The 1,006,373-nt window shown below is 33.2% G+C and overlaps 8 protein-coding genes and 1 long non-coding RNA gene across 23 annotated transcripts; 6 read left to right on the forward strand and 3 right to left on the reverse strand.

Moving 5' to 3' along the window:
- Positions 1 to 2,729: 2,729 nt before the first annotated feature.
- On the forward strand, positions 2,730 to 3,239 carry LOC126890265 (uncharacterized). Its single transcript, XM_050659123.1, has one exon. The coding sequence runs from the start codon at positions 2,730 to 2,732 to the stop codon at positions 3,237 to 3,239; it is 510 nt and encodes a 169-aa protein (XP_050515080.1).
- A 1,987-nt stretch (positions 3,240 to 5,226) lies between these two features.
- LOC126890266 (uncharacterized) lies at positions 5,227 to 6,358 on the forward strand. The gene is made up of 2 exons (XM_050659124.1): positions 5,227 to 6,286; positions 6,342 to 6,358. The coding sequence occupies exons 1-2, from the start codon at positions 5,227 to 5,229 to the stop codon at positions 6,356 to 6,358; spliced, it is 1,077 nt and encodes a 358-aa protein (XP_050515081.1).
- A 4,450-nt stretch (positions 6,359 to 10,808) lies between these two features.
- Positions 10,809 to 90,521, forward strand: LOC126889478 (15-hydroxyprostaglandin dehydrogenase [NAD(+)]-like). Of its 4 annotated transcripts, none has more exons than XM_050657801.1 (7): positions 10,809 to 10,975; positions 46,779 to 46,898; positions 75,786 to 75,912; positions 77,169 to 77,275; positions 78,553 to 78,709; positions 87,195 to 87,369; positions 90,363 to 90,521. In XM_050657801.1, the coding sequence occupies exons 2-7, from the start codon at positions 46,800 to 46,802 to the stop codon at positions 90,490 to 90,492; spliced, it is 795 nt and encodes a 264-aa protein (XP_050513758.1). In that variant the 5' UTR covers positions 10,809 to 10,975; positions 46,779 to 46,799; the 3' UTR covers positions 90,493 to 90,521. The 4 variants fall into 4 exon arrangements, with proteins under 4 accessions (XP_050513758.1, XP_050513760.1, XP_050513761.1 ...); XM_050657803.1 differs by lacking the exon at positions 10,809 to 10,975 and adding an exon at positions 25,559 to 25,692; XM_050657804.1 differs by lacking the exon at positions 10,809 to 10,975 and adding an exon at positions 33,639 to 33,714.
- A 4,143-nt stretch (positions 90,522 to 94,664) lies between these two features.
- LOC126889476 (probable 3',5'-cyclic phosphodiesterase pde-5) lies at positions 94,665 to 518,084 on the reverse strand. 5 transcript variants are annotated; one of them, XM_050657797.1, is made up of 12 exons: positions 517,939 to 518,058; positions 379,895 to 380,017; positions 212,440 to 212,508; positions 195,709 to 196,015; positions 189,811 to 190,009; positions 171,321 to 171,553; positions 160,629 to 160,966; positions 139,434 to 139,636; positions 131,652 to 131,990; positions 128,443 to 128,601; positions 112,843 to 113,097; positions 94,665 to 95,082 (listed from the first exon to the last, which is right to left on the reverse strand). In XM_050657797.1, the coding sequence occupies exons 3-12, from the start codon at positions 212,447 to 212,449 to the stop codon at positions 94,831 to 94,833; spliced, it is 2,295 nt and encodes a 764-aa protein (XP_050513754.1). In that variant the 5' UTR covers positions 212,450 to 212,508; positions 379,895 to 380,017; positions 517,939 to 518,058; the 3' UTR covers positions 94,665 to 94,830. The 5 variants fall into 5 exon arrangements, with proteins under 5 accessions (XP_050513754.1, XP_050513753.1, XP_050513756.1 ...); XM_050657796.1 differs by lacking the exon at positions 379,895 to 380,017 and having other exon boundaries at positions 517,939 to 518,084; XM_050657799.1 differs by lacking the exons at positions 379,895 to 380,017; positions 517,939 to 518,058 and adding an exon at positions 442,718 to 442,811.
- Positions 461,565 to 820,856, forward strand: LOC126889477 (alpha-1,3-mannosyl-glycoprotein 4-beta-N-acetylglucosaminyltransferase B). Its single transcript, XM_050657800.1, has 12 exons — positions 461,565 to 461,888; positions 555,999 to 556,241; positions 594,938 to 595,176; positions 609,316 to 609,362; positions 622,821 to 622,993; positions 687,844 to 687,981; positions 700,370 to 700,497; positions 707,009 to 707,116; positions 726,111 to 726,304; positions 748,920 to 749,053; positions 810,042 to 810,157; positions 816,888 to 820,856. Exons 1-12 carry the CDS (start codon positions 461,750 to 461,752, stop codon positions 816,918 to 816,920), a joined length of 1,692 nt encoding a protein of 563 aa, XP_050513757.1. The 5' UTR covers positions 461,565 to 461,749; the 3' UTR covers positions 816,921 to 820,856.
- Positions 763,668 to 773,663, reverse strand: LOC126889479 (uncharacterized). Its single transcript, XM_050657805.1, has 2 exons — positions 773,304 to 773,663; positions 763,668 to 763,883 (listed from the first exon to the last, which is right to left on the reverse strand). The coding sequence occupies exons 1-2, from the start codon at positions 773,524 to 773,526 to the stop codon at positions 763,690 to 763,692; spliced, it is 417 nt and encodes a 138-aa protein (XP_050513762.1). The 5' UTR covers positions 773,527 to 773,663; the 3' UTR covers positions 763,668 to 763,689.
- Positions 820,857 to 880,057: 59,201 nt separating the features above from the next.
- On the forward strand, positions 880,058 to 955,330 carry LOC126889482 (zinc finger protein 665-like). Of its 7 annotated transcripts, XM_050657818.1 has the most exons (4): positions 880,058 to 880,388; positions 935,886 to 936,149; positions 939,133 to 939,483; positions 953,769 to 955,330. In XM_050657818.1, the coding sequence occupies exons 1-4, from the start codon at positions 880,154 to 880,156 to the stop codon at positions 954,080 to 954,082; spliced, it is 1,164 nt and encodes a 387-aa protein (XP_050513775.1). In that variant the 5' UTR covers positions 880,058 to 880,153; the 3' UTR covers positions 954,083 to 955,330. The 7 variants fall into 7 exon arrangements, with proteins under 7 accessions (XP_050513775.1, XP_050513770.1, XP_050513773.1 ...); XM_050657813.1 differs by lacking the exons at positions 935,886 to 936,149; positions 939,133 to 939,483; positions 953,769 to 955,330 and adding exons at positions 932,704 to 934,390; positions 940,140 to 940,542; XM_050657816.1 differs by lacking the exons at positions 935,886 to 936,149; positions 939,133 to 939,483; positions 953,769 to 955,330 and adding exons at positions 932,704 to 933,732; positions 939,484 to 940,542.
- On the forward strand, positions 882,303 to 888,966 carry LOC126889484 (uncharacterized). Of its 2 annotated transcripts, XM_050657821.1 has the most exons (2): positions 882,303 to 885,066; positions 887,769 to 888,966. In XM_050657821.1, exons 1-2 carry the CDS (start codon positions 884,976 to 884,978, stop codon positions 888,353 to 888,355), a joined length of 678 nt encoding a protein of 225 aa, XP_050513778.1. In that variant the 5' UTR covers positions 882,303 to 884,975; the 3' UTR covers positions 888,356 to 888,966. The 2 variants fall into 2 exon arrangements, with proteins under 2 accessions (XP_050513778.1, XP_050513779.1); XM_050657822.1 differs by lacking the exon at positions 882,303 to 885,066 and having other exon boundaries at positions 887,668 to 888,966.
- On the reverse strand, positions 933,358 to 939,856 carry LOC126889488 (uncharacterized). Its single transcript, XR_007700044.1, has 3 exons — positions 939,779 to 939,856; positions 934,027 to 934,194; positions 933,358 to 933,432 (listed from the first exon to the last, which is right to left on the reverse strand). It is a non-coding gene; the product is annotated as an uncharacterized LOC126889488 (long non-coding RNA).
- Positions 955,331 to 1,006,373: the final 51,043 nt, after the last annotated feature.

The following is a 1,006,373-nucleotide window of genomic DNA, read 5'->3' on the forward strand; positions in this document are numbered from 1 at the left end:
GTGAGTTATCTTTTAGATTTCTTTAAGATGTCTTTGTGCTATCTGGGTATAGTCGAAATTCGTCGATTTAGAGTGCTGGTTTGCGCTCTATGTACTAAGTGAAAAATAAGACATTTTTATTTTTTAATAATAATTCTTTTTCACGAGAGGTTCTGCTTATACTAAAACAATACCTGACTTTGTAATGTTACTCCAAGTTATTGAATCCAAGAGTTGATAATAACTACAATTTATTTACATTTTTTGTGCGATACTTCTATTTAATTATTGATTTACAGAATTTAAATATTGATATACAGAAATCTAATCAAGCCCGTCCTTACTTAATAGTCCATTCTTTCACGGTTTTTGCTCTAAATTTTAAAGAACCGCTTGGATTGACATGAAATTTGGCATACGTATAGCTTACATGTCAAAGAAAAAAAGTGATATTGTGCCGATGTGTGCTTTTGCCCTGGGGGTGACTTTCACCCCCTCTCGGGGGTGAAAACATATATGTCCAAAATAAGTCCAGAAATGGGTAAACTGACTAATTTTAAGTAACTTTTGTTCTATAGAGCTTTTTCGCCAAGTCAACACTTTTCGAGTTATTTGCGAGTGAATATGTTCATTTTTCAACAAAATAACCACATTTTTAGACGGTTTTTCGCAAATAACTCAAAAAGTAAGTATTTTGTCGAAAAAAACAATCTTAGCAAAAATATAGCCTATAAAAAAGTAAAAAAAAATGGTGTACGTATTAGGTCTCTATATCTCGTAGAACCAGAGTTATAGCCAATGAAAAATAGATTCATAATCACCAAATTTCAAATATAATATTTCGACGTGAAATATCCAAAAAATTAAGCACTTTTTGGGAAAAACCCATTATAACTTTTTTAAAGTGTTTAAAAAAAGCTTTATTTTTGTTTTTATAAAAAGTTTCTAGCATTAAATTTAAGCAAGTTACGCTCAAAATAAAGTTGGTCCCTTTTGTTTTTGCAAAAAAAAATCGGGAAAACCACCCCCTAATTAGCAACTTAAATGAAATTAATCGTTACCGCTCCACAAATTATTTAACTTATGTTGTGTTTATATGATCTGTAAGTTTCATCGATTCAAAGTGCTTATTTTTAAAAAAAGTTGGTTTCAAAATAAAATTTTTAAAAATTTAAATTTTGAAAAATATGATTTTTTTCAAAATTACTTAAAAATTGTTAGAGATACCAAAAATCTCGAAAAACAAAAAAAGTCAGATTTGCTTTCCTGAATATCATGTATTTTTTTGTTTTTCTGTATGACAAAAATTGATTAAGCTTTGGTGTTTCTAAATTTGCAGACATTCGTGATCAGTGACTCGTTCAATCCCTTGTAACTACAGCCCTTTCAATAATAAGGACTTTGAACCGATGAAACGTACAGATTATATAAACAATATATACACGAGTCAAGAAACTTGTGAAGTCGTAACGATTAAGTTCATTTAAGATACTAATTAGGGGGTGATTTTCTCGATTTTTTTACCAAAACCAAAAGGAACTTTATTTTGGGCGTAACTTGTTTAATTTTGATGCTAGAAATTTTTTTTATAAAACAAAAATGGAGCTTTTTTTAAACACTTTAAATAAGTTGTAATGAGTTTTTCCCGAAATGTGCTTCATTTTTGGTAATTTCACGTTAAAGTATTCCATTTGGAATTTGACAAATATGAACCTATCTTTCATTAGCTATAACGCTTCTTCTACTAGGTGTAGAGACGTGATATATACACCATTTGTTTTGGCCTCATTAAATTTATTTCATTCGAAGTACCTGGCCTATTTTCTTGCCCAGATATTGTACTAAATTTTTTGTTTTCTCTTTAATTACCTTTCGTTAGTACTAACTAGTCGTGGTGGTCAGTAAGTAAGAACAAATTGAATTGTTAAGTCGTTTCCTGTAGTTACCAAGTGTCGCCAAAAAAACGCCGGTTTCAGTTATAGTAAAAAATAAATTAACCCTTTCTCCCTCCTTCCTTCACCTTACTAATAACTGAAGACTTCTCGACCTACCAGTTAAAATAAGGTAAGAATTTTTTTGTTATTATTTCCATACAGTCCGCTTTAAATTCGATTGCGTAATAGACCAGCATAGCCCAATCGCCACCCCATAAGTTTGGTCCTTCGAGCCGGATCGTCTTGAATCAATTTCGTTGTTGCTTTGCCGGTTCAAGATCTGATCTATCGTATTTTTCGCATTGGATAAATTTATTTAAAATTATAATTGTAATCGGTATAGTATATTTGTCGTGTTAAAATCTAATTAAATCGTAGTGTACCCTTTTTTTGTCGTGTATCGAAAAACCTTGTTCTTCGGTCGACTATAGTTGGAACATTGAATTCGTGTTTTTGCTTCTGAACCCATCGCTTAGTGAAATCGATTTTGATTAAGTAAATATATTTGATTTGGATATTTTGCAAACCTAAAAATAATTTGTTTGGATTTAGTTTAATAAAATTTTAGTAATTGTTGAAAAAATATATACACCTAACTACTATTCTTGACATATTTTGGGTTTTGTTCCATTTTATTTCTTCATCATTGATAATTTTTTGAAAGAATTTCAATATTTATTATTAAACATGCCTAAAAGTCAAAACGAACTAAAATTGTAGCGATTATGCTCTAAACGTGAAACTATCTTTCGTAGGGCTCAATTATGTTACGATGCCGGGTCGGCCTTAGAAAAAGATCCAGAAAATGCCTCAAAAATGCGTAACTTTGCAGTTAGATATAGTACTTTCGAAAAAACTCTATCAGAATATGAGGAAATTGTTCAAGATATCGTTATATTAAAACAAGAGATGGAGCCAGATGCTGGCGTTGCATACCATACGCATTTAGATGAATTTTATGATCTCTACTCCAATATTGAATATTTAGCTTCATTATTAATAAATAAACCTGCTGTTTTGAGTAATAATCCCAATAGTACTAATAATTCTACTATTAAAATGCCCAAATTTGAATTAGTTAAGTTTGATGGTGAAGATATATCTCTGTGGCCTGTTTTCTATGAAAATTTCAAACAATTTGTTCATAACAAAATAGAATATCCCAAGTCCGATAAGCTACAGTATTTGTTGAGTTGTATTTCCGGGAAAGCCTTGAAAAGCTGTAGCTCAATAGAACCCATTCCTAATAATTATGACATTATTTGGAATATGCTTGTTGAAAGATATAATGATAAAAAATATTTGTTTAATCTCTATATGGATTGAATTGTTAATTTTCGCGGTTTGCAATCTAATAATCCATCATATTTGGAAATATTTTTGGAAAAGTTTGATACTAATGTTTCTGCACTAAAACGATTAAATCTCGATAATTTAGATGATCATATTTTAACTTATTTAGCTATGTTAAAATTACCACAAGATACCATAGATTCATTTGATTTAATAAGAAATAATAATGATTTACCCGCTTATGATGATTTATTGAAATTTTTACGCCAACGTAGTAAATCTCTTATTAAAAATGATAGATCAAGGAATTCCAAAAATAATTTTTCGTTTCAAAAACCGAACAAATCGTTTCATTTGCAAGAACAGAATACGTATTCCTCCATAGATTGTGTTGTTTGTAAAAAAGGCCCACATTTAATTAAAGACTGTAAGCACTTTTTAGGGCTACCATTTGAATCCAGATTTAAATTAGTGAAGGAAAATAATTTATGTTTAAATTGTTTTTCTTCAAAGCATCGAGTATCCAATTGTCCGTCAAAATTTTCTTGTGTTGTGTGCAAAGCTAGGCACCATTCCAAGTTGCATAAGCCAAATACTACTCGGCCTAATGAGAATGTTCCATTTCCCTCCACTAGTACTGAGCCTACCTCTGGTTCTTCTGATAATCCTTCTAGTTTACATGTCCGCCATTCTAAAAATAATCCCAAATGAATCAGAATCGAGTTCTGTTAGTCTGTTTGGGACAATAATGGTTAAAGTTGTTGATAAATGGGGTAGTGCTCACAAGGTTAGATTTTTGTTAGATAGTGGTTCTTCTGCTAATTTTCTTACTTTTGATTGTTCCCGAAAATTAGGCCTAAGTTATTCGAAATTAAATTTGACAGTTTCTGGTATAGGAGGATCAACCACCCCGATAGTAGGTAAAACCAACATTGTTATCTTTTCCCATTTTGATAAAAAAATACAATATCCTATAGAAGTGTTGCTTATAGACACAATCTCTAATAAGTTGCCAGATCAACCAGTTGACAAAGACTGTATTAACAGTATAGAACACTTGAAATTAGCTGACCCGAATTTCTTTTTTCCTGGCAAGATAGATGGCATTTTAGGCTTATCTGTCTTTTCAAATATCATTGGTTGTAATAGAGTGTCATGCGAAGATTCTCTATCAGCTATTGAGACTAGTTTAGGTTATGTAGTCATGGGCTCAGCTGCACCAAATTTTGAAAAAATCCACACATATTTGTCTTTCGTCTGTAACCCTTTGTTGAATTTAGATTCCTTGGTCGAAAGAATGTATGAATTAGAGGATTTGCCCACTGTTACTAATAGTTCATCAGAAGATGAAATTTGTGAAAATTTATTTTTAGAAAATGTATGTAGAGATGCAGATGGTAGATACACAGTTTCGTTGCCGTTCCAAAATGATCCTAATGTACTGGGTGATTCTTTTGTTCTTGCTAAAAATAGATTGTTGTCCTTAGAAAATCGCCTAGCACCAAACCCAGAACTTAGAAAACTTTACTGTGATATCTTTCAAGACTATTTAGACCAAAAGCACATGAGTTTAGTTCCCATTCAAACCATTGATTCGTTGTCGTATTATATTCCCCATCATTGTGTTTTTAAATCAGATAGCCCTTCCACTCCTTGTAGAATAGTCTTTGATGCCTCTATGAAAACTAGTAAAGGACCGTCATTAAATGAAATTCTTTATAAAGGTCCAAAATTACAAAATAATCCTACCACAATATTGTTGAATTTTCGTCTTTTTCCAATCGCAATTGTCGCTGATTTGAAACAAATGTATAGGCAGGTTAAAGTGGTTGAATCTCATTGTTCGTTTCAAAGAGTTTTGTGGAGATTTGATACCAATGATCCTATTTCTATTTTCCAATTAAATACTTTAACTTTTGGAGTAAAAGCCTCACCATATCTTAGTCTCAGGGTAATAAAACAATTATGTAATGACGAATCTAAAAGTTTTCCTGATGCTATCATCCCAATTTTAAGAGATATGTATGTAGACGATTTTATTAGCAGTTTTCCAAATGTTTCTGAAGCTATAGTTACACACACTCAGTTAGTGAATTTGTTTCAAAAAGGTGGTTTTAAATTAACCAAATGGATGTCGAACTCGAACGATCTACTATCGACAATCCCCGAACCCCTTCAATTGGTCAAAACCAAACAATTTGTTAAGTCAGTCTCCAAAGTGTTAGGATTGCAATGGGAAGAAAAATGTGACAATTTTAGTTTTGGGTTAGAAATACCCTCATCGACCCGTTGTACAAAAAGAAACATGCTCTCACTTGTTGCTCGTATGTTTGATCCCTTGGGATTCCTATCTCCTATAACCCTCTTGCTTAAAATTTGGATAAAGAAACTTTGGACTCTAAAGGTAGATTGGGATAGTACCGTACCAAAAGAAATCGAAATAGCATGGGAAAAGTTTCAAAATGAATTTCATGTCCTATACAAAATACAAATTCCACGCCATATAGCAGTTACACCTAATTCGTCGTTGTCTTTTGTAGGATTTTCAGACGCAAGTGCTGCTGGATACGCAGCCATTGTTTATTCCAGGGTTGTTAATTGTACAGGTCAAGTTAAAGTTACTTTACTGTACTCTCAATCTAAAGTATCTCCAATGTCTAAAATAACTCTTCCTCGATTAGAGCTTTGTGGAGCGCTTCTTCTCTCAAAGCTTCTTTCACATGCTATTGAAACTTATTCTCCTAGACATAATATTGATAAAATTTTTGCCTTAAGTGATTCCATGATTGTATTAAATTGGATAAAGTCCTCAGAGAAAAATCTCAAAATATTTGTTCAAAATAGAGTTGTTACAATTCATAAGATGGTTCCGTCAGAGTATTGGTTTTTTGTTCCTGGAAAGGAAAATGTTGTTGATTGCGCCTCTCGAGGTTTGTTTCCTTCTTCGTTAGTCAACCATTCCACATGGTTTACTGGTCCAAATTGGTTACTGTTGGAGCCAGAATATTGGCCTATTCAGTCTGTCAACGGACAGGAAATTATGATTTGTGATTCTGAATATAGATCACAAACCTTCTTTGGTAATTTCACTCGTGTAATTTCTCCGCTGTATACTCTTATTGAATATTTTTCCAGTTGGTCGAAACTTTTAAATTCCACAGTATACGTATTGAGATTTCTTAGAAAATTGTCTTTAAATAAACGGATATCTCTATTTGATTTAAAAATTGCAGAAATTGAATTAATTCGAGCTGTCCAGCAAAAGCATTTTTCTGAAGAATATAAAGCCCTTTCTCAAAATCTCGTTGTAAAATCTTCCATACGTCGTTTGAATTCATTTATTGAAAATGGAATAATTAGAGTAGGTGGACGTTTGTCCAACTCCCAATGTAGTTTTGAACAAAAACATCCGATTTTGTTGCCCAAAGCCGATCCTTTAACCATTTTGTTAATAGATTATTTCCATAAATTGCATTTACATGCTGGAGCGTATTTGTTGCAAAATCTTCTGAGAACAAATTATTGGATACTATCTAGTCGTCAGGCCATCAGAAATAGAATTTGGAGATGTAATCGTTGTTTTCGTCTTAATCCTAAACCTACCTATCCTATGATGGCTGACTTACCCGCCGTAAGAGTCAATCCGGCAAAAGCCTTTTTACACACTGGTGTAGATTATACTGGTGCGTTTTCCATTACTATAGGAAAATATCGTGGCGTAAAAACTCAAAAGGCTTACGTATGTTTGTTTGTTTGTCTAAGTACGAAAGCCATACATCTTGAATTAGCCTCCTCGCTCTCTACAGATTGTTTCTTAGCCACTTTCAAAAGATTTTTATCTCGTCGTGGAAATTGTAAGGTTTTATATTCAGATAATGGCACAAATTTTGTGGGTGCCAAGAGAGTCCTCGATGAAATATATCAATTAACTACTTCAAAAACTTATAAAGATGCATTCCAACAGGAACTTAATAATACCAAAATTTCTTGGAAAATGAACGTACCTTATGGCAGTCACTTCGGTGGTATTTGGGAAAGCAATATAAAAAGTGTAAAACTTCATTTAAATAGAGTTGTGGGGAATCAAATCCTTACTTACGAAGAATTTTTAACTGTTCTGACACAAATCGAGTGTCTTTTGAATTCGCGTCCTCTTTGTGTTCAAAGTAACGACCCTGAAAATCCAGTCGCGCTGACTCCATCGCATTTTTTATGTACAGAACCTTTAGTGTCATTACCCTCGATGGATATTGATCTTGATAAAAATATGAGTACTTTGAAAAGATATAAATTATTAGATTGCATTGTTCAACATTATTGGAAAAGATGGCATTCAGAATATTTGTCTTCTATGCAGTCTCGTTTAAAATGGAACACTAACTCGAACCCTCCCAAAGAGGGAATGGTAGTTATAATAAAAAATGAAACTATCCCACCTTTACAGTGGCCTCTGGCAGTCATAGAGACTTTGTATCCTGGAAAAGATGGGATTGTTCGAATCGTAAAAGTGCGAACCAAGCACGGTAGTTACATGCGCCCAGTCGTTAAACTGTGTCCTCTACCCAGTCAATAAACTAGAGAGGATTTTTTTATTTTATTTGATAGTTAAAATTTTAGTTTAGGGTGATGGGTTCATGTGCAGACTTAGCATATTAAAATTAAATTAGTTTTCGTTGATTTTTCGTTTATTTTAAAAATAAACTCGGGGGGGCAGGATGTTTTGGCCTCATTAAATTTATTTCATTCGAAGTACCTGGCCTATTTTCTTGCCCAGATATTGTACTAAATTTTTTGTTTTCTCTTTAATTACCTTTCGTTAGTACTAACTAGTCGTGGTGGTCAGTAAGTAAGAACAAATTGAATTGTTAAGTCGTTTCCTGTAGTTATCAAGTGTCGCCAAAAAAACGCCGGTTTCAGTTATAGTAAAAAATAAATTAACCCTTTCTCCCTCCTTCCTTCACCTTACTAATAACTGAAGACTTCTCGACCTACCAGTTAAAATAAGGTAAGAATTTTTTTGTTATTATTTCCATACAGTCCGCTTTAAATTCGATTGCGTAATAGACCAGCATAGCCCAATCGCCACCCCACCATTTTTTAAAAATGTTTACAGACTATATTTTTGCTACGAATGTTTTTTCGACAAAATTGTTACTATTTGAGTTATTTGCGAAAAACCGTCTAAAAGCGTGGTTATTTTGTTGAAAAAATGAACATATTCACTGCCAAATAACTCGAAAAGTATTGACTTAGTGAAAAAACTCTATAGAACAAAAGTTACTTAAAATTATCCATTTTATCCATTTCCTGACTTTCTTTGGACAAATATTTTTTCACCCCCAAGAGGGGGTGAAAACCACCCCCAGGGCAAAAGCACATATCGGCACAATATCACTTTTTTTCTTTGACTTGTTAGCTATGTGTATGCCAAATTTCATGTGAATCCAAGCGGTTCTTTAAAATTTAGAGGTTTTGCAATATTTTACCGTTAAAGAACGGACTATAAGCGTCAGAAACGTGTACGATAACAAAAAGTGATGAAGCACGGTTAGGGTAAGAACAGAACAAGTGGGTCGCGGTGGAAGTGGAGGTGTAGGTCGCGGTCGATATCGATGTCCATGTAAAACAAACACATTGTAGTGAATGGAAGAGAACAGAGCAGGTAAGTCGCGGTGGAGGTTTAGCGCGATGCCATTCAGGAGGTTTACATCGATGCTTTTGAAAATAAAATAAGTATGTTTTACATGGATGTATACTGCGCGGCCTACAAGGATGCTTCCCTGTGATTGGTCCGTTCGAAGCCAAGTTGTCATTACCTGCGCTATCTGAGTTTTTGAAATATGAAAGTGGATCTGATTATTTACAGCTGACATTTCGTCACTACCATCACTTGACTTACACAAAATCGCTAAAGAACAGTCTTTTTGTCATTCAAATTTCATTAAACTACTTCACTTGATAGTGGTTCTAGCTCGACTGACAGCGCAGGTGACCTCCTTGCTATGTGCTGTCGACGTCGACCGCGACTTAACTAGTGGCATCCACCGCGACCTACACCTCCACCTTTACCCACTTGTTCTGTTCTTATCCTAAGGGTAAGTACACCTGCGCTGTCAGTCGAGCTAGAACCACTATCAAGTGAATTAGTTTAATAAAATTTGAATGAAAAAAAGACTATGCTTTTGCGATGTTGGGTCAGTGAAGTGATGATAGTGATGAAATTTCAGTTCAGTAATGACAACTTGGCTTCGAACGGACCAATCACAGGGAAGCATCCTTGTAGGCCGCGCAGTAGACATCCGTGTAAAACAAACTCATTTTATTTTCAAAAGCATCGATGTAAACCTCCTGGATGGCATTGCGCTAAACCTCCACCGCGACTTACCTGCTCTGTTCTCTTTCATTAAGTACAATGTGTTTGTTTTACATGGATGTCGACATCGACCGCGACCTCCACCTCGACCTACACCGAAACCTACTTGTTCTGTTGTTACTCTTAGGCTGTTTTGAACGTAAAGTCCTCAGGTATATTTTATAAAGTCGTGCAGGAATACGGATTATGGAGCAGACGCTATAATTTTAAGCTTGACCGCCTTTATAGTGAGCCTGCTGTTGGTAGATCTATCAAAATAAACAGGGTGTGGTGGATAGGCCACTTAGAGAGCATAAATGAGATATAGCCGTCGAAATACATTTATAGCCAAAGACAGGATTGAGTGAGGGGACGAGGCAGGCCCAGAGTACGATTTAAGGACCAGGTGGAAAACGACTTACGAGTGTTAGGAGTGTGAAACTGAAAAAACCAAGGCGAAGGCTAGGAAGGAATGAAAGCTGATTCTGGAACAGGCCAAGAACCACCATGTGTTGTAGAGCCAATGATGATGAGTTCTATTCAATGACCAAGGGTTAAAAGGCTTAATACAAGGAGTATATGATATAATGGACGCACTGACTAATTTTAGTTAATGAAACACTGACGACTGAAAGAGATTGTGACAGGGTTATCATAATAGTTCCACTTGCTGCTACCATAGGTTTGTTTTATCCATGAAATTACACGAAACACGTTTGGGCGCAAATGTTAAGACATTTAATTCGACTTCTACTGCCACCTCAAACAATTTGAGAAAAAATACACCAAAGTTGTATTTATAATGTAATAATGACATTCCCAAACAATGTAACAGCATTAAGAAGAGAGAGTACCTACAATATAATTAAGTGTTAATAAACGTGACAAAATTAAAAAAGAATTATTATGACTTTCCTGGAATTTTTCAAGGATTTTATATTATTTATTTATTTACTTGAAAAGTATTTTTTTTTATTTCTTTTCACTGCCAAGCATGGTCTAGGAATAAAGTATGTGTTTAACATATTTGACTTTTATTTATTTCGAACTTTGAAACACGTAATATTTTTCTAATATACACTTTAATTATTGTTGAGCAGTGTAGTTGTTGAAATTTACATAATATGTAAAACCAATTTGTTATATGATAATATTAACTTATGTATGTTATAAGAGAGCAGTTTCAAAACACTGTCAAAAACTGGTTTTTGTGAGACCCTGAAGAAAAAATTGATCAACATTTTATAAAAATAGAATAAGCCGAATTATTAATACTAACCATTAGATCGCACACATCCATCGTAATTTCTATGATAAAAGTTTATAACAAAGTGACATTAAGGGCGTGATTTACCAACTACCTGGTACAAAAGATTGAGCTGATTTCAATTTTGCAAATTAAATACTCTTTCCAAAGGTAAGTCCAAAAGCATAATTTATTATGCCAGTACAGTGGAACACCGATAAGTCGGCCCCCAATAACCCGGAAGTCCGGCTAACCTGGACCGAATTTCATCAGACAAACATTTCAACAATAAAAATGTACTATCCGTTGCAAGATTATTCGGATGGAATTCTCCAGATTATTTTGTGCTTGATATCGGCTCAGTCTCTTAATCTGGGGAATTCCATCCGAATTAGCTTGCAAGGGATAGTAGGTAATATAATATTTGAGAGATAATGTGTATTTGTGTAATTTGAACTATGTATACGATAGTAAAAATGACTCATGGCACACGGCGGCGGCGGCAGAGCGACGGTCATTGTCTCGGATTTATCGGAGAAAACAGGCACTTCGTATTCCTTATTCCTTATTATTTATTTCAAACTGTCTTAGCATTGATTAAAAAAGACTAAAAGACTATTTAAAAATCCTTTTTTAAACAATGGTCTTAGTTTTCACTGTTCATAACATCGTTCCGATTGTGACTGTATTGTGTGTAGTACAGTCTTGTATTGTTTGCTTCCGTTTGCTTAGGTTTGTGTTTGCGTGTTTTTAATAATTTAGATGTGTAGGTACTGTGCATGTATTTATATTTCATGTTATTTCAATTATAACGGAGTTTATCTGTAAATATACCGTATTTTATTAATTTTTACCATATTCTCCGGCTAACTCGGATTTTAGATAACCCGGATCGGCCGCGGTCCCGATTAATCCGAGTTATCGAGGTTCCACTGTACAAGTATAATAATTTCTTCGTTAACGTTATTGTTAGAGATATACATTTCCTCGATTGTGATATTGAGTTAGTCCACGCTGTATGCTCGCCCCCGTTAAGTAAGTTATTCCGATATATTTTTTTTTTGCATAAACTTACTTAAAAAGAGGTCCTTATAACAAATCCTCAAGGTGCCAGACGGTACCGCGGTCGGAAAATTGTTTTTTTTTAAACAAATTCAAGAAATAATTCTGAGCAAAAAGGGTCTCTTGTGATTTTTCTATAAAATGTATTGTGGTCGAATCATCCGCGATTTAACATTTAAAAAAAGACAAAAATCGCCATTTTCAAGGCTTAATAACTCGATTAAAAATTATTATTATTGGAAGGTGAAGAAATAACAAGAACAACAGAAATGGTACAGAAAGCTATCTCACAATTAAAAAATGGTAGTGCACCTGGCCCTGCCAATGTTCCTGCAGAACTAATAATATCAGGTTCGAAGAAATTAATCCGAATGATCACAGAATTCCTTAACAGAATTATTAACGGAGAACAAGTTCCGAAAACATCGAAATAGGGCTGGATCTCTTAAATACACAAAAAGGATAGTAAAAGTGATGTCAACAGTTATAGGGGAATAACTGTAATAAGCACAATGAGCCGTTTATATGGCAAAATACTGAAAACCATTGCGAAGAATATCAACCCTATAAATCCGAAACACAGTGTGGTTTCAGGGCCGGTCGATCTACTACTGATAATATATTCTATCTAACACAGCTTATGGAAATTAGACTAAAACGTGGACAACACGCACATATATTTTTGTCGACCTAACGAAGGCATATGACACAGTGCCCTTGAAAAAATTGTGGGAGGTTTTGAACAATACACACATATCTGCAACTGTCATCAAAGCGATACAATACCTCTATAAAGATTCTATGTCAAGGGTAAAGAGAGGTAACCATCTGTCAACTAGCTTCCAAGTAACAAGAGGCCTTAAACAAGGGCGCTGTTTATCTCCCATTCTTTTCAATATATATACCGACGGTGCTCTCAGACTTTGGAAGCAGAAATGCAGTGGTATTTTTCATAACATTATACACTTTGAACTACGCAGACGACCAGGTGGTAGTTGCCCAAGATAAGGAAAACTTAGAATATATGACGAGAAAATTGATGGAAGAATATACGAAATGGGGTTTAGAGGTAAACATAAAGAAAACACAATATCTACACATCGGTAACGAAATCCAACAGGAAGACCTAGATCTTGACGATAGTGACTACATCAGGGGTTGTACAGAGTATACAGGGTGAGGCAAATAAAGGGCCTATTAGAAATATCTCGAGAACTAAAGGCAACAGAATCATGAAAATTGGAATAAAGGGGTTTTGAAGGATGATCTATTAAATGAAAATATTTTCATCTCTTTGCAACTTCCGGTTATACTGGAAGTTGCTTATAACTTCGTTTTTTTAAATGGGACACCCTGTATATTTTTACATTTTTGGATTCGCTTCGATGTCTTCTTTCTTAAAATATGAGGTTTTGTAATATTATACAGGGTATTTTAAAAGATAATTACCTTTTTTTTATTAATTTCGTAGCAACATTCACACCCTGTAGAATTGTAGTAGTTTGACATCTAAAACTCTACTTACGTTCAAATGATTTCTAATATACTCTACTATTGTTCAGAATCATTAGTATAGCTAAATTTTTAATTTTAGTATACAGGGTTGGTCGAAACTCGGAATGCGTATTTCTGAGTTTTCTTAAATGGAACACCCTGTATTTTAGTATTGTAATGAAATGATATTTTACGGTACTTTTTTATTTCTTAAGCATTCCCTATACCTAAATGCTTTAATTTGTGCTTATTTGTTAATCGCACCAACAATCTTAACTACGTAGGTATTTTGATAGCTAAACCATTATTGGTATTTTTAAGGATCAGTCTGGATTAATATGTATTTATTTCTGAAACATTATTTGGTATTGAGTATTTTCACGGCCAACCTAATAAAATTTTACGAATTTTTTGGTGCAATTAATGTTTAGCTTGAATCACCAATAACTCACAAATTAAAGCAGTTAGGTATAGGGAATGCTTAAAAAAATAAAAAAGTACTATAAAATATCATTTCATTACAATACAAAAATACAGGGTGTTCCATTTAAGAAACCCCAGAAAATACTCATTCCGAGTTTCGACCAACCCTGTTTACTAAAATTTAAAATTTACTATACTAATGATTCTTAACAATAGTAGACTATATTAAAAATCATTTGAACGTAAGTAGAGTTTTAGATGTCAAACTACTACAATTCTACAGGGTGTGAATATTGCTACGAAATTAATAAAAAGACGTAATTATCTTTTAAAATGCCCTGTATAATATTACAAAACCTCATATTTTAAGAAAGAAGACATCGAAGAGAATTCAAAAATTTAAAAATATACAGGGTGTCCCATTTAAAAAAACGAAGTTATATGAATGATGAAGATGAAAATTCTTTCATTTAATATATCATCCGTCAAAACCCTTTTATTCCAATTTTCATGATTCTGTTGCCTTTAGTTCTCGAGATATTTCTAATAGGCCAGTTATCTGCCTCACCATATATATATATATATATATATATATATATATATATATATATATATATATATATATATATATATATATATCTAGGGATTAAATTAACAAATAGTGGAAAAACGGAACCGAGTAAAGATGCGTATGGCTCCGAAGTGTGGCAAATGATAAAAAAATCCGAAAGTAAGCTGCTTACTACTGAAATGGATTTTTTTATAAGAGCTGCCAGAATATCAAGATGTGACCATGTTCGAAATGAACAGATCAGAGAAAAAGTAGGTAAGCAGAAAACAATAGTGGAAAAGGTACAACGAAACCAACTTACTTGGTATGGACACGTTCAACGAATGGGAAATGAAAGATTATCAAAAATTACAATGAAATGGATACCGCCAGAAAAACCGAAAAGAGGAAAGCCACCGACCTCCTGGAAAAAAGGAATTACAAAAGCCATGTCAGAAAGAAATCTTCAAGATTGGCTAGATCGACAGCCTTGGCAATTGGGTACCGGAAGGCGTAGAACGCTATAGAACGGGTTATATACAGTATGGTGCAAATGAAAGGAATAAATTCGTTATTTCGTAAACGGGCGACTTTAAAGAACAATTTCGAAACATGTTAATTTTTAATTTTAAATTATTAGCCCAATAAATGACCGTTTTGGAGTGTAATTTCCAGGGGCAACTCCGAATTGCATGAACATTTGGATTTAGGTTCTACTTACCCTCCACTTCAAAGTTGAATTTGTGCCGTTGGTTGCTTTTACTTGGGGTGTGACATTTACTCCTTCTCGGGGGTGAAAAACGCGTGTTTAGAATAAGTCCGGAAATGGATAAATTGACTTATTCTAAGCACCTTTTGTACTATAAGTTTTTTACGTAAGTCAATACTTTTCGAGTTATTCGCGATTAAAAATGTTGATTTTTCGACAAAAAATCTACGTTTTCCGACCGTTTTTCCCAAATCACTTAAAAAGTAAATATTTTATCGAAAAAAATATTTTTAGCAAAAGTGTAGCCCATAAAAAAAACGAAAACAATGGTGTACCAGTAAAGTCTACAAATTGAGTAGAAGTAAAGTTATAGCTCATGAAAAATACGTTCTTATTCGTCTAATTCCAAATCGAATAATTCAACGCGAAATCACCGAAGAAAGAAGCATTTTTCAGGAAAGCCTTATTAACATTTTTAAAGTATCGAAAAAAAGCTTATTATTATTTTGTTTTCTACAAAAGTTTACAACATCAAAAATAAACGAGTTACACTGAAAATAAAAAGTTGGCCCTTTTTTTTTTTGGTAAAAAAAAATCGTGAAAACCTCCCTCTATTTAGCACCCTAAATGAAATTAATCGTTTGACTTTACCATCTATTTTAACTGTATGTATATTGTTTATATGATCTGTAAGTTTGATTGGTTTGAAGTGCTTATTTTTGAAAACATTTGGTTTTATATTAAAAAAGATTTTCTAAAAATTTTTGAAAAATTTAATTGTTTCAAAATAACTTAAAAAGTATTAGTGATAAGAAAAATCTTAAAGAGTAAAAAAATGTAGGTTGTGCTCTTATAAATATGCTAGTTTCATTTTGTTTCTACGTAAGACAAAAATTGATTAAGATATTGCTGTTCAAAATTTGCATACACTCGTGATTAGTGACCCATTCAAGCTTTCTCAATAATTATAACCCTTTCAAAAATAAACACTTTAAACCGGTGAGACTGACAGATCGTATAAAAAATAGATAGGTGAGTAAATTGTTTGTAAAGCGGTAGCGATTAATTTCATTTGGGGAGCTAAAGACGGCGAGATTTTCATGATTTTTTACAAAAAAAAGGGGGCCAACTTTATTTTGATCGTAACTCGCTTATTTTTAATGCTAAAACTTTTGTTAACAATTAAAACAAAGCTTTTTATAAACACTTTAAAAAAATTTAAATGGATTTTTCCCAAAAAGTGCTTAATTTTTCGGTGATTTCACCTTGAAATATTCGAGTTGGAATTAGACGAATAAGAACGTATTTTTCATGAGCTACAACTTTGTTTTTATTTGATTGATAGACTTTACTGATACACCACTTTTTTGGGTTTTTTATAAGCTACACTTTTGATAAGGGTATTTTTTTCGATAAAATATTTACTTTTTGAGTTATTTGGCATTTTCAATGGCAAATAACTCAAAAAGTATTGACTTACGTAAAAAACTCTATAGGACAAAAGTTGCTTAAAATCAGCCAATTTATCCATTTACGGTCTTATCTTGAACGTATGTTTTTTCACCCCCGAGAAGGGGTGACTGTCACCCCCCAAGTAAAAGCAACCAACGGCACAATTTCAACTTTGAAGTGGAGGGTAAGTAGAACCTAAATCCAAATTTTCATGCAATTCGGAGTTGCCCCTGAAAATTACACGGTCGCCGAATTTCCCGTTCATTTACTGGACTATATGATTTTTTGTCATATATATCATACTAGTGATGTCATCCATCTGGGCGTGATGACGTAATCGATGATTTTTTAAATGAAAATTGGGGTCGTCTGCTAGCTCGTTTGAAACGCTATTCAATTCTCTATTTAGTAATATAAACATTTAATATAACTACTTCTACAGGATGCCCAAAAAAATTTTTTTTAATTAAATTTATTGACAAAAAAAGAAAAATGTGTGTAATTTATTTCATTCAAAATACATTTGAGTGTTGCCAGAAAATAGAAAAAAATGTTTATTTCAATCCTGCTCCCGCCAGCCAGCTACCTCTTGGAAGTTTGAACATTTAATTTAAGCAAAATAGGTCTGGATAACCCGTATAAAAAAAAAGTTGATTAATAGCAAGCTGAAAATTTGTTAATAGCTTAAGGGTGTCTAGTCCGACAAACTTTGATATATGGGAACACTAGAACAGGGGAAGTTTTAATTGTGGAACAGGTTAAAAATTTGGAACGGTCAGACCACGAAAACGGCACATGTATTTTGTCCGACAGAACAGACTTAAACTCTCCGAACAGAGATTAAACTCTCATGCAAAAATCAGACTGCTATTTATCACCAAATTGGCGTTTTAATGAGTGGAACATGTAGAATATGTCAAATGACAGGAATTATGTCAGGTGATAAATAACAGTCTGATTTTTACATGAGAGTTTAATCTCTGATCGGAGAGTTTAAGTCTATTCTGTCGGACAAAATAAATGTGCCGTTTTCGTGGTCTGAACGTTCCAGATTTTTAACCTGTTCCACAATTAAAACTGCCCCTGTTCCAGTGTTCCCATATATCAAAGTTTATCCGACTAGACACCCTTAACCTATTAACAAATTTTCAGCTTGCTACTAATCAACTTTTTTTTCATACCCGGGATCCAGACCTAAAAAGCAATGTTTACTTATGACATAAACATTTTTTTATGTTTTCTGACAGCAGTAAAATGCATTTTGAATTAAATACATTACATACATTGTTCTTTTTTGTCAATTAATTTAATTTAAAAAATATTTTTTGGACATCCTGTATACCTAATTATGACAATGTTTATACTACTGAATATAGAATTAAATAACCTTTCAAATGAGCTGGCACACGACCCCTATTCTTATTTAAAAAATCATAGATTACTTCATCACGCCCAGATGGATGACGTCACTAGTATGATATATATGCCAAAATATCTTAATTTAAAATTAAAATCGACCTGTTTTGGGATTTTTACCTAAAATCGTCAGTTTACGAAATAACGAATTTATTTCTTTCATTTGCACCATACTGTACACCTACTTATAATGAAAATCAGAAAGTGACAAAATCAAATATTTAATCTCTCTCTACAAGATCCTGAAGAAATTTTTGTCATAATTTAATTAAAAAGCTGTTATTTTTAATTATTAACAATGAGCGTTAAGCGCATATTGAGATGGCTGTCCAATGGAGCATCTCTCTCGCACTCACGCGTATGTGATAAATTACTTTACCTGATAAATTAATTTCTGGTGCTTGATGTTGTTAATGGCAAGTATATTGTTTATTAATTTGTTTTCGAATGTTATTCATTTTTTCATCAACTACTACTACTTTTAATAGGCCGCCGTTCAGTTCAATCCTGTAAATTAAAAATAAAACAAATCAAGGGAACTTAAGTTATTAGGAGTTAGTGAGCTGTAAATATTTTAGATGTATGTAGCAGCTAAAGTTTTTTGGAAGTATATTACCATAGAACCGCAGTTCTCGTCAGTGGCGCACAACCCCAACAACAATACCCCTACAAGCGACACTGTATATACACGAAATTTTCGATTTTCTAAATCTGACTGAATTGAAAATTGGACCAAATCCCATCTTAAAGTTTAGGAAAAGACTCATCCATCCAAATGTCAACTCTCCATTTTGGTCCAAGGGTGTGGATTTTACGGCCCTTCCCATTTAGGGTCTTTTTTTCGTTCTCGTCCCCAAAACTCCCAAAAATTTCAAAAATGTAAGTCCGACCTTAACGGCTTCTGGTAGTACTGATCATTACCTTTCCAACGGATGTCTAATTTTGAAAATCCGTTATACCATTCAAAAGTGACCGAGCTCAGAAATATGACTCAATTTTTATTTAAAAAGGGGAAAATGTTTGTGGATATGTTTGTATGTATGTATGTGTGTAGAAAAGTTACACCGATCTGAATTTTTTTCCTGTGTTTCAAGAGGGTGTGAGTGAGGGCCGATTCAGAACCGGTGTAATTTTTGACTTCTGTCTGCCCGTAAGCCAGCTAGGGGGCTAAGGAGATACAAAATAGCATCTTTTTGGGCGTGTATATCTTAGGTTAAATGAGAGACAGGAAAACCGCAAATACCCACAATCAATAGGGTTGAGTTAAACTTTCAAATGGTGTCCAAGCTATCAAGCTGAGACATATACATTGCTCACCATAGCCGAAAAACTGAAAAATTAAACTTTGAAAATTTTGGTTTTCGACAATTACTCAAAATTTCAAAATTTCAACCTACGAATTGCGCCAATAACTGAACGTTTGTAGGAGGTCTCTAGTCGCGTCTAACGGTATATACCTTATATCTGGGAAAATTCTAATTTTTAAGTTGTAGGCTTCATAAATATGATCAAATATATTTCTTATAAGAAAAACGGTTTTTCAAGCTCAATAATTCCTATAATACATTTAGTTATCATACTTGATCTTAGATGCATCAGATACTACTTGTCAATACGTTTCAAACTTATGTTTATTGATCAAAATCAGTTAAGCCGTTCAGAAGTTATAGAGCTCCAAAAGTATAATTAGTCCAGGAACTGAAACTTTTCACTTCGAAATTTTTACAGAATGGATCAATTTGCTTGAAAATTTGACAATAAGTAGTGGATAGTCCAAGGATCAAAATATATATGATGCCGAAGGACGCTTTTACCATGGGGTGGTTACCCTTTACCCCATCTCGGGGGTGGAAATTTTTTATTACATTTTGACCGCAAATGTTGGTAAAAACATTAATTGTAAGCAAAAAATGTTTTATACATTTTTTTGATAAAATTAATAGTTTTCGATTTATTGGTTGTCGAAAGGGTTAGTTTTATATCGAAAAAATCAATGTTATTAATCAAAAATTTTTGTTTATCAAAACAATTTTACTTAACGAATATATACCTTTTAAAAAAGAAACAGTGTTTTTTTTAAATCTTCTTTAAGATCAATAGTAATCGAGCTGTACTTTATTATAGTTAGCTTTTCTTCGTCAAATACTAAATATTATAGTTTCAAAGTCAAAAGACGGAAAAACTATTCATTTTTCGAGGATAACTTATAGAAACTAATTTTAAATCTTTAAAAAGATCTATCTTCAAAAATGAAAAATAAAGTCTGTAGCTTAAAAATTAAGTGACAATGAAAAGAATGTCAGTCCCTATTTTTCAGTCAAAAAGTTATCGGAAACAACCCCCTAATTACCACCCTAATTAAAATTAGTCATCGACCTTATTCCGCATGTTTTATTTATGTATTTTTAATAGATTACAGAAGTTTGACCGGCTTAAAAAAATTAGTTTTAAAAAAACTGGAGTTAAAAGCGAATAACGAATTTTTGTAGTTTGGTAAAACATGCCCTTTTCTTCAGAATAAAAAGATTAGCATCAGAGATACGAAAAACTATTTACATCTGAAAATGTAGCTTGTTTAATTCTTAAGAACTACGTTTACGAAAATTTTTTCTACGACAAAAATTGAGTGAGCTACAGACAATAATTAGAACTTGTAATAAAATGCAATAACCACCTTTACCAACCCTTTCAAAGTCACCTCTTTTTGCGAATGAGGATTTTAAAAGGATTTAATATTAATAGTCTTATAGATCTTATAAAAACGTACAAAAAAACTTTTAACAAACTTTCTAATATAAAAAATAAAAAAGTTAAGGTTAAAAAACCAATAAATTAAAAAAAATGGAAAAATTTGATTGGAAGCATAATAATGTAAGTTAGCGGTGTTTTTTTGTATGGTGTACATTAAAAACTTATTACCAGTGGCGCATATATCCCTACAGGCGACACTATTTATAAAGCTCAACGTGTATTCGATAAACATTGCATTCAACTTCATATATTTAATGTGTAAATAACTTTGAGAATCTCCTGATACAAGAGTAAAAAACCGCTGTACGCCGTAAAAATGAGTGGCGCACATAATATTCCAGATACAAAAGAGCTGATATGAATATTACGTGGCGCGATAATGTATTTTCATTTTGATGGAAAATAAAATTCTAGTTTTATTTTAAAACCTTTTTCCATAATATTTGCTAAATTTGACGTAAAACGCGCCACAAAATAACTTCAAATGCAAATTGTGTCAAAGTTTTGCAACGAAATTGAAAATGGTTATTCATTTTTGATTTACATTTACTCTGTGTGGAGTATGAAGGGAACCATTCTCGTTTTAATTACCGCGCTGAGCAGATGGGACGTGAATTGTAAATTGTAGAATTCCCTCATCTTCCTTAGTCTCAGCATCCGTATGGCTAGCAAATTGTAGAAGCCTCGGAGGTGTAACCAGAGAAGGTTCCCATTGTTTTCATTCTGGTGGGATGTAGAATAGCATTATGTTGTTTTATATGTCATTAGAGTGAAAACTTAGTCTTTTTGGTAGCAGTTGCCGCTAGGGCATCTATGCCATTTCGTTCGTTGCAATCCGGGACTGCACGCTGAGGTTTGTTTTGGTTGGATCAGGGAGAGCAGCATATGTGCCTCCTGATGAGAGACTAATAAGTTTCGAAACCGGTAGAGGTGCTTGCAGCACTCTCTCATTGGACTAGAATATGGTTCGGCTATATTTTCGTTTTGCAACGAAATTGAAAATGGTTATTCATTTTTGATTTACATTTACTCTGTGTGGAGTATGAAGGGAACCATTCTCGTTGGAACTTTACCACGCTGAGCAGATGGGACGTGAATTGTAAATTGTAGAATTCCCTCAGCTTCTTTAGTCTCAGAATTCGTATGGCTTGCAAATTGTAGAAGCCTCGGAGGTGTAACCAGAGAAGGTTCCCATTGTTTTAATTCTGGTGGGATGTAGAATAGCCTTATGTTGTTTTTTATGCCATTAGAGTGAAAACTTAGTCTTTTTTTTTATACACATAATAATATATATACGTACTAAATTTAGTTCGGCAAAGTGATGATGGTCGCAAACTTAATACTTTTTCCTCATTTAAAAAGTGCACAACATCCCTAAAGAAGTTTTCACTTCAAAAATGATTTCGTCGAAGCAATGACGGTCGCGATGACGTTCCCTAATTCAATACTTTTTCCCCATCTAAAAAGGGCACAACGTCCCTAAAGAAGTTTTCACTTCAAAAATTATTTCGTCGAAGCAATGACGGTCGCAAATTCAATACTTTTTCCCCATTTAATAAGGGCACAACGTCCCCAAAGATCTTTTCACTTCAAAAATTTATTTTTGTCGAAGCAATGACGGTCGCGATGACGGTCGCTAATTCAATCCTTTTTCCCCATCCAAAAATAAGTTTTACATTTATTTTAAATTTAAATACTTCTATGCAATTTATGTATACATACACATAATATAGATACGTACAAAATTTAATTCGCCGAAGAGATGACGGTCGCGAAATGAATCCTTTTTCCCATCCTAAAATAGCTTTTACATTTATTTTAAATTTAAATACTTCTATACAATTTATGTATACATACACATAATATACCTATATATGTACAAAATTTATTTCGCCGAAGCGATGACGGTCGCGATGACGGTCGCGATGATGGTAAAAAAGTCGCGAAGTCAATCCTTTTTCCCCATCCTAAAATAGGTTTTACATTTTTAAATTTAAATACCTCTAAACAATTTCTATATATATACACATAATATATAGTATAAGCGATGACGGTCGCGAGGACGGTCGCGAATTCAATGATTTTTCCCCTATCCAAAAATCGCACAACGTTTCTAAAGAAGTTTTCACTTTAAAAATATCAGACGATTATATATAAGTTTGTTTGAGTGTATGACGTAGGTATAATAAACTAATGATAAATTCAATACATGTGAATTTTTTTCAAACAACAAAAATGCAATTCCAAATATTTCGCAAGCTTTAACCTTCGTCGCTTTACGACAGCTTCGGTTGAGAAGGTATTATTAGTAAATTCCATAAATTCCAGACGAAGACCGTGCAAGTGACAAATTGAAAAATAAAGCTCAAATAGAACAGGAAACTTTGTAGACTAAAGGAATTTAAAACCTAAATGAAATGCATCATTAAGTACATATAAAAAAATTGAGATAATAGGAACAGCTCACTAAGGTGACTGAAATAAAAATGCTTACATACATAAATGGAGTGAGAAAAAGATACTATTAAGAATGAAATTTGTATAGCACAATATTTTAACCCCAATTTTTTTTTCTAAAATGCCAGTCATAAAAAAATCTCTAACTCCTGCAGCAAAATAAACAGATGTCTTGTCGAGCTTAAACAACATGTATAAACTAACATTTGATGGAAAAAATATTCAGACACTTAACAATATCTCATCCACACATTTACTGAAAATTTATGTTGGCATTCTTTTACGATCAGAGCATGGATTTTCTGCATCCCAAAAGCGACTTTTTCAGTAGTTAAGTTATTATCTAGTAAATTTGAGCTCCACACAATATATTTATTCCATTATGTATAATATCGGCTCAGTTCTAGGATCTGTCTACCTTAGTGAAACACTAGATTAAAGATGATACTTTATTTCTCTAACTACACTCTCTAGTTGGGAGTCCTTAAATGTCTACTTAATGACGCTGTTTTACTGCCCAATTCGTTTGACAGTTGAATTGATAATCATTATGAGATTACATGTTGACTGTTTGAGTTGACTCGAAAGAATGTATGTAAAGACACATCTTTACTTTTCGAACTGACTCGAAGGAATGATTTTAAAGCCACATCTGGACTGTTTCCATTCATAACTCGAATAAATGATTTTAATGTATACTCTTTCTTAGTGGCAAGATGAATTGGGTCAACCCACGCGTCTGACAAACAAAGGATTTTTTTTAGTCAGCAAACTTGATATGCAATTGCCCGAATTATTGTTTACGATTTGCAATTAGTTAACGAAGTAGTAGCCCGGACATGTGTAAATATAATAACAAATTTGCTACTAGCAAATAAAGTCGACTTTATGCAGTAACCAGCCATTTATTCATCACATATATGATAACAATAAAAATTTAGATAATAACCTTGTACATCCAATATATTAATAAATAAGGCTAGCTGTACAGGGTGAGGCGGATAACTGGCCTATTAGAAATATTTCGAGAACTAAATTCAACAGAATCATGAAAATTGGAATACAGGGGTTTTGAAGGATGATCTATTAAATGAAAATATTTTAATCCCTTTGAAATTTCCGGTTATACCGGAAGTTGCTTATAACTTCATTTTTTTTAAATGGGACACCCTGTATATTTTTACATTTTTGGATTCTCTTCGTTTTCTTCTTTCTTAGAATATCAGGATTTGTAATGTTATACAGGGTATTTTAAAAGATAATTACGTTCTTTTATTAATTTCGTAGCAATATTCACACCCTGTAGAATTGTAACAGTTTAAAAACTAAAACTCTACTTACGTTCAAATGATTTTTAATATAGTCTACTATTGTTAAGAATCATTAGTATAGCTCAATTTTTAATTTTAGTATACAGGGTTGGTCGAAACTCGGAATAAGTATTTTCTGAGTTTTCTTAAATGGAACACCCTGTATTTTAGTATTGTAATGAAATGATATTTTACGGTACTTTTTTATTTCTTAAGCATTTTCTATACCTAACTGCTTTAAATTGTGCTTAATTGTTAGTCGCACCAACAATCTTAACTACGTAGGTATTTTGATAGCTAAACCATTATTGGTAATTTTAAGGATCAGTCTGGATTAATATGTATTTATTTCTGAAAAATTATTTGTGATTGAATATTTTCAAGGCCAACCTAATAAAATTTTACGTATTTTTTGTTACAATTAATGTTTAGCTTGAATCACCAATAACTCACAAATTAAAGCAGTTAGGTATAGGGAATACTTATAAAATAAAAAAGTACTATGAAATATCATTTCATTACAATACTAAAATACAGGGTGTTCTATTTAAGAAAACTCAGAAAATATTCATTTTGCGTTTCGACCAACCCTGTATACTAAAATTTCAAAATTAGCTATACTAATGTTTCTTAACAATAATAGACTATATTAAAAATCACTTGAACGTAAGTAGAGTTTTTAATGTCAAACTATTACAATTCTACAGGGTGTGAATATTACTACGAAATTAATAAAGAAACGTAAATATCTTTTAAAATACCCTGTATAATATTACAAAATCTCATATTTTAAGAAAGAAGATATTGAGGAGAATCCAAAAATGTAAAAAATATAGGGTGTCCCATTAAAAAAAACCAAGTTATAAGCCACTTCCGGTATAACCGGAAGTTGCAAAGAGATGAAAATATTTTCATTTAATAGATCATCCCTCAAAACCCCTTTATTCCAATTTTCATGATTCTGTTGGCTTTATTTCCCGAAATAATTCTAATAGGCCAGTTATCTGCCTCACCCTATATAGTCACCGTGTAATATTTTAAAATGCAGTTATATCACATACGTAAACCTATTAAAAAATTTACACGTGCATACCACATTAGAATATAAAAATCTTTAGTACCTACAATTAATTATGGTATAATTTTTAATGATAATTTTTTTCTAGTTTTTTGATAGTGAATAAGTGTAGATCTATTGCCCGTCTTTAACCCAATATGGGGTGCATTACGAGGCATACAACGTTGTATATATGTAACGATTGAGGTCATGTAAGCTATTATAACATTAGTTCAATCATTGTGGAGGAAAACATGTCAATACCTCTAAATTTTTTATAACTGAATCCATTTTGCTAAAAATCTGGAATAGATCACATGCCATAAGTCAGTTAAAAAAATATCCGTAAGGGGCGCTTACATCGAGGTTTGGTATTAAATCACAACCTCATATTATCCAGATATACATTTCAGTACATTTTTAGTCAATTAGTCAGTTACCTATTTTGCTGTGCTTTGTCAATAAATAACTATTTTTTTTATTTTCTCTCTGATAGTTAACCAATGTCATAACACAAATTAAATCTTGTTTAAGACTTATATTTTCCATTTTTCCGAATCGAAAACAAGCAAAAACCATCTGTTACTTTTATATTTTCCAAGTTTAAAACAAATTATAGTCGATAAATAGTAAGAAGTCCCAAAATATTATAATATGTGAAACTAATAAAAAATAAATGCAGTTCCGCCAGGAATTCAATTGATCAATAAATATGTAGATCAATAAATAGCAAAATAATTTTCACAAAGTGTTACCTACTTTAAATTATAAATCATAAAACAGTTATAAATTATTTCATTCATATATGGGAATAATTTAGAAGAAATTCTATCTTTTATTATTTTATTTTATTTTATTAACAACATCAGAATATGCAGACGACACCGCGATTATGGCTGAAAGTATCGAAGATCTTCAATTCCTTATATAGATCGAGTCATTAGAGAATGCTCCAATAACGGACTTAGCATACTTAGCAAACAAGACGTCGGCCCTATGCAACTAATTGTCAGTAATGAACCGATAACAAAAGTTAACCATTTTAAATACCTAGGATGTTGGATAAACGGGACACTAAATACGGATGAAGAAATTAAAACTCGTATAGAAATTGCAAGAGGAGCATTTATGAAACGTAGATCTATTCTGAGCAACTCTCAGCTCAGATGAATTTACAACTAAGAATCAAGTTCCGAAAATGAATCCTGTATTACTATATGGATGTGAAACCTGGATCATGAAGGTTAACATGATCAACAAATTAGAAGCCTTCGAGATGTGGTCATATCGTAGAATGCTCAGAATATCTTGGGTTCAACGCATTTCAAACAGAGAAGTCTTAAACAGAGTAGGTCAAGGCGAAGGTGACTTAATCAAGATGATAAAAAAGATAAAACTTGAATATCTCGGGCATATAATGTGAGGTAGCAGATACAGGATGCTGCAGTTAATAATCAATAGAAAGATCGACGGAAAAAGTGGAATTGGTAGGAAGAAATATTCATGGCTCCGAAACCTTCGTCAATGTACTGGCTTATCAGCAGATCAACTATTATATGCCGTGCAAGATCGAGAAGGATATCGGCAAATTGTCATGGAAGCTACCCACGCCTAAAATTTGGGCACTGTACTTAAAGAAGATGAAGAAGAAGTATTTTATGTTTTTTTTTTTGTCAATCCTATCATATTTTCAACAGTGATTCTATGATTGGCAATGGCTTCTTCTTCTGTTAACTCAGCTATTTTTTTAAATGGAAGTATATTTAAATGTATTCCTTTTTCCTCTAAAATATCTGATATATTATTATCAAAACCCCTGTCCGCTAAAACATCTCCTTCTTCAATAAGTCCTAAAATTCCGCATTCCACTGTAATTTTTCTATCTGAAATTCTGCCTCCATAAACATCAGATACCTACATAGGTATATTATTTTACCTTTTTCAGAGCATGTTATGTTATCAGTATTTTAAAGGTATTGGTTCCATAATAATATGTAGAATATGTTGCCTGTTGCATAATAGGGTCATTGCTTTGGTCTATTGGAATTTCGGTAGGGTCCATAATAATTTTGTACTGGTCTTCTGAAGACACAAAATTGTAAGACAACTAGGAAACGAGTACCAAAAAATGTAAATAAATGGCAGAATAAAATAAGGTTATGTTTTAATACCAAACACTGACGCCAGTGCCACCTACATGCATGTGATCTATTGGTCTTATTTCACCCGCGTCTTCAAAACCTACGGATGCGCTAGGTGAGCTTTTTATTTTTAAGTGGTGAAAACCAACCATTATTGAAAAAACTGAATATTATAGCATTTTTTGGATTTAAATCATGTTAATTTATCATAAAGGTACAGAAAAATAGTAGGAGGAGAAAGCAAACATGAAATAACGAATAATAATTTACTCTAATTTACTCTCGTTTAACGTAGATAAAACAGTAGCATTATCTTATAAAGGAGCTCTCCAACCCTTACCTCTTAATAACAGTCAGATAAGTACTGCTGATTCTGTAAAATTTCTTGGTATTTTTTTAGACAGCAACCTTAAATGGTCCCTCCATATTAATTTGTTAAGGAAGAAACTATCTTCAGCTTGCTATGCTATAAGATCTGTTTCGAATGAACTCAATTTAGCATCTTCCAAAATAACATATTTTTCTTTGTTCGAGTCACATCTTCGTTATCGTCTTCCTTTTTTGGGGTTCTGGTACAGCTGCCCAATTCGATGTTATTTTCAAATTACAAAAAAGAGCAATAAGATATCTGTTTGGCCTCAGAAGAACAACACATTGTAGAAGTTACTTCAAAGATCACAGAATTTTAACCTTTCCATCTTTATATATTTTAGAAACTGTTTGCTTAATTCGTAAACATCTATACTCCCTCTAATTTACTCACCGTTGCACGTCATCCGCGTCATAGCCCGAGGCGTCACATGATACCAACACGAAATATTTAGGCGGTAGGTGTGTTCTTTTTTAGAATCACTTTGACGAGTACACTGGCGTTACAACCACTAGGCATATTTTATTATATACGCGTAGAAATAATATTTAAAGATCTCTATTAATGTTAACTTAAAGAAATACACAATAATATGTTTCATTTAATATGTATAAATGGATTATAAAGCGCTTTTATGAAGCACATTTGTTCGGAATACACTGTAACTATAATCGAACAAAGGTGATATTTTGGCATAAATTGGTAACATTTATTTGACAGTTGCGGTGATAACACTTCATATTTGTTTATATTCTTTACTATTAATATTTGTTTCATTATATTTACTGTTTTTATTATGTACTTTAGCGTAAGATTATAACTTAATTCTAGTTTTCTATTTCTAAAGTTTTCATTTATTTACATTGAATATTAATTTGTTTTCCTATATAATCCACTTCCGCAAAAATTTTGTGATGTAGTTGATTTAAAATGAATTCAAGAATTTTTTGTAATTGGGCAACAATATCGACTTAGATCTCTAACGTAAATAATGACGTGCAACGGTAAGTAAATTAGACGTAAGTAAATACATGTCTTTTCACCAAGACCTAATCATGACTACTTCACGAGAAATTCTACCTTTGACGTCTATTTACCGACCCCGTCATCTGAGTTAGTAAAGAAATCTATATTATATTCCGCAAAAAAACTTTACAACCACCTCCCTCTATAACTTAAATCTGCAGCATCTTTCCCCAAATTCCGTAAACTGACAAAAGCCTACCTATCCGAAAGACCATAATATTATGCAGTAGATTTTCTTAATCAATAACTAAGAAATTACAGTACCCTTTGCACAAGTAGTATTTTAATTGTTATTTTTCATCTGTATTTGGGTGTCATATGAAGCAGCTTAACTTTTAAACTTAATTACTAGGTAGACTATGCAATTTGCAATTTATTTAAATTTTTAAATTTTGCAATTGATTAACTGTTTAACTTCATTATTATTATTTTTTTTATTTATACTGACGATTTATGTAATTTTAGTAAATTGAATTGTTATTGTTTTGTTTTCTTGACTTTTTGTAAGCTTTGTCGATAAAATTGTACAATTTTTCATGACAATAAAGCATATTTCTATTCTATTCTATTCTAATGGAAGGGGAGTAATTGAGTTCGCGGAAGAACGGAACATGGAAGTGATGAGCACACGTTTCAAGCGCAAGGATGTCTATAAAGGAACTTGGATGGCACCAAATGGGGAATACACAAACTAAATCGATCATGTAGTTATAGATAAGGCACATTATACAGCAATAAAGAATGCAAGATCATGTAGAGGGGCAGATATGGACTCAGATCACTTTCTAGTCAAAATAAATGTCAAGATAAAAGAAAGAGAAAAGGGAAACAATAAAAAGAAAGAAACCAGAATTAAAAGATTTGATGTAGGAAAGCTGATGGAATCAAAAGTGCAATAAGGTTATGAGAAAGAATTGCAACGAATATGCCAAGAAAAAGAACAGGATAAGGTAGAGGGTATAAACGATCAATGGAAACAATTAGAGGACATAATGAAGAAAGCTACCGAGCAAACATTATAATATAAAAACCGCAGAAAAACGAAGCATGGTGGGATGAGGAATGCCGTGCAGACAGAAAAAAGAAATAAACTAAGAATGTTAGCATTACAAACACAGCAACCTGATGCAAAAGTAGCATATAAGGAGCAGCGAGCAAAAGTGAAAAAGATAAACAGACAAAAGGAAAGAGCAATTAATGAACAAAGAGTAAAAAAATAGAAAGCTACTATAAAAGAAAAAAAATTAGAAACTTTTACAGAGAAACTAAGAAAGGGAAAAAAGATATAATAACAATGTGTATATAAAGGACAAGGAGGGAAATTTATTAGGCGACGAAGAAAAAATGAAAGAGAGATGGAGTGAATATTTCTGTGAATTGCTGAACGAAAACCCAGGGGAAGAAGAATGGCAGACAATAGAAGAAGACAGTACAGGAACAAACAGAAGAAGAGGTAGAAAAAATCTTAAGTAACACGAAAAACAATAAGAGCGCCGGACAGTATGGAATAGCAATTAAAAATATTAGATATGCTGACAGAGAGATAAAACGTAACCTGTATGAACTAATTGTGGACAGATGGAGAGAGAAGCAGATGCCGAAGGATTGGGAAAAAGCAACAATAATACCGATTTTAAAGGATGGTGATGAGGCAGAGGGTCAAAACTATCGGGGAATAACACTGTTGGATGTGGCCTACAAAATCATAATGAGGCTGGAGGTACTAGTTGAACCACAGATAGGGCAATATCAAGCAGGATTTAGGAAAGGCAGAGGAACAACCGATCAGATATTCATAATGAAAGAGGTACTGACCAGCTGCTATGAATACAAAATCCCGGCAATAGTATTATTCATAGATTTTAAAAAGGCGTACGACTCTGTCAAGAGAGAAAAAATTGCGGAAGTTGACATTGAAGCATACGACCTGCAACGTAAGAGTAAAAGAGGGAACTTCAGAAAATTTTGCAGTCAGATAAGGACTTAGGTAAGGAGACCCGCTGTCAACACTAATATTTAAGATGATACTAGAAAAACTCATTAGAAACAGCATCTTAAATAGAAATGGACACATATTGTACAAGAGTAATCAATTAGTGGGATTTGCAGATGATGTGGCAATTGTAGCGACCAGCGAAAAGATATTGAAAGAGATAACAGAAAGATTAGTAAATAAAGCGTATAAGCTGGGTCTCCAAATAAATTAAAAAAGCAAGGTTATGAAAGTAGGAAGAGAAAGGCGAGATGGGACAAAGTTCAGTGTAAGCACACAGTTAGGAGAGTTCAAGTTTGACGAAATAGACGAATTTGTATATTTAGGAGCAAGGATAACAAACAGGTGTGAAGAAATGAAAGAAATTGATGCCAGATTAAGTAAAGCCAATCGATCTGCGGGAGCCATGAATTATTTACTAAAATCAAAACAGCTGTCATGGAATACTAAATTCAGGATTTACAAGACTATAATAAGACCAACAGCGACATACGGATGTAAGACATGGATACTCAACCAAACAACAAACGAAACAGTAAGAAGATGGGAAAAGAAAATATTCAGAAGAATATTAGGAGGGAAGATAACAGAGGAAGGATATATAAGAAGGACAAATGAGGAAGTTTATAATATTTACAAAGAACCACAAATAGATAGAGTAATAAAATCAAGAAGGTTGCAGTGGCTGGGGCATATAAAAAGAATGAACGATGACAGAGTCGTCAAGAAAATAGCATGGAGAGTACCAGATTATAAAAGAAAGAGAGGAAGACCACGAAAGCGATGGAGAGAGGCTGTAGTAGAAGACCTAAAGGAAAAGGGAATAACAGACTGGAAGAAGTTGACAAATAACAGAAAGCTATAGAGAGAACAATAAAGCTCTGGACCTAAAAGGCCTGTAAAAAAGCTACATATATAATTTATCATTAAGCTGATGGTGACCATGTTAGTGATGGTGATCGTGGACCATGGCGTGGACACTACAAGGTAGAGGGAAAAGAGGAAGGCCGAGAAGAAGCTGGAGAGAGGGAATTGAAAAAGAACAAGAGGAAAAAGAGATTCCTTCAGGTCTATGGTTAAACAGAGAAGAATGTAGTAAATTATCATTATCAATCTTTGAACAATCTTAAAAACCACCCCTTTTAATAAAAATAATTATAAAAAATTGTTCAACCCTTAAGAACTACATATGTCAAAAATATATAGAAAAAATCTCTTTCAACAGCTTCAAAAGCTTTAAATGTTCGGTTATATTCAAAAATCCTTTCTTGTCAATAAAATATTTTTTGATTGGTTGCTTATTTTCAACCCTTAAAAACAACCCCTTGTGTCAAAACCTCATAAAAAAATTGTAAAAATTTCATAGTATATAATCAATTTATAGTTTAGAAAAAAATTCATTTGCTGCTCATAAAATTTTCACGAATTTTCACCACGATGTTCGAAATTTTCACGAAAAACCACCTATGCTCACGAATCAAACTCCTATTTTATGATTTTTTTTATTGAAAAAAATTATGCATGAAAATACTTTACACAAATGGTAGGTATAAAAAATATATTTACCAAAAAAAAAATATTTACAATATAGGGAATAATTCATTGTGTGAAACGTCATTCTCGCATACAGTGTGATGAAAATAAAAGGAATAAATTCGATATTTCGTAAGCCGACAACTCTGAGGAAAATTCTAGAAACAGGTCAATTTTTATTTTTAAATTATGATTTTTTGGCATATATTATATGTATATTACTAGTGACGTTATCCATCTGAGCGGGACGACGTAATCGATGATTTTTGTAAATAATATTAGTGGTCGTGTGCTAGCTCATTTGAAAGGTTATTCAATTATTTATTTAGTAATATGAATATAATCATAATCATTTATACAAGGTGTCCAAAAACATTTCTTTTAATTAAATTAATTGATGTAAAAAGAGGAATGTACCTATGTAATTTATTTAATTCAAAATACATTTTACTATTGTCAGAAAACAAAAAAAAAAGGTTTATTTAACAAGTAAACACTGATATTTGCTTATATTAAATGCTCAAACTGGAAAACAGGTGGGTGGTAGCTTGAATATTGAATTTAAGCGAAAAGGAATGTTTATTTATGAAATAAACATTTTTTTCTCACAGCAGTAAAATATATTTTGAATTAAATAAATTACATACATTCTTCTTTTTTTGTCAATTTATTTAATTAAAAAAAATATTTAAAAAATATTTGTCATAGGTGTTGAATTTTTTTTACCATCAATGTACCTAAATTTACTTTTAAAGGATTCAGTATTAATTTCTAAAGAAAAGTTCTGTTACTTTGTTAGTTGTACATATTCAATTCAGGCTAAAGAAGACGCCTAGAGCACTCGGCCAAATATTAGTTTAGGTCAGTGCTATTTTATAAAAGAAATTATTGTTCATTAAATTTAAATAAAACGAGATAACAATAACGACAAAATTTAATGACGAATTTCTCACAAAATATTTCAGCTTATTTTGGAAACGTTATAACTCAAAACTCAACCCGTATTGGTCTTGTCTCAGACTATAACGCCCTTTGTTTAATTTCCTTCTGTCCTTTGAAAGCAATTTGAAGATGCCGTATCAGTTTTGGCATTGCCGCTATACGAGTCATGTCAATGATTTGAGTGGTAGTTAGTTTAAGGTGTATTGAATAAAATTGATTATTAGGTGAGTTTATCGACATTTTGCGGTACATATTATAATATTATGTAAGTCTCTCTCTATGGTGTACGAATCTACTAATAACCGCGATATATACAAGCTTTTATGTGATAGGTGTAAATTGTTTTGCAGCTTTTTTGTTCAGATTGCACTTGTTCTATTTTATTGTTTCTTATATTATTTTAAATCTTTAATGAATATAGTACTAAGCACTTGCACAGTTTTCACTGTATTCCTCCACTCCAGCCGTTTTCTCCAGTTCTTTCTATTTTGTCAGTAACCTTCCTGTAGATTTCTTCTTTCCATTGCTTCCACTTCATATATCTGAAAGATTTTCGGGGTCTGCCTCTCTTCCTTCTGACTATCGGGCGCCACTCTGTTATTCTGATTATCCAACGTTTTTTGTCAGCTATTTTGACATGTCCATACTATTAGTCATGTTGATTGTACGCTGTGAGCTCGTACGTAGAGGGGATATTTATAAATTCATGAGCGCCAGTAGTGACAAGTCTGTAAACGTTTACCGGAAATTTGACATAAATGTCAAAGTGATTAATTTTAAATTAAAATTAAAAACATTAATTATAAAAAATATTAGTTGATCAAAGCTGTGGTTTATATTTTTACCTTAAATATACTTACGTTTTAAATACTGAATTTGCGTTTTTTAATGTTCTGTAATATGTAATTATAAATTAATCGTGGCACCATCTACATGATAATTGTGAAAGTATCCGAAGTAAGAAATTAATATTTCATCAATAGAACGTCAAAATGATTAGCAAAATCTTAAAAAAATCTATTACAATTTAATTACTTTTTAGCGTTGTAAATATTAAGCGATAACAATTAAATAATAAATTTAAAAATTACCGGTGAAAGATAATTCCAGTAATCCGCTAGGAGCGCCACCAGCGAAGCTCAGAGCGTATAGTTACTTTCGAGTATTCGTTACAAATCGTTACTTTTGTATAAAGTAATGATTTACAGTATTCGTTACTTTGATTACCATGATTACTTTTGTTACTTTTGTATTTGAGTGCCGGTAATCATATCGAGAATCGTATTTCTCAGTAGGTAGGTATTTTGTATAGGTATTCCGATATAATAACGACCTTCACCCATCTGTTTAAAGGATAAATCGTTACTTTTGTATAAAGTAATCATTTACAGTACCTATTCGTTACTTTGATTACTATGATGTCTTTAGTTACTTTTGTATTTTAGTACCGGTAATCATATCGAGAATGGTATTTCTAAGTAGGTAGGTATTTTGTATAGGTATTCCGATATAACAACGACCTTCACTGATCTGTTTAAGGGATAAATCGTTACTTTTGTATAAAGTAATCATTTATTCGTTACTTTGATTACTTTTGCTACTTTTGTATTTAAGTACCGGTAATCATATCGAGAATCGTATTTCTCAGTAGGTAGGTATTTTGTATAGGTATTCCGATATAACAACGACCTTCACCGATCTGTTTAAAGGGTAAATCGTTACTTTTGTATAAAGTAATCATTTACAGTATTCGTTACTTTGATTACTATGATTACTTTAGTTACTTTTGTATTTGAGTACCGGTAATCATATCGAGAATGGTATTTCTCAGTAGGTAGGTATTTTGTATAGGTATTCCGATATAACAACTACCTTCACTGATCTGTTTAAGGGATAAATCGTTACTTTTGTATAAAGTAATCATTTTAATCATTTATTCGTTACTTTGATTACTTTTGCTACTGTTGTATTTGAGTGCCGGTAATCATATCGAGAATCGTATTTCTCAGTAGGTAGGTATTTTGTATAGGTATTCCGATATAATAACGACCTTCACCGATCTGTTTAAGGGATAAAAATGATTTGGTTACTATGGTTACTTTTGTATTTGAGTACCGGTAATCATATAGAGAGTCGTATTTCTCAGTAGGTAGGTATTTTGTATAGGTATTCCGTCACACCCTTAAAACGCTTCATAACGATAACGATATTCGATAACACTCGTAAAATACCGGTCCCGTCCGTTACTCGCTGGGATACCATTGGTATTTTTTTATAGAAAGTAATCCAGTGTACTGGTTGTAGATACAATAGTCGTTACTCGCTCTGATACGATTGGTACGAAGTAACGAAGTAATCAGAGTAATCAAAGTAATCAAAGTAGATACAATAGTCGTTACTCGTTCTGACACGATTGGTACGAAGTAATCAGAGTAATCAAAGTAATCAGAGTAACGATTTGCCTCTCTGTATAGTAATCGTTACTTTCGGTATTCGTAAGTAACGAGTACTTTGTAACGAATAGTTACTTTTTCAACATCACTAGTCCATAGCAGATTAATACTTCTGTTCTATGTAGTCCTATTATAATTGAGTGCATTCCCATTCCTTTCTTAATCTCTATGTTATTGATTCCATCTCTTCTTGTTACTCTGCAGATGTTGTCCTTAGGAATTCTATCTCTGTTGCTCAGTTTGTTTTTGGTTTTCTTATTTATTATCCAATTTTCACACCCATAAGTGAGGATACTTCTTGTCATGGTATTATATATTCTTCTTTTTGTTTTTATGCTGATGTTCTTATCCCACAGTATCGGGTTCAATTTTCGTATGCAGTCTCTTGTTTGTCCCAGTCTATTTTTTATATCTTCTTCAGTTTTTACTTTGTTTTATATTAGGAAACTTGTATTATTATAATATTTTTGTACTTGTCTGCTCCTTTGATTTGTGTACCTTTGTCTTTTCCAGCTTTTTAATTTCTGTATTCTCTGTTAGGTATTCAGTTTTCTTTAGGTTTATTCCATTGCATTGTTTGTATATTCCTGTTCCAGTTTTCAGATCATAAAACTGAAGTGGTCTTCGTTGTTTCGACGCATCCCAGTAAGCACAAGCACGTACATAAGACAAACTAAGTACGTACTGATGGGACATAAAGTATGTACAATGTACGTACTTTGCTGTACGAAGTACGTACTTAATACATACATAAGTACATTTTACAAATTATGGTACATACCTAGTACGTACTGAAGGTACGTACCTAGTACGTACTGAAGGCACGTACATAGTACGTACTGAAGGTATGTACCCAGTAGGTACATATTGAAGGTATGTACATAGTACATACCTTCAATATATACATAGTATGTACATACTATACACACTTATGATGATTTATGTAAATAAAAGTAAATATGGGTGAATATATCTTTATTATTTTTTAAAAAAATAAATTCAATTTTTATTCTGATTCCTTTTCCTTGAAAGTTTTTAAGCGATCCCCGGCTCTCCTCAACCATCGTCAAATTTCTTGCTCCGCCACCTTTTTATCACTACATTTTTGACTTTTTTTGCCGCTTCTATAAAGAAAGAATGTCAAATTATAAAACTGGATACTTTTGATAAAGAATATTTTATCACAACCATCATCAACTGAAGCACTAATTAACCCATGGAAATACATCCATATAAATAAATAATACTGCTAAATGTGTGTCTGCCTTGTGTATCTCCGAAAATTAATTCATTTTTTCAACTGCTCTAAATATTTAGAAATTTAGAAGTGGGTTGTTTTTTACAATAATTTAAAAAATCTGTTTTAAGACTGATGTCCCTCTAGTACCCTTAAATGGTTTATTTTAAGCCCAATAAATTATAGTTAAATGTATAGTACATACAATATCTTCGTTACATATTGCATTTAATTACAGTCAAATGTACAGTCAAATGTTAAATACAGTCAAATTTATGCAGTCCGCAAATGAAAATTCTTTGTATCAGGAAAACAAATCCTATCAGTGTAAACCCCTTCAATGTCACATTTATTGTCAGACATGTAACCAGAATGACCTTTAATACATGCAATGTATGCTTTAGCAGGAGCACCACAAATAAAACTTAAATTTTAAGTAAAATAAGTAAAATAAGCTCTACTTTCATAGTTCATACCATTATTAATTATTTCTATGGCATCTTTTACAAATTTTTCTAAAAATAAATTACAATCTTTGGGTTTCTCATATACCATCTATATCAACTGGCCCCTGTTTCGGATATAAACTGCATAAAATTGGATACACTTGACTGGATGAACTTTTGAAAGTGAAAGACCATCTATATTAAATAAAATTTCTACAGTATCAAGAGATTCTTTTCCAGAATACTGAGACAGTAGTTTTTGCAAACCAAATAGTTTGTAGTAGTTTCTCAATCCAAAGTGAACATAGTGATCGGAATTTATTGGTTGCAGAATAGTTTTCCTTGGAGTGTGTAACAGAGTTCTAGCATCTCAGGGTAATTCAGGATGATATGGATTTAAAATATTTAACAGGTCATTAATAGCCACATGTGTAATATTATGTTTACAGCATCATCCTGATAAGCTACTGGTAAGACTTTTAATATATGTAGTATCCTGGGTAGTAACACTAATACATTTTTCATCTTCTAATAATATATTTTCATATTCAAAACAGAGTGTGTCTGAAAGAGAGTGTGGTAATGGAGATTTTAAATTTTCAAAAACATCCATTGAATTATCATTAGTCTGTCATATCCATAGTTTTATTATCTAAACTAGTATTATCACTTTTCTCTGAAATATTAAAACTAGATATTTTTTGCACATCCATTTCCTTAAATCGTTTCAATTGCTTTGTAGCATTTTTGTAATGTTTACTATTTGATGACATTTCTAAAATTTAAAATAGATACCTAAATGAATTAATTGTTAAAATTACCTTTTTATTCACCAATATCAAAAAAATTCATATTTGAAGTACAAAAACAAGCAAAACTTATGAATCTTAAAGTTTACCAAATGGTTTTGTTTTAAATATACTTACTTTTTATTTAATAATTTATTTATCTAACTTCGTCACCCACAAAATACATTTTTCAGTATGAGTATGTCTATATAAGTTAAAAAACACTCATCTCAATAAGATAACAGGAAACCACACTATATAAGCACCAACACTGACCAAACTGTCTTGCAATGAATTATCACATCAAAACTGTACTCGAGGTAGAAAATTCCTAACCAAATAAATTAGGTTAGCACATTTAGCTCTTCTATCTCATGGTACATACTTAAGACGTAATAGTACGTACTCTTCTGTACGTACTGGTATGTACCCCAGTTTACGTACTTAAAACGTACATTTTACATCATGTACGTACAGTACCGAAATTGTACGTACTCAAAACGTACTGTGCTGTTTGGGATTATTTGGTCATCAGCAAAACTTAGAATATATAGGCATTCGCTTTTTACTGGTGTACCAATTCCTTCGCACTTTCTTTTCCATGGTTTTAGGGTTTTTTCAGGAATATTTTGAAACAACCCTGTAGCAGTCCCTTTGTTGTCTTAAATGGACTGCATATTCTATTGCCCGTTTTGATGGCTACTTTGTTATTCTTGTAAAGTACTTTTACTGCTTTTATTATTATTCGTGGAACTACGATGTCTTCGCTTCTCATAGTTCTAATAGCCATAATGACGGATCGTAGCTACATAAGCCATATGGACGAATCAATTTTTTGGATCATCCTTTTTTCTCGCCCCTGTTCCACCGTTTGTATAAAAGAAAAACATAAATAATTAAAACTACAATTAACCTTTATTGTTTTTTCATTTGAAAGTTATATATGTATAATTTACTTAAAATAAAAAAATAAAATAGTTTTCTCTTTAAACCGATTCTGTATTTGATTCGTCACTTATCTACGTTTAAAACTAGTTAACAAACACAAAATGATTATTTGCTGTAAGTATAATGACTTTATTTTTATTCCAGTTAATTTAAATTTATTGTACATTCACGTGTGAGTGTTCATCGAGTACAGGTCTTAGTAGCAAGTTAATACGAGCTTTTATCAACTTTAAAAATTTGATAGCAATAATTACAATACATTTGCTGTTAATATAATTGCCGCACAACTACAAATTAGGTGAATATAATTTGGATTTGCTTATTTGTTTTGAAAATTTAATGATCAGCCTGTCACTGAATTGCAGAATATGCTCTGAGCTGAGATTTATTTTTATTTAACCTGTTCTTAGTTTAACTAATTTTTTGTGATTTTGGTAACCAGGATTACAATAGCATGTCAAGTCCAACTTAATACTCATTTCACACAAAAATTTCAATGTCAGCCACTTCCGATAAACGAACCTATATAAAAAATACAAAACAGATAACACTTCTGCTCCGAGGTCTTATGCAGCTGCTACCTCTGCAAAATTATCTTTCCTCATTACCAAAAAGTAGTATTGTTGCTCCCAAAAACCTACACTTTGCTTCTAGAATCTCAAATGTTCGTATGTCTATTTACTTGTCTTCTTCATCGTTGACAAGGCAACAATCTTCTTAGAACTTATCAAAACATTACTAATAATTCAAAGTTTATTTCAATACGCAGCAGTGGCGGCTCGTATAACTTTAGGAAGGTAGTGCCAGAATCCGGGCAGCTGCCTAAATTTTTTGTGGCGGTTTTACGATATGGTCAAAAAGGATATAAAATATAAATAAAAAAAAATATCGATTCTTATCTACCTGTTCATTATGTTTAATTAAAGTATCACGATAAGCTGAATTTAATTGGGTTTTTATATTTAACTTACCAAGCATTGAAAAGCTAAAAACGTTATTCATGTGCACTTTAGATTTTTCATGGGATTTCAATTTCTCCCATATATGTACAAGATCATCGGTGCCTTTGTTTGACCAAGTCTCGTCACCTCCAAACAAAACGCATACAAAACAGAAGAGTTTATTAGTTTGTTCGCAACCACACAACCAGCTATTTTTATCATAAATAATTTTATTAAACTTACGACAGCGAAGTTTTTGTCCATTTCCACTTTGTTTTTCAATTTTTAAATCGGGTAAAGGCCGACCGAGTTCTTTAATTTGTAGTTTTTTTTCTAACGAAAAACCACCAAAAGAGTTTTTTAATATACTAATTTGATTCATTGTCAATAAATAAATTAAACGTAGAAAATAATCAAAATATTATTTTTATACCTACGACACCCACGATCACAACGCACTAACTAATAATTACAAATTAAAAAATATAGTAGAGTATAAACACAAATATACAATACAGTAGTAGACAATAAACACAATACCGTCAAGCGAACGCGTAAAGAAACTAGAAATATGTAGATCTAAAACATTGTATCTTAAGATCCACTAACTTCCTTTTCGAGATTTCGAGCCTGGCACGGAGACTCCAATTTAAACGTACGTTAAAAGTGCAATACCGCTCTCTCTCTCTGTCACTTACACAGGATGCTCATACAATCTTTCTCTTTTCTCACGAGCCACTATGCCGTTCGGCACTGGGATTTTTATGATTTTCATCCTTTATCCGGTCAGCTGTGGGTGGCCAGAGTCGGTAGATTTGCATTGCGCTACACAGTTGCCAGATTTGATATAATTTATAAAAATAAAGAGAAATATTCACAAAAAAAATAAACAGGCATTAAAATGTTTTTAAGATAAAAAATATGTTTCTGCATAGTTAGCATGGTAGTGCCATGGCTCTATGGCACTACCTCACGGGCCGCCACTGATACGCAGGCTTATTTAACCTACCAAAAGAATATTAATTTCTAATGAAAGCCCATCTATTCCTCACCCATAATTGAATCGGTCAGGAGAGGAAGCGGACCTGTCCATAAATAGGCATTTTTGAGATTTTGATAGAAATCCATTATAAGTACGAAGACATTTTGTAGAGAAACTGGACATATAGACCTGACTGTATCGTCGCCCCCGCTAGCAAAATTATTCCGATTCGACTTTTTTTTGCACAAACTTACTCAAAAATAGGTCCTTATAACATATCCACATGGTGCCAGGTGGTGCCGTGGTCGGAAAATTGTTTAAACAATTTTTTTTAACAAATGTACAAAAATAATTTTTTTATTTCGAACAATATTTATTTATATAATTTGGATCATTCTGAGCAAAAAAAGTCTCTTGTCATTTTTCTCTAAAATTGATTGTTGTCGAGTTATATGCGATAAAAATTTTGAAAAATGCGAAAATGGCCATTTTTAAGGCTTAATAACTCGATTAAAAATTATTATTATTTATCGTGAGTGATGTCCGACGATCCAATTAAATGGTCGTTATGTTATCACGAAACCAGAAACCAAAAGTCGATTAATAAGTAAGTTTTTACTTTCATTTTTATTAAAAATAAAGGAACAATTATTATTTTAAAATGTTTCCTAATCAGACGCCAACTGAGGCAATATTAGTCCAGAAAAAGAACGTTTTATTTTCAGAAAATGCACAGCGTTCGCAAAATGAACAAGCATTATATAATGCATGGGTTCAATCAGAAAATAATGTTCAAAAACTTAATATAGATAATCAGCGCCTAAATCAAATAATTATCACAATGGAGCAAAGATTAGCAAAGCTTGAGAATACCCAACAAGATATAGGGTCAACAGCAAGCGCCGATAAAACAAAAACCAAAACAGACAAATCTGAATATTTTACCGATGAAGAAGATTTAGCCAACGAAACGGAGTGGATAAGACAAGAGAACAGGAGGACCAAAAAACGCAAAATGGATACTTCATTATCTCCTCCCTCTCCAGAGAAAGCAACAGCTGTAAAGAAAATTCAAAAGCCAAAACTGCCACCTCCGGTTGTAGTAGAAGGTTTCGAAGATGCTGCCAACTTAAGTAAGACTCTAGGCGATGCTAGTATTAAATTCACCATGAAAATAATAAACAGTGAAGTCATAAAAATCAATACACCCGACAGTAATGAGTATAGAAAACTAACAAACAGTTTAAACACGAGTAAACTTTCCTATCACATATATGAAAATAAACAAGAAAGATCAATCAGAGTAATGGTTAAGAAACTACATCATTCCTATCAGCCTAATGACATAGTAAAGGAGCTACAAAGAAGAGTATATAAAGCTATACAAGCTGATAAGAAATTGAAGTGGAGAACTAAAAAACCTCTTGATATGTTCATCCTGACGTTCAGACAAGATGAAGATATAAACAAAATATTTGGAATAACTGACATTTTGAGCATGAGAGTAGAAATTGAACCACTAAGGAGCTTGAAGCTGGTACCACAGTGCAAAAGATGCCAGGCCTATGGTCATACCTGGAAATATTGTAATAAGGAACCAAGATATGTTAACATTGTGGTGAAAATCATCCTGCAAGCTACCGAGGATGTTATGTAGCCAAAAAAATACAAAATCTGAGAAATCAGAGAACAAATAAGGCCAGTCTACCAAAACCACCACAAAGGGTCAATGAGAAGGAAAAGCCAAAAGCACAAAACGTCACTGCAAATAGAAAATACAGTGATGTAGTTAATAATGTAAAACGAACGGACCAAGAATTGGAAACCGAGAATACATCGAAAATAATATTAGAAAAACTCATCAAGATAGATGACAAAATAACACAAATAGATATACGCGTTACTAGATTGGAACATAGCGCTAAAGGAGCTATACCGAAAATTCGAAATGGCTAAGCAACTACGAATCATGGAATGGAATGCCAATGGGCTTCTACAACATAAAAATGAACTGCAAACTATCCTAGATGCAGAAGAAGTTGATTTATGTCTCATAGCTGAAACACATTTCACGAAACAATCTTTTATAAAGCTTAGAGGATACAGGGTATACCACACTATACATCCTGACAATGCAGCCAAAGGAGGAAGCGCACTAATAATAAAAGATAACATTGAACATCATGGGGAGCTAAAATATGAAACAGAACACATACAAGCAACTACGGTATGTGTCAAACTCAAAACTAATTGCGAAGTTAATGTAAGCTCAATTTATAGCCCCCTAGGCATTCCATTAAAAAAGAACAGTATGTAGAATACTTGAAAAGTTTGCGAAAAAGATATATCATTGGAGGTGACTTTAATGCAAAGCACACCCAATGGGGATCAAGATTAACAACAACTAAAGGAAAAGAGTTACTGGCAGCCATAAAAGAACAGAAATGTGAAGTAATATCAACAGGTAGACCGACTTATTGGCCAACAGATACAAACAAAATACCGGACTTAATTGATTTCTTTGTTATTAAAAATATTTCATCCAACTATGTAGATATTAATGAAGGTTGGGATATGAATTCAGATCATTCACCCATAATACTCACTGTGAGTGACACGATTATCAGAAAGGATTGTAACCCAATACTAACAAATAAACTAACAGACTGGGAAAGTTTTAGATCAATCCTTGAAGATAGAATTGAACTAGCAGTACCATTAAAAAAACCTGAACAAGTAGATGAGGAAGTTGAGTTGCTTGTACAAAATATACAAAAATCAGCATGGGAAAGTACTCCTATTATAAGATCAAACGTCAAAGGAAACAACTATCCGAAAGAAATTAAAAAGTTAATTAAAGAGAAAAGAAAACTCAGAAGGAAGTGGCAACAAACCAGAGCACCCCAAGATAAAACAAATTTAAACAATGCTAGTCAAAAACTTAAAAGAGAGATTCAAAATATAAAAAATGAGTCAATCAGTTATTACCTGAGAGAGTTGACGGATAATAGTAGCACAGAGTACTTTCTATGGAAAGCTACAAAAAGGCTAAAAAGACCAGTAACCCATTCTCCACCCATTAAACTAGAAGATGGTAGCTGGGCTAGAAGTAATGAGCAAAAGGCAGAGAGATTTGCCACATATTTAGAAAATACATTTAAACCGCATGATGACCAAAATAATGATCAAATATCGATAGAGCCTAATCAGACAGAGGAGAGAATCAGACCAACATCCCCGAAGGAAGTAGCTGATGAAATAAAAGACAATATAAATCCTAAGAAGGCACCAGAATATGATCTAATTACTGGAGAATTCTAAAAAACCTGCCTCGTAAAGCCATAGTCAAATTGACCAACATCATCAATGCTGCATTTAGATTGAGATATGTTCCAAATTTATGGAAAATAGCTGAGGTTATAATGATACCAAAACCAGGAAAATCACCAAATATAGACCAGGTCTTCATATAGACCATTATCACTTTTACCAGTGATGTCGAAGCTTTTTGAGAAACTTCTGCTAAAAAGAATAAAACCAATAATAGAAGAGAAAAAAATGATTCCAAACCACCAATTTGGCTTCAGAAATAAACATTCTACGATTGATCAGGTACACAGAATGACTAACATAATTGAGAAATCATTAGAAGAAAAGAAAGTCTGCTCTACAATCTTTTTAGACATAGCTAAGGCCTTCGACAAAGTTTGGCATGAAGGTTTAGTCTACAAACTCAAAATTCTTATGCCTAAACAATATTCAGAAATTTTACAATCATATATATCTGACAGATATTTCAGAATTAAGCAAGAAGACGTGTACACTGATCTAAAAGAAATCAGAGCAGGAGTCCCTCAAGGAAGCGTATTAGGTCCTGTTCTCTACCTGTTATACACATACGATATACCTGAAATGGAAAATAATACTATAGCCACATTTGCAGATGACACCGCTATCTTAGCAATAGGTGATACCAGCGAAGAAGCAGCAGAAAAATTACAGTTGGCAATCAATAAAATACACAACTGGACTAAAAAATGGAAAATCAAATTAAATGAATCTAAATCTATTCATGTCAATTTTACAAATAAAAAAATCGAAAACATTCCAATTAGAATAAATGATGCCCAAATACCATATGCATCTTCTGCAAAGTATTTAGGTATCACACTTGATGCAAGGCTTCGCTGGAAAGTCCACATTAAAAAGAAAAGGGAAGAATTTGGTATCCGTTACAAAAAAATGTATTGGCTGATGGGAAGAAACTCTGCATTGTCCACATATAACAAAATACTTTTATACAAACAAATACTTAGACCAGTATGGATGTATGGTTGCCAACTCTGGGATTGTGCCAATTCAAGTAATATTCAGATTATCCAGAGATTCCAGAATAAAGTATTACGGAACATCGTTGATGCTCCTTGGTATATCCGAAATGTCGACCTCCACAAGGATCTTGAGATGGAAGATGTAGACAAAGTTATCAAGAAGATGACAGGTAGTCACGAACAACGGCTCCATAGTCATGTAAACATCGAGGCCATCCAGCTCCTCGATAACACTGGGCTAGAAAGAAGACTCAAACGAAGAAAACCATTTGAGTTAGTGTAAAGTGTTAGTGTAAGAGCAGAGCAGAGTGTTGTATTGTGTGTTAGTTTTAGTTTTAAAATTTCATACTTGTTAAAAAAAATAAGAGGACACCATAGGGTTAAGATCTTAGATTATGTATCATTTAGTAATATAAGTTAAAGAAGAACTGATAATTGGTCAACTGATGACCAGATTTCAGTAGTCTAAACACAGCTTGTGTTTAATAAAAAAAAAATAATTTTTAATCGAGTAATTAAGCCTTGAAATGGCCATTTTCTCTTTGCATCCCTTTCGCACTCACCATTGACGGCCGTCTAATACGTGCATAACGCTAACTGTTAATTATTAAAAATAACAGCTTAGTAATAAAATAATGACAAAAAATTTCTTCAGGATCTCGTAGGGGGGCTTTAAATTTTGATTTAGTTTCTTTCTGAGTTTCCTACTAATTATTTTTAACCCAGTTATTAAGCCTTGAAAATGGCTATTTTCGCATTTTTCAAATTTTTAATCGCATATAACTCGACAACAATCAATTTTGGAGAAAAATTACAAGAGACCTTTTTTGCTCAGAATGTCCCAATTTATTTAAAAAAATTGTTCGAAATCAAAAAATTTTTTTTGTGAATTTAACAATTTTTCGACCACGGCACCGCCCGACACCCTGTGGATATGTTATAAGGACCTCTTTTTAAGTAAGTTTGTGCAAAAAAATCGAATCGGAATAATTTCGCTAGCGGGGGCGACGATACAACTCGGTCAAATAATATCTTCGTACTAACAAAGCATTGTTATAAGTGTAGTACGAAATTAATACACAATAATTGACGGTTTGAATTTAATATTAATTTCCTTTTAAACTAACACTTTAGTGATAATTATTTTTATTCTATTTTTCAGTAATAATTTCTACTAACAAGAATGGTTTTTAAAATTCAAGGCAAGGTTGCCCTTGTCACAGGAGGAGCTTCTGGACTAGGATTAAATTTTGCAAAATCATTACTTCTAAGCGGAGCAAAGGTAAACATACATTGTATTTATGTGTATTTATTTATGTATTTATATCCATTTGTGCATTTATTTATATTTATTTGTGCAACATATGTGTATTTATTTCTAAATATGCATCCACATACGCACGTAAAATATTTACAAACTATACATGTCAAAACCATCTTCAGTCGTATAAAAATCAGTCAAATCTTTATTAAATAAAGCTTTACAAATTTTTTTATACAACCATGTTAAAAATGTTACTTTAAGGCACTAGTGCTTTAAAATTTTTGTGGCACTGCAGTTCGTATTGACCGTATAGGCAATTTTGATGTAATGTCAGTCAAGTTCAAGTAAAAGTTTTTGTAGATATTGTCCTGTAATTACGTTTGTAGAAAAAATATTGTGTGATATGCGTGTAAAAAAGTACATTTTTAAGGCACTCATGTGAATTGCCTGAATAAACGTGAACTTTTGTGAATAAACGTGTACTTCTAACACTTATATCATAAATAACTATTAAATACGCGAAACGCAATATGTTTAAAACCGGTGCCGCCCAAAATCCCGACAGCCAAAATCCCGACGGCCAAAATCCCGACACGCCAGAATCCCGACAGGCCAGAATCCCGACAGACCAGAATCCCGAGGCCAGAATCCCGACAAATAAAAATCCTGTCAGAATTTCAAAACTATAATACATAGTATCCATCTATTTTTGTTACGTTACAGTATTATTTCAAACATGAAATTTATTTATATTTTAGCTAGTACTAATATCTACTTTCAAATAAATTAAGGATCTGACAGAATTTTTAATTTGTCGGGATTCTGGCCTGTCGGGATTTTGGCGTGTCGGGATTCTGGCCTGTCGGGATTCTGGCCTGTCGGGATTCTGGCGTGTTGGGATTTTGGCCGTCGGGATTTTGGCTATCGGGATTTTGGGGTAGACCCGTTTAAAACGAGGTATTTTAATTTCATAATATCACCAAAATTTTATAACCTAGCCCTGGAAGACGTCTTCAAAACAACAAATTGATCAATAACTATTATGGCAACAAATTAAACCACCTCAGGTTCGCTGGCGACATCGTGATTATTGCCAGCACATTAAAGGGACTACAAATAATTATGACGGAGGAACTTGCAGACAGCCTCCAATACGTCGACTTAAAAATGAATATGACAAAAACAAAAAAAGTGACAGACAAAGATGGCCCCATACGTATAACTATAAATAGCAGGACGAAAGCACAACTCCATGAATTTACCTAGGCCAACCATGAACTCTACCTAGACCAAATTTTGAACATTGACAAAGAAAGCGAAAGTGTGAAGATCACTAGAAGAGTAAGACTGGCATGGACAGGATTTGGTACACTTTTTTGGATGCTTAAGAATCACAAAATACCTCAAGGCTTGAGGTATTCAAGTGCCGAGTGTTCAACCAGTGCATCGTTCCTATCATTACATATGGGTGTCAAACATGGACCGTAACCAAGGCCAATATGAATAATCTAGCCACAACAGAAAGAGCAATGTTAGGTATACGACTGTCATATAAAAAGAGAAACGACTGGGTAAGATCAAAAACAAAAGTCGAGGACATAACAAGAAAAGTTGCCAAACTTAAATGGAGCTTCGCAAGCCACACTGCTAGACAAAAAGACCAAAGTTGGAATGCAGCAATACAACATTGGAGACCTTACCAAAGTAAACCACCGAGAGGAAGACCACAGATGAGATGGGTTGATGATATTAAAAGAGTAGTCGGAACAAATTGGAAATACGTTGCTCAGGATAGAGATCGATGGAAGGAGTTGGGAGTGGCCTATTTCCAAACTTGGACGATAGAAGGCTAAGAAGAAGAAAGAAGAAGATCAACAGGTTTACTGATGGATTTGTATAAATAATGAAAACTTGTATGGAATTGTTCTTCTTCTTCTTAAGGTGCCGTGCGTTTCTGCTTAGGAGTCCACCGTACATTGTCTTCTGAGGTAAGTGTTAGATAGTCAGGATTAAATTATTCTGTGTTTAGCAGCATTGCGAAGCATAGCTGTCGATTCCTGTCCATTCCCGAAAATTACGCAGCCATGACATATTTTACGTCCTAGACCTCTCTTACCCTCTATCTTCCCTTCGAGTACCACTTGCTGAAAATTGCATCGTTCTCCTCGTACTATGTACCTACCTCAAGTATGCACTCTTCTTACTTTTTACATAATCACAAAATTTTCTATCCTGGAAGCCCTCTATTCTTAAAACTTCCTCATTTATGACTCTGTCCGTCCATAATACTCTAAGCATTCGGTGCAGGCACTGCAACTTCATGGTAAAGTATTTGGAAAGCGAGGAATTGGGAGAAGAAAAATATCGGGGTTAAATAACCTGAGGAAATGGATCTCCACAACAACTAATCTATTGAAAGCATCAGTTAATAAAATAATTATAACCAGAATGATCGCCAATATTCGAAACGAATAGGCACTAAAAGAAGAAGACCGCAACTTCAAGTTTATTCATAGAATTCCATACAAGAGGACAGGTAAAACGAAACAATTTAACATCTTATAGCTCAGATTGAAATCCAATTTACGATCGATCAGAAATTTATGAAGCCTCAAAAAAGCATTTCTGGCTTGTTCTACTCTGCTCTTTATTTCAGTTTCTGGGTCTCAACTCTAATTTAGCAGGACATTTCAAGTATTTAAACTGCATGACTTGTTCAATTTCTTCTCCAGCTAGACGTATCTTTGCGTTTGGGTAACTATTTCTACCTATAATCATTGTTTTGTCTTCTTGATATTTAGTTTCAAGCACAGAGCTTTACTTGCAACAGTTGGATCATTTAAGAGGCATTGGGGATCTTTGATGTTATCTGCCAGTTTCGTTGTGTCATCGGCTTACCTGATATGATTAATAAATATGCCGTTTACTTTATTACCCTTATTAGAGTTTGCCACTGTTTTTATGAAATATTTTTCTACGTAACAGTTAAACAACTGTGGAGAACGAAATTGTTTCATTCACAGGGTATTTTATAGATACAGTTCTCTGATATTTCTTGTGTGTTGTGGTTTGTTTTAAACAGGATAGAACATGGAGTGTTCTAGGTTTAGTTTAGATTTCATTTCTCCATAAAATCTCTTGTCATACCAATATCAATCCCCTTTGTCAACATGTCCTGCCCAAGTGTCCCCACATAGGACTTTTTGAGACCTACTCCTTCCAGGAACCCGCAAATCCTCAATTCTTTGTATTGGACGATTAACATCTCGACGTTGAACATGACGAAACCATCTCGACCTATGCTTCTCTCATTTCGCCATCAATGGGTGCCACCCCTAGATTTCCCTTAATATATATATATATATATATATATATATATATATATATATATATATATATATATATATATATATATATACAGATATATTCTGTCAATTTGGCACCATTTTTAAGCAAAACATGTCAATGTCGCACCCAATTTGACGACAGCGTGTATATTTTCGTCCTAGGAGAGTACAAGTGTTCCTAATGCAGAATATGTAAAAAACGTAATGGTGCCAGATTGACACTTTTTCCAAACGGACATATTGATTTGTTCAGGCATTTTTCGATAGAGGGCGCTCTAGTATATACAACTGTATGTAGCTATATAATTTTAGTCAATTTGGCACCAATAAAAAAAGTGTCATAGTGGCACCATAAATCTGACAACCCCGCCTTTCCCTAATATAACTGCGATCAATGCAGATATATCTCCGGTTCTATGTAATAAAGTATTTTCAAAGGTGCTCTTTGTGTGCAGTAAATCAAAGTGAGTGCAATAAACAATAAATTGGATGTTAACATGAGAGACAGAACGAAAAGAATACTTAAATTATTAGACGACAAAGTACAAGATAATTAACCTAACCTAATTATAATAATAGTAATAAAGTATTAACCCTTTAACGTTTAGTTTTGGTATAGTGTTTAGTGTATATATTCGAAGCCACTAGAGAATACTCTAAAAGCATTAATTTTTTTCTTGTAAGGACTTAGTCATTCTATTGTAGAATGAAATGGAGAAACTAACGAGGTTTTTTTAATGAAATTTTTTATTTATTTGATGAAATAGAATCGCTAAGATATATAGTACAGATTTAAAATTTATATAAAGAGATATTCTAAATTATGGAATAAATTCATTTTATGGCCACTTTGGAGAAAAATCCCGAGACAGGTCGATTTTTAGTTTTAAAGTATGATTTTTTGACATACACTCCCCGGCATAAAATTCCGCCACCCAAAATTTTTGATGAAGTTTGACAATTTATAACTTTATTATTTGTGCTCCGATTTTTAAGATTCTTGCACCAGTTGATAGGTACATTTATTGATATCATTTGGTATTATTCCGCTAACAAAAAATTTTGCTTGCATGGCATTATACAAGGGTTAATTGAAGCGTTGTATTTTCTCCTTAACCCTGCTGTCCTGTTCGGGTCTATTTGACCCAAAAAATAATTTATTTCTTATTTTACAAATTATTACGCGGCGTAACGATTTGGTGTTTCGTGACTTTATTACCTAATATGAGGTCTTTCAATTGCATATGAGATAAACAATCAACTTCCTGATTTTTTTGATAAAAATGAAATTACCTATGGTACGTTCGGGTCAATGTGACCCGAGTATTTAAACCGTTAAAAATTACTTGTGTATGTGTGTTTAGTTGGCAGTATTCTATATTAGCAGTACCTGTGTGTTTGTCAGCCGCATACGTCTGTAAATAAAAACAGGTTACTGCAAGCTAAAACTTGTAAAATCAACTGTAGTGTAGCTGGACGATGTTGCAAACCAAATTATAAATATGACCAACATGGACAGACAGCATGTATTTGGAACCAACTGGAAAGACATAAATAAAGTTGGTTTCCAAGCATACATTGGTTTTTTATTTTTAGCTCGAGTTTATAAGTCCCATGGTGAATCAACTAAAAGTTTATGGAATGAAGAAACGGGTCGTACTATATTTAGATCAACAATGTCGCTTGATCTATTTACAGAAAGTTTGCCAGTAATACGTTTTGATAACAAAACTACTAGACAGGATAGAAGACGTTTTGATAAACTTGCGGCAATACGTGAAATTTATGAAACATGGGTAGAAAATGTAAACAGAACTTTTAACCCTGATAAAAATGTTACCGTCGATAAGCAACTAGTTGCCTTTAGAGGCAACCGCTCTCCCTTCAAATGGTATATTCCAGCAAGCCAGCGAAATATGGCACAAAACTTTAGAGTTTATGTAATTATGAACAGTAAAACTTCTTATGCTCTAAAATTGAAGATCTATACAGAAATGCGTGTGATGTGTGACTTGAGTAGTGATTTGAAATGCCACAATATTACGTGTATAATAATTTTTTTTCATCGTAAAATTTGGGAAAATTTCTTCTAAAACAAAGTAGATACAACGCCTGGGATTATAAGTAAAATAAACCGGAGCTTTCAGCAAAAATCGCGAATAGAGAAGTTCATAGCTCGTCTTTTTTGCTTCATGCAAGATTTGACAATATTCCCAAAAACAATAAAAATGTTGTTCTTATGAGTACTTTGCATCATGAATCGAGGCATCATGCATCATTTTCATCAAATGAAAAAGCCCCAAATTATTTTAGATTACAATTCCAATAAGGGAGCAATGGATACTCTAGATTAGCTTGTTGGCACCTATATATGTGAGAAGAGATAAATCGCTGGCCAATGATTGTTTTTTATAATCTACTGGACATTTCTGCCTACAACGCGTTCGTATTATGGGCATCAATAAATATCCAATGGAATACCAATCAATTGGGAAAACGGCGAATTTTTCTTGAGGAATTGGGAAAAAACTAATGAATCTAGTCATCATTTCCAGAAAAAATATACCAATAACTAAAGGCTCTTACGAACTGGCAAAAAGGACACGAGAATGAACAAGTAGACAAGATGGAAATGCTAGTGAACCGTCTATTAAATCTAACTCCGCCTGCTAAACGAACACGCTGTAAACTTGCCGTAAAAACGATGACAAGACAAATTGTTGTATTGGATTACATCACAAACATATTTGTAAAATCCATTCTTTTTATTAATGTCCCAGTTGTAAACTGAATTAAATTTTTGTAGATATTTGTTACTAGGCTTTTTTGAAAGAAAAAATGTCTTTTGTTTTTGTTAAGAAGGTTTAAGTTACATTAATAACATAATTTTTGTTTAGTTAACCATAATTTATTGTTAGTAAAGTTTTATTTATCACCATTAGCTTATTTTATTTCGATTAAGGAGCGTAAACCATAGTTGGGTCATATTGACCCGAACAGTACATTTGTGTAGTTGACTCGAACGGGACAGCAGGGTTAAACTTTAAAAAATTCTGTGGAAAAATGGAATAGCTGATTTTGTTTCATAGTCCTGTCATATTATCCCGGAGACATCACTAATTTTTTTTGTATTATCCGATTATCTCTTTTCTTGTAAGAGCTGTACAATTTTTTGTAAATAAAAACACTGAATTGACTTATAAAATAGAGGTTGGATTGATAAGATTAGAATGGTCCGCATGCAGTCCAGATCTCAATCCTATTGAGCATTTATGGGATTAATTAAAAAAAGCTATTCGCCGTCATCCTAGGGGTTCAGAAAATTTGGTACGGTAACGGCCCTGGTAGAGGAATATCGGGCTATTCCCCAAGCAAAGATAACACTATTAGATGCTAAACAGATTGGGAGCAGTCGTTTCTACAAAAGGTGGACATACCCGCTATTGAATTGTTTTTTTGTTGGTAATTTTATTTTGTTTTGTGAATTTTATTGCGTTTGATATTTTTAGCTAAATAAACCTTCAAATCAGTGTTTTTATTTACAGCTATTACAAGAAAAGAGATATTCGGATAATTCACAAAACTTTAGTGATACTTCCAGGATAATACAAACGGAGTATGAAACAAAATCAGCCCTCCAATTTTTCCACAGAATTGTTTAAACTTAGAGAAAAAACAACACTTCAATTCACCTCCATATAATGCCATCTAAGCAAACAATTTTTGTTACTGTATTAATACCAAACGAGGTCAATACATGTACCTACAAATTGATGCAAGAATCTTGAAAATCGGAGTACAAATAATAAAGTTTAGATTGTCAAACTTAATAAAAAATTTTGGGTGGTGGAATTTTGTGCCGGTGAGTGTATAGGTATGCCATAATAGTAACGTCATCCATTAGGGCGTGATGACGCAATCAATAATTTTTTTAATGGGAATAGGGGTCGTGTAGTAGCTCATTTTAAAGGTTATTTAATTCTCTAGTCGGTAATAAAAATAAACGTTATAATCCTTATTTATAAAGGGAGGTCAACAAAATTATTTTTGAATTAAATTGTTTGCTGCAAAAAGAAGAATGTATGCATTTTTTTAATTCAAAATACATTCTACTACTGTCAGAAAAGAGAAAAAAAAATGTTTATTTGATAAACAAGCATTATTTTTCGCTTAAATTAAATGTTCAAACTGCCAACAAGTAGGTGAGTTGTTGTTTGACATTTAATTTATGAGAAAAGCAATGTTTATGTATGAAATAAACATTTTTTTTTATATTTTCTTACATAAGTAAAATGTATTTTGAGTTAAATAAATTACATGTCTAATTATATTCTTCTTTTTGAGTTAATTAATTTGTTTCAAAAAATATTTTTTAGCCATCCTGTATAAATAATAATGTTATTGATTAAATTACTGACTATAGAATTGAATAACCTTTCAAATGAGCTACCACACGACCCCCGTTTCCATTTAAAAAAATCATCGATTACATCATAACGCCCAAATGAATGAATCACTATTATAGTATCAGGGGTGGCCAAACTGCGGCTCACGAGCCACATGCGACTCTTTGAATGATTACTTGTGGCTCTTGATTGTACTCTCGAGTTATTTTTCAATTTTGTATTAAGTAGATATGATTTAAAAAAATTGTTATCGTTCTATATGTGTTTCAAAATGTCTTTTAAATCACTGACAACAAACATGAAAGACTTTGTAACAAATTCCATTTCCATCCAAGATAAAAATGATATATTATTATGACACATTGAAAACTGCGCTAACGAACATTACATAAGAGTGGCTCAATGTAAAAGTCAGTAATCAACCGAATCCAGACCGATTTTTGATTTTTGTATAACTCTTGCTACGGATATAATTTGTAATTTGGATTAGGTACACATTTTACATTTTAGTCATTTTACTCGACTTAAAATTTTTTTTGCAACATTAAACTAGAAAAACTTAATGAGTAGGTATATAAAAAAGCCGGAAAGTATATTGACCGAACTTCAAAATAGATTTGAAGACTTAAAATATGTTAAATCGTCTCTTAATTTTTTTTCTAAATTCATTTGAAATGAACATAGTTCATAAGGTGAATTTTTTACCATTACCAATATATAACCCAAACAACATCTGTGGAATTAAAATTAATAGAGACGCAAGAAGACCAAGCTCAAAAATAAAACTATAAGTCGACGCCGAATACCGAATTTTGGAAATTTGTATCAGAATCCAAGTAGGTACCCTACAAAAGGATGCTTGTCGAATTATTTCCAAATTAGGAACAACGTATAGTACTTGTGTGGACCATTTTATAATGCGTGAAATCCTAACACCTATCAATATTAACTAACCAGCAACTAAAAGAATTACTTAGAAGTACTGTCATATAGGTATTAATCACCCAATTGTAAAGAATTATATCAAAAGAAGAAAAACAAAAATGTAAATAAGTTTCAATATTTCGTAATTTTATTTCGGTTTCAGTAAGTAAAAGTTCTGTTAAAAACCATTGTAAATACCTTCTTTGATTGCGGCTCGCGAAAAACTTCAACTTGTGAAAAGTGGCTCGGACTATTAAGGAGCTTGGCCACCCCTGAATAATATGTCAAAAAATCATAATTTAAAAATAAAAATCGACCTGTCTCGGGATTTTTCTCCAAAGTGAACTGTTTTCGATAAATTGAATTTATTCCATTATTTTAAACATCTCTATATGTACAGTGATGAGCGCGCTAATAACCGGCAAAATCACGTAAAATATGGAAAACATATTAGGTTGTGAGATAAAAGAAATGAAACTAGTAGATGTGGAAAGTTTAGCGATAAAAACCTATAAATTTACATTCTAATTACTGTTTCCCACCTTTAGACGTATCGCACGAGTTTGGCAACTGCCACTGTGAGAGTGACTGTTTTAGTTGACATACTCCTCTGATACATCTAAAGGTGGAAAACAATCAATAGAATTTAAATTTATACGTTTTTATCGCTAAATTTTCCAACTCTGCTAGTTTCATTTCATTCTATCTCACAACTTAATATGATTTCCATCTTTTGCGTTATTGTGCCGATTATTAGCGCGCTCATCACTGTATACAAAAGTGACTACATATTAGTATATTAGTATATGTATACATAGGTACAGTTATTATTGTTGGGGTGGAAATTATAGTTTTTTTCTCTAGCTTTGAAATCTACAAGACCTGAAAGAATTGTCCAGTGGATAAGATCAGTATATCAAAAAAATATAGTTTTTATATACTTGGAAAGCAAAAGTTTTATAGAAAATCATATTAAAAAAATAAAATTTCTTTCTTCAAAGAAAAACAAACACCAGCGCAATAAGAAACAACAAACCATGGTTTTGTCAATAAGTCAAAGAACTCGCAGAACAAATGAGAAAATACTATGTGCGTTATAAAAGCACCGGAACGCAGGAACAACGTGCCATCTATATAGAAAAAACAAACAGAATAAATTCGCTAATAAGAACAATAAAAAGAGAGTATTGGATCAAGTTCACAAGTAACATGGATCACTACATGGAACCCTACAAAGGTGAAGAAGCCAATGGCGAACACGATTACAAAACAGAAGACAGGTATATCACTAAAGAAACTGAAGAAGAAGCGAGAATGAAGATCTTAAAGAATAGATGATCGCCAGGTACTGATGAACGAACTGCTGAAATATAGCGGTTAGAAAGTCACTAATGGTCTCACAACATTGTCTAACAAAATCTTAGACAGAGCAGAGATACCACAAGATTGGCAAAACAGTATCACAATACCGATTTTTAAGAAAGGACAAAGATCATATCCGGACAGCAACACAGGAATAACTCTCTTAAATACGACAATGAAGTTATTCACAGGCATACTCAATCAAGGATAAATTGGAATCACAGACAAAGAACAGAGAAGAACAGCAAGGATTCAGAAAACACAGGTCGATGGCAGACGCAATATTTGTCATGAAACAAGTGAAAGAGAAATCGATAGAATATAACAAACCCGAATATATTTGTTTCGTAGACCTAGAAATTATAAAGTCCGAATTGAAACTGCAAGGCAAGCATTTATAAAAATGAAGACACTGCTTACAAACAAAGACCTTCAGTTGCCTCTCACATTGAGGGCTCTAAGATGCTACATATTTTCCGTATTGCTATACGGAATGGAAGCTTGGACATTGAAGAGACAACACATAAAAAGAATAGAAGCGTTCGAAATGTGGTGTTACAGAAGAATATTGAAAATTCAGTGGGTTTAAAGGATTACCAATGTTGAAGTGCTACGACGTTTAAATAAGGAGTTAGAAATTATAGAAGTTTATAAAAACTACAAAAAATTGGAATATTTGGGTTACATTACCAGAGGAGAAAAATTTGAGTTGCTGAGAATTATTATGCAAGGAAGGATCCAAGGAAGAAGAAGCATAGGAAGAAGACGCATCTCCTGGCTGAGGAACCTTAGAGAATGGTTTAACTGTAGTTCATTACAACTGTTCAGAGCAGCAGCCAACAAAGTGACCATAGCCATTATGATATCCAACCTCCGATAGGAGATGGAACTTTAAGAAGAAGAAGACCTAACGAAAGCATTTGACAGAGTCAGACTTGGCAATATGTTACAGAAAATGAAGCAAAAAGGATACTGGCAAACATTGTTGAAGTCATAAAATAAATGAACAATAACAACTCGATAAAAATTAAAACAAACGACACCACTACGGCAAACATACCAACACCAGGAAAAATTAGGCAGGAAGACAGCCTGAGTCCATTTCTATTCAATATTCTAATGGATAAAATAATAGAAGATGTGGAATCGCTACAACTAGGATACAGACTCGGTCACAGTTGAATCAGTGTAGTGCGCTATGCGGATGATGCAGCCCTGATTGCAGAGGATGAGGATGACCTACAAAGACAACTTTACCGATTCTACCAAGCATGTCGTCGACTCACATGAACATATCCACGCAAAAAACAAAATGCATTTCCATTGCGAAAGATTAAATTAGATGCAAGCTCGTGGTAGAGGGAAAACCCATACAACAGCTACACCAGTTCAAATATCTAGGTGTAGACTTATCAAATTGTGACCCAACCAGAGACCTAAGAGGACAAATTAACAAGGCCGCTGTCTTGTCCGGATGTTGGAGAGATGTGGTCTGGAATAACCCATATATGAGAATAGATAGCAAAGTTAGAATTTATAAAACTTGCATCAGACCTGTTATGACGTATGACATTGAATCAAGAGAAGACACCAATAAAACCAAAAGCATGCTATGAACAGCCGAAATGATGACACTAAGAGCAATAGCAGGGAAGCCAAGAAGATATACGAAACAACATCATCAGGGAACAATGTGGTGTGCAAGATGTAGTCAGATGGGGTAGGCAAAGATGAAGAGAATGGTTCAGTCATGTAAAAAGAATGGAGGAGTACAGACTATCAATAATTGCGCTAGAAGGAAAACCAGCAGCCAAGCGTCCACCAGGAAGACCACCAAAAAGATGGAGGGATAGCTGGCAGTCTACCTCTCAAGAAATACTTCAATGTCGGAATTAACAAATCGACAGATCTACAACAAGTATAAGAAGAAGATGTTCCGTAGTTTATTATTTATTTTGTTTGTAGTGCATATTTTGTTAGGTCAGCAAGTATGTCTCCTTCTATTATGCAGTTTATTTTTGATGGACATATACGCAGTTAAAAATTTAAAATAAAATAAAATTTAATACGTTTGAGGTCTTTATTCACTCGAATAAAATTGCATATTTTTTTATTACGATAATTAGTGGCACCCACTTTTACATACATATTTTATGAACATGTAAAATCAGTGTCAACTTTAAATAACTAATATACACTTTAACCAGAAAAACAGTCAATGTGACCCCCATAAATGTGACAATGCTGCGTGGTGCTTGTTTGTAATATATTATCAAAATCTTATACAACTTGGATGCCTAATTAACAAATAGTTTCTGGGTGCCTAAATATCAATATTTACTATATACAATATACACCGGGAGCTACATTGACGTCGGTTTACTGGGTGCCTGTAGCTACAGTTAATATCTATATATATATATATATATATATATATATATATATATATATATATATATATATATATATATATAATCAAACAGATGAAATAGAGAATGTGGAAAAATATATATATATATATATATATATATATATATATATATATATATATATATATATATATATATATATATATATATTTATGCACAGATATCAAAGTGAGGTCCTGACATTACGCGCACTTAGTGAGGACCGGTAGAAAACGTAGACATAATCGTTTCAACTCTTCATAGTGACCTTGAAAAGTAAATAGCAATTAAAAAATGACGAGTATACACAAAAAAAATTACGTATATGTGCCCCGTATTGTTCAAGTATATTGCCACCCAAGTGAGGCCATTATACGCAGCTATTAAAGTGAGACTGTATATACTTTTTCGTTATGCGCACAAAGTGAGGACAACTTTACGTGTATATTTCCTTACAGCTCATCAAGTGAGGACCATACAGTGTTGTCGATAAATATGAGATTAATCGTTTCTACTGCCTTTTTCTGTATAACACAGTAAGAATTATTATTGTTTCGATGTTTCAGTCACTTGTAGTTATAAGAAGATGTGGACTCTTTGTTCTTGCTCGTACTGTTTGTTAATTTTATAACATTTTAGTACCTCAGCATTAAATCACGGTAGCCTTATCGGAGACTAGCGTTATTAAAGAAATAGTTTTATATTTTTTAATAATTTACGTTAAAGATGGATAGGAAAGCAAGAATTTTGAAAATAGCGTTAGTTGAGAACAATAATAATCAAAATGGAGGACACAGTGATAGTTCAGTTATGTGAAATTTATATTGAACTTAACATATAAATATAAAAGCCCGACTTTTGATCTAAGGGGAACACAGTTTTTACGGTACATACATATCTGTCATTTGTCAACCCCCTCCCTTCCATTTCCCCCACCCCTTATTTTTAAATAGGGAAGAGGGGCGTGTGCTAGCTCATTTGAAAGGATATTCAATTCTCTATCCAGTATTATTAACATTGACATAATTATCTATACAGAGTGTATTTTAGTATAGGTACTGTTGCCCCTGTCGATTTTCATTTTGAAATGAAAATTTTAGAACCTTAATTTTAGTATACAAGATGATTTACTTAATTTAATTAAACTTAATGTACCTTTTTTACTGACTTAATTTTACAGTTATTCCACTAGATGGCAAATACAGTGAATATTTGCATATGTTTTATTTCGAATAATCATTTTAAAATAGTTTTAGTTTTCTATTTTCTCTGAAAATTGTTGCAAGCTTCTTGTTCTTATACTTAAAATCATGTCACTACAAATTTATACGAGACTACATATTAAGAGTATAGAAAGTATTATAATATATGACATACATGCTTTTTTCCATTTATTGAAGATATTTCACCTTATCCTGAAACAATGCAATGTGACCAAGTGTCCTCAACTAAAAAAATATATCCCACTATTTTGATATTAAATGTATATTTTGTACTATAAACCGTATTGAAATAGATTGCAACATGTGTGCGTGGTTGGGATATTGACTGCGAAACCTAAGGCTTCATTCGCCTAATCATATTTACCTTTGATTCTTATAACAATAAATAAAATTGATTAACATTTTATATCAATATTATTAGTGTTTTTAAACAATATCAGTATGATATATCAGTATGATAAAGTCAAGATAAACAATACTATAACAGAAAGCTTTGAGGTCAAACAAGGACTGCGACAGGGTGATCCATTATCGCCTATAATGTTTAGCATATTACTAGAAAAGGTTATACAGGAATCAAACATTAATAGAACAGGTCTGATCTACCACAAAAAACATCAGTGCTTGGCATTCGCAGACGATTTGGTAATCTTGGCTAGGAGCAAAATAGAACTTATAGAAACAGTCATGAAACTCGAGGAGAGGGCAGCAACCAAAGGATTGTATATAAATGAAGCAAAAACAAAGTATATGGAATGGACAAATAAGCAATTCGTTCGGGGGCAATACATAACAATGACAAGAGCGAAGGGAACACAGTATAAATTCGAAGAAGTTGAGAGATTTGAGTACTTAAGAACTGTCTTCACAAGAGATCCTAACTGTGAAGAAAAAATACAAAAGAGAATTATGTCGGACAACCGCGCTATATTTGCTTTTAATGGGTTGTTAAGAAGTAAACATATATCACGAAGAGCAAAACTAAGAACTTACAAGACCGTAATAAGGCCGATAGTAACGTATGCTTCTGAAACATGGGTCACAACAAAAAACATCAAGAGTTGTTATTAGTTTGGGAGAGGAAAATACTGCGCAAAATCTTCGGTGGGAAAAACTTAAATGGACAATGGGTAAGAAGAACAAATAAGGAGCTAACTGAGCTCTATCAAGATCCTAACATACTAGCAGTAATTAAGGCGCAAAGACTTAGATGGTTGGGCCATGTGCAGAGGATGATTCCATCTAGAATTCCCAGAATGGTACTATCTAGTGCATTGGCAGGGAAAAGACGAAGAGGAAGACCGAGGTCACGATGGAGTAATGGAGTTAGAGAAGATATGAGAAGAATTAACTTAAGGAACTGGGAAACAAAAGCGACTGACAAAAGGGAGTGGAAAAGAATAGTACATCAAGCCATGGGCCTACTAGGCTCGTAGTGCTTACATATTATAATATCAGTTTTCTAATATTATCCAGTTCCATATCCAGTTCCGAATCCAGTGGTTATACTTCTTCCGTATTGTTTAGTTTCGCTTCCAGTGATTGTATTTTTTTTCTTGTTTTTTTTTTTGAAATATTTATTTATTATTTTATTACTATATTTTTTTATTGTGCTCATAATAGATTGCAACATTGTCTACAGACATGAATGCAGTAACAATAAATAAAAAAATCGGAGATCCACACCCCGGATTTGAAATCGAAACCTCTGCTTTACGAATCCGAGATCCGAGGTCTACCCACTAGGTCACTAGGCTATCGCTCTTAGACAATATTTTTTCCTGAAACGGGGAACTTTTAAAGCCGGGTCTAGACTATGTAACAAAACATGCTAATAACAAAGTTGTACAACAAATTTGTTGTACAACTTTGTTATGTAACTTGTTAATAGCATGAGTATCCAGACTATATAACAAAAAACAAAACAACAACATGAGCATAAAGTTTGCAGCATTTTAGATGGATAGCTGGTGGGTTAGGTAGTATATAAAATTGCGTCATATAAGTATGGAGGATCTCTTCATAGCAACAGCAGCTTGTGTAATATTGTGGAGGCGACACCGGCGTGTTAAATTAATATTTTGGATGTGTCCTTCATTAGCAGCTCGAGCAAAATATAGGTAGTGGTACAGCTCTTTTAGCTGATCTGGAAAGAGATAACATAGACCCATCGACAAGAGACATTAAATGTGATGGCAGTTTTAAAAACTTCTTAAGAATAGAAAGTTCTGATTTTGAATTTCTTATAAATGAAATCGGCCATAAAATAGGCAGGAAAGACATTTCGAGATGCAATTCCAGTAAGAGAAAGATTAACAGTTATATTATTAGCAAAGTATATGAGGCGTTCTTTGCAAAAACCCCAGTTGTCCTTTTTTTTCGGAAATGGACTTATGGCTTCTATGGATTGAAGGACTAATTACCTACGTTCCTTGCGTAAGAAACTTGCATTAAAATTACAGTAGTTCAAAATATAAGCGACAAAAATATAGGCGATTCCGCCTAAACCCCATATGTCAAGCGCAATGCCCTTCAAAACCATAGTTGTTATTGATGTTTTTGCGGGAAACTTTATCGCTTGGCTGTCAGAACCGTGGGCTGTCAGTAGGTTTTTATAGGTTAAATATCCTTCGAATAGTTGTGTTGCGTGATATTATAAGTAAACACCATTTTTCGTTCATTTTTTATTTTGGTTTATTACTATAAATATCGTTTTTCCTATAAATTAATGAAAAATTCCTGCAAAAACCCCATATGTCAAATGAATAAATGTCCTTCATAAATAAACAAAAGGAAAAAATAATGTTATTTATATTGTAAACTGTGTGTAATCATCAAAATAATAAATCACTAATTTGAGAATTTCCGTAAACTTAATAGGGTTCAATTAAATAACTTTTTTTTAAATATCTCCGATGTTGTAAAAAGTGACATATGGGGTTTTTGCAAAGAACGCCTCATATTTTTTAAACTTTTTACTCATTGTTTCAGAGAGGAAGTATAACATTTCTGTAGAATTTAATTCCTCAGTATTATCGTCTTCACCTGTTCATGATTGAGTGTCACTGTCTGTTTGAATTGGTGTAGCTGGAGAAGTAGCGGATGTAGGTGTAGTGAACGGAATAGAAAGGCTCAGATATATTGTATGATTGAGTGCCTGTTTGAGTAGCTGATGAAGCAGTCTGCATCTGTGTAGCGAATGAAGTGAATGTTACAGGTTTTATGTCTGAACACTCTGCTCTGTAGAGAATAGTATTTATGTCAAATTTAGAGTTGATTTGCACCGATTTGCTGTTAAGGTTCCGCGTACTGCTTTTCTTTTGTTGGCTTGAGTTATAGGCGTACGTGCATTGCATTAGTTTTAACTACAGTTTCTGTATCTATTTTCACTTCTATTTCAGTCTATTCATCGTGTTTTTTATTTGTTTTTTAAATCAATAAATGTAGCTCATCCCATAGCAATCCCATAATACTCGTTACTTACGAAATAGCTCAATTAAATGAGTAGTCAGTTCTTTCGACAATTTCATCGCGTAAATAACCCTACGTGAACAGAGCAAAGAAAAATCTAGCACAATCACTCCAGAATGAACAAGGCGATATGACTCCAACGGTTGCTGCTCGCGTAGGTACTATGCCAGAGAAATGTTTCAATAACATGTTTTTAGGTGTAGATCAGTCGCGGTGCGGTTTTATAACTTTCTTTGGTGTTTACCGACATCTGTTGGATAACATAAAACATGCTATATAACCAGAAAGATGTTATACAACACTGTGTTTTAAAACTTGTTTATTTAAAATTTTGTAACAAGTTACAAAACTTTGTTATTTAACATGTTTTGTTACATAGTCTGGACCCGGCTTAACGGTAACTTCTTATAGGTAATACACTATAATTTCTGAATATTTTTTCTGAAATCTATCGAATGGTACCAAACACGACCCCACGGAGGTGGGGGGGGGGGGTTACTTTAAAATCTTAAATAGGAACTCCTTTTTTTTATTTCAGATTTGGATTCTTTGCGTAAAAATAAGCAACTTTTATTCGAAACGTTTTTTCTAATTACGGATAGGTGGCGCTATAATCGGAGAAAACGGGTGTTGGAAATGGAAAATTAAATTAAAATATGGAAAGTCCCCACTAAAATGGAAAATTTTACTTAACTTTTTTGGTTTTAGAACCTAATAATCACAACCCAATAGGTCCCCAAAGCGCTCGAGTGACTGCACATTTAGCATACTTTGCTCCCCTACTATATATGTATTATAAATAATATGCGAAGTAATTATTAACCCAAACAACCATAATTCAACTTTTATTTACTAATAAAGAACTGGACGAAAGTGTCACATCAGCTTTTATGAAACACATGAATATTTACATAAAAAGGTAAGTGATCTGCTTGAAATCGATATTCCCAAAATCATCTAAAAATTGTTTATACTTGAGTACTTTGAGACTCTTGTATGAAATGTGAATACCGAAATACGATTAGGAATCTCCATTATGTAATTTTTAAATAATACATAATTCTTAGGAAATGAAAGGTATTATACAAATGTGTTAAAAAATACTACCTACTGAAATTTTTTGATGGCAATAAATGATGAATTGGTTTATCGAATTTATTTTTAAGGTGATACAGTAGCGATCAACAGGTAGCCAAAACGCGTTCCAAGATTGAGGCTGTAATTTTGAATATTTTTTCGAGATATTTGGCACACGTATTTGTAATATAATAAAGAATGGCGGTACAGAGCCCAATTTGAAAAATATATTAATATGTGGAAATTACTCTGTAAATAAATACAATATTAAAAAAAACGAGTCTGTACCGCCATTAAGAAGAACAAAAAAATACACTTTCTTCAAATAAACTTTTTTATCAGATGCCTAGATTTTGTGTCATTTTGGAACTACTAATGAAATAAAAAATTTTAGTAGTTCCAAAATGACACAAAATCTAGGCATCGGATAAAAAAGTTTATTTGAAGAAAATGTATTTTTTTGTTCTTCTTAGTGGCGGTACAGGCTCGTTTTTTTAATATTGTATTTAATTACAGAGTAATTTCCACATATTAATATATTTTTTAAATTGGGCTCTGTACCGCCATTCTTTATTATATTACGAATACGTGTGCCACATATCTCGAAAAAATATTCAAAATTACAGCCGCAATCTTGGAACGCGTTTTCGCTACCTGTTGATCGCTACTGTTTCCTCTTAAGTAAAATATGTCATTTGGATATTTTTTTAAACTCGATAGATCCTAGGGACATGTCGGTAGATCGGTAGGATCATCACTTTTGGGAGTTTTGGGAATATCCCAATTGACAACGCAATATATACCGACGCCGTCTACAACGAGCGACGAATCAGAGATGCCAGATTGGGGTACTTTCGCCCATTTTTAGGGTAATTTGAAAGCACATGGGAAAATTTTTATAGGTTGAATTGGTTGGGGAATTTTTCGGGAGGAAAATTGAGCAAACTGAATTGCATTATAAATGTATTGTTATGATCTGCTTTTTATTAATTATATATTAATTATTATTTATCTGATTAATTATTTAATTGTCGCAAATCATACATAAAAATGAATAAAAAATCTCAGGGTGCCTTTTTATACTATAAAAAAAATCTAAATTATCTCACGTTATACTTATCTTCTCTCGTGGGTTCAGTATCTCTTAGTTGATCCTAATCGGGATAAAATACGGAAAAGAAATAAAGCAAAATATTAAAATAAACATACAGAATTGTCTTTTATTTGTCAAAATCAATACTCTAAACTCTATCAAATCTAAAACCTGTGGACACAGATGTCTGAATGAAATCTTTACCACTTAAATTTATTATAGTTAAAAAAAAACAATTTATCGGTTTGTTCCCGATGACTTTGGTAAAACAAACTAAACAAAACAAATTTATGTATTCGCAAGATTAGCTATACTTCCTATTTACTTTTAGAAATATTGGAATTTTAATTCATATGCCTTTTACTCAAAATTTTAGTTTCCGAACATAAAAATATCTTTCACATAAGTTGACTGACCTTTTGCTTCACTCACTCTGATGTTTTCTCGTGACCCAAAACAGCTCTCCCTCGTTGACTATGTTAAAGGCTACTCATCAAAGCCCTCTCCGTTCTCCAGCTTCAAAACTATCAGCATACCAGCACCAATTCTCCAACAAGCCGGGCCTCTTTTGACACGTACTCGATTCAAACAAAACTCCAAAAATTCTCTGCTCTCCTTCTCACAATAATACAGAATCAAAGAGGTATTTCGTCTCAATTTGATCTGTCTCTCGTTCCACTTTTCAACACTATTCTCCACTATCAAACAGCCACTGGTATCTGCTAACTATCTATCCACTAAAACGTCGAACCGGTCCTCAGCGATGCCAAAAACATAATGACTTCCCCTTCAAACTCTCTTAATCATTCAAACTACTTTTCCCCTTCCACGTTGCCAAGAATCTGAAACATCGACTTTTCCATTCGACAAACAAAACAGTCACCCTCAAAACCATTCCGACCATCCTAATTACCTTCTGAGAACTATACAACATTTACTCGTGTTGAAACAAAGATACTAAAATTCCAAACTTTCTCCTAAAACCACTTTTCTAGAAATTGATAATTACCTCTACCCTAAACAATCTTTTTCCATTTTAAATCAAAATACATCGTTATTTTCACTTTAATTATTCACAAAAGTCTTTAATGGTTAATCGGAAAGCTCATTAAAAAAAGAAATCCACTTACATCCAAACTAAATTCTAATAAATATTTACAGATCAATATACAGGGTGTATCAAATTTATGTGCCCGCGTTATTAAAAAAAAATTAATTTAATTTTTATTTTGCCTTTGATTGATAAAATTGAAAACACAATATTATGTAACACATAACATTATATTAACATTATAACCTATCGAGTACCTATTTGCTTCTGATTAAAAAAACCGAAAAATGGTTTTTGGAACAACCGCTTTTTTTGACCAGTTATAACCGCCAGGTTAAACCGTAAGTAAAAAACCGGTATAACCGAAAACCGGTTTTTTGTTCAACAACCGCCATCCCTACCTTGGTTGTTACAAATACAGTTCGCTGGAATAAGTTTTACCCCCCTTATTAACTTATTTATTTTTAGCACATAAGAAAAACGCTCGGATAGGTCGATTTTTAAAATAATCATAGTATATTATAGAGTAAATGTTTCGAACTTTACGCGATCCCTCTTCTTCAGGTGACAGGCACAACTTTGATTTTTTTAAATAGGAAAGTAAGTACATCATGTGACACCTCATTTAAAGGCATTTTTCTACAACCGTGTTAAAAATGCAATTTTTAGAACTCCATACGTGCGTTAAAAATGCTACTTTAAGGCAGGGCCGGTTTTAGGGTTCTGAGCGCCCCTGGCAAAATAAAATTTGGCGCCCCTTCATATAAGAATATACAAATTTACTGCAAATATAAAAAAAATAGGAAAAAATCAAAATTTTACCATAAAGAACTATGTAAAAATATATTTATTTAAAAAATAGTAGGATAGTTATTACTTACAACTTATCCAACATAGGGCATAGCATAGCGAGCACATTTTAAGTTCAAGCGACGAAGAAGCGAGGTAAAAGATAAATGCACATTATCAACAACCAGTAAAAAATGTGTATAAATAACTATTTAGATGGAAAATAAGCCACAATTAAATTGAAAAAAATAATTTTATTATCGTTTCGACGCCCAAATCGGGTGTCGTTGTCAAAATACTACTAAATTAAACAAAAATGTTGTTGCTTAGTAAAAAATTCGTCTAATAATTTATTTAATCTGACTCATTTATATCATTTAGTGTGTATAAATCTTCTACAAGACCAAAAAACATGTTGATTGTGCGCACGATATAGCTGCATCCCCAATAACTAAATTGAGGGAGTGGCATCCACTTAGCATAAAATAACATGCGGATATTCTTTGCAAACGCGAGCTTGTACATCTTTATTTTTTCTCTTCCTTTTAGAGCCGTTGTGATATCCTTGGCCTTACAATCATCTATGCAAATTCAAATAAAATCATTCATTATTTTTTTTTATTATCTCATGAGCTTTTTATTATCTCTATGACTCGATACCTATAGAACCAAGCTATGGTTTTAGGTATCGAGTTACTAGGACAAACAATATGCTGCATACTAAAATTAAACCCGGTACTGTGGGATAAGAACATCAGTATAAAAACAAAAAGAAGGATATAACACCATGACAAAAAGTATTCTGAATAATGGGTGTGAAAATTGAATAAAAAATACGAAAACCAAATGCAAAATAAGAGCAACAGAGATCGAATACCTAAGTAGAAGCTGTAGAAGGGATATAATAAATAACATAGAGATTAAGAAAATAATGGTAATGAATTCAAGGGATAATAGACAACATATAACAAAAGAGATTAACCTGGTACGGACATGGCAGAAGAGCAGACCAAAATCGTTGATAAACAGAATAACAGATTGGAGCCCGATAGGAAGAAGGAAGAGAGACAGACCCCGAAAATCTTTTAGAGATAAAATGGACGAAGCAATATTAGAAAAGAAACCTGCTGGACTGGAAAAACAGAAAGAACTGAAAATAACGGTCAAGTGAAATAATACAGGAAAAACTATGGAAATCCAGGGTGGTCAAGAAAAAACAGGATGTTTCTAAATAAATGCAACAAACTTTAAAGGGTAATTCTATATGAAAAAATAATGACAGTTTGCTCTATAAGCGTATGTCAGCAAATACTTCGTTTCCGAGATATGGGGTGTTGACATTTTTCTTACAAACTGACGATTTCTTTATTGTTCTAAAACCGGTTCAGATATGCAAATGAAATTTGATGTCTTTTAGGAGGTAATTATTGCGTATTTTTTGACATAAAATTAATAATTTTATATCTACTGTTGAAATGGTGTGAATTTTTTTAAAGAAAAACATAGTACGCCACTGAGATATTTCAAATAACAAATCATTTTGCAATTACTCGTTCAATTTATGATATATACAAAAATCTATTATTCCTTTTTTTCATACGTCGTTCGTGCCGTTTTTATGCAAAAAGTGAAACATCTTAACGCGTACAAAGTATTCGAAATAAATTTCTATATATTCATATTATGAAAAAGAACTTGTCAATTCTAATTCATATAGATATACCTGGTTTGTTTTCTTTTTATTTCAAATTACACACCCACGGACACACGACAATGTTGATAAAGCAAAGTTTACAGAACAGGAAGACAAAACTATCTAACCATTGAGGCTATAATGACAAGTAGCAGTATAATAATATCACTGACTATTCATAAATTTGTTGATACTTCGTAAATCTGATCTTCGTGTATTTTAAGTATGTATGTATAACATTGTAATACCATAAAAGTGATAGGTATTACCTGACAAAAATGACCTTTAAAAGCCATAACAGTTTTTAGGTTGCATTATTTTTATTAGAGAATTTTTGTGAGCTAGAAATAGTTTTCTTATTGTTACAATTATTTAATATTAATTATTGTCTTAGGAGTAATCTTAGCCCAAAGATAATCTATAAAGTCCAAAAAAATAGTGAATGTAAAAAATATTATATTTTTTTTTTGTTTAGCTAATGCCTCGACAACTAATGGCCATTGGCATGGTAGGTACGGTAATTTTGAACAGTTAGGTACCTAGTGTCATGTGTAAGTAGTGTGGGTGTTGAGTAAGTGGCTTGTTACTTTGCAATGTCGACGTCATTGTCTTTGCAAAGAGACGCTAATTGTATCCGAACGTCTGCGGTCCCTCCGGTGAGAACCGATCCCACGAGGACAGAAACTATATTCATTTATTAATTTATAATAAATGAAAAATTTCCGACCCTGGTGAGATTCGAACCCACAACCTTTCGGATTTTTTCGATCCAAAGGCAGGCGCTCTTACCACTGAGCCACGGAGGGGGGTAAATATTATATTTATATATCAGCGTCTCTCAAAATTTGGCGCCCCCAAATTCTGGCGCCCCGGGCGGTCGCCCGGCTCGCCCGCCCCTTTATCCGGCGCTGCTTTAAGGCACTAGTGCTTTAAAATTTTTATGGCACTGCAATTCGTATTGATCGTATAGGCAATTTTGATGTAATGTCAAAAAAATATAAAAATGGAATGTCAGTCAAGTTCAAGTAAAAGTTTTTGTAGATATTGTCCTGTAATTACGTTTGTAGAAAAAATATTGCATGATATGCGTGTTAAAAAGTGCATTTTTAAGGCACTCATGTGAATTGCAGAACTCGCTGTCGCTCATTCTGCAAACTTTCACATGCGTGCCTTAAACGTGTACTTTTAACACTTATATCATAAATAACTATTGAAATACTGATTACAAAAATTTATAGTATTTTAAGCCTTTCTGAGAGCATATGCGCAAAAATTTCGCTCGAATTATTTTTAAATGCGTTCATTTTTTTCGAATACTGAGAAAACCTTAAGTATTTTTAAAAAATTTAAACGCAGAAAGAAATATTACTGTATTAGCCATGGTCGAAAGTCCTTGAGAACTTCTATAATATTTATTTTAATAAGTCACAGGGTTGAAAAAAAAATAGTCTGATTTTTAATTTTAAATATATATTACAAAAGAAACTTTTTGTTCATTATAAGGGACTTTCTGCCCTCGGGAATAATGTAGTCTTCTATTTTGCGTTTAAATATTTTAAAAATACCTATTAGTTATCTCAGGATTCGAAAAAAATAAATGCGTTTAAAAAGAACTCGACCGAAATTTTGCGCCTACGCTCTCAAAAAGGATTAAAGTATTAAACATTTTTGTACTGTTTGAATTTATGCGACGATTGACGATCCACTGTTTTAAAGATTGGTTGAACAGATGTTGCCAGTTGTATGGTTCTCACTATGTGTATCGTAAGTTATTCAACAGGGCATAGAATATACATGGTTAGAAAATATACGCCAAAGTCAGCGCCTCTATGCGGAAAATCTCTGAACTAAAAATTGATGTGGACCATACAAAGTGAGGTCCCACTTTTTTTTGTAACAAAACAGTGTTTGCTATCAGTACATGTCTACGAAAAAGTCTTACATTGATTGACTAAGTGAGGTCCGTATACTGGACCTCACTTTGTACAGGACCTCACTTCAACCGCAGTTTCTTTTGATATGTGGCTCACTTCATACGCTGGGAGTAAATATATATATATATATATATATATATATATATATATATATATATGTATATATATATATATATATATATATATATATATATATATATATATATGTATATATATATATATATATATATATATATATTTGTACAAATATTTTCGACCGTACTGTGTTAAATAGTGATTTTTTGAATAACGGCAATTCGGTCAGATGAAATAAAACTCTATTTGTTCTAGGTCTCAATATTTCGTCACTATTTGGTGACTTCTTCAGGAGAAAACTGTAAATTTATTAAGATTAGATATGGACAAAAATCAATATATCACTCTTATAGTTGTAAGTAATGAAATGTTTTGATTTTTGTCCATATCTAATCTTAATAAATTTACAGTTTTCTCCTGAAGAAGTCACCAAATAGTGACGAAATATTGAGACCTAGAACAAATAGAGTTTTATTTCATCTGACCGAATTGCCGTTATTCAAAAAATCACTATATATATATATATATATATATATATATATATATATATATATATATATATATATATATATATATATATATTTGTACAAATATTTTCGACCGTACTGTGTTATAGTGGTTTGAAGTTTCAGCAATTCGGTCATGTGAAATAAAAGTCTATTTGTTATTTCTCAATATTTCGTCACACTTTTGTGACTTCTTCAGGAGAAAACTGTAAATTTATTAAGATTAGAAATTAACAAAAGCTAAATATTTAATTACTTACAACTATAAGAGTATTAATTTAGATTTTTTTATATAGGTCAAAGTAAACAGTGGCTTAAGCAACGTGTCACTCAACATAAAAGTGACTGTAATATCAGAAAAAACTGTTGTGCCTTGGTAGAACACCATTTAAAGACGGGACATAAATTTGACTTTAACAATGTAAAAATCTTGGAACAAGTTGACAATTATAAAAAACGACTCTTCCTTGAGATGGTACATATTATCAAAACTCCAGAATCTATTAATTATAAGACTGATACTAACCATTTGAGTAATATCTACTGTAACATTCTAAATAATAAATAACCTTTAAAATATTTTCAAAAAATGTAAAAATTCAAACAAATTACTCAATTATTCACCTAATAATTAATCCATCTTAATTTTTATTTAATTTCGAAAATTATCAGCCTTATACTAACTCACTATGTACCATCACTTACATTTTATAGATCAATTTAATATACTCTAGTCTCTTTCTAAAATTTTTCTACTATTAATCATACCTTTCCACCTTAAAATTCCGTTAATATTTCTTTGGTTTACTTTGACCTATTTATTATTAAAAAAAGAATTTTAAATATCAGACAATATTCTATGAATATAAAATTTATTGCAGTTACCATAACTCCGAAATAATAAATGTCAAAATCAAAATTAAGTCAATGTCCCTTACGATATGTTAAAAAAATCTAAATTAATACTCTTATAGTTGTAAGTAATTAAATATTTAGCTTTTGTTAATTTCTAATCTTAATAAATTTACAGTTTTCTCCTGAAGAAGTCACAAAAGTGTGACGAAATATTGAGAAATAACAAATAGACTTTTATTTCACATGACCGAATTGCTGAAACTTCAAACCACTATATATATATATATATATATATATATATATATATATATATATATATATATATATATATATATATATATATATATACATATATACACCGTTCTTAGGCGTCAATGCCCTTCGGTAGGGATCTATGGAAGAGTATCACCAAGCCGCAAGCCCTTATCTCTTGCCGTACGGCTCCTCCATAGGCCGATCTGACGCCAGTTTATCCAGACCAAGCCGTAGACTCTATTGAGTTTTATACTACGGCGTTGGCCTTTTATAAATTCCATGACCTAGCTGAGGCTCGAACCAGCGACCGCAAATCGCAAATCCACTAAACTTGTCGATCGACTACGCCCCAGCTAACTGGACTGTCAAGACCGACGATTTCCCTTAATATACTCATTCTTAATTTTATCCTCTTTTGTTACTCCACTCATCCATCTAAGCATTTTCATTTCCGCCACAGGCATCCTTTGTTCCTCTTTCTTTTTAATTGACCAACATTCAGTTCTGTACAACAAAACTGTAAATTACCATAACTGTCTTATGGCTGTTTTATAGTATTTTCCCTTTGGTTTCATTAAATTTGTTCACAACAATGTAACACAACACACCACTTGCTTCTTTTCACTTCATCCATCCAACCCTAATTATATTGCATTTATCTCCATCGATTTCCCCATTACTCGGGACTCCGATTCTAGATACTTAAAATTATTACTTTTCAAAATCATTTAACCATCCAAGATATCATTTTATTTGTAGTAACTCCATCTTTAACTCGGCACATTCCAATTACTCTTGTTTTCTTCCTACTAAGTTTTAAATCTTTTTCCTTAAAAGTGTAATACCCTGCTTGTATTAAGCACCTGGGAATGTTACCATGTAGTTTCGCTGTTATCTAATCCAACACTAATAAAAATAAATAAAGACTAAGCACCAAGCCATCATGCAGTCCTACTTTCACATAAAATTATCAGTCCCTTCCACAGCTGTACTGACACTAGTTGTTACTTCCTTATACATGTCTCTCAATGTCTTTATGTACCTATTCACCGGGGACTCCTTTCTTATTGAGTTCGAGTTCACATTACAGAATCTCTCGAGGAATACAATCACATGCTTTTTCGAGATCAATGAATACTTTATCAACGTTTGTTTCTTTATTCTTACATTTTCCATTAACTGTCTTATAATGAAAATTGCATCTGTTGTTGATCTGGCGTTCATTGTACTTTCATTCGTACAGACGTTCATCGTTTTGTTAGTCGCCTTTTTCAATGATTTGGCAATAGCGAGCGCTTCGTCTAAAAACTTTCGGTCTTGTTAGTCATAATGATTTCTCTAGTTTTCTGTCTTCCCACCCATTTATGAATGTATCTACATCAATTTCTTCCAAAATACTATCTGGTTCCTCCAGATAAGCTAACCGTATTATACGATCAAGATCTGCTTTAAATTCTTGTAAATTCTCAGTTGTTCATTGAATTCTACTTATTCTTAGTTGTGATTTGTAGACTTGTTGTAGATGTGCATCTCCATAACATTTTTTTAGTGGAGTGAACAATGTATTGTAAAAATTTACTTGGCACTTAGAAATCGATCTTAGGATATCCGTAACATCACCTCGTAAATTTAAGGTATATGGACCAAGAAGACTCAAGCGGAGGCTATTTTAATCTCATGTATCGTTTCATCTCCAGGTGATTCGTCTTTCACTAACGGATCTAAAACAACTGCATTAATTGGTGGTAGCATTTTCGAATTGGTTACCATGCTCTTTAACTGTTTGATCTTCTCTTCTACATCGTCTACATTTGTCTCTATGTTATCGAATGTTCTAGAAACGTCTTCAAATTTCTAATGGTTCTGTCTACATTATTTCTTTAATTACTTATTTGAAAAGGCTCGTCGAATAATTTGAAAACATTTCGAAGAATGTTATCATTATTTCTGACAGTTCGACGAGCCGCATATTTGGTCAGGCATACACGTACTTTTAAAATTTTGTTTTTACAAAAATTATCACCGAACAACGCGGATATTACCGACGAACAATACTTTTCAAAAGTTCAAAAGTCTTTTCGAAAGCCATTGTTTAATTTAGTTTTAAATTAATAAACTATCCCACACATGTGACACCAGTGTATCAATTTTAAATAAAACGAGCTGTTCTAATTTATATAAACTATCTATTTTCAAAACGATAAAACTAAAACCAAAGTAATAACAGAGCTCATTTTATAAATAAATACATTATTCTAGAATCATCTCCATTAGTCCATCTCTAGGTGACTACGCCGTATGTTCTAGAATGCCAAAGTTACTACTTCAAACGTCGCGAAGACTCTCGTATATGAGCCAACTTTCTTGCGACTCCTTCATTATATGGGATACGTCGAAGATATGCTATTTCGTTACAGTATATTATATTTATTTTAGGGAGTCACATTGGCAGACATCAATGAAAGTGAAGGCAAAATTGTAACTGAACAACTTAACAAACAATTTGGGAAAAACCAAGCTATTTTTGTAAAGACTAATATAACAGACTATTCAAATTTTGAAGGTTAGCCTTTTATTTACTAATATTAATTTTTTTTATAATAATCCTTTAGGTATCATGATCTGTTTTCATTTACAAACACGAAAGGAGTGATGACATTAGAAGGCGAGGTAACGTAGACTGTATAAATGAATGGACACTAAATAGAAAAAGGAATGGAATAAGCACATAAGCAGAATGGGGGAGACACGTGTGGTCAAAATAGCAAGAGATAAATCACCAATCGGTAGAAGAAGTATCGGTCGATCACGCAAAAGATGGAGGGACAACCTTCCATCGAGGTATCAATCCGCCAATCAACAAGCAGAATTGCTTATAAAGAGGAACAAGAAGAAGAAGAAGAAAAACGAAATATGTTTGGGAAATAATATTTTATGGCGTTAAAATGTGTTATAGTTAGTGTGACCAACTAGCCCGAAAAATCCGGGACATGGCCCGAATTACGAAGTCGTGTCCCGGCGTCCCGGACAAGGTTTCCGGGCCATCCGAATTTTCAACGTTTTGGTAAAATTCCATATTGAAATTTTTAATACATCATTCTTCTAATGTAAGAATTCACATCAAATTGAATTGGTGGGACGAAAAAATGTCGACAATTTCTAGACTGTTATACTAATACCACATCCAAAACGCATGCATTTTATATCGTCGTATATAGTTCTACGAAAATCCTAACTCTGGACTTTTTCCGGTTTCTGTATTTTAATTATCGTCTTCTGAAAAGACGATTTAAAAACATGAATATCAAAATAATGATAATTGTATTTTAACCCAAGGTTCAATTTACATGTAAATCCAACATTAGTTGATTTTCTAATTTTTAGTCATAAACAAAATGTCAAAAAAATGTTTGTCAACATAAAAATGTTAAATAATCAATAAAATGATGATATTAAAGTTTTATATTAAACAAATGGGCCGATTTTCATTGAAAAGTCCCGGATTTTAGGTAGTTTTTTCAGTCTTGTCCCGAATTCGACTAAATTGGAGTTGGTCACACTAGTTATACTTAGTAGAAGGTCGTAACACCAAAAACGTTAGGTTACGTTTTCCATTTTAGTAGGGTATTTCTAATTGTTATTTTAATTCTCCATTTCCAAAAATTGTTTTTTCCGATTATTGTGCCATTTATCCTTAATTAAAAAAAATGTCTCGAATAAAAGCTACTTTTTTTACGCACAGAATCTAAATCTGCATTAAAAAATGGAAATTCTTAGTTAAGATTTTATATAAATAATATCTGAGAATTTATTTTTTAGATGCGTTTAAAATAACGGTGGAGAATTTTGGAAATATTGACATTCTTATGAATAATGCTGGTGTAGCAATTGATGGGGCTTTTAAAAAGTCAGTAGAAGTTAATGTTGTAAGTATATAAGAAATAAATACTGATTTATCAAAAACTTAATATATATTTTACGGATGTCCTATTTGATAAAATTTTTTTTTAATCGGCTGAAAACTATATTTTACATAATACACTCACCGGCAAAAAATCCGCCATTAAAAATTTTTGATTAAGTTTGATAATTTATAACTTTATATTTGTACTCCGATTTTCAAGATTCTTACATCAGTTTGTAGGTATATACATGTATTAATATCGTTTGTTATTATTCCGGTAAAAAAACTTTTGCTTGGATGGTATTATAGGGGGGTGCATGGTGAATGAGAGCGTTGCATTTTCTCCTAATTTTAAAAAATTCTGTGGAAAAATTAAAGGGCTGATTTTGTTTCATACTTCTTTCGTATTATCGCGGAGGCATCCCTAAGATTTTGTTTTTTGGATTATCCGAATATATTTTTCTTGTAAAAGCTGTAAATAAAAACACTGCCTTGAACGTTAGTTTATTTAACACGTTGACGGATAGTGCGTCAAATGTATAAGCAAGTGTTGTGACACTATATGTATTTTGCAAAGTAGAATATGGAAAAATGCAACGTCTATAGACGTTGTGTCTGTGTCACATTACATCAATCGAAATTAGACGTCTATATGTCAACGTGTTAATTAAAAATATCAAACGCACTAAAATTAACAACACAAAATAAAATTAACAACAAAACAAAACAATTTAATAGCGGGTATGTTCACCTCTCGCAGCAACGAGTGCTCCCAATCCATGTTTGTTATAGTATCATGCTCCCAATCTGTTTGACATCGAATAAATAAGATGTGTTATCCTTGCTTGAAATATAGGCCGATATTCCTCTACAGGGGCATAACTGTACCAAATTTTTGGAGGCCTAGGATGACGGCGAATAACTATTTTCAATTCATGCCATAAATGATCGATAGGATTGAGATATCGGCTGCATGCAGACCATTTTAATTTTATCAATCCAACCTCTATTTAAGATATTTATGTTTATGAATCAATCAGTGTCTTTATTTAAAAAAACTGTGCAGCAATTTTCTTGCAGGTGGCGTCTGTGAGAGTCCACGACTCAACTCCGTACAACAGTATAGGAAAGATATAACATCGTAGTAATCTGACTTTTATGGGTATCGACAAATCATGACATTTGAACAACTTTGACATTTTTTGAAATGCAGATCTTGCTTTCTCTATCCTACATTTGATTTCTATAGATTTCTTCGCCATATATTGGATATTTATACAAAACTTTTTTATTTTCTAGCTTGGAACTATAAATGGTATGATTTTGGGCATAGAGCATTATTTAAGCAAATATATGTCAGGTGATGAAGCTGTCATTGCTCTCACTTCATCTGTTTGCGGCTTGGAAGGTTATCCTCAATGGCCCGTTTATGCTGCTACGAAATTTGCAGGAATAGGTAAAAACTTATTTTCAGTTTACTTAGTATCTTGTAATCCATATATAATCCATATATATAAAAAAATCGTTCACCTATTCTACAGAATATTTTTTAGTGCAATAAAAATCGTTCCATAGACGTCTATCCAAGTCTATAATGTTTTTTAATAGTAGGTACTAGTGTTCTTTTAACCCGAGATCGTTCGCGCTGTTAGATAAAATCTAACGTTTTATCCTTTTCCGTGATAACTTGACGAAAAATTTCGCAATATGGCTTTCCACTCGTAAGTGCCTCGAGGAAGAGTATAGTAATGCACGTGTCCAAGGGTACCGGACAGAATAACTAAATATGGTAGTCCAGAGAAATAAGATTTTTCTCGTGACACATCCCCCTCCAGGCCAAAACCAAATTTTTTGAGTAATATGGACATCTATATTAATAACCAATATGTTTCCTGCAGCCGATTTTGATGATATACATAGTTATAAACAAATGAAAATCAAAAAACGGTAAATTTTCGCTTTTTTCATCTATTACTAAAAAGTGAAACATCATAAACTTTGAGAATAAGAAACTCATAAATCATATAAAAAACTTCAATATGGCGTTCTCTGAATATGTCTATCCTTATTTGTTGCTTAAAAAATTGCAAAATAAGTCATAAATTTTGAGACTTTAAAAATGTTCCTAACTTAGGTAAAAATTAAGTTAGAAACTTCTTATTACACGGAATGCTGAGACTTCTTGAGCTTAAAGTATATTTTAAATTTCAAAGCAATTGGTCAAATAGTTTAAAAGTTATTTAATTTGTTTATCCCAAATTCATTTTTTTGCAACACTGTAAGTCAAAAAATTATGAGGTTACAGTAATACTTCAGATAGTTTATGGAAGAAAAATATTTATACTATTAACTTAATTAAAAAAAATGAGAAAAGTAATTTTAAATAGTGTATAATTAAATTGCAAAAACATGTCGATTTTTTGCTTAGTTATAAACAATTAGAATAACTTTTTAACCGTTACCCGTAGAAAAATTATTTTTCCATGTTTAGAAAGACTGAATTTTTATACACATTTAGAAATAAAAAAAATTGTCCTAGAACAATTATAGACCAAGTTAGCCCCCCACTTTTTTGATGTTGATAGGCTCTTGCAAAATAATTTTGCAATATTTAGAATTATTTTTCGTTTTTTTTTTAATTAAATTAATAGTGTAAATCTTCTTTTTTCATAAACTATCTAAAGTATTACTGTAACTTCATCATTTTCTGACTTATAGTGATGCAAAAAAATTAATTTGGGATATACAAATTAAATAACTTTTAAACTATTTGACTAATTGCTTTGAAAGTTAGGGTATGATTTAAGCACCAGAAGTCTCAGCATTCCGTGAAATAAGAAGGTCCTAAGTTAATTTTTACATAAGTTATAAATATTTATAAAAACTCAAAATTTATGATTTATTTTGCAATTTTCTAAGCAACCAATTAGTATAGACATATTCAGCGAATGCCATATTGAAGTTTTTTATACGATGTATGAGTTTATTACTCTCAAATTTGTTTAAAATGCTTAACCTTTTGGTAATCGACGAAAAAAGAGAAAATTTACCGCTTTTTGATCTTCATTTGATTATAACTATGTATATCATCAAAATCGATTGCAGGAAACATATAGGTTATTATTATAGATCATACTACTCAAACAATTTGGTTTTGGCCTGGAGGGGGTTGTGTCACCAACAGGATATATTTTTTCATTTTTTCCTTATTTCTATGAACTATGAGTAGAATTGAGTTTTGTTACAGCCCGTTCACACTTGTCGTGTGTCGGATTCGTATTTTAATCGGAGGTTTCAGTGGAAATGTATTTTACATAGAGCTATTCACATTTAATAAATATTTTTGAAAAATTTAAAGGCTGATTGAAAGATTACATTATTACCGAGAGCCGAAAGTCCCTTAGAATAAGCAAAAGGTTCCTTTTTCTCAAATTTCTCGCCTACTCACTTAAGGCAACATCCTTGATGTATCTAATAATTCATTCCATATAATAACTTATTCCCTCTTTTGACTTTTGTAGACGTCAAATACAGTCATCTAAAAAACAGCTCCTGAAAATTACTATTTAAATAGCGAAATAACATATTTTGGGCTTGTAAAACTCGATCTATTACATCCTTAATAGTTTTTTATTGCCAGTGACCAAGAAAAACCTAGAAGTTAATTGTATTTGAATCTATTTTACCCCATTTGGGGTTTCCGTTTGGAGACGTCAATTAGAAGCGACAAAGTGTTCAATTATTAAAAACTTTAAAATTTAATATGGACTATGCAGGGAGACCTCCAGATAAACCTCCAGATATTAACAGGATGGATCAAGATGATAATATAGAGAAAAGTGACATCAATATAAATAACACATGGGACGGTAAATCAAAAAATAAAGGAGAAACTGTAAGTAATAAATCTGATAATTCTACAGACAATATAAGAGAACATTTCCTATATCAGAGCAGTGACGTGGGACCTTTCCATGCATATATAGAAAATAATACTCCAAACTTTAAAGATCAGCTTAATGCTATCAAAATTGGCGACATTATACTCTCTAATTTTTCGAATTTAGATAACAAAATTACTAGTATTGATTCAATAGGCAAGAATAGAATTAGAATTAAATTTAAAGATTACCAATCAGCCAATTTTTTAATCAATCAAAAAGCTTGCTCATTGTTTACAAACAACAATTTAGATGTTTACGTTCCGAAGTTTATACTCCATAGACAGGGTATAATTAGGGACATAGATATAGAATTTTCAGAAGAATATATCAAAAATAAAATTAAACAATATGATATGCACTGTAAGTTCGAAGTAGTTTCGGTTAGAAGAATAAATAGAAAGGTAGAGAAACATATCGAAGATAAAACAATAATAGACAAAGTTCCAACAAAATCATGTATTGTTAATTTTAAAGCACAAACTCTTCCTAAATATATCACAATTAATAAAGTGATCAAAGACGTTGAACCTTATGTTCAAAAAGTTCTATTATGTTTCTCTTGTCTCCGTTTTGGACACCTTGGATTTAATTGTAAAGCACGTCCCAGGTGCAACAAATGTCATGATTTCCATAATACAAAAGATTGTACAGTAAATGAATATACTCCAACTTGTTTCAGCTGTCAAGGTAATCATTTGACTACACACCTAAGTTCATGTCCTGAATTTTCTAGACAGAAACAAATTAAGAATACGATGTCATCATTAAATCTAAATTTCTTTGATGCATGTAAACAAATTCCGAAAGTTTCATATGCCAATATTGCTGCCAGAAATAGCAGTTCTTCCTTACCAACCAATTCTAATCAGAATGAGCAATCTTATCGAGTAATTCCAAATCAATCAGCTTCATCATCAAAGAAATTCTCCTCACAAATGTTCTTCAGCAGTAATAACCCAGAAAAAATAAATTTTAAGCGACACCGGCCAAGTTCTCCCAATCCTTTGGAATCAGCTAGAAAAGAAATACTTTCTCAAGAAAATATTCCTAGACAAAAAGGTGGTATTTATAATACGTCTAAATATACAGAGCATACAAATACAACAAACTTGCAAACACAAGGAGTACCATCACAATTAAATAATGTAATTTTAGAATTGGTTCTTAATATAATTAGTTCATTAAAAATCACTGAAAATTTAGACAAATCAAAAACAGAGATTACACAACATATTAATAAATACTTAAGTACGGCAGCGATCTCACAAGAAGACTTACTATTTCAAACATCATGTCAGACACAACTAAACCTATAAACTTTTTACAATGGAACTGTCGCTCAGCAGTTTCTAATAAACCAAATTTAGAAGCCTTACTTATTCAAAAAAATGTATATGTGGCCATGTTATCAGAAACATGGTTTAAACCAGAAAAATTTTATAACTTCTCAGGATATAATTGTTTTAGATCTGATCGCCCTGATGGGTACGGAGGCACAGCAATTTTAATTAAAAATAAAATAATTACAGAAGAGATAAATTTATTGGATAATTATAATTTTACTTATAATTGCATAGCTGTTAAACTTTCGTGTATCACGAAACCTATACATATAATATCCGTATATAAAGAACCAGGTATTAGAGTAACGGTTGAAGAATGGGTCAATTTTTTTCAACACATTCCTTCTCCATTCATCATTGGTGGAGACTTCAACGCTCACAACATGGCATGGGGTTGTGAAAATAATGATACTCATGGTAAAGTTTTATTAGAGGCGATAGAACAATGTAATCTATTATACTTAAATGATGGTTCTCCAACTCTTGCACTAACTTCCAGCCCATCAGCAATCGATATAACAATATGTACCCAGGACATTGTATCTAAATTAACTTGGTCTGTTATTCAAGATCCACATGGTTCTGATCATCTACCCTTGATCATCGCCTTGGAAAACTCAAAACAAGCAATACAACCTGGTGACAATACACACAAAAGATGGAATTTGCATAAAGCAGATTGGAATTTGTATTCATCGAACTTTTATTCGGGAAAACAACCACAAACTTATGAAGAATTAGTTGCCGAAATAAACCGATGCGCAACCATTTCAATTCCAAAATCATACAACAATAACAAATATCCTACAAACAAGCTACCAAAACCATGGTGGGATAATAACTGCGAATCAGCTGCAAATAACCGCAAAACAGCATATAGACGTTATAAAACAAATCCTAATCTTCACAATCTAATTGAATACAAAAAATTAGATGCCTTAGCAAAGAAAACTTTTAAAATTAGAAAAAAACAAACTTGGATAAATTACTGCGAAAGCTTAAACTCCAACACTCCAATCAGCGACGTCTGGAAGAAAGTAAATCGCTACAAAAACCGAAAGCAGTCCAATCAACTTCCGATAAACACCGAAGCTGCATGGATAGAAGATTTCCATTTCAAGATTTCACCTCCTTGGGTTCCAAGTCAAATAAATGAAGCTACAGTTACCGTACCCAGAGAAAACTTCAATCTAGAGAAACCATTTGAATTATGGGAATTAAATCATGGACTCAAGCAAAATAATAGTTCATCTCCAGGGATGGACTGTATATCATATTCTATGCTATATTTTCTACCTACAGAATACAAACTATCATTACTACAAATTTTTAACACTATATGGCAAAACAAAAATTTAATTCCCAAAGCATGGAAGGACTATATTGTATTACCTATAAAAAAACCAGGAAAGCCAGATAACAAAGTTGAATCTTACAGACCTATATCTTTAAGTTCCTGTATACTAAAAACTCTAGAGAGATTAATCAAAAATCGGCTTGAATACTGGCTTGAGTCCGAAGATATCCTTCCCAAATCTCAGTACGGCTTTCGAAAATCCAGATCTACACAAGATGCTCTCACTTCCCTAGTCTCTTCTTTACAGGTCAATTTTACAAATCAGGCGTCGACAGCTGCAGCATTTATAGATGTAACTTCAGCGTTTGATAACATCAATTTAGACATTCTTTATAAAAAATTAGTAGATCTTGGAATGCCAGTTAAAATTTCAAATTTCATTGTATCCTTGTACAAGAATAGATGGACTTACTTAAAAATAAACGAGAACCTTTTACCACCAAGGTTAACGAGTATAGGTATACCACAGGGTAGTATTTTAAGTCCACTTCTTTTTTCATTGTACAATATAGATTTAGAACACATAGTACCTCCACACTCTAATATTTTACAATTTGCAGATGATGTTGTGTTGTACACCTCCCATTCTTCTCTAGACATTTGTAGACGTCAACTTGAATTTACATTAGATTGTGTAAAAAATGATTACCATTCTCTAGGTTTATCCATATCAACGACAAAGACTGAAATTTGTTTTTTCTCCAAAAAACGCCAAATTCCTCAAGGCACCTTCAAATTAGGTAGAATAGAATTCCGATAAAAAATTGTGTTAAATATCTTGGGACGTATTTGGATCGTAAATTGTTATGGAAGGATCAAATTCATTATATTATAAAGAAATCAGAAAATTCTATAAATATCCTTAGAGCTTTTTGTAGAACCGGTTGGGGAGCTGACCCGAATATTGCATTGCTATTCTATCGCTCAATGATTCGACCAATTTTCGACTATAGTTGTCATTTATATGGGTCTGCGTCAACAGGATATCTTAATAAAGTTGAAATCCAAAGGAATAAATGTTTGAGACTCTGTCTCGGTTACTTAAAATCTACTCCTATTACTATTATTGAGATTGAAGCTAAGGAACCACCACTTACTCTACGTAGACAGTTTTGTACAGATAAGTTTGTAGCTAGAGCTATTTCAAAAAACGTCAGCTACTTAAGGACTATTCGTAACTTGAATATATTAGATTTAAGCCACAAATATTGGTGTACTAAAAAAACCCCATATACGTTGAAAGCTATAGAAAATTGACAATGTATGAACACCAAATATACAAAAATAAAATACCTCCAATTTACACTAAACCTCCTGAAACTCTCTTTTCCAAGATAATACAAACAAATTACATGGATTCAAACCTTCCAGGCAGTATTATCAACAAAATAATTAAAGACAAGTGGCCTATGTTTCAATATATTTTTACTGACGGCTCCAAAATTCAAAATAGAACCGGAAGTGCAATATATCACTGGAATTCTGAATACAAAGAATCATGCCGATTGCCTAATGAAGCTTCAATATATACTGCCGAATTATCAGCTTTATTACTTTCGCTAAAATATATAGCCTCTGTTGGTATGGACAATTATATCATTTTCACCTATTGTAAAAGTATTGTGGACAAACTCACTTCTATCCAATCGACAAAAAGTCTAAACCACATTGAGATAGAAATTAAGAGTCTATATTATGATATTACTTCCTCGGGCAGTTCAATTATTATTTGTTGGGTTAAAGGACATTCTGGAATATTTGGAAATGAAGAAGTCGACAAATTAGCTAAATCTGCAGCTTTAACCAAACGAAACATAAACAACATACTTCTACCAGTAACCGATATAGATAATATCAGTAAAAACCACTGCAAACAAAATTGGCAACGTGTATATAACCAAAGTACAACGGGAATAAATTTTAGAAATTGCCAACCACTAATTCCCAATGAGAGATGGTTTAAACAAGAATCAAATAGGCTATTTATAAAAACAATAAACAGAATGAGGTCAAATCACGCACTCACCCCAGCATACAAACACAGCATAGGTATCAGTGATAACCCATATTGCGCCTGTGGTGGAATGGGAGATCTACAGCACCTAATATTGGAGTGTGGACAGTACAGACAAAATATTAAAGTGATGTATGAAAAGTTAATTCGTCGCCTTAATACTATAACTTGATAACTCGAAATTAGTAGTTTTGAGATAAACGAGTTTAAAGATTTTAAAGATATTTGTGCTGCTCCCATGATGTTGGTAAATACGGAATTCACTCTGCGGCTCTAAAATACTGTTCCTTAACTTTTTGGCAACTGATCTATTTAGGAATATGGTGTAAATTTGTTTTCCAATATGGAAAAAAACATGAAAAATTAAAGTTATCAACTTTTAGCACTACCATAATGTTAACATTTGGTAATGCCGCATGTTGTGCTAAGTCGCATATAAGTGAACTTTTAGCACAACTAATATTTTAAACATTATTTTGTTGAAAATTAGCCCTCTGCCATGGGGGTTGCCAGATCTGCTAACAATTCTCGAATTCTTGCATTAAAATGAACCGAATTAACAGATAGCAATTATGTGGTAAGTTCAATGGTTTCAGAGAAACACGTGCTAAAACTAGATAACTCGAGTTATCTAGTTATAGCATTCAGTGTATGTCGTATTCACGATTATTTCTATTAAAAAATAGCTTGATAAATTATCTTGTCAAGTTTTAGCACTGAATATTAGCGGCATTTGAGTTTTATCAACTTTCGTCAATCGTAAATAAATACTTAACCGGTTTAAAGCTAGTTATCAAGTTTTTACACAATATAGAGGCAAATAAAATACATCTTGTGAACTAGTTATCTCAAAAACGTCAATTTTGGAGTTATCAAGTTATAGTACTAAGGCGACGAATTGATCTAAATTGTCCTTTACCTGTCAATTTAAACGAAATTCTTTTTCCAAAAAATAAGCAGACGTTAAAATGTCTTTACGAATATGTAACGTCCTGTAAATTTAAATTTTAAATAGGCTTAGATAATAAAATTAAAAATTGTAAAAATATCACACAAAATTGAAAAATGTATTCATTAATATATTATAACACCCTGTAAATTTAGATAATAAGTAGGCTTAGATATTAACTTAAAATTGTTATTGTAATACCATACAAAAAAAAAACAAATAGTCTGGCTAATTGACTATGTCAAAGCCATTAATAAAAAAAAAAAAAACTTATTCCCTAATAACTAAGCTCATTTAGGTATACGAAGTATGTAAATGCTATGTAACATTATAGGGATGGTTTTGTCATGGGGCACCCAATTTCACTATGATAGGACAAAAATAAGAGTATTCGCTCTTTGTCCTGGTCCTACGCATACCAATTTGTTAGCTGGAAGCAATAAATGTTTGGATCCTGGATATGAAAAGGCTATCGAATTGCTCAAGGAGGAAATAGAAAATACACAGACGTGAGTACAAAATATAATTTTACAATGGGAGATGCCATCTTTATTACTGATCTAAATCAGTTATTATTTCTTGACTTTAATTTGTTTTAATTTAATCTTTATTGCCCACATAACAATGATTTTCGTATCATATTCTAAGCATATACTACCAACATTCGTCGGAGTATATTCTTTTTAGTACAAGCATAGCATGTACCTTAAAAGACATTCTAAATTTCATGTTGTTTGCATATATACTTTAACCTTTAACTACCCGCGCATCAATTTATAACATAACTACACGCGTGGCGTACTTTATACGCCACAAGAAAATACACTTCAAAACAGCGGATTTGTTAACTATTTTTTTGAAAAAATACATTTAGTTGTTTGTTATAAACCTTATTCGGCATCAGTGAATATTTGGAATTCCTTCTCAGTAAGCCCATTGGGATTTATAACTGGAATCATGGGATAACTGGATTCCATGATAAATAAAATTACTAATAAAAAATTTTTTGAAATGTGATTTTTTACAGGAGAAAAAGTATTGTTTATAAAGAAAAATATATTTTGTGCCATAATGACTAAAAAAAAAATTGAAATATGTACTCATATTTTGACTTATATCAATATAATCGTGGCGTATATTGTCCATCACCGGAAACAACAAATAATAAACTAAAAAAAAAAAAAAAAAAAAAATACCAAGTTTCTTGTAAAAGGTATATATTAAAATACCCTAAATAAGGGTCACAATACAAAACGTTTTCGGATTAAGGAGTTGGCCATTGAAATCCAATATGTGAGGTTTTCTCCAAAAAAAGTTCCAACCACGTGGAGAGAGTCCTGTGTTGCCCTGGGTAACATCCAGGTTTATCTATACCATCCAATGAATTTTATATAAATATGTAAAACATCCTTATTATTTACATTTAAAGGGTTTTTACCCGATACATTTTGGTGGCTCAGGCATGCAAATTTTGGCTTTTAAACACTGATGATGGATTCCTTAATCCGAAAACGTTTTGTATTGTGACCCTTATTTAGGGTATTTTAATATATACCTTTTACAAGAAACTTGGTATTTTTGTGATTTATGGTATACAGCCAGCTACAGGAAGTTTATTTTCCTCCTGGATTTAAATAATAAACTGTAAATTACGATCTTCCCAGAACCCCGAATATAATGAAACTAAAACCAAATTGTAAAGCACATTCCAGTGATAGGTTGGAGAGATAAACAAGGTCAAAAATTAAATTTTTAAATATATTTGCAGTAGAATTCTTATATCTGGCGTACAAAATACGCCAGCGCGTGTAGTTAAAGGTTAAAGTATATTCTCGTACCGAATATACTGAGTACATTCGTGTACGTAGTAACTCGGAATATTCGTAAAAGTTTATTCTTAGAATATTTATCAAATATTCTTATCACATACTTATAAGTACATTCTTAACACATACTTATAAGTAGATACTTTTAAAATATCTTAAAAATAATATGTACCTATGTATAGGAAGTATAATATTAGCCTTATAGGTTATCAACTTCGTTATATTTTAGAATAATTAATAAAATTTATGTATGTAGGTAGTATTGGACGAATTTCATTTCAAAATTGTTGTATGGTAAAAAAGTTTAAACATTAATTGTATTAACGTTTAATATTAAAAATTCGTTTTCATAATTGAAATAACTTTACCTTTTCGAGTTTATCACGAGTATTTTTACATCGTTGGAATTTGAATTTAGGTACATTCAATTCAATATGGGAGGCTGTGATACGGGCCATTCCAGAACCAAAGCATGCCAAAACCCACAACCAAAGGCTTTGGTGTGGCCAACCATCGAGTAAGCTTTTTCCGTCAACCTTAAAAATTCCCACTTTTATAAAAAAATTCCCTCCTGTTTACAAAATCTGAGAAGATATGTTTAATTATTTTCAAATATTTTGATTTTTTTTAGTATTTAATAATTTGGACTGGAACAAAAATTCCCTTTTGAGTTAACTTTTCCCTTTATCACCTTTTATATTAAAAATTCCCGCAAAAAGTGAAATTTCCCTCCGTTTGGCAACACTCACCGGTGCACCGATGTTGTTATTCCACTTCCATAATACATATCCCCTTAACCCCGTCTTGTCTTATTATGACCATTTCTTACCTGAATGGATCAGGGTAGGAAACAACGGTAAAATATGAAATCGAAAATATGTATCTATGCAGTGTGGCAGTGTTAAGGATGAAGACGAATGATAATAAAGTACTAGTATAATTTATTTTGGTAACTCAATATTATTTAATAAATACATATAAGTAAGTACATATAAGTATATAAATTTTAGTTACCCATACATAGTTTAGTTTAGCTAAATATTATAATATAGTAGTTTACATAGATAACTAAAATTTATAAATATGTACTTACTTTTTAAGTAATATTGCAGAATGTAGGTACTAACTACATTCTCATTTGCCATTAAAATATGTAAATATAATAGGTATTTGGTAGAACCAGTAGAACCTAAGATGAGATTAGGTGATGATGAAAACATACTTCTGAGCAATATAGCACTTGATAGCACTTTCTTAGAATATCTTTAAAAATATATTCTTCTAATACAAAGATGTGCAGTAGTACGTTCTAAGTATATAAATAGAAGGTTTATAGCACTTCCTTGGAATATTCTAAAAAGTATGTTCTTAGTATAAACTAAAAAGATGTGCGGTAGTACGTTCTAAGTATATAAATAGAAGTTTTATAGCACATCGTTGGAATGTTCTAAAAAGTATGTTCTTAGTATATACTGAAAAGAAGTGCGGTAGTACATTCTAAGTATATACATAGAACGTTTAAGTACTGTAATGTAGTATATACTCAGTATGTGCTCTGCACATTCGCAATGGTAATTACGCATATTCTTAGTATATACTTTTTCTGAAAAGTATGTTCTATGAATCTACTAAGAACATGAAATTGTTATGTGGGTGATAATTGTGTTATATTTTAGGCCAGAGCATGTTTCCACAGAAGTCATGAAACTCTTGGAAGATTCAAAGACAGGATCGATTTGGGTAATTGAAAGTGGAAAACCTGCATACGAATTCACTTTGCGGACACGTCAAGATGTATTGAAGTAGTTTAATGAAATAAAGTAAATTTGCAAAAACTTATTTGTTTATAAACATTTTAAAGAGCAAGTCGCACCCCGACTTTGTTAGTGCCATTACCCCAAAATCGTAAACTTTTCAGGAGAGCAAAAACAAGATTTTTGTGAACTCTTCATTTTTTTCTCTGCAACCTCACTATCTAATGTTGTTCTGAAGCTATTTTCTTGTGGCATTTTTGTAATGAACTCTCTTTAATGGGAAATAAGCCACAATTTTACTAAAAAAATGAAATAACTTTCAGTAAAGTCGTCCCAGGAACGCAACTCATAAATATTGGCAATATCATTTTAAAGTCTTCTACTTTAAAATGTATAATATATGTCTAAATTTCCCATATAAATGAGTCAGATTAAATAAATTATTAGAAGAATTTTTTACAAAGCAACAGCATTTTTGTTTATTTCATTATTATTTTTTGTATTTTGACAACGGCATCCGATTTGGACTGTGGCTTATTTCCCAATAAAATTAGTTTGTTCGCTATCTAAGTTAACCAAATTCTGTGCACTCATGTTCTAATTCTAGTATGTATTCATTTTTAGTTATTGATATTGCTTTACCATGAAATTCACCCTTCAAATATAATAAGACGCTCTTGCTAAGGCACCCATATTCAAAATTTGAGGATTAGAGCGTATCAACCCGTCATACCACAGGTTATGACACTAGCACAAGTTTTGTTTGAGTAATTTTTCTTGGCAAACAAATGCATTATCACATGTTGAGGCTCTTCTTCTTCTTCTTAAAGTACCTATCTGTTCCGGATATTGGCGATCTTCATGGCTATCTTGACTTTATTTACCGCAGCGCGGAACAGTTCAGTGGTAGTCGTGTTATACCACTTTCGTAAATTTTGAAGCCAGGAAATGCGTCTTCTTCCCGGTCCTCTTTTACCATTTACCGTCCCTTGGAGAATCAGTTGGAGAAGGCCGTAACGTTCTTGATTTCTCATTACATGTCCTAGATATTCTAATTTTTTTGTTTTGATGGTAATGAGAATTTCACACTCTTTCCCCATTCTACGCAGGACTTCCACCTTAGTAATTCGGTCAACCCAAGATATACGTTGGATGCGCCTATAACACCACATTTCGAAAGCTTCGGGCCGATTCATAGATGCAACAGTTAGTGTCCACGCTTCCATTCCGTAGAGCAGGACTGTGAATATGTAGCATTTCAACAGACGGTATTTTGTTTTTAATGATATGTATCGACTGTTGTAAATGGGTCTCATTCTAACGTATGCTGCTTTCGCTTTTATTATTCGCTGTTTAATTTCTGTTGAGTGGTCCCATTGGCTATTTAGATTCATACCCAGATATGTATATTGCTCAACTCTTTCGATATTCTGTTGGTTGATTGTAAATTGAGCGTTTAGTATTGGTTTTTTACTAATTGTCATAAATTTGGTCTTCTTTATGTTAAGAGCTAGTCCGTATCTGTTGCTGACTTCTGTTATACGATTTGTTAATATCTGCAAATCATTCAGATTATCGACAAAAACTATGGTGTCATCTGCATATCTAATGTTATTCAACCATTCACCATTTATTAATACTCGTTTCGCACTACCGTCTTAAAGCTTGCTTAAATACCCATTCAGAGTAAATATTGAATAGTAGTGGAGACAAAATACAGCCCTGTCGTACTCTTCGTTCTATTGCAATTTTATCAGTTAACTGGTCTTCTATTTTGATTTTGGCCGTTTGATTGTAATAAATGTTTCTGATAATTCTTAGATCTTTATTGTCAATTCCAATTTCTTGCATTAGAGTTATTAATTTGTTATGCTTTACTCTGTCAAATGCTTTCTGGTAATCTATAAAGCATACGTACATATCACAATTTACATCCCTGCATCTCTGAAATAGCACTTGTACAGCAAAAAGGGCCTCCTGTGTTCCCAGAGCACCACGAAATCCGAATTGTGTTCTTGTTAGTTGTTCCTCGCACTTTTTGTATATTCGTTTGTGAATGACCTTTAGAAATGTTTGAAGTAAATGGCTCATAAGGCTTATAATTCTATAGTCTTTGCACTTTCTCGCATTGGGTTTTTTTTGGAAGATTTATACAAATTTAATTCTAACCATATTTGGGGAATTACGCCTGTGTCATATATATTGTTAAATATATTTGTCAACCATTTTATGCCGTCGTAGTCCATAAGTTTTAAGAATTCGGAATGAAAATGATCAGGGCCTACTGCTTTTTCATCTTTGGTAGGGCAATGTACATGTTAGGGCAATATTCTAAAATGAACGGTACTTACCACACATCCACTCTCGACCCCAGCGTGACGCAAAATGATTTGTGGCGGGCTGGCTAATGCTGGGATTACTGGGAGAGCCAAAACCGGAAAAGGTAATAACGACACAGGCTCAGTATCTAGATGTTAAGATAACTAAATTATATGACATTCCACAATGAGGACAAAGCCCAAATGAACGTGTTAGCAAAAAAAACGATTTTCCATTTTTTAGGGTTATGGCACTAACGAAGTCGGAGTATTTTTAAGAAAGTCACCTGTTGAACGTTTTCATCTATAATGCGTAGTTTTTTCATACTGAAGAGTGAAAAAAGTCGAATATTTTGCTAAAATGTCAATAAAAACTGTGACGCAATAAAAATGTCGATACTCACGAGATGGTACCTAAGCTTTTCTATTAACTTAAGCCATAATATATTCTAGTTGAAACATAGAGCCCCGTAACTTTTATAATTTTAATTGTATCGTTTCCTGGGGATACCCCAAATTTCAGTTAAAAGTTTGTATTGCGATAATATTAAGACTAATTTGGCGTTATATAAAGGCACTTCCCAATTACAGGTAGGCAGAAACAAAAACTGGAAAAAAGGAAAGGTAGGAAGCTACTATAACTTTGTCACTAATTGCTACCTATTATTTGCTTCGTATTTTACATTTTACGAGTATATGTTAATTTTTTTATGATGACTAGAGCCCCTTCATCATCTACCGATAAATATTATTATGTATTTGTTTTTTTTAAACTCCACTATGATATTCTCATAATCCTATATTTCATGTGCTCTTGTCATCAATTCTATCTTCCTAAATAGCTTTGCAAGTTTTTAATGTTTGTCTTGTCCATAAATGTACATCTTTATTTACATTCACACAACAGAGTCTCCGGTTTCATTTTAACTTGCACCGTATGGACCAATTATTTTTTAATTGTCTTTTAAGATTGAAAAAGATCTCGATGTAACCTACAATCAGAAAACCGAATACTATTGTATTAATTTATATCTTTAGTTGTAATAAATTCATAGACCGATCATAAATTACTGATTTTACTAAAATACTCTACACTAGTGTTGAAATAACTAATAAAGTAAGAAATAAAAAAGAATCCCAAATGGAAGAAAAACAACTTAAAAAATCTGCTAATTGCTAATCAGGCAGAGGATGCAGTACAAATATTACAAAATAAATATAATTTACAACTATGCTGCACCAAATAACCGCCAGAAAATTGAACATGTTAATTTCCCCAAAAAATATGTATCGTTAAAACAGGTAATCTACTTAGATGTAAATTACAGCTGGAGATGCAGATAATAGAACAAGTGATGTTTAAATATCTGGCATCACACTATCCAGCTACGGAAAGCTCTAAGCAGAAGTGGAAATCAAGTAAATAGAGCAAACAGAACCGCAGGATACCGGCATAAAATAATATGGAGAAAAAAAATTTCGGGAAAAAAATTAAGGGCAGAATTTAGAAAACAATCATCAGGTCAATAATAACATACGAGGCGGAAATATGACCTATCACAGAGAGGACAAAAAGAATGTTAGAAACAGCAGAGATGAAAACCCTTCAAAAATCGACGGTAATATACTATGAGACGGAGCTCGAAGTACAGATATACGACAGAGTTGCAAGGTTAGTAATTTGATAAGAAACAGAATATTAGAATGGAATGCCCACATAGGACGAGTGCCAACAAATAAAGTAGAGGCGGCGAGAGACGGTTCTCCAATAAGAAGACGACCAGTGAGGAGACCAAGAAAACGATGGAACAACAACTTACTGGAGCCACATTCAAAAACAGACAGAGTCATGTCGACATAAAAAAAAGAAGAAAAAGTCTAAAGTACCCCATATATTAAAAGTAAGATTGGAATTCAACAGATGTGTATTATAAAAGTAACTTCATTTTTTTTAAAATGTGTACTGTGACAGTTTAACAACAAAAAATGTGAAACATTTCAAAATAAAAAAACACCTATTCAATCTGTTATCTTTCGTAGGAAAGGTTAAAAATAACCCATTTATTGAAACGTCATTGTTTATGTGTCACGTCAGCGTCAATCATCTTCCAATGATCTAGATTTTGCAAACACATATCCAGTAAAGACTTTGTTTCAGGAATGATCGTAGAGAGAAGTGTATAACATGGTATACAAATACCCGTTATAAATCCAACTTGACTTGTTGGTTGTTGATCTGGTTGGTATCTATCCATCATTGGAATGGGAGGTCTACCTGCCTTTCGTTCTTCGTCTCCTTGGTCATAAAATTCCTCAAATATTACCTAAAATAAAGAAAAAAGAAAAGATTAGAAAAGCAACATCACAGCTTTAACATATCCACGAAAACTAAAGACACGGCTAGCAGTGGCGGCTCGTGGCTTTAGGGACAGGGTCGGCAAGGTTTTTGTCTCCTCAGATAGGTATACGCTATGAGCTCGTAGGTTGAGGGGATAATTAAAAATTCGCGAGCGCCAGTAGTGACAAGTCTGTAAGCTTTTACTGAAAATTTGACATAAATGTCAAAGTGAAGAATTTAAAACATTGAAATTAAAAACATTAATAGGAAATAATATTAGTTGGTCAAAGCTGTGGGCATTGGTGCATATTTTTACCTTAAATATACTTACGTTTTAAATATTGAATTTAAGTTTTTTTAATATTTCGTAATTTGTAATTACAAATTAATCTAAGCGCCATCTACACGATAATTGTGAAAGTATCCGAAGTAAGAAATTAATATTTCATTAATAGAACGTTAAAATGATTAGCAAAATCTTTAAAAAATCGATTACAATTTAATTACTTTTTGCGTTGTAAATATTAAGCGATAACAATTAAATAACAAATTTAAAAATTACCGGTGAAAGTTGCATTAGTAATCCGCTAGGAGCGACACCAGCGAAGCTCAGAGCGTATACCATCTAATAATTAAAAGGCTTCAATCATCATAGAAGATTTTTGGTTTTTGTTTTTTTTTTTGTTTTTTCACATAGATTTAGAACCAAAACATATTTATAAATTAACTTTAATCTATGTTGTTTGGACGTAGCAAAATGGGTTATAAGATCATCGTAAAATTCATTAATGTGTTGGAGAGATTTTAATAGTTTTTTTTTTCTATTGACATTTGAGAAAAGCTTGAAATTCTCTTTTGTTTCATGGTGTTTCGACAAGACGTTTGAGACAAGAGAAATCCCGTTCATTTAAGGCAAAAATTTGTAGCAATGAGAGAATTCATGATAATAATTTATTAATTTTGGGAACAGTTTGTTGCAATGAATTGCAGTACATATATAAAATTATACATATTTTGTAACTTATCCCATCTTCCGAAAATATTTAGAACAGCATATAAAACTTTTAATTAATTTCCGTAGTTTATTCGATGAAAGAATGATGGATAGTTTTAATATGTATACCTGTCTAATAGTTATTCTCAAAATTCTTTGGCGTAACTTTTAAATTTTTGCAAATCTTCAAAAATTTGCAAATCTTCAAAGTTTGAAAAAATGAGTATCTATTTGCACAAGTAATAATAGTATCAAAAATTTCAAAATATAGTTGTTTTTCGAGATCTGTGTCATACTTTTGTATTTTTTTAAGGGTGTTCGGAAATATCAAGCGAATCCAAAACGTCACTGCGTATATATTGAAAATTACTATCTCTGAGATTTTTTACCAGCTTCGTTATTCTATTTTTGGAATAAATAATGTCAGTTGACTGATTTTGAACAACATTGAATATCACATCAGTTTGGGTAAACACTTTCTTAAAAATATGTACTTAAACAAATATTAAAAGAATAATCATTTAGTAAAGTTTTCAAACCGATTGCTTCACGGATCGAGATATCATCACTTGCAAAATTGTCGCCTTTATTAATAAAATTAAAAACTTCCAAAAGATGTTTACGAAAATCTGCTACAATGAAAACTAACCGAGATTTAAAATTCCAAAAGCTACTTTATGTCATAATTAATTTCATCCCGAGCGCACTATTAGCAGGGTATCATACGTGGCTCGGTACATGCCTCACCGCTCGGCAGATTGTTTATCTGCCGAACTCTGCCATTCAAATACGGGTGAAATTGTGGTGAAATGTATAATTGGTTGCCTGTCGGCTAATATTCCACAGCGCTTCTTACAAGTAAATCGTAAATCTAGGGACGGCTTGCCGTCCCTGTCGAAGCAGATCTTATAAAAAAGAATGGCTGAGATTATTAATTTGAAAAGTTTCTTACGCGTAGGGATCACTTAACGTATCGGATTGATCGAATGCTTTTAAAAACAATGAATAAAATTTAGTCTGTATTATCTCACAGATTTTTTTTTATTTTACAGAAACAAATATGATCAACTCTGATTAAATTAAATATTTAGAAAATCTACAATGTGTCCATAAATGTGTGGGTCGGCACTGCCGACCCTGCCGACCCTGACCGGCCGCCACTAACGGCTAGCATACATATACAAAAAAGAGGTACCTATTGAAAACGCAATGGACAAAAACAACAAAATAATAACCGCAAGTGCAGAGAAAATAAAAAGATGAACAGAATATATGAAAGAACTGTTTGAAGACGACGGAAGAATGGAGACAATAGAATCAAGATGTAGGAATGGACCTATAATTTTACCACCGGGAAATTTGAAAAGTACTAAAATGTATAAAACATGATAAATCTATGGGACCGTAAGAAATCTTGACTTCTAACAGAGAAACACATTGATATACTATTGATATGATATACTATACTAAAATCACAATAAAGATGCACTCGAATTAAACAAACCAAGACATGTTGAATGTTACAAGGAGCACTCCCAAACCGTGATTTACAATGTATAATATTGTAAATCCCAAATCCTGATTTAGAATGTTTATACAGTGTAAATAATGATTCGGGAGTGCTCCTCGTGACATTCAACGTGTCTTGGTTTGTTTATTTCTAGTGCATCTTTATTGTGATTTTAGTATAGTAGAATAATTACTATTCAACGAAATTTACTATAACGGTGTAATTTCAAAGGAATGGCTAATATAGTTGCTCCATTTTTAGCCCGATCAGGGAACACAAAATTTTACGAAAACCTCCAAAAAAATAAAGCAAGGATGAAAATTTGGGAATAGGTAGTTGAAATTGTCTATTATTATATAAGAAAAAGTTTACAATTCTACATACGGGGTGAAAAATATTTTCTCGGGGGTGAAAAAATATACGTTCAAAATAAGTCAAAAATTGTATAAAATTACTAATTCTAAGTAACTTTTCTTCTATTGGGACCGTGCAAGTTCGGAAAAGCGACACCTGGTTTCTAGGCTCTGCAATTTTATTCGCACTTTTAATTATATTGGCCAATCATATGGTCCTGGTCACTGGATAATTGTCAAGGCCATAGTCCAAAAAAAATAATAAGAACCAAAAATAAGGTTTAGGTTATGTTATAAAACGTAAATAATTGTATGTAGTAAATAAAATTAGTTATTAAAATGCAGTACTGCAAGCAAAATACAATTAATTAAATTTACCTTTATATAATAATTGCATATTATCATATCAATATTGAGGAGCAATATATAATTTTTTTTCTTAAATGACAATAGGTATGAAATGTAGGTCAATTTGACAATTTCAATTGACAATATGAATTATTTAAGAAAGTTGCAATATTTCTCCGCTAATCGCGTACGATCGTTTCGCGTATCCCTTCCAAGTACTTGCACACCGCGAATAGAGTTTTTTCACTAAGTTAATACTTTTCGAGTTATTTGCGAGTGAACATGTTCATTTTTGACAAAAAAAAAAAACATGTTTTTGGACGGTTTTTCGCAGATTACTCAAAAAGTAAGTATTTTAGCGAAAAGAATATTCTTAGCAAAAATATATCTAATAAAAAAACTAAAACAAATGGTGTATGTATGAGGTCTGTAGACCCAGCAGAAGCAGAGTTGTAGCTAATGAAAAGTAGGTTTAGACCAGGGTGACTCAAATTTTTTTGCAGAAATTGCTTGAAAATAACTCAAATAATAATATTTGAGTTATCCTCCCTCTCAAAAACGTCCGGAACATTGTTTAAATAATCAAAATGTCAAAAAATGAAGGAAAAATTCGATTTTTTTCTTGGTTTTTTGATTATAACTTTAAAAGTATTCATTTCCAAGAAAAGCTGTATCAACATAAAAGTTGCGTAATTATATTTCCTACAATATAAAATTGGTTAAAATTTAAAAAAATACTTAGTTTTGTTGCAAAATAGCAATAATTACGGAAAAACCATACAAAAACAAGTATTAGAATTTTACGTTTTTCCACCATTTATGCTACACTTAGGACCTTCATATTTCACCCAGAAAAACTTTATGATACAGTAAAAAAATACTGTAAATTTCATTATGATCGATTCAATAGATTTTGCAAAATAAATTTTGCAATCCAGCTTTCGCAAAAAAAATTCATTTTTTCAAATTGTTACAGGACTGAAAATAAAGCAGATAGCAAGTTGAAATTTTTTTGCATATAGAAGTTTACTGTACCTTTCATTTACAATTCGCAAAATTAAAATCGATTAACTATTACGGCGTGAGGAAATTTTTAAATAAACATTAATTATTGGTGCTACGCGCAGGACAGCGGATAGTTTGCTCTGATTGGACATTCCAATGACCTTTGATAATGATTGATGCATTTAAATTTTTATTACATTTCGATATAAATAAATAAATTTGTTTATTGCAAAATAAAAACACAAACTCTCTCCTTTGAAATAACACTTTTTTTAGCAAAAACTTTCTTTGTTCATATATTTTAACTTAGAGAATAAAAGTTTATTATTTTTAAACATACGCAATAGTCTAAACAATATTTCAAAAACAATAATAAAATTAGTTTCATTTTTGTGGAATTAAAATATTAAAATACAACAAAATATAGAGTAAGAAAATAATATATTAGATAAAGATTGGAAGAAATTTTGGTGGAAATCAACTTGTGTGAATCCAACACCGCTGTCCTGCGCGTAGCACCAAAAATTTTTGTTTATTTAAAAAATTTCCTGACGCTGTGGTAATTAATCGATTTTAATTTTGCTAATTGCAAATGAAAGGTACAGTACACTTCTATAAGCAAAAAAAAATTCAACTTGCTCTCTGCTTTATTTTCAGTCCTGCAACATTTAAAAAAAAATGATTTTTTTTTGAAAAAGCTGGATTGCAAAATTTATTTTGCAAAATCTGTTAAACCGATCTTAATGAAATTTACAGTGTTATTTTACCATATCATATAGTTTTTCTGGGTAAAACATGAAGGTCCTAAGTGTAGCATAAATGGTTGAAAAACGTAAAATGCGAATACTTGTTTTTGTATGTTTTTTTTTTCGCAATTATTGATATTTTCCAACAAGCGTAACTATTTTGTAAATTTTTAACCAACTCAATATTGTAGGAAATTTAATTACGCAACTTTTATGTCAGTACAACTTTTCTCAGAAATGTATAGTTTTAAAGTTATAATCAAAAAACCAATAAAAAAATCGAATTTTTCCTTCATATTTTGACATTTTAATTATTTAAACAATGTTCCGGACCATTTTGAGTGGGAGGATAACTCAAATATTATTATTTGAGTTATTTTCAAGCAATTTCTGCAAAAAAAAATTGAGTCACCTCTAAACGTCCATCTCAAAACAGATGCGCCCTGGACTAGTTGTTTTTCGTCAAATTCCAAATTGAATATTTCAATTTGAACTAACCCAAAAACGGAGCTCTTTTCGGGGAAAATTCATTACAAATTTTTTAGAGTGTTTAAAAAAAGGTTTATTTTTGTTTTTTAAAAAACTTCTAACATTAAAAGTAAGTGAGTTACGCTCAAAATATTTCTGGTCTTTTTTATTTTTTGCTAAAAAATCGCGAAAATCACCCACTAATTAGCTTTCCAAATAAAATTAATCGTTACCGCTTCACAAGTTACTTTACTTATACAGTACTTAAATCGTTCAGCTGGACATAGGGAACATACATTGCATATATTTAGATACATAAATACATATGTATTGTATAATATTGAGATAATTGTGGCAATTGAGCTCCCTCGATGAAAATATGATTGACCATTTTATTTCGACTGACACAAATAGACGTCAAAATATGACAATATAGTAGCTAAATATTTTTGGCCTAAAGGAATGGGAAAACTGTTTAGTTTTTAAATTAGTTTTTAAATAAAAAATATTTGAAAAATTAAAATAAAATTATTAACTCATTAATCATAAACTTTATTTTGATTTATTTTTGGACAGCCTTGCTTCAAAACTCACTCATTCTATTCGTTCTAACAGCTCTATTGCACCAAAAACTCGTACTCGAACAGAAGCTTCAACTAACACAGGTTAGCGCAGTTGCCACAATTCTCTCAATGTATATTCCCTATATCCAGCTGAACGATTTACGTACTGTATATTGTTTATATTATCTATAAGTTTCATTGGTTCAAAGTGCTCATTTTTGAAAAATATTGGGGTTAAAATAAAACATTTTTTTTAATTTTGAAAAAAATGTAATTTTTTATGGAATTAACTTAAAAATTATTAATAATACCAAAAATCTCAAAGAGTAATAAAATGTTCGTTTTGCTTTTCTGAATATTTTTGATTTTTTGTTTTCTTGTTAGAGAAAAATAAGTTATGCTATGGCTGTTCAAAATTTGCATAAACTCGTGATTAGTTACTCGTTCAAGCCATTTTAACTGAAGCTTTGTCAAAAATAAGCACTTTGCACCGATGACACTTACAGATCATATAAATAATACATAAGCAAAGTAACTTGTCAAGTGGTAATGATAAAATTTATTTTTAATGCTAAGTAGAGGGTGATTTTCGCGATTTTTTTATCAAAAAATAAAAGGGCCCAACAATATTTTGAGCGTAACTCACTTACTTTTAATGTTAGATGTTTTTTAAAAAAAGAAAAATAAACCCTTTTTTAAACACTTTAAAAAAGTCAAAATGAACTTTCCCCGAAAGGTGCTCCGTTTTTGAGTTATTTCACATTGAAATATTCGATTTGGAATTTGACGAAGAAGAACCTACTTTTCATTAGCTACAACTCTGCTTCTTCTGGGTCTACAGACTTCATGCCATACACTATTTTTTTCAAATTTTTATAAGCTATATTTTTGCTAAGAATATTTTTTCAATAAAATACTTACTTTTTGAGTTATCTCCGAAAAACCGTCCAAAAACATGTTTTTTTTGTTAAAAATGAACATATTCACTCGCAAATAACTCCAAAAATTTTTAGTTAGCGAAAAAACTTTATCGAACAAAAGTTGTTTAGAATAAGTCAAATAATCAAATTCCGGTTTTATTTTGAATGTACATTTTTCACTTCCGAGAAGGCGTTATCCCCTCCATTTTTGTAAAATGGAGGGGATGTAGAATTGTAAACTTTTTTTATTTAATAATAGACAATTTTAACTAGCTATTCCCAAAGGTTTATCCTTCCTTCATTTTTTTTGGGGTCAGATTGTCCTTTGATCGGGCTATTTATACTTGCCCATACGTCACGATTCAGTTTCAAACAAATTATGTCAAAATATAAAGTGAAACGTACGTCGATGTTAATATACATTGTGTATACTGTATACTATACACATCGACGTACGTTTCACTTTATATTTTGATTTAATTTGTTTGAAAATGAATCATGACGCATGGGCAAAGATAAAATGAAACAACTATATTTGAGTTCATTAAAATAGGTACCCAAAAAACCCAACCCAATGAAATGTGAAGACTATAGAACGATCAGCTTGATAAACTATGTTTTAAAAGAACTTCTTGCGAATAATATGAAAGTGCCTACAAGAAACTGGACGATAGCATAATAGACCTGGATCCCGCGTACCAAAAAAAGTTGATTAATAGCAAGCTGAAAATTTGTTAATAGCTTAACGCTATCTAGTCAGACAAACTTTGATGTATGGGAACACTGGAAGAGGAGAATTTTTTAATTGTGGAACAGGTTAAAAATTTGGAACGTCAGACTACGAAAATGTTCCATGTATTTTGTCGGACAGAACTTCCAATTGATTTGTTACCATTTCAGTAAACTCTCATGCAAAAATCAGACTGGAGTTTATCACGAAATGGGCATTTTAATGAGTGGAACACGAAGAACATGTCAAATGACAGGAATCATGTTGGTTAGTAATAGCAGTCTGATTTTTGCATGAGAGTTTAATGAAAGGGTAACAAATTAATTGGATGTTCTGTCCGACAAAATACATGGAACGTTTTCGTAATCTGACGTTCCAAATTTTTAAACTGTTCCACAATTAAAACTTCCCCTGTTCCAGTGTTCCCGTGCATTATAGTTGGTCTGACTAGACACCGTTAAGCTATTAACATATTTTCAGCTTGCTATTAATCAAATTTTTTTGGTACGCGGGATACAGGTCTATAAGAGGATACCAACTGGGATTTAAAAAATTATTTGGTACTAGAGAGGTTTTATTTATTATACGAAAAGTCATACGGGGTAGATATATCAACTATGACGTATTCATAATTCTAGCGAACTTTCAGAATGCCTTCAATAAACTACAACACAAAAGGTTTGCAAACATATTACGGAACACAAAAATAGATCACTCAAAAAACATCAAGATGTGAGAATCATTACAAATTTATATCGACATCAGAAAGCCATAATACTATTTAGTACACCAAAAAAATCTAAAAAGATACTATACGAGTAGGAGTACGAATACAATGCGTAGTATCTCTCTACTTTTTAATATGTGCTGAGAAGAGGCGTTTAAAGAGGCCGTAGAAGACATCAATGAAGGCATGTCAATCAACGGAACACGTGAATAATCTCAGATATGTAGATGATACACTACTTGCGGACAGAAGGGGACAGCAAATTTTGGTTGATCGCACTAGGCAATACTGCGAGACGTATGGAATGACTCCTGAAATACTCTTGAGTGAAAGGAAAATAAGACTTGGTTCATATGCTAAGAAATAAAAAGTATGGGTTGATGCGATTGGTTATAAAAGAGAAAGTGAATACAGTCGAATCCGCTTATTAGAATACCGCTTATAGGAATATCCCGCTTTAAGGAATAGAAATTTGAGGTCCAGAAACGTTTCTACAAGCCACCAATGATCGGCTATTAGAATATCCCGGTTATACGAATACTTTTGCTTGACTTGAAGGCTATTCCAATAAGCGGGTTCGACTGTATTCGAAACTATTCTTCTATAGTCAACCCTTCTCACAACCTCTGAGGACAGAGTAAAAAGCCGAATAAAATGCTGAGTAAAATGCAACCTCTGAGGCCGCGATGATCACCAATTTCCTCCTTAAAGGATGAGGCAGAAGAAGAAGAGAAAAAAAAATACATGAAAAATACATGATATATTATTTTCATACTTTAATATTTTTTATGTAACTATTTAGTCAGAACTAGTAATCAGTGATTATAGAGGAAGTAATGCTTTCAAGGACCATAAAAGAATATTGTTTGAACTATGATGTCACTGAAATGATTTTTATACAGTAAACTCTCTCTTAACGGACACCTCTCTTCGCCGGACACCTCCTCTATACGGACGATTTATAAAACAAAAATTATTCGGCCATATATGAACGTGTACCCTTTAACTCCCTTCGACGGACACTCTCAACAACGGACGCGGACAGTAAATGATGTGTAAATGCGGACAGTAAATAAAAAAAATTAACATTTTTTTCCAAATATTTGACAATATAAAACTATATGTATATAATACATTTATTATTTCAAATCAATACAGATGTCCACGACATAATATTTGATACTGTTCATGTTATCAACACTACATAAGTGCATATCCAATAGACCAGTGGCGGCTCGTGACATCTGCTATAGGGTGTGCTGCATGAACCACGGCCAATATAAAATAATAGAAATAGAATAACATACGAAAACAAAAACAATAAAATTAGCTTTAATACTAATTAATAGTAACTAATAACGACATGCTATAAAAATCTGATTAACTTACATTTATTGCATTTTTCTAAATTGGAAATTAATACGCCGGTCCTTTTTTGTCGCAAACTTTTCGATTACTTTATCGTTAAAGTTCGGTATTGAAGCGATGAACTTTTTTTCTATCGAGAGTGTGGAAAGGGCTGTTAATCTGTCTTCGCGCATTGAATTTCTTAAAAATGTTTTGATCCGTTTTAAAGTTGAAAAACTACGTTCAGCTTCTGCTGTGGTCATTGGCGTAGTCACCAGAATTTGTATCAACTTTTTGGTTTCTGTTAATGTGTCCTCTAAATTATTAGAAATTATAAATTTTAGTAAAGGCACTGCACCTTTTAATGTTCTACACTCGATATTGGAATACAAAACTGACAGTTCTGTTCGCAAACGGTTTTTATCAAAGAAGTTATAAGCTGTACAAGTTAAATCCAATTCATTTTCAGGAAACTTATTATTATATTTTTCGAAATGTTCTGAAGATAAAAGTGTTGCGGCAACTAGATGATTTGTATATGCAAACCGTTCTTTTGCATTGTTTATAATAACATCACAAACTTCTAGACAGGCAATACGGTGATCTTGTTGGCTGTTATTTGGGCGTTTCCTTTTTTGGACACTAGGCGCCGCATTTAAATTTGAAGCTTGATGTATGATAGGGTCTATTTTATTTCGGACATTGTTAATACTTTGCTCAAAAACATGTATAGCTTTCTGTGCTTCGGTTGGGTCCATGTTCTTTTTTTGAAGATTATTGTACAAAACGTCAACATGTGGCATAATATAATGAAAAACAGTCAGCCAGAAAGTAAAATTTTGATCTTCCAGAATACGTCTAAGTCCTCTTGCTTCCTTGGAAGTAATAGCATTTGACTCTTCTTCTAGTTGCTCCATACACTCAATAATAAAGTCTCTATATTCGTAAACGACATTTACTGTACGAATATTGAAATTCCAGCGTGTAGGGATTGAACGAGGAATATTTTTTCCAACTATTTGATTTAAGACAGCTATTCTTTGAGGTGAATGACTAAAAAATCCAGGTATATCATGTAAATCTCCAAAAAATACGCGTACTTGGGAATTAATAGAACATGCTCTTGACATTATTAGATTCAATTGATGGGCGTAACAGTGCACAAAATGAGCAGTTTCATATTTTCTCTTAATTATTGTTTGCACTCCGCCATGTATCCCACTCATAACAGCTGCTCCGTCATAACTTTGTGCAATGAGCTTATTTTTGTTATTCTTTAATATTGGGTCTAAAACATTCAAAATTGTGTTAGCTAAGGTTTCAGCATCATGTTTTTCTGGAAGCAAAAAAGTCCAAAACCTTTCAACTGGAGCACCGTTTTTTACATAACGAAAAACAATGACCATTTGAAATTTCATAGAAACATCCGTTGTCTCATCAGCTATCACTGCTAAAAATGGGGCTTCATTGATTTCGTTTAAAATCTCCTCAGCGTATACTTCTAGCATGCAATCCAAAATATCATTTTGTATTGTTTTTGAGGTACCTTTGAAAATTGTCGCATTTGTAAGGTGTTCACTAAGTGTTTTATCAAGTTCAGCAGAAAAATTCACTAAACCACGAAAAATTCCAGGGTTATCTGATGTTTCAGATTCATCGTGTCCTCGTAAGGCGAGCTCAAAAGCCCCACAGAATTTTATACAGTCAATTATTTTTGACAAAACATACCTGTTTTTCGTCACCTCTTCATTGTGTTTTTGTATATTTATCCAATAAGCAGAGTCAAGTTGGGCCTGTATATTAAGTTTCCCAAATAATGCAAATCGCATTTCATTGTTCATATGAGTTTGCGTGTTTTCATGCTTCTTTATTTTTTCACTTAAATGCACTAGATCCCGCACTCCTGTCTCGCGCCACAATTTTTCCTCTTTATCTGCGCCGAATAATGCACACGGAAAACAGAAAAAAGCATTTTTTTCGGAACATCCACAAATCCACTGATTTCGTAGATACATGTCTTTATTAAATTTACGCGTATATGTTTTTCCACGGCTTTTACCGGACACTTCAATATTAAGATCAGGCATAGGACGGCCACGTTCTTTTATAATCAACTGTTGTTGATAGTGAAGTTTTTGAAATTTATTTACATCTAATTTAAATTGAAACTCCATTGTTTTAAACACGCTCGAACAAAACAAATTAAACAAAATTGTAACCTAAGAATTTCTAAACACGGCACAGATGCAATGGTCACGAATAACTGTCGTGAATTGCAGCTCGCAAACACATTTCCGAGGCCGTTAATCAGCCGATTGCCGAAGCACATCGGCTAAGATCGCCGTTTGCCTAATAAATGCATTTTACCGCTGCCAGTGTTTCGGTTGTTATCGACGCGGCTTCACTGGAGCAGCAAATACGTAAAAAGATTGCTTCACTGGAGCACCAAATACGTAAAAAAATTATACGGTTTCACTAGAGGAGTAAATACGTAAAAAAAATAATATTAATCATCGTTGTTGGTGAATTATTATTAACAGTTGATGTTTAATATGATAATATGGCAGATTTGAAATAAAACTATATTAATTATTCTTTAATAATTAAGATTTGCTATGGTTGTTTGGTAGTTCTGCAGCTCAGCAGCACATAAAGAAAAGCCGCCACTGCAATAGACGTCGTTGTATTTTTATAAGTGTTTTCTTAAAAATCTTATTTTTTAATTAAACTTCATAATAAATTTTGTGTCTAGTTTTAGATTTTTTTAAGTTTGAAAGAAAAAGTTGATGTGGTTCAATATATGGAGAGAAGCATAAGTTAAGTGTTAAATAGACAGTTAGCTGAAAAATTTGGAATTGGAAAACCTCAAGCCAGTGAAATTTTGAAACATAAAAATGATTTAATCAATCAGTTTTCTGAAAACGGAAACCTGGAAACGAAAAGAAATTTTTTGTAAACCGATGGTACTACATTAGACCTGTAAATAATTGTTTTCGATTGATTTTGTGAAGTGCGGTCTAAAAATATTCTTGTTTCTGGTAAAATTATTCAAGAAAAGCCATTATAAGTTGCATGGGAACTAAGCGTTGATATGAAAGCTTCTGGTGGATGGCTCGAAAAATTTTGTAAGCGACACAATATTTTCTTCAAATCTGTATGTGACGAAGCAGCTGCTGTAGATTTATTAGTAGTTTTTGACTTCAAGGAAAAACTGCTCATTTTAATGACAGTATAGGTAGGTACTCTCCGAGAGACATTATTAACGCAGATGAGACGTGTTTATTTTTTAGAGTTTAGAGCAGTGATACTCAACCTGCGGCCCGCGGGCCGCATGCGGCCCTCTAGCGTTTTTCATGCGGCCCGAAGGCTCACTAAAAGGCCCTGTAAACGATCAAATTATTTGTAAAATTTCACGTGTTTGTCAAATTATTTGATAGTGTGCCGCTGTGTTTAAGGCGTGATTGGGAAATTATATTGAAATTTTTAAGAATTCTGGGATTAAAAAGCAGGTATTATTAACTTTTAGATAATAATACATTATTAAAGTTAATGAACAAATACACATTTTAAAAATAATCAACACTTATTTACTAGATACAGTGGAACAATCCATTTAGTAATCACAAGAAAAATCCAAGTTCGGATTACCAAAAAAATATAAAGTAATTGTGGCCTTTAAACAATACCCTGTATATTTAAATTTTTAAGATTTATTTGCACATTTGAAAAGAGCATAAAAACTGAGTTTACAGGTTCGGTTTAATTTTGGGCACAGGAAGTTTAATGACTTTAATTTTGACATTAAATATACTAAAATTTTTAAGAACTCTAAGATTAAAAAGCAGGTCTTTAAAGCACTTTGAATAATAAATTACTAAATTTAATAAATAAATATTCATCTTAAAAATAATCCATAATTATATACTACATTGGAACGGCACTTCCTTATCACAAGAAAAACCCAGGTTTGAATTAACAAAAAAATATAAAATAATTGTGACCTTGAAACAACACCCTGTATATGTTTCAATTTTTTGTGCAGACAATTTAATGACATTAATTTCGAAATTAAATCGAAATTTTTGTGGTGAGTTCTCAGAGTTCTTAAAAATTTCGACATAATTTCAAAATTAATTGAAGTCATTAAATTATCTGCGAAAAAAATGAAGGTGAACCATTTAACTTAGTTTTTTGCGTTTTTTTTTTTAAATTTTCAAACGGGTTTTGAAAATTTCAATATACAGAGTGTTGTTTCAAGGTCACAATCACTTTATATTTTTTGTTAATCTGGACCTGTATTTGTGATTAGTAGTAAGTGGGTCGTTCCAATGTAGTAACTAAGTATTGATTAGTATTAAAATGAGAATGTATTCATTAAATTCAATAATTTATTATTAAAACTGGTTTAAAAACCTGCTTTGTAATCTCAAAGTTCTTAAAAATTTTAATAAACATTTCATTTCAAAATTAACATGATTAAATTTTCTGCGAAAAACATTAAAACGAACCTATAAACTCAGTTCTTTGTGCTCTTTTCAAATGTGCAAATGGGTTTTGAAAATTTCAATAGAGGATGTGGTTTCAAGGTCACAATGAATTTAAGTATAATTTTTAAAACCGGACTGGATTTTTCTTCTGATTAGTAGTTCTATGGTTTGGGTTCTAAATAAGAAATACTTATATCAAATGTCAAAAAATATACAAGGTGATTATAAAGTTATGGTCTAGACAAAAATGGGCAAAGTCGATAAAAACACCCTGTAACTCGGTTATAAAAATCGGTAGGGCAATAAATGTAGAATATCTAAGAACCGCCTCAGTGACCTCTATTCGCCATTTAAGTATTTCCGTTTCTTAATAAAACACCCTGTATACTATTCCACCTATGCGGCCCGCAAGCTGTGGCAATAGCTAGTATGTGGCCCAGGGAAAAAAAGGTTGAGTATCGCTGGTTTAGAGCATTACCCAAGTAACCCGGGTAAACTTATACCCCGAAAAGGAGAAAAGTGCATTGGAGGCAAGGCTTCTAAAGATAGGATCATAATTCTATTTTGTACCAATATGATATTTTGATAGAAGAATGCAGAGAGAAAATCGAAAAGTTGAATAGTCAATGTTCATAGACAATGCTGCGTGGCCATCCACAACTTGTGTTGTGGATGGTGGTATTTTTATATATACATACATACATGCACTTATTTGTAAAAAAACTTAAGTTAACATATTTGTTTCTCTTCAACGGACACTTTATGCGGAACGACTACTGTCCGTTCAAGGGCGAGTTCACTATATTTGATAGCTGCTATTATTTCTGTTGGCTGACTTTCGACAGCAAGCTTTAACACAAGGAATGAGGAACTACAAAACGGCAATGTATTAGTGAAATATATAATAGGTTTAGGTTATCAGCGGTAAAAAAAAAACTGGGAGGAATATAACTGGTAATAATTGGTCTTCTCAACCAGTGCCGCGCCAGCAGGTTGTAGCGCCTATGTGCAAAAGATTTAATGGCGCCCAAAAAACTCACGCAATTTTTTAAAAATCGTCTCGTTAAAAACATTATGAATAAAAATGAACAATGATTTATTGTAACTAACCAAAAATAACTAAAAATTCTTACACATGCAACAGAAAAATTCAGTAAGTTAAAATAATTAAGTAAAAATAAATATTTGACGTAACAACATAAAAACTAAAGTTATAGGTAAACATGAAATAGCTATTTTATAAAAAATAGACTTTTCGCGCTTTCACTTCAGAAAATCTGTTTATAATAATGGTGAATATCAATAATTTTATCTAGTCCCTACTAACGGCTCTTATAGAGATGATACATAAATTTGTCAAACCGCTCTTGACTGATGGTGATGGTCGATCTTACACAATTGTTTATAAGTTTCAGTTTAGAAAAAGATCCTTCAGCAGTGGTAGATAACAGATATGGGAAGAGTAAGCAGAGTGCGAAGAGCTATTTTTTTATGTTAAATTTGAGTAAACTGCAGGTAATTCGTTTAAAAGTATAAATTTTAAAATTTTACAAACATCATTATTGAATTCTTTTAACAATGGCTAAATCTGTAAAATTTATTCAAACAAATCGCCTCCCTCTATATCTAGATAATCATTAAATCTCATTTTTTTCCAAATTTCTACACAAAAGCTTTACCTAATTGTAAGTTTTCTGTACTGTCGTTCAAATTATATAAAAATTTGATGATTTTCCGATAGGAAGATTACTGAAATTAACGCTTGGTCAAGACCACAATAAAAGAAATTAACTTTATATGACATTTAGGATCCAAAATCGGTTCGTTTTTATGTTCGTAATCGAACTGTCTGCTTTTATTCCTACGAGCGACGCAGTAACTGTGTGGCTGGTTGAAAAATGGGCTCCACATCCAGTTTCTCTGCAGTTTCGTTTGCTATAGTAATAACATCATTAAATTTACTATCTGTCCGAAACTCCAGCAAGAATAATTGTTATAACTATCGTAAAGCATTTAAGTCCAGCTGCATATACACTGCTTGCGTTTGATTATAAAATTTTGCTAACGCTAACGAAGGTAACTTTCATCAGAAATTCATATCATATTCAGACCACATATTAATCTAAGCATATGGATGTAAATGTTGATATTTTCACTCCTAAAGTTCTAGATTGATATTTTAAATCAAGATCAAATTTATCCGAATGTGTTATATCACATAAAGCATCATGAATTTCTGGAAAATTTTTGTATACTGGCTTTAAAGCACCAATTCTGCGTGTATCAAATAAATGCTTTAAAGTCAGACTTGCGAAGTGTTGTTTTATGATATCCCAATGTTTGATAGAAGCTGAAAAATATTTGTATAATTCTTTGATTTTAAACTAAAAAAGCAGATTGTTTAGTGATTGTTATTCACAGCATCATTAACTACTAGATAAATTTAACGTGTGAGTAGCACATGGCATATAATAGGCTCGTGGATTCAGATCTAAAACAATATTTTGCAAAACCGTTATTTTTGCCACGTATTATAGAGCCATTATCATAGCCTTGACCCCTCAAGTTATTGATATCTAAATCAAACTTTTTTTAATTTCTATAATATAAAAAGCTCAAACTCACACCTGTTGTCTCGAAAATTGGACAGAAAGTTTAATATTTATTTGTTCCATATGTGCAATATCGGGATCTGGAGTGCATTCCAATATGATTGAAAAGTACTTACTTATTCTTCTTGCAGAGCTGCAAAATTGAATTTTGTATTTCTTAGCCAAAACGCATATAATTTTGTTTTGGATTTTATCACAAAATTAAAAGGGAATTCTTCTACCTTATAAACTTTGTGTGATACTTTGCAACTGTGTTGCCCACTAAAAGCTAAACTTTGAGTACCGTTGTTTTTTAATTCCGAGAAGTTTTTGATGAGCGCTATCAATTGTAGTCTTATTTTTAAATGTTTGAGACAGCTCTATCTATTTTTTATAGTTACTAAAGTGAAAGGAACTTTGTTCTCTAGAGGCGCCCCTTAATTGCTGGCGCCTGTGTGCGCCGCACACATTGCACACGTGGACGGCGCGGCGCTGTTCTCAACCTTCATGGGAACTGTATATAAACACAAAAATTACGTTATACTGTATATCATTACAAATAAAAGATGTGCATCTCATTCATTTATAATTATGTTATCAAAAATAATGTTTTTTTTTTCTGTAAAGAAACAAAATCAGTATGTACCTACTTCTTCTGCCCTTTATGCATTATGACAAGATAGACAACTATTTTAAGACATTATGCTTTTTACAATGTTGGGTACTGAATTAGGAGTTCATATTCTGGATCAAAATACTTTATTTACCAATTAATACTAATCGGAGAAAAATAAAGTGATCATATGTGATGATCTGGTACTGACAATAATAATAACGGGGCATACATAAATATATAAACCTTTAAGTTAATTCTTTTTTATGTGCTTAAATAAAATGGATCAAAATTGACCCGATGATAAATGATACCAGTATCTCTATTAAATATTGCAAATTTACCTCAACAGTCTTAACCTGAATATCCCACGGTTTTGCACTTGCACTTAAGTCACTACCCGTCATAGCTATGGCCTGTATAAGACGTCTGTGTTCTGTGATATTCCAGGAAAATGATCCTTTCTCAACGATCTCACCAAGTCTTGATCTATTTGGGAAAAATAAGGCTAAATCTGTTGCCAGAATGCAATGTTTCAAATGATCTAATACTTGTTTGTAGTCAGTGTGTGATAGTTTGCTGAATATGTTATGCCCTTCCTGAAACCAAAAATGTTTTAAAAACATTAAAAATAAATTTAAGTAATTTTTTAAGTTAATTTTTAAGTAAGTTTTCTTTTGAAATGATTTAATCGTATTTATTTTTTCGCAGGAAGTTCCAAAGATACATTCCTGAATATAAATTAAAATGCTGATTGGATCAAAATTATCTAAAACGTTTCTAACGTTTATCTAATTTGTTTTGTTTAATGTTTATTTTGCAATCTGTTACATCATACAATAATAATAAGCATAGGTACATGTTGGTACAATTGATACAATGTCGTGAAAGAGAGTTTGTCCAATGATGCACTCTCTGTATACATTGTTACATTCTTACATTTACCTATATGTATCTGTATAAATCTGCCCGTATAGTGTCATTTATTTTACGTGGCCCGTATTCAAAATTTTAACGCAGCAGTGGCTAGCGTACTGCTGATCATTTTAAATGATGGTCAATCGTCGTTTATTTATTTGAATAAATATATGTTTAGCTTGTTTGTTTGTTTTAAGCTCATATTGACTGGATGGAAATGTATAATTCTATAATTAAACATTTATTATTTATTTATTTATTATATATTTATATATTATACATATATTTATTATTTATTTATATTTATTTTATAATTATTACAAATTTTGTTTTGTGTTTAAATTAAGCCATATCTTTGCAGTGGTGCGTTTTCGAACCACTTACTTTACATTTTTTTCTTAAAATAGTATGTATTTCGAAATATCACATTTTGACTGCATATTTGAATTCTTGGTATCGTCTTTTAACAACAAAAAAAATTACAGCCTCATTAGTAGAGCCTTAATGAAAATGAAAAAAAAAATCATAATTTCATGGCTATTTCAAAACGAGCAGAGGAATGAGTCTTTATTATTTTGTGACAATTATAATCTAAAATAATGACATATTTTATACCGGTATATAATGCTTTTTAAATAACTTTTGGGTTTCTCTAATTACAATTTCAATTTACTGGTGGCTTTTTGCATCGCTGGGAAAAACCAGTTAGGTATTTGATACGGGATACGGGTTTACACGATATATGTAATCTCTTTATTTTTCGAAACAATAATCTTAATTTGATTTTTATTCTATTATAGACTTCTTATTTCTGGAATTTTGGGTACCTAGATATTTTCCTGAAATTTACAATTCATTATTTTAAAATGTAATTTTTTTTTTTCGAATCCTGAGAGAACTAATAAGTATTTTTGAAACATTTAAACGCAGAATGAAAGATTACTTTATTACTGAGGCCGAAAGTCCCTTAAAATTAATAAAAAGTTCCTTTTGAATGAGATATTTGAAATTAAATATCACACTAAATTTTCTCTTAGTTTTTTCACCCCTGTAACATATTAAAATAAACATTATAGAAGTTTTCAGGGACTTCCGGCCCTCGGTAATAACGTAATCTTTCATTATGCGTTTAAATTTTTCAAAAATACTTATTAGTTTTCTCAGGATTCGAAAAAAATTAATCCCATTTAAATAGCATTGAAGCCGAAAGTTCGTACCCATCCCCTTAACTTTTTGATTCGCTTTCACATTTCATGTAAATACAGTTCAATGCTAATAATCCTCTGAGGTTGAAGCAAATTCTAAATAAAAAAAATTATCAAAAAAAAGGAGATTTCATTATAGCGGCTTATTATATCGGCTGTATTTATAATATATTTAATAAATATTTGATTTATGAGAAACATGACCTTTAAGTGCATAAAAAGAAATAAATATTTTTTTGTTATAATTACTATAAATATTTGTATTTAATTATAAAATCAAATCTATAAATAATAATTATATGAACTTAAAATAGTTCTTAGATAAGTTTTATTATTATCTATACTGAAAGAATAAAGAAATCAAAATATAGTTACTATGTGTTCATAAAAACGAACGTAATAATAAAGTCTGTAAATAACCTTGGATATGTGCGCATATCCGAATTCCAATCTCAAACTCACCAGCTACCAGTAAATAAAGATCAACACCAAATTTACCTGAATACGGTTCAGGTAAATTCAATCTCGTACCTAAAAAACTGATAGCGCCATCTATTTCTAAAACCAATGATGTCGTACATAAACGCCCGTTTAGTTTCGTATCTTCCAGTATATTCATCAATCAACGCCTATATTAAAAAGAATAAAAATTTCTACTATACTGCGCAGGACTTTTGACTGGAATCTCTCAATGAGAGCAATGTTCGATTTAGATGCTTTTCCCCATAACTGGATTCCACAGGTCCACACTGGTTTGAGAACGGTATTGTACGCTAGTAATTTGTTCCGTAACGATAATTGTGATTTTTGCCAAGGAGCCAGTACAGCTTTTTTTCCATATATGGGTATCAGGTTAGAAGTTTGTCCAGAGGTGTATTCCCAAATATTTTCAGCTGTCTCTTTTAGGTATTCGTTTAATGCCATGCGTGCCGATTTACTTTCATTTATTGTAATTCACCATTTTTTGCCACCGCTGCTATATTGTTGAGACTGGTTTGTAGTATTGTCCCTGCTATTTCTGGATTTATGTTTATTGCTAATATAGCTGTGTCATCCGCAAACGTGGAGGTGACTGTATCATCAGTACATGGCAGATCAGCCGTAAAGAGTAGGTATAAGATTGGGCCTAAGAGACTCTCTTCTGTGACTCCTGATTTCATGATGCGTAGTTAGTGACTTCGTCTTCATATCTGACTCTGAAGAATCGTTCTTCAAAATAGGATTTTAAAATCAAATATATTGTTGGTAGCTGCTGTTTTAATTTGTAAAGGAGTGCGTCATGCCACACATTGTCAAGTAATTTGCTCACATACAAGAAAGCTGGCTCACAGTAACTTTTATGTTTACTTGAAGATGAAATTACTATTACAAATAAGATAACTTTTAATAATAGAATGGTTTTAAAAATTAATAATTTTAGATACTTATCTAGAAAAAATATTAAAAAGTTTTTTGTGTTTTTTTTATTTATTAATGAAACAATGCACCTAATTCTATGCTTAATCAGCAATTTATATTACTTAACCTAATCTGGTACTTTACTGTCGTAGATATTCCCAATGATTTACCTTAGACTATAAAAGTTATTGATGCAGACTTTCCTGTTGTGGCTAGGTTCATTATAGGCGAGACAATGAAGCAATAAATCTTCCAATTGTTTGCAGTTGGATGGATCTCAATGAAACTTTTTGCATATGAATCTTAAGAGCGAAAATTTGTGAACTAAAGTGATGATGTCGAAATTAAAATTGCATTATTGAACGAGGAACATTCATTTGCTAAAATGCATTTCGAAGCGATGAATTATAATGAACTTGTAATTGGGAATTAATTGACGAGAATGATTTCAATATTACTACTTGAGGGGTTTTTGAGGTCGCTGAATACGAATATTATGACGACTATCGTCTCCGAGACACCTAGTGTCCAGGATGGGCCTCGTCTGGACTTTTATCGAAATTTGATACAAAATCAGTGCAAACTCATTACTTGGGAATTTTTGGGGTCGGTAGTCACGACTATCATGACGGCGATGGTCTCCGAGGTACGTGGTACCCAGAACAGGCCTTGTCTCCCGGAGTTTTATTCGACACAAAATCAGTTCAAACTCGTTACTAGGTTTTTGGGGTCGCTGAATACGAATATCATATCGTCGATGGTCTCCCAGGTACCTAGCGCCCAGGACAGCCTTGTGTTCTGGAGTTTTGTGAAGATTCGATACAAAAGGAGTGCAAGGTCGTTACTCGGGGAGATTTTGAGCTTGCTGAACACGAATATCAGGTACCGAGGCTCGTCTCCTGGAAGGGCTCGTCTCCTGGAGTTTCATAAAGATTCGATATAAAATCAGTTCGAACTGGGCACCAGGTGCCTCGGAGACGATCGGCACAAATATTATTGGTGTTCAGCGATGCCAAAAACCCCCCAGTAAAGAGATTGCACTGATTTTGCATTACATTTCTACAAAACTCCACGAGACTGTTATTAATTTTTATACTTTATATTTAATATTTTTATGATTTTTTTATTAAATCTTTTCTGCTTTTTATGCATTACCTATTTTAGTATTTGTAGCGTGTTTTATGTTAAATTGAGGTAATTTTCTACTACTTATTGTGACTCGTTACAGGCTATTTGAGCAGTTCTATTTGGTGAATCTTTCTTGGTTGGTTTTCTATAGGTACGCTGCCTTATTTTGCAGTGTGGTTGTAGGTCTCTATTTGTTCCATAACTTTTGAAGATCTATAGCAGTGGTGCAACCTCTGGAATAAGCTGGGTCGGTACCACCACAGTGATAAATTTAGGTTCTTTAATGTGTAGCTTTTCATATTTAACTAACATAATTTTGTTAAATATTTTCCGTTGAAATTTACGCATCTCAGGTCTCTTCTACAATAATTTTATGTAAGTCGTTAGGTACTCTTGACATCATTTGCATTATGGGATCAATTTCGGTTTTCTAAAAGCTTCTATGGTCGCTTTTATGTGTAAAATTGCGGTAATTTCATACACTTTTTTGTATTTTCAGCTTTACTAAAAGTAAGTGCAAAAAGTGGCATTGGTGATTTGTCCTTTCCCTTAGTAATTGAGTTACGTTTTGTATTTTATATTCTTTATATTTTAAATCGTCCCTTCTGTCATTTGCTTGACAAGTTTGATGCAGCTTTCTTGCAAATACTTTAAGATGCCTATTTGGTTTGGGACCTGTGTCATTTAGCGTCTTTATTTAATATATTTATTTTGCTGTTGGTTTTCTTCCTCTATTTTGTTTTGTAGTACATTTATTGCACAGTCATTGCTGTCTGCTCAAAAGACTGCTATGTGATTCTCGAATAAAACTCGAAATTCGACTAAGTTTATCGAAATGCTACGTCTGGTCGACTGTTTTCTAAGCAGTTGAGACGTGAACCCTTAAAACATCAACTGTAAATAAATTTGAAACCTTTAAAATGTGGATTTACTGGAGAATCCTCAAAATTTCGTTGTACATTGCATACTTCAAACGAAGAAGTGCTGCATAGAGTAAGCAAGGAACGAGAACACTTTAACACAGTGAAAGTTGGAAAAACTTCATACCTAGCCCACATACTGAGAAATAATAAGTATCAATATGCTCATATAATCGTGAAAGTCATGACCGAAGGAAAAACAAGACTAGGAAGGAAAAGACTATCGTGGCTAAGAAATATCCGACAATGGATAGGACTAAATTTTAAACAGCTTATAAGAACAGCTGAAGACAGAGAAGAGTTTGCAATTATAGTAGCTAACCTGCATTAAGGAGAGAGTTCTTTAAGAAGAAGTATATCTATTTGAGTTTTCATTTGTTGTATGATGATATTTAGATTTTCTTTTTCTTGTTTCTCCTGTACGCAGGTCGCAGGGGTTTTATAATTGCTCATTTTGGCTTAAAAAAAGTCCTTTTCATGAGCATTTTTCAATGCGTCACAATTTTTCGATTTCTTTCTAACGCATTAAATTGTATGTGACAGAAAAAAAGGCACGTCTGTAATTACAGACATTTATAACATTTATTCTAGTTATTCTAGGTGTCCATAGATGGCGCTAGAATCGCAAAAAATTTTTTTACGAATTATATAATACACTAACCGGCACGAAAAACGGGCACCCCAAAAATGGGTCATTTTTAATGGCTCTTATTTCCTAAACCTGTTGTCCGATTTAAGTGATTTTTTTAATATGTTATAGCCTTATTCTTTAGCAATATCTCTGTAATAATATTGTTGCCAGACAGGAAATTGTCATTGTATACCGGGTGCACCAATCAAACTGTGTTTTTTTCTAAGAGTTCGGAACACCCTGTGGAATATTCTAGCATTTATAAATACTGAAATTCAAACCCAACTATAGCCTCAGGTTTTCTTAACATTCTGTTTTTTGATTCATTCGCTTATGTGGGATAATAAAAAAGTTAGTTACTTTAACAACTAGCCCTGTACTTCATTAATTCAGGGTGTTTCTAAATAAGTGCGACAAACTTTAAGGGGTAATCCTTCATGAAAAATAATGATCGTTTGCTTTATAAACATAAGTACGCAAATGCTTCGTTGCCGAGATACGGGATTTTGAATTTTTTCTTACAAATTGACGATTTATTTATTGCTCTAAAACCGGTTGAGGTATGCAAATGATATTTGGTAGGTTTTAAGAGAAAGTTATTGCGCATTTTTTGACGTACAATTAAAAATTGTATATTCACCATTGGCGTGCATTGGCCGGGTAATACTACCCGGTCATGTTACCCATATGCACGCCAATGATGAATCTAAAATTTTTAGTAGAACGTCAAAAAATGCGCAATAACTACCTCTTAAAACATACCAAATATCATTTGCATATCTCAACCGGTTTTAGAGCAATAAATAAATCATCAGTTTGTAAGAAAAAATTCAACAACTCGTATCTCGGAAACGAAGCATTTGAGGACATAATGTTTACAAAGCAAACGGTCATTATTTTTTCATGTAGAATTACCCCTTAAAGTTTGTCGCACTTATTTAGAAACAACCTGTATTGATGAAGAACATGGCTAGTTGTTAAGTACCTAACTTTTTTATCATCCCACATAAGCGAATGAAACAAAAAGCAGAATGTGAAGAAAACCTGAGGCCATAGTTGGGTTTTAATTTCAGAATTTTATAAATGCTATAATATTCCACAGGGTGTCCCGAACTTTTAGAAAAAAAAACACAGTTTGATTGGTACACCTGGTATATAATGAAAATTTACCTGTCTAGCAACAATATTATTACAGCAATATTGTTAAAGAACAAGGCTATAAAATGTTAAAAAATCAGTCAGATTTAACTAAAATGTCATGTAAGAATAAAAAATGTCATAAATAAATGTGTATTATCACGGACTTGCCTTTTTTGAAGTTATACTTCTTTACCGGCGATAGAGGGTGATTTTTTTATATGTTAAAACCTATCAGCCCGGCGCATGCGCATTATAACTTTGTTCTGATTGGATGTTCAAATGACATGTCAAAAATTATCCGATATGGCAGCTGTGGTTTGGAGGTAAAGGTAAAGGTAAACAAATGTATAATATATTAGTTTTATTGTTGTGAGGACAGAAACAAAAAAGTTTATAATATTGTAGTGACTTTTAAATAGTTTTTAAAAGCAACAGGTACGTAATAATTGTTAATGTATCATGGGTATAAACCTACCTATTTGATCTGCCAAAATACATAGTATGTAATACTTTTATTTATATAATTTGATTACCATCAAAATTTCTATCAATATTCACCTAATATATTGTTTTTTTACTCTATGTTTTGTTGCATTTTTTCAATTCTAAATCATTTCAATTCAAAATTAAAATAATTTGATCAATTTTCAAAATATCAAAATATCACAGGTTTAATCCGTTTAGTTAGTCGATCTTCGTAAATAATGACACATAGTGTCCGTGGCTAAGCGGAGAAGGCGAATAAATTCCAATACCAACCGCTCTTATCAGCGCTGGTTCGAGTCCCAATAGAAACTTTCTTTTTTGTTTTTTTTTTAATACATTTTATGATTGTAAGTATTTAGTTAAAAAAATTTTCGACAATTAATGTTCAGACATCATTTGTGGCTTGTTTAATGTGTTTGTGTGTGTTTTATTCTTTTATTATTTTAATTTTTGGCACTGTTCTAATAAAAATGTTTGAGAAGTAGTAAGTATAAATTAATTTAATATTTAAACAAAATATAAATAAAATGTATATTAATTTCGTTTAAATCATATAATAGAAGTATAACTTCTTACGTGCGTACAAAGTACACACACATTCTTTTTTTCTATCATTTGTGACGCACTGAAAAATGTTCATGAAAACAACTCTAGCTTGATTCTCGTTACAGAGCACTTGATTTTGTTGAGAAAACAATGCCCCACGCCCCACTTAATGTTTCGGTTAGGAAAATTGTTTTTTCCTATATATTTGCACACATGTCTCGCAAATATACAAATTATACAAATGAGCAAACATCAAGGAGTAATGAGGAAATATATATGAGAATGCGTGTAGTAGATATAATAGGCGGCACACATAGTGGAAGCGGTTTCCGCTTACGGGAAAACCGCGCGGTTCTCGCGCGCGGGTATGGTAACACAGTGAAGACGGGTAAAAGCGAGAGAGATCGTTCAAAGTTGTCAGTTCCGTCTAGCAAAATGTCGTCTTCCGATGACGATATAATTGCTTTAGATTCTGTTTTGACTAAACTGAAAAGAAAGAGAGTTGGTGTACATCCTATTAATCGAGAAAGATTAATTGAAGACCTTGGGACCAGAAGGAAACAAGCCACAATTTCGTCAAAAATAAGTTAAAGTAGAAATCACACACTTTAAGACCATATTAATGTCTCAAACAGAAAATTTCAGCAGTTTTCTCATAGATGGAGCCGCTGTAGTTAAGTCCCGTTAAGGCCACAGTTTTTTTGCTTATACGAATCAGTTAGTTCACTCTAGTTTTTATGCGGTTCCTGCGCGTGCAGAAACTCCTAGCAGACTGCGTAGTAGACTAGGAGGAAAATGTTGCTGTTGCAAGATTTAAAATATTCCGATAAAGATTATTCCAAAATTATAATAAAATAATTATGATTATCGATTTTTTTCAAAAATCCGAAAATTAAATTCATAAATGGTAAAATCCTTTACGTACACACTTGTATAAAATTTGAAAAATAATATTTTCTAATTATTGATTGAATGTATTCAAACAATTAATCACAAGTAACTATCTAAATTGGTGATATTTGGCAACAGTGAGTAGATCTGGTTTATTTATGTATGTGTATTCCAAACATAACCTTATAAACAAACAGTTGTTTATTTAGAGTTATTTATTATTGTTTTCTCATATTTTGCAATTGTTAAGTTGGTTTACTTCGAATTTAATATGCATTACTGTGGTATTTCTCCAGTTTTCTAAGAAGGTTGGTGATTTTGAATTGGGATTATGATGAATTTAACCCAAAGGCAATGTGTGTTTATTTATGTGGCAAAAATCCAGGCACCATAAAAATTTGAGTTTCTTCCTGTTGCCCATGGATGAAAATCGGTAAGAACGTAAATTCTATTTAATATCATTGACATCATTTTTGACGTGCTGTCGTTTTAGGTTTGCAGAATGAAAAGAAATTGTTCAATGTGATAAACTTTCTATGAACAGTCCTCAATATTGTTACATTAACTTTTATAAATATGCACTTTACATCTTGAGGAGCAGGCCTTTGCAGAAATACTGAAAAGCGGGTTGCAAAACAACGCAAAATAAAATAAACGAAATATGTCTTGAGATTAAACATTCAAGTTGAAGGTGTGTTCTTCCTTAAACTGGAATGATAATTTTGTAATTCTGTAGGCACATCTATTGAGAAGTTACAACCAGTGGCAAAGTGCCTTAAGGGAATCTATGACATATATAATTGAAGGTATGAGTATATGTTTCAAATTAATTGTTGAATGATTCTGAGAAAGTGTAAATGTTTTTCATGAATTTGGTACATAACTGTCTTTATCTAAACTCTAAAAACCATTGACATCTGTTTTGAGAAACCATGTTCCTAGAAACCATTGATAACAAATATAGACAGTTACCTCTGCATTTGTTGTATCATCTTACTACCCTATCCATAGCGAGTCTAATTTTTAAACCTATAATAATTGTTTACGTGCTGGTTTCATAAAGATGCTTCAAAAATATATATGGGTCTTACTAGGCAGCACAGCCATGCCTTTAATAGCTTTTCCAATTATATTTTCAATATGCTTATTCTAGTTAATTAAGATTGCGGGATAAAAAGACCACTAAATATTTGAGTTCATTTTTAGGTATCAGCATTGACTCTACAGCCCATGGTGGGTCTTGGCCTGTTCCAGAATCAGCTTCCACTCTTTCCTATCCTTTGCTTGGCTTTCCAATTTCTCACTTGAGCATGAATTTTTGGTATATATGGGATTATATTGTGATAACGACCAGATCTATGAGAATAGTATGTTGTTAAAGAAGATTGTGGTGACACTATTCATGAATATCTGATAATATTGGTTAATGTGAATGGAGTCCAAAATGGGGTTTAGGCTGTTATATAAAAAAACTAGGTCATTAGCATATGGAAGTAGGGCGACATTATCTGGTATTAAATTATGCGAATGAGGAGAATTAAGCCTAAAAACTCTATTTATTCTGCTAATCAATATGATTTTGATATATTTTAATATAAAACATATGTTATTCTTTCTAGGGACATCTCCTCTGAAGGAATTACAATTATTTGCCAGTATGTCAAATGAATTTTCAACATCAGTCATACTTTCATTAATTTATTGATGAAAATAAAACTAGGTACATGATTTATTTACTTCCAAGGGATTCTAAGATACTATGTGTAAAAAGTCCAATATGCAGTGATGAGCATGCTAATAACTGGCAAAATATGGGATATAACGCCAAAGATGGGAAACATGGGATGCATTCTGAAGTAAAAAGAGATGAAAGTGAGAGAAATTATCGATATAAACATATAAATTAACATTACATTACATAGTTTCCCACCTTTAGACGTATCAGATGAGTATGAGAACTGTCACTGTGACAGGAGAATTTTATAAAATACTCCTGTCACAAAGGTGGGAAACTATGTAATGTTATTGTCGGCTAAGGGTGTTAACCTGCTAACTCCATTTTTCACTGTGAGTGATATTGGGGTAGTTTCTAGGTCTGTGTACCTTCATACCATGTCCCACAAGCCCGCTGGTTCCACCGTAGTTTAGAGATAGCTATTTCTAAACTACATTGGTGTCGGCGGGTTTGTGGGGTGGTGTATGAAAATACACGGACCCAGAAACTAGCCCAATATCACTCAAAGTGAAAAATGGAGTTAGCAGGTTAAAACTCTTATCCAAGGTTATGTTAATTTATTCGTTTATAACGATAAGTTCCACTTCTACCAGTTTCATCTCTTTTTATCTCACAAGTTAATATGTTTTCCATCTTTTGCGTTATTTTGCCGGTTATTAGTGTGAGTGCTCATTACTGTATATTTACGATTCTGTGATTTCTCAATATGATGCTGAGTAGGTATAGATCTGAGTAGGTATATAGTAGGTATCTACAACCCTTTCAAAATAGAAATTTATAAGTTCATTTTATGTACCTATTAAACTTTATTTTAAGGATGAATTTGAAATGCTTGTAGGGAATATATCTGTAAACAATAAAATTGGTATTGTAAAATTGAAATTCTCAAAATATAATTTATAATTCGAATGTATTATTATTTTTTTCCTCTATAGAAAAGTCCTCTTATTAGTTTTCTCATTAGCCCTTTTGACAAGACATCAGTACTTCGTTTTTTAGATTTCTCACAAGGATTCAGATCCGGAAGATCCTGCGTAGACGCCAGTACTTACTTAATTACTTATTCCTCTTCACTCCATGCGGAGCATAGGGCGTCAACTGTCTGCCTCCATTCTGTCTTATCCTTTGCACTGATCTTTATTTCTGTCCAGGTTTTCCCAATAGGGCTTTTCATTCACAGTCATTTGTTTCGAGCTTCTGTCATATGCCATATAATCCGTGTATATTCATAGATATAACAGAATAGATTGGGCGAGTTCGAAAAATAGCGTAACGCGGAACAGTTTGGGTCGGTGGTCTATCTTTCTCTCTCTACTGGCGCTCAGCTTTCTCTCTCTAGCATATGATGGCTGCCGCCTCTGTGTAACTGTCGTTCCATTACTCCCACCTCTTGGTAGATACGCTCACACTCGCACGACAGACAAAGATAGCTAGACCACCGTACTTGATATCAGCGTTACACCCCGATGCATTGAGTGGCATATGACTAGCCTGATCTATTGTTGACATATCTCTGTGTATATTAGTATTATACACAGATTATACAACATATGACAGCAGCTCGAAGCAAATGACAATCAATGGAAAGCCCTATAGCATTAATTTCTTTTTCAACACTTCTTTTCCACATTTCTACGGGTCTACCTGGTCTTCTCTTTCCATGTGGTGTATATTCTAGGGCTTGCCTCGCTATGTCTGTGTCAGGTCTCCTTAGTGTGTGCTCCATCGAACTCCATTTCCTTTTGCATATTATCTTAGATATACATAGGTTTCTGGTTAGTTCTTGTCCATAGCTCTTGGTTTGATATACGGTTTCGCCAGTAAATGTTAAGAATCTTCCTTAGGCATTTATTTATGGATACCTGCATCTGTCTAATACATTTTCTTGACACTTTCCAAGTTTCTGCTCCATATAGTAATACAGTCTTCACGTTGCTGTTGAATAGTCTTTCGGTTTTAATTGTCATCTGATGTGAAGACCACATTTTCCTTAGCATATTGAATGCGTTTGTAGCGTAGACGCCAGTATTGTACTATTTATTTCTGTACTAAGACAAATCACAGAAAAGGCCATCGAGTACAATAAACCAGCATATCTATATTTTACCTGACAAAGGCTTTCGATCGCAGACTCCCAAGTCGAAGACGTCTTACACTTACTGTATAGAAGAGACATGCCAATCAATATTATACGAACCATCGAAAACATCTATTTCCATAATCGAATACAGGCAAAGATAAATGGCAAACTAACACAGTTTATACCAGTACAAAGCCGAGTCAGACAAGGGAACCCGTTAAGCCCACTGCTCTTTAATGTATCTAATAATGGACGAAATAATAGAAGCAGTATATAAAGATCATGGTTACAGAATGGGGAAAAAAAAACTCCAAATATTAGGTTATGCAAACGACGCCGCATTAATCGCCAAGACAGAAGACAATCTCCAAAGATTAACACACATCTTCAATAAAACAGCCAAGAAATACAATATCAATATGATAATATCAGCAGAAAAAACACATGTATGACATCTAAATACCCACTACGAGGTAAAATCGAAATTGATGGGAAAATATTAAAGCAGGAAGCAAGGTTTAGATATCTAGGAATAGATATACCCAGTTACGGAGATGTTGAAGAGGAAGTACGACAACAAAGCTTAAAAGCAAGTAAAGCGGTGGGATCTCTTAATGACACAATCTGGAAGAACGAACACCTAAGACAAGACAAAAGCAAGAATCTATAAGCTTGGATTATAAGCTTTCATCCGACACCTCATTTGCCATTCTATCTGGTTTAATGACTGAGGAGTTGTGTTTACGGACAGACGGACGTATATAATTCAACGCTTTCACATTTTTTTCAAAACAGTGAAAACAATATTTCTTTAGAAATCCATAAATATATTCGCTAATAATGAAACTAATTTGCAGTGGTTATAGCCAACCTTCATTAATGGAGTAGGCATTAGAAGAAGAAGACCAATGAAGATAAAGTAGAGCCCATTGTTAGACCAAAATTTTGTTTATATAGAAAAAATTATTTAGTTGAAAATAGTAGGTACATAATCTCAATGAATCCATTAAAGCTGATATATTTAGGCCCGTATTCATAGTCGGTACTCAAGTCTGAGTCGATGCTTAAGGTCGACCTTGAACAAATTCTTATACAAATTTGTATACAAATTTTTTCAAGGTCGACCTTAAGCATCGACTCATACTTGAGTACCGACTATGAATAGGGGGCTTAGTCTTCAGAACAACAATAATAATTATTATTTATGAAACCATCGATAAATTGTCAAGAGCTTCGTAAACGTTAATTGTAGAAAAGTATTCCTTATTTCGAAAAATCTATTTCAAATTTGTCCTATTTATTTTCGAGCAGTGTATCAAAAATAATGTTGAGCAGTATAACACATGCTGTTATGCGCTTGCGTCCGGCTGCAAGGTCTCGATGCGCAGTGGGAAAAATGGAACATTTTTTCATAACGTACTTCACGGCAAGTGACTATACTGATTGTTGTATAAACCTATATACTGTGTTAAGGCTATACAGTATCTGGAAGTAGCAGTGATTGGGAGAATATAAACTCAGGAACAGTAAGTTTATTTACTGTGTGGCTTGTCCCCTTATTTTATATTTTTCGAACCTAAAATTATTAGGATTGTTCTAAAGGTTTTTTGTGGCTTATACCTTTTTAGTAAAATACCTACTTCATTGTAGGAAAATGAATAGGTTCGTACCCCACAGACTTCTCAGAAAAGAAGGCGCCTTCTAGATGGAGACACAAGGATACCCAGCGACATAAAAAATTAAGCGCAAGTCCAAAAAAATCTAGTTTACGAATATGTATATAAATACAAAAGGGAAGAAAATAGATCCAAAAAATTAGGTGCACCTTGCGGTTGAAAAAATCAGTGTAGGCAGAAATTGGTGCTTGCCAACAGATTCTACCAGATACTGAGAATAATGAACCACTGGAAGACATTGATCATTTGGACGACTTTTCAGATATTGAAAATATTGACAACTGAATTATTTTATTGTTGCATTTTATGTTCATATTTTAGAATATAATTTTTTATACAAAATGGGATAAGCCTCATATTTTTTCAAAAAATGTTCAAAAACTCAAAAACCGTTAAATAAACATTTGTGTTACTTTTATTTTGTATTTAATATCATATTTCCAAACGATTATTGGCCTTACTACCAAGAAAAATTTAAAAATTTGATTTCAGGATTTGAAAATAAGTTTAAAATGATGTTTTCTCCAAAATATTGTTTGGTGGCATGCCTCCTTCTGGTCCCAAGGTCTTCAATTTATGGAGAATATCATCATCTAGTTCAAAAATTAAAAGAAGATAATGAAAGATTCTTCCAGTATATGAGAATGACTCAAGAGACTTTTAGTTATATTTTGGAGAAAGTGGAGTATCGTTTAACTAAAAACTGGTGTAATTTACATAAATACATATTTACATATTCATTGTAAAATCACTGAACTCGCGCGACAAAAAGAGGGATTAAACTAAATTTTCATTCGAGTAAACATTAAAACCGCGCAAAAAAAACTAAATTCTCATTCTAGTAAAAGCGGTCAGGAGGGTTAAAGCGGTTGGCCCGCGCGAACCTGCTTTGACTATGATGTTTGTGTACATTTAAAGACGTGCATTCATTTTGAAAACGTTTAAAAGCGGGTCCGCGCGGTTTAACCGTAAGCGGAAACCGCCTCCACTGTGTTCGCCGACTAAGACTATTAGCAGGAATGCCAACATATTTGCCAATACCTAGGTACATATATTTTATTCTAACTTGAGCTGATGTAATATTTGTAATAAAATATATATTGAAAACAACAAAATAACGTGTCTGAAAAATTAAACTGCTGATTCTGACTTTTACTAAAACATAGCTTTTGGAAATGAGTTTGACTTACTTGTTGAAGTATCGTAACAGTTTGATTAAAATGATGGTGTTCCATTGTAGAGGTTGAATAGATCGCTGCCAGAGGTGATTCGGTATCCAACATAAACTTGTTATTCTTCCCCCTGTGGTCTAAGTCGTGACATAATGCACCAACGAATAAGGCTAAGCACTGGTAAATATTCACAAAAATATATTAGTAAATAATCATAATTTTTGTAAGGATAGAAAAATAGTTTGGCGCAAATTAATAGAAAATATAAAGTTATTTATTAAGATATGCACAACAAGGAGTAAAAAAACTGAATGTAGGATATAGAAAAATGCTTCGTAGTAAAAAATAATAAATAAAAGTTCCTACACCGCGATGCAAAAAAAATCGAGCCACTAAAAATTTGGTCATTTTTGAAGTTTCGAAATTCCTAAACCTGTTGTTCGATTTAAGCGACTTTTTTTACCACATTATAGCCTGCCTTATTCATTGACAATATTGCTCTAATAATATTGCTGCTAGACAGTCAAACTGTCATTGTATACTGAGTGTACGAATCAAACTGTGTTTTTTTCTCAAAGTTCGCATCACCTTGTTGGCTATACTAGCACTTATAAAATACTGAAATTAAAACTTAACTATAGCCTCAGGTTTTCTTAACATTTTGTCTTTCGATTCATTCGCTTATTTTGGATAATAAAAAAGTTAGGTACTTTAACAACTGGCCATGTTCGTCATCAGTACAGGGCTTTTTTGAAATAAGTGCGGCAAACTTTAAGGGGTAATTTTACATATGAAAATAATGACAGTTTGCTTAATAATCATATGTCCGCAAACGCTTCGTTTCCGAGATACGGGATGTTCAATATTTTTTTACAAACTGACAATTTATTTATTGCTTTAAAACCAGTTGAGATATGCAAATCAAATTTGGTGAGTTTTAAGACGTAGTTATTGTACATTTTTTGACATACAATTAAGAATTTTATATTCACCATTGGCGTGCGTACAGGTAATATTATGGGTCATAATACCCGTTTGCGCGTCAATTGTGAATATAAAATTCTTCATTATATGTCAAAAAATGTGCAATAACTACGTCTTAAAACCCACCAAACTTGATTTGCATATCTCAACTGGCTTTAAAGCAATAAATAAATCGTCAGTTTGTAAAAAAAATATTGAACATCCCGTATCTCGAAATCGAAGCGTTTGCGCACATTATGATTATAAAGTAAATTGTGATTATTTTCGCATGTAAAATTAACCCATAAAATTTGTCACACTTATTTAGAAACACCCTGTACTGATGACGAACTTGGCCAGTTGTTAAAGTACCTAACTTTTTCATTATCCAATATAAGCGAATGAATCGAAAGACAAAATGTTAAGAAAACCTGGGGCTATGGTTAGGTTTAATTTCAGTATTTTATAAATGCTAGAATAGTCCACAGGGTGACGCGAACTTTGAGAAAAAGGCACAGTTTGATTCGTAAACCCGGTATACAATGCCAGTTTGACTGTCTATAGCAGTGATTCCCAAAGTGGTCCAGGTGGACCCCCAGGGGTCCACGAAGGACTCAAAGGGGGTCTACGTTGGCGTGAAATAAAAATGGAGGTTCACAAGTTGCAAGTGGGGGTACACGAAAATTTTATAACGATTTGGTATTTATTTAAGCAAGTTTGCATTTTTTTATTGTAAAATATCAATGGAAAAAATAATATTTTAATAGTAGTGACTCAAAAATGTTATTATGATGCATCATAACAAGTTATTTTGATTAAAAACAAGTCTTTGATCAAATTTTAGTGTAGAAAACGTTAAAATACCGTTTTTTACATTTTCCTCCATTCCCAAAACACGTGTCTTTCGATTTGACTGAAAATTTGCACACAGATAGCCAAAACACAGGACTTTAAGTGGTTAAAAGAATTTGTATCGTGTTACAATACAAAAAAATACGTGGAATAATATTAGAGTGAAAAATATAGGCGTCTACTGTAAGTACAAATAATTCGGAAAATATCGACCATACGAAAAAAATGGTTAAGAAAATTATAATAATTATTGAAACACAATTTATTTGGATCAATTTCAGTTCCTACCATTCTTGTCGAAAAGTTGAGAATTGCGGAGATATTGAACAAAAACCACTGCTATCAAATCAATCAGGGCTTATGCTCGCGCCTTTACCGCATACGTACTACCTGAAATATTTATTTTAGCAAAAACATGAAAGAGATCAAAATTGTATAAAATTTAATTCTCTCCGTTTTTGTATAGGTACATTTTTGTTATAAAACTAATAATTAACGAGATAATTCAATAATTATGCTGTAACTGTCACTCTTTCCCCCATAACTCGGATAATATCGACGGCACAAAAAAAAATAATAATAAAATAAATTATATGAAATCATATTTTCCGCAACTTCAGTCCTTACACTTGTTGTCGAAAAGTTAAATATGGCGGAGATATTGAGCAAAAACGGTTCTCCTTTGTTCGCGATTTTAAATTTACACTACTATTGACCCCCTTAAGATTAGAAAAATAGAATCTTGCTTGGGTAGCACGGCATGCAAGATCAAATGCTAACCCGACTGTACTATATAATTTTGACTCTATAGTGCATGTAACTTTTCTTGTATTGAAAAACTATACAAATTCTTTTAACCATTAAAGTCCTGTGTGAAAAAACAGTATTTTAACGTTTTCTACGCTAAAGTTTAATCAACAACTTGTTTTAAAAAAAAACTTGTTATAATGCCTAATAATCACATTTTGGACAACCCTTCTATTAAAACATTATTTTTTCAATTGATAATTTACGATAAAAAAATGCAAATTTGTTTAAATAGATTCCAAATCACTGTAAAATCGCTTATGATATTTTAAGAAAAGAAAAGAAGACGAAAAAGACCTTCCATGTCTTATTTCCCCCCCCCCCATGTTTTTCATTGGAAGTATGGTAAAAATGTAGCAGCAGGGGTTCCACGGAAACCAGTATATTTTTTAAAGTGGTCTACGAGATAAAATAGTTTGGGGACCTCTGGTCTATAGCAACAATATTATTACAGCGATATTGTCAATGAATAAGGCTATAACGTGGTAAAAAAATCACTTAAATCCAACAACAGCTTTAGGAAATTCGAAACTTCAAAAATGACCAAATTTTTAGTGGATCGATTTTTTTGCACCGCAGTGTATACATATAGATATATTTCTTACCTCATTCCTGGTAAATATTTTCTTAGAGTGCTTTAAGATGCAGTATATGGTATTAGCAACTGAGAATCCATGAGTCCAATTATGGTAAGGTACTCTTCGATAATTTTTCTTCACCGTAAGAGCAAATCGTAAAAGACAAGTCTGGTCAAATAGACTAGCATCAAATAAGTCATTAAACATATGAATCGCTTGATTGGTTTTTTCCAAGTCTTGGATATCGAATGAATTAAAGTAGTAGTTATCGATGCCAACCATTTTGCCGTGCTGTTTGGTTTTAAGTGCAGCATTATATTCTTCTTCCGTGCAAGTATTGTGGTAGCTTAGAACATCTAATGCTACCTGAAACATACAATTTTAATTGAAAATAATGTAATTAACAACATTCATGAACAACATTCAACAACAAATTGGAAAGTTGGATGTAAGAAGTCTTTTGCAAGCTGGTAAATTATATAATTTAGAAATAGCAATGGCCAGATATTCTTATAGATTTTAAACAGGCATTTGATAGAGTATGCAGGGTTAGATTGTGGATAGAGGAAGAGGAACTTGACTTCCCAAAAAAACTAGTCAATTTGATATATTGACTAGTTTTTAGTAAAATACGGATGTGTATGGAACGGTTACGATGTAAGGTGGGAGTTGGACAACAATAGTTGGAGACATTTGAAATAAACAATGGACTAAAAACAGGTAGATGCACTTTCACCACAACTCTTCAACTTAGCTCGGGAAGACATGTTGAGAAGTGCAAGAATCAAAAAAGCGACTACAGTATTTAATCGAGATGGACGAAACTTACTGTTGACGATCAAACGTCAGATTAAGGATGAATGAGACTTTCGTCAGGCTCGAGAAGGAAGCAGAGAAGATGGGGCTCCTAATCAACGAAAGTAAAACTAAATATTTGTATATGAGCCGCAATAATCAAAACAGACAGGATCAGTCAGAATCATTGGCGTAACCAGGGGGGGTTTTGGGGGTTATAACCCCCCCATTGGAATGGACTTTGAGCTCTATAAGCTTAACACCATACCCCTCACAGACCTTCCAGTAGTTGTAACCCCCCCCCCTTTCCAGTAGTTGTAACCCCCCCTTAGGATCATCCTGGTTACGACTATGGTCTGAATATTACCATCGATGATTTTAAGTTTGAGAGCGTTAGAGAATTTAAGGATCTTAGAATAAAAATAACTGAAGACAATAACGGATTACAAGAAATAAACAAGAGGGTACAAACGTATATAAAACAATCATACTTCCCGCAGTGGTGTATGGCAGCGAAACGTGGACGATAACAAAGGCAAACGAAGAGAGAACGTTTTTGGGAAAGAAAAATCCTAAGGACTCTGATGAACTACCAGGACAATATAGGCTAAGAACTAACAAAGATCGAAGTACCATACCCAGACGCCAGCTTTATACAAGAAATAAAGTCCGGAAGACTCCAATGGGCAGGACACCTCAGAAGACATTCTGACGAAAGAGCAGTAAGGCTGGTATGGGAAGAAGTATGAAAACAAACATTTAAGACATACCAACCATATGGAATAAGCACTATAAAGAAAAATTCGAGACATGCACCCAACAAAACGAGGAGAGAGGGCAGCAGTAAAGAGAAGAGGATAGGGACAATCGAGTAGACGAATTCCATATCAAAGATATTGAAGAAGGACTGTCAAGAATAAAAATTGGAAAAGCGAAAGGTGCCGATGACATAGATCAGGAGATGATGAAGTACGTGGGAGAACGAGACAAACTTTGGCTACTGGAAATAACAATGGAAGCATGGAGAACACAAACGATACCGAAAGACTGGGAAGAAAATTTATTGATACCAATACACAAGAAAGGAGAAGAAGCGGAATGTGATAACTATAGGGTTATATGCTTATCATCAGTGGCATATAAAGTCTACACTGGGATAATAGAACGGAAGCTCAGGAAAGAACTGGAAGGAAAACTAGAAGAAGAACAAGTGACTTTTAGGAAGAAAAGAGGAACAATAGATAATTATACATACTGAGAAATATAATTGAAAAAAAAAACGAAATAGGAGAAGACATATATATTACGTTTATAGATATTAAAGCTGCTTTTGATTCTATAAATAGAGAAGCAATATGGTCAGTAATGGAAGACCTGCAAATCCCGCAAAAAAAGTAAGCGTGGTAAAAAAATTAAAGGCACTCGTGTGAGTGCCGACAGAAGTGAAAACTTCTTATAGTGTGTATATAAATTACGAGCTCAATACTTTTACCCCATCCTAAAAGAAGTGCTATACCTATATCATATACGATATACGCGATGCGTATGTCCTATGCTATTTATGTATACCTACACATAATTTATATATGTACAAAATGTATTTCAGCGAAGTGATGACGGTCGCAAATTCAATATTTTTCCCAATCCAAGGAGTGCACAACGTCCCTAAAGAAATTTTCAATTCAAAAATTTATTTCGTCGAAGCGATAACGGTCGCTAATTTACTACTTTTTTCCCATCCAAAAAGTGCACAACGTCCCTCAAGAAGTTTTCACTTCAAATATTTATTTCGTCGAAGCGATGATGGTCGCTAATTTAATACTTTTTTACATCGAAAAAGTGCACAACATCCCTAAATAAGTTCCACTTCAAATATTTATTTCGTCGAAACGACTACGGCCCCAATTCAATACTTTTCTTCCATACAAAAAGTGCACAACGTCCCTGCAAAAGTTTTCACTTAAAAAATTTATTTCGTCGAAGCGATGACGGTCGCTAATTTAATAATTTTCTCCATCCAAAAAGTGCACAACGTCCCTCAAGAAGTTTCCACTTCAAAAACTGATTTCATCAAAGCGATGACGGTCGCTAATTTAATACTTTTTTACATCGAAAAAGTGCACAACGTCCCTAAATAAGTTTCACTTCAAATATTTATTTCGTCGAAGCGATGACGGTCCCTAATTAAATACTTTTCAACCATCCAAAAAGTGCACAACGTTTCTAAAGAAGTTTTCACTTCAAAAATGTATTTCGTCGAAGCGATGACGGTCGCCAATTTAATAATTTTTCCCCATCCAAAAAGTGCACAACGTCCCTAAAGAAGTTTTCACTTCAAAAACTGATTTCATCAAAGCGATGACGGTCGCTAATTTAATACTTTTTTACATCGAAAAAGTGCACAACGTCCCTAAATAAGTTTCACTTCAAATATTTATTTCGTCGAAGCGATGACGGTCCCCAATTCAATACTTTTCCCCACCCAAAAAGTGCACAACGTTTCTAAAGTAGTTTTCACTTCAAAAATGTATTTCGTCGAAGCGATGACGGTCGCCAATTTAATAATTTTTCCCCATCCAAAAAGTGCACAACGTCCCTAAAGAAGTTTTCACTTCAAAAATTTATTTCGCCGAAGAGATGAAGGTCACTAATTTATATTTTTCCCCATCCAAAAAGTACACAACGTTCCTTAAGAAGTTTCCACATCAAAAATTGATTTCATCGAAGCGATGAAGGTCGCTAATGTAATGCTTTTTTTCCATCGAAAAAGTGCACAACGTCCCTAAATAAGTTTCACTTCAAATATTTATTTCGTCGAAGCGATGACGGTCCATAATTCAATACTTTTCTCCCATCCAAAAAGTGCACAACGTCCCTCAAGAAGTTTTCACTTCACGAATTTATTTCATCGAAGCGATGAAGGTCGGGATGACGGTCGATAACTTAATACTTTTTTCCATCCAAAAAGAGCACAACGTCCCTAAAGAAGTTTTTACTTCAAATGTTTATTTCGTCAAAGCGATGACGGTCGCTTATTTATTAAGTTTTCACTTAAAAAATTTATTTTGCCGAAGCGATGATGGTCGCGATGACGTTCGCTAATTCAATACTTTTTCCCTATCTATTTAAAAAGTGCACAACGTCCCTAAAGAAATTTTCACTTCAAAAATTTATGTCGCCGAAACGATGACTGTCCCGAATTTAATAATTTTCCCCATCCAAAAAGTGCACAACGACCGTCAAGAAGTTTCCACTTCAAAAATGTATTTCTTCGAAGCGATGACGGTCGCAATGACGGTCGCCAATTTAATACTTTTCCCATCCAAAAAGTGCACAATGTCCCTAAAGAAGTTTTCACTTCAATACATATACGTACAAAGTTAATTTCGCCGAAGAGATGACGGTCGCAATGAAGGTCGCGAAATAAATTCTTTTTCCATATCGAAAAATAGGTTTTACATTTATTTTAAATTTAAATACTTCTATACAATTTATGTATAGATACACATAATATAGATACGTACAAAATTTATTTAGTCGAAGAGATGACGGTCACTATGACGGTCGCGAAATAAATTATTTTTCCATATCGAAAAATAGGTTTTTCATTTATTTTAAATTTAAATACTTCTATACAATTTATGTATAGATACACATAATATAGATACGTACAAAATTTATTTCGTCGAAGAGATGACGGTCGCTATGACGGTCGCGAAATAAATCTTTTTCCCCATCATAAAATAGGTTTTACATTTATTTTAAATTTAAGTACTTCTATACAATTTATATATACATACAAATAATATATAGCATAAGCGATGACGGTCGCAATGACGGTCGCAATGACGGTCGCGAATTCAATGCTTTTTCCCCTATCCAAAAATCGCACAACGTCCCTAAAGAAGTTTTCACTTCAAAAATACATATAGAAACGTACTCGCTAAAGTACAAATAAACTGAAACAGATCGCCAATAATAAAGCTAAGGAGAGGAATAAAATAAGGGGACAGTCTCAGCCCAGTTTTATTTATATTAGTAATGGATAGATTAACGAAGAGCGCTAAAAGAAGGTCAAGGCAATTACAATCAACAATAGGGTATAGAAATTTAGTACCAGTGAGAATGGAGGGATTACTAGATGCACATGACCCAGTAATAATAGCAGAATATAAAGAGAAAATGCAAAAATTAATCGATATCTGGGTGGAAGAAATAGAAAATTTGAAAATGGAGGTATACAATGCAATATCTGTACCAACTTTAATATATGCAAGTGAGACATGGGTAAACAATGCAAAACTAGATAGTACAATAAACGCAGGAAGATGAAGCAGCTGAGAAAAATAGCAGGAAAAACGAAAATGGACAGAATAAGAAATGAAGATATCAGACAAAGACTGAAAGAGGAATCGATAATTTCCCAGATCCAAAAAAAGAAAATTAAAATGGAATGGACACATTAACAGAATGGACCAGGAAAGACTACCAAAACAGGTGATGGAATCAAAAATATGGTAAAAGATGGAAACGGAGGCCATGGAAAAGATGGATCGATCAGATTATAGAAATTGGATAGGAAAAAGGAAAAACACATCAACAAATGAAAGAGTTAGCAAAGGACCGCAACAAATGGAAGATATGGAAAGAGGATTAATAAAACCTCCGACGCCCCTGAGGGGCATGGGAGTTTCGAGAAAGAAGAAGAAGAAGAACAACAATAACTGAAGACAATAACGGATCACAAGAAATAAACAAGAGAGTACAAGCTGGCAACAACGCAATAAAATCCAAACAACTAACAAGATGTACAAAGAGACAACTATATAAAACAATCATTCCTCCCGTAGTGGTGTATGACAGCGAAACGTAGACGATAACAAACGCAAACGAAGAGAGACTACGTTTTTGGGAAGGAAAAATCCTAAGGACTCTGATGAAGCAGGAATACATTATAGGATAAGAACTAACAAAGGGCTCGAAGAGCTACACCCAGACGCCAACTTTATACAAGAAATAAAGTCCAGAAGACTCCAATGGGCAGGACACCTCAGAAGACATTCTGGCAAAAGAACAGTAAGGCTGGTATGGAAAGAAGTCCCAACTGGAAGAAGACCACGTGGACGCCCTCGACTCCGGTGGCGAGATAATATAGCGGGAGACCTGAAAGCTATGGGCGTGGAGAACTGGATGGAGATTGCTTAAGACAGATAACAGTGGAGGCATGTTGTTGAGCCGGCCAAAATCCACGGAGTGGAATTAAGTAATGGCAAGACTGAAAATCAATATTCTCGGACTTAGTGAGATCACATGGCCGGGTCATAGTAAATGCTCCACAAGAAATGGGATATACTATTATACCATTTTGGAAGTTACAATCAGCACACGCATCCAAACGGAGTCGGAATTTTGATGTACAGAATTACCAATAGATGAATCACTGGCTTACGTTAAAATTATTGTAGTACGAGTCTATGCATCTACAGCTCAGAGTGAAGACAAAGATATCGAAAAATTTTACAGTCATATTGAATAAGTATTAAAATATGTTAAAAAATGAAATACTTTCTCTTATGTGTGATCTCAATGCCAAAGTAGGTATGTTATTGAAAATGTTACTGGAATTTGTCCAAGAAAAAGAAATGGTAATATCAAACACGTTATACCCGGTTCCACTAAGAAGATTATGATGATAGGAAGAAAATACAGAAATTCTATCAAATTCGAAAAGAATATCCAGATGCTGATATAGTCTCTCATCACAAACCACTTACTGATTAATTCAGGTTAAATCTAAAACAATCTAAACTGAGTCCAAAAAATAGACACATCATCGATCTATCCAGACTAAGAAACAGTGAAACAAAAATCTTACGTTGAAAAATGAATAAAGCGAGAACTACTGCCAGCTAAAATTAGGGACAACAGAAAAGGTCAGAATGTAAACATCAAACGGAAGAACTTAAAAGACACTATATTTCTCATAAGTAAAGACGAACTCAATAAAAGTTATCCGAAAAATAGAGAGAGAGAGAGAGAGAGAGAGAGAGAGAGAGAGAGAGAGAGAGAGAGAGAGAGAGAGAGAGACGGGATGACCGCCGAAATACTTAAAGTAGGGGAGCCTTGGATGCTAAGTTTGCAGTGATTAAAGCGTCATGGGGACCTATTGTATTGTGAAGATTAGGTCCTAAAATCAAAAAAAGTTAAATGAAGTTTTCTAATTAAGTGGGAGTTTTCCATTTTTTTATTTAATTTTCCATTTCCAAAAATCGGTTTTTCCTATTATATCCATAATTCGAAAAAATGTCTCTAATAAAATTTATTTATTGTTATAAATCGATAGATTTTTGAAAAATATTAAACATGTCTTTTTCAGTTTTTAGATCTGATGTTCATTTCACGAAATATTGCGGGGTTCCTATTTAAAATTTTAAAGTTACCCCCATCTCCTCCGTGCGGGGGGGGGGGGTCGTGTTTAGTATCATTCGATAAATTTTTGGAAAATATTGTACACGTATTTTTCAGTTTTTCGATGTGATGTTCATTTCGCGAAATTTCGCATTTTTTTTAAAACTTTGTGACTCATCCATTTCCTTACGCCCCGCTCAACTCGTCAGATTTTTTAACTATAAAAAGTTTTTCATGTACTTAACTTACCTTTTCTTAATCTCACACCCCCACTGACTGACTGCCCTCAACACACGCCTCTGTATTAAGAGTCCTTATATGGTATGGGTACACTAACAGGGTGGAAGGCTTCTCCCAATGTGATTTTCTGAGGCGCTCGAGTAACGCGAAAACTCCCCACTTGGGCTCCCCTACCATTCATTTAATGGAAAACATAATCATTACGGACCAAGATTCACAGAGAAATACAAAATAAAATAAGGGAACCAAAGGATACAGCATCTTTCTTGAATAAGAAATTCTGTTTCAATTTCAATTTAAAGAATAATCATGAAATAAATTAAACGTTGACAAAAAATGGTATAACAACTAAAAAAAAATGTATACCTTATATTTTTGTTGTGATTTTCTAATTTTGTCGTACAACTTTGCATGATGGAGTGCTAAACCACAGTATACGGCAAACGTTTCAAACGCTTCTTCGTCTTTCTTTGTAAAATTGCCTTTGTGTTTATTAACCATTTGAACAACACCAATAATATGGCCTTGAATATAAATAGGCATACAAAGGATGGTTTGTGTCCGATATCCTGAAAACATATAATTTTGTTAGTTAAAACATATTTAAACAGATAAACTCCTCAAAAGAAAGATAGAGTATACTAGGGATGCCGGTTGTTGATAAAAAAACCGGTTTTCGTTTATACCGGTTTTTTTACTTACGGTTTAACTTTGCGGTTATAACCGGTCAAAAAACGGGTTAGTCCAAAAACCGGTTTTCGGTTTTTTTAACCAATAGCGAATAGGTACTTAATAGCATGATACCATAAATAACAAGATAATATATTACACATCCGGAAGTCGTGACGTAACTGGAGACCAGCAAGTTCGTAATGGTTCGTAATCATTCGTAATGTCCGATTAGTTTGAATTGTTCGCTGTTGTAAGCTAAGTGTATTTTATATTTTATCGCCAACCGTCACTAAAGTCATTCATTATTGTACTCATTTGCCGCCATTTGCGCCAGTAAAGTAACACTTTATTGTACTGAAAGAAGAATTTTACTTTACCTGCCGCGATTAATCAAATTAACTGAGATTGAATGTAAGTGGTCGATGGCAGTAATCGATTATTTATTTGAGTGACCTTAAAATTTATTTACTTTAATTATTAAAAATATTGTACAAAATTTACGTTATTATTAATTAAATTTATGTCAGAAAATGAAATTCTGTAGTATTTTGCAATTATATTTATAAAACATAAATCAAAACTTTGCAGATTTAGTAATTAGGGATTCAATATTGATACCTAACAACTATCGATTAAACATCGAAATCGGCCGTCATGATAGCAAGAGCCTTATGTCATTACTGTCATACGAAATTTTTATTTTGTGTAAAAGTAAAAGAATTCTTAAATCTTTTAAGTTTCGTATTAATGCGAATATAGCATGAAATAGTGTTTTCGTTAATTCGATTATATATAGGGTGAGGCAGATAACTGGCCTATTAGAAATAGCTCGAGAACTAAAGGCAACAGAATCATGAAAATTGGAATAAAGGGGTTTTGAGGGATGGTCTATTAAATGAAATTATTTTCATCTCTTTACAACTTCCGGTTATACCGAAAGTTGCTTATAACTTGGTTTTTTTAAATGGGACACCCTATATATTTTTACATTTTTAGATTCTCCTCGATATCTCCTTTCTTAAATATGAGATTTTGTAATATTATACAGGGTATTTTAAAAGATATTTACGTTCTTTTATTAATTTCGTAGCAACATTCACACCCTGTAGAATTGTAACAGTTTGACATCAAAAACTCTGCTTACGTTCAAGTGATTTTTAATATAGACTATTATTGTTAAGAATCATTAGTATAGCTAATTTTGAAATTTTAGTATACAGGGTTGGTCGAAACTCAAAATGAATATTTTCTGAGTTTTCTTAAATAGAACACCCTGTATTTTAGTATTGCAATGAAATTATATTTCATAGTACTTTTTTATTTTATAAGTATTCCCTATACCTAACTGCTTTAATTTGTGAGTTATTGGTGATTCAAGCTAAACATTAGTTGCAACAAAAAATACGTAAAATTTTATTAGGTTGGCCGTGAAAATATTCGATCACAAATAATTTTTCAGAAATAGATACATATTAATCCAGACTGATCCTTAAAATTACCAATAATGGTTTAGCTATCAAAATACCTACGTAGTTAAGATTGTTGGTGCGACTAACAATTAAGCACAAATTAAAGCAGTTAGGTATAGGGAATGCTTAAGAAATAAAAAAGTACCATAAAATATCATTTCATTACAATACTAAAATACAGGGTGTTCTATTTAAGAAAACTCAGAAAATACTCATTCCGAGTTTCGACCAACCCTGTATACTAAAATAAAAAAATTAGCTATACTAATGATTTTTAACAATAGTAGACTATACTAAAAATCATTTGAACGTAAGTAGAGTTTTAGTTATCAAACTATTACAATTCTACAGGGTGTGAAAATTTGCTACGAAATTAATAAAAAAACGTAATTATCTTTTAAAATACCCTGTTGTATAACATTACAAATCTTCATATTTTAAGAAAGAAGACATTGAAGAGAATCCAAAAATGTAATAATATACGTAAATGTAAATATATAATTATTTAAAAAAACGAATTTGTAAGCAACTTCCGGTTATACCGAAAAGAGATGGAAATATTTTCATTTAATAGATCATCCTTCAAAACCCCTGTATTCCAATGTTCATTATTCTGTTGCCTTTAGTTCTCGAGATATTTCTAATAGGCCAGTTATCTGCCTCACCCTGTATAGGGCGGTCATAGATATGTAGGTACTGATAATTTGTTAGCAAATATATGTATTTATTTAGATTTTCTACTATTCATCACGGCAAATCAACTTCGCTGCGGCAGGCTACACGCTACACTTCATAAACAATGACGTACCTATTAACGGTATTTTTAATTTTTGGTATTTTACTTTAAGTGTTAAAATTAGTATATTGTTTAAATATAAATACGATAAAACTGTTTAAAATATATTTATTTCGTTGAAATCATGATAATAGAAGTATAACTTCTGTGCGTACAAAGTACACACACTCTTTTTTCATTAGAAGGATGTAATTAAGTAAGTGTTAAGTAAATGTTAATGAGTTTTATGATTGGCGATAAAATTTTGTATGCACCACGTCAGTAAAGACTCTTGATCGAACTCGTCTGTTATTCGCCTTGCTCGCTACGCTCGCTCGGCTCATAATATCAGACTCGTTCGATAAAGAGTCACTTTACTGACTTGGTACATAAATAACTATTATTTTTGACAGTTATTTTGACAGGAATCTCGACACTAAATTTTTTTCGAATACATTGAAGTTTAATGTTATTTAGCTAATTGAATAATTTCATCACAGAACGCCTCCAAATCCCATTTAACTTTAACAAGAATTCAAATTCAACTTCCGGTCTCCAGTTACGTAATCATGCGCGAACTCGGACGTATTTGAGCAAACGGGAAGATACTACCTCTTATTTATAGTATCATGCTTAATAGGTTAAAATGTTACATTTATATTGCTCTTTACTTTGCTCAATTTTCCTCCCGAAAAATCTCCAACTATTTCAATTTATAAAATTTTCCCAGGCGCTTTCAAACTAGGTACCCTAAAATTGGGCGAAAGTAGGTACCCCAATCTGGCAACTCTGTTTCGTCGCTCGTTATAGACGGCGTACGGCGTCGGCGTGATTGAGTTGTCAATTGGGATATTCCCAAAAGTGATGATCCTACCGATCTACCGAAATGTTTCTTGGATCTACCGAGTTTAAAAAAATATCGAAATGCACTAATATTTTATTTAAAAATAAATTCGACAACCCAATTCATCTTTTATTTCTATTACCATCAAAAATAATTCAGTGGTATTTTAATACGTTTGTATAATATCCTTTAATTCCTAAGAATATTGTACCTATTGATTAAAAATTACATAATGGAGATTCCTTATCATATTTCGGTATTCACAATCATAACAAGTCATACAAGAGTCTCAAGTACTCATAAACAATTATGATGTTGGTTGCAATATCGATTTCAAGCAGATCACTTACAGTTTTATGTAAATATTATCATCAAATAACTACAGTGGAACCTCTATAACTCGGATTAATCGGGACCGCGGTCGATCCGGGTTATCTAAAATCCGGGTTAGCCGGAGAATATAGTAAACATTCATAAAATACGGTATACTTACAGATAAACTCCGTTATAATTGAAATAACATGAAATATATACATGCACAGTACACATCTGTGTGTGTGTTTATGTTTTATTGGCACTGGTTTAAGCAACCAACTGGCCAGTCAATGTGTTTTGAATTCTCTCTTTTACAAAATATATGCTTAGTATCTAAATTTAAAACTATTAGTACTACTGTTTTTTTTTTACTCTGTTTTTTTTATTATTTTTTTTATTATATTTTTTAACATTTTTTTTATTACATTTTTTATTTTTTTTTTATTTTTTTTTTTTTATTTTTTTTTTAGTTTTTTTTTTTTTTTTTTTTTTTTTTTTTTTTTTTTTTGTATATTTTTTTATCGCGCTAAGACCTAAACCCGATTCAACCTCGCGGAGGTTTAGATCTTAGTAACTTTTTATTTTATTTAATTATTTTTTTTTTTTTTATTTTTTTTTCTTTTTTTCTCAGAGCTTTAATTTTAAACAATTAACATGGTTGTACAAAATTTTATAAACATCTAGATTGTTTGATTGTAAAAGGTATATAAGATTAAAAGGAAATTGTACATTAATTTGAACTAGATTGGCAAAAAAGTTTGATATTTCAATAAAATGTAAAGGACATTCTAATAGCATATGTTGTAGATCAGCTAGCTCTCCACATAAACATTCATCATTATCTACAAGTCCTATTTCTCTTTTGTAGACTGGAGTCAGACAGTGATTACTTCTTATTCGACAAATAGTTTTGATAAAGCCTTTGTTGGAAACTTGATTAAACCATGTCTTGATGGGAAGTGTAGGCTGGATTTTTTTGTAATAATTTCCTTTGTCTGAATTATTGTATTGTTCCTGCCATTTCGTCCGTTTAATAGATCTTATAATAGAAATTATGTCTCCCATAGGAAGTTGATAAGTATGCAGAGTGGATTCCTTCGTTGTTGCTTTTTTAGCCAGATCATCTACTATTTCGTTGTTTTTTATACCAATGTGTGCTTTTATCCAACACAATATTATATTTTTGCCCGATTTCAAAGCTTCACTGTTCATTGCTATGATGTCACTGATGATATAATTTTCTGCAAAATTATGTACATTGTATTTCAATGTCTTTACAATGCTTTGGCAGTCTGTAAATATAACATAATTGAGTTCTTTTTGATTAATACATATTTTGTATGCTTCTTTGATTGCAATGAGTTCAGCTGTGAAAATTGTCATTTTATCAGGTAATCTGTTGTTTATTTTTATACTTTTTTGTGGGTAATATATAGCATATCCAACTTTTCCTTCCATTTTTGAACCATCCGTATATAATTTCTGATAACTCCCCCAGTTTTTTTGTACACACTGAAGGTGGTCTATTTTAGTAAGGAAGTCTGTCGCACGAATATTACTTAAATGACAGTTAACTGGAGATAAATAATCTTCATAATTTAGCTTTCGAGACGAGCTTTGTTCAATTTGGTGTATGTCGCCAATGGAATTAGAAACGTTGAGGAAGCTTTCCACAACTAAAAGCAGTTTCTTTTTTTCCCAGTAATAATGAGTTAGGTATGAGGTGGTTAAATGAACAATTTTATTTAATAGCAGTTTATCGTTAACCGCTGTTTTAACTATAAATTTCTCACTTAGGTATTCCCTGCGTAATGAAAGTGGAGGTTCATTAAGCTCACATTCCATGACCAATATAGGTGTGCTACGAAGATAACCAGTGCATAACCTAAGTGCCTTATTTTTGATCCTCTCGATTTTTTGGAGTACAGAGTTTGATGCTGAGCCATAAAAAATAGATCCATAGTCTAAGATTGATCTTATCAAATTTCTGTATAGTAATATTGATATGTTTGGATCAGCTCCCCAGTTACTGACACTTACAGTCTTCATGATATTCATTGCATTTTCCATTCTTCGTAATATGTAATTTGTGTGTTCTTTCCAATTTAATTTGGAGTCTAAAAATACGCCAAGAAATTTTATTGAAGTTTTATAAGGAATACTAGTATTATCAAATTGTAGATGGCTTTGAGGAACATATCGTTTTTTAGTGAAGGTAACAATGGTTGATTTACTCTCTGATATTGTTAAGTTATTATCGGTAGCCCATTTTTTTATAATATTCAATGTCGATTTAAGGTAGTTATTACATCTATCTATTGACTTATTTTCTGCATATATCGCAACATCATCAGCGTACTGTAGGATTTTTATGTGTTGAGGAAGTTTAGTTTCTAAGTCAGCAGTATACAGTATATATAATATAGGACTTAGGATGCTACCCTGAGGTAGTCCCAAAGATGTGTATCGGGAGTTAGATTGATCTCCATTTAATCTAACGTGAACTGCTCGATTAATGTATAAGTTAATGATGTTCCATGTTACTATCTCGGGTATTCCTATTTCCAACATTTTCGCGTATAGTATGTGAAGATTAACGTTGTCGTAAGCCCCTTTTATATCTAAGAACAAAGCACTAACTGCTTTCTTATAAGTAAAGGAACTATAAATGTCTATTAAAAAGTGGCAGAGGCTATCTTGTGTGGATTTACCTTTTCTAAAACCAAACTGACTTCTTGGTAATAGGTCGTTCTTTTCTAGCCAAAATTCCAGACGGTTTTTAATAAGTCTCTCATATGTTTTTAGTATACAGGAAGCCAGACCGATTGGACGGTAAGAATCCCAATTCTTTGATGATTTTCCTGGTTTTAAAACCGGGATAATAGTGTAAACGTGCCAATCGTCAGGAATCTTTATGCGGCGCATCCAAATTTCATTATATATATTTAGTAGTGCAGCCTTACCAATTCTTGAAAGATTTGATAGCATCGAGTAATGGATATTATCGGCACCTGGTGCTGAATTTGAGTTTTTCTTCAACGCAAAGTTTAGTTCAGTGGCAGAAAATGGTTTGACTAGGAAACGGATTGGTTCTGGATAGTCGTACAGAGCATTTAGTTGTAAATCAGGAATTACTAATTCTGCAGACGGCGGTGTGATATTTTGATGGAACTCTTCTATCCACGAAGCTTCCGACAGAATAACAGGGACTTTGTTCTTTGTTTTTCTATTTTTTATTCGGTTAACTTTTGACCATACATCTTTAATAGGGACTGACCTATTTAGGGATCCGACATAATCTCTCCAGCTATTTCTTTTAGTTTGTTTAGTGATCTTCTTGACATGTGCATCATCTTTTTTATACTTAAGTAGGTTTTCATGGTTTGGATTTTCTTTGAATATACAAAAACTTTCCTGTCTTCTTCTGACTGCTTCTTCACATTCTAAATCCCACCAGTATTTTCCTCTGGAAGTCGGTTTTTTTATTTTAAATTTGGGGATGCAGTAGGATGCAGTTGTATTTATATTGTGCAAAATTTGTTCATAAGAATTTATATCTTTAAATTGAGAGAATACATCTTCCGAATACTGTTCATATAATTTCCAGTCGACATTCTTTAAATTCCACTTTTGTGAATATGGATTATATGTATGAGTTGGTTGATCCTCTAACTCTACTCTTATAGGTGTATGGTCTGAACCAAATAGGTCTTGAAGTGTTTTCCAAGTGATCAGGTGGTTTAAGTCAGGAGTACAAATGGTCAGGTCTATTGCCGATTTCGAGAAGTTCCTAAAGAAAGTAGGAGAGCCATCATTTTTGAATATTAAATTATTATCGTCTATACAGTCCATCAAGATTTTACCTTTCATATCTGTTTGGTTGTCTAGGCCCCAGGCAATGTGGTGAGCATTAAGGTCACCTCCTATTATAAATGGTCTTTCTATAGATGTTATGAAATTGTTCCATTGTTGTAACAATAACTTGGTTCCTGGGGGAACATACATAGATATAAATGTGACAGTATATGACTTAAACTTTATTTTTATTGCTACTTTATTGACGTTTATTAAATCTACTTTCATGGTGACTTCCTCGTAATATAGGTTTGAATTTATTAAAATTGCTGAGCCACCGCCAACAGTTACTGAAAAGCGGTCGTCTCTGACAATATTGTACCCGTGAAAGTTATAATACTTTTCTGGTTTAAATCTAGTTTCTGATAATAATGCGATATCAACTTTCTGGTCTTCTAATAGGTGGATAAGGTTTTCTCTATTAGAGTTAGCCGATCTACAATTCCATTGACAAATTACCAATCTATTCATTATTATATAAGAGAGAACTTAAAACTGATTGAATTGAATTTACTAGAACTGATTTTTCTGGAATTTCAAAATTTTTGTGATTTATATTAGAGATAATACTTGTAACTATATTTGATATTAATTCTGTTAATTCTTTTGATGGTTCATGTATTTTAGATCCTTGTTCTGGATTAAATGTAGATTGATACGAAGAAGAGGTGATAATACCACCAGGTCTGTTGGACATGGGGTTTAACTTTATTATTTTTTGATGTTCCATTGTTACTTGGTCTGGTGAGGAAGAGATAGGTCGTTTGTATTTTGGTGGTTTTATTATTGTATATCTATTTGAAACTGAAGGTAGAGCGAACTGATTGGAAGATGTTTGAGACGTGGACAATTGAGTAAAGGAATATGAAGAGGATGGTGCATTCATATTTGGAGTTTGATGAGAATTTATTGAGGAATTATTGGCTGCTATAGATGCATAAGTTATCTTAGGAAAGAGTTTAATTGTTTCCTTAAAAGATAAGCTGTTTTCAGACATATAATGTTTTATTTTCTTTTGGCGATCAAATTCTGGGCATATCTCCCATTCATTAGTGAAGTGTTCACCTTCACAGGATAGACATTTTTTGTTAAACGATGATAAAGGACAAGAATCGGAAAGGTGAGATTCATGACACTTAAAACAGCGAGGATTACTTTTACACTGCTTACTCATGTGCCCATACCTATAGCAGTGGTAACAGATAATTACCTTTTGCTGGTATTTTTCAACAGTGTGTAAGACATGATTAATTACTACATACTTTGGTATATTCTGACATTTAAAAGACACAATAACTGATTTTGTTGGATTAAATATTACTTTGTCATCTGCTACTATTTTTCTTGTTATTCGTTTCACATACTCAACCGAGAATTTGCAATGGTGATCAAATTCCTTTATTCTATTTTTAAGATATTCTTCCGATATATCTGAATCTATATCCCTTACTACACCTAGTTTAAACAATTGAAATTTTGGAATGTATGCGGTCAGATTTTTTTGAATAAGGAATTTGGAAGTAACTAAAGCATTTGCGCTACTATAATTTTTAAATGAGACCCTAACTCGGTTGCGTCCGATTGAGTCAATTTTTTTTATATAATTGTCAATTTCTGGATGTAACGTAAATAGGATCTCGCCTATTTTAACAGCGTTTAATTTTCCTGTAAAATTTAAACTGGAGTTTTCAATGAAAATGTAAAAAGGTCCTAAATCAATTTTTTCGTATAAATAAACAGGCCTGGTTTTTTCTGGTTGATCTGAGTTTACTAAAGTATTTTGTTTTTCATTAATATTGTTAAGATTAATACTACTACTTATCTTATTTTGAGGCTGGTTGGGTAGAAATCCATTTAAATCTTGTAAATCACAGCTACTATCCATCGAATTCTCAATATCAGGCGGTTCGCCTCCACTAGATGACTCCATAGAGGAGTTTTCAAGTAACGTTTAACTTATGAACACTTTCAAAATGTAAACTAAATAAGGAAAAGTTTAACAAAACTAAACAAACTAAATTAGAACGGTATAAATCAAATAATCCGCCAAAAATTAATATTTTTCGGAGAGATCTCCAAATTTAAATTAACTTTGACAATTATTTTGACGTATATGACAGTACACATCTAAATTACTAAAAACACGCAAACACAAATAGGTACCCTAAAAAAAATAGATCCCGCGTATGAAAAAAAAATTGATTAATAGCAAGCTGAAAATTTGATAATAGCTTAAGGGTGTCTAGTCGGATAAACTTTGATATATGGGAACACTGGAACAGGGGCAGTTTTAATTGTGGAATTGGTTAAAAATTTGGAACAGTCAGACCACGAAAACGGCACATTTATTTTGTCCGACAGAACAGACTTAAACTCTCCGAACAGAGATTAAACTCTCATGCAAAAATCAGACTGCTATTTTATCACCTGTCACAATTCCTGTCATTTGGCATATTCTACATGTTCCACTCATTAAAACGCCCATTTGGTGCTAAATAGCAGTCTGATTTTTGCATGAGAGTTTAATCTCTGTTCGGAGAGTTTAAGTCTGTGATGTCGGACAAAATACATGTGCCGTTTTCTTGGTCTGACCGTTCGAAATATTTAACCTGTTCCACAATTAAAACTTCCCCTGTTCCAGTTTTCGCATATATCAAAATTTGTCCGACTAGACACCCTTAAGCTATTAACAAATTTTCAGCTTGCTATTAATCAACTTTTTTTTCATACGCGGGATCCAGACCTAAAACCTAAGCAAACGAAATAGAAGAATACAAGACTGTACTACACAATATAGTCACAATGGGAACGATATTATGTTATTTAAGAACAGTGGACACTAAGACCCTTGTTTAAAAAAGAATTTTTTTAATAGTCTTTTAGTCTTTTTTAAACAATGCTAAGACAGTTTGAAATAAATACTTTAAGGAAACAGGTGCTTGTTGTTTCCGATAATCCGAGATAATGAAAGTCGCTCTGCCGCCGTGTGCCGTGAGTCATTTTTACTATCGCATAGTTCAAATTACACAAATACACATTATCTCTCAAATATTATATTACATACATACATTTTTATTGTTGAAATGTTTGTCTGATGAAAATCGGTTCGGGTTAGCCGGACTTACGGGTTATCGGGGGCCGACTTATCAGGGTTCCACTGTATTCCCAAACTATAATAAAACTTAATTGTTTCATAAAAGCTGTTGTGGCACTTTCGTCCAGTTCTTTATTAGTAAATAACATTTGAATTATGGTTGTTTGGGTTATTTACTTCGCATATTTTTTTTATAATACATAATATGATTGGGATCGAAACTAGATAGAAATCTCTGAAATTTTTTCTCTGAATCATTTATTTTTTCGAAAAGATAACTTATTCGGTTTTTCACCGGTTATTGCTTTTGGTAAAACCGGTTGTTGCGAATTAAAAAAACCGGTAAGTTATAACCGGTAGGTTTTTCCCATCCCTACGGTTCACTCTCTCTATAACTAACACGGGTATTACGAAGTTTACAAACGAGTTCAATTAGGTATCCCAAAAAATTTGTATTGAACTATAACACTTCTATAACGATGCATATTTGGTTATACCGAGGGAAAATGAGATCGAAGAACTTGTTTCTTTACTGGTTTTTGGCGGGGTGATGGTATCCCAGCTGCCTGTATAAATAAAAGACTAAAATCTGTGTGCTTATCGAGGCCAGTGATATAATAGACTCCACTGCCTGTCAACTTCTTCCTGTTTATCCACCTACTCATTTTCATAAGCTGCATTCAAACAATATACAGGGTGTTTGGTAAAGAATGGGTCACAGGGATTTAAGCTAACTTACCTTAGTGCAAAAGTTGATAATAACCGAGATACAGGGTGTTAAAAATAAACTTTTATTTTATTTATTCTTGAATATTTCCTAACAGGCACGGGATAATAACACGAAATTTGGTAACCGGGGGTTTTTTGGGACGAGAAATCTAAATTCACCACCAAAAATGATGTATTGCCCAGAGAGCGCCACATACGCCTTTCATCGCTCATTAAATAGGTTCAATTTTTTTTATTACCCACTCAACATACTTCTTGAATCAAAACTTTTATTCTCTTAATATGTTCACTTAAAAATGGTAAACTACATTCATCTCGTTAAACTCAACCGTTTTTGAGATAAGCTCATTTTAAATCTGCGGGACAACATAACTTTTTGCATATGATAATTGTAGTTACACCCGAAAAATAACTTAAAACTATAAAAATTTCCAAACATGTACAGTAGAACGTCGATAATCTGGACGTCAAAAATCCGGACCGTCAATAATCCGGATTTGTATCTAACAAAAATATCTCATTCTTTTAAAACAATTTAAGAACTTCGCTGCGAAAAACGAACCTCTACCGCAGTTCAAAAATATTTTACACATTTTTTTAAAGCCCAAATAGTGTCTGATGTTTTTACTGTACACATGGTGCTATTATAAATTAATTACAATACAGTGTTTAATCATAAAAAAATGTTTTGATTAATTTCACCTCTAGGCACTTTACTGTACAAGAGAAAACATAAAATTTTAAAACGTTTGTTGTACAATAATGTGTATACTGGCCTTTTTTGAGGTAATTTCGATAATCCGGATAATTTGATAATCCGGATGGGGTCCGGTCCCAATTAATCCGGATTATTGACGTTCTACTGTATTGCAAATTTCTTCAAATGGAATTTGCGATGCAATGACATAAATATGAGAACTGGCACAATTAGTATGGTTTCAAGTTTATTTTTCGGGTCTAACTACAATGATATTATGCACAATGATATTATTGGTATGTTGTATCTCAGATTTAAAATGGGTTTATCTCGAAAACAGTTGAGTTTAGCAATATGAATGTAGTATACCTGTTTTAAGTAAAAATATTAAGAGAATAAAAATTTTGATTTAAAAAATATGTAGAGTGGGGGATAAAAAAAAACTGAACGTATTAAATGAGCACTGAAAAACGTATGTGGCGACCTCTGGGTAATACATCATTTTTGGCCGCGAATTTAGATTTCTTATCCCAAAAAACCCCAGCTTACCCAATTTCGTGTTGTTATCCCATATCCCATGCCTGTCAGGAAATATTCAAGAATAAATAAAATAAAAGTTTAATTTTGACACCCTGTATTTCGGTTATTATCAACTGTTGTAAGTTAGCTTAAATCGACCTACTTTAATCTCAGGAATCTAAGGTTAAGCTATGGCCCATTCTTTACCAAACACCCTGTATAGCATCTTATATTGCTCGGAATGGCTTCACTATAAAGTGGAACCTCGTTAACTCGGATTAATCGGGACAGCGCCGATCCTGGTTATCGAAAATCCGGGTGAGCCGGAGAAAATGGTAAAAATTAATAAAATACGGTACACTTACAGATAAACTCCGTTATAATTGAAATAACATGAAATATATATCGTCGGCTTACTGCCAAAACCAACCAACTCCATTTTAAAAGTTTTGGGAAATCTACCTTTTAAACTTTAATTTGAAATTGAAAATCGACTGAATTTAAAAAAATTATTTAATAACTGAAAAATTTTTTGTCATATTTTTCAATTATTAAATCATTATTTAAATTCAGACGATTTTTCATTTCAAGTTAAAGTTTAAAGTTGGGTTTCTCAAAACTTTTAAAAATGGAGTTGGTTGGTTTTGGCAGTAAGCCGACGATATGCACAGTACACATCTAAATTACATATCAATTACGCATTTATTAATTCTACCTAAGGGTAAAAACATGTCGAAGATACATGGATGAGCGCGGTGTAGGTCGCTACATCGATATCAAAACAGACCCTTATTTTCTTATGAGATCGCACATACCAAGGATGTGTCACCCGTTCACTCTCGCGACCTTGCATCGCGGTTTACAGCGATGTCGATACCAAAACAGGATACGGAAAGTATCTTCGGTATGTTCTGGCCGTCATCGATGTAAACCTCGACCGCGATCGCGACCTACGCTGCGCTGATCCATGTATCTTCGGCATCTTTTTACCCTTATGCTTCTAGTTTCTTTTCCATTGTCACTACAACATTTTTACGTTTTGTTACCATTACGTAGACAAAAAACACGCAAACACAAAATCTGAATAGATTTACGAACGATTGCAGAACGAAAGCCAACAATACGACTGTACTATACACAATACGGTCTCAATCGCAACGATGTTATGTTATTTAATAACAGTGAAGACTAAGACAATTGTTTAAAAAATAATTTTTTAATAGTCTTTTAGTCTTTTTTAAACAATGCTAAGACAGTTTGATATAAATAAAGGATACTACAGGTACCTGTTATTTCCGATAACACGACAATGAACGTCGTGTGTCATGAGTCATTTTTACTATGGTATATATGTACTTAGTTCAAATTACACAAATACCCATTATCTCTCAAATATTATATTACATACATTTTTATTGATGAAATGTTTGTCTGATAAAAATCGGTCCGGGTTAGCCGGACTTCCGGGTTATCGGGGGCCGACTTATCGGAGTTCCACTGTACCTCTCATATCAGGCATATCCGTAACCGTACCGTGTACGTGAACCGGACGTGATTCCATCGGGGACGTAAAAATATTCTTCTTGGAAAATAAATGGCCCAATTAGCACACGCCCAGCACAATGGTTAGACAGTGATGACTGTATTGTAGACGTGAGCGTACCGTAAAGACAGATTTCTCGCCGACGATATTTTTATTTTAACTGACGGACCACGGCTGCATTCTTCAAAATAAATTACGAGATGTTAGGCCGTCCGCACAAGGGGCGACGCTCGAAGTAGTCGACTCGATTCCAGTCGCGTAGATCTCTTCCCGCCACTCAAGTTCCTTCGTTGTTGTATTGAGCTCCGTAGACGGGGCGTTTAGGATTGCAAATGTCCTCGTCTTGTACGACTTTCGTTTCTTGCGATCTGGGGTCCTATCTTCGAATTCATTCGAGCATATTTCGCATACGAAATTAGAAGAATTTCGCTTTAAATCCGGTGTCTTGTATTTTCGAATACTTCGTGTACGAATTTTTTCGTATACGGCGACTCGAATGGGTATGAACCATTCGAATCGTGGTGCTCGTATACGATTTATTGTTTCATTTCAAGGTCATTTCAGCTGTCATGATAGTTTTAGCTGATAGTATTAATTGTGTTGTTGTCTACAATATTTTTACCTTGAAATTTATTTTCAATGGCTGGTTTAAATAATTTTTTAATAGAAAGAAAGGACATGTTGTACGATTATGCCTTGAAAATATAACCTAACCTAACTTTATGTACGCATTTTAGCATTGGATCTAAGCTCCAAACTTGACATATGACACCGTTACCATATCCTCAATTTTTTCATACTATCACATTACATAAAGGTGCATTTAAAAAATCGCTTTGAAGTAAAGTTTTGAAAAGTAAATACTAAAGTATCAGTGTAAATACTGGATATAAAAATAATATTAAACAAAATGGCACACTTTCTGCGGACTTTGCAAATTGATATTACTAATATACCAATGCAATCTTAAGATTTGTTCCAACACGACCGAGAACCGTCACGAAACGGTAACGCTCCTGCGCGGTAAACAAAATCCGTTCTAACAAAAATATGATCGTCATCGGATCGTCCTTCCCACTGTTTCAACAAGAATTGTGATCTTTCAGTGACGGTTTCGTGATGATCATTTCAGTAATCGGGCAAATGCATAATGTGCTGGTTGGACTGACTTGAGCACTAGGATTTAATTCTTTAAATTTTTTGAGCCTTTGATCGACTAAAACCACACAAGCTGTCACCAACAAAAATGACAAATATTTAATAATGATAGATAAATCAGTTATCAGTCAGATAACCGTTCCAACATCGGTTTTCAAATTACCGTCATGGGACGATAACTGGGCGATACAATTACGAACATGCGCACAACAAACGGTACAAGTAGTTTCGTGACGGTTTCTAGACCGTCCAAAAGTTCATGTTGGAACAAACCTTTAATATTCGATTACACTTAAAATAACTTCTAAACAACTTTTCTCCCAAAAATGGCCCTTTTTATAATTTGTTCAGACTATAAGTCGTTATATTTATACATTAAACGTTCTTATACAATCTTATTCTTATACATTATACCCCAGTTAAGACAGTCTTGTACATTATACAAGAAATAGACCAAACAAATATGGCAACATTGTGACTCTTCAGATGACAAACAAGTTCAATGTTATGCGAATTTGCAGTGTTGCCGGTGCAAATTCTGCTCGTATACGTATAACATTTCGAAGGACGTTCAAAAATACACATTCACGTTCGTATACGAAATTTTTCATTCGAGTTAACACGTATGCGAAAATATTCGATTGAATTCGAAAATACGACCCCTGTAGCGCACGAGAAAGTTCGAGTGAGACGCACGTTTCCAAGCTTATTTTATTTGTTTTCTGTTGATTTTTGGGCTATATTAAATTTTACATAGTTTCTTTTAAAGATCGGTGAATGTTATGTTCCTTGATTGTAGTATTAGTAGCTTTGTGAAAATATATTGTGTGTAATATAAAATTCTGAAAATATTAAACATCTGTTTCTAGGTGTTTATTATAAAATTCGTTGGGGAAGTAGAGAAATATCCTTAATTGTATAATGCTCATTGTATACAAATTATATGTACTAAAAATGTAACAATACCGTATTTTTCACAGATCGAAATAGTGGTTTTGTTTGATATATAAAAATGCGTTCTTCCTGGTTGATAGATGTGAGCAAACTGAATCGACTTATAGTGTGCGGAGAGCAATCGCTTGTGCCGCAATCGTGTGTGACTTGTCTTCAATCGACCCATGTGCGGACGGCCTTAATCGAATTGGTGTGTAAAAATTCGCTTCTTTTTGATTTGACGAATCCTAAAGGGCCCTATTCACATGCGTATTTGTCCGGCGGATATGTACGGCGGACAGATCCGTTGTTAGCTATATACAGGCAGATGTGTCTCCAGACAAATTCGTTGGTGCTACACATTCACGGACAAATCTCTCAGTTGTACTTGTTCCCGCGTTGTGTCTTTATCTGTTTTCCACAGTGCTATGAATAATAAAAAAACAACTAACAATAATTGGAGGATATATGGTTTTATTTTTTGATAGAAAAAAGAAAAGACTATGGCCAAACGATGGTTATTGGAAAGAAGAAAGTACATACTCACATATGAATTTAATTAGAGAACTCGAAACAGGCGAACCCGAAGATTTACTCAATTCTCTGCGAATGGATAATGAAGCATTTGAAACTTTATTATAATATGTTGGTCCTAGAATCGAAAGAAATAACACACACATGAGAGAATCAGTATGTAGCAGCGAGCGATTAATCGCCACGCTACGATACTTAACAACTGGACGAAGTGGTGAAGATTTAAAGTTCAGTTGTGCAATCTCCCCACAGCTTCTTGGACAAATAATATCTGAAACTTGTTGGGAAATATTTATGGCATAAATACTGTCTGTAGATGACCCAGTTCTCTTACTCTTCCTCGTTTCTCTTAACTCACGTCGAAATCCAGCACGCAAGGAATCTATTTTCTTTCTTACGTACTTTATATCTGCATCTGGACAAATTTCTTGGCATTTTTCCACTAATTCTTCATATGTGTTGTTTCGCAGTTGCCTGTTAGAATATTCTTTACTTTTTACATTCCACAAGCATGACTTCAACTTATATAACGAAATAAAATTTTCCCAAAATACTTTATTATCCGAAAATGCCATTTTAATGTAATATAAATACACGCCTACTACCGTGGTTAGAATGAAAATTGACACAAATTTAACTCATCCGGCGAACAAATACTTGAAACGTTCACACACATGCGTATATATGTCTGGCTCGTCTGTGGTCGTCGTCTTGAACAACAGACGGCGAGCAAGACACATACGGCGTACGTTCGGACACACACATGAGGATCTGTCCGGAGTATCTGTCCGCCGTACATATCCGCCGAACAAATACGCATGTGAATAGGGCCCTTAAGTATACGGACACGGTATATTAAAATGGGATATAACGAAACCGGCATAGAAATTCTTTTGTGTTATGTTAATTTTAGATATTGTTTCTATTTTTTTTTTAAATTGCGTTTTTTATATTTCTTTTTGTATATGATGGTAACTATTAGTATATACGCCTGGATCCTGCGTATCAAAAAAAAGTTTATTAATAGCAAGCTGAAAATTTGTTAATAGCTTAACGGTGTCCAGTCGGACAAACTTTGATGTATGGGTACAATGTAACAGGGGAAGTTTTAATTGTGGAACGTGATTTTAATTGTGGAACGTGTCTCCTGACAAGTTTATGATTGGGAAAACTAGCAGGTTGTTTTTAAGTTTATTCAATAACAAACTTTATATAATATATGAAAAAATGTTTGTCCGACAAATATGTTGGATATCAACATTTTAATAAGTCTGAGACGTAGAACTTGTCAAATTACAGAAATTACTTACTTACTTAGTCCTAAGCCTTTCTACCTTTAGGTGTAAGGCTGGTGGAGTTGAGTTTGGCATTGTAGTCTCCATGCTTTCCGATCTTGCGTTAGGTTTCTTGCACTTTCCAATGTCAATCCCTTCTTCTCGATTTCTTTCCTGATTTCATCTACCCACATAACTCTTGGTCTCCTTTTTTTGTTTTTCCCCTGCACTCTCGTTTCGAACACTCGTTTTGTTAGCCTCTCGTTCGACATTCTACACACGTGCCTGAACCATCTAAGTTGTCCTTCTACTATTTTTTCATTGATTGGGTCTAGTTTTTTGTCTAATTGTTTCGTTTCGTATTTTGACTGTCCTCTTTCTGTTTGCTATTTTCCTCAGGAACCTCATTTCCATAGCATTGACTCTGGATTTTTGTCTCCCCGTCAATGTCCATGTCTCGCTGCTCTACATGATTGTTGGTCTAACTACTGATTTAACGACTGCCGTTTTACTTTTTCCGGTATCTCTTTTTTCCCAAAAAATGTTGTTTTCATAGTGTTAAATAAGCTTCCTGTTCGTCCCATTCTCTCGTTTATTTCCATGTCTTGTTTACCATTTGATTCGATTATTACTCCTAGGTATTTAAAATATTCCACTTGCTCTAGTTGTTTCCCGTCTAATTCTATTGCGTGTGTCTTCCTCGTATTTGAAATTATCATTGTTTTTGTTTTCTCTGTATTAATTTTCATATTTATGTTTGATAGTTCTTCTTCTAGGATTTCAAGATTGTTCCGTAAGTCTTCTCTGTTTTCTGCTATCAATACCATGTCGTATGCAAATAGTAGCTCCGATAGTTGAGTCTGTTTCATTTGCCAGTATCCTAATGTTAGTTTTCCATTCTTCTCTTGGCTTTCTTTATCGCTTCATCTACAGGAATTATATTGGTGGTAAATAGCAGTCTGATTTTTTGCATGAGAGTCGAATGAAAGGGTAACAAATCAATTAGAAGTTATGTCCGACAAAATACATGGGACGTTTTCGTATTCTGACGTTCGAAACCTGTAACCTGTTCCACAATTAAAACTTCCCCTGTTCCAGTGTTCCCATATATCAAAGTTAGTCCGACTAGCTACCGTTAAGCTATTAACAAATTTTCAGCTTGCTATTAATAAACTTTTTTTTGGTACGCGGGATCCAGGCGTAAGGTATATAAAAAAATTGTCATTACTCTACTTAATTCGTTTATCAAAACACCTCAAACAAGTGGCAAGCCGTTCTATTGATGTGATAGCCTTTCTCCAGCGTGTATGTATTTTAGTTAATATACTTCTAGTTTCCTCAGCAACAACATAAACGAATTCCCCTTCCGTTGCTCTCTTTTTTCTAGCTTGATTGACCAACAAGAAGCGTTTATTTATAGTACCTGTTACATCAACATCAACAGTTTTTGAAGAATCGGAAAGAATCGGAAAAATGAATATTTAGATTCTTAAGCAGAAGAACAAGGACGATTTCATACAGGTCGATCAACTATTGACAACCCAAATAACAAAAAAAGATGGCACAGAATCCAAAAAATTATATGTTTTCGTCGATCTATAGAAAGGCTAAGATGGAAGGCAACAAAAAGATCTCATATTAGACGACACAACCACGATAAAGCACTGCTACGTCTACAAATATCTAGGTAAAGTTTGTTTAGCAGTAAATGGTTGACTTCAAATAGTACCGACTATAAACATCCTGGGTTAACCGATAATAGTATAAAAAGTCCGGTTTCAGGTAAAATTGAAATATGTTTGAATGTTTGTTTTTGTATAATCTTAGCAATTAAAATAGATTTAACATATTTTTAAACTACTTTAAAACATATTAGGCAAAGCAATATATTTTACATCGGTTTTTTCTGTCGTCGTTATTATTGTAAATTTTGTGGATCCTTTGCTTTATTATAGGAGTACCGTCTAGTCAGTGTTAATTTTCAAAAGACCAACCCTGTCTACCTCGTTTGCTTATCGCTCCGGACCGGTCGTAACAATGGGCCAAGTCAGATAAATTTAATAATATTTACGACCGCACTAATTGAAGTCAATCATTTACTGCTAAACAAACTATATCAATATTTCGCACGATGAAATATTAGACAAAGCCATAAGAAAGAAAGTCGATCGGATAGCTCAGTGCGACTAGCGGCTGACCCGCACTTCACTTCGCCGTGAGGTACGAGAGTTCAAGCCCAAGCCAGGCCATCGAAAAAACAAAAAGGCTAACGCGTCAGTATAAAATTCTAAATATGAATCTGGCGCTTAGACTGGAATATGCGGGCATCTGATCGACCTATGAGGGAGCAGTACGGCAAGGGATAAGGGCTTGCGGCTCGGTGATACTCCCCCATAGATCCCTACCGAAGGGCGTTGACGCCTAAGAACGGTGTATATACATAAGAAAGAAAAACGACAGGTAAAAAAACCGTTAAAATGTTTAAAACAGTAAAATAAACTATGCGACCGATCCATCAACGAAAAAAAGCTGAAATGAGGGTATAGTGAAAAGCATCATTTTATATAGCTGTGAGGTATAGAAACTGACATAAATAACAATGGCAACGCTTAAAGCAATGGGAATGGATTTTGAAGATGAGCAGCAGGAAGATCTAGAAAAGAAAGGACTAACACCGAACGCATTAGAGAAATAATGAGAATCAGACGAAAAACTGGTTCGGATATATACAAAGAATGGATGAACAACCAATACCAAAATAAATACTAAAATGGCAACCAGAAGGCAAGAGAAACCGAGGAAGATCGAGAACATGTTGGAGAGAAGGAGCAGACAAAGAGGTGAGAGAAAGGAAGACATAGAAGGAAACCTCTGGGTCGACTGTACGAAGTGGCGATTATAAGTCGGAAAACGGCGGAAACGTTTAGAAATTGACATGTACGACGACAAAACAAAAAATATGAGAAGCCTTCAAAAGAGATGGGTAGATGACGTGATAGCAGTGACAGGCAAACAGTGGATTAGATTAGCGCAAGATAGAGAAAGATGGAATCAATTGGAAGATACCTACATTTAGGAGTGAATGGAAAATGGTTGAAGAAGAAGAAAAATGTACTGTTCAATTCTGTAGAAGTTAAATACTTGACCTACCTGTTAGCTGATCTACAGCTCTATTGAATCGTGGATCTGCATAAGCATCTTTGATGTTAAGTACTTCACCAGTCAATGCCACTTGTCCGGCAATTCCCGTTCCTAGTGGAAAACGAATTTCCTTGGTTGGTTTAACTGGCATGTCATCCTCACCTAATGTTAAAGGATCGTGATCTGGCTCGTCTCCTATTCCTACATCAAAGATGGTAGCGTATAATTCTTTACGTTTTGAGTCAACAAGAAATAAGGAAGCCCGATCTGCATCTACCAGTCGATGGGCAAAATTCATTATTTTGATTACTAAACTATCTATGCTTACCATATCTTGAAAAATCGATCTGTAACATGTAAACAATGTATATTTTATATTTTTCATATTTTTTTGTTTTTTTTTTAAATTCGAAATTCAAACTATTGAAAGCCTGAAATTAAAATTGCCGGCATTATAATTGTTTGTTAGCATTTTACGCCTTAAGGTGATACAGTAGCGATCAACAGGTAGTCAAAACGCGTTCCAAGATTGCGGCTGTAATTTTGAATATTTTTTCGAGATATTTGACACACGTATTCGTAATATAATAAAGAATGGCGGTACAGAGCCCAATTTGAAAAATATATTAATATGTGGAAATTACTCTGTAATTAAATACAATATTAAAAAAACGAGCCTGTACCGCCATTAAGGAGAACAAGAAAATACACTTTCTTCAAATAAACTTTTTTATCCGATGCCTAGATTTTGTGTCATTTTGGAACTACTAATGAAATAAAAATTTTTAGTAGTTCCAAAATGACACAAAATCTAGGCATCGGATAAAAAAGTTTATTTGAAGAAAGTGTATTTTTTTGTTCTTCTTAATGGCGGTACAGGCTCGTTTTTTTAATATTATATTTAATTACAGAGTAATTTCCACATATTAATATATTTTTCAAATTGGCTCTGTACCGCCATTCTTTATTATATTACGAATACGTGTGCCAAATATCTCGAAAAAATATTCAAAATTACAGCCGCAATCTTGGAACGCGTTTTGGCTACCTGTTGATCGCTACTGTTTCCTCTTAAGTAAGCATTTTTGGCCAATTGGTTCACACCAAGGTCATATATATAAACACACACTAGGTACCTTAGTATCCAATTTCTTAAAAATGTGATTTCGAAGCGAAAAAAAGGAATTTTTATGATTTGTTTAATAATTTTGTTCAGTTTCTTTGGGTACCAACTTTAACAAGTTTTCACAATGTTAATTATGCCTATATTTGATTTGATTAAATTTTCAATAAAAAACTGAAATTTTATTGATAAACTGCTTAAATTTCATCTCTTTATTGTTATAAATAGGGAGCGGATTTATATGTGATCAATTTTTAGGAAATATGCGCATATATATGCAGTAAAAAATTACGAAATATGCGCAAGATATGCACAAAAATTCAAGAAATGCGCATTACGAGAAACCACAAATTTTCTAGATAAGAAAATCTACGGTTTCGTTTTGATTAAAATCTGTCTTCCTCCATCCCCCGATAGTACTATTTCTAGGTCTACCTGTTGTCAAGGAGGCTCTAAGGAAGACAGATTTTTACCATTCCGACCGTAGATTGTCGATATAGATTAAAATAATTTATATCGCAGTATGGATAGAACGCCCTCTAACGGGGAATAAGCGAAATTAATTTCGACTTAATTCAAGCTTTCTTCTTAACCCAGGTATAACATACCAAAAGGCACCGCCAAGAAAACATTCCACTTTGCGGTTCAGAGAGCCCATATGAAACGAGTCTTTGTACTCTATGCAGAGTATAGCATTAACAAAATAAGAAAATCTACGGTTTCGTTTTGATTAAAATCTGTCTTCCTCCATCCCCCGATAGTACTATTTCTAGGTCTACCTGTTGTCAAGGAGGCTCTAAGAAAGACAGATTTTTACCATTCCGACCGTAGATTGTCGATATAAATTAAAATAATTTATATCGCAGTATGGATAGAACGCCCTCTAACGGGGAATAAGCGAAATTAATTTCGACTCAATTCAAGCTTTCTGCTTAACCCAGGTGTAACATACCAAAAGGCACCGCCACGAAAACATTCCACTTTGCGGTTCAGAGAGCCCATATGAAACGAGTCTTTGTACTCTATGCAGAGTATGGCATTAACAAAATAAGAAAATCTACGGTTTCGTTTTGATTAAAATCTGTCTTCCTCCATCCCCCGATAGTACTATTTCTAGGTCTACCTGTTGTCAAGGAGGCTCTAAGGAAGACAGATTTTTACCATTCCGACCGTAGATTGTCGATATAAATTAAAATAATTTATATCGCAGTATGGATAGAACGCCCTCTAACGGGGAAAAAGCGAAATTAATTTCGACTCAATTCAAGCTTTCTGCTTAACCCAGGTATAACATACCAAAAGGCACCGCCAAGAAAACATTCCACTTTGCGGTTCAGAGAGCCCATATGAAACGAGTCTTTGTACTCTATGCAAAGTATAGCATTAACAAAATAAGAAAATCTACGGTTTCGTTTTGATTAAAACGAAACCTTTTACCTGCATAGAGTACAAAGACTAGTTTCATATGGGCTCTCTGAACCGCAAAGTGAAATGTTTTCTTGGCGGTGCCTTTTGGTATGTTATACCTGGGTTAAGCAGAAAGCTTGAATTGAGTCGAAATTAATTTCGCTTATTCCCCGTTAGAGGGCGTTCTATCCATACTGCGATATAAATTATTTTAATTTATATCGACAATCTACGGTCGGAATGGTAAAAATCTGTCTTCCTTAGAGCCTCCTTGACAACAGGTAGACCTAGAAATAGTACTATCGGGGGATGGAGGAAGACAGATTTTAATCAAAACGAAACCGTAGATTTTCTTATTTTGTTAATGCCATACTCTGCATAGAGTACAAAGACTCGTTTCATATGGGCTCTCTGAACCGCAAAGTGGAATGTTTTCTTGGCGGTACCTTTTGGTATGTTATACCTGGGTTAAGCAGAAAGCTTGAATTGAGTCGAAATTAATTTCGCTTATTCCCCGTTAGAGGGCGTTCTATCCATACTGCGATATAAATTATTTTAATTTGTATCGACAATCTACGGTCGGAATGATAAAAATCTGTCTTCCTTAGAGCCTCCTTGACAACAGGTAGACCTAGAAATAGTACTATCGGGGGATGGAGGAAGGCAGATTTTAATCAAAACGAAACCGTAGATTTTCTTATTTTGTTAATGCCATACTCTGCATAGAGTACAAAGACTCGTTTCATATGGGCTCTCTGAACCGCAAAGTGGAATGTTTTCTTGGCGGTGCCTTTTGGTATGTTATACCTGGGTTAAGAAGAAAGCTTGAATTGAGTCGAAATTAATTTCACAAATTTTCTGTCCTATTCTATTCTAGGGGGTTCTTTTATAGGGGGGGGGGGGGGGAAGGCGGCAATCTTATTTATTATCTTTCAAATAAAATCATTATTTTTTATATATGCAATTTATTCACATGTTTTACAAAAACTGATTCCAATAGTTACCTATTTAAAATAAAACAATATGACTATACATAGGTATCTTCGATTATAATTCACTACAATGTGTTTTTCCAAATTTTTTACGAGGAAACATTTTCTTTGATCAGATAAAATATTTTTATAACTTGAAAAAATCCTTTCAACATTAAAAGAAGTAATTGGGGTGTATTTAAAATAACTTGTTAAAGCCGAAAATTCTGCACCAAATCAATTTTAAAATTTCCATTAAAAATTTCGCATATGTCCTCCAAAGTTTTAAAGACGGGATCTGATCTAAAGCATGAATATTTCAATTTCCATTAGAAAATCGTAAAACTATGGTTAGAGGTGTAAATTCTCTTAACAATAGGGGATTTAAAGAATCACCAGAGTTATAGGATGAATACCTACTAAATATAATAAAAGTAAATAAAATTCGGATTTCCCGGTAAACCATCCTTCATCATTTCATACAATCATTTTATAACAGCAGCACTATAAGTACTTTGTGTAAAGATCGGGTATTTTCTAAGAAAAAATGAAAAGGCACTGAAGGAGCCGTCTCTCTTCAGGTAGTTCTCGAATTAATAGATACGACAGCCTGTACGGGGAAATATTTTGTGTCGAATTAAAAAATAAATCTTTTTTTGATTTAAATGTTTTTAAATAGGCACAAAATATGCATTTTTCTTTAAAAATCTGCAAAATTTAGTAAAGTTCTCAAATATGCGAAATATGCATGCAATATGCATTTAGCATAAAATCCGCTCCCTAGTTATAAACAATTGCGCTTTGTTATATGCCTATAGATCGTACTCTATAGGTTTTATAGGTCGTAACTCTTTTTTAGATGATGTGTTTTTTCATAGACTTTCAGATGATTATTTTGCTCTTTTTGCATTGGTTAAAACTGGGCAAAAAATTTGTTTATAAGGCGAAAAATGGTACTTTATTCTGCATTAATTATTTCTAAGTAAACCGTTAAAAATGAATAAACTACTTTTTTAAAAACATAAAATGTTTAAATATTACGCAAATGGGATAAACAAATCGAATTGTTTAAAAATTACTTACTTGACCGATCGAGCCCATCTTTCTCACTTTATAGTATGTAATTAACTACATAAAATCTCATATTGTGAAATACGTTTTAAATATTTTATTATTTATTTTATTAATTTCCTACAATTGAAAAAATGTTTACTATCGGGTCTACTTTGCAATAACTTTTTCGTATAAAAACATTTTTTAAATTAGAACATCTTATTTCAAAAAGATCTATTTTTAAGAAAGTCGTCTGTTGAACTTTCTTGTAGTTTTTTTCACAATATTGAAAAGAATGAAAAAATTCATATTTTTTATGTGACTGCATAGCTTCACTGAAGATGCATGGGATGCTGAAATAGCTATACGGAGATGGTGGTCAAACTCTGAATCGAATAAAAACAAAAACTGCCTTTATTATTTTTCATCTTTACTCAGATTTGAGAATTTAGAAACTGTCTTTCGGTCCTTTTCCTAGACGAAGAGAAGGTAAATGCATGGCCAAGTATCCTCTATTTGCTTTCTCCTATTTCCGTCGTCTCTTGTGCTTATATATTTACTCCAGGGAAATAAGGTTTTTGTCGGGACACTTGAGCAGCCAGGTTGCAAATGGATTTTTTGGGTACTATATACCTAATACATTATACATATAACAATGCCCGTCACAGTTCGGACGAGAATTTTAGTTATTAACAAATAATGGTCAAAAATAGCAGTTTTTTCGTTTACATCGCTACAGGTAAAAATAGGATAATTAAATATCTTATTTATAGTATTCTTCTTTTAGTAGATGAGCCAATGTTTAAAACGGCAGTTTTTTAATTTTGGTCAGATCATTCGTTGCTTCGAAAATTGCAAAATAAAACTAAAATTTCGAAAATAAAAAATTTGCTATAACTTTCGCGAAAGTGACCTTACGACTTTTATATTTCACAAACAGTTGAGTCAAAGGTCCATATACTGCACAAAAAATTATAAGACGATTCGGTAATTAGTTTAAATTTTATTCAATTTGTTTATCCCAAAGAGCTTTTTTTGTAATGTTATTGTTCAGAAAATAATAATTATTTAGAAATTCTGTGAAAACCACATGAAAGAACAATAGTCTTGTTTTCAACTTATTGAAGAAAATCATTAAATAGCAATTTTTGTTACTACGAAAACATTTTACTAAAGTAGAGTCATTTTTGGCTTGAAAACAATTTGAATAGATTTGTTAATATTGACTGTAGAGTAAATTTACCTTGGAATTTGAAAAGCTGGTATTTTTACACACAATTTAAAAAAACTTTTTGCCTATGTTAATTACGGTCAAAGTTAGCCACTTTTATTATTTAATTCACAGTTACTTCAATATACATAAAATTCTCCTGTAACGGTGTTAGTTACCATACTACTCCGAAACGGCTTGGCCAATTTTTATAAAATTTTACAAGTGTATCCTATGGGACTGAGAATAGGTTTTAATCTATTTTTCATATCCATAAGTTATAAGAGGGGTTGCCCCCCTGACATTTTTTTTTATTTTTTTGGACAAAATTGTCTATCTTAATTTTATATGATGTATGATTAAAAAATACATACAACCATTAATTTACACTTTTCCATCACCAACCCCTATTTGTTAATACCCATCTATATATTTACATCTATAAAATTCTCCTGTCACAGTGTTGGTTGTCATACTCCTCCGAGACCGCTTGACCGATTTTTATGAAATTATATATGTATATTCGGTAGGCCTTAGAATCGGTCGTAATCTATTTTTCATATCCCTGAGTGATAAGGGGAACTTACCCTAACATTTTGAAATGTTACGTGGGGTTTTACGTACATAACGTACTCTACAAGACTACGAGTACATACAATTTAAAAAAGTTATGATCAAAATCCATCAACAAGCTCTGGATATATTAATCGCAGCATATGTTTAAAGAATCGATTTCATTTTTTGAGTGTACGGATTTTAATAATTCATTTCCACCGACCACAATTCGATTTCGTTAGAGCGTTATTTTAAAGCTTTATTAACAACTCTGTTGAAGTTTAAAGTTTACTCACACTTTTAAACATAAACTATATACCTTTAACTTCGAAATGGCGCTAGTTTGGTTGTTTAATTGTTATAAACAAAGTAGCTGTGAATTAAATAAAAAAAGTGGCTAACTTTGACTATAATTAACTTAGGCAAAAAGTGTTTTTTTGAAAATTCGTATAAAAATACCAATAGTTTTTCGTCACCTTCCAGTATAGGAACTATCACAGTTCTGTGGTATTATATACATTGAAACTTCTCTATAAGCGGACTATTCGAATTTTTCGAAAAAAATTCGTTTTATAATCATAGCTCCATTATTTTTGGCGGTAAAAAGTGTTTTCAAAAACGATTTTGTAGGAATTTTAAAGAGCTATAAGACTACGTAAATTAAATTCCGTAAGATCTCTTAGTTTTTAATTGGGGTGGGTTTAAAGGGCTCGATAAGGGGGTGTTTGCTCGTAAATAGAAATTTTAAACAGCTATATCTCGCTATCTATTCACTGTAATGAAAATCTATGCACAAGAAAATTTTAGCTATGAAAAAAGCTACAATTTACTAGTCTATCATTTTTTTCATATCTCTAGTATTTTCGGAGAAATTTTGAAGAAAATGGTGAAAAATACGAAATTGCAAAAATCAATTTTCCTTTAAACTCAAATTTTTCTAAAATTAGGCCTTTTAAATGGGTCAAACTTCTTAGGTGTACTGATAATACTAAAATAAAAGAAATTACAGAAAGGTGAGGACAGATTTTTAATGCGGGGCGTAGCTAGGGGGTTGTCTTCACTGATTTTTTCATAAAGAAAAGCAGGTACCGACCTTTTTTTTGATCATAAGTCACTCAATTTTTATGCTCGAAACTTTTTGTTTTTTTTTTCTTTTGAAAGGTCTAATTGTATCTTTGAAAAAAGATTATTTAAGTTTTCCTCGAAAAATGCAAAGTTTTCCCGTTATTTGGCTTTGAATATTTAAAATTATACATTTGACGCTAACCTTTAACATGCTGTATCTCCGTTTGTATATGTTGGAAAAATATTATAGAAAAAGAATTTGGTTTGTATTACTAAAAGACACAATTTCGATAGCTACAGTTTTTTAGATTAAATGCATATTTTTCGAGTTATTCTCAAAAAACTCTCTAAAAAAGTGGATTTTTTCGTCGAAAAACTGTTACTTTCAACCACGAATAACTCTAAAAATATTAGTTTTACGAAAAAAATGTACAACACATTTTTGCTTAGAATTACGTTTTACACCGATTTATATGGTTAAAATTTAATAAAAATTCCCACCCACGAGATGGGGTGGCAACCACTCCCAAGGTTTTAGCATACAGTGGCATGATATAGGAAATGATCCTTGGACTATTGCCTACTTTCTGTGAAAATTTCATGTAAATCCATTAGCCTAATAAAATAAAAAAAAAAGGCAAAATGTAAATTCGTACAGGTTGAAACAAATTTTATATCAAAGTTTAAGTGTATACAAAAGATATTTTCAAAAAAGCATCCAAATCATACAAGGGGAACATTGTTTAAATAATTAAAAAGGGGTCATTTTTGCAAAAAATTACTTTTTTAACTGCTGAGGTCATTCAATTACTAATCAAAGTCAATAGGATTATTTTCTGTAAAGTTGAAGGGTGAATCTTTCACATAAGACTTACTTAATTAAATTTGACCCCCTCTTTATTTAAATAATTGTATATAAAACTTTAAAAACACATTTGCCAAAAATTATTTTTAGCGTTTTAAATAAACACTACAAAATATCTGTTCTTACAGAAAAAGTTGTGCTACATTACCAGTATTAAGCAAAAAAAAAATTGGTCAAAAAATATTTAATGTTTTTTGAGATATTGAATTTGTTTATTAAATGTTACTATATTTTCAATTGCAAAAACGCGGTTGTTGCCAAAGAAATATTCACCTGAATAAGATCTCGTTATTTTGATTTTTATCGATAATTTCGATAAATGCATTTATAAATTCAAATGTCAACGAAACTCCCCCCTAAAATGGCATTTGAAAATTATTCAAATTTGTTTATATTTTGTTTTGTTAATAACGTCGGGGGGATTAAGTATTTTGAAATACCGTTTCGATAATTGGGTTCCTGGGAATTTTTTACTAATTAACAAAATTTTTTTGTCGTTTTTTCTTCTTCTTGTTTTTTTCTTGGAGTTATATTACTACGGGCCCTTTTAGGGTTAAATTTCATTAAGAATATTGAATCTGAGTTGTAGATTCTAGACCTAAAAATATTAAGATTTAACTAAAATCTCTCAAATAAAATGTGGCTACTTACTGAGTTACAGGGTGTTTTATTTAAAAATTTAAAAATTATTGTTACCAAGTAATTTAAAACTATTTGACGTATCCTTATCATACTTGGCAGAAAGTGTGGCTATTATACACCCTACTAAATTGTGATTAATAATCGTTTTGAGCTAGTACCAGAGGCGTACGACAGGGGATAGTGAATGATTAACTCTTCCCAAATTCTACGCCACTGAGTGAATTACTATTTTAGCGAATTTTTTAGATTCTCCAATACTTTGTATGTAAATAACTTTATTGGTATCGCTAAAGTCATCAGTTTGCGAGATATTGGAAGTTTAAAATGAATGAATTATTAATGAATCAAAATGTTTCATTTTAAACGTCCAATATCTCGAAAACTAATGACTTAATCGTTACCAGTAAAGAGTATATTATTTACACAAAAAGGATTGGAGAATCAGAAAATTTCGCTAAAATAGTATTTCCCTCAGTGGCGTAGAATTTGGGAAGGGTTAACCATTAACTATTCCCTGTCGTACGCCTCTGGTAGTAGATTGAAACTTTTATTTATCACAATTTAGTAGACTGTAGAGTACTCACACTTTCTGCCAAGTATGATAAAGATACGTCAAATAGTTTGAAAGTACTTGGTAAAAAAAATTTTTAAATTTTTAAATAAAACACCCTGTAACTCAGTAAGTAGCCACATTTTATTAAAGTGATTTTAGACCAATCCTAATATTTTTAGGTCTAGAATCTACAACTTGAGATTCAACATTCTTAATGAAACTTAACCCTAAAAGGGCCCGAAGTAGTATAACTTCAAGAAAAAAAAAGAAGAGGAAAAAAAGACAAAAAAATTTGGTAATTAGTGAAAAATTCCCAGGAACCCAATTATGGAAACGGCATTTCAAAATATTTAATCCCCGCGACGTTATTAAAAAAACAAGTTATAAACAAATTTGAATAATTTTCAAATGTCATTTTAGGGGGAAGTTTAATTGAAATTTGAATGTATCTATACATTTGTCGAAAATATACATAAAAATAAAAATAATAAGGTTTAATACAGGTGAATATTTCTTTGGCAACAACCACGTTTTTGCAATTGAAAATAGAGTAACATTTAATAAACAAACTCAATATCTCAAAAAATATTAAATATTTTTGGACCATTTTTTTTTCAATTAATACTGATAACATAGCGCAACTTCTCCAGTAAAATAATATATTTTATAGTGCTTATTTAAAACGCTAAAAATATTTTTTTGCAAATTTGTTTTTAAAGTTTTATGTTTAATTATTTAAATAAATAGGGGGTCAAATTTAATTTAGTAAGTCTTATGTGAAATAATGTGAAATAATTACCCTTCAACTTTGCAGAAAATAATTGTGTAGACCTTCATTAGTAATTGAATGACTTCAGCAGTTAAAAAAGTAATTTTTTTGCAAAAATGACCCCTTTTTAATTATATAAACAATGATCCCCTTTTATGATTTGGATACTTTTTTGAAAGTATCTTTTGTACCCACCTAAACTTTGATATAAAATTTGTTTCAACCTGTACGAATTTACATTTTGATTTACATGTAGTGTAATTTTATTTTACTAGACTACATGCTGGACGAAAAAATTGCGAGCAAAAATGCTTCATTTCCTCGACTGTCACCTTTATCATCTATTGTAAATTCATTACTTAGTTGTATCTTAACGTAACTTGTGGCTAATAGTAATAAATAACCATTAATAGTTGATGCGACTGATATTTAAAAAAATATTTTAAATAAATATCTAGATAATATTGAAAAAAGGATGTTTTGCTTACTTGACAACAGCCAGAAGAAACTCATTTAATTTTTTTTGTTGATTCATATTCAAGTACAGTTGAGCGTAATGAAGAGCAATTCCTCCCCAAACTAAATAACTATTAGCGATCTCTTCATCTTCTTCATAGAAGGGGTTATTGGAATCGATTCGCCACATTTCAATAACTCCTACCATTTTTCCATCCGATTGCGTTATTGGCTGACATTGAATATGTGCTATATTATTCTGTAACTAAACCCATAAAAATTTATTACAAGATTGGAATAAATACAGACTGGGCCAAAGAAAACAGTCCACCTCGATATTTGGCAGTATTGATTAGATTTTAAGGAAATGACGAAACAGGTCGATTTTGACATGACAAACATCTGTCATTTGTCAACTCCCTCCGTTCCACTTCCCCCACCACTTATTTTTAAATAGGGAATAGGGGTCGTGTGATAGCTCATTTGAAAGTTTATTCAATTCTCTATTCAGTAATATCAACATTTACATAATTATTTATACGTCCAAGAAAAAAAATTTTAAGTTACATTAATTGACACAAATAGAAGAATGTATGTAATTTATTTAATTCAAAATACATTCTACTGCTACCAGAAAACAGAAAAAAATGTTTTTTGATTAATAAACAATGCTTTTTTGCTTAATTTCAATGTTCAAGCTGCCACCCATCTGCCTCTTGGTAGGTTGAATATTGAATTTAAGCAACAAACAATGTTTATTTATCAGAAACTTTTTTTTCTCTTTTCTGACAGCAGTGGAGTGTATTTTGAGTTAAATAAATTACATACTTTTTTTGTGTCAATTCATTTAATTCAAAATAATTTTTCTTGGACACCCTGTATAAATAATTTTGTCAATGTTAATATTACTGAATAGAGAATTGAATAACCTTTTACATGAGCTAGCTCACGACCCCTATTCCCTATTTAAAAATAAGGGGTGGGGGATGTGGACCGGAGGGAGTTGACAAATGACCGATGTGTGTACCGTAAAAATGTGTCTCCCTTAGATCAAAAATCGACTTGTTTCGTCATTTCCTTAAAATCTAATAAATACTGCCAAATATCGAGGTATACTGTTTTCTTTGGCCCACTCAAAACGATATAGTTCCATATAATAACGATGGTATAATGACAAGGTATAAAAACGACAATCATTTTTGAAATTGAATAAAAAAAATCAGTTAGTAAAGAATTTTTAAATTACTGAAGAAGTGAACGAACTCCAGGGTAAATGGCATTTTTATATACTCTCGGTTTACAACGTTCTCCGTCTTCCGATACCCGTTCGCCATTGCTCTCTGTCCGCACATTGATCTACTTGCAGACCTCTTTCATCCATGGCTTCGCTTTTTCCTGCCTGTCAACTTTTCCTCGGTCTACCTCTTCTTCTTCTACCTTGTGGTTTCCAGTTTTGTACTTGTTTTGGGATTCTGCCCTCATGCATTCTTTGTACGTGACCAAACCTTCTTAGTTGTATTTCGTTGATTTCGTCATTTATTGTATGTGTGACCTTCAATATTTCTCGGATCCATTCATTGGTGACATGTTCTCTTTTCGATCTTCCTGCAGCTCTTCTCCAGAAATCCATTTCGGTGACCTCTAACATTTGTTGTGATTTTTCCTTCATAGGCCATACTCCGCAACTGTATGTTATGATGCTGTCCTCAATATTTCGTTCTTTAATGGCTCCGTCCAGTGTTCCGTCATTCGTGATTTTTATACCTAGGTATTTATATGCTCTCACCGATATTCATATATTTGGTTTTTCCTATGTTGATCTCTAGTCCCCATTTCCTGTATTCCTCTATTAGCTTTCTTGCCATGTAACAGATATCATCGTAACCTTGTGCTATTAGTAGTTGGTCGTCTGCGAAACAAAGAGTAAGTATATAGTGTATGGTTATTGGTCATTCAATGGGAGTCCCATGTTCTTGCATTTCCGTTTCCAATTTTTCAGAGCTTGTTTCAAATATATTTTAAAAAGTGTTGGAGAGAGGCAGCATCCTTGTCTAAGACCTTTATTTGTCAAAAACCCTTCTGTGGTTGGAAAAAATTTTTGTATTATTTTTATGATTTCTATGTTTTTATTTGTATTCTCCATTGCCTCTCATAACTTTACCAAAGGCACACTGTCGTATCGTATGCCTTTTTTAAATCAATATACACGAAATGAATATCTTGGTTGACCGCTGTTTTCTTTTCTATGACATGTGTGATTGCAAATATATGGTCAATTGAAGACCTTGGGACCAGAAGGGAGTATGCCACCAAACAATATTTTGGAGTAAACATCATTTTAAACTTACTTTCAAATCCTGAAATCCAATTTTTAAATTTTTCTTGGTAGTAAGGCCCATAATCGTTTGGAAATATGATATTAAATGCACAATAAAAGTAACACAAATGTTTATTTAACGGTTTTTGATTGAACATTTTTTGAAAAAATATGAGGCTTATCCCCTTTTGTATAAAAAATTATATTCTAAAATATGAACATAAAATGCAACAATAAAATAATTCAGTTGTCAAAATTTTCAATATCTGTTAAGTCGTCCAAATGTTCAATGTCTTCCAGTGGTTCATTATTCTCAATATCTGGTAGAATCTGTTGGCAAGCACAAATTTCTGCCTACACTGTTTTTTTTGCAACCGCAAGGTGCACCTAATTTTTTTGGTTCTATTTCCTTCCCTTTTTTATTTATATACATATTCGTAAACTAGATTTGTTTTAGTCATGCGCTTAATTTTTTATGTGGTTGGGTATCCCTGTGTCTCCATCTAGAAGGCGCCTTCTTTTCTGGAGTTGGCAAGAGAACTCGAGAAGTCTGTGGGGCATAAACCTATTCATTTTCCTACAATAAAGTAGGTATTTTACTAAAAAAGAATAAGCCACAAAAAATCTTTAGAACAATCCTAATATTTTTAGGTTCGAGATATATATCATAAGGGGACAAGCCACACATTTAATAAACTTACTGTTCCTGAGTTTATATTTTTCCAATCGCTGCTACTTCCGGATACTGTATAGTCTTTGTCATCTTCGCTTTTATTTAAAAACGGATCTTGGTCACTGTGTTCAGAATCAAACTCAGAAAAGTCTATTTTGCGTTTACATGCACGAGAATGTTCCGCCGCCATGTTGAGTACTGCTGTGGCTTCTCTCCTTCTGTTGCAATATTAAGTAATGGTGACACAACGGGACTTAACTACAGCGGCGCCATCTATGAGAAAACTGCTGAAATTTTCTGTTTGGGACATTAATATGGTCTTAAAGTGTGCGATTTCTACTTTAACTCATTTTTGACGAAATTGTGGCTTGTCCCCTTCTGGTCCCAAGGTCTTCAATTATAGATCTTCCGGCTCTAAATCCTGCTTGTTCTTCTGCTTCCATTTCCATGTATTCGTCTTCTATTCGATTTTTTAAGATCTTTCCGTATATTTTGCTGATTGTTGGTGTAACGGAAATATATCCCTGTAGTTGTCACATCGTTTTCGATCTCCTTTTTTGTATATTGCTGACATATACGATAATTTTCATTCTTGTGGAACTTCTTTGTTGTAAATGGTATTTAAATTTTATTATTATTTTTTTAATTATCCAAATTGGATTCGAAAGAACATCACAAAAACTGATAGACCAACAATTATTGGTCTTCGCTTCTCAACAAAATCAGCACATGTAGTTCGAGCAGGGATAAGTATATCTCCTTGTTAATTGTATTCCATTAACATCGACTTATTGTCGCATTTTTCTTAAATTTAAATGATTTTATTAAATAATTTAACGGTCATTTGACCAATTTCTGTGGCTAGTTTTAACTACGATGACTTAAAGGTTTACACTGATTTTTTTTTATTTATTAAATACCAATAAGATGCTTAAGGACATTACAATCTGATCAAATAATGTGATCAATGAGCAACTTATTTCTAACCTAAAGTACTACTAAAAAACTTAAGACTAAGGACAAACTCGATAGTACCCCCTAGGTTCTGTTAATATATTGCACAAATTTTAACTTGTACCATCACTTGCACCGTGCAATATTTTTCACTTAACTAACTCGAAGGGTTTCTTCCTCTTGAGTCTTCTAGCTAGATCCGTGTTGTCGAGGAGCTGGATGGCCTCAACACTGACGTGTTGAAGAAGTCGTTGTTCGTGACTCTTGGCAAATTTTTCAATGGTCTTGTTAACAGTATCCATGTCTAGGTCCCTATGGAGATCACTGTTCCTATAGTACCATGGAGCGTTGACAATGCTCCTTAGCACTTTGTTTTGGAATCGTTGAATGATAATTAAATTTGTATTACTAGCGCAGCCCCATAGTTGGATGCCATATGTCCATATAGGTTTTATAATCTGTTTATACAAGAGTATTTTATTGTAGATCGAGAGAGTGGATTGTCTTCCCAATAGCCAATACATTTTTTTATACTTCATGTTAAGCTGTTCTCGTTTCTTTTTAACATGGGCCTTCCAGCGTAGCCTAGCGTCTAGTGTAATACCCAAATACTTTGCGGTGTCGGCATATGGTATCTGAGTATTATTTAAGTTAACAGGAATGTATTGATTTTTCTTGTTTGTAAAATTTATATGCACTGACTTCATTTCGTTTAATTTAATTCGCCAGCGTTTAGTCCACTCGTTAAATCTGTTAAGAGATATTTGTAATTTTCTTGCTGCTTCTGCATGGTCTTCACCTACGGCTAAGACGGCAGTGTCATCAGCAAAGGTAGCTATTGTATTATGTTGTACTTCAGGAATATCACTAGTGTATAATAGGTATAGGACCGGTCCTATCACACTACCTTGTGGTACCCCTGCATTGGTTTCCTTTAGTTCCGAGTAGGCTTCTTCTTGCTTAACCCTAAAAACTCTCTCTGATATATAAGATTCCAATAATTCTGTGTATTGTCTTGGCAAAATCCTGCTTAATTTGTACATAAGTCCTTCGTGCCATACCTTATCAAATGCTTGCGCCACGTCGAGGAAGACAGCGGAGCAAACTTTCTGTCCTTCTAGCGACCTCTCTATTATATCCGTTATTCTATGGACTTGGTCGATAGTTTAATGACTTTCTCGAAACCCAAACTGGTGTGATGGCATTAGAGCCTTAGCATCTATGAGAGGTTTCAACCTTTTCAGCAAAAGCTTCTCGTACAGCTTTTAAATTACGGGTAGCAATGAAATCGGTCTGTACGATGATACTGTATTGGTTGTTTTCCAGGTTTAAGGATCATTATGACCTCAGCCACTTTCCATATCTTGGGAATATATCTTAATCTGAACGAGGCATTTATGAGATATGTCAGTTTTACTATGGCTTTTCTAGGAAGTTGTTTTAAGATTTCCCCAGTAATTAAGTCAAACCCAGTTGCTTTCCTGGGATTGATGTTTGATTTAATTTCGTCGGCCACTTCTTTTGGGGTGACTAGTTTAATTTCACCTTCTTCCTGTGTGGCATTTTCCCATTGCAGTGTGTTATCACCTTCATTTGGCTGGAATGTTACCTCGAGATATTCAGCAAATTTATTAGCCTTCTCTAAATTGCTTTTTGCCCAGCTTCCATCTGTATTTCTTAGTGGGTAATTTTGCATTATCGGTCGTTTTAATTTCTTAGTGGCTCTCCAGAGGGAATAATCAGTTGTGCTATCATTTGTCAATTCTCTTAGATAGTTGCTAATTGATTCGTTTTTATTTTTTTAATTTCTCTTTTAAGCTGTTGTGTAGCATTATTTAGTTTTGTTTTATCAGATGGAGTTCTAGAGCGTTGCCAGATCCTTCTGAGTTGTCTTTTCTCTTCGATTAGCTTTCTAATTTCTTTAGGGTAATTATTACCTTTAACTCTATGAAGCAGTTCAGGTGAGTTATTCCAAGCGGCTTGTTGAACTTGTTTAACAAAACATTCCGTTTCTTCCTCAAGTTCATATCTAGTTTTTAGTGAAACTTTGAGATTGATTGTTTCTTCTAAGTGAAGCTGAAAACTCCGCCAATCTGTTAGCCTATTAGTCAGTTTAGGAGGTGGCTGGCTTTGAATAACAGTATCACTAACTGTGAGAAAGATGGGTGAATGATCGGAGTTCATGTCCCAAGCTTCTTCAATATGTAAATAATTAACAGAAATATTTCTAGTTATAAAAAAATCAATCAGGTCTGGAATTTTGTTGGAATCAGTAGGCCAATAAGTCGGTTTACCTGTTGAAAGTGTTTCACATTTTAATTGCTTAACTGCCTGCAAGAGTTCTTTCCCCTTTGTTGTTATTAACCTAGAATCCCAATGGGTGTCCTTGGCATTAAAATCACCACCAATTATAAATATTTTGCCATGTCTATTCAAAAATTCTAGATATTGATCTTTTTTGAGGTTATGTTTTGGTGGAGAGTAGACAGCGGTAACGATAAGCTCAAAAGATTTTGTTTTAACTTTAACACATACTGAAGTAGCTTGGAACATTTCTGTTTTGTAGCATATTTCTTGATGATGTCTAATTGTTTATTTTATTATGATAGCACTACCACCTCTGGCTGTATTATCCGGATGTAAGGTATGGTATACTTTAAATCCTTTAAAATGAATTTTAAAAGTTTTATTTGTAAAGTGTGTTTCAGAAATGAGACAAATGTCTATTTTTTCAATGTCTAGGACAGTCTGCGGTTCTTGTTGATGCTGCAGTAGTCCATTTGCATTCCATTCCATTATCCTCAGACTATCTGGCATTAAAATTCTTAGGAATAGCTCCTTTGGTGCTATATTCTAATCTAGCAATGCGCTCATCCATTTTGGTCAATGTTTCCAGTATTTGTTGGAGAGTGCTCTCAATGTTAGAGCTGTGTTTTGGGTTAGTACTTTCAATTTCTATATTACCTCTAGCAGCTTGGCTGTAGGTTTTTTTGTTTTCGTTGGTTTTGTATATCGGATTCTGCTGCTGTACCCTTTGCGGTTGTTTAAGTAGTTCTCTTATTTCGATTGTCTTTTAACTTCTGCATTTCTTTTGCTACCATGCATCCTCTGTAGTTTGCAGGATGACTTTCTCCACAGTGGACACATTTTGGTTGGGCATTTTTAGGTTTATCACAATCGATAGTCAGGTGCTTTCCGGTACATCTAACACATCGTGGTTGCTTTGCGCAATATTTTTGCGTATGACCAAAAGCTTGGCAGTTTTTGCATTGAGGCACGAGTCTGGATTTTCTTAACGGCAAAATCTGAACTCTAACTTGTAATATATCAGAAATTCCGAATATTTTATCGATATTTTCATCCTGTCTGAATGATAACATGAACATATTAAGAGGTTGTTTAGTATTATACTTTAGCTTGGGTGTAGCTTCGATGAGCTTATAGCCACGTCTCCTCATTTCTTGGACAATATTATTAGGCTTTACAGAATGATGTAATCCAGTGGCCATTGCTTTAATGGGCCTATTTTGCTTGTTTTCATAGGAATTTCATGAATATTTCTTATCACTTAATGCTGCGGTAAGCAGTTTAAAATCTTCCCCTTTTTGTACATTAATTTTTATAGTTTTGTCGTTGATGACTTTTATTTGAGCATTTTGATAGCTAAGTACCATAGCATGAAGATCGTTAAAGTTGTTCTCCCCTTCTACTATAATCGGTGGGGGTTTCTCAATTATTTTAGGTTTTTCAGGACTTTTTGTGTTGTTATATTCTTCTCGTGGTGGTGTTAGGGAAGTGTCCATTTTTCTCTTTTTCCTGACTTCCCGTTTACACTGATGATGGTCTAATACGACCGATAACGTTCTGTGATGTCCATACTAATCTAATTTGAATAATTTAAAAATTAATTAATAACTGGAAGTCTTTTATTTCTTGAGTAAGTTTTTAATTATGCTCACGGGCGCCCATATGAAAAAATTTAGGGGAGGGGCCAAACGTGAAGCTGTTGCACATTATATATTGTATACTTTGGATAACCATATATAGTTAGCAGTATTTTAGTAGTAGTACTAGTTCGGTGCCGGTCACCGACGGAAGCAGACGTTCAGCAGAGAGAGCAGTAAGCTTGTAGAGTAAGAGTAAGTTTGGTAAGCAGGTCTTTTCAGACCAAACTGTGAATGTAAGCACAGTAGCGAGCCAAACCCTCAAATTCTAAAAGCAAAAACCGAGGCAAAAGCTAGTTTAGTTGATGCAGTGAACTTAGCGAGTTGTTTTTTTAAATCAGCTCCTGAGACGCTGTAGCGATTAGCTAGAAAACAGAAAATCCAAAAACGGGCTCTCGGTGAGCCTGTTCGGGACACCTACTGTGCTCCGTAAGGGTAGACACTGCAGGGTGTAGCTTTTTTAGAATCTACACGGCTGCAGACACGGCCCCTTGGCGAGTAGGTTAAGAACATCAAGAGGATCCCCGTACCCAGTTCTGTCTGGGTACGTGAACAACCGCGGACTGTCTAGGGCTGCCTACCCTAAAACCGTGCTGGCAACGGGCCAGACGGCGGCAAAAAAGGTTCATTTAAGCGACGATTCCCTCCCTGACGACATGTCTAACAGTGCAAAATCACTGTCTGTCCCTTTCCACCCTTATGCAGATTCACGTAAAGTGAATCTGAACCTTTTCCAGAGGTTGGAGTCAGAAAATGAAGGCAGAAACAAGAAAACAACAGGAGGATTGGTGACTCTGAGTGACGGCGGAGGAAAATTCAGGGAACCGGAGAGACCAAAAAAGAAAAAACTGAAGAAGAAAATAGAAAAACCCGAAAATGACGACCTCACAACAGACGATGAGACAATAAACAAACGAGACGAAGAAATGGACCACGAAACGGCCAAAAAACCTGCCTCAAAAAGGCAAAGAACGACACCACTCAACGTGAGTGAAGATGAAAAGAACGAGGAGATAGAGACTTTGAAAAAAGTAATACAGCAACAAGCGGACGACCTAAAAGCAAGAGACGAGGAAATCAAAAGTCTTAAGGCACAAATAGAAGACTTAAAAAACACCATGGTTCAGACAAATAAAACCTTATTGGAACGCATGGACGCCAGATTCGACGAACTCACCGAAAAACAGAGTACAAAGGCCACGCCTACCATAACCGACAAAGATGCCATGCCCAACAAACAGGTACAACCCACCAAAGAAAATAAGGGGGCAAAATCTAAGGGAGCAATACCGAAAATAAAGGAAAAAGAAGACTTTCCAGCGCTGAAAACGACTGAAAAACCAAAGAAAAATGAAAAAGACGATTGGGAATCAAAAGCAAAAGACGCTATGAGACCACATTCACCACAAAATGACGACTACACCTTACCAAAAGGACCAATAATAGAGCCTATCCACCAGGCTAAAAAAGCAAAAAAAGACGAAACAAACAACAAAGAAGAAAACAACGAAGCAGAAAACAACGAAAACACAATGGATATAGACGAGGAACAGAAAGATGAACCGGAAAAAACCAATAAATACAGGAAACCGCCGATAATAAAACTCCAAACGGTGAGTGAAACACACACCGAGAGAACAATTTCTTTTCTCCTAAAACACCGATTTCTTTGAGCAATATTTCTTAAAAGTTAACATATCCTATTAAGTTAAACATACCGGTTCACATATGAAGAAACGAGTTTTTTAAACACAACTCAATAATTTCTTACAGATAATTTCTTCAATACTAAGAAATGCATTAATGGTTACATTTAATTTTCTTATCCTAAAGATTTTATTTCTTAAATTGAAAACTACAAATATTTTCCAGTATAAGAAATATAATGTTAAGTTAATCCATATTTATATTTGTGAACAAGAAATTTTCTTGCAATCAAATAAATATTTTAAACCACAAGAAATAATCCTTCAGAAAGACCCTCTGTAGTAACTGTGGTTATAAAATAAAAACTTTGTCATTAATGCCGAAATGTTACTTGCAAAGAGATTTTCTTCCACAAAAGAATTGCGCAGATTAATTATTTATGATTTAGTCGTCAGTGTTTGTCAAGATGGCGTGATATGTTCATGTTCATATAGATAGATTTTGGAGTTATTGGTGTTCTTTAAAAATTTACGGATATTTTGAAGGTACGTACATATTATAGGTATTAAATAAAAGTAAATTGAGTAATTTAAGATGTAATAATAATATTATTGCGTATCCGAATGGTTAAAAAAGAAACATAATAGTATCTTTATATGCTTTGTAGGTATAATGATGGACGACTCTGAAATAAAGGAGCTTATTATTCTAACTGGGAAATATGCCACAATTTAAAGCTGGGACAGAATGATATAATATATAGCTTCAGAACAATACTAAGAAAGGAGTTATTAGTTATTAACCAACTGCGGGGCCTTCCAGAAATGGTAGAAATTCATACATGTAAGTACCTTTTTAAAAATGTGTATACTTATGTATCAACTATAATAGGTTTCTTGAATGTATCGTCTTCTATAAAAATATACAATACAACGCTATATTAAACATGGCGGGTGCAACGCTGAGGATGTTTTCTATTAATTGATTTGAGATAAAGAAATCAGTTAGTCTAAAAGAAATATATGTTTATGATTAAGAAATGTTATTGCCGAAAACCGTGAATTAGTTAATATGTATTAAATTACTTAGATGTAAACTAATAATACTTTCCCGTAATAAAATTTCTTAATGATTAGGTATGCTGTCTCTTTTAGATTATAAGAAAATTACATATTATTATGTCTGCTTCAATGTTTTACATTGGTTGTATTTTCCGTCTTGTTTTAGCTAAACAATGTTTATTGTGTGACTTAATATTATACAGATAAATAATTAATATTTCATTAACAAAAAGAAAAAAATAAACAAAGATGTGTAGGTTAAATAATGCCATGTTTGAACTAAATATGATTGATTATTATTAGTATTAATAGTTCTTATGTGGGGCCGTGTATTTCTTTTTTTTTTGTATTTCCCAAATTTGTCAAAATAAATATCTATATCTTTATAAAAAAAAATTTATTAAAGTAAGTTTACTCTTTATACATAACGATTTTGTTTTAGTGAATTGCTGATATACAAAGTGCTATTAACAAAAGAAGGAAAATTTGAGGAAGTTGGATTTGCCTCTCCATCCTTTTATTGTTGTGTAGAAGCCAGTGGTTTAAGAGTGGAGAAAATATTTGTGTGTAATAATAACGTTTTATATCTTGTTTTATTAATAAATAATGATTTTACCTTAACACAATGATTTATTTCGCCGTATGTAATATCATTTTATTTTCAAGAAATACTAACTTAACTCTAAATATACGTTTATCTCTGCCAAATATATTTCTTAACATTAAATATATTAATTATTAATAGTAAAATAATAATATTCCTTACTAAGAAATATTATTGCTCAGAAAGAATAGTTTTGTAATGTGTAGAAAATATATTTTTATGATTAATAAAATTAATTAACATAAAGTGTAATTTCTTTCTGATAAATGGGTTTGAAGTTTGCCAGAAAGTGATAGTTCAATCATGTTTAAGATATATTTCTTTGGCTATAGTAGAATTTATTTGAAATATTTTAGAAAATTATATCTTACATACAAAGATATATTTCTTAGGCAATATGCCAAGTCGATCTTTCTTAAATATTAATAAAGTTTCTTTATGTCAAGAATTTTTTTCTCTCGGTGCACAAGCAAACTGTGCCAAAGACCAAGAAAAGAGAAGGCAACATGCGCTAATTGCCAAGGAGAGCATCCAACCAACTTCAGAGGATGTCCACGATTCCCAACTTGGCAACAAAGGCCACAACAGAGACAGCAGAACACAAATGTACCACAAAGGAATGAGAGAACAAATGGTACCACATACGCACAAGCGACGAAGAAGAACGCAGAAAACCCAATGATGACAGCAATACTACAACAAACAGATCTAAAAGAAATGCTGAAAGACGTAGTAACGTCATTAGTATACAACGCGATCAGTGAAATGAGGTTAGCACTGAACTAACCAGAAGTAATAGGGGATACTTGAGGATAGGTTCCTGGAACTCTGGAGGAATAAGGACCAACCAGAACATCTTGGACGAACTGGTCAACAGGTATGACATGGACGTAGTAGCCCTACAAGAAACAAAAATTACTAACAACATCAACTTGAAGTTTCCAGGCTACGACGTTTACAGAAACGACAATACAGGAAGATCTGGTGGCACAGCTATCCTAGTAAAAAGAGGTATAAAGCATACTAGGATACCAACACCACAACTAGTTAACATGGAAGCCACTACAGTGAGGATACAAATGGAACAGGGAGAAATCAGAATTACCTCTGCATACGTAACACCACTAGACCCACTGTCAAACGACGACCTGAACGCGTTTCTCGACATAGACGAACCTGCAATAATAATAGGAGACCTAAACGCAAGATCCCCAAATTGGAACGACAGAGCTACGAACAGAAACGGAAGAATACTTAATCAATACACAGAAAACAGAGATGACATAGAGGCAATGGGACCAATTGAACCAACCAATTATCCACCTAACGGACTTCCTACACACATAGACATAGTAGTAGCAAGAAACATCGATATGCAAACAGAACTACAAACAATAAATGAAGGTACAGTAGGCCACAACCCGATACTACTAGAACTAGGAACGTGGGAAGAAGAAACCGTCACAAAAAGAACAAAAAAGAGGACAAAATGGACAAACTTCAAACGACTAGTTAGCCAAGGGATAAACACCGTTCCTGTAATAAATAGTCCGAGAGACATCGACGAAAAAGTCCTAGAGTTGGAAAGGATAATTCAAGAGGCGCTAAGAAATAGCACAACAGAAGAAGAAATCGAAATACAGACAGGAAGGTTCAAAAATATCACTCAAGAAATAAAAGACATGATTCGGGAAAAGAATAGAGCCAGACAAAGAGCCAGAAGAACAGGACGACAAGCCGATAAAGACAGAGCAAACAGATTAATAAGAGAAGTCAAAACCGCACTAAACGAACACCGAAGTGAAACGTGGAATAATTACATACAAGAGATGGACGAAGGTGCACCAAATATGCAAAACATTTGGAAACTACAGAGAATACTACGAAATGACAGAAAACCCATCCCACCACTACACGGACAAAACGGTATAGTGTATACTATAGACGAAAAATTAGAAGTAATGAAGTCCACCCTAGAAACAGAATGTACGCTAAACTACAGACAAGAAGAGGACGTGGACTTCATAGAAGAGGTAGAAAACCAAAGAAATAGGCCAGATGAGCCAGAAGAAGACATCCCTCCAACTTCACCAGCAGAGATAAATGTACACATCAAAAAATGTTCACCAAAAAAAGCTCCAGGCCCAGATAACATCACGAACAGAGCTTTAAAATATCTACCTGCGAGGGCTATAGTATACCTAACAAATATAATAAATGGCATATTAAGATTCAAAAAATTCCCGAATCAATGGAAAGAAGCCCATGTCATAATGATACCTAAACCTGGCAAAGACAGCACATTTCCGCAAAACTACAGGCCGATAAGCTTACTTCCAGCAATCAGTAAGATAACAGAAAGAATAATCCTAAGCCGCTTACAAGCCGAAACGAACAGGCTAGAAATCATCCCTGAAGCTCAGTTCGGTTTCAGAGCAGAACACTCCAGCGAGCTACAGGTACTCAGAGTAACAGAGTACATAGCAGCTGGACTAAATGATAAGCAATACATAGGGACAGCATTCCTGGATGTAAGCAAAGCATTCGATAGAGTCTGGCATAGAGGACTAATATACAAAATGCGTGAATATGGATACGGCGAGGCAATGACAAAGCTGATCTCTTCGTACCTGAGCGGCAGGAGATTCAGGGTTCGGATAGGACAAGTCCTGTCGGAACTCGGAACTCCAGAAGCAGGGGTACCACAGGGAGCAGTACTGTCACCCTTGTTGTATTCAATATACACTGCAGACATACCTAGATCACATGGTACTATGCTAGGCCTTTATGCTGACGACACAGCAATAGCGGCCAAACATAGAAACATCGATACAACAGTAGAGAATCTACAATCCGCACTAGAAGATGTAGAAGAATGGTGTAGAAAATGGAAAATAGCCATAAATGCGGATAAAACACAAGCGGTAATGTTTAAAAAGAGAAGAGAACAGCCAGGTGAACAGCTAAGACTACTAGACAATCCAATCGAGTGGAAAGATGAGGCAAAATACCTAGGAGTCACATTAGACAAAGGCCTTACCTTCAACAAACACGCAGAAAAAACAATAAACAAAGTCAACGCTGCAAGAGCATCGGTAAGAGGACTCATAGGTAGAAAAAGTAAACTAAAAGTAAAAACGAAGATACGACTAATAAACAGCCTAATTATACCGATAATAACTTACGCATCTCTCGCATGGGGGCAAGTATGCACGACAACGAAAAAGAAAATCCAAGCGGCACACAACAGAAGCCTAAGGGAAGCAGTAGACGTACCTAGATACGTAGCAGAAAGGTTCATATTTAGAGAACTACAACAAATTAGAGTAATCGCCACCATGAAAGAAAGAGCGAGGATAATATTCCCTGAACTAGAGAACCATCCAAGTCCAATACTGCGAGAGATGCTAAGGTACGACGCTTTCCACCGATGGAAACACAGAAGACCGAAACAACAGATAGCTGAATAAAGGTACAAAAACAACAAAACAGACGGTTCGTAGCTCAACAAAACTCAAGAGATAAATCAAAGGTAACAAATTAAGTCATATTTAATTAAATTAAATAATAACAATGGGACCAGACCTTAAGTCTGGGACCCAAGCAAGCAAAAACAGTACCGCGGACAAATCATTAGCAGATAAAGGCTTAAAGCGCTTCACGCTGGCCTAGTTTTCAAACCGATTAGGACACCACATTAGAATCTTATTACCCAGGATTTTAATGTGAAGAGCATTTGGCTGATAGTTGTGCCCCCATCGCGCATCAGCGTGCTATGGGGGGGAAAGGGATGGCCTGGAGCATTGGAGCGAGGTGGGGTGACTCCTGTCAGTGACACGAGTTAAAACAACTCGCTCCAATGAATTGTTACACCCGAACGTAATTAATAAATGGTGAACAAGTCTCACGGGTCGGGTTTAATCATAATGCTTGCTTGCTTGCCATATATAGTTTAATGCACCCGAAAAGCTATGGAGGAGACAAGCTTCCTCCCCACTGCCCATGGGTGTGGGCGCCCATGATTATGGTATACAACCAGCTACAGAGATTTACCTTTTAAAAAACTCTAACAAGAAGTAAAACCACTTCTATGTAAATTGGTATATTTATTAAAACTTAAAAAATCCCAATGGATTGAATAAAATATGTCCAATTCAGAACGTTTTCAGACCTATCGGTCCATCATCAGTGAATCTACAATAAAATAAGTAATCCCACTATTAGAATTGAAAGATGGTTGAAATTTTTAAAAGCTAAAAAAGTGTGGTTAGATTACTTACGTGCATACTTGCTAAATAGCCCCAGAACCAAACAATGGTTGAATTTAAAATTCAATTTACATTATTTAAAAATAATATTAAACAGGCTAAACGCCGATGTTAAAGGATATATCCTATGGGAACATGGTGAAACCCTACCAAAACCTCAATCAACCATCTTAGGCCAACTTTGACTATAAAGTGTCAAAAGTGTGTAAGGAACTGTTTGAAGTGACATTGACAGTAGAGAAAAAGGTAGTCGATTTTCAAAGTTAATTAACCAAAAGGTCATGACCCACAACAAATGATAAAGATTTTAATATCTGAAAATTTCTAACATTTTTAAATCTATTGGTTTTTGAAAAGAAATTGTGATATACAAAATTAATTTAGAATATAAGATTATTTATGTTGACTGTATACCATAACATTAGATTGATCAAATTGATAGAAAGAAAGTTAAGCTGCTGTCAATAATGATAAAAAGATAAAAATAGATGAAGGTGAGAGAAGAGAAAGAATAAGTATTAGTTGGAATGTTATTGTACAAAATGAATAAATTGGTAGGCAAGTTAACCAAGTCTATATTGTATTGGTGGTTGTATATGTAAAAGGAAAATATTGTTATTTAAAAATAAATGCAAATTTTTGTAAATCCCATCTATGTCTCTCCCATCTATGCCTCCTTACCATTCAATAACTCCAAATTATCTGAAAGAGTCAAACATATCATTTCCAATTCTTGTGACAACATAAAAATATTTTTCAAAGTTAATAACACTCTCAGCAAAAGTTTAACTAATACTAAAGATCCTATCCGTTATATGAACCGGAGTGGGGTATACAGACTCTCTTGTTCAGATTGTGATGCCACCTACATCGGCAGAACTTATAGATCCCTTTCTACCCGATCTGCAGAACACAGCAAGAGAGATACCACTTCTGCCTTTTCACACCATTTAAAAGTCAATAAACATGAACTTAAGATTCCTGAAGGTGTCCAGTTGATACACAATATTCAACAAAACAATACACTCCGTTTAGACTTATACGAAGATTTGGAGATTGTCAAGGACCTGAAGAAGAGTCCCAACTGTGTCAATAGACAAACATTCCTTAACCGCAATTTTGTCCCCATTCACCGCCAATTATTCTCATAATTCCTATTTTTTCAACTTCCTCTTTTTATCCTATTCTTTCTCTTTTAACTTACTCTCCCTTCTTTTTTCAAATTTTCCTCTTTCCTTCACTGCTTCCAAACTCCTTTACCCAACTAACATTATTAACCACTGAACCCTATTAACCAGCACCTCATTAATTCACCCTACTATCTTTTCACTTCTTTTTCATTTCATTACTTCATTCAGTTTAATTCCACACCTCATCTTTTCATTATCCCTCTCTTTCCCTTAAAATTCTTGTCTTTATACCTTAAACCACAGCCCTCTACGTTTTGTCTTTGACTTTTTCCAAGTAATTTTTTACCTCTCCAACTAACATCCCATCACTTAATTTCAGTTCTCACATTCAGATCCATTATCATTACAATTAAATTATATCAATATTCTTTTTCTTACTTTGGTTTTATTTTATTCAGTATACTTTCAATATTATTTTCATTTTAATTTCATTCTTGTATCAACTGGACTCAGCTATAATCATACATTTCTTTATCTCTAACTTCACATACCCTCACTTTGTCACAAGAATTCTCTCAAAACTTTTAAAATAAAATTAAAATATAAAACATCTCATAATAATTACAATCCTTTTCATTTACATATTTCACACTTTTAATTATTTGACTGTATCCTAACTCAAATCCATATTTACAAAAATTTGCATTTATTTTTAAATAACAATATTTTCCTTTTACATATACAACCACCAATACAATATAGACTTAATTAACTTGCCTACCAATTTATTCATTTTGTACAATAACATTCCAACTAATACTTATTCTTTCTCTTCTCTCACCTTCATCTATTTTTATTTTTTTATCATTATTGACAGCAGCTGAACTTTCTTTCTATCAATTTGATCAATCTAATGTTATAGTATACAGTCAACATAAATAATCTTATATTCTAAATTAATTTTGTATATCACAATTTCTTTTCAAAAACCAATAGATTTAAAAATGTTAGACATTTTCAGATATTAAAATCTTTATCATTTGTTGTGGGTCATGACCTTTTGGTTAATTAACTTTGAAAATAGACTACCTTTTTCTCTACTGTCAATGTCACTTCAAACAGTTCCTTACACACTTTTGACACTTTATAGTCAAAGTTGGCCTAAGATGGTTTATTGAGGTTTTGGTAGGGTTTCACCATGTTCCCATAGGCTATATCCTTTAACATCGGCGTTTAGCCTGTTTAGTATTATTTTTAAATAATGTAAATTGAATTTTAAATTCAACCATTTTTTGGTTCTGGGGCTATTTAGCAAGTATGCACGTAAGTAATCTAACCACACTTTTTTAGCTTTTAAAAATTTCAACCATCTTTCAATTCTAATAGTGGGATTACTTATTTTATTGTAGATTCACTGATGATGGACCGATAGGCCTGAAAACGTTCTGAATTGGACATATTTTATTCAATCCGTTGGGATTTTTTAAGTTTTAATAAATATACCAATTTACATAGAAGTGGTTTTACTTCTTGTTAGAGTTTTTTTAACTATATGGTATACAGCCAAACTAGGGAACTTCCCTTTTAGTTTATTTACCTTTTAGTTAGTAAAGAATGGTAACCAGAAATCAACAGAAATCCTAAAACACTCGATTAAAGGAATAAATAAATACTATGACCATCGGTGATAATATTATATGGTCAGACAATGTGAGGTTTATTAAGAATTCTGTTTATATGTAACCTAATAAAAAGGTTTCGACAAAATTGACGCAACCTGTATATCGTTCTTGTAATTCTTCTTCGATTTAAATGACCGTTATGAACCGTTTGGATGTCATGAATAATAAGGGCGCACGTCATTTCACAATGTAAAAACCCAATTCGATGGCCCGTATATCACTAAATGAAAATTATTATTTACCTCTTTGACAACCGTGTCTGGAAATCTGGAATCAGATTTTCCTCTAGAAAATCTTACGGCTTCGTGGGTTTTTGCCACATAGGCCGGAATAGATACATTGTTTTTAATAACTCTTAGTTTTGGAGAATGATTTGCATCTTCTTCGGTGGCTAGGTACAGAAGTAACTGTGAAGGGTTTTCCTTATCGATAACGTATAATCTGAAACACATAAAACAAATAATAAGTGTAATTAATTGACATGATTAAATTTTCTTTGAAAATAATATAAGATCTTTATTTAAGCCCCGTTATACATATACATCGCACCCTCAGTAAAATAGAGGCACAATTCAAAAAAGTAGATTTTTGGGAAATCGCGTTTAAAGATTTTGGTTTCCAAAATTATAGCTAATTTTTCAAATAACATGCTTATTATTTAAGTTATAAATGTGAAATTTTGCAGATTTGTTATTTGATAATTGCACTATAAATAGCGATGAGAAAAAAATTAATATAAATAAATTCCATTAATTACATGTAATTGAAAAAAATACTTTCAAGTTAGTTCCATATTTATAGTACAAAAAAATAACAGAAATAAGGAGCTGTTTAAGTTTGATCCCTGATTATATATTATTAATGCCCTGTCACTGTTTATGCAAAATAACGATAAATTATGAATTAGACCCATTTATTTATTATATTTTGCATAATATAACGACTCAACTAAAAACTATTCTACATAATACAAAATGTTAAAACACAAACTAACCAGGATTTTCGTCATAGAAAGACATGCTACTGATTATTCCTCCCTTGTAGCAGTAAAAACCAGAGGTGGCCGGGGAGAGTGAGAGAGAGGCATACATATATTTACCGAACCATTCATGTTCTTTTTCTCCCTCTGTCAATGCTAACCGGTAGAGAATTCTGTGCCCATATCATTCAAAATCAAAATTAACACAAATTTTGAGTTGAGCCCTTATATTACTGAGGGTGCGACAGGCTCCAAATAATCAATGAGAGACTAAAAACATTCCTTCAAAGAGAAATTCTACAAGAGCAAACTGGATTACCAAAGGTAGAGGTACTCGAGAACACCTGTTGAATATAAGACAGATACTCGAAAAATCGCTAGGGTCAAGTGGAGACACTTACGGCGAATACTAAAACAAGTAGGTGTACTACAACACTTTATTTCGCTTATAACTGAACTATACGAACGCACTACTGGATCAGTTAAAGTGCTTGACACACTTTCAAACGAATTTCATCCAGAACGGGGTGTCAGGCAGGTTTGTATAGGTACCATCTTCACAATTATTCAATATATATGGGGAGCATAATATTATGAGAAGAGCACTTGCAGGATGGGAAAAAGGCATCTCAATAAATGGTCATAAAATAAACAACCTACGTTTTGCAGATGGCACAGCTCTTCTTGCAAGTAGTCAAGCAGATCTGATTGATCTTATACGACTGGTTGAAAACGAAAGTCAAATATTTGGTCTGCAATTAAACATATCAAAGACAAAGATCATGATAGTAGATATACTACATAACAATCATCTACACATAATGACAATTGATCGGTTTGAGGTTGTGAGCCCATACTTATATCTGGGATCATTAATCACAAACACAGGGTCACTACAGGAAGAAATAAAACGTAGATGTGATCTAGCAAAAGTCGCCACAGCAAAAATGACCACAATATGGAAGGACTGTCAAATTTCAAGAGCGTTAAAGATGAGGTTGATCAACTGCTTAATATTCCCAATACTGAATGTGAATCTTGGACCCTGAGAAATTCGTAAAGACGAAAGATAGACGCCACTGCAATATTCTGTTGGAGACGAATTTTGCGTATTCCTAATTCTGACCATGGGACAAATTATTCAATTTTAAGAGAGTTAAAGTTGACCAACGACTCTCCAGTAAAGTCCATCTACAACAATTAAAATACTTTGGACATGTTATGAGAGCAAACACGGATAACATGGAAAGACTCATTATACAAGGAAAGGTGGAAGGCCGAAGATCACGAGGAAGATCCCCAACAAGATGGGTCGATCAAATTACAGGAATATGCAAAGGACCCATGCATGACCAGAGGCAGAGATCTTTTGGAGACGGACAATACACGACATCACGTCGACCACTACACTCCCTCTGGGGGCAGGATTGCCTCTGAAATTGTGACCAATTGCAGAGGCGCAGAACAGAAGAAGATGGAAATATCTGGAGGAGGCCTATGTTCAAGAATGGATAAATCAGGGCTGATTGATGATGATGATGATGATATCCATTAGTTAGCAGCTTCTTTTGTATATTACGAACGGTATTTCGAAATAACTCTTAACAATTGTTTATAAAAAATATGCGTTAAAGTGTATGTACTTCTTGTGGATTATCCTTGACAGAACACCGATGCGAAAACAAGATAGGCTACAAATGTTTGCTGCAGAAAAGAAACACCAGAGAACGTCTATAGCTGGAAACAATACTTAACATCAACGTCGGCTGCTGTAAGCAACAAAATTTGAGTATTATTATCAGCAGTAACATTACCAGAAATGTTTGCAAGATTATGTTCCAAAAATTATTTAACGCTGTGGTAAAGCATGTATTCCAAATATTAATATGGGATACTAGAGGTTTAAAAGTCGATATAAAACAGCTCAATCCTCTCCGGTTTTTAGACGGCTCAATTTTATAACTGACGAACTTAAAAAATCTCAGAAAATGCTGCAAGAAGTAGCTCAAAAAGATTTAAAACACAAGTTTGCCAAAACTAAAAATGACGAATTCGCTTTAGAATGACCCACTGAAATAGCAAACAGAAATAAAAACGGTAGTGTACAAATGGGATGTAATGGGATAATGTTGCCCAACACATAAGATCCCTTATTCAAATAGCAAAGTTCCAGTAGGTTCAATCTACTATCTACTGACCAATGGCTTCGGGCGGATGAGCTGGTAAGTGGAAGGGTACTATGTTGTTCTGAGACCAAGTCTTGAAGTCGGAAGAACCAAGAAAGTGGTCAACGGCATCACAATATAGAAGGCAACGAGAAACCACTACGTTAAAGGTCCATGACATCTCTAGTAAAGCCATCAAGGCAAATACAACTAACGTAGATACATTTACTAATCATGGAATACGAAAGTCAAGATGCGGCAGGAGAGCTGATCCAACTTTACCCAACGAAACCCCTGCGAAAGAACTAGAAAAGTGTCTCTAAGAACTTCAGAGTTGATTAATACAATATGTATCTGGAATGTGAAATCAAACGGCAACCGTATGGTATACCATGTAGGCAAAGGTGACGGTCGACAGTATGTATGGAGTTGGAGTAATCGTATCTGCTCCATTCCGCCAGTATGTTACAAATATTGTACATGTTTCTAAAAGGTTATTAATAATCCAACTGAATACTACGGTCAAATTAAATGTTTTACAAATGTATTACCACACCAGCCATAAACCAGAAGAAAAAGTAGACCAATTCTATGTTGTTGATAAATTCACTTAATCGACTTAAAAGGAAGATATAACTACCAATGACGTGAATGCAAAAATTGGTAAAGAAAAAAGCGGTGAATTCATTGGTGCTTCTGGTCTAGAGAAGAAAACTGAAACGGAAGAACGATTAAAACTGTAGAGGAAGAAGAATTTACAATACTAAATACATTCTTATTTCAATACGAAGTATCGGTCGATCGCGTAAAATAGGGAGTGACAACCTCCCATAAAGGTATCAATCCGCAAATGAGCAAGCAAAATTGCTCATAAATAGGAGGAACAAGACGAAGAAGAAGAAGGAGAAGAAGGAGAAGGAGAAGGAGAAGGAGAAGGAAAAGGAAAAGGAAAAGGAAAAGGAAAAGGAAAAGGAAAAGGAAAAGGAAAAGGAAAAGGAAAAAGAAAAGGAAAAGGAAAAGGAAAAGTAAAAGGAAAAGGAAAAGGAAAAGGAAAAAAAAGGAAAAGAAAAAGAAAAAGGAAAATTAAAAGGAAAAGGAAAAGGAAAAGAAAAAAAAAAGGAAAAGGAAAAGGAAAAGGAAAAGGAAAAGGAAAAGGAAAAGAAAAATTAAAAGGAAAAGGAAAAGGAAAAGGAAAAGGAAAAGGAAAAGAAAAAAGGAAAAGGAAAAGGAAAAGGGAAAGAAAAAGGAGAAGGAGAAGGGGAAGGAGAAGGAAAAGAAGGAGAAGGAGAGGAGAAGGAGGAGAGGAGAAGGTGAAGGAGAAGGAGAAGGAGAAGGAGAAGGAAAAGAAGAAGTAGAAGGAGAAGGAGAAGGAGAAGGGGAAGGAGAAGGAGAAGGAGAAGGAGAAGGAGAAGGAGAAGGAGAAGGAGAAGGAGAAGGAGAAGGAGAAGGAGAAGGAGAAGGAGAAGGAGAAGGAGAAGGAGAAGGAGAAGGAGAAGGAGAAGGAGAATGAGAAGGAGAAGGAGAAGGAGGAGAAGGAGAAGGAGAAGGAGAATGAGAATGAGAAGGAGAAGGAGAAGGAGAAGGAGAAGGAGGAGAAGGAGAAGGAGAAGGAGAAGGAGAAGGAGAAGGAGAAGGAGAAGGAGAAGGAGAAGGAGAAGGAGAAGGAGATGCATACTATTACCCCGGCTGTTCAAGGAGAAGGATAAGGAGAATGAGAAGGAGAAGGAGAAGGAGAAGGAGAAGGAGAAGGAGAAGGAGAAGGAGAAGGAGAAGGAGAAGGAGAAGGAGAAGTAGAAGGAGAAGGAGAAGGAGAAGGAGGAGAAGGAGAAGGAGAAGGAGAAGGAGAAGGAGAAGGAGAAGGAGAAGGAGAAGGAGAAGGAGAAGGAGAAGGAGAAGGAGAAGGAGAAGGAGAAGGAGAAGGAGAAGGAGAAGGAGATGCATACTATTACCCCGGCTGTTCAACATACACTTTGAGCAATCTTTCTTCATATCTTTTCCACCTCCACTCCGAATTCATCCTGTCATCAAAAACAGAAGATACTGAGTCGTTTCGCTGGTTGTGTCACTTAATACCTGAACTTTATTTATTATGACTACTGCACATAAACGACCAATTTGCCGGATTTTAATATAATTGCACATCAAATTCTAATATTTACGACTTTTTCGATTGTTCCAGTTGTTATTGCCCTTCCCTACAGTTGCTGTAATTATAATATAGTACGGGAGGAAAGTATGCTAAATTTGCAGTTACTCGAGCGTTTTGGAAACATATTTGGTTGTGAAGAGTAGGTACTAAAACAAAAAAAAAGTTAAGTTAAGTTTTTCATAAAGTGGAGGACTTTTCATTTTTTAACTAAATTTTTCATTTCCAACAATCATATTCTCCGATTATAGCGCCATCTATCGATAATTCGAAAAAATGTATCGAATAAAAGATACTTATTTTTACGTAGGGAATCCAAATCTGCAATAAAAAATGAGGACTCCTATTTAAGATTTTCACGTAAAACTCCACCCCACCCCCATGGGGGGGGTCGGGTTTGGTGTCATTCGATAGAATTTTTAAAAATATTGAATACGTGTATTTTTCAGTTTTTCTATCCGCTGTTTGTTTCGCTAAATATCGCGGGGTTCGTATTTAAAAATTTATTCCCCACCCCCTTTTTTTACGCCCCGCTTAAATCGTCATATTTTTAAAATATACACTGTTTTGCATGTTTTTAACTTATGTTATCTTAATCTGACGATTTCGTGTTTTTCTAAGGATATATTTGTTTTTTCGGAAGCCCTTAACGAACGCCCCTGTATTAACAGCCAACATATGGCAGAGGTACATTTACAGGGTACAAGGTTTCTTCCCATGTGATAATCTGGCGCGCTCGAGTAACTGCAAAAATCCCCGCTTGGGCTCCCCTACCATAAATAAAATTTAATGATAGCTTTATAGTTCTTAGCCTTATAGTATTTATAAAATTAAAGTGAAAATGAAATACCTAAATCCATCTGCCTTGACTGCGGAAGATATACAAGTGGCTAACTCCCATAATACGTGACCTTGGGTAGGCTTAGCTTGAAGACTTTGAGTTAAGTTTTTTAACATTTGACGCTTATCAGCATGTACACAAAATTTCCATTTAGATAAACTTGTCTTTCGAGTTTGTACTGTTGTGCCTGGTGTTTTATCAGATATTTTAGATTTTCGAATAATCCACCGTTCAATCTGTTCTATTTCGATTTTATTCATAATATAATCTTCCAGAAATTTGGAGTTTTCGGCAAGAAATGCCGACACCTGTTCTTCTAAAATCATAAAATTAATAGAGAATATAATACGCATTATAAAAGTATAAGTAAATAGAAAATAAAACAACAATATCACTATCACCAATCTTTGTAAAATATGTCAGACTAAAAATGCTGAATTTCAATTTTTGTCGTAAATACATAACTTCAGCTACAAATTTCACCTAGCATTGTCCATGATGTGAGATCATTTTTAATGTGAAAGTTTAAATTCAGCGTTTTTTTTGCCAAAATTCAAAAAATTATGTTTAGGATTTGAAGATAAGGCTCTACCAATGGAAAAGACCCCGCAACACTCCTTATGGAAAAGCGGCCCCGGTTAAATTTAACGAAAGTTCGGTCAATGATAATTCTCAGTGCGTATATTAAAAAAGTCCTTGGGACCTCTAGGTCTGAAAAGCTATTAGTCTGAAGCTACAGACTTCTAAAGTTATTGTATTCAGGTTCTCGGTCACGCTAAGTGCATTAATTCGATCAAGTGAACGAAAATATTAATTATTGAAAGAAGAGAGGCTCATTTTCTTCATTAATATTTGCTTGTTGCATATGAATTCGTGGGCAAAAATAGACCCACAGTCTTTTAGTCTTCAGAAAACCTACGAAAAGTCCTCAGAAAACTGATGAAGTGCGATAAAAAATGTGCTGCTAGAACGATATAAGCATTATCATGTTTTCATGAATGCTTATCCAATACCAGCATAGCTGCAGTTCCTCCATATCTTTAGAAAACCACTGAACAGTGGCGGATCTACAGTGGGCGAACAGTGAGGGATAGGGGAATTCCCCCCGTTAGACGGTTCAGAATTAAAGAAAAAAAATTGTTGAAACATAAAAATACATTAGCTGACATGAAATTTAAACTACAGACAGACAAATTCAACCCAATAGGAGAATTAGGAGAACTTATTGCATATAAGTTACATATAAGTTTATCTATTTTATGTCTTTTGGTTGGTGTTTTATTATAAGTTCCTCCCCCCCCCCCCCCCAAGGCAAATGTTTCGCCACTGCTACTGAAGCACAAGACATCTCACGTTTTCACGCATTCAAAGTGCGTCTAAAAAATATTAGATATGTCGACGAAGCGTGACCCGTTAAAATGTCCCGGTCAAAACAGCCTCGTCAAAAAAGCCCCGTCAAAATAGCCCGGATACAAAATAGCCCGTAAACAAAATAGCCTCGACAAAATAAATCGCACACAAAATAGCCCCGGCCAATACAGCCCCGGCGAAAACACGCCCAATAAAAGTTTTACCTTTTAACGGAGTATTTACCATTTATTTTATCATAACATCAAAAAATTAGTAAAACAATACAAAATAATAATTAGATAATGTTTCAATATAAAAATTAAAAGGTTCAGTATATTAATTCGAATATGATAAAAATAATTATAAAACAAGATAATAATGAATTGACGTTCATATTTCGAGATTGGAAGAAATCCTTCCAAACTATAGTCGCATTTAGCTTAAGCCTAAATTGTTTGTCAAATCCTTTAGAAAAAAGAACGCATTGTAAGAACTGGACCTAACAAAGGTACAGGGTTCGAGTTCTCTGAAAAGACCATTTTAATAATGTGGTTAAGATAAACACCTGAATAGAGGATAATTACCATTTCCTTAAAAGTTTATTTTAAGGGATTATTGCATGATGCTTTCTGAAGGCAGCTTTTTTGTCAGGACTATTTTGTCGGGGCTATTTTGTGGGCGAGCTATTGTTCCGCGTCTATTTTGTCTGCAGACTATTTTGTCGGAGCTGTTTTGTGTGCGGAAAATTATGTCTGTGCTATTTTGTCGGAACTTTTTCGACGGGGCTATTTTGACGGGGTACCCCGACGAAGCAGTAGTTTTTTCAAATAGAGAATAATGTCTTGCATATCAGATATAAGTAGAGAACATGGACTTGATCTCAATACGAAAGAAACAAAGTTGATGGTAGTCAGTAACAGCGAAATATTAATTAAGTATAATCGTTTATGGAAAAATCGGGTTTAAGTCATCTTCGATTATCTGTATGTTAAGATTTTGGTGATTTCGCTTAGATGCATCATATATCGTGTTAACTAACGACCTATCAGGATACTAAACATTGGGTTAATGTCTTGCAAAGCCTAAAACCGTAACACACTGGTTATAGGAGCACTTCTATATTGACCATTTCTTCTAATCAGATTGTCCGTCTAACTCTAGCTTGTACAACTACAACATTAGCAATTAATAACCTGGGCGGAGGTAAATTCCTCACCAACCAGTAAAAACATATAATCCGACAGGTATTTTCCTCACCAAATTTAAAGGTTCCTATTAATCCGGTAGGTATTTTCCTCACCAACTCACTCAGGTAATAAAATAAAAATATAGATTTAAAAAAGATAAAGGGAGTAAAAATATAGATTTAATTTAAGAATTTCTATTATGAAAGCATCCGAAATCCAAATACAAGACATTAATTCCCTTACATTATAATAATAGTTTATAATATAGATAATATGCAAGACGTATAAATTATTATTTAATATTTACTATAATAAGACAGACACTTTACAAAATCCATTCTAGTCATTTGATTAGACTGATATCTTATTAATAAATTTACTAAGTACATTTTTCAATTTCAGTTTAACTTGTTTATCTTTGATAGGTTTTGCAATATGCAAACTTTAAATTTTAACATACGTATCTACCTGAAATTCTTTAATTTTTTCAAAGAAAATATATATGGATGGATGCGTATTACAAAACGATAAATTAAAATGCGAATGAAAAGATTCGCAAGCAATCGTAATACGAATAACAGAAGAATTTGCCTCTGTCCACAAATATGGGGAGAAGGCATTTTCGTCTATACAGTGCGTCCATAAAGTAACGCATAAATTCATTATTTCGTAAACCGGCGACTTTAAGGAAAATCCCGACACAGGTCGATTTTTATTTTTAATTTCCGATTTTTTGGCATATATATCATACTAGTGACGCCATCCATCTGGGCGTGATGACGTAATCGATGATTTTTTTAAATGAGAATAGGGGTCATGTGATAGCTCATTTGAAAGGGTGTTCAATTCTCTATTCCATAATATAAACATTAACATAATTATTTGTACAAGGTGTTCAAAAAAACATTTTTTTAATTAAAATAATTGAGAAAAAAAGAAGAATGTATGTAATATATCTAATTCAAAATACGTTTTAGTGTTATCAGAAAACAGAAAAAAATGTTTATTTGACAAATAAATATTGTTTTTCGCTTAAATTCAATGTTAGAGCTGCCACCCACCTCTCTCTTGCCAGTTTGAACATTTCGTTTAAGCGAAAATCAATGTTTATTTGTCAAATAAAATTTTTTTCTGTTTTCTGACAGTAGTAAAACGCATTTTGAATTAAATAAACTACATACATTCTTCTTTTTGTCTCAATTATTTTAATTAAAAAATATTTTTTGAACACCCTGTATAAATAATTATGTTAATATTTACATTGATGAATAGATAATTCAATGCCCTTTCAAATAAGCTATCACATGATCCCTATTCTCATTTAAAAAAATCATCGATTACGTCATCACGCGTAGACCGATGACGTCACTAGTATGATATATATTCCAAAAAATCGTAATTTAAAAATTAAAATCGACCTTTTTCGGGATTTTTCCTTAAAGTCGTCGGTTTACGAAATATCGAATTTATGCTTTACTTTATGGACGCACTGTATAAGTTTCAACTAAATGATCAACATATCTATCTTAAATTTCATTTCCTGGTGTGCATGACATTAAATCAAACACAAAACAATCTGAGACGTCTTCTGGTTTTATATATAAGGCCAAAAGTATGTTTGAGCCACTTGCCTCTTTCAGAATCATTTTTATATTCTGATTTTAAATCAAGAGACCAAGACATTTCTATACCAAGGTTGGTGTAGGTGAAATTTACAACCATGTATTTCAGTGTTCGGACATATTTCAATGATTGCATTCTTTTTCAAAATCTTCAAAAATTTTACTAGCATTAAACTCAATTTTGAGAGCTTTAAAAATTTCTGATAACAAATAAAAAATATTGTTGTAAATTTCTGTTTTTTTTTTGTTTGGCAGTAAACAGTATAATAAAGAAATATAATGCCCATTAATTAGCCCATGAATAATGAATAATTGCAAATAATATGTGGTACGATAAGAAAATGTACCATCCATATAATAAAATTCAATGTGGCTAAAAGTCTTATATTTGTTTCACCACTAAATACAATTATCTTACTTTTGACACAGTTTATAAAGAGAAAATTTTCCCTCTTGGTTGTTTTTTGAGCACACCTCTTCACAAATTCTTGAACCTCATCAATATTGGAAAGAAGTCGACCAGGCATCATTTTTCGTCGATAATTATATATTTTTTCTTATGTAACTGACAACAATCGTAGTAATTGTTTCAGACAAATTAGCTGCAAGTGCTTGCCGTATAATTTTTGCTGGTTTTTCAATTCTCTTCGGCTTTACGTTTACAATAGTTAGAAACAATTTTTCGATCTAACTTCTGACAATCTGATTCATGATTATGTTGTCGGCTACTTCTAGATATTGTAAAAGTTGCACTAATAGTAAAAAATTTCGCACTACAAGTTGTTTTATCCTCCAGAACACTTCTTCACTTTTTAAAACTTTCACTTTATAAAAAATAAAATTTTCAAATACCAATACCGCGTAAGGTTACCGCGATCACTTTCTGTTAAACAGACCATTTTTGTCAAAATTCCAATTGTGACTAAAAATAAAATACTATAATTAAATTCATTATTATACTTATAGGTACCTACTGTAATTTAATAGTAGATAAATAATTCAATGAATGCCTTTTAGATCTACCTGAAATAACTGAAATAACCATTTTGGTCTTGGTGAGGAAAATACCTGTGGGATTATGGCATACCCTTACAAACGCAGGCAAAAGATTATTTTGGTGAGGAAATTACATCCGCCGAATAACCTCTGTAATAATTGTTGAGTAGCTTCAGCCGTAGCACCTTTCATGTGGATCGGTGGGTAATACTTATTTAATAGTGCACCAGCAATACGGTAGAAATCATTTTTAGTTTTTTTGCATGTTGTATGTTTATAGGATTGGCAAAGAATTTAAAGATAGTGCGTAAATGACCATTTCTTCCTTCTAAAATTCATCGATTTTTCGTAATAATGCATTGAACTTCGTGAATTATTAGCATTTTCACTCAATACTAAAAAATGCCAAAAATTTTTAAAAATTTTTTAAAATTAAAAATGTGGCCTTTTTAGTGACACGCAATGCATGTATGTGTTTAGAAATTCTTTTTTTATCAGAAACGATTAGAGAAATACTAATAAAAAACAAGCAATTGGACTTCGTAAGTTCTAGATTTTCACCCAATGTGACCGGAAGTAGAACCGGAAGTCGATATTTGAATCTTTCGTGTAACTTTGCGTCGATTGATATACGATTTAACTAATTTTGAGTCACTTATGCTGCAAACTGCCGGTCATAACTTTTTAACCGGAAATGATATCAAAACCGGAACTAAATTTTCGAGCTCGACTTTTCAATACCGGCGGGTGTATTTTCCTCACCAAAATAATTTTTTACCTGCGTTTGGAAGGGTATGTCATAATCCCACAGGTATTTTCCTCACCAAAACCGAAATGGTTCTTTCAGGTAGATACTAAAAGGCATTCAGGGAATTGTTTATCTACTATAAAATTACAGTAGGTACCTATAATAATAATAATTAGTTAATTGATTATATTATTTTATTTTTAGTGGAATTTTGACAAAAATGGCATGTTTAATAGAAAGTAATTGCGGAAAACCTTTACTGGTATTTGAAAATTTTATTTTTTATATAATGAAAATTTTAAGAAGTGAAGAAGTGTTCTGGAGGTGTAATAAAACAACTTGTAGTGCGAAATTGTTTACTATTGGTGCAAATTTTACTCGAATAATATCTCGAAGTAGCCTACACCATAATCATGAACCAGATCGTCAGAAGATATATCTAAAAATTGTTTCTAACTCTTGTAAACGTAAATCCGAAGAGAATCTAACTGAAAAACCAGCAAAAATTATACGCCAAGAGCTTGCAGGGGTAATTTGACTGAAACAACTACTACGATTGATATCAGTTACATAAGAAAATATATTTATATATTTATCGACGAAAAATGATGCCTGGTCAACCTCCTTCCAATATTGATGAGGTTCAAGAATTTGTGAAGAGCTGTGCTCAAAAAACAACCAAGGGGGAAAATTTTCTCTTTATAAACTGTGTCAAAAGTAAGAAAATTGTATTTAGTTGTGAAACAAATATAAGACTTTTAGCCACATTGAATTTTATACAGAGAGGGCAAAAATTATGGAATAAATTCATTTTCTCTAAAATGGACGATTTTGGAAAAAAATTCCGAAACAGGTTGGTTTTTATTTTTAAATTAAAATTTTGTGGCATATATTTCATACTAGTCACGTTTGACAGCTCATTTGAAAGGTAAAATAATTCTCTATTTAATAATATAAACATTAACATCATTATTTATACAGGGTGACCAAAAAAATAATTTTTGAATTGAATTAATTGACGCAGAAAGAAGAATGTAGGTATGTAGTTTATTTAACTCAAAATGCATTGTACTGCTGTCAGAGTAGCAAGTAGAAAAAAATGTTTATTTTACAAATAAACATTTCTTTTCACTTAAATTAAATCTCAAACAACCTCTCACCTGCCTCTTGGCAATTCGAACATTTAATTTAAGAGAAAAGCAATGTTCATTTGCCAAATAAACATTTTTTTCTATTCTCTGGCAGCAATATAATGTATTTTGAGTCAAATAAATTGAATGCATTCTTCTTTTTGTGTCAATTAATTTAATCCAAAAATAATTTTTTTGGCCACCCTGTACAACTAAATATGTTATTGTTTATATTACTGAATAGAGAATTAAACACCCTTTCAAATGAGCTACCACACGACCCCTATTCCCTTTTAAAAAAATTATCGACTACGTGATTACGTTCAGATGGATGACGTCACTAGTTTGAAATATAGGCCAAAAAATTTTAATTTAAAAATAAAAATCGACCTGTTTCGGAATTTTTCTCCAAAATCGTCCATTTTAGAGAAAATGAATTTATTTTATAATTTTGCCCCTCTCGTATGTATGGTACATTTCTTGCTGTACCACATATTATTTGCAATTATTCACTAGTCTTGGGTTAAGTAATGGGCATTATGTATATTAGTGCGTTTAACGGTAAAATATTGTAAAACCTCTAAATTTTAAAGAACCGCTTGTATTGACATAAAATTTGGCATACACATAGATAACAAGTCAAAGAAAAAAGTGATATTGTGCCGATATGTGGTTTTGCCCTGGGGGTGGTTTTCACCCCCTCTTGGGGGTGAAAAAATATTCGTCCAAAGAAAGTCAGGAAATGGATAAACTGGCTAATTTTAAGTAACTTTTCCTCTATAGAGTTTTTTCACTAAGTCAATACTTTTCGAGTTATTTGACAGTGAATATATTCATTTTTTCAACAAAATAACCACGCTTTTAGACGGTTTTTCGTAAATAACTCAAATAGTAAGTATTTTGTCGAAAAAACATTTCTAGCAGAAATATAACCTGTAAAAAATTTTAAAAAATGGTGTATATATCATGTCTCTACACCTAGTAGAAGCAGAGTTATAGCTAATGAAAAATAGGTTCATATTCGTCAAATTCCAAATGGAATACTTTAACGTGAAATAACCAAAAATTAAGCACATTTTGGGGAAAATGCATTACAACTTATTTAAAGTGTTTAAAAAAAGCTTCATTTTTGTTTTATAAAAAAATTTCTAACATCAAAATTAAACAAGTTACGCTCAAAATAAAGTTAGTCCCTTTTGGTTTTGGTAAAAAAATCGAGAAAATTACCCCCTAATTATTATCTTAAATGAACTTAATCGTTACGACTTCACAAGTTTCTTGACTCGTGTATATATTGTTTATACGATCTGTAAGTTTCATCGGTTCAAAGTCCTTATTATTGAAAGGGCTGTAGTTAAAAGGGGTTGAACGAGTCACTGATCACGAATGTATGCAAATTTAGAAACACCAAACCTTAATCAATTTTTGTCTAACAAAAAACAAAAAAATACATGTTATTCAGAAAAGCAAATCTGACTTCCTTTGTTTTTCGAGATTTTTGGTATCTCTAACAATTTTTAAGTTATTTTGAAAAAAGCATATTTTTCAAAATTTAAATTTTAAAAAATTTTACTTTGAAACCAAATTGTTTCAAAAATAAGCACTTTGACTCGATCAAGCTTACAGATCATATAAACACAACATAAGTAAAATAATTTGTGGAGCGGTAATGATTAATTTCATTTAAGTTGCTAATTAGGGGGTGGTCTTCCCGATTTTTTTTTTTGCAAAAACAAAAGGGACCAACTTTATTTTGAGCGTAACTTGCTTAAATTTAATGCTAGAAACTTTTTGTAAAAACAGAAATAAAGCTTTTTTTAAACGCTTTAAAAAAGTTATAATAGGTTTTCCCAAAAAATTGCTTAATTTTTTGGATATTTCACGTCGAAATATTCTATTTGAAATTTGGTGAACATTAATCTATTTTTCATTGGCTATAACTCTGGTTCTACGAGATCCAGAGACCTAACACGTACACCATTTTTTTTTTACTTTTTTATGTGCTATATTTTTGCTGAGAACGTTTTTTTCGACAAAATACTTACTTTTTGAGTTATTTGCGAAAAACCGTCCAAAAATGTGGTTGTTTTGTTGAAAAATGAACATATTCACTCGCAAATAACTCGAAAAGTGTTGACTTGGCGAAAAAGCTCTATAGAACAAAAGTTACTTAAAATTAGTCAGTTTACCCATTTCCGGACTTATTTTGGATAAATATTTTTTCACCCCCAAAAGGGGGTGAAAGTCACCCTCAGGGCAAAAGCACACGTCGGCACAATATCACTTTTTTTCTTTGACATGTAAGCTATACGTATGGCAAATTTCATGTCAAACCAAGCGGTTCTTTAAAATTTAGAGCAAAAACCGTGAAAGAATGGACTATATGAGCATTATATCTTTATTAAATATACTGTTTACTGCCAAACAAAAAACAGAAACTTACAACAATTTTTTATTTATTAAAATCAGAAATTTTTAAAGCTCTCAAAATTGAGTTTGGGGGCGTTCAAGTATTACGTAACGCAATTTTTGAAGATTTTTGACCTTGCCTTCCCCCCTATGTAACGCACCGTAATGGGGCGTTCACGTATTACGTAACGCAATTTTTGAAGATTTTTGATCGCCCCTCCCCCCAATCAATCCTAGTAAAGTTTTTGTAGATTTTGAAAAGGCTATACATAATGCAATCATTCAAATGTGTCCGAACACTGAAATACATGGTTCTAGATTTCATCTACACCAAGCTTGGTATAGAAAAATTCAGTCTCTTGATTTAACATCAGAATATACAAGTACAAGTTCTGGAGTAGGTAAGTGACTCAAACAGACTTTTGGCCTTACATATATAAAACCAGAAGACGTATCAGATTGTTTTGTCTTTGATTTAATGTCATGCAAACCAGAAAATGAAATTTTAGATAATATGTTGATTATTTAGTTGAAACTTATGTAGACGAAAATACCATATTCTCCCCATATTTGTGAGCAGAGGCAAATTCTTCTGTTATTCTTACTACGAATGCTTGCGAATCTTTTCAGTCGCATTTTAGTTCATCGTTTTATAATACGCATCCATCCATATATATCTTCTTAGAATAAATTAAAGAATTTCAGATATATACGTAGATATGTTAAAATTTAAAGTTTGCATATTGCTAAACCTATCAAAGATAAAGAAGTTAAACTGAAATTTAAAAATAACTGTAGAACATTTATTAATATCAGTCTAATCAAATGAATTTTGTATGGATTTTGTGAAGTGTGTCTCTTAGTATAATAGTAAATATTAAATAATAATTTATACATTTTCCTTATTATCTATATTATAAACTATTATTATAATGTAAGGAATTTAATGTCTTTTATTCCGATTTTGGATGCTTTCATAATAATCGTTCTTAAATTACATCTATATTTTTATTTTATTACCTGAGTGAGTTGGTGAGGAAAATACCTACCGGATTAATAGGAACCCTTAAATTTGGTGAGGAAATTTATATGTTTTTACTGGTTTGTGAGGAATTTACCTCCGCCCTTCAATACGCGATGATTGTACTATTTCTGCGACTATAATGTGGTACTTCTGGCTACACCTTTTAACCGAAAATGATATAAAAGCTGGAAGTATCATATTATTTATTCTCGTCTTACTAAGGCTCGTCGAGTGATTATCGTTTGAACTATTTCTAAGACTGAAAAATAGTACTTCAGGTTGCAACTTTTGAACCGGAAGTTCGAGGTTAAATTTCTCACCTTTAGTACCATCCTCGAGATATAAGCTCTCCTTCAACGACTATTTAGATGAAACCAATTTTATTGGTTTCTATTGGTTCTATTCTATTAGTTTTATCAGAGAGACGTACGGACAGACAAGCATAAAACCGGAAGTATACATACAGTCGAACCCGCTTATTGGAATAGCCTTCGTGCCAATCAAAAGTATTCCTATAACCGGGGTATTCTAATAACCGATCATGGGTCGCTAGTAGAAACGTTTCGAGACCTCAAATTTCTATTCCTTAAACCGGGATATTCCTTTAAGAGTTATTCTAATAAGCGGGTTTGACTGTATATTATTTGATTTCGTCTTGCTAAGGAAAATCGAATAATATACCGTACTACTTTCGGGGATTTTAAAACAGTACTTCCGGTTGAAACTCTAAAACCGGAAGTCCGAGGTCAAAGGGTACCCCCCGTTAAGATAGGCAAAATGCCCTCACTCTCAGAATTCAATTTTTTTAATTTTTTTACGTTCTATGCAATTAAAAAATGAGATAACGCGGATTTTTAGCTCGCCACCCCCCTTACCCCTCCCCCACAGCCAAAAAGGTTGATTTTTAGATTTAATTTTTTTTCATTATCAATGAAAAATTCATTCATGTATCTAAGACTTTTACAAAACATGTCCATTTTTTATGTACCCGTAGGTCGAGTGTACATAACCTCAAAAATTTTTTTAATTTTTTTAAAGCTTATAACTTTTTCTTGGAGGGGGCTGCAGGTCCAATTTTTTTGCATTTCGTGTATTTTATCAAAAGAAATCTCCATGATTTTTTTAGATTTTTCCGTCACCTGCGCCATCTTGAAAAATCCGGAAAACTGTTTTTTTAGGGGGTTTTTGGGGATTTTCTCCATTTTATAGACTGGAACATAAATCAACTCAAGGTTTTGTTAATAGATTATGTATAATTTGAAATAACTGAGTATTTTAGGATTATCAAAAATTGGGCAAAACACGATTAAACCCCGCAGAAACCATGTTTTTTTTAAGTTATATAAGGGTTTTTGCCGGCTTAATGATATTTTTTGAGATCGATGCAGCCTAAATATTTTTTTTTTCATTTTTTTACTTTATATGTGATTAAAAAATAAGACTCATCGCATTTTTAGCCCACCACCCTCTCCCCCTCCTGCACAAAAACGTCAATTCTTCTATTTTTTTATTTAGTTAAGTTGCAATTAATTTAAAAATTTTATGAGGCTTCTACAAAACAAATCTATTTTTTATAGACTCGTAGGTCAAGTGTACACATAATACCTCAAAATTCCTTTTTTATTTTTTTAAAACGTATTTTTGACTTCGATCGATACTTGTTTTATCGATATTTTTTTAAAACGTCCAATGAATTGTACATCTCTCTCGCGGACGATCGCCTCAATACGTGCTTAGCGCTCATTTTTAATTATTAAAATTAATAGTTAGTAATAAAATAATGACTAAAATTTCTTCAGGCTCTTGTAGGGGAGCTTTAAACTTTGATTTGGTCACTTTCTGACTTTCCTAATAATAATTTTTAATCGTGTTATTAAGCCATAAAAATGGCCATTTTCGTGTTTTTCAAATTTTAAATCGCGTGTAACTCGACAACAGTCAATTTTAGAGCAAGATCACAAGATACCTTTTTTGATCAGGTTGATCCAAAGAATCTAAAACAGATTTGTCCGAAGTGAAAAAAATTGATTTTTTGAATTCGTTTAAAAAATTATTTAAACAATTTTCCGACCGCGGTACAGCGGCACCTTGTGAATTTGTTTAAAGGACCTGTTTTTGAGTAAGCTTGTGCAAAAAAAACGAATCGGAATAATTTACCTAACGGGGACAAGCATACATCGTGGACTATTTGCATTATGAGCCAAATGTAGATGGTTTGGAAAACATTAAACAATATATATCTATGTCTTGTATATATCTTGTAGATGCGAGTTGCGCAAACGGCAACATAACCATAGGCTGTTCTGTTATTGGCATGTAGCTGCCATAATATAATATTTATGGCACGGAAGATATTCTACAAAAATCATCAAGCCAGCAGAATATCTTGCAAAACTCTTTGACAATACAGATGTTACACCTGTAATAGACGAAGACAGCGAAGAAGACTTTAGAACTGTTAAGTGTAATACCAACGAATATAACTCTCCGAATACTCTATGAATATACATATACGGAGCTATATATTCTTTGGTAATATTTTCCTCATTCTTTTTATGGTGTTTTATGTGGCAGTAAACGTGAAGCAAAATGACATTATAGGCAGAGATACATATAGGTTATGTAGATGGTACACGCACATGTTTGAATAATTAGAATATGTATAATGTAAGGTAATATTAGGGTACCTACTAAACACAAACTAATGAACAAAGAACAAAATGTTTTGATTCACAAAACTACAAGTATGATATATTAAAATGTACATTTTGTAATTTACAATTTAATAATTATTAACTATTCTAAATGGGAAATAAGCCACAATTTAACTAAAAAATGATTTTATTAACGTGTCGACGTTCACCACGGACGTGTCTTTGACTTTGTCAAAATACAAAATATTAATAAATTAAACAAAAATGTTGCTTGGTAAAAAAATCTTATCTTAAAAATATCTAATAATTTAATTTAATCTGACTTATTTATATAGATCGCCCCAAACACTTTTTTCAGTGCGTCACAGATTATCGAATTCTCTCTAGCACATTACAGATGGAAAATAAAATCATTTTTAGTTAAATTGTGGCTTATTTCTTAGAATAGTTAATTACAAAAATGCCACAAAGAAATAGCTTTAGAGCAACATTTGCGATTTAATTGCAAAGCCAACTTAAAAAAAAAATAAAATCGAAAAATTTACGTTTTTGGCTGTGGGGGAGGGGTAATAGGGGAGTGGGCTAAAATTGCGGTGAGTCCTAATTTTTTAATCACATAGAACGTAAAAAATTAAAAAAAATGTTCAGGCTGTATCGACCTCAAAAAATATGATTAGACCCGCAAAAACCCTTACAAAACTTTAACTAAATAAAAAAATAAAAGAATTGACGTTTTTGTGGTGGCAGTGAGAGGAAGTGGTGGGCTAAAAATGCGATGAGTCTTATTTTTTAATCACATATAACGTAAAAAAATGAAAAAAAATATTAAGGTTGTATCGATCTCAAAAAATATCATTAAGCCCGCAAAAACCCTTATATAACTTAAAAAAACATGGTTTTTGGGGGGTTTAAAAGTGTTTCGCCCAATTTTTGATAGTCCTAAAATACTCAGTTATTTCAAATTATGCATAATCTATTAACAAAATTTTGAGCTGATCTATATTGCAGTCTATAAAATGGAGAAAATCCCCAAAAACCCCCTAAATAAACAGTTTTCCGTATTTTTCAAGATGGCGCAGGTGACAGAAAAATCTAAAAAAACCGTGGAGATAGCTTTTGATAAAATACATAAAATGCAAAAAAAATTGGACCTGCAGCCCCCTCCAAGAAAAAGTTATAAGCTTTAAAAAAGTTAAAAAAAAATTTGAGGTTATGTACACTCGACCTACAGGTCCATAAAAAATGGACATATTTTGTAGATGCCTCAGATATATGTGTGAATTTTTTGAAATTTTTAAATCAATTGCAACCCAACTAGAAAAAATTAAATCTAAAAATCTACTTTTTTGGCTGTGGGGGGAGGGGTAAGGGGAGTGGCGAGCTAAAAATCCGCGTTATCTCATTTTTTAATTGCATAGAACGTAAAAAAATTAAAAAATTGAATTCTGGGTGTGAGGGCATTTTGCCTATCTTAACGGGGGGTACCCTTTCTCCCCTTTAATACCATCCTTGGGTTACAGGCTTTCATTAACCCTGCTGTCCCGTTCGAGTCAACTACACAAATGTACTGTTCGGGTCAATATGACCCAACTATGCTTTACGCTCCTTAATCGAAATAAAATAAGCTAATGTTGATAAACAAAACTTTATTAACAAGAAATTATGGTTAGTTAAACAAAAATTATGTTGTTAATATAATTTAAACCTTATTAACAAAAAACAAAGGTATCTTTTTCTTCCAAAAAACCTAGTAACAAATATCTACAAAAATTAAATTCAGTTTACGACTGGGACAGTAATAAAAAGAATGGATTTTACAAATATGTTTATGATATATACAACATAATAGTTAGTCTTGTTATCGTTTTTAGGGCAAGTTTACAGCGTGCTCGTTTAGCAGGCGGAGTTTGATTGTCCATAGACGGTTCACTAGCATTTCCATCTTGTCTACTTGTTTCTGTTCGTGTCCTTTTTACCAGTTCGTGAAACCATTTAGTTATTGGTATATTTTTTCGGGAAATGATGACTGGTTTAATTAGTTTTTTCCCCAATTCCTCAAGAAAAATTCGCCGTTTTGTCAGTTTATTGGTATTCCATTGGATATTTATTGATGCCCATAACACGAACGCGTTGTAGGCAGAAATGTACAGCAGATTATAAAAAAACAATCATTGGCCAGTGATTTACCTCTTCTCACACGTATACGTGCCAACAAGCTAATCTAGAATATCAACTGCTCCCTTATTGGAATTGTAATCTAAAATAATTTGGGGCTTTTTCATTTGATAAAAGTGATGCATGATGCATCGATTTATGATGCAAAGTACTCATAAGAACAACATTTTTATTATTTTTAGGAATATTGTCAACAACAGTGGTATCTTGCGTGAAACAAAAAAGACGAGCTATGAACTTATTTATTCGCGATTTTTGCTGAAAGCTCCGGTTTATTTTACTGATAGTCCCCGGAATTGTATCTACTGTGTTTTAGAATGAATTGTCCTTAATTTTACGATGTAAAAAAGTTATTACACGTAATATTGTGGCCTTCCAAGTCACTACTCAAGTCACACATCACACGCATTACTGTATAGATCTGCAATTTTAGAGCATAAGAAGTTTTGCTGTTCATAATTACATAAAAATCAAACTTGTGTGCCATATTTCGCTGGTTTGCTTGAAATGTACCATTTGAAGGGAGAGCGGCCTCTAAAGGCAACTAGTTGCTTATCGACTGTAACATTTTCATCAGGGTTAAAAAATTTTGGTACATTTTCAACTTATGTTTCCTAAATTTCACATATTGCAGCAAGTTTACCAAAACGTCTCCTATCCTTTCTAGTAGTTTTGTTATCAAAACGTATTACTTGCAAACTTTTTGTAAATATATCAAGCGACATTTTTGATTGAAATATATTACGACCCGTTTCTTCATTCTACAAACTTTTAGTGTATTCGCCATGGGCCTTATAAACTCGAGCTAAAACTAAACGACCAAGGTATTCTTGGAAACCAACTTTATTCATGTCTTTCCAGTTGGTTCCAAAGACTTGCTGTCCGTCCATATTGGTCATATTTATAATTTGGTTTGCAACATCGTCCAGCTATACTACAGTTTATTTTACAAGTTCTAGCTTGCAGAAACCTGTTTTTATTTAGAGACATATCCGGCTGACAGACACACAGGTACTGCCAATATAGAATACTTCCAACTAAACACACATACACAGGTAATTTTTAACGGTTTAAATATGCGGGTCATATTGACCCGAACGTACCCTAGGTAACAATTTCATTTTTATCAAAAAAATCAGGAAGTTGATTGTTTATCTCATATGCAATAGAAAGACCTCATATTAGTGAATAAAGTCACGAAACACCAAATCGTTACTGTGCGTAATAATTTGTAAAATAAGAAATGAATTATTTTTTGGGTCAAATAGACCCGAACAGGACAGCAAGGTTAAACACCTCATTTGTCTTTTTATCTAGTCTAATGACGGAGGAGGTGTGTTTGCAGACGGACAGATAGACATGGATAATTAAATGTTTTCACATTTTTTTCAAAATCGGTGAAAACATTATTTTACTAAAGTAAATAACAAAAAACAGAAACTTACCTGTAACCATAGTTTTTGTTTGAAAGTCGGATGTAGAATTATATTTTTCGACTGTGCATTTATTTAAACCTGTAACAAAAAATCTTTTAATGGTTAAATATTTGGTTTAGTGTTACTTAATATTGATAGCTTTATTAAAATCTCTTGGTACTTATAGTCTAAAACACGATATAAAGCCGACATGTACCGATCTGTTTAATGCTTAAAAATTGTTTGATATGTAATTTAGTATGTTCTTCTTCTTATTGATGTGCCTATCCGTGATGAATATCGGCGATCATCATGGTAATTATTATTTTACCTGCTGCAGTCCGGAAAAGCTGCACAGATGATATTTTAACCAAGTTCTGAGGTTCTTTAACCAGGATGTTCTTCTTCTTCCTGAACCTCGCTTTTCAAATATTTTTCCTGTCAGAATGGCTTTAACTAGAGGGCATATCTGGATTCATTTCGCATAATGTGTAGAAAGTATTCTAACTTTCGAAGTTTGATGGTTGTTAGTACCTCTCACATCTTCTTCATTCTTCTGAGAACCTCCTCATTTATGACACGGTCAATCCACGGGATTTTAAGAATTGTGCGATATCACGCCACATCTCAAATGCTCCCAATTTTCTCGACATATCTTCGTTCAAGGTCCACGATTTAACACCATAAAAAAGGACAGAGAAGACGTAGCATCGCATCATTCTTACGTTTTTACCACGAGAAAAGTTGTGGCTCTTGAAAAAGGTTCCAATAATAGACGGAGAGCTAGAGGCGAGAAATCATCGTCATAAGTAATATGGAGTTTGGCATGTGAAATGTCTATTGTATATTGATAACTATGACCCCTTTCAGGCTGACACCTCAGTGGATACAGGAAGTAGCAATAAGGGATGAAAAGGGAAAGTTGGTGCAGTCATTAAATGTTTTCACCTTCTATTTTGTTAAACCTCCATCGATTTGCATGAAAATTGGTGAGTAGTTAGAGCATAACTCAAGAAATAAAACTGATATGGTGCTAACGTGCGCTTTTACCCTGGGGGTGGATGCCACCCCTTCTCGGGGGTGAAAACTATTTTATTAAAAATAACCCCACTAATCGATAGAGGGACAAATTTTAAGCAAAATTTGTTACTTCTAATTATTAAAATAAATCAATACTTTTTGAGTTATTAAAGATCAAAGATTTGAATTTTTCGTGAAATAAATGCATGATGTAAAGCGGTTTTTCGTGAATAATTCAAAAACTGTAAGTCTTATCAAAATAGTTATGATTACCAAAATTGAAGATAATAAAAAATAAAAGAGATTTATTTTTCAACAAACCTTTGAGAATTAATAAAAAGTGAGTTATAGGTGATGGAATGTATATTTTTTTCGGCTATTACCCAAATCTAAGTATTCAAGCTCAAATAACGGGAAAACGGTGCATTTTATAAAATATATTTACTGAACACTTGTCAACGTACTCAAGAATACCTATCAAGTGAGCTCCAGATGAAGTTTATAACATTAAAGCTAAGCAAGTGATGATGAAAATACCCTTTCGAGTTTTTAGGAAAAAGTGAAAAAATTAAATTTATATATTTTGAAATTTGTTAACAGAATAGTTTTTAAAGGAATTTCGGGAATGAAGTTAGGATTATAATTTATTAGTTCGTTTTATTATAATTTAAATATAACAAGTTAAAAATGCGAGCATTATTATAACGAAAACTTTGTTTTTTATGTATTTAAATTCCTAATATGGAAAATTGCTATTATGAAAAGTTGTTTAAAATTAAAAATTATGTTTAATGTGCAATTATATCCTACTATTTAAATATTGTGAGCTGTAAAGGCACTTTACTGAGCGAATTTCTTGAGCGAAATTTATATTTTTTACACATGCATACACTACTAAAATCGATACAATTTTATATAATCTGATGTTTATGATTGCATCTTGGATTTTAGACCGTGCAGATCTTTTTATGAAGAATAATTTTTGTTCGTAAAATTAATAATAAAAGAGTTATAAATGAAAATGGTGATTGGTAGGTATCTCTAATTTGAGAAAAAAATTAAATATTTTCTTTTTATTAGAAGAATGTAGATAATAGTTAAATTATTATAATAATTATTAATTATTTAATTATAATAATAACAACTATTGCATATATTAGAACACAGTTTTTAATTCCAAACAATTTTTCGTAGTAACAATAATTTACAAGAGTGTGAAAAAAAGGTACTTTAATCTTGAGCGAAATTCATATTTTTTAAAATACCTCTTATAATATAGATACAATTTGCTATCTGATGATTGAATCGTAGGTTTTAGACGATGCAGAACTTTTTATGAATTATAACTTTATTTTGTAAAATTAAAAATAAAAAAGTGTCCCGTAATATATGTGTCCAACTTAAGTAGACACACTGTATATTATACAATATAATATACCTAATACATAAATCATTGGGTAGACAGCACCAAAAATTTGTAACCTGCCATTTAACATTACTTACATTAAAATTAATAAGTAATATTTATTTATTTGATATTTCAATTATTTCACAGTTTATATGAAGTAAGATATTTCTGAAATAATATGAAATTTTCATTAACATTTTTACGTACAATGTCTCCATTGTAGAATTAACTCGCTATCTAAAATTGCTAAAAAATCATAAATTGCTGTCCCGAGATGCAACTTGTCTTTGAGGTCGGTTATCTCGAAGATGGTTTGAGATATCGAAATGTCGTTTTCAGATTTGGATTCAGGAGACAAAACTACATTGATATCGGTACATAAGCTCCAGATATTGCAGGGGTGGCAACGCAGGAACGAACGAACGGACTTTGCGAATTTATAAACGAAATCAAAATTTTCGTTGAAAATACTTTTTATTTTTCACTTTCGCTGTCACATTCACTAAAATCGCGATCATAATTATTTTCATCACTTTCGCTATTATGAATATTGCTCATCATCCATCTCGTCGTCTGTTTCATTCTCAAAAATAGTATCTCTAACAATCTCTGCCATTTGAGGTCCTTCAAACCATTTGAATTTATATGTGTTATCTTCAGCAAGTTCCCAACCATTTTGTTCAATAACCAGATCTGTTGGGATTTTTTTTATAGGCGTACAACCAAATACTTGTAATGTATCGTGCTCGTAAAAGATGTTGATATAGCTCAGATTGAGATGGTGGTAAAGTTGATGCATCAAAATTTTTCAGATATTTTTTAAGAAATGGTTCATTTACGTCTTTTAGCTTATATCAACGATTAAATATTGTAAGCCGTATGTCATTGACTTTTCTTTGGAGAATTATTTTTGTAATCCCTGTACCGTATATGTGACAAATATATGTTTCTAGAATCTCAAAAACCGTCTCTTCGTCAAAATCGATATCTCCAAGAGCATAAAATGCTTCCTTATATTGCTCAAATGATTTCATAATATTGAATGGCCTCTTTTTTCCCTTTCTATGAAAACATGGATTATAGTCACAGCCAGTTAGAGCGTGGAAACCAGCTAAAGCTTTGCATATTGAATCTACAAAATGTTCGTAAATTTTACAGATATCAATATAATGTTTTTTTCCTGCGGTTCCAGACTGTATCCAAATGTGTAAATTACTGTTCAAGTGATGCATATTACTTAACATAATAACCAGAATATCTGTATCTGAGCACTTTATGATTACATTGGCATCTTTATGTAGTTGACATACGTGGTATATTATTTTAGTGTCTGCCTCCTCATGAGCTGGACAACTAAAATGTGGAGCTTCGTCTTTCTGCACTTCTCCATTTTTACTAACGAAAAACTTGTGACACTCAACAAAATTAACATATATTATTTTACCTTGCAGAAAAGGTGCTATTTCGTTATCAGCCCAATAAGTCAAAAAAAAATCGAACCAAGGCCTCTTTGAATTTGTTATTTCTTAACTCTTTAATAAAATCGACTGGTCTCTTTTGATTGGGTCCTGATATACAGAAAACGCGATCGGCTTCTTTGTTACCTCTTGTAGATCTTTCATAGTCTTTAATTGACGGTTGGAAATATTGATCAAATATCATCAATCCGTCAATTTAAGAGCACATGCGTGAAGTTACGAATGATAAAAAGAACATATTATTATTAATTAAATGTATGTTACTAAAATATTATTTTTATATTATTTCGATATTTAATTGAATTTTTTCTATCGATATAAACTTAGTGGCGGTTCTAGCCAGGGACAGGGGGGCAGCTGCCCCCCTTCAGTTTTTACAGTACTTTTGTACTATAATTTTCGTTAAAAAGGCACGTTATCTTGTTTATTCACCGGTTGTGTTCCCTTGCCCCCCACTTTTTTTGGTCTAGAACCGCCCCTGTATAAACTGAACATGTACAGAAACTGAGGGTGTCCAATAATGGGCACATTTGACATAATATTCAAATACATTTTTGCTATATTTTATATAAATGTCTTAAAACAACTTTAAAAACTTATAATATAATAATTAAGCTCCAAATTTTTGGAGTTTAAACTTTGAAAAATGTTTGTAGCATAATGTGTAATGGTATCAACTTTTCCGGGAGCTCATTTGATACATATTTCCAAGTACTTTGACAAGTGTCAGTAAATATATTTTATAAAATGCACCGTTTTCCCGTTATTTGAGCTTGAATACATAGATTTGGGTACTAGCCGAAAAAAAATATACATTCCATCACCTATAACTCACTTTTTATTAATTCTCAAAGGTTTTTCGAATAAGGAATCTCTTTTGTTTTTTATTATCTTCAATTTTGGTAATCATAACTATTTTGATAAAACTTACAGTTTTGATCTTTAATAACTCAAAAAGTATTGATTTATTTTAATAATTAGAGGTAATAAATTTTGCTTAAAATTTGTCCCTCTATCGATTAGTGGGGTTATTTTTAATAAAATAGTTTTCACCCCCAGGGGAAAAGCGCACGTTAGCACCATATCAGTTTTATTTCTTGAGGTATGCTCTAACTACTCACCAATTTTCATGTAAATCGATGGAGGTTTAACAAAATAGGAGGTGAAAACCTTTAATGACTGCGTTAACTTTCCCCTTTCATCCCTTATTGCTACTCCCTGTATCCACTGAGGTGTCAGCCTGAAAGGGGTCATAATTATCAACATACAATAGATACATTTCACATGCCAAACTCCATATTACTTATGACGATGATTTCTCGCCTCTAGCTCTTAGACTATACGGTTGAAGGTGGATGTAGCTTTTTCGATGCGCGCTCTTATCTCTTGGTTGTTGGTCTACAATACTTCATTTATTATTATTATGTATGTTAACAATTATAAAAAAACAAGTGGTAGCCGATATAGTTTTGTTCTGACTATAATTAATTATGGTAGGGGAGACCAAGCGGAGATTTTTGCAGTTACTCGAGCACGTCAGATTATTACATGGGGAGAAACCTTGTATAGTCGGTTCGCTAAACTCAGACATAACTTGCTAGTGATTTTAGTATTAAGTATTTAGTTATTTAGTATTATTATTATATAATTACTAACTATTTAGCAATTATTAACTATTTAGTAATAATTTTTTTGCCAATTTTAGCAAATTGGCTAAATTACTTACTAAAATCACTAGAAAGTTGTGTCTGAGTTTAGCGAACCGACTACCTGTAAATGTACCTCTACCATATACTGGCTGTTAATACAGGGGAGTTCCGTTAAATGGGGCCCGAAAAAAAATCTATCCTTACAAAAACTCGAAATCGTCAGAATATAATAATAATAATATCATATGGCATTTTTGCCGGGGAGATCCTTTCGGACAGGTTCCGGCGCTATTTACATCTTTAACCCTGTTTCAAGTAACTAGTGTCGATGTTAACACTAGCCCAGGGGAACCGACGGCTTGACGTACTCTCCGAGGCACGGTGAACAGCTCGTATCATTTTTAGAAATGAAAAATGGATTGTCTGTGCTGGGGCTCGAACCCAGGCGCTGTGGCTTATGATACCAGTTGTCATGCTGTTGCGCTACGGCTGTTCACATCGTCAGATTAAGATAAGGTAAGTTAAGTACATGCAAAACAGTGTACATTTAAAAAATCTGACGATATGAGCGTAGCGTAACGAAATGGGTGAGTCAGAAAATTTCACAAAAAAAAGCGTTCGCGAAATGAACGTCAGATCAATAAACTAAAAAATACGTGTTCAATATTTTTCAAAAATCTATCGAATGATACCAAACACTATCCCCCACGTAGAGGGGTGGCTGGATAAATTTACCCCCCACCCCTCTACGGGGGGTAAATTTTAAATTTTAAATACGAAACCAGCGATATTTCGCGAAATGAACATCAGATCGTAAAACTGCAAAATGCACGTATTCAATATTTTTGAAAAATCTATCGAATGGCACCAAACTCGACCAACCACGGAGGTGGGGTAGGGGTTACTTTAAAATCTTAAATAGGAGCCCCCGAGCCCCAATTTTTATTAAAGATTTCGATTCTTTTCGTAAAAATAGCAACTTTTATTCGAGGCATTTTTTCGAATTATGGATAGATGGCGCTATTATCGGGAAAACGATTGTTGGAAATGGAAAATTAAATAGAAAGTGTCAAACTTTATGGAAAACTTAACTTAACTTTTTTTGGTTTTAGGACCTACTCTTCACAACCCAATATGTCTCCATAACGCTCGACTAACTGCAAATTTAGCATACTTTCCTCCCGTACTCTGGTGTATAATAGGCACACTTTCTACCTAGTATGTGATAAGGATACGCCAAATAGTTTTAAAGTACTGGGTAAAAATAGTTTTTAAAGAAAACACCCTGAACTCAGTAAGGAGCCATATTTTATTTAAGTGGTTTTAGACCGTAAGGATCTGCGAAGAAACGTCTATTTTTGGATGTGAGAGGTGGCATTCGGTGACACCTTCAGTAATAATAATTGACTTATGCTCCTTCTCAAATATGCTCGGAAGCATATTTACAGATGCTAGCGTGTGTAGACACCAGAGTGTTGAAATCAGTTAGGGTTTGGAAAAACAGTACATTTACAGACGCTAGCGCGTGTTGACACCACGGTGTGCCACGGTGTTGAAATCAGTTAGGGTTTGGAAAACAGTACGTTTACAGATGCTAGCGTGTGTTGACACTATGGTGTTGAAATCAGTTAGGGTTTGGAAAAACAGTACATTTACAAATACTAACAGATTTGGACACCAGAGTATTGAAACCAGCTAGCTTTTTTAGTGGTTATACATGCATAGATGCTAACGGCTATTGACATTGAATTTATATACCTACTGCTGTGGAAAATAGTTAAGTGATTTAGGTATTAATAAATAATTAAACGTTGTTGGGATATAAGCAATAATACACGGTGTAACAAAGATACAGGTCATAAATTAAATCACATATTCTGGGACCAAAAATAGTTCGAATGAACCTAACTTACCTCAGTACAAATAATATGAACATAAAAAAGTTACAGCCCTTTAAATTTACAAAATGAAAATCGATTTTTCAAATATATCGGAAACTATTGGAGATTTTGTATTGAAAATGGACATGTGGCATTCTTATTACAGGAAGATCTTAACACATTCGCGACCAACCGTCACACATGAGTGACGGTGAAGTTTTCGTAAGAACTGCTGACACATATGTGTGACACCAAACTTACGTGATAAAATGTAAAATAATTTCACCACGGTTTATCACAGTGGGTCTGAATTTGGCCACAGTCCACCTAAACAATCCTTCTTTCACACGCTATGGCTGGGTTGTGATCTGGACGTTTAAAAAAATAAGAAATAAGCTATAAATTTATAGAAAATATGAAGGTCGAATGCGAAAGTATCGTTATTGTGTATAATTTAGAAAGGTAATATAACAATGTAACTTATTTATACACGGTGTAATACCTTATTATTTGTTCTAGTACAATGTCAAAACGACATCCAAGTACATGAGACCTTCAATTAGAGGCCGAGATAGCTAGTAAGTAGTAGGGAAGTTAGTGAGTACAGAAATGCCGAAAATATTGAATATAAATTCGACGAGGACCATAATGATGAAATATTTTATTCTAGTGGAAGTGAATATTCTTTTTCTCATTCTGGAAGAGAGACTGAGGATACTAGCAATGATGGGGGAGAGTCGAGCAATAATGGCGGTGAGTTGAGTAATGATGAGGGCGAAGCGAATGATGCAAATGAAAATGTGGTACAAGAAAATGATGAGGCGGACTGGCTTGATGTAGAGGAAGATATTGAGATCCATCAGTTTACTGAACAAGAAAATATAAAAGTATAAATTTCTGTTGATGCAACACGTATACAATATTTTTCATTACTATTTGATGAAGAGCATTTGATAAAAATCGTAGTGGACAAATCACAGAGCTGCTTCACGTGAAGAAAACCCTAATTTAAAAAAATATTCCTTTTTAAGACGCTGGATAGATATAAATATTGACGACTCAAAAAATTTTTGGGTCGCTGCATATTAATGAGAAACATTAAACTTCCTTACTTACGTTTATACTGGAGCACAGATCCACTATATCACTTTTCAATATTTGGAAAAACTATGCCCAGATTATAGTTTGAAGCTATTCTTCAAAATATTTGTTTTTACAAGCCGGAAGACGTAGAAGTTCAAGATCGACTTCACAAAATTAAAAACGTTACGAGTAATATTATAAATAATATCTCTAACGTTTACTATCCAGGAGAGAACTTAAGTCTTGACGAAGCCCTCTTACTGTGGAGAGGGCGGTTAATATTCCGACCGTATATGCCGAACAAAACTAGTAAATATCGAATAAAAATTTATGAGATATTACTAGCTCTGATGGATTTTTACTATATGTATTTCCTAATCTACAGCGGCAAGGGGACAGTAGTAAATGAAAATGGGCATGAGTTTGAAGTAGTTCACAGGCTTGTTACTGAATATTTAGAGAAATGGCACACTATCTACATGGACAAATATTACAACAGTTATGAGCTTGCCAAGTTTTTACATATTAGAAGACCTACGTTTGTGGAACACTAAGAAAAATAGAAAAAGTAACCCAAAGAGTTTTATTACAAAAAAATTAAAGAAAGGAGAAGTCGTATGGCAAAGAAGAAGTCCAATCACAGTCGCAGTATTAAAATGGAAAGATAAGAGAAATGTAATAATGATTTCATCCAAGCATGGTTCCGAAATGGTTGAAGTTGAAAATCGTAGAGGCCAGAAAAAGTTGAAGCCAGTAATGATACTTGACTACAATTCCTTTATGTCGGGAATTGACAGAATTGACCAGATGACTTCATATTATGGCACACCACGAAAAACTTTGAGATGATGCATGAAAGTTTTCTTTCACTTACTAGATATTTGCATGTGGAATGGCAACTGGTTTTTGAATAAAAATAGGAACACGTCAAAGAAAACAATAATGCCGTACCTTCAGTTTAGAGAGGAACTTTTCAAACATTTATTGGGACAAACAGAACAGCCAAGCAGAAAAAAATTGTTGCGGCACACAACTTGAAAAAAGAAAATAAGCGGAAAATATGTCGACAGTGCAGTGCAACCAAGAAAAGGGCTGTCGCCTGGTACACATGCCAGGAATGTAAGGGGAGTGATAGATTGGGTTATGTGTTACAATCTGTTTTGCTGAGTGGCACAGAAAAGACAATTAAACTTATATGTTTTATTTTTTATTGGAAGTAATTTTTAGTTTTGTTAATGTTAAATAATAAATGATTTTTTATAAGTAGTAGCTAAAAATGTTTATGTCACATATGTGTGACACTTGGGTTATGTTCAAATTTTTATTACTATAAACCAGTGTCACATATGTGTGACGTTATCCAAAACAATTTTTTTTATAATCCTTGTTCAATCATAATACGCCTCCCCAAAAATGGTGGATTTGGCATGTTTCTTTCATGTAAAACCAAAATCAGTTTGACTGGACAGACCTAAAAATATGTTGGTCGCGAATATATTAAAGAAAAATTATAGTGAAATTTGTGCACCCCATAAAAATTTTATGGGGGTTTTGTTCCCTTAAACCCCCCAAACTTTTGTGTACGTCTCAATTAAACTATTATTGTGGTACCATTAGTTAAATTCAATATTCTTAAAACTTTTTTGCCTTTTATTATTTTTTCAATAAGGCAGTATTTATCGAATGGAGGCTTAACTTTAGTATGTTTACATAAAAATTTTATGGGGGTTATGTTCTTTGAAACCCCCCAAATGTTTGTGTACGTTCCAATTAAAATATTACTGCGGTACCATTAGTTAAACACAGTGTTTTTAAAACTTTTTTGCCTCTTTGTATTTTTCGAGAAGGCACCTTTTATCAAGATGTGGCTTCTTTTTTAATATGGTTCAAAATATACCTAAAAATTTAAATCATAAATAAATTTTCATATTATTACCAAGTCTCCATAATCGTACTTAACATATACAAATATGCGGTGGATTTGACAAATAGGTATTCAAAATATCTCGATAAAAACTGACTTTCCGAAAAAGTACTAAGAGGCAAAAAAGTCTTAGAAACAATGTGCTTAACTAATGGTACTACAATAATAATTTAATTGGAACGAACAAAAAAGTTTGGGGGGGGGGCTTAAAGGAATAACATCCCCATAAAATTTTTATGTGGTGTCCAAATTTCACTGTAATTTTTTCTTAAGATGCTACTGCCATAAGAATGTCACATGTCCATTTTCAATAAAAAATCTCTAGTAGTTTTCGATACATTGGAAAAAATCAATTTTCATTTTATAACTTCAAAGAGCTGTAACTTTTTTAATGTGCACATTTGTACTACGGTAAGTTAGGTTCAACCGAACTATTTTTTGTCCCAGAATATGTGATTAAATTTATGACCTTTATTTTTGTTACACCCTGTATAGGGTGTACACAAAAGAAGCTGTGCTGTTACACAAAAGAACATCATAAAAAATAATGTTGTTCTGAAGCTGTTTCCTTGTGGCATTTTTATAATTAACTATTTAGATGGGAAATAAGCCACAATTAAATTGAAAAAAATAATTTTTGTTAACGTTTCGACGCCCAAATCGGGTGTCGTTGTCAAAAAACAAAATACTACTAAATTAATATTTGACGGTTGAAAGTCATCACTTTTATAATTTTTAAAACATTAATTGTCATTAATATCACTGAATGTATTTTTTCATAGCAACGAAGGTCATATTTTCATATACTTGACTATGGAAAATTATCAAAAATTATCAGTTTAATTTTTATTTCTGTAGCTTCCTATTGGTCAGAATCTCCTATGAATGAAATAATCAACATTATATGTAAATCAATGCTTATAATAGCAATATAAATAAAACCAAATAACACAAACAATATTTTCATGATAAAAGTAGAGGAATAAAAACTTTAACTGCCCATATCTCAAATGGTAGGCTATGTAACATATCTTCTTCTTCCACTTAGGTCTTTAATTAATAATAACAAAATTAAGTAATATCGATAAAATTCTAAATATTTTATCTAGCTTATTGATTAATGTAATTAATTTTGTTTATTAACTAATTCTTTATACTAATTTATGTAAACTGTTATATTAACCCAATATTTTTTGCAAACCAGCAACGCAATAACTGCCATGCCAGTTGCATTTAAAAGCAGTGTCAATAGAAGTTAGCATTTATGCATGTATGTCAACACATATCTATGCATGTGTGCCTAGTGTCAACACACGCTAGCATCTGTAAACGTATTGTTTTTCCAAAACCGAGTCAACAAAAGGAAAAAAGAAGCATAAAACTGATGAGAAACATCACAGAGAACCAACCTAACCCTAAAGGGCATGGATCTGCTCATTAACCTAATATTTTTTTATGTTGTTCTTTTATGTTAATATATTATTGTTTATATCCCAACAACGTTTAATTTTATTTGTTCATACCTAAATCTCTTCAATATTTTTCCACAGCAGTAGATATTTAAATTCAATCAATAGCCGTTAGCATCTATGCATGTATAACCACTAAAAAAGCTAGCTGCTTTCAACACTTTGGTATCCAAATCTGTTAGTATTTGTAAATGTACTGTTTTTTCAAACCCTAACTGATTTCAACACCCTAGTGTGAACACACGCTAGCATCTGTAAACGTACTGTTTTTCCAAAACCGAGGCAACAAAAGGGAAAAAAAGAAGCAGAAACCTGATGAGAAACATCACAGAGAACCCCCTTGCGCTAAAGGGCATGGATCTGCTCAAGAATCTAATATTATTTTTTAAAATTAACTATTTAGATGAGAAATAAGCCACAATAAAATTGAAAAAAATAGTTTTATTAACGTTTCGACGCCCAAATCGGGTGTCGTTGTCAAAATACAAAATCCTACTAAAATAAACATGTTAAATGTTGTTGCTTAGTAAAAAATACTTTAAAATGTATAATATATGTCTGAATTGCCAATATAAATGAGTCAGATTAAATAAATTATTACAAGAATTTTTTGTTAAGCAACAACATTTTCGTTTAATTTAGTAGTATTTTGTATTTTGACAACGACACCCGATTTGGGCATAGAAACGTTAATAAAATTATTTTTTTCAATTTACTTGTGGCTTATTTCCGATCTAAATAGTTAATTATAAAAATGCCTCAAGGAAAATAGCCTCAGAACAACATTATTTTTTATGTTGTTCTTTTGTGTTAATATATTATTGTTTATATCCCAACAACGTTTAATTATTTATTAATACCTAAATCACTTAAATATTTTTCCACAGCAGTAGGCATATAAAATCAGTGTCAATAGCCGTTAGCATCTATGCATGTATAACCACTAAAAAAGCCTAGCTGCTTTCAACAGTCTGGTGTCCAAATCTGTTAGTATCTGTAAATGTACTGTTTTTCCAAACCCTAACTGATTTCAACACCCTAGTGCCAACACACGCTAGCATCTGTAAACGTACTGTTTTTCCAAACCCTAACTGATTTCAACACCCTGGTGTCTACACACGCTAGCATCTGTAAATATGCTGCCCGGAACATTAATAAAAAAATTAAAATATTTAAAATTTTCGAAAAACATCGATTTTTTTCTGCTTTCTTTGCTTATACCTTTAAAACGATTCGTTTTGGAACAAAGTCGTAGAGAAATAAAATAAAGATAATTGAATTTTGTATGATATACAACTGGTAAAAAATGTCTTACGGTATTACCTTTTCTGTAATAAATACAAAATAAGGGGGCAAAATAAGTCTGTTGTTATTCAATAATTTTTAACCACTTTGGTGGCACTTAGAACCTTAGTAATTTGCTTAGGAAATTCTTTGTAACATACTTAAATCGTGTACCAAATTTCATTAAAATCGACCTAATAAATTTTGCATAATAAATTTGCAATCTAAATGTTTTTAACCTTTCCGTGGCCGTGCGGGGCAACTTGGTTACCCCAGATGCGGTTTTGTCTTTATAACTTTTCAAAATATTTTTATTTTTTTATCCCTCCAGGAAACCTTAGAAAATATATTACTAAATCGTTTTTTTATAAAAATTATCAAATATAATTTAAATTTTATACTAAAATTGAAATTAACTCCTCGGGGCACACAGTGCCAGAAACCCCTGCCAGAGACATTCAACAATATACAAGTCGAAGATGCAGCTTTTGTGCCAGGGCACGTGATAGAAAGACTCAAATATCATGTAGTACATGCAGAAAACCAATTTGTACCATACATCGAGAAGAAAGTAAAACATTTTTATGCCCTGACTGTAAAATCAGGAATAAAATCAAATTGTAATTACAGGTAAAAATAAAAAAAATGTAAATCTTTTTAATAATAAAAACAAATTATTTCAGTTACTAGTGCCTTATTATATAACTTTCCAAACAATAATGTAAAATTTAGATAAATTATTAAAGTACTTTAGTGGGGTAACATAGTTGCCCTGCACGGCCTACAGCGTTAGTTTTTATAGCACGGTTCCGGAAAGGTTAAAAGAGTTCAAATTTTTTAAAATCTTTCTGAACAAAAAGTAGACCATTTAGAAGTTGGCTAAGTTTTTTACATATAAAGAGGTGCTCTACCTATCTAATACACTTTACAGAATTAAAATCGGATTATTTAAGGGGCCCCAGCAATGTTTTAAATTTATAAACAATTTTTTGGCTTATAAACAAACAGCTTTGTTTAATAATAAAAAAATTAGTTTTTAGCAATGCAATAGATATTTTTCTACAACCACTATTCAAAGTGCACTTTTCTGCACGGTTTTATGTTAGCAAACTTGATATTTTCTCACAGTATAAGATATTTGACATTAGTGTGCAGAAAAGTGACGTTTCTGTGCCGCAAAGTGACGTTTCTGTGCCGCAAAGTTCTTTTCTGCACAGTTGACTACCTCATTCTAAGTAACGTTATATTCTGTTTACATTCGTGGACTACCGCATTCTGAGTAACGTTATATTCTGTTTACATCCGTGGTTAAACTTTAGACAAATATAAGTATAACCTATAAGACAATTATTATATTTAACTATAGCATAGAAACTAAATTATGGATGTTACAACTGTTTTATTTTACAATTTTGTTCTTATTAAACATTTTATAATTATCAAATAACCAATAAGGATTTAGCAACCTGTGCAAGAGACGTCGAATGAAGTAGGTTTTGTGTAAATCCGTGACTACATAAATATAATGTCAATAATGTGTAATAATTGTTTAAATTTAAACAAATTAAGGCAGTGCATTAATTTTTTAACTGATTTCTGTGCAATTTATTTAGGTATAAGGAATTTAAATTGATTAGTAAGTATTAATTAAATACAGTTTAAAATTTATCACATAGGTACCTATTATAATTAATCGTCGTTTGGAAATTGTGATTTTTATTTTTAGGAAAAACTGTGCTTGTAGAAAAAGTATAGTGTGAAACACGTGCAGAAAGGTAATTTCTCACTCGTTTGAATTGCGGCACTCGCTTGCGCTCGTACCGCAACTTTTCAAACTCGTGAGAAATTAGTACCTTTCTGCACTTGTTGCACAATATACTATTTCCTAACTAGTGCCGAAAGTGATACTTTGCCGCACGAGACTGCCGTTGACCCGAACGACGCGATATCGGAGTTCGGTCAAGCAGTCGAGTGCGGTGAAGACACGTGCGGTGAAGAGTTAGGAACAATTTTTTTTCTAGGGCCGTACGTTTGGAGAAAAGCCACCAAAAATAGAGTCATATCAATTTTTATTTAGGAGTGAAAATACACAAATTAATTCTTTGACAAGTTTATCAAAACCAACTTTCAATATAATGGGTTACCACGACGACCAAATTCGTTTCCATGACGACGATTCAAAACCATTGTAATTGTCTACTGATTTGACTTTTAAATATTATGTCAAAATAATTTTATTTCATCGAATTATTGCGTTAATTTCATTAAAACATGAACACAATAAGATACATTTGAAATAAAATAGTATATAATATCTAAATATTAGTTTATTGCATATATTATTATAGTATAATATAATGTCATATTTAGAAGGTATTCTACTTTCCCGCACGCCGTGCGGGAATATTTACTTTCCCGCACGCCGTGCGGAAAAGTGCACCTTTCGGAAACGAAATGCGTGCGTGAAAGTGGCCGTTTTAGCACGGCCGTAGAAAAAGAATTAAAACCGGTATAATTTGACTTAAACTTTGAAATGCTCTCAGCAGAATTGCTATTTTATTTTTTAATCAAACTTTATTCGCGTTCAAAAATTGCATTTCTCGATTTTTTGAAAGTTCCACCGCGTTTATCTCGAAAACTATGCATCCTACGAAAAAACTTGTAAGAACATTTTTTGCTTAGAATTACCCAAGATATATAAAAAAATGTTTTATTTTGCGAAAAATCGATTTTATGTAATTCCTCAAGTTCTTTGTTTATAACAATCTTATCGACATCCGGATCAACTGTTACCCAAAAAATTCGTGTTCTACGGGTCAAAATACATAAAAAAAACTTGGGTAAGTCCATCTAAATAAAGGAGCCCGTAGCACCCCTCCTGGCCACAGCACTAATTTGTTTATAAGCCAAAAAATTGTTTATAACTTTAAAACATTGCTGAGGCTGCTTAAATAATCCGATTTCAATTCTTTAAAGTGAATTAGGTAGGTGGAGTAATTCTTTATATGTAAAAAAATTTAAAAATCTTTATAATATGTTCTAGTTTTTGTTGTGAAAGATTTTTAAAAAATTTAATTTTTTAAAAAAAGTTTGGTTTGCAAAATTATTATGCAAAATCTAGTAAGTCAATTTTAATGAAATTTGGTGTACGGTTTTAGCACATTACAAAAATTTTCTAAGCGAATCAGGAAGGTTCCAAGTTTAACCTAAGTGATGGAAAATCATTGAATAAAGACAGGCTTGTTTTGCCCCCTTATTTTATATTTATTGCTATTTTGAAGAAAGGGTGATAAATTAAGACGATTTTAACCAATCGCATCTGATATAAAATTTAATTATCTTTGTTTTATTCCTATAGAACTTTGTTCTAAAATGAATAGTTTTTAAGTTATAAGCAAAAAAACGTAGAAAAAAAACGAAATTTTTTGAAATTTTTAAATATTTTATTTTTTTTTATTAATGTTCTAGGCATATTTGAGAAGGAGCATAAATCGATTATTATTAACGAAGTTATCACCTAACTTTATCCGCAAAAATCTGAATGCCACCTCTCACATCCACCTAAAAACAGATCCTTACTCTTCTATTTGGGTTAAATCGAGTTAATCTTAATATTTTGAAGTGTAGAATCTACAACTCAGAGATTGGATATTCTTAATGATACACCCTGTAGATGTGTGGGATAACAGGCGCAGGCGTGCCAAAATTTTAGTCGAGAGATAGTAACAATATGGTATCTTGAAAAATCTAAATTTTTATGCCAATATTCTGTCGGGATTTTCGTATGTAAAAGAGTGTATTGTCGAAGCGAAGATCGGTGGAATATGCGCATTTTATCAATGAAATTCGATATTTTTACGATATTCCAGAAGCCGCTAGAGATAAAATGTTTTAACGACCTATTAATCATTCATAAATACTCAACGGATATTAGTACAGTTAAAATAATTAAGACGATAACCGGACAACATTGATTTAATGAGTAAATTTTAGTTTTTTTTAATTTAATGACAAAAAAAGCAAGCCCATTAGCAGAACCCAATTAAAAATTATTTTGCACATCATATTTGAAACATTATTTGGTTGAAAAATCTCATTTTTGTTGGCAAAAAAATATATTAATTTGTTTGGACTAAATTACAGTTGTGCTTATCTTAAAAAGGATATGTTACTATCAACATTCGCACAGTGTTGCCAAACTGAATTTTGTTATTTTGGGTGTAAATTTTTTCCACGGATCTCCGAGGGTACTATACCTTGTCGGACAATTTATACAGTATTGATTCCATTGAAGTTTCAAGTTTAGTTATCATGTAGCCTGGATTTATTTATGGTTATACATTTTTGAAGTCCAATATCATTCAATGCTTCCTCGCCACGGAAAACTGATCTACTTTTTCATTATTTTCAAGATCACTATGAGCTTTTATCCACGCAAATACTATATTACACGGCCTAGCATAGTTGTTAGATTAGATAATAGTATTTTTAATTCTTTGACATAGGGATTTACGTTAACCAAATTTCGTACCATAAGGGTACGAATTGGCTCCCGCATGAATGCGGGTAGGCTCTCATATAATCGCGGAAACATTAGACATTGTTGCCAAATCGTGTAATATTTATACTGCTTAGGAAATTTACATAGTGATATAGACTTTTTATAGGAAAATTATACTTTTAGACAAATACTTTTAGAGTTTCTTTTAGTTCAACATTGGCATATGTGGCAATTTTAACACAAATTATCGGTGTCGGCCGGTATGCGCTCGACCGTTTTGCGCTCTTACCTGAAATTGGCCGGTTTGCGCTCTACACTCTAATACCCGAAAGTTAAGTTAGGACCGAAGGGTTGGGTCTTCCTCCTTTCACATAGATATTTCTAGGAAGGTTTGCGCTCTACACTCTAATACCCGAAAGTTAAGTTAGGACCGAAGGGTTGGGTCTTCCTCCTTTCCCATAGATATTTCTAGGAAGGTTTGCGCTCTACACTCTAATACCCGAATGTTAAGTTAGGACCGAAGGGTTGGGTCTTCCTCCTTTCCCATAGATATTTCTAGGAAGGTACCTGTTTCTAACAAAAAGAGAAAATTTGAAAGAAGTGACAACGCTGGGTGATATTTTCGACATGTTTAGGTAAAATAAATTTTGTCTATGGGAGCCAATTCGGACTCTATATTTTTTAGTTCAGGTAAAATTCTTACCATTGGGAGCGAACTCGACCCCGTCCGCTTTTATGATAGCTATAGTTTCTGCTGAAAATATTGATGTGTTGGTGGAATTAAGTTTAAATTTTTCTTTAACATCTAATGATGATATATAAAAGGCACAGCCCACACCAACACTTTGTTTTGAAGCATCGGTATATATTTGTAGGTAATTAGGGTATTTTGAAGTATAATCATTAAGGGTAGTTTTGCTAAGTGTGTGAAGTTCAGAATATAAGGGAATTAGCATTATTGATGTTTATTAAGCCTGAAAGAAATCCGCTTGAGGTGGTTTTTTAGTATTTTGGCTAATATTGCAAGTATTATAAAAAGCTGAACGTAAGGTGGGGGAGGTTTATTTAGGCCAATACGTTATTATTAAATCAAAGTAGTTTAATGCAGAAATTTTCTTACTTAATATTGGATCTTTTATATAGGATTTTAGAATAAACTTTTCAAATAAAAATTGTCTTCCGAGTTCTAAGCGAGGTTCTAGAGATTCCACATGCATAGGTTCACAGGGGGAATATATATTTATACTTCCCCAACTTACGAAATAATAGACGGACAATTGGCTTCTTCGGGTTTTTTAATTATTTATTTGCATTTTACGCTTAAACTAAGTATTTAACGGAAAAATCAATAACAAGAATAACTTCGTGTTAAAATAACCGAGGTTATAGCCAGATCAAGGAACACAAAACTTTACAAAAACCTCAAAAAAATTAAAGGAAGGATGAAAATTTGGGAATAGGTAGTTGAAATTGTCTATTATTATATAAGAAAAAGTTTACAATTTTAAACCGTCTCCATTTTACAAAAATAGGGAAATAAGGGTTGGTTTTTCATTAAAAGTGCTGTATTTTAAAAATAATGAAATAGTAAAAAAAATGTAACAGTGAAAAATAAAATATTCATCAGAGTGATTTAACCTTAAAGATTGGTCTTAAAATTTTTTTTAGATCTCGATTATTTTATGAGATATAGCCTATTTTTAATAAGGGTTGAAAACCAAAAATTTTCAAAACGGTCTTATTCGGTTAGTTTTGTGTCAATTAATCTGAAAATTTTTTGCTCAATTAGAAATCCAATGAAATCAATTAATTTGTGGTCATCTGATTGAATACAACCAATAAAACCAACATTATACTGAAAACAGATCCCATGGGCACGGTTATTAGACTTTATTACGGTTGTCTTGTCCGACGGTGGTGGGGAGACTTATATTTTTGACTTTACGTCACAAGAGTTTACATTCCCATATTTTTAAATTATTTTCGATCATTGAATGTGTGTTATTGTGTATATATGTGTATTATTTGTGTTATTATGAAATAATTAGACAAATAGTACACATTTTATCTTATACCGGGTGGTGAATCGTAAAAAGGGCCATAGGAAACTCAATGTAAAATTCTGAATTGTTGAATTCCTGCTTCCCTAATTATTTTACATTAAAAGTCATGAGAGAATACTTGTAGAGAATTAAAATCTGTATTAAAATCAAAAGTTAAAATTGTTCTACGATTTAAATGCATTCCAAAATTTTAAAAAATATGATACATTTGCCACAATAGGTATGCGTGTAAAAGTAAGGCCACACGTTACTATTTAACTGACAGTGCTCACACCATTGACTGAATAAAAAAATCTTTATTATTAATCCTTTCTCCGCAACTGAGGGTATCTTATCAACTGTATTGTTTTTAAACAATAGATGATAAAATAAAAATATTGACAGTTCAAAAATGTGAACATTATTGCATTGTGTGTGGCCTATGTTTGGGCTGAAAACTAAAATGTATTATATTTTTACAAAATTTTGGAATATGTTTAATTACGTAGACCAATTTTAACAGTTATTTCCAATACAGATTTCAATCCTCTACAAATAGTTTCTAATGTCTTTTGATGTACAATAATTATTAGGGAAGCTGTAATTCAACAGTTCAGAATTTTACATTGCAATGCAAAATTTTGACGCATGTCAAAATTCTCAATGTGTTTTAATTGTATTCATTTTTTTCGAATCCTGAGAAAACTAATAAATATTTTTGAAAAATTCTAACTCAGAATGAAAGACTACATTATTACCGAGGGCTGAAAGTCCCTGAAAACTTCTATAATGTTTATTTTAATAAGATACAGGGCTGAAAATAAAAGAGAAGTGTGATATTTAATTTCAAATATTTCATTCAATAGAATCTGCTTGTTTACTCTAAGGGGCTTTCCGCCCTCGGTAATAATCTAATCTTGCATCCTGCGTTTAAATTTTTCTAAAATACTTGGTTTTCTCAGGATTCGAAAAAATCATATTACGACTCAAATGACAGTAAACTCTCGTGACGTAATCTCACCCTTAATGTTCATTGGTTAGTCGATTTAGGCAACCGTAGTAATGTCTAAGAACCGTGTCCCATGGGCTGTTTTCACTCAATCATGTAGCTATGGATACCTACATTTCGTTTCATTTCGATTTTGACATTTCAAATATTCAATATTTCAAAATGTCACGATTTGGTTGTAATACTGATGAGAATATTAATGAAATTATCGAATCAAATATACCAGAGAATACTGTTTACAGTAAAAAATTTTCTATCCGAATAACCCTCGAACATTGATAGTCCTGTCGCCAGGGGGGGTACAACGGCCTCGTTAATTCAGATGGACTTACCCAAATTTTTTTTATGTATTTTGACCCGTAGAACACGAATTTTTTGGGTAACAGTTGATCCGGATGTCGATAAGATTGTTATAGACCAAGAACTTGAGGAATCAAATAACAGCGATTTTTGGCAAAACAAAACAATATTTTGTATTTTTTGGGTCATTTTAAGCAAAAAATATTTCTACAAGTTTTTTAGTAGGATGCACAGTTTTCGAGATAAACGCGGTTGAACTTTCAAAAAATCGAAAAACTGCAATTTTTAAACCCGAATAACTTTTGATTAAAAAATAAAATAGCAATTCTGCTTAGCGCCTTTGAAAGTTCAAGTCAAATTATGTCGGTTTTGATTATTTGCATTGCTAAAAATTTATTGTGTTATTGCTAAACAAAGCTACAAACAACTAGTGCGTGAGTGATGTTTCTATGATTTCTCATTTAAAATCGAACGAGTAGGTAGAATAGGTACTAGTGCAATCAAGACTATTTCTACGTTACATGCGTTAAAACGCATGTAAAAGCACGGGAGACCCTACGTGTTTATAGCTTTGTTAAACAATAAAAAAATAAATTTTTACCAATGCAAATAATCAAAACCGATATAATTTGACTTAAACTTTCAAATGCGGTAAGCAGACTTGCTATTTTATTTTTTAATCAAAAGTTATTCGGGTTCAAAAATTGCAATTTTTCGATTTTTTTAAAGTTCAACCGCGTTTATCTCGAAAACTGTGCATCCTACGAAAAAACTTGTAGAAATATTTTTTACTTAAAATGGCCCAAAAAATACAAAATATTGTTTTGTTTTGCCAAAAATCGCTGTTATTTGATTCCTCAAGTTCTTGGTCTATAACAATCTTATCGACATCCGGATCAACTGTTACCCAAAAAATTCGTGTTCTACGGGTCAAAATACATAAAAAAAACTTGAGTAAGTCCATCTGAATTAACGAGGCCGTTGTACCCCCCCTGGCGACAGGACTATGATAAATGCTCAAAAATTTTTTAACAACTTTCTCAAGCTTGTTGCTTACAGGCAACAGACCTCCGCCTACGGCGTCGGTCTGTTTCCAAGCAACAAGCTTTCGAAATCTGTTATAAAATTTTTTCGAACAATTATCAATGTCCTTGGGTTATTACTACTGAAAATTGGTGAGCACACTCTTTACAGATCTATTAAGGGCTTGAGATTAAGATTTTCCAAAAATTTTCAAAAAAAATTTACGCCCAGTGGAAAAATTTTGGAATTTTTTTTAATTTTTGGAAAAAGAACTAAAAACTTTGGTTTCTCTTGTAAGTATGTACTTACCTGAACGAATTACATGCGCGTGCACGTATCCTATATTATTTTCTTTTTAAATTATGTTAATGATTTGAAAAACTATAATTTTAAAGTACATACTTGTATTTTTAAATTAATTATTTCAATATAAACATATAAACTGAAAATATATCAAAATTTCTCAAAAAAATATTTCTTTTACTAAATATTTATTAGGTTTTCTTAAGTTCATTTAAAAATAAATTAATTTAATTAAAAATAAATGTACTCTATTAAGAGGCTACATCAGCGCGTCAATATTTTTTTTTCGATAGTTCTCCGAACTTTCAACAGTGCGGCAACAGTGTGTCGGCAGTACTACAGTGTCAGTGACACTATACACTATACACTATACTATCAGAAACAAAGGCACATTAATGTGATAACAATAATTATTATACTCATAGGCGCGCTAAATGTTGCCATGTCAGTCAAGTTCGATTTCTTGTTATAGATAATCGTTTTTTAGTAATTCCATTGTGACACAAAATCTAGACATGGGATAAAAAGTTTATTTGAAGAAACTGTACTTTTTTGTTCTTCTTAAAGCGGCACAGACTCGTTTTTTATATTTAATTTAATTTTAGATCAATTTCTACATACTAACATGTTTCTTAAATTGGGCTCTGTACCACAATTCTTTACTATATTGCGAATATGTGTGCCAGATATCTCGACAGAATATTCAAAATTAAAGTTGCAATCTTGGAACGCGTTTTTCGCGAGCTGATGTTGCCTCCTAAGTTATAAAGGATCAAATGAGTATGAAATACTAAAATGATAAAAGGTGCAATGAAAAATCGTTTATTGTATATCGAACTAGATCGTCACTGTTTACATTTAATTAATTAATCTAAATTATTCAAAGTTCATTTTCATCTTCGTGTGATGTAAAATTTGTGTCTGAATCAACTTAACTTATAATACAATCAACTGTAGAATCATAATTTTGGGTCTCTTGGCAGCTACCATCTAAACTATTATCATCTTAATCATCAGAAACTATAATGTCTTCCTTTTTATGATTTGTACAATTACCAGTTTGAAAACTTCCGCATGCAGCATGAAAACGTTTCTCCTTTTTTAATACATATTTTTGTCTACATTCTAATTTCATCACAGTCCAAAAGCATTTTGTGTCTATCATCTTTTCTTTCTAAACTTACACTTTTTAATGTTTCAATTCCACACTTTTGACAATTACAGTTTTTTCGTTATCACATTCTAAATGTTTTTCACAAATAAAAAAGAATTATTATTATTTGTTTCACTGTTCGCACTCATTGTAAATATTTACACAATTATTTTATAACAAACAGATCACTTTTATTGATAATAAGTTATAAATTCAAAAACTTTGACAGCCGAAAACGATAACAAAACATTGCAGCGTGAACATTGCTCCAATTTTTTAGGTTATGTTCCTCTACTCTGTTTAGGAAGCGGGCCGTTTTCTCTTTTAAGCAACTTTTTCACCCGTGTTTACGTGCCCCATATATTTTTACCTTTGCAATAGGCCTGTTGTATATATATGTAATATGTTATTCAAGCCTTTTTTAATATGTTCCCATATCTTCATTAAAAAAAAGGCTTTCAGAAAAGAATAGCATCGATTTTATTAAAACATGACATTTTTTTGTAGTTGTTTATAATAAGTGAGCCTTACTTAAAAAGTATTCTATGCACGAGAAAAATAGATACCGTTTTCGAAAGAGTACATTTTCAAGTACCTACAAGCCTATTTTTAAAGTTTTTTATGAATTTTCAACAAAGATATTATTGATTGAAATCTTGAAAATTGACTTAAAATAAAAATTAAAAAAATTTCCAATTTTTATCGCCATACAAATTTTTATCCTTTAAAGTAACGTTGTGCAATTTTAAATCAAAATGTTAATTAGCCATCTTAAAACGTAAATCTAAAAGGAATTTTAATTTAAATGATTATGTAAATTTTTGTGACAAAAAATATGTGTTGCTCTCAAAACTTGTATTAGTATATTTTAAAACATATTTTTCTAAATTAAATAATTTGTAATTCACAATGAAAATATATTCACGTTAAAATTGATATTTTTTTAAAGGTATTGTGTTTTTTTTGTACATTTTGATGTTTGATAAATGCCCCAAATTATCGATTTAAAAGTTAATTTTAAAATGTGACATTTTTGTTGCGCGCGCAATTCAAATAAGCGCCCATGTTAAGTACTATAAAAAGGGCTATAGGTTAGAAACGAATCAAGATGCAAACAAAGTTTTTAGTCAAAATGTTAGGATAAAAGTACCTTGATGACTTTTAAATAAAATTTTTTGTTATTACTATCTTATTTTCCGAAATACAGCACTTTTAATGAAAAACCAACCCTTATTTCCCTATTTTTGTAAAATGGAGGGGGTGTAGAATTGTAAATTTTTTTTTATAAAATAATAGACAAATTCAACTACCTGTTCCCAAATTTTCATCCTTCCTTTATTTTTTTTGAGGTCGGATTGTTTTTTGATCGGGCTATTATTCAAAAAAGTGATTTTGAAGCGAAAAAATGATTTTTTTATAATTTGTTTAAAAATTGTTCAGTTTCTTTTGGTTTACCAACTGCAACAGGTTTTTACAATGCTAGTTATGCATATTATTTTAAGCTTGACTGTAGCCCCAGCATAAGGCTGGGGCCACACTAGCGTCTAATGCCGTTAATTATCGCATTATTCGACATAATGCAAATAATGCGATAATTAACTGCATTAGACGCTAATGTGGCCACAGCATAAGGCGAAAATAGTACATCGATCTGCATCAATTATTTGAAAGTAAACAATTAAAAATAAGCACACTTTTTTAATCGCATGAAAATTTGAGATCTTACGAAGAGAATGAGAAAAAATTCCTAAATATGGGCAAGCCAACTATATAACAACTCGTACCAATGTGGTACATATATATTTTCTATTAACTTCCCCGAGATATTCCAGTTGAAAAATTGCAGCCGGTAATTTTTAGATTTTCAAGTATTGTTAAAATTTTGGCTTTGTTTCCGGGGGTATAAGGAAACACACACTATGGAGTAACGGGATATACAAACAATTAAATTTCCAAAGTAGCTATGCAACCAGTTTTACTTTTTTATTTTAAATAATAATTTATTCTGCCAAATTGCTTACCTTCAAAATCTCAAATGTTACAACCAGTCAGGAGAAAGCACTCAACAAATATGCACTGATTGCGTGTAGGCAAAATTTTAATCTCTACGTATGCGGTTCCAGTAGCGTAAGGTAAATAGGTTACAAGGTCTGCTATCCACCAACAAAATACACACAAACATGATAAGGGTTGTAAACATAATATTTTTATTAAAATAATAGTGAGAAAACAAAGGTTTGTTTACAGGGTCCGGAGAACTCTGTCAGTTCTATTACTCTTATTACTAGACCAGGGCATTTAGAACAAAAAACACCGAAATAAATCGATTTTAAAATACAGCACCTGTCGACGTATTACAACTTTTTGCATTATGTTCGGGATGACGTCAGTAAAAAAGTCTACAATAAAAAAATGGGTGGAAATGCATAATTGAATTTACAGTGTATAATTTTTTGAACTGAAAACTTCTTTAGGGACGTTGTGCGATTTTTGGATAGGGGAAAAAGCATTGAATTCGCGACCGTCATCGCGACCGTTATTGCGACCGTCATCGCTTATGCTATATATCATGTGTAGGTATATATAAATTGTGTAGATTTATTTAAATTTAAAATAAATGTAAAACCTATTTTAGCATGGGGACAAGGGATTGATTTCGCGACCATCATCGCGACCGTCATCGCTTCGGCCAAATAAATTTTGTACGTATAAGTATAGGTATATTATGTGTGTATGTATATGTAAATTGTATAGAAGTATTTAAATTTAAAATAAATGTAAAACCTATTTTAAGATGGGGAAAACGATTTATTTTGCGACCGTCATCGCAACCGTCATCTCTTCGGAGAAATAAATTTTGTACGTATCTATATTATGTGAATGTATACATAAAATGTATAAGTATTTAAATTTAAAATAAATGTAAAACCTACTTTTGGATAGGGAAAAAGGATTTATTTCGTGACCGTCATCGCGACCGTCATTTCTTTCGGCGAAATAAATTTTGTACGTATATTTGTTATGTGTATGTACGTGTGTATATTACTATAATGTACATATAATAATAGTAATATTATTGAAGTGGAAACTTCTTTAGGGAAGTTATGCACTTTTTAGATGAAGAAAAAGTATTGAATTAGCCACTCTCATCGAGACCGTCATCGCTTCGGCGAAATAAATTTGTTAAGTGAAAAATCTTTAGGGACGTTGTGAACTTTTAGATGAGGAAAAAGTATTGAATTAGCGACCGTCATCGCGACCGTCATTGCTTCGACGAAATAAATTTTTAAAGAGAACACTTCCTTAAGGGCGCTGTGCACTTCATAGATAGGGATAAAGTATTGAATTAACCACCATCATCGCGACCGTCGCCGTCGTCGCTTCGAAGCGAAATAAATTTTTGAAGTGAAAAGTTCTTTAGGGATGTTGCGCATTTTTTGATGGGGAAAAAGTATTAAATTAGCGACCGTCATTGATTCGACGAAATAAATTTTTGAAGTGAAAATTTCTTTAGGAACGTTGTGCACTTTTTAGATGGGGAAAAAGTTGAATTAGCGACCGTCATCGCTTCGGCGAAATAAATTTTTGAAGTGAAAACTTCTGTAGAAACGTTGTACCCTTTTTAGATGGGGAAAAATTATTGAATAGCGACCGTCATCCCGACCGTCATTGCTTCGCCAAAATAAATTTTTTAAGTTAAAACTTCTGTAGAAACGTTGTACCCTTTTTAGATGGGGAAAAAGTATTGAATAGTGACCGTCATCCCGACCATCATTGCTTCGTCGAAATAAATTTTTGAATTGAAAACTTCTTTAAGGACGTTGTGCACTTTTAGATGGGGAAAAAGTATTGAATTAGCGACCGTCATTGCTTCGACGAAATAATGTTTTGAAGTGAAAACTTCTTTAGAGACGTTTTGGCCTTATTTTAGATGGGGAAAAAGTATTGACTTAGTGACCGTCATCGCGAACGTCATGGCTTCGACGAAATAATTTTTGAAGTGAAAACTTCTTTGGGTACGTTGCGCCCTTTTTAAATGGGGAAAAATATTGAATTAGCGACCGCGATCGCTTCGGAAAAATAAATTTTTGAAGTGAAAACTTCCTTGGAGACGTTTTGTACTTTTTCGATGGGGAAAAAGTATTAAATTAGCGACCGTCATTGCTTCAACGAAATAAATTGTTGAAGTGAAAACTTCTTTAGGGACGTTGTGCCCTTTTTAGATGGGGAAAAAGTGTTGAATTAGCGACTGTCATCGCTTCGGCAAAATAAATTTTTGAAATGAAATCTTCTTTAGAGACGTTGTGCACTTTTTGGATGGGGAAGAATTATTTAATTAGCGACCTTTATCGTGACCGTCATTGCTTCGACGAAATAAATTTTTTAAGTGAAAACTTCTTTAGGGACGTTGTGCGTTTTTTAGATGGGGAAAAAGTATTAAACTAGCGACCGTCGTTGCTTCGATAAAATAAATTTTTGAAGTGAAAACTTCTTTACGGGCGTGGTGAACTGTTTAGATGGGAAAAAAGTATTGAGTTTGCGACCGTCATCACTTTGCCGAACTAAATTTCGTACGTATATATATTATGTGTATGTATACATAAATAGCATAGAACGTACACAACGCGTATAAAATATAGGTATAGAACTTCTTTTTGGATGGGGAAAAAGCATTGAGCTCGTAATTTATATACTATAAGAAGTTTTCACTTCTGTCGGCACTCCAATGAGTGCTTTAAATTTTTTTCCTTCTGAATTTTTATTTACAATCAACTTCGATATAAGAATTTTAAGTAAATGTGAATGAATTTGTAAGCAAGGTAAGAGGAGTATCCAATGATTCTTCGCCTTATAGGCTTATTTCATTGTTGTAATAAATCTTGTGGTCACGTTCGCTGGAGTCTTCTGATTATTTGTCCATTCTGGTAGAGATGTTCAATCAATTCGTTATCATGGTTTCTTGTTCGACTTTCATGGTTGGTCGCTGCCTGCTGTATTTCATCTCTTACAAAGGGAATATTCAGATCATTGTGAATCGTGACATACCCGGGTGCACCAGTAATAGGGATGTTCACTAATTTTTAAATATAGTTAAATTCAATAGAATATAAAGTATATAAAAACGTAGCAACCACAAAACTGTTTGAAAATGTATATTTTTTAAGATAGATGAGTTCATAATGTTGATTTTCTTGGAGGCTATAAAAACGGCTCCTTGCGGCGAGGCTAGTGTGTGACGTCAGCAGTCGTATCGGCTTTGATCGACGACTAGTTTGGTATACTTATTTACGAAGAGTATTTGAATGTGTGCAGTTCTTTACGTCTTTAATTAGTAAAAATGAAGCTAAATAAGTGGTGTTTTTTTCCTGGGTGTGTAAATACCTCTAAAAACAATTCTGACAAGATTTTTATTACAGTTCCCACCAATTTGAAACGTAAAAAAATGGTTTGTTGCAGCTAGAAGGGACATCAAGGAGGTATCAATAAACACTTTTTTCTGTTGTGAAGATCACTTTATTGTAAGTTATGGATCTTTTCCTAAATAAATGAGTTTTTAAATTACTAATTTTTACATAATTCTATGATATTTTTCAGATTTAAGGTAGCTTGGTTATAAAAAGATAAATTTAAAAAATTTAGAATATAGTTGAAAACTTCGTATTTTGGACTTCTAAATATCTGTTTTAAAAATCCAGGCAACGAAATGGGTTAGCAATAAAAATTTTTACGAAAATAAAAAGTACCTAATAGTTTACGATCTGTCAGTTTGTCGGGAGGCTTAAAAGACTTAGTGTCCATAACATAGTAATTTATATACAAGTATTTATTACTATAATAAAAAGTTTTTGGTTTAATTGAAAAATATTTTATTAACCGGTACTATTTTACTATAACGTATTCCTATACCTAAGCAGATAAATTTATTAAGGGGGTAGGCGCAAAATCTTTGTCAAATGCTATTTAAACGCATTCATTTTTTTTCGAATCCTGAGAAACCTAACGAATATTTTTGAAAGAATTAAACGCAGAATGAAAGATTACATTATTACTGAGGGCTGAAAGTCCGTTAGAATAAACAAAACGTTTTTGTAAGTACGTATTTTTTATGGGAAATAAGCCACAATTTTAATAAAAAATGAATTTATTAACGTTTCGAAGCCCAAATCGGGTTTCGTTGTCAAAATACAAAATACTATTAAAATAAAACAAACATGTTGTTGCTAAGTAAAAAAATTCTTCTAATAATTTATTTAATCTGACTCATTTATATTGGCAATTCAGACGTATATTATACATTTTAAAGTAGAAGACTTTAAAATGATATTAAATAAATTATTAGAAAAATTTTTTTACTTAGCAACAACATGTTTGTTTTATTTTAATAGTATTTTGTATTTTGACAACCAAACCCGATTTGGGCTTCGAAACCTTAATAAATTCATTTTTTAGTAAAATTGTGGCTTATTTCCCATACAAAATAGGTAATTATAAAAATGCCACAAGGAAATAGCTTCAGAACAACAAATAGTTTTTACTGAAATATTTGAAATTAAAAGTCATACTAAATTTTCTAAAAAATGACAAGAAATCAGACACCATTGTTACCTCTACAGTAGGTAGGTGATGCTTAGGTAGCTTATGCGAATAAGCTTTTTTAAAACCTTCCATTTTATTTATTTAAGTATTTGTACCACCCAAAATATGCCCTTAGAAACAGTCTATCCACTTTAAACTAAATAAATTCACAATAAAGCTCCACTTTAGCCCTGATAAAATAAGAAGAGAACAAAACAAAATGACTTGAACTAACGTCAAATCGGTACTGTGGAAATGGCGCGCGCTGGAGTATACGACTAGTGAAGTCAGAAGCATGTTTTTAGCATTTAAAAAAATGCTACATTTCTAATGAAATTTTTTTAAAGACAGGCTTTTTAATTTTCTTTATATTTTAGACAACTATTCCTAGGGTGCTTCTTAATCGTTTTACATATTTAAAATGACTGTTTAATTTTTTGTAAACACCCTATTGATCTAAGGACTTTCGATTGAAATCGCTGTATGGTTGTGATGAGCGGTAATTTAGCGCATCCCAGAGATTGACAAAATGTAAAAGTGCATAAAATTTATCCAAAAATGCATAACCATCTCAAAATCAATATATTAAGGGCAACATTTTGATACTCCGAGTTTTGGGGTTGCTGAACATGAACACGCCACCAGAATCGACCTACTGGAGCACCAACTGCCCAGAGTTACTGCTGAGGCAAGTAATTTTGAGTTTCAAGGGGTTTCGGCATTAAGTTAACATGAATATGAAGGGTCACTTCAAATGCACGTCATCTTCTGGAGTTTCGAGTGTTTCCGTCACTAAATTGAAGCAAACAGATTACTTGGAGGGTTTTGGGGTTACTGAATACGAATACGCTTTCAGAACAGACCACATGAGTACCTGATGCCCAGGTTTACAGCTAAAGTACGTCATCTTCTTGAGCTTCGAGGGGTTTCGGCACTAAATTGATATAAACATATACGAGTGCTCTGTTTGCACCAATTTAGTGTCAGAAAGCCTAGAATTGTAGAAGATGACATACAAGCAATTACCCAGGGCACTGGGTCCTTCGACGGTCGGTTCTGATGTCATATTTGTGTTTAGCAACTCCAAAAAACCCGAGTAATCTGTTTACATCAATTTAGTGCCGAAAACCCCGATACGCCAGACGAAGACGTGCCTTATTAATCACCGTGGGCACCAGACGCTCCAGGGATCAATTCTAATGGCGCATTCGTTTTCAGCGACCCCAAAAACCCCCGAGTAACAAAATCTAGGTCTTAATATTCGCGGTGTGCAAGTACTTGGAAGGGTTACGTGAAACGATCGTGTGCGAATAGCGGAGAAATATTGCAACTTTCTTAAATAATTCATATTTTCAATTGAAATTGTCAAATTGACGTACATTTATTATCTACTCTCATTTAAGAAGAAAAATTATATGTTGCTCCACAATATTGATATGATATGCAATTATTATATAAAGGTAAATTTAATTCATTGTATTTTGCTTGCAGTACTGCATTTTAATAACTAATTTTATTTACTACATACAATTGTTTACTTTTTAATAACATAACCTGAATATTATTTTTTCTTCTTATTATTTTTTGGGCTATGGCCTTTACAATTATCCAGTAACCAGGACTAATATAATTTGCCAATATAATTAAAAGTGCGAATACAGTTGCAGGGCGTAGAAATAGGTGTCGCTTTGCGGAACTAGCACGGTCCCAATAGTGATTTTTGATTTTGACATGTTTATGCACTTTTGGATGTATTTTATGCAGTGTAAACGCAATTATACATTTTCACTTATTCTTCTATTGTACAATGTTCTCCTGATGTCATCCCAAACAGAAAGCAACAAGTTGCAAGTCGATAGGTGCTGTATTTAAAAATCGATTTTATTTTTTTCCAAATGCCCTGGTCTATACACAAAACTCATACAGTATATTTTATTTGATAGTTATTTAGTAGATTATATTAGTGGTCAAAATAAAATGTAAAATTATTTTCATGTATATAAATATATAGGGCAGCCCAAAATTTAATTTAACAAACGACTATTTTTCTAACAAATTGAAGAGTCTCAGATGCAGAATCCCCCATTAAAATGGTAAATAGTAATTTAAATCTGAGACTTTTCATGTTGAAAGTTCTTTCTGGTACATCTTTAATCTGCGACTTTAACAATTTATAAGACCGCAGACGACGAATGTAGAAAACAAAAAGGATTCCTTGCAATCACGTTCCGTTTTCATTCGTCTCGGAAAAGGACAGAAGAGGAAGTTTCTAGTACTCAAATCTGAGTAAAGGTAGAAAAGCAAATGATGGTTTTGCTTGTTTTTGATTCAGAGAGATGCACAATCGCCGGACAACTGTTTCCACCGTTTCAGGATTTTTCAACAGCGCTAACGTGCACTCTCAGATTTAAATTACTATTTACAATTTTAATGGTGGGTTCTGCATCTGAGACTCTTCAATTTGTTAAGAGATGTCGCTGGATCGCGTCTCAATGTGAATTTGAATGATCTTTCAAATTCCCCTTAAATTGATGGTTGAGCTGTTTTTCGATTCAGAGGAGTGCACGCTAGCGCTGTTGAAAAAGCCTGAAACGGTGGAAACAGCTGTCCGGCGATTGTGCATCCCTCTGAATCAAAAACAAGCAAAACCATCATTTACTTTTCTATCTTTACTCAGATATGTGTACTAGAAAGTTCCTCTTCTGTCCTTTTCCGAGACGAATGAAAACGGAATGTGATTGCAAGGAATCCTTTTTGTTTTCTATATTCTATATTCTAAGTCGCAGATTAAGGATGCACCATAAAGAACTATCAACATGAAAAGTCTCAGATTTAAATCACTATTTACCATTTTAACCCGGCACCTGCCACGTGGCTTTGCAAGGCGCCAACTGCCACGTGGGGTGCTCACAGCATCCCTTAAAAATTTTCTGTGATCTACTGGTTTAAAAAACAAAATAATGTATTGAGTAACACAAGAATATAAAAAACATGTTTTATTAACTTATTAGCCACTAATATGTTATAAAATTTAAAAAATAAAATGAAAAAATAAAAATAAAATAAAAATAAAATAAAAATTCAAGAAATTCAAGAAAGGTTTCGAATTCATTCTTTATAAGACCGATTGGTAAATCTGAACTGATCCAAACAATCAAGAGTATCAAAAGCAAATCTTCCTGTAATACCGATGGACTATCCATAAAAATTTTCTCAAATCTCCCAGACAATGTGTTGGGAGTCCTCATCTCTCTAATAAATGATTCTTTTGAGAAAGGTAAATTTCCAGAGTGCCTAAAGACGGCCATCATTATTCCTCTTCATAAGGGTGGTGAAAAATCTATTGCCTGCAATTATAGACCTATTGCATTACTACCGGTACTCTCCAAAATTATTGAAAGACTCATAAAAGCCCAACTTATGTTCTTTCTCGTTGATAACAAGATTTTATCACAAAATCAGTTCGGCTTTTTAAATAATAAATGTACCACCGATGCCATGTTTTCTGTACAACATGAGGTTTATCAAGCACTAAACAATAATCTCCACACTTCCACTGTTTTTTGTGATTATGCCAAAGCTTTTGATTGTGTAAATCACAACATTTTGATAAAAAAACTAGATTTCTATGGAATTCGAGGTATTTCTTTGAACTGGTTTCAATCTTACTTGGAAAATAGGAAACAACTGGTTAGAGCAAATGATACAGACTCTAGTCTCAGAAATGTTGTATGTGGGGTACCACAAGGTTCAGTATTGGGTCCTTTACTTTTCCTTATCTTTATTAATGACATCACTAGTTTAAAAATCGATGGAAAAGTTTTTCTTTTTGCTGACGATACCAGTATCACTTGGAGCAACTCAAATATCGCAACTCTTCATGCTACTATAACTTCTGATCTACTCACAATAAAATCCTGGTCAGATTCTAATTTACTCTCTTTTAACGTAGATAAAACAGTCGCATTACCCTATAAAGGAACTCTTCAACCCTTACCTCTTCAAAATAGCCAGATCAGTATCGTTGATTCTGTAAAGTTTCTTGGTATTTTTTTAGATAGCAACCTTAAATGGTCCCTTCATATCGATGTGTTAAGCAAGAAACTATCCTCAGCTTGCTTTGCAATAAGATCTGTCTCGAAGGAAATGGATTTAGCCTCTTCCAAAATAACATACTTTTCATTGTTCGAGTCCCATCTTCGATATGGTCTGCCTTTTTGGGGTTTTGGTACAGCTGCCCAACCCGATGTTATTTTTAAATTGCAAAAAAGAGCAATCAGATATCTGTTTGGCCTCAGAAGAACAACACATTGCAGAAGCTACTTTAAAGATCAGAGAATTCTAACATTACCTTCTTTATATATTTTAGAAACTGTTTGCTTAATTCGTAAACATCTACATTTCTTTCCAGAAAGACCTAGACATGACTATTCCACCAGAAATTCTACTTTTGACATATATTTACCGATCCCGTCCAGTGAGTTAGTAAAGAAATCTATATTATATTCTGCAAAAAAACTATACAACCATCTCCCTCTACAACTTAAATCTGCAACATCTTTCCCCAAGTTCCGTAAAATGACAAAAGCCTATATATCTGAAAGACCATATTATTCAATAGCAGAGTTTTTTAACCAATAACTAAGAAATTACAGTATTCTTATGTATAAGTAGAATCTTAATCTATATTTGAGTGTCATATGCAGCAGCATAACTTATTAAATCACTTATTAAATTTCTTAAGGTAGATTACGCAATTTGCATTTTTTTTTAAATTTTGCAATAGATTGTTACTGATTTTTATTTGACTTTATTATGTTTTATTTATATTGACGATTTGTATAATTTTAGTAAATTGTATTTGTTATTGTTTTTATTTATGATTCTTGTAAGCTTTGTCTATAAAACTGTTAAATTTTTCATGACAATAAAGCATATTTCTATTCTATTCTATAAAAAGGTGTTATAAGCAAATTAGCAAGTACCAAGCCATAATAAATGAAGTCAAGTAAAATATCTAAAAAAATTAAGATTTAGTGAGTACAGAGTCTGTATTAATAATTTAAATCAGTTTTTTCAATAAAAAATGTAAATTTGACCTGTTTATCAAAAATACAAAAAAAAATTAAAATTTAAAATGCTAGATGATGACACCCCAATGCGATTTTAGAGCTATAAGTTCAGAATGACACTAAGTAATCACTCCAAACATTAACACATCTATGCTATATAATATTATTGAAAGCTACTATGACGCACAGCTCCGTTACCAAACTTGAAATACCAAATATTTGATAAAAATGTGTTATGGGGTGCTGGTAGCACCCCACGTGGTAGGTGGCGGGTTAATGGTGGATTCTGCATCTGAGACTCTTTAATTTCTTAAGAGATGTCGCTGGATCGCGTCCCAATGAGAATTTGAATGATCTTTCAAATTCCCCTTAAATTGATGTTTGAGCTGTTTTTCGATTCAGAGGAGTGCACGCTAGCGCTGTTGAAAAAGCCTGAAAAGGTGGAAACAGCTGTCCGGCGATTGTGGATCCCTCTGAATCAAAAACAAGCAAAACCATCCTTAACTTGACTATTTTTCTATTTTTCAAATTAATAAAATAACCATTATTTTTGCGGTCACTCAGAACTCTTCGGTGTTTTATTCTGTCGCCCTTCTTTTACATATTTTTTTTATAATTAATACATATTCATACTGGTAGGAGAGCAAAGTATGCTAAATGTGCAGTCACTCGAGCGTTATGGGGACCTATTAGGTTGTGAAGAGTAGATCCTAAAACCAAAAAAAGTTAAGTAAAGTTTTTCATTTTAGTGGGAGCTTTCCATTTTTAATTTAATTTTCAATTCCCAACAATCGTTTTTTTAGAATATAGCGCCATCTATCCATAATTCTAAAAAATGTCTTGAATAAAAGTTACGTATTTTTACGTAAGGAATCCAACTCTGCAATAAAAAAAATGGGGGCTTCGATTTAATATTTTAAAGTAACCCCCCACCCCACCTCCGTGGGGGGTCGTGTTTGGTGCCATTCGATAGATTTTTCAAATATATTGAATAAGTGTGTTTTTCAGTTTTTCGATCTGATGTTAATTTCGCGAGATATTGCGGAATTCGTATTTAAAACTTTAAATTTACCCCCGACCACTCCCCGTGGGAAGTCGTGTTTGGTATCATTCGATAGATTTTTGAAAAATATTGAGCACATATTTTTTAGTTTTTCGATCTGTCATTCATTTCGCGAAATATTCGTTTTGTGGTTGTGAAACTTTGGGACTCTTTGGTCAGATTTTTGAAATATACACTGTTTTGCATATACTGAACTTATCTTAATCTGACGATTTCGAGTTTTTCTAAGGATATGTTTTTTTAGCCCCCCCCCCTTAACGAACTCCCCTGAATTAAGAGCCAATATATGGTAGAGGTACCTTTAAGGGTACAAGGTTTCTCCCCAAGTAATAATCTGACGCGCTCGAGTAACTGCAAAAATCCCCGCTTAGGCTCCCCTAACATACGTAACATGTGCATACATAAATACTCGAGCATGTACTTTTTATAGCAAATAAAATTTCTCTAAGAAGGACCTACCCGTTTCGTTTTTTGTTTGTACCGGGTGTCCCAATAAGAATGGCTCTTGGCCATATCTCACGAACCGTTTATAGTACAGCTTTGAGAAAAAAATATTTATAACAAAAGGTGCCTTGGGAAAAGCCTGGAAATTATTTTCATAATTGTAGGTTCACCACTAGAGGGCGTAATTGAATATCAAAAATTAAAAAATTAAAATTTTACGAAATTTGCCTAATGAAAGGGCACTGGAGATCCGTTCATCGTATTCTTCATAAAATTCTGCGCATATTTGATTTCACAAGTTTAAGTCTACCTTTACAAATTAGAGGTGGGGGTGAGTGGGAACCTTGTTATGAAAAAATAGCTGTAAGTCAGGTTCTGCTAAATCGAATTTTGCAAACTTGGTCTTGCTGAAAACAGCTTTTTTTCGTCAATGTAAGAGTTATAATTTAGAAACAGCCTATTAAGTAATATGCCAGCTAGGAGGCGTTATTTAATTATTTTCAGAAATATAGTTTTCTTTGGAAAATATTAAATACAAGTATGCATTTTTAATCCTGTATTACAAAATTAGATCAAATTAGCAACAGAATAGCGAAAACCGCATGTCGATACCTTTTTCTGTCTCGAGATACACCCCTTCATCTCTTTTTCTCCAATACTTCTACAATATTAAAAATAAATATCCATCCTGTCAACTAGTGTACACCGATGCATCAAAAACCCCCGAATTTGAAACAGTGGGATCTGCCATTGTCACAGATGATTCTGTGCGCAAATTTCCACTACCTAAGGACTACTCAATATATTCCGCCGAACTTTTTGCAATATCCAAGGCAGTGCAACAAACTCTTAATCGACCTGAAGACATGGCAGTAATATTCACCGATTCCTTAAGTGCAGTTCAGGGCATTCAGAAAATATATCCGAATCATCCGTTCCTAGAACAAATTAAAAAAGACCTTGTGGCTCTACAAAATAACCATAAACAAGTACATATTGTGTGGATACCATCTCATGTGGGGATACCAGGAAATGAAATTGCAGATAAAATGGCTAAAGAAGCTTGTAAAATGAAGAGATCCGAATATAGAACTAACCAAATTCCTCACTCTGATATGAAAAAATGCATCAATGAGTACACAAAGAACTTATGGTTACAAAGATGGCAACTCTTACCAAACAATAAATTGCGGCAAGTAAACCCAGATCTAACTGCGAAAACACCAAATTTAGTAAAACGAAGGGACCAGGTTGTACTACATCGTATCAGAATAGGGCATACCAGACTGACGCACGAACACCTACTAAGGAAGGAACCTCCTAGAATGTGCTACGCCTGTGACACCAATATAACTGTAAGTCACATTGTTATAGACTGTCCATTATATCATCTGGAAAGACAAACTTCTGGACTACCAAGTGACATAAAGTGTGCGTTAGACAGTGCGGAGTGTCAAAACAAAATCATTAGGTTTTTAAAGGAAACTAAATTGTATAACCAAATATGAGTGCTACGTTATGAACAATTTAAAACCAACTTTGTAAAATCTCTATAGTTCATAGTTTATATCAATTTAATATGTATCGTAATTGTACCACCGCTAATAACCTTTTATGGTTGATGCGGGTTATTTCTAATAAAAAAAAAAAAAAGTGAAAATTTTAAACCTAACCGTTACTGTCATAGTTAACGATAAATGAAGTTAAGGAAAGGTAGCGTGCTGTGGAAAAAATAAAGAAACATTTTCCAGATCTCAACATATTAATTAAAACAATCAATTACTTAAAACAACAATAAGACAAACAACACTATAAAATATAACAAAGAAATAAAAACTATTACTTAGTGACGACTTAAATGTTCAAATTATTGCCCATCATTTTTGATTCAAGCATTTACTCTTTCAAGAGCAGTCTTGATGCTCTCGAAATGCTTTGAATAGGGTTTCGTATGCTCTGGATAATTTTTTCTCGAGTAGGCCTAGCTGCAAAAACAAGGTCTTTAATCCGTCCCCATACCTATATAAAAGCGAAATGACAAACCGTCCACACACCAAACAGTTAAATTTGGTGATAGTCAGATAATTGGATCCTTTCTTTTCGATAATGCTATTATTGGTAAACGCTATCTAATTTTTTTAAGGAATGATTTGCCTCTTCTTCTGGAAGATGTACCGCTGGCAGTTCCTAGGTTCATGTTGTTTCAGAACGTTGGTTGTCCAGCGCCTTTTTCCAGAGTAGTAATAGATTTTTTAGATGAGTCATTCGCTGATAGATGGATAGGACGTTGAAGCCTATTTTTTGGCTAGCCAGATCTCCAGATTTAACTGTTTTAGATTTTTTTTTTAGGGGGGCGGATTAAATACCTTGTTTTTGCCGCTAGACCCACTACTCGAGAAAACATGATCCAAAGAGTAGGAAACGCCATGCAAAGCATTGCGAGAGCAGAAATTGAGACTGCTGTTCAATATACATAGGTACTCTTAAAGAGTAAATACTTGCTTCGAAAATTATGGGCCATAATTTGAACATTTAAGTCGTCCCTAAGTATTTTGTTTTTATTTCTTTGGTATATTTTATAGTGTTGTTTGTCCTTATGTTGTAATACACGTTAACACGTTGATATTTAAAAAATGTTTCTTTGTTTTTTCCACAGTACACTACCTTTCCTTAACTTCGTTTATCCGTGACAGTAACAGTTATGTTTCAAATTGACACATTTGTTAAGATATCTCGAGATAGAAAAAAGGTATCGACATGCGGTTTTCGCTATTCTGTTGCTAAGTTGATCTTATTTTGTAATACAGGATTAAAAATGCATACTTGTATTTAATATTTTCCAAAGAAAACTAGATTTCTGAAAATAATTAAATAACGCCTCCTAGCTGGCTTATTACTTAATAGGCTGTTTCTAAATTAAAACTCTTACATTAACGGAAAAGAGCTGTTTTCAACAAGATCAAGTTTGCAAAATTCGATTTAGCAGAACCGGACTTACAGCCATTTTTTCATAACAAGGTGTTTTTCATAATTTGTAAAATCAAATACGCGCAGAATTTTATGAAAAATACGATGATTGGATTTCCAGTGCCCTTTCGTTAGGCAATATTTGTAAAATTTTGATTTTTTAATTTTTGATATTCAATCATGCCTTCTAGCGGTGAACCTAAAGTTATGAAAATAATTTTCAGGCTTTTCCCGAAGCAACTTTTGTTATAAATATTTTTTTCTCAAAGTTGTAGTATAAACTGTTCCTGAGATATGGCTGAGAGCCATTCTTATTGGGACACCCGGTACACGTTATCATGCACTCATCGTTTCCGGCACGTAGGGTAGTCTCCGAAAAACCTGATTTTACAAAGAGGTGTCTGATACGATACGTTCCGGACAGTATGAATTGTTCATATTTAAAACCATTAAAATCAATATTTTTCGTAAACTAAACGCTACGTGCCGGAAACGATGAGTGCATGATAATATGTAGAAACCTTAAAACTGAATAAAGTAATTTTATTATTTGAAAACTGACTTTTTTGAAAATGATTATAAAAGTCTTAAAAATGGTTTTAACTGCTTCGTTTGAGCGAGTCAGTACCACTCGCGAGTCAGTAAACATGTAAATCAAAAATGAATAACCATTTTCAATTTCGTTGCAAAACGAAAATACGGCATCATATTCTAGTTCAATCATAGAGTGCAGCAAGCAGCTCTACCGGTTTCAAAATGTATTAGTCTCTCATCAGGAGGCACATATGCTGCTCTCTCTGATCCAACCAAAACAGACCCCGGCGTGCAGTCAAGGATTGTAACGAACGAAATGGCATAGATGCCCTAGCGGCAACTGCTAGCAAAAGACTAAGTTTTTAATCCAATGGCATCTAAAACAACATAATGTTATTCTACATCCCACCAGACTGAAAACAATGGGAACCTTCTCTGGTTACACCTCCGAGGCTTTTACAATTTGCAAGCCATAACGGATGCTGAGACTCAGGAAGATGAGGGAATTTTAGAATTTATAATTCACGTCCCATTTGCTCAGCGCGGTAAAGTTCCAACGAGAAGTTGCCATTGGATTGAAAACTTAGTCTTTTGCTAGCAGTTGCCGCTAGGGCATCTATGCCATTTTGTTCGTTGCAATCCGTGACTGCACGCCGGGGGTTTTTTTTTTGTTGGATCAGAGAGAGCAGGATATGTGCCTCCTGATAAAAGACTTATAAATTTCGAAACCGGTAGAGCTGCTTGCTGCACTCTATGATTGTACTAGAATATGATGCGGCTGTATTTTCGTTTTGAAACGAAATTGAAAATGGTTATTCATTTTTGATTTACATGTTTACTCTGATTGGAGTACGAAGGGAACCATTCTTGTTGGAACTTTACCGCGCTGAGCAGATGGGACGTGAATTATAAATTGTAAAATTCCCTTATCTTCCTTAGTCTCAGGATCCGTTATGGCTTGCAAATTGTAGAAGCCTCGGAGGTGTAACCAGAGAAGGTTCCCTTTGTTTTCAGTCTGGTGGGATGTAGAATAACACTATGTGGTTTTATGTGCCATTGGATTGAAAACTTAGTCTTCTGCTAGCAGTTACCGCTAGGGCATCTATGCCATTTCGTTCGTTGCAATCCGTGACTGCACGCCGGGGTTTCTTTTGGTTGGATCAGAGAGGGCAGCATATGTGCCTCCTGATGAGAGACTAATAAGTTTCGAAACCGGTAGAGCTGCTTGCTGCACTCTATGATTGGACTAGAATATGATGCAGAGGTATTTTCGTTTTGCAACGAAATTGAAAATGTTTATTCATTTTTTATTTACATGTTTACTCTGATTGGAATACAAAGGGAACCATTCTCGTTGGCACTTTACCGCGCTGAGCAGATGGGACGTGAATTGTAAATTGTAAAATTCTCTAATATTCCTTAGTCTCAGCATCCGTTATGGCTTGCAAATTGTAGAAGCCTCGGAGGTGTAACCAGAAAGATTCCCATTGTTTTCAGTCTGGTGGGATGTAGAATAACATTATGTTGTTTTATACATATGCCATTGCGCATTGGATTGAAAACTTAGTCTTTTGCTAGCAGTTGCCGCTAGGGCATCTATGCCATTTCGTTCGTTGCAATCCGTGACTGCACGCCGGGGTTTGTCCTAGTTGGATCAGAGAGAGCAGCATAAGATGTGCCTCCTGATAAGAGACTAATAAATTTCGAAACCAGTAGATCTGAACCAGTTATTAATTTTTGAGTTTTGTAATAACAAAACTGTACCGCGCTAGAGTAACATCTTGCGGGTGTCGGACTCGACGATCGCCCCCTCTTTTTTGTTCGACAAAAATGATTTATTTTATTTTAACGTATAATGTTTTGATTAAACCTAAAAATTATAGTTTTGCAATAATAAAACATGGTGTACCGTCAAAAGGACGCGGAAAAAAGGACGCGCGACAAAAGGACGCGGACAAAAGGACGCGTGACAAAAAGACGCCTAGGAAATAAGGATGCGCGACAAAAGGACGCGTAACAAAAATGGACCTGTGGTCAAATACCTCTCTCACTCTAATACCCGAAAGTTAAGTTAAGACCGAGGGGTTAGGTCTTCCTCCTTTCCCTGACCGCTCTATTACATAAGTACATAAATATCCATGCTACATTTACATTTTTGATACGCGTCCTTTTTTCCGCGTCCTTTTGTCGCGCGTCCTTTTTTCCGCGTCCTTTTGACGTAGATTCAATAAAACATAACCGCGTTAGAGCTACAAATTTAGGTGTTGTGCGTGTGGAAACTCGCCAAACGTGCACTCGGAAAAGACTCGTTCAAACGAAGCAATTAAAACCACTTTTTAAGACTTTTGTAATCATTTTCAAAAAAGGAGAGTGTGTTGGGGACTATTATTTTTATAAATTTTTTATAGATCTTTATAAAATTGGAAATTTTTACATGTTGTATAAAGTACTCCTCTCATCGCGTAAATGCCGAGAGTTAAAATTTGCCGAGCTGAAAGCTCCTGGAAAAAGTAGAACAGAAAGGCCAAAGAAGACTTGGTGGGAGACGTTTATGCATGGCATGTTTGTGAAAGGGATTGAAGGTGACACAAGATAGTAACTTATGAACAAATACACACAACGCAAAAGTCTAGGGATATTTTTATAAATAGACGTACATATTTTGTTTATCTGTAATCAACTTAAAAAAAGTAATACAAAATTGGTAGCTTAAATTGTAGTTTAATATGTCAAAAACCATAAATTGCAAAAAAACAGAAAATTGGAGAAAAAAAATATATTGCAAATCACCCATGTTTCACATACCACCATAAAATGTCAAAAATACGAAATATAAATTTAAAATAAAGTATGGTCACCACGTTGGTTTATCACAGCTCTACATCCTACTGTTCATGCTCCGAATCACATTGTTAATGTCTGCTTGAGGTAGTTGTGTCCACTGTTGTCTCAGAAGCTCTTTTAATTGAAACTCATTGTAGATATTGCCCATATGTGGAGTAATTCTTCGTTGGAGCATGTCCCATATATCCTCAATGGGATTCAAGTCCGGTGATTGTGCTGGCCACGGCAATACATCAATACCCTCGTTATCCAACCAGTTTGTTACAATATGCGTAACATGTGGTCGAGCGTTATCATGCCTAAAGTAAAAATTTTTTCCAACAGCAGCAGCAAACGGGCGCACAACAGGTTCAAGAATAGTGTCCAAATATTGCTGACTTCTGAGAAAAACACGTGGGAAAATGAGATCAGTTCTTCCGTCAATCATGATTCCGCCCCATACCATTAATGTACCACCTCTGTATGCATACAATTCTTGAAGATGTCGTAATCGTTCTCCATTTCCGGGTCGTCTCCAAACTCTTGTCCGACGAGAATCTGGATGAAATCCATATCTAGACTCGTCACTAAACAAAACTGTGGTCCAGTCATTGTCAGTCCAATTCTGAAACTCTTGACACCAGGTTAATCTTGCAGCGCGATTGCCTCTAGATAGAGGTGAACATCTCAGTGGTCGCCGAATACGAAGTTTGGCTTCATGGAGACGATTCCTCACAGTACTGCGGCTAATTGTTACATTATGTGCAGGCTGTAATTTATTAACCAGCTCGGGTGCTGTGACTGTTGACAGCCTTCTGGCATTTAAAATTAAATATCGGTCTTGAGCGACAGTTGTAGAGCGACCGCGTCCTGGATGTTGCTCGGCTGGACTCCCAGTGTCTCTAAACCGACGCCACAAACGACTTACGACGCTTTGGGAGACACCCAGCTGGTCAGCAACTTGAGTTTGTCGCATACCAGCTTGAAGGAGGCTAACGGCTCTATTCATCTCGTCCAACGTTAAATATTGTTGCATGATAAAAAGACAATATCTTTAACTCACCTAAAGCAAGAATGGTATAAAGTGACTAAAATTAAAAATAAACAAAACATAAAAATGTCGATTTTTTTATCCCTTATAAAACAAACATTCTAAAACACGTATTGCTATCAGTTTTACAATTTTTTTTTTTTGATAAGAAGTGAGTGTCTGTATCAACAATTATAGTACAAGCAAATTTATATGGTCATGAAATTTCTGTCATTGGTATTGTCAAATTATTAAAATATCCTTAGACTTTTGCGTTGTGTGTATATTTAGAGAAGCCGACGCGACCCCGAATAGAGATAAAGTCAAAGATAATGATGATCATAAAATGGGATTTTTATAAATAAAACATAATTAACTTGTGGAAGATTCAGAATTTAATATGTTACTTTTATTGATGCGATAAAATTATAATTATTCACACTGATCGTTTAAGCTTTGTTAATAAATAGTCCAAAAATTGTCACTACCGTTATCGTAAGGTAAACAATAAATATATTAAATACATACACTAATAGCTATGACGAGATAGGATTTTGTCTGTGGTTTTTATGCGTGCAAACTAAAAACACGTAACTGTATAGGTACATAATTAAAATATAGTCACCTAATAATATACCGGGTGTCCACTTATATTTTCCCCCATTTTAACTGCCTATAACTTCTTAACGGCTCAAGATAGAAATATGCGGTTTTCGCTGAAATGTTTTATTTTAGCAAAAGTTTTGTCTGAATGGATTAAATTTTTTATATCGCTTTCAAATACGAAAAAAAAGGCGGATTTTTGAAAAAAACGTTGTTGACTTTTTTTTAATGGAACACCCAGTATATTTTTCTGTAAATTGAAAGAAAGGTCATTCAACTATCCAGCGATATAAAGTTTTTCTAAATCGGTTGTCAACTCACTGAGTAATTAATTTTTAAAATGAAAGATGCAACGTGGATATCACATACCTAAATAACATGACTAAGCAAATTGATATTATGTTATGTGATTTCCACATTGCATCTCTCATTTTAAAAATTAATTGCTCAGTCATTTGACAACCGATTTTAAAAATTTTTATATCGCTGGATAGGTAAATGACCATTTTTTCAACTTACAAAAAAGGATACTGGGTGTTTTAATAAAAAAGTCAACAACGTTTTTTTTTAAATCCGCCATTTTTTATTTAAAAGCGCTATAAGAAATGGTCATTTACCTAAAAATTTCAAAAAACGTTTATTTACCTATCCAACGATATAAAAATTTTTAAAATCGGTTGTCAAATGACTGAGCAATTAATTTTTAAAATGAGAGATGCAATGCGGAAATCACATAAATTGATATTATGTTATGTGATATCCATGTTGCACCTCTCATTTTAAAAATTAATTACTCAGTGATTTGACAAACGATTTTGAAAAACTTTATATCGCTGGATAGGTGAAGGACCTTTCTTTCAATTTACAAAAAAATATACTGGTAATTTATTCCATTAAAAAAAATCAACAAAGTTTTTTAAAAAATCCGCCATTTTTGATTTCGTATTTGAAAGCGATATAAAAAGTTCAATCCATTCAGACAAAACTTTTACTAAATTAAAACATTTTAGCGAAAACCGCATATTTCTCTCTTGAGCCGTTTAGAAGTTATAGGCTGTTAAAATGAGAGAAAATATAAGTGGACACCCGGTATATTAGTTACCTAATAATATATTACAGTTTATTCGCATAAGTTATGCACTAATAGATGTAAACATTAGTTGACTGCGATGTCGTCGTCAGCAACGAACGAGGTGGCTATTTGGTTCAGGTTTTGAATATTTTTGGATAACATATACTTATAATCGCGTAAATTATTCATTTATTTAATTATGTAATAGGATTATTTTTCACTATCTATTTATTCAGTGATTAACAAAACCAAGATGAAGAAATAATTCACCACACAGCAGAACAACTAGTTGAGCAACCAACACTGAAAGAAACTATAAACGTCATAAAGCATCTAAAACATAACAAAGCACCTGGCACATATGGAATAACTGAAGAGCTGATGAAGAATCGTGGACATCCCAATTAGCACCGAACGGGTTTATTAAGTCTTTCAAGGATGCTTTAAAACTGTAGAATAAAACTAAAATTAAAACCATTTGGTTTTTAAGTAAACCTTAAGGTTGCAATAAAACCGCTTTCAGCATAAAAGGGCCCACTCTGAAAGAGGTCAATAAAAGCAAAAATAAAAACCTTCTTAAAACTTTGTTTTCTTAAGCAACTGGTTTTAAAGCTGCTGTGAAGGTGCTAAAACCATGTTAAAAGATACTTTAAGTGCAGGCAGTTTTATAGCAAACTTAAAAAGGTTTCTTAAATAGAGGCTTTTAAAGACAATTTACCATATTAAATGATTCTTTAAAAGCGTACACTCCATATAGGCCAACAAATTTTTACATGTGTTATGAGAGGTAGGTATTGGTAACTATAAAATAATAAAAAGTACTTGGTTATGTCGGACTGTCAAGGTAGAAAAACACTTGCGCACCTAACGTTATTGATAATGTTAACAAAAATAGGTCTAAATAACTCACGCGCCCTAAAATTTCTGACTTTTGGCAATTAAAAAATAAAAATATTAAAAAAATTTAAATCCGAAAAATATTCATTTGAACTAAAAATAATTTTATCTACAATTTTAATGCTTTAATGTTAAAATAAATCGACTTTATGTCTTTAGGATGCTTATTTATAGTTTTTGTGTAAGCCTTATATTGTAATCTATCATGGCTTTCAGCATCTCCAGAAAGCAATATGGCCGAAACCCAAATAACACTATTTGGTCTATCGACAGAGAATTGTTAAGATCAAATGGTTTTATTTTATACCTTTCCAAGAGCATATATCCTACATAAAAGCAAGGTTGCCTTGGAATTAAAACCATTTAGTTTTATTGCTGCTATCAATAATGCCACTCGGTTTTAATGTGAATCTAACCTAAAATCGAGGCGTCGTAGTGCTGTGTGTGTTGTATTTTTCTTTTAAAATGACCAGTTCGTTTAAATTGTAAGTACTTGCTACTTATTTCTTCCATACTAACTGTACTTCCACTTTTACAACACACTACACCACTGTTTCGCTCTAAAACAAATGGCCGACCATTTTGGACATGAAAAAAGACAGGATGAGTTTAGTTTTATTGTTTCTAACAAGAAGAATAGTTTAGTCTTTACGATATCCAAATTTATTCAGTTAAGAGCGTTTGGTTTTAATATAGCCTACTAATTGCTTTTAAGAAAGCAACTTAAAAAAAAACTAAAATTTCAACTAAAAAATAGTTTTAAGGCATATGTTTTACTGACATAATAGTCTTGAGATCAAGTAGTTTTAATAATAGGTTTTATTAGTGATATTAGGAGAATCTTTAAAACTGCAATAATACTAAAAGGTAACAAACTAGAATCTAATAAAACCAAACAGTCCGGAAGTTCTTCATAAAACTGATTAGTTTTAAAGTGAACTGAGAATAAACCATTTTAAAACTACAATAAGACAAATTATCTATTAAGATTAATTAGTCTTATTTGATACCCTTATTAGATACTTTAAAACTAGTGACAAATGCTTAACAGTTTTAAAGTTCTGGCAGTATATCAACAAGGTAACTTTAAAACCATTATCTTCTTATTTACCACAATAAAACCTTTATAAACCTTAAATAAAACTAAAATGTTTTTATTGTGCTACTTGGGATGTGCTATGGAAGCGTATCCATAAACTAATGGACCGCATATGGACACTAGAATTTATCTGGAAAGTAGAAATCATACTTCCTATATACAAATGGGTAGACAAAAGAACCTGCAAAAATTATAGTAGGGCATAACAGTTTTAAATGTCGTAAATAAACTTAGAATGTCCATATTTCGGGTATGGAAAACTAATCGCGTTTGGAAAAACGCGAAAAAATATTACTTAGAAAGTATTTAATTGATTCTTTTATTATACATAATATTTTTGAGTATTTTTTGGATATTCTGTTAATCCTTATTTTTTACTGAAAAATAACGGCAAAAGTGATAACGAATATTTGACAAAGTTTTAACAGGAGAGGAAAAAAACTACAGTTTGTATACTGCAGTAAATATTCTGGAAGTTTCGATTGTGTTCATGTTTTAAAGTTCTTATTTAGTTAGTACATTGAAAATATTGTTTTTTATCATGGAATGACGTCATTTAACTTTGGATGAGATGAACAGTGTTGTATGAGTCTCACAAAGTGTTACAAGTCAATTGTGGCGCGTTTTTATCTCACTGGAAGTCCAGCAGAACGTCATGTAGGGTCTGAGTGTGCTGCAAGTGCATCTTAAGACCAATTTTTAGTGGTAACCTCTAGAAAAGACAATGAACAATTACAGCACCTGTATTGGTTAGCGACTTGCAGTGGGCAAGCCAGGTAACCATACGCACCATGATACTGTAAGGAATCATCTGCATGAAGCAGGGCCTATTTTACCACTAGGCCCGTGAGGCACCTGCCTCGGGCCCGTATTTTAATGGGGCCCGGAAAGATAACACCAAAAAAACATTTTTATTACAATAACAAAATAAATTTTCAAAATTCTTTCATTTTACCAACAGGAAATGATAAATGATAACAAAAATGTCGCCTGTCAAAATGCTCAATGTGTTTTAAATGTATTCATTTTTTTCGAATCATGAAAAAACTAATTTTTGAAAAATTTAATCGCAGAATGAAAGACTACATTATGGCCGAGGGTAGAAGTCTATTAGAATAATAAGCAAAAAGTTTTTTCACACTAAATTTTCTTTTTTTTTCACCCCAGTAACTTATTAAAATAAACATAGAAGTTTTCAGGGACTTTCTACCCTCCATAACATTTTATTCTGCGTTTAAATTTTTCAAAAATATTTATTAGTTTTCTCAGAATTCGAGAAAAATCAATACATTTAAAAAACACTGAACATTTTGATAGGCAACATTTTGCGCCTATGCCCTTAAATATAAATTTTATTTATCGTTAATAAAAACTAAAATTTCTGGTGCAACTAACTATATTTCTAGTAATTATGTTTTTTTTATTTACATAAAGCACCTCGACAACTATGGCCATTGGTACAAGAACACTAACATTAAATACATAATTAAATAACAAAAACATAATAATTATATGTCTTATTTAAAAAAAGTTATTGTTATTAAATTATATTTAATAAACATAATAATAAAAACATAATATAAACATAATAATTATAAAATTTATTTAAAAAAGTTATTGTTATAAATTATATTTAGGGGCCCGAAAATTGTGTAGTGCCTCGGGCCTGATTTGAAATAAAATAGGCTCTGGCATGAAGGCAGTCATCACAGTCGAAGGCCATTGAGATGTCCATCTATTTCCAGAGGCAATCGCGCTGCAAGATTACAGTGGTGCCAGGAATATCAAAACTGGGATGCAATTGATTGGGCTATAGTTTTATTCTACGACGAATCTAGATTTGTATTACATCCAGATTCTCTACGAGTAAGAGGGTAGAGCCGATCTGGAAATGTAGAACGCTTAAAACATGTCCAGGACATTTACACATACAGAGGTGGTAGAGTAATGGTATGAAGTGAAATAATAATCGGTGGAAGAACGTACATCGTTTTTCCAGACGGCATCCTTACAGCTCAGCAGTACCTCGACACCATTCTACAACCTATCGCTCGCCCGTTTGCTAGTGCAGCTAGTCAAAACTTCCACCTCATGTATGATAATGCTCGTTCACATATCTTACACGCAATGACAGACTAGGTTATCAACAACGGTAATGATGTGTTGCCTTGGCCAGCACAATCACCCGGCCTGAATCCCACCGACCATGTGTAGGACTTGCTTCAGCGAAGAATTATTAATCAACATATGGGTAACCAACACATGCCGTTTTCTTTCCGAGTGCGTCTGATAGAAGAATGAGCAAACGTACCTTAACAGGCTATCGACAAACGCATTTTGTCTATGAACGATGATAGATGTAGAGCCGTAATAAATCAGGGTGGAAGCAATAAATTTTTGTTTTTATTACAACCATATTAGACCAGGGCGGATCTGTGAAAAAAGGTCTATTTTTGGATGTGCGAGGTGGCATTCGGATTTTTGCAGATAAAGTTAGGTAACAACTTCAACAATAATAATTGACTTATGCTCCTTTTCAAATATTCCCGGAACATTAATAAAAAATTAAAGTATTTAAAACCGAAAATGTCGATTTTTTTTTCTGTTTTCTTTGCTTATAACTTTAAAACGATTCATTTTGGAAAAAAGTCGTAGGGAAATAAAATAAAGATAGTTGAATTTTGTATGATAAACGACTGGTTAAAAATGTCTTAAATTATTACCCTTTCTGCAAAATAGCAATAAATACACAATAAGGGGGCAAAATAAGCCTGTTTTTATTCAATGTTTTTCAACCACTTTGGTTCCACATGGAACTTTAATAATTCGCTTAAAAAATTCTTACAACATATTTAAATCGTTCACCAAATTTCATTAAAATCGACCTGATAGATTTTGCAGAATAATTTTGCAATCTAATTTTTTTTTAAATTCAAATTTTCTAAAAACTTTCTAAAGAAAAAGTAGACCATTTAGAAGTTTGCTAATTTTATTACATATAAAGAAGTTACCTATGTAATACACTTTACAGAATTGAAATCGGATTATTTAAGCGGCCTCAGCACTGTTTTAAAGTTGTAATCGATGATTTTTTTAATGAGAATAGGTGCCGTCTGATAGTTCAATAGAAAGGCTATTCAATTTTGTATTCACTAATATAAACATTAACATACCTATTTATACAGGGTTTGAATTAAAAAAAAAATTGAATTAAATTAGTTCCAATATTTAGATTACGTCATCACCAGGGGCGGTTTCTCCATTGGTTCATTTGTGCAGTGAACACCCAATCAAATTTCATTAAAATACATATTTTTAAAAATCTCATAAATATCATTAAAATATTTTTTCTTAAATCTCATAAATATCATAGTATCATTAAAATGTAACTGTATTTATTAATCACATAATTTGTTTGCACAACACCGCTACGCTAGATGCACGTGGTAAGTGCAGAAGTCAAATTGAACCCAGCCACTATACAGTAACCCTATAGAAGAACGAGAGCTCTTAAATCCGTGAATCAGGGATTCTCCTATCTTAAAACATTGACCATTTGTGCACTGCACACCGAGACCGGGGCGAAGCGTTTCGATTCACAGTTTGGCATTTTCTGTTGTGGGATTTTATTAAATACAATCTTGGTAGGTAGTTTTTTAGGATGGTGTAGCCTTATTCAGTAAAGTTTATAAAAGAAAATGCAAATAGTTTTGAAAATCGACTTCTTATAAAAAGAATGGACTAACTTGGCCGGAGATAAACTTAGTACAAGAATGTGCAATAAGAAACAAAAAGTTTAAACATTGTTTTAAAGTTGAACAATATAGAAAAACTTAGTGATTATGTGGGTGTGATAAACTATATTCTTTATTTTGTTTTCCATGTTTAGTATTTTCAAAGAATAAAACTATAATTTCATTCTCGGTCTTTGGATGCCGTTAAAATAAACGGATTTTTAAACAGTTTTGACAAAGCCATTTCATTATTCGTAACTTCTGCCTCCACCTTCACCACCGAAGAAGCGCCATCATTCAGTAGGTATCATATTCTGCACAAAACAAAAAAAGTGTGTGACATCCTGACTAATCGGGTCAAAGATAGGTTTCATTTTACAGAACATCTTTTGGCGAGGCCCCAAAAATTTTTCGCCTGCGGCGCGTATTCACCGTTCGTATAATTACATTCTTTAATTGAACACCCTCCTTAAATTACCACGAGCCCCCACTGGTCATCACACCCAGAACGATGACGTCACTAGTATGATATTTATGCAAAAAAATTATAATTTAAAAATAAAAATCGATCTGTTTCGGGATTTATCTCCAGAGACTCCCATTCTCAAGAAAATGAATTTATTCCAACTCAAACATTCTCACTGTATTTGTTTATATAATCCAGAAAGCCACTGCGCATCCGCTAGGAAAAATATTCTAATTCGGAATTCTTGCACAATCTTACTCAAAAAGGACTCCTTTTAACAAATTTCTATGTTGCCAGGACCAAAAGGTGGTCAAAAATTTTTTAAACGTTTTTTTTGGTTTTTTTCCTAAAATTATTTTTATTGCATGGAAAAAAGTTTTTTTAGGTTTTTTGGATCATTCCAAACAGAAAAGGTTTTTAGTGACTTTTTTCTAAAAATTATAGTTTTTGACACATAAGCGATTAAAAATTGAAAAATTGCGAAATCGGCCACTTTTAACCCTCAAAGACTATGTGAAAAACTGAAAATTTGAATGTTGCCAAGGTAGGTAGATATTCTTTAAACATCGCTTGATGAAATCCCCGAAGAGTTTTTTGCAATACAATATTCAAAACTCCTTTGTTTTTTAATTGCGGATCAAGCGTGCGCGACACTATTTTCCACCGACAGTATGGTGCAAATGAAAGGAATAAATTCGTTATTTCGAAAATCGGCGACTTTAAGGAAAAATCCCGAAACAGGTCGATTTTTATTTTTAAGTTATGATATTGTGGCAGATATGGTATACTAGTGACGTCATCCGTCTGGGCGTGATGACGTAATCGATGATTTTTTTAAATGAGAATAGGGGTCGTTTGGTAGCTCGTTTGAAAGGTTCTTCAATTCTCTATCAAGTAATGTACACATTTACATAATTTTTTATACAGGGTGTCCTTCTACTTCTTTTTTTGTCAAATAATTTAATTTAATAAAAATTTTTTGGACACCCTGTATAAATAATTATGTAAATGTTTATATTACTGAATAGAGAATTGAAGAACCTTTCAAATGAGCTAGCACACGACCCCTATTCTCATTGAAAAAAAAACAACGATTACGTCATCACGTCCAGATGATGACGTCACTAGTATACCATACATGCCACAGTATCATAACTTAAAAATAAAAATCGACCTGTTTCGGGATTTTTCCTTAAAGTCGCCGGTTTACGAAATAACGAATTTATTCCTTTCATTTGCACCATATATATGTCGGTGGAAAATAGTGTCGTGCACGCTTGATTAGCAATTAAAAAACAAAGGAGTTTTAAATATTGTATTGCAAAAAACTCTTCGGGATTTCATCAATCGATGTTTAAGGAATATCTACCTACCTTGGCAACATTCAAATTTTCAGCTTTTCACATAGTTTTTGAGGGTTGAAAATGGCCGATTTCGCAGTTTTTCAATTTTTAATCGCTTATATGTCAAAAACTATCATTTTTAGAGAAAAGTCACTAAAGACCTTTTTTCTTTGGAATGATCCAAAAAACCTAAGAAAACTTTTTTCCGTGCAAAAAAAATAATTTTAGGAAAAAAACAAAAAAAAAACGTTTAAAAAAATTTTGACCACTTTTTGGTCCTGGCAACATGCAAATTTGTTAAAAGGAGTCCTTTTTGAGTAAGATTGTGCAAAGAATCCGAATTAGAATATTTTTCCTAGCGGATGCGCAGTGGCTTTCTGGACTAATAAGCCAAAATATTGTTTATAACTTTAAAACAGTGCTGAGGCCGCTTAAATAATCCGATTTTAATTCTGTAAAGTGTATTAGATAGACAGAGAACCTCTCTATATGTAAAAATAATTAGCAAACTTCCAAATGGTCTACTTTTTGTTCAAAAAGTTTTAAACATTTAAACTTTTTTAAAAAAATTTAGATTGCAAAATTATTATGCAAAATCTATTAGGTCGATTTTAATGAAATTTGGTGGACGGTTTAGGTATGATGTAAGAATTTTCTAAGTCAATTATGAAGGTTCTAAGTGCAACAAAAGTGGTTGAAAAACATTGAACAAAAACACTCTTTTTTGTTCCCTTATTTTCTATTTATTGCTATTTTGCAGAAAGGATAATAATTTAAGACATTTTAAACCAGTCGTATATTATACAAAATTCAATTATCTTTATTTTCTTTCCCTACGACTTTGTTCCAAAATGAATCGTTTTAAAGTTATATGCAATGAAAATAGCCTTTACCGATGTGTGTAGGTATATATTTACTTTACAGTAAAGTCCAGTATTTCCTTTAATATTATTCTTAAAATAATTATTAGAAAACCGAAGTCCAAAACAAAACAAAAAATGACCATTTGAACACATTAAATATCTTTTACACTTACTAGTGTCTGATCTTCTACCAGAAAAAATAATCCTTTGGAGAAAAACACTACACATTTCACATCAGTTGAGTGATAAACGTTCATGCCCAACAAAATCTCAAAGCTTCTATTGATAAAAATATAGATAAGGAACCTGTCCGCGTGCCACCGTTTACTTAGCATTTGGTAAATGAGATAGCAACGTTAATTAATTAAAGGCATACCTAATTATATAGATTGAGTCAATAAAATCAACTTTATTAAAGTTGTATCTTTCATTTCCTGATTACATAAAGCCCCGTGATTGTCCAAACTTTTAATATAACTAGTTATTATTTCGGGTATTTAACTTAATTGAAAACCCTGATTTATGCTCATTTTGCACGATTCACTTTATAAGAGGAATAAAATACAGAATGTGATGACGTTCGTACAGGTGAACCAGAATAGGAATAGACGTGTGAGCGCTAGCAAATTTCAAATGTTTAAATATGTATACGCCAGTCAATGAGAGAAAAAACAGGTTATTTCCTCCCAATTCTATCCCACTAGGTGGATTTTAATGAAATTTTGGGAATAGCCTCTACTTATCTCCTAATTCAAAGTCTATCCTATACCGATGTGCGCTTTTATCTTGGTGGTTAGAATAATAATAATAATAATGTTTATTTAGGAATAACAATAAAGATTTACAAAAAATTTAAAAGCATAATGAGTACTACCTAAATAAACATAAATAACTCACTGAAGTTGAGCTACCCTGTATATATATATATATATATATATATATATATATATATATAAAACAAGGCTGAAATATTGGGGTAGCAGCAATCTCAAAGAAAACTCTTTATAATAGTTCCAAGCTTTCGAAAATGTTTATTTTCATCATCAGGGAAACTACAATCATAAATAAACAGTATTTAACAAATAGGCTAACTGAAATCAATAATAATTGCTATCCTTGTGTTACCAAAAATCCAGAACACCATAGTTTCCTCTCACTAAACCAGGTGTCGAGGATTCCCAAAAACACAAAAACAACAAAAAATTGTTCTGAGAAATGCAGAGTCAATACTTTCACTAAAAACACTGCACATCAAAAAACAATCTTACTAAAGAGTTACTTATATGTTTGTATTTACATTATTTGAGGATGTTGAGCCTAGTTGTTAAACACTGCCATATAAAACGAAATTTTGTCCTGGTACAAATCGTAAATAAAAATTAAAATTAAAAACTATATATAAAAAAATTGTTCTAAAAATCGAGTATAAATTGAAAAATGGTAAAATATTTTAAAAAATGATGTATGTCAAATGGCATTTTTGAAAATGTCTAACAATTGTTATATCGATTTTTATTAAATTTTGTTTGAATTCATACGGAAACGTCACCACAACTAAACCAATTATAATTATTTAATAAATGTTTTTTAAATTTTGAAATAGGAAAATTCCGAAATGAGAATAAAACAGTTTTAATCAATGCAAAGTTTTTTTAATAGTAGATGTCTTTTTTATTATGTGATTTATATTGAAAAAATCTATAAATTATATATTAAATGAAAGAAGAATTTGAATTATTAAATTTAAATTGGTTATTTTTATCTAAAGTGAGTAAATAAGAATAAATTTCACTGAGATGTCTTACATCTGATTTTTTGTTTATTGAATTTTCTTCTTGAAAGATAAAAGCCATTTCCAAAAAGAGTCTTTTGTTATATGAGTTCTCAGAAGCTAGTACTTTAGTATATTGATAATCCATTGTATGACCCTCTTTGGAAACGTGTTCTGCTAAAGCACAACGTTCAGGATGTAGTCTAGAATCACTTTTATGTGATATTATTCGAGATGATAAAGTTCTCTGTTTAGTGAGAGGAAACTATGGTGTTCTGGATTTTTGGTAACACAAGGATAGCAATTATTATTGATTTCAGTTAGCCTATTTGTTAAATACTGTCTATTTATGATTGTAGTTTCCCTGATGATGAAAATAAACATTTTCGAAAGCTTGGAACTATTATAAAGAGTTTTCTTTGAGATTGCTGCTACCCCAATATTTCAGCCTTGTTTCCTAACTGTTCAGCAAATATTATATACCTGTTATATATATATATATATATATATATATACATATATATATAATATATATATATATATTATTGTGATCTTGATTATAGATATGAGATAATATTTTTATATGTCATTTAATTTAATCAATGCATTAATAATAATCTAATTAATTTACCAGATCACATATCAATATGTTTTCAATCTCAGGGCTTTTTATAAAATTAATTACTTACATACGTGGCTTCTAAGTATTTCTTAATGGTTCCTAATCGGGATAGGAAAGAAAAGAGTAAAATAATAACACATATGGGTTACAATTGTAATCAAAATATTGTTTATTTTATTTAAATGGCAATCACTGCTTAATATTTGCTATATCTTATTTTTCTTAAACATAACATTTACACATGGGAATCTTATTTTCTTTTGATTTCCAATTGAAAGTTTTTATTAACATTTAACTATTATGATTTATTAGCAACAATTCTATTTAATTTTGATGAAGCTTTTCTGATATTATTGATTATGTTTCTTCAATTTTAAATGTGGTATTTACTACGAAAAACCCATACATTCATGTCCAAACAAATGAGACTGACCTTTTTCTGGTGCACTGAGAATGTCTTCACACAAGACCCGTTTCCTGCTATCCTTGGCTGCAATCAAAACCTCGTCCTGGCTTCCAGTAATGTTCTCCTCCGAAACTAGCTCGTATAGCTCTCGTTTCCTGCTTCTGTCGTGATGCTGTGTTCTACCTTTTTCGAAACTGCAATCAGCTACCGGGAACTCTTGGCTCAAGGAGGTTCTTTTACTCTCAACTTGGCCTACCTCTCGTTCTACGATAGATACTCCACACTCACGGAACTACACTGGCTTTCTCACTCTCCGTACACTACCGTCTACTACTCGACTTCACTTCTCGACAGCTCAAAACATTCTGCTCTCTATTTGTCATTCATTCCCCTACTTTCTAAATATCCCTTCCAGATTCACAAATCAAAATTCCACCACCAACTCTCATTCGCAGTATTCCTCAAAACCAATTTTTAAACTTTCTAAATATGCTTAATGGATTTCCAAAAAAAATAGTTAATTCCCATTCTAAAATTACTTTCTACTAATTACAAAATTTAATGATCTATTATCTACTTTCACTAAGTCTTCTTTAGCATCGGCTAATGATTGAACCTTCCGCGAACAACGATAATGACCTATTATCGATTTCACTTTAGTTTTATTTTAAGCGCATTGTTCCGAGTATCGTTTAATCACTTCTTAAAATTAAATATAACAATTTGTTGTATACAGGTTGTTCTAAATTTATATGCCCGTGGTTGAGAAAATTGAAAACATTTTATATTAAATTGAATTCTGTTTATAATTATCTAATTTTAATTTTCATATCAAATAGAAATATAACAAATCCCCGCCTTGTATTCGATAAAATTTATCTGCATTTTTAAATAAATTTTCTCGAGGGCAAAACCAACTCCCTGTATATTTCCTTACTTTAATCTACGTCTTATACCCCTTCTTCTTGTATTACTCTAATTAGTCCCACCTGTAGAGTAATTGTTTCCTTATTTTCAGTTTCCTCATCCTGTGTTAGAGTGTCGGCTATTATGTTGTCTTTCCCTTTTTCCCATATCAATCTTCTGTCTTTTTCCTCAGATTTTTCACATACTTTTACCGTGTATTCTGCATCCTCGTTTTCATATGCCTCCTCTTCAAATGTCACTGTTTCGATCATATCTTTTTCGCTTTCATTTGTTAGCTTTATTTCTTCTTCTCCTGAGCTCATCTCTTCTTTTGAGGAATCCCAGTTTTCTTTTGCTTTTGATACTCTCAATTTTTCTTCTTCTGGGCTCAACTCTTCTTTTGAGGAGCCACAGGTTTCATTTTCTTTTGTCTTTTTCTGACTTTTTCTCCCTTTTCTTCTTTGTCCTTGCTTCGTTGCCAGATTCATTTCCACTGTTTGTTCTTTACCTGATTCGTCCGTATTTTGTTTCTCCTGTTCCTTGTTCTGTTCTTCTTCTTTTTCTTCTGTTAGATTCATCGTATTATTTTTAAAATCTATCACTACATGTTTTTCTGCCAATTCGTCAACTCCTACTATCATGTCATGTGACATGTTTGGCATTATTACACATTGTAGTGCATACATATTCTTGCCCAGTCGTACCATTACTCGTATGCCTTCATTTATAGTTGCCAATGTCCGTTTGTTTGCGCCCACTAAATTTACCCTAGGTATTTTATAAATTAAATTTGTTAAGTTAACTTCTTCTATTAGTTTTCTGTTGACCAATGTTATTTCAGATCCAGTGTCTATCATAATTTTAATTGGTTTCTCGTTGATAAATCCATCCACAAATTTTAAATTAATTCCATTTTTCTTTTCGTTGTTTCTTGCCAATTTAATAAACTCCTTGGGGTTACAAAAGATTCCTGTTTGATTTTTGGTTTTTAGTGAGCGCCGTCGTGAAAAAACGCCGGTTGCTCATCGTAGTTTATATTTTCGTCATAATGTCTCTCTCCGTCATATTCATCTGTCTGGGTATTATTTACTTCTCTTCTATTTTCTCTTGGTCTGTCGGATCTGTTTCGGTTTTCTCGATATCCCTGTTCATTTTGTCTACCATTATTTCTGTTTTCTTGATTTGAGCGTGTGGTGTTTCTATTCTGGTATTCTCGATTTCTGTCCTCATTCCATTGCCTATTTCTTTGTTCATAATTTCCTCTTCCGTTGTCTCTATTTTCGTTTTCCCTTCTGGGATTAAATTCTCGTCTTGTATAGTCCCTCCTATTTTGATTTCTATCTCTGTAATCCTGTGTTTCTCGGAACCTGTAATCTTCTCGCGACCTTCTTGATTTTCTTTCTCTTAAACGTGATTCTCTTATTTGTAGGAATTGGCATAAACTATCTATGTCTTTGTAGTTGTGCAATGTGATATGGTCTTCCAGCGTTTCTTCGAAATGTCTTGCAATCAGTTCGACTAATTGTTCCGATGAGTAATTATATTGTAGATGTTTTGCGTTATAGTAAATTTGTAATGCATATGTCCTTTCTGATATACCCATCCTATCATTGTATTTCCCATTTTGCAATTCCTTGTTAATTTCCAATTGTTGGACTTTTCCCCAGAAATAATTCAAAAATTTTTGTTCAAATTGTTGCCAACTGTCAAATTCTTCTTCTTTGCAATCGAACCATAGGCTTGCTTCATATTTTAGATGGTTTCTGATAGTTTCTTTTGCTGTTTCGAAATTTCCGATGTGCTGTATTTTCTTTTTCAGGCTATTTATGAACGGCACTGGGTGTAATTTTCTTACGTCCCCGCCAAACCTTATCTTCACGTCATCTGTGCTATGTATAACCATTTCTCTTCTTTCTCCGACATTTTGTTGAGTATTGATTTCCGCAATCTTTCTTTCCACTTCTTCTATGTCTGCTTGAATAGCGTTTTGCAACTTGTTTTCCAAACTTTCCATTTCTTTTTTCTGGCAATTCGTTATCTCCTTTATTTTATTTTGGATTTTCATTTCTTGTTCTTTCATCTCGTTTTTCATTGTTGTCAAACATCCTTTTACTTCCTTTTCATACTTTCCTATGCGTTCCTCCATTTTCTTGTTGTTCTCTTCTATTGCTTGTTTTGTTTCCTTCTGATTTTCTTGCATTATTCTTTTTGTTTCATCTATTGCTTGTTTTGTTTCCTCCTGATTTTTATCCATTGTCCTTTTTGCTTCATCCATTGCTTGTTTTGTTTCTCTTTGATTGTCATCCAGCTTTTGTGACTGGAGTTGCATCAGTTGTAATAGTTTATCTATTCCTGATAATTCTTGCTGTTCTGATGCCATGATTGTCGTGTCTAAAATATCTTCTTGGTCTGAATGTTCTTTTTGTTTTTTGTTGTCCTTGCTTTGGCTTCTTGTCACAGACATTTGTTTTCAAGAAGTATTATCCCCGCCAAATATGAAATTTTACTAGTATGTTACCAAGACGACTTTTTTTTACCCAAATATTATAAATTGTCAATAAATATATCAAATGTAAATATCGTAAAAATAAAATATTAAATCAGTTATGTAAAATTTGTACCTAAAGAGATCTAAAATTTTATGTTATCAAATGTAAGTATCTCACTTTTTACCACAGGCATATAAATTTTCAAATACCGGCTTTACTCTTTCTATCCATCAAATTTGCCACTAGAAATACTTTACAATGCCCTCCACGTTGGACGACAGTTATTGTGATCTTGATTATAGATATGAGATAATATTTTTATATGTCATTTAATTTAATCAATGCATTAATAATAATCTAATTAATTTACCAGATCACATATCAATATGTTTTCAATCTCAGGGCTTTTTATAAAATTAATTACTTACATACGTGGCTTCTAAGTATTTCTTAATGGTTCCTAATCGGGATAGGAAAGAAAAGAGTAAAATAATAACACATATGGGTTACAATTGTAATCAAAATATTGTTTATTTTATTTAAATGGCAATCACTGCTTAATATTTGCTATATCTTATTTTTCTTAAACATAACATTTACACATGGGAATCTTATTTTCTTTTGATTTCCAATTGAAAGTTTTTATTAACATTTAACTATTATGATTTATTAGCAACAATTCTATTTAATTTTGATGAAGCTTTTCTGATATTATTGATTATGTTTCTTCAATTTTAAATGTGGTATTTACTACGAAAAACCCATACATTCATGTCCAAACAAATGAGACTGACCTTTTTCTGGTGCACTGAGAATGTCTTCACACAAGACCCGTTTCCTGCTATCCTTGGCTGCAATCAAAACCTCGTCCTGGCTTCCAGTAATGTTCTCCTCCGAAACTAGCTCGTATAGCTCTCGTTTCCTGCTTCTGTCGTGATGCTGTGTTCTACCTTTTTCGAAACTGCAATCAGCTACCGGGAACTCTTGGCTCAAGGAGGTTCTTTTACTCTCAACTTGGCCTACCTCTCGTTCTACGATAGATACTCCACACTCACGGAACTACACCGGCTTTCTCACTCTCCGTACACTACCGTCTACTACTCGACTTCACTTCTCGACAGCTCAAAACATTCTGCTCTCTATTTGTCATTCATTCCCCTACTTTCTAAATATCCCTTCCAGATTCACAAATCAAAATTCCACCACCAACTCTCATTCGCAGTATTCCTCAAAACCAATTTTTAAACTTTCTAAATATGCTTAATGGATTTCCAAAAAAAATAGTTAATTCCCATTCTAAAATTACTTTCTACTAATTACAAAATTTAATGATCTATTATCTACTTTCACTAAGTCTTCTTTAGCATCGGCTAATGATTGAACCTTCCGCGAACAACGATAATGACCTATTATCGATTTCACTTTAGTTTTATTTTAAGCGCATTGTTCCGAGTATCGTTTAATCACTTCTTAAAATTAAATATAACAATTTGTTGTATACAGGTTGTTCTAAATTTATATGCCCGTGGTTGAGAAAATTGAAAACATTTTATATTAAATTGAATTCTGTTTATAATTATCTAATTTTAATTTTCATATCAAATAGAAATATAACAATATATATATATATATATCGAGAAAAGGAGTACGATATATATACGATATATATACGAGTATATATATATATATATATATATATATATATATATATATATATTTGTACAAATATTATCGACCGTACTGTGTTAAATAGTAATGTTTGAATAACGGGTTAATATATATATATATATGTATATATATATATATATATATATATATATATATATATATATATATATATATATATATATATATATAAACAAATGAAATAGAGAATGTGGAAAAATCCCCTTACGAACAACTCACACATCCACTATTTCTGGCTGGGAAAAATTTTTGGAATAGAATCAAAGATCCAAACACCAGTTCTTAGAAATGTGTTTCGCCCTCTTCAACCTCCGTGGGCTCATCGGTAAAGATGAGAGGTTGAATATCTTTAGACACATTCCATCAAAAAACAACATCCGAGACATAGACATAACAGGAGCGTAAATCTACGCCCAACCTGAAAATGACAGTCTCAAGTTTTAATTCCCTAATTACTTTAGAGTAAGTAAGATAATGTTTATGAAAAAACAAAAGATGTAGATCTTTGAAACACACTCAGTGATCAAAAGATCCACAGGTACTGGTTTGACGACCACTCGTACGAAATCAAACAAATGAAATAGAGAATGTGGAAAAATCCCCTTACGAACAACTCACACATCCACTATTTCTGGCTGGGAAAAATTTTTCGAATAGAATCAAAGATCCAAACACCAGTTCTTAGAAATGTGTTTCGCCCTCTTCAACCTCCGTGGGCTCATCGGTAAAGATGAGAGGTTGAATATCTTTAGACACATTCCATCAAAAAACAACATCCGAGACATAGACATAACAGGAGCGTAAATCTACGCCCAACCTGAAAATGACAGTCTCAAGTTTTAATTCCCTAATTACTTTAGAGTAAGTAAGATAATGTTTATGAAAAAACAAAAGATGTAGATCTTTGAAACACACTCAGTGATCAAAAGATCCACAGGTACTGGTTTGACGACCACTCGTACGAAATCAAACAAATGAAATAGAGAATGTGGAAAAATCCCCTTACGAACAACTCACACATCCACTATTTCTGGCTGGGAAAAATTTTTCGAATAGAATCAAAGATCCAAACACCAGTTCTTAGAAATGTGTCTCGCCCTCTTCAACCTCCGTGGGCTCATCGGTAAAGATGAGAGGTTGAATATCTTTAGACACATTCCATCAAAAAACAACATCCGAGACATAGACATAACAGGAGCGTAAATCTACGCCCAACCTGAAAATGACTAATGATGATAAATGAATATATATATATATATATATATATATATATATATATATATATATATATATATATATATATATATATATATATTGTTATATTTCTATTTGATATGAAAATTAAATTTTGATAATTATAAACAAAATTCAATTTAATATAAAATATTTTAAATTTTCTCAACCTCGGGCATATAAATTTAGAACAACCTGTATACAACAAATTGTTATATTTAATTTTAAGAAGTGATTAGAATAAGCGTACGAAACTCGGAACAATGTGCTTAGATAAATAAAGTGAATGACGCGTACCATTATCGTTCTTCTCGGAAGGTCGATCATTAGCCTATGCTAAATAAGACTTATTTGAAAGAGAGAATAGGTCATTAAAATTTGTAAATAGTTAGAAAGTATTTTAGAATGGGAATTAAATATTTTCTTTTGAAATCCATTAAGCATATTTAGAAAGATTAAAAATTGGTTTTGAGGAATATTACGAATGAGAGTTGGTGGTGGAAGATTGATTTGTGAATCTGGAAGGGATATTTAGAAAGTAGGGGAATGGATGACAAAGTGAGATCAGAATGTTTTGAGCTGTCGAGAAGTGAAGTCGAGTAGTAGACGGTAGTGTACGGAGAGTGAGAAATCCGGTAGTTCCGTGAGTGTGGAGTATCTATCGTGGAACGAGAAGTAGGCCAGGTCGAGAGTAAAAGAACCTCCTTGAGCCAAGAGTGTCCCGGTAGCTGATAGCAGTTTCGAAAAAGGTAGAACACAGCATCACGACAAAAGCAGGAACGAGAGCTATTCGAGCTAGTTTTTCAAAGGAGAACATTACTGGAAGCCAGGACGAGGTTTGATCGCAGCCAAGGATAGCAGGAAACGGGTCTTGTGTGAGGACATTTTCAGTTCACCAGGAAAAGGTCAGTCTCATTTGTTTGGACATGAATGTATGGGTTTTTCGTATTAAATTCCACATAAAAAATTGAATAACATAATCAATAATATCAGAAAAGCTTCATCAAAGTTAAATAGAGTTGTTCCTAATAACTCCTAATAGTTAAATGTTAATAAAAACTTTCAATTGAAAACCAAAAGGAAATAAGATTCCCATTTGTAAATGTTATGTTTAAGAATATTAAGAAATAGCAAATATTAAGCATTGATTGCATTTTAAATAAAATAAAAAATATTTTGATTATAATTGTAACCCATATGTGTATTTTTTTTACTCTTTTCTTTTCTATCCCGATTAGGAACCATTAAGAAATATTTGAAGCCACGAAAGTAAGTAATTAATTTATAATTCGCCCTGAGATTGAAAACATATTGATATGTGATCTGGTTAATTAATTAGATTAGTATTAATACATTGATTAAATTAAGTGACATATAAGAATATTATCTCATATCAAAAATCAAGATCACATCAACTGTCGTCCAACGTGGAAAGCATTGAAAATATTTCTAGTGGCAAATTTGAAGGATAGAAAGAGTAAAGCCGGTATTTGAAAATTTATATGCCTGTGGTAAAAAGTGAGATACTTACATTTGATAACATAAAATTTTAGATCTCTTTAGGTACAAGTTCTACATAACTGATTTAATATTTTATTTTTACGATATTTACATTTGATATATTTATTGACAATTTATAATATTTGGGTGAGAAAAAGTCGTCTTGGTAACATACTAGTAAAATTTCATATTTGGCGGGGACAGTACTTCTTGAAAACAAATGTCTGTGACAAGAAGCCAAAGCAAGGACAACAAAAAACAAAAAGAACATTCAGACCAAGAAGATATTTTAGACACGACAATCATGGCATCAGAACAGCAAGAATTATCAGGAATAGATAAACTATTACAACTTATGCAACTCCAGTCACAAAAAATGGATGAAGCAAAACGAACAATGGATAAAAATCAGGAAGAAACATCAAAAAAAATGGATAAAGTGGATCAAAAAATGGATGAAACACAACAAAAAATGGATGAAACACAACAAAAAATGGATGAAACACAACAAAAATTGGATCAAAAAATGGATGAGACACAACAAAAAATGAAACAAGCAATAGAAGAGAACAACAAGAAAATGGAGGAACGCATAGAAAAGTATGAAGTGAAAATTAAAGATCACATGCAACAACAAGAGACAGAGATTAAAGAAATCAAAAGCAAAATAAAGGAGATAACGAATTGCCAGAAAAAAGAAATGGAAAGTTTGGAAAACAAGTTGCAAAACGCTATTCAAGCAATCAGAGAAGAAATGGAAAGAAAGATTGCGGAAATCAATATTCAACAAAATGGAGGAGAAAGAAGAGAAATGGTTATACATAGCACAGATGACGTGAAGATAAGGTTTGGCGGGGATGTAAGAAGATTACACCCAGTGCCGTTCATAAATAGCCTGAAAAAGAAAATACAGCACATCGGAAATTTCGAAACAGCAAAAGAAACTATCAGAAACCATCTCAAAAATGAAGCAAGCCTATGGTTCGATTGCAAAGAAGAAGAATTTGACAGTTGGCAAGAATTTGAACAAAAATTTTTGAATTATTTCTGAGGAAAAGTCCAACAATTGGAAATTAACAAGGAATTGCAAAATGGGAAATACAATGATAGGATGGGTATATCAGAAAGGACATATGCATTACAAATTTACTATAACGCAAAACATTTACAATATAATTACTCATCGGAACAATTAGTCGAACTGATTGCAAGACATTTCGAAGAAACGCTGGAAGACCATATCACATTGCAAAACTACAAAGACATAGATAGTTTATGCCAATTCCTACAAATAAGAGAATTGCGTTTAAGAGAAAGAAAATCAAGAAGGTCGCGAGAAGATTACAGGCCCCGAGAAACACAGGAGTACAGAGATAGAAATGAAAATAGGAGGGACGATACAAGACGAGATTTTAATCCCAGAAGGGAAAACGAAAATAGAGACAACGGAAGAGGAAATTATGAACAAAGAAATAGGCAATGGAATGAGGACAGAAATCGAGAATACCAGAATAGAAACACCACACGCTCAAATCAAGAAAACAGAAATAATGGTAGACAAAATGAACAGGGATATCGAGAAAACCGAAACAGATCCGACAGACCAAGAGAAAATAGAAGAGAAGTAAATAATACCCAGACAGATGAATATGACGGAGAGAGACATTATGACGAAAATATAAACAACGATGAGCAACCGGCGTTTTTTCACGACGGCGCTCACTAAAAACCAAAAATCAAACAGGAATTTTTTGTAACCCCAAGGAGTTTATTAAATTGGCAAGAAACAACGAAAAGAAAAATGGAGTTAATTTAAAATTTGTGGATGGATTTATCAACGAGAAACCAATTAAAATTATGATAGACACTGGATCTGAAATAACATTGGTCAACAGAAAACTAATAGAAGAAGTTAACTTAACAAATTTAATTTACAAAATACCTAGGGTAAATTTAGTGGGCGCAAACAAACGGACATTGGCAACTATAAATGAAGGCATACGAGTAATGGTACGACTGGGTAAAAAGATGTATGCACTACAATGTGTAATAATGCCAAACATGTCACATGACATGATAGTAGGAGTTGACGAATTGGCAGAAAAACATGTAGTGATAGATTTTAAAAATAATACGATGAATCTAACAGAAGAAAAAGAAGAAGAACAGGACAAGGAACAGGAGAAACAAAATACGGACGAATCAGGTAAAGAACAAACAGTGGAAATGAATTTGGCAACGAAGCAAGGACAAAGAAGAAAAGGGAGAAAAAGTCAGAAAAAGACAAAAGAAAATGAAACCTGTGGCTCCTCAAAAGAAGAGTTGAGCCCAGAAGAAGAAAATTTGAGAGTATCAGAAACAAAGGAAACCTGGGATTCCTCAAAAGAAGAGACGAGCTCAGGAGAAGAAGAAATAAAGCAAAAAAAATGAAAGCGAAAAAGATATGATCGAAACAGTGGCATTTGAAGAGGAGGCATATGAAAACGTGGATGCAGAATACACGGTAAAAGTATGTGAAAAATCTGAGGAAAAAGACAGAAGATTAATATGGGAAAAAGGGAAAGACAACATAATAGCCGACACTCTAACACAGGATGAGGACACTGAAAATAAGGAAACAATTACTCTACAGGTGGGACTAATTAGAGTAATACAAGAAGAAGGGGTATAAGACGTAGATTAAAGTAAGGAAATATACAGGGAGTTGGTTTTGCCTCGAGAAAATTTATTTAAAAATGCAGATAAATTTTATCGAATACAAGGCGGGGATTTGTTATATTTCTATTTGATATGAAAATTAAATTTTGATAATTATAAACAAAATTCAATTTAATATAAAATATTTTAAATTTTCTCAACCTCGGGCATATAAATTTAGAACAACCTGTATACAACAAATTGTTATATTTAATTTTAAGAAGTGATTAGAATAAGCGTACGAAACTCGGAACAATGTGCTTAGATAAACAAAGTGAATGACGCGTACCATTATCGTTCTTCTCGGAAGGTCGATCATTAGCCTATGCTAAATAAGACTCATTTGAAAGAGAGAATAGGTCATTAAAATTTGTAAATAGTTAGAAAGTATTTTAGAATGGGAATTAAATATTTTCTTTTGAAATCCATTAAGCATATTTAGAAAGATTAAAAATTGGTTTTGAGGAATATTACGAATGAGAGTTGGTGGTGAAAGATTGATTTGTGAATCTGGAAGGGATATTTAGAAAGTAGGGGAATGGATGACAAAGTGAGATCAGAATGTTTTGAGCTGTCGAGAAGTGAAGTCGAGTAGTAGACGGTAGTGTACGGAGAGTGAGAAAGCCGGTAGTTCCGTGAGTGTGGAGTATCTATCGTGGAACGAGAAGTAGGCCAGGTCGAGAGTAAAAGAACCTCCTTGAGCCAAGAGTGTCCCGGTAGCTGATAGCAGTTTCGAAAAAGGTAGAACACAGCATCACGACAAAAGCAGGAACGAGAGCTATTCGAGCTAGTTTTTCAAAGGAGAACATTACTGGAAGCCAGGACGAGGTTTGATCGCAGCCAAGGATAGCAGGAAACGGGTCTTGTGTGAGGACATTTTCAGTTCACCAGGAAAAGGTCAGTCTCATTTGTTTGGACATGAATGTATGGGTTTTTCGTATTAAATTCCACATAAAAAATTGAATAACATAATCAATAATATCAGAAAAGCTTCATCAAAGTTAAATAGAGTTGTTCCTAATAACTCCTAATAGTTAAATGTTAATAAAAACTTTCAATTGAAAACCAAAAGGAAATAAGATTCCCATTTGTAAATGTTATGTTTAAGAATAATAAGAAATAGCAAATATTAAGCATTGATTGCCTTTTAAATAAAATAAAAAATATTTTGATTATAATTGTAACCCATATGTGTATTTTTTTTTACTCTTTTCTTTTCTATCCCGATTAGGAACCATTAAGAAATATTTGAAGCCACGAAAGTAAGTAATTAATTTATAATTCGCCCTGAGATTGAAAACATATTGATATGTGATCTGGTTAATTAATTAGATTAGTATTAATACATTGATTAAATTAAGTGACATATAAGAATATTATCTCATATCAATAATCAAGATCACATCAATATATATATATATATATATATATATATATATATATATATATATATATATATATATATATATATATATATATACATCCCGCTATCATTATGTCATCTTTTCATGTTGCAGTCATTTGGCATCACCAAGAAATACTATCATTTTCGAATTTTAATTCGTGTATGTTTGTTGAGCGCATTTTTTAACGCCCTGTATCGTTCTCAGTTTTCTAAAATTTTAATTTTAAAAATTTAAATTATATACAAAAATTTTTACACTTCATAACCATTTTGACTTCCACCACATAAAAATGTGTATTTCCCATCATTTTGCCGCTTTTCGACGTTGCCACGAGTTAAAAATACCGATCTTTTGAGGACAGGTAGAAAAGGTCTATTGTAAACTTAAAGGATGGAATATTTTGGTAAAATATTCCATCCTCTCAGATTATAAACTACATAAAAGGTAGGTTCTTTACCTTTTGAGCTGGATTACCAAGCAAGGGTCTAAATATTTTACGAGTTGAATTGTGTTTATTTGATTTCATCTGTTAAATTAAAATTTCTCATACCGACTTAAAATATTTGTTTGAAAAATCCATTTTATATTTTCGTTTAATTTACTTAGGGTTTTTGGTCAGAATTTTGAAGAAACGCTTGGTTTGACATAAAATTTGGGACACGTACCTATAGCTAATATGTTAAAGAAAAAAAGTGATATTGTGCCGGTATGTGCTTTTGATCTGGAGGTGAGTTTCGTCGGTTATAGGGTATGAAAACAAATACGTTCAAATAAGTCCGGAATTGGATAAACTGACTAATTCTAAGCAACTTCTATTTTATAGCGTTTTTCACTAAGTCAATACTTTTAGAGATATTTGCGAGTGAATATGTTCATTTTTCAACAAAAAAAAAAACGTTTTTATACGGTTTTTCGCAAATAACTCAAAAAGTAGGTACTTTATTGAAAAAAAATTAGCAAATAGTAAATATAGCTTATAAAAAAGTGAAAAAATGGTATATGTGTCAGGTCTGTAGACCCAGTAGAAGCAGAGTTATTGCTAAGCTTTGTTTTAAAACCAAGAGGAGTAGGTAAACTAAATGGCAGATTCACACCCAAGAAAGTCACTAGAAATATCATCAGATAAATCTTCTTTTTTGGTTGATCATATCGGCCTTTGACGGTAATCTTGACTAAAAATCTAAAAATAAAAGGAAGAACGCAGAAAATACAAAAATTGCTGATAAAATAAATAAACTAACCTATGAAATGCCAATAGTGTCAAAATTTGATATGAGTAAAATTGCCTGAGGTTGTACCAATTACAAACAAAGTGTACGGCGCGGGAAATTTGAATGACTCCTCTTGTTTAAAAACAGACTATAGTGAAAAATAAGCTCTTATATCTCAAATTCCAAATCGAATATTTTAACGTGAAATAAAAAAAATGAAACACTTTTCTGGGAAAACTTATTACAACTTTCTTAAAGTGTTTAAGAAAACGTTTATTTTTATTTTTTTTTAAGTTTCCAGCAGCAAGAGTAAGCAGGTTACGCTCAAAATACAGTTGTTCCTTTTTTTTTGGTTAAAAATATTCAAAAACTCCCTCTAATTAACAGCCCAAATGGAATTAATCGTTACCACTTCACAAGTAACTTTATGTATTGTTTGTGTTTGTAAGTTTCATCAGTTCAAAGTGCTTATTTGTGGAAAAATTTGGTTTTAAAGTAAATTTTTTTAAATCTTTAATTTTGAAAAAAAGACTTTTGTCAAAATAACTTAAAAATTATTAGTGATACCAAATATCTTAAAGAGTAAAAAATGTAGGTGTTGCTTTTTTAAATATTTGGAATTTTTTGATTTTCTGGAAGACAAAAATTGGTTAAGATATGGCTGTTCAAAATTTGCATATACATACTCGTGACTAGTGATTCGTTCGAGGCCTTTCAACAAAACCCCTTTCAAAAATAAGCATTTTGAACCAATGCAACTTACAGATCATATACAGGGTTTCCCCGAAAATAGTGCGTTCCTTAAAGGTATAGATAGAAAGCACAATGTAGAGCAAAAAAGTCTTATAACATTTTATTCTAAATTCAGCCGTTTGACCAAAAAACGAAAATACATTTTGATATGCAAATTGATACTCAATTAGTAAATAAACAAGGGGTCCCATTAGATTAAATTTCACAGTCACAGGTTCTTCTACGCCATGTTGCCAGGTCATATAAATTTATGAAAATAAAAATTTACTCTTATGGAGAACAACGTAATTTTTGTTGAAACGGTTAACTTTAGGAAAAAATGTTACAACACCTTTTTGTTCTAAATTGTGTATTATATCCACACCTTAAAGGGACGCACTATTTTCGGAGACACCCTGTATAAACAATACATTTATCTAAAGTAACGTGTGAAGCGGTAACAATTAATTTTCATGACTTTCTTTTGCCAAAAAAAAGGGAACGATTTTATTTTCAGCGTAACTTGCTTACTTTTCACGCTAGAAACTGTTTTAAAAACACCAAAAAAAATTTTTTTTAAACACTTTAAAAGAGTTATGATGAGTGTTTCCCGAAAAGTGCTTTATTTTTTTGGTTATTTTACGTTGAAATATTCGATTTGGTATTTGACGAATAAGAACCTATTTTTCATTAGCTGCAACCCTGCTTCTACTGGGTCTACAGACCTTATACTGACACCTCTTTTTCATAAGCTATATTATTGCTAGGAATATTTTCTTCGATAAAATATGTACATACTTACTTTTTGAGTTATTTGCGAAAATCCGTCCAAAACGTGTTTTTCTATGAAAAATAAACATATTCACTCGCACATACCTCGAAAAGTATTGACCTAAAACTTTTATAGAACAAAATTTGCTTAGAATTAGAATTAGTCAGTTTATCCACTTCCGGACTTATTTTGCACGTATGTTTTTTCACCTCCAAGAAGGGGTGAAAGTCACATCCAGGACAAGAGAACATATCGGCATAATCTCACTTTTTTCTTTGGCATTTTAGCTACGTGTGTGCCAAATTTTATGTCAATCCAAGCGGTTCTTTAAAATCTGGAGGTTTTGCGATATTTTATCGTGAGTGAATGGAATAATAATTATTACAACGGCAATTATTGCCGTTGTCACTTTTAGATAAGAAGTCATTATCACAATGATATAGTCAGGTTAACTGAATTGTATAATTATTGTTTTTATCATTAAATGTGAAAACCTAGAATTATCCATGTCTGTCCGTCAATAAACACAACTCGTCTATTAGTAGGACAGAAAGAATGACAAATAAGGTGTCAAATGAAAGCCTATAACCAAAATATGATATTACATGTGAGAAGTTTGACCTCGGACTGCCTGTTCCAGAGTTGCAACCGAAAGTACTGTTTTAAATTCGTCGAAATAGTACAAACTATTGGTCAACACGACTAAGAAAGACCAGAACAAATACATACTTCCGGTTTCATGCCTGTCTGTTCGTCCATATCTGTAGGTGAACAAAATTCATCCGTCATATCAGCTGACAAAAAGTTACACGAAGGGTTCAAATATCGACTGCCGGTTCAACTTCCGGTCACTTTTTGTGAAAAATTAGAACTTACGATGTCCAATTGCTTGTTACAATTTTTTTTATAAGTGTTCTACTCTATCTATTCTGACTTTTCATTAACTTACTTAGATCACATATAATTTAATACAGTTTTGATGTCAGGGTCTTCAAAATTTATGTGGTGAGTTCCGGTATGTGATGAATGAAAAACGACTCCATAAGCAGAAGAAAAAAGTGTTCTCAAGACCTAAGACAATACATCGACTCACAAGAGCGTTGTGACAGTAGCAAAAATTCGAGTTGGGGTTCTAATTACTTTCTCATGCGGCTTACTCTCCTGACTTGGCCCCCTCCGATTATTAAGTGTTCCCAAATCTGAAGAAATGATGGGCGAGTCACAAAGTTTCACAAAAAAGCGAATATTTCGCGAAATGAACGTCAGATCGAAAAACTAAAAAATGCGTGTTCAATATTTTTCAAAAGTCTATCGAATGATACCAAAAACGAACCCCCACGGAAAGGGGTGAGGAGTAAATTAAAAATTTTAAATACGAACCCTGCGATATTTCGCGAAATGAACATCAGAGTGCCAGTGTGTGCTTTTTTTCTGGGGATGAGTACCACCCCCTTCTCGAGTGTGAAAAAATATAGGTCCAAATAAGTCCGTAAGTGGATAAACTAATTAAATTCCTTGTAACTTTTGTTTTTAGATGGTTTTTCGCAAATAAATCAAAAAGTAAGTATTTGATCGAAAAACTATTCCTAGCAAATATAAAGCTTATAAAACAGTAAAAAAAATGATGTATGTATGAAGTCTGGACACACAATAAAAACAGAGTTGGAGCTAATCAAAAGTTGGTTCTTATTCGTCAAATTCCAAATCGACTAGTTCAACGTAAAATGTCCAAAAAATAACGCACTTTTCGGGGAAAACCCGCCACAAATTTTTTAGAGTTTAAAAAAAGTTTTATTTTTGTTATATAAAAAGTATCTATTCTATCACCATCAGCATCAAAAGTAGACCGGGCAGTATCGTCGCCCCCGCTAGCGAAATTATACCGATTCGATTTTTTTGCACAAACTTACTCAAAAAGAGGTCCTTATAACATATCCAAAGGGTGCCGGGCGGTGCATTGGTCGAAAAATTGTTTAAAAAATTTTTTGAAACAAATTCACAAAAACAATTTTTCCATTTCGAACAATTTTTTTTAGATAACTTGTGTCATTCTGGGCAAAAAGGTGTCTTGCCATTTTTGTTTAAAATTGATTGTTGTCGAGTTATATGCGATTAAAAATTTGAAAAATGCGAAAATGGCCATTTTTAAGTCTTAATAACTCGATTAAAAGTTATTATTATGAAATTAAAAAGTGAGCAGATCAAGTTTCAAACCCTTGCTTCAAGGTCCTTAAGAGATTTTTGTCATTATTTTATTACAAAGCTGTTATTTTTAATTATTAATAATTAGCGCTATAGTCCCGGATTTATCGTCGCCCCTGTTAGTGAAATTATTCCGATTCGATTTTTTTGCACAAACTTACTCAAAAAGAGGTCCTTATAACATATTCACAAGGTGCCGTGGTCGAAAAATTGTTTTTTAAACAATTTTTTAAACAAATCCACAAAAATAATTTTTTCACTTTGAACAATTTTTTTTTAGATAATTTTGGACATTCTGAACAAAAAAGGTCTCTTGTCAATTTTCTCTAAAATTGATTGTTGTCGAGTTATACGCGATTTAAAACCTGAAAAATGCGAAAATGGCCATATAACTCGACAAAAATCAATTTTAGAGAAAAATCTCAAGATACCTTTTTTGCTCAGAATAACCCAACTTATCTAAAAAATCGTTCGTAATGAAAAAATTATTTTTGTGAATTTATTTAAAAAATTGTTTAAGGTGATACAGTAGCGATCAACAGGTAGCCAAAACGCGTTCCAAGATTGCGGCTGTAATTTTGAATATTTTTTCAAGATATTTGGCACACGTATCCGTAATATAATAAAGAATGGCGGTACAGAGCCCAATTTGAAAAATATATTAGGTAATATTTGAAAATTATTCTGTAATTAAATACAATATTAAAAAAACGAGCCTGTACCGCCATTAAGAAGAACAAAAAAATACACTTTCTTCAAATAAACTTTTTTATCCGATGCCTAGATTTTGTGTCATTTTGGAACTACTAAAATGTTTTATTTCATTAGTCCAAAACAAAATTTAAATTTTTTAATTCGACAAAATATTTCCACGCACAGGCTGTGGTCTGTATTAATTCGAGAACCAAGAGAGACAGCTCATTAACCGCCTTTCATTTTTTCTTAGAAAATAAACGATCTCTACACAAAGTACTTATAGGATAATACGCCGCCGTTATGAAATGATTGTAGGATGTTAAAATGACGAAGGATGTTTTACCCGGAAATCCGAATTTTATATACTTTTGTTATATTTAATACCCTAATAGCACACGACGTCCTTTGGACGTCCAAAATAGGTCAATTTTTGGTCCTAACGTCCATGGACCATAAACGGACGTCCTTTGGACGTCCGACGCTGGACGTACTTCGGGTGTACTAAATATGTACGTCCTTTGGACGTCCGGCGTTGGACGTCCTTCAGGTGGACTAAATATGTACGTCCTTTGGACGTCCGGCGTTGGACGTCCTTCGGGTGGACTAAATATGTACGTCCTTCGGACGTCCGGTGTTGGACGTCCTTCGGGTGGAATAAATATGAACGTCCTTTGGACGTCCGTACTCGGACGAAATACGGACCTTTTCCAATCGTCCATATTGGACATATTCTACCAATAAGGGGATTAAACAGCAAAATTATTTAATAAAATATTAACTTAATTATGTTAATAAAATAGTTTAAATGGAAAAGATTATAAATCATATTTAATTCAAAACTGTATATGTAGTTTAATATCTAATACATGTTTTTGTTTTTATGTAAAGTGTGAAAATCTGATCGGTAAATTATTCGTTATGTCCACTCTACATCAACAATAAATTGAACAAGAAATTGACTAAGTTATTCAAGGCCAAATTTGACGAGTACAAAATGTATGATTTGTAAAAGAAAATGAAGGAATTTGATGAAATAGAACAATTGGATATGTTTTATTTTGTCAAATTTCTTTATTTTCTGTTTATTCACGGCAAAATTGGAAGTAGAATTGTGTTTTGTATAAGCCAAATTTGACCTTGAATAACTTGTCGTCAATTTCTTGTTCAATTATTGTTGATGTAAAGTGGACTTTATAATGTTTTATTATTCCCGTTACCAAGATGATAGAAGTTTGGTGGTTAATTCTAATAAGCAAAAATATAATTTTTATCAATGTATCCTTACTACAGATGAATATTGAGAGCATCTTTTTGAAGTTGAGCGTACGTGTGCCCAAAATAGGTCCAGTTTTAGTCCTAATGCGGATGGACTATAAATGAACGTCCTTCGGACGTCCGACGTTGGACGTACTTACGTGTTGAATAAATATGAACGTCCTTTGGACGTCCATTGGACGTCCGTGCTCGGACGTCCGTTGGACATTGACATCGATCCGTGAGCGTCATCTGCAAAGAAGAAAATCACAAGCCAGGACAACCAATCCAAATAGTGAGTGTTTCAAACTTTTGTGTTGTGTTGTCAAAAGTTTATTTAATTATTTATGTTTTTCCTTACATACTTACATATTTTTTCAAGCTTTTTGGTATATTTTTCATATTTTTTACTATATTTCGATAAAAAAATTCTTCGCAGTTTTATCCTAATCAACATCATCATCATTCTATCCAAAAAGGCAAATCGCCAAAATCGCAATTTTATCATAATATGATATGTATATTTGCATTTTACCACATTTTTTCGATGTTTTGAAACATTTTTGTATATCTTTTGTGTATCTATCTATATTTTGTATATCACCCCTCCTCGGGGTGAAACTCACCCCCCAAATTCACATACTAATTTGTTAGTACACATACTTTGTAAGTATGGAATAAAGGTTGCTTAATATTAATCAGTTTATCGAAGTCCGGACTTATTTTGAACGTTTTTCACCCCAGAGAAAGAGTGAAACTCACCCCAGGGCAATAGCACACATTGGCACAATATCACTTTTTTTCTTTGGCATGTTAGCTATGCGTATGCCAAATTTCATGTCAATCCTTTAAAATTTACAGCAAAAACCATCAAAGAATGTAGTAATACTTGTTTTCATGAAGTCGGTGATAGAGTTTGACAAATCTTTATGGTTGTTAAATATCTTTTAATTTGTGTATTCGATTTTTAAAGGTAGGTACTATATACGTCCATTTGGCACAATAAAAAATAACCTTCGACCGGTACATATTGCTTGTATCGATGCTCGGTGCATTGTTCAGTCATAAATTTTACCTGTCCCTATAGCGTCGGCCGTCGGGTCCTATTGTAAATTATTATAATAATAGTCCGTCTCGGTATTTTATTATTTCTGTCATAAGTATCTCTGTGGAAATGCAAATGCTGCTTGTAACATCCCAAAAACCAGCTCTACTATTATTTGTACTCGTATAAATAAGTGTATAATATGTACCTACCTACTTATTTATTGTATTCATTTATAGACCTGGATCCCGCGTAATAAAAAAAGTTGATTAACAGCAAGCTGAAAATTTGTTAATAGCTTCACGGTGTCTAGTCGGACAAACTTTGATGTACGGGAATACTGGAACCGGGGAAGTTTTAATTGTGGAACAGGTTAAAAACTTGGAACATCAGACTACCGAAAACGTTCCATGTATTTTGTCGGACAGAACTTCCAATTGATTTGTTACCATTTCATTAAACTCTTATGCAAAAATCAGACTGCGTACCAGTCTACTTTTATTCTCTTAATATTTTTACTTAAAAAAAGTGTACTACAATCATCTCGCTAAACTTAATATAACTGTTTTCGAGATAAACCCATTTTAAATCTGCGATATAACATAATTTTTTGCATAATATTGTAGTTAAATCCGAAAAATCAACTTAAAACCATAATAATAATTGTGCCAATTCTCATTTATGTCATTTATATTTTTGGAGATTTTTATGGTTTATAAGTTATTTTTCGAGTTTAGCGAGACGAATGTAGTATATATTTTTTAAGTAATAATATTAAGAGAATAAAAGTTTTGATTCGAAAAGTATATGTAATGTAGAGTTCCCTCAGCGATGTGATATAATATTATTACAGTATAGCTCCCCGTGCATGACAAGCTTATGGAGGTAGCCCATATAGCCTAGGCTATAATATTATTAAAAAAATCACTTAGATAGGACAATGGCTTTAGGAAATTCGAGACATCAAAAATGGCCCATTTTTAAGGTGGTGCGTTAATTTCTTGGAGAAATGTAATTATAATTTAATGTAAATAATCTAATATCCAATAATTGTAAATTAATATAAGATGTAATATAAGTTCCTTAAAAAATATATTTTTTATTTCCCACAATACATTCTCCACAGGTATAAATATCGTCTCTAGACGTCCACCGAACGTCCTCCCAGGACGTTAGATGGATGATCGGCAGCAATACATTGGACCAAACTGGGACGTCCTATGAAGGCCCAATTGACGTCCACCGAACGTCCCTTCGGACGTTAGGTGGACCTCCATTGGGCGTTTGGCAACGTGGAATTTGGACCAAAATTGGACGTCCTGTTAAGGTCCAATTCACGTCCCCTAAGACGTCCGATTAAGATCCAATTTACTCCGATTAAGGTCCAATTTACGTCCAATTAAGGTCCCATTTACGTCCGATTAAGGTCCAATTTACGTCCGATAAAAGTCCAATTTACGTCCGATTAAGGTTCAATTTACGTCCGATTAAGGTCCAATTTACGTCCGATTAAGGTTCAATTTACGTCCGATTAAGGTACAATTTACGTATGATTAGGGTCCAATTTACGTCCCCTAGGACGTCCGATTAAGGTCCAATTTACGTCCGATTAAGATCCAATATATGTCCCCTCGGACATTAGATGGACGTCCAATGGACGTTCGGTAGCGCGACATTTGGACCAAAATAGGACGTATAAAGGACGTTCCTCGGACGAAAACGGACGTCCAATGGACGTCCCTAAAGTCCGTGAAGGACGTCCATTGGACGTCCTTGTGCTATTAGGGTAGGTACCTACCTATAATTCTGGTGATTTTTTAAATCCTCTATTGTTAAGAGAATTTACACCTTTAGCCAAAGTTTTACGATTTTCTGACGGAAATTAACAAGTTATTTTAAATACGCACCAATTATCGATGTTGAAAGAAGTTTTTCAAGTTATAAAAATATTTTGTCTGATCAAAGAATATGTTTCCTCGTAAAGAATTTGGAAAAACACATTGTAGTGAATTATAATCGAAGATATATTTATAGTGATATTGTTGTTTTATTTTAAATAGGTAACTATTGGTAGCAGTTTTTGTAAAAACTGTGAATAAATTGCATATATAAAAAATGATTTTATTTGAAAAATAATAAATAAGATTACTAAATAAGACAGAAAATTTGTGGTTTCCCGAAATGCGCATTTTTTGAATTTTTGTGCATATCTTGCGCATATTTCGTAATTTTTTACCGCATATATATGCGAATATTTCATCAAAATTGATCGCATATAAATCCGCTCCCTAGTCATTGTATTCTGTTGGCTGATTCCAATGATTTGAGCCGCCGTACGACACGTTGGGACCAATGGGAGTGAAGATACGTAACTAATACCTATCAAGAGGTTTACTCAAACTTCTTTTCTGTACTTATACCTACCACTCGGTATAAGTACAAAAAAGAAGTTTGTGTAAACCTTTGCACAACTGTGTAAATACTAAAGAAAAATCTAAAATATTAAAAAAAAATAGTGGAATCCGTTAATCTGTTCTCGAAAAAATTAGCTATGAAAATGAGCATAATTTTCTATATCCCTAACTTTTGACGAGCAGTTTAGCTTAAATGGGGAAAAGCGGTAAGCTTAGACCAAACACCAGTAGGAGGCATTCAATTAATTGAGGAAAAAAATTAAATGGATAACAATATTCATTTCAGTTATAGAAAAGGCATTGCCCCGCTAGAATGGTTGAAATCACAAGTAACAATTAATAGTCCTACAAAAAAGACAGGCGCTTGAAAGTGATAAGACCATTGAACAATAAGCCCGCGAACTGCCTTTTAAACACATTCTTAAAAATAATCCATAACACAATTAAAAAAAGGTTTGTTAAGAAATTCTTTTATAGACTTCAGAAATTCAACAACTTCTCCTGATTATGTTTAAAAAACGTACGGAATGCACTAAATGAAAAAAAGAAGAAAAAGATTTATCATACCGTTATACTCTAATATATTCTTACGTTGAATATTTGATGCTTCCCTGTAGAGTATAAAACGGACAGTTGTGTTTTTCCCGTGAGCTGCCTTGTTTAGTCTTCTTTGTCGTTCTATTCGTTAAATCCTATCCTCTCAAGTCACAGCGTCAGAAAGCAGTGGGTATATGCAGTGAACGGGAGGCCTATGTCGAGCAGTGAACGTTAAGGCCCTTTCGCGTTTATCATATGTAGAGAAGTCGCTTGTCAAAACCTGGACGTATGTAATCGTATTCTATTTGTTAAATACTCTCACCTAATATGTCATACCATGTGTGTTAATCCATTTTATTTCTACAATTTTAAAGTGTTATTACATGCCGTCATTTTCATTTGTCTACACCATCTTATTCTGCCAGTTAAATCCCATCATTTCAGACGCTGTACGTCACGATTGAACCAATAGAACCGTAGATACAAGACTAAGGCCCTTTTGACATGATGCTGTAATTGATTTTCATACGTCATTGTATTATATTAGTCAAATCCAGTTATTTTAGGTGCTGTACGCCACGATTGGACCAATAGGAGCGAAGATACGTAAATAAGGCCCTTTTGACATATTGCTGTATTTGATTTTTCTGTGTCATTGTATTCTGTTCATTAAACCCTACCATTTGAGCTGCTGTACGTCACAATTGGACCAATAGGACTAGATATACATAACTAGGGCCCTTTTGACTTGTTGCTGTATTTGATTTTTCTGTGTCATTGTATTTTATTTGTCAAGTCCTATTATTTGAGATGCCGTACGTCACGATTGGTCTTATAGGACCGAAGATACGCGACTAAGGCCCTTTTGACATGAGGTTGTATTTGATTTTTCTCTCATTGTATTCTGTTTGTCAAATCCTATCATTTGAGGTGCTATACATCACGATTGGACCAACAGGACCGAAGATACATAACTAAGGCCCTTTTGACATATTGCTTGTTTGATTTTTCTGTGTCATTGTCTTCTATGATGTCTAAGGCATATCTCTGATATGCCCTATTTTTAAATTGGACTTCGTAAGTCCTAGGTTTTCACCCACAAGCTTTTATTTGACACCTCATTTGTCATTCTACCCGGTATAATGGCGGAGGAGTTATATTGGCGGTCGTACGGACCGACAGAAAGAGTACCCAGCTCAAATATCTCACCTTTAGTACCATCCTTGGATTATAAGCTTTCATTTGACACCTCATTTATTATTATAGCTGGTATAATGATAGAGGAGTTACATTCGCGGTCGGACGGACCCACCGACAGACCGCCTAGGTCAAATATCTCACCTTTAGTACCATCCTTGTATTACCAGCTTACATTTGACACCTTATTTGTCATTCTACCTGGTATAATGACGGAGAAGTTATATTCGCGGTCGTACGGACCGACAGAAAGATTGTCTAGGCCAAATATCTCACTTTTAGTACCATCCTTGGATTATAAGCTTTCATTTGACACCTTATTTATCATTCTACTTGGTATAAAGACGCAGAAGTTATAGTCGCGGTCGTACGGACCGGCGGAAAGACAGCTTAGGTCAAATCGCTCACCTGTAGTACCATCATTGGATTATCAGCTTTCATTTGACACCTCATTTGTCATTCTACTTGGTATAAAGACGCAGAAGTTATAGTCGCGGTCGTACGGACCGGCGGAAAGACAGCCTAGGTCAAATCGCTCACCTGTAGTACTATCATTGGATTATCAGCTTTCATTTGACACCTCATTTGTCATTCTACCTGGTATAACGACGGAGGGGTTATATGCGCGGTCGTACGGACCGACGGAAAGACAGCCTGGGTCAAATATCTCACCTTTAGTACCATCCTTGGAATATAAGCTTTCATTTGACACCTCATTTGTCATTCTACCTGGTATAATGACGGAGAAGTTATATTCGCGGTCGTACGGACCGACAGAAAGATTGCCTAGGCCAAATATCTCACCTTTAGTACCATCCTTGGATTATAAGCTTTCATTTGACACCTCATTTATCATTCTACCTGGTATAATGATTGAGGAGTTATACTCGCGGTCGGACGGACCGACGGACAGACCATGTAGGTCAAATATCTCACCTTTAGTACCATCCTTGGAATATCAGCCTTCATTTGACACCTCATTTCTCATTCTACATGGTATAATGACGGAGGAGTTATATTCCCGGTCGTACGGACCGTCGGAAAGACAGCCTAGGTCAAATATCTCACCTTTATTACCATCCTTGGAATATAAGCTTTCATTTGACACCTCATTTGTCATTCTACCTGGTATAATGATGGAGGAGTTATATTGGCGGTCGGAGGGACCGGCGCACAGATCGCCTAAGTTAAATATCTCACCTTTAGTACCATCCTTGTATTATAAGCTTTCTTTTGACACCTCATTTGTCATTCTACCTGGTATAATGACGGAGGAGTTATATTCGAGGTCGGAGGGACCGACGGAAAGACAGCCTAGGTCAAATATCTCACCTTTAGTACCATCCTAGGATTATCAGCTTTCATTTGACACCTCATTTGTCATTATACCTGGTATAATGACCGATAAGTTATATTCGCGGTCGGAGGGACCGAGTCACAGACCGCCTAAGTCAAATATCTCACCTTTAGTACCATCCTTGTATTATAAGCTTTCTTTTGACACCTCATTTGTCATTCTACCTGGTATAATGACGGAGGAGTTATATTTGCGGTCGGAGGGACCGACGGAAAGACAGCCTAGGTCAAATATCTCACCGTTAGTACCATCCTTGGATTATATGCTTTCATTTGACACCTCATTTGTCATTCTACCTGGTATAATGATGGAGGAGTTATAGTCGCGGTCGTAAAGACCGACGGACAGACCGCTAAGGTCAAATATCTCACCTTTAGTACCATCCTTGGATTATCAGCTTTCATTTGATACCTCATTTGTCATTCTAGCTGGTATATTGACGGAGGAGTTGTGGTTACAGACAGACGGACAGACGGACGTGGATAATACAAAGTTTTCACATTTTTTCAAAATTGGGTGAAAACAATAAAACATGATGCCAGACTGATTTCTTTATGAAAATAATATATACATTCTCAAATTGTCTATTTTTCGTTGTGAATAATATTGTATTCAACAGTGATGCCAAATTTCTGATGCCAAAATGATTGATAATGAAAGTGGGATATACGTTTTCATGTATATAACGGCAGCGACAAAACGGTAAAACACTGAACTAAATGTATATAATATTTTCACTGTACGATCATTTTGGACTCAAACATTTTATGGAATAAACTTATATAACTTAGTAAGAGGTAAACAAGGAAAGCTGATATATTAAAGTAACATCAAGGAATCAAATCTCTAACTACCGAGCTGATTAGACTTCTGGTAGCAAGTACAGGAATAAAGTTATTAAGGTAGTGTAAAGTGGCATCGATATACAGATGCCACTTTGCAAGACGATGCCAAATCGATGGTAAATGCATAATGCATCGATGCCAAATTGATAGTAGGATGTATATATATATATATATATATATATATATATATATTGATGCACGTTAAGTTGTGACTTCCGGTATACAGAAGAGGCTGTCCGACTTCCACCTTTTCTACTAGGAATTATTTTTTATAAATTGTGTATTTGGCAAAAGGGGGGCTTATAAAATGGGTCTACCTATTGAGGGGAAAGGATTTACCAAAATAAATTTTGTATATATATATGTATATACCGAAGCGTACAGCATACGTTATGGCTTCCATATATAGGGTAGTTCAAGGTGCGTTGTCACTTCCAGCGGTGTTGTCATATTTTGGAAGTCACAACGACTCGTCTGCTGATTTACCTCTTACTTTAAGCGTAATGTGTGATATTTTGAAACTTTTACTGTGAATACAGTTGTGAATGCAGTTCTATGTTTTACAGTTGTCTATTTAATTTAAAAGATTGATATTCTTTTGATTAAACAGGTTTACAAAAAAATACATTTCGGAATATTTGACGAAACCATGTGACTAGGGGGTTTTTGGGTTCGCTGGTCACGAATCCGGGGTCCGCTGACCTCTATCACGTCAGGTAATGGTCATCTCAAGGTCAAATCAAGATAAACCGACAGTCGCTCTGAAAAAGTATATTAGGGGGTTTTTGTGGTCGCTGATGACGAATTTTGTGTCCGCTGACCTCTATCACGTCTAGCTCAAGGTCATTTCGAGGTCAAATCAAGATAAATCGACACGATCGCTCTGAAAAAGTATATTAGGGGGTTTTTGGGGTCGCTGATCACAAAACTGGGGTCCGTTGAGCTCTACCACGTAAGGTAAAGGTCATTTCAAGGTCAAATCAGTTTTGTGGACTTGTCCTGATTTGGCCTTGAAATGACCTTTACCTTACGTGGTAGAGCTCAACGGACCGCAGTTTTCATGATCAGTGACTCCAAAACCCCTATATTTTCAGAGCGATTGTGTCGATTTATGTTGATTTGACCTTAAACTAGACGTGATAGAGGTCAGCGGACTCCTGATTCGTATTCAGCGACACCAAAAACGCCCTAATATACTTTCTCAGAGCGACTGTCGATTTATCTTGATTTGACCTTGAAATGACCTTTACCTGGCGTGAAAGGGGTGAGCGGACCCCGGATTCGTGATCAGCCACCCCAAAAACCCCCTTGTAATATGGTTTCTTCAAATAGTCCGAAATTTAGTTTTTTTTTTGTAAACCTGTGTTATTTATGATATGATTGATATTTATTTTACAAATACTAATATTTTATTATTGTTGCAAAATGGATTTTTTTTAATTAATTAAAAAAGTGTTATTAGTAAGTAATTTATTTATGAAAATTATATCAAAAATTTTAATAAATAAATTTGAACTTATAGGAAATTTTAATATTTATTATTTTTCTTGATTAAATTTTGAATTTTAGATTTTATTACAGGCACCGTCCTTTTAATTTTTGATGGACCAATAATAATGTGTAATAAGAAAATTAAATGGCTAAATACACCAGGTGGGGTTGAGCCGCTAAAAAGCTATCTAGATCCATCTTTTTAGAGCAGATTAGTCCCAGTCTGCTACTCGATACTATTGACTGTGCTTCTCCATTTCTTTCTATCCTCTGTCTTTTTCTGCTAGTCTCTAATTCCTGCCCTATATAAATTTTCCTTTACTTCCTGTAACCATTTATTCTAGTTCCTCCGCGTCTCCTTCTAACTCCGGGTTTCCATTGTAAAATTGAGTTTATAGTTGTTACGCTACCTGCTCTCCATATATGCCCCAACCATCTAACACTGTGCTGAAATCTGAAAATCTGGAATAATATCTACCCGGGTCGAAACATTTTTTTTAATATATGAAAATAGTTATTTATGAAACAGTTCGTGAAGTATGCTTTTTATGAATGCACGTGATGTTTAGAGCACGAGCGACAACGGAGCGAGTGCTATACGGAGCGAGTGCTATACATCGCGTAAGTTCGCAAAAAGTACTTCACGCACAGTTTCATACAATATTTTATCTACGATAAACAAATAAAATAACTGTAACTCTCCATCACTGGAATTCATTCCTATTCTACAATTTTTAGAACTTATTTAAACATTCTAATTTCTTTCAAACCACAAAACTGTCAAATTTTTTTTTGTAATTTATTGCTCATTATGTCATCACCATGACAACGCTAAAGTTAAGGATATTTGATTATATGAAAGTGTGTCAAAAACAGTGCGAAAAAGTAAATCCCGTTTAAAATACATTGTTACTTCACGCACACGTTATCCAATAAATAGATCGATGCAGATCGGCCTTATATCGGATCCTCTACTATTAGTCCGTTCGCTGACGGTAAAATATTGCTAAACCCATAAATTTTAAGAAACCGCTTAGATTGACATGAAATTTGGCATACACATAGGTAACATGTCAAAGAAGCACATTGATATTGTGCCGATGTGTGCTTTTGCCATGGGGGTGACTTTTACCTCGTCTCGGGATGAAAAAATATACGTTCAAAATAAGTCCGGAAATGGATTAACTGACTAATTCTAGGCAACTTTTGTTCTATAGCATTTTTTCACTTAGTTACTTTTCGAGTTATTTGCGAGTAAATATGTTTATTTTTCAACAAAAAAAACATTTTTTAACGCTTTTTTTGGCAATTAACTCAAAAAGTAAGTATTTTATCGAAAAAACCATTCTTAGGAAAAATATAGCCCATAAAAAAGTAAAAAAAAATGGTGTGCTTATGAATGAGATCCCTAGACCCAGTAAGAGAAGAGTTGTAACTAATGAAAAATAGGTTCATACACGCCAAATTCCAAATTGAATATTTCAACGTGAACTGTCAAAAACTAAAGCACTTTTTGGGGAACACTCATTACAACTTTTTTGTAGTGTTTAAAAAAAGGTTAAAACAGTTTTAGCATTAAATTAAGGAAGTTACGCTCAAAATGAAGATCCTTTTTTTTTGTAAAAAATTATAAAATTCACCCCCTAATTAGCATCCGAAATGAAATGAATAGTCACCACTTCAGAAGTTGATTTACTCGTGTATGTATTGTTTATAAATATGATCTGTAAGCTTCATCGGTTCAAAATGCTTATTTTAAGGGGATGTAATTGAAAGGGATTGAACTAGTCACTAACCAACTGTGTAAGATAATTTTGAACAGCCATATCTTAACCAATATTTGTCTCAAAGAAAAACACATAATCCTAAATATTTAGAAAAGCAAAACCTACATTTTTTACTATTCGTAATTTTTAGTGTCACTAATAAATTTTATGTCATTTTGAAACAGCATTTTTTTCTGCAAAAAATTTTACTTTAAAACCAATTTTTTTCAAAAATTAGCCCTTTGAGCCGATCATATAAGATATACAGATCATATAAATATTATATAAGTTAAGTAACTTGTGAAGCGGTAAGTATTAATTTCATATGAGATTCCAATTAAGGGGTGCTGTTTCGAATTTTTTTAACAAAAATAGGACCTACTTTAACTAAAAGTTGTAATAAGTTGTCTCAGAACAGTGCATCATTTTTTGGTTGCTATCATTTTTTGGTTATTTCACGTGAAATTATTCGTTTTTAAATTTGACGAATATGAACCTGTTTCCTGTTTTACATTAGCTACAACTTTGCTTCTACTGATTCTAAAAAGTTCATACGTACATCAATTTTGTTACTTTATAAGCTATATTTTTAATGTTTTTCCCGATAACATACTTACTTTTTGAGTTATTGGCAAAAAAACCGTATAAAAGTGTTTTTTTGATGATAAATTGCCATATTGACTCGCAAATAACTCTATATAACAAAAATTCTATATAACAAAAGTTGCTTAGAATTAGTCAGTTTATCCATTTCCGAACTTATTTTGAACGTATATTTTTCACCTCCGAGAAGAGGAGAAACTCGCCCCCCAGGGCAAAGTTTTCTTTTCACTTTTTTCTTTGACATGTTACCTATGTGTATGCTAAATTTCACGTCAATCCGTTCTTTAAAATTTGGAGCAAAAACCGTTAATGAACTATACTGCAGTTAAACCCGCTTATTAGAATACCTCTTAAAGGAATATCCCGGTTTAAGGAATAGAAATTTGCGGTCCGGAAACGTTTCTACTAGCGACCAATGATCGGTTATTAAAATATCCCGGTTATAGGAATACTTTTGATTGGCACGAAGTCTATTCCAATAAGATAAGCGGGTTCGAATGTATTTCGGTAAGATCGTAAAAAACGAATCAGAATATTTTTCCTATCGACTAAGATACAACCTGGACTAGGTAAAATAAAATACCTACTTTCAATACACCAATAATCATTGCGTTTTTTATAAATGTATAAAAGCATAATATTTTAGTGCATATTTCAATTATTCAACTGTTTTTTTGTATAATTTAAGGTCTTTTTAAGTATTTGATGTATTTCTCCACGAGTTTACAGCAAAAATCTTGATAATTACAAGTTTTGTTTGTATATTTATTGTTTTATCATACAGTCAAGTCGCCCTTTAATCCCAAACATTTTTAAAAGAAAATAAAATTTTTATTGGATATGTTCAAGCAGACATTTCCGTTCAAGCAGAATTTTTAGTCACAACATATGAATGTTACGGTGTCACGTTTCTTTTAATGACCGACACACATATTATATTTTAATTACGGATCCCACATTTTGCTAAACAGTTGAGAATGTAGTAGAAACATCAATGCTGATAAATTAAACAGTATCAAATATCACTCGTTGACATCTCTGTATTAATTTTAAATAATAAAATATATGTAGTTTTGTATTCTAAAATATTTGGAAAAAATACCTATGTATTTTTTTTCATTTACACATCATTTTAAGGGAGTGTCCGTTGAAGAGTACAGGTTCAATATTATCGGCAAATGAGTTTTGTCTTAAATACCGTCCGTATAGAGGAGGTGTCCGTTAAGGAGATAGGCGCAAAATCTTGGTAAAATGCTAATTAAATGCACTAATTTTTTTTGAATTCTGAGAAAACTAATAAGTATTTTTGAAAAATTTAAACGCAGAATGGAATATTACATTATTACCGAGGGCCGAAAGTCCCTGAAAACTTATATAATGTTTATTTTAATAAGATAACGGGATAAAAAAACAAGAGAAAAGTTAGTGTGATTTTTAATTTCGAATATTTCATTATCAAGAAACTTTTTGTTTATTCTAAGGGACTTTCGGTCCTCCGGAATAATAATCTTTCATTCTGGGTGTAAGTTTTAAAAAGTATTTATTAGTTTTCTCAGAATTCGTAAAAAATGAATGCATTTAAATAGCATTGGACCGAGATTTTGCGCCTACCCCCTTAAGAGAGAGTTTACTGTATTTCATATTATTACTAGAATTTATTACTTTAAACTTTTTATCGCTCTTTTTTCGTGTATTTAATTCCATTATATTGTAATTGTACATTCAATTTTTTTGTATATTTTTACACGTTTTATTACTTTCGAAATAACAATAACTATAAAATCGATTTTTCAGCCTACTTGGGTCAAAAAAATACGCAATTTTCGGAAATTTCGTTAAATGAGAACATTTACCTACATTTCTTGTATTTAAGCTTTTAATAAGATTTTTAAAAATAATTTAGATTATTTAATAGATACATTCACCGGCACGAAAAACGGGCACCCCAAAAAATGGGTCATTTTTGATGGCTCGTATCTCCTAAACCTATTCTCCGATTTAAGTATTTCTTTAATATGTTATAGCCTTATTCTTTAACTATATCGCTGTAATAATATTGTTTCTAGACAGGTAAATTATCATTGTATACTGGGCGTACCAATCAAACTGGTTTTTTTTAAATTTTCACAACACCCTGTGGAATATTCTAGCCTTTATACAATATTGACATTAAAACCCAACTATAGCCCCAGGTTTTCTTAACGTTCTGTTTGTTATTCATTCGCTTATGTTGGATAATAAAAAAGTTAGGGACTTTAACAACTAAACATGTTCTTTATCTGTTCTTTATCAATACATGGTGTTTCTAAATAAGTGCGACAAACTTTATGGGGTAATTCTGTATGAAAAAATAATGATCGTTTACTTGATAAAGCTATGTCCGCAAATGCTTGCAAATATAAAATTATTTTGCCAAACGATCATTATTTTTTCATGCAGAAATTACCCCTTAAAGTTTGTCGAACTTATATTTAGAAACACCTATATCGATAAAGAACATGGCTAGTTGTTAAAGTCCTTAACTTTTTTATTATCCAACGTAAGGGAATGAATAAAAAAACAGAATGTTAATAAAACCTGGAGCTATAGTTAGGCTTTAATTTAAATATTTTATAAAGGCTAGAATATTCCACAGGGTGTTGTGAAAATTGAGAAAAAACCCCAGTTTGATTGGTACACCCGGTATACAATGAAAATTTACCTGTCTATCAACAATATTATCATAGCTATATTGTTAAAGGATAAGGCTATAACATATTAAAAAAATTACTTAAATCGGACAACAGGTTTGGGAGATACGAGCCATCAAAAATTACCCATTTTTTTGGGGTGCCCGTTTTTCGTGCCGGTGAGTGTAGATTAAATTAGAAGTTCATTGTAAAAATGGAAGTAAACAAAAACACGAGAAAAATGAATTTATATAAGTAAATAGGTAAGTAAATATTATAGATTAAAATAAGTACAGAAAATATATAATTATAGAGATATATAATCACTTATTGTACCTTCATTTAAGGCTAACTTTAAAAGTAAAGCAGATCTGCTATTATTCATGTTTAAAAACAAAAGGCGATTAGGACCGCGAATCTACAACAGATAAATGTCTGGAAACCGTTACACAGAGTTGCCAAAAAACGGAAGTCACACCGAGCGGTGTGGTATACGGAAGACGCTACGCGTTGTGTACATAACCTGTATAGTAGCACGGGAGCGAAACTAGCGCTGGTGATATACCGTCGAACTAAAATCTGATCTTATGAGTATGTTAGATACGATATGACTTCCAGCGAAATTTTTAATATAAGCCTTCTGATACCATCTAGTAGCCAAATTCGTAAAAATATAGGCAAAACGTTGTGACTTCCGAAATCGGAAGTCATAACGGTATATATGAAGTAACAACGTATTACGAGAATCTACTTTGGAAGTCACATGGATACATGTATCAATATATATATATATGTATATATATATATATATATATATATATATATATATATATATATATATAAAACAGATGAAACAGAGAATGTGGAAAAATCCCCTTACGAACAATTCACACATCCACCATTTCGGGCTGGGAAAAATTTTTCGAATAGAATCAAAGAGCCAAACACCAGTTCTTCGAAATGTGTTTCGCCCTCTTCAACCTCTCTGGGCTCATCGGTAAAGATGGGAGGTTGAATATCTTTAGACACATTCCAATCAAAAAACAACATTCGAAACCTAGACATAGAAGGTGCGTAAATCTATGGCAAATCCGACAATGACAGTCTCAAGTTTTAATTCCCTAATTACTTAGTAAGTAAAATATATGTTTAAAAACATAAGATGTAGATCTTTGAAACACACTCAGTGATCAAAAGATCCAAGGCTAATGGTTTAACGACCACTCGTACGAAATCAAACAGATGAAACAGAGAATGTGGAAAAATCCCCTTATATATATATATATATATATATATATATATATATATATATATATATATATATATATATATATTTATGCACAGATATCAAAGTGAGGTCCTGACATTACGCGCACTTAGTGAAGACCGGTAGAAAACGTAGACATAATCGTTTCAACTCTTCATAGTGACCTTGACAAGTAAATAGCAATTAAAAAATGATAGTATAAGAGCTGTGAGACATTTTTGAGTAGGTATTTTAGGCAACCTGAAAATTTTTCAGGTGACTCTTCCATGATAGCCTAATACAAAAATGCCGGTCTGGCTGGAGGGTAGCGGTTATTTTCCCCAAAAATCCCCCCCAAAGTTAAAAAAAGGGTAAAAATTGTTATTACAAAAAATATCATTAACGTGACTTTAAAGTAAATTTAAATATTCAAATATAAAGAAAATAAACAGGCCAGGCGATTTGAGGGCGATTTTAACTCTGCAAGATACTTGCATGGGCGCCCCAGGATTATTTTCAGGGGATGCATCTGAACTTCAGAAGATTTCATCTGAATCTGTACATACTATTAACGAGTATAAAATATACAACTATACATGCAAAGCTATGTACATTCCTTCAGGACAGGGAAGTACAATTATTATTTTGACAGGGTATTTTTTAATATTAAAAATAAATATTCTTCAAAGACAGGTTTTTTTTGGTGAAATTTTCCAACTGCCATGTGATCGAACAAATTACGCGTGCATATAAATGAAAAGCGCTATAGGTAAACAGGAGTGTGAGAAAGAGCGTATACCGATAGCTGTTTGCGTCCTCTGTTGTACCTGAGCGAGTCCGTTCGCTCGAGAAAAATCACGTGACCTGGCGATCCCATGTTGTTGTGCTTCGAAACGTCAGAGTAATTATTATATATTATAGTTTTTTAAGTAAAGTCGGGTCCATAGATATTTCGCCCGTCGGCAAATTCAAACAGATAACATTTGTATTGTTATGAAATTCGAGTAAATCAATGTCCCTTTGATTAAGCACACGCCGGTATTTTTACAACCGGGTTACTCATTGTAAATCAATCAAGTTTAACACTTGAAAATGTATACTTGGGCATTAGTACAGTTAAAATTGTTAGACGATTATATTTAGATGAAATATTAAGCAATAGAATTGAAACTTTTTTCTACTTTTAAGGACAAAAAAGCAAGTTCATTAGCGGAACGTGATTCAAAATTATTCTGCAGATTATATTTGAAGCAATATTTGATTAAAACATCTCATTTTTGGTGGTAAAAATATATTAAATACATATATTAATTGGTCTGGACTAAAGGTGGTCAAAGATGGTCTGGAGTTATATTTTTGTTTGAATTTGCCGACGGGCGATAGATAGATGGTGTTTACTTTAACTTTTTCTTAATTAAAGGAAAATAATACGTACTATACAATAGATTTTGCAAATATAATAGAAAAAGACAGATTTATTATTATAAAGATATAGGTAGAAAAGTATAAAAGTATAAACTAAATTGATTCTGTGTCCGAATCTTGTACTTCTTCTTCAAACTCCTCATCTGAGCTTAAATATTCACTGTCTTCTTCTTCGTCAGACTCCCCTTGAGACTCAGATTCCTCTTCTACATGATCTGCAAATAGTTGTAATATGTATTTAGAATTAATTAAAAATTAATTAGTGATTGATTAATTGAGTTGCTACGTATTCTCTGTCCTTTTATACGGAGTCGAAGCCTGGAGAATCACGGGCGCATCTGAAAAAAGACTTGCCATTGTTGAGATGTGGTGTTATCGAATAATGTAAAAAATATCATGGACGCAAAACGTAACAAACACGGAAACATTAATAAGGATAAAAAGTCAAAAAAATACTCAACACTATGAAGGAAGGAAAAATGAGCTACTTTGGTCATATACTAAGAAATAAAAAACATGATGTAATTTATAATATAAGGAAAAGTATTAAGTATTAGTTATACATTAATTTTTAATTAATTCTAAATACATATTTACAACTATTTACAGATCAGGTAGAAGAGGAATCTGAGTCTCGAGGGGAGTCTGACGAAGAAGAAGAGAATGAATATTTATTTTGGCTCATCTTTCTTTCCTTTATAGTGTTGAGTATTTCTTTTGCCTTTTTCATCTTTCTTAATGTTTCCGTGTTTGTTACGTGTTGTGTTCATGATATTTTTTACATTATTCAATAACAGCACATCTCAACAATGGCAAGTCTTTCTTCAGATGCGCCCGTGATTGTCCAGGCTTCGACTCCGTATAAAAGGACAGAGAATACGTAGTAATTCAATTAAATTATCGCTAATTAATTTTTAATTAATTCTAAATACATATTACAACTATTTGCAGATCATGTAGAAGAGGAATCTGAGTCTCGAGGGGAGTCTGACGAAGAAGAAGACAGTGAATATTTAAGCACAGATGAGGAATTTGAAGAAGAAGTACAAGATTCGGACACAGAATTAATTTAGTTTATACTTTTATACTTTTCTACCTATATATTTATAATAATAAATCTGTTTTTTCTATCATATTTGCAAAATCTATTGTATAGTACGTATTATTTTCCTTTAATTAAGAAAAAGTTACTTAAAAAACTATAATATATAATAATTACTCTAACGTTTCGAGACACAACAACATGGGATCGCCAGGTCGCGTGATTTTTCTAGAGCGAACGGACTCGCTCAGGTACAACAGAGAACGCAAACAGCTATCGGTATACGCCCTTTCTCACACTGCTGCTTACCTATAGCGCTTTTCATTTATATGTACGCGTAATTTGTTTGATCACATGGCAGTTGGAAAATTTCACCAAAAAAAATTCTGTCTTTTTAGAATATTTATTTTTGATATTAAAAAAATACCCTGTCAAAATAATAATTGTACTTCCCTGTCCGGAAGGAATGTGCATAGCTTTGCATGTATAGTTGTATATTTTATACTCGTTAATAGTATGTACAGATTCAGATGAAATCTTCTGAAGTTCAGATGCATCCCCTGAAAATAATCCTGGGGCGCCCATGCAAGTATCTTGCAGAGTTAAAATCGCCCTCAAATCGCCTGGCCTGTTTATTTTCTTTATATTTGAATATTTAAATTTACTTTAAAGTCACGTCAATGATATTTTTTGTAATAACAATTTTTACCCTTTTTTTTAACTTTGGGGGGGATTTTTGGGGAAAATAACCGCTACCCTCCAGCCAGACCGGCATTTTTGTATTAGGCTATCATGGAAGAGTCACCTGAAAAATTTTCAGGTTGCCTAAAATACCTACTCAAAAATGTCTCACAGCTCTTGGACCATGACGAGTATACACAAAAAAAATTACGTATATGTGCCCCGTATTGTTCAAGTATATTGCCACCCAAGTGAGGCCATTATACGCAGCTATTAAAGTGAGACTGTATATACTTTTTCGTTATGCGCACAAAGTGAGAACAACTTTACGTGTATATTTCCTTACAGCTCATCAAGTGAGGACCATACAGTGTTGTCGATAAATATGAGATTAATCGTTTCTACTGCCTTTTTCTGTATAACACAGTAAGAATTATTATTGTTTCGATGTTTCAGTCACTTGTAGTTATAAGAAGGATGTGGACTCTTTGTTCTTGCTCGTACTGTTTGTTAATTTTATAACATTTTAGTACCTCAGCATTAAATCACGGTAGCCTTATCGGAGACTAGCGTTAATAAAGAAATAGTTTTATATTTTTTAATAATTTACGTTAAAGATGGATAGGAAAGCAAGAATTTTGAAAATAGCGTTAGTTGAGAACAATAATAATCAAAATGGAGGATACAGTGATAGTTCAGTTATGTGAAATTTATATTGAACTTAACATATAAATATAAAAGCCCGACTTTTGATCTAAGGGGAACACAGTTTTTACGGTACATACATATCTGTCATTTGTCAACCCCCTCCCTTCCATTTCCCCCACCCCTTATTTTTAAATAGGGAAGAGGGGCGTGTGCTAGCTCATTTGAAAAGATATTCAATTCTCTATCCAGTATTATTAACATTGACATAATTATCTATACAGAGTGTATTTTAGTATAGGTACTGTTGCCCCTGTCGATTTTCATTTTGAAACGACAATTTTCCAACCTTAATTTTAGTATACAAGATGATTTACTTAATTTAATTAAACTTAATGTACCGTTTTTACTGACTTAATTTTACAGTTATTCCACTAGATGGCAAATACAGTGAATATGTGCATATGTTTTATTTCGAATAATCATTTTAAAATAGTTTTAGTTTTCTATTTTCTCTGAAAATTGTTGCAAGCTTCTTGTTGTTATACTTAAAATCATGTCACTACAAATTTATACGAGACTACATATTAAGAGTATAGAAAGTATTATAATATATGACATACATGCTTTTTTCCATTTATTGAAGATATTTCACCTTATCCTGAAACAATGCAATGTGACCAAGTGTCCTCAACTAAAAAAATATATCCCACTATTTTGATATTAAATGTATAGTTTATAGTATAAACCGTATTGAAATAGATTGCAACATGTGTGTGTGGTTGGGACATTGACTGCGAAACCTAAGGCTTCATTCGCCTAATCATATTTACCGTTGATTCTTATAACAATAAATAAAATGATTAACATTTTATATCAATATTATAAGTGTTTTTAAACAATATCAGTATGATATATCAGTATGATAAAGTCAAGATAAACAATACTATAACAGAAAGCTTTGAGGTCAAACAAGGACTGCGACAGGGTGATCCATTATCGTCTATAATGTTTAGCATATTACTAGAAAAGGTTATACAGGAAGCAAACATTAATAGAACAGGTCTGATCTACCACAAAAAACATCAGTGCTTGGCATTCGCAGACGATTTGGTAATCTTGGCTAGGAGCAAAATATAACTTATAGAAACACTCATGAAACTCGAGGAGAGGGCAGCAACCAAAGGATTGTATATAAATGAAGTAAAAACAAAGTATATGGAATGGACAAATAAGCAATTCGTTCGGGGGCAATACATAACAATGACAACAGCGAAGGGAACACAGTATAAAATCGAAGAAGTTGAGAGATTTGAGTACTTAGGAACTGTCTTCACAAGAGATCCTAACTGTGAAGAAAAAATACAAAAGAGAATTATGTCGGGCAACCGCGCTATATTTGCTTTTAATGGGTTGTTAAGAAGTAAACATATATCACTAAGGGCAAAACTAAGAACTTACAAGACCGTAATAAGGCCGATAGTAACGTATGCTTCTGAAACATGGGTCACAACAAAAAAACATCAAGAGTTGTTATTAGTTTGGGAGAGGAAAATACTGCGCAAAATCTTCGGTGGGAAAAACTTAAATGGACAATGGGTAAGAAGAACAAATAAGGAACTAACTGAGCTCTATCAAGATCCTAACATACTAGCAGTAATTAAGGCGCAAAGACTTAGATGGTTGGGCCATGTGCAGAGGATGATTCCATCTAGAATTCGCAGAATTGGTACTATCTAGTGCATTGGCAGGGAAAAGACGAAGAGGAAGACCGAGGTCACGATGGAGTAATGGAGTTAGAGAAGATATGAGAAGAATTAACTTAAGGAACTGGGAAACAAAAGCGACTGACAAAAGGGAGTGGAAAAGAATAGTACATCAAGCCATGGGCCTACTAGGCTCGTAGTGCTTACATATTATAATATCAGTTTTCTAATATTATCCAGTTCCATATCCAGTTCCGAATCCAGTGGTTATATTTCTTCCGTATTGTTTAGTTTCGCTTCCAGTGATTGTATTTTTTTTCTTGTTTTTTTTTTGAAATATTTATTTATTATTTTATTACTATATTTTTTTATTGTGCTCATAATAGATTGCAACATTGTCTACAGACATGAATGCAGTAACAATAAATAAAAAAATCGGAGATCCACACCCCGGATTTGAAATCGAAACCTCTGCTTTACGAATCCGAGATCCGAGGTCTACCCACTAGGTCACTAGGCTATCGCTCTTAGACAATATTTTTTCCTGAAACGGGGAACTTTTAAAGCCGGGTCTAGACTATGTAACAAAACATGCTAATAACAAAGTTGTACAACAAATTTGTTGTACAACTTTGTTATGTAACTTGTTATAATATAGCATGAGTATCCAGACTATATAACAAAAAACAAAACAACAACATGCGCATAAATTTTGCAGCATTTTAGATGGATAGCTGGTAGGTTAGGTAGTATATAAAATTGCGTCATATAATTATGGAGGATCTCTTCATAGCAACAGCAGCTTGTGTAATATTGTGGAGGCGACACCGGCGTGTTAAATTAATATTTTAGATGTGTCCTTCATTAGCAGCTCGAGCAAAATATAGGTAGTGGTACAGCTCTTTTAGCTGATCTGGAAAGAGATAACATAGACCCATCGACAGGAGACATTAAATGTATGGCAGTTTTAAAAACTTCTTAAGAATAGAAAGTTCTGATTTTGAATTTCTTATAAATGAAATCGGCCATAAAATAGGCAGGAAAGACATTTCGAGATGCAATTCCAGTAAGAGAAAGATTAACAGTTATATTATTAGCAAAGTATATTTTTTAAACTTTTTACTCATTGTTTCAGAGAGGAAGTATAACATTTCTGTAAAATTTAATTCCTCAGTATTATCGTCTTCACCTGTTCATGATTGAGTGTCACTGTCTGTTTGAATTGGTGTAGCTGGAGAAGTAGCGGATGTAGGTGTAGTGGACGGAATAGAAAGGCTCAGATATATTGTATGATTGAGTGCCTGTTTGAGTAGCTGATGAAGCAGTCTGCATCTGTGTAGCGAATGAAGTGAATGTTACAGGTTTTATGTCTGAACACTCTGCTCTGTAGAGAATAGTATTTATGTCAAATTTAGAGTTGATTTGCACCGATTTGCTGTTAAGGTTCCTCGTACTGCTTTTCTTTTGTTGGCTTGAGTTATAGGCGTACGTGCATTAGTTTTAACTATAGTTTCTGTATCTATTTTCACTTCTATTTCAGTCTATTCATCGTGTTTTTTATTTGTTTTTTAAATCAATAAATGTAGCTCATCCCATAGCAATCCCATAATACTCGTTACTTACGAAATAGCTCAATTAAATGAGTAGTCAGTTCTTTCAAAAATTTCATCGCGTAAATAACCCTACGTGAGCAGAGCAAAGAAAAATCTAGCACAATCACTCCAAAATGAACAAGGCGATATGACTCCAACGGTTGTTGCTCGCGTAGGTACTATGCCAGAGAAATGTTTCAATAACATGTTTTTAGGTGTAGATCAGTCGCGGTGCGGTTTTATAACTTTCTTTGATGTTTACCGACATCTGTTGGATAACATAAAACATGCTATATAACCAGAAAAATGTTATACAACACTGTGTTTTAAAACTTGTTTATTTAAAATTTTGTAACAAGTTACAAAACTTTGTTATTTAACATGTTTTGTTACATAGTGTGGACCCGGCTTAACGGTAACTTCTTATAGGTAATACACTACAATTTCTGAATATTTTTTCTGAAATCTATCGAATGGTACCAAACACGACCCCCACGGAGGCGGGGGGGAGGGGGAGGTTACTTTAAAATCTTAAATAGGAACTCCTTTTTTTTATTTCAGATTTGGATTCTTTGCGTAAAAATAAGCAACTTTTATTCGAAACGTTTTTTCTAATTACGGATAGGTGGCGCTATAATCGGAGAAAACGGGTGTTGGAAATGGAAAATTAAATTAAAATATGGAAAGTCCCCACTAAAATGGAAAATTTTACTCAACTTTTTTGGTTTTAGAACCTAATAATCACAACCCAATAGGTCCCCAAAGCGCTCGAGTGACTGCACATTTAGCATACTTTGCTCCCCTACTATATGTATTATAAATAATATGCGAAGTAATTATTAACCCAAACAACCATAATTCAACTTTTATTTACTAATAAAGAACTGGACGAAAGTGTCACATCAGCTTTTATGAAACACATGAATATTTACATAAAAAGGTAAGTGATCTGCTTGAAATCGATATTCCCAAAATCATCTAAAAATTGTTTATACTTGAGTACTTTGAGACTCTTGTATGAAATGTGAATACCGAAATACGATTAGGAATCTCCATTATGTAATTTTTAAATAATACATAATTCTTAGGAAATGAAAGGTATTATACAAACGTGTTAAAAAATACTACCTACTGAAATTTTTTGATGGCAATAAATGATGAATTGGTTAATCGAATTTATTTTTAAGGTGATACAGTAGCGATCAACAGGTAGCCAAAACGCGTTCTAAGATTGAGGCTGTATTTTTGAATATTTTTTCGAGATATTTGGCACACGTATTTGTAATATAATAAAGAATGGCGGTACAGAGCCCAATTTGAAAAATATATTAATATGTGGAAATTACTCTGTAAATAAATACAATATTAAAAAAACGAGTGTGTACCGCCATTAAGAAGAACAAAAAAATAAGTACACTTTCTTCAAATAACCTTTTTTATCAGATGCCTAGATTTTGTGTCATTTTGGAACTACTAATGAAATAAAAAATTTTAGTAGTTCCAAAATGACACAAAATCTAGGCATCGGATAAAAAAGTTTATTTGAAGAAAGTGTATTTTTTTGTTCTTCTTAGTGGCGGTACAGGCTCGTTTTTTTAATATTGTATTTAATTACAGAGTAATTTCCACATATTAATATATTTTTTAAATTGGGCTCTGTACCGCCATTCTTTATTATATTACGAATACGTGTGCCACATATCTCGAAAAAATATTCAAAATTACAGCCGCAATCTTGGAATGCGTTTTCGCTACCTGTTGATCGCTACTGTTTCCTCTTAAGTAAAATATGTCATTGGGATATTTTTTTAAACTCGATAGATCCTAGGGACATGTCGGTAGGATCATCACTTTTGGGAGTTTTGGGAATATCCCAATTGACAACGCAATATACACCGACGCCGTCTACAACGGGCGACGAATCAGAGATGCCAGATTGGGGTACTTTCGCCCATTTTTAGGGTAATTTGAAAGCACATGGGAAAATTTTTATAGGTTGAATTGGTTGGGGAATTTTTCGGGAGGAATATTGAGCAAACTGAATTGCAATATAAATGTATGTAACATATAACATTATATTAACATTATAACCTATCGAGTATTTGCTTCTGATTAAAAAAACCGAAAAATGGTTTTTGGAACAACCGCTTTTTTTGACCAGTTATAACCGCCAGGTTAAACCGTAAGTAAAAAACCGGTATAACCGAAAACCGGTTTTTTGTTCAACAACCGCCATCCCTACCTTGGTTGTTACAAATACAGTTCGCTGGAATAAGTTTTACCCCCCTTATTAACTTATTTATTTTTAGCACATAAGAAAAACGCTCGGATAGGTCGATTTTTAAAATAATCATAGTATATTATAGCGTCAATGTTTCGAACTTTACGCGATCCCTCTTCTTCAGGTGACAGGCACAACTTTGATTTTTTTAAATAGGAAAGTAAGTACATCATGTGACACCTCATTTAAAGGCTTTTTTCTACAACCGTGTTAAAAATGCAATTTTTAGAACTCCATACGTGCGTTAAAAATGCTACTTTAAGGCAGGGCCGGTTTTAGGGTTCTGAGCGCCCCTGGCAAAATAAAATTTGGTGCCCCTTCATATAAGAATATACAAATTTACTGCAAATATAGAAAAATAGGAAAAAATCAAAATTTTACCAAAAAGAACTATGTAAAAATATATTTATTTAAAAAATAGTAGGATAGTTATTACTTATAACTTATCCAACATAGGGCATAGTATAGCGAGCACATTTTAAGTTCAAGCGACGAAGAAGCGAGGTAAAAGATAAATGCACATTATCAACAACCAGTAAAAAATGTGTATAAATAACTATTTAGATGGAAAATAAGCCACAATTAAATTGAAAAAAATAATTTTATTATCGTTTCGACGCCCAAATCGGGTGTCGTTTTCAAAATACAAAATACTACTAAATTAAACAAAAATGTTGTTGCTTAGTAAAAAATTCGTCTAATAATTTATTTAATCTGACTCATTTATAACATTTAATGTGTATAAATCTTCTACAAGACCAAAAAACATGTTGATTGTGCGCAAGATATAGCTGCATCCCCAATAACTAAATTGAGGGAGTGGCATCCACTTAGCATAAAATAGCATGCGGATATTCTTTGCAAACGCGAGCTTGTACATCTTTATTTTTTCTCTTCCTTTTAGAGCCGTTGTGATATCTTTGGCCTTACAATCATCTATGCAAATTCAAATAAAATCATTCATTATTTTTTTTATTATCTCATGAGCTTTTTATTATCTCTATGACTCGATACCTATAAAACCAAGCTATGGTTTTAGGTATCGAGTTACTAGGACAAACAATATGCTGCATACTAAAATTAAACCCGGTACTGTGGGATAAGAACATCAGTATAAAAACAAAAAGAAGAATATAATATAACACCATGACAAAAAGTATTCTGAATAATGGGTGTGAAAATTGAATAAAAAGTACGAAAACCAAATGCAAAATAAGAGCAACAGAGATCGAATACCTAAGTAGAAGCTGTAGAAGGGATAGAATAAATAACATAGAGATTAAGAAAATAATGGTAATGAATTCAAGGGATAATAGACAACATAGAACAAAAGAGATTAACCTGGTATGGACATGGCAGAAGAGCAGACCAAAATCGTTGATAAACAGAATAACAGATTGGAGCCCGATAGGAAGAAGGAAGAGAGACAGACCCCGAAAATCTTTTAGAGATAAAATGGACGAAGCAATATTAGAAAAGAAACCTGCAGGACTGGAAAAACAGAAAGAACTGAAAATAACGGTCAAGTGAAATAATACAGGAAAAACTACGGAAATCCAGGGTGGTCAAGAAAAAACAGGATGATTCTAAATAAATGCGACAAACTTTAAAGGGTAATTCTATATGAAAAAATAATGACAGTTTGCTCTATAAGCGTATGTCAGCAAATACTTCGTTTCCGAGATATGGGGTGTTGACATTTTTCTTACAAACTGACGATTTCTTTATTGTTCTAAAACCGGTTCAGATATGCAAATGAAATTTGATGTGTTTTAAGAGGTAATTATTGCGCATTTTTTGACATAAAATTAATAATTTTATATCTACTGTTGAAATGGTGTTAATTTTGTTAAAGAAAAACATAGTACGCCACTGAGATATTTCAAATAACAAATCATTTTGGAATTACTCGTTCAATTTATGATATATACAAAAATCTATTATTCCTTTTTTTCATACGTCGTTCGTGCCGTTTTTATGCAAAAAGTGAAACATCTTAAGTATTCGAAATAAATTTCTATATATTCATATTATGAAAAAGAACTTGTCAATTCTAATTCATATAGATATACCTGGTTTGTTTTTTTTTTATTTCAAATTACACACCCACGGACACATGACAATGTTGATAAAGCAAAGTTTACAGAAGAGGAAGACAAAACTATTTAACCATTGAGGCTATAATGACAAGCAGCAGTATAATAATATCACTGACTATTCATAAATTTGTTGATACTTCGTAAATCTGATCTTCGTGTATTTTAAGTATGTATGTATAACATTGTAATACCATAAAAGTGATAGGTATTACCTGACAAATGACCTTTAAAAGCCATAACAATTTTTAGGTTGCATTATTTTTATTAGAGAATTTTTGTGAGCTAGAAATAGTTTTCTTATTGTCACAATTATTTAATATTAATTGCCTTAGGAGTAATCTTAGCCCAAAGATAATCTATAAAGTCCAAAAAATAGTGAATGTAAAAAATATTATATTTTTTTTTGTTTAGCTAATGCCTCGACAAATAATGGCCATTGGCATGGTAGGTACGGTAATTTTGAACAGTTAGGTACCTAGTGTCATGTGTAAGTAGTGTGTGTGTTGAGTAAGTGGCTTGTTACTTTGCAATGTCGACGTCTTTGTCTTTGCAAAGAGAAGCTAATTGTATCCGAACGTCTGCGGTCCCTCCGGTGAGAACCGATCCCACGAGGACAGAAACTATATTCATTTATTAATTTATAATAAATGAAAAATTTCCGACCCTGGTGAGATTCGAACCCACAACCTTTCGGATTTTTTCGATCCAAAGGCACGCGCTCTTACCACTGAGCCACGGAGGGGGGTAAATATTATATTTATATATCAGCGTCTGTCAAAATTTGGCGCCCCCAAATTCTGGCGCCCCGGGCGGTCGCCCGGCTCGCCCGTCCCTTTATCCGGCTCTGCTTTAAGGCACTAGTGCTTTAAAAATTTTATGGCACTGCAATTCGTATTGATCGTATAGGCAATTTTGATGTAATGTCAAAAAAATATAAAAATGGAATGTCAGTCAAGTTCAAGCAAAAGTTTTTGTAGATATTGTCCTGTAATTACGTTTGTAGAAAAAATATTGCATGATATGCGTGTTAAAAAGTGCATTTTTAAGGCACTCATGTGAATTGCAGAACTCGCTGTCGCTCATTCTGCAAACTTTCACATGCGTGCCTTAAACGTGTACTTTTAACACTTATATCATAAATAACTATTTAAATACTGATTACAAAAATTTATAGTATTTTAAGCCTTTCTGAGAGCATATGCGCAAAAATTTCGCTCGAATTATTTTTAAATGCGTTCATTTTTTTCGAAAACTGAGAAAACCTTAAGTATTTTTAAAAAATTTAAACGCAGAAAGAAATATTACTGTATTATCCATGGTCGAAAGTCCTTGAGAACGTCTATAATATTTATTTTAATAATTAACAGGGGTGAAAAAAATAGTATGATTTTTAATTTTAAATATATATTACAAAAGAAACTTTTTGTTCATTATAAGGGACTTTCTGCCCTCGGGAATAATGTAGTCTTCTATTTTGCGTTTAAATTTTTTAAAAATACCTATTAGTTATCTCAGGATTCGAAAAAAAATAAATGCGTTTAAAAAGAACTCGACCGAAATTTTGCGCCTACGCTCTCAAAAAGGATTAAAGTATTAAACATTTTTGTACTGTTTGAATTTATGCGACGATTGACGATCCACTGTTTTAAAGATTGGTTGAACAGATGTTGCCAGTTGTATGGTCCTCACTATGTGTATCGTAAGTTATTCAACAGGGCATAGAATATACATGATTAGAAAATATACGCCAAAGTCAGCGCCTCTATGCGGAAAATCTCTGAACTAAAAATTGATGTGGACCATACAAAGTGAGGTCCCACTTTTTTTTGTAAAAAAACAGTGTTTGCTATCAGTACATGTCTACGAAAAAGTCTTACATTGATTGACAAAGTGAGGTCCGTATACTGGACCTCACTTTGTATAGGACCTCACTTCAACCGCAGTTTCTTTTGATATGTGGCTCACTTCATACGCTGGGAGTAAATATATATTGTTATATTTCTATTTGATATGAAAATTAAATTTTGATAATTATAGACAAAATTCAATTTAATATAAAATATTTTCAATTTTCTCAACCACGGGCATATAAATTTAGAACAACCTGTATAAAACAAATTGTTATATTTAATTTTAAGAAGTGATTAAATAAGACTCAAGTGAAATCGATAATAGGCCATTATCGTTGTTCGCGGAAGGATCGGTCATTAGCCGATGCTAAATAAGACTAAGTGGAAATAGAGAATAGGTCATTAAAATTTGTATATAGTAGAAAGTAATTTTAGAATGGGAATTAACTATTTTCTTTGAAATCCATTAAGCATATTTAGAAAGTTTAAAATTTGGTTTTGAGGAATACTGCGAATGAGAGTTGGTGGTGGAAGTTTGATTTGTGAATCTGGAAGGGATATTTAGAAAGTAGGGGAATGAATGACAAATAGAGATCAGAATGTTTTGAGCTGTCGAGAAGTGAAGTCGAGTAGTAGACGGTATTGTACGGAGAGTGAGAAAGCCGGTGTAGTTCCGTGAGTGTGGAGTATCTATCGTAGAACGAGAGGTAGGCCAGGTTGAGAGTAAAAGAACCTCCTTGAGCCAAGAGTTCCCGGTAGCTGATTGCAGTTTCGAAAAAGGTAGAACACAGCATCACGACAGAAGCAGGAAACGAGAGCTATACGAGCTAGTTTCAGAGGAGAACATTACTGGAAGCCAGGACGAGGTTTTGATTGCAGCCAAGGATAGCAGGAAACGGGTCTTGTGTGAAGACATTCTCAGTGCACCAGAAAAAGGTCAGTCTCATTTGTTTGGACATGAATGTATGGGTTTTTCGTAGTAAATACCACATTTAAAATTGAAGAAACATAATCAATAATATCAGAAAAGCTTCATCAAACTTAAATAGAATTGTTGCTGATAAATCATAATAGTTAAATGTTAATAAAAACTTTCAATTGGAAATCAAAAGGAAATAAGATTCCCATGAGTAAATGTTATTTTTAAGAATAATAAGATATAGCAAATATTAAGCAGTGATTGCCATTTAAATAAAATAAACAATATTTTGATTACAATTGTAACCCATATGTGTTATTATTTTACTCTTTTCTTTCCTATCCCGATTAGGAACCATTGAGAAATACTTAGAAGCCACGTATGTAAGTAATTAATTTTATAAAAAGCCCTGAGATTGAAAACATATTGATATGTGATCTGGTAAGTTAATTAGATTGTTATTAATGCATTGATTAAATTAAATGACATATAAAAATATTATCTCATATCAATAATCAAGATCACATCAATATATATATATATATAAAATTTATACTAAATAAAATATAATATAATATAATACTATAAATTTATATATTTCCAGATCGATTTACTATATTCTAATAGGACAATGTTATTATGCGTTGGCGTCATTATTGATCATCGTAATCCCTAGGTACTTCAGAATCCTTCATCTAAGTCATACTCGTGTTCAACAATCCCAAAAACCAAAAAGTAATTTGTTTGCATTAATTTGGTACCGAAAACTCACGCAACCTTAGAAGATAACGTGCCTTAAGCACCAGGTGCTAAAGTGTGTATTCTAACGGCGTATAGCAACCCCAAAAAGCCATGAGTAATCCGTTTGAATTAATTTAGTGCCGAAAATTTTCGAAACTCCAGAAGATGTCGTGCCCTAGGCACCTGCTGGTCCGGTGTCTCTTCTGATGACATATTCGTATTCAGCAACCTCAAAAACCCATAAGTAATCGGTTTGCGTCAATATAGTACCGAAAAACCTCGCCCAGAGGATGACGTCCCTTGCAGTGACCACGGACACCAGGTGCTACGATGGTCTGTTTTGATCGCATGTTCGTGTTTAACGACTTTAAAAACCCCCGAGTAATCCACTTTCATCAATTTAATGAAGAAATCCCTTAAAACTTCAGAAAAATGACCTGTCTTGCAGTTACCTTGGGCACCAGGTGCACAGGGTGTCAATTCTGATGTCATATTCGTGTTTAGCGACCTTAAAAACCCTCCAGTAATCCATTTGCATCAATTAAATACCGAAAACTCTCGAAACCCCAGAAGATGACGTGCCCTAGTAGCGACCCTGGGCACCAGGTACTCCGGAGTTTAGTTCTGATGGCATATTCGTGTTTACCGACCCAAATAACCCGTGAGTATTCCGTTTACATCAATTTAATGCAGAGAACACTCGAAACTCCAGAAAATTACGTGTCTAAGTAGCGATCCTGAGCACCAGGTATTCTGGAGTTCAATTCTGATGGCATATTCGTGTTTAGTGACCCCAAAAACTCGTAAGTAATCCGTTTGCATCAATTTTATACCGAAAGCACTCGAAACTCCAGAAGATGACGTCCCTTGCAGTGACCTTGGCACCAGGTAATCTGGTGGTCTATTCTGATGGCATATTCGTGTTTGGAGACCTCAAAAACCCCCGAGTAATCCGATTGCACCAATTTAAAACCCCAAACCCCTTGAAAGTCCAGAAGATGACGTCCATTTCAGTGATCTTGAGCACCAGGTGATCCAGAGGTCTGTTCTGATGGCATATAGTCGAATGGTCCAGTAGTGGAATAGTCGATGGCGAATAGTCCAGTTGCATCAATTTAGTGCCGAAATCCCTCGAAATTTCAGAAGATGACGTGCCTAAGTAGCGGTTCTGGGCACCAGGTACTCCGGAGGTCAGTTCTGATGGCATATGAGTACTTAGAGACCCCTAAAACCCTTGAGTAATCCCTTTGCATCGATTTAATGCCGAAAACCATCAAAACTCCAAAAGATGAAGTCTCTTGAACTGACCTTGGAACCAGGTGATCCGGGGGCCAGTTCTGATGGCGTAATCGTATTCAGTGACCCCAAGAACCCCTAAAGTAATAAATTGTGTTCCTTGGTATACTGATTTTGGATTTATTTTTATATTTATGCAGTTTTGGATGCATTTTATGCAGTTTACAGTGCAATTATGCATTTCCACCCATTTTTTAATAGTAGACTTTTTTCCTGACGTCATCCTGAATATAATGCAAAAAACTGCAAGTCTCTAGGTGCTGTATTTAAAAAATTATTTATTTTGTGCTAAATGCCCTCGTATAATTGTAATAATAATTATTACTATAATAATTTTATATAGAATAATAGAGTATTACGTCGATATTGTAATGTAAGTTGCCTATACGAGGGAAAAGTATTCCGCTGTTCACATTAAAACAATACCGAGTTTTCTAAAAATTATAAGACTTATTAGGTCAACAGTAACTATATAACTTTCTACAAAAAAATTGATTTATAACAAAATTTTATTAAAAAAAATGTTTCTACATCAGATTTTTTTAAAAGTTTTATTCTATAAAAATTGAGGTGGTAAACAGACTTACCTTTCGCCTCAACTTCATCGAGATGGTACCATGAACAAATCTTTTTAAATGATTTTTTGTCAAGTCCCTAATGTGCTGTTTTATAAACTTTATATACAGGGTGTCCCAAAAGTAGCGCAACCGTAGAATATTTCGCGAAATGAACATCGGATCGAAAAACTGAAAAACATGGGTTCAATAATTTTCAAAAATCTATCGAATACGACCCCACCCCCACTCCACCCCTACTAAACCTCCTGGTGGTGGGGTGGGGGTAACCTTAAAATCTTAAAATGGAAACCCCCACTATTTATTGCAGGTTTGGATTCCCTTCGTAAAAGTATAAGTAACTTTTATTCGAGACATTTTTTCGAATTGGACAGATGGCGCTATAATCGGAAAAAAGGATTTATCGTGATACCATAGGTAAATTATTTTTTTACCAAAAATAATTACTCAGACGAGAAGAAATATAGTCCCAGAAAACATTATACATGAAGATGACATTGAAACGGTTGAAAAGTTTACATACCTGGAAGTAGAAATATATGCCGACGGATCAGAAGATGGAGAAATAAGGAAGAGAATAACGCAGGCAAACAGAGCTTATTTTGCCCTCTCCCATATATTTCGGTCAAAAAGTGTCCACCGAAATACAAAGATGAGAATCTATAAAACCTTAATTCGACCAATAACATGCTATGGCAGTGAAGTCTGGGTGCTGAAAGAAACATCCAAAAACAAACTCGACACATTCGAAAGGAAAGTACTTAGGAGAATACTAGGACCTGTGAGGGAAAACGGAATCTTCAGAAGTCGATACAACAACGAGCTTTATCAACTTTATAAGGAAACGCCCCTGTCAGACTTCATTAGATTACAAAGATTGCAATGGGCCGGACATGTGATAAGAATGGGAGAGGATAGGCTACCAAAACGAGCACTGAATGCTAGAATGCAAGGAAAGAGACCGGTTGGGAAGCCACGAAAGCGCTGGGAAGACACAGTAAACAGCGACGCACAAGCCCTTTTAGGAGTCCATGTATGGAGAAGAGCAGCCACAGACAGGCAAGGGTGGAGGCAAAAAATAAAGGAGGCCAAGGCTCAATTTGGGCTGTAGTGCCGTAGAAGAAGAAGAAGGTAAATTATAGAAACAGTCTAATATCTCAACAAATACACTTCCAAATGAAAAACCAAAAACACGTACCTATTTAATATTCAAAAACCTATCCAATGACACCAAACACGGACCCCACTCCCAACAGTGGTGGTGGGGTGGGGGGTAACTTTAAAAGCTTAAATAGGAACCCCCATTTTTTATTGCAGATTTGGATTTCTCATGAAAAATCAGTAACATTTATTTCAAATATTTTTAGAATTCTTTAGATATTCTTCCATGTTCATGAGGAATCCAAAACTGCGGACTACTTTGGACTACTACCTTGGACTACTTTGGTAGTCCAGGGTTTACGATGTTTTGGCTTAATTTTGGAAGGAAATTGCCAGGGCCGCCGCTAAAATGTTGGCCGCCCGTGTGCAACTTAATATTTGCCGCCCCCCTTCCAACACTTTAATCGTTTTAACATAAGTACTGGTATCTAAAGAAATGTACAGGGACCGTAACGCTTATATTAAAAATAATAATTGCTCTGATCTCGACGTTACCTTTAAACCTGGATCCCGCCTACCAAAAAAAGTAATTATTATGTCAATAATAATATACAGAAATGCAATATTGTACTAATACCTACATGTGTAAGTTTTGTTTACAAGACTACTTACAACATTCGGCATGCTTAATTGTTTACTATTGTTTGTTTTTTAACCAAGAGGAGTGATTCAAATTTACCGCGCCGCGTAATGCTTGTTTCTAATTGGTCCAACCGCAGGCAAGTTTACTCCACTGTTATTAAATTTTGACACTAATGACGTTTATGAAATTTTAGCACTTCTGCCATTTTATAGGCTACTTGAGTATATCGGCGATTTTTTGTGTTTTCTGCATTTTTCCTTGAATTTTTAGATTTTTAGTCTACTTTTATATAAAAACAGTTGTTTTTAGAACTCTTTAGCGATGTGTTAGTATAATATAATATGTATGGATTATCATCAAAAGCTGATATGATCAACGAAAAAAGAAGATGAAGTTGGTGACTTTTCTAGTAACTTTTTTTTTTTTTTTTTTTTTTATTGAGAAATTCGCATCAACCCGAAGGTTATTAGCGAGGAGCAGATTTACAATATTAAATATTATATATTTACAAAATTAATAGCTTTTAAATAGTTTAACATATTTGTGAACGAACAATTTGCACCAAGTGCTTTCTCTAAGTTTGTTGGAATACCGTAAATTCTTCTTGCTGTGGAGAAAACTGGACAGTCTACAATTATATGTTTTACCGAGAGTTTAACGTTACACTGATCACATTTCGGTTCAGGTTCTTTTGTTATTAAGAACTTGTGTGTGGCACTGGTATGACCTAACCTAAGGCGGGTTATTGTCACTTGATCCCTTCTTTTGGTGGGGAAACATGTCCATGGTTTAATGTTTGGTTTAATATTCCAAAGATTGGACACTGAAAATTGCCACCGGTTTTGCCACTCACTTAGGATACGCGATTTGATAACACTTGAAACATCACTAGTTGTCACATATTGCACGATAGTAGAGTCAGCTGAGTTGACGGCTTCACGCGCACACTTATCTGCTTCTTCATTGCCTCTTATACCAATATGTGACGGGATCCAGATGAAGATTACCTCCTTATTACGATTTTGTATCTCGATCAGATTTTGTTTTATTTTTCCCAGAATGTAATTCTCTGGGTATATTTTTCCTATGGATTGTAGTGAGCTTAGTGAATCAGTCAAAATGATGTATTTCTGATTTGGTGAGGATATAATATATGTCAGTGCCCCGTATATGGCATATAATTCTGCATTAAAAGTACTGCAGTGTATTGGCAACTTATATTTTTGGCACATATTCGAGGATATAACTGCTGCTCCCACGCCATCTGTTGATTTTGAAGCATCTGTATATATTTGAGAGAAGTTTGTATACTTTGATAATAAGTTTTGCAGATTTTGATGTATTATACTATGGTTAGTAGTATGTTTGTCCAATGAAGTTAAGGTGGTAACTATTTTTGGTACTCCCAAATTCCATGGCGTAGCAGGTTCAAAACTAACAGGATAGCAAGGAGGTAAGGTGGTGTTAAGAGATGAGAGATCCATTTTGATTCGGTGGTAGAAAGGTTTGTGTAGACGTGGTTTATTGGAGAAAAATGTTGATAATCGGTTAAGGTAATCATATTTGAAGGTGTGGTTATTAGGATTTGCATTTGATTTAATTGCATAGGTTAACTTTAAGTACATTCTTCTGTAATACAGTGATGGTTCAGCTGCTTCACAATACAGGCTTTCTATTGGTGTGGTTCTGAAAGCTCCCAAGACAATGCGGAGTGCAGTATTGTGGATTGAATCTAAAATTTTAAGAGAAGACTCAGTAGCCGATGAATATGCTATCGCGCCATAGTCTAATTTAGATCTGATTAGAGTTCTGTAGAGAGAGAGCATAGTTTGTCTATCTGCTCCCCAGTCTTTTTTTGACAATGATTTAATGATATTAAGTCTTCCTTGGCATTCGATTGCCAGTTTCTTAATATGTTCTTTCCAATTTAGATGTTGGTCGAATGTCATTCCTAAAAATTTTACAGTATTTTTCCGAACTAACGAATTGTTATATAGTGAGAGTGAAGGGTGATTAGGGCAGCTTTTCTTTGAGAATAATATAAATTGTGTTTTTTCTGTAGAAAATTGAAACCCACAACTTTGCGACCATTTCTCTAGTTGATGTAAGAACGTTTGTAGCATATTCGTGATGTTTTCCATATTTTGACTTCTCGCATAGATAACAAGGTCGTCTGCGTATAAGAGACCTTTCAGTGGTAAGTTCATATTGGTTAGGACATCATTTATTGCTACTAAAAAAAGTGTAGGGCTTAACACTGATCCTTGTGGAATACCATTCTCTAGTTTTGTTTTTGGTGATAGCATACCATTAGTTTTAAGTTGGAATGATCTATTGGTAAGGAAATTGTTAATGAACGCTAGGCAGTGTCCCCTGATATTTAAATTATGTAGTTTCTTGACTATTAGGTGTTTCCAAGTGACATCATAGGCTCCCCTGATGTCAAAAAATATAGCGACGCATTTTTGATTGACAGCAAAAGCTTCAAGTATGTCATTTTCTAATGCTAAAATATTGTCTATTGTTGATCGATTTCTACGAAAACCACTTTGATTTGGAATGATTAGGTTTCGATTCTCAAGAGTCCATAAAAGCCTTTTATTTACAATTTTTTCCATTAATTTACCCATAGCACATGTCAAAGATATTGGTCTATATGCATTTGGATTACTTTTTGGATTGTTTGGTTTTAAAATTGGTATAATAATAGATTCTGACCATTTTGGTGGAAATTTATGTTGAGTCCAGATTAAATTAAATAACCTTAGTAAGTACTGGTGAGCGTTCGAAGGTAAATTTTTTATAAATTTTACCGGAATATCATCAGGTCCCGCTGCCGAATCTTTAAATGAGTTAAGGGCTTCGTTGTATTCTTCCATTAAAAAAGGAGAGTTTATAGGACTTTTATCTATCTCATCGAAGTTAATTAGATTACGTTCTTCATGTTGCTTAAGTGTAATAAAGCTCTGGTTATACTGGGTATTACTAGATCTGTGTTTATAAGTGTTAGCCATTTCTTCTGCGATTTCGTTGTCGGAGGTAATAACCTTATCTTGAATATTTAGTGAGTTGATTTTTAAATTTAAACTTTTTCCCGATATTCGTTTTATCTTCTTCCATATGTCACTCATAGGAGTAGAGCTGTTTATTTTAGAAACATAATCAATCCAGGATTGACGTTTAGCTGTCTTTATTGTCAATCTAGTTATGGCTCGAGTTCTCTTATATTCTAGTTGGTTTTCAAGTGATTTATTTCTTTTATATTTATTAAAGGCAGTTTTACTTTCTCTAATGACCTTTTTACAAGACTCGTTCCACCATGGAACTGGTGTTGAATGTTTCGTTGGAGCTGTTTTACCGATTGAGTTTTCAGCTACCTTAATAATTATTTGGGTCAAATTGTCTAGACATTCTTCGACATTAATTATTGTTGTCGAGCACTTGTTTATATATGATTCTATCTGTTGGGCGAAATGCTTCCAATCGGCTTTATCTATTTTCCATTTGGGAGAGAAATGGGTTGTGCGTTTATGTTGATTGTTTTCTATAATTAATGGATAATGGTCACTGTTGTATGTGTACTGCATTGGATACCAAGACAAATGTGGGTAAAGATCACTGTCACATATTGTTAGATCAAGTGGTGTAGCTTCTCCAGTTCTTATATTAAATCTAGTCGGGCTTCCGTCATTTAAGAGAGACAAATTAAGATGATCTATAATTTCTTCAATGGCGGTACCCCGTTGATCTTTATATGTGGATCCCCAGATGTGATTATATGCGTTTAGGTCACCCAAAATGATTCGAGGAGTAGGAATTTGTTTAAAAATATCCTCTAGTTCGTTTCTGGAAATTACTGCTCCAGGAGGTAGATATATGTTGCAAATGTTTATATTAGTTTTCCCAATAACGGTGACAGCAATGGCCTCTAAGTTAGTATTTAGAGGTATTCTTATCGAGTCATATGAATTATTAATTAAAATTGATACACCGCCACTAGCAATGTTTTGGTTAAGTCTTATTTGATTATGACAAACATAGTTTCTTAAGATTATATTTTGATTTGGTTTAAAATTGGTCTCTTGTAAACATACAAAATCTGGATTTTGTTCTGAAAGAATGATCTGTAGCATGGGTAAATTATTGAAATAGCCATTTATATTCCACTGTATTAATTTATTAAATTCCATTTTAATTTATTAAATTTATTTATTGATTTGTTTGTGAGGAGTCACTTTCTGTATCGGATACTAGGTCCTGTGGGATTTGCATCTGTAAGTGTTTTAGAAGAATTTTCCTTAATTTGGTATTTCGGGTCTTTGTAGATCTGTCTTGAGTATAGGGATATATTTTGTTTAACATATCGATGAGAGCTGTAAAGTTATCTGTATAATTTTCAACGGTAATAAGTGGATCGGGTGAACTCTTTATGTTTTCGAATAGGTCTGTTATCTGAACATAGCTTAGAACAAATGGTGGCGACTGCTGGTTTATGAATGCTTCTAGAGATTTTCCTTTATTTTGTTTTTTCTTTTTCTTGGGATTAAGTGTTATTTCTGCTGGATTGGTAAACATCGGTTTATCAGTGGTATCATTAGGGGGCGGGGGAGGACTTAAGGTATCGTCAATCGTTCTTTTTGAACTATTTTGTGAAGACTCAATATTCATATGTAAGGTAGTTGATTCGCTCTCAGTTTCTTTGGGGTTCAGTTGATTGTTTGTAGTTGGGGTAGCTGATTGAATTGAAACAGATGCTGGTGTGATGGTTGATATTTCTGGAGGATTTAATATTGGGTTTTTTTCTGCTGTGGTTGGAGCAATAGGATTTGGTTTTGGATTGATAGGTTCTGGTATGCTGGTTGATATTTCTGGAGGAGTGAATGTTGGGATGTTTTCTACCGAGGTCGAAGCGATAGGATTTGAGTTTGGATTGATAGGGTTTTTGCAGTTAGTTGCCGTATGACCATTTTGTTTACAGTTGTAACATGTCAAGTTGCCACTCGATAAGAATATTCTGTATGAAGTATTATCGTAGTTGATTAAAAACGGTTCTGGAATTGTGAGGTCTGTTGGGCTGATAAAGATTTGCCTTCTGAAGCTCATTATATGACTAAATTCAGGTAACGGTGCACCAATTTTTAAAAAGGACATTGTAGATTGAATAACAAGTCCCATGGACTCGAGTTCTTTAATTAATACATCATGAGGAATTGATGGACAAACATTAGAGAGAATAATTCTTTCGGAAGGAGTTATATACCTTCGAGCTTGTATAATCTGATTATTAACCACAATGTTGCCGTTATTTTCAGTCATGAATTTTTCTACGATATTTTCAGATGATAAATACAAACATATTCTATTGTTTGATAATCTAGAGCAGAATAGTATATTTTTTGGATGAATGATTTTTCCCAGCGGGAGGAGGTAATCTTGTATTTTCGCATCTTCAATGGAATTAAAAATGATTGCCTGGCGCTTAGAGGGATGTTTTTGTTGAATAAGGGCGGTAGAGTAACTTCTTGGTGTAGAATTATCCATTTGAGAATTTCCTGGTAAATTTATTTCACCGCTTTGTGACATCTTGATCGATTTTTAAACATTTCTAAGTACGGACCTGTCCCCGGCTGGGAAAAAAGCCGAGTGGACACACAGGTCGATGGTAATTAAAGTTTTTGTTTAACGTCAAGCAGATTTCGATATAAAAATTTACAATAATATTAAATACTAATTAGATGTTTTCTGTGGAAATTACAGTAAAACTGTACTTACAAATTTGGAAAGTTGAGATTCAATTGATCACTAATAATTTCACCAAGTTTGGTTAAATTTTGAAAACTTATTCTCACTTCTCTAGTAACTTTCTTGGGTGTGAATCTGTCTTTTTAGTTTACTCCTCTTGGTTAAAAAATCAACTATAATATATTTAAATATAGGGGCCTGGATCCCGCGTACCAAAAAAAGTTGATTAATAGCAAGCTGAAAATTTGTTAATAGCTTAACGGTGTCTAGTCGGACAAACTTTGATGTATGGGAATACTGGAACAGGGGAAGTTTAAACTGTGGAACAGGTTAAAAATTTGGGACATCAGACTACGAAATCGTTCCATGTATTTTGTCGGACATATCTTCCAATGATTTGTTACCATTTCATTAAACTCTCATGCAAAAATGAGACTGGTGTTTATCACCAAATGGGTATTTTAATGAGTAGAACACGAAGAATGTTAAATGACAGGAATCAAGTTGGTTAGTAATAGCAGTCTGATTTTTGCACGAGAGTTTAATGAAAGGGTAACAAATCAATTGGATGTTCTGTCCGACAAAATGTGTGGGCCGTTTTCGTAATCTGACGTTCCAAATTTTTAAATTGTTCCACAATTAAATCTTCACCTGTTCCAGTGTTCCCATACATCAAAGTTTGCCAGACTAAATATCGTTAAGCTATTAACAAATTTTCAGCTTGCTATTAATCAACTTTTTTTGGTAAGCGGGATCCAGGCCTATTTGAAATACAGTAGTGTGCAAAAGAAACGGTCACACTACTATATATTACAAACAAAATCGTTTATCAAAAGCGTGTCTAAAATCATCAAATTCTCAACTTAGACTGAACTATAACCCATTTATAACCATACAGACATAAGCATAAAGGAACAATAATATAGCTCGAGTAGTAAAAAATATTTTTTTTAAACCATCGAGTAATAAAAACGACTTTTTTATTACTCAATGAGAGCAACTTAACAAGCACTTATCTAAATTCTCGGAAAGTATCCTATTGTCGTATCGTACTCTCTTAACAAATCATAAATGTTCAGAATTTGAAAGAACCACATAAGGACCAAGTAGATAAAAATATAAGTCCGAAAGCCGCCAGCCACTTTGAATTAAAAAGCAATCCCGGAACTACTTTATGACTACAGCTGCAAAAGGGCAGTTCATATAATAAATAACATTTTCTGGCATTTTTGTTTAGATCGTTTGAAATATTAGAGTTTATAGAAATATCTGAATTATTACTATTTAATTTTTTGAATTTATTTTCATTTGAAAAAAAGTATTATCATCAGTGACCTGCTTTTGGCTGCCCCTATAATCGGCCGCCCGTGTGCGATGCACACATTGCACACATGGTAGCGGCGGCCCTGGAAATTGCCATTCAAATGTTATACATAAATTTTGGAATTTACGAAAGTTCCGGGTGGAAAAAATCCTGCCTAAACGTCGGGTTTTCGGGGAGGCTTTGCTGAAGATATTAAACTTCGTATAAATTGCTTCATGATCAGATACTCCAGCATTAATAATTGTCGAGCGAACATCAAGGGTGAGAAATGAGAAATCTGAGACAACATAATCAATTATGGTAGATGAAGTTTGTGTAATCCTTGTAGGCGAATCAACGTGCATTGTTAAATCATACGATTCAAATATGTTGACCAAGGATATTTGTGTAGAAGCAGCAGCATAATCAATGTTGAAGTCCCCGCATATTTTTTTTCTGCTATTATGGAGCCAGTCATCTAACAAATTTAGCAGGTTCTGAAAAAATAGTTCCACTGAAGAGTCAGGTGATCTATGAATGCAAATAATATAAAGATTAAGTTTCTTATTGTAAACTAAGGAAAACTCAAAGTAGGCTTCACTTAACAGAAAGTCATATTTTGTTACCAAAGAAAAATCATTATTTGTAGAAAGAATTAGGGTGCGCTACGAGCTGTTCTTGGACGATCATACCTAGCAATTGTGATGTATTTTTCTACAAAAAAGGCTCATTGACTTCAAGCCAGTGCTCTGTAACCGCAACTACCGGGGGAAATCCTAATTCCACTAGAAACAAAAACAATTCATCAGTTTTGTATCTTATAGAACGAATATTAATCAGAACCATGCTGAAGTTGTTATCGCTGAAATAATTTGAGGATTACAGTAAGGTCTCTTTTTATATTGATTTTTTTAATGCAATTTTGAGGTTGTGCGGTTTGTATTTCATAAAAAAATTTCTATTATTAACAACTAGTATAATTAATATTAACTATTCCCATCCAGATGTCAGTAATCTGAGGATTTGAAATTCGGGCATTCCCCTTGTTACATGATGTAGCATGTAGCTATTACATCAATCAGTATGAGTTTCGCATTGAAAGCTGAAAGGTATAGGGGAAGGGGGGGTATGATGGGGTAGCTAAGGAAAATAACAAAAATACAGCATAATTACTACGTTTATTACTATTACTAATTGATGGCACGTTACGTCATTAATCTAACCATGATTTGGTACAACCTTTGGAAAATCAACCTATCACATTTTTCAACAATTAGTCATTAATAAGAACATTATGAAAAACCATCTTGCCCCATACTATGGGGTATGATGGGGGTAATGGAATTTTGGCATGATGGTGATGCTAATTAATTCTCACAAAACAAACAAAAATGTGTATTTGCTCCAGATCTTCATTGTCCACCCTAGCACAAGCATTGTGAGCTCAACATCCACAGATCTGGCAGCCTACCCAGGGTTCTGACGATGTCACTTTATCTATGGCTGTTTTCATAGCATCTCTCGACCACTCTCCTTTTTTTGTTTTTTTCTTGTAAGTACGTACTATGGTATTATCTAAAATAATAATCCAATGTTATTTATTAAGAAATTTAAATTACCCCAGACTTACCACCAATGTCCCATCATACCCCGCACCCAATACCCCATCTTGCCTCAAAAGGTAACTTTGAACAAAAAAAAAATCACTAATTAAATATTTAACGTATTCACACAAACAATATGCCATTATCAAAATAAGAATACTAGTAAACAACGATAAAAAAGACATTAATGAGGTGATCATAATTACCTCAAAATAACGATGGTTGTCCTTGCACAAAATTAGATCAACGGATCGCTAAAACAGTTTTTCGTTTGTAAACTAAAAACGCGTGCACTCTCATTCATGGTTTCTCTTGCAGGGACCGTCTTCCTATTGAGTTACTGCATGATATTCACCAACGTGTAGTTTCTTGTTTGTGTGCGGTACCCCGTCTTACCTCGAGACCCCGTCATGCCCCCCATTCCCATAACCTGTAATAATTGTTTTTAAATTAAATTTAAATGTTTAAGTCTTTAAGAAGTTTAAATGATTGAAACATTTAATTAAGTGTCGTAAAGTTTTACGTTCCATAATAAGAGGTTTTTGCAATCTCAATATCGCTAGTCTGCGTTTTTAATTTCTTATTTAAGATTTTATTTGGCCTAATGGAGAAAAAACATCAAACACATACAATTTTTGGTGGACAAACGTCCACCATTTTATGTGATTTTAGAAAACCACGGAACGTATCCCTACTTTTTCAATGCAAGTAAAATCTTTTTTATGCGATTTTTTTATATGCGCTTTTCTGAAGAACGTATCCACCGCATAAAACGAGACCTTACTGCCTTATAGTCGGAGAGATAGAAGCGGATTTTGTGCGTGATAAGTAATATGGAAAAACTATACGGGGATATGTTGAATTAGTTGTGTACATGACTTTCACCAACGGCCGGAAACCAGAGTTGGGGCCGAGAGTAGTTATAAGGGGCCAAAGTCGCGGATTTTATTATTTTTTTTATGACGCTCATGATCGAGATGGTGCACCAAAATTTGGGAATAAGTAGGTCATGACGTAACTAAGTAAAATCTCTAGGGGCGGAACGCTGCGTGGCCGACAAAGGGGTGGGGGTAGGGGTGAATATCAAAAATATAAAGGGTTTTTTGCGACGTTCGTGATTGACATAGTGGACCAAAATTTGGGAATAAGTAGATCATGACATTACTAAGTAAAATCCCCAGAGCCGGAAACCAGAGTTGGGGATGAGGGTAGTTATAAGGGGTCAAAGTTCCGTTTTTTATTATTTTTTTTGTGACGCTCATGATCGAGAGAGTGCACCAAAATTTGGGAATAAGTAGGTCATGACGTAACTAAGTAAAATCTCCAGGAGTGGCACTCTGCCTGGCCGACAAAGAGGTGGGGCGGGGGTGAATACAAAAAATATAAGGGGTTTTTTTGCGACGTTCGTGATTGACAGAGTGATTGACAGAGTGGGAATAAGTATACCATGACATAACTAAGTAAAATCCTCAGAACCGGAAACCAGAGTTGGGCATGAGGGTAGTTATAAGGGGTCAAAATCGCCATTTTTATTATTTTTTTTGTGACGCTCATGATCGAGATAGTGCACCAAAATTTGGGAATAAGTAGGTCATGAGGTAACTAAGTACAATCTCCAGGGGTGGAACGCTGTGTGGCCAATAAAGGGGTGGGGGTAGGTGTGAATATAAAAAATATAAGGGGTTTTTTGCGACGTGCTAGATTGAGATAGTAGACCATGACTTAGCTAGGTAAAATCCCCAGAGCCGGAAACCAGAGTTGGGAATGAGGATAGTTTTAAGGGGTCAAAGTCGCAGTGTGTATTATTTTTTTTGTGACCTGGCACAACATTTGTCCCCCACGCAGCGTTCCGCCCCTGGAGATTTTACTTAGTAATGTCATGATCTAATTATTCCCAAATTTTGGTGCACTATCTCGATCACGACCGTCAAAAAAAACCCCATATATTTTTATACTCACCCCTGCCTACCACCCCTTTGTACCCCAAGCAGCGTTCCGCCCCTGAAGATTTTACTTAGTTACGTCATAACCTACTTACTCCCAAATCTTGGTGCACTATCTCCATCATGAACGCCACAAAAAAAAAATAAAAACCGCGAATTTTACCCCTTATAACTACCCTCGTCCGCCACTCTGGTTTCCGCCTCTGGGGATATTACTTAGTTATGTCATGGTCTACTTATTTCCAAATTTTGGTGCACTATCTCAATCAGGAACGTCGCACGACCCCTTACATTTTTTTATATTCACCCCTGCCCCACCCCTTTGTCGACCACGCAGCGTTCCACTCCTGGAGATTTTACTTAGTTACGTCATGACCTACTTATTCCCAAATTTTGGTGCGCTATCTCGATCATGAGCGTCACAAAAAAAATAATAAAAAACGGAACTTTGACCCCTTATAACTACCTTCCTTCCCCACTCTGGTTTCCGGCTCTGGGGATTTTAATTATTTATGTCATGTTCTACTTATACCCAAATTTTGGTGCACTGTCTCAATCACGAACGTCGCAAAAACCCGTTATATTTTTTATATTCACCCCTACCCCCACCCCTTTGTCGGCCACACAGCGTTGAGCCCCCAGAGATTTTACTTAGGTACGTCATGACCTACTTATTCCCAAATTTTGGTGCACTATCTCGATCATGAGCGTCATAAAAAAAATAATAAAATCCGCGACTTTGACCCCTTATAACTACCCTCGGCCTTAACTCTAGTTTCCGGCCGTTGGTGAAAGTCATGTACACAACTAATTCAACATATCCCCGTATAGTTTTTCCATATTACTTATCACGCTCAAAATCCGCTCCCAGCTCTTAGACTATTACTGTATAGTCCCTCAGAACACGTCGTGATGTTTAAAAATTTCGCTTAGGAGAAACAACGGAATAGTAATTTAAATGACTTTCCCTTGATTTTTGTAAATGGATAATTCTTTTAGAAGTGAGAGTTTATACAGTGATGAGCGCGCTAATAACGCAAAACGGCAGAATAACGCAAAAGATGGAAAACATATTAAGTTGTGAGATAAAAAGAAATTGGACAACTTTGATAGAATGGACTGTAAAATATTAAAGACTTCTTGTATTTAGCTAAAAAAATTAATTACAATTGCTAAAATTAAAATTATAATATTTACAATCAATCTGACAAATATATTGAGTATTTTTCTATGCTTGTTTTTTTTTGGTCATTAAGTGCGGAATTGTCTATTCAGTAATAAATAATACTCTTCTTCCATACTTTCATACTCCCCGTCTTGAACTGCTCCAAGACCGTTCAAACACAAATCATCTAAGTTAATGAGGAACACTACAAACAAGTCTCAGCTAATGGTAATGGACAAATTTTAGTTATTCCTCGTTTATAAAGTCCATGAGCGGTTTTAACAGTTACCACTCGAATTTCACCATCATCACCAGGGTGAACAGACACTATTCTCCCTAACTGCCATACATACTTCCGAAACATCTTCTCATTTTTCCTTAAAATATGTTAGTCATCAATTTTTTTGCACCATAATCGGCGGGCTGAAAAGTTCGTAGGCTGACATGTTAGTTTAAAAAAATCGGTAAAAAGGAATTTCGTACCTTAATAATTGATTGCTTTTTGGCGAAAAAAATACTTTTGTAGCCAAAGCTTGGCTTGATAAACAATATTCAGAGTCTGCACCAGGAAAATCAACCGTTGAGAAATGGTTTGCTAAGTTTAAACGAGGCGAAATAAGCACCGAAGACGATGCATGCAGTAGACGCCCCAAAAGGCTGTTACCGATGAAAACATCAAAAAAGTCCACAAAATAATTTTGGATGACCATAAAGTGAAGTTGTTCGAAAAAGCTGATACTGTAAACATATGAAAGGAACGTGATGGATATATTGTGCATGATTATTTGGGTATGTGAAAGCTCTGTGCAAAGTGGGTGCCGCGAGAGCTCACAATCGATCAAAAACAACAACGAATTGGTGTTTCTGAGAAGTGTTTGAAGCTATTCAATCGTAATAAAACCGAATTTTTGCCTCGATATATTACAAAGGAAGACACATGGCTCCATCATTTCACACCGGAGTCTAATCGACAGTCTGCCGGGTCGACTGCATGTGATGAACCGACTCCAAAGCATGGAAAGACGCAACAGTCGGCTAACAAGGTTATGGCATTAGTATTTTTAGATGCGCATGGTATAATATTCATCGACTATATTGAAAAGGAAAAAAGTATTAATAGCGACTATTACATTGCGTTATTGGAGCGTTTGAAGAACGAAATCGCGTAAAAATAGCCCCATTTGAAGAAAAATAAAGTGCTGTTTCATCAAGACAACGCACCGTGTAACAAATCAATGAAAATGTTGGCAAAATTTCATGAATTTTGCTTCGAATTGCCTCCGCAGCCACCGTATTCACCAGAATGGCTCCCGGCGACTACTACCTGTTAGCTGACCTCACTAGAATGCTCGCTGGAAAGAAATTGAGCATCAATGAAGAGTAAATAGCCGAAACTGAGGCTTATTTTGAGGCTAAAGACAAATTGTATTATAAAAATGGTATTGAAAAGTTATATGACCGCCATAATCATTGTGTGACCCTCAAAGGTAACACATATATTGAATAATAAAATCAAATTTTATCAAAAAAACTGTCTTTCTATATTAGCCTACTGTTATCTCGCATGGTTTGAATATAATCGACATTTAGAGTACTCATTTTTCAAGGCCTTTTCAACCACCACAAAAGGTATTTGTAGCATTCTATCTAATCAGTCCTAAACATCCATCCTTGGATATAGGCCTCATCTTCCTTCTTCAATGCCTCTCTATCTTGAGCAATTTGCATCTATTTTGACCCAGTGTGTTTCTTCAGGTCATCTGACAATCGCATCTGTGGCCTTCCCCTTTTTCGTTTGTGGTTCCACGGTCTCCAATGTATAATCATCTTAGTCCATCTTTCATCCTTCTGTCGTAGGGTGTGTCCGGCGAACTTCCATTTAAGCTTTGCTACTTGGGTAGAGACGTCTTTCACTTTTGTTTTGTTACGGATCCATTCGTTTCTTTTCCTGTCTGATAGTTTAATGTTCAGCATTTGTCTTTCCATGGCTCTTTCTGTCTTTGCTATTTTATCCATATTCTCTTTTGTAAACGTCCATGTCTGAGAGCTATATATTAAAACAGGAAGTATACATTGGTTGAAGACTCTTGTTTTTAGGTATTGCGGGTATTTTCTGTTCTTTAGAATATAAGACAGTTTTCCGAATGAAGCCCAGGCCAATCTTATTCTTCTCTTTATTTCTTCGGTCTGATTTTCTTTACTTAATCTAGTAATTTGTCCTAGATATATTTACTTATTTTTCTTTTTTTTTCTTTCTTTTATTTTTCTTTTACTTCTATTCTTGTTTGTGCCACTGTAATTACTAGTTTTTCTTGTTGATTGGTCATGGTTTTTGTTTTACTGTAATTCATCTTCAGTCCTATCTTTCTCGATTCTCTATCTAGTTCTTCCATCATTCTTTGTAATTCTTCACTTCTTTCTGCTATTAATACAATATCATCAGCATATCGTAAGTGATTTAGATATTGCCCGTTTATGTTTATACCCAAGCCATCCCAATGCAGTTGTTTGAACCCATCTTCTAGCGCTTGGTTGAATAGCTTGGGTGAGATGGTATCTCCTCGTCTTACTCATCGGTTTATTTTAATAGGCTCCGTTTGTCTCATTAGCTTAATAGTTGTTGTTGCCTTATTATATATATTTGTAATTAAGTCGGTATATCTGTAGTCTATTCTGCTGTTTTGTAGGGAATTCTTTACTGCCCAGTATTCCACACTATCAAATGCTTTTTCGAAGTCAATAAATGCCATGTATAGCGGAATATGATATTCGTTAGCTTTTTCGATTAATATCTTCATCGTTAAAAGGTGGTCACTTGTACTGAAGCTCTTCCTAATTCCGGCTTGTTCTCTTGCCTGGTATCCATCTAATTTAGTTGTTAATCTGTTTGTTAATATCTTGGTTAATAGTTTGTACATCACATTTAGTAAAGTTATGGGTCTGTAATTCTTTAGATCCTTTTTATCTCCTTTCTTAAATAGTAACAATGTTACTGCTTCGTTCCAAGTGTTGGGTATTTGTTTTGTCATTAATATTTTATTCATAAGTGTGTACAAAGCTTTTCCTGGCGATTTATTATTCTTCATCTCCTTGAGTGCTCTTTTTATCTCGTTCTTAATGATTTCTGGTTGTAAGTCGGAATTGACATTTTTTATTTTTATTTGTAGTTGCTTAAGGATTTCTTGTGTTGGTTTCTGTTTTGTATTGTAGAGGTTTTTATGATACTCTTGTATTATTTGTATAATTTCTTCTATATTATTGGTCTCTATGCCTTCTTTGTTCTTTATACTATTAATCTGTATGCTTCCAAGCTGTGGTTTTAAGCACTTCATATTTTTAATTTGTTCAATGGTTTCTTCTATTTTTTCTTCCTGTACTCTCCTTTGACTTTCCTTGATGTTCCTTCTGATAGCTTTATTTACCTCTTTGCAATCTACTGTGTTTCTCTTATCTTGTTCTATTAATGTTTTTCTTTTGCTCATGAGATTTTCCGTTTCCTGGGATATATAGTTTTCCTTTTTTATTCTTCTTTGTGCTACCTCTTTTTCCGCCTTTGCTACTGTATCGGTTAATAGCTGATTTATTTCATCGATATTTTTGTTTTCCAAATCTCTAGTGGCCGGTATACTTTCCCTTATTTTTTGTTTATATTCCTCTTTTGCTTTCTTAAGTTTTCCCATATCTAGTTTCGATCTATTTTCCATTTTCTTTTTTGTTTCGAATTGGCTATTAATGCTGAGTTTGGCTCTGACAAGTCTATGGTCACTACCGGTTGAGAAACGATTCAGTACTGTAACATCTTTGATGGTGGCTTTTTGTGTTGTAACGATGTAATCTATTTCGTTTTTAGTATTGCCGTTGGGACTTATCCATGTCCACTTTATTTGCGGTTTTTTGTTAAAAAACGAGTTCATAGCAAAAAGTTGTCTCTCCTCCAAGTAGTTCATTAGTGTATGCCCTCTATTATTTCTTTCGCCGTATCCATATTGTCCCATTCTGTGTTCGTCTTCGTCTATTCTTCCCCCTAATTTGGCATTGAAGTCTCCAATTATTAGCGTCAATTTAGTTTTCTTTTCTTCCACAGCGAGTGTTATTTCTTCGTAGAAATTTTCAATATCTTCATCTGTATATGTGCTTGTTGGTGCGTATACATGTATAATTTTCAACGGCGTTCTTTTTAATTTAAGCATAATGTAGGCTACTCTGTCTGATATACCCTTGGTGGATTGTATGTATCTAACGATTCTCTTGTTTATTATAAAACCAACTCCGTTGTTGGTGTTATCTTTATTACCTTTGTAGTACAGCATGTTTCCCGAGTTTAATAGTATTTTTTGTTCTCTTTGTCACCCCCACCCTTCAAGTTACTTACAAGTAGAAGGGGGGACATAGGGGTATGTCCGGCTAGCTGAACCCTGTCAGGCAGCGGAGTGGGTCGGAGTTCTTTATAGACCTAAATATGATGTAATAAGGGGCGCCAGTCCGTTCCAACGGACTACCCCTCGGCTATGAATGTTTTATTTTAGGAACAGACAAGAAATAAAACGAGCCTTAAAGTAAACCAAACATGTATTGACTCTTCTAATACGTAAAACAAATGAATAAATGAATGAAAGTAATAACGGAATCGGTAAGTCCTAACAAACAAAATAATAAATAAATACCAATCGAACAAATGCACCTCTTTTTCAAAAAAAGATAAATAAAAAAGAAACTTTAATAAAATTTAACAATAACATGTACCTAAGTTCCTCATTTTAAAAATATAAATTAAACACCCTGTAAAGCATAACATATTTTCAGCACTATTAAAATATATAAATTAAACAACCTGTAAAACATAAGTAAGTTTTGTAATAATAAATATTATATAATATTATTCTCCGCTGTAACAATAAAATTAAAGAAGAGGTGTAGATGTACGCAATACCAAGCCCTGCGTATCTGATCAGATATGGGACCGTCAGGATAAATATTTGATGTCATATATATGTAGGGTTAAATATACTATCAATTACACAAATTACAATTAATTAATTTAAAATAGTTGTCAATACCTGGCCTAATATTAAATAATGATAGTAGATATTGCTTGAAACCAGGCAAGTAAATAAAAATTTTTATAAGAACTTACCGTCCGACCATACAACTAAACTTATCTGAATTTAATAACATAGCATTTCTTCCTCCGCCGTCGATATGGCCTTTACGGAAAGCCGGTAGGATTTCCACATGTCCACGTAAGATATGTTCAGTAGGAAATATCAACGTACACGAAATCAAAAGTCCATTTATAGAGAGGAAAAGTCCCTATACCATGAAAGACAATTCTGCTTACAAGTTCCTCTACCAGCAAAAATAGGTAGAAAATGCTCTGCATACCAGGAAATAGAATTAATTCTTTATACCAGGAAATAAAAATGATTCTTCATACCCAACACAAAAATAATTCTTCAAACCCGGATCAAAAAAAAAACCCAGCAAATTACACCAATGATTGAACTGGGGTTTTTATACAATTCACAATATCTTCGAAAACTTCCAAATTCCCATATAGTCCAGGAGTCCAATATAGTCAACGGGACATCAGACCGGCAGGAGATGACAAATAACTTTATCCCTTGAGGATAGGCTGACCTAGGAACACTCAACACAATAGGTAGCCCTTATAGAGGGGTGTGCAATAATATCCCTCAGCACGAGGTAGGATTCATCCAGAATATTTGCTATCACGCCCTTTTCAAACTTTGCCTTCCACCATGTCTCACTAACACATTCCAAAAAAATGTCCCCCGGACCTCCTCTACGGAAGGAAATTCTTAAGCTTCCACAACAGTGTCGCCAATGCTTAGATCAATTAGCCCTAATGTATAAGCGGCCCATTTAAAAATCTTATAAATAAATATATAAAACAATGTGTGTTGCCTACAGGTAGGGCCAAAATACACGTAAATAATTAGTTACTAATTACTATTTAATACCACCAGAAATGTATTTGGCAATACTGATAAAATTATACCTTTACGACCAATAACACAAAAGATGATAGGCCAGTACAGTCAACATTTAGTTTATATTTATGACAAATTATATTTGTGCTTTTGCACAAAATTTAAACGTAACAATTCCCCCTTAACTTCGGAGAAATTTTCGTAGAAAATTTCTTGCCAGCCTAGTACTTCCTCAATTCGCTCAAAATTAGTCTTACCCCTCTCAGCTAGGCCTCAGCGCGAAAGTATCCCAGATCACCTCTCTTGCTGCATCTGTGCTTCTAGGGTCAATGCACCTCAAGGAATTCATGGCTAACAAGAAGAACCAACATTATAATTACTCTAATTCCGGACCTGGTTTCAGGTCTTTTACATGCCAAACCCCCTTATAGAGACCACGTTCATCACACAACTCATATGTCCAAGGAGACAACTTCTTCTTTATAGAAAACGGACCTAGAAACTTAGGTGCCAGCTTGTGTGAGAAATTCCTAGTGGCATCCGAGAGGGCATAATTTTTCCGCCACACCAGTTGGTGGGGAAAATATTCTACATGACGACGTCGCAAGTTATACCTATCACAAGCCTTCTTTCCAGCAATTTCCAGACGAGATCGAACATCAGTGAACATCTGTTTAAAAGACGAATTACGACTAGCATTAACTGTTTGAGTACCATCTTCAGGAACCGAAACATTAGAATAGTCTTGTCCAGATAACTTCATATCTCTTCCGAAATTAATGAAATATGGAGTCAATTTAGTGGTTTCGTGCACAGAAGTCCTAAGGGCACAAGCAATTTTGTGAAGATTTACATCCCACGTTTGATGATTATCAGAGACATACATGGCCAACATTGTCTTCATAGTGCGGTTCATCCTCTCAGTGGGGTTAGCCCTAGGATGATAATTTGCACTAAACTTGATCTTACAACTATAAGCATCGGCAAGCTTTTTAAATTGTGTACAACGGAATTGTGGCCCGTTGTCGCTTATTATTACCTTAGGAACACCAAACAACAAAAATACGTCATTCTCCAATTTCTTAACAACTGCATCACCAGTGGCTTTTCGAAGAGGGAACAAAAGAACAAATTTACTCAAATAATCGGTTACATTCAAAATGAAAGTATGACCTTGCTTTGACCTCGGTAAAGGTCCTACTAAATCTATAGAGATTAACTCCCACGGACGATCTACCTTGGGATGAGAAACCATTTTGTCCGTAGGGCGTTCTTGAGAAACTTTATACTCAGCACAAATGTTACAACGACGAATGAAATTAGCGACGTCACTCTTCATCTTTGGCCAATAAAAACGTTCTGCAATCTTCGAGTATGTTTTGAACACTCCAACGTGTCCTGCAGTGGGTGGCTCATGACAATTCGAAATAATCCGAGGCCTATCCTTTTTAGGTACGACCAGCTTCCAACAATCCGAAGATGGAGACAAAGAAGGATATGGCGAAGCTACATATTTCCAGAGCTTGCCATCTGACTCCCTCCAACTACAAAAATGTAAGGGCTTATCTCGAACCCTCAACAACATTTTCTGATACCACTTATCAGAATCCAAACCGACAAAATCCGAAACATCTTCAGCTTCCAAAGCATCAACAACAGGAACAGACCTAGATAACATGTCAGGAACGACATTGTCCTTACCCTTACGATGGATAATCTTAAAATTAAACTGTTGAAGACGAACAGCCCAACGTGCCAAACGACCATTTAAATCCTTCAGATTCTGAAGCCACAATAAACTGTAATGATCAGTTATGACACTAAATGCCACACCTTCAAGATAAGGGCGCAGTTTTTCAACGGCCCATAAAACTGCGAGACATTCCCGCTCAGTTGTAGAATAATTGCGTTCCTGACGAGTTAAAGAACGACTCAAGTAAGCTATCACACAATCACCCTCTTCATGTGTCTGAGTAAGAACAGCACCAATTCCGTACCCCGAGGCATCTGTTTGAACTACAAACGGCTTTGTGTAATCGGGACATCGCAAAACAGGGGCAGCAATCAGACATTCTTTCAAACGTTTAAAGGATCTATCACACTCATCTGTCCATTCAAATTTAACCTTTTTCTTAAGTAAAGCAGTAATCGGAGCAATAATAGAAGAAAAATCAGGCACAAATCTTCTATACCAAGAAAAGGTTCCAACAACACGTCTAACTTCAGTCACGTTAGTAGGAGCAGAAATCTCTAACATTGCCTTTACCTTATCAGGATCAACATGTAAACCATTACGATCTACAACATAACCTAAATATTTCAATTCGGGACGACAAAATTGACATTTATCCATGCTAACAGTAATGTTAGCATCCCTAAGGCGTCGAAAAACTTCTTCTAAGGTAGCTAAATGCTGTTCAAAACTCTGACTTACAATGACAATATCATCCAAATATACAAAAACGTAAGGTTCCAAATCATGACCTATAACATTGTCGATTAGCCTTTGCCAAGTTGCAGGAGCATTATGAAGTCCAAAGGGCATCCGCTTGAACTGAAAGAGTCCACGGTTGGGAACGGTGAAAGCTGTATACTGTCTGGAAGATTCGGCCACCGGCACTTGCCAATAAGCAGATTTAACATCAAGACTAGACAAAAACCTTGCATCACGAAGCTTATCGAGAGTGTCGGACACCTGGGGTAAAGGATAGCTATCTCTAACAGTGACAGAATTCAACCTCCTAAAATCCACACAAAATCTATAAGTCCCGTCTTTCTTTTTAACAAGCAGGATTGGGGAAGCCCAAGCACTATTAGAAGACTCTATCACACCTAGACTAAGCATCTCATCAAGTTCCTTATCAATTTGAGCTTGGACTACTGGATTAACCCTATAATATCGTTGTTTAATCGGTGGGCTATTTGTAACAATAACATGTTCTGTTTTGTCCGTACAACCCAAGGTTGTACCCATTAATTTCACATTACGGTCAATAACAGCTTGTAACCTATCTTTCTCTAAAGATGCCAACTTAGTTCTACCGAGCATCTGTTCAACAGTATTTATTAACACTGGTTCATCAGAAAAATGTCACTCATTTCTTCGAAGATCGGGCACAACACCCATACTACGCCAAAAATCGGTACCTAAAATTAATAAATGTGGTAATTCTAGGATCACCAATACGTCAATTAACCGAAAGTTACCCCTCAATACTACAGGTAACTCAACGGTTCCAACACTGCTTACTCGTTGTCCATTGGCAACTGTACAAGTGACAGTACGGCTTGCATTCATATGCAGTCCTACCTCCTGAATAAAAGCTAGTCCCTTCGTACCCATAATAGTTCTGGAAGCACCAGAATCCATCAATCCTAGTATCTTCTTACCCAAAACTTCAATACTTAAATAGGGTCTTTCATCCCCTACTACATTTTCTAACACATAATCCAATATCACCTTAAATTTATCGATCGAATTACTCACATCATCACGCCCTATCCGATCACTCAGGTGTGATGGTTCTAGTTTTCCTTCTTATTGCAGACAGGACAGGTTTTCACTGTGAACCCTTCCTTTTTACATCTATAACAAAACATTTTACCCTTCGGTTCAGAACAACCAGCAGCCCTATGGCCAGGTTGATTACATCTAAAACAAATAATGGGTTTTGGAGTAGACAGAATATTCGAACGTCTACTACTAGATGTTGTGTGACTAGTATCCCCGCTACTTGTTGAGCATACTTCAACATAGGCGAGGTCGGGCTCCATAAAATTCATAGAGGCGTTTCTTCTTCCAACAGGAGAACTGAAACTTTCCATTGCCTCTTTTTTAACCTCTAACTTTCTACCATACTCCCGCAGTTCAGCTAAGGAGTTTATTTCCACCAAGGCCAGCTGGTCTTGATAGAAAGGGGCTATGTTTCTTAAAATAATCTTTAATTTCGCATCCTCAGAGACTGGGCAAGTAAGCCTATTAAAATACCCGGATATCACTGCCAAATAAATTCCCATTGATTCGTCAGGACCCTGGGTCCTTCGGCGAATCTCATCAAACAAATGCTCATTATAGTTAGGGGAGAGAAATTCTTCCCTTAACAATACCAGAAAATCATCCCAACTGTTCACTAGACTCCTATATGCTAAATAAAACTGGTAAGCTCGTCCACTAAACAAATCAATACCACATTCCAGTAAGGTTTCTTTCGAAACATGCCTAGCCACTCTCAGCTCTTCAACTCGGGAGATAAAAGCACTCAACGACATACCCTTCTTATCGCCAGAAAACTTAAGATTCCATTTACTAGGAGGAACAGGCTTAATAAAAGAAGAAGTAGCAGAAGTTTGAGGAGCAGTGGGGGTAACAGGACTCGAAGTTTGAGCTATAGCTGCCGCAAACTGTTGCGTTTGATTAGGACCCAGGAAGTCAACTTGGGTAGGCACTGAAGCCAACCTTTCGTCTCCTTCTGCTTGACGATGCAAAGAGTCCAGCAGGCGAAAAGCCGTAGCCAAAAATTCAGGCCTTTCTTCTTGAGTCTCAGGAATGTTCTCGATGCTACTCAAGATATGAGACAATTTTGACTGATATTTAAAATAATCGTTGCTAGTTTTAGAGCCACGAAACGCTTCTACCAAAGGTCCCAAAACTTGTAACTTATCACGAACAGCCTTAACATCTTCTTCAGGTTTAAAAGGATAAGCAGGATATTTTATACTATCACCACTACTTTCAAGTCGAAGGGCAGTGGATAGCTCACTACGCATACTATCCACCGTACCAGTGGCAATTCCACGAATTTTGAGTTCATAAGTCAGCTCACCCTGACTCAATCGCTTAACTTGGAGCTTTCTTGACATTGCTAAGAAAATGGGCAACAAGAAATCAATCAGAAAACTTGGACAAACAAGTAAAGATGTATGTCTATAAGATCTAACAAATCATTCAGCACTTAAATCTATCCACAACACACAAATCACACACAAAAATATTGGCACAATGGATTACTCAAGTGAAGTATCATTACTACATTCGAGTACTATAATGAATATTATACTTATACATAGAAGAGTCAAGATAACTAACAACGACATGCGACAAGCTGTATGGCCCCACGTTGGGCGCCAAAAATGTCACCCCCCCTTCAAGTTACTTACAAGTAGAAGGGGGGACATAGGGGTATGTCCGGCTAGCTGAACCCTGTCAGGCAGCGGAGTGGGTCGGAGTTCTTTATAGACCTAAATATGATGTAATAAGGGGCGCCAGTCCGTTCCAACGGACTACCCCTCGGCTATGAATGTTTTATTTTAGGAACAGACAAGAAATAAAACGAGCCTTAAAGTAAACCAAACATGTATTGACTCTTCTAATACGTAAAACAAATGAATAAATGAATGAAAGGAATAACGGAATCGGTAAGTCCTAACAAACAAAATAATAAATAAATACCAATCAAACAAATGCACCTCTTTTTCAAAAAAAGATAAATAAAAAAGAAACTTTAATAAAATTTAACAATAACATGTACCTAAGTTCCTCATTTTAAAAATATAAATTAAACACCCTGTAAAGCATAACATATTTTCAGCACTATTAAAATATATAAATTAAACAACCTGTAAAACATAAGTAAGTTTTGTAATAATAAATATTATATAATATTATTCTCCGCTGTAACAATAAAATTAAAGAAGAGGTGTAGATGTACGCAATACCAAGCCCTGCGTATCTGATCAGATATGGGACCGTCAGGATAAATATTTGATGTCATATATATGTAGGGTTAAATATACTATCAATTACACAAATTACAATTAATTAATTTAAAATAGTTGTCAATACCTGGCCTAATATTAAATAATGATAGTAGATATTGCTTGAAACCAGGCAAGTAAATAAAAATTTTTATAAGAACTTACCGTCCGACCATACAACTAAACTTATCTGAATTTAATAACATAGCATTTCTTCCTCCGCCATCGATATGGCCTTTACGGAAAGCCGGTAGGATTTCCACATGTCCACGTAAGATATGTTCAGTAGGAAATATCAACGTACACGAAATCAAAAGTCCATTTATAGAGAGGAAAAGTCCCTATACCATGAAAGACAATTCTGCTTACAAGTTCCTCTACCAGCAAAAATAGGTAGAAAATGCTCTGCATACCAGGAAATAGAATTAATTCTTTATACCAGGAAATAAAAATGATTCTTCATACCCAACACAAAAATAATTCTTCAAACCCGGATCAAAAAAAAACCCAGCAAATTACACCAATGATTGAACTGGGGTTTTTATACAATTCACAATATCTTCGAAAACTTCCAAATTCCCATATAGTCCAGGAGTCCAATATAGTCAACGGGACATCAGACCGGCAGGAGATGACAAATAACTTTATCCCTTGAGGATAGGCTGACCTAGGAACACTCAACACAATAGGTAGCCCTTATAGAGGGGTGTGCAATAATATCCCTCAGCACGAGGTAGGATTCATCCAGAATATTTGCTATCACGCCCTTTTCAAACTTTGCCTTCCACCATGTCTCACTAACACATTCCAAAAAAATGTCCCCCGGACCTCCTCTACGGAAGGAAATTCTTAAGCTTCCACAACAGTGTCGCCAATGCTTAGATCAATTAGCCCTAATGTATAAGCGGCCCATTTAAAAATCTTATAAATAAATATATAAAACAATGTGTGTTGCCTACAGGTAGGGCCAAAATACACGTAAATAATTAGTTACTAATTACTACAGTCGGAAAAATGAAAGAATACCCATGAACGAACATATAAAACACGCTGTATTTTCCTGTCACCGTGTCACAAAGAAAATTGCCCAGCGCAAGTACATGTAATAATAATTATTACGTGTACTTGCGCTGGCCAATTTTTTGTATGACACGGTGACAGAAAAATACAGTGTGTTTTATATGTTCGTTCATGGGTATTCTTTCATTTTTCCTACTGTATTTAATACCACCAGAAATGTATTTGGCAATACTGATAAAATTATACCTTTAAGACCAATAACACAAAAGATGATAGGCCAGTACAGTCAACATTTAGTTTATATTTATGACAAATTATATTTGTGCTTTTGCACAAAATTTAAACGTAACATCTTTTTCTTCTTATCTCTGACAGACCGATGACATCCCATCGTATATGAGTTAGTTCTTCTTCTAACTCGTGGAGTTTAGTGTCTTCATTCATGGATCTGATCATGGTTATATATACCTACGTTTAGTTTAGTCGAATGTTTGCCTCCCCCAGAATCCTTGAGACGGACCAGTTTGTCGGTGTGGGGCTGTGAGTTGTTATCTCTACCTCTACCCACCTGGGGTAATATTCCGTTTGTTTTGTGATTCGACATGTTTTTCTTTGAAGAGGGTTTTTTGACATTAAAACGGCACGCTTGTCAGGCATGGCTGCCGTTGTGGACTTGATCCGTAACCCTGGACAAGGGATCCTAAACAGGTACTAGTTTCCCGGCTCAGGAAACCCCTGGAATCTACAGAGGGCAGGGATTGATTCATTTTCCCTGGTAGGACTATCCAAAGGAGTTCCTATCCGCTACCCATATTTGTATCATTATACCTCTAAAATCGACCATTTCTTTGTTACTTTAATTGAACACACCGAATGCACCAAAAAAATATATTTGCACCTACCATAGCACTTTTTGTGTTATAATTAGAAGATTTATAAAGAAACGAATTTGTTTTATTTTTCATAAGCTATAAAAATGTTTTATATACTTAGTTTTCTTCGTTAAATGCAGGAATTTAATTTTTAAGGAATTCGCAAAAAACCGTGCTAAAAGGTAACATTTTTCAATGAAAATGACAAATTTTCAACCACAAATAACTTAAAAAGTATTAAGTTTTCAAAAAAAATTGTAGAACAGTTTTTACTTAAAATTAGGTTCTCTATATATTAAAAATTGGAACTATTAAACCACTATTCAAATCTGGCGAAGAAACATAATATGTTTGAAAGAAACACAATATTATTGTCAAAATTATAGGCCTATAACCCTAATCTCAAATATAGGCAAAATATTCGAAAAAATAATTAAAATAAGACTCACACATTTTTTAAAAAAATTTAATATAATATCTGAATGTCTTTATGGGTTTCAAGAGGGAAAATCAACCGAAGATGCAATCTGTGCTCTAACAGCTAACATCTACAAAGCTCTTGATAATGCAAAACCATCTCTTTGTATATTTGTAGATTTAGCAAAGGCATTTGATACAGTTTCACATAAAATACTGCTAAATAAACTTCAAAAATATGGTATAAGAGGACTTGCATATAACATCCTAGAAAGTTATCTGCTAAATAGACAACAACATGTTTCCATAGATGGAGAAATCAGTAAAGGAAGAGTTATATCTTACGGAGTACCACAGGGAACAGTCTTGGGATCAATTCTCTTCAATATTTATATCAATGATCTATTCAGACTGAATGTAACAGGTAAGATAATAAGTTTTGCAGATGACACAGCTATTTTCTATGATGCAAATACATGGAATAATTTAAAACAAAAAGCTGAAACAGATTTTGCTACAATTCAGAAATGGTTTCAGTTTAATAAACTTACCTTAAATATAGAAAAACCAAATATATACCATTTACATCATATGTTAATAACCTCCCAAATCTTGGCTCATTAAAAATTGATGCAAAAAATGAAATTCCACATACATACGAGATTAAATATCTAGGTATAATAATTGATAAACATTTACGATGGAACACCCAAGCAAATAATATAGTAAATAAATTAAGAGGACTCTTATCAAGATTTAAATTTTTAAAACAGTTTTTAGGAATAACTCATTTCCGAATTCTTTATTATGCACTTATACAATCTCAACTTACATATGGCGTTTTAGGATGGGGTGGAATACGCAAGAATTACTTACATTCTATAAATATTATTCAGAAATGGCTAATTAGAATTATATACGGGAAAAATTTAAGATATTCTAGTGAGCTGTTATATAACGAAAGTAAATTTTTAAATGTACGTAAATTATTCTATTATAAAGCCCTTATACATATACATGAAAAAAAGATAATATTAAATTTTAAGAGTCATGCCCACCAAACTAGATATATAAAACATAATACAATTCTACCAAAATATAATAAATCCATCCTTCAAAGATATGTTGGTTACATAGGGCCCAAATTGTACAATTTACTACCGGATAATTTAAAACAATTTAAAAATTATAAAAAACATAGATATAAATATGAAATTAAACAATCGATTGGGAACAAATCAACAAAATTCTGCGAAGAACTTATCAATGGACAATAATTGTAATAAATAAACTTAAATAAGGAATAAAAAATTGTATCGAAAATAAAAATTGTATCTAAATAGATTTTTATTATCAACTACGGCATTTCTTGAATTATTGATTGCCACATTTATATCACAAATTATACTAAAATTATTATATTTTTATTTTTTCTTGATTAATGTTAGAGTTTTTAGTATTTTTATAAATTTTCATATAACTGTATACATTTATACATTTGTTAAATATTTTTTGTGTTTGTTTATATTTGTAAATTAGTATATTATATTTTTAAGTCTCACGCACCAGGGGTGCTACTTTTGTATGTATATTAGTAATATACAGGGTGCGCCAAACCCCTGGTCTTCTTTGATTACGGCTAAACTATGAGATATACAAAAAAATATTTATAACAAAACTAATGTGTATCAAAGAGGTCTATAATTTAAAATTATTTTAAATTATACAGGGTGAGTCAGAACGACGGTATGAACCAAAGTTGTATTTTTTTAAATGGAACACCCTGTATATTAAATCATTCTTGAATATATTATTTAAAAATATGAAAAATTTGTATAAGGTCTTATAGGCCTAAATTTAATAATTTTCGAAATATTTACATTTTTATTGAGAAAAATGGTAATATTTATAGGGTTGTGGATTATGTTTCCAAGGAAATAAAAATTTAGGTGATAGGTCAAAGTTTTTAAAATATAGTGTTATTTTTAAATAGTTTAATATTTTTTACTTTTAGCCATAAAATATACAGTATGATCGCTATTTGCAAATACAAAATTTTCTCATTTTTTTAAATGGGACACCCTGTATATTTGTTTTGCGTTTTGTAGTAAATATTACAACCTTTCTTTTGGTATAAGGTTGTATGACCTAGCATGTTTCGTTTTGTAGATATTAAAAAAAAAACTATAGATTTTACGTGTTTGCGGATTTTTTATTTAAAAATTTTTTTGCAAAAAAAAATAATTATAATCTGGTTTTAGAAACATACACTAAAATATAAAATATGAAAATAAAAACGTAATTAAAGATTAAAATAAATCGTATGCTAGTATAATTCAATTGAACTTAATAACTTTAAATTATTTTACAAAAAATATTTTACCATATTAATGAACGCATAAATTAGTTACTAAATTAAATAAACAACCAAATTTTAAATCAACCGTAGTAATTTTTCTACTACAGCAACTTTCCTGTACCAAATTAATTGTTAGTTAAATTGTATTTAGTTAAACTTTTAATTTACCTTTTAAATTTACTTACATACATCTTGAGAATATAAAAATTATTATAAAGTATGCTTTGAAACAAATGAATGTTAAATGTATCATCCAAATTATTTATTAATATAAATAGTATTTACTGGTGTCACAAAAACTGGTAATACTTTTGTAGTTGAAATTTTTGTAACAATTTTTTATATTTTAAATTTTAATTTTTTAACCGAAAATTTTTTGGATATGACATTTGTTTTGGGCGAAACCATTAGAAATTATTACCAGCTTTTGTGACATGAGTAGGTACATAGATACTACTTACTTCTTAATATACTTCCATAACGTTCATTTGTTTCAAAGCATACTTTATACGTTCTCTAGATGTAGGTAAATTAAAAAGTTATTAACTGATCTTACTCGTAAATACAATATAACTAACAATTAATTTGGTACAGGAAAGTTGCTGCGGTAGAAGAATTACTACGATTGATTTAAAATTTGGTTGTTTATTTAATTTAGTAACTAATTTATGTATTCATTAATATGGTAAAATATTTTTTGTAAAATAATTTAAAGTTATTAAATTCAATTGAATTGTACTAGCATACGATTTATTTTAATCTTTAATTACGTTTTTATTTTCATATTTTATATTTTAGTGTATGTTTCTAAAACAAGATTATAATTATTTTTTTTGCAAAAAAATTTTTAAATAAAAAATCCGCAAAAACGTAAAATCTATAGTTTTTTTAAAATATTTACAAAACGAAACATACTAGGTACATACAACCTTATACCAAAAGAAAGGTTGTAATATTTACTACCAAACGCAAAACTAATATACAGGGTGTCCCATTTAAAAAAAATGAGAAAATTTTGTATTTGCAAATAGTGATCACACTGTATATTTTATGGCTAAAAGTGAAAAATATTAAATTATTTAAAAATAACACTATATTTTAAAATCTTTGACCTATTACCTAAATTTTTATTTCCTTGGAAACATAATCCACAACCCTATAAATATTACCATTTTTCTCAATAAAAATGTAAATATTCCGAAAATTATTAACTTTAGACCTATAAGACCTTATACAAATTTTTCATATTTTTAAATAATATATTCAAAAATGATTTAATATACAGGGTGTTCCATTTAAAAAAATAAAACTTTGGTTCATACCGTCGTTCTGACTCACCCTGTATAATTGAAAATAATTTTTAATTATAGACCTCTTTGATACACATTAGTTTTGTTATAAACATTTTTTTGTATATCTCATAGTTTAGCCGTAATCAAAGAAGACCAGAGGTTTGGCGCACCCTGTATATATATATATGTATATATATATATATATATATATATATATATATATATATATATATATATATATATATATATATATATATATAAGCAAGACATTTGAATAGCACAGTGACGTCCCTTGCAGTGACCATGGTCACCAGTTACTCCGTGGGTCTGTTCTAATGACCTATTCGTGTTTGGTGACCTCAAAAACCCCCCGAGTAATTCATTTGCATCCATTTTATGCCGAGAACCCTCGAAGCTCCAGAAGATGACGTGCCTTAGTAGCGATCCTGGGCAACAGGTGCTCCGGAATTAAATTCTGATGACATTTTCGTGATTAGCGACCCCAGAAACCCGCAAGTAATCCGTTTGAATCAATTTAATACCGAAAGCTCTCGAAACTCCAGAAGATAACGTCCCTTGCAGTGACCTTGGGCACCAGGTAATCCGGTGGTCTGTTCTGATGGCATATTCGTGTTTAATGACTCAAAAATCCCCGAGTAATCCATTTTCATCAATTTAATGCCGAAATATCTCAAACTCCAGCAGAATACGCCCTTGCACTGAGCTTGGGCTCCATGTGTACAGGGTGTCGGTTTTGATGGCATATTTGTGTTTAGCAACCTCAAAAACCCGTAAATAATTCATTTGCATCAATTTGGTACCGAAGGCTTCCGAAACTCCAGAAGATGGCGTCCCTTACATTGGCCTTGGGCACCAGGCGAACCTATAAGGTCTGTGTTTAACTACCTCAAAAATCCCCCGAGTAGTCCAGATACATCAATTTAGTGCCGAAATACCTCGAAACTCCAGAAGATGACGTCCCTTTGTAACGACCCAGGGCACCAGGTACTCCGGAGGTCAATTCTGATGACATATTCGTTATTAGCGACCGCAAAACCCGAAAGTAATCCATTTGCAGCAGTTTAATACCGAAAGCCCCCTAAACTCCAGAAGATGACGTCCTTGCAGTGGTGACGCTTGGGCGCCAGGTGATCCGGTAGTCTTTTCAGATAGCATATTCGTGTTTATCGACTCAAAAACCCCCCGAGTAATCCATTTTGATTAATTTAATGCCGAAATCTCTCAAACTCCAGAAGAGGACGCCCCTTGCAGTGAGCTTGGGCTCCAGGTGCACAGAGAGTATGTTTTGATGGTATATTCGTGTTTAGCGACCTCAAAAACCCGTAAGTAATCCGTTTGCGTCAATTTGATACCGAAAGCCCTCGAAACTCCAGAAGATGACGTCCCTTACAGTGGCCTTGGGCACCAGGTGATCCCAAGGTATGTCCTGATGGCATCTTCTTGTTTAACCACCTCAAAAATACCCTGAGTAGTCCAGTTACATTAATTTAGTGCCGAAATCCCTCGAAACTCCAGAAGATGACGTGCCTTAGTAGCGACCCTGGGCACCAGGTACTCCGGAGGTCAATTCTGATGGCATATTCGTATTTAGCGACCCCTAAAATCCGTGAGTAATCCGTTTGCATCGATTTAATGGCGAAAACCATCGAAACTCCAGAAGATGACGTCTCTTGCCGTGACCTTGGGCACCAGGTGATCCGTGGGTCAGTTTTGATGGCGTAATCGTATTCAGTTACCCCAAAAACCCCCAAATAATAAATTTTGTTCCATAGTATAGTGATTTTGACTTTATTTTTATATTTATGCAATTTTGGATGCATTTTATGCACTTTACAGTGCAATTATACATTTCCACCCATTTTTGAATAGTAGACTTTTTTCCTGACGTCATTCTGAACATAATGCAAAAAACTGCAGGTCTCCAGGTGCTGTATTTAAAAATTTATTTATTTGGGTATTTTTAGTGCTAAATGCACTGGTCTAAATGTAATCGGAGCGTAATCGGGTATTTCGGTGCTGATGTTTGAATTTTGTGTTTTCCCTACCTTTTCGGCTATGTTGCCTAGTATCGAATTGTCAATCTCAATTCTTTCTCTAATAATTTCATTTCTCACATAGCCCAGTAAAGTTAAACTGTAATATCTTGTCCAATACATCATTTCATTTAAAAGAATTTTTCGGATGGTAAAATGTTATATCCACTCTATTCTTCTTTATGGTGCCAAAGATTCGACTGTTTTTCTTAACTTAATGAAAAAGCTGAAAGCTTTTGAGATGTGGCTTTGTAGGAGAATTTTGAAAAAACCATGGACCGATCATATTACGAACAAAATTGTATTGCACAGAATGGGAAGAGACAGAGGAATTTGACCACCATTAATAGGAGAGAGACAACATATTTGGGGCACATACATAGAAAAATGATAAGTACGAGTTGTTGCAACCAGTGGCGGCTCGTATAACTTTAGGAAGGTAGTGCCAGAATCCGGGCAGCTGCCTAAATTTTTTGTGGCGGTTTTACGATATGGTCAAAAAGGATATAAAATATAAATAGAGTATCACGATAAGCTGAATTTAATTGGGTTTTTATATTTAACTTACCAAGCATTGAAAAGCTAAAAACGTTATTCATGTGCACTTTAGATTTTTCATGGGATTTCAATTTCTCCCATATATGTATAAGATCATCGGTGCCTTTGTTTGACCAAGTCTCGTCACCTCCAAACAAAACGCATACAAAACAGAAGAGTTTATTAGTTTGTTCGCAACCACACAACCAGCTATTTTTATCATAAATAATTTTATTAAACTTACGACAGCGAAGTTTTTGTCCATTTCCACTTTGTTTTTCAATTTTTAAATCGGGTAAAGGCCGATCGAGTTCTTTAATTTGTAGTTTTTTTTCTAACGAAAAACCACCAAAAGAGTTTTTTAATATACTAATTTGATTCATTGTCAATAAATAAATTAAACGTAGAAAATAATCAAAATATTATTTTTATACCTACGACACCCACGATCACAACGCACTAACTAATAATTACAAATTAAAAAATATAGTAGAGTATAAACACAAATATACAATACAGTAGTAGACAATAAACACAATAGCGTCAAGCGAACGCGTAAAGAAACTAGAAATATGTAGATCTAAAACATTGTATCTTAAGATCCACTAACTTCCTTTTCGAGATTTCGAGCCTGGCACGGAGACTCCAATTTAAACGTATGTTAAAAGTGCAATACCGCTCTCTCTCTGTCACTTACACAGGATGCTCATACAATCTTTCTCTTTTCTCACGAGCCACTATGCCGTTCGGCACTGGGATTTTTATGATTTTCATCCTTTATCCGGTCAGCTGTGGGTGGCCAGAGTCGGTAGATTTGCATTGCGCTACACAGTTGCCAGATTTGATATAATTTATAAAAATAAAGAGAAATATTCACAAAACAAATAAACAGGCATTAAAATGTTTTTAAGATAAAAAATATGTTTCTGCATAGTTAGCAAGGTAGTGCCATGGCTCTATGGCACTACCTCACGGGCCGCCACTGGTTGCAACTCATTATGACGGGTAAAATCGAAGAAAAAAGGGGTCCTGGTAGACGACAAATAAATATCCTGGTTAAAAAACATTCGCGACTGGGCCGACCGGGTTAAATACACAGACGCTTTTAAGAAAAGCAGAAGATAGAGACAAATCTGCCTAATAGAAGAGTGAAAGAAGTGCACGTTATGTAGTCAGTCGACCTCGCTTTATAAAAGCATGTTGCATGCTTCACATGTAGAGATATGGTTACGGCTGTTCGAAATTATAATACTCTCTATTATTAATGTATTTCATTTATTTATATGAAGCTCATTAATACTGCTGATTTCAACAAAATGGAATAAAAGACATTAAAAAAATGCTTGCGGGATTCTTCAACAGGTCGGATAAACAAAGGAAAAGGCCGGATTCGTCCCCCTGACCAGCTTTGGCCACCCCCCACCCCTGCTCTAGATCCTAACTATATCTAGATAGTACCCAAACAAGAGAGGAGGATGAAGTATGAGCATGCCAAACACCTTCCAAAAATACGTTAACGGAAAAGAACAGCAGTACTGAAGAAGGTAAAGACCCGACTTGGGCTGTAGTGCCATTGGATGTATGTAAGCGAGGTAACAAAGCATTAAGTCTAGGAATTTTTTGCAGTAAGATGAATCGCCATACAACTTTTTGCCAACTCCGAGGTAGCTGGTGCCCAGGGTGGAACTCGTCGCCTGGAGGTTTATGTTATAATAATTCAAAATCAGTCAATTCGGTGGGTTTGGGGGTCGCTGAGCACGAATTTCATGACGTCGATGGTCTCCAAAGTACCTTGTGCCCAGGGTGGAACTCGTCTGTAGGGGTTTTAAGATATATTCATTCAAAATCAGTCAATAACCAGTTCTCTAATTAATGACTGATGTTGGTTATGAGTTCTAAAGCTTTCATTTTCCATCTCCTGGAGATCAATTTTCACAAATTTCACAGATTTTAGTTCACAAAATTTCTTAATACTCTCTCGAATCGAATGCAAAAAGTTGCATGACGATTCATCTTACTATACAAAATTCTTACGTTTTGGGCTTTTTACTGCTTCGTTGCCTCGCCTAATGTCGAAATTTGTCGAGGTGGTCATATTATTTTTATAAATTCTTGTACAAAACTGAGAAAATAAGGAAGACTTATGTATAGACAGTGCCGGTTTATCCACTGGGCACTTGGGGCTGGCGCCAAGGGGACCGGGCCCCGGAGGGGCCCGTTCCTTTTAGTTATAAAAAAATATTGTTGCTAAATACTCTACATATTTTCCGAAAATAATCTCATACGCAGACACGCTAACGCCTCCACAGGGCATGTTTATGGCGCCGTATTTATGGCGGGGCCCTTTTCCAAAAACTACAGAAAGTTGTCAGATTCAGCCATGTCTCGAACAATTGTTTCCCTAACTGCTGTAACTTCCAAGTAAACTAATAATTTCATTTTAAATTGTGGGGGTTAGGGTTAACTAATAATTTATGTCACTTTTTTGCTTTAAAATAAGTTCTTTTAAAATAGGATTATAATTTATTATTTGACGAACGACAAAAATAGACATCTAATTTATAGATAAAGAATATATTATACTCGAAAATGCCAATTCCCAAACAATAGGTATCTGTTTCGAACATTCAAAAGTAAAGCGATTACAAAAATTGCAATTTCGCATTGTACCGGGTGTCCCAATAAGAATGGCTCTCGGCCATATCTCAGGAACCGTTTATAGTAGAGCTTTGAAATAAAAAATTTTATAACAAAAGTTGCCTCAGGAAAAGCCTGGAAATTATTTTCATAATTGTGGGTCCACCGCTAGAGGGCGTAATTGAATATCAAAAATAAAAAAATCAAAATTTTACAAAATTTTCCTAATGAAGGGGCACTGGAAATCCGATGATTGTATTCTTCATCAAATTCTGCGCATATTTAATTTAACAAGTTTAACTCTACCTTTGCAAATAAGAGGTGGGGATGAGTGGGAACCTTGTTATGAAAAAATGGCTGTAAGTCAGGTTCTGTTAAATCAAATTTTGAAAACTGGGTCTTGTTGAAGACAGATCTTTTTCTTCAATGTAAGCGTGATAATTTTGAACCATCCTAATAAGTAATAAGCCAGCTGGGAGGCGTTATTTAATTTTTTTCAGAAATCTAGTTTTCTTTGGAAAATATTAAATACAAGTATGCATTTTTAATCATACTTTATAAAATTAGATTAAATTAGCAATAGAATAGCGAAAACCGCATGTCGATATCTTTTTTCTATCTCAAGATATCTCGAGAAACGTGTAAATTTTATACATAACTGTTACTATCACCGGTAAGCTAAATTAATGAAAGTAGTGTGTTGTGGAAAAAAACAAAATAACATTTTCCAGATGTCAACGTATAAAAATATAATTAATTAAAACAAGAATATAAAGAGAGACAATACTATTAAAATTAAATATAACACAGAACAAAAAGAACTACTTCGTGACGACCTAAATATTTAAATTGTTGCCCATCATACACTACTCTAGGATACATTATCCAGAGAATACTAAACGCCATTCAAAGCATATCGAAAGCAGAAATTGAGACTGCTGTTCAATCTACTCTTGAAAGAGTAAATGTTTGCAACGAAAATGATGGGCAAAAATTTGAACGTTTATGTCATCACTAAATAGTTGTTTTTATTTCTTTGTAATAGGGCTTTTCAACGCTTCTCATTTGTTTCGAGCCTCTGTCATATGCCGTATAATCCGTGTATAATATTAATATACGAGATATGAACGAGGCTCGAAACAAATGAGAAGCGTTGAAAAGACCTAATATACGTTGACAGCTGGAAAATGTTTCTTTGTTGTTTCCATAGCACACTACTTTCAATTAATTTCGTTTACCGGTGACAGTAACAGTTATGTTTTTAAATTTACACGTTTTGTAAGATATCTCGAGATAGAAAAAAGGTATTAACATGCGGTTTTCGCTATTCTGTTGCTAATTTTGTCTAATTTTGTAATATGGTATTAAAAATGCATGTTTGTATTTAATATTTTCCAAGGAACACTAGATTTCTGAAAAAAATTAAATAACGCCTTCTAGCTGGCATATTACTCAGTAAGTTGGTTGGAAATCATAACTTTTACATTGAAGAAAAAGATCTGTCTTCAACAAGAACAAGTTTGCAAAATTTGATTAAGCAGAACTGGACTCACAGCCAGTTTTTCATAACAAGGTTCCCGCTCACCCCCACCTCTTATTTCCAAAGGTAGACCTAAACTTGTCAAATCAAATATGCGTAGAATTTTATGAAGAATACGACGATCGGATTTCCAGTGCCCCTTCATTAGGAAAATTTTGTAAAATTTAGATTTTTTAATTTTTGATCTTCAATTACGCCCTCTAGCGGTGGTCCCACAATTATGAAAATAATTTCCAGGCTTTTCCTGAGGCAACTTTTGTTATAAAATTTTTTATTTCAAAGCTCTACTATAAACGGTTCCTGAGATATGGCCGAGAGCCATTCTTATTGGGACACCCGGTACAGTGGCCACACACAGCTAACGATATATGGACAATGAAAATTAACTTAACAAAGAAACTCTTATAACAGGCAGATAGATATTATACCTACATAATATAAATATCATTTATAATATAGGTTTCGATAAAGAATACATTACACGAAAATGCCAACACCGTAACAATACAAACTACTGTTTCAAAACGACCTAATAGTGAAATTGTAGAATAAGTATTTCGTTCAATTTTTTTAAATGGATTTTTGTCAGACACGGAAGAACACACTAATACACAAATATTCGTACAGATAGGACGAGTCAGGTGATTTTCTCGGTCGATATTTTATGTATGGTCGATATGTTTTAAGTTATTGTATATGTATATTCTGTGTTATAGTTTACAAGAATAATTATTATTAGGATCGATATAATAGGGCGTCAAGCCTTATTGCGAAAGTACCTATATTAATTGATGAACAAATTGAGAGGTAAGAAATAATATTTTATTTTATTTTATTTTATTTTATTTTTTACACGTTGATACCCTTACCGATTTCTTTCTTACTACCCATTCTTTTCTTTCTTTCTTCATTTATTACATTGTCTTCCTTTACTACTTCGGTACCAGATTTTTTCTCATAATATTTTTTCCATATTTGTTGTATAAATATATTTGAATTTGCATTGATGTATCTCTTACCGCATTTATTTCCTTTCGCTCTTCCCCCTTCACTTGTCGTATTGTCGTCCAAAAATTTCTGTTATTTGTTACATATTCTTCTTGTAGTTCTTCTCCAAATTCTTTCCATGAAAGCAACTTTTATAGAGTTAAACCCAATGGATGCAAAAAAAAGAGAAATTGGCTAATATACGACGCAAGTGTTAAAGCTGTTTATTGTTGCCCATGCAAATTATTTTCAATTGAAAAAAATAGTTTAAGTGATTTTGGATGTACCGACTGGAAACATTTGAATAGTGAGCTCAAATCCCACGAAGAGAGTAAATTTCATCTGAACTCTATGGTCACGTTAATAACAAGATCAACATTAATTGGAGTTATAGACGCTGGCTTGAAAGAGCAAGTGTAACGCGAAGCTGACTATTGGGTAAAAGTCCTAAGAAGAGTTGTTGCTACCATTAAATTACTTGCTTTTCAAGGACTTGCTTTCCGTGGATCCAATAAGGATTTAAAAAGTCGTCATAGAGGCAATTATTTAAGTTTTCTTGTATACTTGGCTAAATTTGACAACTTCTTAGCTGAACATTTACAGCGGTATGCGAATACAGGAAAAGGTTCAGTTAGCTATCTGTCTCACCAAATTTGCAATGAATTCCTGGAAGTGATGAAAGCAAAACTTGTAGAAACTTTTATACAGGAAATTAAAGAAGCCAAATTCTTCTCTATAATTGTAGACTCTACTCCAGACATCAGCCATCAAGACCAGCTTACTTTTATCCTCAGGTATGTAAAGGACAATGCGGTAGTTGAGAGATTCTTTGGTTTTATTCAGTTGGAGAGACACACCGCACAGTATTTAACAGATGTCGTTATAAACAAATTAGAAAAGTTAGGCTTAGATATTGAAAATTGTCGAGGACAGACCTATGATAATGCCGCAAATATGTCGGGTCGTTACACAGGGCTTCAAGCAAGAATACGAGCGTTATCACCAACTGCTATTTATGTCCCATGTGCGAATCATTCTCTAAATCTAGCAGTGAATTCTGCGTGTGAATCCAGCTTGGAAGCGAGTGTTTATTTCAGTAGTATCTACACGTATCTACACATTTTTTTCGGCTTCTCCTCAAAGGTGGAATTTGCTGAAAGAAAGCGGTAAATGTTGTGTAAAAAGATTAATTGAGCCCAGATGGTCCGCCCGATTTGACGATGTAAATGCATTACTTAAAAACTACGTAGCCATCAAACATATTTTTTTTTTTCAGTTAAGCAATAATAGAGATGAAAAATCAGCAGTTAGAAATGAAGCCAAGGCACTGCACAATAAACTGGATACCTTTGAGACAGCTCTATTGACACTGATTTGGGCAAGAATTTTGGAACGAGTGAATGCAACAAGCAAAACGTTAGAAACTGTGGACTTAAACGTGTCAATTGGAGTAGAATTAATGACATCTCTTTTGAGCTTTGTTGGAGACGTAAGAAATAAGTTTAGCGAAATTGAACAAGAAGCGAAAATTTTCTTTTACGGAGGCAAGGATATTTCAAACATCTACTATACAGCTGACCTTCAAAGAACAAAGAAAAGAAAAACATTTTTCGACGAAGCAGGTGAAAGTGAAACGATTTTAAATTGGCAAGAGAGATTCAGAATTGAAGTATTTAATGTTATATGCGACAATATTACTCAAGATCTTTTAAAGAGAATTGAATGCTACAAGGGTGTTACATCAGCTTTTAGATGTTTTTTTTACGCTAGATATAGAAGAAATCAAGACGTCAATTATTACTTTATGTGAGAAATATAAAAAAGATGTTGATGAAACTGAAGAGAACTTGCATAATGAAATTACCCATTTTGTAACGTTATGCCAAAATTTGAATAAACATACAATTTATGAAAAATTTGATGTCATCCAGGGTGTAAAGGCAACTTTTCCCAATATTTTAACTTTACTGCAAATTTATTTAACCATACCAATTTCTAATGCGTCAGGCGAGCGGTCTTTTTCGGCTTTAAAAAGAATAAAAACATATTTAAGGCCAAATTTGGGTCAAGAAACCCTAGACGCATTATCACTATTGTATATAGAGAATGAAAAACTGAAGAAACTGAATTGTGATAATATTATATTCGAGTTTGCGAACGCCAAGTCAAGAAAAAAAGTGATCTAAATTTTGTCTTTATGTATTTTTTAGAATATGTTTTTTTGTTTGTCATGTGTGGTTTTGTGGAACTTTGTGTTTTATTTATGTTTTTAAATGTATTTTTTGGATTATTTTTTACGTTTGTTATTCTCCTTGCTGGTTAAAAAAAATTATTTTATAAAATAAACCTTTATAGTTCGTGCATGTGTTTTCTTGTTAAAAAACTGACAACGAATAGCAATGAAGGGGGCCCCTAAACCTCCAGCGCCCAGGGCCCGAAGTTAGGTTAAACCGGCACTTTGTATAGAGAATGCTCTACTCCTTTGTTTTTAATTTTGGAAAAAATGACCAAGGCTGTTTAAGATATTTTGAAAAAAAAAAATTCAAAATAACTTAAAAAGTATTAGTGCTACAAAGAATCTCAAACAGTTAAAGAAAGTATGTTTTGCTGTTGTAAATATTTTGGTTTAATTTGGTTTTTATGTAAGACAAAAATTGATTGAGATATGGCGGTTTAAAGTTTGCATACACTCGTGATTAGTAACTCGTTCAAACCCTTTCAAATAGAACCCTTTCAAAAATAAACACTTCGAACCGATGAAACTTACAGGTCATATAAAAAATACATAATTTAATTTACTTAAAGGGGTAATGCTTAATTTCATTTGGGATGCCAAGTAGGAAGAGATTTTCACAAATTATTTTAACAAAAAAAAGGGCCAACTTTATTTTGAGCGTAGCTTGCTTAGTTTTGGCGCTAAAAATTTTTACAAAAAATAAAAACAAAGCTTTATTAAACAATTTAAAAAGTTTTAATGAGCTTTCCTCACAAGAGGAGGCAAGCTTTCCTCATAATGAGGGGCAGGCAAAGACGAAGAGAATGGTTCAGTCATGTAAAAAGAATGGAGGAGCACAGACTACCAAGAATTGCTCTAGAAGGAAAACCAGCAGGCAAGCGTCCACCGTGGAGACCACTAAAGAGATGAAGATATAGCTGGCAATCTACCTCTCAAGAAATACTTCAACGTCGCAATTAACAGATCGACAGATCTACAACAAGTATAAGAAGAAGAAGATTTTACCAAAAAAAAGGGCCAACTTTATTTTGAAAGTAACTTGCTTAGTTTTGGCGCTACAAACTTTTATAAAAAATAAAAACAAAGCTTTATTAAACAATTCAAAAAATTTTAATGAGCTTTCCTCGAAAAGTGGTTCAATTCTTCGTTATTTCACGTTGAAATATTAGATTTGGAATTTGGCAAATAAGAAAATTTTTTCATGAGCTCCAACTTTGCTTTTACTGGATAGATAGAATTCATAAATACACAATTTTTTTCGTTTTTTTCATAAGCTACCTTTTTTCTAAGAACATTGTTTTACATAAAATAATTAGTTTTTGAGATATTTGTGAAAAAATGCCTGAAAACATGGTTTTGTTGTTGAAAAATAAACATTTTCACTCGCATATAACTCGAAAAGTATTGACTTCGTTAAAAAACTCTATACACCAGATTGCTGTATAGAGTTGCATAGAATAAGTCAATTCATTTATTTCCAGACTTAATTTAAACGTATGTTTGTTCCTCCAAGAGAAAACGTATGTTTTTGAAAAGTATGTTTTTTCACCCCCCAAGTAAAAGCAACCAACGAAAGTGGAGGGTCAGTAGAACCTAAATCCAAACTTTCATGCAATTCGGTGGTGACACTGAAAATTACACGGTATTAACACGGCATTTCACGTTCATTTACTGGGCTAAAAATAATCATAAAAAAATTATTCAAAAGAATTGTGTAAAGTCTATAAATAAGTACAGAGCGTTCAAATGAGAATATTTTTTGTATTGAGACCATAACAAGCTGAAAATGCGAGCATTATCATAACGAAAACTTTGTTTATTTACGTATTTTAATTCGTAATATGGAAAATTTGCTATTGGCTGTGAGCTCGTCGGTAGAAGGGATAATTACAAATTCGCGTGCGCCAGTAGTGACAAGTTTGTAAACCTTTACTGGAAATTTGCTTTTTGACGTTCTGCATTAAGTGTTGCATATTATAGCTTTTAAATGTCTCACGAAAATTGTTGTATTAAAGAGTGTTGAAATACTGGTTACAATAGTAACTGTGTATTCTACAACTTTCCTGTCGCTAAGCATAAGGTAAAATGGATTGATGCAATTAGAAAAAAATAAGTAAACACAATTTTAATTTTAAAACGGTAGAAAAATTTGAGCTAAAGGATCAGTTAGCACACTCTCGAATTTTGACGGTTTCAATTTTACAATCCAATCCTGAAACAAAATTTGAATGTGTGAAGATAACGACCAATTACAGCAAACGTAGGATGCCGTTAACTGTCATTAATAAGTTAATATTTAAGAAGTATTATACTATAATTATATTAAATTATTATACTTTTTTGCAGAATAAATTTTTTCTAATATTATTTGTCAATATAAACGTCAAAACGATAAGCAAAATCTTAAAAATATTCATAATGAATAATAAATTCTGTACTTACTGCTATTAATTATCGATTACAATCCAATTACTTCTTTACGTTGTAAATATTACACGATAAGAATTAAATAATAAATTTGAAACAACTATTATTTGCTTTTCTACTGTCCTCTTTAAAATTCCGGCCGAAATAGGAACACTAGTCAACCGTTAGATGGCGATAGCAGCCATACCAGCGAAACTCACAGAGTATAGGCAACACTTTTTTCTTTCCAAAAAATTTCCGGTAAAAGTTATACTAGTAATCCTGTAGGTAGGTGGCGATACCAGCGAGGCTCGGAGCGGATATACGAAAAGTTGTTCAGAATTAAAAATTATGTTTTAATGTGTAATTATATCATTCTAATTTAAATGTTGTGAATTAAAAAGGTAGGGGAACAAGGGGCTTGTTGTAACAGGGGTAAATAGTAACACGGCTTTTTCATAGGTTATTTTAACATTTTTAACTAATTTAGCTGGCTCACTCTTATTCTCTTATCGCCCTGCAAATGACACCGTCTAGCCAGTCATCCTCCCATAGTTGCAAATAGTAGTTTTGTGCACGAGCTTCAATTGGATGTGTTAATTTAAAATTTGACACTCCTAAAATTTTGGTTATCGCTATTGTTTTAAACGGAAATGAAACTTTCGGTGTTCATTTCTTTTCTAAATTTAGTTATTCTTTGATGTTGCTTAACAATTTTACGATTAGGAAGATATTTTTACAGTTATTTTAATAAATATACAAAAGTGTGCTACGGGGTATGTTGTAACAAAACGTTGGGGCTTGTTGTAACATGTTGTAATATGGCTTCGTATATTCGGAAGTGAGCTGAAATATATTTTGGATTAATTCCCATGAAGATGCGAAAACTGTCTTACCAATGTGCCGTGAAACTCACTGCTAAGCAACTTCCTTCTTATTGGTATCAAAATTATTGAGTTGGTCCAAATTGGGTTCAAAATGTTATGCGTAGAAATCTACAGTTATATTTAAGAACACCGGAAGCCACGTTATTAAGTCGAGCAACATTTTTCAAAAGGAGCAACGTTCTTATTTTCTTCGAAATATACCAAAAAATTCAAATTATCGTACTGTTACAACCTGCCCCAATAGATGTTACAACTAGCCCCAAGCGCGGGGTAAGTTGTAACAATGCACTTTTTTTGGTAAAATGCTAGTTGATTAAAAAATATCAGTCTTTTTAACTTTTTTCAGTTAAGTTTGATTCAGAAAGAGTTAAACTAGCGTTGAGTGTTTAATTAGTGATAATTGGGAAAATCGCTGTCAAGATATATTTGATTTTATAAAAATTGTTACAACTAGCCCCCTCCTCCCCTCCTTTACTTTTGATCGAAATTCATATTTTTTATATACTTAGTATAAAATTAATAAAATTTGATATATGCTGGTTGCATCATAAATCTTAGACCATGAAGAGCTTTTTATGAAGAATAACTTTTCTTCGTCAAATTAAAAATAAAAGAGTTATAAATGAAAATGTTGTTGGTATCCACAATTTGAGAAAAATCTTCAAATATTTTTTTCCATTAGAAGGATATAATTGCACACATAAGACCGTAATTTTTTATTCCAAACAACATTTCATATATTCGGTTCGCTAAACTCAGACACAACTGGCTAGTGATTTTAGTCAGTAATTTTGACAATTCGACAAAAAAATAATTACTAAATAGTTAATAATTACTAAATAATTAGTAATTTTGCCAATTTCGGCAAAATTGGCAAAAAACCAAAAAATTACCTCCTAAAATCACTAGCCAGTTGTGTCTGAGTTTAGCGAACCGACTATAATAACAAGTTTCATTTCATAACAAATGGAATAGTCCATTTATCATTATCTAGTCCCATTAAAGGGAAGGCCGTATACTCGTATAAACCTTTTTAAAGTTAATAAATTATTGCTTTCAAAATATATTCAAATTGTATTTTTAAACATCTTATTTATTTTATACAGTGAGTACGTAAAGGTTGGAATAAATTCATTTTCTTGAGAATGGACAATTCTGGAAAAAAATCCCGAAACAAGTCAATTTTTATTTTTAAATTACGACTTTTTGGCATATTAATATTATATACTACTGACGTCACCCATGTGGGCGTGATGACGTCATCGATGATTCTTTTAAACGAGAATAGGGGAGGTGTCATAGCTTATTTGAAAGGTAATTCAATTCCCTATTCAGTAGTGCAAAAATTAATATAATTATTTATACAGGGTGTCCAACAAAATTTTTTTGAATTAAATTTATTAACATAAAAATAAGAATCTGTGAAATTTATTTAATTCAAAATACATTTTACTGCTATCAGAAAACAGGAAAAAATGTTTATTTCACAAATAAATATTGTTTTTTACAAATTCAATATTAAAGCAGCCTCTTGCCAATTTGAGCATTTACTTTAAGCGAAAAGCAATGCTTCTTTTTCAAATAAACATTTTTTTCTGTTTTTTGAGAGCAGTAAAATTTATTTTGAATTAAATAAATTACACATATTCTTCTTTTTATGTCAATAAATTTAATACAAAAAAAATTTTTTTCGTCACCCTGTAAAAATATTTATGATAATGTTTATATTGCTGAATAGAGAATTGAATTACCTTTCAAATGAGCTATCACACGATCCTTATTCTCATTTAAAAAAATCATCGATGACGTCATCACGCCCAAATGGGTGCCGTCACTAGTATGATATATATGCCAAAAAGTCGTAATTTAAAAATAAAAATTGACCTGTTTCGGGATTTTTTTCCAAAATCGTCCACTCTCGAGAAAATTAATTTATTCCAACCTTTATGTGCTCACTGTATAATAATTAAATTAACTATCAAATGTCATTGATATTTTATTAGTACTTAATTTAATACTTTAATATAATACGACCTCTCACATCCGCCAAAAAACTGATCCGCCCTAGTTTACTACTACCATAATTCTTCAAACCTTCAAACAGCCAGTGCTCTCGGATAGAGCGTTTTCGGCCGAACATAGAAATATCCTGTATAAAACTGTCAAGCCGGATTTTTTTTGGAATAATAAGAATGAATATTAATGAAATAATATAATAATGTTAATTATTGAAACAATAATTATTCTTCTTGATTTGGAATGTTTTATTCACAGAAACATTAAAATATCTTATTACGTTTCATAGCTTTTGTAAAGCAACACAAAATAGGTTAAATGAGCGGATATAAATGTTCCATGCAGTTTTAAATATACACCAAAACATAAAAGTACTCCACCAACCTATACCATGTAATCACCATCCTAGTGTTTGAATGGAGGCAGTTGTCTAAATCTCGATTTCACACTGTAGGTACAAGGTAGAAGAAAGTATTGATTACTTCTCATATGTCACGTGAGTATTTATTGTATTTAAATCATTGTACCTACTAATAGTCTGTGAATGATTTTATTACAATGAAAATGAAAAATCCTTTAGGGTTGAGAACATCACGTTTGAAGGGATGAAAATTGTATAACAAATCAATACGGACTTCCAGAAGAAGGCGTGGCATTGTCGGTGTTCTTTTTATGTGCTGCGTTGCCAATATTATTTTAACAAAATAAGTACATCTTAAAGGGATGATTGAGTCTTTTGAGGGTGTAACTTGATACTTTAATTGTGTTTTAATCATTTAGATTATATCTTATTACAAATCACCCAAATATATTTTTTCATTTGTAAAAGGAATATGGTCATCAAGGACAACAACAATGAGAATGAAGCTTTATTTTATTATTATTTTATTCATTATTAATATTAGTAGAGGAGGAATATATCCTGAGTTTATAGTCCACACTGGTACAAAAACAAGACAATGGCTCAAAGAATTCTTTAGCGACATTGTGACTACAGCTATGCTACCCCCAGAATTCAAAAGAACAAAAATTATCGCAGTCCAGAAGCCTGGCAAAGACAACAAGCTGTCTGAAAGTTACCGGCCTATCGCCTTACTCAGTTGCTGTTATAAATTACTAGAACGACTCTTATATAATAGAATATGTAACACCATTGAGGACGCTGTACCAATTGAGCAAGCTGGATTTAGAAAAGGACGAAGCTGTTGTGACCAAGTGTTGTCCTTAACTACATTCATCGAAGCTGGCTTTGAAAGACGTGAAAAATCTGCCATAACATTTATAGACCTTACGGCTGCCTATGACACTGTGTGGAGAGAGGGCCTTATTTATAAGTTGATGAAAATCATACCCTGTCTCAAAACTTGTCAGCTGATAAACAATCTCCTAACTAACAGACTGTTTCACGTATATATAAATAATGCACGAAGTAGCGTTAGAAAACTTAACAACGGATTACCTCAAGGCTCAGTGCTAGCTCCTTTATTATTTAACCTTTATACGGCGGATATACCTGAAACAAAATCGAGAAAATTCGCTTATGCAGACGACCTGGCCATTGGCTTCCAAGATAATAGTAAGGAAGCTGGAGAACGAGCTCTAAACGAGGACCTAACTACACTTAGTAACTACTTTAAGAACTGGCGCTTACGTCCTAACACAAGCAAAGCTGAAACCTGTCTCTTTCACCTGTCGAATCAACTTGCGGGCGATACCCTCAATGTAACTCTAAATGATGCAGCTATCAAACATAACAACCCCAAATATCTAGTAGTCACACTTGATAGAACACTCACCTTCAAAAGCCATCTTACAAACGCAGCCGGTAAACTGAGAACAAGAAACAATATAATAACAAAACTTGCTGGAACTACTTGGGGTGCTTCTGCAGATACTCTTCGGACCTCTGCTCTAGCTTTGGTTTTTTTAGTGGCAGAATATTGTGCACCAGTATGGTTAAATAGTGCACATACAAACAAAATCGATGTCCAACTTAATCAAACCATGAGAATAATCACTGAAACAATAAAATCAATCCCAGTGAGATGGCTGCCTACTTTGAGCAATATTGCTCCACCAGATCTACGCCGTACATCAGCATTAGTGAGAGAGTATCAGAAACTTGTAGCCAACATACAATTACCAATCCATCAAGACATACCAGACATCTCGAAAGAGCACCAGCGACTGAGGTCTAGAAATCCTCCAATCAGAACTGCCCGAAAAAATGGTGATTCCTATGATATACAAAGGCAATGGTCCACAAGATGGATGCCAACAATAGCAGCAGACTATATTCAGATATCCACCCCAACCCAAGGTTTCATCGGATCGGGTCTGCCCCGGCCCACATGGGCGAGGCTTAATCGCATACGTACCGGACATGGTAAATGTGCTGATTCTCTGTTCAAATGGGGTCGTGCAGAAAGTCCACAGTGCGATTGTGGATCGCCTAGACAGACCATAAGTCATTGTGTTTCAGATTGCCTAAAGCGTGCCTACCGTGGAAACCTCCAGGACTTTGTGGAATGCTCCCCAGATGCAATTGAATGGCTATGTAAATTGGACATTAATATTTAGATTCATTCATTATGTTTTAGTGTTTGAATAATATATATATATATATATATATATATATATATATATATATATATATATATATATATATATATATATATTATATTTGTGTATTTATCGTACTAAGAAAGTCCATACGCTAAATAAAAATAAAATAAAGTAAAGGAGGAAAGTATGCTAATTTTCCAGTTACTCGAGCGTTGGCTGAGAAACTTGAGAGAACGGTTTCAAATACCAGAAGCTGCGAACATAATAAATGCGGCACAAAACAGAGAAACCTATCGTTTGATGGTCGTCAACCTTCGGTAGAAGACGGCACATAAAGAAGAAGACTCGATCGTTACGGGGACCTAAGGGTTGTGAAGAGTAGGTCCTAAAACCAGAAGAAGTTAAGTATAGTTTTCCACAAAGTGGGGGACTTTCCATTTTTTAATTTAATTTTCCATTTCCAACAATCGTTTTTTCCGATTAAAGCGCCATCTGTCCATAATTCGAAAAAATGTCTCGAATAAAAGTTGCTTATTTTTACGTAAAATTGGGTGCTCCCATTTAAGATTTTAAAGTAACCCCCCCTCCCCGGGGGGGTAGTGTTTGATGCCATTCGATAGATTTTTCAAAAACATTGAGTACATGTATTTTACAGTTTTCAATCTGATGTTCATTTTGCGAAATATCGCGGGGTTCCTTATTAAAATTTTAAATTTACCCCCACCCCTCTACGGGGGGGGGGGGTCGCGTTGGGTATCGTGGGAAAAATATTGAATACGTATATTTTAGTTTTTCGATCTGACATTCATTTCGCGAAATATGTATTAGCTTTTTTTGTGAAATTTTGTGACTCGCCCATTTCCTTATGCCCCGCTCAAATCTTCAGATTTTTGAAATATACACTGTTCAGCATGTACTTAACTTACCTTATCTTAATCGGACGATTTCGAGTTTTTCTAAGGATAGATTTTTTTTCGGAACCCCCTTAACGAACTCCCCTGTATTAAGAGCCAATATATGGTAGAGGTACATTTACAGGGTACAAGGTTTCTCACCATGTGATAATGTGACGCGCTCGAGGAACTGCAAAAATCCCCGCTCGGGCTCCCCTACCATATTTAATAGCTACTATTGTTTATCCTCCGACATAATGAGATACCTTTTTAAAATGTCGAACAATAAAAAAATATTAAAGTTATTTGCTGACACATAGTATTCGTACAGAAATGAAACCATATTAAAAGACTTAAGATGGAGAAATTAGTATACATTAAGAGTAACTGGCACGATGCCACAAATGGAGGGATCATGTCGAACGGACACAGGAATAATCGCGAAATGAAAAAAAAAATACATATACCAAATACAAAAAAGAAAAAAGACCACTAGGAAGACCCCCAGGGATGGTATGATAGGCTGGACATCAACATTGCAAGAGCTGGGATGATAGAATAAACAAGATCATGTCCTACAAGAAAAAGAACATGATGACGAAGAAGAAGAAAAAGAATAAGAAGAACAACAAAAACAAGAAGAAGAAAAAGAAGAAGAAGAAGATGGTATTATCAAAATAATTTAATGAAGATAATAAATACTCTGATAGCAAACCATAAAGCAGAAACAAAAATTGTGTATATAGTCCAGGGCTCATCTGTTTTGAGATGGACGTTGAGAGGTGACTCAAATTTTTTTGCAGAAATTGCTTGAAAATAACTTAAATAATAATATGTGAGTTATCCTCCCACTCAAAATGGTCCGCAACATTGTTTAAATAATCAAAATGTCAAAATATGAAGGAAAAATTCGATTTTTTATTGGTTTTTTGATTATAACTTTAAAACTGTTCATTTCTGAAAAAAGTTTTACTAACATAAAAGTTGCGTAATTAAATTTCCTACAATATAGAATTGGTTAACAATTCAAAAAATAGTCACCCTTGTTGCAAAATAGCAATACTTGCGAAAAAAACCATACAAAAACAAGTATTTGCATTTTACGTTTTTCAACCATTTATTCTACACTTAGGACCCTCATATTTTACCCAGAAAAACTTTATGATATAGTAAAACAACACTGTAAATTTCATTAAGATCGGTTTAATAGATTTTGCACAATAAATTTTGCAATCCAGCTTTCGCAAAAAAATTCATTTTTTAAAAATGTTGCAGGACTGAAAATACAGCAGATAGTAAGTTGATTTTTTTTTGCTTATAGAAGTGTACTGTACCTTTCATTTGCAATTTGCAAAATTAAAATCGAATAATTACCACGGCGTCAGGAAAAATTTTTTAAATAAACATTAATTTTTGGTGCTACGCGCAGGACAGCGGTGTTCGATTCACACAAGTTGATTTCCACCAAAATTTCTTCTAACCTTTATCTAATATATTATTTTCTTACTCTATATTTTGTTGTATTTTAATATTTTAATTCCACAAAAATCAAACTAATTTTATTATTGTTTGTGAAATATTGTTTACACAATTGCATATGTTTAACAATAATAAACTTTTATTCTCTAAGTTAAAATATATGAACAAAGAAAGTTTTTGCTAAAAAAAGTGTTATTTTAAAGGATAAAGTATGTGTTTTTATTTTGCAATAAACAAATTTATTTATTTATATCGAAATGTAATAAAAATTAAAATGTATCAATCATTATTAAAGGTCATTGAAATGCCCAATCAGAGCAAACTATCCGCTGTCCTGCGCGTAGCACCAATAATTAATGTTTATTTAAAAAAATTCCTGACGCCGTGACAGTTAATCGATTTTAATTTTGCAAATTGCAAATAAAAGGTACAGTACACTTCTATACGCAAAAAAAATCAACTTGCTATCTGCTTTATTTTCAGTCCTGTAACATTTTGAAAAAACGAATTTTTTTTGCGAAAGCTGGATTGCAAAATATATTTTGCAAAATCTATTGAACCGATCTTAATGAAATTTATAGTATCGTTTTACTGTATCATAAAGTTTTTCTAAGTGAAATATGAAGGTCCTAAGTGTAGCACAAATGGTTGAAAAACGTAAAATGCGAATACTTGTTTTTGTATAGTTTTTTCGCAATTATTGCTATTTTGCAACAAGGGTGACTATTTTTTAAATTAATAACCAATTCTATATTGTAGCAAATTTAATTATGCAACTTTTATGTCAGTACAAATTTTCTCGGAAATGAATACTTTTAAAGTTATAATCAAAAAACGAAGAAAAAAATCGAATTTTTCCATCATTTTTTGACATTTTGATTATTTAAACAATGTTCCAGACCTTTTTGAGCGGGAGGATAACTCAAATATTACTATTTGAGTTATTTTCAAGCAATTTCTGCAAAAAAAATTGAGTCGAAAAATTGAGTTGAAATTTACATTGAGTAAATAGACAATATTACCCGAAAAGTGAGAATACTAACACTAGCAGGATTCAAACTAATATAAGCAAAACACAAAATGGAGAAGGATTAATGTAATAATTAAATAATAAGATGAATTAAGCTAGTTCTAGAAAGTTCTTACGTCGTCAAAATAAACATTGATAACATTACAAGATGTATGTTAAAAAAATGGCACCATTTGGAGTTAAAAATTTTCTCAGCGCTCCTGGAGCTTTATGGTGGAAGCTCCTGATGGGAAAATGGAAAACCAAATTGACCATGTTCTTATTGAAAGAAAACTGCTCAAAAAGGAAACAACGCAAAAAATACTTGGTAGAGCAGTTCCAAGATAAAGAGGTAGCAAAAATATCAGAGGAAGAAATAAACAAGAGATTGGGAAGAATTACGGGTAACCTACAGGAGAAATAGCAACTAATACAAACAATCATGATATAAGCGGCAGATCCTAGGATTGGGAAAGCAGAAAAAGAAAAGAAAGATCACTTGTTTTATGAGGACTGCAAGGTAATCCTAGCACAGAAGAACAACGCAAAAATGGAAAATATTAGGAGCAATACAAAAAAAGTAAAGGGCACTGAAAAGCTAAAAGGAGAGAAGCTAAACGATTATGCAGAAAAAATGGAAAATTACTGGAAAAACAACAAAATAACGCAAAAGATGGAAAACATACTACAACGTGAAATAAAAAGAGATGAAACTAGTAGAGGTGGAAATTATCGATATAAACGTATCTATTAATTAACATTGCATCACATAGTTTCCCACCTTTAGACGTCTGTGACAGGAGTGTTTTATAAAATTCTCCTGCCACAGTGACAGTTGTCATACTCCTCCGATACATCTAAAGTTGGAAAACTATATAATGTAATGTTAATTTATAAGTTTATTTCGATAATTTCCACCTCTACTACATAGTTACATCTCTTTTTACTTCACAGTGTATTATGTTTTTCATCTTTTTCGTTATGTTGCCGGTTATTAGCGCGCTCATTACTGTACATAATATGGCGTGAATATAAATCAAGAAAATCTAAGTATACGGAAATAAGAGGGGGGAATGCAGAAGAAAATAAATGGATCACTCTAAGGATGAATGAGAGAACGTATACATTTAAGAAGGTAACTGAATTTGAGTACCTTGGAACAATAGGTACAAATAGAGGAGGCGAAGAGAAAGAAATAGATAAACGGTTCTTAAAAAGTAGCAAAGTAGTAGGATCAGTAAACGCACTGTTGAAGGCCAAAACATTTCCAAGGCAGCGAAGATTCGATCATGTGAAACAATAGTTAAACCAACAGTGTTGAATGCATGTGAAACTTGAATCGGAAAAAATAATGATGAATGAGAGATGAATTAGAAAGAAGAAGAAAAGTTAGAGATTTGGAACAGAAAAATCTTGAGAAAACTTTTTGGTGGTATAAAGAAGGCTGACGAGGAATGGCGCAGATGAACAAACCAGTAGTTAATCGAGGTGTATAAGAAACCCACAATAACATATAAAATCAGAGCACAGAGAGTTAGATGGTTGGGATGTGTTTTCCGAATTCCAAAAGAAAGAGAAAAAAAATTCCTAAGAGTTTTGCAAGTAGAATCTTCTTCTTTAAGTGTCGTATTCGTATTCAGACGTTGGTCATCATCATGTTTACAGTTTCCTGCAACCTTTCTCTATCGGCTGCTGCGCGAAATAATTCTTCTTCTGTGGAACCACACCATTGTCTAAGCAATTACAGTTATCAAAGTTTCTTCCGACCAATCCATCTCTTTCCTTCCATTTTACCTTGTACTATAACGCGAAGTAGATGGTATTTAGGTCCTCTAATGGGGTGTTGTGGTGTTTTATAGAGGTAGTACCTTTTATGAGAACGGCCACATCGAGCGTAATATACGGGAGATGGTTCGAAGTAACTGGTCCTCATAAGACATCCAACTGTCACTTATGGCTTCACGTGCCACACCCTGGGCAACTGCATTGGTCTGTAGGCTAAACTAAGTGAGGGTAACCACCGAGCGATTGCCGGTATAAGCAATCTCCACTTGCTAGCCAACAGCTTCGGGTGGATGAGCTAGTAAATGTTAGGGCACTCTTTTGTCCTGAGACTGAGAAATCGGTCTCGAAGGCGGATGAACCCTACAGAATGGTCAACGGCATAAGGATGCAGAAGGCAACGGGGAACCACTGCATTAAGGACTCATAGAGTACCCCTAGTAGTAATCATCATGGTGGACATGCAAAGGAGAAGTACTGATCATGGACATCGGACACCAAGATCCGGCAGAGGAAGACAAATAGATAAGTACAAGGCTTCCTCGGTCGTAAACCTGCGAAACCTTGTAATAAGAAAAAGACAACCATAAAAATTGCTACATGGAATGTGAGGAGCTTATTCTCTTCGGGAAAATTAGATAACGCCGTGTTGGAAATGGATCGTTTGGGTATAGACATATTAGGCATAAGCGATACACAATGGCCAGGAAATGGCAAATGCCCCACAACTAATCATGGTATGTTTTATTATGCCGGAAGTGACACCACAACCCATCGATACGGAGTTGGAGTCATCATCTCAAAAAAATGGAAAGATGCTGTAGCAAATTTTACTCCATTCTCAGAGCGCGTGATGTTAATACAACTGAAAGATAAGAAGAACATAATAAACATCATACAAGTATACGCTCCTACAGCAGACAAAGACGAAGAGGAAATAGAACAATTCTTTAATAACTTAGAAGACGTGATGAGAACAACAAAGAGACAACACATTAACATAGTAATGGGCGATCTGAACGCCAAGGTAGGTCAGGGTAAAGTTGGAGAAAATGTCGGTGAATACGGCTTAGGTAATAGAAATGGAAGGGGTGATCGTTTAGTTCAGTTTTGTCAAAGCGAAAATTTAATAATAACTAATACATTCTTTAAATTACCCCCAAGGAGACTGTGTACGTGGACGTCACCTCAACACACACAAGAAAAAGTAATCAGAAACCAAATAGATTACATAATGGTGACAAAAAGATACCGTAATGCCGTGAAATCTACTAAAACTTACCCTGGAAGTGATATCGGTTCGGATCATAATCCAGTAGTATATGTGTTAGAAGCTAGACCAAAGAAAATGAGAAAAACCATCATCCCAGCGTTAGACTTAAGTCAGCTTAAAAGTGAACACCGACGACAAACAGTGCGCGAATAAATCAACACCGGCCTCAGTGTAGCAGAAAACCAAATCCGCAGAACAGACAACATAGATGAAAAACTGAAGTATATAAACACTATAATAAGAACTACGGGAAAGAAACACCTAACCAAATCTCCAAAGAAACATAAGGTGTGGATGACACCAGACATACTAGAACTAATGGATGAAAGACGCAAATTGAAGAATAATTCAGAAAAATACAGAGAGGTTGATAAGAACACAAAGCAATTAATAAAAAAGGCCAAAGAATCATGGATTAAAGAACAATGTGTAGAAATGGAAGACTATGAAAAAAGTATGACACATTCAATATACATAAAAAAGTCAAAGAACTTACAGGAACCCAAAGAAGACATCAAATAAGTTTGCTTAAGGACAAAGACGGAAATATTAGTATAGACTTAACAGAAAAAATTAATAGATGGAGTGAATACATAAGAGAATTGTTTGAAGACAACAGAAATAACATTGACAAGGTAAATGGTGAAACGGGACCTGAAATCCTAAAATGTGAAGTAGAAATGGCACTTAGAAATTCCAAAACTGGAAAGGCAAATGGACCCGATGAGGTTCCTACTAAATTACTAAAGCTCTTGAATGATGAATCAATAGGTATAATATTGCACTTATTTAACACAGTATACAATACTGGTATTATACCTCAAGAGTGGCTGCTGTCTAGATTCGTTACACTGCCAAAGAAATCCAATGCAAAAGAATGTTCAGAACATCGAACAATATCTTTAATGAGCCATCTACTAAAGATATTTCTAAAAATCATCCACAACCGAGTTTATCAAAAGTTGGAGTCAGATATTAGTAATACACAGATGGGGTTCAGAAAAGGACTAGGTACTCGAGAAGCTCTCTTCGGTTTGAATGTTCTTACACAAAGATCCCTAGACGTTAATCAAGAAGTACATGCATGTTTTATCGATTTTGAAAAAAGCTTTTGACAGAGTACGCCACGATAGGCTAAGAGACATTCTTGAAAGAAAAGACATGGATAATAAAGATCTGCAAATAATTCTCAACTTATATTGGAATCAGAAAGCTAACATCAAAATAGAAAACGAGATATCAAAAGCAATAGAAATACGTAGAGGAGTAAGACAGGGATGCATTTTGTCACCACTGCTATTTAATGTATATAGTGAAAGCATCTGTCAGGAAGCCCTTTTGCAAGCAAATGAAGGAATCGTAATCAATGGAGAGGTTGTAAATAATATTCGATACGCAGACGACACTGTACTAGTTGCAAGAACAGTAGAAGAATTACAACGATTACTTACAAACATAAATATTGCTTGCAACAATTATGGCATAAACATTAATATCAAAAAAAAAACAAGTATTTGGTTTTCAGTAAAATCATGACACAACCAGCACATATTAGTATAAACGGCATTCAAATTGAAAAAGTATCAAATTATAAATACTTGGGAACTTTAATAGACGAAACTGGAGACCAAAACTATGAAATAAAGAGACGTATCGAAATTGCCAGGACCTTCATAAAGATGAGAAAATTCTTCTGCAACAGAGGTATAAGCATCCCTCTACGATTAAGAATGCTAGGAGGCTACGTATTTAACACGCTATTATACGGTGTAGAGGCCTGGACTTTCAAACAGATCAACATAAAAAATATTGAAAGTTTCGAGATGTGGTGCTACCGTCGAATGCTTAAGATAAGTTGGGTTGAAAGAATCACAAATCTTGAAGTAATACGAAGGATAGGAAGAGACCCGGAAATTTTGTTAACGATAAAACGAAGAGAACTCGAGTATTTGGGTCACCTGATGAGAGGTCATAAATACGCATTACTTCAAAATATAATGCAAGGAAAAATAGAAGGAAAACGGAATCCAGGTCGTAGAAGAATGTCGTGGATGCGGAATTTGAGAGAGTGGTTTGGGTGCACCACTAATGAACTTTTTAGGTCAGCTGTAAACAAAGTCAGGGTAGCCTTGATGATTTTCAATCTCCGATAGGAGTGGCACAAGAAGAAGAAGAAGGTCCTCTAATGATATGGAAATACTCTGTTCTTCTCCTGTTTATGATGTTTATGAGCAGACGTTCTGAATTCATCATTGGAAGTGTGCGAAACCCACGATATCTATAGGATTCGTCGATAGCACCACAATTCAAACGCTTCTAATTTGTTTAGAATTGAGGTTTTTAACATCCATATCTCACAACCATACAATATAATGGGCTACACATAACATTTCAGGACCTTCTTGCGAATATTCATCGACAGGTTTCTGTTACATAAAACTAGTTTCCAGATCATAAAAGCCTTACTTGATATTTCGATCGATTATCTCGTCATCAGTCACAATTTACATTTAAACAGCTATCAAGGTATTTAAAATGCTTTACCTGTTCTATCTCCTTTTCATTAGGAAAAAGCAGACCTTGGTCTATATTAATCAAGCAAAATAACAAGGGATAAAAAGAAGAGGGAGACCAAAAAGGAAGTGGTTTTTTGTCGTTCTGATTGACATAGAAGAAATGGAAATAATGGACTGGAGTGAATTATCCGAATAAGAAATATTAGTCAAGACTATCGAAGCCAAGGGCTTATGTAATACATATTTTATTTTAATTCTCTGTCCTACTCACCTAAAAAATCACCAACACCACAAAAGAAGGTTGGAAAACTCTGCCCTATCGTATAAATAGTTATTTATGTATTAAGAGCGAAATGTGATACATTCCCAGGCAACCAAATAACGTTTACAAAACGTTAAAAAGACGTCATAATTATCAGCAAACCACCGTTTGTCACGTTTTTTCTACGTCGAAAGTCACGTGAATATGTCCCACCATAACTGACGTAATTTTAATCACGTTTTAAATAGGTAATATAAAAAAGGTAGTTTTTATGTCGTTTTTTTTAGATTATTTTTCATTTTATGGTTTTAAAAATACACGATAATAAATTATTCGTATGGGTATTGTTGGTGTTGCAATTTTTCATTTAACTGTTTTAAATTTAGTTTATAGGCTAAGGTATACTTACTGCGTCACAACTGAAACAACATATAAACTAATAAATAATTTATTAACAAATTAATTTAATTAAATTCGATAACACATAATTAGCTCATTAACAGAAAATATTCACCAAAATAAACACATAACCTCAAACCGTTTTCAAGAAGAACTATCACAAGAACTATTGCATTAAACTAACTCACAACTGACTTGAGAAAAACGAATAAAAATATCTTAATTAACACCTTTCTTCAACTAAATATCTAAATGAAAAGCCCTTTTTTACCACACAAAGCATGTAAACAATAAATGAAAAATTTCTTATGACCATTTAAGGCTTATAAAGGTCAATATACAAAATTAACATTATAAGCATTAACCCGTTAAGCTCCTCCCATTTTTGTTACGACAGACTTGGGTTGTCTGAAATACTCTGAAATGAAAACGTATTTTTAAACGTATTCTAACGTCATTAATCTTACGTATTTAAAATCACCTGCAAAAGACGTTTATACGACGTAATATTCAAACACGTGTATATATTCAACCAAAAGCTGACGTTTCCTCGGCGTTATTGACGTCACTTGGTTGCCTGGGTTATTGCTTGAGAGTAAGAGTTGCCGCTCGACGCGTAGCGGAGCGGAGAGCGGTAATTACTCAAAAGCAATAATGTCACTTTGCGCCTGTAATACATACAACATTTTTTCTACAATCACTTAATAAAATGAAACTATTTTTGAATCATTAACTTTATTATAACTATTTCATATCTGCCATTATAATGTCATAACATGAACTTTTATATCTTTCAGTTTGAATGTTCAATATGTTTTTATTTTATGGTTGTACGGTTGCTACGGACAACGCGCGTAAAATCAAACTTTACGCGCTACAGCGATAAAGTGACGATACGCAGTAAACGTCAACTTTCATTGCCATCGACAAGCGAAAAAGTCTTCTTTATCAAGTGATTGTAAAAAAAATAAAATTTTGTAGTAGGTATAGAATAAACAATAAAAGTTGATTGGTGTTTAAGTGTGTACAATCCAAATTATCGATGAAATACTGTTAAAAATATAGGAAAGATACTATATACAGCATATGAATAATAATTTTTACTGAAATAAAAATTTACTTACATTATAACGTTCAGTTACAGTACAATACACCTAATTCCCACAGTATCATGTTTTCATTAACTCAAAATAAATCCACGTACATATCACTCTTGACTACGAAAATTTTGGTAAAAATTGTATCGCCTAAAAGCATGAGTATATTTATAACGCGGATATGTCTGCCAATCAACTACTAACTAAATCCTTAAGTAAAGATAGTAAGTGTATCTACAATAAACCTTCATTAAAATTTTAAAAATTCTCAACATGTTTTATTTAATGGTGCAATACCGGTAATAGATGAAATACTAAAAGTCAAGGAAAATAGGTTTAGTACCTAAAAAGGTACAATGACTACTCTAATAAAAAAGTCAAACCAACAAACATTACCGTTTATAGAATGGAGTAGAATAGAATAGCAGTAAAAATATCCATCAGATTTTGAACTGATACATAAGCAAAGGCCTATTATAAATACATTTGTATAATATAGCGTGTTTCAAAAAAAGGTAACACTGTCTCCAGGATAGGTCTAAAATACACAGTATCGAATTTTACTAAGAGTAGCGTTTTGGAGTAAAATTGTATGATGTTTAAGTTCACTTGGAATTTTTATTAATAATTTTTCCCTTAAAAAAGGTATGTTGAGTAATACATAGTACAAACAGTGCCGTATTAACCATTAGTCAAAGCAAACAGTTGCCTAGGGGCGTCGGCCCCATAGACGGCCTCGCCGGGCCCAAAACGAAAAAAATAATAACTAGAATTAACGCAATATATACAGTGATGAGCGCACTAATAACCGGCAAAATAGCGCAAAAGATGGATAATGTATTAAATTCTGAGATAAAATGAGATGAACCTAGTAGAGGTGTTAAATTTAGCGATAGTAACTTATAGACTGCCATTATTTTAATTGTTTCCCACCTTTAGCCGTATCAGACGGGTTTGAGAAATGCCACTGTCACAGTGACAGTTTTAGTTGACATACTTCGCTGATACGTCTAAAGGTGGGAAACAATCAATATAATGGCAATCTATAAGTTACTATCACTAAATTTAACACCTCCACTAGGTTCATTTCATTTTATCTCAGAATTTAATACATTTTCCATCTTTTGAGCTATTTTGCCGGTATTAGCACGCTCATCACTGTATAATCATATCCCTTCCACCATACAATGGTGTAGTGTCCCCTGTAAATGTACCCCTACCATGTATGGACTATTAACAGGGGGCGTGCGTTGGGGGCTGCCCGTAAAAAAGTCTATCGTTATAAAAACTCGAAAACGTCAGATTAAGACAAGGTAAGTTAAGTACTTAAAGAGCAGGGTGTATTTCAAAAATGTGACGATTTGAGCGGAGCCGTAAGGAAATGGGCGAGTCACAGTTTCACATAAAAAATTAAGTATTTGGCGAAATGAACATCAGAACGAAAAACTAAAAATACGTGTTCAGTATTTTCAAAAATCTATCGAATGATACCAAACGTGACTCACCCACGGAGGTGGAGTGGGGATAACTTTAAGACTTATAGGGCCCCCGCAATATTTCGCGAAATGAACATCAGATCGAAAAACTGAAAAATACGTATTCAATTTTTTTCAAAAATCTATTGAATGACACCAAACACGACACCCCACGGAGTTGGGGTGGTGGTTGCTTTAAAATCTTAAATAGGAACCCCCATTTAGGGGTACATTTACAGGGGACAAGGTCCCCTGTAAATTTTCCTCATGTGATTTTTTGACGCGCTCGCGTAACGCACAAAATCGCCGCTTGGGCTCCCGTACCATTAGTATTGTAATGTCTATTGTCCTGACCATCAAGGAGCTTGGCCACCCCTGTTATAGACATCATACTATAAATTATCAAATAGTCTTGGTTTTTATATGGTATAATTAATTTCCGTATGTACACTGACTAAACAGTTACCAGCTATGTACGATAATGTCTTTGATAAGGGCTAGCGCAGCCGCAAAATCACTTAAAATAATAAACCACGGTATATAAGCCGGACATGAAATGACCACATCTTATGAATTAATGTAATTTTAATCACTTTGTTTACTGTAAGATAAGGTGTAAATAAAATAAATTAATCGCTATAATTATTCTCAATAGGTATATGTATAACTATTTATACATATATCTATACAATGCAGTGAGGACGTTTAGATTGGAATAAAATTATTTTCCTGAGAATGGCTGACTCTGGAGATAAATACCGAAACAGGTCAATTTTTAGCATACTAGTGACGTCATCCATCTAGGCGAAATGACGTAATCGATGATTTTTTTTTAATGAGAATAGGGGTCGTGTGATAGCTCATTCGAATGATTATTCAATGCTCTATTTACTAAAATAAACATTAACATAATTATTTATACAGTGTGCAAAATTTTTTTTATTAAATTAATTAAGACAAAAAGAAGAATATATATATAATTTAAATATATAATTTAATTCGAAATACATTTTACTGTTGTCCGAAAACAGGAAAAATGTTTATCTGAGAAATAAATATTGCTTTTCGCTTAAACTCAATTAGTCCAGGGTAATAAGGTTTTTTCCATGACACTTCAACTACCAGGGTACTGAAGCGTTTTTTCGATAGCTAATACCTATAAGAACAAATTGTAACTATTTCCTGCGTAGGATCTGACGGCCATTTTTATTTATAAACAATTTAGTGCCAAAAGACGGTATTTTTTCCTCTTTATTCTAATTAATGGAAAACAGTAAGAGTAATGGTTTTCTTAGTACAAATATCTTCGAGAGAATGGAAAAATCTTTAAGATGGCTTATTACAAAATTTAATACAGGGTGTCCAGAAACTCTACCGACAAACGAAGACAGGAGGTTCCTCAGATAAATTTAAGACATTTTAACCCAATTCTTCTAGTCCGAAAATTCTTCCTGAGGGAGCTAGAGCTCTTTGAAGATGGCGTCTTGTAATTAGTTTTTCTTAAATAACTCCAGAACGCTTTTATTTAGAAAAATGAAAATTGGTAAGCATATTTATCTTCCAGAGATAAATCGACGACATTTATTGTGAATTTTTAGTACCGTTCATAGGCGTCCGTTTTGGGTAGGAAAACGGTTATTTTATCGCATAACTTTTAAGTCTTTAACTTTTAAGCATCTTTAATACTGAATTATTAAATTATGAGGCATGCTAGTACTTAAAGGTACTGTTGCTTTAAGTTGGTAAAACACACCGTTTTCTAGAAAAATCGATTTGAAAATTTTTCGTTTTTTTTAATTTCCAAAAAAAATTTCAAAAACAAACCATTTAGAAAAACGAAAACTGGTACGTTTATTTATATTCCAGAGACGAATCGATTTCATTAATTGCGAATTTCTAGTACCGGTCATATGCGTCCGTTTTGGGTAGGTCAAAAGTTATTTTATCACATAACTTTTTTGTACTTAATTTTTAAGGATTTTTGACTCTAGATTATTAAATTGTGAGGTATTCTAGTACTAAAAGTTACTCCTGCTATAAGTTGGTAAAATACACTGATCTTTTTTTTGAAAATTCTTTTTAATTTTTTTTCAAATTTAAAAAACGAAAATGTTCAAATCGATTTTTCCAGAAAACGGTGTGTCCTACCGACTTAAATCAAGAGTACCTTTTAGTACTAGAATATCTCAGTATATAATAATCCAGTATCAAAAATGCCTATAAGTTCAAAACAAAAAAGTTATGAGATAAAATAACCGTTGCCCTACCCAAAACGGACGCCTATGACCGGTACTAGAAATTCGCAATGAATGAAAATCGATTTATCTCTGGAAGATAAATAAGTGTAACAATTTTTGTTCTTCTAAATAGAAGCGTTCTGGAGGTATTTAAGAAAAACTAATTACAAGACGCCATGTTCAAAGAGCTCTAGCTCCCTTAGGAATCATTTTCGGACTGGATGAATTGGGTTAAAATGTCTTAAAATTATATGAGGAATCTCCTGTCTTCGTTTGTCGGTAGAGTCTCTGGACACCCTGTATATTCATTTATTGTTAATACAATTGCGAAAAAAGGTTGAAATTTCAAAAAAATTAATTTAGCAATAACTATTGTAAAAATTAGAATAGCGCTTTGAAATTTTTGTCAAATGAGGGTTCTTTGGTGCTTAATGTGAGACAAAAATTTCAAAGCAATTCTTTAAATTGTTTAAATTTTATTCAAATTGTTTATCCCAGAGAGCTTTATTTTGCAATAACATAAGTCAGAAAAAAATATTGTTAGAACCATTCTACAGGTGTCAAATGAAAGAGCATAAGCTAAACTTTCAAATTGGTTTAAAAAAGTTAATAAAAAATGTAATGTTAATGTAATGTTAATAAATAATAGTAATAAATAATTATGCAAAAGTATGTTCAATTTTTCCTTATAAACTTTATATTTTTTTATGTAATAAATTATATATATGTATTACAGTTTTTCATTAATTATCATATAAATAACAGTACTTGGTAGTTATACACCCAAAAAAAAAACGGTAAAAAATAGATTTTTTTGGAAAAGTTATTCAAAAAGTTAAAAGAATTCACAAAAAGAAAAATTGACGATACTTTTTCATAATTATTTATTACTAATAAATGCATTTTTTTATTCACTTTTTTTAAACCAATTTGAAAGTCTAGTTCATGCTCTTTCATTTGACACCTGTAGAATGGTTCTAACATTATTTTTTTCTGACTTATGTTATTGCAAAAAAAGCTCTCTGGGATAAATAATTTGCATAAAATTTAAGTAATTGAATGAATCATTTTGAAATTTTTGTCACATTTTAAGCACTAAAGAACCCTCATTTGACAAAAATTTCAAAGCTCTATACTTATTGGTACAATAGTTATTGAGAAATTTTTTTTTTAATTTCGACGTTTTTTCGCATTTATATTAACAATAAATGAGTGTATTAAACTTTGTAATACGCCATTTTAAAGCTTTTTCCATTCTCTCGAAGATGTCTGTTCTAAAAAAACCATAAGGTTTACCGCATTCCATTAATTTGAAAAAAAAAAGGGAAAAAGGCCATTTTTTGACATTAAATTGTTTATAAATAAAAATACCAGCCAGATCCTACGCAGGAAATAGTTACAATTTGTTCTTATAGGTATTACCTGTCGAAAAAACGCTTCAGTACCCTGGCTGTTAAAGTGTCACGAACATGGTATATTTTTGTCTTATTACCCCGGCCTAAATGTTTAATCTGCCTCTTAGCAGTTTAAACATTTAATTTAAGTGAAGAGCAATGTTTATTTTTTAAATTAACATTTTCAGCAGTAAAATGTATTTTGCATTGAATATATTACATACATTCTTGTTTTTGTCTCAATTAATTTAATTAAATAAAACTTTGGGCGCACTGTATAAAATAATTATGTTAATGTTTATTTTAGCGAATAGAGCATTAAATAACCTTTCGAAAGAGCTATCACACAACCTCTATTCATAACCCTAGGATAACACACTTGCCGTCACTGTTTCGAGCGACCTCCGTAGTCTTCTCAACCTGGTGTTAGACTAGGTGCCGGTATAGTTGAAATTTTCTAATCATTTTAAGCACAATAAGACCCTATAACTTAAATTAAATAGTAGAACCTAAAAGAAAACTTACGAACACTGTGCCGTCACTTTTTAGTCGCACATGCGTAGACAGTGGCGCATCAAACTTTCCACTTATGAACGGGATAAATAAATTAAAAGGTACCCTCCCTCACTCACAGAATTCAATTTTTTTCATTTTTTTTTAAGTTCTATGTGATTAAAAAATAAGACTCAGGGCAATTTTAACCCACCACCCCCTTGCCCCATCCCTCATCATCAAAAACTTCATTTTTTGTTTTTAGGTGGGATGCGTTTTTAGGTACGTAACCTCAAAAAAAATTTAATTTTTTTTTTTGGAAAAAAGCGTATAACTTTTTTTTGAGGTAGCTGAATGTTTAGTTTTTTTTCTATTTTGTGTATTTAAATCAAACGCTACGTTTTTTATTTTTTTCAGATATTTTCGTAAGGTTCGCCACCTTCAAAAATTCACAAAACTGTTTTTTATGGGGTTTTTGGGAGATTGAACGTATTTCTCCCATTTCTAAATGTTCTAAAAGACTCATTTACATAAAATCTATAAAAAAAACATAGACTTGATCTATTTTGAAGTCTATAAACTAGAGAAAATCCCCAAAAACCCTCCAAAAAATAGTTTGTAGATTCTTTAAGGTGGCTAACGTTACAGAAAAATCTAAAACGTTAAGATCATAATATTTGATAAAATACACAAAATAGAAAAAAAAATTAGACCTCCAGCCGTCTCCAAAAAAAGTTATACGCTTTTTCAAAAAAAAAAAAATTAAAACGTTTTTTTGAGGTTATGTACACAGGTTATGTACGGAACTATAAAAAATAGACATGTTTTGTAAAAGCGTGAACTACGCCTGAATTTTTTTAAATTTTAAAATTGATGGCTTTCCACCTAAAAAAAATAAAAACGAAAAATGAAGTTTTTGATGGTGGGGAAAGGGGGAAGGAGGTGGTGGGTTAAAATTGCGCTGAGTCTTATTTTTTAATCCCATAGAACTGAAAAAAATGAAAAAAATTAAATTCTGGGAGTGAGGGAGGGTACCTTTTAATTTATTTATCCCGTCCATAAGTGGAAAGATGCGCCACTGTCGAAGCATTTGCCACTAAAAAGTGACGGCACAGTGTTCATACATTTTCTTTTAGGTTCTATTATTTAAGTTATAGGGTCTTATCGTGCCTAAAATGATTAGCAAATTTCACCTATAGCGGCTATTAGTCTATGTGTCTCTATCTGTATGTCTGTCTCTATCCTGTTTTCAAAATTTCGGAAAAGTGATTTGGCAATGATTGTCTTGGCTCTAGAGGAAGAAAATGAAGAGAAAACTTAGAGGGGCGAAGAAAGAGGATTTGAGTGGACAGTGCATGGAAATCAAGACCCACTGAGAGAGAATTTAATACCCTGTTTCCCCTTCTCATGGATAATGAAATCAAGTTCTGCGGATATTTTCGAATGACACAAAATACCTTCCATTTCCTTCTTAATAATTTGCAAGAAATGCTAAAGAAGAACGACGCTTTCTGGAGGATATGTATTCCACCAAGAGAACGTCTGGTTGTGTACTTAAGGTTAGTGCTCACACTTTTTAATTACATACACATTTTCAAAATGAGATTATCACTTTTACGTAGATTTCTCATTCACAAGCTTTATGACCTATTAATAAAACTCATAATCCCAAAAAAAATGTATTTATTGTTAGTCCTGGATCCAGCGTACCAGAGAAAATTATTAATAGCAAGCTAGAAATTTGTTCATAGCTTATAGTCCAGGAACCAAAGCTTTTCACTTCGCAATTTTTACAGAATGGATCAATTTGCTTGAAAATTTGAGAATAAGTAGTAGATAGTCCATGTATCAAAATATATATGATGCCGACAGGCGCTTTTACCATGCGGGTGGTTGCCACCCCATCTCGGGGGTGGAAATTTTTTATTATATTTTGACCGCAAAAGTTAATAAAAACATTCATTCTAAGCAAAAAATGTTCTATACTTTTTTTGATAAAATTAATAGTTTTGATTTATTCGCCATCGAAAGTGTTAGTTTTATATCTAAAAAATCAATGTTTTTCGATGGTATACTCATTTACGATTCACTCAATTTTTGCCGTAGAACAAATTTAATCAAACCGATTTCTTGGAAATTAAATTACCTACAATTTCATATTTAAACAGTTTGTCGTACCTCTGATGCTAATCTTTATATTCTGAAGAAAATGGCATTTTTTACCAAATTGCAAACATTCGTTATTCGCTTTAAACTTCAATTTTTTAAAAACTAATTATTCTAAGCCAGTCGAACTTCTAGAATGTATTAATAATAGATAACTAAAGAAAAATGAATAAGTCCAATGACTAAAAACACCTCTAACTTACATTATTATGCTTCCAATTGGATTTCTCCTTTTTTTTTTTCAAAAAAGTATACCTATTGATTTTTTAACCGTAACTTTTTTATGTTTTATCCTAGAAAGTTCGTTAAAAAAGAATTTTGTAGGTTTTTACAAGATCTATAACGATAATAATATTAAATCCTTTTAAAATTCTCAGTTACAAAAAGAAGTGGAATTGAAAGGGATGGTAAAGGTGGTTTTTGCATGATATTACAAGTTTTAATTGTCAATAGCTCACTCAGTTTTTGCCGTAAAAACATTTTTGCAAATCACGTTCTTGGGAATTAAATAAGCTACAATTTAATATTTAAATATTTTTTCGTATATCTGATGCTAATCTTTCTATTCTGAAGAAAAGGGCATTTTTTACCAAACAACAAAAACTCGTTATTGGCTTTTAACTACATTTTTTTAAAAACTAATCATTTTAAGCCGATCAAACTTCTAGAACCTATTAACAATACATAAATCAAGAAAACCTAATCAGGTCAATGACAAATTTTAATAAGGGTGGTGATTGGGGGGTTGTTTACTATCAATTTTTTGCTGAAAAAAATAGGGATTGACATTCTTAATTTTTTTCATAATAAGTCACTTAATTTTTTTAGCTTGAGTTTCTTTTGTTTTTGGAGATACATATTTGTAAATACTTTAAATTAGTTTCAACAAGTTATTCTCGAAAAATGCATAGTTTTCCCGTACTTTGACTTTGAAACTCTAATATTTAGCATTTGATGAAGAAGAGCCGACATATAATAAAGTATAGCTCGATTAATATTGGTCTTAAAGAAAATAAAAAAACAGGTTTTGTTTATTTTTTCAAAAGGTACATTTTTGTTAAGTAAGGTTGTTTTGATAAAACGAAAACTTTTTGAGTTATTAGTAGAAAACTGATTAAAAACATTGATTTTTTCGATATAAAACTAACACTTTCGATAGCGAATAAATCGAAAACTATTAATTTTATCAAAAAAATGTATAGAACATTTTTTGCTTATAATGAATGTTTTTACCAACTCTTGCCATCAAAATATAATAAAAATTTCTACCCCCGAGATGGGGTGGCAACCACCCCATGGTAAAAGCGCCTTTTGGCATGATATAGATTTTGATCCTTGGACTATCCACTACTTATTCTCAAATTTTCAAGCAAATCTATCCATTCTGTAAAAATTGCGATGTTTTCTCCTATTTTAAGCTCCGTTACTTGGACTATTAACGGTGTCAAGTCGGACAAACTTTTATGTATGGAAACACTGGAGCAGGGGAAGTTTTAATTGTGTAACATGATTAACTTGTCGTCCTGACAAATTTATGATTGTGAAAAATGGCAATTTTAAGTTTATTCAATAGCAAACGTTATAGTATTTATAATATATGAAAAAATGTTTGTCCGAAAAAATGTTGGGAAGTTTAACGAGTCCGACACGTAGAACATGTCACATAACAGGAATTAGGTTGGTGATAAATAGCAGTCTGATTTTTGCTTGATAGTTTAATAAAAGGTTAAAAAATCAATTGAAAAGTATGTCCGACAAAATTAATGGGAAACATTCGTAGTCAGACGTTCTAAACCTGCAAGATTAGATAAAAATGCTGGTAGTAAATACCTTTCCGACAAAATCACCATTTAATTAAGTAAACTATTCCTCACACAGAATGACTGTTGTACGAAAAAAATAAGGGGTAGATTTCGTAGTTGGACAATTAAAAAAAATTTAATAACGGGTGATAATTCTATGTCAAAAGTACCTACAATCGATATCTTTCAATTTATCTCAAAATCATTTAGGTACCTCACTGTAATACATTGTTATTTAAGTTTATTATAGTTCAAGCTATAGAGACTAAAAACTGTCACTTTTTACAATAATTAATAAATTGCAATCGTAATTTCAAATATAAAATAATCGATTTATTTTGGCAGCAAATTATTTCTAGTCATGTGACATAATATTATGGGTGGCCAAGCTCCTTGATAGTCCGAGCCATTTTTCAAAATTTGAAATTTTTCGCGAGCCGCAATTAAACAATTATTTAAAAAGTGTAAAAAAAGGTATTAAATGTTTCTCTCACCGTTTGGATTTCACGAATTTTAAAGTGAAATAAAACAGTTCACAACGTTTCAAATATGCAAATAATTCTACAAGCAGCATTTACTAATTCAGGATGCTTCGATTCTTCATCATCCTTCCATCTTTTTTCGTGACGGCCTACTGATCTTCTACCGTCTCTCAAAAAACACTCCCTTTAACACTTTGTCTTTCTCTTATCTTGCCACATGACCTGTCCATCTTATCTTAGCTTTTATGTCTGACGATGTTTTCAGTACCATACACAGTCACCAATTCAGCTTTGAGGCGCCTTCTCCACTCTCCTGTCAATTCATCTCTTTGATGGTCAATTATCATTCTGAGAACTTTCCTTTCAAATACCAGCAGTTTATTTATTTCCTGCTGATGTAGAGCCCATGTTTAACTATCACATGTAGCAATTGGGCGAATATTTGGCATGTACAGTATTAATTTAGATTGTCGTTTTAGCAACTTAGATCTTAATAAATAAGAACTATAACGCTCTATTGTACGCAGCTATCCTTACTGAGACCTCTTTTCATATGTGGCTGTCATCTGTGATTAACGCCCCTAGATATTTAAACTCTTTTACTACTTCGAAGTTGTGGTCATTAATAGTTATGTTCTGCCTAGCTCTTGGCCTTAGATTTGCATGTTCTGCCTAACTCTTGCCTTGGATTTTTAGTTACTAGCATGTATTTCATCTTCTTTCTCTTCATTTGTTTGAAGGCCTAGACTGCCTGTTTCTTCCTCGAGTTGTGAAAACACCTCTCTCACATCTCTTGTAGAATGAGCGACTGCACCTAGATCATGAGCAAAGGCCACAAATAGTTTTGATCCTCGATTCGCAAATCCCCTTGTCAGCTCTGATGATATTTTATGTAGGTACTTATTACATATTCTAATTCCAAATTGAATGGCAACAGTGATAAGGGGTCTCCTTTTGTAAGTCCTGATGTTAAACTAAGGGTCGGTTGTTCGAACGCTAATCAACATTGATCACTATCAAATACTTAATTACTGTCACAACTGTCAATGTCAACTTTGGTTGGGTTGCCGAAAACATAATTATTGATGACAATTATGAGATTAGTTCATCAATTATGTTAATAATTGTTATGTTAATTGACAAACTAATCTCATAATTATAATTAACTATGTTTTCAGCAACCCAACCAAAGTTGACATTGACAGTTGTGACAGTAATTAAATATTTGATAGTGATCAATGTTGATTAGCGTTCGAACAACCTTAGTCTTTTATGATTGTTGTCAATAATTTAAGACATTTTGAAACACTTCTTTCTTCTTTTTCATAATCCTTAGTGCCCTTCAGGGCGTCGGATCATTTTGAAACACAAACATTAAAAGTAATTCAGCTACATTTATTGAGAGCCACAAATAATCCTTCAAAGAGCCGCATGTGGCTCGCGAGCCATAATTTGGCCACCCCGGTTATAATATTTCATTTGTAGAAATTTAAGAAAAAGTACGAAATACAATTTACCCTTCTTCAATCCAGCCCTTTTTAACTCAAAAAGCCTTATAGCACGAAGAATGATATCCAATAAAATTTTCACAATTATCTGTCAACTGAACCTCACTGAATTGATGACCAAGTATTTTACGAATTTTGTAAAATTAAGACAGTCAATGAGGTTATTTGGCTCCGAATTCCATCCTACTACATCTATTTACTTGATATTTTCAATGTAAGTAGAAAACAGCTCAATAAAAAAAGTCTACTCTCTGCCGATGTGTGCTTTTATCTAGGGGGTGGTTTCCACCCCTTCTTGGAGGGTGTCAATTTTTTGGTTAAAATAACCACAGAGGTGGCTAGAGAACCCAGTTCTAAGTAAAAACTGTTATATAATGTTTTTTTGAAAACTCAATCCTTTTTGAGTTATTCGTGGTTGAAAATTGGCCGTTTTCATTGAAAAATGACACCTTTTCGGACGGTCTTTTGCGAATACCTCAAAAACTGTGCATCTACCGAAAGAAACTACATATATAAAATATTTTTGTAGCTTATAAAAGCCAAAGAGATTCGTTCCCTCATAAATCTTCGAGTTATAATACAAAAAGAGATATGGTATGTGAGAAGAGTTTGTTTGTTTGGTGCATGCTCAAATCGGTGTATTCAACTTAAAATAAAAGAGAAACGGTCGATTTTAGGTGTATAATGCTACCAATATCTACCTTTTGTAGTGCTTAAAAGGACCTTTAAAAGGGGCGACATTAAATGTCGATTACATTCAAACTAAGCGAGATTAGCTGCAAAAAAAATGATGACTAATGTATTTTAAGAAAAATCAGAAGTATATTTAACCCCTCATCCATCAGAATTTAAATGCATCGTTTTCCTTCTACAATACTTTTTAATGTAGTGTTATTTCTATGTTCATAAAGTTGAACGGGCTTAAAATGAATGGTTTTTGAGAAAAATAAAGTCAAATTATAGAGCGCATTTTTAAATTTTCTTAAAAATCTTCCTTTTTCTCCATGTAACTTGAGAATGATAAAAGATACGAAAAAAAGATAACATACAAAAATGTAGGGTTTTGTTTGACAAACATTCTGTTTTTATTTTCATTATTCTATCTCTTATCATTTTCAAGTTACATGTAGAAAAAATAAGATTTAAAAAAAAATAAAAATGCGCTCTATAAACTGATCTGATTTTTAAAACCATTCATTTTAAACCCGTCCAAATTTTTGAACATATAAATAACATTATAATAAAATGTATTATAGAAGTAAAATGATGCATTAAAATTCTGGAGGATGAAGGGTTAAATACACTTCTCATTTTTTCTTAAAATACATTAGTCATCAATTTTTTTGCAGCATCTCTCGCTTAGTTTATATGTAATATACCTTTAATATTGCTCAATTTAAAGGTCTTTTCAAGCACTACAAAAGGTATTGGTAGCCTCATACACCTAAAATCGACCGTTTCTCTGTTATTTCAAGTTGAATAAACCGATTTGAGCATGCACCAAAAAACAAATTATTTTTACCTATCATATCTCTTTTTGTATTAGAACTAGAACATTTATGAAATAACTAATTTCTTTGTTTTTCTATAAGCTACAAAAATATTTTATATAGATTTTATCGTTAGATCTATAGTTTTTAAGGTATTCGCAAAAAACCGTTCGAAAAAGTTCCGTTGAAAACCGTGTTTCAATGAAAATGGCCAATTCTCAACCACGAATAACTCAAAAAGAATGAGTGTCTACTTTGTACGCACGTAAGAAGTTATACTTCTATTATATGATTTCAACGAAATTAAAATACAGTAAAACCTGTGTTAACGGCCACCTGCCAACATCGGTCACCTGTTCCAACGGCCAGTTTAAAAATTTGCCAAACCAATTATATGTAGACTACAAAAACTGGCAATAGCGGCCACCTTTCTATATCGGCCAATAGTTCTTTCATTTTTAGTGGCCTTTACTGACAGGTTTTACTGTACTTTAAACAGTTTATTTATATTTTATTTAAATATTAAACTAATTTTAATACTTACTACTTCTCAAAAATTTTTATTAAAACAGTGCCAAAAATTAAAATAATAAAAGAATAAAACACACACAAACAAACACATTGAAAAATGCCACAAATGATTTCTGAACAATGTAGGAAAAATTTTTAACTAAATACGTATTTTCTGAAAAAAATTATATAATAAATAAACTTACAATGATAAAATGTATAAAAGAAATAAAAAAATAAAAGTTTCCATTGGGGTTCGAACCCGCTTATCAGCGCAGTTAGTATTGAAATTCATTCACCTTAAACTTTTACCCACGGAGACCATGTGCCATCATGTGCGAAGATCAACTAACTAAACGGATTAAACTTTTGACGGTTCTGAATATAACCAAATTATTTTGATTTTGAATTGAAATTATTTAGAATTGAAAGAAATATTAAAATACAATGAAACATAGAGTAAGAAAACAATATATTAGGTGAATATTGATAGAAATTTTGATGGTGATCAAATTATGTAAATCAAAGCATTACATATTATTTTGGTAGGTTCTTTTTAAATTTTCCAAATAGGTTTTCCAAAAAACCTATGAAATTTTTTATTAGGCTACTGAAACATTTACAATTATTATGTACCTGTCGCTTTTAAAAACTATTTAAAAAGTCACTACAATATTATAAACTTTTTTTCTCTGCCATCACAACAATAAAAACTAATATACACAACATTAATTATTTGTTTATCCAAAATCTCCATATTGAACAATTATTGACAGATGATTTTAACACCCAATCAGATCCTGTATAACGTTTATACCATACTGTCTGTGTGCGCATGCGCGCAATATTATGAAATTTTACTCTTAATCGCGCCTAAAGAAGTATAACTTCAACAAGTACTGAGTTTTCAAAAAAACATTATAGAACAGTTTTTACACATCCTGTGTTGCCCGGCGTATCTATCAACACTGTGCTCTGAACAATATCATAGAGCCTCAACAGAAAGGATGCGCTAAGGGTTCCATGGGTTGCAAAGAACAACTCATCATCGACTCAGTCATTTCTAACCAGGCATATTCCAAAATGAGGAATCGTTTTACTGCCTTCATTGATTACAAGAAGACCTTTGATTCAGTTCCGCATGAATGGCTTATAGATATATTGAGAATATATAAAGTCGATGATAATATAGTACCTTTTTAGAGCATATAATGACAGAGTGGAAGCTTCAAATACCTGGTGAAAATAACATCGAAATTGAAAATATCGCAATCAGCCGGGGCCTGTCTCAAGGAGATTCGTTGAGTCCTCTGTGGTTCTGTCTAGCTATGAACCCACTATCTCAGCTATTGAACTCCACAGACGCAGGTTTTAGCATTAAAAATGACAACAATGTTGTGGCGGAGCTTAATCATTTATTGTATATGGATGATTTGAAATTAATGGCTTCCACTCGAAACCAACTCGATGAGATGCTAAAAACTGTAGAAACTTTTTCTAATGATATTAGTATGCACTTCGGACTAGACAAGTGCCGTATTTTAAATATAGTCAGAGGAAAAGAAGGATCCGATATGCAAAATGGCCAGAACATCGAGCATGGGTGAAAACGATATGTATAAATATCTTGGAGTAAAGCAAGCGCGGAAAATTGACCATAAACAAATGAAAACAGAGATAACTACTGAGTTTATACGAAGGTTAAAACTGCTGCTTCGCTCACATCTTAACAGTAGAAATTTGTTTAAGGCACTAAACACTTACGCATGTTCCGCGCTTAGCTATTCATTTGGCATTGTTAGGTGGACTAAAGCGGACATAGAAAATCTTCAGCGAAAAGTAAGAACGCACCTCACAAAGGCACAAAAACACCATCCCAAAAGTGCAGTAGAAAGAACGACAGTACCACGGAATTTAGGAGGAAGAGGACTTATGGATATAGGTGAGCAATCAGACACACAAATTTCTAATTTAAGAACTTATTTTTAGATGCAGGCTGAGACATCTACTCTACATCCTATATGCGCAGTAGATGACACAACACCAATCAAACTCAGGGAACCAGAAATACGCATAAACCACCTCACAAAACCTCTGCACGGGCGACATCCCAATGAGGTCAGCCAAGACTATGTCGACAATACAGCGTCGAACTATTGGTTGACATCAGGAAAGATGTTCCCTGAAACAGAGGGTTCATTACTGGCAATTCAGACAGATGCCGATATAGATGTCAAGCCCAAGAAATTATCCAGCATATTACCGGGGGCTGCCAGGTATTTGCTGCAACTGAATACAAGGAACGGCATGACTCAGTTGGAAAGATCATTCATCAAGAGATAGCTATCAAACTGGGACTTCTCCAAACGGACCATCTCCCATGTTATCAATACGTCCCTGAGAGTATGCTTGAGGATGGCAACTACAAGCTCTACTGGGACCGCACTGTGCTCACAGATCAAACAGTGGCACACAATAGACCAGATCTAGTACTAGTTAGTAAATTAACAAAACAAACAACACTAATCGATGTGGCGATACCTAACAACAATAATCTACGTAGTAAATTTACTGAAAAGATCGCCAAGTACAGAGATCTGGAAATTCAAATACGGAGACAATGGAGAATGAAAAGTACCCAGACAATACCGATTATTATGTCTACTACTGGAGTCATTCCGAAGACCCTCCTCGAAAGCATAAAAAAGCTGGGTCTCAATGAAAATCTTTATAAGACCATGCAGAAAGCTGTACTACTCGCGACGGCCAGAAGTGTACGAAAATTTTTAGGAGATACACCTGCATACCAAGTCACCTAGGGTTCGATAACACGGAAAGAGTCCCACCAGAGCTCAATCCTTTTGATACCGTAAGTATCTGGGATGAGTCAATTTTCCACTTAGAGGGAGTGTGAGCCGTATGGCTAAATCTGGATAATAAAATATAATAAATAAATAGAACTGAATAAATTATTATAGTAAACACACACACAATTTATTACTATCTCTTCAAAAACCGTATCAAGCTCCAGCATAAACAAAATGGTATATACTTTTATACGAGACAGGAGATATGTCATTAAAGAATATTACGATATGACGTCAGAAGTGTTTGTAAGATTTTCCATTGGTTTGAAATGATTTAAATACACACAAGATTTTAAATGTATATTGCTAAATTATTATGATGTTTTGAGCCATGAAATTTTGGAAATATTATTTTTAAACGAAACTGAATATTATTGTGAAATTAAACATAAATGTACAAGTTCCCTGTTGTTTGGAAAAGCTCACCCGAGTATGGGGACACATACTGACAGATAGTCCAGAGAAATAAGGTTTCTGCCGGGACACATGAGCAGCCAGGCTGCAAATGGATTTTTTGGGAGCTATATACCTAATACGTTATAAATACAAAAATGCCCGTCACAGTTCGGACGAGAAACTTAGTTATTAACAAATAAAGGTCAAAAATGACAGTTTTTTCGTTTAAATTGCTATAGGTAAGAATAGGGTAAATAAATATCTTATTTATAATATTCTTCTGTTTGTAGATGAGCCAAGGTTTAAAATGGCTCTTTTTGAATTTTCGTCCGATCCTTTTTTGTTTCGGAAAATCCAAAATAAACTAAAATTTCAAAAATAAAAAATGTGCTATAACTTTTGCGAAAATGGCCTTAAGACTTTCATGTTGTACAAAAACAAGTCAAACATTCCATATAATGCAAAAAAAAATTTAAGAAGATTCGTCAATTAGTTTAAATTTTATTCAATTTGTTTATCGCAAGGAGTTTTTTTTCGCAATATTATTGTTCAGAAAATAATAATGACATAGCAATTCTGTGGAAACCACATGCAATAATAATAGTTATATTTTTAAAGTATTGAAAAAAATCATTAAAAAGTCGTTTTTATCATTCCGAAAAAAATTTGGTAAAATAGAGTCATTTTTGGCTTCTAAACAATTTGAATAACTTTTTTAATATTGACTATCGAGTAAATCTACATTAGGATTTCAAAAGCTTTTATTTTTATACGAATTTTTAGAAAAAACTTTTTGCCTAGGTTAATTAGGTTCAAAGTTAGCCACTTTTATTATTTAATTCGCAGTTACTTCTTCTTCTTCTTCTCGTTGTCCTTATGCCCTATAAGAGCGTCGGACTTTGGTATCACCTATCCATCTTTTACCCATTTCTTCCACGCCTTCCGGTCTCCTGCCATTTCCTTCATCTGTTGCACTGTTTTCCCTCTCTTTGTCCCGATTTCCTCGATTTGCTCCATCCACCCCTTTCTAGGTCTGCCCCTTCTTCTTTTCCCCTGTCTTTTGGCATCTGTCACCTTCTTTACTAGTCTGTTCTCGTTCATCCTAGTTATATGTCCAAACCAATTCAGTTTTCTTTTTTCAATTTTTTTTTCTATTGGTTCCTGGCTTAGCACGTTTCTGATGTTTTCGTTCCTTTCCCTGTCCATCTTCGTCTTTCCAGCTATTTTTCTCAGATGCTTCATTTCTGCTGCATTTATGGCACTTTCATGTCTCTTATTTGTGACCCATGTCTCGCTTGCATATAGAAGAGTTGGTGCTGTGATTGTATTATATACATGTATTTTTGTTTCCTGGCTGATTTCCCGTTTTCCCAGTATCGTATTATTAATCGCATAGTATATTTTCGTAGCTTTCTTTGTCCTATTTGCAATTTCTGGGTCTAGCTTTCCGTCATTTGATATTATCGTTCCCAGGTACTCGTAGGCCGTCACCCTCTCCAATTCTTGTCCTCTACAGAACACTCGTCTTTCACCTCCAATCTCGTGCTCCTGCTGACCTATTTTCATCGTCTTGCATTTGCTGATGTTTATTTCTAATTTCATTTTCTCTATTTCCTCAGTCCATACATCAATTAGTCGTTGCATCTTTCTCGGGTTGTCTGCTATGAGAACGACGTCGTCCGCATACCTATTATTGTGTAGCCTATTATTGTTTTTAATTGATTAGTCCTTATTTTCACATTTTTAAATAATTGATCCATAATTATGACGAATAGGAGTGGGCTTAGGCTATCTCCCTGTTTTATTCCCTTGTTCATCCTAAATTCTAGTGATCTGCTACCTCCCATTTGTACTTTTCCCACCACTCTACTGTACGTACTTTTAATTATCTCTAATAGTTTCCTCGGTATTCCCAGCTCCTCCATAGTATTCCACAATACTTTCCGGTCTACTGAGTCGAACGCTGCTTTAAGGTCTATGAAGGTTATATATATATATATATATATATATATATATATATATATATATATATATATATATATATATATGTATATTTCGTAGTATGCTTATGTTGTCAACTGTTTGTCTTTGGGCTCTGAATGCTGTTTGTTCGTCTTCAAGTTTTTCTTCTACCTCTGTTCTTAATCTGCTTTCTATTATTCTCGTATATAGCTTGAACACTGCTGATGAGAGGCATATATCTCTATAGTTTCCACAGTTGGATTCTTCTCCTTTCTTGTGAATTGGGATCAGTAAGTTTTCTTCCCACTCTTTCGGCATTTTGTTTGTTCTCCATGCTTCTCTCATTATTTCCAGCAACCACTTCTTTCCTTCTTTCCCTATCCATTTTATCATTTCGGGATCAATTTTATCTGCTCCGCTCGCTTTTCCTATTTTTATTCTACTTATCGCTTCTTCCAATTCTTCTGTAGTTATTTCTTCCATTTGGTTTTCTCCTCTGCTGTCTGTTCTATGGTTCCCTCTGTCTCTATTTCTTCACTTTCCTCGCCCATATATTTCTCTTCATAATATTCTCTCCACACCTCTAGTATTTCTGTTGTATTTGTCTTTAGTTTGTTGTGTTTGTCTTTTACACCTCTGAGTTCTTTTCTTTTCTTTCCTCTTAGACTCCTTACTTTATTCCAGAAGCATCTGTTGTTGTCTCTGTAATTTTGGTTTAGGGATTCACCAAACTTCTTCCAACTCTCTTTTTTTCCCTTTCTTATTAGTTCTTTCACTATGTTTCTGTGTTTTTGGTATTCTTTTTTATCTTGATCCTCTCTTGTGCGATTGTATTTTTTCCATGCCTTTTTCTTTTTCCTCACTCCTTCCTGTATATCTGCATTCCACCATTCCGTCTTTTTCTTTAACTTTCCGACTGTTAGATTTCCGCATATCTCTTCTGCCTTATTTATTATTACTTCTTTAAATTTTTCCCATTTTTCCTCCATATCCATTTCTATTTTCTATCTCTCCTCCATTTTGAACTCCTTATCAGTTTCTTCTTGGTATCTCCTTTTCTTTTGTTCATCTTTTAGCTTTTTTATTGCTATTCTGCTGTATTCTATCTGTTCTTGTTGTACCGGTTTTCGCCATGTCATCTCTGCCATTACCAGTCTGTGATCAGTTCCGATCTCTGCTCTCTGTTCTGTCCAGACTTGTTTTATATTTTGTTTCATTTCTTGGGTGTAGAATACGTAATCTATTATGCTTTTTGCATCTCTGCCTTCTGCTACAAATGTATATTTATCTTGTAGTAATTGCTGTGTAAACGAGTTTCCTATTAATAGGTCGTTTGTCTGGCAGAATCTGATCATTTTAATTCCATTTCTGTTTAGGATCTCTTCACCATGTCTTCCCATGCACCCAAGTCCTTTGTTTTCATCTTTTCCTATCCTTGCATTCCAATCTCCCATTAACACTATTCTTTCACATTTTTCTCGTATCTCATCTAGGGTATTCTGTAGTTCATTGTAGAAATCTTCCATTTTTTCTTCTTCCGTTCCTTCTGTTGGTGCATATATTTGCACTATGTACCATTCCTCTTCCATTTCTATTTTTATATACATGATTCTCGAGGATATAGGTTTGAAATCTGATATTCTTTTTTCTATTGTCTCTGTGACTAATATGCCTACTCCTTCTTTCGCTCTAAGTTCTTTGTCTACCCCGGAGTAATATATGGTGTAATTTTCTGATATTTTTTCTTTTCCTCTTCCACATTTCTTTGTTTCGCTAATACCTATTATTTGCATTTTAAATTCTTGCATTTCTTGCACTAATTCGCATTCCTTTCCTCTACGGGATGTTAAATTCCATGTACCAATTTTCAAGTTGTTATTTTCGTTTATTCTAGTTTTTGTGTCTTGTTTCATTTCCACATCAATCATGCTAGCTGTTTTTTCAATGACCTTTTTCTTTTGTCCATTTTCTTGTTGATTATCCTCTCCTTCTGTATGTTTTTCTTTTTTTTCTTTATCCGAATTCCATTCCGTTGTCTTTGCGTTGTCGTCATCGTCTTTACTACCCCTCGTTTGTTGTTTCCTTAGTTTTTTGGAGCAGATTTCTCAATTTTTTCGTTTACTCTATTCCATCTCCACTCCTCCCCGTTTATTGTAACTTTATTGTTTCCTATTTTTACTTCTTTTCCATTTTCTTTTTCGTCTTTAGCAAATTCTCGGAGCTGTTTTTGTATTTTCCTCTCTTGTTTCGTCATGTCATTGTTTAGGAAGATTTTTTGATTTCTTATGTTTTTTAGTTTATATTTGTTTTCCATGACTGTTCGCTTGTCTTCACCATTATATAATTGGATGAGATAGTGAGATTCTCCTATTTTTATTACAGTTCTGACGTTTATTTCTAGCTGTAGATTGGTTTTTAAAAAGTTCTGCATGGCTATTTTGAGGTCTGCTTGGTTTCTTTTATCAATATTCAGGCCGGTTATGACAATATTATTTTTCCTTTTTTCTTTATCGATCCATTCCATATTCTGTTTTATTTGTGTTAATTCTGCTTTTATATCTTTATTTTCTTTTCTGAGTTCCTCGTTCTCTTCTTTTAACTTTTTCATTTCCATTGCATATGATTGTTGGTCTTCTCTTATTAATTTCATCTCATCTTTTATTTCTGTTTTCATCTCTTGCATCAGATATAATATTTTCTCGAGTTTTTCGTCACTTGTAATGGTGGATGTTCGATGCGTTTTCTTACTGTTTTGAAATATCTCGAAGTTTTCAGCCGGTCTTTTATTGTTCTGTTCATCTGTATAGTCGTTTGAGCTCATGGTTTTCTCGAGAAATTCCTTGCAGATCTTGGGCAATTATTGGGCGTCTCAGAGAACCCGCCGAGAAGCTACTCAGTCCACCCCCCGACCAGTTACCTAAGCTGCCCTTCTATATACCCGTTAATCTACTCCCTTCGTTTAGGAAATTTCCTTATCTTTAGTGAAAATATTTGTTTTTATTTTCTTTAAAATTTTCTGATGCCGCCTCTGTCTCGTATAATTAAGTTTTAATTGTTCAATTACCAAGAGCTCTGTTAAATATCTGTTTCTAGTTCCTTATCTCCTAATTTAATTAGCAAAAAGTTTATGGAAAATGATGATAGTCAAGCTTTGTTTAGCTTTAGATTTTAGTAATTTATAATATAATAAGAATAGGCATGCAAATGACTTACAGTTTTTACTGCCTTTTCGTTCACTGATGCACTGCACTTATGATTTCACTATTAAAATGTTTCCAAGTTTAAAATTTTTAGTTGTATTATTAAAAACTATCTTTTGTCAGGAGCTGCTATCACACCGTGTTTGTTTATAGGGTCATTTTTGGCTTATAACAATTTGAATAACTTTGTTAATATTGACTGTAGGCTAAAACTGCAATAGAATTTGAAAAACTGGTATTTTTATACGAATTTTTAAAGAAAAACTTTTCGTCTAGGTTAATTACGGTCAAAGTTAACCACTTTCTTTTATTTAATTGACGGCTACTTTGTTTATAACAATTAAGCAACCTAACTAGAGCCATTTTGAAGTTGAAGATATATAGGTTATGTGTAAAAGTTTGAGTAAACTTTTAACCTTAACAGAGTGGTTAATAAAGCTTTAAAAATGGCGTCTGAACGGAATTAATTCGTGGTCGGTGGAGAGGAATTACTAAAATACGTGCACTCAAAAAATGAAACTGATTCTGCAAAAATATGCTGGGATTAATATCGCTGGAACTTGTTGATGGATTTGGATTATAATTTTTTTTAATTTGTATGTACTCGTAGTCTTATAGAGTACGTTATTTACACACAACCCCACCAAACATTACAAAATGTTAGGGGGAACTCCCCTTATTACTCAGGGGTATGAAAAATAGATTACGACCGATTCTAAGACCTACCGAATATACACATATAATTTCATAAAAATCGGTCAAGCGGTCTCGGAGGAGTATGGAAACAAACACTGTGAGAGGAGAATTTTATAGATGTAAATATATAGATAGTTATTAACAAGTAGGAGTTGGTGATAGAAAAGTGAAAATTAAAGGTTGTATGTATTTTTTAATTCTACATCATATATAATTAGGGTAGATAATTTTGTCCAAAAAAATAAAAAAAATGTCAGGGGGCAACCTCCCTTATAACTTATGGGTATAAAAAATAGATTAAAACCTCTTCAACGTCCTACAGGATAAACATGTAAAATTTTATAAAAATCGGCTAAGCTGTTTCGGAGTAGTATGGTAACTAACACTGTTACAGGAGAATTTGATGTATATAGAAGTAACTGCGAATTAAATAATAAAAGTGGCTAACTTTGAACCTAATTAACCTAGGCAAAAAGTTTTTTTCTAAAAATTCGTATAAAAATAAAAGCTTTTGAAATCCTAATGTAGATTTACTCTACAGTCAATATTAAAAAAGTTATTCAAATTGTTTAGAAGCCAAAAATGAATCTATTATACCAAATTTTTTTCGGAATGATAAAAACGACTTTTAATGTTTTTTTTCAATACTTTAAAAATATAACTATTATTATTGCATGTGGTTTCCACAGAATTGCGATGTCATTATTATTTTCTGAACAATAATATTGCGAAAAAAAGCTCCTTGCGATAAACAAATTGAATAAAATTTAAACTAATGGACGAATCTCCTTAAATTTTTTTTTATATGGAATGTTTGACTTAACTTTTTGTACAACATGAAAGTCTTAAGGCCATTTTCGCAAAAGGTATAGCACATTTTTTATTTTTGAAATTTTAGTTTATTTTGGATTTTCCGAAACAAAAAAGGATCGGAGGAAAATTCAAAAAGAGCCATTTTAAACCTTGGCTCATCTACAAACAGAAGAATATTATAAATAAGATATTTATTTACCCTATTCTTACCTGTAGCAATTTAAACGAAAAAACTGTCATTTTGACCCTTATTTGTTAATAACTAAGTTTCTCGTCCGAACTGTGGGGCATTTTTGTATTTATAATGTATTAGGTATATAGCACCCAAAAAATCCATTTGCAGCCTGGCTGCTAATGTGTCCCGACAGAAACCTTATTTCTCTGGACTATCTGTCAGTATGTGTCCCCATACTCGGGTGAGCTTTTCCAAACAACAGGGAACTTGTACATTTATGTTTAATTGCACAATAATATTCAGTTTCGTTTAAAAATAATATTTCCAAAATTTCACGGCTCAAAACCTCATAATAACTTAGCAATATACATTTAAAATCTTGTGTGTATTTAAATCATTTCAAACCAATGGAAAATCTTACAAACACTTCTGACGTCATATCGTAATATTCCGTAATGACAGATCTCCTGTCTCGTATAAAAGTATATACCATTTTATTTATGCTGGAGCTTGATACGGTTTTTGAAGAGATAGTATTAAATTGTGTGTGTGTTTACTATAATAATTTATTCAGTTCTATTTATTTATTATATTTTATTATCCAGATTAAGCCATACGGCTCACACTCCCTCTAAGGGGAAAATTGACTCATCCCAGATACTTACGGTATCAAAAGGATTGACACTCTTTCCGTGTTATCGAACCCTAGGTGACTTGGTATGCAGGTGTATCTCCTAAAAATTTTCGTACACTTCTGGCCGTCGCGAGTAGTACAGCTTTCTGCATGGTCTTATAAAGATTTTCATTGAGACCCAGCTTTTTTATGCTTTCGAGGAGGGTCTTCGGAATGACTCCAGTAGTAGACATAATAATCGGTATTGTCTGGGTACTTTTCATTCTCCATTGTCTCCGTATTTGAATTTCCAGATCTCTGTACTTGGCGACCTTTTCAGTAAATTTACTACGTAGATTATTGTTGTTAGGTATCGTCACATCAATTAGTGTTGTTTGTTTTGTTAATTTATTAACTAGTACTAGATCTGGTCTATTGTGTGCCACTGTTTGGTCTGTGAGCACAGTGCGGTCCCAGTAGAGCTTGTAGTTGCCATCCTCAAGCATACTCTCAGTATTGATGACGTATTGATAACATGGGAGATGGTCCGTTTGGAAAAGTCCCAGTTTGATAGCTATCTCTTGATGAATGATCTTTCCAACTGAGTCATGCCGTTCCTTGTATTCAGTTGCAGCAAATACCTGGCAGCCCCCGGTAATATGTTGGATAATTTCTTGGGCTTGACATCTATATCGGCATCTGTCTGAATGGCCAGTAATGAACCCTCTGTTTCAGGGAACATCTTTCCTGATGTCAACCAATAGTTCGACGCTGTATTGTCGACATAGTCTTGGCTGACCTCATTGGGATGTCGCCCGTGCAGAGGTTTACCCACCCAGGTGCGCATTTTTTCATCTTTTGTGAGGTGGTTTATGCGTATTTCTGGTTCCCTGAGTTTGATTGGTGTTGTGTCATCTACTGCGCATATAGCGCGATGTAGAGTAGATGTCTCAGCCTGCATCTGAAAATAAGTTCTTAAATTAGAAATTTGTTTGTCTGATTGCTCACCTATATCCGTAAGTCCTCTTCCTCCTAAATTCCGTGGTACTGTCGTTCTTTCTACTGCACTTTTGGGATGGTGTTTTTGTGCCTTTGTGAGGTGCGTTCTTACTTTTCGCTGAAGATTTTCTATGTCCGCTTTAGTCCACCTAACAATGCCAAATGAATAGCTAAGCGCGGAACATGCGTAAGTGTTTAGTGCCTTAAACAAATTTCTACTGTAAGGATGTGAGCGAAGCAGCTGTTTTAACCTTCGTATAAACTCAGTAGTTATCTCTGTTTTTATTTGTTTATGGTCAACTTTCCGCGCTTGCTTTACTCCTAGATATTTATACATATCATTTTCACCCATGCTCGATGTTCTGGCCATTTTGCATATCGAATCCTTCTTTTCCTCTGACTATATTTAAAATACGGCACTTGTCTAGTCCGAAGTGCATACTAATATCATTAGAAAAAGTTTCTACAGTTTTTAGCATCTCATCGAGTTGGTTTCGAGTGGAAGCCATTAATTTCAAATCATCCATATACAATAAATGATTAAGCTTCGCCACAACATTTTTGTCATCTTTAATGCTAAAACCTGCGTCTGTGGAGTTTAATAGCTGAGATAGTGGGTTCATAGCTGGACAGAACTACAGAGGACTCAACGAATCTTCTTGAGACAGGCCCCGGCTGATTGCGATATTTTCAATTTCGATGTTATTTTCACCTGGTATTTGAAGCTTGCACTCTGTCATTATATGCTCTAAAAAGGTACTATATTATCATCGACTTTATATATTCTCAATATATCTATAAGCCATTCATGCGGAACTGAATCAAAGGTCTTCTTGTAATCAATGAAGGCAGTAAAACGGCGGAGCGACGACTCCAATTATTGTCTGAGATCGGTTACCCTTAACGCTCGACATGTTTATAACGCTTTTTGCACGATTGATACCATTAGTATGGTATAGTTAGACCCAAACCCAGACATCCAAAGTGAAAGTTATCCTCCAACACCAAATTGTTCTATATGGTCCACATAATGTTCAGAAAAAAGTCACACCATTTTGAGCGTCGGGTTTGGGGGGGAGAGGGGGAGAAATCTGCAAATTCGTAGTTTTTACGTATTTCGTCAATATTTCTAAAAATAAGCGGTTTAGGATAAACAACCTTCTACACAAAATTGTTCTTCTACACTAAATTTGAAATAAAAAAGGCCCGATGCATAACCCTTCTAAAATGAACGGTTCCAAAGTTACGGAGGTAGTATAGTATAATTGGTCCAAAAAAAGGCCTAACCCAGACATCCAAAGTAAAAGTTTTCCTTCAACACCAAATTGTTCTATATGGTCCACATATTGTTCAGTAAAAAGTTACACCATTTTGAGCGTCCGGTTTGGGGGGAGATGGGGGAGAAGCCGGTAAATTAATAGTTTTTTTTACGTTTTTCGTCAGTATTTCTAAAACCTTGCTTTAGCGTAAGGAATATTCTATAGAAAAATGTTCTACATAAAATTTAAAACAAAAAAGGTTCTATACATAATTGTTATAAAATCAATGGTTCCAGATTTACGGAGGGTGAAAAGTGGAGGTTTTCGATACTTTTTATATTTACCGATTTCTCCCCCCCCCTCTCCCCCCCCCAAACCCGACGCTCAAAATGGTGTGACTTTTTCCTGAACATCATGTGGACTATATAGAACAATTTGGTGTTGGAGAATAACTTTCACTTTGGATGTCTGGGTTTTTGGTATAGTTATATCATAAATATTGCCCAAAAAATATAAAAAGTATTGAAAACCTCGACTTTCGCCCTCCGTAACTCTGGAACCGTTAATTTTATAACAATTATGTATAGAACATTTTTTGTTTTAAATTTTATGTAGAACATTTTGTATATAACATTGTTTACGCTAAAGCATAGTTTTAGAAATATTGACGAAAAACGTAAAAAATCTACTAATTTACCTACTTCTCTCCCATCTCCCTCCCAAACCGGACGCTCAAAATGGTGTAACTTTTTACTGAACAATATGTGGACCATATAGAATATTTTTGTGTTGGAGAAAAACTTTTACTTTGGATGTTTGGATTAGGCCTTTTTTGGACCAGTTATACTATACTACCTCCGTAACTTTGGAACCATTCATTTTAGAAAGATTATGCATAGGGCCTTTTTTATTTAAAATTTAATGTAGAACAATTCTGTATAAAGGGTTGTTCATGCAAAACCGCATAGGTTTAGAAATATTGGCGAAAAACTTAAAAAAACTACGAATTTACCGATTTCTTCCCCCTCTCCCCCCCAAACCCGACGCTCAAAATGGTGTGACTTTTTTCTCTGGACATTGTGTGGACCATATAGAACAATTTGGTGTTGAAGGATAACTTTCACTTTGGATGTCTGGGTTATGCCATCTTTTGGATCAACTATACTATATGGTCCAAGAGCTGTGAGACATTTTTGAGTAGGTATTTTAAGCAACCTAAAAATTTTTCAGGTGACTCTTCCATGATAGTCTAATACAAAAATGCCGGTCTGGCTGGAGGGTAGCGGTTATTTTCCCCAAAAATCCTCCCCAAAGTTAACCAAAAGGGTAAAAATTGTTATTACAAAAAATATCATTGCCGTGACTTTAAAGTAAATTTAAATATTCAAATATAAAGAAAATAAACAGGTCAGGCGATTTGAGGGCGATTTTAACTCTGCAAGATACTTGCATGGGCGCGCCAGCATTATTTTCACGGGATGCATCTGAACTTCAGAAGATTTCATCTGAATCTGTACATACTATTAACGAGTATAAAATATACAACTATACATGCGTAGCTATGTACATTCCTTCCGGACAGGGACGTGCAATTGTTATTTTGACAGGGTATTTTTTAATATTAAAAGTAAATATTCTAAAAAAGACAGGTTTTTTAGGTGAAATTTTCCAACTGCCAGGTGATCAAACAAATTACACGTGCATATAAATAAAAAGCGCTCTAGGTAAGCAGCAGTGTGAGAAAGATCGTATACCAATAGCTGTTTGCGTCCTCTGTTGTAGCTGAGCGAGTCAGTTCGCTCGAGAAAAATCACGTGACCTGGCGATATCCATGTTGTTGTTTCTCGAAACGTTAGAGTAATTATTATAGATTATAGTTTTTTAAAAAACTTTTTCTTAATTAAAGAAAAATAAAACGTACTATACAATAGATTTTGCAAATATGACAGAAAAAGACAAATTTATTATTATAAATATTATATAGGTAGAAAAGTATAAAACTATAAACTAAATTAATTATGTGTCCGAATCTTGTACTTCTTCTTCAAACTCCTCATTTGAGCTTAAATATTCATTCTCTTCTTCTTCGTCTGACTCCCCTAGAGACTCAGATTCCTCTTCTACATGATCTGTAAATAGTTGTAATATGTATTTAGAATTAATTAAAAATTAATTAGTGATTAATTAGTTGAGTTGCTACGTATTCTACGTTCTTTTATATAGAGTCGAAGCCGGGACAATCACGGGCGCATCTGAAGAAAGACTTGCCGTTTTTGAGATGTGGAGTTATCGACTAATGTTAAATATATCATGGACACACGTAACAAACACGGAAACGTTAAGAAAGATGAAAAAGGCAAAAGAAATACTCAACACTATGAAGGAAAGAAACATGAGCTACTTTGGTCATATACTAAGAAATAAAAAACGTCATGTGATTGGTTATATAAGTAAGAATACGTAGCAACTCAATCAATTATTCACTAATTAATTTACAGATCATATAGAAGAGGAATCTGAGTCTCGAGGGGAGTCTGACGAAGAAGAAGAGAATGAACATTTAAGCTCAGATGAGAAGTTTGAAGAAGAAGTACAAGATTCGGACACAGAATTAATTTATTTTATAGTTTTATACTTTTCTACCTATATATTTATAATAATAAATTTGTCTTTTTCTATCATATTTGCAAAATCTATTGTATAGTACGTATTATTTTCCATTAAATAAGAAAAATTACTTAAAAAACTATAATTTATATAATAATTACTCTAACGTTTCGAGGCACAACAACATGGATATCGCCAGGTCACGTGATTTTCTCGAGCGAACGGACTCGCTCAGCTACAACAGAGGACGCAAACAGCTATCGGTATACGCTCTTTCTCACACTGCTGCTTACCTGTAGCGGTTTCATTTATATGCACGCGTAATGTGTTTGATCACATGGCAATTGGATAATTTCACCAAAAAAACTTGTCTTTTTTAGAATATTTATTTTTAAAATTAAAAAATGCCCTGTCAAAATAACAATTGCACCTCCCTGTCCGGAAGAAATGTACATAGCTATGCATGTATAGTTGTATATTTTATACTCGGTAATAGTATGTACAGATTCAGATGAAATCTTCTGAAGTTTAGATATACCCCCTAAAAATAATCCTAGGGCGCCCATGGAAGTATCTTGCAGAGTTAAAATCGCCCTCAAATCGCCTGGTCTGTTTATTTTCTTTATATTTGAATATTTAAATTTACTATCAAGTCATATCAATGATATTTTTTGTAATAACAATTTTTACCCTTTTTTTAACTTTGGGGTGGATTTTTGGGGAAAATAACCGCTACCCTTTAGCCAGACCGGCATTTTTGTATTATACTATCATAGAAGAGTCACCTGAAAAATTTTCAGGTTGCCTAAAATACCTACTCAAAAATGTCTCACAGCTCTTATACTAATAAATTATAAATTTAAACATTTTCGTCATATTGACTAGTTTCATTCATTTAATCAAGATAGATATTTTGGTTGTTAGGTAGTAACTAGGGTGCATAACAACAATGGAGAATTAAGTTTTTATTTAGTTGTCAATAATTTTAAGTACAATAATTTTGATTATTATAAATTAAAATATGAGCCAAAGTGAATTAGAAGAAATTGAACGGGCTTGGGAAGAAGGGTGTTCCGCAATTATTCCCGAAAAATCCAAAATCCGTTATCAAAATACCTACCAAAGTTTTAAAAAATGGTGCGAAGGCAAGAATTTAAGAATCGAAGAAGAGGCTCTATTGGCATATTTCGTTCAAAGACATATGCAGTTGAAAGCTCCTGGAAGCCTCTGGGCAGAATATTCAATGATTAAATCCACCGTTTTTCTTTATGATGGCATTGATATTTCCAAGTTTTCAACTTTGATCGCGTATTTGAAGAGAAAAGATGTTGGCTATAGGTCTAAGAAAGCGAGCATTTTTACACGGGAGCAAATTGAAAAATTTCTGATGGAAAAAATATTGTGCAATACTATAGTATGTAATACTACTAATAGTAATACTACTAATGTATGCGATTCTGCAGGAGTTTCTGTTAGAAGTGAAACCACAGCCCAAACAAGTGGGATTTCATTAAATAATTTAACAAATTGTACCATAAGTTTCAATATTAATAAATAATTCGTTAGTTTTCTTTATTCTTTCAAAAAATAAATTAAAATTTAGAGATTTTTTAACTTGACGGTAAGTGAATTACTTACCGTCGAGTTGGAGTACTTACCGTCGAGTTGGATTACTTACCGTCGAGTTGCTAGTAAATGTCACCTACTGACGTAAAATCTGTCACGGTAAACAGGCAAAAATTATCAATCGTGCAAAAAGGTTTATTTTTGTTGCTTATAAAAGTTTCTAACATCAAAATCAAGCGAGATACGCTCAAAATAAGGCTGGCCATTTTTTTTTGGTGAAAAAAATCCTTAAAATCTCCCCCTATTTAGCACCGCAAACCAAATTAATCGTTGCTGATTTACCATTTACTTCAATGTATGTATTGTTTCTATCATCATGTTTTATAGTAAATTTTGTAATATATGTGTTTTTGTAGTAAAAATTTCTTTATGTTTGAAAAATGCTTTTTTTTTCAAAATAACTTTACGAAAAACCGCCTGAAACCTGTTTCTTGTCGAAAAATAAACATTTTCAATCGCAAATAACTCGAAAGGTATTGACTTTGTGAAAAAACTCTATACAGGGTGATTGATTAGTAGGGTAAATATAAAGTAAATATAAAGTAAATATATACTAAATATAAAGCTCAATAACTCCGCTATAGTAATAGATAGCAATAAAAGTTAACAAAAATTTTAGCCACCTTTGAGCTTCACATTACAAAATTAGTTAGAATGTTACGGGGTGTTCGATAACACAGTGGCAGACCAAACTTTTGTTTTTTTAAATGGAACACCCTATATTTTATTTTTAATTCGAAATCCTGTTAACTTCTCCATCAGAAATTGTACCCTGTATTTAAGTATTGAAATGAAATGATATTGTATGGTACTTTTTTATTTCTTAATTCCCTGTACCTAAGTGCTTTAATTTGTAAGTTATTCGTGATTCTTTAAGCCAATCATTAATTGTAAGAAAAATTACGTGAAATTTTATTAGGTGGCTGTGAAAATATTTAATCAGAAATAATTTTTGGAAAAGAAAATACATCATAATCTAGTCTGATCCTTAATTTATTACTACTGGATGAAATATCAAAATAAATTCGTGGTTAAGTTTGTTGGTGCGCAAAATATTAATAAAAACATACAATATTCTACCTCGTCTGCTATGACACTAAATTTCCTTAAAAATTTGACATTATACTATTTTTATAGATCCAGTTGCTTTGTTACCATTACTAATATGTATTTTTCTCATGAGAAACTGATTAATAAGATTTTGGTGCTAGTGGAATATAACAAAAATGTGCTACTAGCAATAAGAATTTTTCATTAGAAATTCCCTCATAGACGACAACTAAGAAGAGAAACGTTTAAAAATATACTACAACGGTTTCAACGGACTGATGACTTAGATTATGATAAATTTGCTCGAATAAAAACTATTGTAAGTGAAGAAAACAGCAATTATATGTAATCCTTAGTGTCACTGAGGATCTGCATATTAGTACAATCGTTCTTACAATCTAAGTATCTAGTCTGTTGAAACCGTTTTATTATACTTTCAAAAGTTTCTCTTTTTGGTTGTCGTCTATCAGGGAACTGCTGATGATAAATTTTTATTGCTACTAGCTCATTTTTGTTATACTCTCCTAGCACAAAGCCATTTTAATCCGTTCCTCATTAGAAAAATTAATATTAGTAATGGTATCAAATCAACTGAAACTATATAAATAGTATAATGTCAAATGTTTAAGCAAATTTTGTGTCATAGCCAACTAGGCAGAATTTTGTATGTTTGATTCATATTTTAAGCACCAACAACCTTAACTACGAGTGTATTTGGATATCTCATCCAATATTAATAAATTAAGGATCAGGCTAGATTATTATGTATTTTTTTTTTCGGAAAATTACTTTTGATTGGATATTTTCACGGCGGCCTAATAAAATTTTACGTAATTTTTGTTGCAATTATTGTTTGCTTAAAGAATGACGAATAACTTACAAATTAAAGCACTTAGGTATAGGGAATGCTTAAGAAATAAAAATGTACCATAAAATATAACTTCATTACAATACTAAAATACATGGTGTTCCATTTAAGAAAACTCAGAAAATACTCATTCCGAGTTTCGACCCACCCTGTATACTAAAATAAAAAATTTTGCTATGCTATTAATGATTAACAGGAGTAGACTATATTAAAAATCGTTTGAACATAAAATAAAAATTTGATGTCAAACCACTAAAATTCTACAGGGTGTAGATTTTGCTACGAAATTAACAAAAAAACGTAATTAACTTTTAAACTGCCTCGTATAATATTACAAAACCATATATTTTAAGAAAGGAAACATCAAAGAGAATCGAAAAATGTAAAAATATACAGGGTGTTCCATTAAAAAAAAAACATAAGTTTGTGTCACGCTGTCAATACGGACGACCCTATATATTTGAAAATATTTTTAAATTATGGTACTATGTGTGTCCCAACGTTTACTTAAATAACTTTTTTTCGTATCTCTTACGACAAACGAGTAATTGGACTTTGTCACACTAATGCCCCACCCTGTATAGTACCCAAAAAACCCATTTGCAACCTGGCTGCTCAAGTGTCCCAAACATGGTATATTTTTGCCTTATTTCCCTGGTGTAAGCGTACTTTCTAGAAAAACACAGAACTCACTACACAAGTAACGACACACAAAATTAATAACTTACTTACTAGGAAATGCAATAAGAAATAAAATATTATCATCTATTCAAGAATATAAATATTATTCAATCATATTAGAATACACCAGATGTCATTAAAACAGAACAAATGATAATATTACGCTTTGTATCAACAGGCCGCGGTTTATACATATAAAAAATAATAATACCAATATTAGAGAAATGGAATATTTATAAATGTATTGACGATATGCGTGGTCAAGGATATGACGATATTATATAATATAACTCATTTTTATCGTCCCAAAACCGTTATATGTTTTATTTTATACAGGGTGTCCAGAAACCCTTCTGACAAGCGAACACCGGAGATTCCTCAGATAATTTTAAGACAATTTAACCCGATTCATCTAGTCCAAAAATGCTCCCTTTGGAAGCTAGAGCTCTTTGAAGATGGCGCCTTGTAATTAGTTTTTTGAAATACCTACAGAATGCTTGTATTTATAAAAACGAAAACTGGTATTAGCCCAGTAACTGAATGGGAAACACGGCGATACCGTGTAATTTTCAGGGTCAACTGCAAATTGCATGAAAATTTGGGCTTAGGTTCTACTTACCCTCCACTTCAAAGTTGAATATGTGCCGTTGGTAGCTTTTACTTGGGGAGTGACACGTACCCTTTCCCGGGGGTGAAAAAAACGAGAGTTAAAAATAGGTCCAGAAATGGATAAACTGACTAATAATAAGTAACTTTCGTTCTACAGGGTGATTGATTAGTAGGGTAAAGCTCAATAACTCCGCTATAGTAATAGATAGCAATAAAAGTTAATAACAAAAATTTTAGCCACCTTTGAGCTTCGCATTACAAAATTAGTTGGAATGTTATAGGGTGTTCGATAACACAGTGGCAGACCTAACTTATGTTTTTTATTTAAATAGAACACCCTATATATTATTTTATATTCGAAATCCTGTTAACTTCTCCATCACAAAATATAAAGGTTTGTAATGTTATACAGGGTATTTACAAAGTTATAACCAATTTTGTATGAAAATCGTAACAAGTACAACTCCCTGTATAAATAAAAATAAAAGCACAACAGCAATGGTTTATTAATGCCACATTTTTTTATTTATTGTCAAAATTTTTAAAAATTATTGATATTGCTAATTTTCTTTATATCAAATACAGGGTGAGTCAAAACGCAAGTACATTATTTTCTCAGTAATGTTAAATGGAACACCCTGTATTTTATATCATTATTGAAAAGTAACATTAACGTACTTTAATTTTTATAGAACATTCCCTATGCCCAAATTTATTGGTTTTTGAGATATTTTCATTTTTCAGAACAAATTATTTTAGGTGTTTAAATTTTTCTAAATTTTAAGTAAGCCATGACTGAATTGACAATTGAAGTTTACCGAATATCAATCCGGTAGTCAATGTAACACTGTAGCGAATTAAGGAATAAAAATAATTTATTAGTAATACATTTTACAAACAAAAACACAACCACTACTATGCAACATTTTTTAAACAATTAAAAACTAAATTTTTATGTAAATGCAACAAATAAACAAAGAAAACTAGTAATAAATTTTACAAAAAAAACACACAAACACAAAATACAATATTTTGTGAAGACAATTAAACACTACTTTTGTATGTAAATGTAACAATGTAACAAATAAAGAACGAAACATAATTTATCAGTAATACATTTTGCAAAAAAACATGTTTGAAAAAATTAGAAGCTACTTTTAAGAGGAAACAGTAGCGATCAACAGGTAGCAAAAACGCGTTCCAAGATTGCGGCTGTAATTTTAAATATTTTTTCGAGATATTTGGCACACGTATTCTTAATAAAATAAAGAATGGCGGTACAGAGCCCAATTTGAAAAATATATTAATATGTGGAAATTACTCTGTAATTAAATACAGTATTAAAAAAACGAGCCTGTACCGCCATTAAGAAGAACAAAAAAATACACTTTCTTCAAATAAACTTTTTTATCCGATGCCTAGATTTTGTGTCATTTTGGAACTACTAAAATTTTTTATTTCATTAGTAGTTCCAAAATGACACAAAATCTAGGCATCGGATAAAAAAGATTATTTGAAGAAAGTGTATTTTTTTGTTCTTCTTAATGGCGGTACAGGCTCGTTTTTTTAATATTGTATTTAATTACAGAGTAATTTCCACATATTAATATATGTTTCAAATTGGGCTCTGTACCGCCATTCTTTATTATAATACGTGTGCCAAATATCTCGAAAAAATATTCAAAATTACAGCCGCAATCTTGGAACGCGTTTTCGCTACCTGTTGATCGCTACTGTTTCCTCTTAATAAAATATTTTTAATATTTAATTACATAAGGTGTTCAAAATTATCTCCTAACACATTTATGTACGCCTAAAAACGATCATTGAATGAGCTACTTGCTCTACAGAGCATTTGTAAATTAACACATCGAAATACACTTTGTATTCTATTTTTCATCTCATCCCTTGTTGTTGGAGGTATTTTATAAACTTCATTATTAACGTAAGCCCAAAAAAATCAGTCCAGTTTATTAAATTCTGGTGATTTGGGTGGCCACGCTACTGGTCCATTTCAATAGTGATGGATTTCAATGGTACTTTTCAATATCTAGTGATATAAAATACAGGGTGTTCCATTTAAAATTACTGAGAAAATAATGTACATGCGTTTTGACTCACCCTGTATTTGATATAAAGAAAATTAGCAATATCGACCATTCTTGAAAATTTTGACAATACGGTAAAAAATATGGCATTAATAAACTATTGTTGTTTTGCTTATTTTTATTTATACAGGGAGTTGAACTTGTTACGATTTTCATATAAAATTGGTTATAACTTTGTAAATACCCTGTATAACATAACAAACCTTTATATTTTTCTGATGGAGAAGTTAACAGGATTTCGAATTTAAAATAAAATATAGGGTGTTCCATTTAAAAAAACAAAAGTTTGGTCTGCCACTGTGTTATCGAACATTCTAACTAATTTTGTAATGTGAAGCTCAAAGGAGGCTAAAATTTTTGTTATTAACTTTTATTGCTATCTATTACTATAGCGGAGCTATTGAGCTTTACCCTACTAATCAATCACCCTGTATAGGGTTTTTTCACAAAGTCAATACCTTTCGAGTTATTTGCGAATGAAAATGTTTATTTTTCGACAAGAAACAGGTTTTCAGGCGGTTTTTCGTAAAGTTATTTTGAAAAAAATGCATTTTTCAAACATAAAAAAAATTTTACTATAAAAACTATATATATGTAGGATTGTAAATATTTTATCTTAATTTTTAAGATACCCTGTATATAATATTTCTTTAATTATTCGTATTTACAAACACGAAACGAGCGGTTGTCGGCGAGGCTCTAAAATGCACAGATGGGTGGGCGTATCTAATCGAGGGGTAGTTTAAGTGAGCAGTTTCTGTTTATTTTTAAGACATAAAAATAACAAAGTAGAGCCCTTTGACCCAATTTTTATTACTAATAGGCTAGTTCCCGCGAAAGCGAATTAAACCATAAAAAGGGGAAGATTAGCAGTAAGGGAATTTTGGTTGTGTGGGAACGAATACATTTAGTCGATTTTAAGATCTCAACGACATTAGACGTGTTGTTGATTACAAGACGCATAGGAATAATACTAAGACGGGTATTATATTAATTAGACGCAAATTATCGATAAATACATTTCTTTTGTAAAAATAAGAACACGTAGAATTTTGGTCGCAAAGTACACTTTTACACTTTTACATTTCGATAAATTAATAGTAACAATAATTTAGTTATCTATTTTATTAATTAAAACTATTAAACATCAAACGGACTTTAATTACGATCGTATTTAAAGAAAACCTACACATATATATTACAAAATTTACTATAAAACATGATGATAGAAACAATACATACATTGAAGTAAATGGTAAAGCAGTAACGATTAATTTGGTTTGCGGTGCTAAATAGGGGGAGATTTTAAGGATTTTTTTCACCAAAAAAAAATGGCCAGCCTATCTCGCTTGATTTTGATGTTAGAAACTTTTATAAGCAACAAAAATAAACCTTTTTGCACGATTGATAATTTTTGACTGTTTACCGTGACAGATTTTACGTCAGTAGGTGACATTTACTAGCAACTCGACGGTAAGTAATCAAACTCAACGGTAAGTACTCCAACTCGACGGTAAGTAATTCACTTACCGTCGAGTTAAAAAATCTCTTAATTTTAATTCATTTTTTGAAAGAATGAAGAAAACTAACGAATTATGTATTAATATTTAAACTGATGGTACAATTTGTTAAATTATTTAATGAAATCCCACTTGTTTGGGCTGTGGTTTCACTTCTAACAGAAACTCCTGCAGAATCGCATACATTAGTAGTATTACTATTAGTAGTATTACATACTATAGTATTGCACAATATTTTTTTCATCAGAAATTTTTCAAATTGCTCCCGTGTAAAAATGCTCGCTTTCTTAGGCCTACAGCCAACATTTTTTTTCTTCAAATACGCGATCAAAGTTGAAAACTTGGAAATATCAATGCCATCATAAAGAAAAACGGTGGATTTAATCATTGAATATTCTGCCCAGAGGCTTCCAGGAGTTTTCAACTGCATATGTCTTTGAACGAAATATGCCAATAGAGTCTCTTCTTCGATTCTTAAATTCTTGCCTTCGCACCATTTTTTAAAACTTTGGTAGGTATTTTGATAACGGATTTTGGATTTTTCGGGAATAATTGCGGAACACCCTTCTTCCCAAGCCTATAATAATCAAAATTGTACTTAAAATTATTGACAACTAAATAAAAACTCAATTCTCCATTGTTGTTAAGCACCCTAGTTACTATCTAACAACCAAAGTATCTATCTTGATAGAATGAATGAAACTAGTCAATATGACGAAAATGTTTAATTTTATAATTTATAATGGTATCAGTCGTGCAAAAAACGTTATAAACATGTCGAACGTTAAGGGTAACCGATCTCAGACAATAATTTTCAATAACAATTTTCTTCGATCGGTATAAAACCCTTACCGTTCTCTATACTTAATATACTATTATCTACTCTATGTCATATTATGTAAAAGTTTTTAGTTTATGAAAACTGTCATTATAGATAGCAGTGTGTGAAAGATTTAAAGTGTGCGTGAAATAACAATGTATTTTAAAGGGAATTTACTTTTTCGCACTGTTTTAACCTTCGCGTTGTCATGGTAACAATCCTTAACTTTCCCGTTGTTATGGTGATGACAATATGAGCAATTAATTACAACAAAAGTTTTGACAGTTTTGCGGTTTGAAAATAGTGGAAAGTAGTTAGAATTTTTAAATGTCAAAGTTCTTAAAATTGTAGAATAGAAATGAATTCCAGTGACGAAGAGTTACAGATTTTTTTATTTGTTTATCGCAGATATAATATTGTATGAAACTGTGCGTGAAGTACTTTTTGCGAACTTACGCGATTTATAGCACTCGCTCCATTGTCGCTCGTGCTCTAAAAATCGCGCGCGTTCGCAAAAAAGCATACTTCACGAACTGTTTGATAAATAACTATTTTAACACTAAAAAAGTTTTAATGCATTTTTTTCCCAAAAATTGCTTCATTTTTTGGTTATTTCCCGTTGAAATATTCTATTTGGAATTTCACGAATAAAGAACGTATTATTCATGAGGTACAACTTTGCTTTTGTTGAGTCTATAGACTTTACGAATATACAATTTTTTCCGTTTTTTTATATGCGACATTTTTGCTAAGAGGGTTTTTTGTTTCGATAAAGTACTTACCTTTTGAGTTATTTGCGAAATACCGCCTGAAAACGTGGTTTTTTTGTCGAAAAATAAACATTTTCAATCACAAATAACTCGAAAAGTATTGACTTTGAAAAGTGAAAAAACTCTGTAGAAGGAAAGTTATTTTGTACTTATAATTAGTCAGTTTATCCATTCTGGACTTTTTCTAAACTCGAGTTTTTTCACCCCCGAGAAGGGGTGAGTGTCACCCCCAAAGTAAAAGCAACCAACGGCACAAGTTCAACTTTGAAGTGGAGGGTAAAAAGAACCTACATACAAATTTTCATGCAATTCGGATTCGGAGTTGACCCTGAAAGTTACACCCCAATATGGTCATTTACTGGGCTATATGCTGATTTATCTTCCAGAGATAAATCGATTCCATCAATTGCACATTTCTAGTACCGGTCATAGGTGTCCGTTTTGGATATGGCATAACGTTTTTGTCTTTTAAGCATTTTTGACACTGGATTACTAAATTGTGAGGTATTCTAGTACTAAAGGTCCTCTTGCTTTAAGCCGGTAGCATACACCGTTTTCTAGAAAAATCGATTTGAAAATTTTTCGTTTTTTGAATTTGATAAAAACTAAAAAATAAATTAGAAAATAACGTAATAAACTAGTTATAGGGCAGTCAATGAGAGCAAGAACAGGTTATTACCTCCGAATTCTATCCTACTGCATGGATTTTAATGAAATTTTAGGAATAGCCTGAAAATATCTCCTTATTCAAAGTCTACCCTATGCCGATATGTGCTTTTGTCTTGGGGCGCGTCCCACCCCTTCTCGGGAGTGGACAATTTTTTGGTTAAACAACTACGGAAGTTGCTAGAGAACAAAAACTGTTCTATAATTTTTTTTTTTCGAAAACTCAATATTTTTTGAGTTATTTGTGGTTGAAAATTGCCCATTTTCATTGAAATAAAACACCTTTTCAAACGGTTTTTTTGCGAATACCTTAAAAACAATGCATCTAACTAAAAAAATTATATAAAACATTTTTGTAGCTCATAAAAAAAAACAAAGAGATTCGTTCCTTCTTCAATCTTCTAGTTATAACACAAAAAGAGATATGGTAAGTAAAATGAGTTTGTTTTTTTGGTGCATGCTCAAATCAGTGTATTCAACTTGAAATAACAGAGAAACGGTCAATTTTAAGTGTATAATGCTATCAATATCTTTTATTGTGCTTGAAAAGTCCTTTCAAATAAGCAACATTAAATGTCGATTACATTCAATCTAAGCGAGATATGTTGCAAAAAATTGATGACTAACGAATTTTAAGAAAAAAATTGAGAAGTGTATTTAACCCTTAATCCACAAGAATTTAAATGCATCGTTTTCCTTCTACAATACATTTTACTACAGTGTTATTTTTATGTTCAAAAAGTTTAGCGGCTTTAAAATGAAAAGTTTTTGAAAAAAATAAGATCAAATTATAGGGCGCATATTTAAATTTTCTTAAAAATATTCCTTTTTCTTCATGTAACTTGAAAATTATAAGAGATACTGTCATAAAAAATAAAATCAAAATGTTTATCTAGAAGAAACCTACATTTTTGTGTGGCATCTTTTTTTTGGCATCTTATCATCTTATCATTTTCGAGTTACATGAAAAAATAAGAAGATTTTTAAGAAAATTTAATAATGTGCTCAATAATTTGATCTTATTTTTTTTAAAACCATTTATTTTAAACTCCCCTAACTTTTTGAACATAAAAAGAACATTATGGTAAAATGTATTGGAGAAGGAAAACGATGCATTTAAATTCTTGTGGATGAGGGGTTAAATAAACTTCTCAGTTTTTTCTTAAAATACGTTAGTCATAAAATTTTTTACAGTTTATCTTGCATAGTTTGAATATAATCGACATATTGCTTATTTTAAAGGTCTTTTCAAGCACAATAAAAGTTATTGGAAACATTATACACCTAAAATCGACCGTTTCTCTCTTATTTCAAGTTAAATACATTGATTTGAGCATGCACCAAGAAAACAAGTTTTTTCACTTACCATATCTCTTTTTGTGTTATAACTAGAAGATTCATAAAGGAAAGAATCTCTTTGTTATTTTATAAGCTACAAAAATGTTTTATATGGTTTTTCTAGTAAGATGCATAGTTTTTAAGGTATTCGCAAAAACCGTTTGAAAAGGTGTTATGTTTCAATGAAAATGGCCATTTTCAACCAGGAATAACTCAAAAAGTATTGAGTTTTCGAAAAAAAAATTATAGAACAGTTTTTGCTTAGTATTAGGTTCTCTAGCAACTTCCGTAGTTATTTAAGCAAAAAAAAATTCCACCCCCGAGAAGGGGTGGGAACCGCCCCCAAGACAAAAGCACACATCGGCATAGGGTAGACTTTATTTCTTGGGCTATTCCCTACTTACTGTGAAAATATCACGTAAATCGATATAGTAGGATGGAATTCGGAGCCACATACCCTCATTGACTGCCCTAATAGGTTTTAATAATCTTATTGATAATTTTGTAAAAATTAAAACCAGTATCATTAAAGTTTTCAATTATTTACATCATTTGCCGTCCTAATTTTTGTACGATTGCCATTGTCTATCTATCTATCTAATAGTCTTTTTGTCATTGATTTTAAAATTATAGATATAAGTAGTATGTTATAAATTATTGAATTTTCTATCTAAACTTACGAAAAATTCAAACGATTTTACGTGAAGCAATAATTATCAAAGGAAGTAGCATCTATTTTTGTATACAAACTTGAACATGAAAATTTATGTTTTTCCAATTTAATGGTGATGGCATTGATCTAATTTTACACGGTCAAAAACTGTAATATGTATTTGAATCTTGATACCTTGTATCGTGTTTATTTTCGTTTTACCAGTTCGGTAAAGTAACAAATAAAATTACTGAATTTACTATGGATACGTTTCTAGTTAAGATATTGATTTAACTTGTCTATTGCCGTACATACGGGAGTGCATATAGATTTTCACTTCGGAAAAAATCAAACAAGTAATGTTTAATAAACAACATATCAAAAAGGTCTACTCGAGAAGTGGGTGATTCATTTTTTATTAAACAAATGAACTACGAAGTTTGATGTTTTTGTAAATAACTCCGAAAATATAAATTCTAGAACAAAACTGGCTTGACCATTGAAAAATTCAGAAAATTTTACAAAAAATCCTTATATAAAGAATTTTCTAAAGTTAAATCTGTATCTTCTATAATTTTTTATTTATAACGCTAAAGTCACCCTTCTCACAAACATTGGCGCACTGTAAACTAGCGTACGGCGAAGTGCACGGGTAAGTTATTTTAATGTAATTCTTTAACTAATGGATCAAATGAAATTTTACAAATTGAACCTAAAAGAAGAATAATTAAGCTATCTTATGGTTATAATAAAAAGAAATAAAATGTATGGGCATAAGTACGGTGGGGGCGGAAATTGAGCATTACATGAATTTTGTTTAAAAATAATTTAAAAATGTGTAACTAATACAATTTTTCTTATAGAACCCTCAATTTTGCACAACTTACCTTTCAAGTATCGTACTAAATGATGTTTCATTCAAAAAAATCTCAAAAATTTAATTCAAATGATATGACGTCTTAAAAAATGTAATTTTTGAAATCTTCGTAGTGTTATTGAATTACTACCATTTTAAGACGGTACTACTCACGTTTGAACAGACCTATTACAGTGTTGTAAGTGCTTTTTTAAAGTTTAGGATGTAGTCTTTAAAATGCACTGAATTATTTTACTTTAGAAATGAAATAGACTGTTTCTTTTTGAGAAAATTAAAAAAGATAACAAGAATGTAATACAAAAACCGAAAATTACCAGCTAAAAAAATGTTTATATAAAGTGATCAAAACTTTTTTCTGTGAAACTTACTTAAAATACATTTAATAAAAAACTTCAACAATAATAAATGTTCAGCAAAAACATTTTTTTAGCTCTTACACAGTATGCTGCGTAACTTGGAACCTATTGATAACTTTTTTATTATAAGTTTTACGAAAAAAAGTTATTTTTTGTAAAATACTCTTCATCGTATATAATCTAAGATGCAATCATCAAATATCAAATTTAATGAATTTTATACGAGGTATGTCACAATATGAATTTCACTCAAGCGTAAAGTATTGTTAAATTTCACAATATCGAAAATTGTTATTAAGAAAAGATGTTTGGAATTAAAAAATTTGTTTTAGTGTTCAATTACATCCTTCTAATTAAAATATTGTGAATAATAAAGGCACTTAACTCTTAAGAAAAATTCATATTTTTTACATACCTCGTATAAAATTACAAAAGTTTAATATCTGATGGTTGTATCTTAGATTTTAGACCAGGGAGAGCATTTTATTAAGAATGACTTTTTTTCGTAAAAGTGATAATAAAATAGTTATCATAATTGTAATAAAATGATGATGAGTATCCGTAATTTGAGAAAATATTGAAAAAAAATTTTCAATTAGAATAATGTAATTGTATATTTAAGCATAGTTTTTAATTTTGAACAACTTCTCATAATAGCATTTTTTGATATTCTGAAATATAAAGGTACTTTACTCTTTAACGAAATTCATATTTTTGACATAACTCGTCTAAAATTGATAAAATTTGATATCTGATGGTTAAGTTTTAGATTTTTGACTATCCAGAGCATTTTATGAAGAATAACTTTTTTTAGTAAAATTGATAATAAAAAAGTTTTCCATGTGGTTCCTAGCTACGCAGACATACTGTATAAGACCTTCTGTATAAGAATTTTCAAATTGCAATGCCATATTCGGATTCGGTATAATCAAAAACAAAATAGTAACATATTTGATCAAAGTAAAATGATGAATTTAACGATATGTTTAAAATTATTAATACAAAACAATTGTTATTGTTTAAACAATTAATAAACAATTAGCGGCCAAATCCGCGAGTAGAACTTTTTACTTTAACACATATGAACTAACAAAAAATTTTTAGAAAAATATAAGCTTGTTTGAATTTTTCTAAATTCTAATTGCACTTCCCTAACATTCCAAAAGTGTTTGGATTTTCCAATAAAACATTTTATTCTGTTTATTGACTTATTTTTACCAGTATTTTTATCTTCCCAAGATAGATATATTTATCTAATTTTAATTCTGATCGATATGGACTTTAATTTTTCTATAAAGATCTGCTCATGTTCTATTAAGATCTTTTGTTGTTCATACTTAAGCCCCAATACTTCCGGAGTATTCTGATTTAATATTCTAATGTTCCAAATAAAATTCAAATTACAACATTATAGGAATATTATTACGCCAGTCAATGAGAGCAAAAACAGAAAAATTTCCGGAATAGCCTCTACTCATCTCCTTATTCAAAGTCTACTCTATGCCGATGTGCGCTTTCATCTTGGGGGTGGTTTCCACCCCTTCTCGGAGGTGGAAAATTGTTTGGTCAAAATAAGCACGCAAGTGACTAGAGAACCTAATTCTAAGCAAAAATTATGCCATAATTTTGTTTTGATAACTCAATACTTTTTAGTTATTCGTGGTTATAGTTAAGTTATTCGTGGTTGAAAATTTGCCTTTTCTGTCGGTTTCTTTCAAATCCCTTAAAAATTATGCATCTAACGAAAAAAACTATATATAATAAAACATTTTTGTAGCTTATAAAAAAACAAAAAGATTCGTTTCTTCATAAAACTTCTAGTTATAATAAAAAAAAAGAGATATGGTAGGTGAAGAGATTTTTTTGTTGCATGCTCAAATCGGTGTATTCAACTTTAAATAATAGACATGGTCGATTTTAAGGGTAAAATGCTACTAATATCTTTTGTGGTACTTGAAAAGACCTTTAAAACAATCACTGTTAAATGTCAATTGCATTCAAACTAAGCGAGATATGATGCAAAAACATTTATGACTAATTTATTTTAAGATAAAATACTAAGTATATTTAACCCCTCATCAACCAGATTTAAATACCTTTTATTATAGTGTTATTTCTATGTTCAAAAAGTTGGATGCGTTTAAAATAAATGGTTTTTGAAAAAAAATAAGATCAAATTACAGAGCGCATTTTGAAATCTTCCTTTTTCTCCAAGTAACTCGAAAATGATAAGAGATACGAAAAAAAGATACGGTACAAGTGAGATACAGTCATTTTCATGATAGCCAGATTCACTACGGAAAAATGTGGAGTTTAAAACCAGACATATTATACTGACTGTATAACATGCTGCTGAAAACAGCCATACCGCATTCATCAGTCGTATAGTGCCAACGGTGCAATAACATTTCATCATCGTCATCAGTAGCATCACAGCTCATTATGGGCCAAAGCCTTCTTCAGAACAATCCTCCCTTAACCCATCTCTTTGGCAACTCTTCACCATTCTCTAACTCCAGTGGATTTTAAATCATCCTCTAAGTTGTTTTGATACCTTATGCCGGCACCACACTTCGCTATGTGTTATTTGTTATGCGGCGCCCAAATATTTGTCATTTGAAGTGTGTCAAAAACCGACAACAGGACGGATAGGCGTGTTTGCTATTCGAGCTTAAACGTTATGCGTGCGAATATATGAATGAAGCCTCCACACTTCGTCCTATGCGGCCGAATAAGGCGCATCACAAATAACACATAGCGAAGTGTGGTGCCGGCATAATTCTCGGTTCTTCTTTGATTCGTTGTCCAAACGGCTCTCTTCGGTCAAAAACTTTTCTGACTGTTGCACCTTTCTATCGCCTGATTACATGCCCTATCCATCTAATTGTGCTACCTTAATGAATTTTACGTCAGGTTCCCCGAAAATTCTATAATCTCAAAGTTGCAGCGCCTACGCCTCAAACCTATCTCTTTTATTCCTCCACATATTCTTCTTATGATTTTTTGCTCGAAACGTTTAAGTACTTCTTGGTCGTTCTGTATAAGCGGCCATGTTTCTTCTCCAATTGTAAGCACTTACGTTATTAATATTTTATAGATGGTCACTTTAATTTTTCTGGGCCGTTTAGAGACCAGGACGCTTTAATCTGGTCACTTTAATTTTTCTAGGTCGTTTAGGGAAAATAAATATAGAAATCAAACACAACGCTATAGAAGATGAAGGGACACAAAACTTGTATAGAAACAGGCTAACAGAAAAGCTAAACAGCCATAACCTAGAGACTAAAAAGGATATAGATAGAAGAAACCTGGAAAATTATTAGAAAAAGTATCCTACAAGCATCAGAAGAAGCTTTAGGTAAAAGAAAAGTCAACAGAAATAAATGGGAATACAAAACTCCATGTTACGACGAAAGGGTAAAAGCAGTAGAAAATCAAAAGAAATAAGCTTTCCTAACATAAAAAAGTGAAGACACCGGAGGCACGAGACGACTTCGTGAGAATCAGGAATAGAGTAAACCAAGAAATAGATAACATCAAAAAAGAACACTGGGAGAAATTTACCAAAGATATGGAATACGACCTCTATGGATCCCAGAAAAAGGTGTGGAAGATGATAAGGAGACAAAAAACAGAAATGAATATATAACATTACGGAGAAACAATGGACTGAGCTTTTCACGAAATTATATGGAGAAGGAGAAGAAGAGAACAGAGAAAGAAACATTAATGAAATCCACGATAGAGTACTAATATTAGAAGAAGAGCTACAAGAACGAATAAAAAAATTAAAAAATAGAAAAGCACCTGGTCCTGATAAGATAAATAATGAACTGCTAAAATATGGAGGAGGAACACTACTCAAATGGCTCCTAAAATTATTTGTCGATATAATAAATATCGGAGTAGTACCAGCGGAATGGAAGGAAAGTCTCCTGCTACCGATACTCAAAAAGAGAGACTCGAAAAATCTTGAAAATTGTAGAGACATTAGTCTGATGAAAAGCACATTCAAATTGTTGACGGCAGTCATAAAAGATAAAATCGAGGAAAAAGTGAAAATGGCAGATGAACAACAAGGCTTCCGGAAGAACCGCAGCACAATAGATGCAATTTTTATTATCAGACAAATAGTAGAAAAGTCTATTGAATATGTAAAACCAGCATACATGTGCTTTGTAGATTTAAAAAGTGCTTTTGATACGGTGAAGCGAAATGGCATCTTAAAGTTATTACAAGCTGAACAAATAGACCACCAAATAATAAGGCTAATTAATGAAATTAACAAGAACAACAAGACCAGAGTTATAATGTCAATAGGAGAAACAGAATGCATAGAACTAAAAGGAGGAATCCACCAAGGAGACTCGCTCAGCCCATTGTTATTCAATATGGTGATGAATGAAATAATTCACGAAGTAAGAAAACGACATGGATACCACATGGGAGCGCATAAAATTACGATACTATGCTGTGTCGATGATGCAGTACTAATTGCTGATAACGTGGATGAACTACAAAGGCCGCTCCACCTTTCAATATCACAGCAAATAAACTTAATATGAGAATATCACCCGTGTTGAGCTGCCCCCCCCCACTTGCAAAAATTAAAAAACAAATAGCCCTGATTTATGAGCTATTTATGAGCTTTCATATTCCGCAAATAAAAAATTTTCAGCTCGTTCCACTGAGCAGGAATTTAATATTTTAGTCAGCCCCCCCCCCAGTAAAATATTAAATACCTGCTCAGTAGAACGAGCTCAAAATTTTTAATTTGCGGAATATGAAAGCTCATAAACAGCTCATAAATCAGAGCTACTTGTTTTTTAATTTTTGCAAGTGGGGGGGGGGGCAGCTCAACACGGGTGAGAATATCAGTAGAAAAACTAAATGTATAAAGAGCCGCCTAGACGCAAGTTAGAAATAGACGGCAAAATTGTAGAACAAGTAATGAAATTCAATTACCTAGGAGTAGAAATTACTAGTGACAGGAGCGGCAAAAGTAAGGCGAGTGAAATTATGTCAAAGTGTCACGAGGGCAAAAATTCTATATTAATTTTAGAGATTGAGTGCAATTTGTTGCGATTATTTCATGAATAAAACTGTTCAAATCCAAAATTTTATTGTAATTTATTTATGTAAGTACAAATTAGTACAACTAAGCACACAGTTCTTATAAATATTTTATGGTTAAAAGTCATCACTTTTATAATTTTTAAAACATTAATTGTCATTAATGTCACTAAATGTATTTTTTCTTATCAACGAAGGGCATCTGACGTAATATACTTGACGACGGGCAATTATCAAAAATTATCAATTTAATTTAGATTTCTGTAGCTTTCTATTGGTCAGAATCTCCTATGAATGAAATAATCAAGATCAATAGCTGGCATACCATTAAGAGATAGACACAGCAACAGAAGTATACGAGAACGATGCAAAATTCAAAATATTAACAGGTGGATAAAAACAAGAAAGAAAAACTGGAACGAACATCTAAACCGAATGGAGTGGAGCCAGATAGATTAGCGAACATTTGTAAAAACAACAAGCCGTATAGCAGAAGACCCGTTGGAAGGCCGCCGAAAGGTGGAAAGACAATGTACAGTCAACAGCAACTGAAACTGAATAAGAGGCAGACAAACAGGAGTAATCCTAGTCGCACGAAGAAGAAGAAGAAGAAGAAGAAGAAGAAGCAGAAGTTTAGAAACCATCATCTGTTTTCGCAAGCCATAGTAACATTTATTGGCAAGCACTATTCTTTTTTAGTTTCTTCGCTGACGTTTTTATTTTTATTTAACAGCGAGCCTTTTTGACTTTGTAATGTATTTTTATGTAAAGGGTTTAATTATTTTTTATGTTTTACGAGGTAGTAAAGTTTATATCCTGAAAAACACGACAGTGACGACAGCAATATTTATTAAATATTCAATAGGCTATAAAATAAACATCCATGAAAATATAGTTTCCAACTGTTTTTAGAAATCATTTCCTGACCCCCACTAGTGTATTTGTCGGCAACAAGCGGTCCGCATGCGGCCCGTAAGCCAGTGCGGCCCGCCCCTGTAAAGGCTGATTTATGTTAGAACAGGTCGTGTACGAAATACGAAATGTCTGTCCTGGGGGACACGTTAAAGAATATGATGTGAAAGACATTTTGTAGTTTATAGTACAACGGCACGGGGCGACAACTGGGACGGACGCCGTCTACATGCCGGGCAGGCTTCGTGGGTGACGATTCTTTTCCCCCTGGGGGTGATCCACCCCACTCCGTCCTAACATAAACTACTTGTCAGCGGTCGTAACGTACTATTCACGGGGAACTATTGTATTTTAATTAATTTGGACCAAACCGGCGTGTCGGTGTGTTTATATATTTTTATATTTATATTTAAAGTTACATTCTAAAATATCCAAAAATCTAAAGAATAAAAAAAGTGTAAAAGATCCAAAAATCCCAGTTAATTTAAAACGAAAGTTTTTGACACATGTATCATTCCTGTCATGGCTTATGGAATGGAGACCATGAAACTTACTAACAAATCTCTCTTGGAACAACTTAGAACGACTCAAAGAGCCATTGAGAGACATGATAAATGTAAGCTTAAGAGATCATATGAGAAACGAAGATCTAATAAAAAGAACCAAAGTAGAAAATGTTATCGACGCTATCACAAAACCTAAAGGTAGAATTCCGCACCAAGCGACCGAGACAGGAGACCGCGACAGGCGACAGATAGGCGAGGTCTCCCCACGACTGCTCTCAATGCAATTATATCAGGGTAGTTCTGCAGCCCGCAACCGAGACCTGCGACCAACTATCGCCTACCGCGACCTATCTGTCGCCTGTCGCGGTCTCCTATCTCGGTCGATTGGTGCGAAATTCTAACTTAAATGGAAATGGAGAGGACATGTGGCAAGAGAAAGCGAAGTGGGCAAAGATAACAATACAATGGCGACCAAGAGCACACCAATGAGGCCGCAAAAAAAATGGATCGACGACATTAAAAAAAAGGCAGGAAGAAACTATCACCAGAGAGCTCAAGACAGGGGAATATGAGAAGAGCTCAAGACAGGGCTCAAAGAAGGAGAAGTTACATTCCACATAGAACGACGAACATTTAATTGAGTGTGTGAGGAAGTACCCAGCTATTTATGATATCCATCGTCTGCCCATCGTCTTTTCCTTCTTTCACCTTCAATCAAATCTACAGCTATTCCATGCAATTCCATGTTTTTGAAATTCATTTTTTAAACACACTAATGCCCGATTTCACCAACGATACCTAAACACTTGCCTTATTAACAGTGGCGACGCGTGACTTTTTCTAAAGTGTTACCAAAACCAGATATTAAATATATACCAGATATATTATATATTATCTATATGTATAAAGTATTTTATAAATATTTTTATATATACAGTGTTCCCATACATCAAAGTTTGTTCGACTAGACACCGTGAATTTTCAGCTTGCTATTAATCAACTTTTTTTTGGTACGCGCGATCCAGGTCTATTATAAAAGTAGATGAAATAAAATTAAAAAATTAAAAATTTAAGAAATTATATAAAGTATCTACAAACTAAAAACACATTTGTTGTTTTTAGGTAAAATATGTATTATATCGCCTTTATACTTTATTAAAAAATCCAAATTGTATAATTAGTATACTAATCAGTACATTCATTTGTCATTTTTAGCCTAAAATGTTAAATAATTTTTATTTTATTGATTATACACTACAATGTACTGTATAATCAATATTATTATATGTCATATTATAATAATGTTGTTGTTAATTAATATATTTCGACAAGTAATTAAAATCGATTAATATGATTTATATAGGATAAAAAGGTATAGATATATTATCTGTATAATAAGTAAGTACAGTTACAAGTTATAAACTAATAATTAATAATGCATATTATGCAATAATCGAATCCAAAGGGCCGGTACGGTTAACTAACCGGAGTTTAATCGAGAAAATACCGGCCCTAAGAATAACAGACTTCATAAATGGAATTATAATTATTACCTATAATTATAATAATAATTAAAATTGCATTTATTAAGTCTGATATTCTTACGGTCGGTATTTTCTGTCGCGATAGACACCGGCCCTACCTAGCGTCACCAAATTAAAATTTGGTAACACCAATACGCGGTTTCAGAGCCATCGTCCCCGCAAAATTTTCAGAGACGATCCAGTCAAAGATCCTACTATCGTTGCCACTCACAGAAGTGGTAAACGGCGCAGCGCACGGTAAGGGCACAGTATAATAAATATGGAACCTCTTTATACTGTGGTAAGGGCGTATTATAATAACGTGCAACCGATTTAACATAAACTCGCTGATATTTTCGTGCGTCTAGTTGGCTATTTTACTGAATTAGGTAGATACTATTAACAAATATTTCTATTTTTAAAAAATATAAATGGAATTATTTCATAGTAGTCATAAAATATTTATTTACAAATTTTAACTGTTACCAATGGTAACAATGGTTACATGGTCGCTTCGCCAGTGCTTATTAAGTAATTCTTATCGATAGGAACGTCTTAAGTCAATACTTACGAACAATCGCATTTCACAACTAAAAGAACTGCTTATCTAGGAAATGCTTTCCTAGGTATTACCTAGGGTACGTTTGAACTATTTTTGATAAATAAAAAGAAGAATAAGATGACATTTCCTTACTTTTTCGATTATGTGTCATTATTGTTTGTTTGCCAATTTGGTTTTATTTAGTTTTGTACTGTTATAGTTATTTTATTTAGTAGTAGTACGTTCTTTGAAGGTAAAATATTGCAAAACCTCTAAATTTTAAAGAACTGCTTGGATTGACATGAAATTTGGCATACACATAGCTAATAAGTCAAAGAAAAAAAGTAATATTGTGCCGATGTGTGCTTTTGCCCTAGGGGTGAGTTTCACCCCCTTTTGTGGGTAAAAAATATATGTTCGAAATAATTCCGGAAATGGATAAAATGCCTAATTCTAAGCAATTTTTGTTCTATAAAGTTTTTTCACCAAGTTAATACTTTTCGAGTTATTTGCGAGTGAATATGTTAACTTTTCTACAAAATAACTACGTTTTCAGACGGTTTTTCTCCAATAACTTAAAAAGTAAGTATTTGGTGGAAAAAAATTCCTATCAAAAATATAGCACGTAAAAAAGTGAAAAACTTGGTGTATATATTAGGTCACTCTATCTAGTAGAAGCAGAGTTATAGCTAATGAAAAATAGGTTCATATTCGTCAAATTCCAAATCGTATATTTTAAGGTACCATAACCAAAAAACGAAGCACTTTTTTGGGGAAAACTCATTTTAACTTTTTTAAAGTGTTATTTAAAGTATTATAAAAAATGCTTATTTTTGTTTTTTAAAACAATTTTTAGCATCAAAAGTAAACAAGTTACGCTCAAAACAAAGTTGGTCCCTTTTTTTGGTAAGAAATCGGGAAAATCACCCCCTAATTAGCATTTCAAATGAACTTAATTGTTATCACTTCACAAGTTTTTTACTCGCGTATGTATTGATCATACGGTCTGTAAGTTTCATCGGTTCAAAGTCCTTATTATTGAAAGAGCTGTAGTTAAAAGGGCTTGAACGAGTCACTTATCACGAGTGTATGCAAATTAAGAAACACCGAATCTTGACCAATTTTTGTCTTACAGAAAAACAAAAAAATACAAAGGATTCAAGAAAGTAAAGCCGACTTTTTTTATTGTTTAAGACTTTTGTTATCTATAACAATTTTTAAGTTATTTTGAAAAAAAAAAATTTTTTTCAAAATTAAAATTTTTAAAAATTTACTTTAAAACCAAATTTTTTTCAAAAATAAGCACTTTGAATCGATGGAACTTACAGATCATATAAACACAACATAAGTAAAGTAACTTGTGAAGCGGTAACGATTAATTTCATTTAAATTGCTAGTGATCTTCCTGATTTTTCTTGCCAAAACAAAAGGGACCAACTTTATTTTGAGCGTAACTTGCTTATATTTGATGCCAGAAATTTTTTTATAAAAACAGAAATAAAGATTTTTTTAAACACTTTAAAAAAGTTTTAATGTGTTTTCCCCAAGAATGCTTCATTATTTGGATATTTCACATTGAATTATTCTATTTGGAATTTTTCAAATATGAACCTATTTTTCATTAGCTATAACTCTGCTTTTGCTAGGTGTAGGGACCTAATATATTGTTATGACAGTTCCGTAGATTGTTCCTACATAGAAAGAGTCCCTCGACGTGAAAGAAGAAGTAGTCACGTACGAGAATATTCTGGATGTCATGGAATAACCCAGAAATGTCTGGTGACATCTAGAACGTCAGAAAACTATATAAACATTATGTGTTTGACATTCTATTCGCGGTGTGCAAGTACTTGGAAAGGGAAACGAGAAACGACGGTGCGCGAGTCGCGGAGAAATATTGCAACTATCTTAAATAATTCATATTGTCAATTGAAATTGTCAAATTTACGTATATTTCATACCTTCTGTCATTGACTCAGAAAAATTATATATTGCTCCACAATATTGATATGATATGCAATTATTATATAAAGGTAAATTTATTAATTGTATATTGCTTGCAGTACTGCATTTTAATAACTGATTTTATTTACTACATACAATTGTTTACGTTTGCTAAACATAACCTGCATCTTATTTTTTCTTCTTATTATTTTTTGGACTATGGTCTTGACAGTTATCCAGCAACCAGGACTAATATCGCACCTTGAAAACCATAGGGCAGTAACTGCAAAAATCATAATATTGAGTTATGAGCATTTTAAGTTTTTGTAAAGTTAATTTTATTTACTGTAATTCCAAAAATTAAACTGCAAACCTGGTATTTGGCACAATTGTCTTTAATTTTACATATGTTTATATGAATTAAAAAGTACGTAAAATTTCCCGTAGGAAATACGTATTATAGCACATACGGCCATATGGTTTTAAAAAATATATCAATTTTCGCACATGATACAGTAAAAATTCATATAAAATAACAGTTTTTTTATTGATTGTACTTATTTATTACAAATTTTTAGTGTTAACACTTAGTCAAAGTCTTGCATATTATAATCTGTCGCTTATATAATGTCTGTCGGTTATAATTCGCTTTTCTTTTGGGATAAACCCATCTGCAGTACGACGTTGTATATCAATTTGTTATAGTCTTGTCGCTTATTTCCAGTGTTGCAATCAAATCTCTATGCAGCACTCTATGTTTTGTTGCATTCAAAGGATGTTTCCTTAGTAGATCTTGCTTTCATTTTACGAGCGTGGTTCACATTTTGCACATATTGCCATATAGATCTGGGGTTTTGTTCCAATTTTAGAACCGTAGAGCATCAACTACTGCAGATAATGCCTGATGGTATAAAAAGAAGAATCGATTTTTGACAAAAGCCATAGAAATGTATCTTTCTGGTGCCGAACTTAAAATTTTTTGCAGACGCTGCTATATAGCATTAAAAAATAGATTTTTTTTCCTTTTAGACTGCATTCAAAGGTCATTTCATGAAAAAATTGCAGATATTGCCATATGGTTTTCAAGGTGCGATATAATTGGCCAATATAATTAAAAGTGCGAATAAAAGTACAGAGCGTAGAAATAGAGGTCGCTTTGCCGAACTTGCACGGTCCCAATAGTTCAGTTGTATTTTGAGATTTTGAGTATTTAAAGTTGTCAGTTTGTTCAAGTTGTTAACGTATTGTAATATTGTATTGGAGTTTAAATAAAATATTTTAAAGAAGTTGTAACATTGGCGACAGCGGTGGGATAAGAAGACATTCAGTAATTTGTATATGGTCAATACAAGATCTACTAAATTCGAGAAAGAAATGGATACATCCGGACCACCAGAATGGTTTTTAAAAATGGAAGAGTTAAAAGAGAAACGTAGGCAAGAAGAGAAAGAAAATGAAGAGAAACGTAGGCAAGCAGAGAAAGAAAATGAAGAGAAACGTAGGCAAGAAGAGGAGGAGAGGCGTAGACAAGTAGAGGTAGAAATAATAAATAGTTTGTCACAAATTCAAGAAAGTTTTACATTAGAGGTAAGTCAAATTAATAGTAGAATAGACACATTAGAAGAAAAACAAAGCTATTTAGATAATAAACTAGAACAGCAAGAAAATGATTTAAAGCAACAACATTTAAAATCTAGTTTAGAAAGACAAATAGTTATGTTAGAACGAAAAATTAATACCCAAGCTTCATTATCACATATTTCAGTAACTAATATCGACTCTGAACAAACAGCCCCTTCATCTTCGATAGTGTATCCAGGTACCGTCAGAACGAGCAAAATCTTAAAACCACCGACATTTGATGGCCAAACAGCATGGGAAACTTATCGTTTTCAATTTGAAGCTGCAGCTAAAGCAAATGGCTGGACTGAAAGAGAAATGGCAGCTTCCTTGGTGGTGTCGCTTCGAGGTCAGGCAGCGACCGTTTTGCAAATTCTTCCCCAGGATGCAACCAATTATACCTCTCTCGTACAAGCTTTAGAGACAAGGTATGGCCAGCAACATCTGAAGCAGGTTTTTCAAAGTCAGCTGAAAGTTCGATATCAAAAACATAATGAGAGCCTGCAAGAATTTGAAGCCGATATTAAAAGATTATTACATTTGGCATATCCTCAGGCACCAAGAGATTTTCTGGAACAAATCGGTATACAGGCTTTCATAGATGGACTGCATGATATCGAAATGCAACAGGCTCTGCGATTACAATACCACAAAACGCTAGATAAAGCACTAATCGCAGCTCAGGAGTACGAAGCGGCGAAAAATATTTCTAGATCTCTTCCACAATTAAAAGAAATAAGATTTACAGAAAATAAGCAAGTCACTACCACAGATAATGAACAACTAGTTTTATCCCAGATATTAAACTTACTACAAAATATCCAACAAAAACCTCGAAATGAAAACAGAAGATGTTTTAACTGCGGAAGAATGGGACATCTAAAATCCAATTGCAGAAGCCGATCCCAAGCACGAAAAGAAGAATACAAGAATGAGATCAGAAGGTCGCCTAGTTCGACATCCAGAAGCCTGTCGCAAAGTCTCACTAGAAATGATGGTAGATGGTCACTAAGAAACAGATTTCCTACAACTGACCATAGAAAGGAAGAAAATACACTGGAATTTGAAGTTAGCCATTTGAAGGAACAACTAGCGATTAGTAAAAATAAAATAGAAAGATTAAGAGAACAGGTGACAATATTGCAAGAAGAGTGTAAGGTAATTCAAAATAATGCAAAAACTACACAGTCCAATCTGGAAAACGAATGTCAAAAACTGATGAAAGAGAAGAATGTGTTAAATAAACAATTTCAAGAATACCAAAATGCACTAAATGAATTACAAGTTCAAAGCCAACGTCAGCTAGCACAAAAAGAGAATGTAACCGAAGAAGTTAGTCTGCGGATGACCACAGTTGAACAGCAAGAAGATAATGACCAGATTTCTCTGGAAAACATTAAGAAGAGTCAAAAGAAAGATAACGACTTAAGAGTTATACGAGATTGGCTTAAAAATGGAGTAAGACCTCTTTGGCAGGAAATATCTAAATACAGTCGAACTATAAAGGCGTACTGGGCTCAATGGGAATCCTTGCATCTTTCGAATGGTTTGTTATATCGGAAGTGGGAAAGTTCCGATGGAGTACGTATAGTTCAACAGGTGGTACTGCCAAAATCACACATTAAAAGTGTGTTGGAAGACCTTCATAGCAGCCTGTCTGGAGGACATTTTGGAGTAAAAAGAACACTGGCCAGAGTTCGAGACAGATTTTATTGGATCAATTGTCGCCGAGATGTAGAAGAATGGTGTAAGAAATGCGATTTATGTAACGGAAGAAAAGGTCCTAAAACAAGAAGTCGTGGTAAAATGGCACAATATCTTTCCGGAGAGCCTTTTGAACGACTTGCAGTAGATATTCTCGGTCCACTCCCGCTGACAGAGAGAGGAAACAAGTACTTAATGGTTGCAATGGATTATTTTTCGAAATGGCCTGAAATTGCACCCCTTCCTAATCAAGAAGCGACTACAGTAGCAGAGGCATTTATAACACACGTCATATCAAGACATGGAGTTCCTTTAGAGTTGCATTCTGATCAGGGACGAAATTTTGAATCCGAATTATGGCAAGAATTAATGAAAATCTTGGGTATTAAGAAAACTCGAACTACGCCTCTCCACCCACAATCAGACGGAATGATCGAAAGACATAATAGAACTATTTGTCAATACCTTTCAATGTTTGTTGCTGATAATCAAAAAGATTGGAATACCCTAATACCTCTATTCCTGTTAAGGCCCCGTCTCACCATCAAATAATTGACAGTTATTTGATCAAACTTGACAGTCAAACTTGACTAGTGACACAAACTATACATACTAACTGTCACTTTGTGTCACTAACTGTCGAGTTTGATCAAATAACTGTCAATTATTTGATGGTGAGACGGGGCCTTTAGCCTACAGAAGTTCTGAACATGAAGCAACCGGTTATTCTCCATCAATGATGATCACCGGAAGAGAAATGAAGCTTCCTCAAGATCTTGTTTTCGGAAAATTGCCTACCTGTGAAGAAGAACCTTCATCCCTGACGTACCTAGAAAGCTTAAGAGAAAAACTGGAAAAAGTCCACGAATTTGCTCGTAAAAGTTTGAAGCTTCAAAGTGATAAAGCCAAGTCCAGGTTCGATGTGCAAGCTACAGGGACAACTTTCGAAAGAGGTGATCCAGTATGGCTATACAATCCCACACGCAAGAAAGGACTTTGTCCGAAACTTCAACGAAACTGGGAAGGCCCGTACAGCGTCTTAAAGAAAATAAATGATCTGGTCTACCGCATCCAGTTTTCAGCGAGAAGTAAACCCAAGGTAGTTCACATTGAGAGATTAGCCCCATATCATGGAACTGATCCACCCTGTTGGCTTCAACCAGACCCTGATAGACCAGTTATTCGAGGCGAATAACTATAAAGGAGGGAGCAGTGTTATGACAGTTCCGTAGATTGTTCCTACATAGAAAGAGTCCCTCGACGTGAAAGAAGAAGTAGTCACGTACGAGAATATTCTGGATGTCATGGAATAACCCAGAAATGTCTGGTGACATCTAGAACGTCAGAAAACTATATAAACATTATGTGTTTGACATTCTATAGTTCAGTTGTAATTGAGTATTTAAAGTTGATAATTGTCATTGAGTTTGTATTGTAATTGAAGTTAAAGTATTTTAAAAAAATTGTAACAATATACACCATTTTTTTCACTTTTTTATAGGCTATGATTTTGCTAAGAATATTTTTTTCGACAAAATGCTTACGTTTTGAGTTATTTGCGAAAATCCGTCTAAAATCGTGATTATTTTGTTGAAAAATGAACATATTCACTTGCAAATAACTCGAAAAGTATTGATCTGGTGAAAAAACTCTATAGAACAAAAGTTGCTTAAAATTAGTCAGTTTATCCATTTTGGAACTTATCTTGAATATATATTTTTTCACCCCCGAGATGGGGTGAAACTCACCCCCAGGGTAAAAGCACACATCGGCACCATATCACTTTTTTTCTATGACATGTTAACTATGCGTATGCCAAATTTCATGTCAATCCAAGCGGTTCTTAAAAATTTACAGCAAAAACCGTGAAAGAATGGACTATAGTTAGTTATTTGAGCATTAAGTTTGCATATAATAAATATAGTCTTGTATGTTATTTGTATATGTACAGTGAAATGGAGGACAATAAAAGAGTTGTAAATTTCACATATGACGAAAAATTGAAGTTAGTTGAATTGCCATTAATGAAATAATTTTAACATAAATAATATGTTGAAAATTGATTTTTATTATTAATTTTTTAATGACACACTTTTAGTTATATCATGAATGGGTTTTTGAAACACAGCACTAGTTTGTTAGGTAGTAGGTAGACTACATAATTTTGTCAATAAACCTGTAAAAAACTGCAAAGGATTTTCTATATTTTCCAATACATATTATATTAATAATATAAAAGAAAATACAAAATTACAACTAATCTACGTAATATTACAGAATAACAGAAAAATTAAGGTAAGAAGCAAATTATTGACAAACGTCACAAGTACATTAATCAAAATTGTAAAAATATAACCTTACTGTCAACGATAAGTAATACCTAAAGTATAGGGAGATCGAAATCCGTATTCGCGGTGTGCAAGTACTTGGAAAGGGAAACGAGAAACGACCGTGCGCGAGTCGCGTAGAAATATTGCAACTATCTTAAATAATTCATATTGTCAATTGAAATTGTCAAATTGACGTATATTTCATACCTTCTGTCATTGCCGCAGAAAAATTATATATTGCTCCACAATATTGACATGTTATGCAATTATTATATAAAGGTAAATTTAATTAATTGTATTTTGCTTGCAGTACTGCATTTTAATAACTGATTTTATTTACTACATACAATTGTTTACGTTTGCTAAACATAACCTGCATCTTATTTTTTCTTCTTATTATTTTTTTGGACTATGGCCTTGACAATTATCCAGCAACCAGGACTAATATAATTGGCCAATATAATTAAAAGTGCGAATAAAAGTACAGAGCGTAGAAATAGAGGTCGCTTTGCCGAACTTGCACGGTCCCAATACTAACGTAAGGTAATGCTTAAGCGGTTTGAGCAATTCTTATCGTATGGTGAAATCCGTTTTAGAGTTAGGAAATACCTAAACCCACTTAGGTAATTCTTAAATATTTAGGTATCGTTAGGGAAATCGGGACTAATGCACTCGCAAATAAAACTAATTTAAAAAACCCGTGAAGAAGCCGGAAGCGACCCGTCCTAGCATAAATCGAAACCCCGTGCGGAGCCCGATTGTTACACGGCCCGTGTCATACACGTATCGTTCTAACATAAATCAGCCGTAAGAGTTGGACGCTGCACCGCTGGCATTAATAAAAATATTTAGAAATAAATTTTTCTTCAAAGTAATTTCGTAGCCAATGCGATTATGACATAAGTCATAATTAAGGAGCGGATTTATATGCGATAAATTTTGATGAAATATGCGCATATATATGCGGTAAAAAATTACGAAATATGCGCAAGATATGCACAAAAATTCAAAAAAATGCGCATTTTGAGAAACCACAAATTTTCTGTTCTATTCTATTCTAAGGGGTTCTTTTATAGGGGGGCGCGGCAATCTTATTTATTATCTTTCAAATAAAATCATTTTTTTATAATGTATGCAATTTATTTACAGTTTTTACAAAAACTGCTACCAATAGTTACCTATTTAAAATAAAACAACAATACCACTATAAATATATTATTATCTTCGATTATAATTCACTACAATGTGTTTTTCCAAAATCTAATTTCCATTAGATAAAATATTTTTATAACTTGAAAAACTCCTTTCAACATCAATAGAAGTAATTGTAACTTGAAGGAACTTGTTAATTTTCATTAGAAAATCGTAAAACTATGGTTAAAGGTGTAAATTCTCTTAACAATAGAGGATTTAAAAGAATCACCAGAATTATAGGTACCTACTAAATATAATAAAAGTAAATAAAATTCGGATTTCCGGGTAAACCATCCTTCATCACTTTAACATCCTACAATCATTTTATAACGGGTTACTATAAGCACTATGAGTACTTTGTGTAAAGATCTGGTATTTTCTAAGAAAAAATGAAAGGCAGGGAATGAGCGGTCCTCTTCAGGTAGTTCTCGAATTAATAGATACGACAGCCTGTGCGGGGAAATATTTTGTGTCAAATTAAAAAATTTTTTTGGGCTTAAATGTCTTTTAATAGGCACAAAATCTGCATGTTTCTTTAAAAATATGCAAAATTTAGTAAAGTTCTCAAATATGCGAAATATGCATGCAATATGCATTTAGCATAAAATCCGCTCCCTAGTCATAATATTCATCGCACGCGCTTTGCACCCCTGTCCTAGTCATTACCACCTTGGCTTCCTCACTCCTGCTCGTTTACTTTGCTGTCCAGAGTCGTGCGGGTAATACATATACTTTAACTATCAGCGTTTCTTTTGACCTTCCCGACGACACGGTTATACGTATACGTTACATATAATACATACGTATTAAAATTTGATTGCTTAAGACTTTGGCCACACGGGCGATTTTTTACGGCGCGATAATTTATGGCGCCCATTGGTTTGACTACCTCCTCCACCAATTTTAGATGAAATCATTTCCTCTAAAATTGGTGGAGGAGGTAGTCAAACCAATGGGCGCCTTAAATTATCGCGACGTAAAAAATCGCCCGGCAGGCCAAAGCGTTCAGCTTGTCGCTCACTTAAGCGTCGTTTAAACACAACGATAAGTCACAGCAACTAGTTGTGATGACAAGTTGAAACGCTGTTTAGACGCTGCGATTCAATGCGATACCACCTTCAACCCAACTCCAACTTTGATAAGTTGTGCGATGCACCGTTTACACACATTGATAAGTTGCAACAACTCGATTGACCTTGATAAGTTGTTTGATTTATCGCTGTGTTTAAACGACCCTTTACGCGCTGCACTGCAAAGCGAAGCGCTGAGAAAAAGGTTACTATGAATTCTCTTCATGTAGTTAAATATACTCGCGCGTATCAGTGCGAAGCACAGTCCTTTTATAAATCTTCTCCGCGCTTCGCTTCGCCGTGCAGTGCATAAGTGAGCGACAAGCATTACTCTTTGAATGTGTATGATTACTATGTATTTATAGGTTGCTTTATCCTTCTCGGAATTAGATTATAGCCAAATGTTGTTAAGCCCAAGCACGCTAAACGTGGTTTCAAAAAAAAGGAAGATTGTAGAATAAGTTTTTAACGAACGGAAATTTACAATGAAGATCGGAGCGGAATTCAGATTCATCGTGAATTTCCGTTCGACTTTCACTGATTTGAACGAGGGATTTCTCGTTCATCTAGTTCTTTTTCAATTCCCTCCCTCCAACTTCTTCTCGGTCTTCCTCTTTTCCTTCTCCCTTGTGGTATCCACGCCAAAATATGTTTAGGGATCCTGTCATCTGGTATTCTCTGTACATGGCCGTACCATTTAAGTTGTTTTGTTTTTATGTCATCAATTATTGTATGTGTGACAGTGTGACTCCCATCATTTCTCGTATTCTCTCATTTGGTAACCGATCACTTCTTGATTTGCCTGCTGCTCTTCTCCAGAAGTCCATTTCTGTTACTAGAAACATTTTATATGTATATGAGTTGTTTGTTCGTTTTAGATATTGTTTGGTCCCACAGAATGCCGTTCATCATGGATATGACTTTTCTACCCTGTATATGTTTCTATCTTTTATAGCAGCATCGAGTGTTCCATCTTGATTTATCTTCATGCCCAGGTACATGTATTTATCACACTGTTTAATTTCTACCCCATCGTTTAATGTAATGGACTGCTTTGTCCCTTCAATACACGTGGCTTCAGTTTTCTTAATGTTGACTTCGGGACCCCATTTGTTATATTCTTCTATTAGCTTTCATGTCATGTAACTCAAGTCGTCCTGATCCTGAGCAATCAGAATTTGGGGAATATCATAAAATATAAAATGCAATGAAACTGCATATTTTGATTTAAACAAAAGAAATCTGCTAGAATATACTAAATTTTTAAATGTTTCGGAATTAGATATATGTTAATAAACATTGATTTAACTATTCTATAAAGACAGTAATCTAAAGAAAACAATACTTACACCAACCCAAGTTTAATTAGATAATAAAGATTCCGTAAACATAATTTTGTGGTAGCTATGTTTATTTAAATAGACATTGTGACGACAATTCATTGTTCGAGTCGGTGTGTGGTTGGGATATTGACTGAGAAAACCTTGTTATTTGAATTACAAACAATTGTCAATATAATGATAATTAAAAATATAAACTTCCAGATCTAATCATCTTTCCAGAGCAGAACAATATAAACATTAATTCGTGTAGTAATTAAAACTATACAAATATATAAATTATGATATATCATTTATGATAAGACCCGTCGAGTTTTATAATAATATGTAAATGTGCGTTTATTAATCATAAATTTAAATGTACAGAGTGATTCGCCTAAGCCTAGCATATTCGATAAGCTTTATTTTTAATGGAACACCCTGTATATTTTTATTAACGACAACAGAGATATTTTTTTTATTAAGCTCCATTTAGTTTACAATCTGTTATCACTCGTAACAATAAGTAAATTTTATGACAATTATTAGAAGAACAAATGACACTCCAGGGAAATAAGGCAAAAATATACCATGTTCGGGACACTTGAGCAGCCAGGTTACTAATGGGTTTTTTGGGTACTACATACCTAATACATTATACATACAAAAATGCCCGTCACAGTTCGGACGAGAAATTTAGTTATTAACAAATAAGTGTCAAAAATGGCAGTTTTTTCGTTTAAATCGCTACGGGTAAAAATAGGGTAATTAAATATCTTATTTATACTATTATTCTCGTAGTAGATGAGCCAAGCTTTAAATTGGCATTTTTTGAATTTCGGTTCGATCATTTGTTGCTTCAGAAATTGCAAAATAAGACTAAAATTTCGAAAATAAAAAAATTGCTATAACTTTTGTGAAAATAACCTTAAGACTTTCATATTGCACGAAAAGTTGAGACGAATGGTCCATATAATGCATAAAAATTTTTAAGACGATTCGTCAATTAGTTTAAATTTTATTCAATTTGTTTATCCCAATGAGCTTTTTATTCGCTATAATATTGTTCAGAAAATAGTAACGTAATAGCAATTCTGTAAAAACCACATAAAAGAAGAAAGGTCATGATTTCAAAGTGTTTAAAAAAAATCATTAAAAAGTCATTTTTGTCATTCCAAAAACATTTTACTAAAGTAGGATCATTTTTAGTTCATAAACAATTTGAATAACTTTGTTAATATTGACTATAGATTAAAACTACTTTGAGATTTGAAAAGCTGGTATTTTTATACGAATTTAAAAAAACACTTTTGGCCTAGGTTAATTACAGTCAAAGTTAGCTACTTTTTTTATTTAATTGACAGCTACTTTGTTTATAACAATTAAGCAACCCAACTAGCGCCATTTCGAATTTGAAGGTATATAGTTTATGTGTAAAAGTTTGAGTAAACTTTAAACTTCAACAGAGTTGTTAATAAAGCTTTAAAAATAACGTTCTAACGAAATCGATTTGTGGTCGGTGGAAATGAATTATTAAAATCTGTGCACTCAAAAAATGAAACTGCTTCTTCAAACATATGCTGCGATTAATATCTCCAGAGCTTGCTGATGGATTTTGATCATATTTTTTTAAATTGTATGTACTCGTAGTCTTGTAGAGTACGTTATGTACGTAAATCCCCACCTAACATTTCAAAATGTTAGGGGGAGTTCCCCTTATCACTCACGGATATGAAAAATAGATTACGACCGATTCTAAGACCTACCGAATATACATATATAATTTCATAAAAATCGGTCAAGCGGTCCCGGAGGAGTATGACAACTAACACTGTGACAGGAGAATTTTATAGATGTAAATATATAGATGGGTATTAACAAATAGGGGTTGGTGATGGAAAAGTGTAAATTAAGGGTTGTATGTATTTTTTAATCCTACATCATATAAAATTAAGATAGACAATTTTGTCCAAAAAAATAAAAAAAAATATCAGGGGGGCAACCCCCCTTATAACTTATGGATATGAAAAATAGATTAAAACCTATTCTCAGTCCCATAGGATACACTTGTAAAATTTCATAAAAATCGGCCAAGCCGTTTCGGAGTAGTATGGTAACTAACACTGTTACAGGAGAATTTTATGAACATTGAAGTAACTGTGAATTAAATAATAAAAGTGGCTAACTTTGACCGTAATTAACATAGGCGAAAAGTTTTTTTGAAAATTTGTGTAAAAATACCAGCTTTTGAAATTCCAAGGTGAATTTACTCTACAGTCAATATTAACAAAGCTATTCAAATTGTTTTCAAGCCAAAAATTACTCTACTTTAGTAAAATGTTTTCGTAGTGACAAAAATTACTTTTAATGATTTTCTTCAATAAGTTGAAAACAAGACTATTGTTCTTTCATGTGGTTTTCACAGAATTTCTATATAATTATTATTTTCTGAACAATAACATTACAAAAAAAAAGCTCTTCGGGATAAACAAATTGAGTAAAATTTAAACTAATTGACGAATCATCTTATAATTTTTTTTGCAATATATGAACTCTTTAACTCAACTTTTTGTGAAACATAAAAGTCGTAAAGTCACTTTTGCGAAAGTTATAGCAATTTTTTTATTTTCGAAATTTTAGTTTTATTTTGCAATTTTCGAAGCAACAAATGATCGGACCAAAATTAAAAAACTGCCGTTTTAAACATTGGCTCATCTACTAAAAGAAGAATATTATAAATAAGATATTTATTTATCCTATTTTTACCTGTAGCGATTTAAACGAAAAAACTGCCATTTTTGACACTTATTTGTTAATAACTAAAATTCTCGTCCGAACTGTGACGGGCATTTTTGTATGTATAATGTATTAGGTATATAGTACCCAAAAAACCCATTTTCAACCTGGCTGCTCAAGTGTCCCGACAAAAACCTTATTTCCCTGGAGTAGTAGGAATTCTCTCCAGTGAGAGGCTTCCTTTAGCATATATTTAACAAAGTTAATAATGTAGTGGTAAATGTTAATTAATTTTATTTAAATCTGTTTATTAAGTCTGTAGGCTTAAAACGCTTTAGTCGACGCACTTCATCGTTGACATTAAACAGTTCGCGCACTAAGTCATTAGAGTGAGCACTAGTTTTGTTTTTGTATTTTTCACTGTACTTTGTGACTTCAGTTTTTATGGATTGAACTTGGAGGTCTTTTTCTATTATGTTGTTCGAAACATACCACGGAGCATTGGTTATAATTCGAAGAACTTTGTTCTGGAGTCTTTGTAGGATTTCTAGGTTTGAATTGCTAGCAGAACCCCATAATTAAATTCCATACGTCCATATTGGCTTCAGTACGGCTTTATATAATAAGAGCGTATTTGTGAGATTTGATTGTGATTTCCTGCCAATAAGCCAGTAAAGTTGTCTAAGTTTGAGACCCAATTGTTTTCGTTTTGTAAATATATGTGTTCTCCATGTTAATCTTCTGTCAAGATGTAAACCTAAATATTTGACGTCATTTCTCTGAGTAATCAATGGATTATTTAATAATACTGCTGGACATTTACCTCTTCTTAGTGTAAAGGTAACATGGATTGATTTGGTCTCATTAACTCGAATTTTCCATTTTTTTAATCATGCTTGGATATAATTAAGGCTGGCTTTTAAGTTTCTTGAGGCAGTTACTGGATCATGATGTGAGGCGAGTATTGCAGTGTCATCTGCGAAGGCTGCTGTTATTGTAGTTCTTGAAGTTGGTAGATCTGCAGTAAAAAGCTGGTACAGCATTGGTCCTAACACGCTGCCTTGCGGTACTCCTGATTTTATTTGGTATAATTCTGAATATTCTGAATGGTATTTAACTGAAAAGAATCTGTCAGATAAGTAAGACTTTAGAAGTTCATAATACGGATGAGGCAATAAGTTTTTTAGTTTATAGAGTAGACCTTTGTGGCAGACTTTATCGAACGCTTGGCTTACCTCAAGAAACACTACTGAGCAATATCGCTTATTTTCAAAGTCGTTGCTGATATGCTTTACTAATCTATGGACTTGCTCTATGGTTCCATGTTCTTGTCTAAACCCAAACTGATATTCTGGTATGAGATTTTTGCTATCTAGTATTGGCTTGATGCTTTTCATTATTAATTTTTCCAGCACTTTGGAAAGCACAGGCAGTAAACTTATTGGCCTATATGATGTTAATTCCTCTAGTTTTTTTCCTGGTTTTGAGATCATAATTATAACTGCCATTTTCAGTTGTTGCGGAAAATAATTTAATCTTATTATTGCATTAAAAATTTGTAATATTGCCGTTATTCCTTTCTTTCTTAATTTTTGTAGTATCCTACCCGTTATCAGATCATAACCAGGAGCTTTTTTAGGATTAATTTCTTTCATTATTACATCCTTAACTTCATTGTACTTAAATTTCGGTATGGGCAGCTCCATTTGGTAAGGTTCATTTAGCACTCTATTTATTTCCTCCAATTCTTTAGGTGTTGATTCCAAGCTGTTTGGTTGAAAGACTTGTGAGAGATAGCCACCAAAGGCATCTGCCTTCTCCATGTTATTTCTTGCACATTTGCCATTGTTTTTTCTTATTGGTGGTATTGGTGTCTGAGGACTTTTTAATTTCGTTGTGGCTTTCCATAGTGAGTAGTCGGTGGCTTCTGTGGGTGTAAGCTCTTCTAAGTATCTTTGTATAGAATCATTTTTTACTTCAAGTAATATTTTTTTTTAGTTCCCTTGCTGCTTTAATAAATTTATTTTTATTGCTCACTGTTCTGTTTTGTTGCCAATTTCTTCTTAGACTTCTTTTCTCTGAAATCATTTCTTTTATAGTTGGAGGGGAGGATTCTTTTCTTGTTGACTGTTTGTAGTTTGGAGTTGCTGCCCATGAAGCTTTCTGTATGTTTTTTGTGAGGTTAGTTATCGCCCATTCAACATCTGCAGGTGTTTTTAATGGTATTTTTAAATCTATTGCTTCATCTAATATTTCTTGAAAAGTATCCCAGTTGGTCTTTTTATTGCACAGAGCGGGTGTATTTGCATTCTGAGTTATATCGGAGTACATGTTCATAAGGACTGGACTGTGATCCGAAGACATGTCTAAGCTGGATGTTGCTGTGACTAGTTTACTGTCAATTCCTTTTGTGATATAGAAATCAAGAAGGTCTGGTAATTTATAAGGGTCCGAAGACCAATATGTGGGTTCTCCTGTTGACAGGTAGTTTAGATTATTGCACTGCATTGCAGTTAGTAGTTTACGACCTTTAGTAGTTGTAACTCTCGCACCCCATACTGTGTTTTTAGCGTTGTAATCTCCACCCGCTATAAATTAGTTTCCAAGCGTTTTGAAGAAAATCTCATAGTTGTCTCTTTTATTGTTGTGCTTGGGAGGGCAGTATACAGCAGATATTTTGGTGATTCCAGTAACTCCTTCTATTGCAATGGTAGTGGCTTGTAGGTGATTTTCTGCATATCTTTTCAGTTCGTGATGTTTGATTGAGTTTCTTATTAGTATTGCTGTGCCTCCATGTGCAGTCCCATCTGGATGGTTGGTAAAGTAAATTTTGTAGTTAACTAGGGGTAGGTGACTTTTATTTGTGAAGTGAGTTTCGGTAACTAGCATGACATCTATTTCATTGTTGGTTATGAAACTTTTGAGTTTATGAGTATGCTGGTTTAAGCCGTTTACATTCCATAATGCTATTTTTAGTGTTTGGACCATTATGACCTATTTGAAACAAGAGCGGTGATAAGATTCATTATTTTTCCCATTTGAGAATATAATTTCTCATCATTGCTTTTAGGTCAGAGATATCATTAGGTTGACTTATACTATTTTGTTGGTACATAGTGTTACCTTCTTGTTGATTATTTTGATTGGTTACCTGTGCATATGTCATTCCTTGTGTGGTAGCCCTGTTTCCTTTAGATGTTTGTCCATTTCGTTCTCTAAATTTTGGATGCATTTTCTCTTGAAGTTGCTTATGTATAATACACCCTCTGTAATTTGCGGGATGCTGTTCTCCACAATTTACACATGTCACATTTTCATCTTTTATTTTCTTGGTACATTCTGAAGTGTGATGTGACCCTGTAGATTTTACACATCTGGATTCTCTATGGCAAAAGTTTTTTGTATGACCGAATCTCTGACATTTGGTGCACTGTGGAATAACTCTTCTAGCATAAGGGGCTTCAATTGTAACTATCGAGTGTCCTAGTTTCTTGACATTATAGATGTCTTTATTATTTTCTTTAATTTTTAGATTGACAAAGAACATGGGCAATGGTTTTTTTTTATGTTTTGTTTAACATTCCATATATTTAGAACTTCATGTCCAAGAGCTTCTATGTCCCGTTTAATATCGGCAGGATTTGTTGAATAATGAATATTTTTTACTACTATTCTAAAGGGCTTGTTTTGTTTAGACTGGTATGTATGATACTCTGTTTTTTTACTGTCCAATGCTTTCACTATAGTAGTATATGCTAACAGAGATATAAATCAAAATGTGTACATGTGTGCAATCGATTTTGAAAAGGCTTTTGACAAGATCCGACATTACAAAATGCTAGACATATTGGAAATAGCTGGATTGGACGATAAAGATTTACGAATAATTACAAATCTAAACTGGCATTAAGTGGCAAGAATCAAGTTTAACAAGAACTGTCTGATGAAACAAGTATAAAAATAAGAGTGAGGCAAGGCTGTATATTAGAATAGAATAGAAATATGTTTAATGTCATGAAAAATTGTACAATTTAATCGACAAAGCTTTCAAAGAGTTTTTGAAAACAAAACAATAACAAAACAATTTACTAAAATTACATAAATCGTCCATATAATTTTAAACAACAATAATGAAGTGAAACAGAAACAATCAATTGCAAAATTTAAATAAAATTGCAAATCGCAAAGTCTACCTTAGTAACTATTAAGTTTAAGAGTTAAGTTGCTGAATTATGATGCCCAAATATAGATTAGAAATACTACTTGTACAAAGAGTACTCTAATTTCGTAGTTATTGATTAAGAAATTCTTCTACTGAATAATATGGTCTTTCAGATTTTCAGGTTTAAATCAACTGGTTTTTTAAGAAAAAAACCTGGTTTTTTATTGAGCCTCCAAACTGGTGTTTTTATACAGCTGCCGCAAAGGAAGAAAATTAAGATAAATAAATTATATTTTTTACTTTCGAATTTTATTTTGAATATGTTTTGATACGTTTGAAGATGTTTTTTGTTATTTTAATTTTTTTGTGTGTGTAATTAAAAATAAAAGTTGTCTTAATCATTTTTCATTGTTTATTACTATTATTTTATAAAATAAATTATTCATTTTTAAAGTATTTAGACTTATGATACTTTGTATCAAATAAACCCTGTTTAAACAAAAAAAAACTGGTTATTTTGTTTTTTTTTTAAACCTTGGTTTTTGCCTACCCTGTCTAAAACTAAACCTAACAATGAACAAGAAAGAACAAAGAATTGTATTTATAAAATACCTTGTGGATGCGAACAATTTTACTTAGTTGAAACCACAAACCATACATACTCATAGACGTTTCACGTAAACTGTCAAGGTCAAGACAGCAAATTAGTTACCATTCCAATCCAGAGATGTCGCTGTCAGTCAATTCTCTTGTCATATTTTTAACAACTGACAGTTGACAATTAAATTAATTTGTTATTTACTTTTTATTTTACAGTGTGTGGCTTAATTATTTTATTATATTGGTATTGCGTTTTTAATTAGATTTAATCACAATTTTAATCAATTGTATTAACCTCCTCCGTTTTTATGAGTATAATTTTTAGTTTACATTGATCATCCCGTGTTGTGTTTCTCCACATTTAAAAGACAATATAACAGATCCTGAAACAGTTTATTCCAGTAGACAAGTGTGTCATCAACATTTCGGGCCTATATATTTTTGGAAGTTTGTAAAAGATTATAAGGCAATATTTATCTGAACAATGATCCTACAAGATTCTTTCAAAAATTTTCATTCAACTCAATATTACACATCAGTGCTTTCACGTGACACATGGCAGTAGTGTTTAGCATTTTGAAAACAAATTGGAATATTTGAAGTTTTCAGTAAAATATTGAATAAAACATTGAATTGTCTTTCTGTTGTTTTAATTTCCTGCGAAAATTCATCAAAAATCCCGCAAAATTTATAATTTGAAATTCCCACGTAACTAAAATTTGTCAATTTAGTTCCCATTCCAATCGAGAGATGGCGTTAATTCGATCCGAAAGATTAACATGGTCGTGAAACGTCTATGAGTATGTATGGTTTGTGGTTGAAACATCAAGACCATTAAACGTGAGAATAAGTGAACATCAGTCTTATATTTAAAATAGACAATTTGACAGATCTCAAATATGTCACCACGCGTGGGACAGTGAACATAGAGTTCAGTGGAAAGATTTAAGTAGTCCTGAAAGAAACAGATAGTATATAGTCCTGTCGCCAGGGGGGGTACAACGGCCTCGTTAATTCAGATGGACTTACTCAAGTTTTTTTTATGTATTTTGACCCGTAGAACACGAATTTTTTGGGTAACAGTTGATCCGGATGTCGATAAGATTGTTATAGACCAAGAACTTGAGGAATCAAATAACAGCGATTTTTGGCAAAACAAAACACTATTTTGTATTTTTTGGGCCATTTTAAGTAAAAAATATTTCTACAAGTTTTTTCGTAGGATGCACAGTTTTCGAGATAAACGCGGTTGAACTTTAAAAAAATCGAAAAATTGCAATTTTTGAACCCGAATAACTTTTGATTAAAAAATAAAATAGCAAGTCTGCTTACCGCATTTAAAAGTTTAAGTCAAATTATATCGGTTTTGATTATTTCCATTGGTAAAAATTTATTTTTTTATTGTTTAACAAAGCTATAAACACGTAGGGTTTCCCGTGCTTTTACATGTGTTTTAACGCATGTAACGTAGAAATAGTCTTGATTGCACTAGTACCTATTCTACCTACTCGTTCGATTTTAAATGAGAAATCATAGAAACATCACTCACGCACTAGTTGTTTGTAGCTTTGTTTAACAATAACACAATAAATTTTTAGCAATGCAAATAATCAAAACCGACATAATTTGACTTGAACTTTCAAAGGCGCTAAGCAGAATTGCTATTTTATTTTTTAATCAAAAGTTATTCGGGTTTAAAAATTGCAGTTTTTCGATTTTTTGAAAGTTCAACCGCGTTTATCTCGAAAACTGTGCATCCTACTAAAAAACTTGTAGAAATATTTTTTGCTTAAAATGACCCAAAAAATACAAAATATTGTTTTGTTTTGCCAAAAATCGCTGTTATTTGATTCCTCAAGTTCTTGGTCTATAACAATCTTATCGACATCCGGATCAACTGTTACCCAAAAAATTCGTGTTCTACGGGTCAAAATACATAAAAAAAACTTGGGTAAGTCCATCTGAATTAACGAGGCCGTTGTACCCCCCCTGGCGACAGGACTAATAGTAAAAAAAGAAAAATCAAAGAAGCGGCTCTAATTATGCTAAATGAAACCAACTGTGTCGCAAATTCCTCGATAGAATGCAGTAGGATTAGGTTACCTATACTAAAAAGGAATACACCAAGGAAATAAGGCAAACATATATCATGTTCGGGACACTTGAGCAGTCAGGTTGCAAATGGGTTTTTTGGGTACTATATACCTAATACATTATACATACAAAAATGCCCGTCACAGTTCGGACCAGAATTTTAGTTATTAACAAATAAGTGTCAAAAATGACAGTTTTTTCATTTAAATCGCCACAGGTAAAAATATGGTAATTAAATATAGTTATAGTATCCTTCTTTTAGTAGATGAGCAAAGGTATAAAATGGCAGTTTTCGAATTTTGGTCCGATCATTTGCTGCTTCGCAAATTGCAAAATAAAACTAAAATTTCGAAAAGATAAAATTTGCTATAACTTTTGTGAAAATGACCTTAAGGCTTTCAAATTGTATGAAAAGTTAACTAAATCAGTCCATATAATGCACAAAAAATTTTAAGACGATTCCTCAGTTAGTTTAAATTTTATTTAATTTGTTTATCTCAAAGTGTATCATGTTTTTTGCAATGGTATTGTTCAGAAAATTATAATGATATAGCAATTCTGTGCAAACCACATGGAAGAAAAATAGTTATGTTTTCAATGTATTTTAAAAAAAAATCATTAAAAAGTCATTTTTATCATACCGAACATTTTACTAAAGAAGACTCATTTTTGGCTTATAAACAATTTGAATAAGTTTGTTAATATTGCCTGTAGACTAAAACTACCTTGAGATTTGAAAAGCTGGTATTTTTACACGAATTTAAAAAGAAACTTTTTGCCTAGATTAATTACGGACAAAGTTATCCACTTTTTTTATTTAATTCACAGCTACTTTGTTTATAACAATTAAGCAACCTAGCTAGCGCCATTTTGAAGTTAAAGGTATATAGTTTATGTGGACAAGTTTGAGTAAACTTTGATCTTTAACAGAGTAGTTAACAAAGCTAAAAATGACGTCCTAACGAAATCGATTCGTGGTCGGTGGAGAGGAAATATTAAAATCGGTGCACTCAAAAAATTAAATTGATTCTTCAAACATATGCTGCGATTAATATCTCCGGAGGTTGTTGATGGATTATGATCATAATTTTTTTAATTTGCATGTACTCATAGTCCTGTAGAGTACGTTATGTATACATACCCCTACCAATCATTACAAAATGTTGGGGCGAACCCCCCTTATCACTCAGGGATATGAAAAATCAATTACGACCGATTCTAAGACCTACCGAATATACATATCTAATTTCATAAAAATCGGTCAAGCAGCCTCGGAGGAGTAAGGCAACTAACACTGCGACAGCAGAATTTTATAGAGATAAATATATAGATGGCTATTAAAAAATAGGGGTTGATAATAGAAGGCTGAAAATTAAGGTTTGTATGTATTTTTGAATGCTACATAATACAAAATTAAGATATACAATTTTGTCCAAAAAAATTTAAAGAAAAATCTCAGGGGGGCAACCCTCCTTACAACTTATGGGTATGAAAAATAGGTTAAAACCTATTCGTAGTCCTATAGGATATATGTGTAAAATTTCATAAAAATCAGTCAAGCCGTTTCGGAGGAGTATAATAACTAGCACTGTTACAGGAGAATTTTATGTACCGGGTGTCCCAATAAGAATGGCTCTCGACCATATCTCAGGAACCGTTTATAGTAGAGCTTTGAAATAAAAAATTTTATAACAAAAGTTGCCTCAGTAAAAGCCTGGAAATTATTTTCATAATTGTGGGACCACCGCTAGAGGGCGTAATTGAATATCAAAAATTAAAAAATCTAAATTTTACAAAATTTTCCTAATGAAGAAGCACTGGAAATCCGATCGTCGTATTCTTCATAAAATTCTACGCATATTCGATTTGACAAGTTTAGGTCTACCTTTGGAAATAAGAGGTGGGGGTGAGTGGGAACCTTGTTATGAGAAACTGGCTGTGAGTCCGGTTCTGCTTAATCAAATTTTGCAAACTTGGTCTTGTTGAAGACAGATCTTTTTCGTCAATGTAAAAGTTATAATTTCGAACCAACTTACTGAGCAATATGCCAGCTAGAAGGCGTTATTTAATTTTTTTCAGAAATCTAGTTTTCCTTGGAAAATATTAAATACAAACATGCATTTTTAATACCATATTACAAAATTAGACAAAATTAGCAAAAGAATAGCGAAAACCGCATGTTAATACCTTTTTTTCTATCTCGAGATATCTTACAAAACGTGTAAATTTAAAAACATAACTGTTACTGTCACCGGTAAACGAAGTTCAGGAAAAGTAGTGTGCTATGGAAACAACAAAGAAACATTTTCCAGCTGTCAACGTATAATAGGTCTTTTCAACGCTTCTCATTTGTTTCGAGCCTCGTTCATATCTCGTATATTAATATTATACACGGATTATACGGCATATGACAGAGGCTCGAAACAAATGAGAAGCGTTGAAAAGCCCTATTACAAAGAAATAAAAACAACTATTTAGTGATGACATAAACGTTCAAATTTTTGGCCATCATTTTCGTTGCAAACATTTACTCTTTCAAGAGTAGATTGAACAGCAGTCTGAATTTCTGCTCTCGATATGCTTTGAATGTCGTTTAGTATTATCTGGATAATGTATTCTAGAGTAGTCACTGGCGGATCCAGGGGGGTGTCACAGGGGTCATGACCCTCCCCCCATAATTGTAAACCCACGTATCCAGAGCCGTGCGGTACATATTTTAAATATGATGCAAGTCTTCGAAATGCCGCCCCTTAAATTACTATTATTGGAACTTAACTTTTATTATTATTAAGCGAAACTACACAAAATGAACGAAAACTCTTATTTTAAAAACAAAACATACCTACTTTAAGGGCTCAAAATTTCGGGCTAATACTTTTTAAATCTATTCATTTTTTTTTCGAATCTTGAGAAAGTAATAAGTATTTTTAAAAAAATAATTAGAAAGATAGAATGAAAGATTACATTATTACTGAGGGCCCAAAGTCCCTGAAAACTTCTATAATGTTTATTTCAATAATATTTATTAAGGGCTGCAAAAGAAAAGAAAATTGAATGTGATTTTTTATTTCAAATATCTCATTCAATAGAAACTTTTTGTTTATTCTAAGAGACCTTCACTTTTGTTTATTTTAATGTAATCTTTCATTCTGCGTTTAAATTTTTCAAAAATATTTATTAGTTTTTCAGGATTAGACTAGAATGAATGCATTTAAAAAGCATTGGAACGAAATTTTGAGCCTGCGCTCTTAAATGAAATATGTTGTAACATAACATTAAATAACATTTACAAAAATTGCAATATATTACCCTTCCGACTTTATTTTGGCAAACTCTTAATCAGACTGGTGTAGTCTAAAGTAGCAGCTACTTAGGACTATGAAATGAGTGCTAAATTTTTTAGTTGTGTCTTATCTGATAGTCTTCGTAAATGGTTTTTAATAATTTTTGATTTTAAAAAACTTCTTTCCCCACTAGCTACCACACAGCTACTAACACAGGTAGTGTTAATAAAATTCTTAGCGATACAAATACATTTGTGTATAAAGAAATTAGGTTATTTTGGCACAAAAAGCTCAAAATCTCTAAAGCTTTCATTGAGTATCGTATCATAATTTGGCATAAATCAATTCTTAGAAGACCATTTGCCTCTGTATCAGATTCTTTTTCTTTTTATATTAAAAGTATTGAATGAAGATTTATATAATATTTCTCTAGTGTTTTATAATATATTTCCCTCAATTTAAAAATATCATAAAAATTTAAAAATTTTATTATGAGTTTCTACAAACGAAAATCGATCAATCAAAGAATTAACGATAATGTCTAAAATATAGATGAAAAAATTTATTATAAATTTAGCTTCCTTAAGAGTTCGTCCACAGATTTTTCGTAATCAAATAAACGTTTTTTTTCCTTCTGGCTCGAATTTTATTTTCGGCTGGAATTTCGGAATTTATATCAAGGTTTTCTGCAGTATTCATTAGCAGTAATTTTCATTTGGTCATAGCCAGATTATCTGTAACTTTTCATTTTTTCTATAGTTTCTAAAAATATTTTTACACAATTTGACATTTTTTTATTTTACTCATTATGCCGCCCCCCTTGTGATGCCGCCTGATGCGATTGCCTCGCCGCATCATAGCACGGCACGGCCCTGCACGTATCCTAGGGTTGGTAGGACTAAGTGACCTTGTATAGATAGGTAATTAAATCACCCTCAAGACCCATGACCCCCCCCCCCAAACAAAATTTCTGGATCCGCCACTAAGAGTAGTGTATGATGGGCATTAATTTGAATATTTAGGTCGTCAATAAGTAGTTCTTTTTGTTCTGTGTTATATTTAATTTTAATAGTATTGTTTCTCTTTACACTGTTGTTTCAATTAATTATATTTTTATACGTTGACATCTGGAAAATGTTATTTTGTTTTTTTCCACAGCACACTACTTTTCATTAACTTAGTTTACCGGTGATAGTAACATTAACAGTTATGTATAAAATTTACACGTTTCTCGAGATATCTTGAGTTAGAAAAAAGATATCGACATGCGGTTTTCGCTATTCTATTTTTAATTTAATCTAATTTTATAAAGTATGATTAAAAATGCATGCTTGTATTTAATATTTTCCAAAGAAAACTAGATTTCTAAAACAAATTAAATAACGCCTCCCAGCTGGCTTATTACTTATTAGGATGGTTCAAAATTATCACGCTTACATTGAAGAAAAAGATCTGTCTTCAACAAGACGCAGTTTTCAAAATTTGATTTAGCAGAACCGGACTTACAGCCATTTTTTCATAACAAGGTTCCCACTCACCCCACCTCTTATTTGCAAAGGTAGAGTTAAACTTGTTAAATCAAATATGCGCAGAATTTTCTGAAGAATACAATAATCGGATTTCCAGTGCCCCTTCATTAGGAAAATATTGTAAAATTTAGATTTTTTTATTTTTGATATTCAATTACGCCTTCTAGCGGTGGACCCATAATTATCAAAATAATTTCCAGGCTTTTCCTGAGGCAACTTTTGTTATAAAATTTTTTATTTCAAAGCTCTACTATAAACGGTTCCTGAGATATGGCCGAGAGCCATTCTTATTGGGACAACCGGTACACAGAAGTAACTGTGGCTAACTTTGACCGTAGTTAACCTACGCAAAAGGTTTTTTTTTTTGAAAATTCGTGTAAAAATACTAGCTTTTGAAATCCCAAAGTAGATTTACTCTACAGGCAATATTAACAAAGCTATTCAAATTTTTTAGAAGTCAAAAATTACTCTACTTCAGTAAAATGTTTTCGGAATTATAAAAATGACTTTTTATTGATTTTTTTAAACATTTTGAAAATATAGGTATTCTTACTTATTTCAAGAGGTTTCCACAGAATTGCTGTATCGTTATTATTTTCTGAACAATAACATTGCAAAAAAAGCTCTTTGGTATAAACGAACTGAATAAAATTTAAACTAATCGCCAAATAATCTTTAGGGCATTATGTGTACTGGTTGACTCAACTTTTCGTGCAATATTAAAGTCCTAAGTTCATTTTCGCAGAAGTTATAGCAAATTTTTATTTTCAAAATTTCAGTTTTTTGGCAATTAGCGAAGCAACAAATGATCGGACCAAAATTCAAAAACTGCCATTTTACACCTTTGCTCATCTACTAAAAGAAAAATACTCTAAATAAGATAATTAATCACCCTATTTTTACCTGTAGCGATTTAAACGAAAAAACTGCTATTTTTGACCCTTATTTGTTAATAACTAAAATTCTCGTCCGAACTATGACGGACATTTTTGAATTTATAATGCTTTAGGTATATAGGACCCAAAAAACCCATTTGCAACCTGGCTGCTCAACTGTTCCGACGAAAACCTTATTTCTCTGGACTAGAACTCAATAGAAAGAAAATATCACGATTATGAGTCAATAACATATCGAGGATAGTACATATTTTATATTTTACTATTATTTATATATCTATATATTATTGATAATATTTAAACCTTAAAATAACATACATATAAAATCAAAATTTTGGTGTTAGTTTTGAGAGTAAACTGAAAGTAAGATCAAATACTTACAATGTCGGAATAGTATCATGAGATCCGGTTTCCTCGTGATCTACTATGGAATTACTAACGTGAGAATTTTACTGTCACCATTGCCTGTGGTTGTCTTTTTAAAGACAAATCGCATGCTATGATTTTTTTGTGACGAATATTCTTGAGTTAAAGTTGATTTCATGTAATCGAATGAACTATCTTTCAATATAGTCGTCCCAGGAATGCAGCTCATAAATGTTGGCAATATCATTTTTAAGTCTTCTACTTTAAAATGTATAATAATATTATATATTATATGTCTGAATAAAGCAAGAAACCCATTATGAACAGCCAGCACGGCACAGCCCGGCACAGCCCGGCACGGCACAGGACAGTCCAAATTCATTTGTATAGTTTTAAATGCAACGTAACCCATTATGAACAGCCAGCCCGGCCCGGCACAGGCCAGCACGCAAACGGAACGGCCGAAATTCTCCGAGTAGAATAAAATCCGTTGGAGTCGAACGGCCAGGAACGGCCAGTCGGCGCCAGTGTGTCATAATTGTTATAAAATATTATATTGTTGATTTTTTAATTGAAAGCGCGTTGTTTCTTTTGAAATAATACGGACGAACTTTTAATTGAGAGTGTCAGAGAATACCCATTTTTGTATGATGCATCGGACCCAGGTTATCACGATAGCAAGAAAAAGGACAATGCATAGGTACAAATATCCGAACATTCTGATCAATGGACAGGTACGTACATTATCTTTTAACCATGAATTCGTTTTTTTAACATGATATATTCATTAAAATTGTGTAGTTTATGTCTTTTAAAAACTTTTATTTTACGATAGTTTTTAAAATATATCATAGATGACATGATGCGTTTCTAAAATAAAATTAAAACAATACATAACATTTTTCTCCTATATATTATAGAGATGGGCTAAATTATGGAATAAATTCATTTTCTCTAAAATGGACGGCTTTGGAGAAAAATCCCGAAACACGTCGATTTTTATTTTTAAATTACAATTTTTTGGCATATATTTCATACTAGTGACGTTATCCATCTGAGCGTGATGACGTAATCTATGATTATTTTAAATGGGAATATGGGTCGTGTGGCATCTCATTTGTGGCCAAAAAATACTTTTTTAATTAAATTAATTGACGAAAAAAGAAGAATGTATGCAATTTATTTAACTCAAAATACTTTCTAATGATGTCAGAAAATAGAAAAAAATGTTTATTTGGCAAAAAACATTGCTTTTCGCTTAAATTAAATGTTCAAACTGTCAAGAGGTAGGTGGGAGGCTGTTTGTGATTTAATTTAAGTGAAACGAAATGTTTATTTGTGAAATAAACATTTTTTTCTATTTACTGACAGCAGTACAATGTATTTTGAGTTAAATAAATTACATACATTCTTCTTTTTGCGTCAATTAATGTAATTTAAAAATTATTGTTTTGGCCACCCTGTATAAATAATGATATTATTGTTTATATTACTGAATAGAGGATTGAACACCCTTTCAAATGAGATGCCACACAACCCCTATTCCCATTTAAAAAAAATCATCGATTACATCATTAAGCTCAGATGAATGACGTCTCTAGTATGAAATACAGTGGAACCTCGATTATCCGTCAGGGCACCGGACCAAGGGTATGACGGATAATCGAGAAGACGGTTAACAGAACATTAAAAAAATAAAAATCATACTGTTATGGTGACACACAGATATTAACTAATAATTTGTGTGATGTACATTTTTATTTTCGGCTTGCGATTCTAAAAATAGAACTCTAAAAGTATGGTATCATTTATCATTACCTATTTAAATTGAAATTTAATCCAGAGCCCTGAATAAGAACAAAAATTATTTACATAAAAAAATGCGGTGTTGGCATAACTGCACGTGTACATTTCAATGAATTTCGTTTGGCTTATCGCAATGCTCAAACAAAATGAATTGATGACTCAATTTTTACTTGTGTATACAATATAACTTAATGGACCCTGACGGTTAACAGAGGTGACGGATAATCGAGGTTCCACTGTATATGCCAAAAAATTGTAATTTAAAAGTAAAAATAGACCTGTTTTGGTATTTTCTTCCAAAGCCGTCCATTTTAGAGAAAATGAATTTATTCGATAATTTAGCCCCTCTCTGTATATATTTTATTAATAAAAATACATTATCATTTATGGCAAATGATCATTTTTCCGGTGCCGTGCCGCGCTGGCCGTTACAAATGGGTTTTTGGACGGGCCGGCCTGTGCTGTGCCGTGCCGGGCTGTGCCGTGCTGGCCGTTCATAATGGGTTTCTTGCTTTACCGATATGAATGAGTCAGATTAAATTAAATTATTAAAAGAATTTGTTTGCTAAGCAACAACATTTTTGTTTAATTTAGTAATATTTTGTATTTTGAAAACGTCATCCGATGTGGACTTCGAAACGTCAATAAAATCATTTTTTCAGTTAAATTGTGGTTTAGTTCCCATTTAGAATAAAAAATTACATAAATGCCACACAGAAATAGCTTCAGAACAATATTGGGAATACATAAACAAAATTTTAAAAAATCATCAGAACTTTGAACTGATCAAATTTAAATATCTATTATTAAATATATTACTAAGCGTTAATGGTCGTAGAAGTGTCTTACTTGAGCATTTCAGCATAACTACTTTAAATACCTTTTATTATTCATTGGAAGTTTCAGTTAATAAATTTATATCGTAGTAATCTCTAATTTATATTATTTTATCATTGGCAGTATCCAGTGTAAATACTAAGGTTTATTAGTGGTATCTGCTTTTACTTAAGAACTTTGGACGTAACTACGCAGATACCAGATACCACTTATTTGGCGTAGTACATTGCAGTTATACGCCGGAGATGCAAGGTGGGCAACATTAATAACTGGGTAAGAAACAGAAGAGTAGAATGGAATGACCACATAAGCCGAATGACAACAAATAGAGTAGTAAGGACGGCGAGAGACGATCAGTGGGAAGACCACGAAAACGATGGAACGACAACTTACTCTAGAGAGGCACTATTATAGAGGCACATTGAAGGAACAGACAGTGTTATGTCTATACAAAAGAAGAAGAAGATTTTTGTTCCGTAAATTCTCTCTAACTCCGATATTTAGCACTATTTGCCAACGCCGCATAGGATTCGTCACTGTGTCCGCGTGTTGATTCCACTATGCGACCTTTAATATGAAAGTATTTACCGCTCCGCTATCCGATCATAAGTACGCCGGGCGTATATCGCTGGTCTCTTGTAAAACAATCAACCGTGTTGTTTGTTATTGACTTCGTTGTTGACTTTCGGTCATATCGTTTTATAGTAGTTAAACGAGCCGTTAATATGATTATTAAGAACTAAATTAAGAAGATGTTATCTTCCGCTCAATTACTGAACATGACAATAGTGAATTTAAGTATGTCATCTCTCAGAAAACGTAACTGTTTTTTTGTGTTTATATTTATAGTGTTTGTGCCGTTCTGTTTATTTGTCATACTGTCTGTGCCAGGTAGGTGGTCTATTACGTAGAACAGGTAGTTTATATTTAGGTGATACAATGTTTTAACTTTACAATTTAAAATTAAATCTACATTTGCGTGCGTTTATAGTTTATAGCGCCTTTAAACATTTATCTTTATACTCCCTAACACTTTTGCAATAATGTTCAAAATGTGAATTTTATTATTTAATGAATCGTCTTATTAACTGGATAATTTACAAACCAAACAAACATTACTTCAGCCTTGAAGTGCATTATAAAATTTTGGCACGTAAAATTGCCATTTAATAAATTAAGTAGTTCTGTCTTGATTGTTGTGATTTGATTGAAATCATATATTTTTTAATTGCTAACTTTATACTTGATTGTTTTACTTTGTATCCTACATTCTACATTCATGTCTTTTTTCCTTTGAACTGTTTTTCCGTATACTTTATTTGTTTGCAACTGACAGCAAATTGAAAGATCCCCTGGTCTTTCAGTTACTGGCTTCTATCTGGTGGTCTTCAGTAGGTCGTTTTTCCTTCTCTCTATGTGTCCCATCCATCGCAGTCTCGTTTGTCTTCCCCCTTTGACCCCCTAACATGACATTCTTTGGCTTTTCACAAATCGTACAATATCGTAACCCTCATTCAATTCATTAACCTCGTTGTTTCTCCTGATTCTCCATGTGCCGTCTTCCTCTTGCACCGGGCCATATACTTTTCTCAGTATTTTTCTCTTGAATGGCCTGAGTTGGGCTTTATCACTTTTCGTCATTACCCAGGTTTCACAGCTATAGGTTCTTCTTCTTGTGCCACTCCTATCGGAGATTGGAAATCTACAAGGCTATCCTGACCTTGTATACAGCTGACCTAGAGTTCATTAGTGGTGCAGCCAAACCACTCTCTCAAATTTCGCAACCGTGACATTCTTCTACGGCCTGGATTCCGTTTTCCTTCTATTTTTCCTTGCATTATATTTTGAAGTATGTAATGCGTATTTATGTCCTCTCATCAGGTGACCCAAATATTCGAGTTTTCTTCGTTTTATCGTTAACAAAATTTCTGGGTCTATTCCTATCCTTCGTATTACTTCAAAGTTTGTGACTCTTTCAAACCAACTTATCTTCAGCATTCGACGGTAGCACCACATCTCAAAACCAGTGGCGTCATTTGAAATTTTGATTGGGGGGGGGGGGCAAGCATTATATATACCAGGGGTGGCCAAACTGCGGCTCGCGAGCCACATGCGGCTCTTTGAAGGATTACTTGTGGCTCTCGATTGTACCCTAGTTATTTTTCAATTTTGTATTAGATATGATTTAAAAAAATTATTATTGTTCTATATGTGTTTCAAAATGTCTTTTAAATTACTGACAACAAACATGAAAGACTTTGTAACAAATTCCATTTCCATACAAGATAAGAATGATATGACACATCGAAAACTGCGCTAACGAACATTACATAAGAGTGGAACAATGTAAAAGTCAGTAAGCAACCGAATCCAGACCGATTTTTGTATCACTCTTGCTACGGATATAATTTGTAATTTGGATTAGGTACACATTTTACATTTTAGTCATTTTACTCGACTTAAAAATTTTTTTTACAATATTTAACTAGAAAAACTCGACGCTGAATACCGTATTTTGGAAATTTGTAGCAGAATGTAAGTAGGTACCCTAAAAAAGAATGCTTGTCAAATTATTTCCATATTAGGAACAACGTACTTGTGTGGACCATTTTATTCCATTTTATAATTCGTGAAATCCTAACACCTATCAGTATTAACTAACCAGCATCTAAAAGAATTACTGAGAAGTACTGCCATCTATTAATCAGCAAATTGTAAATAATTATCAGTAGTAATTACACAAGAGCTCTAAAATTATTGAATTTTTCCCGAGTGACACTTTGAAAGTTTTAATTTCACGACCCGAAGGGGAGTGAAATTATGTCAAAGTGTCACGAGGGCAAAAATTCGATAATAATTTTAGAGATCGAGTGCAATTTGTTGCGATTATTTCATGAATAAAACTGTTCAAAACCAAAATTTTATTGTAATTTATTTATGTGAGTACAAATTAGTACAATTAAGCACACAGTTGTTATAAATATTTGACGGTTGAAAGTCATCACTTTTATAATTTTTAAAACATTAATTGTCATTAATGTCACCGAATGTATTTTTACGTAGCAACGAAGGGCATCTGACGTAATATACTTGACGACGGGATATTATCAGTAGTAATTGCACAAGAGCTCTAAAATTATTGAATTGTTCCCGAGTGTCACTTTGACAGTTTTAATTTCACGAGCCGAAGGCGAGTGAAATTATTTAAAAGTGTCACGAGGGTAAAAATTCTATATTAATTTTAGAGATCGAGTGCAATTTGTTGCGATTATTTCATGAATAAAACTGTTCAAAACCAAAATTTTATTGTAATTTATTTATGTAAGTACAAATTAGTACAATTAAACACACAGTTGTTATAAGTATTTCACGGTTGAAAGTCATCACTTTTGTAATTTTTAAAACATTAAAATTGTCATTAATGTCACTGAATGTATTTTTTCGTAGCAACGAAGGGCATCTGACGTAATATACTTGACGACGGGAGATTATCAACAATTATCGATTTAATTTAGATTTCTGTAGCTTTCTATTGGTCAGAATCTCCTATGAATGAAATAATCAAACATTATCAGTTTTATTTTTATTTCTCTAGCTTTCTATTGTTTAGAATCTCCTATGAATTAAATAATCAAAAGAAGGAAAACAAAAATGTAATTAAGTTTTAATATTTCGTAATTTTATTTAGGGTTTCAGTAAGTAAAAGTTCTGGTAAAAAAATTGTAAATACCTTCTTTACATACTTTTTGAAAACGTATTTGATTGCGGCTCGCGAAAAACTTCAACTTGTGAAAAGTGGCTCGGACTATTAAGGAGCTTGGCCACCCCTGATATATACAATATATTATAGAACAACTTGCCAAATTATTTGAAAAGGAAGACGTTCAACCAATGTGTGCTTCCAGTCATGACTTACGGCGCCGAAACGTTATCGTTAACCCAGGCCACAGCAACGAAACTTAGAGTGACCCAAAGAAGAATGGAACGGTCACCACTTGGACTGACTCTCAGAGATAGGGTCAGAAACGAATAAATCAGAAGAAGAACAGGCGTCACAGATGTCATAGAGCGAGTAGCATGGCTGAAGTGGAATTGGGCGGGCCATGTAGCCAGAATGAAGGACGGGAGGTGGACCCAAAAAATTACAGTGTGAAGACCAAGAGAAGACAGAAGAAGTAGAGGTAGACCACCTACACGATGGACAGACGACGTCAAAAGGATTGCTGAAAATTGGTTGCAGAAATCCCAAGATCGACAAAACTGGAAGAAATTAGGGGAGGCCTATGTTCAACTTTGGATGCAGAAGGCTGGATGATGATGATGATGATGACATTATACAATACTATAGTAATAAAATTGATGTAGGTTTTGTAAATTTCAGTCATTTTCATGTTGAGGGGGACGGGGCAAATGCCCCCTTGACCCTGTCAAATGACGCCCCTGCTGAAAACTGTCGATATTTTTTATGTTGTTCTGGTTGAGAGTCCAGGCCTCTATGCCGTATAATAGCGTATTAAATACGTAGCCTCTTAGCATTCTTCATCGTAGATGGATGCTTATATCTCTGTTGCAAAAGAATTTTCTCATCTTTATGAAGGTGGCCCTTGCAATGTCGATACGTCTTTTTATTTCATTGTTTTTTTACTGAAGACATAGCCATAGGTTACTACGAGTTTAATCAATGTTCTGTAGATAGTCTTTGGTTCTTTGTCTAATGATTTCGATGTCATCAATATTTTCTTAGCATAATATTACGATTCCCGCTAGAAACATGTGCATTAATTTTCGCTACTTACGGGATTCTTCTGATTTATTTCTGTGCCCAGAAATGTGAAGATATCCACAGTGGCGTAACAAAACCCGTCGGGGCCCCCCGCAGAGTTGGAAATGGGGCCCCTTTAAAAAATTACTAAACGCGCCACATGTAAGAAAAACTTATGTGTTATACTTAAACGTGAAATACGGCGATACCGTGTAATTTTCAATGCCACCACCGAAGTGGTCCAGTCAATACTTTTCGAGTTATTTACGAGTGAAAATGTTCAACATTGTTCAATAAAAAAATCACGTTTTCAGGCGGTTTTTCGCAAATAACTTAAAAAGTAAGTATTCATATTATGTAAGTAGCAAAAATGTAGCTTATACAAAAATATTTCAACGTGAAATAATCAAAAAATAAACCACTTTTCGGGGAAAACTCATTAAAACTTTTAAAAAAAGTTTTAGGTATTTTTACTTTTTTATAAAAATTTCTATCATCAAAACAAAGTGAGTTATTCTCAAAATACAGTTAAAGCCTTTTTTGAAAAAAAAAATGTGAAAATTTCCACCAATTTAGCAACCCACATGAAATCATTACCGCTTTACAAATTATTAACTTTTTTTTACATTACCTGTAAGTTTCACCGGTTCAACACCCTCAGCGCCAGTGTATCCTTTTAGATACACACTGTCCTCAACGCTGTGTACCAAACAAGATACACATGGCTCGTTGTGTTCGATCTGTTGTGTCTGTGTCTCCTAAAAGGACACATTTTCTAAGTTTTTATATGTAGAGAATAATGTTATGGTTATGAGCCAATTTCCTGGTATAATTGGGTTTGGCCTTAGACATGAAAAGAGAGGTTGTATGTAAAAAATAACACAAAAAACTCTATTCATCCAAAAAGACATTTTGGCCCAGAATGAAAATTGTGTGAACTAGCGTGGCGCTGAAGGTGTCAAAGTGCTTTTCTTTGAATGGGCTTTATTTGAAAGGGCTCAAAAATGAACATTCAGTCACATTAATGACAATTAATGTTGTACAACTTGTCACAAAAACCATCAAGAAACAGGTTTAGCAAATATTCAGGTGAAGATATTAATAAAATATTAGTTAAAATTATTTAAAGAGACAGTTTTATTCATGAAATTATCTCAGCGAATTACACTCGATCTCTAAAATTATTATCGACTTGTTGCCTCGTGACACTTTAACATAGTTTCACTCCCCTTCGGGTCGTGAAATTAAAACTGTCAAAGTGTCACTCGAGAAACAAATCGATAATTTTAGAGCTCTCGTGCAATTAATACTGATAATTACACTCCAAAACAGTAATTTACTGGGCTATTGGTGTATTCATGCACTGTTTATGACAACTTACATTTTTCATCCTTATTGGTATAAAATATAGAATATAATAGAAAGAAAATTAATAAACGACTACATTATTACATAGTATTATTCTATGAGAGGAACAACTTTCTTCGTGCACTACTATCAGCGAATATATCTACAATTTTATTAATACATAATACATACATACGACACATTGTATCAATCTGATGAGCAACTTTATTTTCAATACTGCGTTGCTTAAATACGTTGCGTATGAGCGTATGTATGCGCAAAATAATATTACTAATAACACATTTTTACATATATGTATTAGACGACAAGATGGGCCCCCCCGCGAGCTTCATGCTACGGGGGCCTCAGGCCTCTGTTACGCCCCTGGACATCCACACGTTCAATAGTATAGTTTTCTATTGTGATATAATTTTCATTCTTAGGTGTTCTTTTGATATTCATGTACTTCGTTTTTGCTTAGTTTATTTTAGCTTTTTCGTGCTTCAGGATCAATTTCCTTGAACGCTTCCATTAGTCGTGGCTTGTTCCTACTAATGATAGCTACATCGATCGTCTGCATATGCAGTAATTTGTACTGTCTTGGTGTTTATATGGCCGGTAACAATGGTTTTTCTGATGACTAGAGCTCGGGAAATATGCAAAATACATATTAAGTGCATATTTGCATATTTTGGATAAATTTTTTAAGTGCATATATGCATTTATTAAAATTGCATATTTTCAGACTTTTTTTACCACAAACGATATCAACCACAAACCATACATACTCATAGACGTTTCACGTAAATTGTCAAGGTCAAGACAGCAAATTAGTTACCATTCCAATCCAGAGATGTCGCTGTCAGTCAATTCTCTTGTCATATTTAACAACTGACAGTTGACAATTAAATTAATTTGTTACTTACTTTTTATTTTACAGTTTGTGGCTTAAATATTTTATTATAGTGGTATTACGTTTCTAATTAGATTTAATCACAATTTTAATCAATTGTATTAACCTCCTCTCCGCTTTTGTGAGTAGAATTTTTAGTTTACATTGATCATCCCATGTTGTGTTTCTCCACATTTAAAAAACAATATAATAGATTCTGAAACAGTTTATTCCAATAGACAAGTGTGTCATCAACATTTCGGGCCTATATATTTTTGGAAGTTTGTAAAAGATTATAAGGTATTTATCTAAACAATCATCCTACAAGATCCTTTCAAAAATTTTCATTCAACTCAATATTACACATCAGTGCTTTCACGTGACACATGGCAGTAGTGTTCATAGCATTTTGAAAACAAATTGGAACATTTGAAGTTTTCAGTAAAACATTGAATTGTCTTTCTGTTGTTTTAATTTCCTGCGAAATTTCATCAAAAATCCCGCAAAATTTATAATTATTTGAAATTCCTACAAAACTAAAATTTGTCAATTTAGTTCCCATTCCAATCAAGAGATGGCGTTAATTCGATCCGAAAGATTAACATGGCCGTGAAACGTCTATGAGTATGTATGGTTTGTGATATCAACAGAAAAAAATTTAAAGAGAAATGAGAAGTCCCAGATCTAAACAATAAATCTGAAAATTGTCGTGGAACCACTTTCTGGTTACATCTTTAATCTCTGCCTTTTACAATTTATACGGCAAGGATACGACGAATAAAAGAGAAGAATGGGACTCGTCTCGAACATGCAGTCACATTTTGTTAGTGAAAAAATTTTATTACTATTAAGTGATGTTGCGCCAAATGAACAAAGATAGACAACATTTAAAACTATTTTTTTCAAATTTGCTACTTGTTTAGGACACACTTTAAAGCGTAGCAGAAACTGGAAGGACAGAATTTCCAATGATCAATACCCTTGTATCAAATATAAAAAAATATTTTTAAACGCTTCTGCGAGTAGAGGTGTATAAAGATCGTTTACCAAATGTGTCTTTACCACCTGAGCCTGTGATAACTAGATGGGGAACATGGTTAAGTTTTGTAAATTTCATAACCGATAATTTTGAGGGAATTACAGGCGTCATTTGTAGTTTCGATGTAGATAACTCAGGTGCTATAAAAAACGTGTGGATGTTTTAAAAAAAACCGTTATTAAAAAGTAATTTGACACATATCCAAACCAATTTTGTAAATATTTGCTGAACCAATTATGACTAAATTAGAAAAGCGAAACATTTTATTAAACCAAAGTACTGAAATTATCAATTCATTAAATGAAAAAATTAAATATCTTGGGGAAACCATTAAAGTCTATCAAAAAATCTGCACGGTGCGGTGTTAAAGAAAAACTAGGGATATCAAGAAATAATTCAAATAAATAATATTATTACGAGGGGGAAATATGAAGATAATTTAATGTTATAGGTATAGGTAGAACCCACAATTATACAATATTTTAAGTTTGCTTCTTTAACTTTATGTGAAGTAGAAAGAAGTTTTTCTGTGTATAAACAATTATTATCAGATAGACGGCTCAGTTTTTCAGTAGAAAATTTAGGAAAACGTTTAATAATGTATATTTTAGTTGTAATAATAATATAATAAAGAATGATGGTGATAAATATAAAGAATAAATAAATACACCGGCAAAATTAGCCGAACACGTTAAAAATGGGACATGTTTGATGTCTCGTATTTCATAAACCAGTAGTCCGATTTGAGTAATTCTTTTAGTACGTTATAGCCGTATTATTTAAGAATATCGTTGTAATAATATTGTTGCTAGACATGTAAATACCATTTTATACCGGGTGTACCAATCATACTGTGTTTTTTTCTTAAAGTTTGGAACACCCTGTGGAATATTCTAGCATATGTAAAATATTAGAATTAATACTCGATTGTAGACTTAGGCTTGCTTAATATTTTCCTTTTCGATTCATTTAGTTATATGAGATAATAAAAAAGTTATGTGCGTTAAAAACTATCCATGTCTTTCATCAATAAATCCTCATAGTAGGGGAGGAAAGTATACTAAATTTGCAGTTACTCGAGCGTTATGGGAACCTATTGGATTGTGAAGAGTATGTGCTAAAATCAGAAAAAGGTTAAGTTAGGTTTTCCATAAAGTGGGGGACTTTTCAATTTATAATTTAATTTTCCATTTGAAACAATCATTTTTCTCCGATTATAGCGCTATCTATCCGTAATTCGAAAAAATATGTCGAATAAAAGTTGCTTATTTTTACGTAAAGAATCCAAATCTGCAATAAAAATTGGGGGCTCCTATTTAAGATTTTAAATTAAATCCCCCACCCCACCTCCGTGGGGCTCGTGACACCCCACGGAGAGGGGTAGGGGGTAAATTAAAAATTATAAATACGAACCCTGCGATATTTTGCGAAATGAACATCAGATCGTAAAACTGCAAAATACACCTATTCAATATTTTTCAAAAATCTACCGAATGGCACCAAACACGACCCGCCACGGAGGTGGGGTGGGGGGTGACATTAAAATATTAAATAGGAGCCCCCAATTTTTATTGCAGATTTGGATCCTTGACGTAAAAATAAGCAACTTTTATTCGCAACATTTTTTCCTATTATGGATAAATAGCGCTATAATCGGAAAAAACGATTGGTGAAAATGGAAAATTAAATTGAAAAATGGAGAGTCCCACACTTTATGGAAAACTTAACTAACTTTTTTTGGTTGTAGCACCCACTCTTCACAATCCACTCCAGGTCACAAGAACGCTCGAGTAATTGCAAATTTAGCATACTTTTCTCCCCTACTATGAAGATTTATTGATAAAAAACATGGCTAGTTGTAAAAGCACATAACTTTTTAATTTTCCAACATAAGCAAATGAATCAAAAAAGAAAATGTTAAGAAAGCATAATTCTACAATCGAGTTTTAATTTTAATATTTTAAATATGCTGGAATATTCCACAGGGTGTTCCGAACTTTAAGAAAAAAACACAGTATGCTTGTTACATCCGGTATAAAATGACATTTACCTGTCTAGCAACAATATTATTACACCGATATTCTTAAATAATAAGGCTATAACAGACTAAAAGAATAACTCAAATCGGACCACTGGTTTATGAAATACGAGACATCAAACATGTCCCATTTTTTACGTGTTCGGCTAATTTTGCCGGTGTGTGTATAATGATGTAGGTAATTGAAATTTCAATAAATATTTTTTGTAACTTTGGCAAAAAATAAATATTTTTTTTATTTCGAGCCTCGAGTGCTAGGGCCATTGGCATAAAATAAATAATTAAATACCTTCAAAACAAGGATTACTGCGTTTTTTATTAATATGCAAAATGCATAAAAGCATATTTTAGTGCATATTTCAACTGTTTTTTGTACATATTTGCATGCATATTTTAGGGTTTTTTAAGTGCATATGTTCCTAGCTCTACTGATGACTGTCTCACTCCCATGTTGATGTCAAACAGGTGTTATTTGAACCATTTTTTATAAAATGTATAATAGGGCAGTCAATGAGAGTAAGAACAGGTTATTACCTCCGAATTCTATCCTACTGCATGGATTTTAATGAAATTTTAGGAATAGCCTGAAAATATCTCCTTATTCAAAGTCTACTCTATGCTGATGTGTGCTTTTGTCTTGGGGGCGGTTCCCACCCCTTCTTGGGGGTGGAAAATTTTGGACATAACGGATATTAGTGCACCCTAATATGTCTGTGTAGATTTTGGCATTGGATCCGACCATCACTTGTAACACTGTTGCCGTATCCTCTATTTTTTCATACTATCACGTCACAATTTTTTGTGATATTATACACGAGCGGGACGCCCTCGAAAAAGCGCTTAGTTTTCGAGATACTGACCAAGGAGGGGTGAATGGCTAATTTTATTCATACTTTATATTTTTGAGGGTGCTGAAAACGAAAATGAGGTTTATTTTGAATTTTATGTGGGGGAACATTGTCAAAATCGCAATTTTAACCTAAAAATAAAAAAAATTAAATCACGTTTTTTGCGTTTACCTCGCTACAACTCTGTTCCATTTTAATATTTTATTCTGAAATTTTTACAGTATATAGCTCTAACATTTCTGAAGACAAAGATACCTGCTTCAAGTTTTTATTCTTATCATGATAAAGGTTATGAATTTTTCAAAGAAAAAGGTGCGGATTTGTACATTGCAAAGTTTAATCGCAAAATTTGTGTGACGAAGTTTAAAATTTAGCTTCTTAATCACGTTTATTTGAAAGTAGAAAGTACAAAAAAGTTTTCTGGCAAGTTTTAGATCAAAATGTTTTATAGAAAAAAAAATAGTGCAACTTTTAATGTCGCCATTAGAAATCCCCAATATAACGCTTATTTAGTACTATCCTTGGATTATAAGCTTTCATTTGACACCTCATTTGTCATTCTACCTAGTATAATGACGGAGAACTAAACGTTCTTATTCTATTATTCTTGCAGGTACATTTAACATTGATTGAAATTATGAAAGAAATGGCATGGCAACACTGTGACGCACAAACATAAGATTCAGCTGTGCGTTACATAGCTTGCACTAATACCCAAGGTGTCCAAAATTTTTGTCCAAAATTTTTTGGTTAAACAACTATGGAAGTGGCTAGAGAACCCAATTCTAAGCAAAAACTGTTCTATAATTTTTTTTTCGAAAACTCAATACTTTTAGAGTTATTCGTGGTTGAAATTTGGCCATTTTCATTGAAATGTTGGCCTTTTCAAACGGTTTTTTGCGAATACCTTAAAAACAATGTATCTAACTAAAAAAATTATATAAAACATTTTTATAGCTCATAAAAAAACAAAGAGATTCGTTCCTTCTTCAATCTTCTAGTTATAACACAAAAAGATATACGGTAGGTAAAAAGAGTTTGTTTTTTGGTGCATGCTCAAAGCAGTGTATTTAACTTGAAATAACAGAGAAACGGTCGATTTTATGTATATCATGCTACCAATACCTTTTATTGTGCTTGAAAAGTCCTTTCAAATAAGCAATATTAAATGTCGATTACATTCAAACTAAGCGAGATATGCTGCAAAAAATTGATGACTAACGAAATTTAAGAAAAAAGTTGGGAAGTATATTTAACCCCTCGCCCACAAGAATTTAAATGCATCGTTTTCCTTCTACAATACATTTTACTACAGTGTCATTTTTATGTTCAAAAAGTTGAGCGGGTTTAAAATGAATGGTTTTTCAAAAAAAAATAAGATCACATTATAGAGCGCATATTTAAATTTTCTTAAAAATCTTCTTTTTCTCCATGTAACTTGAAAATGATAAGAGATACTGTTATAAAAAATAAAATCAAAATCTTTATCTAGAAGAAACCTTCATTTTTGTATGGCATCTTTTTTTTGGCATCTCTTATCATTTTCGAGTTACATGGAGAAAAAGGAAGATTTTTAAGAAAATTTAAAAATGCGCTCAATAATTTGATCTTATTTTTTCAAAAACCATTCATTTTAAACGCGCCCAACTTTTTGAACATAAAAATAACACTATAGTAAAATGTATTGTAAAAGGAAAACGATGCATTTAAATTCTTGTGGATGAGGGGTTAAATAGACGTAAAATCTAAAGGTACATATAGATATGCGCGCCGAACACTTCGCGCCCTGTGTTCGGTACGCGTTCGTGGCGGATTCGTTAGATTAGTACGCGTTAGTACATGTTTTCAAGTGGCACACAAATGGTGCGCACACGATCCAACTTCTGTCGGCGCCAAGAACGTTTTTTTCTTAAAATACGTTAGTCATCAAATTTTTTACAGTTTATCTCGCATCGTTTGAATGTAATCGACATTTAATATTGCTTATTTTAAAGGTCTTTTCAAGCACAACAAAAATTATTGGTAGCATTGTACACCCAAAATCGACCGTTTCTCTGTTATTTCAAGTTAAATACACTGATTTGAGCATGCACCAAGAAAACAAGTTGTTTTCACTTACCATATCTCTTTTTGTGTTATAACTCTTTTTGTGTTATAACTAGAAGATTCATAAAGGAAAGAATCTGTTATTTTATAAGCTAAAAAAATGTTTTATTTAGTTTTTTTAGTTAGATGTCTAGTTTTTAAGGTATTCGCAAAAAACCGTTTGAAAATGTTTCAAAGAAAATGACCAATTTTCAACCAGGAATAACTCAAAAAGTAATATAGAACAGTTTTTGCTTAGTATTAGGTTCTCTAGCAACTTCCGTAGTTATTTAAGCAAAAAATTTTCAACCCCCGAGAAGGGGTGGGAACCGCCCCCAAGACAAAAGCGCACATCTGCATAGGGTAGACTTTGTTTCTTGAGCTATTCCCTACTTACTGTGAAAATATCACGTAAATCGATATAGTAGGATAGAATTCGGAGCCACATACCCTCATTGACTGCCCTATAAGAAACGTTTTGTGTCCAATTTATTTTACTTTCAACGATGATTTAATAAAAAAAAAACAAAGCAAAATTAGCTCTACTTTTGCACAGATTTGTCATTAGCTAGCCCCCATTTTTCTTTTAGGACCTTCAAATATCTGTATAAAGGTATCTATAGATATGCGCGCCGCGCACTTCGCGCCGTGTGTACGCCGTGCGTTCTTGGCGCCGACAGAAGTTGGATCGTGTGCGCACCATTTGTGTGCCACTTGAAAACATGTACTAACGCGTACTAATCTAACGAATCCGCCACGAACGCGTACCGCACACACGGCGTGAAGTGTTCGGCGCGCATATCTATATGTACCTTTAGATTTTACGTGAAATCAAATTACTGTCTCACAGATAGACCGATCTATTTCTTTTTTTTTTATACACTTACAGAAAATAACACCTCCCAAAACGAGCGAAGTTTTAGAGCCACAGAATCACGTAATCTTCCTGTATTTATTATACACGATAGATCGATAGAATATTATCCCACCATTGAACAAACCGCTGCAGAATTTCAATTTGGATTTAGGAATGGCTTTATAGTTTAAGCTCTATTGAATATTAGTCCAGGGCGCATCTGTTCTGAGATGGACGTTGAGAGGCGACTCAATTTTTTTGCAGAAATTGCTTGAAAATAACTCAAATAATAATATTTGAGTTATCCTCCCACTCAAAATGGTCCGGAACATTGTTTAAATAATCAAAATGTCAAAATATGAAGGAAAAATTCGATTTTTTTATTGGTTTTTTGATTATAACTTTAAAACTATACATTTCTGAGAAAAGTTGTACTGACATAAAAGTTGCGTAATTAAATTTCCTACACTATTGAGTTGGCTAAAAATTTAAAAAAATAGTTACGCTTGTTGCAAAATATCAATAATTGCGAAAAAAACCATACAAAAACAAGTATTCGCATGTTACGTTTTTCAACCATTTATGCTACTCTTAGGACCTTCATATTTTACCCAGAAAAACTATATGATATAGTAAAACAACACTGTAAATTTCATTAAGATCGGTTTAACATATTTTGCAAAATAAATTTTGCAATCCAGCTTTTTCAATAAAAATCATTTTTTTTAATGTTGCAGGACTGAAAATAAAGCAGATAGCAAGTTGATTTTTTTTTGCTTATAGAAGTGTACTGTACCTTTCATTTGCAATTAGCAAAATTAAAATCGATTAATTACCACGGCGTCAGGAAATTTTTTAAATAAACAATAATTTTTGGTGCTACGCGCAGGACAGCGGTGTTCGATTCACATAAGTTGATTTCCACCAAAATTTCTTCCAATCTTTATCTAATATATTATTTTCTTACTCTATATTTTGTTGTATTTTAATATTTTAATTCCACAAAAATGAAACTAATTTTATTATTGTTTGTGAAATATTGTTTAGACAATTGCGTATGTTTAAAAATAATAAACTTTTATTCTCTAAGTTAAAATATATGAACAAAGAAAGTTTTTGCTAAAAAAAGTGTTATTTCAAAGGAGATAGTTTGTGTTTTTATTTTGCAATAAACAAATTTATTTATTTATATCGAAATGTAATAAAATTAAAATGCATCAATCATTACCAAAGGTCATTGGAATGTCCAATCAGACCAAACTATCCGCTGTCCTGCGCGTAGCACCAATAATTAATGTTTATTTAAAAAAATTCCTCACGCCGTAGTAGTTAATCGATTTTAATTTTGCAAATTGCAAATGAAAGGTACAGTACACTTCTATGTGCAAAAAAAATTTCAACTTGCTATCTGCTTTATTTTCAGTCCTGTAACAATTTGAAAAAATGATTTTTTTTTTGCCAAAGCTGGATTGCAAAATTTATTTTGCAAAATCTATTGAATCGATCATAATGAAATTTACAGTATTGTTTTAAAAAAATTTGAGTCACATCTCAACGTCCAAATGTACTAATATTTTTACAGATGCGCCCTGGTCTACATTCAATAGTAAATTTAAAGAAGGTGCTAATAATTTTTATTTGTCTCTCTGTACATAATACGTGAAATTCTTAGAAAAAGTATACCATGACGTACAACAAAATTCTTTGATTAAGTTGAATAATTAGTATTCTAGGCCAGTAAACAAAAAAACAACTGAAAAATCTTTTAGAGGAAAAAATCTTTAAAGACTTAAAGCTGATTTTGCTTTGTTTTCGTAAACAATCATAACATAAAAAAATAATGTGTGTGTACTTTGTACGCACGTAAGAAGTTATACTTCTATTATATGATTTCATCGAAATAAATATACTTTCAACAGGTTATTTGTATTTTATTTAAAGATTAAATTAATTTTTACTTAGTACTTTCAAAAAATCTTTATTAAAACAATACCAAAAATAAAAAAAAATAGAAAACACACGGGGATTCGAACCGGGGACCTCTCGATCTCCGGTCACACGCTCTACCACTGAGCTATATTCCCTTTGCTTTAACAGGTTACAATATTTCTCATACATACTGACAAATTTAATAGACCAAGTGAAATGTACAAAAATACTTTAAATATACTTACTATTATTATAAAATATCTTATTCCCGAGGAAGACAAATCCAAAGACACAAAAATTATAATAAATATATTTACTAAAACCACTACTAATATATTCTTTTCACGCACACCTTATTTGCGCTACATAAAGATGTAGCGACTAATACCATACTGTCGGTGTGCGCATGCGCCAGGGAATGTAAAAAATTCACCCTCGAGCCTAAAGAAGTATAACTATAAAAATATTTTTTTCTTATACAACGTTTATTATACATTTAGAGAAATATGTTTGAAATAAAAGTTGTAGATCTTAAAAAGTTCTTTAATTTGTAAGTTTCTGCAAATTAAAGAACAGTAAATAGTCCATAGAAATAAGTATTTTCTCAGGACACTCAAATATCCAGGTTGCTGACTACTTTTTAAATTATTTTGGACCTATAGGAAGAAATCCTACCTGTTTCCAGCCTAGAGTTTTAATGCAAAAACCGCGATTTTTACGATTTTTTGCATCCCATTAAAAGGCTAAATAGTGGACATAAAATTACAACATTTTATTTTTTAGAACATTGAAAAAGATTCAAAATACCAATTTTTGAACGTTAAAAAGTCCATTTGTTGCTTCGCAAATTGCTAAATAAATTAAAATCGATATTTGTTAATAACTTTTACTAAATTTAACTTAAAACTTTAGGCTTTCACCCACATTTGGGTATTGGAGTACTTAACAAACCCTCAAAAATTTGAAACCGATCCATTGCTTAATTATTTTAAAAGTTATTCTATTTGTTTATCCCAGAGAACTTTGTTTTGCAATAACATAAGACAGAAAATAATGAAGATATGGCAATTTTGCGTATGCCAAATGAAAATAGAAGAGTGATACTATCAAAATGTATTAAAAAAAGATAAAAATATTATTTAATATAGTCAAAAATTGTAATGCCAAACATTTGAAATTTTGTAGTTTATAAACATTTAGAATAACTTTAAAAATATTGTCCGTTAGAAAAAATCTCAGTCCACCTCGATAGTTGGCAGTAGTTATTAGATTTTAAGGAAATGCCGAAAGAGCTCGATTTTTATTTTTAATTTACAAATTTTTTATATGATGGTTTACAACGTATGCTGCACCAATTCAACATAGTCGCCAGAAAATTTAACATATTAATTTCCTGAAAAAAGACAAAATGCATGGTTATAACAGCAGATCCAATAAGATGTAAATTGGAGCTGGAAGGTCAGATAATAGAACAAGTGACGGAGTTTAAATACCAAGGCATCACACTATCTAGCTACGGAAGGCTCGAAGCAGAAGTGGAAGATCAAGTGAATAGAGCAAACAGAGCCGCAGGTTGCCTGAATGACACAATGTGGAGAAATAAAAATATCGGAAAAGAAATGAAAGGCAGAATTTACAAAACAGTCATCAGACCAATAGTGACATACGCGGCAGAAACACGACCCGACACAGGGAGGACAAAAAGATTGCTCGAAACAGCGGAGATGAAAACCCTTCGAAAAATCGATGGTAAGACTCTATGGGACAGAGCTAGAAGTACAGATATACGACGGAGATGCAATGTGGATAACATTAATAAGAGGGTAGGAAACAGAAGAATAGAATGGAATGACCACATAAGCCGAATGACAACAAATAAGGTAGTCAGGACAGCGAAAGACGGTTCCCCAATAGGAAGACGATCAGTGGGAAGACCACGAAAACGATGGAATGACAACTTACTAGAGGCACAATGAAAAAACAGACAAAGTTATGTCTATACAAAAAAAGAAGAAGAAGAATTTTTTTATATATGTATTTCATACTAGTGACTTCATCCATCTAAGCGTGATGACGTAATAGATGATTTTTTTAAATGGTGATAGGGGTCGTGTGACTTTGAATCGGTGATCTTTGAAAGGTTCAATTCTCTATTTCCTAATTTAAACAATTATATCATTATTTTTACAGGGTGCCCAAAAAAAAATTAATTAAACTATTTGCCAAAAAAAGAAGAATGTATGTAATTTATTTAATTCAAAATACATTTTACTGTTGCCCAAAAACAGAAACAAATGTTTATTTCACAAATTAACATTGCTTTTCGATTTAATTCAATGTTCAAGCCAGCTCCCGCCAGCCACCGGTTGGCGTCCCTCTTGGAAGTTCGAACATTTAATTTAAGCGAAAAGCAGGGTTTATTTGTAATATAAACATTTTTTCTGATTTCTAATAGCAACAAAATGTATTTTGAATTAAATCAATTACATAAAGCGATGGCTTAGTGTGAAAACCTCGTATCTCATTAAATTACAATTTTACAGGAGAGGCAAAAAGCTGATTTTCTGCATAATATAACCTAAAAACAAAAATTACGTTACATATTTTTATTTCGAGCACATTGAGACAAATATCTGATATTGGCACAGAGCTAAAAGTGTTAAATGTTGCTATTAAATTGAAAATACAAATATTAACTATGAAAAACACGTAAATATCCTTGCAGTATATAGAGCCTTTGCCCAAGTAACTATGACAACCTCGTATATCTTGATATACGTGTTTTTCATCTCAAATGAGGTTGTGTTTATTATTATTTACGAGGTTTTCATTTTTCATAGCTTATTGCACACCTCCAAATACTAGGTCGATACAATACAAATCTTTTGATTTAAGGTTCATAAAATGTTCCTATATGCCGGACTACCTTTTGTTGTTCACAAAAAACATTTCTGCAAGTCGAATCTCTCAAACAAACACTCCAAATTAAGTATACCAAATTCTTGGTTATAAATATACGTGGTATTCACACTAAATCAAGAGAGCAATAATTGATATACGTGGTTTCTTTTTTCGGCTGTAGAAAATAGTCTAGTGTATTTGGAATTTTTCTAACAGTTGTAAATCGTGAGATAAAAGGTTTTCAAACTAAAACCACCAAAATGTCATTTTCGAAAAAAAAAATGAGATACGAGGTTTTCACACTAAGCCATCGAAAGGCATTTACTACTTAAAAGGGAACAAAAGAGAACTCCTGAAGAGAACAAAAGTTCGAAATGTTCCATAGAAATATGGTAATATGGTTCCATGTCTCTGCATTCATCACTCTTTATTCCCTGCAAATTTTAGAAGGATGGGGAATAGGTATAAGAGAGAATCTGTTTCCGAATTAAGAAATCCAAAGATTTTATTTTTAAATATTTATTTGTTTGAAAATGGAGTCGCTTGGTTTCGCCGTTTCTTTAATAGGGGTCGCGAGTGCGTCTAAATGTTAATTATTTCCTTGAAATTGGCATACTTGGCAAAGATGTCAGTGGCGGCTCGTGACCTCAGTATGCGGGTAGGCTACACATATACTTCGGGTAGGCGACGGGTAGACGACAAAAAATATCCTACAATTTGGAATACATTTTGAGCCGTCTTGCAATACTAAATGTAATCTATGAGCGCAACGATGTGTAAAAATTGCTTTTGGAGCATCTACTTTAATTTTTGATTGTAATCCGTTTAAGGAGCCAGCCATTACACTTGCACCATCGTAAAATTGAGCAATTAATTTATTTTTGTAATCAAATGGCTCAAGCACGTTTGAAATTAAACTATATAGAGCGTCTGCAGATCTATTCTCGCTAACATAAAAAAACCCTAAAAATCTTTCTGTTACCTGACCAACTTTGTTAACAAAACGGATTGTTAACGTACACTGTGATTTTTCGGTTATATCAGCAGTATCGTCCGCTAGTATAGAAAAAAATTGACTTTCATTAATTTCTGTTGAAATTTCATTTTTAACGTAATCGGCAAGACAATCTATTAAATCATTGTGTATTGTTTTTGACAAACCCGTGAACACCCCTTCTATTTTTTAACATGATCCTGGATTTCCTGATCGCGTTTAACTACTAAATTAAAAATTTCTTTAAAATTACCCATGTTTGAAGAATTATGGCTCTCACCACGACCGCGAAATGCAAGTTCTTGTTTTGCTAACAGAATTGTAACATTAATTTCTTCAACTTCTTCAATCTTTTTCAACTTCTTCATTATATATCTTATTAGATAGAGAAATATGTCCAGCTAAAGCACTGTCAATAGTTTGTTTATTTTTTTCTAACCGTTTTAAACCTAAGCAATTGTTTAAATGTTCTTTCGAAGATTCATGTTTTTTTACACTAGCTAATAAATTTTTCAAATCTGAATATCCCTGACTCACCCAAACATTTTGCTTCAAATTTGAGAGCAACAGACAACGCCAACAGAAAAGTGAATTTTTAAAATAACTTCCGCTTAGCCATTTATGATTTTCATACCATCGTCTTTTGTCTTATCTGTGGATAAAATTGTTAAATTTGGTAAAGGCCGGCCCATTGAAATAATTTCTGATCTTTCTTGATTTTGGCGCCTTGAAAAAGGCGTCTCGATCAAACTGCATATTACATCGTTTAAAATATTCATATTCGATGATTAAAGTTTTTCCACCAATAAAACTAACACACCTACGTTTCAACAACGTCAAATATTACTTATTTTATTTATATATCAAATAATAATTTACTCTTCGGATAAATTGATAAGTTAACAATTAACCTCGCTTTAAATTTGTAATTATCAATAGTAATTGCACAAGAGCTCTGAAATTATTGAATTTTTCCCGAGTGACACTTCGACAGTTTTAATTAGACGAGCCGAAGGCGAGTGAAATTATGTCAAAGTGTCACGAGAGCAAAAATTCTATATTAATTTCAGAGGTCGAGTGCAATTTGTTGCGATTATTTCATGAATAAAACTGTTCAAAACCAAAATTTTATTGTAATTTATTTATGTAAGTACCATTAAACACACAGTCTTTATAAATATTTGACGATTGAAAGTCATCACTTTTATAATTTTTAAAACATTAATTGTCATTAATGTCACTGAATGTATTTTTTCGTAGCAACGAAGGGCATCTGACGTAATATACTTAACGACGGGAGATTATCAAAAATTATCGATTTAATTCAGATTTCTGTAGCTTTCTATTGGTCAGAATCTCCTATGAATGAAATAATCTATATAATGTAATAACACAATTCGTCAGGTTAACTTTAAATTATCCAAATTGTATTGAAACACAATAAAAATATAATGGACGACTGACAAATAACTATTCACAGATTTATTTATCGTTAGTGAATTATTACTAAATTAATATAAAATTAAAATGCCCTTCAATAGACCGATCTCAAATTTACCTGTTTATTATTAAGTTTTCATAAGCAAATTTAAATTGTCCTACCTAGTTTTATTGAATACTTAACCTACTAATAACAGCCAAAATCAAAAAACATTTATTTAAAACAGTTTCACAAGACACAAGAGAAGCAACTGATAAAATTTTGTAGGTCCGGCTATAAGACTCTGTGCCTATCCGCCCTTTCAAAATCGTGGCCAGCAGACCTGCAGCAGGCTTTTAGTTCGCGTAAACAGAGAGAGATCGCACGTCAATTCGGTGTTGGCGTCGTTCTATTTCAGGCTACGTTTTCAAGTGCCTGACCAAGGAAGAATATAGAATCTTAAGGCGCATTTACATGTATCCAGTAACTGGCGCCAGTCGCATTGGAACGACAGTGCTGGCATGGTAGTGGCATCATGTAAACGCTTTTTTGTTCCAGTCCAGCGCTGTCTCGAATAGAAGGCTGGTCTATTTTTCATGCCAGTGGCCCTCGTCCGCGTCCCCTCTAACCCCGTGCCAGTGGTTCTAGACACGTGTAAACACAGCGTTCCAGTCGCTGGCGCTGTCGTACCTGTGGTTTCAGTGGTAGTATTAGGATTTTTAATAAGAGTGCCAGTGAGATTGGCGCCAGTTACTGGATACGTGTAAACGAACCTATCCAGCGCTGTCTTAGTCAAGCACTCGCATTCCAGTGAGACTGGCGCCAGTTACTGGATACGTGTAAACGTTACTTTATACAGTACTACTGATACTACAAGGAGCGTACAATAATTATAACTACGGAGAAAATTTTTTGAATATTTTTATTAATAATTTGGATAAGTTTTGCTATTTTATTGTAGGCATTGTGTCAAAATTTATAAATTACAATTTTGAAATAAGTAATTTATATTAATAATTTATATTATTGTACTACATTTGAAGAGGGTAGGCGGCGCCTACCTACCTTGCCTACCCCGACGGGCCGCCCCTGAAAGATGTCTAATTTCGATTCAGAGCATCATTACATGCTCTCCTGAAGAGAACAAAAGTTCGAAATGGTCCATAGAGAGATGGTAATAATCTCTGAATCGAAATTACATATTAAATGCCTTTATCTACCTGCGTTTTTACTCACGTATTGAGTACTAAGAAACAGATTTGTTGATCTTTGCCTCGTTGAATTGATGTGTTGTGGAGTGCAACTATATAGACTCCCCATGTCTCTGCATTCATCACCTTTTATTCCTTGCAAATTTTAGAAGGATTGGGAATAGGTATAAGACAGAATCTGTTTCCGAATTAAGAAATCCAAAGATTTTATTTTTACATATTTATGTGTTTGAAAATGGAGTCTGGGTTTCGCCGTTTCTAAATCAAGTACATAAATTCTTCTTGTTTTTGTCAAATAATTTGATTTAAAAAAATGTTTTGGACACCCTGTATAAATAATTATGTAAATGTTTATATTACTGAATAAAAAATTAAACCCCCTTTCAAATGAGCTACCACACGACCCATATTTCTATTAAAAAAATCATCAATTACGTCATCACGTCCAGATGGAAGACGTCACTACTATGAAATATATAACAAAAAAATGTAATTTAAAAATAAAAATCGACCTGTTTCGGCATTTCATTAAAATATAATAACTACTGCCAAATATCGAGGTGGCCTGTTTTCTTTGGCCCACCCTGTATATTTGATACACATAAATGTCATTCACAGTAAACATAAAATATTTGTTAGTTACTAAAAATCAATTTCTACTTTAGCCCGGTTCTAAATTATAGCGTTCTGAATAAAATTAACTTTAATATTTGATGGCTGATTTAACACATTTTAAGCAGAATTTATGTCTTTATTTTTAAATTGAACTTAATTCTAATTGTATATTTCACTAAACAATAAATAAATATATTTAAATATTCTTTTGTAATATCAACTTACACACTTTATACTGTCGTCTCTCAATTATGTTAATTTTAGAAGCATTGAAATGTAATTTTCTATTGCAGTGTGAAAGTTGAGTGTTAATGTCAGTGGGAAACATATCAGTGTAAAGCACTTGTTTTTACAAAATGAAAATTCTTCATCATGTGATGAAAGTATCATTAAATATACACCCAGCATGACAGAGATGGGAATGGAGATGGAAATAAGTATGGAACGCCTCGATTATTTTGGAAACAACTTGCACGATTTATAATTACGTTTATTCAATTGAAACGCACCTTTAGGGTAAGAACAGAACACGTAGGTCGAGGTGGAGGTGTAGATCGCGGTGGATGCTACTAGTTAAGTCGCGGTCGATGTCGACAGCCCATAGCAAGGTGGTCACCTGCGCTGTCAGTCGAGCTAGAACCACTATCAATGTGGAAATTTGGACCAAACCACTATTGGAAAGCGCTAAACAGACTAAGAACCGGCGTTTCACGTTGTGCTAGTAACCCGAAAAAATGGGGATACCAGGAGGACGATACCTGCGACTGTGGCGCGGTTCGGACCAGCCGGCATCTACTATCATGCACAGAGATGAGAGAGACCTGCACAGAACAAGACTTAATTATAGCAAATGACAGGGCCATCTATGTGGCCAACCATTGGAAATACAGAATTTAAAGTTGTTGGTGTTCCGGACACGGAAAGTAAGTAAGTGTTCCGAAGGTTTGTAACCATTGCATATTCATACCCAAATGCAAGTAGTGTCTGTAAACGCATGTTTTGCATATCCAACTGTCAATGCTGCAGGCTTATATAAACACAACAACACTGGATTTCTGACAGATAATCAGGGAAACATAGTATTGGAAATAGAACAGAAAAGGGATATTTAGATTAAATACGTGGAAAAAACTTTTCAAGATATACGAAGTAACACTGGCATCACAACAAACACCAATTGCGAATCTGGACCTCCACTTACAGTTTTGAAGAAGTAACGTATGCCATCAAAAGTACCAAAGATGGTAAAGCAGTAGGCCCTGATCATTTTCATTCCGAATTCTTAAAACTTATGGACTACGACGGCATAAAATGGTTGACAAATATATTTAACAATATATATGACACAGGCATAATTCCCCAAAAATGGATAGAATCAACTTTTATAAATCTTCCAAAAAAATCCAATGCGCGAAAGTGCGAAGACTATAGAATTATAAGCCTTATGAACCATTTACTTAAAACATTTTTAAAGGTCATTCACAAACGAATATATACAAAGTGCGAGGAACAACTAACAAGAACACAATTCGGATTTCGTGATGCTCTGGGAACACGGGAGGCCCTTTTTGCTGTGCAAGTGCTATTTCAGAGATGCAGGGATGTAAATTGTGATATATACTTATGCTTTATAGATTACCAGAAAGCATTTGACAGAGTAAAACATGACAAATTATTAACTCTAATGAAAGAAATTGGAATTGACAACAAAGATCTAAGAATTATCAGAAACATTTGAATTATCAGTTAACTGATAAAATTGCAATAGAACGAGGAGTACGACAGGGCTGTATTTTATCTCCACTACTATTCAATATTTACTCTGAATGGGTATTTAAGGAAGCATTAGACGGTTGTGCGAAAGGAGTATTAATAAATTTTGAATGGTTGAATAACATTAGATATGCAGATGACACCATAGTTTTTGCCGATAATCTGAATGATTTACAGATATTAACAAATCGTAAGTATAACAGAAGTCAGCAACAGATACGGACTAGCTCTTAACATAAAGAAGACCCAATTTATGACAATTAGTAAAAAACCAATATTAAACGCTCAACTTAGTGTCAACCAACAGAATATCGAAAGAGTTGAGCAATATACATATCTGGGTACGAATTTAAATAGCCAATGGGACCACTCAACAGAAATTAAACAGCGAATAATAAAAGCGAAAGCAGCATACGTTAGAATGAGACCCTTTTTCAACAGTCAAGACATAGCATTAAAAACAAAATACCGTCTGTTGAAATGCTACATATTCACAGTTCTGCTCTACGGAATGAAAGCGTGGACACTAACTGTTGCATCTATGAATCGGCTCGAAGCTTTCGAAATGTGGTGTTATAGGCGCATCTTACGTATGTATACCCTGGGTTGACCGAATTACTAATGTGGAAGTCCTGCGTACAATGGGGAAAGAGTGTGAAATTCTCATAACCATCAAAACAAAAAAATTAGAATATCTAGGACATGTAATGAGAAATAGAGAACATTACGGCCTTCTCCAACTGATTCTCCAAGGGAAGGTAAATGGTAAAAGAGGACCGGGAAGAACACGCATTTCCTGGCTTCAAAATTTACGAAACTGGTATAACACCACTACCACTAAACTGTTCCGCGCTGCGGTAAACAAAGTCAAGATAGCCATGATGATCGGCAACATCCGGAACGGATAGGCACTTTAAGAAGAAGAAGAACTGTCAATGAATGGTGTCGAAGACTAAAGAGTGAAATACAGGAGATGGGTGATAAGCCGCGACCAGGTGCATTGAGTAATGTATCAATAGACAGAAATGTGGAATGTGTGGAAGACTGAATTTCAATATTTGTGGTGAGGGTGAGTGTAGGATCTGTCCATAGTATCGTACACAAACTGGGTTACACGCAAACTGGGTGATAGTACAGTTTCTGGGCAATGGGTTCCTCACCAGAGGACCAATCGAGCTTGTGTATAGGTTTACCTTTGCACCATTTCACGGATTGCGGGCAAAACAGTAATGATTTTCTTTCGTCGATAATTACTGGCGACGATTCTAGGTGTCATTATTATCTTTTATTAACTTGTCATCAAGCAATAAGACGAAAATATCCAGAAAAGCTCTCACATGGTATCATTCTTATGCACGACAAAGATCAGCCTCATGTTGCCAAAGTAGTAAAATAAAATCTACAACAAAAGAGATGACGGATATTAGAGCATCCACCCTATAGTCCAGATGTATCGCCTTGTGATTTTCACACATTTAACGTTAAAAAGGGAAAGTGGCATTTCTACATAGCGTGTTTAGTCCAGGAACTAATCGAATAAAACTTTGATAGAGGAATTGATTTTTTTGTGAAACTATAATAAAAAATAGAGATCCTAAATATATAAAAACCGTTATATTTTCTGATAAAGTTACATTTTTTATAAACGGTCATGTCAATAATTAGACGTCTTCTCAAATCGATGGGTAGACTGAACGGATCAATACAATGGCTCACTAGGTTACCATATTTAATTCCTCTTGATCGTTTTTAGAAAAATACTAGAAAAGTAAAGTATGCCAAAATATACCAAAAACTAGAAATGAACTCAAAAAATAAATACAAATTGGAGCGATAAAAATAATTCCAGAAATACTTTGTCATTGTATTCTAGCTGAGGTCGATTTAAGCCTAACCCTTAATTTTTTTGTAGTTAATAAATAACATCATTTATTGTAATGATTAAATTGTCTGACAATACACAAAAATTACAAATCACACGACTGATTGATATGGCATCTGATTGATATGGCTTCTCTAAAAACGAGTCAATAAGTCAAATGTTACTTTATTAGATTTTCGTCGATCTGTAGCAGTTCTCTACCTAATTGACTCTTGATACAAGAAGTATATTAGTAAAATAGAGAACATCAACCTCTAAAGTGAAGTATTTACCATCATAAAATTCGATGGAAAACAACACTTCATGGAGAAACGTGAAGAGCTGAGACGATGTCCAGAAGAAAATTGTAAAGCTACACCACTAACATTATATTATGGAAAATGTACTGTAAAGGTACGATTCTGACATCGGCGGCAAGCGGCAGATGGCAACTACAAACGGCAGTTGCAGTTGTTACCAATTAGCAGGCAATAGCAAGTGCTAACTGCAATTGCTGTCAGGCAGAACGTCAGTACTAATAATTATACAAATTAATAGTGCAAAGTAAATGCGTATATCATGGTAACAACTGTAACTGCCGTTTGCAGTTGCCGTCTGCCGCCTGCCGTCGATGTCGGAATCGTACCTTTACATTGTGTAAAAATTGTTTTACATAAGCTTATTTTTATTAAATGCAAATAAAAATTTTAATTCTCATAATTGTTTTTAACTCGTTCATAATACTTGCAATTATGATAACCCAAATATTTAAAACAATTTCATGAATCTTCCATATTAAGAACAATATTACTAATAATTACATAATATACAGGGTGGTTCATCTTACTCGCCTCGGTCTCTGTACGGAAAACGATTTGATATTTAAAAAAAATTTCTTCACAAAAATATACAGGGCCATTGACACTACAATCTAAAAATAATGAGAAATATACAGGTTGCTCCAAAAAGAAGTGGTATATCAAAGTTATAGTTTTTCTTATGGGACACCCTATATCTGGTAACATTTTGGAGTTTCCCTTAAAAATAAGCTATATTTTATAATGGTTCTTTATACCTAAATACAGGGTGTTTTGATTGATATCGATTTTTATAATCATGTAAGGTTTTAGAAAAAAAAAAATAAATATCTACGAATCTAAGCATCGGTGGCAAATTTTTTCTTGCATCTTAATAATAGACTACTCAGAATATTTAAATAGATGTTTATTGTAGCAAAATTTTGTACAGGGTGGTCAAAATATTAGATTGTTCTAATAACAAATTCAAAATGTAATAAGGTGCTTATTTTAAATGAAACGCCCTGTATTTTGTAGGGTGTTTCATTTAAAAAAGGACGTTATTACAGAATTTGTTAATAGAACAATCTAATATTTTGACCACCTTATACAAAGGTAGGTATAGGAAACCCTAATATAGATTGAAAGCTAAGTTTTTCCACATAATAGACTAATAAAATACAAGGTGTTTTATCGTTTTCCGTACAGAGTATATGCAAAATTTTAAAATAAAAAAAAATAATTTGGGCGTTAATGGATTAACATAAACCAGATGTAATTTTCATAATAAAATGACTAGTCCAAAAACCTGTCTCTGTTTAAATTTGCGAAAAAAGAATATCGGGCTGGTTTACGTGAAACACTCTATATTCTATATTTATGTAAAAGTCTTTGTTTATCCGCTAAACCTTTTGCGGACTTGATTGATATTATTTTGTTTTTTTAGGAGACTGTATAAACTTCAAATTACCAAGCAGAAAATATATGGTCATTTCTGTTATAAAGGTTTATAATCATTTGAGTGAAGAAATATTTAAAAATATAATAACTGCGTCATAATTATAAATAACCATTCAAAATTAAACTACATATGATCAATCGAACATTCTCTACCTCTAAAAATAATTACAGTGATGTTTATCATAATTTCCAAAATATGTATAGAATACAGTAAAACATATAATCAAAGGGAGTTTCTGGGCTAAAATTAAATTTAGTCATTTCTCACCTTTATGAATTATATAAACAACGAGCGCCAAATAACTGAACATAAATTGAAATCGAAAATGAATAACCATTTTTAATTTCGTTGCAAAACGAAAATACAGCCGCACCATATTCTAGTCCAATCAGAGAGTGCAGCAAGCACCTCTACCGGTTTCGAAACTTATTAGTATCTATCAGGAGGCACATATGCTGCTCTCTCTGATCCAACCAAAATAAAACGATTGCAACGAACGAAATGGCATACATGCCCTAGCGGCAACTGCTAGCAAAAGACTAAGTTTTCAATCTAATGGCATATAAAACAGCATAATGTTACTCTACATCCCACCAGACTGAAAACAATGGGAACCTTCTCTGGTTACACCTCCGGGGCTTCTACAATTTGCAAGCCATAACGGATGCTGAGACTAAGGAAGATGAGGGAATTTTACAATTTATAATTCACGTCCCATCTGCTCAGCATGGTAAAGTTCCAACGAGATTGGTTCCCTTCGTACTCCAATCAGAGTAAACATGTAAATCAAAAATAAATAACCATTTTCAATTTCGTTGCAAAACGAAAATACAGCCGCACCATATTCTAGTCCAAGCAGAGAGTGCAGCAAGAACCTCTACCGGTTTCGAAACTTATTAGTCTCTCATCAGGATGCACATATGCTGCTCTCTCTGATCCAACCAAAATAAAACCCCGGCGTTCATTCATGGATTGCAACGAACGAAATGGCATAGATGCCCTAGCGGCAACTGCTAGCAAAAGACTAAGTTTTCAATCTAATGGCATACAAAACAGTCAACATAGATTGAAAACTTAGTATTTTGCTAGCAGTTGCCGCTAGGGCATCTATGCCATTTCGTTCGTTGCAATCCGTGAATGCACGCCGGGGTTTTATTTTGGTTGGATCAGAGAGAGCAGCATATGTGCCTCCTGATGAGAGACTAATAAGTTTCGAAACCGGTAGAGGTGCTTGCTGCACTCTCTAATTGGACTAGAATATGGTGCGGCTGTATTTTCGTTTTGCAACGAAATTGAAAATGGTTATTCATTTTTGATTTACATGTTTACTCTGATTGGAGTACGAAGGGAACCATTCTCATTGGAACTTTACCATGTTGAGCAGATGGGACGTGAATTATAAATTGTAAAATTCCCTCATCTTCCTTAGTCTCGGCATCCGTTATGGCTTGCAAATTGTAGAAGCCTTGGAGGTGTAACCAGAGAAGGTTCCCATTGTTTTCAGTCTGGTGGGATGTAGAGTAACATTATGTTGTTTTATATGCCATTAGATTGAAAACTTAGTCTTTTTTTATAAATTGAAATATTTAGACGCGAATAAAAAACAAATTTTTAGCACTAATTAATCGTACATCAGAGAGCAGAATTACAATAAACACAAACAGTCTCGAAATATACATAATTATTTTCAATGGCATTACAACTCTTCGTAAGACCTTGTTTTTAAGTTATTTTAAGTTGTGTTTCTCCCACTGTGTATACTTTTTTAGTTCTTACTTATTTTATTATTTCATCCATCATCAGGTTGAAGAATAAAGGACTCAGGGAATCCCTCTGTCTTATCTCATTGCCAGCTTCAGTTGGGCCAGTTAGTTCTCTATTTAAACTCTATCACTTGTTCTATTATCTGACCCTCCAGCTCTAATTTACATCTTAGTGGATTTGCTGTTATAACCATGAATTTTGTCTTTTTTTGGAGGAATTAACATGTTAAAATTTCTAGCGGTTATATTAGATTGGAGCAGCATACGTTGTAAATCATCCTCACTTTGAGATATTTGTATTGTATCATCTGCATAGCCGATTATATTAAATTGTTTTTCCCATTTGGTAACCTTCTTTAGTTCTTACTTTTTTTATTATTTCATCCCTGCTCAGGTTGAATAATAGAGGACTCAGGAAACCCTCTTGTCTTATCCCACTGTCAGCTTCAATTAGGTCAGTTAGGTCTTCTTCTACTTTTAGTTTTATAGGGTTGTTCTGGTAGATATTTTGGATCGTTTTAATTATTCCTGGAGGTATCTCTCTTGCATAAAATAAAAATGGATAACGTCCTTTAATTTCTTCCTGTCAAATGCTTTCTTAGTGCTTATATAACAATACAAGTGACAGATATTAGAAAAGCTATAAAAGAACTGAAAAACGGTAGGTCTCCAAGACCAGGGGATATCCCAGCCGAACTAATAAAATGTGGATCACAAAAATTGTTTGAAACCGTCACTGGGTGCATAAATCAATTTATAAATGGTTCTCCCGTACCCGATGAGTGGAAAATTGCTTATATTTCGTCGATCCATAAGAAAGGAGATAAGCTTAAATGTGAAAACTATAGAGGGATATCAGTCACTAGTACATTCAGCCGTTTGTATGGACGAATAATTAGAGACCGCATTGAGAAGGAGTACAAAGACCAAGAGGAAGAAGAACAATCCGGTTGTCGAACAGGAAGAAGCTGTACTGATATATCTTCTGCCTCAAACAACTAATAGACAAAAATTTAGCACAAATCAAGAAACCCACCTCATGTTTATTGACTTGCAGAAGGCGTACGATACAGTTCCTGTAAACAAACTCTGGAACGTTTACGACAGACGAATATTAGTGTCACCTTAATAAAAGCCTTAAGAAATTTGTATGAAGGGTCAACATCACAAATAAAAACTGGAAACAGATTATCGCAAAGCTTCCTGGTTAATAAAGGTCTACGTCAGGGGTGTTGTATATCACCGACCATGTTTAAAATATATGTTGCAAAAGCATTGAAAGAGTGGAAACGAAAATGCAGAGGCATGGGCGTAGACCTTGGAGAGATTTGCTTATATACATTGCAGTTTGCTGATGACCAGGTTGTTATAGCAAACGATAAAGATGATCTAGAGTACAGGGCAAGGAAATTACAAGAAGAATATAGAAAGTGAGGACTAGAAATTAATACAGAAAAAACAAAATACCTGCCATTAGGTACCGAACTATCGAACATCACATTAGAAAATAATGAAATCTTCTTGCCCTGCGACCATTACACATACCTAGGAGTCGTTTTTGACACAACGGGGAAAGATGATGAAGAAATAAAGAGAAGAATAACACAATCCAGAAAAACAATAGGTAGTCTAAACAGCGTACTGTGGGGTCATGAAATAGGAAAAAGAAGAAAACACAATATCCTCGACAATATCTACGAATCTCTTATTAAAAGCAGTCTATTGTACGGAGCAGAAACTTGGCGGATAACCGAAAACAACAGAAGAAAACTGGAGGCAGTAGAAATGGACGCTTTTAGAAGATCAGTAGGAGTGTCACGCAGAGAGAGAATACGTAATGATGAGATAAGACAGCGAATGGGGGTTGACGTCTCTCTAACAACAGACATAGAAATAAAACAGCTGATATGGTACGGGCACGTCCAGAGGATGGATAACTCAAGACTCCCTAAAATAATTATGCAATGGGTACCACCAAACTGCAGAAAGAGAGGAAGACCCAAGAAATCTTGGAGAGAGGAAGTAACGAAGGCGATGAGCGCAAGAGATCTTAGAGAGGGCCAATGGGATGATAGAGTGTCATGGAAATTAGGCATCGGACAACGTCGCAAGACGTTTTAAAACCGATTGATATATACAAATGCTTTCTTAAGGTCCACGAAACATAAATATGCCGGTTTATTGTATTCTTCTATAACTTGCCTCATTATAAATATAGCGTGGATGCATGATCTTCCCGACCTAAAACCTTGTTGTTCTTCTCTATTCATATGTATGAAATCTTCTTCATTTCGAACATGATCAATCCATGGGATTTTTAGAATATGGCGCAATGTCCACATCTCAAAATTTTCCAAGCAACCCAACGAGCTAATTGTCAGCGTCCGGGTTTTTATGCTATGTAGTAAGATACTTTGTACGTAGCATTTTATCATGCAATATCGTAAAGTTAGATCAAGATCTCAATTGGTTAAAAATTGTTTCGTTTTAAAAAAGACATTTTTGGCATGTTCTATTCTACATTTTACAGAAAGGAAATCTATCTGACTCTGAAACATCATCTTAGACAAACAGGACGTGGAAATAATACCTAGAGAAACTATTTGAAGACCAAAGAGATAACACCTTTGAGCTGGAAGAAGACGTAAATGATGGACCAAGAATATTACAGCAGGAAGTATATTCTGCAATAACACAGCTAAAGGATGGCAAAGATATAGGTCCCGATAATATACAAGGAGAACTACTCAAACTAGTGGACAACGAATCAATAAACAACAATAAACCATAAAAATTGTCAGAGATATCACTACATTAAGTCCAGTTTAATCCTTTACCTTTTAAAAATTAAAGATTTTTAATAGATGTGATCAATGTGGATTTATACTCCTAATTTCCTATAATTTGATTCTTGAATGGATAGGGTATCTTTAAAATGAACGGAGTTATTTCAAAAAAAAAACAAACAACTTTTTTTTCAATTTTGGAGCATATACGAATTTTGGAGCAGATGAGTCTGGGATCTCGGTTTACCGACTACTCACTTTTTACAGCTGCTGGTGAAAAGCACTGATGTAAAATTGACATAGCTCGTACTTACATTAAATGCTTTGGACGAGCACATTAAGAGAGTGTATTACCAAATTCAAATTTGGCTAGGCGATAGAGCTCTCGATGCAATTGATTGGGGATGGGATAATGCTAATGGATATTTGAAGCCCACAAATAAATTACCTGCGCCGCAGAAATTATTAGAGATATTTTTTCCAACTACAAAAAGGATGCAGCGCGTCATGCACTTGCAGAAAGATCGGACTTTTTTGTAATGCTACATGTGGAGGATGTACAGGAGCTAACTGCTCCATTCTATGACAAAGACGGGGAAGGGACGAACGACAGTGGTGATAGTGATGTAGATTAAAATGAAACAGTTAGTGACATGACTGTTCTATTCTTTGAATGTTTAAATGTATAATTTTTTACATATTTTTCTATATGTACATTTTTGTAGAAATTTTATTATATTTTTTTTTTCTGCAAAGATCAATTTTTTTCTACTTGTATATTTTCCAACATGAGGAGTAGTTTTAAGCGATGTAAGGTCATAAAAAGATATTTTAATTGTAAATAACAAAAAAGGATCAATGTCATGTAAGTAAAGAGAAATAAATTATATGTTCAAATTTATATTTTATTTTTATTATATTATAAAGATAGCGGATGTTTTAAGGGCATACAACATTGTACATACTACAGGGCTATAAAACTGCTTAGCCACACCATGAAAATATGGGAGAGAGTAATTGATAGACGAATACGTGAAGAAACCCAAATATCCGATAATCAATTTGGCTTTATGCAGGGCAGATCAACAACAGATGCAATTTTCATTGTAAGGCAACTGATGGAAAAATACAGGAATAAAGAGACCAACGCTCATATGGTGTTCATTGATCTTGAGAAAGCATACGATAGAGTTCCTCGAGAGATTCTGTGGTGGGTACTCAATAAGAAAGGAGTCCCTGGCGAATATGTAAAGATTGTGAGAGATATGTATGAGGGAGTAACGACTAGTGTTAGGACAGGTGTGGGAGAGACTGATAAATTTCAGGTGAAAGTAGGATTGCACCAAGGCTCGGTGCTTAGTCTTTATTTATTAAGTATCATTAGTTGTGGACCAGATAACAGCGAAACTACAGGGTAGCATTCCATGGTGCCTAATGTATGCTAATGATGTTATGCTGATGATAGTGTTAATAGGAAATAGTGAAAGAGACTTAGAACAAAAACTGGAACAGTAGAGACAAGCTCTGGAGGAAAAAGGTTTAAAACTTAGTAGGACAAAAGCAGAGTATTTAGAATGTTTATTTAAAGATGGAGTTACTACAAATAAAATGGTATCTTTGGATAATGAAATGATTGTGAAATGCAATAGTTTTAAGTACCTAGGATCGGTAGTACAGAGTAATGGAGAAATAGATGGAGATGCATGCAGTAGAATTAGGGCTGAATGGATGAAGTGGAAAGAAGCGAGTGGTGTGTTGTGTGACAGAAAAATTCCAATGAAGCTGAAGGGAAAATTCTATAAAACAGCCATAAGACCAGCTATGAGTGGAGTGATAAAGAAGGATAAAATTAGAAATGAGTATATTAGGGGAAATCTAGGTGTGGCACCAATTGATGCCAAAAGAGAGAGCATAGGTTAAGATGTTTTGGTCATGTTCAACGTCGAGACGTTAATCACCCAATACGAAGAATAGCCGAAGTGCAGATCCCTGGAAGGAGTAGGAGAGGAAGACCAAAGGAGACCTGGGGGGAGACGATAAGGCAGGACATGTTGGTAAAGGGGATTATCATTGATATGACACAAGATAGAAATGTGTGGAGAAATGCAATTAGGAAACCCGACCCCGCATAGGGATAAGGCAAAGATAATGATGATGAGGGGATGTTTTAAGGGTTGAAAAAGGAAACACAAAAAAATGACATTGACTCAAAATACCGATATAAAATTGTTTTCATTTATATATTAAATAAATGAATAAATCACTTTTTTTACACATGTTATTATCTTTGGTGGTGGTAGGGTGGTTTATAAGGGTTAAATTTATTAGCCAACCAACAGCCTAATGTCTTAAAATATAAAAATGCTTTTATTTTACTTCATAAAACGCTATTAAAGCCTAAAAAGTACTTTGATTTACGATACAATTTTCACTTAATTTTGGCAGTAAGGTGTGGTTTTCACCCCTAAGATATAATAAGCGAACATCTGCATAAGGTAGACTTTGAATTAGGAGATAAGTAGCGGCTATTCCCAAAATTTCATTAAAATCCATGCAGTAGGAATTCGGAGGTATTGATATCCTATTTTTACTAAAAATTGGAATAAATCCTTTGTAAAAGGTATAAAATTTATTAAAATCCCTAAAGGGCTACATCAGAACAAAACGTTTTCGATTTTATTACAAAATCATCATCAGTGTAAGACAGTCTGGATGCTAGCTGAGCCACCAAAGAAATATAGGGCTAATAACCCTTCAAATATAAAATGTATGCTTTACAGATGCATATTTACTTAAAATGCCTTGTGATGGGCAAAAGGCAACAGGAATAATGCCCTAAGGTAAGGTATTTAAATTCCCAACATGTGGGATGCAAAAAAAATTTTAGTTTACATTTCGATGACTTTATGGCAACTCAAGGCATTTTAAGTAAATATGCATCTGTAAAGCATACATTTTATATTTGAAGGGTTATTAGCCCTATATTTCTTTGGTGGCTCAGCTAGCATCCAGACTGTCTTACACTGATGATGATTTTGTAATAAAATCGAAAACGTTTTGTTCTGATGTAGCCCTTTAGGGATTTTAATAAATTTTATACCTTTTACAAAGGATTTATTCCAATTTTTGTGATTGATGGTATACAGCCAACTACAGGAAAACTTTTCTTTCCTTGTGGACTATTTTTACTCTCATTGACTGGCGTAATATATTTTCTTTGACATGTTTTTTACTTCAAATAAAAATTTTATATACCTATAAATTATTATTACAATTTATGCGGTACTTATTATTATCATGTATTCCCAATAATGATGCAGCATCTGTAGACTGTAACAAAGTTAAATCCTACGGAATGTATATTTTTGTTGTTAGTCGCAATAACGTTTAATATTATTATGATATAATCTCATTGTAATAACTTATGTTTAACAGTTAACAAGAACATGTTAGATACGTGCTTAACAGTTAACAATGACTTATTGCGGGGAATCCTACTTAAGTTTTGAGGTATGTATTTAAATGCTGTAAATGATTTGTAAGAAGATCAGTACACTTACCAATATGTATATGTATAATATGCATTTGAACCAATTCTAGAAAGCAAAAAGTTGAAACTTAACCTTTTACGGTTTCAAAAAGTTAAAATGAATGTTTTAGGTAAATGAAGGGACTAATAATTCATACTACTCTGGGCAAATTAGGAAAAAACAAGAAAAAGTTATTTACCAGCTAACCAGCTATTTTATTGAAGGAATTGAATCAAAATTGTATGTATTAGTAATATATGTACCCAAAGTCCGCAGAAAGCGTGCTATTTTGTTTGTAAACAAATTAGCGCTCCAAAATTTTCTTTTTTTTCCATTGTTACGTTGTAACTCGGAAATACAGCAAAAATACCCGATTTAAAATTCACCGTAATTTAATTCTACACAGATATATGTTTTCCGGATTTCCCTTCGACGAAAATTTACCTCGGAAAAACTGGGTTTTCCCAACAAAATATTTTATTTTCAACTAAAATTTTAGGAAAGTAATTATTTATCGAAATCAATGTAACGATCGAAATCAATGTTCTAACGAAATCAATGTTAACAAAGGCGTGAAATAAGGTGACTCTATCTCACCGACAGTATTTAACCCGATGTTGGAAGTAATAATAAGGAGGGCAAACTTTGCAAAAAAACATTATTACAGATCAACTTCAACTAGTAGCATATGCAGATGATCTAGTTATCACAGCGAAGACGAAGATGACACTTGAAAAAGATGAAAAATTAGACAAGGAAGCGAAGAGGATAGTGCTACAGATAAACCAGCACAAAACAAAATACATGACGATAGGGAAGAACGACACAACAACTCAGAAATATTTAATAGCCCAGATCATAAATTTGAAACTGTATACACCTTTAGCTACTTGGGAGTAACAATAGGGAAAACCGGAAAAGAGAGAACAGAGGAAAGAATTCTGAAAGGCAAAAAAACATATGGATTGAATAGAAATCACCTGAGAAGCAAGACCCTGAGTAAGAGAACCAAGATAAACCTATATAAAACCTTAGTAAAACCTGTTGTTTTATACGGGATGGAAACAACAACTATTAACAAGAAAGAGAAAGATAGTCTTCTGAAATTTAAAAGAAAAATAATGAGAACAATACTGGGCCACAATGTAACAAGAGAGGGAGAAATACGAATAAAAACAAATGCCAAAATTGAAGAAGAATTGCAGAGCGAAAATATAGTCAGATATATAAAATCGCTTCGCTTAGAATGGATAGGACATATACAGAGGCGCCCACAATCAGATATGTTGAGAAGGATAACTAACGACACCAGTATGGCCCAGGTGTAGAGGAGGACCTAGAAGAGGATGGCTGGATGATGTAGATGTAGAAGAAGACATAAGAGCAATGAATGTAAAAGACTGGAAAGTTCTGTGTAAGGACAGGAAGAAATGGAAAAGAGTCACGAGAACAGCAAAGACACACAACAAGCTATAAATGGCAGAGAAGTAATCCACCTCACCCAAGAATAGGATTTTAAACGCCATTGCATTAGCTATAATCGCTAGGGATTTTAATGCTTATTGACCGAATGAATGAATTATTTATCGATAACTAAATAACTTGGTGACATAAAATCTTTTTTGTAGTAGATTATATTTCCAGAAGCCGGCGAAAATCGAACAAAGAGTTAAGCAAGAATTAAATTGATTCTGATTATTATCTTTTCATCAGAGTCACAATTTACATTTAACCAGCTGCCAAGATATTTCCTATGGTTTACCCGTGCTATCTCCTATCCATTAAGAGAAAGTAGACCTTGATCTATATTAATCTTTCTATCTGCCATCCACTTTGTCATTGAAATGCTGATTTTAAGGCCTCTCCGATAACTTGCTTCACTGACTAAATTTATTATTGTCTGGAGATGTCTTTTCTTTGTAGTCCAGAGAAATAAGGTTTTTGTTTGGACACTTGACCAGCCAGGTTGCAAATAGGTTTTTTTGGGTACTATATACCTAATACATTATAAATACAAAAATACCCGTCACAGTTCGGAAGAGAATTTTAGTTATTAACAAATGTATGTCAAAAATGGCAGTTTTTTCGTTTAAATTGCTACAGGAAAATAGGGTAATTTAATCTTATTTAGAGTACTTATTCCTCCTTCAGTAGATGAGCAAAGGTTTAAAATGGCAGTTTTTGAATTTTGGTCCGATCATTTGTCGCTTCGGACATTGCAAAGCAAGACTAAAATTTCGAAAATCAAAAATTTGCTATAACTTTTGCAGCTATATAAAAATGTAGTTAAGACTTTGATATTGCATGTAGATTTATATAGTTTGTATAATACATAAAAAATGTCAAGCCGATTCGTCAATTAGTTTAAATTTTATTCAATTTGTTTATCGCAAAGGGTTTTTTTGCAATGTTATTGCTTAGAAAATAATAACGGTACAGCAATTCTGTCGAAACCAAATGAAAGAAGAAGACTTAAATTTTCAATGTATTTAAACAAATCAATAAAAAGCCATTTTCACTATTCCGAAAACATTTTACTGAAGAAGAGTCATTTTTGGCTCATAAATAATTTGAATAACTTTGTTAATGTTGACTGTGGACTAAATCTACTTTAGGCTTTGAAACGCTCATTTTACACGAATTTTCAAAAGAAACATTTCGACTAGGTTAATTACGTTAACTTATTTATTTATTATTACTTTTTTATTTATTTCATAGTTATTTCTATATACATAAAATTCTCCTGTAACAGTGTTAGTTACCGTACACCTCCGAAACAGCGTGACCAATGTTAATGAAATTTTACACGTATGTATATCCTGTAGAACTGGGAATAGGTTGTAATCTATTTTTTATACCCATAAATTATAAGAGAGGTTGCCCCCCTGACATTTTTTTTATTTTTTTTTGTCAAAATTGTCTACCCTAATTTTATATAATGTAGCATTAAGAAATACATACAATCCTTAATTTTCACCCTTCTATTATCAACCCCTATTTTTTAATAGCCACCTATATATTTACATCTATTAAATTCTCCTGTCACAGTGTTAGTTGCCATACTCCTTCGAGACGGCTTGACCGATTTTTATTAAAAAAAAAAATAAAAACCTTATTTTGTAAAAGGTATATGTATTTAAAATCCCTAAAAAGGGCTGTATCATAAAAAGTTTTCGGAATCAATATTCCATCATCAGTGTTATCACAGGTTTACATGCTTTAAGCCACCAAAATGTACGGGTAAAAACCCTTAAATTGATTTTAAACAGTTGGGGTTACATTATGTTATCTGATTTTGAAGAGTTGTCACCTAAACTCTGCCATGTAAGGTTCTACCTACAATTTTCCAACCAATATGGTTGATGTCATGTGATGCCAAGGGTTAATCCGGAAATATTTTTAACATCCTTCAAAATCAGATAACATAATGTAACCCCAACTGTTTAAAATCAATTTAAGGGTTTTTACCCGTAAATTTTGGTGGATTAAAGCATGTAAACCTGTGATAACACTGATGATGGAATATTGATTCCGAAAACGATTTCTGATACAGCCCTTTTTAGGGATTTTAAATACATATACCTTTTACAAAATAAGGCTTTTATTTTTTTTATTTATGGTATACAGCCAGTACAGGAATTTTTCCTTGTGAGATTTTTATTAAATTATATATCTATATTCGGTAGGTCTGAGAATCGGTCGTAATCTATTTTTCATATCTCTATATAAGTAATAACACCTAACGTTTTGTAATGTTAGGTAGGGATATGTGTCCATAACGTACTCTACAAGACTACGAGTACATACAAACTATAAAAATAATCAAAATCCATCAACAAGCTCCGGAGATATTAATCGAAGTATATGTTTGAAGAATAAATTTCATTTTTTGAGTGCATGGATTTTAATAATTCCCTTCACCGACCCCGAGTCGATTTCGTTACGACGTCATTTTTAAAGTTTTTTGTTAACCACTCTGTTGATGCTCAAAATTTATTTAAACTTTTACACATTAACTATATACCTTGAACTTCAAAATGGCTCTAGTTCGGTTGCTTAATGCTTATAAGCAAAATAGCTGTGAATTAAATCAAGAATAGTGGCTAACTTTGATATTAATTGAGGCCTATAGAATCAAAACCTGCTAGATCCATGAAATCCTACATCTTCAGAAATTTGTACTTTTAGTTTGGATTTAACAGATTTTGATTCTATGTAAGCCCACATAATATTGTCCAAATTCCTCATTTTCAACTGCTTTGAGGCGCAATTAATGCACTAAAAGTAGGTATTGCACCATATTGATAAGAAAACATACAAAACATATAAGAAAAAGAAGTACTTTATTTAATCGCAGTGGATAAGAGGGTTATAACCCCCACCCCCCGTTGGAATGTACTTTAAGCTTAAATTGGCGGTATTCTATACCCCCAGTAGTTGTAACCCCCCAAGCTGATTTAGATTTTTTTGAGCCGAAACCTTATGCCTGTAGATTAATATATACTTGAACTTTGAAAATTTGAAAAACAAATGAAAACGAAAAATTTGGATTTAGCAGGTTTTGATTCTGATGGGCTTAATAATTGATTTAGGCGAAAATTTTTTTTTTTGTGATAAATTGTATAAAAATATTTGCTTTACAAATAACAAAGAGGAGTTAGTATACAGTTATTAATATTAACACAGTTATTCAAATTATTTAGGTATAAGCCAAAAATGACTTTACTTAAATATTTTTGCAATGGTAGAAATAACTTTTGTTAATATTTTATTAAAAATGATTAAAATATTGCTCTTCTTCTTTCTGGTGGTATCCACAAGATCGCTGTATCATTATTATGTTTTGAGCAATAACATTGCGAAAAAGCTCCGACGGAAAAACAAATTGAATAGAATTTAAACTAATTGACGAATCAACTTGAAATTTTTTGTGCATTATATGGACTGTTTGACTCAACTTCTCGTGCAATAGCAAAGTATTAAGTTCATTGTCGAAAAAATTATAGCAAATTTAAATTTTAGTCTTATTTTACAATTTCCGAAACAACAAAAATGATGGGACCAAAATTCAAAAACTGACATTTTAAACCTTTGCTCATCTACTAAAAGATGAATGCTCTACATAAGACATTTAATCACCCTATTTTTACCTGTAGCGGTTTAAACGAAAAAAACTGCCATTTTGACCCTTATTTGTTAATAACTAAAATTCTCGTCCGAACTGTGACGGGCATTGTTGTATTTATAATGTATTAGGTTTATAGTACCCAAAAAAATTCATTTGCAACCTAGCTGGTCATGTGTCCCGAACATGGTACATTTTTTCCTTATTTCCCTGTAGTATTAGTAATGCTATAAACAGTATAAACGGAGACTCCAACTAATTATCTGGTATTTTTCCTGTTAAACGTTGTATTATGTATTTATATTATCACATTATATTAGTCTTTTCCGAAACGGAATGTAATTATTTGAATTTCATAAATTTTAGGTCAAACGGCCACAACTATTATCTCGAAATGTAGATACTTCTAACTGTTCGGTAATTACTCCTTTGACCTTATGCAATGCATGATTTATCTTTATTAAGACTTAATAATATAGGTTTACGTTGCGAACATTAGTTTATTCATTGTATGGGAACCACTTTCTCGGAAAAATTTTAACCAGAACTTTAACCAGAACTTGATTAATAAAACATTATCTCGATGCAATTCTCAGTAGTGATTGCACGAGAGTTCTAAAATTATCGATTTGTTTCCCGAGTGACACTTTGACAGTTTTAATTTCACGAACCGAAGGGGAGGAAAATTATGCAGAGTCGGATTTAAGGCAGTGGGGGCCCCTGGGCAGAATTGGTGTGGGACCCTACCTCCTACCATTAAAAAATTGATGTTATAACTATGGTATACAGTCAAGTATAAGGTTTCCCTTTTAAAAATAAAAGAAATGTTGATCTACATTTATAAATATGTTTTTAAATAATAAAAAATATAAGATGTGTAACTTGTTACCGTAAAATATTAAAAATAAATATTGTAAAATGTATGGTTAAAGTCTGGGTGTTATTTAGATTTTTGAATAGAAAATTCCTTAATTATGTCTGACATATCTATTTAGTTCCTTTAAGACATCGTGTTTAATGCTCATTTTAGAGAGATGAAACGCTCTTGGCCCATCATAGACCGAAGGCGATTTTTAATTAACTTTAGTTTTGAGAATGATTACTCTCCACTGTTGTTAGAGACAGCAAGGCTGGACTTGCTCTCTAGAATTCATACATACACCATTTTTTTCACTTTTTCATAAGCTACACTCATATTTTTTGGTAAGACTGATTTTTCGATAAAATACTTACTTTTTTAGTCATTTGCAAAAAACCGTCTAAAAACGTGTTTTTTTGTTGAAAAATAAACATATTTACTCGCAAATTTACTGCAAATAACTGACTACTTCAGAGAAAAGTTAAAAAAAAAACAAAGATCCACTATATGATGGAATTATACTGCATGAAACGGATACCAGAGAAACAACCCCCTTACGCAGCATACAACGAATCCGAAGTCATAAAATCCATAAAGATCAGACGTCTGCACTGGATGGGCCATGTTGAACGGATGTTGAAGATTGAAACACCAAAACATATAATGAGGCAGACACCAGTAGTAGGGAGAAGGTCAAAGGGAAGACCCAAACTTAGATACATGGAACAAGTGGAACAAGATCTGAAAACACTTAAGATTACCAACTGAAAAAACAAAGCAAGCAATAAAACAGAATAGCGGAAAATCCTAGAACAAGCCAGGACAGAAAATGATTGTCAAGCTACTGACGATGATGAATAACTAAAGTAATAACACTATTGCTTAGAATTCGTCAGTTTATCCTTTTCCGGACTTATTTTGAACTTATTTTTTCACACCCGAGGAGGGGTGAAACTCACCTCCGGGGCAAAAGCACAAATCGGCAAAATTCGCTTTTCTTCTTTGACATGTTATTATTTATGTAGATATATGCCAAATTTCATGTCACTTCAAGCGGTTCTTTAAAATATTACGATTATATGTACCAGTAACAATGAGAGCACACAGCACAATTTTATTTAAAACGCACCTTTTGAATGATTTTAGAAATTAGCATTTAAACTTGTATCCCAATTATTTAACAGTTAACAGCCAACAATCCAATATACAACTTAAATATTTTCCGGCCTGGCCTGACCATGTTTGTATGAATAGCATGACTTTATTTAAATTTTTATATTTTAAAAGTCCCCAACCCTCCAAATACTAGATAGGAAACTTCTAGGCTATCACAAAAATAAAGTAAAAACTTACCTTTTTCAACAGGGGTAACAGTACGAAATAATACAAACAGGTGAGTGGTGAGTAATATTGCTGTTTTACTAGATTATCGTAAATAGTATTACAGCTGACAATTATTATTCTTTCTGCAAGTAGCACAAAGTCACAAAACAAATGAGTGGTTTAGTGCCAGATTTTCAGATTTGCTTATGCCACAATGTTTGTCAACGGGATCATTTAAGGTCAAACTCGTAACCAAATTATGACTCAACAAAAAAGACTGAATTCCACTTGATTATGTTCTGAGTATTTTACAATCCATGCAAAAAGGGTATTTAAAAAATATGCATGATGTAGAATATGATTTAGAAGACAAATTTAATAAATTATTGTAGGCGTAGGAGGCAAGTTTGATCAATGTTATTATACTCAGTGGCGTAGTGCCAACTCAAGATAACGATAAATAAGAAATTATTTTTGATATACATAATTATGTTTGCATAAATCAGAAATTATTTTATGTGAATAAAGTCTGACTTTTCTATGTATGGGATTTTGTGCCTGCCCTGCTGCCCTCCCTTAAATCCGGCCCTGAAATTATGTCAAAGTGTCACGAGGGCAACAAGTCGATAATATTAGAGATCGAGTGTAACATGTTTAAACATGCATTTTTTTCACGAAAAATTAAAATCTTTCATCTTTAATAACTCAAAAAGTATTGATTTATAACCAATTTTGCAACTTTGTCACTATCGATTTCTCGGGGTATTTTTTAATAAAATAATTTTCACCCCCTTAAAGGGGTGGCATCCACCCCCAGGGTAAATGCACAAGTTATCACCATATCTGTTTTGTTTCTTGAGGTATCTTACAACTACTCACCAATTTTCATGAAAATCGTTAGAGGTTCAACGAAATCGGAGGTGAAAACTTTCACAGACTGAACTACTGTGTTAAATAAAGAAGAAATAAGGGGATAAATAGGGGAAAGATATAAACGGATGTAGACTTCTCAACTAGTCCTACCACGTGACGTAATAGTCATAGATGGCGTTACAGGACCACTGTGACTTAAAATTTTAAATATGGGCCCTCATAGCAAGTCATACCTCGTTTGAAAGGTATTGAACGTACCTATATTAATGATAATAATTTTGTTGGGTTAAAGCTAATTTTGATGAATAAATTAAATAAATATTAAAATTATAAAATGATGAAACAGTTGCAATAGTCCAGAGAAATAAGATTTTTGTCGGGACACTTAAGCAGCCTGGTTGCAAATGGGTTTTTGGGTACTATATACCTAACACATTATAAATACAAAAATGCCCGTCACAGTTCGGACGAGAATTATAGTTATTAACAAATAAGGAATAAAAATGGCAGTTTTTTCGTTTAAATCGCTACGGGTAAAAACAGGGTAAATAAATATTTGATTTATAGTAGGTATTCGTCTTTTAGTAGATGAGTAAAAGTTTAAAATGTCAGTTTTGAATTTTGATCCGATCATTTGTTGCTTCGGAAATTGCAAAATAAAACTAAAATTTCGAAAATAGAAAACTTGCGATGACTTTTGCGAAAATAACTTTAAGATTTTCATATTACATGACAAGTTGAGCTAAACAATACATATAATGTACAAAAAATTTAAAGATGATTCGTCAATTAGTTTAAATTATATTCAATTTGTTTATCTCAAAGAGCTTTTTCTTGCAATGTTATTGTTCAGAAAATAATAATGATATAGAAATTCTGTGGAGACCGCATGAAAGAAGAATAGTTATATTTTCAAAGCATTTGAAAAAATCATTAATAAGTCATTTGTATCATTCCGAAAACACTTTTCTAATGTAGAGGCATTTTTGGCTTAAAAACAATTTGAATAGTTTTGTTCACATTGACTGTAGATTAAATCTACTTGAGAACTTCAAAAGCTGGTATTTTATACAAATTTAAAAAAAATTTTAGCCTAGGTTAATTACGGTCAAAGTTAGCCACTTTTATTATTAATTCACAGTTACTTCTATATACATAAAATTCTCCTGCAACAGTGTTAGTTACCATACTCCTCTGAAACGGCTTGACCGATTTTTATGAAATTTTATACGTATATCCTGTAGGACCGAGAATAGGTTGTAATCTATTTTTCATAGCCATAAGTTATAAGAAGGGTTGCCCCCCTGATATTTTTTTTATTTTTTTGGGCAAAGTTGTCTAACTTAATTTTATATGATGTAGAATTAACAAATACATACAACCCTTAATTTTCACTCTTCCATCACCAACCCCTGTTTATTAATAGCCATCTATAATTTACATCTATAAAATTCTCCTGTCACAGTGTTAGTTGCCATACTCCTCCGAGACCGCTTGCCCGATTTGTATGAAATTATACATGTATATTCGGTACACACAAGGTACTCTACAAGACTACGAGTACATACAAATTAAAAAAAATTATGATCAGAATCCATCACCAAGCTTCGGAGATAATAATCGCAGCATATGTTTGAAGAATCAATTTCATTTTTTAAGTGCAAGGATTTTAATAATTCCCCTCCACCGATCACGAATCGATGTCGTTAGTACATCATTTTTAAAGCTTTATTAACCACTCTGTTGAAGTTCAAAGTTTACTAAAACTTTTACACATAAACCCTATATCTTGCGCTTCAAAATGACGCTAGTTAGTTTGCTTAATTGTTATAAACAAAGTAGCTACGAATTAAATAAAAAAAGTGACTAACTTTGACCGTAATTAATCTAGGTGAAAATTTTTTTCTGAAAGTTCGTGTAAAAATACCAGATTTTACAAAGTTATGCAAATTGTTTATGAGCCAAAAATTTCTCTACAACAGTAAAATGTTTTAGAAATGATAAAAATAACTTTTTAATTATTTTTTTTAAATGCCTTGAAAAAATAACTATTCTTCTTTCATGTTATAGAATTGCTATATCGTTATTATTGCCTGAACAATAATATTTCAAACAAAAAGCTCTTGGGATAATCAAACAGAATAAAATTTAAACTAATTGACTAATCATCTTGAAATTTTTTGTGCACTATACGGACTATTTGACACAACTTTTAATGCACAACTTTTAATGTCTTAAGGTGATTTTCGCAAAAGTTGTACCAAATTTTTTATTTTCGAAATTTTAGTTTTATTTTGCTAATTGAAGCAACAAATGATCGGACTAAAATTCAGAAACTAACATTTTAAACCTTTGCTTATCTACTAAAAGAATAATTTTATAAATAAGATATTTAATTACCCTATTTTTACCTGTAGCGATTTAAACGAAAAGACTGACATATTTGACTCTTATTTGTTAATAACTAAATTTCTCGTCCGAACTGTGATGTTCATTTTTGTATTTATAATATATTAGATATAAAGTACCTAAAAAACCTCTTTGCAACCTGGCTGCTCAAGTGTCCCGAACATGGTATAATTTTGTCTTATTTCCCTGGCGTACAAGTACGAGTCCATAAAATGCAATGGTTAGGTCAACAAAAGGGTCAATCTTCACAATCTTATCTTATTGTTAAAAAATGGCTAACGGTTTCGGGACTTATAATTCTGTGGTATTAAGGCAAAACCCGAGATGTCAAAAATTATCGATTTTTCGTTTTTAATGCCAATATGTACATTGAGCGATAAAGAATATGATGACAAAACCATACATAGCTAAACGCATCAATGTAATCAATAGATGATAAAATTAGTTTCCGGTATGTCACACTATTACAACAACACCGCGAACTTTTAAACTCGTCTCCTGCAAAATCACGTTTTTTGATATATCGGGTTTTGCCTTAGCACTGCAGAATTTATATCCGATCATCAGTCCAGAATTAGAGGTCAAATAATTGTTTATTGATAAAACAAAATCAAAAGAATATTTTCCTTTATTGTTGTTAAAAAATGGCTACACAAAATCGCAAATATTGATGTTATCCACTACTCGATGGCCGGCCAACCATGGTTGGTTATTATGGCCTGATGATGGGACATAAATTATAAGTCGCGAAACCGGTAGCCATTTTTTTAACAACAATAAAGGATAATATTTTGAGTATTGACCATTTTCTCTACCTAACGTAACGATTAATTTCATTTGAGATGCTAATTAGGGGGTGATTTTCCCGTTTTTTTTTACCAAAAAAGGGACCAACTCTATTTTGAGCGTAACTTGCTTATTTTTGATACTAGGTAAATACTTTTTCAAAAAACAAGAATAAAGTTTTTTTTTACCAGATTTAAAAAAGTTGTAATGAGTTTTCCTCAAAAACTGCTTCATTTTTTGGTTATTTTATGTTGAAATATTCGATTGGGAATTTGGCAAATATGAAACTGTTGTTCATTAGCTACAACTCCGTTTACGGACTTCTACTGGGTTTACGGACCTCACACTTACACCATTTTTTTCACATTTTTATAGTCTATATTTTTACTAAAAAAATTTTTTTTTTTTTGAAAACATACTTACTTTTTGAGTTATTTGCGATGTGAGATTTTTGTTGAAAAATGAACATATTCACTCGCAAATAACTCGAAAAGTATTGACCTAGTGAAAAAACTGTATAGAACAAAAGTTGCTTAGAATTAATCAGTTTATCCACTTCCGGATTTATTTTAAAGGTTTCTTTATTCACCCCCACAAAGGGGCGAAACTCACCTCCGGGGTAAAAGCACACATCGACGCAATAATCCTTTTTTTGTTTGGCATGTTAGCTACGTGTATGCCAAATGTCATGTCAATCCAAGTGGTTTTTTTAAATTTAGAGCAAAAACCGTGAGTAAACGTACTATAAACCGTTATTTTTGCAATAATTTATTAACAACAAAGTCGGAACGTGGTTTAAGCTACACGAGTAGTGGCAATCGATTTAGTGTATAAAATACTATGAAAAAGATTACAAACTTGCTGTAGATAGCGCACTATTTCGAGCTTTTCGGCGAATAAACAATTATTTTAATAATTATTATAATAGCATTATTAATGATATTTAAAAAATATTAAAATATTACTAGAAGATTTTTAAATTGAAAACTTATTGGTCCATTTTCTTGGTAACACCTCCAAGGCTTCTAAAATTTGCAAGCCAAATGGATGCTGAAGCGAAGAAGACAAGAGGGAATTAAAAAAACTTACAATTCACGACCCCGTCTGTTCAGCTGGTAAATTCCAACAGAAAATGGACCTAGTTACTCGAAGGAGTAAAGACCAATATAGAAATAAAATAAAAATTTTATTTTTAATTCAGTTTCAATGCGAATGCTCCTTATTGGAGCCTCATCGGAGAGAACGTAGGCTTGTTCTCCATACTCCAATTGATCAGCACCGAGAGCTTTTCCCACCCATTGCAACTGAAGTGAAAATATTAGGTGACTAGCGTCATCTGGCAATTAAAAGATGAAGTTTTCGATCCTAATAGCATTATTAATAATATTTAAAAGATATTAAAATATTACTAAAAGATTTTTAAATTGAAAACTCATTGGTCCATTTCCTTGGTAACACCTCCAAGGCTTCTAAAATTTGCAAGCCAAATGGATGCTGAAGCGAAGAAGACAAGAGGGAATCTTTTAGTAATATTTTAATATCTTTTAAATATTATTAATAATGCTATTAGGATCGAAAACTTCATCTTTTAATTGCCAGATGCTAGTCACCTAATATTTTCACTTCGTATGGAGAACAAGCCTACGTTCTCTCCGATGAGGCTCCAATAAAATCCGAAAATCGCGATTCAGAGGACTGGACTGCGCTCCGTATTCTAATTGAAAAGTAAGATTGTTTTGCGTTCGCATTGCAACTGAATTAAAAATAAAATTATTATTTTATTTTTATATTGGTCTTTACTCCTTCGAGTAACTAGGTCCATTTTCTGTTGGAATTTACCAGATGAACAGACGGGGTCGTGAATTGTAAGTTTTTTGAATTCCCTCTTGTCTTCTTCTCTTCAGCATCCATTTGACTTGCAAATTTTAGAAGCTTTGGAGGTGTTACCAAGGAAATGGACCAATAAGTTTTCAATTTAAAAATCTTTTAGTAATATTTTAATATTTTTTAAATGTTATTAATAGAGCTCGGGAAATATGCAAAATGCATATTTAGTGCATATTTGCATATTTTGCATAAATTTTATAAGTGCATATGCATTTATTAAAATTGCATATTTTCAGACTTTTTTTACCTAAAGCGATACCAACAGAACAAATTTTAAAGAGAAATGAGAAGTCTCAGATCAAAACTATAAATCTGAAAATTCTCGTTGAACCACTTTCTGCTAACGTCCTTAATCTATGCCTTTTACAATTTATAAGGCAAGGAGACGACGAATAAAGGAGACGAAGGGGACTCTACAATATGCAGTCACATTTTGTTAGTGAAAAAATGTTGTTATTTTTAAGTGATGCTGAGCCATATGACCAAAGGTGGACAACATTTAAAATTTTTTTTCAAGTTTGTAACTTGTTTAGCACACGCTTTAAACAGAGTAGCAGAATCTGTAAAGACAGAATTTCCAATGGTCAATACCCTTGTATCAAATATAAAAGCCCTTCTGCGAGTACAGGTGTATAAAGATCGTTTATCCAATATGCCTTTACCACCTAAACCTGTGGTAACTAGATGGGGAGCATGGTTAAATTCTGTAAATCTCATAACCGATAATTTTGAGGGAATTAGAAACGTCATTTGTGGTTTCGATGTAGATGAAACCAACAAAATGTATCAAAAATTCTGCACTGTGTTTAAGAAAAATGAGGGATATCAAAAAATAATTCAAATAAATAGTGTTATTAAGATGGGGAAATGTGAAGATAATTTAATTTTATAGGTGAAGATAATTTAATTTCAATTATACAATATTTTAAGTTTGTTCCTTTAACTTCATGTGAAGTAGGAATAAGTTTTTCCGTGTGTAAACAATTATTATCAGATAAACGGCTCAGTTTTTCTGTGGAAAATTTAGAAAAACATTTAATAATTTATAGTTTTAATTGTAATAATAATATAATAAAGAATGATGATGGTAAATATAAAGAATAAATGAATATATAATGATGTAAGTAATAGAAATTTCAATAAATATTTTTAGCATAAAATAAAAAAATATCGTTTTTTATTTATCTTAAATGCCTCGACAGCTAAGGCCATTGGCATAAAATAAATAATTAAATACCTTAAAAACAAGGATTACTGCGTTTTTATTTATATGCATTAAATGCATAGAAGCATATTTTAGTGCATATTTCAACTGTTTTTTGTGCATATTTGCATGCATATTTTAGGGTTTTTTAAGTGCATATTTCCCGAGCTCTAGTTATTAATAATGCTATTAGGATCGAAAACTTCATCTTTTAATTGCCAGATGACGCTAGTCACCTAATATTTTCAGGTCAGTTGCAATGGGTGGGAAAAGCTCTCGGTGCTGATCAATTGGAGTATGGAGAACAAGCCTACGTTTTCTCCGATGAGGCTCCAATAAGAGCCGAAAATCGCGATTCAGAGGACTGGACTGTGCTCCGTATTGTAATTGAAAAGTAAGATTGTTTTGCCTTCGCATTGCAACTGAATTAAAAATAAAATTTTTATTTTATAATTATTTTGTTATTATCAAAATAAGAACATATTTTGAGTAATCGCGACTAGTCGCATTCGATTCAGCGACCAAAAATACACCAGAGAAGACCTTAACACTATCAATTTATTTACAGGGCTTCTAATAATTCCTGAAAAATACCTAATTTTACCATAATTTGTTAATAACAATTAAACGCACCATATTTGGGCTTCCAGACCACTTCCATTGGATTCAGTGACTCAAAAAACCTATAATACCACCATCAAATCACGGCGAGCTAGAATTTCCCACGGAACCCCTTATGTTGCGACTAGACTATAGTTCTTTCAGGACGTTAACGAAGTTAAAAGCGAAACTAGGATTTTAGTATTCATTTAATTTATTCATTAAAATCATTACAGCCAAAAAAAAATTAATATGATTGAACAGGTATGTTCAATACCTTTTAAACGAGATATCATTTGCCATAAAGTCCCATTTAAAATTATCGGTCACAGTGGCATGTAATGTTATTTATGACTTTTACTTCACCTGCTATGACTGGTTGATAACTACGTCCGTTTTAGTAGGGAAGGCAAGAATGCTAAATTTGCAGTTACTCGAGCGTTTTGAGATTAGGTCGTAAAACTATAAACAGTTAAGTAAGTTTTCCATTTTAGTGGGGACTTTCCATTTTTTACTACAATCGTTTTTTCCGATTATAGCGTCATCTATCTATATAATTCGAAAAAATGTGTCGAATAAAATTTACTTATTGTTAAGTAAGGAATGAAATCTGCAATAAAAAAATGGTAGTCCTATTTAAGGTTTTAAAGTACACTCAAAAAAATTTAGTTCGTAATATTGATTAACAGTGATTATTGAATAGTATTTCGTTGTCACAACAATTTAATTTGTTAGTTCAACGAACTTTTAGACATTGACGAATGTATTTGGTTATTGTCACAATGATTGAATAATAATTGTGAGAATAACTAGAGTACATTAATCAATAACACTCAATTTATTCAGCCAATAACTTAGTTTCGTATATTTAATAAATACTGTTAATTCTGGCAACAACTCACGTTCTTGATTTCGTAGATGACAAGCAATTACCTTGGTTTATCGTGACAACGTACAGATTTCATTAAAACAATGTACAAATGTTGTTAATATAGAGTAATATGTGATTATTGAATATATGTAAATTGATTGTTGTGACAACGAATGCATTAATCAATTTACTGCTGCATTTAATACCCACAATAAATGCGGTCATTGTGACAATAATCGTAGTTGTTGAGACAATAAATGTTTTGCTTGACCATTTGAAAGTTAACGGCTTTTCCTTATCGTGATACCCCTAGCTTCTCTGTGTTACCGAAGTGCCGAATAATAATTATTGCATTTCGTTTTCAAGTGTAGTCCGTAGTAGAAGGAAGTTTTTGTGTGTCTATTATCGTGAAATTTCGGTCGAATTCTTTTTAAATGTATCAATTTTTTCGAATCCTGGGAAAACTAATTATTATTTTTGAAAATTTAAATGCAAAATAAAATATTACAGTATTATCGAGGGTCTGAAGTCCCTGAGAACCTCTATAATGATTATTTTAATAAGTCACAGGGGTGAAAAAGAGAAAATTTAGTATGATTTTTAATTTCTAATAGGCATACCATTCAAAAGAAACTTTTTGTTTATTCTAAGGGACTTTCTGCCGTCGGTAATAATGTAATATTTTATTCTGCGTTTAAATTTTTCAAATATACTTATTAGTTTTCTCAGAATTCCAAAAAAAAAATGAATGCGTTTAAAAAGAATTCGATCGAAATTTTGCACCTGCGCTCTCAAAAAGGATTAAAGTGTTATACATTTTTGGAATCACTATTTCAAACGCTTTTAAATAAGCTGCCACATGACGTACTTTCCCATTAAAAAAAATCAAAGTTACGCCGTGCCTGTCACCTGAAGAGGAATCGTGTAAAGTTCGAAACATTGATGTTATAATATACTTTGATTATTTTAAAAATCGACCTGTCCGAGCACTTTGCTTATGTGCTAAAAATAAATAAGTTAATAAGGGGGTGGGGGGAGTGTAACACTTATTCCAGTACACTGTATAAGTGAAATCATATGAAAAATCACACAGTGTAAAGTCCTTTAGGTTAAGGACAAAAAAGGGGGATTTAAAAAATTATTATTAATCAATTAATATCATACATCGGGCTATTATATTGCATTCAGTAATTATTAATATAAAATACGTTCATAGTAGGAATGAACGAAACTGATTGTAAGGATAAATAGAATTGCTTGTAAGAAAAACTGTATTTATTGTGGGAATGAACGGAATTAATTGTAAGAATAAACGGAAATAATTGTAGAAATAAACGGAATACGTTAGGAGAAATAACACTGTTATTGACACAACGAATAGTCCTCGTCGGTCAATTAACGGCGTTGTTGTTTCAATAAATAGTGTTCGTTGACTCAGTGAACAGAGTTAGTAATATCAATAAATAGTGTTCGTTGACTCAGTGAACAGAGTTCGTAATACCAATAAAGTGATATTATGGTATACATAATGAATGTTCATCCATTCAATAAACGTAATACATTGGCTCAACGAACTAAAATAATGAATTGATGAACATCGTTTTGTTGTCCCAATAAAACCAAGAATTGGACAAATTTTAAGTATTGCGTTTGTTGTCTGAATTAACATTTTTATTGATATTACGTACCTTTTTCGTTGAGTGTAGGTAACCCCCATCCCAACTCGTGGGTGTCGTGTTTGATGTCATTCGATAGATTTTAAAAAAATATTAAACACGTATTTTTCAGTTTATTAATATGATGTTCATTTCGCGAAATATCGCCGGGTTCCTCTTTAAAATCTTAAAGTTACCTCTCACCCCTCTCCGTGGGGGTCGTGTTTCGTATCATTCGATAGATTCTTAAAAAATATTGAAAACGTATTTTTCGGTTTTTCGATTTGACGTTTATTTCGCGCAATATTCGCTTTTTTGTGAAACTTTGTGACTCGCCCATTTCCTTACGCCCCGCTCAAATCGTCAGAATTTTGAAATAACCACTTTTTTGCATGTACATACATACTTAACTTACCTTATCTTAAGAACACACAGTAGCGATCAACAGGTAGCAACAAACGCGGTCCAAGGTTGCGAAAGTTCTGCGAGCTTTCAAAATTGAGGCAACAGTGCGTCGGTAATTCGACACTGACAGTGACGTTTATACTATCAAAAACTAGTTATTTATGAAACAGTTCGTGAAGTGTGCTTTTTGCGAACGAACACGATTTTTAGAGCACGAGCGACAACGGAGCCAGTGCTATACATCGCGTAAGTTCGCAAAAAGTACTTTACGCACAGTTTCATACAATATTTTATCTACGATAAACAAATAAAAAAACTGTAACTCTTCGTCACTGGAATTCATTTCTATTCTACGATTTTTAGAACTTTGACATTTAATAATCCTAACTACTTTCAAACCACAAAACGGTCAAAAATTTTGTTGCAAGCCATTGCTCATTTATTGTCATCACCATGACAACGCGAAAATTAAGGATATTTGATTATATGAAAGTGTGCCAAAAAACCCATTGAAAGTGTGCGAAAAAGTAAATCCCATTTAAAATACATTGTTACTTCACGCACACTTTAAACTCTTCACGCACTGCTATCTATAATGACAGTTTTCACAAACTAAAAACTTATACATAATGTGACATAGAGTAGATAAAATAATTTTTATACACATAGGCGCGAATTGTTGCTAAGTCAGTGACGTTCGATTTCTTGTTATAAAAAAATCGATTTTTAGTAGTTCCAATGTGACACAAAATCTAGGCACGGGATAAAAAAGTTTATTTGAAGAAAGTGTATTTTTTTGTCTTTCTTATTGGCGGTACAGGCTACTTTTTTCAATATTTTGTTTAGTTATAGAGTAATTTCCACATACTAACATATTTCTAAAATTGGGCTCTGTACCGCCATTTTTTATTATATTACGAATATGTGTGCCAAATATCTCGACAAAATATTCAAAATTAGAGCCGCAATCTTGGAATGCGTTTGGTGCTACCTGTTGATCGCTACTGTTTGCTCTTAATCTGACGATTTCGAATTTTTCTAAGGATAGACTTTTTTTGGACCCCTTAACGAACTTTTGTATCAAAAGTCCATATGTGGTAGGGGTACATTTACAGGGTACAAGGTTTCTCCCAATGTGATTTTCTGACGCACTCGAGTAACTGCCAAAATCCTCTCTGGGGCTATTTATTTTCTCCCTCCAAATTTCACTATTAAGTACGTCGCACCTTTGGAGAAACACTGACGCAAATGCTAATTTGTTAATTGTTGAGAAAACGAATTTAAGGTTTTGAAAGTTAGTTAATACCAGAAATGAAATGCAAATTGCAAGAAAAAGTAGAAATTTATTTATTGTCCATGGTTTTAGTTAGTTATTGTTTTTCCATTCTAACTTTTGCCATGCGTCATGATTCATTTTAAAAAATTTAAGTCAAAACATAAGGTGAAACGAACGTCAATGTGTACATTGTGTATACGCTCTGAGCTTCGCTGGTGTCGCTCCTAGCGGTTACTAATTCAACTTTCACCGGTAATTTTTAAATTTATTATTTAATTGTTATCGCTTAATATTTACAACGCAAAAAAGTAATTAAATTGTAATCGATTTTTTTAAGATTTTGCCAATCATTTTGACGTTCTATTGATAAAATATGAATTTCTTACTTCGGATACTTTCACAATTATCGTGTAGATGACGCTAAAATTAATTGATTAATTTATAAATACATATTACGGAACATTAAAAAAACTTAAATTCAGTATTTAAAAAGTAAGTATATTTAGGGTAAAAATATATACCACAGCTTTGACCAACTAATATTTTTTATAATTAATGTTTTTAATTTTATTTTTAAATTAATCACTTTGACATTTATGTCAAATTTCCGGTAAACATTTACAAACTTGTCACTACTGGCGCTCGCGAATTTGTAAATATCCCCTCTAGGTACGAGCTCACAGCGTATACTGTATACTATAATATACTATGCACATCGGCGTACTTTATATTTTGATTTAATTTGTTTGAAAATGAATCGTGACGCATGGGCAAAGATAAAATGGAGCAACTATATTACCATGTGCGTATACTGTAATATAAAAAGGATTTTTTTAGGATTTTTAACATCCCCTCTTAATCTAGGTTGGCCTAGGCCAAACTAGTTTATCCTGAAATCGGGTTTGGCCGGTAACATAACCATTCAACAGATACGAGGGGGAAGGGGACTTTTGGCTAGGCCAAATATATTATATTTAATTAAAAAATACATTTATAACTTTAGATAAAAAGTCCTTATAAAACGATGCAAGGTGTTATTAGTTATCAAATGAAGTCAATTTAGGTTCTTTAAATTTTTATAAAAAACTTCCTTTTCGCCCATCTAATCATCCGGCTATGATAAAAGTTGAGGTTATGTTAGTTATTATTTAACTTAATTCAGTGTATTGGATTTTATGCTAATTAGTTTTATCTGGTATATGTATTTATTGGATGCAAATATTACTATTCATGAAAGAAAATATCTAACGGCTCTCTTACCAGTAAAAACGATCCCAATCTTCGAAATACCACACCGTTTCACGAAAACGTTACCTACTTGTTTTTTTGTGAGTACAATGTTCGGAATTTATTTATTTGTTTTTACGAGTAAAATTCAATAGCTTTATCGAGAGTACTTAACAAAACAGTTACGTGACGCCATAGGCGTCGGTAAATACTAAAAATTATCTTAAAGTAAATTTTTCGCGACAGTAAAGTTTTAAAAATAATTGCATTATCTTGTTCATATTCGTCGTTCTTTATACCTACTGTTATATATGTCAAAACTTAAAAAGGGTAAACCCTGTAGTTGGCTGTATACCTTCGTTAAGACAACGTAGAATGAAGTAAACACTTCTGTTGTATGTAGGTATCTAAATTTATTAAAATTCTTAAAATTTATCCACAAGGGAGTGGAAGTACAAAACGTTTTCGGTCAAACTGACCATCATCAGTGTTAACCTGGAAATAAGTGAACCACTTAGATTGAAAAGCAAAAGGGTGAAATTTTGACAGTTAAAAAAGAAAGAAAATGTGGTTACTTACGTTCAGTGTACAAGTAATTGAAACAAGCCACTTCAATAGGTGTAAAAACCTCTAAATAACATTATTGCTACATTATGAGCTAAATAATTATCGACATTAAGTCGATGTTTTAAGATTAAAAATATCACATGAGGATGTATGTCATCCTTGCTCGGAAATTGCACAAGGTTGATGTGATCAGGTGAGAGGTTAACAACCATAGAAAAAAGTGTTGTGTGATTTGGTAGAATGCGATCTTACTCTTTAAAAAACATGTCACGTATTTCAGCGCCATCTCAGCACCTGGTTAAATGGAAGGGTACTACAAATCTGGCCTCCACATAAGTGGTCTGTAGCTTCGACATGATAGGTGTGAAATTTTAAACGTTCTTGTTGTTGATTGGATAGGAAGAGTGGCGTAATCTAGCCTCCATGCTGGGTACATCATAACCTCCATACGGTATTTCCAATATTTAATATTTTATTCAAGTGGACAATAAAGGTACAACACAAACAACTTTTGTTTCTTAATTATTTATTTATACAATAATGTGACATTTTACATAGAAATATGAGTATTTAATTTGGATTACATATATATATATATATTTACTCGTTGAATTTTTCCACCGTCTCCACACAACAGCTGAACGGAGCCATTAGACCTAACAACAAAACGCGAAATAAAGTGTGTATTTTAAAACTGTTGGATAAACAGTACCTACAATCAGAAAAACTTTCCAAAATAACAAAAATATCAAAAAACACGACTGAATATCAGCTTTTTATGGTGACACAAGCACATCACATAACGGACCATATAAAATAACTGAACGACAACGAACGAACGAACCCGAACACTGAACACAGATTCACAGATAGCGCAGGATTTGTCAAAAGTCATGTTCCACCAATCACAATGCCGACCTCAGCGCCTCTGACAAAATGGAAGGAAAATAAATACGATTACATGTTTTTTATTAGAGTGCGCGGGGCATGTTAACAACCAATTAGGCATTCCAAATCACGTGATATAATATGGCTGCTGGATGGCGAAACTGTCATCCATAGGCGTATCCAATGTTTAAACCACTTCATATTTAATTTGCTATCACAATTTCACAAATTTCGCTACACAATTAACAAAAAAACAAAACCAAACAGGATATTATTTACAAATTTGTCAATATTCCAAGGTAAACATTAGATACGCCATGACCACCCCCCTTAACTATGTCTATGGCCATGTCAGTTTAGCCATCCACCGGCCACCACTGACAGTTCATTGGAATCCCTAACTGATTAGACAGATTGGTGCCTGAAAATTTATGACAAGATGTCAAGGAAGGTAGGTGGATTTTTCAATTGTCACCCGAAAAATTTTGACGAAGTGAATTAATATTTAACTTTAATTGTTAAATTGGAAATATGCAACTATTAAAAAATGTTTGTTATGAATTCTAAGTTGTAAATAAAGGTTAATGAGCTGTAATATATTGATTAGTACACCGAAATCAAAGGCAAAATTCTACTCATATGCTGTGACGTCATAGACTGTTTGTCAAATGTAACCGACTGAAAATAATTATATTTAGTTAAGTAGAGTTGTGATGAATGAATATTGCTGAAATTATCTAGAAATATTTAGATAAAATTTTATAAAAATTTTTTTAAAACACATGGTATTTTAAAGGAGTGCATCTGTAGAATTTGAAAGAATTGTCACTAAGGCATGTTTGGTTGCATATTATGTTTCAGGGAACCAACGAATATAATGAGAAAACACCAATCTATAGTTCTGTAGTGTAAATTATTGGAGGTATTAAAGGAAAGAGATGATATTAAATGAGTGAAGCAGAATTGAAAAATGTACATGTCTTAATCGACCAATTTTTTAAAAAAATTTTGTTATGTCTGAATGTAAAAAAGTTTGATGCATATTGAAATATTGAAAATCTAAATTTTGAAAATTATCGAAAATGGATCATAAGGTTAGTTGCATATGTTTCAGTGGACAAAAAAAAATTTTAAATATAAATACCATTAAAAATATAAGTTGTGTGAAGTATTAAATGGATTAAGACTGATATTAAATTAGGAAAAATCGTGCTGAAAGAAATGTACATGTTTTGATAAAAAGAAAATTAATTTTGATTGTAAGCTCCAAATGTAAAAAAGTATGTCACATATTAAACGATTGAAATTCTAGATTTGAATATTGTATTGACCAATGTTGAGATAAAGTAAATTTATTAAATATTGATAGCTGAGTTTATTTTTTAATTTTCATATAAATGAAAAGTAGAGTGAATCAGTGAAAAAATTTTTTGGAAATTCAACAAAATTTTCTTGGTGATTGTCTATATTAGAATGTCATATCCGAAAAGATTAAGGGTTCCTGGGTGTGATTTTGATATAATGAGAAATGATTATGTTAAGTGAAAATAATTAGAGAATGAGATGAAAGAGATAGAGTGTTGTCAGAAGCACAGATTGATAGAAACTGAAAGATACTAAAAGATTATTTGATTGAGTATATTGTTTGGGTTTTTGTATAGTTTAGGTTTGTAGTGGTATGTATAGGAAAGAAGGTCAAGGTGAAGGTGGATAGAAATATAGAATTATGGAAATAATTGTCTATGAATGGGGGTGAAGTCACGGTTAAGAGAAAGTTGACGGTTAACACAGTTTGGAATTGTCCTTGTGTCTCTGACAATCTCTAAATCCTCATATAGATCTAAACGAAGGGTATTTTTATCTTGGATGTTATGAATCAAAGTCACACCATCTGGGATGTTACGGTGTTGTTTGTTGACTTTGAGATGGTGAGAGAAAGCAGATGTGTTGTCACGTTTAGTGTGTTCTGCTGCTCTAGTAGAGAGTGATCTATAGGTTCTTCCTACATAAGAGGCATCACAATCAGAACAAGATAATCTATAAACACCACTACGATTCATATAGTTGATTGGATCTTTAGTGTTAGATAATGTTTTGTTGAGAGTGTTATTGACTTTGAATGATATGTGGACATTGTCTGAAGAACAGAGAATGTGTTTGATCTTCTCAGACATGACAGAATTGTGAAACGGTAGGGACCTATAGATTGGTGTGATGACTGGATTTGAATTGTAAGCTAGTTGCTGAAGGCGATTGGATTCTCTTTTCCGGATGAGCTTGTCGATAATTCCTCAGGTTCCTGAGGTTAAAATAGGCCGATTTAAGCTAACTTACCTTAGTACAAAGTTTATAATAACCGAGATACAGGGTGTAAAAGTTAAACTTTTTTTTTATTTATTATTGAATATTTCCTGACAGGTATAAGATAACAACATGAAATTTGGTATGTGGGGGTTTTTTGGGTCTAAAAAACTAAATTCCCTACAAAAATTATGTATTGCCCAGAGGGCGCCACATACGCCTTTCAGCACTCATTTATTACGTTCAATTTTTTTATCCCGCACTCTATATAATTTTAACATTAAAATTTTTATTCTCCTATTAGTTTTACTTAAAAAAGGTATACTTCTTTCATCTCAGTAAACTCAACCGTTTTCGAGATAAACGCATTTTAAATCTGCGGTCCACCATCATTTTTAGCATAATATCATTGTAGTTACACCCGAAAAATATCTTAAAACCATAATAATTGTGCCAGTTCTCAAATTTATGTCATTGTATCGCAAATTCCATTTGAAGAAATTTGCGATAAATTTTTGGATAATTTTATGGTTTTAAGTTATTTTTCGGGTGTAACTACAATGATATTATGCTAAAAATGATGGTTGTTCTGAAGCTATTTCCTTGTGGCATTTTTATGATTAATTATTTATATGGGAAATAAGCCACAATTAAAATGAAAAAAATAATTTTATTAACGTTTCGACGCCCAAATCGGGTGCCGTTGTCAAAATACAAAATATTACTAAAATAAACTAAAGTGTTGTTGCTAAGCAAAAAAATTCTTCTAATAATTTATTTAATCTCACTCATTTATATTGGCAATTCAGACATATATTATACATTTTAAAGTAGAAGACTTTAAAATGATATTGCCAATATTTATGAGTTGCGTTCCTGGGACGACTTACTGAAAGATAATTCATTCGATTACATGAAATTAACCCCAACTCAAGAATATCCGTCATAAAAAATTATAGCATGTGATATGTCTTTAAAAAGACAACCAAATGCAACGACAGTAAAATTCTCGCGTTAGAGACTTCATAGTAAATCACAAGGGAAAACCAGGAAAAACCTTGTGATACTATCCCGACATCGTAAGTATTTGGTCTTACATTAATTTACTCTCAAAAAATAATACCAAATTCTGACTTGTAACATGTTTAAATTATAAATAATATTAATAATACTAGATATATAAGTAATACTAAAATATAAAATATGTACTAGCTCCATATTATTGACTTACTAATCTTGGTATTTTCTTTCTATTGACTTCCTCTTTCAGTATGGGTAACCACATCCTACTGCATTCTACCGAGGAATTTGCGACACAATTGGTTTCATTTAGCATAATTAGAGCCGCTTCTTTGATTTTTCTCTTTTTACTATCTGATTCTTTCAGGACTATACTTGAATCTCTCCACTGAACTCTATGTTCATTATCCCATGCGTGTTGACATATTTGAGATCTCTCAAATTCTCTATTTTTAATATAAGATTGATGTTCACTTATTCTAACGTCTAATGGTCTTGATGTCTCACCTAAATAAAATTGTTCGCATTCACAAGGTATTTTATAAATGCAATTCTTTGTTCTTTCTTGATCATTGTTAGGTTTAGTTTTAGATAGAATAGATCTCAATGTGTTTGTTGTTTTGAATGTTGTTGAAATGTTGAATTTATTTCCTATTGTTTTAAGTTTCTCGGATAGTCCTTTTATATATGGTATTGATATTTTCCTCGTATTATTTCTGGTGAATGTTGTAGGATCCCGTTCTAAGTTGTTCTGTTCCATTCGATCCAATCTTGACAATTCCTTATTTATAAACGATAAAGGATAATCATTTTTTAATAAAACAGATGTTAACAATTGTTTTTCTGCTAAAAAAGGAATTTTCGTTAGAACAAGTAATTTTGGCTCTATCATATAAGGATTTAATGATTCCCTTTTTAACGTTGATGTTGTGATTTGACTTGTAATTGAGATATCTGTTGGTGTGTGTTGGTTTTCTATACACTTGAGTCTCATATCCAATATCCTTCTTTGAGATCAAAACATCGAGGAAAGGTAGGCTGTTATTGTATTCCTTTTCCATTGTAAATTTTATTGTCTCTTCTTGATCGTTTATAATATTCAGGAACGTATCCAACAATTCTGATCTATGAGGCCATATTGAAAACACATCATCTACATATCTCCACCATACTGTGGGTTTTAAATTTTGTTTAAAAATAATATTAGTTTCGAAATCCTCCATAAATATATTAGCCAATAATGGAGATAAAGAAGAGCCCATTGCTAGACCAAAATTTTGTTTATAGAATTCATTGTTTAGTTGAAAATAGGTATTATGGGTACATAATGTCAATAACTCCATTATAGCTGATACATTTAGTCTTGTCCTAGTTGCCAATGTATTATCATTCTCTAATTTCGTTTTGATTATGTTTAAAGTTTTATCTAATGGTACATTTGTAAATAAACTGTTTATGTCAAAACTTACTAAAATATTATTTGGATTAAATTCAATAGTTGATAATTTGTTTAAAAAATGTTTTGTATTTTTTATAAAAGTGTCATCATTATTAGCAAATGGTTTTAGAATGTTTAATAAGAATTTTGATAGTTCACTACAAGGAGAATTGATGGTACTACAAATGGGTCTAAGTGGTATGTTTGCTTTATGAATTTTCGGCACTCCATAAAAATGTGGTGTCTTACTGTAGTGAGGTGTCATTAATTTTCTTTGATAGTATGTTAGATCATTTTTAAATTTGAATAAAGTTCTATATATTTTGTTTTCCAGTGTCTTCGTTGGATCCTTCGTTAATTTGCTATAAGGTCCATTTGTAATTAGATCTGTAATTTTGTCCTCATATTGTATTTTATTCATTATTACAGTTGCATTGCCTTTATCCGCTGGTAGGATTGTTATGGAGTCATCATTTCTTAAAGTTTTTAAAGCTTTCATTTCCTCTTTGCTGATGTTCTGTTCAATTTGATTAGACTTTTCCAATTCAAGTTTACATAGTACCCTATATTGTTCTTTTTCATGAGTTGGTAGACACTGGGATATTTTCTCCACTGAGCTGATTATGTCTAATTTTGGAATAGATGGATGAGTAACAGCATAGTTTAAACCTTTTGACAATACCAAATTTTCCGTTGCATTTAAATGTCTATTTGATAGATTGACAACTGTCGCTAATATGTCATTATTTCTATTTAGGTTATCAAAAGTATGTAAACTATTTTGTTCTAAAAGATTATTAAATTTATTTAAATGTATATTTCTTTGTTTCTGATATGAATTTTCATAAATTATGTGTAAACTAAAAATAATTCGATCAAAATCAGAATTTGATATCATTCCGAAAAGTAAATCTTCAATACTTACGATGTCTTGTTCGATAAAAAATAAATTTGACCTGTGAAATTGCAACCTTTCCCGGATCATCGACAAACTGGCTCTGTGTAGAATATTTTGGAGTCTTCTGCTTGAGTATGCTGGCCGTAACCTCAAGCCCTTTGGTATTATGTTGTTATTTCTACATCTTCTTAAAAATTTTATTGAATTTTGACAATGTGCCAGTTTCTCGTAGAAGGTTTCCAATTTCCTAAAATTTTGACACACGATAGGCCCATACCGGTTTCTTAATGTTGTTCTGAAGCTATTTCCTTGTGGCATTTTTATGATTAATTATTTATATGGGAAATAAGCCACAATTAAAATGAAAAAAATAATTTTATTAACGTTTCGACGCCCAAATCGGGTGCCGTTGTCAAAATACAAAATATTACTAAAATAAACTAAAGTGTTGTTGCTAAGCAAAAAAATTCTTCTAATAATTTATTTAATCTCACTCATTTATATTGGCAATTCAGACATATATTATACATTTTAAAGTAGAAGACTTTAAAATGATATTGCCAATATTTATGAGTTGCGTTCCTGGGACGACTTACTGAAAGATAGTTCATTCGATTACATGAAATTAACCCCAACTCAAGAATATCCGTCATAAAAAATTATAGCATGTGATATGTCTTTAAAAAGACAACCAAATGCAACGACAGTAAAATTCTCGCGTTAGAGACTTCATAGTAAATCACAAGGGAAAACCAGGAAAAACCTTGTGATACTATCCCGACATCGTAAGTATTTGGTCTTACATTAATTTACTCTCAAAAAATAATACCAAATTCTGACTTGTAACATGTTTAAATTATAAATAATATTAATAATACTAGATATATAAGTAATACTAAAATATAAAATATGTACTAGCTCCATATTATTGACTTACTAATCTTGGTATTTTCTTTCTATTGACTTCCTCTTTCAGTATGGGTAACCACATCCTACTGCATTCTACCGAGGAATTTGCGACACAATTGGTTTCATTTAGCATAATTAGAGCCGCTTCTTTGATTTTTTCTCTTTTTACTATCTGATTCTTTCAGGACTATACTTGAATCTCTCCACTGAACTCTATGTTCATTATCCCATGCGTGTTGACATATTTGAGATCTCTCAAATTCTCTATTTTTAATATAAGATTGATGTTCACTTATTCTAACGTCTAATGGTCTTGATGTCTCACCTAAATAAAATTGTTCGCATTCACAAGGTATTTTATAAATGCAATTCTTTGTTCTTTCTTGATCATTGTTAGGTTTAGTTTTAGATAGAATAGATCTCAATGTGTTTGTTGTTTTGAATGTTGTTGAAATGTTGAATTTATTTCCTATTGTTTTAAGTTTCTCGGATAGTCCTTTTATATATGGTATTGATATTTTCCTCGTATTATTTCTGGTGAATGTTGTAGGATCCCGTTCTAAGTTGTTCTGTTCCATTCGATCCAATCTACTTTATAATACAATTCTACTTTAAAATGTATAATATATGTCTGAATTGCCAATATAAATGAGTGAGATTAAATAAATTATTAGAAGAATTTTTTTGCTTAGCAACAACACTTTAGTTTATTTTAGTAATATTTTGTATTTTGACAACGGCACCCGATTTGGGCGTCGAAACGTTAATAAAATTATTTTTTTCATTTTAATTGTGGCTTATTTCCCATATAAATAATTAATCAAAAATGATGGTGTATCGCAGATTTAAAATGCGTATATCTCGAAAACGGTTGAGTTTAGGGAGATGAAAGAAGTATATCTTTTTTAAGTAAAACTAATAGGAAAATAAAAATTTTAATGTTAAAATTATACAGAGTGAGGGATAAAAAAAATTGAACGTAATAAATGAGTGCTGAAAGGCGTATGTGGCGCCCTATGAGCAATACATAATTTTTGGTAGGGAATTTAGTTTTCTCGACCCAAAAAACCCCCACATATCAAATTTCATGTTGTTATCTTATACCTGTCAGGAAATATTCAATAATAAATAAAAAAAAAAGTTTGACTTTGACACCCTGTATCTCGGTGATTACAAACTTTGGACTAAGGTAAGTTAGCTTAAATCGGCCTATTTTAACCTCAGGAACCTATGGCCCATTCTTTACCAAACACCCTGTATATACGATTATAATATACGACTTTTAATAGGACTTTTACTGCATGGCTCATAAGGCTTATCAGACGGAACTCATTGCAGTGTTGTGGGTTTAGCTTTTTTGGTAGTGGGATGAATATTGACTCGAGCCATTCTTATAATTTAATATAAGGATATTTTTTTATTTAATAATAATAAAAAGATAAATATTGCGATATTTTCTTCGCTGATTAATTTTAACGTTTCTGTCTATATTCCATCTGGACCTGGTCTTTTTGTTTGTTTTGAGTTGATTAATTGCATTAATAATTTCAGATTTCATAATAATTGCTGGCCCTTCGTTGTTATTTTCCAATCTTGGTTCTTCTCGTATATCGTGAAAAAGAATTTTAATATAGTTTTCCCATTCTTTCAGTTTATCTTCCGTTGATTCTAGTAATTTGCCATCCGTGTTCAGCATGGTGTGGAAAGTTGTTCGCAGTTCTTCTATTTTGACGCATTTTGTTTCTAGCCATTAGACAGAAGTATTAGTAAAAGTAAGTATGCTTTTTTATTTTATTCATTATATTATTATATTTAATATATAAGTTCATACGACTGGATGACTGCACAAGCTGGAGGATACTGAGAAAAATAAGAAGTTTATGTGAAATTTAAAAGTTTACCTCTGTTTTTATTTGCTGTGAGTTTTGCTCGTAGCGCTCTCTCGTGGTTTGCATATCTCAGGTTTAATTTTCAAAGATATAATAATTATATACTATTTCGGGTGCATTTTCCGAATGTAGGGGAGAGTTGGATAAAACGGGATAGTCGGATAAAACGGGATACCTAGCCTAGAGACACAACTAGTGCTGCTGTCAATCGGACAACGACGAAAACTTGTTCTCAACCGTCATTTTAACATTCTCAGTTCGTTTTACCTCGATGCCATTATTTGATGAAAAGTTGTTGTGTTTAGAATTGTTTGACTTTACTTTTTTGGTACTTTATACTTTTAAGTGCGTTGTTTTCTACATTATATTGTCTACATATCTTAACATATACTTCCGGTGACTATTACATTTAATTAAACTCATTAACGATTATTCGCATGTGTAGTTTATCTAATTTTACTTTCACGATTAGGCAGGAGCCATTTTTGTTTTGAAAAATGTCTGAGGTGGTCCAAACGGGACACTTATAAGTTGGATAAAATGGGATACAGTTTTTTATATCCCGTTTTATCCACTTATTTATTTGTTAGCTTAATAATTTTTTAATAGCGATAAAGCACATATTTTTATGTGACTTTTGTTCTGATATACGTAGATACGTAGTCCCAAATAAAAGGTTTTATATCCCATTTTGCAATAAAACATAAAAAAGGCTTATTTTAAGTTTCTGACTACTGAAGATATTGTTTTTTCAAAGGTAAATTTTGCTTTGCAGTCTTATATCTACTTAAATATTCTTTTTAGATAATTTTATGCAAAAAATTAAATATTATTAGTGGAGTCACTGAAGGTGGATATGAGCTATTACCTCCGACTTCGTTGAACCTCCATCGATTTGCATGAAAATTGGTGAGTGGTTAGAGGATATCTCAAGGAACAAAAGTGACATGGTGCCAACTTGCGCTTTTACCCTGGGAGTGGATGTCACCCCTTCTCGGGGTTGAAAATGATTTTATTAAAAATAACATCATAATTCGATAGAGGGACAAATTTCAAGCAAAATTTGTTATATAAAATTATTAAAATAAATCACAATTTTTTGAGAATTAAAGATCAAGGATTTTAAATTTTCTTGAGAAAAATGCATGTTTTAACGAATTTTTCATCATTAACTCAAAAAGTGTAAGTTTTTACAAAAAAGTTATTATTATCAAAATTGAAGCTAATAAAAAATGAAATAAACCCTTTACTACAAAAACCTTTTAATGTTAACTAAAGTGAGTTATAGGTAATTGAATGTATATTTTTTTCCAGCGAGTAAAAAACTCTAAGTATTCAAGCCGAAATAACGGGAAATTGATGCATGTTATAACATAAACTTATTAAACATTTGTCAAAGTACTTAAAAATGTCTATTAAATGAGCGCCCGAACTTGTTGATAGCGTTAAAATTTATGCTCCAAAATTTTTTCAAAATTTATCTTTTAAGAATTTTTCCAAAAAATGTTTTTGTTTTCTTTTTAATAACTCCGTTCGTGTTTACGATATCAGGTTCGTCTAGAAACTATTTGAAAGTTAATTCGAAGTGCTATTTAAGCACGTTTAATATTTTAAACCCCTTACTTTTTTAAAAATAAAAGGTTTAATTACCCCGGTTGCATGGTTCCCACAGCAAAATTTAAGATTTAAACGTTTCTATCTCGGTTATTTTTTACCCTATAGAAATAGTAAAACAGTTCAAATATTTGGCTCAGAAAAAACTAAAATTTGGTTTACCTATATTGAGTATTTTTGGAGTTATTATCAAAAGAATATGAGAATTACAATAATTTTAAAAATTATGATTTTTTAAATTATATCTTTTTTTCAAAAATATGCATTCTAAACCGGTCAAAATTATTGAACACAGTACTTATGCTAATATAAAGAAGTTCTTGTAAGGACTACTATAAATTTTAATTTTTGTGGAAATGGCGTATGTTTTATTTTTCACTTTTTCCTAAAAAATTCGAAACGGTTCTTTTATTTTCATTAAAACTTGTTAATTTTGACGCTATTACCTTGTTCTGAAGCTCATTTGATAGGTATTCCGAAGTTCTTTGGCGAATGTTTAGCAGGAATATTTTATACATTGCATCGTTTTCCCGTTATTTAAGCTTGAATACTTAGATTTGAGTACTCGTCGAAAAAAATACACATTCAATTGCCAATAACTCACTTTGAACTAACATTAGTTTAGTTCTTTATGTGAGGAATGTATTCAATTTTTTATTATCTTCAATTTCAGTAATTATAACTTTTTTGTAAAAGCTTATAGTTTTTGATTTATACGTGAAAAACGATTTAAAACATGCATTCTTTTACGAAAAAATAAAATCTTTGGTCTTTAATAATTCAAAAAGTGTTGAATTATTTTAATATTTTTATATAACAAATTTTGCTTGTAATTTGTCACCTTTGTTCCTTGAGGTATATTCTAATTATTCACCAATTTTCATGAAAATCGATGGGGGTTCAACGAAATCGGAAGTGAAAACCTTCAGTGACTGCATTATGTGAGCCTATCCCGTTTTATCCAACCGTGGTATGCTAAAACGGGATGTGCAGGACTTTAATAAATATTTTTTTTACTATTTTCCATTCATTAAAAATAGCTGAAAATATGTTTTTTGTGTGCTTCAATAAATGTTATACCTATAAAAGATAATAATATGATAATTTCTTTAACATTTTTTCCGTAATAAAATAAACAAGAATGGTATCCAGTTTTATCCAACTCTTCCCTAATGGTTTTAGCAGGGAACGTGGGTGTGTGTTGATCTTTATTATAGCATCACCCCGCAGTATTTATATGTTGTGTAATCTCATATTAACATGTCAATACATTTAACAGTTTTCATATTATGATTATAAAAATGGTCTAATTAGTTTCTTCTTCTTCTTCTTAACTCAGGCGAGACTCGTTAGTCTCTGGCACACCAAACCCTGTTCTTCTCCTTAAACTTTAATAAGTCCTGTGGCCTCAACGAAGGCCAACAGTTTTCTTATTGGTAGTTTTAAGATCTCTTCTGGTTCAAACCTCATTTGACCAGTGAAGTTCTGCCTTACATCACCTAGCACACTGCAATAGCATAATATGTGTATGGCAGTTTCTTCTTCCATTTCGCACTTTCTGCACCATGGTTCATTCACCTTACCTAGTTTGTATAGGTGATTTCTTAAACGACAATGTCCAGTCACCATTTCAGTGACCGTTTTGATCTCTCTTTTATTGAGGTTCATCAAACTGTTCGAGAGTTTTTTATCAATATTCTTGATTATTTTTTTAGTCTGGATTTGCTCTTGAGTGGTTCTCCATTTATTTTGATGATTCTTTATCAGCCATTTCTGAACCTCGTTTTTCATAGCATCTTTAGTGATGCCACAGAAAGGTTCTGGGCCTTCAAAAGTTTTTCTCGAGCCTTGTTTCGCTAACATATCTGCTCGTTCGTTCCCATGCACCCCTTCATGACCCGGCACCCATATTAAAGACACTTTGTTGTCTTTTGCCAGGTTATTGAGGAGATCTTTGCAGTTTCTCACCAGTTTTGATTTGGTGAGAGGGTTCTTTACAGCCAGAATAGCCGATTGGCTATCTGTGTAAATGTTGATTCTCTTAGCTTTAGGGTCCTCATCAATTATTTCATCAATGCAGGCCACCAAAGCAAAAACTTCAGGCTGTAAGATTTATTATAGTTACATGTTTGCCCAAAGACTCCTGATCCAGTACCATGGGCAGTTTTAGATCCATCAGTGAACCATATTAAGTCTCCATTAATGTTTGGGACTTTTTGTTCTCTAGATGGTATAATTGTGTTAATCTTCTCAGTGAAGATTAGTTCTGGTGTCATCATATCTAAGTTCATCATAAAGATGTATTCCTCAAGTATAGTCCCGGTAATGTTTGTGTGGCTATTCAATACATAATTTGGCCTCCAAGTATTGTTTGCTTTGAGCCTCAGGATGGTCATAAAGGCTACCGCCGAAATTCCAGCAAAAGGCTACCCGCCGAAAATACAATTCCATCAGGAATTGTATTTTCAACAGTCCAACAGTTTTTACAATTCCATCAGGAATACAACAGGTCTCCGGAGGGAGACCTGTGATAGCCTCTAATGAAGCCGTTCCTGTACTATTCAAGGCTCCTGTTATATTTAGAAGCGCTTGTCTTTGTAGGGTGGTGAGAGTGGCCACACAAGATTGCAAAGCCGTCTTTCTCCACCAGAGTACTGACCCATAAGTAACTGTCGGTCGTATCACTGATGTGTACAACCAACATATCACCTTTGGTTTCAATCCCCAGGTTTTACCTACAACTCGTCTGCAGTTCCAGAAGAGTCGCTTAGCCCTATTGGTTACATTGGTAATATGAGTATTCCAATTTAGTTTCGAATCTAGGGTTACCCCTAGATACTTAACCTCATTGGTTCTTTCCAGTACCTCTCCAAATAATTTCAGCTCACTCAGTCCAGTAAGCTTCCTCTTATTTGTAAAGGCTACCAGTTTAGTTTTAGAGGGGTTCACGGAGAGGTTCGCTTTCAGACACCAGTTCTCTATGTAGTGAAGGGCATATCGCATCTGATACGCAACAGTGCTGGGAAATTTTCCCCTAGTTATTATCACGATATCATCTGCGAATCCCTGGACCCAGATTCCTTGGCGCTTAGCCCATGAATCAGATCATCGACAACTATGTTCCATAATGACGGTGACAATACACCGCCTTGAGGGCATCCCTTAGTTGCCCTCAGATTTATGGTATCTTCATGCGTATCTGTGGATATTATTCTGCTCTGAAGCATCTCAATAATCCACTTGCATGTTGTGTTGTTGATTTTCTTCCTCACCAGTGCGCTTTGTATAGACTCGATTGAGGTATTATCAAATGCACCTTCTATATCTAAAAATGCAGCAAGGGCGACTTCTTTCTGATGCAGACTCCTTTCGAGTTCCGACACTAGATTGTGCAGGGCGGCTTCACCTGATTTCCCTGCCTGATACGCCCATTGCCGTTGGTGCAGTGGATTTTCATTTAAATTGTTTTTCTTGATGTGTTCGTTCAAGATTTTTTCCATGGTTTTTAACATGAATGAGGTCAGACTTATAGGTCTGTAGGATTTTGCTAAGGTGTAATCTGTTTTTCCTGGTTTGGGAATAAACGCCACCCTTGCCCTTCTCCAAGCTTTGGGAATGTATCCCAGAGCATGGCTAGCTCTAAATATTGTGATCAGGGGACCCATGATTATTTCCAGACCCTCCTGGAGAAGCTTAGGAAATATACCATCCGGTCCCGCAGTTTTATAAGTTTCAATAGTTCATCAAAAGATATAATAAATTGGCGATGAGAATGGGATTCGAACCCACGCAGCAGTCATTCCAACATAACTCCAGTATCCAATAACAACTCCATAGCACTTACATAGGCATCATAAATATGAAGCAACTTTCAAGAAAATATTGCTATAGGAAAAACGTAGATAAAGATATGGAAATTATGGTTAGGGTTATATGTTGAACCTTACGCTGAAATTCGAAAATCACCTTCAAAAGCTCCACTGCATCACTGGGATATTGAAACAGAAAATTGACACCGCATCCATATTGGCTGTGCCGGTCTTTCCAAGGTTTTTTTTTATAGTGATTGACGCTAAATCACGATGGGCTGAATGAAATCAGAGTTCTTAGGGATGCGGCAACATCAGAAAAAAACCATTGATCTTCTGTTAGAGCCTATGTTCTGTTTGTGACTAATTTAAAACATTTTCAAAAATGCTTGAAATGTTTCAAAAGTTTATAGCTCCTGGCCATCCTGCTAGAAGTGGTTAAGCTGAATGAAAACTTCAAAACATAAAAATGGGACTAAAAGTTATATCTACTAATAGTATACCCATGCATAAGAAAGTACAAGAAATTATTTTAAAATATAGAGTGACACCACTTTTCTGCGGGAAACACATGCGTCCACCAAAACTTACCACATCAGAAAATCAACCACCTGGTTCAAGAAAGTTAAATGTGGGACAGAGAGTACAAGTAAGGTATTACCAAGGAAACAAGGAACTTCGGGGATTTGGTACAATTGTTGTTGAAGAGTATGTATTGTTACTATGCTAAGGGCCGGTTGTTCGAACGCTAATCAAAAATGATCATTATCAAATATTTAATTACTGTCACCAACTGTCAATATCAACTTTGTTTGAGTTGCTGAAAACATAATTATTGATTATAATTATGTGATTAGTTAATCAATTAACATAACAATTATTAACATAATTGATTAACTAATTTCATAATTGTAATCCATAATTATGTTTTCAGCAACCCAAACAAAGTTGACATTGACAGTTGGTGACAGTAATTAAATATTTGATAGTGATCATTGTTGATTAGCGTTCGAACAACCGGCCCTAAGTCCAATTTGATGATGGCTATTGTTCTTACTCGACAGTTTTGTTCGACGAGCAAGTCTGTTCAAACAAAAATGATTATTGCATCATTTTTGCAAGCGAGCGAGAACGGCAGTTATCAACCCACCTACACTTCCGTTTTGCGTCATTTTTGTTCGAACAGACTGGCTCGTCGAACAATAATGCAATTTTTAACCGCTTAAAACGCCACACTGACCAAATTCGTAAAGCCATGGTACCTAAAAAGAATGAAGTAATTCGTTTGTTCGACAGCATCTGCTGATGTCTATCCAACTTTCAGTTCCACCAGTTAATTTACGTCCAAATCCTATACATGGAAATGTAGATCCAATGATAGAACCTGATTATCCTGATAATCAACTGGTACCCATTAATCAACCTGCTGCTCAAGAACGTATTACTCTTAACAATATCTGAACGAATTCGACAACGCAATTCAAGATTTCAGAATTATATCATTTAATTCTTTTGTATTTTTATGTCCAAAATAGCGCTATATACAGAGAGAGTCTGTAAAGTGGAATAAATTCAATATCTCAAATACTAATTGTTTTTTTGGAAAATGCTCAGACCCGTCGATTAGTATTTCAAATTGTCCTTTTTGACATTCAATAAAAATGTATACAGGGTGTCCCAATTTAGAGATATGACGTCATCGTCGATTTTCTTAAATGGCAACACTGTCATTTTGATAGCTAATTTGATAGGGTTTGTAAAGTTATACATAACTGCAAAATATCAAATTTTTATTCTCTACCATTTACAAGATAATAGAAAATAACAAAGTTATATCTGTAATTTGGAATATATTCAATAATTAAAATACTAACTGTTTTTTTGAAAAATGCTCATACCCGTCGATTAGTATATCAAATTGTCCTTTTTGACATATAATAATAATGTATACAGGGTGTCCCAATTTAGAGATATGACGTCATCGTTGATTTTCTTAAATGGCAACACTGTCATTTTGATAGCTATTTTGATAGGGTGTGTAAAGTTATACACAACTGCAAAATTTCAAATTTGTATTCTCTACCATTTAGATGATAATAAAAAATAACAAAGTTATGAAAAAGAAGTAATCAACTAATAATTGCGTATTTTTTATGGGAAATAAGCCACAATTTTACTAAAAAATGAATTTATTAACGTTTCGAAGCCCAAATCGGGTTTCGTTGTCAAAATACAAAATACTATTGTATTTTGACAACGAAACCCGATTTGGGCTTCGAAACGTTAATAAATTCATTTTTTAGTAAAATTGTGGCTTATTTCCCATAAAAAATACGTAATTATAAAAATGCCACAAGGAAATAGCTTCAGAACAACGTTAAACTAATAATTGAATTTAATTATTTCAATAAATTAAGCAAAAACTCATAATGTTGCCCTCAATTATTGTCAAATTGTCAATGGGCAACGTTATGAGCATTTGCTTAATTGAAATAAATAAATTCAATTATTATTTGATTACTTCTTGTTCTTCATAACTTTGTTATTTTTTATTATCTTGTAAATGGTAGGGAATAAAATTTTGAAATTTTTCAGATGTGTATAACTTTACACACGCTATCAAAATAGCTATCAAAATGATAGTGTTGCCATTTAATAAAATCAACGATGACGTCATATCTCTAAATTGGGACACCCTGTATACATTATTATTATATGTCAAAAATGACAATTTGATATACTAATCGACGGGTCTGAGCATTTTTCAAAAAAACAGTTAGTATTTTAATTATTGAATATATTCCAAATTACAGATATAACTTTGTTATTTTCTATTATCTTGTAAATGGTAGAGAATAAAAATTTGATATTTTGCAGTTATGTATAACTTTACAAACCCTATCAAATTAGCTATCAAAATGACAGTGTTGCCATTTAAGAAAATCGACGATGACGTCATATCTCTAAATTGGGACACCCTGTATACATTTTTATTGAATGTCAAAAAGGACAATTTGAAATACTAATCGACGGGTTTGAGCATTTTCCAAAAAAACAATTAGTATTTGAGATATTGAATTTATTCCACTTTACAGACTCTCTCTGTATATATAATAGACTATGATAATATCCTCCTTTATTATGGGATCACCCCACAACATATGTTTTGTAATGGCATATGAATATGTCAATGTAGTTACTATAGTACTGCCAGAGATATTTTTCATGTCATTTAACTGTCAGCACATAAAAAAATATAAAAATATACTTAAAAAAAATTAAAAGTCAAACAATTAGGCACGGCATAGATTTAATGACATCATAACCCAGCGGTACAAACTTGACAGCAAAAAAAATTAACAAATTGTTCGTCATACAGATTATCAAACTCTTTTTTCAGTGCGTCACAGATTATCGAATTCTCTCTAACGCAATACAGTTAGAAGTGATAGAGAAAAACGTGCCTCTGTGATGATTATACATTAAAATTAGAAAATTCTGTATTTCTTGACGGGTATTTGCGTATTAAAGCGACTTATACTTAAAGATGTATAATTGGTTGGCGAGTACAATACTCTAATTAGATAACCAATTAATAATGCGAATAAAGATAATTTGACACAAAAGTAATCGATTGTGACAGTATTTTCACAAATCATATGGTAAAGTGACAATTGTAATTTTTAGGTTAGTATTTTTCAGCGACGTAAATATAAATATTTTAGGTCATTGGTATATTCGGACATCGTATAGTGAAATTTGATTTTATATTTATTTATCTTTACATTAAGATATTTTAAATATTTATATTCTGGCAAATATTTGTATAAATATTGATGTTTATATAAATATAAATATAAATGTTCTGACAACTACCAGATTTAACTAAAATGTCATGTAATAATTTGCGACATTCTTAAAATTCTATATGACGTCAAAACTAATGTCGAACTGAAAAAAGTCAAAAAACTGTATATTAGTTTTTTCGCTACCTATCGTCAAGTTTAAAATGAAAGCGCTGTTGTCAAATAAAAACATGCATGTATTTAAGAAAGGAAGCTACCGGCTACACTCTTTGTCTTTGTTCTTAAGAATGTGAAACAAAGATAACCATATGTACTATTTTAAGTGTCACACTGACATTGTTATATCCGCTGTGAGCTCGTACGTAGAGGGGATATTTATAAATTCGTGAGCGCCAGTAGTGACAAGTCTGTAAACGTTTACCGGAAATTTGACATAAATGTCAAAGTGATTAATTTAAAATTAAAATTAAAAACATTAATTATAAAAAATATTAGTTGATCAAAGCTGTGGTATATATTTTTACCTTAAATATACTTTCGTTTTAAATACTGAATTTGCGTTTTTCAATGTTCTGTAATATGTACTTATAAATTAATCTTGGCGCCATCTACATGATAATTGTGAAAGTATCCTAAGTAAGAAATTAATATTTGATTAATAGAACGTCAAAATGATTAGCAAAATCTTAAAAAAATCTATTACAATTTAATTACTTTTTAGCGTTGTAAATATTAAACGATAACAATTAAATAATAAATTTAAAAATTACCGGTGAAAGTTGAATTAGTAGCCGCTAGGAGCGACACCAGCGAAGCTCAGAGCGTATAGAAGGTTGGGAGCTGTACCCATTTAGCCAGCAACATTTCTTATAATTAACGCCTTATTAAGTTTGCCACGCACGGGGAGCTAAACTTTAATATATAATAGATTTAATCGCGCAGCATTTTGTAATTCGCAGGCGTTCTCTCTCTGGGTAAGTTCGGGATACGTTCGGGACATGCTGCGCGAATAAATCTATAATATACAGTGATGAGCGCGCTAATAAGCGGCAAAAAATAGCGCAAAAGATGAAAAACGTATTAAGTTGTGAGATAAAAAGAAATGAAACTAGTCGAGCTAGGAAATTTAGCGATAATAACCTATAAATTTACATTATATTCATTGTTTCCCTCCTTTACACATATCAGAGAAGTATGTCAACTAAAACTGTCACTGTGACAGTGGTAGTTGCCAAACTCGTACAATAGGCCGTTCCAACATGCTGTCAGGATTATGTCAATATGGCGGCTGTGAGGAAAACATAAATTTATTCTATCAGTTCTTAATGTGTTTTAGATCATTTTAGTTCCATTTATATGGCCGAGAGAAGATAGGAAAGAGAAAGGTCAATTGAAAGATGGCAGGAAGAATGGAACAACACGGAGCATGTGGCACAGTGGACAAAGATTCTGCTACCTAACTTGAAGGATTGGATGGACTGTGGTCACAGATGACTGGATTATTTCCTGACGCAGGTGCTCACAGGACACGGGTGTTTTAGAGCCTACCTCTCTAGGTTTGGAAAGGCTGACACTGATGAATGTATATACTACGGACACCCGGACACCGTTACACATACGATGCTAGAGTGCAACAGATGGATAATAGAAAGGAACAGAATGGAAAGAGAGACAGGTGTGAATTTTGTGACAGTGCGAGAAATGATTGAGAGAATGACTGAAAATAAATCTGGTTGGACTAGTATACACAACTATATCCGTGTAGTGATCAAGAAGAAAGAAGAGGAGGAAAAACAGCTGTACCAACGATAGAGGTGAGAGGGGAAATATATTGTAAGTAGAAGGTAGAATGAATAAGTTTTGATAAGAGGCGAATAGGTGAGTTAGATTGTATGAGACAGACTGTGGTAAAGAAGCTCCAATAAAAAAAACCATACAAACAAAAACCCAATTTTGGGACCAAAACAAGGGGGAAACGGGGAAAAGGAAGGGCATCCTTGCTTACAGTCTGTGGATAAATGAAACTAAAGTGCTTTAGAAGCGATGTCGACCTTGCAGCGGCCATTCCGCTTTCGGAGCGCTGGATGACAGGGGGGTCTGGTTTAGCAGGTAGGCATCCTGCACTAAGGTCAGTCAGGCGGCGTTCTGGACTGAGATGTCTTTTGAAGATTCCAGACCCCCCTCTTTAAAGATGAAAAAAAAGTTGCATTTATTTGTAATTTTGTTTTGTACAAAGATTAATTTAACATTTATTACTGGAATAATCGATAATATGCTTCATTTCTGTTGTGTTTTGAAGTGTGTAATGCGAAATAATCGTGATAAAGTTCAGTTTTATTGGTTACCATCAGTGCTATATTTTAGGCAGAAAACCAACTGAACTAGATAAGTTATGATTTGAGAGACAAAAAAATGGTTAGATTTAATAATAAAGCTATAAAATTTCCTATAATAATGCTAAATTACTAACTAGGGTACCTACAAACAACATCTGGTATTGCCTGCCAACAATTTTGGAAAATAATCACTTATCTTTATTTATTAACTATTTAAAACTAAATAAAGTAGTTCAAGTACTTCTACAACTAAAAACTACCCAACATCAACAAAAATGTTTTCAAAATACAACTAGAAAACTATTAAAAGGGTAAAAAATTTAAGAAACACAATGTCAAAAAATATAAACAAATAAAATACGTTCGTTCGCGGAGCCTAAGCGTTTGCTCACTACGGAGACCAGAGGATGGTAACCAAGCCTCGTGCATGGTATCATACTCTTCATATTCGTGAATTCTCGCATTTAAAATAATAATGCATTTACATATTTTACATAGCGATCGATAATATAGTTTCGATCGCCAGGTAAAATAAATACATTATTTTAAATGCGAGAATTCTCGAATATGAAGACTATGATACCATGCTCTAGGCTAGGATACCATCCTTTGGTCTCCGTAGTGAACAAACCGTCTCGCGGACTTAGTCATGGCATGCTCTGCTTGTCGTCAACTAGTCCCTGACTGTCTCTGCGAGTACACTTATTAATTTCCTCCCAGCGGTGACATAAACGTTAAAATCCTGAAACGGCGTATATGATGTAAATTTATAGGTTAATATCGCTAAATTTCCCAGCTTGACTAGTTTCATTTCATTTTATCTCACAACTTAATACGCTTTCCATCTTTTGTGCTATTCTGCCCGTTATTAGCGATCTAATTACTGTATATTCGCTCCGAGCGTTAACAAAGTGTCAAAGCAAAATCGGCCGACCTGCTCATGGTGGCGGTTGCTTGAATCTTTGTAAAAACGCTTTATTGTATGTTTAAATGGACTATTTTAAAAAAAAATGCCATATCATATTATTTGTGGTGCTGTTCACTGTAAAAATACATGGAAAACTAGTGATGTGAAATACTTTTATAAGTATTATTATTAGACAAAGAATAAAATTAATTAACGCTGGTATAAGGATGAAGTGAGGTTAACTTTTTCTATATATACAAAGGATTTGGCAATATACACATAATATAATAATATTATTTACGTTTTTATAAGTTTTGTACACATTACATACACCTTTTAGCTCTGATAAATCCGAATTGACTCCAAAAGTACGGATACGGTCCTATATAACTTCACTATCGCAAATTATGTCAGTAAATCTTTATTAACGACAAAAAATATTTTTGTTGAACTATATACGACATTATAAAAGAATAATTAATGAATTCTAATAATTTGTATTCGTTTATTATCACTAGAAAATAAAATATTCAAGTTTAACAAAATAATCCCATAAGAGTCAATACTAAAACGTCCTTACAAAACTTATAGCGTGTCACGTGACTGTAAATTTCTGTAAATAGAGGGGAGACGCACGGAGCCAATTAGGCATTCCAATGAAACGTCAAACATGGCCGGGTGTGGGCAAAATCTAACCTTACATCGACATTAATTTGTAAAGAAAATCCTGTTTGGTTGTTTTTTTATGTTAATTGTGTAGGAAAATCTGCGAAATTGTGATAACAAATTAAGTATGAAGTGGTTTATCTCCTACAGAACTGAATTATCCCATATTAGTTACCAGTTTGTGTCAATAACTACTATGGGATAATTCAGTTCTGTAGGCGATAAACTAGTTTATATTTATTTGCTATCACAATTTCGGTGCACAATTAACAATAAAAAACAAAACCAAACAGGATATTCTTTACAAAAACTGATGTAAACTATATATTATTAAATTTTTGCCCACTGTCGGCCATATTATATCACGTGATTTGGAATGGTCAATTGTCACAAGCTTAACTGTATCACTGTGACAAGCTTAACAAAACCTACCATACAACAAGACTATTACAAACCTAATAGATCAATCAAGGTAGGAAAAGAAAATTGAAGATGGTTAAAAATAAACTGTTGTTAAAATATAAATTATATAATTATAATATAATTTGAAAACAATAATTTGACATATTTAACCTCCAATATTATGACAGACGTCAGTTACCATTTACAATCCCACCAATCCCAATTTACAATACCACCAAATATAATAATGACGTCATATAAACTCGTCACTAATTCTAGCCAATGAAATGCACGCTGTAATAGGAATGGAATCTCAAAAAAATCTGATTATTCCCTATATATTTTTTCAAATTTAAAATATGGCAACAAGGGGAAAATTACGTGCATTCCTTATTGTTTGACTTTTCCTATACAAAAGTTTTTCTTCCAAAGTTCATTCAGGTAAATCGTAGAACATTAAACACATCTCTGTAGTTATTAGCAATCACACAAAAAAACTTTTCCATTATAAAGTCACATTCAATTTAACGGTATTCTGCGTGTCTCGACATTCCAAGTTAATTCTATGTTTCGATGCTCTCCCATGTACCTACCGTTTATTTGTTTTCTGAAAACCTAACTTTTCTCCTGCCTGTAATAAAATTGATGCAATCAACGTAATGCGTTTTTTATATTCTGAAAAAGATTATATTTTAATGCTGTTCATTACGACTGCATTATAAATGCAGACATTGTCTTCAGTTAACCCGTACGGCCTTCCTGTGTGATTTCAATTAATATATGTACACTGTAATATATCTTTACTATACTCTGTATATTTTATTAAAATTAAAATAAAAATTAAAATATGTACTAAAAATTTATTTCAATATATTTAAAAATAAATAGTATTTTTATATTTCATTTGCAATAAAATGTACTTGATTATTACATTCATAGAGATTCTGACCAATAGAAAGCTGTAGAAATAAAAATTACAGCGATTATTTTTTAATGATTTTAACTTCCAATCGTATAGTAAGATATTTGATCACGTGTTTAATTCTGTCCAATCAGATTAAAATTATACTGAGAATTATCTACTGTAGAAAATTACCGATAGAATTTTTTTAAGTAGATTGTTTCTGTTTAATGGCAACCAGTTTCCTAGTTTTGACAACTGTCACATTTAAGAAAATATCCATAATATACGTATTAAAAAATAATCTTACGAATATCACACGACAGTAAGAATAAATAAGAAAATAATGCTTCATTTTTACTCAAATTTGTTGTCATTGGGCAATAGCCACTCGGGCCCTGCGAGCTCTCGTTTCTATTGCCAGACAACAAATTTTCGAAAAACTGTCGCATTATTTTCAATTTATTCTCACTCTCTTGTGATATTATACCCGATAATTTTTGATAATATCCCGTCGTCAAGTATTACGTCAGATGCCTTTTGTTTCTACGAAAAAATGAACATTCAGTGACATTAAGGACAATTCATGTTTTAGGTACAACTTGTCAAAGAGAACACCAGGAACAGGTTTAGCAAATATTCAGGCGAAAAGATCAATAAAATATTATTTAAAATGATCAAAAAAACAGTTTTATTCATGAAATAATCTCAGCGAATTACACTCGACCTCTAAAATTATTATCGACTTGTTGAACTCGTGGCATTTTGACATAATTTCACTCAAATTAAAACTGTCAAAGTAAGTGTCACTCGGGAAACAAATCGATAATTTTAGAGTTCTCGTGGAATTACTACTGATAATTTAATTATTCAGTTATAGAGTTTAATTTAATTATTCCATTATTGTGCAGGCCACAAAGTATACCGAACGAATTACTAAAACACAGCCCACAAGTATTACGGGAATTACTAGCGTACGTTTTCACCTTTTTATACAGGGTGTTTGGAAAAGAATGGGCCATAGCTTAACTTTAGATTCCTGAGCTTAAATTACGTCGATTTAAGATAACTTACCTTAGTATGAAAGTCGATGACTGAAATACAGGGTGTCAAAGTTAAACTTTTATTTTATTTTTTCTTGAATACTGACAGACATGAGCTAACAACACGAAATTTGGTAAGCGGAGGTTTTTGGGGACGAGAAATCTAAATTCGCTCCCAAAAATGATGTATTACCCAGGGGGCGCCACATAAGTTTTTCAGCGCTCATTTAATACGTTCAATTCTTTTATCCCCTACTCTATATAATTTTTGAATCAAAATGTTTATTCTCTTAATATTTTTACTTAAAAAAGCTATACTACATTCATCTCGCTAAACTTTTGGTACTAATAATTTCCAAAAATGTATCGCAAATTTTTTTATAATGGAATTTGCGATGCAATAACATAAATATGAGAACTTGCACAATTATTATGGTTTTAAGTTTATTTTTCGGGTGTAACTACAATGATATATTATGCAAAAACTTATGTTTCATCGCAGATTTAAAATGCGTTTATTTCGAAAACGGTTAAGTTTAGCGAGATGAATGTAGCATATCTTTTTTAAGTAAAAATATTAAGATGAAACAGTAACGATCAACAGGTAGCGAAAACGCGTTCCAAGATTGCGGCTGTAATTTTGAATATTTTTTCGAGATATTTGGCACACATATTCGTAATATAATAAAGAATGGCGGTACAGAGCCCAATTTGAAAAATATATTAATATGTGGAAATTACTCTGTAATTAAATACAATATTAAAAAAACGAGCCTGTACCGCCATTAAGAATAAAAAAAAATACACTTTCTTCAAATAAACTTTTTTATCTGGTGCCTAGATTTTGTGTCATTTTGGAACTACTAATGAAATAAAAAATTTTATAACTGTATAATTTTTGTAACTTTAAAATCTTAAATAGGAATCCACATTTTTTATTTCAGATTTGCATACCTCATAAAAAAGTAAGTAACTTTTATTCCAGACTTTTTTCGAATTGTGGATAGATGGCGCTATAGTCGGAAAAAACTATTTATCGTAGTACCCTAGATAAATTATAGAAACGGTCTAATATCTCGAGAACTACACTTCCAAGTGAAAATCCAAAAAATACTTGTTTAATATTTTTCAAAAACCTATCGAATAACACAAAACACCAGCCCCCACTCCATCCCATGTAGGGGGGTGGGGGTAATTTTAAAATATTAAATGGGAACCCCCATTCTTTATTGCAGATTTGAATACCTCATACAAAAATAAGTAACATTTATTCGAGACTGTTTTTAGATTTGTTGATAGATGGCGCTTCTTCTTCTTCTTATGCAATCCACTAATGGATGTTCGCGATCACGTTTGACCATTTTTCTCTATCCCTTGCAGTATGTATTAGGTCTCCTATGTTTTTTAGTCCTGTCCATTGTTTGGCATTACGGAGCCATGACATTTTCTTCCTGCCCACTCCCTTCTTCCTTCGATCTTTCCTTCAATTAAGGTTTGCAGAAACTGATATCTTTCATTTCTAATTTCTAATTCTAAGCGCCATCTAATAGATGGCGCTAATGAATCGTATTTTTCAATTGATCGTAATTCTAAAAAATGTCTCGAATAAATATTCTTTATTTTTTCATAAGGAATCCAAATCTGCCATAAAAAACGGGGTTCCTATTTAAGATTTTAAAGTTACCCCTACCCATCTCCATGGGATGGAGTGGGGGTCGTGTTTAGTGTTATTCGATATATTTTTGAAAAATATTAAACACATGTTTTTTTGGATTTTCACATGGAGGTATAGTTCTCGAGATATTAGATAGATAAATAGATTTAAAGAGGTGGTCTTCTGGCCTATTCCACTGCGACCTTTTCAGATCTATTGTGGTCTTCTAGTTCTAGATAACAGTCTCTAGCCTGACCCTTTTTAAAAAGTCTAATAGCTTCGAGACTAAACCTTCCTGTAGCTATTTGCCGGTGGATTTTCTTCTCCAAATGCAGAGAACTGCACATTTGCCAGACTGTCGCACTGACATACATAGAATGTGTTCTGCTGTTTCTTCTTCCAGGTGACAGAATCTGCACAGGTCATCATCTGACAATTCCATCAGTTTTAAGTGCCTATTCAGCTTACAGTGCCCTGTTAGCAGACCTACTATGGCTTTGACTGTTTTCCTGTATTTGCTTATTAGGTCTGTCGTAAATTTTGGCGAATGTTCTGTAATGAACTTGTGGCGACACGTTTCAATTATTATTTTACTATTTTTTTAATTGCTAATTTTAAATATTAACTTTCTTTTCTAAACGAAAATAATAGAGGTCATTTAAAATTCACATGTGATTCGCTCCTAAATACAAAACCACAATGTATAAAATTAATGGCTTTTTCATGGGAAACACAAATTCATAGATTACGGTACCAGATAAAGGGCCAGACTCTTTATGTCAACTTCTTAAAAACCACAGAAATGTTTTCAGCTTTTAAAACGCCAGATCTAATAAATTATTGTCGCCTATCTGGCCATATGGTGGAACACCAGACAGATTAAAGTGTTTGTGGTCTCGTTTAGTATGGTTACAGCGGGCACCCGGGGCAGTCACACCACCATACTCAAAACAATAACAAACCCTTTTTCGAGAAATATTCACGCTATTTTACGGACACAAATAAATATGTTATTGACAGTTTGTTGTCAATCATCGATTACGTCATCACGTCCAGATGGATATATACTAGTATTATGATATATACGCTAAAAAATCATAATTTAAAAATAATAATCAACTTGTTTCGGGAACTTTAGATATACACTCGGGTGCAAAAATATCGATCCACTTAAAAATTTGGTCATTTTGACGCTCGAATTTCCTAAATCTGTTGTCCGATTTAAGTGATTTTTTTACCATGTTATAGCCTCATTCATTAACAATATCACTGTAATAATACTGTTGTTAGACAGGTAAACTGTCATTGTATACTGGGTGTACGAATAATACTGTGTTTTTTTTTCTCAAAGTTCGCATCACCCTGTGGACTACTCTAGCATTTATAAAATACTGAAATTAAAACCCAACTATAGCCTCAGGTCTTCGTAACATTTTGTTTTTAGATTGATTCGCTCATGTTGGATAATAAAAAAGTTAGGTCCTTTAACAACTGGCCATATTCGTTATCAGTACAGGGTGTTTCTAAACAAGTGCGACAAACTTTAAGGGGTAATTTAACATGAGAAAATAAGGACAGTTTGCTTTATAATCATATGTCCGCAAACGCTTCGTTTCCGAGATACGGGATGTTCAATTTTTTTTACAAACTGACAATTTATTAATTGCGTTAAAACCAGTTGAGATATGCAAATCAAATTTGGTTGGTTTTAAGACGTAGCTATTGCACATTTTTTGACATGCAATTAAGAATTTAATATTCACCATTGGCTTGCATACGGGTAATATGATCGGTCATAATACCCGTTTGCGCGTCAATGGTGAATATTAAATTCTTAATTGTATGTCAAAAAATGTGCAATAACTACGTCTTAAAACCAACCAAATTTGATTTGCATATCTCAAATGGTTTTAAAGCAATAAATGAATTCGTCAGTATGTAAAAAAAATTTAACATCCCGTATCTCGGAAACAAAGCGTTTGCGGACATATGATTATAAAGCAAACTGTCCTTATTTTCTCATGCAAAATTACCACTTAAAGTTTGTCGCACTTATTTAGAAACACCCTGTACTGGTGACGAACATGGCCAGTTGTTAAAGTACCTAACTTTTTATTATCCAACATAAGCGCTTGAATCTAAAAACAGAATGTTAAGAAGGCCTGGGCTGTAGTTGGGTTTTAATTTTAGTAAGTATTTTATAAATGCTGGAATAGTCCACAGGGTGATGCAAACTTGAGAAACAAAAACACAGTTTTATTCATACACCCAGTATACAACGACAATTTACCTGTTTAGCAACAATATTATTACAGCGAATAACATGGTAAAAAATCACTTAAATCGGACAACGCGTTTAGGAAATTCGTGACATCAAATTGAAGAAATTTTTAAGTGGATCGATTTTTTTGCACGTGAATGTATATTCATTGGCCCATAAAAACATAGTTTACTAATAATTATTCGGAACATACATTTGCACTTAACTATTATTTTATTTACCTTTAACGATTCTATGGCAACATCAACAAACGTCAAATTAATTGGCGTTATTTTTACTGTAAAGTGCGTGTCTTCGCCTCAAAATGAATTTAAACGAGATCGATTTAAAACTTTTTCATAATATTTCAGTATACAAGGTGTGGTGCACAAAAGCATACCTAAATCGATAAAAAATACAACGAAAAAATAAAGTGAGAGCAATTCAGTGTATTCCAATGACAATATCGTTTGGTAGTATACCATCAATAATAATTATTAAAAAAATAGCAAGTATTGTAGCGGATTAGGCAAAAAATTATGAAGCAAATAAATGATAAACAATATAAAGAATATTTTCTTTCTCCTGTTTATAAGGAACTTGGATTGTTCATTCGAGGGTTGGTACCTCTATGGAAGCTTCTCACTCCATGTTTTATGCGGTCGTGCGAGACTTCTGCCAATTGGTGATTTTCCTCTTGCTCTTTTGACCACACGACGTTTAGTGTCTATTCGTTTATACACTGTGCGTTACATTTTCTTCTAATGTTTTCACTTCAATTTCGATCTCTCAGCGTATTTCCTGTAATAGGGAAATTGTAAATTTTTTGATTAGGTACGTAATAATGTTCAGTTTTGTTTAAAAATGAGATTTCCAAAATTTCAAGCCTCAAAAACTCATATTAACTTAAAAGTACTTTAAAATAAGAAAATCTACGGTTTCGTTTTGATTTAAATCTGTCTCCCTCCAAACTCCGATAGTACTATTTCTAGGTCTACCTGTTGTCAAGGAGGCTCTGAGGAAGACAAATTTACACTATCACGACCGTAGTTTCTCGATATAAATTAAAACTATTTATATCGCAGTATGGTTAGAACGCCCTCTAACGGGGAATAAGTGAAATGAATTTCGACTCGATTCAAGTTCTCTGTTTAACCCAGGTATGACAATACCAAAAGCAGGGCACAAAGTATCCATGATATTTATATAAATATCAAAATATCGGATTTATTATTTTTTTTTATTTAGCGTATGGCTTAAGTATATCACAGAATATATTTAGATTTATGCATTATACAATGCATCACAAACAGATGTCCAATTTTTTTATATATTCGATTGACCCTTCGGTTGCCATTACAAAGTCTATAGGGTCGCCTGTGTATGCTCTGCGTGGGCAGTCCTGAACAATGTGACTGATCGTCTGTCTTGCAGCGCCGCAGTCACAAGAAGGCGAGGGGAGTTTACCCCATCTGTGGAGGGAGTCGGCGCATCTTCCACAGTTTGTTCTAATTCGATTAAGGGCTGCCCAAATCTTACGGGGACGTTCAAATCCGCCAGGTTTCCCTATGATGTCCGGTAGACTATGGTAATGCGGATCTGTCCTACTTTCCCAATCTTCTCTCCATCGGGTATTTAAGTCAAAGTTGGATTGCTGCAGCGCTTGAGCAGATTGTAGAGGGGGTAACCTGGATCGGAGACGGTTTCCAAGAATATCGGGGATGTCGTTGTGGACTAGAAGCTGGCGACTGTCCATTATTTTGTTATATTCTTTAACCAATGCATGTTCGCGGCGTAGGTTGGGTGGTGCTATATTACTAAGGGTAGGTAGCCACATTGTAGGGGTGGGCTTAATTGTGCCTGTTATCATTCGCATAGTACGGTTTAGTTGGGTGTCGACCAGGTGGGTATGCCTGCTATTTAGCCACACTGGAGCACAGTATTCTGCCACCGTATATATCAGGCCAAGAGCAGAGGATCTTAATGTTGATGCTGTGGACCCCCATGTAGTGCCGCAGAGTTTCTGTATTATATTGTTGCGTGTTTTCAATTTTGCTGCTGTTTTCGTCACGTGTTCTCTGAATGTGAGCGTTCTGTCTAGAGTAACCCCAAGGTATTTCGGGTATTTATTGTGTTTTAACAGCTTGTTATTAAAATACACTCGCAATTCTCTGTTTGCCAACTTGTTGTTTAGATGAAAAGCTGATACTTCAGTTTTTGTAGTACTTGGCTGTAGTCTCCATTTCTTAAGGTATTCGCTGAGGATGGATAAGTCATTCGTGAGAGTGATTTCTGTAGTTTCTAAAGATTGGTGGCTTGTTGCAAGGGTCCAGTCGTCAGCATATCCAAACTTCCGAGATTCGGTTTTAGGCATGTCAGCAATATAGAGGCTGAAAAGTAAAGGGGCAAGGACAGAACCCTGTGGAAGACTATTGTTAAGTTTCATCTGTCTACTCGTCTCCTTTCCCATTATAACCTGGAAGGCTCTGTTGGTCAGCATGTTGTCAATGAGGTTAATTATCTTTCTGCAGGGGATAATGCGGGCCAGTTTATATATTAATCCCTGTCTCCAAACAGTATCATATGCTGCTGTTAGATCTATAAATACTGTTGCTGTCTTTTGTTTCTTTTGAAAACTAGCTTCTATAAAAGTTGTTAATGACAGCACTTGGTCCTTACAGCTTCGATGAGGGCGGAAGCCAGCTTGTTCAATGGGGACAGTTGCTAGTATCCTGTGACTAATTCTGTTGAGGAGAAGCTTTTCTAATAGTTTATATACCATGCTGAGTAGAGCTATGGGGCGGTAGTTTTCTGGCTTATCGTTTGATTTGCCCGGTTTCGGAATTGCAATTATCTTTGTTCGCTTAAGTGAGAAAGGAATGTTACCTGACTGAAGTATATCATTAAAGAACATTGCAAGCCACTGTTTCGTGTATGCACCACTCTGGATGGATACCATCAAAGCCAGGTGCTTTACCTGATTTCATTTCTTTCAGCGCATGTGTGATTTCAGAAATAAGTATTCTTGCTGAATATTCGGCGTTCGTTCTGTTCATTTGTTTTAATGCCCTTAAGTCTCTTTTCACGTTGGTAGTATGTGTTCGATCTCGTGGAGCTCTGGATAGAGATACTATATGGGAGGCAACCTTGTTAGGAGACATTTTAGACTCTCTGGATTCCAGCTGGTTAGCTCCTCCAATTTTCCGCAACAAGGACCATGCCTGCCGGCTTGATTTTTTGAAGTCAAGGTTTTCGACAGTCCTTATCCATTTTTGGCGTCTAGCTGTATCGATGTTGTGTAAAAGCGCATCGGCTATTTTTCGGTCACCACTTTCGAGAAACTTCGTGTATAAGTCTTCACATGTTTCAGTCCATCCAGGCACATATTCTTTGCGATACCCCCTAGGGATGGTTTTCTTGGCAGTGCTTATTACTGCGCCCACAAACCTCTCATAATGTTTGCTGGTTGGAGGGACCCAGCTCAAGGTCCGGTCTAGTTGTTCAGAGAACTTCTTCCAGTTTGCTTTTTTAAGATTCCACCTGGGTCGAGGATATGATCTAATTATTGGAATTGATATTCCGATGGTGATAAGCACCGGACGATGTTGAGTATGTGGGAAGTCTGCAAGGACACTTCTCGCAGTTGTTAGTGGTCTGTCATTGGTATCTTTTGAGACAAAACATAGGTCTGGGTTATATTCTTTTCTCCATGCAGCTGATTTAAATGTTCCTCTGTCTTTGGCATCAAAAACTAGATATGTGTTTTGCTCTTCGGACCATTCTACTAGTGCCTCCCCATTTTCATCATTCGTGGTGTACTTCCACATTTCGTGGTGGCTGTTGAAGTCGCCGATGTATATAGTAGGATGTGGATGAGTCTTTAGCACTTCTGGGTTCCATGTAGTGGCTGGAGGTTTGTATATGTTAACTACGGTAATATCTCCAATCTTGGTGACTACTTCATGTATATTATTTTCATTGGAAGCAGAAAGTAGGAAACCATTTTCTATATTGCAGCGAATGTAGGTTGCGACGCCGTAATGTTTATCATAGGTGGCTCCCAGTAAACCGTAGCCAGGTATCTTTCCCCTTAAATCAAGCTGGACTTTGTCTTCAGTATGGGTCTCTTGTATGGCAACCAGGTCAATGTCGTTATCGTGTAGGATTTTTTGCAACACTTGGCATTTTGCCTGGCTTATGCCCTCGATGTTAAGGTGACAGACTCGGATACACGGTCCGAGATCTCTAGTCAGTTGGTTCTGAGAAGAACCTTTATTTGTTCCCATCGTATGTTTACGTATAGATAAGATTTCTGTTTGTGATCAGTGATGTTGGCAGGATATTGTTTTTGTTTTTCGTTCGTCTGCCGCCAAATTTTTGCTAGTTCATTTAGCGTTACCCAGGGTGCACCACATGGAGGCGAACTAGCATTACACCCCAAAATATCGGATATATATACTATACAGGGTGTCCCAGACTAATTTACCCACGCTATATCTCTTAAACGAATAGAAATTTTCGATTGGGACAAATAGTGATATATTCTACTTGTAATACACTTTAATATTGCGTACAAAAAAATCATCCCCTAAATAATCATCCCTTAGTTACAACCCCTAACTTTAATTTTTTTAATAGCACCTGTATATTTTTTTATAGTTTTGGATGTGGTCTTCTATCGTCTATTCAACACATTTTTTGAAAATAAAATCGGTTCGTAAATAACCAAGAAAAAATCAGTTTAGTTTTGTTAATTATTATGTGTCCCAGACTAATTTATCAAGGCTATATTTCATAAACGAATAGATTTTCGAATGGGACAAAAACTGATCTATTACATTTGTAATACACTTTAATATGGCGTAGAAAAAAATATCCCCTAAATATTCATCCCTTAGTAACAACCTCTAACTTTATTTTTTTTTAAATAGCACCCTGTAAGTTAGGGATGAATATTTAGGGGATGAATTTTTTCTACGCCATATAAAAGTGTATTACAAATGGAATAGATCAGTTTTTGTGCCATTCGAAAATCTCTATTCGTTTAAGAGATATAGCGTGGGTAAATTAGTCTGGGACACCCTGTATATCCGATATATATCCAAAATGTGATATTTATATGATATTTATGATATTTTGGAAAACATTTCAATAGAGAAACTAAATTTACCAAAATAAGACTCTAAATGTAGAATTTAACAATATAAAAGATATATTTTTACTTACATAAAAAATACAAAAATATAAACGTACGTATGGTAGTATGTTACATAAACAGAAAACAAAATGCTATGAGTATCCAAGTAACAACTAAATTAACTAACAATATTGAAAACATTAACTTAAACATATATATATTTCTATTTTTCCAAAATAACTTAAAATTCTCAACATTTAAAAAACAAAATCAAAATTTAGAAAATTAATTAAGATGATGGTTCAACATCGGAAGTGTCTGAATCAAAACCAGTAAAGCACCCAAGACTTAATTCTGTCTCTTCATTTTCCCTTCTTTCAGTTTCTTGTTCACGCCAAATCAATTCCAAGTTGTCATGCTTTTGGTATGAAGAACTGTTTAAATATTTAAACATGAATACAAGTTTAGCAGCCTTTTCGGTTCCTAAATTATTTCGTAATTTGGAATGCACAAGTCCAAAGCTTGAAAAGCACCTTTCAATGCTTGCCGTTCACATACTGCTGTAAGTAATTGGTTAACTCGTTCGAGAAATATGTTTTTTTCAGGCCAAGCAGATTCAGCGATTGGAACAGACTTCCGCCATAATAATGGAGATGTTTTTTTTTAATTTGGACGATACATGAAAGACGGAAAAGGTTTAGACTTTGAAGTTAGAGCCATTACAAACGGAACAAAATCTGTGTTGATTGAATTTAAATATTCATAAGCCTGTTCTTTTTGTTCGGCAGTAAGTCTTTCTCCCAAAAAGCGATGGTTCAGTAAGTTTGCCAAAAAATGAGGCAAACCTAGAGCCATATTCCTCCTTTTGTAATAAAAGTTCTTAATTTGAATTGGTTGATCTTGATTGAGTTGAATTCCTGTTAGAAGGCAAGTCAACGCAGTTGCGACGTTGCCGCGTTTTAACCTTATTATGTAAAAAATTAGTACGAAATAAAATACTGATATATCACGATATATATCGTGATATATATCAGTGGATATATATCCTCGCGCCCTGATCAAAAGGAACCGTTAGGAAAATATTCCAATTTACAATTCAGAGAACCTGTATGAAACGAGTCTGTGTACTCTAATGCAGAGTATGACATTAGTAAGAAAATCTACGGTTGCGTTTTTATTTAAATCTGTCTCCCTCCATCCTCCGATAGTATCATTTCTAGGTCTACCTGTTGTCAAGGAGGCTCTGAGGAACACAAATTTACACCAACAAGACCGTAGTTTCTCGATATAAATTAAAACTATTTATATCGCAGTATGGTTAGACCGCCCTCTAACGGGGAATAAGTGAAATAAATTTCGACTCGATTCAAGTCCTCTGTTTAACCCAGGTATGACAATACCAAAAGGCACCGTTAGGAAAATATTTCAATTTACAGTTCAGAGAACCTGTATGAAACGATATTGTGTACTCTAATACAGAGTATGGCATTAGTAAAATAAGAAAATCTACGGTTTCGTTTTCGTAAATCTAAGGGTGCCTTTTGGTATTGTCATACCTGGGTTAAACAGAGAACTTGAATCGAGTCGAAATTAATTTCGCTTATTCCCCGTTAGAGGGCGTTCTAACCATACTGCGATGTAAATAGTTTTAATTTATATCGAGAAACTACGGTCTTGTTGGTTAAATTTGAATAATAACTTTATATTCATTAAATCGGTTATACTTATTTTTAGATCGAACACTGATGATGATTTTTTATAAAAATCGAAAACGTTTTGTTGTGATGTAGCCCTTTTAAGGGATTTTTAATAAAAAAATTTTAATAAAAGAATTAAATAATTTTTTTCATATCAAAGGGCATCTTTAACCTCTGTTTTATCGGGAACATCGTCGTGAATAATGTTTGCAAGGCTGTATTATCATGTATACTAAATATACACTACTAGTCAAAAGTCCGTACCCCCCTCGTATCTTTTGAACGGTTATACCTACAGAGAGGTCCTAAATTATGGAATAAATTCATTTTCTCTAAAATGGAGGACTATAGAGAAAAATCATGAAACAGGTCGATTTTTGTTTTTAGATTACAACTTCTTGGCATATATTTCATACTAGTGACGTCATCCATCTGAGAGTGATGACGTAATCGATGATTTTTTTTTAATGAGAATAGGGGTCGTGTGGCACCTCATTTGAAAGGGCGTTCAATTCTCTAATCGGTAATACAAACATTAATATCATTATTTATACAGGGTGACCAAAAAATAATTTTTGAAATAAATTAATTGACGAAAAAAGAAGAATGTATTCAATGTATTTAACTCAAAATACATTATATCGCTGTCACAAAATAGAGAAAAATGTTTATTTGGCAAATAAACCTTGCTTTTCGCTTAAATTAAATGTTCAAACTGCCAAGTGGTAGGTGGGAGGCTGTTTGTGATTTAATTTAAGCGAAAAGAAATGTTTATTTGTCAAATAAACATTTTTTTTGTATTTGCTGACAGCCTATAATGTATTTTGAGTTAAATAAATTGCATACATTCTTCTTTTTGCGTCAATTAATTTAATTCAAAAAATATTGTTTGGTCACCCTGTATAAATAATATTATTGTTTATATTCCTGAATAGAGAATTGAAGACCCTTTCAAATGAGGTGTCACACAACCCCTATTCCTATTTAAAAAAATCATCGATTACGTCATCACGCTCAGATGGATGACATCACTAGTATGAAATATATGTCAAAAAGTTGTAATTTAAAAACAAAAATTGACCTGTTTCCGGATTTTTCTCTATAGTCGTCCATTTTAGAGAAAATGAATTTATTCCATAATTTAGGACCTCTCTGTATAACGTAGGCTTCTTAACTAGTCATGATAGGTGACGTAATTATGACAGCTGACTTTACAGCGCCACTATGACAGATAATTTTAAATGGGACCTTATGGCAAGTGATACATCGTTTGAAAAGTATTGAAAATGCCTATTCAGTTATACTAAATTTTGTTTGAGTTTAAGCTAATTTTGATGAATAAATGAAATAAATATAAAATTGTAGTTTCGCATTTAATTAATAAAAATTCAAAATTCTGCACATGATTACTTGTCAAAAGGTTGACGTTGACGTGAAAACTACTAGATAATTGAAAAACGTCAACTTTTTTGACCAAAAAACCATAGGCGGACATTTGAATTTTTATTAATTAAATGCGAAACTACAATGTTATATTTATCTTAATTTATTCACGAAAATCAAAATCAACTAAAACCCAAAAAAAATTAGTATGACTGAAGAGGTATTTTGAATACCTTTCAAACGGCGTATCAGTTGCCATAAGGTCCCATTTAAAATTATCGGTCACAGTGGCTCTGTAACGTTATCTGTCACTGTTACGTCACCTGTCATGACTAGTTACGAAGCTTACGCCCATTTATTTCCTCCCTCCACATTTTATTATTATAGGTATAACCGTTCAAAAGATACGAGGGGGTTACGGACTTTCGACTAGCACCGTATAAATAATTATAAACATTTCAATGTTCATTTCAGTACTGTTTATTTTGCCGCATACTGTACTATTATTTGTAGGAAACTAGAATACAGAAGTTTGTTATAAATTTCAGTACCTCTTTTTTTGTTGCAGATATTTCATCAGAAGAAACCTTGTTACAAAGGTTAGCCGAACTTCAGGTGAGAATTCAGTACTTGGACGCTATGTACAGATCACGGCAAGAGGAACTACAAGAACTAACACAACACATCGACCAAATCTACAATGAAGATAGTACCCTGAATTCTTCTGCAAATGTACAAGAATTAAGGCCAGATATTAAACAAATGTTAAAAAACATGTCGGGACTTTACGCTGCTAATGGTCTTAATCCTGGTAAGTAGGTATTCGTATTTTACTGCATATATTGTAATAAATAAATAAAGTACATAATTAGTCTTCATAGTATAGTATAGTTGATCCAAAAGATGGCATAACCCAGACATTCAAATTGAAAGTTATCTTTCAACACCAAATTGTTCTATATGGTCCACACAATGTCCAGAAAAAAGTCACACCATTTTGAGCGTCGGGTTTGGGGGGAGAGGGGGGAGAAATCGGTAAATTCGTATTTTTTAAGTTTTTCGCCAATATTTCTAAAACTATGCGGTTTAGCATAAACAACCTTCTATATAAAATTGTTCTACATTAAATTTGAAATAAACAAGACCCTATGCATAATCTTTCTAAAACGAATGGTTCCAAAGTTACGGAGGTAGTATAGTATAACTGGTCCAAAAAAAGGCCTAACCCAAACATCAAAAGTAAAAGTTTTCCTCCAACACCAAAATGTTCTATATGGTTCACGTATTGTTCAGTAAAAAGTTACACCATTTTGAGCGTCAGGTTTGGGAGGAAGATGGGAGAGAAGCCGGTAAATTAGTAGTTTTTTTACGTTTTTGGTCAATATTTCTAAAACTATGATTTAGCGTAAACAAAGTTATATACAAAAATATTCTACATGGAATTTAAAACAAAAAATGTTCTATACATAATTGTTATAAAATTAACGGTTCCAGAGTTACGGAGGGTGAAAAGTCGGGGTTTTCGATACTTTTTATATCTTTTGGGCAATATTTATGATATAACTATACCAAAAACCCAGACATCCAAAGTGAAAGTTATCCTCCAACACAAAATTGTTCTAAATGGTCCACATAATGTTCAGAAAAATGTCACACCATTTTAAGCGTCGGGTTTGGGGGGGGGGGGGGAGAAATCGGTTAATATAAAAAGTATCGAAAACCTCCACTTTTCACCCTCCGTAACTCTGGAACCGTTGATTTTATAACAATTATGTATAGAACCTTTTTTGTTTTAAATTTTATGTAGAACATTTTTAATAGAACATTCCTTATGCCAAAGCATAGTTTTAGTAATATTGACGAAAAACGTAAAAAAACTACTAATTTACCGACTTCTCCCCTATCTCCCCCCCCCCCCCCAAACCGGACGCTCAAAATGGTGTAACTTTTTAATGAACAATATGTGGACCATATAGAACAATTTGGTGTTGAAGGAAAACTTTTACTTTGGATGTCTGGGTTAGGCCTTTTTTTGGACCAATTATACTATACTACCTCCGTAACTTTGGAACCGTTCATTTTAGAAGGGTTATGCATAGGGCCTTTTTTATTTCAAAGGACATCGCACACATCTTATGGAAAATATCATGTCACTCAAATTCAATAAAATTTATATGAATATATTCGTTTCAATTTAACGATCAATTCTTATCATTGCGCCAACTCTTAATTTTCAATAATAAGAGCAGAAATTGATATAAATCAATCTGAAATCAAATGGGTAGGTACATAAGTTAAAGAGAGAAAAAATATTTTAAAATACCCAAATTATAGTTAGTTCATAAATCTTCTCGAGCTCTTAAGCATCTTATTATAATAGTTTCACTAATCCGCTTAGGCCCAGCGGGGTTTAAGCTGTTTTGAATAGCACCCAGAGCAATAGTGATTATAACTGACACGTTTATAGACTCCAAAAATGTGATTCCGATAAACTTTTATTGCAATTTGCGCCGTAATTAATCATAATTAAGAGTTGGCGCAATGATAAGAATTGACAGTTAATTTAAAACGAATCTATTCGTATAAATTTTATTGAATTTGAGTGACATTATATTTTCCATAAGATGTGTGCGATGTCCTTTAATGTAGAACAAATTTGTGTAGAGGGCTGTTCATGCTAAACCGCTTAGTTTTAGAAATATTGACGAAAAACCTAAAAAACTACGAATTTGCAGATTTCTCCCCCCTATCCCGACGCTCAAAATGGTGTGACTTTTTTCTGAACATTATATGGACCATATTTTAGTCTAGGCGCCAAATAGAGGTCACCGTGTCATTTGCAGTTCTGATGGACAAACTCAACGGTTTCTTATGGATTTTGGGCTGCTGATTACGAATTTCGAGGGGGGATTTCGATCCGAGTGGTCAAAAAATTGTTATAAACAATTTAATTGCTTATAAATTGTTTATAAGGCTCTGGCTCATAAAAAAGAGATAAAAAAAATGTTTCAAATAAAATTTGTTCCCTAATAAAAAACGAAAAAACAACCGTTTACTAAACTTAAATCCGACAATTAGAACTCAAGATATTGTAAAATTAGTGCACAATGCAAGTTGCAAATTGCAAAATAAGTATTTTTCGAAGCTTTACCGATCGTAACTCGGCTTCTACGCATGCAAATGAGCCTTATAAGGTGTCCTTTTAAAGCCTAATTAAGAGGCTTCCAAACAAAGTTTGTTAAATTATTTGACCTTCATTTGTTTTAAAGTTATACCCGTTTGAAGTTATAATTTTCTTAAAAAAATTGTACATTAATTTGTTTATAAAGGTTTCAAGCAAACTTGAGCTATAAACATTTATACTTTAATTAACAATAATGATAAAACAACTCAAAAGGAACAATTTGAGCTTACGAAAATGTTCGTAAGTTTATTTTTGGCTAAGATGTCGATATTTTAATGGCGCGCTATGAGGCGCAAGATTGGCTCACAGTCAAGTAAGTATGTATTCTTCGACGCTTTATCGATCGTAACTCGGCTTCTACGCATGAAAATGAGCCAATATGTGATATCCATATAAAAATGGATCGAGTTCTTTTGCAGCATCATCATTTCATATAAAACGAGCATTTATGATGTGGCGGCATACACACAATTATTGACGGGCCTTGATGATGCTGCAAAAGAACTAGATCCACTTTATATGGATATCATATAGATAATTAGACTCTGAAGCCTCAAAAAGTTTTAGTTTTGCTGCCTACAAGAACAGACTTGTATCACCATGTAAATGTTAAAATTTCGCTAAGAACTTATGCAGATGTAAAAAAGCTGATATTCCCTGTATATCTCTATGCAGATTTGCAGATGCATGAAAAAATGTTTGTAAAAATAGTATTAATAAATAATATCAACTTACTTTTTAGTTATACTTCTGAAATATTAGTTTTTAATGTTTTTTTCTCATTTAGCGCAAAAAATAGAAGACAATGTAAATAGAATGAAAGGTGATACGAGGTACGGTATGATGATTTAATTATAAGAATTATATGATAAAATTTTATTAGGATCTTCAAAAATGAAAAATGAAGATCACGTATGTATACATAGAAATTAAAATTTGCATCGAGAAGTTAGCGCGTGAACCTTTACGCAGTGAGCCGATCTTGCGCCTCATAGCGCGCGCCATTAAAATATCGACGGCCAAAAATAAACTTATGAACATTTTCATAACCTCAAATTGTTCCGTTTGAGTTTTTCTATCATTATTGTTCATTAAAGTATAAATGTTTATAGCTCAAATTTGCTTGAAACCCTTATAAACAAATGAATGTATATTTTTAATTTAATGTAATTGTTAAGAAAATTGTAACTTCAAACGGGTATAACTTTAAAACAAATGAATATCAAGCAATTTAACAAACTTTGTTTGGAAGCCTGTTAATTAAGCTTTAAAATGACACCTTCTAAGACTTATTTGCATGCGTAGAAGCTGAGTTACGATCGATAAAGCTTCGAAAAATACTTATTTTGCAATTTGCATTGTGCACTAATTTTACAATATCTTGAGTTCTAATTGTTAGATTTAAGTTTAGTAAACGGTTTTTTCTTTGTTTTTTATTAAGGAACAAATTTTATTTGAAGCATTTTCTCTTATCTCTTTTATTTTATGAGCCAGAGCCTTATAAACAATATATAAACAATTAAATTGTTTATAACAATTTTTGACCACTCGGATCGAAATCTCCCCTCTAAATTCGTAATCAGCAGCCAAAAATCCATAAGAAACCGTTGAGTTTGTCCATCAGAATTGGATATGACACGGTGACCCCTCTGGCGCCTAGACTATATAGAACAATTTGGTGTTGGAGGATAACTTTCACTTTGGATGTCTGGGTTTGGGTCTAACTATACCATACTATCACTCACGGCAAAATATTGCAAAACCTCTGAATTTCAAAGATCCGCTTGGATTTACATGAAATTTGGCATACATACGTCAAACAAAAAAAGTGATATTGTGCCGATGTGTGATTTTGCCCTGAGGGTGAGTTTCGCCCCTTTTTAGGGGTGAAGAAAAATAGGTTCAAAATAAGTATGGAAGTGGATGAATTGACTAATTCTAAGTAACTTTTGTTCTATAGCGATTTTTCACCAAGTCAAAATAGGTACCTTTACACTTACATTCTTTCGCGGGCGTTGTGAACGGGCCATTTCATTCGCGCCAGAAAGCCTGTCAGTATAGGCCCGGCGCAAATTGATCCTAAGCGAGACACAACCTGCGCCGGCGGGACGGGTGACCCGTGCATTTATTTTTCTAGCGTGCCGCATATTGAACACAAGCCAACCCAACAGTTGGCTATCGACGTGGTCGATAGAGACGGGCAAAATCAGTGCGGACATGTAACGGTTACTTTTGATAGCAGTTCTCAGTGGTACTGAGTACAAATACTGATTACAAAATACTGATGTATCTGATCCTTGTACTGAATTGAGTAGGCAGCTTAAAATCGGTATTTCCGTACTTGTAACTAGTAACGTTTTAAAAATATCTTACACGTCCCTTGTAGTCGTAGCGGTATGACTTTCGAAAACATCTAATTTGACCATAAGAGGGTGCATAAAAAGATATCTTACATTGACTATTTTATTTCTGCACATAATACCTACATATTTAAAATAATGTCTCCACTACTGCTCGGTCATAAGGCTTTGGCCATAAGGGCGATGTTTTACGGCGCTGTAAGAGCCGTAAAAATAAGCGTGAAAATGGGTCCCACGCTGAGAATAGTAGATGAACAGACTGAGCTGTAAAATATCGCGCAGCAACATCGAAACGGCCCATCTTTGGCGTCGTGTCACAAACGAAGGGACGAATTCATTTTATTGGCGACACGCAGTAATTTACATCCACGTGTGGCCATGCTTTTTACAGCGCTTATTGCTGCGTAATTTTACTGCGCCGTAAAAAATCGCCCGTGTGGCCAAAGCCTAACTCAGCGTTTCTCAACCTGTGGGGCGCGCCTCCCTAGGTGGGCGCGCTTTTAGTAATAGGGGGGCGTGAGCATATAAAAAAATACACTAACATCATTAACTAATTTACTAAAATCGAAGCAAAACAAAACTCTGACAAATTAAAAAATAAAATACACATGAACACTGAATAGGAGTTATAATCATAAAGAGCACTCAATACTAAAAAGTAAGATTTTACTGTTTTTTGTCAAAATTATTGAACGAGGGGGGGCGCGGCGAAAATAATTATGGAAGATTGGGTCGCAAAGGGTAAAAGGTTGAGAAACGCTGGCCTAACTCATATTCCTCAAATTACTGCTTGGATCACAATCATTTACAATTACTGCAGGATCGCAATCATTTACAATTACTGTAGGTCATAATTCATAATCCCTCCATTACTGATCGGTCATAAAAAATAACACTATCTGTAATAAACAAAAATGTAATATTCCGACAAGTTGAATTTGAGGGTAATACGATATTTTTATCGATCACGGTTTTAAGTAACATGAATATTTTCTAATAATGTGTTTTTGTAAAGCCATAACTTGTATTATTAATTTCGTATAGCCGCTTATTTAGTCTACCAAAAGTTATCAGAATTTAATGACAAAGACATCGCAGTTTTCACTCCGTGACTGTGCTAATATTGTTATTTATCATAATAAATTGTACTTAGGTACCATCCGTATTCATTTCAGATACGTCCACCTCGCAAACAAAAACAAGTAAAAATAAACATCTGGCGGTGAGTCACGTGTCCCACGGCCCAAGAAAACTGTACGCCGATGACAAACGTTCCCAAGCTAGACCTGCGAACGAATGAACTGATAGTAGGATGCGCAGAACTGTCTACGCAGTTCGCACGTACAAAAATGTACAAATCATTTCCTTGTTTATGGAAAGTCCAATCTAAAGAATACTGCAATAAAGATCTAAAAGCATTAGCATACGAAGAGCTAATTAAACTTTGCAAAAACGTTTATCCAGAGGCCAACAAAGATAATGTGGCCAAAAAGATCCAAAGTTTTCGTGGATCATTCAGAAAAGATATGCGTTGCAGTACACAAAGCAATTAAGTGATTGTTCTTCTTTTTTATTTTGAACATTGTGCGGAATTTCACTAAAACTGCTAAACTTTCTACCACACCACACGCCACTCGGATCACGAAGGATACGCTGACAGTTTTACGTTTACACTTGCGTTTTGATCCCTCGCGTTAAAAACGGCGTGCAATCCTGTGGGACTGGAGCTTCTTCGCTATTATCAACACACGCTTGGAACGGCGCAATCTTCCCGCAGATTAATTACGCGCGATTGGAATGGGCCATTCAATCGCCCGCGAAAGAATGTAAGTGTAAAGGTACCTATTACTTTTACACTTAAACTTATACACTTTTAAAAAGTTTTGACCGGTTTTCCCCGAAAAGTGGCTTCATTTTTTGTTTATTTCACGTTGACATATTCAATTTGGAATTTGACGAATAAGAAGCTACTTTTCATCAGCTACAACTCTGCTTCTATATAATATAGGTATATTTTTGCTAAGCAATATTTTTTAAAGTTTTTATATGCTATATTTTCCTAAGAATCTTTTTTTCAGCAAATCCATACTTGCTTAGTTATTTGCGAAAAACCGTCTAAAAACGTGTTTTTTTTTTGTTAAAAAATGAACATTATTTACTCGAAAATATCTTGAAAAGTATTTACTTAGTAAAAGAACTTTATTGAACAAAAGTTACTTAAAATTAGTCAATATATCCATTTCCGGAGTTATTTTGAACGTATGTTTTTTCACCCCCGAGAAGGGGTGGCTTGACCACCCAAGTAAAAGCAACCCTGAGCTTTACTCCAGTAATGAAGTAGAGGGTAAGAGCAAGCTAGTATACATGGTGAGGCAAATAAAGGGCCTATTAGAAATATCTCGAGAACTAAAGGAAACGGAATCATGAAAATTTGAATTAAGGGATTTTGAAGACTCGTCTGTTTAATGAAAATATTTTCATCTATTTACTACTTCCGGTTATACCGAAAGTTGCTTATAACGTCGTTTTTTTTTAATGGGACACCCTGCATATCTTTACGTTTTTGGATTCTCTTCTTTCGATGTCTTCTTTCTTAAAATATGAGGTTTTGTACTGTTATACAGGGTATTTTAAAAGATAATTACGTTTTTGTATTAATTGCGTAGCAACATTCACACCCTGTAGAATTGTAGTAGTTTGACATCTAAAACTCTACTTACGTTCAAATGATTTTTAATATAGTCCACTATTGTTAAGAATCATTAGTATAGCTAAATTTTTAATTTTAGTATACAGGGTTCAATTTTTTTAGTAGCAACAATCTTAACTACGTAAGTATTATTATAGCTAAACCATTATTGGTAATTTTAAGGATCAGTCTGGATTAATATGTATTTATTTCCGAAAAATTATTTATGATTGAATATTTTCACGGTCAACCTAATAAATTTTTACGTATTTTTTGTTGCAATTAATGTTTAGTTTGAATCACCAATAACTCACAAATTAAAGCAGTTAGGTATAGGGAATACTTATAAAATAAAAAAGTACCATAAAATATCATTTCATTACAATACTAAAATAGAGGGTGTTCCATTTAAGAAAACTCAGAAAATATTCAATCCGAGTTTCATTTGAACGAAATCACTTGAACGTAAGCAAAGTTTTTAATGTCAAACTATTACAATTCTACAGGGTGTGAATACCCTGTAAAATATTACAAAACCTCATGTTTTGAGAAAGAAGATATTGAGGAGAATCCAAAAATGTAAAAATTTACAGGGTGTCCCATTAAAAAAAACGAAGTTATAAGCAACTTCCGTTATAAATGGAAGTTGCAAAGAGATAAAAATATTTTCATTTAATAGATCAAAATAGATCCTTCAAAACCCCTTTATTCCAATTTTCATGATTCTGTTGCCTTTAGTTCTCGAGATATTTATAATAGGCCAGTTATCTGCCTCACCCTATATATCCAAATTTTCAAGGAAATCCGTCGTGACGAGGAAAATTGTACTCCAAAACGGTTTTTTACTGGCCTGTAATGTGTAATATGAAATACTTTATTCAGACGTAACATCAAGTCACTCGTATTTGTGGAAACGTGTTAAATTCGCGACTATACTTAGCTGATCTGTGGGCTATACGCAACTGGTTTTACTTTGATAAACAATGTCGAGCTGTCGAGCATGTTTGATTCTTGTGCGAACTTGTCGTATACTTATCCACAATTTAGCTCTTCACTTAGAAGGAAGCTAGGACAAATAATCCCCGGACAATTAGTCCCGTACAAAAATCCTCACAAATTATCTCTGGACAAAAAATCCCCAGCCAAATAATCCCCACAAAAAATCCCCGGACAAATATTCCCCGGACAAAAAATCCCCACAAAAAATTTCGGACAAAAAATCCTCAAGAAATATTTGCTGCCGAATAGTTCTCTAAAAGTTTTCCCGGGGTCCAGACAAATAATCCCCGGACAAATAATTCCGGAAAAAAAATCCCCACAAATTATCCCTGGACAAAAAATGCCCGGACAAATAATCCCCGGACAAGAAATTCCCACAAAAAATCCCGGAAAAATAATCCCCACAAATTATTTTGGATAAAAAATCCCCACAAAAAAATTCCGGACAACAAATCCCCAAGAAATGTTTGCTGCCGATTAGTTCTCTAAAAGTTTTCCCGAAATTTTACCAAATTTCGAATTCCAATTCCATGCCGAAAACTTCAAATTTTACATGACAAAAAAATGTGAGGTGTTTCAAAAATCTTTCATAGCTACTTGGAGAGAGGTCAGATGGGAGAAGGTCTGTATGACGGCCTAGAAAAAGGTGGAAAGATGCAGTCAGAAAAGATATGGAGAAAATGGGAATGAGACAATGGGAATTAGTGGCACAGGCCGACAAACATGGAAGGCAATAGTAAACGCGGCTAAGACTCTCGAAGAGATATAACGACATTGAAGATGATGATGACTAAATATTTTTGACGTTAAATTTACAAAAAGAAACAGGTTTTTTTGCATTACAATCAAGATTATCGTTTTCAAGACCAGCAGTTTTCATCACGAATGCGCAATGTTTTGAACATAGTTATTCAAAGCAGAGTGAGCAAAAGATTTAAGCGAATAATTACATGATTCCTACATCCATAGCCTTAGCTCATTCCCCATATCTTCCACGATTTTTTAAAAAACTCACACTCTTTTGTCATGTAAAATTTGAAGTTTTCAAGCTTAATCTTATTTGCTATTAATTATTTTCGTACCGAAAAGCGATTTCATGGTGATTGCTATCTATAAGTAACCTTTCAGACTAAGGCCGCACCTACATTGGGTCCGTTTTTCTCCGATCAGATCAGATCCGACGTCGGAATAAAAAATAAACCCATACTATTAAATGGGGGTGCCTACATTGGATCCGTTTTTCTCCGATCCGATCATATCAGATCAGATCCGACGTCGGCTGATGTCGGAATAAAAAATAAACCCATAGTATTAAACCTACATTGGATCCGTTTTTCTCCGATCCGATCAGATCAGATCCGATATCGGCCGACGTCGGGAGTAGCTTCTCCTATTCTAATCGAGAAGTGTTTGGTTTTATTCCGGTTTTTGCATATAAGTAATTGAATTTTTTGTTTTAACTGTTTCATGAAATAAATCAACAATAAATAGCTTCCAAATCTTAATATTTAATTTTGTAATACGTATCTCTACAAGGTAGATATTTTATAATGTTGTCTTGAATATAATGGTTATAAAATCTCTTTATTTACACAGGTATAAAATTTAATACCTCTTTTATAGCACAGAATAGGAAACAAATTGTTCCCTATTCTGTGCCTCTAGGTAAATAGTTTTATTGGGATGGTCAATTTCACTTTGGTTATAAAATTGTAACGGGTACTATAATGTGTTTTTGAAATTGCCGAAAAAAATCTTAGATAAAACCGGAAGTATAATTATACTACCTATTATGTGTTACTATACCTTTTTATATGAGAATATTTTTTAATACGTGCCAACAAAAGTCATAGTTTGTAATAAATCAATGTATTTTTTCTTTTCTCGTGAATTATTTTACATTCTTGTGACGAAAAAATAGGAAATAGGATCTTTAATCTTTATTAAATTTATGCATCCATCTACGTTTTTTTCTAAGTCTTTAAGAACGTTGTTTTCCAACAACAGCCAACACATTACACATCTTCATCATTGTCGGTGGTCGGTGGTCGGGAGTTAACGGAACCAATGTAGGCACCCTCGCCGGAAAATCGGTCTATATCGGATCTGATCTGATCGGAGAAATACCGATCCAATGTAGGTGCCGCCTATCGGATCGGATCGGATCTGATCTGATCTGATCGGATCGGAGAAAAACGGATCCAATGTAAGTGCGGCCTTAGACACTGGGCCACCGTGCAGCAAAGTATTGTTTTAAATATAAATAAACGACTACAGACGAGCCACTTTGAGTGTCTGGCTGATTTTAGTGGTTCATGATTTGCTGCAATTGAACACCGGTGGCGGACACCGGTGTCAGACAGTCAGACACCAGTTTCTTGGTCTTAAAGGGTACTAACTCTCATGCACCGAGGCTGAAAAACATTTGCGTCGATTGTATTCACGGAGAAACTTTTAGAGAATTATTTGGGAGCAAATATTTCTTGGGGATATTTTGTCTGGGATTTTTTGTGGGGAGATTTTATCCGTGGATTTTTGTCCGGGGATTTCTTGTCCAGGGATAATTTGTGGGGATTTTTTGTCCGGGATTATTTCGAGGGTTTAGTGTCAAACAACGTTATCTACATTTTTTGTGAAATTGAGATGTATCTATAATCGAGTTCGTCGTTTTCGACTTCATTTAGTAATTAAAACCTGTATCTCTATCTGAAGCAGATTACAAAATACATTAAACGTTAACTACCAATTGTGAAAAAATTGTTCATGTCAAAAACATCTAAGAGGTGATAACGTTATTTCACAGTGAATTTCGCGATACGTCAAAAACAGTTATCGACTGTTAACGTTTATTGACACTAATTTATTAAGCTGCAGGAGCGTCATTGGAAATTTTGGTAGGGGGGGGGAGCAAGCATTATATATTTATACAATGCATTATATATGCAAACATAATACAAAATTGATCTATTTTTTGTAAATTTCAGTCATTTTCAGGATCAGGGGGGGGGGGGCAAATGCCCCCCCTGACCCTATCAAATGACACCCCTGTTAAGCTGTAATTGTAGACAGCGTTATTATTATAATTCGTATTTGTTTGAAAAACGTCATTTTGATACTGGATAGCTAAATACATTTGTTTATTTTCGATGTTGTTCGATTCTTCCATCTAATTACTCATTACATGATTACATGATTACAATAATCTGATTACTCATTACATTTTTAGTTTTTCCGAAGTTAAAAGAAAACATATATGTTATTTTCTTACTGCCGGTTAAGTATATATTTGTAATTATTTAATATTTTGATTTTGTCAGTGTTTAACAGAAAAATGTCCAGTTGTAGCACAAAACTTTGTATGACACGAAGCACTAGCGGGTCTTGGATCTTCTGAGGTAGCCTCTTGCCTTACAAATACAATGAAAAGTGAAGTTACTGGGAAAGACTTCGCTTTTATGTCTGAAACTTGTTCGGGCCAAAATGGAAATTCAATTGTTTCCGCAATATTTCTGTTTGCTGTTGAAACACTAAATATTTCAAAAATCGACCAGTTATTTTTTTTTGAGCCCGAACATTCCCAAATTGAATGTGATATGGTCCATGCCCACATCGAAAACGCGAGTAAAGGCTTGGAAATTTATGATCCATCGGGATGGTATATGTACAGTGATTAAAATGGCTTTAAAGAAATCAAAATACGAAGTAGTTGAAATAGATCAGGAAGACATTTTGGATTTTAAAGAACTTCAAATTCAAATGATTAAAAATAAAAAAACTGACATTGAAGGAAATGTTGTCAAATGGTTGAACATAGTTTGACTACAATGTACATATAAAATAAGACACTGCACACAGTTATTTCAAATATAATTTTAAATCAGACAACTTTACGAAATTTAAAATACAGAGAAGGCAACTTCGATCATTTTCAATTAACAAACTTGTGCCAAGAAGAAAATATGACAAACCGTTAACGATTAATAATAAAAAGTTAAATGGTTTAGTAGAACTCTGTGAGCAAAAATTAAAGAACAATATAAATTCTTTTACTAGAATCTTCAAGGAAGGGGTGATGATCATAATGAAAATGTTTCAGAAGATGAAGACGTTTAAAGATGGTATAAGTATTTAGAAATTTCATAAGTTTAATATTTGTATGTTATTAGAAAAATAAAGTTTTTTATTTAAATACACTTATAACATTTTTAATAATACAGGGTTAGTGCTGTATTGGATATCCTGAAAATTTTTAAGATATCAGCGAAAGTAAAGTCAAACTGGATATCCTGAAAAAAGGTGGAATATCAGGGACATTTTCAGGAAACATTTTAGGGAAATTACATTTTTACATTTTCACACAGCAGTACTAACCCTGTAGTAAAACTATTATTATCAGGTGCGACGATAACGGTTACAAAAAATATATATCGGTAATATCAAAAAGCGTCATCAGGTCATTATTAGAAAAAAATTCTATTTTTTTCTCTATATTCTATTCTCTTAACAATAAAATAATAAAATAAAGAAATCTACGGTTTCGTCTTGATTAAAATCTGTCTTCCTCCATCCCCCGATAGTACTATTTCTAGGTCTACCTGTTTTCAAGGAGGATCTGAAGAAGACAGATTTTTACCATCACGGCCGTAGATTCTCGATATAGATTAAAACAATTTATATCGCAGTATGGATATAACGCCCTCTAACGGGGAATAAGCGAAAATAATTTCGACTCGATTCGAGTTCTCTGCTTAACCCAGGTATAACCATACCAACAGGCACCGCTAGGAAAACATTCCACTTTGCGGTTCAGAGACCCATATGAAACGAGTCTGTGTACTCTATACAGAGTATGGCATTAGTAAAATGATAAAATAAGCAAATCTACGGTTCCGTTTTAATTAAAATCTCTCCTTGAAAACAGGTAGACCTAGAAATAGTACTATCGGGGGATAGATTTTAATCTAAACGAAACCGTAGATTTTCTTATTTTATTATTTTACTAATGCCATACTCTGTATAGAGTACACGGACTCGTTTCATATGGGTCTCTGAACCGCAAAGTGGAATGTTTTCCTAGCGGTGCCTGTTGGTATGGTTATACCTGGGTTAAGCAGAGAACTCGAATCGAGTCGAAATTCATTTCGCTTTGCGACAAGCTTATATTTTTTTTAAACTTTTTTTGTTAGTTTATATACATGTTAAGAGGAAACAGTACCGATCAACCGGTAGCGAAAACGCGTTCCAAGATTGCGGCTGTAATTTTGAATATTGAATATTTTTTCGAGATATTTTTCACACGTATTCGTAATATAATAAAGAATGGCGGTACAGAGCTCAATTTGAAAAATATATTAATATGTGGAAATTACTCTGTAATTAAATACAATATTAAAAAAACGAATAGAGAAACGAACGAGAGAATATTTCAAGGAACTTTTAAACAATGAAAATACAACAGCAGAGAATCGCACACAGATAACAGATGAAACACCTGAAAGAGGGCAAGAAGACGTTTATGAAACTAAAATAAAGATGGAAGAAGTTGAAGATGCACTAGAAAAACTGAAAGTTGGTAAAGCAGCAGGGATCGACGAAATAGATGCTGAATTATTGAAATATCTTGGACAACAGGGTAAACAAGACTTACATGACCTACTAAATTTAGCGTGGACAAACAAAAAAATCCCAGAGGATTGGAACATTTCAATAATACTGCCTATACACAAAAAGGGAGACACGAAAGAGTGCAGTAATTATAGGGGTATATCACTTCTCTGCTCAGCGTTGAAAATCTACGAAATTATCCTAGAAAAGAAACTACGAGAAATAGTTGAGCCTCGACTGGCGGATATACAAAGTGGATTTAGACCATCACACAGCGTACAAGATCATATATTCACACTATAGCAAATTACTGAAAAAACACTGTTAAAAAACGATACACTGTACCTGGCGTTTTTAGATATGAAAAAGGCGTTTGACATGGTCAATAGAGAACGAATATGGCAAAGCCTGATAAACAAGGAAGTAGATGAAGAACTGTAAGTGTAATAAAGAGTTTTTATGTCAACAAAAAAAACCAGATCAGGACAAGTAACTTAATCTCCGGCGAATTTTCTAATAACGACGGGGTTAGACAAGGTGGAGTGTTGAGCCCACTGTTATTTATTTCCGTTATGGATAAATTTATTAAAAAGTGTTGGAAAAAAACTAAAAAATGCGCTATAGGGTATAGAAATTTGCAACAAATAAAAATTGAAGCCTGTGCATTTGCTGATGACATTGTATTAGTTGCAAGAACTGAAAGGGCTCTCGCAGATAACATTAAAATCTGGGTTGAAGAACTAAAAAACTACAACTTAATAATAAATATGGAGAAAACTAAAGTAATGACAATAGCCAACAAAGAAGCAACTGTAAATATTGAAATCGAAGGGCAAAAAATCGAGCAAGTAGACCTCTTTAAGTATTTGGGAATAATGTTAAACAACAAAGGTATACAAGAAGATGAAATTGGAAACAGAATAAAATTGGCAACGAGAACTTATTATTCACTGTATAAAAATTTCCTAAACAAAAAAGAAATATCGAGGAAAACCAAAATGACAGTATATAAAACTGTATATATGCCAATTACAATATATGGGGCAGAAAACTGGGTACTTAATGACAGACAAAGAAAAAGATTACAAGCTACAGAAATGAGATACCCAAGAAAAGTGGTGGGAGCAAGAAGATTAGACAAAAAGAGAAACGAAGATATAAGACATGAATTACAGGTAAAATCGCTCAACGAAAAAGTTGAAGAAAAGAAGTTAAAATGGGCTGGACACATGATAAGAATGAGTGGTGAGAGACAAGTGAAAATGACATGGGAGGCCAAAGCAGTGGGTAAAAGCACGAGGGGCAGACCAAGGAAAAGCTGGAACACTAGTGTAAACGAAATACTCAAGAAAAGAGGAATATTGTGGCAAGAAGCAAAATTTTTAGCAGCAGATAGGAAGAAGTGGCGTAAATTTGCAGAGAGTATTATATAAAGAAGGAATCCTCGACACCTAATGGTAAAAGAGGCAACCGATTATGTATGTATGTATGTATTAAAAAACGAGCCTGTACCGCCATTAAGAAGAACAAAAAAATACACTTTCTTCAAATAGATTTTTTATCCGATGCCTAGATTTTGTGTCATTTTGGAACTACTAATGAAATAAAAAAATTTAGTAGTTCCAAAATGACACAAAATCTAGGCATCGGATAAAAAGTTTATTTGAAGAAAGTGTATTTTTTTAATATTGTATTTAATTACAGAGTAATTTCCACATATTAATATATTTTTAAAATTGGGCTCTGTACCGCCATTCTTTATTAAATTACGAATACGTGTACCAAATATCTCGAAAAAATATTCAAAATTACAGCCGCAATCTTGGAACGCGTTTTCGCTACCGGTTGATCGCTATTGCTTCCTCTTAACATGTATATAAACTAACAAAAAAAGTTTTAAAAAAATATAAGCTTGTTTGAATTTTTCCGAAACAATGCATGTTTTCGTTCTAATTGCACTCTCCCCTACTAGAGATATTAAAACGTAACACTACTGCTAAGTTTTGTTTATTATAGATATTTTAGTTATTATTCTTTCTTTAGAATAAAAGAAATAACTTTTAATATACAGAAGACGATCGTTAGACATTATTCTTTTTTCTATCTGCTGCATAGAAATAAAATATTTATTCTCATTTGACTCCACACTGGAGTGTTTTAATTAAAACTTGCAAGTTTCTGCTTTGAAGTAATGACATCTTTTGTTTTCAAATATAAAACTTTTGTCTTAGATCCTCTATATTTTTCCTTTTGTTTCGTGGAATTCTATTGTAACTAAGACGACTATTTGACTCATTAAAGTGTCTGATAGTTTTCTTCCTGTTCGAGATACCGAAAGAAAATATTAAAGAAAATTTTTCGAAACATTATTTTTATCTCATAATACTTGAGAGCAAAAAAATCGACTCAAAATCGATAAGTTGTAGTTTATGCTTAGTAATTTCATGTTGTGTTCTTTGAATTAAAACAGCTTATGCAAAAATTTGGAAAATTTATTTTTCGACGAGCGTGCAAAAATGTCTACTTTCGCGCACGCATTTTAGTTTAGAAAGTTTCACTTTTCCGCACGCGTGTTACTTTTCAGCACGCGGTTTTTACTTGTACACACGCGTGTTAATTTAGATACCTATGTTAATATGGCCTTAAAGTAATTATAATACATGCAATAAACTAATATTTAGATATTATTTACTAATTTATTTCAAATATATATTATTGCGTTCCTGTTTTAATAAAATTAACGCGACAATTCGATGAAATAAAATTATTTTGACATAATATTCGAAAGTCAAATCGGTAGACAATAACAATCGTTTTAAATTTGCTAACTAATTATATTGAAAGTTTGGTTTTGACAACCTTGTCATGGAATTAATTGGTGTTTGTATTTTCATATTAATTAAATTAATTGATTAAGATTTGGTAATTTTTTAAAGACTCTTAGAAAAAATATTGTTCCTAACTCTTGCAGAAAGTCTCTTTTCCGTACTCGACTGCTTTCCGAACTCCTGCTTCGCGTAGTTCGACAAACTGCAGTCGCGTACGGAAAAGAATGACTTTCTGCACTTGTTAGGAAAATAACTATTACACGTGTTGTAAAATTTGTCTTCTTCTGTATGGCATAGGTAATGCAGCCAGCATTGTAACGGGCGTGTTCTACGCAATTTAGGCCTCTATGGATTTGCCGGTCGTCGTCTCAGTCGCTTTTCAAACGTTGACCTGTACGTACACTTCAAAGTGCAGTAAATGAATATTTTACAAAATTGATACTTCACCAGTGAAGGCGGTCCAGGTAATAGCATAATTACGAGAGGAATGTAGTCAAAGGATTGTCGGCCGTCACTTCCTTATGACGAAGACAGCGGTCTCAAGGGTTTACCGGGAGACCGGTAGCTACAGTCGACCACCAGATTCGGGTCGGCAACGTGTTACGACAGAGAGGGATGATCGATTTATTGTCCTGAGTGTGTTGCGGAATCGGACAGGAGTTGAGCTTCAATAATCCCTGAGGAATGTTCGAGGTGTCACCGTCACTCAGTGGATAGTTAGAAGAAGGCTTAAGGCTCTCACTTCGACTCCCAAACGAGCTAACACATGGCCCAACTTGAACGCACAATAGAAACAAGCCCGACTTCAGTTTTCCCGAGAACACATCAATTGGGACCTTGGGCAATGATACAGAGTTTTATTCTCTGATGAGAGTCGAATGTGCTTGTAAAGCAATGACAAAAGGCAACACGTCTATCAGAGGCGCGGAGAACGAGAAAACAGAGCTTCTGTTAGTACTAGGTGATGGTCGGTGAGGGGTTTTGACAGCGGATCTTTACATTACTAATATTCTCCCAGATAATGTTGTTCCATACACCGGCTACATGGGCGATCGCGATGGCTTCATTGTAAAGCATGATAACTCCCGATGGCACACATCGCGTATTACGAAATACTACCTGGCCAACACCAATATAACAACAATGGACTGACCTTCATTAATTCCGGATATGAATACCATCGAGCACATATGGAATAAGCTCAAACACAGAGTTTGGGTCCGTAATCCAACACCAGTGACAGTGGCGGAGCTAGAAACTTCATTAGATGAAGAGTGTGAAGCGATTCTTCAGGAATCAGCAAGAAACTTATTAAGGTAGCATGGAAAGTTTAATACAACGCAGAGAAGAAAATACTCAATATTAATTTTGATATGCTCAGATTTTTTATGATAATTTACGTTTATATTCATAACATAACGACTTTCATTCATAACATATATTCTCACATACAATATTCAGCTCCCTTTCTTATGTTCTTTAGTTACTAATTTTATGAATGTTTGTGTCATGACAATAAAAATTCATTCTGTTCACCATATTTTACTTGCAAACTTACATTGTGTGTGGATAGACACTTGCCAAACAGCGGAATCAAAAAATGTAACTTATTTTATGGTAGGGGAGCCCAAGCGGGGATTTTTGCAGTAACTCGAGCGCGTCAGATTATCATATGGGGAGAACCCTGGTACCCTGTAGATGTACATCTACCATATATCAGCTCTAAACACAGGGGGGTTCGTTAAGGGGTGGCCGAAAAAAAATCTATCCTTAGAAAAACTCGAAATCGTCAGATAAGTTAAGTACATGCAAAACAGTGTATATTTCAAAAATCTGACGATTTGGGCAAGGCGTAAGGAAATGGGTGAGTCACAAAGTTCCACAAGAAAAAAGCGAATATTTCGCGAAATGAACGATATATCTACAAGCTAAAAAATACGTGCTCCATATTTGTCAAAAATCTATCGAATGATATCAAACACGACTGCCCACGGAGACGGGTGGGGGGTAAATTTAAAATTTTAAATACGAATCCCGCGATATTTCACGAAATGGCACCAAACACGACCCCCCACGGATGTAGGGTGGGGGGTTACTTTCTTTAAAATTTTAAATAGGAGCCCCCATTTTTTATTGTAGATTCAGATTCCTTACATAAAAATAAGTAACTTTTATTTGAAACATTATTTCGAATTATGGACAGATGACGCTATAATCGGAAAAAACGATTGTTTGAAATGGAAAATTAAATTAAAAATGGAAAGTCCCCACTAAAATGGAAAACTTTACTTAACTTTTTTTGATTTTAGAACCTACTCTTCATAACCCAATAGGTCCCCAAAGCGCTCAAGTGACTGCACATTCCCTCATACTTTCCTCCCCTACTGTTACTTTTGAGTCGATTTTTTTTTCTCAAGTGTGGCGATAATATAATTTTATCGTCTAGTGTATATCTAATTTTAGGACATAATTATTTTTTGTTTATGTTTTAATTTGATATACTTTTTTTAATTTAGCTTAACTGCCTCGACAACTAAGGCCATTAACATGTTACGGTTAATTTCGCAATCAGATGTATTGTGTAGTGTGTTGAATAAATGTCTTGTTACTTAGTAAAGCCGAATTCATTGTCTTTACAAAGAGACGCTAATTGTATCCGAACGTCTGCGGTCTCTCCGGTAAACTTTCCGGTAATAGTACCTTCTTTCACGGTTTTTGCTGTAAATTTTAAAGAACCGCTTGATTGACCTGAAATTTGGAGTACGTATGGCTAACATGTCAAAGAAAAAAGTGATATGGTGCCGATGTGAAAAAATATATGTCCAAGGTAAGTCCCGAAATGGATAAACTGACTAATTTTAAGCAACTTTTGTTCTATAGAGATTTTCACCAAATTTATACTTTTCGAGTTATTTGCAAGCGAATATGTTCATTTTTTATCAAAATAACCACGTTTTTAGACGCTTTTTCGCAAATAACTCAAAACGTAAGCATTTTGTCGAAAAACTATTCTTGACAAAACTATAGCCTATAAAAAACTGAAAAAAAAAAACGGTGTATATATTAGGTCTCTATACCGAGCAAAAGCCGAGTTTTAGCTAATGAATAATGGGTTCATATTCAAAATATTCCAAATAGAATTGAACGTGAAATATCCAAATAATGAAGCATTCTTGGGGAATACACATTACAACTTTTAAGTGTTTAAAAAGAGATTTATTTCTGTTTTTATAACAAAAATTCTAGCATCAAATGTAAGCAAGTTACGCTCAAAATAAAGTTGGTCCCTTTTGTTTTGGCAAAAAAGAATCAGGAAGATCACCCCTGACATATAACTTAAAAATTGTTAGAGATGCCAAAAATCTTAAACAATAAAAAAAGTCGGCTTTAATTTCTGAATACTTTGTATATTTTTGTTTTTCTGTAAGATAAAAATTGGTTAAGATTCGGTGTTTCTAAATTTGCATACACTCGTGGTAAGTGACTCGTTCAAGCCCTTTTAACTACAGCTCTTTCAAAAATGAGGACTTTGAAAAACTTTGAAGTGGTAACAATTCAGTTCATTTGAAATGCTAATAAGGGGGTGATTTTCCCGATTGCTTACCAAAAAAAGGGAACAACTTTATTTTGAGCGTAACTTGTTTACTTTTGATGCTAAAAATTTTTTTTAAAAAACAAAAATAAGCATTTTTTAAACACTTTAAAAAAGTTAAAATGAGTTTTCCTCAAAAAAGTGCTCCGTTTTTTTGGTTATGGCACGTTAAAATATTTGATTTGGAATTTGACGAATGTGAACCTATTTTTCATTAGCTATAACTCTGCTTCTACTAGGTATAGTGACCTAATATATACACCATGTTTTTCACTTTTTTACGTGATATATTTTTGATAAGATTTTTTTTCGACCAAATACTTTTTTATTTGCGAAGAACCGTCTTAGTGGTTATTTTGTAGAAAAATTAACATATTCACTCGCAAATAACTCGAAAACTATTAACTTGGTGAAAAAACCTAATAGAACAAAATTTGCTTGGAATTAGTCATTTTATCCATTTCCGGACTTATTTTGTACATATATTTTTCACCCCCCAAAAGGGGGTCCAACTCACCCCTAGGGCAAAAGCACACATCGGCACAATATCACTTTTTTTCTTTGACTGGTTAGGTACGCGTATGCCAAATTTCATGTCAATCCAAGCGGTTCTATAAAATTTAGAAGTTCTGCAATATTTTACCTTTAAAGAACGTACTATAAAGATTTACTGTATCACTAACGCGAAGCAAAACATTGCGAATTGATCCAGACAGTGAAATCGAAGTAGTCGAAGAGTTCGAAGAAAAATTTTATTGAAGTACCTTAACAAATCTGACTCAGCAACGGGTATAGTCCTGTCGCCAGGGGGGGTACAACGGCCTCCTTAATTCAGATGGACTTACCCAAGTTTTTTTTATGTATTTTGACCCGTAGAATTTTTTGGGTAACAGTTGATCCGGATGTCGATAAGATTGTTATAAACAAAGAACTTAAAGAATTACATAGCAGCGATTTTTCGCAAAACAAAATATTTTTTTGTATTTTTTGGGTGATTCTCAGCAAAAAATGGTCCTACAAGTTTTTTCGTAGGACGCGTAGTTTTCGAGATAAACGCGGTTAAACTTTCAAAAAATCGAAAAAGTGCAATTTTTGAACCGGAATAACTTTTGATTAAAAAATAAAATAGCAATTCTGATTACTGCATTTGAAAGTTCAAGTCAAATTCTATCGGTTTTGATTGTTTGTATTGCTAAAAAATAAGTTTTTATTTGTTAAATAAAGGTATAAACACATAGTGTTTCCCGAGCCCAATGCATGCGTTTTAATGGACGTAATGTACGTAGAAATTCTGTATGCGCGCCTACTCGTTCAATTTCGAATTAGAAATGCATTGAAAACATCATTCAATCACTATGTGTTGATAGCTTTGTTTAACAATAAAAAAATTAATTTCTAGCAATGAAAATAATGAAAACCGATAGAATTTTATTCGAACTTTCAAATGCGGTAAGCAGAATTGCTATTTTATTTTTCAATCAAAAGTTATTCGGGTTCAAAAATTGCAATTTTTCGATTTTTTGAAAGTTCAACCCCGTTTATGCCGAAAACTATGCATCCTACCAAAAAACTTGTAAAATAATTTTTTGCTTAGAATGACCCAAAAAATACAAAAACATGTTTTGTTTTGCGAAAAGTCGCTGTTATGTGATTCCTCAAGTTCTTTGTTTATAACAATCTTATCGACATCCGGATCGACTGTTACCCAAAAAATTCGTGTTCTACGGGTCAAAATACATAAAGAAAACTTGGGTAAGTCCATCTGAATTAATGAGGCCGTTGTACCCCTACTGGGGACAGGACTAGTATGGCCGTCCATAATTTAAAATCTACATTTTTTAAGTACTGTAAATCCGAGGGTCATTCGTTAAAAAAAGGATCCCTACGACGCTGAAACAGAATGCGACGTACTGGGAGATATCTGGCAACACTGCCTTACACATTAACTCTCCCTCTCTTCTCTAGCAGCCTTCGAAGATGGATGTCCCGGTCGCTGTTACAGCTAATGTAAAATTCATACTGGCATACGTTTTTTAAATGCAAAATGGATTTCACCTGTTGATACTTTTCGTCAGTTAATCGAAGTTTATGGGTAAAGTGCATATTTGTTCAACATATTCGCAAATGTTGTAAAGAATTCAGTGAAGGTCGGAGCGGAAGGCCTTCAAATTCACCATGAATTTCTGTTCGGTCTTTACTGAATTCTCTACACCATTTCCAAACATGTCGAACATATTATGCACTTTTACCAATAAACTAAGTCAAAAGGTGAAATTCATTTTGCATTTATAGGGGAGTGCAATTAGAACGAAAATATGAATTATTTCGGAAAAATTCAAACAAGCTTATATTTTTTTAGAACTTTTTTTGTTAGTTTATATACATGTTAAAGTAAAAAAGTTCTACTCGCAGATTGGCCGCTAATTGTTTATTATTTGTTTAAACAATAACAATTGTTTTATATAAATAATTTTAAAAATATCGTTAAATTCATAATTTTACTTTGATCAAATATATTTCTATTTTGTTTTTGATTATGCTGAATCCGAATATGGCATTGCAATTTGAAAATTCTTATACATAAGCTCTTATATTACAGTGTGTCTGCGAAGCTAGGAACCACATGGAAAACTTTTTTATTACCAATTTCACGATAAAAAGTTATTTTTAATAAAATACTCTGGAGAGTCAAAAATCTAAAACTCAACCATCAGATATCGAATTTTATACGAGTTATGTCAAAAATATGAATTTCGTTAAAGAGTACCTTTATATTCCAGAATATCAAAAAATGCTATAATGAAAAGTTGTTTGAAATTAGAAACTATGTCTAAATATACAACTACATCATTCTAATCGAATAAAAAATTTAAATTTTTTCTCAAATTACGGATACTTATTATCGTTTTATTACAATTATGATAACTATTTTATTATCACTTTTACGAAAAAAAGTTATTCTTCATAAAATGCTCTCTCTGGTCTATAATCTAAGATACAACCATCAGATATCAAACTTTTTTAATTTTATACGGGGTATGTAAAAAATATGAATTTTTCTTAAAAGTTAAGTGCCTTTAATATTCACTATATTTTAATTAAAAGGATGTAATTGAACACTAAAACAATTTTTTTTAATTCCAAACAACTTTTCTTAATAACAATTTTCGATATTGTGAAATGTAAAGGTACTTTACTCTTGAGTGAAATTCATATTTTTTGACATACCTCGTATAACATTAATTAAATTTGATATTTGATGATTGCATCTTATATTATATACAATTCAGAGTATTTTATAAACAATAACTTTTTTTCTTAAAACTGATAATAAAAAAGTTATCAATAGGTTCCAAGTTACGCAGACATACTGTATAAGAGCTAAAAAAAATTTTTTTGCTAACATTTATTATTGTTGAAGCTTATTATTAAATGTATTTTAGATGAGTTTTACAGGAAAAAGTTTTGATCACTTTGTATTAACATTTTTTTAGCTGGTAATTTTCGGTTTTTGTATTACATTTTTGTTATCTTTCTTAATTTTCTTAAAAAGAAATAGTTTACTTCAATTCTAAAGTAAAATAATTTAGTGCATTTTAAAGATTACATCCTAAGCTTTAAAAAAGAACTTATAAAGCTCTAATAGATCTGTTCAAACTTTAGTACCTACTACCGTCTTAAAGTGGTGGTAATTCTATAAAACTACGAAGATTTCACAAATTACATTTTTGAGACGTCATATCATTTGAATTAAATTTTTGAGATTTTTTTTGAATAAAACATCATTTAGTAAGATGCTTGAAAGGTAAGTTGTGCAAAATTAAGAGTTTTATAAGAAAAATTGTATTAGTTACACAATTTTAAATCATGTTTAAACAAAATTCATGTAAGGCTCATTTTCCGCCCACACCGTACTTATGCCCATAAATTTTATTTCAATCTATAATAACCATAAGATAGCGTAATTATTCTTCTTACATGTTCAAGTTGTAAAATTTCATTTGATCAATTAGTTAAAGAACTACATTAAAATAACTCAACCGTGCACTTCGCTGTACGTTAGTTTACAGTGCGCCAATGTTTGTGAGAAGGGTAACTTTAGCGTTTTAAATAAAATATTATAGAAGATACAGATTTAATTTTAGAAAATTCTTTATATAGGTTTTATTTTGTAAAATTTTCTGAATTTTTTAATGGTCAAGTCAGTTTTTTTTCTAAAATTTATATTTTCGTAGTTATTTAAATAAACATCTAATTTCGTAGTTCATTTGTTTAATAAAAAATGAAGCACCCACTTCTCGAGTAGAACTTTTTGATATGTTGTTTATTAAACATGTAAGTTCTATCTTGTTTGATTTTTTCCGAAGTGAAAATCTATATGCACTCCCCTATTAAAAACGTATCACAGCATTAATTTCACATTAGCGGTAATAGGACCTACATTTTCGAAGGCTACTAGGCCGATACTGAGCTATGTAGCGTGGCGAAAATAGTGGGACAAGAGAGAGAGAGAGTTGATGTTTAAGGCAGTGTTGCCAGATTTCTCCTAGCACATCGCACTCTTTCTCAGAGGAATAGGGAACCTTCTTTACGAATGACAATCGTAAAAGGTTCAAGTATAAGATCAATTTCAATGAAATGAACAATATCAGTTAATGTCGGTTCATAATTAGCATTTATTTGTTAAACAGTTTCTGGATAGAAAGTCAGCTATATACATCGTACTCCCAAGTATAAATCTTATATAACAGCTCCTCCATATGTGGGCGGTTTGCCAACGTCGACGTCGCGATTTTCCTGTTTTCCTTGGAAACCTGAAAGGCGGCGTTAGGGTGTGATCAGTTACAACGCAACGTAACCGCTGGCAAACCGCCCTCATCCGTACGTTCGCTGAAGCACAATTCTCTGCAATTCAATGCTAATTTTGTTTATATATTTTCCTACTATTAGGTACATTCAATAGTTTTTGGTTTGTTTCCGCAACTACTTTCTCTCCATAAATAAACCGATGAAACTTATCCACTGCTGCACATATTGCAAACAGCTCTTTTTCCATTAGAGCCCTAACCCAATATTTGAACTGTCAGTTTACACCACTATATTATATTTATTATATTCTTGGCCAAAACGCCAAGTGTGGGAGCACACCTATTTTTGTTTAATAGCTTAAACGCTTTTTTTTAAACTCCTTTTCAATGCCACTCTATGTTTTTTAAGCAGCTGATGTAATGGATGTGAATCTTCTGAAAATCTAGGTATAAACTTACTCAGATAATTTACATTCCTAAAATCTCTTGAAAAATTATCTGCCTTAATTCCTGTTTTAGAAATTATTCGACCTGCATATTTTACATGATACTGTGTATTGCAGCTTACAGCTATTAGACTTAATCTTATGTTCCCTTGTTTTTAGTAAAATCTTTTATATTACTGCATCAGGCTCTCTAGTGGTTTCTTCAGCTACAGGAGCTCATCAACATAAAATAAACATCTACTACTGATATGTCACCAAAGATGTTGGTGTTTAATTTTTGCATCACCTCTAGTGCCGATGTTATGCCAAAAGATATTCTTTTAAAACGATATCTACCAAAAGAAGTGAGGAAGCTACACGAATCTATCGTGCCCGAAATTATCATCTTTCTTAATGTTGTTCTGAAGCTATTTTCTTGTGGCATTTTTATAATCAATTACTTTTAATGGGAAATAAGCCACAATATTACCAAAAAAATGATTTAATTAACGTTTCGAAGCCCAAATCGGGTTTCGTTGTCAAACTACAAAATACTACTGTATATTGTATTTTGTATTTTGACAACGAAACCCGATTTGGGCTTCGAAACGTTAATAAAATAATTTTTTTGGTAAAATTTGGCGTATTTCCCATTAAAAGTAATTATTGATTATCATCTTTCTCTTCAGAACCCTAGAGTACCTTCTTTCTTGTTATGTTTCTACTTGTGTTGCTAGCAGAGACTGCAATAGGATAGATAAAATTCCATAATTCAGGATAGAGAAAGTCAAAATAAGGAAAAAAATAAAGACGCTCTTACTTTTAATTTACAATCTCATTGATTTGTTTGTGGGTGGTTTTCGATACTATTGCAAAAGACAAAATTCGATCTGTTCAAAATAAAGGTAAAAGAGATAATAAATTACATCATCATCATCATCATTTGGCTCTACAACTATATGTGAGTCTTGGCCGCGTTTACTATTTCCCTCCATTGTTGTCGGTCCCGAGCAGCTATTTCCCATTGCTGTGCTCCCATTTTGCGTAGATCGCTGGCTACTGCGTCCTTCCATCTCTTTCTTGGGCGACCAACTGACCTTTTTCCATCGCGCCTTTCCCAGAATGTGGCTTTCAGAAGTATTTCGTCACTTCATCTTAGCACATGACCCGCCCATCGTATTCTGTTTGCTTTAATGTAGCGTACTATGTTTTCATCTCCATATATTGTCCGGAGTTCATCATTGTGTCTTCTTCTCCATTCTCCTGTTATAGATAGGCAGCAGTACCTTTCTTTCAAGTAGCAGTAATTTTGTCGTTACCCGCTGATTCAGAGTCAATGTATCGCTTCCATACGTTATTGTGGGACGAATTATTGTCTTCTATACTCTTATTTTTGCTGGTCTTGAGAGTATTTTTGATTTAAGTAGGGTACTTAATGAGTAATATGCTCTGTTTCCTGCAATGATCCTGGCTGTCACGTGCTTTTCATATTTATTTTCAGATGTTATGATCGCTCCCAGGTACTTAAATTCTTTGACGACTTCAAAATTGTATTCATTAATTGTTACCTTTTGTCTAACCCTTGGTCTTGGGTTCTTCGTAACCACCATGTACTTTGTCTTGTCCTCGTTGACCTTAAGACCAACTTCCTTGGCTCCGTTTTCGAATAGGGTGAAAACTTCTTTTGCATCTCTGGTGGATTGTGCAATTGTGTCCACGTCATCTGCAAAAGCTAATAGTATTTTTGATCCTTGGGCGACAAATCCGTTTGTCAGTTGTGGCTGAGCTTTCCTTGCTGCATGTTGCAGTGCGAAGTTAAACAGCAGGGGGCGAGAGGATCTCCTTGTCTAAGCCCGGTGTCAATGAGGAATTCCTCCGACGTGGTGCTGTCAATTCTGATTCGTGCGGAAGCGTTCTCCGTGCTCACCTTTGCTAATCGTACCAGCTTTCCAGGTACTCCCATTTCTACCATAGTCTCCCACAATGCTTCTCTGCTAACAGAATCGTACGCTTGTTTGAAGTCCACGAAGATTTGGTGTACATCGCGGTCGAATTCACAGTTTTTTCCAACACTTGGCGAAGGACGAAGATCTGGTCTGTGGTCGACTTTCCCGGTCTGAATCCGCTTTGGTAGTTGCCTATTATTTCCTCTGCGTATGGAGTTAGTCTTCTAAACAGTGTTATGGATATAATCTTGTATATTGTATTAATTAACGATATTCCTCTATAGTTCCGACATATTTGTTTGTCTCCGTTCTTGTGAATAGGTATTATGTGACTTTTATGCCAGTGTTTCGGTATTTCTTCTCCTTACCAGACTTCTCTTATTCTTCTTGATATGTCTATCCGTGACGAATGTTAGCGATAATCATGGCAATCTTCACTTTATCTGCAGCAACGCGGAAAAGCTGCACATATGTTGTGTTGAACCAGTTTCTGAGGTTCTTTAACCAGGATGTTCTTCTTCTTCCTGGACCTCGCCTTCCAAATATTTTTCCTTGCAGGATGGCTTGTAGGAGGGCATATATGGATTCATTTCGCATAATGTGTCCAAAGTATTCCAACTTTCGAGATTTGATGGTGGTTAGTACTTCTCAATTCTTCCCCACTCTTCTAAGAACCTCCTCATTTGTGACCCGATCAGTCCAAGGGATTTTAAGAATTCTACGATATAGCCACATCTCAAATCCTTCCAATTTTCGGCACATATCCTCGTTCTTAGACTTATTTTTAACTTAACTTTTAACGTAACTTTTATTTTTTAGAACATTGAAAACCCTTCAAAATGCCTATTTTTGAAAGTTAAAAAGTTAATTTGTTGCTACGCAAACTGCACAATAAGTGAACACCGTTATTTGTTAATACCTTTTATTTAAACTACCTTAGAACTTTAGTGTTTCACCCAAAGTTGGGTATTGGGGTACTTAACAAACCTTCATAATTTATGACCGATCCATTAATTAGTTTAAGAGTTATTCTATTTGTTTATCCCAGAGACCTTTATTTTGCAATGACATAAGACAGAAAATAATGAAGGTAAGGCAATGCCAAATGAAAGTAGAAAACTGATGCTATCAAAATGTACTGATGCACCGAATTGTTAATATAGTCGGTTCGCTAAACTCAGACACAACTGGCTAGTGATTTTAGTAGGTAATTTTTTTGTTTTTGGCCAATTTTGCCAAAATTACTGACTAAAATCACTAGCCAGTTGTGTCTGAGTTTATCGAACCGACTATAATTAAAAAATAGACAAGAACTCTAGGCAGGAAACAAGTAGGCTTTCTTCCTATAGATCTACAATAACTAAAAAGTAATAAAAAAGTAGTCAGCTACCTGGATCTTTAAGTATTCCGAGAAAATCCTTATTTCTCTGGAATATAGTTTAGTCGCATTAAAAGCCCATTAGCATACTGTGTGTATGCTTACCTTTTATAGGGAAAGAACTAAATAAAAAAGGGGTCGCTCAGCCTGTGACAAGGCTAAGAATTTTATTATTATCGTATTACTTTATACAGTGTTGACCAAAAGTCTCCTCCCCCTCGTATCTGTTCAACGGTTATACTTATACCTAATAGTAAAATTTGTTGGGAGGAAATAAGCACATGTAGGCTTCTCAAATAGTCATAACAGGTGACGTAATAGTGTCAGATAACGTTACAGAGCTACTTTGAGCGATAATTTTAAATGGGACCTAGTAAGTGATATCTTGTTTGAAAGGTATTGAAAATACCTATTTAATCATTTTAATTTTGTATGGGTTTAATGATTTTGATGAATAATAAAATAAATACTAAAATTCTTGTTTAGCATTTAATTAATAAAGATTCAAACGTCCGCCTGTGTCAAAAAAGTTGACGTTTTTCAATTCTCTAGTTGTTTTTACATCAATTATACATTATACGTTATATATTAATTACAATTTGTATATATAAATTAGAATCGACCGGTACGCGCGAGTACCTTTTCGCTGTGATCCGATCTTGCGCCTCGGCGCGCTATTTAAGTATCGATGTATTGGTGAAAAATAAACCTACAAACATTTTTCCAAGCTCAACATATTTCTTTTGAGTTCTTCTATCATTACTATTAATTAAAGTATAAATATGATTATTGCTCGAAGCTTAAAACCCTTATAAACCAATTATTTCACAATTTGTTAAGAAAATTACAGCTTCAAAGGGTATAACTTTAATACAAATAAAAATAATTTGGCAAGGTCTAAGAAATTTAAAACAAAATTCTTGAAAAATCTTCGAAAAATACTTATTTTGCAACCATTTTGCAATCTCGAGTTTTAATTATTGGATTAAAGTTTAGTAAACGCTACTTACTTTATTTTTTATTAAGGAACAAATTCTATTTAAAAATTTTTTTAGCTATTTTAATTTACGAGCTAGAGCCTTATAAACAATTTATAAATAATTAAATTTTTTTTAACAATTTTTTGACCACTCTGATCAAAATCCACCTGCGTAATGAGCAGACAAAAATACATAAAAAACTTTAGTGGACCCATCAGAATTGAAAAGGCCACGGTGATCTAGCTGACGCCTAGACTATATTTATCAAATATGGATGTGTGTGTGTGTGCTTGTTTTTGGCTTGGATGCAAGTCCATTTGCCACAGATTTTTTTATGTCATAATTATCAAGATAATTATGTACGATAATAAAATAAATTCATATTATAAACATTTATAAAGATATATTATTACTTTTGAGAAAACTAACTAGCAGATTTAATATGTTCATATCAGTGGTATGGGCCATTCCACGAACATACGCCTGTTTTGGATTACTTCGACAACGAATATTTTACGGTGCAACATAAGAAGTACGAAAGTAAATGGCGCTAGTAATTATTCCAATAAACAACATTGTAATTTGCAATTTACTTTCGTTCTTCTTATTTTGCACAGTAAAATATTCGTTGTCAAAGTAATCCAAAACAGGCGTATGTTCGTGGAATAGGGTATACAGACAACATTATGGATATGGTAAGGTGGTAAATAATTCTTTTGAATAAGTGATTGTATTAGAATTTTTGTATTTAAGTTATAATTATTGCAATTAAAAAATATATGATTTAATTCTCCGAGACCCACAGCTACATAATGCATTTTGTGTTATACCTAATTTGGATAAGTGAGCAGGAAATTTGCCATGGTTTGTTTTAATACGAAATAAGCAGGCGGAAAATAATTTAGAGTGTGTGTGTGCATTAATCTATATAAATAAAAATGAATGTTTGTATGTATGTATGTACCCTATAGACTCACAAACTATGCATTTGATCGTAAAATGACCTTAATCAAAATTGTTGTGAATCAACCCGGGATGGTTTCTGAAGTGGTACGATCTACCTAAGTGAAAAGGGGGCTTGCCCCCCAAAATTTTTTAAAATTTTTTTGAACAAACTCTTTTTTCTTAATTTTATACGATGTAGAACCAAAATGTACATACAATCCTAAATTTTCACTTTTTCATCTTTAGCCGTTATTTTTTAATAGCCATTTAAATATTTTACATCTATATAAATAAAAATGAATGTTTGTATGTATGTATGTACCCTATAGACTCACCTATTTTATATCTATGTATATAAAATTCTCTTTCGCAGTGTTTGTTGTCATACTTCTCCGAAACTACTTTACCGATTTTTATGAAATTTGGCAGTTGGACTCCTTGCTATTGTCGCTATCTAACGGTATATAAATCGTCTCTCTAGCTCAATTAGTTTCCGAGATAACAAAACGAAGCCGTAGTACAACACGAGAGCACGAGAGACGACATTAAGCACACGAGAATAACGAGCGAAAATTGTACTAACATCCGTGAAAATATGAAGTTTTTAACTTTGCGATTACTATTTTTAATGTACAAAAAATATTCCAAAATTTTGCCGAAGGACCATGTCTCTGGTATAATAATCAAAATTTTGGCGGAGGCGCATATCTGGTATAATCAAAATTTTGGCGGATGCTTTTGGTCGAGGCGCATCTCTGGTATAAAAATCCAAATTTTGGCGAAAGCGTGTATCTCTGCTATAATAATCAAATTTTTCGCAAAAAACTGGCGCAAGAACACTTCGCTCTCTGTCTCAATAGGTCCGTCCGTCAGTTTACTCTTTTTAATGCTTTTAAAATTTTACCAAAATACAGAAGCATAAAATCAAAGGCTATTAATCAAAAAATTTTTCTATAAAATATTTTGTAGAACACCTACGTTTTTTAGAGTTTATACAATTATTCTAGAGAAAAGCAACTGTCGAAAGGCCACATTTACTCGAAGTCAATTGCTCGAATAAAAAAGAAAATTGTATATCTAAAATATTTATTCACAATAGTACAAAATATAGACATAAGAAAGATAGTATAATAGGACAAATTATATGATATTCTACGTATATAATCGTATATTAATTTATGCTGAAAACATCTTTATTATAAATCTTAAATATGTTTGAGCTTTGGAAATATATGAAAAATAACGGTGGAAATTTATTTCCGCTCTAGAACAAGAACAAAGTTTAAATGAACTAAAAATTGAACAGTGTGGTCCTTCTCAGAGGCATTTTTCAGTATGTCACAAGTTACCGCAAAAAAGGTAAGTCCGTGAAAATACACATTTATAACATTTATTATAATCTGACATGATCTGACAGTTGTCAGAATCATAATCAGCCAAATATGAAAAGGGTATTGCAGTTTAACCCTTTAATTTGCAATTTGGTATAAAAACAAATCAATTGTGTTTATTGCATTTATAAAATGGTAGTTTCTTTGATTTGTATAGTCTTATAAATTGTACAGATTATAGTCGTATATATAATTCGTAAATCATTTTTTGTTCGATTATAGCGCCATCTATCAACAATTAGAATAAATGTTATAACAAACTGTGAACACGGACGTACCTTTTTTCTGTCACTTCCAACTTAATGCGTTAGAAAGAAATCGAAAAACTGTGATGCACTGAAAGGTGCCTCTGAGAACGAGTATACATAAGTGGCAAACAACCTCAAAATGGTCATAGAAGATATAGAGATAGTGTTGATAGGTTATTGCGTTTAATAAACAATTATTATGAACCACAAATTAATATCTGTGATTATATACGTGGAATATCACATAATTTGTCCTATTAAATGTACCTCTTTTATATACCTACAAATTTTGCATTATTGTGAATAAATATTTGGACATATAATTTTCTTTTTTATTCGAGCAATTTGTATTTCGATCAATTTTTATATAGAGCAATTCATTTTCGAGCAGTTGATTTTGACTGATTGATCTCTAGCAATTGCGTTCGACCAACTGATCTAGAATTAAAATTATGTCACATTATCTAATTATAGTCTGGGCTGATTATCGGAGAATATGCCATTTTTGGGAAAAGTTATTTACCAGCAATTTTATTGCTGAAATCGAATTATAAGATCCTATATATTAATAATATAGGTATGCAAAGTCCTCAGATAGTGTGCTACTTTTTTTATAAACAAAATGGCGCCAGAAAATCGTGTTTTTTCAATTATTGCTCTAGAACTCCAAAGATTTTAACTTTACAACAAAAACACTCAAATAAAAATTCACCGCTATTAAATTCTACATAGAGACGTGTTTTTCCCGATCTGCTCCGACGAAAATTTTCCTCGGAAAATGCGGGTTTTCCAACAAAATCTTTAATTTTCAAATAAAGTTTTAGATAAGTAATTATTTACCAATAATTAAATAATTTGGTGACTTAAAAGCCTTCTTGGTTTAGATTATAAGTTCCAGAAGGTGGTGAAAATTAAACGAATATTTTAGCAACAATTCAATTGTTAATTAATAATTTACGGTCGCAATAATAACCAAAATAATTATGATGCACTGATCAAACTTTGAAATCTTATAAAGATGAGATGCCTATTTAACATTTTGTCGACAAAGTATAAATTTTTTATTTTTTTGCATAATCTTTAAATGTTTAAAGAAATAGTTATAAACAAATTAACGTTTCTCAGAAAGTTTTTATTGTATTATAATTTTAAAAAATAGCTAAAATGCGCATTTCAAATATCTTGAAAATGAATGCTTTAAAACTGTTTTGCAACCATTTGCAAAAAAGTTATGAAACAGCAAAGTAAACATACTATTACTACGGTGTTAATAATTTTTTTAATTCTTTCAAAGCGTAGAAGTGAGTTTAAAGTACAAGCTAATTATTTATAAAACAATATCGATTATCAGCTTAATGGTTATATTTTAATTAAAGATTATAAATATATTTTTTTGTAATTTACACGCGTGAAAGTAGAATAATACAGTACCGTAGCTACCCGCCCACATACACAACTCGCGCGAGTTTAAGCGTGTCAGTCGCTTCGAGTGAACATTTTATCTCCGGCTCTGTATCAATCCTACTTTCGCGCTAAAAATTACAAAAAAAGTATTTTTAACCTTTGATTAAAATATAGCCATTGCACTAATTTTTGACATTCTTTGTGAGTAATTAGATTGTACCATAGACTCACTTTTAAGCTTTGAAACAATTAAAACAAATTACAACAATGGAGATATCGTATATTTATTTTACTGTTTCCTAACTTTTTTGCAAATGGTTGGAAAATTTTTTTAAAGCATTCATTTTTAAGACCTATGAACTACGCATTTTAAGTATTTTTTAAAATTAGAATATAATAAACAATTTCTAAGAAATGTTAATTTGTTTACACCAATTTTTTTAAACATTTAAAGATTATGCAAAAAAAATGAAAAATTTATATTTTGTCGACAAAATATTAAATAGGCATCACACCTTTATAATCTTTATAATCTTTCTAAGTTTGATCAATGTCTCATGATTATTTTGGTTGTTATTGCGACTGTAAATTGTTACTTAACAATTGAATTGTTGCTAAAATATTCGTTTCATTTTAACCGGCTTCTGAATTTATAATCTATACCAAGAAAGCTTTTATTTCACCAAGCTATATAATTATTGATAAATAATTACTGGCCCAAAAAATTTATTCGAAAATTCGAGATTTTGTTGGGAAAACCCACATTTTCCGAGGAAAATTTTCATCGGAGCAAATCGGGAAAAACATGCCTCTATGTAGAATTAAATTGGGGTGAATTTTTATTTGAGTATTTTTGGTGTAAAGTTAAAATCTTCGGAGTTATAAAGCAATAATTGAAAAAATGCGATTTGTCGGCGCCATTTTGTTTATAAAAAAAGTAGCACACTATCTGTGGACTTTGCGTACCTATATTAATAATATATAAGATCTTATAATTCGATTAAAGCAATAAAATTGCTGGTAAATAACCTTTCTTTGTACTTTACTAATTAGACCAACGTATTATAACTATTTTTTTTTCAAAATTTAAAGATTATGCAAAAAAAAAGGAAAAATTTATATTTTGTCGATAAAATATTAAACAAGCATCTCATCTTTATAATCTTTATAAGTTTGATCAATGTATCATGATTATTTTGGTTATTATTGCGATCGTAAATTGTTAATTAACAATTGAATTGTTACTAAAATATTCGTTTAATTTTCACCGGCTTCTGGAATTACAATCTATACCAAGAAATCTTTGATGTCACTAAGTTATTTAATTATTGATTAATAATTACTTTCCGAGGAAAATTTTCGTCGGAGCAAATCGTGAAAAACATATCTCTATGCAGAATTTAATTGCGGTGAATTTTTATTTAGGTATTTTTGTTGTAAAGTTAAAATCTTCGGAGTTATAGAGCAATAATTGAAAATGTCATATGCACCTTTTATATCAAGAAATAGACTAACTAAATATTTATTTTTTGAGAGTGTCATCTGAATATCATTAACTAAATGGGTAACTCCATCTAAACTACTACAACCTCTACGAAAACCATATTGATTTTGCGGCAGTAATGCATTCCGTTAAATAAACCACTCAACACGTGTTTTTATCATTCTTTCAAAAGTTTTTGTTAGACAAGACATAAGGGATATAGGACGATAAGAAGTTGCCATATTCTTATCTTTTTTCGGTTTTAAAATGAGACAAATAGTTATTTCTTTTAGTTGTTTAATATAATTTGCATTAACCCACCAATCATTATATATTTCCAACAAGATATTTTTAGCTTCACTCGATAAATTATTAATTATTTCGTGCGTAATGAAATCTTTTCCAGGGGCCGTACTCGGCCCATTTTTTATTGCAGCTTCCAATTCTATGATATCAAACGGGTTTCCAATTTCATATATTCTTTGATCTGTATGAAAGTTATTAAAAATGTTTGGAGCAAGACATTATATCGAAAATTTGATTGATAATGGATTCTGAAATAGGTGGTTTTTTTGAAAAAGAATTTTTATTTGAAATTTTTTTAGCAAAGGACCAAATTTTCGATATTGGTGTATTTTTATTCAATCCATTAACAAATTTTATCCAACTGCCCTGTTGTTTTGTCTTAAACAATATTTTCGTCTTGGCCTGAACATGTTTAAGGTTGATGTAGTTATGAAAATTTGACAATTGATTGTAATCAATCAATGCCGATTTTCGTTCTGAAACCATTCGGGTACATTCTTCGTCCCACCAAATTGGTTTGTTGTGATTAATTACTTTGCAGGTAGGAAATTTTATAGAATTGGAAGCTGCAATATTTATAGCATTTGTAAGTAATTTATAATTATTATTTTGTTTTTTATCTCCCCTATTGCTTATTATATATTAATTTACCAGGTTTTGAAAAAGCTGCCAATCGGCAGTAGATTCAATCCATTTCCTAGTTAAGTTAGGAGAAGGAGAATGTTGGTCTCTACCTACAGAAATAACAATTGGAAAATGTAAGGTACCGAAATCATCATCTAATGGGTTCCATTCACATTGGCTTATTGAGCTTCCGGAGGCAAGAGTAAGGTCTATAGCTGATGGTCTTTCATTAGGACGACTTAGTTTAGTTGGCCTACCATCATTTAATATAGTTAATTTAGTCTCTTCCATTGCATCTGACAACATGTTCCCTTGTGTACTGTTTAGTGCGGATCTCCAATTGGTGTGATGGGCATTGAAATCACCACATATCAATGCATCACCATGTAGTTGTGAAAATATTGATAACCAATCATTTGTAGTAGCCTTTACGTTAGGAGGTTTGTAAATACAAACCAGGGAAATTTTGAAAGTATTAAGTTTTATTCCGCAAAATTCAATATCACTGTTATAATTTTTTATTAAGTTTAACTCCGAAAAACATAAGTTGTCTTTAATAAGTATACCAACCCCTCCGTAACCATCTTGTCTATCCACATGAACAAAATTAAATCCACTAAGAGAAAAAGTTCTTTTCTTGGATAACCAAGTCTCATTTAAAATAATAATATCAAATGATAAGCTAGAAGAATCTAAGAAATATTGTAAGTTAGCTTTATTTTTAATAATTGAGTTACAATTCTATTGAAGTATATGTAACATTTTAACTATAGTTATCGTCTTCGCTATCACTAATTGATATTGAGTTTAATATGCATTTTACTTCGTTTTGTGTTTCATAAAACAATTGTTTATTTGTTACCGTCATTTCAAATTTTTTGAAAATATTTTCAAAGATTTTGGGTATTTTCTCTAAAATTCCTAGTTAAAGTTTTTCTTTATATTGTTGAAATTCGTCTCTATAAGGATTGGGTAAAATGGTTTTAGGAGTAGATGGTTGGGTAATTGCTTTAGGTGTGAAAGTAGGTGCATTTTTAACTTCTATGGGTGAGTTAGCAATTTTTAGCCGATGAATTACTATCCTCATTATGTTGAAGAGAAGGAAAATTTTCTTGATTGTTCAATAAATCGTATCTATTATTAAGTACTATTTTAGAATAAGTTGGATTTTTTTCTAGTGTTTCTGCTTCTTTGAAGGTTATATTTTTTTCTGACATTATTTTTTTAATATTGTGTTGAGTTTGATATTTTGGACAATTTTTTGAAATATATTGATGTCCAGTTTTATTACAATGAATGCAGAATTCTACATTATTACACTGAAAATTCTCGTCACTATGCTCTTGGCTGCATCTCTTACATTTAAAGTTTGTACTCTTGCAATACTTTGCCGTGTGTCCAAATCTAAAGCATTTGAAGCACTGAACTACCGGATAAATATACGGCTCTACCGTAAAACGAACCAATTAATTTTTACTGTTTGCGGTAGGCTGTTTCCTAAAAAGTTAACTACAATCATTTGCCTAGGAACGAACTGTACTTCTTTATCCGAATCAATAATTTTGCGCTTCATTCATTTACTTCAACAACTTTCCTATCGCATTGAATGTGTTCTAATAGATATTTTTCGTCAAAGAATGTATCCACTTGGCGTATAATGGCTCTTTTGTGGTTGAAAAAAAGAGGAATGTACGCTATTAATTTATTTAAATTTATTATTTCATGACCAATAATTGAATTAGCAACATTAAAACTTTTAAAAATAATTTTAACTTTGCCCTTCCCTACATTTTTAATATCTAAAACGTCATTTTTAAATGTATTATTATTAAAAAGATAGAATCCCATTTTTACCGCTGAAAACGGTTTGTTTTTTCTTTTGGTTCTACAGTAACATAATAGGGACCAATATCATTTTCTGAATATTTGTTATCCAAATTATATTTACCTATGTCATTTTCCTCAATAATCATATCATCTGGGGGTTTCTTACCCCTATCAGATGTAACGCTCATTGGAAAATAAATATATTAAAATCTCTTACCTTTAAATAGTTCGTTAAAACTATAATCTAAATATACAACCTGAATCGTAAAAGTAATTACACTAAAAACTTATCACTAATTGCTATGCGGAGCAGGTATTCGATATGTTTACTGTTCAGAGATCTGAACTAGAATGATCAAATATGGATAATTTATTGCTAAGCAATTTATTATAAACATAATTAAAAAAAATGTATTCTGGTTTTTAAATAATAAATGTCAAATGTTCCTAATGGCACAAGTGTAAACTTTTGTTTAATTGTTATAGGTGTATCGGTGAAGTTTCCTTCAGCCTTTCACTTTCTTCCACATTTACTGGATAACCCCAATAGCTTAAAGCTAGCCTATCTTATGTCAAAGAACAGAGAGGGAGTTTCGTTGGTTTTGGGGATACCAACTGTCAAGAGGGAAAAATATAGCTATTTAATGGATACCTTGCAAAATCTTATCGACGGATTGTCCCCAGAAGAAGCAAACGATACGATTATTGTTATTTTGATAGCGGAGGTAAGTGGCTTTAACTAATTTCATGGGTATCTGAAAAATAAGAGAACGTTTGTGTGAATCAATGGATTCCATCTAGACCAGGGCATCTAGCACTAAAAATGTGTTGGAAGAAAATGTGTTGGAAGTCCTCATCTCGCTAATTAATGATTCTTTTGAGAAAGGTAAATTTCCAAAGTGCCTAAAGACAGCCATCATTATTCCTCTTCATAAAGGTGGTGAAATATCAAATTACTGCAATTATAGACCTATTGCACTACTACCGGTACTCTCCAAAATTATTGAGAGACTCATAAAAGCCCGACTTATGTCCTTTCTCGTTGAAAACAACATTTTATCGCAAAATCAGTTCTGCTTTTTAAATAATAAATGCACCACTGAAGCCATGTTTTCTGTACTACATGAGATTTATCAAGCACTGAACAATAATCTTCATACTGCCACCATTTTTTGTGACTACGCCAAAGCTTTTGATTGTGTAAATCACATCATTTTGATAAAAAGAACTAAATTTCTACGGAATTCGAGGTATTTCTTTGAATTGGTTCCAATCTTACTTGGATGATAGGAAACAACTGGTTAGAGCAAGTGATACAGACTCTAGTCTCAAAAACATTGTATGTGGGTACCTCAAGGTTCAGTATTGGGTCCTCTACTTTTCCTTATCTTTGTTAATGACATCACTAGTTTAAAAATCGATGTAAAAATCTTTCTTTTTGCTGATGATACCAGTATCACTTGGAGCAACTCAAATAATGCAACTCTTTATGCTACTATAACTTCTGATCTACTTACAATAAAAACCTGGTCTGACTCTAGTTTACTCTCGTTTAACGTAGATAAAACAGTAGCATTATCTTATAAAGGAGCTCCTCAACCCTTACCTCTTAATAACAGTCAGATCAGTACCGTTGATTCTGTAAAATTTAATGGTATTTTTTTAGACAGCAACCTTAAATGGTCCCTCCATATCGATTGTTAAGGAAGAAACTATCTTCAGCTTGCTATGCTATAAAATCTGTTTCGAATGAGCTCAATTTAGCATCTTCCAAAATAATATATTTTTCTTTGTTCGAGTCACATCTTCGTTATGGTCTTCCTTTTTGGGGTTCTGGTACAGCTGCCAAATTCGATGATATTTTCAAATTACAAAAAAGAGCAATAAGATATATGTCTGGCCGCAGAAGAACAACACATTGCAGAAGTTACTTCAAAGATTACGGAATTTTAACCATTCCATCTTTGTATATTTTAGAAACTGTTTGCTTAATTCGTAAACATCTACATGTCTTTCCACCAAAACCTAATCATGACAACTTCACGAGGAATTCTAGCTTTGACGTTTATTTACCGACCCCGTCCTCTGAGTTAGTATAGAAATATGTATATATTATATTCAGCAAAAAAACTTTACAACCATTCCCTCTACAACTTAAATCTGCAGCATCTTTCCCCAAATGCCGTAAACTGACAAAAGCCTACATATCTGAAAGACCGTATTATTCAGTAGAAGATTTTCTTAATCAATAACTAAGAAATTACAGTACTCTTTGCACAAGTAGTATTTTTATTATTTTTTTTTTATCTATATTTGGCTGTCATAAATATGCAGCAGCTTAACTTTTAAACTTATTAATTACTAGGTAGACTATGCAATTTGCAATTTATTTAAATTTTGCAATTTATTCTTTCTGTTTAACTACATTATTATTAATATTATTTTATTTATATTGACGATTTATGTAATTTTACTAAATTGAATTGCTATTGTTTTAATAAATGATGGTTTTGCTTGTTTGAATGAAGGCGGAATGTGATCGTTTCCCTTTCGTTTTCTATATTCGTCGTCTGCTGTCTTACTAATTGAAAAAGTCGCAGATTAAGGATGTACCAGTAAGAACTTTCAACGCGAAAGGTCTCAGGTTTAAACTACTATTTACCATTTTAATTTTTATTAAATTGGTGGATTCTGCATCTGATACTCTTCAATTTGTTATTGTTTTGTTTTCTTGACTTTTTATATCGAAGCTTTGTCGATATAGTGCAGCCGATATGTGAAACAATTGTGCATTTAATGATAGAAGCATATAATTTGGACCACATATACTACACATATAAAAGTTCAAATTTCGATAGGAGGCCATCTCAGATTTTGCCTTTTACAAAAATGGCGGGGATTCAAAATGGCGACTATACATATGTAACTAATAGCACGATAACTTTTGAACGAGACTTCAGATTTCAACCAAATTTGGTATATAGGTTCTTTTTTTGATGTATAAGATCGAGGTATTGAACGGGAAGAATCGGTTTACCAGAAGTTGTGTTTTTTCTGGTTTTTATGTAAAAATATGCTGTTTTTTTTTCAATTCTTTCACCCTGTATGTATTAATTTTTCAAAAAGTTAATACCGCCATTGAAAAGAGCGTAAAAATAATTTTTAGGAAATTTTTTTTACTTTTTAGTTGTGTAAATTACCATTTAATAAATGCAAAACGTATCTTCACATGTACCTATATGCGGCAGATTCGTGCAAATATTATAAGAATTATTGTGCATTTAATGGTAGAAGCATATAACTTGGACCACATATACTTCACATACAAAGGTTTAAATTTAGATACGAGGCCATCTCAGTTTTTGTTCCTTATACAAAAATGGCGGGCATTCAAAATGGCGACTATACATATGTGACTAATAGCACGATAACTTTTGAACGAAACGTCAGATTTCAACCAAATTTGGTATATAGGTTCTTTTTTTGATGAATAATATCGAGGTCTTGAACCGGAAGAATCGGTTTACTAGAATTTGTGTTTTTATTACTGTTTTTTTATGTAATAATATGTTGTTTCTTTTTCAATTCTTTTACCCTAACGTATGTTCACATGTACCTATGGGGCAGATTCATTTTGAATGCCCGCCATCTTTGTAAAAAACTAAATCTGAGATGGCCTCATATCTAAATTTGAATCTTTGTATGTGTAGTATTGTCCTTTTCATGATCATTTTTCAGTGCGTAACAAATGATAGGAAAAAGAGTAAGTCCGTGATAATACACATTTATGACATTTATTCTAACATGACATTTTAGTTAAATCTGACAGTTGTCACATTTTATTTTTAATTTGAAATAAAAATAAATCAAATGTGTTTCTTGCATTTATAAAATGGTATTTTCTTTGATTTGTATAGTCTTATAAATTATACAGATTATATTTGTAATATTATTATCTAATTAAAAAAAAATATTTTTTTATTACGGCGCCATCTATCGACAACTAGAATAACTAGAATAAATGTTATAAAAATGTCACCGACGAAATGTAATCACCGACGTGCCTTTTTTTCTGTCACATACAATTTAATGCGTTAGAAAGAAATCGAAAAACTGTGACGCACTGAAAGATGATCATGAGAAATACTGTATGTGTGGTCCAAATTATATGCTTTTACCATTAAATGCACAATAATTCTTATATTATTATTTGCACGAATCTGCCGCACATAGGTACCTACATGTGAAGATACGTTATGCATGTATTAAATGGTAATTAATATAACTAAAGAGTTCAAAATATTTCCTAAAAAATATTTTTACGCTCTTTTCAACGCCGGTATCATGTATGTATGTATCGGTTTTAGAACGTCTTTCGACGTTGTCCGATGCCTAACTTCCACGTACTTCTATCATCCCATTGGCCATCTCTAAGATCCCTTGTACTCATTGCTTTGGTTGCCCCTTCTTTCCATGTCTTTTTGGGTATTCCTCGTTTTTTGCGGTTTGGTGGTACCCACTGCATGATCTTTTTGGGCAATCTTGTGTCTTCCATTCTTTGAACACGACCATACCAAATCAACTGTTTCCTCTCAATGTCTGTTGCTAAGTAACCATCTATTCCAATTCGTCGTCTTACTTCCTCATTTCGAACTCTTTCCCTACGGGATATACCTAACGATCTTCTAAACACATCCATTTCTACAGCTTCCAATTTTTTCCTGTTGTTCTCGGTTATTCTCCAAGTTTCTGCTCCGTAAAGTAGGCTGCTTTTAATAAGTGTTTCATCTTCTTCTTTAAGTACCGTGCCCAAATTTTTAGGCGTGGGTAGCTTCCATAACAATTTGCCGATATCGTTCTCGATCTTGTGCGGCATGTAACAATTGATCTGCTGATAAGCCAATCCATTGACGAAGGTTTCGGAGCCATGAATATTTCTTTCGACCAATTCCTCTTTTTCCGTCGATCTTTCCATTGAGTATTAACTGCAGCATCCTGTATCTGCTACCTCTCATTATATGCCCCAGATATTCAAGTTTTCTCTTTTTTATCATCTTCATTAAGTCACCTTCGCCTTGACCTACTCTGTTTAAGACTTCTCTGTTTGAAATGCGTTGAACCCAAGATATTCTGAGCATTCTACGATACGACCACATCTCAAAGGCTTCTAATTTGTTCATCATGTTAACCTTCATGATCCAGGTTTCACATCCATATAGTAATACAAGATACACATAACATTTTAGGAACTTGATAGGAAGTGTTTCATAGATATTGCATTTTCGCTGTATTCCTGTTTCGGAGCGCCAAAGTATTCCATTTAGGCAGCCAATTGTTCTTCTAGCTTGTGTTACCCTTTTCTTTATTTCCTCATCGTCTTTTCCCGTTCTATCGAAGATTACTCCCAGGTACGTGTATTCACTACAGGATGTGATTTTTACATTATCCTCTAGTTCGATATTGGATAGTTCAACTCCTATGGGTAGGTATTTAGTTTTTTCCACATTAATTTCCAAGCCCCACTGTTCATATTCCTCGTTTAGTTTTCTTGCCATATACTGTAGGTCGTCTTTATCATTAGCTATGATGACTTGGTCATCAGCAAATTGTAAGGTATATAAACAAACCTCTCCGAGGTCTATACGCATACCGTGGCATTTACGTTTCCACTGGTTTAGTGCGTTTGCAACATATATCTTGAACAAAGTTGGTGAAATACAGCGGCCCTAGCGCAGACCCTTGTTAACTATGAACTTTTTAGATAGTGTGTTGCCAATTTTTACTTGTGATGTAGAATTTTCATATAGATTTCTAAGGCTCTGACTAGAGTGTATCTGATGTTAGTTTTTTGTAGTGATTTCCACAATTTAGTCACAGGAACGCTGTCGTATGCTTTACGGAGGTCAACAAACATGAGATGGGTCTCCTGATTGGTTGCTGATTTTTTTTCAATTAATTGTTTTAGGCAGAAGACATTATCTGTGCAAGTCCTTCCAGCGCGGAAACCAGCCTGTTCTTCTTCTTCTTGTTCCCTATACTCCATCTCAATGAGATTTCTAAGAATGCGCCCGTACACTCGGCATAGTGTACTAGTTACCGATATTCCTCTGTAATTTGAGCAATCCAACATCTCCTTTTTTATGAATGGAAGAAATATAAGCTACTTTCCATAAATTGGGTGGTGTGACACCGTTTATATATTTGTTCATACACCAAGTAAGTGCTTGAAAGAGTTTTTCTGTGCCACATTTTATTAATTCGGCAGGAATATTTTCTGGCCCTGGAGCTCTACCATTTTTTAGTTCATTTACAGCTTTCTTCACCATATCAACTCCCATTACTATCTCTTCACCTTCAACGAATACTTCTGTTGGTGATTGTGTGGTATATCACCTTTTTGAAAAATTAATATATACAGGGTGAAAGAATTGAAAAAGAAACAACATATTTTTACATACAAAAACAGTAAAAACACAAAATCTGGTAAACCGATTCTTCCGGTTCAAGACCTCGAGATTATTCATAAAAAAAAAAGAACCTATACACCAAATCTGGTTGAAATCTGACATCTTGTTCAAAAGCTATCGTGCTATTAGTCACATATGTATAGTCGCCATTTTGAATGCCCGCAATTTTTGTAAAAGGAACAAAAACTGAGATTGCCTCGTATCTAAATTTGAACCTCTATATGTGTAGTATATGTGGTCCAAATTATATTCTTATACCATTAAATGCACAATAATTCTTATAATATTTGCACGAATCTGCCGCATATAGGTACATGTGAAGATACGTTTTGCACTTAATAAATGGTAATTAACATAACTAAAAAGTTAAAAATATTTCTTAAAAAATATTTTTACGCTCTTTTCAATGGCGTTATTAACTTTTTAAAAAATTAATACATACAGGGTGAAAGAATTGAAAAAAAACAGCATATTTTTACATAAAAACCAGGAAAAACACAATTTCTGGTAAACCGATTCTTCCGGTTCAAGACATCGATCTTATACATCAAAAAAAGAACCTATATATCAAATTTGGTTGAAATCTGAAGTCTCGTTCAAAAGTTATCGTGCTATTAGTCACATATGTATAGTCGCCATTTTGAATTCCCGCCATTTTTGTAAAAGGAAAAATCTGAGATGGTCTCCTATCTAAATTTGAACCTTTATATGTGTAGTATATGCAGGAGCGGCAAACATTATATATACAATATACAATACTAGGGGGGGGCAAACATTATATATACAATACATTATATATGCAAACATATACAAAATTGATCTATTTTTTGTAAATTTCAGTCATTTTCAGGGTCGGGGGGGGGGGGGGGGGGGGTAAATGCCCCCTGTCAAATGACGCCCCTGAGTATATGTGGTCCAAATTATATGCTTCTAACATTAACTGCACAATTCTTATAATATTTGCACGAATCTGCCGCACTAATAAAATTGTACAATTTTTCATGACAATAAAACACAGTTCTAAAAACACCGTAATACATCGATTTTTAAATACAGTACCTAGAGACTTGCAACTTTTTGTATTGTGCGTCAGGAAAAAAGTCTACTATACAAAAATGGGTGGAAATGCATCTTATACACTTTAGACTGCATAAAATGCATCCAAAAGTCCATAAACTTGTCAAAATAAGTGTATTAAGGGCAAAATTTTGTTATTCAGAGGGTTTTTGGGGTCAATGAACACGAATACATAATCAGAATCGACCCCCGAAGCACCTAGTGCTCAGGGTTACTGCTAAGGCATGTCACCTGCAGTTTCAAGGGTTCTCGGCACTAAATTGATGCAAGAATATTACTCGGGGGTTTTGCGGGTTGCTGAACACAAAGACGCCATCAGAACTGACTCCCGGACCACCTGATGCCCACTATCACTGCTAAGGAACGTTATTTTCTGGAGTTTCAAAGGTTTTTGGCCCTGAATGTATGCAAATAGATTACTTGAAGAGTTTTTGGGAATGCTGTACACGAATATGAGATCAAAACCGACCCTCGGAGCATCTAGTGCCCAGAGTGACTGACATGCGCGTCATTTTCTGGAGTTTGGAGGGTTTTCGGTTTTTGGAGGTCGGTTGTGATGACGTATTCGTGTTTATCAATCCCAAAAAACCCCATAGTCATCTACTTGCATCAATTTAGTGTCATAAAGGCTCGAAATTCCAGAAGATGACGTGCATATCAGTTACACTATGTACTATAGGTGCTCCGAGGGCATGTTCTGATGTCATATTCGTGTTCAGTAACCCCAAAAACCCCTCAAGTAATCAGTTGGTATCAATTTGGTGCCGAAATCCCTCGAAATTCAAGAAGATGACGTGCCTCAACAGTGACCCTCAGCATTAAGTGCTCTGGGAGTCAATTCTGATGGCGTATTCGTATTAAGCAAACCCAAAAACCCCCGTGTAATCTGTTTGCACCAATTTAGTGCCGAAAGCCCTCGAAACTCCAAATGACGTGCCTTAGCAGTAGCCCTGAGCACCAGGTGCTTCGAAGGTCGATTCTCATTACGTATTCGTGTTCAGTGACCCCAAAAACCCATTGAATAACAAAAGTTGGCCCTTAATATACTTATTTTGACATGTTTATGCACTTTTTGATGCATATTATGCACTTTAAAGTGCAATTATGCATTTGCACACATTTTTGTATAGTAGACTTTTCTCCTGACATCATTCTGAACACAATGCAAAAAGTTTCAAGTCTCTAGGTGCAGTATTTTAAGATCGATTTATTTTGTGCTAAATGCTCTGGTCTAATCATACCTTGTTATTATTATTTATTTGTGTTAATGTTAATTTAAATGTGTCGATTGATGAATCATCGGTGTGCATTTAACCGTCACAACTTTATTAAATAAAATGAATAAATCGGCAAAGAACACATATAGTACATGTTTAATGTTGAAAAAACAAGTTGTATAGAAAACAACATTTTTTTAATATCCCATTCGTTTACAATCTGTAATAATGATTACAATAAGTAAATTGTTGAGTTAAATCATAAGAGACATCATTGTAGTAACAAAATTATTTATGATTTTGGAATAAATTTATTTAATAAATTACAAATTTTTGAAAATTTAAAATCTTGTTGTTACGTCTCTTAAAGTGTGGTGCCGTTTGCCTGGGGCCTCATAAGGTTCTTCACTAGCCTCTTAGGGCCGAATTCTCATATCTAGTTCAACTCAAGTTTAACCTGAACTTTTGGTGAACTACAGTTACCCTTCGGATGACCAAGCGGGAGAAATTGTGACCCCAGCGTATGTTTTTCTTTGATAAATTCAAAAGTATTTTCAATTTTTAAATCATTATTTTTTTATTTGACTTTAATATCATTCTAGATATCCTCATATTTTGAAATAAAAAAAATTTCCTATATTTTACGAATAAAAAATATATTCTGAAGTTGATGTTTAGTAAAATACCGTCTATAATGTGTAATTCCAAGTAGTTTTACGCTAATGACGTCGACTTTGCAAAGTAACAAGACACTTACTCAACATACACACTACACATGACATGTTGTGACTGGCTGAATGACATAAAATCCATGCCATAAAAAATAATTAAAAAAAAAATTAAAAAAAATCTTTATTTTTTTGTTAAATGTCATTTTTGACATTTTTGACCTGGGGTCATTCCCCCCCCCTTGTTCACGTGTAACAAAAAAAGGTTGGTCATCGGAAGGTTAAATGTCAAAATTTTGACGTTTAACTGTGGTTCAGTAGAAGTTCAGCTTGAACTTGAATTGAACTGGATATGAGAAATTCGACCTTAGGTTAATTTTGCAGTCGTCTGTCGTATTTTTGGGAGTAACTGGCAGTTTCTTTGACTCATTTGAAGATGGCGATTAATTTATTTAGTGAGCATGTGCCACGGCGTCAGACAGGGTTGTATACTGTCCCCACTGTTGTTCAATTTGTATTCAGATAGAATATTTAAGGAAGCGCTGCATAATTTGGAATGGGGTGTGAAGGTTAATGGAATTCTGATAAATACAATCAGATATGCAGACGATACAGTTATTTTAAGTGATGATATGAATGGATTACAACACCTTTTAAATGCCATTGACAGAGTGGGAAGAGAGTTTGGCCTAAATATAAACTGTTCAAAAACAAAGTACATGGTATTTAGCCGTTTGGCCCATCAAGATTCACGGTTATATGTTGATGGTCATATGATTCAAAGAGTACTCAGTTTTAAATATCTTGGTTGCCATATTACTGAACAACTAGATCCAGATAAAGAGATAAAATTTAGAATCGAGATAGCCCGCACGACATTTTTAAAAATGAGGTCATTCTTCTGTAATGATACCTTGCAACTTCAACTTCGAAAGCGCATGATTAAATGCTACATTTGGTCAGTCCTCTTGTATGGTGTCGAAGCATGGACATTAAAAATATCCACCATTAACCGTTTGGAGGCCTTTGAAATGTGGCTGCACAGACGTATTCTAAAAATACCATGGACGGCTATGCTGACAAATGTGGCAGTCCTTAAGAGGGCAAATGCTACCCGCGAGCTGCTTGATAACATCAAATATAGAAAGATGGCCTATTTTGGACACGTAGTAAGGGGAGACCGGTATAATATTCTTCAACTTATTATGATGGGTAAAATCGAAGGACGCAGAGGAATTGGTAGAAAGCAGGCCTCTTGGTTGAAGAATATCCGGGAGTGGACAGGAATAAAGAAAGCAGAACACCTATTTAGAATAGCTCGAGACAGAGACAGTTTCGCCATGTTAATCGCCAACGTCAAGGGGACTTGATAGGGCACGTTAAGAAGAAGTACCACGGTGCATTTGTCTCTCCAAGATCTGTCCAATCTCACCGAGATATCGATATTTGATCTGGACGCAGATAGTCGCAGTTGGATTTCGTAGGTTTATACTGGTTTTATCACTATTTTGTATATGAGAATTTTATTGTGCAAATTCAGTTGTGGCCTTTTTCCTATTAGCCCAGTAAATGAACGGGAAATACGGCGATACCGTGTAATTTTCAGGGGCAACTCCGAATTGCATGAAAATTTGGATTTAGGTTCTACTTACCCTCCACTTGGATGAACGACAATGTACTACAACTTATGGAAGAAAGAAGAAAATCAAAAAACAACAAAATAATGTACAACACGATTCAGAAACAAATAAGAACTGAAATAAGAAAGGCCAAAGAAAATTGGTTAAAATCACAGTGTGAAGAGATAGAGTCGTTAGAGCAAAAACATGATACGCTTAACATGCATAAAAAGGTGAAACAAGCAGCTGGTCTTCAGAAATCCAACACAGCTAGCAAATTGCGAGACCAACAGGGGAATATCATCACAGACAGAAATCAAAAAATCTGCATATGGACAAAATACATAGAGGAACTCTTTGATGATACTAGATCGGAACAACCTCCATCCTACATATTATGTGATGACCACTTACCAATCACATCAGATGAAGTGGAAAGAGCAATATCACAACTAAAAGATGGCAAAGCTCCTGGACCTGACAATGCATATGCTGAACTCATAAAACTATTTAACACCGACGGTACTCAACGCCTAACCAAAATATTTAGCGACATATATTTAAGCGGAGTAATACCAAAAACATGGTTGAAGTCGACGTTTGTTGCTTTACCAAAGAAAACAAAGTCCGTATCCTGCAGTGATTTCCGAACCATCAGCTTAATGAGCCATATTTTAAAACTATTTCTAAAAATTATACACCAAAGAATATATAGACTGTGCGAAGAAAAAATCAGCCGAACACAGTTTGGTTTTCGAAATGCAGTGGGTACAAGAGAGGCTCTATTTAGTATACAAGTGCTATTTCAACGATGTAGAGACGTAAATTGCGATATTTATGCATGTTTCATTGATTGCCATAAAGCGTTCGATACAGTAAAGCACGACAAGCTGATGGAGATATTAACCAATATTGGAATTAAGACCTGTGATTTAAGGATTATCAGCAATCTGTACTGGAATCAAACATCCTCTATCCGGACAGAGGCAGGAGAATCCGACGATATCAAAATCAAACGGGGGGTCCGTCAGGGATGTATACTATCCCCCCTGTTGTTTAACATCTACTCTGAGGAAATCTTTCAAGAAGCAGTGGATGATGTTGAAGCCGGAATTCGAATTAACGGAGAATGTATCAATAACATAAGATACGCAGACGACACTGTGGTATTCGCTGACAGTTCTGAAGCCCTACAGGAGTTAATGAACAGAATCGCGGAGGTCAGTCAGAGATACGGACTTTCACTAAACACTAAGAAAACAAAATGTATGATTATCTCTAAGAACAAACAGCAATTTGGACGACTCAGTGTAAATGGTCAACAAATAGAAAGAGTAAAGACATATACCTACCTTGGTACGAACGTCAATGAAAATTGGGATCATTCTATAGAAATCAAATGTAGGATAGAGAAAGCAAGATATGCATTTCAAAAAATGGCAAAGTTGTTCAAATGTCATGATTTGTCGATACCCATAAAAGTCAGATTACTACGATGTTATATCTTCCCTATACTGTTGTACGGAGTTGAGTCGTGGACTCTCACAGACGCCACCTGCAAGAAAATTGAGGCTTTTGAGATGTGGCTTTATCGTCGAATCCTGAAGATATCTTATACCGACCACATTACTAATGAGGGTGTTTTTCTGCGAATTCAAAAAGAAAAAGAGCTGTTAATCAAAATAAAAACAGCCAAAATCGAATACCTCGGTCACATCATGAGGAACAGTGAAAGATATGGACTGCTGCAACTGGTCTTACAGGGAAAAGTAGAGGGAAAGCGAGGATCAGGAAGGCGAAGGATTTCGTGGCTGAAAAATCTACGTACGTGGTTCAACACGACCACTACAAATCTTTTTAGAGCAGCAGTGTGCAAAGTACAGATTGCCATGATGGTCGCCAACATCCGAAACGTATAGGCACTACAAGAAGAAGAACCCTCCACTTCAAAGTTGAAATTGTGCCTTTGGTTGCTTTTACTTGGGGGGTGACAGTCACCCCTTCTCGGGGGTGAAACAACATACGTTCAAGATAAGACCGGAAATAGATAAATTGATTTATTTTAAGAAACTTTTGTTCTATAGAGTTTTTTTTATGTAAGTCAATACTTTTCGAGTAATTTGCGATTGAAAATGTTAATTTTTCAACAAAAAAACTACGCCTTCAGACGGTTTTCGCAAATAACTCAAAAAGTAAATATTTGATCAAAAAAATATCCTTAGCCAAATTGTAGCTTATAAAAAACCGAAAAAAATGATGTATCAGTAAAGTCTACTAATCGAGTAAAAACAAATTTGTAGCTCATGAAAAAGACGTTCCCATTCGTCTAATTCCAAATCGAATATTTCAAGGTGAAATCACCGAAAAATTAAGCACTTTTCGGGAAAAACCCATTCAAACTTTTTTAAAGTGTTTATAAAAAGCTTTATTTTAATTGTTTATAAAAGTTTCTACCATTAAAAAAAATCGAGTTACGCTCAAAATAAAGTTGGCCCTCTTTTTTTTTGGTAAAGAAATCATGAAAATCTCCCCGAAAAGCTCCCCAAATGAAATTAATCGCCACCGCTTTACAAACAAGTTACTTACTTATCTATTTTTTATATGATCTGTCAGTTTCACCGGTTTAAAGTGCTTATTTTTGAAAGAGTTATAGTTGAAAAAGCTTGCACGGATCAATAATCACGAGGTGTATGAAAATTTTGAACAGCCATATCTTAACCATTTTTTGTTTTACGGAAAAACAAGATGAAACTAGCATATTTATAATAGCAAAACCTACATTTTTTACTCTTTAAGATCTTTATTGTCACTAATACTTTTTAAGTTATTTGAAAAAAGGAAATTTTTAAAAATTTTTTTTTACTATAAAACCAATTATTTTCAAAATAAGCACTTCAAACCAATCAAACTTACAGATCGTATAAACAATACACATTTCATACAGTTAAAATGAATGGTAAAGCGATAACGATTAATTTTATTTAGGGTGCTAAATAGACGGAGGTTTTCACGATTTTTTTTACCAAAAAAAGGGGCCAATTATTTTTTCAGTGTAACTCGTTTATTTTTGATGCTAGAAACTTTCGTAAAAAAACAAATATAAAGCTTTTTTAGATACTTTAAAAATGTTAATAAGCTTTTTCCGAAAAGTGCTTAATTTTTCGGTGATTTCGCGTTGAATTATTCGATTTGGAATTAGACGAATAAGAACGTATTTTTCATGACCTACAACTTTGTTTTTACTCAATTCATAGACTTTACTGATATACCATTTAGTTTGTTTTTTTATAAGCTACACTTTTGCCAAGCATATTTTTTTCGATAAATATTTACTTTTTGAGTTATTTGCAAAAAACGGTCAGAAAACGTAGTTTTTTTTGTCGAAAAATCAACATTTTTAATCGCGAATAACTCGACAAGTATTGACTTACTAAAAAACTTTATAGAAAGAAAGTTGCTTATAATCTATCAGTTTATCCATTCTCGGACTGATTTTAAACACGCGTTTTTCACCCCCCGAGAAGGGGTGACTGTTACCCCCCAAATAAAAACAACAAACGGCACAAATTCAACTTTGAAGTGGAGGGTAAGTAGAACCTAAATCCAAATTGTCATGCAATTCGGAGTTGGCCCTGAAAATTACACTCCAAAACGGTCATTTATTAGGCTATATTAACCAGTACATTTTACTTTCCGAACAAGTGCATACATAAGTATTATACATCATCCGTTTACCATGGCTTTTATATCAAGAATTAGTATGAGTACATAAACCTATCAATATTTATTTTCTTAACCGTAAAATATTTCTTTCAGACTGCAATGGAGTACATTCTTCAAATCGCTAAAGAAGTAGAAATGAAGTAAGTACAACTAGACGCATAATCGATTTTTCGTAATATTGCAGGACTTCGGTATTTATTTCATTATTTTTTAATTGGTATATTATTAATTGCCACATATTGGCAATTTTTTTTAATTTAGTTTAAATGCCTCGACAATTAAGGCTATTGACATGGCAATTTTCTACGAAGCACTTTACAAGAATATACACATCTTTTTTTTTCGGATGCCGTCTATGAATTGTGATCAAATGGTGTATTCATTGTACATTTTCGATTCATTTTTATAATAGCCTGTACAGATTTCTAGAATATTGTACCAGCGTGTACAGGTCTAGGAGATGAGTAATCTATTAGTATCTAGATTAATCTAAAGTATTTTTCGCCTGCGATCTAATGCCTCGAAACCATGCAAGTTATGGTTGACTAAAGCAAGTTATCTGCTACATCATTTGCAGCTAGCTTAAATCTCAACAGTCACATTGACATCTTTTTTGCTTGCTTGGTAGGTTGTTGGCGTTGCTTTATGCAATTTGGCCAGCTCGATCAGATTGGCGGCCACGACGATGATTGGCTCTCGAGCATGTCCGACCAGTCGAATATATCGACTTCTTGATTTTTTGAAGTAAATTGGCTATGGTGATAACTTTGACCATCTATTTACTTTTTGTACAAGGTCAGTAAACGAACATATGGAAAATATGCAATAACAAACACAATCTATTAGTAATAAGCATTAATTAGAAATGGAATGGCATTAATGGATAATTAGGAATCAGTAAAAACATGATTATAAGTTCCACATGCTTCCCACATAAAGACATACATAAAATGACATGGATTTCACCAGATGGAACCACAACAAATCAAATTGACCATGTGCTGATAGACAAAAGGACAGCCAGTAGTATCTCCGATGTGAGAACACGACAAGAAGCATGCTGTGGATCAGACCATCTTTTACTACATACCAAATTAACCAATAAGTTAACCAGAGTTAACAGGGAAAGAAACGAAAGACAAGAAAGGACAAACAAACTGGACCTGGAAAAACTGAAGATCCAGGAATGTAAAAAAAGTTCGAACAAGAAGTCGGAAATGAGTTAAAGACGCTAGAACTGCACTCCATAGAGGGCAGATGGAGTAATATCAAAACAGCAGTACTGACAGCAGCAGCGTCCACCCTGAGAAACAAGAAAAAGGAGAGGAGAGAAGCATGGTTTGATGACGAGTGCAGACAAGCAATAGAGGAAAGAAATGAAGCACATAAAATGTACATAACAAGAAGAACATGGGTAAGACGAACATCATTTGAAGTCGCCAGACGGAAAGCAGACAAGATATGAGAAAGAAAAAGAGAGCCTATGAAAATAGACAAATAGAAAAAATGGAAGAAAATTTCAAAAACAGCGAAATTAGAGGGGCTCACGAATACCTAAAAAAGATAATAAGTGGATATAAACCTCAAACAAGTTTATGTAAAGATAAAAGTGAGCAAATAATCAGTGACCAACAGAAAGTCACAGAAACCTGGAAGCATTATTTTCAGACCCTACTTGGAACACAAGTAGACATGGAAGATGAAAGGGGTATGAACTAAGTAGAAGAGAATGAAGTACCTAGGTAATGGAGTAGAAGTTCCAACTATAGAGGAATTTCTCGAAGCTATTAAGGTCCAGAAAAACAATTAAGCTCCGGCAGTTGACGAAATGAGACTCATAAAAGCCACAATGGATGAAACCCAGGCATGTGTATGAATACAAAACCACCGGACAGACTTTTTTAACATTTCGCAGGGACTAAAACAGGGAGATGGGCTGGCCCCAACATTGTTTAACCTGGCACTGGAGTATGCGGTTAGGCAAATGCAAACTGGACGAGGAAACCTACTGACCAACCGAACGGTTCAACTGGCCGTTTCTGCTGATGATATTAATATTATGAGTAGAACATCAACAGGATCACAGGAAACATACGCAGAGTTAAAAACACAAACAAAAATGCTAGGTCTGGAAATTAACACAGAAAAAACAAAAATAATGACTCAGACGAGAAAAAATATAGTCCCACAAAACATACATGAAGATGACATTGAAACGGTTGGAAAATTTACATACCTGGGAGTAGAAATATGTATATGCCGACGGATCAGAAGACGGAGAAATACAGAAGGGAGTAACGCAGGTAAACAGCTTATTTGCCCTCTCCCATATATTATTTCGGTCTAAAAGTCTCCACCGAAATAGAAAGATGAGAATCTATAAAACTTTAATTCGACCAATAACATGCTATGGCAGTGAAGCCTGGGTCCTGAAAGAAACATCCAAAAACAAACTCGACACATTCGGAAGGAAAGTACTGAGGAGAATACTAGGACCTGTGCGGGAAAACGGAATCTTCAGAAGTCGATACAACAACGAACTTTATCAACTTTATAAGGAAGCACTCCTGCCAGACTTCATTAGAATGCAAAGATTGCAATGGGCCGGACATGTGATAAGAATGGGAGAGGATAGGCTACCAAAAAGAGCACTGATTGCTAGAATGCAGGGAAAGAGACCGGTTGGAAAGCCAAGAAAGCGCTGGGAAGACACAGTAAACAGCGACGCACAAGCCCTTTTAGGAGTCTGTGTATGGAGAAGAGCAGCCATAGACAAGCAAGGGTGGAGGCAAAAAATAAAGGAGGCCAAGGCTCAATCTGGGCTGTAGTTCCGTAGAAGAAGAAGATTAATTAGGAATAAGGAAGGTATAGTTAGTATAGCTAAGACAACTTTTTTCTGATAACTTTTTATTTCTGTCTATCACTGTCTATTTCTTGACACAACTTTATAATTAGATCTCCTATATTATTTTTTATTTTCAATTCAACGTGCTTTCAGTATTATTGATAATTTTTTTACCAACTTCAGCGTTAAAGTCTCCCAGCGGAACATTAAGTTTCTGTTTTCAGCTGTGTTTATGGCTTCGTTATTTAGTTGCTTATATTATTTTTCTACATTTTGCTCTGAGGTTTCGTAAGTTACACTCCGCTCTTCCTACTTATTCTTTATTCCCAATAGCTACCCCTTTCGACTTTCTTGTCGATAAATCTCCTGAGAAGGATTCGCGGTAGGCTATCTCACGTAGGTAGGTAACTAAGACTACAATTTTGTCTTAGTTAAGTAGGATGAGGCCTTTTTCTTCTCATTGTATCAAAACCATCAGCAGAATGTAGTAGGCTTTGGTGACCAATTACTAAATGAAGAAGTCGATAACAAGAACATACCAACAATAGCGGAGTAACATATCACCTACAATTTTATACACACTACATAATACACCATACTCGAAATCCACGTTACACAACTTACGTTACAAAACCACCATTACTATACAGATTACACGAACATAATATTATATAACATAAAAAACACATAAAATATTTGGAAGTTGATATTCGTAGGATAAAACACCACCCTCAAATTATTTTCAACCACACGCATGCTGTTGCCTACAATCGAGGTTAAGACGTACGTTAATTTTGAAAAGACATAACATAATGGGTTATAAAATTTGACAGCATTTTTTAAAAAGATGCTTTCTTGAAATCGATTTCCGGAGTGGTTGGTAGTTGGTTAAAAATGTAATTTTCGTTACAATCGATAACTGTAGTTTAACCCCATGCCCCATTAGACCAGTAGGGATCTGCGAAAAAATGTCTATTTTTGGATGTCAGAGGTGGCATTCGGATTTTTGCAGATAAATTTATTTGACACCTTCAGTAATAATAATTGACTTATGCTCCTTCTCAAATATGCCCGGAACATTAATAAAAAAATTAAAATATTTAAAAATTTCGAAAAACATCGATTTTTTTTCTGCTTTCTTTGCTTATAACTTTAACACGATTCGTTTTGGAACAAAGTCGTACGGAAATAAAATAAAGATAATTGAATTTTGTATGATATACGACTGGTAAAAAATGTCTTAAGGTATTACCTTTTCTGGAATATAGCAATAAATACAAAATAAGGGGACAAAATAAGTCTGTTGTTATTCAATATTTTTTAACCACTTTGGTGGCACTTAGAACCTTAGTAAATAGCTTAGGAAATTCTTTGTAAGATACTTAAATCGTGTACCAAATTTCATTAAAATCGACCTAATAAATTTTGCATAATACATTTGCAATCTAAATGTTTTTAAGAAAGTTCAAATTTTTTAAAATCTTTCTGAACAAAAAGTAGACCATTTAGATGTTAGCTAATTTTTTCACATATAAAGAGGTGCTCTACCTATCTAATACACTTTACAGAATTAAAATCGGATTATTTAAGGGGCCCCAGCAATGTTTTAAATTTATAAACAATTTTTTGGCTTATAAACAAATAGCTTTGTTTAATAATAAAAAAAATCATTTTTAGCAATGCAAATAATTAAAACCGGTATAATTTGACTTAAACTTTCAAATGCTGTCAGCAGAATTGCTATTTTATTTTTTAATCAAACGTTTTTTGAAAGTTCCACCGCGTTTATCTCGGAAACTATGCATCCTACGAAAAAACTTGTAAGAACATGTTTTGCTTAGAATTACCCAAGAAATACACAAAAAGTTTGATTTTGCGAAAAATCTATTTTATGTAATTCCTCAAGTTCTTTGTTTATAACAATCTTATCGACATCCGGATCAATTGCTTCCCAAAAAATTCGTGTTCTACGGGTCAAAATACATAAAAAAAAACTTGGGTAAGTCCATCTAGTTGGGAACAAGGGAAGCTTTGTTCTCAATGTTAACATTACTTCAACGATCATGGGAAGTACAGAAACCAATTTACGTCTGCTTTATAGATTTTGAGAAGGCGTTTGATAGAGTTCAACATGATAGGTTGTTTGAATATCTAGAAATGATTGGAATAGACGATAAAGATCTGAGACTTTTACAACATCTATATTGGAATCAAGAAGCTTCTATTCTGGTAGACGTCAAAGAAACAGACAAAATTTGCATTCAAAGAGGTGTCAGACAGGGTTGTGTGTTATCCCCAACTTTGTTTAACGTATACTCAGAAATAATTTTTAATGAAGCCTTGGAAGGACAATGTGGAGTTCGAATCGGGGGAGAAACTATTAACAACATCAGATATGCAGACGACATCGCGATCATGGCTGAAAATATCGAAGATCTTCAATTCCTTATAGATCGAGTCACTAGAGAATGCTCCAATAACGGACTTAACATAAATGCAACAAAGACAAAGTTACTTGTGGTTAGTAAACAAGACGTCGGCCCTATGCAACTAATTGTCAATGATGAATCAATAACAAAAGTTAACCATTTTAAATACCTAGGATGTTGGATAAACGAGACACTAAATCCGGATGAAGAAATTAAAACTCGTATAGAAATTGCAAGAGGAGCATTTATGAAACTTAGATCTATTCTGAGCAACTCTCAGCTGAACTTACAACTAAGAATCAAGTTCCTAAAATGTTATGTGTATCCTGTATTACTATATGGATGTGAAACCTGGATCATGAAGGTTAACATGATGAACAAATTAGAAGCCTTTGAGATGTGGTCGTATCGTAGAATGCTCAGAATATCTTGGGTTCAACGCATTTCAAACAGAGAAGTCTTAAACAGAGTAGGTCAAGGCGAAGGTGACTTAATGAAGATGATAAAAAAAAGAAAACTTGAATATCTGGAGCATATAATGAGAGGTAGCAGATACAGGATGCTGCAGTTAATACTCAATGGAAAGATCGACGGAAAAAGAGGAATTGGTCGAAAGAAATATTCATGGCTCCGAAACCTTCGTCAATGGACTGGCTTATCAGCAGATCAATTGTTACATGCCGCACAAGATCGAGAACGATATCGGCAAATTGTTATGGAAGCTACCCACGCCTAAAAATTCGGGCACGGTACTTAAAGAAGAAGAAGAAGAAGAAGTCCATCTAAATAAAGGAGCCCGTAGCACCCCCTCCTCGCCACAGCACTAATTTGTTTATAAGCCAAAAAATTGTTTATAATTTTAAAACATTGCAGAGGCTGCTTAAATAATCCGATTTCAATTCTGTAAAGTGCATTAGATAGGTGGAGTACTTCTTTATATGTAAAAAATTGACAAATCTTTGTATGTTCTAGTTTTTGTTGTCCAAGATTTTAAAAAATTTTAATTTAAAAAAAAAAGTTTAGATTGCGAAATTATTATGCAAAATCTAGTAAGTCAATTTTAATGAAATTTGGTGTACGGTTTAAGCATATTACAAAAATTTTCTAAGCGAATTAGCAAGGTTCCAAGTGTAACCTAAGTGATGGAAAATCATTGAATAAAGACAGGCTTGTTTTGCCCCCTTATTTTATATTTATTGCTATTTTGAAGCAAGGGTGATAAATTAAGATATTTTTAACCAATCTCTCTGATAGAAAACTTAATTATCTTTGTTTTATTTCTATAGGACTTTGTTCTATAATGAATAGTTTTTAAGTTATAACCAAAGTAAGTAGAAAAAAAAACGAAATCTTTTGAAATTTTTTCTATTTTATTTTTTTTATTAATGTTCCGGGCATATTTGAGAAGGAGCATAAATCAATTATTATTAACGAAGTTATCACCTAACTTTATCCGCAAAAATCCGAATGCCACCTCTCACATCCACCTAAAAACAGATCCTTACTGGTCTACATGTAAAGATGATATTTAAATTATACATGCCACAAGAAAGTATAGTTTCAGAACCTCACAAAATATTTCAATCTCATTGGTTTAAATTAGGACAAGAGAAAGGTAAAACGCCGTATTGACAAGGATAGATTTCAGTGTCAGTAATCATAGAATATTGAAACTTGCGCTTTTAATCTCCTTAGGCTCAATGCACATTTGCGTCTTTTCAAGCCACGTGCACGCTGCGAGCAAGCTGCGTGCGATCGGTGGCGGTTCGGCAAGCACGTGGCTACGCCGCCACGTGCACGCGGCTTGAAAACAAGTCAGGCAGTTTGGCAGTCTGTGCTGGGCAATCTGTGAGTACACGTTGACCCAACGGCGGATCTACGGGAAAATAAAAAATCGAAATTTCCCGCTAACAAGGTCCAAACTTAAAGAAAAAATTGTTGAAACATAAAAATATATTATAGGTACTGAGCTGCTCAGAGTTCGACCTTACACTGAGACTAAGGTTTACTAAATGCTACGTGTGGTCGGTGCTGCTATATGGCATAGAAGGCTGGACACTCAAAACGAGGGATATAAACAGATTAGAAGCCTTCGAAATGTGGCTTTATCGCCGTATCCTAAAGATACCATGGACGGCGAAAGTCACAAATGTGGATGTCCTTAAAAGAATCAACCAAGAACGTCAGCTTTTCGAAAACATCAAGAAAAGAAAAACGGCGTATTTGGGTCACATCATGCGAAACGAAAAATACCAGTTCCTTCAACTTATAATCCAGGGTAAAATTGAAGGCAAGAGAGGAATAGGACGCAAGAAAATGTCCTGGCTCCGGAACATAAGGCAATGGACAGGGATTACCGACATACAATCACTGATCCACATTGCAAGAAACAGAGAGTTAATGGAAAATGTGATCGCCAACATCCATTAGTGGATTTGCATTTGAAGAAGAAGAAGAAAAATATATTAGCTGAGATGAAACTTAAACCACAGACAGACAAATTCAACCCAATAAACCGGTTAGTTAAGAAAATTAAGGAAACGTAATGCATTTAAGTTATTATTTATGTCTTTGGTGTAGTTTGGATTTATCTTTTTTATGTCTTTTGGTTGGGGAGTTCTTCCCTAAGGCAGATTTCCCCTCCCAAGGCAACTATCTAGATCCGCCACTGCGTTGACCGCGCGATGGATTTCAATGTAGATACAGAGCTATTTATTTCTGGTGTGTATTTACGCCGAGAAACCGCTCAAGTGTTATATTGACGGGAAACTTACGCTTTGCCCACATGCTGGTTTTCCTGTTTTCCTTAGTAACTTCAAAGGCGGCATTAGGGTGTGATCCAGTCATCATCATCATCACACATCCAAATTTGTCCACTGTCGGACATAGGCCTCCTCAAGGTGTCTCCACCCTTCTCTGTCCTGGGCAGCTGAAATCCAGTTTGTCGCTATTCTCTTAGTATCGTCGGTCCATCTGGTAGGTGGTCTTCCACGACTTCGTTTGTCCGCCCTTAGCCGCCACTCTAAGATCTTCCTTGTCCATCTGTTGTCTCTCTGTCTTGCGACGTGTCCTGACCATTTCCACTTCAACTTCGTAATGCGCTTTATGATGTCTTCCACTCCAGTTCTTCGCCGTAACTCATCATTTCGTATTCTGTCTCTCAAAGTTAGGCCAAGCATGGATCTTTCCATTTTTCGTTGTGCTACTTGTAATTTTCTTATTGATGTTTTAGTCAATGTCAGTGTTTCAGCTCCATAAGTAAGCACCGAAAGTACACACTGATTAAATGCTTTTCTTTTTAGCTTTATTGTTTGGTTGTCTCTACTTATTTGTATTTCGTGGCCCAGATAGATGTATTTGTGAACTGTTTCGATATGGCAGTTTTTCTAGTGTCAGTGGTCCGCTAGGTACTAAATTGCTCATCATTTTAGTTTTCCCAAAGTTTATTTCCAACCCTACTTTTTGAGAGAGAAACTCGTTGTAGTTCTTGCAGCATTTCGTGGGCTTCCTTTAAGTAGTCGGTTATTAAAACTATATCATCTGCAAATCGTAGGTGGTTCAGCCTTTCGCCATCGACATTTAAGCCTCTGTTTTCTCATTCTAACATCTGGAATGCATGCTGCATTACGGCATTGAATAGTTTTGGTGACATGTTGTCTCCTTGTCTAACTCCCCTTTTTAGTTTTATTTTTTGAGTTTGGGTATAGAGGTTTATTGCTGTTGTGGCATTTGCATATATATGTTGAATAATGTTGGAATATCGGTAGTCGATTCTACAATCTCTCAAAGCTCTTAAGATAAGCCTTTGACACTATCGAAATGGTAGCCATCTTAAGAGCTGTGATCCAGTAAAACAGGTAAACCGTGACGTAACCGCTGGCAAACCGCCCTCATATCATGTACAAAGCGTAAACTTGAAAACAAACAGCTTGCTCGCAGCGTGCAAACAACTTGAAAGCACGACAAGTGTGCATGGAGCCTTATATGCTTTAATATAATGCCAACCGCTGGGAAACCCTATACGTTAATAATGCAGTTAATCAATATGGTATTCGTTAACCTGGAAATTAATCAAGCGTGGCCGTTATTAATGTAATTAGATCCTATGAGATTTAAAAGTGACAATAATTAAAATACATTTGAAATATTTAGATATTAATATAAATTTGTTTTTGTGATATTATAAAATGATAAATATAACAAGGGGATTGGCGATAGCAGTTTCAGATAGGTTTTTAGTTGCCTATCAAATCAAAAAAATTTGTCATTGTTAAAAGTAACAGTGTTGATAGATGTTCCCACGCAGTAGGCGAACGGCACACCCCCTAATTTGAGGCTTAGAAATCGAAAAAGCGACCATGATAGGTGAATGGAAAATTTTGGTCATTTTTTATATTTTCGAGGTCGCTGAATCCGAATGTGGAGTTTATTTTTATCAAGAGTTTGTGGAACATGTTCAAAAATCAAAAAACAATAATGCAAAAAATCAATTTTGATGATTTTTCAACTTTAACTCGCTGTATCTTTTGTATCTGTAAATATTTCCTGTTAAATTTACTGTTTTATCTTCGAAGTATTTAGATAACAATGAAATATGTCCGAAATTTTCAAAAAAATTAAAAGAGGAGTTGTTAATTTTTAAACATTTTGTCGTCAGATTTCGTTAGTTTCATGTTTACTTAAAAAAGTTGAGTGACAAACTTTTTAGTTTGTAATTTTAACCAACACAGCATTAAAACATAGGCCATGAAGAAGTATTCTAGAAAATTTCAAGTCAAAATATGCAATAGGAAAAGAGTTATGTAACTTTATTTGTAGACGAGTGGAAGTTCCCCAAAAAAAAAAACGATTATTTCTCGAGATACTGACCACCGTGTGGTGAATGGCTAATTTTGGTCATACTTTATGTTTTTGATGGTGATGAAAACGAAAATGGGTTTCTTTTGAATTTTAGATGGAGGAACATTGTCAAAATCGCAATTGTACCTTAAAAATAAAAAAAAATAAATCACGTTTTTCTTAAAATTAAAAGTTGCACCATTTTTATTTTTGTATAACTTTTTGTTCTTTATACTTTATATTTTAACATAAGCTTAACTAGAAAGCTAAATTTCAAATTTTGTCACTCAACTTTTGCGATTAAACTTTGCAATACAGGAATCTTCACCTTTTACTTTAAAAAATTCATAGTTTTTACTATAATAAGACTGCGACATGAGAAATGTCTACTATAAAAATTTCAGAAAAAAAATGTTAAAATGGAACAGAGTTGTAGCGACTTAAACGCAAAAAAACGTAATTTCATTGTTTTTTCATATTTAGGGTAAAATTGCGGTTTTGACAATATCCACCACTTGAAGTATGACAAAAATTAGCCATTCACCAGACCGTGGTCAGTATCTCGAGAAATAAGCGTTTTTGGGGGGGGGGGGTGTCACTCGTCTATAAAGTCACATAACTTTTTTTCTATTGCATATTCTGACTGGAAATTTAGAAATGATTTATGTTTTTATGACTTATGTGTGCTTATGTTTTAATGCTGTGTTAGTTAAAATTATAAACAAAAAGTTTGTCACCTAACTTTTTTAAGTAAACATGAAACTAAGGAAATCTGACGACAAAATGTTTAAAAATTAACAATTGCTCTTTTAATTTGTTTAAATATTTTGGGCAAATGTCATTGTTATCTAAATCCTTCAAAGATAATACGATAAATTTTTTGAAAGGAAATCTAAATTTATTTTTCGCATTTTTGCATCAAATTTGATTTTTGAACATGTTCCACCAATTTTATAAGTTTCATATTCGGATTTCACCAAATTTCATATTCGGATTCAACGACCTTGAAAGCATAAAGAATGACCAAAATTCGTTATTCACCTGAAAGTTTTTTACCTGAGTCATCTGAAACATCATTTTATGGGTTGCTACCACTCGACTACAGCTTTAAATGTTAATATTGATAAATAGTAAACAAATTATGAATTTTTATAGTAGTTGGAAAAGCTATCTCGTCAAAAAAGGTCCTATAAAAACTTATTTTTGTAATGTGTGAAAATAGTTACTTATGAAGCAGTTCGTGAAGTATGCTTTTTGCGAACGCACGCGATGTTTAGAGCACGAGCGACAACGGAGCGAGTTCTATATATCGCGTAAGTTCGCAAAAAGTACTTCACGCACAGTTTCATACAATATTTTATCTACAATAAACAAATAAACTGTCACTGGAATTCATTTCTATTCTACAATTTTTAGAACTTTGACATTTAAACATTCTAATTTTTTTCAAACCACAAAACTGTCAAAATTTTTGTTATAATATATTACTCATTATGTCATGACAACGCGAAAGTTAAGGATATTTGATTATATGAAAGTGTGTCAAAAACAGTGCGAAAAAGTAAATCCCATTTAAAATACATTGTTACTTCACGCACACTTTAAACCCTTCACGCACTGCTATCTATAATGACAGTTTTCACACACTAAACACAATACTTATCGACGGGTCTAAGCATTTTTCAAAAAAACAATTAGTATTGTAATTATTGATTTTATTCTAAATTACAGACATAACTTTGTTATTTTCTATTATCTTGTAAATGGTAGAGAATAAAAATTTGATATTTTGCAGTTGTGTATAACTTTACACACCCTATCAAAATAGCTATCAAAATGACACTGTTGCCATTTAAGAAAATCAACGATGACGTCATATCTCTAAATTGGGACAACCTGTATACATTATTATTGTATGTCAAAAAGGACAATTTGAAATACTAATCGACGGGTCTGAGCATTTTTCAAAAAAACAATTAGTATTTAAGATATTGAATTTATTCCAAATTAGAGACTCTGTATATTATTAATGTTATTAATTAAACTTGATTGAAAGAAATGAAGAACTTTTCGACAAAAGAAAACTAAAGGATGTATTTAATCCATCACTATGAACATAAAATACGGTCGAGAATTTACACTCTCCACGACCACAGCAGCCACTTAAGCCTACTTAGGCTCTGGAACAAAGACTTAAAGAAACTGTACTAAATACAAACAACTAATTTTCTCCATTGAACTATTTTCAACAATTTTCTCCGTTTAGCAAGGCAAAGAGCCTGCTGACGGAAAGGCACAAACTTCTTATTCTAGCTCTCTAGAACTGATCGCTCTTCTCGACTACTTCGAACTGATCTTGATTATACTTTCAACTCTAACACCCAAAACTCCATCTCCCCATTTTTCTATCCTACTACCGGTTTTACCAATCAAAAAAATTCGCCAATTTCCACTCTTATCTCAAAACGAATAGAAAAGGTTTAAGGAAACTTCAACCACGCCTTCAAAGGCAATAACTTATTCTTCCGCAAATAGGATTCAATCTACGAAATTCTGATGATTTGTGTCTCAGCTCAAAATTCTCCCATGCTTTTTTTGCAACGTTCGCAAAATAACACGTGTAAACTTGTTGGATTATATTATAAACACACTAAGAGCCTCTTATCTGCAACGGTATGCACTATGTAAACAAGTCAGTCCAAAGCATCAAATTTTTGTCGCCAAAAACACATTCGCAAAAAGATTTACGAGTCTCATTTCTTTGACGGCAAAAATTCAACTTCAATCAAAAACAGGAGATACGAATACGCATGAGAATCAAGAATTAATTACGTAATACTACAGATTCATGAGAAATGAAAATAATCACACATTTCCACGCAACAAACACAATTTATGAAACGGATTTACCATATAGGGTGAAGCAACAGTATCAGGAATTCGAAAACGTGAATGCCCTTTGCACCCGTTACATTGTTGGACAGAACATCCAATTGATTTGTTACCCTTTCATTAAACTCTCATGCAAAAAATCAGACTGCTATTACTAACCAACATGATTCCTGTCATTTGACATGTTCTTCGTGTTCCACTTATTAAAATGCCCAGTTGGTGATAAACACCAATTTAATTTTTGCATGAGAGTTTAATGAAATGGTAACAAATCCATTGGAAGTTCTGTCTGACAAAATATATGGAACGTTTTCGTAGTCTCACGTTCCAAATTTTTAACCTGTTCCACAATTAAAACTTTCCCTGTTCCAGTGTTTCCATACATCAAAGTTTGTCCGACTAGACACCGTTAGTTATTAACAAATTTTCAGCTAGCTATTAATCAACTTTTTTTTGGTTCGGGGATCCAGGTCTAAAGGCATTTTTAGTTTTTTGAATATTATGTATACATATATTTTTAATATGAATATATAAAAAGAATAAATATATTTTAGTTAATATGTAATATATTATTAATAAATCTCATTTTTTAGATTTCCTTCACAAGTAGAATCAGGACTTATTGAAATTATCGCCCCATCTTCTGGATACTATCCCAATTTCGATAAGCTTCGAATTACGTTGGGAGATTCATCAGAACGTGTTAAATGGAGATCAAAACAGAATTTAGATTATGCATTTTTAATGTCCTACTGTCAAACCAAAGGTAGGTAATATTTTTTTTGTTATATATTCTCAACATTAATATCACAATAGAGTGAGAATAAATTGACAATGATGCGACAATTTTTCGAAAACTTGTTGCCTGGCAATAGGCACGAGAGCGCAGAGGGCTCGAGTGACTATTGCCGATTGGAATCAAGTTTAATAAAAAATTGGAGCAATATTTTCTTATTTATTCTTACTATCTTGTAATATTCGACAGATGTGTATGCCAAATGTCATGCCAATCTAAGGGATTCTTTAAAATTTGGAGCAAAAACCGTGAGTAAATGGACCATCTGTTCTAACGCTTTTTTGAACTATTTCAATTTCTCTCCCAAACATTTAGGTCTGCAGATTCGGAAAGAAACCCCATGATTTCAAGTTATCCACTCTACTAGTTTGCTATCCGCATTTAATTTGCATCAAAAAGGTCAAATCACGTATATGTAGCACTATTAAAGTTCATATTATTATCATCGATAAGAGCGTTTCTTATTACTTTATTGTTTATAATTTTATGATTTATAGGCCTGGATCCCGCGTACCCAAAAAAAAGTTCATTATTAGCCAGCTGAAAATTTGTTAAAGCTTAACGGTGTCTAGTCGGACAAACTTTAATGTATGAGAACACTGGAACAGGGAAAGTTTTAATTGTGAAACTTAATTTTAATTGTGGAACGTGTCATCATGACAAGTTTATGATTGTGAAAACTAGCAGGTCATTCTTAAGTTTATTCAATAGCAAACTTTGTATCATATTTGTACGACCAGTGCCGGCGATAACGGTCCTGCACGGGATGCACTGCAGGCGGGCGTCCCTGTTTGGGGGGCGCCAAAATGAGCTTTTTTCTTCCGGTGTTATACAAAATACTAATTAAAAAAAACTGAAGGGCGCCTACCCTACTTTTGCAGGCGGGCCCCTTATACCCTAGCGCCGGTACTGTGTACGACAAATATGTTGGGCATTTTAATAAGTCCGACACGTAGAACATGTAAAATGACAGGTATTATATTTGTGGTAAATAGCAGCCTGATTTTTGCATGAGATTTTAATGAAAGGGTAACAAATCAATTGGAAGTTATGTCCGACAAAATAAATGGGACGTTTTCGTAGTCTGACGTTCGAAACCTGTAACCTGTTCCACAATTAAAAGTTTCCCTGTTCCAGTGTTCCCATACATAAAGTTTGTCCGACTAGACACCGTTAAGCTATTAACAAATTTTCAGTTTGCTACTATGTAATAAACTTTTTTTGGTGCGCAAGATCCAGGCCTATTATTCTATATACGAAATTTTATAAATATGCTGTTATTAGGAGAACTTCAAGTGTTTTCCAAACTTCCTGTGTATTTATATTAACTTCTTCGTTTGTTGATAAGAATTGATTATTATTAATTTATTGTTTATAATAAATTTTTGATTTATTGCATGCCAAATTTTTTATGCTGTTATTAGAACAACTTATATATAAAAAAATTGAATTTCTACTGAAGAGACGTATCCTGTTTTTATTGCGAAAAAACAATTTTGAGTTACACTGCGCGTCATAGAAAACGGGCACCCTAAAAAATGGGTAATTTTTGAGGTTGCGTATCTCCTACACCTGTTGTCCGATTTAAGTAATTTTTTGAATATCTTATAGCCTTGTTCTTTGTCAATATCCCTGTAATAATATTTTTGCTAAACATGTAAATTTTCATTGTATACCGGGTGTACGAATCAAACTGTGTTTTTTTCTCAAAGTTCGCAACACCCTGTGGAATATCCTAGCATTTATAAAATACTGAAATTAAAACCCAACTATAGCCTCAGGTTTTCTCAACATTCTGTTTTTTGATTCATTCGCTTATGTTGGATAATACAAAAGTTAGGTACTTTAACAATTAGCCATGTTCTTCATCAGTATATTTTGTTTGTAAATAAGTGCGACAAACTTTAAGGGGTAATTCTGCATTAAAAAATAATGACAATTTGCTTTATAATCGTATGTCCGCAAATGCTTCGTTTGCGAGATACGGGATGTTGAATTTTTTCTTACAAACTGACGATTTATTTATTGCTTTAAAACCGGTTGAGATATGCAAATTAAATTTGGTGAGCTTAAGACGTAGTTATTGCACATTTTTTGACATACAATTAAGAATTTTATATTCACCATTGGCGTGCATACGGGTAATATGATCGGTCATATTACCCGTATGCACGCCAATAGTGAATATAAAATTCTTGATTGCAAGTCATAAAATTCGTAATAACTATCTCTTAGAACCTACCAAATTTCATTTGCATGTCTCAACCGGTTTTAGGGCAATGAAATAAATCGTCAGTTTGTAAAAAAAATTCAACATCCCGTATCTCGTAAACGAAGCATTTGCGGACATAAGTTTATAAAGGAAACGGTCATTATTTTTTCATGCAGAATTGCCCCTTAAAGTTTGTCGCACTTATTTACAAACAACCCATACTGATGAAGAACATGCCTAGTTGTTAAAGTACATAACTTTTGTATAATCCAACATAAGAGAATGAATCAAAAAACAGAATGTTCAGAAAACCTGACGCTATAGTCGGAATTTAATTTCAGTATTTTAAAAAGTCTAAAAAATTCCACAGGGTGTTGCGAACTTTGAGAAAAAAACAGTTTGATTCGTAAACCCTGTATACAATGAAAATGTACCTGTTTAGCAAAAATGTTATTACAGGGATATTGACAAAGAATAATGCTATAACATATTCAAAAAATAACTTAAATCGGACAACAGGTTAAGGAGATAAGCGACATCAAAAATGACCCATTTTTTAGGGTGCCCGTTTTCTATGACGCGCAGTTTATTTACTTTTTAAAATTTGTAATCTGTCTGAACTCTGAATGATAAACAAAACTAATTAGTGTTGCCTAGTATCGTAAAAACACATTTTCAAGAAGTAAATAACAGTATGCGATAGGGAATTCCGGTAATTCATTAAAAAAGGTGGTAATTGTATCTGTAAATATAATTATAACAGCAAGAACGTTAGATTGTTAATCTCTCGCAAAAAATGGTTTGGGCTTATCTCTTGATTTTCAATGTGTTGCGTTCAGAGTCTTAGAAAACAAAACGTTTGCATAAAAATTATATGGATTAGGCCGAACTGTTCGCGTAAAGTTCGACAAAAATATACTCAGTGACATTAGAAGTGTTACACCAAGAACGAATCATTCCTGGAACTTTATTTTTGGCAACATGGTACATTTTCTTCAAGAATGAAACGATAACATTGGCAAGACTTTTTATTAATAGGTAATCAAAAAAAAATTTAAAATGTGTTTGGCGACCCCCTAGCTGAATACACTCCTGTACACGTCTAGGTATTGACAACATGAGATTATCGGTGTCTACTTGTGGCACCTCGTTCCAACCAATTTGATTTTCATGGATTAACTCTGCCAGAGTCTGTGGGGGATGATGCAAATTGGACAGTCTCCTCCCCATCATATCCCACACATGTTCGATAAAATTTAAACTCAGTGAACGGGGTAGCCACTGCAAAAAATTAACACCAGCTTCTTGGAGAAAGTCCAAAGTTCGACGAGCAATATGGGGACGCGCGTTGTCTTCCTGAAAGAGGGCGTTTCGAAAGTGATTTGTAAGATTTCATCAACATAACGCGCATCTGTCATACTGCCTCGAATAAACAAAAGTGGTGATCGGCTACCATAAGCAATAACCCCCCAAACCATTACTCCAACTGTCCTGTGTAGATGCCTCTCAACAGCAAACCCGGTATCTCGTCGCTCTCTACGGCGGCGTCTTATCATCTTACGACCATGATCATACCTAAACAAAATCGCAATTCATCGCTGAATGCTGCATTATGCCATTCTGCCACCCAATGCTGCCGTTCTCTGCACCAATTCAAACTTTGATGACAGTGGTCCGCAATCAAAGGAAGCACTCGTCGTGGGCGGAATGAAACTAGTCTAAAGGCTCGAATGTTACGGTAATAGGGTACGTATAGTAACAAGTCTACCTTCTACTCCAAACCATTGGTCAGCGATTTGACGCGTACTATCAATACGGTCTCGCAGAGCCAGGAGTCTACAGCGCCTATCTTGACGCCCTGTGGTACGCCTCGGTTGACCAGTTGGTCTTCTTCGTATTCCTCTACCTTCGTTTGTACGAATTCCTCTACCTACGACGTATTCCTCTACCTACGACACACTCGCATAACTGTCATTGCCGTACAATTAACACGACGGCCAATTTAGCGATACGACAAACCCATATTTCTAGACAATAATTCTCCCCTGTCAAAATTGATGTCTTCGAATTCGAGGCATATTCTTGCACTGAATACAATTAGACTGAGGAATAATAACTAAACATTTCTGTACCAATTGGTCTTCATAAATTGGTCTTTTCACAAAAAAATTTAAAGATAAAACTTTATTTTTACAAAAACTATAAAAAGTAAAACATTGATAGCGTTATCATAGCATGCTTTAAATATAGTCATTGTACTGCCAAAAAATTAAGTTCAAGAAATGATTGCTTCTGGGTGTAATACTTCTAATGTCACTGAGTATATATTTACAGCGAACTCATCGCAAACTCATCACGATCCATGGAAAGCGACGAACCAACACATGTATGAAGTTTAGTTCAATGTTTCACTTAATTTGTAATTTGAATATTGATTACATTGCATTTCTCACGTTTCTTATCTCTTTCAAGTCACGAAGTAACACGTCATTCAGACAATCTCGATGCGACGACATGTACAGACAATATCGCTTCGTACGACGTCCAGAGCAGGGAAATCACGGTAGTTATGGGCGATTTTAATGCAAAAGTCGGCAAGGGAAGTGCTGGAACAATAATGGGAGATCAACGACTAGGGGAACGTAACGATAGAGGTGATCGTCTAATACAATTCTGCCAAGAACAAAATCTAATAATCACAAACACGTTTTTTAAATTACCTTTGAGACGGTTAAATACATGGCGCTCACCAACAGATAAACCGGAAAAAGTGGTAAGAAACCAAATCGATTATACATATACTGATTAAAGAGAGATATCGTAACACCATCAAATCCGTTAAAACTTATCCAGGAGCAGATGTCACACCAGACCATAACCCACTAATCGCTAATGTCACGCTTAAGCTTAAACGTATTAGAAAACCCCAAAGAACTCCAAATATAGATGTTAAAAAACTGAAAGAAGTTGATATAAAAAACAAACTTCAACAGAAAATATACGAAAGCTTTGATAAATTAGATACTAACACCTACGAGATAAACCATCAATGGAAACACTAAAAAACTGCCTACTTGTTCCATGCAAAGAAATATTAAAAGAACCGATAAGAAAGAGAGACAACTGGATGACCGACGAGATACTCGGTATGATGGACCAGACCAACGAAAACAAGCCAAGAACAAAGACAATCACAATTACAAAATAATTAACAATGAAATCAGAAAAAAGATAACAGAGACAAAACAAACTTACTATGAGGAAAAATGTAAAGAGATAGAAGATCTTCAGAACAAATACGATCTATTCAACCTGCATAAAAAGGTTAAAGAAATGGCAGGGCTGCAAAAAAGAAACCACAACACAACTCTTTTAGACAAAAATGGAAACACTATTATAACGACAGAAGAAAAGCTAAAACGATGGAAAGAATATATGGAAGAAGTTTTCGACGACGAAAGAGGAAACCTACAAGACATATCTTTCGAAAACAGAGAAACAAGTGTAGAAATTACAAAGGAAGAAATATTGTATGCACTAAAACACACCAGTAACGGAAAACGCACGGGGCCAGATCAACTGCCTATTGATATCCTTAAAATAATAGAAAATGAATACATAGATGTCCTCTTAAAGCTCTTTAATCAAATTTATCTGTCGGGTGACATACCCAATGAATGGTTGACCTCAACATTTATTTGTCTCTCAAAAAAGAAAAATGCTAGATAATGCACCGACCACCGCGCCATAAGCCTGATGTCTCACACACTTAAAATGTTTTTAAAGATCATTCATAAACGCATTTACCAAACACTTGATATGGATATTGAAGAAACCCAATTTGGATTCCGTATAGGCGTAGGTACCCGTGAAGCTCTCTTTGCATTCAACGTACTAATCCAGAGATGCGTGGACGTGAACCAGGATATGTACGTCTGTTTCATAGATTACAACAAGGCTTTCGATAAAGTCCGCCACAAACAGCTAATGGACGTCCCCAAAGCAAAACAATTACAATACAATGACCTTGGAATTATAGCAAATCTATATTATAAACAGCAGGCACACATACGGATTAACGAACATACATCAGAAGAGTTCGAAATTAAAAGAGGAGTGCGACAGGGGTGTGTATTATCACCACTACTATTCAATGCATACTCTGAAGAAATTATGAAAATAGCTCTTGAGGGAGAAACAGCAGGAATAAAAGTAAATGGAACGCCAATTAACAACATAAGATATTCGGACGATACTATCATAATAGCAGACAACCTTAAAGACCTCCAAAAGTTAATGAACAAGATAGTTGAGTATGGAGGAGAATATGGATTATCAATAAACATCAAGAAAACTAAATTTATGAGGATATCAAAAACCCAAAATAATGATGAAAGCCTGACAATTAAAGGTAAAACTTAAGAAAAAGTAGAAAACTACAACTACCTTGGCACAATAATTAATCACACAAACGATTATTTCAAAGAAATCAAAGTTAGAATAGAGAAAGCAAGAACAAACTTCAATAAAATGAGGAAGGTACTTTGCGCAAGAGAACTGAAATTAGACTTGAGAGTTAGGCTGGCAAGGTGCTATATTTTCTCGACTCTGCTTTACGGGATAGAAGCATGGATACTTAACGCATCGACTACTAAAAAGTTGGAAGCATTTGAACTGTGGGTGTATAGAAGAATCCTGAAGATATCATGGACCGAGCATATAACAAAAAACGAAGTCATGAGAAGAGTCAACAAAAGACTGGAAATATTGGAAACCATCAAGACACGAAAGCTGCAGTACCTGGGGCATGTTATGCGTAATGAAAGATACAACATACTTCAGTTGATTATACAGGGGAAAATCCAGGGCAAGAGAAGTGTAGGAAGGAGACGAATCTCGTGGTTGCCTAACTTGAGGGAATGGTACGGATGCACATCAACCGAACTATTCAGAGCAGCAGCATATAAGATCAGAATAGCCATGATGATTGCCAGCCTCCGTCGCGGAGATGGCACGTGAAGAAGAAGACGACGTCCAAATTCTGCTCACCAACAACTGCGAATATCCTTTGTGTCAGAAACCGACAGGCCGTGGTTCGTGACGAGCGACGTACGGACAGCTCACACGCGGTTCGTCCCGCCGCGCGCCGTACAAATTATTTGAATATAGCGTTCGCGAAGAGTTCGGCTCGCTTCTGTGTACCGATCTTAACAGCATAGCTTTTCTTTCAAGACACATTCGTTTACTTTTCTGCTTATAAATTCCTATTCTATCTGGATCTCTGAAGAGGTAGGACAGCGTCATCATCATCATCATCATTCAACTTCTTCCATCCACTGCTGGACATAGGTCTCTCCCATTTTCGCCACTTTGTTGCCATTTCTTGGACGTTCGTTTAATGTCGTCCATCCAGCGTGTTGGTGGTTGTCCTCTGCTGCGTTTGTCTTCTCTTGGGCGCCAGTCAATTAGTTTTCTGTTCCATTTTGAGTCTTTTAGTCGTGCTACGTGACCTGCCAATTTACATTTCAGCTTCGCTATACGTTCGACGACATCAGTGATACCTGCTCTTTTCCTTAGGTATTGGTTCATTATTTTGTCTTTTTTTGCCACGCCCAGCATCGATCTTTGGCCGATGCCACATTATGCGTTTTGACCGGATGCGGTGAAAACGCATCCGTTTCCAACGCAACCGGACCAACCTGTCACACTATGCGTTTAGTCTGGTGCAGTTTGTAAGCGCGTACCGATGACTCAAAACGCATCCGTTTCCAACGCAACCGGACCGATCTGTCACACTATGCGTTTTCACCGGATGCGGCGAAAACGCATCCGGTCAAAACGCATAATGTGGCATCGGCCTAAGGGCGATGCCACATTATGCGTTTTGATCGGATGCGGTGGAGACGCATCCGTTTCCAACGCTACCGGACCGACCTGTCACACTATGCGTTTAGTCTCGTTCAGTTGTAAGCGCGTACCGATGTCACAAAACGCATCCGTTTCCAACGCAACCGGACCGACCTGTCACACTATGCGTTTTGACTGGATGCGGTGGAAACGCATCCGGTCAAAACGCATAATGTGGCATCGCCCTTTCCATTCGCCTTTGTTCTACTCGCATTTTTAGTGCTGTTGTTTTTGTGAGCGTGAAAGTTTCTGCTCCGTATGTCATAATAGGAATAACGCATTGTTCAAATGTCTTCCGTTTCATAGCTATCGGGATGTAGCTTTCAAATATGTCTCTTAGTGAACCATACGCCGCCCAAGCAAATTTTATTCTTCGTGGAAATTCGCAGGTCTGATTATAATTATCCTCGCTTATTCTGATTTCATGACCGAGATATATGTACTTTTCTGTCAATTCGATCACTTTCTTTTGGATGGTTAGGTGTTCGCTGGGAATTAAATTTGTCATAAATAGGGGAGTGCATATAGATTTTCACTTCGGAAAAAATCAAACAAGATATAACTTTTTGTAATTTCATTAAGAAATGTTTAATAAACAACATATCAAATAGTTCTACTCGAGAAGTGGGTGCTTCATTTTTTATTAAACAAATGAACTGCGATATTAGATGTTTTTAAACGCTTTTATTTAGTTCAATCGTTTGCGTCAAATCTTTAGACGTTAATTTGACTGCCTTTTGTTCAATGGAAATGAATGCAATTTTGCAGACATATGGATTCGCGGGAACAATACACGAATTTGCGATATTAGATGTTTTTAAACGCTTTTATTTAGTTCAATCGTTTGCGTAAAATCTTTAGACGTTAATTTGACTGCCTTTTGTTCAATGGAAATGAATGCAATTTTGCAGACACATGGATTCGCGGGAACAATACACGAATAGTCGATCAAAACTTTTTTTTATGTTTATAAATTGTTTAAATAAAAAAAAACGAGTTTAATGGAAAATGCTTTAATTCTCTTGTTTTTTACAATGTAGAAACTTGAAACTTTTACAGATTGTAGCTCATTATATGAACTATACATAATTTCACTTTTTATGTTATCTGTTTACGTTATGTTTCATATATAAAAAATAAAGTTTAAAATTTATCCAGTTTCTGTCCGATTTCTATCCAGTTTTCAGCGAAAAAAAGTTATGGCACCGCAGAGGGACGAATGCTGCCCTTAGTATTGTCATAAGCTTCGACTGTCCATAAAACGCAAGGTTAGACTGTTGACAACGCTGCGCTGTCGTGAACTTGGGCCCGAAAGTGTTTGCGTAAGGACAGGCTTAAAATCCTGCATTGAGCCTGCAAAGCTTACGTTTCATTGAGCCGAGTGCGACCATTAAGGTACCTACTTAAGTAGGCTACTTATCCATACAAGGGTGAACCCTGCTCGGTGTAGCTGCTCAAATGGATACAGCATGAGCTCCCTTACATATAAACCGCAAACTGGTTGAAACGAAGAGTGTACGCGCCAAGCAGCGATTACCGACGTATCCACTAAGTGGAGCTACTACACCGTGCGAGGTTTACCCTTGTATAGATACGTACCTTTAGACGGCTTGCACATCGAAGAACTGCATTGCGAGAAATTAACAGCGTCTACCCCGTGCAATAGTAAAGTATTACAAGAGATGGAAATACTGCGAAAACTGTAATAGTCGTAAACAATGATTTTGATTTAAGAAATGTATGAAGAAATTACAGAAAATGTACAATGGATGTATCAAAAGTTAAAATAAATGCAAAAAAGATATCTGTCATATACCTACATTTCTTTTAAACATGACGATATATTTTAATGTTTGAAAAGTGTAAGACTAAAAAGTAAAAAATAAAACAATATGAAAAAATTTTTTAAGAAACGCTTTTATTTAGTTATGAGTGACTAAAACTTGAAATATAAAAAAATCAACTAAAAAGCAAAAAATAAAAAAAATCAAACTCGACGGATTATTCGAAAAAAACGTTCGTTAAAAAAATAAAAAAATCTAACACATTCGTTAAAGAAAAGCGTGGGGCGAAAACCGTTTATTCGATGAAGACGCGCCCCACGCTTTTCTTTAACGAATGTGTTAGATTTTTTTATTTTTTTAACGAACGATATTTTCGAATAATCCGTCGAGTTTGATTTTTTTATTTTTTGCTTTTTAGTTGATTTTTTATATTTTAACTTTTAGTCACTCATAACTAAACAAAAGTGTTTCTTAAAAAAGTTTTTTTCATATTGTTTTGTTTTAAATAACTCCGAAAATATAAATTGTATATATATATATATATATATATATATATATATATATATATATATATATATATATATATATATATATATAGACTTTAGTTTTTTATTGAGGTTGCAGTCATTTATTTCTAAGGGGCAGGGTAAGAGAAACTCTGTGTTATAATCAAGCTTTCGCAAAATTTATTTGCTTCGTCAGGATTAGCTAAAATTATTATATAGTTATAAATAAATACAACGAAATGAAAGAACATTGCATAAAAATTAGTACAAAAACTTACAACGTGAGGCTTGTTCCTTAATTTGACATTTCTACAAAACATAAAATATCTAAAAAAATCTTTATCCTAATGGTTTTCAAGTTCCAATGTTTTAATTTTTACAATTCATGATAAAAAATATGATTTATTAATTTAGTTCTAAATTTGACTAATGCCAGAAAGACACTTAAATAATGTCAAAAAGACACTCGTAGGTATTTGTTTATTTGATTTTAAGTTGTTAAGAACTAGATTTTTGATTATTACTTGCTTGTGCATTTTAAAATTTTAGAAGTTATAGATGTATATACTTAGAAATAAATGACTGCAACCTCAATAAAAAACTAAAGTCTACATATTGTCAGTCAATAATACCAAACTTCTTTATATATATATATATATATATATATATATATATATATATATATATATATATATATATATATATATATATATATAGTGATTTTTTGAATAACGGCAATTCGGTCAGATGAAATAAAACTCTATTTGTTCTAGGTCTCAATATTTCGTCACTATTTGGTGACTTCTTCAGGAGAAAACTGTAAATTTATTAAGATTAGATATGGACAAAAATCAAAACATTTCATTACTTACAACTATAAGAGTGATAATTTAAATTCGTTTAACATATTATATTGAACATTGACTTGAGAAATGACTGATGTTATTTTGACATATATTTCGGAGTTATGGTAACTGCAATATATTTTATGTTAATAGAATATTGTCTAATATTGAAAAAAATTTTATTTTTTATTTTTAGTGAATACGTCAAAGTAAACAAGAAAAAGTATTTGCGAAATTTTAAGGTGGAAAGGTAATAGTAGACAAATGAAAAAGGACTTGAAGTATTTTAAATTGACTATAAAATGTAATCGATGGTACGTAATGAGTTAGTGTAAGACCGAATTGCCGTTATTCAAAAAATCACTATTTAACACAGTACGGTCGAAAATATTTGTACAAATAATATATATATATATATATATATAGTTTTGTTATTTCCTGACCGTAAATTATTAAATAGAAACTTTTTAATTCCTGGGTTTTCGGTCTGATAAAAATAAAACACTTTGTTATGGCTTAAACGTTTCGGCTAATTGCCATTTTCAATAAGCACTTTAATGAATAATTATATACATTACATAAAACAAAACAAAAGACTAAAATTTACATTGCTTTTGTTGGCTTGGCGTTTTGTTGTGGAATGCAAGCTTGACTCTTGAAACCATATGGCAGAATTCAAAATTGACGTCCGTTAGGACCGTATTTAAAATATTTGCCAAATTGTACATTTATAAAAATTAAATCAATTTATTAAATTATGATATACATTGGAGAAATCCTTGATGTCAGTTTTATTATTTATGCAATTTTGGTCTTTCTTTACATGAATCATCTCCAATATACATCTTTTGTTGTAGTTTTGTTCTTTTTCTAAAATTTGTACATTTTCAAAATCAAAAGCATGGTTATTTTCTATGGAATGCTTGGCTAATGCTGTAGTGTTTACTTTGTTGGTTTGTACACTGTGTTTGTGTGCAACCATCCTTCTATGTATATATTGATGTGTTTGCCCAATGTATGTCGAATTGCAGTCTTTACAATTTACTTTATAAACAACATCTGACTGCTGGTCCTTAGTAACAATGGGTTTAAATTTTGAAAAACATTGCCCCGATGTTTTAGGCGTTTTATGTCCAACATTGATATCACATTTTGCAAAATATGAGGATCATGAAAGGGTAGCTAACAAAGGCAGTACTGAAAGTTCTGGTCTTTGGTTGGAGATGTTTGTCTAGTGCGGAAACAAGATCATATCATGTAAAATCCTTTTTGGGACTATAAGAGTAAACTTATTAATAGTTTGTTTCAAGTGAAATTTTAATAAGAGTGAAAATGTGGAATTGTGTAGACTTGTAGAATATAGTTACAAGCCTAAGGAGTTTTGTTAACGAGAAGGTTGTACAACTGTGTTACTTGGTATGAAAGACAAGTAATGTTGATAGTAATAATGTCACAGTTGAGGAGACAATGTCAAAAGTCAAAGGAAAATGTTATTGAACACTGAACAGAAGATAGTATGTCATCTGAAGATAAGGAGTCTAGATGTGTGTGCATTGTAAGTGAGTGCATAAGTGCAAATTTGATCATGAAAGTATATAATTGTGATGTAGAAATTGTGACCATAGGTTTTACTCGGAAACCAGGTGTGGATTGTGTAACGATACGAAAACACTTCAATTTTTTTTTAAACTTTATCTTTTGCGAAAAACATTATTTTCCATTTTACCCCTTATATCTTACGATTCATATAGCCATTATAGATATGCGCCTTTCAGTATTGTGGCATGAGAATGTATTCTACGCCTCGATTTTTCGTTATAGTGAATGAATATGTTTGTTTTTTTTTACTCATCTTGAAGAACACATGAATAAGGCTTAATTTATTTTCTGATAATTTAAGAAGAGGCGAATCTATCGGTTTATTTGAAGTTGTTTAAGCAACTTCAACATTCGCTATAAAGATAATCACTTTTCCATGTCAACTCCTATCCAGAGTAAACATTGAGAAATTAAACGTAGAAATGTGTAACGATACGAAAACACTTCAATTTTTTTAATCTTTTGCGGAAAACATTATTTTCCATTTTACCCCTTATATCTTACGATTCATATAGCCATTATAGATTTGCGCCTTTCAGTATTGTGGCATGAGAATATATTCTACGCCTCGATTTTTCGTTATAGTGAATTAATGTGTTTGTTTTTTTTTACTTATCCTGAAGAACACCTGATTAAGGCTTAATTTATTTTCTGATGATTTAAGAAGAGGCGAATCTATCGGTTTATTTGAAGTTGATTAAGCAACTTCAACATTCGCTATAAAGATAATCCCTTTTCCATGTCAACTCTTATTCAGAATAAACACCATATACCTTCTAAATCTGTTTATTTATGTAACTAATGGCTGAGAATATGAATCGTGGGAAAGAGTTAAACGTAGAATGTTGACTCTATTTGGGTATTTAGTTTATTTTTTTACTTGTCTGTATTGCTTTCAAGAATCGTCGATATTAGCATAGATCATAATATGCGTGATACATGTAACTATTCTCTGATTGGTTAATATTTGTCATCTGAGACCATGGTATTTCATTTTTGATTGGCTAGACCAGTGGTCGGCAAACTTTTTAGCCAAAGAGCCAAATATGAAGATTACAACAATTTAAAAAAAAATGGGATCCAGATCTGCTTGTTCAGCAAACTTTCATTACGCTAAATAAAACTAAAGGATCTAGTCGATTAAGATAATGAAAAATGCGCCCAACGATATTCCAAAAATAAAAAAACCACATGTTCTACATCCAAAAGTATTCGACCAAAAAAATTTTTAAACCCGTAGCCCCATCCATGACCCCCCAAAAAATTAAAACGTGTTTTTTCGTTTTTTGGTGATATCTTCAGTTCTAATCATCGTAGAAACTTATATTTTCTTTCGTTTTGTAAGGATTTATTTCCTACAACACTGTATTTTTTACAACATTTTTGGTATAAAAACCATTTTTTTAAATGTTAATATGATGTAGAACAGAAAAGGGAACGAATGGCAAAAGTGAGCTTTTTCAGCTGATCATAAGAATCAGGAATACTATTCCAAGCGTTAAAAATGATCATGTCTTCCTTGTCCAGGTTATTCAAAGCAGTTGTGTGTTGTAAACATTTTTTTCTTTTTCAATATTTCCAATTCAACACAAAGACGTTCGAATTTAGATCACTATACTTCCTTGTTCTTAAATCCAGAAATTGTATTTCAAAGCTATTAATGCTAATTTCAAAAGGAGAAAGTTTCAACTCGGTTATCGTAGCATCCAGAGGATTTTGACAAATGCTAAAGTTTGTAAGTTTGATAAAAGCTAATTCGACACCCCCATCGAACAAGGTTGTAACTCATTTTTAGCGATTTTACAGGAGAGGCAAAAAACGAAAACGAATTTTTAAAAAATTGTAGCGAAATGATTAGACTCTTTTACACTACATAATAAGGGAGTACTGTGAGATGTATGTTTTGTATTTTATTTAGCGTATGGCTTAAGTATATCACGGAATATATTTAGATTTATGCATTATACAATGCATCACAAACAGATGTCCAATTTTTTTATATATTCGATTGACCCTTCGGTTGCCATTACAAAGTCTATAGGGTCGCCTGTGTATGCTCTGCGTGGGCAGTCCTGAACAATGTGACTGATCGTCTGTCTTGCAGCGCCGCAGTCACAAGAAGGCGAGGGGAGTTTACCCCATCTGTGGAGGGAGTCGGCGCATCTTCCACAATTTGTTCGAATTCGATTAAGGGCTGCCCAAATCTTACGGGGACGTTCAAATTCGCCAGGTTTCCCTATGATGTCCGGTAGACTATGGTAATGCGGATCTGTCCTACTTTCCCAATCTTCTCTCCATCGGGTATTTAAGTCAAAGTTGGATTGCTGCAGCGCTTGAGCAGATTGTAGAGGGGGTAACCTGGATCGGAGACGGTTTCCAAGAATATCGGGGATGTCATTGTGGACTAGAAGCTGGCGACTGTCCATTATTTTGTTATATTCTTTAACCAATGCATGTTCGCGGCGTAGGTTGGGTGGTGCTATATTACTAAGGGTAGGTAGCCACATTGTAGGGGTGGGCTTAATTGTGCCTGTTATCATACGCATAGCACGGTTTAGTTGGGTGTCGACCAGGTGGGTATGCCTGCTATTTAGCCACACTGGAGCACAGTATTCTGCCACCGGATATATCAGGCCAAGAGCAGAGGATCTTAATGTTGATGCTGTGGACCCCCATGTAGTGCCGCAGAGTTTCTGTATTATATTGTTGCGTGTTTTCAATTTTGCTGCTGTTTTCGTCAGGTGTTCTCTGAATGTGAGCGTTCTGTCCAGAGTAACCCCAAGGTATTTCGGGTATTTATTGTGTTTTAACAGCTTGTTATTAAAATACAATCGTAATTCTCTGTTTGCCAACTTGTTGTTTAGATGAAAAGCTGATACTTCAGTTTTTGTAGTACTTGGCTGTAGTCTCCATTTCTTAAGGTATTCGCTGAGGATGGATAAGTCATTCGTGAGAGTGATTTCTGTAGTTTCTAAAGATTGGTGGCTTGTTGCAAGGGTCCAGTCGTCAGCATATCCAAACTTCCGAGATTCGGTTTCAGGCATGTCAGCAATATAGAGGCTGAAAAGTAAAGGGGCAAGGACAGAACCCTGTGGAAGACCATTGTTAAGTTTCATCTGTCTACTCGTCTCCTTTCCCATTATAACCTGGAAGGCTCTGTTGGTCAGCACGTTGTCAATGAGGTTAATTATCTTTCTGCAGGGGATAATGCGGGCCAGTTTATATATTAATCCCTGTCTCCAAACAGTATCATATGCTGCTGTTAGATCTATAAATACTGTTGCTGTCTTTTGTTTCTTTTGAAAACTAGCTTCTATAAAAGTTGTTAATGACAGCACTTGGTCCGTACAGCTTCGATGAGGGCGGAAGCCAGCTTGTTCAATGGGGACAGTTTCTAGTATCCTGTGACGAATTCTTTTGAGGAGAAGCTTTTCTAATAGTTTATATACCATGCTGAGTAGAGTTATGGGGCGGTAGTTTTCTGGCTTATCGTTTGATTTGCCCGGTTTCGGAATTGCAATAATTATCTTTGTTCGCTTAAGTGAGAAAGGAATGTTACCTGACTGAAGTATATCATTAAAGAACATTGCAAGCCACTGTTTCGTGTATGCACCACTGTGTATCAAGAACTCTGGATGAATACCATCAAAGCCAGGTGCTTTACCTGATTTCATTTCTTTCAGCGCATGTGTGATTTCAGAAATAAATATTCTTGCTGAATATTCGGAGTTCGTTCTGTTCATTTGTTTTAATGCCCTTAAGTCTCTTTTCACGTTGGTAGTATGTGTTCGATCTCGTGGAGCTCTGGATAGAGATACTATATGGGAGGCAACCTTGTTAGGAGACATTTTAGACTCTCTGGATTCCAGCTGGTTAGCTCCTCCAATTTTCCGCAACAAGGACCATGCCTGCCGGCTTGATTTTTTGAAGTCAAGGTTTTCGACAGTCTTTATCCATTTTTGGCGTCTAGCTGTATCGATGTTGTGTAAAAGCTCATCGGCTATTTCCCGGTCACCACTTTCGAGAAACTTCGTGTATAAGTCTTCACATGTTTCAGTCCATCCAGGCACATATTCTTTGCGATACCCCCTAGGGATGGTTTTCTTGGCAGTGCTTATTACTGCGCCCACAAACCTCTCATAATGTTTGCTGGTTGGAGGGACCCAGCTCAAGGTCCGGTCTAGTTGTTCAGAGAACTTCTTCCAGTTTGCTTTTCTAAGATTCCACCTGGGTCGAGGATATGATCTAATTATTGGAATTGATATTCCGATGGTGATAAGCACCGGACGATGTTGAGTATGTGGGAAGTCTGCAAGGACACTTCTCGCAGTTGTTAGTGGTCTGTCATTGGTATCTTTTGAGACAAAACATAGGTCTGGGTTATATTCTTTTCTTTATGCAGCTGATTTAAATGTTCCTCTGTCTTTGGCATCAAAAACTAGATATGTGTTTTGCTCTTCGGACCATTCTACTAGTGCCTCCCCATTTTCATCATTCGTGGTGTACTTCCACATTTCGTGGGGGCTGTTGAAGTCGTCGATGTATATAGTAGGGTGTGGATGAGTCTTTAGCGCTTCTGGGTTCCATGTAGTGGCTGGAGGTTTGTGTATGTTAACTACGGTAATATCTCCAATCTTGGTGACTACTTCATGTATATTATTTTCATTGGAAGCAGAAAGTAGGAAACCATTTTCTATATTGCACCGAATGTAGGTTGCGACGCCGTAATGTTTATCATAGGTGGCAGTTGTTCTCGCAGTTGTTAGTGGTCTGTCATTGGTATCTTTTGAGACAAAACATAGGTCTGGGTTATATTCTTTTCTTTATGCAGCTGATTTAAATGTTCCTCTGTCTTTGGCATCAAAAACTAGATATGTGTTTTGCTCTTCGGACCATTCTACTAGTGCCTCCCCATTTTCATCATTCGTGGTGTACTTCCACATTTCGTGGGGGCTGTTGAAGTCGTCGATGTATATAGTAGGGTGTGGATGAGTCTTTAGCGCTTCTGGGTTCCATGTAGTGGCTGGAGGTTTGTGTATGTTAACTACGGTAATATCTCCAATCTTGGTGACTACTTCATGTATATTATTTTCATTGGAAGCAGAAAGTAGGAAACCATTTTCTATATTGCACCGAATGTAGGTTGCGACGCCGTAATGTTTATCATAGGTGGCTCCCAGTAAATCGTAGCCAGGTATCTTTCCCCTTAAATCAAGCTGGACTTTGTCTTCAGTATGGGTCTCATGTATGGCAACCAGGTCAATGTCGTTATCGTGTAGGATTTTTTGCAACACTTGGCATTTTGCCTGGCTTATGCCCTCGATGTTAAGGTGACAGACTCGGATACACGGTCCGAGATCTCTAGTCAGTTGGTTCTGAGAAGAACCTTTATTTGTTCCCATCGTATGTTTACGTATAGATAAGATTTCTGTTTGTGATCTGTGATGTTGGCAGGATATTGTTTTTGTTTTTCGTTCGTCTGCCGCCAAATTTTTGCTAGTTCATTTAGCGTTACCCAGGGTGCACCACATGGAGGCGAACTAGCATTACACATACACAGTATGTTTTGTAATTTTATTAACTATTGAATATCTTGAGTTTGAGTAAGATACAACCTTGAGATTAAACATGAGTATACGTAGAAAAAGGTTGTAACTCGCCTAACAACCATTTTACACTCTTCGTGTTAATTATTTTTCCCGTTTAACTATTAAAAGTTTGTATGTTTTGAGTTATTTGCAATATAGCTAGGAAAAAATTAGTTTTTATAGTATATTTAAACAAAATATCAACTCACAGTTTACACAATTTTAATTGGAAATTATAAATTTTACAATAACATTAATATTCTATCACTATGAAAAAAACATAGTATAAAATATTTCAAATTTTTCGCATTCTTATTGCGTATCTGTAAATATTTAATTTAAACCATTTTACTTTATTACTTTACTCTTGTGTGTCCTTAAATAGGTTAAAATTTAGAATTTGCTTCTGAATTATTTCAGTTAAGGATTTAGGCTTGCCTGATGCTTTGGCATATCGTATCATGGTTATCCATTGGTGTGGAACATATACGACTTAATGTTTTTCCGTTTTTACTATAAGGGCATGCATTGAATCACCCCCATTTTGTGAATGTGTTATTTCAAAAAATACATGTCTAATGTTAATATAAACTTTTTCACTACATAGAAGTACGTAGCAAACACTATTCTATACTTATTTTGTCAACCGCAACTATCAAAAAGAAAAAAAAAGTTCGTAAATCATTTTTTACTTTTATTTCGATAAATTGACTTAGAGATACACCATATGTTTGAATACTTTATAAATTAAACATATGTGCAAAAAAGTTGTAACTAATTTAAAAGCCTTGTTAATCGTCAAGTATAAAGAAAGTAAATAGTTAACATAGGGAGTATCTAGTGTTGCTGCCTTTTTCACGCTAAAATGGCACACGTAAGTTAAAATACAACTTTTTTCAATGGAGTATTAGCCAAACTATTAAGAATTAAACTATGTCGTTTATTTTGGCGTGTGCGCAATTTTTTGCTGAATTCGCCTGTGTTGAAATCTGCAAAAAGGTCTAACTTGAGTTACAACCTTGTTCGATGGGAGTGTCGAATTTATCAGAATAATAGTCCTGTCGCCAGGGGGGGTACAACGGCCTCGTTAATTCAGATGGACTTACTCAAGTTTTTTTTATGTATTTTGACCCGTAGAACACGAATTTTTTGGGTAACAGTTGATCCGGATGTCGATAAGATTGTTATAGACCAAGAACTTGAGGAATCAAATAACAGCGATTTTTGGCAAAACAAAACAATATTTTGTATTTTTTGGGCCATTTTAAGTAAAAAATATTTCTACAAGTTTTTTCGTAGGATGCACAGTTTTCGAGATAAACGCGGTTGAACTTTAAAAAAATCGAAAAATTGCAATTTTTGAACCCGAATAACTTTTGATTAAAACATAAAATAGCAAGTCTGCTTACCGCATTTGAAAGTTTAAGTCAAATTATATCGGTTTTGATTATTTGCATTGGTAAAAATTTATTTTTTTATTGTTTAACAAAGCTATAAACACGTAGGGTTTCCCGTGCTTTTACATGCGTTTTAACGCATGTAACGTAGAAATAGTCTTGATTGCACTAGTACCTATTCTACCTACTCGTTCGATTTTAAATGAGAAATCATAGAAACATCACTCACGCACTAGTTGTTTGTAGCTTTGTTTAGCAATAACACAATAAATTTTTAGCAATTCAAATAATCAAAACCGACATAATTTGACTTGAACTTTCAAAGGCGCTAAGCAGAATTGCTATTTTATTTTTTAATCAAAAGTTATTCGGGTTTAAAAATTGCAGTTTTTCGATTTTTTGAAAGTTCAACCGCGTTTATCTCGAAAACTGTGCATCCTACTAAAAAACTTGTAGAAATATTTTTTGCTTAAAATGACCCAAAAAATACAAAATATTGTTTTGTTTTGCCAAAAATCGCTGTTATTTGATTCCTCAAGTTCTTGGTCTATAACAATCTTATCGACATCCGGATCAACTGTTACCCAAAAAATTCGTGTTCTACGGGTCAAAATACATAAAAAAAATTTGGGTAAGTCCATCTGAATTAACGAGGCCGTTGTACCCCCCCTGGCGACAGGACTATAAGATGTATGAGTATGATAGATAATGTTTTTCCTACCAAGTTTTTTTTAATGAAAATATTATTACGCTTTCCGTAGATATTTGTTCCAGAGCCGCGCACCTAAGGAGCCAAACAGCCACATGCGGCTCCGGAGCTACACTTTGCCGATCACTGCTTTAAAGTAATAGACTGAATAGCCGCTAGACTAATATTATTTGTGAATGCCAGTTTTATGGGCTTCAAAATGCGATATCGATAAACTTTAATTACAATTAATGCCCTAATTAAGCAAAATTCAAAGTTGTGGCAATGGTATCAAATGATTGAAATTTCTGGACGAATCTATTCATGTAAATTTTATTTCATTTGATTGACATTATATTTTCCATAAGATGTGTGCGGAGTCGTTTCATACATAGACAAATACGATTTGCATGGGTTGCCTATCAAAATGCACTATTCCAAGAAATGAATGTACTATCTTAAAAATTGGTAATTTTGATGTCTAGAATTTCCTAAATACGTCCGATTTAAGTGAATTTTATAAACTAAAAGGGAAGTTCCCTAGGTTGGCTGTATACCATATAGTTAAAAAATAACATGAAATAAAACCACTTCTGGGGCTATTTAGCAAGTATGCACATTCACTGATGATGGACCGATAGGTCTGAAAACGTTCTGAATTGGACATATTTTACTCAATCCATTGGGATTTTTTAAGTTTTCATAAATATACCAATTTACATAGAAGTGGTTTTACTTCATGTTAGAGTTTTTGAATTTTATAAATATTTTATAGCCTTATTCTTTAACAATATCGCTGTCATAATATTGTTGCGAAACAGGAAAATTGTCATTGTATACCGGGTGTATCAATCAAACTGTGTTTTTTTCTCAAAATTCACCCTGTGGAATATTCTAGCATTTATAAGATACTGAAATTAAACTCTGAAAACTATAGCGTCAGATTTTCTTAACATTATATTTTTCGATTCCGTCGCTTATGTTGAATAAAAAAAAGTTAGGTACTTTAACACTAGCCATGTTTTTGATCAATGCAGGATGTGCGACAAACTTTAAAGGGTAATTCTACATGAAAAAGAAATGACTGTCTGCTCTATAAACGTATGTCCGCAAATTCTTCGTTTCCGAGATGAGGGGTGTTGAAATTTTTCTTACAAACTGACGATTTGTTTATTGCTCTGAAACCGGTTGAAATATGCAAATTAAATTTGGTGGGATTTAAGAGGTAGTTTTGCGGATTTTTTGACATACAATTAAAAATTTAATATTTGCCATTGGCGCGCATAGGGGTAATATGACCCGTATGTGCGCCAATGGAGAATATAATCGGTCTAGGGTTTGAAATTAACAATCCTAGCACATTTCTGTTAATTTTTTAATTAGGGTAAAATTATTTTATTTTTAAATTAAATAAGTATATTCAGTATAATTCAAAAAATATTTAAAAAAAATTCAAGAAAAAGTATTGAAAAATAAGGCAACGTTGGCAAATTTTCAAAGACACCTAAAAAAATGGATTTTGCGGTGGACATTAGAACTCATCATTCTTCTTCTTGTAGTTCCATCTCCTATCGGAGGTTGGCTATCATCACAGCTATCCGTATCTTATAGGCAGCTGCTCTGAAAAGACAGCTATCCGTATCTTATAGGCAGCTGCTCTGAAAAGATCTACTGAGCTGCAACTATACCACTCTCTTAAGTTTCTCATCCAGGAAATTCTTCTTTTACCTATCGATCTTTTCCCCTTAATTTTGCCCTGCATTATGAGCCTTAATATTTCGTATTTCGCACCTCTAGTAATGTGGCCCAAATATTCCAGACTTCTTGTTTTGATCTTCTTTATCACCTCGCAATCCTTTTATAGCCTTCTTAACATTTCTTCATTCGTAACTCATTGGATCAATGGAACTCATCATTGGATCATGTGAAACAAAAAACTAAAAAGGTTTATTAGTTTCTACGTTTCTTGATTTTGACTTTTTGATATTACTCAGAAGTCAAAACAACGAAAATTTTTTGCAAAAAAGAGTGAAACTCAACATATTTGTTAATTTTAAACCAAAAATAAGCATTATAACATGCTCTTCTGAACAACTCAAATTACTACTAAATACAGTAAACAGTTTCTGTAAAAAAAATGAACTAAAAATGAATATAAAAAGAGCAAGTACAGGATAATAACTAAGAAAACAAATACACAAACAAACATACATTTGGAAAATGTATCGATATAAAGGGTTGATAAATAGAAACAGCTAGGGACCTGGATTTCAGACAATAATGATCAAACAACAGAAATAAGGGCCAGGAGGGAAATATCAAAAAATGCGTTTGTAAAAATGAAAAAAATAGTTCTCTGCAACAAGTACCTTAGATTAGAATTAAGATTAAGGGCCCTGAGATGATACGTGTTTAGATACTGTGATATGGAATTAAAAGCTGGAAATTTAAGCAAGAATATATAAATAAGCTACAGCCATTTGAACTATGGTGTTACAGGACAATGCTTAGAATAGGATGGACACAGACGAAAACGAACACGAAAGTATTGCTAGAAATGGTCGAATGGGCAAAGAATACGAAATAATAAATACAGTAAAAAGAAGAAAGCTACAATATCTGGAACTTATAGAGGGGACAGCGATATAAAATGCTAAGACTGATAAGACAGGGAAAGATAAGAGGAGGAAGGAGTATAGGAAAAAGAAGAGTGTTATGGTTAAAGAATGGGACTGGTTTAAATGCAGTTCTATAGAACTCTTTAGAGCAAAGTTAGATAGAGTAGAGATAGTGATGATAACATTAATGCTCCAATTTGGGGAAAAAGTTGTCAAAAACATAAAACAACCAAGAAGAAAATTTATCAAATAGATAAAAATAGGGGATTTCTTCATAGACAATTAAATCTTCGAAATCTATTGATATTTATTAATTATTATATTTTTACGGTATATTATAATTTGCTTTTCCCGAAGGTGTTAGTTTGGTAATTGCTTTATTTTTAATTAAGCTACCCACATAATAATATGTGGTAAACATGCATTGTTCTATTTTAACGTTTAATAAAACTCACCTAATAATTAAAAATTGTGGGACTTGTTAAATAACAAGTGGGACTTGTTAATAAAAAAATATCTATGTGCAATATGTGTTATGTAATTTTTGTTAATTTTGTGGTGTTCAAATTAATTCGTTTAGAGTCATTAAAAGGCGACTCAGGAAAGAGACATTCTTGAATGTATATTTTTCTACAAGAAACTAGGATACTGCTTCATTCGTTTAAAAAGTGTATTTTATCTTTAAAATTCAGCAATGTTTAAGCTAATTACATTTATTTCTACCAAACTTTTGATATGTTTGCTAGTCTTGTTTTCGGCAAGTATGGCTGAAGATTGTATATGCAAAGATGGATATGATCCAGTCTGTGCATCAAACTGGCAGACGTATAGTAACGAATGTGAATTTAATTGCGTTCGAAAATTATTAGGGGAAGATTTGATACTACTGTCATCTTGGTCCAAGAGCTGTGAGACATTTTTGAGTAGGTATTTTAGGCAACCTGAAAATTTTACAGGTGACTCTTCCATGATAGCCTAATACAAAAATGCCGGTCTGGCTGGAGGGTAGCGGTTATTTTCCCCAAAATTCCCCCCCAAAATTAAAAAGAGGGTAAAACTTGTTATTACAAAAAATATCATTGACGTGACTTTACAGTAAATTTAAATATTCAAATATAAAGAAAATAAACAGGACAGGCGATTTGAGGGCGATTTTACCTCTGGAAGATACTTGCATGGGCGCCCCAGTATTATTTTCAGGGGGTGCATATGAAATTCAGAAGATTTCATCTGAATCTGTACATACTGTTAACAAGTATAAAATATACAACTATACATGCATATACATTCTTTCCGGGCAGGGAGGTGCAATTGTTCTTTTAACAGGGTATTTTTTAATATTAAAAATAAATATTTTTGGTGTATGTATTATGCTTGGAAACATGGATCATCTCCAAAGTGACGATCTTTAGATTTTTATGGAGTATGGTACTGGCAATTCTAAAAGGTACTATCCGACAAGCCAGAGGTGGCGCGTGACCTTGAGCGAAAATACACGGCGACAAATGCAGAATACGAGAAGGTCAGCCGCCAGTACTCGCTTGTCGCATTGTACATAAATATAAAGAAGCTACATACGGAATTAGAGCCATCTTTATGTACGAGTTTGCCTGCTTTCCACGCATTTACTGGATGTGATTATAATTCGCCTTTTTTCCAAAAGCGCAAGATTAGACCGTTTAAATTATTAACAAAAAATTGTATTTATCAGAAAGCATTAGCGGATCTTGGAGCTGCCAACGTTACCGGTACGCGCGATGAAATTTTCGAAACTTTGGAAGAATTTGTGTGCAAAATTTATGGTACAAAAAATTTATCAAATATTAACACAGCACGATTTCAAACATTTTGCCGAAATTATAAGTTTAATAAGAAAAATTAGCCTTTTAAGAAAATATTGAAAAAGTGTGATCCATCTACTTTGCCTCCGTGCAAAGCCGAATTGAGACAACATCTGCTAAGAACTCAGTATGTATATCACGAGCATTTGGCGAAACGCATATTTGCAAGTCCCCAGTTCCTTAACACCTAACGGAAATGGATTGATACTAAATATGGATAAATTAGATTTTAATTGATTTGAGGGAGATTGTTTGCATCAATCAGTTTATGATGCTATAGTTCATCAGCGAACCAAAGAGAATTTCAGATATATGGCTGAAGGTAAGCTTACATACATGTTCTTTTTATAACTGAAATCTTTTTTTTTTAGTTAACTCAATCTTCTGCTTCTTCGTGTGTTATCCTTTTATGACAATGGCGATCATCACGGCCCATTTTATTCTATCTGCAGCGATTCTGAAGAGTTCTATTGTTGTTTTTACACTCCACTACTTTAAATTTTTCTTGCACTTTTCCTTATATAACCAGTCACATCACGTTTTTTATTTCTTAGTATATGACCAAAGTAGCTCATTGTTCTTTCCTTCATAGTGTTGAGTAGTTCTTTTGCCTTTTTCATCTTTCCTAATGTTTCCGTGTTTGTTACGTGTTGTGTCCATGATATTTTTTACATTATTCGATAACACCACATATTAACAATGGCAAGTTTTTTCAGATGCGCCCGTGATTGTCCAGGCTTCGACTCCGTATAAAAGGACAGAGAATACGTAGCCAACTGAACTAATTAATCACTAATTAATTAGTCTGACGAAGGAGAAGAAGAGAATGAATATTTAAGCTCAGATGAGGAGTTTGAAAAAGAAATACAAGGTTCGGACACAGAATTAATTTAGTTTATAGTTTTATACTTTTCTACCTGTACCTATATTTATAATAATAAATTTGTCTTTTTCTATTATATTTGCAAAATTAATAAAAAGTTATTTAAAAAACTATACTATATACCTAATAGTTACTCTAACCTTTCGAGGCACAACAACATGGGTATCGCCAGGTCACGTTATTTTTCTCGAGCGAACGGACTCGCTCAGCTACAACAGAGAACGCAAACAGCTATCGGTATACGCTCTTTCTCACACTGCTGCTTATCTATAGCGCTTTTCATTTACATGCACGTGTAATTTGTTTGATCAGCTGGCAGCTGGAAGATTTCACCAAAAAAATCCTGTCTTTTTTAGAATATTTATTTTTAATATTAAAAAATACCCTGTCAAAATAAAAATTGCACCTCCCTGTCGGGAAGAAATGTACATAGCTGTGCATGTATAGTTGTATATTTTATACTCGTTAACAGTGTGTACAGATTCAGATGAAATCTTCTGAAGTTCAGATGCACCCCCTGAAAATAATCCTGGACCGCCCATGAAAGTATCTTGGAGAGTTAAAATCGCCCTCAAATCGCCTGGCCTGTTAATTTCCTTTATATTTAAATATTTAAATTTACTTAAAGTCGCGTCAATGATATTTTTTGTAATAACAATTTCTACCCTTTTTTTAACTTTGGGGGGGATTTTTGGGGAAAATAACCGCTACCTTTCAGCCAGACCGGCATTTTTGTACTCGGCTATCATGGAAGAATCACCTGATAAATTTTCAGGTTGCCTAAAATACCTACTCAAAAATGTCTCACAGCTCTTATACTATCTACTATGACGTGCGAAGATCATCAGGATCATCAGAAACTATAACACTGTCGTACTAGTGGAGTCACTGAAGGTGGATATGAGCTATTACCTAGGATTTCGTTGAACCTCCATCGATTTGCATGAAAATTGATGAGTGGTTAGAGGATATCTCAAGGAACAAAGGTGATATGGTGCCAACTTGCGCTTTTACCCTGAAGGTGGATGCCACCCCTTCTCGGGGGTGAAAATTATTTTATTAAAAATAACCCCATACTTCGATAGAGGACCAAATTTCAAGCAAAATGTGTTATACAGGGTGTCCAGAAACTCTACCGACAAACGAAGACAGGAGATTCCTCGGATAATTTTAAGACAATTTAACCCAATTCACCTAGTCCGAAAATGCTTCTTAAGGGAGCTAGAGCTCTTTGAAGATGGCGTCATGAAATTAGTTTTTCTTAAATAGCTCCAGAACGCTTCTATTTAGAAAAACGAAAATTGGTATGCATATTTACTTTTAAGAGATGAATCGATTTCATCCATTGCAAATTTCTAGTACTGGTCATAGGCGTGCGTTTTGGGTAGAGCAACGGGTATTGTATCGCATAACTTTTTTTTCCTTAACTTTTATGCATTTTTGATACCGGATTATTAAATTGTGAGATATTCGAGTACTAAAAGGTACTCTTGATTTAAGTCGGTAGGACACACCGTTTTCTAGAAAAATCGATTTGAAAGTTTTTCGTTTTTGGAATTTGAAAAAAAAATTGAAAGAACTTATCAACAAAAAACCAAGTATTTTACCAACAAAAAGTAAGAGTAACTTTTAGTACTCGAATACCTCATAATTTAATAATCTAGTGTCAAAAATGCTCAAAAATTCAAGACAAAAGAGTTATGCTATAAAATAACTGTTGACCTACCCAAAACGGACGCCTATGACCAGTACTAGAAATTCGCAATTAATGAAATCGATTTATCTCTGAAATATAAATAAATGTCCCAGTTTTTATCTTTCTAAACAGTTTTTTTTTTTTTTTAATTCAAAAAGCGAAAAGTTTTCAAATCGATTTTTTTAGAAAACGGTGTGTCCTACCGATTTAAAACAAGAGTACCTTTTAGTACTAAAATACTTCCCAATTTAATAATCCAGTATCAGAAATGCATAAAAGTTAAAGATAAAAAAGTTATGCGATAAAATAACCGTTGCCGTACCCAAAACGGAAGCCTATGATCGGTACTAGAAATTTGCAATGGATGGATTAGATTTATATCTTGAAGATAAATACGCGTACCAATTTTGGTTTTTGTAAATAAAAGAGTTCTGGAGGTATTTAAGAAAAACTAATTACAAGACGCCATCTTCAAAGAGCTCTAGATCCCTTAGGAGCATTTTCGGACTAAGTGAATTGGGTTAAATTATCTTAAAAGTATCTGAAGAATCTCCTGTCTTCGTTTGTCGGTAGAGTTTCTGGACACCCTGTATAAAGTTATTAAAATAAATCAAAACTTTTTAAGTTATTAAAGATCAAAAATTTTAATTTTTCTTGAGAATAATGCATGTTTTAACCAATTTTTCATCAATAACTCAAAAAGTATAAGTTTTTACAAAAAAGTTATAATTATCAAAATTAAAACTAATAAAAAATTAAATAAACCTCTTACTAGAAAAACTTTTTAGTGTTAACTAAAAGTGAGTTATAGGATAGGTAATTGAATGTATATTTTTTTCGGCGAGTAAGAAACTCGAAGTATTCAAGCTGAAATAACGGGACATTGAAGCATTTTATAACATAAACTTATTAAACATTTGTCAAAGTACTTAAAATATCTGTCAAATGAGTCCCCGAACTAGTTATATATATATATATATATATATATATATATATATAAAATATATATAACCAAATTTTGGTTTTTTCTGTGCCAAATATTTTACCTGTTTTACTATTTCTATAGGGTAAAAAATAACCGAGATAGAAACGTTTAAATATTAAATTTTGCTATGGGAACCATGCAACCGGGGCCATTTAACCTTTTATTTTTAAAAAAGTAAGAGGTTTAAAAGATTAGGTTTAACGTGCTTAAATAGCACATGAATTAACTTTCAAACAGTTTTTAGACGAACCTGATATCGTAAACACAAACGGAGTTATTAAGAAAAAACAATAACATTTTTTGGAAAAATTTTTAAAAGATAAATTTTGAAAAAACTTTGGAGCATAAATTTTAACGCTATCAACTAGTTCGGGGACTCATTTGACAGATATTTTAAGTACTTTGACAAATGTTTAATAAGTTTATGTTATAAAATGCTTCAATGTCCCGTTATTTCAGCTTGAATACTTCGAGTTTCTTACTCGCCGAAAAAAATATACATTCAATTACCTATCCTATAACTCACTTTTAGTTAACACTAAAAAGTTTTTCTAGTAAGAGGTTTATTTAATTTTTTATTAGCTTTATTTTTGATAATTATAACTTTTTTGTAAAAACTTATACTTTTTGAGTTATTGATGAAAAATTGGTTAAAACATGCATTATTCTCAAGAAAAATTAAAATTTTTGATCTTTAATAACTTAAAAAGTTTTGATTTATTTTAATAACTTTATACAGGGTGTCCAGAAACTCTACCGACAAACGAAGACAGGAGATTCTTCAGATACTTTTAAGATAATTTAACCCAATTCACTTAGTCCGAAAATGCTCCTAAGGGATCTAGAGCTCTTTGAAGATGGCGTCTTGTAATTAGTTTTTCTTAAATACCTCCAGAACTCTTTTATTTACAAAAACCAAAATTGGTACGCGTATTTATCTTCAAGATATAAATCTAATCCATCCATTGCAAATTTCTAGTACCGATCATAGGCTTCCGTTTTGGGTACGGCAACGGTTATTTTATCGCATAACTTTTTTATCTTTAACTTTTATGCATTTCTGATACTGGATTATTAAATTGGGAAGTATTTTAGTACTAAAAGGTACTCTTGTTTTAAATCGGTAGGACACACCGTTTTCTAAAAAAATCGATTTGAAAACTTTTCGCTTTTTGAATTAAAAAAAAATTAAAAAAAAACTGTTTAGAAAGATAAAAACTGGGACATTTATTTATATTTCAGAGATAAATCGATTTCATTAATTGCGAATTTCTAGTACTGGTCATAGGCGTCCGTTTTGGGTAGGTCAACAGTTATTTTATAGCATAACTCTTTTGTCTTGAATTTTTGAGCATTTTTGACACTAGATAGAAAAACTTTTTAGTGTTAACTAAAAGTGAGTTATAGGATAGGTAATTGAATGTATATTTTTTTCGGCGAGTAAGAAACTCGAAGTATTCAAGCTGAAATAACGGGACATTGATGCATTTTATAACATAAACTTATTAAACATTTGTCAAAGTACCTACTTAAAATATCTGTCAAATGAGTCCCCGAACTAGTTGATAGCGTTAAAATTTATGCTCCAAAGTTTTTTCAAAATTTATCTTTTAAAAATTTTTCCAAAAAATGTTATTGTTTTTTCTTAATAACTCCGTTCGTGTTTACGATATCAGGTTCGTCTAAAAACTGTTTGAAAGTTAATTCCATGTGCTATTTAAACACGTTAAACCTAATCTTTTAAACCTCTTACTTTTTTAAAAATAAAAGGTTAAATGGCCCCGGTTGCATGGTTCCCATAGCAAAATTTAATATTTAAACGTTTCTATCTCGGTTATTTTTTACCCTATAGAAATAGTAAAACAGGTAAAATATTTGGCACAGAAAAAACCAAAATTTGGTTATATATATTTTTTTACGTATATTGAGTATTTTTGGAGTATTATCAAAAGAATATGAGAATTACAATAATTTTAAAAATTATGATTTTTTAAATTATTTCTTTTTTTCAAAAATATGCATTCTAAACCGGTCAAAATTATCGAAAACATTACTTATGCTAATAAACATAAAGAAGTTTTTGTAAGGATTACTATAAATTTTGATTTTTGTGGAAATGGCGTATGTTTTATTTTTCACTTTTTCCTAAAAAATTCGAAACGGTTCTTTTATTTTCATTATAACTTACTTAATTTTGACGCTATTACCTTGTTCTGAAACTCATTTGATATGTATTCCGAAGTACTTGACAAATGTGTAGCAGGAATATTTTATATCTTGCATCGTTTTCCCGTTATTTAAGCTTGAATACTTAGATTTGAGTACTCGTCGAAAAAATACACATTCAATTGCCAGTAACTCACTTTGAACTAACATTAGTTTAGTTCTTTATGCGAGGAGTGTATTCAATTTTTTATTGTCTTCAATTTCAGTAATAACAACTTTTTTGTAGAAGCTTATAGTTTTTGATTTATACGTGAAAAACCGATTTAAAACATGCATTTTTTTACGAAAAAATTAAATCTTTGGTCTTTAATCATTCAAAAAGTGTTGATTTATTTTAATAACTTTATATAACAAATTTTGCTTATAATTTGGCCCTCTATCGACTTATGGTATTATTTTTAATAAAATAATTTTCACCCCCGAGAAGGGGTGGCATCCATCCCCAGGGTAAAAGCGCAAGTTGGCATCATGTCACTTTTGTTTCTTGAGGTATCCTTTAATTACTTACCAATTTTCATGAAAATCGATGGAAGTTCAACGAAATCTGAGGTGAAAACCTTCAGTGACTGCACTATACTAATATTTTAAGGTTTTAAATAAATAAGAAGTCTGATTTTTGTTGTTTTATTTATTATCTATCTTAAACAATAAATTAATTTCTTAGATACCAAAACTAATGTCTTGTAGGTACTCAAATGTCTATTTAGTACAGTCGGAATAGCATCATCATCATCATCATCATCAGCGGCGTTACAGCTCTTTATGAGCCAAAGCTATCTGACAACTCTTCTCCATGCTTTAATTCCAATAGATTTTAAATCAGTTTCTATGTTTTATTGGTACCTAAGTCTCGGTCTTCCTCTTGCTCGTTGTCCTATCGGCCTTCTCCGGTTAAAAACTTTTCTGACTATGGCATCTTCCTCTCTCCTGATTACATGACATATACATCTAAACCGGTTGAAATATGCAAATTAAATTTTGTGGGTTTTAAGAGGTAGTTTTTGCTGATTTTTTGACATACAATTAAAAATTTAATATTTGCAATGGCAGCTATGTACGCCGTTGCTCCCGCTTGGCGGCGCTAGTGTAGTTGGGGGTCAACGTTTTGACAATTCGTGAGGTTTGTATATGTTGTTTTTGTTTACGATTTAATAAAGAATAAATTATAGCAAAAAATACGGATCTTGGACTGTTTGTACGTTGAAAAACGAATTGAGGAGAAGGCGTGCGAGGGTTACTGGAAAAAAGGAAGCCCTTTAACAGCCTCCACTGTTTATATAGCCATATTTATTTCCTAACTGCCCTGTCCCAGTTTCTTAGTCTCTTGTTACCACAAGATCAAATTTATATTTTTTGGCTTCGTTTACTAGATGCTTCAGTTTTCCTTCCTTGGATGATCCTCTTATATTCCACGTCGCTATTTTAGCTAGTTCTTTTTCTTTATTACCATTATCTCGTTTATTATTTTTCGATTCTCGTTTCCGTTTTCTTTGCCAGGTCATCATTGTTGGGTCTACTAATACTGCATTCAATTCTGGTATTTTGCTGTTTTCCTCTATTCTTTCCAGCTGCTCCTTTTCTTTTTTTCCATTTCCATAATTCATTGTTTATTGCCAGTCTTTGCTACCCTGTTTTTGTGCTATTTCCTTTGATTTTCTCTTCCTTACCAATTTTTCTTATTTTGGCCATTATTTCCCTTTCCGCCCTTCGTCAGATCATAATTTATGTATATTCTTTCTCTCAGTTGTTTGAGTTTCATCTTTTGCATTACTTTGGTCTTTTCTGTCTTGCTATCCATCTCTACCAAATATATATTGTCTCCCAGATTTCTTGCTTCATTAACGTTTACTTTTACTCGCATTTCCTTTTCTATGAATTTTTCTACCTCATTTCCTAGCAAGAGTGATTGATCGGTGTCAATCTGCAGTCCTTGAATCACAATATTTTTCCTTCTTCCCTCTTTTTCTAATTATTGTATTCTTTCGTTGGAGATCTTTAATTCATTTCGTAATTGGTTAATATCTTGAAGCGCCTTTTCATTAATAAGTTTCAGTTCTTCCATTTTCTTTCGATATTCTTTTTGCTGGAATGCGAGAATTACTGGAAAAAGGAAGCCCGTATTGAAGGGTAAGCTATATTAATCATCGTCTAATATTTTATTTCTATAGCTCAGACCAAAATAATAGTATATTGTACAACAAGAGAGAAAAAAGACATATTTCTCACGAGCGCAGAAGTTTGTTGCAAACCGCAAATCAAGCGAGAGAGAAATATGTCATTTTCTCTCGTGTTGTACACTGTACTTTTTCTATGGATGCGTTTTTGTCAAGAGTTCAAATTTCAAAATTAAATAATTTAGGTGCTTTTAGGTATATTATATGCCTAAATTGAAATAAAATACATATACCTATACACATAGGTATTTAATATTCTTAATATTTATATACTTTATTTATATATATATATATATAGTCTTTTGAGTCCCTTTTACTTTTCAGTGTCGGGACTGGCACATCCTTTCACGTGTGTACCAATGTTGACCATTGTTTCTTATTGTATGCTAATCGGCTTGCTTCTGCTATTGTTTTCCCCTTCCTTTGGATGATTTTAGCGACTACTGTATCCCAATCTTCTCTAGGTCTTCCTCTACTTCTTTTCTTTTGTATCCTGGCTTCCCATATTTTCTTCACCGGTATGTTGTCTTTCATTCTTTTCATGTGTCCCCACCAACTTAGTTGTTTTTCTTCAATATACTCAAGTACAGATTTCGTCTTAAGATCTGTGCGTATATCTGTGCTTCTTATTCTGTCTCTCATGATGTTGAAGAGGGTTGGGCTCATGACACCTCCTTGCCTTAGTCCTTCAGTTGTTTCGAATTCTGTTGATTTCATGTTTTTATGTATTATGTAGTTCCTATTTCTCTTATAAAGACTTTTGATGATTTCAACTAGTTTATCGTCAACCCCTCTTCTTATCAAGCTGTCCCACACAGATTGTCGTTTCACCCTGTCGAATGCCTTTTCCAGGTCTATGAAGGCCATATATGCTTTCTTTTTAGACAGTAACGTTTTTTCAATTATTTGTTTTACCGTGAAAATATGGTCTTGCACTCCTCGTCCCTTTCTAAAGCCACTCTGTGCTTCATTTAAAGTAGTTTCTGTAATGTTTCTCAGCTTTTTTTCTAGTACTGTTTCATAGACTTTGAGAGAAGAACATAACAGTGTAATTCCTCGATAGTTGTTACAATCTTTGTGGTCTCCTTTCTTATATATCGGCACTATTACTCCTACCTCCCAGTCCTTCGGTATTGTTTCTTTTTTGCTTGCTTCTTTGAATATTTCAGCTAATTGTTTTACGCCTTTCATTCCCATGTACTTCAGCATTTCCGGTGGTATATGGTCGTGTCCAGGTGCCTTTCCGTTTTTAAGTTTGCCTATTGCTTCTATTGTATCTTCGATTGTTATCTCGATGCTTGTTCTCTGTTCTTCACTACCTGTCGCGTTACTGTTTTCTTTATTCCTATCCTCTTTTGTGGTAGTTAATAATTCTTGGAAGTGTTGTCGCCATCTTTCAATAATTTCTTTTTCTTCTGTGATTATTTTTCCTTCTTTGTTTTTAATTCTCATATCCTTACTAGGTTTGTCTGTTCTCAGAGATTTTAATGTTCTGTAAAAAAGTTTTTGATTTTCTTTGCTATTGTGTTCCAGCTGTTGTCCAAATTGATGCCAACTCTTTTCCTTTTCTGTTTTTATCATATCTCTTACTGCAGTTCTTGCCTCTTTGTATTTGTTGTAATTGTTTACTGTTTTGTTTCCTAAATAAATATTCCAAAGTTTTTTCGTAGTTTTCACTTGTTGTTTTATTTCGGCATTCCACCAGTTTGTTTGTTTCACCTTGTCATTCCTTTTACTAATGCCACATACTTTTTTCGCCGCTTCCAGTAATATATTTTTAAATGATTGCCATTTTTGTTCTAGGTTGTTACTGTCATTTGCATTTTCCAGAGCTGCTATTTCTAAATCAACCGTTTCTTTGTATCTTAGGGCAATCTCTTTGTTTCTGAGCTTGTAAGTTCTGATTGATTCGTATTCAATTTTTCTTTTGTTTTCTTTTGCATGTTCCTGGGGTTTTTTGTTATTCTTTATTCTAGCTTCCAACAAATAATGGTCACTACTTATTTCTGGTCCTCTTCTGACTCTAACGTCTTGAATTACCTTTCGATTGTCGCGTTCTACTAGTATGTAATCAATTATTGACTTTTGATTCTCTTGGTCCTTGCCTAGTAAATTTATGTATGTCTTTGTGTTGGTAGTGTGTGTTTGTTGCTATTAAATTATTTAGTACGCAGAATTCTATTAACCGTTTTCCATTATCATTTCTGACTTCTTCACCGTACCTTCCAATTACTTCCGTTACTGTCTCATCTTTGATTCTTACTCTTCCGTTGAAGTCTCCAATGACGTAAATCCGCCCTTTACTGTTTTCTATTGCTATATTTAGGTCTGTCCAGAATTTTTCTTTGATTTCTTTTTTCTCATTTTCATCGGGTCCATATGCCGTAATTATTGTCTGTGGCTCTCCCTGTTCATCTTTCATCTCAAGAGCGACTATTCTTTCTGACCAGCCTTTCCAGTCCTGTATATTTATTACTTTTTCTTTTTTAATTATAGTACCTACTCCTGCAGCTGCTCTCTTTTCCGGTGGAACCACGCTATATATAAGCAAATGACCGCCTTCTAGGTACATTTCACCAATTCCTTTCTTTTTTGTTTCTGTAATACCTAATATTTCTATTTTGTTTTTATCGAACTCGTAGCTCAATTCTGTTTCTTTACCATTTAGTCCTCTGATATTCCACGTTGCTAGTCTCCAAATATTTTTCTTATCCTGTTTGCCATTGTCATTACCTATTTCTTGCCTTGTCGTTTCCTTATGGTCCTTGCACTTGCTTTTCCTTGCAGTTAATTTGTCCAGTTTTTTGTATTGGCATTATCCCTTTCCAATTCGCTGCTTTTTGTATTCCAAGTCCATTTCTGCCCATTGATTATAAGTTTTTGGTATCCAATTTTTACTGTTTTCCTTTCTTCTATTTTTTGTTTTGCAATTTCCTTCAGTTTTTCTTGAATTTTTCTTTCATTTTGGGTCAAGTCGTTATTTATATATACTTGATTATATTTCCCCCTAGTTAATTTAGCTTTGTTTTTCATTATCTCCAATTTTTGTGCAAAATTCTCTACTTTAATCAGGTATGTCTTCTCCTTTATTTCCTTTATTTTTGGGACAGAAATTTTTATTTTTAACTGGTTTTCGAAAAAATGTTTTACATTATCTTCCATTTCCTTTTCTGTAGCATTTGGAATTTCCAGACCGCTTATAATAATATTGTTCTTTCTGTCTTTCCTATCAGCTACTTCTAGCCTTTCTTCTATTTCTTCAATTTTAATCATTTTAACTCGCAATTCTACCATTTCCTGTTTTATCTTCAAATTTTCCTCTTTTAGCTGTTTTATTTCTTCTCTGTATATTTTATTCATTTCTTTTACCTCGTTAATCAGTTCCTTCGTATCTTTCATAATTTCAGCTGTAGTCTCGTTTATTAATTCCTTGATAATTTCCTTAAATTGCATAATTTCTTCATTAGTCATGTTCATCCTGATTTATTTGCCCTTATCTCAGCACGCCACTGCTGTAATGTGTGCTGTCTATATGTCTAGCGTAAGATAACGTCCACAGAGGTTCGCTCTTCAGAGGTTCGTTACCTATCCAGACACTTTTGGTAAAACTGGTTGCCTATCAACTTAATTTGTATTTCAAGTCTTTTTAGTAATTATTATATTTATAAGTTATTCTCTAGGCTATTCTCACCTGCAATCCACTTCTTGGGTATTTAATTCGCCAATGATCACTAGTGCGTATTTTATCAGTCCGTATTATCCCGGTATTTCGAGTTTTTAATACGGAGCACAAATTCACACGTGTGTAAACAATCACCAGTAGCGTATCCTCCACTTTATTTATTTAAAATTATAATTCACAGTTGAATGGTCTTAAAAGGTAATTTTTGATAAGTTTTGACAAGTTTGAACACATTTTATTTGACAAAAATAATTGTGTTTCTATTGTGCATGTTACCATTGAAATTGCTATCATATGTATTTAAACCGGCGGTGAACCCGTGAGAAAAAATATTTCTCACTGCAATGGCCGACTTTTCTCACTGCCTGAGAAATTGTTCGTTTTGAATGTATGTAAGTAGTGAGAGAAGTTGCACATTGTATAGCATCCATAGGAAAAAATATTTATGTTGATCTGAGTTTTATATAGTGAAGTATTCGATTTTTTACAGTCGAATCCAGGGGCAATAAGTATAATCTGTTTCAACAAAATGTCTATTGCAGATACGTGCATTTATTGTCGGCAGATATTTATCCCGCCTTGTTGCTACAATAAACTTTTTTCTCATCAGAATATCTTTGGGAAACCTGTATCCTGATGTTCTCGATAAGCTCAAATAAGGCACAGCACAACATTGAGGCATTTTATTTTCTCAAATTAAATTCAAATACTCAAATTAAAACATTGATTTGAATAGTTGACGTAAGTTGACGTGACCTCCAACTACACAAGCGCCACCTACGTTGAGCTTTCCAGATTAGCTGCCATTGGCGCGCATACTGGTAATATGACCCGTATGTGCGCCAATGAAGAATATAATCGGTCTAGGGTTTGAAATTAACAATCCTAGCACATTTCTGTTAATTTTTTAATTAGGGTAAAATAATTTATTTTTAAATTAAATAAGCATATTCAGTATAATTCAAAGAATATTTTAAAAAAATTCAAGAAAAAGTATTGAAAAATAAGGCAACGTTGGCAAATTTTTAAAGACACCTAAAAAAATGGATTTTGCGGTGGACATTAGAACTCATCATTCTTCTTGTTCTTGTTGTAGTTCCATCTCCTATCGGAGGTTGGCTATCATCACAGCTATCCGTACCTTATACGCAGCTGCTCTGAAAAGATCTACTGAGCTGCAACTATACCACTCTCTTAAGTTTCTCATCCAGGAAATTCTTCTTTTACCTATCGATCTTTTCCCCTTAATTTTGCCCTGCATTATGAGCCTTAATATTTCATATTTCGCACCTCTAGTAATGTGGCCCAAATATTCCAGACTTCTTGTTTTGATCTTCTTTATCACCTCGCAATCCTTTTATTGCCTTCTTAACATTTCTTCATTCGTAACTCATTGGATCAATGGAACTCATCATTTTATCATGTGAAACAAAAAACTAAAAAGGTTTTATTAGTTTCTACGTTCCTCGATTTTGACTTTTTAATACTACTCAGAAGTCAAAACAACGAAAATGTTTGCAAAAAAGAGTGAAACTCAACATATTTGTTAATTTTAAACCAAAAATAGGCATTGAACAACTCCAATTACTACTAAATACAGTAAAATTGGTGATTTCTTCATAGACAATTAAATCTTCGAAATCTATTGATATTTTTTAATTATTATATTTTTACCGTATATTATAATTTGCTTTTCGGGAAGGTGTTAGTTTGGTAATTGCTTTATTTTTAATTAAGCTACCCACATAATAATACGTGGGTAATTTGGTAAACATGCATTGTTCTATTTTAACGTTTAATAAAACTCACCTAATAATTAAAAATTCTGCGACTCTGTTAAATAACAAGTGGGACTTGTTCATAAAAAAATATATATGTACATAAATAGAAATAGATGTGTGTTATGTAATTTTTGTTAATTTTGGGTTGTTCAAAATAATTCGTTCAGAGTCATTAAAAGGCGACTCAGAAAAAAACGGTATCGGCAAAATATGATTCAGGAGCTTCCCAGGGAAAAAATCTTCATTTTAAAGAAAAAAAATATCTTTATTATAAATAATCCAGTTGCAAAGAACTACCATTTCGGACTTTTCGCGGGCTGTTTTGCAATAACAAATTAACGAAATTAAACTTGTAGCTCAAATTGTGGGTATCTTAATTTGCTACAACTTTCTATTTGACAATTTTGCTCTAAAATGAATATCCTAAGTCCTAAACTGCAGAATTAAAAATAACAAATTTTACTACTTAGAAACTTAAATAGGCACGCAAAATTAGATATTATGTTTTAGTAGAAGTTATTCCTGACATCGTCATTTACAACAACGCCTGATAGGTTTCAAAAATTCCTTAATTATAATGGTGGGGGATCAAAGTATGCTAAATGTGCAGTCACTCGAGCGCTTTTGGGACCATTTGGGTTGTGAAGAGTAGGTCCTAAAACCAAAAAAAGTTAAGTAAAGTTTTCCATTTTAGTGGGCGCTTTTCATTTTTTAATTGATTTTGGAAATGGAAATTTTCCATTTCCGACAATCGTTTTTTCCGATTATAAAGCCATCTATGCATAATTCGAAAAAATGTTTCGAATAAAAGTTACTTATTTTTACATAAGGAATCCAAATCTGCAATAAAAATTAGGGTATTTAAGATCTCCTATTTAAGATTTTAAAGTAACCCCTCACCCCACCTTCGTGGGGGTCGTGTTTGGTGCCATTCGATAGATTTTTCAAAAATATTGAATAAGTGTATTTTCGATCTGATGTTCATTTCTTGAAATATCGCGGGATTAGTATTTGAAATATTAAATTTACCACCCACCCCTCTCCGTGGGAAGTCGTGCTTGGTATCATACGATAGAGTTTTAAAAAATATTGAGCACATATTTTTTAGATTTTCGATCTGTCATTTATTTCGCGAAATATTCGCTTTTTCTTGTGAAATTTTGGGACTCACCCATTTCCTTATAGGTCTGGATCCCGCGTATGAAAAAAAAGTTGATTAATAGCAAGCTGAAAATTTGTTAATAGCTTAAGGGTGTCTAGTCGAATAAACTTTGATATATGGGAACACTGAAACAGGGGTAGTTTTAATTGTGGAACAGTTTAAAAATTTGGAACGGTCACAGCACGAAAACGGCACATTTATTTTGTCCGACAGAACAGACTTAAACTCTCCGAACAGAGATTAAACTCTCATGAAAAAATCAGACTGCTATTTATTACCTGTCATAATTCCTGTCATTTGACATATTCTACATGTTCCACTCATTAAAACGCCCATTTGGTGATAAATAGCAGTCTGATTTTTGCATGAGAGCTTAATCTCTGTTCGAAGAGTTTAAGTCTGTTCTGTCGGACAAAATAAATGTGCCGTTTTCGTGCTGTGACCGTTCCAAATTTTTAACCTGTTCCACAATTAAAACTACCCCTGTTCCAGTGTTCACACATATCAAAGTTTATTCGACTAGACACCCTTCAGCTATTAACAAATTTTCAGCTTGCTATTAATCAACTTTTTTTTCATACGCGGGATCCAGACCTATTACGCCCAGCTCAAATCGTCAGATTTTTGAAATATACACTCTTTTGCATGTACTTAACTTACCTTATCTTATTCTGACAATTTCGAGTTTTTTTAAGGAATTTTTTTTCGGGCCCCCTTAACGAACTCCCCTGTGTTAAAAGCCAATATATGGTAGAGGTACATCTGCAGAGTACCAGGTTTCTCCCCATATGATAATCTGACGCGCTCGAGTAACTGCAAAAATCCCCGCTTGGGCTCCCCTACCATAACACGTTTTTCACCCACAGTCTACAAAAATGTTTTTTGTTTCGGACAGAGCGCGTTGCACTAATAAGGAATACAAAAAAACCATATACAGTTGCATAATAGAAAATTTAAAGTTTAAATTTTATAATGTAATGTACGATTCTTTTGGCAATAGATGTACACACCGTGATACACACCACACAAATATGTTAAATGTGTATGTGGCAACTATTTTCGTTTCTTTTTTGTTTTTAAACTCTATCTGTCATGAAAAGCTTCGATGAATCATTCCATTGCTTTGACCTGATGGTATGTTTTTAATTGAATATACTCGTATTTTATAGACTTCTACGAGTAACTGTTAGTTGTAGCAAAGCATAAAAGCAAAGTAAATTATAATTTATTGGAAATGTGTATTCGCTCCGAGCGTTAACAAAGTGTCAAAGCAAAATCGACCGACCTGCTCATGGTGGCGGTTTTTTGAAATTTTATAAGGACGCTTTGTGTATGTTTAAATGAGACATTTAAAAAAATGCCGTGTCACGCTAGTGATATTATGTATTAATATAAACAGAAAATAAAAACGCACTATAAATTCTTCACTTTCCAATATTGATTATCAGTTTGATTTTGTATGCATAACCTCACTATCGCAGTTTATGTCAATAAATATTTATTAACGAAAAAGAAAATATTTTGTTGCACTATAAATTACAGTATAAATTAATAACTTATGAATTCTAACAATTGTATTCGGTTATTATCACTACAAAATAAAATATTCAAGTTTAACAAAATAATCCCATAAGACTCAATGTTAAAACGTCCTTACAAAATCTGACAGCGTATCACGTGACTGTACGTAGAGGGGAGACGCACGGAGCCAATAGTATAGCTAATAGGTATTTAAGTTAAAGCCTTCATCAATATGTAATCACCATTTCTATTATAGACCAGGGTAGAAAAATAAAAACGGGAAAAAAATCAATACAGGTATTTGAAGGTGCTAAATCGTAGGGAGTATATAGTTAATTAAAAATACATACAGAGGTACTCGTAAATCGACCTCATTTTTTTATAAAAAAATGCCAAGTCAGAAAATATTGTTTTTTGCCTATAGCATTTTTAGTATCATATTTACAGCAAAAGTTGTATTATGAAAGTTGTGTATCACAAAAAAACGATTAATTTAAATTTTTACAAGTTAAAATCCATCAAGAATTAACCGAGATAATTGCAAAAAACCACGTTTTTCGCAGTATTTTGGAAATGTTAATAACTTTTACTAAATAGGTTGTAAGGAACTTATTGTACCTTGATCATAAGGTAATTAAGTGCCTTTATTAGTTTACAAAATCTCAAGAAGATCTGTTTGTTAGTTTACAAGTTATGTTAAATGTTTATCCCAGACATCGAATGTTTAAACAATCATTGTTGCCCAAGGAGTGTTTTCAGAGCTTTTTAGCAAAGTGCAATGACTACTTAAAGACTCAAAGTAATAAGAAAATTAAAAAAAATAATATATTTGTTTTTTAAATGTTGTTAAACAAGTCGATAAAAAAATGGTAAGTTTTTTCTTAATAAACAATTAGAATATCTCTGCCATTTTTTCTGATAAATAATTATAATTGGTTGTGTCAAAAATCAGGTAAAAAAATGCACATTAAAATGAAAAAAATAACTTTCTAGGACCAATAATAGCCAAGTTATACTTTTTTTTTTTGAAAAATCACATCTCTATTGTTTATAAATATTAAGAGTTGAAATTTTTACAGCATGGTAATAAATATCTATATTTTATATGACAATTGATAAGTACCAAATATCTTCTATTTAAAACGAGTAATAACCCTGTAAAATCAAGTTACTCACGCCGACTGAGCTGGGACCGTGTGATATGGAAGAATGTCGGAGTTCAGTTTCTCTAGTCGAGATTTTGCTATAGAAAGTTCAATTTGGAGCGCTTGAAAAACTTTATAATATCTCAGCTTCCAGAGAACGTAGAGCCTTCAATTTTTTTTTAAATTGGGGTAACTCGACGAAAGAATAACAACTAGCTAATTTTCATTGACCGGAAAAATCGGAAAATTCTGGAAAATGGATTTTTTTATTCAACATTCTATTTACAACGTTAACAGTAATATATTTTGATAAACATTTTCATAAAATATTAAAGTATAATTATGGTATGTACCTATATATTTATTTATATACAGGGTTGTTCATTTTATTCGCCTCAGTGTTTATACGGAAAACGACTTGATTTAAAAAAAATTCTTCATAGAAATATACAAAGCCATTAACACTACAATCTAAAAATAATATGAATTATACAGGGTGCTTCAAAAAAGAGTGGTATGTCAAAGATATATTTTTTATTGAACACCCTACACCTGATGAAATTTTTGAATTGCTCAAATTGAAACAATATGCTAGCTGCTAGCTAGACTATACCTAAGTACAGGGTGTTTTAATTCATTTAAATTTTTAGAAAAATGTAAAATTTTAGAAAAAAATAAATATTTACGAATCTAAGAATCGTTGACAATTATTTCTTGTATCTTCATAATAGACTATTTCGCATATTTAAACAGATGTTTATTGTAACAAAATTTATAATTACTTAGGTCCAATTTCCCCAACAACAAATAAATCAATGAATGCTATTCGTCCAATAAAATGTATTAGATGTTTAAGTTTATATTTTGTTTCAATATAATTTTAATAATTTAAAGTGAAACTGGCGAATTTACTTTCTTCTAAATATTTACAGTCAGATTAACTTGCCAATTTAGTCAAAGAGTAAGTATTTTTTTGATAAATAAATAAAATAAGTCTTATTTGACGTTAGTAAAATGGAGATATGCCAGTTTATTGGTCGAATAACTTTAATCATAGAATAAACTACTATTCGTCGTTGGTGAAACCGGCCATTGATCGTACATTTTAAGATTTAAAAACTAATTGGAAACAAAAACATTCTCAAATTAAGAAAAAATGTATATGTATAGATTATAATTATTGATCTTCGTTAATTATACACAGTTTATGTACAGATGTACAGTCTTCTTCAACTTCACTTTTGTCATCTATAATAACTGTCAAAAGGTTGTAGCATCTTTGTTCATCAGTATCATATTTGCAATTTATGCAAAGCTCGGTACAATTGATTTATTTTAAGAAATTATGGATAATGTGGAAGAAATTGATGAACCTGTACAAAAACTGTGTAGAATTAACGAAGATCAATAATTATAATCTATACATTTTTTTTTTCAATTTGAGAACGTTTTTTTTTTGTACGATCATGTAATTATAAATTTTGTTACAATAAAAATCTGCTTAAATATGCTAAATAGTCTATTATGAAGATCCAAAAAAAATTTGTCACCGATTCTTAGATTCGTAAATACCTGTTTATTTTTTTTTTTAAACATTACATTTTTTTTAAATTGAAATAAATCAAAACACCCTGCACTTAGGTATAGTCTAGCTTATTGTTTAAGGGCAAATTCAAAAATTTCATCAGGTGTAGAGTGTTCTATAGAAAATATGTCTTTGATATACCACTCTTTTTTAAAGCACCCTGTATAATTCATATTATTTTTAAATTGTAGTGTTAATGGCCCTGTATATTTCTATGAAGAATTTTTTTTAAATCAAGTCTTTTTCCGTACAGACACCGAGGCGAATAAAATGAACAACCCTGTATACATACTATAATTATATTTTAATATTTATTCACAAATTTATAATTTTTTATGAAAATATTTATCAAAATGTATTAGTGCTAACGTTGTAAATGAATGTTGAATAAAAAATACATTTTCCAGAATTTTCCGATTTTTTCGGCCAATGAAAATTAGCTAGTTGGTATACTTTCGTCGAGTTACCCCAAAAAAAATTAAAGGCTCTACGTTGTCTGGAAGGTGAGATATTGTAAAATTTTTCAAGCGCTCCAAATTGAACTTTTTATAGCAAAATCTCAACGCGAGAAACTGGACTCCGACATTCTTCCATATCACACGGTCCCAGCTCAGTCAGCGTGAGTAACTTGACTTTAAAGGGTTATTACTCGTTTTATATAGAAGATAGTTCGTACTTATCAATTGTCATAAAATATAGATATTTATTACCATGCTCTAAAAATTTCAACTCTTAATATTTATAAACAATAGAGATGTGATTTTTCAAAAAAAAAGTATAACTTGGCTATTATAGGTCCTAGAAAGTTTTTTTTTATTTTAATGTACATTTTTTTACCAGCTTTTTGACACATCCAATTATAATTATTTATCAGAAAAAATGACAAAGATATTCTAATTGTTTTTAAGGAAAAAACTTACCATTTTTTTATCGACTTGTTTAACAACATTTAAAAAATAAATATATTATTTTTTCTAACTTACTTAGTACTTTGAGTTTTTAAGTAGTCATTGCACTTTGCCAAAAAGCTCTGAAAACACTCCTTGGGCAACAATGATTGTTTAAATATTCGATGTCTGGGATAAACATTTAATATAACTTGTAAACTAACAAACAGATCTTCTTGAGATTTTGTAAACTATGTTAAACTAATATTTTCTGACTTTGGTCTTTGTTTATAAAAAAATGAGGTCGATTTACGAGTACCTCTGTATGTATTATTAATAAACTATATCCCCCTACGATTTAGCACCTTTAAATACCTGTATTGATTTTTACCCTGAAATCGCTCATATTTATTTTTCTACCCTGGTGTATTGTGGAGAAACACAAAACACAAAAACACATACTTAATATGTGTTTTTGTAGATACACATTAAAACTAGTTTTGGCCCTATAATGAGGTATGTTTTTGTTTATGTTTTCAGTTTTGTTGAATGTTTTTGTTTTTAATTAATTTTTAAATCTAAAAATGTACGATTAAATAATTATAAATATTATTACAATAAATATCTGTTCCAATATGCTGAATAGTCTATTATAAAGATCCAAGAAAAATTTTGTCACGGATTCTTAGATTCGTAGATATTAATTTTTTTTTCTTAAACCTTACATTCTTATAAAAATTGAAATAAATCAAAACACCATGTATTTACGTGTAGGAAACCCTTATAAAAATATAGCTTATTTTTTTAAGGAAAATTCAAAAATGGCTCACGAGTAGGGTGTTCCATAAGAGAAAATATAACTTTAATATACCCCTCTTTTTTGAAGCACCCTGTATAATTTTCATTAGTTTTAGATTGTAGTGTTAATTGCCCTGTAAATTGCTGTCAAGAATATTTTTTTAAATATCAAGTCGTTTTCCGTACAGAGACCGAGGCAAATACGATGAACCACCCTGTATATCTATATAAAGATATATATATACTGTACATTTATTATTTATTTACAAATTTATAATATGCTATGAAAATATTTATTGAAATATATTAGTGTTAACGTTGTAAATGAATGTTGAATAAAAAAGTCCATTTTCCAGAATTTCCCGATTTTTCCGGTGAGTGGAAATTAGCTAGTCGTTATTATTTCGTCCAGTTACCCCAATTTAAAAAAAAATTAAGGCTCTACGTTCTCTGGAAGCGGAGTTATTGTAAAAATTTTCAAGTGCTCCAATTTGAACTTTCAATACCAAAATCTCGAAGCGCGAAAGCGGACTCAGAGATCCTTCCCCCATCACACGGTCCCAGTTAAGTCAGCTCGAGTACCTTCATTTTAAAGGGTTATTACTCATTTTAAATACAAGATATACAGTAGTTATTAATTGCAATGTAAAATATAGATGTCTATTATGATTTTTTGCAAATTTCGACTCTTAATATTTATAAACAATACAGATACGATTTTTCAAAAAAAAAGTATAAGTTGGGTATTATTGGTCATAGAAAGTTTATTTTTAGTTTTTAATATGTGTTTTTTACCACTTTTCTGATACAACTAATTATAATTATTTGTCGTGAAAAATAACAAAGTTATTCTAAATGTTTATAAGGAAAAACTCGCTATTTATTAAACGACTTGTTTAAGAGCATTTAAATAATAAATGTATCATTTTTTTTTAATTTCTTAGTAGTTTGAGTCTTTAAAAACTCATTCCACTTGGCTAAAAAGCTCTGAAAATACCCCTTGGGCAACAATAGATGTTTAAACATTCAATGTTTTGGATAAACAATTAACGTAACTAGTAAACTAACAAAACGATCTTCTTGATACTTTGCACTCTAGTAAGGGCACATAATATCCTCATAATTAAGGTACAATATGTTCCTTAGGTCATATTTAGTAAAAGTTATTAACATTTACAAAATAGTGCAAAAAATGTGGTTTTTTGCAATTATCTCGGTTAATTATTTATCAATTTTAACTAATCAAAATTAAAATTAATTGTTTTTTTATGATACACAACTTTCATAATACAACTTTTGCTGTAAACATGATACAAAAAATGCTACAGGCAAAAAACCATATTTTCTGACTTTAGCCTGTGTTTATAAAAAACTGAGGTTGATTTGCGAGTACCTCGGTATGTATTTTTAATTAACTATGTCCCCCCTACGATTTAGCACCTTCAAATACCTGTATTGATTTTTACCCTGAAATCGCTCATTTTTATTTATCTGCCCTGGCGTATTAGTTATTAAATATAAAATGGAAACAATATATGAATCGAAGTCAATTTCAATAAGTTCTTGTTAGCTTGCCTCTGCTCTGTCCGATAGGATGGAATTTTATAATCGATTTTAAGCGAATTTCCTAATGAGATTTAGATTCGAGGGATTTTAAACATGTTTCAGAAATTGATAGCAATCCAATAGCAAATATTTCTCTGGCGAGTTTATATACACTGCGCGTCATAGAAAACGGGCACCCTAAAAAATGGGTAATTTTTGAGGTTGCGTATCTCCTAAACCTGTTGTCCGATTTAAGTGATTTTTTTGAATATCTTATAGCTTTATTCTTTGCCAATATCCCTGTAATAATATTTTTGCTAAACAGGTAAATTTTCATTGTATACCGGGTGTACGAATCAAACTGTGTTTTTTTCTCAAAGTTCGCAACACCCTGTGGAATATCCTAGCATTTATAAAATACTGAAATTAAAACCCAACTATAGCCTCAGGTTTTCTCAACATTCTGTTTTTTGATTCATTCGCTTATGTGGGGTAATACAAAAGTTAAGTACTTTAACACTCAGCCATGTTCTTTTTCAATACGGGGTGTTTCTAAACAAGTGAAACAAACTTTAAGGGGTAATTCTGCATTAAAGAATAATGACAATTTGCTTTATATTCGTATGTCCGCAAATGCTTCGTTTGCGAGATACGAGATGTTGATTTTTTTCTTACAAACTGACGATTTATTTATTGCTTTAAAACCGGTTGAGATATGCAAATGAAATTTGGTGGATTTTAAGATGTACTTAGTTATTGCACATTTTTTGACATACAATTAAGAATTTTATATTTACCATTGGCGTGCATACGGGTAATATGATCGGTCATATTACCAGTATGCACGCCAATAGTGAATATAAAATTCTTAATTGCAAGTCAAAAAATTCGTAATAAAAATCTCTTAGAAACTACCAAATTTCATTTGCATGTCTCAACCGGTTTTAGGGCAATGAAATAAATCGTCAGTTTGTAAAAAAAATTCAACAGCCCGTATCTGGTAAACGCAGCATTTGCGGACATAAGTTTATAAAGCAAACGGTCATTATTTTTTTATGCAGAATTGCCCCTTAAAGTTTGTCGCACTTATTTATATACAAACAACCTATACTGATGAAGAACATGACTAGTTGTTAAAGTACATAACTTTTGTATTATCCAACATAAGAGAATGGATCAAAAAACAGAATGTTCAGAAAACCTGAGGCTATAGTCGGGATTTAATTTTAGTAATTTATAAAGGCTAGAATATTCCACAGGGTGTTGCGAACTTTGGAGAAAAAACACAGTTTGATTCGTACACCCTGTATACAATGAAAATTTACCTGTTTATTAAAAATATTACAGAGAAATTAACAAAGAATAAGGCTATATATATATATATATATATATATATATATATATATATATATATATAAAGAAAGATTAATCTTTGCAGATAAGTTAAACAGTAAAGTTTTGAATATTGGGGAAATCTGCAAACCAAAACTCAATGCGTATCAATTGTACGGCCTAACGTTTTCGTGAATGATTATTCACTTCTTCAGGGCTGAAATAAAGAAAATGTTAATTAGCCATATATATTCCATGCAAAATGTTAGTTTTCATTACCAATACGTAGTATTGTAGAGTTACGTTGTTAAGTAATAAAAAAGACGATATGTATAAAAACATATCTCTTTTTTGTTTGAAGTAAAAAGAAAACACAACACTTCAACTTGGAAAACTATGGCTATATGGTTACAATCAATGAATTATTTACTCAAGGAACCAATTACACTAGCATATAACTACATTTTATGTTGGAAGTAACTTTACATGTAGATGAGAACAATGAATGTTTAAATATCGTGACTGATATTGCAAAAAGTCGTATGTCAAAATTTCAGTTTTTCTTTTATGGGCTTTAAGAGTGGCAAATTATGTTTACCATCCACCAGCAAAATGTCTTATCTCAACAGCTGATAAATTGTGAAATATAACCTTATTTTTAAAAGTCTTATGTTTTCTCAGTTGATTGTTGTTATTGCAAAATGCCTTATGTCTGAGAAGACTGAAAGAGGAGGTAAGTTGTACTTTGCTTTCTCTCCCAGTTACTTTATACTGAATAGTGCTGTTATATTTCTGATTATAAGTGTTTCATAGAAACACTTGTAGAATGTGTAGAGAAATTGTAGATCCAAGGGACTGGGAAAGGAATGTTCAGTCTGCTAAAAGAAAGAAAGGAGAAGCCTATTTAGGGTTGAAGAAACAAGAAAGTGAAAATGGCAGAAAATACAAATTCAACAATGAGAGGAAAGGTAGAGAAGTGAAAGCTCGTTGCAGATGCAAAAATAATGCAAAATTTAACTGTACTAAAGTTACAGATCTGGACAGAAATAAACTTTTCAATAATTTATGGAAGAACGTAGACAGTTGGGAAGCTAAGCGAGCTGTGGTTGTATCACTTGTAGAAAAATCACGCCCTGACTATAGACGAAGTACAACTGATGTGTCTTTTAAATACTACCTAAAAGTGGGAGATGATAAAGTTAGAGTCTGTAAGCAAATGTTTCTGAACACCTTTTGTCTTGGTGAAAAATCAGTAAGATCATGGGTGTTGAAAGGACCTATGGACCAACCACTGCCACAGAAAAATAACCCAGATGATATTGAGAAGGACAATGAGATTGTTCCAAACAATAATGACCAGGAGCAGATAGAACATTCTGAAAAAAGAGACAGTGCTCGGCAGTTTTTGAATTCTCTTCCTAAAATGGAGTCCCATTACTGTCGGGCTAAGACAACAAAACAATATTTAGAACCCAATTGGGAAAATAAATCACAGCTACACAGAGAATATACTCGTTGGTGTGAGGAAAGGAATGTCGTTCAACCTGCCTCAAGATCCCTTTTTCACAAAGTTTTTGTCCTAATGAACCTAGGATTTTTCATTCCAAAAAATGATCAATGCGAAACATGCATCAAGTTTAAGTTAGGTATGGTCACAGCAGAAGAGTACCAGCAGCATCAGAATAGGAAAGAAGGAGCTAGGAATGAGAAGGACAATGATAAGAAGAAAGCAGAAGAGTCAAACAATACATTGGTGGTTGCCGTTGATGTACAAAAAGTGCTTACACGTCCAAACATCAAAGCCTCTTCGTCTTACTACAAAACTAAGCTGAAAGTTCACAACTATTCTATTTACAATCTAGCAAACCATGATGTAACATGCTACATCTGGCATGAAGAAAATGGTCAGTTAGATGGGGATATCTTTGCATCTTTGATTGTGAGGTTTCTTAAAAAACAATTAGAAAGATGCCCAGACATAACTGAAGTTATAATTTGGAGTGATGGCTGCACCAACCAGAACAGATGCGAAACAGTATCCAATGCTCTGTTGAGTGTAGCTATTAGTAAAAGAATTACAGTGTATCAAAAGTACCTTGAGGTGGGCCACACCCAAATGGAAGTAGACAGTGTACATAGTACGATTGAAAGGAAGATTAAAAAGCATGAACATTTTGTACCTGCAGACTTTGTTAGAGACATCAAAGAAGCTCGAAGAATTCCAGGCCCCTATTCTGTAGAAACTCTTACTTATAAAGACTTTTCTAGCTTTGCTGATGGTTACTACAAAAGTATCAGACCCGGAAATAAAAAAGGTGATCCTTATGTGACCGACCTACGATGCCTCAAGTACACTTCTGATGGTCAAATTTGGTATAAACTGCAGTTCTCTGATAACTGGACGCTTCTGCCCAGACGTCCCAAACCAATAACACAGGTATATTCTCAGATCAAACCACTGTACAACAAGCCGGTCCCCATCTCAGCTAGAAAATTCAAAGACTTGCAAGAGTTGAAAAACCTACTAGAAGAGGATTATCGTTCATTTTATGACAACTTATGTCATGACACTGAGTAAACACTAGTTTAGGTCATACATTTATTGAAATGTAAAACAATTATTAAAAATTATTTAATTAAAATGTGTTTCATGAAAAGTCTTATGTGAATAAAACCACCCTAATTTAAGTACAAGAAGTCTTATGTCTGAGTAAAAATGTCGTATGTTGAAATAAAGTTAAAATATTAATTACAAAAAGTCGTATGTGCGTTGAAAACCTAAAATTAATAACTTACTTATATAAACACATTGTAACATAAAACTTAATAATAAAAATAATCTATAAACAGATTTCCAGATTAATAATATTATTAACTAAAAAAATATAAAGTTTTTTTGCTCTCCTGAAAAGTGCCTCTTTTGACATACGACCTTTTGCAATAACAGTCTCGATATGTCCTTCTTTTTTTGAACTTTCCCGTTCGGTGTTAACTATATTGAGCGCATGCTCATGAATAGACATGTAGGTTCATTTGACCTACGCATAGAAGTACCAAACACCCAATCGGTACGGACAAAAGGTATTATTAAACAAAAATATTAAGGTTTATTTATCTAAATATTACAAGAGGATGTACCGCAACATAAGTGTCATGTTACATAATTACATATTCTATTTATTTAAAGGTTTTTTTTAAAAATTTTTAAAATTATTGTTGATTATTGGCAAACAAAAATTATTTTTTATTCTAAGAACTATTAATATTGACAATTACGTATTATCAGTCAAGTTGGAGTCATGCAAATTCGATCTATGGCTGGTATCTGATCTGAGTAAAAGATGATAAATATCACTCAGATTTTTGAAGTCACCTTTAACATTAATAGAGGAATCATTAAGGAAGATATAGGACATTTCAATAAATTCCCTTTTAAATTTATTGTTCTCTTGATGAAGAACGAGGGTGTTTTCAAAGTCCATGGAATGACCTGTGGTATGGACGTGTTTAGCCAATGCACAACGGTCGGGCTGAAGACGTGAATCACTTTTGTGTAAAGTGATCCTAAATTTAAGAAGTTGAGAAGTTTGACCAATGTACGATTTGTTACAAGAAGAACAGGGAACTTTGTAGACAATATTACTAAGCTTACCTATTTCTGTTTTATCCTTAACTTTTGAAAAAAGGTTGTTAATTGTTAAAGCTGATCTGAAAGCCACATTGATTTTAAAATGATTATCATTGTTGTTACCTATTGTTACTTTCTAAATTATTAAATATCCTAGTCAACCCCGGAGTAATATCTTTGATATAAGGTATTGAAAAATATCTATTTAAAGTTGGAGTATTAGAGACTCTGTCATTGCCTAAGCCATCAAGGTCAACATTGTTAGTCGCGGGGGAAGGTGTTAAGTCTTCATTATGGACTGTGTTAAACAAGATCTTATTTATTAGTGTGGTTGGATAAGAATTTGAGATGAACAATTTAGTTAGTATTTGCAGGTTTTTGTTATGGAAGGAAGGATCTGATAATTTGATGACTCTGCTTTTCATCTGTTTTACTAAATTAACTTTGGTGGAATGTTTGTGATATGAATGGTAGTTTAAATACCTGCCCGAATGAGTAGGTTTCTGATACCAATCAATTTTAATTATATTGTTTGCATCCCTTATCATTCTGATGTCTAGAAAGGGTACTGAAAAGTTAGTATCCTCTTTCTCTATAGTAAATTGGATATTTGGGATGAAACTGTTGAAGGTGTTTAATAATTCATCAGTTTTATCAGATGGCACAGCCAAGATTATGTCATCAACATATTTTTTGATGAAGGGAATGTTGAAGGATAAGATCCCACTCCCACGTTACAAAGAAAATGTAATGCACTGATTTCATCCCTAGCTGCTTCTAAACAAATCGATAACAACACAAAAAAGAAACTTACCACTTATAATGGCACAATTGCAAAATTTTATGCATTGCCCAAAATCCACAAACCGATTCTATCAGTGCGTCCAATAGTAGCTTCAATTGGAACCCCTACTGAATACATCTCTGCCTTTGTCACAGACATTCTTACTAAAGCGTACGATTATGAAAATAGGTATTATGTAAAAGATTCTTTTCAAATGGTGGAAAAATTTAATGGTTACAAATTACCAGATAACTATGTTCTCGTCAGCCTGGATGTCGTATCCTTATTTAGTAATGTTTACTTAAGAATAAGCTTAATGGTCATAGAAGCTAATTGGGACCGTATTGGAGGTTGTTGTTCCATTTCTTTTGACAACTTTATCAACATCGTCGAATTTTTGTTTACTAACACTTATTTCTCATTTAACAACAAATTCTATCAACAAACTTTCGGTACTCCTATGGGAGCAAAGATCTCTCCTATTATTGCTGCTTATGTTATGGATTATGTGTTAGACACTGTCATTCCTGTCTTATCCTTCAACATTCCCTTCATCAAAAAATATGTTGATGACATAATCTTGGCTGTGCCATCTGATAAAACTGATGAATTATTAAACACCTTCAACAGTTTCATCCCAAATATCCAATTTACTATAGAGAAAGAGGATACTAACTTTTCAGTACCCTTTCTAGACATCAGAATGATAAGGGATGCAAACAATATAATTAAAATTGATTGGTATCAGAAACCTACTCATTCGGGCAGGTATTTAAACTACCATTCATATCACAAACATTCCACCAAAGTTAATTTAGTAAAACAGATGAAAAGCAGAGTCATCAAATTATCAGATCCTTCCTTCCATAACAAAAACCTGCAAATACTAACTAAATTGTTCATCTCAAATTCTTATCCAACCACACTAATAAATAAGATCTTGTTTAACACAGTCCATAATGAAGACTTAACACCTTCCCCCGCGACTAACAATGTTGACCTTGATGGCTTAGGCAATGACAGGGTCTCTAATACTCCAACTTTAAATAGATATTTTTCAATACCTTATATCAAAGATATTACTCCGGGGTTGACTAGGATATTTAATAATTTAGAAAGTAACAATAACAACAATGATAATCATTTTAAAATCAATGTGGCTTTCAGATCAGCTTTAACAATTAACAACCTTTTTTCAAAAGTTAAGGATAAAACAGAAATAGGTAAGCTTAGTAATATTGTCTACAAAGTTCCCTGTTCTTATTGTAACAAATCGTACATTGGTCAAATTTCTCAACTTCTTAAATTTAGGATCACTTTACACAAAAGTGATTCACGTCTTCAGCCCGACCGTTGTGCATTGGCTAAACACGTCCATACCACAGGTCATTCCATGGACTTTGAAAACACCCTCGTTCTTCATCAAGAGAACAATAAATTTAAAAGGGAATTTATTGAAATGTCCTATATCTTCCTTAATGATTCCTCGATTAATGTTAAAGGTGACTTCAAAAATCTGAGTGATATTTATCATCTTTTACTCAGATCAGATACCAGCCATAGATCGAATTTGCATGACTCCAACTTGACTGATAATACGTAATTGTCAATATTAATAGTTCTTAGAATAAAAAATAATTTTTGTTTGCCAATAATCAACAATAATTTTAAAAAAATTTTAAAAAAAACCTTTAAATAAATAGAATATGTAATTATGTAACATGACACTTATGTTGCGGTACATCCTCTTGTAATATTTAGATAAATAAACCTTAATATTTTTGTTTAATAATACCTTTTGTCCGTACCGATTGGGTGTTTGGTACTTCTATGCGTAGGTCAAATGAACCTACATGTCTATTCATGAGCATGCGCTCAATATAGTTAACACCGAACGGGAAAGTTCAAAAAAAGAAGGACATATTTAAACATTCATTGTTCTCATCTACATGTAAAGTTACTTCCAACATAAAATGTAGTTATATGCTAGTGTAATTGGTTCCTTGAGTAAATAATTCATTGATTGTAACCATATAGCCATAGTTTTCCAAGTTGAAGTGTTGTGTTTTCTTTTTACTTCAAACAAAAAAGAGATATGTTTTTATACATATCGTCTTTTTTATTACTTAACAACGTAACTCTACAATACTACGTATTGGTAATGAAAACTAACATTTTGCATGGAATATATATGGCTAATTAACATTTTCTTTATTTCAGCCCTGAAGAAGTGAATAATCATTCACGAAAACGTTAGGCCGTACAATTGATACGCATTGAGTTTTGGTTTGCAGATTTCCCCAATATTCAAAACTTTACTATATATATATATATATATATATATATATATATATATATATATATATATATATATATATATATATATATATTATGTGCAACTGTGATATTATGTTTGGATAGGAGGTTTGCAAGTTGTTCTGATAACCCTTTTATATAAGGAAGAGACATGTAATTTTTCTTCACTTTGATATTTTTGTTGTCCCTGTTGTTATAGAATGTGTGTAATCGCGACTTAAATGTATTTTCGATGAGTTGATGTGGGTATGAATTAAGTGCCAGTGCTGTTTTTGCTATTTCTATGGCCTGAGGTCTATTCATAGGATCGGACAATTTGATAGCTCTGTCGGCGAGACCGATAACTACTGATTTGAGATAAAGGATTAACTCCCACCATCCTTTATCTCAAAAGAAATCAGTAGTTATCGGTCTCGCCGACAGAGCTATCAAATTGTCCGATCCTATCAATAGACCTCAGGCCATAGAAAAAGCAAAAACAGCACTGGCACTTAATTCATACCCACATCAACTCATCGAAAATACCTTTAAGTCGCGATTACACACATTCTATAACAACAGGAACAACAAAAATATCAAAGTGAAGAAAAATTACATGTCTCTACCTTATATAAAAGGGTTATCAGAACAACTTGCAAACATCCTATCCAAACATAATATCACAGTTGCACATAAAGGGTACAATCTCTTAAAAAGGAATTATACACAACTAAAAGCGAAAACCCCTCAATTAAAAAAATCGCATGTTGTATATGAGATCCCCTGCTCAAATTGCGATGGGGTATATATTGGACAAACCAGCCAGCTACTGAACTCAAGAATACGTTCTCACAAATATGACAAGAAAAACTCAACAGCCCTCACAAAACATGAAAACGAAAAAAGACATAAATTTGATTTTGACAAAACTAAAATCCTTAAAACTGAACAAAACAGAAAAAATAGGGAGCTTCTGGAGTCTATAGAGATTAAAAAACAACAACAACGCCATAAATGATAAAAAAGACATTAATCAGTTGAACAAGATTTATTTTAATCTAATCTAAAATAAATAAAAGAAAATTTCAGCACGCCCATGATATGGTAGCACATAACTGATTAAATGATAAATCAAACATCAACCAATATCACACTAATTGTGGCACTATATCTCAAGTAATAACTTAGTGGGTATATTTATGTGTTTTTAACATTGTTTTAAATTTGTGACGTCTACTTGTCTACCTAGTTGTTTTACAACCATTTTTGCTTTCATGGTAAGTCAACTTTTTTAAATTGATTATATTATATCCTTGATAAAATGTTTTTTTAGTCATGTATTCTTGAAAAAGGCATGTATATCCAGCCGAAACGTCGAAATAAAATTGTCATAACATCATAGATATCCCTATTTTTTTATATGAACCTAAACCCAAGAAAATCTCGTAATAAAATATATTAAAGTTCAAGAATCCAACTATATATATATATATATATATATATATATATATATATATATATATATATATATATATATATATTATAATTATTAACCATTGAAAAATTCTACAAAAAAAACCTTATATAAAGATTGTTCTAAAATTAAATCCGTAGCTTCTATAATTTTTTATTTATAACGCTAAAGTCACCCTTCTCACAAACATTGGCGCACTGTAAACTGACGTACGGCGAGTGAACGGTTGAGTTATTTTAATGTAATTCTTTAACTGATCGATCAAATGAAATTTTAGAAATTGGACATGAAAGAAGAATAATGAAGCTATCTTATGGTTATAATAAAAAGAAATAAAATGTATGGGCGATGTATATAAATGTAAATGTGTAAATAAAATGTATAAGTACGGTGTAAGCTGAAGGTGTTACCTGAATTTTGTTTAAAAATGATTTAAAAATGTGTAACTAATACAATTTTTCTTATAAAACTCTCAATTTTGCACAACTTACCTTTCAAACATCTTACTAAACGATGTTTCATTCAAAAAAAATTTCAAAAATTTAATTCAAATGATACGACGTCTCAAAAAATTAATTTTTGAAAACTTCGTAGTTTTACAGAATTAACACCACTTTAAGACGGTATTACTCAAGTTTGAACAGGTCTATTAAAGTTTAATAGGTGTTTTTTAAAGCTTAGGATGTAATCTTTGAAATGCACTAAATTATTTTACTTTAGAAATGAAATACACTATTTCTTTTTGAGAAAATTAAGAAAGATAACAAAAATGTAATACAAAAACCGAAAATTACCAGCTAAAAAATGTTTATACAAAGTGATCAAAACTTTTTTTTGTAAAATTTACCTAAAATACATTTAAAAATAAGCTTCAACAATAATAAATGTTCAACAAAAAAATTTTTAGCTCTTATACAGTATGTCTGCGTAACTTGGAATCTATTGATAACTTTTTTATTATCAGTCTTACAAAAAAAAATATTCTTTAAAATACTCTGCATCATATATGATCTACGATGCAACCATCAATTATAAAATTTTATTAATTTTATACGTGGTATGTCAAAAAATAATGAATTTCACTCAAGAGTAAAGTACCTTTATAATTCACAATATCGAAAATTGTTATAAAGAAAAGTTGTTTGGAATTAAAAAATATATTTCAGTGTTTAATTACATCCTTCTAATTAAAATATTGTGAATAATAAAGGCACTTCTCTTAAGAAAAATTCATATTTTTTACATACCTCGTATAAAACTGAAAGATTCATATCTGATGGTTGTATCTTAGATTTTAGACCAGGTAGAGCATTTTATGAAGAATAACTTTTTTTCGTAAAATTGATAATAAAATAGTTACAATAATTGAAATAAAATTATGATGGGTATTCGTAATTTTGTATTCTGGTATTTTGATATTCTGGAATATAAAGGTACTTTACCCTTTAAAGAAATTCATATTTTTGACATACTCGTATAAAATTAATAAAATTTAATATCTGATGGTTGAGTTTTAGATTTTGGACTATCCAGAGTATTTTATGAAGAATAATTTTTTCCGTAAAATTGATAATAAAAAAGCTTTCCGTGTGGTTCCTAGCTAAGCAAACATACCGTATAAGAGCTTCTGTAAAAGAATTTTCATGCCATAATCGAATATTTCATGCATAACCAAAAACAAAATAGAAACATATTTGCTCGAAGTAAAATGATGAATTCAACGATATTTTTAAAATTATTTATACAATACAATTGTTATTGTTTAAATAATTAATAAACAATTAGCGGCCAAATCTGCGAGTGGAACTTTTTACTTTAACATGTATATTATTATAAACTAACAAAAAAGTTTTAGAAAAATATAAGCTTGTTTGAATTATTCCGAAACAATGCATGTTTTAGTTCTAATTGCACTCGCCTAAAATTTTATCTTACTGAGGTTCATTTTTAAACCTATTGTTGAAGATATGTTTTCTAATTTTTGTATCATTTGTTGTGCTTCACTCAGATCTTCGATAATAAGTACTATATCATCGTCAAAACGCAGATGATTGAGCAGTTCCCAATCTATTTTTATTCCTCTATTTTCCCACTTTAGCATTTTAAAGGCGTATTCGAGGAGGCGAAAGAGTGTCGCCCTGTTTCACACCTCGCTTGATATGAATTTCTTTGGTGGTATCATGTAGTTGTACATGCATTGTGGCATTTTGGTACAATGTTTGTGCTAACTTTGTAAACGGGTAGTCTAATCTACTATTGTTTGTAGGTGATCGTTTGTTCCGAATTTGAGCGGAAGCCACCTTATTCACGGGGCTTGTAGAAATTTAACTTTTTTTCTAGTCTTGTCGTAACTATTCAGGTAAACATTTTATAGATGTTGTTCAATAAGCTGATTGGTATATAGTTTTCTAAGTGCGCTTTCTCTCCTTTAGCTATTAGATAAAGGACAGAGTAGAAAGATCCTCTTGATACCCTTTCATGCACAGAGGGTTTAACTAATTGTGCTCTTGTGTCATTCATTTGGTCTATATTAAACGCTTTGGCAAGGCTTTTGTCGAAGAACTACATGCACGTCACATTTCGTAGATCACAAAAGATAGAAACCGACTCGATTCGAGTCGTTTTCGTTCATAGCCATCAGAGTAAACGGCTTTTTTGTAGCTATTCACATATTTCCGCGGGAGCTATATGTGCTTTCTATGGTTTTCCGAGTTAGAATCCGCGTTGAATAACTATGGTTTAGAGAAAAACTTTGCTTTCACGACGTTTCGGCAAGGTCGCACTTGCCATTGTCAAGTCAGGTAGTCATGATTCTTGCTGGTGTTTGAAGTAAACTGACTTTCCCTGTCGAGGCCTTACTAATATACACTTCGCGTCAGAGAAAACGAGCCACCCACAAAATGGGTCATTTTTATATTTCGAATTTCCTAAACCTGTTGTCGATTTAAGTGATTTTTTTAATATGTTATAGCTTTATTCTTTAACAATATAGCTGTAATATTATTGTTGCTAGACATGCAGCCTGCATTTCCATGCAGAATTACCCCTTAAAGTTTGTCGCACTTATTTAAAAACACCCTGTATTGATGAATAACATGGCCAGTTGTTAAAGTACCCAACTTTTTTAGTATCCAACATAAGCGAATGAATCAAAAAACAGAACGTTAAAAAACCTGAGGCTATAGTTGGGTTTTAATTTCAATATTTTATAAATGCTAGAATGTTCCACAGGGTGTGGTGAACTCTGAGAAAAAACACAGTTTGATTGGTACACCCGGTATACAACGACAATTTACCTGTCTAGCAACAATATTATTACAGCGATATTGTTAAAGAATAAGGCTATAACATATTTCGGCGGAACTAAAATTGGGGCCTTCTTTCTTTTTATTGCCCTGCTATAAATGGGGTTTTTAATGTCAAATCGTTGTACTCCAGGGTAATAAGCTAGAAATAGACCATGTTCGGGACACTCAAAGATCCAGGTAGCTGACTACTTTTTTAGTTATTGTATACCTTGTAGGATGACCTAACTGTTTCCTGCCTAGAGTTCGCGTCCGTTTTTTAATTATTAACAATTTAATGCAAAAATCGCGATTTTTTGCACCCCATTCAAAAGCTAAATAGTTGACATTAAATTACAAAATTTAATTTTTTAGAACATTAAAAAACCTTCAAAATGCCGATTTTTAAAAGTTAAAAAGTTAATTTGTTGCTACGCAAACTGCAAAATAAGTGAAAATCGTTATTTGTTAATAACATTTACTAAAACTACCTTAGAACTTGGTTACTAAAACTACCTTAGAACTAAGTGTTTCACCCAAAGTTGGGTATTGGGGTACTTAACAAACCCTCAAAATTTGAGACCATCCATTAATTAGTTATTCTAATTGTTTATCCCAGAGACCTTTATTTTGCAATAATATAAGACAGAAAATAATGAAGATAGGGCAATTCTGCGTATGCCAAATGAAAGTAGAAAACTGATACCATCAAAATGTACTAAAGAAGGATAAAAAATTATCTAATATAGTCAAAAATCCTAATGCCAAATTTGTGAAATTTTGTAGTTTAAAAACATTTAGAATAACTTTAAAAATATTGTCCGTAGAAAAAGTCATTTTACATATTAGAAAAGCTGGTATTTTACACGAATTTTTAAGTAGTTTATTTGGTGACTAGTCGTGGTAAGTGAAGGGGGAGCTGGGAGCCGACAAATGCACGAGTTCAAAAACTAAAAAAAGCAACTTAAAACTACTATCATTTTCTATATCTCGGGATCTACTGAATATACATATTTTGAACGTTTTTTTTGAATTTGTATGTAATTTTTCTGTACATTACAAATATGAAATTTGTCTAGACATTTATTAATTAATAAACAGTCTAATTTGTTTAAACAATTTTTGAAATTTTTTTTTCTCAAAAATCCACGATTTTTATCATACAGTACAACCTCGTTAATCCGGACCTCGTTTATCCGGATATCCGGATTATCCGGAATGAAAAAATAAAAAAATTTGGCGTGGCAAGACACCACGCCAGCTGAACTAATGATGGTGAAACGTTTACGTGAACGTGCCGCATTGAAACGTCACACAAAATTAAAACAAAGGAAGATCAATGACTTTTTTGTAAATAAAAACTAATGCTAGCGTAAATCATATAGGGTGTAAATATAGTAAGTTATCATTTCACATGTAGTTTTATTAACCTTATTATATTTCCGGATTAACCGGATTTTCGATTTACCGGATCGCTTCGGGTCCCAGTTAGTCCGGTTAAACGAGGTTGTACTGTACTATTCCTATTAATCATAGAAAAAGTTAAGGTATACTTTAATAAATAAATTATCTTTAATAAATAATTATCTAATAAAAATGATTATTTATTAAAGTGTACTTTAACTTTTTCTGTTATCATTAATGATACTATGATTAAAAAAATAGATTTTTGTAAAAAAATATTTTTTTAAGAATTGTTTAAACAAATTAGACCGTTTATTAATTAATAAATTTATTAACAAATTGCATATTTGTAATGTACGTAAAAATTACATACCAATTAAAAAAAGAAAGATCAAAATCCATTAAGTTGATCCGGAGATACAGCAAAGTACATTCGTTTGAAATTGCTTTTTCGGTATTTTAACTCGCTGGATTGGTAGGTTCCCCCTAGTAATCGTTTGCACTACATTTTTGAAAAATCGTAGAGGGTGCTGTGAAGGTATAATGTTTGTGCAATTTTTTTAAGAAAAAATACAAATCCCATTCTTTAAAATGGCATTAATGAGATTCATTAACTATTATAAACAAATTAGCTGTGAATTAAAAAAACATATGGCTAACTTTGTCCCAAATGAGCCCAGGCTAAATTTTTTATTTGAAAATTCGTGTTAAAATACTAACTTTTCGAATATACAGGGTGTCACAAAAATACAGGTCATAAATTAAATCACATATTCTGGGACTAAAAATAGTTCGAATGAACCTAACTTACCTTAGTACAAATATGCACATAAAAAAAGTTACAGCCGTTTGAAGTTACAAAATGAAAATCGATTTTTTCGAATATATAGAAAACTATTGGAGATTTTTTATTGAATATAGACATGTGGCATTCTTATGGCAGGAACATCTTAAAGAAAAATTATAGTGAAATTTGTGCGCCCCATAAAAATTTTATGGGGATTTTGTTCCCTTAAAACCCCCAAACTTTTGTGTACGTCTCAATTAAATTGTTATTGTGGTACCGTTAGTTAAATTCAATATTATTCAAACTTTTGTGCCTCTTAGTATTTTTTCGATAAGGCAGTTTTTATCGAGTTGATGCTTATTTTTCAATATGTTTACATAAAAATTGTATGGGGGTTTTGTTCTTTTAAACCCCCCAAATGTTTGTGTACGTTCCAATTAAAATACGACTGCGGTACCATTAGTTAAACACAGTGTTTTTAAATCTTTTTTGTCTCCTTGTATTTTTTCGAAAAGGCACCTTTTATCGAGTTGTGACTTCTTTTTTAATATGGTTCAAAATATCCCCAAAAATGGAAATCATAAATAAATGTTCATATTATAGCAGCGATTCTCAACCTGTGGGGCGCGCCCCCCTATGGGGGCGCGCTTTTAGTAATAGGGGGCCTGAGCATATAAAACAATACACCAACATCATTAACTAATTTACTAAAATCAAAGCAAAACAAAATTCTGACAAAATAAAAAATAAAATACACATGAACACTGAATAGGAGTTATAATCATAAAGAGCACTCAATACTAAAAAGTAAGATTTTTGTGATTTTTGTCAACATTATTGAACGAGGGGGGGCGCGGCGAAAATAATTATGGAAGATTGGGTCGCAAAGGGTAAAAGGTTGAGAAACGCTGTATTATAGGGCTTTTCATCGATTGTCATTTGTTTCGAGCTTCTGTCATGTGTCACATAATATTAATATATCCACGTCATACGTCTTTGGTTTGTATCATTGGTATATACCAATAACGTACGACGTAGATATATTAATATTATGTGACACATGACAGAAGCTCGAAACAAATGACTGTGAATGAAAAGCCCTATTACCAAGTCTCCAAAATCGTACTTAACCATATATACAAATATGTGGTGGATTTGACAAATATTCAAAATATCTCGATAAAAACTGACTTTTCGAAAAAGTACTAGGAGTAGGAGGCAAAAAAGTTTTAAAAATATTGTTTTTAACTAATGGTACTACAATAATAATTTAATTGGAACGTACACAAAAGTTTGGGGAGGTTTAAAGGAACAAAACCCCATAAATTTTTTATGGGGTGTCCATTTCACCATAATTTTTTCTTAAGATGCTACTGCTATAAGAATGCCACATGTCCATTTTCAATAAAAAATCTCCAATAGTTTTCGATATATTCGTAAAAAACTCATTCATTTTGTAACTTAAAAGGGCTGTAACTATTTTTTGTGCACATTTGTACTAAGGTAAGTTAGGTTCAATCGAATTATTTTTGGTCTCAGAATATGTGATTAAATTTATGACCTGTATTTTTGTTACACCCTGTATAAAAATATTGTTTTTACGGACATTTTTAAAGTTATTCTAATTGTTTATAAACTACAAAATTTTAAAAATTTGGCATTAGGATTTTCCACTATGTTAATTATTTTTTTATATATTTTTTAATACATTTTGATGCTATCACTCTTCTACTTTTATTTGGCAGACTCAGAATTGCTCCATCTTCATTATTTTCTGTCTTATCTTATTGCAAAATAAAGGTATCTGGGATAAACAATTAGGATAACTCTTAAACTAATTAATGGATCGGTCTCAAATTTTGAGGGTTTGTTAAGTACACCAATATCCAACTTTGGGTGAAACACTAAAGTTTTAAGGCAGTTTTAGTAAAAGTTATTAACAAATAACGATTTTCACTTATTTTGCAGTTTACGTAGCGACAAATTAACTTTTGAACTTTCAAAAACCGGCAATTTGAAAATTTTTCAATGAAAAACTGAATTTTGTTATTTTATATCAACTATTTAGTTTTTGAATAGAGTGCAAAAAATCGAAAAAATCGCGATTTTTGCACTAAATTGTTAATAATTAAAAAACGGACGCGAACTCTAGGCAGGAAACAGGTAGGTTTTCTTCCTATATGTCTACAATAACTAAAAAAGTAGTCAGCTACCTGGTACAAATCTTTAATCAAAAGTGTTCTTATTTGTATGTTGTGTTGCAGAATATTACGAGTAAACTTAGGACGAACACGTTCTTTTTGATTCTACTGATGCTGGTAGATTAATCGATGGGACTACTAAATTTTTTACTTTATTGATTTTCGAAAATAGTTACAACGATTTTAACAACAATTTGACATTAAAAACCTCCATTATAGCAGGGCAATAAAAAGAAAAAAGGCCTCAATTTTAGTTCCGCCGAAATCCACGAGAGGTCGTTATTGTGACTTAACATCGCCAATTAAAAAAATCACTTAAATCGGACAAGAGGTTTGAGGTGTACAAGGCATCAAAAATGGCACATTTTGTGGGTGTCCCGTTTTCTCTGACGCGCAGTGTAGTTGATCTTGGCGCGCTTCTCTCGAACGGTCCTTGGCAGCGCTTTTTGTGTTTGGGCCTATATGCGTATAGTAGGTAGGAAGGGTCCTACTTATCGGTCTTGTTTCGTGATTTTTTTTTCTTTTTGCTGAGATGACATATTGGAATTTCTTTTAAAATGCCTTATTTTGTTTCAGGAACTTTTTATGTACAACTTGAAGATGATATTTTAGCCAAACCATCCTATGCAACGATTATGAGAAAATTTGCGATCGAAAAGACTGCCAAAAAAGATCCTTGGATTGTGTTGGATTTTTGCCAACTAGGATTTATAGGTATTTATTATTTATAAAATATTCATAAATATACTGCTAAACAGATTGTAACGAAGAGGCTGAAGGGTTGGTACTTAAACATCTCCTTCTAGTCGAGGAAATGAGGCATTTTGGCTCGCAATTTTTTCGTCCAGCATGGATTTACTTGAAATTTTCACAAACAGTAGGGAATAGTCCAAGGATCATTTTCTATATCATGCCGCTGTACGCTAAAACATTGGGGGTGGTTGCCACCCCATCTCGGGGCGGTTGCCACCCCATCTCGGGGGCGGGAATTTTTTATTACATTTTAACTATGTAAATCGATGTAAAAAGTAATTATAAGAAAAAAATGTTTTTTACATTTTCTTTACTTCTCTACAGTTTTTCGATTAAAAAATCGACTTTTCTAGAGGGTTTTTTGAGAATACCTCGAAAAATATGCATTTAATCAAAAAAACTGTGGATATCAAAATTGTATCTTTTAGTAACAAAAACCAAATTATTTTTATGTAATATCGCTAAGACCAATACAAACCGAGATACGGCATGTTAAAAGTTAGCCTTTTTCGTCAAATGCATAATTTGAAATATTCAAAGTAAAATAACGGAAAAACTTTGCATTTTTCGAGGAAAACTTAAATATTTTTTTCAAGTATATAGTTAAGCCTTTCAAAGAAGAATAATAAAAAGTTTCTAGACTGAAAATCAAGCGACTTAAGATCAAAAAAAGGTCGGTACCTGCTTTTTTCTATGAAAAAATCAGTGAAAACAATCCCCTAACTACCCTTCTGATTAAAAATTGGTCTTCACCTTTCTGTAATTCCATTTACATTGGTATTATCAATACACCCAAGAAGTTTGACCTATTTAAAAGGCCTAATTTCAGAATAATTGGAGTTAAAAGAAAACTAATTTTTTGGAATTTTGTACCTTTTACTTCAAAATATTTTCGAAAATACTGGTGATACGAAAAAAATGATAAACTACTAAATTGTAGCTTCTTTAATAATTAAAATTCCCTTGTGCATAGATTTTTCATTACAGTAAACAGATAACGAGATATAGCGGTTTAAAACCTTTATTTACGAGCAAACACCCCCTTATTCGAGCCCTTTAAACCCACCCTAATTAAAAACTGAGGGATCTTACGGAATTTAGTTTACACAGGCTTATAACTCTTCAAAAATCCTACAAAGTCATTTTTGAAAAAACTTTTCACCGCCATAAATTAAGGAGCTATGTTTATTTTTTTTTTTTTCGAAAAATTCGGATAGTCCGCTTATGGATAATTTTCAATGAATGTATAATACCACAGAACCGGTTCCCATACTGGAAGATGACTAAAAAACTATTTGTATTTGTACATATTTGTAAATTCGTATTTTTGTGTATCTGCGAATAATTCTCAACTTATATTGGAATCAGAAAGCTAACATCAAAATAGAAAACGAGATATCAAAAGCAATAGAAATACGTAGAGGAGTAAGACAGGGATGCATTTTGTCACCACTGCTATTTAATGTATATAGTGAAAGCATCTGTCAGGAAGCCCTTTTGCAAGCAAATGAAGGAATCGTAATCAATGGAGAGGTTGTAAATAATATTCGATACGCAGACGACACTGTACTAGTTGCAAGAACAGTAGAAGAATTACAACGATTACTTACAAACATAAATATTGCTTGCAACAATTATGGCATAAACATTAATATCAAAAAAACCGAGTATATGGTCTTCAGTAAAATCATGACACAACCAGCACATATTAGTATAAACGGCATTCAAATTGAAAAAGTATCAAGTTATAAATACTTGGGAACTTTAATAAACGAAACTGGAGACCAAAACAATGAAATAAAAAGACGTATCGAAATTGCCAGGGCCACCTTCATAAAGATGAGAAAATTCTTCTGCAACAGAGATATAAGCATCCCTCTACGATTAAGAATGCTAAGTGGCTATGTATTTAACACGCTATTATACGGTGTAGAGGCCTGGACTCTCAAACAGAACAACATAAAAAATATTGAAAGTTTCGAGATGTGGTGCTACTGTCGAACGCTGAAGATAAGTTGGGTTGAAAGAATCACAAATCTTGAAGTAATACGAAGGATAGGAAGAGACCCAGAAATTTTATTAACGATAAAACGAAGAAAACTCGAGTATTTGGGTCACCTGATGAGAGTTCATAAATACGCATTACTTCAAAATATAATGCAAGGAAAAATAGAAGGAAAACGGAATCCAGACCGTAGAAGAATGTCGTGGATGCGGAATTTGAGAGAGTGGTTTGGCTGCACCACTAATGAACTTTTTAGGTCAGCTGTAAACAAAGTCAGGGTAGCCTTGATGATTTCCAATCTCCGATAGGAGTGGCACAAGAAGAAGAAGAAGATTTTTGAGTAAATAAATGTTTTTGTAATTCTTTAGTTCTACTTTTTTTCTGTATAGACCTATTAAAATATCTACTTATAAAAACTGTAATGTTATTAAAAGTGGTTTTTAAGGGTTGAAATATTATGATATTATATCCTAAACTATAAAACAATGATTATTTAACCAATCAAAACCAAATTTTACTCATATTAAAGTTTACAATGTTTTTATATAATTTTTGACAATAAGGGGTAGTTTACACCCCTAAAAATAATCAACGCCCTTAAGCATGATATAGAATATGAAGTACAGGGTGAGATGATCCTAATCCCAAATTTTTATGTAAATCGATGCAAGCCGAAATTATTCTTTTAGGATAAGTGAATTTTCTATATATAGCTCCAACAAGGGTGGTTTTAAGGGTTGAAATATTTTGATAGTATATCTTAAAGCATAAAACATTCATTATGTAACTAATAAGAACCAAATGTTGACAATATTAAAATTTAAAATGTTATTTTATAATTTTTTACAATTAGGGGTAGTTTTCGCCCTTACAAAACCAAAAGCGTACAACGGCTCAATATAGAAAATGAACTAGAGGGTGCAATGAGCCTAATTCCAAATTTTTGTACAAATGCTGGGCCAAAAAATTGCGAGGTTTTGCCATTTTTTCAGCTTCATTTCCTCGACTATTTGGTCGTTTATTGAATAAAACTCAGATAACAACCCCTCTGTGGCGCAGTGGTAAGAGCGCCTACCTTTGAAACGAAAGGTCGGGAGTTCGAATCCTACCAGGGGCAGAAATTTTTCATTTATTATAAATTAATAAATGGAAAATAGTTTCTGTCCTTGTGGGATCGGTACTCACCGGAGGGACCGCAGACGTTCGGAAACAATTAGCGTCTCTTTGCAAAGACAATGACGTCGACTTTGCAAAGTAACAAGACACTTACTCAAAACACACACACTACACATTACTCCCCTGACTTAGTGATAAGTTATACAATTACGTGGCTAAAGGTTCTAGTTCTAAACCAAAGCCAGAATCAGAGAAAAAAAACTCAGATAACGTTCAGATAACATTATATTTACATCATCTACTTACTATGTCGAAGCACAAACGTCAACAATTACATTACTGATCTAACACACTATTTCAAAATAACCGTCTAATAATAATATACGAATAATGCATGTCTTTGCACCCACTGTACCTATTTATACTCCACGAAATATATCAATAACAGGTACCTATAGTTCAATGTCATGTTTTGCTTATTGCCGCGTTAAGTTTAATACGAGTTAAAACAATAATAAAGTTAAAAGACTAAGTTTTCAATCTAATGGCATATAAAACCACATAATGTTACTCTACATCCCACCAGACTGAAAACAATGGGAACCTTCTGTGGTTACACCTCCGAGGCTTCTACAATTTGCAAGCCATAACGGATGCTGAAACTAAGGAAGATGGGGGAATTTTACAATTTATAATTCACGTCCCATCTGCTCAGCGCGGTAAAGTTCCAACGAGAATGGTTCCCTTCGTACTCCAATCAGAGTAAACATATAAATCAAAAATGAATAATAATAATAATAAAGTTAGTCGAAATTAAGCGTAAAACATATCTTATACAGAGTGTTATAATGTCACTACAAGATATCAAACACCTCATTATATTTAACGTTAGCCCTAATAATGTTTAAATGATACTTTTTAAATACCGGTCCATTGTAGACATTGAATAGTAGTGGAAATAACACCCAACCCTGGCGAACTCTGCTCTGTATTTTGATATCTCGGATGTTGTAGTTGTCAACTCTTACCTTGATAGTTTGATTCGAATATAGATTAGATATAATTATTATCATTTAACGACTTGACAAGATCGAGAAGTCTTCGCAATGATGATCGCCAATATCGGATAATTCTGATATGGCACGTGAAGAAGAAGAATAACGACTTGTCAATATTTTTGCTTATAATATTTGTATCTATAAGCTTTTTATGTTAAATTGTACGAAGTGCCTTTTCTAAGTGTCCTCCTCCTCCTCCTCAGTCGTTTCCTCATTGCTGAGTGTCGTGATTCCCTATAATACGAGCAACTATCTCTTTCCATCGGCTTCTATCCTGAGCTTCCCTCATGGATTCAGAGAATGATTTTCCACTGGCTTTCTGTACTTGATCCGTCCTTCGAGTAGGTGAGCGACCTCTACTTCTGCGCCCTTCAACGTTTCCCGAAATTATAAGTCTCTCAAGATTATCATCACTTCTTCTTGCAATATGGCCGAAATATTTTAAGATGGTGGAGAGGCAAATAGAGGAAAGTCGAGTCTGAATATTCAGCTCTTGCAGGATTGAGTGATTTGTTCTGTGTTCCGTCCATGAGATCCGAAGCATTCTTCTCCAGCACCCCATTTCAAAGGCGTCAATCCTTTTTCTGTCGTCCGATTTCATTGTCCATGTTTCGGATCCGTAATTAAATATGGGAAAAATTAAGGCACGCACTAATCTTATTTTGGTGTTCTTCGACATGGAGCGATCTTTCCAGATTTTCGATAATCGGCTCATAGCGTTTTTGGCCATGCCTATTCTCCTACGTATTTCTGTTTCACAAGATCCTGTATTACTGATGTAGGATCCTAGATAATTGAACTCGTTAACCACTTCAAACTGGTCTAAGGCTCCTGTTGTCTGAAGTGAATTTGAATAATCTACTATCATAATTTTTGTTTTTTGTTTATTGATCTTGAGACCACATCTATTGCTTTCGACTTCCACTAGCTGCAGCAGGCTGGACATTTCTTCTTCGGATGCAGTTATTAATGTTGTATCATCTGCATATCTGAGATTTGAGATCTTCTTTCCTGCGATAGAAATACCGCCATTCCATTTGTCGAGTGCTTTTCTCATTATATATTCCCCATAGAAATTAAAAAGACTTGGAGATAAAATACATCCTTGTCGGACTCCTCTACCTATTTTAAAAGGATCGGACTTATGGTTTTCAATTCTTATTCTGGTTTCACTGTTCTTATATAGATTTTTCACCAGAGCTGACAGATGATCAGGAACCCCCATCTCATGTAGAACTTTCCACAAAACTGTGCAGTCTACACAGTCAAATGCCTTCTGATAATCCAGAAAGCAGATGATCATCGGAATTTTGAATTCTCGTGCTTTCTCAATGAGTTGTCGCATATTAAGAATTTGCTCCCTTGTGCCTTTACCCTTCACGAAGCCTGCCTGTTCTTGTGGTATTTGTCTATCCAGGTATGTCTGCATGCGACACTTGATTATTCTCAACAGAATTTTACTTGGGTGTGAAATTAGTGAGATGGTTCGGTAGTTACTACATTTTGTGGTTGCGCCCTTCTTATCAATGGGAGTAAATAGTGCGGTACATCAATCACTGGGCCATTTGCCGATTCTCCAGACATGATTGCACAGTCTCCACATTAAATGGAGACCATGTTCACCCATGTTCTGTAAAAGTTCTGCCGTGATATCATCGCAACCAGGTGATTTATTTCTTTTAAGGTATTTTATGGCTTCATCGACTTCAGACCTTAGAATATCTGGTTCTAGGGTTGTTGTTGAGACTTGCAGTGCTGTTATATGATTAATGTTAGAGGTTGCAGCTTTATAGAGTTCTGTGCAGTATTTCTTCCAAGTCTCCAGAACCGCATCCATATCGCTTACCATATAACCTATAGCGTAATTTCTGGGTTTGAATTCCCGAGCCAGTAACTTTACTTTCTGAAAGAGATCTCTTGTTTCATTTCGATGTAAGTGGATTTCTACTTCCTGGCAAATGTTAGACACATATTTGTCTTTATCTTTCCGGCAATTTCTTTGGATTTCTCTTGATAAGCTTCGATAGTCGTTTAAATCAAAATTGCCAACTTTAAGTTGCCTTCTTTGTTCTATAATTGTCCATGTTTGGTCACTGATCCATGGTTTACGACTGTTGTTTTTTATGGGTTGGCGACTTTGCTTAGCTGTATCTAGTATATCTCTTTTAAAACCTCCCCAGAAACTCGATATCATCTACGGGGTTAGTACTTGTCCCAGTTAACACTGGGTTTATTCTTTCTTTGAAAGTTAAAAGTTCAGTCTCTGTAAACCCGGGAGTTCTAGGAGTGGGCTTGTGTTTGTTTCTAAAACGTATTCGGAATACAGTTACAAGGAGTTGGTGGTCGCTTCCACAATCTGCACCTGGATAAGTTTTTGCGTTAGTAACTGAGGACTTCCACCTTGAATTGATCATTACGAAATCTATCTGATTTCTTGTTCTGTCGCCCGGAGATTTCCAAGTGTAGAGTCTTCGTGGGTGGTGTTGGAAATAGGTATTCATTGCAGACAATTTTCTTTGGCCACAGAACTCTATTAACCTATCGCCTCGTTCATTTCTTTCCCCAAGACCAAAAGGACCCAAGGTGAATCTCATATGATGATCAAGCTGAGTTCTACCAATTTTGGCATTGAAGTCGCCTATTATCATTACAATGTCTTTGTTTGATATTTTGTCGAGTGTTGTCTCCAAAGTTGTGTAAAAATTTTCCACAGTTATCTCGTCTGCTGTTGATGTAGGGGCATATACTTGTATAATGTGTAAGACACAAGTTGAGCCTAGAATCGTAAGGTGAATGATTCTATCATTAATTGTATCGTATCCACAAGCAGAGTTTTGGAGTTTTGAGGAAACTATTATTGCGACACCATTTTTGCTTTCGTTTTCATTACCCGAGAAATATACGATGTTTCCGGAAATACTACGAAGTAGTACTACTACTAAGTGTATAAAACATAAATAAATGTCCTGATTCATGCCCATGCATCTCTGGCCAGCACATTCATGACAAACAAAGCATCTCTTTTGCCTATACCAATTCTAAATATAAATTGTATATCACTAATTTCACATTTAAAGCTTTAACAATTCTGCTCTGTATTATTCTGTCTGGTTGCATACTGTCGCCATTATTTCTTAATGCTTGTTCTGAAGAAATCATACAAGAAGCTTTGGTAAACGAAACAGTCCGCATAAAAGTGAATGGAAGTTTAAATAATAACATTATGCATGCCGACGATACAGTCATAATAGCCGACGATTTGGAAGACCTAGAAAGAATAATGAACAACATATTAAGATATAGTGGAAAATATGGACTCTTTCTTAACATGAAAAAAACCAAATTTATGAAAATTAGCAAGAACGACAATAAAAACTAACTATTAACAGTAGGCGGCCAGCATATTGAGAGAGTACAAAATATACTTACTTGAGAAACTGAGAACGATTATCACAGAAAATATCGATTATACCTGATTATACTGCAGAAATATAAGAGTGAGAATTGAAAAATCATGTGCCAACTTCGTGAAAATGAAAAAGATTTTATGCAGCAAAGATTTGACATTGGCCCTGGCCCTCAGAATAAGACTAATAATTAAATGTTATGTATACAGTGTGCTTTACTATAGAGCTGAATCATGGGTATTAAACCGAAATTAAATAAATCGAAAGTGTTAAGGATTTCATGGGTAGATAGAGAATATTCATCACGAATATAGAAGTGTTATGGAGAATAGGCAGAGAGGGAAATTGAAAACACAATAAAAGAAAGGAAATTGCAATATCTCGGACACGAGAAGATATAACATTATAAGACATAACTTGAGACTGATAATTCAAGGAAAAATAGAGGTTAGGAGAAGTGGAGGAAGGAGACGCGTTGCCTGGTTAAAGAACCTGAGAGAATTGTTTGGTTGCAGCTCAAGACAACTGTTCGGAGCAGCTGCCTCGAAGGTCAGAATAGCCATGATGATTAGTAACTTTGGTCGCAGAGAAGAAGAAGACTTTTATCAGGGAAGTAATGTGTAGTGTGTGTTGAATAAGTCTTGTTACTTTGTAAAGTCGACTTGATTGTCAAGGATAGAAATTATTTTCATTTATTAAAATTATTTAATGAAGACCCCACCCAGCTGGGATTGAAACTCACGACCTTTTGGTCTAAAGGTAGACTCACTTACCACTGAGTCACGGAGGGGTATCACATTAGTAATAACACCTATCCCCTAATAGAACCTATCATTTCTTTGGTTTTTTTTTGTGTAAATTAAAGCTGTCATGCACTTTATTCCGATCATTTATTTCCTTGCAACTGTCGGAGAGCTCTCATTTGCCTCTCGAATTTTTTTCTGTTTCTCTGAATTTCTTTGAAAAATGTTGGGTTGTAAGTAATTTTCTAACATGCTCTTCTTCAAAATAGGTGAATAGGTGTGTTAAACTAGCAGAAAATCGGCTAATTGGTTAAGCCAAAACTTCTTCTTCTTAATGTACCATGTCCTTTCAGAACGTTGGTTACCATCATAGCTATCTTAATTTTATTCGCTGCCACCCTAAATAGCATGCTTGTATCAACACCATACCAATCTCGCAAGTTCTTCAACCATGAGGTTCTTCTTCGTCCTGGACTGCGTTTGCCTGCTATTTTTCCTTGCATAATATTTTAAGCAACCTATATTTGGGACCTCTCATTACATGTCCGAAATACTCCAGCTTTCTCTGCTTGATGCTTTTTATTACCTCAGTAGTCTTGCTGAGACGTTTTAGTATTGTGGAGTTTCTAATCTTCTCCACCCAGGAAACTTTTAAAATTCTGCTATAGCACCACATTTCGAAAGCCTCAAGGCGATTTAGGTCGATTTTATTCACAGTCCAGGACTCTACCATAAAGTAAGACCGAGAACACGTAGCAGCGAAGTAGGCGGATCCTCAATGCCAATTTTAGGTCTCTGTTACATAACACCTTGGACATTCTTCTAAAAGCGGCTCTGGCCTGCTCTATCCTAGATCTAATTTCGCCGTGACTTTCTGCGTTACAATTTAATTGCTGTCGAAGGTCAACGATTTTATCAACTTGCTCAAGTTTGGTATTATTTACATATATTATTTACGAAGTAACGTTAGAAAACTTAACAACGGCTTACATCAAGGCTCAGTGCTAGCTCCTTTATTATTTAACCTTTATACGGCGGATATACCTGACATAAAATCGAGAAAATTCGCTTATGCAGACGACCTGGCCATTGGCTTCCAAGATAATAGTAAGGAAGCTCGAGAACGAGCTCTAAACGAGGACCTAACTACACTTAGTAACTACTTTAAGAACTGGCGCTTACGTCCTAACACAAGCAAAACTGAAACCTGTCACTTTCACCTGTCGAATCAACTTGCGGGCGATACCCTCAATGTAACTCTAAATGATACAGCTATCAAACATAACAACAACCCCAAATATCTAGGCGTCACACTTTATAGAACACTCACCTTCAAAAGCCATCTTACAAACGCAGCCGGTAAACTGAGAACAAGAAACAATATAATAACAAAACTTGCTGGAACAACTTGGAGTGCTTCTGCAGATACTCTTCGGACCTCTGCTCTAGCTTTGGTTTTTTCAGTGGCAGAATATTGTGCACCAGTATGGTTAAATAGTGCACATACAAACAAAATCGATGTCCAACTTAATCAAACCATGAGAATAATCACTGGAACAATAAAATCAACCCCAGTGAGATGGCTGCCTACTTTGAGCAATATTGCTCCACCAGATCTACGGCGTACAGCAGCATTAGTGAGAGAGCATCAGAAAATTGTAGCTAACAAACAATTACCAATTCATCAAGACATACCAGACATCTCAAAAGAGCACCAGCGACTGAGGTCTAGAAATCCTCCAATCAGATCTGCCCGAATAATTGGTGATTCCCATGATATACAAAGGCAATGGTCCACAAGATGGATGCCAACAATAGCAGCAGACTATATTGAGATATCCACCCCAACCCAGGGTTTCATCGGATCGGGTCTGCCCCGGTGCACCTGGGCGAGGCTTAATCGCATACGTACCGGACATGGTAAATGTGCTGATTCTCTGTTCAAATGGGGTCGTGCGAAAAGTCCACAGTGCGATTCTGGATCGCCTAGACAGACCATAAGTCATTGTGTTTCAGATTGCCTAAATCGTGCCTACCGTGGAAACCTCCAGGACTTTGTGGAATGCTCCCCAGAAGCAATTGAATGGCTATGTAAATTGGACATTAATATTTAGATTCATTCATTATACAGGGTGTCCCGAAAAGATTGGTCATAAATTATACCACACATTCTGGGGTCAAAAATAGTTCGATTGAACCTAACTTACCGTAGTACAAATGTGCTCATAAAAAAAGTTACAGCCCTTTGAAGTTACAAAATGAAAATCGATTTTTTTCAATATATCGAAAACTATTAGAGATTTTTTGTTGAAAATGGACATGTATCATTATTATGGCAGGAATATCTTAAAACAAAAATATGGTTAAATTTTTTCACCCCATAAAAATTTTATGGGGGTTTTGTTCCTTTAAACCCCCCAAACTTTGGTGTACGTTCCAATTAATTCATTATTGTGGTACCATTAGTTAAACACAACGTTTTTAAAACTTTTTTGCCTCCTAGTATTTTGTCGATAAGCCAGTTTTTATCGAGATGCGGCTTCTTTTTTAATATGTTTACATAGAAATTTTAAGGGAGCTTTGTTCCTTTAAACCCCCCAAATATTTGTGTACGTTCTAAATAAACTATTATTGTGGTACCATTAGTTAAATACAGTATTTTTAAAACTTTTTTGCCTCTTAATCTTTTTTTGATAAGTCACCTTTTATCGAGATGTGGCTTCTTTTTCAAAATATACCTAAAAATGTAAATTATAAATAAATTTTCAGATTATTAACAGGTCGCTACAATCGTACTTACCATATACAAATATGTGGTGGATTCGACAAATATTCAAAATATCTCGATAAAGACTGGCTTATCGAAAAAGTACTAAGAGGCAAAAAAGTTTTAAAAACATTGTGTTTAACTAATGGTGCCACAATAATACTTGAACTGGAACGTACTCAAAAGTTTGGGGAGGCTTAAGGGAACCAAACCCCCATAAAATTTTTATGGGGTGCACAAATTTAACTTTAATTTTTTTTTAAGATGTTCCTATGATAAGAGTGCCACATGTCCATTTTCAATAAAAAATCTCTAAGAGTTTTCGATATATGAAAAAAAAATCCATTTTCATTTTGTAACTTCAAAGGGCTGTAACTTTTTTGTGTGCACTATTGTATATAGGTAAGTGAGGTTCAATCAACCTAGTTTTGACCCCAGAATCTGTGGTATAATTTATGACCAATCTTTTCGGGACACCCTGTATTTTAGTGTTTGAATAATATATATTATATTTGTGTATTTATCGTACTGTGAAAGTCCATACGCTAAATAAAAAAATAAATAAAATAGACGGTTTTATATGATGTTGTTTGCTTATTACGAGTATTTTGATTTTCCGTATGTTCAGATCCAGACCTGCCTCCCTACAACTCTCAACGACACTATCAAGTAGTGCTTGCAGATTTTCTTGACTAGAAGCTAGGAGTACTGTATCGTCCGCATATTGCAAATTATTGATGACTTCACCATTCACACTTATTCCTTCTTCTTTCTCAGAAAGTGCATTTCTGAAAATTCTTTCGGCGTAAACGTTGAAATGCAGGGGTGACAAGAACCATCCCTGCCGTACTCCTCTTTTAATATTAAGAGCCTGTGATTCCACACCATCTACTAAAACTGAGGTTGTTTGATTCCAATACAAATTTGCAATTATACGAACGTCTCTGCCATCCAAGCCGATGTATTTTAGAGCTTCGATCAATATAGAGTGCTTAACACGATCAAATGCCTTTTGAAAGTCAATAAAACAACAGTATATGTCTACAGATATAGCTCGATATCTTTGAGCAAGTACGTTCATCCCAAACAATGCCAAACGTAAGCCAAAACGAAGAAATAAAACATACCGGAAAGCGGGAAAGTCAAAAGAAAAGTAAAATGTTTTTTGGCGAAAATAGTTGGTGTACCCCTAGTTATCAAGAAATTATTATATTATAAGGTCTATATTTATCTAACAGTCTGTTTTATTACAGGAAAACTTTTTAAAACTGCTGAACTTCCATGGTTAATAAATTTCTTCCAAATGTTTTTCAACGACAAACCTGTTGACTGGTTGTTGGATTATTTAATTACTACAAAAATTTGCAATTGGGAGAAAAACGTGAGTATAATTCATTGGCATTTCTCAAATGTGGTGTTTAAGATAATATCATAGTTTACTTATACAGGGTGTCCAGAAACTCTACCGACAAACGAAGACAGGAGATTCCTCAGTTAATTTTAAGACAATTTAACCCAATTCATCTATTCCGAAAATGCTTCGTAAAGGAGGTAGAGCTATTTTAAGATGGCGGCGTCTGGTAATTAGTACATATTTCTTAAATATCTCCAGAACGCTACTATTTAGAAAAACGAAAATTGGTACACATATTTATCTTCCAGAGATAAATCGATTCCATCCATTTCAAATTACCGGTCATAGGCGTACGTTTTGGGTAGGGCAACAGTTATATTATCGCATAACTTTTTTGTTTTTAATTTTTAAGCATTTTTAACTCTGGATAATAAAAACGTAAGGTATTATAGTACTAAAAGTTATTGTTACTTTAAGTCGATAGAAGTCACCGTTTTCTAGAAAAAGGTGACGTAAGGTATTATAGTACTAAAAGTTACTTTAAGTCGATAGAAGTCACCGTTTTCTAGAAAAATAAATTTGAAAATTTTTCGTTTTTTGAATATTAAAAAAAATTCAAAAAAAAAAACTATTTAGAAAAACGAAAACTGATAAGTTTATTTATATTCCAGAGATGAATCGATTTTATTAATTGCGACTTTCTAGTACCGGTCATATGCGTCCGTTTTGGGTTGGTCAACGGCTATTTTATCGCATAACTTTTTTGTCTTTAATTTTTAAGAAATTTTGACACTAGATTATTAAATTATGACGTATTCTAGTACTAAAAGTTACTCTTGCTTTAAGTTGGTAAAATACACCGTTCTTTTTTTAAATTTTGTTCATTTTTTTTGGAATTTAGGAAACGAAAAATTTTCAAATCGATTTTTCTAGAAAATGGTGTGTCCTGCCGACTTAAAGCAAGAGTACCTTTTAGTTCTAAAGTACGTCACAATTGATTAATCCAGTATCAAAAATGCTTAAATGTTGAAGACAAAAAAGTTATGTGATAAAATAACCGTTGCCCCACCCAGAACGGACGCCTATGACTGGTACTATAAATTCACATTAGATGGAATCGATTTACCTGAGGAAGATAAATACGTGTACCAATTTTAGTTTTTCTAACTAGAAGCGTTCTGGAGGTATTTAAGAAAATCTAATTACAAGACGCCATCTTCAAAGAGCTCTACAGTCGAAAAAATGAAAGAATACCCATGAACGAACATATAAAACACGCTATATTTTCCTGTCACCGTGTCACAAAGAAAATTTCCCAGCGCAAGTACATGTAATAATAATTATTACATGTACTTGCGCTGGTCAATTTTTTGTGTGACACGGTGACAGGAAAATAGGTTCGTTAATGGGTATTCTTTCATTTTTCCTACTGTAACTCCCTTAGAAAGCATTTTCGGACTAAGTGAATTTGGTTAAATTGTCTTAAAATTATATCTGTTTGGGAGTACCGCCTTAACTTTTAGCAGGTGATGATCGGTGCCACAGTGATACTCTGGCTGCTCGCACATCTTGTATTTTAATTGTACTTCTCTGTCTTACAACGCTATAATCTATTATAGATTTCAGGTTTCTGGTCTGTTGCATCCAGGTGTACTTATGTATATCACGGTGTGAATAAAATCCATTTAATATTTTTAAGTTATTTTGTGTGCATGTTGATATTAATCTGGTTCCATTATCGTTTCTGGTATTTTCACCGTGTGCTCCTACCACTTTGTTGTTCAATTCCCGTCCAACTCTGCTATTGAAGTCTCCTAGAAGTATGATCTCCCTAGATGTTCCTACTTTTATAATTTCATCGTTCAGTTGTTCCAAGAATTCATCTTTATTGTTGATTAATGCGTCTTCATTAATGCCCTATACTCCTAGTATGGCTATTCTGCTTCCTTTTATCGTGATGTTCATTTTTATAAACCTCCGATTAATTGCTTCCCAAGAGGTAATATATCTTCTTAAAGTTTTGCGAATAGCAATAGCAACTTCTTGTTGTGCTCTTTGGTCTTTAGTTACTCCACTATAGAACAGGTCATAGTGATCCCACTTTTCGGAACCACTACCCTTCTTTTTAGTTTCCGTAAGCACCGCGATATCTATCTCTGCATTTTTGAGTTCTGACATGATTTCTGGTGTTTTTCGGGAGATATCTTGCACATTCCATGTACAAAAATTCATTAACCGTTTTCTTTGCAGTTTTCGTCTACTGTGTTTCCAATCTTGTGCTCCGAGGCTTTGATTAGGCTTTTTAACATTGTACGTGTTTTATAAGTACCGAGGAGTTAGCTCGGTGCCTTAACCCCCAATCTGGAGGGCCAGGGATTTTACATCGGAGTATCCTTCTCCTATGCGAGTTGCTTCCACTACAGCTAGAGAGTCCCACCTACCCTGATCTTATACTATCCCTAAAATCAAGGGTTGCCAGCTCCGCCACCTTCGCCGTACCAAAAAGTAGTCTTCGTCGCCTTGGATGCCGTTCTGGACTTCATCCGTAACCCTGGACAAGGGACCCTTAGCAGGTGCTAGCTTCCCGGGTCAAGAAGCTCCTGGAATCTGCGGAGGGCAGGGATTGATTCACTTTCCCTGATAGGACTATCCAATAGAATCCAAAGGACTCTAAAGGAGTTCCTACCCGCTACCACTATGGGACCAGACAATATCTAAAGCGAACAAACAGCTCATATACAATAGCATACTTAAAAGTATAATCACATATGGCAGTGAAGTTTGGCCACTGAAACAAAGAGCTCAGAAAATGTTACTAGCAGTGCTGTTTTTGTAACAATAGAGGTTCCGGTACGGTATGTTCCGGGGGGTCTGGGGAGCGTTCATAAGTGGGGTCTGTCCCCGGGAAATCTTTTTAAATTTAGCCTCAATAAGGGCGTTTTAAAGCTATTTGGGAGCAAGGAAAAAATTCAGGAATTCGTCTATAATTTGGTTGTTTTTTTTTTTAATTTTTTGTCCCAAAAGGTGCCGGTACGGCGTACCGGCGCGTACCGTCACAAAAACAGCACTGGTTACTAGTAACAGAAATGGCCTTCTGGAGAAGAGCAGCAGGCAAATCAAGAAGAGATCGGATACCGAACGAGAGAATACGAGAAATTATGGGAGTAACACATACAATAATTGATGACATAAAAACAAAACAACTGGTGTAGTACGGCCATGTACAGAGAATGCCAGACGACAGGATCCCTAAACAGATTTTGGCATGGACACCACAAGGGAGAAGAAAAAGAGGAAGGCCGAGAAGAAGCTGGAGGGAGGGAATTGAAAAAGAACTAGAGGAAAGAGAAATCCCTCCAGGTCTATGGTTAAATAGAGAAGAATGGCGGTTAGGAGTCGGAAGGCGTCGGAGAACGCTGTAAACCGATAGTAGTAGTAGTAGTCTTAAAATTATCTGAGGAATCTCCTGTCTTCGTTTGTCGGTATAGTTTCTGGACACCCTGTATTGCTCTGTAGCTATTCTCTTGTGGCATTTTAATACAATTTACTATTTTACTATTTTTTAAATACAGCTATAACAAGGGATAAAATTCAATGGCTCGTATGAATAAAACTGAGAATGTAGTTTATACTCCAAATATTGGAGTCAATACCTACTCCACGTCCTATGATTATAAAACAGCAGTATATACTCGGCTTGAGTAGGTACTCTTATGTATCTATACAGAAGAAGAAAAAGTCTCTCAGTCCAGTCTTTTCCAGAAAAAATTACAAACCATCTGCTTACTTTATGCTGTTCAAAAAATGCTGAAAATGGAATTTTATCACTTTACCTTTTTAAATTTTGAGGTTCATGTAAGACCTTAAGGGTAGTTTGGAATTAAATAATGCTATGGACCATTTTTTAGAGTATACTTTTCTAAAAAGTTTGGTGTTTGATTTATTGTTCTAGGACAAACCTAGTGGAGGGTCTGTACTGTAATCTGAACCAACTTTTCTTTTAGTTTATACTTTATTCACTATTGTGGATATTAAAGGAAATAATTCGCTAAGATTATTAGGTTTATTCTAGCATCAGTTTCAAACGGTTTGAAACCATCAGCGAATAGTGGACCAGCTCGAGTAGAGGGGATAGCATCGGTGACTGTATTATGTTCTCTCACTGACCAACTGTTTGCTGACGGTTTCTGACTAGTTTAACTGTTTGCTAGAACAAACCTATTATCACGGTGAAAGACAGGTCGTGAAATGCAATTTTAGATTTGCATTGTCGAGTATTTTGCCACTGTGCTGTGCTTTATTTTTCCAACTTAAAAAGCTCAGAGGATAAATAATTCGGAATGTTATTTCCTGACTTATTTGACTTTAGATTCGTAGATGGTGCTAGTAGCATATTTGATAATTATTTTGAAAATCACACCGAAATGATGAAAGGATTTGATTTCAGTTCAGTGCCTCTACCCAGGTTCTCCCATGAGGATACGGTTAATCCGAAATACTTATAAGCACATAGTGGAGGCTCTATATTGTAATCAAATCTGAACCATCTTCACTTTTAGTATAAAAATATTTAAACCTTTGAGCTGTTGAACTGTTGTATTTAAAAAACATCATAGAACGATGGAATAAGAAAACTTGTTCGAAAAGTGAACAAAGAGGAGGTATTGACAAATAATTAGAGGAAACCTTCAGCAGGTAATCGAGACATAAATGAGAGGAGGAAAACTGCTTGAATGGTGTAACTGTGTTTAACCTTCGAATGACCAAGCGGGGAAATTGTGACCCCAGCGTATGTTTTTCTTTGATAAATTCAAAAGTATTTTCAATTTTTAACTCATTATTTTTTTATTTGACTTTAATATCATTCTAGATATCCTCATATTTTGAAATAAGAAAATTCCCTATATTTTACGAATAAAAAATATATTCTGAAGTTGACGTTTAGTAAAATACCGTCTATAATGTGTAATTCCAAGTAGTTTTACGCTAATGACGTCGACTTTGCAAAGTAACAAGACATTTACTCAACATACACACTACACATGACACTAATACTCATGTTGTGACTGGCTGAATGACATAAAATCCATGCCATAAAAAAATCAAAAAAGAAAAATTAAAAAAAAAATTCATTTTTTTGTTAAATGTCATTTTTGATATTTTTGACCTGGGGTCATTTTCCCCCCCTTGGTCATCCGTGTAACAAAAAAAGGTTGGTCATCGGAAGGTTAAATAAACTTTTTAGAAGAGTATTTCAAGGTACTCCTCTGTCCCTCCTCTTCCCTCTTACGTGATAAGACCCCAGTTTTATGCGTAGGACTCGTGTAGTACAATTAGAATAAAAATAATCAGCCCTGTGATGGATGACCGAAGTTATCTTTAACGTAAAGTTATCCTGTAGTTAAGTTATAATCCTCGAATTGGTGTGATGTATCATACTTAACTTAACTACTTGTGTTATCTCTTGACAGTTCTTGAGTTATCTGGTATATCAACTGTCACTTTATAACGCGACGTTAAACCTCAAGTTACGAGATAACTCTGTAGTTATGTAAGGTTAGGTTCATCTTTTGTCTTGTTTTTAGACAGAAATCAAGTGAATTTAGAAGCTAATAATTTAATAATTAAGAATAGAAGGGTAATAAAATTTTAAAAATTATACAAAAATCAAAACAAGAGATATAAGTTGAAATTTTATTTTAAGTACCTACTGAGCTTTCTATCCAGAGTTGCCAGATGATATTTTATAAATCCCCAACTTAAAAACTGAAATTCTCCGAAATTAAAGCTCAAATACCCCAAATTTAATTTTTTTCCGCATTTTAATAAATTAGTAGTCAAATGAAAAGAACAGTAAATCAAAATTATACTACCTATCAACGAGAGCCCAGGAAATAATTCATAGTTCCTATCGTCTTCGATTATATGGGAGTATAATATACAGTTCTATGTACATTCGCAAATTTAATTTACCATGACCCCTTAAAATCCTCCATAATTTTCCGCCCCCAAAAAATCCCACCACAATTTCTGCTTAGAAAAATTTCCCTAGACGCTTTCAAATTAGCCAAAAATTGTGGGAAAATACACCAATCTGGCAACCCTGTTTCTATCTACCGTTTGAAACACCACCGAACTCGAACAGCTGTTTGCTGTTCGGCACTGTTCGGTCATCGGAAGTGGCCGACGACGGGTATTTACTTTTACGATCATCTACCAATCCTGTAGCCTGTTCCGAACAATCTCTCGCACTCACTCCAACTTGTACTATTTCTACATAAGGTTCTCTTTATTACTTCAAACTTTGTTCCTCAAATGTTATTTCTAATATAACGTTGAAGAAATAACTATCTCATATATGTGACGGATACATTACACCGAATTTTTCCTAAATAGTTATGGGCATCGTTACTCCTGAGGGTAATCTTAACTTTAAATCAAACGTTAAAGATAACTTCGGTCATCCATCACAGGGCTGATTATATCGTTTATTTATTAGAGGCATTTTATAAAAATTTAATGCTACTAACTCTTTTAGGATAACTGTAAAGCAGACAAAGCAAAGGTCTGGATTCATTATAAACCATCATTATTTCAACACATTGGAATGCATTCGTCGTTAAAAGGAAAGGTACAAAAACTAAAAGTAAGTATTTTATCTTCCAGCAGGTTGTTCCATCACAAATTAATCCGTTAATTTGTAAGCTCACATTAATCGTAACTTCCTAATTTTTTATAGTTTCACCGGGTATAATTGTGAAACATATCGATTAATAGTTTAATAAGAGCCCATTTAACTTCCTGAAAATTGAATAAATTACCAAATATTGTTGCAGTAATGTCCTCGTCTAAATTATATGTGTTTATAGTATGCAGGTACAATGTTTTTGTTATTATGCTAGAGCCATAATAACCTAGGTGATAAGGTGTACGGATCATATTACCCGTATGCGCGCCAATGGTGAATATTAAATTCTTAATTGTATGTCAAAAAATGTGCAATAACTACGTCTTAAAATCCACCAAAATTCATTTGCATATCTCAACCGGTTTTAAAGCAATAAATTATTCGTCGGTTTGTAGGAAAAATTTCAACACCCCCTATCTCGGACACGAAGCATTTGCAGACATACGTTTATCAAGCAAACTAACATTATTTCTTCATGCAGAATTGCCCCTTAAAGTTTGACATACCTACTTATTTAAAAATACCCTGTATTGATGAAGAACATGGCTAGTTGTTAAAGTACATACCTATACTAAATTTAAATTCAAGATGCAGTAGAAATAAACAAACCAAGACACGTTAAATGTTACTAGGAGCACTCCCAAATCATAATTTACAATGTATATACATTGTAAATCCCAAATCATGATTTCAAAAGTTTATACATTGTAAATTATTATTCGGGAGTGCTCCTAGTAGCATTTAACCTGTCTTGGCTTGTTTCTACTGCATCTTGAATTTAAAGTTAGTATAACTTCTTTAGTATCCAACATAAGCGAATGAATAAAAAAACAGAATGTTGAGAAATCCTGAGGTTATAGTTGGGTTTTATTTTAAGTACAGTCGGAAAAATGAAAGAATACCCATGAACGATCACATCAATCTCATATTATTCAGATTATAATCTATCTCTCTCGTTTGTTATTTATGGAAAAAAAACAGCAAATACAAAATATGTGACTGATGTGATCATTTATGGGTATAGGGCTTTTCATCGATTGTCATTTGTTTCGAGCTTCTGTCATGTGTCACATAATATTAATATATCTACGTCATACGTCTTTGGTTTGAATCATTGATTATATAAATAACGTATGACGTAGATAAATTAATATTATGTGACACATGACAGAAGCTCGAAACAAATGACTGTGAATGAAAAGCCCTATTCTCTCATTTTCCGACTGTATTTACTAATGCTAGAATATTCCACAGGGTGATGCGAACTTTGGTAAAAAAAACAGTTTGATTCGTACACCCGGTATACAATGAAAATTTAAATGTTTAGCAACAATATTATTACATCGATATTGTTAAAGAATAAGGCTATACTATTAGTCGAGGAAATGAAGCTGAGAAAATGGCAAAACCTCGCAATTTTTTCGTCCACCATCGATTTGTACAAAAATTTGGGTTTAGGCTCATTACACCCTCTAGTTCATTTTCTATATTGAGCCGTTGTACGCTTTTGGTTTTTTAAGGGTGAAAACTACCCCTAATTGTAAAAAATTATAAAATAACATTTTAAACTTTAATATTGTCAACATTTGGTTCTTATTAGTTACATAATGATTGTTTTATGCTTTAAGATATACTACCATAATATTTCATATACCCTTATACCCTTGTACCCATATACCCTTAAAACCACCCTTGTTGGAGCTATATATAAAAAATTTACTTACTCTAAAAGAATAATTTCGGCTTGCATCGATTTACATAACAATTTGGGATTAGGATCATCTTACCCTGTACTTCATATTCTATATCATGCTTAAGGGCGTTGATTATTTTTAGGGGTGTAAACTACCCCTTATTGTCAAAAATTATATAAAAACATTGTAAACTTTAATATGGGTAAAATTTGGTTTTGATTGGATAAATAATGATTGTTTTATACTTAGGGATATAATTTCATAATATTTCAGCCCTTAAAAACTACCCTTAATAACATTACAGTTTGTATAAGTAAATATTTTAATAGATCTATACAGAAAAAAATGTAGAATTAAATAATTGCAAAAACATTTATTTACACAAAAATACGAATTTACAAATATGTACAAATACAAATACTTTTTTAGTCATCTCCCAGTATACGAACCGGTTCTGTGGTATTATATATGTTACAGTTCAAGTTGATTATCCAGTTGGAGTTGACTCCAACTAGTTGGAGTCAACTCTAACGGCTGGTTTCAGTAAAAGTTGATTATAAATATAAAATGAAGATTTATATTCAACATTTACTAGTAAAAGTAGACTCCAACTAGGAAAAGTATACTCTTCCCAATGTCATTTAGTAAAAGTTGATTCTGATTCACACAAACAGCCGATTCTAGAAATTAAATGTTACTGAATATATTCAAATTAGTCTAGGCTGTATCATCGCCCCCGTTAGGTAAATTATTCCAGTTCGATTTTTTTGCACAAACTTACTCAAAAAGACGTCCTTTTAAAATATCCACAGGGTGTCAGATGGTACTGTGGTCGAAAAATTGTTTAAACAATTTTTTTAAACAAACTCACAAAAAAAATTCATTTACAACAATTTTCTTTACATCATTTGGGTCATTTGGAGCAAAAGGTTTGTGATTTTTCTGTAAAATGTATTGTTCTCGAGTTATACGCGATTTAAAATTTGCAAAATACGAAAATGACCATTTTCAAGGCTTAATAACTCAGTTAAAAATTATTATTATGAAAGTCCGAAAGTCACCAAATAAAATTTTAACGACCCCCTTACAAGATACTGAAGAAATTTTTGTTATTATTTTATTACTAAGCGGTTACATATTTTTAATTATTAACAATGAGCGCTAGGAGCGTATTGACGCAGCTATAAATGTGAGTGCGAATGAGATGCATCATTGCACCATTTTGACATTTAAAAATTCAAACTTCTGTCAAACCACAAAAGTGTCAAAACTTTTTTTGTAATTTATTGCTCACATGTCATCACCATGACAAGGCGAAAGTTCTTCTTCTTGTGGTGCTTTCTCCTTTAGTGGAGGTTAGCGACTACACTGGCTCTATCTGTCTCTGTCCAATGCGGCTCTAAACAAAGATGTTGAATCAAGGCCGGTCCAGTCGCTGATATTTCTAATCCATGAAATCTGGCGCCTACCGGGACCCCGTTTTACTTCAATCATACCCTGGATGATCAGTTGCGTGAGGCGGTACTTTTCGTTTCTCATTATGTGTCCCAGGTAGCTAACTTTTCTGACTTTAATGATTTTTAGCAGTTCCCTATCTGTACCTTTTCTCCTCAGAACATATTCGTTGGTGGTGTGGGTTGCCCAAGGTATTTTCAAGTCTCTTCTATAAAGCCAGAGTTCAAAGGCGTCCAACTTGTTCATCAGTGTTGTGTTGTGTCTAGGCCTCCGTTCCATACAAAAGTATTGACCACACATAGCAATGCAGAAAACGACATCTAAGGCTGATATTAATGCTACTGTTACAAAATAAGCTTTTCATTTTGATAAACCCCTGACGGGCTACCTCTATTCTCGCTCTTGACTTCTTGTTTATAATCAAGTTGATTGTTGAACCAGCAACCAAGATATTTGTACTGGCTTACGTATTCAAGCTGTTGGTGTTTCACATATTCATTGGAAGAGGTAAATTTTTGTTCCTTGATATTCTTATAACTTTGGTTTTCGCAGTATTGATCTTCATTCCCATTTTTCACAACTCTCAGTAACCCTATCCAACAGTATCTGCAGACTATGGTCCGAATCAGTCATTAATACTGTGTCATCTGCATAGCGGATGTTATTTACTTTCTGACCGTTTATCCTGATTCCTTCTGAAGGGTGCGATAAAGAGTCCGCAAATATTACCTCAGAGTAGACGTTAAAAGTATGGGTGATAGCACACAACCCTGTCTAACACCTCGTTGTATTTCAATTGGCCTTGACGTATTACCATTGGTATTTATGATTGCTGTCTGATTCCAATAAATAGCCTCTATAATTTTAGAATCTCTTTTGTCAACTCCGATGTCGTTCAATCTTTCTATCAAGGTCTTGTGCTTCACCCTATCGAACGCTTTCTCAAAATCTATGAAAAAGATAAAAAGGTCTGCTTGCTGATCTTTGTATCTTTGTGCCAGAGTTTGAAGACAGAGTATTGCTTCTCGTGTCCTCATACCTTTCCTGAAGCCAAATTGTTCTTGACCGGTGACCTCATCATATTTTTTTATAATATATTCTCTTCTGTATGATACGCAAGAAAAGCTTCAGAATGTTATTTAATATACTTATAAGGCGAAAGTCCTGGCATAATTTGGCGTTCTTCTTTTTAGGCAGTGGTATGAAGACTGATCCAAGCCATATTTTAGGGATAGTCCCTGTATTGTAAACGTTATTAAATAGTCCAAGAAGAAAGTCTAAGTTTTCCTCGTTGATTAACTTCAATAGCTCAGCTGGTATTTCATCTTTTCCTACAGATTTGTTGTTTTTTAGTTGACGTAGAGCATATTCCAGTTCGGACTTCAGTATTGGAAGACCTTCGTCGTTTTCGGTATTTAATGTAGAAGGTTCTCTGATGTCATAGAAGAGTTCCTTTATATAGTCTTCCCACATGTTTATTTGTTCTTCATGGCTTGAAATCAGTTTGCCTTCTGCGTTGATTAGATTATTTGGTCCTTGTGAGTATGTCGTGCCTGTGAATTCTTTGAGTTTCTTATACAGATGGAAGTCATCATGTTTTTTATACAAGTTTTCGATTTCTTCACATTGTTCTGTTATCCATTTTTCTTTTGCAATTTTTATTTTTTGTTTAATGGTTCTATTTAATGCTTTGTACATTGCTTTGTGCTGTTTGCATTTTCTTCTTTCATCCATTAAATCCAATATTTCCTCTGTCATCCATCTTTGCTTCCGTGGTCGCTGTTTTGTGAGCATTTCAGTTGCAAAGCAAGGGCGTGTCTGATTTCCTCCCGAAGGCGAAAGTTAAGGATGTTTAATTATATGGAAGTGTGCTAAAACACATTGCGAAAAAGTAAAATCCATTTAAAATACATTGTTACTTCAGACACACTTTAAACTCTTTATGTACTGCTATCTATATTTACAATTTTCACACAATAAAACCTTTACATTTTACATAATATGAGATAGAGTAGATAAAAATTATTTTTGTGAATTTGGTTAACAAAAATTGGTTAAACAATTTTTCGACCGCGGTACCGCGTGACACCCTGTGTATTTGTTATAAGGATTGTTATACGGATGTATTTCTTTGAGTAAGTTTGTGCAAAAAATCGAATCAGAATAATTTACCTAACGGGGGCGACGCTACAGACTATATACTAATAAGTAGTTGAAACGGTCAAAACAAAGAAACGCACACTCATCAAAAATGCACTTGAGATTCTCGTATAATCAACATTTACTGAATCGATCCAGGAAGAGTCAACTCCAACTAGTAAAAGTTGATTTAATTTTTTAAAATCAACATTTACTGCTCGTTTCAGCTGGAGTTGACTCCAACTAGTTGGAGTCAACTCTAACTGAGAATCAACTTGAACTGTAACATATACATACATTGAAAATTATCGATAAGCGGACTATCCGAATTTTTCGAAAAAAAAATCGTTTTATAAACATACCTCCTTCATTTTTGGCGATAAAATTTTTTTTCAAAAATGACTTTGTAGGATTTTTGAAGACTTATAAGACTGTCTAAATTAAATTCCGTAAGGTCCCTTAGTTTTTAATTAGGGTGGGTTTAAAGGGCTCGAATAAGGGGGTGTTTGCTCGTAAATAGAGGTTTTAAACAGCTATATCTCGCTAACTGTTCACTGTAATGTAAATCCTTGCACAAAAGAATTTTAGTTAATAAAAAAGCTACAATTTAGTAGTCTATCAATTTTTTCGTATCTCCAGTATTTTCGGAGATATTTTGAAGTAAAAGGTGAAAGATGGGGAATTCCAAAAAATTAATTATTCTTTAAACTCCAATTTTTCTAAAGTTAGGCCTTTTAAATAGGACAAAATGGGTATATTGATAATACAAATATAAAAGGAGTTACAGAAAGGTGAAGACAAATTTTTAATTAGACGGGTAGTTAGGGGGTTGTTTTCACTGATTTTTTCATAGAGAAAAGCAGGTACCGACATTTTTTTGATGATCAGTCGCTTAATTTTCGGGCTAGAAACTTTTTATTATTATTTTTTGAAAGGGCTAACTGTATACTTGAGAAAAGGTTATTTAAGTTTTCCTCTAAAAATTCAAAGTTTTTTCGTTATTTTACTTTGAATATTTCAAATTATGCATTTCACGAAAAAAGCCAACTTTTAACATGCCGTATCTCGGTTTGTATTGGTCTTAAAGATATTATAGAAAAAGAATTTGGTTTATATTACTAAATGATACAATTTTGATATATACAGTTTTTTTTTTATTAAATGCATATTTTTCGAGGTATTCTCAAAAAACCCTCTAAAAAAGTCGATTTTTTCATCGAAAAACTGTTACTTTCAAGCGCGAATAACTTGAAAAATATTAGTTTTACGAAGAAAATGTAAAAAACATTTTTTCCTTAGAATTACTTTTTGCATCGGTTTACATGGTTAAAATGTAATAAAAAATTCCCGCCCTCGAGAGGGGGTGGCAACCACCCCCCAAGGTTTTAGCGTACAGCGGCATGATATAGAAAATGATCCTTGGACTATTCCCTACCTTCTGTAAAAATTTCAAGTAAATCCATGCTGGACGAAAAAATTGCGAGCGAAAATGCTTTTCCTCGACTATATGTTAAACAAATCACTTAAATCGGACAACAGGTTTAGGAAATCCACGACGTCAAAAATGACCCAGTTTTAAGGTGGGTGGTTAATTTTGCCCCACAGTGTATTAATGCCTAAATTATGTTTAAGTTGGTGTTTTAAAGATAAGTTTCATCATTATCATCATCTAGCATCTAGCTATCATCATCTAGCTAGAACTTCCACTTTTGAACATAGGCTCCTCGTATGCTTTTCCACTTAGTCCGATTTTTTGCGTTTTGAATCCAATTTATCGTCAGCTTATCATAACTGAGGAAAAAGTGTTTTTCGTCATTTATTGGTTCTGAAATTATTTTCTTATGGCAGTGTTTGTTATATTATTTATTATATCTTTTGGAAATAAACAATAAAATTTTATTAAGAATTGTGGTTTATTCCCAAAAAATGTAGTAGTTAATATACTGGTAGTTTCTTGCAGTTTACTGAGGTGTAATATTAAGTTTTAATGTCGATAATCTGGTTTCAAATCTTTTAGGTACCATTTCTTATAGTCTAAGATCCGACTCTATACGAAATTTACAATCAAGATGCAGTAGAAATAAGCAAACCAAGACACGTTAAATGCTACTATAGTCCGTCCCACCTTGATTTTACAGTATAGGGAACGTAGGCAATGTAGTCCTTATGAGAGTTTTTAGCGCAGTGATGCCGATTTTATCAAAAAGAATTTGTAATCGAACATTATAGAGAGATTAAATTAAAACTGTTTTAGAAAGACGATATATTTTAGTATTCGTATGCGTTTAAGTTTATTAGATATACTATAGTTATTACGCATATGAATCCTAAAATTGTAGATAGCCTTTCTAAAACAGTTTTAATTTAATCTCTCTAATGTTCGAATACAAATTCTTTTTGATAAAATCGGCATCACCGCGCTAAAAACTCTCATAAGGACTGCATTGCCTATGTTCCCTATACTGTAAAGTCAAGGTGGGACGGACTATAGGAGCATTCCCAAATCATATTACAATGTATATGTATATATCGCACCTTTAATAATAAAGTGGCACAACTCAAAATTCTTAAATTTTGAGTTTAAGTCATAAAACGACCGAACATAGTGCCCTCTATTGATTTAATCCTAACACATGTTGAAATCGGACACCCCTGTAGGTAGATTTCTGCTTGGGTCAGTTTAGTACCGCACTGTTCCACTCTGGCGGTTCAGTCATAAACTGATCGGTTTTAGAGTTACTTCAGCAGCGAAAGGAAGAAAATCGTCGATCGTTGAAATATTCAGAATTGTGTCAGTTTATTACTTAAACTTGAGGTACGTAATTTTTTTATTTTAATCATAAACAGTGATATTCGTAGTTGTATCATTTTATTGCTCAAAATCCTTTAAATATGGTAGAACTTCTACCAATTATGTCAGTTTATTATCAAATATTTAGCATAAAGAGTAAAAAGCGCATTCGCCAACTAAGTAAATGGAAACAGAATACAGCAAAAAGATTAAGCAATTCTGGTAAGTCTTATGTTTCAATGTCTAAATCTAAAAGAGTTGTTGAGGCTAGAAGTATTAAACCACCTTGCCTTGAGAAATGTCGGCTAAAGTGTAGGGAGAAAATCAATGAGGATGCAAGAAATATAATTTTTAACAAATTTTGGGACCTGGCAGATATTAGGTAATAAACAGAGATTATTTATTAATTCTAATACTGAAGATGTCACACCAAGGTACAAATATACGAATGCTGCAAATCCAAGAATTAACGATAAGACATTTTTGCCTTATTGTTAATAAGGTAACAATGGAAAAAGCCACATCTTGAAGAAAAAGAGTTGTGTAGGAAAGAAAAATATATTGATCGCCTTAATATAGAAGACAATAAAAAAGTTGTTATTTATGACTTGCAGGCAGTGCTTCCGTGTCTCCAAGGGGTGATATAACTGCGTTTTATTACAAGTCTAAATTTAATGCATATAATTTTACTTTGGTTGAACTAAATAAAATAAATCCAAATAATGAAAAATAAGCAAGCGTATAGTGATGTTCATTGTTTCTATTGGAACGAAGTAGATGCAAAACGTGGTTGCATTGAAATCGGTTCTTCTATAATGAAGTATTTTGAAATATCCAAAAATTCCAACTTTTCAGAGAAAGAACCGTAAGTAACCTTTTTCTCGGACAACTGCTGTGGACAAAATAAAAATAAAATTATTGCCACCTTATATTTATATGCAGTAACTCACTACAATATTAAAGTTATTACACATAAGTTTCTGATTAAGGGTCATAGACAATGTGCACAGTCTAAATGAAAAAGAGATTAAAAGGAATCTCAAATCTGGCCCCATATATTCGCCCCATCAGTACGACGTGTCTATAATTAAAACTGCAAAAAAATCAAGTCCTCCATTAACAGTTCACGAGCTTACTTTCGAGTCATTTATGGATCTAAAAAAGCTTCAAGGAGAATGGGGATACAACTACAATATTAATACTCAAGGAAATACCGTAGTGTGGAAGGATATTAAAGTCCTGTTGGTTAAAATTGGAAATCCATTTAGCCTGTTTTATAAAACGTCGTATAAACAAGATACTTTTCTTGAAATGAACGTACGAAATAAAAGAAAGAAAATGCCTCTTTTGATGGATATAATTCCAATACGCGCATATGAGATAAAAATAGAATTAGGTGAAAATAAGAAAAAAGATCTCCAAGAGTTAATTTCCAAGAATCTGATTCTAAATTATTATGAAGAATTTTACAAACTTATGCTTAAATCAATTTTTTTACTGTTGCCAATTTTTTGTACACACAGCTTTCGTGGATGCCCAATGTTTATTTAGTCTACAGAAATAAATAATTTTTGTTTGTCTAACCTTTTCGTCTTTTATTTTATGCACCTATGATAAAACCTTTATTAAGTAGTGTAGGTATCTTTTTTTCATACCAAAAACCTAACATTAATTTTAGTGCATTGATGTAGTAGTAAACTGACACATTATATTTTATAACAATAGATAATTTTAAATTAAAATAATAAACAGCAGTATTTCGAAACCGTCCTTATGTTGTAGCTTTACTTTAAATCATAAATTGACACATTTGTCAATAACACTTTCATTATAAAAAAATTTTTAGTACTAAAGTGACACAAGTTTCTTTTTTACTAAAAATATCAAAATTTCATTTATAACAAAAGTATTACATTACACGAAAATTGCACTGATTACATTGAAAACTATATTAAGGTTCCTTTCAGTGAGATATATTGTCTCAGAAGTATTATAGGTTCGGCACTAACACCGATACAAGAGAGATAACCCAAATTATAGAAACGTTTTTTGCGTTTTCTGCAAAATCGTATTTTTGGAGTTGTGCCACTTTATTATTTGGGGTGCGATATATTGTAAATTCCAAATCATGATTTCCAAAATTGTAAATTATGATTCGGGAGTGCTCCTAGTAGCATGTAACGTGTCTTGGTTTGTTTATTTCTACTGCATCTTATTGTAAATTTAGTATTGGTCGACCTTCACCCATCTGTTTACCGCATGAAATATTTGTTTTTATTAAATTTCATACCTAGACAAATACGACTTGCATGGGTTGCCTATCAAAATATGGTCATAGCTATTATTAAGGGGGGCGTAGGGATTAAAACAGTGGCGTGCTGGCCATATAAACGAATCGGTGCAATCACCGAGAGGCCGCGCCCTCTTGAGGCCGGTCAAAAGTTTTTTCACAAAAAATTTTAGATGCAACAATTTTTTTTTAATTTCTAATTGAATGATATTAAAACATTTCAAAAATATTTTATTTCCATACATGGTGTTCGAGCCATTTGAAAAATATTGCATTAATTCCAATTCTCTGTTTTATACACACCCTGTATTTCAAAAACGGTTAAAATATTAAGACGTTCAATTGAGTCATGAATAGGCATTAATCGGCGGATAATATAAACACAAACTTTTACACAAAATACGACTCAGCAATTGTATATATTTTGTTCAGATATGTGTTTCTGGGAAAAGTTCGTTAAGTATTCTTGGATGTTTTCGGTTTTGCTGAGTGGACAGAACCAAACGGTGTATAACGGTTATCTTGAAATAGGCGAGGATAGATCCATTAAAAATATATATATATATATATATATATATATATATATATATATATATATATATATGTATAATATAGATTTTATGATATTTTCTATAAATGGAAAAACAACTTAAATAAATCTGCTATCCAGACGTTGCAATACTAATGTCTCAAAGTGAAGATGATTTACAACGTATTTCTCTCGCTTGTCGTTTCCCCATTACTTAGGATCGTGATTTCCACCAATATTCCTAACAATTTTATTCCATTGCTCTCTATATTTAGCTGCTCTAAGAGCTTCGCAGAATGACTTTCCAGCTGAATTCTTAATTTGATCGATCCATCTAGTTGGTGAGCGTCCTCTTGATCTTCTCCCCGGAACGTTTCCAGAAACAATTAATATCTCCACACTATCGTCACCTACGCGAACCACGTGACCGAAGAATTGCAGAATTCGTTGCAGATATATTGTGGAGAGCCTTTTTTTAATTTCGAGTTGGTTTAGAATGGAAACGTTTATCCTATGAGCTGTCCAAGGTATGCGCAGCATTCTTCTCCAGCAACACATCTCAAAGGCATTCGCTCTCAAAAGCACCACACTTGGACTCAAAGAGTCCAAGTATCTGCCCCGTATTGAAATATTGAGAATACAAAGGCATTCACCAGTCTCATCTTGATATTTTGAGAAATAAATCTGTCTTTCCTTTAGTTAGGCGATTCATCGCATTTTTTGCCATACCAATATGTCTACGAACTCCTACTTCACAGTTACCATCGTCAGTTATAAATACTGGACCCGAGATAGACAAAGATGTTTACTATCTGGTATTTCTGTAACATATTAATCAGTTGAATAGTGTCGAATCTGTGGAACATCATTATTTTTGTCTTAGCTTTATTGATTTTCACATCACACCAACTTTATTGCTTTCGTACTCAATTCTTCGCAGGATCAAACATTTCTAACAACGTATGCTGCACCAATTTAACATAATTGCCAGAATATTTAACATGTTAATTTCCCCCAAAAAGACAAAATTCATGGTTACAACAGCAAATCCAATAAGATGTAAATTGGAGCTGCAGGGCTAATAGAAAAAGTGATGGAGTTTTAATATCTAGGCATCACATCATCTAGCTACGGATGGCTCGAAACAGAAGTGGAAGATCAAGTGAATAAAAATATTGGAAAAGAAATGAAAGGCAGAATTTACGAAATAGTCATCAGACCAATGCAGAAACACGACCCGACACGGAGAGGACAAAAAAAATTGCTCGAAACAGCGGAAATGAAAACCCTTCGAAAAATCGATGGTAAGACTCTATGGGACACAGAGCTAGAAGTACAGATGTACAATGGAGATTCAAGGTGGACAATATTAATAACTGAATAAGAAACAGATGAATAGAATGGAATGACCTCATACGCCAAATGACAACAAATAGAGAAGTAAGGATAGTGAGAGACAGTTCCCCAATAGGAAAACGATCAGTGGGAAGACCATGAAAACGATGGAACGACAACTTACTAGAGGCACATTTAAAAAACAGACAGTCATATTTATACAAATATAAGAAGAAAAGAAGAAGAAGAAGTATTTGTGTTTTATAAATAAGAAACAAAAATTCTGATAATAGAAGGTAAAATAAGGATGGGAGGCCGCTTTTCTATAAAATCACCGGTCCGCTTGAAAAGTTCCAGCACGCCACTGGATTAAAATCAATATTTCAACACATGTTTGTGATTTTTATTGAAAGTATGGTAGAATAATTATTTTACGAAGGAATTGTATTAAACAATACAAAGGAATGAAAGAGGAGAGACCTTAATTGGTTTTCAAAATGTCGAAACCCAAAAGACTCCATCTTTAAACAAATAAATGTTTAAAAATAATAAATATTTGGATTTCTTAGTTCGGAAACAGATTCTCTCTTATACCTATTCCCATCCTTCTAAAAATTGCAAGGAAAAGGGTGATGAATGTAGAGACATGGGGAGTCTACATAGTTGCACTCCACAACATATCAATTCACCGAGGTAAAGATCAACAAATATGCTTCCTAGTACTCGATACGTGTACGTTAATTGGTTTTCTCCTTCAGAATAATCTAGTCCAAATGAATAGCTTTTTGTATAAGAAACCATATAGAAGATGAACCTGGCCAAGCCCGGATAATAAAACAAAAAACGAAATTGACTTGATAATTATTACAAACAAAAAAGAAATCATCCCAAGATGTAAAGGTCCTAAATGCATTCAACACTGCTAGTGACCATTGAATGGTAAGAGCAGAAGTTAAAATAAGCACAAAACAAGAGAGACGCAAATTAGTAAATACGAAACCAATGCCAATATGGACCCAACCTAGAGATATTAAAGAATATCAAAACGACAACGAAAGCCATTGGAGAAAGCATGAGAAAACACTGTCCAAGAAATACGAACGAAGAAAAACTTAGTACTGACACCAGGAATTTAAGGAAACAAAGAAATCTTATTACAGATAGAAATGATTCAAATGGAGAAGAAAAAAGTAAAATAAACAGAGAAGTCAAGAAAGCAATAAGAAAAGACTTAAGATAGTCTTCTTCTTTAAGTTCCATCTTCTATCGAAGGTTGGAAATCATCATGGCAATGCGGACCCTGTTGACTGCCGCTCTAAATATCTCTTCACTACTGCATTCGAACCATTCCCGTAAGTTCTTAAGCCGGGATGTTCTTCGTCTTCCCACATTTCGCTTTCCTCGATAAGGATAAGATACTACTACTAGATAAGACTGAAGATAGTATAATACACTAAAAATCGAACAAACCATAGAAAATAATAAAGGCCTAAAAAGTCTGCGAAGAAAACTAAATAATGGAAAAAGTCAGATCATTAAATTAAAAAACAAAAAGGGCGAAATAACAACAAATAGAGAGGAGCTTTTAACAGTAGTAGAAGACTTCTATGGAGAACTTTATAAAAGCAGACGGATGAACCAAACACAGCTAAAAGATGCAATAATCAAAATAATATTAAATTAAGGCTCTGAACTCAAGCCAAAAATAACTCTCAGTGAAATTAGACAAGCGATGAATAAAATGAAATCCAATAAATCACCAGGAGACGAGGAAATAGTGATCGAGGCAGTTAAGAATGGCGGTGAACCTCTAATGAGAAAAATAAAAGATCTCTTTAATCTATGTTTAACAGAGAAATCCATACCATCTGAATGGAATCTAGCCAAAACAATTCTTCTGTACAAAAAAGGAGAAAAAACTGATCTGGAAAATTACCGACCAATCAGTCTGTTAAACCATCTTTATAAACTTTTCACGAGAGTAATCACCACAAGATTAGACAAGAAATTAGACATATATCAAAGTAGAGAACAAGCTGGATTGAGAGCAAACTTCGGAACCAACGGTCACCTCCTAACAATAAAACAACTACATGAAGAGAAGTATCCATATTTCTCAAATGTAGTCTCGAGGTAACCATTAATAATACAACTCATCGAAATCTTAATAGAATATAACAAGCCCTTAGTTTTAACATTCGTAGATTTCCACAAAGCATTCGATTCAGTAGAACTCGACAGTGTTTTAGAAGCACTAAACGAGAGCCGCATTGATAGCCAATATTTGAGGCTAATATGTAATAAAAATGCGACAAGCTCGATATAACTACAGGCTAACAGCAACCAAATAAAAATCCAAAGAGGAATCCGACAAGGTGATACGTTGTCACCTAAACTTTTCATATCGGCTCTAGAAAAAGTGATCAAACCCCTCGAATGGGGTGACAAATGAATAAATGTGGACGGAGAGATGTTACACCACCTATACTACGCAGACGATATAGTGATTGCGGACGATTTGGGACAAATAAAGAGAATGTTGGAAGAACTTAGTACAGCCTGTCATAAAATAGGCTTAAAAATAAATATAACAAAAACAAAATATATGACGAACTTAGTACCGCCTTGAAATACAAAATGAACAAATAGAACTGGTAGACAAATTCTGGGTAACGAAATTAAGATAGGTAAGGAGAATCAAACAACCGAAGTTTCCAGAAGAATCATACAAGGATGGGCAGCATGCGGAGCTCTTAGGAACGTTTTTAAGAGTGACATTCCAGCTAATATGAAGAAAAAAGTTTTCGACCAATGCGTGCTACCGGTGATGACCTATAGTGCAGAAACATTATCGCTCACAAAGAAAAACGCACAAAAACTAAGAGTAGCGCAGAGAACAATGGAGCGATCAATGATAGAGCGGATTAGAAACGAAGATCTACGAGCTAAGACCAAAGTCATAGACGTCATTGAAAGAAGCTGTAATTTAAAATGGAAATGGGCTGGACACGTTGCCAGAATGAAGGACGGAAGATGGACTCGCAAACTAGTTGAATGATGACCAAGAGCCGATAAACGTAGCAGAGGAAGACCACCAACATGATGGCAAGACGAAAGACAACAAAAAACTGGATGCAGAAAGCACAAGATAGAACACTTTGGAGACAAACAGGGGAGGCCTATGTCCAGCAGTAGATCGAGAGAGGTTGATGATGAAGAATCTTAAATAACACGAAATAATTAAATTTTAATAACAAACGCGATAATATAGTGTTGAATATCCCATTGTAACTCAAAAAGCCCTTGACAGATTTTTTAAAAAATTTTATATACTCATTTTCTTTTTCATATATTTGTCTAAAAAAAATTAAATATTTTCTTTAGACATTTTGTGAGGTACCGCTGTTGGGATATTTTTTGTTTTATGCTCATTTTTTGTTTCACAACAACAACAATAAATAAGTATGTTGGTTTTCACGCTTTTTTGCAAAAAATTTCGTTGTTTTTACTCTGAGTGAGACTAGAAAGTCAACAACAATTAAAACTAAAAAACTAGACCTCGTTGCCTCGATAAACTCATAAATAATTATAATAGTCTTTATGAATGTTTTGTTTCACATGATCCAATAATGAGTTCTGATGTCCATCGCAAAATCTATTTTTTTGAGGTGTCCTTAAAAATTTGCCAGCATTTATTTTTCAACATTTTCCCTTGAATTTTTTTTTAATATTCTATGAATTGTCTGCATACGCTTATTTAGTTAAAAAATAAAATAATTCTTCCATACTTTCAAAAAACAATCACAAAAATATGCTTGAAATGTTGATTTCAAAGCCGACACCTAGTCTAGTAAAATAAAATTACACTACATGTAAATCAAAATGTAAATTCGTACAGGTTGAAACAAATTTTATATCAAAGTTTAGGTGGGTACAAAAGATATTTTCAAGAAAGTATCCAAATCATACAAGGGGATCATTTTTTAAATAATTAAAAAGGGGTAATTTTTGCAAAAAACCTAATTTTTTAACTGCTGAGGTCATTCAATTACTAAAGAAGGTGTATAGGATTGTTTTCTGCAAAGTTTAAGGGTAAATTTTTCACATAAGACTTACAAAATTAAATTTGACCCCCTATTTATTTAAATAATTATACATAAAACTTTAAAAACAAATTTGCAAAAAATTATTTTTAGCGTTTTAAATAAGCACTGTAAAATATCTTATTTTACAGAAGAAGTTGCGCTATGTTATCAGTATTAATCAAAAAAAAATTGGTCCAAAAATATTTAATATTTTTTGAGATATTGAAATTGTTTTTTAAATGTTACTCTATTTTCAATTGCAAAAACGCGGTTATTGCCAAAGAAGTATTCACCTGTATTAAATCTTATTATTTTTATTTTGTTGTATATTTTCGATAAATGTATTAATAGATTCAAATTTCAATTAAACTTCCCCCTAAAATGGCATTTGAAAATTATTCAAATTTGTTTATAATTTGTTTTTTAATAACGTCGCGGGGATTAAATATTTTGAAATACCGTTTCGATAATTCGATTTCTGGGAATTTTTCACTAATTAACAAATTTTTTTGTCTTTTTCCTCTTTTTTTTTTCTTGGAGTTATATTACTACGGGCCCTTTAAGGGTTAAGTTTCATTAAGAATGTGGAATCTCTAAGTTGTAGATTCTCGACCTAAAAATATTAAGATTGGTCTAAAATCACTTAAATAAAATGTGGCTACTTACTGAGTTACAGGGTGTTTTATTTAAAAATTTAAAAATTATTTTTACCAAGTACTTTCAAACTATTTGACATATCCTTATCATACTTGGCAGAAAGCGTGGGTACTATACAGTCTACTAAATTGTGATAAACAAAAGTTTCTAGCTACTACCAGAGGCCACGACAGGGGATAGTTAAAGGTTGAGCCTTCCCAAATTCTACGCCACTGAGGGAATTACTATTTAACGAATTTTTTCGATTCTCTAATACTTTCTATGTAAATAATATACTCTTTACTGGTAACGATTAAGTCATTAGTTTTCGAGATATTGGACGTTAAATATGAAACGGCATAGTTATTTTGATTCATCCATTCATTCATTTTAAACTTCCAATATCTCTCAAACTAATGACTTTATCGATACCAATAAAGTTATTTACATACAAAGTATTGGAGAATCGAAAAATTTCGCTAAAATAGTAATTCACTCAGTGGCGTAGAATTTGGGAAGGGTCAATCATTCACTATCCCCTGTTGTACGCGTCTGGCACTAGCTAGAAACGTTTATTAATCACAATTTAGTAGAGTATAGCTACACTTTCTGCCAAGTATGATAAGGATACGACAAATAGTTTTAAAGTACTTGGTAGAAATAATTTTTAAATTTTTAAATAAAACACCCTGTAACTCAGTAAGTACAGTCGGAAAAATGAAAGAATACCCATGAACGAACATATAAAACACCCTGTATTTTCCTGTCACTGTGTCACAAAGAAAATTGTCCAGTGCAAGTACATGTAACAATAATTATTACATGTACTTGCGCTGGCCAATTTTTTGTGTTACACCTTGACAGGAAAATACAGCGTGTTTTATATGTTCGTTCATGGGTATTCTTTCATTTTTCCTACTGTAGCCACATTTTATTTAAAAGATTTTAGTTAAAGCTTAATATTTTTAGGTCTAGAATCTACAACTCAGAGATTCGACATTCTTAATAAAATTTAACCCTAAAAGGGCCCGTAGTAATATAACTCCAAGAAAAAAAAGAAGAAGAAAAAACGACAAAAAATTTTGTTAATTACTAAAAAATTACCAGGAACCAAATTATCGAAACGGCATTTCAAAATACTTAATCCCCGCGACGTTGTTAAAAAACAAATTATAAACAAATTTGAATAATTTTCAAATGCCGTTTTAGGGGGGAGTTTAATTGAAATTCGAATTTATCAATACATTTATCGAAAATATACATAAAAATAAAAATAATGAGATCTCAAGCAGGTGAATATTTCTTTGGCAACAACCGCGCTTTTGCAATTGAAAATATAGTAACATTTAATAAACAAATTCAATATCTCAAAAAATATTAAATATTTTTTGACTAATTTTTTTTTTGCTTAATACTGGTAATATAGCGCAACTTAGTCTGTAAAAAAAGATATTTTATAGTGCTTATTTAAAACGCTAAAAATATTTTTTTGCAAATTTGTTTTTAAAGTTTTATATACAATTATTTAAATAAATAGGTGGTCAAATTTAATTTAGTAAGTCTTATGTGAAAGATTTTCTCTTCAACTTGGCAGAAAAAAATCCCATAGACCTTCACTAATAAGTGGATTACCTCAGCAGTTAAAAAAGTATTTTTTTTTGCAAAAATGACCTCTTTTTAATTATTTAAACAATGATCCCCTTGTATGATTTCTATCCTTTCTTGAAAATATCTTTTGTACCCACCTAAACTTTAATATAAAATTTGTTTTAACCTGTAGGAATTTACATTTTGACTTTTTTTATTTTATTAGGCTAACCCCCCTTAAGGATAACTTTAACAAGATTATGATAGGCAACCCATGCAAGTCGTATTTGTAGATGTATGAAATTTAATAAAAAAAATGTTTCATCCGGTAATAACCAGATGTGAAGGTTGACCTAGATACGGATCCCGCACTATTAGTCCGATATTTTAAAATCACTACATATTTTTTAGGACAAACAGTTTGGAAAAGTGGCTTTGTTCTTTCCTCACAACAATCCTCCAGCTGAAGTGGTATCTGGAATTAAGCATTATAAACAATATACTCTAAAACGAGCTTACTTAGGAGAGACCTTTTTCTGGGGTTTGTTGCCACAACCAGGCGATCAACTTTTATTTAACTTAACACCGCCAGTTACGCTAAAAAGGTAAATAAAACATTTTTAATAAACGCCACATAGTACAGCTGGTTCCCAAAAAACTGATACGACTCTTATTAAGATTTGATTATTTTGAGCAGTGTATTTGATTGGTCTGACATTATATTATATTTATTATGACAGACTGTCAAAGTCAGTTAAAATAAACAAACTAACAACTCCTTACAATATGTTAATTAATAAATTGTAATAATTATTAAGGTCTAAATTTTTATATTTTGAATTTCTGCATTTTATAAAGAGTATAATATTATATAAACGATACTTTTTACATAAAATAGGGTTGTTGTTATCATTTTTATTATTATTAAGGAATAAAACAAAGGATTTAACTCAACAATATGTATATTAAAGCAAGAATTGTATCCAAATTAAAAGATAACTGGACACTACCAGAGGCAGCAAAACATTTTAACTTAAGCAGTACCACAATTTTTCTATTAATAAAAAATGGAGGGAACAAGACACTCTCGAAAGAAAGCGAAGGTCTGGAAGACCAAAACTATACTGAATTTACATAGGTATGTAAAAATAAAATTAATATTTTGTAATACCTATCTCCATCAGCAGTGATAACAGCTTGTAGTCTTCGGTCCATCTGCGTGAAAGGAACTATGAGATTGTCTTCTTCAGAGAGCTCTTCCCAAACCTTGCTTTTTTTCGAGAGTTTCTTGTTCTCTCCATCTTTTATTATTAAAAACGGTTGTTCTGCTTACGTTAAAATGGTTCGCTACGGCAGATAGTGACCAACCATCTTCTAATTTCGTTACAATTCTTGATTTTAGTTCTTTGCCAGCATGTGGAGCCATTTTTTGAGGTTGAACAGAATAAGTTATGTGACAAATTTTAAGATTTGGCAGTGACAGTGACAGTATGTAAATAACATAGAAAAAAGTGTTGTGTGATTTGGTAGAATGCGATCTTACCCTTCAAAAAATATGTCACGTATTTCAGCACCTGGAAAATAGGGCTTTTCATTCACAGTCATTTGTTTGGAGCTTCTGTCATGTGTCACGTAATATTAATATATCTACGACATACGTTATTGCTATATACAATAATACAAACCAAAGACGTATGACGTAGATATCTTAATATTATGTGACACATGACAGAAGCTCGAAACAAATGACAATCGATGAAAAGCCCTATTGGAAGGATACTACAAATCTGGCCTCCACATAAGTGGTCTGTAGCTTCGACATGATAGGTGTGAAATTTTAAACGTTCTTGCTGTTGATTGGATAGGAAGGTTAGCGTTATCTAGCCTCCACGCTAGGTACAGCATAGCCTCCATACGGTACTTCCAATATTTAATATTATTTTATTCAAGTGCACAATAAAGGTAAAACACAAACAACTTTTGTTTCTTAATTATTTATTTATACAATAATGTGACATTTTACATAGAAATATGAGTATTTAATTTCGATTAAATATATGTTTACTTGTTGAATTTATCGGCTGCACACAAGCTGATCGGCCATTAGACCCAACAACAAAACGCGAAATAAAATGTGTATTTTAAAACTGTTGGATAAACAGTACCTACAATCAGAAAAACTTATCTTTAAAAAGGTACTCGATTATGAAATAACAAAAATATCAAAAAACACGACTGAATATCAGCTTTTTATGGTGACACAAACTAAACACAAACACCAAACACATCACATAACCGACCATATAAAATAAGTGAACGAACGACAACGAACGAACGAACACGAACACAGAACACAGATTACAGATTCACACATAGCACAGGATTTGTCAAAAGTCATGTTCCACCAATCACAATGCCGACATCAGCGCCTCTGACTAAACGGAAGGAAAATAAATACGAATACATGTTTTTTATTAGAGTTAGCGGGGCATGGTAAATAATAAGTATTTATCCTTCAAAATACACTGCTAAATTTTCACTAGTAATACCACTAGAGGTCAAATTATTTCCGGAAATTTTCTAAAAATATTCATGATCAAAAAAAAATTTCCGGATATTAATTTGACTTCGCGTGGTATTCGGTAAGAAAATTCCACACCAAATTTGCATTTGAAAATCCAAAGCTGCATGAACAGATTAATAGCGCGCCATAGCTTTGTCAGCAATTATTTAGGCTTTCAAATTCGTAATTTCTATTCATTGTAGTTGCATGGGAATACAATTTCAAGATAGAAAATAGTATATTCTTCAATTTTACATAAGTTTTGAGTAACTACAAGTGATAGAAAATGAATCAAAACTAAATTATGTAAACAAATAAAAACCAGTCTGTCAAAAATGTTCTGTTATTGTAAACGTCAAAAAATTTCCACTATAATTCGCCGTTGGGTACCCCACGAGCAAAAAATTTCCGATAAAATACCTCCGTTGCCATGGTGATCTGTCAAAATAACGTATTTTGATTGGTTCAAAATTACAGGTGTGGAATTTTCCACAAAATACGCTTTAAGAGTCGTATCAGTTTTTTTTTGGAACCAGCTGTACCTTTAAAATAATAGTGCAGTCACTGAAGGTTTTCACCTCCGATTTCGTTGAACCTCCATCGATTTTCGTGAAAATTGGTGAGTAGTTAGCGGATATCTCAAGAAACAAAAGCGACATGGTGCCAACTTGCGCTTTTACCGTGGAAATTTATCCGAGGTCCAGCACCTATAGAACCTGAGATTGGAATAATTTCATATAAGTGGAGTCTATTTACAATAGGGTGGTGCGAAAAAAGTCAAGTTGATGATTCAGTGTCGCTATAGTGCGGAAAAGTTGCGATTGGTAATTACAAGAAAAACAAGATAAAAATTATTCAAATCGGACTTTATCTTCCGATCCCACAACGGACCTGAAGATTATGAAAAAAATGAAATTTTACCTTTTTTTCAAAAGTTTTTATTTATCTCCCGTGTACGTTTTATTGATCGCTATAGATAAATGTATTTACAGTTTGAATGGTTAAGTAATAAAATAAAATAGTTTTACACATTTAACGAATATCTTCCGATCCCGCAAGGTCAATCAAAATCATTAAAAATTGAAATTTTTGATGATTTTGATATATTAAAAAACATTTAGTTATTTCATTTTTCTGTTACACTGTGAAGCTCTTTGCTTATTTAGATATTGTATGACAACATTTAAACAACCCAGAACCCAAAACTAGGGGGTGGTTGTGTTCACACCCACCCTTCTCTCCAATCAACCAGTGAGTGTTTGTTTTTTACAATATTTACATTATGTACATTCCTTTTTGATCTATTTGTGTCCAGCTCTTAAACGACAACTTTGTATTGTGATTTCTTCGTAAAATCCGGCATGGACCTTGAAAGTGTTGTCCTGATGAATCCATCTCTTGATTGGAGCCCACATACATTCGCATTAGACGATGTTTCCGTGACCAACTTTAGGCACCGCTCGTCAGCTTGCGTGTGGCATGGATAGTTTTGTACATTCCAGTCTGGCATGTCGCCTGATGTAATGCAGAAACTTATATATTATCTTCATTTGAGACTCTTCACAAAACTGGTGGAGAAGATAGTTTTGTAATATTCTGTAATATTCCAGTCCATTATTTCAGTGAAGTCCTGTGCTTGAAAGTTTAAATTAGGAGGGATGAAATTTCTAATACTTTTGCCCTTGGTATAGTCAGTCCGACTTTTAACACTCTCCTTAGACCTAGCTGTTTAATGTGTTTCCTTTTTCCCTACTACTTGAAATTTTGAAGAACAGGACTAAACTAAAATAATACACTGGAATGTTGCAAAACTATCTTCTCCATCACTTCCTCGAATAGTTTCAAATGAAGATATAACTTCTTGCATTACATCGGGCGACATACCAGACTGGAATGTACAAAACTATCCCTGCCACACGCAAGTTGACGAGTGATGCCTAAAGTTGGTCGCGGAAGCATCGTCTAAGACTAATGTAAGTGGACCCCAATCAAGAAATGGATTCATCAGGACAACACTTAAATCAACGTACATGCTGTCAGATTTTACCAAGAAATCACAATACAAAGTTGGCGTTTAAGAGCTGGACACAGACAGATGAAAAAGAAATGTACATATTGTAAATAATGTAAAAATACACACACTCATTGGTTAGTTGGAGAGAAGGGTGGGTGTGGAGCTAGAAGTGCAATCACCCCCTCGTTTTGAGTTCTGGGTTGTTGCAAGCAAGCAAGCAATTTGATTTAACCCGACCTGTGGGATTTGTTCACCCTCTCGAAGGAGTACATTCGGGTGTAACAAGTCATTGGGGCGAGGTGTTTTGACCCGAGTTATACAGGGATCACCCCACCTCGCTCCAATGCCCCAGGCCATCCCTTTCCCCCCCATAGCACGCTGATGCGCGATGGAGGCACAACTATCGTAGCCAAATGCTCTTCACAATGGAACCCTGGGTAATAAGATTCCACTGTGGTATCCTAATCGAATGCAAAAAACTAGGCCCAGCGTGATGCGCTCTATGCCTTTATCTTCTTAATAACTTATCCGCGGTACTAAAAATTGCTTGCTTGGGCCCCGAGTCATCGTGCCGAGCCCCACTGAGCCCTGTTGGGCCCTGCTGGGCCCCGCCCGATGACTCGATGCTCTAATTTTTTTGTGTTTTTGGTTTTTTTAATTTTTTTGGGGGCTTTCGCCATTTTTTTATTTTATATGAATTTTTTTGGGGGCTTAAGGCCCTTCTAATTTTCTAATATTTGCTTACCTTGGAGGTGGTCGTGGTACTTGGACTTCGTGGGTAACGCTATCTTCGGCACTTGTTTCGAGCTACGAACACACTACTATCACTTATCACTTTTAGTTTATCCTATAATTTGTTGTTTCGGGCGTCTGTGCTTCCATCGGTGGAACTCGTCGTATCTTAGCGTCTCTCGCAGTATGTAATTTGGGTGATGTTCTAATTCTGCGAATTTGACCCTTGCCTTGTCTGTCATGGTTTCTGTGACTCTCACCTGTTGGAGTTCTCTGAACAGGAATCTTTCAGCTACATATCTTGGGACTCTGACGGCCTCCCTCAAGCTGTTGTTATGGACTGCTTGGATCTTCTTCTTGTGTGTATTACATACGTGTCCCCATGCGAGAGACGCATAAGTTAATACCGGTAGGATTATACTATTTATCAATCTTAACCTTGTTTTGAGTGTTAGTTTACTTTTTCTGCCTGTGAGTCCTCTTAGATTAGCTCTTGCTATGTTGGCCTTCTGGACTGTGGCTTCTACGTGTTTTTGGAAGGTTAATCCTTTATCCATAATGACTCCTAGGTATTTGGCTTCGTTTTTCCACTCGATGGGCCTGTTCTGCACCCTCAATTGTTCCTCTGGCTGCTGTCTCCCTTTCTTGTATAGAACCGCTTGTGTTTTCTCTGAATTTATTGTTATCTTCCATTTGATACACCATGCTTCAATTTCTTCTAGTGCAGTTTGTAGGTTGGTCACTGCTATATCTGCGTTTCTATGCTTGGCCGCTATTGCTGTATCGTCGGCGTAGAGGCTCATGAGGGTACCTGGTGTTCTAGGTACATCTGCGGTGTATATCGTGTACAGCAGGGGTGACAAGACCGCTCCCTGTGGTACTCCAGCCTCCGGGATTCCGAGTTCGGACAGGACTTGTCCTATCCGAATCCTGAACCTCCGGCCGCCCAAGTACGACGAGATTAGCCTCGTCATCGCTCCGCTGTACCCGTAATCCCGCATTTTGAATAGGAGCCCCTTGTGCCAGACTCTGTCGAATGCCTTGCTTACATCCAGGAACGCTGCTCCAGTGTACTGCTTATCATTGAAACCGACTGCTATGTACTCGGTTAGCCTGAGGACTTGTAGTTCGCTGGAGTGCTCTGCTCTAAATCCGAATTGAGCCTCTGGGATGATATTTAGTCGGGTTGTTTCCGCTTGCAGTCTGCTGAGGATGACTCTTTCCACTATCTTGCTGATCGCTGGAAGTAAGCTGATTGGCCTGTAGTTCTGTGGGAATGTGTGATTCTTGCCAGGTTTTGGAATCATGATGACACGGGCCTCTTTCCATCTGTTTGGGAATGTCTTGAATCTTAATATTGCGTTTATAATATTTTTGAAATACACTATAGCTTTTCTGGGCAAATATTTTAGGGCTCTGTTGGTTATTTCGTCGAGGCCAGGCGCTTTTCTCGGTGAACTATTTTTGATATGTTCATTGATTTCTTCCGGTGATGTTGGGGGGATGAAGTCCTCTGGGTCTTCTGGTCCTTCTTCTTGTTCTTCGACTTCTTCCAGGAAGTCGTCGTCTTCATCTTGGTGGAAGTTCAGTCTGCATTCATCTTCGAGTGTAGTCCTCATTGCCTCTGCTTTATCTTCTATGGTGTATACCATGCCGTATCTTCCATGTAGTGGGGGGATGGGCTTCCTGTCGCTTCTCAACATTTTCTGGAGCTTCCAGACATTTCTCATGTTTGAGTCTTGTTCTTCCATCTCTTGTACAAAGTTGTCCCATTTTTCGCTACGGTGGAGTTTTAGGGCCGTTTGGACCTCCCTATTTAAAATATTTGCCCAGGATTTATCTACTCTGTTTCTTGTTCTTTTTGCTGTTTTCTTTGCTCTATTTTTTTCCCTTATCAACTCTTGTGTTTCTTGTGGTATGTCTTTGAACCTTCCCATGAATATCTCGACATCTTCCTCTGTTGTGCTGTTTCTAATTGCCTCTTGGATGATATTTTCGAACTCTAGGACTTTTTCTTCTATTTCTTCTGGATTGTTTATTACTGGCACTATGTTTATTCCTTCACTTACTAACCTTTTGTAGTTAGTCCACTTTATTTTCTTTTTTGTTCTTTTTGGCGGGTTTGTCTCTTCCCATGTTCCGATTTCTAATAGGATGGGGTGGTGGTCAGTTGATCCTTCGTCCAGCGTGATTAATTCTGATTGCAGTCCTAGGTTTTTGGCTACAACTAAGTCGATGTGTGTCGGAAGTGCGTTTCCTGGGTAGTGGGTAGGTTCTTCTGGGCCCATTGCCATTGTGTCTTCGTTGTTTTCTATGTATCTGTTTAGTAGTCGTCCATTCCTGTTCGTAGCTCTGTCGTTCCAGTTGGGGGATCTTGCATTCAGGTCTCCTATTATGATGGATGGTTCGGCGATGTTTAGGAACGCATCTAGGTCATCGTCCATTAAAGGGTCTTGTGGTCTTACGTAGGCTGATGTGATCCTTATTGCGCCTTGCCTCATGTTAACTTCTATTGTTGTGGCTTCCATGTTGACCAGTGGTGGAGTAGTGTAACTGGTGTGTCTAATACCCTTCTTTACTAGGATGGCCGTTCCTCCTGATCTTCTAGTGAGGTCGTTCCTATATACGTCGTATCCAGGAAACTTTAGGTTGAAGTTGTTGGTCAGTTTTGTTTCCTGAATTGCTACGATGTCCATCTCGTATCTGTTGGCGAGTTCATCTAGTATGTTCTGATTTGTGGTTATGCCGCCCGGGTTCCAGGAGCCTATCCTCAAGTATCCCCTCTCTGCCATTAGTTCTGTGCCTGCCTGGTGCTGAGTATCACCTCTTGGACTACCTTAGTCACGATGTTTGTGACCATCCTGACTAGGTACTCTTCGTCTGGGAGGGTTGGTCGGTTGGACGGTATGTTGTTCTGCGCTGGTTGGTCTCCCTGCGTGGCTTGCGCGTAGGATACCCCGGTTGCCTGCTGTCTTCGGTTTGGTGGTGGTCGCTGTTGTGACCTCTGTGGTGGAGGCCTCCCCCAGGTTGGGCACCTAGGACATCCTCTGTAGTTGGCTGGGTGGCTCCCATTGCAGTTGGCACACGTTGCCTTGACTTCTCTGGCTCTCTGGCACTGCTTTGAGTGGTGTTCTTCGCCGCACTTCACACATCTCGGGTCCTTGTGACACGAGTTCTGGGCGTGATGGTACCCTTGGCAGTTGAAGCACTGCGTCGGTCCTGCTGCCTTGTGTAGGTCCTCTACCACAACTTTCATGTGGCACAGGTTCGTTACCCGCTTTGCTTTTTCCACGTCTTCCTGATCCAGTGTCATGACAAACATGGGTAGTGGCCTCCTTTTCCCTACTCTCGTAGACATGTTACGTGCTGTGTGGCAGGTTATTCCATATTGGTTTGCCATGTCTTCTTGGATTGCCTTCTCGGTGGTATGCGTGGGCAATCCTCGTAACACTAATTTTGGTTTCCTGTCTTCGTCGAGTGGAAAGGCTATCCATTGTAGCCTCTTTTTCTCTTTGGCGGCGTATGCTTCTGCATATTCCTCCACTATCCTTGTCATCTTTCTGTAGTCATCCGGGCTTTTAGCCTGGATGAGCGTCTCTCTGCCACTTCTGGAGATTTTGTTTGTGGTGATGATGCCTTTGCCCTGGGCTATGGTAAGAATAGCCCCTGTCTCGCTGACACTCTGTAACTTAATTACAGGCGGTTTTCTGTATGGTGTTACCTGGTTTTCAGGTAACACGGCTTCTTCGGCGTCTTCTTCGTTTTGGTTTGTTTCCATTGACACTGTATCAGTTTGACTGGAAGCGGCAAGCGCGTCCCTATCTGTGCTCGTGGATGGCACTGGTTCCTCGGGGAGGGGTAGCTGTACCTGGGGAGCTAGTTTCATGGCTTTTTCTTGGTTGGACGTCCATGTGGCGTCTTCCTCGTCGGTTAGTGGAAGGTGTGTCACCAGGGGTGGAAACTCTTCCTTTCTCTTTTTCCTCTGTTGGGTGGACGCCTCCTTCGTCGAGGTGGTAGCCTTCTGGCTGGGTGGTCGAGTCTGCTCGGTGGTCATCTTTTTGGTGGCAGGCTGCTCTACTGGTGGCTTTTTGTCCGTCTTTTCGGGGTTTTTCTTCTCCGATTTCTTTGCGAGTTGTTTCTGGAGTGCTATTAACTCGTCGAATCTGGCATCCATCTTTTCGCTCATTCGTCGAATCTCCGTATTCAGCTCTTTGATCTCTGCCTTCTGTTGTGCGATCACCTCTTCGTATTTTTTGTTGTTTGCATCAACGTTTGCTGCAAATTCTTTCATCAGGGTTCTGAGTCGGTTGATTTCTGCGTTGGCCTTTGTCAGCTCGTCTTCGCTGGCGGCATCCTCTTCAACCCGCTGACGTTTGGTAGTGCCCCCGCCTTCGGCGCCTGGGACGTCTTCGTCCATGTCCTCGACTTCCTGGGTGGCCTCGATGTTCTGGGAATCCTCGACTTCCTGGGTGGCTTCGGTGACGTTCTCGGTGGTCTCGACGTTCTGCGTGGAGTCCTTGCCTTTTGACTTCTTTTTCTTTTTTCTTATTCTACGATTTTGGATCGTAAAACCGTCTTTTCCATCTTCCTGGTCGCTCGAGTGGTCATCGCTGCTCTCTTCAGGGTGCTGTAACAGGAGGGACTCTTTAGAGTCTGCATATCTTGGCGGGGAAAGCGCCTTGGATCTGGGGGGTGACCGAGATCTGACTCGTGTCATCTTTGGTTGGGAGCGGTAACCTAACTTTTAGAAGAAGCCTTTTTTTCAGCCGATTGGCCCGACACCACATCGACTTCAGGGTTGGCTCCCTGCACAACAGCGCGGTAGTTCTCGTACCTAGACAGAACTAGGTACGGGTCCTCTTGATTTTCTCAACTCTCTGACCTTAGGGGCCGGGGCTGCAAGATGTATTCTAAATAACTACACCTTGCAGTGTCGAGGCACAGTGTTTTAAACTGTACCCATTCCTAACGGAGGCACAGAGAGTATCCCGTAGCGGGCTCACGTCGAGCCCGCTATTGCTTATTCTGCTTTCCAACCCTTGTTTGCAATGTCTCAGAAAATTCAATGAAATCAAACTTCCTGAGTTTCACCACATCCAAGAGGTTGGCTTTTGCCTCTGCTTCCACGTCTTCGCGTCTAGCGAGAGCGAGCGCTCTAGTGTTGCTGTGCTTACATTCACAGCCGTACTAAGAAGTACGTTACACCAAAGCACTTCCCTCTCCTCGACTTGTTGCGCTGCTACTGCTGCTCGTCCGCACTCTGCACGTCTTGTCTCTTCGGCGGCTACCGAGAGACATTGTTCTGGGTTGTTTGAATATTGTCGTACAATATATAAACAAGCGAAGAGCTTCACAATGTAACATAAAAATGAGATAACTAAATGTTTTTTAATTTATCAAAATCATCAAAAATTTCAAATTTTTATAGATTTTGATTGACCTTGCGGGATTGGAAGATATCCGTTAAATTCATAAAACTATTTTTTTTTATTACTCAACCATGCAAACTGTAAATAAATTTTACTATAGCTATAAATAAAACGTACACGGGGGATAAATAAATTTTTTTGAAAAAACGGTAAAAATTCATTTTTTCATAATCTTTAGGTCCGTTTGCGGGATCGGAAGATAAAGTCCGATTTGAATAATTTTTGTTTGGTTTTTCTTGTAATTAGCAATCGCAATTTTTCCGCACTATAGCGATACGAAATTATCAACTTGACTTCTTTCGCACCACCCTAATTTACAAGCTTCATAACAAAGTGTTTAGAAAGTTTTACATTAAAATGCATTGTTTTTCCGTTATTGAAGCTTGAATACTTAGATTTGAGTACTCGCCGAAAAAAATATACATTCAATTAGGTAACTACAAATCACTTTTAATTAATATTAAAAGGTTTTTCAAGCAACAAATTTATCCTATACGGATCAAATTAGCTTTAATTTTTATAATAATAACTTTTTTGTAAAAACCTATGGTTTTGGTTATTTATGAAAAACCGTTTTAAAACATGCATTTGTTTCACGAAAAATAAAAAATGTTTGATCTTTAATAACTCAAAAATATTAATTTATTTTATAACAAGTTTTGCGTAGAATTTGTTCTTCTATCGATTTATAGGGATATTTTTAATAAAATAATTTTAACCCCCGAGAAGAAATAGCGTCCACCCCTGGGTCAAAGCGTAAATTGGCACCATGCCATTTTTGTTCCTTGAGGTATCCTCTAACCACTCACCACTTTTCATAAAAATCGATGGAGGTTCACCGAAATCGGAGGTAATAGTAATAGTTGATTTTTACCTTCTTATACTGCACTATAAACCTAAATCACAAACATTTTAAACGCCTAAACTAAATAATAATCGCATAAATATTTCGCATATTTAATACACCCTGCCAACTATTTTTTGAAATAAATTTTTAAATACAGTTGATCCCAAACCATTTTTTCAGTGCTTCATTAATTTCTACGTCATATAAGATTTTAAGAATAAATTAATATAAAATCAAATTTTACTATACAATATCCGAATATACCAATGACATAAAATATTTATAGTTACGTCGCTAAAAAATACTAATCTAGAAATTACAATTGTCATTTTACCATATGATATTGTGAAAATACTGTCACGATCAATTAATTTTGTGTCAAATTATCTTTATTCGCATCATTGATTGGTTATCTGTTTAGAGTATTGTAATCGCCAACCAATTATATATCTATAAGTATAAGTCGTTTTAATATGCAAATACCCGTCAAGGTATACATAATTTTCTAAGTTCAATGTATAATAATCACAGAGGTACGTTTTTGTCACATCCAACTGTTATGCGTTAGAGAGAATTCGATAATCTCTGACGCACTGAAACAGGGGCGTCATTTGATAGGGGCAGAGGGGAGCATTTGCCCCCCCCCTGACCCTGAAAATGACTGAAATTTACAAAAAATACATAAATTGTCATCATTACATCATATGTATTGTATATACAGGGTGTAACAAAAATAAGGTCATAAATTAAATCGCATATTCTTGGACCAAAAATAGTTCGATTGAACCTAACTTACCTTAATACAAATATGCACACAAAAAAAGTTATAGCCCTTTGAAGTTACACGATAAAAATCGATTTTTTCCGATATATCGAAAACTATTAGAGATTTTTTAATGAAAATGGACACGTGGCATTCTTATCGCAGGAACATTTTAAAAATAAATTATAGTTAAATTTTTGCACTCTATAAAAATTTTATGGGGGTTTTGTTCCCTTAAACCCCTCCAAACTTTTTTGTACGTTCCAGTTAAATTATTATTGTGGTACCCTTAGTTAAACAAAATGTTTTTAAAACTTTTTTGCCTCTTAATATTTTTTGATAAACCAGTTTTAATCGAGATGCGACTTCTTTTTTAATAGAGAGTTATCAAGTAACTCTATGAGAATACGGTAACGTTATAAATAACATGTAAAGTATACAGGAAAATAGCGTTACCGTATTCTCCTAGGGTTACTTGATAACTCTCTATTATGTTTACATAAAAATTTTATGGGGGTTCTGTGCCTTTAAACCCCCCAAATGTTTGTGTACGTTCCAATTAAACTATTATTGCGGTACCTTTAGCTAAACAGGATGTTTCTAAAACTTTTTTGCCTCTTAGTATTTTTCCGATGAGGCACCTTTTATCGAGATGTGGCTTCTTTTCTAATATGGTTCAAAATATACCTCAAATTGTAATTTATAAAAAAAATTTCATATTATTACCAGGTCTCTACAATCGTACTTTACCATATACAAATATGTGGTGGATTTGACAAATATTCAAAATATCTCGATAAAAACTAGCTTTTCGAAAAAGTACTAAGAAGCAAAAAAGTTTTAAAAACATTGTGTTTAACTAATGGTACCACAATAATAATTTAATTGGAACGTACAAAAAAGTTTGGGGGGTTTAAGGGAACAAAACCCCATAAAATTTTTATGGGGTGCACAAATTGAATTATAATTTATATTTAAAATGTTCCTGCCATAAGAATGCCACGTCTCCATTTTCATTAAAAAATCTGTAATAGTTTTCGATATATTGGAAAAAATCGATTTTTATCTTGTAACTTCAAAGGGCTGTAACTTTTTTTGTTTGCTCATTTGGACTAAGGTAAGTTAGGTTCAATCGAACTATTTTTGGTCCCAGAATATGTGATTTAATTTATGACCTGTATTTTTGTTACACCCTGTATAATGCTGGCCCCCAATCAAAATTTCAAATGACGCTCCTGCACTGAAAAAAGTGTTTTGGATGATCTGTAAATCTTAATGGCTGGTTTTGGATGATCTGTAAATCTTAAAGGCTTGTACATTTGTACGTTTTTGTTCCATATAATATTTTACTTACGTAATATTCAAAATTGGATTTACTTAACTCTCTTACTACCTACTACTCTAGACTGGTCAAATGGTCAATGGCTACAGTAAAAAATAAGTAAAATCACCCCTGATAATTTTGCAGTTTTAAGATGTTATTGAAAATGCTCCAGGAAGTGACTTTATTTTTCCAGTTTCCCATATACTGAGAGAATTTATTTCTTTATTTGTTGGCAACTGTGAAAAGTATGACGTCATCAACATTATTCCTTAAAGACAAGGTATGTCATGTGATCATTTAAAAGTTATGCCAAATCTTAAAAACTTAGGGAGGATTGTGTAGACGAAGATGCTAGAAAAATAGGAGGTGCAGCAAATTGGCAACAGTTCGAAATAGAAAACTGAAAACTGACTGGCGAAATAGTCTTAGGAAGATTGAGACTACTATGGGACTGTAGCACCATTGATGATGAACATCATCCAATATGTTCATAGCTTGTTCCTGACATCATGTGTATTTATAATGTGCATAATACACTCTATATTATACAGGGTGTTTCAAAAAAAGGTAACCCCGTCTCTAGGGTAGGTAAAAAACTGAAAAATAATTGGGGTTTGCTTAGTAAAAAATTTTTGTAACGCCATCCGTTTTCAAGATACAGGGTGTTGAAGAAAAAAAAATTTTACGCATTTTTGAAAATTGAAAAATTTTACAATTGGACAAGCGAGACCTGGCGCGTGACCTTGCCGTATTGTGCATTTATCGCTGTGTATTTTCAGGCAAGGTCAGCCGCCAGGTCTCATTTGTCGAATTGTAACAAGGTTTCAAAACTCTAATTATTGTTGATTTATCGTCATAACAATCAATAAACGTCAGATTTCCATGGCACACTTGGAGAAAATAGAGGTATACCTATTAGAACTTTATCATTACTACCGGCATCAATTATTACTTCATAATTTTCAATTCAAAATATTCCGAAAACGGTACACAGTATCGAGTTTTACCAAGAGTACCTTTTTCGTGTAAAATTGAATGATGTTTAAGTTTACTTGACATTTTGATTAATAATTATACTTATACTCTTAAAAAAGTTATATTGACTAATACTTAGTACGATCCGTGTAACTAGCGCCCTCAATGAGAATCAGATATAAAAACAAATTCATGGGATGTATCAGCTTCCAAAACATATTCGTATAAAATTTCATTACAATGTTGCTAGTAGTTTCGGCAAAATCGTAAAAAATGCGTAAAAGTTTTTTTCTTCAACGCCCTGTATCTTGAAAACGGATGGCGTTACAAAAATTTTTTACTCAGCAAACCCCAATTATTTTTCAGTTTTTTACCTACCCTAGAGACGGGGTTACCTTTTTTTTGAAACACCCTGTATAATGTGGCACTTCCGGTTACAACTTTTTAACCGGAAGAGATATAAAATCCGGAAGTGTATATTTGTTCTCGCCTTGTTATGGCGCGTCGAATATTATAACGCTTGTACTATTTCGGCGATTTTAAAACAGTACTTCTGGTAGCAACTCTCGAACCGGAAGTCCGAGGTCTTTATCACCTTTAATACCATCTTTGTATTATAATCTCTCATTCAACACCTCTCTTGTCATTCTATCTATTCTGATGACAGAGGAGTTGTGTTCACGGACAGATAGATGGCCGAACAGACAGACATGAAACCGCAATTATATTTTTTTCTCGTCTTGCCAAGACGCGTCGAATAATAAATTTCTAGTAATATTTCGGCGACTTTAAAAGAATAGATACTTCAGGTTGCAACTCTGCAAACGAGTGATCAAATTACTAACCTCTAATACCATCTTTGGAGTTTTCTATCTGTTTTAATAATACAGGGATAGGCAGACGGACGCAGACACGCATAAAACCGGAAGTATATATTTGTTCTAGTCTTCGTAAGGCGCGTCGAATAATATATCGCTTGAACAATCTTATTGTGAAAACAGTAATAACTTTTTCTTGTTTCTAGAAATATACTGAGTGAAAATGTGGAAATATACTGTTTCTGAAAATGTGGAGACCTGGAAAAGTAAATTGACATGTTCTAGCGTTTTATTTGTCAAATATTCTGGTAGGGGAGCCTAAGCGGGGATTTTTGCAGTTACTCCAGCGCGTCAGATTATTACATGGGGGGAAACCTTGTACCCTGAAAATATACATCTACCATATATTGGCTCTTTATGCAAGGGAGTTAGTTGAGGGGTGGGCCGAAAAAAAATCTATCCTTAGAAAAACTCGAAATCGTCAGATTAAGATAAGGTAAGTTAAGTACATGCAGAACAGTGTATATTTCAAAAATCTGACGATTTGAGCGGGGCGTAAGGAAATAGGTCCCAAAGTTTCACTAGAAAAAAGCGAATATTTCGCGAAATGAATGACAGATCGATAAACTAAAAAATACGTGCTCAATATTTTTCAAAAATCTATCGAATGATTCCAAACATGACTTCCCACAGAGGGTGGGGGGTAAATTTAATATTTTAAATACGAATCCCGCGATATTTCGCCAAATGAACATTAGATCGAAAAACTGAAAAATACACTTATTCAATATTTTTGAAAAATCTATCGAATGGCACCAAACACGACCCCCCACGGAGGTGGGGTGGGGGGTTACTTTAAAATCTTAAATGGGAGCCCCCATTTTTTATTGCAGATTTGGATTCCTTACGTAAAAATAAGTGACTTTTATTCGAGACATTTTTTCGAATTATGGAGAGATGGCGCTATAATCTAAAAAACGTTTGTTGGAAATGGAAAATTAAATTAAAAATGGAAAGTCCCCACTAAAATGGAAAACTTTACTTAACTTTTTTTGGTTTTAGGACCTACTCTTCACAACCCAATAAGTCCCCATAACGCTCGAGTGACTGCACATTTAGCATACTTTGCTCCCATACCATTCCATTGATTACATTACTAAAAGATAGTACAACAATTTAGGTACCTATAATATGTGCCTTAGTTTATTTACTTAAAAATTTAGTAATTTAAGTGTTATGATTCAAAAAATAGTTGTGGGCGAACTTTTGATGCGTACTGTAATGATCAGCCTGAGTTTATTCGAAATGTTAGTCATTTTTAATATTGAATTGAAAAAGACTGTATGACTTGTACACACTTCTAAGTAGGTCAAACCGACAAACAGGTGTATGTTCTCAAAAAAATTGATAGTGTGTAAATTTTTTTTTATTTTTATTAATCAGCTAAGTACTTTCAACACGTTACGTGCCATCATCAGAGCTTCATCCTATTATAAATCCTTCATAGAAGAGCAATTGCCAAACATCACATTAAAAAACAAAGATACTTGGCAAAGCAACAGATCTCGGGTATAAACACCCCTTAAAATTAATAAATTCACATCTAAATTCTTTCTATGTTAAAAAAGACAGCATGGCTGATTCATGTTGTCTTTTTGTTTTGCGTAGACGCAGCCATGTTGTCTTTTTTAAAACAGAAAGAATTTAGATGTGAAGTTATTAATTTTAAGGGATTTTATACTCGAGATCTGTGGCTTTGCCCAGTATCTATGTTTTTTAATGTGTTGTTTGGCAATTGCTCTTCTATGAAGGATTTATAATAGGACGAAGCTCTGATGATGGCACGTAACGTGTTGAAAGCTTAGCTGATTAATAAAAAAACATTTTACACACTATCAATTTTTTTTGAGAACATCTACTTGTTTGCCGGTTTGACCAATTTTTAATATTTACCACACCAGCACCAGCACGCTTGGCTTTGTTCTTGCACTACATCGGACACCAGTTTGTGTGAGTGAGTTTTTTCTAAAATCATCAGTATAATCTTAGTAATCCAAAAATGTATGTGTTTCTCGCGGGTGGGGGTTAAAGTCAGGAGTAGGAACAGTACCAAGTAATGGTTTTTGAATTGAGGTTGGGAATTACTCGTACAGGAATGATACAGCGAAAAATATAATATGGTTTTTCTCATGTGAGAAGTTGACAAGACCTACATAGAAATATGTGCCTTTTAGTTCATGTGGTGAGACCGCTCTCATCTGAAAAAATTTCGGATTAGGGTTCTTTGTGGATTCTTATTCAAAAATGTCCCCTTTAAACAAATCTGAAAGGTGCCGGGCGGAATTTTTGGTCAGAAATTGTTTAAACAATTTTTTAAACAACCACAGAAGATTTTTTTTGACCCGAAAAATATTTTTTTTTTAGATTTTCAGGTCATTCTACACAGGAAAGCTAACTTGTGATTTTTCACAAAAGTTGTTAGTTTTCGAGTTATAGGCGATTTAAAATCTGAAAAAAGCTAAAATACGCATTTTCAAGGATTAAAAACTCATATTTAAATTAGTATTTTTGAGGTTTCTAAGTACTTAAATTGTAGCTTAAACATTCATTTTCAAGATTCTGCAGACTAATCGGGTCTATCTTTAATTTACACCGTTGTTATTTAATAACTGTTAATTATGCGTGTCCATCCGATTTTTTTGCCGGAGCGGCGCGTAATATTTTCAAAAAAATCCTATTTGCTCCAAAAAATATATTTTTAGATTCTTTGGGACATTCTAGATAAAATGGGTTTCTTGTAATTTTTCTCAAAAGTTAATAGTTTTAAAGGTATAAGCGATTTAAAATCCAATAATGCGTATTTTTCAATTTTAAATCGCTTATAACTTTAAAACTAATAACTTTTTAGAAAAATAACAAAAAATATATTTTATTTAGAATGTCCCAAAGAATCTAAAAAATATATTTTTAGGATTAAAATAGGAGATTTTTGAAAATAGTGCGCGCCGCACCGGAAAATAAATCGGATGGACACGCAGAATTAACAATTAAAAAACGGCAGTCAAAATTAAGGTTAGAGCCAATATCTCTTCACAGTAATGAAAATGAATGTCTAAACTACAATTTAAGTACTTGGCAACCTCAGAAATACTAACTTAAATATGAGTTTTTAAGTCTTAAAAATGCGTATTTTCGCAATTTTCAGATTTTAGATCGCCTATAACTTGAAAACTATCAATTCTTGTGAAAAATCAGAAGATACCTTTCTTGTTTAGAATGGCCCAACAAATCTAAAAAAATATTTTTCGGGTCAAAAAAGGTGATATTTTGTATTTGTTTAAAAAAATTGTTTAAACAATTTCTGCTCAAAAATTCTGCCCGGCACCCTTTAGATTTGTTTAAAGGGAACATTTTTGAATAGGAGTCCGCAAAGAAACCGAATCAGAATTTTTTTCAGACGGGAGCGGTCTCACCACATGTACTAACTGTGCAATTGTAACTAGTAATGTTAAGGCACGTATCCATTACGTTGGTGCTCAGTGCTCTGTGTAACTGCTCCACATAGTGGTTCTCACCCTCGGCGATCCAATCGGTGGCGGTTTAGAGGAGTGCATACCGTATCCATTGGAGCAGTTACATGGAGCATAAAGCACCAACGTAATGGATACGTACCTTTAGGAAACGTCAAATACTAAAATAAAAAACGTAATCGTCTATTCTTAACAAACAGATTTTAGATTTATTTATAACCTTTTTATAATATACTTTTCATTGATATGCATATACTAATATACAGTATGATAAAAAAGTATGGAATAAATTCATTATTTCCGAAACAGGCGACTTTAAAAAAAATCTTAAACGTGTCAATTTTTTCCATTTTACCTCCTTAACTCATCTTCATCATTTTCTTTGCCTTATCCCTGCGGGGTCGGCTTCCCTAATTGCATTTCTCCACACAATTCTATCCTGGGTCATATCAATATTAATCCCCTTTACCAACATGTCCTGCCTAATCGTCTCCCCCCACGTCTTCTTAGGTCTTCCTCTCCTACTCCTTCCAGGAATCTGCACTTCAGCTACTCTTCGTATTGGATGATTAACGTATCGATGTTGAACTTGACCAAACCATCTCAACCTACGCTCTCTCATTTTGGCATCAATTGATGCAACACCTAGACTTCCCCTAATATACTTATTTTTAATTTTATCCTTTCTTGTCACTCCACTCATCCATCTAAGCATTCTCATCTCCGCCACATGCATTATTTGTTCCTCTTTCTTTTTCACTGCCCAACATTCAGTTTCGTACATCATAGCCGGTCGTATGGCTCTTTTATAAAATTTTCCTTTCAGCTTCATTGGAACTTTTCTGTCACACAACACACCACTCGCTTCCTTCCACTTCATCCATCCAGTCCTAATTCTACTGCATGCATCTCCATCTATTTCGCCATTACTCTGTAATACCGATCGCAGGTACTTAAAACTATTGCTTTTTACAATCAGTTCACTATTAAAAAATACCATTTTTTATTTGTAGTAACTCCATCTTTAAATGAACATTCCAAATACTCTGTCTTTGTCCTACTAAGTTTTAAACCTTTTTCCTCCAGAGCTCGTGTCCACTGTTCTAGTTTTTGTTCTAAGTCTCTTTCACTATTTCCTACTAACACGACATCATTAGCATACATTAAGGACCATGGAATGTTACCCTGTAGTTTCGCTGTTATGTGGTCCAAAACTAATGAGAATAAATAAGGACTAAGCACCGAGCCTTGGTGCAATCCTACTTTCACATCAAATTTATCAGTCTCTCCCACACCTGTCCTAACACTAGTCGTTACCCCCTCATACATATCCCTCACAATCTTTACATATGCACCAGGGACTCCTTTCTTATTGAGAGCCCACCAAAGAATCTCTCGAGGAACTCTATCATATGCTTTCTCAAGATCAATGAATACCATATGAGCGTTTGTTTCTTTACTCCTGTATTTTTCCATCAACTGTCTTATAATGAAAACTGCATCTGTTGTTGACCTGCCCTGCATAAGTAAGTAAGGTATGCTTTATTGTCAAAAATTTTTTCCAATTTGTGGACAAAGCTTATACAAAATAAAAAATACAACAAAAAACAAAAAATAATAAAAACTACAAACAAAACAAAAACAGAAACAGACACCAAATAAATGGCGTGAGTTATACTACTTAAATCTTAATCATCCATGTTATAATTCACATCTTAGTCATATGTTCCGATGACGGATCAATTGTAAAGGGTTTTTACCCTGTTATTTTTACTTTGGTGGCTTGCATGTAGATTCTAAGATTGCACTGATGATGATCGGTCAACCGATTGAAAACTAGTTCTGTCTTTGATGTAGCCCTGTATAGGGATTTTAACAAATATACCTTTTATAAAGGATTTTATGGTTTTATGTATTATGTTTTTATTTCGGCCGACCTCATAACTTTATCTAATATAAGGTTAATAAGTAGTGGCGATAACGCATCGCCCTGTTTGAGTACACTCTTGATTTTTAAGCTGTCAGACAGTTTATTATTATTTCAAAACTCCAGCACCCCCAAACTTATGAAATTAATTTTATGCAGATGCAAGGAAAATGCTCTGCAGTGTGCCTCAATTGTTCTGGTGAAACCTAAAGTAACATAATGGAAATATCAAAATTAATCGAAAAATTCGAAGATGACTTACCGAAAATGGCGCCAATGGTAACTCTCGTTCCTCCGCATTTACATCAAAAGACCAAATTAATTTTTTTTTTTAAATATTTTGTTTATAACCTTTTTGTTTTCCGTTTTACCGAGTAATACAAATAAAGTTGTAGACGATTTCATTGGCTACAAATAATGTCTGCTAAAATTTTCGGTGGACCAATAGGGTTAGATACAGTGCGAAAACCTTTTGCACCCATTTTTTCTAATCTGTAGGCTGGGGAATAAGGATGGCGACCCCACTGGCTTCGTAACTGGATATGGAACTGGATAATATTAGAAAACTGTGTAGGAACATTAATATTATATGATTTGCAAGTTTACCAATTGTATAATGTAGAATATTTTACCATACGGATATTGTTTAAAAACATTAGTAATATTGATTTAAAATGTTAATAAATTTTATTTTTTGTTATTATAAGTAATCAAAAGAAAATTATGATTTCTTCGAATGACGCCATAGGTTTCGAAGTCAATATCCCAACCACACACACGCGCACACACCACAATCTTGAACTTAAGCTTGGGACGTAGTGTCAAATTTTTACGGTGACTTTAGCACGGATTCTATGAATTTATTTTGGTAGATAGTACTTGTTTGATAACGAAAATGTGTGTCAGCTGGCGGGCTTTTAGTCAAGAAAACATAAAATATGAAAGTAGATGGAAAAACCTACAACTTATATGTAAAATATTTATCTCCGTGCCTTACATCCATAATAACCTAGTAGTTAGAATACTTGACTCCTGGCTTTCACCCACGCGAGTCGGGTTCGATTTCCGGCGTCAGAAATCCTTTTTGTTTTTAAAATTGACATTTTAATTTGAAAAATAGTTGTTTGTTTAATACTACGTTTTTATTATTTTTTATACGACACAATATAAAAAAAGTATTATAGAAACAATTATTCGCCGAATCGAACCCGACTCGCCTGGGTAAAAGCCAGGAGGCAGGTATTCTAACCACAAGGCCATTATAGATGTAACGCACGGAGATAAATATTTGACATAAGTTGTAAGGTTTTTCTATCTACTTTCATATTGTATCTTTTCTTGCCTAAAAGCCCGGTTTTGGGCCAGCTAATACATCATTTGTTAATAAGCGTTGGAACAACTCACTATATAAAAAATTCAGCCATGCTAAAATGGTCTGGTCAAACTTGATGCTACCTCTCGGATTGTTATACTTGTCCCCTCAAGACGCTAAATCCTAAATGTAACATTTCAATGGACTAGAAGCGAGAATTCATACTAAAATGTCATGAAGTTTTAAATATGTTTTCTAATAATTATTATACCCCAATAAAATTCATAGACAGTAGAGTTCCTCTTAGCTATTGATTTGAATTATAATAAAATTACTCTAGCTGATACATCCGTAGTATTACCATAAACATTTCAGTAAGTTTATTTTAGTTTTATTTTTTAATATATGACTATGGGTGAGAAAACAGATGGTGACAGGGTAAAGCCATGTCACTCTTAACATTTTTGTATTTAATTTAATGTGAATTTCGAATGACTAAGTTGTTTCGCTTTTGAGAAAAAATATTAAAATTAAAATTAGCGAAAATAGTAATTAAAGCGTATCGCTATCACACAGTACATAATATATCATCAAAATCGGCTGCAGGAAACATATAGGTTATTAATATAGATGTCCATACTACCCAAAAAATTTGGTTTCGGTCTGGAGGGGGATGTGTCACGAGAAAAATCCTATTTCTCTGCACTATATGTATAAGTAGAATCTTAATCTATGTATATTTGAGTGTTATATGCAGTAACTTAACTTATTAAATTTCTTAAGGTAGTTTACGCAATTTGATTTTTTTTTATTTTTCAATAGATTGTTACTGCTGTTTGTTTCACTTCACTATAGTTTATATTGACGATTTATATAATTTTAGTAAATTGTATTGGTTATTGTTTTTATTTATGATTAAGCTTTGTCTATAGAATTGTTAAATTTTTGATGACAATAAAGCATATTTCTATTCTATTCTATTTTAGGTTTTATTTTCGAAGTGGAAACGCAGAGCATCCCACGGATAAGTTTTACAACACCACAGTTGAAGTCAAACCTGTACAGCCAATCCAAAATTTAAATTTTTCTAATGTTACTCAAGATGGTTTTATTATAATAGGTAAGTCTTATTAATCGTCTTAAAAACTTAACCTTATTACCAGTTTGATTTTCGATCAGTATTTTAAAATTCTAGTCGGTCAGTGTATTAACCCTCGTAAAGCGGTGCTTAGGCTACGGCTCCACGGCCAGGAAATTGACGCTAGCAGTAGCCCTAAAACGAACTTAAGGTTCCATGGAACGGAATAGGAATAGCCGAACTGTACCGACTACAGGACTTGTGCGTAGTCGGTTTAGTTCGGCTATTCCTATTGCGTTCCGTGGAACCTTAAGTTCGTTTTACGGCTACTGCTAGCGTCAATTTCTCGCCCGTGGAGCCGTTCGCTTAGATTCTTACGTAAACGACGGTGCGGGGTGCATTTGCACCTCATCCGTATATCCATTGTTTTTCATAATATGTGAACGTCGGGGAAATTGATTTGAAAGATAAATAGGACTTGCTTATTGTACTATGAAACATAATTTTACAAACAAAGTACTCATTTCTTTTTAAAAAAAATATCGTTGCATTACAAACACATGAAATTTTTCACAGAGTGAGCAACACAAAGTTTTTACACACAATACAGTTATGTCGGGACTTTCTGTCTTTTTCTGTGACATAAGTAACACCGACCTTGTCCCGTAGCTCTGTTAGCTCCAGGTGGAACATCAGAAACGTCCAATTCAGGATATGAAATTTTCATCATATTATGCACCCTACAGTCATTTTTCCAAAAAAACACTTAAATGCAAAGAGTTTTAAATGCTGTAATGGATGGAGTGCGTTTAGAATTGAATTTAATGCGAATATGAAATTGGAAAAAAATAAAAAAAAAATATATTAAAAAAGATAGGTGAGAAAAACGAGGTCTGGGTGCAGCTGTACCCCGCACCGCCTTGCGAAGGTTAAATACGATAGTAAAATAACTAGACTTCGGTTTAGCTAAGGTATTTAATAAGAAATCGATTGGTTACAAGTTAGATTACAATGTGGGTACATTCTAGGTTACCCCCTTGCTTGCAACTCACCCCTGTCAAAGCTGTCTTGACACCCTGTGAAGTTAGTTACATCAAGTTATAGGCAGTCTCTACCTAAATAAGATATACAATACACGTTCTTAATTAATTTTTTTACAGTATAAAGGGATGAAGGGGTTTAGGGTGTGAGAGTCAGGATATATAGGGGTTTTGCTCGTACTGGAACTTCAGCTGTAAATCATGGGAAGCACCTTACACTACACATCGTGGTTTGACTTTTATATCAATTTGTTTTTTGTCTGTCAAATCGTAAAGTGATGCATGCCGGAATATGTTTTTGAATCGTAGAGTAATTTACAAAAGAGACGGGAATAGCTGTTGACCGATCCTCACTACGCTCAAGCTACTGCAAAGAGAGTCGAAGGTAGGGATATTAAACATGCTTTACTTCCGGTAATTTTACTCCGGTCAAGCTGAAAATTTTAGAGAGTATTTTTGAAGTTTATTTATTTATTTATGTATGTACTTTCATTTAAAATAATAAAAAAATAAAAAATTTCAAAAAAAATTTTTCGAACCGTACCCCTCCCCCTAAACAGCATTCGCACTTAATTAAGCATCGTATTTCCCTCAAATATATGTGTATCTATATATTTATTTATTTTATCTCTGAACCTATTTCTTTTTTCCCTAATATTGTTCTGAAGCTATTTCCTTGTGACATCTTATGCAATTTACTATTTTATTTGGGAATAAGCCACAATTTTAGTTTGAAATTAAATTTATTTGACGTTTTGATTTCCACTTCGGAAATAGTTATCAAAATACAAAACATTAATAAATTAGGCATTTATTTAATTAGTTTAATTTATTAATGTTATGTTCCAGACAACTTCAAAAATATCGTTTCTATTTGTAAAATTTCGTTGATTTCATTCAGGGAGCCGACAAAACTCTGTCTGCTGGAAACCCAAATAATTGTCCGCGTTATGTTGAAAATTTGCGGAAAAATCACCCGCTGCGAAATTGTTAATTAATAGCTGCATTATCTATATTTATTTATTAATATTAGCACTAATTAAAAAAATCTTTAAATGAAAATAATTTCCTTTTTTTTTCGAGGGCCGCACTTTGCCCACCCCTGGTCTAATTCCAGCTATAGTACATTTAGCTCCAGTATCAACATATGCGCAACCACTCAAACCTAAGACACTTATTGGTAAGAGGGGACGATTATTCAAATTGTTAGTTTCTGCTAAAAGAAGCTCTACAGAAGAAGCTGCTTCTGTGGTAATAGTATTTACAGAAATTTTAGAGTTTGGACAATTTGTGCGAACATAACCAGGAGTATTGCAACCGTAACAAACTACACTGGAAGAACGTTGAGAAGGTACATTTGAAGTGCTAGGATTTGTATTTGGACGACTAGGAGGTACAGAGGTGCTAACTGAATCATTAGAATTAGATTGCTTAAATTTTCTGCATTCTGGCTGAGTATGACCAAAATTTTTACAAAATGTACACTTCGGTCTGAATTTTGGTTTGACAGAATCCTTTTCTTCATTCGATTGAGGTTTTTGTCGTTGATTAGAGTCGGTAGCAACTAAACCTTCCTTTAAGGATGCTTCGATTTCTCGAGATTCCCTTAAAAGTTCCTTAAAGTCTCGAAATTTATTCCTTGTGACCTTTTTCGTATTTTACGCGCCATTAAGCCGTAAACCATATCCAACTGAACCTCTTCGGTTAGGGTATAAGGTAATTGTGCGAGCAAAGCTCGAATACGAGAAACAAACAGTTCGGTAGGTTCCTTAGAATTTTGTTCACGCGAGAATAATTCTCGATATATTAAATGAGGAGGAAGTTTTCTCGAATAGGCATCTCTCAATGCTTGTACAGCGTCTTCTCATGTGAGAATGGTATTTTTGACACCTTGCCACCATGTAGAAGCACTACCTTAAGAAGCATGGATAAACCACGAAGAGAATTTTCATCACTTATTTGGGAACAGTCCTTAAAAGTGATCACATTGTCGAGAAAAGCTTCAACATCAGCGTTAACAGTACCATCAAAACGAGCAGTACACTTAACGAAGTTTCCTTCTGACGTATGTGTATGAGTTCTATTAAGGTCTCTGATTTGTACCAGAATATCTTCAGATACTTACTCGTTTGTTAGAATTAGCAAGTACCGAAAGTAATGAATCAAATTGATCTTGTGACATTGGTACCATAGCGGGAGCAGAACATTCTCCTGCTGTAGGATTTTTTGAATTAGCTTTTGACATTGTACAAAGTATAGCAGATAACCAAATATTACTAAATATGTAACAGACATACGCAATAAAAGTGATTTTATTGTAAAAATTAAATAGTTCTATGTATATGCAATAAAAGTTATTTTATTGAGAAATCGTAATATAATTACATGCAATAAAGTTATTTTATTGAAAAAAGTTATATAATTATAGGCAAGTAAGTTATTTTATTGAAAAGGTTTTATAATTATGTTTTAATTTAAAATCCGAGCAAATTCGGTAAAATTTTAAATTTGGCAACAAAATGTTGAAAAAGTCTGAAGAGCTACGAAACAATGTTCGACATAGGTAACACCGCGCAGAACGACAAGCAAGCGAACATCAATTCGAATAATCGAAATACGAAATCGATTTCCTGTACTCAGATCGTGAATCAATGCAAAATCGATATACCGGCGAAATGTGAAGTAAAAACCGCGCAAAAATGCGTGCCACGCTATGAAAAAGTAGCGTTAATGATTTTATAGTACTTACAGCAAAATTCGGATATTAAAAAGCACTTTAACACTTACGAAACAATGTCTATAATTCCTGGCCACTAAGCTGGGCGCCAAATATAAGGGGATGAAGGGGTTTAGGGTGTGAGAGTCAGGATATATAGGGGTTTTGCTCGTACTGGAACTTCAGCTGTAAATAATGGGAAGCACCTTACACATCGTGGTTGAATAATAATAGGCACAAACTTTACTGTGAGCGGTATAATCACCGAAAGAAACAGAAACAAACTACATTATTAAAACTAGATTACTAATATAGTTCAAATGGCTCCTACTGCATGGAGCGTAAGACAGGAACTCTCTGAGTCAGCCTCCGCCATGTCAGCTGTCAGCCGTTGGGAGAACCTACGTCACTTGGTCGGCAGGGTTGTCAAGTATAATTCTTGTTACAACAGTGTATTTAAGAATTAATACCTATTTAAAAACCTAAACTTAATTATGACATAATATGTAGAAATGCTTGAATAAAAATAAAGGACACTTAAAATTAAAGAAAGTTCTCTCAGTTATACCTGTATCTCATCAGCATTAAGCTCATAGTCTTTTAGATATAAAGGCAACTTACGATCTCTCTTACCTATGCCTCTAGCGGTGCTAGGTATTATATCATCATTACTAATTTCATCTCTAACATAAGGAGAATTTAAATTTTCCGAAATATCATCTATAGTGTCACTATTGCTAGAAGTTTCAAGGTTTAAAGAATTGTCATTGTCGAGCAACACAGAATCATTAATTTGATCCAAGCTAATGTCATTATTGGCGCCCCTGCCAGCATCATTAAGTCAATTGGATCGGGTACCCAATTGGATCAGTATTTTCAAAATTATGAGCAAAATTATAATCCTCCACTTCATTATGATCATAAAATGGCAAGTTTGTTTTATTTAAATATCTCTTATTTCATCTGTAAATAGTTCCATTAGTATCTTTTACCATATTTATATGACTTATCATTTTTACCTCTAACCCATTTTTTATTTTTTTGAATCAATATATTTTCATCTTTTTCAAGTACTGGTAGTTCCCTATAGGTCTGGATCCCGCGTATGAAAAAAAAGTTGATTAATAGCAAGCTGAAAATTTGTTAATAGCTTAAGGTTGTCTAGTCGGTAAAACTTTGATATATGGGAACACTGGAACAGGGGCAGTTTTAATTGTGGAACAGGTTGAAAATTTGGAACGGTCAGACCACGAAAACGGCACATTTATTTTGTCCGACAGAATAGACTTAAACTCTCCGAACAGAGATTAAACTCTCATGCAAAAATCAGACTGCTATTTATTACCTGTTATAATTCCTGTCATTTGACATATTCTACATGTTCCACATAATAAAACGCCCATTTGGTGATAAATAGCAGTCTGATTTTTGCATGAGAGTTTAATCTCTGTTCGGAGAGTTTAAGTCTGTTCTGTCGGACAAAATACATGTGCCGTTTTCGTGGTCTAACCGTTCCAAATTTTTAACCTGTTCCACAATTAAAACTTCCCCTGTTCCAATGTTCACATATATCAAAGTTTGTCCGACTAGACACCCTTAAGCTATTAACAAATTTTCAGCTTGCTATTAATCAACTATTTTTTCATACGCGGGATCCAGACCTACTAGCATGTTAATCATAATAAAATTTTTGACTATTTTGATTATTTTTAATTATATCTGTAACTGCAGTTGGATCTATAATACTTGGTTCAAGATTTTTTTCACTTGTCGGAATTTTACTTTTTATTATCCTGTTTAGAAATAACTGGGAAGGAGAAAAGCCTATATTTGTTAATGGTATATTCCGATACTTCAGTAACAACAACTGAAGATCCTTTACCGAGCTAGCTTTAAGTAACATTTGCTTAGTTATACCTACATACTTTTCAGCCAAAGAGTTTGACTGATGGTGGTGAGGACTACTAAATACAAGTTCAAAATTCCACTCATCAGCAAATTTTTTAAATTTTTGCTAGTTATAAGGGACATTATCTGCATACATTTTTTCTGGTATTCCAAACTAGGTGAATTTTTCCAAGCAAAATTGTATTACGTCATTTGAATTCTTTGTTATAGTTTGTTTAACTTCTACCCATTTTGAGTATGAATCTACAAGAAGCAAGTAATTATGATTTTCAAATAAGTAAAATAACTAGACTTCGGTTTAGCTTCTAGTAAAATAACTAGACTTCGGTTTAGCTAAGGTATTTAATAATAAATCAATAATTGGTTACAAGTTAGATTACAAAATGTGGGTACATTCTAGGTTACCCCCCTTGCTTGTAACTCTCCCCTGTCAATGCTGTCTTGACACCCTGTGAAGTTAGTTACATCAAGTTATAGGCAGTCTCTACCTAAATAAGATATACAATACAGTCAGATAGCGGTCTGAGGCGCTCGATCGACAAATCTGAAGAATATGCGAACGAGGTTCGAGCCCTGGCCGGTGAATAGAAAATAAAAATGTTAAGGTCGTAGTCTAAAATTCTAAAGAATCTACGGCTTGGTCTGGAATAAGTTGGTGTCTGATCGGCTATGGGGGAGCAATACGGCAAGGGATAAAGGCTTGCGGCTGGGTGATTCTCCTCCATAGATCCCTACCGGAAGGACGTTGACGCCTAAAAACGGTGTATATACATATTTAAAAAATCTAACTTGTTGAGAACATCTGACTCGTGCTTAAAAAATAAACACTGCAGTAAGCACTACAATCATCTTTAAATAAAACAAAATATATTAATCCACTCAAAAAAAAAATGTTTACTGGTCCATGCACATCTGTGTGAATTATTTCACCTGGTTTGTCTGATCTGCTTCTTGTTTTATGGGATTTTCTTGACTGCTTCCCATACTGGCATGTCTCACAGACAAATTCTTCTTTGTATTTAACTCACATAATTGTCTACCAAATTAGCTGTTTTCTTAATTGTAATGAAGTTAATAGCCCGGGAGGTAGTGTCAAATTTGACCGGAGCATTTTAGCATGACCGTTTTTTATGTAGTTAGGTATTCCAAAGCTTATTAACAAATGATGTGTCAGCTGGCCCAAAACCTGGGCTTTTAGGCAAGAAAAGATAAAATATGAAAGTAGATAGAAAAACCCTACAACTTTTAGTGTCCGCAGTCATATAAACCCAAATAAACAACAACAACTTATATGTCAAATTTTTATCTCCATGACTTACGTTTATAATGACCTAGTGGTCCTGGCTCCTGGCTTTCACCCAGGCAAGTCGGGTTCGATTCCCGGCATCGGAAATCTTTTTTGTTTTTAAAATTGACATTTTGTTTTGAAAGATAATTGTTTTTATAATACTTTTTTATATTGTGTCTTATAAATAATAAAAAACATGGTATTATAAAAACAATTACTTTTCCAATCAAAATGTCAGTTTTAAAAATAAAAAAGAGTTCCGGGAATCGAATCCGACTCTCCTGGGTGAAAGCTAGGAGCCAGGACCACTAGGCCATTATGGATGTAAGTCACTGAGATAAATATTTGACATATAAGTTGTAGGGCTTCATATTTTATCTTCTCATACTTTCTCTTTCCCATCTACTTTCATATTTTATCTTTTCTTGCCTGAATGCCCCGATTTTGGGCCAGCTGACACATCATTTGTTAATAAGCTTTGAAACACCTAACTAAATACAAAAATAACAGTCATATTTTCTCTTTCCCATCTACTTTTATATTTTATCTTTTCTTGCCTGAATGCCCCGGTTTTGAGCCAGCTGACACTTAAATTGTTAATAAGCTTTGGAACACCTAACTAAATAAAAAAAAAAGCAATGCTAAAAAGCTCTGGTCAAATTTGACACTTCCTTCCCTGGCTATAATATGCACCAAGCGATCATGCGATCACTTTATTTATGTTTTTCAAGCTAAATTACATTCTACAATAGGCTTAACTCTAAATTACATGTCGCACAGATTGTCTATACGTACTCCAACACATAAAATGTTTGCATTTTGCTCTAGAAATTGACACCTGCTTTTATGGGAGTGATAGGTAAAGTTTTGGACAGGTTGTATATTAGTGCACCCTAATATTTATAAATGTTCGTATTTTGGCATTGGATCTGAGCTTGACATGTAACACCGTTGCCATATCCTCTATTTTTTCATACATTACATTACATAAAGTCACATTAAATAAAGTTACATTACATAAAAGTTACATTAAAGTTACATTACATAAAGTTACATTACAATTAAGTAAAGTTTTTTGTTGTTGTTTTCACCAATTTTGAAAAAATGTGAAAACGTTGAATTATCCTCGTTTGTCTGTCCGTCCGTTCGTCTGTCTGTCTATCTGTAAACTCAGCTCCTCCGTCATTATACCAGGTAGAATGACAAATGAGGTGTCAAATGAAAGCTTATAGTCCAAGGATGGTACTAAAAGTGAGAAATTTGACCTAGGCTGTCTGTCCGTCTGACCGCAAATAGAACTCCTCCGTCACTATACCAGGTAGAATAAGAAATGAGGTGTCGAATGAGAGCTTATCATTCCTTTGAATATAATTCCTTTGTCACTATACCACATAGAATGACAAATGGGATGTCAAATGAAAGCCTACAATCCAAGGGTGGTACTAATGGTGAGAAATTTGACCTACGCTGTCTGTCCGTCTTACCCCTAATAGCACAAGGACGTCCAATGGACGTCCATTGGACGTCCTTCACGGACTTTACGGACGTCCTTTGGACGTCCGTTTTCGTCCGAGGAACGTCCTTTATACGTCCTATTTTGGTCCAAATGTCGCGCTACCGAACGTCCATTGGACGTCCATCTAAGGTCCGAGGGGACGTATATTGGAACTTAATCGGACGCAAATTGGACCTTAATCGGACGTCCTAGGGGACGTAAATTGGACCTTAATCGGACGTAAATTGGACCTTAATCGGACATAAATTGGACCTTAATCGGACGTCCTAGGGGACGTAAATTGGACCTTAATCGGACGTAAATTGGACCTTAATCGGACGTAAATTGGACCTTAATCGGACATAAATTGGACCTTAATAGGACGTAAATTTGACCTTAATCGGACGTAAATTGGACCTTAATCGGACGTAAATTGGACCTTAATCGGACGTAAATTGGACCTTAATCGGACGTAAATTGGACTTTAATCGGACGTAAATGGGACCTTAAGCGGACGTAAATTGTACCTTAATCGGACGTAAATTGGACCTTAATCGGACGTCCTAGGGGACGTGAATTGGACCTTAATCGGACGTCCTAGGGGACGTGAATTGGACCTTAACAGGACGTCCAATTTTGGTCCAAAGGCCAAGTTGTTAAACATCCAATGGAGGTCCACCTAACGTCGGAGGGGACGTTCGGTGGACGTCATTTGGGCATTCATAGGATGTCCCAGTTTGGTCCAATGTCTTGCTGCTGAACATCCATCTAACGTCCTGGAAGGTCATTCGGTGGACGTCTAGCGACGATATTTAGACCTGTGGAGAATGTATTGTGGGAAATAAAAAATATATTTTTTAAGGAACTTATATTTCATCTTATATCAAATTACAATTATTGGATATTACAGTATTTACATTAAATTACAATACACTTCTCCAAGAAATTAACGCACCACCTTAAATATGGGGTATATTTGATGTCTCGTATTTCCTAAACCTGTTGTCCCATCTAAGTGATGTTTTTATAGCCTAGGCTATAGGTTACCTCCTTAAGCTTGTCATGCTGTAATATATGTATATTATATCATATCGCTCTCTATAGTAATGTGATATAATATATATTACAGTATAGCTCCCTGTGCATGACAAGCATAAGGAGGTAACATATTCTAGGGCCTAGGCTAGAATATTATAAAAAAAATCACTTAGATGCAACAACAGGTTTAGGAAATTCGAGACATCAAAAATGCCCAATTTTTAAGGTGGTGCGTAATGGGCTGTATATACAGGGTGTAACAAAAATACAGGTCATAAATTAAATCACATTATTCTGGGACCAAAAATAGTTCAAATGAACCTAACTTACCTTGTACAAATATGCACATAAAAAGTTACAGCCCTTTGAAATTACAAAATGAAAATGGATTTTTTCGATTATATCGAAAACTATTAGCGATTTTTTATTGAAAATGGACATGTGACATGTGGCATTATTATGGCAGGAATATCTTAAAGAAAAATTATGGTGAAATTTGTGCACCCCATAAAAATTTTATGGGGGTTTTGATCCCTTAAATCCTCCCAAACTTTTGTGTATGTTCCAATTCAATTTTATTATTGTGGTACCATTAGTTAAATTCAATATTTTTGTTTCTTAGTATTTTTCAGATAAGGCAGTTTTTATCGAGTTGCGACTTCTTTTTTAATATGTCCACGTAAAAATTTTATGGGGGTTTTGTTCCTTTAAACCCCCCCAATGTTGTATGTTCCAATTAAACTATTACTGAGGTACCATTAGTTAAACAGAGTGTTTTCAAAACTTTTTTGCCTCTGTATTTTTTCGATAAGGCACGTTTTATCGAGTCTGGCTTCTTTTTTAATATGGTTCAAAATATACCTAAAAATGTAAAGCATAAATAAGTTTGCATATTATTACCAAGTCTCCATAATCGTACTTAACCATATACAAATATGTGGTGGATTTGACAAATATTCACAATATTTCGATAAAAATTGACTTTTCGAAAAAGCAATAAGAGGCAAAAAAGTTTTTAAAACGTTGTTTAAATGGTAGGTACTACAATAATAATTAAATTGAAACGTGCACAAAAGCACATTGTTTTCGATACATTGGAAAAAATCACTTTTCATTTTGTAACTTCAAATGAGTGATAAAGGCACAGAGACTTAGATCACGAGGTCACATTGAAAGGATGCCAAAAACGAGGACTCCGAAAAGGGTACTAAACTACACTATAGCTTCAAGAAAGAGAAGAGGAAGACCGGAAAATAGATGGAAGCAAGAGGTCGAAAAAGATTTGGAAAGAATGGTGTTACAGGGTCAGAAAAGAAAAATGAATAAGAGGAAGGAATGGAGAAAAATCACATATCAAGCCAGAGAAGATCTCAGTACATAAAGAAACGTGAAAATGAAGAAAAAACAAACTTTTCAAGCCATGGGCCTCTAAGGCCCTTGGTGCTATTAATATATAACTTCAAAGGGCTGTAACTTTTCTTTTGTGCACATTTGTACTAAGGTAAGTTAGGTCCAATCAAACTATTTTTGGTCCCAGGATATGTGATTAAATTTATGACCTGTATTTTTGTTACACCCTGTATATATATAAAGGTTATATTTGGTTCTTGGGACATCAAAGTATATTTTTTAGACATTCCCTGGATATAGTCACTGATGTGACATACCTCCGATTTGTTTTTTCATGAGTTTTGTAAGAGAGACTAAAAACTTTTTTATGGTTACCTCCTGTTTTCATATATTTTTTGACATGTTTTGTAGTAAATTCAACTATCTATTTACTACAAGACATGTCAAAATTTACATGTGAAAGCAGGAGATGATCCTAAAAATGGTTTTTCGTCTCCTACAAAATTCATGAAAAATCAGATAGGAGAATTTGTACATTACAATTCTCTGATGTTTGGGAAAAAGGGCTTAAGTCAGAAATGCACATCGATAATGTTTTGATGATTTCTGGACCAGAAAAATCGGCTCTTTTTATTGGTACATACAGTTTACGTCTACAACAGTTTTTTGCTGGTCCAGAAATCATCAAAACATTAGCAATGTGCAATTCTGACTTACGCCCTTTTTGCCAAACATAAAAAAAGCAATCTGGTCATAACTGACCAATGAGCAATTTTAATTTAACCTAAATTACTAATGTTTCTTAAAATGAAGAGCTTACCCGATAGCGTCTCTTATCTAATCTAACAAGATCGTGCACTATTCTAACATACACAGCCACATCACGCACTATGCTCTGCTTTTCACTATCACCTATCACTCAAACTAGTTCAAAAGGCTTTGTCCTCTTCAATCTTCTAGTTTGCCCAGTAGTATCGAGGAGGATTTCCTCAATATTCTTGTACTTATTTAAGTTGTTTGTCGGGATTCCTGCTATCTTCTTGATGATTATATCCAGGTTCCATTCCTAGGTATTAATATTTGTTTATAAAGTAATAACTTATTATGCATGGACAATGTTGTTTCTTCCAATTAGCCAATACACTTTTTATATCTTTATTTTGGTTATATCTGGTTTTTTGTAGACCACTTTCAGCTGATTCTAAAAAAAATTAAAATGAACGGTAATTTTTCTATTCTTTACAATTAAAAATCAAAATATTTACAGGTAATACATGCATAAATGATTCGTTTCATAAAGAAAATTGAAAACGGATTTTATAATACTTACATAATTGTTTAAGAGATCCAGCCATAGCCAAAACTAGCATACTAAACAGTACAGTTGAGTACAGCAAAAAAAGCCACTAATTTCCATTTTTCACCCCCTTATCGATGCATTTTTTTCCAATCAAAATTGTTACTAAATTTTTAGGTTATCTTATGATGAAAATGAAATAATTGATGACTTGATGACCAATGACCACGCGACGCTACATAGATACTCGCGCGGCAAATTTGAAAATGAACGCAAATTGAATAGTAAATGGCCTCTCTTTAGAGTATGGAAAATTTTACCCCTCCAGGAGGACATTGTACTCTTTTCATAGAATATCTTGTGGTAACTTTCCAGCCATAATTTAATCAGATGTTCACGGAATAGAACTTTGATAGTAGAATTCCTGGAATGTTTTGTTGTTAGGGGAAACTTTTATTTTATTTATTCTTGAATATTTCCTGTTGTTAAACATTGTAACCAATAATTTACAAATAAGATTTTCATTACATTACATGAAATCAAAACATGTTTTGGATATTAAACTATATAGTTTTATAATTGTAATAATTTAATATACAATTTTGAATTAAGATTTAATCTTTCGATCTAATCGATTTAAACTACAGTAAAACTTGTGTTACCGGCCCCCTGCCAACACCGGCCACCTGTACTAACGGCCAGTTTAAAAATTCCCCACACTAATTACAGTAAAACCTGTCAGTAACGGCCGCTAAAAATGAAAAAGCTATTGGCCGATATAGAAAGGTGACCGGTATTGCCAGTTTTTGTAGTCTAGATATAATTGGTTTGGGGAATTTTTAAACTGGCCGTTAGTACAGGTGGCCAGTAACACAGGTTGTACTGTATATCTAGGCTACAAAAACTGGCAATAACGACCACTTTTCTATATCGGCCAATAGTTCTTTCATTTTAGTGGCCGTTAGTGACAGGTTTGACTGTATTTCATTAACGTAAAGTTAACGCAAGTTAATATTTTATTGAATTATTTTGCTATTTGATCTCGTAATTGGTATAATGTGTCCAATATAAGCGTTCATAAAACGTCCGTATTTCGTCCAGTATGGACGTCCAAAGTCGGACGTCCAAAGGACGTCCATATTTATTCCGTCCGAAGGACGTCCATATTTATTCCTTCCGAAGGACGTCCAACATGGGACGTCCGTTTATAGTCCATGGACGTTAGGACCAAAAATGGACCTATTTTGGACGTCCAAATGACGTCGTGTGCTATTAGGGAATTGTCCGTATTTCGTCCAGTATATATACGTCCATATTTGTTCCATCCGAAGGACGTCCAACGTCGGACGTCCATTTTTATTCCGTCCGAAGAATGTCCAACGTCGGACGTCCAAAGGACGTCCATATTTATTCCTTCCGAAGGACGTCCAACGTCGGACGTCCATATTTATTCCTTCCGAAGGACGTCCAACGTCGGACGTCCAAAGGACGTCCATTTTTATTCCGTCCGAAGGACGTCCAACGTCGGACGTCCAAAGGACGTCCATATTTATTCCTTCCGAAGGACGTCCAACGTCGGACGTCCAAAGGACGTCCATTTTTATTCCGTCCGAAGGACGTCCAACGTCGGACGTCCAAAGGACGTCCATATTTATTCCTTCCGAAGGACGTCCAACATGGGACGTCCAAAGGACGTCCATTTATAGTCCATGGACGTTAGGACCAAAAATGGACCTATTTTGGACGTCCATTGGACGTCGTGTGCTATTAGGGACCTGGAACTTCCTGTTTTATTATATTATTCAACTTTATTATATTTCACACCTACCTGGTATAATGACGGAAGAGTTATATTGGCGGTCTGACAGACAGACAGCCTAGGTCAAATTTATCACATTTAGTACCTACAGACGGTCTAGGTCAAATTTCCCACCTTTAGTACCATCCTCACTTGACACCTATTTGTCATTCTACCTGGTATAATGACGGAGGAGTTATATTCGCGGTCGGACGGACAGAATATTTGTCGTACATGAGGAAATACCTCATTTGTCATACTATCTGGTATAATGACGGAGTATATTTTCCACATAATTCTATCTTGGGTCATATCAATATTAATCCCCTTGTCCTGCCTAATCGCCTCCGTCTAATCGCCCACGTCTTCTTTGGTCTTCCTCTCCTATTCCTTCCAGGAATCTACAAAGGTAGACTTAAACTTGTGAAATCAAATATGCCCAGAATTTTTTGAAAAATACGATGATTGGATTTCCAGTGCCCTTTCATTAGGTAAATTTTGTAAAAAATTTATTTTTTAATTTTTGATATTCAATTACGCCCTCTAGCGGTGGACCTACAATTATGAAAATAGTTTCCAGGCTTTTCCCGAGGCAACTTTTGTGATAAATATTTTTTCTCAAAGCTGTACTATAAACGGTTCCTGAGATATGGCCGAGAGCCATTCTTATTGGGACACCTGGTACAATATCTATACATTATTGAAATAAAAAGGTTAAAATAAAAATTATGCACTATTTTAAATTTTATTAAAAATATTCTACTTTCTTATAGCATGGCATTAAATACCAACACCCAAAAAATATTTCAGTGGCTTCCAAAAGGGTTGTTAAAACACTTAATATAATCTCTAACTTTAAAATAGGATGTTGTATGTTCACGTTGTAATAAACTGTCCCCACTGTCATGAAGGTTAGGAAGATGGAGAACAGAGTAATTAATTCTAAAAAAAAAACAAAAACGATGTAAGATTACACTGTGTAAATTAGAAAATATTAAAACGATAATAGAGGGCACACAAATTAACCTAGCCGGTTAAGATATTGAAAATTGCCCCAGCGATATTCTAAAAATAAAAATACCATCTTGTTCTACATAAAAAATTATTTGACCCCTGGCCCCACTCATGACCTCAAAAAAAAATTATAAAGGGGTTTTTGGTTTTTTTGGCGATATCTTTGATTTGAATCATTATACAAACTTTTTTTCTTTTATTTTGTAGAATTTTTTATTGCCTATAGCGTTATATTTTTTTCCTTCATTTTTAACGTAAAATTAAATTTTTTTGCTTTTGAAATTTTTAAACTTCGTTAAAAAAAATAGTTCGGCGAAAATGCAAAAAAAAATATTTATTGGGTATCTCCATGATTTTTTTCAGATTTTTATAGGTGAGACATCATGGTCAAAACAGGGAAAAATAATTTTTCGGTATTTTCTTTACCCGGTTTGACACGTGGTTTAATTTTAACACTTTTAAGTCCGCCTACACGGCTTCCGTATTCATCCTGTTATCAATCAGCCGCCACCGACACGGATACCGTGTTAACATTTCAACAATTTTCCACTGACTGTATAAAAGTGGCACATGAGACAAAAAGATCTGATATTGGTTCGGGGTTCAAAATTCATTCTCTGCCTTTTTCCTTCTGCAAAGCTAAATTCGGCTTTGGTAAGGAAAGATAGTCGAAGTTAGTATGCAATTTGAAAAAAAGTGAAGAAAGTATAGAATAGAGAATAAGGAAGGAAGAAGAATAGAATAGAGCACCGGCTAAGTAGCTCGAGAAACAAGAGACTAAAAGAAAAGGTGGGATTCGAGGGCCAGAAAAAGGAAAAAAATTAAAACAGATTTCTTTCTGAAACAATTTGGGCGTGAAAGAAGGAGAGCTGGAAGAATAAAACAGAAATTAGATAATTAAAACCAGACAGAGATCCTGAACAAACTAAAATGGAGGGCGCCAGTCTTACTCTTCAGCAAATTAACAAATATATAGATTAACTAAACTTTCCTAATATAAAATTTATGTTGTTTCATCCTAAACCAACTACCCTTTGAAGTTAAACTGGAAAGAGATATGTAATAATCAAAACCGAATTCTACTAAATTATTTTATTATAATTGTCACAAATATAGTGCAATTTACAAAAGAAAATATACAATGTTACAATGTGATACATATAGTTAGTAAATAATTGAAAATAAAAGTCCTAGTGATTTTATGGTTTAAAAATAGAATAACCTATCAGTTTTTATGTCGTACTGTGTTGTATATTTACTTATTTAAGTTATGGCATTTCGGAACACACCCCAATAACGTACTTTGGGAGCTGTCAAAGAAATGTCACACGCGGACAGAACACTGTAAGCTCGGCAATGATGTCATGTTGAAAAATGTCCATCTTGTCTCGTGTAAAGATACAAATTAATGTGTTTCAATAAAGTAGTCAAAGTCGGTCCATAGTTTTATTAAATGCATAACATACTGTTCATTGAAATTTAAATGAACCCAAAAAAATATCATACAGGAATAAAGTTCAATGGAACGTGACCCATAAATTCACGTCCGATAGAAGGAAACCATTTAATTTTCGGAAACGTCTAACCATAGACCATTCCAGACAGCCTCCCGCCAGAAAGTAAGCCTATTTACTTTGCAGAAATGGAAAGTTTCCAGGTATGGAAAATATGCAGAAACGCCAACAAAAAAACCAAAAACCATAAGACCAAACTCCAAAAACTCCAAAATCCATACGAAAACCAAAATCCAAACGGAAACCAAACCCTGAAACAATAGAATATTGTTTAGGATATTGAAAACAAAACTGACATTTTTTTACCGGGAGAGAAAAAGAAATCAAAGAATTATTACCTTGTACAATGGATCTTCTCACAACCCACTGCTTGACACGACAGTAAAAGGAAGACAAATCAGATATTATTAGTGGTCTTTCAAAAACGAACTTTACAAAACCTAACGATGTATAGAGGTGGGAACGGATATATTTGTGGTAGAGGCTTTGTAACTGTGACACTTCCAAAGTCTCACAGTTATCAAAGTGTCACAGTGCATATCATAGAATAGGGGTGAGCAAGTCTCTCAGGCTGGGTTAAATCACTATAAGCCCAATAAATGACCGTTTTGGAGTGTAATTTCCAGGGACAACTCCGAATTGAATAAAAATTTGAATTAACGTTCTACTTACGCTCCACTTTGAAGTTGAAATTGTGCCGTTGGTTGCTTTTACTTGGGGGGTGACATTTACCCCTTCTCGGGGGGTGAAAAACGCGTGTTTAAAATAAGGCCGGAAATTGATAAATTGACTTATTTTAAGCACCTTTTGTTCTATAAAGTTTTTTACGTAAGTCAATACTTTTCGAGTTATTCGCGATTTAAAATGTTGATTTTTCGACAAAAAAACTACGTTTTTAGACCGTTTTTCTAAAATAACTCAAAAAGTAAATATTTTATCGAAAAAAATATTTTTAGCAAAAGTGTAGCCTATAAAAAAACGAAAAAAATGGTGTACCAGTAAAGTCTACAAATTGAGTAGAAGCAAAGTTGTAGCTCATGAAAAATACGTTCTTATTCATCTAATTCCAAATCGAATAATTCAACGCGAAATCACCGAAGAAAGAAGCGTTTTTCGGGAAAACGTTATTAACATTTTTAAAGTATCGAAAAAAAGCTTATTATTTGTTTTTTACAAAAGTTTACAGCATCAAAAATAAACGAGTTACACTGAAAAAAAAGTTTGCCCCTTTTTTTGGTAAAAAAATCGTGAAAACCTCCCTCTATTTAGCACCCTAAATGAAATTAATCGTTTGGCTTTACCATCTATTTTAACTGTATGTGTATTGTTTATATGATCTGTAAGTTTGATTGGTTTGAAGTGCTTATTTTTGAAAACATTTGGTTTTATAGTAAAAACAAATTTTCTAAAAAATTTTTAAAAATTTCATTTTTTCAAAATAACTTAAAAAGTATTAGTGATAAGAAAAATCTTAAAGAGTAAAAAAATGTAGATTTTGCTATTATAAATATGCTAGTTTATTTTGTTTCTCCGTAAGTCCAAAATTGGTTAAGATATGGCTGTTCAAAATTTGCATACACTCGTGATTAATCACCCATTCAAGCTTTCTCAATTATAAGCCTTTCAAAAATAAACACTTTAAACCGGTGAGATTGGCAGATCATATAAAAAATAGATAGGTAAGTAAATTGTTTGTAAAGCGGTAGCGATTAATTTCATTTGGAGAGCTAAACACGGCGAGATTTTCATGATTTTTTACAAAAAAAAGAGGGCCAACTTTATTTTGAGCGTAACTCGCTTATTGTTAATGCTAAAACTTTTGTTAATAATTAAATCAAAGCTTTTTATAAACACTTTAAAAAATTTTAAATGGGTTTATACCGAAAAGTGCTTAATTTTTTGGTGATTTCACCTTGAAAGATTCGATTTGGAATTAGACTAATAAGAACGTATTTTTCATGAGCTACAACTTTGTTTTTATTTGATTGATAGACTTTACTGATACACCATTTTTTTGGGTTTTTTATAAGCTACAATTTTGCTAAGAATATTTTTTTCGATAAAATATTTACTTTTTGAGTTATTTGCGAAAAACCGTATGAAAACGTAGTTTTTTGTCGAAAAATCAACATTTTCAATGGCAAATAACTCGAAAAGTATTGACTTAATAAAAAACTCTATAGAACAAAAGTTGCTTAAAATCAGTCAATTTATTCATTTCCGGTCTTACCTTGAACGTATGTTTTTTCACCCCCGAGAAGGGGTGACTGTCACCCCCCAAGTAAAAGCAACCAACGGTACAATTTCAACTTTGTAGTGGAGGGTAAGTAGAACCTAAATCCAAATTTTCATGCAATTCGGAGTTGCCCCTGAAAATTACACGGTATCACCGAATTTCCCGTTCATTTACTGGGCTATTGCTTGCATATCAAAAAAAAAATAAATAAAATATGTTAGACTTCTAGACCTGAACGTAACCTCAAATAAAATCGGAAAGTGTTTTTTCGTTTTTTGACGATGTCTTCGGTTCTAATCATGGTAGAAACTTTTTTGCAGGTTTTTTTTATTGCCTATAACATATTTTAATAATGAACCCAAAATGGCAGGAATGGATTGGTTAAGGGGTTTTGTAAAACGTCACAAGATTAGCTTGAGAAAACTCGAGGTTACTAACATAAATCGAGCACATCCTTTTAATGACATTGAAGGTGAATTGTTTTATAATAATCTTGATGCAGTTTTAACAAAATATAAATTTTCTGCAAGTAGAATCTACAATATGGATGAAGATGAAACAGGTAGGTATATCATATGTACAATGGCCAGGAAACATCCTTGCTACACAAGGTCAAAAACAGGTTTGAAGCATGACAAGTTGGAAAAGAGAAAAAACGTAACTGTCGTCTGTGCAATCAGTGTTTCTGGTAATTACATATCACCAATGTTTATTTTTCCCAGAAAACGTATGATACCCATTTTGAAAAAGATAGACCAGTAGGATCAACATATTGTCGTTCGGCCAATGGCTGGTCTAATAAAAAACTCTTTCTTGAACGGCTCCAACATTTTGCGAAGATTGCGAAACCTACCGAAGACGATCCTCTGTTATTGGTCTTAGACTTAGACAACCATGGAAGTCATATTACATTGACCAATTATGAATTTTGTAAGGCTAACTATATTCACATTATATCGATACCTCCACACACTTCTCACAGACTACAGCCTCTAGATGTGGCTTTTTATAGCCCATTTAAAAAATGGTTTCAACACAGAGTGTAACTATTATATGAAAAATAATTTACACCAAAAAATAAAATCTTATTAAAATGAGTCACTGTGTAACAAAGCGCACATGAAAATTAGTGCAAAAAGCACGAAAGTAGAATGGATAATAAGCAATTTGGATGTAGAGATGGTGTACGGACCATAGAGGCATTATTTTGTATGTATGTTCTCTTACAATAAAGTTGTTGGTTTCGAAAGAACGTTTAGGTATGTTTGTTTCATCAACTTCGAGAAGGCATTAGACCGAGTACAATACGATACACTTTTCGATTGCCTGCGGGTAGCAGGACTCGACCACTACGACATAAAACTGCTAAGATACTTATATTACAATCAACTAGTCTTTATCCAAGTTGAAGGTAGTCGTACTGAAAAACTACCCAGTCTTTTTAATCTGTACTCTGAAAGCTTTAGGGAGGCGTTGGATGACAGAAAAGAGGGAGTAAGACTGGGTGGAGAAGTAATCAACAATATCAGATACGCGGACGACACAGCCATTCTTGAAGAATATTTACAAGATCCTTAGACATTAGTAAATCTAGTCTGTGAAGCAAGTTATCGGAGAGGCCTAAAAGTCAATATTTCAAAGGCAAAGTGGATGGCAGTTGGAAAGATTAATGTTAGAAAGGTATGCTTTTTCTTGATGGAGAGGAGATGGAACGGGTAAACCATTTTAAATACCTTGGCAGTTGGTTAAATATAAATTGCGACTGTGATGAAGAGATAATAACCAGGATCCAAATATCACGTAAGGCTTTTATGACCTGGAAACCGATTTTATGTAACCGAAGCCTGTCGATGAATATTCGCAAGAAGGTCCTGAAATGTTATGTGTGGTCTATCTTACTGTATGGTACCATAGACAGATTTTAAAAAAACAGGAATACTTAAAGCCCTTCGGTACGGTGATGCACCCGTGTGCATCATGCTCGACTGTCCGCTCAGTACGGTGATGCACACGGGTGCATCATGAGTTTTCGTTCACCATAAGGCGGTGACACCAATTTTTGTTCCGTCCGAATTACCTTATTCAAGTCTAAAAGTGGGAAAACCACGCCCAAAAGTGGGTGATGTCCAGAAGGAGATTAGATTTAGTTAATTTGATTGGTGATAGGGTTGTTTGGATGTTTGACTGATGGGATTGTGTGGGAGGTGGAGGTACTGTGCTGCTGTTTACACCTTACCTTACTATCCCTTGCAAGATAATTCGGAGGGAATTTCCCAGATTAGGAGACTGGGACGATATCAAGCACAAAATAATCTGGGGAATTTCATTCGAATTATCTTGTTTATCTTTTTTACTATTTTTTGTTTAAAATGGTATTTTATGGATAGCAATTTAATTTAATTCACATACTCTGTAGAATAATAAATTTAATAAAAATAGTTTTATTTCTAAAATATTAGTGTTATTATTACATTAACTTTAATTAGTTGTAGTGTGATACTGTATTTTATAAGACCGCGCGAAGCCGCTCCGTAAAGTTCGAATCCGTATATAGGAGCCGACTTGTCGAATGACGGTCCGGCCCGAAGGGGTTAAAATACTTTAAAAAGTTGTAATGAGTTTTCCCCAAAAAGTGCTTCATTTTTTGGTTATTTCACGTTGAAATATTCGATTTGGAATTTGAAGAATATGAACCTATTTCTCACTAGCTACAACTCTTCTTCTACTGTGTTTAGATTAGAGACTTCATACATAATTTTTTTCACTTTTTTATAAGCTGTGTTTTTGCTAAGAGTTTTGTTTTTCGATAAAATACTTCGTTTTTGAGTTATTTTCGAAAAACTGGCTATAAGCGTTTTATAATAATTATAAAATAACTCGAAAAGTACTACTCTGGGCTAATTAGCAAAATACAAGGAAAAGTTATTTACCAGCAATTTCATTGCTGGAATCGAATCTTATGACTTTATACATATATTAATAATATAAGTGTGCAAAGTCCGCAGATAGTGTGCTACTTTTTTTTAAACAAAATGGCGCCCGAAAATCGTGTTTTTTCAATTTTTGCTCTATAACTCTAAAGATTTTAACTTTACACCAAAAAGACTCAAATAAAAATTCACCGTAATTAAATTCTGTATAGAGACGTGTTTTTCTTGATTTATTTCGACGAAAATTTTCCCCGGAAAATGCAGGTTTTTCCATCAAAATCTTTAATTTTCAACTAAACTTTTAGATGAGTAATTGTTTATCAATAATTAAATAACTAGATAATATAAAAGCTCTTTTCATATAGATTATAATTCCACAAGCCGATGGAAATTAAATGAACAGTTTAGCAACAATTGAACTGTTAATTAAAAATTTACGGTCGCTATGATAACCACAATAATTACGGCACATAAGAATAACTATGACTTTTGCATAAAAAGACACTGTACCTATCTAATGTACTTTACAGAATTGAAATTGGATTATTTAAGCGGCCTTAGGAATATTTTAAAATTATAAACAGTTTTTTGGCTTATAAACAACTAGAATATCTCGGAAAATATTAAATTAAATTAAATCATGAAAACGGTATTGGAAAAAAAGCGGCAGGGCGCTTCTTTTAAAAGAAAAAACGTTTAATTCTGATGAGTGGTTCCTGAGATACAACCGGTCAAAATTGACCGGCATTTTGCGGCAAAGATATTAACAATAGGATCATAATTTCCGAACCATCACCTTTTTTAGTTTTGTCCTCTTTCTCCACACAAATTTTCATATCTTTAAAGTACTCATAACATATATTATTATAATAAAAACTATCGATATTACGAGTGAAATTTGCCAAAAATAGCAATCAAAAATTAGGTTGGAGAAAAAGTAATATCAAAGTTAAAAATCGGTATACGTTAAAAAAATGCATTTTCTTGGCTTCCCATGGAGAAATTTTTTGCATTCTTTTTTTGTTCCCAAGTAACTCCAGTAGAGCCATCTAACTAACGCATTATTGAATGTCAAAGTTGCCTTTGTTTTGTTATAATAAATTAATATATTTATTATAACAAAAACTTTTAATTTGTTTAAATAAAGATTGTTTAAATAATTATACAGCTTTAAAATGAGAATATGTTTGTTTTTAACGTTAAAAGGTACACTTGTAGTAAGTTTATCTAAAAAAAATCTACAACTGAAAAAAATATGTAGTTTTCTTTTCTTATAAATAAATTAATCCTTTATAACAAAACAAAAGCAAGTTTGACATTTAATATTGCGTTAGTTGGATGGCTCTAATCGAGTTACCGGGAAAAAAGAATGAAGAAAATTGCTCCATGGGAAGTTGAGAAAATGCATTTTTTTTAACATATACCGATTTTGAACTTTGATATTACATTTTCTCTAACCTAATTTTTGACTGGAATTTTGCTATTTTTCGCAATTTTCATTCGTAATATCGATAGTTTTTATTATAATAATATATGTTATGAGTACTTTAAAGATATGAAAATTGGTGCGGATAGAGAGGACAAAAATAAAAGTGATGGTTCGAAAATTATGATCCTATTGTTTATATATTTGCCGTAAATGCCGGTCAACTTTGACCGGTTGTATCTCAGGAACCACTCATCAGAATTAAACGTTTTTCCTTTTAAAAGAAGCGTCTTGCCGCTTTTTTTCCAAAACCGTTTTCATAATTTAATTTAGTTTTATATTTACCGAGAAATTCTATATTTGTTTATAAGCCAAAAAATTGTTTATAATTTTAAAATATTCCTAAGGCCGCTTAAATAATCCAATTTCAATTCTGTAAAGTACGTTAGATAGGTACAGTGTCTTTTTATGCAAATATCATAGTTATTCTTATGTATCATAATTATTGTGGTTATTATAGCGATCGTAAATTTTTAATTAACAATTCAATTGTTGCTAAACTGTTCATTTAATTTCCATCGGCTTCTGTAATTATAATCTATACGAAAAGAGCTTTTATATTACTAAGATATTTAATTATTGATAAACAATTACTTATCTAAAAGTTTAGTTGAAAATTAAAGATTTTGTTGGAAAAACCTGCATTTTTCGAGGAAAAATTTTGGTCGAAGTAAGTCGGGAAAAACACGTCTCTATGCAGAATTTAATTAAGATGAATTTTTATTAGGGTGTTTTTGGTGTAAAGTTAAAATCTTTGGAGTTATAAAGCAAAAATTGAAAAAAAAACACGATTTTCGGGCGCCATTTTGTTTATAAAAAAAGTAGCACACTATCTGCGCACTTTGCATACCTATATTATTAATATATACAATCATAAGATTCGATTCCAGCAATAAAATTGCTGGTAAATAACTTTTCCCAAAAATGGCCTATTCTCCGATAATCTGCCCAGACTATACTGACTTATTGAATAAACGCTATAGAATACAACAAAAGTTGATTAGAATTAGTCAATTTATCCAATTCCGGACTTATTTTGAATGTATATTTTTTCACTCTAGAGAAGGAGTGTTTTTCTTTGACTTGTTAGCTATGTGTATGCCAAATTACATGCTAATCCAAGCGGTTCTTTAAAATTTGTAGCAAAAACATTGAGTAAATGGACTATCAAACAATACTTACTTTTATGTGTATATTTAAACCTTTGAAACATTACAAGTTTCATTAATTCACAAACATGTCTTGTTAAACAAACTACTGCATCCTGATCTATATTTGGAGTATCTTTTTTATCACTGAAATATTTTGCTGTAAGCATTGATATCTCACTGATAGCAATAACTGGGAAATAGTGGGCATTTATGTACAACAAACATTCAAACATTAGCTCTGGATCAAACTTCATAGTCGATATTTTTTATTACGTTGGTAAAACACTAAAGAATCTCTATGTAGCCGAGAGACCTGATGTGTTTTGAAATAACGCACTCATTTTGTAAGTTCATATTTATAGAATATATTAGCTCATTATAATTTGGCAAACCTGCTTGCTCGAATGTAGTCTAGTTTCTATAAATATATTATTAATTATTGTACTGAGATTTGTTGTCACCTCCCTAAGTTGTATATATTTATAAATAAAAATCTTTTTCTAGATTTTCTATCACACAGAAGTATTCGATAACTTCCCAATGTTAAGATCTTAGTTCCCGTAAATAATATAAAAAATAGGAGAAACAGATACATTTTTTCAATAATTTTCAAGGGAGATAGGGGAGAGTCGGACAAAACTATCAGAATTATCCGACGTTGTCGCTCACTATTGTGAAGTCTTCTCGATCGTTTGCAATATGGAATAATTGTCCTGCATTTAACATCTGAGTCCATTCACGAATGTTTTTTAACCAAGAAACTTGTTTTCTTCCTACACTTCTACGGCCCTCTATTTTGCCTTTAAGGATCAGTTGTATTTTATATCGATTTCTCCTCACTATATGTCCGAGACAAGACATTATCCGATGATTAACAATCTTTAGCAGTTCTTTATCTTTGTTGACTTAGATACCTTAGTACTTCCTCGTTACTTTTATCGCTCTCCAAGGTATCTTTACCATTCGTCTAGGAATCCACAAATCCAATGCTTCAGTTCTGTTCATGGTCGACACTTTTAGTGTCCACACTTCTCATACTCCATCGACCGTGTTGCCATCGACCGTCCAAGATGCGAGGAAGCTGAACCTCAGGACGTGTCCAACTGATCTTCTACTTCTTCTTTTCGTATAGACATGACTCTGGCTGTTTTTTCAATGTGTCTCTAGTACCTAAATTGTCATTCCACCGTTTTCGTGGTTTTCCAACTGATCGTCTTCCTTATTGGGGAACCGTCTCTCGGTGTCTTTACTACTCTATTTGTTGTCATTCGGCTTATGTGGTCATTCCATTTTATTCTTCTGTTTTTTACCCAGTTATTAATGTTGTCCACCTTGCATCTCCGTCGTATACATGTACTTCTAGCTCTGTCCCATAGAGTCTTACCATCGATTCTTCGAAGGGTTTTTATCTCCACTGTTTTGAGCAATCTTTTTTCCTGTGTATCGGGTCGTGTTTCTGCCGCGTATGTCATTATTGGTCTGATCACTGTTTTGTAAATTCTGCCTTTCATTTCGTTTCCGATATTTTTATTTCTCCATATTGTGTCAGTCAGGCAACCTGATTAATTAATAATTAATATTTTTTATTATTAATAATTAATTAATAACTAATAATTAATAACAACCAAAAATTAATAAATAAAAAAATGCAGAAAAATTAAATAGAGCTCAGAGAGGATTTCTTGTAAGAATGACGGGAGCATTTGGAACAACTGCAACACAGGCACTCACAGTTTTAACTGGAGTAATGCCAATGCATTTAGAAACACAAAAAAGAGCATGTAATTATTGGCTACAAAAAGAAAAATATGAAAAAATAATACAAATAATAGGATTAGATATAAGAAATAAAAGAGAATTAAAAGAAATAATAAATAGAAAAAGACAAAATGAATGGGAAAATTCAACAAAATCAAGACGTTTATACAATTTTATACCTTCTTCTTCTTCTTCTTCTTTTATATAGGCAGTACTGCCTGTTTTTCTTCAACGGTGCCTTTCATTCTGCCCCTAAGTTGTCATTCCATCTTTTCCTTGGGCGTCCTATACTTCTCCTGCCTAACGGTGACTTGTCCCTGGCTATTCTTACTATCCTTGATTCAGACATCCTGCTTATGTGCTCATTCCACTCTTCTTTTCTGTTCTTTACCCAGGTATTTATATTGTCTACTCCACATATGCGTCTGATTTCCTCACTTCTTACCCTATCCTGTAGTCCTTTTCCAGCAATCCTTCTTAAGATCTTCATTTCGTTGGTTTCCAGATGTCTTCGTGTTTTGCTTGTATCTGGTCTTGTTTCGGCCGTGTAAGTCATAACTGGCCTAATAACTGACATATATTCGGGCCTTTGTTTCCAATCTTAGGTGTTTGTTTTTCCAAATTGTGTCGTTTAGGCATCCGGCCGTTCTACTGGCTTTAATTATTTGGTCTTTTACCTCTTCTTCGATATTGTTGTCGGCTGATAGATTAATTCCCAGATATTTGAAAGTCATTACTTGTTGTATAATTTGATTGTCTAACTCCAATTTGCATCTTATTGGTTCTTTGGCAATTACTAAGCTTTTTGTTTTTTGGACTGATATTTTCATATTCATTTCTTTTGCGTTAATGTTGAACTCGTGCAATAATCTTTGTAGGTCGTCTTCGCACTCTGCTACTAACACGGTGTCATCAGCGTAACAGAGTATTTTTATCTCTCTATTGCCCATTTTGTACCCTCTTTTTTTCTTCACTTGTTTTATTATTGCATCCAATATTATGTTAAACAGTAGAGGGCTTAGTGAATCTCCTTGCCGGATTCCTGTGTTTGTTTCTATGGGTTCTGTTATTATTCCATTGACTTTCATCTCTATTTTATTTCTTACATATATGTTTTCTATCAGTTTTATGATATCCAGTGGTAAATTTTTCTCATATAGAAGGTGTATCACATCTTTTAATTGGATTCTATCAAACGCTTTCTCTAGGTCTATGAAACAGAAAATGGCTGGTTTGTTATATTCTAATGATTTCTCCGCTATTTGCCTTATCACAAAAACTGCATCGTTACATGATCTTCCACTTCTAAATCCTTGTTGTTCATCCGATATATTTATGCACGCCATTATTTTCTCCATAAGTATTTTTGTTGTGAGTTTCAGTATAGTGCTCAGTAAATTTATCCCTCTATAGTTACTGGGGTCTGCCCTATCACCTTTCTTAAATAACGCTATCATTTGAGTGGTTCTCCATTCTTCTGGAATTGCAGTACAATTTTATACCAATATTAGAAAACATTCCAAATTATTTTAATCCAAAACAAGGATTAGTACACTTTTTAACAGGACATGGACCGTACCCAACATACTCGTATTTGGAAAGATTTAACTTAAAAGATGATGCATATTGTGAATGTGGAGAACTAGGTACACCAGAACATATAGTGTTACATTGTGAAAATACTATAGAAAATGAAGAGCATAGAGAAATGAGAAGAAGATTAGAAAGAATTGAAATAAAAGATATATTACAAAATGAAGAATATTTTGGAATATTAAACAATTTAACAGAAATAATATCTAAAAAACAACAAGAAATCTATAATAATAGAAGAAGACAACAAATAATTCAACCCTGATGAAGTTGAGTAAGATAAAGTTAAAATAAATAAAATAAAATATAAATTCAAAAATAGAATATAAATAAAAATAATAATTCAATAAATAATTCATTAAACTAAAAAAAACTACCAACTCTCTTCTGAAAATAGAGGGACTGTCTTTATAACTTAGAAGGGAGTTGATAGTACCAAAAATTTTTTATAAATGTATATTGGTTAAATTTGTTAAATGTAATTAATAGATTATGGCAAATTAATTAGTATATTGTAAAAATAGATTAAGTAGTTTAGTAACAAATATAAAAATATAAAAAAATATCTGTAATCCCATCAGGAAAAAACGACCTGGATTAGTCACTAGAGGCCAGGTCATATGTATAAAAAAAAATAAATAAAAAAAAAGTCAGGCAACCTGCGGCTCTCTTTGCTGTATTCAGTTGATTTTCCACTTCTGTTTCGAGCCTCCGTAGCTATATGGTGTGATGCCTAGATATTTAAACTCCATCACTTGTTCTATTATCTGACACTCCAACTCCAATTTACATCTTATTGGATTTGCTGTTATAACCATGCATTTTGTCTTTTTTGGGAAAATTAAAATGTTAATTTTCTGGTAGTTAATGTTAAATTGGTGCAGTATACGTTGTAAATCATCTTCACTGTGAGAGATTAGTATTGCATCGTCTGCATATCAGACTATTTTAAGTTGTTTTTCTCCAATTTGGTGTTCTTTTTTAGTAGTTCTTACTCTTTTTATTATTTCATCCATTATCAGGTTGAACAATAAAGGACTCAAGGAATCTCCCTGTCTTATCGCATTGCCAGCTTCAATTGGGTCAGTTAGTTCATTTTCTACCTTTACTTTTATTGTGTTGTTTTGGTAGATGTTTTCGATCGTTTTAATTATTTCTAAAGGTACCTCTATTGAATATAACAAATGGATAACGTTCTTTAATTTGACTCTGTCAAATAGTATGCCGGCTTGTTGCAGTGGTGACGCGTGACTTTTTCTGAAGTGTTACCAAAACCAGATGCAAAAAATCTTATTTAAAAAAAATGAAGATATGGCTAAATGTATATATACACTCACCGGCACAAAATTTCGCCACCCAAAATTTTTGATTAAGTTTGACAATCTATAACTTTATTATTTGTACTTCGATTTTAAAGATTCTTGCACGAGTTTGTAGGTACATGTATTGATCTCAATTGCTATTATTCCGGTAACAAAAAATTTTTGCTTAGATGGCATTATACGGGGGTAAACATAAGCGTTGTTTTTTCTCCTAACTTTAAAAAATTCTGTGGAAAAATTTTGTTTCATACTCCTTTTATATTATCCTGGAGGTATCACTAAGGTCTTGTTTTTTGAATTATCTGAATATCTCTTTTCTTGTAAGAGCTGTAATTAAAAACACTGCTTTGACGGTTTATTTAATAAAAAATATCAAACGCACTAAAATTAACAAAACAAAACAAATTTAACAATACAACAAAACAATTCAATAGCGGTTATATCCACCTCTTGCAGCAACAACTGCTCGCAATCTGTTTAGCATCTAATAAAGATGTGTTTTCCTTGCCTGGGGAATTGCCCGATATTCCTCTACCAGGGCCATAACTGTACCAAATTTTCTGGAGGCCTAGGATGACGGCAAATAGCTTTTTTTATTGACATCTCGGCTGCATGCGGGCCATTCTAATCTTATCAATCCAACCTCAATTGTATGAGTCAATCAGTGTTTTTATTTACAAAAAATGGTACAGCTCTAACAAGAAAAAAGATATTCGGATAATTCAAAAAACAAAATGTTGGAGATGCCTCCGGGAAAATATGACAGGACTATGAAACAAAATCAGCTATTCCATTTTTCCACATAATTTTTTAAAATTAGGTACAATGGCATACCTTTCACCCCTGTACAATGACATACAAGCAAAATTTTTTGTTACCGGAATAATGCCAAACAATATGAATACATGTTCCTACAAACTGGTGTAAGAATCTTGAAAATCGGAGCACAAATAATAAAGTTATAAATTGTCAAACTTAATCAAAAATTTTGGGTGGCGGAATTTTGTGCCGGTGAGTGTAGCTTCAATAATATCATTTTGTATATCACTTGAAACTCTCGACAAAACAGATGTTTCTAGATGTTGACAAAATTTTTGATCTTTTTTTGACAATTAATGTTAACAATTCCAGGTAGTGTCACCAATTTTAAATGTGGTAACAGCGCTACTGATACACAGCGCGCTTATGCCGTCGCTTCTTCAAAATTTTCAGTCACTAGCCGGTCCCGAGCGCCAGCGTGGGTATATAACCATTGTAACCAGAAATGAGTCTGGTAACAGAGTATAATAAAGTGCAACTGAGTCACATAAACTCGTCAATATTTCCGTGTCTACGAGTAGTTGGCTATTTACTGAGTTAGGTACTATTACCACATAATATAATAATATATTTCTATTGGTAAAAATATTGGTAAATAGAATTATTCATCGTCATAAAATATTTATTTGCAAGATTTTTAACTGTTACCAATGGTAACAGTGGTTACATGGACGCTTCGCCAGTGGCTTGTTGTATTCTAACTATTTCTCTTGAACTTGCCTTATTATAAATATAGCGATAGTGCATGATCTTCACGACCTAAAACCTTGTTGTTCTTCTGTTAATATTAAAATTTCATTCAGTTTGTTCTTTAATTTTAATGTTGTGTTTAATAAGTTAATTCCTCTGTAATTCAGGGCCGTAACTACGATGTTGGGGGCCCCGGAGCAAATGTGATCTGGGGCCCCCTACCGGGATGTCTGGGGAATGTACCCCCAGAGCAAGGGGGATCCGGAAAAATGTTTGATATTTAATTCCTTGAAAGCGCAATTTCCACCCTATGTGAACATCACACCCTCTTCTTTCTTTTTTTTTTCGAATGTCCTGCATTAACTATAAACTCTAATGATTACAGCTTCATCTGTATCTGACATTGCGGACGGATTATCAACGGATGGGTTCGTTCGCTACAATGTAAATGGTCTTACTTTTTACCGAACGAATAACCAAGCGAACACCTACCAATTCGTTCCTTCGTTCGTGTTCACTTTGATTTAAAAGCACCTTAAGGTGTCTGAAGCTACTGCAGTGTGAGCCAAGCACACTCAGTGAAGCTGGTCAATGTACTGGTGGGACTGATCCTAATGTGCTCATTTTATCGTATGTATACCTTTCTTTTCAATATGTGGTTTTCACGTACCAACATGTGGTCTGGGGTAAATTGATTAAGACAAAGTAGCTGGAACCTGGGGTCCCTATTCCGGTTACATTTTAGTTTTTATTTCGCCAAAATAACTAATTTCCTCAGTCACAATTTATATGTTTGCGAAAAGTCTCGGGGGCCCCAGCTTAGCCCGGGTCCCCCTCTTTCAATGGCATTTTAGGTTTTATTACGCCGAAGTAACTAATTTCCTAAGTAATACTTTAAATTTTTACGTTAAGGTTTCGTGGGCCCCAGCTTAGCTCAGGCCTCAGGGGCCCTGTTCTGTTCCAATTGCATTTTAGTCTAAAAGACTAATTTCCCCAGTGAGAAATTAAAACTATATGGCGGTCTTTTTAAAATTGTGTCATTTGAAAATATTTCGTTGGGATCGGCTTTTAAGCTTATGCTTATCGGAGGGATCGGTGTCGCAGTCTTATGCCTCCTCTACACATCGGCAGACGCGTCCGCGGAAACCTTTTTGACCCGTTCTTGAAAAACCAACAACAACCGCATGCCTTGCAGCAACGTGAAAAATAAACAACAGACCACCAACAGACGACCAAATTACCCCATCTGCACATCTGCGGATGCATACGGGTATGTCATCCACGGACGTGTCTTCTAATATGTAGAGGAGGCACATCGATGTCAAAACAAACCTTCATTTTCTTATGAGATCGCACATACCAAGGATGTGTCACAGTGGCGACGCGTGACTTTTTCTGAAGTGTTACCAAAACCAGATGCAAAAAATTTTATTTAAAAAAATGAAGATATGGCTAAATGTATATATACTGATGTGATCTTGATTATTGATATGAGATAATATTCTTATATGTCACTTAATTTAATCAATGTATTAATACTAATCCAATTAATTAACCAGATCACATATCAATATGTTTTCAATCTCAGGGCGAATTATAAATTAATTTCTTACTTTCGTGGATTCTAAATATTTCTTAATGGTTCCTAATCGGGATAGAAAAGAAAAGAGTAAAAAAAATACACATATGGGTTACAATTATAATCAAAATATTTTTTATTTTATTTAAAAGGCAATCAATGCTTAATATTTGCTATTTCTTATTATTCTTAAAACATAACATTTACAAATGGGAATCTTATTTCCTTTTGGTTTTCAATTGAAAGTTTTTATTAACATTTAACTATTAGGAGTTATTAGGAACAACTCTATTTAAGTTTGATGAAGCTTTTCTGATATTATTGATTATGTTATTCAATTTTTTATGTGGAATTTAATGCGAAAAACCCATACATTCATGTCCAAACAAATGAGACTGACCTTTTCCTGGTGAACTGAAAATGTCCTCACACAAGACCCGTTTCCTGCTATCCTTGGCTGCGATCAAACCTCGTCCTGGCTTCCAGTAGTGTTCTCCTTTGAAAAACTAGCTCGAATAGCTCTCGTTCCTGCTTTTGTCGTGATGCTGTGTTCTACCTTTTTCGAAACTGCTATCAGCTACCGGGACACTCTTGGCTCAAGGAGGTTCTTTTACTCTCGACCTGGCCTACTTCTCGTTCCACGATAGATACTCCACACTCACGGAACTATACCGGCTTTCTCACTCTCCGTACACTACCGTCTACTACTCGACTTCACTTATCGACCGCTCAAAACATTCTGATCTCACTTTGTCATTCATTCACCTACTTTCTAAATATCCCTTCCAGATTCACAAATCAATCTTCCACCACCAACTCTCATTCGCAGTATTCCCCAAAACCAATTTTTAATCTTTCTAAATATGCTTAATGGATTTCAAAAGAAAATATTTAATTCCCATTCTAAACTTACTTTCTATTATTTACAACTTTTAATGACCTATTCTCTCTTTCAAATGAGTCTTATTCAGCATAGGCTAATGATCGAAACCTTCCGCGAAAAACGATAATGAACTATCATCTATTTCACTTAGTTTTATTTAGCATAGGCTAATGATCGACCTTCCGAGAAGAACGATAATGGTACGCGTCATTCACTTTGTTTATCTAAGCACATTGTTCCGAGTTTCGTACGCTTATTCTAATCACTTCTTAAAATTAAATATAACAATTTGTTGTATACAGGTTGTTCTAAATTTATATGCCCGAGGTTGAGAAAATTAAAAATATTTTATATTAAAGTGAATTTTGTTTATAATTATCAAATTTTAATTTTTATATCAAATAGAAATATAACAAATCCCCGCCTTGTATTCGATCAAATTTATCTGCATTTTTAAATAAATTTTCTCGAGGCAAAACCAACTCCCTGTATATTTCCTTACTTTAATCTACGTCTTACACCCCTCTTCTTGTATTACTCTAATTAGTCCCACCTGTAGAGTAATTGTTTCCTTATTTTCAGTGTCCTCATCCTGTGTTAGAGTGTCGGCTATTATGTTGTCTTTCCCTTTTTCCCATATTAATCTTCTGTCTTTTTCCTCAGATTTTTCACATACTTTTATCGTGTATTCTGCATCCTCGTTTTCATATGCCTCCTCTTCAAATGCCACTGTTTCGATCATATCTTTTTCGCTTTCATTTTTTTGCTTTATTTCTTCTTCTCCTGAGCTCGTCTCTTCTTTTGAGGAATCCCAGGTTTCCTTTGTTTCTGATACTCTCAAATTTTCTTCTTCTGGGCTCAACTCTTCTTTTGAGGAGCCACAGGTTTCATTTTCTTTTGTCTTTTTCTGACTTTTTCTCCCTTTTCTTCTTTGTCCTTGCTTCGTTGCCAAATTCATTTCCACTGTTTGTTCTTTACCTGATTCGTCCGTATTTTGTTTCTCCTGTTCCTTGTCCTGTTCTTCTTCTTTTTCTTCTGTTAGATTCATCGTATTATTTTTAAAATCTATCACTACATGTTTTTCTGCCAATTCGTCAACTCCTACTATCATGTCATGTGACATGTTTGGCATTATTACACATTGTAGTGCATACATCTTCTTACCCAGTCGTACCATTACTCGTATGCCTTCATTTATAGTTGCCAATGTCCGTTTGTTTGCGCCCACTAAATTTACCCTAGGTATTTTGTAAATTAAATTTGTTAAGTTAACTTCTTCTATTAGTTTTCTGTTGACCAATGTTATTTCAGATCCAGTGTCTATCATAATTTTAATTGGTTTCTCGTTGATAAATCCATCCACAAATTTTAAATTAACTCCATTTTTCTTTTCGTTGTTTCTTGCCAATTTAATAAACTCCTTGGGGTTACAAAAGATTCCTGTTTGATTTTTGGTTTTTAGTGAGCGCCGTCGTGAAAAAACGCCGGTTGCTCATCGTTGTTTATATTTTCGTCATAATGTCTTTCTCCGTCATATCCATCTGTCTGGGTATTATTTACTTCTCTTCTATTTTCTCTTGGTCTGTCAGATCTGTTTCGGTTTTCTTGATATCCCTGTTCATTTTGTCTACCATTATTTCTGTTTTCTTGATTTGAGCGTGTGGTGTTTCTATTCTGGTATTCTCGATTTCTGTCCTCATTCCATTGCCTATTTCTTTGTTCATAATTTCCTCTTCCGTTGTCTCTATTTTCGTTTTCCCTTCTGGGATTAAAATCTCGTCTTGTATAGTCCCTCCTATTTTGATTTCTATCTCTGTAATCCTGTGTTTCTCGGGGCCTGTAATCTTCTCGCGACCTTCTTGATTTTGTTTCTCTTACACGTAATTCTCTTATTTGTAGGAATTGGCATAAACTATCTATGTCTTTGTAGTTTTGCAATGTGATATGGTCTTCCAGCGTTTCTTCGAAATGTCTTGCAATCAGTTCGACTAATTGTTCCGATGAGTAATTATATTGTAAATGTTTTGCGTTATAGTAAATTTGTAATGCATATGTCCTTTCTGATATACCCATCCTATCATTGTATTTCCCATTTTGCAATTCCTTGTTAATTTCCAATTGTTGGACCTTTCCCCAGAAATAATTCAAAAATTTTTGTTCAAATTGTTGCCAACTGTCAAATTCTTCTTCTTTGCAATCGAACCATAGGCTTGCTTCATTTTTGAGATGGTTTCTGATAGTTTCTTTTGCTGTTTCGAAATTTCCGATGTGCTGTATTTTCTTTTTCAGGCTATTAATGAACGGCACTGGGTGTAATCTTCTTACATCCCCGCCAAACCTTATCTTCACGTCATCTGTGCTATGTATAACCATTTCTCTTCTTTCTCCGACATTTTGTTGCGTCCGGTTTTCGGTGACTTGTTTTTCTATTTCTGTGATTCTTTTTTCCACTTCTTCTCTGTCTACTTGAATAGCATTTTCAAACTTATTTTCCAAATTTTCTAGTTCCTTTTTCTGGCCATTCATTAACTCCTTTATTTTATCTTGAATTTTCATTTCATACTTTTCTATGCGTTCCTCCATTTTCTTGTTGTTCTCTTCTATGGCTTGTTTTGTTTCCTTCTGATTTTCTTGCATTATTCTTTTTGTTTCATCCATTTTTTGATCCAATTTTTGTTGTGTTTCATCCATTTTTCGTTGTGTTTCTTCCTGATTTTTATCCATTGTCCTTTTTGCTTCATCCATTGCTTGTTTTGTTTCTCTTTGATTGTCATCCAGTTTTTGTGACTGGAGTTGCATCAGTTGTAATAGTTTATCTATTCCTGATAATTCTTGCTGTTCTGATGCCATGATTGTCGTGTCTAAAATATCTTCTTGGTCTGAATGTTCTTTTTGTTTTTTGTTGTCCTTGCTTTGGCTTCTTGTCACAGACATTTGTTTTCAAGAAGTATTATCCCCGCCAAATATGAAATTTTACTAGTATGTTACCAAGACGACTTTTTTTTACCCAAATATTATAAATTGTCAATAAATATATCAAATGTAAATATCGTAAAAATAAAATATTAAATCAGTTATGTAAAATTTGTACCTAAAGAGATCTAAAATTTTATGTTATCAAATGTAAGTATCTCACTTTTTACCACAGGCATATAAATTTTCAAATACCGGCTTTACTCTTTCTATCCTTCAAATTTGCCACTAGAAATACTTTACGATGCTTTCCACGTTGGACGACAGTTGATGTGATCTTGATAATTGATATGAGATAATATTCTTATATGTCACTTAATTTAATCAATGTATTAATACTAATCCAATTAATTAACCAGATCACATATCAATATGTTTTCAATCTCAGGGCGAATTATAAATTAATTTCTTACTTTCGTGGATTCTAAATATTTCTTAATGGTTCCTAATCGGGATAGAAAAGAAAAGAGTAAAAAAAAATACACATATGGGTTACAATTATAATTAAAATATTTTTTATTTTATTTAAAAGGCAATCAATGCTTAATATTTGCTATTTCTTATTATTCTTAAAACATAACATTTACAAATGGGAATCTTATTTCCTTTTGGTTTTCAATTGAAAGTTTTTATTAACATTTAACTATTAGGAGTTATTAGGAACAACTCTATTTAAGTTTGATGAAGCTTTTCTGATATTATTGATTATGTTATTCAATTTTTTATGTGGAATTTAATGCGAAAAACCCATACATTCATGTCCAAACAAATGAGACTGACCTTTTCCTGGTGAACTGAAAATGTCCTCACACAAGACCCGTTTCCTGCTATCCTTGGCTGCGATCAAACCTCGTCCTGGCTTCCAGTAGTGTTCTCCTTTGAAAAACTAGCTCGAATAGCTCTCGTTCCTGCTTTTGTCGTGATGCTGTGTTCTACCTTTTTCGAAACTGCTATCAGCTACCGGGACACTCTTGGCTCAAGGAGGTTCTTTTACTCTCGACCTGGCCTACTTCTCGTTCCACGATAGATACTCCACACTCACGGAACTATACCGGCTTTCTCACTCTCCGTACACTACCGTCTACTACTCGACTTCACTTATCGACCGCTCAAAACATTCTGATCTCACTTTGTCATTCATTCACCTACTTTCTAAATATCCCTTCCAGATTCACAAATCAATCTTCCACCACCAACTCTCATTCGCAGTATTCCCCAAAACCAATTTTTAATCTTTCTAAATATGCTTAATGGATTTCAAAAGAAAATATTTAATTCCCATTCTAAACTTACTTTCTATTATTTACAACTTTTAATGACCTATTCTCTCTTTCAAATGAGTCTTATTCAGCATAGGCTAATGATCGAAACCTTCCGCGAAAAACGATAATGAACTATCATCTATTTCACTTAGTTTTATTTAGCATAGGCTAATGATCGACCTTCCAAGAAGAACGATAATGGTACGCGTCATTCACTTTGTTTATCTAAGCACATTGTTCCGAGTTTCGTACGCTTATTCTAATCACTTCTTAAAATTAAATATAACAATTTGTTGTATACAGGTTGTTCTAAATTTATATGCCCGAGGTTGAGAAAATTAAAAATATTTTATATTAAAGTGAATTTTGTTTATAATTATCAAATTTTAATTTTTATATCAAATAGAAATATAACAATACACTCACCGGCACAAAATTTCGCCACCCAAAATTTTTGATTAAGTTTGACAATCTATAACTTTATTATTTGTACTTCGATTTTCAAGATTCTTGCATGAGTTTGTAGGTACATGTATTGATGTCAATTGCTATTATTCCGGTAACAAAAATTTTTTGCTTAGATGGCATTATACGGGGGTGAATGTAAGCGTTGTTTTTTCTCCTAACTTTAAAAAATTCTGTGGAAAAATTGGAGGGCTGATTTTGTTTCATACTCCTTTTGTATTATCCTGGAGGTATCACTAAGGTCTTGTTTTTTGAATTATCTGAATATCTCTTTTCTTGTAAGAACTATAATTAGAAACACTGCTTTGAAGGTTTATTTATTTATAAATATCAAACGCACTAAAATTAACAAAACAAAACAAATTTAACAACAAAACAAAACAATTCAATAGCGGTTATGTCCCCTCTTGCAGCAACGACTGCTCGCAATCTGTTTAGCATCTAATAGAGATGTGTTTTCCTTTCCTGGGGAATAGCCCGATATTCCTCTACCAGGGCCATAACCGTACCAAATTTTCTGGAGGCCTGGGATGACGGCAAATAGCTTTTTTTATTCATCCCATAAATGCTCAATATGATTGAGATCTGGGCTGCATGCGGGCCATTCTAATCTTATCAATCCAACCTAAATTGTGTGAGTCAATCAGTGTTTTTATTTACAAAAAATGGTACAGCTCTTACAAGAAAAAAGATATTCGGATAATTAAAAAAAAAAATGTTTTTGATGCCTCCGGGAAAATATGACAGGACTATGAAACAAAATCAGCTATTCCATTTTTCCACAGATTTTTTTAAAATTAGGAGAAAATGCAATGCTTCCTTTCACCCCTGTACAATGACATGCAAGCAAAATTTTTTGTTACCGGAATAATACCAAACAATATGAATACATGTACCTACAAACCGGTGCAAGAATCTTGAAAATCGGAGCACATATAATAAAGTTATAAATTGTCAAACTTAATCAAAAATTTTGGGTGGCGGAATTTTGTGCCGGTGAGTGTAGCTTCAATAATATCATTTTGTATATCACTTAAAACTCTCGAAAAAACAGATGTTTCTAGATGTTGACAAAATTTTTGATCTTTGTTGGCAATTAATGTTAACAATTCCCTGTAATTGCCTCGATTGTAAGAGTCGTCGCACTCAAAATGACCACGAAACGCTAGTTCTTGTTTGGTCCAAAAACATACAGTATCTATTATAAGTGTGCTAAGGATATACCTATCTATTTTTTTAACAAACTCATTATGTTTAGCAATATTTGCTTTAAAAGCTTGGTTAAGAGAACTTTTGATTTTTGTTTTGCCAAACTGAATCAAATTGGATATACATCTTACATGTAGGTAACGGAGAAATTTCATGTCTCCTTTTTAAAAATCTAACACTATTTAAATCGTGAACCTGGTCCACCCATTTTTCTGTAGAAACCAGAAGACATGGCCAATAATACAGTATATTTTTCTTGCAACCATAATATAACCAAAGATTTTCACTGTACCAACTAAATTTAAAATATCGAACTACTTTTGTTGATTCCTTTTTTAAATTGTTTAAAATAGGTCTTTCATTTTTAATCTCATTTTTTTCTTCAAAATTATACAAGGAGAATTACTTTTCAAGTAGTTGATCGATTATTAAGAAGCGACACTCATCCATGGTTAACTGCACGCACACTTTTTATAGGTACTGTCACCAATTTTAAATATGGTAACAGCGCTACTGATACACAGCGCGCTTATGCCGTCGTTTCTTCAAAATTTTCAGTCACTAGCCGGTCCCGAGCGCCAGCGTGGGTATATAACCATTGTAACCAGAAACGAGTCTGGTAACAGAGTATAATAAAGTGCAACTGAGTCACACAAACTCGCCAATATTTTTGTGTCTACGAGTAGTTGGCTATTTACTGAGTTAGATACTATTACCACATAATATAACAATATATTTCTATTGGTAAAAAATATTGGTAAATAGAATTATTCATCGTCATAAAATATTTATTTGCAAGATTTTTAACTGTTACCAATGGTAACAGTGGTTACATGGACGCTTCGCCAGTGATGTGTCATACGTTCACACTCGCGACCTATCATCGAGGTTTACAGCGATGTCGATGCCCTAACAAAATAGTTTGTTTTACATAGCGATCGAGCTGCTGATCGCGCGGTAAATAAAAGTTTATTCGTGGTTTTTAAACCACGTAACGTTCGCCGGAGATACGGCTGGTGTATTTACTCATTTCTTGTTGTAATCAGGTTGCGATCAGTTTTGGTTATATGGAAACCGCAAAGAACACTGAAAGGAAGGTATGTTCAGGGCTGCTTTATCCATTAGGCAATATAGGCAGTTGCCTAGGGCGGCAAATTATGAGAGGGCGGCAAAAGCAAAAATACACAAAAATGCACAAAAATGGTACATGTTGAAGGGCGGCTACTAGAGAATTGCCTAGGGCGGCTACAAAGGATTGCCTAGGGCGGCAATTGACTTAAACGCGGCCCTGGGTACGTTTGGTATGTTCTGCCCGTCATCGATGTAAACCTCGACCGCGATCGCGACCTACACCGCGCTCATCCATATATCTTCGGCATGTTCGTATCCTTAGGATACTTGATCTCCATTCTTGTGGTATTCTGTTTTGTTCTATTATTTTTTGAATCAGTTTTATTAGTTGTTTAGTCAGATCTTATCCTCCGTACTTTAGGAGTTCGTTCGATATTGGGTCCTCTTCTGGAGATTTCCTATTTTTTAATTTTCTTAATGCTTCCTTTACCTCACCCTCCTCGATATGTTTATGTATTTCTTCGTTTGTCGGATTTTCAGGTGTTGGCGGTTCAATATATTCGCCTTTAGCAAATAGAGATCGGAAGTATTCTGTCCGTGTTTCCTTTTGAATGTGTTTCGTTTTTATTTATTCGTTCATCTTCTTTCTTTGTCCTCTGATCATTCTTCAAACTTCTTTTAGTGTTCCGTAGAGATAGTGTAGATAAATAGAAAGGGTTGATAATTACAAATACCTATTAGGAACCTGGATTTCAGACAATAACGATCAAACAATAAAAATAAGGGCCAGGATAAAAATAGCAAGAAACGCGATTGTAAAAATAAAAACAATTATTACCCCAGGCTGTGGGTGAAAAATCGTGATATAATTCAGGAATTTTTGAAACCTATCAGGTGTTTTAAAGGACGATGCCAGGAATAACTTCTACTAAAATGTGACCAAAAATATTGTGAGCTTTTTTTTTAATTGCGATTTTCATTTGTTAAATTTGCAATTTTTAAAGATTTCTAATTTTGCAGCTTAGGATATTGATTTTAGAGAAAAACTTTTTGATAGAAAGTTGTAGTAAATTAAAAAACCTACAATTTGAGCTATGGTAGGTTTAATTTCGTTTATTGGTTATTGCAAAACAGCATGCGAAAGGTCTAAAATGGCCGTTTTTTACAATTGCGTTATTTATTGTACAAATAATTTTTTTATTTTTTTAAAGCTTTAAAATGACGATCTTTCAATCCCAAACATAAAAAAAATTGCAAGGCCGGATTAACGAATTTGTTGCTTAGATATTATAAATTGTTTATCCCAAGAGGTCAAATGTCGAAGGCTATAACTTTTTGAAGAAAAATCGTAGAGTTGTTGTAACATCCAATCTCCTTCTAAAGAGTTATATTTTCATATTCTGATATAAATAAATGCGTAAAACATTTTTAAACCTCTAATTTTTGGGTTTGAAAATAAGGGGGCAAATTTCGTTATAAACATTTAGAGCTGAAGCGGCCCAGTACATCCTATGAGTTTTAACGTACAGATTATTGTTGCTGAAGAGGAAAAGAAGATTTATAAAAAAAATAAAAAATTTCTACGGCCAGCTGAAGCAGAGCTAAATGTTGGGTTAGAAAATAAGGGAGCAAATTTCGTTATAAACATTTAGAGCTGAAGCGGCCCTGTACATCCTATGAGTTTCTAACTTACAGATTATTATTGCTAAAGACGAAACGAAGATTTATAAAAAAATAAAAATAATTTACAATCAACTGAAGCCGAGATAATTGTTTATTTTTTCTTAAATCGTAGTGCCTTTATTTATAACAATTAAGAAATTATTTTACAGTCATTGACTAAAGAAAGACTTATATTATCTTAAAATAAAAATTATTATAAACTATAATTACATTTAATTATTAAAAATTATTTTTAAAATCGGTGCTTTTGCGAGCGGCCGAATTTTGCAAATCCCCCGGCTTGCTTCAAAATCCGCGCGCTCGGAAAATTTTTACGTAACTTGTATTAAATATTACCATATACAGTGTATTTACCACTGTATTGGTTTTTCTTGATAAACTTTTATATGTGAAATCTCATTTCTGAAGAAATAATATTACAAAAATGATACATATATGAAATATATAACTATATTTTTAATTTTTTCATTGTTATATAAATATAATAATAATAATAATAATAATAATGTTACTTCTTTTTATACAATATAAAACTTTTTCTTCTTGAGTGACTATCCGTTTTGAATGTTGGCGACCATCATGGCAATTTGGCAAACCCCATTTGGAAACTGAGAACCAGGAAGGCGAAGGATTAACTTGCTAGAAAATTTACGTACGTCGTTCAACACAACAACTACAAATCTTTTTAGAGCAGCAGTACCGATTTAGTGTGCAAGTACAGATTGCCATGATGGTCGCCAACATCCAAAACGGATAGTCACTACAAAAAGAAAAAGTTTCATATTGTATAATAAGAAGTAACATTATTATTATTATATTTATATAACAATGAAAAAATTAAAAATATAGTTATATATTTCATATATGTATCATTTTTGTAATATTATTTCTTCAGAAATGAGATTTCACATATAAAAGTTTATCAGGAAAAACAAATACAGTGGTAAATATACTGTATATTATAATGGTAATATTATTAAATTGTTTTCGGTCAAAATTCAATACAAGTTACGTAAAAATTTTCCGAGCGCGCAGATTTGAAGCGAGCCGGGCGATTTGCAAAATTCGGACGCTCGCAAAAGCACCGATTTTAAAAATAATTTTTAATAATTAAATGTAACTATATTATATAATTATTTTCAATTTAAGATAATATAAGTCTTTCTTTGGTTAATGACTGTAAAATAATTTCTTAATTGTTGTAAATAAAGGCACTACGATTTAAGAAAAAGAAACAATTATCTCGGCTTCAGTTGGTTGTAGAAAATTTTTATTTTTTTATAAATCTTCGTTTCGTCTTCAGCAACAATAATCTGTAAGTTAGAAACTCATAGGATGTACAGGGCCGCTTCAGCTCTAAATGTTTATAACGAAAAGTGCCCCCTTATTTTCAAGCCCAACATTTAGCTCGGCTTCAGTTGGTCGTAGAAATTTTTTATTTGTTTTATAAATCTTCGTTTTTTTTTAGCAACAATAATCTGTAAGTTAAAAACTCATAGGATGTACAGGGCCGCTTCAGCTCTAAATGTTTATAACGAAATTTGCCCCCTTATTTTCAAACCCAAAAATTAGAAGTTTAAAAATGTTTTACGCATTTATTTACATCAGAATATAAAAATATAACTCTTTAGAACGAGATTGGATGTTTCACCAACTCTCTACGATTTTTTTTTCAAAAAGTTATAGCCTTCGACATTTGACCAATTGGGATAAACAATTTATAATATCTAAGCAACAAATTCGTTAATCCGGCCTTACAATTTTTTTATGTTTGGAATTGAAAGATTTTCTTTTTAAAGCTTTAAAAAATAAAAAAAAATTATTTGTACAATAAATAACGCAATTGTAAAAAACGGCCATTTTGTACCTTTCGCAGGCTGTGTTGCAATAACCAATAAACGAAATTAAACCTACCATAGCTCAAATTGTAGGTTTTTTAATTTACTACAACTTTCTATTAAAAAGTTTTTCCCTAAAATCAATATCCTAAGCTGCAAAATTAAAAATCTTTAAAAATTGCAAATTTAACAAATGAAAATCGCAATAACAAAAAAAGCTTACAATATTTTTGGTCACATTTTAGTAAAAGTTATTCCTGGCATCGTCCTTTACAACACCTGATAGGTTTCAAAAATTCCTGAATTATATCCTGAATTCGACCTATTTTTGACCCACAGCCTGGAGTATATCTGCAACAAAGACCTTCGATTAGAACTGAGAGTAAGAGCTTTGAGACAATAATACATGTTCTCAATACTGCAATATGTATGTACTTGAAAGCTGAACGTTGAAGCAAAAATACGTAAAGAAGATACAGTCTTGTAGTGGTGTTATGTTACAATGTGGTGTTATGTTAAAACAAAGATGCTTAGAATAGCATGGACATAGAAGAAAACGAACACGGAAATATTGCGAGAAATGGGCAACGAATACGAAATAATAAAAACAATAAAAATAAAATTATCTAAAACTAAACCTAACAATGAACAAGAAAGAACAAAGAATTGTATTTATAAAATACCTTGTGAATGCGAACAATTTTATATAGGTGAAACATCAAGACCACTAAACGTTAGAATAAGTGAACATCAGTCTTATATAAAAAATAGAGAATTTGATAGATCTCAAATATGTCAATACGCATGGGATAATGAACATAGAGTTCAATGGAGATATTCAAGTATAGTCCTGAAAGAAACAGATAGTAAAAAGAGAAAAATCAAAGAAGCGGCTCTAATTATGCTAAACGAAACCAATTGTGTCGCAAATTCCTCGGTGGAATGCAGTAGGATGTGGATACCCATACTGAAAGAGGAAGTCAATAGAAAGAAAATACCACAATTAGTAAGTCAATAGTCAAGCTAGTACATATTTTATATTTTAGTATTACTTATATTATTATATCCATGGATTATTAATATTATTTATAATTTAAACAAAATTATAGTAAAGTCAGAATTTGGTATTAATTTTGAGAGTAAATTAAATGTAAGACCAAATACTTACGATGTCGGGATAGTATCACGAGGTTTTTCCTGGTTTTCCCTCGTGATTTACTATGAGATCTCTAACGCGAGAATTTTAATGTCACCGTGGCATGTAGTTGTCTTTTTAAAGACAGATCGCATGCTATGATTTTTTGTGACGGATATTCTTGAGTTAGGGTTGATTTCATGTAATCGAATGAACTATCTTCCAGTAAAGTCGTCCCAGGAACGCAACTCATAAATATTAGCAATATCATTTTAAAGTCTTCTACTTTAAAATGTATCATATGTGTCTGAATTGCCGATATAGATGAGTCAGATTAAATGAATTATTTGAAGAATTGTTTTACTAAGCAACAACATTTTTGTTTATATTAGTAGTATTTTGTATTTTGACAACGGCACCCGATTTGGGCGTCAAAACATTTAGACCAGTAAGGATCTGCGAAAAAACATCTATTTTTGGATGTGAGAGGTGGCATTCGGGTTTTTGCAGATAAAGTTAGGTGGCAAATTCAGTAATAATAATTGACTTATGCTCCTTCTCAAATATGCCCGTAACATTAATAAAAAAATTAAAATATTTAAAAATTTCGAAAAACATCGATTTTTTCTGCTTTCTTTGCTTATAACTTTAAAATGATTCGTTTTGGAACAAAGTCGTAGAGAAATAAAATAAAGATAATTGAATTTTGTATGATATACGACTGGTAAAAAATGTCTTAAGGTATTACCTTTTCTGCAATATAGCAATAAATACAAAATAAGGGGGCAAAATAAGTCTGTTATTATTCAGTATTTTTTAACCACTTTGGTGGCACTTAGAACCTTAGTGATTCGCTTAGGAAATTCTTTGTAACATACTTAAATTGTGTACCAAATTTCATTAAAATCGGCCTAATAAATTTTGCATAATAAATTTGCAATCTAAATGTTTTTTAAAAAGTTCATACGTCAAATAAACGTCAAACTTACTAGTCAAGTTTTAAGAGTTGCTCCGAAAAATTATTATTTTTTATCGATTTTCGATAGGAAATAAAGTATTTCCATTAACGTTTTGGTATTCACAGAGTGCAGATCGTTAGATAATAGCGGATTAACACGAGTTTTTAACATATTTGAAATGTTATAGTGGAAAGTACCATGATTTGACTGCTGACTGGAAGTTAGGTGAATATTATTTGATTTACCAATTATTTGAGAAATTATTAAGCCTATCACTGAGTTATATATATATATATATATATATATATATATATATATATATATATATATAATCGATAACCCTTCTACCCTAAGGTGTTGGGCATAAAGTCTAAAATAAAGTCTGTTTTTATGCTTCGTACACAAACTTCCTCCAATCCTTCTTATTTCTTGCCATTTTCTTCGCTTGTTCTTTAGTGACTCCTCTTTTGTCTAGGATGGCAGCGATTTCATCGTCCCAGGTCTTCATGGGCCTGTCCCTCGGTCTTTTCAGGTTTCTTCTCGCTTCCCAAACTTGTTTTACTGGCCTTCCTTTATCCATCCTAACCATGTGGCCGTACCATCTTAACTGGACTGCTTCGATTTTCTTCTCTATTGGTTGGACTTTAAGGCGTTCTCTTATTTCCTCATTCCGTATCCTGTCCATCCTGGTCACACCTAGTACTCTTCTTAAATACTTCATTTCCATGCTTTGCAGTTTCTTCTTTAGTCTGGTGGTGAGCGTCCAGCTTTCACATCCAAATGTTAGGATAGGTACGAAAACTGTGTTGTAGATTGTTATCTTGGCTTTTTGGGATACTTCTTTTTTCGATAGAAATGTGCTCTTAATTGCATGGTATATGCGCTTGCTATTCTGTTGTTTATCTCAGTATCGTGTGCACCCCTACTCTCTATTTGAACTCCCAGGTATTTGAAAGTTTCAACTTGTTCTAGGGTGTCGTTATTGATTTTAATTTTTGTACGTTTATCTGTTTTCCCACATATCATGACCTTAGTTTTACTTTCGTTAATCCTCAGATTACGTTTTTCAAGTTTATCCCTCCATATTTGGAGGTTTCTCTGTAGTGCGGCCTCATCTCTTCCAAACACAACGAGATCATCTGCAAATGCACATTCTGCTATCTGTATCATTTCGAGATTTCTATGTCCAACATATATTTTCGATGTTTCTTCTCTGGTTTCCTTCATTACATCATCTAGAACAATATTGAACAAGATGGGGCCTAGTACACCTCCTTGTCTTAATCCATCATTAACTATAAACTCGTCCGATTCCATATTATCTGTTCTTACTCTATTTCTTGTGTTTTTGTATAGGCTCATAATAGCTTTTCTGAGTTTAGTGTCTACTTCCCTGTTCATTAGGCTTTTGTCGATTTCTATCCTTGGTGTTCTGTCAAATGCTTTTTCTAGATCTATAAAAGCTTGGTGTAGTTCTGTGCTTGTATTTCGCGTATTTTGTATTAGCTGCTTGAGTGTGAAAATATGGTCATGAATGCTTCTTCCCTTCCTGAATCCGCTTTGTGACTGTTCCAGTTTGTGGTCCACTTCTTGTAATAATTTTTTCTCTAGTACTCGTTCGTAGACTTTGGAAGGAATACTCAGGAGGGTTATACCTCTATAATTACTGCAGTCTCGTCTGTCTCCTTTTTTGAAAATGGGTAAAATAATCCCCACTTCCCAGTCTTTTGGGACCTTACTCTCATTCCATGCTTTATTGCAAACTTTTCTGAGCATTTCATTTCCATTTTCTCCCATATTTTTTAGCATTTCCGCGGATATCTTATCATAGCCAGCTGCCTTTCCTCTTTTAAGCTTACATATTATTTCTTTTATTTCATCTGTTGTTATTTCGGTTTGATTTTGGTTTTCAAGTGCATTTTCTTCGGTGTTATCTGATTTATTATTGGAGTCTTCTTGGGTCAAGAGGTTTTCAAAATATTCTCTCCATCTGTTTATGATTCTTTCGTTCTCGCAGAGAATGTGGCCATTTTCATTTTTAATTTGTTTTGGTGTTTGTTGTACCTTCTCTGCTCTTAGACTTCTCAGGGTTTTGTAAAATAATTTTTGATTAGTGTGGTAGTCTTTCTCCATTTTATTGCCAAAGTCCTCCCAGCTCTTCTTTTTCGCTTCCATAACCATGTCTTTTACTTTTGCCCTCTGCTGTTTATATTTTTGATAGCTTTCTGGGCTCTGCTTCCCTAGGTATTTCTTCCACGCTAACTTTTTTAATTTGACCTCTTCTTTTATTTCATTACTCCACCAATTTGTGCACTTCTTGTTTTTATTAATTATAGTCATTCCGCAGACTTGCTTGCCTCCATCTAGGAGTGCTTCTTTAAGTTTTTGCCAAGTTTCTTCTAAGTCATAGTTCTGGTTTAAATGCTTTTGAAGACTATTGTTTACATAGTTTTTGTATTTCTGTGCTATTTTCTTATCTGTTAGCTTATATGACTTAATAGCTGCGTTTGTGAGATTTTTTGGGGTTTTGTCTCTTTTTTTCAGTTTCCTTTGAGTTAGTTTTTGTTCGTTTCCTATACTTGTTCGGGACACTACCAAGTAATGGTCGCTATATATTTCTGCTCCCCTTCGCACTCTGACATCTTTAATATATTGTCTTAGAGATCTGTTCACCAATACATAATCAATAATAGATCTTTCTCCTCTGCTTTTAACTTCTCTGGTGAATTTATGCACATCTTTATGCTGAAAAAACGAATTCATTATTAAAAGATCATTCTCTCTGCAAAAGTCTATAATACGTTCTCCATTATTATTTCTTGTTAGTTCTCCATATTGCCCTAGTACATCCGAGGAGTCGTTGTCTTTTATGCCTACTCTACCATTAAGATCTCCCATTACTATTGTGTTCCCTTCTGCGCTGTCTATAATCTCTGTCGCCTTTTCCCAAAAAATGTCCTTGGTCTTCGCTCTTTCGGTATCATTTGGTCCGTATATGACAAATATGTTAAGTAGCTTCTTCTCATCGGTTGTCATCCTTATTTTCAGGATCCTTTCGGTGATACATTCCCAATCCTTAATGCTGCTAGTCAAGTTTTTATTAATTAAACAACCAACCCCTTCACTTGCTCTTTCTAATTGCGATACTCCGCTGAGGATTAAAAAATGGCCATTTTCCAGAAACTGTGTGCTCTTGCCCTTTATTTTTGTCTCTGCTATACCTAGTATGTCTATTCGAGCCTTATCAAATTCTTCTGCAAGTTCTGTCTCCTTACCGTTGAGACCTCTTACGTTCCAAGTTCCTATTGTCCATCCTTCGGGTAATTTGGTCTTTTCAGTTGCAGTTGTTTCTATACTTTTGATCTTGTTGTTTGCAGCTGTTCTGTGTATTTGTAAGCATTTCTCATCATTCTTACAGTTTAAGTTTCTATCCTGATCGTTGCATATTGCTTTATTTCTACTCGTGTCCTTGTTCATTGCCTGTTCTATTATCGTTTGTCCATTGGCGCTTTTTATTAGTTTTTTGATTTTTCTATCTTATCTTCTTTATTATTCCATTTCCATTCTTCATTATTTACCCAGAGTTTATTTGTACCAATTTTTACCTCATTACCTTTATCTCTCTCTTCTCGTGCGATCATCCGGACAGTTTTTTGTATTTCTCTTTCTCTCATTGTGGTGTCATTGTTGATATATATTTTTTCTTCCTTGTAATTTTTTAGCTTGTACTTATTCTTCATGACTTTGATTTTGTCTTCCTGGTCTTCTAGTTCAATCAGACAGGTTTTTGTTCCCAACTTGTATGCATTTTTTATTTTGACCTCAATTTCCATATGTCCTTTGAACAAATTCAGCATCGCCTCTTTTATTGCTCCTTGTTCATAGGTGTCTATTGTTAATCCATTCATTACTACGTTGTTCTTCCTCCGTTGTTTTTCCATAAATTCCATATTTTCCTTTATTTCTTTCAATTCCTCTTTGATTTCCTTGTTTTCTTGTTTAAGGTGTTTGTTCTCGTTCTTCAACTTTCGGTTATCTTCAATGAGCTGTTCTATTGCTTCTTTACTGCTCTTTTGGTCTTTCTTTATCTCTGTAACATCGTTTGACAATTTACTCATCATTTCGATTATGGTATCTAGTTTTGATTCGTACTTTTTTTGTGGTGAATTCGTTGAAAGCTTTCTGCTCTTCGCGTGCTCTTCTCTTTCCTCATTTTCGTTGTCCCCCTCTCTCATTTTTCTTTTTGTACCTTCGTCCGTTGTCGAGCTATCACTCTCATAACCTTTTCCTTTCTCCAAAAACTTTTTCATTATTATTATTCGGCGCCAAGCACTGCTTTCCACCTCAAAAGTGCGGAGGAAGCAGTGCCTACCGTTTATTTACTTTGTTACAATTAAATTAAAATTGAATTAAAAATTAAAATATTGTCACCTGGGATATTTTGCTCACAGTGGCAACGTCGCAAATAAATCGGCCGAGACTTCGCTCTCTCGTTTGTCTGTTATCGCTCTTATCTGTTAACCTTATGGATTTGTTTTGGTTAATTTTGTATAGTTTTTTAGCCGACTCACCTTTTAGAATCCCAATTTTTTGCACTACTGATTAGTTTTTGACTTGGTTTTGCACTCCTTATACTTTGGTTATTTGTTTCTCGTTGAAATTCCCGATAAATCGGGTTAATTGCAGCCGAAAAATAACAAGGTATTTGTCTACTCGCTATCACTGAGTTACAGACTGTAATCAGCTTAAATTTACCAGTTACAGACTGAGCTTAAATTTACCTTTTTTTTTTTAATATAACTAGTTGTTTGTGGTTTTGGTAACCAGGATCACAGCAACATGTCAAACCCAACTTCAAACTCACCTCACACACAAATTTCCGACCCATCAACTTCTATTATACAATCCAATATCGATAATTCAAATAATACTTCTGTTCCCAAATCTTATGCAGCTGCTACCTCTACAAAACCGCTTCCCTTGCCTCCATTGTCTGTGCCTTCTCGAGACCAAGCGATCCTCATGCCTTCTCTGCCCAATACTGTACTATTTGATTATATTAAAGCTGTCGGTACAATTGTTAAACCCAAAAACGTACACTTCGCATCTAGAATCTCCCATGGTCGTATATGTATTTACCTGTCTTCTTCATTGCAAGTTGATAGTCTTCTTAGTACTCATCAAAATATTTCAGTTAATTCAACAGTTATTCCAATACGCAGACTGGTTTCACCTACCAAAAGGTTATTAATTTCTAATGTATGTCCGTCCATTCCTCACGCCTTAATTGAAAAAGCGCTTCAGGATCTAGGGTTAACACTTACCTCTCCTATTTCTTACGTTAAATGTGGATCACCTGATGATGAATACGCCCATGTTTTAAGTTTCCGACGCATAACTTATATCTTACCTAGCAGTGATGATTTTTCTCTGCAAACATCGACTACCGTTATTTTTGATAACTTAATTCACAGAATATTTATATCAACCGATAAACTAGAATGCTTTCTTTGCAAACAAGTTGGACACAATGCAGAGTCATGTCCCAATATTCAAGACAGTTCTGCTTCCCTTGAGCCCCCTCCGATACCAATTAACTCATCAGATATTGAACAACCATCACATGCCATTTTAACTACTTGTAACACCCTTCCGAATGTTTCTAACTTATCTTCCGAACAAATACCTTCACCTTCCTCCTATCTTGAGCTAAGTAATCAAAAAATTGGCGAAAAAAGACCACGTTCTACTGACAGTAACTTTGTTTCACCTCAACTCCTATCACCCACTTCTACTTCACCTCCAATTCCTAACTCAATACTTCCACCTGAGACCTCATCAACTTCTATACAAAAACCTGCCAAAAAGAAAGCAAAAAAATCCAAATCAACTGATCATGACTCTTACAAAATTAACCAAGAATCTCTCTCTATTATTATTAAACTATATGAAGATAACCCAGAATCCTTTTCACTTAATGTAACCCAACTTAGTGCATTTCTTGAAAACTCCTTTGGCACCAACGACCCTCTTTCTGAAGCCATTAAATTTACCACTGATGTACCGTCCTTAATGAAAGACCTCGTCCTAATCCATAACAATGTCAAAGAAAGATCTTTAAAAAATCGTATAACTCGCCTTGTGAAGAAAAAAAAGCAACAACTCTATTCCGATCAACTTGATTTCACTGAACTGCTCAATGACGATGGTAACACAACTGACTCCTCCATTCCTTCTCAAAATTAGTTACATTCAGTGTGATACAATGGAATTGCGATGGATTTTATCCTCGCCTAGAAAGAATTCAAAAGATTATTTCCTCTCATAACCCCGACATATTTTGTCTCCAGGAAACAAATTTTAAAACCGACCATCAAGGCAAACTTAAAAACTTTGAAGGATATCATCATATTCGCACAAACTGTAAAAGAGCTAGCGGTGGTACCTCAATATTTGTATCTAATGATTTAAAGTCCTCCCTCCTGCCTTTAACTACAAATTTAGAAGCAGTGGCGGTTACTGCTTGGTGTCCAAACAAAATTACTATTTGCAGCATTTACATTCCTCCTGACCATCCCCTCAACGAAGAAGAGTTAGTCGACTTAATATTTCAACTTCCCCATCCGTACCTTCTTGTTGGTGACTTTAATGCCCATAACAGAATTTGGGGCTCACCCCATACTTTTGGTAAAGGCAAAGTTATAGAAAACGTTCTAAATTGTTCAGATACCTTTCTGTTAAATACTGGATCCAAAACCCACTTTAATATTTCATCAGGTTCATTCTCAGCCATTGATCTTAGTATTTGTGATCCCAAAATTGCACCTTCTCTCTCCTGGGAAGTTTTTGATGATCTTCATGATAGCAACCACTTTCCCATCATTATATCTAGCTCCTCCTATAAGGAAATCACTACTAGAAATTTCTGGAACATTAAAAACGCTAATTGGTCAGAATTTACTTCAACAACCGATATAGTATTATCTTCCTTAACTATTTCTGAGGATATTAACATAACTCTAAATATTTTTAACGAATGCTTACTCACTGCTGCCGAATCTCATATCGGTAAAAAAACCATCTCGTCTACGCACAAAATGGTTCCCTGGTGGAACGCAGATTGTAGTAATGCCATTCGTTTATCCAAAAATGCTTTAAATAGATATCGACGAAATAAAACCCCTCAAAATCTTCTTTTACACAAACAACTTAAAGCCAAAGCCAAATTCATTATCAAACAAAGCAAACGATCTTCATGGCAAAATTACACTTCCTCTCTAAGACACGATACAAACCCCACTCAAATATGAAAGAAAATTTCACAAATCCAAGGCAATAAAACTAAGTAACTTTAAGATTCCTCACCTAACTGTCAACAATTCAGTTATCTATGATAGCCAAGTAATTTCCGACACACTCGCAAATTATTTCGAAGATAAATTCAATAAAAGTAATACGGTTTCCGCTCCCAGTTATTTGCACTCTAAATTTCCCTCCACATCCTTATCAACTACAAATGATGTTATGTTTATCAACGCCCCCTTTACCCTTCATGAACTAAAATTTGCTTTATCTACATGTAGAAAATCTGCTGCTGGACCCGATGACATCCCTTATATCTTTTTAAAAAATCTCTCCAATACATCTCTCTCCAAACTCCTCGAAATTTATAATCTTATCTGGAACACACATAAATTCCCAGATATTTGGCGCAGTTCTATAATTATTCCAATTAAAAAGCCTGATCAATCCTCCGTAACTCCTAAATCATTTCGTCCAATATCTCTCACTTGTACCACTTGCAAACTTCTTGAAAAAATGATAAATAAAAGACTCACTTGGTTCCTTGAAAAACATAATATTCTTCCTGAAGCTCAATCCGGTTTCCGCCGTCACCGATCTACTCTTGATAACCTTGTTCTTCTTCAAACACACATATCTCAAGCAATCAATAATCATCAAGATGTCGTAGCAACTATATTTGACATTGAAGGAGCTTTTGATTCAATCTCTAGAAATGCAATAATTGACAAATTATCCTACTATAATTTGGATGGTAACATTCTCTCATTTATAAAAAACTTTCTAACTGGAAGAATCTTTAAAGTCCTTGTCAACGGTAAGCTTTCTCAATCTCTTCCTCAGAATCAAGGTGTCCCTCAAGGATCTGTATTAAGTTCAACTCTATTCATTCTTGCAGTCAACGAGTTATGCAAGTCATTTCCTGCTCCCATAAAATATGTTCAATACGCTGATGACCTAATCATTTACTGTCATGGTAAATCTGTTCCCATCACATGTAAACTTTTACAAGGTGCTGTAAATCTTCTTCAAGATAGATCTAATAAACTAGGATTATCACTCTCTCAAAGTAAATCCAAATTAATAAAATTTTCCAGAAGGACCTCCACTTCCGTGCCCCAAATTTTATTCAACGATTCCCCTCTGTCTGTTGTTAATGAGTGTAAAATTCTAGGTATGATATTTGACTCCAGGTTAAATTGGAAAAATCACATCCATGAACTTAAAACTAATTGTTTTAAAAGATTGAACGTTCTAAAAACCCTTAGTCATCTTCATTGGGGTGCCGATGAAACTACTTTATTAAGAGTCTATAAAGCTCTCATCCGATCTAAGCTCGACTACGGAAGCTTTATCTACTGCTCAGCCTCTAAATCTGACATAGATTTATTAAACTCTGTTCATAATAGCGCACTTCGTCTATGCCTTGGTGCCTTTCGCTCCAGTCCTATCGACAGTATATACCGTGAATCCAATGAACCTCCTTTCACCCTAAGACGGCAATTTCTTCTTCTTTCATATACTGCATCAACATCCGCAAATCCCTTTAATCCCGTCCATTCTCTAATTACCACATCCAATACCTCTTCTTCTACTAACAATGTTCAACATGTTACCATAAAACCTATACCTCAATTAATTACTCCACTACTTAAAAATATTGACCTCCGGTTGACTAGTTCATTTCCTATTCCTTCTCTTCCCCCCTGGACTAAAAATCTTCCTTCAATAGACATCTCCCTCACCATCTTTAACAAACATGAATCACCCAACAGTCTTGTAAGGAAAGCATTTTTAGAAATCATACAAAAAAAATCATATGATTTAATTCTGTTTACCGATTCTTCTAAAACTACCACTGGTGTTGGCTGTGCTGTCACCACTAAACATGAACTTGTAAGATCTTCTCGGCTACCTTCAACATGTAGCGTTTACACAGGTGAACTATATAGTATTCTGTTGGCATTTCAATGCATCTCCCATCAAAAAAGACATGTTGCCATTTGTACGGATTCCCGTTCATCTATCCATTCAATCAATACAATTTTTACTGACCATCCATTTGTTCAAAACATTCATGACATCTTCCAAAATCTCTCTGCTCAAGATGTAACAGTCTCTCTCATATGGCTACCTTCTCATACTGGAATTACTGGTAATGAAACAGCAGATCATTTTGCCAAAGAAGCTACCAACCTCAATACCGGAATCACTACAATTCAACTAGCTAGCGATCTCAAACTCGTTTTCAAAAAGTCAGTAAATGATGCCTGGCAAAACTTATGGCAACAGAGTAAAACAACTCTACACGAACTCCAACCATATATTGGTCATTTCTCCTTGGACTTTCTAACTAGAAGAGAAGCATCGATTATTAGAAGACTCCGAATTAACCACACCAAACTTACCCATGGTTTCTTGATGTCCTCAGAAACTCGTCCAACTTGCCTCCATTGCAATGTTTTCCTGACTGTGAAACACGTCCTCACCGAATGTAACTCTTTCACCAACCTGTATACATCACTTGATATGAAACCTACTGTTAAAGAAACGCTCAACAGCCCTACAGAGATCATGAAAACTATATCGTTTTTAAAAACTACTCAGCTATACAATAATACCATAGTCATTAGTTAAAGTTATATAATTGTTATATGTTTTCGTTATTTAATTATGTATTTAATGTTAGTGTTCTTGTACCAATGGCCATAGTTGTCGAGGTACTTTATGTAAATAAAAAAAAAAAAAAAAAAAAAAAAAAGTTCAAATTTTTTAAAATCTTTCTGAACAAAAAGTAGACCATTTAGAAGTTGGCTAATTTTTTTACATATAAAGAGGTGCTCTACCTATCTAATACACTTTACAGAATTAAAATCGGATTATTTAAGGGGCCTCAGCAATGTTTTAAATTTATAAACAATTTTTTGGCTTATAAACAAATAGCTTTGTTTAATAATAAAAAAATTAATTTTTAGCAATGCAAATAATTAAAACTGGTATAATTTGACTTAAACTTTCAAATGCTGTCAGCAGAATTGCTATTTTATTTTTTAATCAAACGTTATTCGCGTTCAAAAATTGCAATGTCTCGATTTTTTGAAAGTTCCACCGCGTTTATCTCGAAAACTATGCATCCTACGAAAAAATTTGTAAGAACATTTTTTGCTTAAAATTATCCAAGAAATACAAAAACAATGTTTTATTTTGCGAAAAATCGATGTTATGTAATTCCTCAAGTTCTTTGTTTATAAAAATCTTATCGACATCCGGATCAACTGTTACCCAAAAAATTCGTGTTATACGGGTCAAAATACATGAAAAAACTTGGGTAAGTCCATCTAAATAAAAAAGCCCGTAGCACCCCCTCCTGGCCACAGCACTAATTTGTTTATAAGCCAAAAAATTGTTTATAACTTTAAAACTTTGCTGAGGCTGCTTAAATAATCCGATTTCAATTCTGTAAAGTGCGTTAGATAGGTGGAGTACTTATTTATATGTAAAAAAATTGACAAATCTTTGTATGTTCTAGTTTTTGTTGTGCAAGATTTTAAAAAATTTTAATTTTTTAAAAAAAGTTTAGAATGCCAAATTATTATGCAAAATCTAGTAAGTCAATTTTAATGAAATTTGGTGTACGGTTTTAGCACATTACAAAAATTTTCTAAGCGAATTAGGAAGGTTCCAAGTGTAACCCAAGTGATGGAAAATCATTGAATAAGGACAGGCTTGTTTTGCCCCCTTATTTTATATTTATTGCTATTTTGAAGCAAGGGTGATAAATTAAGACATTTTTAACCAATCGCATCTGATAGAAAATTTAATTATCTTTGTTTTATTCCCATACGACTTTGTTCTAAAATGAATAGTTTTTAAGTTATAAGCAAAAAAAGTAGAAAAAAACGAAATTTTTTGAAATTTTTAAATATTTTATTTTTTTTATTAATGTTCCGGGCATATTTGAGAAGGAGCATAATTCAATTATTATTAACGAAGTTATCACCTAACTTTATCAGCAAAAATCTGAATGCCACCTCTCACATCCACCTAAAAACAAATCCTTACTGGTCTATAAAATCATTTTTTGATAATATTGTGGCTTATTTCTCATTATAAATACAGTGGAACCTCGATAACTCGGATTAATCGGGACCACGACCGATCCGGGTTATCGAAAATCCGAGATAGCCGGAGAATATGGTAAAAATTAATAAAATACGGTATACTTACAGATAAACTCCGTTAGAATTGAAATAACATGAAATATTTTTATAAATATGCACAGTACATATTACCTACTCATTACAATTCTAAAAAAAACACCAAACCCAAACAATACAAGACACACAATACTAAAGACCATTGTTTATAAAAGAATTTTTTAAGTAGTCTTTCCTAAACAATGCTGACAGTTTGAAATAAAAAGGAATAGATACTACAGACAGCTGGCTGTTGTTTCTGCGGCGTGTACTATGAGTAATTTTTAATCTCGTGTTCAAATTACACACATAAGTACACGACACAGAGAGTCTAGACACATTATCTCTTAAATATTATATTACATACACTTTTATTGTTGAAAGGATTGTCTGATAATTAACTATTTTGATTGGAAATAAGCCACAATTAAATTGAAAAATACAAAATATTGAAAATCAAAATGTTTATCTGATGAAAATCGGTCCGGGTTAGCCGGACTTCCGGGTTATCTGGGGCCGACTTATCGGGGTTCCACTGTAGTTAAAATAAAAATAAGAAAGTTACAATATCTGGGACACGTAATGAGAGGGCAGCGATATGAAAAGATTGATAATAGAGGGAAGGATAAGAGGCAGAATGAGTAGCTATAGAGAGAAGGAGAGTGTCGGGTTAAAGAATTTTAGGGACTGGTTTAAATGCAGTTCTATAGAACTCTTCAGAGCAGCGGTAGAAAGAATAAAGATAGTGATGATGATATCCAACCTCCGATTGGAAGACGGCACTTACAGAAGAAGAAGCAGGATCAGTGAGAAACAGCCTCGTGTGCAGAAGAAAAAAGTGTTGTTCCTCCAAGACACTGCACCGACTCACAAGAGTGTTATGACAATATAAAAAATTCATGATTTAAGGTTTGAATTGCTTTCTCATGCGACTTATTCTCCTGATTGAGCGCCCTCCAATTACACTGGACAACAAAAAAATAAAAAGTTTTTGTCCCAAGAGTTCTGTTGCCTGATTCTTATAGTACTTTTTATCCTGAATTCAAAAATGAAACCCGTTTTTTCTATCACGTAAGGTTTTCTTGTGAAACGCAAATACATATAATACGTTATTCACCTATTCTTAGCTATAAGGATATGGGTGTACTTACGTTAAAATGTGGTTGTAAGCGATTTTCTTGAGTATTTCGCTTCTGGTACATCTCTTTTCAGTGTCCAACAGTAGTCAGCCAGCATTCTTGGACTCCATTTTCCTTGATATCGGTTTTTCATACTCGAAATATCTTGATGGAAGCGTTCTCCATGTTCATCACTAACATCACCAAGATTTTGTGGAAAAAAGTCCAAGTGGGAATCAAGGAAATGTATTTTAAGAGACATGTTGCATCCCAAATCACAGTAGGCTTTCAGTAGACTGTTGACATAATCCTTGTAGTTGTCAGCTTTGTAGTTTCCCAAGAAATTTTTAACAACATTTTTGAAACAGGTCCATGCTCTTTTCTCCAAGTCATTGAGTTTACATTCGAAATTGTTGTCCTTAATCAGATCTCTTATTTGTGGACCTACGAAGATGCCCTCTTTGATTTTAGCTTCACTTAGTCTAGGAAACTTTTCTTTCAAGTATAAAAAACCTTGTCCGTTGATGTCCATAGCTTTGACAAAGTTTTTCATCAAGCCTAACTTGATATGAAGTGGTGGCAGGTAAACTTTCTTAGGATCAACCAAGGGTAAGTTTGCAACATTTTTCTTACCAGGCTCGAGGGACTTCCGCTTCGGCCATGATTTTTTCTTGTAATGACTGATGCGATCTCGGCTGTCCCATTCACAAAGAAAGCAACAAAACTTTGTATACCCAGCTTGTAAGCCAAGTAACATAGCAATGACTTTGAGATCTCCGCATAAGTTCCATCTGCATTGGTCATATTGAATTTTTTCAAGAATCAGTCTCATATTTTCATATGTTTCTTTCATTTTTGCCGCATAAGCCAAAGGAACAGAAGGAAATGCGTTTCCATTATGCAATAAAACAGCCTTGAGGCTAACTTTGGATGGGTCTATAAATAAACGCCACTCTTCGGGTTTATACTCATGCCCTAAGGTGTTCATCACTGCTGAAATATCATAACAGAATACTAAATCTCCTTCTTGGGAGAAAAACCCCTCAAAATCTTGTTGCCTATTTCTGAAATAACATACTTTAGTGCCTTTGCCAAGTAAGTTCCAACCCTTAAGGCGTGACCCCAACAGTTCTGATTGGTTTTTTGAGAGATTCAAATCACGAACCAAATCATTAAGGTCTCCTTGAGTTAATAAATGAGGCTCAGTGGATTCATCAAAACTAGGATCTTGTAAATCATCATTTTCTTCTTCATCTGGTTCAGGAATTGTAGCTTCATCAATTTCTATGGACGTTGGAGGAGGTGGTATGGGAAGTTCTTCACTATGCGGTACAGGTCGGATCGCCGAGGGCAAGTTCGGATATTTTAAAGTATGTTTTGACTTACTTGTAATCCCTGCTGTCTTTGTCAAACAAAAGTAACAGTCGGAAGTGTGATCCGTTGGCTCCCGCCAGACCATTGGAACTGCAAACGGCATGTGACGAGAAGCATTGGCCCAGCCAGTTAGTAGTCTACCGCATGTTACACAGCATATGTGTGGGGCCCAGTTTTTGTCCTGATCACCCACTTTACAGCCAAAATAAAGTTCATAGCACTTTTTCATTAAAGGAGTAAGATTCCTTCTTTGTGATTTGAAAGTCAACTCACCACATACATAACAAAACGTGTCCGGATGGTTTAAACATTTGCGAGGCATGCTGAACTGAAAATGCACACTACACAACGTGAAAGCATTGTCACACAAATAGAATTCACTGTTCAAGGGACCAAACAGTACTGAGCGGCAGACTGAGCTCGACAGCTGCATAAGTCAACAAGTGCAATCATGTCGCGACATGTCTGTGACCTTCAACACAACCTAGACAGGAAATTACTCCCAACCACCCCCCACCCACTCACTCTCAAACCATAACATTAAATGTTTAAATTAAATTTTTGGGAAGGGGTTTATTTCTAATATAATCAAATTTCAAAAAAGACATGAAAATCATAAAGACAAATGGGTATTTTCCAAGAAAACCTTGCGTGATGGAATATTTTTGATTACAAATTTGAATTCTACCCATCAAAATACATAAGAATTGGTGGAATTGATACATGGGACAAACCATGTGTTTACCAGTGTTATTAGATGATCCCAAATCTGAAAAGATGGCTCGTAAATAAAAAAAAATCCAACTATAACGAACAATAATTGAAGAAACAAATAGCTATTTTGCGGAGTATGATTCGCACTGCATAAAAAAGTTTGGGAAAAGGAACCGTTGTATGGAGATAAAAGGAGACTAGGAGACTATCGAATAAAATTAAAGAATTTTCAGACAAAACATGATTTTTTTTCAAAGGAGGTTAGTTATCAGATCATATACAGTCGGAAAAATGAAAGAATACCCATGAACGAACATTATAAAACGCGCTGTATTTTCCTGTCATCGCATCACAAAGAAAATTGTCCAGTGCAAGTACATGTAACAATAATTATTATATGTAATTGAGCAGGCCAATTTTTTGTGTGACACGGTGACAGGAAAATACAGCGTGTTTTATATATTCGTTCATGGGTATTCTTTCATTTTTCCTACTGTAAGTATACGAGAAAGAAATTAGATTTTAATTACATTTTTCTTTAATTTGATGGCCTTGGCCGAGCCAATAAGCCAGACATTTTGTTATTTTAAAAACAACCATTTTTTTTTAATCGGAGGAATTTTTTCTGTATTTCATTTTAATTACATATTATTGTTTGTTTTTTAGAACAGTGTCTGTAGCGTATCTTTAATATAAGGGAATAACATGAAATGGGATGTCATTGCTTTGGTAGATGATTTTTAGCGAAGATTTACACAATCTCTGTCTATTACAATAAGTATTTATGTAGTGGTTTTAAATAATAACTTCATAAATTATGTTTTAGGTAAATTTGATAGTGCTGGTATAGCTTCTGGTAGTCTAAATAACAGCATTGGCAAAATTTCATCGTTAAGACTGAATGTACATAGCGAAAGTGATAACTGGGCTATTTTAAGTGAGGTAATGTATTATCGCCTTAATAAATTTTACAGTATTAAAATAATATCTCTTTAAACTTAACCTTCCACCATTAATCCTACCATTGATTAAAAACTACCCATGTAGATTGTTATTAATCAGTGACAGTACCTACACCACTGTGCGTAGAGTTCCCCAGGCCTTCTGTACACTTTGTTCCGCCTATCATCAGAAAAAAGACGGTACATTGGTTCATCGGTGAACAATATTCTTTCCCAATCGTCAATATTAAAAGATCCGTCCTTATCCAAGGCACGTGCTTGTTTTCTTAACTATTTATTACAAGAATCAATAGTTATCCCTTGCATAACCCCCCCCCTCCTTTCTCATCATGGACTTGGTAACAGGCAACGGAGGATTTGCCTTTACCCAGACGCCAACATAAAAGAAATAAGACTAAGTTTCCACTATAACGGCATATAAAACAACATAATGCTATTCTACATCCCACCAGAATGAAAACAATGGGAACCTTCTCTGGTTACACCTCCGAGGCTTCTACAATTTGCAAGCTTGGCTTGGCATGGCTTGCAAATTGTAGAAGCCTCGGAGGTGTAACCAGAGAAGGTTCCCATTGTTTTCATTCTGGTGGGATGTAGAATAGCATTATGTTGTTTTATATGCCATTAGAGTGGAAACTTAGTCTTTTTGCTAGCAGTTGCCGCTAGGGCATCTATGCCATTTCGTTCTTGCAATCCGGGACTGCACGCTGGGGCTTGTTTTGGTTGGATCGGGGAGAGCAGCATATGTGCCTCCTGATGAGAGACTAATAAGTTTCGAAACCGGTAGGGGTGCTTGGTGCACTCTCTGATTGGACTGGAATATGGTTCGGCTGTATTTTCGTTTTGCAACGAAATTGAAAATGGTTATTCATTTTTGATAAAAGAAATACAGTCCAGAAGACTCCAATGGGCAGGACACCTCAGAAGACATTCTAACCAAAGAACAGAAAAGCTGGTATGAGAAGAAGTCCCAACTGCAAGAAGATCACGTGAACTCCCTCGACTCCGGTGGCGAGATAGATTTCAGGTCGCTTTAGGAGACCTGAAAGCTATGGTCATGGAGAATTTAATAGAGGTTGCTCAAGACAGATAAGAGTGGAAGCATGTTGTCGAGTCGGCTAAACACACGAAGGGTTGTTACATGGGCGCCCATATAAAAATGGCAGACGTGAAGATGTTGCACATTACTACATTTTGTATACTTTGGATGACAATATACAGGGTGATTGATTAGTGTGAGGAAGCTCAGTAGATCTGTTATAGTAAAAATTACAAAACAAAAGTTATTGACAAAAATTGTAGGCAGCTTTAAGCTCCACATTTTAAAATTAGTTACAATCTTACAGGATGTTCCATAAGATGGTGTCAGACCAAACTTATGTTTTGTTTTAATGGAACACCCTTTATTTTATTTTAAATTTGAAATCTGCTTCACTTACACATTACAACAATGTAAAGTTTTATTATGTTATACCGGGTATTTAAAAAGTTATAACCAATATTACCTGAAAATCGTATCAAGTTTAACTCCCTGTATAATTAAAAAGGAGTATAGGAACATTGATCTATTGCAACCATAGTTTTTTAATAATTGTTAAAAATTATAAAACATATTCGCTTTCATAATATTCGTTAAATCAAATACAGGATAAGTCAAAATGCAAGAACATTATTTTCTTGGTAATTTTAAATAGAACACCCTGTATTTTATATCACTATCGAAAAGTACTAATATCGTACTTCAAATTTTATGAAGTACTCCCTATACCTAAAGTTATCAGTTTTCTAGATATTTTTATTTTTCTGTCAAAGTATTAATTTGGTAGATATTTTAACGTTTACCAATAATTATTGTGAGTTGGCCATGATTGATTTGTCAGAAACTGACAGTTTGACATTATTGTTTATTAATTCAGTAACGAAAAAACGACACAGAAAAGAAAACAATTTATTTCAAATAAAATTTATAAAAAATAACCGACGGAAAATTAAAAAAAAAATAACAACACATAGACAAATAAAAAACAACAGTAATTTTAACTTATCTTACTTAAGTAAGGTGTTCAAAATGACCTCCCAAAACATCTATGCATACTTGAAAGCGGTCATTGAAAGTGTTGCTTACACTACTAAGGGATCGGAAGGGATTGACCGGTAAGATGGCCCCTAAGGTCACCAGATTTCAATAAAATGGACTCATTTTTTTAGGGTTACGTTAAGAACGAAGCATATAAAATACCTCCAACAACAAGGGATGATATGAAAAATAGAATCCGAATTGCATTTCAAAATATTTCTTTACAAATAATGTAATGTAAGCAACTCTTTCAATGACCGCTTTCAAGTATGCATAGATGTTTTGGCAGGTAATTTTGAACACCTTACTTAATTAAGATAAGTTAAAATTACTGTTGTTTTTTATTTTTCTATGTGTTGTTATTATTTTTTTTCCGTCGCTTATTTTTTATAAATTTTATTTGAAATAAATAGTTTTCTTTTCTGTGTCGTTATTTCGTTACTGAATTAATAAACAATAATGTCAATCTGTCAGTTTCTGACAAATCAATCATGGCCAACTCACAATAATTATTGGTAAACGTTAGAATATCTACCAAATTATTACTTCGATAGAAAAATAAAAATATCTAGAAAACTGATAGCTTTAGGTATAGGGAGTACTTCATAAAATTTGAAGTACGATATTAGTACTTTTCGATAGTGATATAAAATACAGGGTGTTCTATTTAAAATTACCAAGAAAATAATGTACTTGCATTTTGACTTACCCTGTATTTGATTTAACGAATATTATGAAAACGAATATGTTTTATAATTTTTAACAATTATTAAAAAACTATGGTTGCAATAGATCAATGTTCCTATACTCCTTTTTAATTATACAGGGAGTTAAACTTGATACGATTTTCAGGTAATATTGGTTATAACTTTTTAAATACCCGGTATTGGCTCCGTGCGTCTCCCCTCTACGTACAGTCACGTGATACGCTGTCAGATTTTGTAAGGACGTTTTAACATTGAGTCTTATGGGATTATTTTGTTAAACTTGAATATTTTATTTTGTAGTGATAATAACCGAATACAATTGTTAGAATTCATTAGTTATTAATTTACACTGTAATTTATAGTGCAACAAAATATTTTCTTTTTCGTTAATAAATATTTATTGACATAAACTGCGATAGTGAGGTTATGCATACAAAATCAAACTGATAATCAATATTGGAAAGTGAAGAATTTATAGTGCGTTTTTATTTGCTGTTTATATTAATACATAATATCACTAGCGTGACAACATTTTTTTAAATGTCTCATTTAAACATACACAAAGCGTCCTTATAAAATTTCAAAAAACCGCCACCATGAGCAGGTCGGTCGATTTTGCTTTGACACTTTGTTAACGCTCGGAGCGAATAACATAATAAAACTTTACATTGTTGTGATGTGTAAGTGAAGCAGATTTCAAATTTAAAATAAAATACCGGGTGTTCCGTTTAAAAAAACATAAGTTTGGTCTGCCACCATCTTATGGAACACCCTGTAAGATTGTAACTAATTTTAAAATGTTGAGTTTAAAGCTACCTACAATTTTTGTCAATAACTTTTGTAATTTTTACTATAACAGATCTACTGAGCTTCCTCACACTAATCAATCACCTTGTATATTTTAAAGCACTCGAAAAGCCAGAGAGCACGTCCCCCTGCTCATCGGTATGGGCACCTATGGGTTGTAACGCCACGGGGTAGTAGTAGTAGTAGTAGTAGTAGTAATGGTTATTATTCCAAACATGTTTACAAGCAAAATGCAATGAGAAGTACTGGTAAAAACCTTTGTCTCAGGGTACGAAGTGTCAAAAACCTGTCTTGATTAGGAGTTGTAACCCTTCTACGGCCTTGACCGGGTCTTCTCCACTTATTTCCAGTAACAGAAAAACGAGGTAACACGCTTGAAATGGTTGACTTAGTGACGTTAAAACGTTCAGCGAGTTACTTGACTGTATCCTTTTTCGCGAAGAGGAACGATTCTAATAGAGTCACTTCCTAACAAATTTCGATGTTCTTGACGCTGGTGGTTCATTTTAAAAGAAAAAACATTTAATAACTTGAAAAACGCCTTTAATCGTTTAGCAAAACGTATTCGAACCTAACCAAATTCGAATTAAAATGAAGCCTAATAGGCTATTGATTAAGTAGGTACTATAGAAAGGAACTACAACGTTAACGGGGTTTTATTATTTCATATGGTCAATGAATCTCTATATATGGAAAAACCGCGGAGTGCTACCATTTAAAGGGGTGCGTTTTTGAGAAATGGGTGAATTAGTCCCTGGGCACAGGTTACATTAGGGTGAGTTCTATGCACTTTTGGTACAAACACGTCTACATAAAAATTGTTTCTGGTTAAATTTGCTATCTAAATATTAATTTTTAAAGTCAAAGATGCTTTTTTTTACAAATATATATTCAAAACAAAAAGCACAAAGAAACCCAAAAGAAAGAAATTTTGTTTTTGTCCCATAACTTTTGTCCACGGGGATATAGGTATAGACATTGCTTCACAGAAAAAAAACTTACATATTTTGTCTTTAAAATGATGTTTAGTAGAGGTCATTAGGATTTAAGGTTTTCGAAATATGATTTTTCAAAGTTCGCCACTCACAGCAATTTTGGGCAATTTTCCTTGTTATTTCGCAAATATTGTTCTGTAACTTTTTTCTACGTAACCTTAGGCATATGCAATGGTACATGTAAGAGGAATAGAAATTAATTACCTTTAAAATGTTCTACTGTATAATGTTGTACGACTTCTTTTAAAGAGGTTATCTATTTCAAGACTTTATACTTTTAACGAGTTTTTATATTTTTCACGATTATTTTTTAAGTGTTCCCTTATAACTTTTTTTTTCTTCATTTAGGTATATATTATATAATAAAAAAGAAAGCTTATTTTGTTTACTTTAAAATGGTGTATTATAAAAAATTCTAGGATAATTTTTGAATAAGATATGCTTTTTCAAAATGTAATAAGTACTTGCAACGATTTTTGATTTTAGGATTATTTTTTAAATTCCCTATTATATTTTTTTTATGTGATTGTGTGTTACGATTGAATCTTATTTTTTATAGGTAATACTTTGGATCCACTTGACTCGGCCGGGCAAACTTCAAAATATGGTTTAATTCCAATATTTACTGTCAAAGCTCCTGCACCACAAGCTTTGCTTGAAAAAAATAGCATGTAAATGTACCAAAGGATGTACAAAAAACTGCGGTTGTAGGAAGATAGGAATTAGTTGTTCAATATTCTGCAAAGAGTGCATGTGCATGGGTACTAATTGTGGGCACTCTAAGATAACTGAGGTGTCAGAGGAAGATATTGAAACTAATGCTAACGAAGAGATGGACTTTGATTTTGAAAATTTTTTAAATGTCAACGTTTAAATAATTTTAACTAAAGTGATGTTTTTTAAGACTAATGTTTATATAATTTTTGTAAAATCACTCGGTTTCCATTACATATTTAAATATAGATGATACACCATTTTAAAGAACAGAAAGTAAGCCCTCTTTATTGAGCAATATATAGTATAGTCATGCACAAGAAAAAAAAGTTATACATAATGAGAAATTTCAAAAATAATCGTAATAAATGTAAAAAATAATATTATTTTTATATTAGGTATTATATAATATATAATATACTATTAAATATATAATATATTATATAGTAATATTGTTTTATTTTTATATTATATTATAAAAAATCGTTAAAATTATAGAAACCTTAAAAAACCATAACCTCTTTAAAAAAAGTCGTACAACGTTATACAGTAGACCATTTTAAAGGTAATTGATTTCTATTCCTATTACGTGTACTATTGCATATACCTAAAGTTACGTAGAAAAAAGTTACAGAACAATATTTGCGAAATAACAAAGAAAATTGGCCAAAATTGCTGTGAGTGGCGAACTTTGAAAAATCATATTTCGAAAACTGTAAATCCTAATTACCTTTACTAAACAATATTTTAAAGAAGAAACATGTAGGTTTTTTTCTGTAAAGCAATGTCTATACCTATATCCTCGTGGACAAAAGTTATAGGACAAAAAACAAAATTTCTTTCTTTTGGGTTTCTTTGTGCTTTTTCTTTTGAATATATTTTTGTAGAAAAAAGTATCTTTGACTTTAAAAAAAGATATTTAGATAGGAAATTTAACCAGGAACAATTTTTATGTAGATATGTTTGTACCAAAAGTGCATAGAACTCACGCTAATGTAACCTGTGCCCAGGGACTAATTTACCCATTTCTCAAAAACGCACCCCTCTAAATGGTAGCACTCCGCGGTTTTTTCATATATAGATGTCCATTGACCATACGAAATAATAAAACCCCGTTAACGTTGTAGTTCCTTTTAGCTATCTTATTTTGAATATAATCAATAGTCTATAACTACTTAGCATGGTTTTAATTTTTTTGCAAAAAATGATAAAAACATCACCGTTTTTTACCGTTCTATCGATAAATTTTACAATATACCAGAGGTAACAATAATAAAATGTATTTCGATTTTTGTGAAAATATTATTATCACAAAAATCCAAACATTAAATTTATTTGATTTGCCAGAGTTTATAAAATGTTGCGTTAATTTTGGCGCGCAGTGTATATTAAATGTGGATTATGTTTTAGATACACCTTCAAGATGATTCCAGAATTAGGTGACAAACCGATTCTACATTATTGTAGAGTATCCAGCTAGTAAGCAATAATCTGTGATATTTGTTCGTTGATCTGCACATTAAAAATATAACAGCATCGAAACATAATTGCAAACAAACAACAAATTTTAAGCATATATTTTACGGACTTAATGTATTTCTATCATGCACAAAATAATAAGAATTCTTACATTTGTATATCAATCTAAACATAAAAGTTAATTCAATATTTTTTATCTAAGAGCTACGAGAACGCTAAGAGAAAAGCTAAGAGAACGTACACCTGTAGATGTACGTTCTTATGATATTTTAATGACGTAATTATGGGAGCCTGGGAGGAGTATAGTAGAAGAAACAAAGACACAGACAAAATGCTATACAAATAAAAAAACGAACGAGATGGATTGATGAATTTATAGAAGAGTTGGTGGAAGTAAATAGCAAGAATAATGTAAAGCTATATACAGTATGGTGCAAATGTCTGGAATAAATTCGATATTTCGTAAACCGACGACTTTATGAAAAATCCCGAAGCAGGTCGATTTTTATTTTTAAATTACGATATTTTGGCATATATTTCATAGGAGTGACGTCATCCCTATGAACGTGATGACGCAATCGATGTTTTTTAAATGAGACTAGGGGTCGTGTGATAGCTCATTTAAAAGGGTATTCAATTCTCTATTCAGTAATATAAGTATTAACATAATTGCTTATACACAGTGTCCAAAAGAATATTTTTTTAAATTAAATTACATAATTGACAAAAAAAGAATAATGTATGTACGTTATTTAATTCAAAATACATTTTACTATTGTCAGAAAACAGAAAAAAAATTTTAAATGACAAATAAGGATTGTTTTTCGCTTAAATTCAATGTTCAAACCATCTCCCACCAACCACCTGCCTCTTTGAAGTTTTAACGTTTAATTTAGGCGAAAAGCAATGCTTGTTTGTCAAATAAACTTTTTCTGTTTTCTGACAGCAGTAAAATGAATTTTGAACTGAATAAATTAGATACATTCCTCTTTTTTGTCAATTAATTTAATTTAAAAAAATTATTTTTTTTTGGACACCACCCAGATAACAATATAAACTTGTTTCAAACTTGCAACAAGTTTGATACATCAAACATGAAAGCTTGCTGAAGGTTTGCCTTGGCAACTTTGTAAACTTGCAGCAAGTTTAAAACAAACTTGCTAGTTGGAGTGTGACAAACTTGCATGAAGTTTGTTTATTCAAACTTGATACAAACTTGATATAACAAACTTGCTGAAGGTTTGTTTTTGTTCTGTTGCATGAAGTTTGTTTTTTCAAACTTGATACAAACTTTCTTAAGGTTTGTTTTGACATACTAGCCACAATTTGAATAAAACAAGGTGAATAAAAAAATACAATACCATTTTATAAAACAATTTATTAATCACTCAACTAAAATACAATATATTGTCAGCTCTGGCTCTGAAACAAATAAAAGAAATTATTATAAGCTCTTGCTGTGTGCAGAATTAACATTTGGTATTAAAAGAGATAAAAAGATGTTAAAGTAACAATTTTACAATAAAACCTAAAACTTATTTATATATAATATATTGTAAATATAATTTATTTTAGATGGTGCCTATGTAAATATAGCTAGAAGCTACGAAAAACAAAAAAAACTTACCTCAATTTCACCAAAGCAAAAAGAATACCAATCTGTAAGCTTAGTAAAACTCCAAAAAGAAGCTTCAGCTTAGTAATATTAATAATTGAAGTAATAGTCTCGGAGAACTGTACGGTAAATTAAATAATACGGTAATAAAGTAAAAACTCAAAGAAACATTTAACAACAACATAGGATAGGAGGACATAACCACAAATTGCACAAATTATCATCGCTTAGCACTTTGCAGGTTACTTTCCCGTGTTGCCAGCTGTCGAGTAAGCTTTTTCCCTCAACGTACCTTAAAAATTCCCACTTTTATGATAAAATTCCCTCTTATGCTCTTATTTAAAAAATCTGTGAAAATATGTTGAATTATTTTCAAATAATTTGATTTTTTTAAATATTTTACAATTTCGACTGTAGCAAAGATTCACTTTTAAGTCAACTTTTCCCTTTTATGTTGAAAATTCTCGCAAAAATGGAAATTTCCCTCCGATGGCAACACTCTCGTTAGCGTGGGCGTTACATCAGTCGGGGCAAGTCAGGGTACCGAACAAAACCGAAGCGAACCGACCGACCGACCGTAACGTGTAAGTCAACCAAATAGATGGCACGCGTGACGTGGCTTTGCAACTGTTATGCTTGCAACAAAGTTGCTACAAACATGAATCATCATCTTTGTCATAACAATCTTGCAGCAAACTTGACACAAACTTGCCTCGTCATATTTGACGCAGAAATTTAAAATCAAAGAAGAATCAAACTTGCCACAAGTTTACATGCTATCTGGGCGTGTATAAACAATTATGTTAATAAATTGAAAAGTCTCAGATGCAGAATCCACCAATTTAATAAAAATTAAAATGGTAAATAGTAATTTAAACCTGAGACTTTTGAAAGTTCTTTCTGGTACATCCTTAATCTGCGACTTTTTCAATTAATAAGACCGCAGACGACGAATATAGAAAACGAAAAGGAAACGATCACATTCCGCTTTCATTCGTCTAGGAAAAAAGGACAGAAGAGGATCTTTCAGTACTCAAATCCGAGTAAAGAAAATAAAAATGATTAAAAATCCCTTTAAAATGATGGTCCAGCTGTTTTTCGATTCAGAGGAGTGCACGATAACGAACGCTGCCGAGGACGCCTGAAATGGTAGAAACAGTGTGTCCAGCGGGTGTGCAACCCTCTGAATATGGAGGTTATCGGTAAACAAAAATATTGTATAATATTAGTTTTTATTGATGTGTGGACAGAAATAAAATTAAATTTATAATTATAGTGACTTTTTAAATAGTTTTGAAAAGCCGCAGGTACGTAATTCTAAATGTTTACGTTGGAAATACCTAATAGTTTCAATATCTATCGATTTGGAAAATGTAAACAAAATAATGTAGTTACCTATTAGTAGGCAATGCTTTAATTTACATAATCTGATTACGAACAAACTTTCTACAAATCTTCATCTCATATATCGTTTTCTTACTCTATATTTTGTTGTATTTTATTTCGACAAAAATCAAACTAATGATTTTATTAAATTCATATAAATTTATGGTGTAATCGTTTAGTTTGTGTATATTCCCACATGACGTACACGCGAATGTGGTGCAGTTTGAAATGCCGTCAACTTTCGTACGGCACGGTAGACGTGAAGTGGGTTCGAGCCCCAAGCAAGCTATTATTTTTTTATTTTTTTTTTATAAATTTTATGATTGTAAGTATATTATTATATAATTTTTGAAGATATTCTTCTTTTTTGAAAGTGGTAGATAAGAAAGTTAGTTTGATTTTTAAATAGAATAAGTACAAATAACCTTTTAAGTATATTTACTTCGTTTAAATTACCTATTATATAATAGAAGAATATCTTCTTACGTGCGTACAAAGTACACACACATTCTTTTTTTTTCTTTACTCGGATTTGAGTACTGAAAGTTCCTCTTCTGTCCTTTTTTTCTAGACGAATGAAAGCGGAATGTGATCGTTTCCTTTTCGTTTTCTATATTCGTCGTCTGCGGTCTTATTAATTGAAAAAGTCGCAGATTAAGGATGTACCAGAAAGAACTTTCAAAAGTCTCAGGTTTAAATTACTATTTACCATTTTAATTTTTATTAAATTGGTGGATTCTGCATCTGAGACTCTTCAATTTGTTAGGATATGTCGCTGTATCGCGTCCTAATGGGGAATTAGAATTATTTTTCAGATTCCCTTTAAAATGATGGTCCAGCTGTTTTTCGATTCAGAGGAGTGCACGATAACGAACGCTGCTGAGGACGCCTGAAATGGTAGAAACAGTCTGTCCAGCGGGTGTGCAACCCTCTGAATCGAAAACAAGCAAAACCATCATTTATTATAATTATGTTAATATTTATATTACTGAAAACAGAATTGAATACCCTTTCAAATGAGTTATCACACGACCCCTAGTGTCATTTAAAAAAAATCATCGATTGCGTCATCACGTTCATATGGATGACGTCACTTCTATGAAATATATGCCAAAATATTGTAATTTAAGAATAAAAATCGACCTGTTTCCGGATTTTTCCTTAACCCGGGAGTAGTCGCGCTCACTTCTGTAACGTCGATAGTCGCGTGTGAGATTCTATCTCAAAATACGAATTTAAAACAAATTTTTATTTTGTACTATTTTCATCTACTTTTTATATTGAAAATATATATTTCTAACAATTTTATTAAAAAAACCTGTGTTAACGGCCACCTGCCAACATCGGCCACCTGTCCTAACGGCCAGTTTAAAAATTTCCCAAACCAATTATATGTAGACTACAAAAACTGGCAATACCGTCCACCTTTCTATATCGGCCAATAGTTCTTTCATTTTTAGTGGCCGTTACTGACAAATTTTATTGTACAGTAAAACCTGTGTTAACGGCCACCTGCCATCATCCGCCACCTGTCCTAACGGCCAGTTTAAAAATTTCCCAAACCAATTATATGTAGACTACAAAAATTGGCAATAGCGACCACCTTTCTATATCGGCCAATATTTCTTTCACCTTTAGTGGCCGTTATTGACAGGTTTTCATGTATTACGAAAAAGGATGAAATGTGAGATTCTATCTAACGGCGCGACAACTCGCGAGTTAAAGCTAATTGGCTCTCCCCAAAGCCATAAATTCCACAAAAAGAAGAAGAAGAAAAAAAATTCCTACGCATTACTACACCCTTCCTCGAGGCACTTACGAAATTTTTTCAAAATTGCAAAATTTTTCATCACGTTATCGCGAAAAAGGATAGAAATTGAGATTCTATCTCACCGCGCGACTACTCGCGGGTTAAAGTCGCCGGTTTACCAAATATCGAATTTATTCCAGACTTTTGCACCATACTGTAATATAGAAAATTACAAAACAAGAAGAAACTGGAAGTTAATATTGATGCCAAAAAATATACGAAGACATTACGAAGAGTTATTTAAGGCTAGGGAAAGCACTCGATCAAGAATTCTAGATTCAAGAACTCGATCCTTGATCAAGAATGCACAGAAGAAACATAATTTAAAAAGAAAGCAGCAGGCCCAGACGAAATTCAAAATGAGCTAATAAAACAATCCAGAGAACTACCTACAAGAAAAATATACGACCTAATAAGAAGGATTTGGGAAGACGAAAGAATGCCCGAAGAATAGAAAACAGGATGGATATTTCCTATGAGATAGAAAGGTGACACCACAACAAGGCAACAACTGTATACTCCAGGGAAATAAGGTTTTTGTCGGGACACTTGAGCAGCCAGGTTTCAAATGGATTTTTGGGTACTATATACCTAATACATTATAAATACCAAAATGCCCGTCACAGTTCGGACGAGAAACTTAGTTATTAACAAATAAGGGTCAAAGATTCTTTCGTTTAAATCTCTACAGGTAAAAATAGGGTAATTATATATATATATATATATATATATATATATATATATATATATATATATATATATATATATGTATATTATTTAGAGTAATCGTATTTTAGTAGATCAGCAAAGGTTTAAAATGGCACTTTTTTAATTTTGGTCCGATCATTTTTTGCTTCGGAAATTGCAACATAAGACTAAAATTTCAAAAATAAAAAATGTGCTATAACTTTTACGAAAATGGCCTTAAGACTTTCATATTGCAAGAAAAGTTGAGTCAAACATTCCATATAATGCACAAAAAATTTTAAGACGATTCGTCAATTAGTTTAAATTTTATTCAATTTGTTTTTCGCAAAGAGCTTTTTTTCGCAATGTTATTGTTCACAAAATAATAAAGACGTAGGAATTATGTGGAAAACACATGCAAGAAGAATAGAGTTATATTTTCAAAGTGTTAAAAAAAATCATTAAAAAGTCGTTTTTATCACTCCGAAAAAAGTTTAGTAAAATAGAGTCATTTTTGGCTTATAAACAATTTGAATAGCTTTGTTAATGTTGACTATAGAGTAAATCTACTTTAGAATTTCAAAACCTGGTATTTTTATACGAATTTTCAGAAAAAACTTTTTGCCTAGGTGAATTAGGCTCAAAGTTAACCACTTTTATTATTTAATTCGCAGTTACTTCTATATACATCAAATTCTCCTGTAACAGTGTTAGTTACCATACTTCTCCGAAACGGCTTGGCCGATTTTTATGAAATTTTACACGTATATCCTATAGTACGGAGAAGAGGTTTTAATCTATTTTTTATACCCATAAGTTATAAGGGGGGTTGCCACCCTGATATTTTTTTTATTTTTTTTTTGGCAAAATCATCTACTTTAATTTTATATGATGTAGAATTAAAAAATACATACAACCCTAAATTTTCACTCTTTTATCACCAACCCCTATTTCTAATAGCCATTTATATACACATACCGGCAAAATTAGCCGAACACTTTAAAAATGGGACATGTTTTATGTGTCGGATTTCCTAAACCAGTGGTCCGATTTGAGTGATTTTTTTAATTTGTTATAGCCTTGTCATTTAAGAATACTGGTGTAATAATATTGATACTAGACAGGTGAATGTCATTTTATACCGGGTGTTACAATCATACTATGTATTTTCCTTAAAGTTCGGAGCACTCTGTGGAATATTCTAGCCTATATAAAATATTAAAATTAAAACTCAATTGTAGCATTAGGCTTTCTTAACATTTTCTTATTTTGATAATTTGCTTAGGTTGGATAATAAAAAAGTTAGGTACTTTAACAACTAGTCATCTTCTTCATCAATACAGGGTGTTTCTAAATAAGTGCGACAAACTTTAAGGGGTAATTCTACATGAAAAAATAATGACCGTTTGCTTTATAAACATATGTCCGCAAATGCTTGGTTTCCGAGATACGGGATGTTGAATTTTTTCTTTCAAACTGATGATTTATTTATTGCTCTAAAACCGGTTGAGATATGCAAATGAAATTTGGTATTTTTTAAGAGGTAGTTATTGCGCATTTTTTGACATGCAACTAAGAATTTTATATTCACCACTAGCGTGCATACGGGTATAAATATTTTAGATATATCGCGTATGCACGCCAATGGTGAAAATACAATTTTTAGTTGTATGTCAAAAAATGCGCAATAACTACCTCTTAAAACCTACCAAATTTCATTTGCATATCTCAACCAGTTTTAGAGCAATAAATAAATCATCAGTTTGAAAGAAAAAATTCAACATCCCGTATCTCGGAAACCAAGCATTTGCGGACATATGTTTATAAAGCAAACGGTCATTAGTTTTTCATGTAAAATTACCCCTTAAAGTTTGTCTCACTTATTTAGAAACACCCTGTATTGATGAAGATCGTGACTAGTTGTTAAAGTACCTAACTTTTTTATTATCCAACCTAAGCAAATGATCCAAAAAAGAAAATGTTAAGAAAGCCTAAGGCTACAATTGAGTTTTAATTTTAATATTTTATATAGGCTAGAATATTCCAGAGTGCTTCGAACTTTAACGAAAAAACACAGTATGATTGTAACACCCGGTATAAAATGACATTTACCTGTCCAGTAACAATATTATTACACCGATATTCTTAAACGATAAGGCTATAACATATTAAAAAAATCACTTAAATCGGACAACTGGTTTAGGAAATCCGAGACATCAAACATGTCCCATTTTTAAGGTGTTCGGCTAATTTTGCCTGTGTGTATATTTACATCTATAAAATTCTCCTGTCACAGTGTTACTTTCCATACTCCTCCGAGACCGCTGGACCGATTTTTATGAAATCATATATTATGTATATTCGGTAGGTCTTAGAATCGGTCGTAATATATTTTTTATATCCCTGAGTGATAAAGGGAGTTCCCCCTAACAGTTTGTAATGTTAGGTGGGGATGTGTGTACATAACGTACTTTATAAGACTACAAGTACATACAAATTAAAAAAATTATGAGCAAAATCCATCAACAACCTCCGGCGATATTAATCGCAGCATATGTTTGCAGAATAAGTTTCATTTTTTCAGTGCACGGATTTTAATAATTCCCGTCCACCTACCATGAATTAATTCCGTTCTGACGCCATTTTTAAAACTTTATTAACCACTCTGTTGAGGTTTAAAGTATACTCAAACTTTTACACATAAACTTTATAACTATACTATATAACTATATCTTTAAACTATTAAACTATAAACTATATAACTATATCTTTAACTTCAAAATAGCTCTAGTTAGGTTGCTTAATTGTTATAAACAAAGTAGCCGTCAATTAAATAAAAAAGCGGCTAACTTTTACCGCTTTTTTAAATTTAGGCGAAAAGTTTTTCTTTGAAAATTCGTATAAAAATACCAATTTTTCAAATCCCATTGTAGTTTTAGCGTACAGTCAATATTAACAAAGTTATTCAAATTGTTTATAAGCCAAAAATGACTCTATTTTAGTAAAATGTTTTCTGAGTGATTAAAATGACTTTTTAATGATTTTTTTTTAAATACGTTAAAAATGTGACTATTCTTCTTTCACGTTGTTTTCACAGAATTGCTATATCATTATTATTTTCTGAACAATAACATTGCGAAAAAAAGGCTGTTTGTGATAAACAAATTGAATAAAATTTAAACTAATTGACGACTCGTCTTAAAATTTCTTGTGCATTGTGTGGACTGTTTGACTCAACTTTTCATGCAATATGAAAGTCTTAAATTCATTTTCACAAAAGTTATAGCAAATTTTTTATTTGTGAAATTTTAGTTTTATTTTGCAATATCCGAAGCAACAAATTAATGATCGGACCAAAATTCAAAAAGCTATTTTAAACCTTGGCTCATCTACTAAAAGAAAAATATTATAAATAAGATATTTAATTACCCTACTTTTACCTGTGACGATTTAAACGAAAAAACTGCCATTTTTGACCCTATTTTGTTAATAATTAAATTTCTCGTCCAAACTGTGACGGGCATTTTTGTATTTATAATGTATTAGGTAAATAGTACCCAAAAAACCCATTTATAACCTGGCTGCTCACGTGTCCCGAACATGGTATATTTTTGCCTTATTTCCCTGGTGTAAGCAGGGATGTAGAGAGAGAATATCAACAATAGACGCAATACACACTGTCACACAATCAAATGAGAAGTTAATTTAAAATTAAAGACAGCTTATGTTTCATTACGGTTCAGAGATGATCCAGAATTCCCATACGCCCGTTTCAATCTCTCCAGACCTCTTTAGCGGGGCTGCATGAACACTTCTGAATCGAAACCGAGCTGTCTATTTAAGCAGAATAAAAATAATTCGCGTACCGGGCGCTGTAGCGACATCTACTAAATAAATGAGAAGTTCCAGGTATAAACAATAAATCTGAAAATTCTCGTGAAACGTAAGGCAAGGAGAAGACGAATAAAATATAAAAATATAATTTTTCATTTTACCCATATAGTATAGTTGATCCAAAAGATGGCATAACCCAGACATCCAAAGTGAAAGTTATCCTTTAACACCAAATTGTGCTATATGGTCCACACAATGTCCAGAAAAAAGTCACACCATTTTGAGCGTCGGGTTTGGGGGGAGAGGGGGGAGAAATCGGTAAATTCGGAGTTTTTTACGTTTTTCGTCAATATTTCTAAAACTATGCTTTAGCGTAACCAATGTTATAAACAAAAATGTTCTACATGAAATTTAAACCAAAAAATTTTGTATACATAATTGTTAAAAAATCAACGGTTCCAGAGTTACGGAGGGTGAAAAGTCGAGGTTTTCGATATTTTTATATTTTTTGGGCAATATGTATGGTATAACTATACCAAAAACCCAGACATCTAAAGTGAAAGTTATCCTTCAACACCAAATTGTTCTATATGGTCCACATAATGTTCAGAAAAAAGTCACACCATTTTGAGCGTCGGGTTTGGTGTGGAGAGGGGGGAGAAATCGGCAAATATAAAAAGTATCGAAAATCTCCACTTTTCACCCTCCGTAAGTCTGGATCCGTTGATTTTAAAACAATTATGTATAGAACCTTTTTTGTTTTAAATTTTATGTAGAACATTTTTCTATAGAACATTCTTTACGCTAAAGTATAGTTTTAGAAATATTGACGAAAAACGTAAAAAAACTACTAATTTACTTCTCCCCCATCTCCACCCCAAACCGGACGCTCAAAATGGTGTAACTTTTTACTGAACAATATGTGGACCATACAGAACAATTTGGTGTTGGAGGAAAAGATTTACTTTGGATGTTTGGGTTAGGCCTTTTTTTGGACCAGTTATACTATACTACCTCCGTAACTTTGGAACCGTTCATTTTAAAAGGTTATACACAGGGTCTTTTTTATTTCAAATTTAATGTAGAACAATTTTATATAGAGGGTTGTTCATGCTAAACCTCATAGTTTTGGAAATATTGACGAAAAACTTAAAAAAACTACGAATTTACATATTTCTCCCCCCTCTCCGCCCAAACCCAACGCTCAAAATGGTGTGACTTTTTTCTGAACATTATGTGGACCATATAGAACAATTTGGTGTTGGAGGATAACTTTCACTTTGGATGTCTGGGTTTGGGTCTAACTATACCATACTATATTTTGAGTACACGGAATCAACTTTCGTTGGAATTTTTCCTAGTAGTCCAGGAACCGAAGCTTTTCACCTCGCAATTTTTACAGAATGGATCGATTTGCTTGATAATTTGAGAATAAGTAGTGGATAGTCCAAGGATCAAAATCTATATGATGCCGAAAGGCGCTTTTACCATGGGGGTGGTTGCCACCCCATGTCGGGAATGGAATTTTTGAAGTTATACTTCTTTAGGCGCGATTGAGAGTAAAATTTCATAAATCTGCGCGCATGCTCACACCGACAGAATGGTATTAGTCGTTATACGGGCTCTGATTGGGTGTTGAAATGATCTGTCAATAATAAATAATTGTTCAATATGGAGGTAAACAAATGTTGTATAATATATTAGTTTTATTTTTGTGAGGACAGAAACAAAAAAGTTTGTGATTGTAGTGACTTTTTAAATAGTTTTTAAAAGCAACAGGTACCTAATAATTGTAAATGTTTCAGTAGCTTAATACTGTCCCATGCTACAAAGTATGTAATACTTTTATTTGCATAATTTGATTACCATCAAAATTTCTATCAATATTCACCTAATATATTGTTTTCTTACTCTATGTTTTGTTGTATTTTTTCAATTCAAAATCAAAATAATTTGATTTAATTCAGAACTGTCAAAAGTTTAATCCGTTTCGTTAGTTGATCTTCGCACATAATGACGCATTGTCTCCGTGGATAAGCGTTTAAGGTGAATGAATTTCAATACTAACTGCGCTGATAAGCGGGTTCGAACTCCAATAGAAACTTTAATTTTTTCATTTTTTTATACATTTTATGATTGTAAGTATATTTATTATATAATTTTATTTTCAGAAAATACGTATTTAGTTAAAAAAAATTCCGACAATTATTGTTCAGAAATCATTTGTGGCATTTTTAATGTGTTTTATTCTTTTATTATTTTAATTTTTGGCACTGTTTTAATAAAAATGTTTGAGAAGTAGTAAGTATAAATTAGTTTAATATTTAAATAAAATATAAATAAAAAAGTATATTCATTTCGTTTAAATCATTTAATAGAAGTACAACTTCTTACGTGCGTACAAAGTACACACACATTCTTTTTTTTTATATTTTGACACCAAAAGTTGATAGAAACATTTATTTTAAGCAAAAAATATTCGATACATTTTTTTGACAAAATTAATATTTTTGATTTATTCGCTATCGAAAGTGTTAGTTTTATATCAAAAAAATCAATGTTTTTCGATGTTGTACTCATTTACGATTCACTCAATTTTTGCCGTAGCAAAATTTTTTCAAACCCAGTTCTTGGGAATTAAATAACCTACAATTTCATATTGAAACTTTTTGTCGTATCTCTGATGCTAATCTTTTTATTCTGAAGAAAATGGCAATTTTTACCAAAATACAAAAATTCGTTATTCGCTTTTAACTCCAGTTTTTTAAAAACTAATCGTTCTAAGCCAGTCATACTTCTGGAATCTTTTAATAATACATAAATAAAGAAGAATGAATAAGGCAAATGACTAGAAACACCGCTAACTTACATTATTATGCTTCCAATTGGATATCTCCTTTTTGTTTCAAAAAAATATATTGATTTTTTAACCGAAACTTTTTTATTTTTTATCCCAGAAAGTTTGGTAAAACATAAATTTGTAGGGTTTTACAAGGTCTATAAGGCTACTAATATTAAATGCTTTTAAAATTCTCAGTCGCAAAAGGAGGTGACTTTGAAACGGTTGATAAACGTCGTTTTTGCATGTTATTACAAGATTTAATTGTCAATAGCTCACTCAATTTTTGCCGTAGGAAAAATTTTTGCAAACTAGTTTCTTGAAAATTAAATAAGCTACAATTTTATTTTCTCGTATCTCTGATGCTAATCTTTCTATTCTGAAGAAAAGGGCATTTTTCACCAAACTATAAAAATTCATTATTCGCTTTTAACTCCATTTTTCTTAAAACTAATCATTCTGAGCCGGTCAAACCTCTAGAACCTATTAATAATATATAAATAAAGAAGACCAAATAAATTCAATGACCAATTTTAAGTATGGTAGTGGGTATAGGGGAAGTTTCCAATCACTTTTTCACTGAAAAAATATGGACTGACATTCTTTTTATTATAAGTCACTTAATTTTTGAGCTAGACACTATTTTTTTTTATTTCCGGAGATAGAAATTTTTAAATGCTTTAAATTAGTTTGAACAAGTTACCCTCGAAAAATGCATAGCTTTCCCGTCTTTTGACTTTGAAACTACAATATTTGAAGATGAAGAAGAGCTAACATATAAGAAAGTATAGCTCGATTACTATTGGTCTTAAAGAAAATTGTAAAAAACGGTTTTGTTTATTTTTTCAAAAGGTACATTTTTGTTAAGCAAAGTTGTTTTGATAAAACGAAAACTTTTTAAGTTATTAGCAGAAAACTGATTGAAAACAATGATTTCTTCGATATAAAACCTATATTTTCGATAGCGAATAAATCGAAAACTATTAGTTTTATCAAAAAAATGTATAGAACATTTTTTGCTTAGAATGAATTTTTTTACCAACTTTTGAGGTCAAAATAAAATAAAAAATGTCCACCTCCGAGATGGGGTGGCAGCTACCCCCATGGTAAAAGCGCCTTTCGGCCTCATATAGATTTTGATCCTTGGACTATCCACTATTTATTCTCAAATTTTCAAGCAAATCGACCCATTCTGTAAAAATTGCGAGGTTTTGTCCTATTTTAAGCTTCATTACTTGGACTATAGACGAATAGACGGAATGTGACTGCATATTCAATAGTCCCATTCGTCTCCTTTATTCGTCGTCTCTTGGCCCTATAAATTGTAAAAGGCAGAGATTAAGGATGTTACCAAAAAAGGGTTCCACGAGAATTTTCAGATTTATTGTGTACATCTGAGACCATTTCTTTAACCAAATGAGAAGTGTAGTAATGAAACACAGACTTACTCACAATCATTTAATTATACTTTGACGACCGGTTTAGATCTCTACATTACACAGATCATCTTCAGGTCGGCGTTACAAGTAGTTAAATGATGCCGTTACAAGGGATGCGTTGCCACTTAGTTGTTATCATATTAATTCGTCCAACTTATGCCAATTGGTTTGCTGGGAGAGTTATACGGTAAACAGACATGTTACGCAGGTCAAAACAAAGTAAAATTTTTTGAATTTGGAATGGATCCTGAAGGAAGATGCGTGCTGTGAAACAGGTGATGACTTGTTAGAATGGAGAAAGACAATGCTCAAGTGGTTGTGTATTGAATGTAGCCAAGTATGAAAACTTTATTGTAGACACTTGTACAAATGTGATGGTCTTAGCTCGTAGATGTTTTACGATACGGGCAGAGGTCAAAGCATAGGAAATGACAAATAGGAAATTATTTTAATAATTAAATTAAATTGAATTATGTCTTGTTCCCGGTCAAATGACTGAGGGATGTCATAAATTTAATAAACTAGTAGGTGCCAGACACTTTGAAATCTATGAACTGCATAGAAATAATAAGAAAGAAAGCTAATTAAATGAAAAAGTAGTAAAAATTATCAAAAAGATTGGTTAAGACACTGTAAAAGTAAATTATAAAAAGATCAGAAAAGCAAGGGTTATTTTGTTTGAGCTATTATTTAAAGCTATTGTAAAAAAAATAACTTTTCTTTGAACATATTCCGTCTGGCACCTACTAGTTTATTAAATTTATGACATCCCTTAGTCATTTGACCGGGAACAAGACATAATTCAATTTAATTAAATTATTAAAATAATTTCCTATTTGTCATTTCCTATGCTTTGACCTCTGCCCGTATCGTAAAACATCTACGAGCTAAGACCATCACATTTGTACAAGTGTCTACAATAAAGTTTTCATACTTGGCTACATTCAATACACAACCACTTGAGCATTGTCTTTCTCCATTCTAACAAGTCATCACCTGTTTCACAGCACGCATCTTCCTTCAGGATCCATTCCAAATTCAAAAAATTTTACTTTGTTTTGACCTGCGTAACATGTCTGTTTACCGTATAACTCTCCCAGCAAACCAATTGGCATAAGTTGGACGAATTAATATGATAACAACTAAGTGGCAACGCATCCCTTGTAACGGCATCATTTAACTACTTGTAACGCCGACCTGAAGATGATCTGTATAATGTAGAGATCGAAACCGGTCGTCAAAGTATAATTAAATGATTGTGAGTAAGTCTGTGTTTCATTACTACATTTAATATGGACTCACATATGCAACCCATTCAATATTCAAATGAGAAGTGTTCAGGCGGATCCACATCAATAAGTGTGTTAAAATACAGAAAAAATATTTGCGGCACAAATTTAAATCTGGTCAAGTATTTTTACGACGTAAATATTTATTTTGTGTGTTGTACCGAAAACAAGATGGACTGATGACATCAAGCGAATGGCTGGCCACGATGAATTCAAAAACCAGCAAACAGATATGAATGGACACACCTAAGGGAGGCTTACATCCGACGATGGATGGAACAGCTGTTGATGATGACGAACCACCGAATCCACTTAGTGACATGTGGATAATCAAGTCCACAGTAACACTGCTGTGCGGCGAAAATTTCTTTGAAGTCGACTTAAAAACCGACAGCACGACGGATAGCGTGCGTTGTTCGTCACGAAAATATTTTTGCATTAATCCATGAGGCGCACAGTCCACATTAACAAAAAGTTCAACGCTCACGAGCAAATTTGTGTCAAATACAACGTACAACATAAATTTTTATTGATGTGGATCCGCCTTTACAAACACCATATCGACGTACAAACTTTTCATAGATTTCAAACAAAAATTTGACAGCTTAATATGACCCAACCTAATAGAAGACATGAAAAACCTAGATAAATCTATAGGCGAATGAATCGGAAGAGCCCAAAGAGGGCGGCAATTACTTCGCTAGGAGTGTAGATTCCATAATGATGATCTAGTCTGAAATAGTATACAGGGCGTCCCAGACTAAATTATCCAGGCTCTATCTCTTAAACGAATAGACATTTTCGAATGGGACAAAAACTGATCTATTCCATTTGTAATACAATTTAATAGAGAGTTATCAAGTAACTCGAGGAGAATACGGTAACGTTATTTTAGCAATGGAGCATGCGCAGTATGAATATTGAATAACGGAAATGATTTTAACGTTAACGTGCTCCGTTACGGTAGGTCGGATAGCGGGCTTAAAATACGGTAACGTTAGCAGCGAATCGCACCAATTCGGCAGGACTCGGAGTGACTCGGTCATTTCAGTTCTGTCATGTTCATGTAATAAATAAATATGTTGTGTTATGAAATTTTATTTTGTATCTTAACAGGTGGTTTTTCTTTGTTTTCTTCGCTTGGTTTTGGTTGACTGTTTTGGTTTGTTTGAGTTTAACGTTTTAGTTCCTCTCAGCATTACTTACCAGTACAGGTATGGCCAGTTTCTGTTACAATTATATCTGGTATCCCTAACAATTGTACAAGCCTTCTTGGAATATCCTGTTTTTCAAACCAAAAATACTGTTTGGCTTGTTCAAGTTCTAAGGTATCGAAATTAAAGACAGGATGTACATTTTGATTTTGAACGTTATCATCATTTAAAACGAGATTTAGTATTAAGTACTCTATATCATCGTCATTGGCTTCAAGTAACATTGCCTGTTATAAGATCTCTTCCATATTTTTTAGAAAAATTTGAAATCCAAATTGTACAAAACAAGTCAAAATTACAAAAGATGTATCTTGGGTGAAATAAAACAAAAACAGAAAAAAATTTAAACAAATTTAATTATGTGCTGTCAAATACGAAATTTGACTGACAGCTGCCAACTATTAACGTGAAGCAGAAATTCAACCACTTGATAACTCTAAAATTACATATACGTTAAAACTTATACCGTAAAAAAATAGCGTTTACGTGTCAAAATAACGGATGGATAGAATTTTACTTGATAACTCTCTAATATGGCGTAGAAAAATGTCATCCCCTGAATATTCATCCCTTACTTTAATTTTTTAATAGCGCCCTGTATATTTTTTTATAGTTTTGGATGTGGTCTTCAGTCGTCTATTCAACAGATTTTTTAAAAATAAAATCGGTTCGTAAATAATCAAGAAAATATCAGTTTATTTTTGTTAATTATATGTCTCAGGACTATATTTCTTAAACGAATAGAGATTTTCGAATGGGACAAAAACTGATATATTCCATTTGTAATACATTTTAATATTGCGTGGAAAAAAATCGTCCCCTAAATATTCATCCCTTAGTTACAGGGTGCTATTAACAAAATTAAAGTTAGGGATTGTATATAAGGAATGAATATTTAGGGGATGATTTTTTATACGCCATATTAAAGTGTATTACAAATGAAATCGATCAGTTTTTGTCGCATTCGAAAATCTTTATTCGTTTAAGAAACATAAACTGGATAAATTAGCCTGGGACACATAATTAACAAAAATAAACCGATATTTTTTTGATTATTTACGAACAGATTTTATTTTTAAAAAATCTATTGAATGGACGATTGGAGACCACATCCAAAACTATAAAAAATATACAGGGTGCTATTAAAAAAATTTAAGTTAGGGGTTGTAACTAAAGGATGAATATTTAGGGGTTGATTTTTTCTACTCGATATTAAAGTGTATTACAAGTGGAATAGATCAGTTTTTGTCCCATTCGAAAATATCTATTCGTTTAAGAGATATAGCCTGGATAATTTAGTCTGGGACACCCTGTATAGCCAACAAAACTTATCAAAAGATACATCAAACTGTGGACATAGTTGGATTCGCAAACAGGAATCGTATAATACAAATATTATTTATTATGGTAAGGAAGAATAAAAATATATGTAGGAACATGGCTGAGATATTTTTGTACTCTATATAGGCGACAGGAATGTTGCTTTAAGCATCGATAACATTCGAAGTTACATATTTGATAAGGTTTCTTATTATTTTGAGCAGTACATTTGGCTTTTTGTGTAGTTTTGCTCCTTTAGCGAAATTTAAAATGTAATAAAAATATATCTAAAATAAATTGATGTAAATATTTAATAGAGGAAATGTGAATTAAAAGTAATTAAATGAATACTAATATAATTTTTTAGTTATGATAAGTAATCATCACATGTATTTTTATTTAATAAAGTACTATTAATGTTTTTGTTAATTATTGGGTTACTTTTATCTGTCTTTTGTAAATTTCCTACTCCAACCTATTTACTGAAATTCGAACATGGTGTTAAATATATTTTAGTAATTAAAATTTCAAATTTCCACTACTCCAAGCCAGCGGCGGCTCGTGGGTCAATCTTCAGGGGGGTCATTTTGGTTTGAAAACTTCAAACTGTTGATTTTTTAAAGTATTTAAAAGATCTTTTAGCATTTATATTTTAGATAAAAAATACAGACTTAGATAAAACTCAATACTATTTACCCTAGTTTTCCGAAAATTAAATTTGTCTTTTTTTAGAGTAAATCTTTTAAAAAATATAGGAAAAATGGTATGAACAGGTTATTGACTGATATATAGATAGGAATATTTATAGTATAATAAATTGTAAATTTATTAAAACGAAACTTACTTTAAATATTTTTATATTTTAAGTCAATTCTTCTATCCTTTAGTTCTGCAAAATAGTCTATGACCTTCTCATTGAAATTTGGAATGCTCTTGACAAGCGTTTTCTCGATGCTCAGCATAGACAAGGCACTAAGTCTAGGTTGTCCCATCGTATTACGCAGGAATGTTTTTACTCTTTTTAAAGTAGAAAAACATCTCTCACTTTCCACGGTTGTCATAGGGAGTGTGCACAAAATATTTAATAACTTCACTGCTTCAGAAAATGTTTCAGACAAATTCATGTTAATAAAAAGCTGAAGTATGGCTACTGCACCAGCACTATTGCGAAAATCCTCACGACAATATAAGACTTCAAGTTCCGATTTTAGTTTGGAAATATTCACTGTGGGATAATTAGCCGTCACCATTTTTAAAATATTTTGCGGAAAGTTGGTAGTGTATGCTTCAAATTTCTCTATGTAGAATAACTGTGAAATCATGAGATGATCATTGAAACTAAACCTGTGATTTATTTCAGATATAATAATATCACAAATTTCAAGTGCAGTTCGTCGCTTTGGATCCTCTGCAGTAGTTTTTCTTTTTTTTGCTGTTGATGTGCTTGGTACTTCTGATTCCAAAATAGTATTTCTAATTATTTGGATATTGTTGTTAAAAGACAGGATACAATTTTTGACAGATATAACATCAATGTCTCGCATTTGCAATTGTTTAAACAATATATCAACATGGGGCATTATTTTATGGAAAAAATTTAACCAAAATAAAAAATGCTCATCTTCCAAATGTCTTTTTAAACCAGTTGCTTGATTTATATTGTTACCATCTTGCTCCTCATCAATAATTTCCTCTAAGCAAGATTTTAAATCATCTTTATAAGTGTATACAATTTCAACACATTTTGTATTGAAAGCCCATCGAGTAGGCGCAGCTTTAGGTAGCCTTACTTTAACCACTCTATCCAGAACCATCGTACGTTTTGGAGATCGGCCGAAAAAGGACGAAAATCCGTGTAAATTTGCAAAAAATATTTTTATCGGTTTGTGTTGACTCGCCGCTTTTTGGAGGATAAGATTAAATTGATGGGCATAGCAGTGAATGAAGTGTGCATTTGGGTATATTTCTTTAATTTTTGTTTGTACTCCTCCCAGTTTACCGCTCATGACTGATGCACCATCGTAACTTTGGGCAATCAATTTTTCAGGTGCTTCATTAATTTTTAATAATTGAAGTTCTTCCAATATTACATTAGTTAAATGTTGTGCTGTAGTACCTAGGGAGTTAACAAATTTCCAAAATCTTTCATGTACAATACCAGTTAATACATATCGCAATATGATAATCATCTGCGTTTTATTGGAGCTGTCTGTGGTCTCATCTACTTGAATGGCCACAAAATTTGTCTGGCCAATCTCCTTCATGATATGAGTATGCACAATGGCTAACATTGATTCTAAAATATCGTTCTGAATTGTTTTCGATGTTCCTTTAAATACTGTACTTTTTTCAATGTGTTCTTTAAACATTAAATCCAGTTCAGAAACAAAATCGATAAGGCCCAGAAAAATTCCACGATTATTGGAGCTGTCACTTTCGTCATGACCGCGCAATGCAATTTCGAAAACTCCACAAAATTTTACACAGTCGATTAGTTTGTTTAAAATATACCTATTTTTAGATACCAATTCATTAAAGTCATGCACAGATTTACGATATACACTATCAAGTTGCTGTCTTATGTTAACACGTCCTAAACTTGCGTAACTCATTGATGAATTTATATGAGTAGTTGAAGAGGCATGTTTTGTAATTTTCACTTTTAAATGCTTAATGTCAGTTACTCCATTTTTCGCCCATACAGCGTCATTCGAAAACAGTAAACACGGATAGCAAAAAAATGCATTTCTCACACTGCAGCCACAAATCCAATCACACAAATTGTACATTGATTCTTTAAAATATCTTTGAATGTCCTTACCCCTATCCTTTGTTGTTTGTTTTAAATTCATGTTTGGTTTTGGTCGACCACTTTCTTTTTTCTCAAGCCGCCGTTCATAATTTAGTGTTCCAGCAGATTTTAAGGCAATTATTTCGTCAACAACACTCATCTTGTTTTTGTTACAATCACAAAAAAATCCAACAAAACAAAATAAATTACGCAAATACGCCGCGATCGATATAGACCTGCCGTGAAGTGCGGTCAGCAGACGGTAACTAACTAAACGTGAGGCCGTCGACTCTACTAGAGGTATACGACGGAAAGGTCACTCCCACTCTCGCCCACGAAATTGCTATCTGCCGTCTCTTTTCTATTTTACATGCATTTGTCCATAAGCCATAAGAACTGTATATAGACAATTTAAAATACGGCCCAGCCACGGGCTTGTGTATAGCGCGAGGCGCGACGTTATTATATCTATTATATTTGTTTTGCCAATGCAGACTGCTGAGAGAGAATTTTATATTTCAGAGTGAAGTTTTAGATAAAAGATATTTTTAATAAAATTGGTATTTTTATGAGATTATTTTAGGGGGGTCATTGACCAATTGACCCTAAGGAGGAGCCGCGCTTGCTCCAAGCAAGGAACACATTTTCAGACACTATTGCTGGAATGATCTAGATGAAATGAAAAAAAAAACATAAAACACAAAAAAAATAAACAAAAGTACCTATAAACAACTGCTTCATTCTAAATAGTCCAGGCTGTATGATCGCGATCGTTACGTAAATTATTCCGATTCGATTTTTTTGCACAAACTTACTCAAAAATAGGTCCTTATAACAAATCCACAAGGTGCCAGGCGGTACCACGGTCGGAAAATTTATTGTTAAGAGCAGAGATGCAGTTCACATGTACGTACCATATGTTGCAAGTGCTACTCAATTTATTCGAACACTCGTCAGAATCCTTATTGAAATTAAAGACACTAAACTTACCTAAAGTTTTTCTGTGTTTTCGTGGAACACCCTTATCCCCAAAAGCAATGGTATATAATATTTTAATCGCAGTTAAATTTCCCGTCTTTAAATTTTGCTGAATATTCGGAAAAGATGCTAAACTCGCCATGTTTATATTAAAATTAAATTATAACAACAACAAAAAATAAAAGTGCAATAATTGTATTAAAAAGTAGCTGTCTGAATAATAAAATATTACTGTATAAATCACCCTCTAAAAGTAAAGACCGTTTAAAGCCTTGTAACAGAAACAGTGTTTCATATCACCACCTATGAGGTGATATGAATGCAAAAGTTGGCATGAAATCCGATCCGTCAGAATTTGCACTTGGAAACTTCGGCAGCGTTGGAAGAAATGAACGCGGACAAACTTTATTAAACTATCTCCTTCAGAACAAATTATATGAAATGAATAGCTTCTTTTACAAAAAACATCATAGAAGGTGGACATGGAGAAGCCTGGATGGGAACACTCAAAATGAAATTGACTATATAATTACAGACAAAAAATGTATAGTTAAAGATGTCACTGTCCTAAACAGCTTCACAACAGGAAGTGATCACAGAATGGTTCGCGATAGAATAGAAATTAACATCGACAAAGAGAGGACTAAACTAATAAGAAAGAAACAAATGAAAGCATGGTCACAACCACAACCAAAAAATGAAACAGAGTTTGTAGATCATATAACGGTACATCTACAAAACAGATCCCCTACAAATGATATAAATCAGCTAAATAACTTAAAATGGAAGAAAGAAGAGAAATGCTAAGATAAGAATATAGAACAACAAAGCTTAAATAAAATAAACAAAGAGGTCTCTAAAGCTATTAGAAATGACATAAGGGCATATAAAAATGAGAAAATCTCGCAAACAATCGAACATAACAAGAGCATGAAGATATTCTTTCAGCACCAGTGGACGTACGACGTACGTCCACTTACTATACTTCAGGACGTACGACGTACGTCAAATTTATTTTATTACGTTTGAACTGTTTTTATTTGGATTTTTTGCTTACACTGAAAAAAACGTTTCAAAATAAATAAATAAATACTGTGGAACCTCGATAAGTCGGATTAATCGGGACCGCGGCCGATCCGGGTTATTGAAAATCCGGGTTAGCCGGAGAATATGGTAAAAATTAATAAAATACGGTACTCTTACAGATAAACTTAATTATAATTGCCAAAAAAATTAAATACTTATGTCCAGTACATCTAAATTACGTACAGTTGTATACATTATTGTTTATTTCTTGGTAAAAAAACTCAGTCAAAGTGAAAACATTTTTATTTTATCTGATGAAAATCGATCCAGGTTAGCCGGACTTCCGGGTTATCGGAGGCCGACTTATCGGGGTTCCACTGTAAATAAATATTGAAAATTAGTATCTGTCTTCAGTTATTTAGTTCAGTCACAGTTTAGTATATCGTGGGTCGACCCCTTTTCAAACAAACAATTTTGTCCAAAGATTAGACAGGTAGAAAAGACCGTAGTAATAGTTAACCAGAATTAGTAAGTACATTTTGGGAAAACCTATTTTATGATTGAAAAATACTGTGTCATTAGATTTCAGGTATATTTACCCAAAATTTGAATAAAAGTAAATAAACTTTCCAACAGGTAAACACTGAATTTATAGTTCCAGATAAGAATGTATATTTTGCAGGTACACAGTTTCTTGAGGATTAAATTAATAATCCGGAGGAAAGTTTATGTTAATTTATGAAAATTTTTATAAAATCAGGGTTTCCAGAGTTACGGAGGGTGAAAAGTGGAGGTTTTCGATACTTTTTATATTTTTTGGGCAATTTATAATATTATTACTAATGAAAGGAATTTTCTTTAACACGATTTTGTTTTGTAAATAAAATTTGCTATTTCAGTGGCCGATGGTGATAAGCCCTTGAAGAAACGTCAACCTCACCACCTAAAATCATCATCAATTGCCAAAAAAATATAAAAAGTATCGAAAACCTCCACTTTTTACCCTCCGTAACTCTGGAACCGTTGCCCTAATAGCACACGACGTCCTTTGGACGTCCAAAATAGGTCCATTTTTGGTCCTTACGTCCATGTACTATAAACGGACGTCCTTTGGACGTCCCATTTTGGACGTCCTTCGGAAGGAATAAATATGGACGTCCTTTGGACGTCCGACGTTGGACGTCCTTCGGACGGAATAAATATGGACGTCCTTTGGACGTCCGACGTTGAACGTCCTTTGGACGTCCATACTGGACGAAATACGGACGTTTTATGAACGCTTATATATTATATTGGACACATTATACCAATTACGGGATCAAATAGCAAAATAATTCAATAAAATATTAACTTACGCGTTAACTTTACGTTAATGAAATACAGTCAAACCTGTCAGTAACGGCCACTAAAATGAAAGAACTATTGGCCGATATAGAAAGGTGGCCGTTATTGTCAGTTTTTGTAGTCTAGATATACAGTAAAACTTGTGTTACTGGCCACCTGATAAAATCGGCCACCTGTACTAACGGCCAGTTTAAATATTCCCCAAACCAATTATATCTAGACTACAAAAACTGGCAATACCGGTCACCTTTCTATATCGGCCAATAGCTTTTTCATTTTTAGTGGCCGTTACTGACAGGTTTTACTGTAATTGGTTTGGGGAATTTTTAAACTGACCGTTAGTACAGGTGGCCGGTGTTTGCAGGGGGCCGGTAACACAGGTTTTACTGTAGTTTAAATCGAAAAGATTAAATCTTAATTCAAAATTGTATATACAATTATTACAATTATAAACAAACTATATAGTTTAATATCCAAAAAATGTTTTTGATTTTATGTAATGTAATGAAAATCTTATTTGTAAATTATTGGTTACAATGTTTAACAATAGGAAATATTCAAGAATAAATAAAATAAAAGTTTAATCCTAACAACACAAAACATTCCAGGAATGTAGGTACTACCGTTCTATTCCGTGAACATCTATCTGATTAAATTATGGGTGGAAAGTTACCACAAGATATTCTATGAACATAGTACAATGTCTTCCTGGAGGGGTAAAATTTTCCATTACAAGATTTTAAGAGAGGCCATTTATTGTACTGTTCAATTTGCGTTCATTTTCAAATTTGCCGCGCGAGTATCTATGTAGCGTCTCGTGGTCATTGGTCACTTAGACAAGGAAAAAAGAGAGGACGGGTAACACTCATTTAAAACACACGTTCCAAAAGTGAAGCAAAAAAAACAGTTTTTGGTTTGTTTGTCACCAGAAACATGGCGGTCACGTCAAAAATAACAATGGGTTGCCAGTGGTGGGTGTTCGTTGAAGGTTAAAATTTCATAAAAAATAAAGTAAATCATCATCTAAAATTCGTAATAAAAACATATGTACGTATTGAAACATATGTACGTAATATGAGCAACTTAATAAAACATTTACCGTACACAAATTCTTCATTTTAAATACATTTCATGTTTTTATTTTAAATACTCAATGCATAACAATACCCCAAAGATACGTCGATGATCAAAATCTCTGGTGTCGGTTTGGCTTCACTTTTGGTCATAAGATTACTCGTCCTCTCTCTTTCCTTGTCTAAGATTGGTCATCACATTTCATTTTCATAACATAACGTGACATAACCGATAACCTAAAAATTTAGTAAAGTAAAAATTTTGATTGGAAAAAAATGCATCGATAAGGGGGTGTGGGAAATGGAAATTAGTGGCTTTTTTGCTGTACTGTCTGCTAGTTTTTGCTCTGGGCTCTGGCTAGATCTCTTGTTTAAACAATTTTGTAAGTATATAAAATCCGTTTTCAATTTTCTTTATTCTTTATGAAACGAATCATTTATACATGCATATTATTACCTGTAAATATGTACCTATTTCTTTTGATGGTTCTAGTTTACTGAATGGGTAGACGGATTACGGATATGAAATTTATACCAATGAATTCTGTTTCACTTACTGATAATTGTACAATCATTTTTTATTGGGGGCGGGCGTTACTTTTCATGTAATTGCAATTTAAAATATGTCTTATTTTTAAAAATCGCCGCCATTTTCCGCCATTATATACCATGAAACAACAAGAAACGACAGGAATGACAACCGTTTTATAAACGCAAGAAGGAGAATCCTAACAGTGTTGCCATAGTTATATAAAATATGTTTTCTTATGAAAATTACAATTTTTCAATTCTTAAATATGTCATTTTACTTATTCTGACGCATTTTTAACACAAAATGACTGCTTTATTACAAGGGTCAGGTTAGTTCTGGTTAGGTTTCGTTACGTTAGGTTAGATTACATCAAGTTTATTAATATTATAGTGATTTATGATTATATTTTAATAAATAAATTCTGTGGGATTCCCAGAATACACTTTCAAGGTTGGAATGAAATTTTATGTATTTCATGGTTATGTACTGTCACTGATTTCGGGAAACCATGTTGCCATGTGAATGACAAAAGATAATTTCACATGAAAACATCGATTTTTGTCCATTTAAGCGTACCATTGATTTGGAATATTTATGCAAACCTCTAAATTTGGCAACTGTTTTTGAAAAATTGGTAGATGCATGCATTGACGCATTTTTTAAACAGTTTATTGTTAGTTTTTAGTTTGTTGGGTCGGTTGTTTGTGCTGCGCCCTGGATTTGGGCGTTGTCTGTTGCATCATATACAAATTTGTGAAAGTGAAGTTAGTTTATCGGGTGGGTTGTGATTGCGCTCAGCGGTCAAATACCTCCTGCGGTTCTCTCAATATAATACCCGTAAGTTAGGTTTGGACCGAAGGGTTAGGCCTTCCTCCTTTCAGACCGCCTGCGCCCAATTGCAATCTGCCCAGTTTATCGTTAAATAAAGGTGAAGTGAGACTAAATGGTGTGTAGGTGTTACGAAAGTAAATTTAAGTACAATTAAGGTGTGGCTTTAATACCTATATTCACAAAGAAAAGGCCTCTTTCGAAGCTAGTAAACTGCAGGCAGAGGAAATAAATATGTTGGTGGCAACTTTTATTACATTTAAAGCCACGAATTTGGCTTTGGACTCTCAAATTGCATCGATCTATTGGCTGTGAGTTTCTACGGTAGCGCTATCTCGCGGTTTGAAACTTATACTTTTCTGATAAAATTTATGTATGTGAAATATACAAAACGAGAAAAATAGGTACTTATCTAGAAAGACACAAATTATGAACTGAAATATTATTGTAACCTGATTACTAAACGAATACACATAATTAATAGTAAAATTAATTAGGTTTTTTTATTTTATTCATTATAATTTTAATATTTAATGTATAAGTTCGTGAGACTGGATGACTGCTTACGCAAGAGACCATTGAGAAAAAGAATAAGTTTATATGAATTATTTAACATTTTAAAGGTTACCTCTGTTTATTTTTGTGTGCTTACTGCTTTGCTTATTAAAATTTGTAATTTGTATGAATTGTAATTTGTTTGAATTCTATCATAATGGATATTAAACATTATACTGGATTCAGTCTTATTTCCCATGATATCCAATTTCAATCAGCAACACCAAAAAAGGAAAGGATTTAGTTGATACAGGACATGTACGCAATGTTTCCGAATATAATAACTGCATCCAGTACTGTTATATTCAATATTTTTACATGAATCAATACAACAGCTGCAATATCATGTTTTCTTTTTTGAAAAATCCATATTACCCGCCATTTCAGTTTGTGAAGTTTATCAAACGCACAAAACAAAACTGCCAACTGCCACTAACACAGCGTTGCCACATTTTATTTAGAAAATCTACTTAAGTTTAGCTTACTAAAATCTACTTATCAAAAACTAAAATATACTATAAAACTTTATTAATATATTTGTATATAATTTATGACTTTTTATAATAAAAATAACAGCTGACTAACTAGAAATTTTTTTTATTTAGCTAATGCCTCGACAACTAATGGGCATTGGCATGGTGATGGTACAGTGGATTTTACCAATTAGGTAGCTAGTGTTAAGCCGACTTTAAGACCGCGTCCCACCATAAAATAATTTGATCAAACTGGTTTGAGCAAACTGAAAGTGACAGTTAGTGACGTCACATCCTGAGTGTTCATTGTGGATAATAATGAAAAATTTTAATTTTAAATAAAGTACAAACAAGTTAGACAACTCAATACAAAAAATTTGATCAAACTAGACTGATAGTGAGAATAGCACAGATTTTTAGAATTTCAAAAAAACTGCAATTGTGACCTCACTTTGACGTACTTCCTCAAGTACGTCAAGTTTGCTCAAACTGTTTGATCAAATTATTTGATGGTGAGACGCGGCCTTTACATTACATGATTTATCATGTGATTTGTTATATGATTTGGTCATTGAGTAAAATTTACATGTTTACACTGTGTGATTTGTCATATGATTTTGCCATAAGCATTGTGTTTTATCATAAGCATTGTCATGCGGCTCGTCATGGGCAAAATCATATGATAAATCACGTGATAAATCATGTAGTGTAAAGTCGACTTTATGTGTAGTGTATGTGTTGAGTAAGTGTCTTGTTACTTTGCAAAGTCGATGTCATTGTCTTTGCAGAGACGCTAATTGTATCCGAATGTCTGCGGTCCCTCCGGTGGGTACCGATCCCACAAGGATAGAAACTATTTTCATTTATTAATTTATAATAAACGAAAAATTCTCTACCCTGGTGAGATTCAAACTCACGACCATTCGGACCTTTCGATCCATAGGTAGGCGCTCTTACCACTGAGCCACAGAGGGAGTTTAACTAGAAATTAATATGACTATGTTTGTAAACAAAAACCAAACTTTTTTATATTTTAACTGGGGAACAAAATGACCAACTATAATTAATTTTTATCAGTTTCATATTTAATATTTGTATATAATATTTTGTCATCCACTGATTTTAACATCTGCATATCTGGATCACATTCTTCAAACAATTATTTTGCATTTTACATAAGAAACACGCAAACACAACATTTGTTGTTTTGCAAAGTTACATATATTATAATTAGGCCCGGTGTTTTCACCTCCGAATAAATATTTATTAGGAAGTTTATCCGGCAGATTACATGTAAATCTGTCAAATAAACCTCCGAATAACTTTTATTCGGAGGTGAAAAGACGAGGCCTAAGATATTTTAGTATTCCATCGTTAGCTTCTAACAGGCTCACCGACCACCGAATACCAGAACTCTTCAATAACACCTGAAATAGGTACTGATTGCACTGCTACTTGAAATCTGCAAGTTTGTTACCCCAGAATCCAGTTTAATTTCTGTTTAATATTCATCATCTACGTCCTGGGGCTAGATTCCGTGCACTGTAGATATCTACACTTCGCTTTCTATCGATGTCAATTGTCGTGAAAATATTTGAATTTTTAGCTTTAATTGAATTATTTTCTAGTTTTGCTAGTTGATGCTGAAGTGACACTTGTAAAACAAGAAAATATTTGAATTAAAACTAAAAGTTCAAATATATTGACATTGATAGAAAGCGGTCGGCGGTGTTAGCGATTGTACACAGAATCCCACCCCTGAATCTTATTTTCGGTAATGACATTGGGAAATTGTAACAAAATGTCTAAAAATTAATTTAGAAATGGGGTGAATACTATTAAAAAGCAAATTTTATTTTAGTCATAAGAAAATTTTGAAATATACCAAAAATCTACTAAAAAATATTGCCTACTAGAATTTTTTAAAAAATATCAAAAATCTACCAAAAAAGTAGAAATCTACTAAATGTGGCAACGCTGCACTAACAGCTGTAGCGAAAACCGTCAAATCCCCTCTACTCTATCCATGGCGCGCCATTTAAATTTATCAGATAAATGCACAAAACTGCCACTAACAGCGCTGGCGAAAGCTGTCAAATCCCCTCTACCCATCGGCTCATGGCCAATAGCTGTTTTGTAAGTAATTTTTATTAAATTTTTAAATCTTTAAAAGGTTAAAACTGGCAACACTGTCAAATTTGACCTCTCGGCGCCTGTCCGCCATATTGTTTTGAAATATGACAAAAAAAATATTATTTTAACCAATATTACGTATTTTTTCATAATTTGATTGTAAAAATCAGTTATATGTATTATGTTTCAATTACTTATATTTTATTAAGACATTCTATATACTTTTGTATCCTTTTCACGTAAATTTTTTTTGGCTACTATTACATTTTTTGATTTTTTTCAAATATTTCTTGATTTTTGGGCACTTTTACCAGTTTCCCCCAAAGAAAACAGTAAAATGTCTGCTTTTTTCCACTTTTCAGGCTAAGTCCATAAAAAAATTGGCATTTTCAAGGTCTACCCTTAGAGTAAATTTTTACCCTTTTGATTTTTAATTGTAAAGAATAGAAAAATTACCCTTCATTTTAATTTTTTTTAGAATCAGCTGAAAGTGGCCTACAAAAAAAAACCAAGAAGGAAATGTATAGCCTTGTGGCTATGAAAGGCAAAAGAGAGATATAAAAAGTGTATTGGCTAGTTGGAAGAAAGTCCACATTGTCCATGCATAATAAGTTATTACTTTATCAACAAATATCAAGAAGATAGCAGGGTCACGAGCATCAACTTCATAAGTTCAAGAATATCGAGGAAATCCAGCTCCTCGATACTACTGGGCAAACTAGAAGATTGAAGAGGACAAATCCTTTTGAACTAGTTTGAGTGATAGGTGATAGTGAAAAACGGAGCATAGTGCTTGTGTGCTGTGCCTGTGTATGTTAGAATAGTGCACGATCTTGTTAGATTAGATAAGAGACGCTATGGGGTAAGCTCTTCATTTTAAGAAACAGTAGTAATTTAGGTTAAATTAAAATTGCTCATTGGTCAGTTATGACCAGATTGTTTTTTTATGTTTGGCAAAAAGGACTTAAGTCAGAATTGCACATTGATAATGTTTTGATGATTTCTGGACCAGAAAAAAACTGTTGTAGATGTAAACTGTATGTACAGTAGAATCTACTACAGTACTGTAGAAATCATCAAAACATTATCGATGTGCAATTCTGACTTAAGCCCTTTTTCCCAAACATCAGAGAATTGTAATGTACAATAATTCTCCTATCTGCTTTTTCATGAATTTTGTAGGAGACGAAAAACCATTTTTAGGATCATCTGCTTTCACATGTAAATTTTGACATGTTTTGTAGTAAATAGATAGTTGAATTTACTACAAAACATGTCAAAAAATATATGAAAACAGGAGGTGACTATAAAAAAAGTTTTTAGTCTCTCTTACAAAACTCATGAAAAAACAAATCGGAGGTATGTCACATCAGTGACTAAGAATGTCTAAAAAATATACTTTGATGTCCCAAGAACCAAATATAACCTACAGTCCATCTAATTTACTTACTGTTGCACGTCATTATCTACGCCAGAGATCTAAGTTGACATAGTTGCCAAAGTATAAACAGATCCTGAATCCATTTTAAATCAAATATGTCACATAATTATTGTAAACGTGGATTATACAACAAAACAAATTAATATTCAATGTAAATAAGTAAAAACTTAAGAAATAGAGAACAAGAATTAAGTTATAATCTTTTAAGATTTGCAGTGCAAGAGTTTTTGCACTGCATTGTTAATAATTAAAAAACGACTCCGAACTCTTGGCAAAAAGCCGGTAGGTTTCTTTGTATAAGTATGTCTACAATAACAACTAAAAAAGTTGTCAGATACCTCGATTATTCCAAGTCGTTATAAAATTAGGTGAAATTTATATTTTTATAGTAGAGGATCTTTTTATAGTAAAGTAAATAATAAAAACAGTAAATATAATAAATAAAACAGATACTTATAGTAAAGAATATAAACAAATATGAAGTGTCATCACCGTAACTGTCAAATAAATGTTACCAATTTATTCTAAAATGTCACCTTCGTTCAATTACAGTTACAGTGTGATCCGAACAAATCTGCTTCATAAAAACGCTTTATAATCCATTTATACAAATTAAATGAAACATATTATTGTGTATTTCTTTAGGTTAACATTAATAGAAATCTTCAAATATTATTTCTACGCGTATATAATAAAATATGTCTAGTGGCTGTAATTCCAGTGTACTCGGCAAAGTGATTCTAAAAAAGAACACACCTACCGCCTAAATATTTCGTGTTGGTATCATGCGACCTCACAGGCTACGACGCGGATGACGCGCAACAGTTAGTAAATTAGACGAAGTATGTAGATATATACAGGGTGTAACAAAAATACAGGTCATAACTTTAATCACATATTCTGGGACCAAAAATAGTTTGATTGGACCTAACTTACCTTAGTACAAATGTGCACACAAGAAAAGTTACAGCCCTTTGAAGTTATATATATATAATAGCACCAAGGGTCTTAGAGGCCCATGGCTTGAAAAGTTTGTTTTTTTTCTTCATTTTCACGTTTCTTTATGTACTGAGATCTTCTCTGGCTTGATATGTGATTTTTCTCCATTCCTTCCTGTTATTCATTTTTCTTTTCTGACCCTGTAGCACCATTCTTTCCAAATCTTTTTCGACCTCTTGCTTCCATCTATTTTTCGGCCTTCCTCTTCTCTTTCTTGAAGCTGTAGTGTAGTTTAGTACCATTTTTGGAGTCTTCGTGTTTGGCATCCTTTATCAATGTGACCTCGCCATCTAAGTCTCTGTGCCTTTATCATTCATTTGAAGTTACAAGATGAAGTGATTTTTTCCAATATATCGAAAACTATTAGAGATTTTTTATTGAAAATGGACATGTGGCATTATTATGGCAGCAGTATCTTACGAAAAAACTATAGTAAAATTTGGACACCCCATAAAAATTTTATGGGGTTTTGTTCCTTTAAACCCCCCCAAACTTTTGTGCACGTTTCAATTTAATTATTATTGTAGTACCATTTAAACACAACGTTTTAAAAACTTTTTTGCCTCTTATTGCTTTTTCGAAAAGTCAATTTTTATCGAAATATTTTGAATATTTGTCAAATCCACCACATATTTGTATATGGTTAAATACGATTATGGAGACTTGGTAATAATATGCAGACTTATTTATGCTTTACATTTTTAGGGATATTTTGAACCATATTAAAAAAGAAGCCAGATCTTGATAAAATGTGCCTTATCGAAAAAATACAAAGAGGCAAAAAAGTTTTAAAAACATTCTGTTTAACTAATGGTACCTCAGTAATAGTTTAATTGGAACGTACACAAACATTTGGGGGGTTTAAAGAAACAAAACCCCCATAAAATTTTTATGTAGACATGTTAAAAAAGAAGTCGCAACTCGATAAAAACTGCCTTATCTGAAAAATACTAAGAAACAAAAATATTGAATTTAACTAATCGTTAGGCTAGAATGACAGGGTTCCAACTAACCACAACCTAGTTTTGAGAAAACAGTCCCCAAAGTTTAACCTTGACACCACACAAGTGTTTTTGATATATTGTTTGATTTTTGTGTACACACTTCTTAGTTATATACATAAAAAGGTTTTGGCTGGTAAAAAAGAAAAAAATGCTCCTTAGTAAGAAATTTAGAATTTTTTTTGTTTACAGTTGGAACCTTGTCACTTTTTAAACTTGACATTTTATGTGTGACAAGGTTCTATGTGGTAGGTGGAACCTTCTCATACCAAAGTAAATGATTTATTTAGTCTGATCCATAGGTATAGTTAGTAGGATTCTGAAATAATTACACTGGTATAAATTTCAATTACTATGACTTTATTTTAAAGAAAGGTACAGTAAGGGCCGGTTGTTCGAACGCTAATCAACAATGATCACTATCAAATATTTAATTACTGTCACAACTGTCAATGTCAACTTTGGTTGGGTTGCTGAAAACATAATTGATTATAATTATGAGATTAGTTAATCAATTAACATAACAATTATTAACATAATTGATTAACTAATTTCATAATTGTAATCAATAATTATGTTTTCAGCAACCCAATCAAAGTTGATATTGACAGTTGTGACAGTAATTAAATATTTGATAATCATCATTTCTGATTAGCGTTCGAACAACCGGCCCTAAGTGTTTTTGACCTATGTCAACATTTTCACAGTTTTAATAATGTGGTGTAGAACGCTTTGTCTTGCAAGGGCATAAACTTTAACATTGACTTGATATCCTTTATTTTTTCCGCTGAGAGTGTTGCCTTGGAGTTCACTAGGTGTTTGGGTTTTATCAATTTCCAGATTGGTGCGTTTTCTTCGCCTTCTCTTTGTTTTCTTTTTTGTGTCACTCTTCCTTTCTTGGACGCCGATACAGCAAACCTCAAGATTACGGTCACTGCATTCTCTTCCAAAAAAGAGGTTTTGAAATAGATCAAATGCAGGGATTGTGTGAATTCTAAAACTGAAACTTGGAAGAATGGGACCAACTGAAAGTTTAATACTTAAGAGGATGAAATACGTCGATACATACTTAGCTTAACAGGCACAACATTTTTCTCCCTACACTTTTCTGTGTTAAGTTTGTACATTTTAGCTAAATTGAGGTTTGAATCCAGATACTTTCTTTGTGTTGTGGCCCTACAGTAATGAGACTCAACATTGGGAAAAGATTTTATGTGATTTCTCACAGGTTCTTTTATTTCTTCATTGAGGCGTCTTGAACTTTGGGCACTTTTGCCCCTGCCATCCGGCTTGGGTGTATTGGTGACCTCATCTTTGTTATTATGAACCGTATAGACAGGTTTTTGTGAGATGCTTAGTGTTCCTAAGTAAAATTTTTGCAGACTTGTACCTTTTGGTTACCAACATTAAAGAAGTACCTAAAAGTGAATTTTTTGTATGATTCTCTGTTCCTATCTTTAGGTCTTTCTGCCTGATGTTTTGTGGTTGTACTCAAGATATATTGATGTTTTCCATTTTGATTCATGCCATAAAACGCCTTAAACAAAGCTTGTCTTTCATTTTCACTAATAGATACCCCACATTTAAATTTATAGTCATATAAACAGTCCTTCAAACTTTTAACTTCTTTAGCGGGCACTACAACTCCTCTACGACTCACATAAGATTCCCCTTTTTGATGGCTGATATAACGTTTCTGGCTTTTCCAAGAAGAAACATCCCTTTTTCTTCTCTTAACAGGAGGAGGTTTAGTGTTTGTTACCTGATCAATAATAACTTCTTCCCCAACCGGATTTATAGGCAAATGGACCTCATCATTTGAAGTAGTTTGGTGAGCGCCAGCGGTTGAAGTTGATGGGAGATCAATGGGCATCAACGCTGGTTTTGATTTGGTTGCCGTTGTTGAAATATCTGCAGGAACACGCTTCTCGGCTTTATTTCTAGGTCGCCTGCAAAATACCACTAGAATTAGCTGCTAAAATAGTATGACTATGACTATATACTAGTTTAAAAACCTCAAATGAATCATTTGAAATACCATAAGTCTATTTACTCTCCAAATGGAAGTTTAAAAATTCATTATGTGCAATAGAACTTTTGAAAAGTAGGCTATTTGAAAAAACTAAACTAAAGCGATAAAACTTTAATGTTTTGAAACATGTGGATTTAAATAATAAATTATGGAATTTTTAACGTTATTTGTAATTTGATTTCATAAAAATGACTAGATTCCACGAAGTAAAGGTTTCAAGGATAAAAAATATAGGTTAGCTTACCTGTCAAAAATTTCTTCATTTTCATCGCTTAAACTTTCTGATGATGAGGAAAGAATCACCAGAGTCCTCTAATTCTTCATCCTCACTTAATAACTCAGTAATAAGTCGTCCCAACTCATTTAGTTCCGTCATTGTTATAAACAACAATAAAAACATAACCTCAATACTAGACAGTGAACATGAACAGCTGTTGCAGTTGGAACATTGGGTGCATTCAGCAGACGCAATCGCTAACTAATCGATTAGTAATCGATTTGTGACTTACATGCTGAATGCCACAATTTATGTGGCATTCAGCAGAAAATCACTAATCGATTAGTTAGCGATTGTGTCTGCTGAATGCACCCATTGTCAAACGAATACATGCAAATCTTAATTATTGGTTGAGTGACAAGGTTTCATGTGTCACCTGAAACCATGTCATTCTAGTTTTGTTTTATTTATGTTCACAGATGGAACCTTGGCATTGTAATAAGTCAGAATTAAGTTGTTAGACAGCGCTGTTGTCAGATCAAAAGATAAACAAGATCAGTTGGAACCTTTTCACACTAATACCTCCAAATATGCGATTTTGTTAGTTGGAACCCTGTCATTCTAATCTAACGTAATGGTACCACAATAATAAAATTGAATTGGAACATACACAAAAGTTTGGGAGGATCTAAGGGATCAAAACCCCCATAAAATTTTTATGGGGTGCACAAATTTCACCATAATTTTTCTTTAAGATATTCCTGCCATAATACTGCCACATGTCCATTTTCAATAAAAAATCGCTAATAGTTTTCGATATAATCGAAAAAATCGATTTTCATTTTGTAATTTCAAAGGGCTGTAACTTTTTTTATGTGCATATTTGTACTAAGGTAAGTTAGGTTCATTCAAACTATTTTTGGTCCCAGAATATGTGATTTAATTTATGACGTGTATTTTTGTTACACCCTGTATATACAGCCGATTACGCACCACCTTAAAAATTGGGCATTTTTGATGTCTCGAATTTCCTAAACCTGTTGTTGCATCTAAGTGATTTTTTTATAATATTCTAGCCTAGGCCCTAGGCTATAGGTTAAGTACCTCCTTATGCTTGTCATGCACGGGGAGCTATACTGTAATATATATTATATCACATCGCACTCTATAGTAATGAGTGAGCCTGCACATATGGAACCATTTGTTTTCTGTCTGCAGGCTCACTCATTACTATAGAGAGCGATATGATATAATGTACATATATTACAGCATAGCTCCCTGTGCATGACAAGCTTAAGGAGGTAACCTATAGCTATAATATTATAAAAAAATCACTTAGATGAAACAACAGGTTTAGGAAATACGAGACATCAAAAATACCCCATATTTAAGGTGGTGCGTTAATTTCTTGGAGAAGTGTATTGTAATTTAATGTAAATAATGTAATATCCAATAATTGTAATTTAATATAAGATGTAATATAAGTTCCTTAAAAAATATATTTTTTATTTCCCACGACATTAGATGGATGTTCGGCAACAAGACATTGGACCAAACTGGGACGTCCTATGAAGGCCCAATTGACGTCCACCTCGACGTCCACCGAACGTCCCTTCGGATGTTAAGTGGACCTCCATTGGGCGTTTGGCAACGTGGCATTTGGACCAAAATTGGACGTCCTGTTAAGGTCCAATTCACGTCCCCTAGAACGTCCGGTTAAGGTCCAATTTACTTCCGATTAAGGTCCAATTTACGTCCGATTAAGGTCCCATTTACGTCCGATTAAGGTCCAATTTACGTCCTATTAAGGTCCAATTTACGTCCGATTAAGGTCCAATTTACGTCCGATTAAGGTCCAATTTACGTCCGATTAAGGTCCCATTTACGTCCGATTAAGGTCCAATTTACGTCCTATTAAAGTCCAATTTACGTCCGGTTAAGGTCCAATTTACGTCCGATTAAGGTCCCATTTACGTCCCATTAAGGTCCAATTTACGTCCTATTAAGGTCCAATTTACGTCCGATTAAGGTCCAATTTACGTCCGATAAAGGTCCAATTTATGTCCGATTAAGGTCCAATTTATGTCCGATTAAGGTCCAATTTACGTCCGATTAAGGTCCAATTTACGTCCCCTAGGACGTCCGATCAAGGTCCAAATTACGTCCGATTAAGGTCCAATATACGTCCCCTCGGACCTTAGATGGACGTCCAATGGACGTTCGGTAGCGCGACATTTGGACCAAAATAGGACGTATAAAGGACGTTCCTCGGACGAAAACGGACGTCCCTAAAGTCCGTGAAGGACGTCCAATGGACGTCCATTGGACGTCCTTGTGCTATTAGGGTGATTTTATAACAATTATGCATAGAATCTTTTTTGTTTTAAAATTTATGTAGAACATTTTTGTATAGAACATTGTTTACGCTAAAGCGTAGTTTTAGAAATATTGACGAAAACGTAAAAAACTACTAATTTACCGACTTCGCCCCCATCTTCCCCCCCCCCTAAACCGGACGCTTAAAATGGTGTAACTTTTTACTAAGCAATATGTGGACCATATAGAACAATTTGGTGTTGGAGGAAAAATTTTACTTTGGATGTCTGGGTTTGGCCTCTTTTTGGACCAATAATTATACCATACTACCTCCGTAACTTTGGAACTTTTCATTTTAGAAGGATTATGCATAGAGCCTTTTTTATTTCAAATTTAATGTGGAACATTTTTGTATAGAAGGTTGTTCATGATAAACCGCATAGTTATAGAAATATTGACGAAAAACGTAAAAAACTACGAATTTACCGATTTCTCCCTCCTCTCTCCCCCCCCCCAAACCCGACGCTCAAAATGGTGTGACTTTTTCCTGAAAATTATATGGACCATATAGAACAATTTGGTGTTGGAGGATAACTTTCACTTTGGATGTCTGGGTTATGCAATCTTTTGAATCAATTGTATCATACTATTATAAAACAATACGCCACTGAATCTCTAATCCAAATAAGTAAAAAGTGTGGGAAATCCTGGAGAATCCTGTACAGGTGCCATCTATCCGTGAGAAAAGTTTGGCACAAATTAGTACATTTGGTTGTGTCTCTTTATACTTTTCACTCAACGGTATCATGCATTTTAATAGAAAATATCTTTTTTTGTACAAGTTAATACATTTTTCAGTGTAGGTTCGTTCCTATGCCGTACAACGTACGGCCGTTGGTATATAAGCATGGAAACTTATGCCGTTTGTCCAAACTTAAAATCGCTGGGATTATTGACCTCAAAAAAATTAGTAGCTGGGGGTGAAAGGGTTAAGAAGGAAATTGACGAACAGCAGAAAAGAAATTATCAGACTCAAGGGAAAATGGCAAACTAACATCCAATATAGAGGAAATGCTAGAGATAGTGGAAGACTTCTATAAAACACTATATACAAATAAACTTGACTTAAACCCGACAGAACATACAGAACAAAAAATTATGAATCAAGGTTCAGAGAATATTCCCGAGATCACAACGGCTGAAATCTATCATGCTTTAAAGAAAATGAAAAATAACAAAGCACCAGGAGAGGATGGAGTAGTGGCAGACGCGCTAAAAATCGGAGGCTCTGCTCTCATCAGGGCAATCAAACACCTTTTCAATATATTATAGCAGAGGTTGGGGCACCTTGGCCTGGGAAAATTTCGTATCTCAATAGCACTGTAAGCCCCGCCCACCACAAAGCCACGCCCACCGACCAATGGGAACAAAGCCACGCCCACCGAACATTGGGAACAAAGCCACGCCCACCGACCAATGAGGACTTAGTCCCGCCCACCGACCAATGAGAACTTAGTCCCGCCCCTCGACCAATGAGAACTTAGTCCCGCCCATCAACCAAGGACCAATGAGATCAAAGTCCAGCCTACCGATCAATGAGAACGAAGCTACGTCACAAAGGTCCGCTCACCAAGATGCTATCATCTAGTCTGTCTCTTCTCAAGGGCGGATCCAGGGAGGGGGCCATGGCCCCCTCCGAGAATTTAAAAAATATACTTAAATTTAAATATTTGCAGTTCAAATGCTTTTAGTTTCAAGCACATGTATATGTATAAAATAGGAGAGAAATACAGGGTGAGGCAAATAAAGGGCCTATTAGAAATATCTCGAGAACTAAAGGCAACAGAATCATGAAAATTTTAATTAAGGAGTTTTGAAGAGTCATCTATTTAATGAAAATATTTTCATCTATTTGTCACTTCCGGTTATACCGGAAGTTGCCTATAACTTCGTTTTTTTATATGGGACACCCGGTATATTTTTACATTTTTGGATTCTCTTCGATGTCTTCTTTCTTAATATATGAGGTTTTGTAATGTTATACAGGGTAGTTTAAAAGATAATTACGTGTTTTTTTTTAATTTCGTATCAACATTCACACCCTGTAGAATTATAGTAGTTTGACATCTAAAACTTTACTAACGTTCAAATGATTTTTAATATAGTCTACTATTGTTAAGAATCATTAGTATAGCTAAATTTTTAATTTTAGTATACAGGGTTGGTCGAAACTCGGAATGAGTATTTTCTGAGTTTTCATAAATGGAACACCCTGTATTTTAGTATTGTAATGAAATGATATTTTATGGTACTTTTTTATTTCTTAAGCATTCCCTATACCTAACTGCTTTAATTTGTGCTTAATTGGTAATCGCACCAACAATCTTAACTACGTAGGTATTTTGATAGCTAAACCATTATTGGTAATTTTAAGGAGTAGTCTGGATTAATATGTATTTATTTCTGAAAAATTATTAGTGATTGAATTTTTTCACCGCCAACCTAATAAAATTTTACGCATTTTTTGTTGCAATTAACGTTTAGCTTGAATCACCAATAACTCACAAATTAAAGCAATTAGGTATAGGGAATAATTATAAAATAAAAAAGTACCATGAAATATCATTTCATTACAATACTAAAATACAGGGTGTTGTATTTAAGAAAACTCAGAAAATATTCATTCCGAGTTTCGACCAACCCTGTATACTAAAATTTCAAAATTAGCTATACTAATAATTTTTAACAATAGTAGACTATATTAAAAATCACTTGAACGTAAGCAGAGTTTATAATGTCAAACTTTTACAATTCTACAGGGTGTGAATATTGCTACGAAATTAATAAATAAACGTAAATATCTTTTAAAATACCCTGTATAATATTACAAAACCTCATACTTTAAGAAAGAAGATATCGAGAAGAATCCAAAAATATAAAAATATACAGGGTATCCCATTTAAAAAACGAAGTTATAAGCAACTTTCGGTATAACCGGAAGTTGCAAAGAGATAAAAATATTTTAATTTAATAGATCATCCTTCAAAACCCCTTCATTCCAATTTTCATGATTCTGTTGCCTTTAGTTCTCGAGATATTTCTAATAGGCCAGTTATCTGCCTCACCCTATATGTTGTCTGGACTAGAATTGAACAAAATCAGTAACGAAAGCTTCAAGAATGACATAGGATATTTTGCAAATCAAAATGTTGATAATTTTACAAAGTGTCAATTTTTAGAACGACCTTAGCAGCCATCAAAATCGTATCAATTTCCATATTCTGTATACACATAGAAAAGAAATGAAGCATTACTTGGGTCACCAGCACTTAGAACAAAGGAGTTTATTGGTGCTTTCGCACAGTCAAAAGAGATTGTTTATCAAGATTGCGTTTTATTTTTCTAACGAAAAACATGGTCACAATAAAGGGATGACAGCTCAAAGTCTTGTCACGAAACCTTTAACATATTTAGCCAAACTCATCGTCAAAGACGAAGCCATACAAACCCATGAAAAAACATGCATACCACAAGGAGTGCGTTCAGGTTGGGCTGGATTTTCTATAAAGTTATCGCAACCTGCAAAAGTCAGTCATTAACCAGATATACTGTCAGAGGTCTAAATAGGTACAAGAAAATAGAGAAAGACTACGACTAATAGTAGAGTCTATAGTGTTCTTAAGTCGACAAAATACTCCTCTAAGAGGCTATCGTGATGATAGCCTTCTGCTTCTGGACGAAGATGCTGGACCTAACAATGAGGGGAATTGTTAAGGTTTAAATCGTATCAGGAGATAAGACTCAAACAACACCTATCCACCGCATCTTCCCGAGCAACATACATTAGTAGCACCAGTCAAAATCAATGATAACATATAACATGTGGTGAAGAAATAATTGAACAAATAATGAATCAGGTTCAAAGTGCAAATTATTACTCTGCCATGTTTGACGAAATGACCGACGGATCCCACGTGGAACAGCTTTCTCTAAATGTGAGATACATACACAATAACAACATTCGTGAAGACTTTGTCAAGTTCATTGACACTTATGAAAACATAAAAATAATTAGTGAAAATCAGAAAGAGGGGAAGAACAAGGCCTGACAGGTGAAGCACTGAAAAAACAGTATTAAACTTGTTAAAAGAACTGCAGTGAGATCCGAAGAAATGTGTCCTGACTTTAATAATACTTTAATAACTGTAATAACTTTAATTAAGTTTGGAATGTCTTTATGGCACTCAAAAGTCTGTGAAAAGTGCCTTAAAACTCACTATCATAACCCTCATTTTTAAAAATTTCCTCCGTTACCCCTCTCAAAAAAAAGTTCATGGCCCCTCCCGAAAATCTGTCCTGGATCCGCCCTTGTCTCTTCTTATAATACACAGGATGTAGTCAGAAAATAGACATGGTGTCGTACCAACAAGAGACTATGATGAGGTAATTGACATTAAACGAAAGGGGGAGGGGATACGATAGCACAAAAAAAAAACAAATGCAAAGACGTTGCCACAAAGGCGTTACAGTATATCTTCGTTGTTATTGGTCCGATTTTGACGTATGGGGTGTCAAATGAAAGCGGTGGCGACACAGAAGCCAACTGTCAATTCTTCTTCTGTCAACGTTCAACATTAACTGTCAATTCTTCTTCTTCTTTTCCGTATAGTGCCTAACAGCACGTGACGTGAATGGCGTGACGTGAATAACGTGACGCGAATAACGTGACGTGAATAACGTGACGTGTCATTTACGCGACGTGAATGGCGTGACGTGAATAACGTGACGCGAATGACGTGACGTGAATAACGTGACGCGAATGACGTGACGTGAATGACGTGAATAACGTGACATTTGAACGTGAATGATGTGACATTTACGCAACATTCTATTGGTCCAATTTTTGTGAATATGGGCTCGTTGGAAAAAGGAGGGGATATCGAATATGTTACCATAAAAACAAAGATGTCAGCAATGACAAAACGGCACTATATCATATCTTCGTTTGCTATTGATCTGATTTTAGCGTAACAGACGTTGAAGGAAAGGAGATTGGTTAACAGAGAAACAAGAAAACATGACAACACTGTCAAAACGGCGATATATCATATATTTGTTGCTATTGGAGCTATTTTGACGTGTCAAATTAATGGGGATTCCACGTCTATCACAGTTGATCATTTCGTCATACAAATCGCCACCTGTCGGCTGCAACATGTAACTATACCCAAGCCATCTAGCACCTGTCATCGTAAAAAAAAGACACTCCAGCAGCCTATCGCTTCTTCTCTCACGAAACAATTCAGGAAAGGACGACGTATCGCTGAAAACGATAAACGGTACAGCAGTGTATTACTAGAAATAGAACATGATTAATCGAAGAGAGTACCCCATTCTTACAGTATGACCAAACCAACAAACATCCTCGATCTTCTCTGATTGAGTACTACTTTAACATATACCATTCTTATGGTGTGGCTAAACCAGCAAACATTCCATATACAAGTCTTTTCTGATAGATTACTACTATACATAGACCTCCACTGAACGTACATTATTATACATAGTTGTTATTCTGTATATACGTATCATTTTATGGATATTACTGATGTATTGTAAGTTGTATACAATATTTTTTCTACGGCAAGTCAGGTAATATTATGTTTTGTAGGTTGGTATTGAACATCTTCGATAAGAAAGATATGTTGGTCATAGACGGTTCTTCAATAGCCATCAGGCAACAATTTCCCCTGATCATGTTTATAAAACATACGGAATGCACTGTATATACTAACCCAAGCTGACAACATACTTTGCAGATATGGATCACGATCAGCTTATAGGTTTATGTACAATTCCCTTCGTAAAGGTACATAGGCGTGCATCCGTGCGAGATAAAAGTCGACCGTCCTTTTTATACTCGAAAAGGAGGACCATCAATTATTCAACGTTAATATGTGTCAGATATATTGAGAAAAAATTATATACACTTAAAGTATACCTAGGTAGAATATAGACGAAAAAAACTTATGTTAATGTATAAAAACATATCTAACAGTATTGTCGTAAAGAAAAAGCACGTCGTAAAGGTCTTCACGCTAAAGCTAATAAATAGCGTAATTTGGCGAAACATGTGATACATCGTTGTAAAAATCTAACATAGCTCCAAACTGCGTGTTGATTTTTCACGAATAATCTGAAACAAAGGTTACTCGTGTTGATTTCCAAGGCACCCATGAGGTACAACACATACCTCGTTGGTGTTTTATCGTGGACAGTGGCGTCGGGCCGGGGGGGCACGGGGGGGCACGTGCCCCCCCAACATTATGCAAAAAAAGAAAAAAATAATATAAATTATCTTTAAATTACGTATATGTATACACTAAAAGTTACGAATGAATAACTAATATAGATCCCCCGTTAGTCTATTTTTCTGTATGCATCTAATTTGATTCTGTGTGTGTAAAGTATGCGCGTGTTACAACTAAATTTACAAGTGCCGGTGAGCCGACTCTGGCCGGTTGCGCCCGAGCTGGAGCAGCCGATCAAATGCACCCGAGCCCAGCCGACGCCTGGCGGAGGGATATCATACCAGCTCAGTGCGCGTGTGTTGTGTTGTGTAGGTGGTCGCCACGTTTTATTCGTTCAATAAGCTTATTGTTACTAGCTGAGCTGCTATTGTTTGTGTAATTTTTGCGGATGTTCGTTTGTTATCATGTCTAAGAAACAGTCCTCTGTACTAACATTCTTTAAAAAACTTGGAAATTCAAGTGAAAGTGTAAATGAAGATAGACATTTAGCGGGAAGTAGCACTGGAGGTAGCGTTGGTGATGAATCGCCATCTTGTTTACGCCCAGATCGTGATGCTACATTCCAGGGCGAAAGTAGAGATCCTTCATTGGGAGTACAAAGTGCAGATATTGCAAAAGGAGCATTTCAGCCTGTTGATTGTTTTAAGGTAAGCAAGATTCAATCCAAATCAAGGCAGTTCAAAGAATCCTGGTACAGTGAATTTAATTGGGTCGAATATAGCCCCATTACAGACGCTGCATTTTGTTACCCATGCCGACTATTTTGTCAACATAAGTCTGGTCGCGGGGAGGAGTCATTCACTAAACTGGGCATGAACAATTGGAAGAAAGCTTTGGAAAAATTCAGGAAACATGAGAAGAGTGAAATGCATCAAAAATCTAAACAGTTTCTCAATGAGTATAGAAAAGCAGGAAGCACGGTAGCAGATTCGTTGTCCTCGGCACATACTAAAATGGTTGAGATGAATAGGAGGTATTTAAAATTCATAATTGAAAACATCCTATTCCTTGGAAAACAGAATCTTGCCTTAAGAGGACATGATGAGAGTACTGCTTCATTTAACAGGGGGAACTTTATAGAACTGCTAGAACTGCAGTCCATTCATACAAAAGTGTCCAGGTACAAAATGAGATAATAGATTGCATAAAAAGTGAAATGCTTCAACAAATTGTCCAAGAGGTGAGTGAGGCTTTGGCCTACTCAATTATTTGTGATGAAACTACGGATATTTCAACCCGTGAACAGCTTAGCATTTGCATTCGATACATCACTAAAATAGATGGACACATTAAAATCAATGAAAGGTTTTTGGGCTTCGTTGATGTGTCAGACACTACTGGTGAAAATTTACATCACACTATTAAACAGTATCTGCAGCAGTTGGGTATAAGCTTAAATAAATTGCACGGCCAGGCATATGATGGAGCTAGTAACATGAGCGGCAAATTCAAAGGTGTTGCCTCAAGGTTCCAAGAAGAAGAGTCTAAAGCTTTGTACACACACTGCCATGCCCACTTGCTTGATCTGGCTGTTCAGAGATTTTGTGAAGAAATAAGACAGCTTCGGAATTGCTTATCCATAGTAAATAACCTGTATAACTTAATTAATGCATCAGCTAACAGGTTTTCAATATTTGAATCAATATGTAAGCAAGGCGGAGAAACAAAAATGAAAAGACTGGTGAGCTTGTCTCGAACTAGATGGACAGTTCGACACAAAGCAATCCATGTAATTCTAGAGCAGCTCCCTGAAGTGTACGAAACTTTGGAAGTTATTGCAAACGATGTATCACATCGTAAAATTGCAGCCGAAGCTGATGGTCTAGCCAAACAAATCAGCACATTTGAATTTGTATTCAGTTTAAAACTATTGCACAGCGTTTTGAGTCAGACTGATATACTCTCCAAAGAACTGCAGAGTGAATCTCTTGACATTTCTAAGGTTTTTGCAAAAGTTGAATCAGTCATTGACTGTTTAAAACTGAACAGAAATGATGATGGCTTTATTCAGATGTGGAATGAGTCAGAAGAACAGTGTAACAAATATGGTATGAAAGGTTTGTCAGTTGAAAGGCCTTCACTACCACGCAAACGGAAGATTCCGAAAAAACTTGAAGCTAGTAGTAGCTCTTCAGATGCTGCATTTCATCAATCACCTGAACAGATGTTCAAGACTGACATTTACTTTGCTGCTTTAGACACAGTAATTGTAAACTTGCAATCTCGTTTTTCCAAGAACGATTATGATAAAATCAACTGCATTGCCCAGTTACTATTTGATTGGACCGAAATTGACAACAACGCTGTTATGGCAATCCAAAAGTTTTATAACTTGTCTTTAAGTTTCTCTGCACATCTTAAGTTTTTTCACTGTTATGCAAAGAACAATTTTGTCAAAACAGACAAAGCAACCACAAGAGTAACGTTCCAAGAGTTGGCTGATTTTTTTATTGAGAATGATCTTCAAGCCAGTGCACCAGATGTTTGGCAGCTACTAGAAATATCACTTTCGTGGCCTATCACAACAGCAAGCGCAGAAAGATCGTTTTCTACACTACGAAGGCTAAAGACATTTCTTCGAAGCACCATGACAGAAGACCGCTTAAGTGGGCTTGCCCTGATGTCTATTGAGCAAGAATTGACGTCTGAATACATGAAAGATAAAAAACTAGATCTGTTAGTTGACAGATTTTCAAATCTAGCCGATAGGAGGCTAATGCTTCATTAGAACTAACGAAAATTGGTTCGTTGAAAACCATTACTGTAGTTCTGTTCACCTTAAAACTTTGTCTTGTACACAAATTTGTTTTTGTGTTATAAATGTCCATGCAGTTATGTCTAGAATAGAATAAACTTGTATATTTTGAAATTGAGTCTTTTTACAATCCATCAATATAGTAAAAATTGATTAAAACCAATGTTTAACAAAAATACACATATACTTTACTTTAGTTCTTAAGTGATAGTTTTCAAAAAAGTTTCCACGGGACCACCACTCCCCCCCCCCCCCCCCCCGTAGACCCCGTGCCCCCCCAAATTATTAGGTCACGCTACGCCTATGATCGTGGACACCATCCCCTAGAGGCCTACAACCACCAAATTTCCTCAGAGGAATCAAACATAAATTTGATGTTGATTCAACATATATTTTGATAGCATGGAACAAGCGATTGTTGCCCCACCTTCTAGTAAGTAACGAGCAAAGCTGTAATGATGTTACAAAATCACAAAATGGTTCATAGTCGAAAACTTTTTATTATATTTTAAAAATACAGGTAATGGTTCAGCAAGTATCTTTTTATTAACATTATTTATAGTACATTTTATCAAAGTAGAGCAAATATCTTTTAGTGACCTTAACTGAACATCTTTTTTTAAACTAGACAAATCTATGTGGTTCTGCAGGTATCTTTTTATTAACATTATTTATAGTATAGTACATTTTATCAAAGTATAACGAATATCTTTTAGTGACCTTAACTGAACATCTTTTTTTAAACTAACTAAATCTATGTGGTTCAGCAGACTTCTTTTTATGATCTGATTGCCATCTTTTATAATAAGCGGCTACACGAGCAACGGACTTAACCAGAACGGCTCATTAATTTGCCAGTGGGTTATATCAGATATCTTTTAATGGTCTTAACTGAACATCTTTTAACGATTTTTTTTTAATCATGTAGGACAAACGACAACTCACTACAGCTTTTTAGTAACCCACTTTTCAGTGTGACAGGCAATCGCCTGTATCGCAGAGGAAAAAGCATCCACTGTTGACAAAACAAAAAGTAATCTATTAATATATAACTTACTAATTAAAAATGTTGATTGTGAGTGTTAAAAAGGTATAGTGTTAAAAAATAAAAAAGCCGAGTCTGGGCTATAGTTTAAATTTTAAGTTTTTTATAACCAAAAGGTACGGATGTAAAATCTTCAAAAAATTTTCTTTTTGTTGAGTTTGAGCTATATTTTTTTTCAAGGGTTTTTGTGATAACAGAATGATCCTGTGTCCTTTGTATTTGGTTAGTCACCACATAAACAGGATCAGTCCTCATAAGTACCATCTTCTTAATGGTGTCAAAATTAACTAATTTAGATGCCTCATAATTTAGACAAATACCTTTAACCTTACAACAAATTTTTTCTTCGCCGTTAGGCAAAGTGTATTTATATGCGTAATTTTTAGGCCCTCCAGAAACAAACTCTGAAATATACCCCCCACCCAACTCATCAGTTAAGTCACCTATACACTCACCTGTTGGGAGATCAGGTAAGCCAGCCTTGGAAAGGTAAATACACGAATCTGTGTCGTAATATTTTGCCCGAGATCCAATAATCTCCAGATAAGAGTACAATTTGAGACGAGCCAGAGCCGTAACGTATGATGCCAGAACAACATTATGATGCCAGACATTATGATGCCAACGTATGATGCCAGACATATAATTATATTAATATATTTAAGACATATTAATATATATATAATAAAATTTCAGAGACGATGTCCTATTCGAAAATCCTTGCAAAACGCAAAGAATCAATAAAATATATATGTATCATGAAATGATTCAATAGCTTTAGAAATCACAACAAATGTCTCGAATTCTAGGAAAAATATACGTGTTAAGACAATTGTTGAAAGTCATGACAATACTGTAAATGACGAGAACTGCCATATTCAAAAAATATCAAGATTTCTGGAATATGAATAATTATACCTACATTGCATAAAAACTATTTCGGAAAATTGCAAATTATTTCTGGATATCAAAAAAAATGGATTTATTTTGTAAATTTGAAAAAGTCTTAAGAATTCTATAAATTTGCAACTGTAGTAGGTTGAAAAAAAGTTAAAAATGGTTTGAATGCGAATAAGTATACAGGGTGTCCCGGAAAATAGTGCGTTCCTTAAAGGTATAGGTAGAAGGCACCATGTAGAACAAAAAACTCTTATAACATTTTTTTCTAAATTCAACCGTTTGACCAAAAAATTAAAATGTATTTTGGTAGGCAAATTTAAATCTGACAACTATGTGCGGTACGCAAATTTAAGCATAGACAGTCCCATGTAAATAAATAGATAGAAGATAAATAGTAAACAGATAGTTTTAAAGAATCCTGTTTAGTGTCAATGCCGAAAATGTTTTCGAATAGTGAGTATATTACCTATTATGTTATTACCTATGAATGGTGTTTGTGAAAGGTTACTTGAAACATCTATTCGGTATAATAATTATTTTCAAGTAAGTACAACTTAGTTATTTCAGTTCACAAGTAAACAAATTACTGAGACATTATCTGGTGTATTTAAGTTCCACTGTAAACTATTAAAACTATGTAATTCAGTTAAAGCCCTCAGCAATACTCAGCATTCAACACATTTAAACCTTACTAAATACATAATACTAGTTCAGTTAAAAGATGTGTTTTTATGTTAAAAGATGTGTAATTCGTTTAAAATTATGCAATAGGTATTTCAATACATTTCAAAAGAAAATAATTTTAGTAAACAAATAGTAAATACCTACATAAGTATTACCTACTAGGTATTAGGTTGGATTATTTTAAATACTGTTAATCACAATCACAAACGAGTTCTTATTATGTTATTATTCCGTAGTGCGTACGATGTTGCCAGTTTATTAAAATTTCCTAACATTAAAATACAGGTATATGGAAAACAATGTTAACTTTTTTTTGGAAATGGTTAACTTTAGAAAAAAATGGTATAGGACTTTCTTGTTCCAAATTGTGTATTCTCTCCATACCTTAAAGGAACGCACTATTTTCCGGGACACCCTGTATTTGATTTACACGATGATTTTCAACCAATTTGAAAATCGCAAAAAATTTACATAATTCCAATAAAAATATACATTTTTTTCTTCTATACATATTTTCAACAAGTCTTTATATTATTAATACGTAAATCCATGCTTTTTCACATCGCATAGATATTTTACCGACCCAGAATTTCCCGAATTAGTGGAGCTAGCCACTACTTTCGCCGTCCCTGAATATAAGTATTTCGAAGTGTTGAATGTACATATCAAGGACAAACATTTTGAATATTCACATTTAGATTTCAAATGTGAACAATTTTAAACTCAAGACCGAAAAATGTTGTACCTGTAAGACTGCAAACTCGTTATTTTTGATAGCATATTACGAGAGCGTATCAATTAGTAAGTAATGAGTAGAGACTGGAAAATATGCACTAAAAAATGTCTAAAATATGCATGCAATATGCATTTTAAAACAAGCTGAATATGCACAATTAACATGCAAATATGCATTTATATATGCACTTATTTTTATATGAATAATTTTATGGTTTACGTTAAATACATAAATAAATAAAAAATAATAAAAATAAATAAATAGGTTTGAATTTAAACCAAATTGTATTATTATTTCTTAATATATTTTTTTAACTTCAGGTTTTGTGACAAATAAAACTAAACCTTTTTATCACAAATGGTGCAAAACATACTTTCACTGTCGATAACTTTTAGATGATTGTTACTTCCAATCCAACTTCTGAGAAGACTTGATTTTTCCCTTGCTACTTTAGGCATTTTCACAATAATAATAAAATGATTTTTTTACACAGTATAGTCAATAACTTGCAATCACAAAAGTTGAATAATCGGCGATTGATTTAAGACTAACCATTCATAAAATAAAATAATCTATCCTACCCTTAAAACAGTGTTGCCAACTCGACCAATATAGTATTTGCCAAACCTCACAAGAATGATGGAATGATCAGTTCAACAGTAGGTATTCCATTATCAACTAATAAAAAATCCCTATAGCAAGCATAACCCAGTACAGATAAATTATTTGTTTTAAAAAATGCTGAAACATGATCCTGTAGTTAATAGTAATCTCATGGTCCACAGACATAAGTACTAATATAAACATTATTGAAGGCGAAGGGATTTGCTGATGTAGGTGTGTATGTGTGAATGGTTAAACATTTTTTGTTAGGAATCAGATTTGACTCACTGATATCAGTTTCAAGTTCCTGTGAGAGAGTTCCTAAGTTGTTTTAGTAATTGTAAGGCCAACATAAAAATTTGTTCTGAATTAGAAGATTTTCGATTTTTACTAAATAATTTTTATATTATTTAATATGCTAGAAAATATGCTATATGCTAAACAAGAAATAAATAAGCTAAACAACACAAAAATATGCCAAATCTAGCATAAAATAAGCTAAATTGGCAACGCTGCCTTAAAATTTCGTTTTGGTTGGTTTTCCCAGAATAATTCATAGTTGGCCGACACCAGCAGAAAGTACAGGTAATATTTGTAATGTTATTCAAAATATAATCGGTATTTACTTAGGTAATTTGTAAATTCTGAGAAGTCTATAAATCTTAAATATCCGGATAATGATACCTGCAGCTATAAATAACGCCCATTATGTTTATGGGTACAACAACAAAGGAGCTTAACAGCAAAATATTTACTTTCACATTTTATTTTAATGGATGTTGATGTTACTAATATATACCTTATTTTTAAATGGGGTAGAGTAAATTCCCATCAAAATATGCATTTATATGCTCTTAAATCTCCAAATATGCAAGGCATATGCATTTATGAAAAACATGAGAAATATGCAGCATATATATGCATATGCATTTTGCATATAATCCAGTCTTTAGTAATGAGTTATGTGCAATCTTCGAAGACTGACAAATGTTCGTTCCAAATAGCACGTAGGAAATACTGCAGTTTTTATGAATCTAAGTATTTTGAAGTGTTAACTGAACATTTCGAGTACAAAAATTTTGAATATTCATATTAACATTGAAGAAGTTGACAATTTTTTAATTAAGAATACTCGTTCCTATTAACACGTAAGTTATAGCAGTTTTCATGAATATAAGTATTTCGAAGTGTTGAATGTACATTTAGATTTTAAATGTGAACAATTTTAAATTCAAGACCGAAACATTTTGTACCTGTAAGACTGCAAACTCGTTATTTTTGATAGTATATTACGAAAATATATTAAATGAAAATCTCATTACTGCGTTTTAATTGTTTTTGCCCAAGCCTGATGAAAATCGATGAAAATTGACACATAAAAACTTTTATTTATGTATGGTTTCTTATATCTTCACCTTATGAAAAATACAGATACCTTTATAAAACTGATACAGAAATAAAACTTAGTTTTCTTGTCATTGAACTGAATCTGATGAAAATTGATAGACAATCTGAACAATCTTATGGAAAATGATGAAAAGTGATCAAAAACTCATCAGTTTTTTGCAACAGGTAAGTTCTTTATAATAATTGATCACATTTTATAAAATTCTTTACAAAAATTTTATTAGCTTTATAAAGATTCACATTTTTTTATTATTAGATAAATTAAATAAGGTATGTACAGTAGGAAAAATGAAAGAATACCCATGAATGAACATATAAAACACGCTGTATTTTCCTGTCACTGTGTGACACAAAAAATTGGCCAGCGCAAGTACATGTAATAATTATTATTACATGTACTTGCCCTGGGCAATTTTCTTTGTGACACGGTGACAGGAAAATACAGCGTGTTTTATATGTTCCTTCATGGGTATTCTTTCATTTTTCCGAATGTAAGTATCCTGTAATAAACATTAAACTGCATTAAACAATACCATGCAATAGTATTGTTTACGTAACGTTAGCTGTCACTTGCCCGCATTTCAGGCGCATGCGTACAACATTTTTGCTATAATCTTGCGATTTCACACGTTACCCGCCACCAAGAACCGACACAAACGGATTATCTATGAACTAAATTTTTATGCGCGTGTGCCAGATCGGCCATTTCTCAATTTGTATGAATAGCAAATAATTTTGGTGGCATTTGTCTTGTACAGGATCGGCGTTTGTAGTCACAGTTGTTTGTTTGGCTTGGCTTGGCGTTAGTATTTTGTTTTTGTATCAGTTTGTAGCTCATAATATTTTGTATAGACTTATTTTCTATATATATTTTCTTATATAGCCTACAACTATTAATTGTTATTTTCCAACATTTATACAATTTAATTCTTTTTGAGATATCTTGATTATGTGAATTAATTATTTTAAGCTTTTTCATGAACTATAAACTATCGTATAAAAAATTAATTTTGTATTTATTGGGATTTCACAAAGAATTTGAATCTAAAATATCATACAAATTCTCTAACCTTTCTTTTGTTGGTAATATTTAGTTCAAAAGTAATGTTCTATGAAGATGACTTATGTCATATGCCATGTATAAGAATTATGTGAGGTTATGTATAATAAAGCATGGTTAATACTGAACTCTACAAAGGAGCACATGGCGTTTTACTTATTTTCTAATTTCCCAGTAAGATATCCACTGTGTTGATACTTTAAACAACAGGTTATGGTCCAGTTTGATTCGTGTTATATCCAGGGTTGATTATTAGAAAATTGATAGTAATACAAGTAAGTGCAGATTTTGTTGTAGAGATAATGGCGTCCAATTATTTGATGAACGTGCCGAAGTTAAAAGGTCGTATTAATTATGACGATTGGGCATTCGCTGCTCAGAATTTTCTCATCTTAGAAGGACTTGCTGAACGTGTCGAAAGTGAACCAGGAACTGACGAAGCCACGAAGAGTGAAGATCAGAAAACTAAAGCAAAACTTATCTTAACCATAGATCCATCTCTTTATATACATATAAAGGAGGCGAAGACTGCAAAATCGTTATGGGATAAATTGAAGTCAATGTTTGACGATTCTGGCATTACACGACGCATAAGTTTGTTACGCAATTTGATTTCTATTCGTTTAGAAAATTGTGATACAATGGTTTCTTATGTTAATCAGATTGTAGAAACAAGCCAGAGGTTACGAGGTACCGGATTTGGGATTGATGATGAACTGGTGGGTTCCTTAATGCTTGCGGGCTTATCTGAGAAATTCACACCCATGGTACTAGCAATTGAAAATTCCTCTCTTAAAATTACCACTGCCCAGGCAACCAAATAACGTTTAAAAAACGTTGAAAAAACGTCATTATTATCACCAAACGACGTCAGTTTATCACGTTTTTTCGACGTCGAAGATCACGTGAATATGTCCCACCATAAATCACGTCATTTTTATCACGTTTTAAATACGTGATATGAAAAACGTAGTTTTTACGTCGATTTTGCGTCGTTTTTTAGATTTAATTTTCATTTTATGGTTTTAGAAATACACAATAATTGAATGGGCCACCACATGGTTTGTTTTTGAGAAGTCAAAGAAAAAGTTTTATATTGTGATAATGGTGAGTTTATACATTTTAAAGGTGAGTAATACAGTTTGTATTTTGTATTTAAAAACTGTATTACTAACCCTTAAAATGTATAAACTCACCATCATCACAATATTAAAACTCTTTCTTTGACTTCTCAAAAACAAACCATGTGGCGCTTACAACGTTATTCGGCAGGCCCATTCAATTATTCGTATGGGCATTGTTAGTATTGCAATTTTTCCATTTAAGTAAAACCAAATGGAAGGTTTGTTAAAATGCATAGAATTATAATATCCTCAATGCAACATATATAACATACATAGAATTTTCACTTTTTATATTATAAGTATTTACTGTGTCAAAAGTGAAACAACATATTATAAACTAATAAATCATTTATTAACAAATTAAACATTTAAGTCACAATGTAATAACAAACTTAAGTTTAAACCATTTAAGTTATATAATATATATATATAATTATTATAATTATACCACACACTTTGAAGGTACGATTCCGACAACGACTGCAGATGGCAATTACAGTTGTCACCATGACAGACGTCATTATTTTGCACTAATAATTTGCATAATTATTAGCAACTGACGTTCTGCCAGACAGCAGTTGCAGTCAGATGTCGGAATAAGTCTCATACAGATAAATAGTGCAAAGTAGTAACGTCCATAACGCCGAGAACTGCAACTGATGTTTGCAGTTGCTGTCTGCAGTCGTTATCGGAATCGTACCTTTAGTCAAAAATGAATACATACAAATAAGACCCAATATATTGAATTTCAATGAAAACTATCTGCTTTATATTTATAAATTTTAAGAAGACTATTGAATGATAAAAAATAGGACAAAACTATAATAGTATATGTGTTCTCACATATATTTCCATACTCTAATAATCCTCAAAATGATTTCAAATAATTATTACAAATTTTTGCATACAAAAAGATCCACAGACACCTGAAAAATATATTTTTTGATTAAGGGACTGTAATGACCAAATTAACATGATAAAAACAATTTACATGTGATATCTGATAATACACACTTAAAAGACTAATAGGGCTTTTTATCGACTGTCATTTGTTTCGAGCATCTGTCATGTGTCACATAATATTAATATATCTATGCCATATGTCTTTGGTGTGTATCATTGATATATACCAATAACGTATGACGTAGATATAATATTAATATTATGTGACACATGACAGAAGCTCGAAACAAATGACTGTGAATGAAAAGCCCTATACATAAATACTCATGATGAAGAAGTACATTATAATTAAAAATGACTAACCATTTTCATATCACTGCAACATGAAGCCAAAGCCGTCTTATATATCAGTTCGTTTAGAGAGCGCAACAAGCACTCTGACCGAACAGCTTGAAAACTCATTAGTTTTTCACCAGAGAATGTACATAGCTGTAACATCTGTACATGCATTGGGTTCTTCTTCTTCTGTCTTGCTGTGGGCATACTCAGCTGCAAATAAGATTGCTGCAATATGGCTGCAAATTTCACTATTACTGGCCATACACATACAATGTGCATTTGCTATGCCATTGGAACTGGCTATTCACCGAAGCATCTAGTGGTTTAGCATTAGCTTTTTGGGAATTTTTCACCTAAAAAAATATTTTATCTTTGTGGGAATGCTTCAAGTACAAAAATTTATTTTCATTCGAGTATTTGCGTTCTTTACAATGATTGAGAATATTTTAAAATCAGACATTCATATAATATAATTTTAGAACAAACGATCATGACTGTTTATTATTCTCTTTTCTATCATAGCAATTACATGTCGTCGACCTAATCTGTAAACTGTGTAACTCCATTTATCCAAATTTTACAGAGGCACAAAAAATTATTTCTCTAAATATGACTAATGTGAATACTATGTATCTCCCATTTTAAAAGATAGAATGCTAAAATGGAATATTTTATAGATAGGTACTAACATTTGTACCTATATTGTTTAATGAGTGTATTAATATTATTTACCACCAACTCTTTCTTGAAAATATCACTTTCTAAACAGTGAGGTCAATCGTGTGGTATGACAAACTGGGGAGATACATATTTTTCGTACTAAATTTGCTGCAAGGGAGATACAGTGTATACGAAGATGTCACTATTTACTCTTCTGGTAAAAATATGGATGTGCATCCTTTTTTAAACGAGTAGGGATTTTTTCAAATAAATGGCAGTAATAACTCATTTTCAGAGAAATATGGAGAAAAACACAGTTTACAAATTAGGACAATATGTCTGGTTTCATACAGATATATAAACGTAAATAAATCTAATATTTAAAACCCATTTATCCGAAAGACACTAATACTGTTATCCATATATTTCTTAATGGTGAATAAATAAAATAAAGACTTACCTTTCCAACAATAATATAGAAATCATCAAAACATCAATGTTTCAAAACAAATCCAGTTGTGAAGGCTTTTATGTGCCTGAAGGCTTTTGTATGCTTTCATCTGCTGCTTAAAGCAGTAACTGTGAGACTCTAGCAGTCTATCTATAATAGCATTATAACAGTAATTGAAGGAATGCACTGTAAAATCCAATTCTGATGACTGAATTGTATATGGATCTAAATCTCCAATTATTTTCAGCTTCAATGAATATCTAAAACAAGAAAAGAAATAATGTTATTGCTTGCAAAATTCATCATTATTGATAAATATCAGGGGAAAATGAATAGTAAATAAAAAATTGTTTCGCCTACCTTTCTAAAACATCTGCGGAGTTTCCATTAATAATTTCCTTAAATAATCACTTTGCATTGTGGTAAATTTATAAAATTTACAAATGACAAACAGAAGTTTTAAAAAATACACACAAAACAGCCAACAAAATCCAAATGAATCCAAAAAAGGCAAAATACTAGGACAAACAAACAATGAAATGAAACGACAACGATGATACAAACATAACCCTAGTTTTGTAACTTTTAAGCTCCAAGCTCCTCCCAATTTCGTGACGTCAGACTTAGGCTGGCTGAAATGAAAACGTCTTTTAAACGTATTTTAACGTCATTAACCTTACGTATTTAAAATCACCTACAAAAGACGTCGATATGACGTAATGTTCAACTACGTGTATATATTCCACCAAATACTGACGTTTCCTCGACGTTGTTGACGTCACTTGGTTGCCTGGGTGATAGTATTAAAACAAAACTCCTTGATATGGAAAGTGATAGTGATAATAAAAGTGGTGCATTTTTTACCCGTCACAGAAATAAGCCAAATCGAAATCAGTCAAATTCGACAGTGCGCAACAATTTTGGTGAAAGTGATAGAGTTGAAAAAGAAGAACGAACTCGTGAAGTTAGGTGCTTCGGATGTAAACAGTGGGGCCATTATAAAAACAAGTGTCCTTTGTTAGCAAAAGAAAAATCTCAAAACAAAAAGGAAAATGCCTTTAGTGTTGTATTTTTGAGTACGAACTTTCAGAAAACAGATTGGTATATAGATTCAGGAGCTAGTTCGCATTTAGCAGCTGATAGAAATTTGTTAAACAAGGTATGTACAGACTCTTTTTGTCAAGAAATTATGGTAGCTAATAAAACGATGGTTCCAGTAGTAGCTACAGGTAACGTACTTTTAAAAACTATTGTAAATAAAGATGTTTTTGATGTTACTGTAAAAAATGTTCTCTGTGTACCACAATTGTCGACAAATCTTTTGTCAGTTAGTCAGTTGCTTAAAAATGGAAATAAGGTAGTATTTGAACCTATGTTGTGTAAAATTTTTAATGCTGATAATAGTCTAATTGCTGTTGCTGAACTTTGTAATGGTGTGTATAAACTTAATGTAGCTAATGTACAGTATTCTGAACAATGTAATTTTAATGTCTCTTCTGAATTATGGCACCGTAGACTTGGCCATATTAATAGTTTGGACATGGATAAAATGAAAAATGGTTCTGTTTTAGGACTCAGTTGCTCAGATGTTACAAAGCTAAGTAAATCTAATTGCATTACTTGTTGTGAAGGTAAACAGACTCGTATGTCTTTTAAAAACACAGGTACAAGAGCAGAAAAGCCACTTGAAGTTATTCATGGAGACTTATGTGGGCCCATGGAAACTAGGTCAATTGGAGGCTCTAAGTATTTTTTTATTTTAATTGATGACTATACACGAATGTCATTTGTTTATTTTTTAAAAACAAAAGATCAAGTTTTCGAAGTGTTTAAAAAATTCAAAGTGTTAGTTGAAACACAACTTGACCTAAAGATTAAATCATTTAGATCAGATAACGGGGGTGAGTTTGTGAACAAACAATTTGACAGTTTTTTAGAAAGTCATGGTATTGTACATCAGAAAACAAACCCTTATACCCCAGAACAAAACGGTATGTCTGAACGATTAAACCGTTCTATTGTAGAAAAGGCAAAGTGTATGATATTTGATGCTCAATTGGAAAAGAAATTTTGGGCAGAAGCTGTTAATACAGCTGTATACATTAGAAATCGTTCTACTGTTTCAGGATTAGGCAGCAAAACTCCTTATGAAATGTGGTACAATAAAAAACCTGATATTAGCCATTTTAGAGTTTTTGGTAGTCATGCAATGGTCCATGTTGCTAAAGAAAAGCGACTGAAATGGGACAAGAAGTCTAAGAAACAGATTTTTATTGGGTATTCAGAAAACGTTAAGGGTTTTAGGCTGTTTGACCCAGAAACAAACGTAATCAATACTAGCAGAGATGTAATTATATTTGAGGATAAAATTATTAATCCTATAAGTGAAAATTCTGCAGAAGATGTGGAAGTATCAGTTTCAGTGGGGGAAAATGAAAACTTTCCAGAAAACCCAGAGTTAGTAGAGCAAGAAACTGACACAGAAACCTTTGCTACACCTGATAGTTCTTCTGTAAATGAATCGAGTGATGTTAGCGAATATGAACCTGAAGAAGATGTGCAGGGGCAGAATATACCAGTGGAGGATAGAGACAGACCTCAGCGTATCCGAAAACCTAAAGATTTTTCTGATTATGTGACATATCTATGCACAGAAAATAATCTAGAAAATGATCCGATTACTGTCCAAAAAGCTCTGGAAAGACCAGATGGGAATAATTGGAAGCAAGCAATGTTAGAAGAGATGCAATCCTTCAATGAAAATGATGCTTGGGAAATGACTGACATTCCAGAAACAGGCAGTGTGGTAGACTGTAAATGGGTTTTTAAAAGAAAGACTGACAGTGAAGGTAAGACTAGATATAGAGCTAGACTAGTGGCCAAGGGTTTTACACAACAATATGGTATTGATTTTCAGGAAACTTTTTCTCCAGTAGTCAGGCATTCCACTTTTAGGTTATTGATAGCACTATCGGTTAATTTAGGCTTAGATATAACTCATTTGGATGTGGCCACAGCTTTTTTGAATGGTCAGCTGGAAGAAAATGTATTTATGCGGCAACCAGAAGGTTTTATCATTCAGGGTCAGGAAAATAAAGTTTTAAAGCTCAAACGTGCCATTTATGGTTTAAAGCAATCGTCTCGGGTTTGGTATAAGAGGGTTGAAGTAGTTTTGACAGAATTAGGTTATAAAAAGTCAAATTATGAATCTTGTGTTTTTATTAAACGAGAAAATGGTCTTATGACAATAATTGCTTTGTATGTAGACGATTTTTTCCTTTTTTTCGAATAATGCTTATGAAACTGAGTTTATTAAGAAGGAATTGAGTTTAAAATTTAAAATCAAAGATTTGGGACAGGCTAAAAACTGTTTAGGTGTTAGAATTAATATTAACAAAGATAAAAATATTATAACACTTGATCAAGAAAAATATATTGACAACTTATTGGCAAAGTTTAAGATGACAGGTTCTAAAACTGTGACCACACCAATGGAAGTTAATCCAATTTTTGAAAAAGGCAATTGTAATTTAGATGTGCCTTATCAACATTTGATTGGAAGTTTAATGTATCTTTGTGTTATGACTAGACCTGATATTTCTTATTGCGTAAGTTACCTAAGTCAGTTCAACAATTGTTTTAATGAATCTCATTGGCATGCAGCAAAAAGGGTTTTAAAATATTTAAAGGCTACCAAGTCGTTTTGTCTGAAATTTACTAAAAATGACAAAAATTTGGAAGGTTTTGTTGATGCTGACTGGGCACAAAATGTGAGTGATAGAAAGTCTTACACTGGTTTTTGTTTTAAACTTGCTGGATCTGTGATATCCTGGGAGAGTACGAAGCAGAGATCTGTGGCACTTTCTAGTACCGAATCGGAATATATGGCAATTAGTGAAGCTTCAAAAGAGGCTATTTATTTGAGAAATATTTTGATAGAACTCTTGGGTAAATCTTTTACTGTTGTATTGTACAATGGTAATCAAGGGGCTCAAAAGCTTTCTCTGAATAGTGTATTTCATAAAAGGTCGAAGCACATAGATGTGCGTTATCATTTTGTTAGGGATACAATATCCAGAAAAGAAATTGAACTGAGATATTTAGAAACAGCTGATATGCCAGCAGACTTATTAACTAAAGCTTTGCATAGTGCTAAACATTATAAATTTATGAATTGTTTGAATATTGTTTGTTTGGTTTCTTAGGGTTATATTGTATTTTGAACTAGTGGGGGTGTTGGTAATATTTAGTTCAAAAGTAATGTTCTATGAAGATGACTTATATCATATGCCATGTATAAGAATTATGTGAGGTTATGTATAATAAAGCATGGTTAATACTGAACTCTACAAAGGAGCACATGACGTTTTACTTATTTTCTAATTTCCCAGTAAGATATCCACTGTGTTGATACTTTAAACAACATCTTTGACCTCTACTGTACCAAATGCATCTGCAGGAAGAGCACAAAGTCATATTTTATATGTGTTCATTCCACAAGCCACGTGCTGTGTTTAAAAAGTTGAGAATCCAATACTCACAAAAACTTCCATAAAGTACTTTTATCAGCAAACCTAAATTAAATTTAATAAACTATGTTTCATTAAATTGTTTCTGTAGTTTGTATAAAACAATAACTTAGGTCAAATATATAAAACAATTTATGACTGACTACTTGAAATTCAGGATTTTCAGGAGTAACATTATATAATTTAGCTAATTCAAAAAGGATGATCCAATATCACTTGAAATTGTTTCAACATTCAAGTTAATGCTTGATAATTGACAATACACTCTTCATAATAGGTTTACATTCTCTTGATTATACTTGCGTTCCAACAAAAAAAGCTAAAGGCTGCTTTCATATGGAATATAAGCTTCTGACCATAATGATCAAAACGTTTCCATATATATATTAATTAATATATTAATTTAAAAAATTACTTTTTCTCTTTTCTCGATTGCTTATTAGTTTTTATTGTATACTATATATATTTTTTCAGTTATTACATCTTTATATTTATAGAAATAAAATAGTACAATACTTATTGGTTTTTTATTTATTTACCCCGATATTCGATTTTAAAGAATGTACTGGCTGGTTTTGGCTGGAATGTACGGAATGTTTTGGCTGGTTTCCAAGACAATAAAAATTGAAAATATTGACATTCGATTTTAGCATACAGTTTCTTGTTGTTGATCACGAACATTTGTCATCCAAAAAGAATTGGATTCCGTGACGGTTACAACGGCTGTTATTTTTCGATTATTTTACGAAATAACGAATATAATGAATTAGGAAATACCTCGACAAACAAGTAATTGGTCCTAGGTTTTCACACAAAGTAATCGAAAGTAGAACTGGAAGTCGATATTGGAACTCTTCGTGTAACTTTGCGTCGATTGATCTACGATTTTACTAATTTTGTCATCTTGTTTTACATTCATATCATATTTTGAGTGACTTTAAAGCAGTACCTACGGTTGTAACTCTAAAACCGAAGTCCGATGTCAAATTTCTCATCTTTAATACCATCCATGGGTTATAAGCTTTCATTCGACACCTCATTTGTCATTCTATCTGTATTAGTAACTGAGGAGTTGTATTCGTGGTCGGACGGACAGACAGTCATGAAACAAGAAGTATATATTTGTTCTCGTCTTGCGAATGCGCGTCGAATAATATATCACTTGTGCTATTGCGGTGACTTTAAAAGAGTACTTCCGGTCGCATTTCTAAAACCGGAAGTCCTAGGTCAAATTTCCCACCTTTAGTAATATCCATGTATTATGAGCTTTCATTCGACACCTCATTTGTGATTCTACCTGGTATAGTGACGGAGGAGTTACATTTCCGGTCGGACGGACAGACAGTCTAGGTCAAATGTCTCACCTTGAGTACCATCCATGGATTATAAGCTTTCATTTGACACCTCATTTGTCATTCTACCTGGTATAGTGACTGAAGGAGTTATATTCGCGGTCGGACGGACAGACAGCCTATTAGGTCACACCAAGTCGTTCAAATTCTCACCAACTTGTTCACACTTTTTCAAAATTGGTGAAAACAACAAATTATATTTTGTATCGTTGTATCAATATAAGCCAAAAAGAATAATTAGTGAATGTCACGCCACTATAATATATTTTATTATTGGTCTTTCAATGCTAAAATCAGGATAAAAAATGTATTTTATCCATGGTTTTAATCAATATAATTCTCACCATTACTTTGTGTTGTATTTGCAACCTTTTGTAAATCAAAAATAATTACACCATATTAAGAATGTCAACAAAAGCCGGCCCTGCATGCAACCTTTCTCTCAGTGCAACTAAAATTTTATTGATACACGCCAGAAATGTGCGAGACTTTTCTCAGTGTACTCGCGTGTACGCTTGCCAACTCGATACTAAAATTAAGTACATGCTAACAACAAAAGAATCGCCGTCCGTGTCGGTTCTTGTGAGAGATACTATGTATTCTTTGCCCGCCATAATAACGGGCGCATGCGCACAAGCACGCGTTAATTCAAATAGGCGCAATAATAGCAATTAGCTTTTTTGCTAATTGTACGTTAAATATTGAAGACAAAATTATACCATTGATAGATTTGTGATCACCATACGATTTCGCATCGATCTATAATAAAGTTTTTTTTTAATCATTTATACAACGTTGTGTCGGCTGGCATCATGACAGTTTTTAATTATTTTTTTCCTAATTAACTAACGATCACCAAATGTTGAAAATAGACTGCGAACCATCCCCAAATGAAAACCTAATGTTTTAATTAATTTTGAGCGTAATATCTCACTTTTGTCGGCTAACATCACACGGGTTGAAATTTAGCCAAAGAAATTTACAAATTCCTAATCCTGTCCCCTGTCACTCTGTCACCTAGTCACCTCTCTCTCTCTCTCTCTCTCTCTCTCTCTCTCTCTCAGTTTTAAGATGTCACATGTCACTCGTGACAAGCCCCATTTTTTATTTTTATAATAATTTCGCGTTTTAAAAGTTTTGAAATACATAAAATTAAGTGTAATCAAATGGAAGTAAAACAAGAAATTGGCGAGGAAACGTGTAAATTAGAAATAGAGTATAATGACCTGGATGATGCATTTTTGGACGGCATTAAATGTGAAGTTAAGGAGGAATCCAATGGGCAAAGTACACATGATACCTATGATTATTTAGACTTAAAAGAACGTCCTATAAAAACTGAAATAGAGCAAGATGCAAATAAACTTAACCTATTTGAAGAAAACCAAAAAACTGAAAAAGGTTAGTATTAACAATTATATTATTGAAGTCCTTCCATATTTTAGAAGTATGTAGTATACTTAGGACTAACTTTTTTACCAGTGAGTGGTAGAAGAGAAAAAATTGAAAAAGTTCAAAATAAATTCCTCAGGTTTTTGGGATTTAAAATGAGAGCTATTAATGGGAGTAACAGGTTTTACAGTTATGAAGAAATTAGAGCTAATAAGCAATACCCTGGAAGAATGTCATTATCGCTAAGATTTGAAAATTCTGTATAGTTTCTTAAATGGTACAGCAAATAGTCATTATTTATTGTCTAAGGTTGGTTTTAAAGTTCCTACATACAGTACTCGAAATGCGGTTGAAAACACTTTTCATGTACCATTTCATCGATGTAATTATAGCCTCAATGAACCTATTGGCGAGTAACCGCAAAGTGGGCGACGCCTGGTGGCAAATTTGAAAACCATCAACTCAAGGAAAACTTTGACTTTGCCATTAATTTGTGTACATATTTGCGGTCAGTTTATGTTGTAATTAACAATAATTTCGACTTAAAAAAACTATTGTAGTGTTCCTCAGTATTCATTCCTATTATACTCTACGTAATGACCTAAATTAACCAATGCCAAATCACACATTTTGTTAATTTAACGTTTGTATTAAACGTAGTATTTTTAATGTTTAAGCGACTGCAAAATTAAATAAATAAATAAAATGTATATATTCTGTACATAGAATGTACATGGTTATCCAAAATATTCCGACCACTTCGTAATTTCCAGAACACAATTATTATAAAATAAATTTATTCACCTACTTAGTTTCCAAGTTTCCAGTTTTTATTTAATCAAAAATTGTTATCTGTTGGTGTAAAATAAACTGTAGTGCACCTATTAATTAAATTAAAAACAAAATTAGAAATCCTAAGATAGATTAATAATTTTTAGAACGCGGCGTGATTATCGGGGGCCAGATTTTTTTATGAAAAAAAGGTAAAAACAAATCAGTAGTTAGCATCAAATATTAATGAATGCATACAGATTAAACATAATTTTGAATCGTCTTTAACTTATAAGATGTACTTATAAGATTAAGATTAATTTATAAGATGTATTAGTACCTGTCTACAAAAACAAGGGAGACATACAACAATGCACAAACTACAGGGCTATAAAACTACTTAGCCACACCATGAAAATATGGGAGAGAGTAATTGATAGATGGATACGTGAAGAAACCGATATATCTGATAATCAATTTGGCTTTATGCAAGGCAGATCAACAACAGATGCAATTTTCATTGTAAGGCAACTGATGGAAAATACAGGAATAAAGAGACCAACGCTCATATGGTATTCATTGATCTTGAGAAAGCATATGATAGAGTTCCTCGAGAGATTCTGTGGTGGGCACTCAATAAGAAAGGAGTCCCTGGCGAATATGTAAAGATTGTGAGAGATGTAATTAAGATTTATTTTACTCTAGTTTAGTAGATATTACAGAGATTGATTTTATACTGTATGTGTTGTAATGGGGGTAATCCCGTATATAAATAAATACATAAATAAATAAATAGATATGTATGAGGGAGTAACGACTAGTGTTTTATTTATTTATTTATTTTTACGGGCAAGCCCAATTCTACAAAAATACATAGTGTACAGAAAAAAAAACAATAACATAATATAATATAAAAAACAGACATACAGAAATATAAATATAATATTAGAAGTAAATATGTACTATGAAATAATATCATAAAACCAAGTTAACAAATTACAGACGCTTCACTCAAATATTGATCCCATGTAAATTTCTTTTAAAACGACTGATGGAGTTGTCGAACAGTTGTAAATTGTAAAGGGAGTTTGCTAAATTCAAGACTCTGGGTACAACGAAAAAAGTGAATAATTAAACCTGTGGAATGGTACATAAAATGTTCGCACTTGTCTAGTGGTGCGAGGTGGTACAAACAGTGCGATCTTATTAAGTAGTTGAGAACAACTGCATATACCATTTAAGATCTTGAATAATAGCAAAAGGTCCCTTTGTTTTCTCCTGCTTGCAAGAGAAGGGACCTGCAGTTTATGCTGCCATACAGCGTAATCTTGATAGGTATGAAGCTTAAAAGCAATGTAACGGAAGAAACTATTTTGGACTTGTTCAAGTTTCCTAATGTAGACCAAGTAGTGTGGGGACCACACTGAAGAACAATACTCGAGGTGAGACCTGACCAAAGAGAAGTAAAGAACTCTAATACTGGATATGTTTGTAAAATCACGAGTTGTTCTTTTTACAAAACTCAGCATTGTCATAGATGTTTGAATGACATTGATGATGTGAGTATTGAAACAAAGAGAGTTTTCCAGTGTAATCCCCAAGTCCTTGATTTTATTAACAGTGTTGAGCAATTGGCCATCAATGTAATAGTTTGATAATATTGGGTGGTGAGTACGGTTACAGTTAATTACATGACATTTGATTGAATTAAGGTTCATACCGTTAAGTGAACACCATGCAGAGAGGTTATTCAGTTCTGATTGCAATATGGCAGCATCATAATGATTTTTTATAACTTTAAAGCACTTCAAGTCATCAGCAAATAGCAAGGCGTTACAATCGTGAAAACAGTTGGTAATATCATTAATAAATATATTAAAGAGTAATGGACCCAAATGGGACCCCTGTGGTACACCTGACTTAACTGGAAAGGTTTGTGAGTAAAAGTGGTTTACTCGGAACTTGTTGAAATCTTTCGGTTAAATAACTCTGTAACCACTGCAACAAAGGTCCACTTATGCCATAGGAGCTAAGCTTTTGAATCAGGAGTTCATGATTTACTCTGTCAAAGGCCTTGGAAAAGTCAGTATAAATTGAATCAACTTGAAGTCCCTCCTCCAAGGCTTCAGACAGAAAATCAACATAGGTCAACAAACTCAGTTCAGCAGACTTACCTGTAGTAAAACCAAATTGCTGAGAGTTTAGGATCCCGGAGCTATCGAAGGTGAGGAAATCAGTTATAATACTCTCAAAAACCTTTGGTATAACACTAAGAATAGATATAGGGCAGGAATTACTAATATTAGATTTATTACCAGATTTATATATTGGTGTGACATAAGAAAGTTTCCAAAATTCTGGAAACTGACCTACATCCAAAGATTTATTAAATATATGAAACAAAGGTCGCGATAGTACAAAACTGAATTCCTTAAGAAAATTAGGTGGTATACCATCAGGACCAGGACCCTTGTTGACACTTAATGATGAAAGCTTTTCGTAAATTTTGGAAATCTGGATACCATATGATGAGATATTGAGTTGAGACTGAATATGGTCAACATTGCAATTTAAAGTAATATCACTATAAACTGATGAAAAGTGATCTGCGAATAAGTTAGCAATATCATTGCCACATGAAGCTACAGAGTCATTCAGGGTCATTAAGTCAGGTATACAATTGTTTTCACGCTTGCTACCTACAAATTTCCAAAAATGCCTCGCCTTATTTTGTATAGAAAATTCGGTGAAACGTATGTAATTGTCATAACAGCATTTAGATAGATTTTTACAATTTGTTCTCAGATGACAAAAATCAGCATAGCTTTCAGGAGTCTTTAAGGTTTTATAAATTTTATGAGCTTTTATTTTTTCCTTTAACAATTGCTTAAGCTCAGAAGAATACCAACAAGGAAATTTCTTAGTACTAAAATATTTAACTGGAGTGAAATGTTCAATGAGAGAGTAAATAATGTCATAAAACATAGCGATCATGTTGGAAAGATCTCTACCACGAAACAGGTTATCCCATTCTATATATTCTAGACATTGGTGAATTGCTGGAAAGTTTGCATTACGGAAATCATAATAATATTCGTTGCCAGAAATTGACCTATCAAAAACATTAAGCTGCAATGATGTTAACAGAGGAGGATGATGAGAGTCAGGTGAAACCAGAGCATCGTCAGCTTCAGAAATGACAAGCTCTTCTGGGGCCAGGATAAGATCCAGAATAACACCCCTGCTATTAAATATAAAATTACATTGAAAAAGATTATGATAAGCACACATATTTGAAACAACCTCAATGGCATCAACTACAGCTAGAGGTGATGAAGTTTGTGAGGTTGCAGAAGAGCAATAATCTTCAACTCTCCACCTAGCTGAGGGGAGATTATAGTCACCAAATAAGTGAAATTTCAGGGATGAAAACTGTTCACTTAGAAGCATCAGTTGGTCAGCATGAATTTGATAGGTGTAGGCTGGAGATTGAGGTGGAATGTATAGAGCTCCCAGAATAAGTTTTCCGTGGAACCGTACAAACAGCTGTTCAATAGAAGGATCAGATTGGATTCGTAATGATGAATATTTCTTTAAAATAGCCATTAATACTCCACCCCCTCTAAGAGATGAACTAGAGGCAGGTGTACGATCCTGTCTATAGATATTGTAATTGACAATAGTGTTAGAACAGGTTTGGGACAGACTGATAAATTTCAGGTGAAAGTAGGATTGCACCAAGGCTCGGTGCTTAGTCCTTATTTATTCTCATTAGTTTTGGACTAGATAACAGCGAAACTACAGGGTAGTATTCCATGGTGCCTAATGTATGCTGATGATGTAGTGTTAATAGGAAATAGTGAAAGAGACTTAGAACAAAAACTGGAACAGTGGAGACAAGCTCTGGAGGAAAAATGTTTAAAACTTAGTAGGACAAAAACAGTATTTGGAATGTTCATTTAAAGATGGAGTTACTACAAATAAAGTGGTATCTTTGGATGGTGAAATGATTGTGAAAAGCAATAGTTTTAAGTACCTAGGATCAGTATTACAGAGTAATGGAGAAATAGATGGAGATGCATGCAGTAGAATTAGGGCTGGATGGATGAAGTGGAAAGAAGTGAGTGGTGTGTTGTGTGATAGAAAAATTCCAATGAAGCTGAAGGGAAAATTCTATAAAACAGCCATAAGACTGGCTATAATGCACGGAACTGAATCTTAGGCAGTGAAAAAGAAAGAGGAACAACGAATGCATGTGGCAGAAATGAGAATGCTTAGATGGATGAGTGGAGTGACAAAGAAGGATAAAATTAGAAATGAGTATATTAGGGGAAGTCTAGGTGTGGCACCAATTGATGCCAAAATGAGAGTATAGGTTAAGATGGTTTGGTCATGTTCAACGTCGAGACGTTAATCACCCAATACGAAGAATAGCTGAAGTGCAGATTCCTGGAAGGAGTGGGAGAGGAAGACCAAAGAAGACCTGGGGGGAGACGATAAGGCAGGACATGTTGGTAAAGGGGATTAACATTGATATGACCCAAGATAGAATTGTGTGGAGAAATGCAATTAGGGAAGCCGACCCCGCATAGGGATAAGACAAAGAGAATGATGATGATGATGATTTAACTTATAAGATGTCTTAGTTGCAAAACTTAGTGGCTACTTTGGCAAAACACTCCTGTAAATGATTTTAATTTAACATTTTAGAACTGTGAATTCAAATGACAAAATGAATTGTTTTCCTAGAGTTGTCATCCATCTTTGAAATTTTGAGCGCCCTCTGTTGGAATTTAATTTTGCGAATAACTAGAATGTTACGTCTAGCAAATCAAAATACTGAGAGGCTTAATTTTAGTTCCTCACCTAACCAATTTATATGTGACTTGCAGCAAATTAATATTGCCTCTTAATTGTTTTGTTTTGTTTTGATTTCAATGCACGTGTGGGCCAGACCAAGACAGGATATGAAACAATACATGCTTGAATTAGCAACAGCATTGGATATGGCGATTGTTAACACATTCTTTAAAAAGAGAGAAACTCAACTTATTACCTACAAAAGTGGACAACATCAATCCCAAATAGACTACTTCATGATAAGGAAAGAAGACATACGTGAATGTAAGGACTGCAAGGTAATAGTTAGTGAGACAGTAAGCCAACAACATAAGCTGCTTGTTCTGGACATCGAAGTAAAAAGCGAAACTAAACAAAAATATCGGAGAGGACCACAAAAAATCAAGTGGTGGCTGCTGAAAGATGAGAAAGAAGGTCTATTCAGGAGAAGAATAGTAGAAAAAATATGTTGGAACATGGAAGGAAGCCTTAATACAATTTGGAGAAAAATGGCCAGTAGTATTAGAGAGACTGCTATTGAAATACTTGGGAAAACGTCAGGAAAAAAGTTTGAGGATAAAGAGACTTGGTGGTGGTCAAACGAAGTACAAGGAAAAATAAAAGAGAAGAGAAAATTATATAAAAAGTGGCAAGAAACCAGATCCGACACAGATCTTCAAAACTATATGGTGGCGAAAAAGGAAGCGAAAGTAGCAGTAGCAAAAGCCAAAGCAGAAGCGTATTCAAACCTATACGATCAACTTGATACCAGGGAAGGCGAAACGAAGATATATAAAATAGCCAAACAGAGAGCAAAGAAAGCAAAAGATTTTAATCAGATTAGATGTATCCGAGATGAAAATAATAAAATACTAGTTCACGAAAAGGATGTCAAAAAGAGATGGAGAAAGTACTTTGACAGCTTATTAAATGAAGAATTTGACAGACAGCCTGTAGAGTCAACGGAGACAGTAGCAGCAATGGTCACCAAAATAACCAACGAGGAAGTGGCTCAAGCGCTTCAAAAAATAAAGAAAGGAAAAGCGGTAGGACCAGATGATATTCCCGGGGAAGTATGGAGAGCATTGGGAGAGACAGGAACAAGGTGGCTAGCAGGTCTATTTAATAGAATTATGGAAGTCGGACAAATGCCAGACGAATGGAGAAGCAGTATACTGGTACCTGTTTACAAAAACAAGGGAGATATACAACAATGTACAAACTACAGGGCTATAAAACTGCTAAGCCACACCATGAAAATATGGGAAAGAGTAATTGACAGACGGATACGTGAAGAGACCGAAATATCCGAGAATCAATTTGGCTTTATGCAGGGTAGATCAACAACAGATGCAATTTTCATTATAAGGCAGTTGATGGAAAAATACAGGAGTAAAGAAACAAACGCTCATATGGTATTCATTGATCTTGAGAAAGCATATGATAGAGTTCCTCGAGAGATTCTGTGGTGGGCACTCAATAAGAAAGGAGTCCCTGGTGAATATGTAAAGATTGTGAGGAATATGTATGAGGGAGTAACGACTAGTGTTAGGACAGGTGTGGGAGAGACTGATAAATTTCATGTGAAAGTAGGATTGCACCAAGGCTCTGTGCTTAGTCCGTATTTATTCTCATTAGTTTTGGACCAGATAACAGCGAAACTACAGGGTAACATTCCATGGTGCTTAATGTATGCTGATGATGTCGTGTTAGTAGGAAATAGTGAAAGAGACTTAGAACAAAAACTGGAACAATGGAGACAAGCTCTGGAGGAAAAAGGTTTAAAACTTAGTAGGACAAAAACAGAGTATTTGGAATGTTCATTTAAAGATGGAGCTACTACAAATAAAATGGTATCTTTGGATGGTGAAATGATTGTGAAAAGCAATAGTTTTAAGTACCTAGGATCGGTATTACAAAGTAATGGAGAAATAGATGGAGATGCATGTAGTAGAATTAGGGCTGGATGGATGAAGTGGAAAGAAGCGAGTGGTGTGTTGTGTGACAGAAAAATTCCAATGAAGCTGAAGGGAAAATTCTATAAAACAGCCATAAGACCGGCTATGATGTACGGAACTGAATGTTGGGCAGTGAAAAAGAAAGAGGAACAACGAATGCATGTGGCGGAAATGAGAATGCTTAGATGGATGAGTGGAGTGACAAAGAAGGATAAAATTAGAAATGAGTATATTAGGGAAAGTCTAGGTGTGGCACCAATTGATGCCAAAATGAGAGAGCATAGGTTAAGATGGTTTGGTCATGTTCAACGTCGAGACGTTAATCGCCCAATACGAAGAATAGCTGAAGTGCAGATTCTTGGAAGGAGTAGTAGAGGAAGACCAAAGAAGACCTGGGGGAGGCGATAAGGCAGGACATGTTGGTAAAAGGGATTAACATTGATATGACCCAAGATAGAATTGTGTGGAGAAATGCAATTAGGGAAGCCGACCCCGCATAGGGATAAGGCAAAGAGAATGATGATGATGATGCAGACCCTTACAAAGGGTTAGGGATACAACGAAACAAAATTGTTTTGTTTTGTCCACTCTTACCAGCCTGTTTGTAATTTGTTCTGTAGGCAATTTTTTTCTTTTAACTATTTTAACTGTTATATTTTATGTGTTGTATATATGACTTATATTTAGTATCTACTAAATTGTTCCAAAATCTGTAAAAAATTAATATCATAAATCAGTATCAAAAAGCTAGTCAAAGCGTTCAGATCTTAATTCCTGTTAATAAATCTAAATATCTTAAGTTAAACAGTGAAACTATTTTTAAATTTAGTATCAATTTAAAGCTAATTTTTGAGGTATCTCATGCATTCACAGTGTTTTAATACAATTGTGTAATAGTTGGTTAATCTGCAACTAACAGAAAATAATTCAGTGTTTTTACTCTTTTTTGTGGTAATTTACAGATCACAAAAAAACAGAACTTCTCCACTATCTGTAGGCAATTGATAAAGCTCATTACTCATTAGTTCTAGGTACAGGACCGGCTTTCAAATTTTAAGTTAGAAAATGTTTTTGTATGGAATGCAAGAAACATGGTACTGAAGAAGTAATGTATAGCTGTGACCGCCCAGTTCACAAAGATACTTATTGTTCTGATCAGAAATTAGGGTTATGGGGTTAAAGAAGAATCATGTTCTGCAATTTTTGTGCCAAGAATGTAAATGTGGAATGAAACTTGTTCCAAAACTGTTCAAATTAATTGAAAAACTGCAGAATGAGGTTAATGAAATGAAAAGTGATGGGAAAATAAACACGTAACATGCCAAACGGAAACAACACAATTTACGTTTTGAGTGAAATGCAGGATCGTGCTATGAGATCCAATAACATCATTATGTTTAATGTAGCTGAATCACAATCGAATGATGTCAAAGAGCGCATAAATCATGATAACCTTATAACAGCTACTCTGCAAAAAATGTCTATTAACACAATGGACTTCAAATCAATACGTATGGAAAAAAGCAGCCCCAGGCTGCTAAAGGTGATTTTTTCAGATAAGAAGTTTGTTGGTGAGCGTTTGAAATGCCAAAGATCTCAGGGTAATGAGTAATGATATTAGGATTAATGTAGATCTAACAATACTGCAACAAAAACACTGAGAGAAGTACAGAGTGAGCTGAAAACTAGAAGAGATAATGGTGAGACAGATTTGGTTATTCGACTAATAAATGGGGCTCATAAAATCATAAAAAAACCTAATACCCACTCTCACAATGGTAACCACAGACATCCCAATGAGGATAATTCCAAAAGTGCATAGGATAGTGCCCCATTGACAGCATATTTTCATAATATGGGCATGCATGCAGCATTAAATTGCCAACGTGAAATCAAAATTCGTGGTTATAATATGTATCATTGTGACAGGAGCATGGCAACAAGTTCTAAAAAGCGGGGTCAATAGCTGATAGATTTAGGTCAAAACTCATTCCCTGTCCTAATAATACGATTGAACAATTATATGTGGAATTAATGTTAAGTTCTCAACATTACATTATTGGTGCAGTCTATCTACCACCTAGATCCTCAATGGAATGCTACATAATTCACTGAGAATCTGTCAATACCATATACCAAGGACACACAGATAGCAAGTAGTTTATAATACTAGGTGACTATAATTTACCTGAGGCGATATGGTATAATGATGAACTCGGAGTTTGTGTGGATTGTCCTGAAAACTTGAATGCATTGGTAGTTGCTGAATATTTTTCTTTTTATAATTTTTTTCAAAAAGTAATACATCCAAATGATAGGGGTAAATATTTGGATTTAATGTTTACAAACATATCTGAAGTCAAAGTAGAACCAGCTGTAGACCTTCTAATGCCTTTACATAATAACATATGAAGAATACTATTTTGACTTCAGAGATAGTAATTATATAACGATAAATGATTATTTGGCAGTATTATATTATATCGTCCCAGGAACGCAACTCATAAATATTGGCGATATCATTTTAAAGTCTTCTACTTTAAAATGTATAATATACATCTGAATTAATAATAATAATAATAATATAATAATGAAGTTTATTTGTAGCAAATAAATTGTACATATAAAATAAACTCAGTTCCTCACTGAAGTTGTATGTACAACTTGTGCGTGAGGGTTAAATTTTGATTATAATACAACACTAAATAATTTTAAAATTTACAAAAAGGAATAAAAAATAGTCTTTTTGCTCATCTGTCTTCAAATTTGGGATGCTCTTCTCACTAATTCAGTTACTCTTACATTTTGTTTATCGGATCTACGAAAATCTCATAAAATTAAAAAAAAAAAATTGCCAATATAAATGAGTCAGATTAAATAAATTAGAAGATTTTTTTTTACTTAGCAACAACATTTTTGTTTATTTTAGTAGTATTTTGTATTTTGACAGCGAAACCCGATTTGGGCTTCGAAACGTTAATAAAATCTTTTTTTGGTAAAATTGTGGCTTATTTCCCATTGAAAATAGTTGATTATAAAAATGCCACAAGGAAATAGCTTCAGAACAACATGCTGTACTAAAGTTTTATGAAACTCTACATGTTGTCTTTAATCAATTTATTCCAAGAAAACTCATTAAAAGCTCTCTAACTTTCCAAAATGGTTTTCCCCATATTTAAAAAATTTAATAATTTCAAAGAAAACTAGTCACAAAAAATATTTACAAACAAAGTCTGAAACAAATTACTTGATATTTTCTGACTTAAGATCTAAATGTAAAGTAGAAACTCAAAAATGTCACTCTAATTATATCAAAACTGTTGGTAACAACCTAAAAGATAATCCAGCACATTTCTGGAGATATATTAATGATAAAAAAAAAATCAAACAATGTTCCAAATCACATGTACCTTGATAACCAAATGGCAGATAATGCCCAAACATAGCTAACTTGTTTGCCGAACATTTTGCTAGTGTATATGATTTATCCACATGCCGATTGCCCAAAGCGGACTCATGTTCAAGTGCAGATATTTCTTTGTATACTATTAAAATCTCTGATATTTATGATGGTATATGTCAACTCAGAAACTCTTTTTCAACGGGACCAGATAATATTCCAAATTATTTCTTGAAACGTTCATTTACAATATCCAGACCAATATATCTACAGTTGGAAAAATGAAAAAATACCCATGAACGATCACATCAATCACTTATTTTGTATTTACTGTCTTTTTCTATAAATAACAAACGTTTGTTATAGAAAAAGACAGCAAATACAAAATAAGTGATTCTCTTGTACGCTCTCAACTAGAATATGGCACGCTAGTCTGGTCTCCTATGTATATTCATTCGCTCGCTAGCATTGGAAGCGAACGGTTGTGTGTTTTGATTTGTTTCTTGTGTTTTGTTATTTGTTTTGATTGTTGTGTTGTGAATACTAGCTGTAAGTGTTTACCTTTTATTACTTTCATCACATCGACTAACTTTCAACGACGTAGGTAAATATTTGTATATTTAACCTTGACACCATGGCGTACAATAATAATTGTGAAATTTGCTTAGCTGAATTTTCCCAAAACGAAAAATATATTTTACGTTGCCATGGGGATTGCAAACGGTATTTTTGCCTCAAATGTTCTACTCTCAACAAAACAACGGCAAAAACTCTACTGGACCCAAAAAATTGTCATTTAAGGTTCTTCTGTTCTTTATGTGAGTCTCCTAGCCTCAGATATTTAAATGAAAAAATAAACGATTTATCAAAAAATCAAATACCACAAGAGAATTTTGACGCCTTAATTCATGTGACAAAAAAACTTAATGATAATTTGCCAATTTTCATCGAGACATATGATTTATTAACCAAAAATGACGGCAAATTAGACTATCTGACAAAAAAAATTGACGAGATCCATAAATTAAATAACCTGCTAAATCCGAATATCTTTTAAAATCGATAAGGCAGATGGAACAAGATATCTTCAATATATCGTCAGTTTTTTTCGGCTGTTCCACTGACACAATTAAAGTCCAAGTCCAAGTTTCAAATTCATCTGAGATCAAATTGGGATTAGAGAGGCTCTCTTCAAACATAAATGAAATATCAAATCAAATGAGTAACCTTTTAAACAAACTACCTGCTATACCAACGAAGAAAGAGGTAGTGAAGAGAAACATAGTATATGCCACTACAGGTACCCAAACTGAAGACACTCATTTCAAAGCAGGTCCAGTCAAAAAATCAAAAATTGCAGAAGAGAGATGTCACTTTGTCGTTATTAGCAACTTAACCCCAATTTACACCCCTATTCAAGTAGTTCACTACATTAAAGAGAAGCTAGATATTAAGGAATATATTCGATGTTACGCCCTACTTCAAGACGCCAACACAGCAACTGGTTCCTCATTCAAAATAGGCATAAAATCAAAAACGTCCATCGACTTATTATTTAATAAGGAAATTTGGCCACCTGGTGTCAACATTAAATGGTCCACAGAATCATCATCCTCTGAACCAAAGACTTCATCTGAACAAAATATGAATCCGAAGTACAATAGAAGCCCGGTTAGCTTGGAAAATCCAATTACCATTCCAAGCAACAACAAAAATGAAGTTGAAAACACAAATATATTTACAGACAAGCAGGCCATCACAGTTTGCAAATCCAAAGAGCCTTTCCGTTCCCATATCAATTTTATTAAGAAAGATACTTTGGAACCATCCATAAATTTGGATCCTTTAACACCACCAAGAGTTAGACTAACTAATAACTCGAACAGTCGATACCTTCTTGCAAGATTAAGGGAACCGGATATCTTAAAAGCAATTAAACTACATCTTGCTTTTCTTCACGACCAGCCTTCTTCTGTATGTTATGATGGATACACCAACACCAGCGTGAAACTCTTTTTGGCTTCCGAAGGACTACCTACTACGACCGAAGAACTACGAAAAGTTCTTCTAGAATTTAACCATGCCTACGGAATTGGTCCAGCTGAAGTGGAAGCTGATCTTGCCGCTTATAGGTCCTACCTCAGTTCGGAAAGAATTATACACCTACAAAAGTCAAGGGAATGCCACCGAAGCTATTATTCCACTGGCTCTCCAAAGCGAAATTTTTAAACATCACGACTGAGGGACTAGAAACCTCAAATTATTTTAGTGATGACAACTTTGGCATGGTTCTGATTAATATTCGTTCTATAAGAAATAAAACTGATGAATTATTTTTGTTTCTGGAGGAATTAGGATTTCCCCCGATAGTTGCGGTTACAGAGCACTGGCTTGAAGTCAAGGAGCCTTTTTTTGTAGAAAAATATACCACAATTGCCAGGTATGATCGCCCAAGTTCGGCTCATGGAGGCACCCTAATTCTCTCTAGAAATAATGATTTTTCTCCGGTAACAAAATACGACTTTTTGTTAAGTGAATCCGTCTTTGAGTTTTCCTTAGTTTATAATAAAAATCTTAATCTTTACATTATTTGCATTTATAGATCACCTGACTCTGCCGTGGAACTATTTTTTCAGAACCTGCTAAATTTGTTAGATGACCTGCCTCATAAAAGCAGAAAAATTCTATGCGGTGACTTTAACATTAATTATGCTGCTGCTTGTGCTACCCAAGTATCCCTGGTCAACATATTTGAATCGTATGGTCTCTCAATGCACGTTAATTCTCCTACAAGGATTACAAAAACTACATCTACCATAATCGATTATATTGTCTCAGATTTCTCACCCCTTGATGTCTGCTCTACAGTTATTAATGCGGGACTATCTGATCATGAAGCAGTGTATACAAAGTTTAACATCTTCAGCAAACCCTCCTCAGAACCTAGACGTTTAGGTAGGATTTTTTCCGCCCAGAATTTTCGTAAATTCCAAAATTTATGCTTAACTTCTGAGTGGCAGTTTCCTTCTATGGACGTGGACTATAATTTCAGTGTTTTTCTAGATAAGCTTATCCTCATCTTCAATAAAGCTTTTCCTTTAATTCCTATTAAGCCAAAACATCGAAAACCTTGGGTTACGAAAGGTATCCGCATATCAGCCAAGAATATGCGTTCACTTCTATACATCAAGAAATTTACTACCAATGTTTCTGTCACTGAATATATCACGAAGTACAGGACAACATATCTAAAACTTGTCAAATCAGCTAAAAAAGCCTATTATCAAAATCGTCTGGAAGCTCTAAAAGTGTTGCAAAAGAAACCTGGTCTATAATAAACGATCTTCGAAATAAAACTCACACAGCTCAATCATTTTCCCTTTCAAATCCTGAGAGTCTAAACGATTACTTCGTTAATGTCAGTAAAAATATAACATCAACTATTTTGCCGCAAAAAGATCCCATTTCCTATCTCCCTAATTCCAGAAAGGTCTCGAATTCATTCTTTTTAAAACCAGTCGATAACTCTGAACTGACCCAAACAATCAATAGTATCAAAAGCAAATCATCCTGTAGTACTGATGGACTATCTATAAAAATTTTCTCTAATCTCACAGAAAATGTGTTGGAAATCCTCGTCTCACTAATTAATGATTCCTTCGGAAAAGGTCAATTTCCAGAGTGCCTAAAGACAGCCATTATTATTCCTCTTCATAAGGGTGGCGAAAAATCTAATGCCTGCAACTATAGACCTATTGCCTTACTACCGGTACTCTCCAAAATTATTGAGAGACTTATTAAAACTCGACTTATGTCTTTTATCGTTGATAACAACATTTTATCTCAAAATCAATTCGGCTTTTTAACTAATAAATGTACCACTGATGCCATGTTTTCTGTACTACATGAGGTTTATCAAGCACTAAACAATAATTTTTATACTGCCACTGTTTTCTGTGACTATGCCAAAGCTTTTGATTGTGTAAATCATGACATCTTGATTAAAAAACTAAATTTCTATGGAATTAGAGGTATTTCTTTGAATTGGTTCCAATCCTACTTGAATAATAGGAAACAACTAGTTAGAGCAAATGATACTGACTCTAGTCTCAAAAACATTGTATGTGGAGTACCGCAAGGTTCAGTATTGGGTCCTCTTCTGTTCCTTATCTTTATAAATGACATCACTAATTTAAAAATCGATGGGAAAATTTTTCTTTTTGCTGATGATACCAGTATCACTTGGAGCAACTCAACTATAGCATCTCTTCATGAAACTATAACTTCGGATCTACTGACGATAAAGACCTGGTCTGACTCTAATTTACTCTCTTTTAATGTAGATAAAACAGTAGCATTATCCTATAAAGGAGCTCTTCAACCTTTGCCTCTTAATAACAGTCAGATCAGTACCGTTGATTCTGTAAAATTTCTTGGTATTTTTTTAGACAGCAACCTCAAATGGTCCCTTCATATCGATTCGTTAAGTAAGAAACTCGCCTCAGCTTGCTTTGCAATAAGATCTGTCTCAAGGGAACTCAATTTAGCATCTTCTAAAATAACATATTTTTCATTATTCGAGTCTCATCTTCGATATGGTCTTCCTTTTTGGGGTTCTAGTACAGCTGCTCAATTTGAGGTTATTTTTAAATTGCAAAAAAGAGCAATAAGGTATCTGTTTGGCCTCAGAAGATCTACACATTGCAGAAGTTACTTCAGGAATCACGGAATTTTAACACTTCCATCTTTATATATTCTAGAAACGGTTTGTTTAATTCGTAAACACCTTCATGCCTTTCCAGCAAGGCCCAATCTTTACTCCACCAGAAATTCAATCTTTGATATTTATTTACCGATCCCATGCACTGAGTTAGTAAAGAAATCTATATTATATTTCGCAAAAAAACTTTACAACCATCTGCCTTTACAACTTAAATCTGCAACATCTTTCCCAAAATTCCGTGAACTGACAAAAGCCTATCTATCTGAAAGACCATATTATTCAATAGAAGAATTTCTTAATGAATAACTAAGAAAATTGGGTTTCATACGCAGTAGCTTAAACTGTCAATTCCTAATGTTGTATTTTAGTTGATGTGAGTATGTTCAACTTTCAATTTGCAATGTATATAAATTTTGCAATTAATTGTTTTTGTCTTTGGTTTTATATCTTATTTACTGTATATTGACGATTTATCTAATTTTATTGAATTGTAGTTGTTATTTGTTATTTCTTGTTGATATTATTTTTTCTTTTGACTGTATGTAAGCTTTGTCCATAAAATTGTAAAAATTTTCAGTGACAATAAAGCATATTTCTATTCTATTCTATTCTATGACCAGTATAGTGATGCTAACAGGATACGGCTGTATTGCGCTTCACTACCTCCTTGAGCTTCACATTATAAAATTAGTTAGAATGTTACAGGGTGTTCAATAAAATAGTGGCAGACTGAACTTGCTCTTTTAAATGGAATACCCTGTATTTTATTTTATATTTGAAATCTTCTTAACTTTCCCATTACAAAAATATAAAGGTTTGCTTTATTATACAGGGTATTTACAAAGTTATAACCAATTTTCTAAGAAAATTGTAACTAGTTCAACTCCCTGTATAAAAAAAATAAGCACAACAACAATGGTTTATTGATGCCATATTTTTTTCTTGATCGTTAAAATTTTAAAAAATAGTTGATATTGCTAATTTTCTTTATATCAAATAAAGGGTGAGTGAAAACGCAAGTACATACATTCTCAGTAATTTTAAATGGAAAACCCTGTATTTTATGTCACTATCGAAAAGTACCATTACCGTACTTTAATTTTTATACATATAGATAATATTCCCTACGCCTACGTCTAAATCTATTAATTTTTGGGATATGTATTTTCATTTTTCAGAGCAAATTAATAACTGTGTCTAAATTTCTCCAAATTGTAAGTAAGCCATGACTGAAGTGTCTAAAACTGACAGTTTACGATTACATACCGTTTATCAGTCCAGTAATCAATGTTGTTCTGAAGCTATTTTCTTATGGCATTTTTATAAGCCACAATTTTACCAAAAAATGAATTTATTAACGTTTCGACGCCCAAGTCGGGTGTCGTTGTCAAAATACAAAATAATACTAAATAAGCAAAAATGTTGCTGCTTAGTAAAAAATTCTTCTAATAATTTATTTAATCTGACTCATTTATATCGGCAATTCAGGCACGTATTATACATTTTAAAGTAGAAGACTTTAAAATGATATTGCCAATATTGATGAGTTGCGTTCCTGGGACGACTTTACTAAAAGATAGTTCATTCGATTACATGAAATCAACCCCAACTCAAGAATATCCGCCACAAAAAATCATATTATGTGATCTGTCTTTAAAAAGACAAGCAAATGCAACGATGGCATTAAAGATTCCATGGCTAGATTCCATTAAAGATGGCTAGAGATTCCAAAGTAAATCACGAGCGAAAACCAGGAAAAAACCTTGTGATACTATCACGACATCGTAAGTATTTGGGCTTACATTTAGTTTACTCTCAAAACTAATACCAAATTCTGACTTTATTGTATATGTTATAGTCGAAGCCCGAATTTCAGGCACTCCTAGGTTTGACTAGGCAATCCTCAGGTCTGACTGACGGTCTTAGTGAAAGCCCGAAATAAATTACAGTTTCGGCCTTTGACTAGTCAAACCTAGGAGAGACTAAGTTGGTCAGGCAAAGGTCGAAATTTAATTTTATGAAATCGGGGTTTGACTAGTCAAACCCCGATCAGCTATTAAAATGTCGTAATTTGTTAGATTAGGTTTAATAAAACGTCATTTTTTAATTGTAATATTTAATAATATGTAATAGTTATTATTATATATTATTATTTGTATACTGTCGTAATTAAAATAAAAAAATAGAGTTTATTCTCACATATTGATGTTGAGGCATTATGGGATTTAGAGTTACACAATAGGTTAGACCAGTGGCTTTCAATTTTTTTAGTGATGTACCTACCACAAAATTCTTATAATTATTTTTGGTACCACCTAACTAAAATACCTATGGCGGTAGTTAATCTAATTAACTATAAATATGATAAATTTTTGCTGTTTTTGCGTTTTGTGTACCACTGCACATAATGATATGTACCACCATTGGTACATGTACCACAGATTGAGAAGCCCTGCGTTAGACCTTTTACACTTACATAATTTTGAAGAGCAATTCTTATTGCAGTAGCATTTTATAAAGCCTTGTCCCCCAAATTTAGATCTTTTGTACTAATTTCTCTTAGAGACAGAACGTCTTCGAAATTAAGAAAATTTTCTTTGCATTCTCTTATTTGTTGAAAAAAGTGTGTTTATTGTTCCGTACTTCGTACCAACTCTACATAAACCGTCAACTGTTTTATCTTGTATGATACCCAAAATATTTAGAGTATCTCCTTTAGCTCTATCAAAGCTGGGAATAGGTGTATGGTGAAAGTTTCTCTGATCGAAATTGGAGGAATTTTTTTTCACTTAATTGTTTCGTAGCATTGGCCTGGGCATAAAGACCTTCAATCGCCTTTCCCTTTATTTATTTTAATCTTTTCTGTCTTTGCACAACGCATGTCTATACCATCTGATTACAAATTATGCTCGAATATGCGTCAGAGCTCTCTTTTTGGCAAATACAACAAACCACACCTGAAGAAGTAATCTGAATTGTTTGACAATTTTCTTCCTCCACTAGTGACGACGGTCCAGGGCCTTCGTTAGTACTATGGTGATCCTTACTTTTGATAGTGCTCAGCCTACAGGTGGGTTGACATTACGAGTGTATTACATTTATGCAATGCATAGATACAAATGTACCTACTGCTTGAGTTTGAAAATAGATAATAAAATATCTGACAATAGCACGGGCAAAATATGTAAGCGTATCCCGCCTTAATGCTATGAAACAATTAAGTGAAAAAAATTTCCTGCAATTTCGAATGGAAAAACTATAACAATACCTATCCTTAGCTTTGATAGAGCCAAAGAAGGTGCTCGAAATATTTTGGGTATCATAAAAGATAAAACAATTGACGGTTCATATAGAGTTGGTACGAAATAGGGAACAATAAACACACTTTTTTCAAGAAATCGAATAAGAGAATGCAACGATAATTTTCTTAATTGTCTCTAAGAAAAATTAGTACAAAAGATTTTAAATTTGGAGGACAAGACTTTATAAAATGCTACTGCAATAAGAAATGCTCTTCAAAATTATGTGTAAAAGGTCTAATGTATTGTGTAACTCTAAATGCCATAATGCGTCAACATCAACATGTGAGAATAAACACTAATATAAAAAAAATTTATTTCGACAATATAAGAATAAAATTAAACAATAAAATTAAAAAATTACGTTTTATTAAACCCAATCTAACAAATTACGACATTTTAATAGGTGATCGGGGTTTGACTAGTCAAAACCCGATTTCATAAAATTAAATTTCGACCTTTGCCTGACCAACTTAGTCTCTCCTAGGTTTTCCTAGTCAAAGGCCGAAACTGTAATTTATTTCGGGCTTTGACTAAGACCGTCAGTCAGACCTGAGTATTGCCTAGTCAAACCTAGGAGTGCCTGAAATTCGGGCTTTGACTATAACATATATATGCTATTTTAAATTATAAATAAACGTCTATTACGCCAGATCATCCATTTCATAAGTCCATATTTGGAATAGTTTCATATTTTTTTGCTAATTTTTTGCTAATTTATTACCACAAAAACAAATTTTTTGCTCCACCCCTAACCGAGAAACAATGGTTGATGTAGCGTAATATTACGTCACATCAACGATAGCCATATCTCGCGAACCTAAAGAGCTAGAAAATCGTACTACGCGGCATATTTTTTTGCTAATTTATTGCTGTCGATCTGCATATGCAACATACCCCAACACCACCCCTGCTTCCCTTACAGCTAAACAACACCCCCAAAAAACAACGAAAAATCTTGAAAAATGATTTTTGTGATATAGTTGACGGTTGATATTTAATTGCTAATTTTTTGCTGTCATTAGCCGCAAAAAACAATTTTTTTGCTCCACCCCTAACCGAGAAACAATGGTTGATGTAGCGTAATATTACGTCACATCAACGATAGCCATATCTCGCGAACCTAAAGAGCTAGAAAATCGTACGACGCGGCATATTTTTTTGCTAATTTATTGCTGTCGATCTGAATATGCAACATACCCCAAAACCACCCCTGCTTCCCTTACAGCTAAACAACACCCCCAAAAAACAACGAAAAATCTTGAAAAATGATTTTTGTGATATAGTTGACGATTGACATTTAATTGCTTATTTTTTGCTGTCATTAGCCGTAAAAAACAATTTTTTGCTCCACCCCTAACTGAGAAACAATGGTTGATGTAGCTTAATATTATGTCACATCATCGATAGCCATATCTCGCGAACCTAAATAGCTAGAAAATCGTACGACACGGCATATTTTTTTGCTAATCTATTGCTATCTGAATATGCAACATACCCCAAAACCACCCCTGCTTCCCTTACAGCTAAACAACACCCCCAAAAAACAACGAAAAATCTTGAAAAATGATTTTTGTGATATAGTTGACGGTTGAGATTTAATTGCTAATTTTTTACTGTCATTAGCCGTAAAAAACAATTTTTTTGCTCCACCCCTAACTGACAAACAATGGTTGATGTAGCTTAATATTATGTCACATCATCGATAGCCATATCTCGCGAACCTAAAGAGCTAGAAAATCGTACGACGCGGCATATTTTTTTGCTAATTTATTGCTGTCGATCTGAATATGCAACATACACCAAAACCACCCCTGCTTCCCTTACAGCTAAACAACACCCCCAAAAAACAACGAAAAATCTTGAAAAATGATTTTTGTGATATAGTTGACGGTTGAGATTTAATTGCTAATTTTTTGCTGTCATTAGCCGTAAAAAACAATTTTTTTGCTCCACCCCTAACTGACAAACAATGGTTGATGTAGCTTAATATTATGTCACCTCATCGATAGCCATATCTCGCGAACCTAAAGAGCTAGAAAATCGTACGACGCGGCATATTTTTTTGCTAATTTATTGCTGTCGATCTGCATATGCAACATACCCCAAAACCACCCCTGCTTCCCTTACAGCTAAACAACACCCCAAAAAACAACGAAAAATCTTGAAAAATGATTTTTGTGATAAAGTTGACGGATGATATTTAATTGCTAATTTTTTGCTGTCATTAGCCGCAAAAAACAATTTTTTTGCTCCACCCCTAACTGAGAAACAATGGTTGATGTAGCTTAATATTACGTCACACCAACGATAGCCATATCTCGCGAACCTAAAGAGCTAGAAAATCGTACTACGCGGCATATTTTTTTGCTAATCTATTGCTGTCGATCTGCATATGCAACATACCCTAAAACCACCCCTGCTTCCCTTACAGCTAAACAACACCCCCAAAAAACAACGAAAAATCTTGAAAAATGATTTTTGTGATATAGTTGACGGTTGATATTTAATTGCTAATTTTTTGCTGTTGATCTGCATATGCAACATACTTCAAAACCACCCCTGCTTCCCTTACAGCTAAACAACACCCCCAAAAAACAACGAAAAATCCTAAAAAATGATTCTCATGATGTGGTTGACAGTTGATGTTCAATTACAAATTTGTTTCTATGATAAGTTCTATCGATCCATAGCTTATTTTAAATGTTTTTTAATGATACTTATGCACATGTACGTATTATAAAAATTGAGTTATCCATCGCATTTTTTCGGTATGTCAAAAAAAGTGTTTCATTTTTTGTTTATTACATTTTCTGTTATATCTCGAAAACTGCTCGATGGATTTTAATGATCCTCTTCTCTTTTTATTTTGTTAAACGTGCAAAAATATGAATTTTTCATTTTACCATATCAATGGTATTTTACCATATCAAACATAAGTCATTTCGATACCACTCCGGCTACACTCATAAAAAAAGTAGTTACCGATCTTAGATAAAGCGTTGTTGAACGAAGAAAGGCTGTTTTCTAGAGCCAAGAGTAAAATAAATTACAACCAAGAATTTTTTTTCAATACATTCTTATGAAGAATAAGTTCTTGGCTATAGTTTATTTTACTCTTTGCTGTAGAAAACAGCCTTTCTTCGTTCAAGGACGCTTTTTCTAAGATCGGATAGCTATACTTTTTTTATAAGTGTATGAAAACTCTTTCATTGTCCCCCGGACTAAAATGAATCAGCTATCAAATAATTATTTATTTTTCTTGAAAGTGATTCTTAGAAGTTTCTTTAATAACTGCATCAAATGCCGCGCCGCTATTTTATGTTTACAATGCTTAACGATGTATAAGTATATCCATGTACTAATGTACATAATGTTTATTTATGTGTAATTCAATCCCATAATTAGTCTAAAAGTGTTTTAAAGTTTTCACCCCCGTACTTCGTAGAAGAGATATGGAAGAAACAGACAATTAACGTAGTACATACATCCCATCAAATATTTATTGGACATTGATGTTATTTAAAATCATCAATAATTTACATTTGCTAATTTACATTTAAGGTTGATCTGAACCCCCCCAAAAATAAACTACACATTCAAAAAATTTGAAAAAAATTGAGAAGGTATATGTGATCACTAGAAGTATTTTGACAAATTTTGAGCAAACTTCATGTTTTCGTTTTCGAAAAAACTCAAAAAAACTCCTTTTTTTCAAGTATAAAGCGGGAAAACTAAACATACAATTTTGTTAATTTTCTTACAGCATAAAGATATAATCCTAGGAAATACTTATGAATTTTTAAAAAATTTTTGAATGTACAGTTTTGCCACAGTAGGAAAAAATAATATGTTTCGGCTTATAATAAAGCTACCGGTAAGAAATTGGATAAAATTTCAATAACAACATATATAAAACTGTAACAATGGAAAATATTTCCAATAAAATGTTGAATATTTTTTCCTAAACATATGAAAAATCTCGTTAAACAAGAATTATATCTTGAATTGCCGCTAAGAATTTGTGCCGCCATGACATAGCGCCACCTACACCATCGGTAATATTTATGTTCGATAGATAGCAGTGCCTTCCGCTTCAATCGCGTCACACAGAACTTTATCCTAACAGCGTTGCCATATCAATTACTTTGTACAACAAAATGTTTTAATGTTAGTAGGTAATATAAGCCTACTACTATAACGTCTATTTATAACGCATCAACGTGACCTTCTGAAATTAATTTAACTACTTTTGTTGAAATATTTTCAGTCCCCTTGGCCGTATTAGATTTTGATATATTTAGGGCCGGTACTTTCTGTTTCGATTAAACCCTAGTTGGCAATTGGCATTTTAATGTTTTTAAGTACCATAAAGTTGTCTTTTTTTATTTGCATTTTTTCATGTATCTCTGAAGCTTTGTATTTGACTATATTTTGAATTGGAATTGGAGCATAGTCTTCATTTATTTGTCAAATAGTGTTTCTAATAACTACCATCCACGGTATTTCTCTTTTGTCGCACTTTTATGTTTATTAAAGATTTTAATTGAAATTATTACTTTATCTTTAAAATTTTCATTGTCCATTACTTTTTGCATTTGTGGTGAGCTAAATTTAAGGGAAAACAATTGGACGATAATATGTAAACAGATATGGAGTAAGAGCAGTAAATAACCACTTCTAAAATTAATTGAGGAGAGGTTAAAAATATTTTCACCTTCATATTAAAAATAAAAAAGGATCAATATACAAGGAATAATAGGTAACAATCAATTTTAAAAATCTTACATCTATATTGATTTCTTCTCTGTACAAAAACAACAGAAATAAATAAGACAAAAAGAAAAAATGTGTTGTCACTTAATAATAGGTATGTTAAATAAACGTATTGATTAGTCTGATGGAAGTAGAACTTAAAACTGTTATATGGAGCTAATCTGGATCGGTATAAATTAAATGAGAAAGAAAAAAAATCTAATAAACAGTTTCTTTAAGAGCAGGAAGAGAAAGATTATGGAATATTAGAAAATGAAAACGGCGCGGCAGAATAATCATCGATAAAGAAGTAAAAAGAGGAAACGCGATAACGATATCTGGAACAATTGTTTTATCTGATAAGAAACGAAGAACAGCCAGAAATTGCTATCAAAATAAAAAATATAGTAAAGCAGTGTGGATTGTTTCTGTGTTTGAAAAAGGTTATGGGTTTTTACGAGCTTATCCGGACGGGTCAGTAAGTGACAATAATATTGTGGAAGTTAAGTGACTGTATTCATCCCGAGAATATACATCTCTAGAGGCAGCCGAATCCATAAAAACAAGTAGCTTGTTAAGTGAATGTCCCTAAAGAAAACAATAACTTCTTCTTTAGCCTGGTTGCATCCACTCCTGGACAAAAGCCTCCCATGAGTTCGCCACTCTTCTCTGTTTTGTGCTATTTGGTACCAGTCTCTCCCCACTTTTGCTTTGAAGTCATCTAGCCATCGTCTTTGTGGTCTTCCTCTGCTACGACTATGCTCGCGTGGTCTCCAATGTAAAATGTTTCTCGTCCACCTTTCGTTGTTTTGCCGTGGCACGTGACCTGTCCTATCCAGCTCCATTTCATTTGCGCAATTCTTCCAATAACATATTCCACCTTCGTCCTGTTTCGTACGTCCCATTTCGAATATGTTCTCTCAGAGATACTCCTAAGATAGCTCGTTCGATGGCCCTCTGTGTTGTTCTTAATATATTGGCTGATAACCCTGTAAGTGTCACGGTCTCCACTCCATAAGTCATAACTGGTAGAATACAACCAGTACCGGCGCTAGGGTATGAGGCGCCCGCCTGCAAAACAAGCATAGGCGCCCTTCGGTTTCTTTTAAATTAATATTTTATATCGCAGCAGCGGAAAAAATCTCATTTTGGAGCCCCTAAACAGGGGCGCCCGCCTGCAGTGCATCCCTTTCAGGCCCGTTATCGCCGGCCCTGAATACAACTGTTTAGTACCCTTTTTTCGAGATTTATTGGTATCTTTTTGTTTTTCAACACATCACTGAGTCTTGCAACTGCTGCCCAATTAATTCAGATTCTTATAGCTATCTCGTCCGTTTGATTCTGATGGCCTAGTTTGATCGTGTGACTCTTCGACACTTTCGATCTCATTTCCAACTAAGTCGATTCTGATATTTTGATTTGTCATCACTTTTGTTTTATTTAAATTCATTTTTAAACCGCCTTTCTCAGATTCATGTTTAAGCATCTTTAGTATGTAGATTGGTTCTTCTGTATTGTTGCTTATGAGCACTATGTCATCGGCAAATCTTAGATGACTTCCTTGCGTTATTCATTCCGTTTAATACGGTCCAGAGTTCTATGGAATCGAATGCCCCATTGTACAGAAAGAACAATAATACAAATGAAATATTAACGGTAGGCGGCCAGCAGTCAGAGAGAGTAAAAAATATATTTGCTGGGAACGATAATCACAGAAAATAACGATTATACTCCAGAAATAAGTGAGAGAATTGAAAAAGCACGTGCCAACTTCGTGAAAATGAAAAAGATTTTATGCAGCAAAGATCTGATATTGGCCCTCAGAATAATTATATGTTATGTACACAGTGTGCTTTACTAAGGAGCTGAATCATGGACATTAAATCGAAATGCAATAAATCGACGAGCAAGACAGAGAAGAACTAGTTTTGGTTTTAGTGAAATAGTTTTGAGTATTTTTTTCTGTTAACAACCATTTTTAATATCTTTATTATAGCCTTTTTGGACCTTATTCTGCGGTATCTCATGAAACTGATTACGCAAAAAGATCTCATGGGAATATTTTTTCCAAGAAACACGATGTTTTCGCCTTGCTTAAACATATTTTGCCGAATTTAAAATCAAAATCCTGTTCTTTTCTTCTATTCTTTTTCTATCATACATTGACTTTATTCTCTCAGATATTTTTAGTTCGTAACACGTTGATGAACAGAACGTCTATAGACGACATTTTTAAAATAACGAGTTATGACAAAAAATCGGTAGATTTTTGTAGATTTTTTGTCACATTACATCTACAGATGCATATGAAATATAATACGACATCCATGGTCGTCGTCCACATGTTTACAAAAAACATATTGTTTCCATAAAACAAATTTAGCAATTTCGCTATTACACTGGCGGACAAAAAATTTAGGTCACTAGATGAATTATTTGATGCCTTGGATTTCCTAAACCTGTTGTCCGATTTGAATGATTTTTTTAGTATGTTATAGCTTTATTATTTAAGAATCTTAATGTGTTAATATTGTTGCTAGACAGGTAAATGTCATTTTATACCGGTTGTAACAATCATACTGTGTTTTTCCTTAAAGTTCGGAACACTCTGTGGAATATTATAGTATAGATAAAATATTAAGATTAGAACTCAATTGTAGCCTTAGGCTTTCTTAACAATTTCTTTTTTGATTCATTTGCTTATGTTGGATAATAAAAAAAGTTAGGTACTTTAACAACTAGCCATGTTCTTCATCAATACAGGGTGTTTCTAAATAAGGGCGACAAACTTTAAGGGGTAATTCTACATGAAAAATAATGACAATTTGCTTTATAAACATATGTCCACAAATGCTTAATTTCCGTGATACGGGATGTTGAATTTTTTCTTACCAACTGACGGTTTATTTCTTGCTCTAAAACCGATTGAGATATGCAACTGAAATTTGGTAGGTTTTAAGAGGTAGTTATTGCGCATTGTTTGACATACCATTAAGAATTTTATATTCACCATTGGCGTGCATACGGGTATAAATATTTTAGATACATCCCGTATGCACGCCAATGGCGAATATAAAATTATTAATTGTATGCCAAACAATGCGCAATAACTACCTCTTAAATCCTACCAAATTTCAGTTGCATATCTCAATCGGTTTTAGAGCAACAAATAAACCGTCAGTTGGTAAGAAAAAATTCAACATCCCGTATCACGGAAATTAACCATTTGTGGACAATGTTTATAAAGCAAACGGTCATTATTTTTTCATGTAGAATAACCCCTTAAAGTTTGTCGCCCTTATTTAGAAACACCCTGTATTGATGAAGAACATGGCTAGTTGTTAAAATACCTAACTTTTTTATTATCCAACATAAGCAAATGAATAAGAAAAGAAAGTGTTAAGAAAGCCTAAGGCTACAATTGAGTTCTAATTTCAATATTTGAGGCGTCCAGAGCAACAGTGGCCTAACCCACATCCCACAATTTTACCAAAATGCTTTTAATACAATAAAGTTATGCATTACTTCAGTGTTTTCAGATGCAGAGTGGCTGAAGCAACCATTTCTTGAACTAGTCTGCATCTGAAAACACTTAAATAAAGAATAACTTTAATGTAATAATATCGTTTTGGTAAAATTGTGGGATGTGGGTTAGGCCACTGTTGCTCTGAGCGCCTCATTTTATCTATGCTATAATATTCCACAGAGTTTTCCGAACTTTAAGGAAAAACACAGTATGATTGTTACACCCGGTATAAAATGACATTTACCTGTCTAGCAACGATATTAACACATTAAGATTCTTAAATAATAAAGCTATAACATACTAAAAAATCATTCAAATCGGACAACAGGTTTAGGAAATCCGAGGCATCAAATAATTCATCTAGTGACCTAAATTTTTTGCGCGCCAGTGTATATTTATTCTACTTTTCAAAACTCATATAGTGTCACAACACTTGCTTATACATTTGACGCACAGTCCGTCAACGTGTTAAAACGTTTATGTATAAACAAAATTTGTGCTAATACATTTTTTACAAGATTGCAAGCGGTCATAAAATTTTATTACCATTTTTCAGTGTGAGATAAGAGATGACTAACAACTGGAATATTTAGTTACCGAGAAACATAATATGCAATTAGTCTATGATGTGAGGCCGCTCTCGTCTGAAAAAAAATTCTGATTTGGTTTCTTTGCGGATTCCTATTCAAAAATGTCCCCTTTAAATAAATCAGAAGGGTGCCGGCGAAATTTTTGGGCAGAAATTGTCTAAACAATGTTTCTAAACAAATTACAAGATTGGTAATTGGTATTTAGTGTAACTCAATCTGAATCTTGCGGGTAACGCAATCTGAAGTTGGCTGCGGGGGGAAACTATGGAGTACGGTTCGGAAGCTTGGGAGTAGTTGCAACTGTGAGTTACTCGAAACCCAGCATAGATCGAGGTTGCGCCTTTGCGCCATCTCCTATAAAAGAAAGTAGTTATATCTTTTAGACTATGAATAAGGTGAATATTGATTTCTTCGGCCAACTCCAGGAGTTTCCCCCATTTACATATGGTGACTGCTTAAGTCCTGTAAACTGTAGGGTGGTTGTTGGTTTTCCATATTTTTGTCGTGCGATATGATTGGCGTATGTAATTGGTACATTGTAAATAATTAAATAAATAAATAAATTGTTTAAAAAACTATGGTAATAATAATATACAAAATTTAAAGAGAAGTAGTCCCGGTTATGTGGTAGCTCCCGCATGAAAAATGCTTCCCATTCAGTTTCTCTGGAATTCCTGCTCAAAAATGTCTCCTTTAAACATTATGAGAAGGGTTCCGGACGGCATTTTTGGCCAGAAATTGTTTAAATAACTTTTTTCTACAACCGTGTTAAAAATGCAATTTTTAGCACTCCATACGAGCGTTAAAAATGCTACTTTAAGGCACTAGTGCTTTAAAAATTTTAAGGCACTGCAGTTAAAAGTGAAATGTCAAATTGTGAAACGTCAAAATATTTATATTTCATATTTCATTTATTAACATTAATATTAATAGTACAACTTGCTCAATTTGAAAAAGATAGTTTAAAAGGTTTTTTAAAATTTAATTTAAACTGTATTATTGCATTTTTAACACGTTTATAGAAAAAACTATTAAAATTTGTTAGAATATACTTACAACAATAAAAGTAGATGTTATTCTATACGCTCTGAGCTTCGCTGGTGTCGATTCTAGCGGATTACTTTTCACCGGTAATTTTTAAATTTATTATTTAATTGTTATCGCTTAATATTTACAACGCTAAAAAGTAATTAAATTGTAATAGATTTTTTTAAGATTTTGCTAATCATTTTGACGTTCTGTTGATGAAATATTAATTTCTTACTTCGGATACTTTCACAATTATCGTGTAGATGGCGCTAAGATTAATAGAATAATTTATAATTAAATATTAAGGAACATTAAAAAACTTAAATTCAGTATTTAAAATATAAGTATATTTAAGGTAAAAATATATACCACAGCTTTGACCAACTAATATTTTTTATAATTAATGTTTTTAATTTTAATTTTAAATTAATCACTTTGACATTTTATGTCAAATTTCCGGTAAAAATTTACAGACTTGTCACTACTGGCGCTCGCGAATGCGTAAATATCCCCTCTACGTACGGGCTCACAGCGTATAGTTGTTATGTTATGATTTCCGTATTGACAGTATAGACGGTTTTGATGTAATGTCAAGAAAAATATAAAAATGGAATGTCAGTCAAGTTCAAGTAAAAGTTTTTGTAGGTATTGTCATTGTCCTGTAAATGAGAATGAATAAATTATAATTGTTGATATATAAGACGTTTTTAGAAAAAATATTGTATGATATACGTGTTAAAAAGTACATTTTTAAGGCACTCATGTGAATTGCAGAATTCGCTTCGCTGATTCTGCAAACTTTCACATGCCTGCCTTAAACGTGTACTTTTAAACTTTTAACACTTATATCATAAATAACTATTAAATTTTATTTTTAACGCGCATAATTAACAAGTAAAAAACAACGATTTATTTTTGAAATAAGCCCCGGTTACCCAGCAAAATCTTAAAATTAAATGTTTAAGCTTCGATTTTAGGCACTTATCAACTACAAAAATAATAATAATTATCAGTTTTCAAGCCTCTAACTCGAATATGCGTATGTTCGCATTTTTCAGATTTTAAATCGCTTATAACTCAAAAACTGTAAACTTGTCAGAAAAATGAAAACAAACTTTTTTATTTAGTATTACCCGAAAAACCTGAAAAAATATTTTCCCGTGCAAAATAAAAGATTGTTGAAATATAACCTGCCGCATCGGCATTAAAATTGGATGGACGCATAATAACATCAACGAATTGAACGAATATAATATAGCTCATAGAGGAAGCTTTTATATAAAACAGATGGTCACGTTTATAAGGAGGCTTGTTGACGAGGGATGTTACGGCCGCAGAGCGGGCGGTGGTGAGATGACGGTGACTACGGACGTTGTCAGATCTATGCACCTCCATAGCACCTACTCAGTTGGAACGCAAAATCCTATGCTAAAACGTTACAGGGCCGTAAACTTCTACTCACTATATATTCTTTGATACATTTTAAAAAGAACGGTCTAAATTTAAGATAGAACCGACTACTCTTCATAATTTTGAAAAAGAAATGTTTAAACTTTAATTCAAGCACTTGGCTATTTCAGATATATTAATATACATAAAACTAAGTTTTTAAACTTCGAAAATATGTATTATCGCATTTTTCAGATTTTAAATCGCCCTTAACTCGAAATCTATCAACTTTTGAGAAAAATGACAACATACCTTTCTTGTTAGAATGGCCCAAAAAACCTAAAAAAATATTTTCCCGAGAAAAAGGATGATCTTTTGAATTTAAAAAAAAAATTTTTATACAATTTCTGGCCAAAAATTTCGCCTGCGCACTTCATATTTCCTTAAAGAGAACATTTCTGAATAGGAATCCGCAGAGAAACCGAACCATAATTTTTTTTAGACGAGAGCGGCATCACTTCATGGACTAAATGTTTCTTGCTAACATTACATTGTTATTAGGCCTTGATAAAATTACTGTCTAAACAATTTGGCAACAGGGCCAATTGAGCCAATTGAGCCAATGGGTGTAAGGACAGGATAGTGTTCAGGTTTCTACATTATTACAGAGTCATCATGTAGAAATCTACAATTAAGTTGAAAATGTTACCACAGTAACATGCTACAGTACAGCCATCTCTAGGATCAGAAACAAATTAATTAAGGGTTCATATCAACCTTAATAGTTACATGCTGCTTGGAAATTTGTTATCGCTCGGACTGTCGATTTGTCGATGGGTGTGTATTACATGTCATGTAGAGATAAGAAACGCTGTTTAAGAAGTCTTGAGTCATACCAGTGCTGTTACAGCTAAATATTTGCGCAGATTGACTTCGGATATTCAATCAACGATATTTGTTTAGTACATATTTTACAATATAAATATGGCCTGCAATATGGCCTCTTGGCGACCATTTGAAAATGAGAAAAATATTAACCCAGAATCGAGTTGTGTTGAAAGCAGTTTAGAGTTTAAAAACAAAGACCTACATGTGCAGTGTCAACGTTGTTTTCAACATATACGAGTGCTTAAAAAAAGAAAATGATCAAAACTCCGATAGAACTATTCTAAATAAAATAAGTGAACTTACCAAACTATCAGCATCGACAATTTATCGTATAAGGGAAGGAAACGTTATAAATCACGGTTTAAAACGAATACGAACGAATCAAAAATTCAGAAAAATAGACGATGTCGATAAAAATATTCGAAAGACTGTGTATAATTTCTACAAGGAAAACAAGGTGCCTACATTACATATGATCCAATATGCACTAATAGAATATCCTAGTTATTCTTACAAATGTTTAGCAACATTGCGAAACATTTTGATAGACTGTGGGTTTAGATATAAGAAAATAAATGACAGAATGGTAATAATGGAGTGGCAGCGAATAGTCCAACTTAGGCAGGAATATTTACGCAAAATCAAAGAATATCGACAGTTTAACAGATTAATAATATATCTAGACGAGACCTGGTTTGACACACATGACGTCGTTAAGTATGGTTGGGTGGATAACTCTCAGAGCTGCAGTTTAAATACACCATGTTCAAGGGGGAAACGTATAATAAGGGCACCTCAGCACCATCTGGTGGACCTCTTTGCTTTCGGAGCTCCTAAAGACATCCATATGCTCAAATTATGCTTTTTCGCTTGTACTTTCGTACTGCATTACGTGAAATAACTTTGCATGGTTGAAAAATTGAGGTCTGGCGAAAATGCCCGGCAAATTTGAAAAATGAAATTGAAAAAATCGGATTGTATTTTTAGATTTAAAAAAAGAACTTTTCGAATTTTCCTTGTACACTAGTATTTTCGGGTTCGCAATACCCTAAAGAACAATGAAATCGAATTAAAATAAAATCGAATAAATTAAAATATTAAATGCGAATGTAACCTCACGAGAGGAAGCATATTGTCAATTTATTGATAGCAGTTTTTTAATTACAATAATTAAAATTATTTCAGGTGACATATTCCTTTTTGCGATGTATAATGATTTCGAAACAAATACACTGATTAAACTTAATCAATTACACCGCAAACTTCAGCTAAAAAATTGCGAGGGAGAAGAATTGTATTTGGTAGGAGCAATATCGTACCGGGGTTTACCGGGCACTAAATGTTCTGATCCTTTACAAAGCTGTGGACATTACATTCTATATGCATATCGTCGGGGAAATTCTGGATGGATGATGGTTGATGATTTATTAGCAAAATCAAAAAATGTCAAAAATACCACCTCTATTGTTCCAAGATTGCTTATGTATGTTAAATGTAAAAAATAAATTTTATAGTTATTTAAAACCTTTAATTAAAAATATATGTATTAGGATGAACGTTATTTCCCAAAGTTAAAAATTTGGTCTTCCTAACCCCTACATCGATAGGTTACCTCGAAAAAATGAGATTCTATCTGTGAAACTCCGTAAAATATGTTATTCACTCTTATGACAACTTTCAATTTTCGATTTTTCGAGATTATTTTTTAGGGGACGTTGCAGTGCACCAAAAAATCTGAAAAAATTCATGAAGGTGCCTCCATTGACTATAAATTACCATGAATTTTTCCAGATTTTTTTATCGTAAAGATTTTTGTATAGAGAATAATATTGGATTTGCAAAATTTATATCGATTGATCAAATGGTTTCGAGATAAAAAAACAGAGACGAAAATATTGTTTAAACGAAAATTTTTTGCTCAATTAGAAATCCAATGAAATCAATTAATTTGTGGTCATCTGATTGAATACAACCAATAAAACCAACATTATACTGAAAACAGATCCCATGGGCTGTTTTCACTCAATCATGTAGCTATGGATACCTACATTTCGTTTCATTTCGATTTTGACATTTCAAATATTCAATATTTCAAAATGTCACGGTTTGGTTGTAATACTGATGAGAATATTAATGAAATTATCGAATCAAAAATATACCAAAGAATACTGTTTACAGTAAAAATTTTGTATGGAAAGCGTTTATGGACTTTTGCAATGATAGAAAATATGAATTAGATGGAAATCGGACGGTGGAAGAATTGGCGTCGATTTTAATTTTTTTTTCATAACCAGCAAAAAATTTTTTATCCGAATAACCCTCGAACATTGATAAATGCTCAAAAATTTTTTAACAACTTTCTCAAGTTTGTTGCTTACAGGCAACAGACCTCCGCCTACAGCGTCGGTCTGTTTCCTGTAGGCGGAGGTCTCCAAGCAACAAGCTTTCGAAATCTGTTATAAAATTTTTTCGAACAATAGGGAACTTGCACAATTTTTTTTATTACATAATAATGTTCAGTTTTGTTTAAAAATGAGATTTCCAAAATTTCACGTTTCAAAAACTCGTAATAACTTAGAAATACATATTTAAAGTCTTCTTCGGTATAAAATAGTTCAAACGACCCGTGACGTCACATAGTTTTACATTAGTTATTATTATGGTTATATTTCGCTGTGTCTAGGTACACGCTAACGTGTACGCCAATAAAAAAAGTTAGGTATGAAAAAAATACACGCGAATTAAACTTCATCAAGCCAGTGACGCCATTATTTAGCGTGCGCAGTGACTGTATATTTTGGTACAAGATATTTTGATATGTTTAGTGTTTGTTTGATAGAAAAATATTTGTTAAAGGAACGGAAGCAGAACTATTCAGATAGCCAGTGACGTCATTATTTAGCGTGCGCAGTGACTGTATATTTTGGTACAAGATATTTTGATATGTTTAGTGTTTGTTTGATATAAAATATTTGTTAAAGGAAGGGAAACAGAACTATTCAGATGTTTTAAACTTAATTGTAATAAATCAATGTATATATAAAAGTATATATTTAGGTTAGCAAAATAAATATATGTATTCAGTTGACATAACACGTACAAAATATTGTTAAAATAATTTTTATACGTAAGTTAATTATTATAATCAACTATTCTAAATGGGAAATACGTTTTGGGGTATGTTGCATATTCAGATCGACAGCAATAAATTAGCAAAAAAATATGCCGCGTCGTACGATTTTCTAGCTCTTTAGGTTCGCGAGATATGGCTATCAATGATGTGACATAATATTAAGCTACATCAACCATTGTTTCTCAGTTAGGGGTGGAGCAAAAAATTTGTTTTTTACGGCTAATGACAGCAAAAAATTAGCAATTAAATATCAACCGTCAACTATATCACAAAAATCATTTTTCAAGATTTTTCGTTGTTTTTTGGGGGTGTTGTTTAGCTGTAAGGGAAGCAGGGGTGGTTTTGGGGTATGTTGCATATTCAGATCGACAGCAATAAATTAGCAAAAAAATATGCCGCGTCGTACGATTTTCGAGCTCTTTAGGTTCGCGAGATATGGCTATCGTTGATGTGACGTAATATTACGCTACATCAACCATTGTTTCTCGGTTAGGGGTGGAGCAAAAAAATTGTTTTTTGCGGCTAATGGCAGCAAAAAATTAGCAATTAAATATCAACCGTCAACTATATCACAAAAATCATTTTTCAAGATTTTTCTTTGTTTTTTGGGGGTGTTGTTTAGCTGTAAGGGAAGCAGGGGTGGTGTTGGGGTATGTTGCATATGCAGATCGACAGCAATAAATTAGCAAAAAAATATGCCGCGTAGTACGATTTTCTAGCTCTTTAGGTTCGCGAGATATGGCTATCGTTGATGTGACGTAATATTACGCTACATCAACCATTGTTTCTCGGTTAGGGGTGGAGCAAAAAATTTGTTTTTGTGGTAATAAATTAGCAAAAAATATGAAACTATTCCAAATATGGACTTATGAAATGGATGATCTGGCGTAATAGACGTTATAAATAATATTAATAATACATAGATATTATATAAATAATACTAAAATATAAAATATGTACTAACTCGATGTTAATGACTTACTAATCGTGGTATTTTCTTTCTATTGACTTCCTCTTTTAGTATGGGTCACCACATCCTACTGCATTCTACCGAGGAATTTGCGACACAATTGTTTTCATTTAGCATAATTAGCAAATTCCTCGGTAGAATGCAGTAGGATGTGGTGACCCATACTAAAAGAGGAAGTCAATAGAAAGAAAATACAGTGGAACCCCGATAAGTCGGCCCCCGATAACCCGGAAGTCCGGCTAACCCGGACCGATTTTCATCAGACAAAAATTTAACAAATAAACAATTTAACAATTTTATCAAATAAAAATGTATGTAGGCCAAATAATATTTCAGAGATAATGTGTATTTGTGTAATTTGAACACATAAGTACAATAGTAAAAATGATTCATGCACACGGCGGCAGCCAGAGCGACCGTCTCAGCTTATCGGAAAGAACAGACACCTGTCTGTATTCCTTTTTCTTTATTTATGTCAAACTGTCTTAGCATTGTTTAAAAAAGACGTGACTATTTAAAAATTCTTGTATTGTGTGTAGTACAGCCTATTAATCACTTCCGTTCTGTAATGTAATCGTGCTTCAGATTGTGTTTGCTTTGTCTACGTAATGGTAACAAAACGTAAAAATGTTGCAGTGACAATGGAAAAGAAACTAGAAACATTAGGTAGGATTGATAAAGACGAATCTTTAAAATAAATTTATTGCAGCATCATAATATGATATTATGCTACCATAGGTCTGGATCCAAAGTGCATGGGAAAAGAAGGAGAAGAAATGCTAAACAGAAATGGTGAAAGAATAATAGAAATATGTATGGAGAATAAACTAGTTATAACAAATACAAAATTTAAACATAAAGAAGTACACAAATACACGAGAGTACAAGACAGCAGAAACGAAAAATCAATCATAGATTACTTTTTGGTAAGCAGCAACAAATGGAAAAGAGTACAGGATACGAAAGTGAAAAGAGGCTCGGAGATTGGCAGTGACCACCATCTAGTAATAATGAGAATGAGAACAACAGAGGAAAAAGAAGAAAAGAGAAGAAAGGTAGTAAATGAAAAAATAAAAAGTTACAAATTAAAAGAGGAAATATATAAGAAGAAATTCCAAGAAAAATTAGATAATACTTTGAAAGGTAGGGCAAAAAATACAAATATAGAAAAAAAATGGGAATATCTAAAAACCAGCATAATCAAAGCAGCTGAGGAAACTTGCGGGAAAGCAAAAATAGCAAACACTAACATGAGGAGAACAGAATGGTGGACGGAAGAAATACGAGAGAAAATAAAGAACAAAAAAGACAAATGGAAAAGATACCTAAGCACAAAACACCCGGAAGATTACGAAGCATATAAAGAAAAAAGGAAAGAGGTTAAAATAGCGGTGAAAGCAGGAAAGGAAAGGTCATGGGAGATATTTGGACAAAAAATGACAAAAAATTATAGGGAAAACCAAAAACTCTTCTACGGCGCATTAAAACAACTCAGACAAAAGAAAGAGCACACGATGCCGAATATAAAAGACAAGAATGGAAACGTACTAACAGAAGAAAAACAAAGAATGGAAAGATGGAGAGAACATTTCAAAGAGCTAACTCATGTAGACAAGGACAACATAGGGGAGATACAAGAAAGGAATGAAGAACAACAAGTGGAATCCATAACAAGAGAGGAATTAGAGAAAGCAATAGAAAGAGTAAAACTGGGCAAAGCACCAGGCAAGGATCATATCACCCCGGAAATGATAAAATTCATGGGGACAGAGGGAATGGATAGCATGAAAGAACTAATGAATGATATCATAAATAGAGCAGAATTACCAAAGGACTGGAAGAAAGACATTATATTACCAATACACAAAAAGGGAGACAAGAGAAACTGTAATAATTACCGAGGTATCACCATATCAAGTATCCCTGGGAAGGTATTAGCAAGAATACTAGAGACAAGAATAAAAACACAAATAGAAACAACTATGGAAGACACACAGTGTGGATTCAGGAAGGACAGAAGCACGCAAGACCTAATATTCACATTAAGACAAGTAAGTGAGAAGGTAATCAAGAAAAATAGAGAGATACATATGTGCTTCATTGACCTGGAAAAGGCGTTTGACAGAATCCGAAGAAAGGACGTTTGGAAGACACTAACAGAAAGGGGAGTCGACAGACACATAATAGAAGTAATAAAGGATATGTACAAAAATAATACAAATACAGTAAGAACCAATAACGAGGAATCCAGAGAATTTTCTACAAGTCAAGGCGTCAAACAGGGATGCGTGCTGAGTCCACTGCTATTCTCAGTGGTACTGGATGAAGCGATAAAGAAAGCCAAGAGAAGAATGAGAAAACTAACATTAGGATACTGGCAAATGAAACAGACTCAACTATCGGAGCTACTATTTGCAGACGACATGGTATTGATAGCAGAAAACAGAGAAGACTTACAGAACAATCTTGAAATCCTAGAAGAAGAACTATCAAACATAAATATGAAAATTAATACAGAGAAAACAAAAACAATGATAATTTCAAATACGAGGAAGACACACGCAATAGAATTAGACGGGAAACAACTAGAGCAAGTGGAATATTTTAAATACCTAGGAGTAATAATCGAATCAAATGGTAAACAAGACATGGAAATAAACGAGAGAATGGGACGAACAGGAAGCTTATTTAACACTATGAAAACAACATTTTTTGGGAAAAAAGGGATACCGGAAAAAGTAAAAACGGCAGTCGTTAAATCAGTAGTTAGACCAACAATCATGTATAGCAGCGAGACATGGACATTGACGGGGAGACAAAAATCCAGAGTCAATGCTATGGAAATGAGGTTCCTGAGGAAAATAGCAAACAGAAAAAGGACAGACAAAATACGAAACGAAACAATTAGACAAAACCTAAAACTAGAACCAATCAATGAAAAAATAATAGAAGGACAACTTAGATGGTTCGGGCACGTGTGTAGAATGTCGAACGAGAGGCTAACAAAACGAGTGTTCGAAACGAGAGTGCAGGGGAAAAACAAAAGAGGGAGACCAAGAGTTATGTGGGTAGATGAAATCAGGAAAGAAGTCGAGAAGATGGGATTGACATTGGAAAGTGCAAGAAACCTAGCGCAAGATCGGAAAGCATGGAGACTACAATGCCAAACTCAACTCCACCAGCCTTACACCTAAAGGTAGAAGGGCTTAGGACTAAGTAAGTAAGTAAGGTCTGGATCCCGCGTATGAAAAAAAAGTTGATTAATAGCAAGCTAAAAATTTATTAATAGCTTAAGGGTGTCTAGTCGGATAAACTTTGATATATGAGAACACTGGAACAGGGGCAGTTTTAATTGTGGAACAGGTCAAAAATTTGGAACGGTCAGAACACGAAAATGGCACATTTGTTTTGTCCGACAGAACAGACATAAACTCTCCGAACAGAGATTAAACTCTCATGCAAAAATCAGACTGCTATTTATCACCTGGCATAATTCCTGTCATTTGACATATTCTACATGTTCCACTCATTAAAACGCCAATTTGGTGATAAATAGCAGTCTGATTTTTGCATGAGAGTTTAATCTCTGTTCGGAGAGTTTAAGTCTGTTCTGTCGGAAAAAATACATGTGCCGTTTTCGTGGTCTGACCGTTCCAAATTTTTAACCTGTTCCATAGTTAAAACTTCCCCTGTTCCAGTGTTCCCATATATTAATGTTTGTCCGACTAGACACCCTTAAGCTAATAACAAATTTTCAGCTTGCTATTTATCAATTTTTTTTTGTACGCAGGATCCAGACCTACCATATTATGGTGTCGGTACATCTCTACAGTATGACTGAGTTTTTTACCAAGAAATGAACAAAACTCTACACTCTATACAACTATACGTAATTTAGATGTGTACTGTGCATATGTGTTTCATGTTTTTGTAATTGTAATGGAGGTTATTTATTAATTTTTACTATATTCTCCGGCTAACCCGGATTTTCGATAACCTGGATCGGCCGCGGTCCCGATTAATCCGAGTTATCGAGGTTCCACTGTACCACGATTAGTAAGTCATTAACATCGAGTTAGTACATATTTTATATTTTAGTATTATTTATACAGGGTGGGGCATTAGTGTGACAAAATCCAATTACTCATTTGTCGTAAGAGATACGAAAGAAAGTTATTTAGGTAAAAGTTGGGGCACACATAGTGCCATAATCTAAAAATATCTTTAAATATACAGAGTCATCCGTATTGACAGGGCGACACAAACTTATGTTTTTTTTAATGGAACACCCTGTATATTTTTACATTTTTGGATTCTCCTCGATGTTTCCTTTCTTAAAATATATGGTTTTGTAATATTATACGAGGTAGTTTAAAAGTTAATTACGTTTTTTTGTTAATTTCTTAGCAAAATCTACACCCTGTAGAATTTTAGTGATTTGACATAAAATTGTTATTTTATGTTCAAACGATTTTTAATATAGTCTACTATTGTTAAACAATAACAGTATAGCGAAATGTTTAATTTTAGTATACAGGGTGGGTCGAAACTCGGAATGAGTATTTTCTGAGTTTCCTTAAATGGAACACCCTATATTTAAGTATTGTAATGAAATGATATTTTATGATACTTTTTTATTTCTTAAGCATTCCCTATACCTAAGTGCTTTAATTTGTAAGTTATTCGTGATTCTTTAAGCCAAACATTAATTGTAAGAAAAATTACGTGAAATTTTATTAGGTGGCTGTGAAAATATTTAATCAAAAATAATTTTTGGAAAAGAAAATACATCATAATCTAGTCTGATCCTTAATTTAGTACTATTGGATGAAATATCCAAATAAATTCGTAGTTAAGGTTGTTAGTGCGCAAAATATTAATAAAAACATACAATATTCTACCTAGTCGGCTATGACACTAAATTTCCTTAAAAATTTGACATTATACTATTTTTATAGATCCAGTTGCTTTGTTATCATTACTAATATGTATTTTTCTTATGAGAAACTGATTAATAAGATTTTGGTGCTAGTGGAATATAACAAAAATGTGCTACTAGCAATAAGAATTTTTCATCAGAAATTCCCTGATAGACGACAACTAAGAAGAGAAACGTTTAAAAATATACTAGAACGGTTTCAACGGACTGATCACTTAGATTATGATAAATCTGCTCGAATAAAAACTATTGTAAGTGAAGAAAACAGCAATTAAATGTAATCCTTAGTGTCACTGAGGATCTGCATATTAGTACAATCGTTCTTACAATCTAAGTATCTAGTCTGTTGAAACCCTTTTAGTATACTTTCAAAAGTTACTCTTTTTGGTTGTCGTCTATCAGGGAATTGCTGATGATAAATTTTTATTGCAAGTAGCTCATTTTTGTTATACTCTCCTAGCACAAAGCCATTTTAATCCGTTCCTCATTAGAAAAATTAATATTAGTAATGGTATCAAATCAACTGGAACTATATAAATAGCATAATGTCAAATATTTAAGCAAATTTTGTGTCATAGCCAACTAGGCAGAATTCTGTATGTTTGATTCATATTTTAAGCACCAACAACCTTAACTACGAATCTATTTAGATATCTCATCCAATATTAATAAATTAAGGATCAGGCTAGATTATTATGTATTTTTTTTTTCGAAAAATTACTTTTGATTGGATATTTTCATGGCTACCTAATGAAATTTTACGTAATTTTTGTTGCAATTAATGTTTGCTTAAAGAATGACGAATAACTTACAAATTAAAGCACTTAGGTATAGGGAGTGCTTAAGAAATAAAAAAGTACCATAAAATGTAACTTCATTACAATACTAAAATACAGGGTGTTCCATTTAAGAAAACTCAGAAAATACTCATTCCGAGTTTCGACCCACCCTGTATACTAAAATTAAACATTTCGCTATACTATTAATGATTAACAGTAGTAGACTATACTAAAAATCGTTTAAATGTAAATAGAAAATTTGATGTCAAATCACTACAATTATACAGGGTGTAGATTTTGCTACGAAATTAACAAAAAAACTTAATTAACTTTTAAACTACCTCGTATAATATTACAAAACCATATATTTTAAGAAAGGAAACATCGAGGAGAATCCAAAAATGTAAAAATATACAGGGTGTTCCATTTAAAAAAACATAAGTTTGTGTCACCCTGTCAATACGGACGCCCCTGTATATTTGAAAATATTTTTAAAATATGATACTATGTCTACCCCAACTTTTACCTAAATAACTTTTTTTCGTATCTCTTACGACAAACGAGTAATTGGACTTTGTCACACTAATGCCCCACCCTGTATAATATCTATGTATTATTAATATTATTTATAATTTAAAATAGCATATATACATTAAAGTCAGAATTTGATATTAGTTTTGAGAGTAAACTAAATGTAATCCCAAATACTTACGATGTCGGGATAGTATCACGAGGTTTTTTCCTGGTTTTCCCTCGTGATTTACTTTGGAATCTCTAGCGCGAGAATTTTACTGCCATCGTTGCATTTGGTTGTCTTTTTAAAGACAGATCACATGCTATGATTTTTTGTGGCGGATATTCTTGAGTTGGGGTTGATTTCATGTAATCAAATGAACTATCTTTTAGTAAAGTCGTCTCCGGAACGCAACTCATCAATATTGGCAATATCATTTTAAAGTCTTCTACTTTAACATGCGTGAATTGCCGATATAAATGAGTCAGATTAAATAAACTATTAGAAGAATTTTTTACTAATCAACAACATTTTTGTTTATTTAGTATTATTTTGTATTTTGACAACGACACCCAACTTGGGCGTTGGGTAAAATTGTGGCTTATTTCCCATTTAAAATAGTTCATGCCAGTAATCAATGTAACAATGTAGCAAATAAAGAAAGAAATAGTTATTTATTAGTAATAAATTTTACAAAAAAAACACACAAAATACCTACAACATTTTTGACAGAATTAAAACTGCTATTTTTGCACTTTTGTACTAAAAAAACTACTTTTGTAGTTTTTAATTGTTAAAAAAACACAAATTACATTTTTGAAAAAATTAAAAGCTACTTTTAATAAAATATTTTAAATATTTAATTACATAAAGTGTTCAAAATGACCTAACAAAATGCACAGCTAAAAACGGTCATTGAATGAGTTAGTTACACTACGAAGCACTTGAACATTAACACTTCGAAATAAACTTTACCATCTGAACTATTTAATAACACAATATATAAATATGTTATGTTATTATAACATAACACTTATAATATACACTGCGAGGCATAAGTTACGGATATAGAAAATTTATGCTCATTTTCATAGTTGATTTTTTCGTGAACGGATTAACCGATTCCTCTAATTCTTTTTTAAGTATTATTTTAGATATTTCTTTAGTATTTACACAGTTGTGCAAAGATTTACTTAGACTTCTTTTTTATACTTAAACCGGGTGGAAGAAAAGAAATGTTTTTCTTATGTTAAGTTTGAAATACCCTGTAGGGAGGACGAGCGGCAAAGCTGAGTATACATCGAAATCGTATTGTAGTCTTATGTTTTGTGAACATTCAGATTTTTGAATCTCCCTGATATCTTTAGAAACAAACAAAATAGGTGGTTTTACTCTTTAACATGTGTTTTAACTGAAACAAAACTAAATTAACATTAAAAAATAACAGTTAACAAAACTTTAAAAACAGAAAGGCACATACCTAACGTAAACATCTTATCGACACCTATAAGAGTTATTTGTCGACCAGGTAAGCGGTATGCACAGCGCAATATAAGAGAGACGAGATTGTTTAATGAAGGCTCTGTGATGTTTTGGGGTGGAATTTCCCTGAAAGTAATACGGATTTGGTGTCTACGTGGAGGCTCTTTAAATAGCGACAGGTACATTACACATATTTTTTTCTTTGAACACTCTTTTCTTTTCGCTTTATACAGGGTGTAACGAAAATACAGGTCATAAATTTAATCACATATTCTGGGACCAAAAATAGTTTGATTGAACCTAACTTACCTTAGTACAAATGTGCATATAAAAAAAGTTACAACCCTTTGAAGTTACAAAATGAAAATCGATTTTTTCCAATGTATCGAAAACTATTAAAGATTTTTTATTGAAAATGGACATATGGCATTCTTATGACAGTAGCATCTTAAGAAAAAATTATAGTGAAATTTGGACACCCTATAAAAATTTTATGGGGGTTTAGTTCCTTTAAACCCCCCAAACTTTTGTGTACGTTCCAATTAAATTATTATTGTAGTACCATTACTTAAACACAATATTTTTAAAACTTTTTTGGCTCTTATTACTTTTTTGAAAAGTCAGTTTTTATCGAGATATTTTGAATATTTGTCAAATCCACCACATATTTGTATATGGTTAAGTACGATTATGGAGACTTGGTAATAATATGAAAATTTATGTATGATTTACATTTTTAGGTATATTTTGAACCGTATTAAAAAAGAAGCCATATCTCGATAAAAGTTGCCTTCTCGAAAAAATACAAAGAGGCAAAAAAGTTTTAAAAACATTTTGTTTAACTAATGGTATCGCAGTAATAGTTTAATTGGAGCGTACACAAACATTTGGGAGGTTTAAAAGAACAAAAGCCCCATACAATTTTTATGTAAACATATTAAAAAAGAAGCCGCAATTCGATAAAAACTGCCTTATCGAAAAAATACGGAGAGCCAAAAAAGTTTTACAAATATTGAATTTAACTAATGGTACCACAATTATAATTTAATTGGAACGTACAGAAAAGTTTGGGGGGGTTTAAGGGAACAAAACCCCCATAAAATTTTTATGGGGAGCACAAATTTCAATATAATTTTTCTTTAAGATGCTCCTGCCATAAGAATGCCGCATATCCATTTTCAATAAAAAATCTCTAATAGTTTTCGATATATTCGAAAAAATCGATTTTCATTTTGTAACTTCAAAGGGCTATAACTTTTTTATATGCATATTTGTACTAAGGTAAGTTAGGTTCATTCGAACTATTTTTGGTCCCAGAATATGTGATTTAAGTTATGACCTGTATTTTTGTTACACCCTGTATATAGGAAATAATTTCATCTTAGTGGTATGATAAGACATGGCCTCCTCACGTATCGCAGTCGTCAGTTAAAACACATATTAAAGAGTAAAACCGTCTACTATAATAGTTTCTTTGTTATTAAAGATATCAGAGAAATTAAAAAAAAAATAAAAGATTCACAAAATCTGAAACTACGACATAGTATCGAGTATCGATGTAAAACCACCTTTTTATCTTTTACTTCCTACAGGGTGTCTCAAACTTTTGTTTCGGTTAAAACGCATGTTAAACTACAAAACCGTCTATTTTCTTTGTTTCTAAAGATATCAGGGCCTGGATTCCGTGCACTGTAGATATCTACAGTCGCCTTCTATCGATGTCAATTGTCATGAAAATATTTGAATTTATAGCTTTAATTGAATTATTTTCTAGTTTTGCTAGGTTATACTCTAATTGATGCTGAAGTGACACTTAGTAAAACAAGAAAATATTTGAATTAAAACTAAAAATTCAAATATTTTCATGACAATTGCCATCGACATCAAGCGACTGTAGATTACAGTGCACGGAATCTAGGCCCAGGCACATTCAAAAAACAAAATGTTCACAAAATATAAGACTACAATACGATTCCGATGTATACTCAGATTTGTACCTCGTTTCTTTTCTTCCACCCGGTATAAGTACAAAAAAGAAGTTTGAGTAAATCTTTGCACAACTGTATAAATACTAAAGACATATCTAAAATAATAAAACAAAGGGCCTAGCCGGGTAAGATGGTGAAAAGTGCCCCCAACCCAATCTAAATTCCATATAGGCCACTTTTTAGCACATATAGAGGAACTCACTTTCTGAAATTTTTAGCCCCCTAGGTGGTCACGTGACCCCCCTAGAGCCTAATTAGGCTTTTTATGTTTTTATTTTTTATCTCAGCCGCATTAAGAGCTAGCCAAAAACTTTATTTAAAAAAGTTGTAAGTTTTAAAAAGATCTATATGAAAATTTTTTTTTTATTTTTTTGGCGGGAAATTCGAATTTTTAGAACAATTTTAAACTTTTAAATAAATCTGAAAAAAAAACAAAGACACTCGTTTTTACGAAAATTAATTATAATGTGTATTTTTGCACAATCTTTCACCCTGAATTTTTTCAGATTTTTAAAATTGGTGAAACGTACCTTTAAAAATAAAAAACCGCATTTTTTCGGTTTTTTTTTCGTTTTTTTGATACAATTTTATACATATTTTTCAAAAAATTTAACACCGTCACTAGAATAGGTAAAAAACTGAAAAATAATTGGGATTTGCTTCATAAAAATTTTTTGTAACGCCATCCATTTTCAAGATACAGGGCGTTGAAGAAAACAAAATTTTACATATTTTTTACGATTTTGCCGAAACTACTGGCAACATTGTAATAAAACTTGGCGGGTTTTAAGAAGTAGTTATTGTGCATGTTTTGACATACAACTAAGGATTTAATATTCATCATTGGCGCGCATAGGGGTAATGGTCTGAACTTTTCAAAGAAAAAAAGATAGTACGCCACTGACATATTTCAAATTAACAATCATTTTTGAATTCCTCGTTCAATTTGCAATAAAAAATCTATCTTCTCATTTTTTCATACGACGCGCTGTTTTGCTGCAAAAAATAAAATATCTTAACGCTTCCAAAGTATTCGAATTAATTTTGATAATGGATATATGAGTTTATTATGTATGTAGATGTAGAAACTACTAGAAGTTCGAATACTTTGTAAGGGTTAAGATCTTTTATTTTTTTAATAAAAATGCCGCGTCGTATGAAAAAATAAGAAGATACATTTTTTGTCACAAATTGAACGAGAAATTAAAAAACGATTGTTAATTTGAAATATGTCAGTGGCGTACTATCTTTATTCTTTAAAAAGTTCAGACCATTACCCCTATGCGAGCCAATGATGAATATCAAATCATTAATTGTATGTCAAAATATGCACAATAACCAGCTCTTAAATCCCGCCAAGTTTTATTACAATGTTGCCAGTAGTTTCAGCAAAATCGTAAAAAATGTGTAAAATTTTGTTTTCTTCAACGCCCTGTATTTTGAAAATGGATGGCTTTACAAAAAATTTTTATTAAGCAAACCCCAATTATTTTTCAGTTTTTTACCTATTCTAGTAACAGTGTTACCTTTTTTGAAAAATATGTATAAAATTGTTTCAAAATACGAAAAAAAAAACTGAAAAAATGCGGTTCTTTATTTTTAAAGGTACGTTTCACCAATTTTAAAAGTCTGAAAAAATTCAGGGTGAAAGATTGTGCAAAAATACACATTATAATTAATTTTCGTAAAAACGAGTGTCTTAGTTTTTTTTTCAGAGTCATTTAAAAGTTTAAAATTGTTCTAAAAATTCGAATTTCCCGCCAAAAAATTAAAAAAAAAAATTTTTCTTATAGATCTTTTTGGAACTTACAACTTTTTTTAATAAAGTTTTTGGCTAGCTCTTGATGCGCCTGAGATAAAAAATAAAAACATAAAAAGCCTAATTAGGCTCTAGGGGGGTCACGTGACCACTTAGGGAGCTAAAAATTTCAGAAAGTGAGTTCCTCTATATGTGCTAAAAATTGGCCTATATGGAATTTAAATCGAGCTGGGGGCACTTTTCACCATCTTACCCGGCTAGGCCCTTTAGCGTAATTAGTTATAGACCAGGACGGATCTGTTTTGAAGTGGATGTGAGAGGTGACATTCGGATTTTTGCAGATAAAGTTAGGTGACAACGTCAATAATTATAATTGACTTATGATCCTTATCAAATATGCGGGGAACATTAATAAAAAAATTAAAATATTTAAAAATTTCGAGAAACATCGATTTTTTTTTGTTTTCATTGCTTATAACTTTAATATGATTCATTTTGGAACAAAGTCGTAGAGAAATAAAATAAAGGTAATTAAATTTTGTATGATATACGACTGGATTAAAATGTCTTAAATAATTACCCTTCCTGCAAAATAGCAATAAATACAAAATAAGGCGGCAAAAAAGCCTGTTTTTATTCAATGTTTTTCAGCCACTTTGGTTGCACTTAGAACCTTCATAATTCGCTTAGAAAATTCTTACAACATACTTAAACCATCCACCAAATTTCATTAAAATCGACCTAATATATTTTGCATAATTTTGCAATCTAAATTCTTTTAAAAAAGTTCAAATTATTTAAAAGCTTTCTGAACAAAAATTAGACCATTTAGAGGTTTGCTAATTTTTTTACATATAAAGAGGCGTCTAATACACTTTTACAGAATTAAAATCGAATTATTAAAGCGGCCTCAACACTGTTTTAAAGTTACAGACAATTTTTTGGCTTATAAACAAATACAGTGAGGACGTTTGGTTTGGAATCAAATCAAATTTATTCAAAAATACGGTTTGGAATAAATTCATTTTCTCGAGAATGAGCGACTCTGGAGATAAACCCCGAAACAGGTCGATGTTTATTTTTAAATTATAATTTTTTGGCATATATATCATAATAGTGACGTCATCCATCTGGGTGTGATGACGTACTCGATTTTTTAAATGAGAATAGGGGTTGTGTTATAGCTCATTCGAAAGGTTATTCAATTCTCTATTCACTAATATAAACATTAACATAATTATTTATACAGTGTTCCCAAAAATGTTTGAAGATATTTTTCTTTAGCGGCGAATCGATTGAGGGTAAAATTGTACATGAACCACGCGCCTGCGCACACTGACAGTATGTAGTTCTGACAGTATGTAGTTCATTGCTAATCTTTCAAGATAGGTATGTATGTATCTGTAACCGTGCAAATAAGTCATTAAAAGAGTATATTAGTGGTTTTAGGAAATGTTTTATTTATTATAATTCTTGTGTTTTTGGATTTGTGTTTCCCTGTAGTAAAATAATAAAATATGTAGGCATAACATTTTTACAGTTTGTCGCCGTGTTGTGTAATTATATCCGAAACTTACGTGTCAATTCAAGTGGCTCGATGGCGTAGTTGGCAGAGCGGTGGGACAGAGAACGGAAGCACACGGAAGGTCGCGGGTTCTAATCCTGGACGATTCGTACTTTTTTTTACTTTTCGTTATTTTTATAAAAATTTTTTGAAAGTGGTAGATAAGAAAGTTAGTTTAATTTTTAAATAAAATACAAATAACCTGTTAAGTATATTTACTTCGTTTAAATTACCTATACAATAGAAGAATATCTTCTTAAATGCGTACACAGTACACACACATTCTTTTTTTTTTTTAATTAAATTAATTGGGACAAAAACAAGAATGTATATAATTTATTTAATTCGAAATACATTTTACTGTTTTCCTAAAACAGGAAAAAATGTTTATTTGAAAAATAGCTATTGTTTTTCGCTTAAATTCAATATTAAAGTTGCCACCCACCAGCCTCTTAACAGTTTGAACATTTAATTTAAGCGAAGAGCAATGTTCATTTTTCAAATTAAAATTTTTTCTGTTTTCTGACTACAGTAAAATGTATTTTGCATTAAATAAATTACCTACATTTTTCTTTTTGTCTCAATTAATTTAATTAAAAAATTTTTTTGGGCACCCTGTATAAATAATTATGTTAATGTTTATATTAGTGAATACAAAATTGAATAGCCTTTCGAATGAGCTATCACACGGCCCCTATTCTCATTAAAAAAAAATCATCATATATATACCAAAAAATTAGAATTTAAAAATAAAAATCGACCTGTTTCGGGATTTATTTCCAGACACGCCCATTCTCGAGAAAATGAATTTATTCCAACTCAAACTTCCTCGCTGTATTTGGTTATAAGCGAAAAAATTGTGTATAACTTTAAAACAGTGCTGAGGCCGCTTAAATAATCCGATTTTAATTCTGTAAAGTGTAATAGATAGGTAGAGAGCCTCTTTATATGAAAAAAAAAATTAGCAAATTTCTAAATTTTCTCCTTTTTGTTCAGAAAGTTTTAAAAAAATTTGAACTTTTTTTTTTTTTAATTAGATTGCAAAATTATTATGCAAAATCTATTAGGTCGATTTTAATGAAATTTGGTGGACGGTTTAAGTATGTTGTAAGAATTTTCTAAGCGAATTATGAAGGTTCTAAGTGCAACGTGCAAAGTGGTTGAAAAACATTGAATAAAAACAGATTTATTTTGCCCCCATATTTTGTATTTATTGCTGTTTTGTAGAAAGGGTAATACCTTAAGAAATTTTTAACCAGTCGTATATCATACAAAATTTAATTATCTTTATTTTATTTCTGCACCACTTAGTTCCAAAATGAATCGTTTTAAAGTTATAAGCAAAGAAAGTAGAAAAAAATCGATGTTTTTAATTTTTAAATATTTTAATTTTTTTATTAATGTTCCGGGCATATTTGAGAAGGAGCATAAGTCAATTATTATTATTGAAGTTGTCACCTAACTTTATATGCAAAACGCTGGACGGAAGGGCCGCCCGAGAACTTTATCGTACCGATCAATTATCGTTATGGTACTAGATACTGGCATTCTATAAAAATAACAAAGTTACTCGTTATTTTGATATTTTAGAAACACCTACTGTACTTAAAAGTATTTTATGGTTCTACGCATCATTAATTCCTGCATTTGAGAAAATGTTCGATGCCATATTTCGGAGACACACTATAGATGTGTAGATTATTGCATAATTCAATAGAATATTATAGTCATACTTTCATTTCAAATAAGTTCATTTTTCTGAGAAATTAATAGTTTACAATATTTGAATTTCATTCTATTTCGATTACGCCAGTCAATGCGCGAGATTAAGAACAAGATATTATCTCCAAATTCTATCCTACTGCATGGATTTTAATGAAATTTTGGGAGTAGCCCAATCTCCTAATTCAAAGTCTATCCTATATACTATGGCGCTTTTATCATGGGGGAAGTTCCCACCACTTCTCAGGGATGAAATATTTTTATTTTCGAATTACATGGAGAAAAAGGAAGATTTTTAAGAAAATTTAAAAATTCATTCTATAATTTGATCACATTTTTTACAAAAATCATTCATTTTAAACCCGTTCAACTTTTTGAAAGTAGAAATAACACTATATTAAAAGGTATTGTAGAAGGAAAACAATGCATTTAAATTATGGTGGATGGGGAGTTAAATGTATATACTTTTCATTTTTCCTTAAAGTACATTAGACATATATTTTTTTGCACCATATCTCGCTTAGTTTGTAAGTAACCGACATTTAACGGTGCTCGTTTTAAAGGCCTTTTCAAACACTACAAAAGGTGTTGGTAGCATTATACACCTAAAACCTACCGTTCCTCTGTTATTTCAAGTTGAATACAACAATTTGAGCATGCACCAAAAAACAAACTATTTTCACCTACCATACTCTTTTTGTATTATAAATAGAACATTTACGAAGGAACGAATCTCTTTATTATTTATAATCTAAAAAATGTTTTATATAGTGTTTTAGTTCGATGCATAGTTTTTAAGGTATTCACAAAAAATCCGTCCGACAAGGTGTCATTTTTCAATGAAAATGGCCAATTTTCAACTACGCATAACTCAAAAAGTATTGAGTTCTCAAAAAAAAGTATAGACCTGTTTTTGCTTAGAAATAGGTTCTTTAGCCACTTCCGTGCTTATTTTGACCAACAAATTTTCCACCCCCTTGAAGAAGTGGGAACCGCCCCAAGATAAAAGCGCCATAGTATATAGGGTAGATTTTGTTTCTTGAGCTATTCCCTACTTACTGTGAAAATATCAAGTACATCAATGTAGTACGATGGAATTCGGAGCCAAATACCCTCATTGACTGCCCTACAATAATGCTCTGCTATGAACGCGTGAGAGAGGACACACAAAAGATTATAGCAAAATTTCTATTTACCGTAACTTTTCGAGTTTTTGAGCTACAGCAATGATTTTTATGTCATTGGAAAGGTAATTTTGCATTCTTTCAAAATATGTTAAAATATACAGGGCGTATCAAAAAAATTAAGATTTTTTATTCATTTCCGGTTTAACCGGAAGCCATATTTTTGGTAAAATTTATTGTGATAATAGATAATAAAGTACCATATATGTCTGCAAAATTTCAAATTTTAGTTTCTATTAAGAAGGAAGTTACGGGCACTCGAATATTCTTTTATAAAAAATTCATAACTCCTCTCCTATGGGGAGTTAAGATATATGACTAATGTCATTTAATTTACTGATAGGATATCAAAAAATAAAAAAATTCCTTGGAGCCATTTTTGAGAAAATCTAGTTCAAATTTATGTCAAAATATACCCCTTAAATATAGGCAACCCGTAACTTTTTCTGAAAAACGATAACATCCTTCTTATAGCCCCATCTTTAGGCTATATAACGACTTTTTCAAATTAAACTTATCTTAAACAAGTTTTTAGATAGATAGGGAAATGTGTCGGGTGGGCGGTCGGCAATGGTGGCCGCCATTTTGAATTTGGAAATGTCAAATTCCGTATTTTTATTTACCTATCGATGAGCTTACTTTGAGTTGAATTTCATTCATTTCGGTCAAAATTTGCAAAAATGGGCCCTAAATAACGCCCCTATTTCGGCCCCCCTTTGAGAGGTTTTTTTTAAAGCTTAGTTTCTCGACAAAATTCTCTTAAACTTACTCATACCGAATTTCATCGAAATCGGTCCAGTAGTTTTTGCTGGGCGGTGGCGACATACGTACGTACGTACATACGTACGTACGTACATACTTCCGACATAATTTTTTTATTTGCTTTTTAGACTCAGGGGGACTCAAAACGTCGAAAAAAAGTGAAATCTGAAAAATTTTTTTTGCACGATCCTATAACTTTATCTATTATACTATACTACGTATATAGTACGATAAAGTAAAAATCCGAATGCCAGCTCTTACATCCAAAAATAAACATATACAACAATATTACATATAAAAAAATGAACTCGCATAATAATATGCAAACTATTCAACATATTATAGATAGTTTGTATTTTAGGCTATCTCCAACAAGAAGAAAACAAAATGGAAATGATTAAGACTCTAATTGGACATTCATATTACGATAGCAATTATATGGGTACACACGATGAAGGAAAAACAATAAACCAAAAAATGAAAGTTGCGACTGGACGAAGATCTTACAGATGTGAAATTTGTTTTAAGCAGTTTACTACAGTCAGTCATTTTAAAAGACATTTAAGAGTGCACACTGGAGACAATCCGTACAAGTGTGCTATTTGTTATAAGCAGTTTACTGATAGAAGTAATTTAACAACACATTTGAGAGTGCACACTGGAGAGAAACCTTACAAGTGTGAAATTTGTTTTAAGCAGTTTACGCGATCGGAAAATTTGAAAACACATTTGAGAGTGCATACTGGGGAAAAACCTTATAAGTGTGAAATTTGTTTTAAGCAGTTTACTACAAACAGTGATTTGAAAACACATTGGAGAATGCACACTGGCGAAAAACCTTACAAGTGTGAAATTTGTTTTAAGCAGTTTACGCGATCGGAAAATTTGAAAACACATTTGAGAGTGCATACTGGGGAAAAACCTTATAAGTGTGAAATTTGCTTTAAGCAGTTTACTACAAACACTAATTTGAAAACACATTTGAGAGTGCACACTGGGGAGAAACCTTATAAGTGTGAAATTTGTTTCAAGCAGTTTAGTGGAGCAGGTAGTTTGAAAACACATTTGAGAGTACATACGGGGGAAAAACCTTATAAGTGTAAAATTTGCTTTAAGCAGTTTAAACAATCGGTAAATTTGAAAATACATTTGAGAGTGCATACTGGGGAAACACCTTACAAGTGTGAAATTTGTTTTAAGCTGTTTAGTGGAGTAGGTAATTTGAAAAAACATTTAAGAGTGCACACTGGAGACAATCCGCACAATGTTGTTGTTGCACATTGTTTTAAGCAGTTTACTGATAGAAGTAATTTAACAACACATTTGAGAGTGCACACTGGAAAGAAACCATTAAAGTGTGAAATTTGTTTTAAACAATTTAGTGAAGCAGGTAATTTGAAAAGACATTTGAGAGTGCACACTGGGGAGAAACCTTATAAGTGTGAAATTTGTTTTAAGCAGTTTACTACAAACACTAATTTGAAAACACATTTGACAGTGCACACTGGGGAGAAACCTTATAAGTGTGAAATTTGTTTCAAGCAGTATACGCGATCAGAAAATTTGAAATCACATTTGAGAGTGCATAATGGGGAAAAACCCTATAAGTGTGAAATTTGTTTTAAGCAGTTTACTACAAATACTTATTTGAAAACACATTTGAGAGTACACACTGGTGAGAAACCTTATAAGTGTGAAATTTGTTTCAAGCAGTTTCGCCAAGCAGATAATTTGAAAACACATTTGAGAGTACATACGGGGGAAAAACCTTATAAGTGTGAAATTTGTTTCAAGCAGTTTCGCCAAGCAGATAATTTGAAAACACATTTGAGAGTACATACGGGGGAAAAACCTTATAAGTGTGAAATTTGTTTTAAGCAGTTTAAGCAATCAGAAAATTTGAACACACATTTGAGAGTGCATACTGGGGAAAAACCTTACAAGTGTGAAATTTGTTTTAAGCTGTTTAGTAGAGAAGGTAATTTGAAAAGACATTGGGGAGTGCACTCTGGCGAAACACCATAAAAGTGTGAAATTTGTTTTAAGAAGTTTACTACAGCAAATTATCTAAAAATGCATTTTTTGAGATTGTGCACACTGGAGTTAAATTGTGCAAGTGTAAAATTTGTTTTAAGCAGTTTCTTACAGCAAGTAATTTGAAAACACATTTGTGAGTACACACTGGAGAAAACCCTTACAAGAGTGAAATTTGTTTTAAGCAGTTTAATTTTAGCAAGTCATTTGAAAACACATTTGAGAGTGCACACTGGAGAAAAACTGTATAAGCGTAAAATTTGTTTTTTATGTGTATTTAATTGTAAGTTTCGGAATTGCTTGGCAACGTTACGTTGGACTGTCAACGGTGACGTATGACAGGTAACCGGAAAATGGAAGGAGGGTCATCTCTCATCTCTGTATAAGATATTTTATAATAAAGTAGTTAAAGTAGCATTTTGAATTTATATCACGGGCTTAAATACAAGCGTTTAAGCAAGTTTTAAGCAGTATAGCCAGGCAAGTCATTTGAGAGTACATACCTACAAACTGGAGAAAAGCCATAGGTTACACTTACATTGGAACCGTATTTCCCCCGATCCGACATCGTGAGACCGTCCGGTCGACGTCGGATTGACTAGCTTCTCCTATCAAACGTGTTTGGTTTCATTCCGATTTTTCGTTCCGACGAGACCCAAATGGCAGAAATGGACAGAGACATGTTTTGCTCGATAATGGTTGATTGATGGCGAGAAATGAGCCTCGTTTGTGGGATTAGAAGCTCAAATCATATCAGAATCGAGACATTAAATCCATTTTATGGGAGTCCGTTGGAAATTCATTATTAGGAAAAGTCATATAATTTAATTTTTAAGTTAACCGGATATGTGTCGTCTTTTATTCCTTCAAGAATATAATAAAACGTTTCCACACTCATGCGGTGGCACTCCTTGAATTTATAAGGGTATAACGGGCAGTTGTTTTATGGACAACAGACTCAATAAAACAGAGGTTCAACTAAAATCAATACATTCTTATTCTTTCGCTACAAAGTAAAATCAAAAATAATGAAATAAAACAATATTCTGCTCTTCGTTCCGCCCCCGAAGAAAGCCCCCTTGGCGGATGTCTGTAAAAGAAAAACGAAATTGTATTTTTCGTGCCAGAGGGCATTTCTAACATGTTTTATCGGAAAAGTGGTCGCGAATACCTAGTGTTTGCAAGGCTATATCAGGTATAGTAAGTACATAAATAATGATAAACTGTATTATCAAAAATGCAATATCAATGTTAGTATAATACAATAAGCTGTGACGCTGTACCTCAATACGGAATCAACGTATTAATAATTACGCTCAGACTCACAACCACTCTATTCCTCAATCCGGAATAACCATACACAGGCTTATAAAAAATATTTACATAATTTACTACACTTCTTCTGCCTCAAATTTTATCATGCTTTAATTTAGTTATACCATTTATTTGTTTTTGTATTCATTTTTGCTTATTCTCAAATAATTATATTATAGGTAGTTTGTATTTCAGGTTATCTTCAACAAGGAGAAACTAAAATGGAAATTATGGAGACACTAATTGGACATTCATCTTACGATGGCAATTATATGGGTGCACACGATGAAGGAAAAACAATAAATCAAAATATGAAAGTTGCGACTGGACGAAGATCTTACAAATGTGAAATTTGTTTTAAGCGGTGTACTGATAGAAGTAATTTAACAACACATTTGAGAGTGCACACTGGAGAGAAATACAAGTGTGAAATTTGTTTTAAACAATTTAGTGAGACAGGTAATTTGAAAAGACATTTGAGAGTACACACTGGGGAGAAACCTTATAAGTGTGAAATTTGTTTCAAGCAGTTTAGTGGAGCAGGTAGTTTGAAAACACATTTGAGAGTACATACGGGGGAAAAACCTTATAAGTGTAAAATTTGCTTTAAGCAGTTTAAGCAATCAGTAAAATTGAAAATACATTTGAGAGTGCATTCTGGGGAAACACCTTACAAGTGTGAAATTTGTTTTAAGCAGTTTAGTAGAGTAGATAATTTGAAAAGACATTTAAGAGTGCACACTGGAGACAATCCGTACAAGTGTTCCATTTGTTTTAAGCAGTTTACTGATAGAAGTAATTTAACAACACATTTGAGAGTGCACACTGGAGAGAAACCATACAAGTGTGAAATTTGTTTTAAGCAATTTAGTGAAGCAGGTACTTTGAAAAGACATTTGAGAGTACACACTGGGGAAAAACCTTATAAGTGTGAAATTTGTTTTAAGCAGTTTACTACAAAAGGTGATTTGAAAACACATTGGAGAATGCACACTGGCGTAAAACCTTACAAGTGTGAAATTTGTTTTAAGCAATTTAGTGAAGCAGGTACTTTGAAAAGACATTTGAGAGTACACACTGGGGAAAAACCTTATAAGTGTGAAATTTGTTTTAAGCAGTTTACTACAAAAGGTGATTTGAAAACACATTGGAGAATGCACACTGGCGTAAAACCTTACAAGTGTGAAATTTGTTTTAAGCAGTATACGCGATCAGAAAATTTGAAAACACATTTGAGAGTGCATAATGGGGAAAAACCCTATAAGTGTGAAATTTGTTTTAAGCAGTTTACTAAAAATACTTATTTGAAAACACATTTGAGAGTGCACACTGGTGAAAAACCTTATAAGTGTGAAATTTGTTTCAAGCAGTTTCGCCAAGCAGATAATTTGAAAACACATTTGAGAGCACATACGAGGGAAGAACCTTATAAGTGTGAAATTTGTTTTAAGCTGTTTAGTAGAGAAGGCAATTTAAAAAGACATTGGGGAGTGCACACTGACGAAAAACCTTACAAGTGTGAAATTTGTTTTAAGCTGTTTAGTAGAGAAGGCAATTTAAAAAGACATTGGGGAGTGCACACTGGCGAAAAACCATAATAGTGTGAAATCAGTCTTAAGCAGTTTACTACAAACACTGATTTGAAAATACATTTGAGAGTGCATACTGGGGAAAAACCTTATAAGTGTGAAATTTGTTTTAAGCAGTTTAAGCAATCAGAAAATTTGAACACGCATTTGAGAGTGCATACTGGCGAAAAACCTTACAAGTGTGAAATTTGTTTTAAGCAGTTTAGTGGAGCAGGTAATTTGAAGTCATTTGAGAGTGCACTCTGGCGAAATACCATAAAAGTGTGAAATTTGTTTTAAGAAGTTTACTACGGGAAATTATCTAAAAATGCATTTTTTGAGAGTGTGCACACTGGAGTTAAATTGTGCAAGTGTAAAATTTGTTTTAAGCAGTTTCTTACAGCAAGTAATTTGAAAACACATTTGTGAGTACACACTGGAGAAAACCCTTACAAGAGTGAAATTTGTTTTAAGTAGTTTAATTTTAGCAAGTCATTTGAAAGCAGACTTGAGAGTGCACACTGGAGAAAAACTGTATAAGCGTAAAGTTTTTTTTATGTGTATTTAATTGTAAGTTTCGGAGTTGCTTGGCAACGTTACTTTGGACTGTCAACGGTGACGTATGACAGGTAACCGGAAAATGGAAGGAGGGTCATCTCTCATCTCTATATAAGATATTTTATAATAAAGTAGTTAAAGTAGCATTTTGTATTTATATCACGGGCTTAAATACAAGCGTTTAAGCAAGTTTTAAGCAGTATAGCCAGGCAAGTCATTTGAGAGTACATACCTACAAACTGGAGAAAAGCCTAAGGTTACACTTACATTGGAACCGTATTTCCCTCGATCCGACATCGTGAGACCGTCCGGTCGACGTCGGGTTGAAAACAAACTCGAGGTATTAATACGTAGTGCCTACCAGTGGGAAACCCGATCCGATAACATCCGATGTCGGATTGACTAGCTTCTCCTATCAAACGTGTTTGGTTTCATTCTGATTTTTCGTTCCAACGAGACCCAAATGGCAGAAATGGACAGAGACATGTTGTTTTGCTCGATAATGGTTGATTGATGGCGAGAAATGAGCCTCGTTTGTGGGATTAGAGGCTCAAATCATATCAGAATCGAGACATTAAATCCATTTTATGGGAGTCCGTTGGAAATTCATTATTAGGAAAAGTCATATATGTTAATATTTAAGTTAACCGGATATGTGTCGTCTTTTATTCCTTCAAGAATATAATAAAACGTTTCCACACTCATGCGGTGGCACTCCTTGAATTTATAAGGGTATAACGGGCAGTTGTTTTATGGACAACAGACTCAGTAAAACAGAGGTTCAACTAAAATAAATACATTCTTATTCTTTCGCTACAAAGTAAAATCAAAAATAACGAAATAAAACAATATTCTGCTCTTCGTTCCGCCCCCGAAGAATGCCCCCTTGACGGATGTCTGTAAAAGAAAAACGAAATTGTATTTTTCGTGCCAGAGGGCATTTTTAACATGTTTTATCGGAAAAGTGGTCAAGAATACCTAGTGTTTGCAAGGCTATATCAGGTATAGTAAGTATATAAATAATGATAAACTGTATTTTCAAAAAAGCGATATCAATGTTAGTATAATACAATAAGCTGTGACGCTGTGCCTCAATACGGAATCAACGTATTAATAATTACGCTCAGACTCACAACCACGCTATTCCTCAATCCGGAATAACCATACACAGGCTTATAAAAAACATTTACATAATTTACTACACTTCTTCTGCCTCAAATTTTATCATGCTTTAATTTAGTTATACCATTTATTTGTTTTTGTATTCATTTTTGCTTATTCTCAAATAATTATATTATAGGTAGTTTGTATTTCAGGTTATCTCCAACAAGGAGCAACTAAAATGGAAATGATGGAGGCACTAATTGGACATTCATCTTACGATGGCAATTATATGGGTACACACGATGAAGGAAAAATAATAAATCAAAATATGAAAGTTGCGACTGGACGAAGATCTTACAAATGTGAAATTTGTTTTAAGCAGTTTACTACAGCCAGTCATTTGAAACGACATTTAAGAGTGCACACTGGAGACAATCCGTACAAGTGTTCCATTTGTTTTAAGCAGTGTACTAATAGAAGTAATTTAACAACACATTTGAGAGTGCACACTGGAGAGAAACCATACAAGTGTGAAATTTTTTTTAAACAAATTAGTGAAGCAGGTAATTTGAAAAGACATTTGAGAGTGCACACTGGGGAGAAACCTTATAAGTGTGAAATTTGTTTTAAGCAGTTTACTACAAACACTGATTTGAAAACACATTTGACAGTGCACACTGGGGAGAAACCTTATAAGTGTGAAATTTGTTTCAAGCAGTATACGCGATCAGAAAATTTGAAATCACATTTGAGAGTGCATAATGGGGAAAAACCTTGATAAGTGTGAAATTTGTTTTAAGCAGTTTAATACAAATACTTATTTGAAAACACATTTAAGAGTGCTCACTGGTGAGAAACCTTATAAGTGTGAAATTTGTTTCAAGCAGTTTCGCCAAGCAGATAATTTGAAAACACATTTGAGAGTACATACGGGGAAAAACCTTATAAGTGTGAAATTTGTTTTAAGCAGTTTACTACAGATACTTATTTGAAAACACATTTGAGAGTGCACACTGGTGAGAAACCTTATAAGTGTGAAATTTGTTTCAAGCAATTTCGCCAAGCAGATAATTTGAAAACACATTTGAGAGTACATACGGGGGAAAAACCTTATAAGTGTGAAATTTGTTTTAAGCAGTTTACTACAAATACTGATTTGAAAACACATTGAGAGTGCACACTGGTGAGAAACCTATAAGTGTGAAATTTGTTTTAAGAGGTTTACTACAGCAAATTATCTAAAAATGCATTTTTTGAGAGTGTGCACACTGGAGTTAAATTGTGCAAGTGTAAAATTTGTTTTAAGCAGTTTCTTACAGCAAGTAATTTGAAAACACATTTGTGAGTACACACTGGAGAAAACCCTTACAAGAGTGAAATTTGTTTTAAGCAGTTTAATTTTAGCAAGTCATTTGAAAACACATTTGAGAGTGCACACTGGAGAAAAACTGTATAAGCGTAAAATTTGTTTTTTATGTGTATTTAATTGTAAGTTTCGGAGTTGCTTGGCAACGTTACGTTGGACTGTCAACGGTGACGTATGACAGGTAACCGGAAAATGGAAGGAGGGTCATCTCTCATCTCTGTATAAGATATTTTATAATAAAGTAGTTAAAGTAGCATTTTGTATTTATATCACGGGCTTAAATACAAGCGTTTAAGCAGTATAGCCAGGCAAGTCATTTGAGAGTACATACCTACAAAGTGGAGAAAAGCCTTAGGTTACACCTACATTGGAACCGTATTTACCGATCCGACATCGTGAGACTGTCCGGTCGACGTCGGATTGAAAACAAACACAAGGTATTAATACGTAGTGCCTACACTGCAGCGGGAAAGCCCGACCCGATAACATCCGATGTCGGATTGACTAGCTACTCCTATCAAACGTGTTTGGTTTCGTTCTGATTTTTCGTTCCAACGAGACCCAAATGGACAGAGACATGTTGTTTGGCTCGATGATGATTGATGGATGATGGCGAGAAATTAGCCTCGTTTGTGGGTTTAGAGGCTCAAATCATATCAGAATCGAGACATTAAAGCCATTTTATGGGAGTCCGTTGGAACGGCATTATTAGGAAAAGTCATATATGTTTATTTATAGGAATAAAAGGCAGATTTCGAGCATATAGTTTAATCAAATCTTGCCTAAATATACTTTCGCTAACTTAGCATCATCAGGGGCATTTCATCAAAACAGGAAGATATACCAGCAAAATGTAGATAGCATTTGTACGGCAAGAAATTAGGTAATTTAAAGACTTATAAATAATAAGGGAAAATGAAAATGTAGTATGTCAAAGTGTGTAAATAATGTATTTCTTTAGCTGAGCGCTTTCGACATAAACGTCATCATCCGAGCTAATGCTAAAATAAAAAAAGAGATCTTGTAAGAAAAAGAAGTACAAAACAAGAAATGTACAACAAGTAAACAAGTGCATCTTATGAATGTAAATATGATTTTTAGATTTTAAATGCTATCTTCCTTGTCCTCCGTACAACACCAAAAAGTAAAAACAAAAAACGGCCACATACACGTTGCACAAAAACATAAACACTTTTTTCATGGTACGGGTGTAGATATCACCCATCCATTCTTGGCCTAGTAACAACAGCTGACTGACAAGGTCGGATATTCAAATCTGCTTTTATCTGTTCTGCGTTGACGTTTGACAGCTGACATTAAAATATGAATATTTTAAACATGAAGGTCCCACCCAATCACATCCTATCTTTGATCAATGGTCTAGTGTTTCCCAAAGTGTGGGGCGGTACTAGGGGGGTCGCCGGAAATTTCCAAAATAAGACAAAGACACTACTTTGTTAAATCATGTATTTTTATTTTAATAAAGCCGTAAATAAAAATTAACAATTAATTATCAAACGAAGCATAAAACTAAATATTAAAAGTCCTTAAAAATAAAAGAAAAAAATAAAGTCAAATATTACAATGTTAATGAGACCCATGCGCCTGTTTTTTTTTTGAAACTAGTCTTTCAAATCTAGGCTGTGTATTTGAGACACACACAATTATATCGTTTTCAAGTACGAGACGATTTCTCACTTTTGTTTTAATGGCAGTCATAGACGAGAAACTTAACTCACATAAATATGATGTTACAAATGGAACCAAACATTTTACAGCTTCATTCGCCAACTGAGGGTATTCCTGCATCTTTTTGGTCCAAAATTCGTCCGGGTTCTGGGAAAAAAATTGGAGCTTCAACATTCCATCACTTGATATTTCAATAAGTTGTTCTTTCATGTTTATTGGTATTTCAGCATGTTGAAAGGAATCGGCTAAAAACGGATTCAGTATCCATCTGCAACTGTCGTAACTGTTTTGAATTTCTTCGGGGAAATAATCACACAGCTGTTGTTTTAAATTAAGCAAAGTAACTTGCATGCCTGCATAAACTTGTTCAAAATTTGTAGCACTGTAACATACATTTTCTATAATTTCCTGAACGCACTGGAATGAATCGAGCTGCTTTTTGCCAAGTGAAGTTGACCATAAATCGATTTTTCTTATAAACCCCTTAATTTTATCTGTGGCTGTAATTATATTAATGTCGCGACCTTGCAAATTACTGTTCATAATATTTAATTGTTCGAATATATCAGCAAGGAAACCTAGTTTCAAAAGCCAAATAGGATCGGAAAATTGATTTTCATATGGGGACTTCTCATCTTTCAAATACATTAAAAGCTCTGCTCTTAAGTCAAATACTCTTTTTAAGACGTTGCCCCTTGAAAGCCACCTTACTTCGGTGTGATAAAGAAGATTTTGAAATATAGCACCCATGTCTTCGCAGATTTTTCGAAAAATACGGGTCTGTAAAGCTTTTCCTTTAATGGAATTTACAACTTTAATGATGGATTTCATAACACAGTCCATTTCAGGAGGTAAAGCTTTTGACGCCAGAGCTTCTCGATGTAAAAAAACAATGTCTCCATGTGGCATTAGGCATTATTTCTTGTAATCTGACGACAAGACCAGATTGATGTCCTGTCATAGCTTTAGCGCCATCTGTGCATATAGCAATACATTTTCCCCAGTCAATAACATATTTACTTGTGCGTTTCACAAAACTGTCGAATAAACATTTTCCAGTGGTATTGGTCTCCAATGGGGAACAAAATAAAATATCTTCTTGAATGCCATTATTTGTATCATATCTTACAAACGTAATAAATTGGGCACAGTTAGATATATCCGTGGATTCGTCCATTTGAAGAGAGAAGTACGTGCATTTATTAAGATTTTCCACAACTTGCGCTTGAATATCTTCTGCCATATCACTAATTCTTCTTTGGATAGTATTATTTGACAGAGGTATTGTTTTTAACTTTGCAGACTCTTTTTCACCAATCATTATATGTACCATTTCAACAGCTGCTGGCAAAATCAGATTTTCAGCAATTGTGTGCGGATTACTAGTTTTGGCAACGCGATAAGCAACTTTATAACTTGCTAATAATGCTTTTTCGTTAGTAGTGGTTGCCAATTGAAAAGTATCTTGCTGTTTGTGAAGGACGTTCAGCTTTCTTTCAAAGAATTCTAGGGGTTTGTCTTTTTATCTGGATGTTTGCTATTTAAATGTCGAAGTAACTTTGATGGCTTCATGCTTTCGTTTGACAATACTTCTCCACAAATAACACATTGTGGTTTATTGGAAATAATGGTAAAACCATATTTAAGATATTCATCACTGTAAAGTCTGTTTTTCTTTTTATTACTGCCACTTTCAGACGTAGATGGTTCTGCACTTCTTTTTAAAAATTTATCCATAATTTGTAATTTATCGTAGACGTAAATACGTAAACGGGAATACGTAAGTCGCAAAATATTTACTCATTACTTAATACCGCTGCATTCGCCACAACGTGCTGTTTCGAACTGAGGTCTCATTGCACATCGCCGCTTATATAAAGCCAAAACGAGGCTACGAGAACGTTCCAGAGTGCCATCTAGTAGCGAAGTAAGGAGTAGAGCCTTCGCGAATATCATGGAAAAGTATTGCGATGTAGACACAAAGATGTCGCGGTGTACAATGTGCAGTCGACTTTTTATTATTTATTTTTATTGTAAATGCTAGTCTGGCAGAAGTACTACTAGTGTACTAGTTGGACAGATCGCAATTATTAAAATAATTGTTGAATTTTTTAAATGTATTTAGTTTGAATTTAAACAGTAAAGTAAAATAAAATTTGAGAAACCATCAGTTGTAAATTAGGCACGCTATTTTTGTCGCTATTTTGGTTTGGGTGATGAGTAGGGGGTCGTGAACAATTTTTTTAACAAAAAGGGGTCGCGCTTTAGATAAGTTTGGGAAACACTGGCTACACCCATCTATCAAATTTACACTAGAGACTGAAACCAACAACAGTATTAACTTCCTAGATCTAACTATTGTAAAGACACCTTCTAAACTGGAATTCTCAATCTTCCGAAAACCTACACAAACTGACCACATCATCCCAAATTCATCTAATCATCCATACCAATAAAAAATGTCAGCTTTTCACTGTTACATACAGACTGTTTTTTTTTCTGTGGAATTTATGGCGGTGAGAACCAATTAGCCAGACTATGTTAGATTGTATAAATAGTTTGTGTAAATTGTTTCATAGTATCAAACTTGAGCATGATGTATTCATTTGTTTTGTTAGTAATATGTAGCATTAGTAAAGTGTAAGGTGTTTATTTTTTTTTCCTTCCGCGCTAGAGCATCAACCCGGTTCAACGCCGCGGAGGTTTTAGCCATCTTTGTGTGTATGTTTTTATTATTTTTTTTTTTTGTTTTCTTTTTTTTGTTTTTTTTAATTGGTTTATTTTTTTTATTTTTTTTTTTTGTATTCACCTTTTTTTTCCTTTAATGCTTTACATTTAGTTTGTTTTGCAGAATTGCTTACAAAATTGGTTAGTAATTTTACAATTTTAGTTTACAGTTTATGATGTGTTGATGAAGTACATAAAGTATATTATTATTTCCTGAAAAAATAATACAATTTAGGTCTATTGGAAGGTTTATCTTGTAGTGAATTAAGTTTTTATATAGATTATTAATGTTTACAATATTTATTGGACATTCAAGTAAAACATGTACCAATGTACCCATTTTACCACAACTACACAGTGGATCGTCTGTAATTTTTATTTTGTGCTTATAATAAGGTGTTAGTGCATGGTTTGCACGTATTCGATTTATTGTGGCGACAAAGTTTCTGTTTGGTATTTTGTGAAACCCTGGTTTTCTGGGGATCCTTGGCTGGTGTTTACAAAAGTTTGTTCCGGTTGTTGATGCACTGTATAGGTTTTGCCACATCTCATTTATTTTGTTCCTTTGATTTAAGAATAAATCGGACGGGGGTAGTTTAAGATTTAGTTCTTCTCCTGATGTTGAAGCTGTTTTTGCTAAGGCATCCACCATTTCATTACCTGTTATGCCTCCTTGTCCCTTTACCCATAGATATATGACGACTTTATTCTTGATGTGTATCTCATTATGTAAATACAGGATTTTTGCTTCAATATGATTAACTGATCTATTTATTTTAACATTTTTAAGTTTATCTACTGCACTTTTGCTGTCCGTACATATTATAAATTTGTCGTGGTTAGAGCCGAGTACGTATTTCATAGCTTGCACTATTGCTGTTAGTTCTGCAGTGTATATGGAAGCTTCCTTTGGTAAAATAAATTTTTTGTCAGTATTTTCCTCAAAATGGTAAAAGGCACAACTGGTATATTCTTTTGACTTTGATCCATCAGTGAATATAGAATCATAGTTTGGCCAGTATTTGTTTTTTGTTTCGTTGAACTTTGTTTGATTGATACTTGCTACTTCTTCACTTTCAAAATAGTAGGTTCTAATTTCACGTGAAAAAATTTGTTCAGGTGAGTAAATTAAAACTGTAGGGAGTTGGTTGGAATAGAGTATATCTGTAATGTCAGCTATTTCTGCGAAAGTTTCTACTATGAGGGGGGTTTTCTTGAAGTGCCAGTATCTATGGGTCAAAACTTGAACTTTTTGAAATGGTTTTTATCATGAATTTTCTGCTCAATAGTTGTCTTCTTAGTTTAAGAGGAGGTTCCACGGCTTCAGCTTGTATAATGTTTATGGGCGTTGACTTAAGATATCCCAGGCAAACTCTTAAGCATTTATTTTGTTGTATCTCGATTTTATTTAGATGTGTATCTGCTGCTGTTCCATAGAGTTGACTTCCATAATCCATTATTGATCGTACCATTGTTTTGTAGAATAGTAAAGCCGTGTTTGGGTCTGCTCCCCACTTTGCTCTACAAAACGATCTTAGGATATTTATAGAATTACTTGTTTTTTTGATAATTTGGTGGATACAGTCCTTCCATAATAGTTTTCTATCTAGATGCAGACCAAGATATTTTACAGAGTTACTAATACAGAGTTTATATTTTCCTATTGTTAATTGTCTTTGATAGTTGTTTCTGTTTCTAGAGAAAATACATATATTGGTTTTGGACTCGGATATGGAAAGTCCCATGTTGTCTAGGTATTTTTGGATTTTTATAAATTCAGTGTTAATATTTTCTATACATTTGTCCTCTGATTTGCTACTGGTGTAAATAACAACATCATCAGCGTATTGAATAATTTTAGACTTTTGTGATATAACATTTTCTATATCCATTGTGTACAGGCTGTAGAGGATTGGGCTCAGGATACTACCTTGTAATCCAGATCTACATATTCTTGATTCCGAAATTTCTTGATTTATCTTTAAGGAAACTGATCGATTAGAGTAAGCTGATTTTATGAAGTTGGCAAACGAGGTTGGTAGACCAATATTGATGAGCTTCTCTTCTAGTATATTTATTTGAACATTATCATATGCTGAAGTTATATCCAAAAATGTGGCCAAAGTGCTGTATTTGTGTGTGAATCCTAGATAGATGCCATTTACTAGTATCGTTAGGGGTTCCAAGGAAGATCTTCCCTTTCTAAAAGCATATTGTGAGCCAGGTAATATTTTTTCATTTTCTAGCCAATATTCAAGCCTGTTCTTTATCATTCTTTCCATGGTTTTAAATATACACGATGATAAAGCTATGGGTCTATATGAATCTGCATTTCCATTCTGTTTTCCAGGTTTTTTGATGGGTACTATTGTCCAATATCAAACATTCATTATTCATATCCGATATTGAACAGTATATTTTTATCACTCCGTATATGACATGAGCCAATTTGTTATGGTATAATACATGTACGGGTTTCTAATTTAGTTCACGAATTGTAAATTGTAAACAATAATTCGGGCAATTGCATTATTTAATTTGATGATCAAATATATTTCTTTGTTCTCAATATTTGTAAATATACTCGACGCGTGGCTTGGCCCCAATACTAAGTGCCACCGCTGATAAAGAATACACATTTAGAATCATTCTCAAGAATCAACTCCTGCAGTCAAGATGTAACTTCAATTAGAGTATTCTTCAGTAGTCATCAGTCTTCAACTAAGCGCGTACCAGTCAGTATTCAAAGTTCTCCCGGGGTACAAATTTATCCTAGTGTCGGTTCCATCAATAAATTACCTTTATCGCTATTTGGTGTTTCCCTTATTTTATACACTATGATGTATTCTTTCCACATCGGTGGAAAAGGAATCCTATTTATCCAAATCGAATTGAACAATTCCAACAGGGCTTTCTTATGGTCTAAGGGCATTTTATGCAACATATTGTATGAAATGTTATCCGCCCCGGGAGATTTATTATTTGTTGATTTAATGCAATGATCGAGTTCCCATAATTGAAATAACGATTGTAGGAAAAGTGTTCCTATTTACAGTAGCTATTTGTTGAGTAATGTTGTTTTCGACCCATGGAGGTGAGATTTTTGTGTGGAATTCGCTTATCCAGTCTTCTTTGGGGTCCATTAGGGGTTTATTCGCTTGTTTTCGGTTTTTATATCGGTTTACTTTGTTCCACACTTCTTTAATTGGTGTATTTTGATTTAGATTTTGGCAGTAATTTATCCAACTTTTTTTCTTAGTTTCTTTAAAAGTTTTTTTAGCTACTGCATCAAGTCTTTTATATTCTGTTAGATTATTAAGATTTGGAGCCTGTGTGTAGGTTAAGAAAGCTTGTTTTCTTGCTTTAGCAGCTATGTTACAGGTTTCGTTCCACCAGTCCTTTGAGCAATGATTTCTCTTTTGTGCGTTTGATTTTCGTAACGGAATTGCTTTGTCGGCAGCTTTGTTAATATTGTCGATAATGCCCATTAGTGATGATTTTGGTTCTGTTGTTTCAAGGGTAGCGGTGTATACATCCCAATTAGCAGCCTTGAGTCTCCATATATTATGTTTTGTCTGTTTAATTTGCGCAGGTGGGATATTCCTTCCAAATTGTATGTGTATTGGTAAGTGATTAGAGCCATAAGGTTCTTCTAAAGTACACCACGTAATTAGTTGTGTCAGATCCTGTGTACAGAGGGTCAAGTCTACAGCTGACTTCTTATTGTTTGCTAATGTAGGTGATCCGTCGTTTATAATTACTAGGTTGCATTGTTCGATAGCTTCCAAAAAAATCTTGCCATAGATATCGTCATATCCATAGTTCCATGCCAAACTATGTGCGTTAAAGTCGCCCCCAATTATGAATGGTTTTGGAATTTGTTCCAAAAAGTTAATCCACTGTTGTAATGATATTCTAGTTCTCGGTTTAAGGTATACTGAAACAAAGTAAATTTTTTTATGTATATATGGAAAATTTACCGAGATACAAGTATGCTCAAAGTTGATTGTAGTTGGAATTGAGACTTCTTGGTATATTAAGTCTGATTTTAATAAAATGGCAGAGCCGCCGTACCCGTCGTCCCGGTCACAGCGAATATTTTTGAAGCCTTTAAAATTATAGTATTTTTCTGCTTTAAACCATGTTTCCGATAGAAGTGCAACGGAGTAGTTGCCCCTATCTAGTAGATATTCTAAGTTATTTTTATTAGAAACTGCCGAACGGCAGTTCCATTGAAGAATATTTATTGCATGGTTGAGGTCTGAGAATGTGATGACGTGTTTCCATTTATAGTTAATTTGACTAAGTTTTCGAGTTCTTCCTTATTTATATTTATACTTTTTGTTACTAAAACTTTTGTGACAATTTCTATAACTAATTCTAATATTGAATTTATCGTGCTCAAGTCTGAAGGAGATGCAACTGGATTATTATTAATATTTCCCTTATAGTTAATGCTGTCTAATATTCCTCCCGTAGGTAATTGAGATCTAGGGGAAGATATAATTTCATTATGCAAAATTAATGTTGGATCTGGACTATTTGGTCTCTGTCTTTTGAATGTTCGAGAATTTGTACTATTTGAATTATTATTGTAGAATATATTATTAGTTGACATTTTGTTAATTGGATTTGATGGGAATTGGGTGGGTGTATAATTATTGGGATTTAATGGAGGGAAAGTTTTGAGGCAGGAGAGGTTTGTAGTTTGTTCCGTATTTATGGATGTTACTTTTGCATAGGAGTTTCTGGGGAACTGTTGGTTTGCGTCTAGATAACTAATATTATTGGAAGACATAGCGTCTTTAATAAGTTTTTGACGCTGAAATTCTTGACACGCGCTTAAATTTGTAGTAAAATGATCCCCCGAACAGTTAAAACATTTTGGAGTGAGATCGGTCTTTTTACATTCTTTTGAGTTGTGGGATTCTTGACATTTATCGCACCTAGCCTTGCTCTTACACTGCCCACCTGTATGTCCAAATCGAAGACAATTAAAGCATAATAGCACCTTTTGTTTGTATGGTTCGACTTCCTTTAGTACCTTGTTGATTGTTATATATTTTGGTAGCACTTGTGACTTAAAACTAACTACGCATGTTTTTGTTGGAATGTAATGAGTACCGTTTTCATCTACTTGCCTTCGATTTAATCTTGTGACTTGAAGGACTTCAAATTTACAGTGTAAATCGTACATTTTTATTCTGTTTTATAACATACTCTACTGAAAATTCTGTGGAAATATCATTTATTACGCCCTGTCTAACTAAAAGAAACTTAGGAATGTATATGTCTAGATTATTTTTTATAAATATTGCTTCATTTTTTTAGATATGATATAGTTAGCCAATTTATAATCTTTAAATTTTATACGTATTTTATTTCTTCCTACTGCGTCAATGCTTACAATGTTTTCATCAATTTCTTTAAAATTTGTGATAATAATGTCACCTATCCTTAACGCGTTTAATCTGCCTTTAAAATCGGGTGAATTATTTTCTAAATACGCGTAAAAAGGTCCTAGGTCGTTTTGTCGGTAAAGAAATTCCTCCCTTTTTGTTCCTACTTCTTTGTTTATGTTATTTGTTATTGAAGTGTGTACATTAGCAAAGTCATTATCGATAATGGGTTTATTATTAACAAGTTTTGTGGTACTTATCTGTGTAACTGGAACAAGATTTTGAAATCCTAACAGCTCCTCCTTTGAAGATGTTGCATGTTCTGTATCCATTTGGGTTTCTAAAACATTTTTATCGGGGGCGTCGCCCCCGCTAACTGCACTCATAACTTTTTAATGTTTTTATTCCGATTTCGCCTTTTTATTTGGTGTAATTAATTTACTTTTAAAGTTCACAAAATATTTATTTAAATATCTAATTTATAGACACCGGTTTTAAAAAACAAGCTTCTTTCCTACGCACGTCTGACTACCACGACGAATGGAAGCTAAGTGGGACATAGACTGTTGAACATCCCTATGTCCAAAGACAACTACAATAATGAAGTTTCTATACTAAAACAGTTAGCAGTCAACAATGGTTACTCTCCTTTGATAATAGACAACATTATAAGAAAGAAATTGCTCAAAATAAAATTAAATCAAGCCTTTAAAACAGATGAACAAACTTCCAAAAACTGCATTTACAGATATATTTCCTATTTGGGACCAATTTCAGATAAACTGTCAAGTGTAATATCAAATAAAGTTGAGAACCTCAAAATTTCATTTAAAACTAAAAATTCCATCAAATCACTGTTTAGTAAAACCAAAGACAAAATAGATAAATTAAATAAGAGTGGCATATACAAGCTATCATGTGGTGAGTGTAGTACCACCTATGTAGGAAGGACAATGAGAACCCTTTCTCAGAGAATCAAGGAGCATGTCAGAACTCCAGAAAAATCAAACTTTGGATATCATGTTAAATCTACCAATCATTCCTTCTCTCCTACTAAAGACAGCCAAATATTGCATAACATCCCATCTAAAAACTATAGATTAATGAATTTGTTGGAGGACCTGGAGATTTCTAGAGAGATGAAGTCTAATCCTGATTTTTGTGTTAATACTCAGATCAATTTGAATTGTAATTATAAACCTCTATTCAAGTATCTGTGGGAGACAGTTGAGTAGTGACCTCTTGCAATATTTTATATACATACATATATATAAAAACTATTGTATATACATTCAAAATTTAATTTTATAACTTTATATAACCTAACAACAAAAGTGTTCGAAACTATTTTGTTAAAAATTGAATTCCACCCAACACTATCCTACTATTTTGTCATCAACGTCTTACAACAATAGAAACTGAATATACCCATTTTAACATCATAACATTTATTAAAATCATTTAATATTTCTACATAAACGTTAGGGATTCAACTTAATAAAATATCCATACACCGAGTCAAGGTCATTTCAATGACTTACATAATTGACAAAAAGATGATAAATAACAACAATATAATATCTTAATCTATAATTTCAACAAGCTAACATCTGAATATTGAATTTGAGAACTCACAATCAAAATTGATCTTTCTCATTACTTTCTGTTTAAAGGCCGCGTCTCACCATCAAATAATTTGATCAAACAGTTTGAGCAAACTTGACGTACTTGAGGAAGTACGTCAAAGTGACGTCACAATTGCAGTTTTTTTGAAATTCTAAAAATCTGTGCTCTCACTATCAGTCTAGTTTGATCAAATTTTTTGTATTGAGTTGTCTAACTTGTTTGTACTTTATTTAAAATTAAAATTTTTCATTATTATCCACAATGAACACTCAGGATGTGACGTCACTAACTGTCACTTTGTGTCACTAACTGTCAAGTTTGATCAAATTATTTGATGGTGAGACGGGGCCTTTTATATACTTTTTTAATTTTTTTAACTTAACACGGTGTGTATGTAAGTTGGGCCAATTAGTCTCAAAATCAAGCATGTTATCAATTAATTTAATAGTTGATTAGTACAAACATCTAAGGTACATTTCCTTATCAATTTCATTGTAAAAATTTTCAATTTTCCTTTCAATATGTTTAAAATATTCATATTTTAATGTCAGCAATAACAGATAAAAGCAGATTTGAATATCTGACCTTGTCAGTCAGCTGTTGTTACTAGGCCAATAGGGTGATATCTACACCCGTACCATGAAAAGAGTTTTTATGTTTTTGTGCAACGTGTATGTGGCCGTTTTTTCTGTTTTTACTGTTTGGTGTTGTACGGAGGACAAAGAAGATAGCATTTAAAATCTAAAAATCATATTTACATTCATAAGATGCACTTGTTTACACCTCTATGTAGCGGTACTTTTTTAGTAATTGACGTAAGTAAAAAAAGAGTTTTGTACTTCTTTTTTTTACAAGATCTCTTTTTTTATTTTAGCATTAGCTCGGATGATGACGTTTATATCGAAAGCGCTCAGCTAAAGAAATAAATTATTTACACACTTTAACATACATTTTCATTTTCCCTTATTCATTCAAGTGTGTACAAACTTATCACTCTTTCAACTATACTTATAAATAACATTAAACACACACTGGACGAAGGACAAACAGATCAAAAATTAGTCAAAAGCTGGATACTACATCTTGGCAAATTTTGACTAATTTTTGATGTTTGTGCTTCGTCTAGTGTGTGTTTAATGTTATTTATAAGTCTTTAAATTACCTAATTTCTTGCCGTACAAATGCTATCTACATTTTTCTGGGTGGGATATCTTCCTGTTTTGACGAAATGCCCCTGATGATGCTAAGTTAGCGAAAGTATACTTGGGCAAGATTTGATTAAACTATATGCTCGAAATCTGCCTTTTATTCCTAAAAATTCCGTATATTCGAGCATTCAACCTATTTCTATGATATATGTTAATATTTAAGTTGGCCGGATCTGTGGTCTTTTATTCCTTCAAGAATATAATAAATCGTTTCCACACTCATGCGGTGGCACTCCATGAATTTATAAGGTTATAACGGGCAGTTGTTTTATGGACAACAGACTTAGTAAAACGCAGGTTCAATTAAAATAAATACATTCTTATTCTTTCGCTACAAAGTAAAATCAAAAATAATGAAATAAAACAATATTCTGCTCTTCGTTCCGCCCCCGAAGAAAGTCCCCTTGGCGGATGTCTGTAAAAGAAAAACGAAATTGTATTTTTCGTGCCACAGGGCATTTCTAACATGTTTTATCGGAAAAGTGGTTGCGAATACCTAATGTTTGCAAGGTTATATCAGGTATAGTAAGTATATAAATAATGATAAACTGTATTATCAAAAATGCAATATCAATGTTAGTATAATACAATAAGCAATCACGCTATACCTCAATACGGAATCAGCGTATTAATAATTACGCTCAGACTCACAACCACGCTATTCCTCAATCCGGAATAACCATACACAGGCTTATAAAAACATTTACATAATTTACTACACTTCTTCTGCCTCAAATTTTATTATGCTTTAATTTAGTTATACCATTTATTTGTTTTTGTATTCATTTTCCCTTATTCTCAAGTATTTATATTATAGTTAGTTTGTATTTCAGGTTATCTTCAACAAGGAGAAACTAAAATGGAAATTATGGAGACACTAATTGGACATTCATCTTACGATGGCAATTATATGGGTACACACGATGAAGGAAAAACAATAAATCAAAATATGAAAGTTGCGACTGGACGAAGATCTTACAAATGTGAAATTTGTTTTAAGCAGTTTACTGATAGAAGTAATTTAACAACACATTTGAGAGTGCACACTGGAGAGAAACCATACAAGTGTGAAATTTGTTTTAAACAATTTAGTGAAGCAAGTACTTTGAAAATGCATTGGAGAGTGCACACGGGAGAAACATTATAAGTGTGAAATTTGTTTTAAGCAATTTAGTGAAGCTGGTACTTTGAACACACATTTGCAAATGCACCCTGGCGAAAAGCCGTACAAGTGTGAAATTTGTTTTAATCAGTTTGCGCAATCGGAAAATTTGAAAACACATTTGAGAGTGCATACTGGGGAAAAACCTTATAAGTGTGAAATTTGTTTTAAGCAGTTTACTAGAAACACTGATTTGAAAACACATTTGAGAGTGCACACTGGGGAAAAACCTTATAAGTGTCAAATTTGTTTTAAGCAGTTTGCAAAAGCACACAATTTGAAAACACATTTGAGAGTGCATACTGGGGAAAAACCTCACAAGTGTGAAATATGTTTAAAGCAATTTAGTGAAGCAGGTACTTTGAAAACACATTTGAGAATGCACACTGGCGAAAAGCCGTACAAGTGTAAAATTTGTTTTAAGCAGTTTGCACAATCGGAAAATTTGAAAACACATTTGAGAGTGCACACTGGGGAGAAACCATAAAAGTGTGAAATCAGTCTTAAGCAGTTTACTACAAACACTGATTTGAAAACACATTTGAGAGTGCATACTGGGGAAAAACCTTATAAGTGTGAAATTTGTTTTAAGCAGTTTGCTAAAGCACACAATTTGAAAACACATTTAAGAGTGCACACTGGGGAAAAACCTCACAAGTGTGAAATTTGTTTAAAGCAATTTAGTGAAGCAGGTACTTTGAAAACACATTTGAGAAACTGGCGAAAAGCCGTACAAGTGTGAAATTTGTTTTAAGCAGTTTAGTGGAGCAGGTAATTTGAAAAGACATTTTAGAGTGCACACTGGCGAAAAAACATAAAAGTGTGAAGTGACCCCGCAATACTGGGGTCCGGACAAAAAATCTCCCCTACAGCAAATTATCTTAAATGCATGTTTTGAGAGTGCACACTGGAGTTAAATCGTACTGTTGAACAGGGATCTCGTGAAATGGGCGGGCACTGCGGGGTACTGCGCAGACAGAGAAAGCCTTCGGACAGAAAAGGATGAAATTTACTCGAATATTACCGCTTTGTTCGTACCGCAATGTTGTCAATATGTGAATAACCACAGTAATATTGGATATTTTGACTATGATATCTAAAGAATCGAGTTTTAAATAATTGACACTGCATGACGTGTATGTAGATTTATAATCAGCTAAAAAAAATTAAAACGTTGTACAGAATGAAAGGAAAACAAAAGTAATAATTTGATTAAAATTTAATATTTATTAAGACATTTTTTTATTTGATCCTAATTGGAAGACTGCATTACTGATGAGTACTTAACGTTTCGGAATAAATATTTAAATAACGCATAAATATTTAAATAATTATATGATCTTTACTATCATTTTAATATTTTAAATTCTTTAATATAACACTAACAAATCCGGCAAAATGATTTTCTTTAATTTAAAAGGTACGCATTATCTATTGTAAAATATTACTGAAAAGTCTGAAACAATAATAATATTAAGGAGTAGTAGATATTATTAAATAAATTGGTTTTAAATAAATAAAAAATTTTTACCCGCGGGGGTTAGAAATCCTCGGTATCGATATCTGATTCTTCATCATCAGAAAACTCCCATTCCGAATCTGTGTCTCTTAAAGTGATGACAAGTTTTTTCATATTATTTTGTGTTGCTTGTTAACCCTTAAACGCTCAACCTTTTTTAGGTTCCATGTACGCCCAAGGGTGGGAAAAAAATGTCCACCTCGAAAATAGCTAATATATTTATTGAGAGTTGTTGAAAATGGGTTAAACTTAAGAAGCTTATGCTTAATAAACACAGCATCTTCTAAAATATTAATGTAAACAATTTACAAACCTTACAACAAAATTACAATGTACATCAAAATTAACATACCAGTAAAAGCCAATAATTCAGATTTGTCGATTTTCTCCATATTCTTTCTTTCAGCCTCCTCATTGGCGGATAATTATGTAGATTATGTAATTATACATCGATAATTATATGGATTATCTTCCTACCAACGAGAAATTATATAGAAACCTTTAGTAACAAGTTTTGCCAAGAGTGTACTTTTTATCCCCATCCATATTTAACTCAAGATGCTGCTTTTATTTTCAAAAATATTGGTAGAACCAAATTAACATTCGATAATGGGCTATATTTTTGACAATAAATAATTTTGAAAAAAAATTTAAACACGTAATAAATATGTTACAAGGGAATACGCATTAGGTGGACATTTTTTACCCACCCTTGGGCGTTTAAGGGTTAAACCAAAAATCCTTGCTCGCATTTTTTTGCATGGTTGCATCGGCCTTTTCACTAAATGTAAAACGCTCACTATACTACTCGTGAAGTCGATCGAAGTTCAGCAAGTACGAGAGTGTAGACAGGCACTTTATGCGAAATCACTTCGTTTCGGCCTACTTCCATTCAATGGCGGTTTTTGGACCGAGTCAAAGGGATCGAAGTAGGTATCGCACCGTGTGAATGTGTTCCTCGCGAAGTAGAACAAGTGTGTAGTGACGGGTACTTCGGACTTCGGTCAACTTTCCGGAAATAACTTGGCCGAGAGTGTGGTGCTTGTTTTAGGAAAAGTGCCAAACAGTTGTTCTCATATAAATATCTCGTTTACATTATTTATATTGAATGTAATATTTTTTGATGTTACATACGATTTTAAGCTGGCCCAGGCCAGCTCAATATTAGATTAAGATCTGGGAAATATCGAGGTAATCTTAAAATTTTAAGACGATATCGTCGTGATAGTCGCCTCCCACATAACAATTTCATGTTCTTAGTAGATTCATAGAACATACTTTTCAGAAAAAGTATATACTGAGAATGTGCGTAATTACCATTGCGAATGTGCAGAGCAGATACTGAGTATATACTACATTACAGTACTTAAACGTTCTATGTATATACTTAGAATGTACTACCGCACTTCTTTTCAGTATATACCAAGAATGTTCTTTTTAGAACATTCCAAGGACGTGCTATAAACCTTCTATGTGTATACTTAGAACATACTACCGCACATCTTATTAGTTTATACCAAGAAGGTACTTTTTAGAATATTCCAAGGAAGTGCTATAAACCTTCTATTTATATACTAAGAACGTACTACCGCACATCTTTGTATGGGAAGAATATTATATTTTTAAGAATACATATTCTAAGAAAGTGCTATCAAGTGCTATATTGCTTAGAAGTATGTTTTCAGCATCACCTAATCTCATCTTAGGTTCTACTGGTTCTACCAAATATCTATTTACATATTTTAATTGCAAATGAGAATGTAGTTAGTACCTACATTCTACAATATTACTTAAAAAGTAAGTACATATTTATAAATTTTAGTTATTTATATAAATCATTATATAATATTTAGCTAAACTAAACTTTGCGTAATAAGTAACTAAAATTTATATAATACTTATATGTACTTACCTATTTAAGTAATATTGAGTTATCAAAATAGAATATGTATTTTGAAGCACCGCAAACAAAATAAACAGATTATGTATGTTCTTTAGTCCTAGTACTACATCATTCGCCTTCATCCTTAACACTGCCTGCATAGATCCATAGATGATACAAATAATGAAATAATGCCTGTTTTCTTTTTCATATTTTACGGTTTTTTCCTATCCCTGATCCATTCAGGTAAGAATAGAAATGGTCAGAATATGATGGGGGGGGGGGGGGGTTATGAATGTATTGTGGAATAACAAAAGTGGTGGTGGTCAGTGTTGCCAAACGGAGAGAAATTTCCCTTTTTGCGGAAATTTTCAACAGAAAAGGTGATAAAGGGAAAAAGTTAACTCAAAAGGGAATTATTGTTCCAGTCCAAATTGTAAAATATTAAGAAAAAATCAAAATATTTGAAAATAATTCAACATATCTTCTCAGATTTTGTAAACAGGAGGGAAGTTTTTTTTTATAAAAGTGGGAATTTTTAAGGTAAGTTGACGGAAAAAGCTTACTCGACGGTTGGCAACGCCAAAGCCTTTGGTTGTGCAGTTTGGCACGTTTTGATTCTGCGAAATGGCCTATTGAATTGAATGTACCTAAATTCAAATTCCAAGGATGTAAAAATACTAATGATTCATGATAAACTCGAAATGGTAAAGTCATTTCAATTCTGAAAACGAATTTTTAATAGTATCTATGTAAACGTTAATACAATTAATGTTTAAACTTTTTTACCCTACAACAATTTTGAAATGAAATTCGTCCAATACTACCTACATACATAAATTTTATTAATTATGTATTCTAAAAAATAACGAAGTTGATAATCTATAAGGCTAATATACTTCCTATACATACAAATTATTTTTAAGATATTTTAAAAGTATCTACTTATAAGTATGTGTTAAGAATGTACTTATAAGTATGTGTTAAGAATATTCGATAAAGGTATATTCTAAGAATAAACTTTTACGAATATTCCGAGATCCTACGTACACGAATATACTTAGTATATTCGGTACGAGAATATGCTTTGAAGTATATGCAAAAAACATGAAATTTAGAATGTTTTTTAAGGTAGATGCTATGCTTGTACTACACATATACTAAAAAGAATATACTCCGACGAATGTTGGTAGTATATGCTTAGAACATGATGCGAACATCATTGTTATGTGGGCTATATCCGTGCTAGATCTGAAAATTAGGGTTATTTTGCACGGTGTTATGTGTTGAGTGAATGTATGTTTCATCCATATACACTATAGGGCGATCTTCTTCTCGGTATGTAGGTACTTACTAACAGCTCTTAAGTAGTGTATACGAAGCTTCTGGATGTCATATCTTTCCATTAGAAGTATTCGATTTGTTTTTGATTTTTTCCAACGGAAACCAGTGTCTCTTTTACTTAATTTATCTTCTTAAAATTTCTTTAAAACTACCTTGATCGCCTCCAATATCTCTGAATTTAGACAGAATAGTTTTTAGCTGAGGTACTTTTACATCGCTTGTATGAATATATAAATAATACGCCTTAACACCTCTTTGTCAATGTCTTCAAAAGTTTGCTTCTTTTTTCCGTTATACAGTAGACTGCCGCCATAACGAGAACTGAAATGGCGGACTAATTACCTCGTTATATCGGGTTCTTCACGAAATGAGGCTTTTCACGTCTTCACCACTGAAATGTTTTGATGCATCTTACTTAGTTTATTAGGTGTCGATGGTCGACCTTAACACAGAGTTCGCCATCATATTATAAATTTCCTATAATATTCAATATCGGTCGATCGATAAATTATAGGAAGTTTGTGACAAGCGGTGGATTTTATTACAGCACTGGCCTCGAAAGGCACACAGATGTTGGGAATGTCTGTATACAGGCAGTTAAGGTATTTATTTATAGCTATTACTGCGCTAAAACAGGTAAAGAAACACATTCTCTGATTTCATTTTTCCTCGTTATAACCAAATATGCCTCGTTATAGAGGTGCTATAGTTCAATAGGAATTTCATGGGACATTAGTGTACCTCGTTATAAGCAAAACCTCGCAATATCCGTGTTCGTTATAGAGAGAGTCGACTGTAATATGTTTTCATGGAGAGGAAAACGAGGAGCGTTGTCCTGAAATTACATAATATATTCCATTAGTGCCAGCATAAAGAAGTTGCTATGGATACCATATAATCTATGGTATAGGTATTTGTTTACTAATTTCTATAAGACATAACTGGTTCAATTTTAGTTTGTTCAACTAAGGGCCGGTTGTTCGAACGCTAATCAACAATGATCACTATCAAATATTTAATTACTGTCACCAAAACTGTCAATGTCAACTTTTATTGGGTTGCTGAAAACATAATTGATTTAGGGCCGGTTGTTCGAACGCTAATCAACAATGATCACTATCAAATATTTAATTAGTGTCACCAAAACTGTCAATGTCAACTTTTATTTAGTTGCTGAAAACATAATTGATTAAAATTATGAGATTAGTTAATCAATTAACATAACAATTATTAACATAATTGATTAAGTAATTTCATATTATGTTTTCAGCAACCCAAACAAAGTTGACATTGACAGTTGGTTACAGTAATTAAATATTTGATAATGATCATTGTTGATTAGCTTTCGAACAACCGGCCCTGGGAATCTATAAATTATTGTACTTTCGGAAACACCTGTCGCTGCTATTTGACACCTTCTCCAACTTCCTTTTTCATGAAAGCTAGCACATTAGCAATTATTTCTCGACTTATTAACATGTCGCCCGGATAATTTGATCTTAAGCTCCATGCTACAATTAAATAACCTTTAGTACTCCAGGGCCCAGGATTTGCGATGTTTTGGCTTAATTGTAATTAAAGGAAATGCTTTGTTGAACATAAGTACATAAAAGCATATTAAAAAAATCACTGAAAAGTGATAATTTTAAAATTACAGGAAAGTGCCACTCGGAGGTTAAGCAAAATTAAATTAAAGCTACTTTAGTTTTTTCAATTTATAAATCTAGTTTAAATTAAACCAATTAAACTAAAAAGAAATATATCTTTTTTGTAAACAAACACATTTAACGGCTAAACAGCTGGCTCCGGTTGGATGATACTGCGCAGGACGAGTGTAATATCCACCACCGTCTCGGAGGTAGGTGTAGAAAAGTGTTACACTTTTTTTCCTACAGCATTTCAAAGAAACTAGTTGTACGCGTTCTACGACAGAAGTTGAGTGTATCGTGAAAAAAAGTGTAAACACTAGAAAAACAAAGAAACAAGAAAGTGTAACACTTTTCTTACACTTTTCAAGAACTAGTGTTACACTTAAAACAAAGGAACAGACCTAATGTTTACTTTAAGTTGATTATGAAACCGGGCGATTTTGACAGTTAACCGTTAACATAGATTTTACTGTATTTACAGGGCCTAAAAAGAATCTACTGATTTCTATTGATTTTTTGAAAGCAAAACTACTATCCGCTGCAAGATAATTCGGATGGAATTCAGACAAAATATGTACAAAAAGTACATATTTTGTCGGAGTTTCAGCCAAATTATCTTGCAACGGATATAGTACTGAAAGAGTAAGAACTGGCCTGGCAACCCTGTCTAGCAAAGCTGATACAAAGATTTAAGCTTATCAAATCTACTGATAAAACAATGGACAATGGAGAAACCAGCTAATAAAAAACAAATAAACAGGTTATTAAATAAATCGAAAATTTCCAGCAAAATAAAATATAAAATAGTAAGAAAAAAGTAAGGTTATAAAGTAAATTCTTTTTTTGCTCCTGAAGTTGCCGTAAACGTGTCACACATCTATAGAACTATACGTAAAGGCCCTGGGGTCGTGAGAGACAACTACCTAGTCGGCCAGAAAACCCATGGGCGTAAATTAGTTTAGCATTATGACGTTTTTAAGTAGTTGCGATTGTTGAAAAAACTTAACTGTGATATGTAGTTGTCACAATAGTAATAACTATATATAATATAATAAATCTAAACACACACACACACAATAGTAATAACTTAGTTGCCCATATAACTAAAGATATTACTTAACGTTGTAACATCGTAATGTCAGTCGGGTTAGGGGTCGTTGGCCGAAACAACTGAAAGTCCACTGTGGCAACGTTATATACAGTGCATTTGTTTGTACTGACAACCAATGCGTCGAAAAATTGCTACTTGGGTGCAGCATCCATTTGGCCTTGCAAATTGTAGAAGCCTTGGAGGTGTCACCGACGGGTGAACCCTGGAGAACCTGAACAACCTTACCGGAGATTGGGTAACCAACCCCAGTGGAAAGTAGGGTAAGGGCTGACGAGGAAGGGAGAAATGGTCCTCCGAAAAGGGCGTTGGGCGATAGGCCAGTAACCTATTCTTGTAAAAAAGTACTACTACGAAACCTTCAGATAGGCCTCGGAATGGACGGATATCAAGACGACGACTTTGGCAACGGAATATGGAATTTATGCTGGGAACATGGAATGTCAGAACGCTGAAATAGACCAGGAGCACAGAGGATCCTTCTACACGAACTGAAAAGATATAAAATAGGAATCACTGCAGTACAAGAAACTAAATGGTTGGGAAAACGTAGCCGGGACACTAAAACACACACTATACTGTATAGCGGTAAAGATGAAGGAAATAAAGAATTTGGAGTAGCCTTTATCGTAGATAATAAAATGAAGCACCTGATAACAGATTTTCAAGCCATCAATGAAAGAATCTGCAAGCTTAGGATAAAAACGCATTTCTTTAATATAACCCTTATAAATGTGCACTGTCCCACAAATGAACAGGAAGAAGACACTAAGGTAGCCTTTTATCAAGATCTAGAACGAATCTATAACTCAATACCAAGAAACGACATTAAAATGGTGATAGGCGACACAAACGCCAAGATCGGAAAAGAAGAAGAGTACATAGGGGTAATAGGGAAACATAGTTTGCATAGAGACACAAATGAGAATGGTCAGTTTCTAATAGATTTCGCAGCTGGAAAGAATATGATTATCAGTTCGACATGCTTCCCACATCGGGACATACATAAGGGCACTTGGATATCACCTGACGGAAACACAATAAATCAAATAGACCATATACTGACTGAAAAAAGAATGGCAATGAGTATATTAGATGTAAAAAGCAGACGTGGCGCAAGCTGTGACTCAGACCATCTACTAGTGCAGACACGGTTTAGATGCAAAATCAGTCGAAAGGTAAAGGAAAAATATCCAAAACAAGAAAAACTAACCGTAGATAACCTAAAAGTCCCTGAGGCACAAGAAAGATTTGAGAGAACAGTGGATGAAAAATTACTAGAAGAAAACAGAGCAGACTCCACAATAGAAAATCAATGGAACACCATAAGCAGTATCATACTAAACACAGCGAAAGAAGTCCTAGGAACAAAGACACAACGGAGAGAAGAAACATGGTTCGATGAAGAATGCAAACAAGCTATACAGGAAAGAAATAAAGCACATAATAATTACATACTCAGACGTACTAGAGAGAGAAAAACAGAATTTGAGAACAAAAGACGAAGAGCAAATAAACTGTGCAGGCAGAAAAAGAGAAAATACGAAAACCAATGCATAATAAATATAGAAAGGGAGTTTAAGGAAACGAAACACGTAGTTCATACCAACTTATCAAACATTTAAGACAGGGATACATACCGAAGACTAGCCTCTGCAAAAATAAGAAGGATGAAATCATTAGCGATATGGACGAAATTAAGATAACCTGGATGACATATTTTAAGGAAGTATTAAACAAAGGGGCACAACCACCATTACAACAACAGAGGCAGCAGCAGGCATGGCAGGAGGTACAACAACAAGAACTGGGGGAAGATGGAGAAGAAAATGAATTAACTAGACCCCCAAAGCTAGAGGAGGTCAAAACGGTAATCCACATACAAAAAAGCCATAAAGCACCGGGAATAGATAAAATACCGGCAGAACTACTCAAGCAAGGAGGAAGGAATTTGACACCACAGATGTACCAGCTAATACGAGAGATATGGATAGAAGAAGAAATCCCCCAACAATGGAAGAAAAGTATAATCTGCCCTATTCATAAAAAAGGAGACAAACTGTTGTGTCAGAATTATAGAGGCATCTCTTTACGTTGTTCAGGATACAAAATATTCACAAACATCCTTAATCGAAGACTTCAACCTCTCACGGAAAAAATCATCGGGGAATATCAAGCAGGGTTTAGGCAAAATAGATCTACCATTGACCAACTATTTACAGTTAAACAAATACTAGCCAAAGCATGGGAATATGACATGGACGTTTACCATCTCTTTGTAGATTTTAAACAAGCCTATGATTCAATAGATAGAACAATTCTACCTAATATATTGGAAGAATTTAGCATACCATCAAAATTAATACGACTAGTGCAAATGACAATGACAGAAACAGAAGCACAGGTATGTATTCAAGGACAGATCACTGATGCGTTTACGATAACGCAAGGACTGAAACAAGGCGACGGACTGGCTCCAACCTTTTTAATCTTGTTCTTGAATATGTAATTAGACGGTTGACGGTGAGAGGAAATAACATACTTACAAACAAATCTACCCAATTAGCAGCATACGCAGATGATATAAACATAATGAGCAGAACAATAAATGCAGCGGAAGAAACCTACGTTGAGTTGAAACAGAGTGCAGAAGCAGTAGGGCTAGCAATAAATACAAATAAAACAAAACTACTCATACAAACTAGATCAAATAGACCGGCGCAACAACACTTTATTGACGATATACAACATGTGAATAGATTCACGTACCTAGGAATGGATCTGGTTGCAAGCAATGAAGAAGAACCGGAAATAAATAGAAGGCTTGTGCTGGCAAATAAAGCCTATTTCGCGATGGGCCACATATTTAAATCGCGAGACGTACACCGGAAAACAAAACTTCGGGTATATAAAACAATAATCAGGCCCATATTAACTTATGGCTGCAAAACATGGGTGGTGACACAGAAATCTGCCAATGCATTAGATGTGTTTGAAAGAAAAATATACCGTAGGATACTGGGCCCAATAAGTGAAAATAACAACTTGCGAATTAGGTATAATACCCATACACATGAAAGAATACCCATGAACGAACATATAAAACACGCTGTATTTTCCTGTCAGCGTGTCACAAAGAAAATTGTCCAACGCAAGTACATGTAATAATAATTATTACATGTTCTTGCGCTGGCCAATTTTTTGTGTGACACGGCGATAGGAAAATACAGCGTGTTTTATATGTTCGTTCATGGGTATTCTTTCATTTTTCCTACTGTATACGAGCAAGATAGCGAACCAACTCTAGCACAATACACTAAACTGCAGAGATTACGGTGGACAGGGCACGTGGTCCGCATGCTTGAGAATTGAATCCCCAGAAAATTGCTAAATGCAAGAATGCAGGAAAAAGGCCTGTTGGAAGACCTAAAAAGAGATGGGAAGACGAAGTCGATGAGGATGCCAGGAACTTCCTGGGAATGCGTTCATGGAAAAGAACAGCGGTAAATCGAAATGATTGGAGAAGCTTGTTGAAGGAGGCCAAGGCTCGATTTGGGCTGTAGTGCCATTGGATGGATGGATGGATGGAGGTGTCACCAGGAAAATGTACCAATAAGTTTTCCAATTTAAAAATCTTTTATGTTGTTCTGAAGTTATTTTCTTGTGGCATTTTTATAATCAAGTATATTCAATTGGGAAATAAGCCACAATTTTACCTAAAAATGATTTTATTAACGTTTCGACGCCCAAATCGGGTGTCGTTGTCAAAATATTTTTATTTTGTATTTTGACAACGACACCCGATTTGGGCGTCGAAACGTATAAAATCATTTTTAGGTAAAATTGTGGCTTATTTCCCATTTGAATATACTTGATTATAAAAATCTTTTAGTAATATTTTCAATATTCTTAATGTTGCTATTAGGATTGAAAAACTTCATCTTTCAATTGCCAGATGACGCTAGTCACCTACCCTATTTGTTTCAGTTGCAATGTGTGGGAAAAGCTCTCGGTGCTGGTCAGTTAGGATATGGAGAACAAGCCTACGCTCTCTCCGATGAGATTCCAATAAGAATCGAAAATCGCAATTCAGAGAGCTGGATTGCACTCCGTATTCTAATTGAAAAGTAAGATTGTTTTGCCTTCGCATTGCAACTGAATGAAAATAGTATACATTTTTATTTTGTAAATGATTACTTTATAAAAAAATAATGTAACAAAAGAGAAAACTTGGCCGACCGCCGTATAACAGTAAACACCTCGAGAATGACGTCATCGAATGATCTAGGCCTCGGCGGAAAGGAGGAGGAACTTCTCGAACATACGACCCGTAGGCGGAACACGCTGATAGCTAGAGATGGGCGTCGATTGTTCCAGAATAACAACTGGGTATAAATACGGGCATATTTGTAAATACAGTTTAGTCTTAAGCCAAAGTTTGTAAAGTAAACTTGTATAAATAAATAATAAAGTCGTAAATAAATACGAACCGCTAGTTTTATTGTAATTATAAGTAATTACAATAGTCACGTTACAGTTGGTGTCGGTGTTCGGTTAACTTAGTGCGATATAAATAAGTGAATTACAGAGAGACTTTAAAAGACTTTTGAACTTTATTCGTCGGGAATAACCGGAGTGCGTTAATTGTTCGGTATTCGGAAAGACTTTAAAAGACTTTTGGACTTTATTCGTCGGGAATAGTTAAAGTGCGTTGATTGTTCGGTATTCGGAAAGACTGTTAAAAGACATTTTGGAAAGTACGTGTGTGCCGACCAAAGATGTTGCTACAAGAACTTACAGTAAAACAGCTCCGTGAACAGCTAGAGGAACGGGATCTGGACAGCAGTGGGCTCAAGATAGTCCTACAAGCACGACTCGAGGATGTCCTCACGAAGAACGGAGAAGACCCAAAGACGTTCCACTTCCAGTCAGCAGAACAAGTAATCTTATCGAAATTAAAAACTGTTTCTGAAACGATCGATGAAACTTCTAGAAGAAGCAACGAGAAACTGGAAGAAGTTAGTAGACAGAACAACGAGAAATTTGAAAGTGTTTCTCAAAAGATCGATGAAACTTCTAGAAAAAGCGACGAGAAATTTGAAAGTGTTTCTCAAGTAATTAAAGACGTTTGTAGACAGAATGACGAGAAATTTGAAGAAGTTTCTAGAACATTCGATAAGATGCAGAAAAGTGTAGAGACCGTAGAAGAAAAGATCAAACAACTAGAGAGCATGATAACCGATACAAAAGTACAACCATCAGTTAATGCAGCAGCGTTAGATCCTGTAGTGAAAGATGAACTACCGAGAGACTAAACGTCGTATAATATGAGATTCAAATTACCACCATTCGATGGAAAGTCCTCTTGGTCCATATATCTTAGACAATTTGAAGCTATTGCGACCGCCAATCATTGGACCGAACAGGAAAAGGCTGTTTCCTTGACTGCTGCTTTGCGAGGTGATGCTGCAGATATATTAAGATCAATTCCTAAGGGTCAAGAAAATTGTTACCAGACCTTGTTCACTCGTCTAGAAAAACGCTATGGAGATGCCCATCTACAACAAGTATACAAAGCACAACTGCGAAGTAGAAGTCAACGAGCAAGTGAGAATCTGCAAGAATTTGAAGCAGATGTGGCTCGTGTGGTGCGGTTGGCTTATCCAGAGGTGCCAGACAGCGTTTTAGAAGAAATTGCAGTAGATACCTTCGTCAATGGGCTGAAAGATAATGAACTACAGAAAGCTTTACGACTAGCAAGGCAGAAAGTTTTAGATGAAGCACTTGCTATTGCATTGGAACACGAAACGGCTAGTCAAACTTCACGAGGCCATAGAGTAAGAACCATTGAAGAAAGTGACGAACACAACGATGAACGTCTGGAGGAAATGATACGGAGAGTATTAAGTAATCAGATGCCAAAGAGACGCGAGCCTAGATGTTGGAATTGTGGAGACGTAGGCCACATTCGTCGTAATTGTAAGAAGATCGTACAGCCGTCGGAAAACTAGAGCGGGTCGACACCAAGGGGCAACTGCCGACCTCGAGAACTAGAGCCCCCATAGTAACTGTCAACCTCACGTCCTCCGGTGGAATCCACAACTTATACATCGAAGGTCGTATCAGTAATAGATGTAGATCATTTTTGGTGGATACAGGTGCAACGAGAACTATCGCACGTCCAGATGTAGTACGAGACCATAATAAATTATCACCTGCAACAGTAAAGCTTAGAACAGCGACTGGTGAGCTAATTAATACATATGGCGAGGCTAATATGTCAGTATCCATTGGCCAGACCACAGTTGAACATCAAGTATTAATTGCCGAGATCTCCGACGAATTCATATTGGGGATGGACGTACTAAGGAAAGTGGGGGCAATATTGGAAGTTCAAAATGGAGTTCTCAAGATCAATGGTGAAAAGTTGCCCTTTCACGACGACAAAGAAGATGTCATCCGCTTACTTACTACATGCGACGTAACCATACCCGGTAATAGTGAGAAAATTCTGATGACCATGCTTGATGGACACTGCCGAGAGGGAAGTTTAAGGATGGTCGAAGATGTGGATAATGTCGAGTTCCTAACGGCGTAAACTTTGGTAAAAGTTCGAGATGTGATCCCTGTAAGAGTTATGAATTTAAGGGAAACTGCTATCAAGTTAAGTAGAGGAGCTTTGATCGGGCAGTGTGTTCCCGTGGCTTCAATTTGCTCTGTGAATACCAATGAGAAATCATCGAAGGCGAAGTATCCAAAGGAGCTTGTTGAGATGATCATTGAAAGATGCCAAGATCTTGATCATGAACGAACGGAAAAAGTGACGTCTATGCTGATAGAGTATCAAGATGTTTTTGCTATTGACACGAAAGATAAGGGAAAAACAAGCATAGTGACGCATAAAATAAATACCGGAGATGCTCAGCCAATCAGACAACGGCCTAGACGACTTCCATTTGCGAAAAGAGATGAAGCCGAAGAGATTATCAAGGATATGGACAAACAAGGGGTAATTGAACCATCGAACAGTCCATGGACATCACCAGTAGTTCTGGTAAAGAAGAAAGATGGTTCAACGCGTTTTTGTATCGACTACCGCCAGCTCAATGCGGTAACAAAAAAAGATAGTTATCCTTTGCCCAGAATAGACGATACATTGGATACTCTCTCCGGTTCTCGTTGGTTTTCCACACTCGATTTAAAAAGTGGATATTGGCAAGTAGACATGGAGCCAGCCGATCGGGAGAAAACCGCATTTTCGATAGGATCAGGGCTTTGGCAGTTTACGGCTATGCCGTTTGGTTTATGTAATGCCCCTGCCACATTTGAAAGATTAATGGAGGCAGTTTTAAGAGGTCTAACATGGAAAACATGCCTGGTTTACTTGGATGATGTAATTGTGGTTGGAAGGTCCTTTGATGAACATGCCAAGAATCTAATAGAAGTCTTTCAACGATTGAGGGCAGCGAACTTGAAGTTAAGTCCGAAGAAATGTCACATGTTTCGACGTTAAGTACCGAGAAGTTAAGTATTTGGGACATATTGTATCGAGTAATGGTGTAACAGCTGATCCTGAAAAGATTGAAGCAATTAAAGATTGGCCAGTACCAAAAGATAAACATGAAATTAGAAGTTTCCTTGGCCTATGTACATATTACCGACGATTTGTCAAAGGATTTGCCAATATCTCCAAGCCCCTAACAAAGTTGACGGAGGAGGGCAAAAAATATACATGGAGTGAGGAGTGTCAAAAAGCTTTCGAACAACTACAAAGGGCTCTGATCAGTGCACCGATATTAAGCTACCCGGGACAGGCAGGAAAATTTGTTTTGGATACCGATGCTAGCAACAGTGCCATAGGAGCTGTTCTCTCACAAATCCAGGATGGACAGGAAAAAGTCATCGCTTATTTCAGCAAAGTCCTGTCGAAACCAGAAAGAAACTATTGCGTTACCAGAAGAGAACTGCTGGGTGTAGTGAAGGCTTGCGAACATTTCCATAAATACTTGTACGACAGAAAGTTCCTTCTTCGAACAGATCACGCTGCTCTAAAATGGCTCATACAATTCCGTAATCCAGAGGGCCAGATGGCAAGATGGTTAGAACGACTGCAAGAATATGATTATGAGATAGAACACAGGGCCGGAAGAGTTCATTCAAATGCTGACGCCCTTTCGAGACGACCATGCAGTGCAAATTGTAATCACTGTGCCAAATTAGAGGAACGATTTTGCCCCGTGAGACGAACCACCGTAGTTAATGAGCAATGGCAGCCCCAACAGTTACAAAACGCCCAAGAAGATGATCCATGTATAAAAAGAGTATTGGATTGGATGCGGCAAGGTGAAAGACCTAGTTGGCAGAACATTAGTGCATGTAGTCCAGAAGTCAAGGCCTACTGGAGCCAATGGAATTGCCTGGTACTAAAAGATGATCTTCTGTACAGAACCTTTGAGAACGATGATGGTACAGAATCTAAGCTGCAGTTGATTGTACCTAAAAGTAAAGTGTCAGAAGTATTGCGTCAGTTGCATGACGGTACATCAGGTGGACACTTTGGTATTACGAAGACTCTGCAAAAGGTTCGAGAACGGTTCTATTGGGTGAACTGTAAAGATGATGTAAGAAGATGGTGCCGGAAATGTGAACTGTGTGCATCCGGTAATGGTCCAGTTGGTAAAAAGAGAGCACCCATGAGACAGTACAATGTTGGAAGTCCTATGGAAAGAGTAGCAATAGACATTGCAGGTCCATTTCCAGAAACCGATGCTGGAAATAAATACATTCTGGTAGCCATGGACTATTTTACGAAATGGACCGAGGCCTATGCATTACCGAATCAAGAAGCTGCTACCGTTGCAGAGGTACTTGTTAAAGAATTCTTCAGCCGATTTGGTGTTCCCTTGGAGATCCACTCCGACCAAGGGCGAAACTTTGAGTCAGCTCTTTTCCAAAACGTTTGTAAATTGATTGGTGCCAATAAGACCAGAACAACACCCCTGCATCCTCAATCAGATGGAATGGTCGAGAGGATGAACCGAACGATGGGTAAACACTTGTCCAAAGTTGTATCTGAACATCAGCGAGATTGGGACCAACACATTCATTTATTCCTGATGGCCTACCGCTCGGCCGGGAATGAAACTACAGGTCAAACACCAACCTGCCTGATGTTGGGTCGTGAAGTTCGTTTGCCCTGCGACCTAGAGTTTGGCTGCAGACCTTCCGAGGAATATGTTGCAGGCGAAGAATACGTAGACAGCCTGAAGTTACGAATGAACAACATTCATGAACTTGCCCGACAACACATCCAGATAGCCAGTGACAGAATGAAAGATCAATATGATTCTCGCTGTAAGAATGAAAGCTTCGAAGTAGGTGATCTCGTCTGGCTTTATAATCCACAACGTCGTCGAGGCCTGTGTCCTAAACTGCAAAGACAATGGGAAGGTCCGTATGAAGTTAAGAAGAAAATAAATGACGTAATATACAGAATTAAGAAGTTACCAAACGGTAAACCAAAAGTTATTCACATAAATCGTCTTGCACCATATGTTGGCTCAAATGAAACAGAGGAAGCCCGACTCCTCCAACAGGAGATGAAAGATGCACCACAGCCAAGTTTTAAGGAATTTATGTCAAATTACGCAGAAAGAAACAGTGCTAGATTCGGCGTGACCACAGAAGTTCAGCAAGATCTGTTTGGTGTTCCAGAAAACGTCTCTCTAGCCCACTGTGTTGCCCAAGACCTCGAGATGACTAAAGGAATCTCGTCCGTATTCAATAGAAAGTTCGGCCGCCTGGACGAGTTAAGGAATCAACAACCTAAAATTGGAAGAGTATTGCGATTGGAAGATGGTCCTCGATCTTTGCTGTATATAGTGACCAGGAAGTCTTATACGGACACGCCAAGCTACGAGAACATATGGCGTGCTCTAACTAATTTGAAGAAAATCGTGTGTAATTATGACATCGAAGATTTGGCTATAATAAAAATAGGCCATGCAGTAGAAAATCTGGATTGGAAGATTGTGAGAAGCATGCTTGAAGTGATCTTCAGAGAAACTGGCGTACGAATTACTGTGTGTTGCATGAACCCGAAGATGTCATACCCTTCAAAGACAGTAGACTGCTATTTCTTCTTGAAGGGTGTATGCAGAGCTGGAGAGTCGTGTAGATTCCGCCATCCTGGGCCTTCATCTAGAGTTGCTGATCGGGACGCTCAGATCTTAAGAGGGGAGCAGTGTAACAAAAGAGAAAACTTGGCCGACCGCCGTATAACAGTAAACACCTCGAGAATGACGTCATCGAATGATCTAGGCCTCGGCGGAAAGGAGGAGGAACTTCTCGAACATACGACCCGTAGGCGGAACACGCTGATAGCTAGAGATGGGCGTCGATTGTTCCAGAATAACAACTGGGTATAAATACGGGCATATTTGTAAATACAGTTTAGTCTTAAGCCAAAGTTTGTAAAGTAAACTTGTATAAATAAATAATAAAGTCGTAAATAAATACGAACCGCTAGTTTTATTGTAATTATAAGTAATTACAATAGTCACGTTACAATAACGATTTGTAACGAATCCTCGAAAGTAACTATAATCAACATCACTACTATTCCTTTGCCTTTGCCCCTACAGTGTAGGCAACCACAACCGACATTAATATCGTTTTTCTTTATAAAATTTTCAATTTTTATTATTTTCAATTAAAGCCAGTTTATTTATAATCCGCAAACGAGGAGCAATTAGGTGATACGGTTATTTAGCAATTTTACGGCTTTTTATACCCAGAAAATGAAAATTTATTCGAAATCTCAACTTTTTATTTGGCTCGAAAACGGAAAATCCGCAAATGAAATTTAGAATGGAGGGATTTTCTTACGTCAGAAACAGTCATTTTTTTCATCGGTAAATTTTTAAGCTTTATGATTTTTAGTTTAAACCAGGTCTATATTGGTAATCCTCAAACCAGGAGAAATTAAATGATATAGTTATTGTTATTTTTACAGTTTTTAATAAATATCCCGATAATGGAAATATATACTTTGGCGCTGTACTGAGAAATTTCATTTTGATATAACTTGAAAATGGAATATCCGCAAATGAAATTTCGAAAGGAGGGATTATCTTTAAGTCAGGAGGAGTTATTTTGACTATGGTACAGCTGGTTCCAAAAAAAACTGATACGACTCTTAAACAAAGATCTTATACTCATAGATTTGGCCAACTCGGAAAAATAGCGTAACGCGGAGCAGTTCTGGTCGGTGGTCCATCCATCTCTCTCTACCGGCGCTTAACTTTCCCTCTCTAGCATATGATGGCCGCCGCCTGTGTGTCACTGTCGTTCCGTTACTCCCACCTCTTGGTAGATACGCTCACACTCGCACGACAGACAAAGATAGCTAAACCACCTTACTTGATATCGGCGTTACACCCCGATGCATTGAGTAGCATATGACTAGCCAGATCTATTTTCTTTACATATCTCTGCTCTTAAAACGTATTTTGTAGAAAATTGAGCAGTGTACTTTCTTCTTCTTCTTTTTGTTTTTGGTCTCGCTGCAAGGCAATTACCAGAACGATTTATAGGCTCTCTTGATGTAGTCTGGCTCTAAACCATATCAAAATCGCTGACTATGTTCTTGTAAAAAGCTTTTGATGATGTGTGATAATACATATAATGAATATGAGTGTAATTAACTTTAATTTATTATATTTTCAGGATAAATACCTATTATTTACTGGCTGTTTGTTTGTTTATTTTATTATTTGTCTGTCATAAAAAATATAATATAATGTCAGACCAATCATACACTGCTCAAAATGATCAAATCTTACTAAGAGTCGTATCAGTTTTTTTAGGAACCAGCTGTACATACTACTTTTAGCCTTACAGTTTAGGTTTACCAAAAGTGAAAATTATTCTGGCATTCCTTTGCGCCTACAGTATAGGCAACCAACATTAATATAGTTTTTCCTTTATAACATTTTCAATTTTCACAATTTTCAATTAAAACCAGTTTATTCATAATCCGCAAACGAGGTGCAATTAGGTGATATGGTTATTTAGTGACTTTACGGCATTTTATACCCTGAAAATCGACATTTATTTTTAGCGCTGCGCCGAAATCTCCACTTTTGATTTGCTTATATCTCGAAAACAGAAAATCCGCAAATGAAATTTTGAATGGTGCAATTATCCTCAAAAGAGGATAATTGCTTTAGCTATGGTAGAAGTCAAAATATTGACTTTGAAAAAACCGTTTCGCTAACTTTATGACGCTGCCCTCTACAGTCTACGGAAATATTCAGTCAGTTGCGGTTGCGGTCGGTGTTAACTGTTAACAACACTGACACTGGATGTACATAGGGATTAAAGTGGAGTGGGTGTGATTATAGGTTTTGTCAGAAAAAGCTTAAATCATCGCGTTAAAATTGTTATAAATTAAGTAATTATACTGTAGATATAGTTAGTGTTTGAACATTAATTTAGTAGTTAAGTTAAAAGTTAAAACGGGATAATACGTTAGTAGTGAATAAGAAACACTAAGGACCTTTCTGTAAGTTTTGCCTTTATATAATCATAGTAGCAGTAATATAGTAGAGTAGAGGCTGGCTTAGGAGATGGACACAAACTCTCCCGGTCCCCCTGACAAAGGGAGCGGGATCTATGCTTTGCTTTCATTGAACTCGCAAAATTTTTTAAATTCCATACACATGCTAGCCCCGAGACATAAAAATAACATTAATTTAATAGAAAAAGAACTCTGTGCTTTAAAAAATAAATTTCAAAACGATCAGATCATGTTAACAGACGTTAATAACTTATCATCTAGGATTGAAAATATTAGTAGAAGAAAAGTTGAATACAAGGACACTGACTTCGGCCCATTCCTTATTATGATAGAGAGTGACAAGGGAAAAGCAGGTAATATCCATCCTATGGATATTGGGAAAGTATTTCATACAATGGGTACGACTGGAATTAAGGAAATTAGTAGAAAAGGCATGGATAGAAATGGAGTAATTTTTAACACCTCCAAACAGGCAAATATGGCACTAAATAGCACAGAAATTCTTGAGAAAGGATTTCTTGCTTATATACCTCAAAAAATGCTAACATCAAGGGGTATTATTAGAGATGTAAGTATAAATATTTCAATGGAAAACATAGTTAACGACAGTAAATTACAAAAAAACGGGAAAATTATATCGGCCATAAGACTTAACAGAAGAGTTTTAGATAGCAATGTGACCGTTACATACACTCCAACAGGAACTGTACAACTACTCTTTGACGTAAGAACTCCCCCTAAAGAAATAATTATCTATTCAAACTTGGTAACAGTAGATCCATACATCCCTCCTGTACAGCAATGTTTCAAATGCCTAAGATTTGGGCACTCACAAAGACAGTGCAGGGGAAAAGCAAGATGCCCGAAATGTTCCGATGAACATACATTTCAAAACTGCACAGTTTCTGTACCATAATGCCTATACTGCGATCTCGAATACCTTGCCACAAATAAAATTTGCAAAGAATTCGAAAGACAGAAAAAGATAAATGAAGTAATGGTCTTCCAAGATCTCACATTTTTTGAAGCTGCCAAGCTGTTTCCCCCAATTAAGGAAAAGCCAGAAAATTCGAGAATGTTTCAGATGCGAAGTAGGGATTTTCCTTCTTTACTATCCAGTTCACCCAGAGCATTTACTCAAGTACTTCAAAAATCCCCATCCTCCACTTCCCATTTCCAGAGTCAAAGTCATGTGGTCCCAGTTAAAAGGAAAAATAAAGTAATTCTTAAAGACATTAGTTATGACAAAGAGGCGCATAAAGCTTTATTAAATGAGGATCTAAGCAGAAATTTACCTAGATTACCGATTTTAAACAAATTAAATGATTCACAAAAGTATATGGGATCACAAGGCCCAAGTTTTGCACTTTCATTAACGAGCAATCCTGTACATTCTCAGGATAGTGTATTTTCAAAAAACGTTGATTTAACCTCTGATAATAATATGGATTTTGCAGGTTTTGATGAGTCACATAATACATCTAATTTTAGTAAAAGTAGTGTTGACTGAATTGTCATTTATTTCTTACAGATAATATAATATATTAGTTTTTATATTAAAAAGAAAAAATAATAATAGTAACAAATTGTATATATAGTTATGATATTTAATATTTTGCATTGGAATATTAATGGTTTCTTTAACAATAAGCAAGATCTAATGGTGTTTCTTAACGAATATGATGTTAATATCATTCTTCTAAATGAAACACATCTGAAATTTTCACAGCACTTGCATATTCCCAATTTTTACTGCTATAGGGATGATAGGATTGATGGATGGGGTGGAATAGCGGTACTTATTCATCAGTCTCTGGCAGCTGATAGGATAGACATTTCACATATTCACTTGCCTGAAAAATGGCAGGCTATCATTGTCAAATTTGAAAAAAATTTTATTATAGGATCGTATAAGACACCAGATGTTCGTTTTCGTAAGGAGATCTTTAGAGAATTGGTTCAAATGTGTGATAAACCGTTTTTCTTCATAGGTGACTTGAATTGCCAACATTCTTTATGGGGTTCATCATCTAACAATCCGAACGGCAATCGTCTTGCAAATCTTTTGGAGGAGGATAACTTGTGTTTTCTCAATACAGGTGAGGCGACAAGAATTTCACCGCCTGACTCAAACAGTGTCCCTGACGTAGCTATAGCATCTCCAGGTTTGGCTGTGGACTGCCTTTGGGAAGTTTTTCCAGAGATAGGAGCAAGCGATCACTTTCCTTTTGTAGTGTGTTACGGGCAGGATAGAAATAGTCCCCAAAGAAATGACCCTCTTCAAGATCGCAGTATCTTTAATGTGAAAAAAGCCAATTGGGAACAATTCAACCAATATATTGAGTCTAACATTAACAACATTCCTAATGAGTCTTACACAGATTTTCAAAACCTAATATTAGACGCAGCAAACAGGTGCATCCCTAAGAAAAAGCGTGTTAGATTCCATAAACCACAATTACCTTGGTGGGATGAAGAGTGTTCAGTTTTAATTAAATCAAAGAGGGAGGCAGTCAAGAAGTTCAAACAGGTACCTTCTTTAGAAAACTTCATTAATTTTAAAAAAATTAGGGCACATTGTAAAAAAGAACTTAAATCCAAAAAGAAAAAATCATTTGTTGTGTTTTGTTCCACAATGTCCACTGATACTCCAATATCAGTAATGTGGAGAAAAGTGAGAAGTTTCCATAAGGCTTTCACTAAAGCCTCAGTTAGAACTCCTAGTAATTCATCGTTAGGGGAGGAAATGCTTTGTTCATTGATTCCACCTGTATTTGAGGACATTGCGTCTCACCCAGTGAAATCTAATACTATCGAGTGTGAACTCTTCACTTTAAACGAACTTTCATTGGTTTTGGTTGAACGAAAGGATACTGTGCCGGGCCAGGATGGTATAACATTTTCTATGTTGCAACATCTTCCAGAGTCAGCAATCAAGTTCCTGTTAAAATCTTTCAATTTATGTTTAAAGGAGGGAATGCATATTCCCACTCAATGGAAATCACAAACAGTGTGTCTAATTCCCAAACCCAATAAAAATATAAATTGTCTTTCGGGCTGGAGACCAATCGTTTTATCATCGTGTGTTAGTAAACTTTTAGAGAACATGATAAAAATAAGGTTAGATTGGTATGTAGAACATTTTATGATACTATCGCCTTTCCAGACTGGCTTTCGTAAAGGTAGAGGGGTGTCTGAAAACTTAATTCATCTGGTCAATGAAATCTCAATGAATATCTCAAAAAGGAAACCAGCAGCTGCTGTTATGTTAGACATTTCTTCTGCATATGATAAAGTGTCAATCATCCAATTATTGGACGCTTTGGGAGATCTCAACTTGCCATGGTTACTTATTGAATTGGTTAAACATTTATTGACTAATCGTTTGGTGTCTGTTCGTGATCCTATTTCCTTAAATCTGCTAGGACCAAGAACTACCAATGTGGGCCTTTTTCAGGGTTCCCCTTTGAGTCCAGTACTATTTAATATTGTCATCAATATAATCTCATTTTGTGTGACAGAGGATGTTCTAATTACTCAGTATGCAGACGATGTTGCCCTCTACTGCTCCGGCAAAAGCTGGGTGGGTGTTGTGGAAAAATTAAATGGTACAGTAGAAAGTATTTCTAATAAACTTCATGATATGGGAATGTGTCTGTCATCTAGCAAAAGTCAAGCAATTTTTTTTGATAGAAATAGGAATAATATTCCGAATTCACTAATATCAGTGAATAACACACGTTTAGATTGGAAACAAGAAGTTTCTCATTTGGGAGTTATTCTAGATAGTTCCCTTTCTTGGAGAAGTCAAATTGAAAAGATGGCATTGAGGGCTTCCAGTGGAGTCAATATTATTCGTTGTTTGTGTCGAACTTGGTGGGGAGCACATCCTGCAACTTTACTCACTCTATATAAGGCATACATTAGATCACATCTTGACTATGGATCCATTTTTCTGGGAGGTTGTGCACGTTCTCTACTTGCAAAATTGGATAAGGTTCAGTATAGAGCTCTTAGAGTGGTGGGGGGATTTATGAGGTCTTCTCCAGTTCATATAATTTTGTCAGAGTGTGGAGAAACACCGTTAGATCTCAGAAGAATATGGCTAGCATCTAAATTCATTTTAAAAGTAGTAGCCTATGACAACCCAATATATGCCTCAATTGAGCAATTTCACAATGTCTTTCTGGGTTACTTTAGTTTTTGGAGAAGAAAATATTTCCCACCAATACTGGCTGCTTTCCAGAATACTTTACATGAAATTCATGAGGTAGCACATAGCTCCTTATTTCCTTGTCACTCCTTTCCACTTAATATTCAAATTTCTCCTATGGCTTATGAAACTGTCAATATGGGCAAAGAGGCAAATAACCAAACCAAGTTTATGGAATGGTACCTCAATAACTGGTCGGAATATAAACTTATTTTCACAGATGGATCCAAAGATAAACAAGGTAATGTAGGTATTGGGATATACCTTAACGAGAGAACACAGTTAACAGCAAGATTACCATCCGCTAATTCAATTTGCTCAGCAGAAGTATTTGCCATTAAAAAAGCATTGGAGTTAATCCAACAGAATAATTTTACAAAGTGCCTCATCTGTAGTGATTCTAAGAGTGCTCTAGAAAAAATTACAAGACCAAGCTACAAGGCGGCAATAGATTCACAAACTCTCCAACTAAAACAAAAACTATGTGAATTTGATGACCAACATAGAGAAATTAAATTTGCATGGATTCCAAGTCACACTGGAATTATTGGGAATGATCTTGCGAATCTTGGAAGAAAGCTGCCTATTAGTGAAGAACCAAAGGCCCCCTTTAAAGATTTTCAAATTAAATATAAAGAAAACTTATGGATTGGTTGGGAAAATCGATTCCAACAAATAGGACAGGCAAAAGGAATTACTTATTGCTCACAAGTTGCAGTTCCATATAAAAAGGCATGGTTTACAAAATTTCCCAACCTGGGGAGAGGTATAATCACACAAATGTGTCGTATGAGAACTGGACATTGTAGTGTTCCTGCACATTTATTTAGATTGAAGGTAGTGAATTCAAACCAGTGTTTATGTGGCAGTGTAGGAACTTTACAACATGTTTTATTGGAATGTACTAGGTTCCAAAGAGAGTTCCAGTTGCTTAGAAGGGAACTAGAAGGTGATCAGACATTAACTGATGTGTTGTTTAAAAATTTAAACTCAAAGACATTAATCGCAGTGCAAAAGTTTTTAACATCAACAATGACTCGTGTGTAGCTTGCTTAAAAACTTTATGACTTTATGCTTGCTTGAAATGCATGTGCTTTGTGCTTAGTGCGGTTTTGCATGGTAGTACTAGAACTAGACCATTAATAGTAGAACTTTAGTTATGGAACTTATAAACAATTACAAAGTTTTTTTTTATTATCTCAATTATTTCAGATTCAGGAGCTATGAGCTTAAGCCCAGATGTACCTCAGGGCCTAGATTCCGTGCACTGTAGATATCTACAGTCGCTTTCTGTCGATGGCAATTGTCATGAAAATATTTGAATTTTTAGTTTTAATTCAAATATTTTCTTGTTTTACTAAGTGTCACTTCAGCATCAATTAGAGTATAACCTAGCAAAACTAGAAAATAATTCAATTAAAGCTAAAAATTCAAATATTTTCATGACACGTGACATCGATAGAAGGCGACTGTAGATATCTACAGTGCACGGAATCCAGGCCCTGGTACGGCTCTTGAATATTCAAGTCTATATTCACGGATCCTGGCCGGATAGCCCTGGCAGCTAAGGCCATTTAAATGAAGAGAAGAAGAAACACTGACACTGATTGTAAGAAGAAGAAACACTGATTCTGTAAAATTTGTCCAAATCGTTCCTCTATTTGCGCATGTGCAAGCAATGTCATATAAAGGAATCTTTTATTTTGACAATTGACATTAAATATTTTTGTAAATTTGTAAAAAATTATAAAAATAACCTTTAAAATGTCCTGAAATTCTGTATAAAATCGGCTGTTACCTGTAATATAGATAAAAAGTAAAATAAGATCATGGAAAAGAGTAAAACGTTGACTTTAATTAGTATTTTGTCATTTAAAGAACAGAACAACATAACCGATAATAATCATCCTGCAATATAGAAGTGCATTTAGAAATCGACGCTGCCAAGCCAAAACGGCATAAACGCCAAAATGACCACTTTTTAGTTAGCTGCACTAAAAAATAGGATTTTAATTTCCGCACCAGACAGTCAACGCGGAATTCGCGAGCTCAAGCGAGGGTGCTGCCGCTTATTTGGAACTAGAGGAATTGGGATGAAAATATAAACCAATCATCCGTTAACCTATGTATGAACGTCGTTTGAAAGTTTGTCGGATGTGTTTATTTAATAAACAATTTATTTATATTAATTAATTACATCAATAACAATATTAATTATAGAAAAATACGATATCCCAATTACACCGGCCATTTTCATGCAACTGCACTGCCACCTATAGTCGATTGAGTTCGCGAATAACCGCAGAAAAAGTGAAATAGGTGTAATATAGGTTTAAAATTTTTATAAACGCCAGTCTAGTCACGCACGTGAACACCGACGTGAACACCGATTGACATAATCGCCAGTGCCCGTAAGATTATCATTGTGTACATTTCGGTCCAGTAATAATAGTAAAGGTATGTATTTTTACAATTTTTATGGATAACTAACATGGTATTATCTACCTTTGCAATATTTTCAATTTGTATTGATTTTTGAAGCGTAAACACAATGAATTTCTTTGAAAACTATGAGGCGTTTATGCCAAAACCACATATTTACATCGTGGTTGACACAAGTGCCATTCCTCAATGGTATTCTTATGCAGGTTTCTTATTTAAAAATTGCGCAAATAAAAAGTTTATTTTAAAATATTCTACTGTAACTTTGTACTAGTGTGATGAACAATTCATTTTGTATTACAGCATAGAGTTCAAATCAATTTTATATAGCTAAAAATGGCGATCGATTTTTGGCGTTTATGCCATTTTTTTGTTGCACCTGAATAGCAGAAGTAAAAAAATAATGGCCTTACTAAATGAAAATAAAACATATACCGAATCAGTACAAAATGATATATACTGACTGACAATAATCCCCCTATATTTCCCCTAGAGGTTTATGACATTTATAATGCCAACATTGCAGAAGCTTTTAGCAATGACATTATCATCTTTGAGGAACCACCAGACGTTGCAGTAGAAGAAAGAATATTTAGTCACGATCTCACATCATATGTTTCAACTTAGCAGCAGATAATGATTTGGATGCCGGTATAAGTAGCGATCAAAATAAGGAAAATACATACAATCAAATCAATACGAATGTTGAACCAAATATTGACAGTGATTATGAATTAGAATCCACTACTTATTATTAGATATCCACTTTTAAGTATTTCATATTTACTTTTAAGTATTTCATCCTAGCACCAACCCACATAACAATTTCATGTTCTTAGTAGATTCATAGAACATACTTTTCAGAAAAAGTATATACTTAGAATATGCGTAATTACCATTGCGAATGTGCAGAGCATATACTGAGTATATACTACATTACAGTACTTAAACGTTCTATGTATATACTTAGAATGTACTACCGCACTTTTTTTCAGTATATACCAAGAACATACTTTTTAGAAGATTCTAAGGAGGTGCTATAAACCTTCTATTTATATACTTAGAATGTACTATCGCACATATTTTTAGTATATGGGAAGAATATTCCAAGGAAGTGCTATATACCTTCTAGTTATATACTTAGAATGTACTATCGCACATGTTTTTAGTATATGGGAAGAATATTCCAAGGAAGTGCTATATACCTTCTATGTATATACTTAAAATGTACTATCGCACATATTTTTAGTATATGGGAAGAATATTCCAGGGTGCTGTATTTCTCAGAAATATGTTTTCAACATCACCCAATCTCATCCTATAGGTTCTACCAAAGAATACTAACACACCCACTGGGTGTGTTAGTATTCTTTGGTTCTACTAATATATTACATTTACATATTCTAATTGCATATGAGAATGTAGCTATTACATTATACAATATTACGTAAAAAGTAAGTATAAAATATATAAACTTTAGTTAGTTAAATAGGTACCTATGTATAATAAATATTATATGGGTAAGTAGCCTATATATAATAAAATATAAGTAATATATTTAGTTATTATTTGCACATCAAAATAAAAATGCTGCTTATATAATTATATAATAGCCAAATATATATAATATGTATGTAAATTACTAAAATTTATAGATATCTATATACATTATACATACTTTTACTTACTAGGTATTTAGGAAATATTGAAGTACCAATATGAACTTATTATTTTCAAACTGCTTTTTATGTTCTTAAAAATGTTTTAGTCCTTGTAGCTAGAAATACTTGGTCCTACCTAACAGCGTAGACATAAATGCATAGCTGTACTTGTACTGCAAACTATTTTCATATTTTGCTCTTTTGTTACCTACCCCCTTCCCTTGTGCAGGTATAAAATGCAATGCAAGGGTCAGAATGACAATGAATGGCCGTTTCCGGATTCCCGAAAATTATAGGTAAAAATACTTATGGTATGATATATAAACTCAAATCAAAATGGTATTATATTCATTTCAACTGAAAACGAAACGAGAATTTCTCATTTTTCTTCAATAGAATTAAGTTTTAAACTTTTTACCATACAATTAAAACGGTTTAAAAAAAATGAATTAGATAGTTCAGTAGTACCTACCAAAATACATAAATTTTATTAATTATTCTTAACGCGAAGTTGATAATCTATAGGCTAACATTATTCTTCTCCGTATAGGTACATACAGTATATTCTTTTTAAGATATTTTAAAATGTATTACAAGTATGTGTTAAGCATATACTTTTGCATATACTAAGAATATTCGATTAAGGTATATTCTAAGAATAAACTTTTACGAACATTCCGAGATACTACGTACCCGAATGTGCTCAGTATATTCGGTGCAAGAATATTCTTTGAGGCACATGCAAAGAACATGAAATTTAGAATGTTTTTTATGGTACATGCTATGCTTGTACTACGCATATACTAAAAAGGATATACTTCGACGAATGTTGGTAGGATATGCTTAGAACATGATGCGAACATCATTGTTATGTGGGAAAGCATGTTTAAAGAATTTAAAGTTTTGTTTTTAACTTAGAATGTATTTTTGATTAATAAAAAATAAACCCTATCAAAAATCTTCGTAATTTCATCATTTTTCTTGTTGGCATAAACGACAATTTTTGATTTTCATTTCTTTTTTCATTAATGGCATAAATCCCTTTTAAGCGCCATATTGACTAACCTTACAACGATGCGATCGACACAAACGCCAGAGATAAGTTTGGCATATTCACCAATGTTATATCTTGATTGGACATAAGCGCCATTTTATAGTTTTTAATTTATTTCAGACAGTATTTTCAGCCACATTAATATTCACAATATATTAAAATTTGAAAAAAAAATCGCCAATTTTTTTGAGTCACTGTGCAGATAAGCAGAATTGGTAAAAATAATAAAAATAATCAGTTTTTTGTGTTTCCTGAAAAATCAAGTTAATGTCGTTTATGCCGTTTTGGCTTGACAGCGTCGAAATACTCTATTTTAGGAGTTGTAAAATACTTTTGCATATTATGGGTATATAAAATGGTGAATTTATGGACAATGTATTGCTAGGGAATATCCAGTTCTCAACTACAGCAGTGGAAGTGCTTCCATTATAAATATTGCTTGTTATTGAAAAGTTTGGTATTTTGAAGAGATTTTTCATATTAATATGTGAAATGAGATGCAATGCAAGAAATCTTTTGTTCAAAGAATATCAGCTTTACAAATATTGCAGTTGTTTAGAGAAAACATTGAAATACTGGCAACTGAGCCTGGGGTTATTTAATCGAACAAGCTGTGGCAATACATTTTTAACCAGGAGAAAATCTAGTGCAAATGTGTGTGTGTGTGTTTGTTTGTTTTAAAATGTTGCCATTTAAAGCAAATACAGTAAAAATTCCGTTAACCGAAATGGCTTGACAGTTTCAATAATTTTGTCAATAAAAAGTAAATTAAACAGCAATAAAATTAAGGAAATTGAACATGTTTAGAGTGTTTTTTTTAAGAAATCTTCTATTTTCTTTTGTTTCCCTTAGACAACGATGTTTTGTAGCTCTATCTCTCCAATACTATGTAATTTGATAAAAGAAGAATACAAAAACAATGTTATTTTTTTACCGAAATTCTTGTTATCCAAATTCTTGTTATCCCTCCATTATTTCGGTTAACAACGGAGGTTTTACTGTAAATGGCTAATGTTGATAATATATTATTTTTCTTGGATTGCAGTTTGTTAATAAATTTATAAATACATACATGATATTGGTGTTTGATTTGAAATGATTTTAAGTATCATTTAAAGTATGTTATATCACATTCCGTTAAAAGAACTTCCACAACTAGCAAAAATGTATGATAAACAATTTGTTTTAAAGGACAAAAATAATAATAAAGGAATTAGCTTTATGGTGGGTTTTTATAGTACATTTAAATAAATAAATGCTGATAGCATGCAAATGAAAGTGTAATACTTTTGGTTCAAAACTTTATAGATTCTAATACATAAAGGATTAAAATTTAAAAAATAAATACTTAAACCTTAGTTTTATTGTATTAACCTGTTTGTATTATTAATACCATTTGGATTGCATATCAACCAAAGGATAACTTGGAACAAACACCTCCAAATGAAATGCAGGCAGTTGGATCTCAAGTTCAGACAAATGTACTGGCTCCTTGGTAGGACATCCAAATTTTCATTAAATAACAAATTACTACTCTATACAAAGCCATGTTGGTCATAACTTTGATTTTATATTATGTTTTTGTTCCTTAGCGCCCATTGTTTACTGCTATTTGTTGAATGATGTACAATTCTATCTTGAAGTTATTTATGGCATGGGTATTTCTGTCTGTGTATGTAACATATTATGTAGGTTGCCAATAGGATTTTTCAGCCTTCTCATTTGTTTAGAACTTCTGTTCCTAATGTCGTATATTAATATTATACATGGATGATTATACGAACTATCAACAAGCTCGAAACAAATGAGAAGCGTTGAAAAGTCCTATTTATGTTGTGTTTAGAATGGGAAGATGAAATGTGTCAGTATTTTGTATTAGATAAAAAAAATAGCAAGTTGCCTGAATCATCATTGTAAATCAAAAGCAGGTTTTTGAGATATTAGACTTTGGGATTTATCCAATGCTGTAATAGGCATAAGGAAAAAGACAAAAAGAAGAGAACAATACTTTGGGCAACTTGCTACTTTTTTTATCTAATACAAAATACTGACAATTCATCATCCAATCCTAACTATTAGGGTGGCTATTAGAGCCACCTCAGAAAATTTTACTTTTGTTTAATAATGGTATGTAAATTTTTTCTTTATACGGTCCACGTTGCCTTTGAAACTTAAGAAATGGATGGTATGTTTCTGTTGGATTGATTAGTGTTAAATAATAAAGTTTTTATTTCTACTATTTTCCTAGGTGAGATGTATCACTAGTGTAACGAACGTGCAATGTTTACTAAATTCCCAAAAAAATTTATAAGACTGTCAGAATATCACTGGAGAGCAATGGAAACTCTCATAGTTTATTATACAGTCGAACCCGCTTATTAGAATCCCTGTCATAGGAATATCCCGGTTTATGGAATATAAATTCGAGTTCCCGAAACGTTTCCATTTACTCCTTAATAAATTTATCCTTTTATTGGAATAGGTTCTCATTAGATAATACCGCTTATTAGCATATTTTGCAGGTCAACGAATATTTTTTTTTACAATTTACTGAAAAATTTAAATTATGTTTGGTATTATGGTCAGTCGTCAAGGCCTGTAGTGGTGGATTAGATATTATTAGGGTAATAAATATTTATTACTTTGTTACGAGTACCTACCAATTCGATCTTTAGCGAAAAATGCATGGGTCATAAAGTAGTTTTTATTTGTCTACACAAAGGCACTGTTGCCTGCTATAAAATTGTTAGAGGCAGTTTATTTAGAATTCACCCAGAGAGTATTTACCTACTTGTTTGCAAGATGAGAATTATGGCTTTGTTAAATTCATCCATTTCTTGCTGCCAATAAAAGTTCCATTCAACCAATGGATTAAGGATGACCACACGGATTAACAATAAAAAACTATAATTACCGATAATTTCTCAAGAAAAAATAAGTAATTTTGTTATATGCATTTTAATAAGAAAATATTTACATATCTACATATTGCATACATTTTATATTAATTACCTACTGCTACTGTATTCATTCACATAGGTACAATACTATAATGTAATTTGCTATTTAACACATACATAGATAAGTAGTAGTTACACTACTGTATTATTGACGTAAAAAGACCTAAAAACATTTACATATACTGATTATGTATAGGTATATATATGATATACATATTGGCATAGTATGTAAAACTACATATTGGCATAGTACGTAAAACTACACATTGGCATAGTATGTAAATAATATTATTACGTATATTCGGTACACTTATTTCAACTAGCCACCAATGATCGGTTATTAGAATATCCCGGTTATAAGAATATTTTTGCCTGGTACAAAGGCTATTTCAATAAGCGGGTTCGACTGTAACTGTAAACACCAAGAATACAAAATAAGAGGCACACGAGTTGCAAGCTAGCTGGGCAGCACTGACAAACAATGGCATCTGAGTCACGCATTACCACACACACGTGTTACGTTACCACTATTGTCGGACTATTATTTATTGCATTCATTAAGTGCAACAAGACAGTCAAATGGAAACAAACGCATTAATATATTATACACTTCAATGATATACCCTTTCTCTAAAACATTGAATTTTACTAGGTGGCTCTAATAATTTGATCACCCACTGTATGTTACATAGACTGACAGAAATATCCATATGAAATAAGTCTTCCCATTATCATAAAAAAACCGAGTACCTATCTTCTGCTCTATCACAGGTAAGATATCAACAAATAATGTAGCCAAACACATAAAAAGAAAGGAATAACACCAGCTTTCAGGACTAAAAACTTAAACAAATATTTTAAATAAATCTTGTGGGAAGATTGAAAACAAAAGTTTTGTGTTTATTGTTAGACATGAATTTCCACCAAGTAACCATCGAATCCATTAATTCTTTTCATTACCATCTTCCTTTTCATTACCATCTTCTACCATTTTCATAATCCATCGAATGATGAAATTAAAGTGATTACTTGCGAATCGGATCTTGACAATTAACGTGTGTGGGCTACTTTATACTCAAAGTTTCTGTAATGTGTATATTAGTGACTGATAAGTTTTTGTTGATAGTAATTTAGATATATTAATTTGGAACTTAAATTCGTTGATTTTGGTTTGTAGTGTATAAGAGGATAAAAATATTGATGTTGTTAATGAGTTACTTATAGAAAAACTGGATGTTTTAAATTATTTCAATTATTGTTTTAAGTTATTTGGTTTGTCAACAATTTATGAAAATAATTTACTACGGTATAGTAGAAATAAAATAGGTGTAAAAAAATATATATTAAATAATAAATATAATATGATTAGGATTTGATATCAGGGAACAACTCAATTCATGACAGGGATTCACATAAACTTTCAGAATTGTAGGGGACTGAACACGAAAACTGCGGAATTCTATAAAAATTGCTTGGAAGGTAATTATGATGTAGTAGTAGCTGTAGAAACATGGCTTCGGGAGGATATGGTTGATGGAGAACTAATTGATATAAATGTATTTAACTTATTGAGATCTGACAGAAACCAGGAGATTTCTGGCAAAACTAAGGGAGGAGGAGTATTAATGGTAATAAAAAAGGAGCATAAGATTTTAAAAGTAACACAACATTGTTCATCTTTTGAAATTTTGGTTGCGGATTTAAAAATTAATAACAAATTAAGTATAAAATTAATTGGAGTGTATATTCCACCAGATTGTAAATTACATGACTATGCGAATTGCTTCGAATTGTTACAAACACATATTACTGATATTAATAACACGTTTATTTTTGGCGACTTCAATATTGCAGAAATTAAAGGAACCGAAAATCTAGATTTTACTAATGGAAGTGCTAAGTTTAAAAGTATGATTGAGTTTTTAAATTTTAATTCATTTTTGCTTTATAACAATGTAAAAAACTGGCAGGGCAAAACTTTAGATCAAGTAGTAGCATCTGCAGATAATATAAATAGTTGTAAGGTATGTCAAGAGCAGTTACCGTTAGTAAAGGAAGATAGATTACATCCATCTCTGGAAATTCAACTTTCATTTACAGTATCAAGTTTTAGACAAACAGATAAGTTAGTTGGTAATAGATTTAATTTTAAAAAAGCAAATTTTGATTTGATGTGTGATTTGATGAGAAATATGACGTGGGAAGCTGTAACAGAGGAAATAGAGGTAGATAAAGCTCTAGATATCTTTTACTCAAAAGTACTTAATATATTTGAAGGATCTGTACCACAATATAATATTTACAAGAATTATTCTAATTTTCCAAAATGGTTTACGCCTGATATCAAAAAGTTGCTCAAACAAAAAAATAATTTTAGAAAGTTAAGACATGTTTCAATTTATTTTAACAATCAATTTATAGAGACCAGAAAAAAACTTAAATCACTAATTAACATAGAGCACAGGAAATATATACGGCAAATTGAGGAAAATATAGAAAATGAGTTTAACAATTTCTGGAATTTCATTAATAATAAGAATTCTAAGTCTAATCAAACAGAAATATTTTATTTTGGGGGTAAAGAAATAAATCAGAGTGATACTGCTAATGAGTTTGCGAAATATTTTGAATCTGTTTATTCTACCGACATTTCTAGCTATAACACTAATTTTACAAATATTATTAGTAATAACAATGTTTTGAATTTACCATCAATAACAAGCGTAGATTATGATAATGCAGTCAAAAAGCTGAAACCAAAGAAAGCTGCCGGTATAGATGGCATCCCCCCGTATATTTTAAAGGCATGCCAAGAGTGGTTAAAGTTACCATTATTACATATTTTTAATCTAATAATAACTTATTCAAAATTTCCAGAAAAATGGAAACTATCTTCAATTACTCCAATATTTAAGGCGGGTAACAAAAGAGATATTGCAAATTATAGAGGAGTCGCTATTATGTGTGCTCCATCAAAAATTTTCGAACAAATATTGCATGCTCATGTATATAATCACGTCAAAAATAGTATTAATGATCATCAACATGGTTTTATGTCGGGTCGCTCGATAAACACAAGTTTTATTTCATTCACCGAGTCTGCAAACAATGCGTTAGAAAAACAATTGCAATTGGATGTAGTGTATACGGATTTCGAAAAAGCCTTTGATAAAGTAAAACACGATGTTCTTTTAAGAAAGTTATGTAATTTTGGCTTATCTGATAATCTAATAAAGTTATTTAAAAGTTATTTGCAGAATAGGAGTTTTGTTGTAAAACACAATGGAAATACTTCTGGTAAATTTAAGGCTAACTCGGGAGTACCACAAGGGTCTAATCTTGGACCACTTTTGTTCTTAATGTTTATAAATGATTTAGCAAACGTCATCCAGTATTCAGATTACTTATTATTTGCAGATGATTTTAAGTTATTCAAAATAATTCAAACTGTTAGGGATTGCGTAATGATTCAAAGGGATATTGAGAACATTTTATTATGGGGTGACAATAATAAGATCAAATTCAATATAAATAAGTGCTACGTTATGTCTATTACCCGTAAAAGAGAACCAATAGTATTTGATTATTTAATAGGACTGAATGTTTTAAAAAGGACCAGTGAGGTCAAGGATTTGGGTTTGATTTATAATAATCAACTGTCATTTGCTACACATATTGGTAAAGCTGCAAAACGAGCGAACCGTATGCTGGGTTTTATATGTCGACAAACTTGCGATTTTACTAGTATTAAGGGTATAAAAATATTATATAATACTTTAGTTAGACCAATATTAGAATTTGGTTCCATTATATTTGGGGACAACAACCTCAAGTACATTTAGAGGCACTAGAAAAAGTTCAGAATAAGTTTCTTCGTTATTTGTATTTCAAAAACCATCATCGATGGCCTGATTATGGAACCATAAGATCAACCATGCTAAGGGAAGAATTTGAAGTTTTGTCTTTGACTAGTAGGCCCAAATTTGTAATGGCAATGATTTTATATAAAATAATTAATAATATTTCAGGTACAATTGATTTACGAATGCGGATACCATTTAATGTTCCTCGAAAAGCAACGAGATATCAGTTGTTGTTTGGAAAAATAAGAACATCTGTTTGCTCTCCTCTAGAGGCCATGTTGAAACTAGCGAACAATATAAATTTAGTAAAAAACATTGATTTTACAATGTCAGTTGGTTGCTATAGACATATAGTGCAAGAGCACTTTAAACTAGTAGATGGATAATAGATATCATTAGTCTAGCTGTTTTTGTGTTAAAGTCTTCTATATCTGCCTATCAATAGTTGTGCTAATGACTGTATATATTAGTTATATTTGTTATATAAAGTTTATGATTATAACTGTCCATGTAAAAAGGTTTTAGGACCTGTTTGGATTTTTATAAATAAATAAATAAATAAATTACACTTTAAGCACACTACACTCTAAAATAAATGTGTAGTAAAGTGTACAATCTGATAAAATAATACCGTCTTTTCCGTTGGCATCGGTCCATTTTAATTTGTATCTACTTATCCAATATATTTGAAAAGGAGACGTTAATTAGGGATTCCAATGAACTGTCAGTGGTGGTCGGTGGATGGCTAAACTGACATGCCCATAGACATAGTTAAGGGGGGTGGTCATGGCGTATCTAATGTTTACATTGAATATTGACAAATTTGTTAAGAATATCCTGTTTGGTTTTGTTTTTTGTTAATTGTGTAGCGAAATTTGTGAAATTGTGATAGCAAATTAAATATGAAGTGGTTTAAACATTGGATACGCCTATGGATGACGGTTTCGCCATCCAGCAGCCATATTATATCACGTGATTTGGAATGCCTAATTTGTCCAATTAGGGATTCCAATGAACTGTCAGTGGTGGCCGGTGGATGGCTAAACTGACATGGCCATAGACATAGTTAAGGGGGGTGGTCATGGCGTATCTAATGTTTACCTTGAATATTGACAAATTTGTAAAGAATATCCTGTTTGGTTTTGTTTTTTTGTTAATTGTGTAGCGAAATTTGTGAAATTGTGATAGCAAATTAAATATGAAGTGGTTTAAACATTGGATACGCCTATGGATGACAGTTTCGCCATCCAGCAGCCATATTATATCACGTGATTTGGAATGCCTAATTAGGGATTCCAATGAACTGTCAAGGCCCCGTCTCACCATCAAATAATTGACAGTTATTTGATCAAACTTGACAGTTAGTGACACAAAGTGACAGTTAGTATGTATAGTTTGTGTCACTAGTCAAGTTTGACTGTCAAGTTTGATCAAATAACTGTCAATTATTTGATGGTGAGACGGGGCCTTCAGTGGTGGTCGGTGGATGGCTAAACTGACATGGCCATAGACACAGTTAAGGGGGGTGGTCATGATGTATGTAATGTTTACATTGAATATTGACAAATTTGTAAAGAATATCCTGTTTGGTTTTGTTTTTTTGTTAATTGTGTAGCGAAATTTGTGAAATTGTGATAGCAAATTAAATATGAAGTGGTTTAAACATTGGATACGCCTATGGATGAGTTTCGCCATCCAGCAGCCATATTATATCACGTGATTTGGAATGCCTAATTAGGGAATCCAACGATCTGTCAAACTATTCCAATATGTCTGGCGATTGGCATGCAATACATTGAAGGCATATGATAGTATAGTGTTATTTTAGTATTTTAAAGTAATTTTCGTATTTTATGTCCATGTAAGTATTGCTAAATACTTCTGTGACATAGTAACAAATATTGCTTACGTCAATAAACTTTAATAAGTAGTTAAAAAGTTTTAACTAAGTAATTTGGAAGATTGAAGAAAGCTAGGTTAACAAATTTTATGTTTTATAAGTTTAATAAAAAATAATATTGAGCATCCCTAAAATAGATTTTAGGTAAAATCATCGGGGTAATATATATTTTATTATTTTAGGTACTTAGTAATACCACATTGTATCTTAAATTTGAAATTTTAATTTAAATAAAGTATCCAATAAAATCGCTTGTGTGCAGTGTTGCCAGAGAAATTTTTGTAAATGCACCGGAATGACTGGAATAGTGACACAAAGTACTAAACCAACACATTTTGTACAAAAACTTAAAAAAACGTCGTTTAATATTATTTGAAGCAAATTTCTTATGTCACAAAATTTTAGGTTTTTACTTTAGGAGACTTTAGTATCAAAAGTTTGGTTGTTAATTGTATCAAATTGGTACAATTTTAACAACTCTGGCAACGCTGAATTGCCTGCCATACGTCCTGTCATTAAAAATCACGTGGTTTGGATTGCCTAATTCGTTCCTCTATTTGCGCATGTGCAAGCAATGTCATATAAAGGAATCTTTTATTTTGACAATTGACATTAAATAGTTTTGTAAATTTGTAAAAAATTATAAAAATAACTTTTAAAATGTGCTGAAATTCTGTATAAAATCTGCTGTTACCTGTAATGTAGATAAAAAGTAAAATAAGATCATGGAAAAAAGTAAAACGTTGACTTTAATTAGTATTTTGTCATTTAAAGAACAGAACAACATAGAACATAACCGATAATAATCATCCTGCAATATAGAAGTACATTTAGAAATAAATACTCTATTTTAGGAGTTGTTAAATACTTGTGCATATTATGGGTATATAAAATGGGGAATTTATGGACAATGTATTGCTATCCAGTTCTCAACTACAGCAGTTGAAGTGCTTCCATTATAAATATTGCTTGTTATTGAAAGATTTGGTATTTTGAAGAGATTTTTCATATTGATATGTGAAACGAGATGCAATGCAAGAAATCTTTTGTTCAAAGAATATCAGCTTTACAAATATTGCAGTTGTTTAGAGAAAACATTGAAATACTTTCAACTGAACCTGCGGTTATTTAATCGAACAAGCTGTGGCAGTACATTTTTAACCAGGAGAAAATCTAGTGCAAATATATGTGTGTGTGTTTGTTTTAAAATGTTGCCATTTAAGGCAAATACAGTAAAAATTCCGTTAACCGAAATGGCTTGACAGTTTCAATAATTTTGTCAATAAAAAGTAAATTAAACAGCAATAAAATTAAGGAAATTGAACATGTTTAGAGTGTTTTTTTTAAGAAATCTTCTATTTTCTTTTGTTTCCCTTAGACAACGATGTTTTGTAGCTCTATCTCTCCAATACTATGTAATTTGATAAAAGAAGAATACAAAAACAATGTTATTTTTTTACCGAAATTCTTGTTATCCAAATTCTTGTTATCCCTCCATTATTTCGGTTAACAACGGAGGTTTTACTGTAAATGGCTAATGTTGATAATATATTATTTTTCTTGGATTGCAGTTTGTTAATAAATTTATAAATACATACATGATATTGGTGTTTGATTTGAAATGATTTTAAGTATCATTTAAAGTATGTTATATCACATTCCGTTAAAAGAACTTCCACAACTAGCAAAAATGTATGATAAACAAATTGTTTTAAAGGATAAAAATAATAAAGGAATTAGCTGTATGGTGGGTTTTTTATAGTACATTTAAATAAACAAATGCTGACGGCATGCAAATGAAAGTGTAATTAATACTTTTGGTTCAAAACTTTATAGATTCTAATACATAAAGGATTAGAATTTAAAAAATAAATACTTAAACCTTTGTTTTATTGTATTAACCTCTTTATATTGTTAATACCATTTGGATTGCATATCAACCAAAGGATAACATGGAACAAACACCTCCAAATGAAATGCAGGCAGTTGGATCTCAAGTTCAGACAAATGTACTGGCTCCTTGGTAGGACATCCAAATTGTCATTAAATAACAAATTACTACTATACAAAGCCGTGTTGGTCACAACTTTGATTTTATATTATGTTTTTGTTCCTTAGTACCCATTGTTTACTGCTATTTGTTGAATGATGTACAATTCTATCTTGAAGTTATTTATGGCATGGGTATTTCTGTCAGTGTATTTAACATATTATGTAGACTGCCAATAGGATTTTTCAGCCCTTCTCATTTGTTTAGAACTTCTGTTCCTAATGTCGTATATTAATATTATACATGGATGATTATAAGAACTATCAACAAGCTCGAAACAAATGAGAAGCGTTGAAAAGTCCTATTTATGTTGTGTTAGGCATAGAGTTATATATTAGCATAGAGAGAGCCTTCACTATGCGCATCCTGACGACAAGATCTCTTCGACTGGTTTGCGCTATCTCTTTCTAACACATCGTACCGAGAAACTAAGATGACATTAAGGTGTGAGTATAGGCACGGAAGAGGAGGACAACTGTCTCAGCTTAATATGCGTAAGAGTGAAACAGCACTAATCCAAAGAAAAAAGATGGTGCCGTCACTTCGCTTTGAATGACACTCTCTCTATGTCAATATATACCTCTATGGTGTTAGGATGGGATGATGAAATGTGTCAGTATTTTGTATTAGATAAAAAAAATAGCAAGTTGCCTGAATCATCATTGTAAATCAAAAACAGGTCTTTTGAGATATTAGACTTTGGCATCCATTTATCCAACGTTGTAATAGGCATCAGGAAAAGAACAAAAAGAAGAGAACAATACTTTGGGCAACTTGCTACTTTTTTTATCTAATACAAAATACTGACACAATTCATCATCCCATCCTAACTATTAGGGTGGCTATTAGAGCCACCTCAGAAAATTTTACTTTTGTTTAATATTGGTATGTAAATTTTTTCTTTATACGGTCCACGTTGCCTTTGAAACTTTAGAAATGGACGGTATGCTTCTGTTGGAGTGATTTAGTGTTAAATAATAAAGTTTTTATTTCTACTATTTTCCTTGGTGAGATGTACCACTAGTGTAATGAACGTGCAATGTTTACTAAATTCCCAAAAAATTGTATAAGACTGTCAGAATATCACTGGAGAGCAATGGAAACTCTCAGAGTTTATTATAACTGTAAACACCAAGAATACAAAATAAGAGGCACACGAGTTGCAAGCTAGCTGGGCAGCACTGATAAACAAAGGCATCTGAGTCACGCATTACCACTATTGTCGGACTATTATTTATTGCATTCATTAAGTGCAACAAGACAGTCAAATGGAAACAAACGCATTAATATATTATACACTTCAATGATATACCCTTTCTCTAAAACATTGAATTTTACTACGTGGCTCTAATAATTTGATCACCCACTGTATGTTACATAGACTGACGGAAATATCCATATCATAAATAACTTCGAGATATAATTATAGAATTGTACGCATCATGCAACAAATATATATATGTAGCAGTAAACAATGGGTACAAGGAACAAACAATTAACAGAATCGAAAATTAAAAAAGCCTTGAAATTAGTCTTCCCATTATCATAGAAAAACCCAGTACCTATCTTCTTCTCTATCACAGGTAAGATATCAACAAATATGTAGCCAAACACATAAAAAGAAAGGAATAACGCCAGCTTTCAGAACTAACAACTTACAAATATTTTAAATAAATCTTGTGGGAAGATTGAAAACAAGTTTTGTTTATTGTTAGACATGAATTTCCAACCATCGAATCCGTTAATTCTTTTCATTACACTTTAAGCACACTACACTCTAAAATAAATTTGTAGTAAAGTGTACAATCTGATAAAGTAATACCGTCTTTTCCGTTGGCATCGGTCCATTTTAATTCGTATCTACTTATCCAATATATTTGAAAATATCATTTAACCTAACCTATTTTTTATAGTTTAGACTTGCCTTATCTTTATATAAATAGTTATAAATAATTATAGATAAATAATTTAATTGAAATCTACACTAACATTTGTTTAAAAGCACATTTAGATATTATGAATACTTTGTTAAAGAAAGAATAATCTATAATAATGTTAAAATATACTACTAGCGTTGATTGAGGTATTGGAGAAGATATCTCATGTTACGAAAGAAAACGAAACCTCTGCTATATTCGCCTCATAGATGGCAGGCCAAAAGCCATCTAGTGAGCAGATATGTGAATCTCTAACCCTTAGAACGACAAAGAAATTTGTATAAAATTCTACTTGTATTATTTTTGGATTTGACCACAAAACGCTACAATCGACAGCGTTGCCATTTCTAAATGTTTTGGTAATATTCGGTATCGAAAATATTTATTAGTCCAAGCTGTATAGTCACCTCCGTTATGTAAATTATTCCTTTTCGATTATTTTGCACAAATTTACTCAAAAAGAGATCCTTATAACAAATCCACAGGGTACCGGGCGGTACCGCGGTCGGAAAATTGTTTAAAAATTTTTTTTAAACAAATTCACAAAAATATTTTTTTTCACTTCGAACAATTTTTTTTTTAGATTCTTTGGGTCATTCTCAGCAAAAAAGGTCTCTTGTTATTTTTCTCTAAAATTGATTGTTGTTGAGTTATACGCGATTTAAAATTTGAAAAAGCTAAAATAACCATTTTCAAGGGTTAATAACTCGGTTAAAAGTAATCATTATGAAAGTCAGAAACTGACCAAATTACCCAAAGATTAAAGTCCCCTCTACAAGATCCTGAAGAAATGTTTGTCATTATTTCATTACTAAGATGTTATTTTTAATTATCAACAATGAGCTTTAAGCGTGTATTGAGGCGGCGCGGCCGTCAATGTGAGTGCGAGTGAGATGCTCCATTGGACGGCTGGAATGGTGCATCTCTTTCGCAATCACCATTGAAGGCCGCCTAATATGCGCTTAGCGCCCATTGTTAATAATTAAAAATGACAGCTTAGTAATAACATAATGACAAAAATTTCTTTATGATCTTGTAGAGGGGGTTTTAAACTTTGATTAGGTCACTTTCCGACTTTCATAATAATTATTAGAGAGCGGAATATATGCAAAGTGCATATAGATGCTATTTTCAGACAACAAACACAACATTGCATATTTAAGCTAAACACGATTTATTTTGCATATTTTAAAAATAAATTATATAAAAGTTTAAAATTTTCCTCTCTTAGTTGGAATTTTATAACTTCGATATGAACGAGCTCGTTATTTATCTATCTATGGCTCATTATTATCTATCTGGACTTTCCCATTACTACCTGAATTTAACAATTATGGGTGTTCCCAGAAAAATATTATTTTATTAGCGTAGCAAGTCGTAGGTACCTACCTGCTTTTAAGGGTCTAATATTTATTTTGTCAGTTTCCGGCCAACATTTGTTTAAAGTAAACGTTGTATCGTATTTAGTGTTTTTGAAGTGATTGGTATATATTAAATTTAAATATGTCTACCATTCAAAAAAGCGCTTGGATAAAGTGTTTTCCCGAGTTAAAGTTAAGTGGAGACAAAGTATTTTGCAAGGCCTGTTCCAAAATCGTAAGTTACATTCATTTTCACATTTCATTTTTTAAATATTGTCCTATAACATCAGTAGATGTAGAACGAACTTTTTCTGTGTCCAAACACGTTTTTAGTGATAGAAGGCAAAAGTTGCTAGTTGAAAATTTTGAAAAATATTTGATTATAAATTCATACTATAATTTAGATTCTTAATTTAATTATAATATCAGTTTTTGTGTCATTTCATTTGTTTTTATGTGAAAAATAAATATGTATTAAACATAGATGTAGGTTGAATTTTTTAAACATAAATGTTTATATTTAATATATTGTTTTATTTTTGAGTATTTTTAATATGCATTTGCATATTTAGACAAATTTAGAAAAAATACCTGCATATTTGTAGTTAAAGTAATGCATATATATGCGCATATTTTGGTAATGTTGTGTTACATATATTCCGCTCTCTAATAATTATATTTAACCGAGTTATTAAACATTGAAAATGGCCATTTTCGCATTTTTCAAATTTTAAATCGCGGATAACTCGACAACAATCAATTTTAGAGAAAAATCACAAGTTACTAGGTCTGGATCCCGCGTACCAAAAAAGTTGATTAATAGCAAGCTGAAAATGTGTGAATAGCTTAACGGTGTCTAGACGGACAAACTTTCATGTATGGGAACATTGGAACAGGAGAAGTTTTAATAGTGGTTCAGGTTAAAGATTTGGACCGTCAGGCTACGAAAACTGTATTTTGTCGGATAGAACTTTCAATTGATTTGTTACGTTTTCATTGAACTCTAATGCAAAAATCAGACTGCTATTTATCACCAACGTAATTCCTGTTATTTGACATATTCTACGTGTCGGACTTAAAATGCCCAGTTGGTGATAAATAGCAGTCTGATATTTGCATGAGAGTTTAATAAAAGGGTAACAAATCAATTGGAAGTTCTGTCCGACAAAATAGATGGGATGTTTTCGTAGTCTAACGCTCCAAATTTTTAACCTGTTCCACGATTAAAACTTCCCCTGTTCCAGTGTTCCCATGCATCAAAGTTTGTCCGACTAGACACTCTTAAGCTATGATCAAATTTCAGCTTGCTATTAATCAACTTTTTTTTGGTACGCGGGATCCAAAACTATACCTTTTTTGCTCAGAATGGCCCAAATGATCTAAAAAATTATTTTTGTGAATTTGTTTAACAAAAATTATTGTTTAAACAATTTTTCGATTATGGTACCGTCTCTCACCCTGTGGATTTGTTATAAGGACCTCTTTTTGAGTAAGTTTGTGCAAAAATTTCGAATTGGAATAATTTACCTAACGGGGGCGACAATACAAACTCGACTATGTCCTAGCAAACATCTTTCTTAAATACCGTTATATGAAGGGTAGTGGTCCTGGCTGGTGATTTATTGCCGGGCTGAGGTTCGCTTTAGAATTAAAATAAAACCAGATGTGCGAAAGACTTTGCTTTGGAAATATTTACCTATACAATATGTACTATATTTTCACAATAATGGATTTAAACAGATTATAGAAACGAATCTTCTTCTTCTTTTTGTGCCTATTCGTTTAGAATATTGACGATCATTCTGGCTCTAATGATTTTATTAACTGATGCTTTAAATAGATTAGTTGTTGTGGAGAACCATTTCCTCAGGTTCTTTAACCATGATATTCTTCTTCTTCCAATTTCTCGTTTCCGAATACTTTGCCTTGAAGTATTACCGTCAGTAATCTGTATTTGGTGCCGTTTCTCATTATGTGTTATACTAACTTTCGAACTTTTTAACGATATATACTAACTTTCTCCTTTTAATGGTGTACATCACCTCTCTTTCTTTTCCCATTCTTCGTAATACGGTCTCGTTGGTTATCTTGTCCGTACATGATATCCTTATGATTCGTCTGTATAGTCACATCTCGAAGGTTTCAAGTTTTTTCTCCATCGCTTTAGTGAGTGTCCAGGATTCAACTCAGTAGTATAATATTAAAAAGATATAACATCGTAGGAGCCTTACTTTTATCTCCAGTTTAAGGTTGTGGATTTTAAAGAGTTTTGCCATGTTATTTAATGCATTCCGAGCCTTCTCTATTTTACATTTTATTTCTTGTGAGTGGTCCCATTGTTCGTTTACTATTGTTCCAAGATATGTATACTATACTGTATACTGGTATATTAACTCAGTCCCCTGGTGTATTCTTGATAACCAGTTGGGCGCCTCTAATTTTATTTTTGCTGATGACCATAAATTTAGTTTTTGATATATTTTCTTGTAGTCCAAATCTTTTACTTATACGCCAGGGAAATAAGGCAAAAATATGCCATGTTCGGAACACTTGAGCAGCCAGGTTACAAATGGTTTTTTTGGGTACTATATACTATACATATACCCAGGGCCGCGCCGTCCACGTGTGCAATGTGTGCGGCGCACACAGGCGCCAGCAATTAAGGGGCGCCACTAGAGTTGGTACAAAAATTTTACGCAGGTCACAACAACACTTACCCATTTACCGACCTTGCCACTCCGTATATCTCAACTTCAAAGGAAAGTAGGCCTTTGAAGTTTGCCTACATTACGTATTGATGTATACAATCTGCATAAACAAGAAAAATCCTAATTATTAACTATTTTTTACGGGAAATAAGCCACAATTTTACTAAAAAATATATTTTATTAATATTTTATTTTATTATTTTTTTAGTAAAATTTTGGCTTATTTACCATCAAAAATAGTTAATTACAAAAATGCCACAAGAAAATAGTTTCAGAACAACATTAAGAAAAATCCTGTAAAGACATGCAGCCACCGGTCCAGCAGAATTTATGCTTTAAAGCCATTGTACAACAATTTGACAGAAATAATGATGCTTTATGTGATATAACACATTCGGATTTTGATCTTGATTCAAAATATCAAGCTAGATGTTTAGGAGATAAAATACCAACATTTACATTTATATGCTCAGTCCACATTTATGGTATGAAGTTCTGATGAAAGTTAACTTCGTCAGCAAAAGTTTACGATCAAAAACAATGAATATGCTAAATGCTTTAGAAGAGTTAAGGGCGTAGGTAAAATTTCGCTCCAATGTGTTTTAAATTCATTAATTTTTTTCAAATCCTGAGAAAACTAATAGGTATTTTTGAAAAATTTAAACCCAGAATGAAAGATTGCATTATTACCAAGGGCCGAAAGTCCCTAAAAACTTATATGATGTTTATTTGTTTATTTTAATAAACGTCATAGAAGTGATTTTTAGTTTTAAATATCTCATTCAAATGAAACATTTCGGTTATTCTAATGGACTTTCGGCCCTCGGTAATAATGTAATCTTTCACTCAGCGTTTAAATTTTTCAAGAATACTTATTAGTTTTCTCAGGATTCGAAAAAAATTGTTAATTCATTTAAAACACATTGATGCGAAATTTTACGTCTACGCCCTTAAAACAATTCTCGCTCTATTTCGAATAGATAGCAAATTTAATGATGTTATTACTACAGCCAATGAAACTGTAGAGAAACTGGATGCGGAGCCATGGTACAATAACTTTCCCAAGCTTAATTGAAGCTTTATTGTACCATGATGCGGAGCCCAGTTTTCAACCAGCCACACAGTTACGGAGTCGGAATAAAAGCAGGCTGTTCGCTTACGAACGTAAAAACAGACGAACAGATGTTGGATCCTAAAATGTCATACAAAGTTCATTTCTTTTATTGTGTTCTCGACCAAGCATTAATTTCAGCAAATGAAAGATTTTCCATATTGGAGAATCATGTTGATTCTTTCAATTTTCTATATAATTTAAACGACATTACAGAAAACTCACAATTAAAACTGTTGTGTAGAAATTTGTAAAAAAAAATGAGATTCTATTCATAGATATAGGGGGAGTGGATTTGTTTGAAGAAATTATACAGCTTCAGCCTTTGTTAAAAGAATTAAAGAATGATGTTTGTAAAATTTTAAAATTTATATTTTTAAACGAATTTACTGCAGGTTACCCAAATTTAACAATAGCTCTTCGCAATTCTGCTCACTCTGCCCATATCTGATGCCACTACTGAACGATTTTTTCTAAACTGAAAAAATTATTTAAGATTGACCATCAGTCAAGAACGGTTGACAAATTGATCTATCATCCCTATAGAGTCGTCAGTATTAAATCAAATTGATATTCACCATATTATAAAAAGATTTTTCGAACTGAAGATGCGAAAATTAAATTTTTTATAAAATGCTAAATATTTCATGTTTACCTACCTATATCTTTAGTTTTTTAGGCTGTTACGCCAAAGATTTATTTTTATTTAATTATTTTAACTTACTTTATTTTCTTGTTGCATGTGTAAGAATTTTTAGTTTTTTTTGGTTACAATAAATAATTGTTCATTTTAGGCGCCATTAAATGTCTTGCACACAGGCGCTACCACATGCTGGCGCGGCACTGCATATACCTAATACATAATAAATACAAAAATGCCCGTCACCGTTCGGACGAGAATTTTAGTTATTAACAAATAAGGGTCAAAAATGGCAGTTTCTTCGTTTAAATCGGTACAGGTAAAAATATGGCCATTCAATATCTAATTTATAGTATTCTTATTTTAGTAGATAAGCAATTTGGAAGCCCAAATGTGGTGATTTTAATTGTTATTAACAAATTATGGTAAAATTAGGTGTTTTTCAGGAATTATTAGAAGTCCTGTAAATAAACTGATAGTGTTAAGGTCTTCTCTGGTGTACTTTTGGTCGCTGAATGGAATGTGACTAGTCGCGATTAGGTACTCAAAATATGTTCTTATTTTGTTAATAACAAAATAATAGTTTATTCGCCGAAAAGCTCGAAATGCGCTATCTACAGCAAGTTTGTAGTCTTCTTCATAGTATTTTTATACGCTAAATCAATTGCCGCTAGTCGTGATAGCTTAAACCACGTTTCGACTTTGTTATTAATAAATTATTGCAAAAATAACGGTTTATAATACGTTCACTCACGGTTTTTGCTATAAATTTTAAAAAACCACTTGGATTGACATGAAATTTGGCATACACTAGGCTAACATGTCAGATAAAACAAGCGATTTTGTGTCGATGTCTGCTTTTACCCTGGGGGTGAGTGTCACGCCTTTTCGGGGGTGAAAAAAGAAACCTTTTAAATAAGTCCGGAAGTGGTTAAACTGATTAATTTTAAGCAACTTTTGTTCCATACAGTTTTTTGACCAAGTCAATACTTTTGGAGTTATTTGTTTTTTTGTTGAAAAATGAACATATTCACTCACAAATAACTCGAAAAGTATTGAATTAGTGAAAAAACTGTATAGAACAAACGTTGCTTAGAATTTATCAGTTTATCCAATTCCGGACTATTTTAAAGGTGTCTTCTTTCACCCCCGAAACGGGACGAAACACACCCCCAGCGTAAAAGCACACATCGGCACAATATAATTTGTTTTGTTTGACATGTTAGCTACGTGCATGCCAAATTTCATGTCATTCCAAGTGGTTTTTTAGATGAATCCTAGTAGAGCAAAAACCGTGAGTAAACGTACTATAAACCGTTATTTTTGCAATAATTTATTAATAACAAAGTCGGAACCTGGTTTAAGCTATCACGACTAATGACAAGCGATTTAGCGTATATGATTCAATAAAATTGTGTTTTGACTGGGAAAGTTCTGATTTATTTCATTATATATGGCTTTTGGGCTGCTGAATCCGAATATGAGGTTTGCGGACAAAATTTCTGGCAGGAACATTGAAAAAATCGCGAAAAATGCGAAAAATTTCAGCTTTTTCCGCTTTTTTGCTCAAATCTCGAAAACTATTAACTTAGTAAATGGTCTGTTAACAGAAATTAAAGTACTTAAAATTATCTACAAACATCACTAATTACTTTTTTTTTAGACGAACTGTTCGGTCTAAAGTATAAGTTGAAAATTGCCAATTTTTAACGGTCTCGGCAAAACCCACTTTTTACATTCCAAAACTTTATTTTTTATTAGAATGCTGCCATTTGATAAATTTCTCCTAGTTTTCTGTACAAAGTAGTTGGTACAGTAGTGGTTAGTACACTGTAGTTTTCTGTGCACCTGAGATTTATGAAAGTCAGAGAGCTGTTCAACTAATAAATTTTGAAAGGACAAAACCTCAAGCTTTATCAGAAATCAAGATCCGAAGTGAATTTCGACACCAACTGAAACTGTGACTCCATCTGTGCCTGATCTTCTGGGCTCTAAGGTAAGGGAAAAGCAGAGATATTCTCGGTATTTTCGGATGGAATGGATTCATGGAAGCTATGAGAAGAGATATACCATATTCATATTATGAACTAACATTTATTATTTTTACAGAAAACTAGGAGAAATTTACCAAATGACAATATTCTAATAAAAACTAAAGTTTTGGAATGTAAAAAGTGGGTTTTGCCGAGACCGTTAAAAATTGGCAATTTTCAACTTGGCAAATCGCGGCGAACTAAAAGTGCCACGGGACCCCCTATGTTGCGACTAGACTAAATGCCGTTGTTATTTCAATCAACGTCAATATCCAATACGTAGGTATAAATTTATTAAATGTAAACCACGTACAGTACTTTTATTTTTTACTCCTTTTAAACTCCTTTGTATAATATTATATTTCAATCAAGGATGGCACCTAAAAACATTTTATTTAAAATACACGCTGATTATCCAGGTACAGTAAATTGGACTAAAGTTTAATGGCAATAAAGTTTAATATATTCTTCTAAAAGCTTTACAATAATATCACTTAGGTCTGGATCCCGCGTATGAAAAAAAAGTTGATTAATAGCAAGCTGAAAATTTGTTAATAGCTTAAGAGTGTCTAGTCGGACAAACTTTGATATATGGGAACACTGGAACAGAGGAAGTTTTAATTGTGAAACAGGTTAAAAATTTGGAACAGTCATACCACGAAAACGGCACATGTATTTTGTCCGAGAGAACAGACTTAAACTCTCCGAACAGAGATTAAACTCTCATGCAAAAATCAGACTGCTATTTATCACCAATATGGGCGTTTTAATGAGTAGAACATATAGAATATGTCAAATGAGAGGAATTATGACAGGTGATAAATAGCAGTCTGATTTTTGCATGAGAGTTTAATCTCTGTTCGGAGAGTTTAAGTCTGTTCTGTCGGACAAAATATATGTGCCGTTTTCGTGGTCTGACCGTTCCAAATTTGTAACCTGTTCCACAATTAAAACTGCCCCTGTTACAGTGTTTCCATATATCAAAGATTATCCGACTAGACACCCTTAAGCTTTTAACAAATTTTCAGCTTGCTATTAATAATCTTTTTTTTCATACGCGGGATCCAGACCTAACTGTGAATGTATCGGAAACAGGTGTTTGTCCAACGTTCATGTTTTTTTATGCGTATTTTGTTTCTATTGTTAATTTAACCTTGCCCTTCTTAAAAATAACGTTAACTAAAAATTGAAAAACTGAACTAAATTAATTAACAGATACATAATATGTTAATTAGAAACGGTGTCCCAACCGTCTTTATTGTCAAAGCCTTATATAAAATATGCCCTTAAATAAAGGTAGATATGACGACATATAACAAGAAAAGCCTTCTATAAGTGTAATGCAAAGCAACTAATAATAATTATTGTGGGCATATTATGTTTCGAAATTCGTTAAGAATTACAAGAAATATTTATTTATACAATATGTATTCTAATTCAATCAAGGATTTAAATGAATATACTCTTGAATAAAACGATAAACACAAAGTTGGAATCCGATCAATTCATGTAATACAATACATAGGTATTGAAAAAAATCAAATGACAGTAGTTACATTATATCAAACTACAAAAAAGTTGTTTCAAACAACGTAAATACCACCGTTCATTGAAATATTATATTTCAGACCTATAAATATTTACAAAGAAAGAATCATTTAAATTTTATGACTAACTAGAAATTTCTTAGATGTGGCAACAGAGCTGGTGTGTAAAAAGGCTGGCTGAGTCTCTTTCCTTGTCTAAGGTGTAACGGTAAACGAAATAAAACAGGAAACTACAGGCTAACAGTATAGTTTGCGATGAATCCACTGGGGCAGTACCTACCGAAGAATCTATTTTTCAATAATTTTCCAGTTTGTAAGAGACAGAAGATCGTATTCGCGTTTTTGAAAGAAGGATAGAGATACTCGGTGAATGTCGGTGATAGAATGCCTCAATTTTTAGTGAAGCATGAGAGATCTTCCCATATCAATATTTCAATCAACGCTACTAGTTAAAGAAAGAAAGAATAATCTTTTTTTAGCCGTAATAGGTCCACTGCATAGAGAAATAAAAAGAGAAGAGAGTGCTTGGTTGCATACATTTTGATTGTCACACTAGACGCTAGCGACTCGATGAACTACTTACCGAACTACACGGCTAAAAGCGGGCGTGGCGGGATATTTAAAATTATTTTAGATTTCACTTAGCTATGAAGACAGAGTTGCCAGATTGGGGTATTTTCCCCCATTTTTGGGGTAATTTGAAAGCGTCTGGGG

The sequence above is a fragment of the Diabrotica virgifera genome, chromosome 8, assembly GCF_917563875.1.
Source record: "Diabrotica virgifera virgifera chromosome 8, PGI_DIABVI_V3a".
Lineage (NCBI taxonomy): Eukaryota > Metazoa > Arthropoda > Insecta > Coleoptera > Chrysomelidae > Diabrotica > Diabrotica virgifera.

Excerpts from the sequence above, each read along its gene's own strand:
- LOC126890265 (XM_050659123.1), top strand. The coding sequence starts at position 2,730 with ATGCGTAACTTTGCAGTTAGATATAGTACTTTCGAAAAAACTCTATCA.
- LOC126890266 (XM_050659124.1), top strand. The coding sequence starts at position 5,227 with ATGTATGTAGACGATTTTATTAGCAGTTTTCCAAATGTTTCTGAAGCT.
- LOC126889478 (XM_050657801.1), top strand. The coding sequence starts at position 46,800 with ATGGTTTTTAAAATTCAAGGCAAGGTTGCCCTTGTCACAGGAGGAGCT. Across the intron at positions 46,899-75,785 it reads TACTTCTAAGCGGAGCAAAG|GGAGTCACATTGGCAGACAT; the intron begins GTAAACATACAT and ends TATTTATTTTAG. Across the intron at positions 77,276-78,552 it reads AGTCAGTAGAAGTTAATGTT|CTTGGAACTATAAATGGTAT; the intron begins GTAAGTATATAA and ends TTTATTTTCTAG.
- LOC126889476 (XM_050657795.1), bottom strand. The coding sequence starts at position 266,749 with ATGTGTAGTGTTTTTCTCCAAAGGATTATTTTTTCTGGTAGAAGATCA. Across the intron at positions 113,098-128,442 it reads CTGTTACGATACTTCAACAA|GAAGGGCATAACATATTCAG; the intron begins GTAAGTCAAACT and ends TTTTGGTTTCAG. Across the intron at positions 95,083-112,842 it reads TTCAGGTTAAGACTGTTGAG|GTAATATTTGAGGAATTTTA; the intron begins GTAAATTTGCAA and ends TCTTTATTTTAG.
- LOC126889477 (XM_050657800.1), top strand. The coding sequence starts at position 461,750 with ATGTTATCTTCCGCTCAATTACTGAACATGACAATAGTGAATTTAAGT. Across the intron at positions 461,889-555,998 it reads TGTCATACTGTCTGTGCCAG|ATATTTCATCAGAAGAAACC; the intron begins GTAGGTGGTCTA and ends TTTTTGTTGCAG. Across the intron at positions 726,305-748,919 it reads CCGCCAGTTACGCTAAAAAG|GTTTTATTTTCGAAGTGGAA; the intron begins GTAAATAAAACA and ends ATTCTATTTTAG.
- LOC126889479 (XM_050657805.1), bottom strand. The coding sequence starts at position 773,526 with ATGAAGTTTGATCCAGAGCTAATGTTTGAATGTTTGTTGTACATAAAT. Across the intron at positions 763,884-773,303 it reads GTTTAAATATACACATAAAA|AATTAATTACTCTGTTCTCC; the intron begins GTAAGTATTGTT and ends TTTTTTTTTTAG.
- LOC126889482 (XM_050657813.1), top strand. The coding sequence starts at position 880,154 with ATGGAAGTAAAACAAGAAATTGGCGAGGAAACGTGTAAATTAGAAATA. Across the intron at positions 880,389-932,703 it reads AAACCAAAAAACTGAAAAAG|GCTATCTCCAACAAGAAGAA; the intron begins GTTAGTATTAAC and ends TTTGTATTTTAG.
- LOC126889484 (XM_050657821.1), top strand. The coding sequence starts at position 884,976 with ATGTATGCTGATGATGTAGTGTTAATAGGAAATAGTGAAAGAGACTTA. Across the intron at positions 885,067-887,768 it reads ACAAGCTCTGGAGGAAAAAT|GTTTAAAACTTAGTAGGACA; the intron begins GTTTAAAACTTA and ends TGGAGGAAAAAG.